Here is a 1,153,433-nt window from a genome sequence, read left to right on the forward strand (position 1 = left end):
ACCTGAAGTCAGCTTCTACCGGTTTTTACATACCTCTGTAGGAATTTGTGTTTGTATTTTGCAGCTATAACTTACTAAACTGACTGTTCGGTAATTTTCACACCTGTCAGCAACTGCTTTCCTTGGAACTGGAATTATTACATTCTTCTTGAAATCTGACTATTTCGCCTATCTCATACACCTTTCTCACGAGATGAAAAACTTTTGTCATGTCTGGCGCTCCCAAGGGTATCAATAGTTATAACGGAATGTTTCGACATGGGCCTTTCAGTGCTCCGTCAAATTATTCTTGGAGTATCGTATCTCCCATGCCATCTTCATCTACGTCCTCTTCCATTTCTACAGTATTGCCCTCAAGTACATCTCCCTTGTATAGACTCTATATATATGTTTCTTCCATCTTTCAGTTTTTCCTTCTTTGCTTACGACTGATCTTCCATTTGAGTTTTTGATACTTATGCAGCTGCTTCTCTTTTCTCCGAAGGCCTCCTTAATTTCCCTCTAGGCATCATCTCTCTTTCCCTTGTGAAATATGCTTCTAAATCCTTACATTTGTCCTCTAGTCATTCCTGCTTAACCGTTTTACATTTCCTGGCAATCTCATTTTTAACATGTTTGCATTCACTTTCGTCTGTTTCATTTATTGCGTTTTTATATTTTTTTTTCTTTCATCAGTTAAATTCAACAACTCAGGATTTCTACCAGGCCTCGTCTTTTAACCTACTTGATTATCTGCTGCCTTGAGTACTTCATCTGTAAAAGCTATCCATTCTTCTTGTGCTGTATTCCTTCCCTTCTTCTTGGCAATAGTTCCGTATTGATCTCTCTGAAACTCTCAAGAACTTGCGGTTCTTTCAGTTTAGCCAGGTTCCATCTCTTTAAATCCCTATCTTTTGGCATTTTTTTTGTCGTAATCTACAGTTCATAACCAGTATATTGTGGTCAGGGTCCATATATGCCACTGAAAATGTATTAAAATTTAAAGTTTACCTGGCCGATGGGAGTCACGATTGTTCATGCTGAGCAAATAAAGTGCGAAGCTTCCTAACGTAGATGCTGTGGTTAGTGAACATTAAACGAGATCGGAAGGATTTTTTTGCACTGAGTTACCACTGTTGACGGATTTTTAGTACACTTGGAAACGAAACAACAATCGAAACAATGGGTTTCTTTCAGTGAATCTGCTCCAAAGGGGCAGTCGCCGCTCACGAATGATACGTTACTGCCCATAGTGGTGCTATATCCCACACATAGGAGCTTCCGTTGTTTTAATAATTGGATGTATGGAAAAGTTTTACTGCCACTTCCCTAAAGTCTTTCACCCGACACGTTTCACACACCTAAAGCGAGTGCTGTGTACGAACAGTGGACAGCAGGCTGGCTGGCCAGAGACGACGTTCACTTGTTGGGAGGCGCACCCCTCCTCTCCCGCGCCGTGGTGACTATTTCTGGCCGCCCTCCATACATCTGTTTGCTTTAATACAGCCGACGCGCGTTTTTCTTCTCATTGTTAAAGATGAGCCGTTACGCCTAGCATATCATTTGATGGTAGCCGCGGTATTCTGCTGCTGAAAAGCACGTATTTTTCGTGATTTCTCGAAAACATACTCACTTAAGAAGTTTCGCGACTTCTCTGAATTGAGGAACGTATCGCCCACATCGTAGAACAATGGAACTTCGTGGAAATAGTTTTACGGATGTATACAAGGTGTATCTGAAATGAATGTAGAAAAAATGACTGCTGATAGAGTGGGTCATAACAGGCCTATATCACATAGCAAACCATGACCGCATCCTTCAGCATACCGTGGTACGCGTCTTTCAACAGCGTCGCACGCCGTCAAGAGGGTAGGCACATCCGAGTCGTCATGGCAGCAAGTCTGCAGGGCAAAGTTTTCAATATATCTGTGGCATCAAGGTAAATGAGGAGTTAAAAAAATGCTCGAAATTGCAACCTCCTGCTTGCACGCACGCGCGGCGAGGCTGAAGTGACTGTTGTGCTCTTTCAGACACTCCTGGCAGAGTGGCAATCGCATCGGACGCTGCTATAATGTGCGCTATCAGCTGTTCATAACTCTCAATGGGTGTTCCCTCCCTCCCACACACACACACACACACACACACACACACACACACACAGATTTCAGGTGGCCCCAGAAGAAAAAAATCAACCGGCATCAAGTCGGGGCAACGTGCAGGCCATGCCATTAGCCTACCGCGCCCTATCCAGTTCTCACCAACGGTTTCGTCCAAATTCATTCGATTGCATATGCAAAGCGCGCAGGTGCACCATCGTACTGGTGCCACATTCGCTGTCGCACGTTGAGTGGAACATGTTCCAACAACTCTGGCAGAGTTTCTCATAGAAAGATTAAGTGTCTGTTTGTGTTCAGGCACCGGAAAAACATGTATGGGCCGACCAGATGACCGCCTACCAAGCCGGCCCAACTGTTGACAGCAAAGCCATCTTCGTGACGACGAACGAAGGCAGCATGCGGACTTTCCCGTGCCCATACCTGTTGATCGTGGCTGTTGAACAAGCCCTTTCTTGTAAAGGATGCCTCACTCGTAAAAAGTACACGGTTCGGAAGGTCCTGTTGACTGGCACATCTTAGCGAAAACCACTGGAAGTATTCAATTAGACATGGAAAATCGTCTGGGTAAGTGCGTGAACCTTCTGAAGGCGGTAGGAGTGGAAATCATGTCCATGTCATATAAACACATACACCAGATCGTGGAGTGGCTTCCACCCATTTCTCGTGCAACACGCCACTAGCTCGGTGAGGGTGTGTTTTCCAGCAATGCTAACGCCTCCTCTTCAAGTCCTGGTGTACGCATTGTGCGTTGACGAGCTTCTCGCAGTGACCTGCGGACGGCAGTAAATATGTGTGGATCTGGCACTCGACGATTCGCAAACCGCCGAACTTACAAACATTGGGCAGCGTGAACATTTAAATCCGCCACCCCGTAAGCACAGCGCATGTCCGCCCTTTTCTCCCAAGAATAGCGTTCCGTTTCCTGTCCGCTGCACACAGTAACAAACACAAGTGTGTCCCTGTTTGATGACAAACTGACACTGGGCGAACCTGACTCCGCAGTGTGCGCAGGTGCTGCCCTCTATGCAACTCCTATCAAACAGGTCTTTGCACAGCCAAAAGCAACGCGTTCACGTCCCAGTAAGAAGCGGAAAACCCGTAATGTCGTCCCGCCTGGAATATCCGCAACTACGTCGATCACTGCGTTTGCAAATAAACGTCATAAAATTTCAACCCGACGTCTCTTTTACCTTGATGTCATAAATACATTCAGAGCGTTACTCTGCAGACCTGCTACCATGTCGGCTTGGATGGCATGTTGCGTGCCTACCCTCTTCGCGGCTCGCGACGCTTTTCAGCGACGCCTAGCACCGTACGCTTAGGGATGCGGACGTGGGTTGCTGTGTGAAATATGCTTCCTATGACCTATTATATCAGCCTTCTCATTATCTACATTCATTTCAGGTGTGTGTGTGTGTGTGTGTGTGTGTGTGTGTGTGTGTGTGTGTGTGTGTGTGTTCCTCCTCAGCTAATGGACCGATTGCAACAAAACTTGCTACACAAATCCCTTACTGTCAGGAAATAATCGTTGTGGGGGTTAAGAACCATGTACCTATCATAGTTTTTTCGAAATATGACTACCAACACAGTATACTTTTTGTTTTCATTTCTAACAGAAAATTGCCAAAATAAATAACCTGACTAAACCGGATGATAGTGTAGACTCACTCGCACTAAACATTGCATGTTACATGTTTCCATATTTACTGGCTGCCGAGATGCCACTGTTAGACTATAACCCTAAAAAATAGTTACAGAATGTGTAAAGCAAAGGCAAATGATGTTGATAGTTTTTCATAATTCTCACCTCTGACTTAAACGCACTTTCGAATTATCTTGATAACGCCACGTGTAGCTCTTTCTAAATCGTATTGGCAGTCGTTTACGGGGTCAGCACTATTCACAAACAGAAAGCTTAATTCGTTTCTTGCGTTTAGTTGTTCTTAATAGGTATCGCATTTCAATCGTCCTCACAGGCTTTGACGAGGAGAAAGATCATTGTCCCTGCTGAGCCATTTTTCAAAGAATGTTGGGTTTGGATGATGCGTCACCTGAGGACTAGCATATGCAGGAGCCCCGTCATGCAGGAAGGACGAATGCATCCTTGTAGGCAAAGGAACATCTTCCAGTAATGCTGGGACATTGTTTTCAAGAGAGTCCATGTAACGGAGCTGTAAGACGATGCGGTGAGGCAGCGGCCCTACTCAACTAATCGTCTATAATACTACACCACATATTTGTAGAGAAGTGTTGCTAGCAACGTGTCTCCATGAAGACATGCTAGCTGGTGGTGTTACCGTGACGAGTGAGAGTTGTTTCGTCAAGAAACAGTATTAGTGAGGTCTGCAGGTGAAGAACCACAAAATTCCAATAATGTACCATTAACTATCACGATCTGCTTCTCGAAGCTACTGAATCCGTTGCAAATGACAAGGGTAGGAGCCGTGAATATCCGCCATATTCTCGTATGTGGAACACCGACAAGTGTACATATTTTGCACGTGCTTTGTTCTGCCAACCAACCGAATAATGTCATCTACTTCATGGGCAGTCTGTTCACTTTGACGTTCAGATGAAAAATGACTGCTGAGCACTGCATCATTATCACGGAGATAAATGCAGACACGAGTAAACACATTTGAATGTTGTACTCGTACTATGTTAGGAAATGGTGTATCTTATTGTCTAGAAGGACCAGCAGTCCGTCAATCACGAAACCCATACACAAACAGGGTCTACCATATCTTCATACTCAGCATACGTCCAGTGTGCTTGAACGACAAAGTAGAATTGGCCAACAAATGAGCCACAATCGAAGTTGAAAAATTAAATTTTGTAAGCTCGGACTTAACTTTAGAACTTCAAAACAAATGTGACGGCCGAGAAATAGTCTCATAGCAAGTGGAGTGTCAACATGGGAAATGGAGACGTGTGTGTGGGACCGGCGGTATATCAGTAACCAACTAAACACATGTTACAGGAGATGTTTTATTCGACGTAGTCTATACGACCTCCTCCTAAAATGCTGGCTATTCGTCCTGAAATAGCCTGTATATCTAACTGCAAATAACTGAGGAGTGTTTAAGGATGTGTGCCGAGTCACGCCGACAACAAAGGAGCGTACACTAAGAGATAATGTTCGGTACATGAATCCTTACCTATGAAAACAGACCAAGCAAATTGCTTCTAAACGCACGGAGATAATTCGAATTCATTATTCACCTAAGCTGCCAAATGCGTGTGCAGCCCACGAACTCCGTTTCTCAAGAATGATCGTAATCTACGGTGCACGAGATTCGCAGATTTTTAGTGCCTGTACTGTCGCAAGTGGACGATTGCACCTGAAATATTACTGGATGCGACTAGGTTGGATGCTTTGGCTCCCGTAGGGAATGTCGTTCGAATGTCAACGTGAGAGCCGTGACAGTGGCGGAGTCGGTGAGAGGCGCACGCGGCCACTGCAGCGTTCGATACACACGTCGCGTGGCGTGGCGTGATCTCGCCTGCTGCGGGGGCTCGCGCCGCTGCCGTACTGCCTCCTCCTGCTGCTTCCAGCACGGCAGGCGGCGGGCGCAGGTCGGGCTGCGCTTGCTGCTGCAATCGAGAAGGCGACCGGGTACCGTTAATTACGCCGTTTGTTTCATCCAAACAGAACTGTTCCTCCTTTCGAAACCGAGCGTTTAATCATCGCAAACACAGATATTCTGCTAGATCGCCGCTGCTTCGTTGTTGACAGTGGTATGTGAGTTCAGGCGGATAATTTCGTGCCATTGTTGCCACGTCATGTAACTGCTGGTGCTTTGCAGCGAGGAAAAGTTTCTAAAATTTTTTAGCTGATCTTAAATGAGTGATAACCACTTATTACGCTTTTAAGGATAAAATGGATGGAAAAATCAACTGATAAAGCTGTAAGACTAACAAAAAGCGTGTAAACGGTTGATATGAAGCCACTGTTCGTAATGTAGAGCTCGTCGATGCCATGGTCATAGTTGTTGCTGCTGTAGCAAAGCTGTCCTGCACAGAAGTAACACTTGCACGTTCTCTAGGTCGCAGGAGACACCGCGAAACCGTACAGATCAACTGTAAGACGTCTGCAAGATTGTGTCGACGTTGTACCAGTATTCTTGGTAACGCTCCGTCGTCCCTCACCGGGACGAGCATGACGTGTTTGTCTTACCGTGATAATATGACACTTTCTGGTCCACAACTTGGTTTCGAATCACCTTCGCTCTTCCTCATGTGATGATTCAACTGGTATCAAGTCAAGTACGGGCGCTATGTTGTTACAGGTACGATTTCAATAAAAAAGCAGTAGACAGCTTACGCACCGAAGAGGTACTCTCCTTTGGACTTATTCGCTCTGGTTGTAGAACTTTATATCTGTGAGCATACGAGAGTAAGACATTTGATGTTAATATGCAGCTATATTAGAAGTTTCCACTCTTCTGTGGGGACGCTAGTGACCGGATCTTAGACACCCTTTATGCCGTTGGAATCCGTCGATGATAATGTTGTCGCTACATCTTCTGATGCATCTGAGTGGTTCGTGACCGGATCTTAGACACCCTTTATGCCGCTGGAATCCCTCGATGATAATGTTGTCGCTACATCTTCTGATGCATCTGAGTGGTTCGTCTTGACTCCTGAGTGAGTGGGAGACAGCAGTCGGTTCAAATGTCACTGAGCAGAAGGCGAAAGAGAGAACGGCTGGCTCCTTACGCCTTAGTAACTGGTACGAGGTGCTACCCAGTGTTGCTAATACTTCAGAGCCATCTTGGGCTGCCTCTCCTGTTGGGCTAGACGACGATTTTAGTGCCAAGTGCAGAGGCTGGTATGCTAGCTATTCACAGGTCCAGCCTTCGGTGAGCAATCGAGCCATGGTTCGCACGGCTACCCGCATCAGAAGTTGGAGTTCTCCCTCGGGCATGGTGTGTGTGTGTGTGTGTGTGTGTGTGTGTGTGTGTGTGTGTGTGTGTGTTTCACGTAAAAAATTCTCAGGCATCATTTTCGGAACGCCATCGTACAATTGTTGAATAGTAGAAATGTATAAGGACCTGATGAGATACCGGCAAGTTTGTACAAAGAGAAAGAAGTTGTGCCTCTTCTAGTAACAGTTTCTCGTAGATCCCTGGAACAAAATGAAAGGTACCTAGCGACTCGAGAAAAGAGCGGGGGTCATTCCCCTTTTCAGGAAGGCTCTTACGACAGATGAACGTAATTGTCTTTGACTTCTAACCTGTTGTAGAATTAGCGATCATTTATATGCTCAAGAATTACGTGTTAGTGGAACGAAAAATGTGCTCTTTAAAAATCAGCATGGATGCCGCAAACAGAGGTCACGGGAAACTCAGTTTGCTCAGGTCCATGAAATCCACGTTAACAGCGGCGCTCAGACTGACAGCGTTTTCCTAGACTTCAGGAAGGGATTTGATACTGCCCCGCACCGACGTTTAGTGAAAAAATTCGAATTCACCGGGTATCGGACCAGATTTGTGACTGGATTAAAGACTTTCTTGTAGATCTAACCAAATACGTCACACTTAACGGAACAAATCGACAAATTCAAAGGTAATTTCCTGTGTACCCCAAGGAAGTATGACAGAACCTTTACTATTTACGGGGTATGTAAATGATCTAGTAGAAAGCGTCGGAGGCTCTTTAATACTGTTCGGAGACGATGCCGTTGTATGTAAGAAAGTAGAAGACAGTATCGCTTTGCAGAATGACATACAGAAGACTGACGAATAGTGCAGCCTCTGGCAGTTGACCCTGAACGTAAATAAATGTAACATACTGCCGATGCATAGGAAAAGTAATCCACTACTATATAACTAAATTATTGATGACAAATTTCTGAAAACAGTATATACCATAAAATATCTAGCGAACGAGAGGCGGCCCGTTCCGTCACGGGATCGGTTAGTGGGAAGGAGGATGTTACAGAGACTCTGAACAAACTCCACTGGCAGATGCTACAAAAGAGTCGTTGTGCAACGTGGATAGGTTGACTATTGAAATTTTGAGAGCGTACTTTGCAGAAAGAGCCTGACAACATAATACTTCCTCCCTCCTAAGTGTCACGAAATGACCGTACAAAGGTTTACCGACCATCATTCTTCCCATGCGGTGTTCGCGAGCCGTCTGATCAGTAGAAGCGAGGTCGGGTAACTTCGGGAGCCGTGCAAGCTCCCTGATGTCTGTGTGCCTATCTCAAACTACGCTGTCACAATCAAAAAGCTTTGAGACGGCGCACTCGCGTCCTGAAGTTCTAGATAACATGTAGGGTACTGAAAACTAAGAAACGAATGCACATGATCGGCCATTGGTTCTTCTGACACAAATCGGTGAGTGGAAAATGGCAGATATGTCAAGGAAAACATTCCACCATCGTAAAAGTGCCCCACGTCAGAACACCACCCCACCCGACTGAACTGTGCCCTGTGGTTAACGGAATGCATCGCCTCCAGAACTTTACGGCTTATCAATGTGTACCAATATGGAAAGCGACTTAAGAGTTTGGCCGACTTTTTTTTCCATGGTCGCATTTTCTTACTCTTGTGCTGCTCTCCGTTCATCGTAATCACAGATCCACGTATTGGGCGGTGGAGTAAGTACGCTACACTGAGGAACTGTTAGTGCATGGTGCAGCTGTCCACCAACTCTTGTTGTCGATCATTTTGAACTAGTGAGTGATTGGTTGCACCTTGGACAATTATAATTGGCGACAGACTTTTTATTACTTTTTACTAATACAAAACTACAATAAACACTTAATAAATTAACCTGCTGTCAGCACTGCAAGACCTGTTCTCTGTTTGATCATTTATTTTGGCGTATCTAACTTGTAAATGGTTATTTACGATATTGGATCCGCTCTCGTACTATCCCGATAAACAGCCATTGTCTGCTAGATTCCTTGGGCGTTGGGCAGCACGTCAGTAGCGTTTCCAATATAGCAAGCAATTCTACTCATTAGTGTTACTTCTTAAAGTCGATAATTCCATGTTGACTTGCACCAGCGCAGTGTAAATACTTGGGAAACTATTTCATTCGGTGGTCCCCGACCTCGGTTATCTTCCCTCCATCTGCAGAATACGTAGTCTAGTCCATTTAACGTGCAAATAAACTTCATCCGAAAAACAAGCAATCTCTTATTCATCTGCTCAAGAGTGTAGCTACGACGTGTAGCCCTTCTTTAGCGTTGATGAGGAATGTGACACCTCTCGGAGCGAGGAGACCAAGCGTTGTTAGCTACCTAACATTTGCTGAGGATGGAGTCGGAAGTGGGAGTAAGCAAATGTGCAGCATATCGTCAGCCGGAACGGCGGTGTAGCACCGCAGAGCGGACAGCTCAGGTTGGCGCCTGCGGGCAGGCAACCCGCGAAGCGTTCCGTGGTCTGCCGTCACCTCATTAGCATGCGCGGCGTTCCGTGAGAGATGAGCTAGCACAGCACAGCACATGCCGCAGGTAGCGACCGCACGGCGTCGTTACCCTACATATGACCCGTCCTGTTAACGCAGCCACAAGCCCAGGCTATAATAGTGTTTCCTCTGACGTTAATTTCGCATCCCGCGCAGATCCATTTGTTCCTTCTATTGATACTGCACTTTGTTCTTTATTAAAAAATACATTTTTATATCGCATCAAGGTAAGGATGAGACTAGTCACCACCATGATGCAACACCAACAGATGGAACAAATGGCTCTGCGTGGGAATTACATATTCCAAATTCGATTTTCATGTAAGAGGGTACTGACTATTCCAAACTAAATCAGGTATTCCTCCTTTTTCTTTTAAGGAGTGTGTGACGTACTGTTGGCGTCCATAACGAGAGTGGGGGGGGGGGGGGAGTGCAAAAGTTAGCACTCGACCCCTCCAGGAATATATAGTTTTTCTATTCATTATAGAATTCTCGGACCTTTATATCAGTGAGTCTACCGAACTGCATGCTCGACATTGTTGACTGCTCTGACTCTAGATTTATTTTTGGTTGATGCACTGCACACGGGAAACTATGCCGATTTCTAGAAGAGATTCGGCGCTGCTTTGCGGTCAAGATCGGTGGGGAACTTCGCAGAACGCGTCCTGTCTTTTCTCTGCTTTTCTCACACAGCCCTTGTCGAACTGAATATTGCCTGGCGCGCTGATTCCGACGCCAGTTTCGCCCAGAACAACACGAACATAGTAGCAGCGTACGTGCTCTTTTCCGTCCCTCAGTTCGCATAACGACACCCCCTACACAACAGAATCACAAAGTAGTTTACCATTGGATTGTAGACGAATAGGCCGGTGACAGCTTGCCGAATGTACATCGTTTTACACGGTAGAACTGCTTTAGTGAAGTCTAAAGAAAACAGCCGTGTTATGCGATAGATCTGTGTATCTATATACAATCACGGGACGGAAATATACCATCCGCAAAAAGATAATACCGTTTTCTGCGATAGAATACAGAAAGAAGTGTGAAATTTCAAGGTCGAAAATGTGTCCAAGGATTGGTACATTGTTAAATTCTGTGGGATGCGAGACAGCGCCAAGTGTAACCACATAGCTAGGAGCTACGCAGTCCAATTGGCTTGGCTGCACAGGAGTGGTACTAACAGAAGATACAGGGACTGACGTAGTTCAATCGTAGGTTATTAGCAGCAGGTCCTATCGGACAATTAGAGGTGGTTTTCGTTTACACTTTCCCCAATTTACAGAAAAAACGTAGCTTCCAAAACACATTTGATTCAGCTTTAGTTATACTAGTCTACTTTAAAAATAGAAAGCGTGGAAATACTGCTATAAATTCTCTGTGATGAATTCTGAAGTGTCATAATCAGCAGTGTGTTATCAGTAGTCAGGAAAGCTGAATAAGTTTTTTTTTTTTTTTTTTTTTTTTTTTTTTTTTTTGTTCATTCTCCTTTCCTCTACTTTAGTGACAACTGAAGTAGCATTTTCGTTCGTTCTTTCGCTTGCACCGAACAGGATTTTCTCATTCTTCATGAGTTTTTGTATTTGAGATTTTTACCTTCGCTAACAACATGAAGTCTTGGAGCATAAAAATGTTTTTTCGAATATTTTCTACCTGCTCACTGGATACGCTGGATGCGATTACATGATGACGTAATTTCAAATTGTTGAATCAACCATAGCAAAAGACTGCATAAAGTATTGAAATATGCATACCGTTTAGTTATCAGTCCACTTAGAAAGTACTAGCAAGGGGACGTCGCCTACTTCTCATCACTTACTTCCTCCACTTTTATAGTGTATGCAGGACTTAGAGAGAAACTAAGGCGACAGAAGTGAAAACTCCAAATTGCCAGGCGTTTAGAAAAAAAATAGCCTTTTCGGTGCAGGTCGGGCAAGGCATTACCTGTTTTTCAGCTTCCAGGTAGCTTTTGGCGAAACGAAAACAGTACGCAACTGTAATCAGAGGGTCCGTGGCGTCGAATGTCTACATGGAAGCCGCATTTTTATTTTCAGTTTTTGTGCTACTTATAATGCAAATAAATCTAATAAAATATTTTACTTTTGTATGGAGTCATAGTAATATAAAACTTTCTGAAAGAGGTAACCTGTACAGTGAGTTTCTTTCACAATCTAGATTTCGGCCTTAGGCCATTACCGAGTGCTAAACGTCAAAACATCTGTCTTGTGCTGCGTTCAAGTCTAATGATTTGTAAGACTTCAAACGCTTGATAATGGCCTAGGGCCGAAAACTAGACTGTGAAATAAAACCTGTTGTACAGTCCAATGGCGGTTATGTCTTTCAGAAAATCTAATAACGTTTAATATATTCTATCTCCTAATATTTGCATGAAAGGTGAAGTCTAGAACGAGGATTCAAACAAAGGTCGCTGTGTTCACGGCAATATACTGTACGTGTTACGTCATCAGAATATGGGAAACTGAAAACACCCTTATAAAGATTTTTGTTTTTACGAAGAGTATCACTCCAGCACGTGTGAGTCATAAACCGTAAAATAATAAAGGTATCTAATTTTATATACGAATTTCTCCTGTACGCGTTACAATCTCTTCTTGGAAATTTATTTGCAATACACTCCAAGAAAAAAGACGTACCTCTAATGAATTATCTAACTGAGACATGTCTGTGAATGTGATCTACGTTTGTAGACAAACGAATGACGACAATTTCAGAAAAAAATGTGCGATTTATTAAAAAGAAACGGCATCATAAATTGAGCAAGCCAGTAATGCGGTGGTGCACCTCTGGCCCTTAAGCAAGCGGTTCATATCATTCAGAGTGTTGCTGGTTGTCCTTCTGGGGCATATCGTGCCAAATTCTAACTGTCACATTAGATCGTCTAAACTCGATATGGTTGGAGGGCCCTGCCGATAATGCTCCAAATGTTCTCAATTTGGAAGAGATCCGGCGACCTTGCTGGCCAAGGTAGTTTGGCAAGCACAGAGATAAGCAGTAGAGAAACTCACGTCGCGTGCAGGCCGGCGTTATCTCGATTATATGTGAGCCCAGGACGATTTGCTATAAAGGGCTACAAAATGAGGCGCAGAATATCGTCGACGTACCGCGGTGCTGTAAGGGCGCCGCGGATAACAACCAGAGGGGTCCTGCTAGGAAGAGAAGTGGCACTCCAGACCATCATTCCTGTATGCGGACCGTATGGCGGATAACATTCGGACTGGTATCTCACCATTGTTCAGGGCGTCTCCAGAAAAGTCTTTGTCATGGAATCTCATTGACTGGAGAAGAACTGCATTCAGTGGAGAGTCCCGGCTCGAACTGAGCCCCGATGACGAGCGTATACATGTATATTCGTATTTACAAAAATAATTTGAATATATATCGTGCTTCTACATACTAAAATAAACGCGCGTAAACGGCAGATAAAGTGGGTAGATAAACAATAATATTCACTGTTTTTATAAAGCTCCATCCCTATATCTTTCCATATACTGCCCTTCGCAAGGATATTTTTATATGCATCTAATTTGACGTCATATAGCTAGCGGCTGACACAGATCAAACTGATTGATTTCCGTCTTCTTCGCGAGTAAAATCCATCTTTACGCTCTGCGATACGCGTCACAACTGGTTTGGGAGCAGCAGTGTCGACCGTCGCGTGCGCCACAGTTACATACATGATCTGCAGCGCAACACCTGTCGCGCTTTGCGTACTGGCTCACGTACAAAATAATATGAACCAGTAGTGTGCTGTCACCGGGCGACACTTCTGTCTGTCGCTGTCGCTGCGTTCGGAGTGCTACCTTAAGGGTCAGAGGTGGACCAACGCATTATTGACGTAGTCAATTTGTGAAGCTCTTTCTCTTCAATAATTCATACAATTTTCATGAAATTGTAATCATTCGTTTGTCTGTACACGTACATCACATCTACCGATTTCCACCCCGTCAACCTAATTCCTTCGTGGCGCATTGACATTCTTCCCTTAGAGTGTGTTGCGCCCACAATGAGCTGCCGTCATTACTGAATTATTGTTTCAAAAAACCTGCTCGCGCAGTGATACGCTGACTAGGCCTAAATGTTAACAATTTCAGTCGGAAAAAGTGCAGCCACGATTAATTAAGCTACAGTCGTGGAGGATAAAAATTCCCACGTGCAGTTGCATAAAATACCTTGGCAAAATCGGTAGCACAACAAAGGACAAAGAAAACTTACATCAATGGCAATAGAGTGTGATACCGACACAAGTCGAAGAAACTCCTAATATCGCCAGGCAACTGCATCACGTCCCACGCCCGGGTTCCCGGGTTCGATTCCCGGCGGGGTCAGGGATTTTCTCTGCCTCGTGATGACTGGATGTTGTGTGACGTCCTTAGGTTAGTTAGGTTTAAGTAGTTCTAAGTTCTAGGGGACTGATGACCATAGATGTTAAGTCCCATAGAACTCAGAGCCATTTGAACTGCATCATGTCAATTGGGAAACATTTAACGCAACAGATTAGTTGCAAGAACGGGATGTAAGTTTGGCGAATCCTATGCACGTTATGTCAATGAACTAGGCTCTCTTGAGTACACACTAGTAGACTGAAAACTGCAGGGATCTTTGAAAGGTAACAAGCAACATAGTAGCAGTGAGGTACCGGGAGTCCGACGGGCTCTAGTACTCGAAAGGGCATCAAGGCTTCCATCCTAAACAGGGGCAGATGAGCGGAATACGACATAGAATATTACAGAAGGACACGATAAACTTAGAGTAGCGGTGTGCTACGTTATAATTTGGCTTATATAAAACGTAAAACGCAGAAACAAGTTGACATGGAGGTCCGCAGAAATTTATCAAAGAGGGGCAAGAGTCCAAAATCATTATTTTTGATACAACTTGTCCAGTGATTTAAAGTGCGTGCGCCTACAGAACCCCAAAAGCTAAATTTGATACGTTTATAGATCACTTATTGAAACTCTAATGAGTTAGGTATCCACATAGTTGTTTTAGGTACGTTAGATAATCAAATCGATTCACAAAAATTTTTTCATATACGAATAATGCTCGATTTTCACTGCTTATCCTAACTACAGAGACCTTAAAAACGACAGTATCTCCCAGTGCACTCGTCAATAATAAATCTAGCAGCACTGCAGGCAATCACTGCAGAAACTGCGCAAAATTGTGTAGTCAGAACAAGGTCTGTACACTCACGTTCAATAGTGAGTCCGCCTTCTCAACGCGTACGGTGATTATAATGGCTTCTTGCTATGACAGTTACATTAAAAACATACTCGCAATAGAAGACAGCGCACACCACATCTTAATAAGCCAGCTGCTAGGAAAAGCTATCAGTTCAGCTACTTAAAACTGCAATGCCCAAAAGTGCGAAGTATAATTACACAAATAATTAGTCTATAATCGTTTAGAAGTAAGAAATATATTGACAGTCAACAGCATGTCAAGCAAGCAAAGCACCAATGCATCATAATATACTCTCAAGAAACATAACATCCCGATACACTGAAGCGCCAAAGAAACTGATACAGGCATACGTATTGAAATACAGAAATACGTAAACAGGCTGAATAGGGCTCTGCGGTCGGCAATGCCTATATAAGACAAGTGTCTGGCGCAGTTGTTAGATCGGTTACTGCTGCTACAATGCCAGGTATCAAGATTTGAGTGAGTTTGAACGTGGTGTTATTGTCGGCGCACGAGCGGTGGGACGCAGCATCTCCGAGGTAGCGATGAAGTGGGGGAATCGCCGTGGGACCATTTAACGAGTGTACCGTGAATATCAGGAATCCGGTAAAACATCAGATCTCCGACACAGTTGCGGCCGGAAAAAGATCTTGGAAGAACTGGACCAAAGACGATTGTAGAGAATCGTTTAACGTCATCAATAAGTGTCAGCGTTCGACCCATTCAACGAAACATCATAGATATGGCATATGGCTTTTCGGAGCCGAAAGCCCACTCGTGTATCCTTGATGACTGCACGACGCGAAGCTTTACGCCTCGCCTGGGCCCGTCAACACCGACAATGGACTGTTGATGACTGAAAACATGTTGCCTGGTCGGACGAGTCTCGTTTCAGATAGTGTCGAGCGGATGGACGCGTACAGGTATGGAGACAACCTCATGAATCCATGGACCCTACATCTCGGCAGGGCAATGTGCAAGCTGGTGGAGACTCTGTAAAGGTGTGGGGTGTGTGCAGTTCGAATGATAAGGAACCCCTGAGCATCTTGTCATCACCTGCGTCCATTGTGTCTATTGTGCATTCCGACGGACTTGGGCAGTTGCAGCAGGACAATGCGACACCCCACTCGTCCAGAATTGCTACAGAGTGTCTCCTGGATCACTCTTCTAAGTTTAAACACTTCCGTTCGCCACCAAACTCCCCAGACATGAACATTATTGAGCATACCTGGGATGGCTTGCAACGTCTTGTCCAGAAGAGAACTCCAACTCCTCTAACTCTTACGGATTTATGGACAGCGCTGCAGGATTCATCGTGTCCATTTCCCTCCAGCACTACTTCAGACATTAGTCGAGTCCATGCCACATCGTGTTGCGATACTTTTGCGTGCTCGCGGGGGCCCTACACGATATTAGGTAAGTATACCAGTTTCATTGGCCCTTCAATGTATTTATACAAAAAGTGATACATAATAATATTAAAGCAATGTATAAATATCGAGAGAATGGTAAAACAGGGGGTGGTAACAGTTTTGTATGAGGACACTACACACAAATAGATCAGCCAGAACATGATGACCACCGACGTACTGTCTATATAAACCCATCCAGACGATAGCAGCGTCACCTGGCGAGGAATGACAGCTAGTCAGACATACGCACGGTGCATCTCTTATCAGTGAGCGTGCTGTCCGCTGGTAGAACGGGGAAGGAGCGCCATCTATCTGAGTTTGACGGAGGGCAGATTGTGATAGCCCGGAGGTTCGGCAGAAGTATTTCGGAAACTGCACGGTTTGTCGGGTGTTCGGGGGTTGCTATAGCAAGTGTCCTGAACACGTGGCGAAATCAAGGTGCAGACATCGGTGGGATTTGGCAGATGGGATTACAGATGTTGGACGTCGTACGGTCTACAGACTGGTAAAACAGGACAAGCGGCGAACTGTTGCGGTACTAACTCCAGACTTCATTGCTGCGCAGAGTACAAGTGTGCCTGAACACACAGTGCACCGATCACTCCTAACGACGGGCCGCCGTAGCCGAAGACCCATGTATGTGCCAATGTTGACACGACCACATCGGCAAATACGATTGGACCTGGCACGTGACGATCGGCTCTCGACGTTGGCGCAGTGGCAGAGCGTTGCATGGGCTGGTGAACCCTGATACCTTCATCATCATGGCGATGGGAGGGCGCGAATCCGTCGTCTTCCGGAGGAACAGCTCCTTCACAGCTGTACTGCGGGACGGATGTAAACTGGCGGCGGCTCCATTATGTTCCGGGGAACAATCTCGTGGACATCCATGGGTCCAGTGGAGCTCGTGCAAGGCACCACGACGGCCAAGGAGTATCGTGCAGTGGTTGTAGACCACGTAGAGCCTTTCATGAGGATCATGTTTCCCTATAGTAGTGGCATTTTTCAGCAAGATGATGCGCGATGTGACGATGCCAGGACTGTGATGGAGTGGTTCGAGGAGCACAGTGGCGAGTTACGGTTGACGTGCTGGCCCCCGAACTCACCATATTTGGGTCCAATCGAACACATCTGGGATGTGACTGAACGTGGCGTCCGGACCTACAGTTCCCTCCCCGGAATTTACGGGAATTAGGTGACTGCTGTGTGCAGATGTGGTGCCAACCCTCTCCAGCTACCTACCAAGGTGTCTGCTTCCAAACCACGACGCGTCGCCGCTGTATTCCGTGCTAAATGTGGACTTACGGCTACTAGGCAGGTGGTCATAATGTTCTGGCTGACCAGTGTATGTACTCAGAAAATTACTTACACTTTTTTCTTAAAAAGATAAATCTGCGCTATTATGAAAAGCATTAGCAACTATTAGTTTCGTTCACCAATCAACGTTGAATCTACCGATTAATGTTGTTCTTGTAGTGGAAGCGTGCATGCAACAACGTTTAAATCATGTGAAAGATGCTTCGTTTAGATAATTTGTATTGCACTGGTAATAGGAGTTCTGATTCAGTTTGTGACGTCACACGATATGGAACCTACGAGACTAGTTAATTTTGCGGATGCAGCCCGGTTGGTTTTGCGGAAGCGCTATCAACGGTTGGTTATTTCCTTTTGACAGCGAGTCAACCGCGTTCGCTAGTACCGTCTATACTCAAATGATCTTGTGGACTGACTAACTTCTAGAAGTTAGTCTCAGTTGGGACAGAGACATCCTGCTAGCTGTTAGGACGCGCCGTGGGTCTTGCTTGGGAGCTCAGTCGGTTGAGCACTTGTCCGCGTAAGGCAAGGGTCGCGAGTTCGAGTCTCGGTCCGGCACACAGTGTAATTTGTCAGGAAGTTTCATATCAATACACACTCCGCTGTGGAGTGAAAATTTCATTCTGGAAACAATGAACTTATTTTGACGATAGTACTGGGACTATGGCACTTGATTAGGATACCTATAAAATCATGGTGGTATAATTTAGTTGAACTGAGTACGACTTTTTTAATGTTCGTTGGAACTTTTCGTTGTTGTTTTAACATGCACCTGCTTGTGCAAAGTCGATACTCACTAGTTTCAAATGGTTACTCCGATTCAGCCGGCCGAAGTGGCCGTGCGGTTAAAGGCGCTGCAGTCTGGAACCGCAAGACCGCTACGGTCGCAGGTTCGAATCCTGCCTCGGGCATGGATGTTTGTGATGTCCTTAGGTTAGTTAGGTTTAACTAGTTCTAAGTTCTAGGGGACTAATGACCTCAGCAGTTGAGTCCCATAGTGCTCAGAGCCATTTTTTTTTTACTCCGATTCACGTTCAGTAAAATAAACTCTCTTCAAAAATGACGTCGATCCCCGCCCGAGTCTCCTAAATTGTTTAAGCCAGTCCACATATGTACTGAACTCTGTAAACTTGTCATGCAATCACTGCTAATTTTCGTAACAGATAATAACAGTGGTGCGCAGATACCTCAAGAAGACGCAGAACAAATAAGCGCGCTCAACTGTTCCGCCGGGTTACGAGAAAGGGGTAATTCGTGGAGCAGTAGTCATTTAGTACGTGCATGTCTCGTCTCTCTGTACGGTTTGTGAAGTCATAAGCAGCAAATTAGAAGTAGCCACATGTAGGCAGACAAGTCAGCTTATTCATTCCATACTCGTGTCGATACACATATCAGCGCAGGTAATAGATAATGCTCCTAACACTTAAAAATAACTGACTAATAAATAAGAAGTAAAGAAACGGTAGAGTGTGAGGCAGAGGAGGTTCATGTACGCGGCACGTCGGCACGTCGGCACTGTGCAGTGGACCAGCGGGCGCGAGGCCGGCACAGTAGTGACCCGGAGCTGACGCGGCTCGCTCGTGACCCCTTGACCCGTGAGCTGCTGCTCCCGCCGCGGCAAGTAAAGCGCGGTAATTTGGGCGTCTGCTGGTCGATGGCTCGCTTGGGAAAGGGCAAAAAGTGCTGCTCTTAAAGTCGGCTCCAGCTCTCTCTTCGTGCACGCAAAAACAAAACGGCATCTACTCAGTTACTCCATAACGCAACAAACACTTTGATGGAGGGGGGGGGGGGGCGGGGCGCGTTTTAGTGATAAAGAACGTAGACAGGGGAAAGATAGGCGTACGATACCACCGTAAGTGTTATTGTATCAGGAGGTTCTTCTCGCAGGATGACTCGACATCATGACATTCCTTTTCAGCACTCAAATATCGCTAAAATTCTCCACGGCAGACAAATAAAACAAGAGAAAAACTGCTTCCAACAAATTAAAATAGCTGCACGCCCTTATGCCATTCAAAAGAATCTCATTTGTCTGAATGTCAATCGTGAGGGACTGGGGAAATAAAACACGGGAACTATACAAACACTATATTCGATGATTGTCACTTGGAAACTGAAGTTTCTCTCGACCTGGTGAAGATACCTGGCATCTTAAAATCTTGGTCGTTGGCGAAATGTCGAAAGTTCCTATGATCGCCTACTACTTCGAGAATAATCACACTATTAAAACAACGTTGTGGAACTATGGGACGTGCATCAAATTACGAGTATCTTTATTAAAGGGTATTACCGTACATTACAACTTCGTTACTGTAATTCAGCTACCCGCAGCGTGAACAATCTTTCCTTAAAGTCGTAATGCAACTCGATTAAAAAGGAAACTTCATAAACTAGCAACAGGGTGACTACAGCAATTTCTGGATGAACTCATTCCGCATCCACACTAGCCTCCTATGGTGCTGGATCAAGAGAATTCATACGTTGAGTTTCTGATGCAAGAACTGGACGTAAAAGTTATCGCAGTCATATTTTCACACGAAAATGACTCTCGGCATACATACTACCATCTCCACAATATCATCTGAAGGAAGCATCGTAGACATGCCAAAGCCCGTATTGAAGGTCTTACTTTGGCAAGGAAGCGATGCTGAGTAGGGTACGAAGCCGAATGCGGCCTATTTTGTGACCCTGAATGTTCGGTGGTTTAGGGTAAGATGATGTGATGTTAAAACGTTCCTAGAGGAGTAAAGACGAGACTTCATTCGCCAATTTATTAGTTATAAGTTCACACAATTCATTATTTGAAGGACTGCAATATCTAATGAAGGAAGTGCGCAGAAGGATCCCTAGACAATAATTCAGACAATTTGCGGCCTGAAAGTGTACCGCGACTCCTGAACTCAGCTTCGTTCGTGGGCGATGCAAGTCACAGAATTCCCAGTGAACGCAAGAAAACTCGTAGCACTGCAACTTGTTCAGAAATTTGTAAACAACCAGTCACCTTGTAACTGCGCATGGTGTTAAACACGTTTCAACATTTCAGAAATACCGTTTTGGCTCATTGTACTTCGAAATATTAATTTTGCTGAAAAAATTATGTGGGGTTGTTTGCCTCATAAACTGTGTCTCATTGCGTGTAAGACCTAGTCATTTGTCGTAATAGGCTTCATTGGCATTTCTTCGTATCTGTAATAGAGCACTTGAAAACGTTGGAGTTTGCCTGAGCTACCGTAGTACTTTGCCTATAGTGACCAAGCGGAAACGAAATAGTTTTGTTGATGATATGAAAAAAGAAAACAATATTATCTGTTTAATTCTTAAAACCAACCAAATAAGAGTGATTGTTTTCTGTGCAGTCTTCGTATCTTTGTCAAATAATGTCTGAAAAAAAAGCTCAATGTAACTGTGAAACCAATCTGCTACCCCCCCTTATTTTATCAAATTAGTCAGTTGTATCAAACGATAAATTCCTCTTAAGGCTCATGGAAAGTAAGACGTCTTCACATTAGGTTAAAATTTAAATAAATGTTACTTGCTGTAAAAATACTTACAGAATTCGTTAGTTCGAACAGAGGGCAGTAGATATTAGATGGATGTTATACACAGGCCACTTACAGTGTACAGTGTCCATTCGTCGGCCACATACCTTGCACTATTGACGACATGACGGGTATATTTGTCAAAATGATGGAGCAAAGCAATCAGCCGTCCTTTTCTTTCAGGTTTTAATACGTAAACCTAGATTTCGGCCAGTGCTTAGCCACTATTAATGCGCTATATCATAGTATCAATCCATATCAGGTAGGTAAAATGTCTAGATAAAAACGTTGCGAAGCGATATGAAATTGAACTAGCGCGTCAGATTGACTTAGTTTTGCTGGAATAATTCTAGGTGTCTCATTTACAGTAGAGAACGTGTATAGAACACATGCTCGATCCATTCCTGAGTACTGCTGGAGTGTTCGGGATCCCCATCAGGTTCAGGTCGGGTTAAAGGAAGACGTCAAAGCAATTCAGAGGCGTGCTGCTACATTACTGGTAGATTCGACAAACGCTCAAGTGTTACGAAAATTCTTCGTGATCTCAAATGGGAATCCCTGTTTTCGCAAAATAGAATTGAGAAAATACGTAGAAGCGGAATTTGTGACAGACTGCATAACAATTTTCTGCCACTTCTCGCGTAAGGACCACGAAGATAAGACGAGAGAAATTAGGGCTCCTAAGGTTGCTTATAGATAGTCGTTTTTCCCTCGCTCTGTTTGCGAGTGGAACAGGAAATAAAATGACTAACATTAATACAGGGTTAGCTCCGCCATGAACCTTATGGTATCTTGATAGGTGGGTATAAGGATGCAGATGTAGACGCAATACGCAGTATGTGATTCATTGTGGAGGAGTTAAGCAACGTTAACATGTCATGGCAGGAAGAATCTGAAAGTTCTGGCATTACAGAGTCCTACAACAACTGACGTATGAATGACGAAAAATAAATTTATCACTGTGTTGTGAATGGATCCATACGAAGATCAGAGTGGAGATTTATAGAGTATGTTCCCTGCATAGGAACTATGTTCTGCTTGCATTTGGAAACAAAGTTTTCCCGCGCCCGGGTTCCCGGGTTCGATTCCCGGCGGGGTCAGGGATTTTCTTTGCCTCGTGATGACTGGGTGTTGTGTGATGTCCTTAGGTTGGTTAGGTTTAAGTAGTTCTAAGTTGTAGGGGAGTGATGACCATAGATGTTAAGTCCCATAGTGCTCAGAGCCATTTTGGAAACAAAGTTTGTGGTAAAGCAACTTGAAGATTCGAAGTCCGTGCGCCGTTATTTCATGGCATAAAAGGGAATGACCTGTAGCCTCTGGAATTGGCGGAAAATTGTTCAGCAGCAATGCGTCTTCTATTGAAAACTCCCACCATGTCTATCAAAATGTTTAAAGAAGTGCCATATATGTGATGAGGAATACTGATATTTTTGGGTTTGGATCACTTATACAGACGGCAGTTGCACTGCACGATGCCTATTCCTCGGCCCCACACACCTTGCACTATTGGCGACATGACAAAGGGGTATATCTTTCAAAGTGATGGAGCACAGCAATTAGTCGTCCTTTCCTTTGGGGTTTTATTAAGTAAATTTAGATTTCGGCTAGGGCCTAGCCATTATCATTATACTATACCATAGTATCAATGCGTGCCCTATTACGTTATTCCCCTGTTGTTGGGGGCTTCAATCACAGTTCGTTCAAGACTAGTGACAGACGGAAGCCAGAACAATAGGGGACACATGTGCTAAGACATGCATTGACACTATGATGATGGCCAAGCACTACCCGAAATTCAGATTTGCTTAATAAAACCTGAAAGGAAAGGACGGCTGATTGCTGTGCTCCATCATTTCGAAAGTCATATCGCAGTCGTTGAGTGTATCTACATTCCCAATGGAAGGTAGCTTGATAGAGGGCTATATTTCGTAGTCGGCTCTTTGTTCGGCAGCACCAACAACGCTTTAAATAGCCCTTCGCATCGTGATGCACATAATGTAGTACGTGAATTATGAAAAGGTAAATTACGTAAGACACAGACATAGTTGCAGTTTATCAGTATTTAAAGTGTTAAGCGCCTAGGTACCGAATGAACCGCCCGCAAAGAAAACGGCCCTACCTTGATTTACCGTGCAGTGCAGTGCCTGCCTGCTTGCCAAGATACGGCCAGTTCTCACATGGCAGTTGGCTCAGCGTGGGAGTATCAGCGCACGTTATTCGACGTCGTAAGTTTTTGGGGACTGTGACGAGAGCAATCGGTTGGTTCTTTCTCTCCAGTGCCAGACAACAAGTACAGTCATTGAGGCGTGCCGTAGTCCTTGACCATCGTCACAAAACGTTCTGGACGCCGAACCTCTGGCTAGGAATTGTTGCCAGAGTCTGTGAAGAGCAGACAAACGGACGTTTATCGCTGTGGCCACCTGTGTCTCAGTTTGACCGACGTTAAGTGCATTGCCGTCGGGTTAAATTAATCCATGAAGATGTTACCTTCTTAGTCTCAAACATGAAACTATTTGCTGTGCACAGAAGCGTGCTGCGTCATAGATGCTTGCCAAGGCGTAATTTTATGTACCTTCACTCTGATAAATCGCCTCAACTGTTGAATATTTTTTGAGTTACTGGTGTTCCGCAATGTTTCACTTCCTCATTAAGAAGAGCACAAGTGTGTGGATCTCATCACGTATTTGTTGGGTGACATAAAATACTGTATTACCGATGATATATTTTAGTGAATTTAGACTACTGCGCTACAACTCGCTGTCTCCGCAGAAGTCGAATCTCTAACAGTAGTACTGCGCCCGTTGAGTCGGAGTGGCGACTGTCCGTGCTTTCCCTCTGTACCGACACGAGAAACGGAAGAGCACGACAGAGCCCTGTCTGGCCCTCTGCGAGGTCTCGCCGCTTGAGCGCGCCGGCAGTCGACCGCCTGAAAAGCGTCTTTCTAATGGCTCCGCAACTGAGGCCCGCTTTCCCGAGGAGTCTGCTCTTGCGCGCGACTGCAGCCGCCAAGGTGATTTGATCTGCTGGCTTTCCTCGCCCCTGCTGCTGCTGCTGTTCCGCTGCTCCCAGTCCCACCGGCGGTGTCTGACGGCTGAATTGCAGCCTGACACTGCTCTCGCCGGCTTTCATGTCTCGCGTGAATGGCGCACCACCCCTCCTCGAAGGAACGACTACGGAATTGAATTCCGTATTACCGGGCAGCCTCTGTAAACTCAGCCAGCCACAAGAGTTTTACATCGTCCTCTATAGATCCGTTACACTTTTTTGGAGACGTAAAGTCATCTTAGATGTTTAACGAGAAAGTCGTGTGTGTGTGTGTGTGTGTGTGTGTGTGTGTGTGTGTGTGTGTGTATATATGTATATATGTGTGTGTGTGTGTGTGTGTGTGTGTGTGTGCGTGCGTGTGTGTGTGTGTGTGTGTGTGTGTGTGTGTGTGTGTGTGTTTCCCACACCCGCTAAACCACTGGACTGATTTCAACCAAACTTACTACGCTGTTTTATTACTTACTGTTAGGAAACAATCGCTGTAGATGAAGAACCACGTACCTATCCAGGGAGGGGAAGGGGGGAGTGAAAGAGAAGTTTTGGCCACAACTCGTAAATACCAAGAATTTGTTTATCCGGTATTTCCCAATGAGATCAGTTAGCGACTTCCAACAAACTTCACACACAATTTAAAACATATACGCGACCTTTCCTCGTTTACAACCGCCACCGTTCAAAACGTTTTCGCTGTTAACGCAGTCAAACTGAACCTCATCAGGCGTGACGTCTAAATTCAATACTTCGTCACTAACTCTATTCGAAACACACTTCGTGTACAATATCTACATACACTGAACAGGCAGAACATTATGACCATCTGCCAATAGCCGGTAGCTCCATCTTTGGCACGGATAACAGCGGCGACGCGTCGTAGCATGGAAGCAGTGAGGTTTTGGTAGGTTGCAGGAGTGAGTAGGCACCAGATCTGCACACTCAAGTCACCTAATTTCCATAAATTACGGGGCTGAAGGCCATAAGCTCTGACGCCACGTTCAAACACAACCCAGATGTGTTCGATCTACTTCAGATGTGGCGTGCTGGATAACCAGCTCATCAATTGGATTGCGCACTGTCTTCCTCGAACCACTGCGTCACACTCCTGGCCTTGTGACATGGCGCATTATCTTGTCGAAAAATGCAACTGCTCTCGGGAGACATGTTCATGTGGAAGGGATGTACGTGGTCTGCGACTGATGTACTATACGCCTTGGCCATCATGGTGCCTTGCACGAGCTCCACTGGGCCCATTGACGCCCACGTGAATGTTCCCCAGAGCGCAATGGAGCAGCTGCCAGCATGTCTTCGTTCCAGAGATGATGACCACCGATGTCAAGGAACTGTTCGCCTGCAACAAGACGGATTCGCGCACTTCATCTGCAAAAAATGGTTCAAATGGCTCTGAGCACTATGGGACTCAACATCTTAGGTCATAAGTCCCCTAGAACTTAAAACTACTTAAACCTAACTAACCTAAGGACATCACACACACCCATGCCCGAGGCAGGATTCGAACCTGCGACCGTAGCAGTCCCGCGGTTCCCGACTGCAGCGCCAGAACCGCTAGACCACCGCGGCCGGCTTCATCTGCATGATCGGATTCGCTAGACAATGCAACGCTCTGCCACTGCGCCAACGTCCAGAGCCTATTATCGGTGCCCATTTCAGTCGCAGTTACCGATGTCGTCGTGGTAACATTGGCACTTACATGGCTCTTCGGCTGCGGCGGTCCGTCGTTAGGAGTGATCGGTGCACTGTCTGTTCACACACACTTCTAGTCAACGCAGCAATGGAGTCTGGTTTTAGTTCCGCCACAGTTCGCCGCTTGTCCTGTTTTACCAATCTGTAGAGCGTATGACGTCCAGCGTCTGTAATAAGGGATGACGGCCAAACCCCACCGGTACCTGCACGTAGTTTCACCTTGATTCCGCCACGTGTTCAGGACACTCGCCATAGCAACCCCCGAACACCCGGCAAATCGTGCAGTTTCCGAAATGCTTCTGCCGAACCTCCGGGCTATCACAATCTGCCTTCCGTCAAACTCAGATAGATGCCGCTCCTTCCCCCTTCTACCCGCGCACAGCACGCTCACTGATAACAGATGCACCGTGCGTATGCCTGACTAGCAGTCATTCCTCGCCATGTGACGCTGCTATCGTCTGGATGCTTTTATATCCACAGTGCGTCGGTGGTCATCATGTTCTGGCTAATGTGTCATTGTACGACAAACAGTTCAGGAGATGCAACATCATAAACATTTAGATGCGTGAAATCGAAACGGCAGGGTGAAATCCCATAGAGGTACAAATGAATATATGTGATAATATATGTGATAATATATGTGAAATATGTTAAAGTACGTGAAATCGATGAGACATGTGAGTATCTGAGCAAAGCCGCGGGTATAGAGCGCCTATTTCATCCGTCGATCGGCGTCAACCAAACTTCGTACACACATTACTTGATATCTGAGAAGAAATAACTGTGGTGACAAGAACCAGTAACCTTCTTTTGGGGTGGCCATGATAACATGGAGAGAAGTGTTGGGGGAGGGGGGGAGGGTGGAGGGAAGGGGGGAGGCGGGGAGGAAAGTAAGAGACGAACAGACGTGGAGGGGGAAGGAGGCCATGGACACAGATATGACGGTGGAGGAGATTCACAGAAACAGGACGGACCAGGGGATCGGTTGATGTAATTTGAATAAACTCATATCCAGGGAACGCTGGGTGCTCAGCTAGCCTTATGGATACACTGCGCACATCTCCAAGAATTTCTGCGTTAATTTGTTTAAAAAGTGCCAAGAGGAAGCACAAACACGAATGGTGCAGTGAAGACATTCTCCAGTGCACCAGTTGCAAACTGGAAGACGTTCGAAGCGACGTACCAAATAAAACTAAAGTAGCACAATAAAGTAGGAATAATCATCGGTCAGGAGTCAGAAACTGCATATGGGGCCTTATGTAAAGTTTTTTTCGAGTGGAATCCATTAAAAATGCATATCTGCTGGAATGTTGTGAAAACTACTTCCAAATTGATATAAATGGCTACCAGGCAGTGCCACAAGGTGAAAGATCAACTCGTATCACATGTAAAACTTTCAAAAGAAAAATGTCAGTATAATGAAACGTTTGTCTGTTAAATGCAAAAATATTATTATTATTATTATTATTATTATTATACTGTGTAAAATAGACTTCATTTCATAAATTTTAATGTTGGGACATTAAAGGGAAAAGTTGCAGAATTAGCCTGTAATGGTTAAAGAAAACCTTCGTAAACCTTAAGGTAGATATCTCTGCTAAACAATTCTTCTTTAGTTAACCAGTTTGCTTAATAGAGATGGAATGCAATCTATACGCCAGGAGAAAAGGACTTGGGTTTGGAAATCAGTGCTTCCTTCCTAACAGCTTTGTTCTTCAGGAAGCCTATACTGCACAGTTACTTGAACAGTAGCTACAAATGTTCCTCGGTGTTGAGATAACCGAACGGATGCTGCTGCTGTTTCTTCGAAACAAATTCATGTTATCTCCTGTGTACTGACTGAGCAGCCTACAAGCTATCGATCAGTGCTACCCTCGCCACCCTCTGGTAGCGTCCATTCAGGAGTCCATCTATGCCCTGGAACAGTCCCGCCGTTCCGTGGTGTTTGTGTGGACCCCAGGACATGTCGGAATCCCCGGCAACGAACTTGCCGATGGGCTGGCCAAACAGGCGACGCGGAAACCGCTTCTGGAGAGAGGCATCTCCGAAGCTGACTTGCGTTCTGTCTTACACCGCAGGGTTTTCCGGCTTTGGGAGACGGAATGGCATAACAGCAAGCACAATAAACTGCGTGTCATTAAGGAGACTATGAATTTGTGGAAGTCTCCCATGCAGGCCTCTCGCAGGGAATCACTTGTCCTCTGCCGGCTCCGCACTGGCCATACGTGGCTAACGCATGGTTACCTGCTCCGTCGCGAGAACCCACCTCAGTGTCGCTGTGGCTTCCAAATGACGCTCGTCCACCTCTTGCTGGACTGCCCACTTTTAGCCGCTCTGCGGCAGACACTTAACTTTCCCAGCACCCTTCCTTCGGTGTCTGGCGACGGTGCCTCCACAGCAGCTTTAGTTTTACATTTTAAACGTGAGAGTGGGTTTTATACTTACATGTAGTTTTTAACGCATGTCCTTTGTCCCTCTGTATCCTCCACCCTAGTGCTTTTAGGGTGGAGGTTTTAATGTGTTGCAGAGTGGCTGGCTTTCCCTTTTTATTCTTTTGATTGGCCAGCCACTGTAATCTGCTTTCATGTTTTACTCTCTTCTGTTTCTAGTCTCTCTATTGTTTTCTTGTCCTCTTTTGTTTCTTTTAGTGTTCGTTGCCTTCCGTTCGTTCTTTTTGCTTTTCCTTTCTTTTCGTTTTGTGTTATAGGTTTCGTCCGTTTTATTCTCACACTTGTGGCATTGTTTTATTAGGAACAAGGGACCGATGACCTCGTAGTTTAGTCCCTTTTCCCGCCTTTAAACCAACCAACTAAATTCATGCTATCAACCAGAAACCCCTGAAATGAGTATACGCACTGAGATGGCACCGAATCTGCAGTTCACTAGAGACGCCCGTGAGGTTTATGAATTTAAATAACGTACGGCCCGTAAAACTCTTACAGTTTGCTTTCTTACCGAGCGGTTCTAGGCGCTTCTGTCCGGAACCGCGCTGCTGCTACGGTCGCAGGTTCGAATCCTGCCTCGGGCATGGATGTGTGTGATGTCCTTAGGTTAGTTACGTTAAAGTAGTTCTAAGTTCTAGGGGACTGATGACCTCAGATGTTGAGTCCCATAGTCCTTAGAGCTATTTGAACCTTTTTTTTTTTCTTTTTTTTTCTTTAGTGACGCGACAAGTCAATTGCAGCAAATCCTCAGGGGTGTTTAAATGACTCATACGATTTCACAAGACTGTATCGTTTGCAGGAACGACGACAGAAACTTCGGGTAAGTTCAATTTATACGTAGGACTGTGAAGAATTTTTGTTTTCGTGAGGTACCATCGGGTCTTACATGGGCATATCTTTCACACGCTAACGAGACAACCTTGCATTAATGTGTCTTCCGCCTGGTGCACGACAAACATACAGACGACAGTCACTCACGTGCCACACTTTCGCGAGCGTGTCTGGAGTTAGTGCATTCAATGCTGATGCTGTGGAGCGTTGCAGTTCACTCAGAACTGTTCGTAGGTTAGGTACAAAGAATCTTTAACAGTAGCAGGTGACCTTCAAAGCCAACGGTGCAATGCACAATCCATACGCCCCTTAAGCTGTAAGTGGTTAAGTGCCGCACTATCGACAACAATCACGTCAAACAGTGGTAACTGAATCGCAGCTGTTAAAAAGGAGAATGCATATCGTCTGCAGTGTAATCGCCATTTTGACTCTACACGCAGTGGGGAAAAGAGCGTTAGTTTTGTGAAGCCGGCTGAATCTTTTTGAAACAGCCTGTGTATTTATTGCCGAATTAGTGTTGTTGCCGCCTTCAGGGATCTGCACATCGCGAGTGAAAGGACACTCCTGCAATGGCGCCTTACTGTACTGCCGACGACGCGTGGATCTAGACAGCTCTCGGCTGGCTACCTGCAGGACGCCCGTTAACATAAAAAATCAGACGCAGGACAGAGCATCGGCAGGTGTCGGCTGTCGTGGCCCTGTGATATGGCCATAAAACCAGGAGCTGCCGCCTGCCGTTTCGGGGGATGCGGCAAGGCTCAGCGGGGTCGCGACTCCAGGCTGCATAAGCGGAGTAAGGGATCACGCAAGCGCCCCCAGCATCTAGCAGCCAGCAGTTGCCGCTACACGGGACAGGGTCGTTCGTCCCGCCCTCAGAGCAGAAATCTATCACCCTACACTGAGTTGACAAGTCATCGGATATCCCCTCGTATTATGTCGGGCCTCCTTTTGACCGTGCAGTGCAGCAACTCGACGTGGCATGGAGTCAACAAGTCGTTGGAAGTCCACTGCAGAAATATAGAGCCATGCTGCCTCTACAGCCGCCCATAATTGGGACAGTATTGCCGGTGCAGAATGTTGTGCACGAACTGACCTCTCCATTACGTCCCATAAATGTTAGATGAGTCACTTCGGGCGATCGCTTGAATAGTCCAGGATGTCCTTCAAACAAATCAAACATTTATGGACAGGTTACGTGGCGCATTATCATGGAAACATGAAGTTTGTGAATGGCTGAAAGTGGTCTCCAAGTAGCCGAACATAAATATTTCCCCTCAATGATCGATGCAGTCGCACCAGATGACCCAGTCCAGTCCATTCCATGTAAACACAGTCCACATCATTGTGGAGCCACCACCAGATTTCACTGTGCCCTGTCGACAACTTGGGTCCATGGCTTCGTTGGGTCTGCGTCACACTCGAACCCTACTATCAACTCTTACAAACTGAATTAGGGACTCATCTGAAAAGGCTGCGGATTTCCAGTCGTCTGGCGTCCAACAGATAGGATGACGAGGCCAGGAGAGGCGCTCCAAGCGATGTCGTGCGGTTAGAAAAGGCACTTACGTCGGTCGTCATAGCCTATTAACGCCAGATTTGGCCACATTGTCATTACGGATACCTTTACCGTACGTCCAACATCGATTTCTGTGGTTATTTCACACAGTGATGCTTGTCTGTTAGCACTTACAAATCTACGCAAACGCCGCCGCTGTCGGTCGTTAAGTGAAGGCCCTTGGGCACGGCGTTGTCCGTGGTGAGAGGTAACAGCTGAAATTTGGTATTCTCGGCGCACTGTTGACACCGTGGATCTCGGAATATTGAATTCCCTAACGATTTCCGCCATGAAATCTAGCTCTAACTACCACTCCGCGTTCACAGTCTGTTAATTCCCGTCGTGCGGTCATAGTCACACCGGAAACATTTTCACATCGATAACCTGAGTACAAATGACAGCTCCATCAATGAACATCCCTTTTATACCTTCTGTATGCGATGCTACTGCCATCTGTATATGTGCAGATCGCTATCCCATGACTTTTGTCACCTCATTGTATACCGCCATTATTATGAGCACGTAGTTCGGATCGGCTTGCTATGAATATACCAGAATTAGAGAGGTGAACGTCATCTGCCAGAGTGTGTAGAGACAACAGTAAAGTTCGGAGGTGATGGTGTTATATTGTGGTCGTGTTTATCATGGAGGGGTCCTGCACCCTTGGTGTTTAGCGTGGCACTATCTCAGCACAGGCTTACAACATTGATGTTTTAAACACCTTTTTGCTTCCCACTGTTGAAGAGCAATTCGGGGATGGCGATAGCATCTTTCAACAAGATCGAGCACCTGTTCATAATGCACGGCCTGTGGCGGAGTGGTTACACGACAATAACATCCCTGTAATGGACTGGCCTGCACAGAGTCCTGATTTGAATCCTATAGAAAACCTTTAGGACGTTTTGGAAGGCCGACTTCGTGCCAGGCCTCACCGACCGACATCGATAAACCTCCTCACTGCAGCACTCCGTGAAGAATGGGCTGCGGTTCCCCAAGAAACATTCCAGCTCCTGATTGAGCGTATGCCTGCGAAAGTGGAAGCTGTCGGCAAGGCTAAGGGTGGGCCAACACCATACTGAATTCCAGAATTACCGATCGAGGACATCACGAACTTGTAAGTCATCTTCAGCCAGGTGTCCGGATACGTACTGAACGCAGAAAGCAAACTGTTGTGTAGTTCTGCTGATCGTTAACGATAAAGCATTACCTTCAGTTGTGACACTGTATTTGTAGGTGCAGTGCTCGTTCGCGAATACAAGAGCCCGATAAATTCTAATAAATTCGGAAGGAAACCAATATTAGCTACGAACGAGGCTTAACATCGGTCGACACCATATTTTGGTTGCTTACTGCATAATGTCGCTCGACATGCTAAGCCGCACATTGAGATTTTTCTGTGCGTGGATAAAGCACACTGTTTCAGATAACCTAGACATCCTTCAATTAAATACGTGAGGCGTGCATAAGACAACATACACGTTGCTGACTGTTAAAAGAAACAACTTTGTCCCGGTCAGTCGTGTTTGCGAGGTAGTAAGAGAAAAAAAAATGGCTCTGAGCACTATGGGACTTAACATCTGTGGTCATAAGTCCCCTAGAACTTAGAACTACTTAAACCTAACTAACCTAAGGACATCACACACATCCATGCCCGAGGCAGGATTCCAACCTGCGACCGTAGCAGTCGTGGGGTTCCGGACTGCGCGCCTAGAACCGCTAGACCACCGCGGCCGGCAGTAAGAGAAAGCAATCGTGATCTGCAACTGCGTATTGCTATTTCTATTGCTGTAGAGTAAGCTAGAAGCTATAGCATGTATTTCTCCGTGAGACGGCTCGTCGTAGAGATATCTAACACTATGTCTCTGATTTACAGTGAGAACTAAACTTTGACGTGATACCTCTTGCATTAGGTAAGTGGAAGACTGCCAGGATTCAAGGTGTACAGAGGACAAAACGTGTTGCAAAGTATCAACAGCGACGAGAAATACTAGACAAAGTCGATCCTTGGCGATCAGACCCTGGGGCGCGAGAGAACACCGGCCCAGCAGCGTGTGCGGCGCATGCGAAGACTCATTCAGCATCAGCCTGTGTCTGCTAGCATATCACCGTACAACGCGAAGTCAACGTCTGATGCCGCATAGCTGTTTCCATCATTCTGGTGACAATTAATGATCCCTTAATGCGAGCCGGCCGAAGTGGCCGTGCGGTTAAAGGCGCTGCAGTCTGGAACCGCAAGACCGCTACGGTCGCAGGTTCGAATCCTGCCTCGGGCATGGATGTTAGTGATGTCCTTAGGCTAGTTAGGTTTAACTAGTTCTAAGTTCTAGGGGACTAATGACCTCAGCAGTTGAGTCCCATGGTGCTCAGAGCCGTTTGAACCTTACTGCGACTGCGGCGGTGCGAGATGACGTAACCTGTGCCTAGGATCGTTAGAAGAAACTTCTCTGAAACAGATCGGATTTCCATGTGGCGAACGTCTAAATGACTTGCTGAGTCTGCACTTCGTCCACATTTCTGTAATTACGATTAATAAACAATCAGTTCGTAAATAAAGGAGGTAAGCTAGGAGACGAGGTACTGGTGAAAGTAAAGTTGTGAGCGCGGGTCAGGTGTCGTTCCTGGTTAGTCGGTGGAATGCCCGGGAAATGCAAACGTCCCGGGTTCCAGTCCCGATCTGGCATAAAGTTCATAGTTTTAGTCTGCAGAGTTTCGAAAGCGTCAATTTTTAAAGCAAGGTCAAATTTTAACGTCATTGCTGCCAACACGAATTTCCACTCTCTCGAAAGCTCATTGTACTAATTTTGTCAGTGCAACTAAAATTAGGTCAATCTGCAATGTGAAACAAACTCGTCTCTAAAAAGAAAAAAGACACTTTACAGTATAGAAGTGTATTTGCTTAGTGACAATTACAGAAACGAACGTCTCTATAACAAGGAAAAAACATGTCCGTTCTCTCTCTCTCTCTCTCTCTCTCTCTCTCTCTCTCTCTCTCTCTCTCTCCGACTGTCTCTCTCATACACACACACACACACACACACACACACACACACACACACACACAGACAGAGAGAGAGAGAGAGAGAGAGAGAGAGAAAGAGAGAGAGAGAGAGTTAGTTAGTGGTATGAAAATAGGTGCAGACATCTTGCATATGCTACAACATTCAGATATTACACTAGATCTGGCTATCCGGCCCTCAGTATTCCGGCCTCTGAGTAATCCGGCGCAATTCTAAAAACACGTGCACAATGAGTTACCGTGCGCAACAATGCTTTAAATACTGTATTTGAAATAGTAGCTTTCCTTAAAGTTCTGAATCATGTCTTCTAAAAGGAAACACGTTACGCTAGACTTCAGGCGGAAACTCGAAATTTTGGATAAGTTAAATCGAGGTTCTTCGCAGAAAGCCATTGCTGCTGAGTTCAATGTTGGACGGGCAACGTCAAAAAGAAAGATGTTATTCGACAGTACTCAACACAAATGGATAGTGATTTGGGAAAACGGAAGGTTATGCGAAAGAGTGAGAATGAAGAACTAGACGTAGCTGTTTATAGATGGTTCATACGACAACGCAGTAAAGGAATTCCAGTCAGTGGCCCGATTATAAAGGAAAAAACAGCTGCATTTAACAAACCACTTGGCGGTAGTAACTTGTTTGCAGCGAGCGAAAGCTGGCTATCAAACTGGAAAAAACCGACATGGCATACGGCAGCTGACAGTCTCCGGGTAGTTGGGCGCCTCAGAGAGAACCTGCAGAACGTCGTGAAGAAGTTTCGTGATCATACTATTGTAATAGGGGGAGACTTCAATCTACCAGGTATAGAATGGGATAGTCACACAATCAGAACTGGAGCCAGGGACAGAGACTCTTGTGACATTATCCTGACTGCCTTGTCCGAGAATTACTTCGAGCAGATAGATAGAGAACCAACTCGTGAAGCTAGCGTTTTAGACCTCATAGCAACAAATAGACCGGAACTTTTCGACTCCGTGAATGTAGAAGAGGGTATCAGTGATCATAAGTCAGTGGTTGCATCAATGACTGCAAGTGTAATAAGAAATGCCAAGAAAGGAAGGAAAATATATTTGCTTAACAAGAGTGATAGGGCACAAATCGCAGAATATCTGAGTGACCACCATCAAACGTTCATTTCTGAGGAAGAGGATGTGGAACAAAAATGGAAAAAATTCAGAAACATCGTCCAGTACGCCTTAGATAAGTTCGTACCGACTAAGGTCCAAAGCGAGGGGAAAGATCCACCGTGGTATAACAATCATGTACGAAAGGTACTACGGAAACAAAGAAAGCTTCATCATAGGTTTAAGAGTAGTCGAATCATAGCTGATAAGGAAAAGCTGAACGAAGCGAAAAAGAGCGTAAAGAGAGCAATGAGAGAAGCATTCAACGAATTCGAACATAAAACATTGGCAAACAATCTAAACAAGAACCCTAAAAAGTTTTGGTCATATGTAAAATCGGTAAGCGGATCTAAATCCCCTATTCAGTCACTCGTTGACCACGATGGCACCGAAACAGAGGACGACCGAAGAAAGGCAGAAATACTGAATTCAGTGTTCCGAAACTGTTGCACTGCGGAAAATCGTAACACGGTCCCTGACTTCAGCCGTCGCACGGACGCCAAAATGGAAAATATTGAAATAAACGATATCGGAATTGAAAAACAACTGCTATCACTTAGTAGCGGAAAAGCATCCGGACCAGACGAGATACCCTTAAGATTCTACAGTGATTATGCTAAAGAACTTGCCCCCTTTCTATCAGCAATTTATCGTAGATCGCTGGAAGAACGTAAAGTACCTAGCGACTGGAAGAAAGCGCAGGTCGTTCCCATTTTCAAGAAGGGTCATAAATCAGATGCGAATAATTATAGGCCTATTTCGCTTACGTCAATCTGTTGTAGAATAATGGAACATGTTTTGTGTTCTCGTATTATGACGTTCTTAGATAATACAAATCTCCTTCATCATAACCAACATGGATTCCGCAAACAGAGATCATGTGAAACTCAGCTCGCCCTATTTGCCCAAGAAATTCACAGTGCCGTAGACACTGGCGAGCAGATTGATGCCGTATTCCTGGACTTCAGGAAGGCATTTGATACGGTTCCGCACTTACGTTTAGTGAAAAAAATACGAGCTTACGGAATATCGGACCAGGTTTGTGATTGGATTCAGGATTTCCTAGAAGAAAGAACACAACATGTCATTCTTAACGGTTCAAAATCTGCAGATGTAGAGGTAATTTCGGGAGTACCGCAGGGAAGCGTGATAGGACCTTTATTGTTTACAATATACATAAATGACTTAGTTGACAACATCGGTAGCTCCGTGAGGCTATTTGCAGATGACACGGTTGTCTACAAGAAAGTAGCAACATCAGAAGACTCGTACGTACTCCAGGAGGACCTGCAGAGGATTAATGCATGGTGCGACAGCTGGCAGCTTTCCCTAAACGTAGATAAATGTAATATAATGCGCATACATAGGGGCAGAAATCCATTCCAGTACGATTATGCCATAGGTGGTAAATCATTGGAAGCGGTAACGACCGTAAAATACTTAGGAGTTACTATCCGGAGCGATCTGAAGTGGAATGATCACATAAAACAAATAGTGGGAAAAGCAGGCGCCAGGTTGAGATTCATAGGAAGAATTCTAAGAAAATGTGACTCATCGACGAAAGAAGTAGCTTACAAAACGCTTGTTCGTCCGATTCTTGAGTATTGCTCATCAGTATGGGACCCTTACCAGGTTGGATTAATAGAAGAGATAGACATGATCCAGCGAAAAGCAGCGCGATTCGTCATGGGGACATTTAGTCAGCGCGAGAGCGTTACGGAGATGCTGAACAAGCTCCAGTGGCGGACACTTCAAGAAAGGCGTTACGCAATACGGAGAGGTTTATTATCGAAATTACGAGAGAGCACATTCCGGGAAGAGATGGGCAACATATTACTACCGCCCACATATATCTCGCGTAATGATCACAACGAAAAGATCCGAGAAATTAGAGCAAATACGGAGACTTACAAGCAGTCGTTCTTCCCACGCGCAATTCGTGAATGGAACAGGGAAGGGGGGATCAGATAGTGGTACAATAAGTACCCTCCGCCACACACCGTAAGGTGGCTCGCGGAGTATAGATGTAGATGTAGATGTAGAAAGTCGCTCAGCTAACGATAAGGATGCTGTTGAGTTTGTAAGCAAGATACGGAAGATAATAGAAGAAGAAGAAGATTTAACTGCTGATGCTTTGTATAATGCTGATGAAACAGGACTCTATTACAGTATGCTTCCTTCAAAAACATTAGCTGCCAAGAACGAGAAGGAAGCTCGTGGTTACAAGCACCGGAAACAGCGCGTAACATTAACAGCGCGTTGTAATGCAAATAGGAGTCACAAACTACAGCTTATGGTGATTGGAAAATCCCAACATCGACGTTGTTTTCAGCACACTGATATAAATACTCTACCAGTGCAGTATTGCGCTCAGAAGAAAGCGTGGATGGACAGACAAATATTCTCTCGGTGGTTCCATGAAACGTTTGTTCCAGCAGTGACAAAGGAGCTATAGAGGAAAAAGCTTCCACTGACAGCTATGCTTATAACTGACAGTGCTCCCAGTCATCCTTCAGATGTTTCTCTAAAGTCCGATGGTATACTAGCACTCTTTCTCCCACCCAATGTGACAGCCCTAATTCAGCCCATGGACCAGGGAATTGAGGAATCAATTTAACGTCGTTATCGACATTCACTTCTCGTCTCCTTGCTGAACGAAAGTGAAAACGACTCTATCGAGACTATGCTGAAGGTGTGGAAAGCAATTAACACACATGATGTTTTCCAAGCAGCCGAAGCGTAGGATTAAGTGGAGAGCGCTACCATAATGAAGAGCTGGAGAAAATTGTGGTCATCCATTGATGCCGAGTTGAATCCAGTACTGAGTGACAGCGATGAACCAGTCAGTTCGGAATTATCAATTACTTTGTACACTGCCATGTTCCACAACCTTCCAGGAGGATAAGAAATTGATGATGAAGATGTTACTAAGTGGGTGAAAGTGGAAAACTGTGATACACACCAAACTTTAACAGATGATGAAATAATCAAAAGCGTGCAAGAAAGTAATGATGAAAGTGATAAGGAAGAAGTCACATGGGTAGAGAGCATGAAGATTCCTCACACTGCTGGTGCTGAAGCTGCTTAGGTCTTCCTGGAGTACACTATGCAACAACCAGATACATGCAGTACCGATGTAATGCTTGTAAAGCGGTTGCGTGATAAAGCATGCCACAGTCGCGTATCATCATTGCGAAAGTTAAAAATTAGGGACATGTTTCATAGTGAGTGATACGACTGTGAAATTATGTACAGTATACACTCAAGGACGAAGTTTTCTTTGAAAATTAATGTATTATTTGATTTAATAAAGTATATCCTCCATGTTTCAAAATTGTATCGTTCAGTTTAATAAAGTACAGTACACTGTAACCCCTATGTTTCCAAAAGCAATAAAAAACAAAATAAATGAATAAAATAAATTTCAGACACTCAATAATCCGGCACTTTCGTTAATCCGGCACCCATACGTGCCAGGAATGCCTGGATTAGCGATAGTCAAGTGTACTTCTGTGTTGCATATTTTTGCACCAAACAGGAATCACTCGGTCTTTCATACGCAGTTGAGTCTCTCGAGCAGTTTGAAGAGTATCTGCTGCTCTGATCTCTCGGTCTCTCACGCGCCTTGTGTGTTTACTGATGTGCATACCAAGACTGACGCTTTAACGAAAGCACACTGGAGTCTCACGTATGACAGACTGGTCCGATAGACATAGTTAAGGGTAGCAAAAAAGTATTTATGTGTAGAAAAAATAATGCTTGCCCGTAATGTACATGTTGCCGTCCGTGCAGTAAGGTAACATTCAGAGCGTTAAATGATGGCTTCATTGAGATGCCAAGCTGTATACCGCGTCTTACCTCTTGAGGAAATGAACAGAGACGATAAATTTGTGCTCTGATGAGATACGTTCATCTAGTGGTGGTCGTCTTCAGTGTTGGATCAATGTTAGCCACACTCGTCTGAACCCGTTACTTTCACTGGTAAGAACAGTCCAGTGCGTCTTCTCCTGTAAGTCTGCATAGCCGCATTGCGAGAACGGAACACGTCCGCAGTAAACTGCTCAGCCACTGCATCCGAGTTCTTTACTAACGCGAGCCTCGATTAATTTAGTTGTAGTAGGCATATTATCGTAAAGTCATTGTTAATAATTATTTGCAGACAGAGTTTTTTTAAGTAATGCCGGGAATAAATAAAGTCTACAATACTCTTAGAATTAAGAGTACGAAATTTCTTCCTTCAGTGTACTATTTCATGGGAGGCAGGGTCTTCCACCCCCAAAGCTGTCTCTCAGTGACGACACCAGATGGTGTGTCAAGTGCAAATACGGAAGGCCTTCATTTCTTTTGTTTCATTGTAAGTTACGAAGACCACGTAATTAAGATTATTCCGTTAATTCCCGCATTCCTTTGTTGTTATGCAAACTGGAGATGGACAAACAACCAGTAGATCATCACCGCTATTATATTGCCCATTAGTTGTCGAAATCAGCCAGCCTTGTATTTTCACAGCTGCAGTTCATTGCTGTTCTTTCTGTATTACACTGCTAGGGACGTATATCAGGTTCTGTTTTTACTTACTGAACACGCGCAATGGTTTTACGAAGACAAAGTTGTCCTTTGTTACATGCTCAGGTTCACTGCGAAAATCACAAGCGCGTATTTCTTCCACCAGACATAGACCGACAATACTTAATTTAGGCAGAAATACAAAATTTTGGAAGTCCGATAATCATATACAACGTCCTCATTACGCTATTACGAAAAATAAACAGCACTTGAAAAAGAAGTGGTTTACTAAATTATTGTAGCATGACTGACCATAGCAAATTCAAATGGCTCTGAGCACTATGGGACTAGAACATAGAACTACTTAAACCTAACTAACCTAAGCACATCACACACATTCATTCTCGAGGCAGGATTTGAACCTGCGACCGTAGCGGTCGCACGGTTCCAGACTGTAGTGCCTAGAACCGCACGGGCACTCCGGTCGGCTGACCATAGCGACTTGGTGACACAATCCACCACGTTCTTTTGGAAATATACTACTGGAGGTTTGTCGACCTGATAGCCACAATACAGATCCGTATCAGATTTCTGTAGATGTGTTTATTCAGTGCTTGTGTGGTTCATGGTTAGCTTTCATGTAATTACATCAGTGAAAGGGGGATGGGACGGGAGGGGAGGGGCTAAACGACTTGTGTCGACCGACAGATTACCATATCGTCACCCTGGGGGACGCTGTGTACACGTCTGACGTTTAGTCAAGGTCAGTGACCTACAGTATGCTGATCGGGCCATCATCTGAAGCTCCCCTGCCGCCCAAACACTGGGAAAGAGAACCTTCCGGCAATAACGCGTACACGTGGAACAAAAGGGGCAGTACATTGGTTGAGCTGTCATTTGTAATCATTTAATTCACGTGTATAGGTTTCCGACGCGATTGTGGCCACACGACGGGAATTAAGACTGAACGCGGTAGTTGAAGCTAGACGCATGGGACATGACATTTCGGAAATGGTAGGGACTTTCATATTCTGAGATGCGTAGTGTCAAGACTGTGCCAAGAATATCAAATTTCACGCGTTACCTCTCACCACGGACAACGCTTTGGCCGACTGCCTTCACTTAACGACCGAGGGCAGCGGTGTTTGTGTAGAGTTGTCAGTGCTAACAGACAAGCAACACTGTGTGAAATAACCGCAGGAATCGATGTGGGACGTACGATGAACATATCCGTTACGACAGTGCGGCGAAATCTGGCGTTAATGGGCTATGGCACAACACGACCGATGCTAGTGCCTTTCCTAACAGCACGACATCGCCTTCAGCGTCTCTCCTCGGCTTGTGACCATTTCGGTTGGATCCTAGACGACTGGGAAACCGTGGCCTGATACCAGTTGGTAACAGATAATGGTGGAGTTCGTGTGTGGTGCAGACCTCACGAAGCCATGGACCCAAATTCTCAACAGAGCACTGTGCAAGCTGCTGGTAGCTTCATATGGTGTGGGCTGTGTTTCAACGGAATGGACTTGGTCCTCTAGCCCAGCTGAACGGATCATTGACTGGAAATACACTCCTGGAAATTGAAATAAGAACACCGTGAATTCATTGTTCCAGGAAGGGGAAACTTTATTGACACATTCCTGGGGTCAGATACACACATGATCACACTGACAGAACCACAGGCACATAGACACAGGCAACAGAGCATGCACAATGTCGGCACTAGTACAGTGTATATCCACCTTTCGCAGCAATGCAGGCTGCTATTCTCCCATGGAGACGATCGTAGAGATGCTGGATGTAGTCCTGTGGAACGGCTTGCCATGCCATTTCCACCTGGCGCCTCAGTTGGACCAGCGTTCGTGCTGGACGTGCAGACCGCGTGAGACGACGCTTCATCCAGTCCCAAACATGCTCAATGGGGGACAGATCCGGAGATCTTGCTGGCCAGGGTAGTTGACTTAAACCTTCTACAGCACGTTGGGTGGCACGGGATACATGCGGACGTGCATTGTCCTGTTGAAACAGCAAGTTCCCTTGCCGGTCTAGGAATGGTAGAACGATGGGTTCGATGACGGTTTGGATGTACCGTGCACTATTCAGTGTCCCCTCGACGATCACCAGTGGTGTACGGCCAGTGTAGGAGATCGCTCCCCACACCATGATGCCGGGTGTTGGCCCTGTGTGCCCCGGTCGTATGCAGTCCTGATTGTGGCGCTCACCTGCACGGCGCCAAACACGCATACGACCATCATTGGCACCAAGGCAGAAGCGACTCTCATCGCTGAAGACGACACGTCTCCATTCGTCCCTCCATTCACGCCTGTCGCGACACCACTGGAGGCGGGCTGCACGATGTTGGGGCGTGAGCGGAAGACGGCCTAACGGTGTGCGGGACCGTAGCCCAGCTTCATGGAGACGGTTGCGAATGGTCCTCGCCGATACCCCAGGAGCAACAGTGTCCCTAATTTGCTGGGAAGTGGCGGTGCGGTCCCCTACGGCACTGCGTAGGATCCTACGGTCTTGGCGTGCATCCGTGCGTCGCTGCGGTCCGGTCCCAGGTCGACGGGCACGTGCACCTTCCGCCGACCACTGGCGACAACATCGATGTACTGTGGAGACCTCACGCCCCACGTGTTGAGCAATTCGGCAGTACGTCCACCCGGCCTCCCGCATGCCCACTATACGCCCTCGCTCAAAGTCCGTCAACTGCACATACGGTTCACGTCCACGCTGTCGCGGCATGCTACCAGTGTTAAAGACTGCGATGGAGCTCCGTATGCCACGGCAAACTGGCTGACACTGACGGCGGCGGTGCACAAATGCTGCGCAGCTAGCGCCATTCGACGGCCAACACCGCGGTTCCTGGTGTTTCCTCTGTGCCGTGCGTGTGATCATTGCTTGTACAGCCCTCTCGCAGTGTCCGGAGCAAGTATGGTGGGTTTGACACACCGGTGTCAATGTGTTCTTTTTTCCATTTCCAGGAGTGTAGTTACGTTCGGTTACCATTTACAGTCAGTCCTGGACGTCATGATTCCATGACAATGCTTCATTTCATTCGGCCACAGCTGTTTGTGATGCGTGTGAAGAACATTCTGGACAATTCTAGCGAATGATTTGGCCACACAGATAGGCCAACATGAACCCCATGGAACATTTATGAGACATAATTAAGAGGTCAGTTGATGCACAAAATCCTGCACCGGCAACACTTTTGCAATTTTGAACGACTTTCGAGGCAGCATGACGCTATATTTTTGCAGAGGACTTCAACGACTTGCTGAGTCCGTGCCCCGTCAAGTTGCTGCACTAAACCGAGCAAAAGGAAGTACAACACGTTATCAGGAGGTATCCCCTGACTTCGGTCATTGCAGTGTATAATTAACTGCGTCACTAAGCCGACGGCACAATTTCTTAGAGTACTGTGTCATTTCTCGAAGGAGACTGACTTATATGAGTTTGTTTTCTGGAAGAAATGTTTCTTATCATCTAAAGAAAGTAAAAATCCATAATTTATATACTTGTCACTTGCATAAGATAAATATAACAAGGGAATATAAATTGGGCTTTCATGACGAACATAACTTCGAGGCAACTTTGGCAATGTTTTATCATAATTGTATTTTTATATTATATATTTATTTGCATGAGAACACTGTGTTTCATGTTCTCCATGTTGCCCTTGCTGCTCTGTTGCCACAGGGAAGAGACGGTACGCTCGGGAATGAAATTCTCTCTTGTATATATGCAGTACAGTCAACTGATAACGCAAGTGGTGTGTGTGTGTGTGTGTGTGTGTGTGTGTGTGTGTGTGTGTGTGTGTGTGTGTGTGTATACACACGCACGCTCGCTTTGGCTACTGTAAACAGTCAGTGCGAATGGTGCCATAAACAAAAAAGACGACCACTTTCCGCGCAGTGGCTAAATGTCCTGGAATGCCTTTAATGGTGTCCACAGATAGCGCGACATGCATGAAAATGGGAGAAATGATGCCCTTTAGCGACGTAGACGTGTAAACGAGTCTTTCCTTCCCCGTCACGTTACTGCGGTAAGAAAAAGCTCCTGGAATGCATTTCTTGGAAGTACGTATCGCAATGAGATTGTCTGAGTCTAATCAGTTTGCCGTGAAACGTTAATTTCAATCTGTAGTTGCAGATCGTGGCGTACTCTCGTATCATCGGAACTATCGAAATAGTCCTCCGTCCGGCGGTACGTTCAGTTGCCAGTCACCTATAAAATTATAGGTGTTTTTGTAATCTTACCACGCCATACTTGTAAATTATTTAGCAGTAGCCTGATTCGTACGTCGCGGCCTCAGACCCTTGCAGTTAACATCAATTATACAAAGTTACTAGCATTGTTTCAGTGAAAATTATTTTCTGGTTGCCTGAAACAGTCTCTTGAAATTACCGGTGTTTCTGGTAAGACGTTCGCGACATTGTCATCCAAACAAATCTGTAGTTCAGTAACTAAGTTCAACGAAAATTTATTACTGAATTTTAGCCCTTCTGTTTCTTTTTCTTCTGTGACGAAGTTAGGCGAATCGAGTTGTCTCTGCGCTAGATATGTTATCGGTCGACAACAGCAGCAGTTCCATATTGCTGCATAGATACTGTTCCCCTGATGTCAGTACAGTTTCTTACGTGGGAGGTGAAGTAAACCGCCTCTCGGGTCTTTCAAAATAGCAAGCAGCAGCCACCGCTGTGTGAAATTCTGGCTGAGTGTTAGTGGCAGCTGGATGCTGTATGGAGGTTCCACCCTTGGCTCTTTCAGACGGCACTAGGCAGTTTGCTGCTGCGTGGAGCAAAATTTATGTCGACTGTTTGTCAGCGGGGAGTCACACGCCCCCGCTCAAGCTTCACGTGCTTCCGTCACGCGCTGGTGCGGCTCCCTCTTCAGCTGCTGGCGTGTTTCTCTCAACGCCTCTCGATGTAACCGGGGCTCTGAAACAACGTGTGCGGAGACGTTAAAACCGTAACGTCGGGCAAGAACATACTGCGAGTACGCAGCTCGACGTATTACAAGTGGCTTAAGTTCGTTGCACAAAAGTTTCAAAGAGAATGTTACAAGATGTTGAAATTTACATGAATTCGAAGATTCAGCGATGTCCAACAATGAAAATGGGCGCCCAGAAATGCTGTGTTCCGATTCATCTGTAAATGATGTACAAGTCAGTTTTACTATCATTTCCTTCCTAAGATTTCCATTGCTTTGAAATATTGCATTATTATAGAAAACTGTAAAAGTGATGTACTATTTTAATAACAATGCCAAAAGATAAGAGCAACGAACACATGGCATAAGAACTCGTACAGCATTGCTTAGACAATAATTTACTTGTTTCCATATGGTATGGCATGTTAGACGGTGGACGTGCAGCATGCAAGACTTGCCCCATCTTGTCTATACGGAAGTTTATCGCTGGCGTTGTCTGATATCCGTTGCATTACATAAAGGCACCGTGCGTAGTCTAGAATTATTTTACGAAGTGCCGTGTCAGTGAGATACAATGCTCCATTTGCTTTAAAAGATTAAAAACTAGAGGAACCACAACAAACTTGCGATGTCATGTAAGGAGAACCCTTGAAACTTAACAACTTACAGTTAACATTAAAAATTCAACGTAGCTGATCTGCTTGTGTCTACATAACACGCCTTTATCTGCTTCTGGCCCTTAAAAAATGGACAGATGAACACTGAAAACGGAGTTCTTTCACCTTAGTTTTCTCACGTTAGCAATGACTATTCGCAATGTCCAAACAATGGTACGATCCTCGATTACCGCGTGAGTTTCAAAAAATTAGAATTGATACGAAAACACTGGAGGTTCTTTCGTAGTATTCATTCACTCACCATTTTTCCGAGAAAAAGAGCGAACGGTGGAATCTAAGTTTTCTTTTATTTGTCTATTTACTTCAGCGTTTTTGGTCTACGTTTCTTGAAACTGTTGAAGTAAAAATTTTTCAATCTTTGTTCAATTACTACGTTTCTTCTTCTTCTTCTTCTTCTTCTTCTTCTTCTACGGCCTGACTGTATTACTTCAATCATTTTCTGATCATCTGCTTCAATAAGTTACTTTTTTCTGAGTTTCCCAGTACCTTTTAATTCGTTCTGATCCTTTTTGTCGTTCCTCATCTGTAAATACCATTTTTATTGTGTGTCGCATTTTTTGTTTACATTTTATCCTTTTCAGTTTCTTTAAATTTTCTGTTTTGTTTTGCAAATCGTCCAGAGCTCTTTCATATTCTCCCTGATTTCATTTATCTGTCTTACTTGGTAAGATCACAAAAACACCTATAATTTTATAGGTGACTGGCAACTGAACGTACCGCCGGACGGAGTACTATTTCGATAGTTACGATGATACGAGAGTACGCCACGATCTGCAACTACAGATTGAAATTAACGTTTCACGGCAAACTAATTAGACTCAGACAATCTCATTGCGATACGTACTTCCAAGAAATGCATTCCAGGAGCTTTTTCTTACCGCAGTAACGTGACGGGGAAGGAAAGACCCGTTTACACGTGTACGTCGCTAAAGGGCATCATTTCTCCCATTTTCATGCAAGTCGCGCTATCTGTGGACACCATTAAAGGCATTCCAGGACATTTAGCCACTGCGCGGAAAGTTATCAGTTGACTGTACTGCATAAATACAAGAGAGAATTTCATTCCAGAGCGTTGCTCTTAAACTTTTATTGGTAATATGGTTTTGGAGTCCTCATAATGCGGTCAAAGAAAGATATACTTTACTTCAGCATAATATCTGTAATGCGCTCCAGTTCTCTGTACGTCATTTGGCCCTATCCGTCATTGTCTATGCTTTTGATGTTTCTTATTTTCAGAATTGTGTCGATCACCTTTTTCTGAGTGACATCGAAAAGAGTTTCACTTCCAATGCCACCTCTGTATGAACTACCGTCTAGTAGTGTTGTAATTTATTGCCCACAGATAGAGCATGTTAATTTTTGAACTTTTATTTTATGAGCTGAGCTGTTTCTTGCCATGAAGGTTTCTCGTTCAAGTTGTATATTATTGTTTCTTCCAGGTATTTAAAGTGTTTCACTATTTTTATTTTCCGGTTATTTACTGTTATGTGGTTGTTTAGCAGCGGATCCGCTACGATTATCACAGTCTTTTCGAATGGTATCTGGAGGTTTTTTTCTGTAGGCTTGTTACTTGATTGCTGGCGTCTTCAATGTTATTAGCTAGGAACACTAAGTCATCAGCGAATCCCAAGCAATTTAAGTTTATTTGATATTTCTTGGTTCCAGTTCTTAAGTTTCTACGATTTTCCTTGTACCATTCCCTGCCTTAACCTTGTTTTAATCGTAAACGGTTCAGATATTTCTCCTTTGGACTTTGCTTTCGGTTTGATGTTTGTTAGAATTAATTTTATCATTTTTATTCATTTGGGATGGAGCCCGAAATTCTTTAGTATCTTCATCATAGATCTGTGGTCGTCGTCGGCATAGAAATAATACTTACAGGATGGAACCGACGATATACCGCTGATACACAAGAAAAACAAAAGTGGTCCTGCGATAGACTCCTTTGGCATTCCTGAGAGAACACGGTCCCCACTACTTCTTACTACCACAGACGAAATATTGCTGCCTGCTCTTCAAGTAGCTTTAAAACCACTTCATCGCACCAGCCAAAGACATTGGGGAATGTTGCAGTAAAACTGCTATTTATCACAATAATAATGTTTCCCTTTTTTATCTTCTGTGTCTTTCAAATGGTTCAAATGGCTCTGAGCGCTATGGGACTTACGATCTCTGGTCATCTGTCCCCTAGAACTTAGAACTACTTAAAACTTACTAACCTAAGGACATCACACACATCCATGCCCGTAGCGGTCGCGCGGTTCCAGACTGTAGCGCCTAGAACCGCTTGGCCACTTCGTTTTGTGTCTTTCCTTTCGTTTCAGTTCCCACACATGTAGAAAAGTGTTCATGCAACGATCCGAAGAACAGTGATCTAATGTCTTTGACGAAATTATCTTGCAACGTGTTACATACAAACCGCTATACAAGATCACAGAAACCTGCGATACATGGCGAAGCATTGCGTGCGCAATGCCAAAATCAGACACGGTCGTTCCTTTATGTGCAGCGATACCACAACCGTCATTCTGTGGAAGAATATCCGTAGACTGGGAGTCGGAAGCGCTCTCATTGAGTTTTCAGCTAGTAAAATGAAACGTTTTTCTCAGCACCAGTCAATCCCTATGCTTTGAAGAACTATCGTCCACAATAACTCTGCAGACTACAGTACATAGTGAAATATAACACATTACAACTGAAACACGTTACAGTAAACACAAGAAGAAAAGCAGTAATGATGATCTCTCCTGAAGAATCTCGCAACGAAAACGCCAGCATAACCTTCAACAAGAATGTTGCAGATACGTCCTTACATGTCTTAACAAAATATTTAATTATTCTGCACTCCGCGGGAAAGAAACGTTCTCTGATCCATCCATGATAACGAAACCCCAAAATCAATATCTCATTACCGACCAGTCAGTATCGGATCTGCTGTATCCAGAGCTCTGAAATACACTGACTGCAAAGCGACACCGAGAAGGAATTGTGCGACGTAAACCAAAGTTGGTAGTCGTGTTTCTGCATCTGGAACATAATGTCTGTTAAAATTTCACGCCAGTCGCATAAGACTGGCGCTGTTAGCGCCACTATGAGGATATAAATAAGCTTTGTTTTAAATCGACGCTGTAACGGTCGTGAGCGTTACTTACCTGTGAGATTTAACGTCATAGCTGATGTTAGCCAAGAATGCCATTAAGGCGACAAAGACGCCATCATCACCACCTCACTGAGACTGACTGTGTAAAAGGACTACGAGACGTGATGTTCCTTTTTGGATACTGCAGAAAAAGGTGGCAGTAATGGAGCCACTGTACATAGCTGCTGGCAACGGCAGCATGACGAGAACGTACAGTCGCCAGAACACCTGGCTCCGGAAGACCATCGCAGTCGGCGAATTGCTCTGGCACACAATACTGCATCTGAAGAAGCAGCAGCAGCAGCAGTTGGCACCACAATGACACAACGAACTGTTACATATCGGTTACTTTTAAGGACAGTTCGATCCAGGTGCCTTGTAACGTGTATGCTAGACCCCAAACCACCGCTATTTGAGACAACAGTGATATCAAGCGAAAGCTCTTTCGGGGGCAGGAAAGAGGTAGGTTGTGTATTCTGATGAAACCTGGTTCTGCGTCGGTGCCAATGGTGGCAATGTGTTGGTTAGGAGTAGGCCAGTTGAGTTGTACACACTGGACCTACAGCTGTAGGTATCGTCTGGGGTGCAATTTCGTATGACAGCAGGGGCACTGTTGTGATTATCCCACGCACCCTGACTGCAAATTTGTACGTCAATCCGGTAATCCGATCTGTTGTGGTGCCACTCATGAACAGAATTCCAGATGGGGTTCTTTCCAATGGGATAATGCTCGCTCACATACCACTGTTATAACCCAACATGCTCTGCGGTGTCACATGTTGCGTTAGCCTGCTCGATTGCCAGATCTGTGCCCAATCGAGGGCATATGGGACGTTATCGGACGACAACTCACCCTTATCTACAAACGGCGTTAACCGTCCATGTATTGGCCTATCAAGTGCAACAGGAGCGAAACTCCATGCCACAAACTGACATCCGGCACATACACAACGCAGTGAATGCACGTCTGCATGCTTGCATTCAACACTCTTTCGGTTACACCGGTTATTATGTACAAGCATGTCAGGTTTGCAGTGGATTACCACGCACTTACCCGTGATCTTGAAATGTTAATCAGTTAAATATGTTACCTGTAAAAACTTTTTATCAGAATTTCTTTGCTCTATATTAATTATTTTTTGTGTTGCAATTTCTTTTCGCCAGTGTATACAATTCAAGAACAAATTACTAAATGCTTGCGCAAGTTCAACTTACATGACAAATGTCACTCTAGCTTTTGTAAACACCATAACAAACAGTGTCTAATGACCTGAAATATCCTATGGACAACCATGAGATCACGACATTATTAGACTTCAGCAAAGTTTCTGATAGCGTTAACTTTTACATATTGCTCAGAAAAACGTGACAGCTGAAATTTTCATACAGTGCGTTGAAGTGGTACGACAGTACCGTATTGTCTGTGGAAACGGTAAATCGTCTTGGAAACATGTTCTCTCAGCAGTGCCAAGGGGTTCACCGTGCCTCCACTACAGTCTCCTTCCATGTGGATCACTTCCTTACAGATGACGTCCTGTTTCATCTAAGTGCCAGACTTGGAAACATCAATACGGGGATTGTCCACATGAAGGATGACACGTTTTCGTTGGTAAAATTGATGCAAACATAGGAATAAAACTAAATGCGCAAAAGTCCCAAGTATGTTTAGTATCCCATCAGAAACTAATAAATGCTTCATTCCGCGAACAAATGCCTTTTATGCTTCTCGACGGTTTTATGATGCATTAGCAAAAACAGTGAAGACTGTGGGTGTAAATTCGGTTAAGCATCTCAATAGGCAGAAAACAGTCACCAAACGTAGGAAGACAAGCGTTTACGTCTACGCCCTTCATACGTTTCGGAACGTATTTCCACAGGATCTGAAGCGTAAAATTTGGCAGACCATCGTTCCACATTCTACCGAACCTCCAGTAGTGCTATGAAACCCATTAAGGCAGGAATAGTGAAATTCTACACCGTCAGAATTAATAATGAATTCTTTCGTGTGTTAAATCTTCAGTCTGAGTCTGTCTGACTATTTCAGTACTCGATACGCGCAGGTAGGTTAATTTCCGCCAGACAAGGTCCATGACCACTATACGCTATGTCTACTCCATCGTCTCCTCAGCGGACGTGTGCCTCAGTACCTCGCACGTGAGGTTATGTACCCGTCATTATAATCCAAACACTTGTCTAGTACATCAGGTATCTCCAGTCACAGAACAGAAACATTAGAAACTACTACTCTGTTGCTGCCGTCCATCTCGAAAACAAGCTTTCCTGCATTCCGTGCACAATTAAATGCCATGTTGGTTTTAAGAAGAAACTGAATCAGTTTCTGCGGTCACCCTCGTAACGTTTTCCACGAAAATTAACATACATGTATATGGCCAGTTTCCCCTCTGCACAAAAGTGAAGAAAATGCTCCACTCTTCTCCCTTACGCCTCTTTCTCTTTTTAGTTCTAAGCTAGTCACATCGCCTTTCTTTTCCCGTCTTCATTGATTGGGTTTTACTACGTTCCTCGTGCTCTTCTACCCCCTTCCCTCGTGCCCAATGCTGTTAGCGCCCGCAGTTCAAGCCCAGCTTCCTGAAATTTGTCTTTATTGTTGAATTTTTCACGAATGTAAGCTATGTTTTCTTTCCTTTCTGTACTACAAAAATTTCCGAATGTTGTATAGTGTTGTAGTTCATAACACGCTTATCCCAATGAATCTTACGTGAAATATGTAGAATGTCTTGTTAGGAGTAAGAGGAGACCTGATCATCCTAATACTGCCAAGTTATATAAATAAATAAACATACCTGCTGCCCAGAGTTCTTAATACCTTGGATCACTGTATACTACTTCTTCTCCCGTTCGTGTTTATCTCTGACGATGCCATACAGGTTTGGTATTAGACGAGTGTCTGCTTTTGAGCAGAAATTGGAAGACGGTCATCCATTGCGCTATGTCAGCGCACGTTGTTGGGAAACAGAAACCAAACGCTGTAGCGGTGCGGATCGGACATAACCAGTTCAGCGAGTGAGCAGTGTCACCTCTACGGAAGACTCCATTGACAATCTGCCCTTGGGATACGAATCAATGGTAGAGCATACCCTGTGCGTAGATTTGTTTTGCCCTAGGTAATCCACCTTGCACGTCTCCTAGTTAGACTCTTCTCTATTAACGATGCAAACTCTTGCGCCACACGCAGTTACTCTTCAGCTATATTTCACACTGCACATAGTGCTCAGTGCATTGAGTTGCATGCAGCACAGATTTACAACTGTGCTACTTGACGAAAAATCGATGTCCCTTCTTTCATCGAGTGACAGGCGGACATTTTGGAATCTTTCTTACATTAGTCATGAGAATTCTCAGTTTGAATGAGTACGTTGTGCAGCAGGAGAAATGTCTGTGATGCAGTTTTCGCTCCCCAAAATCAAAGTCACATCGCTGAAAATATTGCTGAGTACGTAATGTTCTCTCCGAACACAAAATTACTGCACCTTCCTGTGCCATCTGTTCCTGGCGTAACAAAGTTGGAAGAAATAGAAAGTAAATTTCATATAGAAAGAGGTCCCAAATAGATACGCTCAGGGCGCACTAACAGAAATCGCCACAATGAAACTACGAAAAATATTGCTTCTGTCTCTCCTAGCTTCTTTATGGAGGAAGAGCAACTGATTGATAAAGAAATTTTATTCAAAATCAAAATCTACTTTTAACGATACTGAAACTTTCCAAGCCGTTTAGTACTGCATAGAGGTCCTCAAATGGCATTTATGACTCAAGTCAACACACTGTAGGGCCACAAAGGGTTATACTGAATGACTAAAAATTTGAATACAAAGAGGTAAATACCTTTTGAAAATCTTTTCAACTTCACTGCGAAAGCGTTTATCGTTCGTGATGATAAACAATTACAATAGGAAATTAATTGTTCAAAACTCGTTACAGATGTATTCAGTCTTTTTAGCCGATCCACCTCAGGAAACAGCACAGTAATCAAAGCGACAGCCCTAAAATGCACGCCATGCCCATTTGTGGAATTTTTAAGTCTTCATTAGTTGATTGCGTTACAAATTCTGAAATTCCATTGGGTTCCACTTGTACATTACTAGTGCAAAAAACAGTTGTTCGCTCACGTTGGAAGCGATTATTACCTCAACCCAAACAAATGGACAGTCGGTTCCCGGTTTACTGCACTTGAACACAACATTGCCAAAAGACGACCAGTATGTTTAAACAGTAGACAGGACAATACGAGTTACTTCATTTCGATGCTGAGAACAAAATCGAAGTCGCTGTGTGATACTAAGTCCATAGGTGGTTTCACTGCATGTCGTATTTGTTTGTACGACTTTTCGTAGATACGTACAGAGATCTCTAGGAAGCAGTTTTCTCTCAATCGAAAGAATAGTAAATTAACGCCGACTTCTGATAGGGAATTATTAATTTGTGTAAGAGCATATGAAATGTAAAGCTCCACATATCCTGCTAAGATACTATATCGCGATATTTGCCGAGGGCACGTTACTTCCAGTTGTCTTCAGAGAATGAGGCACTCAGTTCGCAACAATTTTCAGCACTGTATGTAATGGCCCTGCCTGCCATTGTCTTTCGTAGTAATCAGAGGTTTTCTGGCTCAAAAGCAACACTGACGTCTGCAATTTCATTACGAAATACGCTTAAAAAGCTTGCACGCAGAGTGTGCCAGAGAAAATGAGCAAGTGCATTAAAACCAGTGAGGACTACTTTCAGACATACACGATCACTGCAAAATAGTATTACGTGGCGAGAGCCGAATGTGCTGTGTCCCCGATAGTCGGAAGAATGCGAGTGGGCTTGTTGAGGTGAGTCCTGTGGTACAGGGGCCCTGTTGGAGAGCACTGCCTTCCGAGCGCTGCGAGCGCCAAATGCTCACGTAATGCTCTCACTCGTTGCGTTCGCAGACCTGCTTCATTACCTACGGGGAGGGGAGGGGAGATCTGTTTCACAGTGCTCACTGTCTGCCCCCCCCCCCCCCCCCGCCCCGCGCACAGACCGTTTACCCCTCTGTGTTATTTCCCCATCCGCTGTAATTACGGCGCACCAGCACCATTTCGCTCCACCTCCCCCCCCCCCCCCCCCCCCCCACTCCTCACTTTCTACTTCTACCTCTCCGCATCGACATTATCCGGGCGTTCCCCTTCTATTTCCAAACTTCGTCGTCCCTCCCCTCACCCCCGCTCTTCACTCACCAGCCTCGTACAATCGGCTTCTCATCAGAATTGTTACTGCAACCGACTCGTAATCGAAAACTGCGACGCCTCGATGCTTCAGCGACTGTAATCAAATGTTGATGCCCCATTAATTAAATTTTGTGATGAGCTTCTTACATTCTGTAATCCTCCAAGAAGTTAACGCCAGCGCAGTTCCAAAATTTTGCTTGAGTTACGTGGATTGGGAGGCGGATGAACGCATGTGTAATATTCATGCGAAAAAGCGGACCAAAGTCTATATTGTCCAGCATGAACATGTGTACAGTTCTCACAGTATTTCTAAGTACTGCTGTGAGTGTTAATTTCCAAAGATATTACTTCTATTGTAAACTTTCATCCTATTGCAAATACTACAGCAAACTCTACTTCAGTGGTGAGAAGTTCTCAAGAAATGTTAACTGGATTAAGAAATCGAAATTTTTTGGTGGTGAATTTTATTTTGTAAAGAAAGGAAATCTACATTGTTCACCAAGATATTTATCTCTATATATGATAATTAATGTTGTTAAATATTTATCGAATATTCGGTTTAATTAAACCTGTCTGGGAGTGCAGATATTTCTGAGCAACAATTACAAAAAACTATTTAAACTAACAGAAAATGCCTGATCTACGTAAAAGCCAGTAAAACATTTTTATTTGTGTAAAAGACACTTTAGTTAAAAATACCATTTGAAAGCTATTCATTCAGATAAATTCAAAGTTATTAACAAACGTACAGCTCTTGCCATGCCTACACTATCTGTATATATCCCCCGTACGAATGCACAAGAAAGTAACTGACTATGTCGAGATCGTTTGAAAGGAAATTGATTTGGGAAGTAAAGGACGCAAAATATAAAATAAACCATTATTTAATAACACAAATGATTGCACTAGGCAGCGAGCCAGTACCCATCGTAGACAGGACCGGATTTACAAGGCTCCTAGAACAAGCTTTACCCCACTATAGAGTGCCGAGTTGTATGTACAATCCCCCAAAAATAGTTCCTGAAACCTACGATAGAATTTATGAAAAATCAAAAGAAATATTTCAGGTGCTCTGGCAGTTACTGTAAATTCTGATGTTTGACCTGTTTGCACATCAGTGAAAGCTTCCTGAGGTTCACTGTTCCTTGCTTGTCTCCTGAATTTCAGACAGATCACAAGAGCCCATGCTATGACGCCTTCCTAGGTTCAAATGGCTCTGAGCACTATGGGGCTTAACATCTGTGGTCATCAGTCCCCTAGAATTTAGAACTACTTAAACCGAACTAACCTAAGGACATCACACACATCTATGTCCGAGGCAGGATTCGAACCTGCGACCGTAGCGGTCACGCGGTTCCAGACTGAAGCGCCTAGAACCGCACGGCCACACCTGCCGGCGCTTCCTAGGTTCCCACGATGGAGACGATACAGCAAGAGGGATTGATACTGTTGCAGATCGCTGTGATATTGACGAAAGCAAAATAAGTTCATCGATTCGTGACAGCGCCTTTAACATGGTGGCTTAATCTAATTCTGCTAGGTGTCTCATGCGTTCGCTTCAGCTGGTTGCAACTACGCCATTGAAGGTGCAGCCTGAAGTAGCAGGAATCATAGCCGCTGGTTGACATCTCGTAACGCCCTTCAGTCATTCGAGCATAGCTTAAGAAAAACCGCTGGCAGTCTTAAGGAGCTAAATTTACCAGAGTATGATTTGGTGCAAGATAATAGCTCGAGGTCGAATTCCACCTCGAATGCGGTGGAGCGCCTGGTTGAACAACTATGTGCTTTGTCACTGCATGCGGCTGATCACGATACGGCTACTAATTTGACGTCTTATCAGTGGTGTTTGATGCAGTAGTGTGTTAAGCTTTTGAAGTCCCTTGAAGAAATACTAAAAATAAGTTCTGGTCTCTTCTGCATACCAGAATACCACATGTTGCGGTGTTAAATAATTCTTCATATAAGGATGAGACAGCAATAAGAACCCCTGACTTACCACTCATCATAGCCTCCGTGAAATCTGAACTAGAAAGTCGTTTCAGCTCCTTAAATTAACACCTACATTACTTGATTGCAACCTTTCTAGACTCAATATTCAAGACACATTATTTGGCAGTTGTTGAAGCTAAAACAGCTCAACAGCATAGCCTACTTGAATAATGCGAAGAATGTTCCACCTGTAGTAGTTCATCTCCATTATCTGCCAAAATATGTGGAGGAGTTAAGACTGAATCAGCTGTGACTCTCGAAGCTCATGACACTTTTCCGGATGGCTTTGACGAGGTGACAGTCAGTGTGATGGTCAAGGAACAAACACAACCGCAACCGAGAGTAACATTTAAAGTCAGTTCTAAACGATCGCAATCGTGACTCGTATTTAGTCGTCAGCTAAGGCGACACAGTAACTGAATTTGACAAAGTTTGCCAGAATGTATCATTCAGGACCTTGTAGCAATGTATATAGCGAGAGCATGGTCTTGGTAACTACGAAGATAAGCGAAATCAGTGACTGTCTCTTAATGCAAAGACATTGGCATTCACTCACCATAATTTGGCTCTAATTAAATATGTGTACTAGTTCATTTATTTGTTAAAGTGCATAAGAAGTCAGCGTTTTTGCTTTAAAGATATTGTGGTTTATTTGTGTTTAGAGTATTTACATGTGCATTAAATAAAGTTGATTTGATGAAATTTTCATATTTTTATTGTAATGGAGGTTCTAGGCGTTGTCCTACTGTCCAGTATCCGGCAATGTAGTAACATCAGGCCTGATACTGGACAGTCCATCTCTAGTATTGTGTCACCAGGTGACACATACTTAGACGACGGACAGGGAGTTGCGCGAAAGCCATACTGCTGGATGGCTCTTTCTTTCTATTATTTTGCGTTTGTTCGTTGGTGCATGAGGAAAGGCTTTCATGCAGACTTCGTTAATTTCACAGTTACAAAACGTACAATGGCAAGTTCACATTGAGGCACTGGAAAGCTTAAATGCTGACGAACAGCGTACATAATTTTTCAAAATATGTAAATACTTACTTCTAGTTAGGTATCATCATTACAGTAAAAATAATTTATCTTTTATTCAGAAAAATAATTTATCTTTTATTCAGTGCAGTGCCAAATAAAGCGACAAGTTAGTTATGTGTCAGCGATGGTATGTGGATTCGTGTGCTACGAATACGGACGTGATCAGTGCTACATTGTTTCTGTATAGACATGTGCATACAGCTAAGAATTTCATTGATTGATCGGCAGTTTAAAGCTATCTAATGGAGTCCAGTGTGTAAGACATCGCCCATAGCGGTATGTAGTGAAGAGTGAACCTAGAGTTGCAGCGATAGCATTGACATATTCGATAGTCTGGTGTTCGTCTCCAACGCATCGGAGCGCACCTTCCGTATTTCTATGAGGATGGAAAAAGAAATCATCCTCTGAATCTCATTATCGACTGCCACGGCCGTTCCCCAATATTGTAATTGTTATGCTGATTATACAGGTAATATATGACGACGTTCCTTCTACTCAAAGTCTATTGGCAAAACATTGGGTGGATATAGACACTTTGTGCTGTTAAGGAGCATATTTCGTTTCTGTCTAAGGAACGCAGTTTCTCTAGTGGAAGGATACTATTTTATGATTGCCTCCATAGAAAGGGTATGCCCCTAAAGCGGCAACCAGGTATCGAATACTTTTACTTACTCTCGTCGCAAATCGAAGTTAAAAGCTACGGCTGGAAGGAGAAACGTTACTACTGTTAACTGTATTTTTAGCTGTTCTGTCAAACTACTTAAACGTCAATGCATTAATGTTTCGGTCATAATAATTGCTATTATAGAAATCTATACCTCCATACAAGAAGGGTGCTGAACGTTAAAAGGCAATACTTGAAAGAGCACTCTTTCTCGTTGTTCCTTCGTCACTTTCGCAGCAGATAAGCACATTTAATCCAGTTAATATACTCCTGGTCTCAAACGAACCTTGCCGGCAGATTAGATGGTGGATGCAGTCACAGCAGCGTACAGAGTCAACTGATAACGGTCGCAACATTAATATCCCCGGGTCTCTTAACTACTAGTACAGTACCTGTGTAATTTCAACATTACCGATGTACGTTGACGAGCGCTCAGGCACGCATACATCTTAGCGACGCAGAAGAGAGCTGGGAAGAGAGACAGTACGTCTGCAGCATGGACAGTGGTACATGCGGCCACTACAGCGCTGCGCGTTATTACGTAACAGAATGTAGCGATTTAGAAAGAAATGGGTAACTAAATAACAGTGAACAGGAATAAATTTCAACTGTCCAGTTACAACATGTGAGGGCCATATACCAGAGGGGAACAATGACATAAGATAGGTATTCTGTACACCATTTTCTTAAGTCATAGTAATATCTGACTGCGATCAGCCAGGTAATGCTGCAACTAGCTAAACAAGAGATAGAGGGGAGTCACGGGAAATTGATTCTGTAAGTCTATTAAAATTCTGTCATGAATAAAAATTGGGTACTCCAGATGCCAGCGGGTACTGTAGGGAGGGAGGGGGTCGGGCAAGTTCATCCTGGTACCCGTTGTTTGCGGGTGCTTATGCATTTATAATATTTCATTTCCATGATGATGACGATGACGATGATGATGATGATGATGATGATGGTGATGATTATGATGATGATGATAGAACTGATGCACTGCGACATGCTACAGTTGGGTGCATTTACAGGTTTCTACTTAGACTTGGCACTTTCCCTTATCGTCAGCTGTAGTTGATAGTTACGTTCATTCGCTTTAGCTTTGGCAGTGGCGTGCGAAATTGGACACAAATCCTGAAGTCCGTTCCAAAGCAATAAAAACCGATATTTGGGTTGACGCAGACATTCTAATTGTGAATGCTGAAAGGATTTTAAATAACTAAAAGCGTTGCGTTAGCATTCCACAGTTACAGCGAAACTGGTGTATATAAATGCGGGCAGATCATATTTTCGTGTATCTGTTCCGCGGAAATGCTAACACAAATGCACAGTATAGCGCATATTTTGTTTACCTTCGGTCTGCCGCTGTGATTAAATGGAAATGTTTAGATAGCAGTATGCTCTGTGTGACTGCGATAAGTTTTAATAATTCTGTTTCCAATTTGTGTGTTGAAGGTTACTGACCCAAGCAGTCATGGTTTTCGCGTGTAAAGGAGTTCAATGAAGCGTGCATATTGAGTATCTATCGCCGGCCAGGGTGGCCGAGCGGTTCTAGGCGCTACAGTTTGGAATCGCGCGACCGCTACGGTCGCAGGTTCGAATCCTGCCTCGGGAATGGGTGAATGTGATGTCCTTAGGTTAGTTGGGTTTAAGTAGTTCTAAGTTCTAGCGGACTGATGACCACAGTAGTTAAGTCCCATAGTGCTCAGAGCCACTTGAGCATCTATCAGCGAGCAGAAGCCTTGCTATCGCTGACAGCGTAACCAAAATCAAATGTGTTTATTTGTATTAGTTTTTTCCCCTCATTCCTGTCGCAGTGTCTTTACAGGACTTCTAGTCCAACGGAGTCTCGCACAGGGGGTTTGTCTCTTATTGTACTGATCATGCTACAGTAGAAAAGACTGAATCGTAGGTCATACGCAATTGTGTGTATTTGAGGTAATTGAAACCAAGCTACCGCCGCTATCATCATACGGACAACACGTAAAACGCATCACTCGCGAGGAAAACAAGCCACTCCCCCTCCCCCCCCCCCGCCCCCCCCCCCACCCCACCCTTCCCTCTCCACACTGTTGCAGGAAACATACCAGACAGCTGGTGCGACTGTTCAAGCGGTACTCATTTCATTCAGCCAACCTCCACACAGTATCTTGTCGTTTAACTTCCGCATTGGTTTCTGGTGCAGATGCAGAAATAGCAACTAAACACTGCGAGACCTGGGCTCCGCAACCGAAACTATTTTTGACGGAGATCATCTTTCCGCCGTTGGCGGTAATGTTTTGTTTCTCAGAAATCGGTTGAAATTATCCGCTCTTCTGCCATTTTCAAGGACTTAAAACGGTGTTTTAACCAAAACTCACAAATATCCGGCCATTCTACAATCATCGAGGTATTCGAATCCATTGATAAAAAAGCCTGGGTGACATAATAGTTAGAGCTATAAATAAAAATCCTATCAAATAGGTGTCTCCGTACGCTATCACCACCATGTCAGAACACGAGGAAAGTGCAACCTCGTACTGAAATGTAAAATAATATAGGTAACGCTAGAAGGACGATGTCCTTCAAAAAAAAGAAAACAGTGTGGTAGCACAAAATGTGGTAGTCACCAACGTACCAGTTCTAGATTAAACAATGCCTTAGTCTAAATTGCGAGAAATAACGATGGACAAAACCCATGTATCAAGCAAGGTGGAACCCTCGTTAACTGCATAAATATGTCACCAGAAGTAAAAGTTACTTTGTTACTCCATAATATTGTAATCTCGCTGTACAACAGTATGATATACAACAGTATGATACGGAGTAACAATGTTATCGTTCGGAAGTAAGAGTTGGGAGGATGATTTTCGTATTTACATCATAATATGGATACGTTCATCGAAGACTTACCAGTAGCGTTACTTGTGAAATGGAATGTGTCAAAAGGCTTCCTTTAGACGCCAACCGCTGCTAGCAGGGAGGGAAGGAGCAGATTGTGTAAAGGAACACCAATAACCACGGAGAATGCTTTATAAATAAAAGAGAAACGCATGTGGTGTAATTCTTTTTCATTAGATTGCAGTCAGCTCAAGACGGATATCCTATATTAAGAGAAGTAAAATTACTTGAAATCGGCGGAAGGAATCACTCCTGAGCTCCAAAGCGCTTCATTCAGTCCAGCTAGCACAGTGATTATGCGTGGGGGGTTAAGCAGAATGGGGTAGAACGGTGTAGCAGCTCTTGTCAGCCCCACATTTCTGTAGTTAGCGGCAAGCGGCAGCTGAGGTGGCGCAAAGGGCGACGCCGCTGGAAAGCGGATAACTGGAAACGAGTAATTCAGCGTAGTGAATTACTCTATTCCCTGTGAAAAACCGATGGAAGCGTTTGGGTTTGGTGAGCGCCAGGAGAATGTTACCTTCCATCATGTGTAGTGCCGGTAGTTAAGTACGGGGGAGGTGGTGCTATGGTAGGGGGTTAGTTTTCGTGGTTAGGATGTGGTTCGCCTTTGTGCACTCCCTAAAATGTAAAATGCGGGTGGATATGAACGCATATTACAGCATTGCGTACTGCGTACATTTCGGAAACGATGATTGTATCACATGACAATGCACCCTGTCGTGGAGAAGTATCAGTGAACCAATGGTTAGTGAAACACATGATGTGTATTAACAGTGCTATGACAAAATGTAACAGCTCTGATTTACAGTTGTAATTTACGACCATTGTAACTCTCTCTCTCTCTCTCTCTCTCTCTCTCTCTCTCTCTCTCTCTCTCTCTCTCTCTCTCTCTCTGTGTGTGTGTGTGTGTGTGTGTGTGTGTGTGTGTGTGTGTGTGTGTGTGTGTGTGTGTGTGTGTGTGTGTGTTGTAATATTATTGCCACATTTAGTATGTACTTTCACTAAAAATCTTGTGTACATTCCGAGAATAGATTCCTTGCGGCGCAAGTTAGAAGGGTAATGCACTGAATTCAAGTCAATTAGCGTAAAATACCCAGTAATCTGATAACTAGACTCCATTAGAATCCTCTTCAGTCTCATAATGTGAGTGAGAAAGAAAAGTTCTTAACAGACTTGGTGGTAAAGAGTATTCTCTGAAGCCGTTTTCTGTTTGTTTTCGCGTAAGAGCTGCGTCAAGGGTAAAGCATGGAGGAGTGCAAACGTAGATGCAAATGCAGAGGGTTCGCGTTTGAGCGATCGATGGCTCCCCCCAGGTGGTGAGGGACGAACTACGACCCATAAAATTTGCATATAGTACTTGATATTGTGTAACGCGTTCACCTCCCTTCCGTTGAGCACAGTGCTCTGTCCCATAACCTACGCCAGTGGCTTCCTGCAGCTTGTTGTGCTGCCATCCGTGGTCGAGCGTCCGAAGGCCGTTTACCCAGGGGTATAATGCTCGCTTCAGCTGTGAACAACCATCCATGAGATAGTAGTGCTATTCTTCCGTGTTCTGGTGTGCTGTCCAATGTCACGCTCGTTAGACAGCGAGGAACAGGAACCAGTGGATGGAACAGACATCCCAGAGATGAAATGTCGGTGCTAGTAGTCATTTGAGACGACTGATTGATTTCTTCAGTCAACATTTCTCAAGAGCAAATGAAACTAATATAGAAGTAGGGTCTGTTACATGATTGTATATTGGCTACAGCACTTGAAGATGACTAGTAGAAAATTCATTGAAACGTTAATTTAAGTCGACACTGCCAGTGGCATGACAACTCGTGGAGATTTCGTCCGTTTAGAGACTGTCTGAGACAGACGCGCCTGATACGTACCCCAAGGCGACGGTACATAATCGCGACGTTGTTAACGAGATCAGAGGCAAAGAGCAGTTCAGTTACCGAGTCGGTTTTGCACTGAGTTACCCCCTGGGCCTAATATCAATGATAGGGGGTAACATAAATCATGTAAACTCCCCGTCAAATTGCGATAATTACCATGGGCAGCAGTCTGCGGACCGTCGCGGTCGCCGTCCAGCAATACAGGGTATTGGTCCATAGAAGTGGAGCCACCCTGTTGAAACAAATCAAGTAGATAAACAGAAATTTAAAGTCAAGTAATTCGCGATGGAGGAACTGTGAAGCTATTTTACCAACAGCCAAACAATCCTCCTCCTCCGCCTTTAACGAGAGCCAGAAAAGCGACCGTTCTACGCCAGTATCTTTGCCGGTTACATGTTTCATGACACAAAGATGCGTGTCAATGTTCACTTGAAGAATGCAGGACAGTCTCTTGCACTGATAAGTCACTGAAGTTAATTGGTCACGAAGTCTTCTGACTGCGAGTAACTAAAGGTGTGTTGTCCAAGGTGCGACAGCGGATTGCGGCAGCGGCAGGAACCCCCGTGACGAAAGGGGCAATCTGCTCGCACGTGCGCAGTTTGAGTTTGGGCTGCGACGCGCGGCTGGTGCGTTCTAGCACTGTTGACGAAATAGCGATATATTTTCCAAAAGTAATCGATACATATTGGCGATATTATTTTCCCCGATCTATGAACATCGAAATGGCAGTATCGAGTGCCGATAGTTTTATTTTACATTAAATTTTTTCACAATTTTCGGTATAAATTAAAAACTGTTCTTTCGAAATTATAGAACATAATTTCACTTTCACTGTGTAATGGAGTCTCATTACTTTTTGAGCATTCGTCACGTGCAGTCTTCCTCTTTGAATGCGTGAAGCAAGTATAGATGGCACAAAGTAGTAGCCCGTTTGCAATTGGGGGGAGGGGGGGGGGGGCGTGAATCGATAACGTCGTTTCCAGTGTGAAGAAATAACACACAAGTTGCGTTAAAAAACAATTTTAATGCAACTAGTGTGATATTTCTTCACATAAGCGTTCTTCAAAAACAGTTACTGAAAATGATGATGAGCAAAAATCTAAATGACAAGACTGATCTTTGCTGTGAGCGGAAATGGTGAGTTATTGGGCGCTCGGCGCTACCAGCAGAAACTGCATCGTTTAACTTCACCACACAATTTTCACGACACAACTGCTAGGTCGCTAGCATTTGCATAAATAAAAAACACGTAAGTCGACATGAATTGTTGCGGACAAATCCAACATGTGCCGAAACCGAACGATGTAGCCATCTGCATCTGTTACTTTATCTCTGCGACGAGAATAGTACCGCGCAGAGTTTCACCGCGTGTGACGGAGCAAAGTCTAGTCGGCGTACTGAGGAAGCGAGCACGGCAAGTGCCACGACCAGACTTCACAGAAGCATCGCTCACTGGAAGACGGGTCAAAATAAGCGAACAAGTGCCTTCAGCGAGCGAGTAGCTTAAGCGCAGTGGTGGCACAGTGGCTAGCGTCGCGGCTTCACACTTTTGTGACCCGTCTTCGAAACGGGGTTATTACGTTTTTATTTTTATTTTCATTTATTTACCTATGCCTATAGAAGATAACAACACGAAATTTTTCCCGACGTGTATTTTGAGAACGTTATTCTTACTCGTCAACCAATCATATGGGGAATGGATTAAAAAGAATAAAAGAAAATAAATGAATGGGAAAAAGTATATGAAATCGTCTTTGGTGGAACTCCTGTGGCGTATCTTGATTCATAATCAGTTGTAAGCACCAGTTTCCAGAAAAGTGATCCGTTATCCGCGGTTTGCCGCGAAATTATTGCGGACACATGAAATTTTCAGCAATGTTATCGACGTTTCTTACCCAAGTGAGATAGGAACAAACGTGGCTGAGGCAGACCTGCCTTCGCGCGATGCTCGTGTAATATAGAATTTCTGTGTTTAGAGTGTTTCTACGATAAGCATCATCGAGGGGATGCAGCAAATCTTACTGAAGAATAAACGTAAGTATAAAATATAAGAACTATGAACTGATATAGGGATGAAATGTAAGCATGAGAATTCAAGAAGATAGGAGCCTCTGACAGTACCACGATACATAATCAATAAACATCAGACTTACTGTGAAGCCTAGTCGTAATTTTACAGTTAATATAACGACATTGTGTACCCTAAGTTGATGAGAACATTCGTGTACTAACCTTAGACGAACATGCGTGGATAAATGAAATAATAAAACAAAATCTGCGCTAAAAGGCATCTAAGTTGCATCGAAAACTTTAACGGTCGTTTTCTGACAAGGGAATCTCCCCATCGCACTTCCGCACCCCCCAGATTTACTGGTAAGATGGACGAGTGGATAGCTCGTCGAAAATTGAACACAGATAAAGCATGAAAACAGGAGGAAGGTGTACTGAACTGTCAAACAAAAGCAAAATAGAAACAGTGAACGATCCAAGGAGAGAAGTGCAATAAAGAGCAGCGTGACGTAACAACGGCGTCGTGGGCAAGTGGTCATGGTGCTGGACAGCCAATCGGGCGAGCCGTGTTCAAAACTCACTCTCAACAGCAATATTTAGTGTTCTGGTTATTGAAGTGTTTGTTGTCTTTCTGTAGTCTTCGCACTTCTCATACTACACATTCGTAATGTGGTAAGAATACGTTACTGTCGCAAATAAATACGATGAATAGTGAGAGCAGGCGATATACCGCATAGACACCTCGCAGAAATGAAAACAACAAATGAACGGGTATGAACTATGTTGCAACAAACGAATTCGGGGCCAAGACTTCCAAAACGGAACGCAACGTTAAAAACATATGTTTTGACAGCGCACAGAGAAACTGTCTGATAGTGAAACTGTTGCGTTCATTTATTGCAGCTTGTGTTACAAACTGTTAGGTTTTCATCCTTTCCTTGGGATCACATTCACATTCATACGAACATCTATTTCGGGCAGGGAGGCGTATCTCACTCGCCAGCCGTACAAATGTGGTGCGTCGATAAGAGATTCCTATCAAATGACAAAAGTACTATCACAAATGACCGATGGCCCCAGCAGTCTGGTCTCTTCAATCCCACAAACCACTATCACTAATGTCGTGTGTGACACAAAAGACGTGTTCCCCGGTGGAGGATTCGTTTGACTTCCGCCTTGTCATCAGACGTTTGCGGGTCCCATTCCAAAGCCACTTCCTTTCGTCTGCTAATAGAGCAGTTGTGCAGAATCAACTGTCATTATATGTCCCTCCCTTAAACCGCACTTTTATAAACGGACATTATACCATGACACAAACACAAATTTGAATGAAACTGTGGTGTGTCATACTGTAAGACCTTCAGTACACACACCATCAGATTATTTGACTTGTCGTTCTCACGAAGTAGGAGAGTGTCAGCAATGTCTCGTGGTCTTATCGTGGCGTGTTTATCTTCTGTCGTTAGGTCAGACGATAGAAATGCCACTTGCACGCTTAGAGTAGCAGATTGACAGTGACCAACTTTAAACAGAACTTTATTAATTTCCACACACATTTATTAAAATAATAACAAGCATAAAAATCACTTAACTTGGTTCTGGATGCTATTTACAATATACAATCTGAAGTTCCTTTGGTATTGGTACGTTAATCATATTCTCACATATATCTCTGATACTTGACAAAAGTGTCTATACACTTATCTTCATGGCTATGTACAGGAATATGGTAATCTCATTAGGCGCAGACTGAAACTTGACTATAGACGGGTACACTAATGCAGACTGGCACAGACTGGTGCAGACTGACTAATCGGAGGTCTGTACACTCGTTATAATACCTCGCGTGTTCATGTATCATTGCGCGAGTGTGATCCGTGAGGAGGACAGGTTCTACGTTAGCTGCAATCTCATTGGCTGCGTTACATATTAATACGCGGATCGGCGGAAGCAGAATTTGGTCCATCTCTATGGCAGCGCCATCTCGTAGTTCGGAGGCGGACGAGTGGTGCGCCTACGCTGTTGTGCTTAGCGGGGCGCGCTCTAGTGCGAAAGTTGTGTACGCGCTGACTACACGGAACTATTTACACAACAGAAACGAACAGTGAAAAAAAAAGGAAAAAAATTTGGCACAAGGGGATTGGAACACGGCGTGGCTCGCCCGTACGGTAACCCAGCACCATAGCCTTTTTTATTTATTTTTTTTTTAATCTCATTTTGTTCGTTGCATCTGCTCGGGGCGGACGTCGTAAGACATCCGTTTAAGTTCGTTGTTGATCGATTAACTCAGTTTTTTTTTTATTACAGACGGAGCTAACCCTCTGACCGAACACGCTGAGCTACCGTGCCGGCATAACCACGACGCGATTTGTTTACGCGACTGCTCTATGTTCCACTTATTGTCCTTGGGCCGATCACTCTTTCAATTTTGCTATTTTTTTTCCACAGTCCAGTACACGTTTTTTCCTGTTTCCATGCTTGATGTGTGTTCAGTTTTTGAAGGGCTGGCTGGCCACTGGGCTCTCCTACCACTAAATCTGAGAGGATGCAGTGGGGAGTTTCGCTCGAGAGAAATGGTCGAGCATCTACGGATAAGCCAAGACAGGTTTTGAATTATTTTGATTCCTCTTCTACTGAGTGAATTTTCTGGGAAATCGGGGTATGGTACTTGCCGTGTTGTTCTTGTCAGTTCAGTTTAGTACCTTTTTTATACATAACTTTTTGTGCTCCCCTTTCATTTTCGCTACTTCATTCTTCTTGTTCTTTGGGTACACCTCTGCATGTACACCTCTGCATGTACAGAATCGTAATAGTTAAAGATAAGACAGTAATATCCACGCGGATCGTTACAACAACAACAAAAAAACCTACGGTTAGGTTGTGTCCTTTTCGTTCCAGACTATCTTAGCCTGGCTTCACATTTGCGACTGTGATTGCAGTCATAAATACAGTGAGGCACAATGAAGTGTAACTCAAAGATGTATTTCACAGCCTTGTCGCTCGCCCAAGGCTCTAAGCACACGACACACGGTAGGTAGCGTCGCAAACGATTGGGCCCTGAGGTGCAGTGGCAGCGCCGCCTGATTATGCAGAGCACCGCGCAGCGCGGTGCGAGGCGGCACTGCCGGAAAGGCCTCAAGCTGGCGGGGGGCCGGCCGCTCAAACGTGGCCCGCCTCCTCTCTCCTTCTCCAGCCGCCACTTCGCTTATCCCAGTCGCGAAAGCCGCAAATAAATTCCGGTAATTGAATTTGTCTCCAATCGATCTCCACTTTAACCACTGCTTAAGGGCTCCCCTCACTTCAGATTTCCATCCATTTCTGGAACAAAATCTTTCACCCACCTTCGCTCCTCTCTTGTTTGCGCAAATTTTGCACTATCAGCTCACCTAAAACATCGCGCTTAGTTAAATACTAGATATTCCACGAAAATATTTCTGGTTTATTAATTATCAATTTGATGAAACTTTCATAGCACGTGAACATAAAGGACCAGAAAAATTGGCGTTAGGACTTAGCTAGTGCCGTGGCTGTCACTTTCTGATTAGGAAATAGATAGCGATAGAGTAAAGCAGTATCATTTTTTCTAGCAAACTTTTCATCTGTCTAAAGACGGGTGTAATTTTTTCCCCCTGGTATTCTACTTCAGGAGTGTGTGTGTGTGTGTGTGTGTGTGTGTGTGTGTGTGTGTGAGAGAGAGAGAGAGAGAGAGAGAGAGAGAGAGAGAGAGAGAGAGAGAGAAAAAACCAGTTGTATCTGAGAAATTCAATTTTTTCACCAGTTTCAGGCACTTGCGGTTCCCTTCCTCAGGAGGTTATGCCTGTCGCATTACTTGCGAGTGTCAGTAATAAAGTGCATACAGCAAAATGCCATGGTCATGTTTTCACATTGTCTGCATAAAAATGGCACTGCAGACACTGTGAAAACATGACCATGGCATTTTGCTGTATGCACTTCATTATTGACACTCGCAAGTAATTCGACAGGCATAACCTTCTTAAGAAGGGCATAAAGTGCCTGAAACTGGTCAAGAAATAAAATTTCTCATATGCAAGTGGTTGCTTATTATTTCATTTTACAAGGCTACAGTTGCTGAAAATGGACAAAACATAGCAAGTAAAATTTGTGAACGTCAGTGATACGAACGCGCAGAGATGAGCAACAACAAACTGACGTTTTTATTAATTCTGAAAGAGTTTAAAAGTTGGCCGCTTGTGATATGGTACAAAATAAACTGAAAAGATAGGACACTGGAGAGGATGACATCATCTGCAGTCGCCATCAACACACTATAAATAAAAAACAACAGCTTCTTCCCGAAAACTGAAAGCCCCAGTTTTCTGCATAATGGTGGCGTCGTACTAGGTGGTGTTGCATGACACACAAGAATCCTCCGTGGCAGTTATTCTGCTAACGACGTATTCTTCCAGCTCTGAAGAACCACCACACAGGGAGGAACACAAGTGGTGTTGTTGTGCATACCCACATTCCGGCGCCGACCATAGGTCACATTACGAGACGAACTCCACAGGGAGGTGTTTAGCCATGTTCTGAACAACACAGAACTTTGTTAGTCCTTTTAGAGATATAAAAGAGCGTCTTGCTCACTGAATGAAGAGCTCTTAGAATGGCATCACAGAATAGCTGCATGATGAACTGGTCGATTGTTATAAACCTGAGCTACTCTCGGTTGGGCGTAGAGGGAAGACTGTTTCGAGAAGTAAACGAAAGTGCGGATAAATAAGGCGTATACTGTTATTTTAGTGTTGATAATAAGTTTTTGTGGTAAAATGTGAGTTGTTTTAAACGTGACCTTCATATTACTGTTGATAACTCGAAAAGTCGAGAGATAAAGTTTTGAATGATAGAAGTGGCGAGGACAGATCAGGAAATTTCTGTTCAATATTGTGTTCTCGCTCTTACATCATCATGCCATTTTGAATTCAACTGTCGGTATCAAAATAAAAATAAATACTGTTACCGTCATTCCTGAATCATATATATTGTGTACAGTAAAGTTAGAAGAAGTTTCCTTCAAGTCTCGATTCAAATCTAGGATGATCGAAAATAGTGATCTCTCTAACGTAGTTTAGACAATGTTTGACAATGCTCATTAATATTAATTATTTCTTCCATATCTTATCCTCAAACGCTATTGTTTATCTGTTATGATGTTGAAAGGTGGTAAAAAGAAAGAGAAGATAAAGGGAATCCCAGTCGAATCAAATATACGAAGTTGGCTTCAAAAAGAAAGAAAAAAAAAAGCTTTCGTTGGGTTTGTAATATTCGTCCCTGGACAAAGCAATAAGCAAAGAGAAAAGTAAGTGCGCCATTCTGTGGCCAGCTTTCCGGTGGCGTTTTAAATGAAAAACAGATTTCAGCTGTCAGTCACGACCAACGTCCTGCTTCAGTATGCACAGCGCGTTCCAGCAGCTGGGGAGCCATCCTCTGAACGTTTCGTCTCGTGGACACGTGTGGATATTCAAAATCAATGTAAAGCGTGCAGAGACCTCCAGATTTGCATTTCCCCTTGGAATAAAACAGACTATAGCTGTAAGACTATCAGTCGGTTTGTGATCGGTTATCATATGCGGCCTCACGACCCATAATTTAAGTCTTTCGTTCATGTCTTCCGTAGTTCACACGAATCACGCCACACTCATTGAAACAGTTCCGGTGCATGCCTATGGTTCATTAGTTCCTTATATCCCATCAGTCTTGCGTTACCATTAAATCATATTTCAATGTCACTGTATTCAGAGTGGAGTAAAAAAGTTCACTCAAACTTGTTCCGTGCTGATCACTGAAGGTTGAAATTGAAGCTACATCTCATTTGATAAAAATCTATCAGAGATACTAATAATTAAAGAAGTCTTCAAAAGATGAGTGTCTAGTGATTGTGCAGACCTGTGCCCACTTGTGTTTAAGGTGAGGCAGTGGATTTGATTCCGCCTGACCTTATCTCTGCACGAGATAGCAATGGCAGTCTCTTTAAGTTTGCGTTGTAGTCCCATAAAAAGTTCTCCCCGTGAAAGCTTTTCACTCACTGACTCACCCTTCAGTCGAGTCCATGTATGGGACTAGACTAGCAGTATAAAAACACCTTAAAACAGGAACCTTCACAGCTACGTAACTGATGGTTATAGTCGTGAAACTGCGGTGTTCACCTAGCAGGCCCTTCAGTTTGCAAACTATAGCTCCCGGCTATGCATTGGAGGAATCTCTGAGAATCAACACACCATGTCTTAAGGAAGCGTGCTAAACACACATTCTCCCTCCCCCCTCCCCCGCCTCACGCAGTAGTACAGTATGTAAAAGAAAAGAGTGTATCTCATAGTTTATCCTGGAAGTGCGGAAATCCCACTATTCCCGAATGAGATTTTCACTCTGCAGCGGAGTGTGCGCTGATTTGAAACTTCGTGGCAGTTTAAAACTGTGTGTCGGACCGAGACTCGAGACCTCTGCCTTTCGCGGGCAAGTGCTCTACCAACTGAGCTGCCCAAGCACGACTCACGTCCCGCCCTCACGGCTGTACTTCTGCCAGTACATCGTTTCTACCTTCCAAACTTTCCAGAAGCTCTCCTGCGAACCTTGCAGAACTAGCACCCCTGAAAGAAAGGAGAAGCGGAGACATGGCTTAGCCACAGCCTGGGGGATGTTTCCAGAATTAAGTAGATACCCAGACTTCTCTCACGAAGCATCACTAAAAGCGATACAGAGCTTAACGTCTCCATCCGACTGACGGATCACCTCCAATTGAGTCACATGCCACGTAGGACACTACGGGGAATGTTGGAATGTCACTTATGACACTGACGCTCAGATTGGCGATATGCAACTGTTTAACAGTTCTCATCCATTTTTCAGCCTAAGAGGGTTGATAGAATGTTTTTCACCATCTAGATTCGAACCATCGAACCATTTACATTACAGTTCAGGGCTAATGCTTAAGGATCTCTAAGTAAAAAAAGTTACGAAAGATTGTATAACATCTACAGGCCCTTAAGTTACACCTATATACGAAGGCCACAGTGGTGCTTAAATTATTCACCGCCCTGTTGGTTCTTATACCGGCCTTCTTCGTTCATTAAGGCAGGAACGGACCTTCGGTGGAGTTCTGTCCATTATCTACTGAATGTTCCCCTATTTGGTCATGTAACTATGTAACGAGATTTTCAGTGGGGATATTTCAGTATCTGTCTTGTAAAATTGCACTGATCGTTATTTTTTGACGTGGAAATCATCTAAATGCATCTAGATATAATTGTGTAATCGGCAACGTCGGTCAGTGACTATAGAAAGATACAGAATGGCTTTGACAGAAAATCTTTGTGGTGTGATGAATGGCGGCTTGCTCTAAATATAGGAAAACGTAATTTAATGCAAATAAGTAGAAAAAACACCACCTAATGTCCAGAGTGTGCTGCTTGACAGCCACTTCGATCAAACTACTATGCGAGAGGTAACGCTCTGAAGCAATATCAAACAGAACAAGCACGTTAGGATGGGAATAGGGAAGGCGAATGGTCGACTTGGGTTATTGGGAAAATTTCGGGAAAGTGTTGCTCACCTCCAAAGTAGACCGCGTGTAGAAAACTTTAGTGATCCACTGTTGAGTACTGCTTGAGTGTTCGGAATCTCCACCGGAACGGATTAATGGAAACATAGAATTGATTCAGAAACGTGCAGCTAGATTCTATCAAGACGTGAGTACTACGGAGATGCTTCTTGAACTGAAATGGAAATCCCTGGTGAGAAGATGGCATTCATTTCGCGAAACGCTCTTAAGGAAGTTTAGAGAACACTTCTTCTGACGCCAGAAAGATTCTGCTGATGCCAGTGTACATGTCCCTTAAGGACCGCCAAGACATGATAGGAAATATCAGGGTTAGTACGAAGTTGCACACGCATTCGTTTTTCCTGCGCTCCATATCAGAGTGCAATAGGAAAGTGCGAGGGTAGCAGTGCTGTAAGGTATCCTCCGCTGTGCGCCTTACGGTGGCTTGGGTAGTATGTATGCAGATGCAGATGTAGATAACACAGTGTGTGGTAATTGGGACAAGGCACATTTTGCACCAAAATAATTTTGCCATTTTATAGCTGCATCCGCTTATCATGTGCAGGAAGAAAGGCTGTCGGTATGCCTATTTGTAAGACGCAAAGTTCTCAAATTTGGCATTTTGAGCATTATGTGAGATATGTAGGCGAAAAACTAATATGTTCCTTGATTCGTCTTGGAACTTATGCTGTCGGTATGTTAACAGTAAGTTATCAATGTTTCAAATTGTTCTGAGCGTTCACCGCTGCGGACAGTTTCGCTCTAGCTGAACAACCCTGTGACGAATAGCACTGCTAGCTCCTCTCTCTCTCTCTCTCTCTCTCTCTCTCTCTCTCTCTCTGGTTCTCAGACTAGGGAAAACTGCTCAACAATCGGCGGAAAGTGGTTTTTGTAAAAGACGTTCGTTGTGGGGGAGCTGCACTTTCTTAGGACACATCCAAACTATCTGTCTGGCTCCTGCCTCCTTGACGTCTAAAAGTGGATACCTCTAGGTATCGGATGTATGAGTTGTGATTCCAGTCATTGCTGTAATCAGTACCACTTTGTCTGCATGTGCCATGTTACCATATTGAGATAACTGGAAAAATTTGCCATTATTGCGGTTCTTGCTTCACATTCGTAATGATTTTCACGTGTGCGTCCACTCCCTCGGCGTCCGCGCACCGTTAACATGAGGTCCTCCGTTCGTAAATAGCACGATAACGCAACAAAAGCTTTATCCGTCGGCGATTATGTATTGTATTGCATGGAATGTTTTCGGTTTTGACTTTTATATTAATATATCCCTATTGTGAAGTAAGATTGCAAAGTGTTTCCCAATCCGTTGTCAGTTCGCGTAAAATCAACCCCAAACTGCATCTGCATAGTGGAAATAAGACCGTAAAGGCTGTGATTCTCACAATCCGAAAACACTACTTACTTAACTCATAATCATGCATTCTATTGCTATCATATAATTTGCTATAAATCCACAAACTGTGAAATGCTGTACAATACAGCAAAAAGCCGCAACAGTGGTCGGTTAAAACTGAAATGACCCAAAACGCCGAGAAACTCGAACCACAGCACGAGGTAAAATTTGTGTCTCACATTTCAGAATATTTTATAGAAATATTACTGTGTGCAGTAATTTGTTAAGTTCTCAATATAATTATCTGTTCCATGAGAAAAAAAGCAACTAGAATTGCATTTCTGTGTCAACGTTGTAATAGTGACTTGAAGAATGATTCAGTTTTTTAATTCATCCAATAGAGTTTGTGTGTGTGTGTGTGTGTGTGTGTGTGTGTGTGTGTTTATTGGTAGTTTAATGATATTTACTTCTGCAAAGTTGTGTGCGTGTACAATTTTGTGCTATTTTTCTTCGTGCACTCAGTTTCCGTGCGCCGATACAGACGCTTAACAGACGTGAATTGAATCGATTCCTCTGCGTGGTAGGTGGGCAGCGCCATTCGCCCGCAAGGCTGTTATCTTCCAAATGGGATTCTGCACGTTTGTCATTATATCTGACGCCTCTTTCAGTTTGCATACCGTGCGCCGGTTGATTGACGAGCCGCAGTTAGCGAGGATCGCAGCTGTCGCTTTCGCACATTTTCTGTGTGTGTGTGTGTGTGTGTGTGTGTGTGTGTGTGTGTGTGTGTGTGTGTGTACACAACAGGCTGCCTGCCCGTTCTGGGACTCGATGTAATTGTGTTTACGGTTCTGTTAGTTTAGCAGAACTGTTTCTCTAGGGTAGTGAACAGTATTATTGTAAGCGGGTTCTCGTTACGCTGCGGCAGCAAGCGATCGCAGCATTCTATATGGATCCATGAATCTGGCGTGTCTGATACATTTTCGATAAATTTAATTCTAAAACGTACGTCCATCCAACATAATTCAAGAATAAGCGTAGGTCTGAAAAGGTCCTGTCTCACATGGCACTAGATATTACGCTACTGCGTGTGGTACGGCCATAACTTCCTCCCACCTATGACTGGCTCAGACATCTACTTCCTGGAGCGGCGTAATATTTTCTGCTCACTTTATATTTTTACATACACAAGGTGTCGTCAGACAGAATGCCGTCAAGTAAGAGATGAAAATCATAGAAACAGCTAAGAGTCGAACCCAGACTATGTTGACTTTAAATGCGACATTTACTTCGTCAACTAGGAAGCCACACACCTTTAGTGACGATTTGTATACTTGTTCCACATCTCGTGACAAGGTTCCAAAACAGAAATTTCGCTGTAAATGCTGTGTGTCCTTGGCGCCTGTGAGCTTCTAAGCTGTTGGCAAATACACCGTCACAGTTCACTATATCCTCAGTTGCATTGTAAATTTGAAAGAGACTGGCAGTAGTCTGTCGTATTGGGTTTATTGTAGCTGCGTGTTACCCTGATTGACGTTTTGCTTAGCTTTCGTAACATCACGTAAAGCAAAGACTTGTATATATCCTTTGAAACAGACAACGTCGGTTCCTTCCCCCATTGTCGCCCATTTCGAAGTTCTGCTCCGTCTCGTTGTCGCTTGGGTGTCGACGGGAGGGTAAACCTTAATCGGCGTTGCTCCTTACATGTCATTCGGAGATGGAGATTAACTAAGTTAATTTATTTTGTAAAGTTCAGATGTTTGCATGGTCTAATAGACAGACTCATTGCGAAAGTATGTTACGTACGTGTCACAGACCACTGTGCACTCAGAGATATTACGTTTTTGTTATACTTGCTCGTTTTACTACAGATCAACAATCCAGACAAGGAACTGTACGACAGAACATCTGCCTGCAATGGCTTGGTCAGCACACTGAAGATAACTGAAGCAGGTTGTGCTAGCAGCTACGTCAGTAATGGAATCTGCTTCATGTCAATAAACACAAGTTTCTCCTGACGGCCTGTATTCGAGTGAAGTTACGGAAGACGATATTCGAGAGCAGTAGGCAGTCGTTGTGCAGTTTGTTTCCGCCCCGAGTTGACGTCTCATATTACTTCAGAAGAGAGTGGAATATATACAGAAAACCTGGAGATTACAAACAATGGACGTTTTAGCAAGTAGATTAAACAGTGTATTTCAAGCCGTTTGGTTTCGAGTTAACGGTGGTGCCAAGTGTACTGTAAAGTAAAAGGGACGTCGCAGAAATTCCCTCTTACAGAGACGCATGTGCAAGACAACAGGGGAATGCCTGCTTATAAAGACAAGTAAGTTTTTCAGTTTAATATTAGCAGAAATTAGCCAGTGTAGAATACAGAAACAATGCAAGCCAAGTGTTACGCGCGATGTAAATGGGAGAATTACGGACAGATATACATAGGGCTCGGTTATTGCAGTAAATGTGGTCCTTGGCGTGAATCCCACCGCACAATTCATGGCGCAGCGGCCGTAGATCACATGTGAGAGGTAACAAGATACGTCTCTAACGTTTATCCAGTGCTCCAGGTGGTAATTTGTGGTTCTCGACTTCACTGCAAATCTAGCGCTTGTTATTACACGTTAATGCCACATTTCATTATAAGGCGTCACAACTGGAATTAACCCACATAATTTCAGCACAGTTACGCAACATACTGGATCTGCGTTAATTTTGCCATGTAGCAACGACTTCTAGAATGAGGAATATTCGCTGACATTCGAACAGCGCTGATGTGTCGCGAAATCGGCCGTCCATAAGGCGTAGTGCTATGGCTCCCCTTTCCAACTGTCGCACGCTCACTGAAATGACAGGTAAATGACTACGTTCCGTGAAGGAATGATTAGTGGACCTCATGTATATATAGGGTGGCGCACGAAATGTTACCAATTGTTTCTCTCACAGTTTACGACGCACATTAGATATCCCGCTGGGATCTCTACAGCAGTACCAGCAGAGCTTGGAAAAACAAATGAGTTACGAAGTGACGTGTAATTAACGATTCTGCCGCTAGGAGACTAGTAAGCAGCAATGGCTGGCAATGGAAGACTGATGACACAGCAACGACCGGCAATTGTGTTACTTTTTCGTGAAACGAAAAGCCTTGTCGTGACTCAGAGGCTTTTTCGACAACAGTTTAACACACCATGGGTCCCTTGCAAGAAGACCATCCACAGGTTGTACGATAAATTTGAACAGGAGGAACAGTATTGGAAGCGAAGCGACCTCGGCGTAACCCTGTTTGTTCGCCGGAGCATATTGAAGCGGTACGAGTTGCTGTACAGAGAAGTTCCGGGAAATCGTGTAGAAAGGCAGCAGTGCAACTGGGAATATCCTGACGCTCCGTTCAATGCATTCTTAAGTGACCTCCATATGTACCCATACAAGATGACCTGTACACAGAAGTTCACTGAAGAACACAAGCAGCAGAGACTACTGTTTGCTCAGTGAGCGGAGGATAGGGAAGAAACTCTCAACAACGTTTGGTTTTCAGACAAGGCGCATTTTCATTTAGACGGTGTGGTTAACAAACAAAATGTACGCTTTTGGGCTACTGAAAACCCACGAGTGCTTCATGAATGACAACATCATGCTCCGAGGATTACACCGCGGACAGCAATTTCCAGTCACGGACTTATTGGACCCTTTTTCTTTGAAGAAATTGTGAACAGCGAGCGTTATTTGAGCATGCTTCGCAATAGCTTCATTCCACAGCTTCTTGCTACTGCCTTGCCCTTCAACACGCAGTGGTTCATGCAAGATGGAGCAAGGCCACATACTGCAAACACTGTTGGAGTTTTTACACGAGCATTTCTACATGCGGATCATTTCACTCAGGTTTCCAGGTCGCTTCAATGACGGGCAAAATTGGCCCCCCAAATAGTCCACACCTCAATCCATGTGACTTTTTGTCTTTAGGGATACGTAAAGGAAAAAATTTTCCCGAAATATCCACGTGATTTAATGGAGCTCAGAAGACTTATTCTTCAAGCTTGCAGTGAAATTACGGAAGACACGTGCCGTAGGGTAATCACTAACTTCAGTGTTCGTTTGAAGGAAGTTAGGAAACGAAATGGAGGACATGTTGAGCATGTGCTGAGTTAGAACAAACCTCCATGGACAGCTCTTCACTGTAGTATATGTTCCTTTCAGATTATATAGAGAATAAAGTTTATATTCGAAAACAAAATGGTAACACATTTCGTGCGCCACCCTGTATTTGATTCCTAGCAGCATGAATCGTCTGTCACTGGAGCAACGTAGCGTTGCAAGCATTTGGCAAATGTTGCAGCAGGTCACTCCAGTTCCAAAGAAGGCTCATAGACATGTTTTTAATATGTTGTTAAATAATCTAACACGTTTTATGATCGTGAAACCAAAAATATCCTCTGTAAGAATCAATATTTATTCCGCAAGTAGTGGTCCTATGAAACTCAGATCTTTGTTCCTGTACGAGATCCAGAAAGAGAGGTATGAGGTAGCTGGGGCAAGGTTAAGACTGTGTTCTTTAATTTTCAGTAGACAGTAGTTACACATCAACACCATCACTTGGTGAAGGAAATTCGAACTTCAAAATATAAGTCCAGTTTTGTGACTGATGGATGATTTTGTAGATCATACAACTAGTAAATCTTTCTTAGCGGAGAAAAGACGCAGTTATTTGATTACACCATATGTCATCAGTCACAACCATAATAGACGTAGGGCTACGATGGGAACGATTTAAAATAAAACTGCCATAAACTTGGAGGCAAGGTTTATTGTCAATTCGTAAACACAATCAAATCCGAAAGCGGAGTCGTCAATGAAATGCAATAATCAGCACTGAAAGCAAGGTTTATTGTTGGAACCAACGTGCAGGTAGACCAGCCTCCTGTTGAGAATGTTATTTATGCTAACATGGAATATTACAGATAATGTAAATATTACAAACACAAGAAATGTCGAGAACCATCGAGAAACGATAAACACTGCAAGCAATAACTGTTGGTGACGGGTTTTGCACTGGAGACCCGCAGAATGCCACCCAACGACGCTAAACGCTCCTCCACACAACATCGACACGCAGCACAGCTCGCGGCAGTACGCCAGACTGAAGTCGACTGGAATAATAAGGAATGATGGAGCTTACAAAATCCTTACCCTTTTGATCCTTAAATATTGTCTGTCACTGCGGGATCTTTATCGGATAGGATTTGTGGAAAAAGTAGGAAATATTGGAAGAACAAGTGCGCGTGAGTCCGCTTCGATAGCTGTGCCGTCAGCATGGCTGGTTGCTAACGACAGGAGTCGGTGTTCGATTCCCGGTCGGGTCGTGGACTTTTTCCGCTCGAGGACTGGGTGTTGTGTTGTTCTCACGTTCGTATCGTCGTAATGGACATTCCACTACTGATCTGGCTGTATGGGCATGTCGTGCAAGCTGATGAATAAAAAAAATAAAAACTGCGCTTCGAGGAGATGCTGATCCACCTCCAGTGACAGGCGCTGTATTATTCATCGCCGAAACACTTATTGTTCATATGCTGAGCACGCGGGTTAGATGAAGTCACTAAACATATTCTTTTCTTCCAAATGTATCTCATAAAGTGCCCCTTGTCGCAAAAATCTCAGAACTTACACCTTACATAGACGTTTAGCGATAGACTTGCTTCTCGCGTACCATTATCGAATGGTACAGGAACATCGCAGGTGGCTGTCGGAGTACGAATGTAGATGTAGATCTCTCGTACAACATTTAGCATCGTCTGTACCGCTTTGTATGCGAGCCTGCCCTGCGTCTGGGAGGGCACCTCGCTGCCCAGTAATTTCAGTCACTTGCATCATACTTCGGCTTTCATCTATGAGAATTCAGTACATTCCATGTCATTAACTGCTTCACTTGCGGTGTTGCCGTTTTCGCGCTTATGGCGTAGATGTGAATACATCACATCGCATATAGTACATCGTATCTGAATATTTTAGCTTTTTCAAATAATGAAGTCGCTCCTATTATCTGTTCTAGATCTACATTCCATTCCATTCCAGTACGATTATGCCATAGGTGGTAAATCATTGGAAGCGGTAACGACCGTAAAATACTTAGGAGTTACTATCCGGAGCGATCTGAAGTGGAATGATCACATAAAACAAATAGTGGGAAAAGCAGGCGCCGGGTTGAGATTCATAGGAATAATTCTAAGAAAATGTGACTCATCGACGAAAGAAGTAGCTTACAAAACGCTTGTTCGTCCGATTCTTGAGTATTGCTCATCAGTATGGGACCCTTACCAGGTTGGATTAATAGAAGAGATAGACATGATCCAGCGAAAAGCAGCGCGATTCGTCATGGGGACATTTAGTCAGCGCGAGAGCGTTACGGAGATGCTGAACAAGCTCCAGTGGCGGACACTTCAAGAAAGGCGTTACGCAATACGGAGAGGTTTATTATCGAAATTACGAGAGAGCACATTCCGGGAAGAGATGGGCAACATATTACTACCGCCCACATATATCTCGCGTAATGATCACAACGAAAAGATCCGAGAAATTAGAGCAAATACGGAGACTTACAAGCAGTCGTTCTTCCCACGCACAATTCGTGAATGGAACAGGGAAGGGGGGATCAGATAGTGGTACAATAAGTACCCTCCGCCACACACCGTAAGGTGGCTCGCGGAGTATAGATGTAGATGTGTAGATGTACACGTATATCTGCATCAGTACTTCGCGAGCCACCTGACGGCGTGTTGCGGAGGAGGGCACTCCTGGTACCACTGAACTGATCCCCCTTTCCCTGTTACACCGCGAACGGCGTGTGGGAAGAATGACTGTGTGTAAGCCTTTGTATTAGCTCTAACTTCTCGAATTTTGTAATCGTGGTCTCTCGGCGAGGTGTATGTGACGGGAAGTAATATATTGTCCGACTCTTTCCGGAAAATATTGTCTCGAAATTTAAATAGTAAACGTCTGCATGATGTACAACGCCTGTATTGTATCGCCTGCCACTTGAGTTAGTTGACTATCTCTGTAACGGTATCGCGCCAGCTAAACGAACGCGTGACGAAACGCGCCACCTTTCCTAGGGTCTCCTCTACCTCTTCTGTCAGTCCTATGCGGTAAGGGTATCTGGTCGATGAACAGTACTCGAGAACCTGTCGATCAAGCGCCTTGTCAGCCATTTCTTTGATGGATCAGTTCCATTTTCCTTCAGATCCTTCCTATGACTCGATTTGGCATCTGCTTTTCGTACTATTTCTGTTACGTGGCCATTTCACTTAAGATCGCTGTGGTTGCTTCTCTCATTTCTTCATACAAGAAACGCATAAAATAATCTGTTCAGATTGCCAGATTCAGAGAATATTTGGACAACTGTATGTCCAGACTTAAACCGCACATTGTAAATTGTCCAAGTTTTACGAAGCGATTGTCATAGGTTTTATTCGTTTCCACACCATACCGTAGTTGTCTAGCTCTTACGCCCATTTTCCCACTCTTGCTTGCTGTGACGTAAATATTCCATACTGCTCTTGCATGATCACGCACACGATGGAGAGTCATAGGGGGTAGAGCACTTGTTTCTCGGTGCACAATAAATAATTTCTCAGCCAGTTTACCGTCCAGGTTATCAATAGGCATAATTGTGTATGAATGTGTTAAGGCGTTGATGTCGGTTGATCTTGCTACAACGCTTTTGGTACCTCTAATTTCCAGGGTAACTATCATATACATTTCTTCTTCAAACACCGATTGGTCGCAGTTGAAAACAATTCATTATTGAACCATGGGTTCAAATGGTTCAGATGGCTCCGAGTACTATGGGACTTAACAAAAATGGCTCTGAGCACTATGGGACTCAACTGCTGAGGTCATTAGTCCCCTAGAACTTAGAACTAGTTAAACCTAACTAACCTAAGGACATCACAAACATCCATGCCCGAGGCAGGATTCGAACCTGCGACCGTAGCGGTCTTGCGGTTCCAGACTGCAGCGCCTTTAACCGCACGGCCACTTCGGCCGGCGGGACTTAACATCTGAAGTCATCAGTCCCCTAGAACTTAGAACTACTTAAACCTAACTAACCTAAGGACACCACACACATCCATGCCCGAGGCAGGATTCGAATCAGCGGCCGTAGCAGCAGCGCGATTCCGGACTGAAGCGCCTAGAACCGCTCGACCACAAGGGGCTATCACTGAACGATGGGATAAGTTTGTCAGTCTCATCTACGACTTTTCGGGCCGATTCCGCAGGGCATCGCCATGTCGACGCTTTGTTTGAAATTCCGTTATCTTACATCTTCCAACTCTGTAGTATTGTTTGGAGTTGCGCAAAAAACCACTGCTTTCCTGGAAATCACTGTATTCTATGTCGCGCGCAGTTTGATGTGCATAACGTAGTAGGTCACTATTATATACACCCTGTAAACTGTATCGAGCATCCTTCAGACGCGAAACTACCAGCCTTTGTCGCCTAGTCCTCCCTTCAGTATTTTAGATTTTATTGTGCACTACACGGTCAACCGCAGAGTCGAGCGTACACGACACCATATATTCCACTGGCTTATCTTGCAGAAACGCTAATATTTCATCCGCCACTTAGTTCTCACGCTGCGAAATTCCTTGAGTCCCTTTCTGACGAAATGTCAACTTCGGCGACGGTTGTTTTAGATATAATGCAATATTTGCTTTGTTCGTCGTTGCTATTCCTCTGCTTTGTGTCAGCACCACCAGCATTGTAGCACGGTCAGTTACTCGTCGTCTGAGCAGTTCAGCCACGCTGAGTAGCGTCACGCTGTGCTCACCAGCCCCGCCCCCTGTTGCCATTAGCAGCGAATGTTGTGGTTGCATGGTAGACAGTATGTGGAGCGTCGAATGCCTTAAATATCATTGACCTTTTGCGAAGTCGCACTCCAGGGGTTCCTAGTAAGAAAGAAAAGCACAAACTCCTCTTTCTCAATCTCGTAAAAATACCCACAAACATAACGGATGGAAATATCAAGAATCAGAACGGCACTCGAATCGAGTAGGTTTCATTCCTCGCATGAAAGAGGAAACGTAGTTTTCTCTTGACCATTTAGCTTCTTGTGTTAAAAAATGACAGAAGTTGTCATATCTTGTTAACTGCCACCTTTTACCCCGTAACACATGAGTTCATCAGAAGGTATTCCGGTAGAGGGATCGCTCGATAGCTTACCTAAAGGTTAGAAGTCACACACTACCTTTTTTAGCAGAAATTCTTAATTAAAATACAGATTTAAAAACCTTGACTCCAAAACAAAATTCATCTTCTGTTGAAGATAGCGGGTGATGTAATTAAAAAAGCCGCAAAGGATTGCATTACTGTGATCAGTATTTCAAATTTGCGGAGGATTGACGGAGTAACAGGATGAAACACTGATCCTTCTTTGCAAAAGTCTTTTCTCCTAATCCAGATGCGTGCATCCTCGTGAGTATTTCTCGTGTCTACCGTAAAACATCTCAGGTAAATTTTGTGATGTTTCAGTACATGATTGTGTCGGCTGGTAGTTCTGAGCGCTATCCAATAATGTAGTTTTCAGTGCGATATTAAATATAAGACTACACGTCAGAACTATGTTGTAAGTTCCATTACGCAATGTAGCGTAAATAATTTTGTGATTAAAGTGACCGCAACTGAATAAAACTTAGTAAATCTCCATCCTTGTACTGATTAAAATCCGACGAGGCCAGTTCTGTACAGCCCATCCTGTACAACATAATGTGCACAGCTTAATATTTCATGAAAATTCCAAAATGCTTAACTAGGTTTTGGATAAGTTGTACCCCATAATTGGGTGAGCACTTTATAGTAACATTTTTATCAATTAATGTGTCGAAACACGAGGTATCATTTTTTATCCAATTACATAAAACATACACTCGCCTGTCTTACCTGCTGGTACCAGATGTCAGGTTCAGGAACGAACTAAGACAATACAATGACTCACCTCACCTTACAGCACAGCCGTCATCCACCGATCTGAAGTTTGCCTACCCGGAAACCTGCCTTCTTACCTCCAGACAGTTCGCTCTTTGCTTGACAGTGGAGCACTACGCCGAGAAACTCTGATGAAATTAGTCTAGGGAATGACTTCGTTTAACCATCATAGGAGTACAGAAGCGGATATGATTAAAGATACGGAGCGAAGTGGCGCATTGGTTAGCACACTGGACTCGTATACGGGAGAACGACGGTTCAAACTCGTGTCCGGCCATCCTGATTTAGATTTTCTCTGATTTTCCCCCAAATCTCTTCAGGCAAATGCTGGGATGGTTTCTTTGAAAGGCACAGCCGACTTCCTTCCCCATCCTTCCCTAACCCGATGGGGCTGATGACCTCGCCGTTTGGTCGCCTCCCCCCAACCAACCACTAACGCTTAAAGATAATTTATTTTCTAGATACTGCGATCTCCAACACTGTTGCCCGCATCTCGTGGTCGTGCGGTAGCGTTCTCGCTTGCCACGCCCGGGTTCCCGGGTTCGATTCCCGGCGGGGTCAGGGATTTTCTCTGCCTCGTGATGGCTGGGTGTTGTGTGATGTCCTTAGGTTAGTTAGGCTTAAGTAGTTCTAAGTTCTAGGGAACTGATGACCATAGAAGTTCAGTCCCATAGTGCTCAGAGCCTCCAACACTGTTGCTTGACATTTGTTAAAATTTCGCCATACACTGTCTCTGGCACCACATCACAAAGAACCATCACGAAGAAACATAAAATCAGGATATACCTTCTCTACAAGTTTTACTCGACGTTACTTAATCTCTACAAATTCTAGTATCAATAACCGCTCATGAAAATATTGGTTGGTGCGTAATTTCGTACCTTTTTTCCATAAGTTTAATAAACGCAACAGATAGACGGAAAACACTTGACTTAAGTCGTCCGTAATATATTCTCCTTCACTATCTACCGTATCTGCCAATGCTTGGGTAATTTTACGATTCCGCGAGTGTAGAAACACGGATTTTGAGGAGAAGAGCTGACTGATCGATGTTCGAAGCTCATTTCCATCCGAAAGGGAAGTTTCCTGAAGTTGTTGTATCGAGACAGGAAAAGATGAAAATTTGATGGTGCAACATCAGGTGAATAAGGCGGGTGCCGAACGTCTTCCCAACCCAACTCCTGTATACTGTTTTTCGTCAGTCTAGCAGAATGCGGGCGGGCGTTATCATGGAGTAGCATTAGTTCATGGATTCTTCTTGGCCCTCGTTCTTGGATTCCGTCTGTAAGACGTTTCAGTCGTTGACAATAAATATGAGCAGTGATGGCTGCACCTCGGGGAAGCAATTTCTAGTACACCATATATTTGCCGTTCCACGAGATGAATAACATTACCTTTTGTGGATGCGCACAGGTCTTCGTACGAGGAGTCGCTGCTTTGTTTGGGCTCAACTATTGCTTTCTTTTACTTATTTTAGCGTAGAGACACCATTTCTCGTCACCAGTACCGATACAGTTCAACAATGGTCAGTGTTGCTCACGAGGCAATTAGTGAGCAAGCAGAGATGAACAAATGGCCACCCGGTGATTTTTATGATTTTGGCGTAGAGCATGCGGTACCCATGCAATCAGTTTTTGAACCTTCCCCATCGCATGAAAATGTCGCACGAGGGTGGAACGATCACAGTTCACCACATCTGCCACTTCTCGAGCACTTTGTGGATTAACACGTTTAAACGATCGTCATCACACCCCGAAGATCTTCCTGAACGTGGAGAGTCATTGATCTCAAAAGGATTCTCCTTCAAACGATGAAACCGTTTTCTTGCCATGCTCTGTCAGTGGCATAATCCCCACACACGGCGCAAATGCCTGTGGCTGCCTCTGCTGCTGCTGTCGCCCCTCTGCTGAACTCACAGGGGAGAATGAGGGAAATGTCTCGATTTCTCCATTTGGCACTCCATTCTCTAGCGTCGACATCTCCTCTCACTATCTCCAAATGACAATACGATAATATGTAAGCTCAGATAGCAACTGTGAACTACAAATAATAAATGACAATCAGTAAATAAACCCACGGCAAGCGAATACCAACATCCAAAACAGGAATGCTACGAAATTGCGCACCAACGAAATAAAGTGAATAATACGAATACCTTCTCTGCCACTCAGATTTTTAAACAAAACTTCACAAGGTTTAGAATACTGGACCTACCACGAAAAAATTCACGTAAATGAAGCAAGCAGAGAGAATGAGGTACTTACTTGTCTGGAGAGAAGCAAAGTATTCAATGAGCAAATTGATCTCTAAAGGTATTGTTGTTTGTTTTAAGGTCCCTTGAGAACAATCTAAACTTGTGAAAGCTGTCTGAGTTCTAGCGGACTGCGTACATTTGGAATTTTCTACGGTCACAGGGCGTCCCTGCTGGCTGTGCCAACTTCTCTCTCCGTCGATCTGCAGTCCAGTCGCTACATCGTCCTAATGCAACTGCCCGCACAGTCGATTGCCGCCACTATTTTACAACGTCGGGCCCAGTCACTGTTACGTCTTTCGTCACTACATATATTGTTAATAGTGCAGATTTGGCCGTTACTAACACTTCTCAGCCGACCGGAGTGGCCGAGCGGTTCTAGGCGCTACGGACTGGAACAGCGCGACCGCTGCGGTCTCAGGTTCGTATCATGCCTCGGGTATGGATGTGTGTGATGTCCCTAGGTTAATTAGGTTTAAGTAGTTCTAAGTTCTAGGGGACTGATGACCTCAGAAGTTAAGTCCCATAGTGCTCAGAGCCATTGAACCATTTGAACACTTCTCATACAAGTCTCGGAATTTGGTCTTAATTTACTTCCTTCCGTATTATTCTCCTTTTACCCCTGGCTCACTTCGATGAATCAGTTTATCTTCTCGGTTGAGGTGTGGGTTCACAGATAGACTGCGTCTCACATTTCCTGGAAACAGGATGTCCACCTGCTGCACCAATGTGTTCCACATTCTCGGCTTCCTGCACAGTGTTCCCACATGGACGACTTCCAGCCACATTGCGACTTCGTATCACCACCTACGCGAAGATGTCGCGTCGTACTTCATCCCGTGACACGACTCTGAATGCTGTTACCTGCTAAGTACGAAAACGAAACTGTTTCCACCCGTCCCTCTTCGTTATTGTGTATGTTGAATTTCTTTCAGTTAAGTTATGGACTACTAGTTTTTGCTAGAAATAATTACTTTCTCATCCCAGGGAACTGCCGCGTTTCATGTAGAGGTTTGAAACTCTCATCTATGCCTTTAAAGCGAACCCTAAAATTTGCGTTATTCTGTAGGGTACGATGGACCCACGTTAACCTCTCTCTTAAATACAAACAAGATGCCACGAGTCAACACTAACTTTCTACTTGCGTTCGATAATTCCTGCAAAGACGATAATAGTTAAAAATTTTTCGTACGGGGTCATCCAGTCTTCTGACTGATTCTTCTCCTGTGCCAACCCATTCATCTCAGAGTTCCTCTTGCACCCAACATTACCAATTATATGTTTTATTTATTTAAATCTGTGTCGTACCCTACAGTTTATTACCCTGTAATATCGTAGAGGTTAATTCTCGATGTTTTAATATATGTACTCTCTTTCTTGCTAATATTTTCCTCCGGTTCCTCTCCTCGCCGAGTTTGCGCAGAAGCTCCTTAGTTATTTTATCTGTCCACCTAATCTTTCAATAACCATTCATCTCAAACGCTCCGTTTCTCTTCTTTTCCTGCCCTCTCCAAAGACAATAATTCACTGCCATACATTGCCTGTGCTCCAAACGTTGATTCGCAGAAGTTTCTTATTAAAGTTAAAGCAGATGTTTGGAACAAGTACCCTGTTTTTTCGGGTGTAGAGGGGGGGGGGGGGGGGGGCGGGGGGGCGGCAGGAATGCACACTCTGCCTCCGCTAGCCTGCGTTTTATCTCGCCATTGCGTCGTGCCTCGTGTGTTCTTTTGTTTCCATGGTAGCAGAATTCCTTCACTTCGTCGTCCCCAATTTTGATGCGTATTGATTACCTTATTTCCGATACTCTTCATTACTTTCGTCTTTCTCCACGTTACTCTCGCCGTCGTGTTTCGTGTTTGCTTATTACACTGACATTCCATTCAACAGGTCCTGCAGTTCTTCCTCATTTTCACTGAGGACAGCAATGTCATCAGCGAACCTATCACTTCTATCTTTTCAACCCCCCCGTCCCCGTCCCCCCTTCCGGCTGAACCTTTACTTCTCTCATTGCTACTACAATGTATAGATTGAACAATAGAACGAAAAGATCACTTACCAAAATTGTACCCTTTCTAATAACTGCATAATATTTGTCAAAGTTCTGACATAATTTTTGGACAAGACTCGTCGATGAACTAAAAATGAAGGCGTAGAGTGGTGGTACGTAATAAATAAACCCGTATTGTTACTTAGGTCTCACATGATGTTTCTCTGCTACCGTTACCATGATTTACATCGCTGTACCACTTTTTTCTAGATAGATAATTAGAAGAAAATGCATCTGTTATGTAAAGAAAGCATAGTTGCTTAAATTTATCGGAGAAACAAATGTTACGAATATTAACAACACTGTTACTAAATCACTCTTTGGGGACACTCTCCATGAAGTAGTTGCTTAATCTAGAAGCATTAATGAGATGTAACTAGTTTCCTAAAAGCAACTGTTAGGGGAAGCGCAGCACCATCAAGGAATGGGGCCAATGATCTTACCCACTTCTAGCCTTCAAAGCTTCTTCACCATGAAAGCAGGATGGGGAATATATGAAAATGGCATTAAGTGTAACTGCATGCTTGGCCATGCAAATAATTTTCATTTCAGCGCCACTACGAAAAATACGTGTTAGTACGCCGTCTACAATCTGTTACAAAGTTCAGTGAGCGTTTTCTAGTTCCGAAATTGTGTATTCATGTTGTTTGTTTGTGTTAGGCTTCCATCAAGGAGGAGGAACGTCTACCAGTACATGGCGGATAGCTGTTGACAGTTACTTAACATTGCGCTACGCGGCGGTCCGCATTGGCCCGAGTCCCACGACTGTGACGGAATGTGGCCATCGATTTGTTCAGGAGTGCCATACTCCATGAGCTGCAGGTTCTCAAAGACACCATACCAGTATTGTCGTACAGCCGCGTCACGTTGGTTTTGTTTGGATTGAGACAAGTATCCACGCGGACTGACGGCCATGTCTAGAGCACCTCGTACTGTGAGCTGAATCCCGGTTGTGCTTACAGCGTTATGATGGGCGTATCCATGTGTGGAGGCTCCGGGGAGACCGAACGTTAGCAGATGGCTTTCGTCACTGTCATCCGGGTCCAACACTTTACGTCATGATATGGGATGCCACCAAATGCACAAAATTATCACCTCTATTTCCATAGCCGGTAATTTGGACAGCAGCCGTTACACTTTCGGCGTGTTGAGGCCAGAGGTCTCTTTGATGGCGTTGTCTGCCAGGACTGTGTATTGTGAGGGATTACAGCGCCTCCCAGATGTTAAATTACCCAATAACACCAAACCACTGAGTCCGAAAGGGGGCGAAGGTCTTCGAGAATGTGGTAGCCGTAAATACTGAATTTATAGATTTAAGTGGTAGTAAATTTAAGAGTCGTGCAAATACAAAACAGAGGAATCAAAGACATTGGGGTCGTGTTGTAAATCATTTGCTTCAATTGTTTAGAAACAGAGGACGAGTCACTGGATAAGCAATGTTTGTCAAGGCGTCCCGGAAAATCTACATCTACATCGATACTCTACAAATCACAGTCAAGTGTCTGCACCGTTTAGTTCTACCGCCACCGGAGCAACAGTGTCGCAGTTCCTAATATTCGCACTCGTCTCTCTGGTTCATTGTCTTTCCATTGTCACAATTACAGCCGAACTGTGTTCTTTGCATTCATTAGTGACTTGTTCAAAATGTTTTAGACGGTTTCTGAGTCCGGCAGCTGTGAAGTGCGTTTTGTAATACGGTTTTTGAACCAAAAACGTTAAGGCAGCTGAAATTCATCATCTCCTTGCAGAGATTTATGGTGAAAATGTAACGACTAATGGAATGCTGAGAAAGTGGATCAGATAATTCAATAATAGACGAACAACGTTCATGACGAAACGTAAAGGGTGTGGCCTTCTATTGTCACTGACGGTTTGATTGAGAAAGTGGAGGAGGAAATTCACGAGCTCAAGGGTGATTTGTGACGAATTTCCACAAATTTCAAAAACTGTTTTGCATCAAATTGTCACAAATCGCTCAATTTTTCGCAGATTGTGTTCCTTTTGGGTTCCGAAAATTCGTACGGACAGCTACAAAACAAAGCGATTTGGCGGTGCTATAATATTTCTTACACGACGCAGTGATGAGGAAGATGAATTCTTAATTACAGTTGTGACTGGTGATGAAATTTGGGTTTGTCATGTCACTCCACAATTAAAACAACAGTCCCTGGAGTGGAGGCACTCGTGATCCCTCGAAAAAGAAAAATTCAGAACAACATTGTGAGCAAAAAAACAAAACAAAAATCATCGTGTTCTGGGACAGACAGGGCATCCTGTTTGTCGAGTTCCTTCCCACAGGTGACGCCGTTTGTGCATTACGATACTGTGAGACACTGAGAAAACTTAAGCACGCAGTTCAAAACAAAAGACGGGAAATGGTCAGCCAAGGCGTTGTGTTGCTTCGTGACAACGCACGGCCCCATTCTGCCTGTGTCACTCAGAACCTTAATTGGCAATTGGCACTTCGATCGCCCAACATACAACTCCGACTTCGCACCATCTGACAACAACTTGTTCTTGAATTAGAAGCGTGATTTTGGAGGAAGGCACACTGACACCGATGACGACGCAAGAAACAATGCTCAGCAGCGGCTGTTTTCACTGGCGTCGATATGTGAAGAGGGCATGGAAAAGTTGGCTTCCTACTGTCACTCATGTCTGAACTACGGTGGAACCATGTAGAAAAACGGTTAAAGAAATGCTCTTTTTTGTAAAAATAAATATGTTTAAAAACGTCTTTGAGGTTTTCTTTTATTTGAAAAGCGTTGCTTACTTTCTGAACATGCTTCTTATTAATGCCTTAGGTAAAATAAAATAGTGTAGGGATGAGGACAGAAGAAAGTGACATGTTCTCGAGCAAAACAGTGAGATCTGACTGATCGCCTATTGTACGTGAGTAAGGAGAGAAAGAACTGAACCTCAGTGTCAGTCGCAGGCAGCACAACGAGTAGCAGCTGCGCTTTGTCGCCATCCTCTAGCTACTCTTTCCACAACGTGTCGTGCTTAAAACAGCCGGCAGGCATCACTCTGCTGAAAGGAGCTGCTGAGAACAGAATTGAGGAAGGTTTTTGTGAGGAACGGTACTCAGAGGCCTCGGTAAGGGCAACAGTAGAGAAAATCTGCCTCCCACTGACAAATTCCTGGCATGCACGTTTCTGAATAGGTGTTTTGGCCATTCTGGTGTTATTCACAAGATTCCTGTAGACTTGAACGAGACTCAATCCATACGGCGACACCCATCTCTTGTCGTTCATGTTTCCCTATGTTGTGGTATTTAGCAGTGCCTCATCTTCCCATAACTGCTGAGAAGCTGTTACCATGCATTCAACAGCCGTTTTGTAATTTCAAACCTGTTGCAGTTTAACATCAAAATGCAGTACTTCTTCCAGGAGGCATTTTTAGACAAATTCTCCACTTCAGCAGATTATACTTAAAAAACAGGAAGAAACAGATCATGCTTATTAGGACCACCCTTTCCTCAAGCCACAATGGTTTTAACGGGTGAAGTTTTGTACTTTAGGAAAAAATTATTACTGTAGAACCGACAATTCGCTTCGATTAAATTGTCTTCTTTAAGCGTCTAACGATCTATTACTTCTGCAGTTGGATTTTCGAGGAGGACGAAAATTTCTCGAGCCATCATGACCGACCGACAGTGGAAATGATATTACAAAGGGATTGCTGTAGTTTTTGATACAACAATATGATGACAATGTGTACAAATCTACGATGTAGTTCGTTTATATCTCTTCATTTCTTCGTGAATCTGCTGTTAACCTTTTACATTACGCTGCTGTCTACCGATTCAGAACACGAGGTATACGTCACTAAGTTGAACAAAGTATGAACCTTCTCGCTGTGCGTTCCTCGTAGTCATTAGAGATTAGAAAAGCAGTTTAATGTCTACGCGGTAACACTGTTAAAACTGTTTTGAAACCGACGTGTTGTTAGGAGAGAGAAGCGGTCTGTATTGAGACAGATTTTGCTTGGACGGTAGCCATGATTAAGTCCAGAGAAGAACGTGGCAGCCGTCACCTCACGACGCGGCGCAGCTGTTGCTCCAAGGCTCGGAGTCGTCAGCAGCCGTAGCTGGCGAGTCATCTCTCGGCTGTGTAGTGGTTCAAATGGCTTCAGAATTTCAGTGTGTCGCTTCATAGACCGTATGAAATAGAGCAACGTTCAAAGAACTACTTTCTATTTTTACGGCTGTCCTTCGAAAGGGAGCGTCTGGACGTTCGTGCAGTGAAAATATAGGAAGTAGAAAATTCTTTCTCACGAATTTCATTAATAGGCGCATCATCGTCATTAGCCTGATGTCACACACGAAAATAAGCAATGGAACTCGGGTGAGATGTTTCTGCAGCCCTTCAAAACTGACGATACCCTTCAACAAGGAAACAGTTGCAGTCAAAACTGTCATTTCATGATGGCTAGCTACATAACAAGTTCCTATTAACCAAAAACCGATTGGTTATTGTAAATTTCTTCATATTTTCTAGACTGTATAACGGATAGCTGAAATGGATGGATGGATGGATGGAAGGAAGGAAGATTGCATTTAACGTCTCGTCGATAACGAGGTCATTAGAGACGGAGCACAAGCTCGGCTTGTCAAGGACGGGGAAGCAAATCAGCCGTGCCCTCACAGGACCCATCCCCGCATTTGCCTGGAGCGATTTAGGGAAATCATGGAAGACCTAAATCAGGATGGTCGGAAGCAGATTTGAAGCGTTGTCCTTCCGAATGCGAGTCCAGTGTGCTAACCACTCACCGCCGAAATAAACTGATAATACTTCCATGTTCGTTAAAGTATGTATAGTGGGGGTAAAATGTTTAAAAGCATGAATATTGTATGAGAAGAATCATCACTAAAAATTTCAGTTACATATTTTAGTCAGTTAATAAGATTTCTCTGTGAAATATCGTTACAAACGATGACTGAAATTTTTAGTTAACACAATTCTGCATGAATTTCTAATTGTGCGAGAGAAAACTGAATGAAACTGCTGTGCACTGGGAAGTTTCAAACTGTTTGTCAAGACATGGGACACATTAGTATAAGACATTCGTTTATCGCGTAGTTACACAGAGGTTCGTATTGAATCATCATTCCATAAGACGTAATCTGTTGGAGGACCTGAAGCAAGTAGACAAGTCTTGTATGATTTGTCTTGCACGTCCAAATATCAGTAAGATACATGCGAAACTGTTTCCTTTGGAATTGCATTTTAGAGTGAAAGATTACTTTTAGAGGTATGTATCTCGTAGTTAAAGGTTGAGGGGGAGGCCGCCTCTCACCTGTGGGGGACAGACACCCTGCGGACTGCATTCTACTGAAATCCTGCAGCAGCATGCAGACGCCTGTGCTCGTCCTGACACAGCACGGACATCCTGATACCTCAGAGGTGCTCACACATTACGCTCTTCCGGACTAAGAACACGGGTGGAACCTCTGAATCATCCACAGTTGGCGAATATTTCTCTGTTGCCGCTTAATACAATATTCGTTCAAACTAGTAAGGGAGCATGTTCCAGAGATATCTGCATCGTCACGCGAAACATTTTCGTGCACTTCCACCAACGCTCCGAATATATGTAAAGAGGGACTGAGCGGCACGTCAGTCGCAGCATCTCTTCCATCAGATACGTGTTACACAACAACTTGAACAGTTTACAAGCAAGGAAAGTGTCGCAGCTCACACGAGTTGTAAACAAGTATTTACTTTGAAGAACCTAATATTTTCTAGAAACAATGAATGTTGACATGTGCAGCATTTACGGAGTCATATTTTCCTAAATACAAATTGCTGTGTTGTTCTACGTTCTTCGTTTATTCGTATTCGAGGAGCAGTTCCAGAGTTCCAGTGAAGCGATTCAAGTACAGTGGAATGGGACAGCTCATGGCAGAGATCTGTATAATGTGAGCGCTGTGGCTTTTGATAGTCGATCACTGCAGTGCGGATACATTGAGAAACATACATCTGGTACACATATTGTTCTTGTCACGTGTGCATACCGTTTCACTTCGCTGTGTTTGAATCACTTCATTGTCACTGTACATTTGCTTGCGTCGATCGTATAGAAATGTATAGTCTTAAGGATAAATGTGATTGATGGGACACATATCCGTAGTTTAAAATAATTTTTATTCGCCTTTAGCTGTTGGTGCTGGAGTACTTACATTAGAAGGAGCGAAGGAATAAAGCAAGCAAGCAAGCATGGAATCATGGCGGTAGTGTACGGTATCATCGGCGGCGAGATCATCCGAGACTGAGCACGAACTGCGATTGGACAGGGATGGGCCATTCAGGGAAACCCCGGGAAAGCTGAAATCAGGATAGCTGAACGAGGATCTGAAGCATGCTCCTCGGTAGAGTCTGTTTCTTCTGCTGACGCCGGCCACTTGGCCGAGCAGTTCTAGGCGCTTCAGTCTGGAAACGCGGTGCTGCTATGGTCGCAGGTTCGAATCGTGCCTCGGGCATGGACGTGTGTGATGTCCTTAGGTTGGTTAGGTTTAAGTAGTTCTAAGTTCTAGGGGACTGATGACCTAAGAATTTAAGTCCCATAGTGCTCAGAGCCATTTGAATCTTGTGCTGACTGATAATGCGCCTTATCTTCCGGTCATCTTACCAGAGCATGTATTACTAAAGGTACTACAATCCTCTCCCAAGCAAAAGTTTCTCTCTCTTTGATGTATCATTTCATTTGAAGTCGAGTAAGATCACACATTGTATGACTGCAATATATCAGCTACGTCTAATTAAAATAACGCATAATTTTATTTTCATAACTGTGATGCCTTCTGCCCAGAATGTCGCCAGGGGTAGCTTAACAAGATTATGTCGCCTTAACAGTTACTGAGTTGTTTACTCACAAAGAAGATAAGTACGTTTCGTCCAAGTGACCTCAATATCGACCAGTGTGTTCGACATAACCGCCGTCGTGGCTTGCCGTATATATTCTCCCAGGGATAAACAGTTTTATCAGCCTAGCATGTTCGTGTTCTCCCGCTGCGGGGACCAGGTGTTTCTAGTGTTACACTGATTGTATGCAAATGGATTGTACTTTGCATGAGGCACGCTGCGGTAAATTACTCTCTGGGGAGCGCTATACCGCAAGAAATATATTTGCGACTGCAACGTTAGCGTAGACTGCCGCTCTATTCCAAACCTTCTGGACACTTAACTGTGTGTTCTTAGCGGTATTCAGGTTACTCTGTCACAGCATTACAAGGTCAAGTTACGACCACTTCCTATATTTATTCTTAAAAAAAAAATGGTTCAAATGGCTCTGAGCACTATGGGACTTAACATCTATGGTCATCAGTCCCCTAGAACTTAGAACTACTTAAACCTAACTAACCTAAGGACAGCACACAACACCCAGCCATCACGAGGCAGAGAAAATCCCTGACCCCGCCGGCAATCGAACCCGGGAACCCGGGCGTGGGAAGCGAGAACGCTACCGCACGACCACGAGATGCGGGCATTTATTCTTGAGTTGTGCTTGAACACAAAAGAAACTTCTATAATATAAAATACAACTTTGTCCAGAATATGTACCTCATGATCTAAACCAACTGGAGTTTCCCCGTGACAGTATTATGTTAACTGGCCAGTAACCATATTACTGTAAAAAAAAAAAAAAAAAAAAAAAAAAAAAAAAAAAAAAAAAAAAAAAAAAAAAACCAGTTCAAATACGATTTAACGTACGAAGAGTGCAGCAGCTAGACTACCACCTTTTTTTCCTAATGTGAAGAGTCGAGAGAGAAACTTACGCTTTCAGTGTCTGGAAGAATAGCTGCAACACAGGGTACCCATAAAAGAATGTTCTAGTCCCAGCGGTGTGATATAACAGTTTACTTTAGACTATCGAAAACAATTTGTCCATCTCCCCCTCCCCCATTCTCTCTCTCTCCTTATCAACCGAGCGAGGTGGCGCAGTGGTTAGCTCACTGGACTCGCATTCGGGAGGACGACGGTTCAGTCCCGTCTCCGGCCGTCCTGATTTAGGTTTTCCGTGATTTCCCTAAATCGCTTCAGGCAAATGCCGGGATGGTTCCTTTGAAAGGGCACGGCCGATTTCCTTTCCCATCCTTCACTCACCCGAGCTTGCGCTTCGTCTCTAATGACCTCGTTGTCGACGGGACGTTAAACACTAATCTCCTCCTCTCTCCTCTCCTTATCATCCTCACCTTACTAGGTGGTTGCTTGTTCTTACCTTAACAGTATTTCTTTCCTGGTAGTAAGTAATATGTGTACAACGTTTGGTTTTAAATCGATCGAGATGTTTAAGAGGGGACCATAATATGTATGAACGTATTAATACTGAGGTCCACTTTGATGGTAAGTTGTTTGTTCTCCAGATTTCAAATGGTTCAAATGGCTCTAAGCACTATGGGACTTGACATCTGAGGTCATCCGTCGCTTAGGCTTAGAGCTAGTTAAACTTAACTAAGCTAAGGACATAACACACATCCAAGCCCGAGGCAGGATTCGAACCTGCGACCGTAGCAGCAGCGCGGTTCCAGACTGGAGCGCCTAGAACCGCTCGGCCATATCGCCCGGCTCTCTATTTCATTTTGATCACAGAATAATTTTTGTGTATATAAGTCTGCATTCTCATCTTTGACATAAGATCAATAATGGGTGATAGGTTCATCAATCGTAGAAATATCCCAGAACTAACAGCAGAGAGGTTAACAATCGAATCGTCCAGATGTTTTCTCAGTTTTTTAAACGATTCATTCCACAGCCATTAGCTCAACTGGCATAATCGTTACTTCTTTTGGCAGCAGCTCGATCTCTTTCAAAAGTATAATCATATAAATTTTAATTTTTTGAAGCGTCTGTATAGATAGACTTTGCGCTTTTATAGTCTAATTAAAACGCAGTAATTTAAGTTTCCATAGCCAAAGTAAAGTTACAATGCCATATGTGGAACCAGTACTCTGATCGCCTAATATACACTCTATGACACAAAAATGACGCACTACGAAGAAATTATTCGCATGAGACGAAAATCGGTAGACGTGATGTACATGTACAGACAAACAAACGATGACAATTTCTGAGACGCTAGATGATTTGTTGTAGAGAAAGAACTCCACAAATTGAACAAGTCTATAATGCGTCGGTCCATGTCTGACTCTTGTGCAAGCAATTATTCGGCTTGCATTGATTGAGGGAGTTGTTGAATGCACTCCTGAGGGATATCGTGCCAAATACTGTCCAGTTGACACGTTAGATCGTCAAAACCCCGAGACGGTTGTAGCAGAGCTACCCATAATGCTTCAAATGTTCTCAATTGGGGTGAAATCCGGCGACCTTACTGGCCTAAGTAGGATTTGGCAAGCAGGAAGACAAGGAGTAGAGACTCTCGCCGTGTGTGGGCGTACATTATCTTGCAGAAATGTAAGACCAGGATGGCTTGCCATGGAGGGCAACAAGACGGGTCGTAGAATATCGTCGACATACCGCTCTGCTATAATGGTACCGCGTGTGACAACCAAGGGCATCCTGTTACGAAAAGAAATGACACCCCCAGACCATCACTCTCGGTTGTCGGGCCGTATGGCGGGCGACAGCCAGGTTGTTATCCCACAGCTGTTCGAGGCGTCTCCAGACCGATCTTCGGCGTGGAGTCTCTCTGACTGGAGTAGAAGTGTCTTCAGTGTCGAGTCCCGCTTCACGCTTAGCTGCGATAGCGATCGAGTACGTGTATGGAGACTGTCGCTCGCCACACGGCCCGGGAACCAGGAGTGATGGTCTGGGGGTGTCATTTCTTTTCGTAACAGGATGCCCTTGGTTGTCACACGTGGTACCATTATAGCAGAGCGGTATGTCGACGATATTCTACGACCCGTCTTGTTGCCTTCCATAGCAAACCATCCTGGTCTTACATTTCTGCAAGATAATGCCCGCCCACACACGGCGAGAGTCTCTACTGCTTCACTTCGTGCTTGGCGAACCATACTTCAGCCAGCAAGGTGGCCGAAACGTCTCCCAATTGAGAAAATTTGGTACATTATGGGCAGGGCCCCCCGCAACCATCTCGGGATTTTGATAACCAACGCGCCAATTGGACAGAATTCGGCACGATCGCCGAGGACGACATCTGACAACTCAATTGATCAGTGCCAAACCCAATAACTGCATGCATAAGCGACAGAGGTAGACTAATGCGTTATTGACTTTGTCAATTTGTTAAGCTATTTCTCTTGAATAAATCATCCACTTTTTCAAAATTGTAATCATTTGTTTGTCCGTACATGCAGATAACATCTACTGATTTTTGTCCCATTCGGATAATTCCTTCGTGGTGGTTCGGTCTTCTTTTCCCTTGTGCAGATAAACTTCTTCCAATAAATGGACTAATTTTCTAACACATCGGTACAACGGAAGCTAAATTTCAGGTCAGCTAGTATCATCTGGTCATGAAAGAAAAATCCTTTAAGACAACATATGATTTATCGTAACGTATTTTGTTTGAACTAAGGGTGTTTTAAAATTCTGCGCTCAGATACTTGCGATGTAAGTGAAAAGGTGCCTCATTTGTCTCGACGGAGAGAGCGTTAGTCAGTGTGAATTTCTCTGCCCCCCCCCCCCCCCTACCCACCAGAGACAGTCTGGGAGCTTTACACTAATAATTTATCTAGTCGACTTAGACTTGCCTGGAGCAGAACAAAACAGGCATTTGATCGTATTAGGAGTCGAATAATCTTATTCCAGTATCTACCTGTAAGTCCACTCCCCAGCTTATACCCATGGCAGCATGTAATATATTGATAGACTTCGACAGTTTACGACAGTTGTTGTGATGTGTGCCTGCCATCGAAGTTTATGATCAGTGTGACGTCCAAGGTATTCGGCTACTGTTTAGTAGTTAGTACGACCCAGACTTGAACGTTTCTTCGAAGTGGATTGCAGCCGCTCCACTTGTCACACTGCGGTCGGCAGTCTTCACAGTTGCAGAGCCTTAACCAGCATGTGTCTTTTACTGCAGATTTCGCAGCGAAGTCTGATATCTATGATAGCGATCTTCGATAACTGCCTTCTAGTTAAGCGGCGATAGGTGGTGACCTAAGCTCCTTCCTGGCAGCAAGTTGTTGGCCAGTAGGGTTGGGGCTGGTATCGTTCTCTGTAGTGGCTGCTGTCATAGCAGCGTCATCTCGCTCCTCCTCCTCCGTGACTCCGAAAATGCCTCCAAACCTCTGATCTGCGACTCGTCGATCCTCTCCACCTCCCCAACAACGGCAACAGGGAGGATGACTGCAGGTTACCAACCGCCTGGCTGCCAACTGTCCCAGTCCAAGGGGTCGCAAGCATTCGCCACCCAGCAGCTCCGCGAGACCCGAGGTGTAAACAAGCTGCCCCAAGAGGACTGCAGTGCGACGTCGACCCTCCGCTACCGGAAAACGCTGCCACTGTGGCACCAGCTATGGATCCGCTTGAGAACCGAAAGGCAATCCCTAGAATTTAGCAGTTTACTCGCCCCGAAGGGAACCGCTGCAAAGACGGTCGAAACGTCGGTTATATAGTTGTTTTAAGGCTTTGTAATGACGTGGCGTAACACTCAAATAAGATTGCATCCAGAGGGATACTGGCGGTGAAAGTCAACGAACTTCACTATTGTTTCGTTGTGGAGCATTACGCATGATGCAGTATTACTAAAAGAAATAGCCACTGAGCAGTGTATATTTCTTAATCAGCGACACGCTTTTACCTAAAGTAGCTTGCAGTGGCGTGGGGAGCGCGATTACTGCGCGCCCTGTGCGCCGTGTCGTGTGTTGTACTGGGCCGTGCTGCGGTCGCCCGTCCGCGCACTCAATTTTGTGCCGTAATGGCGTGCCGGCCACCTGATACGCCGTAATGGGCCGGCTGCCTGCCTTCGCGGTGTCACGAGCGAGCCGCGTGCTCCCGTGTCACACTCTAGTCTAGTGCGTCCCCACCACTGTGCACCTGAGCCGAGGCGTTCCTCGAAGCATTTGGACGACTTGAAGGTCACTCTGGGCGGGACGTCCTTACACTTCAGTTTGAGAAAATTAAGGAAAAGCCTGCATGAATGTTTACGTGGAATCCGCAACTGTGATACATACCATGTAAATTGAAAGTGGAGGGGGGAAGGGGGGTGGGAGAAGGGAAAGGAAACAGTGGCGACGGACCAGCAATCTAGCCGGCGATCTCGTGCTCTCTAGGCAGTTGAGTTAACAACTGCGCCACACTAGCATTGTGTTCATCGGAAATGTGCGGACTGTCACATTCATATCACTGATTCGCCTCTATTCCAATTAATCCACAACTTTCAGCGCGGATGCACATTTACGTTGGACATCCAGTGGGTTGAAAATGCCTGGAAGTCACACACACTCGTCTCACAGTTCAGAAGGCCCACTCTTGTAGATTTACCTCGGTAACTATAAATTGGCTGTCACGAGTAGTTACAAATCTTTCTAATAGTTCTTCAGTTATACTTTTGACGGTTTCGTTTTCGCGCGTATTTCGTACTTCGTGTAAATTTTTCTTCCATTTGTGCAACTCGTGTTCGGATTTTACGAAACGAAATCTGTTTTGGCGGAGCTTAAATTTAAGCGATTTCTCACTCCTTCGTTTAACCAAAAGTTTGTCTTTTCCTTGTTCCTGAAACGTATTACTATACATGTCTTTTTTCTGTATGTTTGTTCTGGACTTCAATTAACACAACAATCATCAAATGGTTCAAATGGTTCTGAGCACTATGGGACTCAACTGCTGAGGTCATTAGTCCCCTAGAACTTAGAACTAGTTAAACCTAACTAACCTAAGGACATCACAAACATCCATGCCCGAGGCAGGATTCGAACCTGCGGCCGTAGCGGTCTTGCGGTTCCAGACTGCAGCGCCTTTAACCGCACGGCCACTTCGGCCGGCCAACAATCATCGTTCGAACTAAAATTCACGGAATCGTCGGAGTTATTTTCTGTTTCTTTTTTAATGTTGCTTCAATTTCTGACTAAATTACATTTGAATGGACGTGCAAGAAATTAACTAATAAATTGCATTCCACGTACTGCATATTTCATCATTGCAAAGGTTGAAAAACACTAATTGAATGCCACATTATTGTGAAACTCCGGAAACCATACAAAGACAAGTGCTGTTAGCAAGCAGATACGAAAAAAACAAAAATTAAATTAATTTAGTTTCGTGTTCATTGTTAACACTTGCTATGCTGCGAAGTCAACTGATCGCTTACACATTTTAAATAAATTGCAAAGTCGACAAAATAGTAACTGAACAACTGTGTCAGTGCAACTGTCAATGAAACGTGAAATTCGCTTTACAAATTACGATCGCGTTGAGTCAAAAAAATGGTTCAAATGGCTCTGAGCACTATGGGACTTGACAGCTGAGGTCATCAGTCCCCTAGAACTTAGACCTACGTAAACCTAACTAACCTAAGGACATCACACACATCCATGCCCGAGGTAGGATTCGAACCTGCGACCGTAGCAGTCGCGCGGTTCCGGACTGAAGCGCCTAGAACCGCTCGGCCACCACGGCCGGCTCGCGTTGAGTCATCTTACCTGCCTAAAGCTGTACCGTCAATCAAGGATCTGTGGCTGCCATGTTGAGCGTGTCCCCAACCGCCTGGCGAGCTACGAATTTGGCAATTTTACCTTAAAAAAATATTTGCGCTCTGTCTTAATATCTAAAATTTTGACATTGTATTTCTTTCTGTGTATTCCTCAGGCATAAAAAAATCAGGGCATGTTTGACAGGTCGGATTGGAGGATTGGACCACACCCTTGTCATTTAGACTTGGCAGTTGGGAATAAATGCAAGTGTACTATCTTTTAGTTTTTTTCTGCAATGAGTGCTTAAATGAAAGAGCGCACACCGATAAAGATGAGGGTCTAACCAAAGGATGAATGTATATTAAATACGGGAAGTGTCTGACGACTGTGCTTTGTCTCAAGTTTGTCAGAACGCAACTAGGTATACATCGAAACTCATACAGTTACAAAAATTGTTCTAGAATTGTTTGCGTCACTCAATTGTGATAAGCTGTTTAGGAATTAGGGTGAAAGGGAGAAATTTATCACTGAACTAACTTTTGTGGGTAATATGTAAACAGGTTCCAGAACCTGACAACTGTCATTTTGCGAAAGAAGAATTATTATCTGTTGTAAGACAAGATGATTCATGCAGTGACAGTGTTAAAGAAACAGTTCAGGAATGGGTTTCGTTTCATCGTGCCGTGCACACTCCTGGGAAAAGAATTAGCGTAGACACTCGTGAATTTTCACGAGTATGTTATAGTATGATCTTTCGCTTTTAGGGACAGATCGACACTTGGAATTATCAACTTAGGTTTAAACAGCGCAGACTGCGTTTCTTGAAGGATAAATGGTGAAGCGACTCAGCGAAATAAATATGTAGGATTTGTAACTAGTTGCAGATAAAGCAATTACATTGGGTTTCGAATCAGTGTTAGGTTGATTACATCCTAGAAATATTCACGGGGCTGAAGCATACAATGAATATTTGCTGTGACGTCGCTGTGTACTGAACGTGTTGATATACCAAAATAATTCTACGTTCGCCCAGGCGAATTTCAACTAAGCAAACTATTGCGCAGCCGAGTTTGCCGTCTGTACGCCTGTCGATTTAAATCTGTATTTGCTTAAGGTGGGTGCTATTTTGCTGACCCCGTCGCCATTAGATATTCATCGATATGTCGGTGTCTAGCATTCTCATCTTATGCTCAATGGTTAACTAAGACTTACATCAAAGTATTTCGCAGTATACTGAATTAAAGTTTATAACAATCAGTGTTCTGAAAAGCAGTTATAATGTGTGTAATGTTCAGTATCACGAAAGAATATTTACGACTAACAAATCAAAAACTGTTTTAGTGCAAAGAAATCATATTTATAGAGCATTCAGGAAAACGGTAGAAGTTTCAGTGTCGAATTCATATTTACATAAAACTGCAATATGTTGTGTTCTATTTCATTCTGTAATACGATCCACATTTTAAAAAGAAATCGGCAATGACAGCGAACTGTTCCCGCCACATGCATATGGTGGCATCTTACTGTGTTTCGTTGCTTCTGACGTCAATTTTCTACAGGGGTTTGTAACACCCCACCCATCACTTATCTGGTTTTGGTGTGTGTTCAGAAATGGCTCTGAGCACTATGGAACTTTACATCTATGTCATCAGTCCCCCCAGAACTTAGAACTACTTAATCCTAACTAACCTAAGGACGTCGCACAACACCCAGTCATCACGAGGCAGAGAAAATCCCTGACCCCGCCGGGAATCGAACTTAGTGTGTGTTCACCCCAGGTAATCGACTAACAGATCAACAGAGAGTGCAAAACTGCCGCAGTGTCGGATAACGCAAAGAAAGTAATAAGGCCCTGTGACTCCTGATTGAACTGCGGTGGCAGTGTTGACATTGATTCAGAATTGATCCCTTTTAATTAAAAAGGGGTGCACATTGATGTTATATTCAGCTATTGAACACCAGATGCAAATGTTGAACATAAAATTAATTAAGAAAGTGCCTTGGGATTTCAGCTACTTGATTGAAAACAGATGCAGTCGATTAGCACAGATTTATTTTTAACTCACGATCTTCAATCATCACATTACATGACTCTCCTAACAGGCAGTGGTAATAAATTGCGTTTGCATGGAGTAAAGCGCGATAAATCAAAAATAATTCCTATCAATTGACCCAGGCGTAATGCGAAGTGCGAGAAGAATTCTACAATACACGGCCCATGAAACCCTCGTGGAAACTTTGCCGACGTGATCCAACAAATTAATCAGTGGCCGGAGCGGGCGCAATATCACCGAATTCAGCGTGGCGGAGCGGTGTCGTTGTGCGAACGTCTGCCGACCTCGTGGTGCTGCAAGGCTGTGCTCATCTATTCACTCCTAGCTATCTTGCTCAGTACATAGCTCAACCAAAACTTCCTATCTCCAAGCTCAATCGTTCCATTTGCTAAGTCCTAAACTCCAGAGATGCTCACTCTTTCTCAGACAAGCTGAGTAAAGAACGCCACGTCCGCACTCTAGGCAAGCTGGGAACGGAAGACCTCTACTGAGACTTCTGCCAGTCCGCTCTTCGCCTCGGTTTCCCCTCCAGCAAAATCACTTCCGCCAATTGCAGCGCAAGTCGCGTTAATTATGCGTCGCTTCTCAGCGCCGACCAGTGCCTGCTCTGGGAAGTGAAAAAATTCCCACAAAATTTCCCTTCCTCTCAACTTCTTCTATTTAGCTCCCCCCAGGCCACCCATCAAGGTTAGCGTCTGCACAAACACAAAGTTTTCCGGAATTCTGACTCCCAGGAGAGCACTTCAAATTCCTTGGTCCTACGTTCCCATCGGAGGCCGGCGTATTTTATGCTGTCGCTCTTCACCTGATTTACTTCAGGCTCTGCGGACCGTGAATTCAGCGTGAAGTTGGTATAGTCACGAACACGCATATTTTGCCCTCTGTTGACCGCTCCACCGTAGCTTTGCGCGGCTTTGTCGCATGTTTCACAGAAAACGGGACGACGGACATTTATCAACAGGCGTACAAGTTCTCCGTCTGTTTCCCGGTACACCAGCATGGAGTGGGGGTCAACCACCCACCCACTCACTGTCACTCATCTTACGGCGGCTGGAGGCCGCGACACGTTACCGCTTTCTCAGAGCTTGAGCCGCCTCAAGGTGCCTATTGTCGTTTCCGTTCGCCATTCCCCAGCCGGCCTCGGTCAACTCTAAATGTTTCCCTGGGGTAAACTAGCGTCCAGTAAATCGACTCGTTTCCACAAAGTTTTCATGTCGTGTGAATTGCTTTAAAACCATCACCCGACATTAGTTATTCCAATACGTCCATGCTATACCGTCTACAAGATGTATTGTGCCTTGTCAGTCATTTTTTGTTCAGCCCTGCTGTTCACTCAACGTGAGTTAGGTGATCTTTAATGACTTCATGTAAGGGGCATAGTTCTTGCCATCTTAAAAGTTTAAATGCTGACGGTGATTTACTGTGGGAGGCCTTGATGACTTTGATTCTTGTACAACGTTTTACAGATTAGTCTCATTCTGAATTTGTGCATCGTGTTTCTTGGTGCAGGCTATTCTTTATTAAGTCTGTAGTCGTAATGTCGCCTCCGATTTATTAGATACTGTTCGAAAGTTATCAAATAGAATACTCAATCTCCTCTTAACCATCAAGAGAATAAAGTTGCCAGAAGATTTGACTATAAGCGTACACTTACAACTTCACCGATCTGACGGCTGTTGGGCTACTGTGCGACAGGACATCGTGTGCCGTTCGCCACACGTCCGACATCTATTGGCCCACAGCGCTATGTTCGTGTCTTATGCGCAACGCGGTAAAGTCCCGCGTGATGGGCCACAGCTAATGACACACACACACACACACACACACACACTCACACTCTCACCACTGATAAACTACTGTGCATACCGCTCAACAACAAGGTGCTGGTTCGCGCTTCTATCTCATCTCTGTCAGCCAAAATCAACAGGGACTTCGACTCCAATTAATTACGCGCATATTTTTGAAGAGTGGGTCCAACAACTCCTCAGTCCTCTGTTAGCAACTAAATCAGATGCTGGTATGAAACTAAAATGTAAGAACTCGATTGTATTCTATTTGGATGAAAGTGCACTGTGACTTGGACTGCACATTGAAATGAATCCGTCTGCAGAAATGAAATGTGATTCGACCGCCTTAATTGTTTTTGTAGACTCTAGCTCCTGAGCTTAGATATGTTTGTGCCTTTCCTCAGCCCTTTCCAGCTCGAATGAAGCTGTCTTGCATAGCTTGCTTGAATAGCGCCGATGGGGGAAGGAAGGAAGGAAGGAAGGAAGGAAGGAAAACTTAATATTTCAAACACACACATAGAAAAAATAGTTACGTAAGGATGTGTATATTTCTTTGCAAACTGGTACATGCGGAAGTCTTCGCGCCTCAGCACCATAGCACGTTGATAGAGGAGCCATCACAAAACGACGCATATTATCGACGAAGCCTAGTATCGTGCGGCAATAGGTTTCCTGCAATGAATGGGAACAACACAACAATCTATACTGAGCCGCAGTGTGGTCAGGGATGTCTGAGTAACGCAGAACGCAATGGCGTACGACCCCTCTGTGTTTCTACACAAGTTGCAACAGCGCTGGAGCTCACAGACCGGCGTATCACTGTCGAGTGCAAAAGTGAAAATCAGTCATGGATCGGTTTTCAACGCCTTATACGATATTGTAAACGTGACAAATGGCGTCACCCATTGCGTTCTGTGGCCGGTTACACTCCTTTAAGGAAACCGTGCTGGAAATGTTGCATCTGTGTCGGACCTGAACAGCCAAACTACAGATTCAACAACCAAGGTCTCCATCCAAGTCATGCATCGACGAGGAAAAATGTCTCGTACTGAAGAGTCAGTTTGTCGAGAAGGACTAACGCCGTCGACAAGTTTCAAGGTCACACTTTGATTCTTTCCTAGGTTATAATTAAAACTTTGATTATCTCCTGTACATTTATTTGGTGAGCAGAGGCCAGTGAAGATGGTACAGGTGTTGCACAAATTCGAGAAGGAAATAGTAGGGTATCAGCCACGACGTTGTTGATGGAAGACGAGCATTCTTTTCAGAAAAAAATGTTCAAATGTGTGTGAATTCCTAAGGGACCAAACTGCTGAGGTCATCCGTCCCTAGACTAAAACTAAATTGTGCTAAGAACAACGCATACACCCATGCCCGAATAAGGACTCAAACCTCCTGTGGGAGGGGCCACGCAATCCCTGACATTGCGCCTCTAACCGTGCGGCCACTCCGCGCGGCATTCGTTTCAGAAATAACCCGAATCAACACCACTGGAGGCAAGTACGAATTCTTTCCTCCATTCACTCAAATCGCTCTTTGTGGGGAAAATTGTGGTCAAGACTGAGGAAGTACATGCTTTGTGATTGATGCTTCACAGAAAATAAAATCTACGGAACAGTGTGCTGGAAACTGGGCGCCTCTGAAAGGTTAGAACTTCTTTCCAGGCAAAGGTACACACTGGATCTGTGGCTTCGGTGGGGACATTCTTTGCTACCTTTGTCATCTACTAGTATTAGTCCAGCAGCAGACAGATAATGAAGGATTCTGAGGCGCATTTGTTTACAACTGTCGGGTGGTTCGTCATGTTTTTTGTTGATCCACTGCACTTCAACAAACCATTCAGTGTTTCCATTCCTTATAGACAACAATAGATTTATGTGGCTCGGTATAAGACTTCATAACAGATACTAATTCAGTAGCTTTCATGTTCATTATCTTCAATTTTAAATGTGTTGATGTAAGTGGTGCCGTGATAGAAGAGTATGTTCTTTAATGTGTTTGCGTTGGCGTTGTTGTTGTTGTTGTTGTTGTTGTTGTTGTTGTGAGACGATAAAAGCGAGGCCTGCAGACCTTAATGTACTCACGTGACGGATCGACCTTAATGTACTGACATGACGATGGATCAGTATCAACAGTGTCACTTACACGCGGCAAGTTAGGTAGACGCCTAGAATTCAGCTTGGACAGCGGTCACTAACTTTACACCGTAATACCCGCATCAATTCCTCAGGATGACACTGCTGTCGCCTGGGCTGGTTTATATCGGACGGTGGTCATAATTTTCTGGCTGATCAGTGTAAACTTTGTTACCCCTGGCTCGGCTCAACTGCCGGCGCAATTTACGCGCTGTTTAAAAAGAAAATTTGAGCCACTGTTGGTTGCGCGCGGTCTGCTACTCGTTTTATCGCCTCCTTGCTGATTTGACAGGATGCCACTAAATGTCACCATTTAATCCCGCTCCTATATTATCGTGGGTTGTAAAAAAATTGGTACATATTTCGCACGAGTTCCATCTCTTCGTTGATGAAACGGGGAAGTAAATATTGCTTGAGTTTATTAATGAATGAATGTTTCAAGAGCAATTTCACACAATGCCGTACAACGAGCCGATGTAGCCAACTAAATCTAGGACATCGGAATGGATCACGCGAATGCTTCAGTGTTAAATGCTTTCGATTTGCAGATGACAGTCTAAAAATGTTTTGTCATTTCATAGTGTTTCGAACTCCTCATGTTTATTATTGTGACAGTGTTATTTCGTGGTAAGGGAGTGCTAATAGGAAACCATTTTTGCGTGTGCTCGTCTTCATTTTAGTATGTCCAACCTGATGTAATACTCCAAATATGACAGTCGACATGTCGCTCTGTCTCCAAAAGCAGGGTGGGGTGAACCTTAATATAACGTCAATGTCGAGACAGTTAGAGACTGAACAGTTGATCAGTCAGACAAGAGCGGGGGATATAATGGATGTAAATTTATTTCATGCTTTCACCGGGCGTCATTATTCTAGCAGTGGAGCTTGGAGCTGCAGTTTTTGACACACGACCACAAACAAGTGGAAGAATCTATCAGCACAGTATCGGGTTCCAGATAAGGTTTCAGTTCCCGAAACATATATACCACGGATCAAGTAACAGTCCCTTGTCTTATGACACGCAGAAACTATTAACACTGTTCCAAAACTGGCTACAAGTGGTTAATTTTTTCTTCATAAAGGCACATAACGACAACAATCGAAACAGAATTGCAAATGCTTTCGGCGAAGCGGGCCACCTGCGTCGGAGATATTACTGATTGCAGAATTCCAGCTTACTGTTTCGTTCGAAAGGTTGGAGCTTCAGTCTGGGAAGTGTCGAAAGGAGAAAGGGAGAAATCATCTTCTCGTGCGAGATGCGCTTGCTTACAGTTAAGTTGCGATCTCGCAAGTGTTCTCGTCCTGATTGGTTAATGGTCTGTTCTGTACAGCCTAGTCGTTGTTTCACATTTCATGCACAATATTTCGACGACAGACGCAGTCACCTGTGAGTTAGGCTGTCAAGTGCCTGTACTCCACCCAGGCTTTGAGTTGTAGTTAGCCTGACACCTCTATTTATATAGCTGACTATGAGTTCGAATTTAGACGTTCACTACGCCCTTTGACAGAATATCAGTGCGGGCACTGAAAAACAAAACAGCATCAAACGGACATTCTCTCAACGTTTCCTCGCTGTGGTAAATGTGATGGCCCGCAATGCCGGAATAAACTTGGTACTGGACGCGAAGCATTGTTTAAATTAATTTGAGGCTATTGATGACGCGCCAGTACTTTTTGTGTGTAGCGAAGGTTAGTGACATGCAGTACCTCTTCCGTTAAACAGGCAACACTATAATTTCACAGCGACTACGGCCAGACTAGCGCAACTCAGGTCACACGAGACCCCGGGCACTCGCCGCCTGCCGCCGTGTGTAGGCAGTTAAGCATCTCGCTTTGGTCTGCTAGCCTGCTGCACCGGACCAGACACCTTAACCGTAGGTCATCCACTTGCTGGCACGGCTTAATTAGTAGAAATTTACCAACACGGTGTTTTACTACTGTCTACTTGCGGAATTTCGTGTTAAAAATTTTCCCTTTGATCATTCCAAAACATAAACGCATAGTAATATGCTACCACATTAACATAGTTTAGACCGTTTATGTCATTAATTTGACTCAACAGCACCCGTTCTGCTAAAACCTCGTCGACAAAAATCCTCACATTCAGTGCTGTTAGGTAGGGCCTCACATCTCGGTCTAACCTCCATGACGACTGCCTATAAATTGTGTGAATATTGCTCTGGGAAAGATTTTCCATTGATAAGGGATTTCAGCTTATCCATGTTACCCACCTAAGACGACAAGCTGCGCTGTTGAGCATTTCGGGCGACTTGAAATCGGAGGAGGAACATCTCTCCCGCGAACTGGTACCCTTCGCAAGAATTCTCGCGGTGAAGAAATAAGGGCCATCAAAAAGTTTCCGTTTCAATGGCCGTACAGTCTACAATCGGTATGCCAGCCTTTCAGTAAGCACTCAAGTTGAAGATACCTTTTTGGTAAAATACCGAGCCCTGCTGGGTTAAGAAGTCCGTAACTGTGCGTTGCGCATCCTCGTCTAACTGAAATTGTCGAACCTTCAGTGCCTTTCGTGAGGTACCGAAGGCGTGATAATCTCATGAGGGGGGGGGGGGGGGGAGGGGGGGGGATCGGGACTGTAGGACGGTTGCTTTAGTGTCCCCCACGTGAGTTGACGTAACTTCTGCGTTACACATTTGCGATATAGGGACGTCATTATCATCAAACAACACGGAACTTGATATACCATTCCACAACAGCGTTTTTTCTACAGACATGCTCCCCATACGCATTCTTCTTCTTCTCCCATGGACATCTAACGGTGTTTGTCTTTCGACTGCTCAGAAAAGAAAAACAGTACGTTTGTCCTGTTTCGGCGCATTTGATAATAATGTTGTTGTAGCAGCTCACGTTTCCCATTTACCGCACACACGTCGGATAGATAAAAATGTCGCGGTAATCCTTCGCCTACAGATACATAACTTATATATATATATATACATATATATATATATATATATATATATATATATATATATATATATATATATATAACTGGAAGACTGTCGCGCTACGTTGCATATAGGCTGCTGAAAAGCACTCAGACAAACTTTTTGATCGCCCCCTTATACAAAATGTTATTCAGAACAGATGGCACAGATATACTAACTTAATAATATAATAAACTGTCCTTCCACCAAAAACACCCCAACCGTGCGTGGTAGCCGCGCGGTCTTGAGCGCATTGGCACGGTTAGCGCGGCTTCTCTCGTCGAAGGTTCGAGTCCTCCCTCGGGCATGGGTGTGTGTGTTGTCCTTAGCGTAAGTTAGTGTAACTAGCGTGTAAGCCTAGGTACGGATGACCTCAGCAGTTTGGTCCCATAGGAAGTTAAGACAAATTTCCAAAAAACACCTAGGCTAAGATTTGAAAAAATACTGACATTCGACTTTAAAATGAAATTTTCACTCTGCAGCGGAGTCTGCGCTGATACGGAAATTCCTGGCAGATTAAAACTGTGTGCCAGACCGAGACTTGAACTCAGTACCTTTGCCTTTTACAGGCAAGCACTCCACTGACTGATCCACCAAAGCACGACTCAAGGGCCCTATTCTGTATCGTTCATACCAATCGATGCAGTGGGTTAGCCTCGGTAGTTACGTCATTTTCGGTTCTTTATCCGAAGTTCCTATTCAGTAAGCTTCTGAGAACTGTTACCGATCGGTCCTCCTACCGATTTTTCGGCAATTGTACCGAGAAGTTTCGGATTTCGGTATGGCCCTCTCGTTTGGTTCGGTGTGGTTTATTTACACCTAGAATTTGTTATTTGAAACATATTGAGCGGTTTTAGCTTCGGATTTAGTGACTGTGTTACTGAAGAATAAACAGGACATGTCTGGGTGGAAAGTGAGTTCATAATAGACTATTTTCCTTTGGTAAGAGTATGGTTTGTATTCTTGTTACTGTGAATGACTGTAACATAAAAAAATAGTTTTGGTCAATATTCTCACAAAATAATCAATTTTACGTAATTATGAGTTAAAAAAGTCATTAAATTTCAAAAGGTCGGCTCTGTTTATGTATATCATAGTGTGTTAGCTGAAATTACCAGTGACTTCACGTATTTTTTTCCGCAAATGGTTTACTTATTAATTATTTAAACCTGTTAAAACTTTTAAGTAATGGTGCAAAGGAATTTTGTGTAGCCTGATAGAGGAAACCTTCCAAAATTTCATGTATTTACGGCTCAACGCCCGCGTCATTCGACAACCAAGTCGGCCTGCGGTTTTCTGGAGTGTTACGTGGATTAAAGCTCTAAATAAATGCGAGTTACAATGAGGAAGTTCGTAAGGCAACGAGCTGCCGTCTCGAAGGTCGCAGGTTCGCATACTGCATGTTGCCAAAATATTTTTTTCCTCTTCGTTTTTGTAACACATTCTGAGACTTCGTTAATCGTCAAAGTTAAGCATTTTTTCTGAAATATTCGTTGTTATGTTTACGTAAGAGCGCCCTTTCTCAGTAACGCGTAACTTTGGTTTCATTACTTCCATGTGTTTAAGAAATGAAAGATGAAATTGCTGTGAGCGAAACGACTGACAGTGACATTTATACTTTTTCTCGTCACAAATAATTCACATTTTTTTTCTGAATACGTATTGATTTCCGGGAGTGTGATCGGGCAGGAATCTAAGAGCACAACCTCAATTACTTCGAGTGAAACTATCAGCATGCATCTTTATACTATAGCTTGTCACAACCATCTATCTGCTATCGAATCCCTAATAACAATACACAGAGATGGAAAAATGCCCGCCACAATATTTTCACACTATACCACCACATACGAAACATTTTGATTCATCACACGCATGTTATAAAGTACCACGAACTTCTATAGCTGCACTCGCCACACGCTCTCGAAAAGGCATTTTTTTTAAAATTTTGTTTTTTATGAACCAAATCGTTGATGTATAATGTAGGGAAGTAGGCTACCTCATCATTTGGATCTCTAGGAGCGAGTTATAACCACATTCTGTCCATCTTCTTATTTTTGACACTCTCTTAAACAATTTTTCGGGTTCGTGGACATACGTTCCGTCTGTGCAACTAATTAAAGCCGCTTGTTTATTGCCATACGCGTTTCGCTTCTTTTATTTGTGAATAATCTTCACGAACAAAAGAAGCAAAACGAGTATGGCAATAAACAAACTGCCATCAGTTAGCTGCATAGACAGAACGTACCGCCGGCCAGAGTGGCCGAGCGGTTCTAGGCGCTACAGTCTGGAACTGCGCGACCGCTACGGTCGCAGGTTCCAATCCTGCCTCGGGCATGGATATGTGTGATGTTCTTAGGTTAGTTAGGTTTAAGTAGTTCTAAGTTCTAGGGGACTGATGACCTCAGAAGTTAAGTCCCATAGTACTCAGAGCCATTTGAACAGAACGTACCTCCATGAATTTTGAAGCAACTAAGGAACGACGGAAAACAGAAATGACGAATTTTTCGGGTATTTCTATACATGTATTTGTACAGTGTGGTAGTAACACTCCATTCCTAACTTAAATTCCGAAACGTAAAATCCAAAACAAGACGACGATGTGAATTTGAATAAAATGTCATAATGTGACATTTATGACAGGAAATATTCTATCGCTATCATGCATTCATAGAACCACCTGGTCAGCGAAATTTGAACAGTATTACGTACTCTAACCACACTTTTCGGTACTGTGAAGAATAGCGTGCCTGTGTCGTCTGCTAGCCGCTTCGGGTTCGTGCTGCTGTGGCGCTGCAGTACGCATCCGCGGATCTGAGCCAGATTGCTTTTGGTTGGTTGGTGCGAGGAGAACTGGCAACAGCGTTTCGGTTCTCTAGGTCCATTCGACATCGCTTCCGAAATGCTTACAGAATAATGTTTGAGGCTCTCCTTCGAAAACAAGACCGTTGGGTGCACTCGCGTACCGAACCGATGTGCAAAATGATGGAAAGAAAAAGAATAGGGCCCCAGGACCCGTCCTCACAGAGAGTTCGAGTCTCGGTCCGGCATACAGTTTTAATCTGACAGGAACTTTCATCTGACTTGAGTTCCCAACAATAGAAACTACGTAAACCCCACGCTATGGCTAATTTAAACGACTTTTCGGTGTTTCTTCCGAAATTAAATTTTACAGCAATTTCAATAATGATTTCTTCTTTGCAATATTAGTCTTTTTTTAAGATTATGGCTTTCCAAAGTTACTTTGAGAATCCACCAACTAATTAAACTACTGACAGCAAATTTTTTTAAAAAAAGTATTGTTTGCGAAAACTGGTTTCTGTAATTCATCTCGTTAACTGTTAATGGCATGTAATAATGAGAAATTTCGTTTACGAAGAACTTTAGCAGAAAGTGGCCTAGAAGTGCAGCCGCCAATGACCGATACGTGAAATGGCGGTGAGCAGCAGCTGCAGTTGAGACAGCAGGGACTGATAATCTGCCGCTCTACGTCGCATTACGCAGTTTCAAGGGGTGAAGCGTATGTTCATGTGCTAGGCTGATTGCCAAAGCCAGTGTATTTAGGCAAAGTATTTTTAGAAATAGATAAGAGAAAAGGTTAGTTCCCAGTGGTAAGTGTTCATGGCTGCTTCGTTACTCGACGTAACCAAGTAGGGCGGCACCCGTGTTTCAGGGCGGTGCAAGTCGTTGTTTCGCATATGAAACTGCCACAGGAAATACCTACCGGAACAACAGGTTCCACAGTGTATCAAATTTACGAGGTTGATGGGTGACCAGAAGAACTGGGAGATAGTGCCGGAACGTGCTTCCCAGTTGCTGAAACACTGCGAGACTATGATGAATAAAATATCGATTATTGGATAGCAATAGATGGTGGATGAATTTTCAGTGTTTTCTCCAATAAGGAGCAGTAATACCTCCTGCAATTACTTTCAGTATACTACGAACGATTTGCATACATGTTTTACTAGGCAGCGGAAATTTCCAAACGCAAACGACAAAATGTAAAAACTTCGGAAGTATATTACCTTTTTTTCAGACAGATGTGCGATTCACGAATAGTACCGACATAATGAGTAAATCTATTTTGTTCGTAAGATTGTGTCTGAGACGATATCACAGTAGATGAATCTCCAACTGAAAACTGCAGGACATCGCAGCCAAACTTGCTGGTAAAATGTAGCTCCAGACTGCAGCCGGGTATTTGTTCATGACGATCAGGGGTTCCCAAACGGTGGCACCTATAGCACTGGTGGTACGCAAAAGGACATTTCCCGTGGTACGCGCACAAGTAAATATTTGAAATGTCATTCCTCTGTTACTCACTGAATATTTGTACCAGAACTGCCTGAATTTAATTTCAAATTTCTTGCTACGGATAAGAACCACATGTGAACGTGAGTGTAAAAAAAGTGCTTCCACGAAACGTTATTACTTTCGTGTGTCACAATTCTTCCACGCATATTAGTTGATCGGCACGACGCAAAAATCGTATGTGTGGTATCGGCATTGGGCAACATGACGAAAATTATTCCTCCTGTACCTTTCTTCACCTCTGCGACAGTCGTCCTTCAACCTTTGGCAACCCCCCCCCCCCCCCCTCCCTCACTTCTGGGGTTCATTAAATAGTGATCACACTGTAGTGGTGTACCTAAATTTCTAAAAACGTCAAGTTGGGCGCTGTGACAAAAAGTCCGGGACCCCTGATGTGGATGATAGGTTCATGTTCGCAATGCACAGCGAATCACGGCTGCGAAAGCGACGATACACAGTGTCTTTGCAAGCAGAAGTAGCAGTCCACAATCTATAGTTTTCCTTTTCCTGTATGATCAGCAAACGACCTTTCACACAAAAAAATGTTTGACCCTTCTCAAAATAGCACTGTATTAGTAAACTTGAAATCCATTTTATACTGGAAACGTTCCTTCTCAGGGATAACAAAAATAACGATTTATACTTCCGTTGTCGTTCACGTGTTCCAAAACGCTTTGATGACTACCATACGGCAAGCGTGAAGACGGACAGTGAGACCAAAAACACGGCAATATCGAACGGCACATACGTAAGAGAAAAGTCAACTTTCATATGCGCCTGAGCAACTGCACTGCAACAGACAGGCGACGCAGTTCTTCACTAAAACAGTAGTCCCACGGCTTTTGTCTTTGGAACATTGTGGACACCAGAGATGACAAAGAAAAGATAAATTTGTATACTTGTAGCAACTTAGTCGTCAATTCAGTCATCTTTTTGTATTTGCCGAGATTTTTCCTGATCTGTGGCCTCAGAGAAAATCAGTAGCAATCGGGAGACTGAAGTCCGCTTGTGGTTTTGCGGTTCACAGCTACCAGCGTTGCACATCCAGTCGTAACTATAGCATTCTGGTAGATTTTACAGTAGGTTCTTAATATCGTATTTCGCTGTCGGATTAGTTGGTTTCAAAATGTATCACGAAAGAATTAGGGTTCATGAGGAAAGACACCTGTGAATCTTCAGCAATCTTTGTTACTATACGAAGTAAGGAAAATAATTAACAACGTCGCTGAATGAAATTTATAGCAATAAGTTCCATTGTTGAACCATAGTATATGTCGTATAGGGATTGTAAGAATAAAGTGAGAGAGAGATCAGATCGCCTGTAGAGGCAGAGAGACAGTCGTTTTTTCCTCGCTGACAGAGGCGAGCCATTACCAAGTACTGAAGAGTTGATCACTTTATCTCCCTGGGCTCAGTGGTTCAGAAAGAGGGTGGTTCTACACAGGAAATTCGACAAAAAATGGTTCAAATGGCTCTGAGCACTATGGGACTAAACTTCTGTGGTCATCAGTCCCCTAGAACGTGGAACTACTTAAACCTAACTAACCTAAGGACATCACACACATCCATGCCCGAAGCAGGATTCGAACCTGCGACCATAGCGGTCACGCGGTTCCAGACTAAAGCGCCTTTAACCGCACGGCCACACCGGCCGGCGGAAATTCGACATAGGATTGTTCTGAGTAGGGATGCTGCTTCAAAGCTGACAGTGATTTTGAAAGACCGTGCCCCAACCAGACACACTAAATTGGAAGTGCTGAAATCTCTGGTGTTTCCAGTTTTCCTTTACGGCACCGAAAGGTGAACAGTAACTGAAGGGGACAGCAAAAAAATTTATGCTGTTGGGATGCGGACATACAGGTTGAGCATATCATGGATGGGCAAACGGACCAGTAAATAAAACCTTGAAAAGTTCAGGGTGGAGGAGGGGTTATCTAGTATACGTTTCCAGCGAATCCTGCAGTTCTTGGGTCACGTAATTCGACGACAGAAGGATAACATGGGAAAGATGATCATCAAAGGCAAAATTGGATGGTAAGGTTACAGGGAAGACCACAAAGAGGATAGGTAGATCAGATAAAGAAGACACACCAAACACGGGGCCAGCTACTTCGAGAGGCACGAGACCGGAACAAATGGAGACTGGCTGTTAACAGGAATTTGTGACGGGTCACCAACTTTCAACTACGAAAGACCGGGTATTGACGCTCGGAACTTCATTCGGATACGCGTAATATTGCCTTTTGTTTTTACGTACGGCTACTGTAGTAGGACAATACACATCATTATGGAACACAAAATAAAATCACCAGCGAGAAGGAAATGGATTATCATTACACTGCGCTCGTATTATTAGAGCACGTGTAGGGTGGCTTCGAATGTTTAGGACAAAATTCTCCGCCGTGTGTGTATTAAGCCTGCGTAATACAGAAGCACCCTCGTCCGTGGTCGAGGACTTGGCGAATGCTGTGCTCGCTGGGGAAGATAGTGCAAGACCTGAAAATAGAAGAAAACTTTCGCCGCTAGTATTTGGCCAGCGAGAGAAGAAGTGGTGATGGTGTCCAGCTCTTGGTCACTAGACGTTGCGCCTGTCCCCTGGAAGGCATCCAAAAAGTAAGGAATGTGACACTCCCGATTGAGATGCGTCCGTCCGTTGGCCACTTTATAGAAGAGTAGGATATTTGTGTCCCCCTTTCTCCTCCTCCTCACCACCACCACCACCACCACCACCACCACCACCACCACGAGCGACGCCACCTACGATAACACCAAATTTGCGAATCTACACTACTCATCGCAGTGACCTTCATGAGACAGTTACAGTAAAAAAGTTTTGAGAGTCTGTCGAGAGTGGTCATCGTTTGCTTTGAAGACTTTTCGTGTAGTTAGAACAAATCCCACGCATTTACCTGAAAGACTACATCAGTTTTAATGCAACGAACAGATTAAAAATTTTTCTTTTGTGTAGTTGCTTCAAAGGTGATAATGTAATGAAATACCTGAAAGCTAACATTAGACAACAAGACACGAGAAACAATTTTGTGATGACTGTGCCACACGACGCCAACGCTGTTCCACAGGAGTATTAACTTGAACACTGAGGTTCTACAGGACTGTTCCAGACTTTACTGGTTAACGTGTGGATGGTTCCATTGCAGAGCAGGCGGCTCGGTTTTTGTGGAGGCGCGCATGCTCGCTGTCACGGGCGCGGTGACCGCGCTCATCCCGGTATGATCTACTGCGCTGTTTACTCAGCCTGCCGCACGGGCCGCCACAGTTGAGTGCGGCAGGCGCCTCTAATTTTACGGTCCCCTCGTATTAAGTTCCGCGCGTTAATGCCGACACGGTACGCCCACTCGTTAATTAAATGACTGCGGTGAAATTCAGCGGCGAAGAGAGACGTGCTGAAGATAAGTGGAATATCCTGCCACAGTCTACGAGAGAGGAGCTTGCTTTCGTCGCCTTTACTCGGATTTCAGGTGTTTATTTTACCTATTTGCGCAAGTTTTTCACTTTACTCATTCTTTCCGTGCGAAACACTCTCCAGTCAGTGCTAGTGGTGCGACGAAGTGGCCCGACTCTGACCCCGCATCAACTACAAAGTATCAGTGATGGAAATTTTGTAAACGTCGGTATTGTGACTTAAACTAGTATACTTTTGTTTTGAGACGCAAGAAACGTTCAACGCAGTACTTACTTAAAAGAAGATTTTAATAGTTGAATAAATATTCTACGCGACACCTTGTTTAACAGTGATACACAGTTTTGACTATTACAGGAACCTAGCAACGAAAGCACCCATATAACGACTCTGACATGTTACACCTACGTAAACAACCTGTTCGATCACCTGCATCCATTCATGTCCATTGTGCATTCCGACGGACTTCGGCAACTCTAGCAGGACAATGCGACACCCCACACGTCCAGAATTGCTGCAGAGTGCCTCCAGGAACACTCCCGTGAGTTTAAAGTCTTCCGCTGACCACCAGACTTCCCCAGACATGAACATCATTGAGAATATCTGGGATGCCTTGCAACATGCTGTCCAGAAGAAATCTCCACACCCTCGTACTCTTACGGGTTTATGGACAGCCCTGCAGGATGTCAATTCCCTCCAGCACTACTTCGGACATTAGTAGAGTCCATGCCACGTCGTGTGCACTTCTGCGTGCTCCAGAGGGCCCTACACGACATTAGGCAGGTGTAAAAGTTTCTTTGCGTCTTCAGTGTAGCTTTCCATCTGCAGTGCCTCAAGTAGAGAAAGTTTAATTGTGACCAAACTTTACTCTGTTGTCCCAAAAACGTTACGACCTCTGGTCTCACGGAACGAGGTGGCACAGTGGTCAGCACACTGGATTCGCAGTCGGAAGGACGACGGTTCAAACCCATGTCCGGCCATCCCGATTTCGATTTTCCGCGACTTCCGTAAATTGCTTCGGGCAAATGCCGGGATTGTTCCTTTGAAAGCACGCGGCCGACCTCCTTCCGCGCCGTTCCCTGATCTGGTGGGATGACGTAGCTGTCTGAGTCCTCTCCGCCGAAACGATCAACCAACCAACCAACCACTGGCTTCCGCGACATTGAATGCCGCTTGGTGGCGTTGCGGGCACGTGACGCTGTTACGGAATATGTACGAGTAGTAACGAATCATTCTACGGACCACACAGCGCTAAATGGGGGAAATGCAACGACATAAACGACTTGGACAAAGGACCGATTGTTAAACGGCCCGATGCCTGCGAAGGAACATTTCGGAAACGGCTAACCTGGTGGACTTATACTGTCTTAAACATTTGTGGAAAGCAGTTCCAGGATGGTGAAACGACGAGTAGACGGCAAGACGTGGGACGTCCACTCCTCATCACAGAACATGGAGGTTTCCCCGCTCTGTAAACTAGGATAGACGGCGCTCTCTGCTGGTGCAGGCACAACTGTTGCGGAGCAAACCTTTGATCGCACGTTGTTAAACATGGGGCTCCGCAGCAGACGGGTCGTGCGTCTTCGCAAATTGACCCAACGACGTCGTCAAATGCGACTGAAGTGTGGACAGCATCATCTACATTGCACCGCGAATCAATGGAAACGGGTTGCCTGACTCGATGAATCACGTTTCTTGTTACACCAGGTCGATGACCGTGTGAGGTTGCACCGTCATGTAGGCGAACGGCTGCTTGAAACACGCATCCCACCTTGGGCGCAGGCTGGAGGGGGCAGTATTGTGCTATGGGGGACGTTTATTTAGGCTTCATACGCCGTTGGCAGTAATCTAATGCATTTTGACAGTTTTTGGCTACGTAAACAATATTGTGGACCACCTGCATACCTCCATACTTGACGTTTTCCCCGAAGGAGATCGCGTCTTCCAGCAGGCTAACTATCCGTGTCACACAGGCAGAATCGTGCTACAGTGGTTTGAAGCACATGATCCTCAGTCAGGATGTCTGGGCCATCAAATTCGAGATCACCGGCCCATAAATGAGGAAAATGAGGTGATCTGTACGTAGACACCTGGTGCCACATACTTTGTGGAACCTGCGAAGGACTGCATGCCCCACAGAATCGGTGTTTTGTGTTAGAAAAGGGAACCAACGCACTATTAAGCAAGTGGTCATATAGTTTTGCCAGACCATTGTAAACTGTAGGAACGAAACCTATATCAGTACTACGTGTAGTAGTCAATGAACGAGACATGGTACAGAAATTGGCGTTAACTATCTTCGCAACACTTGTCCTTTTTTTAAAAAAAGTATCCTATCAATAACTGGTTCATTCAATTGGACTTCAGTCTCCGGACTGAATACCACAATAGCAACAGTAACAAGAATAACGACGACAATATCTTGATGTTGAGATGCATACTCCTATTTGACAGACTGATTGTGTTATAAAACACAGCTATGTTGATATCAAGAGATTTGTGACTGTCTGGCACAAACGTACTGTACTGGGATCTCTGTGTCGAACGAAGCACCTCTTCATAGATTTCTGTCTCTAATATGTAGTCCAGAGAATGTTGTTTGGTATTATTGAAGTGTTCTTCACCCGTGGAAGCTACATACATCGCACTATAATACTGTGAAGTAAAATACTGATTTAGAAGAGCTACTGGACATCTTGTTTGCGTCATTTTCATCTTTCTTTGTTCTTTGTACGATTAAAATATGTATTACACTATTCACACAACCGTTAGCCGGAGGTTTGGCTTTCCTTGTGCGATTTACATATTTTGCGGCGACGAGGTGTCAGTGTTCGATGCCACCAAAATTTGTGCCGCTTTAAGTACCGTGTGCACTGCAGTCGCTACACGTTGTAGGATGGCGACTCAGTTTTCACCGCGTGTCTGCTGTCGACATAGTACCGCTGTCTCGTTAAATCTCGCTGCTTCCCGTGGATCTGACATATAAGTGAAAACTGAGGCGTTCGGCACGTAACACGCGGGTTCGTGTTTTTGTGTAGCTTCCATCAGCAGGCTGATGACCTGCAAGACAACGTAATGATTTCTAAACAAAACAAGCGTTCACTAGCCTGTGGTCAGGCCGGAGTGGCTGAGCGGTTCTAGGCGCTACAGTTAGAATCTTGCCTCGGGCATGGATGTGTGTGATGGATGTCCTTAGGTTAGTTAGGTTTAAGTAGTTCTAAGTTCTAGGGGCCTGATGACCTCAGAAGTTAAGCCCCATAGTGCTCAGAGCCATTTGAACCATTTTTCTAACTAGGCTGTGTTTCATTATTGCACTTGTGCACTATGCTGGACCGTTACTTTTAGGTGATTCAGCATATTTTTGTACTTGGAGCACAACAGGACAATTCTGTTTCAAGGTGGAAACACTTGAGTTGAAATCTAGTCCTAGCCCCCCATTGTTCGGCAACTGTGACTGAGCCGCGCGGGGTAGCCGCGAGGTGTAGGGCGATTAAGTTGTGTGTAAGCCTAGGGACCGATGACCTCAGCAGTTTGGTCTCATAGGAACTTACCACAAATTTTCAAAAACTGTGCCTGCGACAGGAATACTGCAGCTGCAGAATGAAGCTTTCACTTTTTAGCGGAGTGTCGGCTGTGTTGAAACTTAGACTCAGTTTCAGCCTTGCAAATTTCGTATTTCCTCTCCTGGGACGGCGTACAATTTGGACCTGTCAAAAAGTTTGTCTTGTCGCTTCCGAAATACTCAGCTGTTTAATCTTTAATCAACTCCTTTCTTCTTTTTAAATACTGAAGAACATGCTATCTTAGAGGCAAGAATTGTTTGCTCTTTATTGATATATGAGGACATCGACTAGGACACAGAAGTGTTCAATAATGGGCAGGCTGAAGTCGTTAGGCTGCAAAAACGCTCTGCGACTTTCATCCAGCAACCCCACAGAAATGGCAAGCAACGTCGCCAGCGCATGCACACTCCACACACGCGGTTGCCGCTTCGTCTGATCCTGCTCGCTGTGTTACTACCCAGATGTGAACACGGCTCACGTATTCGTTCTTAGCGCAGGTTACATTTCGTTTGCATAATGGCATTTCTCGGCGGCTGCCTCGCGCAGGTAATTGACTTGCGGCGGAAAGCGGAGCCGCCGGGCACGAGTTTTACGGCACTTAACTTCTGCCGGCGCGGCCCTTCTTCGTCCCCTTTCGCTCATTCTGACTTCACCGTTTAAGCTGAGGCCTTGTTTCCATATTTTCAGTCAACCTCTGCCGCTACTTGCTGCACACGAAAATCCAGTAAATGATAAAATTTAGTCAGGCTTTAATAATGCAGTTCCAATTGAATACCAAAGCGTAGTTTATTACTACACTCGGCCAGTATACGATTTCATTTGTTGTCGCTAATATGACAGGAGATGACTAGGGGAGAGGGGGCTCTTACTTAAACGTGACATCACAAAGTATGCATAGTGATGTCACATATAATGTTCATCTTTCCCAAATAGGAATTGTTGCACATTTCCAATTGAAAAATCGCTTTTAGAGGCTCCTAGGTGAGAAACGTATGTAGCTCATGTAGGTCAGCTATTTGGGTCGGACGGAAAGTGCGTGTCGGGATGGCCGAGGCGGTTAAGGCTTCCGTTCTAGAGAAGCGGTGCATCAAGGTTCGTACCTCGGTCCGGCACAAGTTTTCAACTTTCGCCATTGCTTTACCACAACGCCCTGTGCGACTGGAAGTTACGAGGTTCCCACCCATGCTTTCCCTTCCCTTCCCTTCCCTTCCCTTCCCTTCCCTTCCTTCCCTTCCCCGCCCTCTGATTCGTGTAAAAGTTTATGGAAACATTTTGCGCCGTGTCTGCCTTCGAACAAAGTGAACCTGCTGATACTGTGTCGGAATTCCCATGTAGGTGGGTACCGGGAATAACACTCAGGTTCATTGCAGGTAAAGATTGACGGTATTTATTCGTAGAACTGTGCAAAACAAGAAAACAGTGTGTGATTGTCGAAGGCAAAGAACAGACTGCACTCCCTGCCAGCGCTCCACCGATATATCTCAACTCAAAGAATGTCTGACAAAGATAACAACTCCTTCACACTGAATTTTTACGCTTTAAGTTGTCGGAGGCGAAGTCCCCACAATTGTATTTGTAGGAAAGAATATCCCACATTTATAGCCTAATATTTAAGTAACTACTAACCGCCAAAAAAGACACGCAAATTTCGTGAAATTCCGCATACAAGACTTCCAAATGATGCCCTACATGTTTATTTATGTAACCTGGCGGGATTAGGGCCATCAGGCTCCTGTCTTGCATGTAACCAGTCATTCCATATATTTTGCATGGCATTCAATATGATATGCATGTTATAACAACATACAATGCAACATTCGGAAAAAACAGTGACATTAAGTAATTCCTCTTTCTTTTATCAGAAGCGTTACGAAACGTGTACTCATGGTTGTGAAGAATGACATGTATATTTGATTGACACATTTCTCTTCTGTGTGCGGATAGTTGAATTTCTATCGTTAATATAGTGTATACTACCTGAATGTTTAATAAGAATGTTGCGCTTTCTAGCTTGTAAGAGCAGACTCATACTTCATGATATCGACGATCTAAATGTGGAGCGTTTTAAATAAAGACGTTCACTCACCAACAGCGCCTCTTCTCAAGCAACTGTTTATTAAGATGAAGATTATGTGTTTTGGAACAGGCGCCCTGCCGTCCGACTTACTTTGGCTATAGAACTTTCTAACAGAGAGAGGATAAATCGCACTTCGCAGTCTAGTCACAGGTGGTGTCGATTCAGCGTTGTTAGTTGTTGCATACTATGCCTAAGAATAAAAACGTATTTTTGAAATATTCGTTTTTTGCGATGACACAGACTGCGGCTTAAAGGGGCCAAGCGTTACTTTCAGCTTTGCAGTGTTTGAACAATTGTAGCTGAGTTACAGTTCTAAATTTACTTGCACTTACCCAGTCTAACAGTCAACACGTTTATGAATACAGCACCTCATATCCAAGCGACGAAAGTAGTACAAAAGAGTGGAAATAAGTATTCACGAAGTTCACAAATACAGCTAGAACTATTTCGGTCCGAGTCTTGACGAAAAGAGTTCAGTCAGCTGTGGACTAGTTTTCACCAGTACGGGACCGCTACTGTACATATGCTACGTACGCTTTCGAAACAAGTAATCAAAAGAAACACATGGTCTCAAAAGACTGGCCCTGTTGTTCTACGTGCGAAATGTTAGAATCCTTAAAAAAACGCAAAATTGAAAAAAAATTCGCCTGTAAGAAATGAACATGAGCTCTGCGTTGTGTTAAGTTTTTTGTAGCCAGGTTTTAAATACATGCCCTGCTAAACGTGGGAAATCAGGTCAAATTTGGCAGACTTCCGGCAACGGACGCTACAACTGCCAGTGCTATGCTGGAAACTCATCGGTTGGCGAGCACTTGTGAAATGCAATTCAGGACGGTGAAGACAGAGGTTTTGCGCGTGCACACTCGGGTTTCGCCACAACAGTTAAAACCGTGCTGGGTCTTCCTTTAAGAGCCGACGTCATCGCCTGGACACGAGCAACTGGTTCGTCAAAAGATCATGAGGTTTACTGTCACCGTCTGACGTAAGGTACCAGAGCCTCTGCAACGCTCAGACTACTGTTAAATGGTAGTTCAAGAAACTTACCTGAAAAGGGAAACAGAGGAAAGCGTAACTTTTGGGGTATGGTAGGGTAGTGTAGTGTGGCAGAGCGTCAGCAGTTCGTGATGGGAACAGAGCAAACATTGCTTCGTAGTTGTGAATACGAATAACCATCTGTTGTATAACAGAATGACAGCAAAGGAAATTTGTACCGGACCGGGATTCTAACCCGGATTTCGTGGTTTTCGTGAGATGTCGCCTTAACCACTTTGGCTATCAGTGCAAGGCTCATGACCAGACCCAAACCCCTCGCCGGCCGGGGTGGACGAGCGGTTCTAGGCGCTAGAGTCTGGAACCGCACGACCGCTACGGTCGCAGATTCGAATCCTGCCTCGGGCATGGATGTGTGTGATGTCCTTAGGTTAGCTAGGTTTAAGTAGTTTTAAGTTTAGGGGACTGATGACCTCAGATATTAAGTCCCATAGTGCTCAGAGCCATTTGAACCATTTTTTGAACAACACAGGCAATGGAATATCGTAAACATTGCTTTTACCGTAATTTTTCACACATTGTGATGATGTGTGTGTACACATTAGGCCAACGGACTACAGCCAACCGCTTCGTTGGCCGAGATTTGGTTAGCGTGTACGGGCGGCAGATCGGAGCCAACGAAGCGATTGGCCTTGGTTGCGGTTCGGTCTGCGGGCTGTAACATTAAAGCGTTGGCGTTTGGTAGGCGTTGGGACCCCTGCCCTCGTGTTGACGGCGGATCGAATGTTCGTTGGTCCAGTCGCGATTTGTTGTGTCCCTAGAATGGGTCTGTAATCTAGGTTTGTAGGACAGCCACATGTCATTATCGGTATGTTTTTTGACCGGTTACACTCTTTAATTTGACAAGTGTGTCATCAGAAATGGTGGTATTTACAGTTTAAAGTACAGTAGTTGGCTGTTAAATTAAAGAGCGAAACCAGTCAATAAAATATGCAAAGTGAGACTTGTGGCTGTCCTGAAATACTTAATTTCAGCAGCCGCTGTTTCCCCACCTGTGTTCAAAAACAGTGGAGTACGAAGTCCAGTGCCAGAGAAGTAAAGCTGATAGAGTTTTATCGTGAACGGGAATGTTCATGGGCCCCCTACAAACTGCGACTATAAAGGCAAACTGAAAAGGTTAGACGCTTGGAGCCAAATAACTAGCAATTAGAAAGTGATAGGCACGATGTAAAACAAGAAAATAGTGTCTTTGTTGACATCCTTTCGCAGTGAAAGACAAAAACAGAAAAAATTGGAAGTGACTATTAACTTTCTGCTGCAGATGTAACTCTCCTAAAAGAGATGGTATTAGAAAAAAAGTACCCGATATTCCAGTTCAGCAAATACCCAATACTGCAGTTCAGCTTTAAGGCAGACATTAATTTTGTCCCAACATACTGCTCCGTACATTTTAAAGATAGATAGTCCACCAGCGCCGTTTCTTCCTCTGATTATCAGCTACTTGTTGTAAAATAAATACTCACATGCGACAAATGCTACACCCCGTTCTTCCGTAATAATATCGGCCTCTAAAATTGATTTAAACGCTACTTAATAACAATAACAAACGGGAGCAACTCCAGCATGTTATCAGAGCCAACAGCGATTCCATGAATCCTTTCGTCCGAAGTCCTTCGTTTGGTGTGGATAAGAGAACTAACGCCAGTGCATTGGCGATCAACGTTCGGCCGAATCCAGTTTCTGACGTTCGTTGGCCTTGGTTGGCATACTGTGTACGCATCTCAACATGTATCCTGAGGCCTTAAAAGAGCCTCAGTGTCGGAAAAAAATGTCAATGAAAGACATATTAGGTCTCAAATGTATCAATTCTGTAGGGCCACTCTACAGTACAGATCGTCTCTGTGTGGGCTTCGCAGTACGCGGAAGAATTTGTTTAGGTCGCTGGTAAATGTACGATCTGGAGGGGGAGCCCGCCGCACGCTTTGCCTACTGAAGTGGACGCGCGTCTTAGGGGGCACGTCGGCTTGCGCCGAGTTATTACCGGCGCCGTGACGTCTGGCGAGGCGAGCAGAGCGGCGGCGGCAATCTCCGCCGTGTGACGGCCCCGGTGCCGACTGGCCGGACGCCGGCGATCGATGTAGCTAATGTCATTACATTAGGGCACGGCAGCACGCCGGCCGCGCGGTTTCTCAGCTGCGCGAGTCAGCGGCCGGCCGCTTGCATCCAGTGCAGCAGTCACCTCCTATGTCCATCAAATGGTTCAAATGGCTCTGAGCACTATGGGACTTAACATCTCTGGTCATCAGTCCCATAGAACTACTTAAACCTAGCTAACCTAAGGACATCACACACATCCATGCCCGAGTCAGGATTCGAACCTGCGACCGTAGCAGTTGCGCCCTATGTCCATCCCCCACTCCCTCTTTCTCTCCGCCCAGCCAATCGTAACCATCTCGATAGCCTAAGAAAGAGATACGTCATTGGTCTTAACGAGTCTATTACAGTTTCTGGACAAGATAACATTCCGTACCATGTTAAGCTGTTGCCATTTTTAGTAACGGCATCACAGAGACATTAGGTAAGTGCGACGCGGACCGTGTCGTAGTTGAATATTAGTTACTAACAGAAATTAGATTTTTCGTCCCTGTTCTTTCGCGGTACAACTGATACATTTTCTGTTACTGATACATTACCTGTCTTAACACACACACACACACACACACACACACACACACACACACACACACACACACACACACACAATCACCAAAATTTTATGTTTCATCCCTGCGTAGGTTCGAGCTACCAATAGTGATTAAAACTGCAAGATCACAGGTTAATGTAAGCGTGAGATAACACCTTGCAAATGTGAAGTGCTGGCACATTGATAACCAGTGTAACGGCCAATATGTGCGAACGTGCATGCGTTTTGTTGTACAGCTGCCGGATTTCACTTTTGGGGATGGTGTTCCATGCCTGCAGCACTTGCTTGGTCAATACAGGGGCGGCTAACACTCTTTGCAGATGGAGGAGTTGTCGTCCGACGATGTCCCACATGTGCTGTACTGGAGACAGACCTGGCAACACGTCGCCACTCCGTAGAGCATGTTGGGTACAACAGCGGTATATGGGCTAGCGTTATCCTGTTGGAAAATGCCCTCTGGAATGCTGTTCACGACTGGCAGCACAATAGGTCGAATCACCAGACGGACGTACAAATTTTCATTCAGGATGCGTGGGATGACCATAAGAGTGTTCCGGCTGTCATACGAAATCGTACCTCAGACCACAACTCCAGGTCCAGGTCTAGGTCCTGTGTAAATTCCATGCACACATGTCAGTTGCAGGCCCTTGTGGGCTTTCATATAAAATGTGATAAGTGGCCCTCAACTGCATACCCTCTGACTCAGAGTTGAAACATTGAAAGTTTTGGCTGGTTTCGTTGTCTAGGAGCTGGCATACGAGGTTGCCGCATTACAAGCAGAATACTGCTGAGTCTACAGTATACAATATGAATATACACATGAATCGAAGCCGGCCGCGGTGGTCTCGCGGTTGTAGGCGCGCAGTCCGGAACCGTGCGACTGCTACGGTCGCAGGTTCGAATCCTGCCTCGGGCATGGATGTGTGTGATGTCCTTAGGTTAGTTAGGTTTAAGTAGTTCTAAGTTCTAGGGGACTGATGACCACAGCAGTTGAGTCCCATAGTGCTCAGAGCCATTTGAACCATAAATCGAATGGTCGAAGGTTCCTATCACTCGGCAATTTCGAATTTTGAATGTGACATGGAAATTTATAAATGAATGATTGCAATTGAATAAAACCTGTAGGTACTATTTTTAACGACTTTACATGACAAGTACGAGAGCAGAAGTACTTTGAAGAATGTCGTTTATTTCTGCAAAACACTTATTGGTGTCGATGGTCCAGCAATTAAATAAAATATAAGTTGAATAACAGGGAAACAATACATTCCTACTTCACGTAATTAGTTATGAACAACAACATAGCTCGCGAGATATTCACTTCTAAATGCATACTACATCTTCACTGCAGAAGCCACGGAAATCTGACAAGTGCACAAGTCGGCACTACGAAATATTTCTATCTCCGGCGACCATGCGCACTCTGCCCCACTCTCCGACGTAGTTCCTGCGACCACCTGTCGTGCTCCCCGTGTAGCACCCTTTGTCCTTCCAGCACTCCTCCCCCACTTCCATCCAGTCTCCACATTAACGAGCGCTGTGACTGGCTAGAGCGCTCCCACCGTTTCTTCAAGCCAACACACACTCAGAAACATATTGAAACACATTCGAAATACCGGATTTACATTTAAATAACGTGAAATTAAATAAATATTCCTACGGCTGGACCATAAACACGCTCTAACACACGTTATTAGATACATAAACAAATTAAATAAACTTACTGGTATATCAAAGGAATAGAAACAAAAGGTAGGCCAGTAGCCTAATGCCTCTGTGCTTTCTAAAACACAGTAAATATTTAACCAATTGTTCATCAATAGTATATATTGATAGGCATGCTGCTACCGTTTTTTCGTGTAACTGTGGAGTACTTACGCCCTGACGCGATCAATAGTAATCGGCCACTTTGACCTCCAATAACTCATATACTATCCAAGTTACATGCCTGTAGTTCATACCAACTTAGGTTTACACTAAAACGTTTCTAAAGACATGTCGATCGACAAAATCGGATGAACCGTTCAGATTTTGGAAACTCGTTGCTGGGTGTTACTAGTATAATTTGTAGTCAGATACTAAACTTTTAACTAATAAAGATATTGAAAATCTGATTACGCCATCAGAATCATTGTGCAAATAATGGTACTATACATGTTTCTTTTTAAGGCATCATGATTCCTCTGGCTATTAATAATTTCTACGTGAGCTGCGAAATGTCTGCTATTGTGGTTTCACAAAGTCCGCCATCTTTGGCACTCTCGGCATACAAACCACCTTCATCGACACAAAGCACAGTCCTCGACACAGCGTCAACATGGAATTCCCAGCCACGCAGTCGGCCTGGAGCACGCGCTGGGGTGACGAGCCGCGGCCTGCCGAGTGGTCCCCGCGCGGCCACGCCAATTCCGAACTTAGTATATTTCCAGGGCGCCACAACTTGCCCGTTACCTCACACACTCAACTGGCGTCTTTGTAATCAATACTGGGCCGTCACTTCCACCGAGGCAGAACCAGCTTTCATCAGGAAACACAGCAGATCACCACCCTACCGTCCGACGAGCTCTCCCTTGACACCACTGAAGAGTCGCAAATGCCCGTGGTTTGGGGTATCTGGCCCAGAGCTGCCCTTCAAATAACAGATTAGTAACAGTTCGTTGTCACTATGGTACCAACTGCTTTTCAAATTGTCGCCGCAGTACGGTGCGCGAGGATCATACGCCGAGCGGGATGGTTTTCCCTCTCGGTAGAGCCACGCGGCAGTCCGGAGCCCGGTCTTCTTGCAACCGTACATTCTCGTCACGACCGCTGCCAGCAATCATGTAGAGTGGCTATATTCCTGTGAAGTTTTTCTGCAGTATCGCAGAAGGAACATCCAGCGTCTCGTAGTCCTATTACACGACATCGTTCAAACCCAGTGAGCGTCTTTGTCACCTTGAAGGCATTGTTGACTACCATCCACTCATCTCGTCGAATCTCAAAGGTAACTAACGCTTACTACCATTACAGCGCGTATTTAAAGCAAACCCGATTTGCATCCTCGCTAGCGCCACTGTTACGTGAAAGACGCGATATTTGAGTAGACACTCCAGATACGGAAACACGCCTACCAACTTCAGCTTGTCACACGACTCTTTCCTGGTATTGCGATTTTTTTACTGTCACCGTAAATTTGGATTGGCCTGCGTGGGTGCAATCGAGACGTGACACCAGTATTGCTGTCTCCTTTATCCTCTAATTAATCTGTTTAACTGAGTCCAGAAGGAGTAGAACCTTCTTACAAGGGAACCTCCCCATCGCACCCCCCTCAGATTTAGTTATAAGTTGGCACAGTGGATAGGCCTTGAAAAACTGAACACAGATCAATTGAGAAAACAGGAAGAAGTTGTGTAGAACTGTGAAAAAATAAGCAAAATATACAAACGGAGTAGTTCAAGGGAAGATAAGCAACAATAAGGACAGTAGGAACTCAGGAGCGCTGTGGTCTCGTGGTAACGTGAGCAGCTGCGGAACGAAAGGTCCTAGGTTCAAATCTTCCATCAAGTGTAAATTTTAATTTTTTATTTTCAGTTTATGTGGCAAACTCTTATGTTTTCATCACTTTTTTGGGAGTGGTTATCACATCCACAAGAAAACCTAAATCGGGCAAGGTAGAAGAATTTTTTTACCCATTCGCCAAGTGTACAAGTTAGGTGGGTCGACAACATATTCCTGTCATGTGACGCACATGCCGTCACCAGTGTCGTATAGAATATATGAGATGTGTTTTCCTGTGGAGGAATCGGTTGACCTATGACCTTACGATCAAATGTTTTCTGTTCCCATTGGAGAGGCACGTCCTTTCGTCTACTAATCGCACGGTTTTGCAGTGCGGTCGCAAAACACAGACACGAAACTTATTGCAGTGAACAGAGATGTCAATGAACGAACGGACAGATAATAACTATGCAAAAATAAAGAAAGTAAAATTTTTAGTCGAGGGAAGACTTGAACCAAGGATCTCTCGTTCAGCAGCTGCTCACGCTACCACGGGACCACGGCGCTTCTAACCACACTGCGTCCATGATGTTGCTTATGTGGCCCATGGACTACTCAGTTTGTATATTTTGCTTATTTTTTCACAGTTCCACACAACTTCTTCCTGTTTTCTCAATTGATCTGTGTTCAGTTTATCAAGGCCTATCCACTGTGCCAACTTATAACTAACTCTGAGGGGGGTGCGATGGGGAGGTTCCCTTTTTAGTTGGCTTAATGTTGGTGTTAGGAACAAAGAAGGATCTTTGATAGGGATGATGATCCGCCAACGTAGCTAGGTGATACAAACTTGCTGAGTAGGTTTGTTCATCATAAGACATACTTAATGCGATGTGTCTGACCAAGTAACATGAATACATGAGTTACATCTGGTACCAGCTTTCTACTGTCGAAACTATTTTCTCTGAGATTGCGCCGTACTACACATTGGGTTCCCACTGTCAAGAGGCAAGAGCCTTCTTGTTGCAGCCTCTATTTGAATAGCTAGCTGGGATGGATAGGTTAGAGAGAAGTCCACTCGTTGCCACTTTTTCTGCTGTCTACTTAATCAATGGCCCCTTTCCCTAATTATTACATCGATGGTCCGTGGCCTAACACAGGAGACAAGTATTATTCAGCTGTCTGTTCATACTAGCAAATGAAATTAGCAAATGAAATGCGCTATGCCACTGATTGAGGCAGAAGCAAACTCTCTCCTACGAGCTTTTCCATTTGTAAAATTGCTACTCATCTATCACTTTTGCGTCTTCGGAAGTTGTACTGCCTTCTCGCGGAAGAAGTATTACTGTTCCGTCAGTAGCTGCTGCTGTCCATCGAAGTACCACCTTTTGAACAGGTTTAACGGCAGGCCATTGAGGAAGCAAGCGATCAGTGCAGTGCAGAATAGTCGAGTTGTAGGACACGAGGAGAAGAGTTACTCTGCAAATATTTTTGAAGGTTTTTGTCCTGATCTGTCTACAAATCGATTACTACTGTAACGCCGTTTTTTCCTTGGAGAAAGGATGTTGAATCCTTGATCATCTATGCGTGGCCCACACACAACACTGTTTTACAACTAGCCTTTGTAAATGTGCCAGACTTATGTAATGAGTTACTTCAATTCGCTGGCGATTTAAAATATTGTCGGGGTACTGACCCAGAATCGATTTTTCTGTACTGATACCAGGACAGATACAATTATGTACCACTGTGTGCTTGTCAAGGGCTTTCCGTTGTTGCTATCTTTCCTGTGGATATTCCATAATACCGTTTGAACTAAAATTGCGTTTTACGTCATTCATATGTACGTGCGAATCGTTTCTTTTCTATTTCTTTTTTCCGTGTACCGGAAACCTGCAGTGCGAACGACAGTTGGTGTATCGTATCTGCCAACACGTTCTGGTCGTGCTCTTTATGTTGAACTTGCGAGCTCCTGACTTACGTTCTGCTTGTTTGCCCTGTCGGCGCGTCCCGCGCCTCAGTTTGTTCTCGCTTGCGCCCCTAATTGTTTTTGTAGTCACTTCGCACTCAGAGGTGTGTGCTGGGCGTGCAGGGGAAGGCGAGGTTTTGTGGAGGCCGTGCTGCGGTCTGCGTCTGCGCGTCCTCCCTCCGGTGGAGCCACCGCCCTCACTTGCTTAGGTCCGCCTACAAACGACGCCTGCTTCTCACTTATTTTCATCCTGAGATACCACTGACGACTGGAAGGCATGGAGACGCAGATAAACCACGCCACCGTTTATCCAAAATGTGCTGTCGTCACAGTTTCGTCCGTACGATTGTAGATCGCTGAAACTCATGTATTTCTCAACGGATCAGGCTGTTCGGTGAGAATCGAGAGGTGTTCAGATTTCATAATGCTTCCAAAGTTAACGGTCGTTTCACCTCTGAAAGACAATGAAGAAAACCTTTATCGTTAGGCTTTAATTCTTTACTTATGACGCTATTCAGTAATCATCAAATTCAGACTATATGGTATCCGTAAAGGACTCGAAATGCCCATTTATTTAACATAACATGAAATCGAGCAATAAGTGAGTATTTATCAGAAGAAAAAATCTGAATATGATGACATTTGAAACAAGTCATGTCTAGAACAAGTCTCGCCCAAGTATCAATGAATGATACAAAAAAAAAAAAACTGCTCACCTTACAGAGAGTGTTGTCACTAATGTCCACGTCTTTGATCGGTTTTATGTAATTTTATCGGGGTCCATCTCTACACTGTTTTTAATTACAATAAACCATAGTTCTTGCAATAATACAAAGACAGGCATATTTATTATGTGTTACGGACCTTACCTATCTCATAAAACATTTTGATCGTCTAGTGTTTCCTTAGAAGAAAGGTGTTTGTCACTTAATACAAAAATAATTCTTCGATTCCTTTGGTCTTAGTTTGAATTGAACTAAGAGAGACCAAGTAGCTGAGCAGATGGTTCGAGATTTGTTCTGTAGGCTAGTCTTGTACATTACTTGCCCGAAAGCAGCAGAGATTCTTGGACTCAATAGTATTTCCATAACTTTTGCCCAAGCGATAACTCAACTCGAAAAATTCGGGACACATCCTTTAATTTAAACAGTAGATCTCTTCAGTGCAATGTGAAATTTTTACAGTTACGTAAATCCTACTCATCAGGATATAGCGTAGCAAGTGTGATGCCAAGGGATGTACAGTAGATCTAATGACGCACCCTAACATTCTGCGCAACAGATGAAGTTCAAGCACTGTTAATGATAACTGAGACAACAGAAATCGTTTCCATTAGACAGCTATCATCGTAATACAAAGCGACAGCTGAGGTTCTAGATAAATACAAATATGCTACTGTCAAGAGAGAATATTGATGATGCTACTTCGAGGTGCTGTAAGCCTTTATTTACAGAAAGACGCGAAATGAAAAAGCCGCGTTTGTATCATCCATTTACTATTACGAAGCTCATCTGATCAGAGTCTGCAATTCTACTTTCTTTATATATTTATTATTTTCCTTGCAGGAGCTAGTAACTTGTCTCGCACATTGATGATAAGCGGTGGAAGAAACAGTTTCCTGTGCACCGACGAACGTAAGAACTTCCTGTGTTCTGTGGTACAGAAATATTGTTAAGAGTTTACAAAAGAGAGCCGAGATCTCCAGTTCATATGTTTCCAGACGTAGCCAGTCTTGTTGGTTATGTTCGTAACATCCTCATTTCGTAGTGGCAAAAAAAAAAAAAAAAAAACCTCGCCTGCTACCTAAGTGTACTCAATTTGTCATGCTCTGAATGTCCACATCGCCTGTGCCTTCGCTAGTGCTTCTTCCGAGGCCAAATCGTACCCTAGGTACGTTGACGACCTGACACGGCCGTCAGAAAATGGCCAGTCTACCTTGCCTGGCAGTTAGCACTTCACAAAATCTGAACCTGGACTGCAAAAAGCGAGGCGAAAGCGCACCGGGCAACTCTTGTGGGCGCCACCTGTAAGTGTAGTAACTCCTACTTCGGCTGACAAACCGCCTGCTTAGCTGGGTGGTAACGTGCTCGCCTCCCATACAAGCAGGACCGGGTTGGAGATTTTCTTCGCTCGGGGAACTGGGTGTTGTGTTGTCCTCATCATTTTATCCTCATCACCGGCGCGCAAGTCGTCCAATGTGGCGTCGAATGAAATACGACTTGCACTTCGAGGCCGAACTTCCCCGAATAGGAGCCTCCCGGCCAACGATGCCTTACGCTCATTCCCATTTCTTTGGCTAACGATATCCACAGCCAAGAATTGACTGTGCTGTACAAACACGCCGAGAGAATGCCAAAGAGTGACAGGTTAGCGTCCCACTCTTCCCAAACAAAATGCAGTGTGCGCCTAGCGAGGTGTTGCGGTGGCTAAGAAGTTGGGCTCGTATTCGGAGAGTATACGATTCGAAGCAACCGGGTGCTTTCGGTTGTACGTTCGAAAAATTTAATTCCCCGTTTCTTGTGGCCTCAATGTCCTCTGGTCTAGGGAGTTCAAAACTTATATCCTTCTTATAATACGTGTGTATTAACAAGACGTTAAACTCTGATGATCAGAGTATACCACGCTGTCTCATCAGCTACTATCTGAACAGGCGCATATCTACAAATGAAAATAATATGCTGTATACCATTTTAATTTGATATGATTTTTTTCTTCTTATTACTTGCCTTATCCCGTAATGTTCGAAGGGTCGGTGTTTAATCTGGATATGGCAATGTTAGTGGCAGAGGTTCACCGGATCCCCTTTGTCGCCGCCTCTTCCCCCGGGGTGGAAACTGTGTATCCAAACTGTTGCGTCTTGTACTACCCGTGTGAAAGCGCGAGAATGTTTGGAAACGTTTGCGAATCTTGTAACTGAGGCGGGACGTGGGTACCAGCCCAGTGTTCAACTAATCAGTTGTGGTAAACGGTCAAGAAACCACTTCCAGGCTGGCGGGCACACCGGCACTTTTCGATCCGGGAACGATACGCCTCCCCCAATTCCGGAAGCGGCGTGCCAACGTCCGCAGCTGTCCGGGCGCGTGAAGTAATTTAATGTGATTAGTTAATCACATAAAAAGCTGTTTCAAAGTTGTTCGGAATGAAATACTGCTTTCATTTATATATTTCACAAACATGTCATCCATTTACTTTACTGTTCGTACTCCGCTTTGAGGCGATTCTTCGCGTGAAAGCAGCCATGTTCCGAAAGAGTTACTGCGTGCACAACAAACATCACAGGAGAGAGGGGTTTGTGGCAGCGCTGTGTAGTAAGTGGGGTAAAGCTGTCCTCGTTCTGAAGGCTGTTTCGAACTCCATCGCCCTATTGGAAGTGACACGTCTTTGCCTTCCTCCGTCCTTCGAATTGAACTGCACACGCAACTGGAGACTGTCCTACAGTTGAATTTGTAATCCGGACCATGACGTTTCTGCAATGCAGCTAATTATCATACGGGATTAATCGCATAACGGTACTTCTAGCGTAGTTGTTTTAATACTCAAGCATAACCCAGTGAACATCACAAAATATTCGCGTCTAGCACGACGAGCTTGACAACGGTTAATTCTGTCCTGTTGTTATCTGAAGGATTCTGATGGGTTCGACGTCCCTTACTCTACGATGATCTGACCGTACTTCGTCTTGCCCACGTGGCCCCAATCGGTCGTATACTTTCGTCGACAGTACAGGTTTGTCACTGGAGCAATATAGAGGGCATCGACCTCTCTCCGTCGACGATTCACTTCCTCTGCCGCGTGGCATTTTGGTTGCGCCCAGATTATTGCATCATCTACAGTTGGTCACAAATCACTTATACAGACTAGGAAGCTATTTCAAAAAGTGGGTTACACATTTCGTCCCACGCTAAGGTCACTGTGCAACAAAAGTGGCGCCTTGTCAGAATAGAGTACATATTCTGTGTCTAGTTTCCTGCAGACACACTCCTGCTGCGGTACGGTTAACACCTCGCATCATCATGACATGACAACAGGGAACGTACTCAGAGGCCTAGAACAGGGGTCATTACGACGACTGTGAGCAAAACGTGTAAACTGCACACGGATTAACCGCGAAATTCTGGCGGTGTATGCACTAAACGCAATGTCGCATCCAGCCACAGTGAAACACACACACACACACACACACACACACACACACACACACACACACACGTAGCTCCATGACAGGGGGGCGTATTTCAATCGTCCAAGAGTTCGACAGGTGGTACAACGGTTGGGCAAAATAATGTGAAGAGTGATAGATAGTAGTGACATGGACGTGTTTGACGATCAATAATGCAGGCAAGGCACGTGTCGGGCTGGACTGTGTATGTTCAGTACGGACTAGGCATCGGTGCAGGTTGTTTACTAGTAGTACACATTTCGTATTTGCGTTCAGAGGCCGAGGTCGGCAATAAAAGACCTATCACAGTTCCCAAGAGCGCAGATTGTGGGGGCCTTTTTCAATAGTCATGACAACCGACACACAACATGGAAAGACATCATCCTGTAAACGTATTAGTGAGCGCAAATCAAAACTAAACGACAGAAATGGTCGTAGGCTAACACATTGTGTCCAAACAACACAAAACTAAGGCGGCTGAAGTGACTGCAGAGCTCAATAGCAATCTTAGAGACCCCGCATCCGTCGACGCAGTCTTCCGAGAACTCCATAAAGTGAATCTTACGGACGAGCCACTATACCGAAACCATTAGTGACGACATCCAACGCAAAGAAGCGTAAAACATGCTGGCAGGGGCATAAATCCTGGACGTCTCATCAGTGGAAACAAGTCATATAGTCCGACGAATCGACGTTTTCGTTATTTTCAACATCGGGCCGGGCTTATGTCTGGAAAACGCCAAAAGAAGCCTGCAATACTGATTGCTTGATTTCAGTGGTTAAGCACAGAGGTGGAAATGTGATGGTGTGGGCAGTCGTATCATGATATACTCTTCGTCCCATCATTACTCTCAAACGCCGTGTTACAGGCAACGATGATATTAACATATTAGCTGATCAAGTGCACCCCATGATTCAGATATTGTTCCCCAACAATGATGCCATATTTCAGGACGATGATGCACCCATTCACACATCCAGGACAGTGCAATCGTGGTACAAGGAGCATGCAACTGAACTGCAGCGTCTTCCCTGCACAGCACAGTCCCCGGACTTGAACATAATCGAACCCTTGTGAGCGGTATTTGAGTGCAGACTCCGGAGCAGATTTCCGCCTCGCTCGTCATAATACGACTTAGAAGAGGTGCTGATCAAAGAGTGGCATAACATTCCACTGGAGACGGTACAATCATTATATGCCAGTATTCCAAGAAGAATCGCAGCTGTATTACGGGCAAATGGGGGTCCAACCTCTTATTGATAAACCACTTCGAAGTCAGTACAGCTGTTCACATCATTTTGTCTATCCCTTCTATATGTGTGGCTCCGATGTGTAATGCAGCATATAATAAACATTACTTGGCCTGTCACAATAATGTGCAACTTCTCTTTTGAAGTCCCCTCATACAATCGGCTCTTGGACTTCGGCGGCGACGGCAATCTGTGGCCAAATGCAGCGTTTGCTTGACGCGTCCACAATTCATGTTCAAAAATGGCTCTGAGCACTATGGGACTTAACATCTGAGGTCATCAGTCCCCTAGAACTTAGAACCACTTAAACCTAACTAACCTAAGGACATCACACACATGCACGCCCGAGACAGGATTCGAACCTGTGACCGTCGCGGTCGCGCGATTCAAGACAGAAGCGCCTAGAACCTCTCGGCCACAACGGCCGGCGCAATTCATGTTACTCTGTTCCATGCTGACTGCAGTTTGGCAACCTGTGTTGTCGAGGGCGTAATAAAAGAAACATTAAGCTTGACGACTTCGGCGCTATGTATACGATATGTGAACTGCTATGACTGAGGGAAGCCTGAACATCAAGTACTACTAGTTTGGAAGTCCTAGTTACTAATTCCCAAGTTTCTGCAGGAAAATGCCCGGCCAGTCCGCCTTCTTGGAAGAACGACCAGTACCTGACATGGCGCCCATTAACACGCCTGTGATACTGTTCGTAGGCATGGAAGTTCCACAAGAACATAGTCACGTTCCCTTCGCTTCCAGGCTACTTTAGCAGCAACGTAGGTGCTTCACGCGATACTGAATTCTGTCATCTTGGACTGAGAAAGTAGCATGTTGGAAAGCTTACAAGATGAATAAGGATGGTATTGCTTCCAAAATAGAATTAGACAAAATAATGTCAAAACGCAGTGCGCCGACGAACTCTGGGTTGATTATCTACTGCTGGCTGACTACCTTTTCAGATAAAGTTACTTCTGCAAACAACTGGAAAATAGACTGCCGCTATCACGGTCCTTGATGTTTTGTTTTTAGTTTTGAATGCAAGCTAATAAAAGTATGTTAGAGGAGGTTGGGGGAATTTGACACACTTAGGAGAATTTTTTTATTAGTCAAAAGATTATATTCTTAAAATAAAAGCATTTGTTCCTAGGTTTTCATCCGCATGTCCGTAACTCAGTGCTAAGTTGACTTTTGTATGACGCGACATCTGTCCCAATTTTTGCATTGTACACTCGACAGCAAAAAAAAGTGGGTCACCCCTGAATTCCAACGTGTAGGCTGCACCTGAATGTTTGTAACCAACATAGCATATCTGTGTTGCACATAGTCGCAACCCTCCACAGTACAGTCGTTGTAAGATACACAATGGGCACCGCTAGAGACTACTAGAGAACACCGGCCTTTATGACAGTCCATCCAGATGTAAAGTAACACCACGATAGTACAGAAGAGATCAGACAGTCCTTAACGTTTGTAAACCAAAGCCGGCCGGAGTGGCCGTGCGGTTCTGGGCGCTACAGTCTGGAGCCGAGCGACCGCTACGGTCGCAGGTTCGAATCCTGCCTCGGGCATGGATGTGTGTGATGTCCTTCGGTTAGTTAGGTTTAATTAGTTCTAAGTTCTAGGCGACTGATGACCTCAGAGGTTAAGTCGCATAGTGCTCAGAGCCATTTGTAAACTAAACTAAGCTTAATTACAATAAGTGACATTTCAAATATTATGGGACAACTAGTTTTGTCACATAAATCGTTCAGTAATCCTTAGGCACAATTAAATATTTGAGACAGTATATGGATTTATAAAGTTGCATGGCAAATTGGAAACAAGTTCTTTGCTGTCTAAAAGGTTTACCCAACACATGCTGAACGTCGTTCAACGTTCAACGGGGAGTGGTTTCACATCAACTTTATGTAATACTAAGCCGTTAAAAGAAAACGTGATCAACGGCGGCAACCACTATACGGAAATCCCAACATAAACAGCGAATCACAAGTAATATCATTGTTCACATTACTCATCAACAGTTACTTGTACACGAAGTTGTACTTTAAATGACATGACCAACGTCTTCGTTGTGAATCCGGATGCAAACCCAGAACGTAAAGCCATTGTTAACCAAGCAAAGCTTTGTGCCTTATCGAGACTCGATCACTAGGCAGAAAGAGACGCCAAATATTGACGTTTGCACCAGTATCCGTTATCAATTCTCAACTTGAACGTAAATGACGATAATGTTTGTACGAAACCAGGAACCCTAACATGACAATTACCTTCTTGGTAATTAACCTCGAAAGACGTTGTATAATGTTGGGTTGTCAAGGAATAAAGGGTGCACATGTTTAAAATTGAAATGCCATCATGTAATGCTGGGAACAAGGATGCGAACCCAGCACCTAATCGGATTGTTGAATAAGTACGTAAAATCAGAATGTAGATATCACAGTTTGTCACCAGTAGTGGGGTTGGAACCTTAAATGACGACTGAAGTTGTATTGCCCGACCGGGATTCGAACCCGGCGCCTACCGCCGTCGTTGTCTAACCAGGAACAGATGAGAAATGTCCAATGTTGGTCCACCATCAGTGAGATGTGCACACGTTTAACTAGAAATAAGGTTGTAACCTCCCCCTCACTTACCGACCTTAATGACCGTGAAAAATTAAACCGTGTGTACCTAAAGGAAATTTGGGAAGGAGCAATCGTCACCGAAGTTAATTTGTCGGTAAAGAGGGAGGAAAGGGTTACATCTAAATGAAAGGAAAAATGCAAATGAAAATGGTGGAAATTAATTTTGAGAAAAGGATAAAATTAATAAAGAAAGTAAATGTGCGGTCGTTACGTTAACAAGTAATTGGCGTTAATTAGATATTTGAGTTTTGGGGAAAATTACGGCCGCCAGTCCTATGGACGACTACTATAATAACTGAAAAAGAAAGGTTATTGCACACATAATTAGCACTAAAAGCGTGGCAACTGAAGGTTGACACGTGCTGTATGAAAAATGAATGTTTGTCAGAAGTAATAAATTTCGCTACACTCTGACTTAATTTAGCAGAAGAATTAATAAAACTGGAAAATTGAAAGTTAATTTAGTGACTGAAATTAATAGTGAGATTTGTTTCTGAAGCACTACGAAATTCAATAAAATAAGGTTAGTCTTGGGCTACCTCAACAATCATTTCAAAAGCTACTTGAATCTACGCAATTTAGAAATAAGAGATTGAACTTGAATTAAATGATTCTGGGCAATTAACAATAGTAACATTTAGTACGTACTAAGCTGAGCTGCAGTCACAGGTAAGCTAAAATATGCTAACAAAACTCGCACTCTTAATTTGTGCTTGTGTAATCTAAATATTGTAGTCAGCTATGAATACTTCAACTGAACTTTGAAATTAAAGCAGTGAAATGGAATGATACTACTTTAATGCTTGCGTTTGAATTTGAACGACACTCGGGTTCATCCCAGAAAAGGAAGGGACCCTGCTTGGTAATGTAATTGGGACAATGAGCAACAAAGGTTCATGCTAAGTTGCTGTAGTTTTGTGATACAACAATTTTAAAAGCTGAGGTCTGCCATACAGTTCTAAAACTTTACGTGCTTCCAGTCTTCCTTGTTGGTTGATTGAAGGTTTGAAGTCGTCGATCGAGGAGGTGGCGACAGTCGCTCATTGTCGGCCGTCGCTGTTGCAGAAGCTGGATGTTGGCGCGCCTTCTTCTCGACACGGTCTCCATCCGAAACGGGCTCTTGATGTGTGCCAGCTAACGCTCTCGTCCGCGACACTATGTCAGAAACTATCATAGCAAGTCGAGCGCAATTACATGCTACCAAACCCCGAAAGCGCGGCAACTCGCGGGAGCGTCACACAACACACCTGCTCAACTGCCCTCCTCCAGCCAGACCCTCTCTGCTCTGCCCGCGCTCCACGAGGCAGAGTTAACACTACCAAAGATCGTAAACACTTTGGTTTTCCACACGACCTATCGATGTATTCGTTCGATAGCATAGTTTTCCCTAGGCAGGACCCAGCGTAAAAATACAAATAATATTTACAAAACAAAACATTTACATCGATATATATATATATAAAACACAGAAACGTCATATCTTCAGGTAACAAAACAAGGGAAAAAAATTATAGTACAATAGATGTAAATAGGAGGATATGCATTTCCGGCGTTACAAGGTGACGAAAACGTCTATGCTGACTGAGAGTCGAACGCCGCACACATGGTTATGAGGACACGTTAATATTCAACTTCATATTCAGTAGTAGCTAGGAGTAGCATGTTTAGTTGCAAACCTTAAGGCCTTACTCATTCCTAGTAACTTGTTGCCTAATATCTGCGATATCATGATGTTAATTTACAAGTGGATTGACTGCCGTAAAGGGCAATGTTCTCTAGTAGTCGTGTATCACTGAGATGTAAATAAAGCGCTTCAGCAGAAAGTAATTTCCGACGAGCAGCACGTATTGTTTCAGAGACACCGAGTACATGTTATAAGTGCACAAAAGGTGTATTATATACTAAATATATACTATTATTTGGAAAAGCTGTCGCCAAACTTGTTTACTTTTACATTCTGCTTAGTTGCCGTGGTTGAATACAGGTTTTCTTAACGCTACATCTAATGCACAGCGCTTACAAGAAAGTATAGTTTCCTGCGTCATGCTATTGCTAGCTAGGTAAAATATTTTGTGGTAGCTATGTTTAAAATGAATGTATTTTTGAAAGTATTGTTCGTCAAATATTTGAATAAATCGTCAACTGTATGTGTGCCTGCACATGTTACAGCATAATAGCTGTAGCTGCGTTAGTTTGTTCTACAGACTTGGGTAGGTTAGGTGTAACTTTTCACCCTTCAAGGTGTGATCGTGGCCATGCGGCCCGGGTCTGTACTAGCCGCGGCTCGCGAGCTACGGGCCAGCCAGGCTGGCCGAGGCGAGACGCAAGTGAGCGAGCTGGCGGTGGCGTTGGTGGACCAACAGCCCGGGACGAGCCAGCACGGCTGCGCCGCGTGCCTCTGCGCTCTCCGTTTGACGTAAATATGTTTACCTCCTCTACTGGAATCAGTACAAGAGCGGTAAGCAGAAATACACATCAGGCTGTCTGCCGTAATGGCTGACTGGGAGAGGTCTATTCAAGGTAGTCAAAAAATGGTTCAAATGGCTCTGAGCACTATGGGACTTAACATCTGAGGTCATCAGTCCCCTAGAACTTAGAACTACTTAAACTTAACTAACCTAAGGACGTCACACACATCCATGCCCGAGGCAGGATTCGAACCTGCAACCGTAGCGGTCGCGCGGTTCCAGACTGAAGCGCCTAGAACCGCTCGGCCACTCCGGCCGGCCGAGGTAGTGTCGTCGCTCTCATTGAGGAAGGAGGATGTTCCATCAGAGAAGCTGGCAGACAATACGGCGTACCACATACCACTGCAACGAGATGGCGGAGGATCTGTCTTGAAAGAGGCACCACCACCAACAGGGCTCCTGGCTCAGGCAGGAAGAGAGTGATCTCACAGCAGGAAGACAGGGACCTAGTGGCTAGGAGCAGAGAAAGTCCCTCTCTGAACGCGAAGCAGTTGCGGCGGGAGACCAACTTCCCCGGCTGCAGTGACACGATTCGCCGAAGGCTGAGGGACGCTGGACTGCATGCACGACGATCCGCCGAGAAACAAGAGCTCAGCGAAGACAACGTTTTATACCGGCTAGCATTTGCGGAGCTCCATCTGAGGGCGTCGTGGGACAACGTCATTTTCACTGATGAGAAGGCGTTTTCCACCAATAACGACGGTCCACGAATCGTTTACGGGCCGCAAGGGACTCGCCATCGACGCGAATATGTAACCACGACGAGAAGTAGTGGCCGGCTATCTTTTACCTGCTGGGGTTGGAATTCTGCGAAAGGGGCGGGAATTCTTCACAGGATAGAAGGAACTCTGGACAGCGCGCAGTATGCCCACATATTGGAAAATGTGATGCTTCCGTCAAAGCGAATGCTGTACGCAGAAGGGGACGTCACATTGGAAGAGGACCATTCTCCCATTCACAAGTCTGCATTTGTTCAGCAGCGGCTCTCCACGATTGGCGTCAACGTCATGGACTGGCCGCCACGGACGGTTGATATGAACTGCATGGAAAACATGTGGGCTGAGGTCGCCAGAACATTAACAGAGAACTGGCCACGAAACCAACCAACTACTGCGGACACTCTTTCGGACTGCGTCCTGGAAGCCTGGGAGGAAGTTGCTTCTTCAGGCTGTTACGTCCGACGGCTTATACATTCTATGTCAAGATGCGTGATAGAAGTACAAAATAATGAAGGATTCTCGATAAAATATTAGAGTTCTTAAAATGTTTTGTTACGTCTTCTTTTTCGTCATTTTTCCTCATTGGGAGCTAGTGGAAGATCGTGTGGCAATAGAAAAGATACAATATGGGTTAGCTTTCGTTTGAGTTACCCTTTTAATTCAAGTGGGTTTATTTTGAATATACAGATTATTAAGTATTCTATTTTATTTTGATTTCATTTATACCCTATCTACATACTTACAAACTAATCAGCGTAGATAGACTCTGTCACAGTAGTTTGTTATTTCAAATACGTCTCTCTCTTCCCCTCCATCCATGAATACACCCTCCGTCCTCCACACAATACGCCAACGATTTCATATTATGTTTACTCGTCGTGCTGGATTAGCCGAGCGGTCTAGGGCGCTGCAGTCATTGACTGTGAGACTGGTCCCGGCGTAGGTTCGAGACCTCCCTCGGGCATGAGTGTGTATGTTTGTCCTTAGGATAATTTAGGTTAAGTAGTGTGTAAGCTTAGGGGCTGATGACCTTAGCAGTTAAGTCCCATAGTGCTCAGAGCCATTTGAACCATTCATGCAGGCTAACATTTCGTGCCTGACGGAAATTAAGTCATTCCTGACTAGGCATAAGGAGAGTAATATACCTCGATTTTAGACAGTATCAGTTAACAAATATCAACTTTAAATTACATAACGTAACATTTTTAACGAACGCGAATTCCTACTCAGCATATATTGTCCCTGTTAACGATCTACGAGAGATGTTAAATATTGCTACTTCACAAGTAACTTACGTGAAATGCAGTGAGGTAAAGCTTTGTATTGCACAGGGATTCGAACCCAGAACCTAATCGGATTGTTATCGAAGCACAATCAACTTTGACATATCGGATTTTCTCGGCAGTAGCTAGATGTATTAAATGGAATGACGAGACGAAACATTAATTTTTTCCTTCCCAGGACTCCAACCCGGCACATGTCGCTGTTATATTATAGAGAAAAGGAACGTTAAGTATGGGTTTGTTACACCAGCAGCGACATGTGAGCATGTGTGAACTAGAAATAATATGACAAATAGTTCAGTGCTGACTAGGAATCGAACCCCACACATATCGTTGTTGACTACACACAAAGAGACGACACTTACCGAATTTTTCTCCACCAGCAGCTCGGAATAACATCCTTGAACTTACAGTGATCTCGCAAATAGTTCTGTGTCTCACTGGGAGTCAAAAACGTCAGATATCGTTAGTGTTGACAACGAATGAAAATGCATTAAAAACAAAAAAATATTATCCACCAGCAGATAGGTGTTCACATGCTAGAGTTTGATAATACAGAGTGAAAAGTTTAGTGCTGGGCCAGGATTCCAACCCATTCATGTGCAATATGTGGAGATGTTGAGGTATTGTTTTAACAGCACTAAAAGAAACCTTACGAAAACTGTGCACTGTATTGTAAGAAATGAAATAAAACTACCCACGATAACCGTACGACGAAAGTAAGTCTGTTTTAACAAAACTGAGTATCTGTACACAAGCGTGCCTGTATCTGCACGAATTAGTTAAACACTACTCACTTAGATTTCGAATGGGTCTGTGTTTAAATGGTATGCTGTGTCATACTCAACAGGTATGCAAATGTGGCATTTCATAAATAACGTTACTTATTCCTAGCTACCCAAAATTTGCTTGTCAGCAGCGGAAAGAGGCGTTACCTGTTGTGCAGCATTGTAAGTTTTCCACCATTGCACTTTGAGCTGAAAGCATTTTCTTGCGATTTGCTAATAAATTTATTTCCTCCATACTTATCACCCTGGCATGGGAGTCTTAAGTGAAGAACATTATTGAATTTCGTATCGTTGACGGTCGATTCGAATTTCTTCAGAGACGCTTGTATTGTATAGCAGCTGGGCAGTCAGAAAGCCGAGATCTACGACCACTAACACAACTTACTGAGTCGAGCTGCCAAGAGGAACTGATGTGTAAAGGTTTTCTTCTGATTGTCTTACAGAATTTTTTCTGGGAATTAGCAGCTCCATGAAATAATACACAAAAAAAGCTCGCATGCGCTGCCCCTTCCATGGTTGGAACTGACGATTTCCTTAATCGTTGGAACACGAGACACGGGCTGTACCACGGGGCTACGGACACACTGCTGCCAGCACGCCACTCTCGTCATGGTACTGGTCGCTCAGCCTCATAACGCATCGTGAAAGATATTAAAAGTTGTCACTTATGTGAAGAATAGCATTTCTTTAGCCAAAAAATTGAAATTTCTGTCTCAGTGTCTCAGTTTACGTGAGGATTATATACCACGAGTCATTCAAATGGAAAGGGAATATCAAGTGAATTTAGCGAGTCAGTTCAGTACCATACGTGGAAGTGATTGCACTGTCACAGTGTTGCCAAATGTTTGTGACGATGTTGCCAATTCTCAGCTGTGCTAGGAACAGCTCTGTAGCGTTATAGGAGGAGAATCCTGTGCTCGTGTCATAGGATGATACGGAGAGGAGGCGCGGGGTTTGGTTAATATGTTTTCTCCTACCAGCTGTGTCAAACATTCAGGTGTGTGATCTTCTATCACGATTACAGTTTCCCACAAGATATAGACGAATAAAACACTTACATTGTTACTTTGTTACAAAAGATTATTTCAGTACAATAAAAAGTCTTTGGAAATCAACTTTGCCAACCTGTCACGAAAAGTAAGGTAACAAACACTTTGCACCTGGAATTCGATTGCATCTATGTGCAGTCTTGTGATCATACAAGTAGAATTTCATGAATTGCACGAGAATGTAGAAAAATGTTGGTGCGATTGGAAGCTGTAAGAAACACAGTTAACTAATTATTCTGTGCCATGTAATAGTCAATTCATTTGAAAATTCAGAAGAGAAGAAACCAAAAATCATGCCCATTAAGACAGAAAGTAAAGTGCAGATGCGGGCACTGTGCAGATCTGCGCTTTTTCATCTTCAGATCTGTACAAATAACGTATACCAACCAGCGTATTCATTGCTTTCGTAATGTTTCCCTCTTGTTTAGTTTTATTATGATGAACTGGGTCCACACCCATGAGTCTGATTTTTTTTTTTTTCTTTGTATCCTTCCATCTACTATCTTTGTGGGTTATTGTTCGGTGTTCAAAAAGCAAAATATTATGCCTGCTCCCACGAGGTATGAAAATGAGGTCGCTAAAAGGCTAAAATGAGGTCGCTAAAAGGCTAACAAATTACAACCAAAATACAGTGAGACGCCAATTTGTCTGTCGTCATGGTGTTAAGTGGACAGAAATAGTTTGGTGTTATTGTCGTCTTTTCTTATTGAGACTTTCATATTACCCTGACACAAGACGCCGAGGTAAATGTGTATATTCTCCGTGACGAAACATCCCACATTCCATTCATCCTCATCCATTCGTTACGTGCGTCGGCGGCAATGAGTGATAGGAAAGCTGTTGTGGGGTGACGAATAACAATAACAATGGTAGTAATTACAAATCAATAATCAAGGATGTTTACTGCATTACAGACGATTAACAAAATAACCAAGAATGGCTGAGTGTTTAATTGGCGCACTGAGTAGGTGTTCTTATCACGTTGTTACTGAATTCTGTTCTAGTTGTCTGCAGAGAGAAAACAAAGAACCCCGTAGCCATACATATCGCCAGTACAACGAGATATTACCTATCAACTATCCTTACTTTACATCACGAGACGAACATGGTGTCACTGAGCTGATATTTGAAATACGTTTCTGTTTTCTCTTTGTCTCTCTCTCTCTCTCTCTCTCTCTTTATTTTTATTTTTATTTTTTGAGGAAAGCATCTAGAAGCGCGATAATAAGCAAGTAGGCATGTAACCTGTTTACACTTATTTTCATCGGGATACATAATGCAAAAATACAACTTTTAAGTGTGTTACTTCGTAATTCCAGTTATTGACAGTCTATTCGTGAGCTTGCTCGCATTCAGTGGGGTGAAACCTATCACAGAAGCAAGCAAAACACAAATATTTCTTGCACCATGCGCAAAACACAAACGAAATCTCGCTGCACTGACGTGTTGTTCGATATATTGCACGGAAAACATATCTGATTCATGTTGCTAAATACAGCTCTATCAGATATCAATTTGGAAGCGTACCAAGTGTATAAAAGTGTATCTTGAAATACGCAGAAAGGCCCATAGAGGTATTCGACTGGAACATCGCCATGACCAAAATTGTAACTGGGGTCGACAGCATCGTCGTCTACCACCTTGACAACTCGAACGGTGACAGTGCTCGGCCGGTTACTTACGTTTACTGGTATCAAAGCTACAGCATGAAGACACAAAAATGTTAATAACGCGAAGATCATTAGTTTTGAAACCCATAGAAAGTAAAGCAGTCATCAGTCGCAAGAGTGGTTTGAACACCACAGTGCCTTAATAGGCACGGTCTTGTTGGAGGTGGTATGCTGTTGCTTTCATCCGACCTTTGAGTTGACTTACCTAGCCAGTTAATAGGGGAATCTACAGTTTTACGTGGCTTTCGGACCACAGTGCAACTCGGCATTTTTCACATCAAAAAACACTGCCCCAGGGGAAATATGTGTAAAACGGCACATAAAAATAGTGGGACTGGTGAGGGATCGAACCTGAGACCTTCATATCCATAGTCTTGCTCTTTATCACCTTTATCACCTTTATCACCTTGCCACCAACACTGTGGTTTCTGCTTGCCATTAAAATTAAGGATCTCTCGTTTGTGCCTGCATTGGTACTTACGTGTCCCTTAGGAGACCTTACCTTTGGGATTTCCCTTGTATACGTGTGTGTAAACGCCTTCCAATGCCCACTCAAGGAAGACAAGGATACCTAGTCTAGCTTCAATATTACAAATACGCCTCTGTTTGTGGATGAACGCAGACTTAGGTTCATAATCATTTTGAATATTTAGCAGCACTGTACCCATTGCTGTGAAACTCGTTTTCTATCAATGATTCCCACAGCTACAGGGACACTGCTTTAATACCTCTTACACAAAATACTTACGCAGTGCTATCGGACGAAAAGATCAACCTGACACAAACTGTGGGAAGTTTCTTATACAACCTTCGTACCTGGATAAAGAGATTTTCCTATATGAGATATCTGTGAACGTTGCTGCATAAGACGATTTAAGAAGAAACTAAATTATTTCAGCTACGCCAATGTTTAAAGAAATTGTGTTAACGGCACGAAAGCGTGGTTTGTAAATCGTTTACCAGCCGTACTCGCCGCATTTCGCTGGTTCTAAGGCAAAAAGCTTACTGACAAATTTCACAGAAGGGAAAGGGGGACGAAATTTCTCCCACTCGAAGGCATGTTGTTTTACTTAAATGATTACAAAAATCGGGTAAAACGAACAATGAGGTTGTCAGTATAAGCTCATTACTGTTGTCAATATGATGTTGCACCACCCAGGGCCTGTAATGATAAAGGGCTCGTTTAGGTCAGGCATATTGTACACAGAAGTGGAAGTGAGAGCACCACTAAATTCTACAATCCGTATGCATTGCATACACACAGAAATTACTGTTACAGTGTACTTATGGAGCCCAATGAGTGAATTGCATATTTTCCTCCGGCCGGAGTGGCCGTGTGGTTCTATGCGCTGCAGTCTGGAACCGAGCGACCGCTACGGTCGCAGGTTCGAATCCTGCCTCGGGCATTGATGTGCGTGATGTCCTTAGGTTAGTTAGGTTTAATTAGTTCTAAGTTATAGGCGACAGATGACCTCAGAAGTTAAGTCGCATAGTGCTCAGAGCCATTTGAACCATTTTTGCATATTTTCCGATGAGAAAGAGCACTGGCAAACAATCTTCGCTACTTTAGGTTGCTTAAACTGGCGTCACTTTGAGCTAGAATTGATGGCCAGCGACTAAGTGTAAGGACAGTGAGTCGGATGCGGGTTTTGCAACTGTGAAATACTTTCCTTACATTATGGAAGCGAATATTAAATTTGAACTAATGTTGCGAAAATTTTGGATTTGGATAGCTTAGAATGAAAGTCTTTGTTTATTGCAAAGAAAAACAATTGATTTTCTAAAACATTCTGTGTCATACACAACTTGAAACAGGTCACGTCGACCAAATCATATGGAAGAACCGACAGCGACGTATATTGGAAGGCAGTAAGATACCTTGGCTTTTGGTTTGGCACTATTCGACAGCCATTTCTAAGCGCAAGTAAATGAAGAAAGGCAGCGCGTTTTCGTTATCAAGTAACGTCTTCATCAATTACTTCAGTTTTAATGTGATCTACGAGTAATTGCTGATGTTTGATGTCAACATGAAAAGGATTCCGTAGACAGGGAAAGAACTTGTTCTTGGGCAACTACTTCTATAATGACCAAAAGGACTTAAATGATCTTCAAGCACATGTGTTCCAGCAGAGGTAGGAAGAAAATGATAGTAATAACGACGGTAATAATCGAATTATCCGGTAACTTCACACTTCATTGGATTTTCTCGAACTAACTAATTTCCTGAATTAGTGAAAATTTCAAAATGGCTTCAAATCGAGGCTCTGACGCCTAGAAGAGTCTTTACATCCTGCTGACATGAGAATAGGATGATCTCCACGTCAGAAGCGTGCTTGTACTTAACTATTTAATAGACTCGCGTTTTTTTCCACCGTGACTAGTTTAGTACGCTAAGCACATCATCCATTACAGCACACTCCTGGGGCTGGGAGATGTGGCCACAATGGTCTGGTGGAACGAACTATCACAAGTGCTATGCGTGGGTTCAGGCATTTACTTTTAAGAGGCACAAACAGATTTACTTTACCTCTGGTAACCTCAAGAGAAAGCTGTTATAATCCAGAATCCGCGTTAAACATCACGTTCCTCCATTCCAAACTGGGCAGAGCCGGTTTACGTTGGAAAATGACATAGGTGGAGGTCAGGGTAAACAGAAATACTGTCACCAGTAAACTTCCTTACATTAGAAAATTTTATTTTATTTGATGAACTGATAGCCGTCTAAAAGAACAGGGCTCTTATTTTCCTTGTATTTGATTGAACTAGAGACGTTGAAAAATTTGGTGCTGGACTGTGATATGAATTCGTATCTCCTCTTTCGAGGATCTGAATCTCTCGGAACAGTATAGTTCAATCATTTCATTCCTTTTCTCAAGACTGCAGTCTTCTCTAGGTCTCCTCCAAAGGTAAATATGTGGGTCCGAATCCTGATCCAGTACAAAAATATTCATAATTTCATTTCAAGCCCTATCACGTGCACACCGGCCTGCTAGTGAAAATTAACGTGCATTTTTAATGTCTGTTCATGTTGCCAACAATTTCTGGACAAACACGCACACATCGTACTGTTGGTGAGTAAGCAATTGATACTTAAGCAATATTCGTGGACAATAAAGAAGAACGATAGAGGTGCGGTTCGATTGTCGCTCAGGCACAAAAATTTGTGTCCTTATTTTAGATTAAACACCTAGCAGCTGGCAAGAAAAACCGATACGTAACATTTGGTTTTACTTAGTTAACAATCCGATTACGTCTTGGGTTCGTATCTCTGTCGCACAACTTCACATCATGCGCTTCATCTTTAAATTCAGACACACTTCGTTACTTCTGAATTGAGGTAACATCAGACATCTTTCATGGTTAGTTAACAGGTATGAAAGGATCTTGATACCGAGCGAGGTGGCGCAGTGGTTAGACACTGGACTCGCATTCGGGAGGACGACGGTTCAATCCCGTGTCCGGCCATCCTGATTTAGGTTTTCCGTGATTTCCCTAAATCACTCCAGGCAAATGCCGGGATGGTTCCTCTGAAAGGGCACGGCCGACTTCCTTCCCTAATCCGATGAGACCGATGACCACGCTGTCTGGTCTCCTTCCCCAAAACCAACCCAACCCAACCCAAAGGATCTTGATAGGAGTCCCGGTTTATTACAAAAACTGTCATCTTTTATTTTCAAGTTTAGATTTGGTTACTGATATAGGCGAAAATTTCGGTACTTCACGACTCTTCGTGAATAGTCAGCAATATGATATGATTAGATTAGATTAATACTTGTTCCATAGATCATGAATACGACGTTTCGTAACGATGTGGAACGAGTGATTTTAATGAAAGATTTCTTCACATACCAGTATTCAATTTCTTTACAATAATTTTTTACCCTCTCTCTCTCTCTCTCTCTCTCTCTCTCTCTCTCTCTCTCTCTCTCTCTCTCACACACACACACACACACACACACACACACACACACACACACACACACACACACACACACACGCGTACATTCTCTTTTTATTTTTACTTGTTTGTTGTGCTCGACTATCGGCGAGGCACGAAAACGTCCGTGAATGAGTTTCTTAGTTTTGAGTACAGTTACGAAAGAAATATAAAAACAACTATGAGAGTTAATGGTTTATGATGCTTAGTAGCAGTCAGTTCTGAGTATTATTAGTAACTAAGCTCCAGTCCCTAAACCTAATTACAGAAATGCGAATCAGACGCATGACGTATTCCAGGCCGTAGCAGCCGCGACTTGGAGACACCAGCTATGGTCACTTCCCAGCCCGCTGTAAGATAAGATCACATCGGTTCGTCTTCTTCCTGCTGGTACTGTGACTGAGATTTGGCAACGAGGCAATGTATGTTTGGCAACTCTGTGATCGACGAGTTACTTCCTGGTGTGCACGGAATTAAGCTTCAAAGTTCACTTGATTTCTTGTGTCATTTCCATTGAATAACCTGAGTTGTTATCGCTTGAGGTGTAACAGAAGACTGTAAATTTACGGTTTTCAGCCCAGCAACGTCATTGAACGTGGCAATCGCAACTAATTTCGTCCTGTAAATAGCGGTTTACGAGTTCTAGCCACTATTGGCCTCGTAAGAGGAAGGCGCAAACCACATCTATCCCCTAGCTCTGTGTTAACGTGTTGACCTGTGGAAACGCGAATGTTATGGTTCGCGGTTCCAGCCTCGCTGACCGTAACGTTTTTATCCCTTCTGTGTAAGAGCTGCAAGCAGTCAGATCAAACATCGATAAGCAAATCGCAAGAAAATACTTTCAGCTCATAGTGCAATGGTGAAAAACTTACAATGCTGCACAACAGGTAACGCCTCTTTCCGCTGCTGACAAGCAAATTTTGGGTAGCTAGGAATAAGTAACTTTGTTTATGAAATGCCACATTTGCATACCTGTTGAGTATGACACAGCATACCATTTAAACACAGACCCATTCGAAATCTAAGTGAGTAGTGTTTAACTAATTCGTGCAGATAGAGGCACGCTTGTGAACAGATACTCAGTTTTGTTAAAACAGACTTACTTTCGTCGTACGGTTATCGTGGGTAGTTTTATTTCATTTCTTACAATACAGTGCACAGTTTTCGTAAGGTTTCTTTTAGTGTTGTTAAAACAATACTAAACATGAGAGAGAAATTAATCGTCAACGATATATGCGAATTCTCTTATGTTACCTGTAACAGTCTGACAATGCACATGCAGTTTATTGATTACATGCATGTAGAAAACTTGTTCTGAGTTACAGCTGTCAAACAAGGTTTAAAGAAGAATAAAATGCCACTACCAGACGACAGCTAATGTAGAAAGTACTTTTCTGCCTATTTTGGCACGATGCACTCTCCCCATACACAATACAAAAGCTTCGAGACGCATCTGCTGCCTGACCATCTATTAAACCTGAAAAGAGCAAAATGACGCAGAAGTTAGCTTTTTTTTTCCACATGCGACTATTTTGGATTGAGAAGTGAAGAGAATTGTGTTCAAAGTTCCATTAAATTGATAACTTCAGCAGACAGGGGAATTGCGTTTTAAAAAAATGTAGTAGCGAATGTAATAAACACGCGACGTCTTATCAACAGTGCGCGACGCTTACCGTTACGCTACTAGCTGTGACGTAGCTACAGCACCTCTGGAAGTGAACAACAGTTCCTCCAGAACTTCGGCACTCCACAGTGCTGTGACATAATGCATATGGCCGGATATAGACTTCTGAGAGACAGACAGTTACAGCACTTCTTTTGCACTGCACGATGGTTTCAACAAACAGATAGCGCAGTAGAGTAGCTCAAATGGAAAGGAACACTTCCTATTTAAATTTCTGCATCCTACACTGTTGGCAGTTCTGTGTAGGTGGCAGTTACGTTATTTTATTTCGGTGATTACAAAATAGAGTCGAATGTATGCACTGGGTAGCCAAGGCAGCTAGTTCGTGGCGATTTGGTCAACCAAGTAAATGAATGTACTGAACAACCTGCAAACAGCTACAGGGAGCCTGTGTGTCAGAATTCTCATCTTGTGTGCCACAACGGTGTTATGATAGAGAAATGAGTCGTAGAGAAGAGGGTTTGGTGGTCTGTTGGACTGATGATAGTTTCATATGATGTTGGTCTCGGTTCGATTCCAACTTCTGCCGATGTTTTTTGATAGAGAGAGCCAGTTTCTATTCTCTTCTGGCTACGCCAGGTGATGAAGGTCTAATGGCATTGTGGTCTGAAAATCACATTAAACATGATATTCCTTCCCTACCAAGTAGACTTTAGGTCGAACCACAATAAAGTAAGGAGTGGCGGCATGTAGAAACTCTATCACCAGTAACCTTTCTTATACTAGTTATTTCTAGTGACGAAACAAACCCTGTGTATGGTCACAGGACCCTTATTCCATCATTTATTTGAGCTTCTGTATGTCGATAAAATTGGTTCTGAAGTGGGAATGCAACTCAGACCGCCATTAACGCGGAATTTGATCCCTTCGTGACAATACAGCTCGACTACAACTTGTTGTTTGTTCAAAACTGCTGATTCCTCAACATCTCCACATATTGCACATGAATGTGTTGGAATCCTGGCCCAGCACTAAACTTTTCACTATGTATTATCAAACTCTAGCATGAGAACACCTATCTGCTGGTGGATAATATTTTTTATTTTTAATGCATTTTCATTCGTTGTCAACACTAACGATATCTGACGTTTTTGACTCCCAGTGAGACACAGAACTATTTGCGAGATCACTGTAAGTTCAAGGATGTTATTCCGAGCTGCTGGTGGAGAAAAATTCGGTAAGTGTCGTCTCTTTGTGTGTAGTCAACAACGATATGTGTGGGGTTCGATTCCTAGTCAGCACTGAACTATTTGTCATATTATTTCTAGTTCACACATGCTCACATGTCGCTGCTGGTGTAACAAACCCATACTTAACGTTCCTTTTCTCTATAATATAACAGCGACATGTGCCGGGTTGGAGTCCTGGGAAGGAAAAAATTAATGTTTCGTCTCGTCATTCCATTTAATACATCTAGCTACTGCCGAGAAAATCCGATATGTCAAAGTTGATTGTGCTTCGATAACAATCCGATTAGGTTCTGGGTTCGAATCCCTGTGCAATACAAAGCTTTACCTCACTGCATATCACGTAAGTTACTTGTGAAGTAGCAATATTTAACATCTCTCGTAGTTCGTTAACAGGGCCAATATATGCTGAGTAGGAATTCGCGTTTGTTAAAAATGTTACGTTATGTAATTTAAAGTTGATATTTGTTAACTAATACTGTCTAAAATCGAGGTGTATTACTCTCCTTATGACTAGTCAGGAATGACTGTTAATTTCCGTCAGTCACGAAATCTTAGTTTGCATGACCTGGGTTTGAATCCATAAGTAGAACGAGTCGGTTCGTCGTGTCATTTGAAGTTCATACATTATCTCAACTAGCTGCTCGTGAATAACGTAAATTTTTAATGACATTTTGTGTTAAATAACAAGTATGGTATGTTACTTTGAAGTGGATATCATGAATACGACGAACTTACTACGTGCATTACCTATCTGACGCAATAATGAGTGTGCTAACATTTCAGGTATGTCAGTTATTGCAGTAAATGCGAGCTTATAAGCCTTAAGGACAGTCTTATCTGTGATGAGGTGTTCCCTGATATTTGTAGTATCATGGTATTACTTTACATCCTGTTACTGCGATACAGAGCAGTGTTTTCTAGTGGTAACTTGTTAGAACCATTTCCAACAGTCAAACGACTATATCAAGGAGCGATTAGAGGACCTGCTAGACAGCTGCGTTATGTGGGTTGCATGGGAATCAGGCGAAATGCAATCCAGGTCGTTCGGATACTTTTGAGCATGACTGTACTTCGTTAACAATCCGATTAGGTGCTGGGTTCGCATCCCTGTCACAAGCTTTGTATGATGGCATTTCAATTTTAAACATGAGCATACCTTATTCCTTGTGAATGACACCATATTAAACATCGTTGGGGGTAGTTCTCAGGACGGTAACTGTTATGACAGGATTCCCAATTCAGTACAAACATTTTCGTCATTTATTTTCAGGATCTGAATTGATAACTGATACTGGTGGAAACGTCTATACTTCACGTCACTTCATGCCTAGTGATCCGGTCTCAATAAGGCACAAACAAAGCTTAGTTTAGTTAGCAATTGCTATAGGTGCTGGGTTTGAATCCAGGTCCAGAACGACGACGTTGGTCATGTCATTTAAAGTTCAAATTTGTGTACACGTAGCTGTTGATGGGTTACGAGAACAAAGATATTACTGGTGATCCGCTGTCAATGTTGAGATTTCCTTAGAGTGCTTTCTGCCGTTAATCGCGTTTTTCTACTGGTTCGTCCAATATCCAGTTTCCAGAACCACTCGCCGTTGAGTGACGTTCAGCACGTGGATGGAAAACCTCTTAGAGAGCGAAAAACTTTGTACAGCTTTGTAACTCCATATATTGTCTCAAGTTTTTAATTTTGACTAAGAATTACTGTACGATATATGTAAAATAATCCTTTTTCTCTGAACTTTTGGAATGTCGCTTCTTGTAATTAAGGTTAGTTTGAGTGTTACGGGGTGTCTCATCGCTAACAAGGTGTTTTCTAATATATTTTGTATGACGATATTAGTTGACGCTTAGGCTAACTGCCATAAAGACCTTTGGTCTCTTAGTAGTCTCTTGCGGTACCCATTGTGTGTAGTCAAACGACTGTACCCCACGGGGTTTTGGTGTTTAGAGGACCTGCAACACAGCTACGTTATGTTGGTTGTATTCGGCAGTGATACACTTTTTTTGCTGTCAAGTGTACCATTTTGCCGGACATACCAGTATATACTATACAAATAATCATGAAGTCTAGTGTTGCACGTGGCCAATCAAACCTGAGAAACTCACTACTTTCGTAAACCTGTACACGTAAATAAGTACGTTGACTGTCCCAGCCACTGCATTCTCAATGGCTTCATTACGGGTAAGATACGCGTCTCTACCTACCTTCTATGTATTTTTCAGTGTCATCGCCCACTGAAGAAACTTATTGTTTCGAATTAGCATCCATACCATCTCGTTATTCAAGTTATATGGTTTAAATACCGTTTTCTGCGACTACAATAAAAGTCTTATCGAAATCAAATGCTTCTCGCTTTATTTTATAGCATCTTCTGTGGTCACTGTAAAATAAGGTTTTTCTTATAATTTTGTTCGCTAGTATCATGAAAAGTTTTGATGCTTTAAGTTATCACTATAAAGAGTTTTAATAATCGATATTCACAGTTTTGTTGTCCATTTCTTAAGTCATTCTTTCCGTTCTTGTACAGACATACGATAGATTTTAGCACACAGGACTGTTACTAACACCGCATATTCACGTGTTTGAGTGCCATTTCGTGTACTCTTTTAATAGTTCGGGATGCGTTCGTATTTAAGTTCCACTTGTAGCAGGCGCACGCGGGGGATGTAGCAGGTGCTAGCGCGCGCGCGCGCGCGCGCGCGTGTGTGTGTGTGTGTGTGTGTGTGTGTGTGTGTGTGTGTGTGTGTGTGTAATGGGAGCAAATATGTCCTAACTTTAGTGGTGTAAATTATCACTTAACGAAGGTACAATGGTAGGTGATGAGGGTTGGGATATTGGCTAATACATGTTTTATTAGTTTAAATAACGTTTGATTGTAGACGTTTGCTTGTTCATTTGTGTGTTTATTTTTATTTGTTATGGCGTTTTGAATTTGGAAGTTCTCATGTAGGGTTAGTGGTGGTTTTCTTGTCCGAGGTGTTCTGCAAATGTGTGAATGGCTGGTGCCGAATTTGGATGCTCTTTCACGATCTTCATACCTGTTATGTTGGTCTGCCCTAAGTATAGTTTTCTTGACTTCGAGTTATGGTCGTCAATAATGTTCGTTGCGTAATAGCAGTGCATGGTTGTTCTTTCACACACACACACACACCTACACACTCACACTCTCTTTTTTTTTTTTTTTTTTTTTTTTTTTTAAATGGACTTGTAGTCCGGGGTGATATGTTACAATACAGCATCTCTTCTGATGGACGATTTTATGAAGCACGATGATATTTTTAACTGCGAGAAAGTGTGAAATCCGCCATTTACAATCGTTACACTTAGACAACGGTGCGGTGAACGAGATCGCTGTGCCGCCAGTCTCCCTGGCTTCCCCCAAAGGTGACTGAACGATTTGCAGGTGAAACATTAGCAGAAGACAATTATCGTTACGGCTGAAACCCCATAACTTTATGGGGCTTACGCCACGACTTTGACAAGTGAGTATCTGAATCAGTTTCTGAAACAAACAGGCAACTAACCTATTGAATGCTGTTTCTCGAGGTACTGGATAGATGGCTAGTTTTGTCATTTTGCCGGCCGGTGTGGTCGAGCGGTTCTAGGCGCTACAGTCTGTAACCGCGCAACCGTGTTACGTTTGCACGTTCGAATCCTGCCTCGGGCATGGATGTGTTTGATGTCCTTAGGTTAGTTAGGTTTAAGTAGTTCTAAGCTCTAGGAGACTGATGGCCTCAGAAGTCAAGTCCCATTGTGCTCAGAGCCATTTGAACCATTTTTTTGTGATCTTGTGTGTTTAGTGTTTGGAGAAAGAGACAGGTTTATTTTAAGGGAGGGTCTTTTTGTCGGTATCTGTTGGTATTTGGAAAAGGCTAAGGAGTCTATCGGCCTATGTGACATATATCGTCGCTATGTACGCTTCGTGCGGTACGAGCAAGCCTCCAGAGGAAGAAAGGTTGCAGTTAACGTCGCGCTGACACTGCTTCTTTCGACATTGTGATCCGATGTGTTTGGTTCTCGAAAGAGAGGAATATCTCTCGATACTACGTTAAAAACCTTTCGCGCTGTAGGACAACGTCACGGGTTTCTATTAACTCCACAACAGCACCGCGGTACAAAGAACTACGAACTGGTGGGCGTGAATGCCTGCAGTGCGGTAGTGGTTGATGAGCTTCATTGACGGAGAACGGAATGCCTGCTGGAACGTATGCTGTCGCTATACACGCGCCTGAGCAGAAAACAAACTTTTTCTGGTAGCGTCCTGAGGTCTTAGGTATTGTGGTGCCTGCAGCGCAACAGCCGAGCGAGGTGGTCGGCGCCTTTGACTGCAAGGACGGGGAGAGGGAGGGGGGGGGGGGGGGGGAGTCACGGGACACCCGGCGTTCTGCAGAGATTTAATTTTCTGATGGCGACAAAGTTTGACTTTCTTCGAGAAAGAGCTTTCACAGAAGTTCACCCAGCAGCGGGAGTCGGGGATGTTTCACCGGCGGTGCTACCTGCTGGAGTGCAATATGTTTCCCTTTATTGCACTGTCACTCTCCTCTCACAGCCATTCGAGCAATATGAGATACAAATACAGGCTGACGCTCATACCTATTAATTGACGTAATATGGAAACTGTTGAGGTAAGTACTAAAAGCAATAGTATTGTAAGAAACTTTCTTCGTGCAGGAGCTGTTTATGGCCTCTTGTGTGAGGTCTTGTGAGAGTGACTGCTGTAGATAAAAAAAAAAAAAAAAAAAAAAAAAAAAAAAAACGCATACATGATTTGCTCTTACCGAGTAGGATTAGGATTGACTATGTGTGCTGCCTGAGTTTGTGCCAGCAATGTGGCAAAATAATGAAGTGTGAGAAAATTTTAAAAAGGTATACTCAAGCAGTTTTACTTACTATTTTGTTTTTCTAGGAGGTGGTGGTGCAGCGGTTAAGGCACGGAATTGGCGTTTTGGAGGAGGTAAATTGAAAATGCTCGTCTGGGCCTCTAGATTTAGGTTTTACGCAGTTTCCCATAACTGGAAACAAGAAAATGTCGTGATAGGTCCACTGAAAAGTACACGTAATGCATGCTCATAGCTCCGCCTGTAATAGCACAGTAGTCGACGGCACGTTAAAGCATCAACTTCTTATCTAAAAGCTTCCTGTAGGTTTAACGTCATAAAGTCCGCCGAATATGGTCGGAAATACAGTTCCTTGCTGGCAGACCGCTCCCAACGCCGTTTCCACTTCTGGAAGCAGTCTTGGTACGCGAATTTTCTTTTATCTCGTCTATGGTGCACTTCTTCGTCCCTCCAGCGGGGTTTTCAGCTTTTGAAATAAACAATGTTCGCAGGTGTGAGGTCTGGAGAGTGAGGAGGATGAAGCAGCACAGTGATAGCGTTTTTTGTGCAATAGTTACGCACCAACAGGGATGAATGTGCAGGTGCGTTATCATGATGCAGGAACCATGAATTATCTCGCCACATTTCAGGCCATTTCTGTCTCACATTTTTTTTCCGGGTATCGTAACACGTCCCGATAGTACCACCGATTAACAGTTTGTCCCTGTAGCGCGAGTTCGTGATGAACCACTCCTTCAAAGTCAAAGAAAACTATCGACATTGCTTCGACATTTGACCTGGCGAGCTCTTTTGGTCTTGAAAAACCAATCCGCGACCCATTGTGAAGACTGAACCTTGGTCTCCACATCTTAACCGTAGACCCACGTCCCCTCAACAGTTCTGATTCTCTTAACGGTCGTCTCATTCTCAATTGCACGAAAGCTAGTCGCAAATTGCGAGTCGAAGGTCTTTCTGGTCTTGACTCGTCAGCTGTGGCACGAACTTGGCGGTAACACGATGCATTCCGAGATGCTGTGTCAGGATTTCATGACATGATTAAACTGAAATGTTACATTCTGCTGCAATCTCTCGGACAGTCAGTCTTTGACTGGCACGGACAATTTCATTGATGTTCCTGACATGAGCGTTGACAGTAGAGGTCGAAGGTCGTCCTCAACGAGGGCAATTTTTAACTTCCGTCTGGCCATTTTAAAACCGTGTGAACCATTCGTAACACAGAGTACAGCTTAAGCACTCATCGCCGTAGGCTTCCTGCATCATTTGGCGTGTCTCTGCAAAAGTTTTGTTGAGTTTCACGCAAAATTTAATGCAGGCTGCGTTGCTGCTCTGTCTGCCATCTCGAAATTCGCAAAGTGGGTGACACAACAGTCTATTCAACTATTCAACATAGTAAGAGACATACGACAGTGAAACTTACGGCGGTTACAATTAAAGACAGGCGTATGCAGCGCTGCCAACCGCATTTCGCTCGAGCACACCACTGGCACGAAACTACGAATGTCCCGAAAGTTTTTGAACAGGCCTCACATAAGGGATGTTACCTGTGACTGACCACACTCACTTTGCTTATTGAGAACATTTATGCTTAGTCAGCAGTTACTCTTACTCTCAGCGAACAATGACCATATTATTTACGGCGGACCAGTAGATAGCAGTGTAAATTGTGAGCCGTACAGCAAAATTTTGGAAAAAGATAAATGATAAGTGTTTCCCTTTTTGGTTTTTATAAAAATATTGTATTTATTCCGTGAGAATAATGAAAAAATTTGACTACTTAAATTTTGTGTAACACAACATTAAAAAATTCAGTCAGAAAGAAAAAGAATTTACCGTTTCTCAGTCTTCTTCTTTTTGCATCTCGTGTAGCACTGGGTCCACTTTTTCAGAATTTTGCAAATTTTATTCAATGATTTAACTTAGTGGCTGGATGCCCTTCCTGGTGACACAGTAGTAAAACTAACATGAGGGAGGGAAGTCGTGGGCGCCTTTCGTGTGTCAGTTGTGTAAACGTTGTTCTTCGTGTTACCCTGTTTCTGATGTTCATGTATCGAGTTCTCTGAGGCGTAATTTGGGGATCAGCACAGCATTTAGCTAAACGAGCGTGGTAAACCACCTCAAAACCACTCTCCTTGCCCAATGCACCAGCGCAAGGTCGTTAATGCGCCGCCCTTTTTCGATTCGGGTTTTCCTCACCTAGTCTTCCAAGCTAGCGCATTGCGGTTATCTTACAATACAAAGAGCAATTTACTTGTGTGTTGACAATTTGAACACAAACGAATTGGTGCTGATGAGCGGAAACACAATGTCACGCCTCTGAACCTTACATGTCGTCTAATAGCTTGTGCTCTCCGATGTTATGAGAAAGTCCTCCTGTGAAGTGAACAAAAGACAAGACGAAGGACACCTGTAAACTGATGAATAGTTAGTCTCGTAACGAGCCTACAGCGATAATCTACTTCTCGCATCACTCCGGTTTTTACCATGAATGTCGCAACAGTGAAAGACGTTTCGCTTCTGAGAAGTGAAGAGCTGGGTACTGCGAGTGACTTTACACTTGCGTCTGCTTGCAGTCACGTTCACGTGACCGTAAAAAATCAAGCGTCGTCTGCGCATGTATCCAAGGCAACGCCATCGGTGTCAGGCTCATTTTGCTGTCCGCTCTGGAGCCATTTAGCCTGTGGACCCTCCAAAGGAAACGGAGGCAAGGTTCTACCGCTTTCGCGTTGGTTCGAGTAATTCAGCCGCTTCCAGGATTAATTTATATGTAGTCAACGGCGTAACGATCGGGCTAAGTACATCATCTCGTTGGCCAATTAAATGATGGCCAGTAATGACTGTGAAGATACAACAGCACTAAGCAGTCACATCCTCGCTGTGAAATGCAGAAGCGCCTATCCCTCTCGGTTGTCTCTACTTCCAGTATAGCACACGATAGATAATGAAATGGGCGCGGGAAATCTGAATTGACTTCGGAGTCGCGGGATATACAGCTCTCGCACCGTGCGAGTGAGTTAAAAAAGCACATTAGGCGATATATTTTCAGCAGCATGGCACATTTCAAGCTGCTGGTGTTGGAAATGTTTACACTGAATGTATGCCTTCATCCCACTTAGATGAACAATACAGGGTATTGTCTACGCATAACGTATAACCGCTTGTACGCCTGCAGTAGCTGCTTGAAGCAACCGCCTTTAAGATACTTGGCCGCATGTATAAAAGCTCTCTGAAGACACTAGGGTGTCTCTCATCAACTGCCTATTGAGCATCTACGATACTCTGTGAAGCCTGGTGTACGCGCCGTGTACTACTGCTTTGGCCCATTTTAATTAAGATTAGGCGACAGCTGAGGGGCGTCTGCAACCTCGTCGTCTGTCGGTCGTGAAACCTAAAGTTTCTGTCTTCGACTGTAAAATGGTGGTAGACTACAATGCCTGCTCCACATTTACATTGTGCAGTGCACTACATCCCACGGAGAGTCGCCGCTGTCAACAGAATTGACTCGTAGATTCTAAATTAAAACTTTTTTGCGTGAAACTTACTCATTGATATTGCGGTAGAGTGTTCCATACAGATTATTGGCGGCTTTAACGAAGGTCAGGCAGCACCATGCCTGCACATTACGAGCGTAACGGCCACAGTGAGGCGATATTCGAAAAGTTGCAAGTATGCTAAGCCACACGAATGTGTGATTTCTTAAAGTGCTCTTTTTTTTTTTAATTAATCCCAATGAACTGTTGCGAGTAGCTTGATCATTTACCTGAGGATCTTACAGGTTAGCTTCTACTCTTCGTAAATGCCTCAAAGCCAATCGTAATGTAGCACATTTCCTAGATTCTCCGTTAGCCGTCACTTAGATAAAGGCTGCACGAAACAGCACGTGAGATGTTTGTTGTTTTATAACAGTGTCACACTGTCAGACAACTAAAAGCATTTTATTGGAACAGGCTCTGGTTCTGGAAACACACACTCATGTAAGATGAATGATCTTCACGGTAAATGATAACAGCCAAACAGTTGCAGGATAAAGATTTATTGAAATCCTGACCACGGTTTCGGTATATCTAAATATACGTTCCTCAGAATGTATTATACACGGTGGTCCTTTGATCGTGACCGGGCCAAATATCTCACGAAATAAGCGCCAAACGAAAATACACTACTACAAAGAGCGAAACTCGTCTAGCTTGAAGAGGGCAACCAGATGGCGCTAGGGTTGGCCCGCTAGCTGGCGCTTCCATAGGTCAAACGGATATCAACTGCGTTTTTTTAAATAGGAACCCCATTTTTTATTACCTATTCTTGTAGTACGTAAAGAAATACGAATGTTTTAGTTGAACCACTTTTTTCGCTTTGTGATAGACGGAGCTGTAATAGTCACAAACATACGGCACACAATTTTAGACGAACAGTTAGTAAGAGGTAGGTTTTTTTAAATTAAAATGCAGAACGTAGGTACGTTTGAACATTTTATTTCGGTTGTTCCAATGTGATACATGTACCTTCGTGAACTTATCATTTCTGAAACTCATTCTGTTACAGCGTGATTACCTGTAAATACCACATTAATGCAATAAATGCTCAAAATGATGTACGTCAACCTCAATGCATTGGCAATACGTGTAACGACAACCCCTCTCAACAGCTAGCTGTTCGCCTTCCGTAATGTTCGCACATGCATTGACAATGCGCTGACGCATGTTGTCAGGCGTTGTCGGTGGATCACGATAGCAAGTATCCTTCAACTTTCCCCACAGAAAGAAATTCGGGGACGTCAGATCCGGCGAACGTGCGGGCCATTGTATGGTGCTTCGACGACCGATCCACCTGTCATGAAATATGCTATTCAGTACCGCTTCAACAGCACGCGAGCTATGTGCCAGACATCCATCATGTTGGAACTACATCGCCATTCTGTCATGCAGTCAAACATTTGGTAGTAAACTGCCTATTGGCTTCTGTCTCGGGTTCTTCGGCCGACGTTCATCTAATGATTTTTCTGACGTTTCGCCAGCATGAGTGGCTGGCGTTGTCAAAGCTTCACCCTCCATTGCCGGTGGTGAACTGGAGCCGAGCTCTTTTTTAATGGCTGGGGCCCCTCCACGCCCACACCAACGTGGTGACCAAACCAATAGTTCTACTGTCACCTCCGTATACATGTTAGTTTTGAATCAGGCGTCACAGGATGCGGGCTGTGATGTTATCCATGCGTCTGGGTAAGACTACTCATTAACATGGTCCATCAGGAGATAGAAGTGGTCGAAAACGATCGAAGGGTAGCGGTTGTAAGAGCAGAGGAAAAAAAGTGCCAAGGCCAGCGCCAAGGGAAAAAAACCTCTGCGACAGTAGGACGGGTAGTATGGGCAGTAGCGGCTTGCTAGCTGCGACAGAGAATGCAAGGTGAGGGGGGTTAGCGTGAGGTATCGTGCAACGTTACCTATGTACTGCGTGGTCGTTGGCTGGGTCAGTCCGGTGCTGCGGCGGGGCTCGCTTGTAGTCTCCTGGGCCGGCCGCATTGGCTTACTCCCTGTAACATAAAAGTTCGGCGCGGCAGCACGGCGACGCTTGTGCGATGAAGACTGCCCTATTGGCTTCTCGATCCCTTGCGGGGCCCGGTCCCGCAGCAGTCGGCGTTGCCACCGGTTCCGCTGGGGCGGCGGTTGTCTTCTTTGCGCCTCTCACCTGCGGTGCTGCTGGGACAACCGCTGGGACAGGCGCGCGAACGTCCTTCTGCGAGGTCGCAGGAGTGTTCGCAGGTACGACTGCGCTGAGGCCTTGGGCGAAGACTGCTCGCAGTTGCCTCAAGGCCTCTTCCTTCTCTGCAGCCACGGCGGCTGCGAAGGCAGCCCTCTCCGCCGCCATGACGGCTTTGACGGCTGCTGTGGCCTCCTTCACGGCGGTGCCGAGTTCGAGGTCACATCTCTTCACGGGAGAGCGAGCTGCGTCCTGGCTTCCCGTTTCCGAGCGGCCGTCCCTGCCCCAGGCAGGTGGATCTGCTGCTGCGCCGCCCCTCAGCTGTGCCGGCCTGTTCTGCGCCCTACGCCGTTTCCGACGTCGTCTTCTCTTCTGCTGCTGCGTCGGTGCGGCCGCTTCGCCGCCCCCGGTACGGCTGCGGCTTGAGAAAGCCGCACAACCGCGCCAACTGGCGACGTGCGGGCCGCCACACCGGACACAAGTCGGCAAAGCGTTGCTGCCGCGGTCGCAGGCGCGGCTGTCGTGCTCACCTGAGCACTTGACGCACCGCGCCGCGTTGCGGCAATACTTCGCAACATGGCCCTCGCCCTGGCACCTGAAGCACTGGGGCTGAGGGTCCATGGTGGTCGGGAGAGCCTCCTCGCGGGCGCAGACTATATGTACCTGGCGCGCCAACGTCGGAGGGCTTCTCCGCGGTCATTTCCGGTGCGGTTCTCCTCTTGCTACCTGCGACGGTCGTTCGCTGCAGTACGGGAAGCCAGGATCCGTTGACCTTAAGGCTTTCCTCTTTCTTGTTCAAACTGTTCGCGTGTTTTTGTATTTCTACAGCTTCTCTGAACAAGCGCGTGTGATAGTGCTTCTCTACAGCCAGAACTTCCGTGTCGTCGAATTTTATTACGTGGTCGGTCTCATTGAGTGCGTGCTCTGCCACGGCCGATTTCTCCACCTGCCCCAACCTACAATGTCGCTTATGCTCGTTGATCCTGGTGTTGATGGATCGTCCAGTCATTCCGACATAAGCTTTTCCGCATGTGCATGGTATACGGTATATTCCCGACATTGCAAGTGGGTCTCTTTTCTCCTTCGCCGATCCAAGACACTCTTTTATCTTCCTTGTCGGTTTGAAAATCGTTTTTACGCCATGTTTGCGCAATATACGGCCGATTCTGTCCGTCACTCTGGGAATGTATGGCAGAAAGGCCGTACCCGAACATTTCTTTTTCTGGTTCCTTACTTCGCCGAGTGTTTGGCTCTGTTACAGTTCTAATATAATTTGTGGAGTTCCCATTGCTCCTCAGGACAGTTTCCAGGTGTTGCATTTCTCGTTTGAGGTGTTGCGGCTCACATATTCGTCCTGCTCTCATTACGAGCGTACTAATCATGCCTCATTTCTGGTGGTTTGACAGTTTGTGCAGGTATCGGTCCGTGTGTGTCGGTTTTCGATACACGCTGTGTCCCAGGTTTTCTCCGTCCCTTGTGACCAGCACATCTAGAATCATTAGATGAACGTCGGCCGAAGAACCCGAGACAGAAGCCAATAGGCAGTTTGTCAACAAGTGGCCACGAAAGCCTTAACAATTTTATATCTTGTAATAACATCGGTAGAACATTACGTAGGGCCGGGCGGAGTGGCCGAGCGGTTAAAGGCGCTACAGTCCGGAACCGCACGACCGCTGCGGTCGCAGGTTCGAATCCTGCCTCGGGCATGGATGTGTGTGATGTCCTTCGGTTAGTTAGGTTTAATTAGTTCTAAGTTCTAGGGGACTCATGACCACAGCAGTTGAGTCCCATAGTGCTCAGAGCCATTTGAACCAACCATTACGTAGGAAATCAGCATACATTTCACCATTTAGATTGCCATCGATAAAATGGGGGCCAATTATACTTCGTCCCATAATGCCGCACCATATATTAACCCGCCAAGGTCGCTGATGTTCCACTTGTCACAGCCATCGTGGATTCTCCATTGCCCAATAGTGCATATTATGTCTGTTTTCGTTACCGCTGTTGATGAATGACGCTTCGTCGCTAAATAGAACGCCTGCGAAAAATCTGTCATCGTCCCGTAATTTCTCTTGTGCCCAGTGGCAGAACTGTACACGACTTTCGAAGTCGTCGCCATGTAATCCCTGGTTCATAGAAATATGGTATAGGTGCAATCGATGTTGACGTAGCATTCTCAACGCCACCCTTTTTCGGATTCCCGAATCTCGCGCAATTTGTCTGCTACTGATGTGCGGATTAGCCGCGACACAGCTAAAACACGTACTTGGGCATCAACTTTTGTTGCAGGTCGTGGTTGACGTTTCGCATGTGGCTGACGTTTCGCATGTGGTTCAACACTTCCTGTTTCCTTAAATAACGTAACTATCCGGCGTATGGTCCGGACACTTGGATGATGTCCTCCAGGATACCGAGTAGCATACAGAGCACACACACATTGGGCATTTTGATCACAATAGCCATACATCAACACGATATCGACCTTTTCAGCAATTGGTGAACGGTCCATTTTAACACGGGTAATGTATCACAAAGCAAATACCGTCCGCACTGGCGGAATGTTACGTGATACCACGTACTTACACGTTTGTGACTACTAAAGCGCCATCCATCACAAAGCAAAAAAAGTGGTCCAACTAAAACATTCATATTTCTTTACGTGCTACACGAATATGTAATAAAAATCGGGGTTCGATTTTAAAAAACGCAGTTGATATCCGTTTGACCTATGGCAGCGCCATCCAGCGGGCCAACCATAGCGCGATCTGGTTTCCCCCTTCAAGCTAGGCGAGTTTCGTTCTTTGTAGTTTTTTCGTTTGACGCTTATTTCTTGAGATATTTGGCCCGGTCACTATCAATGGACCACCCTGTATATTATATTTAGATATACCGAAACCGTGGTCAGGAGTTCAATAAATCTTTATCCTGCAAATGTTTGGCTGTTACCGTTTACCGTGAAGATTTTCAACAGTTGCTGATTCAGCCATGTTTAAAATTTTGAGGTAAGCTGAATGAATTATCTCTGGAGTCGAAGAGCCTGCAGAACCATGTCAAATGTAATCAAGAGTCAAAACAGTTATCTAATTAAACTATGTTTTGCTTACGGCGGTGAGTTAAAAGTTAAGTTGACAGTACATCTCCTTTCCCAGGTACTTCACACACGTAGATGTGTCGCAGCCACATTTTCGCTAAGAAGGCGACCATATGGACTTCCTCTCACAGATTCAGTTCATATTGAGAGGGTGTGTAGGGCAGGACTAGAACTTCCAACATGCGTTAACAGGAAGACGGACTCACCTGGACTGAGGATGAAAAAAAATCGGTTGATGAGAGCGCACGCAAATACGAAAACGTCGCGGTAATATCTCAGAAATGCGGTAAACTCACAACAGCGTTGTACGAGATGCTTCCAACTGATGTCTTGAAGCCATACGTGAGAGAACGACAATTTCTTTTACTGCTCGATTCATTGAGAGGGCAAACTAAGTCGGATTTGAAGGAAGAAAGTTTTAAAGATGGAGATGGTGTTCCAGTATTTAGTAATATACGAATTTCTCCAAAATGTATTCCGCTGGTGACCTTTGATAGGCTTATTTTTACAGGCAGGCAAACGACTTCATAACGACTAATAGATCGCGTGCACATCATCGTTTAGAGAAGATTTCATAAAAATTGAATCAACTGTATACCATCGGTTGTCAGCAGCAATATCGGTGATGCACTATTAGATAAAAAGTATCTGTACACCCCCAAAAACCAACTTTATTGATATTAGGTGCATTGTGCTACCACCCACTGCCAGGTACTCCATATCAGCGACCTCAGTAGTCATTAGACATCGTGAGAGAGCAGAACGGGGCGCTCCGCGGAACTCACGGACTTCGAACGTTGTCAGGTGATTGGGTGTCACTTGTGTCATACATTTGTACGCGAGGTTTCCACACTCCTAAATATCCCTAGGTCCACTGTTTCCTACGTGATAGTGAAGTGAAAACGTGTAGGGACACGTACAGCGCAAAAGCCTACAAACCGGCCACGTTTGTTGAGTGACAGAGACCGTCGACAGTTGAAGAGGGTCGTAATGTGTAATAGGCAGACATCTATCCAGACCATCACACGGGAATTCCAAACTGCTTGAGGACCCACTGCAAGTACTATAACAGCTAGCCGGGAGGTGAGAAAACTTTGATTTCATGGTCGGGCGGCTGTTCATAAGCCACACATCACGCCGGTAAATGCCAAACGACGCCTCGCCTGGTCTAAGGAGCGTAAACATTGGACAACTGAACAGTCGAAAAATGTTCTGCGGAGTGACGAACCACGGAATAAAATGTGGCGATCCGATGGTAGGGTGTGTGTGTGTGTGTGTGTGTGTGTGTGTGTGTGTGTGTGTGTGTGTGTGTGTGTGTGTGGCGAATCGCCGGTGAACGTCATCTGCCATCGTGTGTAGTGCCAACAGTAAAATTCGGAGGCGGTGGTGTTAAGGTGTGGTCGGGTTTTTCATAGAGGAGGCTTGCACCCTATGTTGTTTTGCGTGGCACTATCACAGCACAGGCCTACATTGATGTTGTAAGTACCTTCTTGCTTCCCACTGTTGAAGAGCAATTCGGGGATGTCGATAGCATCTTGAAACACGATCGAGCAGACCCCCTGCGGATCGGGGGTAAGAATAGGCCCGAGGTATTCCTGCCTGTCGTAAGAGGCGACTAAAAGGAGTTTCGGCCTTCCATGTGATGGTTCCCTTTGGGGGTTTGACCTCCATTCTACAGAAGTACGAGCCTTTTGGGGAAGGACGCCTTACGTGGTGTACCACTGGTCCTAAGTGCACTAAGACCTCGGCACTCAGCATTGTACCGGCGTTGTAACCATACCCACTATTCCTCAAATTGGGCCTAAACGCCTGATGGTTTGTACAAGTTACGCCCATAGTGCGTCCCCATCTGCACCTACGATCATGATGGACTTTACATGGCACCAGAAATCCAGCACGGTAGCCAGCCCGTTGTGGTGGGGTCGTCATGTACCCTGTAGGTTGTAGCCCCCTGACAACACAGGGATCGTACTGCCGATACCTGAGCTGCACCCTCCCCACGTCGGCCAAGGAGTAGATGCCCGTCTCCTTGGGGCATCAGGACTCCTGGCAACAGTCATCCTGCCAGGTGGCCCTTGCTGAGGCTGGGTGGCGCCCGTGGGGAGAGCCCCTGGTCGGAGTGGGTGGTATCGGGGCGGACGTTTCGCAGACGAAACGTCAACACGTATCAGGTCGCTCTGCGGCCGAGTCTTTCAAAAGAAAAGGTACTGTCTCTGGTTCTCCTGCCGTTTCCCCCTTGGCCACTTCCTGGGAGGAGGGACAGGCCCGCCGGCTTGGGGCGAAGTACTTCCCCCGCTATTTGGTCTGTTCTCGAACCGATGGGGGGACGTTCGCCACCTCCAAGCCCATGTTCTTTGTTCAGCACATTGAGGACATCTTCGGGGAAATCGAGGCTTTCAGTAAGATGCGTTCGGGGTCCGTTCTTATCAAGACCACCTCCGCCACACAGTCGGCGGCGCTCCAGGCGTGCGACCGCCTAGGGGACATCCCAGTGTCCATTGTCCCGCATCTGGCACTAAATAGGACGCAGGGGGTTATTTTTCATCAGGACCTCCTGCTGCAATCTGATGAGGAGCTCAGGGCCAACCTGGAGCGCCGAGGCGTGCATTTCGTCCTGCGAGTCCAGCGCGGCCCCAAAGACCGTCGCATCGACACCGGGGCCTTTATCCTCGCCTTCGAGGGGGACGTTCTCCCAGAGAAGGTAAAGGTGATGTGCTACCAGTGCGACGTGCGACCTTACGTCCCGCCTCCTATGCGCTGTTTTCGGTGTTTGCGCTTTGGGCAGATGTCGTCACGGTGTGAGGCTGAGCCCCTTTGTGGCGATTGTGGACGTCCTCTTCGTGAGGAACATACATGCACCCCACCACCTCGGTGCGTTAATTGTCCTGGCATCCACTCGCCTAGATCCTCAGACTGCCCCGCATATCAGAAGGAGAAGAAGATACAAGAACTCAAAACTTTAAATCGTCTCTCTTATTCTGAGGCCAGGAAGAAGTATGACCGCCTCCATCCCGTGCCATTGACCACTTCGTTTGCGTCAGTTGTGTCCACTCCTTCCGCAGTATCCTCACCCCTATCCTGTCCCCCCTCCGCCTCCTCCCCCCATCCGGGGTCTCTGCCTCCGCCTCCCAAATCCCTCCCTTCCAAATCCTCCTCCCCCGTGGCCCCCGCCCCCTCTGCCCCAGGGGCCATCCTTCCTCCTCCTCCTCCTCCTCCTCCCCCCCCCCCCCCCGCCGCCTGTGAAGCAAACCTCCTCTCAGGCGTCCATCGGGGAAACGTTCCGGACCTCAGCTTCCGAGGTCCGGCGTTCCAAAACGGACCCCGCGCGTGAGGACCTTCTTCGGGTCCAGCCCACCATCCCTGTGCCTCCTCGGACTTTCAAGAAGGCCTCCAAGAAAAAGTCTCTATCCCCCTCTCCACCCCGGCGCGTTTCGCCTGACGCTCCATCCGTGAGTCGCTGCTCGCGGCCGTCCTCAGTTTCGCCGGGACGCTCTGATGCCAGGCGATCAGCTGGCCTCCCGTCGGCAAATGATGCTGCCGCTCCTACGCCACCAGGGACAGCGGCCGCAGCTGGCGACGACTCGATGGAACAGGATCCGCCTCCCGCCGGTTGTAGCGTTGTTCCCTCGAAACCTGGCCCTCCGCGGCCGTCGAGGTGACCAGCTCTTCCTCCGTCTCGTTCCCCCTCTTTTTTGACTAGTGATGGCCTTGTTACATTGGAACATAAGAGGTATTCGATCTAATCGGGAGGAATTACAACTGCTCCTCCGCCTGCACTGTCCGCTCGTCCTTGGTCTCCAGGAAACCAAGTTGCGCCCGACTGACCGTATTGCCTTTACCCACTATACCTCGGAGCGGTATGACCTCACCCCTGTGGACGGTATCCCAGCTCATGGTGGGGTCATGTTGCTCGTTCGGGACGATGTCTATTACCATCCCATCCCATTGACCACCCCACTCCAAGCAATAGCTGTCCGTATTACTCTTCCTGCCTTTACTTTTTCTGTTTGTACTGTCTACACTCCATCGTCATCCGCTGTTAGTCGGGCTGACATGATGCACCTGATTGTTCAGCTTCCCCCGCCGTGTTTATTGTTTGGCGACTTCAATGCCTGCATCCTGTCAAAGAGGCTCACTCTTGGCGGATGTCTTCAACCATCTCAATCTTGTCCGCCTCAATACTGGCGCCCCGACTTTCCTCTCGGACTCAACTCATACCTACTCCCACTTGGACCTCTCGATCTGTTCTACCACTCTTGCCCGTCGGTTCGAGTGGTATGTCCTTTCCGACACCTATTCGAGCGACCACTTCCCCTGTGTCGTTCGTCTCCTGCACCACACCCCATCCCCACGTCCTTCGAGCTGGAACATACCGAAAGCTGACTGGGGACTTTACTTCTCCCTGGCGACCTTTCCGGACCACGATTTTCTCAGTTGTGACAGTCAGGTAGAATACCTCACGGCTGTTATCATCAATGCTGCCGAACGTTCCATTCCTCGTACTACCTCTTCTTCACGTCGCGTTTCCGTCCCCTGGTGGAACGAGGCTTGTAGAGACGCTATCCGTGCTCGACGACGTGCTTTACGCACCTTTCGCCGCCATCCTACCTTGGCGAATTGTATTGGATACAAACGACTCCGAGCGCAATGCCGTAGAGTCATCAAAGACAGCAAAAAAGCTTGTTGGGCCTCTTTCACCAGCTCCTTTAACAGTTTTACTCCCTCTTCTGTCGTATGGGGTGGCCTGCGCCAGCTGTCGGGCATTAAGGCCCACTCCTCGGTACCTGGCCTGACCTCAGGTAATGAGGTCCTCGTTGATCCTGTGGCTGTCTCCAACGCCTTCGGCCGGTTTTTCGCGGCGGCTTCAATCTCCGCCCATTACCACCCTGCCTTCCTTTCCAGGAAAGAGGCAGAAGAGGCTCGGCGACCTTCCTTCCACTCCATGAATCTGGAAACTTATAATGCCCCCTTTACTATGCGGGAACTCGAACGTGCGCTTGCACTGTCCCGGTCCTCTGCTCCGGGGCCAGATGCCATTCACGTTCAGATGCTGGCACACCTTTCTCCGGCGGGCAAAAGCTTCCTTCTTCGTACCTACAATCGCGTCTGGACCGAAGGTCAGGTCCCCCATGCGTTGGCGTGACGCCGTCGTTGTTCCTATACCCAAACCCGGGAAGGGTAGACACCTTCCTTCTAGTTACCGCCCCCATTTCTCTTACAAGCTGTGTCTGTAAGGTGATAGAGCGCATGGTTCATGCTCCGTTAGTTTGGATTCTTGAATCTCGACGGCTACTTACCAATGTCCAGTGCGGCTTTCGTCACCGCCGCTCCGCTGTTGACCACCTTGTGACCTTCTCGACATTCATCATGAACAACTTTTTGCGAAGGCGCCAAACGGTAGCCGTGTTCTTCGATTTGGAGAAGGCTTATGATACCTGTTGGAGAGGAGGTATCCTCCGCACTATGCACAGGTGGGGCCTACGCGGTCGCCTGCCCCTTTTTATTGATTCCTTTTTAACGGATCGAAAGTTTAGGGTACGTGTGGGTTCCGTAATTTCCGACGTCTTCCTCCAGGAGAACGGAGTGCCTCAGGGCTCCGTCTTGAGCGTAGCCCTTTTTGCCATCGCGATCAATCCAATTATGGATTGCATTCCATCTAATGTCTCAGGCTCTCTCTTTGTCGATGACTTCGCGATCTACTGCAGTGCCCAGAGAACATGCCTCCTGGAGCGCTGCCTTCAGCGTTGTCTAGACAGCCTTTACTCATGGAGCGTGGCAAATGGCTTCCGGTTCTCTGAAGAGAAGACGGTTTGTATCAACTTTTGGCGATATAAAGCGTTCCTTCCGCCATCCTTACATCTCGGTCCCGTTGTTCTCCCATTCGTGGAAACAACTAAGTTTCTAGGGCTCACGTTGGACAGGAAACTGTGTTGGTCTCCGCATGTCTCTTATTTGGCGGCCCATTGTACACGTTCCCTTAATGTCCTCAGAGTTCTTAGTGGTTCATCTTGGGGAGTGGATCGCACTGTCCTGCTTCGCTTGTATCGGTCCATAGTCCGATCAAAGCTGGATTATGGGAGCCTCGTCTAGTCGTCTGCTCGGCCATCCCTCTTACGCCGTCTCAACTCCATCCACCATCGGGGGTTACGTCTTGCGACCGGAGCCTTCTACACTAGTCCTGTCGAGAGTCTTTAAGCTGAAGCTGCCGAATTACCATTGACCTACCGGCGCGACGTACTGCTGTGTTGGTATGCCTGCCGGCTGTCGTCTATGCCCGACCACCCCTCTTACCAGTCCTTCTTCGCCGATTCTCTCGACCATCAGTACGGGTTGTAAGCAACTGGAATCACTCAATAGAGGAAAGTCCACTGGACCTGACGGGATACCAATTCGATTCTACACAGAGTACGCGAGAGAACTTGCCTCCCTTCTAACAGCCGTGTACCGCAAGTCTCTAGAGGAACGGAAGGTTCCAAATGATTGGAAAAGAGCACAGATAGTCCCAGTCTTCAACAAGGGTCGTCGAGCAGATGCGCAAAACTATAGACCTATATCTCTGACGTCGATCTGTTGTAGAATTTTAGAACATGTTTTTTGCTCGAGTATCATGTCGTTTTTGGAAACCCAGAGTCTACTATGTAGGAATCAACATGGATTCCGGAAACAGCGATCGTGTGAGACCCAACTCGCTTTATTTGTTCATGAGACCCAGAAAACATTAGACACAGGCTCCCAGGTAGATGCTATTTTTCTTGACTTCCGGAAGGCGTTCGATACAGTTCCGCACTGTCGCCTGATAAACAAAGTAAGAGCCTACGGAATATCGGATCAGCTGTGTGGCTGGATTGAAGAGTTTTTAGCAAACAGAACACAGCATGTTGTTATCAATGGAGAGACGTCTACAGACGTTAAAAGTAACCTCTGGCGTGCCACAGAGGAATGTTATGGGACCATTGCATTTCACGATATATATAAATGACCTAGTAGATAGTGTCTGAAGTTCCATGCGGCTTTTCGCGGATGATGCTGTAGTATACAGAGAAGTTGCAGCATTAGAAAATTGTAGCGAAATGCAGGAAGATCTGCAGCGAATAGGCACTTGGTGCAGGGAGTGGCAACTGACCCTTAACACAGACAAATGTAATGTATTGCGAATACATAGAAAGAAGGATCCTTTATTGTATGATTACATGATAGCGGAACAAACACTGGTAGCAGTTACTTCTGCTAAATATCTGGGAGTAAGCGTGCGGAACGATTTGAAGTGGAATGATCATATAAAATTAATTGTTGGGAAGGCGGGTACCAGGTTGAGATTCATTGGGAGAGTGCTTAGAAAATGTAGTCCATCAACAAAGGAGGTGGCTTACAAGACACTCGTTCGACCTATACTTGAGTATTGCTCATCAGTGTGGGATCCGTACCAGATCGGTTTGACGGAGGAGATAGAGAAGATCCAAAGAAGAGCGGCGCTTTTCGTCACAGGGTTATTTGGTAACCGTGATAGCGTTACGGAGATGTTTAATAAACTCAAGTGGCAGACTCTGCAAGAGAGGCGCTCTGCATCGCGATGTAGCTTGCTCGCCAGGTTTCGAGAGGGTGCGTTTCTGGATGAGGTATCGAATATATGGCTTCCCCCTACTTATACCTCCCGAGGAGATCACGAATGTAAAATTAGAGAGATTAGAGCGCGCACGGAGGCTTTCAGACAGTCGTTCTTCCCGCGAACCATACGCGACTGGAACAGGAAAAGGAGGTAATGACAGTGGCACGTAAAGTGCCCTCCGCCACACACCGTTGGGTGGCTTGCGGAGTATAAATGTAGATGCAGATGTATGTGTCTGCCCTGCTGCCCCCCGGAGTCCGCTTCCGTCGCCTGCTTCGACAATTGGATTTTGCCATCTTTACCACCTTCAGAGACGGTGAGAGCCCGACACCACCTTGGCTCCAGGCTCCGGTTCATATTTATCTCGACCTCAGCTCGCTCCCGAAGGGGGGTACTCCGGCTGCAGTGTATTGCTCACGGTTTGTCGAACTTCGTGCTCGACTTGCCGGTCACACCTTTATTTACACCGATGGCTCCAAAACTGACGATGGTGTCGGCTGTGCCTTTGTCGTCGGGGCCGCCACCTTTAAATACCGGCTCCTCGACCAATGTTCGAGCTTTACGGCCGAGCTTTTTGCTCTCCATCAGGCCGTTCAGTATGCCTGCCGCCACCGCCATTCATCGTATGTGCTCTTCAGAGCCTTGGAGTTCCCTATCCGGTCCATCCCTTGGTTCAACAGATACAGCAGTCCCTCCATTCTTTCGCTGATAATGGTTCTCCTGTCAGCTTTCTGTGGGTTCCCGGACATGTAGGAGTGCCTGGGAATGAGGCTGCGAATGCTGCAGCCAAGGCTGCAGTCCTCCTGCCACGGCCAGCCTCCCATTGTGTCACGTCATCTGACGTTCGTGGGGATGTTTGTAAGAGGCTTGTGTCGTTGTGGTGGGATGCTTGGTCATCCCTCCAAGGAAACAAGCTCCGGTCAGTAAAGCCGCTCCCAACTGCTTGGACAACCTCCTCCCGACCATCTCGGCGAAAGGAGGTCCTTCTGACCAGGTTGCGGATTGGGCTTTGCCGGTTTAGCCACCGCTACCTGCTCTCCGGTGACCCAGCCCCACAGTGCCCTTGTGGTCAGGCATTAACAGTGCGCCATGTTTTATTGTAGTGTCCCCGCTTTAGTCAATCTCGTGTTGTCCTGTCCCTGCCATCTACTTTACCGGATATTTTAGCTGATGACGCTCGAGCAGCTGCTCGTGTTCTGCGTTTTATAACTTTGACTGGCTTGTCCGAAGACATCTAAATTTTTTACTTATTTTATCTGCATCTTTGTCAAGCCTTTCTGGTGTCCCCCCTCCCCTTGAGTTTTACTAGATTCCATGTGCTCTAATAACTGTGACTGGGCGCTAATGACCTCAGTAGTTGAGCGCCCTTAAACCCCACCAAAACAAAAACAAAAACAAAAAAAAAACGATAGAGCACCTGTTTGTAATGCACGGCCTGTGGCTGAGTGATTACGCGACAATAGCATCCCTGTAATGGACTGGCTTGCACAGAGTCCTGACCTGTTTTCCATAGAATACCTTTGGGACGTTTTGGAACGCCGACTTCGTGCCACGCCTCACCGATCGACATCGATACCTCTCCTCAGTGTAGCACTCCGTGAAGAATGGGCTGCCATTCCCCAAGAAACCTTCTAGCGCTTGACTGAACTTATTCCTGCGAGAGTGTAAGCTGTCATCAAGGCTAAGGGTGGGCCAACACCATACTGAATTCCGGCATTACCGATGGAGGGCGCCACGAACTTATAAGTCATTTTCAGCCAGGTCTCCGGATACGTTTGATCACATAGTGTATGTTTGGATATGCGTGGTACGCCGCGAATTAGTGTGACTGAGAACGGTTTATGTATGTTTTGTATTAGACATATTGAGAAAGCCATGAACAAGCAAAAATTTGGCGTTCATTACGTGCACCGTTTGTCGCAATAATTATTCTTTTCCATGTTTTTCGGCTCAGCTGGTTCGTGGGGAGCCCATAGGTTGCACATACTCCTTACAGAAGTAGATACAGTAATAGAAATAAAACGACTACATCTATTTGATGGAAACTTCTTGTGCATGTCTTTTTATTTCCAGTTTTGTAACGAAAACACTTTTTCTCCATTTTTCGGGCTAAACATAATGAAAATAACAAATGAATAATTAAATACTGATATTTGCAAAGTCATAATAAATCTTTTATTAGAATTGCGCGGGAAGGAAACAAAAGTACTGGCATCGAGATTGGATCCAGTGATCCCGCACGTGTGAAGCTAACCGCTTACTCCCTCGGATGCGGACTCTTTGAATACTAGCGGCCATACGATGTATAAAAGTACACCAAAATTTCTCCAACCCGATAGTCTCGAAATCGGTTGAGAGTTCCGTCTTCCTGTTTACATATGTTGAAGCTCTATTACTGTCCTACGCACCCTTTCAATATAGATAAAATCGTTTACCAGAGTTCATGGGGTCCCCTTGTAAGTAACAGCAAAATCCGAAAGTCGTATCGAAGTGCACTGACAGAATTTTAGAGTATGGCTACTTTATTTCACGTTTTGTTAATGCCTAAAGTACGACTAAAAAACCAAAAAAGTAAAAAATCTGCAGGGCGAAACACACTTCGTAGTTAAACAAACGGCTAAGGAAACTTGTAATTCAAAAGTGCAATAGAACTGTTTCAGATCAACTGACTTTAGGACACGATGTAACATGTCAAAATTATCCTGTAAGATATTTACAAATTAATTTATAAACATCCAAAATACAAAATAAAGCAGAATAAGGACAAATACTTAGCACTTGAATATAAATCTGAATAGCAACGCCATCAGTTCACCCTACGCCGCCAACGTTGGCGTAGCAAGAAGCTAATTGAGAAAACATTGTCAGTCAGAAAAACCTATCGGCACACTCATACTCCAGACGGACACGTACCCATTAATCACAGCACACAGGCTGTAACTAACTACGAACACGTGTACCTCAATCACGATTGTGCAAGTGGCGTCAACTGTTCTATGTAAAATTGATGAAAACAAGCTGTTTAGTGCAGTGCAGCGTCAAACATTATTTCAGCAAAGTAATGCAATGATAGTTATATTAAGTATGCGCAATCTTTCAAATCGATATTCTATAACTGCATGCACGAATACTTGTCAACGTAGAAGTACTGATTTAGTGAATAGCAACAGAGTAAAGTTGGAACACAGAGGCCTTACTAAACATCTGCAGTTTCCATAAAGACTGAATCTAATTGAGTTGTTCAGGTTGACGAACAAGCTATAAGATAGACCTTTTTGTGGCTTTTTCAGGCTTTTCGGTGGATCTGTTGCGAATACACTTCTGGGTTGGCGCCGCGTAACATTTTGTTAGAGGCGGCTTGTAGCGGCGACTGGCGTAACCACCAGAGCTATGTCCAACAGTTCCTTCGAAGAAAATGTGTGTAACTAGGGCAATGTCATCCAGCGACAAACCCGGGAAGTGTATTTGAAGGCTAGGCCTTATCTGGAGTTGCAGAAACAAAGGCGGTGTGTTACCAGAGGAGATGTCATGAAGTAGCACCACTCGGCTGCTCTAGCCTCCGAACTACGAGCAAGTCGTCACTCGCTTGAACTTCATAGATTTGCTTTTACATCAGCTTCAGAATCTTTAACAGTGCACCATCACGGTAATTTGCTTAGCGAATGTCTGTTCTTGTTGACTGCTGGCACGGTGACTTCACTTTATATCGTCTCACATTACGGGTTTCTTATCGACACACACACACACACACACACACACACACACACACACACACACTCTAGATGGCGCTACAGCCTTATCGGACCGTTTATCTCTTCAGCCCAGTCGGCCCGTTTATCAACAGCAGTATCGATATTATACTGAATGAAGTCGAAAAATCGTCATCTGCTCATGGAGGCATAATGTCACAGTACCACAGACTTTGAGGAAGATCTCTCTATTCAATCTTGGTTGTTGGTTTAATTTTTGGTAGTGCTGTGGTCAGTACTACTTAATTGCCATCTCCCAAAGGCTCTCTTCAGTAGCTAACGTTTTACTTACTATTCGCTTCTGGAATAAAGAGTTTTTGTGTGCTTTGGTTTCTGCTGTACATGTGCAGAAACGATATATTAAGGGCCTTGAATACGTGGAAATATGTGCACCCAGTACCGTTAATGCTGTCACGGCATTTGCGTTAAGTGATTTAGGGAAACCGCAACAAATTTGTCGGCAGCTAATAAGGGACCGATGATCAGGAATTTAAGTTTATCGGCTTTATATTCGGGCTCATCAGTAATGATTCAGAAATGTTCTTCCTGACTAGGTTCAGTCACTATGGTAGTAGCTTTCAAGGAAAGCGGATCATTTAGGGTTAAGATAAGTGTTACCCGACAAAAAGAACAGCAAAAGCGTTACAGTAGTAATAACAGAAACTGAGCAACAATTTTCTGTGTTGGAGGTAAAAACAAAGCTTTAGCTTTAACCCATGTGTTTCAGTTGATCACCACTCCTGTAAGGACTATTACGACACAAATTACGCAGTAACATTTACAGGTCCCACAGAACTATTAAAGGTGAGGCATAGAGAGGTGTAAAGCCGTGGTGGAGCCCTGCTATTAGTTCGTCACAAGCCTTTTCGTTAATGTCAACTGCAGGTTGTACAGAACCGATATTAGCCCCACCTGCCTTACCGACAACTGTTCCTGTATGATCATTCCATCTTACGTCCTTGCAAAGTGGTTCATCAGTTGTCGATAGATGTTGGTACTCTGAGAGAAGATGGAAAAGATCTCTGTACATCTACGGAATTAGAAAACGCTGATAGTGACTCTCTTGTGTGGCGGTTTGTCATCTTTAACGATTTGTCTTTCAAGAATTGTTCTTCGTTTGCTGCTTTTTTGTCATTTTAATCGATATCATTGTCTAATAGCACAGGTAAATTGAGCAACAGTTGTCGCTGACGGAAAAATCAGTGGCCACCGTTCTGAAAGCAAATAAGGTCTTCGGCTTGCTATAAATAATTTTCATAAATATAATTTAGTACCACATAGCACTGCAATTGTTTTCCACTTCCTATCATCTAAAACGATCGCGAGATATCTCCTCCTTACAATTTCTTTCCTCAGTTCCGTCGGATGAGATTCACTACACGACGGCTCATATCTTCGAGTTCAGGGCGTGCATTCCCAAGAAATTTGCCTGTGTGAATGAGAGAATCCTTGATTAGATGAGGAATCGTAAACAAACCTACAGTGTCGCAAGATCGCAAAGCCCCGTGTAAGATACGTGAAGGAATCTACTCTGTAGATCTGACGTTGCACACATCTGCACTGTTACTCGTACACTATACTGCCATCGGTATCCTTACATGCCTTCCATAGCTTCGCAAGTAACAGTCGCGGATGGCCAGCGCAAACAACGGGGACGAGGCTTTCCGGCGCGTCATGCATATGCCGGACGGCCTGCATAATGCGAACATGGCGCCCGCCCCGAGTTACGGCTGCTGACCTCGCCCGGTTGCAGCAGCGCGGCAGGTGCCAGCAGAGATGCGTGGAGCTGCTGTAGAGACAAGGTCAGTCTACAGGACGGCGACTAATTTTAAAAACTTACGGAGAACGATCCGTCTACTGTGGCTCCAGTAGTAACGAACGACAGCCTATCTTGGGTGCTGTTGCAAAAACCTGAAACACTTCGGAGACAGTAAAGACAACCAACAGGGTCCAATAGTGGGTCTGACATCCGGCCGTGACGGTACGAAGACATTCTTTGGATGATGACAGAAGGCGTTGCCGAGTACTGATGAAACCAAGCATTTCACAGACCAAATTACAAACAGAATTTATCTTCACCCATATTATAAGCAACTTCTTATTAGAGAGGGAATTTCATGTGACAGTCGAAAGCACTGTGCATATCAACGTATTAAAAAATTAAATCCAGAAAACTTTATCGGTAAGGTAGATGCGTTGCAGAGCCATCAGTCACATTAACAGATAATACTCGTGGCTGGAAAACAATTTCAGGGATCGTGCAATAAACAAGTAATAGACATAGAAAATCATCATGATGGCAACGTTCGCAAACCTCGACAGTCATCCAGTTGTATCATAAACAGATACTTTTTACAGCTATGCGACATAAGGGCTGGTAGTAGTTACCGTAAAACATTTCTCGGTTTGTAATTACCTAAGGTGGAAAGCATGAGCTTTTGCACTGATAGTGGTTTTCGAAGTCCCATCCTGTATCCCAGAAATAAAAAGTAAAGTGTAAATAGCTCTCTACCTCTAACCAAACAAATTTTAGAAACATATAACCTACAAATGGCATCATTCAAAAGAAATGTGCACCGGGGCTTCACAAAGTGTAAAAGATGACACAGAAGGTAAGTTACCGTTCAGAAAAGTTGAGAACTTTTTTCCTAGCGTGGAGACAGACTGAACGAGCCGGCCCCCAGAGGCGAGGAACAAACTGAGTCTGCGCTGTCGCCAGAGAAAGATGACTCGCGGAATGCGAGCGCGCGACGCTCATTGCGTCGGACCAGCAAAAACCGCCGCAGTGGCGTCTCAAGGGCGTGCCCGAGCGGGATGCAGAACCTCCGTAAACAGGGCACTGCCATACCGAAACTAGAATGGTCCACACGAGGACACATCGCCGTGTTTATAAGCACCATTCTTTTATTATCTTTGTATTTTTCGTTTTTCTTGTTTAATTACTCGCTGTAGTTCCAATAGGTCTTATCCCAGTTTTAACTTAGAATTTCTGGTAAGTTTACCGAATACGTCGATTGCCGCAGCTTCAGTTCCTCTTTCATTTAACGATTACAGTTACACTAGCACCCCGGGTGCACATAATAGTAGCACATGATACACTAACTCCAATAATGGCATTAAATTAGGTCATCAAGCTCCATCCATTATAATTAAAACAATGATCTGTATCCTTTAAGGACTGCGCACTAACGCCTAATTTCGCTGCAAGAGCTGTTATTTTACAGCACCCGTACTGCTGTAGTCTGTCAAGTCTTATTCTTCTATGTCTACACCTACATTCCGGAAGCTGCCTTTTGGTGTGTGGCGGAGAATACTTCATCTGTAAGAGTCACTTACGTTTTCCTTTATATAAGATAAAACTCGGCTTAATTTGCTAGTAGCCTGTAACTGAAGCCAATTTTTATTCTATAAATATGTTCCTCAGTTGCGGATGTTCACCTGATCTTACATTCTGTCTCCTTTTCCTGTTCCGGTCTCGTATGGTTAACGGGAAGAACAACTGCTGGTGAGCCTCCGTGAGGGCTCGAGTTTCTCTAATTTTATCTTCTTGGCCGTTTCGCGAGAAATACGTTGGATGAAGGTTGACACTTCTACGAATATTCGCTCTCGGAACTTGAACAGTAGACCTGTTCATCTAGGGAACGGGTCTTCAACAACACATTCACTTTCCTCTGCGAAACAATGCATAGCAATTCTATGACCTATTTCACTGAAAGCACCTTGAAAAACTGTTGAATGATTGCCCTCTTAAATGCAGTGCAGTGAGAGATAACCTTCATTACACCGTAATTCGAACACCAGGAGAATTTTGGAAATATTTTAGATTTCCATAGCAACATGTACATAAGGGTAAACGCGATGACTACGGAGCAAACTAATTGCTGCAGAAGTATAGCAAAAACAAACAAAAAATGGACTAATTTTGGTGCATCATATTGCAGTTCAGAGGTGTATTTCTTTTGGGCATGACCAGGGGATCGATGACGTAGTTTAAAGTTGCTTGATTGTGAATATGAAGGATTGAGCACAGTGCCTGTTTCTGAATCCTCCTGACAGTACAGCTGCGCAGAAATAATGGTCTGCCATCATACAAGTCATCTTCTGAAAGTTCACATTTTAACCACAGCAAATATTTGCAGGAAATTTTGCCCTGTCCTTTAACATCTTTCTATCCGACGGAACTTCTAAGTCCCGTCCACTTTCTAGAGATATAAAACAGCATGGAGTTGAATTCATGCACTGGAATTCAATCTAGACGCCTGCGTACCTCTGCTGTAGTACAGGAAATTATTTGGTTCTTGTAGTTCAATCACAGTCTAATACATAATGTGTCGCGAGACTCACTGCTGTGAAGTTGTTACCTTTCGACAGCTGTGACACCAGTACCCAAAGCGGTGAGAAAGCAGTCACATTGTCGCAATGATAATATTTGTTTTCAATTATTTTTCTATTTATTTAGAGACATAGCTGCTATATTTTTGCGTTCCATGCATTAGCAAATTACTAAGAGGCGTGAATTATTGTGAAATAATACTAAAAACAGGCGAATCTCTCTGATTCAGTGACATAAACTACAAATTACTCGTGAAGAAATGCTGTCGAATGTGTGTATAATTGTAGCTATCTCCACTGAAAACAGTAAAATATAGACATAGTATTTCATGCTTGAGATACACATATTTCTGCTGCTGTCTGTCCTTACTATGATAGTGACATTGCTTGAGATGTAACAAATTTGTAAAGAGACGTCCGCAGCTCGTGGTCGTGCGGTAGCGTTCTCGCTTCCCGCGCCCGGGTTTCCGGGTTCGATTCCCGGCGGGATCAGGGATTTTCTCTGCCTCGTGATGACTGGGTGTTGTGTGATGTCCTTAGGTTAGTTAGGTTTCAGTAGTTCTAAGCTCTAGGGGACTGATGACCATAGATGTTAAGTCCCATAGTGCTCAGAGCCCCCCCTTTTGTAAAGAGACTAATGACTCGCATTTTCTTACGCTCCACCCGACTTTTGAATACACAAATATGTAATTACCTTTTCTCAAAACACTACTGTGCTGAAGATTCTTGCAGTTTGTTGCAACAATTGCAGAATTGGTCTCTTCTTTGATACGAAACAGTTCTATTGCTTCTGACGTTTTACCGTATTATCATGTTTTTGTGGTTTTTCCTGCAATTGCAGGTGTGGTGGCTTCTTTGGTGCATTAAATAATGTAGGTATTACAGTCTAGACAAGTTTCCTATCGCCCACTCTGTCATTTGGCTGAAAGTGTAGCGTGCTAAACTTCACGTAGTTGGGTAAAAATACGTCTCTCTGCGACAGTTGAGATTTTCTGTTGTTTACTAGCCATTTTTTGTTCTTAAAGGAAAATAGTATTCTTCAGTAATTATCTGTACGTTACAAGAGAGTGGTAAATAAAGTGCCCTGTACTGTACCATTCCATGCCTCCCAAAGTCCGTAAGGAACTAAGGAAAGACAAATGTAGCGTCATTTTAAGTTAGTTTTTACAATAGGCAACTTACATAATACCGATTTTTATGGCACTATGTTACAAATTAATATAAACGGGGATAAACGATACCGGTACTATTTCCACTCGTCCAATATCGTAATCAGAAGTGTAGCTTGCTGGCCGCTTGGTGCGCTGATATCGTAGTGGCTTAAAAAACAACCATACCGAGACCTAGTAACGCGACTGTTAAGTCAGGCTATGGTTCAATACTTCGGTCCACAGAGGACAAATGAAAAAACCAACAGACTCTTGCACCGATGTGTTGCTCATTTCGTAGTCAGTGTTTACGCGTCCACCTAACGTGAAAGGACATTACTGTGTTTTGATGTTTATAGTCTGGTTCTGTAATGTTTTAATTATTGTAGATTGGTGTTACTGACGTAATAAGTAAATAACTCGATCAGACACGATAAATACACGCTGACAGGACACACTTGTGATTTATACATAAATTAAAACAAATGTGTGTGTGTGTTGCAGTGCACCACTGTTTTTAGTTGCTTTAGTACTGTTGTGCAAAGATTAAATCCTTCCGTACAGTATTTCATAGTTCCGACGGTAAAGGGTCAGGACTAAAAAACACACAAATAGAAGGGCGGCTATGTAACAGTACTGTAACATTTCAAATTTTTATTGAAATCTCATTCTAGACGGTATTCACATCCTCGTACGAGTAGCAGGTCAAAGCTTGTTTTCGAGCTGCCAATTTCGACGGAACACCCTGGGTATCGTACATGTTGTCCTTATCGATGGGAAGGAAGAAAGGAAAATTAGATTTCAAGGTCCCATCGACATCGGTGGTATTAAGGGGGGGGGGGGGGGTGCACGAGCTCGGACTGGATATAGATGAGAACAAAATCAGCCGGTAAACAAACAGAAAAGCGAACATTTCGTCGGCATTCACAAGAAATTAGTCACGAAAACTCATAACCTGAATTTGGGAGATATAACAAGGTACGTAAGCCCGCTGCTCCGCAAATGCCTTCAGCCACTGTCAGACTCTCTGTGTGTATTTCGTTGAGTCTGCGCTTTAGCCCTTTACTAACTGAAAGTGATATTTTCCTAATTTTTGGAAATTAAAGTACTACTTCATATCGAAATGACATTTTGCTTAAAACAATCGTTTGAGGGAAAACAAAGACACAGTCACAGTCACAGACACAGGCCAAGAGTTAACTGAATACAGTGCCCTAACGATGTTTATAGTTCACCCATGATTTTGTGTTGTTCTATTAATCTTGCATTTTGCTGTTCGAACAGGAAATCTGACGTCGTTGCCATCTATAGCTTCTCCATTGTTCCTGCAAATAATTGCATTTTTAGTGTTACAATAGCTGGTACAATATTTATTGCAGCACGAAATCGAGAGACGCTTGTTACTTGGCAGAAAGGCAACGTCCAGTCTTGGCAATGTTTTGAGGAGTGGGCACACAGCTTTAAACAACAAAGATCCGTATAATGAAGGCTGTCATCTTTCGAGTTGTTATGTATGAATGAGAGACCTAGACCATAAGAAAGGCCGAACGGCGTAGACACCTTTGGATTGTGGTTTTGGACTGCTTATTTAGATTTCCATAGACGATTAGGTCAGTATTACAGCAGACTGCTCCTTGGAAGGCCTGATACTGAAACAAAAACCGGCCTAGTTTGGGTCCATTATGGAAGACATGAGTCGCTGGAAAAGAAGATAATGCTGGGGAAGGTCTAAGACTCAAGGAGAAGAGGGTGGAAAACGACGGCATAGGAGTAGTAACGGATTCCAACCTGGAAAGTGTGCTGAGGAAAATGGACCAGGCATGCTTTAGTTCATAGGGTCACGGGGAGTCGGAATCGACTAAACGGATAAGGGAGGAAAGCAGGGAGGGAGGGAGGAAGAGACGGGTAATGAAAAAAGCTAAATTCAACTAGCCATTACAATTACGAACAATTTAAATTGTAAAGAACACACACACAACGTTTGGGGAAGGCAAACCAAAGACTGCGTTTTATTGGAAGAACACTCAGGAAATCTAACACATCTACTAAAGAGACTGCCTACACCACGCTTGTCCGTCCTCTTTTGGAGTACTGCTGCGCGGTCTGGGATCTTCTCCAGTTAGATTAACAGAGTACATCGAGAATGTTCAACGAAGAGCAGCACTTTTTGTACTATCGCGAAATAGAGGAGAGGGTGTCACGGACATGATACAGAATTTGGGATGGTGCTTTAATAGCTAACGCGTTTTTCGTTGCGGCGGAGTCTTCTCACGAAATTTCAAAAACCAACTTCCTTCTCAGAAGACGAAAATAATTTGTTGACGCCGACCTACATAGGGAGAAACGATCATCATCATAAAATAAGGGAAATCAGAGTTCGCACGGAGGGGTATAGACTTTCATTTTCTCCGCGCACTGTACGAAACTGGAATAATAGAGAAATATTGTGAAGGTGTTTAGGTGAACCCTCCGTCAGGCACGTAAGTGTGATTTTCAGTGGGTACATGTAGATGTAGATGTGATACAAACAATATAGAACGTTACTCGGACGGAAGAAACTAGAGTTCAACAATGTATTCTCAGTAAGAAGTCGCTTACATCGATTCGCTTTACCCTTTTTACAGTTTTACAAAGTTATTGCTATTCCAGTGATAGCACAACTATGATGAAACAGTGACATTTCTGCTGTGTCCGTAGTTACCTTATCGTCCTTTTGATTTACGTAATTGTACGAAAGTTCGGGAGTCAGAAAAGGGGCAACTGTTTACTGTCTAACAGAATGGAGACAGAGCAGGACACGGGGTAGTGCTTTCTGTAGCAAAGAAGTGAGCAGAGCTGAGAGAGGGGGGCGAGGCAGGCGTGACTTAGCGGAAAATGGCCCTGGTCACACGGCGTGGCGCGAGTGGCAGGCTTTGCGAGCTTTTTTCTCCGTGGGCCAGTTACCGCTTATTATGCTGGATGACAAAAAAAAAAGAAAAATAATCTTACGAAACGCCGTAGCTGCCATGCACAATTGGCAGCACTGCCGAATAGAACTATGAGAGACGGCCACCCTATTCAGTTACTCATAGTGGCCGTGGATTGAGCAACTTCAAGGAATCACCAAAAAAGTGACAAGCTGAAGGTTGGTAAATCAAGTACAGACATCTCCCTGCCTAGGGCGAATTCTTCACGTGGACTCGAAGTGTCACATGTACGCCGTGCCAGATCAGTGGAACCACGGACATGAATTAACATTTTTCCAACAAGTAAAGACAAAGGTGAACGAAGCTTCTGAATTTCTCGATAACTTTGGGCCTCAGGCGAGACATACTATCATCCGATGTATTAGGTGACTATCAAACCTGTCATTAATGAACAGCATTGAACACTAATGCAGTGCATGGACTAACGCCCTTGACACAGCTGCAAAGTTCGATGCTCTGTTTCGTCGCACGGGGTCGTGGAGATTTTTATTTTTTTTACTTTCTTAAATTTTTTTTTTACTTCTAATAATTGTAGCTGTAGACATGTATAAGCGCGCAACGGGAAGAGCGTGCAGGACCCAAGGGTGGAAAGAATACAAAACTAGAAAACAATATCGACAGCTATTAAATTTCCAAACAGTAATTGTTTGAATTAGCGTCTGCGAAATGGCGTGTCGTAATCTTTAGTTCTGCAGAAATCTATTTCTGATGGATATCTTTCATATTTATCGGGAGCTCCAAAACTACATGCCTGGGTGGTTAGAAGTCTTGAAAGATAAAAGTTGACGGTAACCATCAGAGCGCGGACGCCTGTCCTGTCCTGTGTGTGTGTGTGTGTGTGTGTGTGTGTGTGTGGCGCGCAAAATGGTTCAAATGGCTCTGAGCACTATGAGACTTAACTTCTGAGGTCATCAGTCCCCTAGAACTTAGAAGTACTTAAACCTAACTAACCTAAGGACGTCACACACACACACACACACACACACACACACACACACACACACCCATGCCCGAGGCAGGATTTGAACCTGCGACCGTAGCAGCAGCGCGGCTCCGGACTGAAGCGCCGAGAACCGCTCGGCCACCCCGGCAGGCTGTGTGTGGCTGTGTGTGGCTGTGTGTGGCTGTGTGTGGCTGTGTGTGGCTGTGTGTGTGTGTGTGTGTGTGTGTGTGTGTGTGTGAGAGAGAGAGAGAGAGAGAGAGAGAGAGAGAGAGAGAGAGAGAGAGAGGGAAAGAGAGAGAGAGAGAGAGAGAGAGAGAGAGAGAGAGAGAACTTGCGGCCATTGTAGCAGCGTTAATGTGCTCTACAAAGGTACTCACACCGCAAGACAGAAAAAAAAGCTATAAAACGGAATTTTTGTGATTACAAATAGGGTTTGATTTCCGCTGGAAACTGAAATGTATTTCACGGCCTCAATGTAGCAAGAAACGATTAATTTGAATTGAAATATACAAAGATTGTCATATACTCATTCGTTGAAATAAGCGTGTCGCCTCGGTAAAATAACTGTAATTAGTCTCTTTGGCGGAAAGTGCAGCAAGTAAGAAGACACACAGACGTCTAATAATCGTTTACATGAAGTCAAAACCAGACATGACAATAAGGCCACAGTAGCTTGTAAGCACGAGAGACAAATTTACGTTGATGAAGCGTAACTGACTCCTGGTGTTTGTTCAGGAATGCGGTAAAAACCCAGTCGCAGTTACATAGATCATCTTGCATACGCGGGAGGAGGAGGAGGAGGACAGTAGGGACTGGACGGGAAAAACTGACCTGTTGAAAACGATACTGGTATTTCAGTCCCGAATAAACGGTGATTTTTAGTGTTTATCTGGTCTCTGTTGTAACAGGTATCTTCTACTAACAACCGAGTAAAACAAACCGAAATATCAACTAGCCATAGCAACAGTACTAAAATTAATAATTTTTAAATGAACCGTTAAAAAAATGAGTAGTTTTTGTTCCTAAAGTTTGGACTGGTTTGAACTGTCGTCTTGTTCTAGAAAATGGGGAAAGCGATTAGTACTATTCTAACAACAGTGCGGACAGAAACGAGCGAGAAAATCGTGGCATAAGAATTGGTAGAGCGTAGCTGAGGCAATAAGGTCTCTGTTGCCGTGTGTCGTGGATGACGGTACGCGTAGCATGCAGGTCTCGTCAGCACCTCATCTGTACGGTAGTTTCTCGCTGTCGCCGCCGGACATCCGTTGTATTGCGGAATTGTGCGAACGTTAGTCTGTAAATTTTTTTACAAAGTGACATAGCAGTGAAGTACAATCCATCATTTGCTTTAAAACGCTAAAGACTTGTGTCGTTTTTATGAAATGAAGAAGGAAATTATTAGTACACTGATAAATTAAAACCTTAATAATAATAATTCATTCATAGCGTACAAAAAAAAAAAAAAAAAAAAAAGAGTGTAGCTGATATGCTGCCCGTGGCAGCATAATATGCCTTTACTGCTTGTAACCCTTGAGCCGGCCGGAGTTCTAGGCGCTACAGTCTGGAACCGAGTGGCCGCTACGGTCGCAGGTTCGAATCCTGCCTCGGGCATGGATGTGTGTGATGTCCTTAGGTTAGTTAGGTTTAAGTAGTTCTAAGTTCTAGGCGACTGAAGACCTCAGAAGTTAAGTCCCATAGTGCTCAGAGCCATTTTTGTAGCCCTTGAAACCTTAAAATAACACGAAAAACAAAGTTCTTCAGCCTCGGTTTTTACCATTTAGCATTGACTATTCGTAGTGCCCAAATAGTGCCATGATCTCCGATTAAAACATGGTTGAAGAGCAGAATTTCAAAAGATCATTAGAAGAATACGGGTGATTTTTTAATAATATTCAACCACTTATCACTTTTCGACAACAGCAGCGAACGGTGAACTGTCTGTTTTCTTTTATTTGCCTATTTAATTTAATGGTTTGATTGTATGTATCCTGAAAGGAGGAGTCGAAATTTTCAATCTTTGCTCCACTTATTACATGAAATAATAGGAATAAGAAAAAGAAAATAGGTTGTTTCGGAACTATGTTATTTTGAGCGGTTTTAACGGCCAGGTTAAACTGGCGAGGAAAAAAATGATACAACCGAGAACTGGTTGTCTCTGCGAAACAACTATTCTTAGCTGATAGTACTCTTGACAGGTCAGTGGCTCGCAAAACTTCACACGAATATTCCAAGACGAATATTGTCTCGGAGATGCATTCTTTCCGCTTTCCAAGGAAACCTAGCGTTTAGTGTTAACTGTTTCTGTCTTTCTTTCTGCTTAACCGACTATCTCCTCTCTCTGGCTCTGTTAGTGTTGCGGTACGGGGTGTCGTTATGTACTACCCAGTTCAACAGTTTGAGAGCTAAAGCTCTACATCTACATCCGTACTCTGCAAGCCACTGTGTGGTGGAGGGTACCTTGAATACTGAAGACAGCTGCATGAATAGTCACGTTCAGTTGGTTTCATGTCGAAACGAGCGTTGTTTACATGTCTTCATTTCTGCAAGTTTCAGAAGTTGTTATCTGCTTCGTAATGATGTATAATAAACGCCGTTTATGTATGATGAATTTGAGATTAATCTCCATCCGTGATTTGTAAACACGCAGTTTTATGTTACCACAGCCTGTTTATCAATTTGTAAAAGTACAGCAGTTTCGTCATTTTGCATGCAATAAGTAAAGTATTACTCGCGTTACTTTGCAGAAACGCAAAACCAGAGCAAGGAGGAGGAACACGCGGAGAGAAATATAAAACAGACAAAAGTGAAGAATGAACCATAGAGGGAGACTGACTGTGGTTAAGAACATACTTCAGAACAGTGTGTCACTGATACTTTCTTTTGTCTTCGAGCATGCAACATCTGAACTGGTCATGCTGCTGCTTCGTTCGGATGTTGATTTTTGTGAATCTGAGCTTTTTTCGTAGTTTCACACCAAGTCAAGCATGAGAACAACAGGGCGCAGAAGTCTGCAAATAACAGCCCAGTAAACGAATGAAATTTCGTTCTGAACCTCGTTAAGCATCAAATCCGTGCATGACATTAAGCAAATCACATCCACGGTAAATTTTTGGCATTTTTGGTTAAGATTGTTCAACGTCCGGTACTTTCATTAAAGCCGGCCGAAGTGGCCGTGCGGTTAAAGGCGCTGCAGTCTGGAACCGCAAGACCGCTACGGTCGCAGGTTCGAATCCTGCCTCGGGCATGGATGTTTGTGATGTCCTTAGGTTAGTTAGGTTTAACTAGTTCTAAGTTCTAGGGGACTAATGACCTCAGCAGTTGAGTCCCATAGTGCTCAGAGCCATTTGAACTTTCATTAAAAGTGCTGAATGCGTTATTAATATTAAAGTTTTAAAATAGTATACCTATTCATTACATTATCTTCAGAGTTACTTACCTTTTGAAATTACTATTCGAACAGAGAGATGAGAAAAAGAGCACATCTTCATTTTTCTGTTGCGCCATTGCTTAAGGGTGGAGAGGAAACATAATGGCTGCTCAGCGCAACAGGTTCTGTAGCTCTGGTAGCAGGCTTACAAGATAGTAAGCAGACTTCCAATAGGTTATCATTTTACTACTCGTGTTGAATATTTATTTCCTCCACGCGCACGTGTCTTTGCAATAATGAATGTAATCGAAGACCGTGAGATGCGGATTGCGATAGTCCATGGTAAATCCAGAAGGGGAGACGGGGGCGGAATGGACTACCAGGGAAGAACGGTCGCGATGATGTACTTTCATCTACAGACGCCTAGTGCGCTCAGACTGACAAATGTATACCAAACCTATATCCGTTATGTTTTAGTAAGGTTGCAACTGTTGTCGCGCGCCAGTTACGTAATCTGCCTAGAAAAGTGAGCGAATTCGCTATTCTGTTATAACTTACCAGACCGTTTCCAGCTATGGGTACTCGGTCATACTTTTTTTTTCACAATCAACGTTTAGTCCATATGAATCAGCATGTTCTCAACTATCTTCGTGAGCATGCAGTCCGACAAAAATGTTTACTGTGGTTGCTGAATATTTTTTCAATAGATATGCGTTTGGGACGGAATGCTCTACCGGTATAGTCCGTTTCGCCCCTGTCGCGTATTATTCTTCATTCGACGAACTGTGCCGCACGTTTTATCTTTTTGTTTTGCAGATGGTACGGAAAACGAAGAGGCAAAATTGGTTCACGAAAAATATGGGACAAGCTGTTGAACCGGTAATGAATAAAACGATTACTCACGAAAAAGCATCGAAACAATTTCTCGTGCCTTTGACAACTTTAAAACGATATATAAAAAGGGAGAAGCCCCTTTCAACACTGATAAATATGCGGAAAATATCAATGCGTTTTCAATAAGGAATAAGAGTTACAATTTGTTAAATATCTTAGAGCCATGCAAAAGCGAGTTTTTGGTATGATTATGAAATAACCGCGCAGATTAGCCTATAAACTCGCTCAACGAAACGGATGGCACATCCTTTCAACAACGAAACGGAAATGGCTGCGGAAGATGGGGTCCTTCGATTTCTGGCTCGCCATTCTGACTTAAGTTCCAGGAAACAAGAAGACACTCCCACGGCGCGTGCTTTGGAATTCAATGAAGTTGCAGTAGCCTCTCGCAGTTTTTTTTTTTTTTTTTTTTTTTTTTTGACTTACTAACTAAAGTTATAGATGAAAAACAAAAAAGTAGAGGAAGAATTTGCAGCTGTGTCGGGACCGGTGTAACTGTGGTACCGGAACAGACTCAAAAATTATTGTAAATAAAGGAAAGCGTGAAGTTCGAGTGATCACATCTGCAGAACGTGGAAACACAGGGACAGCTGAAATTTGTAGTTCAGCGACCTTTATCTATCCTAGGAAAAGGAAACTGCAAGAATTTAAATCTGGTTTGCCACCAGTATGTTGAGCTGAACCTCATGTATATGGATGAATGACAAGCGAAACATTCTTGACGCTTATTCCCCAAATTTGTCGATTTTTCTAATGCAAAAATAAAAAAATCCTGTTCTGCTACTCCTTGACGGGTATGCCTCTCATACCAAAATCTTGGAGGTGATGGAACTAGTTCAGAGCAACGGTGTTATTTTACTGTCCTTACCACCACATTGCTCGCATAAACTTCAGCCCCTGGATGTAACATTTATGAAACCCTTCAGGTTGTATTATGAAGACGAAATGAGAAGGTGATTAGGATCCAGTCCACGAAACGTTACCACTTCGTGCCAAATCTCAGCCTTGTTTTGGCAACCTCTTTATATATGCTGCGAACAGGAGAACTGCAATGAAAGGATTCCAGTTTTCATCTTGTTAAGGGCAAACAAGATGAGAATGGGAAGAAAAAGTTCGGAACATGAAACATGCTTGTTTCGTAATTGGAGCAGTAGTGCAACCCCCAGCACGTGACCAGATAAGAGAAAATGCAGATGCCAGTCACAGACTCGAAGAACTGTAAGTAATCATTTATTTAAATAAAAAATGAGACGTGAGTTGTTTATAATCTACAAATAACACATATCCAAACAAAACTGTATCATTCTAGATCCACTCATGATGACTTAAAGTGAAAAAGGCGAAATGCATTTTGAAGAAAAAAAATACAGTGCAGCAAGAAAATGCGGCTTTTATGTACAGAACAAATATTTCTGTGCTGGCGCGCAGGATGTCCAAGCAAATAAAGTAGAACTTTGCTGAACTCCTGTGTTCATCGTATTTCACGAATATTGGAAGCAGAGGCGAAAGAAGCTGTCTGTAGTTCAGTACAGTGAATACATTTGTTACCTCGTTCATCCACATCATTCCTTAGCTGAAACATGATTACTACACTTCCAGCTCAACCGACAACTTCCACAGAAATTTTAGTCTCCACAAATCCACTGGAAAGTCTCAATTTTTTTTTATTAATAAGCTACAGCGAGGAGCTGTGCACTAGTTCTTCCTGCATTCGGCATGATATTGTGATTGTTGCCTAAAAGAGAAACACTAACTGTTCTTGCTGTTACTCTCAAACGGTATCTTCTGCTTTCGAATATTTCTTTATTTCAAATGTTAGTTCATATTACAATTATTATTATTATTATTATAGACATCGACACAAGTCGACAGCTTCTATCGTGATAATTAGGGATATACTGTCTCGCTAACTTTTACTGGGAGTATTTTGGTTTTTTAAAAGTTCTAAACCGCATTTGATGACTAAGCTTACTGTCTGATTGTTTAGGGGCTCTATCCCGAATACTTCCACTGTTACTTCGGCATTTAAGGACGCTTCCGGCATTGATACAGTAAGCAAGTGCCACCCCCTTTTGTTACATGATCCGTTAATCATCTTGTCTTCGCACGCAGAATTATGATTACTAGTCCTTAAGATATGCATTGTAATGTTTCAGTACTGAGATGTATGCGTCCATAAGTGTTCTAGTGATTACTGTCAGCAAGTGGCATGTTGCACTCGTTATGACATTGGCCTCCTATTTGGGTCTGATGGGATTCAAATCGCCGTCTCGCTATCATACTACATGTTTTCTGCACTTTCCCAGCTCAGGCGACTGGCTTGATGATTACTCCATAAAGGCCGATTTCTGTGGTCATCCTTGCCAAATATGATCTGCTATGTATAACTACCGTGGCTGACAAGCAAATTTTGCGATCGGCACTAAAACCCTAAAAAAATGAATATGTGGTAAAGTCCTCAGGCAGGATCGTTGACCTAGTCGACATGCTGGGTCCGCACCTGTTTCCATATTACGGTTGGTTACGATCGTTCCAGAACCAGTACGTAGCGGCTGTTCGTTCGTCTAAGCATCCGTCACAATTCACTACTTATATCGGCATATTGCCAGCTGGGGTAACAGCTTACAGTCTAACGGTGCGAGAAGCGAGGCATTTGAGAGCTGGCTTCTGAGGGTGGGGGTGGTGGGACGAGCTGCGTTGGCGGCGGCCCTGAGCCGACGGTTTTCCCTGTCGGTGACTCAGGGCCGGCCGCCGGCAGTTCTCTTCTCCGTGCGTCGTGACGCGTCCTGCTATGGCCTGCTGCTCGTTCCGTGCTCCGTGTCACTCGCCACACGTTCCTGACAGCTTGACGGCTCCCAGCTGCCGCGGCAGGAATAGACTAGACCCAACACCGAGCTGAGATATGTCGCACAGTGTCAGTCGGGAAAGTGATTTGTGAACGTGTAACCATTCACGAAGTACTGCCGGCAGGTTTGACAAGCCCCACACCGCTTGGCAGTATGATTGGAGGAGGAATTTAATCTAGATACAGTGGAACCTCGCGTAGCGAACATAATTCGTTCCAGAATCTCACTCGTAGTGCGAAACACTCATTAAGCGAAACATTTTATCCCATATAAATTAATGTAAAATACGATACTGCATTCCATGCAGAAAAAATACTGAAAGTTTATCTTCTTCATTCCATTTATTCAGAGGAAATAATACATACAGTATTGTGTACTTTATTATTCAGGATGCATTACTGATTCTTTTTCACTACAAAGCTAACTGTAGTTATTTGTTTCTGCTGCCTTCAACACTTGGCGAAAATGCGCATTATCGTCAAAGTTGTAGCGTGCATAGCCACTGCTTTACTGGGGTGATGATTTTCATTGTACGATGCAACCGATTCCCAGGTTTTCAGCGTTACTCTTATTGCGACAGAAGATTGGTCCTTTGCTGCTACCTCCATGAGCTATTCGGTGGTCATTTCTTGACTCTGATTTTCCACAGGCTCTTCGATATCATTGTTATCCACTTCTAGTCCCATGCTCTTGGCCAAAGACACAATCTCGTTGACTACAGGCTCTACAGGTACTGACTCAAATGCCTCATAGCCATGTTTCCCCCGCCGCGCGCGAAAGGTTGATGACGTCACACTAAATCGTCCTCGCTCGTTACGCAAAACGTCGCTCGTTAAGCGAGGGTTTTTTTTTTTTTACAATCTGTTTTGTTCGTTATGCGAATTGCGCGTTAAGCGAGGTTCCTCAGTACTGGGTTCTCCTGTATTACCAAACAAGCTTTATACACTGCTAGACAGTGGTTAAGCAAGAGACATTGTTGGACGGGAATAATCGCAGACAATGATGGACGTAATAGAGGTGCAGTGGTATGTTGGTAACGACAAATGGTATGGATTTCACCACTTAGGAAAACAAGATAACAGACACACACAACATTTACGTTGGCACAGGTCAGACTCCTAATACAAATGTAGATATCGGAGTCTCGGTAAGAAAGATACCCTCCTCGGGCACTAATGAACATTTTGCACCTATTATTAGAGCTGCCTGCCTGCCGGTCGGGGTGGCCGAGCGGTTCTAGGCGCTACAGTCTGGATCCGCGCGACCGCTACGGTCGCAGGTTCGAATCCTGCCTCGGACATGGATGTGTGTGCTATCCTTAGGTTAGTTAGGTTTAAGTAGTTGTAAGTTCTAGGGGACTTATGACCACAGCAGTTGAGTCCCATAGTGCTCAGAGCCATTTGAACCATTTGATCGAGCTGCCTACTAAAATCGTTAGGAGGGGGGAATAAATGTCCCAGTACTCACTCAAGGCGGTTTTTACTTCTTTCATGCTTCAGGGAGGCGATTTTCGATGAGAAACACGTCTGCCAAGACCATCCCCGGCATGCTTTATAGCGTTTATGTCCGAGAAGTACGCAGGTTGTACCGATTACGTTCATGAACATTCTGTAATAGGAAACATGATTTCCTCTCTCCCCTCACGAACTGGTGGCCAAAAAACTTGCCACAGTGAAGCGGGATTCGCAGGAGAACATTACTCTGAAACACTGTTGCTGACACCGACCAACACGTTCCCTACACCACCGAACTTTTTCTCAACGATGGCGTGGTTGAAGGGGGATGCGTGTAACTACCGAGCGTCGAAACCGACCTAATTTAATCGCCGCGAAATGGTTCTGACAGAGACACGTGTACCGGTAGTGGTTGCAAGGTCTGCATCAATCTGCCTAGGAGTGAATGTCAGTTCTTTTTCGCTACCAGGGCTAGGTATCGATAGTCTTGCAGTGTGGCGGTCCGTCTGCGACCAACAGCATGCTTTTGTATAGCATTTCCACTTTCAGCAGCCTGTGTTAATACCGAGAAAACACATTACTGTAACCACAGTGGTGACGCTTACCGGCTTACAGCTGTCCAGCTGCTCGTAAGCATTCAAATGATGCCTCGCAGATATTTTGCCATACCACACGGAATGTTCAAATAAAAATCTGGACTGGGTGTTGCTTAACTTCTCTGTGTTACCGGAAACAAACCACGTAATACGTAAATTGGAATTGGAAAATTTGTGGTAAGTTCCTACGGCACCAAACTGCTGATGTCATCGGTTCCTAAGCTTACGCTCTACTTAATCTAACTTAACAAACTTGCGCTAAGGACAAGTCTCTCTCTCTCTCTCTCTCTCTCTCTGTCTCTGTCTCTCTCTCTCTCTCTCTCTCTCTCTCTCTCTCTCTCACACACACACACACACACACACACACACACACACACACACACACACACACGCCCGAGGGAGGACTCGAAAGGGGGGAGCCACGCGGACCGTGACAAGACGCCCTAGACCGCGCGGCTAATACTGAAATTAAAGTGGCCAGTGTATAAAAAGTGAAGTGCTTTCAGTTGAAAGTTCTGGAATACTGCAGCACTAAATCGCTTTTCGGTTTTGTGAATTTCTTCAGTGGGACCAGATCTTGGCTGCACGTATTACGTTTTTTCTCGTTTCATTGTAATTGTGCATATGATATCTTTCGTGCTACATCCAAATAGGTGGAATTTATTAACGGCAAGTGACAAGGGAAAGAAACTTAAGACAGTTTGTTTCAAACACCAATAAACATTCAGGGACGGGTTCTAAATGTTGAGACTAATAAAGACGTCAGTTTTTTTCTTTCATTTTGTATATCTTTTTTAACAATATCCATTACCTTTGGACATCTTGTGAGATCTTTGCACCGCAAGGAATTTCCCCTTCCATATCAGGTATATACGTCACATGTACATAACAATGCCATAAATGCCATAGAAGTTATTGGAAAACATACATACTCTTAACTGTCCAAAAGCTAATGAAGGGGCAGAAAAGGTACGTCCATGACTTCGATTACTTCCGTGTGATATGTCACACTTCTGCTAGTTTCTACCAAGGCTTACTAGAAGTCAAATCAGATTCGTAATCTTACTCCGTACAGTGGACAGCTAAGCTAAAAGAAAAGTTAATAATGTCTTACATTGATCCACGCTCGACAGTGAACAGTACCAATAAATTCCAAAAAGCCGTGCGCGAAACCACGGTTTTTCAGGGCATCATATATCGGGGTTCTGTTGATCACAGAACAAAGGGTCAAGTGTTACGGAAAGCCCTTGTTCTAGCGAACAATTGCGTACCTATTCCGAAGAACGGGCATACTGCAGCCATTCTATAGTACAGGGACAAAATTTCGACATTACGTACTTCCTCCAATCCAGGAAAATTGTGAATTTTTTTTTTTTTTTTTGTTTCTTTTGCATTAGGTGTGGTCTAGCGTAGATCTTAGGCGGCTTATTTGTTTAAATAACGTTTCCTGAGAAAGCCATGGAAAAACCATGATTTTTGCTTACGAAAAGTTGGGATGGCCACTTATGTCATTTATATTCATGGTAAATCGTCAAAATTTTTTCGATATGTTCTTCAGACGATTTTCTTGGAGACCGGGAGACCGTTGAAACTGATTTCGAACTCATTATCCGTTACAGAGATCCAAAGATTGGAAGCTGTCGTACTTGCGTACTAAAATATGCACATAATATCGGGTCTGAGGCCTAAATATAGTTTTAAGTGACATATTGAACACATGGCAAGGGTTCTAGGGTCATCACAAGGATTCTGAGGTCACCAAACTAAGTTTTTAGTCGGAATTGTTTCACCAATAAAACTTTACGACGCGCAGTCTCTGCGTAATGAGGACTTCACTGCTATACAAATGTGCCCAAATAGGTACTGCAGTGACAAAAATGTGCTAAAACAGGGCTACACACTCCCGAAAAGCAAATTTAGTAAAGTATTTCTAAGAACATTTTTATTGTTTTAAGACAGAAATCATAAGCCGGGCGTTTTCGACAATGAGCAAAGTATCCAGAGAAAAATGTGAAGCAGGCTATTGTGTGTTAACTTTCTATTATGCGTAGTTATTCGTTATTTCTATGTATCAAAGTTTATAACTGTGTCAAAGTATGTAAATAAACTATAAAAACTTTATTGGCCTGTAAAATTCGTTCTATGTAACCAGTACACCATACATTAGCGGGGAACCAGCGCAAAATTGCTCGCATCGGAACACAAAAAAGACAAATACGTTCCTGTTTAAAAGACTATGACAAAAAAGTGGGGAAACAGTTGCCTCAATCCTCATTCCTCCTTCCTCACCAAAAATTATTGTATGCGAACATATTCGCGCTTTTTTGTACTGAAAAAGAATAGCAGTAGACAGTGGCGGTGGACAAGAGGAGACAGCGCCAGTGGGGGTGTGGAGGGGGATGGAAGAGGGAGAGGGAGACAAGATAGTGATGATTGGAGATAGTAGAAAGTGCGGTGAAAGAGAAAGACAGGTAGATGAAGACAATAGTAGTGTATGCCAAAGAGAGAGGAGATAGGCGTATTGATGGTCAGTGAGAGACAGTGGTAGTAAAAAGAGAAAGAGAGATGGATGGAGACAAAATCAGAGGAAACACTGGAAATGAAAAATACAGATAAGTGGAGACCACACATAGGTTTGGGATCCTGGACGCTCCCAGAACGGCGAACTTTAACCCTTAGATATAAGAGAGGGCACATTAAGAACTAAAATTTTAAACGCATAGGTATAGGTGGGCAATGTTTGACTTCTGAGTTATAGTGGAGACCCTGGCAGTAGAAACGAAAGAGAAATGGAGACCGTATACGTCAGAGAGGAGAAAATGACTGTGGGATATAATGTAAATCAATGGGAGAAAACGGAGAAAGTGAGAGAGAGAGAGAGAGAGAGAGAGAGAGAGAGAGAGAGAGAGACATTTATTCAGACAGTGGCAATGAGCGGGGGATGCCGAGTGTGAATGCTTAATTCGAAGAGAGGCTGCATAATATGATTGTGTGTTCCGTGTTAAAACAGTGCGAATATGTTCGCATGCCAAAATTTTTGGTGAGGAAGGCGGAATGAGGACTGAGGCAGCTATTTGCCCACCTTTCTGTCGGTGTGTTTTAAAGAGGAACATACTCGCCTTTGTTGCGCTCCGGCTGGAGCATTCTTCCCGTGTTTTTTAACGACTGTGGAGCTAATGACAACAGTTAAGATGTTTGCCGTCAGCTGCACAGCAAATAAATGGCATGAACGGATAGTAGACTGCGTTGTGTCCCACATCAGTGGGTTTTTAATTGTACTGGACATGCATCCATTTAACATCTAAGAACATCGATGAGACCAGGTGCTTCGACGTACTTGCAGCTGCTGGTAGATTGCGTTTTCCTTAGAAGCTCGATATAATTAAGTAAAGTAAGCTGAGTCACATCTAATTTTTCTTTGTTCCGTTGGAATTTAGTCCGTTTAAACTGGCTGTTTCAGCCAGTACGTCGCGATCACGATTCAGAAAACTCTGAGACTGGTCCGTTATACCGATTGCCTCGCAAAAATTTTAAGATACCTACCGCTTACTGAGTATCGCGAAGGTACGTGGAGGCGGCTTATACTTCAGGAAGGGTCATATGAACAGTTGGTCTTTTCACTCTCCATCAAGGAATAAAACTTGAAGAGTAGCTAATACGTAAAAAGCACTGAGTCATGCTCTCTGTTGGTTTTAGAATCTGTGAAGAAAACTTAGAAACGTGACTGTAAATCAGTTGTGATGTGAAGAGTCCGCATGTTGCGTCCGTTAGTTGTACGTGCGATGCGTTTGAATTATCAAAGTGATGTGCAGGTGTGTTAGTCATTAAAAATATCTGATGACAATTAACTCGACCCACTAAGCACGACTGCTACAAATGACTACTTCCGAAAACGATCTCTGTTGCTACAAATGTTGATCGAGACATTTTTGTTCATGAAGTATGCATTTAGGGCTGATGATTTAGATTAGCTAGCCTTCTTTACGTTGTTGACAAATTAGACTGCGTTTAGAAGGCTGCATCATATTGCATCTCGCTAATGACCTCAGCAGTTGAGCGCCCTTAAACCCTACCTACCATATTGCATCTATTACGTGTTAAACACGTTCAATCGAGGATTTAGAAAATTGGATTAGATAAAATGTGCTTCACATAATCGAAAGTAGTGAAGATCAAAATATATGAATAAGTTTTGGTGTAGCAGTCGCGTATGCAGTCTCTCCCACTCTGAACAGTTGGCGTGGCCTTTGCGCTTCGCTTCTTCAGCTTCCGGCCGATCTCATACGGTCCCTGGCGTCTGCCGCTCTGGGATCAAATCAACGCCTCCCTCCGGTGCTGCCATCGCCGATTTCCTCTCCGCTACCGCCGTCCCCTCGTCTGCTCCTTTGAACTTCGGTGAAGGCACCAGGAACGAATATTCTTTGGAGTATATCAGGCTTGCAAAAAAGTGAAAAGTACTGATTCTATTTTTTTTTCTTCCACTTCGAAAACGAACGCAGCAGTTCTTCTGAATTTCTTCGCTGAATTCTTGTAAGGGTAAAATACTTCCACCCTTCATTTAATACCTATGCTTCCGGTGGGGTCAGGGTTGTGGCGATCTCCCTATCGGGAGGTGTATGTAGAAATATGTTCTTACCCTGACGGCCCAAAGTAAGGCCTTCCCGGCCCACGCCACACAGGAAGAGTTTGAACCACGTGCAGACGCCAGGAGATGGGGCCTAGAATAAATCTCCAGTGAAAGCGCAATGTTTAAAATGCGCCTGAACTAACTAAAAACTTTTCTGACAGCGTATTGTGATGAACTTAAATACTGCGCGCTATCTAAGTTAGATTACAAAAATCCCTAAGAATAGTTAACTTGCATTTCTTTGTAATAATTTCTCCACCCTGAATTAAATAAAACTCTTCAAAGCTAGATTTCTGTAAACAATCACCACAGAATGATATTGCTTCAATAAACACCAGATTACAAATAAGAAAATCACGAACTGTTGCCACTCAAGTAAATAAATATAAGTAGTGCACCTCTTGAGTCCTTCGCTATCTTTCAATCCAGTACTAAATACAGTTCAGTGATGCTTCACTGCCTGGCGCAATTGTCTTTCAGAATACAACGCAGTGCTCATCATAAAACTGAGTGATAGTGTCTTTTTCATAGTCTTTATTATTCGACAATGGCGAAACTGTTTGGCGGTCGGGATTCTAGTCCCGGCGGTGGCTGTTCGCGAATCTTCTTGCCGGGTATAAGCGGCGATCAAAAAGTTTCCGCTGGAAGGCTTTACAGTCCAGAATCAGTATGGCAGTGAGGCCATCAGCCCACCGACACACAGGTTGAAGATACGCGTCTGGTGAAACACCGTGTCATGCTGCGGGAAGATGTCGTAAGTGACCGCTCGCGTCCTCTTGCGCCCTCCAAGGACTTTAAGGGCCAAAGTCGTTCTAACCGCATATGCAGAGTTCAGTACTAAAGGGTGAGTGCTCTAGTGCCTACACTTTGGCTTTACGACATTTCCGATTTGCGGACGCGCGTTAACACGAAGCAGCAGCACCCGAGCACAACGGCGGTTTTGACAGACGTGCTGCCCCTACATATTCTTCATTCTGCAATGGATGTCCAACGGTGTTTGCCCTTCGATAGCCAAGAAGAGAACAACGGCACGTTGTTATTATTTGGCGACGTTATTACCAAACGCCTCAATAGTTCGCGTTTCCCACTTTACAGCACGCATGTTGGAAAGACACGAATGCCACAGAAATCCCTTGCCTGCATGTCGGTGTTCACATACCCGCATCGGTGTCGTACTGCGTTGCATACACGCTGCAGCAACGTCTTTAAACGGAAACATTTTGATCGCCCCTTGTACTGTGAGCTCCCTCGGTACATCAGGATGCTGCAAGGCCACTGTGAGACACGACTTCCGTAACGCTCGTAGCAAAAATTAGCAGATGCTGTTCACCTAACTTGTAGTCCATCTGGCTTCTCAGCAGCCACAGTCATTGAAAAGGTCCTAGTTTCACGATATATTTTGGGATCAAAAATGAGCAATGACGGTTGCACTGAGCGGAGTGTCGCGGTGTGCATTTGAAAATTTCTTTTTGGCATTAGACGACGTTGTTCTGTAAAACTGAATAGCGTTTCGATCGAATGTCAGCGGTAGTCTTCAGGATGCTGAAACATCTTCAGATGTGAAGTTGATCGTGCCTGTGCGTTTTATCATGTTCTGATCCTAACGTGACAGCGTACCTAACATTCGTAGGACGTCATTGGACTGGCCGAAGTTGAAACGCTTGTGACAGGGCGGTTATGCAGGAGACCACAGGTGACTGGCGAGTAACAGCGAATGCGGCTTCTACCCGGCGGTAGTGTTTTCCTACACGGCAGTTCTGTTGTGTCCACACGCGGTTGTTTGGACTGTGATTTATCAGCAGGCGTGGCCGAGCGGTTCTAGGCGCTACAGTCTGGAACCGCGCGACCGCAATGGTTGCAGGTTCGAATCCTGCCTCGGGCATGGATGTGTGTGATGTCCTTAGGTTAGTTAGGTTTAAGTAGTTCTAAGTTCTAGGGGACTGATGACCTTAGCAGTCAAGTCCCATAGTGCTCAGAGCCATTTGAACCATTTTTTTACCAGCAGGCAAGTCGTCGAGAGTTTTTTCCCATCTTTCCTGCTTATGTTATTAGGTCGTTTAACGGTCTCGATACGGCTAGGTGGTGGAACGTGATTCAGGGTGGCCTTTCAGTGTCTCACAGAGTGAACCCCACGACGCATCGCAAAACGTCATCGGGGAGAACCGGGGTACTAGATGCTGACAGCGTAATGGCGAGTCACTCTCTTCTCTGGCCAAATATGTGAACTCCGTTTTTGCTGTGACACCAAGATACGACCGTACGAAGCATCTCTTGCAAATGCAAGGATCAGCAGCACAAGATCGTTCGCTGACGAAGCCTTTGTCTACGGGAAAATATCTTCGTTGAACGATCTTAAGAACTTCGAGAAAAGTAAGACAAAATTTCCACTGGGTTTACCCGACTGAATCCGATTGCAAGATTAGTGGTGAAAATCTTCAGCACGTCACAGTATATATTTATTTAGGCTAATAGTAAAATCGATGTGAAATGGGGTGACCACGTAGAGTCAGTATTAGGGAAGGCGACTGGGAGGCTCAAATTTATCGAAAGAATAATGTATGTGTAAAGGAAATCGTAGACAAAGAAGCCGATGCAACCAATTCTAGATTACTGTTCTAATGCTGGAAGTGCTTATCAATTGAACGAATTCTGAGATGTGCTACTGGGATCGTAAGACGTCGGTATTGCCCATACGAAAGTGCAGCAGAAATGGGAATCCTTGGAAACAAGACGACACTTCTCGCGACACCTTGTTGGATACTTATTAAGAAAAAGTGCGTTCGAAGAAGAGTGTGCGACCATTATGCTGCCAACGTTGTATGTTTCGTGTGGGATCATAGAATGACATGAGAATCATTTTTTCCCACGCTCAGTACGAGAACGAAATAGGACAGAAAAATGACAATAATGGTACGATACAGCGTTTGCCTGTACACCGTAAAATTCCTTGCTGAGTACACAGGGTGTAAACGATAAGTTGTAAACGATAAGTTGTAAACGATAAGTTGTAAACGATAAGTTGTAAACGATAAGTTGTAAACGATAAGTTGTAAACGATAAGTTGTAAACGATAAGTTGTAAACGATAAGTTGTAAACGATAAGTTAACAACTTACCACGCTGGGGTAAAGAGAGTCGAACGAGAGATTTGACATGGGACACTTACGGTTCATCAAGCAAATTGGCTAACAAATATCACATAAGGTATAACGCATGCGCGGTGCGCTATATTTCCCATATCGTTTCGCTTTATGCGCTCATAATACTGGCCCTAGAGAAAAAAATGAATAGGACCTCTTTCGTAGGAAATTTAGTGTAGTTTTATTTTTTGCTGAGATACCTTTCTTCCACAGGCAACTTCTTTAGAATTATTAAAGGAAAGTCTTCAAAAGTTACTTTAAAACGCACACCCATCCCCACACGCATCATCCTACGCGCCATAACTTATATTAGGTATGTTGTTCGTGGCACTCCCTCATACCATTGTACAAAAAATTGCGATTACGAATATTATTTTCCCTATTCAACCTTTCTGGTCTTCATTGACTGGACCGAGCGAGATGGCGCAGTGGTTAGCACATAGGACTTGCATATGGGAGGACGGTGGCTTAAATCCGCAGCCGGCCATCCTGATTTAGATTTCCCGTGCTTCCCCTAAATTTCTCTAGGCAAATGACACGACAGATTTTTTCCTCATCCTCCAAACAGTCCGAGCTTGTGCTCAGTTTCTTATGACCTCGATGTCGACGGGACGTTAAACTCTAATCTTCCTTCTTCATTGACTGGGGTATTGCACCAACTGGTTATTCGGCTGTTTCGTTACAATTATTAGCTAAACTTTCCCGTGAGGGTACTGAAATGAAAAAAAAAAAAAAAACTAAAGTAAACCTCAGGCGCAAACTCATTACGTACACAAATCCATCTCTACTTAATCCTTACAAGCACAGCAATTTTGAAGTAAGAAGTCCAGACAAGCAAACCGATTTCATTGTTAGTTTTATGCAGTAAAAATTCACAAAATTATAAGGTAAAAATTACACGAAGATCAGTTTCCACAATAGGTGGAAAACTAAGACGGTGGCGTAACTACAATGCAGTCAGTGAAAATGAAACAAGTGGTAAATTCTGACCGTCGGAGGTGAGTGTATAGGTGGGGATCCGTTCGAAAGTCATTTGTGTACGTTTTTCGTGAAAAAAATTCGAGAAATGTTCTCTGGCTGAAACGTATTGAGGTACAAAAGAAAGTTTATTAAATTCCCTATCAAAAAGGTCGTATTCCTTTTTCTCTAGGAGCAATATTTTGCGCGTAGAGAGCGACAGGATATTGTGAATCCCATGCGACGCGCGTGCGCTGTAGCAGATGGTTTTTTTAAGCCAATTTAAGGTAGTTTCCTGGATTTTTGCACATCACAAGTGGTCTGTAAGCAAATGCTTGATATAGACTTTGTCTTCACCATTGTGGTACGTTGTAAACAGCTATCGTTTACAATCTGTGTATGTAGGTATAGATAAATGCCCAGATGATCACTGTATTGAAAAGGGACAACAGAGTATCCTTCTGCTTTCGCTTTCATTTTCAATAGTAGTTTAGGCTTATGGAAGCCTCATAGATAAGGAACTTCTTTATTGTGTTATCGCTCAATGACAGCGGAGTTCCTCGTTTCAACGATAATGTACAATCATACATGAGGTAGTTTACTTTGATTATTGTGAGCCATTGGTTAAGGGTTCTTCAGCTGAAAAATACATTTGTTTCCCACGTTCTCATACTGATCCACAAAGGTCCCTCCGGACCATTCCTCGAAGTATAAACACTTACCTTCCAGCTCCTGTTTAGTAGCGTATATGTTAAACCGAGTGGCGTCGTCACTTTATCAAACAGTAAGACAGAAGAAATATAATCCGTATATATCGTTTAAACGACGACAGGCCATCTACGTGTTTCGTTTCTACGACGATAAGCTTTCTAATGGCCTACGCACTGATACTCCAGAAACGCTTTCATAAGCGCTAAAAGTACTATAGCTAACATGATTCATAGAACTCCTACCTAATAAGATGCCATATGTCGTACTCACCGTCACTTACAGAACACCAAAAGTGTTAAGTCACTTTGCAGAAATGCAGACGGAATTTTTATCCTGTTGCAGTCACCTCTGACATACAGATACGGCTGGATAAATTGGTCCAACCTTAGAAGCAGGCAGCACGCGATAACCACACTAAATGGTGTTTTAAAGTGATTTCCAGGGTCGTTATAAAACACTAAATTTTGCGTTTTGAAATAACCACGGGAAGTAAATATTACGGTGCACCCAACTGGTCAAAACAAAAACGTGGAATTATTGGAACAGATTTTCTATCGAGTGGACTTCAATTTCTGCAAAACGGTATCTTCACAGAATTCCATTCCTATCCTCTCCCACCTTTTGCAAAGGTGCAGCGTTCTCCGGAAAAAATAAGAATGAAACAGTTAGTTAAAAAATAATACTTATCGTAGTTACACATTTACATCTACATTATTACTCTGAAATTCACAGTTAAGTGCCTGGCAGAGGTTCGGTATAAAAGAAGATGTAAATCTTCCCATCCGAGTTGTGATTTCCCTGATTTTATTATGATAATCATTTCTCTCTATGTTCGTGGGCGCCAGCAAAATACTTTCGAATTCGGAGGAGAATTTGAAATTCGATGAGAAGATCCTGCCGCAACGAAAAACGCCTTCGTTTAAATGATTGCCGCCTAAATTCGCGTATTATATCAGTGGCATTCTGTCCTCTGTTTTGCATAATACGAGCAATGGTTTTTCATACACGTAGAGCTAAATAACGTTTCATTGATATTACAAACTATTTATAATCATGATTTTGCAAAGTTTCTTCCCCGTTTCGTAACGGGGTGATTCGCCTGGCAAATTTCGATCACGAAGTTTCTGCGTGCCGACGGTTAAGCGACATCTCATTTTCACTGTAATGCATTATGTATTCAATTATAACTTTCACAGACTTTGCTTGGCGAATTTATACCTTGTTCTGCGCTTTGCACAGACGATGAGGAGAGGATAAAGAGAACGGGTCGTTATGATACCAGTTGTGCGCGCCCAAGAAGGGAAGGCCGATGTCCAACATTGTAAGAGAAAGAAGGAAGAGGTGAATTTCTTAAAAATACTGCCAGTACAGGCAGGAAAATACACATTAAATCAAGAGATCGCAGTGTACAAATATATGTGCAAAAAACTAAGCCTGCGTTCATGTACCACAGTATGGGATATCCATAGTTTAATAGCTACGTATCAGAAAACTTGAAGTTCTTCTTGAGACATTCAGTATGGATTTTAGAGGACCTTAGATCCTAATCTCATAAATCCATTATCGGCAGAACAATGCAGGGCACATACGTGCTTGCACTGCTAATTTTAACGTCTTCGCGGTGGATCACAAAACACTCCTAGAGCTTTAGAAAGATTTGACAAAGTAATAATGATAATTAGTGAGTAATAGGCAAGAAGGCTGGAAAGAAGGAAGGTCAGCTGTAGTTCACGTCGAGTGGTTGGGCCCGGCACAACACACGAGGTCGTCGCAGCGGTACCTGCTTGTGGCACCCTCCTCTCCCCGACATGAACGCAATGCTCCACCCCACTTGCTGTAGCCACATAAGCTTCGGCGCCTGTTCCTAAGGGTAGCGGCAACTGTGAAACACATTTGTTGAATTTAATTTTATTCATATTTCGCAGCTTCAAACGTGACTGTATTCAATATGCTGGAGATATGAATTAAAAAAAGGCCTTCAGTCACAACTTTACGTGTTTTATTAAGTACACGATGCATTTGGTAGTACTACATAACGAAGCCAAAGGTAAGACCCTAAATCTGTTAAAGAAACTGGGGATACACCTCCACAAAATCAAAAAACCACAATCTATGTTAAATGAACAAACAGATTTTGCAGGCCACAGCTATTTCAGTGATTTTAAAGACCTATTCTGAAGTTATTTCCTGAATATTTCAATTACTTCTTGCATATTTCAATTGTTCAATAATTACATCTTTAGCACTACGAATAACTTCCTCTTTGACCACACCGTGTACAGAACCATCTGTGCAGTGTGTATGCGAATGTGCCTCCTAAAGAAAGTGATATGTGCGGAAACGATTATTTGGCAAGTTTACACTGTTCATCTTTTCCACTATTTCGCATATATTTTCCGCGTTTGACTTACGAAATTCATAACCTCATGACAGGAATATGCATTTCACCTCATTCAAGAGAAAAAATAAAGCATATATTATGACGAATTACACCTGATGTTCGACCCACAGGGTTCGAAACGCATCGTGTACTTAACGAAACACGAAAAGTTGTGACTAAAAGCGTTTTTTAACACATACCTCCAACATTTGTTGAAGCATTTTGAAGCTACTAAAGCACTGTGATGTGTGCTGACTCTAGCTGTCTAATTCATCAAATAGAATAGACAATGTAAGATGATAAAAATAATAAGGTTCGTGTTTAGCTGTAGTTGTCTAAGTGCCGGTTGATATTATTGCGACCTATGCTAAACATTTATTGTAGTTTAAGAACAACTGCAGAAGCCAGAAGTGTTGCTTGCTGTTCGTACAAATCTTTTATCTGTTTCCAGTTCAAAAAATCCATACTATGAACGAATGTTCATGTCAAGCAATGTAACTCGTGCCGAATCATTTTTTCAGTCGGTAGCAGAATGTGCACTGTTCTGAAATGGGCTGGGACATCACAGCTCTTGACCGGACCGGCAAAGAATTCAAAATCTTCCCCTTCGCTTGCGATTATCTTACCAAATGAGCCTTCCAAGAAAGACTCGCGGCTTAGCGTCACAGTTTTACTTCTTCCAGTACTTCTTCCTTACTATCAGAGATTCATAGAAACTCAAGTGGCAAAAATTTGCCTCAGAAACTGAATGGAAACTTCAGAGATCAAAACATACTCGCAATGAAATTATCTCATTGAAAGTAGAATCTTCTACGTTGCCACGACTCGTCGTGTTGCTCTTCTGATTTCTTCTTCACAAGACGAAGTTTAGAACCCAGGGCTGGGATCGTCTTACAGGACTTTCCCGAGTGGGCAGCTTACTGGAAATACCACAAGTGTTGAACATCTCAGTAGAGGGGGTCGTAACGACTTGTGAAAAAGTAATTTGATGAGCAACACAACGCTTGACAACAACCTAGATGAATACGCTTCCAATGGCAACAGATGTGAAAGCCTACGGACTTAAAAAAATTGCTTACGTAAGTGTAAGGAAATTGTCATTTATAATACAAAAACGAAACTGCCGGCGATGAAGTAGATTGCTATTAGTTGTGTAGCCCTCTGCGGTAGCAGTTCTCTTGAGACGTGTCCTCCTCCTCCTCCGCCGCCACTGGCTGCCAGCCGCAGCTGCCGCTATGTGGTGGGCCGGTCCTGTGCGTGGCCTGTTGCTATTGGATTTCCCGGTCAGTGATTTCTGACGTCCGGTGCAGGTTCGCTGCCGGCCGCGGAATATTACGTACCAGCCAGGGCCGCCGCGTGCCACTGCGCCATGCAGCACGGCCTCCTAATTACATCTGCTCAATACCAACTACTTGCTCCATTAGACGATATTAACAACCAGTCCTTTTTTACAGAATCCGTTTTTTCCCAGTATCCTGACACAAAAATTGCCTGCCTGGAGGACTCAGTTTTTACAGCCACAGGCAAAAAAGGACGACGACAAGGACAACAAGAAATATGTTAATTATGCATACATATCTCAAAGCAATCGAGTCAGAAATGAACGTGTTGCTGCACAGTAAATAGACTCAGGCGCGAAATAAATTAATACGGAACATGGTAAACGTAATAGGTGTCCATCAGAATTAATGTTACATCTACGCTCTGTAAGTCACTATACGGTGTACGGCGATGGGGTACTCAGTGTACGACTGTCCTCTCCTCCTCCTTCTCCCTCCACTCATCCTCCTCCTTCCCTTTCCTCCCTCCCCTCCCTTTCTTTCCTCCCTCCCCTCCCTCCCCTCGCTCCCTCCCCTCGCTCCCTCTCCTCGCTCCCTCTCCTCGCTCCCTCTCCTCCCTCTCCAGTCGCAAATCATGTGCGGGAAGGATGGTAGTTGGTAAGCCTCCATGTGAACTAGTCTCTTTCCAATTTTTCCTTCACGGTCTTTTCGCTAAATACACTGAAGCGTTAGTTAGTGGAGGAACCATGTATTTTCGTTAATATTTTTAAAGAACCGGGCTTAAGTACATATAGAGCGATAATTACCGAGCAATATGAAAGAAACGTAAATTAGCTACAAGCCACGGCGTGCACACACTTTATTCAGCATGTAAACGTCACTACAAATACTCGGATTTAGGTTATGGCATGTTCGATATCGCTGCCATCATTGGCTAGGATGTTGCGCAAACGAATATCGGTGCTGTCGATGACCTTCTGAATGGCTGTTTTCAGCTCAGCAATGGTTTTGAGGTTATTTCTGTACACCTTGTCTTTTATATAAACCCACAAAAGGGAGTCACATGCATTGAGATCCGGAGAATATGGCGGCCAACCGAGGCACATGCCAGTGGCATCTGGTTCACCAGAGCCAGAATGCGGTCCCCAAAGTGCTCATCCAGGACATCAAACACTGTACTGCTTCGATGGGGGTCGAGCTCCGTCTTGCATGAACCACACCTTGTCGAAATCAGGGTCACTGGATAACAAGAATGAAATCATCTTCCAAAACTTTCACGTACCGTTCGGTAGTCACCGTACCATCAAGGAATATCGTACCGATTATTCCGTGACAGGACACTGGACACCACACAGTCACCCGTTGAGTGTGGAGAAACTTCTTGATTGCGAAATGCGGATTTTCAGTTCCCCAAATGCGCCAATCTTGCTTGTTGGCGATCGCATCCGAATGAAAGTGGGCTTCGTCGCTAAATCAAACAATGCATACGAATACTAATTCCCACCATGCTCCGCGACCAACCGTGCAGTTTGAACGTCCTAACGCAAACCGATCCAAAATAAGGACGATTTTATTTCATATAGTTCAATAATTGCCACCCTGTATATCCTTCTTCTGTAAGAGTCTTCGTGTATGGTAGTAATTGTATTCTGTGACAGCGTACTAGAGCTTTATCGATGATCAGCGATATTGAAATGGTCTGCTGCTGAAACAGAATGGAGTGTAGAAAAAAGTTCTCTCGGTTTTTTTATCCCCATAAGACTGCAAGTTATCTCATTTACTTTGTCTTCCTCTCGTAGTCTGCTTTACAAGTCAGATCTGCTGTGTAAGTTACGTAATACTACTCGTAATGATAATATTGATAATAATTTTTGTTTGGTGGTTTTAAAGTAATTACATGTAATAGCTGTTAAGAACTTTCGTAATAATTTTAAATTTGCCTTCTCCCAACAGTATAATTTGTCTTTTTTTTTTTTTTTTTTTTTTTTTTTTTTTTTTGCCGTGCTATCAAGCGGAGTGATACAATGACCGAACGCGTATTGCTTTCATTAATTCGTACTTTGTCACAGCAATCTGCGACGTTGAGATCAAATTTAATGTATCTTCCAATCATTCCAAGCAAGAGATGTTACAAATGATTCGGTCATTCGTCTCCGAACAATGATTCTTTTGGCCATCGCCTTTGTCAGACAACGGTCGCATGTTCAACAGTTGTGTATTTACCAATCTTTCATGGATTGATCTCCAGGACGGTTACAAAATATATAAAAAAGGCTTACTAAGATAAAAATGAGGGTACAGCACGTCGGTATGTAGGAGGCAGCAATATATTGGTTGATTCTTCAAGGAATGTTCGCTCTCTGAATTTTAACTGTAAACCACATCATGATATACAACGCCTCTCCTGTAGCTTTCTCCACTGCAGTTGACTGAACATCTCAGTGGCGCTTTCGCGCTTAGTAAATAAAGCAGTAAAATAATGCGGTGCTCTTCTCTGGATATTCCCTATAAACTCGGTCACTCCTGCCTGGTAAGGGTCACGGATTGACGACCTGATCTTAAGTTACCTTTTCTAAGATGAGTTTCATGTGGTCGTTCCACTTTTAACTGCTCAGTGTGCATACTTCAAGACTGCTTCCAGTGACTCTTCGATAATCGTGTAATGATACGTTACTGGATCGTTGTGCCTATTTAAATGAAATGCGTTACATTTGTTTGTGTTGAAAATCAACTACCAATACAATCACTAAGCGTCAACCCTTTCCACGTCTTCTGCATTTCGCTACAATTTGCTAGCCCTTTAACGTCTCTATATGCGGCAGCATCATTCGCGAACATTATAACGCATCTTCCTACATTATCTACTACGACATCTATATACAGGTACGTACGTGGAAAAGAATGCTAGAAGTATTGCGCGCGAACATTACGTTACGAGTATTAACTTAAAAGTTACGCCGAATACCACGTTCACATAACGCCCCAAATCGACCCACAAACTAAAACTGCGATACGAGCTCAAATGCAAACAGCGTCGTCTCGATTTGCAACAGATAGACCTCTGATGAACTGTGCTTGACCGTATAGAATCACAATGGTATTCAATCGTTTCCTACTGACGGATTCAGAGAGATGTGATTTCGATAGTACTATACTACACGAGCGCCTTCTGTTACCATTCACAATCGGAGATAGTGCGCACTGTCAGTTTCTCATACCAGGGCTTTGTACGTGTAGGCCTCTGGCATGCACAAGGTAAAAGGCCTCAGAAAATAACGGAAACAAATGTCACAAAAAACGAAAGGCATCGAAAGTAATGACTATTAGCTACAACACACATCTTACATCGATTGCTAAGCTTACGGAAACTGTCAGCAAACGCTTCTTCTGGAGTCGCTTGCGAGATGAAGGCGGAGCTCACCATCTGTAGCTTCGTCGATAGAACCGACTGCGGTCCTTCGATACAGAGTCGAGTGGAGGGTCTGATTCAGAGACATAAACGGTTCCGCGACCGTGTAGGTTGCAGATTCCTCAACTTGCGCCACAGAATGGTGGGTTTCCAGGTTCCGCTAAATATGTCTGGAGTCCACTACGTGCAGGAAGCGGCAACACGTGTAGCTACGGCTGTATGGATGGGTCTGGGCGGTTTTAGATGGTCTCGGGAACGCTCAGACAGGGCTTCAGTTTCAAAGGTTGCCGGACGAACACAGGATGAGTGTAGACAAAGAAAACCAATAAAATAGTTGTAAACTGCCGTAGCTTTGTTGGAAAAGAAACAGAGCCCCAAGCACTAGCAGAAAGCACTGAATCTCAAATCGTTATACGTATGGAAAGCTGGCTAAAGTCGGAAATAAATTCAGCCGCAGTGTGAATGGTTGCGAGAACATACTTGACCTCTTAGAAACAAATAATATTAACCAAATAGGGACCATCAAGACATAAAGTTTCCCTTTTATATAGAAATGGGGGCATAGAGAAGAGGGCGAGAAGGGCAGAGTGGGCAGGGGTCGTAACCTGAGGCCTGGCCACAGTGGCCCCTTCGCCGTCAAGGTATTATGAACGGTGAGGGGAAATCAGTGGTGAGAACATTTTTTAATTTTTTAAATTTCTTTTTTAACATTTATTTGTGTTTCCTTCATACCACACCCAAAATACGTGTAAGTAGCGTCGCATCGTGCACGAAGCAAACAAAACAATCTAGGTACGCCTACACCGAGGTGCTATACATGGGGAAACGGAAAATATGCTTCGTACACGCTGCATACATTGCAATTGTGGCAAAATGAATGGGAGACTTCAAGGACTGGCAGGAGAACATAGGACTTTCGACCTAACATTAGGGAGAGATGAAAAATAAGATTACTTAACCCATCGAGTGAATCGATACATTACCTGACCAGCCATGGCCCTTACGCCACGTATCTACACAAAATCAGAAAATAGGTGACTAATAGCTGCGCCTGCGGCTGTGTGGGCATAACAGAAAACACTTTGTGGAACTGCGCGCTCTGTTAAGATGCAGCGGGTAACTGACGTCAGGTGTTAAGTATACGGTATCTCACAGCAGCACTAAGGAGCGAGTCGACCTGACGCGTCTTGGACGATACTGCAGCAGCTGTATCCAGAAAGACCAATGAAGACTTTATGAGGCACTCAACCATAAGTCATCGTGCTGCCACCCAGGCTAGAAAACATACTCTGCAGATTCAGAGAAGATAATTGAGGTCGGCGTCCACCGAATGAAATACTGTCCCAAAAATCTACATTATGTTGGTGTAAGTGATCATCGGAGCGTGGAATGTCAGATCCCTTAATCGGGCAGGTAGATCAGAAAATTTAAAAACGGAAGTGGATAGATTAAAGTTACATATGGTGGAAATTAGTGAAGTTCGGTGGCAGGAGAAACAAGACTTCGTCAGGTGAATATAGAGTTATAAATACAAAATCAAATAGGGGTAATGCAGGAGTAGGTTTAATAATGTATAAAAAATAGCAGCGCGGGTAAGATACTACGGGCAGCATAGTGAATGCATTATTGTGGCCAAGATAGGCACGAATCGAACGCCTTCCACAGTAGTACAAGTTTGTATGCCAACTAGCTCCGGAGATGACGAAGAGATTGAAGAAATGTATGATCAGATAAAAGAAATTTTTCAGATAGTGAAGGGAGACTAAAATTTAGTAGTTGTAGGGGACTTGAATTAGATAGTAGGAAAAGGAAGACAGAGAAAAGTAGAAGGTGAATATGGAATGGAGGTAAGGAATGAAAGAGGAAGCCGCCTGATAGAATTTTGCACGTAGAATCTTAAAGGTTCTATACGTGGGAGAGGCCTGGAGACCCCCCCAGGGGGTCCACAACTCTTTTGTGGATACGTGCGTAGCGAGCATGGGACCCCGAGCTAATGTGGCCTTCCTTCCTTTCCGGGCTGCATACCTTACTTTTCCACATCCTTCCCTATCCCCCATCTTCGCCCCCCCTTCATTCACCTCTGGCTCTTTCCTTCCCTTTCTCCCCCTCTGGGAGTATGGTTTGTGCCTACGTCCGGAGATGGACGCTCGTAAATGTAACACATTCTTCGCGTTCTCTGCTTGTATGTCTTCATCCATCCTTTGCCCTTCTCTTTTCCTTACCTCTTCTCTTTACCCTTTTCTCCGCTGCGGCGTTTGAGACCTCTCTTTTTTCCCTTTCCCTTTCTCTTTCTTCCTCCCTGTGCGTGTCTGAAGGCCGACCCACGCATTTTTGTGCGTAGCCAGTGACGGGGTAACGCGTAATTTCCCGCCCCGGGTAGACAGGTAGGACACGTACGTACCCCCTGGTAACGGCCAGGCCCAGGGAGGGGTGATTACCCGAGCTGATACCTTCCGAAAGTGCCGATTGGTCCCTCCGTCCGTTTGTCGGGAGGTGTGACCTGAGGTGTGAACAATCACCTAAGGCGGGAGTGCCCTCAGAGAGGGCCCCCACAAGGGAGGAGCGCGCCATCGGAGACGCTGGTAATCATGGGGGATTCTTCCGCAGTGGTTTCCTCACCTTCCACTATGTCTGCTCACAAGCGTAAGTTCACTGAGTCTCAGCCACAGACAGTTCTTCCATCGTTGCCGCAGTTCCTTGTTGTTTCTCGGTCTGACGAAGGTCACGACTTCTCCACGGTCAACCCTTTCATTATTCAGAAAGGTGTCGACGCAATTGTAGGTCCTGTAAAGTCTTGTTCTAGATTACAGAATGGCACCTTGTTGTTAGAAACAGTCAGTGCCCTCCAGGCACAAAAATTGCTGCGTACTTCACTGCTCCACACCTTCTCTGTCCGGGTTGAAGCGCACCGCACTTTAAATTCCTCGCGGAGAGTCATTTATACAAGCTCCCTCGATGGATTGTCTGACGAAGAAATTCAGTACTACCTGTCTGACCAGGGCGTAACGGCTGTTCATAGAGTTACGAAACGGGTTGATACGAACATCATTCCAACCCGCACTGTCTTCTTGACATTTGACATAGTTCAACTCCCATCGAAAATCAAAGCAGGCTATGAGATAATTTCCGTTCGCCCTTACGTCCCAAACCCTACGTGTTGCTATCAGTGTCAGCGGTTCAATCACACCAACCAGTCCTGTTCCAATCCGGCCAAATGTGTTACGTGTGGCAAGAATGTCCATGAGGGTGCTTGTCCACCTCCATCCCCTCGCTGCATCAACTGTATGGGTGACCACGCTGCTTCCTCTCGAGACTGCCCCGTTTTTAAGGACGAAAAGCTCATCCAGGAAATTAGAGTGAAGGAAAAGGTGTCGACCTTTGCTGCTCGAAAATTATTCGCCAGTCGACAGCCCACCGTGCCTCAGACAGGAAAATACAGCACGGTCCTTTCTTCTCCTCGGCCAACAAAGGAGGCGGCCACGCAGACTTGCGACCTCAACTTTAGTGCCACGGTCGTCAGATCGGCCAGCGCAAAGATCGCCCGTTCAACCTCACCACTTTCGCCTGCCCACTCTATGGCTCACCCTTCATCGGGTTCTGCTAAATCTCGAGCCCAGAAGTCAGACACCAAGATTTCGAAAAAAGAGCATACTCCTGAAGATTTTTTACGTACCCCAACTTCACAACCATCGGTTCCTCCTCCATATAAACATCATATTTCCAAGAAGGCTACTAAGAAACCCAGTTCATCTCCTTCTCCGCCAAGGCGTGTCCCATCTACAACACCACCTGGCGGAAATTGCCCTCGGCCGTCTTCTGTGTCGCCGAGGCGCACTGCTGGCGGCCGATCAACCGGCTGATCGCTGGTGGCAGGAGCTGCTCCAGAACAACCTATGGATCAGGATCTTCTGCCTTCGGCTGAATGCCATTCCATGCTGTCGGTCGCAAGCTCTGAGCAGTCGTTGAGTTGACGGCCATCTTGGGCCCATTCCTCCATTTTCTGTTCACCCTATGTCCATTATCCACTGGAATATCTGCGGCATTCGAGCCAATAGGGATGAATTGTCGATCCTCTTACGATCCTACTCGCCGGTCATCTTCTGTCTTCAGGAATCAAAGCTGCGTCCCCATGACCGCTTTGTTCTCCCCCATTTTCAGTCCGTCCGATTTGATCTCCCCTCTGTTGAAGGCACTCCAGCCCATGGAGGACTCACGATTCTTCTCCATGATACTCTCCATTATCACCCAATCCACTTAAACACTTCCTTCCAAGCTGCCGCTGTCCGTCTTTCCCTTTATGGATATACTTTTTCTCTTTGTACTGTATACATTCCATCGTCCACACCAATGGCACGAGCTGATCTCCTTCATCTTCGTGGTCAGCTTCCACCCCCCCATTTGCTGGCTGGGGACTTCAATGCCCACCACCCGCTTTGGGGATCTCCACATCATTGTCCACGTGGCTCACTATTGCTAGACGTCTTCCACCAAGCGGATCTAGTTTGCATCAACACAGGGGACCCTACATTTTTGTCTGCCTCCACGACAAATTTCTCTCACTTGGACCTCTCGTTCGGTACTGTTCCGCTAGCTCGGCGCTTCGAATGGTTCGCCCTTGACGATACACACTCGAGTGACCACTTTCCATGTGTCCTTAGACTGCAGCCTCAACTGCCATATATGCGCCCGCGACGCTGGAAGTTTGCCCAAGCCTATTGGACACTTTTTTCGTCTCTAGCGACATTCGATGACCGTCACTTTCCCAGCGTCGACGATGAGGTCACACATATTACCGACGTTATTCTTACAGCTGCGGAACATTCAATACCACGCACCTCCGAATTGCCCCGGCGCCCCCCAGTTCCTTGGTGGATCGAGGCGTGCCGTGACGCAATACGTGAGCGGCGACGTGCTCTCCGCGTTTTCCGCCACCATCCTACTTTGGCCAACTGTATCCGTTATAAGCAGTTCCGTGCGCGATGTCGTCGCGTCATCCGCGATAGCAAGAAGGCGAGCTGGAAATTCTTTATTAGCTCATTTAACACCATCACTCCCTCCTCGGAAGTTTGGAGTCGGCTTCGACGGTTATCAGGCGCGCCTAGTTTCTCCCCGGTCTCTGGGCTCACTGTCGCGCATGATACCTTAGTGGACCCCGTCGCAATTTGTAACTCTTTGGGTCAGCACTTTGCTGAGATTTCGAGCTCTTCAAATTACCCGCCAGCGTTTCTCCCGAAGAAACGTGCAGCGGAAGTGCGACCTCTTGCTTTCTCCTCTCAAAATCGCGAAAGCTACAATACTGTTTTCTCCATGCGGGAACTCCAACATGCACTCTTCTTCTCGCTCCTCCGCCCCAGGACCGGATGGTATCCACGTCCAAATGTTGCTGCATTTATCAATCCATAGTCTGCGTTACCTCCTTCACCTTTATAATCGAATGTGGACTGACAGTACTTTTCCCAGACGATGGCGGGAAGCTATCGTCGTTCCTGTTCCGAAACCTGGAAAGGACAAACATCTCCCCTCTAGCTATCGCCCCATTTCTCTCACGAGTAGTGCCTGTAAGGTTTTGGAGCGTATGGTGAATTACCGTTTAGTGTGGTGGCTGGAATGCCGCAGTCTTTTAACACCTGCCCAATGCGGATTCCGAAAGCATCGTTCTGCAGTTGACCATCTTGTTGCTCTCTCCGCTTATATCATGAACAATTTTCTCCGGAAACGCCAAACAGTAGCAATATTTTTTAATCTGGAGAGAGCATACGATACCTGTTGGAGGCCAGGCATCCTCCGCACACTGTTCTCTTGGGGCTTTCGAGGTCGGCTGCCCCTTTTTCTTCGCGAATTTATGGCAGAGCGCACATTTAGGGTGCGGGTGAAACACTACTCTCCCCCGTACTTTCTCCCAAGAAAACGGGGTACCCCAGGGCTCCGTGCTGAGTGTTGTACTGTTTGCCATTGCCATCAATCCAATTATGGATTGTCTCCTTCCTGATGTCTCGGGCTCCCTCTTTGTGGACGATTTTGCGATCTACTACAGCTCTCAACGGACCAGCCTTCTTGAACGACGTCTTCAAGGATGTCTCGATCGCCTCCACTCTTGGAGCATCGAAACCGGCTTCCGTTTTTCTCCCAGTAAGACCGTTTGTGTTAATTTTTGGCGACGTAAGGAGTTTCTTCCACCCTCCTTACATCTAGGACCTGTCAACCTTCCGTTTTCGGACGTCGCTAAATTCTTGGGTCTTATGTTTGACAGAAAACTGTGCTGGTCCTCCCACGTTTCCTATCTTTCGGCTCGCTGTTTGCGATCCCTCAACACCCTCCGTGTCCTGAAAGGTACCTCCTAGGGAGCGGACCGAGTGGTCCTTCTCCGCCTCTATCGCGCCTTAGTGCGCTCGACATATGACTATGGAAGCAAAGTTTACTCCTCTGCTCGGCCGTCTATTCTTCGGCGTCTCGACTCTATCCACCACCGTGGATTACGTTTAGTGTCTGGAGCTTTTTACACCAGCCCTGTGGAAAGCCTTTATGCTGAGACTTCTGAACCTCCACTGTCCAATCGGCGAGCAGTCCTTCTGAGTCGTTATGCTAGCCATCTGTCTTCCGTGCCAGTTAATCCAGCCCATGACATTTTTTTCGATGCCTCCTTTGACGTAGGGTATGCAGGCCGCCCCTCCTCCCTACTACCACCGGGAGTCCGCTTCCGTCAACTGCTCCATTCTCTTTCCTTCCGCTTTCCTAAAACCACCTTGACAACTAGGGGTACAGCACCGCCTTGGCTCCGTCCCCGGATCTGCCTGCTCCGTGACCTTTGTCAGTTTCCCAAGGATGGTACCCCTTCACTTGTTTATCGTCGGGAATTTTCTGCTCTGTGTGCACAAATGACGGAAGCCACATTTATTTGCACTGATGGCTCAAAAACATCGTTTGGTGTAGGGAGTGCCTATATTGTTGGCGACACCCCAAATCAATTTCGGCTTCCCGACCAGTGTTCGGTGTATACTGCGGAGCTTTACGCTGTTCTACAGGCTGTCCACTACATCCGCCGCCATCAGCGGATACAGTATGTTATCTGCTCAGATTCTCTCAGCTCTCTCCTCAGTCCCCAAGCTCTTTACCCTGTCCACCCTCTAGTCCACCGGATTCAGGACTGTCTGCGCTTGCTCCACCTGGGGGGCGTCTCGGTGGCGTTCCTCTGGCTCCCGGGACACGTTGGTATCTGTGGAAATGAGGCAGCCGATATTGCAGCCAAGGCTGCAGTCTCTCTTCTTCGGCCAGCTATTCAATCGATTCCCATCGCCGATCTACGGAGCGTTTTATGTCGTCGTGTTGTTCTTTTATGGCACGCACATTGGTCGCCACTTCCCCATAATAAATTGCGGGACGTGAAAGCTCTTCCTTGTGCTTGGACCTCTTCCTCCCGAACGCGTCGTCGGGAGGAGGTAATTTTAACTAGACTCCGGATAGGGCACTGTCTTTTTAGCCATCGACATCTTTTAAGCGGCGATCCTCCCCCACTCTGTCCCCACTGCTCTCAGCTGTGGACGGTAAGACACCTTGTAATTGAGTGCCCCTATTTTACTCCGTTACGCGCCCGTCTACAGCTGTCGCCTGATATATCGTCAATTTTAGCAGATGACACGCGCTCGGCCGATCGCGTTCTCGAGTTTGTTCGTGCCAGTGAAATGACGTCAGTCATTTGAAGCTTTTTTTTGGGGACAACCAACCCCTTTCTGTAGTGGAATTTTAAGCTTTCCTTCTGCTTTTATTTTCTCCGATTTTTTGAGTTTCGTTCCCATTGCTGCTGGTTTCCATCTTTGTTTTTTACTCTTTCCTAAGTAACGGACCGGGCGCTAATGACCATAGCAGTCTTGCGCCCTAAACCCAAAACTAAAAAAAAAGGAAAGGTCTGGAGACACTGGACGGTTTCAGATAGATTATGTAATGGTAAGACAGACATTTAGGAACCAGTTTTTAAATTGTAGGACATTTCCAGGGGCAGATGTGCACTCGACCACAATCTATTGGTTATGAACTGTAGATTAAAACTGAAGAAACTACGAAAAGGTGGGAATTTAAGGAGATGGTACCTCAATAAACTGAAAGAACCAAAGGTTGTAGAGTGTTTCAGGGAGAGCATTATGGAACGATTGACAGGAATAGGGGAAAGAAATACAGTAGACGAATGGGTAGCTTTGAGAGATTAAATAGTAAAGGCAGCAGAGGATCAAGTAGGTAAAAATACGAGAGCTAATAGAAATCGTTGGGTAACAGAAGAGATACTGAATTTAGTTGATGAAAGGAGAAAATACAAAAATGCAGTAAATGAAGCAGCCAAAAAGGAATACAAGCGTCTCAAAAATTAGATCGACAGGATGTGCAAAGTGGCTAAGCAGGGATGGCTAGAGGACAAATGTAAGGGTGTAGAGGCGCATATCACTAGGGGGTAAGATGGATACTGCCTACAGGAAAATTAGAGAGACCTTTGGAGAAAAGAGAATCACATGCATGAGTATCAAGAGCTGAGATGGAAAACCAGTTGTAAGCAAGGAAGGAAAAGCAGAAAGTGGAAGGAGTATATAGTGGGTTTATACAAGGGCGATGTATTTGAGGGCAATGTTCGGGAAATGGAAGAGTACGTAGGTGAAGATCAAATGGGAGATATGATACTGCGCAAAGAGTTCGACAGAGAATCGGAAGACGTATGTCGAAACAAGGCCCTGGGAGTAGACTTCATTCCATTAGAACTACTGACAGCGTTGGGAGAGCCAGCCCTGATAAAACTCTACCATCAGATGAGCAAGATGTATGAGATAGGTGAAATACCATCAGACTTCAAGAATAATATAAAAAATACCAATACCAATCCCAAAGAAAGTAGTTGTTGACAGATGTGAAAATTACCGAACTATCAGTTTAATAAGCCACGGCTGGAAAATACTAACACGAATTCTTTACAGACGAATGTAAAAACTGGTAGAAGCCGACCTCGGGGAAGATCAGTTTGGATTCCGTAGAAACGTTGGAACACGTGAGGCAGTACTGACCTTACGACTTACCTTAGAAGAAAGATTAAGGAAAGGCAAACCCACGTTTCTAGCATTTGTAGATTTAGAGAAAGCTTTTGACAATGTTGACTGGAATACTCCTCTTGCAAATTCTGAAGGTGGCGGGGGTCAAATACAGGGAGCGAAAGGCTATTTACAATTTGTACATAAACCAGATGGCAGTTATAAGAGTCGAGGGACATGAAAGGGAAGCAGTGGTTGGGAAGGGAGTGAGGCAGGGTTGTAGCCTGTCCCCGATGATATTCAGTTTGTATGTTGAGCCACCAGTATAGGACCAAAAGAAAAATTTGCAGTAATTAAAGTCCATGGAGAGAAAAAAAAAAAGCTTTCAGGTTTGCTGATGACATTGCAATTCTGTCAGAGGCAGCTAAGGACCTGGAAGAGCAGTTGAACGGAATGGACAGTGTCTTGAAAGGAGGATATAAGATGAACATCCACAAAAGCGAAACGAGCATAATGGAATGTAGTCGAATTAAGTCGGGTGATGCTGAGGGAATTACCTTAGGAAATGAGACGCTTGAAGTAGTAAAGCAGGTTTGCTATTTGGAGAGCAAAATAACAGATGATAGTCGAAGTAGAAAGGATATAAAATTTAGAGGGGCAATGGCAAGACAAGCGTTTCTGAAGAAGAGAAATTTGTTAGAATCAAGTTCAGATTTAAGTGTCTGGAAGTCGTTTCTGAAAGTATTTGTATGGAGTGTAGCCATGTATGGAAGTCAAACATCAACGATAACTAGTTTGGACAAGAAGAGAATAGAAGCTTTCGAAATTTGATGCTACAGAAGAATGCTGAAGATTAAATGGGTAGATCACATAACTAATGAGGAGGTATTGAATAGAATTTGGGAGAAGAGGAGCTTGTGGCACAACTTGACTAGAAGAAGGGATCGGTTGGTAGGACATGTTCGGAGACATCGAGGGATCACCAATTTAGTATTGGAGGGCAGCGTGGAGGGTAAAAATCGTACAGGGAGACAAAGAGATGAATACACTAAGCAGATTCAGCAGGATGTAGGTTGCAGTAGGTACTGGGAGATGAAGAAGCTTGCACAGGATAGGGTAGAATGGAGAGCTGCACCAAACCAGTCTCAGGACTGAAGACCACAACAACATTATCATTATTATCTTATGGCTGAGCAGCCTAGTGCAAGACTTTCAATTGGACGCCACTCCAGCAATTTACGTGCTCCTGACCCAACGGCACCCAGTGTTTCCAAACGGCCACCTAGCCAAGTAATAACCGGGTCAGTCGATTCTTTACTTCGGTTATTACGCAAGAACCGGTGTGTCTATCGTGGCAAGGCTGTTGGCTTCGAAAACTGAAGTAGATACTTTACGCCTGCCCATTTTCGTAAACAATCGGTGTCTCACGAGTCAGACATACCCGAGAACTGCCGATGGTGATCGTTGTGCTCGAGAATCACGATGAGGAACAATTTCCATGTGATTCACCGGCTAGTTTCCGAGCGTAGACCAGCCTCGTTTAAAATCACGCTTTGCACGCTTCACGATGGGAACCCGTCCCGTGTGAAGACGGCTTAAGGGCTGTTTCCCGATATTCGCACTTTTCGGGTAGATATTCATAGTGTAAACAGAAACCCCGGCCGCTGGGGAGCAACTCGCCACTACTCTCATACACTGAAACCTACACCGGCACTGTTGGGACAACCGAGAATACTCTCAATAGAAAATGCTAAACAGTATCAGCTGCATAACTAAGTAATGTTAGAGCCTCGGTGGATCTTTCAGTTTCGTTGCCATGCGACACTTAAGCTAGATATGCAGGCGACAGTTTCGTTACTCTGACAATTTGACACCGGTTGCTGTTGAAAGTACACGAAAGTGTCCCGACAGTGCTGATTGAATAGATTTTTTATCAGCTGGGTTGTAGTTAAGTTATTATGGTAAGCCTTCTGCAGCATGGATCCGAACGTCGAACTAACGAACATTGTTGCGTTGCTCCCCGCAGCATGGAAACGCCAGCCTAATGTTCACAGAGGCAGTACCTGTAGCGGCTGATTAACCCGCCGGGTTGCGTCTAGAACGTCTCGGGAGGTGGGCGGCAGCAGCGCAGTCGAGAGTGACCACTCCAGCAGCGTAGCGCGGCGCCAGGCCTGCGGCTCCCGGCCACCCTTTAAGGGAGGCAGCGTTCCCCCAGGACCCCTCCCACGAGCCCTTTACTGGCCGTCGCCCTGCGGTCACGACACGCTGCAAAGAGACCGGGCTGAAAGCACCGCCCTCCAGGGGCCGCCTCTCAGCCACACCCCACGCTGTGAGCAGCACATATCGAGGGCCAGGCTCTCCCTAGTGCCCAGTGCTATACAAACTAAGAGCTCAGACAGTCATTCAACTTAAAACCATAGTGACTTCCATTTTTTACGGTGTCGTTATACTGTCAGACTCTGTGTCTTTCTAGCGCGACAGTTTTCCGTCGTGTGTGTGGAATTAGAATACTGACACGACAAAGCAATTAGTTTACTTCATGTGGAAGCTTACAGACTTCCACAGGCTCTCTTTGTTGATCTTGGTTATTCTTACAACTTAGATGATTGATTTTCGGAATCCACATTCCATCATAAGATGTATCTGGGAAGCCTATCACACACACACACACACACACACACACACACACACACACACACACATATATATATATATATATATATATATATATATATATATATATATATATATACAAAGTTAATAGGCCCTTGGAGTAGCTCTTGTTGGCCAGTCTCATTTGGAGTAATAGAAAAACTGTCCACTCTCTTGTACACAGGCATCCTCGATCTCCTGGTGTATCTTCTCCTCCTGTAAGGCATGGCTGTGTGCTTCGTGCGGCTGCCTCGAGTCGAATGAGCATGCTGTTGCCTTTGTAGCGGATATTCTTAGTGATAAGACTGGGCGCGGCGGGAAGTAGCGCGCCGATAAACCGCAATGGCGGCACCGGAAGTCGAGCAATTCTGCGGATCGCGCTAAGTTAAAACTTAGCACGATCCGCCGAGCCCTAGCGGCGGCCGAGCGAAACTCGTTCAAGGTCACCCGCCAAGATGGCGGCGCACACAAACGAATACCCACCCACCTCCCCAGGAGTCGGAACTCCTGCAACCTTCAATGGAAATCTTTAGTATTCTTTCTTTTAAAAAAAATTTCTCAGAATAGATAAGGATGGTTCGTTTATTATGAATGGTAATACAGAGTAATGTCTCCTTGAACAACAATATATTTAGTCAAAACACCACTAATCTTGGTCCATATATTTAATTTCTCGTTTGCATTAATCTTCCTCCTGTTCCTGGTGTATAATGAAAACGGCTTGTCTGTTATCACTACACAGGTATCATAATTCCTGTTTGGTATAACACCAATTGCAAATGTACGAAAAGATATAATATCTCTCTCATTATAGCTCTCCAGTCCTCCTAGTGGTGAATCACCTCCTCTTAATACAGCAATAGTCAACCATGAATTACCACTAACAACCTCTGTAGTGGTACGAGAAAATTGAATCTTGCAACCAACAAACGTAATGTAACAACCTCTGTAGTGGTACGAGAAAATTGAATCTTGCAACCAACAAAAGTAATTGGTCCTTGAAGTAGTTCTTGTTGTCCAGTCTCATTTGGAGTAATTGAAAAACTATCAACACTCTTGTATACAGGCATTCTGCTCTTGCGTCTGTATGTCCTCCTCCTGTACCGCATACAGACGCAAGAGCAGAATGCCTGTATACAAGAGTGTTGATAGTTTTTCAATTACTCCAAATGAGACTGGACAACAAGAACTACTTCAAGGACCAATTACTTTTGTTGGTTGCAAGATTCAACTTCCTTGTACCACTACAGAGGTTGTTAGTGGTAATTCATGGTTGACTATTGCCGTATTAAGAGGAGGTGATATATATACACACACATATATACACAGGGTGAGTCACCTAACATTACCGCTGGATATATTTCGTAAACCACATCAAATACTGACGAATAGATTCCACAGACCGAACGTGAGGAGAGGGCCTAGTGTAATTGGTTAATACAAACCATAAAAAAATGCACCGAAGTATGTTTTTTAACACAAACCTACGTTTTTTAAATGGAACCCCGTTAGTTTTGTTAGCACATCTGAACATATAAACAAATACGTAATCAGTGCCGTTTGTTCCATTATAAAATGTTAATTACATCCGGAGATATTGTAGCCTAAAGTTGACGCTTGAGTACCACTCCTCCGCTGTTCGATCGTGTGTATCGGAGAGCACCGAATTACGTAGGGATCCAAAGGGAATGGTGATGGACCTTAGGTACAGAAGAGTCTGGAACAGCACATTACGTCCACATGCTAACACCTTTTTATTGGTCTTTTTCACTGACGCACATGTACATTACCATGAGGGGTGAGGTACACGTTCGACGGGTGTGTCATAGGACGTGGAGGACGCATCAAATGGCCAGCCCGTTCTCCTGATCTTACACCTCTGAACGTCTTTCTGTGGGGTACGTTAAAGGAGAATGTGTACCGTGATGTGCCTACAACCCCAGAGGATATGAAACAACGTATTGTGGCAGCCTGCGGCGACATTACACTAGATGTACTGCGGCGTGTACGACATTCATTACGCCAGAGATTGCAATTGTGTGCAGCAAATGATGCCCACCACATTGAACATCTATTGGCCTGACATGTCGGAACACACTCTATTCCACTCCGTAATTTAAAACGGAAACCACGTGTGTACGTGTACCTCACCCCTCATGGTAATGTACATGTGCGTCAGTGAAAAAGACCAATAAAAAGGTGTTAGCATGTGGACGTAATGTGCTGTTCCAGTCTCTTCTGTACCTAAGGTCCATCACCGTTCCCTTTGGATCCCTACGTAATTCGGTGCTCTCCGAAACACACGATCGAATAGCGGAGGAGTGGAACTCAAGCGTCAACTTTAGGTTTGTGTTAAAAAACATACTTCCGTGCATTTTTTATGATTTTTATTAACCAATTACACTAGCCCCTCTCCTCACGTTCGGTCTGTGGAATCGATTCGTCAGTATTTTATGTGGTTTACGAAATATATCCAGCGGTAACGTTAGGTGGCTCACCCTACATATATATTCAACAAGGTTCGTCCTTGCATCGGTAGCCAATAATCACTGGAACCATGCCATACCTTTCACCACGTTCGTAAAATCAAGTGAATCTGTGCAATTAATTTTGTTTTGTTTCCTTTTACAGCGCTTGCGACTCACAAATTGACCGTGACTGACTAGTTATAGTTGGTACGCTCTACGTTCAGTTTGCGTTTGATATGCACTGTTAACGTGATTTCACCGACGTGGTGTCCGCCCCCGGTAGCTGAGTGGTCAGCCCGACAGAATGTCAATCCTAAGGGCCCGTGTTTGATTCACGGCTGGGTCGGAGATTTTCTCCGCTCAGGGACTGAGTGTTGCGTTGTCCTAATCATCATCATTTCATCCCCATAGACGCGCAAGTCGTCGAAGTGGCGTCAAATCGAAATACTTGCACCCGGCGAATGGTCTACCAGACGAGAGGCCCTAGTCACGCGTCATTAATAACCGACGTAGTAACGTAGATTACGTAGTATGGTAGGATACCGGTGATTATCAGCTATCCGTTAGTGGACTTACTTCACTGAATCGATATAGATCTGATTTTGTTTTTTCCCCAGAAACATCTGCTGAGGGAACTTCCCTAAGTGGGTAGTATATGTTATATGAGCGACCAGCATCATGAAAGTAAAAAAACAAATACAGCTGCGTGCCTCTACGTAGCACGGTCAGATGGAGAAATTATTTTTATCTTCCAAAATACTATCGTGAAGTGTTGCCGATCGTGGTAACGTAATAGTTAGTGAACTGGATTCGTATTCGGAAGTTGCCGAGTTGTAACTACCGTCGTACTATATTGATTTCTAGTGATGTCCCCAAATCATTTGAGGTGAGTGCTGGGTTGGTTCCTTAAAATAAGTATACGATATTTTGCAACGCGCTTGTCCTCCCATTTGTTATACTCAGTTTCTCATGATCTCGCTACCGAGTCGCCATTACACAAAAATGGCACTATTAAGTTAATTAGTATCATTAGAGAAAACTATCTAGCTTTGTATCTATTTGATGCTTTCTACTAACTTAAACACCTTTCTTGTTTCATATCTTGCAATTCATTTGAGGAACTGAATTTGAGCTTGTTAATTAGTATTAGTTTTAACAGTGGTCTACGCATGTCATGTTTATGGTGTTTCCATTTCCTTTGTACCATTCTTTGGCCTAATCTTAGTATGCCTAGACAGTGTGAATGTTGATATGCGATTTCCAGAATTTTACAGGCCCGTGAAAATTTGGTTGTCAAGGATTTGCCGATAGTAATACCTTCACTCTCTTTTATAACCTCTCCCACACTGTTCCACCATACACTGGAACTGTTCGCTGTGCAACGTCGAACAGTACATAGTTGTTAGTCAGTGCACATAGTCTCAAATTTTGAGATTTAAACTCGAGAACACTGACCTGAGCCAAAAGTCATTCCCTTCCCAATTACGAATATATTTTCAAATGGTTAAGTTCTCTGTAAAATGACAATCCTTACACTCGGGAAAGAAGAAACACTAAATGCGCAGCTACATTTGAGTTCCGTATTGCGTTCTTTGGCATTGGTAATAATAATTGCAAGCAAAGTATAATCCTTCCAAGAACAGAAGAGCATTATTCGGATTTCATAAGATATCATCCTCTTCCAATATACGTATTTCGTAAACTAAATATATATTGACGAATTTGACAATAACGCAAAATACATGTAAAGTGCCATATCGTACTTAGGTGAGAAGGGTCGACTCAGTCACCAAGACTAATCGCACTTCTTACGAGAATGTATTAAGGTACGTTATACAACCTCTTGGGTATTACGGAAGGGATCTACAGAGATGTTTGTAACACAACAGCTCCTTACCAACCTTACTTCCCGAATGGGAGCACGTTGCAGAGCATATATTGCTCTCCTTGATCACACACCCTATTAGAAAATCATTTCTCGCATTCTGTAATGTCCTGAGCACCATCACAAATCACAGCCATTTCAGTGTAATTGTCTTAGAAAAAAGTGTAATTTCTGTTCGTCTCATTGCGTTTTTCTTTCAATATTCTTCTGTACTTTACTGTAGGTACCCTCCGCCACGCACCGTATGGTGGATTGCGGAGTATGTATGTAGATGTAGATGTAGATGTAGCAGTTCTTGTATGTATACCCTAGTTTCATCGAGCGATGTTATTTGGCACTGGCACTGGCACATCATGAGAAATTTACTTTCGTACGTAAGTTTTGCAGATGGTTACACAAGAGACGAATCACAAGTTTGTGACTGGAGCTGCCGCTGTGTGCCCGAGGCCAGCTACGTCATCGCTTTGTGCCGTTCTTCCATTTCATTCCAACGCTGCCGTAGCTCTCGCATTTGTTCAGAACTGGATCTTTTAGCCTTTTGGTTTCTTTCGGTGCGAGCTTTCCTCTGTCTGGAGATTTCTATAATTCCGAGCATATTTATGACTCACATGAGGCGATATCTTCCATTTTTTTATTTTTTTTATTTCAGTTTCATGCCGGTTTTTATTTATATTCAGACAAATATGTGTATATGACAAGCACATCAATGACCTAGCTGAATGCATTTATGCCTAACAAAAGTTTATAAATTTAGACAAAGTTAATTTGTAGTAATCACGCTCTTGCGCGTACTTTACTACGATGACATCACAGACAAAATAAATTCTTCGCAACAGTCACGTACAGGCAAGATCTATTCGTTGTGGACTCAACAGTCGTTTACCTATTGTTTTGTAACACAACAGCTCCTTACCAACCTTACTTCCCGAATGGGAGCACGTTGCAGAGCATACATTGCTCTCCTTGATCACACACCCTATTAGAAAATCAGTGCATTGGCGGAGCTGTCGTTTGTATTCAGGAGATTCATGTGAAAAAGGTTTTCGAGGTGATTATAGCTGTATGATGAGAATTAAGATTTTCAACGCGTAATGATAGCAGGAAGTAGACGCTGCGGCATTTCATTTTGGAAATAATTAGAAAATTCAGTATACCGCGATAGACAGTGTTATTAGCGTGCCGAGAATACCTTATTTCAAGTATTACCTCTCACCACGGGCAACGCAGTGACCGACGGCCTTCGCTTTATGACCGAGAGCAACGGCATTTACGTAGATTTGTCGGTGCTGACAGACGAGGTACACTGCGTGAAATGACCGCGGAAATCAATGTGGGACGTACGACGAATGTATCCATTAGGGCTGTGTGGCGAAATTTGGCTTTTATGGATTATGGCAGCAGACAAGCGAAGCGAGTGCCTTTGCTAACCATCCCTGCAACAGCTCTCCTTGTCTCGTGACCATATGGGTTCGACTCTAGACGATTGGAAAACTGTGGCCTGATCAGATGAGCCCTGTTTCGAGTTTGTAATGGGTGCTGGTAGGATTCGAGTGTGGCGCAGACGCCACGAAGCCATGGTCAGTCACAAGTTTTCAACAAGGCACAGTGCAAGCTGTGGCCTGTGTTTGCATGGAATGGACTGGGTCCTCTGGTTCAACTGAACCCATCATTGACTGGAAGCGGTTATGTTCGGCTACTTGGAGACGATTTGCAGCCGCTAGTGGACTTCATGTTCCCAAACAACGATGGTATTTTTACGGATGACAATGCGCCGTTTCATCGGCCCTCAATTGTTCGCGATTGGTTTGAAGAACATTCTGGACAGTTCGAGCGAATGATTTGACCACCCACATAGCCCGACGTGAATCGCTTCGAACATTTATATACATAATCCAGAAGTCAGTTCGTGTTCAAAATCCTGCACCGTCAATACTTCAGCAGTTATGGACGGCTGTAAAGGCAGGATGACACAATATTTCTGCAAGAGTCTTCCAACGATTTTTTGAGTCCACGTCACATCGAGTGGCTGCTCTACGCCGGGCGAAAGGTGGCCCGACAAGGTATGAGGTGGTATACCATGAGATGTGTCACCTCAGTATATAAGGACTCCGAAGTTCACCGTCTCAGCCATGCAATTACTTCTCTGTTCGAGAGACCACTTGCCCAGGAACTACTGTGCGCAGGTCAGCACTGAATCCGTTGCAGTTTGCACACCTTCACATCCTGCCGCTTCCCCGAGTCCCAAATTAGTTTAAGTCGGTAACGAGCCGTGGGGAACGATTGGGTTGTCGCATCACCGGGGCGCGACACGTGTTGTGCAGCGGCCGTGTGGTCGGCTAATCCCTTTACGCCGCTACCGGCCAACATTTAACACCGCGGGTCGAATTTCACAGCGCGGCCCGCTCTGGTGGCCGGTGCCGGGGCGGCACGCACCGCCGCGTTTATCGGATTATGCGGCGCATAATGAAGAGGCCGCTCCACCTCGCTCCGGTCGGCGCCCGTTACCTGCCGGCCCGGCTCGCCGCACTGCCCGCCACGGCTGACCGGCGCCGCGTCACGTTACACACTCGAGTTTTGTGCTCCGGGGCAAAAGAAGAGCTCTCACAGTTACAACTGGATTTTCTGTATCGACCTGGTGTGAACCCGGTCCTCGCGCGTGCTCGATGTGCTTAATTTAGTCCACGAATACATTCATCAATTTGAACGCCATGCTGTTCTTCTAGGCACGGCCTCATTCCAGCTGATATCGGTATATCTACATGAATACTCTCCAGTTCACAATTAAGTGCCTGGCAGAGGGTTCATCTAACCACGTTCAAGCTACTTCCCTGCCGTAATAGTATCGAAAAGCACGCGGGGAAAAAACGAACATTTAAATCTTCCCGTGCGAGCTGTGTTTTCTCTTACTTTATTGTTATGATTATTTATCCCTATGTAGGATCCGTGGACACAAGCGTCTCGGTCTGTGGGAAATTTATTACATTCGAACTGGAATACGTTCAAATATTCTGCAGCGAACCGAAGTTTGCGCGACAGTCCTTTTATCCTTGGTATAGACCAGAGTCACGGGCGCCTATTTTCAGTCGTTTGGGACTTTGCGCTGAGCGAGAAATTTTGCGATAAATGCAAGCTAAGTAAAAGTACAATTCGTAGAGTATTTTCTGTAAAACCGAAGTGGGATTCCATCTGGACCTGGCGACTTACTTGTTCTCAATTCCTTAGGTTGTTCCTCCACGTCTGGGATGTTTATTAGTATGTCGTCCATATAGGAGTCTGTTCAATGGTCAAACGACAGTACGTTTGTACGATTTTCCTGCCTGAAAGATATCTTGAAGGCAAAGTCTACAACTTCAGCTTCATTTTTCTTATCTTCTGTTGCCGCACCAGACTGGTGAACGAGTGACTGGATGAAAACCTTAGACCCGCAAAGCGATTTCATATACGAGCAGAATTTACTCGGATTCTCGGGCAGATCTTTTTCTAAGGTATGATGGTGGGGATAGTTGTATGCTTCGCGCGTAGACATTTTCACAGACACACGAATCTCTGCAAATCTTTGCCTGTCGTCATCTGCGCGCTCTCTTGTGAACCGAGAGTGTAACTGCCGGGGTGGGTCTTTTACGTCTTTAATCCACTTACTAGGCCCGCCGTTCTCCAGACCGCGAGTTGCATCTTTTTAAACTTTGCCCATAATGTCTCTACGTCCATATTACTGGAATTAAGTGAAGTCGATTCACTGTTAAAGTGAGATGCTGACAACTGCTTGTCCGGTTTTTCTTTCAGAAACACTCCCTTAACCTTCCTGATTGATTTATTAACTTTCCTAACCATAGCTGCTTAATGACTTCGTCATCTGTAATACCCGCGTCTACACTGTCGCTGTCGATAAGGTCTGGCCCGTTTGTAACTGTAAATTATAAACATGTCCATCGCATACGGGATGCCGAACTAGCTGCTGAAGACAGTTTTCAGAAAACGAGTTCAAAAGTACTTCGCACGACTGTCTGGCTGTACCCCGCTATGAACTCGTAGACGTCCCAATGTAGTCCCAGTAGGTTAAAGTCGCCCCCTCTTCTATTGCATGGTCTGGACCCTAGAAGTCCGCAGCTCGTGGTCGTGCGGCAGTGTTCTTGCTTCCCGCGCTCGGGTTCCCGGGTTCGATTCCCGGCGGGGTCAGGGATTTTCTCTGCCTCGTGATGACTGGGTGTTCCGTGATGTCCTTATGTTAGTTAGGTTTATGTAGTTCTAAGTTCTAGGGGACTGATGACCATAGCTGGTAAGTCCCATAGTGCTCAGAGCCATTTGAACCATTTTTGGACCCTAGAACCGTCACAGCAGAGTCGGATTGCCGTTGAAAGCATCGAACATCATGCTGCGGAGCCCTATATTCAGCAATGTTCGCCGGACCTCTGACGCGAAACTCTTGTGCCTACACCAGCATTGCACTCAGTCTTCAGATGTGCCACAGATCGCCACACCAAGCACTATTCAGCCTCGCGATGGGGAGTGGTAAAAAATTGTTGCTCACCAGTGTATGTTAATGAATTAAATATACTACACTTACTTCCTTTTTTTGTGACATTGTAATAATTTCAATAATTTCGTTAACACACAGCAACTAATTTTTATAAATCAACCTTGTGTTTTTACGCGACCATGACTTAGCACACAATAGGTCCTCCAAATGCATGCAGATTTTTCTACAGTGATGAGTTTCAGCAACAAGCGGTTGACAAGAGCCTAATGTCTAACCACTGAAGTCGATGTCTGTAATATTGCTGCACTAAACTGTGAAGCGATCAGATATGGATAAATACATCTGGTACGGACCAGGAATATTAGTTCAAACCATCTCTCCTCGCAGTGCTATGCTTCATTCTGAGTTCGCTCGAAGCTACAGGGCTTGGGCAAAAGTACGGAGATACCGGAAACACATCACATTACCATGCCTAATAGGTTGTAGTGAACCTGTTGGCATTCAAAACAGTTTCCAGTCATCTCTGAATAGATACAGAGAGGTCCTGTAATGTTTCAAAAGAATCTCATAACAACTTTTCTGCAAAAGAATGATAACTTCAGATAAAACGGGGGTAGCGATAAAGCACCTTTCTTTCCAAAGTAGACCTTAAAGCTCAGTAATAATATTTGAGACCTGATGGCTGTGGTGGTCAGGAGAGATGCTACACTTCATCCCCACGGTCACAGCAAGATTCCCGGACGATGCGAGCTGTGTGAAGAGGGGCACTGTCGTCTTCGAACGCATCACAACCACCACCACCACCACCACCACCACTGGAGAATTAACATTGTACCGGAGCATGGACTTGATCCGCCAAAATGGTCACATAATCCTTGGCATTAATGCGACCCTTGGAATATCACGATATGGCTGCTCAAATCATCACCGTATGCTCTCCATGGTTCATTCGTGGGACGTAAACTCTGTCGTAAATTGCAAACAGTGTGAAACAAGACTCATCCGATCAAATGACATTCTTCCATTGCTCATTTGTACACGTTTTATAGCTTCGACACCACGTTTTCCTGTTACGGACGTTTACATCACTGATCCGTGGTTTTTGAATTCCAGATCGTCCCGCATTTCCATTCTTATGGATCCTCTCTTCGTGATTCGCGATTGCGAAATTCAGTTCAGCCGTGTCTTTCGCAGCTGTCGTCGTCGTACTTTTTCTCGAAATCCTCTTCAATGATCGTCTGCGAAGATCACTCAATGCACGCATTCCTCTCCGTGGTGAGTTAGTTGATGATGTCTTTACACTTTCTCTGTATGCAGTATAAATCTTCGCTGCGGTATTTCTTGAAACACCGAACACTGAGTAGCAACAATCTGCCCACCTTCGAAATTACTTCGCTCCGATATAATGCATTCACAACTACACAGAACACTGTTCTTACCACAACTGAAAACGTATTCAGGACACTGCGTAGGAGACGTTGCTGGTCAAATGCAGCAGATAAACCTGCACGCTTGGCTAGCATTTGCGCTTTTGTTCAAGCAAGCATTTCTCGCCGAGTTCCGATATTTTTGTGCAACCTCTGCCCCTCTCGGTGTGGCCATGGTTTCCCGCAGAGAACCACATGTCAGAGGCTGAGAGAGACGGCTCAGAAGATCACACTGCACTTCAGGGATTGTGACTCCCGTTACACGAGCGCGGAGTCGTCTGTCCGCGCTGTCTGCGTAGCTCCCTTGCAGTGGCAGGCGTTCGAATTTCCTGCCTCCTTTACACGTCGTCGTCCTCAGAGTATCATGTTGCACACCTAGCAGTGATAAGTCTCTGCAGTTCCTTTCGTGAGTGAATATATGCAACACGCCGTAAAACTTCACACGCCTCTCTCGAGCGCTGCTTTCCGTACGTGTACTTCCTCGAACAACGGATCTGCAGTGTTCATTATCGGAATATGTGCTCCTACAATGAAGTGTTACGGGATTCCAACTTGAGCATCCTCTTCCCCCCCCCCCCCCCCCCCCATACGTACATACACACAGCGGGCATCTATTTATCTATTTTACACTTAAACCTGCGTATGTATGAGGCGTAGGATCCATGCGTAAGCATGAAGTGGACAAAACGACTTCTATAAAGTAAGTGTATGACGTGTAAGAAAACGATTTATGTAGTTAAATGTGCGCCTCGCTGTCTCTCATCTTTTCTCACGGCATCTATGTCATATACAGGGTGATCAGAAAGAGTGTGAAAAGCTTGAAGAATTTTGCGATGTAGGTTGTGCTAAGGTGTAATAGTTATGAAAAATAACTCGATACATCACGCCGTTTCCGAGTTAATTAGCATTAAATTTGGCCAGTCAGGCGGTTGCACGCGCAAGTTCAGGCGGCCCGCCACAAATGGTGTCGCCAAACGTGTTTTTTTTGTTTGGTTTCCTAAAACGGAAAATGAGAGCGATGCGAGAAGTGGACATGGAGCTATATTAAGGGTCTAACTTGAGCAAAAGCGCGAGCAGTCTCGTGCGCCACTACATACGCCGTGAGAACAACTGACACTAACTGTATCTAGTGGCCCGCTTGAATTTGCATGCGCAACGGCCTGATTGGCTTGCTTTAATGCTAATGAGCTCGGAAATGGCGTGAAGTATATAATTTTTTTTTCTTGAATGTTATTTCTCAGATTGAGCTTACTCATTATATATGTTTGAGAATCTGAGAGTGTTTATTCTATATAATACGGAAAACTGCAACCAGTAACTTTCTTGAAATAGTCCTGTATTCCGTGAACCGGTTTCCAAATGTCGTCAGGCCCACCTTCAGATGGTGTACTGGAGGTTACATTGAAGCTTAACACTAATCTTGTAATGGGATTTCCCTTTGCTGTTGACATTATCTGGCGTAGAACCACATTTAAAGAGTGTGAGTATTCGGCATACCAGACGAAATTCCTCTGAGTTTCGTTTAAAAGGAAAGATAAGTATTAAATGCCCCATCGACGACGAGGTCATTAGAGACGGTGCACAAGCTCGAAGTGTTCAGCGGCTGGGGAAGGGAATCGGCCGTGCTATTTCAAAGATACCATCTCAGCATTTTCCAGCAGCGATTTAGGAAAACCACGGGGAACCTAAATCTGGATTGCTGGTTGGTGACTTGAACAATCGTCCTCGCGAATACGATTCCAGTGTGCGCCACCTCACTAGGCGAGAGTGGGTCATATTCCTTTCCAGTCATCCAGCAAAGATACCAGGCAGAAAACGGAGTCATCAATAAACGACCTGAAAAAAAAACTCTGACCCTTTTTAATGTATCCTTTATATATTTTGACTACGGGCGCATTATCGGTCCTGTCCTGCTTCCTACTGCACATCCGATGATACTTTTTGTTGAGTATTTGCCTTCTAGTATAACATACTGGGTTTTTGCGCTAAAATATTATTAACTCTGGTAAGGTGTTCGTGAAGTCACACCGTATAAATTGACAGCTGGACATTTCACCGAGGGTTGCCATCAACGTTGCTTCAGAGACTGGCGGATGATGTGGTTGGCGGTAGGGGGACGGGATAGAGGGGAAGGGGTGGCGGAGAGAGCATATAAATATTTTACCGCTGATGCGATTCGTGCTCGGTTTACTGTTACCATTTTGAAAGTTAAAAAAGTAACTAAACTGTTGATTACGATGCAGAATTTATTATTAACTCTAATTGAAAGAGGAAGTGCCACTACACCTATGTTAGTTGTAAAACTTCCCAAGTCTGTTCCTTCTCGCCGTCAACCAGAGAGGAAGACTGCGACAAATAATAAGAGTTGTTAGTTGCCGTTTACGCTTTTGAGCTTAAGTGTTTATGCAGAAATAATATGTGCCGGTATATTAAACATACAAAATATGTGAAAGTGTTTGGGTGGGACTAAACGGCGGTTCTAACAACTTCTGTAAACCTATGAGCACGAAATATTCATATTCGCCTGATCACAAGAATCTGTTGTTTTCAAGCTATAATGTGTGAATAAAACGAACTGTTTCACACTAGTGCGTTTCTTTTTCTCTGAAGTTGTTGAGAAGTTTTTCCACCAAGAATGTCATTATGTTCTCTATGTTTCTGCAAGAAATAGATGTTAGGAATACTGGTGTATAATTATGCACACGTTTTGATAACCTTCCTATAAATTTCACTGACTTTGCGTCATTCTCCAGTTACATGGGCTTTCTTCAGTGCGAAAGATGAAAGATAAATCCTATGCTAGGGTGGTTTGTTCAGCAAAGCTCTTGGTCGATTGCGTACATTATTCTTATCCAAATCGAGGCAGTGCTCGACCTCGGCGTAAAGGGACGTTAAAACTCTAAACTTTGCGTTCTTCCCCTTTGAAATACTATGACATTATTTTACCGGGATCTTTGAAGTGGCTCGCACAGTTACGTTCGTCAGTTACAGTTTTTCTTGGAACCTGACTTTGGGCTTTATTTTGGATTTTTGCAGTACACGTGTACGTGATTACTCGGCTATTCACAATAAAGTGCCTCGCAGAGATTTCAGTGAACCACCTTCAAGCTGTCTCTCTAGCTTTCCACTCTCGAACGGCACGCGGAAAAAACAAGCACTCGAATTTTTCTGTGCGAGCCCCTATTTCTCTTATTTTATCGTGATGATCATTTCTCCCTATGTAGGTGGGTGCCAACAGAATGTTTTCGCAGGATGACAGTTGGAAGCCTTGTAGTGATGGGCTGGAACTATTAAACTGCAGGTCATTCACTTCAATTTTTTTATCAGTTTAATGCACTTTTCTGGACAAGAACTGATTAAAACAAGCTATCAAATATTCTTAAAAACACGCGTTATCAGACAATATACTGCAGCTGTTTCTGTCACTGACAGTAGCTTAGCTTCAGAACAGTAAATAAATTACCCAGAAAAATACACCAGATTTTTGTGTATGAAGAAAGTAATCAGACTTTATTATTTTTGTGCACTGGAGATCCTGTAATCTGTCTTCAAAGTTACTCATTCCTCTGGACACAACTTTCTGTCGCTTCACTTGACAGATTAACTAGGAGTCCGTTAGAAAATTTTGTTTTTTGTACATGTGCGTACATATATATTTTCAACATCTTTGTTTCTCTGACTCGCACATGCAAGTTGTTCAGCTATTTTCGCTAAGTTTTCCTGGGTTTACAGTAGGCGTTTCTTCAGTTCCATGTTTTATTTACTGAACTGCATCAAAAATCTTCAGTTACCCTTTAAAGCAAGAAGAAGAGCAGAAATATTTTTAAATATCTCCTCTTGATAGTTTCTGATATTGTGTTCTTTTCAACTGTAGCAAAAACGTTCGTACAAGAGTATCTTTACTGATTTACCGTCTGCCTTCATCACTTTCAATTCCTAAATCAGGTGAACTAGAAGTATATTTATTTTCAGAAGAATTCAGTGGTTGTGCGTATGGGCCACATAACTATCCGCCTAGTCCAGGCATCACTCCCGTCCAGGGATCACTCCTCCATATTCTTCTGATATTACTAAATACATTTGCGACAAAATGGCGATAATTTCTGAATTTCATTAAAATTGTTCAGCAAAGTGTTAAAAGGTCTAAAATAAATTACAGGTGAAGTTGAAATTGATTTGCTGTGACACAAAAATATATAAATTGGTAATTGTATATGTGAAAGTTACTGATTGTAACCTACAGACCTACAAGTTATTAAACTTAGTAAGAAATCTCTAATCTGATTATTATTGATATAAATGTCACAAAACAGCTATTAATGGAAACATCAGTTAGGTCACAGTACTTACGAAGCCCTCAGCCACCGCCAACCGATTCGGCTCATATTTGCCAAATCGTTTGTGTTCAACCTGAAATGAAAGACACTAAGATAACTTAGCTCAGCCCCCTCCCTCCTCCTCCTCCCGATTTTTAGAAAAACACCCCTAAAATTCATTACGCGAAATCGACTCAGAACAGATGAGACCGATAGATAATTGAAACTGTGCATTGTACATCGTTATATATGGGGTGCAAGAACGCGTATTTTGCTAGAAATCCAGGAAAGAAACTTTTTGACAGTCGCTGTTGAACCGATGCAGTTACCGCTGTGCAACGAAAGCTCCGCTGCCGTAACGACCCAGGCATTCGGCTGATGAGCAGAGAAAACTTGATTCGATTTCCAAGTACAGTTTTTTTTTCTTTCTCGAAACTGGTAGGAACTGGGGGGGGGGGGGGGTTAATAAGGTCAACAGACTAAATCAGGAGGAATAATAATAGGGAAATAACTTTCTCAAATTAGTAACGAATTAAAATTATGCTTCGTTGTATAAAAACAATGCCCAGTAAGGAGTGCGAAGATGAGCATTCGGTCACGTTGTCGCGCAAGGAAGGAAAAAGAGCCCGGGTTGCAGTGGTAGTATACATAAAATAACGCAATCCTGCATAGCGCAATATTCCATCACAGCGTCGGGATGATTATTGCCTGAAGTTTTTCTGTAATTAACAGCAACTAATAATGAATTTAATCCTCGAAGTGCAGAAGAGATTTATCGTTTAACCAGATTCTTAGAAAAGTTTGCGTCACTTGCTCCGAATCCGGTAAACTGACAAATTAAAATTAAAATATATCTTGAGAACATTATGAAACCTTATGTTGCTGACAACAAGTTTTGAAGTAATAGTGACAAACTGCAAGTCTGTGTAACGGCCACATATGTTTATTTTTGTCGCCAAATTAAAAATTTTATTTTGAGGCTTACGATTTAAATCTGCATCAGCAAACGCAGCGGGAATTGCACTACCGCGCTGACCCATTAACGATTCACACCATAATTCATCATCAACTTTCAGCACCTGTTTTTCAGGCAATGCTATTACATGCGTGGTACACATCAAAATTAATTCCCAAAAAACGAATATTTTCAAATATAAACCAAGTTTGTTTTCTGCCGAATCTTCGAAAGGAACAATGTAATGGCTCGAAGATGGCATTCGCTGGATGTTCTTGGTGTCGGGAGTTTATTTGCTTTGAATGTGTGTATGGCAAGTATTATCCATCTAGTTGTTCGAAGGAAATTGAGGACATGTAACAGAGTGAGTAAATGAGACAATTGTGAAGCGTCCAGGATTAAATTTTTCTTTACTAAACCAAGCCGTTCCAGAAATTTATTTGCGTACTTCGTTGTTATTATTTATTGATTTACTTACCTTATTGACCGTCCTGTTGCTATCAATTCCGAAACGGAAAAAGACAAATAAAAAATGAATGTCCTTCTAAATAGAACACAGGTTCTCTGATCCCTGGGCAGATCCCTTGGTCGTTACGCAAATGGAGCTTTCATTGCACAGCGTTTACCTTACGGATACATAAGCGGCAGTGAAAAAAGAACTGTTCCTCGATTTCTATAAAAATACACGTTTTCACCCCATATGATAACGAAAAAATGTTCATTTCTCAATTATTTATCGATCTCGTCAGTTTTTAGTCGATTGCATGTCTGATCTTTAAGGGTTGTTTTCTCATAAATGAGGTGTTTGTGAACCAAAATATCTTAGCCTCCATCTTATGCTGTGTACAAGCTACCTGACACTTACGAGCTGACTCGGTTGGCCGCGTCTGAGGCCTTCGCCTTATTGGTAGAAAATGGAAAATACGCTTATTTATGAAATCTACGGAAAATGAGCAGTCCAATAAAGTTACGTAACTTTTAGTACAAAATGTTACTGCTTTGCTCGAAAAATTTTAGAACGGACATCTGCTTTCCTCTTTTTTCCAACAAAGTGACTTCTACCATCCAACACACACCACTGAGAACTTTGTTGCTAGATTTCTCTGATGGCACTGGTCTGCCTAAGCATCTTCTTCTATTTTAGATATGAGGTGGCAATGTTCCTTCGAATATCCTTGATACTTGTGGTCTCTTGAGATACGTTTTTGTCCAGTATGTCAAAGCTATGTCAGCAATTGTAATGAAAATTGGAGTATACCATTTTTCCCACGAACTACGGACATATGTTTTCTTCCAAACACAAGTCATGGTGGACTACGTCTGCCATATATTTGCTTTACTGTCTCACAAGATATGGCTGTTGGGTGAGCTACTTTTATTTTTATTCCGTCTATCGTCTAGAAACTGATACCTGAGGCACAATTAGATCAAAATTTCTTGCCGTTGTTACACAAGTGTTGTCATTCCATTTTACGCTGACTTGGTTGTGTGTGTCGAACAGGCAGACATCTGCTCTGCTTTCGAAGGGCAGTTAGCGTTCTTGTTCTGTCTTCTTGTAGCTGCCGCACAGAATCGCATCGTTTACATTTTTAGTAGAAATGGCACGTCTTTTAGGGGAACGACAGAGTCAAGTATTCTTTTCACAGTGGAGTTCGCGAAGGTTGAGAATTTTTCAGGGACATTCTTCCTACAGAAAAAGATTATAACAATAGCCGTTAGTATCAGACAAAGTCTAAAATGTGTACCTAAATCTGACAAGTTTCCTTTAAAAAATTGTCCAAGGAGGGTCGACCCTGTCATCATTTCATCGATCGAAAAATATTCATCAAAAATTTCCTCCTCCTGCAAGTTTTTATTCATAGTGACAGACGCCTGAACTTGAACCTATGGTCACTTTTAATGACATTCGCTTCGTTGTTATTCACAAAATGAAACATTACTTTCAGTTCAAGATAATTACGTGTAAGGCATTTTTTACATGCGACACAACTAGATTGTTATCTTCTGACCTATAATCTCTCTAGCTTGACAATGTGTATCACCACTTTGTTTTCGCACTGTTTTGCATATTTTTCAGTTTCTTTCATAACACTGTTTAGTGACTTTGGTGCCTAGTGACTATCACCTGCTCCCTAGGTTAAAAGAGCATTTGGCCGGAAAGCGATTCAGTTCCGACGACGATGTGAAAGAGGAGGTTCATAACATTCTGAACAGCATGGCGGCGAGCTGGTATGACATGGGCATACAAAAACTGCCACGGCGTCTGCAAAAATGCATCGACAGAAATGGTGATTTTGTCGAAAAATAGCTAAATGTTAAAGCTGTAAACTGGTGTAAACCATTGTAGAAATAAACAGGTCTTTGTACTTATAAAAAAATAGGAAACCTTACTTTTGGGATTACCCTCGTAAATCATGCGGAGAGATGAATGTCATGCAACAAGGTGTTTGCGCTTCGCCAGTTCGAAGGACTTTTTATGTGAGGGATGTAGCAGACCAGCAGCGAAACCTAAACATTGGATTAGTGCAGGACAAATGGTGAACAGATTAGTCCACTTGAAGGAGACAGTCGTTTTGAGGGAGAGCTAAGGAGTATCTGCAGTCGATGTGATAGGATGCAAGCAGGTGCTGCAGTGGCCGTGACTCACCACTCGTCTCTCTCTCTCTGCCCACAGGGGGCCGTTCAGCGTGGTGCGGCGCTGCATCCACCGGCAGACCAGCCAGCAGTTCGCCGTCAAGATCGTCGACGTCGCCAAGTTCACTTCCAGCCCCGGCCTCAGCACCGCAGGTCAGTAACCTGAACCAGCGCGGTTGGTTCTTTCTAGAGTAGTGGACAAGTCTTCCACGGTCCGTACCATTAATCCCACTGTCACTTAAAATACGTACACAGTGGGTGAGTGAGCCTTGTAAGCCCGTTATCACCACTGACTGAAGAAATATTAACAATAATGCATTTAACAGCAGTTGTTTCACGTACTGCGTTTGAGTCAAATCATTTTTTTATCATTTTTCATCAAATACTTGTCTCGTTACAACGAATTATGTATCCTATTATTATTATTATTATTATTATCATCATTAATCTGGTGCAGTTATTGGTGGAACCTCAATAGTTTCCCACCTTAGCCGGGCGTGCTAATGCCGTTGCTCGACGGGTGCGCTCTGGTATGTAATTAAGCAGGCTCCTAAAAGTGTATTCCTAGGCTTTCCCGGCAAATATGCCGCTTGAAAGCCTCTGTAGCATGCAGCCGCATAGATTAATGGTTGGAGAACGAATTTTCTACGGTGTAACGTGCCATCATTATCGTCAGGTTACTCCAGGTGACAGACGTCCTGGAGCAGTCGGTGCGGTATGTATACCGGTCGTCTTCCCGTCTTTCCCACTTCATTGACCCCGTGTGCGGACCAGTTAGTGTACCGACCGCGGTAGTGGGAGTAGCTAGCGCTCGGGAGTGGAGTTGCGGACCTCAGTCTGTGCTCCCCCTTCGCTGGGCTCGGTGTTCCGTTTCCGTTGCGCTTGGATAATTTTCAGTGCCGGAGTCCCCGCTTGACTAAGTTGGAATCCATTTTCCTAGTTGATGAGGTTCTCAAGTAGTCGGATTTCGATAGCCTCCTTTGTATACGAAGTCCCAATACTGGGATGTCTTATACATCTTAATTACTAAATTTTTGTTTTTCTTCTTCGTATTTCACTTCGTTGCTCAGCAACTGCTGATTTTGTAGGCTGTGTAGAGGTTGGTGTGCCGTTCATGTTCCATGCACCTTTCTTCAACCGGTTGGAAAACTGAAACAAAGCGTCTATCAGGAGAAAAGCCACACGGACCAGTACCTTCTCGCCCCTGGCTGTCATCAGCCATTTATAAATGGAAGGAGTGCTAAACGAGCTAGTCCACCGAGCTCGTGTGATTTCCGACAAAGAAAGCGTAAAACCGGAACTGGAGCAGTTCAGGGACGTGTTCCAGAGAACATATAGCGACCTCCAGATTCGATGTGCTTTCAAGCAAAAGACCACACCACAACCAACAACGAAGCCGGCAAAGACCAAATCCGATTCAGGGACAATAAAATACGACCTGGGACTCCTTAAATCTGGAGTGTATTACGTACTATGTGAGTGCCAGAACGCATGTGTCGGATAAACCATTCGCACAATTGAAGAAAGGTGCACGGAATACAAACGACACGCTGACCTCCGAAAGGCTACAAAAACTGCTAAACATTGCCTTGAAACCAGCCACAGAATGAAGTAAGAGGATACAAAAATTTTGCATAGCACATCCCACTATTGGGACTGTGTGGGCCTATACAATGAGGCAATAGAAATCTGGCTACATGAGAACCTCATCAACAAGGACAATGGATTTCAACTTAGTGAAGCGTGGGCTTCGGCACTGAAAACTATCCAGACACAGCGGAAACGGAACACCGAGCACGGTGAAGACAGTCCGCAGCTCATGGTCAAGTGGCTAGCTTTGCTGCCTCTGGATCACGGGGTCCCGGATTCGATTCCTGGCCTGTCTGGGGATTTACTCCGCCCGGGGACTCGGTGTTTATGTTATCATCATCATAATCATCATCATTAGTGTCAGTGCTCGATTGGATTGTGTAAAATATTGGACTGTGTAGAAACTGGGACTTTGTACAGGCGCTGTTGACCGCGCAGTTGAGCGCCCCACGAACCAGTCATCATCATCATCATCATCATCATCACGGCGAAGACAGAGCGCAGACTGAGGACCGCCAGTCGACTCCATCACCATGGCCGGCACATCTGTCAGTCAGGAGCATCCTGATGATAATGTCACGTCCACTGTCGAAACTTCGTTCTACAACGATAAATCAATCCGGCTGCATGCCCGAGAGACTTTCAAGCGGATTCCTAAAACTTTGAACTTCGATTTCTCGAAAACGCTTAGGAAGCGTATAGTACCAAAGCAGCATTTGTTACATTTATGTATGTACTATAGTCGTGCGAAAGACATGCAGAAATCTGTTACACGTTCGTTGTATGCTTTACTTATTAGCTGTGGGATAAACAGGAGAAAAAAAAATGAGTTTTGAGATTTTTCCCTTAAGGACAATTTGTCTAAAGATTTCGTGTAACGTAACAATGTTTCTGGCTTAAAATGACCTAAACTGGACATCACTGAATAAGGATATCTGCACTGAATTTAGACAGTCGTCTGAGAAGAAAATTTGATGAAGGCTGTTACGAAGGACTTTAAAATTAATTTGCCTTTTGGGCTTTGGAAATCATGAAGGAGTCATTGTATCTACAAGTGAGCTGGCAGGCCGTCCTCGACCAGCGACGGAATAGACAACTTGAATTGTGAAGATAGATAACAAGCCAGAGGTGCTGTGGATTTACCAGGGGTCTCGAGTCCGGCACTGGACAAGGCTGCCTGCGGATTGCGGTGTTTTATTACTGCCGCGTCCTCCCAGCGCGCTTCCCTTCAGATCTGGGATTGACCTGCCGCCAGGCAGCCCTCTGTCCGCCTTGAATAATACAGCCCTCTGCCAGGGATCGCCGCCTCCAGCTGCCGTGCTCTCAGCCTTTCACGTTCTGTAGGGAGGGAGAGAGAGAGAGAGAGAGAGAGAGAGAGAGAGAGAGAGAGAGAGGGGGGGGGGGTGGGGAGGTGAGGTGAGAGAGAGGGGGGGAGGGAAGGAGGGAGGTAACAGAGAACTTGAGGCGTGTTTTGATTTGCCGCGAAGCAGAAACCCCATAAATCCATCAACCAGCCGCGAAAGCGATTGCCCCCCCCCCCCCCCCCCCCCCACACACACACACACACTGGTCATACCGGACTCAAGAGTCCATTACCGCAGCAACGTATTTTCGCCATCTGCCCCTGGCTATTTCCTTCCATTCACCTTCAATACCTAGGCTCCTCAAATCAGCCTTCACATTGTCCTCCCATCTACGCCTCGGTCTCCCCACAGGACGTTTTCCCTCTAAGTGCCCTACCAGTACTCTGCGCGCTGCCCTGCCCTCATCCATTCGAGCTACGTTACCCGCCCCATCGCAGCCTACGTAATTTAATAATACTGATTACGTTAGGGCTTGAATAGAGTTCGTGAACCTCTTCGTTATGCAGTTTTCGCCACACTCCGCTAATGTCATCCCTTTTTGCTCCGAAAATTTTCCTCAAAATTTTGTTTTCAAATACTCCAAACGGGTTTTTATTTTGCACAGTGAGAGACCAAGTCTCACACCCATACAGCATAGCTGGAAGAATAATAATTTTGTATATTCTCTTCTTCAGTTCGGATTCAATTTCATTTCTCGAAGTGATGTCCACGCCTAGATACTTAAATGTGTTCACTTTTTCAAATTGCATGTCTCCAACTCTTAACATTTCCTGATCTACTGCTGTTGTCATTCTAGTAGTAACCAGGTATTTAGTTTCGTCTTCACTTATCCTTAGGCCTACATCTTCACTAGCCTTGATTAACGCATTCGCATTTGCTGTTACAGATTCTTTCCTATCGCTAATGATGATTAGATCGTCTGCATACCCTAATATCTTAATATTTCCATTTAACTCCACACACTCTGAATTATATGCTCCCATTCGTACAATATATTCTAGGACTAAATTAAAAAGTAGCGGAGACAGGGAATGTCCTGCTTAAGTCCGTTCTTTATTACAAATTCTTCTGACTCCAATTTCCCCACGCGTACACTCCTTTTGTGTTTTTCAAACTCGCTTCTATAAGTCTAACATACTTCTTTGGTATTCCAAGTTCCAAAAGAATTCTGTACAATTTTGATTGCAATACTGAAACATATGCTTTTGTAAAATCTATGAACAGATTATGAACTGGTTTATTGTATTCCCATTTCTTTTCCAATATTTGACGCAGGGTGAATATTTGGTCTACAGTTGATCTATTCTTCCGAAAGCCAGCTTGGTAATAGCTCACAATTTCATCTGCGTATGGTATGAGCCTGCTTAGCAGAATATTCGAGAAAATTTTGGAACATAATGGTAATAGCGATATCCCTCTATAATTACTACAATCTATTTTGTCACCCTTCTTAAAAATTAGGATCAGAATCGACTTCTGCCACTCTTCAGGTATCATCTGAGTTCCATACTTCAGTTATCTCTTTGTGAACTACTTCCACCAATTTTGTCCCCCATTTTTAACTAATTCTGCAGTTATGCAATCTGATTCTGGTGCTTTATGGTTTTTCAATTTGTTGATTGCATGTCTTACTTCGTTTAACGTTGGCTCAGGTATCTGGGGTTCTGCTGTATGTATTTCGTATGCCTGCTCATTTCCTGCTTCCAGGTATACTTTTAATAGATGCTCAAAATACGCCCTCCATTTACTTAATATAGCACTGGGGTCTGTCAGTATTCCCCCGGCATCCCCTCGAAGTGCATTTGTCCTAGCCTTGAACCTCCTTCCTGTACCCATTTATGTCTAGGTAAAGTTCCCAAATGTTGGTGAACTTGGGCAACTGCAAGAAAATCATCGGAATCGCAGTCTGCTCCCGTGAAAGTCCTAACATTTTCTATACTAGTGTGCCATCTCCGATCTACAAGAACATGATCAATTAGGTTCCGGGTGTGTCCATCCGGAGAGACCCAAGTTGCTTTATGAGTGTCCTTCCTTTTGAATGTGCTCTCAACACTCATGTCCTTTGAAACAGCAAAATTACCCACCCTTGTGCCATTATCATTCGAAATGTTATGCAAACTTTCTTTCCCAATTGTAGGCCGGAATGCTTCCTCCTTCCCTATCTTCGCATTAAATTCACCTGTGATTAATTTTGTCTCTTACGAGGAGAACTCATCCCACAGTTGATCTAGTTCTTCATAAAAGCCGTCTTTAACAACCTCTTCAGTGTCCTCAGTTGGTGCGTGTTCATTAATTACTACTAGTCTATTCCACCTGCCGGACAACACTATAACTGATAGTCGGTCACTAATGAACCTTATGTCTCTGATTGCGTGAAGCACTTTTCTCTGTACTGCGAAATCTGTTCCGAAGCTGTGAGCTTCCGCACCCCTATAGAAAAATGTATAGTTACCCCTCTTTATGCTACCCTCCCCCTGCAACCGAGTTTCTTGAATAGCTGTAATGTCTACATCGTATATATCTAATTCGTCTAATAATGTCTGGAACGTTCCTGGCCTGTTCAAACTTTTAACGTTCCATGTTCCCAACTAGAAAGTTCCTTTCGTGCTGAATCTCTTCGAAGTAGGTTCCGCCCGGAGATGCGAATGGGAACCTAGTTTACCTCCGGAATATTTTACTTAAAAGGGACCCATGCCCATTAATGTTGCTGATTCTTGATGAATAGATTTGATAGTAAGAGGAGAAGAAACAGAGATGGTTCATCACGCCATCGCCTGCTCCCCACCGGCTGTCCGCGACTGCTTATTTTTTGTATTCGCAGCTACCCTTCATATCTGAAGGCCGTATCCCCTAACCGCAACCTGGGGACGCGCTGTGCCGTGGTGGTAGGGGCCCACAAGACAGAAAGCGATGCCCGCGGACAATTTAATGTGCCGTGAGGCACAAAGGACTCCTTTAGTGAAGTAATATCTTCAACAACAGGAAGCTAACTCTATTGACTGACCACTTGGATCTCCCAGCTTGTATTCCCAAAAGCATTTTCGAAGCTTGTAGGAGGCGTGTGGCTGCACGTAATTGCACCGTGAGCTATTGACACGGTTCTCTGCGAGCACCTTCCATTTATTACGGAGCTCATACCACCACCATAACAGCATCAAACATCACTTAATGTACGATATTGTCACTTTTAGTGATTTCTGTACTGACGTTGCGTGTAATATAATAATTTGGCATTTAGACGTTGAAATTTCAAACGTGTATCACATTCGATGTTAGACTATTCCAGTTATCGTTTCTTGAGAAACAGTTTCATATAAAGCGCGATTCCGTGATGATGTTCCAAACATTCAGGGATGATGAAACGGGGAAGACATATTAAACCGAGGTAACGGACCCTTGTCGGGAAGCAATCGTGTTGGAAGCTAGAAGAGAAAACAGTTCTCATAGCTCTGACAGCAGAATCTATGTGCTGGTACTGCTGCTGCGAAGAATTGTTGCGTAGGCAACTTTCAGAGGACCAAAACAAGGAAAATGTTCTAGTAAACGTGGGCTCTAAACTGAACACCTTAAGAGCTATGGGTACTTGTTGAGTCTGAGAGATGTCTTTGACAGCGTGGAAGACGAACAAGTGTTCATAGCTCTTCAGTTATGAACTCGAGCACTGGTTTATTGGATTTTTCTTCTTCTTTTGTTCCGTAATACCTCCTCCAAAAATACGGAAACTGAACAGCCTGCAGAAGAGGAGATACATTTCACAGTATCGAAGACGAATAAGTGCTCATAGCTCCTCAGTTACGCATTTAGAGCCTATGTTTACTACACATTTTTCTCTGTTTTGGCGCATATTAACACCTCTGAAAGGGACTGTGTTCTGCGAACAGAGGACCGAAGCATACTTTGTGGCGTCGGCAGCGTGCTCCTTGCCTGACGCCACACTCACGAACGTCGCCTAAGGCGATAGCTGGCAACGCACGCGTAAGCGCCTTATTGGACCACTGTTTATGCTTCTGGCTACCGCTGAATAAATTCATGTGCCCAAAAACTGTCACTGTCGCTTGTCTTGTGTCCTTCGTGCCACTCCTAATGATCGCTACTGAGGCGAAGTACTTTCATCATACCAAAACTAAAATTGAAGTCAATGTTAAATGTCCTGCGCACTTCCTGAAACGCATGCTAAGGACAAAGCCGGTAGCATGACGCTTCTGACTGGAGTTTCATTCGTTCTTCGCACTGCGCATCGTCCCGCCACAAGTCCTCTTTCTAGGTGCGCATCACTGCAGTATTTAGTTGTCAACTCGCTACCTATTGAAGCCTTGATCCCGTAATGTTACGACAAATCAATACTCTGTCGATTTTGTTCTATACTCTGCCGGCATACAGCACATGCGCCATTTTTTATCTCCTCGTCGTGTTATATTTACTGGGTCTCTACCATCTGCGTGAAAGCCATTTGGATTTGTTCTCTGCCGCATCCATTCTTCTCGAATATTACTTGGTGTGGCTAGGCTTCCTTGGCATGGTTTGTTCGTCAGGTTTTGCACGGACCCTATGGACCACCTTCGTAGCAGACCCTCACGCTGTGAAAGATAACAGCTGGAGGCGACGAGATAAAAAGTAGCATGCGTGGCTTTCCTGTACATGCTGTGTCTCATAATGCCGTCCGATTTGCGCTTGACTTGGACGTTTAAAAGCGTAGTTCGCCATTCTATTTCTATAGTGAATTTTATGCTGGGATGGAGAGAGCTCAGAGGCTTAAACTCCTAGTCTTTCATTCCTGTGTAATAAAATCACAAATGTGCTATAAACGTGTCTGAAAAATCATGTGGGCTAAGTGCAGTTTTTTCAGAACCTTCTCTTCGAAATTTTCCACGAATAAACCTGCCGCAACAGGTGAAAGAGGCACCCCATAGCGACGCCACCAGTTCGTGCACAAGAGCAGCCGCTAAAGAGAGAGAGTGAGTGTAGATGTGAGAACGAATTCGAGAAGGTTAGTCATTTTAGAGCTGTATTTTTCGCTGATCGATTTGAAGGAATCAGAAAGCGGAATTCTGGTGAAGAGGGAGACGACCTGATAAGGTCCTGGTTATTAATTCGTAGATCTTCGATCCAGTGAATGAAATTTACAGTGTTTCTGATGTGATCCTGACATGTACCTAGGTGCTTAATACTGCCCTTAGATGATGTACCAGCTGGTACATAGCTGTACCTGTGCTGCTTACAATAGGCCACTAGAGGAATGTCTTGTCTGAGAATTTTTGGTTAGCTGTAAGGGCTTGGCGCTGCAGCAGCCAGTGTTTGTAAGTTTTTGATTATTTCCTTCACCAGGGACTGGCGTAGAAGTTCTGTGGTCTTTCTTTTCACTGTTTTCGTCGAATCTTCATATAATTTCACATATGCTGGCTCCTGGAACGAGTTCTAGGGGAGAGTTGCCTAAATCGTACCACTTGTCGGATTTTATTTATAAGGGGTAGTCAAATGAAAACCTAACACCGCATTCCTGGGCGTTTTGACTTCATGGCGCGCCGCAGTTTCTGCAAAGTGTCTCATAGCGCTGCGCACTGGTTGTTTGTGTCACGCTCGGGAAATAGGACGGAGGGCCCCTGCAGTTAAAAGAGGTCATGGTGACTTTGTCGGAACATAAGTTAACAGCTCTGGATTTCTTTGGCTGGGTGAGATGTGAGATGTTTCCACTGTTGGCTTTGTCGTTTGCGCTCTGGCTGTAGCACTGCTGTCGGACGGAATCATCCAGTTGCACGATAATGCCCACCCCCTCGCTGCCAATCGGACGAAGCGTACACTTCGGCGATTTGGCTGGGAAACTCTGAAATGTCCTCCATACGGCACGGATATTTCACTCTGTGGTTTTCACATCTTTTGCTCCCCCAGGACAGACATCGTCGGTTTCAGCCGAACGGGGAAGTGCAAGTGTAGATGCGGCCAACTGCGTTCTATGGAACAGGAATTGATTGTCACGCCTCCCAGTGGGGTAAATGTCGTAACGCATTTGGTGATGACTTTTGAATGGAATCATTCCATGGTCCTGTTGTTTGACTGCAACTCATATTATGGCGGAAACACGAAGTTACAAAAGTATTTAAACAATGCCATATTCAAGAACAGAATGTTGTCCTTGATATCTGATAAGAAGAACGGAAATACAGAGAAAAAAACGTCACTACACTTAATTTTCTAAAAGTCTGCAAGTGTGGCCACGATGGCACCGAAACAGAGGACGACCGAAGAAAGGCAGAAATACTGAATTCAGTGTTCCGAAACTGTTTCACTGCGGAAAATCGTAACACGGTCCCTGACTTCAGCCGTCGCACGGACGCCAAAATGGAAAATATTGAAATAAACGATATCGGAATTGAAAAACAACTGCTATCACTTAGTAGCGGAAAAGCATCCGGACCAGACGAGATACCCTTAAGATTCTACAGTGATTATGCTAAAGAACTTGCCCCCTTTCTATCAGCAATTTATCGTAGATCGCTGGAAGAACGTAAAGTACCTAGCGACTGGAAGAAAGCGCAGGTCGTTCCCATTTTCAAGAAGGGTCATAAATCAGATGCGAATAATTATAGGCCTATTTCGCTTACGTCAATCTGTTGTAGAATAATGGAACATGTTTTGTGTTCTCGTATTATGACGTTCTTAGATAATACAAATCTCTTTCATCATAACCAACATGGATTCCGCAAACAGAGATCATGTGAAACTCAGCTCGCCCTATTTGCCCAAGAAATTCACAGTGCCGTAGACACTGGCGAGCAGATTGATGCCGTATTCCTGGACTTCAGGAAGGCATTTGATACGGTTCCGCACTTACGTTTAGTGAAAAAAATACGAGCTTACGGAATATCGGACCAGGTTTGTGATTGGATTCAGGATTTCCTAGAAGAAAGAACACAACATGTCATTCTTAACGGTTCAAAATCTGCAGATGTAGAGGTAATTTCGGGAGTACCGCAGGGAAGCGTGATAGGACCTTTATTGTTTACAATATACATAAATGACTTAGTTGACAACATCGGTAGCTCCGTGAGGCTATTTGCAGATGACACGGTTGTCTACAAGAAAGTAGCAACATCAGAAGACTCGTACGTACTCCAGGAGGACCTACAGAGGATTAATGCATGGTGCGACAGCTGGCAGCTTTCCCTAAACGTAGATAAATGTAATATAATGCTCATACATAGGGGCAGAAATCCATTCCAGTACGATTATGCCATAGGTGGTAAATCATTGGAAGCGGTAACGACCGTAAAATACTTAGGAGTTACTATCCGGAGCGATCTGAAGTGGAATGATCACATAAAACAAATAGTGGGAAAAGCAGGCGCCAGGTTGAGATTCATAGGAAGAATTCTAAGAAAATGTGACTCATCGACGAAAGAAGTAGCTTACAAAACGCTTGTTCGTCCGATTCTTGAGTATTGCTCATCAGTATGGGACCCTTACCAGGTTGGATTAATAGAAGAGATAGACATGATCCAGCGAAAAGCAGCGCGATTCGTCATGGGGACATTTAGTCAGCGCGAGAGCGTTACGGAGATGCTGAACAAGCTCCAGTGGCGGACACTTCAAGAAAGGCGTTACGCAATACGGAGAGGTTTATTATCGAAATTACGAGAGAGCACATTCCGGGAAGAGATGGGCAACACATTACATCCGCCCACATATATCTCGCGTAATGATCACAACGAAAAGATCCGAGAAATTAGAGCAAATACGGAGACTTACAAGCAGTCGTTCTTCCCACGCACAATTCGTGAATGGAACAGGGAAGGGGGGATCAGATAGTGGTACAATAAGTACCCTCCGCCACACACCGTAAGGTGGCTCGCGGAGTATAGATGTAGATGTAGATGTAGATGTCACAAATTAGGAATCTGGTTTTCTAATTTGTACCACTGTGCGCGTAAATTGTACCACCGTTATGAATTACGTCCCTGTGTTTAAAGATACAGGGTGACAATGATCTGTATGAAATAAAATCGTTATAATTTCTGAACAGTTTGCGTTAGGACGTTCAAACTGCACGGTTGTCCGCGGGGCATGATGGGAATTATTATGGGCATGCGTGGTTTGGTTTAGTGACGAAGCCCACTTTCATTTGGATGGATTAATCAGTAAGCAAATTTGGCGCATTTAGGGGACTGAGAATTCGCATTTCGCGATCGGAAAGTCTCTTCACCCTCAGCGGGTGACCGTGTGATGTGCAATATCCAGTCGTGGAATAATCGATGGGATATTTATTGAAAGCGCGGTGACTACCGAACGGTACGTGAAGGTTTTGAAAGATGATTTCATCCCTATTATCCGAAGGGTCCCTGATTTCGACAAGATGTGGTTCATGCTGGGATACCCAGAGCCCACTGGTATGGGCCTCGATTGACCGCCACATTCTCCGGGTCAGAACACACGTGGCTCCTAGTAAAGACAATGTGTACAGCAATAACCCCAAAACCATTGCTGATGGACGTTTACGTGTCCAACAAAATGTGCGCACGCCGTAGTTCATAACTAAGTTACATTTTTTTCGTATGGTTCAATAATTGTCATTCTGTATGCACCAGGATACGTTTAAGGAAATATTCTTTATTTTAGTTCTTACATCACTGAAACTTCCTGGCAGATTAAAATTGTGTGCTGGAACGAGACTCGAACTCGGGACCTTTGCCTCTCATTCTGGAAACATCCCCCAGGCTGTGCCTAAGCCATGTCTCCACAATATCCTTTCTTTCAGGAGTGCTAGTTCTGTAGGGTTCGCAGGAGAGCTTCTGTAAAGTTTGGAAAGTAGGAGACGAGGTACTGGCAGAAGTAAATCTCTGAGGTCGGGGCGTGAGTCGTGCTAGGGTAGCTCAGATGGTAGAGCACTTGCCCGTGAAAGGCAAAGGTCCCGAGTTAGGCACACAGTTTTAATCTGCCACGAAGTTTCATATCAGTGCACACCCCGCTGCAGAGTGAAAATCTCATTCTCTTAAATCACTATTTGCAGGCATTTTTCACTCCTTTCCTCATCCTTGCGTACTTCGGACGAATCTTCTCTCTCTCTCTCTCTCTCTCTCTCTCTCTCTCTCTCTCTCACACACACACACACCCCTCACACTTTTTTCTTTATTTCATAGTCTGCTTGTCAGCTGAATGGCTCCTTGGCTAGGACATGACGTTTTGTTTATAGCATTCATCTTCCTCCCAGATTCGATGATATTTCTTGGCTGGATATCTGTAGTCCACATTTTGCTTGCCAGGGCTCTGTCTGTATTGAAAACAAAGAGGCAGTCCTTTCGATCTGTAGTATCAAAGTTTTCTTACGTCCGACATGGTTAAACAGATCATGATCCGTTCGAATTTAAGAACATGTTCTTCCAATTAGTTTTAAACTGCATTGCGGCCGTAAGTTTTTAGATCTCCGTTCTCATTTTTACTTTGACATTTAGCATGCCTCTTAATTGTTGCTTTGGCACATTCTGCATACGTGCACTATCATTTAATCTATGATCCCCATTTAGACATTATTTTACAGCTAAAAACAATTTATCTGTGCTCCACTTCCATAATGCTTTTCTCTTATCATATTGAAATACCAAATAATTATTTAATTAGTAACTTACGGAAGAGAATGGATTAGAAAATTAATCATATTATTTACATTACGTTGCGTTAATAATGCTAAATGCATGTTTTAATGGTCATCACACGAAGACGTTTCTTAAACTGTACCGGTACTATAAGGGAAACTTACACCACTACATTATAGGCAACTCGGCATTTTGTCTTCATCCATTTTCTACAAACGAATCACAACAAATAGAGACTTAGGATTGTCCGATAACAAAGGTTATTTCATTTACAATAGCTGGTCCCGGCGGAGGTTCGAGTCTTCCCTCGGGCATGGGTGTGTGTGTTTGTCCTTAGGATAATTTAGGTTAAGTAGTGTGTAAGCTTAGGGACTGATGACCTTAGCAGTGAAGTCCCATAAGATTTCACGCACATTTGATTCAATTACAATTAGCCACAAATAAAACATTATGTTCACACACGGAACATTAATTCTCCTCGCTACGTAATGCTAGATGAAAATTGCACCAAATCATCATAGTCGCCATCTGACCTCTTCAACACACATGTCTCACAGCTGACACTATGGCTCCAGGAAGCGCGCAGTTCACGCTGACATCACTAAATATTAGGTGGTGCAAGAGATACGAATTCTATAGAACTGGTACAAATATGGAACCGGTACGAGATAGGCAACTCTTCCCTTCATTTTTCTGCTGCGCTCATACAATGGAAGTAGCACATTTGTATTTTCTATGTCCACATGTAAAATGATTACTTGAGGATCATTCCACAGTTCTCTAATGGCAACTGTTTCAGCTTTCGATATGTTTGCCTTCGGTGGAAAGGCTCTGATGAGCGCACGACACGTTCCCCGAGGTATCTCTTCCGCATCGTCTTAGGGAAGGGTGGAAATGACGTTTTCGATACCACTGAAGAAATCTGCAATATATATAATAGTACGTGTTGGTGTAAAATTGAGTCTCTTTCGCGAGAACTGATCACGGCGCGTCGTTGCGCTCTCTCTCTCTCTCTCTCTCTCTCTCTCTCTCTCTTCCCGCGAGACTGATTACAGTTCGTCGTTGCTCTTTTCACGGTGGTCGTTCTCCTTGTGTCAGATCCCCGAAATTGGAGAATGTTTCAACAGTGCGTCACCATCGCTCAGCATTAGCACAAGAGACGACGTCAACCCACTCCCAAGAACCAGGCAAGAGCAAACAAGCCTAAGTGGGGTACGAGTAATTGCTTTGTGTTCTGTCCAGTTGCCGACGGGTGTACCCAATCCTTCCACTCAGAAGGGCAAGACATGGTCTTTTTGTGATACAGTGGGCGGTCGCAGTATTTATGAGATTCAGTCGTCGCAAATGTTGATAATAGCCATGGTCACGACACCTCATAAAGAAGGTGAGATGGATTGAGAAGACAATATTTTGTCGCAAAGCTTATCTAGCTTCATAAGTCTCTGACACATCTACTCCCCGTAGAGGAAAAGAAATGGCTCTGAGAACTATGGGACTCAACTGCTGTGGTCATAAGTCCCCTAGAACTTCGAACTACTTAAACCTAACTAACCTAAGGACATCACACACATCCATGCCCGAGGCAGGATTCGAACCTACGACCGCAGCGGTCGTGCGGTTCCAGACTGTAGCGCCTTTAACCGCTCGGCCACTCCGGCCGGCCCCGTAGAGGACTCTGATACGTGATCATCGGCTTTACCGACGAATCAGATGTTTGTATTGCTCTCGGGTGACCAGCCGGGAGCCGTCGTTGGCGAAACACGATTTTTCGACAACATACCTTACCTTCATTTTCAGGCGATACTTGTAGAATGAGAGTCTTTGCCACATTGCCGCCTCTTTCCAATGTCCACTGTCCAAAGTTTGGGACTTCGTATTTAAGGTACGGTGAATGTCGTCTTTTCGGTCAAATGTTAGAAACGAAAACGGATTCTAAGTCCACTGGTACGAAGTAAACATTGGAGAAAAACGCCGAGGCTATGTGATGAGAGCGCATGGGGTGCTTAATAGAACAATTATACTTTCTAGACTACTGAAACCGTCATAGAGGAATCACACCGATTAAGGAGACGCAACAGGAGGCGTTCTTGAGAGGGTTTTATCTGCGGAAATCTGTGCTAGTAACAGACCAGCACTATCTCGGATGAACGCTATTCGGAATAAATCATAGTGCCAGGCCGCCTTTTAAGAGAAATTGGTATTGTCTTTCAGGCGTAATTTCATTTCAGCTGTTGCATTAACCGAAATATCTTCTTTTCATTTTACAACAGGAACTGTAACAGTTGTACAGAACATTTCGCCGAAGTATCTGCTTGTATTGACAAAGATTGATCTTTGATGCCTCAACGTCTCCCACCTACTGACTCGACGTAATCACGTGCTGATCACCCCAGCTGCACTCGATTGGTTGATAATTCCGTTATCATAATTTTAGGAGCTTTATGCAAGTGACAACTCTGACAGGAGTCGAATTCAGCTGCATTTACAACCACTGCGGCAACCTCACCAGTCGTAAATCACACATTTCTGTTTCATAAACGCTGTCAATTTTTAGCACACAAAAACTTCAGTTGCCATAATTTTTTATTATGTTGCAAACTCTCGTAATAGCAGCGGATGTAACTGACGAATTGTGCGAAGCGAATCTAATACTAGATGATCTTAGCTTTGAGACAATATTTTCCGATTGATCATAGACTGAAAATACGACATTGCTGTGCCTGTGTTACTCTGCATTACGATGCAATGCTCCTTCGAACATAGGAAAACGCATTGCGGTGACAACAGCCGTTATGAAATGCATGAAATGTATTCGCATTTGGGAATATGGAACGACGACAGTGAAAATTTGTGCCCGACGGGGATTCGATTCCGGATTTCCCGCTTATCGCAAGTGGTCGCCTTACCATTTGGCTATCCGATCACGACTCGCGGCCAGAGCCAAACTTTCATATGACGCCATCCATGCGTCTACAACTTGAACTCATCCATTGCGTGTATTCCCGTACAGTGGCGACATTTTACTTGAGACTCGCTAGCCCGTTAACACAGGCACTGCAAAATCGTGTTTATCCGCTGTTGTTTCAAATTTCGATGTAATGTTCCTTCGTACATGATGCGTGTTGACGAGACACGGAAGTTTGGTCTCGTCGCGAGCTGTGCTCGGATAAAAAAAACATTAAAAAAATGGTTTGGCGACTGCTCGCGATAAGGGGGAAATCCGGGTTCAAGTTCCAGTCCGGGACACATTTCTATTTTCGTCTTTCCGTTATACCGCTGATGCTTGTCCATATTCTTAACTGCGAATACATTTCATTTAGAGACTGTATATGTTTATCTGACAACGTCCTTGGTGAAACGAACAGGATAAAGGGTAAAACAGCTTATGCTACACGTGGACTAGATACTGTACAGACAATGTAGTTTGCTATTGTCTTGTTCGAACATAACACTAAACACAGTCTAAATATGTAAGCGTAAGATGCCACGTGTACAGCTTCTCTGAGGTACCCATTAGCTCATGCAGTCGCGGTCGATACTAATAATGACACCTATTCGTATTGTGCAATGGTGCAGAAGGCGTGCGAGAGACGGCACTGAAGAATGAGATGTTGCCGAAAACGTTCACTGTTCGCATAATGCACAAATGGCATCTGCATACTAAAGACTGTGCAACACACTCAAAACATCCAGTTTCTTTCACGAATGAAAGCAATATTCATCAAACGGAATTCTCAACAAGGTCTCTGGATATCACTTCATGGGCTCCTAGCGGCAAAAACTGTTGAACTGTGACATTTTTATCACATACAAAATTGCTTATTTTTATCTTCTCTACACATTCTAAAATTTTGCGTACGTACTTCCTTTGAACCCTTCGTACAAAGCGCTAGTGATGACAGCAGTATGTAACGCATACACATGAGAAAAAACACTGTGCGGGAAAAAAATAAAAAAGTAAGCGATATAAAACTGAAGATATCGAAGGCACAACGAGATACATACCTGTTTTCAAGTACACTACCCTGGAAGCACTCTTGAAACTCTGTTGCAGAAGTAACAATAAAATGCAACATGTAAAAGCAGAGACATGTTCTGGAGAAGCAACTTCTGCACATAGACTGATGGGCCAAAACATTATGACGACCTACTTAAAAGCGTGTTGGGCCACCTCTGGAACGCAAATCAGCAGTGATTCTCTGTGTCATGGAGTCGGTAACACCTTAATAGGTTTCCAGAGGTTTGTGGCACCAGATCCCTACCCACTTTAGTAATTGACGGGTGGTTGGTTTGTGGACGCGGTGCTAGCGCCCGATAGCGTACCAGTTGGAATTCATCGGATACAGGTAAACCGAACTTGATGGGCAATACATCAACTTAAATTCACTGTCATGCTCCTCACACCAGTGTAGCAACATTCTGGCCTTGTGATACGGACAGTTATCCTGCTGGAAGATGACATCGCTGTTGGGGAAGACATCAAGCATAAGAGGTTACAGGTGGTCCCAAATAATGTTCGCGTAGTCCACAGCTGTCATGGTGCCTTCGATTACCACCACAGGGTCCATGCGAGCCCAGGGGATTGTCCCCCACAACATAATGCTGCTCTCATCAGCCTGTGTCGGTGGCACGCTGAATGTCTCGAGCAGCTGTTTTTCTTGATGAAAGCGTGTCTGGACACGACCATCGACCTGGTTTAATAATAAACGGGATTCATGCGGTCTGCCGACTAGATTCCGCTGACCCGCGGTCCGATCTCGATGGATGATCCCATGCCCATTGTAATCGTAACTGACGAAGTTGTTGGGTCAACATGGGAACAAGTGCCAGCCGGTGTGGCCGAGTGGTTCTAGGCGCTTCAGTCTGGAACTGCGCGATCGCTGCGGTCGCAGGTTCGAATCCTGCCTCGGGCATGGATGTATGTGATGTCATTACGTTAGCTAGGTTTAAATAGTTCTAAGTTCTAGGGGACTGATGACCTCAGATGTTAAGTCCCATAGTGCTCAGAGAGCCGGCACGGTAGCTGAGCGTGTTCGGTCAGAGGGTTACATACCCTCTGTAATAAAAAAAAAAAAAAAAGCCTGAGTGAATCGATCATCAACGAACTTCATCGGATGTCTTACGACGTCCGCCACGAGCAGATACAACGAACAACAGCGAACAAAATGAGATTTAAAAAAATAACAAGAGAGCCATTTGAACCATTTTTTTAAATTATTCTAAGTAACACATAGGGAAAATATGTTTCGTGTTAATTCATTCTGCTTATTAAGCATTTATCGGAAGGTTTTTCTCTTGTCTGTTATGTTTCTCATTTTCTTACAGATAAAGTGAACAGTCTCTAAGTGGATCATTCACTGTTCACAGATTGTTCTTTATGTGCATCTACGTGATTACTCCTCAATTCACTATTAAGTGGCTGACAGAGAGTTCATCGAACGACCTTTAAGCTGATTCTGTATCGTTCCACACTTAAACGGGACGCGGAAAAATGAAAACATAAATCATTGCCCTCGAGCTCAGATTTGTCTCATTTTATGATGATGATCATTTCTCCCGATGAATTGTTTTCGTGGTTTACCAAATACGTTAGAATCCTGAAGCTTTCAGGCAAATTAAAATTGTGTACCGTACCGAGACTCGAACTCAAGACCTCTTGCTTTTTTAACGTATACAAACTTTTATTTACAATTTTTAACAATTACAGATTTTTACATGAAATGGTGTGCTTGATTATTAAACGGTGACGTACATTTTATCGTTTCTGTTCTGATTGTTCTTTAAGTAGTCTTTTGGTTATCCTTCAGATAATTTTTCTTGTCATTACTTTTTTAATTACAAACTTGCGTTACTTTGATATATATATATTTTTTTTTTCGGGCAGTTGCTTTATCGACTGAGCTAGCCAAGCACGACTCACGACCGATCCCCACAGCTCTAATTCCACCAGTATCTCATCTCCTACCTTCCATACTCTACGCGAGTTCTGCTCTTGCACTGTAGGCGCAAGGGCTTCTGTGAAGACTTTGAGAACAGAGAAACGTTCTGCGTGAGACATAGTTTAGATTTGATACTGCTATCAGTATTCCATCAATCATAAATGTTAATTTAAGGCTTATTACGGGAGATGAATGCTAAACTAAGCTTTCTACCATTGGTGTGCATACTGTTCTGAATAATCAATGTATCATTTTGCCTTCTTGTGCAGCGACTGCCTTTGGAATCACCAACATGCGGTACTCTCTCCGATATTTAAAGCTTCGTTGGCCTAGGTTGCATGTTCTTATAATTGTTGTTGTCGTTGTTGCTTCTGTTGTCGTTGTTTTGTTGTTGCTGTTTCTTGAGTCCGAAGATTGGTTTGATGGACCTCCCAGCTCTACCAACTGAGTTACCAAATCTATCCTGCACGAGCCTCTCCATCTCAGAGTAACTACATAATCAACATCCATTTGAATCTGCATACTGTATTCATCCCTCGGTCTCCCTGTACAGTTTTGCTCTCACACCTCCCTTGAGCACCAAATTGACAATTTTCTGATGACTCAGAATATGTCCCATCGACCAATACCTTCTCTTAGTCAAGTTGTGCCATAATTTTTTCCCCAGTTCGACTCAGTGCTTCATTTGTCATGCGATCTACACATCTGATCTATAGCATTCTTCTGTAGCACTACATATAAATGCTTCTATTGTCTTCTTATCTACATGGTTTGTCTCCCACCTTTCACTTCGTTATATACGAATATCTTCAGATAAACACTATCTAACACTTAAATTTTTTATTTGATGTTAACACATACCTATTTTTAAGAAATACTTTTCTTGCTATTGCCAGTCTGCATTTTATTTCGTGTACACTTCCGCTATAATCAGTTTTACTGCGCAAATAGCAAAACTCGTCAACTACTTTTACTTGTCTCAATATTTAATCCAATTCTTTCAACAGAGACAGATTTTATCTTTTCTTTCAGGACATATCCGTCCCTGTGCCGCATATAATTCTTTTAATGCAGTGATAAAGTTACAGTCAGGCCACAAAAAAGCGAAGTAGTGGTATTAGGTGTGTAAACACAATCATTTACAATAAAAATTTTCCTTGTCCATCCCAAAACCCAGAAAGTGGCTCTTGAAAGTCGAATTGAAGAAACAGAAACTACGAGTATTACAACGCTTCATATTCCCTGACTCCCACAAGTGGTTGTGTCTCGGTATTAAGCAGCTAGGCGGTTGCATTGCTTGTCATTCCACCTCTAACCTAGAACGCAAGCGACACGCGTGACGTGGTAGAGCGGTAAAGTTCATATTAGGGACAAGTAAGGTTCAAACTTCATACTGTTATTATGATGTAAGTTTCCCGCGTTGTGTATCTAAATAAACAGCCATAAAACGTCCCTGCTAATGAAACTATACACTTGCCTACGTTTGTAGATGGTGTGCCTGTTCTAGCGTTTGCCTGTAACTGCAGTAAGAACGTTTCTTTTCAAGCTTGTTGCACCTCGTGAGAAACATCCAGTTTAAGATTTCCGTGGTTTCCTTAAAGCTCACAAGATGAATGCGGGGATGGATGCTTCGGAAAGAACGCCGCCGATTTCTTTCCGTGCCCTCACGCATCATGAGACGTTTCTAAACTAGTTGTGACAGACGTCGTTATACATTTGTCCGCTACCCACTGGAAGAAAGGACGAGATTAACTGACCATTAGACACTCAGGTGCCACCACTTACTAATCACATAGGCCTCTTCAAAAGCAGTCAGAACGCCCCCTATACCTGAGAGCGTGGCAGCCGTTAGAAACCTGGAGGGAGCACTGTGTCCAGGAGGCGGGCGGAACTGGGCGTGCAGAAGTGTGAGCAGGAGAGGAGGCGGCGGTTCTAAGGGCCGACCGCACTCGTTATTCGCCGCTCGCTCTCCACCTGCTGTTCAAACCCAAGGCGCGTTCGCGGGTGTCAGCCCGCACATCAGACAGGGGACAACAAAGCCCTCGTCTCCGTAGGCGATGTCGACACGATTCGCGCATTCTTTTATTTTTAGAATATCTCTTCACTTTTTGTGTTGTATTGCGAGTGTGCACATGTATAAACTTTTTGCGTGTGGGTACTTAACGTTTCCTTAATTGTTTCCAACACATTGCGTGTCGTAGTGAAAAGGAGTCATATGAATTGTTCAGATTTTGTCACTGATCCTCGCTATCGTTTTATGATATTGTTCCCTTTCTGAAGCAAATCGTGCTTCTCATTTATCGGGTCTATTCGTCACTCTGCGCGTCCACTATCGAAACTGGATTATACTCCCGTATTTCACTTCATCATTTCTCACTGATACCACCTACGTGAGCTGCCACTTATTTTTAACGCGGTCGTGCAGAATTTCGCCTGATATTCACAGATAGATTGGAAGTTTCATAACATTAGAGCCGCGTGTGATTCGCCGAGCGGTCTCGGCCGCTGCAGTCATGGACTGTGCGGCTGGTCCCGGCGGAGGTTCGAGTCCTCCCTCGAGCATGGGTGTGTGGTGGTGGTGGTGGTGGTGGTGGTGGTGGTGGTGGTTAGTGTTTAACGTCCCGTCGACAACGAGGTCATTAGAGACGGAGCGCAAGCGCAGGTTAGGGAAGGATTAGGAAGGAAATTGGCCGTGCCCTTTCAAAGGAACCATCCCGACATTTGCCTGAAACGATTTAGGGAAATCACGGAAAATCTAAATCAGGATGGCTGGAGACGGGATTGAACCGTCGTCCTCCCGAATGCGAGTCCAGTGTGCTAACCACTGCGCCACCTCGCTCGGTCGTGTGTGTATGTGTGTGTGTGTGTGTGTGTGTGTGTGTGTGTGTGTGTGTTTTCTTAGGATAATTTAGGTTAAGTAGTGTGTAAGCCTTGGGACTGATGACCTTAGCAATTAAGTCCCATAAGATTTCACACACATTTGAATATTTGAACACAACATTAAGGACTCTTCAAGAATGTTCAGTGTGTGCTGTTTGAGACTTTTCCGACGTAGTAAGTGCTTCGTTGGTCCTCGGATGTTGTGGGGCTAAAACGTCATTGTAGACGAATCATAGAACACGCAAACATTCAGTGCCCCCTACCGGAGAAAGGGAACACGGTCTTCGCGTTCGCTACGCGGGAAAAGCGTGGCCTCAAATACCGGCCCAGCGCGCGCGCAGGCAGTGTTGGCGTCCAGTTTAACTGTGCGCACTTCGACTCTCCGTCTGTGTTGCCTCGGATTCGTTCGTTTGCGGCCGACGATGCCTTAGTACCGCCAGTGCTGGTTCCCATGCCTTGCTGAGTTAAAATCATTTCGCTACTTATACGTATTTGGACTGCTTCTTTAATGACGGAGTCCCAGTTCGTGGAAGCGGACGAAAGGATCTTCGTCTCTCCGCAGTTCGTGCTGTGCCCCGTGTCAAGACAGTGTTCAGCCACAGTCTGGTGTGACGTCTATGTTCAGCGCACCTATCCTTAGCAGTGTGACACGTCTGGCCAATGTATGATAGCCGGCCGGTGTGGCCGTGCGGTTCTAGGCGCTTCAGTTTGGAACCGCGTGACCGCTACGGTCGTAGGTTCGAATCCTGCCTCGGGCATGGATGTGTGTGATGTCCTTAGGTTAGTTAGGTTTACGCAGTTCTAAGTTCTAGGGGATCGATGACCACAGATGTTAAGTCCCATAGTGCTCAGAGCCATTTGAACCAATGTATGATATCCCACACTAGCACGGGATTTCATATATCGCTGGTCTCCTTAGACGTAGGTTGTCCCTAACAGAACCCAGCATAGTTTGCACTCGCACTGAGGAGCGGAAGACATATTTTACTTAACGTTTTTTTAAACAGTCTGCCGGTCTTAAAGAACATGCCACCAACATATGGTAGAAGAACCATCCTTGTGGAGTTCTCGGTTTCTTCTGGGCTTTAGTGCGTGCAGGTTTAAATGCATTACGGATCTGTTTATCAGAGTACCCGCTTTGTACAACACAGAGCGATGATAATTAAGCTCTGCTTATATGCCCCCTGTATCTGAGATAATTCTAGTCCCGTGAACGAGAGTCCGTAATACGCCACTGCGTTGAGATGGGCGATGGCAGCTCGCAGCTCGTAGATATAGGTGTGAGTCGGTTTGCGAAACGCACTGTGACCCAAGGAACTATCTTCTTTCCTGCTGACCAAGATATCTAGGAACGCGACGTCTCCGTTTTTCTCCGCATCAGTGGTGAAGCAGAACGTGGGGTGGAGGGAGTTAAGGTGTTCCAGAAATGCGGGAAGCGTTGCTGCTCAGTGTGGGAAAACTAGAAAAGGGTCGTCCACGTATCTCTAGAAACGTTTAGATTTCAGTACCGCTGATGAAGTGCTTTTCCCTCGAAGTCTTCCATAAAAAGACTAGCTATTACGAGAGACAAAGCACTACCTGTAGTAACACCGTCATTTTGCTCAAAATCTTTTTCATTAACTAGAAGCTAAGTTGAGGTAAGCACATGCTTGCATAGATGTAAGATGTTCTCCTCCAACTTAATTCCTATAAGTTGTAATGAATCCACCAAAGATACTCGCGTGAAAGAGATCACATCGAAATTCCCTAATAAGTTCGAGACGCTAAGTCCTCACTCGTTGTATAAAATCGTCTGAGTTTCGAATGTAATGATCACATTTTCTTACCAGTGGTCTTAGAAGACAACACACATGTATTGGTAGGTAATATGCTGGAGCTCCTATATTGCTCACGATGGGGCGAAGAGGAACACCTTCCTTACGGATTTTAGGCAGCCTATGAAGTCGTGGTGGAACTGGCACTTGTTCCCTTAAGCTCCTCCTAAGATATCCAGAAGCCTGGGTGGATTTGAGGAACGCGGATGTTTTCCATTGTACTGCGTCAGTTGGATCTTTCTTATTTCCGTGTCAGCAGGTAAAATCACTATTTCTTTGTCTTCTTCTTAAGGAACGAAGAGCTTTCCTTTCTTTGGTGTTGATTCTGCTTCGGTGCGGACATCCTGGTTATGGCTCTGCAAGCCTCTCGGTCTATTTTCTCAACAGTCTCACCCGGAAGTTTCAAGACAACTTGCTCAACGGCACTGACAAAATTCTTGATGGGCAAATTCTTCGGCGTGGGCGCAAAATTTAGTCACTTTTCCAACACCGATATCGCAGCGACACTCAGTTGTTTACCTGTGAAATTGAACACAGTACGTCTACACGGCTTACGTTCTTGCGGTGACTGGCGTGTCAGGAGTTGCAACTTGGAAGTTTGACGCGCCACGGCCTGCTGCCGCTTCCATGTACTGGGACTCCGTCATTAAAGAAGCAGTAGAAATACGTGGAAGTAACGACCTGATAAACAGATACGAGATTCCAATTCAACAAGGCAAGGGAACCAGCACTGGAGGTACTAAGGCATCATCCGCCGCAGACGAACGAATTTGAGGCAACACAGACGGAGAATCAAAGTCCGCACACTAAAACCGGGCGCCAACGCTCTACCCTCAGGCGCGCTGGGCCTCCATTTGTGGCCGCGCTTTTCCCGTGTCGCGAACGCGAAGACCGTCGCCGTTTCTCAAACAGGGGGCACTGGATGTTTCCGTGTTGTATGATTCGTCTACGATGACGTTATAGCCCCATCCGCTGGCGCCTGCGCTTTTCTAGCGATTAAGAGTATATACTGGCGAGCCATTGCAGCAACACGTCACTAAGCACCTGAAGATAACGAGTAATTGTCTCGTTGAAGTATCGTACAGCTTCCACAAGATTGTCCCAAGTGACGTCCGTGAACCAATGAAGCAGCGCTCAACGACTTTCTCAAAAGCCACATTTTAGATCCCACAATATTAGTGAATATTGCAGAAATCTCCATAACTCTGGCAAACATTCCAGGAATTCACACAACATTTCAGATCTTCAATACGATTTACTTTGAGGTATAGGTTCATACCATTTAAACCCAGTAAGAGTACACACACACACACACACACACACACACACACACACACACACACACACGGTGTGTGAAGGCATATTCGTTCTCGAAGTACACGTATGTGTCACTGCCAAGTAATACAGCTCGTTGAACCCACGACCATATATGGAAAGGGCTGCTACAATACAGTAAAGGAGGTAACTGAGGAAAAGTGTCATTTCTGTTCGTCTCAAAGCTCATTTGTTTCAAAGCCAATTATTACACTGAAGTCACCGCGATTTGTTATGATCACTTGCAAATTATAAAATGCGAACACGGTTCTTAATAGGGCGTTTAAACATCATGTTTGGCAGTGCATGCTCTGCAACTTGCTCCCATCCTGGCCACAAGGACAGTACGGTGATCTTACGGTAGGGCATTCCATACGCCCAACAGCACGGTTAACAACTGCTGGATGGTCGTTCGTGCACGTGGACGTACTGCAACACATCTCCCCAACGCATCGCATACGTGCTGGATGGGATTTAAATCTGACGAACGGGCAGAACAGTCCATTCGCCTAAGATACTCTCGTTCCAAGAGCCTTCCACCAGCAGAGTTCGAAGCGGTTCGCGCATTAATATCCATAAAAATTATCTCGGACTCTAATGCATCCTTGGAAAGACGCTCATGGCGGAGAAGTACAGTGTCACAATAATACTGACAGGTGAGATTATCAAATTCAAAGAGATGGAGGTCAGTAGATCCATGCAGCACTATGCCTTTTCACGCCTTACCACCAAAACAATCATGTTCAACAATTTTTCTGAGTGAGTTACGTGTTCCCAACTATCTTCATAAGAGACTGAGTACTGCACTGTCGAATGTGGTCGTGCTGATGATTCAGTTGTTATGGTGTGGTGAGGCATTATGTTGCATGAGCGTACTGACCTGCGAATCGCTGACCACGGTACACTGATCAGTCAGTGTTATTGTGAGGCTGTGCTTCTTCCCCATGTGCATCTTTCCACAGGTGTATTAGACTCTGACTTCACGTTTACGGTTGACAACGCACGACAGCATCAAACAGCTCACGTCGTGCAGCTCTTGGGTATTCGAAGAATGGACTGGTCTGCCCGTTTCCTCGACTTCAGTCCCATCGAACACGTATGGGATGCGTTGGAGAGTCGTATTGCAGGAGGTTCACATGCACCGACGACTATTCAGCAGTTGTTAACAAGGACTGGAACGCTGTGCCACAAGATCCCGTTACCAACATTGTGTGCAGCCGGGGAGCACGTTGCAGGTCATGTACTGCCGTCCGTGGCGTAAAACACCTTACTGAGAACCATATCCCGTCTTTTGTAATGTCTAGCGGGATCACTATAGATGGCGGTGACTTCAGTGTAATAGTTGCCTTTGAATTAAAGGGGTCATTTCTTTTCATCTCTCTGCGTATTTCTTTCAGTTGCCTTCTCTGCTATGCGTTAGTAATTCTGTTTATGTATGGTTCAGTTTTCGTCGAGCTATGTTACTCAGCGTGACACATCATGCGAAAGTTGTTTTCGTCCCTAATGTTTGTACGCCAGTGTATCTTGCGATACAAACGCTGAGGGACGAAGCCGAACCGTAGTGTAATCCACACTTCAAGCGGGCATCTGCTGACACCGCAATTTATGTACACTGCCAGTGTGCGAATGCAAACCAAGCCAGCGGTCAGCATTGTTTAACAACTGTGTGCTCACCAAGTTGGCAATGACCTCTCATACAGTTCATCCTAAGTATCAATGGGACCATGAAGTGAATCCCAAGTCAACAGCATATTCGGTGAAATGGAACATGAAACTGTGTACCGAAGAATTAAAACTCAACCAGATGTAACGAACAGAGCATTTTGATAGCTGGTGTGGGGAAGATGTCTTAGTACGCAGGTACTTCCTGTTTCTGGGTGTTTCCCATAACAGAGGTACTATGAAGAGCTGCTGAAAATGAGATCTAAGATGGAAATAATGTTTGGCGTAACTTTTCATTACATTCTGTATAGTCATCAACCATTAGGCTCAAATTCCGTTCACGCCACAACTCATTAAAAATAACTAAGAAGCCGAATCACTTCAAAAATGAAGAGTCGGCATTTAATTATTCACTGTGAGATCACTACCTGGTTTATAGAGTCTGGGAACACAGTGCAACGATTTAGTACTTAAGTGCTAACTTTTTGACACGCAATGTATATACAGGACGATAGAAAATACTTCCCTGAAGGAGAACGCCAAACGCCTGCAAAGATTACACAAATTGTTTAACCCTGCACGAATTGTCATCTGCTGACAGTAGTTATTATTGGACGAAGGAAGCTTAATTTAAATGCAAAAATGAAAATAGCTGAATCTGTACGTAAATAAAATTAAACCCATATGTCCCTCCCCATCCATTTACCTGCACTATTGTACGTATATATATGAGAAATGTATGTTCAGAGTTCGACCGCACTTTTTTTGTAACACTCAGTGTTGTGCAGTCTTAAGTCTTTCTCTCTGTCTGCACAGCAACATCATTTCTACAATGGTAGCGAAGTAGTATAGGTGATGGCCTGGAATTGGTTTAACACCAGCTATTTGATAAAGGGCGAAATAATACTTTTCGCGTGAAAGACCATGTTCAGCTTCAAACGTACATAGTGCGAAGGCTGGTGTTCAGAGAATGTCCCCAGCGTCTGCTGGAGTCATCTTGCTCCTTCCCTTAAGGCAGGGCCGGCCAAGTCATGTCAAACAGCACGCAGGCCAGACTTGTGGGCTAGTGTGGCCGAGGCTCGGCTTGTCTCGGTTTTATTCGGTCCTCCTCGGAAGTTCCCCGTACAAAGTGACATTTCATTTCGTACTGCGGCGCAGCATTTTTCAGTCAGCACAACTCCCTTCATTTCAACAGAATCGTGACATCAAAGCTGTTTAATCCTCGCTGTTGGTTAGTGGTATGAAGGATATTCGCAGGTCCAGTGACTTGACTGACTGCACTAAAATAGACAGTCTAGCGATCTGTCTGCGGGGCAGTGGGTTGTTAATAATAATAATAATAATAATAATAATAATAATAATAATAACGATGATGATGATGATGATGATGTCATAGGAGAAAATATTTGAAATTTTAGAATATTGTTGAATTGCAGTAAATATTGGAATATTGTTCGCCGTCTTTTACGAGAGCCTGGAAACTGTCTGTGGTCAGCCAGAAAGCGATGGAGAACATACTGACCATAGTTACCAGTCTGCAAATCGACATTCTTGTCCAGCCCACTAAATGAAATGTTTCTTGTCTCTATTTGCTCAGCAGGATCAGGACGATTATAAATAAAGCTTTTGAGTTCTAATTGACAGATATATTTGATAAAGTTTCACATGCTCTACATTGTAATATTCATTATGTTCATACTGACAGTAAATCTCTCTATCCTAAACAGCACCATGAGCAGTTTACAGGCGACCTCTACGGGAAGTTCCTATTAAATTGTCTTTCGCCCTGACTTCTGATGATAAAAAAATTGCTCGCCACAAAAGTGGAAAATAATTGTTACCATTTGCCACGCCGATTTGTTAACATTAAGGGCGGCACACTAACAGTTACTTTGGCGAAGTCTAATAGGTCCAGGACGGTGTACAGACCTCGCGAATTCACTTTCTATTATTACTGCAAATTAGCATTTAGTAACAGCCTGTCTCTGACATCATCCGAGGCAGTGCGCACTCCGCGTCAGCGGCGTCTGACTGACGCGGCTCGTACAGTGGCTGGGTGCTAAGTGAAGAATAGTCTTGTCTCTCGGGCTGTATTTATATATGTGGCGCAGCGGACGGCCAAAGGAACAACTGGTTTCATCTCCCCTTCGCTCACGGTAGCAGCCTCTAAACGGCCGCTTTCTCGGACACACGATATTTTATAACACTGTTGTGTATTAATTTAGGATCTTTGTAATTCTTGTTTGGATGTAGTTAAGTTAGTTAAAATCACAGAAAAAGTTCTAGCTCGCCTGCATTCAGACTTTGCTCTCCAGAATTTTTAGAACGGAACTGACAATAGAACCTGACCGCTGAACTACAAGTTTAAGAGACCTTGTATTTGTTATTATTTACATCCAGGCCTTGAAACTTGTTAAAGGTGTCACCACGTTCTGTAACCAAACTTTTGTAGCATTAATGTAACAATTACTTAACCTACTACAAATAAGGACGTTTTAGTTCCAAATTTATTTTTCTGCAAGTTACTCGAAAACTATTAGAGGTAGCGCAACGGGGTTACATAATTAATGTTTTTATGTTGAACTAAGCTTCACACACATTTTCATATTTCTAAGTCTAGTATATAGCGCCTTCAATTTTCTTTAAAATACGCCCATTCTGACCAAAATACTTATTCAATTACGTTGAGACTTGTAGTAGTTAATTTTGACATACCTCTGCACATTATGACCAAATTTTGGGTTTCTAGCTTGATTATTTAGCGCCATTTATTTTTTTCTTAAAACGATGTACTTAGCGAAAATTATTGACTTGATCATTCTGAGATTCGAGAGTTCACAAATTAATATACTAAAGCACATGCCAACAAAGTTGGGAAAAGCAACTTCAACTTTTAATTCCATTCTTAAATTATGGTGCATTACTTGTGTGCTACCCGCAGACGCGTTGTAGTGACGTGGCGCTGCTAGCAGTGAACTGGGGTAAGTCCCGGCACATGTGGATGAAGTGGGTTGCCTTCAGGGCGCATGGAAATTTTGGATACCTGACGTGCTACGAACAAGACTTCAAATGCTTTAGAAGCCACTGTAGCCTATTCCAGTGAGAGTTTCTAGTAACACCACTAATCCTTTACTCTACCTTGTATAACAGTGTATTAAGAAGTTCACAATCATATTCGAACAAAAGATGTGGATGTAGTCCCTTCTTATGGTATATTGTTGATATTTTGGGATTAATCATTACAGAACTGAAAGCAGTATTAAGAGGAATACGAGAAAGTAAGGAAATATGAGTAACATCATGTGTGATTTCGTGCAAGTGTTGATGAATATTGCTACGCAATGATCACAACCCATTTTAATACGGGTTCGTGTCTCCTCAGGGACGTATTCTAGAGAGCAGTTGATAATGCCCGTTCTCCAGAGCTCTCAAGAAAATAAATATGGCATGTTTACAAGTGATCGCAGAATTAGTAACGTTGAATTAGTTTCATAATTTGTTAACGGCATTAAATGAGAAGTTGATACCACTGATGAAGTTAACCCTGTTTATTTGCTCTTGTCGCAGCTGTTACTGCATAATGCCATGATCTTCGTGGGCAGTTGCAATGTCGTTGGCAGTGAGATTTTTGGTGAAATTAGTGTTGTACTTCACTTAATTGCAGTATTGGGCTCAGAGAGCAGCTATGGTGGCCCTACGTTTACAGTATTGATTCAGCGGCTATAGAGGTCAAATCGGAGCTAATTATCAGAAGGAATTCTGCGGGTGTGGAAAATAGTAAATGACCAGAATCACGGGGAGTGGCAATGTCAAATATTTGGTATCATGTCCACTTTGTGGGACATACACCAAAACTTTAAGTATTCAAGGAAAAAAGTTGTTAAAACGTATGGTGTGATAAGACGTAAGATAAACCGCTATATTAGATGATGTGAATTGGTGAAGTGTCAGTCAGCTGTTGGAAGCGTGTAGGAACGCGCTAGGAAGAGCAGGATAAGCAACGGGAGGTACGGGGAGGAAGATTATAGCTACAAGTGTTACAGTTTTTCAGCTGTCGGATACTGGAGGTTGCTGCTTGCCGTCTATTTCGTAATCAGGGCACTGATATCTTCTGCGAGGAATGGAACGAAGTAGTCGGAGAAAGAATGCGTGCAGAACATCTAGAACCACTGTTATTACTATAGAAAGTTTTGCTAGCCGGTACTGATCGATTGCTGGGTCCGTTCCTTATTTTATGATTTTTTTTTTACGTAGATTGCTGTGCTTGCTGGCGCCTCTAAGAGTGTCGATAGGTTGGGTGAGATTCGGGTGTCCTTGCCGTAGGAGTTCCTTACGAGAGCATGCGAGAGTACTGTTGAGGGTAGGGCATTATCGTGAATTGTTGCCGGGAAGTTCATATCATCAGATTTAATTTAATTGATACCTTGTATCATTCTATAATATGATTAATGTGCCATCGTGACATGCGAGTGATATGACGACACACATCGTCCATTATGGGAAGGTCGTTACATGGCCACGTGAAGTGTGAGCTTGGGAGGACAATGGTGCGTGTAGAAATTAGTCCTGATTTCCCAGTTTCCTTCTTTGTTATCCAGTTCTATGTCCTCGTTGCATGGTGTAATGGAAATGAGCGTTTGGCGTCATTGGCCGGGAGGCCCCTCGCGGGGCAGGTCCGGCCGCCATATCGCAGGTCTTATTACAGTCGGCGCCACATTGGGCGACCTGCACGCCGGATGGGGATGAAATGATGATGAACACAACACAACACCCAGGCCCTGAGCGGAGAAAATCTCCGACCCAGCCGGGAATCGAACCCGGGCCCAGAGGACGGCAATCCGTCACGCTGACCACTCAGCTACTGGGGCGGACGCATGGTGTAATAATAGGATCCATTAACGTCGATTCTTAGGATTTCAGTTTTAAATTTCTCTCGATAAATTAATTCCTTTGGTTTCTCTTCGAAAGCTAACATTGCAAGCTACACTTGCCGCCAGGCACGTACTTCGCAAACTGAGTACAGTTGGCGACGTTAGGTGGTTGGCTGTGTGGAGAGTCTCGTACTGCTTGCTTTAGCCGGCCAGAGTGGCCGAGCGGCTCAAGGCGCTACAGTCTATAACCGCGCGACCGCTACGGTTGCAGGTTCGAATCCTGCCTCGGGCATCGATGTATGTGAAGTACTTAGGTTAGTTAGGTTTAATTAGTTCTAAGTTCTAGGGGACTGATGACCTCAACAGTTAAGTCCCATAGTGCTCAGAGCCATTTGAAACATTTTTTTGCTTGCTTTAGTGGGTAGTTTGCTTCTGGCTCGCTTGATGGCTTCCAGCGAGTTAGCTGAATTACACTATGTGATCAAAAGTATCCGGACACCCCCCAAAACATATTTTTTCATATTAGGTGCATTGTGCTGCTATCTACTGCCAGGTACTTCATATCAGCAACCTCAGTAGTCATTAGACATCGTGAGAGAACAGAATGGGGCGCTCCGCGGAACTCACGGACTTCGAACGTGGCCAGGTGATTGGGTGTTACTTCTGTCATACGTCTGTACACGAGATTCCTACTCCTAAACATCGCTAGATCCACTGTTTCCGATGTGATAGCGAAGTGGAAACGTGCAGGGACACGTACAGCACAGCAAGTACAGGCCGCCGACCTCGTTTGTTGGCTGACAAGAGACCGCTGACAATTCAAGTAGGTGGTAATGTGTAATAGCAGACATCTATCCAAACCATCACACAGGAATTCCAAACTGCATCAGGATTAGCTGCAAGTACTATGACAAATAGGCGGGAGGTGAGAAGACTTGGATTTCATGGTCGAGCGGCTGCTGTAAGCCACACATCACGCCAGTAAGTTCCAAACGACGCCTCGCTTGGTGTAAGGAGCGCAAACATTGGACGACTGAACAGTAGAAAAACGTTGTGCGGAGTGATGTATCACGGTACACAATGTGGCGATCCGATGACAGGGTGTGGGTATGCCGAATGCCCCGTGAACGTCATCAGCCAGCGTGTGTAGTGCCAACGGTAAAATTCAGAGGCGATGGTGTTCAGGTGTGGCCGTGTTTTTCATGGACGGGGCTTGCACCCTTTGTTGTTTTGCACAGCACAGGCCTACACTGATGTTTTAAGCACCTTCTTGTTTCCCACTGCTGAAGAGCAATTCGGGAATGCCGATTGAATCTTTCAGCATGATTGAGCACCTGTTCATAATGCACAGCCTGTGGCGGAGAGATTGCATGACAGCATCCACGTAATGGACTGGCGTGCACATAGTCCTGACCTTACTCCTAGAGAGCACCTTTAGGATGTTTTGGAACCACAACTTCGTGCCAGGCATTACCGACCGAAATCGATACCTCTCCTCAGTGCAGCACTCCGTGAAGAATGGGCTGCCATTCCCCAAGAAACCTGATGATTGAACGCATGCCTGCGAGAGAGGAAGCTGTCATCAAAGCTAAGGGTGAGCCAACACCATACTGAATTCCAGCATTCCCGATGGAGGGCGCCACGAACGTGTAAGTCATTTTCGGCCAGGTGACCGGATAATTTAGATCGCATCGTGTATATAGGGATGGCATGGTCGCTTAAGCGTAATGGCGTGGCAGCCTTATAGCCTAGTGTGTTAACGTATTCGCCTAGAAGGTTTGCTACCCGGCGCGCTTCCGTGATGATGTTTCGTTTGCCAGTATTTAGCAAGTATGTGGGACTGTTTCTGTTCAACATGAACTGACACTTTTAGTGCTGTGTTAAGCAGACCTAGCACTTCGGAGAATTGCCATACCCCTTCATACTTCACGATATCGTTGACTGGTACTACTTTCACACATTTTTGGTTCTTTCAGAATGTATAAGTAACTTGCTTCGCATTGAGATGATGTGTCATAATGTTTGATTTTTTCACAGTACGTTGTAGCAGGACGGTTGGAAGAACCATAAACAACTATGGAAGCTTACTGTTACTGTCCATGCAGTTTCTGTGTCTCAAAACACAGTATTGTAGCTGGAAGTTGTTTTTTAACTGTCAGCTAAGTAGACCGTGCACTTCGTTTTTTGGATGTTTCCCTTAAACATCTAGAAAAGGACACGGTGGATTTTTTGCTCTTCCAGAGGAAGTAAAGAAACAGATCATTTGGGATCTCTCTTTCACCCTCCAGATTGCTGTAAGCAATAGCATCATTGTGCTAATAAGAATGTCCTTTACACGTTTACATTAGAACATCCGATTCATAAATGGAACTGATTCAACTGCAATCCTTCTGACTTCGGCGTAACTTTTCAAGTATCATTATAACACATTCGTTGCCGTTAGGTATCGGGATACGTTCAGGCTACTATGACGATACAGAAAAACGCAGACATCTAGGTTTCTACATCTACATCCATGCTCCGCAAGCTACCTGACGGTGTGTGTCGGAGGGTACCCTGAGTACCTCTATGGGTTCTTCCTTCTATTCCAGTCTCGTGTTGTTCGTAGAAAGAAGGATTGTCGGTATACCTCTGTGTGGGCTCTAATCTCTCTGATTTTATCCTCATGGTCTCTTCGCGAGATACACGTAGGAGGGAGCAATATACTGCTTGACTCTTCGGTGAAGGTATGTTCTCGAAACTTTAACAAAAGCCCGTACCGAGCTACTGAGCGTCTCTCCTGGAGAGTCTCCCACTGGAGTTCATCTATCATCACCGTAACGCTTTCGCGATTACTAAATGATACTGTAACGAAGCGCGCTGCTCTCCGTTGGATCTTCTCTATCTCTTCTATCAACCCTATCCGGTACGGATCCCACACCGGTGAGCAGTATTCAAGCAGTGGGCGAACAAGCGTAGTGTAACCTACTTCCTTTGTTTTCGGATTGCATTTCCTTAGGATTCTTCCAATGAATCTGTCTGGCATCTGCTTTACCGACGATCAACTTTATATGATCATTCCATTTTAAATCACTCCTAATGCGTACTCCGGATAATTTATGGAATTAACTGCTTCCACTTGCTGACCTGCTATTTTGTAGCTAAATGATAAGGGAACTATCTTTCTATGTATTCGCAGCACATTACACTTGTCTACACTAAGATTCAATTGCCATTCCCTGCACCATGCGTCAATTCGCTGCAGATCCTCCTGCATTTCAGTACAATTTTCCATTGTTACAACCTCTCGATACACCACAGCATCATCTGCAAAAAGCCTCAGTGAACTTCTGATGTCATCCACAAGGTCATTTATGTATATTGTGAATAGCAACGGTCCTACGCCACACCCCTGCGGCACATCTGAAATCATTCTTACTTCGGAAGACTTCTCTCCATTGCGAATGATATGCTGCGTTATGTTATCTAGGAACTCTTCAATCCAATCACACAATTGGTCTGATAGTCCAGATGCTCTTACTTTGTTCATTAAACGACTGTGGGGAACTGTATCGAACGCCTTGCGGAAGTCAAGAAACACGTCATCTACCTGGAAACCCGTGTCTATGGCCCTCTGAGTTTCGTGGACGAATAGCGCGAGCTGGGTTTCACACGACCGTCTTTTTCGAAACCCATGCTGATTCCTACGGAGTAGATTTCTAGTCTCCAGAAAAGTCATTATACTCTAACATAATACGTGCTCCAAAATTCTACAACTGATCGACGTTAGAGATCTATAGTTCTGCACATCTGTTCGACGTCCCTTCTTGAAAACGGGGATGACCTGTGCCCTTTTCCAATCCTTTGGAACGCTACGGTCTTCTAGAGGCCTACGGTACACCGCTGCAAGAAGGGGGGCAAGTTCCTTCGCGTACTCTGTGTAAAATCGAACTGGTATCCCATCAGGTCCAGCGGCCTTTCCTTTTTTGAGCGATTTTAATTGTTTCTATATCCCTCTGTCGCCTATTTCGATATCTACCATTTTGTCATCTGTGCGACAATCTAGAGAAGGAACTACAGTGCAGTGTTCCTCTGTGAAACAGCTTTGGAAAAAGACATTTAGTATTTCGGCCTTTAGTCTGTCATCCTCTGTTTCAGTACCGTTTTGGTCACAGAGTGTCTGGACATTTTGTTTTGATCCACCTACCGCTTTGACATAAGGCCAAAATTTCTTAGGATTTTCTGCCAAGTCAGTACATATAACTTTACTTTCGAATTCATTGAACGCCTCTCGCATAGCTCTCCTCACACTACATTTCGCTTCGCGTAATTTTTGTTTGCCTGCAAGCCTTTGGCTATGTTTATGTTTGCTGTGAAGTTCCCTTTGCTTCCGCAGCAGTTTTCTAACTCGGTTGTTGTACCACGGTGGCTCTTTTCCATCTCTTACGATCTTGCTTGGCACATACTCATCTAACGCATATTGTACGAAGGTTTTGAACTTTGTCCACTGATCCTCAACACTATCTGTACTTGAGACAAAACTTTTCTGTTGGGCCGTCAGGTACTCTGAAATCTGCTTTTTGTCACTTTTGCTAAACAGAAAAATCTTCCTACCTTTTTTAATATTTCTATTTACGGCTGAAATCATCGATGCAGTAACCGCTTTATGATCGCTGATTCCCTGTTCTGCGTTAACTGTTTCAAATAGTTCGGGTCCGTTTGTCACCAGAAGGTCTAATATGTTATCGCCGTGAGTCGGTTCTCTGTTTAACTGCTCAAGGTAGTTTTCAGATAAACCACTTAAAAGAATTTCGCTGGATTCTTTGTCCCTGCCACCCGTTATGAACGTTTGAGCCTCCCAGTCTATATCCGGCAAATTAAAATCTCCACCCAGAACTATAACATGGTGGGGAAATCTACTCGAAATATTTTCCAAATTATCCTTCAGGTGCTCAGCCACAACAGCTGCTGAGCCAGGGGGCCTATAGAGACATCCAATTACCATGTCTGAGCCTGCCTTAACCGTGACCTTCACCCAAATCATTTCACATTTCGGATCTCCGTCAATTTCCTTCGATAATATTGCACTTCTAATCGCTATAAACACGCCTCCCCTTTCACTGTCCAGCCTGTCTCTGCGGTATACATTCCAATCTGGGTTTAGGATTTCATTACTGTCTACGTCTGGTTTCAGCCGACTTTATGTCCCTAGTACTATATGGGCGTTGTGACCGTTTATTAATGAGAGCAGTTCTGGGACCTTTCTATAGACGCTCCTGCAGTTTACTATTAGCACATTAATATTGTTATTCCCTGTTGCATTTTGCCTACTCCTACCTTGCCGCGTCTCAGGAGGCGTCTTGTCGGGCCTAGGGAGGGGATTCTCTAACCTAAAAAACCCCCATGTGCACTCCACACGTACTCCGCTACCCTTGTAGCCGCTTCCGGCGTGTAGTGCACGCCTGACCTATTCAGGGGGACCCTACATTTCTCCACCCGATAGCGGAGGTCGAGAAATTTGCACCCCAGATCTCCGCAGAATCGTCTGAGCCTCTGGTTTAAGCCTTCCACTCGGCTCCAAACCAGAGGACCGCGATCGGTTCTGGGAACGATACTACAAATAGTTAGCTCTGATTCCACCCCGCGAGCGAGGCTTTCCGCCTTCACCAATTCCGCCAACCGCCTGTACGAACTGAGGATGACCTCTGAACCCAGACGGCAGAAGTCATTGGTGCCGACATGAGCAACAATTTGCAGTCGGGTGCACCAAGTGCTCTCTATCGCCGCCGGCAGGGCTTCCTCCACATCTCGGATGAGACCCCCTCCCCTCCCCCCCCCCCCCCCCCCCCCCCGGCAAGCAGACAGAGTGAACACTGGCTTTCTTCCCCGACCTTTCCGCTATTTCCCTAAGGGGCTCCATAACCCGTCTAACGTTGAAGCTCCCAATAACTAATAAACCCCTCCCCCCGTGTGCCTGCTCGGACCTTGCTGAAGGAGCAGCCCCATGTCCACTCACAGGCAGAGCGGGCGATGCCACACGGCCGGCCTCCACATTGACCCTCCGCCTCGTGCGCCGCGAACGCCGCTGAACCCGCCACTCCCCTTGGGGAGAGGATGGCCCAACCGCGCCCGGTACCCGCGAAGATGTCCCGACAGCGGGGACAGTGGATGAAGCATGTAACACCTGGGGTGTACCATGCGACGCACCGGACTCCCCACTGCCGCTACCCTCCGAGGCAGCAGCCTGAAGACGGCTGACCGCGGCCATCAACACGTTCAACAGTGGCCAGCTCCTCCTGCGTCCGTACACAGCTGTCACACATTGTTGTGTATAATTTTATTATTGTCTTAGCTGTACGCAGCGACGCGTTGATGTGGCCCAGTCTGCTTAAATGCAAAAGGAGGAAAAGAGAAAACATAAGTTTCTGCGTTGTATGGGAATTGGATATACGTCATTATCTGGCCTCGTTCTGCTCCTCCTCCTCCTCCTACTCCTGCTGCTGCTGCTGCTGCTGCTGCTGCTGCTCCTCTTCCTCCATCGACCTCATATTACCGTTTTCTTTGTCCATGTTCTCCTGCCTCCTGTTTCAACACATCTCCTGCTGTCCGCTCTCTATCTCCATTTTCTACCACCCCTATGTTCTCTCTTCACCCTCCCCCTCTCTGACCTTCAGCCTTTTTTTCTTGTTATTGCAAATTCCGATTCTGTAGTATTAGCGGATTTCTATGAAAACCCTCTGTGAGGAAGAAAACAAAACAGCACAGTCTTGTGTGTACAATTAATGTTTACAAATACATATAATGAGAGAGAATATATGTGAGAGAAACAGTTTGTCTGGTGGTTTAAGTGTCCAACTATTATGGTAGAAACTGGCTGCGACGAAGGAAACAAAACCGCACCTTTTTATAGCAGACCACTTTGTTTCTCGCAGTCAGTTTTAACAGAAAACCTGTACATTTTTGTTTGAGTTAATGTTCCGCTTGAAATGTGAAGTACATCGGTAAAGAACTTTTAGAGATAATGTTAGAAAGGGTTAACAGATTTCATAATTATATCTTTTATGTTATATATAATTAGAAGTATTTGTCTTAGCCGCGCAGGGTAGCCGCGTGGTCTCGGGCGCCCTGCCACGGTTCGCGCTGCTCCCCCCGTCGGAGGCTCGAGTCCTCCCTCGGGCATGGGTGTGTGCACGTTGTCCTTAGCGTAAGTTAGTTTGTTAGGTTCAGTAGTGTGTAAGCCTAGAGACCGATGACCTTAGCAGTTTGGTCCCACAGGAACTTAACATAAATTTCCAAATTTGTCTTACGTTACTCCAAACATTCATTAGAGTTGCGTGCAAAAATTCGAAGTAATGTGGTTAAGTACTTTCGCGATTTTTGGTAGCAATGTATCCGCTTAATACACACGGCGACGATAATTGAACTATATGATAATACGTAAATTAGTTACTAACTGTGGTTTGCACACTCTTTATTCGACATGTAAATGTCACTACAGATATTCGGGTTTAGGCTATGACATGATCGTTACGTTTGCAATAATTGGCAATGCTGTGGCGCAGACGAATAGGGAAATTCTGCATGACCCGCTGAAGTGTCGGAATATCGGGGCTGTAGATGACCTCATAATGGCTGTTTTCAGCTCAGCAGTGGTTTTGTGGTTATTGCTGTAAACTTTGTCTTTGATATGGCCCCACAAAAAAGAGTCGCATGTGTTCGGATCTGGAGAATATGGTGGCCAATCGAGGCCTATGCCAGTGGCGTCCGAGTATCCCAGAGTCAGAATGCGATCCCCAAAATGCTCGTCCTAGACATGAAACACTCAGCTCCGTCGAGGGGGTCGAGCTACGTCTTGCATGAACCACATCTTGCCAAAATCAGGGTTACTGCAGATAATGGGGTGAAATCAAAAAATGGTTCAAATGGCTCTGAGCACTATGGGATGTAACATCTGAGGTCATCAGTCCCCTAGAACTTAGAAGTACTTAAATCTAACCTAACCTAAGGACATCACACACATCCATGCCAGAGGTAGGATTCAAACCTGCGACCGTAGCGGTCGCGCAGTTTCAGACTGTAGCGCTTAGAACCTCTCGGCTACTGCGGCCGGCGGTGAAATCATCTTCCAAAACATTCACATACCGTTCGTTAGTCACCGTGCGATCAAGGAATATCGCTCCGATTATTCCATCACTGGACATTGCATTCCACACAATATACTGGTAACATCTTCAGCAGTAGCTGTAGCGTTACTTGTAACTGTTTCCATCATGGTGATAAATGCTGTGGCTTTAGCTTACTTGTTATAAGCGGATTAGTTGTACGTCAGCCATAGCTGCACTATAACAGCTTTATACTAAGAATGTTTTCATTTCTTTTTTTCGTTTGATATCCATTTCTGTTCAAATTTATCTGTGCAGGTTGCAGTATCTTCAGCTGATTAGTGCAGTAGTGCTGTATTACGTAAACCTGTATGTAGATTCAGATTTGGTGAACGTTAGACATAATCGATTTCCCGCGAACAAGTTGAAATGTGCGCATTTGGTGCGGCTGAGAATTTCGGAAAGTTTCCAGTAATCTTAAAAGAAACAGTTGTAGCTTTGTGGAGCATAAACAGCACGAATACACTGTGTCAATAAATTGATCATATTAAGTTTGCCTCGTAATAACGCAGTGAACTCTACTGCAGAGAGCCCACTCGTCATTAAGAGCGATGACATGGGCGCCCAGTAGTAGGCCCCTGCAGTGCCGTGGTGAGGCGTTAAGCAGCGACAGGACCCCCCCCCCCCCCCCCCCCCACCAAGATATCTGAAACAGGCCGGGGCGAAAATCAGGCACGGTGGTAGCCTTCCGCGATGGCGATGGTCCCTCCTGGGCTCACCAACAAAGGCGCTGGCAAGAACAGAGGGCCATGGGAGGGGACGGCGGCGATCGATGGGGGTGGCGGACGCTCACGGCGCGCGCACGATCTGCTCTGCTCTGCCCGCTACACTCCAACGCGCGCCCCCCCCCCCCCTCCCTCCTTCCCTCCCAGGCCCCATCCTTTCTTCTCACCATACAAAGCCAACACTCACAGTATCGGCGCCACTCTGAATCGTCCGCGTAGCTGTGTCCACAGATATAACGACGCGCTCCATTTCACAATGCCTGACTCCGCTCGCTGAAATCGGAAAATAGTTTCTTTCCAACATACGGGCAATCCAGTACCATCGAACGACTTACCTGCCTTTTACTAACCGCTTTTATTACGCGATAAACTTAATGAGATGACCGGTATGGTACGTTACGAGGATGGAAAAAGCTTAACCGTTTGCAAGAAAAGACCTGACTTTTGACGTAGCAGTATTTCCTTTTTTACAATATACGCAACCAGTTGACATGAAATCCGTTTTAAGGAAGAAATTAGTCACTCATTACTGTTCGATTTACGAGGGCATCCGCTGGATGACGTCTGCTAAAATTTATAGGTAATAAACATAGGCTGCCTGAGGTCTAACAGGCCCAGTAAGCTTTCATTGGAAAATAGTGATATTTACAACTACGAGCCCCCGTTCTTCGTACGACCGGGAAGTGGCACATTAGTGCCTATTTGGCTGACAACAGTAAGATGTGGGAATAAATTCTGGGTAGTGTTGTGAAGTGATGACGATAGTCTCTTTAACTGTATTCGTGAACTACATTTGCTCCCAAGCTGTAACACACCATTTCGGAGCCAGCAGAAACTAGTGTTCGCAAGAGCAATTATTCGATCTGGATTTTAAATGCGCCAAGTATTTTGCCTTGTGTTTTGTCAGACCCAATAATCAGCTGCGGCTTTGCGGCTTGATCTCGGGTGTAAGTGACGCAAGACATGGCGTCCGACGAAGTTTCCGCGAGATCCGAGATCGCAGCGTGCTGCTAACGGATTGGGTTCCCGTATCAGCGTAAAATGATGTGTAGTCGAGGTTCACATGGCACGCCAATTGCTGTGGTGATCACTGATAGTCTCACTGAAGCGTTAGACACCTTCAGATGACCCAAGGTATTGTCCCAGCAGTATTATGTAGCAAATGCTGATGCCAGCATGCAGCATTTACCGGAGATATGCTATTCGCGGGGGAAAGTGGATGACCGATACGAATCCCATCATTTGAGTAAAAACCATAAATTTTGCACCTCAGCCCTGATTCTATGAGAGGCCTAAATGTTTGCACAATTTCACGAGTGGTTTGGAGCTCGCAAAATCCAGGAGTCGGTTTATTCAAGTTGCGGGTCCTTTACGAAGGAGGTGATGTAGAGATGTAATTTTTCTGCAATCTGAAGTTAATGATTGACGAAGTTAATATACCAGTAAACACAGATTACGAGAATTCGCCGGCTAGTCCGCGGATTTTTGTTTCACATACGACTTGAAACGCCATGTCGACGAGCAATAATCGCTCCTGGATGTCTTGCAGAACTACTGTTTGTTGTAATTTCGAGATTGACGTCGGATAACAAATGGACAAAAATATTTTTTTATGGCCGTATATTTTCAGTGAACTGAGTCGGAAGCGAACTTTTATTATACCGCCAAGGTACTGTAGACCTTATTGCATGACAGAACAGCTTGATAAGTCTACCTGTTTCTTTGAAAAACGGTTCGTCGTCGTTGATTGACACATACACTCTTTCTCCGTCCCTTCAACAGCCACGCGTTATGGAGCCACCTCCATTGGACGGTATAATCACGCTTACCTCATGCCGTGCCACGTCCCGCTTTCTGTGCACGACTGGGAGACTCCGACAACACGCTCCCGCACTTTCATTCATTTTCACTAATTTTTCAATATTTTATGTTACATCATCTATTTCGTCGATAAGTTCTGCAGAACTGAGTATTCACGATAGGTCCTCATTTGTTTTCCTAATTTCTACTACGTCTGGCACGCCCAGTAAATAGACGATAGTAGCAGGTAATACAGTCTACCTTCTTTACCGTTTACAACAGACGCTCAAATTATTATACGCTTACACACTTCTTGTGATAATTTACTACTCGTAAGGCATACCCTGTCAACGAAGTAACTGAAAAATTAATTTGAAAATAACTGGAAAAAGCTGTTTTCTTCTGAAACGAAATGTTATTTTGCCTTCCATCAACCAGCGGTTATGAAGACTTTAATTTTACGTCGAGATCCATACCTCTGATTTCAAGATACGATATTTTTTTATTGTTGCAGTTTCTGCTCGCTGCTTGATCTTTTCTGTCAGCCTGTTACGCAAAGCTATCTTTGAGGCATTCTTCTTTCATGTTTTGCCTATTTCCTTGTACTGTATATTTTTGTGTACTGTTAATTGTTTAACTCGCTGGATGAATTTAAATAGAATGGGAGACCATGGGTATGTCTTTTATTTTAGGTATTCGTATTTTTAGTTAAAGCTTTCAGAATGATCTCATCGTTTGCTGTCGTTTAGTGAAACCCGCAGTAACAGAGTTCTGTGGCAATAGGACGCACGCGATCTACGTGATCTACATAAAAAAATGTAAAGACAGTATTCTTTTGTTCAGAATCGTTTACCTCCGAAAGTTCTTCACCGACTGTTTTGAAATTTTGACACAAATACGCGCGTGTACTTGCATACCTTATATACATATAAAAGGGAAACATTTATAACTAACTATATATATATATATATATATATATATATATATATATATATATATATATATATATATATACATGCCGTTAAATTGAACTATTGCTGCTTGAAATGTAAACGCTTCGGGAACAGCGAGTAGAACAACTATTTAGGTTTTCTTCCTGACTTACCTTTTACCTGCCACGTGTATTTCATGTTAGGTCTTAATACGAAGAGTTTATCCGGTAAATAAGTTCATGTCAAATCTAAACACGTAAAACTACACATATATCAGTCAGACGTCGTGTCAGATTTATGGCTTTATCGTCCCAGAATTAAACGATAACAAGGTTAGGTCAGTAAGATGTAACCCCAATCTGGCAGCAACACAGGACTCTATTCTCGCAAGTAGACGAGTATACCCAGCAATAAACGGTGCCAATATTTTGTACCTGTTGTGGTTGGGTCTTCAGACAGAGTAGGTTGCCGCGCGGTATTAGCCGAGAGGTGTAAGGCGCTGCAGTCATGGACTGTGCGGCTGGTCCCGGCGGAGGTTCGAGTCCTCCCTCGACTCAAATGGGATACCGTTTTTCACATACATGGCTACTCCCCCACACCGCAAAGAGCTCCTAGAAAAGCTGCCAGCCAACCTGTATCCTGGTAAAGGAAGCCTCTGGGTGTGTGTGTTTGTCCTTAGGATAATTTAGGTTAAGTAGTGTGTAAGCTTAGGGACCGATGACCTTAGCAGTTAAGTCCCGTAAGATTTCACACACATTTGAACAGAGTAGGTTGGTGCCCTGGCCTGCTCCTTTCGTATTTATTGTGGAGAGGCAGAGGAGCCTCCTGAACTTAAACAGCCTACGTAGATGCTAATCTTCCTGCTGAAACCACACATGGTTTTGCTGTCGAAGGAGCACGGGTTAACAGTCTGACACACGAGTAAACGTAACAAAGGCGAAAAAGTCAGCTCTCATAGACAGTGTCAGCATCAGATGGATTTTGTATAGTAGACGAATACAATCTAAGCAGCAACATCACATGCATGTCGGCGGAAGCTGCTGTCATTAACAAATACCCTCCTCTATCATTCAGTTTACGACTTAACGGCACTAAAGGGCCTGGTCACAAGCAAACAACGTTTGCCTTCCGATTGTGAGCAGGTGATCTCCGCTAAGTGATTTTGAGGTAATACGTTGGCCTTGTACTATATATTACTTTTCTCGATGTGTGTCTGTACGATACGAAACGTGCTGTACATGGATGCATCTGTTCCACAGACCGCTGCTGGAGACAGCGTCACGCAACGGCTATAACGTGACCAGGCTGACAGGCCCGTCTGCTACACGCAAACCTGCAGTGCGGTGTCTTTCAAACGTCTGCACCATAACCGGAGCACGTAGGCGCCATCGTGTCAAGGCTACGCGTAAACTCGAATCTTGGCACAACACAGCATTAATGTAGCGCATAAATCATCACTGAAGATACTCCCTCTGCTCAGAACTGTTCATCTCCCACGGCAGCGCAGTGACCGCCGGCAAAGCCTGCAGAGAGCGCAGTGCACAAACGCTGGCCTGTTTTGTGGCGTTTGTTACGCAGTGTATGCGACACACGCACACGAATATCCACAGCTACAGCCCCTCGCTAAACACATGTGATGACTGTTCACAAAAATCTAGCAGTTTTTGCAGATCTCTCTCATAAATGAAAACAGTTCGCATTTTTTGTAACGACTCTCATTGAGTGAGCTCCAAAGAACTACGTTTGCTGTGCCATTTACTGTATGTACATACTTGTCTACTATTTGGCACGAGACACTTGTAAATAATCGTAGGAATTATTAGTAAAATTCTCCAGGGTAAGTGACTATATTGTTAATGTAGAAAATTCTCAGACGTTTCGGCCACTGTTGCAAATGACGTTCCTCAGGGTGTTTTCTTTTTCTGTTGTTAAAAACACCCAAATAAATGCCATTTGCAACAGGGGCTGAAGCGTTGGAGAATTTTACACGTGAACTTTGACTGTGACAGCATTGTGAAGCCTAATGCAGGATTGGCTCAGGTGACTTTTAACATAGGGGGGTTATGTAGGGATTTTACAAAAGAGGATCATGTAGTGATTGTGGGTGGGGCTGGTAATAGTATTGATAGGGGTGGGGAGTATGGCATAGATGGTGACCTGGAAAAGATAGCCACTCAGACTGGCAACACGAATGTGCATTTCGTGGAACTGTTTCAGCGTCACGATCGGCCTCATCTTAATACAGCCGTCAGGCGTAATAACATGAGACTTGGGGGTGCGCTAATGACAGAAGGCATGAGTCACATTTCAGTGGTGTCGGTGGAGTCTATCAGCAGGACGGGTTTCACTATACATGGCCTGCACTTCAACAGGTACGGAAAGGGGAGGTTGGCAAAGCTTATAGGTGACAGCATAGGTGGGGGTGGTGGGATCACTCATGGGAAAATTCCGGTAGTTGTGGGGGTTAGAGCTGTACCTTTTTTAGATTGAAGTCAGCTGACAGGTATTCCTGCTTAAGGGAAGTCTCTCTAACAAAGAAACCACTTTCGACAAAGCTTAGGTATCCGATTAATGAGGGAATTAGTATATTTCATCAAAACATACAAGGCATTAGAGATAAAGTTAGTGAACTGTTTATAGATGTTGACTCTAAAATTATTGGTATATCTGAACACTTCTTAAATAAGGAGATAATTCAGAGGCTTCCTTTACCAGGATACAGGTTGGCTGGCAGCTTTTCTAGGAGCTCTTTGCGGTGTGGGGGAGTAGCCATGTAAGTGAAAAACGGTATCCCATTTGAGTCAATTGATGTTTCAAAGTACTGCACTGAAAAGGTGTTTGAATGTTGTGCGGGTGTGGTTAAATTTAGTGAAGCTAAACTTCTTACTGTTGTTATTTATAGATCCCCAGACTCCGATTTCACAACATTTTTGCTAAAGCTAGAGGAGGTTCTTGGTTCACTTTATAGGAAATACAAAAGTAAGTTATATGTGGTGACTTCAATATAAATTGTATAAGTGATTGTGCAAGGAAAAGGATGCTGGTAGACCTCCTTAATTCAAATAATCTTACGCAAACCGTATTCTTTCCAACGAGAGTGCAAGGGAACAGTAGAACAACCATAGACAATATTTTTGTTCATTCGTCATTACTAGAAGGGCATTCTGTTAGCAAAAGGGTGAATGGCCTTTCAGATCATGATGCACAAATTTTAAGTCTAAAAGATTTTTGTGCTGCAACACATGTTAAATATAGTTACCAACTTTTTAGGAAAGCTGATCCAGTTGCTGTAGAGACTTTTGTAAACCTCATCAAGGAACAAGAGTGGCAAGATGTTTATAGTGCTGATACAGTAGACGATAAATATAATGCTTTCCTCAAGACTTTTCTCGTGCTCTTTGAAAGTTGCTTTCCATTAGAACGTTCAAAACAGGGTACTAGCACAAACAGACAGCCTGGGTGGCTGACTAAAGGTATAAGAATATCTTGTAGAACAAAGTGGCAATTATATCAAAACGTTAGAAACAGTCACAATCTAAATGCAGTAGCCCATTACAAACAGTATTGTAAGGTGCTTAAAGTTACTAGGAAGGCAAAAAGTATGTGGTATGCAGATAGAATAGCTAAGTCTCAGGATAAAATTAAAGCCATATGGTCAGTCGTAAAGGAAGTGGCTGGTCTGCAGAGACAGGTAGAGGATATAGAATCAGTGCGTAGTGGGAATGTCCGTGTTACTGATAAGTTGCGTATATGTACAGTATTTAATAATCACTTTCTGACTATAGCAGGTGAACTAAATAGAAACCTAGTCCCAACAGGGAATCATATAGCGCTCTTAGAAAAAAGTGTTCCGAGACTCTTACCTGAAATGCTCCTCCATGATACTGACAAGAGGGAGATTGAGTTAATAATTAAGTCACTAAAGACCAAGAACTCTCATGGATATGACGGGGTATCTAGCAGAATACTGAAGTATTGTTCTATGTATGTTAAGCCCAGTTCTCAGCCATATCTGTAACTTTTCCTTTAGGAGTGGTCGGTTTCCTGACCGATTAAAGTACTCGGTAGTGAAGCCACTTTATAAAAAGGGAGACAGGGATAATGTTGATAATTATAGACCTACGTATTTCTATGCCATCGGTGTTTCCTAAAGTTATCGAGAGGGTTGTATATACAAGGTTACTGAAGTATTTAAATTCACATAATTTGCTGTCAAATGTACAGTTTGGTTTTAGAAATGGCTTAACAACTGAAAATGCTATAGTCTCTTTTCTCTGTGAGGTTTTGGATGGATTAAATAAAAGGTTGCGAACGTTAGGTGTTTCCTTTGATTTAACGAAGGCTTTTGACGGTGTTGGCCACAAAATATTACTGCAGAAGTTGGAACATTATGGAGTAAGGGGAGCAGCTTACAATTGGTTCGCCTCTTACTTTAAGAACAGAAAGCAGAAGGTAATTCTCCGCAATATTGATAGTGGTAATGATGTTCAGTCCCAATGGGGCACTGTTAAATGAGGCGTTCCCAAGGATCGGTGCTGGGGCCACTGCTGTTTCTTATTTATATAAATGATATGCCTTCTAGTATTACAGGTGATTCAAAAATATTTCTGTTTGCTGATGACACCAGCTTGGTAGTGAAGGATCTTGTGTGTAATATTGAAACATTATCAAATAATGTAGTTCATGAAATAAGTTCGTGGCTTGTGGAAAATAATTTGATGTTAAATCACTGTAAGACTCAGTTTTTACAGTTTCTAACTCACAATTCAACAAGAACTGATATTTTAATCAGACAGAATGGGCATGTTATAAGCGAGACGGAACAGTTCAAGTTCCTAGGCGTTCGGATAGATGGTAAGCTGTTGTGGAAAGCCCATGTCGAAGATGTTGTTCAGAAGCTAAATGCTGCTTTATTAATCATTAGAACAGTATCTGAAATAAGTGACACTTCAACATGAAAAGTAGTCTACTTAGCATATTTTCATACGCTTATGTCGTATGGTATTATTTTTTGGGGTAATTCTTCTGATTCAAAAACGGTATTTTTGGCTCAAAAACGGGCTGTTTGAGCTATATGTGGTGTAAGTTTGAGAACCTCTTGTCGACCCCTATTCAAAAATCTGGGAATTCTGACATTGCCCTCACAGTATATATTTTCTTTAATGTCGTTTGTTATTAGCAATATTAGCCTATTCCCAAGAGTTAGCAGCTTTCACTCAGTTAATACTAGGCAGAAATCAAATCTGCATGTAGAATGCACTTCCTTGACTCTTGTGCAGAAAGGAGTGCAGTATTCTGCTGCATCCATTTCAATAAGCTACCACAAGAACTCAAAAATCTTAGCAGTAGCCCAAACGCTTTTAAGTCTAAACTGAAGAGTTTCCTCATGGCTCACTCCTTCTATTCTGTCCAGGAGCTCCTGGAAGAGCTAAAAAATTAAGCAAATTCCAGTGTTACATTCTTGATTTTCTTTATTTAAACTAACGACGTGTCGCCTGAATAGGTTTCTTATATTTCATTTTCTCTGTTTCTACAATCTACAACCGAATATGTTTCTTATATTTCATTTTATCTGTTTCTACAATCGTGTTATAATTTCATGTATTGACTCGTTCCATGACCATGGAGACTTCTCCTTAATGTGGTCCCACGGAACAATAAATAAATAAATAAAGACAACGGCTGCAGAAACCTACGCATACAACTGTACGCACCTCCGTCTAAGGAGTCGGTGTTCTCTAGCTTTCTTGAAGACAGGGTGGCAAGAAACGAAGTTTCACAGAACCTGTAGAAATGAGAAACAGCCGCAGCTGAAGGTACCAATGTATATTGAAGAAATGATCGGATTTTTTAAATTTAACTCATCAATTGAAAACATGCTTCATGTTGCAATTCGCGTTACTGCTGAGTGGTAGAGCAGTATTTACCGGTCTCCTTAGCCGACGCTACAAGTCGAAAGGTAGCTGGTTCGATACATGTTGCCAGTAGTAATTTTAGTTTTGCAGTAATCCGGCGGCAAGGGAGTAACAGTAGTGCTTTACAGCATCTGACCGTCACACTTTGAGCTGTTGTGTCTTGGTAGGAGGGCTTGCAACTTAATTGGTGATAATCGTTCCTCTGTTTGTCTGAGCGAGACACTGTTGGTGATTGCCCCCTTACTGAGTTTTGTTCGTTGGCCGCGGTGGTCTAGTGGTTCTAGGCGCGCAGTCCGTAACCGCGGGACTGCTACGGTCGCAGGTTCGAATCCTGCCTCGGGCATGGATGTGTGTGATGTCCTTAGGTTAGTTAGGTTTAAGTAGTTATAAGTTCTAAGGGACAGATGACCTCAGAAGTTAAGTTCCATAGTGCTCAGAGCCATTTTTTTTTTTTTTTTTTTTTTTGAGTTTTGTTCCTTCCCCTCCTATCGTTTCGTTATCACCCGTAACATTACAAGCAGAATTTTCGCTTCACACGCACCTGTGGAATGTCCTTAGTTACATCGATACTTGGTGGTAAATACCAAAATCTAATCACAACCTAAGAATCTTTCCCTTATTTGCAACTTGGAGAAGTGAGGAAACATGTACCGGGGCGTATGTACGGGTGTAGCAGTCTAATTTCCCTTGACCAATCCACTGCTTGCCTCTTTGTGTTCTATCACTGTACCTGGAGCCTTTGATAGTTTGCGCAATGTATGTTTCTTCTTATTTTTTAATTGCTTTGTCAGCCAAATTATAAACACATGAGATGCAACAAGCGAAAAATACATAGTGGTCTGTGTTCAGATAAAATTGAGTTGGCTGTAGGTACAATTCTGGGGAGAAGGAGGCGAAATGAAAGGAAGATTAGTATTCAATTGTCGTCCCACCGACGACGAGATCATTAGAGATGGGGGCTCAGTTCGGAATGGACAGGGACGTCAATGAAATTAGCCGTGACGTTGATCAGTTGACACAGGCGCCGATGACGGAAATGTCATAGGAAGGAGAAAGGTGTGTTCTGAGTGAGGAACTCTTCCGGCCGTTACAATGCATGTGATCCCAACCGGAATGTCGGGTCTTTGCATCTCCGGACCTTTGCATCTCCGGATCTTTGGCGGCACCGGGCGATTCATACGACGCAATGCCAAAAGTCTGTCTTGAGTTCCTACGATTCGCCTAAGACTGACATGACCAATTTACAGTCAAAGACAAGTTGTCTACAGTACTGCAGGTCGCTCAGAAATTCAGCGCTGGAAGCGAATAACAAGTTTTTCGTTAACGGGACAGAGACGCAAACGCCGCACGAGAGATACGAGACTTGGAGTGATGTAGAAAGACAGCTGTTGCGCCGGCCGCTGTGGTCGAGCGGTTCTGTGCGCTTCAGTCTGGAACCGCGCGACCGCTACGGTCGCAGGTTCGAATCCTGCCTCGTGCATGGGGTGTGTGATGTCCTTAGGTTAGTTAGGTTTAAGTACTTGTAAGTTCTAGGGGACTGATGACTTCAGATGTTTAGTCCCATAGTGCTCAGAGCCATTTGAACCATTTGAACAGCTATTACAGTGTCGATGTTTGGTAAAAGAGCTTCAGGTGAAAACAGGAAAAAAGCTCGGGTGCAGTGTGGGAAGGTGGATAGGAAGACTGAAAGAACAGTTTGATAAAAACATCTATGTTTTAACATATATCGCTTTCCTAATTACTCAGCTACGATTCCTTGAATGAAGTACCATGTAAATTTCGAATCGCTAAAAATAACAATGATTCTAGAAAACGAAGAGCTATGTTTACTTTTAATTTAATTTACTTTCCTAAGGGCTAGACCGCGTGCATAGGTCTGTGGCCTGCTTGGCTGCAGAATACACTCCATCCAAAAACGGCCAGGCTCACTATAGATGGTGCCAACAACAAATCAGACGCAGTTCTTGAGACCATAAGTACAACGGACAAACCACAAGGAGCTGAGTAACGCAAGACGGAAAGACGGTCCACTGACAAAAAAAATGATAGACCAAATTTCGTGACCGAAGGCGGAAACGACTAAAAGAAGCAGAATTTGCCCCTTTTATGCGCCTGCGTAGCCACGGACTCCAAAACTCTAATCAAAATACAGATAATTGTTTGCAAAGTGTGATGTCAAAGTTGTGTGTGTTCGTTGCTGTTACGGTTATTAAAAGAAATAGACGACTAATTTACGTCTTCAGTTTTCGTACGAAAGCGTTTCAAATGATGTGTGTCTCTGAATTACAATTTTTTGGATATACTAAGTTCAAAATGGTTCAAATGGCTCTAAGCACTATGAGACTTTACTTCTGAGGTCATCAGTCCCCTAGAACTTAGAACTACTTAAATCTAACTAACCTAAGGACACCACACACATCCATGCCCGAGGCAGAATTCGAACCTGCGACCGTAGCAGTCACGCGGTTTCGGACTGAAGCGCCTAGAACCGCTCGGCCACCACGATACATTAAGTACTGACGTAAAAAAATTATTACTATATTAAAACAGTTTATATGTTTTGTTGTTGTTATGGTTGTTGTTGTCGTTGTCGTTGTTGTTAAAATCCGAGGCAGCAGTGGTGCTATAATGAACCCAAAATGGAACCTGGCTCCGCACGTTCCTCGATTCGCGTAAACAATGTTAAAGCCGTACTCTGCAGCGTGAGAGCAACAGGTTTGTAACCAGAACAAGCTGCCCACAGCGCTGCAGCTCGCTTGTCTGTTCAACTCTGGACGAGGAAGACAACCGTCCTTACGGGATTCTGAAGTAACTGTCACAGTAACAATTTTCCTTCAAACCCTCCGCCATCAAGTACAGTTATTTTCACGGACATAGAAACACAGCAACCCCAGCCGCGAAGTGTGGAAAACGAGCTTTCCGACAGATGAGAGCAAAGAAAATGTGAGGTGAGGTGTAGTGAGGCAAGGTTTTCACTGTCAGGACGGTGACAACTGAACGGGTAAGAGCATGAGTGCGGTGTCCACGCCACGACACGGCAGTAGCTTACGGAACGTGACGTACTGGTGTGGGGAGCGGTGTTTAGTGAGGCTCGCGCAGCGTTAGGCGTGCGCCAGAGGGCGCAGGATCCGGCTCATTCAATGGCCGCCGCCCACGCCGCGTGTTTTATCTGTCGCGGCAAAATAAATAACCGGCGGGAGGGGCGGGGCAGCGGCCGCACTTCAAAGTCGGCGCGCCACCGCCTCACATCAAAGCGGCCGGCCGGTAGGTAGGTAGGCAGGCAGGCTGGCAGGCCGCGTGTCCTGGCGGAGAGGCTGCCACTGCAGCTGCCGTCCTGCCGAGGGGGCGTGGCTCGTTCACCAGCCTCTGGCGGTGGGAATACGGCCGTTCTGACATCCACAGGGACACCCGTCTACTGCCAAGGGGCCCCTGTGTACTAGAAGGATAATTCGCGTTTCATTTCCATACCTTGCTTACGGGATGTAGTTCAAGTGTGTGTGAAATCTTATGGGACTTAACTGCTAAGGTCATCAGTCCCTAAGCTTACACACTACTTAACCTAAGGACGAACACACACACACACACACACACACACACACACACACACACACACACGCCCGAGGCAGAACTCGAAGCTCCGCCGGGACTAGCCGCACAGTCAACGACTCGGGATGTAGTTGTCGTTCCTAATTGCTACCGATAGCGATTATTACCCACGGTCGATGACAAGAAAGAGAGATTTGCGGCATTAATCATGCAACTTGTAGCAACCTGATGGAGAGGTCTGAGTGTTTAGTGTCAACTATCCAGTATGGGGGAGATAGTGTTACGGTATGAAGATGGTTATCGTTGTCAGAATGTGGTCTCCCCTTATTGCGCTTAAGGATACACAAAATTCTGAAGGATATGAATACATTTTACAGCATTGTGTACAGCAGAGCAACAGGTCGGAGACACTGACTGTTTGTATCAGGATAGTAATGCACTGTGTCATAAAGCTGCAACTGTGAGGTAAAGGTTCGTAGATATTAACACTGCAGAAATGGACTGGCATCCCCGGAGAGCCTACCTGAATTCAACGGAATGCCTTTTGGGATGAGTTAGAACTTGGACTTTGCTCCAGGCCACCAGCTTCCGACATCACGACCCTCTGTGGTTTCTGCTCTTGAGGAAGAGTGGATTGCAACTCCTCCTCACATATGCAGACTTCTCATGAAAGTGTCACCAGCAAAGTTCAATCTGTTATAAAGCCCAAGTGTGGTTACAGCCTATACTTTTCACCAGGTAGTGTATAAGAGTAGTCTGAACCTAAAATAAGACTGAAGCAAGACTGTACTCACTTTCACTAAGCAACCCTGCATACTGTGTCACTACGAGAAGGCCTCCTTAGACCCTTTTTCACGGTGGCACAAACGTGCAGTGCAGTTGCAAATTATCGTGCCTAACAATCGCTTAGAGAAGGAGGTTCTAGGGATTCTTCGGCTTTTTAATTTCTTACGCGCAATTAAAGCAAGCAGGCCGTTCCTTGTAGTGTACTGGTTACGTTATTGCACAACTGTCAACGGCGACGAAACCTTTACCAAAGAAGCGTATAGCGTGTTGTCTGTAACTGGTTAGAAGTTGTTAACTGCTCATTTGGTAGCGTTGAAGTGCAGTTACCAGTATAATACAGCTGGCTATAAAACACTATAAAATACTGTGTAAGAGACGTACGAGGAGCATTCTTTCAAATAGTGTTGTGTCCAAAAAACAAAATTTTACAGGAGAAGCTAGTAACCGGATTTCTCCTAAACTGCTAAATTTTTCACCTATTGTGAAATATGAAGTTATTGTGTCTGGAAACACGAGAAAGTGAAATTAATTTGCAATTTAAGGAGAATGTGTTGAACTTAATATGCTTTGATCCAATAATCTCTAACAAATTATTTTATAATTATTGTAGAAGAATATCATATTTTAATAAAAAATTAAATTTTTCACAGTAAACTTTTTGATATATAGTATGTTCATTGTGTCGTCCCTGCTGCCAGTTCACTGTAGTACATATCAAATTAACGAGTTGTTACTAAAAACCATGTTATTACACAATAAAAATATCTACATTAATCATTTTATGTCTTTCTTTTATAATTGTTTAATGATATACTGTGTTATTTAAATGTTTGCGTGTGTTATTACACACATCAAAAAAAAGTTTTGCATCACCCGGTTCCCAGAACTCCTGAAGATAGACGTTGACTGTGAATATTGTATCACAGACACAGTCGCTTTGACTGTTCAGAGACGTCACTAAACCCGCCCAAAGATAACAACCATGCATGAGCAGCGCCTATTAGACGGAGTGGGTCCGTCAGCCGACCAGTTCCACTCATTCCACCAGGAAGGAGGTACACGGCTAGTTCAGCCAAGCCTAGACGGTCAATACCGCGATTTGATCGCGTCCGCATTGTTACTTTATGCCACGAAGGGTTCTCAACAAGGGAAGTGTCCAGGCGTCTCGGAGTAAACCAAAGTGTTGTTGTTCAGACATGGAGGAGATACAGAGAGACAGGAACTGTCGATGACATGCCTCGCTCAGGCCGCCCAAGGGCTACTACTGCAGTGGATGACCGCTACCTACGGATTATGGGTCGGAGGAACCCTGACAGCAACGCCACCATGTTGAATAATGCTTTTCGTGCCGCCAAAGGACGTCGTGTTGCGACTCAAACTGTGCGCAATAGACTGCATGATACGTAACTTCACTCCCGACGTCCATGGCGAGGTCCATCTTTGCAACCACGACACCATGCAGTGCGATATAGATGGGTCCAACTACATGCCGAATGGGCCGTTCAGGATTGGCATCACGTTGTCTTCAACGAGAGTGTCCCGTATGCTTCCAACCAGACAGTCGTCAGAGACGTGTTTGGAGGCAACCCGGTCAGGCTAAACGCCTTACACACACTGTCCAGTGAGTGCCGCGGGGTCGAGTTTCGCTGCTGTTTTGGGATGGCATTATGTGGGGCCGACGTACGCCACTGGTGGTCATGGAAGACGCCGTAACGGCTGTACGACACGTGAATGCCATCCTTCGACCGAAAGTGCAACCATATCGGCAGCATATTGGCGAGGCATTCGTTTTCATGGACGACAATTTGCGCCCCCCACCCCCACCCCCACCCCCCCTCCCACCCCCTCGTGCACGTTTTGTGAGTGACTTCCTGGAAGACGACATCGCTCGACTAGAGTGGCCAGCATGTTATCCACACACGAACCAAATCGAACTTGCCTGGGATGTATTGGAAAGGGCTGTTTATGGATGATGTGGCTCACCAACCACTCTGAGGAATCTATTCCGAGCCGCAGTTGAGGAGTGGGACAGTCTGGACCAACAGTGCCTTGATGAACTTATGGATAGTATGCCACGACGAATACAGGCATGCATCAGTGCAAGAGGACGTCCTATTGGGTACTAGAGGTATCGGCGTGTGCAGCAAACTGGTCCACCAACTCTGAAGGTCTCGCTGTATGGTGGTACAACATGCAGTGTGTGGTGTTCATGGGCAATAAAAAGGGTAGAAATGATGTTTATGTTGATCTCGCCGGCCGCGGTGGCCGAGCGGTTCTAGGCGCTTCAGTCCGAAACCGCGAGACTGCTACGGTCGCAGGTTAGAATCCTGCCTCGGGCATGGATGTGTGTGATGTCCTTCGGTTAGATAGGTTTAAGTAGTTCTAAATTCCAGGGGACTGATGACCCCCGATGGTAAGTCCCATAGTGCTCAGAGCAACCCGATCAGGCTGAACTTCTTATACACACCGTCCAGCAAGTGTAGCAAGGTGTTACAGTGTGTTCAACATCTCGTGGGCTCAGTAGTATCTGGAGACAGATTAAGAATGGCAAAGGAAAACGGCAGTGTCCTTATCGCGGAAGAATCGTGGCGTTCGCCTCAAGTAGTGTAGACGTTTGCTTTCTACGTGTATGTGCTTGTGGCTGTGGCCTGTATGTAGCGGCTGCGAAAAGCCGCCCGTCGTGGCTGCACGCGCGCTGCGGGTGAGCATCGACCCCGCCGAGGCCTCTCACTCCCCCTCACTCCCCCCCCCCTCCCCACTCTCTCCGTCGCATCACGCACTCCTGCCCTGCTGCCTGCACACTTTTTAACACCTGTGGCTGCGCCAGAAGTGTTGTGCCAATCCTTCTAACTCCTGTCCTGTTGCAGTCGGTACGGGCTTGTTCTTGATTTTTCGTGACTCTAGGGCTGACCGGTTTTCACGAAACAGTTGCACAGAGACGCATGCGACGTAGCAGTACTGTGAAATCGCAGGACCGACAGCTCCACAGTTCTCGAGTCCTGTTTTTTCGCCTTGTTTTATAGAACTCCGGTCGAGTATTGAAATACCGGTCCGGAGATTGAACCTCCCGCTCGACATTGCGGATCGACTAGTTTCTGCAGCACTAGAGACCAAAACGAGACTTGCGCTACTACATTACCGCATTGCCCTGTGGGGCTGGAAGTCACCTGTTTCGCACTCATAATTTCCTTTTTCTTCCTTCTCTGTTTCATTTGAAAACTGAGGCTTCCTCTCGCAAAAGTTTTCGGTCCTTGGATGAGTTTACCATTTCATTTGTTTCCATCTGCCTCATGCTACGGAAACCGTTTTACAATACAAAAAACGACCATTGCATTGAAGAACGTATTTAAAAAAAATTCAGTACGCATACTTCACATTTGCGTCAGTATAACAGATGGAATTTCTATAAGAACTGATCCTTTGATTATAAAAAAGATACACAAGGTTGAAATATTTTGAATGAAGATTCTGAAGAAAACACCGAATTTGTTTGGTTCTCACTTTAACTCTAAAGCTCTACAAAATTCTGGAACATCTGTTGCTAACGCGACTACATTTTCCACAACAGAATCTTCGAATTACGTGAAGTGCGTTAGTTAATTTCGGAGCTTCATAATAACTACGTCAAACATCGGAAATTCAACAAACGCTGACTTCACTAGCAACGGGCGTAGTGTCGGATACGAATTACCTTATCCGCGCGGTGTGGCGGTGCTGTCTGAGGCGCCATGTCAGGGACTGCGTGGCTGCTTCCGCCGGAGATTAGAGTCCTCCCTCGGGTATGTGTGGGTGTGTTATTCTTAGCGTAACGGGGTTTAAGTAGTGTGTAAGTCTAGGGACTGATGACCTGAGCAGCTCGGTCCCTTGAGAATTCACACACATTTGAACACATTTTGAATTAACGTACAGATAAACCGCCACAGGTCGCGTATTACTGTTGGTTCTGCTTACCAGACGCGAACAACTTTAGATTCCGTCACAGCAATGGATATCTGATCATTTTTGTGATTGATGAATGAAACGAGCTAAACATGAAATAATAACCCACCTGTGGCTGTTTCATCTGTTCACTAAATGTTGGAAAGATAGCCAGTTCTTTATATGTGGTGGGAGACGATATTAACCGAAACTATCTTTCTTTAACGAATATTTTTCTTAAAGTCGCAGGAGAAATGCTGAATAGCAAAAAGAAAAACAAATTTTTTTTTTAATTCTGTAAAATGTTGGCTGAGTAACTAACTTCAAAAACTTTGCTTCATTTACACAAAACTTTTCTTTATATGACATGAAATCTCACAATATCGACAGTACTGACATACGTTACAGTGGGCTGTGTGACGGTGCCTTGAGATCAGAAACGAAGCGAGCAGGACTGTGCGGCTGATCCCGGCGGAGGTTAGAGTCCTCCATCGGTAATGTGTGTGTGTGTGTGTGTGTGTGTGTGTGTTTGTCCTCAGGATAATATAGTGTGTAAGCTTAGGGACTGATGACCTTAGCAGTTAGGTCCCGTAAGATTTCACACACATTTTAACATTTTCTTGAAGCGAGCAGGAGTCAAATGTTGTTGATATTTAGTGTTGATGGATATCGAATGACTGATGGCGGTGATGGTGATCATTCAAATAATGAAAGAAGGTGCTTCCCATGACCTGTCCACGGATAAAAGAATTTTGTGTGTTCCTAATCTTGAGATATGCTATACAGCAAGGCATACGATACGAATGCTACAGTCACGCCTGGTGAAGATTGGAATAAATCCACTGCAAACGGTGTAACATTTGAAACAGAACAAAAACAAAGAGGAAAGTTCATCATACAAGGGGAGCCAGGAAAAACTTGTGGATTGAAAATTGATGTGGATGAAAAGAAACCGTCTAAATCGTATAAAGTGTAAAAAAATGGTTCAAATGGCTCTGAGCACTATGGGACTTAACTTCTAAGGTCATCAGTCCCCTAGAACTTAGAACTACTTAAACCTAACTAACCTAAGGACATCGCACACATCCATGCCTGTGGCAGGATTCGAACCTGCGACCGTAGCGGTCGCGCGGTTCCAGACTGTAGCGCCTAGAACGCTCGGCCACTCTGGCCGGCTCTAAAGTGTATGCAGAGCGACGATTTTCAAGAAACTTGCGTGGGACAAAACATAAATCTTCTGTAGGACGGAATGAAAAGCTTGATAATTTGTTACTGTCTCATTGTAATTTGGAAACCCCAGCAAATGGAGACCCAGTGGAGGCTGGTAGATCTTTGCTTCATATTGGAATAATTCCATCATTTATTTCAACAGAATTTTCACGATTTGGAAAAGATCTCATACGTGAGATGTAGTGTACTTGATTACAGTTTGTCTTCAACAAAAACCGTTTAGCATATGCAGCCGAGGCTTATCTGGTGCAGAGGTTGTGAAGGCATACCATTAGCAATTGAAATCTGCGCTCTGAAGTACCTTCATGTACAACCCCAAAGTGGACTAACGTAACACTCCCTAGCAAAAAAAAAAAAAAAAAAAAAAAAAGTCAAGGAACTACCAGCTCCCGACAAATATGCGCACAACACAACGTTTCTCTTTCTTTTCTTTACCGTCCCAATAGAAGCCCTCGTTACCACAGGTGAATAATGGAGCTTCTGAGAATCGACTGTGGCGTTGTTAATGGAACCAGTCCGCCATTTCGGTGAAACAACTGGTAGAATTCAAGGAAAAAAGATCAAATAGTCGAACTCGGGATCGGATGCGACAGTAGTTCCTTCGATCGCAGGACATTATAATAATCTATACGTTAATTTGGCTCATTTGATTTCGATCGTGCTGCAGCAGGAACTAGATTTCTTCACCCAATGTTATGACCGTACACCAAGGCTACGGCACTGCTCGCCTCTGCCAGTTAAAAAACCGAAGCCGCGCTGCTGCGCTTGCGACTTCAAAATACAAAATGACGACGCCCGATTCATGCTGGTATATCGATGCATCAGTAGGATCTACACTGCAGTGACGTCTTTGAGTTCATCAGAGAGAGAGTCTGATTCCATAGTTATTGCTGACTCGAACCACTATCTCTCTAAATCGTTCTCCAAGCGCATTTACATGTTCCTTCATCGCCGCGCTGCTGAATGATGAAGTCGACTCTAGAACTTGAATGTTATCGTACAGTGTCGATTCAACATTCTGCAACAGCTGATTTATTGGTTTGTAGTAGCTGGTGTGCTTTCAGTATTCCGTGAATTTCTCTTTACAGTAAGAGTCATCTTCTCGATATCTGAAAGTGACACACTCAAGGGATCTTCTGGGTTCCAGCGTTGAAGTGCATCATGTCGTCGTTCACTGAACCCAGCCAATGGTGTCTTAGTTGCAGTGCATGCTATAAGTACAGTAAGAACGGCAATGAAAGGGGCACTCAGCAAGAAACTGCCTATGGCTAGTATTAATTGATCCAAAGAAGGCTTTTGATTGCGTGCCTCGGTTGCTGAAATGATAGGCTCTGAGACCACACAATGTAGATTACCTGAATATCGTGTAAACATTATTGAAGAAACGTTCAACAACGCCCAGATACGTGTCAGCAGCCCATCTGGAGAACAGCAGAGTGTGAAGTTAAGTGTTGGGACATATACAAGCGTCGCTCTCAGCACAAAAGCCCACCTCCTGGAACATCGTATACGGTGATGATACGGCGTCAGTATCAAAAGTCAAACATTAAATTGGAGAAACCTTAAAGCAGTGAGCAGTGGTAGAACGTTGGCATGGATGTCAATAGAGCTAAATCAGAATTCGTGCTGTGCGACTTGGATCCTTCCTAAAGGATATGAAAAAGGTGGATCTGGTCGAACAAGACGCATACCAACTAAGAAAATAGTGCAACGAGATTAGGAAAGCTGACCGCCGTGTAACGGAATTGAGCTCTAAGTTTGCTTTTATACACCTGAAGTAACATTCTTGTGTTCACAATTACCAGATCGTCGGTATAAGCAAAGGACAGTGTACCATTCAAAGAGCTTGGTCCTTGGCATACAAAAGCAAAAGCACTACTGCTTAGGAGTGTCACTGCGGTTAATAGGCGTTGTGTCACCCTTGTTACAAAATCACGACGTCTTCGTAATTATTTATTTACAAGAGTGGATACCATCGATTGATCAGATGCAAATTTTATATTTCTGTACCAGAAGCCGTGAAACTATTGAACTTAGTTCGCTGACATTGTATTGCACGCCATTCCGAAGTGAAGTACTGTGAAACACGATTACGCTATAACATTCCTTTCCAACCGCATTTAATAAACGTTTGTATGAGTTTCAAGCATGTGTTCTAGGATACTATCTCTTCGCGGCCGGTATCCGTGTCAACGCTACAGACGTCACCTTCAAATCCTTAGCGTGTTCAACTTCATTGGGCACTTGCATAGGAAACAACCACGTTTGTCGACTGAACCACAGCCTTCTAATGACTTCGGTCTTCTCGTTGGAACCAGGGAAGGTATTCTGCATTGACTCGTGTATAGTTAACTAGCAGAGGTTAAAGCTGTAAAAGACAGAAATTGAAATACATCCAGCATATAATTAAGAAAGTAGGTTGCCATTGTTACTCTGAGGAGAAAAGCTTAGCACAGAAGATGAATTCGTGGTGGGCCACATGAAACACACAAGCCTTTTGGCATACCAATTCATGCGTACATCTTGGAGATGTTGTAACCTCCCCCTCACTTATCGACCTTAATGACAGTGAAAAATTAAACCACGTGCACCTAATGGAAATTTGGGAAAAGCAATCGTCACCGAAGTTAATTTGTCGGTAAAGAGGGAGGAAAGTGTTACATCTAAATGAAAGGAAAAATGCAAATGAAATTGGTGGAAATTAATTTTGAGAAAAGGGTAAAATTAATAAAGAAAGTAAATGTGCGGTCGTCACGTTAACAATTAATTGGCGTTAATTAGATATTTGAGTTTTGGGGAAAATTACGGTGGCCAATCCTATGGACAACTACTATAATAACTGAAAAAGAAAGGTTATTGCACACATAATTAGCACTAAAAGCGTGGCAACTGAAGGTTGACACGTGCTGTGTGAAAACTGAATGTTTGTCAGAGTAATAAATTTCGCTATACTCTGACTTGATTTAGCAAAAGAATTAATAAAACCGGAAGATTGAAAGTTAATTTAGTGACTGAAATTAATAGTGAACTTTGTTACTGAAGCACTACGACATTCAATAAAATAAGGTTAGCCTTGGGCTACCTCAACAATAATTTCAAAAGCTACTTGAATCTACGGAATTTAGAAAAAAGAGATTTAACTTTGAACTTGAATTAAATGATTCTGGACAATTAACAATAGTAACATTTAGTACGTACCAAGCTGAGCTGCAGTCACAGGTAAGCTAAAATATGCTAACAAAACTCGCACTCTTAATTTGTGCTTATGTAATCTAAATATTGTAGCCAGCTATGAATACTTTAACTGAACTTTGAAATTAAAGCAGTGAAATGGAATGATATTACCTTAATGCTGGCGTTTGAATTTCAACGACACTCGGGTTCATTCCAGAAAAGGAATGAAGGGACCCTGCTTGGTAATGCAATTGGGACAATGAGCAACAAAGGTTCATGCTAAGTTGCTGTAATTTTGTGATACAACAATTTTAAAAGCTGAGGTCTGCCATACAGTTCTAAAACTTTACATGCTTCCAGTCTTCCCTGTTGGTTGATTGAAGGTTTGAAGCCGTCGGTTGAGGAGGTGGCGACAGTCACTCATTGTCGGCCGTCGCTGTTGCAGAAGCTGGATGTTGGCGCGCCTTCTTCTCGACACGGTCTCCAGCCGAAACGGGCTCTTGATGTGTGCCAGCTAACGCTTCCCGTCCGCGACACCATGTCAGAAACTAACATAGCAAGTCGAGCGCAATTACATGCTGCCAAACCCCGAAAGTGCGGCAACTCGAGGGAGGGTCACACAACACACCTGCTCTACCGCCCTACTCCAGCCATACTCTGCTCTGCCCGCGCTCCACGCGACCGAGTTCACACTATCAAAGATCCTAAACACTTTGGTTCTCCACACGACCTATCGATGTAATCGTTCGATAGCATAGTTTTCCCTAGGCCAGACCCAGCGTAAAATCAAATAATATTTACAAAACAAACCAATTATACATCGACATGAATGCATAAATATATATATACAAATAGGAAAAAAAAATTACAATATATAAAGACACAGAAATGTAATATCTTCAGGTAACAAATAAAGGAAAAGAATTTATAGTACAATAGATGGAAATAGGAGGATATGTATTTCCGGCGTTACAATGTGGTAACTGAATTTGCCTCCCGGTGACAGCGTCTTCATTTTTTTACCATTGCATCTTACCGTCTGCGTGGAAGAAGGCTTCATACGACTTCCCTGATATAGCCTACGTAAGAAGAGGTGCACTTTTACGGCAGTATGAGCTGTGTTATCGGCAAAGTCGTACTTAATCCCAAAGGACAATAACACGCACAGTAGCTGTCACACAAGGAAAATCCATTCTCCAACCTGCCTTACCTAATACGGGCACATGAAACCAGAGAGAGAAAAAAAAGACGAAGAACAGAGCGGCTCTCAATGCAACTGAAAGAACACGAAGTCTCACTAAATGAAAAGAAAAAGAGAAGCTCGGGGAATTACAGCTCATACATTTAAATAAGACAGTATCCGTTCTCCACTTTCCTCACTGCCTTTCTGGAGGGTTGCTAAAATTGCTACGGAGTTAGTTATCTTCAGCAGCGTCGCATCTCTGCTAATTAAAATTCACATTGACATAAAATAGTCTTTGAGAATCACGTTTACATTGCAACACTACGTGTCAGCGTTTCTTAAGTGAGGTAATTTGCATATCTGTAAAGACCTGAAGCACCCAGGCCACTGGAGTTAGCCGTGAATGTCCAGTTCAGCGAATACGGCTGAGTACGGACAGTAGTTCTCATCGTATCGCATAATATTTGTCAAATGCCATGCGTTCTTCTACGGCTACGTAGATCCTCTGCAAAACACTATGAAGTGCATGGCAGGAGGTACTTAGTACTGTGCTACATGATAGGGTCGTTTCCGTTCCAGTCGCAAATTGAGCACGGGAAGAACGAAAGCATTCAGAATCTCCCTGCGTGCTGTAATTAGTGTAATTTGTTTTCTTGGCCCTTAGAGATTTGTAAATTGCCAAGCAACCGTTTCCGTTACGGACTGCAAACAAAAGTCGTAGTGGAATAGGACTAAGTTCCCCTTTTTCTATGGCAGATAAGTTACTCAAGCTTCAGTTTGGTCTTCCTTTAACCAGTGATACCACGTACTTACACGTTTGTGACTATTACAGCGCCATCTATCACAAAGCAAAAAAAGTGGTCCAACTAGAACATTCAGATTTCTTTACGTACTACACGAATATGTAATAAAAATGGGTGTTTGTATTTTAAAAAACTATGTTGATATCCGTTTGACCTATGGCAGCGCCATCTAGCCGGCCAACCATAGCGCCATCTGGTTTCCCTCTTCAAGCTAGGCGAGTTTCGTTCTTTGTAGTTTTTTCATTAGACGCTTATTTCGTGAGATATTTGGCCCGGTCACGATCAATGGACCACCTTGTATATCCACAGCAACACTGGTTAAATAAGTCCATTTATTTGTTACCAGTTTCGAGGTTGGTAGTTAATTTCAGATGTTATCGATACTATCATTAAAGATATGTACACGAAAAGAGAACAAATCATTAGAATTTGCGCGTATTGTTGGTCTTACATATTCATACTCATCAGACTTTGACACCTAATTTGGTGTTCGCATTTTGTGTGCATGTTAATGTGAAAATCTACCTTTTAGTATCCACTTACCGGGTTCGGATCCAGTGCGTTGTCTTCAACAACTTGGAGAAAATTGTTGTTGATCTTAAAATTTTTCTGAGTTTATGTACAATTAAGGTTCTACGATGTTTGACACAGTCAACGTAAGATACGTTACCCATTATGACACACACACTTCCAGAAGTTGTAGAGGAGACTTTTTGTATCGAACTCATGTCTGGAAACGGTTCCTTTCCACGTTACAAGGAAAACAAGAGCTACTCAGTTTCCTACGCGTTTCACCTGTTAATGTAGGCTGCCCACATAGAGGAATGGTACAGTGACGTGATGTCACGTATCTGCCGATGTTTTCATGCTGCCTGGTGATGTGTCAGTTGACATTATGGTGACTAGTACTGCAGTAACAGGGTGCCTGAGTACACGTTCGCAGAGCACACCGGTATGTTGTTAATTTACGGTGAAGCTCGCTGTAATGGAAGAGAAGCTCAATGTTTTTACCACAAGTACTTTCCAAAGCGTGTGACTGCGTCTCATCCCACCCCATGTTTGCCAGAGAAGAATAACGACTGCGGTGAAAGTGGGAAATTATGAAGCGATGGAGCAAACTGCGGTTTTCCAAGAAGGCGCGCTGTCATATTGGAAGAGGAAGTGCTTCATGAAATTGAAGAGAACCCATTGACGAGTACTCCAGCCATTGGACGTGACTTGGATGTGCCTCACTCGTCTGTCAGGCGCGTCATGCATGAACAGTAACAACATCCATCGCATCCTCAGAAAGCACACGCCATGTTCCCGGCGGAATTTGTGCCACGGGTCAATTTCTGAACTTAGTTTCTACACCACTGTGAATATTTTCCTCAGTTTTCAAGACGAATTTTGTTCACTGACGAAGCGCATTTCAACAGAAAAAAAGTGTTATGAACGCCCGAAACAGGCACATTAAGGATCAAGAAAACCCCAAAACCACATGTACACGAAGATTTCAGCATACCTTCAGCATCAATGTCTGGGCAGGTATCTGCGATGGTCCTATGATTGGTCCGTACGACTTTCCTCCCCACCTAACGGGTACCAAGTAGTTAAAATTCCCGTAACAAGTGCTGGCGGAGTTTTTGGAAGATGTACCACTGGACGTTTGGCACGAATTGTGGTTACAGCATGACTGCAGTTCGCATCCGTAACCATCTGACAGTAGTCTTCGGGGGCAGAGAGATCGGTCGAGGTGGACCACATGCTTGGCCACCAAGACCCCCAGATTTATCACTGTTGAGCTTTGTGGGGCCACATGAAGATTCTTGCTTAAGAGACCCGAGTCCAGTCGGAGGAAGGTCTGACTGGACGGATCTTAGCGGAGGCAGAAGTGATTAACCATACACTACGCGTACTAGACAGAGTTCATGCAAACTTAACTGCGTAGGTACACTGTGTGCACCGGATTTCGTTGTCCTCTTACCGAACAGTTGTTATAATACCAAAATAAATAGGAGTGAAATGTGTAAATTTTGTTTTTCTTGTAACATAGAAACGTATAGTTTCCAGACATGAATTCCTGTGTAAAACGTGATCTACGAAGTCCCCTCTACAAATTCTAGATATGTGTAACTTGAATTGTTAAATGCCCCGTATCTACTCCCTTGCAAAATCTTCTACAGTGGTTGCTTACAGACTTCATAAGCGTATTTTCTACTAGCATACAATTGTTAACCCTCTGGTATAGAGTCGTTGTTGTGAATAAGATACCGGCGTCAAAAGGTTTCTATGGGGCCCGGCTGGTGCGCTGGCTGTAGTTTTAGTTTACGTCGACAGGGAGGTGAGCGCTCGCCATGCCGTGTTTTTTACTGAGGAGAGGCCGCCTGATTAACAAGCAGAGGGCCGCGCTTAGCGCAAAGGGGCCACGGCGTGCAGCCACTTGCTGGCGTGCGCGGACCAGTCCCCCGCCGGTCGGCGTTTTAATTGAGCGGCGCCGGGCAATCAGGCGACGCCTCCCAATGACGTCGCTAATTAAAACCGCCGGATTACCGCTGACCGCATCCGCCGAGACTCGCCTGCTGACGCAGTCCAGCTTCTCTCGAAAGATGAGCGCCAAAACTACCCCGTCTTGGCGGAACAGTAGTCACTGACATCTTCATAAGTACCATAAGTATATATTTAACTTCCTCTTTCACGTTCTACGATAAAAAAAACTGGTTACTACGTTAATGGTGTTTCACTGAAGTCCTTCAGGACTTACTTAGCAGAAAATGGCTCTGAGCACTATGGGACTTAACATCTATGGTCATCAGTCCCCTAGAACTTAGAACTACTTAAACCTAACTAACCTAAGGACAGCACACAACACCCAGCCATCACGAGGCAGAGAAAATCCCTTACCCCGCCGGGAATCGAACCCGGGAACCCGGGCATGGGAAGCGAGAACGCTACCGCACGACCACGAGATGCGGGCTACTTAGCAGAAAACTTACTTGGAGAAAACTTGTGCAACACTACACAAGTTTTGCGACATGCACGTTTATTGAACACTAGACACAAGAAAACTTTACGCAAAGTACTGATCCAGTACACGTAATCAAGTCCAGCGTAGTACGCTGAGGTGACAAAAGTCATGGGATACCTCCTAATAGCGTGTCGGACCTCCGTTTGTTCGGCGTGGTACAGCAACCCGACGTGGCACTGACTCGAGAGTCGTTGGAAGTCCCCAGCAGAAATACTGAGCCATGCTGCCTTTATAACCGTCCATAACTGCGAAAGTATTGCCGGTGCAGGATTTTGTGCACGAACTGGCTTCTCGATTATGTCCCATAAATCTTCTATCAGATTCATGCCGGGCGAAGTGGGTGGCCATATCATTCGCTCGAATTGTCGAGTGTGTTCTCCAAACCAATCGCGAACAACTGTAGCCCAGTGACGTGACGCATTGTCATCCATAAAAATTCTATCGTTGGTTGGGAACATGAAGTCCATGAATAGCTGCAAATGGTCTCCAAGTAGCCGAACATAGCCACTTCCAGTCAACGATCAGTTCAGTTGGTCCAGAGGACCCAGTCCATTCCACAAAAACGCAGCCCACCTCGTTATGGAGCCACTACCAGCTTGCACAGTGCCTTGTTGACAACTTGGGTCCATGCCTTCGTGGGGTCTGCGCCACACTCGAACCTTACCTTCAGCTCGTACCAACTGAAATTGGAACTTACCTGACCAGGCTACGGTTTTCCAGTCGCCTAGGGACTAACCGCTATTGGTCACAAGCCCAGAAGAGACGCTGCAGGCGATGTCGTGCTGTTAGCAAAGGCACCCGCATCGGTCGTCTGCTTCCATAGCCCATTAATGCCAAATTTCGCCGCCCTGTCCTAACGGATACGTTCGTCGTACGTCCCACATTCACTTACGCTGTTATTTCACGCGATGTTGCTTGTCTGTTTGCACTGCTAAATCTACGCAAACGCCGCCCTTGTCGGTCGTTAAGTGAAGGCCATCGGCCACGGCATTGCCCATGGTGGGAGGTAATGCCTGAAATATGGTACCTTCGTCAAACTGGCAGTACATTGATTTCCCTGACAATTTGCAAAATGGAATGTCATATGCGTCTAACTCCAATTACCATTCCGCGTTCAGAGTCTCTTCATTCCCATCGTGCGGCCAATATGACGTCGGAAAACTTTTCACATAAGTCACCTGAGTACAAATAACAGGTCCGCCAATACACTGCTGTTTTTTACGTTGGGTGCGCCATCTGTATATGTGCATATCGCCATCCCATGACTTTTTTCACCCCAGTGTAGTCGCTAAGCAGCAACCAAGAATCTGGCCATCACGATAATTCGTAGCGAATCCGTGTACGTCCAGCCGGGGGCCGTGCCCGCCTCCTGGAGCACAGCGGGGCGATCTGACAAGCTGCGTCGTCAGAGTCGCTATAGCTTCTGTTGGCGGCTGCAACAACCTGTAAAGTCAACTAGGTTATTATTAATAACCATCGCGCTCGTTTTTGATGCAAAGATAGTATCGACGTGGTCTGCTGCAAAATAATACCTTCCTTATGCACTTAAGCTTTCAACGCATCTTCGGCGGAACTACGCGTATGTCAGCTTGTAACTGTGTCCTCCTTTTTTCATTTTCTTCTTCCCTGGCGCTACTATCCCGCCTACGGTGAGTACATGTGTTCAGATATTTTAAGTGCCGGCTGTAGTGCCCAGTTTCGTAGCACAAGCATCAGTCGAGCTCGTATTCTTTCTCGAATGTGACAGTACTTCGACCGCCTTTTCCCAATGTGTGTCAAACGTACAACCAAGATCAATTTTTTGTTTCCCATTAGGTAAAACTGACAAGCAAACGTACAAACTGATGAAAAAATGTATACTGCAGTGACCTAACCGCTGTAACATCATAACAGCAGGGAGGATACGAAAGCTGTTGCACGATAGCTCAAGTTGAGGAAAAGCCGCCTCGAAAATAATGTGTGAAATTTGGCTGAAATTCTTTGTGATCAATGTGTTCCGGAACATTCGTCAAGGAGCCTTTAGAAGTACCAAAAGCTACTATGCATCAAATATGGCTGATGACAGGAGAAAAGGGAATTTCTCTCTCTGATTTGTACTGTAAGCTTTGTAAGACAACAGAAATGCACCGGTCCGTAGTACTGTACGAATGTAATTGTTGATTGTCGTCGCTCTTGCAAGTTTGTAGGAAGATAGCAATCTTCGGGCTGCTCGACCATCTGCATACTTGCGATCGTCACAGGGTGTGATTCGTTGTATTTTTTTGCTGTAACTGAACACTTAGTGATGACCACAAGACTGAAAATCTTAAAGTAGACCAAAACTTGTTCTCACAAATGACGTGCCACCGTCGCGATAATAAACTATTATTATGAGTTAAAAGTAGGTGATCTCTAGCAAACATATCTCCATTAATGATTGTAAAGACATGTTACGTCGACCAGATGTCAAATAAACCTATCAAAATGGAATGTGACGGGTAACGAGAGAAGCTTTCCGTGTGATTCAAGAGGCCTGAGACATTACGACACAGGACTCGTATTTAGGAGAAGTGGTTCATATCTCCATCCGCCAAGCCGGATTTTGGGTTTCTGTCGTTCTGCTAAATCGCTTAAGACTTCACAATGGTTCCTTTGAAATGGCGTGACTGATTCGCATTTCTGTCCTTTCCTAGTCCGAGCTTGTGCTTCATCTATGGTGACCTCGTCGTCGACAGGGCGTTAAGCATTAATTTTTATCTTCCAACAAAGCGGCAGAACTGTGAATGTGTGATCAAAAACGAGGAAAAACTAAAGTGAATGCACATGTCAGGAGTCATGTCAAATTTGTGGCTGCTATGCCGCTCGTTGAGTTCTACAGATGGGGAGCCAACAAGTGGTAGGAAGGTAATACAGATGCTGGTAGAATCAGTATTCAGGAATAACAATTACTAGCGTCGTATTGCCCACGTGAGCTGTAAATGGCAAATGATTCGTGAGAAGCTAGCAACTCACAGACAGATAGAGTACTGTTATGTCTTTTACATTTTAGATCATAGGTGATCTATAAAACTTGGAAATTTTGGAGCTCTTGCAGGGACATTTCATGAGTATTTTCATGCGAGGGGCTCGTAACGGCGTAATGATTTATTAATCCAGTTACCATTATTTCTCTGAAAATACTCAATGCAAAACCTAGAACTCGTAATGTGTAATCATCAAAACACGCAAAACGAATCACTGAATAATGGAATAACCTTCAGGCAGAGCAGAACCAAAATGCTGGGAGGTGATGGCCGTCAACGCGGAAACAGCTCAAAAAAGTTAATGTGCCAGAATTTACACCCGAACAACTTCCGTTACGATGTCTGTACTGATTTCAGTTGTTTATTAGACAGACAGACCATTCAACGCGTGAATCAACAGGTCCCTCTTTATTGAATCGACACCTTCAACAATTCAATTTCTCAGATCTTGAAGAATAGCAAGGTGTGAGATTGGTGACCTGGGGGGGGGGGGGGGCCAAAAACAATGAACAAGATGTTGTTGTCCTCCCCTTCCAATCCAACGTTCTAGGATGGTGTTGGTGAGATAGCACCGTACTCCAAGGTGAAAGTGAAGCGAGACACAGTCATCATAAAAATTAAATTGTTGGAATCTTCGTGAAGTTGACGAAACGACCAATATTGCAGGATGTCCCGGTAAGACATTCTTGTCACACTTTCCCCCGCAAAATTGAAAGGCCCATAATCTTTGTGAAGAGAAACGGTAAAAATACATCGTTTCAATTTGTCTCTTTCATGTTCAACGACGACGCCATGAATTGGTGACGGCCAAAATCTTACCTTGTAACGGGTTACTTCACGCTATGCATGAAATGTTGATTCGTCCGAAAAGGTGAATTGTGTCGCAAAAATGTCCTTTGCCATATCCTGGAGAACTGAAATGCAATATTCCTACCTTCTGTTACGGTCGCAGGGATGCAATTGTTGCAGTAGCTTCAAATGCAGGCGTCGTTTCAGAAAACGCCATACCCGGTTTGAAGAAGTTGAATTTCCTGGCCTGCTCGTCTTGTGGATTTTCGGGGAATTTGTGTGATCAGATCTCGCATACTCTCAACATTTTCATCAGACGAGCGTGGCTGACAATTGATCTTCCTTAGCATATACAACCAGCTTCCAAGAATTTTGTATGCCAGTCATAAGCCTGCTTATGCTGAAGTGGGTTCCTGCTGAATCGATGCCGGAATGTACGTTGCACATGAACAATGGACTGACTTCGCGCAAATGCCAACACACACAATGGTTTCTGTTGCGTTGTAGCTGCCATGTTGGCGCAAACAAACAACAGCTCAGCTGCGTCAAAACGTTGGACCTTCCTCCATGCAGTCACATGAAAAATGTGTTTTCTGTCTTTTGTCGTTTGTCTGCAATACACAACTGAAGTCTGTTCGTTCTTTTTTGAAGCACCCTGTGTAGATGAGAAATCCAAATAGATTTGTCGGTATTTTAAATGAGTCTAATTGTGTAAATTGTATACAAATAAATTTAAGTCAGTTCTGGTTGTGTGCTGAGGAGGCAGTTTGTATAGAAACAAGGAAGGCAGTAAACTATTGACATCCTGTACTGAGACAGACTGAAAGGAACCTGGACATAGCGTCCATTATGACAGTTTGATGCATGCAGCACACACGTCAAGGGCTCTTTCGCTGCCAGTGTCTGCAGGGCCTCGTTCGGGGCACTAATTGACACGTGTTCGCGAGCTGCCTGATATTTTCTGCGTGACATCGGTGCAGCAGCGACCGAGATCTTCGTGGGAGGGACACTCGACACGATGCGTCGATATCGATGTACTGGTCCAGGGCTAGGCCTGGGCCGGGTGAGAAGTGGCGGCGGCGGCGGCCCGTCCCCTGCCGCGGCTCGCGGATCGGGTTTCTCCCAGCGGACGGCGCGGCACAGCGCAGCGCAGGTCCTCTGCCATCCCAGGGGCGCGCGCCGCCAGCAGGCCCGGTGCTACATTCCGGTTTAGCAGGCAGCAGGCGTAAGCTGTCGCGCCAGCAAGCTCTCACAATCATTGCGGAACGTCTATTAGGTTCCCGTACGATGCACCGCTTTACCCGCCTTATCTGAGGTTCACACACGTCGCTCCTACAGCCGTATCGAGAAAAAATGCAACGCAAAATGGAGCCAACAGTGTCCAGAACAGCCCCTTAGAAGGCGACGCTTCAACTGTCCACTAAGAAACAAAGTAGACGGCACGTCTGTTTTTACCATGATGTAAAAGCATTCATCTTAATTGTCTTAACTACCCTATATATTACCAGATTTCGTACGTCGATGTACAATTTTTACTTATTTGTGTCATATTGATCTGGTAATTTTGAACCTATGTTTCAGCCTCAGAGCCAAGTAATCTGTAGGGTGATGGCAATCTGTAGGTAAGAATTAGTAAGACCTTTACATGATAATACCTGTAAATAACTCCTCATAGGCGCACCAATGTTCTTACTACGATGTAATTCTGCTGCACCGTAATAGCATTGTAGCAGATGCTTACATCACATTTTTAGTACGTCGGCATGTGTGACCAAGTAGCTGTATCTGATTCTTCCCGTAGTTTCTCCCATAATATGCTCAGTACTGCACAGTGAATGATTAGCTGATAAACTGAAGCTAATGAACCACCCAAATAACGTCATTATAATCAGTAACAAAGAAGTCGAAGCTTCAAAACGCGCCGGATCGAACCAAGAAAATAATTTCTGTACCTGACGATGACGTCTCAGTAACAAAGATATTACTATCCTAAAAGTTACAGTCAAGGAGAGCCCCTTTCGAAATGTCTGTTGTTGTTGTTGTCTTCAGTCCTGAGACTGGTTTGATGCAGCTGTCCACGCTAATCTGTCCTGTGCAAGATTCTTCATCTCTGAGTAACTACTGCAACCTACATCCTTCTGAATCTGCGTGGTGTACTCATCTCTTGGTCTCCCTCTACGATTTTTACCCTCCACGCTGCCCTCCAGTACTAAGTTGGTGATCCCTTGATGACTCAGAACATGTCCTACCAACCGATCCCTTCTTCTAGCAGGCTGTGCCACAAACTCCTCTTCTCCTCAATTCTATTCAATACCTACTCATTAGTTATGTGATCTACCCATCTAATCTTCAGCATTCTTCTGGAGCACCACATTTTGAAAGCTTCTATTTTCATCTTGTCCAAACTATTTATCGTCCATGTTTCACTTCCATACATGGCTACACTCCATACAAATACTTTCAGAAACGACTTCCAGACACTTAAATCTATACTCCATGTCAACAAATTTCTCTTCTTCAGAAACGTCATCCTTGCCATTGCCAGCCTACATTTTATATCCTCTCTACTTCGACCATCATCAGTTATTTTGCTCCCCAAATAGCAAAACTCCTTTACTACTTTAAGTGTCTCATTTCCTAATTAATTCCCTCAGCATCACCCGACTTAATTCAACTACATTCCATTATCCTCGTTTTGCTTTTGTTGATGTTCATCTTATACCCTCCTTTCAAGACACTGTCCATTCCATTCAACTGCTCTTCCAGGTCTTTGCTGTCTCTGACAGAATTACAATGTCATCGACAAACCTCAAAGTTTTTATTTCTTCTCCATGGGTTTTAATTCCAACTCCGAATTTTTCTTTCGTTTCCTTTACTGCTTGCTCAATATACATATTGAAGAGCATCGGGGAGAGGCTACAACCCTGTCTCACTCCCTTCCCAACCACTGTTTCCCTTTCATGCCCCTCGACTCTTATAACTGCCATCTGATTTCTGTACAAATTGTAAATAGCCTTTCGCTCCCTGTATTTTACCCCTGCCACCTTCAGAATTTGAAAGAAAGTATTCCAGTCAACATTGTCGGAAGCTTTATCTAAGTCTACAAATGCTAGAAACGTAGGCTTGCCTTTCCTTAATCTATTTTCTAAGATAAGTCGTAGGGTCAGTAGTGCCCACGTGTTCCAATATTTCTACGGAATCTAAATTGATATTCCCCGAGGTCGGCTTCTACCAGTTTTTCCATTCGTCTGTAAATAATTCGCGTTAGTATTTTGCAGCTATGACTTCTTAAACTGATAGTCCGGTAATTTTCACATCTGTCAACACCTGCTTTCTTTGGGATTGGGATTATTATATTCTTCTTGAAGTCTGAGGCTGTTTTGCCTGTCTCTTACATCTGGCTCACCAGATGGTAGAGTTTTGTCAGGACTGGCTCTCCCAAGGCTGTCAGTAGTTCTAAAGGAATGTTGTCTACTCCCGGGGCTTTGTTTCGACTAAGGTCTTTCACTGCTCTGTCGAACTCTTCACGCAGTATCATATCTCCCATTTCATCTTCATCTACCTCCTCTTCCATTTCCATAATATTGTCCTCAAGAACATAGCCCCTGTATAGAACCTCTGTATACTCCTTCCACCTTTCTGCTTTCCCCTCTTTGCTTAGAACTGGGTTTCCATCTGAGCTCTTGATATTCATACAAGTGGTTCTCTTTTCTCCAAAGGTCTCTTTAATTTTCCTGTAGGCAGTATCTATCTTACCCCTCATTAGGTAAGCCTCTACATCCTTACATTTGTCCTCTAACCTGCTTAGCCATTTTGCACTTCCTGACGATCTCATTTTTGAGACGTTTGTATTCCTTTTTGCCTGCTTCACTTGCTGCGTTTTTGTATTTTCTCCTTTTATCAATTAAATTCAGTATCTCTTCTGTTAACCAAGGATTTCTGGTAGACCTCGTCTTTTTACTTACTTGATCCTCTGCTGCCTTCACTATTTCATTCCTCAAAGCTACCCATTCTTCTTCTACTGTATTTCTTTCCCCCATTCCTGTCAATTGTTCCCTCATGCTCTCCCTGAACCTCTGTACAACCTCTGGTTCTTTCAGTTTATCCAGGTCCCATCTCCTTAAACTCCCACCTTTTTGCAGTTTCTTCAGTTTTAATCTACAGTTCATAACCAATAGATTGTGGTCAGAGTCCACATCTGCCCCTGGAAATGTCTTACAATTTAAAACCTGGTTCCTAAATCTCTGTCTTACCATTATATAATCTATCTGAAACCTGTCAGTATCTCCAGGGTTCTTTCATGTATACAACCTTCTGTCATGATGCTTGAACCAAGTGATTAAGTTATGCTTTGTGCATAATTCTACCAGGCGGCTTCCTCTTTCATTTCTTAGCCCCAATCCAAGTTCATATACTACGTTTCCTTCTCTTCCTCTTCCTACTGTCGAATTCCAGTCACCCATGACTATTAAATTTTCATCTTCCTTCACTACCTGAATAATTTCTTTTATCTCATCATACATTTCATCAACTTCTTCTTCATCTGCAGAGCTAGTTGGCATATAAACTTGCAGTACTGTAGTAGGTGTGGGCTTCGTATCTATCTTGGCCACAATAATGCGTTCACTATGCTGTTTGTAGTAGCTTACCCGCACTCCTACTTTTTTATTCATTATTAAACCTACTCCTGCATTACCCCTATTTGATTTTGTATTTATAACCCTGTATTCACCTGACCAAAAGTATTGTTCCTGCTGCCACCGAACTTCACTAATTCCAACTATATCTAACTCTAACCTATCCATTTCCCTTTTTAAATTTTCTAACCTACCTGCCTGATTAAGGGATCTGACATTCCACACTCCGATCCCTAGAATGCCAGTTTTCTTTCTCCTGATAACGATGTCCTCTTGAATAGTCCCCACCCGGAGATCCGAATGGGGGACTATTTTACCTCCGGACTATTATTTTACCTCCGGACTATTATTTTACCTCCGGACTATTATTTTACCTCCGGACTATTATTTTACCTCCGGACTATTATTTTACCTCCGGAGTATTATTTTACCTCCGGACTATTTTACCTCTGGACTATTTTACCCAAGAGGACGCCATCATCATTTAATCATACAGTAAAGCTGCATGCCCTCGGGAAAAATTATGGCTGTAGTTTCCCCTTGCTTTCAGCTGTTCGCAGTACCAAAACAGCAAGGCCGTTTTGGTTAGTGTTACATGGCCAGATCAGCCAATCATCCACACTGTTACCCCTGCAAATACTGAAAAGGCTGCTGCCCCTCTTCAGGAACCACACGTTTGTCTGGCCTTTCAACAGATACCCCTCTGTTGTGGTTGCACCTACGGTACGGCTATCTCTATCGTTGAGGTACGCAAGCCTCCCCACCAACGGCAGGGTCCATGGTTCGTGGGGGGGTTAGATACACCATGTGATTAAAATATCTGGACACCCCCAAAATCATAATTTATCGTATTAGGTGTATTGTACTGCCAGGTACTCCATATCAGCGACCTCAGTAGTCATTAGACATCATGAGAGAGCAGAATGGGGCGCTCCGCGAAACTCACGGACTTCGAACGTGGTCAGGTGGCTAGGTGTCACTTGTGTCATACGTCTGTACGCGAGATTTCCACACTCCCAAACATCCGTAGGTCCACTGTTTCTGATGTGATAGTGAAGCGGAAACGTGAAGGGACACGTACAGCACAAAAGCGTGGAAAAACGTTTTGTACAGTGACGAATCACGGAACACAAGGTGGCGATCCGATGGCAGGGTGTCGGTATGGCGAATACCAAGTGAACGTCATCTGCCAGCGTGTGTAGTCCCAACAGTAAAGTTCGGAGGCGGTGGTGTTAAAATTTGGTCGTGTTTAACATGGATGGGGCTTGCACACCTTGTTGTTTTGGGTGGCACTATCACAGCCTACGCCTACATTGATGTTTTAAGCACCTTCTTGCTTCCCACTGTGGAAGAGCAGTTCGGGGAAGGCGATTGCTGCTTTCAACACGATTGAGCACATGTTCATAATGCACGGCCTGTGGAGGAGGGGTTACACGACAATAACATCCCTGTATTGGACTGGCCTGCACATAGTCCTGACCTGAATCCTATAGAACACCTTTGGGATGTTTGGAACGCAGACTTCGTGTCAGGCCTCACCGACCGACATCGATACCTCTCCTCAGTGCAGCACGCAGTGGAGAATGGGCTGCAATTCCCCAAGAAACATTCGAGTACCTGATTGAACGTACGCCTGCAAGAGAGGACGCTGTCATCAAAGCTAAGGGTGGGTCAACACCATATTGAATTCCAGCATTACCGATGAAGGGCGCCACGAACTTGTCATTTTCACTCAGGTGTCAGGATATTTTTGATCACATAGTGTATTACATAGCACCATATACACTCAAGCGCCCAAGAAACTGGTATAGGCATGCATATACAGATAGAGATACATAAACAGGCAGAATACGGCGCCGCAGTCGCCAACGCGTATATAAGACAAGTGTCTAGCGCAGTTGTTAGATCAGATACTGCTGCTACAGTGGCAGGTTAATGAAAGTTAAGTGAGTTTGATCGTACTGTTATAGTCCGCGCACAAGCGCTGGGCGATAGCATCTCCGAGGTAGCCATGCAATGGAGATTTTCCCGTACGGCCCTTGCACCAACGTTCCGTGAATATCAGGAATCCGGTAAAACATCAGATCTTCGACATGGCTGCGCCCGAAAAAGATCCTGCAAGAACTGGACCAACGACTGAACAGAATCGTTGAACGTGACAGAAGTGCAACCCTTCCGCAAATTGCTACAGGTTTAAATTTTGGGCCATCGACGAGTGTCAGCGTGCGAACCATTCAACGAAACATGATCGATATGGGCTTTCGGAGGCGAAGGCTCACTCGTCTACCCTCGATGACTGCACGACACAAAGCTTTACGCCTTGCCCGGGCCTGTCAACACCGACATTGGACTGTTAATGACTGGAAACATATTGCCTGGTCTGATGAGTCTCGTTTCAAGTTGTATCGAGCGGATGGACGTGTACGGGTATGGAGCAACCTCGTGAATGCATGGACACTACATGTCAGCAAGGGACTGTTGAAACTGATGGAGGTCCGCAGCTCGTGCTCGGGCGGTAGCGTCCTCGCTTCCCGCGCCCTGGTTCTCGGGTTCGATTCCCGGCGGGGTCAGGGATTTTCTCTGCCTCGTGTTGACTGGGTGTTGTGTGATGTCCTTAGGTTAGTTAGGTTTAAATAGTTCTAAGTTCTAGGGGACTGATGACCATAGATGTTAAGTCCCATAGTGCTCAGAGCCATTTGAACCAAGTTGGTGGACCCTCTGTAATGGTGTGGGGCGTGTGCAGTTGGAGTGATCTGGGACCGCTGAAAGTCTAGATACGACTCTGACAGGTGACACGTACGTAAGTATCCAGTCTGATCACCTGCATCCATTCATGTCCATTGTGCATTCCGACGTACTTGGGCAGTTCCAACAGGACAATGCGACACCCCACACATCCAGAATTTTTGCAGAGTGAGTCCAGGAACACTTTTCTGAGTTTAAACACTTCCGCTGGCCACCAAAATCCCCAGACATGAACATTATTGAGGACATGTGGGGTGCCTTGCAACGTGCTGTTCAGAAAGATCTCCACCCCCTCGTACTCCTACAGGTTTATGGACAGCCCTGCAGGATGCATAGTGTCAATTCCTCCAGTCCTACTTCAGACATTAGTAAACTGTATGCCACGTCATGTTGCGGCACTTCTGCGTGCTCGCGGGGGCCCCACTCTATATTAGGCAGGTGTACCAGTCTCTTCGGCTCTTCAGTGTACAAAAGCAATGTCCCGACTGATTGACTGGTTGACTCACTCAATCACTCACTCACTCCCTGAACCATCAGCGCCCAGCCCAAACTACTGAGAATAGAAAGTTGAAATTTGCAGAGAGTGTTGATCTTACATTATAGGCTTCGTTTAAGAAGGGATTTTTCAGTATTCCATCCCTAATGGGGTGAAATAAGGAATAAAAAGGTTTTTAGAAAATGTGTTTCTATTAAGGCAATTTTGAAGCTAGAAATTCGAAAATTGGAATTGGTTTTTCGGTAAGAAATAAAAAAAATTGCTTGCTTCAGCGTGTTACGAAATTCAACCACTTCAGGGGGTTAAGATAATGAGTGAAAGTTTATTTTGAAAACAGATCAGTATTAAACTACTACAAACATTTTAAAAGGTGCATCTGTGGAAACTGATACGTGACACCTCAGTTAGAAATATACATCTTTCAGTGTTTATGGAAAGTCAGCCCGTAAGGGGAAAAAACAAGAGATGAAAATATTTATGAAAACATTTCTTTATATTAAAACACTTTTAAAGCGAAGTCTATGAGAACTGGTATTTTACTTCTAAAGAAATGTGTGTTAGGGGATGAGTTTCTATGGAAATGTCACCAAAAGAATTCAAAAGGCAGGATTAACGACAACCTGCGACTCCAGCTTGAAGTACATTCGCAAAAGTCCATGCTTCTGTGGCCTTCATGAACGTGAAAAGTGCAAAAGACGTTGCAATTTGTGAACAACATAACAATTCAATTAAAGACAAACAAAACAGTCCAGGCATAGCATGCAGTCTACGCGAGCGAAGCAGCGGGTGTTAGTTTATTTTTTATTACATATACTCAAAAAGAAAAAAACAGGTATACAGAAACATGCGCGTATGTGAATGCAACGTTGTAGCAAAATTTCAAGTCAGTCGACCGATTACTTTTCTAGTTTTTCGAACACAAACATACATAGTTATTTCTGTTATCTGGGATTCGTTTACTGTAATATAAAACAAAGGTGAATAGCTGAATTCATCTATTTATAGTGGATACATTCTAAATGTTTTTATTAATTATCATGTATGCAGTGGAAAATTTAAATGTACAGGGCGATTTTAATTGAGTGTGTATTGGATATCAAACACGATATGTAGCTTTTCCGCTCTCGTAGTGAATTCGTTGTGCGGTGAAAATCGCGGAATGTCAGGTGAAGCGCAGCAGCAGCCCAAAGTAGGCTGTCGATCGCCCCACTTTGTTCCATTCCATTTCTCTCGTTACATGCCGCAGTGGGTTTGTTTTCCTCGAAGCGATATGTTTGTTATGGCACAGAGTGTTCCAGGTCAGCCGGAGTGTTGTTGATGATAAGGTGGACCCTGATCACAGGTCATGCTCTCTCTCTCTCTCTCTCTCTCTCTCTCTCTCTCTCTCTCTCTCTCTCACACACACACACAAATGCACGCACGCCTACACCTACCTCATAGGTTTGTTCCTGCCAGTCGCTGTTGCTCTTTTCCCTCTTATATAGCGTCACGGCAAATATAACGAGAAGTTGGCACACCATTCGGACTCTGAAATTGAACAGTGTTATCGGCCTTGAGGTTCGGAAGTCTTTCTTTGCAATTATATAGACATGACATGCTGTTCTAGAATTCATAAGCCACTTGGAAACAAAAAATGTACCGTGATTTTTCTATTGAGCAACTTTTGTCAGCACTTAATCATAAAATATCATTCAGTAAAAAAATAAAATAAAATAAAATAAAATCATCTTATAAAATTACTCTTTCCTACGGGGCCAGGATGTTCAGCAGAGACACTGATCGATATGACATTGCAGCGAATAAATTTGATTCATAATCTGCAATTTTTGCCGCGCTGTTCTTATGGATTGCTCAGCCACTCACCTCTATGGTTCGCTTGGCAGTAAGACTTTGTTGCTCTGCAGTAGAGTTTTATGAAGCATATACCTTGCTAAAATGGCAGACTGCAAGAAACAGACATTGGACGTGAGGGAAATGGCTACTGGTGAAAAGAATAAAAAACTGAAAGAGTTAAATACTCTCCAACGGATAAAAAGAAATTATACAGAAAAGTGGATGGTTTTGGTGCAAAGGGTAAAGAAACCTTGTGCTACTTGATTTGTATTTGATAACACGTACTACCATATGGCAATATTGCTTCGGCATACCGTTGTCAAATCTCTAGGATTGACGAGCAGGGTGAAGCAGTAGTTAAAACGACATTGGTCTAGTGTCCCGGAGGAACTAGTTGATCCCGGCTACCATGATTCGATATCAATTCCATTTCCCACTTAATTATCAATGCCTGTAGCATAGCTTACTTGTAGGTTTAATCTTCTTGCCGAACGGGTTTAAGACGATAAGACACAGTCTATCAAGATGAGACGTGATGTTTCTGTGTGATAGGTTTCATTAAAATGGATATGCAAATACTCAGACACAACAAACTCAGCTGTCTTGCAACTACCTTTCTTTGCAGTTACAGGTAAGCATCAACAGACTACTTGAAAATTTGATAGTAGGCTTCGGGTATCTTCGTAGTTCAGTAAACTATAGTATTAGAGCTGAAAAGATGTTTACTCTATCAGACAATAGCATGTACATAAGGAATATTATTATATAGTAACATGATCAGTTAAGTTTCCAAAGAGCCAACAGTTAACATCTCCCTATCAAGTAACACTGAAATCGTCATTTCTGCAAATTTGATAAAGCTGCTTTCGTGAAACAGCTGCCAGACATGTATGTTTCGTCCAAGTAATTCCCTTTAATGTGGAGTTGTTTCTTTGACGCGTTGTTGAACAGCGCAGCTCTGCATTCCTTTTCTACTTGGTTAAAAAACCATTGCGCCTAACTGACTTTACCTAATTCCTCGATTCACTGGCGGCTTCTGGTGTAATTCTAAAAGACGATACTTCACTAGCCTAAGTGTTTAACACTAAGTTGTAAGTGATCCTTCCTCATGCATCGGTATAATTGAAAGTGGAGATGATAAATGCCTTATTGTTCATCTATGTGACGTATGAAATTAGTGTGAAAACCAGTAATAGTCCAACCGTTCAGCCAACGTTCTATGCGTTATGGCCACGATCGACTTCTGTTGGCCTTGCGCACTAGCGAGGCTGCTGGTTTGGATCGCTGCCTGCAGAGTACATTTCAGCTTTTATAAAACTGTAGGAAGTGCAGTTTCTCACCATCAAAATGGTAGTTGGAGACTACTGATTGTGTTAAAGTTGTCCTGCAGAATATTCCGTCGTATAAGCGATGGTCGTCTTAAAAATACTTTGAGGCAACTTTGATACAGATGCATTGTGGATGGAAGGATAATAGAAGCTATGTTCTATTGTGAAAGGCTGGGTACCTTCATTGATGTTGTGAGCTCAGTAGGCTGACAGTAGCACTCTAAAATCGATGAACTAGCAGATTTGAAAAAAGTATTGTTGTGAACTGGCGGCTGTCTCTGAGTCACCGTATGGTTGGATATCGTAGGTGTCCAAAATTGATGAAATTTACAAAAGATAACTGAAACTAACTGGCAGATTAAAACTGTGTGCCCGACCGAGACTCGAACTCGGGACCTTTGCCTTACGCAGGAGAGCTTCTGTAAAGTTTGGAAGGTAGGAGACGAGGTACTGGCAGAAGTAAAGCTGTGAGTACCGGGCGTGAGTCGTGCTTCGGTAGCTCAGTTGGTAGAGCACTTGCCCGCGGAAGGCAAAGGTCCCGAGTTCGAGTCTCGGTCGGGCACACAGTTTTAATCTGCCAGGAAGTTTCATATCAGCGCACACTCCGCTGCAGAGTGAAAATCTCATTCTGGATACAAAAGATAACTGTTCGGCGATGGGTCATCATGGAGGATCCTCTGAGCATGGTCGGCACGCCTAATAAACGAAGTAGTGCAAGGAAGCCCAAAATATAAAAACCTCAGTGTAGTACGTGGGAGAAGGTGGATTTGGCGTGGGTAGTTTAAGGGGTGGCCGGATGCCTTTCCTATTGTCAACATATTACCTACCGAGAAGGAATTTGTCCCGAACTGTTTGCGTGTGGTGTTACTCACGTGAGAGAGAGTAAAGTTTTCGAAATGTTTGACAATCGTGTAACTGAGGCGGGTTTGGGTGGCAACTCTGTATTCACCTAGTGGGATGCGGGAAATAGCCTATAAACCGCATCTAAGGTGGGCAGCATCGAGCATCCCGACCCTCGTCGTTTATCCACCTGGAGAGTCGATCCGGTTCTGGCGCAGCTCCCCGTCCCATAAGCGGCCTCTCCGGACGGGTCGGAGGATGCAGTGAGTGAAGGCGCCCAAGTGTTTGTCGTGGTGAGTGAGAGTGGCTCTTAAGAATCATGTTATCGTGCAGTACGTGCGCAAATGGGTGTGTGCTGCCTCTGTGAATTTTATAGGAAAGTGTTTTACTCCATTTGGCAATGAATCAGCGGATCCTAATCTGTGGCCGGCCGCGGTGGTCTAGCGGTTCTAGGCGCGCAGTCCGGAACCGCGCGACTGCTACCGTCGCAGGTTCGAATCCTGCCTCGGGCATGGATGTGTGTGATGTCCTTAGGTTAGTTAGGTTTAAGTAGTTTTAAGTTCTAGGGGACTGATGACCTCAGAAGTTAAGTCCCATAGTGCTCAGAGCCATTTGAACCTAATCTGTGTCAACATGTGCATCATTGTAGACGAAATTGCCTCGGAATTCACTTTCAGTCGTTGACTATAGGAAAGTATGCAACTGACTGGCAAACGATGGCTAGTGGGCGTGAAAGAGACTATTTTCTCTATCGGTTATTGGGAGGAGGCAAGTTGTTCGTGCACTGTTTCGAACCAGAGAGTAAGAGGCAACAGTTCAAGGGTAAGCGCCCGTCATCTTCGTGTTTGCAAGGCAGTTAAGTGTCATGATGAAGCCGCTGGAGCCTTCAATCACAAGACTATTTTATTTCCAAAATCAGCGATTCTGTTAGTAGAGAAAGGTGGTAGTGCAATGAAGCCCAAAGTATAAAAATCTCAGAGTAGTACGTGGGATAAGAAGGTGTAAATGGAACGGCACTAACTTAGGACTCACAGCTGGCGTTCAGACTACAGGTGACGCAGTAGTCGTCCTATGTTAGCCGTATTAAGTTCACACTCAAGGCTCTAAATGCTATCTGTGTCTTGTTAATCAAGAATGAAATTTGTTGATGCTTTCTGGAAAAAACAGTTAAGAAGAAAATCATATTTCTTGTTAATGGTATATCGAAGTAATTATTGAGGGATTAAAATCATCTGTTTCGAAAAGTATTCCAGCCTACCTAAATAAAATGTTGCATTGTCTCTAACGACTGAGACATCGACAGTAGCTTAAACGCTAACCTCCGTTGGTATGAAATAGATGGTGATTTTATCCTGTTACTTTTCTTCGTACCACAATACACTTTTCAAGTAGTGAAGTCCCCGCCCTCTTCCTTTCTGCAGCCTATAAGCCTGAGCAATCATTTCACGAAATTGTACTTCAATACATACAGTACTTGAAAATTTACGTCCATTATCACGAAACTTAAAAACGTTATCGTTAAGGTGACATCTAACTATGTCTAAACCATAAATACATCCGTGTAAAATGAAAATTTTACTTTTTTCGGCAGAAGTACACTGAGAAATTTCATCATTCTCCACGCCACTAATTTGTTACAAATGAAACAAAATGAACTTTCCATTTGTTTTAAACAGTGTAAATAATACACTACTGGCCATTAAAATTGCTACACCAAAAAGAAATGCAGATGATAAACGGGTATTCATTGGACAGATATATTCTACTAGAACTGACATGTGATTACATTTTCACGCAATATGGGTGCTTAGATCCTGAGAAATCAGTACCCAGAACAACCACCTCTGGCCGTAATAACGGCCTTGATACACCTGGGCATTGAGTCAAACAGAGCTTGGATGGCGTGTACAGGCACAGCTGCCCATGCAGCTTCAACACGATACCACAGTTCATCAAGAGTAATGACTGGCGTATAGTGACGAGCTAGTTGCTCGGCCACCATTGACCAGACGTTTTCAATTGGTGGGAGATCTGGAGAATGTGCTGGCCAGGGCAGCAGTCGAACATTTTCTGTACCCAGAAAGGCCCTTACAGGACATGCAACATGCGGTCGTGTATTATCGTGCTGAAATGTAGGGTTTCGCAGGGATCGAATGAAGGGTGGAGCCACGGGTCGTAACACATCTGAAGTGTAACGTCCACTGTTCGAAGTGCCGTCAATGCGAACAAGATGTTCAAATGGTTCAAATGGCTCTGAGCACTATGGGACTCAACTGCTGTGGTCATAAGTCCCCTAGAACTTCGAACTACTTAAACCTAACTAACCTAAGGACATCACACACATCCATGCCCGAGGCAGGATTCGAACCTGCGACCGTAGCGGTCGTGCGGTTCCAGACTGCAGCGCCTTTAACCGCTCGGCCACTCCGGCCGGCGCGAACAAGAGGTGACAGAGACGTGTAACCAATGGCACCCCATCCCATCACGCCGGGTGATACGCCAGTATGGTGATGACGAATACGCGCTTCCAATGTGCGTTCACCGCGATGTCGCCAAACACAGATGCGACCATCACGATGCTATAAACAGAACCTGGATTCATCCGAAAAATGACGTTTTGCAATTCATGCACCAAGGTTCGTCGTTGAGTACACCATCGCAGGCGTTCCTGTCTGTGAGGCAGCGTCAAGGATAACCGCAGCCATGGTCTCAGAGCTGATAGTCCCTGCTGCTGCAAACGTCGTCCAACTGTTCGTGCAGATGGCCGTTGTCTTGCGAACGTCCCCATCTGTTGACTCAGGGATCGAGATGTGGCTGCACGATCCGTTACTGCCATGCGGATAAATGCCTGTCATCTCGACTGCTAGTGATACGAGGCCGTTGGGATCCAGCACGGCGTTCCATATTACTCTCCTGAACCCACCGATTTCATATTCTGCTAACAGTTATTGGATCTCGACCAAAGCGAGCAGCTATGTCGCCTTACGATAAACCGCAATCGCGATAGGCTACAATACGACCTTTATGGAAGTCGGAAACGTGATGGTAAGCATTTCTCCTCCTTACTCGTGGCATCGCAATAGCGTTTCACCAGGCAACGCCGGTCAACTGCTGTTTGTCTATGAGAAATCTTTCCTCATATCAGCACGGTGTAGGTGTCGCCACCGGCGCCAACCATGTGTGAATGCTCTGAAAAGCTAATGATTTGCATATCACAGCATCTTCTTCTGTCGGTTAAATTTCGCCTCTGTAGCACGTCATCTTCGTGGTGTAACAATTTTAATGGCCAGCAGTGTATCCATAGAAACAACGCAGGGCTGTGTAGGGCCGTATCTGCACAACAGACTACAAACTAAGACATGGTAACAAAATTATTGTAAAATTTCTGCCAGTTCTCTCACTACACGTTACATTTCTTAGCATGTTGCACTATGATGAGACTTGACTCTACAGTTCTGTTGATTTACTCATGCTCCCGACTGTTATAATAGTGTGTATGACGCTTAGCTGGTAGTGGTCATTGACTTACATCAATGAGGAAAGCTGAAAATTTGGCCGGACTGGGATTCGAAACCGGTTCTCCTGGTCATCAGTAGATGCTCTGACTGCTAAGCCATACAGACACAGTGGTCATCGCAACTGCACGGACTATCCTAGCACGCCTCCCGTCAGACCCAAATTTTGAACTTACCCACACACTACCGGTAGTGATGTTGCGTCCCTGCCCATAATCTTCATTCCTCGCGGCCTTCCGACGATTCCCCTAAGAGTTCGAGAATGGTGTGTATATAAGGATGTGTGTCGAAAAGTTGAGAATTTGTGTCTGACGGGAGGCGTGCTAGGATAGTCCGTGCAGTTGCGATAACCACTGTGTCTGTCTGGCTTAGCAGTCAGAGCGTCTACTGATGACAAGGACAACCGGTTTCGAATCCCAGTCCGGCCAAATTTTCAGCTTTCCTCATTGATGTAAATGAGTGTCCGCCAGAAGGTAAACGTCATAAGTTCCTTTGTGCCTTGTTTGATAATGGCTGCAGGTTCGAAATTGTGTCTGTTCTTTCGGATATGTCCGAAAGAAATGACACGATATACGTTACAAATGCATACAAGTTGTATTTGTATCCGTTTTTTTGTACAGTTGGGTAATGGTGTGATGTTTGTGTTGCAGACCTGAAGCGGGAAGCGACCATCTGCCACATGCTGAAACACCCGCACATCGTGGAGCTGCTGGAGACGTACAGCTCCGAGGGCATGCTCTACATGGTCTTCGAGTAGTAAGTACACAGCCTCACAAAGTTCGCCCTCTTTGGTGGCAGGCGGCGACAGAGCTAGTCGGTAGGCACACCCCTCACCAAAGCAGATTGCATTAGCTTGTCTAATACCGTTAACAAAAAAAAAATTGATCGTTATCACACTCTGCCAGAGGGAGAAGTCCTCTACAGCACTAACGCAAATGAAACGCAACGCATAACATTCCCATTTACATTGAGATTAACGTTGGGCTTATCAATGTTCTAGAGTTAGTCCAGGAAGATACAAATATTATACGCTCTCACTACCTATACTTATACGTCATAGAAACTAAATAGAAAAAGTTCCGTCAGTGTTCTGTATCTGAATGGTCAACATCCAGACTCAACGTGGGTAGGATATCAAGATCAACATTTGATTAGGTGGCGTTTTGTTTCTCTAATTGTTCTCAACCAGAGACACCCTCTTCTGACTCTGTATTGAGTGTTTGATGCCCTACTCTTCATTTGACGAAACGCACCGCTCCGTTATGATGGTGAGCTGTTAATTTGCCTCTGTAGATACAAATGATGATGATGATGATGATGATGATGATGATGATGATGATGGGTGCTACGTCACGTCAGTGGTAATAAATTATTATTATTGTTACTATTATTATTATTATTTCTTTCTTGTCTCAGACGTTATGTCTGGTTAAAAATGGAAGGTGACGCGGACCTTGATCAAGCGTGACTTCCTTTTAACTGTACGGCATATGTTACATTGCATTTAGGAACTTTCGGGTAATTGAACAAGTGTCAATAATTACAGATTTCTGTAGTTGTATATATAACTTTGGATATAGCTGTATTGCATTGATGTACTGGTGGATATTGTGTGGTATGATTCTTGTAGTTGATAGTAAATTGGTATAATGTGAACTTTATCCTGATGCCACATGTCCTTGACTTCCTCAGCCAGTTGGATGTATTTTTCAATTTTTTCTTCTGTTTTCTTTTGTATATTTGTTGTATTGGGTATGGATATTTCGATTAGTTGTGTTAATTTCTTCTGTTTATTGGTGAGTATGATGTCAGGTTTGTTATGTGGTGTTGTTGTATCTGTTATAATGGTTCTGTTCCAGTATAATTCGTCTTCATCATTCTCCAGTACATTTTGTGGTGCATACTTGTGTGTGGGAACATGGGTTGTTTTATAAGTTTGTTGTATGGCAAGTTGTTGATGTATTATTTTTGCTACATTGTCATGTCTTCTGGGGTATTCTGTATTTGCTAGTATTGTACATCCGCTTGTGATGTGGTCTACTGTTTCTATTTGTTGTTTGCAAAGTCTGCATTTATCTGTTGTGGTATTGGGATCTTTAATAATATGCTTGCTGTAATATCTGGTGTTTATTGTTTGATCCTGTATTGCAATCATGAATCCTTCCGTCTCACTGTATATATTGCCTTTTCTTAGCCATGTGTTGGATGCGTCTTGATTGATGTGTGGCTGTGTTAGATGATATGGGTGCTTGCCATGTAGTGTTTTCTTTTTCCAATTTACTTTTTTCGTATCTGTTGATGTTATGTGATCTAAAGGGTTGTAGAAGTGGTTATGAAATTGCAGTGGTGTAGCCGATGTATTTATATGAGTGATTGCTTTGTGTATTTTGCTAGTTTCTGCTCGTTCTATAAAGAATTTTCTTAAATTGTCTACCTGTCCATAATGTAGGTTTTTTATGTCGATAAATCCCCTTCCTCCTTCCTTTCTGCTTAATGTGAATCTTTCAGTTGCTGAATGTATGTGGTGTATTCTATATTTGTGGCATTGTGATCGTGTAAGTGTATTGAGTGCTTCTAGGTCTGTGTTACTCCATTTCACAACTCCAAATGGGCAGGTCAGTATTGGTATAGCGTAAGTATTTATAGCTTTTGTCTTGTTTCTTGCTGTCAATTCTGTTTTCAGTATTTTTGTTAGCCTTTGTCTATATTTTTCTTTTAGTTCTTCTTTAATATTTGTATTATCTGTTCCTATTTTTTGTCTGTATCCTAGACATTTATAGGCATCTGTTTTTTCCATCGCTTCTATGCAGTCGCTGTGGTTATCCAATATGTAATCATCTTGTTTAGTGTGTTTTCCCTTGACTATGCTATTTTTCTTACATTTGTCTGTTCCAAAAGCCATATTTATATCATTGCTGAATCCTTCTGTTATCTTTAGTAATTGGTTGAGTTGTTGATTTGTTGCTGCCAGTAGTTTTAGATCATACATGTATAGCAGATGTGTGATTTTGTGTAGGTATGTTCCAGTAATATTGTATGCATAATTTGTATTATTTAGCATGTTGGATAGTGGGTTCAGAGCAAGGCAGAACCAGAAAGGACTTAATGAGTCTCCTTGGTATATTCCACGCTTAATCTGTATTGGCTGTGATGTGATATTATTTGAATTTGTTTGGATATTAAGTGTGGTTTTCCAATTTTTCATTACTATGTTTAGGAACTGTATCAATTTAGGATCTACTTTGTATATTTCCAATATTTGTAGTAACCATGAGTGGGGTACACTATCAAAAGCTTTTTGGTAATCAATGTATGCATAGTGTAGCGACCTTTGTTTAGTTTTAGCTTGATATGTCACCTCTGCATCTATTATCAGTTGCTCTTTACATCCTCATGCTCCTTTGCAACAGCCTTTTTGTTCTTCATTTATAATTTTGTTCTGTGTTGTATGTGTCATTAATTTCTGTGTAATGACTGAAGTTAATATTTTGTATATTGTTGGTAAGCATGTTATGGGGCGATATTTAGCTGGGTTTGCTGTGTCTGCTTGATCTTTAGGTTTCAGATAAGTTGTTCCTTGTGTAAGTGTATCAGGGACTGTATATGGGTCTGCAATGTAACTGTTAAATAATTTAGCTAGATGTGAATGTGTTGAGGTGAATTTCTTTAGCCAGAAATTTCCTATTTTATCTTTTCCAGGGGCTTTCCAATTGTGAGTAGAATTAATTGCTTGGGTGACTTCATGTTGCAAAATTATCACTTCAGGCATTTGTGGTACCATCTTGTATGTATCTGTTTCTGCTTGTATCCACCGTGCATGCCTGTTATGTTGTACCGGGTTTGACCATATGTTGCTCCAGAAGTGTTCCATGTCTGTTATGTTTGGTGGATTGTCTATTTTAATGTGTGTGTTATCTATTGTCTGGTAAAATGTCTTTTGGTTTGTGTTGAATGTTTGGTTTTGTTTCCTTCTATTTTCACTTTTTTTGTATCTTCTAAGTCATTTGGCCAATGCTTGTAATTTCTGCTTCTTATCATCTAATTGCTCTGTCGCTTCTTGTTGTGAGATTTTACCTAACCTTTTTCGTTTTTTTTCTGACATTTCATTTCTTATAAATTGTGTTAGCTGTCCGATGTATTTTCTCAGTTTTTCTATTCTGATCTGTAGCCTGTGTTGCCATGCTGGTTTTGTGGGTTTCTTCTGTGTGTTGGTTGGTTCTGATCTCTGCCTAGTGTGTATATTTCGTGTAGTGAGTGCTCCTATATAAACCAGTAGTTGTAACTCTTCCATAGTTGGGTTTTCATTTATTTTGTTGTGTATGATTGTGTTGATAGTTTTTATTGTTTCGACTTGTGGGTTATTTGGCGGTCTATGCAAGAATGGTCTAATGTCTGTATTTGTGTCTTTGTATTCTATATATGTCAGCTGAAATTTTTCTTCTATATCGAACATGTGTGTCACTTCGTGTTCTATTTGTGCTTGTACTGGTGGCTGTCTTAAGATTCCGTTTTTCTCTGACTGTTTAATTGATGCGTGTTGTTCTTTGTTTGTTTGCTCTGGGATGTTTGAGTCAATTACTGTATTTTCTTCTTCTTCTTCTTCTGATTGCACATTATTTTGTTTCAGTATTTGTTGTACTTGTTGTTTGATGTTTTCTAATTCTGACTGGAGTATCCTGTTATTTTTGATTATTACACGGATCTGGTCAGCTAGTCGTTGTTCTGTTAAAAATTTTAATTCTGGGTATCTGGTAATAAATGTTGTGTATACTTGTGATCTGTATCCAGTTGTGTTGGTTCCTAGGTTTGTTGCTTCGTAATAACAGAACATGAGGTGTCGGTTAACTTCATCTGACCATCTCATCCTCTCATGCAGGAAGCATATCCTGCAAAACACCTCTATTTGGATTTGAATCATTTTCCAGTTGGCTAGCAGTGTCATTACCATTTGTGGGCGGGCATAGGGTTCAAGCGTCGTCCCCGACCATGACGGCGCTTGTCCGAGGCTTCTTTAGTTCTGTCCCGAACCAACTAATTACACTAAAAGGGGGGTTAGCCCTATTAGTGGTTTGTTCTTTTCGTCGCCTTTTACGACTGGCAGAACATAACGGAGGCCTATTCTTTTCCCGGGCCTCCACGGGAATTATTATTATTATTATTATTATTATTATTATTATTAAGTCCCTCACAGTGTAGTAGAAACTTAAGTTGAATGAAACAACATACTTACTATTACCAGTCACTGGTTACTTGTATCCACAACGCATTCCAAATGTTTAAACCTCCATCAGGTGGACTTACATGTGTTGATACAGCATGGGTGTGTGTTTTGTTATGATATGCGGTAACCTGTGGCACTGTGTAGTGGAGAAACAGAACAGGGCTCTTTGCAGATTTTCGACTAAAAACTGAACATAAATGTAAATGTGAAAATAAAACAACTAAAATAGAATACTTCCAATGGTCACAGACTCCTTTCTCTGTCGTAATACATCACATATAAACTGTCACACTTCATAAAAAAAGATGGTATTTGGAGACTAATAAGTCCAAAGAACATATTATATCAAATACAGGAACACTGTTTCAAAGTACAAAGACCATTTAGCAAAACTCTACATCATTTCAGAGTTGTCTAAAAGCACTGTGGAGATGTTTGGTTGAGTTGATGAATACACATGTCAAAGTAAGTATTTCAAATTGTGTACAGATCCTTTTCTATCAATATTATATAATTTTCTTATGTGTGTGTTTTATTTGATATTTTTCATGTGAACAACTGACTTGCCTAAATCACGAAAAACCCAATAGGTCCAGCAAAGTGGAACCAACAGTTTGTACCAAATGTCAGCCTGATACTACATGTATCTGTTTATATTATTAGGAATATATCTACCTGCATATCTTTAATTCACTATCAGTGTATTACTTAAACATTTGCGTAGTCATAACACACAACAAATGTAAGTGTAACAATCTCACAGCCGTATCATATCCAAAACTTGCCTCTCCTTGACGCGCTCGTTTTATTCACTGTCTCTCTGAATGTCAGCCAAAATTGTTATTAACGTAAAATTTTGCCATTGTTGGCAACATAATTACTGCAATGTGTTCGGCATGTCACCTGATAAACTAAACGAATATTGAATTTAAGCTTTCGTGGATCTGACAGAAAAGGAATTTTATGCCACTTTTGATGTTTCTCCAACATACGTGTTCATCAACTCCACAATGTTTTAAGACTTAATCTCTAAAATAATTTTGGTATTTTGATAGCTTTTGTGTACTTTGAAACAGTGTTTTTTTTTTTCTATATGTTCTCTGCCCCTAGCAGTTTGAAGACACAGTCTTTATTTACAAAGTGTGACAGTTTGTGTGTGTGATGTATAATGGCAGAGAAAGCAGCAAGAGAAGTGCTCTTCTTTAGCTGTTTTATTTTTACATTTACATTTACTTTTTAGTCAAAACCTTCGAAGAGCCAACATCCGAAAAAGGGTTTTTGTTTCGCCACAAGACAGTGTCACAGTTTACCCCAAGGTCGTCACACAACAAAAACGTGTCGTATTAACAAATACTCCTATAAATCCACCTGGTGAAGCTTTAAACCTTGGGAACACGCTGTGGATGTTGCTATGTAGTGACTGCTAACAGTAAACTTGATGTATCTTCAGATACCAATAAAATTCACGATGAAGCCTAACTTAAAATCAAGCATTTGAAGCAAGTTGAGTATTACGAAGAACTGATTGTTTCGTTTATGTAACAGCATTACCGTTGACGCTTACTGAATTTCGTTCTCATTTGTGTGACTGGATTATAGAAAACGGGAAAAACAGACTCCAAATACTAATACTGCAGTGAGTTTTGAACTGACTTAAATGACGAGAGAGACACTAGTAAGTCAGCGACACACGGGGGCTTGGAGGGCTCTCGTATTTCTATAGTGGTGACCAAGGCGTATGGTTCGCAACGTTTAAGTTAACCACAGCTATAACTTCGATGTAGAACGACATTTGTACAGACAAAAAAATGAGTCTCAATTATGTGTGTTCTTTACTATCATGAACGGAACTGTACACCCTCTAGAGCGACGGGTAGTTCACCTTTCAGCTCTGATTTATTTATTTTTTTTTATTTTTTTTTTGTGCTATCAAGTGTAGATCCACTGTCTTAACACAACAAGAATAATGCAGTAACAAGTCGAAGGTTATCGACGTCAACACGCTTAGCAGTTCCCAATACTGGGAATGCCCTTCATCTTCTGTTAGCGGTTTGTTCGCTTGCAGTGGGCCTGTGAATATGAACAGCGTCATTTTCACTGGCATCAGATAGTCTTCTACAGCTTGTTGTGCCTTGCCTTGTGCAGTGATCGTCGTTGCATACATTCCCGCACACTTTCCGGTGACTGAAAGTCGCCTTGTAACAGGAAGAGCGTACGAACTGCAGACGCGCGCAAAAAAATTTCAGACTAGTTGGTATTTACTTAGTGCTAGTTGGGCACTATATATCTGGTTAGATACAGAGTGGGATCATACCTAAAATTTCATTTGCAAATCTACGGTGAAATGCAAACTGGTGGAAATATTTAATCTTCATGTTGCTGTTCATGCTGGTATATTGTTAAAAAAAAAAAAAACTGATGAATAGCGAAGAACGCAGTAATGCTGCTGTTTCCGATAACTGAGCCGCAAACAGTAAGAACTGTAAACGTAGCATAGCAACCACAAACTACAATCTGATTGCAGTCCAGGAAGCTAACACACACAAGGCCATTTCTCAGAACCCCTGTAGAAAGCGACTGTGTTAGTTTCTGACCTAATTTGTGAAAAACATAATCATCAAACTGGCAGGATAACCGGAAAGATGCCACGCCACCAACGAGCTACAGATCTGTCGCGTGACTGGAATCGGGTCTGAAAAGATGTTGGGAGCTGATTCCTGAATGCTGCTAATACTTTCAGCCGTAAAATAAGACAAGAGTGTTTTTATTTGGTTAATTCTACAGGATATAACTAAATTCTCTTCTTTAGCTGGAGAAATTGTAGTGGGGTTAAGTTTAGCATAGGATCTCATGTTCCGAAACATCGTTTTCCCTCTTCACGAAAAACACAACAGCAGATGTTGCTCATTGACTCCTGCCGCTTGTTGTCTAGTTCACTTACAAGTAGGGTCTGTAGTGACAACATCCCAAGTTAAAACAAATACGGTAACTCTGTACGATGTTCCAGTACATACGACCACTGATCCCTGGTGTCCCAGCATCCGCCGCAGCCATAACCCGCGTCAGTAGGTAGCTGTTCCTCATATGCCAAAGGCACCTAGTGCATGAAGAATTTCATGTGACCTCTTAGGTAGCAGTGCAGCAAGGAGAACCGGGAGGACATGCAGGCCAGGGAATCGTGCCACCATGACCTATCTACTGTTGCCCAAATCTTTGGTCCAGGTGATATTGGACCGCACGTGAAAAATGAGGTGGTGCAGCACCCTGGTGGAACCACATGTTTTGACACACTTGCGATGGAAAATCTTCAAAGACCCTATGCAGCACGCTTCGAGGAATCGCAAGTATGCGGCATCCGTGGGTTGTGGTGGAAGAAGATAGTGTCCATTCACAATCCATCCAGGAACTCGTCGATATGTTCAAACTGTATTTCTCCAGAAACCATTGGGGCCGCGCATCATGCCGGTTTTCATCAGCCCGCACATGACTGCTGTGGTGAAATTTGCTTCACCCGTGAAAAGGATCCACCGTGGGAAGTCATGCTCGTCCACACAACGGTGCAGAAACAGTCTGCAGAAGTAGGCTCGCGACACAAAATATCGTGGTTGACTTCCCTGCACCCCCTGGGGATGTTACGTATGTAGCTGCTGCTCATGCAGAACACGCAACCAACCTACAGTCTACTTGCTACGTTTCCTGTACTCGTCGTCGCGTCCTCTTCCAGTGCAAGTTCAGACGCTTCAGACTAAGGTGTGCAGCGCTGCCGTGGAGCACCACGGTCGCCCTGCAGGTGGTGAGTGTATGTGCCTGTCCCATAGGCCCGCTGGTACACCGTAGCAAAGGAAAAGTGCGGTGGTGTCTGGCGGTGTGGAAGACGCTCCGCACACAACTGACGAGTAGCCCTCCCATTGCACAAGTCTTCGCCGTACAGTAACATTATGTCGGCGTATTCCGAAACTTGTAATTCACCGTGGTCAACAGCAACACACTAAAAATGAAATGAACGTACGGCTTTCATCTGTAATGTAGTGTATGGTTACAACGGAACAGCAGTATAAACAAAGACCACAAGCGCAACAGCAGGTACAAACCTCTCTAGGCAGCTCAAATACTCAACTGAATGATATGTAAACAAATCTGTAGTAGGTGTGGGACATCAGATGATCAGTGAATTACGTACGTAATAGCCTAGTCAGTGGAGCCGAAAATGCAGGAGATCAGTGTGTGGTATTTTGCGTGTAGCGGAAAAATGGTATCTTCTCTGTCGTGAGTTTATATGCTAATCTTAACCGTCTAAGTCCCCACTAAAGCCCTTACCGTCAGTAAGGGGAATTTAGTTAATACTGTGTATTCGCTAGTATTTCGAGCGTATGAAATAGCTGGACGACAATCTTCGTAGGAAATTGGCTTCTGGCCGCGTTGGTAGTTGCCAGTGCCTTATGTTTCAGTTACTGATCCGCAAATATAATGCTAATGACCATTGATGACTTTCTATTGACAGAAACTAAGCCCTTACAACACACTATGCAGGCTCGACACATCAGGATGACGCCCTGCTCCATATTCCCCAGATAGTCCGTGAGGTTTTCTTTTACAATAGACATGCCTTTACCCATTTCTGCTTCGAATTAAATATCGCCAGCGTGCCAACCTAGTAGTAGCCAACTGACAAAGGCCATCTACACTAAATAACCGATAAAAAAAATTATCAGGATGAATGTCTTTGTCCCAGGAAGAAAACAAAGGGCAGTGGCTCGCCGAGCATAGACTTACGTAGCTGCAGATTAAAGCTCTAACAATCATTAATTTTCTAAACGCTAAGCCTGTCTCCTTTTCGGAAATCTGTGAGCATAGTTATTTACATCTCCTGATGCTTGCTATTTTGATAAACCTTTCCATTTTTCATCCTGACGTCGAAATTCTTATGAAACGTTGTAGCAAGTCGTTTTTATCGATTAAGTCAGGCAACACATCATGCACTTGCTGCCTGTGATGGGTTTACAGCACAGGAACACAGCACGTGAAAGTGTCCTATTCTGGAACCAGTTTTCCATCCAAGTTGCAAGCATTGTTCTAAATGTATTTATTGAGTTTTCCCTATCAACTATGCAGAAATGCGTGAGACATGCATGCAGTCAAGCATCCCTTTGCAACAGATAACACGGATTCCTCTTGATGACCGGTTTCTCCAGTTATTGATTGAATCGTTAGAGCCGCCATTGTTCCTGCAAGCCACCTGTTACACAATTTAAATTACCATGATTTCTAACATTTGTTTTTCCTCTTATGTGTGACGAAGTGGCACCCAATGGAAAGACGAAGAGTCGAACGTCCCATCGACGATAATACAATAGAGGCGGAGCACAAACTTGCATTCGAGCAGTATGAGATCGGAAGTCGGCTATGTCCTTCTCAACCGAACCATTCAGCCGCTAGGAAACTAAGGAATGGATGGTCGATCGGTGTTTTGTGCCTTGGTTCTCCCAACAAATCTGAGTCCAGTGTGGTAGCCACTGCGTCGTCCCGCGACAATGTCTTACCGGAAGACCATTTCAGAGTAAATGACACGAAGAAAGGACTGAACTCGCTTCATTTATAGAGATAACGACTGAAAAGTAGTTACTGAACAATACGAAGGCATCGCCGGGAACAATGGACAGTTGAACGATGAACTGTAGTAGGCAACATTAGAAGTTATGAAAAGAACGCAGACAAAGACATAGCACCAAAAGAAGCATAAAGCAGAATGGCGAATGAAGTAATAGTGGGTTCTTCATTGAGTGAGATCGCTAATAAATACGGAATAAATTTCATAATACAACAGCTGTTCTGCCTAAAAATCAAACCTGATCCTACCGATTAACATACTCAGCTGTTACTAATATTTACAAAAAATCTCACAAAGTTTTGTTGACATCTTAACAAAATGTCTACAAGAAACTGTAATTGCTGCAAAATCGGCAAGGTGAAGCTGAGTCTGTGCTGGAAGTAGAAGAAGACAGACCAAGATGAAGCAGATGAAGACAATGAAGAGCCACAGAAAACAATGTATTTATGAAACTAGGAGGAGGAGGAGGAGGAGATGATTCATGATGATGATGATGAAGAAACACACAAGGCTCTCTTACAAGAACCATAATGTTCGGCACGTCACCTACACGTTTAACTAAACAACCTTCTATCCCACAGACAACTTGTATCGTTCACTTATCCATTACTTTTTGAGCTAACCCTTTTTTGTAGCAAGTTTAGTCAGTTCCTGGTTACGTGTCTCATGGGATAATTTGAACTCCTTGATAGTTGAAAGTGTCAACGTGTCCTGTCCTAAAGTGCTTTACATATCTCGACTTCTTTTAGATGAAGCCAAGTTACTTACATTGGTAGCATAAAATACATTGAAAAACTCAGGGTCCTTAGCAAGAAAGATTTAAATGTGTTTACAACAGTTACTGAACCATTTTACGACAGTATTATGAAAATAAAAAAAATTTTCAAATGTGTGTGAAATCTTACGGGACTTAACTAAGGTCATCAGTCCCTAAGCTTACACACTACTTAACCTAAATTATCCTAAGGACACACACACACACACACACACACACACACACACACACACACACACACATATGCCCGAGGGAGGACTCGAACCTCCGCCGGGACCAGCCGCACACCGCCTGAGACCGCTCGGCTAATCCCGCGCGGCTATATGAAAGTTAAAATCTACAATCAAGTGGACTGTCATTATGACGATTCATATACAGCTCGCTAAAAACATAGTATGCCAACAGTAATCTACACGCGAAGGGATACTGACACTTCCTCCACAGTTGTTGTCTGGTGGGTCTGGATGCAGTAATGTGGTCAGAAGCTGTTAATAGCACCATGCTTGTGAAGTCAGAATGTTTGTGTCTCATACCCAGTGTGGATTGGCTGTGGCGTGCCTTAGAGTTTTCGTGGAACAACAGTCATGGCGTCGGAATGTGAATATGGTGTGCAATTCAGTCAGAAGTTCAGAAGTGTTTTCAGTGCCAGGCCCTAGTGGAGATGGTGTGTAGGCTCACAACCTGCAGCAGTCTCTTCTCCGAGACAGGTTGCGGCATAATAAACTCTGCTACTGTCTGATGCATTCACCCCACAGTTGCAGTGGCCTCACATCAGTGTATCAATGGATGCTGTGGCCTTGCGATGTTCACTACAGTTGTTTTCATAAGTAAAAAACGGCTACACACATGATGATGAAGCAGCTTCAGCTATGATGCGTGTCTAGGTGGACACGCACATGCACACGCACACGCAGTGGTAATTGTTCAAACATTAAAAGTCTCATATTTGCAATAATCTATAAGTGCCTTATGATCATCTTGAAAACTGATTTTACATTGGGTAGTTGGGAGACACAGAAAAATATTTGAAACTGCATTCCCCATTTCTTAGCCATCAAATTCATTTGATCCAAACACATACTATGGTACTGGACGTCAGGTTTGCATTCGCAATTAGCAGGAATTTTGTAAACATTTGATTCCACATACCTGTAGAAACATACCAACTGTTACTGCACAGACTGTGGAACAACATGCTGTTAATGAGAATTCCACTTCGGCTATCCATATTATCGTACTCTCCTTGGGTATGACTACTGCTAAAATTTAATTCCCACCAAATCCTACATAAGATAGAAAAATGACGTTAGTTAAAGAATAATAATTTCATGTAACAAAAGAAGTGTGTGGTCATAGCAGTCCATATGTGATTTCTGTACAGGAGTTTCATCCTCTTAAAGTTCATGACCAAAGTGTATGGAGATCTATACAAAAGAAACATGCTAGAGATACTTTGTCGGGGTGCTGGAACGTTAATAACGCCTCATTCCTGTAAATATTTCAGATAAGTAAGAAGCCAGAACCTTTCTAGTCTTAAAATTAGACACTGTTTAACTGCAAAAACATGTAGTCTTCACAGTGCTTCTGAAAGCTGTGTCGGTTCACATCAGCTGTGGCAGGGGCGCACTGCCTTAGCAAACAACACAGGACAGACGGTTGCCTGCATTCCTAACTGATCACACAACTTACGAGCTCTGATACACATGTAAAAGCTGTCTCCCTGTAGCAGTGCATTGAGTGTGATGTCAAGCACTCAACGATGGTCAGGTGCCAGGGTCTGTTGACAGTTCAATGTTGGCCGTGGTGAATGGCACACTGCGATATGGCCTCTGGTTGCGGATAGTGCAGTGCGGTGTGCGTGAGGCAGCTGCCGAGTTGGGACTGTGAGCCTTCAGCTAAGTGTGGCATGGCATGGTGCTTAAATAAGACACAACTGCATATCTATCCCAGTCCTGTTCTACTACACACAACAGTGACAAGTGTCCATACATGCTTCACCAGTGAGCTCTGTGGATGAAAGCCGGGACAAGTGGTCAAGTTCTGAGAATCAGAGGGCTGCCCGCCATATTACATTTAAGGTATGTGAGTTTATCGCCATTTCGAACTTAATGCAAACGAGCTCTTGGGTTCCAAACTTAAGAGAACTGGGGAGGGAGACTTTGTTTTTAATAGTGACAGACTTGTTAACAACCTATCATACTGTAAATATTAACTATTAAGTATGAGCCTAGCATAAATGAGCTTAGGGTGACTGTTTTACGAATTACGGTGACAGAAAAGTTTGGGGAGGGGGTAAATTATTTAAAGTTTGGACATTTTGGCTAGTGACACTTTAGACTTGCAGCAGGTGTATTGTAACATGATAGGTAAAAGATGATTTACGAAGTTCCCATCATTTTAAATTTAGCACAAGGAACCTGGGGAATAATGCATGCTGCACCAATATTCACAGATCCACCATACTGGTTTCTGATGTCATGAGGCTGGAGAAATCTGACAACCATGCAGGTTGCACCTGTATCTGCAGAGCCACCATTGTAGATCGCCATGTTTTTTGACTTCACACTAATAGAACAATGAACAATCTTGGATGTTTTTTTAATTTCCTGGCATTTTACACTTAGGAGAAGTGCCCTACTTCCCCACTGACATCAGAGTGGTGGGGGGAAGAACCTGTAGCACAACTGGGTTATTTTGAATTTATCAGTAAATTTTGAATTTCCTGCCACTTCATACATAGAGCAACAGAAATGTGGAGGGAATGGGAGGGGAAAATGTGGCAACAATGCAGACTGAATCCATTCTCTGTTAGCCCTACTACTAATTCTGTGTGGTCTTGTAAACATCTGACTCGATCCTACAGTTGTGGATCAAGAAGTCAATTTGAACATAGATTAATCGAAGTTTATCATGGAGACGTACCTGAACAGGGAGGACTGTACCAGTCATAAAAGTGGGAGGATCCCAAACATGAGTTACCAATTAGAATGCATTCTGCATTTAAGATTCACAAACAGGAAAACTAATATTTCTCAACGAGTTACATAGACAGTAGGCGATGGTTGTATACTGTCCTGTGAATCCTGTAATGACCCCAACAGGAAGCGTCATACTAGTTTCTCACATGCTCTTACGAGTTTGTGAGGGCGTAGAGCCACACTTTCGTCAACCTGGCGTCCACCACGAGATCCTCTTTGGGGGACAGTGAATACGCGAGCACTACGTTTTGACTGCTCCAGTACACTAACAAAATTGAGCCTGGATCACGCTACTCTGTGTCATTTAAAAGGTCGATCACGAAAAGAAAACAGCGGGCTGTCAAGGTTGCCATTATTTTATTTTGCCACTTTAAAGTGGACTTTCAACAAAAAACTGTGTCTGACTTACAAGCGAGTTCTGATGGAACTCTGCAGATGTCAGGTTGTCATTACCTGGATGGTCCTAACCGCCAGCTACATCCCAGGAAGGTAGACATGCAGTTCTAGCGTCGTCCTACAAACACCATTGTCGTAGGGACCATCAATAAATACAGTTTGGAATTTGTTGCATTAAAATTAACCTGACCCAAAGTTACTCTTGTACAGTGCGACTGATAAGTAAATTCTCACTATTGTCTTCGTCGAGATGGGAGCCAAGATTTTTATTTTTATTTGTAATTTAACTCCTTAATAAAACAAATGTATGACACACTGTAGTCTGTCCCATGATTCATTTATTTATATTCATGTCTCAGACATTTCTAACTTTCTCCTTCTCTCAGAACATGTATTTTTGCTAATCAATACAACAACACCGTTTATTCTTATTACCGCTAAAGGGCACTCCTTGACAAAAACAGGTTTATAAGCGTTCGTCAATATATATCAATCTGATGCAGGAGTAGTTTCTTTGTGTGGTGAAGTTATGGCTGTCAGTGTAACCCATCACAGTAAAATGACCTCTAAGAAGTTGTAGAAACAGCTCTCTGCTTGAGATCTGCGAGGTTATCTTCGTAAAGTACGGTCTTTCACGGAGTCAGTATTGTATATTACGCTCATCCTTCGTCCGTATATAGCAGATATAGTTGCCATGGCCAGGGTGACTAAAACCAGCATGTTTCTAAACTTAAATAAGGTATCCGCCGTTCGGTTCGAGATAATCACAAAAAGCCGATAGACTGTTGCTGCATTCTCTGCCTTAGATCAGTAAATGTCTATACTCATACATCATAAGGCGTGAGAAGCTAGCTCAGTTATTGCGAGCATTCAACCGCGAACGCAAACCGTAGTCGCCTAGAAGCGCGGCAGCAGTGAAGCGTTACCGTAGAGATGTAAACGATATCGTACTCCGTTGTTGGGTGTGCTAGACGCGCAAAACATCCGCGTCAAGCCCACTTCAATTGTCAGGGTCTCAGCCCGTACGGATATAGCGACTGCAGTATTGAGTGGCGGTCAGCACACTCCTCTGGTTATCGTAACTGCTTCTAAAGAACTGACGGGGAAGACTATGTGGACTTCGTGAGCAGCAAATGTGAGTACGTTACAGACATTAGCTTAAACACTAGTATTTCTGCAGCTGAATGTTGCTTTACTGTGTGGCTAAATAGCTACTGCATTCCATCAGTTAAAGTTCAACTGCGAAACATAGTAAGAATCACATCTCTGTTGAATGGTTGTATATTCTGAGCAACATTCAGCCGCCTCACGTCAGACGGCAAAACGGCCTTGCCAGTTATGGTCTAGGTAGCTGAAAGTAGTGTTCCCTTCCCATCCACGAAGAAACGGAGTGAACTACTACAATGAATGATATTTCATAAACCTTGGCCGCGCGGAGTAGCCGCGCGGTCTAGCGCGACTGCCACGGTCAGCGTGGTTCTCCCCGTCGGAGGTTCGAGTCCTCCCTCGGGCATGGGTGTGTGCGTTGTACGTAGCGTAATTTAGTTTTAGTTAGATTAAGTAGTGTGTAAGCCTAGAGACCGATGACCTCAGCAGTTTGATCCCATTGGAATTTGGCACAAACTTCAATAACTTTTCTGGAAGACGGTTACCGAGCGAGGTGGCGCAGTGACTAGCTCATCCGTGCACCCAGATTTAGGTTTTCTGAGATTTCCCTAAATCCCTCCTTGCAAATGCCACGACGGTTTCTTTGAAAGGATATCACCGATTTCCTTCCACATCCTTGAAACAATCAGTTAGTGCTCCGTCTTTAATAGCCTCGTTGTCGATTGTGTGTTAAATCCTGATCTTCCTTTTTCTTTTTTAAAAAAAAAAAAAGCGGGCTCAAGAATTATGACGTCTTCTACTCCTGATGAAGCACTGAGACAAGAATGGTCTTAACCATACCGCTATAGCCTTACCATCATCCGTGATCAGTGTATAAAACTGGCTGGCTTTAACCTTCGTCACCCACTTGGACGAAACAAGGGGAGATGCAGTGGTGCCTGTAGAAGTGTTAATGCTCTGTATCTGTGGGGCTGGTTACAGTCTCATGTTCGTAACTACGCTAATGAAGCTCAAACCATCAAACACATCACAGAAGATTGACCTTAGTGGTTAGATGGAAGCGGTGAATAAAGCATTTAATTATTTTCTTTTTCTGGATGTTGTGTGTCCGTGATACAATTAACTCCGCTAGAAGAATTACACTTTTGTGTATGAGAGACCGACGTAGAGGGCGAACGCTCCATATTTTTTCCTTTCTTGCTGTCTCAAATTTTATTTCCTGATAAGTATATTTGTGTGTACAATCTTTGTTGAAACTAATTGTTACTGCAGCGTTACAAAAATGTTTCTTTCGAATCCGAGTCAATTTCAGTTGTTTTCACAGTCTGAAATGACTCGTCTCTAGTCCTTCAGAAAAGGAAAATTCTTGTAAATCTGACGGATCGAAATAAATTTCTTGGTTTAAGTGATTTGGCGCATTGACAGCCACAAACACAAAACAGGAAAGAGAATCATACGCAGCGAAGATAATTCCGTATGTTTTAGCTACATTGAATCCAGCCAGACGATAATATTTTGATGGAATCCTTTTTTTGAGATGTATAACTGCTCTGGGGATTGCAATCTGTGATTGTTATTGGATTTGGCTAGGCATGTTATTGTGCTCTGGATAGTTCATTGTCCTTCGGTGTCTTCTCTATAAATTTTTTGCTGTTAAATTACCTTAGAACTTCGTGTATTCCTTTTATTCAGTTTTGAGGACTAGAATTTTGTATGCAGTTTTTCTTTGTTTACTGTTCTTTTTTTTTTTCTTTAAGCCCTAATTAAAACTTACTCCATATTTTTTTCACATGAAATGCAGGGCATACCGAATACAAATGCAGTACCTATTCTAGGGCTTCATTTTGTAAGTGTTCGGGTTACATTATGATGTTGTGTCCGGCGGTTTCTGAAACTGCATTTGCGTAGCCCATAAATGGCATAATGCGTGTATTATGGACACGAAGACCACAGTTTATGGCTAGTGGCCGACGCTGGGTATCGAACTTGACTATAAATAGCGGCGCGTGGCCGATAACTCTTCAGGCGGGCTAGAATCCAGGCAGCGAACACGTGTAGCATAATCGCTCTGGACGCCGTAGACCAGGACTAGAGCAGCCGTCGGTATACAGTGCGTAAAAATGGACCAACGATTCCATTTTACTCAAAAAATGTTTCCTTTCATCAGTTGTCTAGATCTACACAAATAGAGGAAATCTTGAAAAACGCATACGATGGAATCTTGCGACTACAAAGATTTGCAAAAAAGAAACAAAGACGAATTCAAAAGAGTATAAACAAATTCAGCATTTAAGTTAGAACTGTCCTCAGCAACTTTGAGTTTCATTTCGTCCAATGCCAACTCCCCCACTGTTACTCTCGAGCGACAGAGGAGCTGAAGTTTTGTTGGAAGTGAGCGTCAGTCAGCAGGTGCAAATTGTGCATTATTTGTGTATGATGTATTCCGAACTCTGTAAGCTTCCTCTACCGCTGCTTCGTTGCGTTATATTGGCCTTTTGCGTTATTTCAACGCTTTGCAGATAAACCAGCTCGTTAACAGAACTGCATGGTTACTGACTGATTACATATTTCATACGAAATACTAACTACATAGCAGATTTCACAATATCTTTCAGTATTTTAGTACATGGTTTATAAATATTATTTTCATAATATGGTGTGCTGACAAAATTAAAAGAAAAACTAAAATATTGTAATATCACATACACTCCTGGAAATTGAAATAAGAACACCGTGAATTCATTGTCCCAGGAAGGGGAAACTTTATTGACACATTCCTGGGGTCAGATACATCACATGATCACACTGACAGAACCACAGGCACATAGACACAGGCAACAGAGCATGCACAATGTCGGCACTAGTACAGTGTATATCCACCTTTCGCAGCAATGCAGGCTGCTATTCTCCCATGGAGACGATCGTAGAGATGCTGGATGTAGTCCTGTGGAACGGCTTGCCATGCCATTTCCACCTGGCGCCTCAGTTGGACCAGCGTTCGTGCTGGACGTGCAGACCGCGTGAGACGACGCTTCATCCAGTCCCAAACATGCTCAATGGGGGACAGATCCGGAGATCTTGCTGGCCAGGCTAGTTGACTTACACCTTCTAGAGCACGTTGGGTGGCACGGGATACATGCGGACGTGCATTGTCCTGTTGGAACAGCAAGTTCCCTTGCCGGTCTAGGAATGGTAGAACGATGGGTTCGATGACGGTTTGGATGTACCGTGCACTATTCAGTGTCCCCTCGACGATCACCAGTGGTGTACGGCCAGTGTAAGAGATCGCTCCCCACACCATGATGCCGGGTGTTGGCCCTGTGTGCCTCGGTCGTATGCAGTCCTGATTGTGGCGCTCACCTGCACGGCGCCAAACACGCATACGACCATCATTGGCACCAAGGCAGAAGCGACTCTCATCGCTGAAGACGACACGTCTCCATTCGTCCCTCCATTCACGCCTGTCGCGACACCACAGGAGGCGGGCTGCACGATGTTGGGGCGTGAGCGGAAGACGGCCTAACGGTGTGCGGGACCGAAGCCCAGCTTCATGGAGACGGTTGCGAATGGTCCTCGCCGATACCCCAGGAGCAACAGTGTCCCTAATTTGCTTGGAAGTGGCGGTGCGGTCCCCTACGGCACTGCGTAGGATACTACGGTCTTGGAGTGCATCCGTGCGTCGCTGCGGTCCGGTCCCAGGTCGACGGGCACGTGCACCTTCCGCCGACCACTGGCGACAACATCGATGTACTGTGGAGACCTCACGCCCCACGTGTTGAGCAATTCGGCGGTACGTCCACCCGGCCTCCCGCATGCCCACTATACGCCCTCGCTCAAAGTCCGTCAACTGCACATACGGTTCACATCCACGCTGTCGCGGCATGCTACCAGTGTTAAAGACTGCGATGGAGCTCCGTATGCCACGGCAAACTGGCTGACACTGACGGGGGCGGTGCACAAATGCTGCGCAGCTAGCGCCATTCGACGGCCAACACCGCGGTTCCTGGTGTGTCCGCTGTGCCGTGCGTGTGATCATTGCTTGTACAGCCCTCTCGCAGTGTCCGGAGCAAGTATGGTGGGTCTGACACACCGGTGTCAATGTGTTCTTTTTTCCATTTCCAGGAGTGTATATTCCAAACGCGTACACCTCGTACGCTACGATCTCTCAGTGTAACTGCCAAATTTTTTTATTTACTGAAGCATGCGTATAGTTATTCCTTGAATGTTCTTCTCTATAAAGAAATACAAATTTGCACTACAATATAGCTGTACTTTGCTTCTGTGTAAGTCATTTATTGGAAAGTATGGCAGAATAGGTGCACTATTGTAACTGTTGGTGAGAACTGAATTAAAAGCATATTTGTTTTATCCGCAGCACCCGAGTGTTTCTTAATTGATGCTGATATAATACTGCAAAAAAACTAAATTTTTCTTTGCCTAAACCGTGAAAACATTCCCGGCACAGTTCTGACGTGGAGGAGGATAGAAAATGATAAAATTTTGCACGATGTTCTTATACAGTGAAGCAGAAAAATATATGATCAAATTTGTACGAGGCTTGCGGGGACAGAGGATGCGGAATTTAGTAAACATAGCTGCATTTTGTGGCAACTGCAACATCCCGAACGCCGCTGGGTATCGTGCCAAAGTGGGCATGGGTCACAGATAAAAATTAACGATCATGCGGACTAGAGATGATAGTGTTGTGTACCCAGTGGCACCCCATACCACCAGGCCAGGCGCTGAACACGTATGCCGATGAGGAAAGCAATCTGGCACAGCTCGTTCTCCAAGGATACTACAGACGCGGATACGTCCATCCTGGTGTTGTATGCAAAATCGGGATGGTACAACTCCCGTAACCAGCGTTGTCGATAGTCACACGACTGTTGGGACCGATGACCTCCTGTCTGGTCTCCTCCGCCCCCACCCTAACCAACCACACCACTGTCGGTGTGATTATTTCAGCGGTTTCGTCTGGGGAAGGTGCAGCAATGGACACCGTGCTGATAGCATGTGGTCTTCCAGACGTTTTGCATCCGTATGGATACTTGTCTTGCAACAAACAAGCTCACTTTTGTTTTTCGACTCAAGGTACATGACGTGACGGCACGGTCGTGCTTCCCCGACCGAACCATATTACGTCCTCCTGGGCGCTAATCAGCTTGAGGCCGCTAAGATTCTGCATGGTCTAGAGTAGACACTTGGCCTGCTGAGCCCGTAGATCCCATATTCGCATAACAGACTTTGTACACGATCAACGCGACCAGCAATATCGCGGAACGATAAACGGAAGTTTCACTAGGGCTCGATGCTGCCGCTGTCGAATTACGACACGTGCTGCTAGAGCTTTCTTCTTCTTACGCGAGTCATAACACACCCTTGTTTATAACATCTAACATTCCTTTTTTGTAAGGCGTCATCCAGGTGATGGAGTGCCATGAGGCGGTATCTCTGGAAAACGGTAAGTGGCCGGAAAGAGACAGAGTGGACAAACCAAGAGGAAGGGAAATGTGAAGCCAAGAATGTGAATAGCGTACGAACAAGCAGAGAAAAATTACACAGAACATGTGTGTCACTGAGTTAACAGCAACATTGGCGACCGGAAAGCTTCGGATACACCAACACAATTAGCCGAGGAACGCGCTCACTCTGCTCCTAGCCCACGCCGCCACAGGGTCTTGACAACGGACGTCGTGTTCGCGCCGCCCGCAATGCGGCCGCGAAACAATATAACTCGGGGCGGCCAGTGCTGCTGCATTCATCTCGATATCGACTTCCGAATCCGGCGACGATGCTGAAATCTCCCCTTGCAGAACGCAAATGTCCCCACTACTCCCATCTTCTTGTGGCTGCGCTCAAACGCTAATCATTTGCATATCCTAGCATGTAGAACACAGCGTCTCAACCGGAGGTTTACTGCATGCCACCTTCGTGCTGCTACAGTTTTAATAGGTGACAGTCTTGGTTTTGTGAGACAAGAAGCAGGGAAGTAGGACTAGCAAAGTTGACAATGGCTGCAGTCTTGGTTAGTTTCTTTTCCTTAAGAAGGCAGTGTTACCGTCCAGCACCTCTCGTGTGCATCTGTACTACAATCTTAGAACACACTTTCACTTCAAACATAACCAGATACCTCTTACAGAATGAGTTCTTCGGAGACATCCAACATGGATTCTGAAAACAAAGGTCATGTGTAGCCCAAGTCGCGCTTTTCTCGTATGACATCCTGAAAGCCAAGGATCAATGCCGTCAAGTAGGTGCAGTATTTCTTGACACCTGAAAAGCTATTGACCCTTTTTAACGGAAGTATGAGCATGTTGGTTATGAAGCGACATTCCTGATTGAAGACATCTTGATAGGGAGGCTGCAGCATGTCCTCACAAATCTAGAGTCACCGCAAATGTTGAAATAACTTCATGTGTGCCCCAGAAAGGAGCGTGAAGGCCCATACTGTTGTGATCTATACTAATGACCTGGCAGAGGATACTGATACTGATTTCGGACTTTTCGCAGATGTTGTTGTTGTTGTTGTTGTTGTTGTCTTCGTCTTCAGTCCTGAGATTGGTTTGATGCAGCTCTCCATGCTACTCTATCCTGTGCAAGCTTCATCATCTTGCAGTACCTACTGCAACCTACATCCTTCTGAATCTGTTTAGTGTATTCATCTCTTGGTCTCCCTCTACGATTTTTACCCTTCACGCTGCCCTCCAATGCTAAACTTTTTATCCCTTGATGCCTCGGAACATGTTCTACCAACCGGTCCCTTCTTCTTGTCAAGTTGTGCCACAAACTCCTCTTCTCCCCAATTCTATTCAATACCTCCTCATTTGTTATGTGATATACCCATCTAATCTTCAGCATGCTTCTGTATTCGCAGATGATAGCTATTTATAATGAAGCACTGTTCGAGAAAACTACACAAATAATCAGCTTTAGTATTCATACATATATAATTTTGAATTTCAGAAAAGCCAAAACCGTAGCGTTCCATGATTACAGTATCTATGAATCACAATTAGAGTGAGTTATGTGATACATCTGTGATACACATACCACGCTGTAAAAAATTGTGGGTTCAAATGGCTCTGAGCACTATGGGACTTAACTGCTGAGGTCATTAGTCCCCTAGAACTTAGAACTAGTTAAACCTAACTAACCTAAGGACATCACAAACATCCATGCCCGAGGCAGGATTCGAACCTGCGACCGTAGCGGTCTTGCGGTTCCAGACTGCAGCGCCGTTAACCGCACGGCCACTTCGGCCGGCAAAAATTGTGGGGATGTGGAACAGAATGGTCACAAAGGCTCAGACGTAGGTAAAGCAGGCGGCAGATTGCGAGATTGCTTACAAAACACTTCTGCGACGCTTAGTAAAACATTAAGTTTCATATCAGCGCACACTCCGCTGCAGAGTGAAAATCTCATTCTGGATTATTTAAGTGTGTGGAACCGATATCGAACTAATGATGATGATGAACGTATGCAAAGAAGTGCAGCACAAATGTTGACATTTTTGTTTGACCCTTGAAAGAGCATCACGTAGATGGTGGTGGAACACCTGTCCTGGCGGACACTTGAACATAGGTGTCATCTGTCCCGCGAAAGCCAATGTACAAAAGTTTCAAGAACTAGTACAAGGGGAGCAATCGAGGAAAGTATCCGTAAGGATCACGAAGACAAGATTAGCCATAATGCAGCACGCATAGTTGTAGTTAACCAATCATTCTTCCTGTGCTCCACACGCGAATGGAGTGGGAAGAAACCCCAGCGTGTGATATGATAGGCAGATCTCTGACAAGCACTTGTCGGTTGAGTGCAGATGCAGATATAAAAGTCACGTGGTCGAAAACGTAACATTGCTGTCGGGTCAGACGCTCAGAGCGGCAATTGCGTGACATGCCAACCTTAAGGACGCGTTTATACGACGTGAATCCGTATGTATTTGTATCAGCTTCTCTTGCTGACAGTTTGTTAAACACATATAACAACAGAAAAACCGGTTTTTAAGTAGTTATCGATGCTACACATTCCCAGTTGCCAACATTACCGGCATACGAAAAAAACTCTGTTAGTAAATGTGCTCCTAGTTACGAAGTAAAGAAGTCGCATACCTAGTTTGATTCAGCAATCATCATTTCGCTTCACTAGACAAACTCTATTACACTTTTCGTCTTATTAATCATATTCGAAGGCAATCGAGCCGTGTGTGACAGTGCATGGTACCAGTATATTCCAAAAAGCCTCGCGCGGAACTGTGATTTAACAGTAGATCATATTTCGGATTCTGTTGATCTCGCAGATGAGATGTCAAGTGGTTTGATAGCTCTTGGCCTAGCGACCATTTGTGCGGGCATTTGCACCGTAGGAATGGGCACACTGATGCTATGCTACAGCACAGCGTTAAAATTTAAACATGACACACTTCCGCCAGGCCAGGCAAGTTGGTTCTTTAGTATCACGTGTGGTATAAGGTGGACCCTAGGCGGCTTGTAAAAGCATCATTTGTTCAATGTACGATTCCTGAGAAAACCTTGAGTAAGCATGATTTTTGAGTTCCAAAAGTACCAATTGCGGGGATGGCACTTCCATAATTTCTGTTCATGGAAAATCGCAGAAATTTTTTGCCGTATATTTTTAAGCTGATGTTCTAAAATTTTTCGATAGCATTATCTGTTACCGAGATGCAGAGGAGCAACGTTACCGTACGTATACACGTAAAATATGCACGTAATGTCCAATCTGAAGCGCGAACGTAGATTTACATCTACGTCGTTACTCTGCTAGTTCAAGGACCTGAAGGCGGTTAATCTGATGGGGAGAAATCAGAAAATTCTATGGATGTCTACGGGTGTTTTTCCTTCGGCAGCCAAGAAAAAAACAACAGCACTTTGGTCCTATTTGGACGCTTTTGGTAATAACGTCACCATATTTAACGTTTTCGCATTTACTGCAATCACTCACAAAGACGCGAATTCCACCGAGCGAGGCGGTGCAGTGGCTAGCACACTGGACTCGCTTTCGGGAGGACGACGGCTCAAACCCACGTTCGGCCATCCTGATTTAGGTTTTCGTTGTTTCCCTAAATAGCTATAGGCAAATGGCAGGATGGTTCCTTTGAAAGGGCACGGCCTATTTCCTTCCTCATCCTTCCGTAATCCGATGGGACCGACGACCTTGCTCTTTAGTCCCCTCCCTCCAAATCAACCAACCGACCAACCACTCTAATTCCTGGCCATGTCGGTGCTTATATACCCACATCGGAGTCGTGGTACGTTGCATATACGCTGCAACAACGCCCTCAAATTGAAACATTTCCATCACTCCCTTCTAATAACTACTACTTTGAACAGTAGTGGTGAAGACAGTTATCAGAAGCCCAGGACCACCACAGCGAGGGAAATGGAAGATAGCTATTCCAAGACGTACAGGGCTAGACAGAAAGCTGATACGAATGAAGTACTTAAAAGTTCGACTTCAGATACTACTAAATATCCAATTACTGTAAAATGTACATATACGCACCATTTAATTTAATTTTTTCATTGTTTTGGTTTACTTTCAGTTCACTTTAAAACCAAAGGCTAACCATTACACTAATTTCTGCACTGCAGCAATGTTAGGTGTCAGTAGGGCTGCGTTATTGAGTGTTCTGTCCTCACTCGTTATCAGGTATGGCCACATATCAGTGCACTCGCATGTAAATTGCAATGAGTTGCGCAAGGGGGTAGAATATTATAACCTATTTGGTTACAAAATTGTCAACGGTGCTTTGCGAGCCCTTCGTTCAGCAAATGATTGAGATACACCATGAAAATCTAGTTGCCCTGCCAACTTACATTCAGTTGTCAAGTTACCCAAAAATGTGAGACAGTGATGAAGCTTAGTTAACCTGAGACAGTTCTTAATGCGAGCCACAGTGCTGAATGATCGTCGTCCTTGAGCTACGATCATTTGAAAAGTGTAAAAGACGCGTATAGCTACACATACGTTCAGAAATGAGCTTGAAATTTTAAGATCGTGCATCTTACTCAAGCGGTTCCAATATTTCCGAAGTAATGTATTGAGTGTTCGAAGTATGAATTGTTCCAGATATCTCATTTTTTCTCCTAAATATCTTGTGACATAATTAGGGTATTGCCGGCCTGAGTGGCCGAGCGGTTCTAGGCGCTACAGTCTGGAACCGCGCGACAGCTACGGTCGCAGGTTCGAATACTGCCTCGGGCATGGATGTGTGTGATGTCCTTAGGTTAGTTAGGTTCAAGTAGTTCTAAGGTCTAGGGGACTGATGACCTCTGATATTAAGTCCCATAGTGCTCAGAGCCAATTATGGTATTCAGTGACAAATAACTTGCATGCCTCAGTGATCTTATCGTCAATCGCTCTTGAGTATTTCCAAAACAACACAAATGTTTCACTAAAATCTTCAGTATTCCATATAGGTTTTTCAAACTTCCTAGCAGATTAAAACTGTGTGCCGGACCGAGACTCGAACTCGGGACCTTTTTGCCTTTCGCCGTCCGTCACGCAGTTTTAATCTGCCAGGAAGTTGCGTATCTGCCAGGAAGTTGCAGAGTGAAAATTTCATTCTAGGGTTTTCAAGTTCGATACTATATTGTCAATGATGACAAAAAAACCTTTGTCTCGAATAAATCTTCTAAATTGACGCGCTGATGACCTCGATGTTGAGCGCCAATAATACCCCCCCACCCCCCCCCCCCCTAAATTGACAAATTGACAGCCGCGCACTTTGGGGTGCCATGTCACGTATTGCACTGCTCCTCCCGCCGGAGGTTCGAGTCCTCCCTCGGGCACTGGTGTGTGTGTGTGTGTGTGTGTGTGTGTGTGTGTGTGTGTTTGTTCTTAACATACGTCAGTTTAAGTTAGTTTAAATAGTGTGCAAGTCTAGGGACCGATGACCTCAGTAGTTTGGTCCCTTAGGAATTCACACACATTTGAACATTTTTCTGAATTCACATCTGTCATTCCTTCCTGGTTTCAGCATGACATGATTTATTATTTTTAGTATGCACCTCCGGAAAATCTGGATCGATATTAATTGCTCTGGCAACAACTTTAGATTGAGAGAGAATGGTGTACCAATTTTCGCGAAGATATCTTAAGTCATTTAATAAGTTCTCAAAGTGTCTCACCTCAATATCAGTGGTAGTACTTCGCGGTTTTAGAAATTCGCTTCTGCTGTCAGTAGGCACCAACTGAAGCCAAACACTTGAAAGATCTCAGGTACTCCAAAGCAGCTAGTACCACAGAAAGTGATTTTAGATGACAAAATTAACTTCCAGAGTTTCAACAACAATGAAAATCTTTTCCAGCCGAGCAACAGCTGGTCTTAAAGCGCCAATCCGAGCTCTCCAACAGGTATCAGGCATGGAATATAAGCAACTTCCATCACATTTTATCGAACGAACAGGTTGGAAAGTTGCTGAATCACTCCGAAAAAGTACCCGTATCATGACAACTCTCCGCTTCAGTTACTGCATATAATGCTATGACGAACACACAGAGAAAATTTTGCATGAGGATTCCACTAAAGAAAATGTGTTTGAGCTCCTTTAAAAGACGTTATCATATTACTTCTGTTATAATATTCTCGTCCGCGGAATTCGCTGATAGGAACTGAGTGTTTCTCATGTATTGATCGTACTAAATGTGGAATGGCAACTCCTGTTTTCTGATTACAATCCGCTAATTCCAGGAACCGTTCATGTTTTTCATATTTATCACTTCCCTTATCGAAGTAAATATAACAAGATTTGTATCAGGAGTTCCATCAACGATACTGTAATTGAATAATACTTCCTATTTCTCTCTTTTCCAAGATCCCGCTTGAGATATAATGGGAACAATCGGAGATAAATTCAGTCTCAGTGTCACTTGACAGATAATAAAAGATAATAAACGTCTAACGATTTTGCACCTTCTTATCCGTCTCTGACCGTGCAGATGTGTTCCGCAAGAACTGGGTCATCTTTTCTCAAGAACTCCAATATTCCGAGCAGATTTTCTGTATTTGGATCTCCAGTTTTGTGAGATGAACCTCTGAGGACCAAGCCTCTTTGACCAAGAAATAACGTCACTTCAGGTAACATGAGGCTATTATACGGACGAATGAAAGAAGAAAATTTCCACCTTAATTCCGACCAACAGCATAACCAGTACACCTCTTTCATGTCTCCCCATTTCTTCACTTTTACGATTCTTCCAGGACACCTACATGGAAATAGGTATATCTTAATTCGCGTTTATTCTTTAATGCAAAATATTTTCTGTATATTTCGTTGAAAATCACCTTGTGATGGAATCAAAAGGGACAGGTCTTTGAATGTTGTTAACGTTCTTACCAAAGTATAACAACGTTTCACAGCTGTTGCCGTGTACATTCAACGAGGAAACGTTTTGATAGGATTTCCAACAATATGGAAAGAAAGCGCATTTTCGACTCCATCACAAGGTGTTTTTTAGGCACCATGTCTAAATAAAATACTGTGCATTCAGAGTTAAACACGAAGTAGAATTGTGTGAGGGTATAGGGGAGGCCGCGTTTTGTACCGAAATTGTAAATTCGTGGGTATAGCGTAAAAGTAACTTGGACCCCGTCCAGAATTTTTGAGTTGCCAAGGTATGCTGGAGACTGGCAGTGTGAAAGAAAGACAAGAGGGACCAATGTAAGTGAGAGAAGACACAATCGCAGTGGGATATACTGTCAATCAGTGGATGAAAAAGGAGACAGTGTCAGAGACATACGTGTAGACATGTGTGACAGTGAAAGAGAGGTGCTGAGTACGAAGGCTTAACCACAAAGAGAGTCTGAATAAAAGGATTTAGAATGTTCTGTACTAAAAGAGCACGAATATATTCGCATGCCAATATTTTTGGTGAGGAACGCGGAATGGAGATTGAGGCAGCCGGTTCCCCACCTTTGTGTCAGTCTTTTAGTGAAGAGCATCGATATAGGCTCGTGATGCGTCCAGCTTTGGCAAATAGAGTTCATGTTTCCCATAAAGTGTGCAACCAGCAGGTAAGGCAACTATTTTAAGTTTATTGGTATAGTTTTGATAACTTACTGTGCTTTAGACTCTGCCAGCTCCTACCACACCGGCTTCCTTTTCACGTTTGAATATGTAGAATGTGTGGACCGTCTTTCACTCTATACGAAGTAGCTAGCCTGCTTCACCGTGACTGAAACAACTCAACGTATTGAATTCATTGATGACTGTCGTCTTCATTTAATACATTGTAAAGCTTGGTAGACATATTTTGATTGGACGTCGTTTTATACTTACCTGCAAGGAGAGTTTAAAAAGTTCCAAGTAGAACTCGTTGCTGTGCGAAGTCTTCCGGCTATTGCCTTTTCGCAGACCGTTTTATGAATACTGCCTACTGTATAGAGGTCCACTATCTGATCAAAAGTATCCGGACTCCTCGTAGAGACCGTGGAGCATTGCGGAGGATGGTTGTGAAAATCGCATGAAATCAGGGAAAGGAATAATTCGTGAGTCCAAAGTGCCACCAGCAGTCCAGATAGCGCTATGGCTGTGCGCAGAATTAAAAAGAATTGGGCAAAACGGATGAGCACCTACGCATCAGCCACACATTTCTGTAGTCACTGCTAAGCGCCGGTTGAGGTGGTTTAACCAGCGATGTCGCTAGACAGTGGACGACTGAAGAAAGAGTGACTTGGAATGACGACTCATGCTTTACCCTGTGACAGCCCCGTGGAAGGGTTTGGGTTCTGCAAATGGGTGGAGAAAGCACCCTCCGTCATGTATGGTGCCAACAGTGAGGTATCTAGGAAGCGGCGTTAAGGCATGGGAGCGTTTTTCGCGGTCGGGATGCCGTCCTCTTACTGCAGCTAAGAAAACGCTTATGCGAAATGACGTGGACATATTTTACTGCATAGTGTACTGTGTACAATAGAGGAACAGTTCGGAGACGATAATTGATTATCGGTATGACAATCCACCCTGTCGTAAAGCAGCATTGCGAGGCAGTGGTTTGTGTGCAATAATATTACTGAAATTGATGAGCCTGTCGAGTCCCGACGTCATCTACACCTACATCTATGTTATTACTGTGCTGTTCACAAGAAAGTGCCTAGCAGTGGGTTCAATGAACCACCTTCAAGCTGTCTCTCTCTACCGTCCCACTCTAGAACGGCACTCGGGAAAAACGAGCTCTTAAATTTTTCTGTGCGATCCCTGATTTCTCTTATTTTATCGTGATGATCATTTCTCCCTATGTAGGTGGGTGCCAACAGAATGGTTTCACAATAGGAGGAGAAAACTGGAGATTGAAATTTCATGAGGAGATCCCATAGCAACGAAAAACGCCTTTGTTTTAATGATTGCCACTCCAATTCACGTATCATGTCTGTGACACTATCTCCCCTATTTCGCGATAATACAAAACGAGCTGCCCTTCTGTGTACTTTCTCGATGTCATCCGTCAGTCCCACATAATGCGGATCCCACACCGCACAGCAATACTTCAGAATAGGGCGGGCAAGCGTGGTGTAAGCAATCTCTTTAGTAGACCTGTTGCACCTTCTAAGTGTTCTGCCAATGAATCGCAGTCTTTGGTTTGCTCTACCCACAATATTATCTATGTGATTGTTCCAATTTAGGTTATGTTGGTTGGTTGGTTGGTTGGTTTGGGGAAGGAGACCAGACAGCGTGGTCATCGGTCTCATCGGATTAGGGAAGGATGGGGAAGGAAGTCGGCCGTGCCCTTTCAGAGGAACCATCCCGGCATTTGCCTGGAGTGATTTAGGGAAATCACAGAAAACCTAAATCAGGATGGCCGGACGCGGGATTAAACCGTCGTCCTTCCGAATGCGAGTCCAGTGTCTAACCACTGCGCCACCTCGCTCGGTAGGTTATGTGTAATTGTAACCCATATGTATTTAGTTGAATTTACAGCCTTCAGATTTGACTTATCGCGTAATCGAAATTTAGCTCATTTCTTTAGTACTCATGTGAATAACTTCAAACTTTTCCTTATTCAGGGTCAATTGCCACTTTTCGCATCATACAGATATCTCATTTAAATCATTTTGCAATTCGTTTTGATCATCTGATGGCTTGACAAGACGGTAAATGAGAGCATCATCTGCAAACAATCTAAGACGGCTACTCAGATTGTCTCCTATATCGTTAATATAGGTCAGGAACAATAGAGGGCCTCTAACACTTCCTTGGGAAACGCCGGGTATTACTTCTGTTTCACTCGATGACTTTCCGTCTATTGCTACGAACTATGACCTTTCTGACAGGAAATACAGTCGCACAACTGAGGCGATATTTCGTAGGCACGCAGTTTGGTTAGAAGACGTTGGTGAGGAACGGTGTCGAAAGCCTTCTGGAAATCTAAAACTATGGAATCAATTTGACATCCCCTGTCGATAGCACTTCTTACATCATGAGTATAAACAGCTAGTTGAGTTTGAAAAGAAAGATATTTTCTGAAACTGTTCTGACAAGGTGTCAATAAATCTTTTTCTTAGAGGTACTTCATAATGTTCGAATACAGTGTACGTTCCAAAACCCTATTGCAAATCGATGTTAGTGATACAGGCCTGTAATTCAGTGGATTACGTCTACTTCCCTTTTTGGGTATTGGTGTGACTTGAGCACTTTTCCAGTCCTTAGGTACGGATCTTTCCGTGAGTGAGTGGTTGTATATGTTGTTGTTGTTGTTGTGGTCTTCAGTCCTGTGAGTGGTTTGATGCTACTCTATCCTGTGCAAGCTTCTTCATCTCCCAGTACCTACTGCAGCCTACATCCTTTTGAATCTGCTTAGTGTATTCATCTCTTGGTCTCTCTCTACGATTTTTACCCTCCACGCTGCCCTCGAATACTAAATTGGTGATTCCTTGATGTCTCAGAACATGTCCTACCAACCGATCCCTTCTTCTAGTCAAGTTGTGCCACAAGCTCCTCTTCTCCCCAATTTTATTCAATACCTCCTCATTGGTTATGTGATCTACCCATCTAATCTTCAGCATTCTTCTGTAGCACCACATTCTGAAAGCTTCTATTCTCTTCTTGTCTAAACTATTTATCGTCCACGTTTCTCTTCCATATTTGGGTACACTCCATACAAATACATTCAGAAACGACTTCCTGACATTTAAATCTATACTCGATGTTAACAAATTTCTCTTCTTCAGAAACGCTTTCCTTGCCATTGCCATTGCCATTGCCATTCTACATTTTATATCCTCTCTACTTCGACCATCATCAGTTACTTTGCTCCTCAAATAGCAAAACTCCTTTACTACTTTAAGCGTCTCATTTCCTAATCTAATTCCCTCAGCATCACCCGACTTAATTCGTCTACATTCCATTATCCTCGTTTTGCTTTTGTTGATGTTCATCTTATATCCTCCCTTCAAGACACTGTCCCTTCCGTTCAGCTGCTCTTCCAAGTCCTTTGCTGTCTCTGACAGAATTACAAGTCATCGGCGAACCACAAAGTTTTTATTTCTTCTCCATGGATTTTAATGCCTACTCCGAATTTTTCTTTTGTTTCCTTCACTGCTTGCTCAATATACACATTGAATAACATCGGGGAGAGGCTACAACCCTGTCTCACTCACTTCCCAACCACCGCTTCTCTTTGATACCCCTCGACTCTTATAACTGCCATCTGGTTTCTGTACTAATTGTAAATAGCTTTTCGCTCCCTGTATTTTACCCCTGCCACCTTCAGAATTTGGAAGAGAGTATTCCAGTCAACATTGTCAAAAGCTTTCTCTAAGTCTACAAATGCTAGAAACGTAGGTTTGCCTTTCCTTAATCTTTCTTCTAAGATAAGTCGTAAGGTCAGTATTGCCTCACGTGTTCCAACATTTCTACGGAATCCAAACTGATGTTCCCCGAGGTCGGATTCTATCAGTTTTTCCATTCGTCTGTACAGAATTCGCGTTAGTATTTTGCAGCTGTGACTTATTAAACTGAGAGTTCGGTAATTTTCGCATCTGTCAACACCTGATTTCTTTGGGATTGGAATTATTATATTCTTCTTGAAGTCTGAGGGTATTTCGCCTTGTTGTCTACTCCCGGGGCCTTGTTTCGACTCAGGTCTTTCAGTGCTCTGTCAAACTCTTCACGCAGTATCATATCTCCCATTTCATCTTCATCTACATCCTCTTCCATATCCATAATATTGTCCTCAAGTACATCGCCCTTGTATAAACCCTCTATATACTCCTTCCATCTTTCTGCTTTCCCTTCTTTGCTTAGAACTGGGTTGCCATCTGAGCTCTTGATATTCATACAAGTGGTTCTCTTCTCTCCAAAGGTCTCTTTAATTTTCCTGTAGGCGGTATCTATCTTACCCCTAGTGAGACAAGCCTCTACATCCTTAAATTTGTCCTCTAGCCATCCCCGCTTAGCCATTTTGCACTTCCTGTCGATCTCGTTTTTGAGACATTTGTATTCCTTGTTGCCTGCTTCATTTACTGCATTTTTATATTTTCTCCTATCATCAATTAAACTGAGTATTTCTTCTGTCACCCATGGGTTTCTACTAGCCCTTGTCTTTTTACTTACTTGATCCTCTGCTGCCTTCACTATTTCATTCCTCAAAGCTACCCATTCTTCTTCTACTGTATTTCTTTCCCCCATTCTTGTCAATTGTTCCCTTACGCTCTCCCTGAAACTCTCCACAACCGCTGGTTCTTTCAGTTTATCCAGGTCCCATCTCCTAAAATTCCCACCTTTTTGCAGTTTCTTCAGTTTCAATCTACAGTTCATAACCAACAGATTGTGATCAGAGTCCACAACTGCCCCTGGAAATGTCTTAGAATTCAAAACCTGGTTCGTAAATCTCTGTCTTACCATTATATAATCTATCTGATACCTTTTAGTATCTCCAGGGTTGTATATAGTTATTAAATATGGAGTTATTTTCTCAGCATACAGTTTCTAACATCACTAAGTTTTGTGATGTCGGTTCTTTAGGAAGAACTGGCCGCCATTCCTCCACAGACCTTTAGACATCTCATCGTGAGTCTCCCAGGAAAGTCCAGCAATCTTGAAGTTCCTCTATTAGGTGTCCGGATACATTTGATCAGACAGTGTATTCAGACTTGGTGTTGCTTCTTGACTTCCGTAACACGTACTTTAATTTCTGCACTATTGTCTAATGAACTGAAAGTGAGTGCCAGGGACATCGGGCTGCCTTTGTGATTCGCCAGAAGAACTCCTATGAAATAGAATACAGCATGGTTTTCTTGAAAGAAAGAGATTCTCAGACGTTAAAGTACTTTTGAAGTTACCACAAAGTAACGCTGTAGGACCGTAATGTTCATTATATATGTAACCGATCGAATGGGTAACGTGTAAGTTCCGTGGGACTGTTGCTTTATGGTCCTGTTGTATTTAGAGGGGTTGAAACGCTAGGAAATTTTAGCGGGACGTAGATAGCCCTGCAGCGATCACTGGAACCAGCCGTATGAATTAAATATGTAGAATTTGTGCGCATCGAGCGGTTTAAAGTGCAAGGACCATATAAAAGTAACGGATGGAAGGGCGCATGCCGGGTTGCGCTTGAAATAACCTTCATGAAGTGTAGTCCACCTAAGAACGAGGTATGTTACAAAACTCTCGTTCGACCGATACTTACGTATTGCCCCTCATCTTCGGAATTTCATCAGTATGACTGACGGAAGAAATAGAGATCTGAAAGAGTAACACATTTTGTAAGCGTGAAAGCGTCACGAGAGATGATCATCCAGTTCGAGTTGTAAACACTTCAACAAAGCCATCTTATACGGCTCTTAAAATTCCAAGGCAGAGTTGTTCTTCCTGCGCACTTTTCGTGGCTTGAATAAGAAAGGGATGGCTGAATATTGTACAGGACGTATTCTCTTACGTAGTATAGACGTAGCAGATAAGATAGCAGGAGATTGCAAGTAGTTGCTACATTATTAATCATATTGTCAGTTCACTTCCCTGAAGGTCACAAATCTACTGGGTTAATTGAGGCTGCCGCTGTTTTGAAGGGCAACCTCGGATGCGGCCGGTGCGTTGCCGAAGCGGACCGTGGCGCTGGCGGCTCCGGGAATCAGCCAGGCAGCCAGGCAGGCAGGCACGCACGTTTTCACTGAGAGACGCCGGTGGCAGCGGCAGCGGGTCGCGAGCCGTCGCGAGGCACGCCCGCGGGGCTCGCCACCCCTTCCATCCGGCACTCGCCAGCCGCCACTGATATGCAAATGCGCCGCGCCGGATTACAGGCAGCCCGGTCGCCGTGCGCTCTCCTCCCCGCCCCCGCCACTCGTTTTAACGTGGTTTGTCGCTAACGCGATTAACGGCTAATCCGGCGCCAGTTAAGGGCCCCCCAGCCAGCTGTTTGCGTCGCGCCATCTCCCATTTTTGTTTCTCATTTGCGATTAACTGCTAAATTGCGTGATCCTGTCTAACTTGATTGCAGGCTGCCGGCTTTTATTTTATGGTTTCAATCAAACTGACTACTCCGTGTCAAAGTGTGTAAACGTATAGGTTGCTGCCAGTTTTTATTTTTCGTTCCGAAACGAGTCATCGTTTCGTTTGTACAAGATAGCTAACTAGGCAGCATATTAACCGTCACTTCCGTGTGATAACCTGGTTCATGTATTTATATGACATGTGTGATTCTCGATAGCAAAAAAGGCTTCTTTCGTTAGTTGTATTCATATAAGTGTCCGTTCGAGAGAGAGAGAGAGAGAGAGAGAGAGCGTTGGGTGCGGGAAGGGAGAGGGGCGAACGAGCGCTATTGGGCATAAGCGCCACAGCCAGATCTCCTGAAAACGTCGCTCAGTGAAGGAGTAGTCAAAGTAAGCGAGCATGTTGGAACATGTACGTTTGAAACAAGATTGAAATTACGTAACTGACAATACACCAAGTGAAACACAACTATTAGAATGGGAATGGCATGTGAACGTGTAGTTTATCTCGTCACTTATGCGCTTTGCCCTGTACTGTACTTTCCTGACTGCGAGAATGTAAACTGTCAATAACTTCAAACCAAAGCAAAACTGCATGAATTTACGTAACACAAAAACTGTATCTGATGCAACTCTATTGATTTGAAATTGGTCCTGCTAATAAAAGAAAACTTAATCAATTTGAAAATAATGGTCCTTGTGCTAAATAATTGCTGCATCTGAAATAGCAAAAGTTCTTACCTTTATCTGCGCAATGATATCGGTCTTCGCACTGCTCTCGGTTAGTACTTTAAATTGTTTAGTTGGCTTGTAAGCTATTGTGCGAGGCTGTTGCCTGGCAAACATTTTAATTAAATCGAATGTGGCTGAGACAATAACTTCTTGAGCAAAATAGTTAATCAAAAACGGCATGTATCTGGTATTGACTTGTAACAATGTGGCACCAACTTAGTATTTTGACTCTTTGAAAATTAATAATGCTCACAATTAACACACAATAAACTGATTATACATTAACAATTAGCTTTACAAGATCATTGGATGTGAGTGCTATACACACCTTGAACTAGCGACCGCTGTCGAGCAGCGATGATGATGATGATGATGATGATGATGATGATGATGATGATGATGATGTTTGGATTGTGGACCCCTCGACTGCGCTGTCATCAACACCCGTACAAAGTCCCAATTCTTACACAGTCCATTTTTTTCGCATATTAATCTAGACCCTTAACAAGTGATCAAGATGATGAAATGATGAGGACAACACAAGCACCCAGTCCCCGGGCAGAGAAAATCCCCAACCTGGCCGCGAATCGAACCCAGGACACCAGCCACTAGACCACGAGCAGTGGACTTGAGCAGCGACGCTCCTACACAATCCATACTACATTTGATCATCTGGTTCAATATAAAATTTTCTTGCAAAATTTTTACTCTGCGTGTATACCTTTCAATGTGTCTCAGCTTATCCGTGGATACACTACATATGCCTTTTAGCGGGCAAATAGATCATTCGAGGCGGTGGCACCATAGCTGCTGACCCTGCAGTTTTGCCTCGTGTTCGAAACCCGATTATTATTATTTTAGTTTTTCTTTTTCTGTCCATGCCCCTACACAATCTACATTGAAATAACATTGTCCTTATTCGTCGGCTAATGGTATGTCTGGAGAATAAATTTAAAAAAATGAGAAAAGTGTGCCACTTATTGTGAAACCCAGTTGTAATTTTGCAACTAATATGACGTCCTTGTATCTCATAAGTTCATAAGAAACCTTCTTGTAGTATCCTTTTAGTACTTAGATAAATAAATGACTGGGCGCGAAAGTGACAGGCCACAATGCTAGCGACTGCACCATAATTCCGGCTGACATTATCACGCGTAAGAGGCAGTTACACTGCGTCGAAAAGTTTCCTCAGAAACTTCGGAGTATCTAGAAATTGCCCTGTATCTACGTATAAGCCGAGACACGTGTTCGCTTACTTTGCCTGCTCTTGCACTGAGCGAAGTTTCTGAGAAATCGGGTTATGGTACTTGCCGTGTTCTCCTTGTAAGAGTTACAAAACTGCAAAAGAAGTCGAAGCCTATCCTATCATGGATAAGTTTAGTTATGTAAGGAAAGACCAGCTGTTCAATGATTTAGTAGCTCACGCGTAGACCTTTCTTGGTCCCATGTACCTAACCCCATCGCTTGGACTGTGGCAGGTGTACCGGCTCCAGCCGAGAATAAAATAGACGAGTTGGGAGTGAACTCAGAAATGTCTCCTTTAGCAGTATAGACTGATGTGTCTGTAGCGCCTTTGCCAAACTCACTCTGAAACCTTTACGGTAGTGCATCGATTGATCAATTCAACTTTTGCTCGATGTTAGTTCTGCAGCTGGATATCACAGTCCGTCCATGACGGAGAGCTTAATCCTGAAATGCTCTTTTTTTATGGTTCAGTACGACTGCAGTTATCGCAGTACGTGAACTCGCGGAACCATCTATGTACTTTGGCGGTCTGAAAATCCTCAGTAGTGAATCATGAGCCCCCGTACGAAGAGGAAACAACACTGCTGTTTGCAATTTGTGCAGCACAAGTTCCTGGACCATCCCTTTTCGACCAAACCATAATATTCAGTGGTTGTATGAACAATTTACTGCAACCCTGTTTCAGACACGTGCTCAAACATATTAGGTGAACATGACTTTGGGCGTCTGCCAATGTTTTTCGAGGTATCCGTACGACGCTGCAACACAGAGATGGCTAGATGTCGGTCTTCGAGTGGGGTTGTAATGCGTCAACGACTTTGTTCAACCCACCTTCTATACTGGCCTGTCTCCCTTCAGTGTGTCCACAACCAGTGGGTGACACATGGAGAGGCGTTGGCATCTGCAGCAACACGACCGAAAGTCCATTCTTTTTTTATCAAACAGTCCGCTCTTGCAACTTGCATGCGCTTGGTTGAATACACCTCCACCAATGACAGTTGGCATCTTCGTACGTCACTAGAAAACGCTGGGACACCGGTGCTCACTTTATTATGAGGGGTCACTTGGCTCTATAATGCACAACACAGTCAATAGTGGGGAATGATTTTAATTTTTTGCCTACATTGGAAGCGAAGATCTCAAGCCGTGTAATAAGACAACAGGTACGACCTATATCAAATTAAATGAATATACCGGACGTTGATAAATGTGTTCCGCTAATGCTTTTGGACAGTGTAGCTAACAGTTAACGAAAATACCTACCTTTATGTGATCAACGACAGTGCAAGACCACAAATCACTAACGCCTATGATAGTATTACATGTTTTTTTATGAAGGGTGATTGACCGCCATGTTCGCTCCTCACATAAACACATGATTCTTTGGGAATCTTACAGAATTAGCAGACAGCATTCGATTTCTAATTTCAAGAATTTCGTCTGCGTGAATTCGACCAGTGTTTGAAAATATGTTCAGTTGGTGCCAGGCTGTTCTTGTCGCAGAGGCCATTCTGAGGACTTTCTGTTATTACGGGTAAGTTTATTTCAGTCGCACTGGATCTTACTTTTATGCTCAGCTACCGAGCGGTCAAGTTGGTGCACATCCCGAGCAAACTGTGAGGGTATGCGCGAAATCAGCGAGCGTAAAAGAGCTTCTCATCCCAATATTCAGAGCCAGCTTAAGAAGGCAGAGACTTGGAACTCCGCTGAAATCTCCGCCCAGCGATCCAGATGCTGATTCTGCATGGTTTTTTCTAAAACATTTAAGACGATCGATAGAATCGTTTCTTTCAAAAGATAAGGCGGATTTCCTCCTCCGCTCTTATATGATCAGAGCTTGCACTCCTCCTTTGATCACCGTGCCGTCTGGGGGACTTCAGCCGGCCGCGGTGGTCTAGCGGTTCAGGCGCTCAGTCCGGAACCGCGCGACTGCTACGGTCGCAGGTTCGAATCCTGCCTCGGGCATGGATGTGTGTGATGTCCTTAGGTTAGTTAGGTTTAAGTAGTTCTAAGTTCTAGGGGACTGATGACCACAGATGTCAAGTCCCATAGTGCTCAGAGCCATTTGGGGGACTTTAAATCCACTTCCTGATGACCTCTGCGTTGTTGCGAGGACAGTGTATCATACTAGAAGAGCATTCTCACTGGGTCCAGTCTTGCAGGTAGTTATGAGGGTCCAGTCGTAATAATTAACTTCATAGTTATCAGTTTAGCTGTTATGATCCAATGGTCGATTCGATATTTCGTTGCCAAAATGATGTATTTATTTTTTTTGGTTAACTTGCTTTCCAGACACAAACGATAGTTGAAAATAGTTTTATACGATGCCAGTGGACCTTTTAATAAGCCTGAGAATGGTCACGTTATATTTGAACACAGCGGAAAAGCCTCCCCTGCACAAAAAAGTACGGCAGCGTATGCAGAACTGCATTACGATATATTTGCAATCGATTACTTGTACAAAGTTTGAGAACTGCCAGTGCATTCGAAAGTCATGGAAAATACGTAAACAGTTGTTGATTGTTGGTTCATGAAGGAATTCATGTCTTACGCAAAATTCCACAAATGGCAGAATGGCCAAAAGAGTAATTTAGCCTTATGATTTGCTGACAGTCGCCATAAGAAAATAATATAAAGGTGTTCGCCGTGAGTAATACAGATGTGTACAAAAATGCATTACAAGTGATATATGCTAGAGGCTATATGACATAAATATTTTGGCAATAAATACGCAACTGACCTAGCTAATCAAAGATGATGATAGTTGCTCCTGGGTTGCAGTAACGAAAAATTCAATTCACGTCACCATGTTTGTTGAGGTCTGTGTTGACACAGCGCTCAATACTAGTCTATCCAGTGTAAGCCTCGTCATCTCTACATAACTGCTGCATCCTACGAGCATTCGGATCTGTTTATCGCCAAAGCCTTGGTCTCTCTCTCTCTCTCTCTCTCTCTCTCTCTCTCTCTCTCTCTCTCTCCCCCAACAGTTTTGCCTCCATTACCAAATTACTATTCCTCGATACCTCAGAATATGTCCTGTCAAGTAATTCCTTCTTTAAGACACGTTGTGCCGTTATTTCCCTTTTCTGTTCAGCTTGATTCTGTGGCTCTTCATTAGTTATAAGGTCAACATATGTTTTAGCACCACATTTAGAAAGCATCCATTATCTTCAAGACTGAAATGTTAATCGTCCACGTTTCTCTTCGGCACAGGGCTTTGCTCTTCACACAAATACCTTCATGAAATATTTCCTACCACTTAAATTTATATTCTATGTCAACAAATTCACTTTTTCTTTCTATTGCGTCTGCATTTTATATCTTCTCTACTTGGGCCTTCTCAACTAATACTTTCCTTCCAAATCCTTTGCAGTTTTGTTTCTGTACAAGTTGTACATAATATTGTGTCCGTGTGTTTTATCCCTGGTACCTCGAGAACTTTGAAGAGTGTATTTCAGTCAACACTGTCAGAATTTAAAATGCTACGAACGCAAGTTTGCATTCCTTCAGACTTACTAAGCCAGGTGGTAGAATCAGTATTTCTACACGTGTTCACTCATTTCACAGGAATCTAACATGGTGCTCATGTTATTTTGTAGGATATTCTCTCGCCCGCATCTCGTGGTCGTGCGGTAGCGTTCTCGCTTCCCGCGCCCGGGTTCCCGGGTTCGATTCCCGGCGGGGTCAGGGATTTTCTCTGCCTCGTGATGGCTGGGTGTTGTGTGCTGTCCTTGGGTTAGTTAGGTTTAAGTAGTTCTAAGTTCTAGGGGACTGATGACCTCAGAAATTAAGTCTCATAGTACTCAGAGCCATTTGAACCATTTCTAGGATATTCTTTCCAAATTTCAGCCTTTTCCTTTCTGGTTAGTTCTGGCTTCCCGTCTTAGCTCTTTATATTCATACAGTTGCTTTCCTTTGCTCCTTTTTTAAATTTAATATCGTCATCTATCTTTTCAAAGTGAAAAATCGTAATTTTGATTTTGGACTTTGCGTAAATGTCATTTTTTAGACATCTGAGTCGCTATGGCCTACTTGTTTTGCTGGATTTTCATAGTTTCTCTTGTTGTCAGTTAAATCCAATATATTGTGTGTTATCTAAGGATTTCTACTGTACCTTTTTCCTAATTACATCTTATGATGCCTTCACTACTTGTTCTCTCAAAGGTAACCATTCGTCTTGCAGTAGATTCATTCCTGTGTTTCTGACAGTCGTTACCTAACAGTCGGTTTAAGATGATCGAAAAACTTGGGATCTTAACTTATTCATGCTTCGTCTCCTTAATTTTCTATCTTTTTCTATCTCTTCAGTTGTAAACCGCAGTTCACAACCAGTAAATTATCATCATTCTGCAACTGCACCTGGAAATGTCTTACAATTTAAAATCTGGTTTCAAAAAACTGTTGCAGATACGCATCCTTCTTCCGTGATTCTTAAGCAAGGTGTTCGCGATGATTAAATTATGCTCCATGGAAAATACTAGCAAATGGCTTCATCTTTCATTCCTTCCCATGAGCCCATGTTTTCCTACTATTTTCTTTTCATATCCTTCATACCGAATTCTAGTCTGTCGTCATATTTTAAATCTTTGTTTAGCTTAATTACCTGAATAATTTATTTTATCTTATCGTAGATGTTCATCATCTATGTACAGGGTGACAGTTATTAAACTACATGAAAAAAAGTTAGTTAGTTTCAAACTACGGCGTGCACACACTTTATTCAACAAGTAGACGTCAGTACAGATATTCGGATTTAGGATATGACATGTTCGATATGCCTGCCGTCATTGGCGATTATGTGGCGCAGACGAATAGCGAAATTCTGCATGACCCGCTGAAGTGTTGGAAAAACGATGCATTCGTTGACATCCTGAATGGTTGTTTTCAGCTCAGCAATGGTTTTGGGATTATTGCTGTACACCTTGTCTTCAATATAGTCCCACAAAAAGGAGTCTCGTGAGTTGTGACGTCTGGGTATCCCAGAACCAGAATGCTGTCACCAAATAGCTCCTCCAGAACATCAGACATTTTCCTGCTTCGATGGGGTCTACTCCGTCTTGTCGATATGGGTTCACTTCGTATAATGGGGATGAAACCATCATCCAAAACCATCACGTACCGTTCGTTAGTCACCGTGCCATCAAGGAATATCGCCCCGATTATTCAGTGGTTGGACATTGCATACCACATAGTCACCCGTTGAGGGTGAAGGGACTTCTCCTTCGCGAAATGCGAATTCTCAGTCCCCAAACTGCGCTTATTTTTTCTTGACGAACTCCTGCAAATGAAAGTGGGCTTCGTCGCTATACCCCTGCGCATGCACATACTAATTCCCATCATGCCCCGCGGCCAAACATGCAGTCTGAACGTCCTGACGCAAACCGTTCACAAGTTACGACGATTTTATTTCATATAGTTCAATAATTGTCACCCTGTACATTTTGTACCACTGAGGTGTGGGTGTTAACTTTATCTCTATCTTGGTTATGATTCATGTGTGCATTTTTTATGCACTTGACACGTTCCACATCATAACAGTTACCGTAAGACTGATCAATGGAATACATAACTAACTAACTAACTAACTAACTAACTAACCAATGTTAATGGTTGATTAGAGATGGAGCAGAGTGTTATAATAATACTTCATTGAGTGTTTCAGTAGCTAACACATAGTAGTTAAAATACGTGATGTTGACACTACAAATACTGAGGCTCAACTGTCAGACATTTTCATTTATAAATAAATGCATACCGCATAACAGTTAATGTAGTACCAATATAATAAACTGTGGTTAGTTACTGCAACTAGCAGCACTACAGGTTTTTATGAGAGTCACAGCCAGTGTTTGGTAGGGGACGATCTGTTTTCTAAATGTTGTCGACTACGTAGTCAGGTAAGGAATAATAATCAATGGTAATCTTCAGATCTGTTTATGGTGAAGTAAGAAAACATGAATAACGAGGTAGGTGAAAGAACATATCGTAAAGTGAATAAAAAATTGGTAGGCTACGTCTTCACCCAACTTCATCATTCTTTCGTGGTTGACGGTACAGTTAGTCAAATGTACCGCACTTTTCAGTGGGTCCCGCCCCATGTCTCAGTGGTGGTTCGTCGTTGGCTAGCGCTAGCGTCTGCCGCTTCCAGGTGGGAACGCCAATTCCGCAAGCCACAGCGGTAAACACTGGCGCTGGCGTTGCCGCGCTGTAGTGGGGATCGGCTTTTAAACCTTAAATGAGCGCGCCGCCCTACCGGTGTGGAGCCACACCAACCTCTGCCGCTTTCACCACGGTTATGCTGTCTAAGGGAACTGTTTGGTACACGTGGGAGCACTCTAGTGGGTGGCGGAGAGACGCCTGCTGGGCCTCCATTCGACCGCAGTCGGTTGCAGATTTCAGACTGTCTCTTTGCTGACAACAGAAATGAGAAAGTTAGAACGCTTGCGGTGTTTTCCAACCATGGGACAAGCTTTGTGTGAAGATTTGCTGGTATCGTACAGTATGATTCGTGGTGGGAAGCTAGCAATAAGTACATTGGTTGCTACCGTGCAAATCACGCCGACTGTACCGCACACGTTCAGTATCACGACTACACCGGTGAAGTTTCTACAAGCCGCTCATGCCCTTGTGACCGTTTCAGTACTCATGTTTCGCAAGTATCCTTTTTCATGATTCCTCTCTTTTAATCGGTTCCTCTCTCTCTCTCTCTCTCTCTCTCTGGACTGGGCTAAATTATTATTCGCTCAGTGTGAATCTGATATTTGTTACTTGTCTAATTATCTATCCTGCGGTAGCATGCTAGCTCGAAAAGGCACTTAAAATTGTGAGTGAGCTAGAAATATCGTGTAACATAGCTACCTATCATTGGTGTTATTTTTTGAGTTTCAGTATATTCAAGTTAATTTTATTTGTTGCCTGTCATTGACTGTAACTTTCCCATTGTTGTTGTCCTATTAATTACTTCATTAGCTCTACGAGAAACACATGGAGTACCTGATGAACACAGACGCCTTCATAGTTCAGGGAGACCAAGTTTAGCAGGTCAGTGATCCTCTCTGACCGTTAGGGATATCGTGTTCGGGAGTAAATCATCCGTTTTATTCCCCATCGTGCAGGCGTGGCGACAGCTGAGGTCCCTCATATCTTCTTAAATTCTCCAGTCGCTACGCACTCAATGTACTCCGTACGCCGTGAGGCTGTGTTGTTACTAGGACAACGTGTCTAAAGGTGGTTTACAGCAATTCATTGATATCCTGGGGCCAATTTCCACGGCATATGGAACGATTAACCAGTCACCCCATTCTCATCCCCTGGACGTTTTTCGCTATATCGATCATAGCTGCTACACACAAAAAGACGAAGTTCTACTTTTACAAGCGCATTGTTTTCATCAGCTAGCCATTTTGGCCTGTGAGATGCAGAGTATTTGTCTGTTACGGTATTGCCGGGCCGCGCGGGATTAGCCGAGCGGTCTCAGGCGCTGCAGTCATGGACTGTGCGGCTGGTCCCGGCGGAGGTTCGAGTCCTCCCTCGGGTGTGTGTGTGTGTGTGTGTGTGTGTGTGTGTGTGTGTGTGTGTGTGTGTGTGTGTGTGTGTGTGTGTGTGTCCTTATGATAATTTAGGTTCAGTAGTGTGTAAGCTTAGGGACTGATGACCTTAGCAGTTAAGTCCCATAAGATTTTTCACACACATTTGAACATTTGAAGGTTTTTCCGGAAACCTTACACTCGTATGTGTTCGTACATGAAGTTTTGAAGGAAACCTGCAATATTCTGTCGATAAAGAACATCAGTGGCAATGAATTTTAGCAACGAAAATTCGTTTTCAACTCAACAGCACTGAATGATAATCATTTTCCCGTAAAAACCAGCACGAGTCGATTGAACTGTCGTTCAGTAACTGTTACGACACTTTTATTGCACGTCAGATTTTGTTCACACATTTTTAGCAGTCCTGTATCCGAGGCTGTTTGTGAGTTTGCCAGTAATCTTACAGTTCCCTGGCTGCGTTACGTGCGCCGCGCAGGTTAAGTCACGTGATGGTTCTGCTAGCTCTAGGTATCGCGACCCGCCTGATTTTTCTGTCGGGTTTGTCTCCCTGATGGAGGCTGGCTTCACCGCGCCTCTAGAGCCCTCCCTGCTCTATGTTGTGTCCTCAGTCGAGACCACTTCGGCTAGGGAGACCCTGCCTGCAGCTACGCTACCGCCGGCGCATCTCTCGACTTCATCGAAGCACGCAAACCCTACCTCCTGACACTGAAGGTGCCTTCCATAAGGCGGTGGTCTACTTTCAAGAAATAATTATTAACCAAGGCGTTACAGAAGGATGTGGACTGTAACCTACCCTTTTTAATATCTACATTGACTTCATTATTCGCAAATGAAAATATAAATTAAGCAAAGGAATTAAGATAACGAATGAAGAATTATCTGAATGCACTTCTGTTTGTTGATGACATCGTTATTATTCAAAAGAATTTAGATGCCCTCCAAAGGTCAGTATACCAGCTAAACGAAATTTGCAAGAAGTACAGCTTTAATATTTCTAGTAACAAAACAAAAATAATGGCATTCCGAGGAAAATATCCAGTCAGATTAAAAATTGTTTTGGATAATTCAGTTTCAGAACAAGTGACTCAAATCTCTTACTTAGACTGTGCTATAAGTTTTGATTTGGACCCTGATATTGAAAATAAAATAAATTCCAAGTTGTCTGTGGTACCTTAGCAAAACAATGGACCGTGAAGTACAAAAAGAAGCAGTCTTGAAAATCTGTAAAGTAACGGCGGTTCCGGTGTTATCCTACGGATTCGATAGGTGAGTTACCACAAAAACAAGAAAATATCATTCAGACAGCAGAGGTGAGGTTCCTAAGAAAGCCGAAGGACTGCACAAGAAAAGACATAATTAGAAACGAAGAGGTTGGAACAGAATTAAATATTTTCAGCATGAATGAAAAAATTCAAAAATATCATGAAGATTGGAAAACCACCTCATGAGAATTCCAGGTCGCCGTATTCCTCAGAAGATATTGAACTAAATGCCGAATGGAAAAAGAGATTTTGGAATACCTAGAAAAAGATGGGAATGATTTTATTTGTGAGTTTGGAACAGGCAACAGCCTAATCCTTGAAAGGATGGTCGTGGTGGTGGTGATATTTTTAGCAATGATATTTCTTGCAGATAAATTCGTTATAAATAACTGTTTAAGAACGTATTAGCTACCGTTATATTAATTCAGTAGGTAATAATCGAATGTATATTACAAATTTAGTTCGTAAAAACAGTTAATATCAGCATTTTTTCGATTTCCACGTTGCTGGTGGTGTGATTTATCTAGTGAAATAAGAACGAAAAGTTTTCCCCGGTTTCACCCGGCAGCAGAACGGTCCCACAGTCTTCATCGAATACACATTCTCTAAATTTACTCGACAGGGGTTCGCAAGAGCTATGTTGCCTTTACTCTAATCATTCGCATTAAAGTTCCCCGAGTACATCAGATACACTTCCGTATGAGATAAGGCGTCGTGTTATGATATTAGCAGAGCCTCATGGATTCCTCTGATGTCAGGTATCATGCCTGCTTGGTAAGGATTCCAAATGGTGCAACAATACTCGAGAATTTCTGGATAGAATATTGCAAATGCTTTCCCTTACAGATGCTCTGCACGTTTCCAGAAACACTTTCAACAAATATAAGTCTTCCAACAGCCTTCCGTAATAGTCATTTCATGCGATTCCCCTATTTAATATCTCTTCTTAGTATTACCCATAAATACTTACGCGATGTGACATGCTCCAGATGTTCACTAACCTTGTAATCAGATATTATCGGGTTCTTCAACCGTGTTATGAGCACCTTCTTTCTATTATCCAAATTTCCAAAAGAAAACATGAACGAGTGCATTATAGATGCACAGATGACGTAGTCTACGTAACTTGATATTAATTTGTCCCTTTAGAAAAGGGACTATAGGGGTAAATCATCGTCTCGTTAAGTCAACAGATGCAAACATCTCAGAAGGAAACTGCCAAGAAGTTAAAGACTAATATTCCTAACGATCTGAGTGTGGACTGTTACGAATGTGTTCGTCGTGCTGCAACTGATCATTCAATTTTAGTGTAGGAACCTCTTCGTTAGTCACTTACTTAAGAGGCATTGAAGATAATACAAAGTGGAATGTCGGACGTTGAACGATGTACTGCGAACAACGTAGCAACTGAATTGATCTTCATAGCAAGAATGCACAAACGGCAATCTCCGGGCCATGTGCGGCCCCCCTTTCATTTGCTGGCGGCCCGTCCTTCACTGTCCGGTTTTTTTTCTTATTTTAGAAAAAAGAAGAAACCGGGCCATTGTAAAACTTCATTTACTTGTTCCCCGTCTAGCTAGCGTTGGGTTAGGGAGACTAAATTCGGAATAATAAATTGTCACGAACTTAGGTAGTTTAAGAGAGATTCGCCGACCGCAGTATTACCAAGTCTGTAGACACCTACTTTACATAACGGAAAAGAAACCACAACAGGGCAATTCTGTACACGTTTACCAGCCCATGGCGCATGTTGAGGACTGAGGTAAGACACGGTATGACTGAAATTTGCAAATATGCATTGAAATTACGAACCAGTAATAATGAAAAGAAGGCGCAAAATCATACTAAAAAGGGCAACATACCACGAGTTGCATACTTCATAGTATGCAAAAAGATCATGGACACACAAATCCATGAATTAGAGTTGTACACGTAATCACCAGAAACACTAACTGGTAAAGAAGTTGAAAACGATAAGGGATGAAAGAATTAAAACCTGGCTAACAAAGTACGGGTGTGAAGTACGTAGATGTTAAAAACTATGCTTAACTGAAAGAAGATATTCCCCCCTCATAAATGCAAAAAAAAATCTAAAAGGATGCGGCTTGCCAACGTATCATGTCCCACCGGAGCAAATACTACTACTGCAACGTGTTGTCTGGATAATGAAGCAAGGGGTGAACGTACATAAAAACTAAGACTGATTAATGCTTTGATACTTGCCCCTGTGATAATACCTTGTAATAGACGTAGATGAATTATCGGGGTTTACTAACAAAATTTCCATGAAGATTTCTTAAATTACTTACGACGAATTCTCGAATGGTTTCTCAGTATTTCGATGACTACTTCTTTCTGCGTACTTGCGAAACTAGTAAGTCCTCCCTCTCTAATTGTAAGTTTTCACTCATTTCCAGTATAAATTGCAAAAGAAATTGTTGAAATAATACGATTAATATCAGTGGTGACGGAGCAAAGCCTCCGTGTACCATGTCTTGTTTAACGATAATCTGGAGTCCTCAATGAATATTTCTGCATCATTTGTAGATTTGAAATCTTTTGGATTTTACGTTTTATTTAAGTCTTAACCGTATACAAGGAAACTTAGGGGTGAACACTAGAATGTTGTATGAAGCGTACTGGAAATAAAGGAAATATGGCGCAGCAGTTAATTTTGTATCGAATGACCTGCAAGCAAGCAAATCCTTGCGACAGGTGCTTCAGCGGCTGTGCCTAGTCACAAACACAGCGATCTGTTCATTAAAAAGTTGCGGTTCGGAAAGAAAATGAGTGGGAGCCCGCGGAAGGCACCCTGTTCCGTTGTTCTTTTCTTCACTCCATGCACCCGAGATGAGAATTTCGGCAGGAGGCAGCGGCATTTGTACTGCGCAACGAGCCGCGTTCGTTCATGTTGATTTGCGCATGCGCTTGAACAAGTTGGAGTAAGCCGTGCAAAGCTGTCGGCGCGGAAATAATGAAGCAGGCATCCCTTTAAAGCGCTATGCGCCGATTCCTTTATTCAAAGAGTGGCACTCTCCTCCGCAATTTTAAAGACAGAATAAAACTTTCGGATATTTACTGCAGTGCCTCTAAATCGACAATAACTTCGGTATTTTCCGACTGTGCTGCCGTTTTTTTTTTTAAATCCTCTAGTGTCGGCGCAGCACGTAAAGCAGGGTGCTGTTAGTAGCAAGACTTATTGCCATAAACCGAAAATAAAAGCGGAGGCATACTCTGCTATGCCTCAGGGGGCGACGACACACTACTCAGAAACACACCTTCCTCTGCAGGTGTGAAGCAAGTGATGATTTTAGGAAATAAAAAGAAAGAAAGAAATAAAGACAGAAATGAAGGCAAAATAAAAAAAACAGGGACAGCAGCTCACTCAAATGAAAACGAAACTGGCGAGATAATTCCATCGCCCATAGAATTAACTAAGTAGTAATCCTCTTAAGATAGATTACGTGTTTTCCAATTTTCCAATAATTTTTCATACAAGGTTTACACAATTTCCATGTTACCAATTTCCAAATTATCAGTATCATAGAACAGTCTACTCTAGTGACGCCCAGAAGGCCAATGTCAAATCTGGGATATAGGCAAGTCAAGGGTAGTTCGAAAGTCCGAGTGACAAAGATCCAGGGCTACACTCAGGCAGTTCTTGTACGAGGTGCCTTAGTCAGCCCGGAACACCTTCTGATAACCATGAACCATTGCCACTTTGAGAAATCTTGCAAAAGTAGTGGTATATTTCCGGTCAGATTCCGCCAGACGATGCTGGCTCCAAAGGTAGTCCATGAAAGAGAGAGCATCGGTGAGGCAAAGGTCATAGATCGTGAAAATGGTGTGGCCCAAGAGCCACACCATTGCGTTACGTCGTGTTCGGGGGTTGGTCTGAATGTCAGGGGTAAGGAACCAGTCGATTGACACATTGTCCGGTGTAGTCCCACCGATCTGCGCCAATAGCACACGTGCAAGGTCCCAAACTTCTGTGACGTGAGGGCATAAGAGACGATGCTCTCTGGTGTCTACGTCACCACATCGGCCGCAAGCAGCCGAGGGCCGTAGGCGGATGGCCGCCAGGCGATGATTAGTGGGTATTAAATTGTTTACGACGCGATACCATAGCGCTGAAACGTCCGTGGGAAGGGCTGGGTGTTTGATATTGGCCCATGCTTGGTGCCAGATGACCGACGGTCGTCTGTCCTCCAATTTATGTGGTGTGGGCTGGCCTCGAAGTGCCTGGTAAAGGCGCTTCGACGTGCGTGCCTTGTCAGTGGCCACTGGGAGGACGTAGCTTTGATTGAGGTAATAGTCCTTGACTGTCGTCATCCGGAACGGAATATGTGTCAAACATAATGGTGCACGCGCCGATTGCGGGCGATAACGGTAGAAAAGCACCGCTGTTGTCCCACCTGAGTCAATCTCACGCAAAGTGGCGATACGGTGAATCAAGAGGGCCGCACATTTGCGGGGAAAGTCAATGAGTCCAAGGCCACCATCGACCTTTGGCAGTGTACAAGTCTGCGCATCAACTTTGAATAGTGCATGCCGCCACAATAGCCAATATACTATTTGTGTGATGGCTCTGCCAGTTTGTTTCGGTAGCGTAAGGAGTTGTGCTACATAGATAGGATGTAAGTATTAATCAGTTGGATTCGTTGATGGAGGTCGAGTCGTCGATCAGCGTAACTCACGCAAAGTCTTCTGATGCGCGTGAGAATTCGCCTCCACATGAGTGTTAGCATGCGCTGCGGGCAGGCAGTCACCTCAAGGCCCAAGATACGTTGTTTCCCCACAATCCGGTACCATGGGCGTTCGATGGTCAATGATCGTGGTCCTAGCGGGATTAGCACCGTTTTGTTGGAGTTTAACATGGCACCGGATGCTCGTTCATAAACGTTGAGGACTCGGCGAACTGAATCGATGTCCCTGGCGTTTGCTACAAACACACCGACATCATCCGCGTATGCCGCACTGCAGAAGGTGACGCCTGGGAAAGCGACACCATCGACCATTCGTCCGATGTCACGCAGCATGGGGTCCAGCGCCAAAGCGAACAAATACATTGACAAGGGACACCCTAGTCGAACTGATCGTCTGATGAGAATTAATCGTGATCTGCAGCCGTTCACAACGATTGTGGAATTTGCTCCATCCAAGAAGTGCCGGATGACTCACATGAAGCGCTCCCCGAAACCCATCCGCGATACAACGGCCAGCAGGTAGGTATGGGAGACCCTATCGAATGCACCAGCGAAATCTAGGGAAAGAATTGCAGCCGGGGTTCGAGCGTCGGCGGTGAGTAAGACAGCATCACGGTATATAGAAGCGGCAGTAAAGATGATTCGATTCGAAACGCCACATGATTGAGTGGGACAAAGTACCTTATTCATTACCTGTTTAAGACGTGAAGCCACGCTTCGTGCCTCCAACTTATAATCAGAGTTAAGAACGGTGATGGGACGTAGGTCTTCAGCCCGACAGTGACTTGTGACCTTTGGAATAAGGGCAATACGACCAGCTAGAAAATTGGCGGGTAGCTCGCAACCAGCAAAAATTTCCGCGCACATTTTGCAGAAGCGGTCTCCTAACAGGTCCCAAAATTGTTGGTAAAATTCATAAGGGAGACCGTCGGGGCCAGGTGATTTTTGTCCCGGACAGGCACGGAGGACAGATGTGAGGTCAGCAAGTGTGAGTGGCTCAGTCAAACAGTCGCGGTCTCGACTATCCAATGAAGTCGGGACCCCGCCGATAAGTGCTCGTTGGGCGGCGACGTCTACCTCAACATCCTGGAAGAGGTGCGAATAATGGTCTGTTAAGTGTTAGAGGACTTCACGATGGTCTGTGAGGCGCGTACCATCGACTGTTTTAAGGCGTAGAATGGTGTTCTTCTTTGCATGATTCCTTTCAGAGGCTAGGTGATAGATGGATGGCCTTTCGCCCTCAATCAGGGATGCGGAACGGCACCTCACCACCATCCCCTCAGCCTTCTCCCGAGAGAAGCAAAGGATTGTCGCTTTAATTTTGTTGAGGCGCACGCGTAGCTGGTCATACCTGTCAGCAGGAAGGGTTAGTGCATCATTTAGACATTGTTGATAGAAGTCTAGTGTGCTACGCTTCCAGTGTGCGACTTCGCGACTATGTTGCTGGATAATACGTCGCAGCGGTGGCTTCGCACAGCGGAGCCACCTAACCACAGTGGTAGGGTACTTGTATGCAGTAGCGATGCAATCCCGCCATGTTTTCGTGACAAGGGTGCGAAGTTCGGGCATTGGGAGATGAAGTGTAATCATCTTCCAATAGGTGCCTCGAGGAACCGGGGTTGGACCCGTGATATGCAAGGAGCAAGAGTATGCACAGTGGCCACTAAAGGCCACGGGAATGACTTGGACGGCACAAAGGGCAGGAATAAAATCAGCAGAGACATAAACACGGTCAATACGGCTTGCCCCAGTGGGGTAGATGTGAGTAAATTGTGTGTAGGCGGGATGAAAGTGGCGCCACGTATCATTAAGGTCAGCCGCCCGAAGGAGCGAAGCGAGTGCTTCACACCTCATAGGCGTTGGGACCTGATCAGCATCGGCTACCACACAGTAGAAATCTCTGCCAAACACGATAAGACAACGAGCTGTCAAGAAAGGGGTGATAACTGGCGTAAAAAGTGTTGTTCTGTCATGCCTGTGATTAGCTCCTGAAGGAGCATAGACGTTAATAAAAAGTACATCCCGAATGATACACGCAAGAACGCGACCATTGGGTAGTTTTGTAACATCGGATGGAGTTAGCTCTGATCTGTATAGCAAAGCAGTGCCCCGCCTGGCGTCAGGGTCGATGTTATATAGTGCCTCATAACCAACCAGGACAGAGAGAAAGGGGGCACAAACCTCCTGGAGAAAAAACACATCAAATGCACCAAGGCGCAGAAAGTCATTCAGAGAGCGTAATTTAACTGGGTTGGAGATGGAGTTTCGTCGTGATGTGTGGAAAAACTTTCTTAAAATACAGTTATCCTTTTATGTGGTTTGCAACGCGAATAAATTAAATCAGCACAGCTTACTTTGTTAACTTGGCATAGCACATTACATGCTACAGTGTTTTATTGTTGTCTCTCAATGGTCGTCAACTTGGTTATCTTTAAAACCTTATCCTAGATTTTTGAGCGGTAGTATCAGATTTAGAATTCTGTGATATACAAAGAATAAAATGAAGTATGTTTCAAAACAGAAGTAAGAAGAAGACCGGCTGTCACCCTCCTGGGCTATTTTGGAGGCCGTTACTCCTCTTGAGTATTATTACATGTGTAATTGAACCATCATTAACTTGACGCAGAGGATGAAAGGGACGATTATGGTGAAGAAAAGGACCCATTGATACCGGGAAAGAAATCAAATGGTATCTGCTCAGTGAGCGATCAACAACGAAATCGCACTGTTAAGTCCTTCACATTATCCTAGTGGAGAGGACTGAGCGCTGCCCGGCTGAAACCTCCGACCTTCCCGAGTGTTACGTGTGTTGTAAGAGTGAACGCCTTGAGTGGGGGTGCGCTGTTCTACTTGCATGTTGCTGTGGACGAGCATGAAATGAAATGAAGTGAAAGGAAATGCAGAGAGGCTGAAAAGCGATGACAGCGAGCACTGTTCACTCACCGTCCGTTGATCATAATTGTCATGTCTCCTTCCATTACTGGTGAAGCTCTGGTGAAGAACATTTCTTCCACCACGAGAATTCCATCGGCAACATTTGGAGGAGCGTGCCTTCGGACGCGGAGACCAATAACGTCCCACAAGTAAAGCCACCTATTTTACTGGTAGAAAGACGTACGCGTGCGGAATTAGATTTAATGTGTGCCAACGAATCTTCTACCACCAATGTTATGGAACTGGATAGTTTTGTACATGCGTACGACCATCTTGCAGTCCAAACGCCCATGCTAAGTTACGCAGTGATACTTAATCGCAAGAAAATAAAAAAGGAAAGTCGGCGCGGGACCAAGAAAATGTTAACCGCGTATAGCATGGTGTTGCTATTTGACAACAAAGCGTAAGTTTTACGTGTGTTCCGGAAACCACTTTCATATGCATGAAGTTGGCCGCTGGCAACACGCAGAATCTGCCTGTATCCAGCTGCACTGTGTTTAGCATCATTACGTTGGCAGTTGAAAAACAATTATCTTAGATAAAGGTCGAGTGTACCTAATCACACGCGCGAAAGTAGTTGAAGGGCTGAATTATTTCTGCTGCTTAGATCACATCTATTATATTTTTAAGGTATGTAAAATGAGCTTAATGTTACCGCAGATTAAGTTTCCGTATCTCTGTAACTGAAAGATTAATCAGCGTCATCGGCTTGTTAGGACATGACGACTAAACTAAAATACTGAATAAATAAAAATTAAATCAAAATTTCTATGTTCAGTCTGTTCCGCGGTATTTTTGTGTCAGACCATACCACCTACCTTTCTTTCACTGAAATTGGTTTCCTAAATAAAGTCACGCAATAGAGGGTTAAATAACCTTACGTTGACACTGTGTGTTCCTGTCTTACTCGTTAAAGTCATTGTAGCTGCTATTGCATTGAGTTATGATGAACTCTGACTGTCAACGAGCACGAGTAACTCCATATTGGCCTGATTATGGGAAAGAAACACATCACAGCTGAAAATACACTTTGGTGACAGAGCTTTTTTGGCTGGATTTGCACGTTGTTTGTATGCTGAATTTTACATTTTTATCCTGTGAACTATTTTGTTTAGTAATAGTTACTTGCATTATTCCATTTATATTAAGCCTGAGATATATGTGATTAAATTAAAATGAACACCCTTATTTTAATTTCTAAATTAATTAGCTTAACTGAAGTAACGACTACTATTCAAAGTGGCAAGATTAAAGGACAAGGAAAAGTTAAATTATGATTTGGACGTTTCTTTCTATGGACACTCTTGAATGAGATAGGGGAATGAATTCACAGATCAGTCCTATGAAGCATCATGTTGAAATAAATCTTAAAATAAATAGCGCCTGATTTCCAGCGGACAGTGCAGTACCCGCAACCGCACAGGAAGCCGCAAAACGGGCTCAGTGCAGCATTTAATTCTCACAACCGTGCTGACTGTGTAGTGATTGGGAACACTTACTATGTCTATCACTATCCTAATAACACTCCTTGAGATAATGTCGATGAGTCAATGGATTTGGTTTGGATGGAAACAGTTTATCTTTCAGTCCATGATGCATTTTCGCATGTTTGGTGAACGACTGAGAATTAGGTCTTTAAAGGTGGGAATTAGGTCTTTAAAGGAGCAGAGTCGCGAATTGTTTTCTTCTTTACAAATAAAACTTACACCATCATCGGCGTCTCCGGAATTCAGTTTCACGAACACTATTATTACAATAAATTGACCAAGTGTGTTGCAATCTGTTGTGTAGTTCACTCTATTGAAGTGTCTGAGACTGATCCCTTCATATGAACTCCCCAAGCCAGTCTAGAGTACATGGTGGAGGATGCTACTTTTGGACGAACTGTATCACAATACCAGCATCACTGTTAGGTACCGTAATTTCATTTAGTCTCTCGTATTTCAGTTTTTACACTATGAGTCGTCACCTGTTGACAGAGACTTTATTAGGACACTGGCAGCATACAAATGGCTCTGAGCACTATGGGACTTAACATCTGAGGTCATCAGTCCCCTAGAACTTAGAACTACTTAAACCTGACTAACCTAAGGACGTCACACACATCCAAGCCCGAGGCAGGATTCAAACCTGCGACCGTAGCGGTCGTTCGGCTCCAGACTGCAGCGCCTAGAACCGCACGGTCACTCCGGCCGGCGGCAGCATACAACCAGCCTTTAGTCGGCGCTATATTTCATACTGAGCAAATTATTCTAAGGTATCAACTGCAGAGAAAGCGTATTGTCTACTTTTTATTGGTGCCCCGAGTACAAGAAACTGAGGAACGGCAGCAGCGAGTACAGTCTTCTTTGTTGTTGTTGTTAAGGAGAATCAGGTACCCGCTAAGAGCATTCCTGTTGGCAATGAAATGAAATGTGATGCAGAGTCATCATCAGCAATACTAGTGCTTACATTTGTCGTAACACAGCATGTGCTTGTGTTCCAGCATGGACGGATCGGACCTGTGCTTCGAGGTCGTCCGTCGAGCCATGGCGGGTTTCGTCTACAGCGAGGCGGTCGCCAGGTAAGAATTCGTAACTTAAAAGCTAACCGTACTGTTTAAGAGCCGACGTCCATAAATATTCGAGAACCTTTACTGCTAAGTGAACAATTTTATTTTGATCAATTGTCTAGCATATCTTCCATTTTAACACCATGCAATAAAAGTTAGTCGAAACATGTTAATACAGTACACTTCTTGTGAACACGTAACCGATTTTGAGTGAATAAAGTCGTCATAAGACTTTTTTCTGCGGTTTTTACTCGGCTCGGTATTGCATAGTATTGTGTCACATGAGAAGTTCTAGTTATGTTCTCAGATAAGTCGTCGTGGAGGACTTGAGTACATGTCAATACTAAAAAACACGTTTCGTGACTAGCAGATTCAGTCAGAGATTTTAGCTGTTTCGTAGTAAAATACTCCAGTACAACCAATCGCTGTGTGTTCCACTAGACACAAGATACGCATTTTGTCGGTATTTCTGCTGGAGTGTACACATTACAACCGGTCCATAGTGTAGCTCATTCGTTTTCTGCTAAATTCCAATTAACTAATTCAAGGATAACAATTCTGAATTGAGAAAATGTGGTAGGATATTAATAGTTACATTTCCCTGAAAACCAAAGGAAGTCTCGTAAGTCGTTGGTCTAAACCAGAGAATCCCAACACTTTGTTTCCTTCTAGGACAGCGTCCTAGTTGAAAACCTGTGCGCTTAGTATCCGGTTTGTTTGTGCATGTAACTGAGCAAAGTCCATGGCTTGAACGAGATATAATTGAGCGCATTCATGTCGTCCAATAAAGCGAAAACCTAAATTTTTAAACGTGTTTATATTGTCAAGAAGACCTTTTCAGCTTCAAAAAGGTATGATCGTTACATAGTACAGCGCCATCACTAAGAACAACAGTAAGGGGAAAGGGGGGGGGGGAGGTAGCTATATCTTACTATAGTATGTTGTTCGTCATGATGATGTTCATGGTGGGACCCGTAGCATTTATATTTTAAAAAATAGTGGGAATCATTTATCTAGCGACCACCAATGACACCCATTTACTACTAAGATATTCCCGACCTCCAGATATCAAATCCTATTGTCAAATGTCACATGGGTCACTTGTGAAACTATAAGCGGTGTTAACATAATACGTTACAAAGGCATTACCGTACAATATGGATAATGTGAACAGTATCGGTGATCTACTTTGTCATCCGAAGTTACTTGTGTCATTATAGTCGTCACAAATAACAGTTAACCTGTTGAGCGCCTAGTGATAAAATACCCACAGACACAATAAACAGCAATTAGCAGACGACAGCCCCGCAAGCCGAACGTGTTAAACGTGTACAGACTGTGTCCACCAGGTCTTTTTCTCAAGTGGATGAAGTACAAACCGGAAATAATTTGCGAATGAAAATGTGATTTCCAATGAATACGACGTACTACTAAGAAATTATTGTCCCGAAACAGATTTGTGAAAAAATTTATAAACTTAATTCGGAGCTCCTTCTTTTCTGTTTAAACATATAGAAAACATACCAAAACACACACAGGGCTGGAGCCAAAAAGCGCTGGACGCCTAAGTATTTCAGAGAAGATTTTATGATTTATAGAACTTCATTTAAATGTCTCACAGATTAGAATCACAAGTCACTGGACACTTTTACGCACCATAGAAATACCACCAGCATTTTGTCAAATATCTTGTTTAAGACAGTATCAGTAAGCTTAGACGGAAGGGCGAATGTCTTAGTTTGTGCCCAAATTAGAGAAATTATGTAGGAGTCTACCTGAAAATAAAAACAAGCGCTAACCTGTTACCAGGAATTGGAAACGAAGAGACCAGGTTCATACACATGTTATAAGAACAATGGCTGCCCGGCTCGGAGAATGCTGAGTATGTGGTGATAGAAAAATACTGGCAGTACGTGCTGGAACTGATATTTCCCAAAGACAGATATAAATAAATGTGAGAAGTCACATATTTGGATGCAGCGACGTAAAGAAATGTAAGGAAAAGCCAGTTCAGAAGATGAGAATAAGTTGTTCTGTGGCCACCTTACTAAAATCCTTGTGTGTGCTGCAATTCGGGTCGGATGAAACCTATCTGACCTTGAACGCGTTCTTACGTTTGAAATACAAATTCAAGCAAATTCAATCGACCAGTCCCAGTTTCAGCCATCAGAGAACGGAGGAGACTCCACAAACAGAGAATAAACGTAAATATGACGGATATTGAAGTTCCGGCTAATCAACTTCAGTATCCGCGGCGAATTTGTTCAAATAGTAAATAAGACGAACGTGTGTGTCCAAAAATAATTGAAAGCACGGCGCCATTTGGAAAGCAGTCAGCAGGGAGATCTATAAGCGAATGAATGGATAAGTTGACAGAAGGTCTAAAGGCACCAGGTACGTGGTGGAACTGGCAAGAGATCGCCCAGGGTAGATCGATGAAACATATCCTGCGATTCAATGTTTGTGGGGAAAAAGTGCAGTCTGTCTAAAAACTCAGATGTCTAGTAGTTTTACACTCTGCCCGTGGTAGCTTATCCCAGAAATAATTGCGTCAGAGACCTCAGGAAGCAAGGTGGTGGTCCGTTTCATCTTTTCGATTGTCCACAGTGTGGAGGAAAAAATGCAGTTATTTGCGCTCTGCTCAGCGCTGGCCTCTGTTCGTTTCTTCTCTTGTTCCGAAACTGTGCCTCGGTTTAAAGGCAGAAAAACAGAAAGGGGCACTGAATTCGCTAGCGTGCCTGACCATAATACGTGGCTACAATTGCAGCGTGCTAGCGGCATTACGAATCCGGAGGAAAAGCAGGAGAAAAAGGGCTTCCAACGAACACAGATGGAACAGAGACATACTGTAATTTTGGGTTTTTATTAGGTCAGAAGAGGTGAGAGGAAAAAAAGACAAAGGGGGGAAAATCAGTAAAGAGCGATACGTAAAGACAGCTAATTCGCTGGCAAAAAAAATTTTTTTTTTTTTTTTTTTTTTTTTTTTTTTTTTTTAGCAGTGAACAATACATAACTGTACTCATCTTTTAATCGCTTTAGTCATTATCTAGTACCACCGTTTTCAATATATTTTTTCCTATAATGCGTCCGCGAATGTGATCCAGATTTTGATTTCGAGCAACCGTGAAGACGGTATGATGAGTAATGCCGACTACAGCCGGCGCCGCCTGTTCGCAGCCACTACATGCGCCAGATCCTGGAGGCGCTGCGCTACTGCCACGAGAACGACATCATCCACAGGGATATCAAGCCGCACTGCGTCCTGCTCGCCACGAAGGAGAACTCTGCACCCGTGAAGCTGGGCGGCTTCGGCGTCGCCATCCAGCTGCAGGACGGCCAGATGATCAACGGCGGTGAGTACACGACACACACTCCGTGCGCCCTGCTGATTATTGCAGTAATTCGCAGCGCACCTACAGAAGTATATTGCTTCGTGCTCCGACGAACAACTGCGCTAAAGACAGAGGCCATAAGACGAGCGCGCAGTGCAGTCACCTTGGTGTACTTATTAACTCGGTGTGGCAATTAATCCCGTTACTGTCACTGGCCACTCAAATGTAATTCGCGCACACTACGGGCAACCACAAGGTCACAGCTCATTTCATCGCGACGGCTGTACCTGGGCCAGATGCATTGGATACTCCGTCACGGAATTAATGAAAACAAGAATTTTCTCCCAGGTGATGGTGTCAACCTCTACCACGAGTACAGTCGTGTACTGTGCAGGTTTCAGCCCATCCAACCTGCGCCTCGCACGCTGGCTCGCCTGTCCCGTCGTGCTGGAGACATGAGTGCAGCCCGCCGCACTACAGACGACGGTCTGTTATACAGGGTAATTATAAAGTCCGTGAAATGTTTCAAGAAATCTCTACAGATAAATGGCGAAGAACAAGCTAACAAACGATAGAGTACGTGAAAGACAACATCTGTCATTTTTTAATAATATTCATAAAAGTTTTATCTGTGGACCATTCGTAACAAGACAAACATATTATCGGTACTCCATTTCTACCGATATCCACAAAGAATATCAGGAGTGACTGAAACAGTAACGGCTGCGATATACTGTCGCAAGTCTTCCAGGTCTTTTGTCGGTTCACGTTTCTCGAAGGATGAATGTATATTAATTTACGTGAGAAGTCGACATTTTCAAGATGTTTCTCCGTATCATTGCATAGCTGCAGATGGCGCAGTTTCTCATCATGGCTTATGGCTTACAGAAGTAGCAATTTGTATGGCTTCACGGTTAAACGCTTCCGAATGATCTTACGCAGCCTCTAGCCGAGAAATACTCAGTTCTGCGCCAGCTCGATAGCTAGACCCTGTGGGATTTCGCAGTGTTACTTCGCTTCACCCGGCCCGACGTCACGCCTGTCGGCCGCAGAGTTCTACATCCCACGAACAACTATCACCCTCGAATTTTTTCTAACATTTCACTGTGCTGCTACAAACATTTGAAGTAGCGTGAAACTTGTCACGGAAAGCTCTCTGCACACTCAGTACCGACTAGCGTAGGGCAAATTCTATCATACGAAATGCTTTCTCTACTGTTTTCATCAACTACGGTCGGTGACGTCCTAGTTGGCTGTTCTCCCAACTAACGTGTCGGCTCCACGTTACATAAAACTTAAGAGTTTTGTTTCATTATGTTTAGCTATTTACCTGTATGGATTTGTTAAAAGTTTAATATACCTTATAATTAGCCTGTATTACAGCAGACCACACGGCTGCGGTGTGGGCCCAGCTCACCACGAGAACACAGAAAGTGCCTTAACCCGCTGTCCTAGCAACTCCCTTCGCTGGAAGACGAGTCAAAATAAGCGAATGTGTGTGTCTGCTTATACGTAGATATTTGGCCCGTTCTGAGAAAACTTTCAAATGGCTCTGAGCACTATGGGACTTTACTTCTGAGGTCATCACTCCCCTAGAACTTAGAACTACTTAAACCTGACTAACCTAAGGACATCACACACATCCATGCCCGAGGCAGGATTAGAACCTGCGACCGTAGCGGTCGCGCAGTTCCAGACTGTAGCGCCTAGAACCGCTCGGCCGCACCGTCCGGCTGAGAAAACAACTGCCAGAGTTTTCCAGGTATCCCACGTGCCTTCAACGGAAGCAGTGGTACAGTTCTAGCGTCGAGTCTTCACACTTTCGCGTCCCTTGATCTAAACCCGAATATTACTTTTATTTTTCATTTATATACCTCAGTTCGTAGATTACCACCAACGCCGTGAAAGTATGGAATCTTGAGCAGTGTTAACGACTTCTTTCCCGAGTGAGATTCAAACGAAGAAATCTCGCTGTGGCAAACCTGCGTTCGCTCTTGGTGTTCCAAATTTCTACGCTTAGAATGTTTCTACAGTGGATATCATCAGGGGAATGCACGAAATCTTCGTGAAGAAAAAACATAAAAATAATATCTAAGAACTAAGAATTCATATAAAAGTAAAATACAAGAATATGAGAATTTGAAAAGATCGTAACCCCTGAAAATATAATACACGCTTATGAGTGTATAATACTTACTGTGAAATCTACTGTAATTTTACAATTAATGCAAGGCCCTTGTATCCTCCAACTCGATAAGAAACACTCATGTAGAAATCTTATACGGACATGGGTACATACATGAAAAATAAAATAAATAAAAACAATAAACTTGCTCGAACACAGGACGCAAAAGTGAGAGGCCGGAGTCGTGCGGTAGCGTTCTCGCTTCCCGCGCCAGGGTTCCCGGGTTCGATTCCCGGCGGGGTCAGGGATTTTCTGTGCCTCGTGATGACTGGGTGTTGTGTGATGTCCTTAGGTTAGTTAGGTTTAAGTAGTTCAAAGTTCTAGGGGACTGATGACCACAGCAGTTAAGTCCCATAGTGCTCAGAGCCATTTGAACCATTTGAGAGGCCGGAAGGCTAGCGAGTTCGCTACGAGCTGGCGTGGGCTTATTACTCGCCAAAATGCATCTAAAATACGTCGAAAACTTCGATGGTTATTTTCTCAGGAACGGTGGAGTACCCACGGATAAACAGACACATGTTCGCTCGTTTTGGTTCCTCTTCAACTGAGTGAAGATCTTGGGAAATCAGGTTATGGCACTTCCTGTGATGTCCGCGTCAGCATATCGACTACTCCAGCCCTTTAACTGTCCGGAGGAGCGCCTCGCAAACGTCACCAACGTCCATGGCATACGGACGGAAAAATATGACTGACGTTGTGTGCTGCTTGATACCTTTAACTGTCGATGGACTCTGACACTGTGATTACCAGCTTATCACTTGCAAGACAGATGTGAAGAATTCAACTATAGATGCGTCACGGAACTGCAGCAGCATCTAAGCGTAATGTGCATCACGAATATGAAAGTTGTTTATGATAAAATAAAAAGATTTTTGGTATTTTCAGGACCTCACGAGGATGTTAACTGCTTTTCAAGTGACCAGTTTTTTTTTCTTATTTTGCAGTTTTCACTTGCAAAAGTTATCTACGCTTTATAGCAAGGCAGGTATCGGAAACGGCTAAGTATTGTCTGCAATATGATACTTGCCAATCCCTGTCCGACTAGGATAAACGTCGTGAGTTACCAGAAGGCAGTCCCTCTGGCAAGACTTTTGCTACTATGTGATACGTTAACGTAAAAGTGTGTTATTCGCCTTTATTGTGTATACAAGGACTGGATAAACACCGACCGCATCAGTGTTATTTGCGATAAGCTTGTCGTCTGTTTAAGAGATTTTCAACACTGTCCAGGAGTGCTTACAGTACACGTTATTAAGACCGGTCATAACTCGGCCTCGCGGCAAGACATCAAGAGCGTGCATTCAGAGCGGAGAGCGCCGCCTCAGCATCAAACAGGGGACTGGAAGTTGGGCACACCTGTCCTCTCCTCTTCAGGCCCACACCAGCCGCGTTCCTCGAGCTGTGGCACCGGCGGCCTCGAGCCCCGACCGGATGGCAGTTCAGCAGCTCGGAGTTAATCCATTATACATAACGGCCTTCCTGCCGCGACGGTCAAATATACGACAAGAAAGCGAGCGGGGCGCGGGCAGGCGTTAAAAGTGAACAGCGAGCTGCTTTATGGTCGCTGCGCTGGGGAGCCCACGTCGTCGCCGGCCCGTTTCCTGGTGCGTATCCGCCACGTCACAAACAACTCCAGGACTAGTTAAAGCAGCCTTGCTTCAGGGTTCTTCTCAATACGTCATTATCTTAAGACTCGTTGTCAGTTAAAAATAACACCGCTGTAGTATATAACTTCCGTTGCAGATTGTCGTTACACACTACTGCAGTGGTCCTAACTCCGCAACGGTGCCAGAACACTCAAGAAATAAGGTGTGAGGGAGAATGGGGTAATAAAAGGCACGTGGTAACTAGAGTTTTCCATCATCTGTAGCTCGTGTCAGGAAGAAGAGCCTGCTCCAATATGGTAACAACAAACGTTCTATGTTAAGTAATAGGTGCGATAATCGTCAATAGGGTAGTGCATCATGTTGGTGAAATCGCTAACGTTTGTCAGCCAAGGGGCTCATTGGAGAAGTTCGACGTTATTATCTGTAAGTTGTAAGCACATCACCAAGGAGGGCGCAGTAGTACGTACTTCCAATTTGTCATTTGTCAAACGAAACTGGCAAAAGGAGGGCAGTCAGGATCACAGCGGTGTGGGAAAATGGAACCGGTTCATAACACTTTCGGTATAATATTCTTCGTACATAAAGCATATGAAATGAAATGCGAGTGTCGTGGGGTCATAAAGTGAACAGATCAACATTCAGGGGCGTTGATGATTTAACCACAATGACAGCTTTGCAACAGAACAGTTCTTTTAGGAAGATCTGTAACAGAATTTTAGTGCAAAATATTACTTGCCAACTACGGCGTATGTACGGAGTGCGTACCCGAAAAAGCAAACTAAAAAATTTTACGCGAAATAGTGCTGAAGCAGGGCGGAGAGGACATTTCACCATGGACATGAAAATAAAATATTCACTCTGAGCAGTGACACTATCTAACGATAGTCGTACCGCTTAGAAGGCCTGCAACTTCTAATAATTGGCAGTCGGATTACTCGCGGATAGGATTAACCGAACAACCCACAGGTAACTTTCCATAGAGGAATCAACTCTTAAGACAAAGAAACGACGCATCGCGAAAAATTTACCGGAATGGAACGGAAATCGGTAAATGCGGTGTACATGTACAGACAAACAAATGATTAGAGTTTCAGTAAAAATGGGATGATTTTTTTCAGGAGAAAGATCTTTATAATTTGAGCAAGTCAATAATGTGCTGGTCCAGCTCTGTCGCTTATGGAAGGAGTCATTTGGCTTAGCGTTGATTGATAAGAGTTTTTGGATGTACTCCTGCGGGATAATGTGCCAAATTTTATCCAGTTGGCGCGTTAGATAGTCAAACTCCACGTCGGGTTGCCCATAATGCTTCAAAAGTTCTCAATTGGGGAGAGATCCGGCAGCCTCGTTCGCCATGGCGTACACACGGGCCGCGGATCCCAACAAAATGAGTTCTGCTATGAGAAGTAATGCCACACCAGACCATCAGTCCTGGTTGTCGGGCCGTAAGGCGAGCGACAGACAGGTTGGTATCCCGAGGCGTCTCCAGAAACGTCGTCGCTGGTTATCAGTGCTCAGTTCGAAGCGGGACTCATCACTGCAGACAGTTCTACTCTACTCAGTGAGATTCCAGGCCGAAGACGTGTCTGGAGACGCCCCAGACAGCGGTGGGATACCAACCTGTCTGTCGCTCGCCTTACGGCCTGACAACCAGGAGTGATGACCTGGAATGCCACTTCTTTTCGTACCAGGACCTCTTCGGATGTCGGCCGTGGCACCTTTACAGCACAGGGTCGACGATATTCTACGACCCGTTTTGCTGCCTTCAATGGCAAGCCATCCTTGGCTTACATTTCAGCTAGGTATTGCCCGCCTGCACACGGCGAGAGTTTCTACTGCTTGCCTTCATGCTCGTGAAACCGTCCCTTGGCCAGTAAGGTCGCTGGCTCCCTCCACAACTGACAGCATTTGGAGCATTCTGGATAGGGTCCTCCAACAAGCGTGCCAGTTGGACAGAATTTGGCACGATATCCCTCAAGAGGAAATTAAACAACTCCATCAATCAATACTAAGTCAAAAATGGTTCAAATGGTTCTGAGCACTATGGGACTTAACATCTGAGATCATCAGTCCCCTAGAACTTACACCTACTTAAACCAAACTAACCTAAAGACATCACACACGTTCATTCCCGAGGCAGGATTCGAACCTGCGACCGTAGCGGTCGCGCGGTTCCAGACTGAAGCGCCTAGAACCGCTCGGCCACTACGGCCGGCCGATACCAAGTCGAATAACTGCTTGCATAGGGCCCAGTGGTGGACCAACACGTTATTGATTTGTTCATTTTATGAAGCTCTTTCTCTTGAATAAATCATCTAATTTTTTCTGAAATTATAATCATTTGTTTGTCAGTTCGTGTACATCACATCTACTGATTTCCGTCCCATTCGGATTACTGCTTTGTGGTGCGTCTCTTTTTGTCTTTGAATGAGTAAGAAATTTAATCACCACATTAAAAAATACGAAAATACCATGGGTAGTGCATCTAAAAGGTTGATGGCTAATGATGCACGACCCACTTAATCGATTGGTCAAAACCAGTCAAGACAGTGTACATCCCAGCAACGCTATCGGAATCACTTCCACGTATACACCAATTCCAAGAAACTGAGTTAACAGTAGCGGAACAGAACTCATCCATCCAAGTATTCATGTCAGCGCAGTTACTGGACGTTGATGCGAACACACATTATTGTTACAAAACAGCACAATGTTTATGTCTAAAATTAAAGAATAGTGAGTAACAGCGACCGGGCTACTTTTTCCCATCTAAATAGCTTCTCAGTCCAGGGCAGCACAGAATACGAGTATTACATTAAAAATATTTCAAACGTTAGACCGTGGGCAATTCTTAAATGAATTTCCTTTTCTGTACAGGATGGCAAAAATGATAAACTTAACAATTACTTTTTCTGTTTCCGCATGCTGCTGTTACCTACATGTCTAACAAAAATATAGATTTTGAGGCTATAGCATCACGAATTCTGCATGCGGTATACCATACAGGCCACCGATTTATTAAATTGTCCTACAAATAGTTCTAATCTCTTCCCCGTGGTTATTGATTTTACCGTTACAGAGAATGGCAGTTATTCATACATCCGTCGACCTTACAGAACCCAGCGATCGACTATCTAAAAGACAACCAATGCTTTCGCCTAAACAAAAGACAGACTGTTCCGTTAATCCATTCGGTATTTCATCGAACTGCATTGTTTGCTTGTGCTAATAGTCGACTATTCACTTGCAGATTTATGTCACATGTTACTGAAAGTTGAACTGTGACGCTTCTTTACGTAGCTCCGCCTACACACAGGCTATGAGAAATGTGCACTCATGTTCGACAAGGCATGATAACTTCTCATTTGAAAGTTTAATGTTGAAATTCACAAACACTCAAGTAGAACCAACTCTGCTAGTGACGGCCAACTAGCCTTCGCGATGAAGTTCGGAACACGTGATACTCACAAAAGTGGCCGTATCCTTTATTTGACTATCAACGGGCAACGGACAACTTCTTAGTGTGCCAAGTAGTGGAATCCTATCAACTTTCGCACTGCTGCACCAGGCAACGCCTTCTAGCAAACTACTCCCAATTTGATTCTTTATCGTAAGTGTCACTTAAACATCTTCCTTTCCTTTTTTAGTTCTACTTTCCATCAAATGTATTGTACTCTTAGAGTCCTCTGTTATTCTTAGCAGTACACCCGCTTTTTGGTTATAGTTAGTTTTTTCTTTAACTTGAATGTCTCACCCTGTCATCTCATTTTAGTCTATTATTTTTCCACTTTTTGTACGATGGTCTCCTCTTCTTGCGAACACACCGTTCAGTGGTTAAGGTAAATTGTAATGTTGTTGCAGGTAAGTGGCAAGTAATCAAATAATTAGAAAATCTATCTGTTAATATTATACGCAAATTTAATAGTGACAAATAAGTGTTAACGTAATTAAATGTGTGTTAGTTTACGCAGCGCAGAAAAACACGCTCCATTTTAATAAGGAGGACTTGTGTATAAACTGTGATTATTTATGGTAATTCAGCTGTCCCTGCCGATACCGTTTTATGCAACTCGCATTATTGTAGTTGGCCTCCAAAAATCACGTGCGAGATGTTCGTATTTTTTCGATCGCTACTCGCAAACTGTTGAACCTACAGAAAAAATGAACGTGATCTTTTTGTAGGAAATTTAATATCAAGTTTGCATGCATGGCCATCGTCCGCAGCAAGCACAGAAATATTCGTTTTGTAAATTAAAACCGCTTTTCATAGCAGCAAGAAACGGCTGTTTTTCTTTACAAAACGGAATTTAATGTAGTTCAACTTTGTACTGGAATAAATTTTCGTTGGAGGCCACACTTCTCCAGGTGTTCAAGAAAAACGCACAGAAGCGACCTACAGACGTACCTTCATCCCCACACTCATCTCTCATCAGTGAGGATTTCTAGTATGTTGTTCGTGACACTTCGTCACACCACTGTACAGGAATTTCCGACACAAAGAACTATTCCCGATATTCAGTCTTCTTTTTTGGTCTTCATTGAATGACCTTACTACGCCGCCGGCATAACCGAACACTTACACATACGTCACTTTTAAGTTTGTAAAGTTTACCGAACATTTTGTGAATTTTAACAACCTAAAATAAACAATTATTCGTATGTATTCGTCACGCTTTATGACATTGCTTAGTTTAAGTTTGGATCGAATTGTCAACGTAATTGGTTTTTGCGTAACGTTACAAAAGTCGTTTTTCTTTCATTAATCTCACGGGTACTTTTAAACTAACAATGTTAACTAAATAGACGATTATATTGGTGGCGTAATAGCGAGAGCAATGGAAACCGAGAGAGGTAGAATATCGGGAATAGCTTGTGTAGTCGGAAATTTTCGTACAGTGGTATGAGGGAGTGCCACGAACGACATAACAGAAATCCTGACTGGTGAGGGATGAGTGTGGGGATGAAGATGCGTTTGGAAGTCACTTCTGTATGTTTTTCTTGAAGAAATGGTAAACTGTGGCCTCCAACGAAAATATATCCCAGTACAAAAAATTTAACTAAATTAAATTTCCTGCAAAAAGTCCTGTTCGATTTTTTCTGTAGGACTACTAGTTCGCGCGTAGCGAAGAGCTACTAATTGGTAACAGGATTCACAACTAAGGGCAAAAATTCAAAGCAATGTGCTGAACGCTGAAGTGAAATGGCTGGCAGGCCAGTGGTTCTAATGTGCCAGACCTGTTATGAGAAACAATTTAAAAAAAAAAGTGTTAACTTGTGGAAAGGAAGAAACTGTTTTGGCTGGAAATGACAATGAGAAGCAGCTGCACAAGATCTCTATTCAGCCATTAAAGACCACTGCATTCGCCTTCGAGAGGAGTGGGTTTCAAAAGCCGCCTGCGGCCACCAAGAGCTAGGTTCTCGGTCTTTTCCACAAACCTTTTAAGGACGATGCCGTGATCATTTCTCCAAAAAGAACGCGATCATTTCCTATTCCCATCCCCAGCCTATCCGAGCTTGAGCTCTATGTACAATGACTTCGTCGTTGTCGAGATGTTAGATTATAATCTTCCTTCCTTCCAAGTACGAAGTACCTCCGCTCGTTTTTGTAAAGTACTTAGTGTTCATTACAAGTCATTTATTATCGCTCATCATATAGTTTTTAGAATTGTTGTGTTGCTGACAGGATTTAAATAGTCTCTCAAATAGGTTTCACTTAATGTTTGTGTTACATCGTGACAGAGAAATTTGATACTTCGATGGTTAGTCTGCCGGCGTCAGCAGTATACGGGTACGCTACTTCGACCATAAATTAAGAACCATTTGAATTAATATATTTCATGAGGATGAGTCCATATGGACATACCGTACATGATAATAAGTATTGCGTGTTACATATTATCATTTTCTCACAAAATGAGGCAACAGATCTATGGGAAAGAATTAGTTGCACATTTTTTCTAGCACATAAATTACAGTCATTGTTTTTAATTTACTTAGTGTACAAAGTAATGAAGATGGTGGTAAAATTGCAGTACGTAATTATAAAGTTAAGTTTCATAAAATTTGGCCATTTTTATTTGATAATTAATGATTGCTAGATCATCTCATAACCCTTTTCCCCTAAAGAAATGTACACATTTCCTTGTTTCAAGTAAATGAATGTCCCACACAAATACTGAACCTACTGATACTAACTGTCTGGTTTGACCTATGATCTCACCACTATTCGTAAAATAGCGCCGTAGCAATAATTAGTCGATTTCTTCGCGTGATGTCCCTTTCATTTGCTTAACCAACTCTGAAGCAAACTGGTACCTTCAAACACAACGTAGACCTGGGGCTACGCTTCATATCAGTTTGTGAACGCAACTTAAATTCCAAAAAATAACACAGAAGCGCAAACGGCATTGTCAGTGTTTTGCTCTAACTTGTTTGTGCTCCTACGATATGACACGCCACAGCATAATTATGTCATGGGTCAGATCAGACGTTTGATATCCGTAGAGTCAAACGGCCCAGTTTCGCTGAAAGTGGGGAACGATCCTTAAGTAGTATGTTAACAATGTTTTGTATCTTTCTTGCCACGGACAGGCCCTGGCTTGGGTATCCACTGCTAGTACTAGTACTAGAGTTAAGCTACAGTAGTAGTACGTAAGCTGGAGTGGTAACTGAGCTGGTGTGTTTTCCTGCCCACAGAGAATCTTGTGAGAGAGAGCCGGCCAGGCCTGAGCCCCATGGGGCGGCTGTATTACAAGGCAGACCGCGAGGGTAAGCCCCAGTGTGCGCGCCTCTGCCTCTGCCTCTGCCTCTGCCTCTGCCTCTGCCTCTGCCTGTCCTGTCCTCGGCCCCTCTTCCTGTGGTGTATGTGTATGAGGCACGCCGTCACGCACGCGGTTCTCTGCCCCTCTGGGCCTCCTCTACTCCTGCACTTTGTGGAACACCTTCACTGTATCACACCTGACTTCTTTACTATTGGGCACTATTTCTCACCTCTCTCTCTCTCACTATTAACTCTGTGTGTGTGTTTCCATTTTTTACGTAGATGGATTTTCAAAAGATCCTCGCTTTCATTTTCTTCTCTCAATAAGCTGCTGCTATCTGGGTAACTCTTCGGGACCTATGGACAACACCAGAACCAGTGCTTAGTAACATTCTATACCTGCGTTTCCACGGCGCTAGTCAGTTTTATGAACGACATCCGACTGAATCGTTTTTCTGCTGATACTCTTGAATAAGCATAGTAAGGCACTCTCATGTCGGTAAATTTCGTAGGATAGACATACTGCCGACAGTTACAATGTTATTTCAGATGACGTTTAGCTCTCTTATGTGAACATCATTTCTCTTATGTTTGCGATTCAGCAGGCGGCACAGTGTTTCTTGCTATACCAGTTTGCTATATAAAGTGGTCGCAAGTGAGCGTAATTACGGTTGTTGGTGGCTTGGTCCAATTTCTCTATGTAGCAACAGATTGCCGACGCGTTTCGACAGTCTTACCTGTACAACTAGCGGCGTCCAAAGATTGAGACGCACAGTGTTCGAATATCTCAATATTGCTACATACTTTTTCGAGAACCTGAACTCCAGCGTTCCGTCGGTTGCAGTAATACTGATAGGACGTAAGCCGTTCGCTATTTGACGAATGAAAATATAGTCACAGATTAGTATCGCAATGCTTCGACACTAACTTAAAAATACCAATGTTGGCTGTCATGTAAGACATTCGGTACCTATAGCGGATTAGTCCTCGTGTGGCGTTGAGTAAACTCTCCAATAAGCCGGACTTGTTAATTTATTACTAACTACTCTACAGTCATAACATTATGCCGCTCTCAAACTTAGTCCTGAAAATGCGCTGAGCATACGACACTTATTTGTTTGTCGCAATGTTCCTACTAATATAATAACAAACGGCTGGGGTTGTTTTGTGTATTTTCCGCTTTTGTGCTTGTTCTGGGTTGGGGTATGTGCCTACACGTTTTCAGCAGCTGTATTGATACCGTATGTGCTTTTATTTATGTTGTCCTGCAGGAAAGCCAATGAGCAAATAAATAACTCCTATAAAATAACACTAAAATAATGAAGACATAAATACATATCAGTAACACAAAATATGATAAATAAAGAATAACTACAGCATAATATAGATACCACTTCAGAAAGAATTTATTTTGGACTATTTTATAGTAAGTGTTGTTTATGGAATGCAACTAATCTGCATTTTATGCTAAACATAAATTTATATATGCAAATAAGTATGTCTTGATGAGTATTTTTCCATTGTTCTGAAACTGTTTTTTGGTTCCTCCGTAGAGAAGCTTTTGACTGTGGTATACGTTGAACTCAAAGATGTATGTCGACTTATTCTTCTTATATGGTATTGTTTATTTTCATAGCGTAGCTAGTACCTGTTGTATTACGTTATTATGGCTACTAGTTCACTGCTTAACAGTGTGGTTAATTCAAGACGATCAGAATGAGAAATTTCCACCTCATGTAGTGGATTCGATTCTTCAATCGCTTCAGAACTACTTCTAAGGTGGCTTAAATGTCGTTACACACCTGTAATCGCCTATCTGTATCAGTGGCGTAAATACGGCGTAAACTGTTAAAATGCTTCTTGAGTACTACCTAGATTGGGAAGACGCTTGACTCTGGTAACTTTTCGGACAGAGTTCAGTGCGCGGTTATATCAGTTTGAATTATGGATGGTAGGACAAATTCATAAATCTGTAGCCAATGTTATTGCGAGATTCTCAAAAACGAGGACCATCATCACATTCACACAAATATTCTTTAATTTTACACATCAAATTTAATCCCTTTTCGACACCAGTTACAATAAACTTGCGTAGTTAAATTAGATGGTAATTCTCTGCAGTGGTAACAGCGAGCGAGCTGATTTGGAATATGCACATAATAACCTGCATGCATGAATGAGATTGTAATATGACGTACAGTAACTGTAAAATAACAGTCGTGTTACATGTCTAGAGAGACTAAAACGACGATAATTACTTGTCTCTCCCTGTGTAGAAATCACGTAATGTGCGAGCATTAGGGGTTGTGGACAGTGTGGCATAAGGTGGTTTGGATCGGTCGGGGAAGCCCAAGTGGTCGAGGCGACGGCTCGCTTTAAGCGGGAAATCCGGATCGGAGTCCCGGTCTGGCACAAATTTTCATGTGTCACTAATAAATTGTGCAGATGACGTCAAATGAGATTCGCAATTTGCGAACCAGTTTGGTACCTTTGATTTAGCTGCACCTGTAGTCTCTCGTTTTTGTACTGTCTTGAGCTTCGTATCCTACTTCCACAGATATGTCGTAGGATCTGTGCTGGCCGTGTTCTTCAGTAACTGGATTATCCAGTACGCTTTGGAACTTCTTGTAATTCGCTTTTTTGGATATTACATTTGCGTCGAAATCGGACTTTCTGTGGACTGACATAGTGCGTTACTTGATACGGGAAAGGTTTATGTTGAGTGAATCGTACTGGTGGGTAAAGACCTATTAAGCGTTGTTGTTGTTTACACGTTGACTGTTGAAAAAGAGGTACGGGTTTTATACAGTTCGCCATCTTCCATACAGGTGGACGCATGGAGTTAATCGTCGTGCTTCAGCTCCAAGTTGTACCCATTGTTAGCGTCTTTAGAGTAGCCTCATAAGGTGCTGTGGCTGTAGAGGTCAGCGTAGAGTCATGTACTTCAACAGTCTGCACTTCCATAACATGCGAGTCTTGGACGTTTGTTGACTGGATCTGTAGCCTAGTTTTGGCAAACATGTTGAGAGCGAAACAAACTAGAAATGGTTTAATACATTACGAATGCTACAATCATTTATCTGTGTTCCATTCCAGCTGACTTGCTAATGAACTACTTGTAATGGAACTGCAAGTAACTGAAATCTTGATATCGACAGTCCGTAAGTTACGCCGCCCGTAAGTGTGGCTCAGGTAGGGTTGGCCAACGAATCTATTAACCAGCGAATAACTGCGGTTTGCGAGTAGTGCGCTGCGTTCGGTTACCTCCGGTACTACCGTAACAGGCGACGATGAAGTGGAAGGCGGGCTGGAGCAAGCGGAGCAGTTTGTCATTTCACCGGAGCGGAGACGTGTGTAGTGCCAACAGTAACATTCGGAGGCGATGGTGTTATGGTATGTCGTGTTTTTCATAGAGGGGACTTGCACCCCTTGTTGTTTTGCGTGGCACTATCACAGCACAGGCCTACATTGATGTTTTAAGCACCTTCTTGCTTCCCACTATTGAAGAGCAATTGGGGGATGACGATTGCATCTTTCAACACGATCGAGCACCTGTTCATAACGCACGACCTGTGGCGGAGTGGTTACACGACAATAACATCTCTGTAATGGACAAGCCTGCAGAGAGACCTGACCTGAATTCTTTAGCACACCTTTGGCATATTTTGGAACGCCGACTTCGTGCCAGGCCTCACCGATCGCCAGTGCTACCTCTCCTCAGTGCACCACTCCGTGAAGAATGGGCTGCCTTTCCCCAAGAAACGTTCTAGCACTTGATTGAACGTATGCCTGCGAGAATGGAAGCTGTCATCAAGAGTAAGAGCGGGCCAACACCACATTGAATTCCAGCATTACCGATGGAGGGTGCCACGAACTTGTAAGTAACTTTCAGGCAGGTATCCGGGATACTTTTGATCACATACTGTAGTAAGCTGAGTTACAACCCAGACCTTTTCTTTCTACGCTACGTCCTCTTAAGGTCAAACGCACTTACTCGACCTGTTAACCTTATCTGCTCCTATCTGTTACCCACATGTTCATATGCTGCACTCCGACATGAGAGACCTGATTAATCTCTGAATCAGCAACGCAGCACTCTGGGAGGATTTTGTGCACGATAAAATATGAGGGGCAGTCAAATGAAAAAGAGACAGATGGAAAAAATAAGTAAACTGCTTATTATTTAAAAAGTAACCGCCGTAACTGTTAGTACATTCATCCCACTGCAAGACAAAGCGTGCGGACGCACATATTTCCAAAGTCGTTTCGTGTGCGCTGCAGAAGTTTCTATGGGAAGCATACACATCCTCCATATGCTCACGATCTCTCCCTCATGTCATTTCCATGTTCTTGAAGCCCCCCCCCCCCCCCATCTCCCATGAAGAAAGACATCAGTGCCTGTTGATTTTCTCAGGACGAAGAGCTGCATGCCAGGTTGCAATGACAGTTCCTTAGGCAACCGCAAATAATTTTCCATGAAGGCACTGACCATCTTGTCTCACAGTGCGATAAATATATTATCACTTATGGTGATAGCGTCTGAAATAGTTAACAGTGTACTTACTTTTTTCCATCTGTCCTCGTTTGACTGCCCCGTTTTAAGTAACAAGCTAATCTTGTAAAATCTTAATACTTTTTTGACGCACTATGTCCTCCAGTTTGGTTGTTTCGCGTCCGTTACAACAATTACGCAAAGGTAAGGATGGCACTAATCAGAATTCACGGAACGTACGCGACCGAAAACTAATTCTACTTGCAAGCACTTGTGCCTTTACCAAAATATTTGCTTTGTTATAAAATTGCCGTAACAGTGCTTCTCTGCCACGCGACGCAGAAACGAAACGCAGGATACTGTTAGGTCTGCTGGCAATAAGTTCTAAGATATTCTCCAAGACGCAAAATAATCTACTGCACAGTCGCGACCAGTACGTCATCAGCGACGATCTATTAGGAGCACTGAGACAGTATCCAACTAGACAATTAGCATCATCCAACTTACCCACAGCTGTTTGAGTGATGGTGCATTATGCGACACAAGACTTCATCGACATAGAATGAACAAATATAAAGCATATTACAAAACTGACGTGGAACTGCCATGTGACGTCAGTCAAGCCGCTTTACTGATATTTTACCTTCTAGAAATAGTGTCGTACGTCGGTTCCTCCAGTGGAGCCTCTTTCAAAACTCCACTTGAAGTAATTTTCTTTTAATGCCAACCCTTACAAAACGTAATTCTGGGATGGACTATTTTTACACCTGGGCTTGAAGATCTGAGACAGGACTAGCAGCATGTTGCTAAGGTGTGTTTGCCCTTAAAAACTGCATCAGACTTCCGGTTCTTGCGCATCGTATTCTTACGACAGCTCTCCAGGAATTTCCTGAGACCGCATCTGACTTTCCGTTCTCGGGCGCTCAGGCGTCGCATCGCGCGACAGTGTATGCCTTTGGCCGTCGTGTGTTACATCGAATTCAAATTGCAGCGCTTAATCAAAACTGAAATACCTCGCGATCCTCAGTTAGTACAGGATGACGACGTTTACACCAGTTGAGCTTAAATAAAAGAATGCAAACATACAAGGTATGCTCCAACTATGCTCCAACCTTCCTTCTTATCTTCATTGACTATTGTGATTAAAGAAATTGACAAACTGAAAATAAGCCTGGTCAGTGAGGTCACATATCACCTCCATGTCTCAACTTGCCACTTATTTTTCCCCTGGTAATGATTTGTTAATATGAAAACTCTATTTTCACAGTGGCACAGAGTCCACGCTGAGCAGAGTAAGTAATTTTTAAGATAGGAGGAGGGCAAGAGCATAGTCAGAGGGCAACAGGATCATGCCTAGTAAAGCAGTGAGGTGATCAAACCAGCCTCCAGATAGTTCTACGTTTTTACGTCAAAATGAAGATGAAATGTGTAGAAGTTATTTAAAAAGCATACAACCAAAAAGCTTTTTTTTCCTGTGTAGAAACGAAGATCATTTATTGTGTACCACACCAGCTTCAATGTAAATAAATGTTTTCTCTTAATGTAATCGGCCAGAGGAAATACTAGTTTCCTTATTACATAGTATAACATAATTTCATTGCTCTTAATTTTATTTTTGCTTTATACAGCAAAACTAACAATATTCGTGTTAATTTAAATTCAATTCGGATATTCAAGCATTTCTATATAGTTCTATTTCATCCTCTTAGAAAATATAATCTGCTTGCATCATACTAAACAAAAAGTCAGTTTTATACATAATGCAGTACTCTGATTTTGAAAGCTTTATTTTCATACATCCAAAAGATGGGAGTATATTTTAAACAGTTTCCGATTTCTGTGTATTTCTAACTTCCACACAAATAGGAAAATTTCTGAACATTTTTGTATCCAGATGTGTTAAAATCTTTCCACGGAAACAATGACAGTCGGCTTGATTAGCCTGTACTCAGCACGCATACTGTCCAGTCCTTCGCGTGGCCAGCGCTGGGTGTAGCCTAACGAGTAGGCAACCCGCCGGAGACAGCTGTGTTGCGGAACACTCGAGCTGTTTTCCATGCTTCATCAAGAATTTACGTGAGGGAAGCTCGGTATTTTGAGGGAGTCTTCATCCATTGTGACAACAGCTTTAATGAAAACATAGCTTCGAGTCGTGTCTTGGTTCAGTCTGACCCGCGGATGACACCACATCAAACAAACAACTGTGACACATACATAAGATCGGGCCGCCGCCTCAAATATACTTCATGTAATTTATCGGCAGGGAAACATTTTATTTAAATACCTTGGGAATTAGAAAACCACTTCAGCTGTATGAAAATCATTTTCATTGGACTCACTGACGGTTTCGTGGCATTACTACCACATCTTCAGGTGAATATTACTTACGTATGTCAGTTCTAAACGAATTACCCTGTATGGTTTTTTTAAAAAACAAAGGATACAATTAACGGGAGCACAGCAAAGTTAAAGAAAATTATGCGACACGCGAGTTACTGAAAGAAAGGGCAGCCATTGATTCTACAACAGCTACTGGCAATGAATGCTGAGAATAATGAAAAGAAAAAAAATTAAATATGCGTAAAAATCACCTAATGCAAGTTTGGTCAGTTTTCACAGCTTGTTTTCAAGAAATTATCTAAACAAGTTTACAGGAATAGAGAAAAAGGATCTATCGCTCTCGATGCGCTTTCTGATTCTGTTGCTAATGTCACCGTCCTCGGTGGGACAATTAAAACCTAATGTTCCTCCTTTCTAGGCTTCAGAATTTTTCCGACGAGGTAACAAATTCTGGCAAGCAGTATGGGCGGGTACCAGTCAACTTACATTGTCTAGACGTCCTGAACGGGGGTCCCTTCTAGTTTCAACGCTATGTCTTGTGAAAACAAAACAGTTCATGCAATTAATTTTTGTAACAGCACACCTAATTTTACGCCTGTTAGCTTCACGCTTTGTGTTAAATGTTTTAGGTGCCTAAGTTCCGTTATCACTCGACAGGTTTCAGACTCAACAAAGATATCACCAGGAACGAGGGACTAGCAACAGATTCAAAAACTCACAGTGGTGATACTGTTTCAATCTGTTACTGGCGGGTGGCAGTATGTTTTCAGCAGTTTGATGATAAATGCAAAATGTTCGTAGTAGATATAATCATTACTTAGCAAGAGAATCCTCAGTTTTGGACTACCACCACTAGCTTAATACGATCGCTCAAGATATCTCTTTCGCAGTAAACATTCCTGTTCGTATTCGACTGCATGAACTCCTCGTTGTAAAGAGGGGCGCCACGTTGAATCTCCGACGTTGATGTCTTGTCTGTGGAGGTTGCTCTATGGCTTGTTCTAGGTTATTTCAGGCGAGTGCGGAGATCCTTCCTTAAGAAAAGCATCCTCGTTGTCATTCCATCATTCATTCACAAATGACCTAGTGCTCTGAGTCTGATTATCTTGCACTCGAAAGAGAAAGAAGAAGATTACAACTCTTCAATGATTTACTTCTGTTACTTGTACGTCAAAACGAAAAACATAACGAAAAATTTCCAACGTATGAGTTAGTGTGTCATACTCCAGCGGTCTCCAACTGCATTGATAAACGCGACGTCAACAGTGCCTTCTTTTACACTAACACTGCCGGCCGAAGTGGCCGTGCGGTTAAAGGCGCTACAGTCTGGAACCGCGAGACCGCTACGGTCGCAGGTTCGAATCCTGCCTCGGGCATGGATGTTTGTGGTATTCTTAGGTTAGTTAGGTTTAACTAGTTCTACGTTCTAGGGGACTAATGACCTCAGTAGTAGAGTCCCATAGTGCTCAGAGCCATTTGAACCATTTTGCACTAACACTACTACAAACGGTTTAGTCACCGTGCTGAACGATTACATGACATGGACGTGGTTAATGATGGCGATGGCAACGTGCGCCAGTTTAAAATAAAAAAATAAGAAAACGGTCGGGGTTGCATTTTCTGACTGAGATTATAAAGGAGCATACAAAAGGATATCGAGGGAATTGATTTAGCTTCAAAATTACAAAAATCGAACAACATTAATTTGTATTCGGTGAGGTTCTGGAAAGGAATAATAGATGGTTGTTGCTGTAGTTAAACAGAGTCTGGTAAAACTAACATTTATTTTTTAATAACTCCCTCCAGATGATACAAGTATTCGTTTAACGAGGTACACGTTTAACTTCTATTGAACTATTGCCCACTTAAGCCACGTGTCGCTTAGCGTGTTACGAAACAAGTTACGCCCATCAAGATACAGAAGGAAGAGAAATACTTACACATAAGGACCACTCTGCCGTGAGAATAATTGTGGCATGAAGACCTATATTTGAAAACTTTAAGTGCTAATTTGTCATTAACGGCGAAACTGTACTTAAGGAGTATAGTAAATCTGGCAAGTTTTGTAATTTCTCTGGGCTTAATGTTTTTCTGTGTTGTCTTGAAGTATCTATAGTGCAAACACTAGTAAGATGCTGTCATGTTTTCTGAAATCTACTTGTTTGTGTAAACTAACAGTGTTACATTAATTTTATTTTCTTAAGGGCAGTGATACAGTAATAAATTATTATGTTTAAATATGTGATTATTTCCTGATTCCACATAGAAAGAAGTATGTTTTAGCTCTTCATGATCTAATAAAAGAAAGAAAGAAACTGGAAATGTTTGAAACGTGTTTTCATAGAAGGCCTTTAGTAACAAAGTGAATATTCAAATGGCTCTGAGCACTATGGGACTCAACTTCTGAGGTCGTCAGTCCCCTAGAACTTAGAACTACTTAAACCTAACTAACCTAAGGACATCACACACATCCGTGCCCGAGGCACGATTCGAACCTGTGACCATAGCGGTCACGCGGTTCCAGACTGTAGCGCCTAGAACCGCTCGGCCACACCGGCCGGCAACAAAGTGAAGAAAGAAATTTCTTAATGGACAGGTATTATTTTAAACAGAGTGTGAGAGAAGTCTGTGGAAAATTCTTGCTATGGTAAGGGGCAGCTTGGTGAGGTATGCTATGAGTTTCCCTGTAACACTAGGGTTATCCAAAAAATCGGTTCCTGTTAGGTAAAGAGATGTAAAGCTTGGTTAGGCGGAAACATTTATTTGATAAAATAATCGTTGAGCTACTGATTAGCAATTGACAAAAAAACATCATTTTTGTCATGTTGGGCGATTATTCTTGTATGGAACTATTTTGCCTCAAGGGAGTGGACTCTCGAGCGACATGCCTCTACATAAGTTCCGTCGCTCTCAAAATACTGACCGGGTCTGTAAAAGAAAATACGGGAGTTGGTGACAGTACGGTTAGTACTTCAGACGATAGCAAAATATCTCCTTGCGTGACGCCTGCGTAAAATGTGTTATTTGCAGTCAGAGATGTCGCAGATCAGCACTTTCGAACAGAGCATCGCGCGCCCCGTATTCTGAATGGTTTGTGACAGTGTCCGGGATCGGCACATCGGAAGGAAATAGTTATTAATTCATTAATCGTATGTCAATTGTTATTGACACTACCCTGCAGCCACCTCCACTATAAGGTGGTCATTCATGAGGCACGGCCTTCTACTGTGCTTTTCATATTGCATATTTTGTGGCTTTCGGCGCACTACATACAAAAACAATACGCTACCTGTTTTGTCCCTATGTCAGACGCATACATCAGATGGAGCTGGCGCTGAATTTCTGTGTTTGATCCAAAGCTTTTTCCTTGTTACGAAAGGAGCATTCTGGATTAATAGGAGACGATAGCAGTGATCCTAACAGTTATTGTCCAGATAAAGAATAAGATGACTTTCAGTGTCGAGGAAGGAATGAAGAGACCAGTGCGGCAGAAAGTGAGCTGTGGTGGCAGGATTTCTCGTGGCCACGGGAGGCTGGCGGGCGCTGACAAGCCGGCCAAATCGGATTTGGACGCGGTTTGCCGTGCCTGGCAGGGCTCCGGCGTCACCGAGACGCCGCCTCGCCGGCTTAGGCGGCCAGGCCGGGGTCCGCGCAGTCCTTAAACCTCCAGCTGCGCCTGGCCTGGCTCAAGGGAGCCTCGGTCTTATTTCTGTGCACCTCTTCAAAGTTTTCCTGCATAAAATTCTGCCTACACCTCTCTCTCTCTCTCTCTCTCTCTCTCTCTCTCTCTCTCTCTCTCTCTCTCTCTCCCCCTCCCTCTCTCTCTCCCCCCTCACACACACACACACACACACACACACACACAGTAAGGGGGGGGGGTTGTTAAAAGGGGATGGAAGAGTGTGTGTGTGTGTGTGTGTGTGTGTGTGTGTGTGTGTGTGTGTGAATTCCTAAGGGACTGGGCCCCCAGACCTACACACTACTTAAACTAACCTATGCTAAGAACAACACACACAGCCATGCCCGAGGGAGGACTCGAACCTCCGGCGGGAGGGGCCGCCCAATCCGTGACATGGAGCCTCAAACCACGCGGCCACTCCGCGCGGCGAGAGAGAAAAGGTGTAGGGTTTATATTCGGCGCCTTCAACGACGCAGAAAGCTGCATGTGTATGAAGTTGTCGTCTACGACTGCAGGGGGGCTGCACCGAGTTGTCACGTGGGCTGCGCTTCCAAGTCGGGGCTGGCCAGTCTGAATTGTGCCGTGGTTTGTGAACTTCCTAGTCCATCGTCCTACTGCTGCGACCACAATGATCCCGCAAAATTATTGAATTTCTTTGGTTTTACTATCGATTTTCATTAAGTGCCTAGCTTATTAGTACTATGGCTTAGTATCCAGTTTACGGCGGGGGCAGGACTTTTTGACTACTAATTTATGTAAGAGCTACTCGACTGAATAAGGCCTGCAAAATCGTAATTTGTCTGTCTTTATTATTTTCAGTAAAGTTGGTTCCTAGTATCAGCCGATTATGAAAAACTCTACGTTACGTAGGGAAAGTGAGGATGTCGGCTTAGGACCAAGTGATTATGAAGGCAAACAAACCGGTCAGCTCATTGTGCCAAGTGCTACATCACTACCACCCGACGTCGAGCTTGATACCTTGCGAAATACGCTATCAACGACCCGTCCAGTGGCAGATATAGTAAGAAGCACCAGCGGGCGGTCATATGGGCATGGTTGTATCGTCTAACCAGAGATAACACCCTGACCTTGTTATTTATTGGGATTCAGTTGGATTACGTGGTTGATTGCTGTTCTGTAGCTTACTGACGCATTTGCTTGACTCTCAACTATTTCGATCTTTCTCTTAAACAGAATGATCGAATGTAGCGGGTGTGATACTGGCGACTAGAAGTCGAACTTAGTGTGCGCGCCCGCGCGCGCGCGCGCGCGCGCGCGCGCGCGCGCGTGTGTGTGTGTGTGTGTGTGTGTGTGTGTGTGTGTGTGTGTGTGTGTGTGTCAGAGAGATGAGAGAGAGAGAGAGAGAGAGAGAGGACGGAGGACATGTGAGGACAATGGACCAGGTTCTGTAATCACTGATCGCAATTCACGAAACTGTGACGGCCACAGCTGCAACTTCAGCAGCAAGACTACGCGCGATAACAAGAGCTATAAAAGCAGATTCTGGAACAATAGCAGCAACAGCTTACACTACAGCAAATCATCAAGCGAGAACAGCCTCCACTGCTACCGTTCTGCGCCATTTAATCCAGAAAACGAAGAGTTGTCTCATACCACAGACGTTGCAAAACATGGTGCTTTTATGCTATCTACTACCCCCCAAATGATGTCTCTTCTACAAAAATTAAGTCCTCTCGACAAACCTGAGTGTGAAGATTTGCTGAAATACATAGTTTGCTCTCTCAAGTATTGCGAGCACAAAACACACATTGTAGAGCTAGCCTGACATTTTTTCGTTCTCACAAGAAGTTGCGTCAATCGTATGCCACATGGACAGCTTATATCAAAGGGCTGAGCCGTAAGCGTAGATTTAGGGCGTGGTGGAAGACAGTCAACCATCCGGTTACTTTCTTAGTTCGGCCGCCCTGTGGGACACCAAATACGTTTTGAAACATAGACTTGTTTATATTTCTTTTAAAATAACAAATGACATCAACATTCATCAGCAGTTACACCCTCTGATTATCTTGATTCACTGTGCACCGAATTTTCAGTCTTACCTTCACAAGGTTTAGGGTGTGCAAATAATTACATATTACACATGCAACTAAACCGTTCAGCAGCACCTGCCTGCTCCAGAGCTGCACTAGTACCAGTAGCAGTTCAGGACGACCTCACGTCTCAAGTAAATCGTCTGGTAATCAACTATAAACGCAAACTCAGAGACTGGCGTCTATTCCATTTCAAGACCAGAAGAGCTCATTTCGAGACTATAAGACGTACAATATTTGAAACTGTTTTATACTACAAAGTTACTTTACAGTAGCCATTAGACCAACAGCATTACCGGGTAATGATGATAAACACTACATTTGGATTGTACAGGTACAAGAAGTTGCATTTCGGAATTGTAAACGGACGCCCATTATCCAAACTTTTCCGGATCGGCTTATTCAAAACATTCCGAGCACAGTCAATTACGTGGATGATATGTTAGTGGTGCTACAAGAGAGCAACATCTTGTAAATTTACAATACTGTTCCACACACATTAACAGTTGGATTTAACTTCAACCAATTAAAGTGCGAATTCTTTCGTGATCTAATGTAGTACTTAGGCCGCATATTTCAATTGTAAACGACTTCAAGCGATTCAGCAACGTTTGGAAGCAATAAAGAAAGCTAAGTACTTAACGAACATTAACCACCTGGAGCACCGAGCGAGGCGGCGCAGTGGTTAGCACACTGGACTCGCATTCGGGAGGATGACGGTTCAATCCCATCTCCAGCCATCCTGAGTTAGGTTTTCCGTGATTTCCCTAAATCGTTTCAGGCAAATGCCGGGATGGTTCCTTTGAAAGGGCACGGCCGATTTCCTTCCCCATTCTTCCCTCACCCGAGCTTGCGCTCCGTCTCTAATGACCTCGTTGTCGACGGGACGTTAAACACTAACCACCACCACCACCACCACCACCACCACCTGGAGTCGTTGGTTGGTTGGTTGGTTGGTTGGTTGATATGCGGGAGGGGACTACATCTACATCTACATCGATACTCCGCAAGCCACCCAACGGTGTGTGGCGGGGGGCACTTTACGTGCCACTGTCATTACCTGCCTTTCCTGTTCCAGTCGCGTATGGTTCGCGGGAAGAAAGACTGTTTGAAAGCCTCCGTGCGCGCTCTAATCTCTCTAATTTTACATTCGTGATCTCCTCGGGAGGTATAAGTAATAAGTAGGGGGAAGCAATATATTCGATACCTCATCCAGAAACGCACCCTCTCGAAACCTGGCGAGCAAGCTACACCGCGATGCAGAGCGCCTCTCTTGCAGAGTCTGCCACTTGAGTTTATTAAACATCTCCGTAACGCTATCACGGTTACCAAATAACCCTGTGACGAAACGCGCCGCTCTTCTTTGGATCTTCTCTATCTCCTCCGTCAGACCGATTTGGTACGGATCCCACACTGATGAGCAATACTCAAGTATAGGTCGAACAAGTGTTCTGTAAGCCACCTCCTTTGTTGATGGACTACATTTTCTAAGCACTCTCCCAATGAATCTCAACCTGGTACCCGCCTTACCAACAATTAATTTTATATGATCATTCCACTTCAAATCGTTCCGCACGCATACTCCCAGATATTTTACAGAAGTAACTGCTACCAGTGTTTGTTCCGCTATCATATAATCATACAATAAAGGATCCTTCTTTCTATGTATTCGCAATACATTACATTTGTCTGTGTTAAGGGTCAGTTGCCACTCCCTGCACCAAGTGCCTATCCGCTGCAGATCTTCCTGCATTTCGCTACAATTTTCTAATGCTGCAACTTCTCTGTATACTACAGCATCATCCGCGAAAAGCCGCATGGAACTTCCGACACTATCTACTAAGTCATTTATATATATTGTGAAAAGCAATGGTCCCATAACACTCCCCTGTGGCACGCCAGAGGTTACTTTAACGTCTGTAGACGTCTCTCCATTGATAACAACATGCTGTGTTCTGTTTGCCAAAAACTCTTCAATCCAGCCACACAGCTGGTCTGATATTCCGTAGGCTCTTACTTTGTTTATCAGGCGACAGTGCGGAACTGTATCGAACGCCTTCCGGAAGTCAAGAAAAATAGCATCTACCTGGGAGCCTGTATCTAATATTTTCTGGGTCTCATGAACAAATAAGGCGAGTTGGGTCTCACACGATCGCTGTTTCCGGAATCCATGTTGATTCCTACATAGTAGATTCTGGGTTTCCAGAAATGACATGATACGCGAGCAAAAAACATGTTCTAAAATTCTACAACAGATCGACGTCAGAGATATAGGTCTATAGTTTTGCGCATCTGCTCGACGACCCTTCTTGAAGACTGGGACTACCTGTGCCCATTTCCAATCATTTGGAACCTTCCGTTCCTCTAGAAACTTGCGGTACACGGCTGTTAGTAGGGGGCAAGTTCTTTCGCGTACTCTGTGTAGAATCGAATTGGTATCCCGTCAGGTCCAGTGGACTTTCCTCTGTTGAGTGATTCCAGTTGCTTTTCAATTCCTTGGACACTTATTTCGATGTCAGCCATTTCTTCGTTTGTGCGAGGATTTAGAGAAGGAACTGCAGTGCGGTCTTCCTCTGTGAAACAGCTTTGGAAAAAGGTGTTTAGTATTTCAGCTTTATGCGTGTCATCCTCTGTTTCAATACCATCATCATCCCGGAGTGTCTGGATATGCTGTTTCGAGCCACTTACTGATTTAACGTAAGACCAGAACTTCCTAGGATTTTCTGTCAAGTCGGTACATAGAATTTTACTTTCAAATTCACTGAACGCTTCACGCATAGCCCTCCTTACGCTAACTTTGACATCGTTTAGCTTCTGTTTGTCTGAAAGGTTTTGGCTGCGTTTAAACTTGGAGTGAAGCTCTCTTTGCTTTCGCAGTAGTTTCCTAACTTTGTTGTTGTACCACGGTGGGTTTTTCCCGTCCCTCACAGTTTTACTCGGCACGTACCTGTCTAAAACGCATTTTACAATTGCATTGAACTTTTTCCATAAACACTCAACATTGTCAGTGTCTGAACAGAAATCTTCGTTTTGATCTGTTAGGTAGTCTGAAATCTGCCTTATATTACTCTTGCTAAACAGATAAACCTTCCTCCCTTTTTTTATATTCCTATTAACTTCCATATTCAGGGATGCTGCAACGGCCTTATGATCACTGATTCCCTGTTCTGTACATACAGAGTCGAAAAGTTCGGGTCTGTTTGTTATCAGTAGGTCCAAGATGTTATCTCCACGAGTCCGTTCTCTGTTTAATTGCTCGAGGTAATTTTCGGATAGTGCACTCGGTATAATGTCAGTCGATGCTCTGTCCCTACCACCCGTCCTAAACCTCTGAGTGTCCCAGTCTATATCTGGTAAATTGAAATCTCCACCTAAGACTATAACATGCTGAGAAAATTTATGTGAAATGTATTCCAAATTTTCTCTCAGTTGTTCTGCCACTAATGCTGCTGAGTCGGGAGGTCGGTAAAAGGAGCCAATTATTAACCTAGTTCGGTTGTTTAGTGTAACCTCCACCCATAATAATTCACAGGAACTATCCACTTCTACTTCACTACAGGATAAACTACTACTAACAACGACGAACACTCCACCACCGGTTGCATGCAATCTATCCTTTCTAAACACCGTCTGTACCTTTGTAAAAATTTCGGCAGAATTTATCTCTGGCTTAAGCCAGCTTTCTGTACCTATAACGATTTCAGCTTCGGTGCTTTCTATCAGTGCTTGAAGTTCCGGTACTTTACCAACGCAGCTTCGACAGTTGACAATTACAATACCGATTGCTGCTTGGTCCCCGCATGTCCTGACTTTGCCCCACACCCGTTGAGGCTGTTGCCCTTTCTGTACTTGCCCAAGGCCATCTAACCCAAAAAACCGCCCAGCCCACGCCACACAACCCCTGCTACCCGTGTAGCCGCATGTTGCGTGTAGTGGACTCCTGACCTATCCAGCGGAACCCGAAACCCCACCACCCTATGGCGCAAGTCGAGGAATCTGCAGCCCACACGGTCGCAGAACCGTCTCAGCCTCTGATTCAGACCCTCCACTCGGCTCTGTACCAAAGGTCCGCAGTCAGTCCTGTCGACGATGCTGCAGATGGTGAGCTCTGCTTTCATCCCGCTAGCGAGACTGGCAGTCTTCACCAAATCAGATAGCCGCCGGAAGCGAGAGAGGATTTCCTCCGATCCATAGCGACACACATCATTGGTGCCGACATGAGCGACCACCTGCAGATGGGTGCACCCTGTACCCTTCATGGCAGCCGGAAGGACCCTTTCCACATCTGGAATGACTCCCCCCGGTATGCACACGGAGTGCACATTGGTTTTCTTCCCCTCTCTTGCTGCCATTTCCCTAAGGGGCCCCATTACGCGCCTGACGTTGGAGCTCCCAACTACCAGTAAGCCCACCCTCTGCAACTGCCCGGATCTTGCAGACTGAGGGGCAACCTCTGGAACAGGACAAGCAGCCATGTCAGGCCGAAGATCAGTATCAGCCTGAGACAGAGCCTGAAACCGGTTCGTCAGACAAACTGGAGAGGCTTTCCGTTCAGCCCTCCGGAATGTCTTTCGCCCCCTGCCACACCTTGAAACGACCTCCCACTCTACCACAGGTGAGGGATCAGCCTCAATGCGGGCAGTATCCCGGGCAACCACAGTCGTAGTCCGATCAGGGGATGCGTGGGACGAGCTGGCCGTCCCCGACAAACCCCCATCCGGACCCCCACAGTGATGCCCATTGGCAACAGCCTCAAGCTGTGTGACCGAAGCCAACACTGCCTGAAGCTGGGAGCGAAGGGATGCCAATTCAGCCTGCATCCGAACACAGCAGTTGCAGTCCCACTGTGAGGTCATCGGTCCCATCGGATTAGGGAAGGACGGGGAAGGAAGTCGGCCGTGCCCTTTCAAAGGAACCATCCCGGAATTTGCCTGGAGCGATTTAGGGATACCACGGAAAACCTAAATCAGGATGGCAGGACGCGGGTTTGAACTGTCTTCCTTCCGAATGCGAGTCCAGTGTGCTAACCACTGCGCCACTTCGCTCGGTTTTCAGCTATTCCTCGCAAAATAAATTGTTACCCAAAAGTCATGCCGATGTTGCTAATATCGCTAGAGTCCTTAATAATCTTTGCAACAAAGGTGTGAAATATGAGTAGTAACAGCTATGTCAGGAGGCATTTCATAAGTTATAACACTAACTAAACTCTGTTCCTTGTTTGGCGACCTACGATTCCTCAAAGTGGCTTATCCTGGACACGGACGCATCTCAATATATTGTCGGTGTCGTTCTTTCTGACAGACTTGATGAAGGGCTTGAATCACTCATCGCATACTCACGTAAAACGCTCACTTCTTCTTGTATTAATAACCTACAAATTGAAAAAGAGGCACTGACTGTCATATTTGGCATTCAGAAATTCCATACATTTCTTTACAACACAAAATTTCGCCTCATAACGGAACATAAACCATTAATTCCCTCGTTTTACGGCAAGTTGAAATAGTTAGCACGAGAGGGAGAGATTGGGAGAAGTGATATATACGTGCGTATGATAAACCCTTTCCCTCGCAAACATCTCTCTCTTTCATACCTCCTCTATGTTACCACAGATAACGTGTTCAAAAAATGGCTCTGAGCACTATGGGACTTAACATCTATGGTCATCAGTCCCCTAGAACTTAGAACTACTTAAACCTAACTAACCTAAGGACATCACACAACACCCAACCATCACGAGGCAGAGAAAATCCCTGACCCCGCCGGGAATCGAACCCGGGAACCCGGGCGTGGGAAGCGAGAACGCTACCGCACGACCACGAGATGCGGGCACAGATAACGTGTCACTGATCTCATTTATACTAAGATTGCAATACACGCGAGCAGTCTATTTGCTTCCACCAGCCTGAGTGCAATGCATACGCTCTAATAAATGCCCACCAACTTGCAGTCTTCTACGGTTGTTGTCCCCAGCGCTGAAAACAGCACGTAGGCAATAAATCTGTAATCTTGAGGCTGCAAGAAACTCTTAGTGAGGAAGTGTTTATTTTATAAATGATTAAACTTCTGATCAGTTCGTTTATATGGGATGCCACTCGCTTTCTATTGGCAGAACACGAGAAACTGCACAATTACCTTCCTTTTAGAATCACAAATGATTTCTATTCTTCAACAAATTAATGAACTGCGTATTTTCGTTATTAGTACCACACTGTTCTCAACTATATGTCCAAATAACGACACATTGCTAATAAAGTCTTCAATAACACCGATCGCGGCAGACTGCATGTCTGTCTTCCGACACTGCCGCATCAGCTCTATCTTAACAAACCATGGATTACTAATGAAGTGTTAACTGACACTGACGGCGGCAGACATGTCTGTCCTCCGACACTGCCGAACCAGCTCTGATCTTACAACCAAACCACTTCGACAGCCATCCAAGCTAGACGCGATCTTTCTTAGCCCGCCCAGCTAGCCGTCTAACGGACTGCTTCCCGATCGGGAAAGCGTGCCGGTCCGGTCGCCAGCACGAATCCGCCAGGCGGATTAGTGTCGAGGTCCGGTGTGCCGGCCAGCCTGTGGATGATTTTTAAGGCGGTTTTCCATCTGCCTCGGCGAATGCGGCCTGGTTCCCCTTATTCCGCCTCAGTTACACTATGTCGGCGATTGCTGCGAAAACACTATCTCCACGTATGCATACACCATAACAACTCCACTTCGCAAACACTGGGGTTACACTCGTCTGGAATGAGACGCTCCCGCGGGGTCCACTGGGGGCCGAACCGCACAATAACCCTGGGTTCGGTGTGGGGCGGCGGTGGGGTGAGTGGACTGCTGTAGCCTGTTGTGGAGCTGTGTACCACTGAGCGCTACGGCGGGGACGAAGCCTCCCCATCGTTTCTAGGTCCCCAGTTCAATACATAAATACATACATACATAGGCGCGGTCGGAAGACCATCGAAGTGGTTAGTCTGCCTTTTCGTTTAGTAGTTGCTGGTTATTAATACTTGTGAAATAATGGAATGATAGCACGCTATTGAGAGATACTTAAAATATAAAATGCAAGTAAATACGCTGTCTAGTTTGGTTAATATTAATAACAGAGGATTGTCATTTCCGCGCAACTTCCGAATGCAGCAGCAAATGGCGGAGAAAGACCACAATTTAGGCGGCTTTTCTCACGATACCCGTACCTAACAAACCATCTATCATCGGTACCTCACACCACATTACGTCATCTTGCAACTGCTGCCGTCTCAATTGCTCTAAGAAGAGTTTCTTGTACTTGAATATGAGGGCTGCAAAGCCAGACATATTGTAGTTTGGCCTTAAGAACTGCCGTCCAGAAAGAAGTCACAACCAGTGCAATGTTAGGCGCTTCCTCAGCTGCCTTACAAACCCATCTGTCAGAGTTTCTTGTCACTGTATCCGTATGGCGAAGGTTACAGTTGAGAACTTTATCCACAAGCAAGTTATCAAACACATTCGCTGATGTTGGGCGGAGCATTGGCCGCAGTGCTCCCCCCCCCCCCCCTTTCCCCTCATTCTCTTCCAGAGCTCCGCACATACTTTTCATTAAAAAAGCACGATCCAGATGGTACATGGGGTACTGATGCTGACATCGAACAACAGGGTGTTTCAAAATTTATATATACGGATTTTAAGGCTTTCTAGTGTTTATTACCTTCAACTTACAATTATAAATAATACGTCAAGTGAAAGACCTATTCAACAATTTTTCTTAGAAGTGTTGAATGTGAGCACCAGTCTTTAGACATCGAGTCGACAGGCTTCTTATTCCGAAACCTTGATAGCTGTGTCTGGAGTAATTGTTGCAACAATATTGCTTCTGAAGTCGGGTAGATCAGCCGGTAGCAGAGGCACATACAGACGATTCTTTGAGCCTCCAAAGGTAAAAATCGCTTGGCGTCAGATCGTGTGTGAACGTCGACGTCATGAAAAACAAGCTCTGTCATCCGGCCCCTTGCGGCCACTCCAGCGATCGGGCACAACACCGTTTAACCGATCGCGTACTGAGTTAAGCCAGTGACAAGGCGCACGATCTTGCTGCCAAATAGAGATCTGTGATTCAGCTTCTTCCAATCCAGGAAAGAGACATAGTTCTAGTGTAGGAAGAGAATAAACACTATTTACAGTTGCTTTGTCGAAAAAGAAAGACCTTTAAACTTTCCGCCGGGATATGGCACTAAAAAAAATCAATTTAGGTGAGCCTCGTTGCAACTGCACCATTTCGTGACGATTGGCTGACGCGCACATTACGTGCGTTCACACTTCCACTTACGTGAAATGTCACTGAAAACGACACGATCCAGAACATCTTCATCATCGTACAGCAACATTTCGTTTTCGAAGTTGGAACGTAAATCGTTCTTGATATTATTTAGAACTTGTAACAGCTGCAAACGATAAGGGCATAGTTGTCCCCTTAAAAGTCTCCACACAGACGTTACTGTGTGTGTAACTTATGCTAAGAACAAAACACACACACACACACACACACACACACACACACACACACACACACACACACACACAAACAACGCGCGCGCGCGCGCGCGCCCGAGGGAGGACTCGAACCTTCGGTGGGAGGGGCCGCATAATCTGTGATATGGCGCCTTTAACCGCGCGGTCACTCCGCGCGGTAGACGTTACTGGAACTGCTAATTCGCGACTAGCCTTCCGAACTGTTTTCTTGGACCTACGCGTGAAAGATAATCACTTGTTCAGGACGTTCTTGAGTCACTCTTGGTCGTTAAGTACTCTTCTTTTGCGCGCGGGTATACAAAAAAAAACAACAAAAAAACGTTTCAGTTGAGCTTCCATTTGATGTATTATTTATAATTGTATTGTAAGTTGAATGTATAAATGCTATCAAGCCTTAAAAACCGGATATTCATTTTGAAACAACCTGTATGACAATTGCCAAGTGGTAATCCTGCCGCTACTGCGTCACTGCGTCGTACATGCACTTCCAGCACGCTGATCACTTGGGGATGACACTCTTGAAGGCGCTCGCAAGGCGGCTCGCCTATTGGCCCCGCGTCATACGGGACATCGAGAAGACAGCACGCTGCTGAGGGACCTGCGCGTCAGCACGGGCAACACCTCCACAGCAGTTCTACGACTGGCCAACATGTAGCACCAGTGGAAGCACGGCCATGAAGACTTCGCTGGCCCCTTCCTGAGAGAGATGAGGCTTATCGTCGTAGAATCATATTCAGAGTGTCGTTGTGTAGTTCGAATGGCATGTACCGTAGCAAAGATGATGATAAGCGCGTTGCAGCAAGTATTTGCTATTGAACAGGAACCTAACAAAAATGTTGGTCAATTTTCGTCCCGTTATGTTCTAGTTCAAATGGTTCAAATGGCTCTGAGCACTATGGGACTTAACTGCTGAGGTCATCAGTCCCCTACAACTACTTAAACCTAACTAACCTAAGGACATCACCCACATCCATACCCGAGGCAGGATTCGAACCTGCGACCGTAGCGCGCTTGGCCACCCCGGCCGGCGCCCTCCTACAGGACGACGCCGATACAGCAGCGCGAAACCGCTTCATCCCCGCCGACACCGTACTCTATGGAAAGTCATACGGCCAACAACACCCCCACGCCGGCCCGACCGTCACCCGAACTACTCCCTGTCCTCAGAGCTCTGGGGTCTCAGGACGGATATCAATATTTTTTTTAATCATCTTACCGAGTGTACTCGTATATTAACAGCTCTCTTCATAAAATTTGACTGCTAGCTTAACGAATTTACTGAAACTCCTTTTTGTTTTCTTCATTACCTGACAATTGACTGTGTACCTAACTGGTAGCATTGTGATACAGTTGCGCTATATATGTATGATAATAAACGTTCCATACAACGGTGCAAGCAAATGGTCTTCACTTGTCGCAGAGGTCCAGGTTGGAACAAAGTAGAATACTGGGTCTTTCACGTCACTGCATCATGTAGCTGTTCAGCGGAAGTGCCGAGCAGCTTGTTACGTCGGCCAAGTCCTTCGCCATGGAGACACGCACGTAACTGCCCAACACCTCACACACTCAACAAATAGTTGTGAGAACGCTGTACCGCCCAGATATCCGGAGTTCCATCATGCCGGATGTACTGTGTTCTAAGCTCTGACTATTTAACTGTACGCTCAACATGTTTGCTAATAATGAAATATGACATTTAACAACATGTACATATACCTCTAGGTCACCAGTCACAAATCAATGGCGAATGACGTAAAACTCCAACCTAGCTAACTTCAAATAAATAACAAATACAGCGATGCTATGAATGATCAAATATTAGGAATAACAGAGTTACCACTCTAAAAAAAGGCTTGGATGAGAATGGCCAAATATTACAAACATCACAGTTACTGTTTAAATGTGTATGGAGGACTACCGTGCCGCTTACATTGTACCCCTTGAAGATGACGGACCGTCACGAAAAGAGAACTCGTGTTAAGCGCGCGAATGGCTTTGCAGTTCACCCCCCGAGGCACATCAAGCCGATGATCGAACTGTGTTACCACTAGACAGTTACACAAAATAAATTACAAATTATGAATACAAAAGGAGGCAAATGGTTCTGTCTTTGAGTGTAAGCACTGAGGACCTATAGAAAATCCTGAAGAAATCGAAAAAAAATATACAGGATGATTCACAAAGATATGCAAATATTTTAATATGTTATTCTACAAGTAAAACTAAAGAAAAAAAGTTCATATAAACATAGGTCCGCAAATGTTTCGTCACGGAGTTACGGCTAATAAAAAAATTTTACCTGAAATTTAGCAACTTCGGTAATATGAAGCCATCGCAAAACTGTACGAGGTTAAAGTAAGGCACAATTTCCGATTATTTTGTTGTTATTGTTCTGGTGAGTCTAATAAAACATGTCACAGCATCCATAATATCTTCATCATCGTCTTCAAGTATCGAGCGCTCGTACTGATTATGAACGCTAGGTAGAGAACCTTCTCCGTAAGATTCGAAACACTCCGCTAATGTTTCGTGCAATCGGAATCCTCCCAGTTGGATAACGTACGCGATATTCGTTAACTGCAGCCGTAGCATTACCATCTCATTTGCCATAAATAAACACCATATCGGCGTATTCCGCTGTCGTAAATTTGAAAGGCACCCCTGTTTCATAAATAATCTACAAACTACAACAGTTACTATGTGGTTTCACTTAAATACACTGTTGTTACGTTCTTTCACTGAACAATACAGAAAACTAACTCTTTTCAAGGTTAGGAAACGACTGAAACAACTCGCTAACGGTTGCCAACAATGACATAAACGTTTCCACATTCTTAAAGGAAAGTAAACATATTTACTTGTACGAGGGTGAGTGAAACGAAAACCTTAAATTTGTAATAACAAATCGAAATTTCGCACCGTTATCCTGTAAGTTGGTAAGCGCGCTATAAACAGCGTGCAGAATGGCCTTGTAGGTGGCAGCATAGTGCAGATGTACACATACCGTCGCATATCAGTATAAAGACGGCCGCCCCACTTCCGACTTACACCAGGGAAGAACAGCGATCTGTTATTTGGTTTTTGCGTAGTGAAAGTGTGAAACCTATTGAAATTCATCGACGAATGAAGGTTCAGTACGATTATGCATGTTTGTCACAGCAGAAAGTCTACGAATGGAGTAGGAAGTTCGCAAATGGTGTGACTTCAGTGGAAGATGGTCCTCGTCCAGGTCAAGCACAATGAGTTTGGACTCTACAGAACATAGCAGCAATTGACCGAGTGACAGACACTGAATGACATTGTAGCGTGTTTACAGATTAGTCATGGGTCAGCACACCACATTGTGCGTGATGTGCTCCAGTTTTACAAAGTGTCTGCGAGATGGGTGCCACGGCAGTTGACTCCTGAAATGAGAGAACGACGTGTGGATGCTTGTGAAGAACTTCTTCGGCGCTTTGAACGAGAAAGTGATGGCTTCCTTGCAAGAATCGTTACTGGGGACTAAACCTGGGTTCACTTCCATCAACCGGAAACGAAGAAAGCGAGCAAGGAATGGCGCCATTCCTCATCACAAAAACGAAAGAAGTTTCGAATAGAACCACCAGCAGGGAAAGTTATGCTGACTCTCTTTTGGGACGAAAAAGGCGTCATTTTGGAGCATTAAATGCCTAGAGGGATCACTGTCACCAGTGCATCATACACAGATCTCGTAAAAAATCATCTGCGACGTGCAATCAAATCAAAGCGACGTGGATTGCTCTTAGCAGGTGTCCTTTTGCAACATGACAATGCAAGGCCCCACACTGCCCGTACAACAGTTGCAACAATCACAGACCTTTGAGTGCTTTCCTCATCCACCATACTCACCAGACCTTGCCCCAAGTGATTTGCATATGTTTGGACCACTCAAAGACGCAATGGGACGAAAGAAGTTCCGTTCTGATGAAGAGATACGCCACGCTGTGCGTGAGTGGTAGCACGGACTACCAAAATAATTTTTTTCTAAAGGAATTATGCACTTTGTAAGCGCTGGAGGATTTGCATTGAGCGTGGGGGAGATTATGATGAAAAATGATACAGCTTTGTATCACTTCTGCACAATAAATGATAATTAAAAAAATATTTAAGGTTTTCATTTGACTCACCCTCGTATAATAATCTTTGCTTCTCTGGATGTTCTGGAAAACTATGAATATACACCTCTGGGACTTGTTTTATTTACCGAGTGGGGTGGCGCAATGGTTAGACACTGGACTCGCATTCGGGAGGACGACGGTTCAATCCCGCGTCCGGCCATCCTGATTTAGGTTTTCCGTGATTTCCCTAAATCGCTCCAGCCAAATGCCGGGATGGTTCCTTTGAAAGGGCACGGCCGACTTCCTTCGCCATCCTTCCCTAATCCGATGAGACCGATGACCTCGCTGTCTGGTCTCCTTCCCCAAACAACCGAACCGAAACGAACTTGTTTTATTAGATACACCAGACCAATAACAACCAAATAAATGGAAATCGTGCTTTACTTTAACCTAGTACAGTTCAGCGATGGCTTCACATTAGCGCAGTTGCTAAATTTCGGGCAAAATCTTTTATTAACCGTAACTCCGTAACTAAACATTTGCGAACCTATGTTTGTATGAACTTTTTTTCTTTAGTTCCACTTGTAGAATAACATATTAGAATGTTGGCATATCTTCGTGAATCACCGTGTATACTTAGACTAGTAGGTTGCTTTCCGAAATTTCCTAAGTCTCAATCGCACAGTTCTCCGGTTTTCTGGTCTGATGAAAATCTACCTCAAGGTTGGAATCAGCCATATAGATTCGTTTTTATTTAAATTTTTGTCTGTATTTTACGCGCTCTTTGACGGCAGAAAAAGAAATACAAGCGAAAAGCAGCGTTACACAGACATTAAGACCCATGCAACAAATTTGCCATTAAAGTGTGTTGGCACCACAACGTTGTAGTACATTCGTAGGCTACACATCTCTGTGCGTCAGTCAGTGGAGCTTATGTGCCCTGAAGCCCCCTACGCCCGTAATGAATGCGGCCAGGTCCGAGACTTCACCCGCCACACTTCTTTAGTCCGTCGCCAATTAGCATCACAGTGAAGATGTGAGAAAATGTATGCAGTTAGAGGCACTGGCGAGGGCATCTCTTGCCAACATAGGTCCCTCACTAAAGTGCCCCGTCTGGGAATAAAATTAGCGGCCTATGTTCATGTAAGCCTACACTGATTTTTGCACCTCCTCTGCTTTGATCCTTACAGGAGACGCACGAGGAAGGATGTAAAATGGTTCGGGATGCCCTTTCGGCACACATTTATTCTTCGAAAATTTTCTACAATATTTTATTGTCTTCTCATGTAAAACGTGAAATATTTCTGTGTGAACACAGCATCTCCATTTTATCTCGTCGTCCAGTCCTCCTCCATGAACGTAGTACACGGAGTAAGAATCAGTTTAAGTTTATTAACTGCCTCTTATGCAAATGGGGCAAATGTGGTGTCAATTTTTCCACCCAGGTAAGTCCGTGCGATTATTCAGCGTCGCGTTGCATTCCAAGGTAAAGTGAAAATTACCAGATATAGAGATACGTATCACCAGTGCTCTGATTTAACCCTTTAGTTCGGTTTGGAGTGATAAAACTGGAGAAACTTTCGTCTTCTTTGACCCTCGTATTCACCCGTCTTAATTTTGAATAACCGTCACAGTAATTCAATTAACATTTAATTGTAGCCCTCTAGATCAAGAATTGAGCCGTCTTGCTGCTGCGTTCTCTTTCTGTTAAGTCTCTACCTTCCCTCGTCTTATTATTTGTCTTGCACACTCAGCAATGACTCACTGTTGTTTTATTTTGATTGTGTATAGGAATGGCTCGGACCTCTCTGTAGCTAGCGTATCATTGGGTGGATTTAAAAACACATACAATAGCAATGTTCAGTTAACAGTTGTAAGTGAGGAGACGTATTGTGGGCTATTTAAAATACACCAACTGAAAATTTATTCATCTAGCAGAAGTTCTACCAAACGACGTTACCTACAGCTCTCCCCCCTCCCCCCCTCCCCCCCCTTGCCGCCCTCCCTTTCGTCTATCCAAACATGCGTGCAAGTAAGCTGCATTTTTTCGTGAAGCAACAATGTTTCTGTGCAACTATTTGCTCTATGCGAAACAGAATTTTCTTAGCTATTTTAGAGTTCCATTGCCCTATAACTACAGCAGAGTAATTACACCACATTTCTTAGAAACATTACTAGTTTATTTATAGCTTCTTGAATTCAAAACTGGGTAATTTCGTGAAAATTCAATGAGTTTTGTTTATAGTATAAACCCTTCTACTATTTTTCCTTTGTACGAGTATGCATAATGCACAAATTACACGTATTCCAAGTTACGCGATCTGTCCACGAAAGAAGGCGTCTAAATCTGTTTAATCCTATCAATTATTTTTGTAAACGACAACGTGACCGCATTAAACGGTTACGTTTTATTTTTCTTCTGTCATCCCAAACTCGAACTAAAGTCATTATGAAGCGGTATGATAATCCACTAGATCTTTAGTCAAAATTGCAGTATTGGTTGAAAATAAATCATAATATTAGTCAAAGACTAGTATCTTGTCCTTTATAAAATTATGTTCGACGGTGAAAACCGATTGTATAAATTTAATATGTTAAGAAAACATTTTGAAATAATTTTTAATGAATCCATGCGATAAATAGAATACCTTAATATGGCGTAGATTTATCCGCTGGGAAGCGGCAGATATTTGCTATACCTGCAGTTTCCGTATAAAACGCGTATATCTTAATCACTGGTGTAAGTTAAACAGCGAACACTACGATGTGCGATAAATCAGAAAGCAGGCATCTTCATCAGGTAGTCGCGTCTGTAGATACCAAAACGCAATTACTTTCCTCCCAATCAAATAACTACTCATGCAGAGTAGTATGATAATATAGAAAGTTTCAGTATTTTTTTAAATTTTTTGTCTTTTATTATAAATTTCACTCTATAAGACTAATGACGCTTAATTACCACCGAGCGAGGTGGCGCAGTGGTTAGTACACTGGACTCGCATTCGGGATGCCGACGGTTCAATCCTGCGTCTGGCCATCCTGATTTAAGTTTTCCGTAATTTCCCTAAATCGCTCTAGGCAATTGCCGGAATCGTTCCTATGAAAGGGCACGGCCGACTTCCTTCTCCATCCTTCCCTAATCCGATGAGACCGATAACCTCACTGTTTGGTCTCCTCCCCCAAACAACCCAACCCATCCCTCTTAATTACCACATTCAGTTGAGATGCGACTGAAAGCGAAAGACAGAAATCCGGTAGAACACCTCTGCTATTGATGTGAATAAAAATAAGACACCTACTTTTGAGCGCAGGTAATAGAACGGCACAGCACAGTGGCTATATTGCAAAGTCGTGTCCTGATTTAGTTTATTCGTAAAGAGAGCGAGAAGACGTAATTCTGAAACTCCATGAGAAGTGATCTCCTGCTTTTCCTTCCTCCGTGGAGACTTCAGAAAGCAAGTTGCACGTGGAGTCCCAAGTTAAGAGCAAGGCGCAACAAGTGTTAGAAGAGAGCATATGATCTGGGTTTCCTGCACAGCTCTACTGCTGTACGGGTGATAGGTGCACCACAGCGTGAGGGTGAAATAGCGCGGCAACTGGGAACGTACGCCAAAGTTAAAGTGCGTGGAACAGTACGAATCTTGCGGGCAAAACGTCTGAAGTGGCGGTATATGCACCAAATGAAGTGTCGCTTGCAACCGTAGTGAAACGGTGCCAGAAGTTGACCAAAGCCGCACACACGCGTGTGTGGTGCTGATCCGCCGTGCAGTTCAGATCGTGCACCGTGCGATTTCCATCTTTCCTGCAAGCTGAAAGATCACACGATAAGAGATTCTCCAGTGATGACGTCCACACAGCGGTTCTTCAGTGGCTCCTGTATCATCGAGGAATTGAACGACTGGTGGAACGTTCTTTTCAGAAATTCAGTAACTGCGTTGCAAAATAATGTCACTTTGAGCTGTAGTGCAGCAGTCAATAAAAGTTATTTGGCCTGCCATAATAATGTGTACCTTACTTCTTTAAGTCCCCTCGCTTTATGCTGTTTTAAAGCGTTCTGTTACGAATGTCAAGGGACCTCACCTCACTTCTCGTTGCAAATGAAACGGGCCAGTTCTATTGAGTTAGCAAAGTATGTGAAGCTGTGACTCACCTAATGTTCCATCGCAGTTTTCAACAAACAATTTGACCAGAGCGTTCCACAAAATAAGAGTTCAAACCACAACTCTTTCTTCTATAAATCTGACAGAAGCAACATTGCTCTGCATTATGAATCCCTCGTACCACATTCGCAGCATCCATGACAATGACACAACGTGTGATGCTATTCGATATTTCACATGACGCTGTTTCAGACCCGTGAACCTTGCCAGAGATGTTTTTTAACACCGTTGTAAGCAGTTTCCTCGGAATTGTAAAAACCTCTGCAGGAAATGGTAATCAAACGGTTACTGAAGTTACTATACAGAATTCTATGACTGTAGACATGCCATCGCACTTTCGGTAGCATATATCCACACAGTTCCGAAGACGTCAGTGGCAGATAAACGCATGAACTATCAGTTTAGCAGCTCATGCAGCTACGTTTTTGACAAGAATAGTGTACGGAAGAATGAAAGAGAGAATTGGGGCTGTGTTAAATGACCATCGGTTTGGTTGTAGGAGAGGTCAAAGACGTAGTTCTGAACGTGGGCTTGATAACAAGAAGCAAGACGTAGGAGAAATAAAGACACGTCCATAAGACGTATTGGTGTGGAAAAGGCGTCCGACAACGTAAAGTACTGCAAGACACTTGAAATTCTCAGAAAAAGAGGTGTAAGGTACGGAGAAGTGCGGGTAATACGCAGAACGTGCAAGAATGAAATGAGAAAAATAAGACTGGAAGACCAAGAGTAGTGAGGTGGGATTTAAAACGGTGTAAATTAAGGATGCACTCTTTCTCTTTTGCTCTTTAACTTAGACGTCGACCAAACAGTGACAGACATAAAAAGAAGGTTCACGAGTGAGGTTAAAGTTCAGGAGGAAAAGATATCTCCCTCAAGATGCGCCGATGACACTACTGTCGTTAGTGAAATTGAATGAGAATTACAGGTCCTGTGGAACTTAACTAACAGTCTAATGAACACGGAAAATCGACTGAGAGTAAGTCAGAGAAAGGGGAAAGTAATGAAGCGTAGAATAAATGTGATTAGCAATGAAATTAAAATCAAAATCGATCAGCAGACAAAGTGAATAAATGCTGCTATATTTGAAGCCAGATGTTACAGAAGGCTGCTGAACTGATGAGGTAAGTTGATGAGGTCGTCTTTGTCGTAACGAGCGAGAAAAGGAATATTTGAGAAACACTGATTGATATAAGGGACAGGCAGACGGGACATGTGTTAAGAGATCGGGAAACAATTTTCATGACGGAAAAAATGTGGAAAAAGACTGAGGTTTGAGTACGTGCAGTAGGTAGTGGATGACATTGGACGTACATCCATGAGCCAAAACATTATGACCACCTGTTTAATGGCATGTTGTTCCACTTTTCAAACACAGTACAACAGAGATTCTCTTTGGCATGGATTCTGTAAGACCTAGACAGGGATCCAGAAGTATGTGGCACAAATGTCTAGGCACAGGTCAAGCAGTTGTTATAAATTACTGGTTGATGGTTTACGGGCACGCAGCGGCGCTCGATATGTGTTCCAGGGGGAATAGATCAGGCACATTTGCTGGCCAAGACATCAGTGTGAGCCCCTCAAACCACTGTAGCACAAATCTGATATTGTAACACGGACAGTTATCCTGCCGGAAGATGTCGTTGCCGTACGGGGAGACTTCAAGCACGAAGCTATCCAGTTACTCCGCAGTAATGTTCCTATAGTTCTCTGCTGTCAAAATTTCTTCGATTACCACCACAGATCCCCTGTATGCCCAACTCAATGTAACCCATGGCATAGTCCTGCCATCACCAGCCTGCATGTTTCATACAGCCATTCGCTGGATGTCGCCGTGTAAGGACCCACCCATCCACCTGGTATAACAGGAAACACGATTCATTCGACAGGCGACACATTTTTATTGATCCACGGTGAAAACTCAGCGATGCTTTGCCCACTGCAGTCGTAACTGATGATGTCGTAGGGTCAACATAGGAACACGTAGGGGGCGCCTGGTGTAGAGCTCCGAAACACTTGTGCTTCCACCAGCATTGTACTCTGTCGTCATCTGTGCAACAGATCGCTGCCTATCCTGGATTGCACGGTGAGGGATCATCTGACCTCTACGTTTTATGATGAGCCTTGGTCGTCAAACACCACACGACCTACTCGTTATTTCACCATCCTTCAACCACGTTCCACAAGTGCTCAGAAGAACGCTAGCAGGCTACCAGCTTCGCCCTTTAAGAAAGTTTCGTTTCCAGCCGCAGCGCCAGAACAATGTGCACTTCGTCAAAACCGCTTCTGTCAGAGCATTTCCGCATTTGCGGCTCTTACGTTAGCTATAAAAACTGCCCATTCGTCTTTCTTCCCCTTACATTGTTTCCTTACTGCATCATATGCCCGCAACACCACCAGGAGGCATTCAACCTCGCGGCGGTCGTGGTCATAATGTTTCGGCTCATCAGTGTAAGTGCTGCTCCGAGATGAAGAGCTTGATGCAGGTGAGAAAGTCAGAAAACTGACTACGGAACAAAAGGCGAGCGTCCAGTGTTCTGATCCTTGGTTTATGCGCCGCAGCTCGCATTTGAAATTAAGTTCAAACATTTCTCCGACTTCACGAATTGTGAGAAAACTGCCGTGGTGTCGAGTCGTCAGTTTCGAGTCAGTGATAATTATTGCTGTGTAGGTCAATATCAATTTGCATTACTTTCTGTGCAGCTGTAGTGAATAACTGGCTTCCTAGGTCCCAGTCTTGAAGTTAAGTCATTGCATTACGCAAAATTTCGCCTTCAGAGTTGGGCTAAGCGCTCACACTCTTAGAGGTGGTTTCGTGTATCCAAAGGCGAAGCTGCGCCTCCTGCAGACTTTCCAGACAACAGGCGGAGGGCGGCAGACTGCGTATCGACCGGGCGGCCTAACTTTTGCATAGGCTGCTACAGTAGCTCAGGCGCTGACGTACATCGGCGATGCATTGCGGAGTGGATGGCTGCTACTCGTGAATTTTTTGTTAACGTTCTCCAAACCGTGCCCGAATGGACAGACTAGTTTGAACTGGAGAATGGTATCCTTGTTATGGAACAACTGCTTTAACGTAAGATGCACTACGTCACCAAACATTCCCCTTGAGACCTTCTGTTTCATTTGATATTGAAGAGTAACAATAAAATAAATCGTAGGCATTATTACTACTCTGGAACCAGGTACGGGAATATGTTTAAAATTGGGCACTAGGCTATTCAATGAAAAAATAAATTTGCATTTTCACCTTAAGTAAGCACGACTTTCTTTTAGAAGAATGACTAACGGAACTGCGGTACTCTTACCCTATACTCGCTGGTTGAATAGTCTGAGCAGCATTTGTTAATTTGGTGTTGAAGGCGACCAGAAATAAGGAGACCGGCTGTACATGTTCGGTTTATCAAGCTTGATTCGGACTATGAAGGGAACAGAAGAGTTGTTCGAGAAGCAACTATAATGCTGAAATCGATTACTTTGCTTTAACTTCCTGTTCTTAGTGAGGACAGCCTTCAATGTTCGCGAAAAACTATCACTGAAGATAGGAAAATAGGAAGGTACGGATTATTCTCGTTTCGCCGGCGACAACAGTAGGAACGAAGCACGAACACGAATTGAGGAAGATGGAGAGGGAAATCCCCATGTCCTTTTCAAAGGAACCATCCCGGCATTTGCCTTGTGCGATTTAGGGAAAATACGAAAACCTAATTCTGGACAGATGGGCAGGGAATTGAACCTCCATCATTCGGAAGGCGAGTCCTTTGTAATAACTACTGCGCTTACCTGGATGAATACCTATCACTGAGGATTGGTTTTTACCTTACTTGCTTTCCATTGAAGACACCTTGCCACGGGTCACGTACGCCGTTAACACGAGTGAATGCCTTTGTTCGTGCTACGCAAGTACACAGCAGTCCTCCACAGTTATACACCGACAGAAAAAAAGGGCATCACCTTGGAGGAGTTGCGCTACATAAACGTTTAGTGGTAGACGTGTTTTTAAATCTGAAAGATGATGTCTATTCAGATCCCGCGCCAGTCGCATGAGAGTGGCGCTAGTGTCGCCACTGTGAGAAAACAAATAAGGTTTGCTTCAAATACACGCTGTAACGGTCGTGAACGTTAGTTACCTTCGCAATTGGACGCGGTGAGTTGATGTTAGACGAATGCCTTTTACGCGACAAAGACGCCATTATCTACATCTCAGTGAGTCTCAACGACCTTGTGCAATAGTGCTCCCAGAAGCTGGATGTTACTTCTACGATAATGTAGAAAGACGTGGCAGGAACGTAGCCACTATACATACTGCTGGCGGCAGTGATCACGAGAATGTACGGGCGCAAGACGACCTGGTTGTGGATGGCCACGTGGTAACACCGAGAGGGAACACCATCGTGTTCGGCATATGGCACTGGCGCATCGCACTGCATCTGCAGCAACACCACAGTCACACAACGAACTGTCACATACAGTTACTTCAAGGACAGCTCTGAGCCGGTCGCCCTGTAAGCTGCATTCCACTGATTCCAAACCATCGCCGTCTGAGACTTCAGTGGTGATAATCGAGAGATCATTGAAGGGCAAGGTGGAGGTCTGTTGGGTTTTCGGATGAAGGCTGGTTCTGCCTCGGTGCCAGTGATGGCCGCGTGTCGATGAGGAGGCGGCCAGTTGAGGGCCTGCAACCAACCTGTCTGTGTGCTGCACCTACTGAATCTACACCTGCAGTTAGGGTCTGGGGTGTGATTTTGTGTGACAGCAGGAGCACTCTAGTGGTCATCCCACGCACCGTGACTGAAAATATGTACGACTGTCTGGTGATTCGACCTGTTGGGATGCATTACAGGGGGTGCTATCCAACAGGATAACGCCGTCCACAAACCGCTGTTGTTACCCAACGTGCTCTACCAAGAATGGTGGGTCGACATGTTGCCCTGGCCTGCTCGATCCCCAGACCTGTCTCCAACTGAGCACATATGGGACGTTATCGGACGACACCTCCAGCGCCATCCGCGAGCAGCATTAGCCGCCCCTCTGTAGACCGGCCAAGTGAAACTGGCGTGGAATTCCAGCCCACAAAATGACATCCGGCAACTGTCCAGTACAATGCGTACACGTTTGCATGCCTGCATTCAACATTCTGTCGTTTACAAGGGTTATTAATGTAGCAACATTTCACATTTGCAACGGCTTCACTCGCGCTAACGTTAACCTTTGCTCTTGCAACGTTAATCACTTAAATACGTTACCTGGACAAATGTATTAGAGAAATTTCATAATGATACATCAATTATTGTTTGGTGTTATGATTTTTTTTTTTTTTTTTCGTCGTCGTATGTCCCTATTTAGGTTTCCGTGGTCCCCTTAAAATCGCTTACGGCAACTGTTGGATGGTTCGTTTGGAAAGGACACTTCCAATTTCCTTTCCCACCCTTTCGTGATGTAAGCCAGAGTTCCCTTTCTAATGACATTGATTTCGACAGGACGTTAAACCATACTCCCCTTCCCCCCGTGTTTATCCGCACAACAACCTACAATTGAACAAACTGTCTTTGTTGAACCTCCAAAAAATTTGCTGGACAGTGGCAGAAATTAATTTGCAGCCCATAGTCCACTTCACTGCTGGCTAATTCATTTTTCCTTATCAGGAGGCAGGTGCAGCTTACGAACTACTGTTGTTACCGTAGCGTGCAGATAATTCTGTCCCGCATCGTAATTGTTTCCTGTATTTTGATGGCCATCTTAAAGATTCAGACAGTAATGACACATTTTTACTGTCCATTTTTGCTGCACTGTCTCCCGACACATGCACTTGATTTAGACAACCTTTTCCAAGTCGAGTAGTTTGATAAGACATATCATGTCCACAGACCGCTGGCTTGCAAAACAAGGTGGAGGGTCAGGCCCGCCTGGGTTGATGGTGGCTGCTAGATGACCATCCGTGTGGCACACCAGCCAGGCCGACTGTGGGTAGAAGCGGTTTTCCACTCAGGTCAATGCCGGTATAAGCCCTGTTCGCCATCTCCACATCAGAAACGAACCTCAATAACTGTTAAAATAAGAATGCACACACAGCAAAGTCGCGTGGTCCATACAGTACCTTACGATCTCAGCGACAAAAAGGTCATCCGATCCCAGATTAAAAATGATGTAATAAGTACCATTGCGATTGCCTGTCATTAGTTGATGGTGCCCGCACTGGGGAAAAGGTCAAAGGAAAGAAGAAGAAATCGTGAACTATTCTTGCGCAGAGTGTGGAGTTCGAATTCGCCCGACAAACTTGCAGAAATTGTTCAGCGATATTTTCTGACTATTTCGAAGCAAGGAACTGGTGGTCTCTAGTGACATATTATAGATAAATTCCATTTCGTTTAATTTCTTACCCTCATTTATTTTTGTATCTGTATTGCATTGAACATTGCTGCACAATAGTGGAAGTGTCGACTACATGCTCATTTTGTCTTGTCAGGAAGCAAAGCCGTTACATTCACTCACTGTAGTTGCTGTTGACAACACTAGTGCCCTGGAGCTCGTATTTTGTATTGTTGGCGGTGTTTCGGGTTTGTTTCTCCCGCAGTGCTGGTTGTACGTTAACAGTGAGAGACGGCAGAATGGCTAGGTTTAATGGACAGTTAGCCGATGGGCGGCCATCAAGATCACCAGATTTGTACCCGTGCGAGTTCTGGCTACGGTGTGCGGCAAGGACAGGGTTCATCAGCGGGATGCAACACACGTTGGTGGTTGGAGATGGGCGTAGCGAGGGCGTATCCAACATTCCACCTGAGGTGTTTCGTAGAGCGATCTCTAGTGCGGTGGCCCGCTGTCGTGGATGCGGATGGTCGTCATATTGAACATCATTTGTAACCTGAGACATAAACATGGTATGCAATTAGCAAATATTACCCTCTCGCGTGGGAACTGAAACGTGTTTCTTTCAACGGTTTATTCTTATTTGTCTTCCGCATGTCACTGCAAGTGTTTCCAAAATGTTTCGTTGTCCTACAATCACTCATTTCTCGTGGGGGGGGGGGCCTCTCAAGTAGCGAAAGTTTAACTATAAACACCGTGTTTTTGCTTTAAAGTGTTTCGTCGTCAAAGCGTTGGCCCTTCATATCAGTTTCTGCATTTCGTCGTTTTGTGGCAGGTTCGTGTCCATAACACGAAGTTTCGTCACTCGTGATGATTTTTTTCCAGAAAAGAATAGTCCGCGTTTTGCATTTGAAAGAAATGGCGACATGAGTCGACGCGTCGTTGTTTTAGTTAGGGAGTCAAGATGTGCGGCCGCGTGGGTAGCCGCGCCGTAGAGGGCTTCTTGTCACGTCCGTGCGGCTCCCCCCGTCGGAGGTTCTGTTCTCCTCCCTCTGGCATGGGTGTGTGTGTTGTCCATAGCGTAAGTTAGTTTAAGTTAGATTAGGTCGTGCGTAAGCTTACAGACCGATGACCTCAGCAGTTTGGTCCCATAAGGCCTTACCACAAACTTCCCAAATTTTCCAAGATGTGCGGTACAGACTTCGCACGTACTTTTCTCATGCTCAAAACATTCTGGAGAACCTCTCGAACACTTGATTTAGAACTACTGTTCCACTTTGATTTGTGACATAGCAACACTGACACACTAAGGCCGCACTTCCACAAATGAACACTGCCTGCCGACGACTGACTGATACAATGCACAACTGTTGTTTAAAGTTCTTTTAGTTTAAGCTGCTACCGTAGGTACTGCGCTGACATCGCGTATACACTAGTAATAAAATCAGTCTCGGAGCTGTCTGAATGGGCGGTGTATTTTCACGTAATCAAAAATAACTGCAGTAACCAGCAGAATAAACCATAATTACATTATTACCCTGTGACGTGTCACCTGAGACGACGGGTTTCTTACACGAAAATACACAGAAAAGTCCCTGAACATCTTCCGAAATTTTGTCTGTGGATTTTGGTTTCTTCCTGTATTAATTACGGTCGCTCTAATACATGAAACGCGTGTTTTAGAAATTATTATTACAGGATGGGGGCGCACCATCGGAAATGTGTTCATCCGCTACGAACATGTCGATGAGCTGCACATGCCGCAGTGCAACAATCCGCTCCCTGTCCATAATAGCACCAAGCGGCGAGCCGGCCACTGTGACCGAGCTGCCTAGAGCATGGATGTGTGTGATGTCCTTAGGTTAGTTAAGTTTAAGTAGTTCTAAGTTCTAGGCGACTGATGACCTCAGATGTTAAGTCCCGTAGCGCTCAGAGCCATTTGAACCAAGCGGCGACTGCGCGTCCGTGCAGCAGCCGAAGGCTACGCGACGCGCGCCGTCCCGCCACGGCATGCAACACCCGACACTGCTAGCGGGTGGACTCCAAGTCTACGGGCCTCGGACCGTCTCTCTGCAATGCCATATTAGTCAGATGGCTTTTTAATTACCGTCACCACGGTCGCTTCGACACGTTATACTTACATCCTCCAACAGGTTGCTTGTAACGTCCTTGGCATTCTCAGCAAATTAAAAGTCTTCGTGATGGGAGCACATATATGTCGTAACTGTGGTCGGTAAATGTAAATGTCGTGTGACTAGGGTCTCCCGTCGGGTAGACCGTTCGCCGGGTGCAAGTCTTTCGATTTAACGCCACTTCGGCGACTTGCGCGCCGATGGGGATGAAATGATGATGATTAGGACAACACAATACCCAGTCCCTGAGAGGAGAAAATCTCCGACCCAGCCGGAAATCGAACCAGGGCCCTTAAGATTGACATTCTGTCGCGCTGACCACTCAGCTACTGGAGGCGGACATGGGCGGTCATCAACCAAATAGTGGTTCGATGTGGCTCTCCGTGCTAGTGTTTGATGCGCAAACCTCATCTCTGTAGGAACTGCTGCACCCTACATCCATTTGAACCACCTTTCTGTAGTTATGCCCCCCACAATTTTTTCATCCCACATTTCCCCCCATTACGAAATCGACGATTCTTTCGTGTCTCAGTACGTGTCCTATCAACCGATCCCTTCTTTTAGTTCAGTTGTCATATTTTTTTCTCCTATTTGATTCAGAACCACATCATTAGTTACGCGATTCGTCCATCTAATCTTCAGCAATCTTCCGTAGCACCACATTTCAAAAGCTTCTATTCTCTTCTTGTCTGAGCTGTCCATCGTTCGCGTTCCACTTCCATAAAAGGCTACACTCCAGACAAATACCTTCAGGAAAGACTTCCTGACACTGAAGTCTATATTCGATTTTAACAAATTTCTCTTCGACAGGAACGCTTTTCTTGCCACTTCCAATCTACCTTTAACATTCTCTTCCTTGCGGCCATCATCAGTTATTTTGCTGCCCATATAGAAAATATCATTTTCTGCTTAAAGTGTCTCGTTTCCTAATTTAATTCCCTCAACATAGCCTGATTTAATTAGGTTTAATAAGTCACAGATGCAAAATACTAACGCGAATTCCTTACAGAAGAATGGAAAAACTGGTAGAAGCCGACCTCGGGGAAGATCAGTTTGGATTCCGTAGAAGCATTGGAACACGTGAGGCAATACTGACCCTACGACTTATCTTAGAAGCTAGATTAAGGAAAGGCAAACCTACGTTTCTAGCATTTGTAGACTTACAGAAAGCTTTTGACAATGTTGACTGGAATACTCTCTTTCCAATTCTGAAGGTGGCAGGGGTAAAATACAGGGAGAGAAAGGCTATTTACAATTTGTACAGAAACCAGACGGCAGTTATAAGAGTCGAGGGACATGAAAGGGAAGCAGTGGTTGGGAAGGGAGTGAGACAGGGTTGTAGCCTCTCCCCGATGTTATTCAATCTGTATATTGAGCAAGCAGTGAAGGAATCAAAAGAAAAATTTGGAGTAGGTATTAAAGTCCACGGAGAAGAAATAAAATCGTTGAGGTTTGCCAAAGACATTGTAATTCTGTCAGACTTGAAAGAGCAGTTGAACGGAATGGATAGTGTCTTGAAGGGAGGATATAAGATGACCATCAACAAAAGCAAAACGAGGATAATAGAATGTAGTCGAATTAGATTAGGAAATGAGACACTTAAAGTAGTAAAGGAGTTTTGCTATTTGGGGAGCAAAATAACTGATGATGGTCGAAGTAGAGACGATATAAAATGTAGACTGGCAATGGCACGGAAAGCGTTTCTGAAGAAGAGAAATTTGTTAACATCAAGTATAGATTTAAGTGTCAGGAAGTCGTTTCTGAAAGTATTTGTATGGAGTGTAGCCATGTATGGAAGTGAAACATGGACGATAAATAGTTTGGACAAGAAGAGAATAGAAGCTTTCGAAATGTGGTGCTACAGAAGAATGCTGAAGATTAGATGGGTAGATCACATGACTAATGAGGAGGTATTGAATAGATTTGGGGAGAAGAGAAGTTTGTGGTACAACTTGACTAGAAGAAGGGATCGGTTGGTAGGACATGTTCTGAGGCATTAAGGGATCACCAGTTTAGTATTGGATGGCAGCGTGGAGAGTAAAAATCGTAGAGGGAGACCAAGAGATGAATACACTAAACAGATACAGAAGGATGTAGGTGGCAGTAGGTACTGGGAGATGAAGAAGCTTGCACAGGATAGAGTAACATGGAGAGCTGCATCAAACCAGTCTCAGGACTGAAGAACACAACAACAACAACAACAACAACAACAACAACATCCCACTACCGAATTTTTGCTTTTGATTTTGTTAATTTTCATCCTGCATATTCCTTTTAAGGTACTGTCCATCCCGTTCAACTGCTCTTCCAAGTACTCCGCTGTGTGTAACAGAAGTACGGTGTCATAGGCAAACCTCAAAATTTTTATTTCTTATCCCTGAACTTTGATTCCCACTTGAGATTTTTCTTTGGTTTACTTTACTACGTAGTCAGTGTACAAATTAATAACACAGGCGATAGGTTTCAGTCCTTTCTCAATCCTTTTCAACCACTGCTTCCCTTTCATGCTCCTCGACTCTTACAACTACAGTCTGGTTTTTGTACATGTTATTAATAACGTTTCGCTCACTGTATTTTATTCCTGCTACCTTAAAAATTTCAAAGAGTGTAGTTCACTCAGCGTTTCCAAAAGGTTCCTTTACTTCTACAAATGCTATAAACATGGGTCTGTCGTTCTTCAATCCATCTTCTAGGGTAAGTCGCAGGGTCGGTATTGCCTCGTATGTTTCTTTATTTCTAGAGAATCCAAACTCATCTTTTGCAAGGTCGTCTTCTGCCACTTTTTCCATTCTTCCATAAATAATCTTGTCAATATTTTACAGCCGTAAATTACCAAATTGGTAGTTAGGTTGCATTCTAACATACCAGTACCTGACTTCTTTACGAATGGAATTATTACATTCTTCCTGAAGTCAGAGGTTATCTCGTCCGTATCATGTATCGTGCACATCAGGCAGAATAGTTCTGTCATGGCTAGCTCCCCTAAGGATCTAAAAAAAATTCTAAGGCAGTGTCGTCTACTACAGGAGCCTCACTTCAACTTATGTCTCCCAGTGTTCTGTCAAATGCTTATCGCAATATCGTATCTCCCACCTCATTTTCACCTACTTCCTCTTTTCTTTCTAAAACATTGTCCTCGAGTTCATTTCCCCTATGTAGACACGCTATATATTCATTCCGCGTATCAACTTTCCCTTCTTTTCTGAGTATTGCCTTGCTGTCTGCGCTCTGAATATTTATAAAACTGCTTCCCTTTTCTCTGGAGATCTCTTCAATTTTCCTACATTTAGCCTCTATCTTTCAGCTAGTTTTGCATGCTTCTGTAGACTTACATGTGTCCTCTGAGCCATTCCTGCTTCGCCATTCTGCACTTAGTGTCAGTCTAACTCTTTTTGTATCTGTATGCCCTCTCACCTTCTTTAATTGCTTCATTTTTATATTTTCTCCTTTCGCTGATTAAATTCAATATCTTTTGTGATGTCCGACGATTTCTGCTAGGCTTTGTCTTTTTACCTATTTGATCCTCAGCTGCCTCCAATATTTCATCTCTCAAAGCTACCCATTCGTATTCTACTGTAGTCCTTTCCCATTGCACTCAATCGTTGCCTAATGCTCCCTCTGAAACTCTCAACAAACTCTGGTTCTTTCCAGTTACTCAGGTCCCTTCTCCGTAACTGGAAATGTCTTACAGTTTAAAATCAGGTTCCGAAATCTCTTGTCTTACCACTATATAATCAATCTGAAACCTTCCGGTGTTTCCATGTGTCTTCCACGTATACGACCGTCTTTCATGATTCTTAATCCAAGTGTTAGCGATGGTTAAATTATGGCCTGTGCAGAATTGTACCAGACAGCTTCCTCTTCCATTTCTCTCCCCCAGTCCATATTCACCTACTACTTTTCGTTCTCTTTCTTTTCCTGTTCACGAATTCCATCCACATTTCACAGTTAAATTTTCATCTCCCTTAAATATGTAAATAATTTCCATTACCTCATCATGCATTCTTTAATTTCTTTCATCTATGTAGCTAGTTGGCATGTAAATTTGTGCTATTGTAGTGAGTTTTGGCTTCCTGTCTAACTTGGCTACGATAGGGGGTTCATTATGCAATTCATAGTACCTTACCCACATTCCTGTTTTGTTATCCATTATTAGACCTACGCTTGCAGTACTGGATTTTGTGTTGATTATCCTGTATTATCGTGATCAGTAGACATGTTGTTCCTGCCACCTCACTTAAGTAAATCCCACCATATCTAGCTGTAAGCTGCCCATTTCGCTTTTTAAGCTCTGGAACCTACCTACTGACTAACCTAAAAATTGTCGCTTCGCCCAGTAGTACGCCAGTTTTGTTTCTCCCGATGATGACACCCTAATGAATAGTCCCCGCCCGGAGATCTAAATAGTGGACTATCTTACCTCCGCGATGCCATCATCATTAAGACATGCAATAGATCTTCATGCCATGGGGCGAAAGAAAAAGGTTACAGTTTCCTCTTGCTATCAGCCGTTCGCAGTACAAGCACAGGAAATCCAAGTTGGCTAATGTTACAAGGTCAGCAATCCCCCAGACAGTCGTCCCTGTGTGACGAAGCAAGCTGGGATGTGTTTTACTTTCCCTTTTGTTTTGCCATCTGCCTCCTTAAAATTCATTTTTTCACTTTACCCTTAATATGCGTGAGTATAATCTGAATTTTCGTAAAAGAAAAAGGGTGGTACTCACTTTAAAGAATGTAACACCAGTCCAGTTTTGTGCTTAGTTCGTTTATGTCATCAATTTCCTAATTTATTTTGACTATTTCTAGTTAATATCTTTTGTTATAGGGTGAAATCAGTAATTGTTTCATAACTTAAATACAATTGTTGACTTATAAACAAATATAAATTATGTACTAATTGTAAACATTTGGAGGAACAGCTAATAGTATTAAAAAGGATTTGTTTGGCTCTATTCGAAAACATGTTAGCAAAGCCAGCTCTTAATTATTTTCAAAGTAATTAACAGTTTTGTCAAAAGTATTGTTTGCGTAACTATAGTTGTTAATTTCATAATTTAAACAAATAATACGGCTTAACCCTTGTAATAGAAGAAACTGTTAAAAAGACGTAATTTTTCGATGTATGCAGTTACTTGAAGGAGCTAAGTTTTAATTGTAATTTCTGTAAATTAAACATCGAACGACGTGTAGTTTCAGTGCCTTTAATTGTGAGGATATATAAGGGCCCGATTTTTGGTCCCGAGACAGTCCATGGCAGAGTTCCAGACAAGAAACCGGTGTTGGTCAGATGACAACAATGCATCAACTTAACCGTGACATAAGTGGTACACGGATAGGCCGTGTGTTGAAACAATGACAGTGTCTGTTCAATACGTACCTTGTTATCCCAAAAACACTGAACTGTGTGGTCAGGCTTTTACTGCTCTTAGATGTTCAACAGTAAACTGTTGTAGCAGTATGTGGATGTTTGCCTGCAAATTATTAATGAGGCTTATCGAAAGTTAAACGATAGTGCACTGTCCATATAACTGTGTATTATTTGAGTGGGGGGGGGGGGGGGGGGAGGGGGGGGCGTTGTGAACAGTGAAAGTAAAGAACTGTGAAACGCAAAAGTGCACCTGTCGATTACATCATTTACAGTAGTCAGTATTGCACTTCCACCCCTCATTTTTCAGCCTGTATAGCAACGCAGTACGTCGCCACCGAGGACAATCAACAAAGAAATGGAGCAGAGGAACGTCGCACCTGCAACTACTGAAAACAGTGCTGGCCCTCCTCAGGAACCACAGTCATTTCCACAAGAGAGTGTATCCCATAATGTTAAATGTAACGTCCGCAGCGACATCACTGGTAGTGGTCTCGAATCTGCACTCAATGCGCTTTAGCACAGTGTGTAGATAAACAGCGTGAGATTTGAATGTTTTGTTTTGTCGGTTGCAGTTTAAAATCAGTGCAAAGTATTTGAAACGTCACGAGGTACTGTTCCTTGTAAAGCATCCGAAGGGACCAAAACTTTCATATGGAGCTGCTGCTAAAATTCTTAGAAAGACAAAGACATTGGTTGCGAAGTGGGTCAACTGATATTTAGAAGTTAGAAATGTGGATGTTCTACCGGAGAGAGGGCTAAGATGCCAAGCTATAATTGATAATGGCAGCGATTGCATCAACTATTACGTAATAGTGCAGTTAGTAATAACATGCATTTTTATGTAAACATGTATTTATAACAGTATCTTTTATTTCATACAGATAACGGCATACACTTTCTTGTGAAACTGACTGTATCCTTCCGTTGTGATGGCACCTACGATATGCTTATCTGTATCGCTGAGGCGCACAGGCTACCTCACCTTGGTAAGCTATAAGGTTCACGGGAGGGTAGAAAGATAAGAGATTAAAACCCACACTGGTTTAAACCCACACTACAGCTTTCACTGAAACATAATAGTTTCCTTTCTCATTGCAATAAACCTGACACAAACGTATTCTCTTACCAGCATCTCTTGCAACTGATAGTTCCCCTATTTAATGTAAGATTGCCATCTAATGGCGTCAAATCCTTGTACATTGTACGCTGAAAATCGCCGATCAGCTATCACTGCAGCGAAATTATTGCGTTAATATTACCCTCACCATCGCTGTAGCTACAGTGTTTGTATAATGAAACTCTGAACTGCTGATAGCACTTCGCGTTCTGGCGCCGTCAGACCAATCTTCATCCATCTACGATGCTTCTCAAGACTTCCATCTTCCATTCTCGATGGTCGACGGCACCATTTCTTGTTTTCGGGGTAGCTCTCTAAATTCGTTCAACATTCGGGTTTAATAACCGGTCAGCCTTGTGGCTGCAAAAATTACTTACTTGTTCTTTGCTGCCAGGCTTTCTCATAGTCCCAGCCTCCTCTCCTACAAAATTGGGTTTGCCGTCAGACAGAACCATGGTGTAGACTAATTTTTTTATGATATTGACGAGAGAAGTTTCTGTGATGTGACTGGAAGCCATATGCATACAGGTCGGAACTAAGGCTAGTTAGTCCGTGGATATCCTGCATGGTATACACTCTGCATTGGAAGGTTTCCAGATGTCTTAATGTGGTGGGATATTAAGTCTGGTGCCACATGGAGTACCCCAGCTTCGGAAGTCTGGAAAATTCGCCGATGCTCCGCTCGTGTCAGTGACTACACCTCGTACCACAACTGATGCACGTAAAATTACACTAAAGATTGGAATAAGGAAGTGAACAATTACAACTCTGACAAGACGTATTAAAGGCTTGGTAAAAACAAGCTACATAAAGAAGACATTAGCTGTGACACATCGCGATGACTACAGCCCCAGTTATGAAGGAAGATGATGCATGGATTGAAAGTAAAAGGGAAACAGAGATGACAGGATTCGGGCTTCACCACACTTCATTGTGAATACAGGTCTAACGGCTTATGCTTTAGTTTTCCGCCATTATCGGTTCGATCACGAAATGATCACGTAGCGGGGAAGAGAGGGTGTGGAATCGGGTGCTCGCTCTTCTGTTCAAAGACCTACAGAGGAGGAAAGTGCGTTGCCACAATCCGACGACCTGCCTTCCCTCACGTGACTTCACTCCCCCCGCTGTATTCTGAAAAAGCAGTTTATCCATTGATATGGTTCTACTGCACTTCTATGTGGCACACAGATGTAATATTTGTTCTTACACCAGTTTATTTAACAATAAACGTTAATTGTATACCATTAAACGACCAATTTTAATAATCTACGATTTTCCATCTGGGCCTTCTGTGTAGCAAATTTAGTGCACTTTAATTTCGTACTGCGAAACAGAAGTCGCGGCTTTCGAAATTTTCAAGAAAAATCTCTAAAAGTGACATTCAAAGGCCCCCCCTCCCCCCCTACCCCTCTCACGCCCATGCTTGCACTCCCCTCTACCACTGTACAAATATTTACGACCTCACGATTTTTCCCCCTCTCCGACCTTTTTTGCCCTTCGTTGACACGGCTTTTAGCGTTTCGGAGACGTGGCGATGTAGGTAAACTGTATCGATGGTCATTCCCGGATACACCATCATCCAGGAGAACGGCTGCTCGAAAGATGCGCCGCGCCACGGATGCAAGCTGGTAGTGCAGTGTTATGCTACGGGGAACATTGGCCTGTGTTTCCATAGAATCTGCGGTAGTAATCAAAGGCACCATAGCACCTGTGGACTGCGTCAATATTATTTCGGACCATCTGCACCCTTCGTGCTTCAAATTTTCCTGGTGGCGATATGCGCTCTGCAGCTTCAGTAGCACGTTTTATTTGTTCTCTTCGCATTGGTTATAACACAGCTGCGCAGTATACAGAAGGCGCGGCTGCCAGCTTGCAGTGCTGTCTTGTGGCCAGCTAACTGAGGTGCCCTGCGCGCCTAAGCGCCGTGATGTCCGTTGCCAGCCGCACAGCTAAGGATGCGCCGCGCTTGGTGTCGGATCAGCCTCGTAAAGTGATTTTCTTCGTTGCCATGGCATAGCGTCAGTGTTCCACATAGGCAACTCAGGTTTTCAGTCAGCACTGAAAGCAATTTTATTTCCGAATGCAAAACACAAGCTGTCTTTATTTCTTTATTATATTTAACCAAGGCTTGCCCTCTTAAATCTCTTCGGCGGTTTGTTTAAACCCAAGTATCTCTGTAATCCAGTCTTCTGCACACTACAACCATAGTTATTTTTAACAGATATTTAACATAAAATAAAGAATACGATAAAATGAAATAAATTCGCTGTAAAGAAAAGAAATTAAAGCACATCCATATGCTGCAAATTTATTTCTATTCTACACACATGGAGGTCAGTGGCTTTCTCAGAAACACTTAGTCTTGTAAGTCCCGAGCTAAGCGACTGTATTGTTGGATACCCTGCTGCTGTCGAGTGTCTCGTCCCTATTCGCGTCTTCGTAGGTTCGTATGGGTTGCCCGTATTCTAATGCCGATACAAAGCTGTAGAAACTATTCACAATAACAGTGTACAAATAAATAGTTACGTACTGATAACAATGTCTCACAGTTACACCAAGGAAATCTCTGTTAATCGAAACTTACTGCTGACCTATGTTATGTTCGTGTCAAATGCTTCCTCCAAATGCACACAACAATGCACGGATTGTTCCGTGTGGCACAGCTGCACATGCAGGCCCAGATTGTAATGTATCAGTCAGTGCGCCAGTGAACACAAGAAAATCCACACAGACGAACCACGTTTGAAACTAAAGATGATTTATGTATGTTACCTGAGCGAGTGGATCTGTTGATCGTGGATTTGCCTCGTTAATATTGTTACATTGATACTCTGATATTCAAATGTGTCCCGTATATACTTTCCGTTGCTATAGACCTTACCTGATGATACCAGTTCTGCCGAAACTAGAAAAAATAAAAGAATGATTTGTCATCAATTTTCGGTATTACATAGATACGATTTTCTGTAAAAATTTACGAGCAATACTTAGTGCATCTTTTATCTCTTCTTTAAGACGACAGTATCATCACACGTGCAGGATTAAAATTCTGACTGCAGCGTTCCCAGTCGTACTAACTTTCCACTTTGTACACGGGTGGCCTCTCGTTTTACAGTATTCACTAGGCACGTATCGGCAGCGTAACGAGCACCAGCAAAGGAGAGAAATCCATGCTCCGTTCTGCACCTTTTTCCACGTTCCGACACAATGGAGCTCGCACTGATCTCGCAGTCTACTTCCCCTACTTTCTGTGCAGGTCTCCAGGCTGTGGAGCGCGTGACCCGCCTCCTGACGACTCCTCCAGAAACGCGAGGTGTTTCCACGACTTTCATTTAACAGTGGCGGTGCTTATGAAGCGGCAGTCCGGCCGTGTTGGTACATTTCTCGTGGGCTCTCGTCTGCACGGCGACGTGGCGAAATGTGCAGCAAATAGTGGTCGGCTTCTTGTGCGCCGCTGCGGTTAATGCGCGCGAGAGATCCGTGGTGCTTAGGTAGCTGGTTGTACAGTCTGCTGGGGGCGTGCTATAGCCCCTCCCTGTGCCGAACTGCTGCAGTGCGCCTGCGGGCAATGGACAGTGCTGCATCGGCTGAAGCAAAAGGGTCAGATGAAACTGGGTACTGCAAATTCAGTTTCGACTAGCATGTGAATACGACATTTCATACTAAAATCGCCATCTGTGTACGTCACTTGGTGCGTATCCTCATTAAAAGCCGTTTCAACTCTTTGCAGAAATATTCTAATAAATCTGTCGTAGAACTACCTCACAAATAACATTAAACGTGAGTCTCATTACGAAGTTGTGTCTATACTTAGGCTCACGAGAGTGTCACTTGGATTAACTCGGTTGATTTTCATATTCGTTGTTGCATCCGACTTAGGTCCGTTTATTATTTCGTATCACAAACTCCACAGGTGAAACCAATTCTCTGAATGCTTTAAAACCCCTTATTTTGGTACTGTCAATTTATGACGTACATAATCTGAAAGTCAACAAGTACACGAATTTAATGAAGCCATTCTCTGAGATAAGTTATTGCTCAGACATATTTAGAGTTTTCTACGCTCGCTGCCATATATTTGGGCTTTCCTTCCGTCGCTGGTCGCTTCGTGATCTCCTTAACACCATCCTTCTACACGTGAACACTGCAGGCAGCGCTACAGAGTTACGGAGAACATGAGTATGTAAGTCACGTGCGATGAAGGACATTCTCCAGAGGAGATGAATACATCACCGTTACACAGCGAGGAAGTTCGACAGCTGTTGCTTTTCAAAAGTTGATTGGCCACGCGCAGTAGCACGTTGGCTTCCTGCTTTTGTGAAGGTGAACCATTGGAGGGTGCCGAAGAGAGCCATCTGCATTACGTAATTTACCTCGTTCTGCGACAAAATAATTGTTTCTATTACGCCCCACTGGTGGTGTACAATAAGCGTGGAGGCAGAAATGGTGGCGAATCGGTGAATTTATATAGGGGAGACAGATAAAAATAATAAGTAAACGGAACCGCAAGACCGCTACGGTCGCAGGTTCGAATCCTGCCTCGGGCATGGATGTTTGTGATGTCCTTAGGTTGGTTAGGTTTAACTAGTTCTAAGTTCTAGGGGACTAATGACCTCAGCAGTTGAGTCCCATAGTGCTCAGAGCCATTTGAACCATTTTTGAATAAGTAAACCGTTTATTATTTCAAAATTAATTGCCATAATTCTTAATACATTTACCCAACTGTGAGACTATGCCGTCAATACCTTCATGGAAAAATGTTTGCCGTCATGTACGGAAACTACTAAACGTCTTTTTCCAAAGCTGTTTCACAGAGGAAGACTGCACTGTAGTTCCTTCTCTAGATTGTCGCACAGATGACAAAGTGGTAGATATCGAAATAGATGACAGAGGGATAGAGAGACAATTAAAATCGCTCAAAAGAGGAAAGGCCGCTGGACCTGATGGGATACCAGTTCGATTTTACACAGAGTACGCGAAGGAACTTGCCCCCCTTCTTGCAGCGGTGTACCGTAGGTCTCTAGAAGAGCGTAGCGTTCCAAAAAATTGGAAGAGGGCACAGGTCATCCCCGTTTTCAAGAAGGGACGTCGAACAGATGTGCAGAACTATAGATCTCTAACGTCGATCAGTTGTAGAATTTTGGAACACGTATTATGTTGGAGTATAATGACTTTTCTGGAGACTAGAAATCTACTATGTAGGAAAGAAGCATGGGTTTCGAAAAACACGATCGTGTGAAACCCAGCTCGCGCTATTCGTCCACGAGACTCAGAGGGCCATAGACACGGGTTTCCAGGTAGATGACGTGTTTCTTGACTTCCGCAAGGCGTTAAATACAGTTCCCCACAGTCGTTTAATGAACAAAGAGCATATGGACTATCAGACCAAATGTGTGATTGGATTGAAGAGTTCCTAGATAACGGAACGGAGCATGTCATTCTCAATGGAGAGAGGTCTTCCGAAGTAAGAGTGATTTCAGGTGTGCCGCAGGGGAGTGTCGTAGGACCGTTGCTATTCGCAATATACATAAATGACCTTGTGGATGACATCAGAAGTTCACTGAGGCTTCTTGCGGATGATTCTGTAGTACATCGAGAGGTTGTAACAATGGAAAATTGTACTGAAATGCAGGAGGATCTGCAACGAATTGACGCATGGTGCAGGGAATGGCAATTGAATCTCAATGTAGACAAGTGTAATGTGCTGCGAATACACAGAAAGATAGAGCCCTTATCATTTAGCTACAAAATAGCAGGTCAGCAACTGGAAGCAGTTAATTCCATAAATTATCTGGGAGTACGCATTAGGAGTGATTTAAAATGGAATGATCATATAAAGTTGAGCGTTGGTAAAGCAGATGCCAGACTGAGATTCATTGGAAGAATCCTAAGGGAATGCAGTCCGAAAACAAAGGAAATAGGTTACAGGACACTTGTTCGCCCACTGCTTGAATACTGCTCACCGGTGTGGGATCCGTACCGGGATAGGGTTGATAGCAGAGATAGAGAAGATCCAACGGAGAGCAGCGCGCTTCGTTACAGGATCATTTAGTAATCGCGAAAGCGTTACGGAGATGATAGATGAACTCCAGTGGAAGACTTTGCAGGAGAGACGCTCAGTAGGTCGGTACGGGCTTTTGTTGAAGTTACGAGTACATACCTTCACCGAGGAGTCAAGCAGTATATTGCTCTCTCCTACGTATATCTCGCGAAGAGACCATGAGGATAAAATCAGAGAGATTAGAGCCCACACACAGGCATACCGACAGTCTTTTTTTTTTTTCCACGAACAATAAGAGACTGGAATAGAAGGGAGAACCGATAGAGGTACTCAAGGTACCCTCGGCCACACACCGCCAGGTGGCTTGCGGAGTACGGGTGTAGATGTTCTTCAGGGGCTCGAAAAATATGGAAATCACGTGGGGGGAGATCAGGGCCGTATGGAGGATATGTTAGGGCTTCCCACAGAAATTTCTGTAGCGTAGTCGAAACAAACTTGGCAACATGTGGAACAGGCATTTTGTTGGTAAGTTGTTTCAATTACGCTGCAGAAGTTCCACAGGGAAGCCCATAGACATCCTCCATATTGTCTCGTTCTCTCCCCGTGTGATTTCCGTGGTTTTGGAACCCTGAAAGAAGACATTCATGACCGCCGATTTGCTTCGGACGAAGAGCTGCACGCATGAGTACAATAGTGGTTCCGTTCCTTTCCTCTGTCTGGGAGTGTGGCACCCAAAACGAAAAGACAGTCATTTTACTGTGCTCTTACAGAAAGGTATGAAAGTAGCGGCAGAGAGATGAAAGTATTTGTATTTGTCACTAGTTTGTACCCGAGAAACATTTGCTTCAATGGTTGATAGAGAACGTCGACCAGAGTGGGGAACGTTTTAAATGGGTAAGCTACTCTATCTAAAACTGTGGGCCGTATGAGTATGTTAGAGTGACGAGAACAGTCTACTCTAAACACTGGGAACATTTACGCTATTATTTCATCCAGTGCCATCTCTCGTGACAAATTTGTGACAAAACTGCAGTTTATCTTGACTCGCTGGCCCACTCAGCATTCTCATGATGACTGCTACTTACCATACGTTACTCCAGGGTTCGCGAACGGCGGTACTCCTACCGCTGGTGGTATGCAAGGACATTTCATGTCGTTAGCGAAGAAGTAAGCAAAACAGGTACTGATGTAGAACTATAAATCAAATAGACCACGTTGCCATTGATCTCAAAGCCAAGAGGTGGGTGTTACACGTTAAGAGTTACACGTTAAGACAGCGAGGTGTGCCGAAGGTGGGTGTGATCATTTCCTGGTCAGAGGCCTTTTAAACATACAGTGTAAAGGGATAATGGGGCCTAAGTTAAAAAGAGTGGAAAGATACCATGTGGAGAAACTAAAAGTTGAAGCAACGAAGACCGGATACCAGGTGCAACTTACTAACCGCTTCGAAGCACTCAGTGAAATGGTCCGCCGCTCGTGGTCTCGCGGTAGCGTTCTCGCTTCCCGAGCACGGGGTCCCGGGTTCGATTCCCGGCGGGGTCAGGGATTTTCACCTGCCTCGAGATGACTGGGTGTTTGTGTTGTCCTCATCATTTCATCATCATCCAGGAAAGTGTCGAAATTGGACTGAGCAAAAGATTGGATCATTGTATGGGCGCTGATAACCACGCAGTTGAGCGCCCCACAACCCAAACATCATCATCATCAGTGAAATGGACGCGAATCAGGACCTAGAACCTTGTGGGGAAATATTCAGAGCTCAGTTATGGATACAGCGAAGGAAACACTCACGGGAAACACAGTGGGCAAGATGATCTGGTTTGGAAAGGAATGTGCAGATGCCCTGGAAAGGAGGAAGGAAGCCAGGAGCAAGTGTCTGAAGGGGACAAATCTGACACAGGGCAAAGCACAATTTGAGGAGGTCCGAAGGACTACACAAGCAACTCTGGGAAGAGCAAAGAGGAAATACATAAGGGATGTCATCATTGAAGCAGAAACAGACTTCAGACGACAAAAGACTAGGGAAATGTTTCTGAAGGTGAAGTAACTCTGCAAAGGTAACCAGGCCAAGCAGAAATTTGTCAAAAATTCCCGTGATAAGATCCTGACGAACGATAGCTGCTAAATTGTGATGAACCCGCACTGCAGTTTGATTTCCAGTACCCAGTTACAGCCGATGCAGATGATCCCCCATCTACCCTGATGAGATAAAAACCGGAATCTGACACCTTAAGCAGAATAAGAGTGTAGGTGAAGATGGAATACAGGCTGAAATGATCCTGGCAGGAGGACAGAAACTTGCAGAAAGAATCCACTGATACAGGCAATATGGACCAAAGAAGAACTACCAGCAGAATGGAAAACAGGTCAGATTTGTCCAATACATAAGATGGGCGACAAACTGAAATATGACAACTATCGAGGAATCGCCCTGCTTAACGTCTGCTATAAGATCCTGCTCAACTGCCTCATACATAGAATTCAGCCAGTGGCAGAATCGGTGATAAGGGAGTACCAGGGAGGTTTCCGGCCAGGACGGTCAACAGTAGATCACATCTTCAGTCTCCGGCAGCTCACTGAGAAACTGGGTGAATATGGTAAAGATTTGCATATTTTATTCGTTGATTTGAAGAAGGCCTATGATTGCATACATCGCAAGAGCCTTCTCAACTGTTTAAGGGAGTTTGGCATAGCAGAGAAACTCATCAATCTGATAAAGATCGGTCTGAACGAAATACGTGCAAAGGTGAAGATGGGAAATCGCGTAACCGTGGAATTTGAAATTGTAACAGGACTCGGGCAAGGAGATGGGTTGTCCCCTATCCTGTTCAACTTTGCCCTCGAGAAGATCGTACGCGAGAACGAAGGGATTGAAATAGAAGGAAAGAGACTGGCATACTTAACCTATGCAGACATCTGTTTACTCTCTAGGTCGGAAGAGGGGCTGAAGCAAATGACCAAAGCACTAAAGGAGGCTGCCAGCAAATTTGGGCTAAACATAAACGAAGCCAAGACAGAGTACTTCGTTATGACGCGTGGTCATTGTCAGACTGCTGATCATCTACAATCACTGCAGGTTGAGGACCAGTCCTACAAGAGAGTGCAAGAATTCACTTACCTAGGGGCATTTTCCACTGAGAACTCGTCATGTGAAGCAGAGATCGATGCCAGAATACAAGCAGCAAACCGATGTTACCACAACCTAGCACAACTGCTTCGGTCCAGCTATCTCTCTAGACAGTTCAAGATTCGACTGTACAAAACCTGGATCAACCTGTTGTTCTATATGGCTGTGAGACATGGAGTATCCGGAAACAGGACTTCCATAAGCTCCTCGTTTTTGAGAGAAAAGTGCTTCAGAAGATCTTCGGTCCGGTTCTGGATGCAGATGCAGGGGAATGGAGGATCAGATACAACCAAGAACTTGAGGAACTATACCAGCAGCCCACCATAGCAGGAAATGTCAAAGCCAAATGAATGCAGTGGGCCGGCCGTGTGACCCGGATGGAGGATCACAGACGGCCTCGGAAGCTCCTGGGTTTCACACCTACAGGAAACAGACCCCCCAGGGAGTCCCAAGAAGCGTTGGAGGGATGGACTCCATGAAGATTTAAACCAAGTGTCAATAGATGTGGACGAATGGCGGATAGCAGCAATCGACAGAATACAGTGGAGGAGGAAACTTGTAGAAGGGTGCGGTCCACGGGGCCTGATCACGTAGTATTAGCAGCAGCAGTAGTAGTAGTGGTGGTGGTGGTGGTGGTGGTGGTGGTGGTAGTAGTAGTAGTAGTAGTAGTAGTAGTAGTAGAAGTAGAAGTAGATTTAAAACTATTCTCTTACGTTACTTTATTTTTAAAGTAAAATGGAAGTGAGAAAACCGCTGATGAAAGTAGTGTCTGTGTAATGCCAAAGAAAATGGATTTACCACAGTCAGTTTGCTTCGGACGTATGCAGGACTCACCCCTCACTTCATCAGTTGTCGCCGCCTTGGCCGGGGCAGTGATTCACCTTGTGACGTTGACGATATTTTGACCAGGTTTTGTCGGTGATTATTCGAATGTTTTGGTGTCGCTTTGCAGCTGCTGCCAACATATGCAAAGTACCAGTATGTGGTGCTGCAGCAGTCACGTCGCAGTGAATGGTTTATTGTTGTTATTGCCGCTTTGTTGGGCGTTACGTTAAATGGCATCGTGAGGCGAAGAAATCTTGCATCTGCAACTGATTTTGAAGTCTGATTTACCGTCAAACATTGGTTTGATTCTGATTTTCTTTTACTCCAATTTACTATACTCTCGGTTCAGTTTATTATTCTCTTGCAGAACTGGTTTATATTGTTTGTGTTATTAAATATACAGGGTGATCCATTGATCGTGACCGGGCCAAATATCTCACGAAATAAGCGTCAAACGAAAAAACTACAAAGAACGAAACTCGCCTAGCTTGAAGGGGGAAACCAGATCGCGCTATGGTTGGCCCGCTGGATGGCGCTGCCATAGGTCAAACGGATATCAACTGCTTTTTTAAAGTAGCAACCCCCATTTTTATTACATATTCGTGTAGTACGTAAAGAAATATGAATGTTTTAGTTGGACCACTTTTTTCGCTTTGTGATAGATGGCGCTGTAATAGTCACAAACGTATAAGTACGTGGTATCACGTAACATTCCGTCAGTGCGGACGGTATTTGCTTCGTGACACATTACCCATGTTAAAATGGACCGTTTACCAATTGCGGAAAAGGTCGATATCGTGTTGTGTATGGCTGTTGTGATCAAAATGCCCAACGGGCGAGTGCTATGTATGCTGCACGGTATCCTGGACGGCATCATCCAAGTGTCCGGACGGTTCGCCGGATAGTTACGTTATTTAAGCAACCGGAAGTGTTCAACCACAAGTGAAACGTCAACCAGGACCTGCAACAAATGATGATGCCCAAGTAGATGTTTTAGCTGCTGTCGCGGCTAATCCGCACATCAGTAGCACACAAATTGCGCGAGAATCGGGAATCTCAAAAACGTCGGTGTTGAGAATGCTACATCAACATCGATTGCACGCGTACCATATGTTCAAACGTACCTACGTTCTGTATTTTAATGTAAAAAACGTACCTGTTACCAACTGTTCGTCTAAAATTGTGAGCCACATGTTTGTGGCTATTACAGCGCCATCTATCACAAAGCGAAAAAAGTGGTCCAACTAAAACATTCATATTTCTTTATGTGCTACACGAATATGTAATAAAAAATGGGGGTTCCTATTTTAAAAAATGCAGTTGATATCCGTTTAACCTATGGTAGCGCTATCTAGCGAGCCAACCATAGCGCCATCTGGTTTTCCCCTTCAAGCTAGACGACTTTCGTTCTTTGTAGTTTTTTCGTTTGATGCTTATTTCTTGAGATATTTGGCCCGGCCACTATCAATCGACCACCCTGTATATTTTAAATGCAATTCCTCTCTTGCTCATTGAATACTGGTATCAGAACTGACTTAATTTCATACTATTTGCTACAAGTAAGTACCACGTGTGGACATGAACGAGTATGTAAAAAGACTTCCCACGAAACATAATTGCGAGTAGCAGCTGGGGGTAATGGCTACGGAGCGTGTAAGAACAGGGCCGAACGTGCGCTGGAGCAGTTCATCCCGGACGTGGTGGAGCCTGTTCTACACGTCGCCACAGCAGGAAAATGTGAGACGACTACCGGAATTCAAGCGGGGGCTTCGCGTTTGCTGATGACGACTCTGCCTGCTAGATCACACGGGGGTTACCTCATTCACATATCATAAATTCTCTGCAGCTTTTGGAAAGCGAGGAATCGTGGTGAAGACAAAGGAGATGAAACAGAGTGTGATAAATAATGGAATGCTTCAGACAGTGATGACTGGGTGTTGTGTGTTGTCCTTAGGTTAGTTAGGTTTAAGTAGTTATAAGTTCTAGGGGACTGATGACCATCGATGTTAAGTCCCATAGTGCTCAGAGCCATTTGGACCATTTTTTGCTTCAGACGGTGTGTTTGCTAGTCTTGTAACAATAAAACTATACCATTAAATACATCTCGTAGGATAAATAAAGAGCTGCAAGATCCTGGAGCTCAGCGTAAGTGTCACGGTTACTAAAAATTCTGTCACCAATAGAAATATCGCGCTAAGTCAAATTTCTCATCGGAAATAAAATCTGTTGAAAGGAAATGTAATCAATTAATATCAATCGATGACATAAGATATTTTACTCATGTGGTCCCTTCGTACTGATATGGATAACTAGTGGAAACAGACCGTAGCGGAGTCATCCAGTATTTTCAGATGAAACATCAAAGATGTATAGTCTCATCCGTTCGCATGTCTCCACGTACCTTTGCTTCTTGACACATTGAAAAACTGGCGATTGCACACACACTTGCAAGGACTACGTGAACACAGCGTTTCAAAAAGTTAGAGCCCATCTAGTACTGGGTACCTTTAATACAATTTTACTGCTTTTTTTCCTTTATTTAGACGTCTGCATGAAGATAACATACAAGCGGAAAGAACTACGGCAGGCTACCCCAACAAAAACAGACGAATGTCTCTTGAACGAAAAAAAAAAACTATGTAGTGTATCAGTAAGGACCGTTTAACGATGGCACGCATGTGCTCGGATCAAGTGGTGGAAGTGTTCTGCAACAACTAGACGGAACCTAATCCTATAACGTTTAACGCATGGATGCCGTCGGAAAAAGATGGATTTTTGCTCGACTTGAGGAATTAATGTATTGATCATTTACAGATATGATATTCAGATTAATGTTTGTGACAGTTAACGTCCGCACGACTCGCAAGACCAGTACTCGAATCTCTGCTAGCATTAGACACACCGGGTAAATATATCGCATCAATTTAGCTGTAGATAAACAATTTAATGCTGGAATATGTTAGGATTTACGGGCTAGAAAAGAACAACGGGCACTTTTCTGTTGAAAAACTATGTAAGAGTTTGCAAGTCTTCCCTCTTAACTCCGTCTCTGGTTTGACGTGAAACCGCATGTGAATTGTTTTTTAAAAAATAAGTAGTATTCGGGAAACCAGTCGTGGGCTTATCTAGAGTACACTGCTCTTCAGAATTTCTTTAATCGTAGCGTGCCGTCTCGACCTTCCCTAAAAACAGTGCGCAAGTTAGGTGATCGATGTAACCAGTATGACGGTATGACATCGATACTGGGTGAGCAGTCATTATGCGGGAAGTGCTGTGAGCTGCGGTTTGAGGCAGGGTGCAGCGACGTCCTGGAGTGATCACCTGGGCAAGTGCAGGCAGCCGGCGAGCGTTAGCAGGCACGGCTTCGCGCGCTTATCGATCACGCGCACGCGGCCGCGGCACGCAGTGTACGCAGCACGCGCCTCGTTGCGTAGCCGTGTGCCCGCACACCCCCGCTTCACTTCCCCCCCCCCCCCCCCTCCTACTCTAGCCGCCCTCACCCCCATGATGCGCTCCGCCGAACAGCTCCCTCTGCGGCGAACTTGTTCCGTACTCCAGCCTTACCTTCAGAGACTAATGCACTGCGCACACAGTTAACCAGCACTACTGCATTAGCATTAAGTTGCTAGTCTTGCCGACCTCAGTGGCACTTCTGGCGTTAGATTCTATGATTTATAGAAACCGGCTTGCAGGAAGACAGCTTGGGTCAAGAAGAAATGTACGAAAACGTGCGGAGAGGCAATACTTACCATACGACTTACCTCAGAAGATTGATTGAAGACCTTTTGACAGTGTTGATTGGAATGTGCTGTTGGAAATTCTGATGTTATCTGAAGTAAAAAGCAGGGACCGAAACACTATAGTCAAAAGACTCGAAGGAAATGAAAGGAAGGCAGTGATTATGAAGGGAGTGAAACAGGATTGTAGACGGTCCCTGATACTATTCAATATGCGTATTGAGCAGCTAGTAAAGGAAACCAAGGAGGAATTTGGAAATTCAATTAAAAATCAGGGAGAATAGAGAAAAACTTGGAGGTTTGCCAATGATATTGTAATTCTGTCACAGAAGGCAAAGGATTTGGAACGTAAGTTCAACTGAATGGATAGTGTCTTGAAACGAGGTTAGGAGATGAATGTCAACAACTGCCTACCACTAATTCCTCTCCTACGCTAACCACTTCATCTCAGAGTATCACTTGCATGCTACGTCCTCAACTGTTTATTGGATGTATCCCAATCTCTGTCTTCCCCCTGCAGTTTTTATCTTGCACAGCTCCCTCTAGTACAATGGAGGTTATTCCATGATGTCTTACCACATGTCCTATCATGGCCAAAGTATCGAGGACATAAAAAGCAGACGGACAGTAGCAATAAAAGTGATTCTGAGAAACAAAAATTTGTAAACCTTCAACACAAATTTAAGTGTTAGCGTGTTTTGTGTGTACGCGTACGTGAAATAGACAGTAAGAGATCAGAAGCTTTTCATATCTGGTCTTACAGAAGAATGCTGAAGATCAAATGGGTTGATCGTATAACTAATGAAAAAGTACTTAGTCGAATTAGGGAGAAACGAAGCTTATCTCAGAATTTGACGAAAGGGAGGACAATTTCATAGGACTCACCTCCTCCTCCTCCTCCTCCTCCTCCTCTTCCTCCTCCCTAATACTATTACTACACTTTTGGCTTCTCTCCTGTTTGAAATTTACCCCGCTAACGTGGGTAGTGCTTTCTCAAAGAAGGTGAAAGAACTGCAATATGCTGAAAGTCCGCTTTCTGTGTGAAGATAACGTCTCTGGAAGGCTGCAGGCCGCAGTTGACTACTGCAGTGCTCGCGCTGCTACACTGGCTTACAAGAAAGACCATAATCAATCTCACTAACAAGGAACTGGATGATAACGCTATTTCGGTTCTTAAGAAAGGATGACACTGATCCTACCAAGAGGGTCGAGGGCAAGACTCTGGCGCTTCTCAAGGATTTCGGCTTCCCTGACGAGATTACCAACAAGCTACGCCCGAGACTGTGTCTTGCGATGTAACTAAAACCACATCTAAGCATGATAGTCTATTGTTCAAATGTCCAGTACTGTATATAACTTTCGTAGGCTGGGGTGCCGAAAAGTAATGCCTCCGAATTTTTTACGTGAAAACTCTTAAAACTTCTTAAAGTGAAACAAACCGTATTAACACTCTTCATATTCATCTTCATGTCTGTGTATACCCAGCCCTCTGCCGCTAGGGGGCCGAGAATTGTAGCGTGTAAGTGTAACATGGCGGTGTGTAACGTCAAGTGTGTCGGTGCGTGAGGAACAGTGCATGGGTAACAGGGTTTCGAATTCGAAGAGTTCTGCCACAGATGGAGCACCCTCCCCATCAGCATGACAATGTTAGACCACACACGAGCGTTGCGTCATCTGCAACAATCCGACGCCTTGGGTAAGAATGCAGAGACTCGTGGCGGTAAGACTGAATGACAAGTTCTCCGGTTTCTAGCCGCATTAAGTGATGAAAATTACGAGTGTTTTCGGCCAAGAACTCCTTGGCCACTGTTAGTGGTACGGCTGCCAGTGGGCTGCTATTACGCCTATTACGTACACCAGCTGCCAGCTGTGAAGCCACTGGTGTTCGCAGCGTCGCCGTATATGGGCATACGTTGACTCTGTATTAGATTTGACCCCTTCAACCGCACTATCGCAGGATCCCCCGCCGTGATGTGCTGGTATTAACACTTCATCCAGTTCACAATGGAAGACGATGCATTGCTCTTTCTCGACGTCCTCGTCCACCCTAACGATATTAATGCCATGGTCACAGCGACTATAGGAAACCAACTTAAAACGATCTGTATTTAAACGCCATCAGTCACCATTGCCCGTCACAGAGGCGTACTATGTTGCAAGCATTAGAACATCGTGCGAGAATGATATCAGACGCTGATAACCTGCCCCACAAGCTAAGCCACCTATGCATGGTCTTCAGGAACAATGGCTGTAATGTTCATCAAATAAACGAAGTGATTCCTAGCAAGTATCACAATAAAACCACCGATGAAGAGCAGGAAAAGGAACTTGATTTCTTGCCGTTCTGTGGCTTCATGTCGGGCAAGGTAAGGCGTCTGATAAAAAGACAAAAGATCAGTTTGATATTCAAGCCTCCGACAGAAATCCATCAGTCGCTGAGACCTATTAAAGACGCAGCAACTCTCAGAACACCTGGGTTCTACAAGATACCTTGCGTGTGTGACCAGTGTTAAGTGGGACAAACGGTACGTAGAGTTGAACAAGGCAGAAACTAATATGAGAGGTTTTATCGCCTACGCTATCCTGAGTTACGTTCAGAACACAAAACGGTCACCGGATGAAATTTGACGAAACATCAATCGTGGCTCGCACTAACGGCTTATGGGAATGTGCAGTTAAAGGAACCATTTAAAAAAAATCACCGATAACATTCTAAATAGAGACGGTGGCCTGCGCCTCAGCACGGCATGAGACCCAGCGGTCGCACGGCAGAAGCAGGCACATCGAACTACACAGTCAACGTACGCCCATATATGGCCATGCTGCGTCTACCAATGACGTCACAGCCCGCAACTAAGGTCTGTAAGGGGGGTAACTGCAGCCCAGCGGCAATGGGATAAGAGTTCTTGACCGAAAACCGGTGCAATTTCGATCACTTAACGCGGCTGGAAACCCGAGAACTTTTTATTCAATACCTTCAACGGTTTCACTTGGGTCGTGATGAGGCGGTGCAAGCAGAGGTGAGCTTGTGGCCCCGTCAACAGAGTCAAACGTTCAACAGTGACAGTATCAACAATTGATCTCACGCTGGGAGAAATTTGCTCGTCGTCAGGATGACAATGTTGGGAAATAAATATGTGGACATGAAGAATAAAGATGTAGAATGTTAATAACGTTTGTTTTATTTAAAGAGCTTTAAGAAGTTTCACATCACCTTACAGCACGTCCTAGTAGAATAAAGAAAACTTCCTCAAAACTCGGCGGTCTAGTTGGCGTATTAATGGGAGCCCTGAATTTGCAACTGTTGTTACATTTTGGTTTGACCCTGTCACTACTCGCGTTATTACGAAAGTAAGTTTGAACGAATGCAGTCGCAGTCACAATGTCATCTACCACATTACGGATAATGTCATCTGTAATTTCACAGTCTTTGTTTTGTTAGATTCCCGTTTGATTTAGCATATCATACGAATGGTGGGAAATGGAAACATTGTAGCTCCATTTTGTTAAATTGTACAGGATAAGCAAACATGGTTTCTAAAAAATAATATAAAGTGATTCAGAAAGTTGCTACATGTGTAACGCTATAGTAGAAGCCTACTTCCTGACAGAGTAAGAAATCCACACACTATCAAAACCCCCTTTGGTAATGGAGTTACTGGTTTCTGGAATTACGAGGTTTTCTCAGACAGGTGGAGTTACGAGGTTTTCATTGCCTACCATCTACATGGTACATTACAGCATTTATTTGTGTTATTGATGGTCTATACTGAAAACTAATTCTAACATATCTGTTCCTCTTCTCTATGCTTGAGGAGCCCTTTCGTCTTGTTTCTGTGTGCCGTCTGTGTGTGAACAACTATGTAGTTTCTATAGAGCACAGCTTTGTGGCAGTGCCGCTATGTTCAGAACACACAGAAATTGTCTTTGAGTGTCGTCATTCGCAATGCGGCATCGGAAGATGATTAAGAAGTAAAATGCGCCGTTAGTCCCGTGGGCCCAACAGCGTACGCCTCATTCGGGCATCGTCACTCCCCTGGGCTTGACGAATGTAGTTTTCGTTTGGACGAAGGCAATCGGTGGGGACGATCTTTGCACAGTTCATCTGGAAGACATCAACGCATGGGAACGGAACTGTCAAGGTTAAAAACCAAATGTTATTTTAGTTATGTATATTAAAACATTCAGTAAGGAGATGGATTTCGATCTGCCGTATTACAAAAAGCAAACACCTGTTTAGTTGATTGTCTAGCGGGGTTGCACCTGAATGTTCTTGTGTTTGTCTTGTACTATTCACAGCAATATCTACGCAATTTTGTGCCTTTCTTTCCTTCGTGTCCGACTGGCTTTTGCTTCTTCTTATGTCTATACTGACAGGAGTCCCTTCATGTAAATGCCCTGTGAGCATCTACCAACTGTTTCCTGTATATTTTGATTAACATTTTCCGTCCTGTCACATCTTGGAATACGTAAGGCATTCACAGCAGCGCCGTTCAAAAAGGATTGATTGCTAAATTTAGGTACTATTTCACATTTCTTCTCAGTGGACTGCTATATACCGGTAATTGATCTGAAAGGTCAATAGCAGATTTTCCCTCATTATATTCAGTAATTCTTTTTATTTTTCGCTATACATCTCTTTTTTGTTGTCACGTTTTACATTTCACTCGAATATTTGGTGGAATCAACTAAAACCACTTCTGTCTTTCCATTCCAGGACCGTAATTCCTTGACTGCTCTCTTTTCTGTCACATCCCCGCTTTTGAGTTTGGTCGTTAGTTTCTTTGGGAATTTCTTCGATTTTGTCACACTTTGGTACATTTTCATGACTCATGATACTCATAAAATGCGCACTGTTCAGCTGTTTGCCTCTAGAAAAAACCACGTACTTCAATCACTTACTGTACCATCAGATGAATTCTCGCTTTCGGATGATGGCAATCGCATCACGCGGCGACATTTACGGGGTACAAATAACGCACTCGATGAATCACCGTCTTCTCTTCGCGACATTTTTGCTACTACAGGCAACCAAAGCTTTGTGCAAATAATCGCTGTGAAACTAGTCCGTCCTTACACAATAGTGGCTTTCTTATCTGGTCCTGCCTTGGAGGTTGTCTTCGTATCACACCAAGCCCGTTTATACCCAGCCTCAACAACCGTCAGTTGGTGAACTTAACGCTTTGTTTACGTGCCCAGCTCGGCGGCAGTTTTCCACAGTAACGCCTGTGTGCTAGGTGGCAAGGAGTGCGCGGCCGTCGGATGGGATGCTGGCCCGCAGGCGCACCATTAAGCGCCCGTTTAACTCATCTAAGTGGCCGTCGGTTCCGCGGAGCTGCCGCCTCAGCGGAAAGCAAAGTAAAATCAGCTCCGCGCTCAACGTATCAAGAAACATAGTGACTAAACATCATTTCCTGACATGTTGCATGGAAAAAATGAAAATGACTTACATAATAATGTTTTCAGAGTCTCTGTACTTCCTTGTTCTTAATGTTCTTCGTGGTTTGCTTAAGTCAGTACAGGAATCAATTTGACGACATGCTCCCTTCAGAACTACTGTGGCTGATTTCCCCCCCCCCCCCCTCTCTCTCCCCCCCTCCCTCCTTCCCCTCCTTCCCTTCCTGTCTCTCTCTCTCTCTCTCTCTCTCTCTCTCTCTCTCTCTCTCTCTCTCTCTACCCCCCCTCTCTCTCCCCCCCCCCCCTCCTTTCTCTCGCCAACTCCATCTGAGCAAGGTATTCTGCCTGAATCCATCGAGAATCCGTTGCTGCTAAGTCACCAATAACACCTCACGAGCCACGTTGCCTGCCTTTTTTACCTCCTGACAACATAAATGACTCATTAGCGTATGTTTTTGCTTGCTTCCTCTCGTAATCGGCTTTTCTTTTCCATATTAATCCGTGATTACTGCCGGCCGGTGTGGCCGTGCGGTTAAAGGCGCTTCAGTCTGGAACCGCGTGACCGCTACGGTCGCAGGTTCGAATCCTGCCTCGAGCATGGATGTGTGTGATGTCCTTAAGTTAGTTAGGTTTAATTAGTTCTAAGTTCTAGGCGACTGATGACCTCAGCAGTTAAGTCGCATAGTGCTCAGAGCCACTTGAACCAACCGTGATTACTGAGTATCCAGCCCCTGTGTTTCCTAAGAACGGGAAAAATGCTGAAACGCGGTGTGTGGTAACTTAACTCCAAGTACATTAATTACACATTGTAAAGCCTTCTAATGACTCTTCGTATAGAAAATTAGCCACCGCGTCTGCACTATATTGAGCAAGCATTGTTTACTTGATGAATTTCATCTGCAGACGTCGTGAATTTGAAAACCACACGATGAAAGCAGAAGAGGTACGTGTAGATGTACATTACTCCCTGCATAGTGCGCTGGTGATGCAGCGTAATGCATGTTAGTTAGATGCTTGCATAAAATACCACCTGATAAGTTACGCTTGCTAATGAAGCAAGCCGTTTCGAATAAATAAGTGAATTAAATGGAGTTTTTAATGTATTTAACAGTCAAAGTGAAGTCTCATATCTAATTTAATCTTACATTTAATTATTTAAAACAAAAGTGCCAATTAACATGTTCAAATATGATGAGTATTTAGGTCACACTGGGTGACAGGTGTCTCACTTGTCTTCCTGCTCAGGAAGAGGAAGACGAGGAGGTCCATTGCCGTTTCGAATTTTTCCATTCCTTCCTTCAAAATAACCCGCGTACTAATGCAGATGATGTAGAGTAAATGTAGTGTAGAAATACCGCAAGACAATGATTAAAAACTTGAAACGTGTCGTATAGTGTTTAAAATCATTTGTTCAGGTTATGAATGCCTATTTGTTTCTGTACTATAGATTGACACAGCCAAGATAGGCCTGAATTAAAATTTTATTATTTCAAAATTATGACATTGCTATCCGTGCATAACGGAAGGATAACAGTAAGTTAGAAATGTGTGTTTCGAAACCGATAAATCACAACCAAGATGTAGAACATAGGGCATGAAAGGAGTGGCAGACAGACTAGGCTTATAACGTCTTGTCGACGACAAGTTCACTATGAGACAAGGAGAGGGGAAGGTCCGTGGTCATTTACTTTCTGAAGGAAGCATCCTGGCATTCCCGTTAATGGATTTTAAGGAAACTACGAAAAATCTAAATCTGCATGCGAGCTGACAATTGAGCCCCGTTGCTCCAGATTACCGGTCCCGTGCCTGAAATAGTGGGACGCACCGACCTCTGTGTAACGTGATATAAATCGAACGCCACAATTTGTATTTGAACTTAAAATATTTTTGATGAACGAAACAAATGTTAATTTCGAGCTGTGCAAATAAAATAAATACGAAACTTCCTGGCAGATTAAAGCTGTGTGCCGGACCGAGACTCGAACTCGGGACCTTTGCCTTCCGCTGGCAAGTGCCCTACCATCTGAGCTACCCAAGCACAACTCACGACCCATCCTCACAGCTTCAATTCTGCCAGTACTTCGTCTCCTACCTTCCAAACTTCAGATGGTAGAGCACTTGCCCGCGAAAGGCAAAGGCCCCGAGTTCGAGTCTCACTCCGGCACACAGTTTTAATCTGCCAGGAAGTTACATATCAGCTACACTCCGCTGTAGAGTGAAAATCTCATTCTGGAAAATAAATACGAGCAGTTATTAGACCGAGGAGGCATACATTACCATTCCTAATACAGTGTAGGAAAATTGTTGTCACTCGAAAGAGTTCGCAGGCGTCTCGGAATGGATAAATAAAAGTACTATACAGTTTTCAAGTGAACCGTGTCCGCCCCCGGTAGCTGAGTGGTCAGCGCGACAGAATGTCAATCCTAAGGGCCCGGGTTCGGTTCCCGGCTGGGTCGGAGATTTTCTTCGCTCAGGGACTGGGTATTGCGTTGTCCTAATCATCATCATTTCATCCCCATCGACGCGCAAGTCGCCGAAGTGGGGTCAATCGAAAGACTTGCACCCGGCGAACGATCTACCCGACGGGAGGCCCTAGTCACACGACATTTTTTTATTTTTACGTGAACCGTGTACCGTTCTTCTCCAAAATAGTGGCAGGTTCATGTAGCGATGATGGATGTGGATGGTGATCACGTACACTTGTCTCCAAAGTAGACCACGAAGGCTCAATATTTTTGAGATCTGCTGGACTGCGGTGGCCACGGAAGACGCGACTGTTCATCCTCGTGCTCATGAAAGCAGCCCCGCCCCTGGTTAACTGTGTGAAGAGATGGCCTTTATTCTTGGAACATTGCATCGCCATTAAGGAACAAACACTATATAATGTGATCGGCTGGATCATCCAGTTGGTCATATAATGCGACCTTAAGGAGGAACCGTGGCTTCGGCACTACGTTTTCCTGATACAGGCATTTGCCTCATTGATGAGTGGTCTTGGAATTCCAGCTCGACCTACAGTTCGCTGCTTCTAGAGCCCCACTCGTGTTATGGTACTGCCACGGTGGCGGCATTCAGTTCTGCAGTGACATTTGGGGAAGCCGTCCTCTTATTTTTCGTCACTGTCTTTTTTAATGACCGTCTATCACCAACACTCTATGCACTCTTTCGTTTGCTTTGTGACTTAGGAGGATGATTATTTTCCGCTTTCGCCGGCCGCGGTGGTCTAGCGGTTCAGGCGCTCAGTCCGGAACCGCGCGACTGCTACGGTCGCAGGTTCGAATCCTGCCTCGGGCATGGATGTGTGTGATGTCCTTAGGTTAGTTAGGTTTAAGTAGTTCTAAGTTCTAGGGGACTGATGACCACAGATGTTAAGTCCCATAGTGCTCAGAGGCATTTGAACCATTTTCCGCTTTCCCCAAACGCGCTATACAACCTTCGACACGGTACCTTTTGAAACACACATGACTTCTGCCGGACTGGTTACAGAAGGACCCACCATACGAGCACTGACAATTTGCCCACGTTCGGATTTACACTACTGGCCATTAAAATTTCTACACCAAGATGAAATGCAGATGATAAACCGGTATTCACTGGACACATATATTATACTAGAACTGACATGTGATTACATTTTCACGCAGTTTGGGTGCATAGATCCTGGGAAATCAGTACCCATACCAACCACCTCTGGCCGTAATAACGGCCTTGATACGCCTGGGCATTGAGTCAAACAGAGCTTGGATGGCGAGTACAGGTTCAGCTGCCCACGCAGCTCCAACACGATACCACAGTTCATCAAGAGTAGTGACTGGCGTATTGTGACGAGCCAGCTGCTCGGCCACCATTGACCAGACGTTTTCAATTGGTGAGAGGTCTGGAGAATGTGCTGGCCAGGGCAGCAGTCGAACATTTTCTGTATCCAGAAACGATCGTACAGGACCTGCAACATGCGGTCGTGCATTATCCTGCTGAAATGTAGGGTTTCGCAGGGATCTAATGAAGGGTAGAGCCACGGGTCGTAACACATCTGAAGTGTAACGTCCAGTGTTCAAAATGCCGTCAATGCGAACAAGAGGTGACCGAGACGTGTAACCAATGGCACCCCATACCATCACGCCGGGTGATACGCCAGTATGGCGATGACGAGTACACGCGTTCACCGCGATGTCGCGAAACACAGATGCGACCATAATGATGCTGTAAACAGAACCTTGATTCATCCGAAAAAATGACGTTTTGCCATTCTTGCACCCAGGTTCGTCGTTGAGTACACCATCGCAGGCGCTCCTGTCTGTGATGCAGCGTCAAGGGTAACCGCAGCCATGGTCTCCGAGCTGATAGTCCATGCTGCTGCAAACGTCGTCGAACTGTTCGTGCAGATGGTTGTTGTCTTGCAAACGTCCCCATCTGTTGCCTCAGGGATCGAGACGTGGCTGCACGATCCGTTACAGCAATGCGCATAAGACGCCTGTCATCTCGACTGCTAGTAATACGAGGCCGTTGGGATCAAGCACTGCGTTCCGTGTTACCCTCCTGAACCCACCGATTCCATATTCTGCTAACAGTCATTGGATCTCGACCAACGCGAGCAGCAATGTAGCGATACGATAAGCCTCAATCGCGATAGGCTACATACCGACCTTTATCAAAGTCGGAAACGTGATGGCACGCATTTCTCCTCCTTACACGAGGCATCACAACAACATTTCACCAGGCAATGCCGGTCACCTGCTGTTTGTGTATAAGAAATCGGTTGTTAACTTTCCTTATGTCAGCACGTTGTAGGTGTCGCCACCGGCGCCAACCTTGTGTGAATGCTCTGAAAAGCTAATCATTTGCATATCACAGCATCTTCTTCTTGTCGGTTGAATTTCTCGTCTGTAGCACGTCATCTTCGTGGTGTAGCAATTTTAATGGCCAGTTGTGTACTTAGCTCCGACATAATGCACTCGTAACTACACAGCACACATTTGTGCTAACGACTGACACAAAGTATTGAGAACATTGCAGTACAGGTCCCGTTCGTGGTCAAAAACGACTGTGCAACCTGCATTTATGTTGAAGCATGCATTTCTCGCGGTGTTTCCATATTTCTGTCCAACCCCTGTACGTAATGAGAGCTCCACAGGTAGTGACTGCTATTCTTCCTGGAATTGCTGCCGAATGTATTATAATTATGTAACACGATTTATGACTGAAAATCTGCTATAAAAATAAGCATTGAGTCGACAAAACGATATTTTACGAAACTCGGCTCGCTAGCTTTGGCCATCAAAGACAAAATTTTAAGGTAATGAAATTATTCTACGCAAGTAGCTTACAAAACAGTGCTTCGACCGATTCTTTGATCATTGCTGGTAAGTCTGATAAGCATATCAAGTAGGATTAATAGAAGAGAGAGAGAGGATCAAACGAAGAACGGAGCGTTCTGTCACGGGATCATTTACTCGGCTCCAGGGCATTATGGCCATGTTCCGGTGGCAGACGCTACAAGGTAGGTGGTGTGCATCGCAGAGAGATTTACTCTTTAAATTTCTGGAACGTACGTTCCAAGAAGAACTGGACAGCATATTACATCCTGCGACTAACGTATACCGAAGCGATGACGACGAGATCAGAGAAATTAGATAGCATACAGAGTTTTATCGACAATCATTCTTCTCACGAGCCGTTCGCGAATGGTAAAGGAAAGGGAGAGAAGAAGATACTGCTACTCAATACCCTGCGTCACACACCGTAAGGTGACGGGTACAATTTAGATGCAGATTTAGGGGATAGTTCGTCAGCCCATGTGCTAAATTGGCAGTAGTTGAAATTCGTCCACGCGATGATCGTCTATTGCGTCGGAATAACATTGATATAAGCACAAGAGCGGCGCAGTTCGTGCAGCTATGTATTTTCAGCTAATAGTGGGACTTCATTTGGCAGTATTGGCCACCAGAAACCAGCAAAAATACCAGACTCGTTACGAAATTATCGATTGGTTATTTACTATTGCGACATACTTGTTTATTCTTCGTTACTGTCTGCACAATATCAAGGCTTTTCGGTGACTGTAGTTCATGAGAAAGCCGTAGCTCATGAGAACTGCAGCAAAGTCCACTGTAAATTTTTGAAGGTTTACATTTATTAAAACTAGTACAGGCTTGTGGTATGAAATATAATTGAAAAATGTTATCGTTGCGTTGCAAGGGCGAAAAATGCAAAGTTGCATCGTGGTTCAGTGTTAACGTCAAACTGCACTACCTCTCGTTACTGACCCTGTTGCTCTGTTCAAGGGTTGGAGGAAGGCAAGGGCAATCGACGTCCCGCAGTACACTTCCGTGTTGAGATCGAACTTCGGGCTGAGCCTTACCGACATGACCAGCAAGTAAAACCATCAGTTCTGCATAACAGCCTATTACCAGCCGGTACACGCATGCACTGCTACGACGGGCTGTAGAGACTGGCTGGCTGCGCCTATTAACCGCCAGGCAGGGACAGGGGTGGGGCTGGGTGTGGGTGTGGATGTGGATGAGGGGTGCGCTACTTGCGTGGCGGTCGCAACTCTGGGCGGTCGAATGTGGTTGTGGCGGCGATGGCGGCGGCGGCGAGGGGAGTATTTCGGTGCAGCCGCTCCGACATCAAAGGAAGGTCAGCAGGCGGAGCGTGCCATTTTAGACCTCGTTTGCTGTGCCAATGGGCGCTACCTGGGATTGCTTCTCCTTCTTCCCGGCTTGAAGTGCGTATTGTCATTGCTGGCCCCACGACCAGTGCCACTGACAATTTCCATCGTATGAAATTACAGTGGCCTGGCAGTAGTGGTTTCAGCAGAAAACGATGTGCTCAGAGAGCCATATAGGACCTACGACGATGGTTTGGTAGTGATGTTTTGCGATGGGGGCTGTTTATGGTACAGCGCAACATCTAGGTAGGTAGAGCACCAGTACATACTTTCCATTAAAAATAAACTGCTTGTTACACCGTAACAATTTTACATAAATACATATTTTCCTATCACACTGTAAGAGCATTTTTTTGTACTGCCGCACTACAGTTAACCAGAAATAGTCGTATATGTAGATAATGAAATTTTTTAGTTTTCAGTATTACCTGTCGCATTTTTCACAGGAGTGGAAAAATAATCGTGAACGGCAATTCTGAAGTATTTCTGAAGTGTCATCTCTCGTTTTTTTCCCTTTAATCTGGACCAGTACAGCTCTGTTGTTCTTTCTATTACCTATGAAATCGACTTTTTTGGCTTCCTCTTACGAGAATCCAAACTTACAGCGTAGCCTCTGCTTAATAACAACTTTTATCTTTTAATTAGACAATAATCTGCGTCGCTTCTCGCATTTATTTCAAGTTCAAAAAATGGTTCAAATGACTCTGAACACTATGGGACTTAACATCTGAGGTCATCAGTCCCCTAGAACTTAGAAATACTTAAACCTAACTAACCTAAGGACATCACACACATCCATGCCCGAGGCAGGATTCGAACGTACGACCATAGCGGTCGCGCGGTTCCCGAATGAAGCGCTTAGAACCTCTTGGCCACACCGGCCGGCTTCATGTTCAAGTCCTCATTTTCAGAGATGTACTTTGTTATAAATGAAGGAACAAATGTGAAAATAAATTAAAATACTCATCCTAAGTTGCCCGGTAGTAAATTTTATAGACATCCAGGCCTTCCATTTACAGATAGTGGACTCTAGTTTTAAAATGCTCATGTAGTGCACTGCTGCAGGAATACAGTCTAACTATACAGCAATTAACATTTGCACGCACATAATCCCAATGATACCTAACTGGAATATTCAGAGTGGATACAGATGAAGCGACTGCGCAACATGGTTTCGTGTCCGTTGTTTGCAGGCCGTGCCAAATGCCTCGCAGTCTTGAGTGCCGGCTACCGGCCACGGATCTTAAGTCTATCCGCGAGAGAGGTCCAAGAAACAATATGCCACATAGAATCATTTGCGTGCATATTTTGTGCCAGTCATCTGTGAGTAATAACAAAGGACGGTACGCCGACTTCTCGCTGATAGTAGGCTGTATGCTGAGAGACCAGTGACACGGTTATGCAGAATGGAACATGTACAATATGCGGTGGGAGATATTTATTGGCTCGTGTGACTGGCGATGCTTGATTGTATCTTAGCGCTGGATGCGTGCCGATATTAGGAGAACCGTGGACACGTTCCAGGCGAAACGTCACCGAAAGGGCCCAGCTGCAGGGATGCGTGCGCTTGTTAGGGGATGGAACGTACGATACGTCTGTAGAACGCAACTGTTTGCTTCCACAGCAACCAGTGCCAGCTACAGAACTAGCGCTGACATTTTGCATTCAAACGGTACGTGATCGCACACGAACAAGGAGGCAGCATGGTTATATTGAACCGACAATTCTCGTCCATGCAGAGGACGTTAACTCAGATATTCCCTGGGTAGTTAAAATGTCTGGTAATGGAATGACTGTTACCTGGAGCACTGTGATGTATCGGAATGTGACGCTAGAATACTGGAGAAGAAAAACTTCTCATTTTTAAGATGTGTTGCTGCAGGATAATTTTAAAATCAACTGGACAGATAAAGTACAAAATGAAAAGGGAGGAAAGAACCTCGTGAGAAATTGTAAACTGAAGAAGGTACATAACACAGAAACATCCAGGGGAAATCGTGTGGAGATTCATTATAAACCATTACGGAATACGTTGATTAAGTATGTATATATGATTTTGCATACATGTATATACTCGTACAATGATATTAGCCCAATAAAGGAAGAAACGAAAGCGAGGACCAAACCAATGGCAGGACCTTCACGTATCGAGGACATGGAATATACGCCGAAACATCGTCTGTCACACCCCTTTTTCATAACCGCTCTAAAGAGTTGCGACATTGGTTCCAAAGACATTGTATGAAGTCACCAATTGACCGGAGCCGCAGAATTATTAACATTCAGTGTTTAACGGCCTCCGTTGCAGAACATTTTTTCTAATCAAATCTTGGTGATAAACTTTTCGTGCAGTGACTTCTTCACTTATTTGAAGATGAGACCCATGCAAAATGGAGTTAATTCTTTCCATCGGTCCATCATATATTCGCAGTTGCATAACTGTCACACCGGTTGGCCTAGTGGTGGAGTGCGTTCATGGAAACAGAAAGGTTGCGTGATTGACTTTCGGTCGGGCAACGGAATATTTCGATCTGTCTTTAACCTAGCTTTCACCTCTCAAAGGTTCACCGGGAACAACACGAGGATCGTATTCACGTACAACTGTAGGTCCCGTTCCTCCAGTGTGGGGGTAGGGTAGGGCCACTCGTGTCACCCAAGTGCTTTCTGCCAGACTTATACCAGGCCGTCAGCCGCTCGGAATTAATTATTGTATAATTAAATGGAATTCAAACTTGTGTTCCTTTTGGTATATACTGATTTCCATTTCTATAGAAATTTATGAGAGAGGATATTTTTTATATTGGTGGGATGTGAGGTTTTCACAGTGGTCCGCTAACACAGTTGTACTGTACAGTTGTGGCGTCGCCGGACCGTCAGTAGGCGACCTATGTCTTACTGGAGAAAGGCGGAATTCAGAGGCGATGTTTGGAAGGGGTTATGACACTTGAACGGAGCCTGGGGCTCTTGCCGGGCTAACCGGCTTTTCGCAGGTTCATTCACACTAGTCTACCCGCCAGGGTAGCCGAGAGCGCTAACGCGCTGCTTCTTGGACTCGGGTAGGCGCGCCAGCCCCGGATCGAGTCCGCTTGGCGGATTAACGACGTAGGGGCGGTGTGCCGGCCAGCCTGGGTGTGGTTTTTAGGCGGTTTTCCACATCCCCCTAGGTGAATACCGGGCTGGTCCCCACGTTCCGCCTCAGTTACACGACTCGCAGACATTTGCAACACATTCGCACCATTCCATGGCTTACATTATACACAGACAGCTGGGGGGTTCGGGGTGGCGGCAGGAAGGGCATCCGGCCACCCCTTAAACTTACCATGGCACATCCAATTAACCATGGCCGATCCTGCGTAACTGTGGGACACGTCTCAGACAATGAAAGAAAGAAAGAAAGAAAGAAAGACAGAAAGATCCACACTAAGAAGTCCAGCAGTTCAGCATAGCAGCTCGTGCGAGCTGGCATGAGCTGACACCACGGCAGTTACCAACCATGCATCGCTTCAGGGTGACTCATTAATGAGAACTGACACTGAAATTCACCGTCTCTTTTTAACATTTTGATGATGGAAAGAACGGTGGCAGGGAGGGGGGAGGGCAGTTCAGTAAGAAACATGATATTTCTTACTAGTGTTGCAGCCTTATGATGAGGACGAAATTTAAATTGACAAATTTATTTAAACGTTAAACATAAAAACACAGATTGTCAATAAATATTACTCATTTTGCTTTTCACTAAATGATCAGCGTCTGTTACCACTTTTCGAGTAATGCTAAATCGAAGACAGGCTCTTAAGTTGAAGTCTGTCAGCGAGCTTCTGTGTGTGGATTTTGTTGTCTTCTTTGCGTAGAAAAGCAGCATGCACATGTAGGTCTAAACATAGACATAATCGTAGCTACAGACGCCAGTCGTGAAAATTTACTTTGGGTGAACAAGAGTTTACGAGACTAAATTTGCTATAAAACCAATCAGGCAAACGCCACGGTGTAGATGTGTAAGTCCTAACTGTAGCAGACTTTCCACACTGTTAGCATGCCCCGAAAATCAGTAAAAATGCGCGATCCTTTGCAATCTGGAAAGCAATACTGGTTACTTGATTTAACTGCAGATTCATTCGTTGAGTGTTCCTTCTGAACACAAAAATATATTATCACAGTGAAGACGTTGTAAAAATTATTGAGAAGTTTGTTTCTCTGCTCCTATATGATGAATACTTTCTTCAGTCATATGCTTTAAAGTTGAGTTTATTATTATTATTATTATTATTATTATTATTATTTCTTCTGGACTTCGGCTTCTCGCTGTTCACCCTCCAAGTGTCCTTAATCTTTCGCATGGAAATCAATTGTAATGTTGTTGTAATATGAATTTTTTCGTCGTGTTCGAAGTTTTGAATCGCATTAGTAGAACGCTACGCATATCAAGGCAACATCGCATACAATAAACATACGGCCTGGGCATCCTGCAGTGATACGTAGATGTTGATGTGTATGACCGCTTTGAGGTTCCTAACCCGACTATCAGGTTACTTTTCATCCCTTTAAAACCAGCTTCTCTCAATTTTAAGGGGAGACTTCACTCTGAAACATCATTTTTTTCCAAAAAAAAAATAATGGCTATTTCATCTTTTCGGGGTTTTACTCTTAGATCCCAGAAGGGTTTGGCTGCATTGGAATTACAAGTACGTCTAAAAAATGTTTGAAATGCTGACTGCGTGAGCGTCTGGGGTATACCGAAAGGTGCCAAAGATAATTTTTTATTTCTGTCACCATCAGACCTTGGCATAAACTCAAGTTGGGAAAATCAAATTGCAAGATTCCCAGGAAAACTGAAGCGAAACAGTTCGCAGCCAGTCACTGGAAATCAATTACTTTGCATGCTGACTGTATAAATATAAATTTAGGAAATACACTGGAGTCCTGTTCAATACAGTCAATCCTTATCACTGCACTTCCTCGAGAAGACGGTAAATAGATTTTTATTCTGAAAATTAAAGACAAAGGCTACTCTGATCTTGAAATTACAAGAAGCGGCCTCATTTAAGAAGGAAGAGAAAAGTTACGGTGCCAGTGAATTTTATTGGGTATAGGTCTTGAAGCAACATTTATTTTTTGATAAAACAATAAAATCCACTTTACCATAAGTTTGTTTTTCTAAGCTGAGAGACAATTTCTTATCGTAAATATTAACCAACCTCAATGAAGTTTTTCAGGAAGTAGTCTTGATGTGTTTAGATCCTTCTACGATTAATATTATCAACAATGTAATTTATTTATTCAAGAACATATTTATGTATCGATAATTAAAGAAAATTTAAGGCTGAAATTTGAAATAAGCACTGAAAACAAATTATTAATACTTCTCATAAAATAAATGCAGCGTTGAACTATGTCCTGTGAATATACAGTACCTTCAAAATCCTGGTTTTCAATAGCACACTGAAATAACATTAAAAATTCAATGCCGGCCGAGGTGGCCAAGCGGTTAAAGGCGCTACAGTCTGGAACCGCGCGACCGCTACAGTCGCAGGATCGAATCCTGCCTCGGGCATGGATGTGTGTGATGTCCTTAGGTTGGTTAGGTTTAAGTAGTTCTAAGTTCTATGGGACTGATGACCTTAGAAGTTAAGTCCCATAGTGCTCAGAGCCATTTAAACCATTTGAAAAATTCAAAAGTCGAAAACCATGGAGCTATGGACTTTAAAAGTTGTAACAATTCCCATCTTTACATAATAGACACAGTTTTAAAATTCGGTTGTTATCGGCAAGAAAAGTTAATTCTTGTGATTTGCCTGCGTTTCCGCTGCAAAGATATCCTATTCGATGTCCATTCATACAGATTTTGATTCTGAGGACTTCTCAAGGCTAATGCTGCTATTATTCCTTAGAAAACACTTAACCGTTGAGATAATCTTCTGAATCCTCGTTACAGAATATTTTACCGTATTCCAGGGAACACCACGAGAAGATAGTCTCTTTTCGTACTCATTAAATTTAGTTACAATATTTAAATGATCACAAACGATTATATTAAAGTACTTTTCAATATTTACAAACTTCTCACTAACTCTAACGTTTTAGTCGTCACTGCAACTTCTGTGCATAGGCCACACAAGTCACAAATGATTTTAAGATCCTATCCGTTCGAAGTTTCGTTATAGCCTTTTCAATCGTTTCGTCAGTCTTTATTGCTGACACTTTTCTTCTTTTCCCATCAAAGTTTAAAATTATTCAGTGAATCTAGCTTCCGTGGTATTGTGCATCTTCTCGAAGATGTTTCGTTGATAAGTAAACATCCGGATGAAGTTTTGATATTAATGTGTTTATTCTTCGGTTTCATCGCTTTCAGACGTTATTAGTTCGACAGCACCTTCCATTCCAGTTCCACGTCTCTCTTGGCACGTGTTCGTTATCGAGCCACTGGTCCACTACATAGTCATGGAAGTCCTGAAGCTTTTGGTTTTCAGGCGTGCTCTCCTGAATACAAAGCCAACCATCATGCAACATTTGCAATGTAAGATGTGCTAGAACAGAACATATTCTTATCTCATAGCATATTTCCTCGCTTTTCTTTATAAACTGGAACAAGGCCGGAACACCGAACTAGTTTCCACAAACACTGATTAACATGATAACTGCAGCCAGTAACCTCTTTTCTGGAAAACAAATGGGTAGTTGCTTGGACGATGGCAGTCTCGAAGTCTGTCATCAGAGATGCAAGTGTCCACACAGGCACATTAGTTCTAATGTCTTTTCAAAAGAAAGTTCATGTGTGTGTCACTTTTTGTTTGACAGCAAAACGTGAACAACTGCTAGGGTTTTGTTTCCTCCCAAGAACTATTACGGTCGGCATTGAGTATAAACAACTGTCCAAACTGCTTGCTCGAATTGTTGAACGTTCCGTCCACAAACAATGATTGACAGTTTGATAAACACCTTTTTTCCTTTTCGCTGGCAAACACGAGTACGCTGTGATTCGACCATCCGTTATCCTCTGCAAGTAAAAAACTGCTACCCTCATTCATCAGTAAATTATTTTCTTGGAATAATATTCCTCCACAATCGGTGTGAAATGTGTAGTTCTACATTTTTCCCCGAATCCGGGTTAACGATTGTTCCGCACCTCCGTGTGATGGTAACGATGCTACAAAGCCTGAACCTCGACTGAAGAGCTGCCCTACTTCTTCAACGTAAACTGATGAAACTATAGCATCTGTCTCTTTTGCTCGCTTCTTTGCGGTGACAAAATGTTTCCACATTGTATTTGCTGTTTCATCTGGAATACAAACATGGCTACCTTCGCCTAAAACTGTGTTACTTTTCGTGATTGGTTGGTTGATTTGGGGGAGGGGACCAAACAGAGAGGTCACCGGTCCCATCGGATTAGGAAAGGATGGGGAAAAAAACCGGTCGCGCCCTTTCAAAGGAACCATTCCGTCGCTTGCCTGAAGCGATTTAGAAAATGTTTGGATGGCTGGAAGCGGGTTTGAACTGAACTGCAGTCCTCCCAAATACGAGTTCAGTAGCTAACGACTGTGCCACATGGGTGGGTTACTTTTTGTGGATAATCTTCCTTCGCATTTATTGTTTCTAAAGTTTATAAAACGCCAGAAATTCACTCCTTGTTTCTTCCTTTGTTTGTATAGTCCACTACATACTGATGCCCGTTATAAATCAGTAAAGGCTTCCCTTTAGTGATCTTGGTGAACTCCATTATCTCTGCACTAAAACATGGAACACTACTTGCCAGTAAGAGGGCAGCGGTAGCACTGAACTCTGGGAGAAAGCCACGCACACGACGAACTGGTGCGGGGACAGGGAACTTCGTGCGGAAATAGACTTCGGCTTTCCCCAGAAAAGGTCGCAGGTAGCGGCGGACAGGCCGGTATATCCTACTTCATCCTGTCCTCTACCGCTGCGCGTAGTGACCGCGTGGTTTGCGGCAGCATGTACGGATTGCGCTGCCCCTCCTGGAGGAGGTTTGAGTCCTCCCTCGGGCGTGTGTGTGTGTGTGTGTGTGTGTGTGTGTGTGTGTGTGTGTGTGTGTGTGTGTGTGTGTGTGTTTTGTGGTGTTCTTAGCATACGTTAGTTTAAATAGTGTGTAAGTCTAGGGACCGATGACCTCAGCAGTTTGTTCCCTTAAGAATTCACACACATTTGAACGTTTGTTCGCTACCTTCAGTATCCTCGATTCCGTGCAAATGTCAGCACATTCCGTCTCCGTACAAGTGTCACAAACTCTGTTCCGAAGGCGGAGAGTGACTCTGGGCTATTGCCGCTGCCCTCAGTATTCGGACCGCGGGCGGCGTCCGCCCTGTGAATCGAGTCCTTTCGTACCTTTCATTAAAGTACTAACAAACGCAGTAGGGTATATAGACCATTATTTCGGTTTATTTGCAATGTAAGTAACGCAAAAAATGAAGGTAAAAAGATTTCCACATATCGGAACTCTAACAACGACCCTCTGAATACCGTTCTGTCACTTTACACAGCGCCATGGCTGCTTTGAGACTAAAACTAATATGAATGGCTTACGCCTCGACCGACCCGCGCCAAAGGTGGTAAGTTTTGTAAATAATAATAATAATAGTAGTAGTAGTAGTAGTAGTAGTAATGGACATTTAGAAAGACGTAGATTACCTTTGAATGTTTGAAGCCACGTTTATTACTGCAAGAAGCAAGACGAATAAAGAAAGAGGAGAAGATTGAAATGACAATCAGTGGCTGTTAACAAAGGACAGAATACAAACAAAGAACTCTACCGATAAGGCGTAGGGAGAAGTTGCGGGAAGGAAGACTGAGGAGAGTGATCTGCACAGAATATGCGAGAAGACTGTTGTGGTAGAAGGTGGGCTATTAGCTGTCTTTTGAGGTTTGGAAGTAGTTTAATTTCTCCGACATTTTGAGGAAGATTGTTACAAAGTCGTGTTTCAGATACAGAAAATGATTTAGAGAGTATGAGAGCGTTATGTGATGATACAGAGATAATTCCACTTTCTAGAGATGGTGCACTTCTCCTGTGCTGTTCAGATAGTGTAAGAATTGAAGACAAACAAGAGGAAGTGCAGTGACTGAGTAGCCCATAGAGCAGACATACAGTATGAGAGTCCCTACACTTACCCGTACATAGCCATGATAATGATGTGATATGGTCAAAAAACCGTACATTGCTAATGTATTCAGCGTCAGTTCCAGCCTGCATAAGTTTTTGTTCAAAAGTCCTTGGAGAACAGCGTCACCATAGTCTAGTGTAGGGAGTACTAGTGTCTTTACGAGATGTTTTTTAATCTCGATAGGAGGTATTTCTGTAGTGAGGGAAGCGACGTTAATACCTTCTTACAGACTGCAGTTCTATGTTCAGGAAAGCCTAAGTGATAGTCGAGAATCATGCCCAAGTTCTTCGCAGAAGAAGAAAAGATTATTTCTGTACCGAAGAGATTCTGTATTTTCACCATTATTCTTCTGCGACATCAAACACTCTGAGAAAAATGGTTCAAATGGCTCTGAGCGCTACAGGACTAAACATCTGTGGTCACCAGTCCCCTAGAACTTAGAACTACTTAAACCTAACTAACCTAAGGACATGACACACATCCATGCCCGAGGCAGAATGCGAACCTGCGACCGTAGCGGTCGCGCGGTACCAGACTGCAGCGCCAAGAACCGTTCGGCCACACCGGCCGGCGAAGATGCATTACCTTTCTCTTCATCATTGGTTAACTTACCTCTTACTTAATTCTGCTGTTTTCCAGTTGTAATCATTTCACAGAAATAAAAATTTTTCGTTAATGACACACACACTACCGAGCATGACATTTGAATATTAATATAATACACACATCAAAACAAGTTTTGCATCACCTCGGTTCCGAGAGTTCCGGAACCTGTACAGAAAATTGGAATAGAGATCAACATAAACATCATTTCCGCTCTTTTTATAATATGTATAATTATATTTAGTTAGCGTTCAGCCACGTTAAAACAATCAAAACACACAGTCACGCGTTGCCGTGTGTCTTCATTGTTTTATCATGGTTGTAAATAAAATATACGCAATTAATGCGACATGTTTCAGTACTTCAAAGAGTTTTAAAACGCGACATTTAAGTGGAAGTGCCGGCGAAGCGTGCAGCAACACTTTTCTTCGCTGTAGGTTACGACAAAGCAGTACTGTTTATAGACCAGTTTCATAATGTCAGTTACGATCACTAAGGAGGAGGAGGAATGTTTGAGTTATACTTGCCGTCGCTAGTGCTGCGGTTAAACACGGAAAACCAGAACAAATGGGAGTGGCGGAAGGAAGCTCTAACGCTTCTTCGAGGAACTATTTCTGCAATAGCGTTGATTATATTCCAGAAAACCAGGGAGAATATACTTCTTGACACATGGATTGGTATTTTAATCACTTACACCTGAACGTAAGTTAACTGCCTTACCCATCGTGTCACCTCGCCTGGTGAACGCTGTCTCGAGTTGCAGGCTATAACATTCTCACAGCTGAATCCGTAAATAAAATTTCAAGTAAGAGTGGCTCAACAGCTTTCCTCCTCATATGACGTCACAAATACACTAACTGAAAAAAATCACAGCACCAAGAAGGATTTCTGCATCATGAACGGAAGTTGGCCGGCATGTTTCTACAGCTGAGAGACGACGCCTATTAAAATGTCGTACCACTCGCATAAGAATGACGCTAGTAGCGCCACTATGAGGATAAAAATCAGCTTCGCTTGAAATACACGCTGTAATGGTACTGAGCGTTAGTTACCTTTCAGATTGGCTGGAGTGAGTTGTCGTTGCTCAAGGAGGCCTCTAAGGCGACAAAGACTCCACTATCAACACCTCACTGAGTTCTAACGAGATTCTGTAATATGGCTGTGGGAAGCTGGATGTTCCTTCTGCGATATTGCAGAAAGACTTAGCAGGATTGCAGCCACTGTACGTGACTGCTGGCAGCGGTGCTCACGAGAATATATGACCGGAAGAGGACTGGGCTCCGGACAACCTCGTTGCACTGTCTAGAGGGAAGACCATGGTGTTCGGCATATGGTTCTGGCCCATAGTACTCCATCTGCAGCAGCAATTTGAGCAGCTGTTGGCACCAAAGTGACACAATGAACTGTTACAAATTGGCTACTTCAAGGAGATCTCCGAGCCAGACGCCCTATAGCTAGCATTTCATTGACTCCAAACAACCTCCATCTGAGACTCTAGTGGTTACAGGCGAGAGCTCATCGAAGGGCAGAGACGGTTTGGGGTCCGATTTTGTATGACAACAGGAGCGCTCTAGTGGTTATTCCATGCACCCTGACTAAAAATTACTGCGTCCGCCTGGTGATTCGACTTCTTGTGCTGCCATTCGTTAACAGCATTCCAGGAGTTTTTTTTTTTTTTTTTTTAAAAAAAAAAACAGGACAACGCCAGTCCACATCCCATTGTTATAAACCCAACATGCTCTACAGAGGCCTTGGCCAGGTCGATCACCAGATCTGGCTCCAGTCGAGCACATGGTGGGACATCACCGAGCAACAACTCCAGCGCCATCCACACCAGCTTTAACCGTCCCTGTACTGACCAGGTACAACAGGCATAGAACTCCACTCCACTCACAGACATCCGGCACCTGTACAACACAATGCATGCACGTTATCATGCTTGCGTTCAACATTCTGGTGGTTAAACCGGTTCTTTGAAGTGATAATCAGTTACGTATTTTACCTAGACAAATGTATTCCAGAAATTCATTGCTCTACATTACTTATTTTTTGGTTTTGCGATGTTTTATTTTGTCACGGAAGCAAACTGTGTAAACGAGATAGTTTTCCAGGTCAGCGAAGCGTGAATTTCGTCCAGAGCCAGTGAAGTAGTTGCAACAGAGGACTGCGGACCACATTTCCGGCACTACGCTGGTGCATCGCCGTTGAACCGCGGTGCGGAGACTTTTGCTTATACTGAGTGAAAAAGAGACTGGAGAGCTATAAGATGCACTGGATCGAATTTAGAAGCTCAGTGTCCGCAGCTCGTGGTCTTACGGCAGCGTTCTAGCTTCCCGCGCACGGGGTCCCGTGTTAGATTTCCGGTGGGGTCAGGGATTTTCTCTGCCTCGTGATGACTGGATGTTGTGTGTTCTTCATCGTCATTGACTCGCAAGTCGCCGAAGTGGCATCTAAAGAGGACTACTTGCAATACGGCGGCCGAACTCCCGCGCGTGGGGCCTCCCGGCTAACAATGCCATACGATCGTTTCCTTTTCAGAAGCTCAGTCAACGTGATTTGTCTGTTACGGTGAAATAACGCAAAAGAAAGCTTTATCGTTCGTTCCCTGCGAATTGGGAGGTATGCTATGTCTGTAGCAACATCGCTGTCGTCTTGGACTGAAAGACATCACCTGTAGCAATAAAAGTATGAAAAAACTTGTTCCCAGTAAAGGTGCGTTGCAGTCGGTTTTGTCTCGTGCCTGCAGGTCCAACGGATTATTTCGACTGTTCTTCCGCTTTCCGTGCTTCGGCTGTATGAAAAATATTTCAAGCTCTGCTCGGCTGGTGGCACAGTTTGAGATCAGTTTAAAGCAGTACTTTCTTCCGTGGCGGGTTTGTTCTTGCGAGACAATTTACTACCGCAGTGTTAATTGGCTGGAACTGAATACACAGTCTGTTCCTGCTGCTACACCCCACCCTCCTCTCTTTCCCCTGCCGCAGCTTAAGCAAACAGACGTTTCGCTTATGTACACTTCATTAAAAGAGCGGCAGCTTAGCGGAAGTTGTCTTTTTTCGCGTGATATTTCTTTTGTAACAAGTAATAACGTGTTCGTTGGCCATACAGCCACTGGTGTCCTAATTAGCAATGGTTTCACAGACACAATAGCAAATAACGCAAGTCAGAACTAGAAAGGTGTTACACAATTTATCCGGAAACAAGTTCTGAAACAGGAGTATTCTGTACTATGACAGTCATCTGACAACGGTACAGGAGATTACCATTCGCTGTACAACATCCTTCAATATTTTTCTCAAAGAATAACGAGCCCTCGGAATTGGTGACATGCGTGTGCCACACGTCCCCGTAACGTCAGCGCCTTGTCGATGGAGGCGGAATTGACCAATGCCTTCAAATGCTCCCATAGCCAGAAATCTAAGAGATGAAGGTCAAGTGAACCAAGAAGCTTTGCTGTAGGATCTCGATAGACCGCTCATCCATTAAACGTTTGTGTCGTAGGAGTTGTAGAAAATGGAGTGATTCTCTGTCATGCATATAAATCATCTGTTATTTCTGTAAGGGTCACGTTGTCAAATAACGCAGTTAATTTGTTGCGCCGAAAGTGGTAAACAGGACATGCTAATTTGCGCCGTGAAGTGTACAGGCCGCGCGGGATTAGCCGAGCGGTCTAGGGCGTTCCAGTCATGAACTGTGCGGCTGGTCCCGTCGGAGGTTAGAGTCCTCTCTCGGGCATGGGTGTGTGTGTGTGTGTGTGTGTGTGTGTGTGTGTGTGTGTGTGTGTGTGTGTGTGTGTGTGTGTTTGTCCCTAGGATAATTTAGGTTAAGTAGTGTGTAAGCTTAGGGACTGATAACTTTAGCAGTTAAGTCCCACAAGATTTCACACACATTTTCTTGAAGTGTACAGCCCTAAGAATCAGTCAGCCAGAGTACCTGCCCGCACATATGCCTTGCTTGCAGTCGCTCGAGATTTGAATCGGCCCATACGTAGTTTGTGTGCTGATCTACAGGGTGGTTGTAATTAAACTTTCTTTACTTGAGGGATCCCCTATCAAGAAAGAGTGGTCGTAGGGCAACAAAACTTCGGGAAAATGTTTTTAAGCACATGCGGAGGATAAATAACGAATAAACCACTTAAAGAAATTTTAATTTCTACTTGAGAGCGTAACATTTATTAATTTCGTACGTGTTCACGTTCCAAATCACAAACGTTGCTAAATGTGACGACTGTCCGCATCGACGACAGCCTGGAACTGCACTAGAAGACCATTTCACAATTGTTCGCAGCACTTTTCGAACGGTGGACCATGGAATGTTCAGCCGTCGAGATTCGTGCACTGCTTGAAGATCACACATTGCGTCCAGCATATTCTGCCATTACATCATTAACTTCTTCAACAATTTGTGGCGCAACTGGACATGGCCTCTCCCAGGAATAGTTTCCAAATCTCTGTTTATTTCATATTTCGGAACAATGTTCTTCAATCCCCGTGCGGGAAGAGGACTTCCCCATATTTCTTTACCGCGGCGATGGTCGCGAAGAGGAGCAGCACTATTGCTGTTGCTTTGATAAAACAGCTTTACAAGTAAAACGATGCTCGCCTCATTCAGACCGAATTTGATTGTCTGCAACTGTAATGGATTCGCAACGCAACGCCGCCCTGCCAGTAGCGACGCGTAAAGGCAAGTCGTGACAGTAACACTACTAACAACGTAAATCCTGCAGCGTACGTTCTGAACATCATCCATATAATGTTGGGTACCCATGCGATAAACAGTTTTTCGTCTAGAGTGGCCCAAGTAGCGAAAGTTTAATTTATAACCGTTCTATATTATCACCTTCTGAGAGAGTCCTTCCTCTTCCGTAAATAAAATGCAGGCTGTCATTTCCGTCTTACAATCCATTGCAGAACTGTTAACTGACATAGTGACCGTGCGGTTACCATTTGTGAGTAATTAGCATTAGTAGCAAATTATCAGAATATACGGGTAAAATATCTATATGTTGTTTCTCACATCTACTCCATGCTTTGTCTGCCGCATGTTGTTGCATGTTTCTGTGAACTCTCTGTTACTGGTGTTGTAATGAATTAATTTAGTAGTTTAGTAATTACGGTAACAGGTTTACCGCTTCTAGCGGCTCTGTAATTACACGCGCTGAGCCGGTAATGAGGTTGTATGATAGCGCTTCTGAATGTTTTCAAATAACGCCTCGTTTGTAGTATCGCAATTTTTATATTGGAGTGATGAATTTCAAGGATTAAGCTAATTAAAATTTTTTATCTGCTTGTAGCACTTGAAAGAAGAAATTACAATATTTGCGACTGCACCAATAAATTAATTAGAAAAAATTCCTTACAATAAAGTGTACGCCACTTTTGTAACATACATCGTCCGTAGCTAAAGCAACTGAAAGACTTCGAAATTAAGAAGTCGCCAGATTCGGATGGAATCCCAGTTCAGTTTTACAGTGAGTACTCCTAGACGTTGGCCCCATACCTACCTTGCATTTTCCGCGTATCTCTCTTCCACCGACGTCCCAAACGACTAGAAGAAAGCGCGTATGGCAACCGTAGATGAGAATGGTAAAAGAATAGATGCGCAGTATTACGGACCTGTGTCCTTACCTCGGTTTGCTGCAGCATTTTTGGGCGTATTATAAGTTAGAATATAATAAATTTTCTTGAGAGAAAAAAGCTTTTACTCACAAAACAACATGGATGTAGAAAGCAGTTCGAAACTCAACTATCCCGTTGCTCGCGGACCATGGCCGAGAGATAAAAAGCAGATTCAATATTTCTTGATTTCCGGAAGGCGTTTGACACAGAGATACACCGCAGACGGTTAACGAAGATCGTACATAAGGAATAGGTTTTCAGATACGTGAGTGCCTTGAAGACTTTCAAGTAATATGTTGTACTGGATTTAGAGTTTTGATCACAGACAAAGGTATCGACAGAACTGCCACAGGGAAGTGTAAAAGGACTGCTTTTGTTCTCTATAAGCATAAACAGACGGATATTGTGAGCAGGTATCTGCGAGTGTTTGCTGATGACCCTGTATTATACAGGAAAGTTATCCTCAATGAGTGACGGTGCGGGGATACAGAATGAATTGGACGTAATTTGTATTTGGCTGTGATGAATAGCAGCTTCGTCTAAGCTTGAAAAAAAATAGGGTGCAGTAGTCTGAAAAACAGTCCTGTAATGTTCGAATATGGTATTAATGGTATGTTGCGTGACACAGTCACGTCTGCTGAATATCTTGGCAGTAAGAAACAGAACGAGCACGTAAAGGTGGTTGTAGGGAAGGCGAATGGCTGACTTCGATTCATTGGGATGATTCTAGAAAAGTGTAGTCATATGTAAAGGAGACAGCCCGGAGATCACCCCTGCGACCCATTCTTGAGTACTGTTGGAGTGTCTGGAATTAAGCAATATGCAGGCGTGCTCCTAGATTTATAATTGGCAGGTTTTATCAGCGCGTAAATATTGCGGAAATGCTCCGTGAACTGAAATGGAAATCCTTGGAGGGAAGACGCCGCCGTTGTCGCAAAACACTGTAGAGGTAGTTAAGAAAACCGGCCTTTACAACAAACTACGGAACGATTCTGTTGCCACCAGTGTACGTACCGCGTAAGCACCGTGAAGACAGAAAAAAAGAGAAATTAGGACCCATACAGAATCGGATACACAAGTGGTTTACCCTCAGTCTATTTGTGGGCAAAGGGAATTACTAGCAGTGGTACAATGTACTCTGCGCCATGCACTGTATTGGGCCATGAGGTGTAGGTTTGTAATTTAGATGCACCCTTGAATGTGGAACAGTGGTACGGTATTCGTCAAATACGCGTTTCCTGAAGGGCCCTGCTACAGTCTGACTTGGGGTACTGGATGCATACATTTCTCTCCCGAGTTGCATACCGTATCATATTTCAGTTTGTCACGTTTACAGTGTGAAAAAAATGTTGGTATTTTCACAAACCATTAAGACTTCATTCAAGTTAAATAAATTAGCCTAGTTGGCTGTTCTAAGCAGTTGATTCAGAAGTTTGTGTTCTTATTCGACATCCATCATTTTACTGTTTCTGTTAAACCTATGGCATGTAACATATTAGTACATCACCAAATTACAGCCAATTTAAATTTAAGGTGACCAGACGGATTCTGTGTGTAACAGTGAGCAGAGTTCTGTGGTTAGTGCACAATAACTTTAGTGTAGGCTCTCCTACTGCAATCTGTTTAGAATTCTTGTGACAATCTCAAACTTATTAAATAATTTTTGATGACTAGTACACTTCGTCTTTGAATTTTTGCTGTGTCCTCCGTTCAAAAAAGTAGCGAACACACTTCGTGTAATCTTAAGAATAATTGCGGATGACAGTAAAACGTTAAATAATTTGCAGATAGCGGTACTCTAGCGTGCATTACAATGCAACATGCATGTTTCTTCCAACGTCATAATGACAAAACTTGTCAAAAAATACCTTTCAGAATTAGTCCCTTTGCTGCGTCAAATCAACGGAAGTTTTTGGGAGCATCTTCTACGCCCTATGGAAATAAATGAAAACTAAACTAAATGTACTTACGTCATGTTAAGCCTAAACAGATGAAGCGCTTGAGTTCGGAGGTACATAATGATCACTGTCTTAAGTACTGTCATCATATGGCAGTGTCTTAAATCCTCCACAATTTTCTAAGAAGCCTGCTTGATAAATGTTTGTGTGTCAGTATGATAAAATGTATTCGTTACCAAAGAGGTCATCACTGACAGAGATAACACTTTTGGAGGCGGGGGCGTATGCTTATCAAAATTGTTCACCATTTTTAATATGAGCATGTAGTTTGATTACTTGTCACACTGATGATAAATTTTATACCTGCTTACATACATGTCCCATCTGTACTTCGGGATTTGAGAAAGCGTGAAAGTAGTTTAGGTATTACCGCTATTTACGTTTACGAAAATATCGGCATCACTTACTGCTAACGTTAGGTGAAGGCCATAAATCGTAAGTGTTGTTTGACACTTCAGATATTTTAAAGCCATATTTTTGTAATGGTATTCTCTCTTCGATCTGAGATCGTCTCACGCACCGTCGTAAGCTGCGTTTTCCTAGCTGCGGGAATTACCCGCAGCGTGCTGCATAAAACGCGTGCGAGGCCCCGCTGCTCACTTGCACAATGCAAACATACGAGACCGTTCTCCTAGGTTGCGGACAACGCAATGTCGCAGCAGGCGCCGCCTGCGAGAAACGCTTGCTTGCTGCGGGAGGAGTCTCTCCCGCACGTCGCAGCGATTTACTTGGCCGAAGAGGCAGGGGTAGTCGAACCGGGAAGCGAGACAACAGCTCTCCTGTTTTTTTTCCGTGCGCACAGGCAACAGACAATTTTTAACAAAGCTGTTATAGAAACTGTGGTGTCACCGCCAGACACCACACTTGCTAGGTGGTAGCCTTTAAATCGGCCGCGGTCCGGTAGTATACGTCGGACCCGCGTGTCGCCACTGTCAGTGATTGCAGACCGAGCGCCGCCACACGGCAGGTATAGAGAGACTTCCTAGCACTCGCCCCAGTTGTACAGCCGACTATGCTAGCAATGGTTGACTGACAAATTACGTTCTCATTTGCCGAGACAATAGTTAGCATAGCCTTCAGCTACGTCATTTGCTACGACCTAGCAAGGCGCCATTATCATTTGCTATTTATCTTGTGATGCATGTACCGTCAGACCGATGTTCACCAATTATGGATTAAAGTTAAGTATTCCAGCAGCTACGTACCTTTTTTGCTAGTCTCAATTACTTTAACTGTTCCAGACCTCACGCCAGACTGCGTGAGCTTAAACGCGTGCCTTTCGGCTTCCTCCCAGTGGATTGGCTGTCTTGCCAGTCCACAACAGAAACAATCACCAGAAATGTCGGCTGACCGCTTCTCTGCCTCAGAGGATGGGCAACTTAACGAACTGGTTTCCGTAAAGCAAATTTTGTGGAATATGGCCGACGCCGAGTGGAAAAATAAAATGAAAAAACAGTTAATTTGGTCAGAAATCGGAGGTTCAAAAATGGTTCAAATGGCTCTGAGCACTATGGGACTCAACTTCTGAGGTCATTAGTCCCCTAGAACTTAGGTTAGTTAGGTTTAACTAGTTCTAAGGACATCACAAACATCCATGCCCGAGGCAGGATTCGAACCTGCGACCGTAGCGGTCTTGCGGTTCCAGACTGCAGCGCCTTTAACCGCACGGCCACTTCGGCCGGCAGAAATCGGAGGAAAAATGAATAAAACTATTCGCGAGTGGAACAGGGTTGGGGGGCTCAGATGTGGTACAGCCAGTACATTCCGCCACACACCATTAGGTGGCTTGTGGAGTATGATTGTAGATGTAGATGTCTTTTATTATGTCCGATGTAATTCATTTTGCCACTCGGTTACAGGAATTACTTCTCAGTTTGTCTTCAGTTAACGAAAGAAAATAATGAAACTGGTTGAGCGTGAGTCTGAAAAATACCATAAACTTCTCCGCATTGTCGAGCAAATGTTTTGTAACTAAAATATTATATGCTCCTTCTTCACGATGGAAGAACATTTGTCTCACTGCATTGCGCTTCCTGAGTACTCTTTCCAATGACATACAGTCCTCCTCCTCCTCCTCCTCCTCCTCCTATTCCCTGACTTCGATGTACTTTCGGAGTGCCAAAATTAACAGTTTTGAGCTCGAGCACTGCGCTGCACGTTTGGCCTCCACTGTCTCCGCTGCTACCGTCGCGCTACACTGCCCCGCGGCTAGCAGAAAGCTCCTCGCAGTGCGCAGCAAATAGCGTCGCGCCAACGAACCGCTAGAAACTGCTCTCGTCTAGGAGAAACTATAGCACCCACAGACTTCCAACAAACTGCAAAAATTATTTCAAACCTTTCTGAAACTTTTTCTCGCTTTTACTCCCCTCCCCCCCCCCCCCTCCCTCACAAAAAATGTATCGGGAAAAGTCAGACGTTACATTTTAATTTATTACTTCACTATTACCGACTCTGTTGGCGAGAACTTCTGCAGACGTTATCGACATATACTACTGAAGGCAACTATAAAGTTATGTGGTTGTCGACTCTTAGTTTAGGAGATATGGCAAGATAAATATCGAGTAGCGCGAAAAATCAACTTTTCTTAAAACATTAAATATTGATCCATTCCAATAGCACAAAATTTTCATTGAGTTAAAAAAAAAAGGTATCGGGAGGTAATTCTCGTATCACTTTATCAGCTGCAGTTGCCAAATTCTAAAACAAACCAAAAGCTTCCTTTTTCAGGTTCTGACGCGCACCTCTGCACAGCACGTTGCAAAGAATCCCATTATGCTCAATAATGTTCATTATCTAGGGAGTTTGGTGGGCAGCGGAAGTGTTTAAACTCAGAAGAGTGTCCTGGCGCCACTCTGTACCAATTCTGGACTCGTGGGGTGTCGCATTGTCCTGGTGGAATTGCCCAAGTCCGTCGGAATGTGCAATGGGCATGAATGGATGCAGGTGATCAGATAGGATGCAGACGTACGTGTCACCTGTCAGAGTCGTATCTAGTCATCAACTGTCCAATGTTTGTGTTGACGAGCTCAGGCGAGGTGTAAAGATTTATGTCGTGCAGTCAGTGCTCCAAAAGCCCATATCGATGATTTGTTGAATGGTTCGCACGCAGACACTTTTTGATGACCCTGCATTGAAATCCGCAGCAATTTGCGGAAGGGTTGCACTTCTGTCAAGTTGAACAATTCTGTTCAGTCGTCGTTGGTTCCGTTCTTGCAGCATCTTTCTCCGGCCGTAGCGATGTCGGAGATTTGATGTTCTGCCGGATTCCTGATATTCACGGTACACTCGTGAAACGTAGATACGGGAAAATCCCCACTTCATCGCTGTCTCGGAGATGCTGTGTGCCATTGTTCGTGTGCCGACTGTAATACCACATTCAGACCCACTTACATCTTGATAATCTGCCATTATAGCAGCAATAACCGATCTAACAATTTCGCCAGACACTTGTTGCCTTATATAAGCATTGCCGTCGGCAGCGCCGTATTCTACCTGGGACAAAAATATAGTCACCACCGTTACGTACGGCAGCGAAGCTTCGATAACCATCGCTAGGCAAGGACACAAGCCGAATAGTTTCCATCACGGCTGTCGCACAACGGTCCTCGAGATCTCGCGGAAGGAGCAGGCCTTGTCCAAATCTTTAGGTCGCTCACTCAGCGCCGGTTGCGGTGGCTAGGTTATGTGAGACACGTGGATGGTGGACGAATTCCTAATGACGTGCTGCAACACTGATGTTAGACGGCCAGATAAAAGCTTCCATCTTTCCTTCAGGGATGATTGTATTAGGAGTATGATGCAAACGCATTTTCACAGTCAAAGGAACTATATTGCTTTGTCAGATGTGAATGGGAGGGGAGGGGGGGGGGGGGCGGGGAGTGTTGGTATGCGAATTGAAATTCAAGCATCATAGGGTAGCAGAAGTCTCAACGAACTCTCTGAAAAGGTTTCATGTAGAAAGAATGCGCACCTTTAGTGCGAGTGCGGTCGAACGTATATCTTTGAGCTGTTCATGGTTCAAATGGCTTTGAGCGCTATGGGACTTAACATCTGAGGTCATCAGTCCCCTAAACTTAGAACTACTTAAACCTAACTAACCTAAGGACATCACACACATCCATGCCCGAGGCAGGATTCTAACCTGCGACCGTAGCGGTCGCGCGGTTCCAGACTGTAGCGCCTAGAACCGCTCGGCCACAGAGGCCGGCTGAGCTGTTCATGGCTTGCCTCTGATAATTAAATCAGCGTGTCACTTCGTCGTCCTTGGTGAACGGACGGATGCCTACTGCTGCTGCTACTAACAGAAGAAATATTGAATTTAATTGATGAAAGGAGAAAATATAAAAATGCAGTAAATGAAGCAGGCAAAAAGGAATACAAACGTCTCGAAAATGAGATCGACAGGAAGTGCAAAATGGCCAAGCATGGATGGCTAGAGGACAAATGTAAGGATGTACAGGCTTATCTCACTACGGGTAAGATAGGTACTGCCTACAGGAAAATTAGAGAGACCTTTGGAGAAAAGAGAACCACTTGTATGAATATCAAGAGCTCAGATGGAAACCCAGTTCTAAGCAAAAAAGGGAAAGCAGAAAGGTGGAAGGAGTATATAGAGGGTCTGTACAAGAGCGATGTACTTGAGGGCAATGTTATAGAAAGGGAAGAGGATGTATATGAAGATGAAATAGGAGATATGATACTGCGTGAAGAGTTTGACAGAGCACTGAAAGACCTAAGTCGAAACAAGGCCCCGGGAGTAGACAACATTCCATTAGAACTACTGACAGCCTTGGGAGAGCTAGTCCTGACAAAACTCTACCATCTGATGACTAAGATATATTAGACAGGCGAAATGCCCTCAGACTTCAAGAAGAATATAATAATTCCAAGCCCAAACAAGGCAGGTGTTGACAGATGTCAAAATTACCGAACTGTCTGCTTAATAAGTCACAGCTGCAAAATACTAACGCGAATTCTTTACAGACGAATGGAAAAACTAGTAGAAGATCAGTTTGGATACCGTAGAAATGTTGGAACACGTGAGGCAATACTGACCATATGACTTACCTTTGAGAAAGATTGAGGAAAGGCAAACCTACGTTCCTAGCATTTGTAGACTTAGAGAAAGCTTTTGACAATGTTGACGGGAACACTCTCTTTCAAATTATGAAGGTGGCAGGGGTAAAACACAGGGAGCGAAAGGCTATTTACAATTTGTACAGAAACCAGATAGTTGTAAGAGGCGAGTGGCATGGAAGGGAAGCAGTGATTGAGAAGGGAGTGAGACAGGATTGTAGCCTATTCCCGATATTATTCAATCTGTATATTGAGCAAGCAGTAAAGGAAACAAAAGAAAAATTTGGAGTAGGTATTAAAAACCATGGAGAAGAAATAAAAACTTTGAGGTTCGCCGATGACATTGTAATTCTGTCAGAGACAGCAAAGGACTTGCAAGAGCAGTTGAACGGAATGGGCAGTGTCTTGAAAGGAGGATATAAGATGAACATCAACAAAAGCAAAACGAGGATAATGGAATGTAGTCGAATTAAGTCTGGTGATGCTGAGGGAATTAGATAAGGAAATGAGACACTTAAAGTAGTAAAGGAGTTTTGCTATTTGGGTAGCAAAATAACTGATCATGGTCGAAGTAGAGAGGATATAAAATGTAGACTGGCAATGGCAAGGATGACGTTTCTGAAGAAGAGAAATTTGTTAACATCGAGTATAGATTTAAATGTCAGGAAGTCGTTTCTGAAAGTATTTGTATGTAGTATAGCCATGTATGGAAGTGAAACGCGGACGATAAATAGTTTGGACAAGAAGAGAATAGAAGCTTTCGAAATGTGGTGCTACAGACGAATGCTGAAGATTAGATGGGTAGATCACATAAGTAATGAGGAGGTATTGAATAGATTTGGGGAGAAGAGAAGTTTGTGGCACAACTTGACAAGATGAAGGGATCGGTTGGTAGGACATGTTCTGAGAGATCAAGGGATCACCAATTTAGTACTGGAGGGCAGCGTGGAGGGTAAAAATCATAGAGGGAGACCAAGAGATGAATATACTTACCAGATTCAGAACGATTTAGGCTGCAGTAGGTACTCGAGATAAAGAAGCTTGCACAGGATAGAGTAGCTTGGAGAGCTGCATCAAACCAGTCTTAGGACTGAAGATAACAACTACTACTTTGTAACGACTTGCTTGAATGATACCCTTGCTTATTTCTCATTTAAGGCCATTGTGGATTCAAAGTCAACATCAAACATCAGTTTTTTAATTTCCGGTCCGACAAAGAGGCCTTCTTTTAGTTTAGGTTCTGAACTGTGTGGAAACTTTTGGCGGAGATACTTAAAACATGGTACATCTTTAGGCAAAGCCTTTACAAACTGTTTCATTAGGCATAACATTATATGTAGAAGTGGTAGGAGTACGTTTTTTGGATCTAAAAGGTTTTTGCGTAGAACATAGTTCTTATCGGGTTTTAAAGACTCCCTCACAGGCCAGTCCTTTCTGCACCAGAGTTGATCCCTAGCCCTACTGTCCCATTCACACAAGAAACATGAAAATCTGATAAAGACACCTTGCTGACCAAGGAGCATGCATGTTCCTTTTCGATCGCCACATATCATTCAACTTTCAGCAGAATAGCCTGTTTTATTTAACACCATTTCTAGGTTTTCATAGCTTTCTTTCATACGTACAGAATGTCCAGCAGGTATAGATGCATACATGTTACCATTGTGTAATAAAACAGCCTTTAAACTAGTTTTTGATGAATCAATAAACAGCCTTCCTTTTTTATTCAATACGAAACTCATTCATCAGACTGTGAATGTCTGAGGAGTACACGAAATCACCTTCTTGTTGAAAAAAATTGGAAAATTGCTGCTCTCTCTCTTTCTATACGTATATATGCTGGTTCCAACTGCGAATAAGTTCTTTTCTTTTAATCTAGAGCCAAGCAATTCAGCTTTTTCTTTCGTTAAGCCCAGATCCCTAACCAAATCGTCGAGCTCGGTCTGAGTAAAAAAGTTGGGCTCTAGACTTTCTGTATTGCAATGGAATTCACCATCATCTGGTTCATCTAAATCACATTGTACATCAGAAAATACTTCTGTTGGAGCAGAATTTAAATCATCCGGTGGTTCAGGAACCGGCAAATCTACACCATTAGCTACTGGTCGGATGGCGGACGGAAGGTTAGGGTAGCTTATTACCTTCTTGTTTTTCGAATTATGACCAGTAATATCAACACTGCAAAAGTAGCAATCATCAGAATGATTTCTTGGCTCCCTCCATATCTTAGGAACAGCAAATCAAAGGCTTTTTTCTCCTTTTTGGACCATTTTCTCAGATCTTCAACACACACACATATCATCAACTTCTGTAGTCCTGTCTTCCTGAGTTGCGTGTAATATTACGGTATATTGACAATTTTGACTTTATGGACCGTCTGACAGCAACTGAATGAAACACAGTTTTAGTGCTATACGCATTTCGCCTTTATTTTCTGCAGGCCATCTTCAGTGGCAGGTTGCGTGGACGATTTCCTACATATTACGCCCCTGTCGCATTTTTGGTGTTGGTGTTCTTCTTCTAAATGCCAATTTGCGGTTTTTTTTTCACATTTCACATCACTATGAACTTACCACTTGTTGCAATGTAATGTTTTGGTTTGCATAGAGCCAGGTAGAAAGGCTAAAAAAATTGAAGCCATTAATGAACTCCTCTTACGTCTAAATATCGCGATTCCCGAAGTCGGGAGTATGCCTTGTAGATGCAATATTACCATGAGTGCCATTGAAGCGGTTGCCGACAAGTCGGGCCGTGCTGGAGTGCGGCCGCAGTCAGTTGTAGCTGGGCTGAGCCGATGTGTTGAGTTTTCGAATAGCGGATATCATCATCATCATCATCATCCTGATAACTCACCACGGATGCTCGTTAGTTCAAAGTGAAACTCCGAAGACTTGGCAAATGGACGAAGCCGAGAAAAACACGTACTAGCTCAGAGTCCAAATAGGCTCACCAAGTAGAAGTTCGAATCAGGATACTCTAATATACAAATTCAGTATACAAATAGGATGAATGTGAGGAGAAAGACCTGAAACAGGTCGCTGGCTCGCAATGTTATATTCGAGTTTGGTCTGACAATTCATGGTAGACATTACTTTTGTAAGTCGTACCCTGGTACGAAGTTACTTAAGATTAACAAGGGACATCTAATAGTTCCTCTTATTCCACATTCGGCTACCAAGTTTATTACGCTTAATCTGAAATGCGTTCAGCCGTTGGAGGCTGTTGGGCAGTTACATAAGAGCTCCTGGGGCTCTACAGTTCACGAATGTTTACCTGGCCGGCAGACCTCCGACAGCGGGATTATTACACGGCAGCGTGCCAGGTGATTTATGGCTGTGCGAGCCGCATCGACCGGGATTGCTCCTTCAAAGGAGGCGCTGCTGCTTAGGGGTAAAAGCTAACGTCTCGCTTTCAGGGACGCGTTTCGTCGCAGTCGCTTACTTAGTGGGAAGCAAAGGTTAGTCTACGTCAGTGCTCCAGTGTATAATCTCGGCAAATCTCTTTCGTATATCGATGAAATGTCCATCAAATCAGGCAGAACAATGTGCATCATTCATGTTTTGATAGTTGAGTGTTGAGATAATGGTGACAATTTGAGGGTAATAACACCTGCATTAATCCTGTTTCAAAATGGTTCAAATGGCTCTGAGCACTATGGGACTTAACATCTATGGTCATCAGTCCCCTAGAACTTAGAACTACTTAAACCTAACTAACCTAAGGACAGCACACAACACCCAGCCATCACGAGGCAGAGAAAATTCCTGACCCCGCCGGGAATCGAACCCGGGAACCCGGGCGTGGGAATTAATCCTGTTTCTGCTGGTGGAATCACGTAAGACAGATCAAATTGGTGATGTTATCGCTCATCTAATTACTTGAAAGAAAAAAAACCACAATCTGAGAAATACAATTAATTCTCTTCAGTCATGTGAGAGGTCGGTATTATCTTGTTCATACTCACTTTGCATTTATCAGCTGGATGCGAACTGCAAACACAGGTTATCAACTACATGCTCAGACTCGTGGACGAGTTTGCTGTGCGTAAGTTTATAATATGGTAATGTGAAATTCAAAGTACGTTTATAATAAAATATTTTGCGGAAGATGCAACCAAATCATTTATTTACGTCCGAAAAATGTCCTGTCGAATGTTCAGGCGAAATAAAAGCTGTGGCAACAGAGAACGGAATTTTTTAAATTCAGATGGTAGAGCACTTGCCCGCTGAAGGCAAAGGTCTCGAGTTCGAGTCGGTCGGCCACACAGTTTTAATCTGCCAGGGCGTTTCAATTCACCAATATATGCCTCAGTTCAGTCAGTACCATTTATCTAAATTGGTATCAGGCTGAGTTCATGAATTACGCGCCTGGACTTGAAGTGTGTGCTGATCGCTCCAGCGCAGTGGCCGCCAGTGACTACAGAAGCATTATATGTGTGTTCGGTAGCAAGCGTAAAGCAATAGGATTATATGCTGATGACAGAAATTTTGATCAGGCTTCCAAAAGAGCTCTTACAGATCCAGTACACTTGGTGTTGAAACTGTAATGACGAACAAAGCAAACAGCAGTGACGGCAAAGCTAGTAGCCATGTTGGAAACTATCCAGCATTAGGAACAAGCATGAGAAGTTACTGGATTATTAATTTTGAGAGTTGTAAAGAGGCAAAGTTACTAGAAAGCAGGTGGCGTTTCTATGGATGGTACATAAATATTCGAAGTAATGAGAAAAAGGAAAATCAGCTTCCTGTTGATAACGATGTCTTTAAGAGACAGATCACAAGCTGTATAGTACCATTCCTGAACGTCATATCGAGTAATATACAAGACAGTTCCGCACAATGGACACAAACATAAAATAGAAGCAGTACGTAGTCGCAATCCTCACACTCATGTAGGCAAGTGTCCAAGCAACTTTGCACAATAACGAACACCTCGAAATGTATTTCCAGTTTGAAAACACTCCTGTACTTCACGTGTATGACACAAGAAACAAAAAAATATGTCCACATTTCACTTGTTAACATCACTGTAGCAAAGAAAGGAAGTAATTATACAAATTAGAGAAAGTATTCAAGCACATCTGTTGTGAATTACAAGTATTGCAAAAACTAAAAATTTTAATAAAGAAATAATTTTTTCTCGTCGCCCCGTACTTAATAGCATTTTTTTCTTTTGAATATGGAGTAAGATTATGGTTTAACGATTCCGTTCACGACGAGTCATTAAAGACGGTATGGTTACGGGAATATTCATGCGCGTCACTGTAATGACATATTTCTGTCAATGGATTTCACTAAAATAAGTAGTCAGCTGGTTCTTTCAGTGCAAACTTAATTTCAAAAAAGTTTGTTTATTTAGTGCACTAATACACCAGAGAGTGGAATACAGTGAAGTACTACTTCTACTAATTATATATAAAATTCTGAAAATTTGCCTGATGGAAGCACTCGTTCGTTTACTTATTATTGCAACGCACTACGAACTAAATGAACTAAAATGAAACTGCAGGTAACACAATTCACAAATGTTCGCAATAAGTACTACAAAACTTAAACCCTAAACACACTGAATAATAATCATTTGTTAAAGGTACCACACAAAAAAAATTTATGTACACAGGTAGATTTTTTTTTCCATCAATGCGGAATTGCAAGAGATTGCTGCCAGTACTTGATCTAACTAATCTCCAAGAGCACATACTAGCAAACCAACGCTGATTCGTGCCCTCGATTGCTCTCATCGACTGACAAAAATTAATTCAAGACCTCTAGTTAGTGTATTGCTGCGCTGATTCCCTCCACAGATTGGACCTCCTTAGTTCATTTGCTTACCTGTACCAAGTGTAGAACTGAGGAATTGGAATAGCTCCATATGTGCAAATTAATTAATACTATGTGCCATGCATTTGGTATGAGAACTTTTCCATTATAATGTCTCGATAACATTTTCCGTTTTGTATGTTTGCTCCGTTTTAGAGGAAAGCAGTTTTCGAACAAAAAGAGTTACCTGTTTTTAAGTTCTGAACCGCTGGAAATATTTTTTTTCGGCATCATGACATGATTTGGATTTTTTTTTTTCTTTTGTCGGAAACCTTTTTCTACCTTTACTCTGCTGAGCATCGGAAATCACAGCCTGTGTAACTAAGGTCAACATAAACCTGCATTCTCATTGGAGATCAGTTGGTTGATCCGGGCAGGGGACCAAACAGCGAGGTCATCGGTCCCATCGGATTAGGGAAGGATGGGGAGGGAAGTCGGCCGTGCCCTTTCTAAGGAACCATCCCGGCACTTGGCTGAAGCTATTTAGGGAAATCATGGACAACCTAAAACAGGATGGCTGGACGCAGATTTGAACCGTTGTCCGCCCGAATGCGAGTCCAGTGTGCTAACCATTGCGCCACCTCGCTCGGTGCAGTTCAGAGGGGCGCGCTGTGTCTCCAATAGTGAATGGGGCATTGAACTTCGAATGTACTGTTAAGTCTGGCAACGTCCTTGGCAGGTTCAAGCTTAGACCTTACGTGCATTGACACTTAATGCCAAGAAGGGTTACCGATAGAGGTGGTGCAGTCTTTAGCGACTAGATTCGCATTCGGGAGGACGACGGTTCAAACCCGTGTCCGGTCATCCAGATTTAGATTTTCCATGATTTCCCGAAACTGCTCTGGGCAGATGATGAGACGGTTCTTGTGAAAGAGCACGGCCGATTTTCTACTCCATCCGTGACACAATCCGATCTTGTGCCCCATCTCTAATGACCTCGATGTCGAAGAGACGTTAAACCCAAACTTCCTTTCTTTCTTCCAGGAAGGGTTGTCAGAATTAACAGTTGCCAGCCGAAACGACATACACCACATTGGCATCATTCAAACATTCAGCTGCTATCATGAGACCAAAAAACACTGAAAATCATTCCTGTAGCGGTTAGCTGCATTCAGCAGCAGCAGCAACAGCAGCTGATGACTGCTACGTAATTATACATATTGCGAGTTTGAGACAGCTCGAGTTAAACACAACACAACTGTGAGCTGTATTTTTGGAGGCAGCTAGGGTCTACCAGGTATCAGTGCATGTCTATATATGCGCGCGCGCCCACACACACACACACACACACACACACACACACACACACACACACAGAGAGAGAGAGAGAGAGAGAGAGAGAGAGAGAGAGAGAGAGAGAGAGAGAGAGAGAGGTGGGGGGGGGTACCTTCGTAGAGGCCAGCGCAAAGCGGCTTGAATCAGTGCGGAGAATATCCCCTTGTTCTGAAATGGGGCAGTGCACAACGGTAGCTGGGTGGCGCCGCCGATGAGATCAGACACGTAACTGTTGGTGAGCCGAAATGTATGAGACACAGTTTGTCAATGTCGACACTACCAGTGAACGATGCGCTGCGCTGACAAAATTGAAGGGCGCATCCTAGAATTTTTCTGAAATTATTTTACATGAAGAATTCAGTAAAAATTTTATTTCTTCTTGCTTATAGTTTTGTCAGCTTCATGGTGAGTACCTACCATTTCGTCAGTGGTCATGGTGCTACTAGATTATACATTGCTGCATATCAAATTTAGCTAATATACTGAATTTTTCTTAAAACTTGAGAGTAGGTATACGTGTGTTTCCGGTCTGGAGAAAATGAAATTTATGCAGCGCATTTGTAATTGTACAGTTTTGTTAACTAGTTAGGTATATCATCGTAATATTGGGGGATACTGTAACCATATCTGGTGCTTTATTAAATAAAAATAATTTATTTTCCGTTATCTATAAATCAGAAAAAATACACATTACATTGTATATAAGCACTTCCTGAAGAACTATGTTCATTAACTACAATTTTAAAAGTCCAGAATTAACAGTTTATTTAACTTCTTCACAAACTAAATAACAGATTCGTGATTAATGTCTTCACTGCTGCTAAGCAAATCTAAAACACCTCAAGCGCCTAATACAGTGGCTTGTTAACTCTGTATGTATCTACAGTAACTGGTAATGCTGCACGTGTTTACAGCCAAAAATTGCTCCGTGTTCAGATCAACACCAAACACGATAAATATGAGTCTGTAAACTGCAGGGGGATCACTGCTTACTGCTGTCATCTGCAGCAGGACATTAAGCGGAATCAGCGGCGACGAGCGAAAATGTGTACCGGACCGGGTTTCGAATCCGGGATCTCCTGCTTAATAGGCAGGAGCTATGACCACAGCGCCATCCGGGACACAGTGTTATCGTAACTGCGCGGACTATCTCTGCGCGCCTCACGGCCGATCCACAATCCGACCGGGAGCCATCTATCCGCGATTACTGTCCAATAATACTCCTGTTCGCTACTCAGCGATTCAGCCAGGGGGTCGGACGTATTTGCTCATTAGCACTGAAGAAGGTGGATCCATTGCCCATTAAGGCTTACGGGTTGTATGAACGTGTGGTGTCTGTTCTTTAGAACCTGGCGCTCGGTGGGAGCGTGTATCGGCGACGAGGTGTGCTGAGATAGTCCGTGCAATTGCGAGACCGCTGTGTTCTGGATGGCGCAGTGGTTTACCCCACCTGACGGCACTGATTCCCCTTCAGTTTACATGTAATGTTTCACAGCTGCGGATTCTGCGTGGTGTCTGTCCTTTCAGACATGTCCAAAAGAGCACACACCATGCATTCGTATAAATGTAAGTATGTCAAAGACTCGATAAAATGATTCTAAATGTCGAACATGGCTAAAATAATTAAGTCCCCACTAATCGGATAGAGTGCGAGTTCAGCCCCTAATGAGATTAATCTACTCTGAATCAGCTCAACACAAGGATATTGCAAGTTCCACCGAACCTCAGATATAATAATTGTAGATGTTGACCACTGTGAAATTCTGAGTCCCCAACGAAACGCCGCTTGAAATACTTGTGTGTCTCTCGAAAAACTTTTAAGTTCTTGTTCCGCGCAGCTAGATTGCCACCCACAGCAGTGTCGATCCTGCCTGTTATGCTGCATCCAAGCAGCTCTGAAAGAGCCAAGATGGCAGGCAGCTGCTTTTTGTAAGTTTGGTCCCCTTTCCCCTGGAAATTCCAAGAATTCACGTTACTTAACTTGTCAGAGAAATTTCCAGTCTCACTTAAATCATTCATATCAGAATTAGAACTTAACTTATATGCATCATTGGTTGTCGTTGTTGTGGTCTTCAGTACAGAGACTGGTTTGATGCAGCTCTCCAGGCTAATCTATCCTGTGCAAGCTCCTTCATCTCCCAGTACCTACTGCAACCTACATCCTTCTGAATCTGCTTAGTGTATTCATCTCTTGGTCTCCCTCTACGATTTTTACCCTCCACGCTGCCCTCCAATACTGAATTGGTGATCCCTTGATGCCTCAGAATAGTCCCTACCAACCGATCCCTTCTTCTAGTCAAGTTGTGCCACAAACTCCTCTTCTCCCCAATTCTATTCAATACCTCCTCATTAGGTACGTGATCTACCCATGTAATCTTCAACATTCTTCTTCAGCATCACATTTCGAAAGCTTCTGTTCTCTTCTTGTCTAAACTATTTATCGCCCACGTTTCACATCCATACATGGCTACACTCCATACAAATACTTTCAGAAACGACGTCCTGACACTTAAATCTATACTTGATGTTAACAAATTTCTCTTCTTCAGAAACGCTTTCCGTGCCATTGCCAGTCTACATTTTATATCCTCTCTACTTCGACCATCATCAGTTATTTGGCTCCCCAAATAGCAAAACTCCTTTACTATTTTAGCTTCTCTCTTCCTAATCAAATTCCGGCAGCATCACCCAATTTAATTCGACTACATTCCGTTATACTCATTTTGCTTTTGTTGATGTTCATCTTACATGCTCGTTTCAAGACACTGTCCATTCCATTCAACTGCTCTCCCAGGTCTTTGCGGTCTCTGACAGAATTACAATGTCATCGACAAACCTCAAAGTTTTTATTTCTTCTCCATGGATTTTAATTCCAACTCCGAATTTTTCTTTCGTTTCCTTTACTGCTTCCTCAATATACAGATTGAATAACATCGGGGAGAGGCTACAACCCTGTCTCACTCCCTTCCCAACCACTGCTTCCCTTTCGTGCCCCTCAACTCTTACAACTGCCATCTAGTTTCTGTACAAATTGTAAATAGCCTTTCGCTCCCTATATTTTACCCCTGCCACCTTCAAAATTTGAAAGAGAGTATTCCAGTCAACCTTGTCGAAAGCTTTCTGTAAGTCTACAAATGCTAGAAGCGTAGGTTTGCCTTTCCTTAATCTATTTTCTAAGATAAGTCGTAGGGTCAGTATTGCCTCACGTGTTCCAACATTTCTACGGAATCCAAACTGATCTTCTGCTAGTTTTTCCATTCGTCTGTAAAGAATTCGTGTTAGTATTTTGCATACGTGACTTATTAAACTGATAGTTCGGTAATATTCACATCTGTCAACACCTGCTTTCTTTGGGATTGGAATTATTATATTCTTCTTGAAGTCTGAGGGTACTTCGCCTGTCTCATACATCTTGCTCACCAGATGGTAGAGTTTTGTCAGGACTGGCTCTCCCAAGGCTGTAAGTAGTTCTAATGGAATGTTGTCTACTCCCGGGGCCTTGTTTCGACTCAGGTCTTTCAGTGCTCTGTCAAACCCTTCACGCAGTATCATATCTCCTATTACATCTTCGTCTACATTCTCTTCCATTTCCATAATGTTGCCCTCAAGAACATCGCCCTTGTATACCCCCTCTATATACTCCTTCCACCTTTCTGCTTTCCCTTCTTTGCTTAGAACTGGGTTTCCATCTGAGCTCTCGATATTCATACAAGTGGCTCTCTTTTTTCCAAAGGTCTTTTTAATTTTCCTGTGGGCAGTATCTGTCTTAACCCCTAGTGTGCACTAAAACCTTATTGAAATGATATATTACACTCAGTAATACGATAAATTGTTTGTGAAGATAACGGACCAGAGGCGTCACAAAATGTAGTACATCATCCGGAACAGTACCTCTTCGAATGCAGACTGAGCAAGAACCGACCATGTGAAGCTACCCAGACAACCGAAACCGTGATCTGCCTACTCTAATTTCTTGCGCACTGAAGTTTTAAGGTACCTGAAACCAGGAATATTTTACTTTCCCCAGGAGTAACCAACGGTATATTACGTACACACGCAAGTAAAGCTCATAAAACTGTGACATGATGAATGTACACATATCTGTGAAATTTAAAAATGCTTGCCCCCTAACATATCTACTCGCTAAACACACTGGGCAGATCATTGTCAGCTACTGCTTGCTAACGTAATGCCGGACAGTTCACAACTGCTCAACGAGCAATAATCCGTTAGAGAACTGGCGCAAAAATAAACAGCAAACACAGGTATGCATAAGCAATTAAGAAGCGAATTAAAAATAATGACTGAAAGACTTCGATCTCGTTAGTAATAATAGCACTTATTTGCAATAAAAAGGTCAGTCGTCATTTTTTCTGTTTTTCCATCGTTCCTTAGTTGTTTCAAAAGTTGTGGAGGTATGTTCCGTCTACGCAAGTAAGTGAAGGCAGTTTGTTTATTCCCATACGCGTTTCGTTTCTTTTATTTCTGAAGCATCTTCGGTGGCCTGTAATGCATGTGGTAGTTACTATATGTTACCACGTTACGTTTTGTCGTTATTTTCTGTTGTTTTTGCGTTAGAATCAACTTTCGTAGAACAAATATCGAGATCTGAAATTATCGTTTTCAGTGACATACGATTTCCAGCGTTGTTACCCCTTATATGTGGTTCTGGAGATGTGTTCATTCGTCTCCATGCTCCAGTTGCCCGATTTCTGGCGTTCTTTCACCCACATGTGATTCAATACATCCCATATAATACTTGAAATTTACGTTTTATGTTGTGTTTTCGGTGTGTACTGTTGCCAACGATTGCTACGTGTTTATCATTCGTCGGCTTTGTGTGTGTGTGTGTGTGTGTGTGTGTGTGTGTGTGTGTGTGTGTGTGTGTGTGTGTCATTGAGTACTTTCTTTTTCATTACAGCATTACAGTGGCTCCTTGTAAGGAGCATTTTGTTGTGATTATTCACTCTTATAACAGTCACGTCATGTTATGTTCCGTGCTGGATAGTTTGTGTTTTCCATATTTCCAACTTTTTTATGCTCTTTATAGCTAGTTCCGAAGTTACTGCCTGTCATCGCCAGGTATTTCTTGGCAGCCTAACTGGAAGATATACTGCTCCTTGGTATTTATCTAGTTTGTCTGTAAATGTGACTGGAATGTGTTTCTTGCTCTGTGGGCAGCATGGAATGTGTCTCTTGCTCTGTGGGCAGTGTGTAATCCCTGTTCATTAAATGTATTTGCTATATTGTGTGTTGCTTTCTGTTTGTATGTTGAAGTGTACCATTTATTTTCGTTAGTCATGTCATGAGTGTAACTGTTTTGTTTTTCGGTGTATGCTGTAGTGTCTGTGGGGTTCTTGGGGTTTGTGTTCTCTGCTTGTTTTCGGTTTTCCTTAATTTTTTAGTTTAGTTTTTGTACTATATCTTTGTTGTAACCATTGTTCGTAGATATGAGTTGTATTGTTTGTAATTCTTTTTCATGGTTTTCTTTGCCAAGTGGAGTGTTATTTAGTCTGTGTAACATGTGTCGTAGCGCCACTGGTCATTAAAATTGTGCGTGGTTGAATGAAGCGTCTGTAACTTTGTCCATGGCTGCTGGCTTTCTGAAGATGTCAAATGCGTGTGCATTGTTGACTCTTCATTGTTGTGGCCAAGAAATGTAATTGCCTTTCTTTTTCTTTTTCCATGTTGAACTGAATATTTTTATCAAATATTTTTTATTCCAGTCTCTGATCACAATATCAGTTCTTCAGACGAAGACCGGTTTCAGTTCTTAATGACCATCCTCAAATCTAAAATATATATAAATACATACATATAGTGAGCATTGCGTCTTTCAACATAAAACAGCAATAAGTATCACAATATACTGTCATACAACCAGGGAAATGTACAGATAAAATACGGTAAAACGTACCTTTTTACACCATGTCCTTAAGTGATAAGGCCATAATGGCATCGTCAAAACGTACAAATATAATCAGCACAGCATCGTCATATGGTTCTAAAATAAGGTGTAGAATAGGCCACATCGTCCACACAGCGATTATTGCAGCTGGCTACTGAAGTACGGTAGCAACCAGAAACCTGTTTGCCTACATCCTCCCGTGAAGTCGCTACTGTGGGCTTAGATGTAGTCATCATTTACTCAAAAAACAAAATCTGATAAAAACACATCAGGTAAAATGCATGTAGCAGACTTATTAAAACTGATGACTATCAAACTCTACTGGACATTAAAATTGCTACACCACGAAGATGACGTGCTACAGAAGCGAAATTTAACCGACAGGAAGATGATGCTGTGATATGCAAATCATTAGTTTTTCAGGGCATTCACACAAGGGTTGGCGCCGGTGGCGACACATACAATGTGCTGACATGAGTACAGTTTCCAACCGATTTCTCATACACAAACAGCAATTGACCGGCGTTCCCTGGTGAAACGTTGTTGTGATGCCTCGTGTAAGGAGAAGAAACGAGTACAATCACGTTTCCGACTTTGATAAAGGTCGGATCGTAGCCTATCGCGATTGCGGCTTATCGTATCGCTACATTGCTGCTCGCGTTGGTCGAGATCCAATGACTGTTAGCACAATATGGAATCGGTGGGTTCAGGAGGGTAACACGGAACGCAGTGCTTGATCCCAACGGCCTCGTATCACTAGCAGTCGAGATGACAGACATCTTATCCGCATGGCTGTAACGGATCGTGCAGCCACGTCTCGATCCCTGAGTCAACAGATGGGGACGGTTGCAAGACAACAGCCATCTGCACGAACAAATGGACGACGTTTGCAGCAGCATGGACTCTCTGCTCGGAGACCATGGCTGCGGTTACCTTTGACGCTGCAACACAGACAGGAGCGCCTGCAATGGTGTACTCAACGACGAACCCGGGTGCACGAATGGCAATATGTCATTTTTTTTCGGATGAATCCAGGTTCTGTTTACAGCATCATGATGGTCGCATCCGTGTTTGGCGACATCGCGGTGAACGCACATTGGAAGCGTGTATTCGTCATAGCCATACTGGCGTATCACCCGGCGTGATGGTATGGGGTGCCATTGGTTACATGTCTCTGTCACCTCTTGTTCGCATTGACGGCACTTTGATCAGTGGACGTTACATTTGAGACGTGTTACGACCCGTGACTCTACCCTTCATTCGATCCCTGCGAAACCCTTCATTTCAGCAGGATAATACACGATCGCATGTTGCAGGTCCTGTACGATCCTTTCTGGATACAGAAAATGTTAGACTGCTGTCCTGCCCAGCACATTCTCCAGACCTCTCACCAATTGAAAACGTCTGGTCAATGGTGGCCGAGCAGCTGGCTCGTCACAATACGCCAGTCACTACTCTTGATGAACTGTGGTATCGTGTTGGAGCTGCATGGGCAGCTGAACCTGTACTCGCCATCCAAGCTCTGTTTGACTCAATGCCCAGGCGTATCAAGGCCGTTATTACGGCCAGAGGTGGTTGGTATGGGTACTGATTTCTCAGGATCTAAGCACCCAAATTGCGTGAAAATGTAATCACATGTCAGTCATCATCATCATCATCATCATCATCATTTAAGACTGATAATGCCTTTCAGCGTTCAGTCTGGATCATAGTCACCCTTATAAAATTCCTCCCTGATCCCCTATTCAGTGCTAACATTGGTGCCTCTTCTGATGTTACGCCTATTACTTAAAAATCATTCTTAACCGAATACAGGTACCTTCTCCTTGGTCTGCCCCGACTCCTCCTACCCTCTACTGCTGAACCCATGAGTCTCTTGGGTAACCTTGCTTCTCCCATGCGTGTAACATGACCCCACCATCTAAGCCTGTTCGCCCTGACTGCTACAGATATAGAGTTCATTCCCAGTTTTTCTTTGATTTCCTCATTGTGCACACCCTCCTGCCATTGTTCCTATCTACTAGTACCTGCAATCATCCTAGCTACTTTCATATCCGTAACCTCAACCTTATTGATAAGATAACCTGAATCCACCCAGCTTTCGCTCCCATACAACAAAGTTGGTCGAAAGATTGAACAGTGCACAGATAACTTAGTCTTGTTACTGACATCCTTCATGCAGAAGAAAGTAGATCGTAGCTGAGAGCTCACTGCATTAGCTTTGCTACACCTCGCTTCCAGCTCTTTCACTATGTTGCTATCCTGTGAGAATATGCATCCTAAGTACTTGAAACCGTCCACCTGTTCTAACTTTGTTCCTCCTATTTGGCACTCAATCCGTTTAAATCTTTTTCCCACCGACATTACTTTTGTTTTGGAGATGCTAATCTTCATACCATAGTCCTTACATTCCTGATCTAGCTCTGAAATATTACTTTGCAAACTTTCAATCGAATTTGCCATCACAACTAAGTCATCCTCATATGCAAGACTGCTTATTTTGTGTTCACATATCTTAATCTCACCTAGCCAGTCTATTGTTTTCAACATATGATCCATAAATAATATGAACAACAGTGGAGACAGGTTGCAGCCTTGTCTTACCCCTGAAACTACTCTGAACCATGGACTCCATTTACCGTCAACTCTAACTGCTGCCTGACTGTGTATGTAAAGACCTTTAATTGCTTGCAAAAGTTTGCCTCCTATTCCATAATCACGTAGAACAGACAAAAACTTCCTCTTAGGAACCCGGTCATATGCTTTTTCTAGATCTATTAAGCATAGATACAATTCCCTGTTCCACTCATAACACTTCCCCATTATTTGCTGTAAGCTAAAGATCTGGTCCTGACAACCTCTAAGAGGCCTAAGCCCACACTGATTTTCATTCAATTGGTCCTCAACTAATACTCGCACTGTCCTTTCAACAATACCTGAGAAGATTTTACCCACAACGTTGATCAAAGAGATACCTCCGTAGTTGTTACAATCTTTTCTGTTTCCATGTTTAAAGACTGGTGTGATTACTGCTTTCGTCCAGTCTGTGGAACCTGTCCCGACTCCCACGCCATTTCAATTTTCCTGTATAGCCATTTAAGTCCTGACATTCCACTGTATTTGATGAGTTCTCACTTAATTTCATCCACCCCAGCCGCTTTATTGCACTGCAATGTATTGGTCATTTTCTCCACTTCCACAAATGTGATCCTATTTCCATCATCATTCCTGCCCCATTGTACATCGAAATCTGAAACATTACTGATCGTATTTTCACCTACATTGAGCAACTCTTCAAAATATTGCCTCCATCTGCCCAATGCATCAACAGGATTCACCAGCAGTTTTCCTGACCTGTCCAAAATACTTGTCATTTCCTTCTTACCTCCCTTTCGAAGACTGCTAATTACACTCCAGAATGGTTTTCCAGCAGCTTGACCCAAGGTCTCAAACCTGTTTCCAAAGTCTTCCCAAGATTTCTTCTTGGATGCTGTAATTATCTGTTTGGCTTTGTTTCTTTCTTCAACATAACTTTCTCTGTCCACCTGAGTTCTAGTATGTAGCCATTTTTGATGTGCCTTCTTTTTCCTTTTACAGGCTGCCTTGACTGTGTCATTCCACCAAGCTGTTTGCTTCATCCTACTTTTACACACTACTGTTCCAAGACATTCTTTAGCCACTTCTAGTACTGTGTCCCTGTACCTTGTCCATTCCTTTTCCAATGACTGTAATTGACTACATTCAACTAACTGGTACCATTCTGAGATCGCTGTTATGTACGTGTGCCTGATTTCCTTATCCTGAAGTTTCTCCACTCTTATCCTCCTACATATGGACCTGACCTCCTGCACTTTCGGCCTCACAGTACAAATTTTGCTGCAGATTAAATAATGATCAGTGACATCAAAGAATCCCCTGAATACACGTGTGTCCCTCACAGCCTTCCTGAATTCCTGATCTGTTATTATATAGTCAATGACAGATCTGGTTCCTCTGACTTCCCAAGTATACCGGTGAATGTTCTTATGTTTAAAAAAGGAGTTTGTGATTACTAAGCCCATACTGGCACAGAAATCCAAGAGTTGTATCCCGTTCCTGTTGGCCTCCATATTCTCTCCAAATTTACCCATAACCTTTTCATACCCTTCTGTTTGATTTCCAATCCTGGCAATGAAATCACTCATTAGCAGAACACTGTCCTTGTCCTTTACTCTAACAACTACATCACTGAGTGCATCACAAAAATTATCCATCTTATCTTGATCTGTCCCTTCACAATGCGAATAGACTGACACAATCCTAATTTTCTTGCTAGACACTGTCAAATCTATCCACATCAGTCGTTCGTTTATATACCTTATTGCAACTACGCTGGGTTCCATTTCTTTCCTGATGTAAAGCCCTACACCCCATTGTGCTATTCCTGCTTTGACTCCTGACAGGTAGACTTTGTATTCTCCCACTTCCTCTTCTTTCTCACCCCTTACCCGAATGTCACTAACAGCTAAAACATCCAGCCCCATCTTACTTGCAGCCTCTGCCAGCTCTACCTTCTTCTCAGAGTAGCCCCCATTGATATTAATAGCTCCCCATCTCATTACCATTTGTTTGCCAAGTCGTATCTTAGGAGTCCCTGGTTTGTCAGTTAGAGGTGGGACTCCGTCATCTCCAAAGGTCCGAGGCATTTTGCTCTGATTGTTGCCAGCATCATGTTTATAGTACCAGGGAAGCAGGTTGCTGGCCTTACTTGCCCCGGGTCCCATTGAGTTTTACCCCTAACGGTTGAGGGACTAACCGGTGGATTTGGTAGTCTTTGCCGTACGAGCACAAAGGTGGCCACGACTCGGAATATGTCGGAGATGCCCAGCCTTATTCCAAAGTAACTGGTATCCCGACTGTCAGGACCACTTACTGTAGTTGAGCGGTTCTAGGCGCTTCAGTCCGGAACCACGCGGATGCTACGGTCGCAGGTTCGAATCCTGCCTCAGGCATGGGTGTGTGTGATGTCCTTAGGTTAGTTAGGTTTAAGTAGTTCTAAGTCTAGAGGACTGATGACCTCAGATGTTAAGTCCCATAGTGCTTAGAGCCATTTGAACCATTTGAACCAATTACTTGGCCACTCATACGTTGCCCATGGTTCCTGAACTAGGACATGATACCAGGAACCCACACCATGAACCGCATCACATGTCAGTTCTAGTATAATATATTTTTCCAATGAATACTCGTTCATCATCTACATTTCTTCTTGGTGTAGCAATTTTAATGGCCAGTAGTGTAGAAACCAATTGTGATACATTAAAAGATGCGTGCAGTTACCCATATAAAATAATTAAAACAAAATATATGAAGATAATAGGTCCGAAGTTAATCAGTTTTCTCTGTTGGTTCATCTACCATACAGATTATGTCAGCCATATATCTGTATCAGTAAAAGATTTTGTATCCTTTCTTTGTGATGATTGTATCAAAGATTCTTTTTTTTTTAATATGTGGTTGATGAATTATTTGCCAATGTTCCTGATACTGGGGATCCCATTGGAAACCCATCATATTATAAGTAAAATCCCTTCTCAAATTGCAAGTAACTTTAGCATGTGATTGCTTTTGAAGGTTTAAATTATTTTTCTATATTATTGTCTGCAGGTAGTTCGTTGTATGTCAGTAAATTTTCCTCAATTACTTTTATTGTGTCTGTAGTGGTCATTGAGGTGTACCTGTTCTCTGTGTCAAAGGAGGTGAGTGATGCTGTTTCTGAAATGTGTAAATCTCGTATTTTTGATACGATTTCAAAACGTAGCGTTGAGCACTATGGGACTTAACATCTGAGGTCATCAGTCCCCTAGAACTTAGAACTACTTAAACCTAACTAACCTAAGGACATCACACACATCCATGCCTGAGGCAGGATTCGAACCTGCGACCGTAGCGGTCGCGCGGTTCCAGACTGAAGCGTTGTGTTGTGCTGTTCTTCTTTTCGTAATGTTCATTATGATTTTGATGCTTTCATGAAATTAATAACAGGCCTCAATTGAATAAGGGGTTTGTGGACCTTGGGTTGGCTTCTGAGTGTTGGTGCTTCTCTGTTATTCTGTATGATGTGTCGTTTTTGTTTATCTGTGAGTATCTGTCTGATGTCTTTGAGGTTGTTTCTTATTTATGTCTGGAAACATGCTGTTGGATCAGATTTCAGTTTTGTGATATTGCCAGAGGAGATGAAATCCTGAGTTCACATTATATGTTGTTCTTTATTGATCAGTACTGTACTGTTCCTTCATCAGCTCTTGTGACTCTGACGTTGTTAGCTTTTACAGACTAAAAAATATACATAAAATATTCAATTCACCATAGAGAAAGAAACACAGAAGCAAATACATTCCTTGGATACAACAAAAAAGAGAGAGAACAACAAACACATATTTGACATCTTCAGAAAGCCAGCAGGCATGGACACAATTATAGATGGTTCATCCAGGAAAACTGAAAAATCGAAAATTGTCGGCCCTACGACACGTGTTACAGAGACTAAATAACATCCCACCCAACAAAGAAAACTATGAAAAGGAATTACAAACAATACAACGCATAGCCAGAAACAGTGGTTACAATATACCATATAGTACAAAAACTCAACCAAAATATTATAGCACAACTAAAGAAAAATGAAAAGAAAGAGAGACCACAAACACCAAAGATCCCCGCAGATACTACAGCATACACAGAAATGCAAAACGGTAACATTCATGACATGACTAGCAGAAAAAATGGCACACTTTAACATACATACACAAAGCAACAGACAAGGTAGCAAATACATTAAAGAAACTGGGATTACATGCGGCTTACAGAACAAGAAGCACACTGCAGTCACATTTACAAACAACAGACGAACTGGATAAATACCAAGGAGCAGCTATATTCCAGTTAGAGTGCCAAGAATAGATAGTAAATTCAAAACGAGATATAAAGAGCACATAAAAAGTTGGAAATACGCAAACATCCATTCTACCTTCAGCGAACATCTGATAAAACATGGTCTCGAACCATCGAGAGTTGTACATGACACGACAATTATCAGAGTGAATAATCACAACATAAAGCTCCTGACATTGCAAGAAAACTTTCGCATACAAGGAGCCATTGTAATGAAAAAGAATGTACTCAATGAGTAATTCCACATAAACAATAACCCTCTGATTACGTTGGCCACTAAAACATTTACAAACAGAGATCCGACACATATCCGAAATAAGTAGTTAAAGAATATATATATATGTATATATATATATATATATATATATATATATATATATATATATCTCTCTCTCTCTCTCTCTCTCACACACACACACACACACACACACACACACACACACACCTAATGGAAATATCAAACCACACAAACACAAAGAAAAGACGAATAATAAACACACAGTAACATTTGACAACTCCACACACCGAAAACAACACGAGATGTAAAGTGAAAGTGATGTATGCGATATTTTGAATCAAATATGGATGACAGAACGCCGGAAATCGGACAACTGGAACATGGAGACTGATGAACACATGTCCAGGACCACACATGCGCCAATAGCGCTGGAAGTAGTAAGTAACGCGAAGCGATAATTTCACATTACGAAATTCGTGCTAAAGTAAATAAGAAACAAGAGAAAAACACGACAAAATGTGACGTAGTAACATTCTGTAGATATCACATAATACGTTTATTTTATGTGTGAAAAGTAACATGTATTATAGGCCACTGAAGATTCTTCACAAACAGCAGAAACATAACACGTATGGCAATAAACACATTGCCTTCAAATAGTTACATAGACGGAAGATACCTCCACGAATAAGGTCTGTGTCGGAAGATAATGGAATGAAAGGTAATGGCATGAAATTACGTAAGTAGACCAATTGTTGAACTGAAAAAAAAAGATTTTAATTTCTAATTTTGAAAGATACTGAAAAATACAGTCCAATGTTCACTGCAACTTAAATTATTCGAAAGATAGTGATCATGAAAAAGTAACGTAACTATCACACAATTTTCTCTGCCTCGTGATGACTGGGTGTTGTGTGATGTCCTTAGGTTAGTTAGGTTTACGTAGATCTAAGTTCTAGGGGACTGATGACCATAGATGTTAAGTCCCATAGTGCTCAGAGCCATTTGAACCATTTATCACACAATTAATAAGTTGAATGTACAGTTCTCTTTGCTACAGTTCACGTGGGTTTTGTTTCTTCATAACAAGTCAAGCTTCACATTTTGCCACTGCTGTAAGCGAGTCGTCGACGACTGTAGAAACGCCCGAAGTCTAAGCACTTAACTTAATTAGCACATCTATACGCAACGACTGAAGTATGACACGCTTAATTCGATTAACGATTTAACCGTCCGCAATAAGAAAGTATTTTCAATTACTTGTAGCTCGCATTAACAGTCTGTGATACATAGCACTCAATCCGTACCACGCACAGCAGTCACCGAAGTCAGATCAATTACGCAACGATCGGCGCACCACACAATCAAGATTAAAGTTATTGATACCAGTTCACGACAGGGAAACGCGTTGCTATATTTCTTTTTACAGTCGGTGGTACGCACTAAAGTGTATGCTGTGTACAGTCAAAACGGTACACTTAAAGCGTTCACGCAGCTTAACGGTCTGCACGTTGCAGTGTTCAATCTTAATGTGCCGAATAGCAGTTCCGACTAATATGCAACACGTAATTAATTTTCTTTGCCCGCGCGCTACACTCCAAAATCACACAACCTATCACTGTTCAAACGATTATCTTACTTGTGCCGCGGACACTGCACGTACACTGTCAGTCACACAGCAGAACAGTCCCCTTCCTGTTCTCGTTCCCGACTCTTGGTGGATGCTTCTTCTGTCCACCTACCTTTGTTTCTACAGTGCTCTATCCGTATCACTTCACATTACACTTAAAAAAATTGTAACTACGTCGAATTAAATTTTCATACAAAATTACAACTTCATATTATTCCGTTCATGGAAAAAAGAAATTAAACAACAGGTTAATAAACGAAAAAAATCATACAGTGTCAGAATAAATGAGAATAGCAATTACATTGACAATTGCATGACGTAAACAGAAACCCTGTTGTACAAGGAACTGACTTTACAAAACTTATCCTCAAATATTTCTTTCAATGTATCATGAAAATAAAGCAGAAAAAACGAAAAAAAAGTACTGGAATAAAGATCAAAAAATCTATATTGTTCTGTAGTGTTACCTTCACAAATTCACTGACTAATCAAAGTTAAATAATTAAATATTTCAGATTCAGTGATCACTTTTCTGTATTTGCTCACTGTGTCCCGAATAATTTAATACACACATGTATGGCACCTATACCTTACAGAAAATAACATGCTCCTTTCACTGCAGCAACCTAAATTAAGTTTCTTTAACGACATTTCAACAGTGGATGAAATTATGCAAAATTCTGAACAATTAACTAAAATTGTCAACATGCAAAACTTATAATGTAAATGTAGTATGTGAAGCATGTACACGTTTGTCAACATACACTCTCACGCTGATAGTGTCTGTTTTTGTTCGTTAATTAAGCTGACTTCGATCTCTTTTTTGAACACATAATTACAACTAAGTATTTAGTGAAAATTCATTCCACAAACCTTCTCGCATCTTTAAATAATTACACGTTTCACTTTCATGGACCATCAGTAGACCAACTGAACTTTCTCTCTCTCTCTCTCTCTCTCTCTCTCTCTCTCTCTCTCTCTCTCTCTCTCTCTCTCTCTCTGCCTGTCCTCTTTAAGATTGTGCATCATACTTCACTGTAAGTACTGCGTTTTACGCTGTACATGTGCAAATGTATACAAAGCCATATAGACCTTTTTAGGTGTTGCCAGGACAGACATGACGTCACGTACGTGCCTGTTAGAATTTTGACAGGCCCGAATTCTACCAGTGCCTCAGCTCGCTGCAGCAAACCTTCCTGTGAGCTGTCAGTGCTGCATGATCTGCCTCCTAATTATGGAACGTGTTAATCAAATTCCTCGTATGATCAAAACCGATCACGTTTGATGCCTTTCCAGTATGTCGTGTCACACACTCAGTTCCGCACTGAAACGAGAATTGTTAGTATGAATTAAACACGAAATTTCTTCCCTTCTGTTACTGAAAACCGACGCGGGGAGGTTTTCCATAAGCTGTTGACCTCTCTGTTTCCCAGCTGCTTGTTTAATAAGACCCTCCGTTTCAGAATTCCATCACTATGGTTACTAACAGGATATCAGTAAAGTGAGTTTGCGCACTTTATATTGTGTGTTGCCAAAGCAAGCAAAAGTAATGGTAGACATTACTGATAAGGAAAAAAGGTTAACATTCAGACAAAAATAAATCGCCAGTTCTGTTGCAATTTTGGCAAAATCCCATAACCCGTTGATTTTTAGCAGTGAACGACTGGAATGAAAACTTAGCAAAGGATTTTCTTCCTACACTTAACGATATGTGAAGTATGAAAATAATTCGTAGCAAACAGCGTATCATATCTTTGTTCCTATCCCCATTGTCAATGAAGAGGTGAACGTCTGTAGCTTAAGCATTTTTGACACATGAAATAACTTACGTATTGTTTCTTTTCTACTTTCTTTTCGTCCAGAAATTTTTCATTCTTTCCCTATGTTTTCTCTTCTCTCTTCTTCTCATATTGCACCTATTTCTTTGTTTTATTGTGGAAGCCTTTTAAGCCTCTTACTGTGAACCTTTCTCTTTCTCCAATTTCTTCTTCCATTATTTCCATTTTTCTCATTCCTGCTTTAACTTCCTTTATCCACGTCATTGATGTTTTGGGGTTTCTGTCAAGTAAGTTAAAAATACTTTGTTCCCTGTTTTCATCCAGCCTTTTTAGATGTCCTGAGAATGCAACTCTCCTCTCCCTCCTCGTGTCTGGTATTCGCTCCAATTTTTCATAAACTTGTTTATTATTTCTTAATTTTCGTTTCCCGTTCTCCTATTTTGATTCCAAAATTTTGCCGATTATTTCCCTTTTCTTCTTTTGTATTTCATTTGATTACACACATTTATAATCTATTTTTTACTTAAATGAGTAGTCTCAAGTGGTTCGTAAGGTAACGACCATCATGTTTCCATAACCTTACTATCCATAGATAAATAGGCATCAAATTTGTTATTTTCAATAGAACAATGTTTCATTTTTATTCCCTTCAGTTGAACTGCGGCAGTAAAACTCTTCTGCGTCTCTTTAATCTGTGGACATACTGATGATTTTCAGAATCTTTCCGACTACGTGACAAAGTCGGTATCAAAGATGAATTAAAAGGTATTTCAAGAGAAAACATTTACTCCCTCATTCTCTACACGTATAGGAATGGAAATATGGTACACAGTTTACTAAACTGTCTTCTATTTCAAAGATAACTGAAGAGTAGAAAAGAAATGCTTTAGCGAGTTTCAGTACCAGCTGTTCTTATTAAAACCACATTGGGTTACAGAAGTCCGCTTAAACTGAAACAAAAGGAGTGATGTAATCTTCAGAGACGCGTCATCGGGGGCCGAATTTTGAGTAAAAACTTACAATTTTCTTCTTTAAAGCCAGTACCGCCATTAGACTGTTTTTTATTTGCAGTGTTACATTTACACGATCATGATTTCGGGTTTACATTACCATTATCAAGTGTTTTAATGTTATACAGTGCCTAAGATGGCATACCATCGTATTTAAAATACACTATTAGACACATTGTCTAAGGCTCAGTATTTCTGGTAAAAGCCTACTGCTTTGTTTTATAACTGAGAATACCATCTTGACTTGAGTCAAGATGTAAATATAACACTGCAAATAAAAAACAGTCAAATGGCGGTACTGACTTTAAAGAAATATATTATGACTGTGGCCCCACATTATGAAAAATTACAATTTTCTTGTTTCCATGTTGAAATTCGCTTCTTTTGCCAAAACATAAAGAAGTTTACACCATATCATCACACTGATATGCTATCATAGTTGCAATTGCAACAGCATGCTGAAACTGTGGTTTATTAAGTGAAGAACTGAAGACGAGTCAGGTCAGTATCTTACGAAGATAAATGAGAAAGGCATTGCCCCTATTATTTTTTAACGAAATAACGGCTGTAAAAGCGAAGTCAACATGCCCATCTCAGCGGTGGACCTTTCTTGGACCTGTCTGGCCTTATTTGACGGTAGCTCCGTGGCGTGGCACTGGTGTCAGTTCCTGAAGATGGCGGTTGGGCTTCACATGTCAACGGCGTACGAGCAACGAAGTGTGATTCGTTTGCTATGGAGCAAGGAACAAACAACTAACACCCAACGAAATCCACAGTGAAGTGCAGTCCATGTACGGGGAAAAGTCTCTCACTCTGGGAAGAGTGAGATGGTGGTGTTGTGAGTTTACACAACTCCGTGAAGACATGCATAACAATAAGAATTCGGGGAGGGCGCATTTGTCGCCGATTGTCGACACATGGATAGAATGGTAAAAACGTGTTGTGTGCACTTCAAGGACATTTGCCGGTAGTGTGGTATTTCATATGGGAGTGTCCACGACATACTTCACGGGTCTTCATGGTACTGGAAGGTTTCATGTCGGTGGGTGTCTAAGCTGTTGGAGGACATAATGAAACGACAGCGAATGATTGTGCAACGGTATGCCAAGGAGGGTGACAGTTTCCTGGGGCACATTGTTGCTGCCAGTGAACTGAGGATACTAGAGGTGGGCAAACTCGTTCATCCTTAGGAACTAGTTCACTGGTGATCGTTCTTTTTTGGGAACCGTACATTTTTACTCGTTCGCCGTTCCTTTGTACATGGTATATGGTTCTTAAGAAAAATTGAAAACTAGTAGTTTAGGTGACTGAAAGATGGAGGGCACTAAGAGGGGCACTTGCCTCCCCCCCCCCCCCCCCCTGGAGTTTTCATTCATTACAGAATTCCCACACACTTGTAGAAGTAATTTCCGTGGTTCTGCAGAATCTCTCGTTTATCCAATTTGAAGCGTTATGTGGCTGATTGCAGGGAAGTAACATAGGGTGGCGCACAGAAAACCGGTCCCGAGTACAGACTGCTCGCCAGTTACGGACGATTTGTTGCCCGTTACGAGCAGATAAAACAAACAGATAAACATGTAATAATTAGGCAGTACAGAAATAACAAATAAGCTAATGCCAGCAACAACTGCGAAACAATAGATGACGATTGTTGGGAGACAATGTGGCCCATTTTTCGTGTACCAGCTTGTTCCACTGAAATAGTATTGTAGAAGTTACCATATTCTCTTTACAAAATATGACACCAGACACTCGATTATGGAGAGCAGGATTCCTTCGGTTGTAAGTCGGCCTGCCTTCCACAACAATGAACATGTCGTTTTACCTTGGATAAATAAAGAAAAATAAAAAAAAAAACGGAAAATAGCCGCTCGTCTGTGCCGTGCCGACTTCCTTCGCTGCCTTTTTGGGAAATATTGTTGTGGAGTTGCGTATGAGGCGTTTCATTGCTATCGTGGAACCGAATTCCCCGTCACAGGTTCTTAACGTAATCAGCAATAGCTGAAGGTAGCGCTTCCTGGAGCATGTTTCGTTTAAGACTGCCGTGCGCATTCGGCTATGCCTTAAAATTTGTTTTTTCCTGCTTTATCACTTTCGAGACATCTTCGTCAAAGGCTCTTTATGACTGGAACATTTTGCTTATAACCAATAGTATTTTTATTCCTGATCGTTTCATAATTCAGATTTTTCACTTTCAGTATCAGTTTAGCGTTACTAGTACTCGGTTCAAATGGCTCTGAGCACTATGGGACTTAACATCTATGGTCATCAGTCCCCTAGAACTTAGAACTACTTAAACTTAACTAACCTAAGGACATCACACAACACCCAGTCATCACGAGACAGAGAGAATCCCTGACGCCGCCGGGAATCGAACCCGGGAACACGGGTGTGGGAAGCGAGAACGCTACCGCACGACCACGGGCTGCGGACTACTAGTACTTGATTAAAATATGTTTCCTAAGTATTTTGTTTTATTTCCTAACGTATTGGTCATTTTCTTAAATACATGTTAAATGCTATCGTAAAATGATATAACGTTAGATTGTCAACTTCAGAAACGTGTCACGTCCAGAATAATATTAATAACACAGAAAGGATTACTTCAAAGAAGATATCCGTGAATCGCGCGTGTCTTATAAGTATAAAAGTAGTCTACCCATAGAAAATACGAATATTGAGTTGATATCCATCATTTCGTGGAGAGCTCTGGTGGCATGACATGTCTCAAAAGTGATAAATTAATTTATAGAAAAAATGCCTGTTTTAAAGTCTGGAAAAATTTCGGCGGACACTCACGACTAACAGTATTGTACCCTACAAACACTACGTTGTAGAGCAGTGGATAAAAATTGTAGAAACAGTTTTTTAAAAATACAATTCATAAATCTCTTTCTTTCATGACACAGACTAATTTCCAACAAAGAAGTATTACAGGTAATACAAAAATTGTAATATTTAAATAAATATTTTACGTTTTATAAACTCAAGTGGGGTCAGACATTTTCGAAACACGTGCTATTAAAAAAATTGGTGATTCGAGCGAATGTAAATGAGATTAGAATGAACTCAGAGAAGTCAGACTGCCCTGTAATTCCTCCACAGGATTATCAACAGAATTTGAAATGTGAAAATGGTACAGGGGACTATTTAGATAAATTCATTTCACTTCACTGTAAAACTTTATGTAACAGCTTCTAGAACACGTATATACAAGCTTAAACATTGCCGTTAATAAATAAAATTTCTGAAATTTTTGATGGCTCCAATCGACTTCTTTTTTAAGGCAGTGTTTGTCCTGCTTTCGAAAATGTCCTCTCTGAAGGTACTGTAGTACGCACAGCCTGTTTAGGGCCAATGAATATAAATGTGGGTAAAGAAGTTTTCTTTGTTCCCACCACTACAGGGGATCACAATCCCTCGGGAGCATGATGAAGATCAAAGTCCCTTTGAAGAGTAAGTTACTAAAGTACATTCATTAGCTTTTTCTTGTGCTAATAGTTGATTAACTTCACTCACGATTCCATCATATGCCTGCATATACTTCGTGCTTCTTTATCATCGTCTCAGACATTGCAACTATTACCGGCGGGGGGGGGGGGGGGGGGGGGGGCGGTTTTTAAACGTAGAAATAAAGTTTAAAAGCGTCTACGTTAAAAGCTCCGTTTTCGGCAAAGACACAGTTTGCTTAACTCTCTCATCTTTAGTTGCTTCATAAAAGATTTGAAGTAACGTAAGTGAATGTTCTCTGATATCCCACTCATCTAGCGTCAGTTTATGTTCACCGTTTCCGAGAACAACTAAAATGGAAATTACGGGCAATTTGTTTCGAAAAACACGTACTAGCACGTCGAAAAAGAGTTCCATCGCGCAGGGACTTCTTGTTTTAGTTTTAGTATCGGCATTCCTTGAGTTCATTCATTGCAAGTAAACATTTTTGGAAATACTGAACGAGGCATTGAATCTTTTTGACCACACTCTCAATTGGTTGTATACCCGAATTCACAATTACATTTATAGTGTCTGCATAACAGGGGATGTGAGCCCATACACAAATTATGACCGCAGCAACCATGTTAGCTGCATTGTCGTTTACTACTGCAACTATTTTGTTGTTTATTCCCCAGTTAGTCTACATCTACATGTACATTTATACTCCGCAAGCCACCCAACGGTGTGTGGCGGAGGGGTCACTTCTCTTCGTAGAAAATTAGCTGTTTTCTGCAGTGTGCCGAGGCGAAAATTCCAGGCAACGATATGCATTCGAATGAAGTCTCGTGTTATCATCCGTATAGTGTGCAGTAATCGCAATAAAACTTTGATTGCACGAGGAAGCCCACCCGTCAGTTGTCAGAGCGTTGCTGTCGTCGAATTCAGTTTTCCTCGTAAATTATCCCGCAGTTGTTTGGATAGTTGTGGCAGCAAGCTAGTCGAAAGAGTTTACCTACTTGGAAGCTGGTAATTAGGACAGAGCAGGGAAACAAACTTCCTAAATTCTTTGTCTTGCACAATGCTAAAGGGATGGTATTCCTTACAAATCATTTTAAGTAACTGTAAGTCGATTTCTTTGCTTTTATAATTTGGGAGAGGCTTAATAATACAGACAAAATTTTTAAAATATGACTGTCTTCCTCCTATTGAAACAGGTTCAAAGGTGGCAAATGCAGGCGTCTTGCTGACTAGATTGTTCGACGGTAGCGAATCAAGAACACTGACAGATTCGCTCATAGATGCTGAGGAGGTAGAGGCTGGGGTGAATCGCTGGCAAGACGCAGTTGACTTCGTAGCACTTGTTTCTGCAGATGTTGACCATGGAGACCTAGATCGAAAATCCGTCCTCTCCAGTGGCGCTGTGGGGTGTTTCTTTGTAAGAAGCCTTTTTAAATTACCCAAGGAATCTCCGGCAATACTGATGATGGTTTTGCAGTATTTGCGTTCTCCTCTATCCACCTCTCTGTTTTATTGTAGAGATACCACAATAAAGACGGTGAAGATGGTGGCATCAGTAATATTATTATAATTTTATTACTAATTCGCCTTAAAAAGTTACCCTGAAAAGGTTTAAAGAGAATACCTGTATGCATTGTACAAACCATTACAAATAAATATTGATACGTAAAATTACACATGATTAAAATAGTCTGAAATTAAATAGCAGGGGGTGGTGTTGATCAAGTCAATGATAAAAGATTCGAAGTATCATTATGGTTGCTCTTATGACGAGTTTAAAAGTTAAGATTTCTTTTCTTGGGCTGCCACCCTTCCCTCTCATTTACCCAACTGGGCTCCATTCCATGCAGAAACGAGCTGCGAAATTTGAGCTCAATAGATAAGGGGAAGAGAGGCGCCTGGACCATAAAAATTTGAAAACCTTGAAAAAACAAAGTCCACCTGAGTATTACTTCTGCACGACTGCATGATAAATTCATTGATTGCCTAATGTAGACAGATTGTTTACGTAGACTTTCTTAGCTGAATGTGTTTTTCACATTGCAATATTCGTGTGACGGGCCATTGATTACAGGCAGGCAAAGATGCTCGGTGGCCACAAGGTCGGGTAAAGAGTAACAGATAGACCAGCAGGCTCAGCGCGAACGGAAGTACAGATTTACGGAACCAAAACCTGTTTACGACCCAGCACGACCACCCCAGAACACAATCGCCAATCGTGGAAAGTGCAACGTCTTTGTTTTCTGTTCGTTTATGTAAAATAATTAACATTCGCAAGGGAATTACTCGCATGAAATACGTGGCCAGTAAAGAGTCGTCTATCAAACCAACATTCATAGTTTTCTTTTGCAATTTGCTGCTGTCTACATCACATTATCTACGCATAAAAGTGCAATACCAACTGTGCGGGAACTGAAGATTAATTTATATAAATCATGACTTCCGACATAGGAGCTGAGAAACGGCATACTAAAATCAGAAGCTTTGTATCAGCAACAGCGGCAACTACATAAAAATGCTGGGATATCGTCGTAACTTTAGAAGTGAAAAGAAAGAAGACGGGGGAAGGGTTCCTGAATTTACTTGAGAAAGATATCTTCTGAGCAAGCACGGGCAGTGAGGTAGACATTAACAGACGAGATTGAAACGAATATGAAATTTTACAATTAGGTTTTACTGTACTTAAAATATAAACTTTACACAGATGTATATGAAAATAAAATGAAAGCGAAATCTATTACTAGTTCAATGCTCATGATTGCGTTTAACGTAATATGGAAAAGGTTTCAAAGTCACTTCTGTACGTTTTTCTTTAATAAGTGGAAAACCATGGCTTCTCGCGAAAATGTATCCCGGTATAATATTTAACTGCATTAAATTTCGTACAAAAAAAGGTCCTATTCATTTTTTTAGCATTACTAGTTTGCTGGAGAAGAGAACATGAAAATCTCACGCGACGCGCATGGGCTATAACTCAAGTAGTCTTTTTAACGTGTTTCCCATCTTAATAGACCACAAGTGTCTTCTATAAAATTCTTCGTCTCGACGTCCTCTACACAACTGTGCTACATTGTAAACAATAATCGTTAACACTCTATATATACTTCATGTTCTTTGTGAGCTCCTAGGCGAAGTATAGACTTTACGGAAGAATACATAGTTTCAAAAGAAAATGTGGTTTTCTCGTCATATTTGCCTCACACGCTTAATAAAAAGTTGGTTTTTATGTTGCGTTATTGAAGGTAATGCAGAAATAATAATAATTAAGTTCATAATACGTAACTAATGAGGAGGTATTGAATAGAATTGGGGAGAAGAGAAGTTTGTGGCCCAACTTGACTAGAAGAAGGGATCGGTTGGTAGGGCATGTCCTGAGGCATCAAGGGACCACAAATTTAGCATTGGAGGGCACCGTGGAGGGTAAAAATCGTAGAGGGAGACCAAGAGATGAATACACTAAGCAGATTCAGAAGGATGTAGGTTGCAGTAGGTGCTGGGAGATGAAGGAGCTTGCACAGGATAGATTAGCCTGGAGAGCTGCATCAAACCAGTCTCAGGACCGAAGACCACAACGACAACAACAACAACAACAACAAGTTCATAATATTAAAGTTTATGGTTTGAGAGCTCCGCCTGAATAAATATTTTTGAGATTATAAGTAAATAAGATTTTATTGGCAATCTACGTCTTTTCAGATGGTGAGGTACCCACTTTTCCTACTGAGCCAAAATGACCCACATTTTTTTTTTCAAAGAAACCAAACTAGTAGGTAATGCAAATTGGAAACAACTAAACTTAAAAAAAAAAAATAGAGTCTCCCTAAATGTAATGTTTTATATATGAAAGATACACGAAAATCGTTTTATATGAATTTTCTTCTACTACAAATTAAGCAAATTATTGAAAGTTACCTGTTAAATCAAGTCGATGAAACAAAAAGTATATGAATAACAAAAAAATTGTCTTTTATAAGTTCATCTTCAGCTGTTTGTCGAAATAATGAAGTGAGCTAATTTGCCCTTTTGTTACCTGAAAGGATGTACCTATTACACACAACGTAATTTTTATGTAATTTACGTAAATATAAAATACTTTTTAATTACCGATCGTGGGCGCTGAATAGCCAGAACCAGAGTTCAAGAACAGTTTGAAACAAATGTAGAATGGGCGAGCGCAGTGAACGAAACGAACAACTGGATACTGAACTAACTAGGAGCAGTCCGCAGTGGATCTGCGACAGGTGGTCGCGCGAAGAACGACGAACGCTGCCGAGGGAGAACGAGACAGACGAGAAAGGGACCGAGGCTTGAATGAGACCGGTGGAAGTGTCGTTGAGGGAACGAGATCGACCATTTTTCTTTCCTCGGTCCTTTCGTTCATCTTGGTGGACCGTTCCTTTGGACCCGTTAGTTTGCGAGCTACCCATCTCTAGTGGATACCGCAGGTTCACACCAGAGTGGAAGAGCAGAGCATGCTGTGGAAGCATCGTGTTTCGCTTGCGAGGAAAAAAAAAAAAAAAAAAAAAAAAAAATCCGTTCAGTGCCATCTATTGGGAAAGTGATGTTAATGATCTAACGGGATTGCCGTGGACCGCTCCTGCTGGATTTTGTACCACTAGGTAACCATCAGTGCCGACAATTATTGTTTCACACAGTCACGTCTCTGGGATGCCATCAGAAATTTGCTGAGGTATTCTCGATGTGGACCGGGTGGGTGTCCTCCACGACAACTTGAGGCCACTCCGGGCCGTCACAACCGCTGACAAGCTGTGGCTGTTTCACCGGGAGAGTTAGGACCACACAACGTACAATCCGAACCTCACCCATTTGTTTTCCAGGTTTTTAGTATGCTGAAGCATTTCCTGGAACGATAGCAAATTACGTGCTATAATAAAGTCAAGACAGCAGCAATGGACGGTGCTTCTACATTCAGCCAGACGAATTCTACCACAGTGGCGTCTCAATTTTAGAGCTGCAATGGAACCAGTGTCTGAACCGGTGTGAGGACTACGCGCAAAAATAGTGTAAGGTATGTCGAGTAGTATATATACAGGCTGAACATTAATAAAACGGAGAAACTGCAGGGACGGATTCCTGACTGGAAATGAAGGAAAAAAGGTCCTATCAACATATGCCAGAAATGGACGGTGCGCGTCCAACGACAAGAAATCGTCCCGCAACACAGTACAGAGCGGCATCGCACCCACGTCACAACAGATGCTCATAGCAGCCTCAATGGGGTTGCAGATGACAGGCATAGTAACGGTTGTCGTGCAGGATACATACACATAATCGTACTTCGGTTTACACCGTGTTGGCGTATCCTGTATCATGTAGAACCCGGTCCTCTAGGTATGGTGTACGCACAGGTGGTCACCTCCCTACAAGTTCGTCTACCCGAAAGCAACCATGATCACACAAACGCCCAAAAAAGGCTTGAAATGTTGTGTGATGTGGTTGGTGCTGTGAGGCTACTTGCTTTGGTACTGCCGTGCAGCCTCTCGACAGTTTCCATCTGGTTGGCCGTACGCAAACACCATCTAGGCTTGTTCCCAACATAAATACCGGACCATTCTGCTGTTTACAGTATGCTGCGTCAACCACACAGCCTACAGCACACAAGAAACACACGGCACGTGGTCAGGGGAACTTTTCATTCGGCAGCGCCATCTACCGTGGCAACGATTTCCAGTCAGGAATCCGTTCCTGCAGTTCGTCGGTTTTATTAATGTTCACCCTATATTTGAAATTACCAGTGTTTACCTTATTTCGTCTAAAAAAATTGGGGCAAAGACTTTCCAATGATCACTTGTATGAAAAAGTATAAAAATGAACGTGTAATTTGTGCACTTATGTTACAGAGCCACACTAATGTTCATTTCAACAGCTATGGATGACACGTGAAAAATTGCACTATTGCATCGAAAAAGTCTGTCGTTTCGCTACTGGAGATACATGAGACCTCCTCTCAACTGTAAAGAAAAATTCAATATGTCAGCTAATTTTCATATGCAGCGTTGTACAAAACAAACACAAAATCGTAGTTGCTGCTGATTTTCGTTGCAGACATTCATGAACTTCATGCAGTGTGCTAACTGAATGCGAAATATCACGTTAACTATAATCATTAACAAAATGATACGCACTTCAGCATGAAGCTGACATATAAATAACCATTTTTTCCGAATGGTTTTTGTAGAAACGTGTGAGCAAGTTTGAAGACAAGGTGGAGCCCTCACAACATTTACTCCTAGTGGCGTTGCAGCACCTTGTCTAGCCAGCTAACCGGGGTTCTCTGTGTGCACCCGTGGAAGCTTATAACTGCGCTGGGCAGCACAACGAGCGTGCCCGAAGACTACCGGCTCCGTTTGCGTTCGCACATTAACAAGGGGACCGTATGCACTTCCCCTCACCAATTTGATTTGTATTGATAGGTTTTGTAGATCAAGGCTAGGACTCCAACATGTGTAAAAAGGAAGGCACAACTCTCAACCTTCTTCGAAGAAATCGACTTTGGAAGCTTTGGGCATATTTCCACCGTGTACAAACTCTAGAGAGTGATGGATAAGAGGATACGGAACAAAAAATGTGTATTGATTTCATGTCCGGAAATAGATCGTTTCCATGCTAGAAACCATTTATGGGCTCATACTTAATTACAGAGACTGCGGTCTAATATGCGCTGTATCGCGCAGCCACAGTTACAGTATGCATGGTTTCCTCCCTGAGGGCGATACGTTTCCTCATACGTCATGTCCTAGCGCCCCCTCCTGCCATAGAAAATGCGGACGACGTGTCCGATTCACTTCTCTTGCCGACTACCTTGCAGTGGATGTGATACAACGGTTCCGCATTCGAATCGAGAGCTTGCCGATACGGTGTTTACTTACGGAAAGGCAAATGGCAACGGGTGACGTGCAGCAAGATTGTATCAGGAGACCTATCCCCACCGACAACAAGCACATCATTCAGTGTTTGCAACAGTGTACCGCCGTTTGTCTGAGACAGGGCCGTTTCAGGAAGCAGGAAATCATGCAGGACGTATCCGAAATGTTCCGACAACACCAGACTTAGAGGAAAACGTGATTAACTATGTGGAAGGCTACTGCCGTGTCAGTACCATGCAGTTAAGCCGCCTGTACGGGGTGAATCAGGCGACCGTGTGGGACATTCTTCATGATAATTGTTACTACCCTTATCACTTACAGCGTGTGTAGGGCTTACTAACGACAGACTTTCCACTTCGAGAGCAGTTTTGTCGTCGGTTTCTCCACCAGGCAACCGCTATTCCGGGATTTTTGTCATCCATCCTGTTCACAAATGAGGCCACTTTTACGCGGAGTGTTATGTCAGACTTTCATAACAGTCATTTGTGGGATAGTATACAGAAGCCCCATGGTATGGTGACAGCGAATCATCAGCATCGGTGCAGCCGGAATGTGTGGGGTGGGTTAATAGGCGACCGTATTTTGGGACCAGTCTTCCTTCCACGTCGTCCTAACAGGCCAGAACTATCGGCGTTTCCTGCGGGTGACTTTGCCTCCGGTGCTGGAAGAAGTGCCGCTGATGATTCGAAGGGTTATGTGGCTGCTACATGGTGGTGCTCCAACCCACTTGGCCGTTAACGTCCGGACCCCATCTCAGTCGTGTCTTCTGTGGTCGATGCATCGGACAAGGGGTCCAGTTGCAGGGCCTACTCGTCCACCGGACCTCAACCCGTGCGATTTCTGTTATTTGGTCATCTGAAAAGTATCGTGTATGCGGAGTCCATTCCAGATGTGGAGACACTGGAGCAGCGTATTCATGCTGCCTTTAACACTGTTCGGGTGCAGCCTGGCCGATGTGAACGTCTGAGACTGAACATGCTACGACGCGTACACGCATGCGTTGAGGCACATGGAAACCATTTTCAACACACACTGTAACTATGGCTGCATGGTACAGCGCGCATTAGACCGCAGTCTCTGTAACAATTTATGACTGAATAATGTTCTCTAGCATGGAAACGATGCATTTCCGGACATAAGTTCGTTAGACCTTTTTTGTATCTTATCCTCTCATCGATCAGTCCCTGGAGTTTCTACACGGTGGAAAAAAAATCCTATTTATTATTGCCACGTAATTCTGACAACAGGCTTATTATGGCTGCTCAATTTATCAGTATTTCATGATTCGTTTGTTATTTGCATAATAGTTACCCAGAAAAACAAAGAAACAAAATATTTTTGTAACGACATTAGAAATATAAAGATACACGACCGTTTGAATCAAATAAGTATAGTCTTTTTATTGACAATACTGTACCTACATTTCTGACACGTATGGAGCGCTGCGCTAATGTGCACTTACGTGTGGTCGCTAATAACCAACCAGTCCGTAGCCGGCCGAGTAAGTGCATGGGTCCATAAGATGGGGGAGCTCTGGATAGAATATCGCTCCCAATACTGTTTTTTTCCTTCAGTCCCACGTAATTCTAACAACATGTTTATTACGATTCTGCAAATTATCAGTATCTAAGGAAACATTTATTGTTAACATGATCTTCATCTTGAAAACTCGGGTTTTTTCTCTAACATTTTGTAAGTAGTTTCCCATTATAATCGTATTTCTTCAGGTACATTTCAATCCATCATGAGCCCATTTTCCCGATATATGTACATGTACGGTATGACTCACCATATGAACCCATCTCCCCGGTTACCTTGCAGTTAGTTTTGACCCACCAGAAACAGCTACTTACCCATAAACAACTTTCGGTTGGTGAGGGCAGAAATGGAACAGTGTTCACAGACACGGAAAATACTTAACTCGTATGTTAGCCTCCGAGGTGGTTACATACCAACGCACCAAGATGTATGATTTTACGAGTAAATGTATTGATGTGCCTAGTACTTCGACAGCAAGAGAACGTGAACCTGACTGTGAAGCCGAATCGCTGTAGAGTGAAGTTTCAGAACTACGATGAAAAACTGCCCTTGTGTACGGTGAACACCACCTTCTCCAGAACAATCTTACCGCTTCGAAACTGTCTGCAATAATAACACAAGAATACGTGGAATTGGTTAAGAAATATTTCGCAGAATTTTCAAAGTGCGGAGAGAGAACTCTCGCTGCAAGACGAGCTAATTGCCTCCCAGCACATCGATGAGGAGGGTTTGTTCGAAGAAACTGAAAATGCGCTTCATGTTCATCTCCATCAGACGATTGCGAGGCCGAAGAGATAAAGTCGAAAATGGACATCGATTAGGGTCGTCACTCTAGCGAGAGAGCATCCAGGATGGAGTTTAGCTACTCTTCGTAGGACAGCTTCATGCGGCAAAAGCATGTAAGATTCGAAAAGATGGGAAGAATATATAAAACAAGGTGGAAGAACAAGGCATGAACAACTTAAAACAATCAATTCGTCGACCTATGACCCTTCCATAGAAACTCCAGTATGTAATCAGCAGGTTACGACGAGAAGCCTGCAGCAATAGGCTCTTGGTGCTGCTAGCCAATTCCCTGATTTAAATTTTCAAGCTTCTGACTCGTGGGTCGTGCTCTTCAAACGAAGACATCGGATTTATCAAAGAAAAATCACCAGATTTGTATCCGAGAGGGAAAGCGCTTTAGTCTAACAAGTGCATGGTGCAGCAGGAAATTTCCAATGCAGACTCGACCCCTCATACCAAAATACGACGAGGATTTTGTTATGAACTCCGATCAAATAGGTATTACAAATCAAAGTACCTGATTCATTTACACCAATTGCAATATTTTCATAGATCATACGGTGCTAATTTGTTCTATGGTGCCAAGATCAGTTAACTTACGACCGAACTCTAGCCGGACGCGGAACAAAGGTGGTTCTTCTGCAGCGAAGGGATATGCACAAGTTGACACAATCCTACGCTGCGCAGTGTGCTGTCATCTTATCTGGAAAATTACTACAAGCGGTTTTCGTTTGCTTGGAAGGGACCGTTGGCTCATTTGGACCAAGGATGCAAAAAGAAGCTAATAAATACGTACACAAATTCAAAAACGTTACGAAAATGTCTTCGAAATCCGGCAGACTCCCGACAGTACTACACAGGAAATTTCTAATTGACGTCTTGAAGCCGTACGTGAGAGAAGAAATATTTCTTTTGCTCCTAGATTCATGTGGGGCACAAACGAATCCTGTTTGTACGACGAAATTTTCGGTGTTTCGAGGAGATATGCGCGGTGCGCCGCGAAACAGTGTGATTACCGAGAACCGTTTATGAACGTAAACGAAGTTAGTTTTGCAATTAACATCGAAAAAAACCACGCTCATACAAACACTCGGTATTCATTACGTTTGCTGTACACCACATTAATTATTGTTTTACATGTTTCTACAATCATTATCATTCTAATTCGTGCAGTGCTCCATACGTGTCACAAATGTAATAATGTCAGTAAACTAATATACTTATTTGATTCAAACTGTCATCTGTCCGGGATAAATATTTTGCAAATAATAAATGAATCATTAAATTCTGATAGTTCGGACAATCGTTATATACTGAAGAGCCAAAGAAACTGGTACACGTGCCTAATATCGTATGTAGGGCCCCCGCGAGCAAGCAGAAGTACCACAACACGACGTCGCATGGACTCGACTAATGTCTGAAGTAGTGCTGGAGGGAACTGACACCACGAATCCAGCGGGGCTCTCCATGAATCCGTAACAGTACGAGGGGGTAGATATCTCTTCAGAACAGCACATTGCAAGGCATCCTAGATACTCGTATATTCAATAATGTTCAATTCTGGGGATGGTAGTCTGCGGAAGTGTTTAAACTCATAATAGTGTCCCTGGAGTCACTCCGTAGTAATTCTGGCCGTGTGGGGTGTCGAATTTTCCCGCTGGAATTGCCCGTCCGTCGGAATGCACAGTGGACATGAATGGATGCAGATGATCAGATAGGATGCTTACGTACGTGTCTGTTGTCCGAGTCCTACCTAGATTATCAGGGGTCCCATATCACTCCAACTGCACACGCCCCACACCATTACAGAGCCTCCACCAGCTTGTACACCCCCTGCTGACATGCACGATCCATGGATTCATGAGGTTGTCTCCATTCCTGTACACGTCGATCGCTCGATACAATTTGAAACGAGACTCGTCCGAGCATGTTTCCAAATGGTTCAAATCGCCCTGAGCACTATGGGACTTGACATCTGAGGTCATCAGTCCCCTAGAACCTAGAACTACTTAAACCTAACTAACCTAAGGACATCACACACATCCATGCCCGAGGCACGATTCGATCCTGCGACCGTACCGGTGGCGCGGTTCCAGACTGAAGCGCCTAGAACCGCTCGGCCACAACGGCCGGCAGCATGTTTCCAGTCATTAACAGTCCAATGTCAGTGTTGGACGGGCCCAGGCGAGGCGTAAAGCTTTGTGTCGTGCAGTCATCATGGGTACAGCAGTGTCTTCGGGTCAGAAAGCCCATATCGATGATGTTTCGTTGAATGGTTCGCACACTGACACATATTGATGGCCCAGCGCTGAAATCTGCAGCAATTTGCGGAAGGGTTGCACTTCTGTCACGTTGAACGATTCTCTTCAGTCGTCGCTGGTCCCGTTCTAGCAGGATCTTCTCCCGGCCGCAGCGATGTCGGAGATTTGATGTTTTACCGGGTTCCTCATATTAACGATACACTCGTAAGTGAAATGGTCGTATGGGAAAATCCGAACTTCATCGCTACCTCGGAGATGCTGCGTCCCATCGCTCGTGCGCCGACTACAACGCCACGTTCAAACTCACTTAAATCTTGACAGTCTGCCATTGTAGCGGCGGTAACCGATCTAACAACTGCGCCAGACACTTGTCGTCTTACATAGCCGTTGCCGACTGTTGTATTCGAATTCGCAAGCCTATACCAGTTTCTTTTGCGCTTCAGTGTAGATCTGTTGTTAAAGTTACGGCGGACTAAAAAGAAAAGCACCAACAGCCAGATTCGATCCAGAGATCTCGCGCTGGCTACGGATTCCTTGCTTGCTGACGATCTCACAATAGTATATGTACGCATACCTAGTACTTTCACACTCGATTTCTCGAAAACAGTTGAGAGTTGCGCCTTCATAAGTTAAAGTTCTAGCCATGCTCTACACACCTTGTAAGCGAAGCCATATAGCCTTGCTGGTTTAGCGGGGAGGTGGCGCTGTCTATTTTTTGGGCGGTTACCGTACGTAAATAAGTTCATCACTGTCGATGGCAATTTGTGTGCTATGCAATATCAGGACATGATCCTGAAGCAAACTGTCCAGCCGTACGATCAACATTTCAGAGAAGAATTCCTATTTCAAGGCGATAAGCATGATCACACCGCGTCCACCTTTTGAACATTTTCTTCTAGGGAGCAGGAGACAATCGTTCTGCATTGCCGATATAATGGCGACTGAGCATACTTGAGACAAGTTGAAACTCGCACCGTTTCTTCGGTGGAGCCCTCGTCACTGGATGACCCCAGGAGGGGCGGCGTTGGGGTGTGGGACAAATCTGAGCAGCAACGTTTCGACCACCTTGTGGAAAACACGCCAACCATTGCACGGCATGGAGCCACGGCCGTTGCTAGGTGTTTCACCGCCCTAGGCGAGAACTGAAAAATGGCAACCCTCCTTTTTCACTATCCTAGGTCTCCCCAATATCCCCCTCCACCACCACGAATATCCAACGGCACAATAATGTAAATCTTCTGTTATACTTTTGATCATTAAACTAACGTGACCAGACATTCTCATTTTCTGGGGACAGTTCTCAATTTCCATGTTTTATCCTCATTTCCTTTAAAACTTACTGAGAACAATAAATGTCTTCATTTTCTTACTTTTTGTCCTCAGTTTTTGACGTTTCCTAAAATAATGGATACAGGAAGAAAGTGCCAAACATTTAAAAAAGTACTCATCTGAATATACCATTTCAAGCAAATTTCGCATCAATTACTTACTTTGCTTAATTGCGAGAAAATTGACTAATAAAGGCGTGGAAGTATTTTCTATATGCTATTCTGGTGAGAGATATTGGGAAGAATGAAACTGTCATCTGGATAATCGTGCTATTATTAGTTTCTGTTTTAATTTAAAGATTTTTAGAATGAGAAAAATATCTCAAGTTTTCAGCAGCCATTGTACTGCGATTAAATAAATAAATGACCCTTCTTTGCATTTTCTATTGAGAATTCTCCAGCTTCTGTTAACCGCCCCGGTGGCGCAGTGTTCTAAGCGATTGTCTTCTGATCATTCGTCCAAGACTGGCTCGTGTTCGAATTCTGGTGAGGCATCGATGTCGTGTTTGTCTACAGGCGTTGGCTGTCCCTCTTCCCTGAACTCAGTGGCCCTAAGTTAGGTACGGGCGACTGGTTAGGGCCTACTGAGTTACTCCGGTGATCGTTAAGCCGTACGTCGAATGTTTCAGTAGCGGCTGCTTTAGTCGAGAGGTAATTAGAGGCAATCTGTTTACTTTCGTCAAAGTAAATAAAGACTTATTAACAACTTCATCAATTCGGTGTTTTAATTTTTTTTCATTTTTTCTCCTCGTTTGCTCAGTGTTTTCCTGTTTCTCGCCGTAGGTGGCCGCCTAGTCTTGTCTAGTAGTAGATACAGCCGTGCATGGGGCAACACAGTATAAAATGTTACCTAGCAGAAAATTTTGATTTTAAAGATTTTTGCATAAATTTTCTAACAGGCAGTCTTTAACTTGGTTATTTTTTTAATATTATTTCCCGGTAAAGTTACTTTTTGGCTCTTTAAGCTTTATTATTTTATTTCGTTTTCTCCATACACATTCTCAGATACGCGAGACAATCAAAACTTTATTTTGAACAATTTATATTTATCCCTTGTCTGACATCTTAAACGTAGCTCATCCCTTCTGTGTGGCAACAAGCTGGTCAAAATTTTCTCACGAAAGTCATCATTCCATGAATAACTTTGCCAATCTACCTCATATTTTTATGGTTCAAGTAAATATACTTCACAATTTTAATCATTGGTTATATCCGCATGTTCCCCCCCCCCCCCCCCCCATGAACCATGGACCTTGCCGTTGGTGGGGAGGCTTGCGTGCCTCAGCGATACAGATAGCCGTACCGTAGGTGCAACCACAACGGAGGGGTATCTGTTGAGAGGCCAGACAAACGTGTGGTTCCTGAAGAGGGGCAACAGCCTTTTCAGTAGTTGCAAGGGCAACAGTCTGGATGATTGACTGATGTGGCCTTGTAACAATAACCAAAACAGCCTTGCTGTGCTGGTACTGCGAACGGCTGAAAGCAAGGGGAAACTACAGCCGTAATTTTTCCCGAGGGCATGCAGCTTTACTGTATGATTACATGATGATGGCGTCCTCTTGGGTAAAATATTCCGGAGGTAAAATAGTCCCCCATTCGGATCTCCGGGCGGGGACTACTCAAGAGTATGTCGTTATCAGGAGAAAGAAAACTGGCGTTCTACAGATCGGAGCGTGGAATGTCAGATCCCTTAATCGGACAGGTAGGTTAGAAAATTTAAAAAGGGAAATGGATAGGTTGAAGTTAGATATAGTGGGAATTAGTGAAGTTCGGTGGCAGGAGGAACAAGACTTCTGGTCAGGTGACTACAGGGTTATAAACACAAAATCAAATAGGGGTAATGCAGGAGTAGGTTTAATAATGAATAGGAAAATAGGAATGCGGGTAAGCTACTACAAACAGCATAGTGAACGCATTATTGTGGCCAAGATAGATACGAAGCCCACACCTACTACAGTAGTACAAGTTTATATGCCAACTAGCTCTGCAGATGACGAAGAAATTGGAGAAATGTATGATAAAATAAAAGAAATTATTCAGATTGTCAAGGGAGACGAAAATTTAGTAGTCATGGGTGACTGGAATTCGAGTGTAGGAAAAGGGAGAGAAGGAAACATAATAGGTGAATATGGATTGGGGGACAGAAATGAAAGAGGAAGCCGCCTGGTAGAATTTTGCACAGAGCACAACATAATCATAACTAACACTTGGTTTAAGAATCATGAAAGAAGGTTGTATACATGGAAGAACCCTGGAGATACTAAAAGGTATCAGATAGATTATGTAATTGTAAGACATTTCCAGGGGCAGATGTGGACTCTGACCACAATCTGTTGGTTATGACCTGTAGATTAAAATTGAAGAAACTGCAAAAAGGTGGGAATTTAAGGAGATGGGACATGGATAAACTAAAAGAACCAGAGGTTGTACAGAGATTGAGGGAGAGCATAAGGGAGCAATTGACAGGAATGGGGGAAATCAATACAGTAGAAGAAGAATGGGTAGCTTTGAGGGATGAAGTAGTGAAGGCAGCAGAGGATCAAGTAGGTAAAAAGACGAGGGCTAGTAGAAATCCTTGGGTAACAGAAGAAATATTGAATTTAATTGATGAAAGGAGAAAATATAAAAATGCAGTAAGTGAAACAGGCAAAAAGGAATACAAACTTCTCAAAAATGAGATCGACAGGACGTGCAAAATGGCTAAGCAGGGATGGCTAGAGGACAAATGTAAGGATGTAGAGGCCTATCTCACTAGGGGTAGGATAGATACCGCCTACAGGAAAATTAAAGAGACCTTTGGAGATAAGAGAACGACTTGTATGAATATCAAGAGCTCAGATGGAAACCCAGTTCTAAGCAAAGAAGGGAAAGCAGAAAGGTGGAAGGAGTATATAGAGGGTCTATACAAGGGCGATGTACTTGAGGACAATATTATGCAAATGGAAGTGGATGTAGATGAAGATGAAATGGGAGATATGATACTGCGTGAAGAGTTTGACAGAGCACTGAAAGACCTGAGTCGAAACAAGGCCCCCGGAGTAGACAATATTCAATTGGAACTACTGACGGCCGTGGGAGAGCCAGTCCTGACAAAACTCTACCTGCTGGTGAGCAAGATGTATGAAACAGGCGAAATACCCTCAGACTTCAAGAAGATTATAATAATTCCAATCCCAAAGAAAGCAGGTGTTGACAGATGTGAAACTTACCGAACTATCAGCTTAATAAGTCACAGCTGCAAAATACTAACACGAATTCTTTACAGACGAATGGAAAAACTAGTAGAAGCCAACCTCGGGGAAGATCAGTTTGGATTCCGTAGAGACACTGGAACACGTGAGGCAATACTGACCTTACGACTTATCTTAGAAGAAAGATCAAGGAAAGGCAAACCTACGTTTCTAGCATTTGTAGACTTAGAGAAAGCTTTTGACAATGTTGACTGGAATACTCTCTTTCAAATTCTAAAGGTGGCAGGGGTAAAATACAGGGAGCGAAAGGCTATTTACAATTTGTACAGAAACCAGATGGCAGCTATAAGAGTCGAGGGACATGAAAGGGAAGCAGTGGTTGGGAAGGGAGTAAGACAGGGTTGTCGCCTCTCCCCGATGTTGTTCAATCTTACATTGAGCAAGCAGTAAAGGAAACAAAAGAAAAATTCGGAGTAGGTATTAAAATTCATGGAGAAGAAATAAAAACTTTGAGGTTCGCCGATGACATTGTAATTCTGTCAGAGACAGCAAAGGACTTGGAAGAGCAGTTGAATGGAATGGACAGTGTCTTGAAAGGAGGATATAAGATGAACATCAACAAAAGCAAAACGAGGATAATGGAATGTAGTCAAATTAAATCGGGTGATGCTGAGGGAATTAGATAAGGAAATGAGGCACTTAAAGTAGTAAAGGAGTTTTGCTATTTGGGGAGCAAAATAACTGATGATGGTCGAAGTAGAGAGGATATAAAATGTAGGCTGGCAATGGCAAGGAAAGCGTTTCTGAAGAAGAGGAATTTGTTAACATCCAGTATTGATTTAAGTGTCAGGAAGTCATTTCTGAAAGTATTCGTATGGAGTGTAGCCATGTATGGAAGTGAAACATGGACGATAAATAGTTTGGACAAGAAGAGAATAGAAGCTTTTGAAATGTGGTGCTACAGAAGAATGCTGAAGTTTAGATGGGTAGATCACATAACTAATGAGGAAGTATTGAATAGGATTGGGGAGAAGAGAAGTTTGTGGCACAACTTGACCAGAAGAAGGGATCGGTTGGTAGGACATGTTCTGAGGCATCAAGGGATCACCAATTTAGTATTGGAGGGCAGCGTGGGGGGTAAAAATCGTAGAGGGAGACCAAGAGATGAATACACTAAGCAGATTCAGAAGGATGTAGGTTGCAGTAGGTACTGGGAGATGAAAAAGCTTGCACAGGATAGAGTAGCATGGAGAGCTGCATCAAACCAGTCTCAGGACTGAAGACCACAACAACGACAACATCCGCATGTTCGTATTAAAGCCACAATGCAGTCTCAAGTAATGTCCACATAGCTTTCAGACAAGAGTAAAAACAAATTCGAAAAAAGCCTGAGGCTTTGTGCAAGTGTGTCATGTTGCCCTCTAAGGAATGTAGAAACGTATCATGATCCTTCGTTACATTATCGTTCGAGCAAGCTTAAACATTTTCATTTGCTTCTCATGTATGTTCACTTTCAAGTGTTTATTTTTTTTCCATGATCAGCTGGCATGTCATCTGTAAAATAGTGGAGTCTCCACGAGTTACAAAAACATATGAAAGCGTAGAAGGTATATACATATGGTTTCTGTAGCGATTTGTTCGAAAATAGGGACAAAACGGTTACTGGGTACTGTTTGGTATTAAAACGACGCATGGGAAACATTTCGTTTGTCTGTGGCGAGTACATGACAAAAAATTCGGCAGTGAGTAAACACATAGATTCAGTCACCACTGCGTTTCTGCTTATTATTATTATTATTATTATTATTACCACTTCATTATTTTCGAGGGAAGAAAGTCGCTCCATGTGAGTTTCTCCTGTGTTTCATTCATCCGTGTACAGACACTTGTTCCGTGGACCTGAAGCCTAATAACATCACAATTAAAACTCATTTATCAGGAGTGTATCGAAATCCAGTTATGGACGAATAAGATGGAAGCTAACTCTTATTCATTGAAGACTTTCGACAGGAACATGAGAAGGAACTTTTCTATTAATTTCTATGCAGTCATACTGATGCAGATGACCGCAAAACCACTTGTAATTCATATGACTGCCATGAAAAGAATGGTAGGTCTTGTAGGAGGTGCATTTAAGTTCTAAGGCCACCGATTTTTTTTCTCCGGACTGGAAAGAGATAGAAACAAGCGCATTGTTTTAAAATGAGGCCGCATTCATTGTCAATACGTCCCAGAGATGCCAGCACCGTACGGCAGATGGAATTTTACCGCCAGCGGCGAGAATGAGAACTGTTTTAAATACTTAATATGGCGACGTTTTCCTTATTTGAACAGCGTGCAATCATTCGTTTTCTGAATTTGTGTGGTGTGAAACCAACTGAAATTCGACAGTTGAAGGAGACATGTGGTGATGGAGTTATGGATGTGTCGAAAGTGCGTTCGTGGGTGCGACAGTTTAATGAAGGTAGAACATCGTGTGACAACAAACTGAAACAACCTCAGGCTCGCACAAGCCGGTCTGACGACATGATCGAAAAAGTGGAGAGAATTGTTTAGGAGGATCGCCGAATGACTGTTGAACAGATCGCCTCCAGAGTTGGCATTTCTGTGGGTTCTGTGCACACAATCCTGCATGACGACCTGAAAATGCGAAAAGTGTCATCCAGGTGGGTGCCACGAATGCTGACGGACGACCACATGACTGCCCGTGTGGCATGTTGCCAAGTATTGTTGACGCGCAACGACAGCATGAATGGGACTTTCTCTTCGTCGGTTGTGACAAAGGATGAGACGTGGATGACATTTTTCAATCCAGAAACAAAGCGCCAGTCAGCTCAATGGAAGCACACAGATTCACCGCCACTAAAAAAATTTCGGGTAACCGCCAGTGCTGAAAAAAATGATGGTGTCCATGTTTTGGGACAGCGAGGGCGTAATCCTTACCCATTGCGTTCCAAAGGGCACTACGGTAACAGGTGCATCCTATGAAAATGTTTTGAAGAACAAATTACTTTCTGCACTGCAACAAAAACGTCCGGGAAGGGCTGTGCGTGTGCTGTTTCACCAAGACAACGCACTCTCACATCGAGCTAACGTTACGCAACAGGTTCTTCGTGATAACAACTTTGAAGTGATTCCTCATGCTCCCTACTCACCTGACTTGGCTCCTAGTGACTTTTGGCTTTTTCCAACAATGAAAGACACTCTCCGTGGATGCACATTCACCAGCCGTGCTGCTATTGCCTCAGCGATTTTCCAGTGGTCAAACCAGACTCCTAAAGAAGCCTTCCCCGCTGCCATGGAATCAAGACGTCAGCGTTGTGAAAAATGTGTACGTCTGCAAGGCGATTACGTCGAGAAGTAACGCCAGTTTCATCGATTTCGGCTGAGTAGTTAATTAGAAAGAAAATCGGAGGCCTTAGAACTTGAATGCACCTCGTACATAAACATTTTGACTTTGATCCTATTCTCTGTCTTCTTGTATTATTTTGTGGCTGACATCAATGTGTAAATACCAGAAGTATGAGATCGTAATTACAAATTTTGATTCCTTTGCTTACATCCTAAATCTGGGGAATGAAGTTATAGCCCCCATTTCAGTTTCTTTTCTCCATAAATTGTGCGCCATAAAATAATTCAGCCCTATGACATGAAAACTTTTACCATAGCCGTGAACTACCCTTACTGCAACCAATGCAAGTCATAATGTGCTAAGATAACCTTCCAGCATGGATCTTTGACATTTCTGCAGAGCTGAGACCTATCTGTATTCTTTGTTACACAAACTGCGTGAATGGATCGTCTTTTCCGTGGCTTTTCATAGTTTTCGGCACTAGTTCGCTTTACTTCGAGAAGCACATTCCTTAACGTGTCTAAACACCCTCGCGGAGTTGATATTCACTCTGACATTGCCCCCTTTCATATAACTTAACTCTTTGACATTAATAATCATTTAAGAAACAGTGCAAATCGCAAAGCGCGCCAAAATGATGAACAACAACCAAGTGCATACGTGCAACGTCTCATATATATAATCTGCTAGGGGCGTCATGTGGCAGCACTTTCCCTCTAGCGGCAGCGTCGTGAACTGCGACGAAGTAGCTTTCAACTCTCGTCGCTTGTCGGCGCTGCGTGCGGGTCGCGCGCGCTGAAGTAAGCGCAGTAAAGGGTGGAATTTAAATTACATCATCTTGCAAGGACTTGGGTAGAGGCGCTTAATACCTTGCGACTGCTAGCCACTGCGCTCCTCCAATATGCACGTCATACACACAGCTGCTGGACGGCCTAACACCCCTTGTTTCTAATGGGGGCTCCCTGCTGTTTAATAGAGCTGTATTCTCGGCACCATAGTAGTAGGTGACTGTAATGGAAGGCAGGTTAAGAGTTTAACTTCCCATTGTGTTGATACTGATAAAAGATCAGAGCCGGTTTAAATCCCAAGCGACACGAGCGGCCGATTAGATTTATTTTGAAAGGTTTTACGTAGAGCTTAAGCCGGTATTACACTATCAAATTTCTTTGTCAAATATCTTTGTCGAAGATATTTGATGGTGTAATTGGAACTTTGTCAAATGTCGTCCAATATTTGATCAAATCTAGAGCATCGCTGTAGATTTAATCAAAGAAGTCGCTTGTCTTCTGTTCACTGCATGTGACATGTTACCACATGGAGCACTATCATCGCTGCAGCGTTCTGTCGTCTGTAGTGTGTTTATAAACATTGCCGGTAAATACAATTGGTGTGTGCCGACAACTACAAAATTAATAGAGATGTATGAAGCTGATGAGGCGCTTTACAACGTGAGGCACCCTGAATACAAAAATAGATTAAGAGAATTGGAGAGCTGACCTGACCTGACCTGACCTAACCTAACCTAACCTAACCTAACCTAACATAACATAACATAACATAACCCTCTCCTGTAGCAAGGAATCGGAGTGTTACAGTGAGCCTGTCTTCTGAAGATGTAGCAGTTCTTAAGTGAATATTGTGTTTTGTGATACGAGGATACACTTCACTGAGCACATACAGAAATGAATGCTCATCCATTCGTAAGTAATTGATGTACGATTTGACGTCTTCCACTGTAAACTCACCTAACAAGTTTTGTTGAATGCTTTTATCGTGTCGTCGTAAAACCCACGGCTTCACCCAGATTAGATTAGTTTTTCATTCCATAGATCCGTGCTGAGGAGATCCTCGTGGACGTGGAACATGTCAATTTTTTAAGCTGAAATAACAATACTAATAGTATGAATAAATACAATACATCATTTGTTTGTATTAAAAATTTCGTCAATGGAGTAGAAGGAATTGGCCACTAGTAAGTCTTTCAGGCTCCTTTTAAACTGATCTTTATTTGTAACTAAATTTTTTATGTTTGCTGGCAAATTATTGAAGATGAGTGTTCTTTAGTAGTGGTCCCCTTTTTGAACTAAAGTAAGTGCTTTTAAGTCCTTGTGCAGATCATTTTTGTTCCTGGTATTGTATGTATGAACTGAGTTGTTTGTTGAAAAAAGAGATATATTATTTAGGACAAATTTCATTAAGGAGTAAATATACTGAGTGGCATTAGTATACCAGTTCTTTGAAAAGGGTTTCTGCAGGACGTCCGTTAATTTACTCCACAAATAATACATATTACACGCTTTTTGACTCTGAAAACTTTTGTTTGACTTGAAGATTTACCCCAAAATATTATACCACATGACATTAAAGAAAGAAAGTAGGCAAAGTGTGCAAGCTTTTTCATTTTTATGTTGCCTGTGTCTGCTAACACTCGAATTGCAAATACAGATTTGTTAATGCGTTTCTGCAGTTCTGTTGTGTGCTCCTCCCAACTGAATTTGTTGTAATCACAGGAATTTAAGACTGTCAACCTCATATGTATGGTTCCTTTTTTTTCCCCCACTTCTTTTCCGCATGTGCACACAATGCAATTGCGGTACGTGCAACTGCTGCGGTTAATAACAAGTTGTTGTCAGCCATCTTGAACTTTGACGAAAAATTTGACGACAGTGTGATACCCCTTCTAGCACTACGTCAAAGATCTTTGTCAAATATATTTGACGGAATATTTTGTCACATCTTTGATCAAATCTTTGACGAAGAAATTTGATTGTGTAATACCGGCCTAAGGAACGGCAAATAGATACGGAATGGGAGATGGGGGGGAGGGCGTCTCGAAAGATACGTCGCACAGTGGAATATTTGCTCCGAAATCCTGGCCAAAGAAGGCAAAATTTTAAGGTTGCCCAAAAATGTTAGAAAATGCATTTTGTAATAACTGACCCACTGGTGGGTCGATGGATACATTTTCAGGAGGAACTCCTAGCCTCGTTTGAAGATGGGCATTTTCTGACAGTCGACTCATTTCTTGATAGTTATCAGTTTGAGTCTAAATTTTTTGCTACTGTACTAAGTGAGGGCTCGAAATAGAAACAGGTTTGCGTGTTACAGGAAGGTAACAGCTTCTTTTTAAACTTGTGTATTAATTTAAATACTTTTATCATAATAACATTTCAAAGTTCAGTTAAACAAGATTTTGGATTGTCTGCCATTTTGATAAGCGTTTTCAAAGGTGTGTCGCCTCTTGTCACGACATGTCTAAATTACTGTCGCAATTGGTGTAACATTGCGAGCCCATTTCAGAAATAATAAATTGCGCAAACCTGCGCCATTTTTATGTATAATTTTTAAATGCCACGAAATTTTCTTATTTTCCCACTACTTAGATGTGTGTTCATGTTAACAAATGAGCTTCCTATTAAACATCTAATCTGCATAGCTGGTGACAACATAGAAAGCATTTTTACTACATTTAGAGCTGTAGAAGAGATTCCTTTTTAATTTTACTGCCATTACGTTACTGTTGTGTGAGATGTGATGGCTCCCATTGAGAAATGGATTTAAAACGAGCGTTTCTGTTTCTTTTTGAAGTGTAAGCTTTGTTAAGTTACATTCTTAATTTATTTGCATACGCGTTTGTCCCGCAGAAAGCGCAGGGTTGGCATGGTTACAATCTGGTTTGGCAAGGTTAGTTAGAAGGGGTGGCTAGATATCCCTCCTGCCACCACCCCGTACCCTCCAGGATGAAGTCAGTGCACCCCAGCAGTCTGCGTCTAATGGAAATCATGAAATAGCGCGAACGTGCTGCAGAGGTCCACGAGTCGTGTAACTGAGGCGGGACGTGGGAACCAGCCCGGTATTTACTTAGTGGGATGTGGAAACCGCCTAAAAACCGCATCCTGCCTGGCCGGCACACCGGACCTCGTCGTTAATCTGCCGGGCGGATTCGTTCTGGGGCCGGCGCGCCTACCTGAGTCCAGGAAGGTGCGCAGTAGTGCTCTCGGTTAACCCCGCAGATTTACACATTCTTGATATTTGCAAAATTTTCTCTGTGGTGTTTTCATATTATAACAGAACCGTAATAAAGTTCATTTTTGTCAATAATCGATCTGGATTTTATTTTGATAATTTCATATCTGAGGTGGCCTTAGCAGTATTTAAACATTATATTTTTTAGCACCCTTCGTGCAAAAATATAAGTTAGAATTTTACTTAGGTTTTGCAGGTCAGCATTGTTCCGTTTTTCAATCATTTTTGAAAATGGAAAAGGGATTTTTGAGATTAGAGTCGCTGACATAACGATGTTCCCAGAAGCTGAGAGAACTTCACGTATTTCAAAACGAATTTAAAAAGAAATGGATGTCTGCAAACAGAAATTAGGAGAGGTTCCTCCAGAAGAATCGTGATTGGTTGGCAGTAAACGAAAGAGTACCTGTGTTTTCTTTCACTGCTGCAGGCCCAGGCCGCCCTCAAAAAGATTTCGGTGAGTCAAGTGAAAGGAGCAAACGCAGGAAAACTGAAGTCCTACGACAATATTCAACTCATGAAGAGCTGACGTTTGCTGCAACTATGAGTCACAGAACTGCTGGAAACCCCGATGTGGCCGATATGATTAAAAAAAAAAAACAGAAACTTCAACAAGGGCCACAAAAATAAATCAAAACCTTTTAACGTCTGAAGAGAAAATAATACAACATACTCCTGAGGAGTCATTGGCAATTTTTATTAATGCAGAGCTGACAAAGACGCAATGTGAAGTCATCCATAGTGCAAACAAGGCTGTATACCAGTGTTATTCATTACTAAGAAACGCGAAAACGCAATGCTATCGTAAAGAAGACTCAATTACTGTAACTGAAACATCAGCAGAAGTAAAGTTGCAAGGATTGTTAGATCACACCACATTAAGATTGTGAAGTATTTAGAAGAAGAGTTGCAGGTCATAGATGTAGAAGAAAAGCGCAACTTAGAGTTAATATCAAAATGGGGTTGCGATGGCTCTCAGCAGTCACAATTTAAACAAAAATTTCAAAATTTAAGTGACAGTGATGCTGATATATTTCAGAGTTCCTTTGTACCCATTAAATTATTTACCAATGTTAATGAAAAACAGAGAACATTGTGTCAGAATCCAAACCTTCCTCCACAAGATTCTGTAGAGAACAATCCGCATCCGCTTTGTGTATGAAACATCAGACGTTACAAACGAAGAAATAAAATAAATACAGGGACAAGTAACCATGTTGAACAAAACAGAAGTAGCAGTTACCGGAGGACTGCTAAATATTAAACGAACTTTGTTACTGACAATGGTTGACTGAAAAATCTGCAATGCTGCAACAGGCACTACATCAACAATGAGGTGCTATATCTGTGGGCTTACTTCAAAAGATTTCAATAACCTAGATGAAAACTAACCGGAAAAATGTGATTTTAAAGTTTGGTTTGTAGAATTTGCAGGCACGCATACAATTACTTGAGACAATACTCCACTTATCATACAGACTTCCAATTCGAAAGTGGCAAGCACGAAGTGTAGAAAACAAAAGAATTGTATTAACCTCAAAGAAAATTCAAAGGAAAATTACGACTACATGTTGATGTTACAGAGCCAGGTTTTGGGAATACGAATGACCGAAACAGCGCCAGACGTTTCTTTTCAGATCCAAAAACTGCCTAAAAAATTACTGGAGTAGATTTACAACTAATTAAAAAGCTGAAAGTAGTATTGGAAACAGTGACCAGTGGGTTTAACATTGATGAGAGCAAATTCCAAGCATATACAGCAAAACTGTATATCGAACTTTACAGTTGGCACCTCATGACGCCAACAATGCATAAACTTTTGATTCATGGGGCCACTGTAATGAAAGAGGCGATAGTACCAATTGGTCAGCTCTCAGAAGAAGCCGCTGAAGCTAGAAATAATCACTTTGGAATGTACAGCACAAATTACTCTAGAAAGTACAGTAGAGAACAATGCAATAGAGCTGTTTTAAACAAGCTACTTTTTAGCAGGGATCCTTACATCAGCTGCTCTAGAAAACGGTTAGTAAAAAGAAGCAAGCCTTATTGTGGCGAGACCTTACAACTTCTTCCACACAAGTCTGATGGCTCTCCTCATGATGAACGAAGAAGAGAGAGACAGATGTACAAGAAGAATCTGAAGACGACGACAGAGACTTTAGTACTGAAGAATCAGACTAAAATTATTGCTGCAAGTATATATATATATATATATATATATATATATATGCACAAACGAATAAAGTTGTACATATTTTTATCTTAACTGCATTTTGTTTGGAATATATATATATATCTCCAACATTTTCTCATTGAAAAGTGTTAATTTATATGTTACATTTAGTTGTTAAATAAAATAAATAAATGTAAATAAGTAAATACATATATTTACGAATATTTAAAGTGAAACAGGCCGATTTACTATTAAAATTATGATAAGTCAACAACAGCGATTTAAACTTTAAAAATGTAATGACAGAATTTTGGTCAGGATTTCTATACAAGTACTCCACTGTGCGTTGCTTATCTGGAAAAATTTCCTCAAGCCAGCCCTGGAAAAAGACAACCTATTTATCAAGAGAGGTACTAAAGGAAGGGAGGGCTTCAATTTCAGAATATAAAAAGGAAAAGGAAACGTTTACACCAGAAGCGTTAGTAAAAATTCGTTGTCTGTTAGAGCTTGTAACTAGAAATTCATCCGGCTTTTTTCCAATTCTAATAAGGTGTTCGAGATTTATCTGTGTATAAACACTGAATCTCAGCCAAAGAATTTTTATTCATTCTTTTATTTCCGTGTGGCTTGTTGGTTAAGAACAAAAGTATTCCTCTACAAATCCAAATGTCATCACTACGTCGATCGAGGATTTTTCCTAATACGTATCACTCCCTTCACCTCTGACAAAGATCGTATAATCTGTGAAAAACGCAATTCGGGTCTTAGTTCGCGTTTTCTGCTCACTTCAAATTATGTACGTGACAGAGCAGGAAAGAAGAATTTACGTGTAACTTTAGGATTAAGGAGTAATTAAAACTGCTTGTGTGTCACCTATACAGAGCTAGATTAATTCTGATTTTCATATTCGGTAGTAGTGTCTAACGAACGTAAACGTTGCATTTTTAGACTTTCCATGTTGACACCGAATAATTAAATAATACCAGAAGTTACGGCATTTCAACAATCGTGGAACAATTACAACATTGACAGCCTAATTCTCTTACGACTGCTTTTAGTGTAAGCAGACCTGCCTGCATCTTACTCAGCTGATCGGTAAGCATTTATCTTCAGGAACCCACATGGAATGATTGACGTGCAATAATTTTTCTCGCCAGTGTAAACGACACTGAGATGTGCGGGAAATGTTTGATTTCCTTACTCACAGACAGTATAAATTAATTAGGCATTTGTTTTTGTCATTGTATGTGCTTCTATATATAAGGTGCTTTTTCTTCATGTAATTTGTTCCCGACCCAATAAAAATGGCATCTATTTGATTACCTTCAGCAGGGTGGCTCCCAGCAATAATTAAAACGTGGCCATATTTCCCAATGGGCCCTCCCATTCCCCAAGGTAACAGTTGCAAGGTCCTATTCCAGCAGTACCCTGTTGTGTTTCGATTGGGTCTTGCGTTATGACGGCTCGTTTGCGGGAACACTGCATCTCAGTAGTTACAGATAGAACGAAGTCAGAGTTCCTGCGGGAACTAGCTCGAGTAACATCTGTCGTCGATGTCCAATACAAGATGTTACGGGGCAGGAGATCTATTCGAATGAGCATACCTGAGGCTGAATAAGTCTGTCGTTATTGAACATATTGAAATCCTTACCATGCTGTACACGGCGTGTTTCATCGGTTGAGATGATATCTTAATGACGATGTAATCTTCAAGGACTAAAGTGGATTTCATGCAGGAATAGGGGCAGGAGACTTATTCCTAACGCGTAGAAGTCTTCAGTTGTGAATCAAGTAAAAGAAATACCTAAGTAACGTAGGGTTCCAGCGATCTTCATTCGCAAATGAAAAACTGTTGATACAGTCACCTGTATGAGACACGTAAGTTAAAACTTAATGAAGATGAAGACAAGGTGATTCTGGTTTTGCCTATTTGGTATACTTCACGTAATTGAGCAGGGTACGTTCACCCCTTATCAAAGGAAATTCTGTTCGTATCGTTTCAAAGCATCATCCAAATAGTGCGCGCCAATAACAATGAACACGCGGAAAGTAGTTGGAGGTTTCATATACAGTTTCTTCAGAGGTATTACAAATGTGGAGAACATCTGTCTGCCTCAGACGGGACTATTACTGAAATACATTGGTGTCCAAAATTAAAACAAAAACGGGAATTTTGCAAGGTTGTTTTTATTTTGTTACAAAATAGTATGAACAGGTGATAGTACTGTAGAAACAATGCAAAGAATTCAGAACGTTAACAACTGCAACATGCATAACGGTAGACAAAATGTCAAAATGTCCTTCGTTTTTTCCAACTTCAGGATTTGCAGACACATTCAGACATCTAGTTACTGTGCTGAGTATGGGATGTGACCCTCTCTGACAGCAATACAGGTCTCACAACGCTGGGGCATGCTGTGAACGATGTCATCAGTCTCATATTGAGGCAATAACGACCGTTCTTCCTGCAGACATGCTCGCAGTGTTGAAGAATGGTTGGTGGATAGTCAAATGACGTGATGCAACCCGTGTCCCTAGTGCATATAGATTTGCTGCATGCTATTCAATTAGGGAGAGCGAGCAGGCCACACCATGCAAGTAATGTCTTCCGTGTCCAAAAAACATCAACCACCCATGCTCTATTAGGCTGAGCATTATCGTCCTTTAATACGAAGTCTGGGCCTACAGCACCTCGCAACAACCGCAAATGAGGTCCCAAAATCTCGTAATGATACCTGACAGCAGTTAAACCTTGCCGATTCACCCGTACAGTTTCATTAACATACACTACTGCCCATTAAAATTGCTACACCAAGAAGAAATGCTGATGATAAACGGGTATTCATTGGACAAATATATTATACTAGAACTGACATGTGATTACATTGTTACGCAATTTGGGTGCATATATTCTGAGAAATCAGTACCCAGAACAACAAACTCTGGCCGTAATAACGGCCGTGATACGCGTGGGCACTGAGTCAAACAGAGCTTAGATGGCGTGTACAGGTACAGCTGCCCATGCAGCTTCAACACGATACCACAGTTCATCAAGAGTAGTGACTGGCGTATTGTGACGAGCCAGCTGCTCGGCCACCATTGACGAGACGTTTTCAATTGGTGAGGGATCTAGACAATGTGCTGGGCAGGGCAGCAGTCGAACATTTTCCGTATCCAGGAAGGCCCGTAGGGGACCTGCAACGTGTGGTCGTGCATTATCCTGCTGAAATGTAGGGTTTCGCAGGGATCTAATGAAGGGTAGAGCCACGGGTCGTAACACATCTGAAGTGTAACGTCCACTGTTCAAAATGCCGTCAATGCGAACAAGAGGTGACAGACGTGTAACCAATGGCACCCCATACCATCACGCCGGGTGAAACGCCAGTATGGCAATGACGAATACACGCGTTCACCGCGATGGCGCAAAACACGGATGCGACTATCGTGATGCTGTAAACAGAACCTGGATTCATCCGAAAAAATGACGTTTTGCCATTCGTGCACCCAGGTTCGTCGTTGAGTACATAATCGCAGGCGCACCTGTCTGTGATGCAGCGTCAAGGGTAACCGCAGCCATGGTCTCCGAGCTGAAAGTCCATGCTGCTGCAAACGACGTCGAACTGTTCGTGCAGATGGTTGTTGTCTTGCAAACATCCCCATCTGTTGACTCGGGGATCGAGACGTGGTTGCACGATCCGTTACAGCCATGCGGATAAGATGCCTGTCATCTCGACTGCTAGTGATACGAGGCCGTTGGGATCCTGCACGGCGTTCCATATTACCCTCCTGAACGCACCAATTCCATATTCTGCTAACAGTCATTGGATTTCGACCAACGCGAGCAGCATTGTTGCGATACGATAAACCGCAATCGCGATCAGCTACAATCCGACCTTTATCTAAATCGGGAACGTGATGGCACTAATTTCTCCTCCTTACACGAGGCATCACAACAGCGTTTCACCAGGCAACGCCGGTCAACTGTTGTTTGTGTATGAGAAATCGGTTGGAAACTTCCCTCTTGTCAGCACGTTGTAGGTGTCGCCATCGGCACCAACCTTATGTGAATGCTCTGAAAAGCTAATCATTTGCATGTCACGGCATCTTCTTCCTGTCGGTTAAGTTTCCGTCTGTAGCACGTCATCTTCGTGATGTAGCAATTTTAATGGCCAGTAGTGTTATCCCTGCCCACACCATTAGGGATTCTTCTCGATATCGGTCTCTTTCCACAATGTTTGGGTCCCGAAATCGTATTGTACGTTCCCTTCAAATACGAATCCATCGAGAATCAATCTCCACACTAAATCGGGACTCGTCTGTGAAAACAACATTGGCCCCGTGTTCGACCGTCAAGGTGGCATGTTGATGTTTTCAGTCGAGACGTTCACTTCTATGAAGACGCATCAGGTCTCCGACAGTAAAGGCCACTCTGCCGAAGCCTTCTGCGCAGTGTTTGCCTCGATGCAATGCGTCCAGTGGATGCTGCGAGCTCACATGCAGTTTCCGTGCAGTATTAAGGCGTTAATGTCGTGCCCTTATAGACAAATAACGGTCCTCTCTTCTGGGGCCACACGTGGTCGGCCCTGCTCTGGTCTTCGGGATACGGTTTCGGTATCTATAAACTATCGCCACATCCGAGAAACAACAGAACGATTCACATTAAGCCATTGGACCAAATCTGTTTGCGACTGTCCTGCTTCCTTTCTTTCTATCGCCCTTCGTCTCAGATTGTCTGGTAGGCATCTTCTGTGTGACGGTGTACACAGCGATAGTGGATTTGGGACTATAAGGAAAACACTACCTCGTTTCATAGGTGTCCTGATGTCATCGTTGGCATGGTTGTCCATTGACCGGAGTACCATCTTCAGTGCAGAGCGAGACAGTACGGACATTTGGTTGACAGTTTGTATGATCATATACTGAATTAGACACAAGATGAGGAAGTAACGGTTTGTTGCTTTAATTTTGGAACACCAATGTACATAAATTCTATTACTCAGAACGTTATTTTTCCCGTATACATTCAGCCCTTGACGTTCGAAACACGCGAAGGTGAAAACCACGAATCATTTCGTTCGTTTTCTCAATACTTCAAAAGAGTCTGGTCTTTCCTACGCAAGGACTACAGTCACACGGAGCGCGACTGGGCTACAGACAAGATCACAAGGACCGTTGTCATCTACTCTACGGCCTTGTAGTTCTCGCTTACCTCTCAGTCCTGTACAAGACGAGAATTCTACAGCAAAATAGAACATGAAAGGAAGATAAAACGTTCTACGTACGTTAATTAGTACCGTGGCTGTTTAAAGTTTAATTCTATGTTGTCTTGATAATAAATTGCCAATTTCTTAGCAGATGCACAAATTGAGAGTAACAATTTGGATTAGTAGCTAAGACGCAAAAAAGAAAAATCATTTATCTGAAGAATAGAATTTCTTGTAGCTATCCATCTTTATAAATCCAATTGAACGGTAATTGACAATGAGTACTACCTCATTCTTCATCATCTCAAACACTTTAGGATCCACGCGGTTCCTCTGTAGGAAGGCCCCTGAGAGGCATTTCTTCAGCCGGCTCTGAGGGATTGAAATAAAGGGTATGCATGGTTTCTATCGGTTTGTGGAGAATAGGGAAATCGCACCGGGCCTAGAGCGGTCTGAAACTTGGACGCGTATAGAATTAGCGTGAGTTTTAACGCGTTAATAAGCCGTCGGTGCGGGATACCTGTTTTCATCGTTTTTTTTTACTAAGCAACTGCAGTTTACTGAACGTGTCCTCCATAGTATAATATTTCGATGATGATTTTTCTGCCATTGTTCAGAAAACCTTAAACGGATTGTAGAAAAGCCACGCATACAAAATTTTAATGTGTTTAGAGGAAATAAAAAAAAAAAAAACATTTTTATGTGACAAAAATGACACGGCGCACCGTCTCCCCGCTGGAGGTACATGATGTTGAGAGACGGTGATCACGCCGAGTGAGAAACTGTTTTAAGCATGTTGCTGAAAATGTCGTCGGTTTACATTAATGCACAACTGGCATCGCGTGCTAATGAGTAGGCAACACGCTCGAAGCAGCCAGGTATTTCAAGAATAATGGCTGCGACTTCAGCTAGACAGACAGCCAGATCTTACAGAGTGCGTAACGGTGCTCCTCCCCCCCCCCCCCTCTCCCATCCCACTCACCCCGCCTACGCCCTTCCACACTCCACGCATAGACAGGCGCAAATAAAGAGAGAAGAAATGAGTAGGAATGATGTCGAGAGAATGCAGTGCAGTGGCAACCGTAATTGCCCGCGCCTCCCAATCCAAAACTTAGAGAAGACAATGTCGGAAAGTTCTCGGACATCAGCAATGTAGTATGACTGGAAGCATATTCGGTTCCTGACAGCCTGCGGGATAGTCTTCAATATTTCCAGTCGTCCTTCACAAATAAAGATGCGGTAATTTCCTCTATCGAGCGTGTTAGGCTGAAGATCAGGCCCATTCAGATAATCACGAACAACACGAGATCACAGATTTATGGCAGATATCTATTGATGGTGGTACGCACGAGTTAGTTTGGACTTCATAACTTCCAGACAAGCTTACTGTGGCTGTTGAATATTCCTTCTGCTGTAAAGGTAGCCTCGTTAGTAAACAAAACACATGCTTGAAAATCAGGGATGTTACAATTTGGTTTAGATACCACGCAGAATTCAACACGCTGTGTAAAGTCATTTGCTGGATAGGTCCTTTACCTTTTGATCTTTGAATGGATGCATACCCTCAACGTGCAGGACCCTAGCCTGTGGATCGTGTGCTGGTCCTGGGGTTATAGTCAGTTCGCTGTAACGCATCTTCCTGAAACTGAACGGCTCGCTCACTGCGAGGTGTAAATTTCCCGTCGGTCTGGTCTTAAGGGTCCTGTTTCGAGAAGACGGTCATCAACCTTTGAAATGTGACACGATGTGTTGGCCTCTTCCCTGGACATCATCCTCCACACAGGCGCTTGTCTGCTCGATTGTTGCCTCGTGCTGCCGTTATATGAGAAGCATGTCAGGTAACTCGACCGGAGTGTAATCGCCTATCAAGAACATGTAAACATCTGTAGAAACTTTCCTGTAAACAAAATATACTACTACTACTATTACTACCACAACTAATAATAATAATAATAATAATGTAAATGTTTGTCGAGGGACGTGGACGCTGCTAACTGTATTAAGATCCTAGGGAGTTACAGATATTGACTGAGAGTCGACATTGATTTAAATCAATGGGTAAGTTGAAAATTTGTGTCGGGCCGGGATTAGAACCCGATGTCCTGCTAGTAGGCAAATGCTCTGACCACTGAGCCATCCGGACTCAGTGGTCATCGCAATTACACGGACTACCATAGCACACCTCCCGTCGGACACACATTCTCAACTTCTCCACACATTAGTGATGTAGTGCCCCTTGTTCGTTGTCTTCAATACTCGTGGCATTTTGCAGATTCTCGTAAGAGTTCGACCCTGGTGTGAAACCGCATTGAAGAGATCATTGGCCGTCTTCGCCTTAATTATGTATATGCGTGGTAAAGAACACACCACACATATATATAAAGCTAACTGTTACTAAAACTTATCCCATGTAGCAATAAACTGTAATTGTGTGACAGATCATATTCCAATGTCAACGTATTACATACGAAGCAATCAAAACAACTCAATGTTGGCATAAGGGAATTCGAACGTCAAAACCTTAATGGACCCCCAACGGGGAAACGGTGCACCTGAGGCACTTGTCACGTAACTAACGTCTTCCTATCTCCTCTAATAAGTCTACCAGTTTTTTTACGCTCTGCATATCCATTGTCCTTATAGTTCCTGTCCAATTATTCACATAGCAGACGAGTGAAATCGTGTTGAGGTGTACACTGCTAGAAATCATGCAGCTGAATTCAGCCCATAATTTAATGTTCTCTTGAAACCGCCGAAACCGTGTTAAATGAGATTCGGGGGACGTTTCCCAAATGCATTTATTAGTTTTTAATTTCTCGTTACAACTGATGAATAAATATATTTGTAAAATCATACTGATCGATGTCATGTTCGCTGGGCGAGTTTTTAATTCGTTTTAGAGTTATGGCAAAACGCGTAAACAAAAACCTCATTAAGCAAGTAAATAACTCAGTTAAATAAATGCATACTGTTTGTGGTGTCACCGCCAGACTCCACACTTGCTAGGTGGTAGCTTTAAATCGGCCGCGGTCCATTAGTACATGTCGGACCCGCGTGTCGCCACTGTGTGATCGCAGACCGAGCGCCACCACAAGGCAGGTCTCGAGATACGGACTAGCACTCGCCCCAGTTGTACGGACGACGTAGCTAGCGATGCACACTGTCGAAGCCTCGCTCCTTTGCCGAGCCGATAGTTAGAATAGCCTTCAGCTAAGTCAATGGCTACGACCTAGCAAGGCGCCATTAGTAACATTGCATGTATCTAAAGAGTCTCACTTGTATCGCCACAATCTCCAGATGTACCAAAAGGATGGATTAAAGTTAAGTATTCCAGAAGCTACGTTCTTTTCTTTATAGCATTCATTACGTATCCTGTTTCAGACCTCACGCCATCCTGCTTTAACTTAGCGCGTGCCTTTCGGCTTCCTCTCATTGTGTCTAGGCTGTCTTGTCTAGACACAACACTGTTTAAATTCACTAGTTAGAATTACAACGTTTTTTCTTACATGTGTATAAAAAATTGATGACGGAGTATCAAGTAACATTTGCCCTCTGCTGACGCATGGTAACAGAACTCTCACCAGCACATTGCAGGTACTGGTCGTAATAAACTGTACTGAGCACCGGCACAGTTACGACGCGGTTCGTTTCTGCTGGACGGCGAGAAAGAGGGCGGCACGGAGAAGAGCTGAATCTTTAGACATGTCTTACCCTGTAACTGCGTCCTGGGACTCCCCACATCGCTAACGCCCAATGTGGTGACGTTTTTCGTGAAAATCAAAACTGGTTTAGCGTCGCTACGTACTTCCTGCATTTGTAAGAGAGAAGGGAGACTTACAGGTTCGGATTCGTGTCGTGGAAGCCATTATTATTTGTATCTTGAAAGGGACTGTGGTGTGGAATTTGTGATGGATATTTGCTTTGAATCTTGTTATTGCAGTGAAGCATGAACTTTAATTTCCAGACACCCACAGTTCGGCTGTAGGAGACCACAGGAATAATGACTATTTTTGTTGTTATTTTTGTAAGTAGTCGTAATTACACTTGGGTTCATCTTCTGTTCTTTTGCACGTGCTGTCACAGGAAAATAAAAACACAAAGAAGTACTATTATTTAATCGAAACTGTGTACCAGCGCCCTACAATAAAACCTTAACCTCTACTGTGTATCTCACATAGTGTGGACATTGGACTTCTTCCTGGTATCATACCGTCGAAGGACGGAAGCCCTTTCAACCCATTTGGAGAAGAGGAGGTTATGTGCAGATACCGGTTTTCACGCTTTCCCTTCTTTCGGTTGCGTGATTATCTGCAACAACACTACATTGCACATGCACTCAGAAAAGTCATCCACAGGTACGATTAAACATCAGTCACATCACCCGTAAGTAGAGTGAAGACAGTGACAACCCATTTTCGCCGACACATGACCAGGAGTTAAATCTAAGGTTTCCAGCTTTATCAAAAATGAGTGTCGAGGTCAGTCAATCATAAAGTTAGTTTTTTTCCTGTTTTTTTTTTTTTTCTACGCCTGTATTCCACAAGCGACCTTAGATGTTAGCGCTATCTCGTACGGATCCCAGACTGACGAAAGATATTGAAAGATCTTAAATCAAACACCTTTCAGTCGTCTAGTTTCGAAACTGTTGACTGTTAGATAAACACTCCAATGTTTATCTAACTACCGGCAGATGATAGTTGAAGTCATCGGTATAGCAAGCAGAAATCTACAGATACCAGAATTCGTACGATGACCCCTGTTTTGACCAGAACCGAGATGAAATCTTCCTACAGGTCGGTCAGGTGCCTGAAGATCGCGTAGTAAATCACCGAAACTGGTAGCCAAGTAAAATAATTTTGAAAACTAGAAAGGTGTTTGATTTGACACCCTGTATCGAACAGCCGAGTCCCACAACCATCTCTGAAAAGATGGACGTACAGCGAAAAATATTAAAGTATTGAAGGAACAAGAATTTCATAAGCTGCCTCCTTTGTGAATGGATTACACTCCCTAAAGATTGTTCTGATGAATCTGTCGGAAATCTGGAAATCTGCCTTACCTGCGATTTGTTTTATGTGGTCGTTCTGCAGGGTGATGATAATTAAACGTCCTCTACTTGAGTCAGTGTAGAGGGAAAACTATTTACCGTATTGGTACCCAATTTCTTAGGAATGACGGCTAGATCGAGTGCAGCAGGATTTACATTATTATTAGTGCTAGTGTCACATATTGTCAGGCGCCGGTACTGGCACGGCAACTAGGATTGAAACACAGGCACCGGTGTGCATTTCGGTTCCAGACAGTCCACGTTTGTCTGGGCAAGGTGAGCAGGGCCGTTTTTCCAAAAGAACGGCAATAATGTTGCTACTCTTGACGAGTACCGACGCATTAAAGGAGTACGGACAGGTCTTCTTTCCGCGTCGTGTTTGAAGAACTGACTCGGAAGTTCGAATTAACTGGCGATATGGGAACTGCTCCTGGGAGAGGCGGACGACCACTTGCGCCACAAGTTGTTGAAGAAGTTACTGTTCCACGGCTGAGAATGCTTGACGCCATGCGCGCTCTTCAAGCAGCTGAACAATCCATGTTAACTGTTCGAAAAGTGCTGCGAACAGTTGTGAAATGGCACCCAGGCTGTCGTGGATGCAGATAGGACGACGTTTCAAACACGCGTCCGGCCATCGAGATTTAGGTTTTCCGTGCTTTACCTAAATGGTTTCAGGCAGTTACCGGGATGGTTACTTTGAAAGGACACGGGCGATTTCTTTCGCCATCCTTTCCTAATCCGAGCATGTGCTCCGTCTCTAATTCCCTCGTTGTCGATAGGACGTTAAACACTCCTACCCCTCTTTAAATAGCTTCTTACGCATGCTCCCAGATACTTAATAGATGTGACTGCTTCCAGTGTTTGTTCTGCTGTGACATAATCGTACAATAACAACCCTTTCTTGCTATTTATGCACAATACGTTACACTGTGTGTGTGTGTGTGTGTGTGTGTGTGTGTGTGTGTGTGTGTCCTGATACAGCGTATCTGACTGCACATAAATACGCGGAGCCGGCCGGAGTGGCCGTGCGGTTCTGGGCGCTACAGTCTGGAACCGAGCGACCGCTACGGTCGCAGGTTCGAATCCTGCCTCGGGCATGGATGTGTGTGATGTCCTTAGGTTAGTTAGGTTTAACTAATTCTAAGTTCTAGGCGAATGATGACCTCAGACGTTAAGTCGCATAGTGCTCAGAGCCATTTGAACCAAATACGCGGACTTAATTCATGCAGCATTTGAGAATGAGACCACTTAGCGACTTTAGCAACTTTTTCACGTAATTTAAAAACTTTCCAAAACGTTTTCTTGCTTACACGTTTAAAATCACGTATTTAACACATTAACTCATTTGTAAGGTAATGAGACGTTTAAAGCAGTTTCATACATGGGGGTTCGATTCCTTAAGGAACCGGAGGTTTACTGGTTTGTTTATTGAGGGTCATGTGCCAGACCCGGTACCAAGCTCCGATCTTCAGCAGGTCTGCTGCCCTGTATACAACAGCACCAAACAAGAAAAGACTCATCGAAGTTCTGCCATTATCGATACGTCGTTTCTACAGTGAGAATCACATAAGACGCAACACCCCTTTTATTTCGTGAACGGTTACACATATCGAAATGAGGTTTGCGACAAATGATAGAGCGTCGAGGGGCACGTATGTTTTTGTTTGGTTAATTCTTTTAGCGCTATTACGAGAGATATTGAAGTAAGCGCATTTTTTTTTTTTTTTAAATGAGACCATACTGTATTCGATAGCTCTTGAGAAGATATTTACGCTGATATAGCGTTTGTTAATTTAACTCCCCCCCCCCCCCCCCCCCCCCCCCAATGAGCCATGGACCATGCCGTTGGTGGGGAGGCTTGCGTGTCTCAGCGATACAGATAGCCGTACCGTAGGTGCAACCACAACGGAGGGGTATCTGTTTAGAGTGTAACCTCCCCACAAAAAATTCCGTAACCTCCCAACAGTAAAATATAATTATTTATATCATTCACATTCAGCGTAACCTCCCAATAAACAAATTCTGTAACCTACCAATAATACAATGTGACTAACCTCCAGATAAAAAAATTGCGACTCACTTATAACCTTTCAAACATTGACTGTGAATTTAAACTGGTAAATTCTGGACGTCAGCAGTGCTGCGTCATGGCCCTGAAAGATCATTCTGAATAAATTGAAAATTCTTACCTCAATAAGGTCGCCGGATAACGCGTATATATCAGCTCCTATAAGAAATTTTTCTGGCACAGCCCTGTGCAATGCTGGCCGATAGATTTGTCATGTATAAAAAGACACAAATGATTTTTCTTTACAATAATCAGGATGACCATGGATTGGAGAAATTAGTTACTTCTTTAAATTGAAATGAATGATTGTCAAAAGTTACTTTTTATGAGAAAGATTATTATTAAGAGATTTTTTTAAAACATTTACATGGGACTTGATATAACAATACTACATATGTGCGAGGCTGCTTTTACCTTATACTACAACGCTCAGGCACCGCCATTGCTCCATACGACCGGCCCAGCCAACACGATACACCAGACTGCTCGCTAGCAACTACTTACTCCAACTGCTACACGGTTCCTACTGCATACAACACTGCTCTTCGGTCTGAGATTCTCTTACAGCTTACATATCGCAGGCAGCGCGTGAGCAATCCATCGAAATTACATCTGCTCGAGTGCGCTGGCAACAAATTCCTTAAGCATGGACCTCTTACAAGAGGCCAGACAAACGTGTGGTTCCTGAAGAGGGGCAGCAGCCTTTTCAGTAGTTGCAGGGGCAACAGTCTGAATGATTGACTGATCTGGCCTTGTAACAATAACCAAAACGGCCTTGCTGTGCTGGTACTGCGAACGGCTGAAAGCAAGGGGAACCTACAGCCGTAATTTTTCCCGAGGGCATGCAGTTTTACTGTATGGTTAAATGATAATGGCGTCCTCTTGGGTAAAATATTCCGGAGGTAAAATAGTCCCCCATTCGGATCTCCGGGCGGGGACTACTCAAGAGGATGTCATTATCAGGAGAAAGAAAACTGGCGTTCTACGGATCGGAGCGTGGAATGTCAGATCCCTTAATCGGACAGATAGGTTAGAAAATTTAAAAAGGGAAATGGATAGGTTGAAGTTATATATAGTGGGAATTAGTGAAGTTCGGTGGCAGGAGGAACAAGACTTCTGGTCAGGTGACTACAGGGTTATAAATAGAAAATCAAATAGGGGTAATGCAGGAGTCGGTTTAACAATGAATAAAAAAATAGGAGTGCGGGTAAGCTACTACTAACAGCATAGTGAACGCATTATTGTGGCCAAGATAGATACGAAGCCCACACCTACGACAGTAGTACAAGTTTATGTGCCGACTAGCTCTGCAGATGACGAAGAAATTGAAGAAATGTATGATGAAATAAAAGAAATTATTCAGATAGTGAAGGGAGACGAAAATTTAATGGTCATGGGTCACTGGAATTCCATAGCAGGGAAAGGAAGAGATGGAAACATAGTAGGTGAATATGGAATTGCGGTAAGAAATGAAAGAGGAAGCCGCCTGGTAGAATTTTGCACAGAGCATAAGTTAATCATAGCTAACACTTGGTTCAAGAATCATGAAAGAAGGCTGTATACATGGAAGGAACCTGGAGATACTGACAGGTTTCAGATAGATTATATAATGGTAAGACAGAGATTTAGGAACCAGGTTTTAAATTGTAAGACATTTCCAGGGGCAGATGTGGACTCTGACCACAATCTATTGGTTATGACCTGTAGATTAAAACTGAAGAAACTGCAAAAAGGTGGGAATTTAAGGAGATGGGACCTGGATAAACTAAAAGAACCAGAGGTTGTACAGAGATTCAGGGAGAGCATAAGGGAGCAATTGACAGGAATGGGGGAAATAAATACAGTAGAAGAAGAATGGGTAGCTTTGAGGGATGAAGTAGTGAAGGCAGCAGAGGATCAAGTAGCTAAAAAGACGAGGACTAGTAGAAATCCTTGGGTAACAGAAGAAATATTGAATTTAATAGATGAAAGGAGAAAATATAAAAATGCAGTAAATGAAGCAGGCAAAAAGGAATACAAACGTCTCAAAAATGAGATCGACAGGAAGTGCAAAATGGCTAAGCCGGGATCGCTAGAGGACAAATGTAAGGATGTTGAGGCTTATCTCACTAGGGGTAAGATAGATACTGCCTACTGGAAAATTAAAGAGACCTTTGGAGATAAAAGAACGACTTGTATGAATATCAAGAGCTCAGATGGAAACCCAGTTCTAAGCAAAGAAGGGAAAGCAGAAAGGTGGAAGCAGTATATAGAGGGTCTATACAAGGGCGATGTACTTGAGGACAATATTATGGAAATGGAAGAGGATGTAGATGAAGATGAAATGGGAGATATGATACTGCGTGAAGAGTTTGACAGAGCACTGAAAGACCTGAGTCGAAACAAGGCCCCGGGAGTAGACAACATTCCATTAGAACTACTGTCAGCCTTGGGAGAGCCAGTCCTAACAAAACTCTACCATCTGGTGAGCAAGATGTATGAGACAGGCGAAATACCCTCAGACTTCAAGAATAATATAATAATTCCAATCCCAAAGAAAGCAAGTGTTGACACATGTGAAAATTACCGAACTATCAGTTTAGTAAGTCACGACTGCAGAATACTAACGCAAATTCTTTACAGACGAATGGAAAAACTAGTAGAAGCCGACCTCGGGGAAGATCAGTTTGGATTCCGTAGAAATATCGGAACACGCGAGGCAATACTGACCCTACGACTTATCTTAGAAGCTAGATTAAGGAAAGGCAAACCTACATTTCTAGCATTTGTAGACTTAGAGAAAGCTTTTGACAATGTTGACTGGAATACTCTCTTTCAAATTCTGAAGGTGGAAGGGGTAAAATACAGGGAGCGAAAAGCTATTTACAATTTGTACAGAAACCAGATGGCAGTTACAAGAGTCGAGGGGTATCAAAGGGAAGCAGTGGTTGGGAAGGGAGTGAGACAGGGTTGTAGCCTCTCCCGATGTTATTCAATCTGTATATTGAGCAAGCAGTGAAGGAATCAAAAGAAAAATTCGGAGTAGGTATTAAAATCCATGGGGAAGAAATAAAAACTTTGAGGTTCGCCGATGACATTGTAATTCTGTCAGAGACAGCAAAGGACTTGGAAGAGCAGTTGAACGGAATGGACAGTGTCTTGAAAGGAGGGTGTAAGATGAACATCAACAAAAGCAAAACGAGGATAATGGAATGTAGTCGAATTTAGTCGGGTGATGCTGAGGGAATTAGATAAGGAAATGAGACACTTAAAGTAGTAAAGGAGTTTTGCTATTTGGGTAGCAAAATAACTGATGATGGTCGAAGTAGAGAGGATATAAAATGTAGACTGGCAATGGCAAGGAAAGCATTTCTGAAGAAGAGAAATTTGTTAACATCGAGTATAGGTTTAAGTGTCAGGAAGTCATTTCTGAAAGTATTTGTATGGAATTTAGCCATGTATGGAAGTGAAACGTGGACGATAAATAGTTTGGACAAGAAGAGAATAGAAGCTTTCGAAATGTGGTGCTACATAAGAATGCTGAAGATTAGATGGGTAGATCACATAACTAATGAGGAGGTGTTGAATAGAATTGGGGAGAAGAGGAGCTCGTGGCACAACTTGACAAGAAGAAGGGACCGGTTGGTAGGACATGTTCTGAGGCATAAAGGGATCACCAATTTGGTATTGGAGCGCAGCGTGGAGGGTAAAAATCGTAGAGAGAGACCAAGTGATGAATACACTAAGCAGATTCAAAAGGATGTAGGCTGCAGTAGGTACTGGGAGATGAAGAAGCTTGCACAGGATAGAGTAGCATGGAGAGCTACATCAAACCAGTCTCAGGAATGAAGACCACAACAACAACAACAACAATGTTCACTTTGAAACCTGCCGTAAAAAATATCGAAAAGGATCCTAGAATGTGAGAGCACGGTGGCTGGAAACTACAGTAGTGCTCTGTTTACATTTAGTATTAATATCTTTGCTTGTAAAAGTCCCCTGTCGTATACCCACGAAGATGGTCCATGGCTCAATCCAGTTATTTGGGTTTAAAATAAAAGCAGCTGATGATCAAACATGCGTTTTATACAACGGCATTTGCGATGCTGATACTTACCAAGCAGGTGTGTCAGACCAGGCTGTATTGTCGTATATCGTGAGGTAGGCCTTCGCTACGAGAATAGAGCTTTATTTCCCCTTGAACCAACTTACGACCTAGATGCAGTTTCACCTACGAATGTTGTATACGGAAATACGACATAGGCTTTGTTGTGTCCCTTCATCAGATTGTAGCAGGGTAATTTGTCGGCGCATTTTATCGCTGTGGCATGCCGATTGGGCTGCACTTACGGACAACAATCTTCGGGCCTTGAAACCTCTCCCCGCGGCTTGGACGTCCTCTTCACGCCCTTCTCGGCGGGTGGAAGTCGTTTTGGCCCGGTTACGAATTGGACAATGCCGGTTCAGCCATTGCCATCTGCTGACGGCTGCGCCGGCGCCGTTCTGCCCATGTGGGCAATTGCTGACGGTCCGCCACATTTTAACGTCCTGTCCGGATTTTAATACACTGCGTCTTGATCTTGGCCTGCCATGTACTCTAGATACCATTTTAGCGGATGACCCAGGAGCAGCTGCTCGCGTTCTTCGTTTTATCAACTTGACAAACCTGTCTAAGGACATTTGATTATGCTGTTTTTTTAATCCTATGCCTGTCAATCTGTCTTTTATCGTGTTTTCCCTTTTAGTTGCTGTTTTAGACTTGTGCCTCGCGGTGCATTCCTAACGTAGTCTGGGCGCTAATGACCGTTGAAGTAGTGCGCCCTAAAACCACAAAAAAAAGACATAGGCTAGAATGTAGGGTATAACAAAGAGTTTAGAAAAACTACAATTCTGTATCGTCCCAGATTTACGTGAGCTGACACACAGGTATCAACTGTTCTTCTTCAAAAGTAAAGAGATCTTAAACGCTGCAAAACAACAACTTCTGTAATAGATATCTAAATGTTAGAAGGAAGATTTGACCTATCTTTTCCCGTACATCGCTGTGTGCTTCTTAGAGATGAAATATGTGCTGTCAGACAACTCTCTCTACCAACACTGCTCTAAATGATACCATGTGAGATACACACGTTGAACTAAACATTGTAGCAAAAATACTTCGATAACCACCTGTACACCACAAAATAAATATTCTTCTTAACGAAACGTCGTTTCATGCTGAACATCAGCACGTAATGACAGTGTTACCAGCTACGGGCAATACACGCTGTCGGCTTGTTTGACATTGAAAAGATATTTCGTACACACGTAAATGCAGTAAACAGTTTTCTAACAATGATTTTGTTACTACCCAAATCACATAACACGTATTTTGTCTTAAAAAAAGACTTTACCCTTTCTTTCACCATGTGTTCAAACTGTTGACCATGAGCTGAAAGGCACATTGCAGTCGCCGTTCGAAAGAACGATGAACAGGTGTAATTACAGTGGATTATATGGTAGAGCATGCACAGGCGATTCAACGACACATATCGTTTAGCGTCATAGACTGCATCTTTGAGTGCTCCCCAAAGAAAGGAAGCAAGAGGAGTCAAATCGGGGGACCTCGCAGGCCAGTTGAAAACAGAATTTCGTCCTATCGAACGTCCAGGAATGTTCTCATTCATTATTTTCGTTGCAACACGGGACGAGTGAGATGGACATCCGTATGTTGCAGCCACATAAACTGTGGAATATCCAGTGGTACCGCTTCTAGAAGAACCGGCAGAAAGTTCGTCAGAAAGTGTGTACGAATGTCAATTTAGAGTTGAAATAAGGTCCCACAATGTAATTTCCTACGATGGCGCACCATACGGTTAATGCTCTACAACCGGTGATGCTTCACCTGAAGAAGCCAGTGTGAATTTTCGCCTTTCCAGTAGTGCACGTTATGCAAATTTACATTAGCGTGGTTAATATACGTTGCTTCATCGGTAAAGAGCACACGTTGGAAAATGCAAGGTAGGCTCTCAGTTGCTGAAGTGCAAACCGACAAAATTTTGTACCACGTTCGAAATCCCGGTCATCGAATTCGTGATTTAGTGACCGGTAGCAGGGACGGAAACTCTGTTGATGGAGGACGCGAATGACACTCGTCTGGCTGATCCCACATTCCTTGGCACTATGTCTCGTACCACCGTGCGGATTCATTAGCGCCGTAGCCACAACAGCTGCTTCGGTTCTCTGTCTGTTGCAGTCTTCTTTCTTGTCCACTCTTTGACGTTCACGCAGCCTGTCCGCACTAGCGTCTTAATAGTTGTTGCAACTTCCTGGCGCATCGGACATTGGCAATCCGGACAGATAGCCCTACACCGGTGTACTGTTTTTCCGGCATTTCTTATACATTCACCATATAAAAGAGTATATCAAGTTTCTCGTCGTTGGTGTTCAAGTCTGCACACAACGAATGTTGAAGCAGAAATGAGCGGCCTGCAGTGCAGACAAGTAAACAGGCAAATGTCTTGACATTCTGAGACAGCGTAGCACGAGAGCTCTGCTTGACGGTGTTTGCACCACTAATGCCGACTTCAGCCACCATGATCTCAATTTCTAGGAAATTTCTCGATTTTTTTACGACAGGTTTCAACGTCAACACTAACAAACGCTATATCGCCGTAATTGTCTTCTCAGGATATATCGAATCCAATTATAAAGTATACGGTCCCATTTAAAAAAAAAAAAAAATGTACTTGGTTCAATATCTCCGTTGATACCAGCGCTAAAACCATTAACCAAACAAAAAATACCTGCCACCTCGACGCTCTAACATTTGCCGAAAACCGTATTTCGATATCTGTAACCGTTCACTAAATAAAAGGGGTGTTGCGTCTTACGTGATTCACCCCATATACGAGGATGAGTCAAATGAAAACCTTAAATTTGTAATAACAAACAGAAATTTCGCGCCAGTATCCTGTAAGTTGGTAAGCGTGCTACAAACAGCGTGCAGAATGGCCTGTAGGTGGCAGCATAGTGCAGATGCACGCATACCGTCGCATATCAGTATAAAGATGGCCGTCCCACTTGCGACTTGCACCAGGGAAGAACAGCGTTCTGTTATTCGGATTTTGCGTAGTGAAAGTGTGAAACCTATTGAAATTAATCGACGAATGAAGGTTCAGTGCGGTGATGCATGTTTGTCACAGCAGCAAGTCTACGAATGGAGAAGGAAGTTGGCAAATGGTGTGACTTCAGTGGAAGATGCTCCTCGTCCAGGTCAGGCACAACGAGTTGTGGCTCCACAAAACGTCGCAGCACTTGAAGCCATAGTGAAGGAAAACCTCCGAGTGGCACTGAATGACATTTCAGCATGTTTAGAGATTAGTCATGGGTCAGCACACCACATTGTGCATGATGTGCTCCAGTTTCACAAAGTGTCTGCAAGATGGGTGCCACGGCAGCTGACTCCTGAAATCAGAGAACGACGAGTTGATGCTTGTGAAGAACTACTTCGGTGCTTTGAACGAGAAGGTGATGGCTTTCTTGCAAGAATCGTTACTGGGGACGAAACCTGAGTTCACTTCCACAAACTGGAAACGAAGAGAGCGAGCAAGGAATGGTGCCATTCCTCATCACCCAAACCGAAGAAGTTTCGAACAGAACCATCAGCAGGGAAGGTTATGCTCACTCTCGTTCGGGACGAAAAAGGCATAATTTTGGAGCATTACATGCCTAGAGGGACCACTGTCACAAGTGCATCATACACAGATCTCCTAAAAAATCATCTGCGGCCTGCAATCAAATCAAAGCGACGTGGATTGCTGTCAGCAGGTGTCCTTTTGCAACATGACAATGCAAGGCCCCACACTGCCCGTACAACAGTTGCAACAAACACAGACCTTCATTTTGAGTGCTTTCCTCATCCACCATACTCACCAGACCTTGTCCAAGCGATTTCCATATGTGTGGACCATTCAAAGACGCAATGGGAGGAAAGAAGTTCCGTTCTGATGAAGAGTTACGCCACGCGGTGCATCAGTGGTTGCGCAGACTACCAAAAGATTTTTTTTCTAAAGGAATTAGCACTTTGTAAGCGCTGGAGGACTTGCATTGAGCGTGGGGGAGATTATGATGAAAAGTGGTACAGCTTTGTATCACTTCTGCACAATAAATAATAATTAAAAAAATATTTAAGGTTTTCATTTGACTCACCCTCGTATATTGTGAAAAGTAATGACCTGTAGCACTTCCTGGTGCTTCCAGGATGTGAAATAAACTGTGCAAACAGTACTTATTAAATATAATAAATACAAGGGACGTTGAAAACAAAAGGTACCAAACAACATTATGAGTATAGTTGAACCTTTTATTCGAAAGTAATCACCACTGTTCAACGAGCCAAAGGATTCCCGGTTCCCAGAATTCTCGTTACTGTGACAGACACCAGTCCTCCGTTGTCTTCCCTTTGAGATATTTTTAGCGGACCAAACACATGGCAGTCGCGGGGCGACCTATCCGGGCCGTAGGGCGGATGCTCAAGCTGCTCCCACTTCAATTTGGCCATTTCACTTTTAATCACCTTGCAGACATGTGGAGGCATTTTATCGGAATCACTTCCTCCGTGAGCAGCCCAGGCTACGGGGTGTCCCACAGTACAGGCCATTGTTAAGGGTTTTTCCGTGCTTTAGGATTTCGATCAGTATCGAACATCGAACTAGACGGTGAGCATCACCTTGCCTGCTGAGGGCGCAGCTTTGAATTTTTTAAGGGAGGCGACGACGCATTCTTCCCTTGCATCCTGTCCCGCTTTCTCTGGCTCCGAGTGATGGCATCGCCTGTCGTCACCGGTGACGATCCGCTCCGGGTCTTACTGACAAAGGAACAGGGGTTGCATTGCTAGCCCCGTAATGAATTCCTTTTGCGTTCGCTGAGCTGCTTCGGAACACTGTGGGCGCACACCTTCTGGTAACTCAACCTGTCGTGCATTCTCTCGTGTGTAGGGCTGTCTCTGCGATTCCTTCCTTCGCCCTTTCAACTACAGTTCCCAGAACGGCTCCTGTCGTAGCAGGCGCCCACTCATTTAATTCTTTTGATTCTTTACGTTATTTATTTGGCACTTTTTCTTGTTGATTCGACGCAGGATATTATCTTTCCTTTCTCGATGAAAGTATCTGGGCTCATATTCCATCACACTTAGAAACATTTTATTTCTAAATTACCCACTATCGACGTTACGGACAATTATAGAGGTGTGCTGCAAACATTGCTCTGAGTAAATCTTTTTCTGATCTTCGGGTTTCAATTTTTAGTTGCCAGCAGATACTTCTGTTTTTTGAAGGCGCTTTCGCCTTGCGAATATTTTGATAATATGTCTTTCTTGCATCTTTATTCTTTATTCTACTGTACTTCCTAGAAAGCAAAGTTAGTCCCCTCTTCAAGAGTCTCTCGTCAGAGTTCAGCGTCTAGCCATACGACGTGTCCACCTGCCTCGCGTTGTCCTTCAGTGCATGTGCATATTATAGCCACTAGCTGGCACCTGCTCCACTTCGTTAAACACCCACTCAGTTTCTGTTCACTCTCGGCAACTACTATTATTTATGAGCAGTCGACGTGCCCTATAGTACCCAGTTGGTAATTATGTTACAGAATGAACATTAGGCGTATACAGAAGACTTTGCTGTCAAAACATTGGACTCATAACAGTCAGTTATTACTACTTGTGTATGGTGGACTGTCTTCAGTGAGTACACAATGTAAAACAGTTATCAAAAGTTTTCGGATCAGATTTACTTTTTTATTGCTTTCTGAAAACCTGCTCTCCCGTGATTATTTAAAGCAGGCCCTACAGTACATTCCTACTTTCAATCGAAATAAATTTTTTTAATTATTAGCTTCGCCTTTAGTAACACAACACTTAAGACATTAGTTCATACAATACAACTTAACGACACTAGATAAATAGGAATAACTTGAAATAAGAACAACTGTAAAAAAGGAATATATGAAGATGCGTCTAATGCTTTCGCGTACATAGATTTATGTTGTTACCTCCAGTTTGCTGCTCGTTCGATTGTCTTCGAAGTTTGCCTCATTGAGTGCAAAAATAAGTAAATGTAAACTTACAACTACCTGTACGTTTTCTACAAATAGTGTTCCTTTAAGCACTAATTGTATTTTGTAGTGTAAATAGTCCTCCAATTAGTGTATAGCTCAGTAAACCTCGAGTTAGCACAATTCGGTACGGTTTTCACACGTAATCTATTTGATAATACTTAACTAACCGACGTTAAATATTCCAATTAATTGACCAGTTTTAAATGACTCGAGAGGACACAGAGTCAACACAATTCTCTGCAGATGAACAGGATAACCTGTTTCTAGTTACTAATGTATTTGTGTTAAACTGAAGTGAGTTTTCTGCATAACACTTCATTGATTTTGCAGTGTTTCTGCGTTACTTATTAAATAATATTCAAGCATTTCTCCGTGACAGAAGAACGTTCCCTGGCCCTGAAAAAATTACTGGTGGGGGAGAGGGCGACTAATGTTAGTTTTGCGGTGAATAACAAAATAGTTTTAAGAGATCACAGCTCTAGACACACTTGCTACTAGACAGTATCCATTACACACTGCTGTCGTCAAACTTACTGAATTGATACCCTTTTCGAATTGGAATTACAGGATGCAGATTCGGTTTGCTAGCTTTTGTTGTAAAGAAGAGAGAGGGTGGAGGTAGCTGGCCTACTCTGCTCCTTGCTGGGTACGCCTTTGCCTGCACCGAGCGAGGTGGCGCAGTGGTTAGCACACTGCACTCGCATTCGGGAGGACGACGGTTCAATCCCGCGTCCGGCCATCCTGATTTAGGTTTTCCGTGATTTCCCTAGATCACACCAGGCAAATGCCAGGATGGTTCCTTTGAAAGGGAACGGCCGACTTCCTTTCCCATCCTTCCCTAATCCGAGCTTGTGCTCCGTCTCTAATGACCTCATTGTCGACGGGACGTTAAACACCAATAACCCCCCCCCCCCCAGGCCTTTGCCGTAGTCACTGTGACGTCAATAATATACTGAGGTGACAGAAGTCATCGTATACCTCCTAATACCATGTTGGACCTCCTTTTGCCCGGCATAGTTCAGCAATCGACGTTGCATGGCCTCAGCAAGTCGTTGGGAGTCACCTGCAGTAATTTTGAGCCATGCTGCCTCTATAGCCGTCCACAACTGCGAACGTGTTGCCGGTGCAGGATTCTGTCGAGGAACTGACCTCTCGATTGTGTCCTATAAATGTTCGTTGGAATTCATGTCGGACGATCTGGGTGGGCAGATCAATTGCTCGATATTGCAATATTCTTCAAACCAGTCGCTAACAGGGACTATTGAACGCAAGGTTATTGTAGCGAGACTCAAAACCATATCAAACAAAACCACTAAAAATAAACGCAAAATATATCTACTTAAAAAATTCGCTTGATGCCTTCCTGAGAGAGAGTCTCCATTACTTCCAACCTAATTATGTAAGTGTATACCAGATATGGCTCAAATTCAAAGATACAGCATCGACAGCAATAGATAGATTCATACCGCATAAGTTAACAAGAGACGGGATTGACCCACCATGGTACACAAAACACGTCAGAACACTGTTGCAGATGCAACGAAAAAAGCATGCCAAATTCAGAAGAACGCAAAATCCCCAAGACTGGCTTAGTTTCACGGAAGCTCGAAATTTAGTGCGGACGTCAATGCGAGATGCTTTTAATAGTTTCCACAATAAAATATTGTCTCAAAATATGGTAGGAAACCCAAAGAGATTTTGGTCGTATGTTAAGTACACCAGTGGCAAAAAACAGTCAATACCGTTGCTGCGCGATAGCGATGGAAATGTTACCGATGATGGTGCCACTAAAGCGGAGTTACTAAATACAGTTTTCCGTAATTCCTTCACGAAAGAAAACGAAGTAAATATTCCAGAATTCGAAACCAGAACAGCTGTTAGCATGAGTGACATAAAAGTAAATATCTTAGGTGTTGCGAAACAACTCAAATCACTTAAGAAAGGCAAGTCTTCCGGTCCAGATGGTATGCCAGTCAGGTTCCTTTCAGAGTATGCAGACACAATAGCGCCTTTCTTATCAATCACATACAAACGCTCATTTGACGAAAGGTCTGTTCCTAAAGACTGGAAAGTAGCACAGGTCACACCAATATTCAAGAAAGGAAATAGGAGTAACCCGTTGAATTACAGACCTATATCACTGACCCCAATTTGCCGTAGGATTTTCGAGCATAAACTGTACTCGAACATTATGAATCACCTTGAAGAAAATGACTTATTGATACATAACCAATACGGATTCAGAAAATGTCGTTCTTGTGCAACACAGCTAGCTCTTTATTCCCATGAAGTAATGAGTGGTGTCGACAAGGGATCTCAGATCGATTCCATATTCCTAGATTTCCAGAAGGCTTGTGATACCGTTCCTCACAAGCGACTATTAATCAGATTGCGTGCATGTGGAGTATCGTCTCAGTTGTGTGACTGGATGCGTGATATCCTCTCAGAGAGGTTCAAATGGCTCTGAGCACTATGGGACTTAACGTCTGAGGTCATCAGTCGCCTAGAACTTAGAACTACTTAAACCTAACTAACCTAAGGACATCACACACATCCATGCCCGAGGCAGGATTCGAACCTGCGACCGTAGCGGTCGCGCGGTTCCAGACTGAAGCGCCTTTAACCGCGTGGCCACACTGGCCGGGCTCTCAGAGAGGTTACAGTTCGTAGTGATAGACGGTAAATCATCGAGTAGAACAGAAGTGATATCTGGCGTTCCGTAAGGTAGTGTCATAGGCCCTCTGCTGTTCCTGATTTATATAAAAGATCTGGGTGATAAACTGAGCAGCCCCCTTAGATTGTTCGCAGATGACTCTGTAATTTACCGTCTAGTAAAACCATCAGACGATCAATTCCAACTACAAAATGATCTAGAGAGAATTTCTGTTTGGTGCGAAAAGTGGCAATTGGCCCTAAACAAAAAAAAGTGCGAGGTCATCCACATGGGTACTAAAAGAAATCCGATAAATTTTGGGTATACGATAAATCGTACAAATCTAAGGGCTGTCAGTTTGACTAAATACCAAGGAATTACAACTACCAGCAAGTTAAATTGGCAATACCAAACATAATATTGTGGGGAAGACGAAACAAAGACTGCACTTTGTTGGCAGAACACTTAGAAGATGCGACAAACCCACGAAAGAGACAGCTTACATTACACTTGTCCGTCCTCTGCTGGAATATTGCTGAGCGTATGGGATCCTTACAAGGTAGGATTGACGGAGGACATCGAGAAAGTGCAAAGAAGGGCAGGTCGTTTCGTGTTATCGCACAGTAGGGTCGAGAGTGTCACTGATATGATACGCGAGTTGGGGTGGCAGTCACTGAAACAAAGGTGGTTTTCTTTGCGGCGAGATCTGTTTACGAAATTTCAATCATTAACTTTCTCTTCCAAAAGCGTAAATATTTTGTTGACACTCACCTACGTAGGGAGAAATTATCATCATAATAAAATAAGAGAAATCAGAGCTCGAACGGAAAGGTGTTCGTTTTTCCCACGCCCCATTCGAGAGTGGAACGGTAGAGTAGTTGTATGAAAATGGTTCGGTGAACCCTCTGCCAGGCACTTAAGTGTGAATTGCAGAGTAATCATGTAGATTTAGATGTCGCCTGGTGACATGTCATTGTTATTCGGGAACATGAAGTCCATGTATGGCTGCAAACGGTCTCCAGGTAGCCGAACATAATCGCTTGCAGTCAGTGATCGGTTCAGTTGGACCAGAGGACCCTGTCCATTTCATGCAAACACAGCCCGCACCATTATGGAGACACTAACAGTGCCTTGTTGACAACCTGGGTCCATGGCTTTTTGGGGTTTGCGCCACACTTGAACCCTATCGTCAGCTCTTACCAACTGAAATGAGAACTCATCTGACGAGGCCAAAGTTTTCCAGTCGTGTAGGGTGCAATCGATACGGTCAAGAGCCCAGGGGAGGCGCTGCATGCGATGTCTGCTGCCCTAGTCCATTAACGCCAAGTCCGTAGCTCGTGGTCGTGCGGTAGCGTTCTCGCTTCCCACGCCCGGGTTCCCGGGTTCGATTCCCGGAGGGGTCAGGGATTTTCTCTGCCTCGTGATGACTGAGTGTTGTGTGATGTCCTTAGGTTAGTTAGGTTTAAGTAGTTCTAAGTTCTAGGGGACTGATGACCATAGATGTTAAGTCGCATAGTGCTCAGAGCCATTTGAACCATTAACGCCAAATTTCGCCGCACTGTTCTAACGGAGTACGTTTGTTCTACGTTCCAGTTAATTTTTGCGATAATTTGACTCGGTGTTGCTTGTCTGTTAACAGTGACAAATCTACGGAAACGCCGCAGCTCTCGGTCGTTATATGAAGGCCGTCGGTCAAAGCGTTGTCCGTAGTGAGAGGTGATGCCTGACATATGGTATTCTCGGCACACTATTTACACTGCGGGCGGGTGAGTACTGAAATCCATAACGATTTCCGAAATGAAGTGGCCCACGAGTATAGCTCTAACTACGTTTCCGCGTTCAAAGTGTGTTAATCGCCGTCGTGCGACCATAATCACGTCGGAAACCTTTCACATGAATTACCTGAGTAATTACCGCCTATGCACTACCCTTTTATACCTTGTGTACGCGATACCACCGCCATCGTGATACCATCGCTCCCAGATTACTTTTGTCACCTCTGTTTACATCACAAGACAGACAGCGTCTGCATTGGGGTTACTGACGTCTGTTCACACCTCCAACATGATCGGCATCTTCACTCTCACTGATCCCCTCTCCTGTATTAACATCTCCCAGACTTTTGTTACTGTCTCTAACTCCGCTCTAAACTGTTGTGTGTACTGATGTTCAATATCTTAAATGAATCGGTATTGCCGTTTAACGGCTGCGCTACTTCCCGAGTGAATTACACTTACACTTGCATGAGGATGAAATGGCGATTGGTGGGCTGACGGTCGGTGGCGATGGTTGCAGGGCGCATCGGGACGCCGCACTTCATGGCGCCCGAGGTGGTGGCGCGGCGGCTGTACGGCAAGCCGGTGGACGTGTGGTCGGCCGGCGTGCTGCTGCACGTGCTGCTGTCCGGCACGCTGCCCTTCCTCGGCACGCGAGACCGCCTCTACGAGTGCATCTGCCGCGGCCGCCTCCACGTGAGTACTCGCTCCCTTCTGCCTGGCCAGAGGCTGACTGTTAATCACAGTGTTCCACTTCAAGTCAGGTGACAGTGAAACCTTCCCGTCTTCTCTATATCTCTTTTGTTACGCAACCTTCCCTTCTACAACAACCTATGAAACCTTCCCTTAGGATTTCTATCTCTTGCTTAATAATAACAAATGAAATCTTCCCTTTGAAATTAATTCTCTTTCTCAATCTTCGCATACAAATTTAAGTGCTGTTTATTAAAAGCGATTTGCTGATTATTTCGACGAAACATAGAGTGTGTCGTCGTCGTGGCCCTCAGTCGTTATCTGCAATAAGCCAAAGCTGTTCCTTACCTTTTTTACTGTTACTGAATCGCCATCTGACTGCTACATCGAACTGCGACGTGAATATACTTCCTCTGGTTTACTATACTCTATTAACTGCTGGTGGGCTGTCATAATAAGTGGCTGTATTTATTACCAAAGCTGACGTTATTCTTTAATAGCAAAGCTGACGTTATTCTTTAATTAATTTGACTGAAGTTACGTAATTCATAGTTACACTTTTCCTTGACAACAATAAAATTTTACGAAGTTTTACGTTGATGGTTTTTGGGATGGATTATAATCAGTATTGCAATATTGCTGGCAAAAATTAATTATGTTATGAAAACGATTCTTCTTACTGTTGGTAATGAAATGATTTTACAAACGTTCAAATAGGACTTACTTTTTACAATAATCTTACAACTAGCATTACCCAAACATACCTACACTAGTCTTGAGTTTCTCCAAAAAAAAAAAAATTCAATAACATAAGTTCCTCTTACGATAGTTAGCTGATGTGTCTGTACATTCGTTTGTAATCTCTTGTAAATCATAGCTGGTGGCTGGCAGCCACACCGCTCCTCTCAACCTCTCGCGTCAGACTTGCTACCGACTCGCTTCACATCTCGCTTACTATGACTTCCTACGAACGCTTAAGTACGGTCTCTCCCGCCAACAATACTTTGGTGGAGACATTCCCTGCTACCACAATTATTTCCAAAATGACAAATATTCCTACTTAATCCTATTAATAAAATATAAACATCTTTCATAAACTGTGGTTTAACAATAGAAATATAGACGTCTTACAGTTTCTAGAAACCAATCGATGATTTAATATGCTCCGTGTAGGCCGTGAAGGACGGCGAGACCTTTTCGAAAGGCTCGGCTCCACCACACATACGTTCATGGACAACTGAAACTAATGAACGCTGTGTAGCTGTGACAGTACATTTCGTACCAGTTTCCTCATAGAAATTTTGAAACATTAGGTTTGACTGTAAATACCGTACTCGCCAATTTTGTTACGTTAATGTATTACAGTACAGCAAAACATCGTGACGTTCTAGTCACATTAATGTGACCACCGCTTGTCTTCGTCAACGGTAATAACCACTCACAGACGCCAAGTGGAAGCTCTAGTACTAGAGTTTATATAAGCGTGTGGGGAGGATGCGGAAAACGGTGCAGTCTATGTTGTAAGGGAGTGATTTATCTGACGTTCAGAAGGGCATGATCGTTGGCTTTCGGGCCTAGGGTGGAAGAATCTGCGAAACGGTTAAGTTTGTAAACTGATTGCGTCGCACCGTAGTTAAAGTATGCCGCGCATGGCAAAATGGAACTATCCAAAGACGGCATCGAGGCGACTGCGGTGAACGACGGCTGAGGGGATGTGTACTGGCTATTACACGTGTAAGTGCCCAGACGAACCGAGGAGCTGCCAACAATGTCTCCTCAACGACCGCTCAGCGAACGTTGTTACGTTCGGGCCTCGGCAGCAGTGACGACAAGCGGCCTTCTCAAATGAATAACGTTTCTTGTTCCATCGTAAAGACGTTGGCGTGTACGGCGTGACACGTCTGAAAGCGAACACCCTACAACAATTGTCGGAAGAGTCCAGGCCGGAGGAGGGAGTGTTTTCGTGGCATTCCCTGGACGATCATTTTTGGAGGACATAGTGGATCAATACAAGTAATACAAGTAGGCATCTGTCCATGGGGACAACATTCAGGCTTTTGATAGGTAGTCACATTAATGTAACTGAGCAGTGTAGATTTCTTTCATTTATTGATGACCATCACACGGACCTACACACAGAACTGAATGAAAATTTAACATACTTTGCATAGTGCACAAGTACTGGTCTGCAGTCAAAAACGCTCGGCGCACTTGGAGTTGTAAATGTGTCAGGACTTCCGTCTGCACGTTGGAAAAATGGAACTGCTTGTGCAGTGGAACCATTCGACACCCGGCAATCCATTCTTTTTACCTGTTGGCGAAGGAAATATGCTTTCCGGCAGCGAGCTACTCCCTCCCGAGTGGATCTAAAATGTATTAATGAATAACGACTGCGGTGGAGCGTCAGGTTCCGAGAGAACGAGGACGTGACAAGCGCCCCGGTAACTCGCAACCCGGACGGGACTACTTAAGAACCGCGACTACAGCGCAGCGTTCTCAAGGAACGAGTAGGTTTCAGGTGTGCGAATAACGTCCTGCCCATGGACCTATCTGTGCGTAATAGGTTGCGAGACGGAATTCAATCTACCTGTTAAAATGACAAGTTACAAATGGTATTGACGGGTTTAAAACGACTGAAATTTCAATCGCGAGTAGAAAAACATTGCTGTAAAACCGAAAGGTTTATTACTGCTGTACAAAATCGAAATGAATGATGAATTCTCAATTCACTGTTGGTGAATCCTATTCTATAAAAAAATTTAAATTTATGCATATGTCTAGCAACCGCGCAGTGCACAACCATAACTAGTCCTGTGAAGTTCGTGTAGAGTGGGGTGGCTTCCGATGGAATACACAAACGATGAATACGTCGATATGCCTCTGGTGCTGGGTGCGTCCGATAACCAAGCTGCTGCTGCTGCTGCTGCTCGCGAGTGTGCTGCAAGGTACCGGTACCCTCAAAGGCGCCAAAGCCGATAACAATGTTTGTAATCGCCTGAACGAACGCCTTCGGGAAGCAATAATTTTCTTCCAGAAGTAATGGACACAAACAGAGGAAGCGATCCTTGAAACCGTTCACCACACACCTTGGCGAAGTACCTGTGATATTTCAAGTTTGTTCCAGTAATCTCAAACATTGGTTGTTGAAGTGTTGCAAAATGAAGAACTGCATCCGTACCACGACACATTGCGTAACACTGTCAGCTGAACTCGCGGTAGGAGTACATTTGGGCCCTTACGTATCCCTGACAAGTTGAATGCCCCCCTGTATCGTACGTTTGTTGGCGATATTTCGACTTAGAAAAAGTTCCGCTTAGTGTTCGGCGTCAGCTATCGTTTCACCATGATGGTGCACTGCCAAGCTTTGAAATGAATGTGGGTAACTATTTAAATAATGTTTCCAGAGAAATGGATTCGTCGTGGAGATCCAATGTTCTGGCCTCCACGTTCCCCAGATCTTTATCCATTAGATTTTTATTTGTGGGAACTCTTACAGGAACGAGTTTATAGCACTCTACCCATGAATCTACACGACCTAATAGCTCGTGTGCATGCCACTCCGTCAATGGTGGATGCAGCTGGATTGCATTGGTCCAGCGAGTGGAGATGTGTTAGCAAAAGCGATGTGGTCGTTTTGAACATCTTCTCCAAGGTGAACGGTGCTCGTACGTGTACATACCGGCCCTGTGAAGAGAAGCCCGGACATCAGACGTACAGAATGGAATTATTGTGCGTAGCATAATGCACAATCTAATGTAATCTGCCTATTGCGTTATTTGTGCTTCATTGGATCAGACAACTTTACTCTATCCACGATTGTTTTCTGTTGGCTTTACTTGGGTCATGGACGAAACGAAGTGGTCGTTTACGTCCATAAGAAGTTCATATTAAGTCATAATGTTTAAATAAATGTACAGTAACAGAAGTATACTGCATTATTGAGATGTTAGCTGGATACAGTTTGATGCTTTAACTGAAAAAAACGTTCCGCGTGAAGGCGACTCCAACATAGGGGAGTTCCCTTACGGCATTGCCTCGTGGCTGAGTTAATGGGACAGCTCCGCGTAGATTTCGTGCTCCTTGTTCTTGGCCACGCTGCATGCGTTTGCAGCGTTGCCAGGGACTCGTCTTTTTTAAGTCGCATTTCTATCAAACCTACCGGCGGGACTGGGTTTTGCTAGATAGACTTCAGCCTTGAACTGGGATGAGAGATCGCCTGCCGACCTCAAAGTGCGGAATTTTTTTCTTGACCCTGTTTATCACTCGTTCCTAAGAACGAGTTCTCTGTCAAGTTCCTTCCAACCAGTGCACTCTGCAGCATTCAGTATGGTGTCTGCTGTTCTCAACAATGAGGACAGAAGCGTCACAGTGACATTTAATCGTTACACAATCAGTAACGTAGTAAGTTCAAGCGTTGGCTGCTGCGGCCGCTGTCATCTTCAGTAAAACTTTCATGGACATGACCATGTTGTTTTTATGGTGGTGTGTTTGCTAGTGGGCCAGTGCTGCTTTAGGTCGTATTATTATTTTTTTCGGGAGAGAGGGCTGAGAATTGTCTTGATTTAGGTGTTCCTTTTTCCCGCGCGCCATTCGAGAGTGGAATGGTAGAGAAATAGTATGAAAACGGTTAGATGAACCCTCCGCCACGCACGTAAGTGTGGATAGCAAAGTAACGATGTAGATGTAGATTGACAGCAGTGGTTGTCTACAACTGGGTTGTGACTGGAGGAATGTAGGAATCACAGCATTATTTTCCGGACTAAAAGTAATCATGTAAGTATTAAATAGGAAACACTTCCCTGGTGTTCTACTAAGTATTATTTATTTGGTCAAGTATCGCATCCTCTTGTCACGACTGAATGCCACATCACAGATAAAATGACAAGCGAGTTTTACAGATATTACTCATACAGGTACAGAAGAATGATGAAATACAGAATGTTCACTTCGAAATTTGTTACGTTTCTATGCTACGCAAGAAATCGTTACATTCAACAGAAATAAAAAATAAAGTTTTTAATGTTTTGTGGAAATCTTAACAGTTAACAAAAGTTAAGAACTATTGTTGAATTTAAAATTGTAATATAATATTTGTATAACTGAAACTTATTTGGCAGATGTTCATTTAAAACTGGGCTGGCATCCTGTGTCACATGTTTATTGATTTCAAGAGTTTCTAGTATTGTCAGCTATCTGCTTTTCTTTTCAGTAAGTAAAACTTAACAAGCTACACGATTGGTGGTTTTCTATAAGATATTTTGCGAAAGTTGAATCTGCCTTACCTAGTCTCCATCTTTTCCCGCATTCTGATAACGTAATTGCCAGAGGTCTGAATGACTGACCAATCTAGTGTTCAGGTGTGTTCGTAAGTGCTACTCTGTGCTAAGCGTTTCGTTTTATCTTTCAAATATAATTAAACTGTGGTGCCGCTATTACAATATACAGGTCTGTAGTTGGAAAGTTAACGGCAATTTTGCCAATATATGGGATTGTACACAAATTTTGTAACCATAATATAAATTATTGTGGTAAGGATGAAATTTGAAATAAAAGGCGTACTTTTACTACGAAGATCACCAATCCTCAGTGTCCAATACTGCGTTGAGTCGTTGGGAACTGGAGGAGACGGGCAAGATACAAACATGCTGACGTCACCTACTACTGTCCCACGTAGAAAACACATGATTCCGAAGAGGCTTTCGAATTTTTTTTCTGATACAGCACGCAGTCCAAAATCACAGCAATTCCCAATTGGATTTGCGTGTCACCCCAATTCCGAATCTTCTGGGCCTATCTTCAGTAAATTTTTGGTTCCCTTCGATGTATACCGACTGTTGTTGTCGTACCCAAAGCGGATGATTCACATCTTGCAGCAAAAACAATGCGATAGGGGGTACTTTTTTGGTAGGTGCTAATTGTTTGAGAACCGATTACCTCTAGCAACCAAATGGAAACAAGAGTCAGTGTTCGTCACAAAATGCACCCTAGCGTCCTGTGCATTCCCTCCTCTGTGTTACTACAGATTCCACGCGTCTTTTCGAACTTTGCACTTTGAATGCAGAGATGCGAGGGACCATAGCTGTGCACTGTTGCACCTTGACAGACCACAGAAATTATAATTGTCCATCTATCTGGTGTCCTCTTCTGATGTCCCTGCACAGAAGCTGCACGCATCTCGTGGAGTTCGGCTTTCTCGATGTAAGGCTGTAATTAAAGTTACTATCGACTGGGCTAAGGTTGCAAAATAAGAAGTCCTATTTAAATTGAGGGATGGGAGTGGGTCTTCAATAAGCGAAATGAAGTAGCAGATAAAATCACAAATTGCTAAGTTGCTAAAAAGTGATACAATAAATGATCGACTACAACGTCCCACACAATACAGTTTAAAGTTAACAATATTAATATGCGTTCAGTAAAACTCCATATAGATCACTTAACAGAATAACTTCTTATTTACACATTCTACTCTGCATTGCACGCAGAGTCGCGGTACAATTATATCTACATATTCGGTGAACAAGTAAGATATTATACGTCGGCATTGCCTCCTAAATCGAAACGTACAGCCGCTCCTACCGTGTGCTCACATCTGTAGCAACCGACCTTAATTGCTAGAGTGAACCCGAAACGCTTCGTTCGGCTCACATTGTTGACGTGCCGAAGGTGCATGAAGAGCTCTGTCTGCATTGCATTATAATGCCGAAGTTATTTAAGGAAATTGATAACAAAGAGAATTTCAATACAGTATGAAGATCTCTTTCTGTTGAGTTTCAGTGTGATAACTATCAATCACATCTGCATCATATATCTTAAAGAAATGTTAATAAACGTAGGAATGTCTGTACCTCACTGCATCTCTTACGTCATACTGCAGGGAATATTATCCTTTTCGATTACTAAGTGAGTTTGTGAGTGATTGCTGCGGCTCCCAGAGCCAGAAATGTTACAGTCTGCTCTTTTGGGTAGAGAGACCGAACTATTTGTAGTCCGCTTCTTTTGAGACCATTATGAATGGAACTTCAGCCAGTATCTTAATCCAGCTACATTCATCCAACCCTAAACAGCCAAGCTTATCCGTCTACTTTTTGACCGGGTAACTATGTGATTTGGAGAGCATCAACTGCCATCGGATCTCCATAAAGATAGGCTGCGGATGGCAATCTGCACCCGATCAAAAACGGTTTTTGTTGGACCACTCCACCAAGTCCCAGAGTCTTTGCCAGCTAGGAACTACTGGATATGCAATATTTTCAGTGCTACTCGACGACGAGATGTATCTTCTTGTTTAGTTGCAGGTGTGTGGTGATAGAAGGTAGCAGATGAAGGCGTCCGCAGACAGTAAATGCACTCACTGCCAGATAGAGACTTCGGTCCAAATCTTTAGCTGATACGAAATGACTCTCAGCACTGGCATATGAAATCACTTACCTTATCCCAAGTCGTTGCTTTAGTTCTTCCAGCTTCTTGGCAAGACTTTCTTCTCCCTCCTCTTCGTTTCGCCTTCTCCAAATTTTCGCAGTTAACTCTTAGTCGCCAGTTGCTTTGCCATATGAGTAAGTAAGACAGTACTAAAAAAAACTGCTTCCGTTTTATTCATATCATATGTGCTTCCGCGAAACAGGAAGTGTTCATATCCTATAGCTTGCTGCGAAACTGAAAGTAACGACTTCACGAAATTGTCTTTTATTGAAAAATTCAAAAGGGAAGAAGGCCTGCCCACAGTCGTGATTGTTGGCAGTTATCGCCGAAAGATACTTTTGATAGCGCCTGCTGTACTAGTACCGCTGTAAACCCCATATCTTTGATGGGTAACGTAGCCTTCCATGAAACGTAACGTGCGTCTCGAATGCCGTGAAGCTGTTAATATGATACGTTGGTCTGGCACGCCTAGAACCTGTCAGCGGGAAGACAAGAAGTCTGACCCATCTCGTCGTGTCTACGGCATTTCGTGAACCATTCGGCACACACACCCGCTGCACTGCCGAAACACTTCGTTCCACGCGAGCTGCAATTTCCCGGATGGACACATCACATTTTCTCATGCCGATAACGCGCCGTCTTTCAAACTCACTGATCTGACGGTACGGTTGGCGCATATGTCTGTAAGGCATCTTGCGCGTCTGCTCAAATCACAAGATCCATGATGTTCGGGTTATGGCGTCAAAGAGAGCCGCAGGCACATTTTATCGGTACGTGGTGTTGCGCGGCGACATCGATGTTGACCTTGAACCCGCGGGTCGACATAGTTCAAATGCTTATCATTTCTGCAGAACATATTGATGGACATCTCCTGTTTATATGAACGCCCTATCTCTAGTCGTTAAAGGTGGTTTTTTTTTCTGAACATGCGTATGCATCCGATGATGTGACTACAAACCACGAAACCGGTAGTGCCTTAACAAAATTGGTTCAAGATAAGGCTGTTTCCGGAGTCCTTGCTATAAAATGTACCAAAACGGCTGAGGATGGCCCGACCACAGAGGCGCGGGTATGAAAGAAAGGACCAGTTACGCCCATTGCAGAGACAGGGCAGCACACTAGGGCTTTCTGCCTTTGTAATTGACGTTGATGGAGTTCGTGAGAATTATCCTCTCATCAGAGACGGCAGTTCTGCTTGTTGCATTAACCACTCACCCATAGTAAATTTAAGAAACCTTCATTTTCCCTAATTTTTGTCATCATTTCGACAGACAGTCATTTGCTTTTCATAATCACTTTCACGTAACTGTTGCTCAAACTGTATCTTGTTTGGTAACTTCAAAATCAATCCGTAAAATTCTTTGCTCAACACTACTGGATATTCCCGCTACTGCCGCAATTTGTCTCCCTGAAGGGTTAAGGCTGTTGGTTACTACATTTTACACAACCTCTAGTCGTTCCTCCTTACACGCACTTCCTCTCGCTTCAAAGTTTCACGCCCATAACCTGACTGCATGTACTAATGGCACGGAATCATTCCGTCTAAGGCTAAAATAACGGCGGTATTCCCCGTCTAGCAGCAGCAGTAGCAGCAACAACACAATCGCCGTTTTTGTAAAAGGCTTTCACACACACAGCGCTTTCAGATCCACTCCAGTGTTCCATCTCAGCAAATGGCGTACCCACCTGAAACTTACGACAAACATTCAGCGTTGCCAATAATAGCACTCCACTTTGAAACTTATCAAAACAGCCCGTTTTTCTGCCACACCCTGTAGGTTTCATATATGCTTTCGCCTGTACATATTTTAATATCACTTACAGAGGACCGATCACCGTTTGGTAATTGTGGTAGAACTCATTCACAAAAGTTACCTATTCGCCACCACAATTGTTAAAGTGTTGTTATTGTACTTGACACGAGATAGTATGTGTTGATTACAAATCACTACCCATGCTAAATGTATTTTATGTAGACTGCTTCAAGCGTTACACTTACGAAGTGGCTTCTGTTAGATACTGTAAATTGAACTAGAACGAATATGCTTTAGATCTGCACATGTGATGTATTCTCTGCAGTTCTTCGTGTTACTATTTTGGGCTCTGCTGCAGGACTGCTTGGAGATGAATTGAAAACTTGGAGAGCACTGTGGCAACGCTACACTGAGGAATAGTAGTTCGGAAGTAGCATACGAAATTGCCCTGTATTAATTGTTATTTCAGATTGTTCTACGCTGGTTTGTATACAATATATCAAAATGAGAACGTTCGATTCCACCACGGGCTGTAAACGCTGCATATTAAGACGTCAGCTACTGTCCAACACCCAGAAGGATGGAGTGATGTCCAGGTTATATTTCACTTGTTGACAGCAAGTCGATGAAGTCCAGTGTCCACATAGAGTAAAGACATTATAGACTGAACATTTAGGTGCACAGAATAGGATTTTTGTTTTACTGACTTCAGAATTTGTTATGAATATGAATATGCTTTGCCAATTTCGAAATCAGTCAGAAAATGAAAATTTAGCATGTGCAGCAAGTAACAGCTTTCTTAAATACGGTGTAAAAACCCAAGCATTGTATAAAATTAGGTACCTACTACTATCCTTGTAAGCCAGATCACTGGATCTGTGAATAAAAAAGCTAAAAGCCACAATTGTAGATCAGTCATGAACCAGTGGAGAAGCTCTCATTATAGAAGCAATGCCCACTACAAGTGATGATTCAGGTATAACTGGAGAAGCATGGTACATCGATTCACGGGCAGCTGATCAGTCACTCAATTAACGTTCTTAGTCCACTACCTATGAAGAATTTCCATAGACAAGACTTGTTCATATTGCTGATGGAAAATGCAATCCTGCTGTTGGATCCGGAGACGCTAATATTCTGGTCTATACTCGAAACGAATGATAAGAAAATCACATCAGTAATGTTTTGTTAATTTTGGTGACCTACAGCCCTTGATGTATAACACATCAGCCCGATAATAAAATGTGATAATCTTCAAAGATCGAAAGCATTGTTACAGTAACAAACTGTTTAAAATGTCGGATCGTGGGTGTTTTGTTGGTTGTAAGCTCTCTTCTTCAGCCCTAAGCGGACTGCGTATCAGGTTCAAAAACGGTTCAAATGGCTGTGAGCGTTATGGGACTTAACATCTGAGGTCATCAGTCCCCTAGAACATGTTGTTGTTGTGGTCTTCAGTCCTGAGACTGATTTGATGCAGCTCTCCATGCTACTCTATCCTGTGCAAGCTGCTTCATCTCCCAGTACCTACTGCAACCTACATCCTTCTGAATCTGCTTAGTGTATTCATCTCTTGGTCTCCCTCTACGATTTTTACCCTCCACGCTGCCCTCCAATACTAAATTGGTGATCCCTTGATGCCTCAGAACATGTCCTACCAACCGATCCCTTCTTCTGGTCAAGTTGAGCCACAAACTTCTCTTCTCCCCAATCCTATTCAATACTTCCTCATTAGTTATGTGATCTACCCATCTAATCTTCAGCATTCTTCTGTAGCACCACATTTCGAAAGCTTCTATTCTCTTCTTGTCCAAACTATTTATCGTCCATGTTTCACTTCCATACATGGCTACACTCCATACGAATACTTTCAGAAATGACTTCCTGACACTTAAATCAATACTGGATGTTAACAAATTTCTCTTCTTCAGAAACGCTTTCCTTGCCATTGCCAGCCTACATTTTATATCCTCTCTACTTCGACCATCATCAGTTATTTTGCTCCCCAAATAGCAAAACTCCTTTACTACTTTAAGTGCCTCATTTCCTAATCTAATTCCCTCAGCATCACCCGACTTAATTAGACTACATTCCATTATCCTTGTTTTGCTTTTGTTGATGTTCATCTTATATCCTCCTTTCAAGACACTGTCCATTCCATTCAACTGCTCTTGCAAGTCCTTTGCTGTCTCTGACAGAATTACATTGTCATCGGCGAACCTCAAAGTTTTTATTTCTTCTCCATGAATTTTAATACCTACTCCGAATTTTTCTTTTGTTTCCTTTACTGCTTGCTCAATATACATATTGAATAACATCGGGGAGAGGCTACAACCCTGTCTTACTCCCTTCCCAACCACTGCTTCCCTTTCATGTCCCTCGACTCTTATAACTGCCATCTGGTTTCTGTACAAATTGTAAATAGCCTTTCGCTCCCTGTATTTTACCCCTGCCACCTTTAGAATTTGAAAGAGAGTATTCCAGTCAACATTGTCAAAAGCTTTCTCTAAGTCTACAAATGCTAAAAACGTAGGTTTGCCTTTCCTTAATCTTTCTTCTAAGATAAGTCGTAAGGTCAGTATTGCCTCACGTGTTCCAGTGTTTCTACGGAATCCAAACTGATCTTCCCCGAGGTTGGCTTCTACTAGTTTTTCCATTCGTCTGTAAAGAATTCGCGTTAGTATTTTGCAGCTGTGACTTATTAAGCAGATAGTTCGGTAATTTTCACATCTGTCAACACCTGCTTTCTTTGGGATTGGAATTATTATATTCTTCTTGAAGTCTGAGGGTATTTCGCCTGTCTCATACATCTTGCTCACCAGATGGTAGAGTTTTGTCAGGACTGGCTCTCCCACGGCCGTCAGTAGTTCCAATGGAATATTGTCTACTCCGGGGGCCTTGTTTCGACTCAGGTCTTTCAGTGCTCTGTCAAACTCTTCACGCAGTACCATAACTCCCATTTCATCTTCATTTACATCCTCTTCCATTTCCATAATATTGTCCTCAAGTACATCGCCCTTGTATAGACCCTCTATATACTCCTTCCACCTTTCTGCTTTCCCTTCTTTGCTTAGAACTGGGTTTCCATCTGAGCTCTTGATATTCATACAAGTTGTTCTCTTATCTCCAAAGGTCTCTTTAATTTTCCTGTAGGCGGTATCTATCTTACCCCTAGTGAGATAGGCCTCTACATCCTTACATTTGTCCTCTAGCCATCCCTGCTTAGCCATTTTGCACTTCCTGTCGATCTCATTTTTGAGACGTTTGTATTCCTTTTTGCCTGTTTCACTTACTGCATTTTTATATTTTCTCCTTTCATCAATTAAATTCAATATTTCTTCTGTTACCCAAGGATTTCTACTAGCCCTCGTCTTTTTACCTACTTGATCCTCTGCTGCCTTCACTACTTCATCCCTCAAAGCTACCCATTCTTCTTCTACTGTATTTATTTCCCCCATTCCTCTCAATTGCTCCCTTATGCTCTCCCTGAATCTCTGTACAACCTCTGGTTCTTTTAGTTTATCCAGGTCCCATCTCCTTAAATTCCCACCTTTTTGCAGTTTCTTCAGTTTTAATCTACAGGTCATAACCAATAGATTGTGGTCAGAGTCCACATCTGCCCCTGGAAATGTCTTACAATTTAAAACCTGGTTCCTAAATCTCTGTCTTACCATTGTATAATCTATCTGAAACCTTTTAGTATCTCCAGGGTTCTTCCATGTATACAACCTTCTTTCATGATTCTTAAACCAAGTGTTAGTTATGATTATGTTGTGCTCTGTGCAAAATTCGACCAGGCGGCTTCCTCTTTCATTTCTGTCCCCCAATCCATATTCACCTATTATGTTTCCTTCTCTCCCTTTTCCTACACTCGAATTCCAGTCACCCATGACTATTAAATTTTCGTCTCCCTTCACAATCTGAATAATTTCTTTTATTTCATCATACATTTCTTCAATTTCTTCGTCATCTGCAGAGCTAGTTGGCATATAAACTTGTACTACTGTAGTAGGTGTGGGCTTCGTATCTATCTTGGCCACAATAATGCGTTCACTATGCTGTTTGTAGTAGCTTACCCGTAGTCCTATTTTCCTATTCATTATTAAACCTACTCCTGCATTACCCCTATTTGATTTTGTGTTTATAACCCTGTAGTCACCTGACCAGAAGTCTTCTTCCTCCTCCCACCGAACTTCACTAATTCCCACTATATCTAACTTCAACCTATCCATTTCCCTTTTTAAATTTTCTAACCTACCTGCCCGATTAAGGGATCTGACATTCCACGCTCCGATCCGTAGAACGCCAGTTTTCTTTCTCCTGATAACGACATCCTCTTGAGTAGTCCCCGCCCGGAGATCCGAATGGGGGACTATTTTACCTCCGGAATATTTTACCCAAGAGGACGCCATCATCATGTAATCATACAGTAAAGCTGCATGCCCTCGGGAAAAATTACGGCTGTAGTTTCCCCTTGCTTTCAGCCGTTCGCAGTACCAGCACAGCAAGGCCGTTTTGGTTATTGTTACAAGGCCAGATCAGTCAATCTTCCAGACTGTTGCCCTTGCAACTACTGAAAAGGCTGCTGCCCCTCTTCAGGAACCACACGTTTGTCTGGCCTCTCAACAGATACCCCTCCGTTGTGGTTGCACCTACGGTACGGCTATCTGTATCGCTGAGGCACGCAAGCCTCCCCACCAACGGCAAGGTCCATGGTTCATGGACCATAGAACATACAACTAGTTAAACCTAACTAACCTAAGGACATCACACACATCTATGCCAGAGGCGGGATTCGAACCTGCGACCGTAGCGGTCGTGCGGTTCCAGACTGAAGCGCCTAGAACCGCTCGGCCACACGGGCCGGCTGCGTATCAGGATATCATATATAAGTTAAACACTTAGTTGATTACCAAGACAAATTTCAAGATCAGAAGACGAGATGCGAAGACTGCACTACTGGCAAAACGTGTAAACCGCCATTTTCATCAAGTGATAACAAACCAAAACGAATAGGTGAGCTTGTGCATGCAGTTTCGTGAGGGGAAACTGCAAGAATGCACTGTGGGTAGTGCAAGATATTTCTTGACATTGAAATGTGATTGTTGTCAAGAATAAATCACACAGCTGATTGTTTGAGAATTTTTTTGGAATAAGTGAACAGATGGTAAACGGACTAGTTTTGTAATCAAGAAGTTAACAGTTGGATTACCCAGCACGACATTTTGCGTCAGAGAACAGTGCCATGCGGCCCACAACAAAACAGAGCCACTGAACGGAAAAAACAGAACTATTGTCGAGTTGGCCAGGACTGGTCTGAATGGAGGTGAATTGCCCGCTGAAATGAGGGCAGAAGCGGTGACTTAACGCAGTATTCACGCACACTGGACTGGGACAAGTAGACAAAGCGAAGTTGTGCCATGTAAGCTGTCGTTAGGGAGGAAACCAAGCTTAAGAATCGTCAGAACTTTTAGTGAAGAAATTTATTTCCGTGTTCCTAAGGGAAAAAAGCAATAATGGGATGCAGTAGCTGATAAGGGTCATTCTTTTGGTTAAGACCAAATCACACAAGGTTATCATACCGGCGACAACTCCCAGATATTACTTTTACGGAAAACTGTTTACGGACAATTGTAGCACGGAAGAAACACAAACGTCAAAAGCAATTGATTTTGTTCTTCCTGCAAATAAGAGACCATCTGCAGAAGACGTTCTTCAGAACTTTCCTGCTGTTCAGAATTATTCAGAGACCTGTGAAGAGAGAAAATGATGATACAAATTCAGATGATGTCAGCGAACAGGAAGTAACAGCTGATGAAGCTGTTCAATCTAACCAGAAATATCAGTTAAGAGATGGTAGAGGAACAAAATTGCCATTAGGATACGAAAATAACGAATCCATTTTAGATATTGTCCAACCAGATATATACGTGATGAAGCAGAAAATGGAAAAATGCAATGTATAATGAAATTAATTTCTTTAAAGTTAACGAAACCTGGACACTTGTGAAGCCACTTAAAGAGGTTGCTGACAACCGTTGTGTGCAATAATCAAATATTCTATTAGTGATTATGTAGCACGTTTGAAGGCAATACTTGCGATACAGGTCTCAAGGTAGTTGCTGGTATGGATTATCTTGAAACTTATAGTCAAGCGACTAGATATGATTCAATGCGATTAAAATTAACCACTGCAGCCTCAGAAACACGTTTTTAGCAAACTGACGTCCGTACTGCTTTTCTACATGGCAATTCAACAAAAATAATTTATAAGAACGGTTTTGACGATGGGACTTTGCGTGTGTGTAAACGAAATCGAAACTTTTATGGCCTGAATCAACATTTCAGAAGTCTTATACAGGTTTAGATTCCACCTAAAAATGCAGATCCACATGTATTCACCAATCAGAACGCAAACAAATCCATTAATTTTGACAGTGCATGAGAATGATGGATGGCCTTCTAGCTCATTAAGGATCCTGGTACCATTTACTTTTTGTTGAATTGACTACATCACCTCCATAAAATTGGGTACTTACTTGGGCCTGCAGGCGGGACATTTAGCAGATAAGCCTATCGATGCAGAAAAAATGGAACTATGTCATGAAGATTCTACGCCGCTTCAGTATGAAATACAAACCCTGTAACTGTGCAACAGATGACCAGTATCATCAGGGGTGCGTAGACATGAACAAAAATGAACATAAGAACACGTCCGATGTTACATACACGCAAGCTGTGGGTAGTCTGATGTATTTTTCACCAGAGACACGGTCGAAAATTGCCTTCACAGTCAAAAATGCGTCAGCATCTTGAGAAAATAATGAAGATGCATTGCAATGCTATGATAAGGACCATCAAATACATTAAAGTCACTATGAACTATGGATTTTATTTTCCTTCAAAACAGGAAAACAGCTTTCAGGCCTAGGGCGGTGCAGACTATAATGTGGAAACCAGGAAATCCACAACTTTTACGCTGTTAATACTTGGTGAGTCCATTGTTACACAGTACATGCGGCTCAACAAAAATAACGGTAGCGCTCTCTACATCTGACTGAACGCTTTTGCAGCCTATGAAACAGGGATAGAAATTCTCCGGGTTAAGAATTGTTTAAAACTTTGCTTTATTCAGCAACCCTGAAAATTGAAGTACAGTGAAGCTTATTAAAAACCAAGATTGTCATCACAGAGTTAATCCCACTGATGTACATTATCATTTTGCGCGAAATAAATAAAAGGTGAATGAAGCTGTACCACAACACGTTGAATCCAAGGACCAGCAGGTTCGTACCGAAGATGAAGCCACAGCCGCACAAGAAGTCAATATCTGATGTATTCAAGACATTTGTACGAGACTTCTAAACGCGTAATAAAAAAATCGAGTTCTCATTAAGTGGGAATGATAAGAATCTGTAAAAGGTGGAAAAAAATATTTTTTTATGAAGAGAAACTTGGTGATTTGCTTGGTGTTTTTCTTCTTTGCTTGGTTCCCGTAAAAAAAAGGGTTGCATTGAGCATTTTCTTGAACTTACAGGATATCCTGCTGTACATAATTAAGTGGTATGTGTTTATTAAATAAAAAGCCATGTTCATCTTATTCGATTTGTTATTTGTTGACATCTGAAGAAACTGCAAAAAGGTGGGAATTTAAGGAGATGGGACCTGGATAAACTGAAAAAACCAGAGATTGTAGTGTTCCAGAGAGGGCATTAGGGACCGATTGACAAGAACGGGGGAAAGAAATAGAGTAGAAGAAGAATGGGTAGCTTTGAGAGATGAAGTAGTGAAGGCAGCAGAGTATCAAGTAGGCAAAAAGACGAAAGCTTGTAGAAATTCTTGGGTAACTGGAAGAATATTGAATTTAATTGATGAAAGGAGAAAATATAAAAATACATTAAATGAAGTAGGCAGAAAGAAATACAAATGTCCCAAAAACGAGATCGACAGGAAGTGCAAAATGGCTAAGCAGGGGTGGCTAGAGCACAAACGTAAGTATGTAGAGGCACATATCACTAGGGGGTAAGATAGATACTGCCTACAGTAAAGTTAAAGAGGCCTTTGGAGAAAAGAGAACCACTTGCATGAATATCAAGAGCTCAGATAGAAACCCAGTTATAAGCAAAGAAGGGAAAGCAGAAAGGTGGAAGGAGTATATAGAGGGTCTATACAAGGGCGATGCACTTGAGGACAATTTTATGGAAATAGAACTGGACGTAGATGAAGAGGAAATGGAAGATACGATACTGCGTGAGAGTTTGACAGAGGAACGAAAGACCTTTGTCTAAACAAGGCCCTGGGAGTAGACAACATTCCATTAGAACTAATGATAGCCTTGGGAGAGCCAGCCCTGATAAAACTCTACCATCTGGTGAGCAAGATGTATGAGATAGGCGAAATACCCTCAGACTTCAAGAAGAATATAATAATGCAAATCCCAAAGAAAGCAGGTGTTGACAGGTGTGGAAATTACCTATCTATTCGTTTAATAAGTCACGGCTGTAAAATACTAACACAAATTCTTTATAGACGAATTGAAAACTGGTAGACGGCGACCGCGGAGAAGATTGGTAGACATGTTGGAACACTTGAGGCAGTACTGACCCGACGACTTAACTTAGAACATAGATTAAGGAAAGGCAAACCTACGTCTCTAGCATTTGTAGACTTAGAGAAAGCTTTTGACAATGTGAGTGGAATACTCTTTCAAATTCGGAAGGTGGCAGGCGTAAAATACAGGTAGTGAAAGGCTATTTACAATTTTTATAGAAACCAGATGGCAGTTGTAAGAGTTGAGGGACATGAAAGGGAAGCAGTGGTTGGGAAGGGAGTGAGAGAGGGTTGTAGCCTATTCCCGATGTTATTCAATCTGTATATTCAGTAAGCAGTGAAGGAAGCAACAGAAAAATTTGGAGTAGGAATTAAAATCCACGAAGAAGAAATGAAAACTTTGAGGTTTGCCGATGACATCGTAATTTTTTCAGAGACAGCAAAGGACCTGGAAGAGCAGCTGAACGGAATGGACATGTCTTGAAATGAGGATATAAGATCAGCATCAACAGAAGCAAAACGAGGATAATGTAACGTAGTCGAATTAAATCAGGTGATGCTGAGGGAATTAGATTAGGAAATGAGACACTTAAAGTAATAAATGAGCTTTGCTATTTGGGGAGCAAAATAACTGATGATGGCCAAGTACAGAGGAAATAAAATTTTGACTGGCTATGGCAAGGAAAGCGTTTCTGAGGATGAGAAATTTTTTGACATCGAATGTAGTTTTAAGTGTCACAATGTATTTGTATGGATTATAGCCATGTCCATAGCCTCACACATGCTGTTTGATGACTGTATGTATTGTCACGTTGATACAATCAGCTATGTCCCCAAAGTGTCCATTTACTGTACGCAGTACACAGTGCTGAGAAAGTGTTCGTATCCTTCCGCACTTACCATATTCTTAAGGGTAGGAAAAAAAACCCTCCATACTGCAACATCACCTTCAGATTTCACTTGACGGCAAGTAATGATCTCCAGAACATTAACCAAACTCAGCCCATTCCATCGGATTCCATAGGGTGTAGCATGATTCATCGTTTCAAATTACTTGTTTCCTGTCATGCTGTGTCCAGCGACATCATCCCAAGCATCCGTGTAGCATTGGCTACAGAAATGTGTGGCTTGTGAGGAGCTGCTCGACCATTGTACTTCATTCTTTCCAAGTCTCAGCGCACAACGTAGGCTCTAAAATGCATGCCTTTGAGCTATGAGCACTTGTTCAGTAGAAAAGATTTGTGTCACAGTAACGAAGATGATAAAGAGCTCGTAGCACCTAAGGTATGCCTTTTAGAGCCCAAGTTTACTAGAGTTTTTGCTTCTAATGGTCGTTCCTGCCATATCCCTGAATATTGACCGTTCCTCCTGGGTCACCTGTATGTTAGCTATGGCGCCTAAGATGGGTATAATATCCGGAACAGTAAGATCTACTCCGCTTAGCTTCCTACAATTAATCATATTTCCCCACATTCCTACCAAGCGCGCTAAATACGCCGGGTCCTGTTCTTGTCAAAATACTAGAGTTGGGCAACACGATTCTTTTTCCCGATTCGATTCCTATGATTCAATCTCACGTTGTGAATCGATTCCTACGATTCGTTCACGATTCTTTCACGATTCATTCTAGTCTGCGATGGCACGATTCTTACGGAATGCAAAAAGTTCTACATCTTACTCACAGATGGCAGGACATGTCTAAAATTGCCAATGGGGTTAGAATCGAACTGTGTCATGATAAGATATGCCAGAAATAGTTTATTTATGAGTAAACATGCATATGACGTTACAAGTGTGATTTTCGATTTATACGTGTAATGCCTTAATTGTTGAAAGGTCACGTTTGATTTGATTGCATCTATTGTTTTATTTCACTATGTCAGGAAAGAGGAGTCTATTTGTGCGGAAGGTGGTGCAAAATTACGTGGAATGTCAGTTTGGTTGTGTGGCTTGAACGTATCTAACTACAGACGTCTGTTTTATAGTAACAAAATCTAGCAGTGAGGCAGACGTGGTTTGGCTCATATCAACCTAAGTTTTTCTGTGTTAAGATGTCTTTCCAAGTCCACATTACCCTTGTAATTCATAACGCAGCTGACAGCCCTCCCACACAGCAAATTTAGCTTTAACTTTCCTTTCCTATAAGTACAAAGCATAGGTATTTTGCTTTCAATTTGTCTGAGAACTTTCCGCTGTCACTACCATTTACGTGAGAAGACGACATACTTCTAAACAATAGGATTCAATCGTATACAGCGACATTACTTCACTAAAATTTAATATGAATCTGAACACGATAACATTCGAAAACTCGGACTTGAAATTATTAATTAAAAAGCTTTTGTTTAAAGACGGTATTACACGGCGATCCGCCAAGAAAGGTATTGGTTAGACAGCCTACATTTTCTCTGTATAGGCTCTGTAATATTGGTCTAGTGCGACAACCATTTAGTGGCGGCACTGGTGGAACCAACAGAATTAGCAAATTAGCAGTGAAGTAATGTCGCTGTATACGATTGTATCCTACACTGTAGAAGTATGTCGTCTTCTCACATAAATAGTAGTGGCAGAAGCAAGTTCTCAGACAAATTAAAAACAAAATTCCTATGCTTTGTATTTCGACGAAACAAAAGTTAAGCTAAATTTGCAGTGTGTGAGGGCTGACAGTTGCTTTATTGTGAAATATAAGGTGATGTGGAATTGGAAAGCGCACAGAAAAACGTAGGATGATACGAATCCGCGGGGATAGTAAATGGGAAATGCCTTTACGCTCGCTACATAGAGGCGTTCCCGTCAGCCACCGCCAAATATCAGCTCGGTTTTCACGAGTAATATTACCTATTACGGCCCACGAACTTCGTTTGTTCGTTCCGAGCTTCCTTTGTTCACACGCATCCTCCACTTGACTGCCATCTGGCGATCGTAATCATTCGGCACAACTCGGCATGATTCGGAAGTTGCCTTCGAAGCATAGCGTACTAAGAATCGATGAATCGTTGGAACTTGGAATCGTTACGACTCGGAAACACGCAATCGTTCTTACGATTCTTTTGAACGACGATTCGTCCGTATCACGATTCGATTCCTACGATTCTTTATTTAGAGTCGTTCAAATGAACGACTCATTCACGAATCGCCACAACTCTACAAAATACACACTTTAACACAGAATAGTAGTTTGCTCCTAATTTACCATCAGTACGAAGCTGTGGAAATCGGTAACTTCATTTTCATCGAAACGTGTAAAACAGTGGGAATAGTTTTCGGCAGTTTGTGGCCTCGATATTACGTGGATTAAAAAAAATAAAAATAAAAAATAAAAACTGTAGGCTTCGATTTGCCCCGGAGAATGTCGATGATGCGAGAAAACAACGGCATATATCTGGACTCATTTTACTTAACACGAAGAGGCAGTTTCACCTGAAAGTTAGTGTGGAATTGCAGGCAAACGGTCTACTCCGTGACAGCAGAATGATCTTTATGGTCATACTGTGGCGGGCGATCTGACATATTTACTATAACCCAAGACGCAATCTATTATTTAAAAAAATGAATTTTTGCGTCACTTGCCAACACGCACTGGTTGTTTTTATATGCACTTTTACACCTTCATTTTTAACAGTTTTTTGTGCCATGTATATGATATTAAGTGATTTGTTATGTCATACACTAAATAAATAACAGTGATTTTTAGTACAACAATGACAACGATTTACATTATGCCAGACAGTAGACAATACAATACAAGACAATGAATAATGCACGTCGCGAATTGCCGCGACGGCTTGTGACTTTAAATCCACCCGGAAATAGCATCAAACTATACAGTGATCAGCAGCAGAACACTGAAAATAGTTTTGACAGGGATGTTACAACAAATGTATGATGTTGATAAAGAGTCGTTATATACTAAATCGGATAGTGAAATTTTAATACGTTACTCTAGAGGACTTAACGACACAAAATCATTTGTTTTTGTGATTGTGTCGTACAGAAATTTATAAAAATTTCTATGATTATAATCTTCGAGTAAAGCGAAAATCCAGTCTTTTAATTATAGCTATTTATTTCTATTTCCTGTTTCGAAGAGAGGGTGCAGAGAGTACTGTTATTTCGCATTGTGTCCGATTTGACGGCATTCAGTTTTTTACTAGAATCTGAGTCTATTAAGTAGAAAGTTGGCACGTAGTGCAAAATTGAGTATTGTTCAGAAGAAACATTTGCATGTGTCCTTTTTACAACAAGAGATTGCAGTGATGCTTGCAAGTAAAACGACGATATTATAGTGTTTGTACTCGACGTTGTTTTTATTGTAAATTGCTATTTCTTAATTGCTGCAATTGTTGTTGTGTTATGTTACAGCTGGATTCGCCTCAATGGGAATTCATAAGTGACGCGGCGAAAGACCTCGTTCAAAAAATGCTGACTGTGGACCATACGCAAAGAATAACAATACAAGAAGTGTTAAATCATAGGTGGCTAAGGGTAGGTACCTATGAATCCATATATTTTGAAAGTAGAAGTACCACAATTTACTGATCCTCATTTCAGGAGCTGTAACCAATTTTGTGTCTTAGTCATAAGCGAAAGACATAAAAGGCTAACATGTAAGTGGCAGTCATTTGCGCTTGGCATGCTTGTGTAAGTGCTGGCCCTCTTCAATTTTCCTCTTAATAGTGGGATATATGAGGGTCACTGCTCGCACGCCGCTTTCCCAAATCAGTACGACGCTATTGTCAAATAAAAAAAAAAAAATAAAAATAAAAAACTCAAACGCCTCTGAAGATAAGGCCTCTAAGATTTCCTAGCGTGTTGAAGTACAAAACATTTAGAAGCTACTGACACAACAATTACGGGGCAGATGAGCGGTTAGTGTGCAAGGCTAGTGCTTGTGAAGTTGTTGGTACGATTCACACCAGTGCTGACTTCTCCTTGGTGTTACTTAAATTCTATATTCAAATATTTTATTTTTAATTATCATACCCAACGTACGAAAATACCTGTACACTATTCACACAGAATTTGGTACAAGAATTCAAAACATGGAATGGAAAATAAAATACTTTGTTTTAATATCTGTACATAGAACAGTCTCACTGATTAACATAATTTCCTCATGTAAGAATAAGGCATTTCACATGCCTGTATCAGTGTTATTTTCATGCAGTGGATAATTCAAAATAAAAGATGATAATTTTATTTTAAAAATTATGATTCAGTATTTTTTAACTGACCTTTCCATTTGATAATAAGTTTATAACTAAAATAAAGATAGAACAACAGTCGCTTCTAGCGAGACTTTGAAAAGCGTCCACAGTTCCTTGCCCTCGCACTTCGGTGTTTATTTGGTTAAAATTTGAGAAATGTTTATAGTTAACAACATTAGGAAATCTTGCAATGTTAAAAGGCGATTTTTTCGATTTCTTTTGGGAATTACATCGTATTGTAGTAGGAAATATGAAGTTAATTGAGATCCACTTCTGACAAAATCACAGATATTAGTTTAGTGGTTGATTTTTCACATACCTCTATTATTTCATTTTGTTTTTAAACATGAGTTTTAAAATGAAAACCTTTGAACTGTGATGTTTCATTCAGTAACTGAGATGTGTTTCACAGTAGCGTAATGTAGGTTCAAATGAAGTTTTTCGTTTCTTGAATCAAGCGTTATCTTGAAGTAAGAAACTACCCTTGTGGTCAGAACTTCGTTTGGTGGTCAGTGTACGGCTGAACTGCGAAATTATGTTAACTTTGACGACAGATACCTTAGCTTATCTACTAACAATTGAACGGAAGTGAGAATCGTGTAAGGTGGAAACCAGTGTTTGTGGCAAACGCATAATTATTTCAACCACCGTAGCTGTCATTAGAATACAAAATATCCTCTTTACATAACAACTTTGATATGCTCCAGCTACCTGTCCAGTTTAAAGCAGTTTTTGGAAACAATGACGGTAACTGCTTGTCACATAGCCGAGGTTTTAGCTGTCAATAGGCATATGAACAAAATGTAAAACAATCCTTAACTTCCAGGCAATGTATCAAAGGTGACTAATGTAAATACCTCATCACCTCCTCCCCCCCCCCCCCCCCCACACACAGCTACATTGTATAAAACACTGCAGCTCTAGCAGCCCAATTGAGAGAGAGAGAGACCTTTGAAGCTATTCGTCGTTTCATCATGTTTTGGAGATCACATCCAGATAGAGAATCTTCAAGGATATGGAATGAGTCAGAATAGACGTTAACAAATCGGAAGTGCCTCTTAGAATATTAATCTGTACATTGTATTAACAATAAACTGTCGCTGTATTGCTTGGTATTATTTGTCATTATAAGAGTTAAATGTCACATAGTATGTTCAGAAGCAAGCTGCTACTTTGCAATAAAGGTTGCCTATTCCTCAGCTGTATATAATAGCTGTTGTTAAACATCTTTCTTCTTCTTCGCGGTTGGATCACTTAGGACCACGTGTAATCAACAGTGGTTGGCCTTCCTTTTCGCCCAGCGTTCCTTCATATACAACGTATGGGCTAGCTTTTGTTGCGTAGACCATGTATGTCGGTTAGTTTTTCTGACTTCTTCCTCAAAACCCCATGTGTTTGTGATTTTTCTGATCTCATTTCTGTCGTGTAGATTTGGAGACCCTAATTCTCTCAGGTCTCTTTCCGTCTGTTTGTACCAGTTTGGTCTTGTAGTTTTGTTCTTTAAAAATGTATGGATTTTGTGCATTAACCTGTTTGAGTCCATTCTTTCTAAATGCCCCATGAATTCGATTCTTCTCATGCACATTGTGTTTGTTGTTTTGGAGATACGTTTCTGCATTGGGTTTTGGATAATGCACACCATCTTTAGTTCTTGGTCCTAGGATTTTCATGATTATTTTACATTATTTCACTTCCAATTCCCCTTTTAGTGTCCTGTGTTGAAGATTTAGTGTCTCAAATGTGTAGAGAGCTTTGGGTGTAATTACCGTTGTGTAATGTCGTATTTTGCAGTTCCACGAGAGACTCTTTTTCATTTTAAACGTATTTTGTTAACTCAAATGCTGTCTCCATTTTCTGGACTCTTGAGCTGACATTTCTTTTTATAACAATTTTCTGCATTCAGTTCACCTAAATATTTGAATTCTTTTACTCGAGAGATGTAGTTATTACCAATTTTGAAATCAGAAGGTGCATCTTTGACGTCAGTCATAAATTTTGTTTTTTCAAATGAAATTTCTAGTCCTATTTTTGCTGCCTGCTCTTGTAATAATTCTAGCTGTTTCGGCACATCAGTAATGTTTTGTGTGATCAGTGCTATGTTGTCAGCAAATGCTAAACAGTCTAAAAAAATGGTTCAAATGGCTCTGAGCACTATGGGACTTAACATCTATGGTCATCAGTCCCCTAGAACTTAGAACTACTTAAACCTAACTAACCTAAGGACATCACACAACACCCAGCCATCACGAGGCAGAGAAAAATCCCTGACCCCGCCGGGAATCGAACCCGGGAACCCGGGTGTGGGAAGCGAGAACGCTACCGCACGACCACGAGATGCGGGCTAAACAGTCTAATTGTATGCCCTTACATTTTGGTCTCAGTCTGTGTGCTGGTGCACCTGCACAGTTGAAGAGCTTTGGGGACAGTCCATCCCCTTGTCGTATTCCTGTGTTTATATCAAATTCTGTGCTCAAGTCCAACATAAATTTTACTTTGGATTTGGTCTCCGTGAGTGTTTCTTTTATGATGTTTGTTGTCTTTTGATCTTGTCCAAATTCTGCTAACACTTCAAAAAGGGTTCTGTCATATGCATTTTTAAGGTCGACAAACGTGATGACATAACTTTTGTGCTATGCAAATATTTCATCGAGTTTTTCATGTTAAGCATTTTTCCTACGTATGATTGACCTTTCCTGAATCCACCTTGGTATTCACCTAGTTTTAAATCGAGCTGAGGGTCTGCTTGGTTTTGTAGGGCTTAAGACAGAATTTAGTATGTTATTGATAATAAAGAGATTCCTCGGTGGTTGTCGGGGTATGTTTCACTTCCTTTTTTGTACAGCAGACGTATGATTGCTGTCTTCCAATCTGTGGGGATATTTTCAGTTTTGCAGATTTCATCTATAATTTCTTTGAGTTTTGCAATAAGATTTTCTCCTGCATTTTTCCATAATTCTGCGATGATTTGGTCTTCTCCTGACAATTTGTTATTTTTTAGTGACTGAATTATCTCTTTAATCTCCTGTAAACCTGGTGACTTTGAATCTGCATTTCGTTGTGTATGACGGAACTTAAATTTTTCTGCAGGCTTTCCACAATTTTGTAATTTAGAAAAGTATTTTGCAAGAATTTCACAGTTTTCGGTGTTGGTATAGGCAATTTCCCCATGCTCATTTCTGAATTGGAGTAATGGAGGAGGGTACTTCTTTAACTTTTGTTTGAATACTCTGTAGAAATTTTGGGAATTGTTTTTCTTGAAATAATTTTCTGTATCTTGCAATCATCTATTGATAACATTTCCCCGAATACTTAAGAAATATTCAAGGAAAATAATTCCCTACATTTTTGACAACAGATGCCTGCTTAAAATGTACTAGGCCTAATACTTCTAATGCATCATTTAAAATAAATGCTGCAGCTTCCGTTGCAGGTAACAGGAATTTTGTTAATGCTCTGTATAGCTCTCATGAGTGTTTGGTCTTCTGTAGTTTTCATCATCATTAATAAAGTACTCACAGCATGTACATCATACTTGATTTTCTCAGTCTGCTTCTACATGTTAAGCTTATGATGATAATTTTTTTCCCAATTAGAGATTGCATTCATTGAAACCTATAGATATTTTGAATGATATCTGAATAATTAATTTTCTTTCAGTTTTCATCTTGCCCAGGCAGGCTTTCTCAGGGGGAATTTTGTTAAATTAACTGGAAGAGTTGTATTTTACTTACTATTTGACTAACAATTTATTTTCAGTGATGGTAATACATGCTTAGTCAGATCAATACAATATCTGGAGAATTAACACTAACAGCACTTGTGTCATGGAGATACTGATTTATTGTTTATAAAACAGGCAGATTATATTTACTATTGAAAGGTTATAATGTGATGGTTAACAGTGCTATAGTGAACATATTCTGATAAGAATCCTGGGTCATTCCATACTAAGTCATCCAGGGCCCTAGACCCACCTGTCACAGATGTTTATGAAAATTTGTATTTGAATTGTATGCATAAAGACAATAAAATATTCCAAGTTTCATCCAATTTTAACAAGTAGTTTCTGAGTTATCACCATTTACAGTTTTAGGTTAATTGAATTTCTCAGGGCGATTAAGGCATAACTAAAGCGTGCATGCTTTTACGGAATTTGAAGCAAAATCGTTAATTTTGAAGCTATAGCCTTGAAACTTGTACTGTTCTAAATTAAACACTGAAACTTATAGATCTACAAAATTCTAATTTATAATGTTCATTTGTATTGAAAAACTGTACTGCAACTCAAAATATTGTTAATTTCAAAATTATGACGCAGGCGTAGAAAATTGTGAATAACTAAAATTTCTCTCCAAATAACCCAATAAAACCATATATTTTTGGAAACAACATAAAATTACCTTTCAAATAGTGTAAAAAATTGGGGGTTCTGAGTTGTAACAATTTTATAACAAATTCAAGTCAAATTTTGTAATTTACTTCGTAAAATACATGTTTGATACAGTAATTTGAGGTCAGTACAACTATGAAAATACCAGATGAACTTAAGTTTTATGTATCAGTTATTTTAAAATGAAAGATACATAAATTTAGAATTTTACAAAATAGGTTTACTTACATTTGAATGTACACAAGTTGGCGATTATTTGTTTTCAAACAAGTCCTTTGTACAAAGTGTTTTTCATGACTTTAAAGTTCAATAATTATTCAGTTGAAGTACTATATCAAATTCATATGAAGCAGTGTGTACAATAATTACATTTAAATGTCCATGAAGGGTTTTTTTTTTTTTTTTTTACAATAAAGCATTGAGATTGTTCCATGTTTTGCTGATTTCCTTTTAGGAATTAGCATCACTCTTATATGATCTGCCAAACTGAGATGCTACCTCTGGAGGAGCTGTTACACATAGAAGACGTGCTGGTTGAACAGACCAAAAGAAAGTTTCTGCTGGTCCATGAGTGCGCATAAAAAAAATTTCATAGTCCCCTCCTTCTTATTTTAATTCAGAACCATTCCTGTCCACCAGTTTTGCTCATAAATGCATGCAAAGAAAGAATGTAGGTTAGGTTTAGTAGTTGGGATAGTCATAAAAAATATTTTGTTTCAACAAAATTTCCGAGTCTGAACTCACCTGTTTGGCTGTAATTTCTTTGCAAGAAGCTGGCTTAAAATAATGGAAACTTCTTGTACCTGGTGTTATTTGACCCATTTGAAATCTAGTTTCAAGCATTGTTCTGTTAGTTTCAATTTCTTCTTCCTTTAAAAAGAAAAAATATATTATTGAGAATAAACTTTTGCAAAAATTTTATATTTGTTCAGCGTTCATTATCTGCTCACATTGCCTACTGCTCTGCAAGTTGTTTGTTTTTGTAACAGTTCTCTTGACTTTGCCCCCGATCCCATCACATATTGTTTTACCATGACGGGCTTGCATTTAATCTAAAATATTTATAATGAAAACATAAATTTATTATGTTTTTGAAGTTTTTGTACTGAGCACTGCAACTGTCTGCAAAATACTCAATTTGGTCAACATCAGGAAAGTTTTGGTTTATGAAATCTATGATTTTTTTCTTGTACTGCATAAACAAATAGTACATCATGCTTCAGGTCATCAGAAATGAAACAATGAAGTTTCTTATATGGTGGAATCTTCATTTTTAGAAAAAAATCACTACTGGATGAACTGAGTAGCTCAAGTGGCCGCAGTGGTAGGATTCAAGTGTCTATTGTTTCTTGGTGAAGGGTTCTGCCGTGTTTGGGTTCTGTTAAAGCCAAAAAACCTTTCTTGTTTTCAAGTGTTCTGGCTTTTTGCACTAAATATTCTGATACATTAAATTTTTCCGCTGCTTTTCTGTGAGACCAAGACTAGGGAGTGATTGTTAATATTTTTATTTTTCCCCTTTGGTTAAGTTTGTCTTGAGTTATTCCTTTATAGCATCCACTAAATGATAAAGATCCTCAGATTTTGTCTTCAATTCATTACCTTGAGTTGTACTGTCAGATTCACTTGAATCATTGTAGTCTTGCACTTTCAAAACAAATTACAACTTTTTTAACCTGCCCTTTTGCTGTTTTAAACTTCTTTTTAGCACATTTTTTCCTCGATGGAATAGATAATGACTGAAGTTTAAGTGGTGTCACATCCAACCCTAAAAGAGTGTCATTCAAATTTTCTCTTTCTACTACTCTTTTTGCATTGGTTAATTCACTCTCATTTGCTTCATCACTTTCAAGTAGAGCAATATCTTCATGATCTAAAGTAGGTGTTGCCTCTTTCAACAGTTTTCTATGTGTACTGCACACCAGCTTTCCTGGCACTAAAATAATGTTCTTATTTTCCGTAACATATTTATTTTGCTTTTTTCAGAGTAATTATCCTGAAATCTTACTTCTTTGTTAAAGGTAGTGAATGTTTCTTGAATGGATCACAACAGGATTTTTGGTTCTTTTAAACATACTTTAAAAAATAACACAAATGATGGGAAGAAGTGTCAACTGTTTCACTGTACTGCTTATTAGTACGCCAAACTAAAATTTCAACTTCTTCTTTAGACTACTTTTTTGAAATTAAATAAATGTCTTTGTTTTTGGCGACAAAGTATTATCACATGAAAAATTTAGTAATGAACCTCCTGAACACTTAAAATTAGTTTCATCTGTACTTGAATTTGCTCTTATCTCCATGGTAAGAAAAACAAACACAAACACACACACACACACACACACACACACACACACACACACACACACACACACACACACAGAATAAAATAGTTTTAAAAATATAATTATAACTGTGTTTATATAACAACCATTTAGTATGTCACCAAGCATAAAACACTAGGCAGTTAACTTCAACAGAGCCAAATGCACGATTATAGAGTTGCAGTACAGGTAGGCTGTGGGGTGAGGGAAGGTTTCATGTCCTGACTTGAATTCCATGTCTTCACGGAAGACAGCAGGCAGACTGCTGACTGGCGAATTTTTCATGTGCATACTTGCATAGTAGTACTGCCATATCTGAACTTCAACGCGCGTCACATGACTCCAAAAATGTTATATGTTTCTTGACTTTAACTTCAGCTAAATAAAACAAAAAAGATAAGTAAAATTACAACTACAGTGAAGTCTTTGACCCAATTAAAAAATAAATAACAAAAAATGTACTAATAAATTACTGTTTTAAGTAGCTGATCTTCCAAATTATAGTTTTAAAACCTTTTACTTCTTTATAACCTGTACTATAACCATTTTGAATGTTAAAACAGCCATTCTACAAGTTTTGAATAGATGAAACTTGTTTTTACTTCAGTATAAGATAAAATTGTTACAATACAGAACCCCAACAATTTTTTTTGCACCATTTGAAAGCTAATTTTATGCTGTTTTCAAAAATATATGATTATATTGGGTTATTTGGAGAGAGAGCTTAGCTATTCATAATTTTCTACCTGTACATCCCAATTTTGAAATTGACAATATTTGGAGTTCCAGTTCAGTTTTTCAATATAAATGGGAATTTAATAGATCAATCAGTCTGTGTTTAATTAGGAACAGTGAAAATTTCAAGGCTATAGCTTCAAAATTAACGGTTTTGCTTCAAAACATGCATGCTTTAGTTGCGTCTTAATCGCACTCGAAAATACAATTAACCTAACATTTTAAACAGTGATAACTCAGAAACTACTTGTTAGAATTGAAGGAAACTTTGGATATTTTCTTAGCTTTATGCATACATTTCACATATAAATTTTGGAACAAATCCAAAATCTTGGGTGTAATATCTACTATTGGCTGGATGATTTGGCGTGGAATGACCCTCATGTTTTCGTTTGAAATCTGTTGTAGATTGAGTTTTGTACTATGCAGAACACAAAATATTCTGTCATTCCTTGTTGTTCAGTCCCAAGAAACACAGTTAAAAGTATATCTATATTCTTATATGTGAACTGTGATAATATCTCTCTGCAGGAATGTTATAGTTGCAGCCAGTGAAGTAATTCTTATTTGATTTTGTTTCCAAATAACAGGACAGAGATAAAAGTGCTACAAAAATACATTTAGCGGATACAGTGGAAGAAATGAAAAAATTCAATGCCAGGAGAAAGCTCAAAGGAGCAGTCTTGGCAGCTGTGTCTTCCCCAAAGTGGACTTCCTTTTACTCGGATCCAAACAGTGATGGGTTCTCAGATTTTGGAGAGGATGAAGTTACATCTTCGGGTGAGTCATTCCAGGTTCAAGTGAATTATAACAGCTCTGGATATTTTGAGGTCCATCATACCTGTATGATGGCAAATAATGAAATTGATTGCAATTAACTATACAGAAAAAGTAAGTCAGAGCAGTTCAAGATATCATTTTTATTCTAAAATATCATTATCGTTATCCCCCATTAACATTACAGTAATCTTAAAACCAAATTCATTAGCTGTTGCTACCCATTCTTCCATTTACCATTCAGTATTCACATGGACTGTTACCCCCACCACTCTCCCCCCAAAGATAAAGTTCACAGTATACAAAAGAGAATACCTTGGGCGATGTGGGGTCTTCAGAGACACTTCCAAAATTTTGTGTTTCTCTCCTTATTTCAATGGCAAGTTTGTGGCTTTATATGGCTGAGATGGACGGTGGCTCACAAATCAATGAAGGTTTGTTAATTTTCTTTTTTTTTTTAATTCCTGTCTGAAGCTTTCACATTACTAACCACATTATGATGCAACAGTAGTCGTCCTGTCCAGCTTCTCATAAAGGACTGAGAGTATTTCTAGAGAGTTAAAGAACGGTTTAAGCTTGGTTCATTCTATTTTTCCTTTGTGCTATTGTCTATGGTGTGGCTGAAGTTCCTAATGTATATTTATGCAAATTTTGCTTTCAATTCCTTGAAGTGTACTCAACAGCTGGAAATTACGTAAGACTTAGAGATAACTAGAATAAAAGGAATCTGTTACAAATAAAGAATAATTTCTGGCTAATGAGGAGGATAACTTTTTCAAATAAAAATTGAAATTTATTCTGTGTAAATAATGCTACAAATTTTAAGTGTGCACCATACGACAGATTGAAGTCGACAACTGATTATTAATTTGCAAATGAGGACCAAAAAGGTCACAAAAACATAAAAACAGTGTATGTAAGCTAGTGTGTTTGCAATGTAACTTCAGTTTAGGTTGTGGTTGGTTACTTACTTACCTACTTCATTTCATGTTCCATGAATCATTTACACAGTAAATTGTAATGATGTGGAGTGAATCATTATATATCCATATCACAAAATAATTTGCAAATATGGCTACTTACTGGACGTTTATGATTTTTTCCCTCTTTTTCAATAAACAGATGTGAGTTTGTAATCCCTATTTACCGCCTTTTACACGTTAGAATAATAGAAATTATTCTGTGGAATAGGAGTTGTGAAAGATAAACTTTTCCAGTTTGTCGGCAAATTTTATTTTGTTTCTATCCAACATTTTATGTAACTGGGTAACTTACCGGAAATTTTGGTTACAGTGTTGTGCACCCTGTTTTGTCCAAACACAACCTTAATGTGGAGTAATGAATGTCATTTTTTCTGTCTGGTATTGTAATCAAGTACAGCATTGTTTTAAATAAGTACTGCAGTTCAAATTAACAAACTTCATCACAGAATAAATATTTAGCAAATCCCAGAAACAATTCTTAAAAAGTGTACTTTGCAGAAACACCTAGCATCCAAGAAAGTGTGATACTCACCTGTTCTTTGCGTGTACGATCCTAAAACTGGTTAACCAATCATTATTTAACCAGTAAGACCTGTATGTCATTGCTTTAGACGTCGTATTTTCATTTAGATGTAAGCTTCATTTCTCATCTCATGACTTCTTTTGGTATAGCTATGAGAGACTTGCAGTAAGTAATGCAACACTTTTTTTCCAAGGAGGGTGGTTTTATCCTGGATTCCTATACAAAATATTATTTCCCACTCTTTTTATCTACAAAACCCTATTTTTCGACATAATCTCCATTCAGTGCAGTAGCCTTACACCACCTTACTGGGAGGGCCTGTATCCCCTCATGGTACCACTGTCCTGTTCAACATCAGAGCCAATATCATGCTGCATCAATAACATCCCCATCATACTTGCACTGCTTCCTATGGAGTGCATCCTTTGTTGAGCCAAACAGGTGGAAGTTGGAAGGTGCAAGATCTGGGCAGTAGGGTGGATGAGGAAGAACAGTCCAAAAATGGTTCAAATGGCTCTGAACATAATGGGACTTAACTTCTGAGGTCATCATTCCCCTAGAACAAAGAACAGTCCAAAAAAAGGTTTGTGAGCTCCTCTCTGGTGCACAGACAAGTGGGAGGCCATGCATTGTTATGGAAAAGGAAAAGTTTATTTGCATTTTTGTGGTGACAAACATGCGGAAGTCATTTCTTCAGTTTTCTGACGGTACCAGAGTATACTTTAGAGTTGATTTTTGCACCTTGAGGGAGGACATCAAACAGAATAACGCCTTTAGACTCCCAGAAGACTTTTGACATGACTGCATTGGCTGAGGGTGTGGCTATGAACTTTCTCTTTGGAGGAAAGGTGCTGTGGCGCCACTCCAAGGGTTGCCTTCTTATTTCTGGTTCGAAATAATGAACACATGTTTTATTGTTTGTAGCAATATTTGACAAAAAATTATTATGATCAGCCTTATAACGTGCAAGCAACTCCACATACATGGTCCTTCATTGGTCTTTATGGTCCTCTGTCAGGCAGTGAGGAACCAGGGAGGCTCACATCTTTGAGTTCCCAGCTGGGATACGAGTGTGTCAGCACTGTCAACAGAGATGTCCATTTGTGCAATGAAGTGTTTGATTGTGATCTGTCAATCCCTTGCGTGAGAGTTACTGCATGTTTCAACATTGCAGGCATCACAGCTGTGTGTGGCTGGCCAACACACAGACTATTGGACAGGTTTGAATGACCTTGTTGCGATGACGACAGACACCATACCCAATGACTCGCCATGGTTTTGTTCGCTGCTAGTTTCCTGCAGACATTCTGCAAGCACATATGAATATCTGCGATGGTCTGGCTTTCTATCTAAAGAAACATAATCATAGCTCTGTGCTTGGAATGCACCTCTGTTACAGATGCCATTTTGATGGCTATGTATACCACTTTCACCTATTGGAACTTAATGAAACTGTAGGGGCTGAATTGGGAATATTCCATGATGTATCACAACATATTCATTTCTTCAGCCAAAATTGGTGGAAAAACAAAAGTGTTGTATTACTTTCAGGTCCTTGTATTTCCCCGTGACAATATGTGACCTAATTGGAGAATTTCTATTTACTTTCTTATAGTATGAAGTTCAAAATTCAGCTACTAGCCAAATTACTTTAAATCTTGTGATTTCATTCATTTCATAATAGCTCCATTACAAAGTTTCTTGTTAAAAATTAATAACTATAGTTTGATAGGTGGTCACACCACGTTCATTGTGAGAAATGGTGTACTGTTATGTATGCAGTGTGATTTGTTTGGTATTAAAATGTATAAATATAGCTGGTTGTGGTTATTAATCAGGTTCACATGCAAGTCCCATTTGTGATGTACTGCTGTTATATCTCTTTCCAGTCATGAGCAGGCTGTTGAGAATGGCTCTTATCCCACATCTTTGCGGGTTTGGCATGTTATTCAGGATTTGTCTATGTTTTTGGTAAAGAATGGCAATACGCTACTGTTGTCCGAAGATTATACCTGCAATATCTTTACATATTACACACGTAATTGGGAGTGAGAGGTTAAATTCACTCACCATGCCGATGTTGAAATGAGGCCAGGCACATAAAAACAGAATGTATTTTGTACTTTAGCTTAGAAATCTTATTTCATTTCATCAGTTGTGTTGCTGTGAATCACTGAGTTTGTGATAGAAGTCAAATATGTTATTGGCACATTGTATTCTATTGTCAAATAGCATAAAGAAGCTTATGAAACATGGTACTGCATGCAATTGGATAGATAAAAAAGATCTACTCACGAAGTGGCAGCAGGTAAACATGCACATAAAAGATTATTATACTTCTGCAAGCTTTCAGAGCCAGTGGCTCCTTCTTCCAGCACAAGGGTTAAAGGTAAAGGAAGGGGGTGAAAGGAAAAGACCTAGAGAGGTTTAGGACAGGGGATAGATTTTGGGAAAGTCAGGGAAGAAATACAGGTCTCATCCCGTCTGGTAAGTCTTCCCTTACCTGCAGTTCTGGGTGTCTTATCTGAAATCTGTCCATTTTCCTAAACCTCTCTAGTTCTTTTCCTTCACCCCTCTCCCTTCCCCATAAACACTTCTGTTGGAAGGAAGAGATAATGGTTACGAAAACTTGCATAAATATAATCTTCTTTTATGTGTGTTCCCTTGCTGCCACTTGGTTAGTAGATATTTTTCTCTCTCTGATTACATTACATTGTCAAAAATTGATTATTTTCATTGTTATGTTACTGTATGTGATAGACAAATAATTGATAACATTGTGTAATTGTGTTCTTCCAAAAAAATTTTTGAATTGTTTGTGTATTAAAGGATGACTATGAAGGGGGGTGATTATAAATCTGATGCTACCAGACATTCTGATCTCGTGTTGATGTAAAAACATTAAAGAACCAACAGAATTTGTTTCTCCTCTTGTTTTTCTGGTGTACAGACCCCTATTTTTTCTTTAGAAACTTGAAGTGTAAAGAGATATCATGCCCACTGAAGCTATGAAATGAATATTTATTTGCTCATGTAGAAATAATCAGCACATATCCATATACAAAAAATACTCAGTAGTGAATGACCTGTAAGTTAAACTTGCTACATGCCATTATGAGCTGCAGACAAATGAGCGACACTATTTTTATTTGGATGTTGTATGAGTCACATTTGTAGTGTATCATAATGTTGCAATATATGTGATTTGATGGGGGGAAAAAAATAGAAAAGAAAAAGTGACATTCTAAAAATTCCTGACAGATTAAAACCATGTGCCAGACTAGGACTGAAACCAGGAATATTTACCCTTCATGGGCAAATGCCTTACTGACAGAAACAGCTCTGCGTCCACCAATACCTCTCTCCTATCATCTAAGTTTCATAGTAGTTCTCCTGCATCTCTTGTGGGAGTAGCACATTTGGAAAAAAGTGTATTGCAGAGAAATTACGTACAGATAGCCAAAACGCAGGGGATTGTATGATGATAGGAAGCATTCCAGTTACAGCTGGTAAAATTGTTGTTTATTAAAACACAACCAGTTTCATTGTTTTAAGCCACATCATCAGGTGAATCTACATAGTAAAAACCAAAGTACAGTGTTGCCACATTTTGTGGATATTGAAATTTTAATATCAACAAAATGTGGCGACACTGTACTAAGCTTTTTACCATACATGTTCACCTGACGACACGGCTTAAATCCGCAAAACCAGTTCTGTTTTAATAAACAACAATTTTACCAGCTGTAAGCGAAGTTCTTCCTAACATCATGCCTTTCAACTGCAACGGTTCCCCAGAATATTAAATAGTTTGTGATAGGAGATTGCTTTCAAAGAGAAAATGTTCCAGGTTTATGTTCTAGTGAAGCACACAGTTTCACTTCAGTATGTACTCTGCTGCAGAGTGAAAATTCATAATGGATACAATCCCTTAGGCCAGACTTCTCCATTGCTGCCCCATGGGGCTCAGGGACTGGCAAATGCCCCTCAGCTCACTCACAGGCATGTGCAGGTAGTGTAGACTGCCCAGGAGGCAGCTCTATTGCATGCATTCTGTGCATACTCAAGTCACATGGCTATCTGTGGCAGTGGGGTCTCAGCTGGGACAGTATTGTCGCATAGGCTGTGGGCCAGGCTGCCTGATTTCCAGTGCATCAGATGTTTGCTAACATGCAGGCACTTGATCTGGGACAACTTATCCTAGGCTGTGATAAGCCATTTCTTCACAGTATCCTTTCTTCCAGACATGTTAGTCCCACAAGGTATGCAAAAGAACTTCTGTAAAGTTTGGAAGATAGGAGAGAGAGAGATCAGGGAAAGTAGAGGTATGATGAGAAGTTAAGAGTTGCGACTGGACAGCTCAGTCAGTAGAACATGTGCCTGCGCCGGCCGGAGTGGCCGTGCGATTATAGGCGCTACAGTCTGGAACTGCGTGACCGCTACGGTCGCAGGTTCGAATCCTGCCTCGGGCATGGATGTGTGTGATGTCCTTAGGTTAGTTAGGTTTAAGTAGTTCTAAGTTCTAGGGGACTGATGACCACAGTAGTTAAGTCCCATAGTGCTCAGAGCCATTTGAACCATTTGAACATGTGCCTGCAACTGGCAAACATTCTGCATTTGAACCTCAGTTCTATATACAATCTCAATGTTAGAACAAATTTTTAATCACCATACACTATGTTTAAGAGAGAAAAGTTATTCTAGAGCTAACCTATAGATATGTTTAAGTTTGTTGCCTAATCATGCCCATCATACGCATTACATTTTGTTTTAAAAAATCATTTAATAGCCATTCAGCGCCTTTCAATTCATTTTGGATGTGGTTGAACTTTTTTATGACTGAACATTTTGTACCATTGTATTGTATGTGATATTTTTGATAACTATTCTAAGAAATCTTAAGATTACAACACACTTTATTCATAGTGCACATTTTTGTGCTACAAATACTGTTTGTAAAATCTACTAAAAACATAACCCTATGTGGATTTAATAGAGTTTTAGTCAAAATAAGCTAACTTTCTGACACTGTCACTATGAAAATTGATAGTTACTCACAGAAAATAAACAGTTAAGGATGATTGTTAAGAATATTTGTCTTCTACATTTTAATATCCACATAAAAAGTGTTTAGTTTTACCACTAGTGCTTTACTCTAACTGACAATATGTGAACCATGTAGTACAAAATTGCGTATATTGTATTTATTTGATTTGACTGGGTATAGTCTCACAGAAAAGGGATCAGTAATTTTGTTGCAAGTTTTATTTCTCATTAATTTTGTTGCGATGTCTCTGGTGCTGATAATTTTGGTACTTCAATTGTCATGAAGAAATGTTTTCACTTACTAATATAAAATGACAGATAAACTGAACCGAGAAGAAAAGAGTGGACTCAGTAGTGGAAACAGTATATATTATTAGTGATTTGTGTCTAGCTGGAAGATGACTGCTTATTCTAAACAATGGAGCTACCTAATGTGTTTTTCTGATTTCTGGTACTTAAAATATATTGTTTATCAACTAATAACTATTCATAAATGCTAGAAAATTTTCTTATTCCATAAAAATAAAAGCTGCAGAGTCAAGTGCTCTAATTTGAAACAGAACTGTTGATTTACAATATTTTGTCATTACAGTATTGTCTAATGCAAGTACCAAATTGGGCTTCTCCTGCAGCATTGCCTTTGTGGAAACTTCTACAGTAATACTTGGTCATTTATGGATACGCCAGCCTATCCAGAATATTAGAGAGAAACAGTATTATTGAAAGAGCACGCTATTGTGTGCTGTCCCTGAATTCAGCATAGAGATACTTCGCTGCCATAAACTACATAAGAAAGGCATATAAAAAAGTTAATTTCTATTAATGATAATATGTTTTAGTTTAATTGCACTTAAAAGTAATACAGATAAGTACCTTATGTTAGCAACAGATTTGGTGACGAAAGATTGTTTTCCAGTTCTACTATTTATATTTTGTTGTTCCTTCCGCTGTATACTATAGATTTATCTTAGCATATGAGTCATTCACAGTACACAATTAATACCTACATATTGCAATATGCAGGTCAAACACAGGGATAAGATGTTTTTGTTTCTGTTTTTAGTGGCAGTCCTTTTCTATCACGTGACATGTCAGGTAAGGTAATTCATACTGTGGCATGTCAATTTATGACTGTAGTGAAAAGGAAAGATTGCTTCTCACCATAGAGCAGAAATATTGAGTTGCAGACAAGCACAATAAAAAGACTCCCAAACATGTTGAGTCACGGACAGACTCAACAAAAAGACTGCCAAACAATTTGTCTTTTTCTTGGGCCTATCTGCGACTCAAAATCTCTGCTATGTTCTCATTATGCCATCCTGGATTTACCGTTGTTTGATTTACATGCACCAAAAAAGTTTTGCATCACCTCGGTTACAAGAGTTCTGGAACCTGTAGAGAAAATTGGAATAGAGATCAACATAAACATCATTTCTGCCTTTTTTATTACTCATGTAAACCATACATTGCATGTTGTACCACCATGCAGCAAGACCTTCAGAGGTGGTGGTCCAGATTGTTGTACCTCTAATACCTAATTGCATGTCCTCTTGCACTGATGCATGCCTGTATTCGTCGTGGCATACTATCCACAAGTTCATCAAGGCACTGTTTGTCCAGATTGTCGCACCCCTCAATGGTGATTTGGCATAGATCCCTCAGAGTGGTTGGTGGGTCACGTTGTCCATAAACGGCCCTTTTCAATCTATCCCACACGTGTTTGATAGGGTTCATGTCTGGAGAACATGCTGGCCACTCTAGTTGAGCAATGCCATTATCCTGAAGGAAGTCATTCACAAGGTGCGCACAACGGGGTCGCAAATTGTCACCCGTGAAGATGAATGCCTGACCAATATACTGCTGATGCCACCCCAAAACAACAGGGAACCTCCACCTTGCTGCACTCGCTGGACGGTATGTCTAAAGCGTTCAGCCTGACCGCGTTGCCTCCAAACAGTCTCCAATGATTGTCTGGTTGAAGGCACATGTGACACTCATCAGTGAAGAGAACGTGATGCCAATCCTGAGCGGTCCATTTGGCATGTTGTTGGGCCCATCTGTACCGTGCTGCATTTTGTCAGACTGTGGTTGAACTATAGACAACACGAGCCATGTACCTCCTTCCTGGTGGAATGACTGGAACTGACCAGCTGTTGGCCCCCCTCCATCTATTAGGCACTCCTGATGCGTGGGTGTTTACATCTCTGGGCTGGTTTAGTGATATCTGGACAGTTAAAGGAACTGTGTCTGTGATGCAGTATCCACAGTCAATCTTCAGTTCTGGGAGCTGAGGTGATGCAAAACTTTTTTTGGTGTGTGTGTAATTGTCATTGCTACTTTGTGTGATAAACACTGGCATCTTTTCCTGTGTAACATATATGGGCATATGTCTTAACTCATACATACATTGTGAACAGCATTTAAAAAGGGAACAAATCATGTATAATGTTGTTTAAATTAAATCCACCTATAAAACTATGATTTTTAGATTGCACCAGCCATCAATACATGGTCACACCAAGTAATGATCAGTATGACATGTGAGTTACGGTCAGCTGGTTGGTATGTTTCAGATGACATATATTTTCCCCCTAACATTAAACAGATGTAGTTTTTGAAATGGCTGCTGATGCAGTATGAAATGTTTAAATGAAGGTGCTAACAAGCAGATAGCTTGTTGATTGGTCAGATTAACATTTTCAATGCTCATAACTTCATATAGGTCATCATGTATAGTCTTCTGAATCACACATAGTTCGTTCATTTTATTTTATGTCTTCCATTTCTCTATGAAAGAGAAACCTCCGCACCTATAAGGGTGGAAGATCCACCACTATCTTCTTATCCTGCTGACACCCAATGACTTCATTGGCCATGCTAGACATTCATGATGTCAGTAGGAATAGCACATCCTTTTCACTGTCTTACTGTAGATCACTGCATCCATGTGGCAATGAACACGGCCCTGCCATGCAGCTAAAGAAACATCGACTCTATACAGCTTTGTCACAATGTAATGGCACTAATGGGCATGGGCAGCATTTGAATACATTTAGAGTAAGGACTTACTTTTAGCTGTTGATTTTACATGTTATGTTAGGAGTAAGTGTGAATGATGTATACCTCAGATTCATGAAGTATTACCGCAGCTACTGAGTATGATCTTGTACAACGAAACATGAAGTGATAATCAATATTGAACGTTATTGAAGGTCACCAATTTAATTTGGATGAATTGAAACCTAATGAACTAATGCTCACATTTAGACGATAGCTAAAATTGTACCGACATTGAGACATATTTAGAACAGAACAAATGAAAGAGATTCATGCTGAAGAGCACAACAACAGATAATAATTGTCAAATTTGTTTATAAGGAACAAAAAAGCTTCAGTCTAGCTACACCGTAGACCCTCGCAATTAAATTGAGCTAATGACCTAATAGCACTTGATTCTGCCTGTAATACTATCCACAGTGATCACAAAGAGGAAGTATGTGCAAGGAGCAGTGGTAAGCAGAGATGGGCATTAATCAAATAAATTTCTGTCCAGTTGATTATTTGAGTAAGTAGATCATTCAAACAAATTCACATTTGAATAAAGTAGTTGTAACTTAAACAACGAATAACATAGAATGCCACTGCATTTTGTCTGTTTACTACTTCTACAGAATTTTATAACTAGTGTTTGTTCCTTTTGCTCCATACAGTTTGTGTTTGCTGAATAACTTATTTATAGTTTGTACAGAAATTGGCCTCAGTGGGTTCAGTTCCAACCTACAAAACTAAAGGTTGGGATTCGATCCTCGATTTTTCCTGCATTTTTCTTCATTACGTATCACTTTCTCATCTAACCATGACAACAATGCCTAGTCAAGTCGCATAGTGTTTCAGAGTAAATATTGAAATGTAGGTGCCCTTCTAACAATTTCTTCGGTGGGAGGAGGGCAAAGGCAGACTATCATGCCTAGTACGAGGTGCATTCAAGTTCTAAGGCCTCCGATTTTTTTTCTCCGGACTGGAAAGAGAGAGAAACATGCGCATTGTTTTAAAATGAGGCCGCGTTCATTGTCAATACGTCCCAGAGATGGCAGCACCTTGCGGCAGATGGAATTTTACCGCCAGCGGCGAGAATGAGAACTGTTTTAAATACTTAATATGGCGACGTTTTCCTTATTTGAACAGCGTGCAATCATTCGTTTTCTGAATTTGCGTGGTGTGAAACCAACTGAAATTCGACAGTTGAAGGAGACATGTGGTGATGGAGTTATGGATGTGTCGAAAGTGCGTTCGTGGGTGCGACAGTTTAATGAAGGCAGAACATCGTGTGACAACAAACTGAAACAACCTCAGGCTCGCACAAGCCAGTCTGACGACATGATCGAGAAAGTGGAGAGAATTGTTTTGGGGGATCACCGAATGACTGTTGAACAGATCGCCTCCAGAGTTGGCATTTCTGTGGGTTCTGTGCACACAATCCTGCATGACGACCTGAAAATGCGAAAAGTGTCATCCAGGTGGGTGCCACGAATGCTGACGGACGACCACATGGCTGCCCATGTGGCATGTTGCCAAGCAATGTTGACGCGCAATGACAGCATGAATGGGACTTTCTTTTTGTCGGTTGTGACGATGGATTAGGCGTAAATGCCATTTTTCAATCCAGAAACAAAGCGCCAGTCAGCTCAATGGAAGCACACAGATTCACCGCCACCAAGAAAATTTCGGGTAACTGCCAGTGCTGAAAAAATGATGGTGTCCATGTTTTGGGACAGCGAGGGCGTAATCCTTACCCATTGCGTTCCAAAGGGCACTACGGTAACAGGTGCATCCTACGAAAATCTTTTGAAGAACAAATTCCTTCCTGCACTGCAACAAAAACGTCCGGGAAGGGCTGCGCGTGTGCTGTTTCACCAAGACAACGCACCCGCACATCGAGCTAACGTTACGCAACAGTTTCTTCGTGATAACAACTTTGAAGTGATTCCTCATTCTCCCTACTCACCTGACCTGGCTCCTAGTGACTTTTGGCTTTTTCCGAGAATAAAAGACACTCTCCGTGGCCGCACATTCACCAGCCGTGCTGCTATTGCCTCAGCGATTTTCCAGTGGTCAAAACAGACTCCTAAAGAAGCCTTTGCCGCTGCCATGGAATCATGGCGTCAGCATTGTGAAAAATGTGTATGTCTGCAGGGCGATTACGTCGAGAAGTAACGCCAGTTTTATCGATTTCGGGTGAGTAGTTAATTAGAAAAAAAATCGGAGGCTATAGAACTTGAATGCACCTGGTAGAACACCACAGTGTTCAAACCCACCTTGCTTTATAGCATAACAAATGAAACACAAAAATACTAAATTTGCAATTGGCTTTAGCAGTTACACTACGGACGCAGACAAATTCATCTTACTCTGCACCTACCAGTATTTACCTACCCCCCTCTGCCCTCCCACTGTTAATGTGCGCAGGTGCTCTACATAAGTAACCAAAAATGAGAATGGAGCCAACAAAAGACCTTAATCTGCAACACCTTCCTTAGATTGCTAACATGATCAAATATGGTTGTCTGCTTGAGACAGTTACACAATTCGTTCATGTCTGTAGTGCTATGAAATAAGTGAACCAGGCAAGAACTCAGTGGTTGCTAGCAACTAACATCAACTGGCTTCTAATCTAATGTCTTTTAAAATGCTTATGAAATGCAGCTGAATGTCCAAAGTCATTTGAAAATGATTTAGGATTAACACAAAATAAGATTTCTGTTAAAGATGGAGAAGTTTTTCAATGGGAGATGCATTTACACAGTTACTCTGAGCTTTGAGATTGAAAACTTCCAGAATAGACACTAGGTTTGGATACAAGAGAGGTCATAATATTTCAGAACACTGGCAACTTTTTCATCAAGAAAGAGTCAAGAGATGGAAAGTCTTCTATCACTATTCTGAAATAAATATGGTTTTAGGAGTTTTAACACACCAATAGATGAGTAGAATGTATTTTCTTTAATGTGTCACAATGACACATCTCTGCAAATCAAAGAAACTTTCTTATGACATGTTTGAGGGGGCAGGGGAGGGGGGGGGGGGGGTTAAGAAAAAGGAGTCATTTTAAAAATGGATTTAAAAGCAACAGAAACTACATCTGTTTAATAAATTACAAAGAGTTGGAACAATAAGTGTCATTGGATTTCAAATTTATGGATTATTCATAATGTCTTTTATTCACAGATGATGAATAAATGTTTTTATTGATGTAAGGGTTACATAATAATATCAAGCGGTTTGAGCGTACACCACCCTGTTTCTTCTTTTTTTCCCCTTCTTTATTTGATATTTAGATAATGTACCAAATTTCATAAAAATTGATAAATTTTAATCCTCGCTGCAATGGATTTCAGGCTCTAAGTAAGACTTAAATACTGAAAAAATTGCGTGTTCTTTCTGTTGGCATAAACAATTTAAACCACCCTTTATATGTACCCCAGATATGCTTCAGTATCTTGATTTGGTAGAAATTTAAGTATTACTGTGTAATACAAGACAAAAGATCTACAAATGTGGCAAAAATCATTACTAGTTTTAGGACAAATAATACCTTTTGTTCTTCATTGGCCATTTATAGTCCACTGAAGTCTTGCATTAAGTTCACTCCTCTCTCTGCTGTATCATAGAGATGCAAAGCACAATCGATTAGTAAATATTTTTATATATTCCCAGTAGTTGATGCAAATTTGGAAGTTTTGTAATTGGAACAGGTAGAGCAGTGTACCACCTTTCAGGCCCCAAAGTTCTCTGCTACAGATTTTTAACCATATGTGTTTAGTATCATTGTTAATGTTGTCTTGGAACAGTGGTAAAACACAAATCTATTTAAATATCGTAAGTGCTGACAAAACATCTTTAGAGCACTCAAAGAAACCATTACATTTACTTTCTCATAGAGTTTTACATAATTTAAAGGGAAAGTCACTATAAGGTGTACCATTTTGCATATACTTTTACCACAAACTAACAAATGTTATTCAGGCCATCCAGTTCACTAACACTAAGAGACAGTTGAGAAAAAGAGAAGAACATCTTCAACTAATAACTCCCTTTGTCCATCCATCACCCTGTGTTATGGAAAGCTCCAGGTGGTCTTTCTTACAGATGAAAGTCCACAGTTGTCCCCAGAAACATGATGCACAATTCAGTGAGCTCATAATAATGATTTTTTTTTCTTGTTTTCTTCTTTTAGTAGTTAAGTACCTCATCAATTCTGATTTCTATGATTCCATGCCAATACTTTTCCTCTAAGTTTTTTCAGAAATGGTATTTTGACACTGTCACTTTTGGTAACTCTTTCTCAGTTACACTCTGTAATACTAGCTGTGACATGTAACGACAGCAAGAGAAAAACAGCAGGTCTCTTGCTGCAAACTGTTTCAGCAAAGTAACAGCTATACTGAAACAACCTGTGATGGATGCACTGATGTCAAAACAAAGAATTTGAACATTCTTGTCCACTCCCCAAACTTGTGTGTTATTCCAAATTGCCTTTGATTGTTGTTTTGCAATAGAATTCGGTAATGCAGGCACACCATTTAATGGTTCCTGATTTCCACAAGTAAAGGTGATGTGTAGTGTTTCAGGTGGTTGAAACACTGGCATTTAACACTGGTACTAGCTTACTGTTCCAATGAACAGGCAATTAAGTTGGATTCTTATGTTTAAACAAATATTGAGTATTTTCTGCCTGTTTCTTTCTGAATTCCCTGAACATTTTTTAATTTAATTATGTTTAAGTGTTGTTTCATCATTATTATGTCCAAAGGCTTCAGCTGTAGCCACAAGGACAGCACCCCTCTGATTTAAATGACACCTATCTGCAACAGCAGCTGGTTTTAATGTCATGAAAGGTATTCGTCCATGTTTGTTTTCCTTTTTTGAATTTAATCTATTTTATCTATGGTTGCTTCACTATGAGAAATTGAAGCTGAGATTGTGGAGAGTTCTGTAGAAATAGTACCACTTTCAGAATTGTTCACTTCAGTGGTTTCTTCAGACAAATCAGTAGTAGTTCCCAAAAACAGTGAGATGTTATCACCCTTCATCTACATGGATCCCTCTTTTGTAACTATAATCATCATCCTTTCCTCGTTTGGTGCCAGCTGCCAGTCAATACCACCTCCAAGATAAACTCCACAGCCAGGCTTTTTCTGATGTGATAAAAAGAATTTATCCTCCTCCTATTTTTATCATGTTCAAAGCAGCATGGGCAACACTGAAGAGACTTCCTAGTCTTCTCCCAAAATCTTAGACATACACAGACGACTAAATTAGCACTTCCACTTATTGTCAGTACAATGTTGTGTGTGCTATAAAACAAGACCAACAAAACCTGTCAGTTAGATGATAATTTACGTCAGCTGATCTGATACTTATCTTCACTGACTAAATAATTAACTGTATCAATGCTTCTTAAATTATTTGCCATTATGTAAATAAACATTAACAGCATTATTGAATGGAAGCTGACAGTCAACTGAAAGTGGGTAGTGTGACAGCAGTCAAGCATGATGCAACATGACTCTTCACTGTGGCATTAGTGACTCTACTCCAGTTTCAACAAAATAGGTCTAAAAATTTCCTTGAAAGAAAAGAAAAACAACTGAGATGTGTGCGTAAAGAAACACAAAATTTGAAAAATAAGGACCACCCTAATGGGTATAAATGGCCCTACAGGTGTGGTAAATGGTGAAGTTTATAAATTAACAGCAAACTATTCTGGTAGCTGCTTGGAGAAAGATGTCATGTATGTGAGAAGTAACCAAGAATTAAAACTAAATTTATAAGTAATTTGTTTGTGGCACAACAAAAAGAAACATGTGAAATGATAGTTAAATGCCACATTTTCAACAGTTACTTGCAAATCTCCACTAGAAATTTTTCAGGTATTTGTAGAAAGATTTGAAATATTGTTGTTGTATGTGTCTGAAAAGATGAGATAAATATACTTCTTTAAGGTGAGAAATTTAGAAATTTACAATTTCAGCCAGTTGAAATGAAAATTAAAAACATATTACATTAGCCAATTTTGTGCAAACTACCCGAGTATCTTGATTCAGGATCAAAAAGTTGTGCTAGCCTCATTACAAGTAGCAGAGTTGGCTCTTAAAGCCACATGACAAGGAGTAAACAGTGAACAGGATGTAGTGTTTGCAGGTGTAGGTAACTATGTTCTTTTAAAAATACCAAATATCAAGTTGCCAGAGTCAGATAAAGAGCGGTGATCTGGTATAACTGAAGAGGCAACAGCTTTTTTCAAAGTAGCATCTTTCTTTCTGATGTATTTGATGAAATTTAGCTGGTATAAGCATGATTAACACAAGCAATGCAGTGATACTGTGTTGGTAAATCCAGATTCAGTCTGTAATGTACTATACTGTTGGCACAAACTAAGTTCACACTTGGCATAGTGGATGACGTGAGTGACCCTAAAGGCATTTACCATTTATGGCTGCTCTCATCAGCCACCACATGGTCAACTTAGTTTCCATGAATTGTACTTTGATTCATTGAGCACACCTACACATTTTCCTCCTTGATAGGATCTACCAGAATATGGTGAATGAATAATTATGTGAGTGAAGTAAAAATAATTTTTTGAGTAGTCAGAGTAAAAGGACAGCATACAAATATTCGTATTAGCACTTACAATTGTGTATCAGTTGCATAATATCCAACAAGAACTGCAAAAGTACTAATGCATCAAATCATTAACTTTTTGTTTGTAAGGATAGTGTCAGTGAAAGTAATGTTTAGCAAGAGCAGGCATTGCCTGCAGTGGAAGTGACTGTGAATAATAAATTTTTGAAAAGTTACAGTTAGTATTTATTGTTTACTAGTTCCACTCTTCAAATGAACAACACTGTCATCAGAATATACACTTCAAAGTTGGCTGACAGCACTACAGATTAAACTGGTTATCACTCACTACTGCACTTTAAACATAAGTTCAGTAGTATAGTACAACCAGTTTAATCTAGTGCTATCAGGCAACTTTAAAATGTATATTCTGATGATGCTCCTGTTTGTTTGCAAAATAAAAAGTACTAACTGTGACTCATATCTGTTTTCAAAAACTTAGAAGAAAAATCTTTCAGATCTTGAGGATCATTGATATGATCAGTAACATGACAACTCAGTCACATGTTAACCAGAAAAACAAAGCATTTAATGGGTTCATGTCATACTGCTCTAGGGAAAACTGATAAAATATCGGTTAAGATTATATATAAGGATGTTTCACAATTCCTATTATAGACATCTTGAGATTGTTGTAGGGGTACAGAGTAGATAAAGTTTTGAAAAAGAAGATATGTCCAAAAATGTGCTGTTTTGATGTAAAATAAGTTGAAGTATCTGATAACTTTCGAATCTCCTGCTTTAAGTATGCACACAGCAGAAACAGTGAGCTCTGATCTGTGAGCTCTACAGAGCTGGTCCACGTGATGACCCTGCTGTTCATTGCACAGCATGTATCTGAAACATATGCTTTCATATACACAATTTACATACCATGGTGCTTTTCTGGGGAGCACCATATACAAACCTCATTGTTTCTTGTTCTCGATACATGCACTGAACAGCTCTACTGTTATGCACATTACCATTCAATGTGTGGTGTTAAAGTGATCTGATCTTCATAACTGCTGTATATCCAAATGGTACAGTTCCAAACATGGGGACATGGATTTCTTATAAAAACTTCACCTACTGAGTCCCAACTACAAGCCCTAGAAGACTGACTCAGGAATTGTGAACAAGGCTGTTTAGGCATTGACAATTATAGATCATTGTTTTCTCTTTTAACTATTGTTCCCAAGTAAACAAAAATGTAACACCAATACAGCATCATAGAAACACTGGGCAGAAAAAGCAATTAAACTGTCTTGTCACTTAATAAGGAAATCATACAAAACTGTAATTATAAGTATGGATAGCTCTCCTTTTATAAGAGATATTCTTTTAACTCAAGGAAGTTACAAAATAGCACTTTGTGTGCAAAATTTGTAATTCTGAGAATGAGATCAACAGACTATGGGTTGGGTGAGGGAAAGAAGTTATCGTAAATGGGAAAGCAGTAAGTCTCATCAATCAGATTATTTTTTTTTTCTTTTCAAGAAAATAACTTAAACCATGAATGCAGAACATACTTCACAGTAATGACTCTAAGATGAGCGCCATCCCTACCAGGAGTGGTAGAGAGTTAATGGAGACCGGCAAATATGATTTGGCAGTGCCTATCTCACTCCTTATCAGAGGCAGTGTGCCAGTTAAAAATTATTGCACTGGTAAACTCATATGAATGTTTTGGCTCTCCTAATTGGGAATTTACCACGGCAACACCAAGAACTAAATTGATCAGTAAAACCTGCTTACCAGTGAATGTGTGTGGGCATAGATTCTATGGGAGCAGGGAAAGAAAGAGTAATCCTTAGGAAAAAAAATTAACTTTGCTGTCAAATAACAACAAAACAGTAACCAAAACAGTCATATTGTTTGAAAATGGACATCTTTGCACATTCACCCTGTGCAGTGTAACATACTTGTATCACTCTCAGCATGCTGTCCACAAGATGGCTTAAATGCTGCTCCTGAATCATGCAACACTACTGGACAGCAGCTCTCCTGAGGTGTTGTAGGATGTCAGGTGGGTTCATATAATAATACACTGCAAGACTCAACTGGTTCTAAGAATGTTCAGGCAGATTTATTTCAGAAAGTACCACAGGCCATTCTATTCAGTTGAGTCTTGCCTTCTGGATGTGTATGTTCATGAAGTAGGCATGTTCTGCTCATGAATTGTGATCTTGAAAGATGAATCCATAGTCAAAGTGTTGACTGCAGGATTGGACAAGAGGCTGGAAGGTACTATCCTGTTAACTGCACAGTCCTCAAAATACCTGAACAGCATACTGCCCCAAAAACACGATGGTTCCACCTCCCTGCTTAACCTGTAGGAATGCATGTCAAAGATGTGCATTGGTTCCTGATTGTCTCCCCCCCCCCCTCCTCCCTCCTCCCCCCCCCCCCCCCTCCACTGCCATACACACTCTGAAATCTTCTGCAGTGGTCATTAGGCTCAGAAAAAGTCAGCATTTGTTGGTGGAGAGAACCTGATACCATTCATTGATCCAGATTCCATCCCAGGTGACGCCTTGCCTAATGTCCTTGCACAGTAGCGCTGGGACTTCTGTATGCGTTGTTGATAATGGATGTACTGACCCAGATTGACTGTGGGGAGATGAATGCATACTGTAGGATCAACATGACAATCAGAGTTGCTTCCAAAAACCAAGCACTCTGTTCTGTTGCATTTTTTTCTTGGGGGGTACCAGTGACACATAATTTGTAGGTTGACAGTGTTGATAGTGACTACACACCCAATCTTCAATGTTTTGTATCTCACGATAACTTTTGAACATTTGGATGATGTCACTGTAGTACATACCACTACAGTGAGAAACCTTTGCTGACAACTTTCCTTGTCATTACTTGCCCCTTCAAGGCACCTTGACTGCCTGAATGGTGTACACCAGTTGCATTGTTCCATTCATGACGGGAGACATATGATGCTCTACTGAACTGCATTTACTTTTGCCTCCATTACAGAGGTGGATGTGCATAGTGATATACTGTCTTCAAAAGAGTATTGGAAAAAAAAAGAAAAAATACAGTTTCTGACTAAAACAAGTAACTAAGCAGGTCATGGTAGTGATGGAAAATTTTCTTGAGCTGTTCTTTATTTTTAAAAAAAAAGCCTATTACTGTAAAAAAACCTTGTATTTCTTTTCAAAACAAATCAATCATTCACCTTCAGCTATTACAGTCTACTTGATAACTGATTAGCAGTTTTCAAGTATATTGCTACATATCCGTAAACAAGGTTGTCACAAGTTCTGAAAATCAGGGAAATAACAGGGAAATTTAGAAAAAGCCCTGGAAAAACCTTGTTTTTGTCTCAGTAGATGAAATGGTTTGTTTACTGAGATGTGATGTATCATCGGTGGCAGAGTGCAGCTGAGAGAGTACGCCATTTCCCTACTCCCTCATCACCTTCCTACCAATGCCCTCAACTTGCAGTCAGTGCTGCCACTACTTCTTGCCACTAGCCTAGAAGCTGCTGATGAGAGGTAGGGAGGCATGAGGAGTGGTCTGTTTGGATCTGATTCTCAGAGACTTTTGGCACAGTGGTTGAAGATGATGTTCGTGTGTGCACGAACTGTGTCTGAGTGATTGTGTGAGCTCTTGTTTTCTGACAAAGTCTATGGCCAAACATTTAGTTGTGAGAGAGTGATTGTCTTTTCTGTGTGTCTGTCTGTGGCTTTACAGTGACTTGCTACCAATCCTCATTAGTATTGGTTCTCAGGGTATTCGCACAAGTTATCTGTTGCACGGATTGACCACCACGGCCTACATTGAGATGATCTCGGTGATTCGTGAATAGCTGGTCACACAAGTAGATTTCCACAATGGACCAAAACCGCAGACAATTTCTGTGGGTATCTCTAATGGAACGGGCCTGCTGACCTGAATCCTGTCATTTTCCACTAATGTGCAGACCCTGCATGTCAGATTTAGTCTCACCGATCTGTCCACATACTGGCTCTGTCTGTGTGTGGCATAATGTGGCAGGCTTTAATGGTTTCTCCATGGATCCAGACCCAAGCCTACCATGCTCCTTGCCAGGCCAGAGGCAACAGGTGATGTATTTCAAGAGTTGCGACTGACTTCCCGCAAGTACATTGTACAGTGCGACATTTTATAGACATTTTATTATTACAGCACATTTTGGCACTTCTAAAGTAGTTTATAAATTAGAAAATATGGACAATACGGAAAAGAAGAAAATTGTGGCAAATGCTGTTGGTTTGTATGCTATAGTAATATATTTCTTGAAAGAAAAATCGGAAAATACCTGTAAATTAATAGACCTAACACAGTGGGTAATAACTGACAATAAAGAACAAAGTGGAACCAACATTTTATTGGTGGTCACATGTACTTGGGAGATTTGAATGTGTGGAGGGGCAAAAGGGAGTAGAAATGGAGAGAAGTCGAGTAGAGGTGAAAGGAAGGGAAGTGAGAGTGTTGGTGGAATAGAGGACTGTATAATGCTGGAGTGGAAATGGGAGTAGGTAAGTGGAGAAGGGAATAGGTAAGTGGGTAGATCGGTAGATCGGGGGGGGGGGGGGGGAGCAGCAGTGAGGGTGGGCAGGGACTAGCAGAGGTTGAGACCAGAGAGGTTACAAGAAGGTAGGATATATTGCAGAGAGAGTTCCCCCCTGATTAGTTCAGAAAAGCTGGTGTTGGTAGCAAGGATCCAGATGATGCGGTCTGTGCAACAGGTATTTAAGTAAAGCACATTATATTGACAGCATGTTCCGCAACTGGGTGTTCCTGCCATCTTTTGCCTACATTTTGTCAGTGGCCATTCATGCAGACAGACAGCTTGTCAGTCGTCCTGCTGCTTTCCCAATCAGCCCTGTATTTGAAGGTACAGGAGACACCTGTAACAGGTCTGGAGTAAGCAGTAGTGAGAGGGTCTTGCTTCTAGGTCTGTCAGGGAAATGAGCCATGAGGAAAGAGGTTGGGAGCAGGACTGAAGTAAGGATGGACATAATATTTCATAAGTTCGGTGGGCAGTAGAATATCACTGGAAGAGGGATGGGAAAGATGGCTATTACTTATTACAGAGTACAATTCCAGGTAGTTGAACCCTATGGAGAATGTGATTCAGTTGCTCCAGTCCTGTGTGGTACTGAATCATGAGATAAGTGCTCCTTTGTGGCCTGATGGGTTTATGTTGGAGGTTATAGGTGACTGGAGTTACAAGACATAGGAGATCTGTTTCTGTACAAGGTTGGGAGGATCATTTCACTCTGTGAGGGGCTCAGTAGGACCCATCGTATATTTGGAGAGGGACTGCTTGTCAGTACAGATGTGATGATTGCAGTCGGCTGGTCTCTATGGAAGAGATTTCTTGGTATCGAATTGGTGACAGCTGTCAAAGTAGAGGTATTGCTGACAGTTTGTGGCGTTGATATGGACAGAGATGCTGATGCAGCCATCTGTGAGGTGGAGGTCGACATTGACTAGGATGGGTTCTTGGGTTGTGGAGGAACAGGTGGAACAAATAGTTGAGATTGTGTTGAGGTTCTGAAGGACAGTAGATATGCTCTTCTCACTCTTGGTCCAGATGAAGGTGGTGTCGCCATTGAATGTGAAGCCAGTGAGGGGTAGGGATTCTCGGTGGTTAGCAAGAATTCCGTTAGATGGCCCATGAATAGGTTGTCATAGGATTGGTGCCCTGCAAGTGCCCCTTCTCTCGTGTTTTCTGGCACCTTCCAAATCACAATCACTCTTGAGCCACACGAACTTGTTGATCCTCAACCTTATACCCCCCACTCCTCTCTGTGTCTGTCTCTTTCCCCTGCCCTCCTCCCCCACTATCAGCCACACCCTCTCGGTTTTCATCTTTTTTTCTTGCATAGTTAATCCTTTCTGTCACTTGTGTGAGCCTCTACCACATGTTTTACATATTTTAATGTCCCCCCCCCCCATTCCGCTATTCGGTTCTTGCTCCTTCCATTTCCCATATACATTAAAGTTTCTGTATCCCTGGCAAGAACCCAGTCCCACATATTGTTCCTTCATTGATGCCTAGTCTTGAAATCCCCCCAAACGGCCTACCATCAAATTACTCCACTCCAGCTGCAACCCTCCTTCCATAATGACCTCTATCTGTTTAAATTCTGTCAGTCCATAGCCCTCACCAACCTAGTCGTACAAAACCATGTAAATTAGGCTCAAACTTGCAATACCTGCTATCTACCCATTAAATTCTCCTGCTCTGCAGTCACAAATTCTTGCACCCATATCTCACATTGAAACTTTTGCCCTCCAGGGACTAGAGCAGCATGCACAACATAGCCTCCAAAAACCCTCCAACTTTTACCACCTGCTCCGGACCTGGACTACCACTATACACAACTTCCGTTGTCTCTAAACCTCCCCCGCACCTCTTCATAGCTGACAAACACTGCCTCATAGACTTAGTACCTTCACTACATCTTCAAAAATGCACTCCTATAGCCATACAGAATCCAGAATCCAGAACCCAAACAGATCCAAAACACAGTCATGAAACTTTCTTCTGAAATTCTTAGTACCACAGAAGTATCAGTCCTTGCCAAAGGCCTTACCTTTTGCCCCTCCCCCCCACCATCCCCCCTTCCAAAATTAAATAATGCTGGACTTTGTAGAAACCTTGTTTCCAATCAGACTCAACTGAAAACCAGTATTGGACCCTCCATCAAATTGTTATCCATCCCTACTGCCTCTAGCACAACCACTGACAGCATTCCAGAATTTCTTAACCTTGAATGTTGTCTCGTTGTCATCCTCAAATCCCTCAACATGGAAATGAAGCGTACATCCACAGAAAGAACTGAAATCCACCACCTAAAAACTAATCAGAATCTTGGAATGCTACTGGCCGACAAAGGCTCGAGCCCAGAGATATTCTGGTGCAGGGATTCGATTCCACCAGCTGTCAGACTTGTCCCATACCTCTACTGAAAGAATCTCACCTTACTGGATGAACACCTTTAGTCTATTATCTGTAATCTACCCTCGTATAAAAAAGGCACCAATCATTTTCTCAACTAACTTTCCACAGTTCTTGTCCGTCTACCACATTGTGCCCTGCTTGCATCCATTGATGTCACCTCCCCAATGCCCGTGGCTTTGCCATATTTCCCATTGCCTGACCGATTGCAAACCTACAACATCTATCCTGGTCACCATGACCAACTATATCCTCAACAGAATTACTTCTCCTCTGAAGGCATCACCTGTAACCAAAACCATATAGCAATGAGCAGCTGCAGAGCTCCGTGTATGCCAACCTATTTGTGGGTCACCTGAAGGAATGCTACCTAACCACCCAGAATCCATAATCCTCAACTGCTTCCTATTCAGTGATGACACCTTCATGATTTGGACCTACGGTGAGGACACCATATCCACAGACGTCCAGAACCTCAACACGCTCTTAACTGTTCGCTGTTTGTTCCTCCTCAATATCGAGGCCTTAATATGGAGTCCCCTTCAATATAGACCACCTCCCCATGGATGGGTACATCAGTATCTCTGTCCATATCCAGACCTACTAACCACCAACAGCTCCTCCATTTTGACAGATGTCACCCATTACCTACCAAGAAATCCCTTCGATACAAACCAACCGGCTGCAACCTTTGCATTTGTACTGACAAGCAGTCCCTCTACAAATATACGAAGGGGTGGGCCCCCCACATGCTGAAACGATCCTCGCAGCCTTGTACAGAAACAAATATCTTGTGCTTTCTCACTCCAGTCACCTACAACCTCCCACATACCTACCATCCAGCCACAAAGGAGCACTTCTCTCTTGACTCAGTATCACACAGGACTAGAGCAACTGAACCAATTTCATCGCCACAGTTTCAACTACCTGTCATCATGCCGTGAAATGAGACATTCTACCCACCATCATTCCCACCTCTAATGGTATCCTCCCGTACACCATATCTACGCAATAGTCTTGTGCATCCTTTCTCCACTCCTGCTCCCATCCTCATTCCTCACGGCTCATATCCCAGAAATAGATGTAGATGAAAGACCTGTCCCATACATCCCCCCTCCCCACCCACCCACCTACTACTCTAGTCCAGTCTCACAGATGTCTCATATCCCTTCAAAGGCAGGGCTGCCTGTGAAAGCAGCCATATGATCTACAAGCTAATCTACAACCGCTGTACTGCTTACTGCATAGGTGCAATAACTAACAAGTTATTTGTCCATATGAATGGCCACTGACAGACTGTGGTCAAAAAATAGTTGGATCACCCAGTTACAGAACATGTTGTCCAATAAAATGTGCTTCACTTCAATACCTGTTTCACAGACTGTGCCATCTGGGCCCTTCCTATGTGTGCCAGATTTTCTGAACTGTGCAGGTGGGGTTACTCTCCCTGTAATATACACTGAAGCGTCAAAGAAACTGGTACAGGATGCGTATTGAAATACAGAGACATGTAAACAGTTAGAATATGGCACTGCTGTTGGCAATGCTTATATTAGACAACAAGAGTCTGGTGCCATTGATAGATCAGTTACTGCTGCTACAGTGACAGGTTATCAAGATTTGAGTGAGTTTGAACGTTGTATTATAGCCAGCACACGAGTGATGGAACACAGCATCTCCGAGATAGTGATGAAGTGAGGATTTTCCCGTACGACCATTTCACAAGTGTACCGTGAATATCAGGAATCCAGTAAAAAATCAAATCTCTGACATTGCTGTGGCTGGAAAAAGATCCTGCAAGAATGAGACCAGTGACAACGGAAGAGAATTGTTCAATGTGACAGTAGTGCAACCCTTCCGCAAATTGCTGCAGAATTCAATGCTGGGCTATCAACAAGTGTCAGCGTGTAAACCATTCAACGAAACATCATTGATATGAGCTTCCACAGCTGAAGACCCACTTGTGTACCTTTGATGACTGCACAACAAAAAAGCTTTATGCCTCGCCTTGGCCAGCAAACACCAACATTGGACTGTTGATGATTGGAAACATGTTGCTTAGTCAGACGAGTCTCATTTAAGATTGTATCGAGCATATGGACGTGTATGGATATGGAGATATCCTCATGAATCCATACACCTTAAAAAATGACCTATGACACTGGCGCAGTATTGGGTGGCACTAATTCCTTCTTTTGGGAGGAGAGAGGGTTAAATTTGGCAGAGTTAAAAAGGAAGGGCAGGGCACTTAGATGCAGAAAGACCGAGACTCTCGTGTTGTGAGGATGAGGAGAGATGGAGGAGGACGAGAGAGCCATTGTCTGAGAGAATAGGAAATCAAAGGCTGTACATTGGTAAGTGCAGTGCTAGTTTGAATGAAGAGAATAGAGAAAAAAGTAAAATGAGGAGTAAAATTAGAAACTTCGGAAAACTGGAGGAGGAGGACGAGAGGGGATAAGATGAGAATGAAGAACAAGGGAAAAAAGAAAACCTGGTAAACAGTGTGAGGTAATAAATAAAAATATATAAAGTGTAATGAAAATAGTAAGAGAAATTTAATGATGTGGTTTTATCATACAAATTACCTGTGGTACATGAAGCTAACTAATAAAATTTATAAAAGTGCAATATTATTCCTCAGCTGATGCAAGCATTCTTAATGAAAGTGTTATTTGCAGGAGATCTGAGGGGTAGCATCTTTGACTAGTAATAAAAACTTCCTCAGTTCCAGATTTGAACTTTGCCATGCTTAAATTTTGAATACAAATCACTAGCAATGGTGGTTGATGATGTGAGGCATAAGAAGTCACCCTCGTTCTCCCAACAGCCTTGTCAAAAGGGGGGGGGGGGGGGGGGGGGAGAACAGACAGTGGTTCAGGGCACACACTCGCCCCTGGGGTGTGAAACTTGCCCTAAATGGTGGAAGAATCAGCTATGATCAATGGCATGAGGATGTAGAAGGCAATGCAAACCGCCACATTATAGACATATAATGTGTATCCATAGGACATGTGGCCTGTAATCGGAAAAAGTAATGAAGATCTCGGTACTGGAATTCAGATCTCCAGGAGGGAGACTGCCAAGGGGTGGTGACCCAGAGCAAAATATTGAATAACCAATGAAAGGGTAATGTCCTATGATGTTACTCTTTGATATTGTCAGTGGGGGGGGGGGGGGGGGGGGGGGGAGATATGTGATCTGTTGATTTGAAATGTATGGATAAAAATCCTGTGTCAAAATTGCAAATTTTCTCTACTGATTACCAGTTTCAGCTTGTTACTGAGCTGTCTTCAGATCAGTCTAAAATGTTGTTCAGCGTGTGTCACTTATTACACATTGTCAAATTTTTTAGACTGAAGTCACACTAGTTAAGTAAAATCCTAAAATGAAAATCTTAGTTGGTTATGCAAATTGAAGATGGCTTGGTAATGAGCTGAAACTGGTTATAAGTAAAGAAAATATGTGATCTTATATCCACACATTTCAAATGTTCTACGAGTTGAGGTGTGAAATGTCAGAAGTTTGAACATGGTAGGGAAATTAGAAAATATCACAAACTAGATGCATAGTCGAAAGAAGACAAGGATTTCTGGTCAGACAAGTGTAGGGTAATAGGAACAGCAGCAGAAAATAGTAGAACTGGAGTAGGATTCATTATAAATAGGGAGATAAAGCAGAGAGTTAGTTACTGTTAACAGTTCAGGGATAGGGTTGCTGTTACCAGAATGAACAGCAAACCCTAGACCGACAACAATAGTTCAACTTTATTTTATCCATGTTGGTTCTTGCAAGTTCCGTGGCTGTTAATACAGTTAGTGACTGATGCAAATAGCCACAAATAATTTTAAATGTTGTATTTTAGTGCCGTAACAGCTTTCAGACTACTGTGACCATCTTTATATGACAAATATTTTTCATTACATAAATGTTATGGTCAGCAGCATTTCATCTGCTCCACACGGCACAAGAATATTTGAGTATTTAGTGCCATGTTATCAGTTGTTTCATTAATAAAAATATGCTAAAGTGCTCGCATTCTGTATATATGATGCAAAATAGTTGTGTTCACTTATATACCTTCCAGTGGATGGCGATTTGTTTTGTTGTTGTGCATGCGGTTCTGTAGCTCGACATACATCACACTTCATAATATTCTTAAAATGCATGTTGAACATTGCACATGTGATGTGTTTGTTTGCAATGCAAAGGTTACCATTACGCAAAGATACGATACAAAGCTATCTTTCATTAATTATTGGCCAAGGTTGTAAACAGAACAAAGGTAATGTGTAGGATGTGCAAAATGTAACATGTTACTAACAGAAAAATGTTTATGCCTTAAGCATAAACTTATTATAAAAAAGATAGTAGGATAAATTGTTTTTAGTAGTATCTTTTTTTATACTGTCAGTGGAAATTATTGATGAAATACTTGAAAAGCAGTCGAATGCATATTATAAAGTAGACATATCTGTACACACATTTATATACACATATATGTGATTATCACTACAGGTTTGATTCCCGGCTGGGTCGGAGATTTTCTCCGCTCAGGGACTGGGTGTTGTGTTGCCTTCATCATCATTTCATCTCCATACGGTGTGCAGGTCACCCACCGTGGTGTCATTTGTAATAAGACATGCACCGAGGTGGCCGGACCTGCCCCGCAAGGGGCCTCCAGGCCAATGACACCAAACTCTCATTTCATTTCATCTCATCTCTACAGTATGTAAGTTAATTGCAGGAAATACAAAATTAAAAAGTTGAAGAGTGCGACGAGAGCAACTCATTTGTTCATCATGGTAATTTGTATTTATACAATTATATAATGGTATCTTAAACTGCAGTAGTGTCACTGTTAGGGGTGCAATTTGTGTTTGATTTCTGTGAACAGCTCAAGGAAATTATTTGGAAAATGTTTAGTGGCTAGCTACAGCTGCTCATTCAGAATATATTGGGGTGAGTTGAGGGTGTTAATATGTGTTTCTAGTTCCTCTTCCTGCCCTTGTTAGTGGTGTGTAGTATCTGTAAGTTCTCATTAATGTTAGGAACAATGTACCCATTTACATGAGTGGCTGTCACAGATATGTTCAAAGTTTTCAGTCTAAAGGCGTCCCCGTGTTCCCAATATCTTACATTGAAGCTCCTGCCAATCTGTCCAAGATAAAAGCTGGGGCAATTGTCACAAATAATTCGGTGAATTACTGATTTTTCTAGGCATAGGCTGATGTTTTTGGTGCTGTGGATAATGTTATGTTGCACATGTTCCTGCCACAAAAACTTATTTGAACTCCTGTCCTTTGAAAAAGATTGTAGCCAGGAAGGGAATGCATGCAAATTGTTCCTTTTATTTTACTGGTTGTGAATTTACTGCATGTGACTTACTATCTTGAATTTTATTGTACAGACAGTCAGTTATTCGTAGCTTATAGCTATTATTTCAGCTACAGTTTTAATAATATTGATTTGTCTCTCCTTGGCAGATCAGGGAAATTTTGTTTATATGTTTTAACGTGGATCTAAATTAGCCTATTTTGTGCTGTGTTGGATGGTATGAAGAATTATTTATAATTACATCTGTGTGGTTGGTTTTCTATTAATTTCAAAGTATGCTTATGATTCAAAGTTTTATTCCAAGATCAAGAAAATTGGTACCCTCTTCTTAATAATAGGTTTATACTTAAGATGCAAACAGTCGTCTGTTATTAACATATTACATTTTGCACATCCTACACATCATCTTTGCTCTGTTTCCAACTCTGTCAATGTTTAATAAATGATACCTTAGTATCTTTGCTTAATGATAATCTTTACATTGTAAACAAAACATGAAGTGTATAACACATGTGCAATGCCCAACATGCATTTTACGAATATTATGAAGTGTGCCACAGTGATTTATTACGATAAGTGTGCTGTGGTGGGATTCAAGAACCTATGCATTGAGCTAGAAAGCCACATGGACCACAACAAAACAAATCACCTTTTACTGGAACACATGGAAGTAAACACAACTATTTTACGTCTTACATATACGTGCAAGCAGTTTAGCAAATTTTTATCAGTGAAACAACTGAGAAAGTGGCACTAAATACTCAAAGCATTTTTGTGCAGTGTCGAGCAGATGACATGCTGTTGATCAAAGCATATATGTAACAAAAAATGTTAGCCATCTGAAGATGGACACGGTAGCCTAAAGCTAGGCATGGTACTAAAATAAAACATTTAAAACTGTTTGTGGCAGGTTGCGTCATTATGTTGCAAGCATATGCTGAAGAGGTAGAGAAAGCATATGAGGATACTGAACTTCAGTATGTAAAGAGAGATGAAAATCTAGTACTCATGGGGGATTGGAATGCAATTGTAGAAAGGTAGTAGAATAAAGGGTTACACTGGAATACAGGATTGATAGTAGGAATGACAGAGGAGACAGACTAATTGAGTTATGCAATAAATATCAGTTAGTAATAGCAAAGGAGTTAGTAATAGCATGAGGAGGAGGTATACTTTGAAAAGAACCAGAGATGCAAGATGATTTCTGTTAGATTACATTATGGCCAGGCAGAGATTCCGAAATCAGGTAGTGGATTGTAAGGCATACCCAGAAGCAGATAAAGACTCAGGTCACAATGTAGTAACTTTGAAGTGTTGGCTGAAGTTTTAAGAGAGTAGTAGTCAGGAAGAATCAGTGCGCAAAGAAGTGGGATACAGAAGTACTACAGAATGAGGAGACACTCAAGTTCTCTGAACCAATAATTACGGTAGTAATGAATAGCTCAGTAGACAGTTCAATTGAAGAGGAATAGACAACTCGAAAAAGAGCAGTTACAGAATTAAGCAGAAAACTGTAGATACAAGGAAGGTAACTGTGAAGAAACTGTGGATAACAGAAGAAATACCCAGTTGATCCACGAAAGAAGGAAGTACAAAAATGTTGAGAGAAATTCAGAATATGGAAATAAAAGTCATGTCGAATGAAATAAACAGTAAGTGCAGGGAAGCTAAGACAAAATGGCTGTGTGAAAAATGTGAAGAAATCCAAAAAGAAATGATCACCAGGAGGACTGACTAAGCATGTAGAAAAGTCAAAACAGCCTTCAGTGAAATTAAAAGCAAGGGCTGTAACATTAAGAGTGCAATGGGAATCCCACTGTAAATGCAGAAGAGAGAGTGGGTAGGTGGAAGGAGGACATTAAGGGCTTCTACGAGGGAGAAGACTTGTCTGGTGATGTGATTAAAGAAGAAGAAACAAGAGCTTGCAGGGAAGATACAGGGAACCCAGTATTAGAATCAGTATGTACAAGAGCTATTGATGACGAAATACCAAATAAGGCAGAAGGGATGGATAACATTACATCAGAATTTCTATAATGATTGGGGAAAGTGGCAACAAAATAACTATTCAGACTGGTTAACAGCTCGTGCATCTAAGTCACTGACAAGAAGAATGGGAAAGAAAATTGAGGATGTGGTAGATGACACTGAATTTGGCTTTAGGAAAGGGAAAGACACCAGAGAGGCAATTCTGTCATTGTTGTTGATCATGCAACCAAGACTGAAGAAAAGACTCCTTTATAGGATTTGTCAATCTGGATAAAGCATTCAACAGTGTCAAATTGCGCAAGATGTTAAAAATTCTGAGAAAAGTAGGCAAAAGCAGGTGATATACAACACGACGAGAACCAAGAATGAAGTGCTGGGATTGAAGAGGGTGTAAGGTAGGGGCATAGTCTTTCGCCCCTACTGTTCACTGTATAAATCGAAGAAGCAGTGACAGAAAAAGAAGAAAGGTTCAAGAGTGAGATTAAAATTCAGGGTGAAAGGATATCAGTGATAAGATTTGGTGATGACGTTGCTATCCTCAGTGAAAGTAAAGAAGAACTACAGGGTCTGTTAAATGGAATGAACAGTCTAATGAGTACAAAGTATGGACTGAGAGTAAATCAAAGAAAGATGAAAGTAATGAGAAGTGTTAGAAATGAGAAAAGTGAGGAAATTAACATCAGGATTGATAGTCATGAAGTAGATGAAGTTAAGGAATTCTACTATCTAGTCAGCAAAATAACCAATGATGAATGCAGCAAAGTGGACGACAAAATCAGACTAGCACTGGCAAAAAGGGCATTCCTGGCCGAGAGAAGTCTACTAGTATCAAATACAGGTGTTAATGTGAGGAGGAAATTTCTGAGAATGTACATTTGGAGTACAGCATTCTATGATAGTGAATCGTGGACTGTGGGGAAAACTGGAACAGAAGAGAATCGAAGCATTTGAGATGTGGTACTACAGAAGAATGTTGAAAATTAGGTGGACTGATAAGGTAAGGAATGAGGAGGTTCTCTGCAAAATCACTGAGGAAAGGAGTATATGGAATTCATTGACAAGAACATAGGACAGGATGATAGTATACCTATTAAGACATCAGGGAATAGCTACCATGGTACTAGAGGGAGCTGTAGAGGGTAGAAACTGCCTGCAGGGGAAGACACAGGCTGGAATACACCCAGCAAGTAATAGAGTACGTAAGTTGCAATTGCTACTCTGAGATGAAAAAGTTGTCACAAGAGAGGAATTTGTGGTGGCCTGCTTAAAATCTGTCAGAAGGCTTATGAGTACTCTTCTTATGCATTATTACACATTTTTGTGGTATTAATATTTCATGTAAAATGTAGAATTGTCCCAGAATATCATCACATACAAGCGCACAAGTCAGTTTAGGTCTGACGCCATAATTGCTTGTCAGGAACTGTCACTAACAAAGCATCATTAAGTTAAAATCAACCGTTGCATTCATAAATATAACATCAGTTACAAATATGGCCATCACTGTTAATGAATTACATGAACTCTGACACAGAAAGGAGCTAATTATGACACTGCAGTACACCTGTATGAAGAAATAATTGTACTGATAGACAATAAAAGAAGTTTTTAAACACAGTGAGGGTTTCAGTTGATATATTTAAGTATAAGTTATTTAAAATGTAACATATCAACATATTTCCCAAGAATATTTGACATATTTGGTAATTACTTGACCAATTTTCCATTATTATGAGATAATACTGTTGTTATTATCAGTCCAAAGACTTTTGATGCAGCTCTGCTTGGTAGACTACTTTGTGAATCTCTATTCATCTGTACATAAACTCCTTCAACTTATGTGGTCTTGAACCTGCTCGTTGTAAGCAAGCCTTGGTCTCCCTTTACAGTTCTACTGCCCACACTTCTCTCCATTACCAAATTAAATGTGTTTCTTCATCCCTCAGGATGTGTTTTATTAACCGATCGTTTTTCGTTACTTTGCAAAAATGTATGTTCTCTTCAATTTGATTCAGTACTTCATGTGTTACTCAATCTCTAATATTTATCTGTAACACAATAAGATTGAGATGATATGAGCATTATTCAGAAACGTGCAAACTGGTAACGATGAAGCTAACTGCATGTGACATAAAATTAGACCAAACTCTGGTTGCAGAGATTCGTACTGAAAGAATATGATACAAAATAGATCAGAAATATTGGAATATGTTAAACAGTAGCTATGGCAAATGCTCATTTCAATTTGAGAATTAATAGATTACATTGTGACAGCGGAGGTAAATATTTGTCAAATGAAATGAAAAGCTTCTTTGAAGAAAAGGGGATGCACTGTGAACTGATAATGATAGACAGACCACAACAGAATGGAGTGAATGATCACATGAATGGAATGAATAGAAACCGTAAAAGCAAGGCTCACTGTATACTGTCAAATAGTGAACTTGAAAAATCTTTCTTTGTCAGAAGCTGTACAGACAGCTATTTGCTTAAAAAAGAGATCCTGTTCACTCTCTGATATGATGAAGTGTCCAAATTACAGAAACTGGAGGTGCTGTGTTATGTGGAATATTCACTGTTTCGTGAAAAACTGATTGCTTGAAAGTTTGATTACATAATTAAAGTAGTGATTCATGGTTGGATTTTATTTGAGTTGATCCGTGCATAAGAGATGAAAACAACAGTGGTCTTAACCCCCTGATGTCCACACCAAAACTGAGTTTATTGTGCGGTTTCACTCCCTGTGATAATAATAAAGCCAACCGGTGTCCTTAAGAAGCAGTAGGAGACTGTCTAGTAGCTCCTTTCTGGACACAATATATTCATGTTTTACCAAGCCAGAATTTTGTATTCGAAGATTATTGGTGCTATGATACTCGTAGAATCTGCACAAATTCTCCTCTGCACATACTCCCATAGTGGAAATTTCCACCTGGAATACTGTGGCCAGCTTCCCTAGAGAGATTTATTTCTCTAGAATACTCTGGCCCAGCATCTTGATCTGTTTTAAAGCCATCAGTAAACTAGACTGTGCCTCATGAACAGTGTCATGATTCATTGTTCCACTGCTCCAGTTGTTAGATTGAAAGATTTATTGAAGCAACTGGAAATTGTTGTATAGTCAACTGGCATTTCCCTGTTCACTCCTGTATTTACCACAATCCCTGTACCTGTGTGAGAGTCTGGATATCCTAAAGGAATCCAGTTATTTCCAGTATTTAACCTATTTGTGTCTGCCATTGCCTTCATTGTAACTCAGTGGTGTGATGCAGGCATATCCTCCATCCCAGCAGTGGGTGTGCTGCCAATTCTGCCTGATGCAGTTAAGCTGCACCCTGCCAAGCTCCATAGCAGCTAGCTTGTGTTCTGCATTATTCCACTGTACTGTAATACCATAAATTATCATGGATCTTATTACAGTGGTGTGTATGCAGTACATACTCCCGCTGTTTGGACTCAGTTTTAGCGATGTAGAGAATGGGATTCAATGGGATTCAAATCGGGACAACAAACAGGCCACACATCCATGCAGTATTTTCTGTTTCTGAGAAAACGTCAACAGCTCGTGCTCTACGAGGTCAAACATTATCGTCCTTCAGTACGAAGTCTGGGCCCACAGCCCTTCACACAACTGCACATGAGGTCTGAAGACCTCATCACAAAACCTTCCCGATTCACCTGTGCAGTTTCACGAAGAGCTGTTTGAGTGGTCAATGCAATCTTTGTCCACACCATTAGGTATCCTCCTTGATATCGTTTTTTTTCCACAATGTTAGGGACCCGAAATCATGTTCCATGTTCCCTCCAGATGCGAATCTGTCGAGAATCACTCTCCAGACCAAATCGGGAATCATCTGTGAAAAGAACATTGGCCCACTGTTCAACTGTCCAGGAGACATGTTGGCAACTCCACTCTAGATGTTTCCTTTTGTGAAGATGCATCAGAGATGCACATATGGCAGGTCCCTGATAGTGAAGGCCACTCTGTTTTAGCTTCTGGTACAGTGTTTGCCTTGATACAACAATCCAGTGGGTGCTGTGAGGTCAGATGCCAGTTTCCATGCAGTGCTAAGGCGGTATGGTTGTGCGCTTAGAGCTAAATAACAGTCCTCTCTCTCTATGTCACTCATAGTTGTCTCTGCCTTGGTCTTCGGAATACAGTTTCAATCTGTATAAACTGTTGCCACATCTGAGAAACAACAGAACGATTCACATTAAGCCATTGGGCCACATCAGCTTGTTACTGTGCTGTTTCCATTCTTCCTATGACCTCCACTGCAGACTGTATGGTAAGCATCTAAACCACACTGCATTGTCTCTGACTGTATACACAGCAAGTTTGGATGTGGGACTACCCTATTTGATAGTTGCTCTGACGTCATTGTTGGTGCGATTGACCGTTGGCTGGAATGCCATCTTCCACGCAAAATACAATCATATGGACATCTTTTGAAAGTTTGTGTGATTATATCGTGAGTTAGATGCAGGTCTGGGAAACAGTGGTTTGTTGATTTAATTTTGGACACCAGTGTATATTGTGTATGTGAGGGTCTGTGGTGTTCCACATCCAGGATTATTCCTAGACACTTCACTGCTCCCTCCACTGCTCAAGTTTCATTGAGGAGCTTAAATTCCAGTACGTGTGCTGGATATGCTTTCTGATAAATTGTACAACAGCAGTTCCCCCCCCCCCCCCCCCTCTCTCCACACACACACACACACACGCACACACACACACACACACACACACACACACACACACACACACACACTCTTGGCTGTTAGATCCTATTTTGTGCACCAGTTTCCACAATTTCTAGTTTATATTGTGCCATTGTGCTAACAATACTAGCAAATTTGCCAGGTATTACTATGACTGAACCGTCTGTGTATCCTTGGTGAAAGTAGTCCCTAGTCTTTAACTGTTCAATGACTTTACTCACCACTAGGTTCCATAGGAAGTGGGGGGAAAGACCCCTCCTTGTGGACACTCTCAGTGGTGTCAGTTGCCATTTTCTCGTTCATCATGGTGGCTTCTCTCTTATTCTAATTAATAATACCATTAAGGAAAGTTGCTACTCACCGCAAAGCGGAGACGCTGAGTCACGATAGGCACTACAAAAAGATTCACACAATTAAAGCTTTCAGCCATTAAGGCCTTTGTCAGCAGTACACACACACAAAAACACAAGTAAACGCAACTTGCAGACACGTCTGTAGTCAGAGAGCTGAAACCACACTGCGAACAGTGTGTGTGTGTGTGTGTGTGTGTGTGTGTGTGTGTGTGTGTGGCATCAACTATGTGTTCTGTATTATGTTTTTCTTACTTATTCCACATCCAAAGGCTCTCCTCAGAATAAGTTTACTGAATTACCAATTTGTACACTCTATGCTATCCAATCTAATGAGATAAACATGTTATATTTAGGAAATGATGACTCACTCTTGCAACTGTAATATTTTACACTATAGTTTCATAAGTTGTAATGGTTCCAAACACAGATGTACTTATTAATGTTAATGCATTCTTAATATTAATGCAATAAAAATATGACTTCTTATAGTTCTATAGAGTCTTTTATTGTTGTATAAAGTTGGTTGAACACAATGCACGATTTCTGTCACACTTGTCCAATCTGTACACAGTAGTCCCATTGATGCACAGTTGTGTTACATCACAGTAGAGAATGAGGCTCATTGAAAACAACAACATCAACAATAAAATTAATTAGATAACATAAAGTAATATTTGTGTTTTGTACAAAAACTGACTCTACTAAGACTTCTGAGGAGAGCTGTTGGTTACATCTTATTGAGTTTTAAGGACTCTGACCAAGATAAATCATAGCATCCTGTCCGTATGTTCACACCACATAATTTGTTGATCACTATGGTTACAATATTGATTGACTGGTGAAGAACTAAGGAAAAGATTTGTATGAACAAGCACCAAATAGATATTGGAAGGCTTCAGATCAGTTATATAATGATACAATGGTTATTTTGAAACCAGACTTTAAACTACTAAACATTTACAGCAACAGATGTGTGTTACAAGCTGAAGATTAAAACAGAATGAATTACATAAAGATGGGAACAGAATAAGGTTTGACCTGGATAGATTGAAACAACTACTTGTTTAGAGTTTCAAAGGTGGCATTATGCAACAATTCAATGAAACAAGAGAAACGAATGGGTATCTGTTAGATGTGAAATAGTGAAGCTATCAGAGGATCAAATATACATAAAGACAAGGCCCAGTGTAATTCCTTGAATAGCAAACAAGATATTGAACTTAACTAGTGAAAGGAGAAAATATAACAACACTGAAAGTGAAGCAAGCAAATGGGAATACATATGTCTAAAAATGAGATTCATGTAAAGTGGACCGAGCGAGGTGGCGCAGTGGTTAGCACACTGGACTCGCATTCGGGAGGACGACGGTTCAATCCCGTCTCCGGCCATCCTGATTTAGGTTTTCCGTGATTTCCCTAAATCGTTTCAGGCAAATGCCGGGATGGTTCCTTTGAAAGGGCACGGCCGATTTCCTTCCCACTCCTTCCCTAACCCGAGCTTGCGCTCCGTCTCTAATGACCTCGTTGTCGACGGGACGTTAAACACTAACCACCACCACCATGTAAAGTGGAAAATTTCAAAGCAGGAAAGGGTAAGAGAGAAGTGCAAAGCTGTAGAAGCATGCTTAACTATGGGAAAGATAGGAAAACTAAAGAGACTTGAGAAAGAGAAGCAACTGAACAAATGTGAAAGTTCAGATGGCAAGCCAATACCAAGCAAAGAAAGGAGTGCTGAAAGGTGGAAAGAATGAATTGAAGAACTCTGCAAAGGAATGTTACTTAAAGAGAGTTTTCTGGAAGATGAGAACTATTCCACATGGCAGCCAAGATATATGAAAAGGGTGAAATAGCCTCAGACTTAAAAAAGAATGTAATACAGTAATCCAACTAAGTTACCATGTACAGAAACCAGCAGTTAGAGGAGTTAAAGGATGTGAAAGGGAAGCAGTCGTTGCGATGAGAATGAGACAGGCCTATAGCCTAGCACCTGTGTTGCTCAATCTGTACATTGAGCTAGCAGTAAAGGAAATCAATGAGAAGGTAGTTAAAGGTTAGGGAAAAGACATAATAAGTTTGAGTTATGCCTGTGACATTGTAATTCAGTCAGAAACTTACAGTATAAGCTGGTAATGTCTTGAAGAGACATCATAAAAGGAATACCAACAAAAATAAAATAAGAGTAATTAAACACAGTCAAATTAATTAAGGCTGTTATTGAAGGATTAAATAAGGAAATCAGACATTAAAAGAAGTAAATAAGTATCCCTACTTCGGCAGCAAAATAAATGATGAATGCTGAAGTAGAGAAGATATGAAATACAGACTGGAAATAGCAAAAAAAAAAGGTACTGAAAAATTAACATTTTGTAAACATTCTGCATGGTTTTAAGTGCTAGGAAGTCTTTGTCTGAAGGTATTAGTGTAGAGTGTAACCATGCATGGAAGTGAAACATGGATGATACAAGGTTCAGACAAGAAGAGAGTAGAAGATTTTCAGATGTGGTGCTACAGAAGAATGCTGAAAATTAGATTAATGATTGGATGACTAATGAGGAGGTACTGAATCATATAGAGAGAGAATAATTTTGTGGCACAGCTTGACCAAAAGAAGTACAAGGTTGATAACAGTTGAGGAGTGTTTTTTCAAAAGTCGTTAAATATTCAGTGTTCTAACTTTCAATTATTTTCCTTGCGTATGAAGCTTGTTACCATGCATGAGTTGGCGAAACAGTTTTATCAAGAGTTTATATTTTCTATTATAGTATATTGAAAACTATGAGTTTTTGCAAAACTCGTTATTTGCTCTCAGCCAGTTAAAGCAAAAGTTGATAAAAAAAACTGTATTTTGCCTCTGAGAGACCTGAAGGGTGAATAACAATGTGGGATGTCATTTTCAATGATAGTGTTTTCTGAAAAGAAGTAGGCAATCACTTGTCGCCAGAACCAACAATACAAATAGATTAGTGGTTCTCATGACAACATTAACTGCTCATTATTGCTCAGTCCAAGCCAGCTTTGTCAGGCAGAGGGATCACCAACAATTAAGCGAAAAGGGAGAATACTGTTTTGGTAAACAACAGCTCAAGGAAAAAAAGGGCCAGGCAGTACCCATATTTGCCACAACATATCAGGAATGCCCAAATACAGATTGCCAAAAGGAGCAAGATCCGGAGAAAAAGAATCAGTAAATAACCAACTATTGGTCATACAAACATCATGCAAAAATGTTGTATGCAATAATGGAGGAGGAAAATACAAATGCAGTTAAAGTACATTTTGATATTCAACAGAGTCAGCCAATAACAAGCTCTTTGTAGGTGAACTGTTCTACTCCAAACAGGTTAGTCTATAAAATTTGTGCATTAAGATTCATGGCGTCCTCTTGGGTAAAATATTCCTGAAGTAAAATAGTCCCCCATTCGGATCTCCGGGCGGGGACTACTCAAGAGGATGTCATTATCAGGAGAAAGAAAACTGGCGTTCTACGGATCGGAGCGTGGAATGTCAGATCCCTTAATCGGGCAGGTAGGTTAGAAAATTTAAAAAGGGAAATGGACAGGTTGAAGTTCGATATAGTGGGAATTAGTGAAGTTCGGTGGCAGGAGGAACAAGACTTCCGGTCAGGTGACTACAGGGTTATAAACACAAAATCAAATAGGGGTAATGCAGGAGTAGGTTTAATAATGAATAGGAAAATAGGAATGCAGGTAAGCTACTACAAACAGCATAGTGAACGCATTATTGTGGCCAAGATAGATACGAAGCCCACACCTACTACAGTAATACAAGTTTATATGCCAACTAGCTCTGCAGATAACGAAGAAATTGAAGAAATGTATGATGAAATAAAAGAAATTATTCAGATTGTGAAGGGAGACGAAAATTTAATAGTCATGGGTGACTGGAATTCGAGTGTAGGAAAAGGGAGAGAAGGAAACATAGTAGGTGAATATGGATTGGGGCTAAGAAATGAAAGAGGAAGCCGCCTGGTAGAATTTTGCACAGAGCACAACATAATCATAACTAACACTTGATTTAAGAATCATGATAGAAGGTTGTATACATGGAAGAACCCTGGAGATACTAAAAGGTATCAGATAGATTATATAATGGTAAGACAGAGATTTAGGAACCAGGTTTTAAATTGTAAGACATTTCCAGGGGCAGATGTGGACTCTGACCACAATCTATTGGTTATGACCTGTAGATTAAAACTGAAGAAACTGCAAAAAGGTGGGAATTTAAGGAGGTGGGACCTGGATAAACTGACTAAACCAGAGGTTGTACAGAGATTCAGGGAGAGCATAAGGGAGCAATTGACAGGAATGGGGGAAATAAATACAGTAGAAGAAGAATGGGTAGCTTTGAGGGATGAAGTAGTGAAGGCAGCAGAGGATCAAGTAGGTAAAAAGACGAGGGCTAGTAGAAATCCTTGGGTAACAGAAGAAATATTGAATTTAATTGATGAAAGGAGAAAATATAAAAATGCAGTAAGTGAAGCAGGCAAAAAGGAATACAAACGTCTCAAAAATGAGATCGACAGGAATTCAAAATGGCTAAGCAGGGATGGCTAGAGGACAAATGTAAGGATGTAGAGGCCTATCTCACTAGGGGTAAGATAGATACCGCCTACAGGAAAATTAAAGAGACCTTTGGAGATAAGAGAACGACTTGTATGAATATCAAGAGCTCAGATGGAAACCCAGTTCTAAGTAAAGAAGGGAAAGCAGAAAGGTGGAAGGAGTATATAGAGGGTCTATACAAGGGCGATGTACTTGAGGACAATATTATGGAAATGGAAGAGGATGTAGATGAAGATGAAATGGGAGATATGATACTGCGTGAAGAGTTTGACAGAGCACTGAAAGACCTGAGTTGAAACAAGGCCCCCGGAGTAGACAATATTCCATTGGAACTACTGACGGCCGTGGGAGAGCCAGTCCTGACAACTCTCTACCATCTGGTGAGCAAGATGTATGAAACGGCGAAATACCCTCAGACTTCAAGAAGAATATAATAATTCCAATCCCAAAGAAAGCAGGTGTTGACAGATGTGAAAATTACCGAACTATCAGCTTAATAAGTCGCAGCTGCAAAATACTAACACGAATTCTTTACAGACGAATGGAAAAACTAGTAGATGCCAACCTCGGGGAAGATCAGTTTGGATTCCGTAGAAACACTGGAACACGTGAGGCAATACTGACCTTACGACTTATCTTAGAAGAACGATTAAGGAAAGGCAAACCTACGTTTGTAGCATTTGTAGACTTAGAGAAAGCTTTTGACAATGTTGACTGGAATACTCTCTTTCAAATTCTAAAGGTGGCAGGGGTAAAATACAGGGAGCGAAAGGCTATTTACAATTAGTACAGAAACCAGATGGCAGTTATAAGAGTCGAGGGACATGAAAGGGAAGCAGTGGTTGGGAAGGGAGTAAGACAGGGTTGTAGCCTCTCCCTGATGTTATTCAATCTGTATATTGAGCAAGCAGTAAAGGAAACAAAAGAAAAATTTGGAGTAGGTATTAAAATTCATGGAGAAGAAATAAAAACTTTGAGGTTCGCTGACGACATTGTAATTCTGTCAGAGACAGCAAAGGACTTGGAAGAGCAGTTGAATGGAATGGACAGTGTCTTGAAAGGAGGATATAAGATAAACATTAACAAAAGCAAAATAAGGATAATGGAATTTAGTCTAAGTCGGGTGATGCTGAGGGAATTAGATTAGGAAATGAGACACTTAATGTAGTAAAGCAGTTTTGCTATTTGGGGAGCAAAATAACTGATAATGGTCGAAGTAGAGAGGATATAAAATGTAGGCTGGCAATGGCAAGGAAAGCGTTTCTGAAGAAGAGAAATTTGTTAACATCCAGTATTGATTTAAGTGTCAGGAAGTCATTTCTGAAAGTATTCGTATGGAGAGTAGCCATGTATGGAAGTAAAACATGGATGATAAATAGTTTGGACAAGAAGAGAATAGAAGCTTTCGAAATGTGGTGCTACAGAAGAATGCTGAAGATTAGATGGGTAGATCACATAACTAATGAGGAATTATTGAATAGGATTGGGGAGAAGAGAAGTTTGTGGCACAACTTGACCAGAAGAAGGGATTGGTTGGTAGGACATGTTCTGAGGCATCAACGGATCACCAATTTAGTATTGGAGGGCAGCGTGGAGGGTAAAAATCGTAGAGGGAGACCAAGAGATGAATACACTAAGCAGATTCAGAAGGATGTAGGTTGCAGTAGGTACTGGGAGATGAAAAAGCTTGCACAGGATAGAGTAGCATGGAGAGCTGCATCAAACCAGTCTCAGGACTGAAGACCACAACAACAACAAGATTCATTCTGGAGCACAGACAAAGGAAAGGATTGCTTACCGAGCGCGGTGGCGCAGTGGTTAGCACACTGGACTCGCATTCGGGAGGACGACGGTTCAATCCTGTCTCCGGCCATCCTGATTTAGGTTTTCCGTGATTTCCCTAAATCGTTTCAGGCAAATGCCGGGATGGTTCCTTTGAAAGGGCACGGCCGATTTCCTTCCCCATCCTTCCCTAATCCGAGCTTGCGCTCCGTCTCTAATGACCTCTTTGTCGACAGGACGTTAAGCACCACTAACCTAACCTAACCTAAGGATTGCTTTTGATACTTGGCTTGAAACAGAAGCACTCAAAGGATGCAAATGAAATTAATTTATTTTCAGACTCCTGTACCAGTGAGGATAAAAATACAGTAGTGATTTGCACACTAATGGCCTTTAAGGAAGAAAGTAGAAAGTTTAATAAGCTAGTAAATTATTTTCCTACATGTGGTCCCAGCTGTAATAATGACAGTGGGTCTGGTGGAGAAGGTAAAGACTACTGGAAAGAGGAAGATATTCTTCCACTGACTGACTGCTATAAAGTGCTGGAACAACATGGTATTTTCAAGATACTGAATAAAAACTGGGATGAAAATTATCTCAAGTCTAGTGTGCTAAAAGCTGTATGATCTAACATGACTTCGAAAATAACTGCTCAACAAATGATGGCTTACAAAAAGTCTAAGGAGAAGGTATTGTTGTCAATATTAGACACTTAAAATGGAAGTCCTCTAGAGATTGAGGAAGGGAAATCTAGAAACTGCATCCAGGAAGTGAGGAAATCAGCCACCCTGGAAGAGAACAGCATAGTCTGCAAGGAAAAGAATAAGTATGAGGTGTTTTAACATACGAGAAAAAGCAGAACAGTTTTATAAGGACATTTTTGAAAGTGATCAATATTCCGTGTTAGTAATGCAGGATCCAGTATATTGTGTTGTATTACAGTAGTGTTTGTAACTGTTTTGCTCTTCTGCTTATTAGACATCTGTGGGAAAATATGACACTAAAATGTTGTATTGTCGTACATTATTGTATTCCTATGCAAAATCATCAGTAAAGCTGCTTTCTTTGCAATTAGTGTTGCAGATGAAAAATCAATTTAAATGTTTATATTAACAAAACTTTCAACTTTCATCTTAGTATTTATCGACTTTTCTGAAAACTCTGAAACTTTGTCCCTCTATTCAGAACCAAACAAGGAACAGACAGTGAGAATCATGCATACAGAACATATGAAATGTTATATTATCTCATTCATTTAATTAGTATTTTGGTTGTTGTTGTTGTTGTTGTTGTTGTGGTGGTCTTCAGTCCAGTGACTGGTTTGATGCAGCTCTCCATGCTACTCCATTCTGTGCAAGCTTCTTCATCTCCCAGTACCTACTGCAACCTACATCCTTCTACAATTTTTACCCTCCACACTGTCCTCTAATACTAAATTGGTGATACCTTGATACCTCAGAACATGTCCTACCAATCGATCCCTTCTTCTAGCCAAGTTGTGCCACAAATTTCTCTTCTCTCCAATTCTTTTCAATACCCCCTCATTAGTTACGTGATCTACCCATCTAATCTTCAGCATTCTCCTGTAGCACCAGATTTCGAAAGGTTCTATTCTCTTCTTGTCTAAACTATTCCTTGTCCACGTTTCACTTCCATACAAGGCTACACTCCATACAAATACCTTCAGAAATGACTTCCTGACACTTAAACCTATACTCGATGTTAACAAATTTCTCTTCTTCAGAAACGATTTCCTTGCCATTGCCAGTCTGCATTTTATATCCTCTCTACTTCGACCATCATCAGTTATTCAGCTCCCCAAATAGCAAAACTCCTTTACTACTTTAAGTGTCTCATTTCCTAATCTAATTCCTGCAGCATCACCCAACTTAATTCGACTATATTCCATTATCCTTGTTTTGCTTTTGTTGATGTTCATCTTATATCCTCCTTTCAAGACACTGTCCATTCCATTCAACTGCTCTTCCAAGTCCTTTATTGTCTCTGACAGAATTACGATGTCATCAGCGAACCTCAATGTTTTTATTTCTTCTCCATGGATTTTAATACCTACTCCGAACTTTTCTTTTGTTTCCTTTATTGCTTGCTCAATATACAGATTGAATAACATCAGGGATAGGCTACAAACCCTGTCTCACTCCCTTCACAACCACTGCTTACCTTTCATGCCCCTCGACTCCTATAACTGCCATCTGGTTTCTGTACAAATTGTAAATAGCCTTTTGCTCCCTGTCAAAAGCTTTCTCTAAGTCTACAAATGCTAGAGACCTTGGTTTGCCTTTCCTTAATCTGTTTTCTAAGATAAGTCGTAGGGTCAGTATTGCCTCACGTGTTCCAACATTTCTGCGGAATCCAAACTGATCGTCCACGAAGTCGGCTTCTACCAGTTTTTCCATTTGTCTGTAAAGAATTTGTGTTAGCATTTAGCAGCCGTGGCTTATTGAACTGATAGTTCGGTAATTTTCACATCTGTCAACACCTTCTTTCTTTGGGATTGGAATTATTATATTCTTCTTGAAGTTTGAGGGTATTTCGCCTGTCTCATACATCTTGCTCTCTAAACGGTAGAGTTTTGTTAAGCCTGGCTCTCCCAAGGCTGTCATTAGTTCTAACGGGATGTTAACTACTCCCGGGGCCTTGTTTTGAGTTAGATCTTTCAGTGCTCTGTCAAACTTTTCACGCAGTATCATATCTCCCATTTCATCTTCGTCTACATTCTCTTCCATTTCTATAATATTGTCCTCAAGAACGTCGGCCTTGTATAGACCCTCTATATACTCCTTCCACCTTTCTGCTTTGCCTTCTTTGCTTAGTACTGGGCTTCCATCTGTGCTCTTGATATTCATGCAAGTCGTCCTCTTTTCTCCAAAGGTCTCTTTAATTTTCCTGTAGGCAGTATCTATCTTACCCTTAGTATTTTGGTATGATATTTAAAAGATGAGTTTCCTAAACCATTTACTTTTTGCATTTAGTAATTTAATGAACAGAATTATGGGGGTAAAAACTATTGAGGGACTTGGAAGCTTGACAGTATTAAGCAGGTTCAACTGGATGTAGGTTGCATTATTTTCACAGAGATGAAAATACTTGCACAAGGTAGAGCAGTATTGAAAGATGTGTGAAATCAGTTGTTGGTCTGGGGCTACATAACTGTCATATCAATATTAGATCCATTGCCGTCATCAGTGGAGCACTACAGTATTTATTTTTATGTTGGATCTTCGGTTCTGATTAGTACAAATGCCACCTTTTATCTTGTCTGGAAGCTGCCGCTTTCGTTTTTCAGAAGATAAGGTCCAAGATACCAAAAAACAGTGCAGTGTATCACTATAGACGAGCTTTAGGCTCAAAATGAGTGTGGCACAATAAATTGTAAAAATACGTCACTTTATCTACTTTTGGTCGGTGCGATATTCATACCAGCTGCAGAGCAACATGTGCACACAAGTAAAAAATGAGACTGTATTTTATTGTACCTGGTTTTTCCAAGTTATTTGAAAATGTTGATTGTGAAATGGGTCTGCAATTAGAGTTAAATTATGTACTGTATTGTCATTATTTGAAATGGGATACCTCTGTTATGTATTTTGTTGTAGCTCTACCAAGTTCTCTTTCTTATTGTGTGCACCGATCTATGACTCAAAACTTGTGCTTGTCAGTGAATTCACATATTATATAATAAAGATACGTCAAGGTTCATGTACCAAGTGTATATGACATTTTAATACTGTACTAGATACACCTCCATGACCAGAAGAATTTTAGAACTTTCTAGTGACCTAATGATTTTATTAGACTTGTCCACCCTCATGGAAATAATTATCAGTGGTGCAGGTGCTAGAATCACTCTTGAAACTTTCATGAGGTTGTTTGTTAGAAGATGAAATGTTTTCTGCCACAGCAATCTGGATACATCTCGTGTACTATTTTTTGCTGGGATTTGTGCAATAATCAGATGGCATATCTTCTATTTGTGATATATTTTCTTCTTCTTCTTATTCTTCGCCTTTACTTTCCCTGTGGAGTTGGCATTGTGACATGAGTTGTGGCAATGTGTCATTTGGTGGCCAGATGACCTTACTGCTACAAGGTATATTTTGTTCTTTATGTGTAGTATTAGTTTAATAACAAACTGGCAGTTTTGTAATCATAATAGTGATGTTAAAACTCTTGATCATATCCTGCCATGTGAATTGGTTACTTTCCTCTTACTGGTTCAAGAAGTTTTAACCCTAGGCATTACCATTTGTTATGAAGGTCACTCTAAAAGAAATCCAGAATTATTTTTAAACATCCATCTTATTTTCCATACTCTTGATATTTTACAGTTAGTTGCTATTCTATTGAGAGACAAAATGTCATTTATCCCATAATCTCTGGTCCTATCATCTGACTGACAAAGTCCTGTGTACCTTAATGGTGGAACTCAGGACCAGCACTTTTGAGCCATTGTTTAACTGCCTTCACAGGATAGTCATTGTCATCATCGTCGTCGTCGTCATATTGATAGAGTGCTACAACAGCACGACTAGCAGAAACATAGATATTTAAATTTGAATATGAGCAAGAAGAATGTTTCTATGGCTTATGTAGAACAAAAGTTAGATTTCGTAGAAAAGTTGTGCATTTCTTTTGGAGTGACCCTCGTATGAAGCCATTAGCCAAAACATCAAAAGCCGTTCCTGTACAGAAAATTCTGAGAGGAATATGTGAACCTTATGCATGATGGTGCATATTGACATCAGAGAACTAACTGTGTGAGCTGTAGTAGTGATGCAGTTCAGACACAATGCAAATGAACACAGTTTTTCTTAGTGTCTGTGACATATTTGGTGCATACAGTGCAGATGTGGCTGGACTCAGACAAAAGAACAACTACTGCCAACGAATTATACCCGTCAACTTGAGAACAGAAACAAAATGACTGTAAATGAATGTTGATGTCTTATGGAAAACAACATAATTCCTGCCAGACGTCATGTTCCATAGAGCCCACACTGATAAGAAATATATACACTCCTGGAAATGGAAAAAAGAACACATTGACACCGGTGTGTCAGACCCACCATACTTGCTCCGGACACTGCGAGAGGGCTGTACAAGCAATGATCACACGCACGGCACAGTGGACACACCAGGAACCGCGGTGTTGGCCGTCGAATGGCGCTAGCTGCGCAGCATTTGTGCACCGCCGCCGTCAGTGTCAGCCAGTTTGCCGTGGCATACGGAGCTCCATCGCAGTCTTTAACACTGGTAGCATACCGCGACAGCGTGGACGTGAACCGTATGTGCAGTTGACGGACTTTGAGCGAGGGCGTATAGTGGGCATGCGGGAGGCCGGGTGGACGTACCGCCGAATTGCTCAACACGTGGGGCGTGAGGTCTCCACAGTACATCGATGTTGTCGCCAGTGGTCGGCGGAAGGTGCACGTGCCCGTCGACCTGGGACCGGACCGCAGCGACGCACGGATGCACGCCAAGACCGTAGGATCCTACGCAGTGCCGTAGGGGACCGCACCGCCACTTCCCAGCAAATTAGGGACACTGTTGCTCCTGGGGTATCGGCGAGGACCATTCGCAACCGTCTCCATGAAGCTGGGCTGCGGTCCCGCACACCGTTAGGCCGTCTTCCGCTCACGCCCCAACATCGTGCAGCCCGCCTCCAGTGGTGTCGCGACAGGCGTGAATGGAGGAACGAATGGAGACGTGTCGTCTTCAGCGATGAGAGTCGCTTCTGCCTTGGTGCCAATGATGGTCGTATGCGTGTTTGGCGCCGTGCAGGTGAGCGCCACAATCAGGACTGCATACGACCGAGGCACACAGGGCCAACACCCGGCATCATGGTGTGGGGAGCGATCTCCTACACTGGCCGTACACCACTGGTGATCGTCGAGGGGACACTGAATAGTGCACGGTACATCCAAACCGTCATCGAACCCATCGTTCTACCATTCCTAGACCGGCAAGGGAACTTGCTGTTCCAACAGGACAATGCACGTCCGCATGTATCCCGTGCCACCCAACGTGCTCTAGAAGGTGTAAGTCAACTACCCTGGCCAGCAAGATCTCCGGATCTGTCCCCCATTGAGCATGTTTGGGACTGGATGAAGCGTCGTCTCACGCGGTCTGCACGTCCAGCACGAACGCTGGTCCAACTGAGGCGCTAGGTGAAAATGGCATGGCAAGCCGTTCCACAGGACTACATCCAGCATCTCTACGATCGTCTCCATGGGAGAATAGCAGCCTGCATTGCTGCGAAAGGTGGATATACACTGTACTAGTGCCGACATTGTGCATGCTCTGTTGCCTGTGTCTATGTGCCTGTGGTTCTGTCAGTGTGATCATGTGATGTATCTGACCCCAGGAATGTGTCAATAAAGTTTTCCCTTCCTGGGACAATGAATTCACGGTGTTCTTATTTCAATTTCCAGGAGTGTATATTGTTTGTTAAGTCCACAAATGGTATTCTGTATTTGAAATGGTTGAAATGGTTGCAAAATAGTCCGTTACTGGCAGTTGTGTTTCCATGATAAAAATGCATAAACAGGAAACCTTTGGTTGGTCTTGATGACACTGAAAAAAATATTAATGTCAGATTATGTGGGTGTGTGAAAGCTGTTTTGACAGTTCTATGTGGGTATATTAAAATTCTGGTCATGATGAACCATCATAAGGACAGTGAATTAATGTGAAAATTTTGTATTGTAAACACAATAAAGTGTTGTAATTGAAGTAATAATTGAAACTGGAGAACTGAATCATGATTGCAGTGATGGACAGAGTGTTCAGATGCATTTATGTGTATCAGTGTGATCAAATTGTTAACTACAGTACAGTGGTTGCTACAGGTGGTCTTACACTCAGAATACATTTTATTACAGTTTTTAGTTATGTGTTCTCATAGAGACTAAAATCCAGAAAAAGAAAGAACAGACTATTTCCTGCCTATTGCATGACTTGATGTTTGTTTGATAACAAGCCATTTAACTTGAAAGAAATAGACACATGTTTACAACTCAGAGGTTCAGTGTAATTTGAAGAAAAGTGACAAGCTCTGTTAGCAACTAAACCTTGTTCTCTAATTCTCTGATGCACTGAAGTGTGTATTTATCTACATAGATATTCACTTAAATAGCCGAGACTTTTCCTCCTCGGTCTGCGCCACAAAATACCTTCAAAAACTAGAAATAGATAACATGCTGAGGGCTGTACATATAATGTATTCCAGTAAATTTAATTTTCTTGAAGTGATTTGGAATTCTGTTGCCTTTTGTATGTAATTCCAGATTATTTCCATGTCACCTGCAGTTGAAGTGTACTGCTCTTTCCCTCGCTCTTATCTGCTTCTGGTCTCTGCTGCTTACAGCCATTCTTGTGTCTCAAGTATTGTTTTGACATACCATAGATCGAAATTATGTATGTTCTCAGTGCACATAAGTGTTGTATTAAACAGAGCCAGCAGCACTCTCAGATAGTAGGCCAATAATGTGGCAGGTGCTGTCATCCCTGTATGATTATGGAGAAATGCATATAGACTTGGATGACATTCACACATTGTGTTCTGAATGTAATCTCCTTTAAATATGTATAACTTAAAGACGAGGCCCTTGAAAAAGTGAAAGTGAAAGTATCTCATAGTATCCAAATACTTCCATAGCTGCTCTCGTAGTTTAAATATATGGATTTGGTATTACAAAATGAAATTAAATGGAACAAACATTTACCTTAGTAGTAGGGAATGTGACACAAATACTTAGGTTTGTTGGGGGAGTTGTGGGGAAAAGTGTGGGGCTAATTTAAAGAACACCCATTGAGTCAATTGATGTTTCAAAGTACTGCACTGAAAAGGTGTTTGAATGTTGTGCAGGTGTGGTTAAATTTAGTGGAGCTAAACTTCTTACTGTTGTTATTTATAGATCCCCAGACTCCGATTTCACAACATTTTTGCTAAAGCTAGAGGAGGTTCTTGGTTCACTTTATAGGAAATACAAAAAGTTAGTTATATGTGATGACTTCAATATAAATTGTATAAGTGATTGTGCAAGGGAAAGGATGCTGGTAGACCTCCTTAATTCATATAATCTTATGCAAACCGTATTCTTTCCAACGAGAGTGCAAGGGAACAGTAGAACAACCATAGACAATATTTTTGTTCATTCGTCATTACTAGAAGGGCATTCTGTTAGCAAAATGGTGAATGGCCTTTCAGATCATGATGCACAAATTTTAAGTCTAAAAGATTTTTGTGCTGCAACACATGTTCAATATAGTTACCAACTTTTTAGGAAAGCTGCTCCAGTTGCTGTAGAGACTTTTGTAAACCTTATCTAGGAACAAGAGTGGCAAGATGTTTATAGAGCTGATACAGTAGACGATAAATATAATGCTTTCCTCAAGACTTTTCTCGTGCTCTTTGAAAGTTGCTTTCCATTAGAACGTTCAAAACAGGGTACTAGCACAAACAGGCAGCCTGGGTGGCTGACTAAAGGTATAAGAATATCTTGTAGAACAAAGTGGCCATTATATCAAAACGTTAAAAACAGTCACAATCTAAATGCAGTAGCCCATTACAAACAGTATTGTAAGGTGCTTAAAGTTACTAGGAAGGCAAAAAGTATGTGGTATGCAGATAGAATAGCTAAGTCTCAGGATAAAATTAAAACCATATGGTCAGTCGTAAAGGAAGTGGCTGGTCTGCAGAGACAGGTCGAGGATATAGAATCAGTGCGTAGTGGGAATGTCCGTGTTACTGGTAAGTTGCGTATATGTACAGTATTTAATAATCACTTTCTGAATATAGCAGGTGAACTAAATAGAAACCTAGTCCCAACAGGGACTCATATAGCTCAGTTTGGTTTTAGAAATGGCTTAACAACTGAAAATTCTATAGTCTCTTTTCTCTGTGAGGTTTTGGACGGATTAAATAAAAGGTTGCAAATGTTAGGTGTTTTCTTTGATTTAACGAAGGCTTTTGACTGTGTTGACCGTAAAATATTACTGCAGAAGTTGGAACATTATGGAGTAAGGGGAGTAGCTTACAACTGGTTCGCCTCTTACTTTAAGAACAGAAAGCAGAAGGTAATTCTTCGCAATATTGAGAGTGGTAATGATGTTCAGTCCCAATGGGGCACTGTTAAATGGGGCGTTTCCCAAGGATCGGTGCTGGGGCCACTGCTGTTTCTTATTTATGTAAATGATATGCCGTCTAGTATTACAGGTGATTCAAAAATATATCTGTTTGCTGATGGCACCAGCTTGGTAGTGAAGGATCTTGTGTGTAATATTGAAACATTATCAAATAATGTAGTTCATGAAATAAGTTCGCGGCTTGTGGAAAATAATTTGATGCTAAATCACAGTAAGACTCAGTTTTTACAGTTTCTAACTCACAATTCAACAAGAACTGATATTTTAATCAGACAGAATGGGCATGTTATAAGCGAGACGGAACAGTTCAAGTTCCTAGGCGTTCGGATAGATGGTAAGCTGTTGTGGAAAGCCCATGTCGAGGATGTTGTTCAGAAGCTAAATGCTGCTTTATTAATCATTAGAACAGTATCTGAAATAAGTGACACTTCAACATGAAAAGTAATCTACTTAGCATATTTTCATACGCTTATGTCGTATGGTATTATTTTTTGGGGTAATTCTTATGATTCAAAAAGGGTATTTTTGGCTCAAAAACGGGCTGTTCGAGCTATGTGTGGTGTAAGTTCGAAAACCTCTTGTCGACCCCTATTCAATAGCCTGGGAATTTTGACATTGCCCTCACAGTATATATTTTTTTAATGTTGTTTGTTGTTAGCAATATTAGCTTATTCCCAAGAGTTAGCAGCTTTCACTCAGTTAATACTAGGCAGAAATTAAATCTGCATGTGGAATGCACTTCCTTGACTCTTGTGCAGAAAGGAGTGCAGTATTCTGCTGCATCCATTTTCAATAAGCTACCACAAGAACTCAAAAATCTTAGCAGTTGCCCAAACGCTTTTAAGTCTAAACTGAAGAGTTTCCTCATGGCTCACTCCTTCTGTTCTGTCGAGGAGCTCCTGGAAGAGCTAAGAAATTAAGCAAATTCCAGTGTTACATTCTTGATTTTCTTTATTTAAACTAACGACGTGTCAGCTGAATATGTTTCTTATATTTCATTTTATCTGTTTCTACAATCGTGTTATAATTTCATGTATTGACTCCTTCCATGACCATGGAGACTTCTCCTTAATGTGGTCCCACGGAACAATAAATAAATAAATAAAACTGCTAGTGTGACATGTTCTGGATTACTGTTCCAGCATTTCCAAACATTGAGGTAGCTATGTCAGCAGATAATGAAAGAATTTAGGTATGCACAATAGCCGTATAAAATTGTAACTGAGTTGTCCAGGGACCTTAAATGTCAGTTTTAGTATGGGATGCATTATTGTTCCCATAAAAATCTGCTAGATAAATTGAGGGAGCTCGTATTCGAAGTTGACTGTGAAACAATTTGTCTGCCACCATTTTATAATATTGTGTGTTAGAACCAAAAGAGTAAGATGCAGATCTGCATACAAATGCACGTTGACGGTCATCTTGCTATTGCACCACACACAGATTGAATAAGATACAAAAATGGCCACAGATATCTACTGGTGTATTATGGAAAAGAACAAATTAAGGAAATCAAACTCTTAAAGAGTTGTTGATGATAAAAGTTATGCAGACATAAATGTCCATTACTACACACTTTTCTAACGTTAGCTGATCACAGTTCACTGACAAAGAAGAAACAATTTTTTTCCTCAATATTTAGTTTTTAGTGTGTCCCACACTTCGTCGTATAGCTGAGTACATTAAAGTACTCGCTTCTGGGACACAGAGCCGCACCAGCTCTGGATCAAATCCACCTTGCATATTAACTATGGGGGCTAGTGTGCTGGCCAGCCTGGATGTGGATTTTAGGTGGTTTTCCGTATCCCCATAGGTAAATAATCGGCTGGTAACCATGTCTGACAATGTGATTACACTAAACAAAGACAAAGGGGTGCACAGATACAGATTCATCCCAATGCGGTGTTGGGGGGGGGGGGGGGGAGGGGGGTAGTAGTAGTTTTAAAATCTTTGGGAGTGGTTATCTCATGATCGTAACAGCCTATATATAGATATGGTATGTTCCCAGTGCAATTGGTGGTGTCGATACCAGTCCCTACACCTGGTGTTGGCTGAATAAAGGGCACCAGAAAGGAAGGAAGGAAAGGGGAGACAGAGAGAGCCTCCATTCCTCTGGTATCAGGGGCAAGTGACACCACAAGCTAATGAATTTCATCTTCTGTTGGTAGTCCAAAGGTATAGATAAGGTGGACCTGTCACCGCTATGTGGAGGTATTCTTAAAGTTTGTGTCACATATCACTCATATGGCACAGTGGTGGTTTAACACTCCATTCTGATATAGTTATTATTGTGTTCATGAAATCCAGTTGCCAATAAATTAATGTTTGTTAATCACGAAATTTACTCCAATATAAGTGAAAAGTATGTCATTATAACCACTGCACTGTAATGAAAAGATGAATTGCTAGTTACTATAAAGATGACATGTTAAGTTGCAGACGGGTACAAACAAAAGACACAAATTAGTTTTAGGCCACAGCCTTTGAGGACACACACACACACACACACACACACACACACACACACACACACACACACAGAATAATGATGTCCTTGTAAAATTTCCAACAGTTCGTGTTACCTAGGGCACAGCAGAAACATTGTTTAAATTTGTGTGTGTATTGAAATACAGACATCTTCAGCACTAATCAATAAATTACCATGCACTAAAATCTATAACTAGTACTACGGGACATTTCCATTATGACTAATATGTTGGTGGTGACTGAAGAAAAGATGAGATGAAGGGGACTGAAACCACCTGAGAAAGAAGGAAGAAAACCGCGCAATCGCTATGGTCGCAGGTTCGAATCCTGCCTTGGGCATGGATGTGTGTGATGTCCTTAGGTTAGTTAGGTTTAGGTAGTTCTAAGTTCTGGGGGACTGATGATCTCAGAAGTGAAGTCCCATAGTGCTCAGAGCCAAAGAAGGAAGAAAGAAGCCTGCTAAAAAGTGTAAGAAGGAAATGGCCTAAAATGTGGTGTGAGAATTCATAGCTCTTGCATCACAATAAAGTGCCTACACATTCATTCCTCTTGATGGATTACTATTGTACAAAAAATGAAATTAGTGTACTGCCTTGTCCTCCATACTCTCCAGACCTGGCCCGGACAGACCTTTTCTTATTTCCAAAGTTGAAAGCCCCATTGAAAGGACATAGATTTGCACTGATGGATGAGATAAAAGAAAATTCGCAGACGGCACTTTGGACGTTCCAGCAAGAGGTATACCAAGACTGCTTCCGGAAATGGAAACAGTGTTGGGAGCAGTGTATCAATTGTGTAGGAGAGTATTTTGAAGGAGACGATGCACAATAAGGAAAAGGTGAGCATAGAAGACTTTTGTGGACAAAGTCCCAGAATTTTTTTAACGTACCTCGTATATAGGTTCAATCTTGGTTTTCAATCTTGAAAACTTTGGAATAATTTGTTATGATGTCCCACAGGAATTAGTCTATAGTCTACTATTGTGGGGTATTTTATTGGGATTTATGCTGAGATATAAAGCAGTTCCCAAAAGGTGTACATTTTCACGTCATATGTATCCAGTCGTGCAGAGAAACTGTCGGACAAAAGTTAAAATATTGATACTGAGAACAGCAGCTTTGGTATGTGGTGAAAAGTCAAACCCAACAGTACTAAATGTGTGGTGTCACCGCCAGACACCACACTTGCTAGGTGGTAGCTTAAATCGGCCGCGGTCCATTTAGTACATGTCGGACCCGCGTGTCGCCACTGTGTGATCGCAGACCGAGCGCCACCACAAGGCAGGTCTCGAGATACGATATAGCACTCGCCCCAGTTGTACGACGACTTTGCTAGCGACTACATTGACGAAGCCTTTCTCTCATTTGCCGAGAGACCGTTAGAATAGCCTTCAGCTAAGTCCATGGCTACGACCTAGCAAGGCGCCATTAACCGTATCTGAAGATAGTCTTATTTGTATTATCAAGAGCGATGTACCACAAGGATGGAATAAAGATAAGTATTCGAGGAGCTGCATACTTTTCTTATTAGCATTCACTAATTATCCTGTTCCAGAATTCACGCCCGTCTGCGTTAGATAGCGTGCATTTTAGGCTTCCTCTATCTGCAAGGTGTTGGCACATTTACCAACACATCAAAATGGCTTCTGAGGAGATTGTGAAAACGTAATGATAGTTCTATGAAATGAGAATGGAGAAAAACAGTATCTAATTCCCGAACTCAAAGATAAAAACTTGGAGGCAGATATATTGCTTGGAATACAAAGAACTGTTTCTAAAAACAACAAAATGCACTCATAAAAATCTATCTAGGAAATTTTATGTGCTGTATACAATAATATCACCATCTTCAACGTGTTGTTTTTTTGTTGGTCTTCAGTGTGAAGAACAGTTTGATGAAGTTCTCTACACTAGTCTATCCTGTAAAAGCTCGTCTTTCCTGTTAAACTACTGTGGGTTACATACATTTGAAGCTGCTTGTTGTAGCTAAGATTTGGTCTCCCTCTGCAGTTTGATTCTCCATACTTCCTTAGAGTCGTGTATTGACAGTGCGTTGATGCCTCATGATGTGTCCCATCAACTGATTCCTTCCTTCAATCAGTTTGCGCCATAAAGTTATTTCATCCCTGATTTGATTGAATACCTCTTCATTAATTAATCAGTCAGCTTTCTTCTGTAACAACTCATTTCAAAAGCTTCACTTCTTCTCTCTCCTATTCTCAGTAGTCCATTATTCACATTTCAGTTACATTTAAGGCTACAATCCAGACAAATGCTTTCAGCAGAATCTTCTGAAGACTTAAAAGTTATATTCAATCTAAACAATTTCCTCATTTTTCGCTAAAGCTTTTCTGCCAGTGCAGATCTTCACTTCACATCCATTTTATGTCAGGCGTCAAATTCACATATGTTCAGTGCCCTATTTCCTATACTAATTCCCTTATCATTGCCTGACCTAATTCACCTACATTCCATTATGCTTGTTTTACTTTAGTTGTTACTCACCTTGTAGCCTCTTTACAAAACATTATCGATGCTGTTCAGCTACTCTTCATAATCTCTGATGGACTTGAAATGTCATGGCAAATCTCCAAGTTTTTATTTCTTCTCCAGAACTTTGATTCCGTTTTCAAATTTTTCCTTGGTTTCCTTAATTGCTTATTTAATTAAGTGGATCAATAGCATCAGGAATAGGCTGCAATCTGCCCCACTTCCTTTTCCACTATTGCTTATATTTGATGTCCTACACTCCTACAACTGCAGTTTGGTTTCTACAGGTTGTAGGTAATTTTTTGCTCCACGTATTTTATCCATCGTACATTCACAGTTGCAGAAACTTTATTCCACTCAACATTACAAAAGAACTTCTGCAAATTCTATAAACATAGTTTTGCTTTTGCTCAACAAAGCATCTAAGATAAGTCTTGATCAGTATTCCCTTTCACGTTCCTACATATCTCTGAAACCCAGTCTGATCTTCTGTGAGATTGGCTTCTAAAAGTTTTGGATTCTACTGTAAGTAATCATGTCCGTGTTCTGCAGCCATGACTTGTTAAGCTGATTGTTCATTAATATTCACACCTATCAGCACTTGCCTTCTTTCGAATTGTAATTATTACGTTCTTTTTGAAATCTGAGGATATTTCGCCATCTCAAGCATCCTGAACACTTTGTGGAATAGTTCGATCATTGCTAGTTCCCTAAGAATCTCAGTAACTCTCATCCTGGGGCTTTATTTCGATGTAGGTCTTCCAGTGCTCTGTCAAAGTCTTCTTGAAGTATCATATCTCTCATATCATCTTCATCTCCACCTCCATCTTCTTCCCTTTGTATAATATTATTTACAACTTCACTATAATATTACACACACACACACACACACACACACACACACACACACACACACACACACACACACACACACACACACCACCCCAGTTCCCAGAACTTCTGAAGATAGACGTTGACTGTGGATATTGTATCACAGACACAGTCACTTTGACTGTTTAGGGATGTCACTAAACTTGCCCAAAGATGTAAACAACCATGCATGAGCAGCACCTATTAGACGGAGGGGTCCAACAGCCAATCAGTTCTAGTCATTCCAGCAGGAAGGAGGTACACGCCTCGTGTTGTTCCTAGTTCAACCATGTCTAGATAGTGAATACCGCAGTTCGATCGCATCTGCATTGTTAACTTTCTGCCAGGAAGGGCTCTCAACAAGGGAAGTATCCAGGCTTCTCAGAGTGAACCAAAGCGATGTTGTTTGGACATGGAGGAGATACAGAGAGACAGGAACAATTGATGGCATGCCTCGCTCAGGCCGCCCAAGGGCTATCACTGGAGTGAATGATTGCTACCTACAAATTATGGCTTGGAGGAACCTGGACAGCAATGCCACCATGTTGATTAATGCTTTTCCTGCAGCCACAGGACTCAAACTGTACGCAATAGGCTGCATGATCCGCAACTTCACTCACCACATCCATGGCGAGGTCCATCTTTGCCACGACACCACGCAGTGTGGTACAGATGGGCCCAACAACATGCCTAATGGACCACTCAGGATTGGCACCACGTTCTCTTCACCGATGAGTGTCGCATATTCCTTCAACTATAAAATTGTCGGAGACATTTTTGGAGGCAACCCGGTCAGGCTGAACACCTTAGACACACGGTCCAGTGAGAACAGCAAGGTGGAGGTTTCCTGCTGTTTTGGGGTGGCATTACGTGGGGACGACATTCGCTGCTGGTGGTCATGGAAGGTGCTGTAACAGCTGTACAATATGTTAATGCCATCCTCTGACTGATAGTGCAACCATATCGGTAGCATATTGGCAAGGCATTCGTTTCCATGAATGACACTTCGCGCCCCGATCGTGCACATGTTGTAAATGACTTCCTTCAGGATAATGACATCGTTCGACTACAGTGGTCAGCATGTTCTCCAGACATGAACCCTATGAAACATGTCTGGGATAGATCGAAAAGAGCTCTTTATGGACAATGTGATCCACCAACCACTCAGGGATCTACACTAAATCGCTGTTGAGTAGTGGGACAGTGTGGAACAGTAGTGAGTTGATGAATTTGTGGATAGTATGCCATGACAAATACAGGCTTGCGTCAATGCTAGATGACATGCTACTAGTTATTGGAGGTACCGTTCTGTACAGCAATCTGGACCATCACCTTGGAACGTCTCCCTGTATGGTGGCACAACGTGCAATGTGTGGTTTTCATGAGTAATAAAAAGGGCGGAAATGATGTTTATGTTAATCTCTCTTTCAATTTTCTGTATATTTTCTGGAACTCTCAGAACTGAGGTGATGCAGAACTTATTTTTATGAGTGTATTTTCAACTTCATTTCCCACATAGAGCTCCTCTGTGTAGTCCTCCTACCTTTTAGAATTCCCTTCTTTTCTGATCAGTGACTTTCCATCTGATCTGTCGATATTCATACAGCTGCTTCACTTTTCTTCAAAAGTCTCTTTAATTTTGCTGTAGGTGGTGTGTATTTTTCCCCTAGTTATACGTGCTTCTATAGTCATGCAAACACTGATCAGACAGAACATTATGACCACCTACCTAATAGCTGGTGTGGCCACCTTTGGCATGGCTAACATGGCAACACATCATGACTTGGAAGCAATGAGGCCTCGTTGGGTGGCTGGTGGGAGGAGTCAGCACCACATCTGCACACACAAGTCACCTAATTCACGTAGATTGTGGGGGTGAGGCGATGAGCTCCGATGGCACGTTCAATCAAATCCCAGATGTGTTCGATCCAGTCAGACCTGGCAAGTTGGGGAGCCAGCACATCAGTTCCAACTTGCCACTGTGTTCTTTGAACCATTCCATCACACTCCTGGCCTTGTAACATGGCGCATTATCTTGCTGAAAAACACCACTGCTGTCAGGAAACACAATAGTCATGAAGTGGTGTATGTGGTCTGCAACCAATGTACAGTACTCCTTGGCAATGTACGATACTACTTGGCCATCATAGTACCTCGCACAAGCTCCACTGGACCCATGGATGCCCATGTGAATGTTCCCCAGAGCATAATAGATCCACCACCAGCTTGTCTTCATCCTGCCATGCTGGTGTGAAGGAGCTGTTGTCCTGGAAGACAAAGGATACGCACCCTCTCATTGGCATGATGTAGAAGGTATTGGGATTCATCAGACCATGTAAGGCTCTGCCATTGTGTCAACATCCAGTGCCAATGGTCACATGCCCGTTTCAGTTGTACTTACCAATATTGTGGTGTTAAATTTGGCATCTGCGTGAGTCATCGGCTGTGGAGGCCCTTTGTTAGGAGTGTTTGGTGCACTTGTACTCTGCCCAGCGTTGAAGTTTGATGTTAGTTCCACCACAGTTCACCACCTGTCCTTTTTTTACTAGTCTGCCCAGCCCATGACTTCCGACATCTGTAATGAGGGATAGGCATCCCCACAATGTCTGGATGTTGTTTCACCAGGTGTCGAAGACACTCACCATAGCACTCCTTGAACATCTCACAAGCTGTGAAGTTTTTGAAATTCTCATGTCAAGCCTTTGGGCCATCACAATCTGCCCTCAGTCAAACCCTAACTTTTTGCAGTTGGTTCAGTTTTCATCTATAGTTCAAAACCAATAAATGGTGACTAGTGTCCACATCTTCCCTTGGAAATGTCTTAGTTTGAAAATCTAATTCTGAAATTTCTGTCTTACCATTATATAATCCATCTGAAACTTCTTGGTGTCTCCAGGTTTCTTCCATGTATACAACCTTCCTTCATGATTCTTAAACCAGTTGCTAGCAATGATTAAATTATAATCTGTGCAAAACTTAAGCGTGTGGCTTTCTCTTTCATTCCTATTCCCAGCCAGTATTCTCCTGCTACTTTTCTTCTCTTCCTTTTCCTGCTATTGAATTCCGCCCTCACCCTACCATGCTCCCTCACTTCCTGTGGCCCCCCTTCCCGTCACAATTAAATTTATATCTCTCTTAATGACTTGAATAATTCATTTTATCTCGTAATACGTACTCTGCCCCTTCATCCACCGCAGGACTACATACAGCCTATACTTGTAATACTGTCATTGTGGGTGTTAGCTTTGTGTCCATCTTGCCTGTGATGTGTTCACTATGCTGTTAACAATAGTTAACCACCATTCTTCTTTTCTGATTCATTGTTAGACCTACACTTGCATTACTCTGATTTCATTTTTATATGTAACCCTACATTTACTTCACTAATTCCTCTTGTATCCAAATTAAACTTGCCCATTTCTCTTTCCTAGTTCTTTAACCTACCTACCTGGTGTAGATATAGAGACACTACGTTCTATGCTACAACCCATTTAATCTGTCCTGATGACATGCGCCTGAGTAGTCCCTGCCCAGTTACCTGATTGGGGCACTTTAAATCCAAACAAACGGAAACTGTACTAACTGAAATGAGCCATAGTATATTCTTGCTGATATGCTGTATAATGCCAATGTAAGGACATTTGATTCTGGTTTGTAACATCAGATTTAACTGCAGAATAGTATGTTTTTGGAGTCATGACTTTCCAGCTCAGCTGAAGATAGCAGTACACAAGATAGTAATAAATAAGGTTTACATGTAAGTGGAAGTTCATCAAATGTAAACATCTCCTCTGATAAATGAATTATCAAATTATGCTGTCTAGGTAGTGGCTGTTTGCAAATGTGAAAACAGTTCCCTGTATAGTGCCAAGCTAATTGGTGCCTAGGCAATGGATCCCTCTGTGATGTTAGCAAAGTACACTTCTTAAATATCACGTAGCTAACTGCCTGCTGCACACTTACTGATTTTACGGGCAGGAGCATTGCAAAAATGAGATGGTTTAATCCATGTCTGGTTAAGCTGACAGGCATATTTACTATTTGATCCTCAGTACGTATCTGTAAGTGGAAACTCTTCATTAATTGTGGTTTTGTTAGGAATTCAAGAATCAGAAGTTTGGTGGTGATGTCCAGAAAAGAAACAATTCAAGCAGGGAAGAATTCGACTTTGCAAGAGGTACAAACTGGTGCTTGAATGCTGAGGAAAAATGTGAGTAGGTTATTAAACCAAGGCATATAGAAAATTGTGGACTTGATCTCAATGGTTCAAAACAGTGTTAGAGAGTTCCGAAGGGAAGACTCTAGCAACTGATGCTTTGAAGAGGTTAAGAAGGGAAATACTTCATTTAATTTTTCTTCTTATAATTACTCCCTTAAAAGTTAACTGCTAAAGATAGATTCTGTTGAACTGTACAGTTAAATTCCAAATGCTCCATTCATATTCTTTGGGGAAGCCATATTAGTTTTGGACATTTTCTGTTTTGTAGGTAATTAGGGTTTTGCATATTACCTTGTAATAAAACAGTTCACATTGTGTAACTTTAGAGAGATTTACTTGCCTCTCAGATGGCTGCACTTGCACATAAAACCTTATCCTTCCAATAGGAAGTATTGAACCATGCTGCATGGTTGATTTCACACTCTGTGGCTAGCTTCAGTGTACACCAGCATTGGTCAGGACTTTGAGTGTCTTAGCATTGAAACAGAAACACTGCTAATGACACTACATTAAATTCTATTCAGAAACATTAACAGAAATAAGATTTCTGGAAGAAAATTTTCAAACTAACTGACAGAGATCAAGCTCATAGTGAGCTCAGTGCAAGCTTTAATTGAACATATTGTGAATATGTTCATATCCCGTTTCAAAATCATTGCCCAACAATAAATAGTGAGTAGTCACAGTGCTAAGACCCTGGATTGGTATTTAGTACAGCCACTTTTCAGACCTCTGTCCAGCCATCCAGACTGAGATTTCTGGGGGTTTCCCTGAATTAACTTAAAACAATCATGAGGATGGCTCCTTTAAAATAAAAAAAAATGGCAGTTTACCATTACATGCTTGTGTTCTTTCTATAATGATTTAGTCATTGATAGGACATTAAACCATGATCTTCCATTTCTTTGAAGTAATTCTCTAGTTTGTAGACACAGAAGAAATTTTTAATCAGAGTGTTTTGAGGAAGAAAACAGGAGATACTCAAACTAGTCAGAACAACTGATTAGGAAGTACTTTATTTTATGAGCCATGTATTAAGACAGTTATAAAAAAGATCAATATATTGCCTGAAATTACCAGTTCAGTTTAATATTAAAATATATGAAGTATTGTGAAAAACAAAGATATAGAAAGAAGTCGTAGAAGATGAAACTGTTTGTATTATGGAGGATGGGAGCACTGTAAAACACAATTCATGTTTAGCCGGTATTTTAAATTATTACATTTTAAAAGTATGCAAGAAAATTGGTGTAAATAATAAGAGAAGCAAAGAGTGCAACAAAAAAAGCAATACAGAGGAAATTTACTAAAGCAAAAATTCCTCTCACATAGCCACGCAAAATATGGGAAAACTGTCAACATCCTCAAAAAAACATGTTTATTAGAGCTGACAATTTTTCTGACAAACCTGTTCACAGTAATTTTCAACGTACTAGCTTGTGAGATAGAAGGTGAGCCAAACTGATTAATGATTGTGAGCAAGAACCCAAGTCAGTTCGGATATGTTCTTACCAAACAGTGGAAGGTCCAGGTTGGAATATCAACAGTGTAAGGAAAAGATCTGCTTACTGAAAGATGACTTAGCGACAGGCAAAATTAAGACACACCTACACATTAGCTTTCGGCCACAGCCTTCATCAGAAAAAGAAAGAGAAACACGCACACAATTCATTCACACAAGCAAGCACACCTCGCACACGCATCACTGCCATCTCCAGCAACTCCGACATTCTGACAAAGGCTGTGACTGACACGTAATATGTAAGTGTATTTTTGACTGTGCCTATCAGCAACTTAACGTGTCATCTTTATGGTAAGTAGCAATATATCAATCCCTTACATTGGTAGCAATATGTCTTTTTCCTTACATTGTTGAATATGGCTTTTAGACACTTGTTCAGGCAAATGCTGGGCTGGTCCCAAATTTCCACCTCAGAAGGTACTAAACACAAACAGTTAAAATACAGTAACACATAGAACATAGCTTACATGATTTACAGCCAGATGGTGCGCTCGACTTCGCTCCCTTACGTTTCCTTGACACCTGCGGCATTAGAAAGGACATCCAGCCACAATGTTAAACACTAATTGAAATTTACCAAATCCTGAAAACATGGACTTTGTTCTTGATGGCGTAAAGCTAAGGTAAAAGAGATGATTTTTCTGATAAGATGCTAAAAAGTTGTATTCCTGTAATTTTTGTGTTCCTGGTAACATGGGTAACACATTATTAATTCAAGATATTTTCCACAGGTAGATTGAAACATTGCATTATTAGTCCTGTCTATAAGAAAGGTGACTCCACAGCTGTCGGTAACTCCTGACTGGCCTCACATTACATTATTTACCAAAATTTTTCAAAACTTATTGTACCGAAAGGTTACCACTCATGTACAGTAATTGTTTACTTATTATTAGTTAGGCTTCGGAAAAATCACTCCAGTAAGATGGCTATTATACATACACTATTCTATTTGATAAGTCACTTTTTATGTCTGACTTAGTCCTTGTTTATGGAACAACATACAAAAAGTTACATTATGCTATTGAAGTAACCCACAGAGGGACATTTGTTGGAAGACAAAATACAGTAAGTGTTCTGCAGGGTTTCACTACAAATGTCATAATTGTCACTTTATATGAATCAAATTAGCAGCCCAAGTAAAAAAATCATCATCATGTACAGCCCATCCAGTTTTGTGAATTCAAACTAATGTACCCTATCAACAAAAAAGTAAACAAGGCAAAAGTTATAAATTCATCTTCTGAATAATGATAGAATTTGAAAAAATGTATAGTGGATCTGCTAAAATGTTTTTATTGGGATACTTCTGCCATAAGAATAGTTCTTGGTTTACTAATCAGTAACTTGCTTTCAATATTTTCATTCATTGGTGTCATATACACATATACCCATAGTAGATTTATTCGCAGGTGATATCTATTACCAACTTCCAGATAAGGAGTATTACAGATATTCACCATCTTCAGTATTAGAAGTAAAGAATGTTCTGCACTTCCTTACGGTAAATTTGTCTGGCATAAAAATTAGTGAAATATGGAGATGTAAATTTTTTGACACCCCACCCTTAGAAATAAAATCTGTCGTGCAGCAAAACTGTGTTCGCACCAAGATTACATTTGTTGCTGTGTAATAATAGTTAACGAGAGAGGATTATTGAAGAAATATTGTGTAACAAGATTTTAACCATGGATAGCTGATGTCAAGAACCACAATTACTACTGTTGTGTAGGTCAACAACCCACCATTTTTAACCTACGGAAACTTGGCACCACACTTGGTGCTCATGATTATATGTTTTTCCTCCAAATGTCAGTGATAAATTTTACCTAATTTGTTATCATTTTTGAAGCCAGACTTCCTAAGAGAATTTAAAAAAGTACCAAACTGAGTGATCATAGGAAAGCATGGCTCACTAAGGGAATCAAAATATTCTGTAAAGAAGGAGAGTGATTTATGTTTCACTCAGAAATTATGACAAACCTCATGGTAGGCAGTACTACAAATTTTACTGTAGCATCCTAAAGATTATAATTATATATTCCAAGGTCATGCTTACCAAATCTGAAATTGACAGCTCAAACAGTAAAATAAAAACTATTTGGAAGGTGTTTAAAAGGAAGACAGGAAAAATATCAAAAGGTAAAGTCAGTATTGAAGGTTGTCATATTGGAAGCAAAATAAATGGAGATCATACAGTTGCCAACATCTTCAACAACCATTTTTGGACACTGGTGGATTAAACTTGTTGTAAATGATCTATGATTGAAACCATGGACCTTATTCAAAATGCTGTGCAGAACAACATTAGTCAGGTGCATATATCTTATATTACAACCGATGAGATTGAGAATGTTACAAGGCAAATAAAAAATAAAAATTTCTTTGGAGTGGATGATGTATCTGTGAATGTACTAAAGTACTGCCGCAAATTTATTTTTGAAGTTCTGTGCCACATACGTAGTGAGTCTATAATTCAAGATACTATCCCCAATAGACTCAAATATGCAGTTGTTGAGCCACTGCTCAAAAAAGGTAATAAAGCTGAGGTTTCCAACTACTTGCCAGTTTCATTGCTAACATGTCTTTCTAAAATCTTAGAGAAAATTACTTTCAAGAGAATCATCGATCATCGTAATAAACATAAAACCCATAATAATAATCAGTTTGTATTCCAAAAGGGTATTTCAATTGAGCACACCATTTGCTCATTTGTCAACGAACTCTTTGAATCAATAAACAATAAAATGTCACCAGTTGAAATCTTTTGTAATCGGCCTAAAGCATTTGACTGTGTAGATCACAAAATTCTACTTGCGAAGGCTGAGCACTGTGGCTTATATTGTAAAGTAGGGATGTGGCTTGAATCATATCTAGACAGCAGAAGGTAGTATTGAATAATTTTGCAATGGCACCTGCCTGCTATGACTGGGGCACAATGAAATGTGGAGTACCATATGGCTCGGTGCTTGGTCCCTTACTGTTCCTAATCCTTACCAGTAACATGCCATGGTGTATTACACAAAAAGGACACTTCATCCTATTTGCAGATGACACATTGTACATTATAGCAATACACGAGTGTTGAGGATTCATGGAACTACAAATATGATAGGGAAAGTACCAATGTGCATTCTAGAGAGCTCTGTGTCCACTGTATTCAAAGAAGCTTTAGGTTGGTTCACTTCTAATGGTCTTAACCTCAGTCTTAACAAGACTCAATTCATTCAGTTTCTGACATGAAACAAAAAACTGGAAAATATTGACATAAATGTGGTGACAAAGGCATATTGAGAACTGAGTCTTAGTGATCCTTGGGATTATACAATAACAACACTTTAAACTGGTTAGTTTACATCATCGACCAATGTAAAAGACTGAATTTGGGAGCATTTGCCATTCACTCGTTTTCATCTGTTTGTAACGCGGAAACACTCAAAGCTGCGTACTTAGGATATTTCCATTCATTTATGATTCATGACATCATGTTCTGGGGGAACCAGTTACAAGCAAATTAATTCTTTATATGTAAATGTAAGGGGGAAGGGAGGGGGGGTGGAGAGAAAGGAAAGGAAAAGAAAAGAAAGGGAGTACTGATGTCAGCTGCATCAGGACATCATGCGGAATCAGCAATCAGTAGTGAAAATGTGTACCGGACCAGCATTCGAACCCAGGATCTGCTTACTAGGCAGGTGTGTTAACCACTGCTATCCGGGACACAGTGTTATCGCAACTGCTTGGACTATCTCGGAATGCCTCACAGCTGACCCACACTCCCAACGAGTGCCACCCACCCGTGGCACCTGTCCGTTTCTTCCATGCTCGCAACTCAGAGATTCCCACAGGAGGCCGGACCTATTCATGCATCTACACTGAAGAAGGTGTATCCATTGCCCATCTAGGTGAAACAATTATATGAGTGTGTGGTGTCTGTTCTTTCAAACATGACCGAAAGAACCAACATCATGCATTCATGTAATAAAGTCTCTATTGCACAAAATAATCAGAATTATAGGTAGAGCACCTCCTAGATGATTTTGCAGAAACTTATTCAGACAACTGTGGATCCTCACCATGTCGTGCCAATACATTTTTTTTTAATGAATGTGCATTGCGAACAATAATCATACAATGTACAGGACAGATGGTGAATATCATTATCATGATACGAGAAGTAAACATGATCTTCACAAAGATATAAAAAAATCTCAGCATGGTGCAGAAAGGAGTGCATTATTAAACATAAAGTATACATAAACTTACAGTAATGTTAAATCACTTACTGGGGATAAGATTAATTTCAAAAATAGAACTACTGAATAGTCGTTCCTGTTCTTCACAGGATTTTTTTGACACGATGTAATAATCAGTAAATGTGTTTAATTTAAGCATTACTATAAGGAATGACTATGTAGCAATGCATATCAATTGTTGTAAACGCTTTTTATATGAATTAGAATGTAAGATGTACAATTTGTTTGTTTTAACCATGATTACTACTGTAACACTTGAACCTCGTGTATCTGTTTACATATGATGATGATGATGATGATGATTGTAAGCCTCATGACCTTGTACCTGTGGTTGTTATTGTAATAATCTGACACGTTGTACATCCTAGCAATACACCAGTGTTGAGGATTCATGGAACTCGAAAATAAATAAATAAATAAAATAAAATATGAGGCTTTGGAAAAGCTGAACAAAATAGTACCCTGTAATTTATTTTGTAAACTCAAACAAATGCTTCTGCAAATATAGATAGAAACTTAAGATCCAATAGAGGAAGAGAATAGAGGAACATTACTTGTATCAGATAAAAATGAGGTTCTGCATCACAGGAATTTGTTTCTTCACTGCCTTCGCTCACTTGTTGGTATGCAATTTAAATACTGGAGGAGTGGGATTTTCAGCATTCTGTCCTCATCTAAATCCATCACTCAATAATCTTCATCTTGTTCTGCCACTGCATGGTTAGGCCTAGGGCCTATTCCAGTCACACCATCTCAGTATCCAAAAAACAGTTCTCAGTGACCTCTGCCATGTACTTACAGCATAACAATTACAGCAGTTCTTTACTATTGGACCACGGCCTCTTAGCCCGGAAGGTTTAATTACTGAAGACGCCGGCCGTGAAAGCCTGTACTCTATAATTCTTTACATTGTTTCAAACTTCGCGAGAAGTAATTTTAAACCTTTAAATGACTTCCAAATTTTCATATTAGAACATGACCTTGACAAGTTTCGATGACATCTTAATATTCCAAAAATCACAGGCTTTTTTATTTTAATTAATAGCTTCTTGACTTCAGAAATTTGGTATTTTTCGTAAATTTTTATTAGCTTTTGGACGTAACATTTGTCTACATATGTATGATATTTATTTATTTATGTGATTGTTAATAAATTTGTGTAATTAATTAACATATTTTTTGACGTAAGAACGTATAAAATTCTTGCTACAGTATATTATCAATACGATATCCTAGGTTACTGACTTTCTGAGTTCAATATTAAATTTAGTTAGTAATTTTCACATTATTAAAGTATATTAATAGTCTGCTTTGCGAGACAAGAAATGGACTACATTGTAATGAATTATGTATTACTAGGTTTTGATATCGTACAGTTCCTAATAAAGGGTGTTGCACGTACGACACCTGGGGGTAGCCCGCAGCACGCGCAACGAATTTACCCACAGGACAACTGTAAAGGATACACCGGCTATTGCCCCCCTGCATCTGCCACACGACTGGTGTGCCGAGTTTGGGGCTTCACCTGCCCTATGTCACTGTGTGCGGTCCTCGAACAGTAACATTCTGCCCGAGCCACCGCTTCTCACAACCACACCAAACAGATACAGTACGGGTAGCTCGGAAGCCCACTCATGATGTAAATACGCGCGACTGAATGTAGGGATATTTTCTTCTTGAGTTTCTTTTGTTAAGTTTCCATTCGCTATGGTGTACACGAAGAATTAAGGAGTGTTTGTTTTTGCGTAGTTCGTTCAACACGAGAATCTTACATGGAATTTCGGCTTGTATTCATACGAAAAATTCCCGGTGTTTGAATTCTCAGTGATTCATTGATACGTAAGTTAGTGAAGAAATTTCGAGAAGCTGGATCCGTGTTAGAGAAGCAAGTGTTGTAACTCAAAATGAATTAGACGTGGTAGGAAAGGCCTTCAAAAGAAATCTTTAGAAAATCATTGTGCCGTTAAGCGCTTCAGACTGGCTTGTCAGCAGTATCTGCTCACAGAACGTGCACAAACTCAAACTGAAACCATACAAAATAACGATAGTGCATCGACTGACTGACTAAGATAGTGTTCCTCTACGCCATTGCTGCAACTGACTGTTACAGTCTGTGCCTGATGGGGAGGTTGCTCCTAATATGTTCGTTCTTCTGATGAGGCATGACTGTGTTTATCAGGGTACATAAATTCACAGAACAGTCGACGTTGGAATTTCCAAACCACGCCAAAAACCCCTCTGCACGACGTGAAAACAGAAGTGTGGTATGCAGTTAGTGCAATTCGAATTCAATCATTCCATGAAACAACAACTTCTGATAGGTATGTATACACTAAGCAGTGTACTGCTTTTTTAGGAACTAGCAGCTCACAAGTAATACCTCAGCCGGCATTGAGAACAGAATAAAAAAATTCGGAGGAATTACTTTTCAGCACTCCCATGTGTGGCAGTAATACAAAGTGTTTTTGATGATTGGATAGTCGACTGGCCTCAACAACGAACAGCGCATCCTGTTTGCTATTGGTTATCGAGGAAAAAGTGTACGTAAAAATTACAGCGTGTGGTCAGACACACGTGCCATCGGAATATCGCAGTCACAGAACTGTTAGATTTTGAGTAAACAAGACCCTTTCTCATACATGCTGAAAGAAGCCACAGATTGGTAGAAGCGTTAAAACGCTATGTAAGAGAGCGATCACGAGGATTACCTGCAAAATCCCTTTTAATATTGTGGCGAGACACTTCTAGAAGCTCGGGAAATCTGAAGATTTTAAATTTCATTTGCTTTAATCTGACGGGTTACATAATAGTGTGCAAAAGTCGGGAGTAAAAGGCGTGCACGGTCCTAGGAGAATCCTTACATTTACAAAAAAAAGAGTTACAAATAATGTGTCGCTTGTTACAACAAGCAATTGTCACGGAAACGTGGCTGGTCAACTGAGGATTGATGGACTAATTTATTTATTATATCAGTGGACGATGCAGTAAATCATATGCCGTTTTTTTCCCACTTGAGGAAATTACGTGTTACATGAGTGAATTACGGAAGTGGAATTTTAGAGTGCTTCAGTTTTAACAAATTCAATCAGTATTCACAATCTCAAATTTATTTACAGCGTCTCTGTTAATAAATCTTGCATCCTAGGTAACTTATTTCTAAACATGTGGCAGGTGACAGTTTTATCTATTGTAAGAAATGCATAGAAATTCCCACGTGTGCAGCTACTACGTTGTTACTATTTTAAGAAGAACCAATTTTTGTAGAGAATTAGTGGTTGCACGTGGTCGTGTGGGGATTTGCCAGTTACCTCCACCGGGCGCGTCCGCATTGGAAGTGGGGGAAAGCTCGCGGGCTCTGCCGCTAGCAGAGTCGGAGGGTGGCGAGGAAATAAAAACTGTGAAAAAAAACTGGAGTGGCCCTCCAGGTTGGGGGCTGGGCGCTGGGCTAACAACCATACCCGTAAAAAAGAACTTGTTACGAAACGTCCAGAAAATGTGTCGGAGGTAAATAGAAACAAGGAATACAACAAAAAGAAGAGTGTACTTAATGTCAAGGGAAAACGATGACTACAGAGCTAAATCACAATACAAATTACATTGTAAAATTCTAAGCAATGTAATCAGAACTTCAAAATGTGTTTATTTTCAAGAAAAAATAAATGCCTCGAATAACAAGATAAAAACTATATGGAACATAATAAAAAGTGAAACAGGAAAAACGAATCAGGCAAATGAGGAAATTATGTTAAATGCAAATAATGAGTTGATTAGAGATACCTCCAAAATTGCAGACACTTTCAACAACTTTTTCCTTTCAGTAGCAGACAACTTAGGTTTGCATAGTTCCTCAGAAGACAGCTTAAAATATTTTTAAAAAATGCATTACCACGGAATTTTGGCAAAATTCAACTATATCCTACCTCACAAAAAGAGATCTCTAATATTATTAGCTTTCTTAAAAACAAATGTTCCAGTGGTTATGATGAAATCAGCACTGCAATAATTAAATGTTGTTCCTCAGAACTTTGTGACATACTGAGTTACTTATGTAATAAATACCTCCACAGTGGTGCCTTTCCAGATAGGCTCAAATATGCTATTGTCAAACCATTACACTAAAAAGGAGACAAATCATCAGTGAAAAACTTCCACCCTATTTCATTATTGGCAATATTTTCAAAAGTGTTTGAAAGGCTTATGTACAATAAACCTTATAAACACTTAGTACAGAAAAATATTCTCATTTGCAATCAGTTCGGATTTCGGAAAGGATTGTCAGCTGATCAAGCTATATTCTTTGTACATATGGTATATTAGAATCAATAAATCAAAAGTTATTACCGCTTGGAATATTCTGTGATCTGGCGAAAGCTTTTGATTATGTTAAGCATGATATTCCTTATACAAAAGTTAAAATATTATGGGATAACAGGAGTAGCATGCTCATGGTTCTCATCCTATCTTTTTAATAGGAAACAGTTTGTATGTGTGTATCAGGTACTACATAACAATAGCATTCAAAATATGAAACCATCAGACAAGAGGTGCCCCAGGGCTCTATTTTAGGTCCCTTGTTGTTCCTGTTATATATTAATCACCTTCCATATGCAGTGTCACAAAATGCCAATTTTGTCTTATTTGCAGATGGTACAAGTATTGGTGTAAAAAAAGTACCTGTGATCTCACTGAGCAATCAGCTAATGCAATATTTGTAAGTATCAATGAGTGGTTCACAGCAAATGGATTGTCACTGAACTTTGACAAGACCCAGTACATACAGTTTAGTACCTCACAGTGAATACCGGACCCTATGAGTATAATGTATTCAAACAATGAAATTAAAGCTGTAGACAGTGTCAAATTTTTAGGGCTACAAATTGACCACAACATAAATTGGAAAACTCACACTCTAGACTTAATGAAACGCCTTAGTTCAGCTACATTTGCAGTACGCATGATAGCAGAAATAGGTGATTTAAAAATAAAGCCGCACGGGATTAGCCGAGCAGTCTAGGACGCTGCAGTCGTGGACTGTGCAGCTGGTCCCGGCAGAGGTTCGAGTCCTCCCTCAGGCATGGGTGTGTGTTTGTCCTTAGGATAATTTGGGATAAGTAGTGTGTAAGGTTAGGGACTGATGACCGTAGCAGTTAAGTTACATTAGATTTCACACACATTTGAACATTCTTTTTTTTTAAAAAAAAATCAGTTTATTTGGCCTACTTCCATTCACTAATGAGTTATGGAATCATCTTTTGGGGAAACTCCTCTCACAAAAAGAATATTTTCAAAATTCAAAACAAGTCATTAGAATTATATCTGGGGTCAGTCCTACCTACATCATCATGAAGATATCTCTTCAAGAAACTTGGTATTCTAACTACTACTTCTCAGTACATGCGACAATAAAGTAATGAGACTTACTTTCTGTGCAAGATGTGTGAACCCTGCAGGCTTACGTAGGCACAATATCTTTGACCTTGGTTTATAAGCTGCTTCTAGTCCAAGCGGCCCATCGATGCAACTGCTCAGTCGTGAGTTGTGCTGTAATAAGTTAACACGTGTCTGTGTCTCTCGTCACGGAAATGGAACTGCATAATATTGCGCAACGGTATGCCATTTCTTTTTGCGTTAAATTAAGTGAAAACGCGACAACAACTTACAGTAAGCTTCAGAAAGCTTTTGGAGGGTAGGTTATGTCAAGAGCTCAAGTTTTTCGTTGGCATAAGATGTTTAGTGAAGGCAGAACGAATGTTGAAGATGAAGACTGCAGTGGACGACCATCAACCTCATGGATGGATGTCAACTTCGCCAGGGTGCGTGAACTCGTACGATCTGATCGAAGATTATCCGTGAAAAAGATGGCAGAAGAACTGAACATCAATGGAGAAACGGTTCGTCTAATAATAACTGAAGATCTTGGTATGAGAAAGATTTGTGCAAAAATGGTCCCCAAAAATCTCACATCACAACAGCGAGAAAGACGGGAAAATGTGGCAGCCGATCTGTTAGCGCAAACGGAAATCAATCTAGAATTGTTGAGCCGTGTTATCACTGGTGATTAAAGTTGGTTTGTTTTCAGTACTATCCAGAGACAAAATGCAGTGGTGTTCAAAGGGATCACCCAGACCAAACAAAGCTCGCATGTCAAAGCCAAAAGTGAAATGCATGCTTGTGTGGTTCTTTGATTCTAAGGGAATTGTTCATAAAGAGTGGGTGTCTCCTGGACAAACAGTTAACCAATATTACTACAAAGAAATTTTTGAAAGACTTCGTAAAAGAGTTCTTCGTTTCCATGTCAACATTGCTGATAGTTGGATTCTGCGTCACGATGATGCGTTATCCCATGCTGCTTTGTCAGTACAGCAATTTTTAACCTCAAAACAAATTTCAGTACTACCATAGCCACCTTTTTTCACCAGATATCGCTCGCTGCGACTTTTTTCTATTTCCAAGAGTCAAAACGGCGGTCAAGGGACGCTGTTATGAAACAACACAAGATGTTCAAAGAGATCTGACGAGGGTCTTGGAGGATAATACAGAAGATGAGTTCCAGAAATGTTACCATCAATGGCAGAAGCCCTGAAAAAAGTGTATGCAATCAGATGGGAACTACTTTGAAGGAGACAACACTAAACTTGACTAAACGGTAAGCAACATTCTTTTTCATATCAGTCTCATTACTTTATTGTCGCACCTCGTACTAACTGATGTCCTTTGTCGTTTCCAGCATGTCACTTTTTTTTTACACAAAATAATGCGAAACGTGATTATAACACCAGAACCAAAAACAATCTGTATAAGGAGTATAAAAGCTTAACATTAGTACAAAAAGGAGTGAAATACATGGGTACTCATATATTAAATAACATATCAGGGCATATCGAAGGTCTTGTAAGTGATAAAGACCGGTTTCAGAGTGAATTAAAGAACTTACTGTTGGCCAATTTCTTCTACTTCATGGATGAATATCTTTACAAGGATTACAGCTCATAACTCTGTCTGCATTAGAATTGTACCCAGATACTCCTCTCCAAGGGATCCATGGAAAACGATAAGTGTAATGTAAATAGAGAAAATGGCTTATGAACAAGGACTTACGATTTGGAATGTGGAACATTAGGACTTTGAAGTAATTAGTAAGACTTGGATATGATATGAAGCTCATCGTGGGAGATTCCAATGCTTAAGTTGGAAGGGAGATCGTATGGAAAGCAGTAGCTGGGATTGAAAGCCTACATGTTGAAGGTAATGATAATGGAGTGAGACTGCTTAGTTGTGAAACTGCAGCTGACCTAAGGGTTACGAGTACACAATTCCCTCAGATGGACATTCTCAAGATAAATTGGGTATCAACAAAAAACAAAAAAAAACAAGTAGATCGTGCCCTGGTAGATCAAAGCTATGAAAGTATTATAATGAATGTAAAAACGATAAGGGAAGTGGAGGCAGGCAGGCATAGACCATTATCTAATCATAGCAGAGGTACGCCAAAGAATAACTACCTGAAAAACCAAAGGGGGGAGGGGGGGGGGGGGAGAGCGTTTAAGACCGTAACATTGTCATAGACAGATTGAAGGATAACAGCAAAGCACAGCAGTTTATCATTAAAACATCAACTTTGCTCTGCAGCTTAACAAGGGAAGACAACTTTGGCGTTGAAGACCACTGGAAAATGATAGAAACAGATATGGAAGAAGTGGCACACACACACACACACACACACACACACACACACACACACACACACACACACACACCCAAGGGAGGACTCGGACCTCCGACTGGGGGAGCCGCACGGACCGTGACAGATGGCTCAGACCGCGCGGCAAAGATACTTGGACCAATCTATGAGGGAGCAGAATGGTGAAGGAAGAAAAGATAGCTATACAATGAGCCAGATGTAGTTTCGGGAGCCAAGACAAGAAAACTAAGATGGGCCGACAACGTCTATATAGAGAGCAGGGATCTTTACTGAGAGAAGTTTCAGGGAATAAACTGGAAGGACGAAGACCTGTAGGCAGGCCAAAACTAAGATGGAGAGACCAGGTTCCCAAGGATCTCCAGGTACTGGGAGCTAGAAAAGACGATACCAAAGACAGAATACTGTGGAAGAAGATACTTGACAAGACCAAAAACCGACTGCGGTTTGTGGGGCCAGGAGAGTAAGAGTAAGTACATGGCCAGGAAGTAATCGAAAGGTTTCCGTAGGTTATATAATGATGAGACACAGAATATTGTCAGAGGCACGTGTGGACTCTATTCATAATTAGGCGGCTATGAACTGCTGATTAAAAAGTGAAGAAATTACAGAAAGTTTGGAAATTAAGGAAATGGGACCCGAATAAATGGAAAGAACCAGAAGTTGTTGAGAGTTCCGAAGGAATCATTAGGCAATGACTGACTGAAACACTAGAAATAAATATAACAGAAGAATGAGTAGGTAGGTTCGATAGATGAAAGAGTGAAGGCAGCAAAGGATCAAAAAGGCAGGGTCCAGCTGGATTCTTTGGACAGCACACGACGTGATACTGAATTCAGTTGGCAGAAGTATAAACAAAAATCCAGATAATGAAGTCGGAAAAAGGGAATACGGATTTACAGAAAGTGCAAATTGCCTAGAGGAGAAATACAAAGTTGTTGAAGCATGCTTGGCAATGTTAGGTAGATGCTGCCTACAGAGACCTTCGCGGGGAAAAAAATCCTACTGTGTGAATGTCAAAAGCTCAGATGGCAAGCGAGTTCTTACAGAAAAGGAAGGGCAAAATGTTGAAGGAGTATACAGAGCAGCTTTACCAAGAAAATAAACTAGAAGACTATATTATGGAAATGGAAGAGGAAGTAGATAAAGATGAAATAGGTGCGAGAAGAAGAGCATTAATGACCTAAATTGAAACAAGTCGCTAGACTATATGACAATGCCGCAAAATTACTGAGATCCTTGGGGAGACATGCAATGACAACATGTCTCACCTGATAGCACGATGAATGAGACAGATGAAAGTCATAATTTCAGTTCCAAAAAAAGCAGGTGCTGACATATGAATATTGCAGGATCATCAGACAATATTTTTTTGCGAATTAGTGACACGAATTATTACCAGGAGATGGATAGCCGAGTAAAAGTGGACTTCGGGGAAGATGAGTTTGGATACCGGGAAATGATGGAACAGACCGTGGAATACTCATCCTACGACTTATCTTAGAAGACAGACTGAAGAATGGCAAATCAGCTTTATAGCAGTTGCAGATTTAAAGAAGTATCTAGGCTTTTTTTGACTGTATCTGGGATAAAACAGAGACCGCGTTGTGTTGCCTACAAAGTGTTAAGAAAACCAAACTGCTTTAAAAGAGATGGACGTGAAAAAGAAACGGTAACTGAGATGGGAGCAAGACAAAATTGTAGCAAATTCCGGATGTTATTCAGTAAGTACATCGAACAAGCAGTAAAAGAAACAAAGGAGTAATCTGGAAACGAAATCATAGATCAGGATGAAAATATAAAAACATCGAGATTTTCTTATGAGTTTGTAATTTGATCAGTTACTGCCAAAGACTTTGAAGAGCAGTTAAGTTGAATGGACAGTGTCACAAAAAGAAATTTTCCGATGAATAATAACAACGAAGACAAAACAAGAGTGATAGAATGTAGTCGAATCAAATCACATGATGCTGAAGGAGTTAGATTAAGGAATGAAACACTGAAAGTGGTAGATGATGTTGTACTGCTTGGGCAGCGGACTGACTGACTATGTCATAAGTAGAGATGACATGAAGTGCAGACTGAAAACCCCAGGAGAAGAATTTCTGAGAAAAAGAAATTCGATAAATATAAATTTAAGAGTTAGGAAATTTTTCTGAGGGTTTTTGTCTGGAGTACAGCCTTGTACAGAAGTGAAACGTGGATGATAAACAGTTCGAACAGAAAGAGAGTAGGAGCCTTTGAAATGTGGTGCTACAGAAGTATGCTAGAGATGAGGTTGGTAAATTGGAAAACTACTGAGTAGGTACTGAATAGATTCAGGAGACAATAAATTTATGACACATCTTGTCTAAAGGAAGGGATTGACTGGGAGGACATCAAGGCAAATTAATTTCGTTATAGAGCAGAATGTTGGGAGGATGTCAAAATTGTGGAGGGAGATCAAGACTTGACTACAGAAAGCATGTAAAAATGCCTGTAAGTTGCCATTGTTACATAGTGTTAAAGAGGCTTGCACAGGAAAGACTAGCTTCGAAACTGCATCAAACCAATTTTCATACTCAATATTGCAACATTGTCAGTAATACAGCCATAAAAGAGGGGGTATCTTACGTTAGCCACATTGCCTTCGCTTTGCAATATGAGATAGTTCATGAAATCTGGTTCAACAGCAGTAAGGTTTATAAAATAATTATTTTGTCAAATGAGTCGTAAATGAAAATTATCAATTTCGATTATGAGTACAAAGTCAGTATTGTCTATATCGCAGGGAGAAATAGAGTAAGTTGAAAGAATGGTTATTACAGATCCACGTCGTTAAGTTACAGTTGGAGCTCAAACTCAGACTGGAATAGGCGAGAGAAGGAAATCAGTAGTGGACTTCCATTGATTTGTGGTGAAGACATACTAACTGGCGTAGTGATAAGAGAAACGTAAATATTTCAACTGCACGAATGATTCATCTTCATTGTTGAACGTTACGCCCCTATAACAGATGACAGAGGAGTCTTTTGAGACCAATTAAGACAAAGTGTATGCGTTTCCGTAGCTGTTCGCCGTAAACAACTATAAGACGCTTATCAAAGTGTACCTCTTATTGCATGATACGAAGTTTCTTGCTGCGCGATTTACGGATTTAATTCGACAGGAATGAATATTTTTATGCGTCTGTGCAAGTTGATATTACTTCAGTCATACTTCAATCCTGCCCCCCCCCCTTTCTCTCCCCTGTTATTACAAACTAAGAATCTTGACGGGGTAGCATGGTCTGTGTGCTTCGACGTTACATATAGCCAAGTATATGTAAGGAGGGGTCGGACTAATACATGGTTCCTGAAGAGGTGCAGCAGCATGGGTGGTTGATCTATCCTTGTAACAATAGCCTTGTTATGTTGTTACTGTGACAGAGCTGAAAGCAGGGGGAAATACAGCTGTTACATTCCCAAACAAATGTAACGCTACTGTATGACTAACTACTGGCAGCTGCCTGTGGGGTAAAATATTTCGGAAGAAAATTAGTCTCCCATTCGGGTAAAATAGGCAGGGAATACTCATGCAAATGTTACCAGAAAATGAAATGTGGGGTTCTGCCGCCACCAACATTGACCTCTTTCCATCTGTGTAGACGAAAGTTGTATAGTGTGCGTGTATTTCTGGAGTGCAGTTGAGTGTTCTGGATGCGTGTATGGTGTAATGTGACGATTGTGTTGTATGATACAATGAGAGAAGGGAGAGGCTGAAACCCTCTGCCGACAGCTAAGAGGGTGGACAAAATATGGAAACACCAAAAATAACACATTACCATGGCTAATAAGGCGTAAGAAAACCGTTGGCGCTCCCAACAGCTTCCAGTCGTCTTACGATGGGTAAATAAAGGTCGTGTATAGTTTTCAAGTGAATCTTGCCCCATTCTTTGTCCATAATAGTGGCACGTTCAGGTAAAGATGATGGAAATGGGTAGTGATTACGCTCCCTTCTCTCCAAACCAAACAAATGCTCAATAATATCGATATCGGTGACTGTGGTGTCCAGGAGAGATGCGACAATTCGTTCTCGTGCTCACAAAACCAGTCATGGACGACAAGACCTGTGTAGCTTTGAAACATAGCATCATAATTGGAGAACAAACATTGTACCATGGGATGGACGTGATCAGCCAAAATGGTCACGTTCTGCGGAGTAGTTCACGTAACTACTCACACCGGCGCCTGAGGTAAAGTTAAAATGATTGAAGCAGAATACAACAAAAAATTCTTACCTTTATTACCCGCTACCATGTACAACATCGAAAGACCACGGAGAAGAAATAAAAACGTTAAGATCTGCGAATGACATTGTAATTGCGTCAGAGGAGGTGAAAGATCGGGAAAATCAGTTGAGTGGAATCTTCTGCGTTTTAAAAAGTATTAAGGAGAACATCAACACAAGCGAAACGGAGCTAACGGAATGTAGTCGAATTAAGTAAATGATGAGGTAATTAGAGTAGGAAATGAGATGCTGAGAATTGTAGAGCGTTTTACAAATTGGGAATAATACCACTGGCGACAGCAGAAATGAGGAAGATATAAAATGTAGATTGGGATTAGCTAGCAGAACTTTACTGGAGAAGAAAAACATCTAATATGAATTTTAGTGTTAGGAAGTCTTTTCTGAAGGTATTTGTTCAGAGTGTAGACTTAAGTGGAAGTGAAACGTGTACGAGGAACAGTACAGAAAAGAACAGAATAAACCCAGTAGAACAGTTCATGATGGGGGAGACCCTCCGTAATATACAGTAACTGTAAAGAAAGGTCTAAAGAAACAGAGGCTACTGGATAATAGATATAAAACAACATGCAGGACTATAGACAGAGACGATGCTGAATGGAACATGTCTTGCTGTCAAGAGAGCAGTGCGTGAAGCCTTCAATGGCCACTGTAGTAGAATATTGTCAAATGATGTACCACAAAACCGGAAGAAATTCTGGTCATGTGTAATGGCTGCTAGTGGCACCAGAGATAGCATCCAGTCACTGAAACACAGGGTACCAAACCAAAAGAAGAAATGCTTGACCCTGTTCTCAAAAGTCCCTTTACAAAGGAAAATCAAGGAGTGTTATCCCAGTTTAATCCTCGTACCACTGAAAAGATGAGAGAACTGGATATTAGTGTCAGTACCACAAAGAAACAGCTGAAATAGTAAACTGATCTACGCCCCGCGCCGTTTGGAATCCGCATCAGATTCTGTACTCAATTAGTGGCTGTATTAGCTCATATTTTAACCATAGTACACTGAAGATCCCTGGACACCAAAAGCTATTCCGAACGGGTCACATCTGTCTACCTGAACTGCATCAGACATGACCTACAAAACTACCGTCCACTATTTTTGACCTCCATTTGTTGTTGGATCTTCGAAATATCTTGAGCTCAAGCATAATACTGCATCTTGAACATAACCATGCTAGCCGGTACTGATTTCTAAAACACTGATAATTTGAAACACAACTCGCACTTTTCTCGCATGACATATTGAAGGCCATGGATCAAGGCAGTCAGTAGATGCAGTATTTCTCGACTTCCGTAAAGCATTGGACTCGGTACCACACTTACGTTTACTATTAAAAGTACGATCAAATGGGCTATAACCGAAATTTGTGACTGGATTGAGGATTTTTTTAATGGGAATGACGCAGCAATTCATCTCGGATAGAGAGTCATCGACAAATGTAGAGTTAATTTCGGGTGTACCGCAGGGAAGTGTGTCGGATCCCTTGCTGTTCATGCTGTATGTTAATGATCTTGCGGAAATTATTAATAGTAACATCAGACATTCCACAGACGATGTGGTTACCTACAGTGAAGTAGTCTGAACGAAGCTGCTCAAATATTCAGTCCGATCTTAGTAAGACTTCAAAGTGGTTCAGAGACTGGCAGCTTCCTGTAACTATTCAGAAATGTAGAACTGTACACATCTCAAAACAAGAAAAAAACTTATATCCTATGACTACAGAATCTAAATATTCTGTATTTAAACTGGGGACGTAGAAACGACGGAGAGGCTTCGTCCCGCCGTAGCCCTCAGTGGTTCACAACCCGACAGCAGTCCACCCACCACACCGAACCCAGGGTTATTGTGTGGTTCGGCCCATCGCCGACACAGCCGGAATCGACCAACTCATAAAAATACCCCGGTGTCACACTGTTTAGTGCTATGAAGTAGAGTGATCACAGGATTAGTTGCGGGTAAGCTAAAGCAGGTGGAAAATTTCGGCTCATTGGTAGAATACTGGGAAACTGCAATCAGTCTACAAAGGAGATAACCTACAGATCACACGTGCTGCCCATTCTAAACATTACTCACGCGTGTTCGACCTGCACCAATTACAACTAACAGAGGATACTGAACGTATACAGAGAAGGGCAGCACGAATGGTCACAGGTTTGTTTGACGTCAGAGAGAATCACAGAGATGCTGAAGAATCTGAACTGGCAAGCTATTGAAAACAGACGGAATATCCTAAGAAAGCCTACTTTCAATGTTTCATAAAGAACCGGCTATAAATGATGACTCTAGGAAATTGCCGTGCAGTGCACAGTGGTTCAAAGAGTATAGATGAAGATGTAGAATAGAATCTTTTTAAATGACATAGTACAGAAGAGTGCTGAAGATGGGTGGATAGATCGAGTTACTAATCAGGTGTGGAATCAGATTGGTGATCAAGGAGCTTCATGGCATAATTTAATTAAAAGAAGGGATACGTTTATAAAATGCAACCTGAGACATAAAGGAAAAATTAATTTGCTAGTGGAGGAGCGTATGGAGCATAAAAGTTGTGTAGTGAGACCAAGGCTTGAATACGCAAGCAGGTTCAAATTAAAGCAGGTTGCAGGTGGTGAGTGATATTAGAAGAAATGAAGAGTTTTGTGTTCCCATAGACGCCACACGAGATGTCGCCTTGCGGGATTAGCCGAGCTGTCTTTAGGCGCTGCAGTCATGGACTGTGCGGCTAGTACCGGCGGAGGTTCGAGTCTTCCCTGGGGCATGTGTGTGTGTGTGTGTGTGTGTGTGTGTGTGTGTGTGTGTGTGTGTGTGTGTGTGTGTGTGTCTTTACGATAATTTAGATTAAGTAGTGTGTAAGTTTAGGGACTGATGACCTTAGCAGTTAAGTCCCATAGGATTTCACACACATTCGAACTTTTTTTTTTTTTCTCCACACGAGAAGTTCTGGCAACAGTATTCGGAAATACGAGGAGGAAACATGAGCGTCAATGAAAATATCAGTGTAACGCTGAGGTGTGATCATATAGCCTAATAATGGTTACGGCGTCTGCTCGCGAAAAGTAGGCAATGTGGATTTGAATCCTGCCCTGGTACAAATTTTCGTTTGTCACAACTTATTCATTACATTGCAAATTCAGCATTTCTACCCGTTACCTCACGTATTTCGTATTGTTGCACCTACATTTTTTCACCCCTCTGATTCCGTTTATTTTATTTTAGTGAATTTAATTCAAATGGCGAATAAATAATATCATTAAAAAAAGGAAGAAACGTGGAGAGACGAAATAAAACTAGACAGAAGGGCATAGGCGGCAGTAATAGAGGATATTTGGCGAGATGAGGAATAGTGTCAACAGGTGAAACGAAATAAAAATAAAAGAGAGTTAATGAAAATGTTCCAAAAAGTGAGCGTGTTCTAGTGATCAGTACAGATCACAAAAAAGGAAGTATAAAAGTGATGATCAGGAAGAGTGGTGGTGGTGGTAGTCATAAGTGTCAACGCAGACAACGATCGAAGAATTGCGGGAATTTTCTGTAGTCATTAAAAGTACGCTGCGAACGACTCAGTTTTGTAAACTGTAAAAAGGAGAATAAAAAATTGGGCATATACGAAGAAACAGAGAAGTTTGAAGGAAAATTTTAAATAGCCGAAGATCAATGCTTTATCCATCCACTCAAAAGAGAGTTGAAAGTTCCGAACATCTTTTAGAAGAACGAAAATATTAAATATTCATGATTCGAGAATCCGTCGGAGAATATGAAATAGGAAAAGTTTGGTAAAATTTGCTTGAAATTCTAATAATATTAAGCCATTAATGCTAACAGCTGCTTTATTTGCGGACAAAGATTACAGAAGCTCGAGACGAAAGTAAACAAGGAGGTAGTTTCCTGAAGTGAGGTCCCTTGGACTATTAGAGTAGGTTTTGACCTTAATATGTAAGTAAACTTTAGAATCCAAGGTCGTAGTCAAATTTTGATTTATCTGAAGAGATACCCCGTTTCGTATACTGAGTACATCTAAGTGCGTCGTTACTCTTTTTAAGGTCTGATGATAACTTACAAAGTTAAGTTGAAACGGGTTCTCTGTCCAAATGCATCAACATGTGACCAGTAATGTGAACTCTTCACCGTATCAGGAAAGAAATAGGAACCGGATGATAAAAAATAAGTGTGGCATGTATTTCGCCTATGGCATAGGGGGAAAAGGCTTTTTGAATGGACGAATGATGAAATTAGGACTCCTTACTGCCAGTAGGAATAGCGGTCGGCAGCTAAACGTCAAAGTACGTGAACAGAATGTGATATGAATGATTTAAACTGTGTTATTGTAGATTGTTTAGTGTGAATGTGTAAATAAAAGAACAATACATGACGTAAAGTTGCGCTGTTTGTACATGTGAAGTATTTATGGTAATTTCGTAGTGTGCTTCAGAGCTCACGCTGAGCCTTTGAGATGGCTGCTGCGACGCTTTAGTTCTAATTTTTCTTGGCTGATGTTGAAGTACTGCTTTGTAAGATGAGTGTTGTCTTTCCCTAAGGAGCTGTGAGCCTGGTTCTCGATTCCCTCGACGACATCCACTGTTTACAAGAAGCGCCCCTCAATGACCGTGACTTCCTCCATTCGGTTCTGGAGGATCGGCAACTGCACGCCCTTCTCGAGGTAAGTGCGCCTCATTTCCTTCTATGCGTATTATCGGTTGCTTACGTAACATGTAATTAACCTGATTAGACTTCAACACTTTATTTTTGCATTTTACGTCTTCTTCGCAGTTGAGTGCGTCGTATGATTTACGTCATTATCGAAGGACTGTTCAATATAAAACCAAGTGAAGAACAGCATTTGTGTTATGAAATTTCCTTCTTTCGTGTGATCCACTGCGTTTGAATGTATTGTATTACTTCTGTGAATAGCTTGTATTATATACTACTGGAGTTATATTTTGTGGTATATGTTATTAGAAATTGTTTTGAGAGGCGGTACAAAAGAGCTGATAAAGTACAGTTTCTTTCGGTTATTTTTCTTTTATAATTTGGACGGGATTCATTGTAGAACTACACACATTGCTGAAAAAAAAATGCAACACACTAAAGTAAAAGGTCGTTTTGTTGACAAATGGTGACGCACATACTTCATAATTGTAGGAGTATACAGTAACAAACTGAGGCCAAATGAAACGCGCATGTCACAATAAAGAGTGTCCAAATAGTCATCAGTACACAGTCCGCCCCCCCCCCCTCCTTTCCTGTGTCGTTAGTGCATATGGTTGGGTGTTCTCGCATGCAAACGATCATAAAGCTGCCGAATGACACCCAGTGATAGATAGTCCCAGGCATCTTCAGTTAGTGAGTTAGTTCAAAGTTCCAGGGATCATTTTACGCGATAAATCACAATGAGTTGGAACGAGTTATTTTACACTCATATCGCAAATTGATTTGTACATATGCTGGGCATTTCTAAGGATTTTTTATAGGAAAAAAATAAACAAATGCGAGTTAGTAGTTACAACCCATCAGCTTTTACACATCACGATAAAAGAAATTCTTCTGTGGATTGGAAAGAGTTATTAAGAACATACTTTCTCAGTTTTGTCAGAAATTTTATTTCACTGGGTAAGCGATCAAAAAATTTTGTTGCAACATTATGAAGTTCCTTTTGTGCTTGAGACAACCTTAATATGAAATAATCAATGTCATTTTTTTTCTTCTGGTGTTGTAATTAAGTAAGTCATTGCGCCTTCTGAACTGCAGTGGAGTATTTACAGCAAACTTACCGAGGGAATAAACATATCATGAAACAGTAGTCAGAATGCGCAACTCCTTAAACAGATATTTACAAGATGGTATGTGTGAGCATCACATATTATTCCTACTGCACGTTTTTGAGCAACGAAGAAGTTGTTTCTTAAATATGAGTTACCCCAGAACATTATTCCATATGACTTTCTTGCATGAAAATATGTCAACTGACTGATTCGTCTCTCCCCGAGAATTGCACTGATTCTAAGTGCAGATGTGGCTGAACTAAGGTGTTTTACGAGTTCCAAAATATGCTTATTCCAGCTGAAATTGTCATTGATATGGACGCAGAAGAATGTTGGAAGTTCCCGCTGTATTTATTATTTCGTCACTTTGTGCTCTACTTACAATTGGTGTTTTACCCCAACATGTGCCGAACTGAACATGTCGTGTCCTTTTAAAATTAAGGATGAGACCATCTTAAAAAACGAGTCAATGATACTTTTTAAGAGTGCCGTCCGGGGTGGTCGAGCGGTTCTAGGCGCTTCATTCTGGAACCGCACGACCGCTACGGTCGCAGGCTCGAATCCTGCCTCTGGCATGGATGTGTGTGATGTCCTTAGTTTAGTTAGGTTTAAGTAGTTCTTAGTTCTAGGGGAGTAATGACCTCAGATGTTAAGTCCCGTAGTGCTCAGAGCCATTTGAACCATACTTTTAAGAACTTTGTTTACCATTTCTTCTGTTTCTGTCTGTATGCTTGGATTGATGACAATACTAGTGTCATCTGCAAAAAGATCTAATTCTACTTATTGTATATTGGACGGAAGATCATCTACATATGTGACATACAATAGTGGACCTAAGATTGACCCATCGGAATTATGTTCTGGACTTTATTGATTGTATTACTGAGCACAATTTTTTGCGTTCTTTCGGTTTGAACTGGCATTGTCAATTGGCTGGCAATCCCATAAAACTTAATTTATCCAGAATGATAGTGTGATTCACACGGCACAGAAAATACCAATTGGCACTATTTTGTTACTTAATGCATGTCAAACCTGGTGAGCGAACATTTAAATTGCCTTCTCAGTAGTGCAACTCTTCTGAAAGCCAGACTGTGATTTGCTGAGGATATTACTGTTGCTAAGGTGAGATACTGTTCTATAATACATCACCTTCTTAAAAATTTTGGAAAATGATGTCAGCGGTGAAACAGGTCATTTGTTATTGGCATCTCTCTAATCCCCTTTCTTAAAGATAATTTTGACAATTACATATTTCAGTCTCTGTGGAAAAAGGCCCTGAGTTGGTGATGCATTACGTATTTCAGATAACACCAGGCTTACTATACGAGAGAAAGTCTTTAGTATTCTATTGGAAACACCATCGGAACTGAGGGAATATATAATTTTCTTCATTTCATGTGGAGAAGTTGGTGATGAAGTCATATTGTTGAATCTTATGAGAGTTACTTTTTCAACGTAGTGCTGTGATTTTTCTCGTGAATTATTTGTCTCTGTGCTTTCTACTATATTTAGGAAATGATTATGAAATACATTAGCTACCTGTGAATCTTCCATTCAGTTCAGTAGTGATGTTACCCTGTTCTGTGGCTGGTTGTCCTGTCTCTCATTTCACCACGTTCCATTTTGCCTTAAGTCTCTTGTCAGAATTAAGTTTTCTGACATTATGTGCGTGTTCCCTGATGTTTTTAAGAACCTTTCTTTATAATTTTCATTAATTTTTGTAGTGTGTAACTACCGCAGGATCTCTACTTGTTCTTACCAAAAATACATTTCCCTTATCCTTTCACAAGATACTTAAATCCCTCTAGTGATCCATTGTTTTTTATGTGACTGTTTAGTGTCCTTACTGATTAGCTTATGCGGAAAACTGTTTTCAAATAATAATATGAATTTATCATGGGACGGATTAAATTTTGTGTTAGCATTTGGTTCACTGTAAATTTCATTCCCAGTCATCTCCTGATCTTAAAGACATTTGTATTGGAGTCATTAATTACTGTAACTGATTTCCCCTGAGAAGTATTCGTACTTTAAGGCACTGTGTTATTTATCCTAAGTAACTGTGAATCGTGATCAGACTGAGCGTTTGTTATTGGTTACCCAGTTATTTTATTGCTTTGAGCTACACCATAGAAAACATTATCAATAAGTGTCCTGTCTTCATCCACCCATGTTTTACAGTTAATTACTGAGATCAAAGTGTAGGATCCAAATAAAACTTCCCGGTCATTTTTCCAGTCAGAATCTATCAGAAAATCTACGTTGAAGTCAACACAGGCTATTAACTGCTTGCTGCTGTCTGACAGGTAACACATTAGATTCCTCAAAAGAAGTTCATAATTTGCTAGTGGGAATCTGAATACAGTTACGATTAGAAGCGAACTGTTTTTCAGTATTAATTCACGGCACATACTTCTGTGTCCTGATCACTACAAAATCTAATTGTCTGAATATTTTTGGACTTACGTTCTGTCTTAATATACGTAACAACTCTTTTTCCCGTATTAGTTCTGCATCTTTCATATGTGACTCCTCAAACCCTTTTGGTTACGTGGTACTCAGACAATCACAGGATGTCCATTTTTTTCAACAGGTCTCCAAATTGTACAAACAGCAAGAAGCTCTTCTACCTTATTACTCAGTCCTCGAATACTTCGATGAAATAGCCTAACCTCACTCAATGATCTTGATTTGTGTGATGGTCCCACTCCCCCCCCCCCCCCCCCTCTTTATCCTGTATATTATGCTAGAAGCTTAACCAACCTATGTGTGCCCCACTTATTCAGATGTAGGCCATGTCTAGTTTATCCCCATCTCCCAGTGCGCTGAACTCATATGAGATATCGTTTGAGTCAGCAGCAGTCTGCTCAACTCAGTGTTCACACATCTCACAGCAGTGTTAACCCAGGACCAGTCATGGCGCTACAGGACCTCCACAAAACTCACATTTGTTTGTGTAGTTGCTACTCCTATTTCTTCTAGGGCACTTGTAAAGCTGTAAAATACTGTTCTGAGTTAGACTGTTTCCTGCTCCACCTACTACGATCCTCTTTACCAAAAGCTTTACACAAATTCCCTTGCACTCTTCATTGCCGTTTGGCAATGCTTCTTGCAGGCTCCGAAGAGTAAGTTCCCACACGTGTTCGAATGGCAAGAGGTCTCGTGAGATTGCTGGCGTGGCCAGTTGTTGTACGCCATGAAGAGCACGTTGTGTCGCAACAGCCATATGTGAATGTGCATTGTGATCCTGTGAAAGCACATCACCTTCCTTTTATGAAATGGCAGAAGCGTGAGGAGGAACAACGTGTGCAATGTACCATGCGCTGGTTGCTTCACCCTGCAGAAACACCAGATGTGACTGCGAGTTGTAAGTGATGGATACCCCACACCATGAAGCCTGCGAGGGGACCTGCGGGTTTTGGGGGAATGCACTTCGGAATAAGCCACTCACCAGGTGCCGTACTAGTGAATGTCCATCACTCGCATACGGACAGAACCTACTTTCATCATTTCAAACAACATAGAGCCATTCCACTGTCCAGTCGACTCTTTCACAACACCAGAGGGCCTGTGATAAGGGTGTTGTGATGCCAGCAGTGGCCTGGCCAGAGGCACTCACGATCATAGTCCTGCTGCAAGCAGGCGGTTCCCAGTGGCCTTTAGTGACATAGCAGTTTCAACATGGGCCGCGATTTCTTCTCTGTATGATGGTCGGTCAGTCATCGCTTCTCGCACAATGCATCGAATTCGACGTACGTCTGTACAAGTACAGGCGTCCAAAAGGTGGTGCACAAGTGTGGGAATGTTTCACAGACCACTGTTGAAATCAGCGACACAAACCGATACATTGTGCCCAACATGTGCCGCAGTCTGTCGATACGTCCATTCAGATTCTCGCAGGCCCCTAATGCGACCCCTTTCAAATGGTTGAAGTTGTTCAACAGGAGTATTTACTCGTTAGCTGGGCATTGTTGTAACCTAATATGATGTTTGCAAACACTGGTTGCCTCTGAACTCAGCGTAGTTATTGCCTGCAGAGTTCACATAGTGTGTGCACTGACAGGCCTCGTGAGCACCTTTTGATCGCCAATGATCATGACAGATGAATCACTAACACCACACACAATAATACCCAGATGCCACTGAACACAACCCTTGAAGGTGTTGCATTTGTTTTCCGGAATTGTGTAAATGCTCATGATGTAACAGACTCAAAAAAGGAGGGATCGATGTTTCAGATATCCGTCATGGAATAGCTGATTTATTTTGTCTGTTTTTAAAAGGTCTATTACTTTTTTCGATGCAGTCATTTATTGTACGACGCTGGTATCGTCAGTTAAAATTTAACCTCTTTTTCTCTTGCGTTTAGCTTTTGACAATGAAGTTACCGAACATCTACTGATGCGCAGTCAGTAGTCTGAAATGAAACAACGTTTCCCGGTTTATACATGAAAGTACATATTATAGTACTTGTGAATTGTTTCGCCCAATGTCATTACCTCAGTGGGTACATGATCATAAGCTACAGTCGTTTCTTAATTATAATGTTGTGATGGCTTAAAATCGAAAATCTATTACGAACTGCGTTCTGTTGAAAATTGTGATATATGTGCTGGAAGACTCGATAATCTGTAAGCAAATACAAAACCAATACTTTTTCCTGTTCTTTCTTTTTTAAGTTATGATACATTGGTTAGATAGCAAGGAAGAAGCAGTAGTCAGCCAAAGAAGCAGACTGAAAAGCTGCGATAATTGCTTGGGGAGACTGCGATATTTTAAAGCTAGTCCGAAGCATAATATTGTTCCGAAGGACACACATTCGAACTAAAAGCCTCGTTTACCACCGATTGACATTCTTTAATTCGTAGCTGATTTTTATTATTCCTTAGAGACCTAGTATGAAAATTGGTACGGTATTTGCAGCAGGATGATATCATGGTGACCCTCTACCTTTCCTATCAAAGTACAGTTTTATACGTTGCCGTAGTTAACGTATGTAAGATAAATACGTCGTCCAGATGTGGAAAAGCTACTTTTTTGAAAAAAGTGATTTGCTGTTACATCTTGTCGTAATGGTTCGTGAAGGAGAACAGGGAAAATTTTAGCAATATCAATGTACTAGGTGCAACAGTGATTCAATAAGAGATGGAATAAATTTTGAAAAATAGTGAGAAGAAAACAAGTTGTCAGGCCGACGCTTAGTCGCTGCAAAATATTCCCTGCGGCCTTAGAGTTGCACAATATTGAAGTTTAAACTGCGCCAGGCATTTTCAGATATATTGGATATCATTTTTCGAACATTGGCTCTTTTGTTTATCGATTTTTTTTTTGTTCTGACAACACAGTCAAAGGAAAATAATTCTCCTTCTTACTTGACACCTGTAAATTCTCCTTCACAGACTAAATTGCTGTCGATGATATCTTTTATGAGGGTTACAAATGTTAAAGACCTGATTGTTTTTTTGCTTTTCTCCGTGGAATCATATGTTCATAGATCTTCTTTGTTTAGGGTAAACGTAAATTCTACCTAAAGTTCCTTATGGTGCTGTGCGAGATATCATTGAAGATTATACAGATGGTTAAAAATACTCAGACGTAAAGTCCTTGGTGAAACAGAAACGTCGACCACTTCATTGACTACAGTCCTTTTATGAGACTGTCTAAAAGTGCTCATCCGTTGCCAACGTGGTTTACGGCATTGCTAGCAAAACATCGTCATAAACTTTTCAACACGATGTACAGATTCGCTATGGTCGCAGATATCCGCATGGACGACTGACATATCACAAACAGTGAACTGTACAAAATTGTTCTACAACGTTTGAGTTTGCACGAAATTATACTGTACCGGTCTGTCTATTACAGCATCCATTGAAGCTCCAAAGAAACTCGTATAGGTACGGATATTCGAATACAGAGGTATCTAAAGAGGCATAATACGGCGCTGCTATAGGTAACGCCTGTATAAGACAACTAGTGTCTGGCGCAGGTGTTAGATCGGTTACTGCTGCTACAACAGCAGGTTATCAAAATTTAAGTGAGTTTGAACGTGGTGTTACAGTCGGCGCACGAGCGATGGGACACAGTATATCCGAGGTAGTGATGAAGTGGGGATATTCCCGTACGACCATTTCACGAGTGTGCCGTAAGTATCAGAACTCCGGTGAAAGATCAAATCTCCGACATCGCTTAGGCCGGAAAAAGATGCTGCAAGAACGGAACCAACAACGACTGAAGAGAATCGTTCAAGTGACAGTCGTGCAACCCTTCCGCAAATTGCTGCGGATTTCAATGCTGGGCCATCAAAAAGGGTCAGTTTGCGGACCATTCAACAAATCATCGATATGGGCTTTCGGAGCCGAAGACCCACTCGTGTACCCTTGATGACTGTACGACACAAATCTTTACACCTCGCCTGAGCCCGTCATCACAGACATTGGACTGTTGAAGACTCTAGATACGACTCTGACAGGTGACACGTACGTCTGCATCCTGTCTAATCACCTGCATCCATTCATGCCCATTGCGCGTTCTGTCGGACTTGGGCAATTCCACCAGGACAATGCGACACCCCATACGTCCAGAATTGGTACAGAGTGGCGTCAGGAACACTCCTCTGAGTTTAAACATTTCCGCTGGCCACCTAACTCCACAGACATGAATATTATGAATATATCTGGGATGCTTTGCAACGTGCGTTCAGAAGAGATCCCCACCCCCGATACTCTTACGGATTTATGGACAGTCCTGCAGGATTCATGGCGTCAATTTCCTCCAGCACTAATTCAGACATTAGTTGAGTCCTATCGAGGTCAGCACGGATCACGCGAATGCATGGCGCAGAGGACGATTATTTCAGCAATGCTTGGGCTTTTCGCATTTTGTACGCAAAAAACGCGTAACTTCTTATGTAACAGTTTGTGGACAGCTGACTTGTTCTCTGCAATTTGCATGGTGCACGACGAATTTACTTCTGGGGGGATGCATTGAAGTGCAGCTTGTGCTCCATAAAAATGTGCTTCAGACACACGGGGTACATCCGCTTCGTTTAAGTTCTGTGACATTGTTTAGTTTTTGAACCACCTCATTATGCTTGTTTTTGCCGATGGTATCTTCTCTTACTGCCATCGATAATTCCACAGTACCGTTGTCACAGATGCAGATTCTGCAGAGCAAACGTGACATTGCACCTGGTCTGTCGTCATTTTGATGCAGTCAAAGACAAATCTACGACATAAGACAAAGGAGAAGAACTTTAAGAAATGCTAAATGTTTGACTACAAACAACGATTCTCTATCTCTGATAGTTTCCAGGGAATGACTTTTTGAAATGATACCGGAGATTTATGGACAAGCCGCGCGGGATTAGCCGAGCGGTCTGAGGCGCTGCAGTCACGGACTGTGCGGCTGGTCCCGGCGGAGGTTCGAGTCCTCCCTCGGGCATGGGTGTGTGTGTGTGTATTTGTCCTTAGGATCATTTAGGTTAAGTAGTGTGTACGCTTAGGGACTGATGACCTTAGCAGTTAAGTCCCATAAGATTTCACACACATTTGAACATTTATGGACACTCCTAGAAGTAACTGCATTGACAAGGGATTCCACATACTCAGCAGTCAACGAATGGCGCAGACCTTTACTGAAATAAAATAATTATTGCATTTTTGTCTATCTTGAGTACTGCGTCAGTTATATATTTTTTTAAAAACGACTGCAACAATTCAGTGGTAGTCTTACGAATGATGAACTTTCTTTGAACAATTCCTTTTTTGTAAGTAGTATTCATGATATTTTTTCATATTAATCGTTTATTTTTAAGGCAAATTTCAAATGATTTATTTGTTTTTCCAAGTACCGTGGACCATAGATTCTTACAGTCAACCAGTGACTTCATTATTCCTCTCTCCCGCTTTTACCTTTTTGTAAAAGTTGTATATCGTTGAAGACCATAAGACATGTAAAAGTGTAAAGGAGGCCTGTATCCAACAGTGTACATGAAATGCCTGATGAGAATGACCCGTGCATGAGAGTGGCCCCTCTATAAACGTTGTGCCGCAAAATAATCTTCTTTGCTAGTTGAGAACTGTGTGGGTGGTCTTAATTCCATTCAGAAAATTTAAAAATTTAGAGGGTTCGTTTCCTTCATGAGAAGAAGTAGTACATTCTTGAAGGACTCAAAAATTTCTTCACAAACTGTTTCACAGAACTGTGCTTTTAAGCAGAGAGTAAAAACACATCCATGCCCGAGGCAGGATTCGAACCTGCGACCGTAGCGGTCGCGCGGTTCCAGACTGTAGCGCCTAGAACCGCTCGGCCACTCCGGCCGGCTCTGGCACTGCATCCCATCATCCCTTAAAGTATGTCGATACACGATGCCACAAGGCGAACCCCTTAAAGGCGCTCCTGAGGACATTGGGGTGGGAAATAATGGAACATCAACCTTACTCATCCGACATGAGTCTGTGCGATTACGACCTGTTCGCCGAAATGAAGTAACCTCTTCGTGGCATGCGCTACAATACAAGAGAAAGCATCATCTGTGCCAGACGGTGGTTTTTGCAAGTCATCGACAGGGATGTACGCGCAGATGCTGTACGACGTCTTCTGTCTGAATGGCGCAACGTGATCGATATGTGGGGCGACTATGTTGACGGCATGTAATACGGTGAACTTCTGTAGATAAAGTCTGGTATGAATTTGAACAGTGTTGCCACTGCTTTTTGTCCAACCCATGTATGTCTCTTGCTTTCTTGCTCTTCTGGTAACTGACATTTCTTTGTAGATGAAAATTACCCGTCGTGCTTGCATATACTCATGTTCAGAGAAAGCAGAACGCCTTGAACCACTAGATGAAGGAAATTCATACGTATTCACAGGACATGTACATTAGTATATTCTACAGAAATGATTAGCATTTGAACCATGTCGGCCCGCGGATTCATGGTCATCCTTTATATCGCGTCGTAACACCACCTACCGGTAAAATGTGCGTGGAGCTCTCGTTGTCTCCATAAACCGAAGATAGTGGATCAATTTTACTTGAACAAACGTGCAGGATGTTTCACGACGTATGCGCGAACCATACCGTCACGTAAGTTAGTTCGAAAGAGGGCGCATTGTCGGTGTGAGAGAATGTGATGCATCCATCCGGGAAACTGCTGGTCGTATGGGACGAAGTGTTTAGGCAGTGCAACGGGTGTGTGCCGAATGGTTCACGGAAGTGTTCAGAACACGACGCAATGCGTCAGGTCACACCATCCAGACCACCCCATGAGAAGATCGACACTTCGTCCGAATGGCATTGCGGGACAGATCTGCGTCCTCCTCGGCTGTGGCGCAACAGTAGAACAGTGTAACACATCGTCCACTATCAAGGGTGATAGTCAGTCGCCATTTATTACAGCACGGGTTAAGTGCGCGTCGTCCACTCCTCTGCCTATCATTGACGAATGAGCAAAAACATCCTATGCGACAATGGTGTATTGAACGACGTCACAGGGGACAGGAATGACATCAGATAGTGTCTTCGGACGGATCCAGGTTATGTTTGTTTGAAAATGATGGTCGCATTTTGATTCGCCGCAGACAGGGGGAGCGGCATCACAGTGACTGTATTCCCATAAGACACACAGCGCCAACTCAAGGCCTGATGGTGTGGGGTGCTATTGGATACAACCATAAATCACAGTCCGCGCATGTACAGGGCACTGTGAGCAGGGTGACCTACGAGAATGACATCCTGCGACCCGTAGCCTTCACCTTTCTGTACAACACCCCCAGACGCCATTTTCAGCAAGACAGTGCCTGCTGCGCCAACACTGGCTTCTTGGTGTCAGAGGATGTCAGCCTTTTCGCCAGGCCTGCCAGATCACTAGACCTGTCGCCGATCGAAAATGGGTGCAGTGCTGTGACCCAATGCCAACCACCACAAATGACCTATGGAAAGAAGTGAATGCAGCAAGTATGGCTATACCAAGGCGTCGCCATTCGCGCTTTATTCGCGTCGATGCCATCAATCATAGAAAAAGTTATTACCGCCCATGGCGGACATTGTGCCCACAAGGCAACAAGACACAAGCTGAATCGAGGTGACTGAAATGCTAATTGTTTCTGCCGAAAGTACTAATGTACATACCCTGTGAAAACGAACGTTCTATCTTTAGTCGTTCAAGGTTTTATGTTTTTTAATGAACACGAGTGTATATCCGCACGAAGCCTGATGCAAGGCAGCCCTACTGTGGCCTGTGCACATCGTGAGTGGGATCGATGGCGGTAGCTTTAGCGTTTTTGCGATAGCATTCGAAGCCTTGGGCTGTGGTAGCAGCCCTAAGAAGAGTCCACGAAAGCGGTGCCAAGCCTGCAGGCAACAGGGCATGTCGACGAATCTGTGGAACGAGGGATCGAACAGGATATGCTGATGTTACTATCCGAAGACGATAATTCGTTTCCAGAACAGCCGGTTTTTTTTATGTTTCAGGTGTTCTGGTACTCGAGACGAATCCCTGGTCAACTTAGGCATTTGGCAATATGATCTGCTCCCATAATTCTCCCGTCTCATTTAAAGACCCTCACTTTGCAACGACTACAACGAATGAGCTGGGGCTAGGGACAAAAATTTTGAGAGTCCATAAACTTCTTTTCCTGACATAGAGTTCAAGTTAGCAGGTAGTGATGTCACTAGACCGAAGTGCAACAGGAAATTTTTACTCTGCCGAATAACTTCTCCGTTATACAACGAATCCTGCTGAGGACGAGAAGAAGCAAGAGTTTGGATTGATGATTTACGCACTCGCCGGAACTACAGTCGGAGGGATTAAGCTCGAATTTGTCTTTGACCATCGCGGTAACCGTTTTGCTGAGAAATTAGAGGTTGAAGCGACTTACGGTACGTAACTTGAGGCACGGTCGAAAACGTGGCGACTAGGCCTGCAGGCCCAATTTGTTGTTTGCACGGGGCGCTTCGGCGACGTTATCTGCGACTTGTTCGCGGAGCCGCACGGTCGCCACCGGTCAACAAGGTTGTCTTTTATCGGTGTCGCGTTCGTCTGTAGACGATTAAGTTCTAACGCGCTCCGCACATTTAAAAGTTATGAAACAGATGCTGTTGGCTGAAAGTACTGATATTTGCGGAATGCTGCTTATGACTACCGTATAGCCAAGCTCCAACGAAAATTTGTCACAGGTATGCATCACGGGTAGACTCTAAGGCCGGTATTACCTTCCCAACTTGTCGGTACTGTAATAAGGAAGTTTGTAAAAGTTAGGCTACGGATAATTTTTCTTCAAATCTAGCGCCTCGTCGTAGATTTGATAAAAGAAAGCGTTCATCTTCTGTTTTTGCACGTATAAACGTAACCGATGGAGCGTTAGCTTCGCCGTAGCTGTCTGAAATACAGTGTTTATCAATATGGTTTCGAAATTTATATCGTGCGTCGCATCTGCAACGAAATTGATAGAAATTTATGAGACAAGTGAAACACTTCATAATTTGCGGCATCCCGAATATAAAAATAGAAGCGAGGGCTATAAAAATTGCGGAAGCCATTAGCCATTACGGCCGGGGTGTACCCCTGGGATATAAAGGAGAAAATCTGTAACTTTTGTAGAAATAAAAATATTTCTTAATGCCTGCAGTATGTGCCAAACAGTTATTTGCCTTCAGATATTTCTCCTTCACTGCTATGTAAATAGTTACACACGCTTCTAGTATTATTTTCGTCGTTGTGCGCTATGGTATTCGAGTGCTATACTAGAAACTAGAGTAGCTTTCTCCTGTTGCAAGAAATCGCAGTGTTCAAGATAAGTCTGTCTTTCGCGGATAAAGTGTGACGTGTGTATTCTGCTTCGTAAGATGATGGGTCGCATTCTTGAGCTCACATTGAAATGTACTCTCGTCCATTCGCAAGCAATTTTCAAACAACGTCCTCGACTTGCAACATCCGTGACAGATTCTGTTGGATGACTTTAGCATCTCGCCTTAAAACCAATCCAAGTACATTCCCGTTTCCTGTTCTCCTGCTCCTGTTGAAAATGCAATTACACTGCAGTTGTGGTGCACTCAATTGCAGACCAGTGCAGTAATAAGTCTTCGTTGGCCATTTTGAAGGAACTATGACGTCAAAGATCTTTGTCAAAGGCAATTTGACGACAGTGTAATACTCCTGTTAGCGCCACGTCAGATTGTTGTTGTTGTGGTCTTCAGTCCTGAGACTGGTTTGATGCAGCTCTCCATGCTACTCTATCCTGTGCAAGCTTTTTCATCTCCCAGTACCTACTGCAACCTACATCCTTCTGAATCTGCTTAGTGTATTCATCTCTTGGTCTCCCTCTACGATTTTTACCCTCCACGCTGCCCTCCAATACTAAATTGGTGATCAAATGGCTCTGAGCACTATGGGACTCAACTGCTGAGGTCATTAGTCCCCTAGAACTTAGAACTAGTTAAACCTAACTAACCTAAGGACATCACAAACATCCATGCCCGAGGCAGGATTCGAACCTGCGACCGTAGCGGTCTTGCGGTTCCAGACTGCAGCGCCTTTAACCGCACGGAATTGGTGATCCCTTGATGCCTCAGAACATGTCCTACCAACCGATCCCTTCTTCTGGTCACGTTGTGCCACAAACGTCTCTTCTCCCCAATCCTATTCAATACTTCCTCATTAGTTATGTGATCTACCCATCTAATCTTCATCATTCTTCTGTAGCACCACATTTCGGAAGCTTCTATTCTCTTCTTGTCCAAACTATTTATCGTCCATGTTTCACTTCCATACATGGCTACACTCCATACGAATACTTTCAGAAATGACTTCCTGACACTGAAATCAATACTGGATATTAACAAATTTCTCTTCTTCAGAAACGCTTTCCTTGCCATTGCCAGCCTACATTTTATATCCTCTCTACTTCGACCATCATCAGTTATTTTGCTCCCCAAATAGCAAAACTCCTTTACTACTTTAAGTGCCTCATTTCCTAATCTAATTCCCTCAGCATCACCCGACTTAGACTACATTCCATTATTTATCCTTGTTTTGCTTTTGTTGATGTTCATCTTATATCCGCCTTTCAAGACACTGTCCATTCCATTCAACTGCTCTTCCAAGTCCTTTGCTGTCTCTGACAGAATTACAATGTCATCGGCGAACCTCAAAGTTTTAATTTCTTCTCCATGAATTTTAATACCTACTCCGAATTTTTCTTTTGTTTCCTTTACTGCTTGCTCAATATACAGATTGAACAACATCGGGGAGAGGCTACAACCCTGTCTTACTCCCTTCCCAACCACTGCTTCCCTTTCATGTCCCTCGACTCTTATAACTGCCATCTGGTTTCTGTACAAATTGTAAATAGCTTTTCGCTCCCTGTATTTTACCCCTTCCACCTTCAGAATTTGAAAGAGAGTATTCCAGTCAACATTGTCAAAAGCTTTCTCTAAGTCTACAAATTCTAGAAACGTAGGTTTGCCTTTCCTTAATCTTTCTTCTAAGATAAGTCGTAAGGTCAGTATTGCCTCACGTGTTCCAGTGTTTCTACGGAATCCAAACTGATCTTCCCCGAGGTTGGCTTCTACTAGTTTTTCCATTCGTCTGTAAAGAATTCGTGTTAGTATTTTGCAGCTGTGACTTATTAAACTGATAGTTCGGTAATTTTCACATCTGTCAACACCGGCTTTCTTTGGGATTGGAATTATTATAATCTTCTTGAAGTCTGAGGGTATTTCGCCTGTTTCATACATCTTGCTCACCAGATGGTAGAGTTTTGTCAGGACTGGCTCTCCCACGGCCGTCAGTAGTTCCAATGGAATATTGTCTTCTCCGGGGGCCTTGTTTCGACTCAGGTCTTTCAGTGCTCTGTCAAACTCTTCACGCAGTATCATATCTCCCATTTCATCTTCATCTACATCCTCTTCCATTTCCATAATATTGTCCTCAAGTACATCGCCCTTGTATAGACCCTCTATATACTGCTTCCACCTTTCTGCTTTCCCTTCTTTGCTTAGAACTGGGTTTTCATCTGAGCTCTTGATATTCATACAAGTGGTTCTCTTATCTCCAAAGGTCTCTTTAATTTTCCTGTAGGCGGTATCTATCTTACCCCTGGTGAGATAAGCCTCTACATCCTTACATTTGTCCTCTAGCCATCCCTGCTTAGCCATTTTGCACTTCCTGTCGATCTCATTTTTGAGACGTTTGTATTCCTTTTTGCCTGCTTCACTTACTGCATTTTTATATTTTCCCCTTTCATCTATTAAATTCAATATTTCTTCTGGTACCCAAGGATTTCTACTAGTTCTCGTCTTTTTACCTACTTGATCCTCTGCTGCCTTCACTACTTCATCCCTCAAAGCTACCCATTCTTCTTCTACTGTATTTATTTCCCCCATTCCTGTCAATTGCTCCCTTATGCTCTCCCTGAATCTCTGTACAACCTCTGGTTCTTTTAGTTTATCCAGGTCCCACCTCCTTAAATTCCCACCTTTTTGCAGTTTCTTCAGTTTTAATCTACAGGTCATAACCAATAGATTGTGGTCAGAGTCCACATCTGCCCCTGGAAATGTCTTACAATTTAAAACCTGGTTCCTAAATCTCTGTCTTACCATTATATAATCTATCTGATACCTTTTAGTATCTCCAGGGTTCTTCCATGTATACAACCTTCTTTCATGATTCTTAAACCAAGTGTTAGTTATGATTATGTTGTGCTCTGTGCAAAATTCTACCAGGCGGCTTCCTCTTTCATTTCTTAGCCCCCAATCCATATTCACCTACTATGTTTCCTTCTCTCCCTTTTCCTACACTCGAATTCCAGTCACCCATGACTATTAAATTTTCGTCTCCCTTCACTATCTGAATAATTTCTTTTATTTCATCATACATTTCTTCAATTTCTTCGTCATCTGCAGAGCTACTTGGCATGTAAACTTGGATTACTGTAGTAGGTGTGGGCTTCGTATCTATCTTGGCTACAATAATGCGTTTACTATGCTGTTTGTAGTAGCTTACCCGCACTCCTACTTTTTTATTCATTATTAAATCTACTCCTGCATTTGATTTTGTGTTTATAACCCTGTAGTCACCTGACCAGAAGTCTTGTTCCTCCTCACACCGAACTTCACTAATTCCCACAATATCTAACTTTAACCTATCCATTTCCCTTTTTAAATTTTCTAACCTACCTGCCCGATTAAGGGATCTGACATTCCACGCTCCGCTCCGTAGAACGCCAGTTTTCTTTCTCCTGATAACGACGTCCTCTTGAGTAGTCCCCACCCGGAGATCCGAATGGGGGACTATTTTACCTCAGGAATATTTTACCCAAGAGGACGCCATCATCATGTAATCATACAGTAAAGCTGCATGCCCTCGGGAAAAATTACGGCTGTAGTTTCCCCTTGCTTTCAGCCGTTCGCAGTACCAGCACAGCAAGGCCGTTTTGGTTATTGTTACAAGGCCAGATCAGTCAATCATCCAGACTGTTGCCCTTGCAACTACTGAAAAGGCTGCTGCTCCTCTTCAGGAACCACACGTTTGTCTGGCCTCTCAACAGATACCCCTCCGTTGTGGTTGCACCTACGGTACGGCTATCTGTATCGCTGAGGCACGCAAGAAAATTTGATAGTGTAATATCGGTCCAAGGAAGGCCATTTGTGTTTTGCCATCACGTAAATTGAATACAGGGAAATTCAGTGTTAGAAAAGGCAGTGGACAGTAGTTCAGTCATATTAAGTTACGCGGCATCCGTTTCCCTTTCCAACTGGAATTTCTTTCTTTGACTCTTCCACGAAGGTTAATGAAGAATCTCAAATAACTTTTGTCACTCGAAATTGCTTCTAGCTAACTGCATGCCGTGGGTGGTATCGAGCGAGACTGTATTGTGGGTAACAAACTTGGCAGTATTCGAGAACACTCATCCCCGTCATTATTGTTTTTGTTTTTCGTCATTTTCGTGAACCAGTTAAAAAAATACTGTAACAGATCTTTCAAGTAGTTCAGTGTCGATGCCGTTCACCACCACTTCCAACTAGTGTTTTGCAGGGTCGGCGTAATAAAACAAGCCCAGAAAATAGTTAATCGACCTTAAGACAGGCAACCCAACTTACATCATCCACACCAGGGGCAGGTAATGTAAGTTGGATTGCCTATCGAATGGTCCACGAAATATTTTCCGGGCCAGTTTTATTACGCCCATCACGTAGTGGTCTTCCCACGGGAGGAATTTGTTACTTATTCTCCTCCTCTCTCTGATGTGAACTGTTCCTATTACGAATGTTGCCAAAAAGTGAACACGTGCTATGCTTCCCAAACGTATTTGTGTGGGTATTTCCTGTCAGATTTAACTATTTGTATTTCGATCGATGTGTTAAAGATACTTCAGAACGTATGTGTGCTCAATTATCGTTTTCTTTCGATCTTTGGCAAGCGGTGCGAAGAAAAGTTTCGCTCCTTGGGAGAGATTCATACATTTTGAGCAACGACTATCTTACTTCGTTTTCTGATGTAAAAGGAACGAATGAAAAACAGAGAGCAAATACGTTTTGCCTCTCTTTCACTGGTCATTTATTATTTTTGTTAATTTAAGTGTCGTATTATTAGGCCATTTTCTGTCGCTATGATGAAATTATAGTGTTAGCAAAAATAATAAATAATTAGTGAAACAGTGGCAAAAAGCGAGTGTTTTTGCTGTAATCATGTTTCACCAAGAATCAACGGTAAAGTCAACGGAAACTATAAATAAAAAAACGTTGAGATCAAATTTTTTAGTATCGTCAGTTTCGAAAACTATTTTGTCATCGTGTAGCAAAATTTAGACTTCGCAAGCATTTATATGAACGTCCTTACTGGATTCCAGGCAATGCGTCATAGTTAACAGTAGAGGACGAGTTACACTTTGCCAGAGTCGTACAGTTTTTTTTTTTTCTTCGGCGTCCTTAGTAACAAATAACGGTAGAACATGGAAACTACAAAATTTTCGTACTTGTTTCTTTTAATTTTAACAAAAAAACTGGTTTTTATTCAGTTGTTCCCGTACTTCTTGAAATAGCCAGTACGTTTCGCTCTTCGTCGATAGGCAGCAACGTTAATACCATGACTTGAGGTGTAAACTGGCGAATAGTAAACTGTTATACCGAACTGTTGTTATACCAAACTGTTGTTATACCAAACTGTTGTTATACCAAACTGTTGTTATACCAAACTGTTGTTATACCAAACTGTTGTTATACCAAACTGTTATAGTAAACTGGCGAATAAAAGCTGATGAACCTGTTCCACTATAGCGTTACACATTACCGGTATCTAATGGAAAACTTGAAACTGGGTCCTTGTATAAGAAAAATATGTAATTATTTTACATAAGACTCAGGAAAGAACACGACATCACGCGCGTTAAGAACGGGTAATACTATTACAGACCATACAGTATATTGTAATAATACCGATAGAAGACAGGAAAGGTATAACAAGAACTACGGGCCACTGTCCTCTTCAAAACGATGCTCGACGTGACGTTGAATCAAGTCCCAAGAACGTGCAGTTTCAAGAGTTTTGCGCAAATAGTGAATACCTAAATTTAGAAAGTTTAAACATTTACATATCAATACTTCATAAAAATGTATTTTTAATATCCGTACTGACGCGTTCCCAAAGTTATCGCTGGGCTCCGCGAAACTGAAGTTATAATTTTTTTCATGCAAATGTTGTTCGGTAACAATTACGAGCAGCAACTATTGCAGTTTCAATAGGAATTTTGCCAAAAAATAGTATCACCAGTAGTTGTGCAGCTTCCCTGGGTATGTTTGGTGGAGAAACTGAATGAACAACTGTATTTATAAGAAAATAAACATTGCGTATAATACAGTAAATGAATCGTAGAAATGAAATAATTTGCTAAAAATTTTGAATAAGAGGTTTTTTCACTTCCTTTATTAGGAACAACGCAACTCATGTTTGTCATATTGAAATTTTATGTTAGGTATGAAGTAACCGCAGTATTGAAGCTGCCTTGGATCAGAGAATGACTAATGCACCTAAAGATAGAAATGTTTACTTCTGAAGAGAGGGAACGCATTCCAGCAACGAATCTCTGGCTCACTGGATGTGGTGTGTTACAAAGAGAGGCTGGCCGTGGGGCTTGCAAGATATTACCTTCTCACAATAGCAGCGAGGACAATGCGGGCGGCACGGAGGTGTAATCCTGCTCTGGATGTAGTAAATGCGACAAAATGGATAGACAGAAAAATAATCCAAAGGGTAATTCGGCTGTTCTTAAGACATGGAAATCCCATGTATGCATGTCTTCAACGACGTGCTGTTTACCAGTCGTAAGAGATCTCGGTTCTGAATTCTACGAACACTTTAGGCTCAGTATACCATGATTTTTATTATGAAACTGATATAATGTTGATGTTTTTAACGTTGAAATAGATATCATTTCTTGCCCTGGAATATACTCAATGATGGATTTATTTCGGGGCGCTATGTAATGTTATATTTAAGGAAATATATAAAAAAAGCGGAATGGCGGAGTATTAGAAAGCTCATGTCGATGTTCGTAGGCGCTTATGCTCTGTAGGCGCTTACAATAACGAAGGCTTTGTGCTTCACAAACACCTTGATTTCTATAATCACATACATTCTTTGGTAAGACTCCACATGTTTATAGACATTAGCTGTGTCACTTTGCAGTACTCGCATTTTAGAAACTCATGAGTAGAGAATGAGAAAGTCTCTTGTTGCGTTTTCAAGGAGGCTAATGTTATACATACTGTATGTCTGGTTCAGAGATCGAGAGTACAGTGGGGATGAAAGAGAACTTGTCACGCTATACAAACATTGTAAACTCGTTACATTATATTCTTGACATATAATCGAGGATATCGATGTCAAGTGAACCATAACTTGCTAAACTTACCGATGTGCCCTGTTAACTTTCTGTTCTTCGGAGTAAAGTTATGCTTCAACAGCACCAATCTAAAATGCACTCTTTTGTGAAACGGACCTCACAGGGGCCTCTCCACTATTAACTTCCTTTGTGGGCTCCTTGCATGTGTTGGTCTTACCAGCGTCTTCGAAATCGATGGCGACAGATTTCGACTGATACACACAATGCTGTTTTGGAAAGTTTGAGAGATCCAGTCGCTGTGTAACGTACATGTAAGTCGTGTCAACGAAAAGCTTCCAAACCTCATTTCACTATTACATTGTGATTTGTTTAAAGGAAAGATAAACTTAGTTGGTACGTAAGACTTTCTAGTGGAAACGCTTCTGTATGAAATATAAGCAAATAACAAGAATTTTCTAGAACGAGCAGAAAGTAGCAAAATACACAAAGCAATCACTCATATAAATACATCGGCTACACCACTGCAATTTCATAACCACTTCTACAACCCTTTAGATCACATAACATCAACAGATACGAAGAAAGTAAATTGGAAAAAGGAAACACTACATGGCAAGCACCCGTATCATCTAACACAGCCTCACATCGATCAAGACGCATCCAACACATGGGTATTATTATTATTATTATTATTATTATTATCAGGTGGAAGACGAGGGGGGAAGGGGTGATCGGAAAGAAAATGGGCTGCGTACTTCCCCAGGAATAGCAACACAAATTAGTTGCAGCGGAAGACTGAAAACGTGCCACTTAAATCATTTTATTTTGCCCATAAATTTGTTTATCTGTCCGCAAATTTGCGCGAGGAACGGTCGAAAGGGTGAGCGACCGTGTTCAACAGGTAGCGTCATTTCGGCAACGAGCCTTTCCTCCCGGGGCAGCACCGCGAGCTCTCCAATCGGATTGATCGAACGCTGTCGGCTAAGGGTTGGAAGCGAGCTGCTATGCTGCTGTAAGCGCCGTGGGGATGACACGGCGTTCTGCTTCCCTCGGCGTCCTCCAACGCGTCGCATCGAGCCCGGCCAGGTGACGTCACAGTCGCTGCTTTCCGCTCTCACAGCGAAGTAGTTCCGAACGACGCCGCCCGGACGTGCTGGCGCGCGCGGCGTCCTTGCCTCCGCCGACGTCGCCCCGCCCCTCATCGTGAACCAACGCGCATGTGCTGTGGCGTTTCCTACCCCGCGAAATGTGGAACAGCCGACGGAGCTTTTGTTATTGTGCCCGGCTTGATTAATTACTTGCTTCTGTGCGAGCTGTGTCGAAGAAGCTTCCTGCGCACCGGCGTCGAAGTCAGAGCGACGTTGCGCCCTAGGACGTGTGTGTTTTCCTGTGCATCAGCTACAGAAGTCGTTGCGATATGTGCGTAACGGTGATACCGGATCACCTGCGTGGCTGTGTTGCGTGTTGTCCGTTTGCAACAGGAACGATTACAAATGTTGTAGCGACTTGAACGTGATGGTGTAACAACATGTCCGCAAGTTTCAGAACTGCCTTTCTGTTACACGTTTGTTGTATCACCTGTTTGTGTGACTTTTGCTTACTGTGCAATATATCCGCCGTATGTTGTTCGCTCGTACAGTTTTTTTATACAACTTATTAGTGTAATTTAATTTGTAAAAAACTTGTAACGTATACGCTCATTTACATCAAAATTCAAATTTCCGAGTTAATTTAGCAGAGGAATTGGGTTGCTTTGAATTCATCAGTGAAAAGATTATCATGTTTTATATTTTGGACGTATGCCGCACGTTACTTACGTTATAGTACACAGAATGCTACTTCAAGATAACCTAATGTAAAGGAAAACTATCTTCTCGAAATAACATAACTACAGTGATAGTGGCAGGATTTCAAATGTCATTTCCGCTCTCGTGAGTATTCATCTGCACTTGTCTGTTGCATCGCGTAAGAGCAGAACTTGGTGACGCCTGTAGAGCTATGTTAATATCGTTGGCTGCCGCACGTACGATGGCAGCTGACATTTTGAGTGACACGCGTGATGGAAGCGCAGGAACGTACGTGCACGGAAAATTGATCCCGTCCCGTGCGCGCGCCACGCGTCGCCTCAAGGTGGCACATGGATGACGACGGCGCACGCCGCACGTGGAGCCCTCCACGTATCATGGGGCTGCACTACTACCAGCGTCTCTTCATCGTCAACACGTCGCTCGCATCTGACTTGCTGCAAATTTTCGCTTTCCTCGTAAGTAGCTGCAGCGCCATGCACGTTACCGACTTACTGCCCTTGCTTTCGAACAGCCGTCATGCTACCAAGTGATAGCATAGGAACAATAACTTTAGTAAATTGTAGCTGAATGAATACTTGTGGCAGCGAGTCATTCATCGTCGTGTCATCACTGTTTCCCTAATCTGCTACAATGACTCCACATTAAATCAAACGTATATTTTCCAGACAGTAGTTTTGTCTTTGCGAAGTATCAGTATCAATATGAATCCAAGATTCATATATCGTAGTTCTATTACTATACGCCTGCATAACATCATTTTTTTTATCATCAGATTTACGCCACTTGCTGTACTACAGTACATGTTCAGAGTGTCACCTTTTTAAATATTGTTAAGATTCTTGCGAAAGAGCAAACTCGACAAGTTTTTTTTTCTCAAACTTTCTCAAGTATTTCTTTTGTCTCAATAAAATGTATAATTAAAACATATCTTTACATGAAAAATGAAGTAACGTAAAGATAGTAAGCACTGCACCATCGCGCTGCGTTACTTTCCCCGTCGGCCTCACTCACGGGAAATGAAAAGTCTTACGGAAATATTACAAGCGTAACACTAAATGGAACATGTCGTTATCGTGCCGTATCTTTCGCGGGAGCGCTTGAAAAGGAAACAAAGGCATAGTTGTATTTCTGCCGTCTAAATCTGTAGATCAGTTGCATGGAAAATGCATTTATCTTCACGATTCGCATCCATCGTTTTTTCAACTAAACGCTGCACATCTTTAAAACGTCTCTAATACATTTCCTTTAATGTGGCTTCGTTTGCAGTTTACTCCAGCAGTCTGACGTGCGTCATTCCGTGAAGTGCGCCCTAAGTCTTTCATCAGGATAAAAGCTTCTAGAGCTTTACCCTTTTGTTAACGGCTGTAGCTAAGAGCAAGAGATTTCAGTGTCTTACGAAAAGACTTTACGCAGACGCCAAATAATATTACATCGTTTGGTTCCGTATATTATTGTAGCATTTATTTATTTCGTATTTCTCAAATCGATTACTTGGCTTTCTCATTTCTTTATTTTTCGTGCAATGTCATGCAGTATTATTATGTAGGGCCCTACTCCTGTGAATGACTAGACGCTAGTTTACCAAAATTTAACATCATGATTCAATCACTTAGTGCATCACTTTAGATCCCTTATCGATAGATTAGATGAAATCCGTTTTATTGGAAGACCATGTGGCTCGAAGTTAATGAGACCAACAAATAATTATTTTAAAACAGTAAAATAGTCGCTTTCTTCAACCATTCGGGCTTATCTATGTTTAACAGTTTAGAGACTGGTGCGAATGCATGTGATTTAATGCTACGTCTGTATAATGGTTTTTATTATAACTGGCCGAAGGGAGAGAAACACGATAGGTTTGCGCAGAACAATAGCTTTTTTTGTTTTAATGTTACTGAAGGACGTCTTTGTGAAACACAACTGCACTTAATCGCGGTGACGCCTTAACTCTGCTATATTCGTTGTCTCTTGTCTCCTTCCATTTACAGATACGGAATTTCCGGCACTATTAGTAGTGTGCTTGAAAATTACTTACGAAAAACATTCAGTTAGGTGTCGCAGATACTTGTCTTCAGTTTGACTGTGTAAGCTTCGCTGAAGACTACGCGTTCATCGCTTCTTAGCGTTGTGTTACGTAGAATAAAAAATATTCGTCCGCGCATCAGAAAAGGGATTTCGAGTAAAACGAGTGTGATGCGCGTTAATACACTGATTTTGTTAAGTTCGTATTGAAACCAAAGTACCCTAATTCTACTTGTAATGTAACAGTTCAGATAAAAATGTATAGCTTGGTGATACGTACGCAGGGACGTAGAATTAGGATCAGACAGCAAGGGCGTACCCAGGATCTGAACTGGGGGGGGGGGGGGGGGCGGCAGGTCATACTAGTCTCAGGAAACAAGGGCTCGAGACAAGAGACAACATACAGCACTTCTTATTAAATAAAACAGTAAACCACTGAAAAACTGCTTTTAATAAACATTTTAAATACAAGAATGCACTTGTACAATCCGAGAAAACATGCAGCATTTCTTATTAAATAAAACAGTAAACTAGTGAAAAATTGCGAATATCTTCTGGGGGGGGGGGGCAGCTGTCCCCTCCTGCCCCTCGCTGGGTACGCCCATGTCAGACAGCACTGGAGATGGAAGGCGGCAGCGATGATAGCATCGGAAAGAGTCTAATATGCAAAGTATGTCACTGTTGCTGTTATCAGTGACAAAAAAGTCTGTTGTCCCTTCTGTTGCTGAGAGAAATTTCACTAGAAATCACGAATATTGTGTGACGAATTCGACAGAAATGGAGTTTTCGTTTAGCATTAGTTCTACACTACTACTTCGCTTTAAGAGCCAGCGTAACTAACGAGTCGGTAGATTGTTGCAAACCTAGTGGCTTTTATTTTCCGAAAGCTGTTCTAAACTTACACTTAATGACTTTATTAAAAAAAATAAAGATCTGCAGTAACAACGCACAGCTATTGAAATAACACGTTTCTTTATGTGGATAAAGTTTCGCTGAAAGAAGTGTTACGGGGTTCACTTGTCAGAAAATAATGCAGGTTGTTGTAGTTTGTAACAGAAAGTCAGATTTATAACGCCTATTTCACTAGTAAGTACGATCAAATTCTTTTAAAATGTAGCTTAGATATCGTGCTTCATTCGGAATTCCCCAACTCTGTCAAAAGACCTGCTCTACAGATACGTCTGAAAACGCTCTCGCATTTCAGTTACAAGGAAAAAGTCTACATTAATGACACGGCGATTACTTACATTTATGGAGGCGACAGCGCGCTTAGATATGCAGAAACCACAATTGGGAGGGCCGGCCGGTGTGGCCGAGCGGGTCTACGCGCCTCAGTCTGGAACTGCGCGACCGCTACGGTTGCAGGTTCGAATCCTGCCTCGGGCATGAATGTGTGTCATGTCCTTAGGTTAGTTAGGTTTAAGTAGTTCTAAGTTCTAGGGGACTGATGACCTCCGCTGTTAAGTCCCATAGCGCTTAGAGCCATTTTTGAGCAATTGGGAGGTATTATCCGTCACTGTCGGTAACCGTCTTTCGGCTCTGACTGTCAATTTTTTATGTCGTTTACCCTGCTGGTCTTTTCTCCTGGCGCCCAGAGAATATTTTCTTTCCGTCTCAGGTCCCTCTGCAGTAAATCATGACGACCACATGGGAGCTATAAGCGACAACAGTCTTCTGTTGCGGATGACGCTCACAGGGGATTCGATTCTGAGCACGTGAGTACGAGCTGTTGCATACAAGGACAGGGATGCTGCTCTGAAATCAAGGACTGCGTTAAAGGAGAATGGCTTACCGAAAAATTCTTATATTCATGAATTGTTACTGTCATTACTATAGAGCCTGTCTCCCACAGTCAAAAGCACCACTGTCATGCTTCAAATATTTGGCAGCCACCCAGGAAAATTAATGTTTATTGCGTACTAGTCTTCGTTGAAATAGATACTGCAACGCCAAACTGCCGTAGCGACATTGTTATATACATTTCTCCAAATATATCCGTTGTTCTGCGTCGCCCGCATCTCGTGGTCGTGCGGTAGCGTTCTCGCTTCCCACGCCCGGGTTCCCGGGTTCGATTCCCGGCGGGGTCAGGGATTTTCTCTGCCTCGTGATGGCTGGGTGTTGTGTGCTGTCCTTAGGTTAGTTAGGTTTAAGTAGTTCTAAGTTCTAGGGGACTTATGACCACAGCAGTTGAGTCCCATAGTGCTCAGAGCCATTTGAACCATTTTGTTCTGCGTCGAGTTCAGTGTGTGTGTGTGTGTGTGTGTGTGTTTTTCAATTGAAGTCCCTACCACCCTACCAATTTTTGTTTTGATGTCTCATAAAATCCCCACATTGGATTGGAGTCACATTGCTCCAGAATGGTTCAAATGGCTCTGAGCACTATGGGACTCAACTGCTGAGGTCATTAGTCCCCTAGAACTTAGAACTAGTTAAACCTAACTAACCTAAGGACATCACACACATCCATGCCCGAGGCAGGATTCGAACCTGCGACCGTAGCGGTCTCGCGGTTCCAGACTGCAGCGCCAGAACCGCGCGGCCACTTCGGCCGGCATTGCTCCAGAGAAAGATATCAGTTCAATCTGTGAACGCTCCATCCTCGTCCTCAGCGCCTGAAAGATGTAAGAATACTTACGTTTAAATATTAAGTAAATGAAATACGCAAGCAGTTAAGGTCCTTCCATTGCATTCTTTTGACTGATATGTTTAACTTGTAAAAGACTTTATCAGGACCCATTTCATGGAATAAATAAATCAGATTCGCCCACAACAATGCGTTCACCGACGAGCTCTTTTCGCGTCTACGCCATATTTGACAGGAGGTACAAAAAAAAAAAAAAATCTGCTCCCCCAATTTTGTGTGTTAAACTTCTCCTAAATTCAGTGGATCCTTTCAGGAGATTCTGTCCGTTGACTAACCCTCGTCGGGAAGGCTGAGTTTTGGTAGTTTTTCTCGACGAAGGTCCTAGAGTGCTCCGTTCGTAAACTTAGTACCTGTCGCTTGTTTCCTAACATAGAAATTGCAAATAATGCAGTAAAGATCTCTCCTGTTTTTACCCCCTTTTCACTCGAGCTGGAACTTGGTTCTAAAAAGTGATGCATCGTGTAAGAGGTCACCAAAATGAAGACTGTTGTTAAATTTGTATTGTCCTCGTAAAGAATTACAGGAGAGCTGCATCTTGTATGTGAGCTTAGTGGGTTAGTTCTACTGGTAGGCAAACATTCTTTCAGTACTATGCCCATATCGCTCTCGTGAATCATAACGTTGCCCAGAACAAACGCTTCGCCCATTGGTCTTAAGCGAATCACCTTCTAGTTACCTCGACTCCGTCAGAGTCAATGCACTTCTGAAAATTCCTGGCATTGTGCCTGACGCGTATGTACTCGCTGATTAATTGGCCACCAGTAATGAACGTGGGACAACCAACAGTAGAAAGACAGGTTTTGAGGTGGTAGTCTGAGTAAATATAGTACCACATAAAAAAGCTGTACTCAGACCACATCTTGCATTGAGAAAAACAGCAGCTGGAAATGCTAACAGATCATGAAGTAATGCATCCATTGCGGATAATAGTGTACGACCTACATCTTTTCGAAAATGAGTTGGTTCAGAAGTTTTGCGAGGATGTTACCCCATTTCTGCCCTCAAAATGGTTTTAATGTCCTTACGGTTCCCAGGTAATGATATCCTCCTCGCCACGCGTCTATCAATAGTGTCCCACGCATTTAGTTAATCTTGAGCTGGGTAATTTTGCACACTGTCGTGTGTGCAAGATGTTCTCACAAACTAGTCTCACATCAACGTTGGCTGATGTATATGGATGGTCGGTGTCCACGAAATTTAAATTAAGAATTGACTGCACCGGTAAAGAGGCGAGTATATCTTCCAATTTCCTTGGTGCAATACCATTCTCCTGTGATTGCTGTGAAGAAACCTGACGTATTCTTGTATTTCTCATGATACTTCCCGCACTAGCACTCTACCATCTACTCTCATTGTTACTTTCCACAGACGCTTGTTAACAAGAAATGGGAATAATCTGAGAACATCATCCTGATGAACGGTTGTTTGTCCTTCGCACGATGTTCAGTAAGCCACAGTAGTACGGCCCAGATGTAGGGGATCAGTGGATCTCCGTAGGCCTTCGAGCATTCTTATATGTGTTGTCTGAAATGGCCGCGAGGAGAATATGGTTGATCTAAGGAGAAGCGCGACCGGGAGTAATCTGCGCACGAGTGGTGGATCTGTATGTTATAGCCATTAGGGATATGTAAAAGTCTTGTCGTAATGACGAGTACCAGACGATCTACAAAAACAAGAATTAGAGCTGCTGAAGGCATGAACAACACATTGACGAGGCGTGTTCTGTGCTAGCAGTTACTCCATCTATATTACTTACAGCATGGGCAAATCACAGGAAAACACCATGTCAGGTTATATTTCTGCCAATGTATTCTTAGGCGAAGCAGTGAAGAGCTACAGTTCATCATTTGCATTTGGATATGTTGTATTGCACTACTGCCTTCTAAATTGACGTTTGCAACCTGTGACCAAACAAACGGAAAGATGTCATCGCAATCCGATGCAAGAAGCTATAGAGAGGCCGAGCTGAGGTGACAGAAGGCTCCATCCTGGTACTATAGCGGGGTTAGTTACCACATGTACACCCTTGATGCTGCTGACAGGGCCGGAATACTGTCGACAGAGCAAAGTGTGGGGGCCAGACTATCTCAGTGGTGACCCGAATTACTGTACGTCCGAGCCTGATGGAACTGCACTACTTCCTTGGCCTACGTGAGGAAGAGTGATGTCCTATCATAACACGAATGGGACGAACTATCTTAAATGCCACCCTTTACAGCTATGCATTGCCTGTCGCAATCTGCAGCCAGCTCAGGGAGGTACTCCACGCCAGTCATCGACCTGATGCGGGTCACCCAACACACTGCTATTGGACGCCGCCTCTGCTACCTGCGGCCCTTCAGACTGCGCCTCTTCCTGGTGCCACCAGGAGCTGAACTGTTACCTTACAGCTGGGGGCCATCTGCCGGCAGACTTGAGCCGACTTCAGGGCGCCTGCGTGAGAGTCCATGGTTCGTACCTGACCCAGACTTGCTGCCGAGCAGCCGCCTGCTCTGCGTGCACACAATCTGCTATGGCAGGCTTCTATATGCGACCCACTGTCGTTGGATTCTGCGGTGAGGCCCTTGGTTCGCCTCCACGCTCGGGTGCTTCCTGCGCTGAGTCGCTCATCTGTCCCATACGGTGTGACCATCTTGTTACGCAGCACGTTTGCTAGGACTGACGCAGTACTACGCCCATCCGAGGTGCTGACAATTAGCTTTCGTCACCGCTGCCGCCCACCTGGCGTGGCGACTTCGTGCGCTGGCCTTCCCCAAGGCCGCGTGCTGAGCTGAGGACACATCACCGCCCTAGGCCTAAGAGCGTCCCTAGTCGCTGACCACAGCAAGACAATTTTTCAACAGCTGTGCTGTGTGCAAAGAATAAATAACGGCGGCCATTCACTTGGCTTCCAGTACCTGCTGCCCCCTCCAAACCTCCTGCATCGTCATCGCGACATGCAACAAGGCCATTACCATACAAGTCATCGTGACATCTGCTAAAACTGTAATAATAAATGAACACAGTAACAACGTGCGGGCAGATGCAAATTCTATAGCGATCATGGAAACAAACCAACAGTTTCAACAGCTTCGCCTGTGTGTGTGTGTGTGTGTGTGTGTGTGTGTAGAACGAAAAGGGCCGTTCATGTTACCAGACAAGTTAACAGGTACTGTTTCCAATTTATCACAAACATCTGCGTGACAGATCATCCGTAGAACGCAGGGACTAGCCAGGTGTTTTCGAACTAGTTTGTGATTTCACAGGAAAGGGGGGGGGGGATCTGCAAGATGTCTAGTAGGAATGAATGATAACCGCATCGAATATGCCCTGCAGTGTCGACAGACAGACAGACAGCTGCCACAGACTGGCCCACACCTCAGTCAGCACTTGTTTCCGGACATTAATTTGTAGATTTTTTTTCTCGATTCGGCCAGTACTCTCGCCTTTAAGACTGTGGGAAATTTCATTTTATACCCTCTGTATATGTAAATTCAGCAATACCTTTCTTGCTGAGATAACAGAACCATTTTGATAAAATTGCATTCGAGTTCTACATATGTGCGGACGACAGAATTTTCTTTAGCAGGCAAGGAAGGAGATGACGTAACGTAGATCCCGATTTCTAGTTGTATGCCAGTACCTTGGATTAATATCGGAACATCTGTACTTTGGCATATGTAGTGAGAGCACAGAATACTATATATCGAGCATTTGGAGCAGCAAGGTCAGACACCTTTATTGCACTCCAATCTCTTGTTTTGTCGTCGGTATTAGCTGTTCGTTTCTCGTCTCGCCGAAAACTTGGTGCTAACGTCGTCATTTCTAGTCTCTAACATAACTGTTTCTAAATGATACGTCGGTTCTTTCTTAGATCCTGAGACATGCTGGTGCTCTCTTTCTCTAATATATGTGATATTCAGTACACTGGTAATGAAACCACTTAGCGACTTCCAACAAACTTTACACACAATTTCACACCGGTTCTAAGCTTTCTCTCTCTTACTCGCTTAACGTCAAATATTTAAAGCTTTGACTCATTTGTGAAGTAATAAGTTTGGATCTGTTTTATACACAGAATCTGGGGATTTACTGGTTTAACAGAACGCACTTGTAACACGGGCCAAGACTTCGTATAACTTTGTAAGTGCATGATGCGAGGAAGTTTCAGAAACAGTAAAACCACGAAACTTCGGTTATACGGAACAGTACTTGCTTTTTTTGTATCAGGAAAACAACAAGGTAAGATTGTCGCTCGCCTACGTCGGGTTTAATTTGCATGTTGACGAAGTAAAGAAGGGAAAGAACAGGAGGTACTTTTTGGACTAAAGTTTCAGAGAACATAATGGCGGCAATACTGAGTTAACAGAACTACCGTAGTACGTACCAGTAAACCCTCTATTCTTTAAAGACTCGAACTCCAGTATTTGAGAATCAGAGCACTTATCGACTTTCAACAAACGTCACACACAATTTCAAACCTTCGTGAAACTTTTTCTCGCTGGCACCCTTCAAATGACAGGAAAAAGTCTATCGCTTACTATTTTTCGCCATTCTTGCGGTAAAAGTTCAGCATTAGTCATGAAGTTTTTATTTATAAATCTTTGCTATTAACTGTATTCGCAACACACTTTGCGGACATTATCTACATAGAGCCTACTCCAGGAGAAGTGCTCAGTATTTAGGGATATGATAGGAAACGTCATTCGAAGCAAGAAAGTATGTTCTAAAATGCATACCTTAAGAGCTATTAGCACTTACTCATCTTTGCTGTTGTGAAACACTTCTATTCTACTGAACAAGTGCTCATAGCTTTTAAGTAATGCACATTAGAGCCAATGTTTGAGATTTTTTTTGCTTCCAATGATCGTTCCTGTCATCTCTGAATTTTGACCATTCCTCCTGGGACAGCCTGAATGTTATTGAATGTAGCTTCAGAATTATATCATTGTACGACACTTAGTTCAGAAGATACGTCATAGGCCGGCCGCGGTGGCCGTGCGGTTCTGGCGCTGCAGTCCGGAACCGCGAGGCTGCTACGGTCGCAGGTTCGAATCCTGCCTCGGGCATGGGTATGTGTGATGTCCTTAGGTTAGTTAGGTTTAAGTAGTTCTAAGTTCTAGGGCACTTATGACCTAAGATGTCGAGTCCCATAGTGCTCAGAGCCATTTGAGCCAAGATACGTCATAAACGTTCAGATGAGTGAGATACTTGCTTTTGCTTAACATGGAGCACAATTTACCCACACTACATTCATCCAGTGTTTCATAATGAGAGCTCTTAGCGACACCCCACAAACTTACAGCATTGTTTCAAATCTCTTCTAAGATTTTTCTCGCTTACATGCATAACGTCAATTATTTAACACATTAACTCATTTGGAAAGTAACCAGACGTCTGAAGCTGTTATATACGTGGGTATTTGCACATCGTCAGCTACGCAAAACACACACACACACACACACACACACACACACACACACACAGTTTCTAACTGTAATACTTATTGTATTAAACTTTTAACGTAAGATTATACCTCCTAATGAGTTGGTTGACGGCATTTCCAGTTCGTAAATTCGGTTAATAGCCACGCGAAATAATGGAAATCAAATTTTTGTTGCCCCTGGAAGCCGTTAGATAGATAACATAAAGTGGGATTGGGTTTCGGAATAGACGCTTAGTAATATGCACTGATCAACCAGAGCATTGTCACCAACTACCTAATAGCCGGTATGTCCATTTTCGTCACGAATATCAGCGACGACGCGTCGTGACATTGAGGCAATGAGACCTTGGTAGGTCGCTGTAGGGAGCTGGCTCCACATCTGCATAGAAAAGACATTTGAGTCCTCTAAATTCCATGGAGGGGGAGGGGGGCGATGAGCTCGACGCCACGTTCAATTACATCTCAGGTGTGTTCGATCGGGTTCAGATGTGGCAAGTTGGGGGGGGGGGGGGGGAGAGGGGGGAGTAGCACAGCAATTGGAACTACCCAGTGTATTCCTCGAACCACCCCATCACGTTCCTGGCCTTGTGATGTGGCGCATTATCTTGTTGAAAAATGCTACTGCCGTCGGGAAACATGATCGTCATGAAGGGATGTACGTGGCCTGCAAGCAGTGTACGATACTCCTTGGTCGTTGTGGCGCCTTGCACGACCATTACTGGACACAAGGATGCCCACCTGAATGTTCCCCAGAGCATAATGATGACACTACTAGCTTGTCTCCGTCCCGCAGCACAGGTAAAAAAGGAGCTGTCAGCCTGGAAGAGACGGATTCGCGCCCACCCATCGGCATGATGAAGTAGTTACTGGGGTTCATCAGACCATGCAACGCTCTGCCACTGCGCCACCGTCTAGTGTCTATGGTCACGTGCCCATTTCAGTCGTGGTGTTAACTTTGGCACATGCATGGGTATTCGGCTGCGGAAGCGCATCGTCAAGCTGGCCGCCAGATGAGACGCAGGTCCGTGAGGTGACGCAGGGTGACTCACGGTGAGTTTTTGCGAACCACACAACTGAATGGTCCTGCGCTTGGTGACCCTGCGGATCGCAGTGTCCTGTACGCAGTTTACTGGAGGCTCACGGTGGTTCTGGCTGTTGGTAGTTCGAAATGGAGGAAAAGCTAATTGAAGCCGTACGTCTTCGCAAAGTTCTGTATGATACAAGCCATGAAGATTACTTGAAAACGAAGCTGAAAGCAGTGAAGTGGGAGGAAGTGGCCAAGGAAACGGACATTTTTCATCATCTAATTCCTTAGCTAAACCGAATTCCCCATGACTTAGTCTTCTTTCCATGTACGCACTTTTTTCTGCTTTTTGTTTCATCAAAGCGATGTAACACACCGTTTCGAACTCAAACTCAGAATCGGAATCCAATTCTGAACTTATATCTATTAACATAGCAGAAGTAGTCGCCAACTCTGCCAGAGCCAAAGTTCCTCAGCGAACTGCGTATTGAAACTGCGATCCAACTTGCGCTGATTGTCGCCGTGACTCAGGCTGCCGCGAGGAATTTGGCGTGAGCCCTCCTGCGTCACCTCACGGGCCTGTGTCTCATCTTGCGGCCCGCCTTACGGGTTTCCTTTGCACTGAGAGTCCAGGCACCCTTGTACTTCTCCCAGCATGAAGGTCTTGATGTTCATAGCGCGCCGCTTGCCGTAGATTACCAGTCAGCCCTGCTTACAGCGTCCGACATATGCAATGAGGAGTAGCCGCCCAACCCCACGGTGTCGGGAAGTGGTTTCGCTTTGGTTTCTTCACGTGTTGAAGACACTCACCACAACATTGCTCGAACACCTGCCAAGTCGTGTAGTTTCCGAAATGGTCGTGCCGAGCCTCCGGGCTACCACTATCTGCCCTCGGTCAAACTCAAGATAGTCCGCGCATTTTCCCCATTCTACATACGGTCAGCGCACTCACTAATATTCGTGCACCGTGCAAGCAGTCATCCCTCGCCAAGTGTCGCTGCTATCGCCTGGACATGTTTACATAGGTAGTAGGTCGGTGTTGATAATGCTCTGGCTTATTATTGTCGATTAGTAATATAATTTTGTAGACTATAAATACAAAGGTACACACATGAAAAACTACCATTTGACGTGTACTTTTAGTGACGCTATTTGTTGAATGTATGTTGTCGTTTGTAAGCAAACTGTAGAATTATATCAATCGTATAGAGGGTTCCAAAATTGCATTTCCCGAGAAAATCCATTATTTGCAAGAAAGAAACAAGGCTGTCCTTCCATACTCGACAGGAAAAGTTTATTTGTACTTCTTCGTACTCATTTTAGTAGCAGTTCCCTGTTTATTTAAAATACATGGCGACAAGGGATATATTTGAATCATCACACCACTACCTGCAACTCCATTCGGTTGATACTCACCTCTTGGAGGAAGGAATTCGCGATGTAGTTGTAGCACGATCGTGCGTTATCGTCTTCATAGAAGAACCCTTCGTCGAAATGTTTATTGCAGAGCTGGACAGTGGGTTGGAAAAGCCTGCCCCTATACTGCACAAGCTCTGAGATTACCTTAGAGTGTAACGAAAGGCGTTCTATATCCGAACATCATAACAACTCAAAACGTGGCGGACCCACCTTCCTATTGAACCTGCGGTATTTCACGCCCGGCAGCCTCGACACTCTTCTAAGGCCGAATTTACACCGTGCGCGATACGATGCAATGCAGAGTCGAGCGCTGGCGCTGAATTCAAGTGGCAACGGAGGGGCTTTGTTTAACAATGGAACAGCACGGCATCCGTTTGGACTGTAGGCGAAGCCGAGCGATGCGGTGCGATCTAATCGCAAGCGAGTTCGTGTTTAGTGCTATCTTATCCAGCGATTTCTTGCGATGGACGTTGAAAGGCTCAATAATAATGAGCGTGAACGTCCCATGTTGAGCGATCAGAAAAACAAACATTACCACAGCAGGAATTTTTTACATCAAGGTTGGAATGAAGTAGCTTAAGATGGTGGAACGGACAGTAAAAAAAAAAAAATAACTACCAAAATACTACAAATAAGTAACACGAAACGTATCATACATAAATTACGTACAGATTTCATCATTTTCGTAATGAAATGATGGCCACAATAGGTAAAGTATTCAATAAATTGTCATTAAACATGTTTGCGTTAATGACTGTTGACGTAGTTTATGAACGCCACTCTGATACTCGTCGCTCTTCTTGAAGCGCTACTATATGACCTGTCATTTTAAAATCATGTTACCAAAGCATTATTTTTGACTATGTAATTGTCAGCACATAAGTGAAGGGAGACGTCCAGTCCATCTTCATCGATTATTATGTTGGGCAGGACGAATATACTCTGAATAATATGGCAGCATATTCTACAGAAGTTACAGTTTAAATTCGGCAAAGAAGCCACTTGCTGGTCATAATTGAGGACGTGCTGTCCACGACCGTTATTGCCCTCGATAGTCCAGTCCAGGAAAGATATGCATTAAATTTTCCAATAGGGAAAGGCTTCATATCCAGTCAGCAGATATCAGGACTGTACTGAAGTACCGGATAGTTCTTTCGGTGGTGGCCAGTTTTGCGGAACGTTCAAAATATTGTACAAATAACTTGCGCTAAATGTCCTGCCATCTGATGGCTCGCCATAACTACCAACGTCAGTTTCCATTAATCAGCAGTTAGCATCGGTTACACTACTAAAGTGAGTGAAATTATTATTATTTTGCAATTGTAGTACGTTGTCCTAGAATGGGAGGAGGAAGGGAGGTGGGGGGCGGCGGGGTCACATAATCCGAAAGTGCTTACTGTCAGTGGCACCACACAACTCGGAAAATTTCAGTTGGCATACAAGTGCTGTGCAACGGTTTGAAACTGTTGTGTGGTAGGAGGAGGCAGGTGTACAGGGCTCAGAATTTTCCGTATTGTAGCGCACGTGCCGTGCCACTGTAGTTAGATTCCTCCGAAATGACTGACGTCCATTGAAAGACAAATATCTAAAAAATAATGAAAAGAGATGAAAAATGCAAAGTGTCTTTTCAGGGTTTCCAGTAATGTGCTAGGGAAAAAAATTGCGTTGGGTATAAAGTCCTGTGAATTATTTATGCATATCTTCATGTTTGTATTTCCAGGCGAAGTGGTGAAGACTAAGTGGAAATGTTCATGGCACACGTTCCACTCGCAATTGAAAAAGACCCTTGTAAAACGTTCAGGAGACAAAGGTGCCTCGCCAGCGTTCCAGTCCAGTTGACCGTGGTACGAGGTACTGATGTTATTGAGAGACAGTGTTACTCCTCGGCAAACTCAGAGCGATATTTTACGTAGGAAAGAACCGCATCTAAGTACGACGACGTACAGTTGCCGACGGCTGTTAGAGATGGACAGACTGTTTCAGCTGACGAGAGCACCACTGTCCATTATAAGCCAGCTCTTCAAGGCTGTCAGAAAGTTCAGAGGGCAGTTTTTCAGTGCCTCTATCGTCACTCTGCCCATACGCGGAAAACCAAAATAAAGACCAAGGAAATCTACAAATATGAAGTTGAAGTTGGTGAATACGGAAAAACAAAAGTTGGAGCATATAAATAAAAAAAAAAAGTCAAAATCGGAGACGCAAGATGACAATTATCTTTCTGTACTGAGTTTTCTACCCATTATGCGAAAACTATCGCCTGAAGCTCAATTGAGAACTATACTTGAAATGCAACACATTTTACTGGAAGAACGGCAACATTCTTCAACACCTTGCACTGCACGTCCTTCCATGACGTGTTAGAAGCCTGAAAAACCTCAAACTGAAATCGTCATTTCAAACCCCAAAGCTTACGGAAACGTCGATACTTAAAGTGAACTGTCATGAACATTATTTCCACTCCCTTTCAGCTACGTTATAATTTATAAAATATGGTGAGTACAACACAAATTGTAAATTTTTATAACAAAAAGTGTTTGTGAACTTAATATGTGCTTACCTGATGGATAAGTTTATCTTGTCAGGTAATAGCCTTCCAGAAATTTGTGTTCCGCTTCTAAAATCTACTTCAGTCAGACGACACTGTATAATCAAATTTGTTTGCACTCATTCTGAGGTAATCCCAAACTTTATTATCATATTTTCTCAAGTCACTAAACAAACGATGGAATTAACCTACAGTCCTCTTCTCGTTCTTGGTTTTAGGCACTATTCCGTGACTGTCTTGACTTCTGAGAACAATGTTTTCTACTAAAAACGAATTCACTGGGTCGATGAAAAAAGACATCGTTCTAAGACAGCTCAACAACTACTGCTTCCATTGGGCAGGTCGCGCTGCGTCGTTCGCAGTGTGAACGCTCACTGCGCCGCATTGCTTTGGGGAATCAGCTTCGCGTCGCATCGCATCACATCACGGGAAGTGTAAATTCTGGCTCCGACGATCATGAGGCATCAGATATTCTCGTCGGTGAAGGGAAGACGTTGCCATTGATCCAGGTTCTATTTCAGCTGTTTCTCTGCCCAATTTCCAAGCTGCAAGGATATGTGGTGTTGTTCATAGTGAAGGCCAAGGTTTTTTTTTGCAATTAGTAAATTGCATACGGCATTGTATATGGCTGATGGATACGCCACTTGTAACTGCACAAGGGAAGTGCCACCGTCACCCGCGTTGCAATACACGTTAAGCTTCCCGAGAGAGAATCAGCTGTCGGTGAGTAGTTTCCATTATTGGAGGTCCTCTATTTTCATTGGAGCAGATTTTCTTTCGCAGTTCGCGAAAACGTTAGGTGCTAGTTGCACAAACTTCCCAATGTCAATGTCAAATGACTGAGAGGACCACACTGTTAAAGCAGGATGTATCCACATTGTATTCATGTTCACTTCTCGATTTCTTACCTTTGTGTTTGGACATTATGAAGAGAATCATCAGCGAATCTGTTAGTCTCCATGTTTTTATGTTGTCATAGTGATTATTTCGTGCGTCCGTAGTGTATTTGCTGTCATTAGTTGCTGATCAGTTATACACTATATTCGATAAAAACGGTTATACAAAGAAAGAAACTGAAGTGACGGCGGGTAGGAAAACAAACCTGTGTTTGTTACGAGAGATTTCCGATACCTGCAAAAATTCCAAAAAAAAGATACCTAGTCTGCAGTGTGAAATACCGTCAGTAAGAGCGTTAACTCGCTATCAAAATCTGAAAATAGATGTGGGACACCACAGTGAATTGTGAACACCCACGATGCAGCTTCATGGCGAGAAGCAAGTACGCTATTATTATGTTTCCCTTTGACGTTCAATTATTTCTGCAGCACAGCCTGCATGCCATTTCAGAATGTACTTCGGTGGCAATAATAAGCCTGAAAAGCTATATTGTGCTTAGATACTGTTCTGTCCCTCAAAGTTGGTGTCAGTCCTCCTCCTTGTGTGTGATCATGAAGCAAATGTGGAAAGGATTTTTATCAAAGAAAACAGAAAAATTGTGACAGTATCATAGGCGGAATATAGAAGCATTCCTTTCTTAGTGCAGACGTGTAACTACAAGGCTTTCCTCACAACTTCGTTTAATTGGGATGCTTTTTGCAATCGATTACCCGGCGGCTTTAATTGTCTCCTCTAGCTGTGAGCTGATGTGTTATTCGCCACAGACTGTGCCGCGTCGTCTCTCTCTCTCTCTCTCTCTCTCTCTCTCTCTCTCTCGATGTGACGGAGAACAGGCGATATGTGAGTGCTCTGGCTTCTGGCTTCTTTCTCATTACAGGCGCCTATCGGCTGGGTAGAAATCGATTGCGCGCCCGTTCGCTCCACTACGTCTTATCAACGGGAGCCCCACGAAAATTGTCTGTCTTCCTGGCGGCACTCCACTAAATTTTAGTGTTGACCCACATTTTCATGTTGACGTCTGTACGTACTTGATCTGTGCTACGGCCGGGCGATAGCGGTATACCCAGTACCTTTATACCCTGTATCGCTGGTTCTTTCTCCTCCATCTTGAGTGAATCTGTGATCGACGCCCAAGTACACATTCACCGGTGGGGTTCTGTCGGCAAAGAAAAACTAATGAGAGTGCTTAACAATGTCACAAAACACTTACAAAAAATTACTTTCAGTCTAAATTACAACGGAGATTTTCTGAGATACGTATATCTAGATATTTTACCTATCAACAAATGAAACTTTGACTCATTTCTCACAGAAATTCATTTCAATAAAGCTTTACTGTGTTCGTTAAGGGAAATGAAACTGTCGCTTTTATCTGCACCCTTCTCGAATCTTTAGGTTGGGGTTAGTGTTCTAGCAAACAATCATGCGCTTTTTCCGTTGTCTTAACTTCTACTTGTCTCCAAGCACGTCATTTTCGTTGGTGACAATTTCATCTTCTTCTATTAAATTGTTATGAATAAAGTCTAGATTCTGTATTTTTGTACTAACAGCAAGTTTCAATAGAATTCAAATGTGAAACATGGGAAGGTATAAAGCGGTGGTGGAACGCAACTTAAAATTACACAGAAAAGTAAATAAATTAACAGCCGTCCGGTGGATAATGTCATTTAGGACGTTTATAGAAAACACTAACGGCAGGAAAAGAAGATTTTGCACAGTTTACATTCTTTCGTCCTCCTCACACGTTTTTTATCGGAGAGAACGGCTCGTTGTAGCATCATGCATTTTATGAGAGACAGTAATTCTTTAAGGGACTAGTGGTAGATTCGTTCCTCTGAGAGATACACGTTCAAGTTACGCCCCAGGCTTTCTCAGGGAAGGGATTTCTGCGATACAAGTGACGGCCTACTTGGGGAAGTTCTCTGCCAAGCGAGCGTATCGTGGTTTATTCGGTACGGGAGAAGCAGATAAGAGACAATAATTAGAGCGCTTGCGAAATCTTCCTTTCTTTCAGTCTCTTCTAACCCTGTAGCTGTGTATCTTCTCAGAAACGCATTATCTAAGCTATATTATTTCATGCATAAATAGGCAGAATAATTAAGAGGAAGACGGAGAGAGATCTTTCAGAAGCTCCAGCTTTTTAATCACATCTTTACAATCTTTTTATATCTCGTGACGCTTGAGTAACAATAAAAATTAGAAAGAAACGAACCCAGAACTGATAATAAATCCTGAATGTACTGTCCTATTGTAGTGATACTGCGAATACATAACATTACTTTTCACTCGTTAATCATTTTCCAGGATTAAGCGATAAAAGGAGAGCATATAGCTGTAAACGTGATTCGAACGTAGATTCATTAAGCAACAGGGATAGTATGTAACCAGATTAAAAAAAGAAAAAAAAACGGTCGCAGGAAAATCGGAAATTAATTTGAGAGTAGTTGTGAAATGTAAATTTCACCGCGTGGAATATCAATTAATAAAATGTTTCGGGCTGTTATGCCGTGGTCGAATGGATTTCACATTTAAAACCAGCATTTCGCTCCATACTGCGGACAATCTTTGAGTGTCAGATTCACACCCTGGGTCACTACTGACTGCAGCAAAATTCCGTTTATGCGTGCTTCAGCGCATGGCCTGACGTCACACGTTTTGAAAACCCGAGCGCAATTGACCGTTGTCGACTGCCGTCGTCTGCTGTTACTGTCACACCATGGTGTAAGACTGGTACACATCTTCTCCAGCAAAGGGATACGAATGTCATTCAATTTCACGACCTCCTCCTTCCTAATGAAATTTCTGGGGTGCTTTTCAGTCTCCATGGCCTCTCTTTATAGCCTCTCATGGTGTCAGCTTGTGTCTGCCAGGACTTGAGTCCGGTCAAAACTAATCTGGTGGTCTCCTGGCTGCAAAGCATGTACCACAACAGCTGTACAGTCAATCTTCCCCCTCTGCAATGACCCTTGTGCTGTTCTAGTCGTGTTTTGACCGTTCTTTTCGTGGTACGTACGTACACTTCCTCACAATTGCACGGAATCCTATAAATTTCTGCATTTTACATCGGTTTGCGAGCGTCCTTGGGCATTTTAGATGAATTTTTATCATCCGGTGGATTTGTAGATTACCACGTTATCTGTCTAGAAGATTTTTCCTATGCGGTCAGTATAGCCCATAATTTAAAAATGCATATAAACAGTCACAACCGCACTAAGCTTTTCTTTCGTGTGAGGTTACCGGTTTCGATCCGGTTTAGACCCTTTTCAGACCCACGCCATGATGGTAGATGGTGACTGTGAACGGAGCAGGCGCTACACCTCCACTGTTGGCAGTTAGCGTTTGTGGAGGTGTAGCACCTGCTCCGTTCACAGCCACCATCTACCATCATGGTGTGGGTCTGAAGTTGGTCTAAAACGGACCGAAATCGGTAACCTTAAACGAAAAAAAGTTTATTGCGGTTGTGACTGCTTATATTCATTTTTAAATAATAAGTAAACCGGTGTACTCCATGGAGACACATGTTCTCAAAAATTACTAATAGCCCTAATGAAGGCAACAGAACTTTAGACTCCACAGGCACTTATGTATCACTATGATTTGTGCGCGGTGGTTTTACGTTGATGACGCGTGCTATGTTTATTTGCTGTTGTATCTTCGCAATTTTGAAGCTGCTAGGTTAGTTTCGTGTTAATCATGTCTGCTCCGCTGTCTATTTGCACCAAAGAAGAGCAACGTTCCGTGATCCGTTTTTTGTGGTCGGAAGGCATATCAGGGGCCGAAATTCTTCGAAGACTTTCGGTATAGTACGGGAACAGTGTTTTGCCACAGCGGAGTGTCTACGAATGGGTTGAAAAATTGGGAAATGGTCGCTCAAGTGTTACGCACGATGGAGCCGGACCACCGTTTGCCGCCACAAATGAAGAAACCATTGAGCGTTCACGTCAAATGATTCTCTTAGGCAGACGATTAACTATTGACGAAGTGGCAAATCGTCTGCAAATTAGTCACGGTTCTGCCTAAGAAATCATCCACAACAGACTAGGGTTTCATAAAATTTGTGCAAGATGGGTCCCAAAACAACTCACACAGTTGCATAAACAAACGCACTTGGACATCTGCAAAAAACATTTGGATCACTATGGTTACGAAGGGTACAACTTCTTAGACAGGATCATTACTGGTGACGAAACATGGATCCATCATTACGAACCGGAGAGTAAACGGCAGACTATGGAATGGAAACATCCAAATTCGCCGTGCAAGCAAAAATTCAAGACCCAACCATCCACAGGAATACTGATACTTACGGTTTTTTGGGACGCACAAGTTCCAGTACTGGACCATTATCGGGAAAGGGGCACAACAATAAAAAGTGTACGTTACAGTGAGATGCTTACTGCCAGGCTAAAGCCTGCAATTAGAAGCAAACGCCGAGGATTTCTATCAGAAGGTGGTGTGTTGTTGCACGACATTGCCCGTCCGCACACTGCTGCCCACACTGCTGAAATGCTCCAGAAACTCAAATTTGAATTATTGGATCATCCTCCATATAGTCCCGATCGTGTCCCTTCTTACTATCACTTGTTTGGTCCACTCAAAAAGGTATTACGGGGCCGTCGATTTGCCTCGGACTAAGCAGTGAAAGAAGCAGTGCATTCCTGGCTGTAGCTCAACCGAGAACCTTCTTTTATGAGGGAATCAGGAAGCTTGTACAACGATCGACCAAGTGCGTTGAAACGCAAGGAGCCTGTGTCGAAAAATGATGTAATTGTAAGTTTCCTATTTGATTACCATAAAATTTTATAACTACCCGGCGGATAATAATTGACTTACCCTTTTACAAAACCTCATGCTGCACGGGAGTCCTATTAGTATACTCAGAGATGTCAACCAAGTTTGAAGTCATCGAGGCATGGAACGCCGTTATAAAGAAGCTACGGTTGCTGAGGTTAAGGCATTTGAAGCGGGAGCAGACACTGTGAGAAAGCTTAAACCAGTTACTGAATCTCTCGAACTATCAGCGAAATTCCACAACGATGGTGATGATGACGCTATTGCCGATTTCATTAACCATCACAGCGACGGTAGGATAGACAAGACATTCGATTTCAGTACAGAAAAACCATACTTGTTGGGTACTTCAGATGAAAACGTATGCAGATACGGGATAAGGAATCCCAAAGAACACTTGGTCTACTGAACCTTATTTTTCGAAGACCCACAAAAACTGTAAATTATTCGGCTAAAGATCTGGAAATATGTCATGAAATATTGTATTTGACTGATCTGCATAAGAGTATGAAGAACTGAATCGATGTCTAATACAAATCCCTTATGAAACCTATATTTGATGATAAAAAAATAGCGCGGTGATGGTATTGACATCAGCATAAAAGTGGGCAGTCGACTCCCACAGTATATATTTTACGACGACCCCTACTAGGTGATAGATCGGCAATGACTGTTCATGGCATCAGCTGCCACTGGTAATACAGCTCATTTCAGTGAAGTTGTTTCAATAATTTCTGAGCTTAGAGACAAAGTTATGATCAAATAAATATGGAGACTATAGTTGGAGAACTGCACAAACTAGAACACAAAACGTGCCCTTGAAGATAGGTTGTGAATAAATGTTCCGATGGCCTGTGGCAGGCAGATCTTGTCATGAGGGAATATTCACATGTGATTAACGAATTTAAATACATTTTCATGTTCATTGGCACTTATTCTAAACATGCCTGGGCATTACCCATGAAAGCGAAAATGGGCAAGGATGTTGCGTATGTGCCCGAGCGGTTGCTGCAGACGGGGACGAATCGAAGCCCAGACAACGTTCACACAGATCCCGGCGGCGAATTTTACAACAGATACTACGTGATGAAGAATTATGGAATACGTCACTACTCGACATTCACCCACCTGAAGGCGAGTATCATGGAACACCTGAACAGAACAGTGAAAGCCCAAATGTGGATGTGACCCTATGTCCGTGCATCACACAAATCGACCGATATTCTTCCGCAAATAATAGCGCAGTATAATTGAACCAAACACTGCATAGTAAAAATGAGATCACTCAATGTTCGTGATAAGACACGTAGACACAGCGTATTAAAATGCTAGATTCACTCAAACAGCAATTTAATGTAGGTGATTTAGCACATACCTGAAAACAGAACATGGTATTTGAGAACTCACATATGCCACACTGGTCAACCAAGACATTCACAGTTCCCAAAGTACAGAGAACAAATCGTGGAACCCACCTTTTACAGGACAGCAGTGCTACAGGAATTGCAGGATGCTTTCTCACAGACCAGTTACAGAAGAGCTCGGAACCAGATGTGTATTTCATAGAGAGAGTCATACAGCGTCGAGGGAATAGAGCATTAGTTAAATGGCTTGGTTTTCCCGTATCAGAAAACAGTTGGATAGGCGCTGACGACTTGCTATATAACAGGGTGTGCAGACCATAATCAACTCAATAGCATAACATGCGTGATAGGATACGCTTTAGAGGAGGTGGTGGTATTCTCTATAAAGTACCAGTCGAATTAACATTCCTGAATGTAACTACTGTGGACATGGAACAAACTTCAGAAGCGATTGGTACGCGGTGATAGAGACAAATCTGGCTGATGAAGCGTGTATGGAGCACGACGTCGCGTACACAGCAAATGAAGATCGTCACACGGCAGACATAATATTAGCTGTAAAGCTAAGGTAATACATGCGAGAAATGATATTGGTAATAGGTCAACGCATTGCAGCATTTACAGTTGAAAAAAGCATGCTTGATTAAGTTAAGTTGGGCTTGGGTGTGTCGAAGTTCAGCCAAGTTACGAGCGCTGCAAGTCGGGCGCTAAGGAGGAGGAAGAAGAAGACAACCAAAGGGTGCATGAAAAACTGCATCCTGACAGCGATGTATGTAGCTAAAAGCGCCCTGAAGCAGAAAGGAGCGAGAAAAAGACCAATTAAACCACCCAGTGTTCTACCAATACCCAGTTCCTGCCCTAGCTGGCCTTCGGCAATGGTTTCACTAGCTGGGAGTGCTGTGGCTGTTGCCGGGACAGTGAAGAATGCACAAAACTGTCAGGAGAAACTGCAGGAGGCACAAAGACTTAACAGCATGATGGAGGCAGTAACCACCGGAAGAGGACTACACTTGAATTCACACAAGGAAGGACTAGGTCTCTTCCTAAACAAACAAACAAACAAACAAACAAACAAAAAGGCCCCGTAGCAGTCCTACCAGACAGGGCGCTTACAAATTCAGATATGCTTATGTTGGTTTGTTAAAAAGAAATTGAACAATCCAAGATTGAGGTGTGCTTATATGAAATAAATTACCGAAGATTGTGAAAATCAGGAGAATGTGGAGTTGTGAATCCGGATGTAGCAGGAGGACCTGGAATTCACTGGGTAGCATATGTTACAAAAAGAAATACAAATAACGTCTACTATTTGGACTCATTCGGCGTCCTGCAATCCCCAAAAGAATTACAACGATACTTCACAGGCAGAAGACATGTACTCTACAACTTTCGATGCTACCAAGACTTTAACATTCCTGTGTGGTCATGAATGCATCATGTTCATCCTAACGTTTACGAATGATATGGAAGAACGGGTATTAAGCACACGTTCAGCAGTTGATTTTTAGATGCAATGTCTTACACTCTGACTTTAACAAAACGATCGTCTGTATTCCGTACGAATTACTTCCCACCAATTGTGTTAAGCATTGGAGATTGGAGTATCGCGCTGATTGGACTGGAGACGTGCAATGCCATCCCAAATATCGCAGAGGTTAACAATAAATGGCATTTAGGAATCAATGGCAAAAGCGAAATTGTGGAAATTGAACCTGGTGCATATGATATTAACGATTTAAACGAAGGAGTCTGGAAAAGGGATTGAGCTTCATACAAACATTAGTACACTTAAATCTGAAATAAGGTTGGCGAATGCATCGATTGACTTTAAACAGAAAGGTTCACTACTGGGCTTCACGAAGGGACAGGTTTTGAAGACAGATCCCAGCAAATTTTACAAATCTGATTAGACAGTGAATATTCTCTCTGTGAGTACTATTCTTGTTGAATGTAACAGTAACAAACTCATATCTCAACGATAGGTAGATTGATTGATTCAATTTACAGATTCTTCCCATCAGTTGGAATAGGGTATAAGACTCCTGAGATTCCTACCACTACTGTGTACCTTTCAGTGACAGTTCGGATATTGGACTACCTGAAGCAGCTGCGTATTGTGGACCAGAACAACCAACTTGTTGACTTTCATGTTGAGGAAATCACTGTGCCACTATTTCTACGACAGGACGGGTATAAGGCATAAAACCAGCGCACAGCACAACACTTCGCAGCCGAACGGCGAGGTGATAACACGTGTGAACTAAGAGTTTCTGTAATTAGTAGGCTTGAAACCTCGCAGTGACGTTGTCGCTCAATATCTCACCCAGCGGAATATGATGAACGAATCGTATGCCAGGAATACTTCTCGCATAATCTTATGCTTCAGTGACATTTAACAAGAACGACTAAATCAGGATTGTCATCCAGCACCAAGATGCTTTAACTTTTCCACGCAAGATTTTCATGTATTTGGATGGATCATTTAACGAAAAAGGACGGTATGCAGCCAGTGGGATCAAAGCATTACACGTAATGCTTTAGCGTTTCTGTTGCAGAAATGCTTTATGAATTGAATGGGGTGGATACTCATCCAAGCATACCTCTAAAAATGCTTTGAGGACATGCAGCGAATTATTCTGAATGCTAAACAGACACGTATTCTGGTATGGAGTGCAATGGATAGGAACTCATACATTGAAGGAAATTGTATCATCCTCAATAAAATTATATGCAAAATGCAGCACATCACTGTGACACACGAGGAGCATTTGAAGCTTTTGAAAGTTCTGAATACCTGTATATATCTGCCAGTAACTTTCCTCTCTTAGAGGGTTTTGAAATATCCGGTGCTACCGACAGCGAACAGACAAACATGGGCTGTTAAAATCTCCGTGCAGCTGGAAACACAGAGGTTCGTCATAGTTGCATTTCAGACCAATAGAAGGGGGAATTTAGCAAATGATTCCACCATATTTGACAACTCTAATTTAACTAATGCCAGAGTGTACTTGAATTCAGAATTCTACCGATATGACAAATTGCTGCTACAGTGGGACCAGAATGTGTATAGTCTAGCATTTGACATGTATGCGAGGTTCCATGCTTCTTACTATGAAGGTGTTGAAGACGAACGATGCCTGTTCAATCCACGGAAATTAGAGGAGCTGGCACCATTCATCGTGATAGACTGTTCTAAGCAGAATGAAATAACTGAGGACCAGTAGATGTGCGATCAAATTTGAATCCTCATCAAATTTCCCAGAACACGCTGCAGTGTATGCTTTAGTTCTACATGACCGTGTGATTAACTGTTGCCCACTTACTGGTGTTGTGCAACGCAGTGTTTAAACGACCAAGTGCTGTGGCATCCGCAGAGCATTTCAAATGATAAATTGCAGTGTGAACGTCATGGCTGACGTTAAAGGTTTCTGTAATGATGAGTGCAGACAAATCATATTTAAAGATGTTGAATTCATAGCAAACACAGATGATACTGATGCTGGATAACACAGACATCATCAGCAAACATTGCGTTGCCGAGTTCTTTCAAGGATGTGAATTGTGCTAAAACACGGAGGAGTGAAAAGTGTTGAACATGTTTCTTCCATGGACTCCACTGGGACGATCCTGGTTTACCTTATGACGAAATGATGTCGCTTCCAATGTTATGTTATCCAGACACCATCGCGCGTGTCAAAGGTGAGGAGATCACATCGATGTGACAGATCTTAAAGTTTGCATCTATTCAAAACTGAAATTTCATGAGTGCCCTGATTTCCATAAGCTCAAGAAGAAGAATATATGTGAAAATAGTGTAGTGTCCGCTTATGAAAATGTAAAATTAATTTTAAGTTGGATTAATGAAAATAAATGAATTTTTAACGTAACATTCTGGTTTTTTCTTTCTTTCTACCTAGCTCCTACTTAGATAGTATGTAGCTTTGCACAGATCCTACGTTTGTGGCTTATTCAAGCACAGGTAATAAAATTTCAGACTTGTTCGCCATATATCTTTGGAAGGCACACGATCACTCACCATGTGTACCCAAAAATCTACACATGCAGCACGATACGCGAAATCCCATGCAACCATTGCATATATTTTGTTTTCCTCCATCTTAAACGTCACCTCCTTCATGCTTCAAACTAATATGTTGTGTATTTAGCTTAGTCTTAGTATACGTTTGTGAGTGTAGGGATTTGTGAAATCACAAAGAAGTGTTAACTTGTAACATTTTTTTTAATTCAGATAAAAATATTCACAGTGGTAATACACCTTTACATCTACAAACTTGTTTTTACAGTACACTAAGTAATACTACTTTTATATTCAGAGTTCTTGGTTTTACAAATAACAGTACTAGCTGAAATTTTTTTTACTTTACATTCCAGTACTGATCGAAAAATTTCTACATTACATCACAGTACTGGCTACAGTATTGCATAGGTACAATTTCTCTTACACTAATATTATTACTATTTGTATTGAAATTCCACCCAAACAGAAGACTTAATTTGTACATTGAACTGGTGGCTCTAAACATTGTCTACCTCAAGCAGCTGAAATAATTTAATAGTACAGTGAAGTGGGTGGCTGTAAAAACTTCGTCCCAAATAGATGCTCTAAAATGAAGTGATTGAAACTTATACTTAAAACTGGTATGACATGGACAGCTAGTGGTAGGTGAAAGTTAAAAGCTGTTCTATTTACACGTACATTCACACAATCACACGTGCACATGAAATGGAAAAGAGAAAAATACTGTAAAACTATATTTTTTATTGATTTGCAATTTTTTACACTTCTTATAATTTTTTCCAGCAAATGGCGCTTTCATATACACGCATACAGAGTATGCTACTTATAAACTTATAAAGAATAAATGAATACACTGTATTTACATGCAGGCATTTATGTTTACACACGATCCACACCGAAACACACTGACATGCATATGTGCAAACACTTAGGCAGTCACACAGGCAAACTGTACATCACACATTCAATATTTACACTATGATAAAAGAGCCATACTATTCGCAACAAGCGCTCTCTCTCTCTCTCTCTCTCTCACACACACACACACACACACACACACACACACACACACACACACACACGCACACCATTGGAGTCCACCAATTCCTCAGGAGTGTTTTTATGCCGTCATCACAAATGGCTCTTTTATCATGATTAAGTGACAATCTGACTTCAGATGGAAGCACAGTGTACACCTCGAGACTTCTCGATCGAAAACTAGTCTGCTGTACCATATCCATATGCGGAGGTTGTGGTGGACAACTGCAAACACCACCGTACAGGCACTGCAAGTAGTCTTCGACCATGAGGACATGTGGTGCAATATGTCGCACACCCTTACCCGCCTGTGGGTGGCTCCATCTATTGTATGATATGCATACACACTGGATCTTAGACCCACAAACTCCACAATTGGTAATCCATTTGCCTCATCTTTCTTAAACCAATAATCTTCTTGTTCTGAGGAACAATACCATAAGGATTATCGGCTGCATATTCCGATGTGTCGAATTCATTACCATGACACCCCATTACTTTATATGAATTTCGGTTCTTCACCCAGTAGATGAAGCTGCTACCATACAGGTAGTATCTTTGGTTCCACAAAATCAGTTTCAGTTAACTGGTAGAACTGGTACAAGTTGAGATTGGAGATGTCCAGTATACACGACCGATAATCCTGTTGTTGGCTGGCTTTATGCAATACTTGTTGTTGGTTTATTTTCTGGTGTGTCAATGCTTGAGGATGGCATCTTTTCACATTATATGAATCACAGTCCTTCACGCGGTAAATAAAGTTGTCTGTAACCATATGAAAGAAACTGGATAACCTGGGTGGCTCTAATCAGTTCTGTAAACGAGTGGGATACCAGTTCGATTTTACACATAGTACGCGAAGGACCTTGCCCCCTTCTTGCAGTAGTGTCCCGTAGGTCTCTAGAAGAGCGTAGCATTCCAAAGGATTGGAAAAGGCCACAGGTCATCCCCGCTTTCAAGAAGGGACGTCGAACAGATGTGCAGAACTATAGACCTATATCTCTAACGTCGATCATTTGTAGAATTTTAGAACACGTATTATGTTACAGTATAATGACTTTTCTGGAGACTAGAAATCTACTCTGTAGGAATCAGCATTGGTTTCGAAAAACACGGTCGTGTGAAACCCAGCTCGCGCTATTCGTCCACGAGACTCAGAGGGCCATACACACGGGTTTCCAGGGAGATGCCGTGTTTCTTGACTTCCGCAAGGCGTTCGATACAGTTCCCCGCAGTCGTTTAATGAACAAAGAGCATATGGACTATCAGACCAATTGTGTGATTGGATTGAAGAGTTCCTAGATAACAGGACGCAGCATGTCATTCTCAGTGGAGAGAAGTCTTCCGAAGTATGAGTGATTTCAGGTGTGCCGCAGGGGAGTGTCGTAGGATCGTTGCTATTCACAATATACATAAATGACCTTGTGGATGACATCGGAAGTTCACTGAGGCTTTTTGCGTATGATGCTGTGGTATATCGAGAGGTTGTAACAATGGAAAATTGTACTGAAATGCAGGAGGATCTGTAGCGAATTGACGCATGGTGCAGGGAATGGCAATTGAATCTCAATGTAGACAAGTGAATGTGCTGCGAATACATAGAAAGATAGTCCCTTATCATTTAGCTACAATATAACAGGTCAGCAACTGGAAGCAGTTAATTCCATAAATTATATGGGAGTACGCATTAGGAGTGATTTATAATGGAATGATCATATAAAGTTGATCGCCGGTAAAGCAGATGCCAGACTGAGATTCATTGGAAGAATCCTAAGGAAATGCAATCCGAAACAAAGGAAGTAGGTTACAGTACGCTTGTCCGCCCACTGCTTGAATACTGCTCAGCAGTGTGGGATCCGTACCAGATAGGGTTGATCGAAGAGAGAGAGAAGATCCAACGGAGAGCAGCGCGCTTCGTTACAGGATAATTTAGTAATCGCGAAAGCGTTACGGAGACGATAGATGAACTCCAGTGGAAGACTCTGCAGGAGAGACGGTCAGTATCTCGGTACGGGCTTTTGTTGAAGTTTCGAGAACATACCTTCACCGAGAAGTCAAGCAGTATATTGCTCCCTCCTACGTATATATCGCGAAGAGACCACGAGGATAAAATCAGAGAGATTAGAGCCCACACAGAGGCATTCCGACAATCCTTCTTTCCACGAACAATACGAGACTGGAGTAGAAGGGAGAACCGATAGAGGTACTCAAGGTATCCTCCGCCACACACCGTCAGGTGGCTTGCGGAGTATGGATGTAGATGTAGATGTAGATTTAATACATTGCCTGAGGTTTCTATAGTGCACAATATACCTCTTTGTGTCCCTGGACAAGTTAGCAAAGCACTGTGCACGTTTTGCAAGTTATTAGATACACTGAATCTTGCTACACCAGAACCATGTAGCGCAGTTGAAGATTCCATTTAATCTCAGCGTGAGTCGACAACCGAAACCCTCCAGTAGGTAAAATTCGATGCGTGGCGAACCCATACAAATTGTTAACATCTAGGTACAGGATGCAACTTGAATCAACAGTGTTTTTGAACAATTCACCCATTTGTGGGCTTTTTTTTTTTTTTTTTTTTACGTGTCAATGAACGCATTGGCTAAGTCCCTCACGCATCCTGTGCTCAAAGAACAACATGTCGACATCAGTTAAAAGCTCAAGTTCGACATGGGCAGTTTTGAGCGTAACCCAAGGACGGTGTATTAATAAGCAGAATTCATGCTGTGTTTTGTCTGACAGACACTCCAGAACTGTTCGAATACTTCTGCAGGGAAGTGTACGTATGAGTCGATGTAAATCTTTACATGTTCCCCTAACAGTAAGTCAGAGTTAAAATTCGGGCCAAACACACATCACGTGCACAAAATCTGCGTCCGTTGTGGTATTGCCTTCATGTTTAGTGGAGAACGCAGATACTATCAGGTAGCGCAATTTCGTAGAGTCTGTCCGCCAAATTCAGATTTTCTTATGGGGCGGTTGAGAGCGAGCTGCACATCCCTCTGATGTAAAGTTGCAGCAGACTTCTGACGCGGTGCCTGCACAGATCTTAATTAACCCTGTAAGCGCAATTTTACATGCTCGGTAATGCACTTCGAAAATGAAATGCATTTATCCGTGCTCTCGTGTAGGATGCTAACCTAGTCATATTCTGGACCGAACCCAACGAGGTGCTCGATAATGAAGAGAACATAATACCCGCTGTAATTATGGAAAACACGAATACGCGATTTTTTCTGAAAGAATAAATCGCCATTTGACTGTGTATTACCGTATTTATCTTTTGTGCTGTCTAGATTTTGGCTTTTACGCCTTTATCACGTACGATGCTAATAGTTCTTAGACCATTAATATGTCATATCTGTTAAGGCATATCTGTCGTAACAGATATTACACGTTAATGGTCTAAGAACTATTAGCATTGTACTTTATAATGGCATAAAAGCCGAAATCTAGATAGTAAAGGAGATAAATACGGTAATACACTGTCAAATGGCGGTTTACTCTTTCAAAAAAATATTGCATGACGGTGGCACAACACCATCGAAAACTTCTTACGAATGTGTGACGTTGGAGCTTGTAACGTTGCATTCGTTGTGTGCTGTGCTGCAAAATTATCAGTTGAATTACAGTGATCCATACATCGTATTTCTCTGGTATTTGCTAGTGACCGCTTAAAAGTAAGACACTTGCCAGATTTATAATACTTCGATTGAACTTTCTGCGTTACAATTACAGGAATGGTGATACCATATATCTAATCTCACGGACTTTCTCTGCAAGAGCTTGAAACTTGGAGAGCAAGTATTCCACGGAACTGTCCCCGTCACGGTATTTAAAATAATTATGGTTGAGTCCCATGAACACAGAAAATGAGGTGTGAGCATTGTATGCGAGGCAGTGAGGTCACCCTCAGTGGCAGCATCAGGAATAGGAAGACATTCAAAGTCAGCATACACTACGAAAGGCACTTAAACTTTAAGCACTTTTGAGCCGACGTAAATGTGTGTACACTTTCAGGTCCCTGGGTAGGGAAATCCTCTCGTGCCATGTCAATTGAGCGTTTGTGTAAAAGGAATTCAGTCACCAAGAACAAATGCAGGGTGTTCGAGGAGGACTGATCAGTATTCAGGGATATGGCAGGAACAGCCATTGAAGCAAAAAAAAAAAAGGGCAGTAAACATGAGCTCTAAAATGCATACCTTAAGAGCTGTGAACACTTGCTCATCTTCGTAACTGTGAAATACGTCTCTTCTACTGAACAAGTGCTAATAGCACTTAATGAACACGTTTTAGGACCCTTGTTTACTAGACCTTTTTTGCTTTGAATGATCGTTCCTGTCATATCCCTGAATATAGACTATTCTTCCTGGGAAACCGTGTTTATAATTCACTTTTACTTGCGGTCAGTTGGTAAAAAATAAGGTATGACATGCTTTTTATCCAGCAATAATATCGCTTATCGCTAACAGGGATGAGCAGCAAAGAGGCATATTCTTCCATCGTTCTACCAATGGGGAATAGTGGAGGGGTCCACGAACCGTAAGCTCTCGTAAAATCGAAAACAAGGCGCCTTCAGTCAAAAATCTTGATTTTTATTTTTTTTTATTTTTTTTTTATTTATTTATTTATTTTTTTTTTTTTTACTGCAATGCACGATGCATTTCGCCCCCTGGGGGCTCATCTTCAGGTGCTTCGTCAGTGTACAGCATTTTTAGAACTTAAGTTACTGCTGATCTATTACACCATTTTTAAGCACGATATTAATAGACATGGTATATACATATACATAGTTTTCGTCCTACTTCAAATATCTAAACACAGTTCAAAACAAGCCAGAAGAGACCAAATAAAACAAGCTTAGTAGGAATTTTTCACATTAATTATAGCTCCTTTGTAAGCTATCTCTTTCGGAAGAGGGATACATGTCTCGGAAAATAGGAAGAACCCTCATGAAATGAATCAAAAAAATGCATTTTAATGTCCAACCAAAGAGCCCAATTTAATGATTCCCTCACTCTCATTCTTCAGATTCGGTGTATCAGGTCTGTATCTTGTTTAAACAGATTTTTCATACAACTCACCAAACGGTCTGCATATCACTCCAGTCTGCCCTCACAAATGTATGAACACAACATCGATTTGACATCAATCTTCCTGACAGCAAAGTCAAAACATAATGTGTCTTCGTACTTTGTAACAGAATATCACATATCATCAAGGATCTTGGACTTTTCCCTTCCCAAACATGTTGACACACTGAGAAACAGGACTGACTTTTGATACCCAGCCAAATCCTCAAACCGTGCATGTAGATCTTGTCTCCAAGTGCACCCCATATCACTGTAAGAGGTAATTCTGTAGTGTTACATAACTGGTGCACTTGATTGATTGCGCTGTCAGGGTGGGCTTAGGAGCTATTGCTGACTGATGGATCAATACAGTAAGCTGGTGGGTGTCTGTTCTGAAGTCCATGTTGGTTCAGGTATGAGCTCTGATGTCCATGATCAGCTGCTGGACATTGGTTCAAGAGATAGTAGTAGACTGGACACAGGTGATGAACTGCTGGTTGCTGGTTCCAGAGCCCACTCATCCAAAATTCCTGGGAAAAGAAGAAAGGAATCGTGTGAATGTGACTTTTATTGAGATATCAGCAACAGTAATAACTCATTTATAGAACTAGGACTGATGCTTTTGGAGACGTTCTTCGTGGATCAGTGATGTTGGTCCTACAGCCCCCATGTTTCTGTGCCCTTTATGTTCTCCAAGTTGGTAGTTGCCTTATCAAGCAGCTTCGTCCCAGGAAGGGGAGTGGTTGACATCATCATCATCATCATCATCTATAACATGTGGAAAGAACCCTTATGGATAAAACTGCATTCATGCAGTTCATGAATATAAAAAGATTTTTTCGTTAATTACATGTAATTCGGTTCACAGCTCCAATCTCTGAAGTGGCAGCTGCAGGTACGAGGCAGAACAGACAGCAACACCTCCATACAGGGAACAGACATAAGAATAAAATACGATTCTGAGTGCTTAACTTAAGTGGAAGACGCCTCGTATTTCAGTAACCAGTGAGGAATGCGTTATGTCTTTACAGATATTGGCTGTGGGACTTCAGTTGCTTTTAAGTATCCATTCATGGGAACCGTTTGAATATCCTGTACTATCAACAACTTAATGGCAAAGGTGAAGTGTTAAAACTACAATCAAACTAAAAATGCCTCGATTCGTCATATTCACTCTGTAAACTGACAGGATAATGAAACCAAAACGTGATTCAAGCGAATTCGACAATTGTGAATGAACACCAAAGTTTACCTTAATTCAGATTTTTACCCATATGATAATTCACAACAGGGTTGGAGTAATATATATACACACAATTTTACTCCTCGTACTATGAGGCACTGAAAGAAGAATAATTCAGATGCATGGTGAATCCATGGGACTTCAAGAAGCTACCTCCGACTCTCTGAACAGCCTTTTAGAAACAGAATGCATTGTTAAATTTTCGTCTTATCAATGTTTGTGTGAAATGTGAGTCAGAAAACTTCCCGTCAAACAAAGCAGCATATGCGTTAATATTAAATGACCGTGTGGTGAATTGTACGCCACTCACAGGAATTGAATAAAAACTTGTATACATGTGTAACTGTAGTCACACTTCCAAGGCATTTCACGATAGTATCCGAAAGCAGAAATACTGTTATTAATACTCTAGGTTTCTACAATGAATTCAGGCAATTCATATTTAAGGATATAGCATTTGTTGCATTCATGAATGGTGAACTTATTGCAACTCCCTCCACAAACGCTGCACCACAAAAACTGTTCAGAGATGGACAATGCAGCCCTGTGATTAACACACAGTTATTACAGAATATTTCAAAATGAGCCAAAGTTGACCTTTAAGAACGTGATGGCAACACTAATGACCTTAGACCCTACAGGTACAACTGTATACATAAGATTGTAGCAAGTGTTGTGGATATGTGATGGTTACAAACATGCCACAACACAGAACTTGAAATACAAGGCATATTCCATACAAGTCACAACCATACTTTCTCCTTGTGTGTTAGTGTTGCTGTGTGTTCTGCTACATACCAGAACGAGTTCTTGATTTACATTGATTAGAACATATTTTATATCTTTGATATATACCATTACCAACTTCAGTGTAAAATGCACTAGTGTTTGTATTCGTTTGTTTGTGTTGGAGTTTGTGTCTCCCTGAACAATCTTGTATTTTCTATACCATTCAGGTCTGATTTGGATGGAGAAACATATCTTTGAAGAGTTTATGTTACACATTTCTTGTGTGATCCATTTCAAAACAATTCATTTAATATTTTATTTCCTGAAACGGGAATGCAAAGGCATTGTGTGTAAGACGGGATGTTGTTATGGGAGCTCCATCCACTTACATAAATTTCTCTTCGTGATAAAGGAAACTGTTGCTTGAAATTGTTATTTTTTACGCATTTCTTGCAGTATTCCAAACTAAATTACCTGTGGTATTATCTCTGCTGGTTGAAATGACTCAGAATATATCAGAATACAGTTTCTAGCGTTGTTTCTTCGAGAAACTTAATAGGGAGGCCATAGAACCTTCCTGTCCAAACTCAATTGTCCCTTCTGTTGTTACCATTTCAGTTTTGAGTGTACTGACATTTGCACATATCTCAAACATGTACATACTCTTTTAAATATAAGTTTAAATCATCTGTATCATACATCCTGCGGGATATTAGCACAGCTTACAAATGCAGTTTACTGTTTAACAACTTGATATTTGCAATGCTGTTTCCAAATCAGTCAATGTGCTACTCTGATCTCCTTTGCATGAATCAGATGATAGAGCGTAATTTGTTGTATAACTGAAGACTGCCCTTTTAAAGTCAAGTGTGTATATCATCACACACGAAACTTAACTTGTGAATGAAGGTGTAATGATTGCTTTTTATACATATAATTCTTCCTTGCAGTTGTCAGGAGAAAATGATAATAATATACATACATATGTATTGAAATTTTGGTAACCTTGAAAGTAGTAGAATACGTAGCTGTTAGTAAAGCGGAAACATAATTCTTGGGGTGGGCGAAGGTCTCCAAATGAATTGGAGTAGAAGAAGCTATTTTAGTTTTTAATATATTCCGCACAGTTAGTTTGGGATCCTCCCAGAATACCTAAATTTCCAATTCCACATTATTTTAGTTTCCACAATCTTAGGCAATGTATGTTTCATGCTCACTGCGTGAAATCTTGAAATGCAAAAGCCAGATCGAAAGTATACTGCGCTAACAGCCTTAAAGTTTTTGTTAATTCCAGTTTCGTTTACGTCGTTTCTTTTATTTTGGGTTTTAATTACCACAGACGTCATAGTTCGACTCCATATATATTGAGACAAGTCGATATAAGGTGCCAGGGCAGAGAAAGCATGAAGGAGAATTTTGTCCCCATACTGAGGGGGGACAGAATAGGGGGAAATTATACTGCTTCAGGCAAGTGGGCGCAGAGAATCAGCAGCTATGGTATAAATTTCATACGGAAGTAACAAGGGTATGTGAAAGCATGTTGTAAAGTTGTTCATATTCAGACACACTCATTATGCTATTTATTTTTCACCTGTCACACGCGACAAAAGTTTGTCTTCCTACTGTAGTGCTACAGCAGTTAGATCACAAGAGTTGACAGCAATTAGAAACATAAGACAATCTACATGAAGTGCACCAACATGTACTGATAACAAGTAGTGAGCTGAAGCTCAGTTTACCATCGGCAACTTGCAGACATCACGCTGCTTCTAACTGCTGTAAACTTTGCCATTCTAACTGTAGATGTAAATGCTGAACTGGAAAAATTTAATCTCGTATTCATTAAACTAATAACTGCCATATTTTTACATGAACGACTTTAAACCCATAAAAATAAATAAATAAAAATAAAATCCGTTTTTAATTCTTTCGCTTAATATTCAACACGTTTTGAAATTTTTAAGGATTCAAAATTCAGTAAACCAAGGTTTTTTCAGATTGTCTATTCCCAACCTGTTTTTTTCGCTTGGTTACACTTACGCCCAACACATGCAGTTCTTCTATGCTAGCTCCGAATGTTCCATCTTGTTGCTGTGATATTTAATGAAATCGCCAGTACTACTTCTTCTCCACCATTTGCATTGTTGGTCATATGCAAGAATTGTTCAAGAGTTTCAGTAACAGGATTAAACATCTCACTGCGAGATAGGATGCTCTCTGACTGCCCCAATCTTGGCAGTCATACGTCCTGTCCAATCGCCTTACTTTTTTCCGTGACTTTACATTTCATCAGCATGGTCGATATGTTCTTGTTTCTTGTGCGCTAAACAGATTCTGGGACAATATGTATCTTACATAGCCTCAGACATAGTTGTTGTTCTTTCATTCACCTCTGCTAGCATGTTTTCAAGTACCGCAACCAAGCCAGCTAACATATTCATTATGCTTCAGAATTTATTGAATTTTGTGTTAATGTATTGAACATTGCTGTCGAATTTTGTATAAACAACTTTTTATGGCTTTCTACTGGGACATTTATATCCCTAAGACTTTTGCTGATTGTTTCAATTTTCACGGCAAAATACAGATTCTTGTCTGTTCATTCTCTCGGGCAGAATGTGTGACACACGTACAAATTTGTCCATGTATTATGGTGTAATTCTCTCCTTGAGATATATTCTGAGTGTATGAACTCGTTCAGTTTCAAAATGTATCACCTGGCCTATTAACATATTAAGCTCTCCTATGGCGTTTCATAGCTGTTGGATGCTGATTTCGTGCTTTGAATCAGTATATTTAATTTTTAACAGTAACTGTAAAACTTTTTTTATTCATCAACGAGTACTGACACTGTGTGGTGGCAGCTCGGGCTGCATATGTACCGATCTAACGTAGATAAATTAGAGTGTTGTGAGCCGCCAGTGGACTAGCTCTAGTAAGGTCGTGATATGTTGGACGTTGGCCGCCACCCCTCCCCATCCTCATGGACTGATAGTTCAAAGTCAGCACCATTTGGAACACTTCTTCCCGACCGTTGTGTTTCAGATTCCTGCAGCCTCAGCAACTCCTTTGTTGCGACACAGTAGCTGCCTGATGTTCATTGTGTTGTCCGTGTGAGCGGATAATTAACTGATTAAAAACAGTGATTGTATTTATAAGTGTTACGCAACATAAGACACGATCAAGAGTGTTAACTAAATGTTTGAATGTCATTTTCCGTTTATTTATCACACTGTATTATGACAGCTTTAATTTTTCTTGCTAGAAACTGCAGGTTCATGGAGAAGGTTAACTGTATCAGTCTGAGGTAAGGGACCTTGAACTAGAAATGACCCGATTGAAAGTTGTAAGTTAAAATCTTTTTATACCTCTGACATAGAATACGTGTGTCGGTACTGTTGATGTTGAGATTGTAGGACAGGCAACTTTCATAGGTGGTAATAGTGAATCAAAATAAGAAAAACAGGGACTCTAAAATCCGTACCTTAAGAACTACGAGCACTTGTTCATCTTTACTGCTGTGAAGAACACTTCTCTACTGACCAAGTGCCGATAGTTCTTAATGTACATTTTTCGGTTTAGAGTCCGTATTTACTGGACATTCTTTTCTTGTTTTGGTCCATATTATCTCCTCCAACAATATGCAAACCAAAGAGCTTGAATTAGAAGAGATGTTTCACAGTATCACTTATAAACAAGTGCTCATAACTCTTAAGTTATGAATTTTAGAGGCTATGTTTACTGTACATTTTTCTTGTTTTTGTGCATAAAGTTTACCTCTGAAGGTTCCCTTACCACAAATTGATTCATTTACCCTTCTTCATCATCTCTGAAAGTTTGGAGCACCTGTTTGTACTACAGGTACATTTGAAGATGACCATCTCTAAATGTGCATTCATGAATCCATGTTACTTCCATTTGAAATTTTTTACTATAGCAGCTGTTCGGTATGGGCTGCGCATGCCAGTGAGGTTCATTACTGGAAGACAGACTATAAAACGTTTTCCCTCTCACTTTCTCTAGCCCTGCAGTGGCCACGTTACTTACCCCTATGTCCCAGAGGTAAGCGGGCGAATTCCTCAAAGGTCAATTAAAATTAAGCAAATCTTAAAATATTACTGTCTCTGCAAGTACTTTGTTACCGAGCCGGAAAATCACACTCTTAATAAACACTTAACGTCATTTGACTTTTTTTCGATGTGGATGTTAGTTGCTAAATGTATATGCAGTCAGCGGTTTTCAGTTTGACGACCACTCATCCATAACAGTATTCATTAATTCAGCTCTGAAGGTTATGGACGTAAGCTTGAGAGGATGTCACATGACCAGACTGGTGTACGATGAGATTTGTAGTGATGCACTTACATGCTTTTACATTATCTTTTTTTTAAAAAAAATATTCCAGGCAGTTTTGCCTGTTTGTACATCATTGTATTATCATGTTGTACCAATAACCAAAAAGCTGTACTGTGACTGATTCCAGGGATCTCCACATCTATTTCTAAATTTGTCGATGTCACGTAGGTTCCTACATATGCTTTATAAATGTATTTTAAATTCATATTATGTTGTTTGAAAGCTATAGAAGTTTGTGTTATCCATTACCAGCTATTTCTGAATCGATGAAGATGTTTCACTCAGATAAATGTAATGACCTAAGCAGAAATATTTTCGTATGTTTTCCTTGTTTTCCATAGCAAGCGATGGTGAGTCAGTTGGACTTGCCATGAGCAACAAATTTTTCTATAATCTACTTAATTAACTAAGTCTACAGTCACAGAGTGTATATATATATATATATATATATATATATATATAAGTGCAGAACATGAAATAAAATAGAGTGCTCATGCACTGCGTACAGAACATATCAAGCAATGACAAAATGTATACGCAATGAGTACAAAACATATTAACAAATCACATAAAGTGCACACACACTGTGTATATTTTTTACCATTTTACAAGAACTAGGAAAGGAAAGGGAAAGATTGCATCATGGTTGTAGCACAGTAGGTTGCACATGGCTGCACTGAAAGTCTATATCTTTCTACAGAAGCACAACACCAAGTGAGATAATCTGAAGTTCTCTTCCCTGAAGTATTAATCAGTGTAGCCAAGACACTGAAATGTTGTATTAATATTCAATGTTATCATTTTGGTAGTACATTAGGTACACCAAACAGTAGGACCATAATAACATCTCCATCGATCAAGGTGGTGGACAGCATGATGTGTCAACACCACACTCTTGCAGAATCCATACTCTTTCACCAACGTAGAATTAGTGCAAAAACCAAATATTGTGCTCCATGATCATGAGAATGGACAGGACAAACGGATATTGCAGTAATTTCTGGTAATTAGGGCAGAAGGTGAAGGACATTAAGTCTTATGCTAGTCATCATTGAGAATTACACTAGTCTATCAACCGATTTGAGTAATTGTTGGCACTCATTGCCTAGTTACTAAACATTTCTGTACTATGTATGGAGTATTACAGAACATTATTCATAAGTCATCTAATTACAGTAAAAATTGGCACTCATTGGCCAGTTACAAACCATTTTTATGCATTATTCAGAAGTGATCATTCAAAACAAAAGTTAATGAGTGTAGTATCAAGCTACTGGTATTCATATATGATATCATGTAAGTGACATACGACAAATATAAAATATAAGAAACAGTGGTATTCATTAGCCAGTTACAAAGTATTCAAATAGTTTTATAAAACATTATTCACTATTATTCAGAAGTCATCATTCAAAATGAGAGTTAATTATTGGCATAGCATTCATGCATTATTATAAAACATCATTCAGTATTACTCAGAACTCACCATTTAAGTGACATAGGACATATTTAAAATGTAACGCACTGTAACTATTACTCAAGGTCTGTGGTCCAATAATACATAGATATAATGGATTCAATACATCTGAGAAATTTGCATTATATTTAGAACTAGAAATACATCTTAAACTAGTAGCATTATTTGGTTGTATACTGGTAATAGCTGGGACTGGTATTTTTTTTTTTTTTTTTTTTTTTTTTGTGCTAGCAATGCATTGCGTTGAGATCGATAATTAATTGCTGGGGCATGAAAATATTTGCTTTTGACTTATTGCAGGATATAAGGATTAGTAACATCATTCGTCATGAGTCAGCTGTAGCAAGGTTATGAAACAAGTATAGTATATGTGATCACATTCATGAATGACACACACAAATGGGTAAAAAAAAATGCAAGTAGTTGAACAGGTTTAATGACTAACTGCTTATAGCACATTAATTTCATGAATAGCTTCTCCTGGAAAAAATACAAAATGGATTATTGAGCTAAAAGAAGAAACTCATATTATGCTGAAAAGTAGTGAACTTCGAATTAACAGGTAATGAAACGTGTACTCAATATGTATGTACTCTAGCTGTCCTTTCCAAAACATTGTCATTATACCATGCGACATAAGACATACTGTCAAAACGAACTGCAACAAATACTTAAATAACTACATAGCATCTCTTAACTAATAGTAAATATATAAACTTCATCATTATTCTCATCTGCAAGGAAAAACCTCAATATTCATATTACCATAACTTCATTACTATCATCACCTGCAAAGAAAAACTTCATTATTCATATTAGCATATTCTTCATATCTCTCTTCATCATCATTCATTATCATCTGCAAAAACGACACTTCATTATTCATTATTCATATTACCATTTACTTCATACAACTATTCATAGTATAGAGTTTCTTATTTCTAACATATTTCATCACTAAAACCAAGATATGTAGTTCTGACAGCCTGCATCAATCGCCTCGTATTCTGAAAGAAAAATAATTAGTTAAGACTGCTGTCATACGATGTGTATAGTATATTCTTGTTAATGCTTGTTAATTCTGATCCATTTACTCTTCATGACATGGTATTGCATTTTCTTTCGTTCATTCCGAAGGTGAAATTCCCATTTCATAGTAATCCACTGTGGTTTGTTTAAGTTATTTCTTTTACACATCACTGCTTTCTGAAAATGATGAATAAGGATTAATATCTTGCATTTAAATCATATACTCATTAAATAAAAACTTGTTTCTAGTGATATAATTAAGCATACAGCATAGCATGACAGAAAACATATTATGTCAAAAACATATAGTTTTCAAGTGCAAAAAAAAAAGTACACAGAGTATCATAATTTAGTAGCAAAAAAAATGTAAAATAGTCAAGATACTGAGATATCATAAGGAAAAATGTCAAAGTCAACTGGTGGTCGTTATATCTTAAAGATTTCGTAGTGTATACAAACAAAACAGGAAAACAATCATACATACACAAAAAATGGAAAATGTGCACCGTCTGATATATAACGACAAGAAAAGCGACCTGCTAACCTTACCTTGCCGGGCACTTGCCAAGAAAAAATATGATAATCATCAGTAAGTGTTCATATAAATATAATTGCATAAGTGGTCGTATAAAATTCAGGAAATGGCATTACAGTGTGATAAATCATAGAGTATGTTCATTCAATAAAGGGTTTATTATTGGGGACATGGTGATTGCCTTTGCTTTTTCTGGTTCTCAAAGTTTCGACGTGTACTACATTGGGGTGGGGAATGCTGCGAATTCGATATGGACCTGCGTATAGAAGCTCAAATTTACTACATCTACTCTTTCCTCTGTTGGATAAATAATGTGTGCGTACTAATATCTTCTGTCCAATGTGAAAGTCACGGCGTGTACAAACCTGTTTTTTCTGTCTTCTCCGGCGCTCTGCGGCACGTTTGATGTTGTTGAGTGCAATGTCAATTATTTCATGGTGTCGTAGTCGACGAGAGGTAGGAAGGGATGCTAATTCTTTAATTTTGTTAGGTGGTTCAACATTTTTCAGTATAACAGTCGGAGATAGCGTAGTAGATTCATTTGGTATGCAGTTAATTACATCCTGGAATGATAGTATGTGTGTGTCCCAGTCAATGTTTTTTATGGCAGTATATTCTACATAGTTTACCAATTTCTTTCATTACTCCTTCACAAGGGTTGGAAGAAGCGTGATACTTGGATATATAGATCGGAGAAATGTTTCTTGTTCGTAACAAACGTGTCCATATAGCAGATGGAAACTGTGGTCCATTGTCGGAAATTACTTTCAATACATGCCCTACATGAAATAGAAAATGTTTTACAAATGCATTCGAAATCGATTTAGCAGTAGCTTTGCGTAACGGAGTGAAGGTTACAAATTTTGAAGTGAGTTCAACAGCGACAAAGATGTAGCAAAAAACTCTATTGGTTCTGGGAATCGGACCAAAAATGTCTACAGCGGCCATGTGTCTCAATTTAACAGGTACAATGGGATGTAACGGAGGAGTATGTGAAGTCGTGTCTGACTTAGCTTTCTGGCAGATTTTACATGACGCTAAAACTCGTCGAATACGTTTCTCCATGTTGGCAAAATAACAGTTCTGTCTCAGTATAAGGAAACATTTTCTGGCTCCGTAATGTGCGTAACTTAAATGAGTATACCAAATTAATTTGTTAACAAGTTCGTCAGGAATGCATAGTAACCAGTTGTTGCTGTCAGGGAGAGAGCGGCGAAACAGAATATTATTGCGTACAGTGTAATGGTTTCTAATGGTAACATTATTCCTATCTTGCCAAAGGTGTTTTATTTCTTTCCATACGTTGTCTTTACTCTGCTCCTGTGCTATGTAATGATGCCGAAATAAAATTTTCGAATGCAATTTGTTGAATATACATGATGCTAAAATTTGCTTGGCAGAAGTTGGTTGCGATGTCTTGCTGATTGTTGCTGAGAGAACGGGATAGTGCGTCTGCTACAATATTTTGTGTACCGGGAATGTGAACAATTGTAAAATTAAATTCCTGTAAATAAAGTTTCCATCTGCTTAACCTGTCGTGTGTAAATTTTGCTGAAAGTAAAAACTGAACGACTCTATGATCTGTGTAAATGGTCGTATGTCTTCCATAAAGAAAATGCCTAACTCTCTTAAATGCCCATACAACACATAATGTTTCAAGTTCTGTAACAGAATAATTGCGTTCAGCAGGTGACAGAATGCGACTTGCAAAGGCGATGTTTTTAATTATTGTATTACCGTCTTCTTCAATTTCCTGAAAAATGTGTACGCCTAAAGCTGTGTTAGAACTGTCGGTGGCAATGGAAACATTTCTAGCAAGATCTGGATGTGATAAAAGAGGTGCATTCAACAAAGCTTGTTTCACATTGACAAATTCAGACTGCGCTTGGCTATCCCACGACCAAATAGTGTTTTTACCTGTCAATTGACATAATCTAGGGGTGTCTAAAGCAGAGTAATGAATAAATTTACGAAAAAAGTTAATCCCAGAAAGCTGCGTAATTGTTTCTTCGTCGTAGGAACAGTAATGTCTCACAAAGCTTGAAGTTTTTCCGGGTCAGGCGCAATGCCTTCTGCTGAAATTACATGTCCAAGAAATTGTATAGAAGTTTTGCCAAAGTATGATTTGCTAAGATCAACTGTGAGTCCTTGTGCACGAAAAGTTTGCAACAGTTGTTCAAGAATCAGATTGTGTTCAGACCAGTTAGCTTCTGCAATAAGAATGTCGTCAACATACGTTGTGATTCTGTCTTTTAAGTTCTGTCGGAAGTATACTATTCAAACCGCGAATAAACGTTAATAATAAGTCGTTGATGTGACGCGAATCAAGTACGAGGCGAAGTGAACCATCATTTTTCTTAACTGTATGGAGCGGGTTTATGTACTGACTAACTGCCGGTTCAATAATTCCTTGGTCAAGCATAGCTTGCAATTCTTTCTTAACTTGTTCTCTGTGAATATACGGAATGGGATAATGTTTGCTTTAAACGTGTCGTGCTGTTTAACTTGAAATTCATACATAAAACCGGACATAGTACCAGGGATGTTGTCAAAAACTGGAGCTTGCTACTGCTGCAAAAGAATTTTGCGTAGTTGCGTGCGTTCGTCGTCTGTATTTGTACTGCTGTGTTTAACTTTATCAGAAATCATCTGCATAACGTCATAGTCGGCTTCGTCTGGTGTATAATAGTTGTGAACATACGTATCTGTGAACAATGTGGAATGACAGTCCGTGTTACGTGATGCAGAAATGACCTCTGTCCGATTAATTGTTTGTTCTTCTGCAGATAAAGAGTGCTGAAATTCTAATGCCAGTTGTACATTTTCATCCTTTAACATTAAGTAGGAATTTTGAAAGTCAATAATTGCGTCGTGTTGTACCAGAAAATTCGTACCTAAAATAACGTCTGTTGTCAATAAGGGAGCAATCCAAAAATTTGAGTGGAACGTATGACCTACAATACAAAATGATAAATGTGTCTGTAATTCTACATTTACTGCTTTACTAGATACTGCTCCTTTTACTTTAGTTTTGCCTAATGGTAACGTAGGATAGGTATTCTCTTTGTTACATTCGTTGAAAGTTTCTTCATTCATAACCGACATAGGTGATCCAGAATCGATTACTGCTGAAAATTTGGATGGTCCAGTCTTTACTTCAATGACAGGATGGGAAATGGTTTTTTGAATAACTGGTTTTTCCTGCAAAAGAGTGTCTCGGATGTCGTCAAAAGTAACAACATTCTCGTGAACAAGATTCTCTGTGTCAAAAGTATTGCTTGCGTTGCTGGAAAATTCATTCTGCACTGTATCTAGTCAAATTCTATCTGACGTGCTGTTATTCGCGGGAGGATACTGTGGCATTTCAACTATTTGTACGGTTCTGTTATTTCTTCCTTACGTATTACGTTCGGGATGATATCTACTGTCTGGTTCATTCATGATAATCTGTTGTTGCGGATGATTCTGCTGCTGGTAAGACCGACTGTTATTAAACGTACGTTGAAAATTGTGCTCATTACTTTTACGTCTATTATGATAGTCATTTCTATACGGTGCATTGCGATATGAGTTGAAATGGTGTGTTTTCTGTACGTACTGATTTCCTTGTTGCTGTGCGTTACTATTTGGCGGAGCCGACGCTATACGTGTAGGCGGCGAAACATTAAAGCTTGGTTGACCTTGCACATTACATTGTTAGTTAGGTATGCTAACCGGCTGGTTTTGGTGCTGTTGTTGGGAAAAACCTCTGTTGTTACCAAAATGTGGTTGCGGTTGCTGGTAATTTTGACGATACTGATAATTAAACTTTTGTCTGGTATTTTAAGTTCTCGCGGTTGTCGTTCCTGGAGCGTCTATTACCTTTGCTATTGAAATAGCGCGGCTGATAGTAATTACTGTATGTTGGGTGGCCTTGGTTGTGATGTGCAAAATTTTTGTTTATGAAGGAATAATCTGATTGTTGAACTTTGAAATATGGCATCCCGGCTAAGACACAAGTTGAAAATATGATCACTATTTTTTATTTACTTAAATTTGCCATATTTCGTGACAGTACCTTTTCCGTTAGACGCTTGCAAGGCGATATTAGTCTTGGCTTCAGTTGTCTAAGTATGATTCCACAATGCATCGTTGTCGGCTGCAGAAAAGACGTGGTTCAACGTATTTCTCTCATTTTGGTGTTTCAAATACAGTTTCTTCAAATGTAGTTTCTTCTTTTTAGTTAATACAAAAATAATAGTAACATAATTCAAAACTATTTATGACGGCGACCTTCACATTGTTCTTCCGTCAACACACACCAAGAGTTAGCTGCCGACTGACTATAGTCAAAGACGACTCCAACGTCAAAAATATTTTACACAATTCACAAGTTTCCACTTGTTATCAGTCTCTTTGCTATTCTTCGATACATTTTCTAATAGTAATCAATATGCTTTTACTCTCAAAAACAGAAGTAAATTAACATATAATAAGACAAATTATAATAAGTTCTGACAAAAATATAAAAAAAACATTTACAATTCGGTATCGACAAATACGGTAAAAAAATAACATCTCCCAGATCCATTACAACTTCCAAAAGCTGTAACAGATCTCTGAATGCCGAAATATTTTCTTTCTGCTGACCTGTTAAAAGTGATACTCTTAATGATCGTGGTAATTTAGAAATACATAATTGGATAAGTGCAGATTCACTGTATGGGTCACTTAAGTACTGGTTTTGTTGGACCATGTGTTAAAAAATTGCGTGACAGTGGGAAAATTCGAGTTCTCATAATTCGGTAAACTAATTAATTGATCCTTGATTCCAATACGCTGACAGAAAAGCATTCTGAAATTCTTCTACCGAGTAGCATTGTCTCGCGATCGGTCTCATACGAGTTGCCGGTTCGCCTTCCAAAAAACTGCAAATAAATTCAAGTTTGTGTGTTATGGGCCAAGTTGGTGGAAAAGCAAAGCTAAATTGTTGTATCCAATCCAAGGGGTGAATCTGTGTTCTGTCATTTTTAAATACTTTAAATTTTCTCACGGATGGAAAGTGCTTGTAATCAAAATTTTCGTCTTTGAATGTCTGAACACGTTCAGGTTTCTATGCTAATCTGTTTGTTTGTGACTGTTCGGAATCTAAGTCACGTACTCTCTGTAAATTACCTAAAATCTGCTCGGACCTCTTACAATATGGTCTACGTATCACAGGGCCACACCTGACTTATTCTTATGCTGATACCTGCAGCATACATAGCCAAACCTCACATCATATCATTTTTGTTTTCAGCTCAGGCAGTTGCATAGGAAAAATGCAGTTACGTAGCTTGGTTGGATTCGAATGTGTGGGGAAAAATGCAGGTTTGTTCTGGGTTTTTACAGCTCATGCATGCACACTATGCAGTTGCAGATTGCGCAAGAAACTTGTCCCAGACTGCAGCTGTGATCAGGAAAGTGTGTCAGCTCCTCCACTTCTCTTGCTCCCATACCCAGTCAACGACTGCACAGTAGTGTTTAATTCTCTCCCAACCCCTCCACGCTCCCCTCCACCAAGTCAGCAACCATCTCCCAGCCTGTGGTCTTTGCAGGTGGATGCTGCCTGCACCAGTGCTCATAATACTGTATGCTCCAGTGTAGTTCTCTATAAATGAACTCTTTATAAATGAATAATAAAATGCCAATCCCACAATTTTACTGACCTATTTCCACTTCTAACACTAAAATTTCAACTAACGTACTTCCATCGTCTTGATAATTTTGAGTGGCGCAGTTGGGCTAGAAGGTAATCAGGTGGAAATAAAACAAATAAATATAAGAATAAAATAATGCAGGCGTGCTCTCGTAACAACTTCTTTTGGTGCATCTGAAAAGGTAGCTTTACAATCAGTGTGTGTTACCATTTTTCGAATGTGGTTGTGATTACGCAGAGATCATTGGAGAGATACAGATTGCGACTACTAGGAGAGATGGAAGACAAGCAAATGGATCAGAGAACGAACTGGAGTGGACTTAACCCTAACGAAAATGAAATACACGTGGGTGGTACTTCAGCCAGACGAATGGATGGTAGAGGGACCAAGGAAGTTCTTTATTGGATTCTAAGAGATAAGAAGAGACTGGGGCAATGATGTAATGGAAGATGAGTAGCTAGCATTTGAAAACATACCGCAGCAACATGGATGCAGATTGCAAAAAATCGTAGTACGTGAAAACTCTTCAGATCTTCATACAGCAGCGAATGTCCGCTGGCTGATGATGATGAAGGTGGTGGTGATGACGATGAAGATGAGTTTACTACTATTTTGTGTATTGATAGGTAGGATTCCACTCAAAGATGTTGAGTCGAAGAGTAAATTCACCAGTCAGGCCCGTTCAGTCGCCAAATACTATTTAATTTGCCATGTTACTAGACACGAGTACCAATCTACACTATGCGTGAAGTGGTGTAATAACTAGAAGCACGCCTCGTATTTTGGAGGAGTGGGTTCTAAAACCTCGTCCTTTCATTGTGTTTTCGTGTTCCGTAGTTTCTCTAAATTATTTTCAGCGATTAGCAGCACGGCAAACGCCAATTCTTTCAGTACCCACCCAACTGAGCTAGCGTTCCATCTGTGATAGTGATATCATGGAACGTTAACTGTCAACTTCCCTTTTTTCGTTGGCCTCTGTAATAGGGCAAGAATAATGAGTCTATTTGTATGTAACTCCGGCTGTTTCGGAAAGCTGATGGTATTTCGTGGAACTGTGCCTTTACAATCAGTGCTTAACTCAAAGAACTGGAGACGAACCGAAAATGCCTTTAATCCATCATGGATGGTGAACATACCATACAATAGCGGTAACTTATGAGTCCCATTGGTTCCTGACTATTTTTAAAAATTTTTCTTCTGGTTTCTGAATGTGTGTTTCCCCTAAGGCAGTGATACTCAACCTGTGCGCCGCGCAGGCATGGTGCGCCATGAATGACCGCCTGGGGCGCCGTGGATTTGTTTACCAGTAGGGGGTCAAAGAAGGTAGTTGTGTAGCCTCGTTGGAATTGCACTACAGACGTTGACCAGCCAGCGGAAGCAGTCACAACTTCGAATCTGAACTATTGCGCGTTACACTTAGTACTTTGCACCAGCAGTTACTGTTGAGCTTTTAACCATTTTTTATTATGTAGAGACTCGTTAGTATGTTGATAAAGGCGATAAACTATTGAAAAGTTCTTGAATTTGTCATTAGGAAGTAAAAGCGAGAACTTGTGTAGGACAACAGGGAAGTTGGTAATGAAGGTACGAAACGAATATACAGAAAAACGACGCTAGCTGGTTTCACGTGCAGTGTTCTGAACAATGAAGACGGTTCACAGTGGTCTTGTGCTTGAAAGTACTCGCTGTTGAATGTATGCTACTTAGAAAATTATTAGAAAGTGTTCATAAGAACGACATGATCAAACCAAGATAATAATTTTTTTTAGAAAACTTGAGTCAAACGAAAGGAGAAAAGCTATCATTTTCTAAGCAGACGAAAATCTCGAATAAACCACATCTAGCGACCTACAGTGTAGTTTGCCGAGTAGCAAAATGTAATAAAGCCCATACGATTGCAGGAGGAATAATTCTACAGTGTGCTGTTTGACATGGTATCCATTATGCTTGCAGAATCCATGACAAAACAGCTTTAGCCCAGCGTTTTGCCTGACTCTACCGTGTCATCGAATTCAAGAAGTAAGATAGGATCTTCGTGAAAAATTATAGAAAAAACTGGTGAGGGATTTTGGTTTGCAGCTTGATAAGGCCATTGATAGCAGTAGAGATGCTCATTTAATTTTCACTGTACTATTTGTTGATGAAAAAAGTAACGGAATGATGGATTTTTTTAAAGGAAATAAATGATTCTACGACAGGCAAAAATTTGTTCGAAATCGTGGACAACTTCTGTACAACATCATATTAACTGGGCTCACTTTGTTGGTGTGTGCACTGATGGTCCGCAGTGTGTACTGGTGGTTACAGTGGTATAAGAGCACTTATCCGCGGCGAAGCTCCAATTACCATGCGGATCCATTGCATATCCGTGGCGAAGCACATGTTTCGTAGTATTTGAGTGTTGATCTAAATAACATACTGCATACTGTTATAAATGTTGTGAACTTTTGATAATTTGTCCTCAGAAAGCTAGAATTTTTAGACAGATTTGTTACGATATGGTGGTTGGGAACATACATCTCTCTTGTTTTATGTTAACGCGCATTTTTTAACTTGGACGAGAAGTATGTACTTACCTGGAAGCAGAAAATCGTATCACTGGTAAGTGCTTCTAAGACACTGACATTCTATTAAAGGTCGCATACTTATATGATATCTTTGAGGACTAAAACACACTGAAAAAGTCTGTGCGAGGTAGTGAAACTCGTTTCATTCAGCTTGTTGATAAAGTTTGGGCCTTCAGAAAGAAGCTTTTCTTTGGAGCAGAAAAATGAACGATTCTAGAGAAATGAAATGCTTTTCGTCTTGCAGCACTTTATTAACAATAGTGAGACAAGCCTTCCAGCAGATATTTTTTCGATGATTGAAGGACATTTATCTGAACTTCATTTTGAAAAACATTTTCCTGAAAACTGTGATAGGTTTCAGTGAGTTCAAAAACCCTTCAGTAAGGTTCTCCTAAGTTCAGTGCTGCAAAAGAGAAGGAATTGTTACAACATTCATCAGATTCTTCACTAAAAGTGAAGTTTTCATCAATGTCAGCGTTTAGGTATTCAGTAAGAAAAGAGATTCCAAGCTTGAGCAAGAAAGCACGGAAGGTGTTAATTCCTTTTGCAGCCTCCTGCCTTTGCGAAGGTGGTTTTCGTCAGTGGCTGTTATTAGAACCAAGTACAGATCAAGACTTCCTGTGGTGATGGAAATGAGGGTAGCTGTATCTAATTTCGTTCCAAGATTTGACAGGTTTTGTAGCAAAAAGCAAGCTCAAGTTTATCACTGTAGTAAGTAGTATATTATTGGTAACTTTTTATTAATTATTTCAATTTTGCACGGTAACCTATAGGGGCATCACGGAAACAACGTAGTTGGTCAGGGGAGAGACGACTTCAAAAAGGTTGAAAACCATGGCTCTAAGGGATATCTGTATTTTGCAGCCGTATTGGCCTATTATCGCACAAGACTCCATTAGGCACAGTCGTCAATGTTATGCAGGGGAATCGCCTTGGCAAAAACATTTTGTCTGAAGGTTTCAAAATAACTTTTTAGCCAACACAATCGCAATAATTTCAACCGACATGACCAATTTCATCCGGTATCGGTCGTCCTCAGATCAACAAGGCTAGCTGTAGCTCAACTAAAACGTCGTTCTTCCCACAATTGTCTGAAGATTTGACAGTGTGGGAGGAATGTTAGTGAATGCCCACTTGTAAGTGAAGAAAGAACAAATGGAGACGTTCTTCTCGTTCTTTAATATTTCTCAGCCTTCTAGCTGTCCTATATATGTCTTACTCCCCACATCCGGAAATTACCCAGTCCGCCTGTGTGCGGCATTGATTTTGAAGTTGTCTACTGACTCCACCTGAGTCGCGGAGAAAGGGCTCCCACGCATAGTTGTGTCGTGGCACAGTTGGCGTACGAAGCTGTAGAAGGCTCACTTGCAGCCCCGAAAGCAAACAGGGTGCCTACGCTCTTTTTTTAAATATAAGTTTTTGTTACTGCTTGAAGAAGAAGGATAAGACTTATTTACGTTTTGTGATAGCTGACAAAGCAGTGACGATGGTGATCGTTATTTTATAAAAATACTCCAACAGTAACTTCCATTTATTACACTGTTATTCACTGTTTCTGACATATGATGCAAACCAGAACATCTGGCTCTGTGTTCGTGTTCTTGATCGAGCAGACCTGTACGAGGTAGGTTTACTATTGTTTTATCGATCGGTGACAGTCTTATTCAGTGTCAGTGTTGTTCAAACAAAATATGAAAAGGACACGGTCTGTTTCCTTCCCCGTCCTCACCCTGTGCTTCGTCGTTAACGATCTCGTCGTCGATGGAATGTTAAAGCCTAACCGACCGAGCGATGTGGCACACTGGGCTCGCGTTCGGGAGGACGACGGTTCAAACCCGCGTCCGTCCATTCAGATTTAGGTTTTCCATAATTTCCCTAAATCGCGTCAGGAAATGCCGGCATGGTTCCTTTGAAAGGACATGGTCGACTTCCTTCCGCGCCCTTCCCTACTCCGATGGGATCGATGCCTCGCTGTTTGGTCCCCTCTCCCATATCATCCAAACAACCAAACGCTAATATTTGTTCTTTCGTGCATTAGAGACTGCTCGCTCTTGCCCTTTCTGCGTACCGGAGCCTAGTAATAAACGTCTTACACAAAAGTTTTATGTTCAGTTCGAGTTCATTGGGGCATTGGTAAGATTTTCACTCATTGCTGTGGTTAAGTATGGAGGCAGTAAAGAATATAGCTAGAAAGTGTCGCTGTTATGAATAGAATTAAAATTTAAATTTGTATGAAAAAGATGAAATTACGTGTAAAACAATTTTTGATCGTCTCTTTTAATTAAAAAAAAGGGCAGGGGAAGCAATTCTACCGAAAAACAACAAACTGCAGTAATTATTAATTACATAATCAGTTTTGGAATTCAGATCGGAACCCTTGTTCTTCCTTCTACGGTTTTAGGTCGCAGTTGATGCCAGTTACGTTTCAAGTATTCTTACGACTCTTTCCACAAAAATATGTGGGATGGTTAACATGGTTGGAAGGTATAGAAATACTGTCCTTCAGCATAATATAAAAATTCGTGAGCCAAGTTCCATGTTCATAGTATATGGTCATTGTTTATATTTAGATTAGTCTTGCAAACATTTACCGAATGAATTAACGTTACTCACTCGTGAATCACAGTAGCTTTCTTTTGCGAATCCGTTAGATGAACAGAACTGCGTATTGGTTATGACCTTTTTTGTTCCTCATGATAAATTGTTGTCAGCATCGAGCACTTATATGAAATAGTATGGAAGCTGAGGTTGTTAAACTATTTCCAATGATTCATAAGGTATTTTTTTCATCCAGGCGGTGACTGATACACCATAGCAATAGAAAAGTCAAACATTTCCAAAGCCAGGAATATCGCCTACGATTAAACGGATTTCGCCAGTGTGATAGTCAAAGGTACAAACATCTAAATGGTGACTGGCCGTGAGGTAATCCTCAAGTAAAGGAAACAAATGAGAGATCCGTTACACTGGGAATTCACACGTCACGGGAGTCACAAGCGAACGACAGGAGGAGGCTGTAAGTCGTTCTGTACGTGGCCAAAAAGAACACGAAAAAATTTAATGACGCATTTGGGGCAGTGAGTGTCACAAATTGTGATATTTTACGACTTCTCCTTAGTAATATTTAAAATTTGCTGAATTGCCACTAAGACGGTATCAGAAAATAGTTAACGTTATTGTCACTAAGTTTTGTATAATAATTGACACTAAACATCTTAGTGCTGTCAAACATCCACATTGTGCTATTACTGTAGCCATGATTACAAGAAATATTGATAAAATACGTTAACATTATTCGAGTCAACAAGTTAATCTCTATGTTGTAGGTACACTGCGTCCTTTAGAGGCCTCTTCAACGGTCTGCAGTCTGTGAGATAAAACAGCGCTCCGCGCTTCCCTAGGAGTACACTCAGTCATGCCAGCTGCGCCCCTGCTCCAGCGCAGTAAACTGTGCAGAGCAAAGAGCGTGCAGTATGCTTCGCTTCTGCTCCACTCAGCAGGGCCTCCCTTTCAGCGTTGCCCCTCCCGCCCACGCAGTCTCGTGCATGCGCACAGCGAGTTGTTTGTTCACGGGAAGTAAACACGAAATGCGCCACCGCAACAGCGGCACATTGTGATCACGAATCCAGCGCCCCTGGCGTGCTGCGTCTGTGCACGCGCCCATCCGATGGATATCGATTCCGTGTAGTGCGGAGCGCTGTTGGCGAAGCCACAGCATGGGACAGATGCCCGCTTTCTGCTTTAACTTCAAGGCGATTCCATCTACTAGCGCTTGCGAATGGGAACTCCTTCATGTAATGTGGACACAGATACAACTAGCTACGACGATACACCTCGGTGAATGTCGGAGCTAGATGTACTCGGGTAATAAGCATAAGAGTTCTTGCGTTCGGAAGAAGGCAAGTTTAATTTTATCACCAGACATCCGGATTTAACTTCGTTCTGTGTGACGCCAAAAAACTTTAGGTGTAGTGGTGGTTGGGACCGTCCTTGTACTATGGAATTACCAGTAGTTTACTGCTTCTGACACGCTTGCTGTCGGTTGAACATCTAACAAAGGTGCACCGAACTCTCAACTAGAAGTCCAAAAACACTTGTCTTGGTTTTGCCTTTCTGCTTAAAAAATGTTACTTCAACAATATAACATATTAAGTAATTTCGTGTCCTTATTAATACCTACCATCAACAAATTTTCGCACTGTTAGGTATAGAACGCCGTTGGCATATTCATCGTCGTCATCACCACCACCAAATAAAATTTTCACTTCAGCACCTACAGTAGGCTTTCCTATCAATGTTTCCATTTCGTCTCTTGTCTTCTATGGTACTTACATTATCTCTGTGTTATTGGAGTTACCATTTTCTGAATATGTAACTTGATTGTATTTTGGATGCATTCGGAAAGGAGCAGCGCAGCACTCGGAAGTCTATCAAAAACCTTCCAAAATTTGTACATAGATTGTCTGGACGTGCGTCATTAATAAGATTAGCGCGTCAGTATTGTTCGTGACACTCCTTTTAGGAACCAGATATTTATATCTCAATTTCTCTAGCGTGGCACTTATAGCAGACGACATTTTTTAATATTTTTAGATGGCCGATTTTTACGGTGCTGTATTGCTCTATCTTCAGCGCTCGTTATATTAAATGATTAAAATATTTCTTCAGAAACTATCTCATAAGTAGGCATTTACTGCCCATTTACGCAAGATAGTTGAAACCAGTAGAATCTCATTCACTCATTAGAAGGAGACATTCCTGTGTAATATGATAGCCTAATAAAATCCAGCTAAAAGTGAAAAACGTTCCCTTTTAGAAAAAATGGCGATAAAAGTATGTGTGTACCCGATGGTCTGCGTTTCTGTACCCCACCATTGTTCCCTGGTAGCAGCACCGAAGGTAGTCCAAATAATAGGTCTACAGTTTGTGGAGAATTGTGCAGCATTGTGCAGCGTCAGTTCCAATGGATATATTTGGTGCCGTAGAACTGCTGTAGTTGATATGATGCCAGTGGAACCGGGTGTCGCATGTGCTATACGAGCCCCGTTTCCGATAGCAGTCTGTGATGGATGGCTATGCTCCATCTCCTGCCACAGTCCTCAGTTATTGACGTGCACCCAATCTGTCTGCACTTCTGGTCGGCGTTAGCTGCGTTGCTTTCGTAACCACTGCCAAAGGATGTCTAACTTCCGTGTGTGGAGTACGAGTGTGCTTCTCCCGGAAACAATACATACAAAAATCACATAGCCAAGTCACTCGAATCACGTCATTTTGTTTTGCCCTGATACGAAGCGATAGCGCGTCGATATGTAATTACCATCGGAAAAACAGAATGGGGGAATTCTTTATGAAACTGCCAAGTCGTCTTTCAGAAACCTCACTGGGTCCTGTGTTTTAGTCTCTCATGTTCTGACTGTGTGTGAAATGAAATAAAATTGATTTTGTTCTGCTTAGATATAATTTTTATAAAAGTGCTCTGTATCTGTATTTGGGATGACGTTTCTCCCATCACCCCATGCAGATGACAAATTGTATTCATTGTTTAAATGGATGTAAAATATGGTCCTTACATAGTATCCGAACAGTCGTGCTCCTGTTTCGTCGACATACGCCTTCGTTACTTTAATATGACAGCACATTTTGTTCAAAAAAAGAAACGGTGAAAAAGCTGTATTAGAACCGGACCGCTGTGCGCAGGAAAGCTACGTCTTGTATGTAGACTCTTCGCCGGCCGTAGTGGCCGAGCGGTTCTAGGCTCTACAGTCTTGAACCGAGCGACCGCTGCGGTTGCAGATTCGAATCCTGCCTCGGGCATGGATGTGTGTGATGTCCTTAGGTTAGTTAGGCTTAACTAGTTCTCAGTTATAGGCGACTGATGACCTCAGAAGGTAAGTCCCATAGTGCTCAGAGCCATTTGAACCAAATAAGTTTGTTTTTCTTGCAAAGCTAGAGTCGTCAAACAGCGATTTCAGTTTCTGCCACAAGTCCACTGCAGTTTTTGATTTTTTTATGTGCGTACGTGAAGATTGATCAATAGTAAGAATTTCTTCGCTCTAGCCTTGTCATCTTTGTTTCAGCTACTTCTAAGACACATTTTACCAGTCTTTCGAGAATAAGCACGTTCCAGATTGCCCCTTCTCCGTAGTTCTCATGTTGTTTCATCTTCGGCACTTTAATAAAATAATTGGTCGTATCTTCATTGAGTAAAACAAGCCTTGTTTTGAACAACAGTATTTCCTGGAGTTCAGATAACGACACGTTATTCCTGAACTCTTAACCACTTGGTCACTTTGTACACCGAACCAACCAACCAAACCAACTCTTAAACGTTGTAACTTGCTCAGAGTGCAGTCGCACGCGGTTTCCGCCGATTATCTACTTGTATTGACAACACGGGTAGACATATTGCTGCACACTGTAGTAGACTGCTTCATATTCATACAAACCAGCATATTCTACTGCACTCACTCTGTGCTAAATGATATACAACGAACAGACGTACAACACATATGGCACACAAGAACCAAGAAGACATGAACAAAGCAAAGACGCTTACGTATAAAGGAGAGATATAAAAAGGATTATGGCTCACGGAGACCACAGATACTAATTTGAATGCCTTGATTAAGCTCAAGAGAAGCATATTCACTAATAATGTTTGTCGAATGGTATGGCTACTTACAGACACACAATTTAAGTGTTGAGAGGGTAGAGAAAGAAAATAATCACTAATTTACGGTTATTGGAGATAATCTGCATAAGTGATTAGCACGTAGTACAAAGCGGGAAAATTTCAAAGTGTCCTTGGCAATGAGACTTACTCATTTCACCCATTAAGCACTAAAAGAACGTTCAAAATCGCTTGTATAATTACAAATCTGCACTAAGAAAGAAATATAAGTGGTTGACCGATTTACAAGTGGGAATCGTACAATCTCAGTGCCATCGTTGAGAGAGTCGTTGCGGCAGAAGACTTGGGATTCTCCGGAATTGTACTTAACTTATTAATGGCATTACCAATGACTCTAGTTAACTTCAGTTATTAAGCTGATACACTTCTGGAACTGTTGAATATATCGAACAAGGTTTTGCGACAAGTAGCACCAAAGTTTTTACATTCCTTCCTTTATTTCTCTCTCTCTCTCTCTCTCTCTCTCTCTCTCTCTCTCTCTCTCTCACACACACACACACACACACACACACACACACACACACTCCCTCTCTGTGTGTGTCTCTCTCTCGCGGTCAGCTGCCTACGTTTCACTTTGTATTTGAAACGCGGTAGACCAAGCTAAGTAATATAATCATAAAAAGGCAAAAAAAAAGACAGTACCTTGAAAAGGACTCGATTGAAATATGAACTGAAAATTATGTACGAAATTGGATTATTTTAATCACAGTACGTTGAGCCTCAGCTGTGTCAGTTTGAACGGGGTGAATTAATGCGTCTCTCGTGGAGCTGTTACTATATCTCAGGTCTTCGAATGCTGCCACAATTTATTGTAATATAATTTGGAAGAGTATTCTACAGTTCTTAAATCGTTAAGTTTCTTCTAGTTGTTTTTCTGAACTGAACAGCTTGGAACAAGAATTTGCGGCCCAGTGAGACAGCATAGCGTGAGACACACGTTCTACGTAGAAGCTATTACACGACCAGGCGTTAGCATGCGCTGCTTCCGGCTTCTGACGCAGAGAAAGTGATAACGGTTCTTGGATGTCATCGGACGACGTTCAAGCATAACACTCTAGTTCCTTTTGGCGTCGCGTTGGTAACACACTCAGCTCGGTCGCCGCCATTGCTTTTTGGACGATGTATGGGAGCGTAAGAAATGTCCCTAACGCACAAAACTTCAATAATTTTGTTGTAGTTACGTTTTTCTTTGCGTTACGCATTCGTATCGAAGTCAACAGCACTCAAACTATTACAGCTGTGTCTTTCGGTGTACTAGTTACTCAAATGTTATTTCTTCTAGGAAACCGTAGCAGTTACACATCCGTACATCGTTTCATGAATGAGGCGCTGAAGAACAATTTCGAGTACACGTGTTTTAATGAATATGTGTTCACTTTACCAAAGGCATACGATGAAACTGAATTTGTTCTGCCAGATTACAGTATTCTGGTCCTGAATAAGTGAATAATAATTTTGAATCTATTTTTTTTTTTAATTTCAGACACAACTACGCCGTTAGTGTAGCAATGACCAATACTCAGCTGTTTTACAGGGACAAAAGTAACTTTGTTACTGGTAGTTTTGTCTTTTGTGACGAGACTGGACATGTTCTTCCGGGCTGGCAAAATCCATCCATACTTTTCGTTTCCCCAGACAATCGATCTGGAGCAGCCACCATTTTCTTTCGCAAAAATATTAGATTCCGAGTGTATCTAGATGAGCGGGAAGATAACTTCTATGAAGAGTCTGTTGAGAGGCTATTGAAGTTTTTAAAAATATTGAATTGTTTCGAACTCAGCGGGGAGTATTGTGTTAAGAGGATTCATACCTCGCTCGGTCTTCTCAAACACTCGTACATCAATAAATTAAAACGTCATTTCCTTCTGATATCACTTTCACACGTTTTTCTAACGATCCCATGAAAGCAGCAGCAGCTTTATCCCAGCCAATAAAAATCTTTTATATATTGTCGAGCATATTACAAACTCTTCAGATACTTGCTGTCAGTGTATTTTTAGAAACATGTTGCACGTGACATTCAACAAATTGCTGTCATTTCCGCCGACAGTCATTACCACCGCTTCTTAACAAAGAATGTGTACCCTGTTGAACTGTGGTTCAAATGGTTCTGAGCACTATGGGACTTAACATCTGTGGTCATCAGTCCCCTAGAACTTAGAACTACTTAAACCTAACTAACCTAAGGACATCACACACATCCATGCCCGAGGCAGGATTCGAACCTGCGACCGTAGCTGCGGAGCGGTCCCAGACTGGAGCGCCTATAACCGCTTGGCCACCGCGGCTGGCTGAATTGTGGTAGTTGGGTTCACAGAAAGCAGACGCACAGAATACAGTGGGATTGTTAGCTCTTTCGCAGGCGGGTCTGTCAAGATTCACATTGCACTAAAGTAATATAATTTTGAGTTATCAGCTGATAATTCGATGATATTTCTGCTTCACTGCATGGTAACGATTTTCATAGAATATACATTATTTTACCGTTATGGTTGTAGCACTGGGGTACAGTGCTAGGCCGCTGTACTCGTATTCGGGAGGACAGCGATCCAGTTCCCCGTCCAGCCATTCAGATTGGGGGTTTCCTTGTTTCCCAAAATCATTTAAGGCAAATAAGGGAATAATTCCTTTAAAAATGGCGCGACCGTTATGATTTCACATAGTTGCCTAATCGGAGATTGTGTCCCGTCTTTAATAAACTCGTCTTCAACGGAATGTTAAACCACCAAGTGATTTAGTGGACCGGATGAATTTGCAGCTAAAAACATTGCTGTTCGTAAACTGAGACTAGGTTCCTTGTCTAAAAACTCATTAGCGGCATAGTTCGTGTTAGACTTACTTAAATACCGTTGACAATAACTTACATACCGTTTGACAGCAAAACTTTGCCGGCCGCGGTGGTCTCGCGGTTCTAGGCGCGCAGTCCGGAACCGTGCGACTGCTACGGTCGCAGGTTCGAATCCTGCCTCGGGCATGGATGTGTGTGATGTCCTTAGGTTAGTTAGGTTTAAGTAGTTCTAAGTTCTAGGGGACTGATGACCACAGCAGTTGAGTCCCATAGTGCTCAGAGCCATTTGAACAGCAAAACTTTTATTATGAATTATGCTAATGGGGCGTCTTTTAAGTATTTTTATCACATATTTTCAGCTTTTACAGTTTCAAAGTTACTGTGAACTATACGTTATTGGGACCAAGATAGAAGTCAGTGTCTCTTGTGAGGTATTCTTCTTGTGAGAAATATGGTATCCATAAAGCTCGACTATATTGGTGAGACAGCTAACAGAAACAAAACGGCACGGAACTGTAAGGGAGCATTATCTTCGTGTAATGTTATTTTTACCGTAACAGTAATGTCGTCAGTTGTTGATAATTGTATCAACTCTGGCTGAGATTTGTATCTTGCTTGTAATTTGAGGGTTTTATTTATCTTTCGGATCGAGACTAACAACTTCGCGAAACAGTGTAGCTAAAAGACAAACTGTCAAACATTTTTCGTAAGGGGGAATTACCGAATCAGATTTTCAGTTTTACTTAACATGAAGTTGTAGGTTTTATCTGCGTTAGACGTTCAAGCACTGCGGTGCTTTATTTTTAACGCTGCATTTTGCCTGTCGTTTTCCTTTCCATTGAATGACACAAACACTTTGGAGCGACTCCTGTGCTAGTGATATTATTATTCACTAGTCAATGTGGGTCACCAAGGACTGAGGATTTCCCATTAGATGCTCTTCAACCGAGAGATCTTCCCTCGGTTTCGTCATGAAATCATAACAAGGGTACCGAACTTCTGTGGAGGACAAAAGGGAAATACGTTGAGCGTACAAATATTTTCCTTTCCATCCTACATCCCACATCCCGCAGGAGTCTGAACTCATACTGTTGTGAGTAACGTAACTGACTGAATGTCTGGTATCATGATTGGTTTCGACTTCGTATTAAAATATCACAAAATATTCTCTTTAAAAACAAAGAAAAAGAGGGATAGTAAAATATTAGATAGCTAGGTTATAAATCAAATCAACATCTCTGCACATATGAACATTAACTCGTCCGCTTCACTTGTCAAGAGAGGCCCCAACAAGCTGAACATGTCTACGCTCTGATAGGCTAAATGCCACAGTTATGCCTCAGTGCAGTTAAGTAAGTGTTCGCCGACTCCTGTTGGTGTTCTCCTCAGCTTCATTACCAAAGCGAAAGGCGATTTATTGACAGGGATTCGAGCTTTGTTCACAGACGTCTAGGGAGTAAATGTTACATTATTGGTGCATGTGTAGGAAGTTTCCAGGAATTAACCAAACATCTTAAGTATTGAACAGACACTTCTTACGTTTGTATGGCAATATTGTAACATCAGAGAGAGGATGTACGTGTAGTGCAATACTTAGGCTGTAGAGAAATACTTCACATGTAGCTCTCTCAACGTCAGTACGAAACAGTAGCGCGATACAGGATGATTAACTTTGGGGTAAACGATTTAGCCTAAGTGCTACAGTCAAAAACTGATAATTTTTGAAAAGAATTAGTTTATTTGTCGACATAAAAATGTTGTTTATAAATAAATTAAATGCGTGATTCAATCAGTCTTCAGAGTGCGATCAAGCCTTACTATACTTGCTCTCCACTTGCTCCCAGACACCCGGATAGTTCTGGTGGAGGAAGGCCTTCAGCTTGTTTACATTAGCGAGCTGTGTGGGCGTGCACCTCCTGCACTTGTTGGTTATTACCTCCGGAATCGCCCCTGTAACAGGAAAATCACACTATCTATAGGAGACAATATAAAGCATTAGTTACAGATCATAAATGTTTTAGGAGTTCGCACTTTTTTCGGATCAGATTCTGCTGTTTTCTCACTGCAGTATTGATAACAGAGACCTGTTACTAGAATTAAAACTAATCAACAAAGTGGATACATACATTTGATTTGGTATGGGAAATAGAAGTGCTAGGATATAGCATTTTCATCGTTATTTTTTAAGTTATCTAGATCAGAGGGCAAATGAAGGCGTACTTTTTACCAAAGGATTTATGTGATTTCTTTGCGGTTTATGATAGTACCGACTTGATGAGGAGAGATATTTCACGTTTAAAGCTACATTAAATTGTCCATGCTCCTGTATTTGCGGAGGAAGGCAATATGAACGATAATCGTTAAGCATCATATCGTCGTCCACCTTATTCACTATTTGCATGTAATGCAGTAAAGTGAATGAGGAAAACAGATTTCGGCTTACTGTAACTTACCAAGCCTACCCAGTAGCCTCTGTGGTGAAACTAAAGCTTCAGTTCACAATGAAACATACGTGCCAGTCCTGGAAATCGTGATAAGTGGAGACATGTCTTTCTAAACTTACCGAAGTTTATTATCTGTAAGGCAAGGCTAGGTAGGAATTGTTCAGTCTCAAATGGTTCAAATGGCTCTGAACACTATGGGACTCAACTTCTGAGGTTATTAGTCCCCTAGAACTTAGAACTACGTAAACCAAACTAACGTAAGGACATCACACACATCCATGCCCGAGGCAGGATTCGAACCTGCGACCGTAGCGGTCTCGCGGTTCCAGACTGCAGCGCCTAGATTGGTCAGTCTCAATCAGTGTTGAAGAACAGTTGTGATGTTTTACACTGGATATTTTTTTAAATAAGCGGCTGTTGGTCACTGTGATCGTGTTAATTCCTTTTTTGGGGAAAAAGGAGGTGAAAAGTCGTGTTGATTTCACCTCAAGACGCGTGTGCAGTTTTCAATGTGGGATCTGTTTGCTATTTCGTGGAGATGGGGACCAGTACCATGTTATTCAGCTCATTCGTCATGGTTTCGTAAATTTATGTGCTGGCTTATTATACGAACTGAAATTCGTACTGCTCAGTTATTTTTAACGACATTCAATTAAGCTGTGCTGCTTCTGTACATGAACGCGAATTTTAGTTCCCCTCTTATTCCACAATATTTCTATTTAACCCTAAATTAGTAAACCCTCGTAAAACTTAAGATTGCAGTTGGTATCAATTTGCGGTTCCCTCGAATCTGGTATTGCCGGTATGGGACGAAAAACAAAACACTTTGTACTTACTATGTATGTGAAATACCATTGGAGACCTTATAATCGTAATTAAATATAGTCCTATCCACGAATGATGGCGGTTCGCGCATTTCGAGCCACGGAAAAGGATTGCATTGTTGACGATTCCAAGCGACAGTTGCGGTATGCGCGTGATTTCCGCCTGAAGAAAGCGCATATCCTGCAAATTATGCCTCTCCCTTGCTTATGCGGAATGTATCACTTACCAAAAGAATCAGCGATGACAACTCGCGACAAATGGAATAAAAATTCACTAAACAATTCACTACGATCGCGTTTAATGCTCACATCAGCAACGATATTCAGAACAGGCTGTTGGAGAATGCGAGACGTAGGTGCGCAGAACAAGCCTAAACTCGACCGCCATCGTTCGTGACCGCAACTACAGTGCATAAATTATAAATTATGACTTCCTTTGAATAAAATATATAGTACTAAAATTTACGATGGTTTCGCGACAGTGCAACATTTCCCTCCTTCATTGTTTTAGGGTTAAAAAGCAAAAGAATGTGTAACTTCGGTAAAACACCAGTTACGTCATTGACTTTGCCAGTAATGCAAACTGCGAGCGTTAGTGACTGATTCAGTAGTTTTTGTAGAAAACTACTTGGGTTGTCTGCATTGTTTTAAAGTAGACTGCTTTTCCATGACGGAGTACATACTTGTATCGAAGCAAGTGGACTAGGTATTTTATCAGATAATTACGGGGTTCATGATCAGCACGTAACTATCAGACGTGTTGTAAGTCGTAAACCTACAGGGACAGTGAAGTAGTTAACAAAACGTTTCGGTCTTACGAAATGTTCTTTTGTTACTAAACAGCGAACATCACCAGCAGAGGATCCCCGTGAGAACTGTAGATCACAGCAACTATTGAAACTGGAATAGTAAAAACTAAGAGTTACACAAAACATAAGACGCTTCTTATATCATTTGAGTTAACTCTTTATTACTCTCGAAACCTTGTTGGGCAACGTTCTGCGAATGTCACAGCTACATTGTTTGTATTATCCTTTCTATTCTGCTATTGAGAACAACCTGATATTATTTGCATTATTTGTATACGATTAGTTTGTGCTCATATCAAGAAATGATTGTAAACAAAGCCGTATTGTTGCAGGTTGACTTACTTTGTTGTCAGATCTAAATGCTTCTGTCACTTAAGTAATACGTCTCAGGTTTTGTGTCATCGAAGAACTGGGCGCACTAAGTGTGAGTTACCCTTGCGAAGAACAATCCTGCTCTTTTCAGGGGATAGCAAGAATTTTGGAGTGTGATGACAAAGATGAAAAAGTCATCATCTGATTTTGTTTTATAAAGATAACTGTCAGTGGATGAGTTACAGCTAAAGATTTGGGCTGCAGTATCAGCGAAAACGCAGCGCAGGAGAGAACAGTACCTCGCAGTTTTACACTGCGATAATTGTCAATGGCTGAGTGATTTCTTGCTTCAAGGAAGTGGCCACGAGTTCCATGGCGAAGATTCACCAGGTGACGCAGAGCACGAGTACTCCTCACAGCCTTAAAACGACCTTCGGTTAAGGTGGCACACGTACAAAAATATCGGTTCGCAAATGTTACGTAAGTGATCTCTTCATGTAACATTCATTGCAAATCATATTCACTACTTTGAACATTTCCTCGTGAATAGCATTGGGAGTGCCAGCAGAAATCTAGGTGCGTAACTGGAAAGATGCTTGCCTTAGAAAATGAGCAAAGTAAAGTACCACTTACTCATGAGGCTCCTGCCCAGCCTATCGCAAGCTGCTCGTTGGAGTACGCAGTCGATCTCCCTCTTGACGAGCTGCGAGTCCTTCAGCAGCTGTGAGATGTCGCGTGCCCCAAGTGAGGGCAACTGCTGCCCGCTGTTCAGCGCCGCTAGCCCCAAGGTTACTACGACTATCACCGCTCTCGTCTGCATGGCGCTCTGCTGTGCTTTCTGGCCAAAAGCTCACGGAGCGGCGCTTTTATACCGGAGTTGCAGCCAACACTCCAACGGGTACGGTTCCTTAGCTATCTGGTCGCGATTGCGCAACTCGCTCGTTGCTGCAGGAAGAAACAGTCGTTTCCTTTGGCGCACGGAGAGGTGATTTAAAAGTCATTTGACCGGTGAGCTGGTCATTCTGCTACGATGCTAGCCGATTTATTCCTCTTTCTGACGTAATGACTTCAACCAGGAAGTGAAATGGACTGAGAATTTTTCGTAAGGACGGAAAACGCAAGACTTCATTTTAGTAAGGAAGACGGACACTCATGAAGGTTACACGAGCAAGTCGAAGTTTTAATTGAGATGCTAGGTGACTACAGGAATTTTGATTTTATGTGCCATTATGCAACACGACTCACAAAACGCCAACAAGAAGATCAAAAACACTTAACGATGTCATGAGTTGGCACTTTAAATAAGAAAATGTATAACAGGCTAGGAGGTTCTGTCTGTTTATTCGCTGTGGATGCGATTATTTATTAAGTTTTCTCCTGCTGGAAGATTACAAATTTTTCTGCTTTCTATGGTGAACGGCAGCGCTGTAACCGGGGGAAGATTTAATAATTTTCTATTGCGGTGTCAGCCGTACTTACGGCCGTAGTTACGACGATAGAATTTAGGGGTAATAATTCTGCGGTATGTTATGCGAGTACAGAAAAAAACTTAGCGGGGGAGCGAACGACAGATTCACTTACAGCACAGGTGTGAATGCCTTGACGGTAGGCTTAATGGTCATACAGGGAGAATCAGAACCAAGTTTTTAGAGCAAGGTTAATGACAAATTTTCGAGAGCCAGCGAATGAGAAAGACTGCAAACAGTTTACCTGCCATCGGTGTGTGGCGGAAGACCAATAAAATAAGGCGGTATAGATTGAATTCTCAGGAATTCCGCTTCATTTACATAAAAGCCGTTCGTACGTTTTTTCTCCGTCATGCCCTGAGTTGCTTGCGGGGCATAAATTTACGTACAAATATTACAAGAAATCTACATTTACAGTTCACACTTAAGTGCCTGGCAGAGAGTTCATTGAAGCGTTTTCAGCCCATTCCTTCACCGTTGCACTCCCAATTAACACTTCGGAAAAATGAACACCTAAATTTTTTCGTGTGACCTCTGACGTATTTTATCACGATGGTCGTTTCTCCTTAGGTAGTTGTGCGTCAACAAAATATTTTCGCTTTGGGAAGAGAAACTTGGTGATTGAAATTTGGTGAAAAGATCACGCTGCAAAGAAGAACTCCATTGTTTTCATGTTTCAACTCCAACTCACTTATCACATCTGTCTTAGTCTCCTCCCTATTTCGGGACAACACAAAACTAGGTGCCCTTCTTTGAACTTTCTCTTTGTCTTAAGTTAATTCAAAATAAAATTACAGACAATAAAAGCAAAGTAATATAGGATGTTATAAACAAGAAACTGAAAAAAGGCAGGCGCAAATGTAATACCATAAAAATCAAAGATGGAGGCAGAATTATAAAAATTCCTGAGGAATTATCAGATTTTCTAAATGATTATTTTTCTGGCCTTGCGGAGAAACTGCAGCAAAATCTGCCTTAAACACGAACAGCAACCACAGTGACCTACAGAGCAAGCACGACTATTGATGTTTCCCACAGCAGATATGAAGTCTGGAAGACAGTACAACAGTTACAAATGAGAATTCAGCGGACATAGATGAGGTTCCTGTCTCCGTGCTGAAGGCGTGCATAGATAAAACATACAAATCCCGTTAACAAAGAATAAATGAGTTCTGTAGTTCACATATTTTTCCAGCGTACATGACGCATGCACGAGTTATGGCCTTACTGAAGAAAAGTAATATGGAAACCATTGAAAATTACAGACCAGTTTTACAACTGTTGGCATTCCAAAAAAATAAGTGAGTGAATAATTAAAGATAGACGATTGAGTTACATTAATAAATGCCCTAATTTTTCCACAGTGGTAAAAGTACGTTATCGACCACTGCAGTGTTTACGTAATTGGTTCTCGAAGCTCTTGACAAGGATGACTGTGTTCGGGTAGGTTAGGCGTAAGCCTAGGCTTGCGGAATGCATTTGACACTGTTGACCGTAAAATAGTACTAAACAAACTAGGAACGCTGGTTTAAGAATAATAGCGAACGAGTGGTTCTAGTTCTACCTGGAGAGCAGGGTATAAAATGTAGTTTTAGTTCAGACGCCAGCTTTTGATAAACATAGTTGTGTTCTCACGGTAGTGTATTGGGTCCAGTTCGGTTCTTAATATGTATCAGTGACTTTCTAGATAGAATAAGACATGGAGAAAATGTTGTCTTTGCTGATCACAGCAACATCGTAGCCAATGATGAAACACCAGAACTTGTATTAGAGAAGAGAAATGGAACTCGCAAAGATTTTTGCGATTGGGCAGTATGTAATAACATACAAAACAAACAATACGCACTTCAACATAAAAATGGAACACAACTATGTCGCATTAAAGATGGGCGATAATTTTGTAGTGGTGTAATAAGCACAAACTTTTTATGATGAACATTGATTGTCAGCTAACATGGGATGAACACACAAAGTTAATATCAATAAGAATGTCATCAAAAAGTTACTCTCTTAGAGGTTTAGCATTAGTTCGAAACAGCCATTGTCTTGTAGTCATGCACAGTGACTTCTTAGGTACGAGATTTTTCTCTGGAGAGCGAAAGCATACAACGTGGACACGGGTGTTCAACTGCAGGAAGGGGCCGTAAGAACAATGACTAGCAATAGTAGTCGGGCTCATTATAAAGAGCTATTTAAAAAAATGTGCATCTTTACCGTACCAAGCGAGAACATCTACCCTTCTGTTGTGCATATCGGAGAAAACTTTACTAAGTGTTTCACTAATAGTTCTGTACACAATCATGAAATAAGAGCCAGTTTGCACTTAAAATTAGTAAGGCAATACAAACGAAATGAAAATCATTGCTATAACATGTCTGTTTAAAAAGGCAGTTAAAACGTTCTTCATAAGTAAGGCATACTACACAAAGACTACTTAGAAGACTCAGAGTGATGGGTGGTAATGAAAGGGGATAACTAGAACACCCTGTCACATTCTAGTATATGATCATGGCTGATCTCTTTCACAAGGAAGTTACGCGTCAAGATGTAAAATGCACGATAGTAATGCCTTGTCATTCTCCTGATTTCAGCTCATTGTGAGGAGAGGCTGACTCAGTTTTTCAGGTAGATCGAGGAGCATAGTAGAAAATTTTGGGCATCGGGTTGACTTTCTGAACAGGCTAGAGTTGGTGCAAGGGACACAGTCGCATCTTCACACTGAAGGAGTCGCCTGCGGGTGTCAGTGTGTTCGGCGATGAAGAACGAAACTACATTTCATTTTACAACTTACCTGAAACAAACTGTGTGTAAATGAAGGAACATTGGACAATAAGGATCAAACGAACGGCGTATTGCAGCTTTTAAGACAATGACCTCATATTCGGGAGGATGGAGTTACTCTATCCGGCCTTCCTTATTTGTGTTTTCCTTGTATTTTCTAAATCAATTCGGCAAATGCTGGCAGTGTGTCCTATTCTCATAAAGCATTTTACTGCACTGCATTACCCTGACAATTCCTGTATGATTGTGAGATGGTACTCAGATGAATAAAGATAAACAAGTAAATAAATGTCGGGTAAGGATCCCATACCGTGATGCAGTCCCTTCAGTAGATACTACTAGAGGTGGTTACTATAATCTTTTAGAAAATTATATGAAGTGTACTGCACTTTAGTTCTAATATTCCACAGCAGCAGCTTCAAATTTTTATGTAAGGGATCAGATCAAAATCTTAAAATGTATAGTAATTTTTAGCTAGTGCGTGCATCGCCTCCGGGAAACACGGCGACAATAAGGAATTAATGTACCGATAAACTACCACAGCTCGCGTATTATTTGAGTTATTACTAGTTTCACTCAGCAGACGGTATCATCTTCATATCTTCATTGCCCCGATGATAATACGTCAAATGTAATTATCTGTTTCCTGTTGTTTCACATGCCCATAGGAAACTCTGCTGTATGCTTAGGCGATTTAAAAGGTAGTTTGATGGCATGTAATTTTCTAGTGTTGAGCTTCAGCGCAATTAAATTATGGGCTCAAAGACGATGGCACGTTCACAAAAAAGCTGAACTACGACGTACTTGACTAACCACACATGCGCGTGCTCTTGTTCGTCTTCAAAACACCGGAAGCTCCTTTCTGTCACGATGCCTCTCGGAATGTAGCAGTCACATCGAAATCTTTTTAGTGCCGGGGTTGAGTAAGTCTACTTTTTCATTGCCTTCCAAGCAGACTATTTTCTGTTGTCTGTTTCCTTTTGTGTTCCCTTGGATAATATTTGTCCTCATTCTTCGGGCTGACTGGATCAGCTTTGCAATGCATATCCGAGACGGATCACTTCCGTGAGGAACAAATGTCACTTCAGTGAATAAGTGTAGTAATTGCTGAGTACGATATGTACTGACATGACCAGTGCTATATTGTTACATATGCAGTCCGACAAATCACTTGAGTGAAATAGCGTAGCGAGAAGTTCCCTCGGCCGACAGGGAAAGATTGTGTTTGTAAGCTAAAAGTGCATATTTCAACAGAATCTAGTTTTAGGTTAACGAAATTTGGTGAATGTCTTACATATGAGTAGATCCGATGGCCTAAATAGTTCCTGGAATGTCTCCAAATACCCATCTACGGGTACGATAATTTACTCCTCGGACTCTGAATGCTTTCCATCCACGAATTTCTTTAGGGAGTAAGTAGAAGTGAGATGGTACCAAGGCTGCCGTAATGTTAGATATCCTAATTACTCATCCATCTAAAGTGAGTGTGAGTGTGTGTGTGTGTGTGTGTGTGTGTGTGTGTGTGTGTGTGTGTGTGTGTGTGCGTGTGTGGGCGCGCGTGTGTGGGCGCGCGCGCGCGCGCGCGCGCGCGCGCGCGCGCGGGGATGGGTTGGGGGGCAGGGGGAATGTGTTTGATGAAACATGAGTTCTTTTTTTCCTTCGTATTCAAAGCTATTATTGCTTTACACTGTAAAAAGTAATCAGTAAGGAGAATTCCTTTTACATGATTGACAACAGTGGCCCTGTGTAATCTTTCGGCAGAAGAAATCTACTTACAAGGGAACCTCCCCATCGCACCCCCCCCTCTCAGATTTAGTTATACGTTGGCACAGTGGACAGATCTCGAAAAACTGAACACAGATCAATCGAGAAAACAGGAAGAAGTTGTGTGGAACTATGAAAAAATTAGCAAAATATACAAACTGAGTAGTCCATGTGCAAGATAGGCAACATCAAGGCTACAGCGAGCACAGGAGCGCCGTGGTCCCGTGATTAGCGTGAGCAGCTGCGGGATGAGAGGTCCTTGGTTCAAATCTTCCCTCGAGTGAAAATTTTACTTTTTTTATTTTCGCAAAGCTATGATCCGTCCGTTCGTTCATTGACGTCTCTGTTCACTGTAATAAGTTTAGTGTCTGTGTTTTCCAACCGCACCGCAAAACCGTGCGATTAGTAGACGAAAGGACGTGCCTCTCCAATGGTAACCGAATACATTTGATCGCAAGGTCATAGGTCAACCGATTCCTCCACAGGAAAACACGTCTGATGTATTCTATTCGACACTGGTGACGGCATGTGCGTCACATGACATGAATATGTTGTCGACCCACCTAACTTGTACACTTGGCGAATGGGTAAAAAGATTCTTCTACCTTGCCCGATTTAGGTTTTCTTGTGGATGTGATCACCACTCCCAAAAAAAAAGTGATCGCATCGGACGGACAGATAATAATTGTCTGAAAATAAAAAATTAAATTTTTCACTTGAGGGAAGACTTGAACGAAGGACCTCTCGTACGGCAGCTGCTCACGCTAACCACGGGACCACGGCGCTTCTGAGCTCACATTAGCCTTGATGGTGCCTGTCCTGTGCATGGACTACTCACTTTGTATATTTTGCTTTTTTTTTCATAGTTCCACACAACTTCTTCCTGTTTTCTCGATTGATCTGTGTTAAGTTTTTCAAGGCCTCTCCACTGTTCCAATTTATAACTAAATCTGAGGGGGGGGGGGTGCGATGGGGATGTTCCCTTGTTAGTGTTTTCTGGTTACAGGGATACCAGTTTCCTGAAGCATTATCGAAATGTGAATATAACACACGTACGAAGACAAGGAAGGGCTTTCCAGAACATACTTACGTTCTTCTGGTAATTAAAACTAGCGCTACATTTAAATGGTCCTTACGCCACCTACGTCTGATTTCTACAACGGGCATTTCTTAATTTGTAGGTGACGCATTCAAAGAGTCCATTACCTTTTCTGTCTTTCCGTAATCTGAGATAATCACCTCTTCTTCGACTGGACATTAAATTCTAATCTTCTCTCCTCCAAGAGTAAAAGTATCATGTCTTACTCTTTGCTCGTTAGTATTTTCCTTGTATTAAGCTGCCAATTCTTATTTTCACTGGAGACAAGAGAATATTTTAAGTAAACATTGGAATCTTAAAATTTTGGAGTAGTATATAGGACCCGATGTTTGGTGCCGTCATTGGAATTTTTTAGGTGAACTGAACATTTTTATTGACTAATTAGACAACTTAAAACAGTTGACAGGTAGTAGGTAGGAGCAAAACAGTGATTCTAGGAATAATATGGAATTAAGTTTCCTGTTAGTAAATGTTAATAAATCATGTATTAGGTAATTAAAAAAGTCGGTGAACTTGACCAATTTACAAGGACTACAGTAGACGTCTGGATGAGAGCACGTCCACGTTACTCGTGTGTGCGGCCACTCACAATTGCAGAGCCGTGTCGGTGTCGGAGACGATGCCAGGAACAGCAGCGGTAGATACAGGACCTGTCGGTGGTCCTGCTAACTGTACTGATGGTGGTGGTGGTGGTGGCGGCGGCGGCGGCGGCGGCGGCGCCCTGACGTTGGAGACGGCGAGCCAAAAGTGCCATATCGCGATAGGCTTCCGGGTAATGCTTTGCCATCAGTCTTTTCAGCTTCCTCGTAAACAGCTTCTCGTTATTGGAACATTTCCTACAATTCTGGTCCATCATGAAAGGTACCAAACCTGTACAATACGCAATCACATTATAGACACTTGGTTAATGCAGACAGTGATTACATTTGCCGAAGATCATTCTGCTTGTAGAAGGGGCTCAAACAAGTTAACGATTCCATTGATTACACCACATTTACGCTAGAAGCTTAGTCGTGTCCTCAGTTGCAGTTAGTGAAGATCTTAGTGGGTCGAAAAACTTCATCTTCTCTCAATAAAGCCGACAGAGCTTTAGCAACCATATCACTACACAAAAACCTAGAACTTAACTGTTTATAGATCGTATTTTCTTTGTTTCGTTGCCTCATGATATTAATCTTCAAAAACAGATTTCAAGGCAAAAAATTGCATGAGCGTGGATCTGAAGGAAGTGCAATAAAAACTGTATTTGGATTACGTCTGGAAAACTGATAGGATTGAGAATTGGAAGAAGACGTGCTCGATTAGTGACAGACTTGCTTCTACAGAAGTGCATTTGAGAAATATATGAACAAGTCTCATGGGAACAATTTAAGCAATTTGTACTGCACACGATGACTTCTGTTTAAACCTTCAGAGAACATTCAAATAAGTTACTATTCCAGCTCCGCTCCTCTATCTGTACACTAGCGCAGTATGCCTAAAAAACCGTTTCCTAAAAACTGGGAAATCAGTCAACTTATAGAATCGTAGGGCAGTAATTATTAATAGCGCAACTTTTGTCATCGGAAGATGGCAAAATTGGTAAATCATATTTTCGGACGAATAAAAAATAGTTTAAATGTAAATCTGCCAATGTAATCATGAAATCATTAGGAGGTCTAAATTGAAGAGAAAAATGAAATAAATAATTAGCTGCACCACATATGGGTGTTTTAAGAGCAGTACTCGGAAATTCACAGATTGAACCCGAAGTCAAACGATTAAATTTACGGGGCTGTTTAGAAATATTACCTGGGTGTTTTGGTATGAGGGACTCGTGGCTTCCTGTGCCTCATTACAAACTAATAATTTAATTGTGTATGAGAGAACGTGCACCATTTTTTTTTTTTGAATCGGCAGCTGTGAATATATATGATGTGAAAGAAATTCAGACCTCAGCCGTAATTGGGCACTGAAGTAAATCCAGTGGCTATAAGTGTAAATTTGTGCCGAACCTGGGTTTCTCGTTTTGCCTGAGCGATAGCCTTAACTGCTTCGGTTACCCGAGCACGCTTTCCATTTCCCATTACTTCATTGCTCGCAGCTTCGTCTGATTCCCGCAAGAGTTCGGAAGTAGTGCCCATCCGCGCTGAAGGTATCATTATTCGCCGTCAGGCGATATTTTGTGCTTGTGCTTGAACAGCGTCCCAAGTTTTGTCCGAGTTAGGATTCACCTTTATTGTGAAGGATTCGGGGAAACAGTTGTGAAAAAAGAAAGCGGTAGACGTACGAAATGAGTGTAAACAGTAACAGTAGAAGATAAACGAGTAATCGGCGATCAACTTGGCGAGCATTCTCTCGGCTTTGATGCCCACTGGTTGAATTCCTGTTAGGTTTCGGACTATGGGTACTTAAAGGTTCGGTAATCCACGTAGAAACGATCAAACTTCAGTTTAGGACTAACGTGTGCATGCATTGAGGTATAGGAAATTTCGGAAGTCAAACATCATGAAGAGGATTCTGTAACTTTGTTAATAGTCTCATTAATGTATTATTACTTCAAACTGAAAGCATTACTATTTACAAAATAAAAATATGTACAAGAATCAAAATAATGAAAAACACCAAGAATGAGCTGCCGGACGTCGCCATGCAAAAACTTCAGGAAGAGTTTGGAAAAATTTGAAATAAGTGTGAAGAAAGGGGGGTATAATAACTTAAAAACAGCTTTTGTGTGATTCTATACTAAAAGATTCAAATGTGCAGTTACACTGATAATACAAATTACTTAGGCGTTAGATAGAATCAAACAGAAAAGTGGCCAAGTTTTGAAACGAGAGAGAATTCTATTGTACACAGGGAGCTTAGTTTTGAGCTGGCTGTAAGTAATGAAATTTTGAGGAAGGAAACAGGAAGTTGCGATTCATTCTGGATGTAAGTATGCTGAGACAATAGATCATTATCGTACAACAAATATTGTGTAACCATTCGTAACCACTTAAAATTTGGTGATCCAGAAAACGCCAACTGCAAAATGGGACATAAACTTTCGGTGAAACTCTGATACTAACCAAAAGTTTTTTAACGTTAATAAATTCTGTGTGTTTCACGGACAAACAGCGATCGTCTTCTCCAATTGTAGTAAGGTTACCTAAAATGATCGCCGTGTGAATGAGGAGTTGTTGCTGCTCGAATTGTGTTCGAAATGAAACGATTTGTATCCTCGCTAACTCAGCTGATTTAATTAGCATTCGTCTGAAATATTTAAGCTATACGATTTCCTCATCCACCTACAGAAAAGTCATATTGCAACAGGGTACAAAGCATACGTTTCGCATCAGGTTTTCTTATGTTTCCTTCCTTCATTTCGCTCGAAACATGAAGCAGTTACGTTGATTTACAGTATACATATTTATATTTGACGATAATTGTGTTAACTGTTAGATATTGCTATACAGGGTGTAAATATTAAGTTGACAAACCAGAATAACTCTAAAAATAAGCTTCACACGAAAAAATGTGTAGAATCCAAAGTTGATTATTTTCTAGGGGGACAACTGCTGGTGCTAAAATTAGCCCTCCACCTCAGCCACGTGGGGGTTGGGCGGGAGGCAACTTACAATTTCAAATGGGAACCCCCATTTTTTTATTGCAGAATCAGATTCGACATAAAAAAACTACGTATATTTTGTCTTAAACATTTGTTTTGAGTCTTGGTAGCTGGTGCTGTAATTCAAGAAAATCCATGTTCTCATTTTTGCGTGGAAAATGGTTACGGATAAATTAAGTTTTGTTCGTTTCGTGGTCATTTGTAAAACTCTAATTCCTCTCTCTGAAACCCCACCCTATGGGGAGACGGGGAGAGTTTTAGTTTTAGCGAATCAAAATTTACGAAGTAAATAAGTATTTTTTATTGATCCTTAACCATTTTCCACACAACGGGGCTGGGGTGGCGGGCTAATTTTAGCACCAGTAGATGTCCCCCTCGAGCAGATATCCCCCTCGAAAATAATCAACTTTGGATTCTACACATTTTTTTCGTGTGAAGCTTATTTTAGGAGTTATTCTGGTTTGTCAACTTAAAACTTACACCCTGTATATGCAGGGTGAAACAGAACTCCACACTTTCAGTGGTGGAAGTATGGACCAAAACAAGACAAACATATCCACTAAGCATGGCACTGAAATGCATACCTTAACAGATGTGAAGACTTGTTCATCTTCGCTACTGTGAAACACATCTCTTCTATGAAACTTCCTGGCAGATTAAAACTGTGTGCCGGACCGAGATTCGAACTCAGGACCTTTGCCTTTCGCGGGCAAGAGCTCTACCAACTGAGCTACCCAAGCGCGACTCACGCCCCATCCTCACAGCTTTACTTCTGCCAGTATCTCGCCTCCTACCTTCCAAACTTTACAGAAGCTCTCCTTCGAACCTTGCAGAACTAGCACTCCTGAAAGAAAGGATATAGCGGAGACATGGCTTAGCCACAGCCTGGGGGCTAGTTCTGCCAGGAGAGCTTCTGTAAAGTTTCGTTTTCTTCATTTTTCCACTTGTCCTTTCATTTCTTGGCATCCACATTGTTTCTAGTTTCGTATATTTCGAGTGTGTGTGTCATCTCATTCCTGCATTCACATTGAGAGCCAGTTTAAAGTTTTTTTTCAGTTTAATTAAGTGATATGAAATTTAAGTGACTTCTAAAAGTGACATCTAAAATATTTCCTCACAAATATTTCTACTCCGTTGTGTAGTTATAAGGTAACAACGACCGTCCTCTCAATCTACTGTATATTCTATCGTTAAATTTCAGAATTTACTGCATTCAAAATTGCGGTAATTTCGTGCAATTACACTGCCTGGTAGTGATGAATCTATAAGACATGGTCGTATGTCACCGTGCTTCGTGCGGGTATGTAAATGATTACAGTGCTGGCACATGTAAGGTGTACCCGTTAGTGGCAGGTGGAACAGACACCAGATGCTTTAGTGTTGTGACCAGTCCTGATGGGGTATATAACGTGCGTGACCCTCTTCAGGTGTTAAGTGACCATAACGAAGGGCATAGAGATACCGGGTATTAGTATATAACAGCGTTATGAGCACCAGACAGAGGTTGAAAGAGCTTCATTGTGGGTCTCTATTTCATAGTCTGGTCGAATCGTGCAATATCTAGATTTATGGTGCATTCTGATGTGACTGGCGCCATGTTGGACTGCATGGGAACGTTAGTGGAGTGAGACCCATCGTCAAGGTTCCGCTCGACCGCATCTGACCGCGTCTAGGGAGAATGCAGTATTGTGCACCAAGAACATCGTAACTCCTTCACATATGCACCTGTCACCCGACAACAAGTACTGAAGTGTCATCCCCCACCCCGGTCAGAGACTAGCAGCAGTCAGACTGGGGAATTACCGTCATAAGCTTAGGCTGCGGTTAGCACCGCAACACAAACGGCTGCGTTTGAAGTGGTGCCGAGAGAGGAATACATGGATTACTGATGAATGGCGCGCGCGTTGTATTAGTGATAAATCGCTTTCCAGCACTACCCCAGGTAAACATTGTCGACGAGTGTGGCAGCAACCTGGGAAGAGGCCCCACTCTTCTTAAGCCTTGGAGGTGCACAGGCGAGTTCCTCTTGGTGTTATCGTGTGGGAGCCATTGAGTATGACTTCAGGTCACGGCTGGGAGTGAGTAATTGAATTCTGACAGCACAACGGTATTTTACAGACATCCTGTGTCCTCATGTGTGACCTCAAATGCTACAGCATTTGCAGTGTCATGTTTTAACAGGACAGTGCCAGCCCACAAATAGCAAGTGTCTAATCTCTCCCCGATAAAATACTTGTTTGGCCAGCGTGGACGTCAGCTCCATCCCAATACCAGTATCCAGGATATCAAGGGCCAGTAATAGCAGTTGTGGGTCAGGTTGCCTCTGGAGAAGATACAGTGGCTTCATGACGCCCATCCCAGTCGAATCAGTGCATGTACCTAGGCCAGAGGGGATGCTCATACTTCACCTAGGCCAGAGGGGGGCTCATACTGCCAAGTTCATTGTAAAATTTACTCGATTTTTTAATTAGTGAAACAATAACACCTACTTTCTAAACTTATTTACTCCTCCCCCTCTAGATGCTCATTTATTTTCATTTTTTTGTTGTCGGGCAGTATATTTCACTGTGATTGTTTTTGTCAATAAGTCGCTATAGTCTCTCAATAGTGAGTTACGACTTTCTGGAAATTAACTTCTAGCAGCAAGTAAAGCTGTGATATTAATGGTAATGGGAGGACGACATTGCGCAGCAGAATTTTCGAACATTGAATAATCGAAGAATGAGTTGCAAAAAATTCAAATATATGTTTTTTCGATTGGTTCTGATAGATCCTATAGGATGAATATAAGGGTATCTTATTCAATGAGTGACTTGCAAATATAACCGTTATACACTCGTGCAGTGCTGGAGATAGCGATGCTCGTGTGGTCACATTGTTTGGTTTATTCCGGTAAGTCAAGTGACTGGTATGTTTACAGAACTTGCACTGGCCGTCAGCGACACAGTAAAGCGCATTGTGGTCGGGACACTTGATAACAACACATTTGATCGCTGCCTACTGCGTGCAGGCGGCGCTCAGCCTCCTCAGTTGTGGACTTTCCGCGTGCTGGCACGTGAAAGTTGTATCCGGTAGTAAAGGATTTGGTGAAAACTACTGTCACCAAAGTCAGCTGTAGAAGACATTTGTTTCTGAATAACAGATACCAGTGGTAGTAGTTGGTTGTGATACGTAGTAATAGTAAATATAGGAGCAACAGTAAGCCATTTTACCAAGCAATTCAAAGCCTAACAGCTGGTTAGCAGCAAACAAATACTTTTAAAACCAATTGGAACGAAGCATCCCGCATGCCAACAGGGCACCCCTTTCAATCTGGTGGTCGATTGTACTCTAGAGGGTGATGTTTACATGGCGTGAACGGCGCCTTCGTAACCGCATCGTATCGGGGGACGATTTAGAAAGCTGCTGTCCGATCATGTGCATCCTATCGTTTGTCTAGAGCACCCCACAGGTGACTTAAGCTTTCAGCATCGCAGTGCAGCATTTCATCATTCTTGAACGGGCATAAGGGTGTTTTGTGCCCCAGTCCCATAGGTCGTTTGCTCTCAATTCTGTTGAGCACGTCTGGGATGCCATAGAACGATGTGTGTGCGCGCGCACCATTCTTTCCATCGCGATGTCAGTTGAGATTGTGTGACGCGGTTGAGTGATGAGAAAGCCGTGTGCCTCCACCCCCTCTCACTCCCCCAACGCTTGTGGTGTCTCGTGACGTCCACACCATCGCGTCGCTGTCGTCAGCAGAGCGAAAGCGATTGTTGAATGAATGGTACAAGGTGGGGTCAAGACAAGAATTCAAACCGGCCAATTGTAAGCAGGAGAGGCACCACAGGACATTTTAATTTCAACTGTCCTGAATATGGTTTGATGGCATCCATTACAAAATACAGAATTCCACAGAGCGAAGCACACTGACGTACGATAGAAGAATGCTGTGTGAGGATGCGAGGCACTGCCCTTCGGCACACTTACGACCAAATAACATGTCTTACATTTCCTCGAACACACATGTTTTATGCATCAGACTCCTCAGAAAGATGTGCGCTACAAAATGAACATATTTTTGAAAATTCGATTTTTTTAAAATTTTTGACGTTCTATCTCAAACACTCGCGGAAATGGCGGGGTATTGCACCGGTTCGGAAATACCGTAGATCCGGGGCTGGTGCGCAGAGCAGTCTTGAGTTACAGTGGGTAGTCTCCACGTGACCCGTGTTTACATTTTGTGATTTCGCTGTTTCCTCTTCGTTTACTGCTCTGACTTCAAATGAAAGCAAAACAGGTTTCTGATTTCCACCTTTCTGACAGTCAAGCATTAATTGCCTTGCAGAACAATAACGTTATTTTTGTTGGTTTGCTAAAGGAATTTTCTTTTTAATTACACACACTGTTCGCTGCATTTCAAGTGCACGTTTTCAACTTCTGGCACGTATGTCATTATGCCATAATAAAGAACCAAACATGAGATAACACAGTACTGGTGCTCCAAGAAAATTTACATCCCGAAAACCACATTGAAAAGCTTAATATCAGGTCGTGGCCTACTTAACTGGGAATATGGACACACAAATGTGCACTTTAACTGTGGACATTCAAATGTGCACTTTAAATGTGGACATTTTAGTATGGGTCTCGCAATTCAGAAGCTCTTGGAGTATCCTCTGATGTTTTGTTTCTTCTATGACATAATGTACGATCTTGTAATGTTTTACGCGTACGAACATATGGGCTCCCTGCGACACCGTAGCTACGCAAGCCTGTCATCTGGCGCTCTCTGGCAACTGCGGAAACGAACCTATTTCTAACAGGTCACGGGAAAATATCCCGAATGGTGGTTTGAAAAGCGTTACCATCAAAGTACCATTCTGGCAGTTCAAACGGAGCTATGTGCGATAATGTACGATGAATTTCTTAAATTACAGAGCGTTTGACTCTCATTTAAAAATCAACTCTTTGGTGACGAGCCATTTAGATGAATTTTGAGCCCAGAAGATCAGACATTGATGATTAAAAACTTTACTGGCACATTTGTGTGATATATCATAAATTGTAATATGCGCATAAAAGACCAACATTGTATGTGAAAGCTTAGCTTCCCTTGCAGCGTATTAATCTTACAGACCAATATTATATGTGAAAGCTTTGCGTTTCGTGTAGCAACACTATGTATATTAATTAAAACCATCAACTATTTTTGTTTGTGCGTTCGCGCTACTATTGGCTGACTACATCACGTGTCCTAAGCTCTGAATACCCGCTGTTATCGGCTGGCGAGATCACGTGACATGAGCTATGACTGGCTTACAAAAGCGCATCGCAATCTCGATTTCAATGCTTCGGAAAGTAATATGCGGTGTTTGATGGAATTCGAATTTATACTTTCGTAATACGAAAATATGCAGCGTATATGTTGCTGCATATCAAAGATCTTTCCAAAACGCCTTTTTTTCCCTGTGTTTAGTTTTATAAAGCGCCGGGAAATTCTACTCCCGTGTATAAAACCATAATTATTCGAAGGACTTACACAGTTCAAAATGGCTCTGAGCACTATGGGACTCAACTGCTGTGGTCATAAGTCCCCTAGAACTTAGAACTACTTAAACCTAACTAACCTAAGGACAGCACACAACACCCAGCCATCACGAGGCAGAGAAAATCCCTGACCCCGCCGGGAATCGAACCCGGGAACCCGGGCGTGGGAAGCGAGAACGCTACCGCGACTTACACAGTTCCAAGAGAAAATATACTGTCACTTAACAGGGAAAAAGTATGTTTTCACCCGGGAGAAAGTGTATTTTTAACCGGGAAATCCGGGAATTTTTTTTCTTGTCCACGTATACACCCTGTTGTATATTGAAAGGAAAACAGTAAGAATCACGGACATTACAAAAAGTACCCTGTATCTAGAAACTAATAGTAGAAAGACATGTGTTTCATCACTGTCAGATTGTGAGATAACGTCCTCATGTGTTTGTACACACGTCCATGTGTAGCTTTACTCAGATTTCTTGCTTCAAGAATCACCTCATGTTGCTGTATAGCAATGTTTCAGCCCCACCACAATCATCGTGTTTTAACGATCTTGTAGTAACCAGCGTTGCGCCGTAGACTACTTGATTCAGAAAAAGTGAGTGGAGAGGCAGTTCCATTCTGTTACTTCATATGATATAGGATATGAAGGAAGAGGAAGCATTAAATTGAGTTTGTTTTTGAAACTGTCGTGATTATAACTGCACTTTTCAAATTTCGCACGTGGAATAAATGCATTATGTTTTATTTATAAAAGTACGTTTCTTGCTTGTATAAAATAAATATTGTCGAACAAAGCGAAAGAAATAAGATGAAGATGGTTGTGACGCACGACGGGGACAGATGGTCTGCGCTGCTGAGCGAGACGTCGCGCAGGTGTCGGCACCGTGCTGCTCATCCGCGGTACTTATCTTCCACAGACTGCCACACACCAGGGTAAAAGGTGCGAAGAAACTGTTTCACTATCTGAGCGTTCTGTCTCTGCCTCAGAGTGCACTGGGAGCATTTCTGTACCACCATGATTGGAACCAATCCTGAAACAGTGGCAACATTGTGTGAAATACTGCTGCACATATAATATTGCACGGAGAAAGAGTATAACATTAAAGTGTGACTGCAGTCTTGTTGCTAGGATAGAACATGATGGGTATATTTCGAGCAAGCACTCCATATATTTACCGATATCAATTCTGTTGAAGGTTACCTGAAACGTTCCCTTGGCTTCAAAGCTATTGCCGGAATTAGGAATTCACTTTTGTCTCCTCTTGCTTGACAAGTAATCAATCCGAGAACGACAGAAAAGATTGTGTTGTCCTGTACAGTGCAGTTCGGGATAAAAAAGGAAAAAAAAAGTAACTGATGTAATATCTTGTGTGGTGTCACCGCCAGACACCACACTTGCTAGGTGGTAGCCTTTAAATCGGCGGCGGTCCATTAGTATACGCCGGACCCGCGTGTCGCCACTGTCAGTATTGCAGACCGAGCGCCACCACACGGCGGGTCTAGAGAGGCGTCCTGGCACTCGCACCAGTTGTACAGCCGACTTTGCTAGCGACGCTACACTGACAAATACGCTCTCATTTGCCGAGACGATAGTTAGCATAGCCTTCAGCTACGTCATTTGCTACAACCTAGCAAGGCGCCGTATTCAATTGATATTTATTATGTGAAGCATGTATCATCAAGAGAAATGTTCTACAATTGTGGATTAAAGTTAAGTATTACATCATCTACGTACTTCATTTGCAGTTCTCAAGATATTGTCCTGTTTCAGACCTCACGCCAGTCAGCGTGTAATTAAACGCGTGCATTTCGGCCTCCTCTAGAAACACAGTGTTGGCTCTTCTGCCAACACTACATCTTGGTTGTTGCTGAGTATACGACCCAGTTTTGTTTCTATTTTCATAATACTTAAAGTATTACTCAAATTCTGGAAAATGGTACTATGTCCTTCGCGTTACGCATGTGATTGCAAGCCGTTACTAGTGAAGATTCTGCATATTAATTTCCAGGAGGTAGCAGTTTAAAAGCATTTGAGCAACACCCACTCAACAATGTCCTTACAATGCAATCTGTAGTTGGTCTTAGTATTTCGAAGAACATTGTCGTACGCTCCGTGGTTTTCATACAGAAGCAAGGTCGGTCTCTCTCTCTCTCTCTCTCTCTCACACACACACACACACACACACACACACACACACACACACCCTATTTAACCATCCATATCTGCCTGTATATCTGTTTGTGTTTCTCTCACTCACATTATCGTCTTCTTCAGTGACGTTATCGTTTACACAAACTTTCAAGACTGAATTGATCGCTGCGTCGGAATATGGCAAATCTTGAGTTATTCATCTGTCTTGTAATGCAATGCCTGAAGTAGGTTGAGTTATGTAAACCTGCTCCGGCGCACTCTGCATCCAGTCATATTTAAAGCATTTCATATTGTGGAGATTGCCTGTCACCTCTAATGATTATCTCACTGTGCTTGGCGTGGCCAAGCTGATTGGTTCTGCGGTACTTCTTGTCTATGGTTAGGAGACATTATAGATAGCCCGTTCAATCTTGCGAGGCTAAGAAACAGCTTCACTAAAGAAACGACAAGGTTTCGTGCTTCTCGAGTGTGACCTGTCAGGCGTCCTTGAACTGCGCTGAGGCAACAGGCAGGTGGCTTGTCGGATGCTTCTAAATCTCGCTGCCTACAGTGAGCTGTGGAGGACACTACCAGTGTCGATATGCAACTGAGGATGACCTCTGTCAGCAGAACGTTAAACTTCTTCAGTCGGAGGAAGTTAATTATTATCGTATTTCATCAGAGGAAGTGGGACACTTAAGTACGCGTTTGTTTGCGGTAGCAAGTCCCTTGCCCTAAAAAACTGCTTGCGACAAGAGCAGATTTTGTCCCCTTTCTTTCACATACTTTCGGATCGTAACGAGATTAGTGTTCAGTGAATGTTCCTTAATGGAATCAATACCCCAGTGTCCATTAGAGAAGCGTGAACAAGCAGCCAGCAACAGTATCCAAAATGTGATTTTGATAAGTTATGAAAACAGAAGAAGCGGCAAGTCTCTTGCATTGCAACAAACCTTTTACAGAGCATATGGTTTCGCTACATGCCGCACATTCATGGCAGCAACGTAGCATATGACGTCGGAAGCTCCATGGGACTTCTCGCGGATGATGTTTTTTTATGCAAAGAGGTCGCGATGCTAGAAATGGTGTTGGCCCAACCTTAGCTTTGATGACAGCTTCTACTCTCGCAGGCATACGTTCAGTCACGTGCTGGAAGGTTTCTTGGGGAATGGCAGCCCATTCTTCACGGAGTGCTGCACTGAGGAGAGGTATTGCTGTCGGTCGGTGAGGCCCGGCACAAAGTCGGCGTTCCAAAACATCCCAAAGGTGTCCTATAGGATTCAGGTCAGGACTCTGTGCAGGCCAGTCCATTACAGAGATGTTATTGTCGTGTAACCACTCCGCCACAGGCCATACGTAATGAACAGGTGCTCGATCATGCTGAAAGATGCAATCGCCATCCACGAATTGCTCTTCAACAGTGGGAGGAACGAAGGTGCTTAAAACATCAAGGTAGGCCTGTACTGTGATAGTGCCACGCAAAACAACAAGGGGTGCAAGCCCCCCCTCCATGAAAACCACGACCACACCGTAACACCACCGTCTCCAAATTTTACTGTTGGCACTACACACGGTGGCAGATGATCTTCACTGGACATTCGCCATATCCACACCCTGCCAACGGATCGCCACATTGTGTACCGTGATTCGTCACTCCACACAACGTTTTTCCACTGTTCAATCGTCCAATGTTTACGCTCCTTAACCCGAGGCGTCGTTTGGCATTTACCGGCGTGATGTGTGCCTTATGAGCAGCCGCTCGACCATGAAGTGAAAGTTTTCCAACCTCCCACCTAACTGTCAAAGTACTTGCAGTGGATCCTGATGCAGTTTGGAATTCCCGTGTGATGGTGTGGATAGATGTCTGTCTATTACACATAACGACCCTCTTCAACCGTCGGCGGTCTCTGTCAGTCAAAAGGCGAGGTCGACCAGTACGCTTGTGTGCTGTACGTGCCCCTTCACGTTTCCGCTTCACTATCACATCGGAAACAGTGGACCTGGGGATGTTTAGGAGTCTGAAAATCTCTCGTACAGACGTATGATACTAGTGACGCCCAGTCACCTGACCACGTTCGAAGTCCGTGAGTTCCGCGGAGCGCCCCATTCTGCCCTCTCACGATGTCGCTGATATGGAGTACCAGGCAGTAGATGGCAGCACAGTGTACCTAACATGAAAAACGTATGTTTTTTGCGGGTGTCCGGATACTTTCGATCACGTAGTGTATATACTGTGAAAAGTAATGGTCCTATAACGCTCCCCAGAGGTACGACCGAGGTTATTTTTACGTTTGAAGACTTCACTCCGTTCAGAATAACATGCTGTGTTGTGCTTGCTAGAAAATCTTCTATGCAGTTACACAGTTTGTCTGATATCCCATGGGCTCGTATTTTGTTCATTAGGCGATAGTGCGGAACAGTATCGAATGTCTTCCGGAAGTCAAGGAACGTGGTATCTGCTGGGCGCCTGCATCTAATGCATTCTGTGTCTCGTTGACGAAAAGAGTGAGCTGGGTTTCTTACGATCATTGTTTTTGGAACCCACTTTGCTTCCTACTGAGGAGATTTTCGGCCTATAGAAATTTCATAATACGCGAGCATAAAACATATTCCAAACTTCTACAAAAGTCCGACGTCAGAGATAAAGGCCTATAGTTTTGTGCGTCTGCTCGACAACCCCTCTTGAAAACGGGAATGGCTAACGCTTTTTTCCAGTCGGGATCACTTCGCTCCTCCAGATACCTACTCTACGCTGCTTCTAGATGAGAGGCAAGTTCTTTCGCGTGCTGTATTTAGAATCATATTTGTATCCCGTCAGGCTCAGTGGCCTTTTACTCTGTTGTGCGATTTCAGTTGCTTTTCTGTCCCATGGTCAGCAATTTGGTTATCAGCCATTTTGACGTTCGTGCGACGATTTACGGAAAGTATTACAGTGTGACATTCCTCTATGAAACAGTTTTGGAAAAAAAGGTTAATATTTCGGCCTTTTCTGTGTTATCCTCCGTTTCAATGCCATTATGGTCACAGAATGTCTGGACAGAGCCCTCGATCCATAAAGTGATTTGAAATAAGATCAAAACTTCTTAGGACTTTCTGACAAGTCGATAGACAGAATTGTACTATTTAATTCGTTGAACACTTCGTGCGTGGCTCTCCTTAAGCTGATTCTAGCTTCGTTTAATGTTTGTTTGTCTGTGAGACTTTGGCTACGTTCAAATCTGCAGTGAAGCTGTCTTTGCCTTCGTAGCAGTTTCCTAATGTGGCTGTCGAACTACGGCAGGTCCTTTCCATCCCTAACAACTTTGCTCGGTTCATATGCGTCGTAAGGCGTATTCTACAACACTCTAGAATTTTGCCCATTGATGCTCAACATAATAAGCCCTGGAGATGCAATTTTCGTACTGTCCGTTCAGGTAATCTGAAATTTGTGTCTTGTCGCTCTTGCTAGGAGAAAAATCTTCTTGCCTTCCATTGTATTCTTATTTTCAGCCGTTTTCAACGATGTTGTAACGGCCTTATGATCACTGATTCTCTGTCCTACTCTTGAGTCGGAAAGTGAGAGTCTGTTTGTAACTAGCAGGTCAAAGATCTTCACGAGTCAGTGTTATGATTAACTGTTCAAGGTAATTTTCGATAGGGCACTCAATTTCAAACGATTCTCTGTCCCTACTACCAGTCCTAATCACTTGAGCTCCCAGTCTATAGCGGGCAAGTTAAAATCTAAACCAAAAACTGAAATGTGACAAGGAAATTTGCGTTAAGTACTCTCCAAGTTTCCTGTTAACTGTTCCGCCATTACCTCTTCAGAGGCAGACAGTTCGTAAAAGGATTCAATGACAATGTTCGATGCATCTATAATACCTGTCTTCACTCAAATTATTTCACATTCAGAATCTACTAATCTCATCAGATGTTATCTTTTTATGGCTATAAACACGCCTTCTCCACCAGCGTTCAACCTACCTTTGCGATGTACATTCCAGTTGGGATTCAGTATTTCATTGCTAATGACATCTGATTTCAACCAGCTTCTGTCCCTAGGACTATGTGGGCTTTGTTACCGTTCATAAGCGAGATTAGTTACGAGACATTTCCATAGACGCTCCCGTGCTTAACTAATAATATATTAACATTTTCTTTCTTGGATCTTCGATGACGAATGCTACTCTGGACTGAAGGTATTTCACCGGGCTTGTGGAGGGAATTATGTCTTGAAAAACCAACATGTGTGCGCCACACGCATTCTGTTAGCGTAGGTAGCCGCCCATTGCGTGTAGTGCATGCCTGACCTTTTAAAGGGAACCTCACAATTCTCCACCCTACAGCGGATATCGAAATTTTTCGTCCGATACCGTCGCAAAATCGTCTGAACCTCTGATTTAGACCAACCATTCTGCTCGAAAGCAGAGGACCATTATCCATTCTGGGAGCAAGGCTGCAAAACAATAGCTCCGCTTCCACCTGGCGGGGGAGGAGTCTTCACCGCCTGTAGAAACCGAGAGTAGCCTCTGAACCGAGGCGGTAATGTCGTGTCTACATGAGCCACAGTTGGCAGCCGGATGCACCCAGTGCGCTCAGTCGCTGCCGGCAGTCTCTCCTGCACTCTTCCGAAGAGATCGTCCAGCAGACAAAGAGTGGACACTGGCTTACTTTCCCGATCTACTCTGAGCATTCAGTATACACTTTGTAAGGAAACTGGAACTCTCGAGGAAACTGCAAGTCTCGAGATAGCTTCAGTTGATGGAAACAGTTACCTTGGCGGCAACATTAGATTCTGTCGTGCACTTACACTCAGGTATCGATTTTGCCATATGTCATTGTCACTTTTGGTCGATCCTGTACTGACCTAAAACAAAAATTTCTTACGTATCGCAACTGTCATTAGGGCATATTCAGTGCTGTTCAGGCTGCAATCTTTAATCTACTTCAAATCGTACAAGGAATGTATCCTGCAAGGGCGTCTTTGTGGCGTTACGTTGTAAACCTTATCAAGGATCTACACTGAGCTCACAACGAAAGTATAAACACGTCAGAAACATTATTTCCCTAGTACACAGCTGCGTATTTTCTTGACTTCGCTCAACTTTTGGGCACTAACGTCTCTTCATCACCTGGCAATAATTGCAGAACTCTTTGCAGATACATGATGCATACTCCCTCAAAAGAAAACTGAAGCACCCAGAAGGGGAGGAAGAAACAAAATGAAACTAAAAGTGTTGAAGGGTATGTGATGTTATTTCAGCGATTACGGTATAGAGTCAAATTTACAGTGAGCTTGGGAGTTTGAGCCTATTTATTAATCAGAAGTTGCACCATCTCTGGCCTCTATGTAAGTACCGATTCGGTTGGGAAGGGTGTCATAAAGCCTTTGTGCCCTCTCTTGAGACAAGCTTCCTCACAACTGTTGTAACTGACACTTGATGTCCTCGATATGGGCACTGTGACGGAATTGACACCGAGCGACGTGGCGCAGTGGTTAACACATTGGACTCGCATTCAGGACGACGACGGTTCAATCCCGCGTCCGGCCATCCTGATAGAGGTTTTTCGTGATTTCTCTAAATCGCTCCAGGCAAATGCCGGGATAGCTCCTTTCAAAGGGCGTGGCCGACTTCCTTCCTCATCCTTCCCTAATCCGATGAGACCGATGACCTCGCTGTCTGGTCTCCTCCGCCAAAACAACCCAACGGAATTGACGACGGAGCTGGCCCCACGCGTGTTCTATTGGGGACAAATCTGGAGATCTGTCTGGCCACGGAGTTTCTTGACATCAAACAGGAAGTACATAGAGACACATGTCTTGTATTGACGAGGATTGTCCCATTGAAAAATGTCACCATGATATTGCCGCACGAAACCTTACACTTGCGGACGAAGGAATTCCGTGACGTACCGTTACGCCGTGAGAGTTCCCTCAATCACGGGCAACGATGGCTCCTTACACCATAACGCCGGAAGTAACATCGCAGTGCCCCTCCGAAACATTTGAAGAATAGGACCTCCTCCAAAGGCCGGCGCCATACTCGCCGACGACATTCGTCTAGGGAAGTGCGGAACCACGATTGATCACTGAACACAATGAGGCGCTATTCAACAACAGTCCATGCTTTCCCGTCACGACACCCCTCCAAACGCAGCCGTCTGTATTGTAGTGTTATCGGCAGCATATACAGTGGGCGGTAATTCCATAGTAGATTGTTGCTAGTCTCCGACCAATGGTGCGAGATGAGACACAATGTTGCATGGAGTCCATTATTTTTTCTCGAATGGCAGGCGCATATGTGAAGTTACGATGTCCTTGGTGCACAATATGGCGATACTCCCTTGTGTTCGTCACACGCGGTTGACTGGAGCCTTGACGACGAGTATGCCTGCTCTGACATTCGTATGCAGTCTAGCGTCAGGGCATTGTCGCATCCGAATGCCCAACATATCTCGATAATGCACGATTCGACCAGCCGCGGCATGTATGTGTCCTTCAGTGATCACCTAACACCTGACGCTTTTCACGTCTCTTGTACATCGTACCAGACCTGATTACAACACTAAAAACGAATGGTACTAATGAATCTGATAGCCATTGTATCTGTCATAAAGAACTGCAACTGTTAATAATTTACATACTCGCTGACAAATAATTAACTGCCGGCCGTTGTGACCGAGCGGTGCTAGGCGCTTCAGTCCGGAACCGCGCTGCTGGTACGGTCGCAGGTTCGAATCCTGCCTCGGGCATGGACGTGTGTGATGTCCTTAGGTTAGTTAGGTTTAAGTAGTCCTAAATCTAGGGGACTGATGACCTCGGATGTTAAGTCCCATAGTGCATAGATCCATTTTTTGAAATAATTAACTTGTAAGTACCTGCACTAACTATAATGCTGTATAGTGGCACTGCTTTCAGTATGCTTACGTACACGAGGGTGGACCGTTTTCCTAATGCCTGGAGATGGCTTTAAAATACTTATTTCCTATCAGTTTTTGGTGCGGTCCTGCAAGTGCATTGCATTTCTGGAATAAGCGTGACCATCTGAGCAAATCTTACACTAAAACATTTAATTAGTTCAAAAATGGTTCAAATGGCTCTGAGCACTATGGGACTTAACATCTTAGGTCATCAGTCCCATAGAACTTGGAACTACTTAAACCTAACTAACCTAAGCACATCACACACATCCATGCCCGAGGCAGGATTCGAACCTGCGACAGTAGCAGTCCCGCGGTTCCGGACTGCAGCGCCTAGAACCGCACGGCCACCGCGGCCGGCATTTGCATTTAATTAGTAGTATTACTTAACCGGTTTACACAGGATACGTAGTGTAGGTTGTTCAGTCGTGTCTGACGTTGCTTCAGATAATTCGCAATGATTGTGTAATTGTACACACATTCTGCAGTAACTCATATTTTTATACTTAAGAGAACGGATAAACATTGCAAGAACGAGTACCATTAGTCATTAACCTCTGTTGCGGACAATGTGATTCGCCTGGGAGACGCATTGCAGCTATTGTAGAACTATATATGTGCAGTTGAATATTAATTGGAACATTGTGTAAAATGGATAGGTGGTGACTATTTCTTTTGCAAAGAGCTTGGTCCCTCGTACATCCAGCGTCATCCATCTCAGTTTTAGAGCATGTTCATTTGTTGTTTCACTTAACTCGTGGGCCTGGAGACCTATTTGACATCACATGTCGCTCCAGAACTGTGCCATGATGATCAGATGCTCTTCTTTCCGACATGAGGATGTTATCGTGGGGCGCAAAAGTTGCCTGTCCCCTTTCCGATCACAAACATCCGGGAGAGAAGGGGTAGTGGCGAGGGGTGTCTTTGACTTTGCTGCAAACTATGTATGTGTGTTGAAGGCTGTTCTTCAGCGAGTATGAACCAACATGTTTCACCATCGCTTTCGTGTCTTAGTCCTCACATCTTCAATTCGAAAGGACGCGCTACATTATTAGTTGAAAGGGAAACGGAAATCGTCTAAGTAACCAGATGGGCACTATGACGGGAAATACCGCAAAACTATTCGCACAGTTTGTCATCGAAATGGACATTGAATTTTTTGTTGTGCTCATAACCTACAACATTTCATGTAATCTTACGTTTGCTCGGAAGGTGCATATTAAATTTCGGCAACTTCGCTCTCTCATGTAAAGATACAAAAAGATACTAAGGGCAACAGATATATTTGTCAGACATTCAGACTAGACGACAAAGAACTTCCGCTAATAATTGGAACAGCTTGATGTACATAGCTTGCCACTTCCAACGGGGATAAAGAGACGGTGCAGTTGTTTGCTGTTGATTTAACAACCTAACGGCCAGTTATTGGCAGCCTGTCATTTTTAAAATGAAATCTAAATTTAGGGTAAGTTATATTCAATGGTGCACTGATTTTATTATTTACTATTGTAACGCATCTTTTCCGAGTTGATAGGAATGAATTGTCGAAGGGGTAATTATACCATCCGGACTTCTCTCCAGGGAGTCATTTTACGTGCTTCAGTTGCGATGGATCGTGGCAGCTGGAATAAACTGTACTGTTTTCGTAAAATCTATAATGTTGGATTTTGGAGTGAATTTCTAAGTTCCATATCATTGAACTTTCTTCCATTTGTTTGTTGAGCTCACTGGACATTGTTAGAAGCCGTTTCGAGGTTAAATGAAATTCAGTAGTAAGAACTTGCAATTCTTCGGATCGGTAAAGAGCAGGGAGCAGTTGTATCAATCTGTTGACGGTTGAATACTACTTCGTGTGAAAACGAGATGGATACCCTTGTGAGAAAGGTATTTCAGTAATGCAGTTAAGCAAAGAGCTGATCTGGGCCCGGCCCATTGTCGACAGCAGTGCAATTCTGTAGCGCAGCAGTCTCGCGTCTCTCGGATAGGTCTGGAGCACCCTCACCGTATCGCGGACGTGCGTTTGCACCTTCATCCAGACTCTTACAACATTTATAACTCTGTCTTGTTTCTTTATCACAAATGACAGTAAAGTTTATTTGTTAAAGTTTCAGACTACCCCTACAGGGCATATTACCAGTCTCGTTCACTGATGTCGACGTATATGGGTGGCTTTCAAATAACGTTTGCTATCATGTCTACAGTGCTAAATCGTACTCCTTGTGGAAGGCCTTTAACATTACTAAGGACGCTGTGCAATAAAATTCGGATACAGTCTTGCCTATGTAATATGCTCAGTCGATACAGCTGACCGAGGGCTAATGCATGTTTCTTTTTTTTTTTTTTTTTTAACGAATATTAGACTATAGATTGAGGGGACGCTAGAGATACGCTTGAACGTCTAGGTTTTGAGCCATTCTCGGTTTCCGACAATCATTCAGGCCTTGCGTGCGTGGAAATTGGAATCGCCGCTGCAGCTGCGGACTGGCTCCGTCCAAGGTCAGCAACAAGCAACTCCGCAAACACTTGTCAGATTTTCTAGTTTGAAGCAATGCTCGACTGAACTTACACGCTGCACCACAGCGGTGTAATGCACAATCCCAAGATCTTTTATTTGTTCGTTTCTTTTATTTTTTTATGTAGCCTTTTTGAGTAAGTGTAGACTCTTCGCCTACATTTTCACAAATTTTACAGGTAATTACATATTGATTCTCTCTGCCAGCGAAGTTTCTCATCGTATTTCCAAGTTTGTGGGAGTGCGTGCAGAGGAGCTACAGATTAGTGGGTTCATATGTAATCAGAAGTATGACGTAACGATAAAGTGTGAATATCTTAGTTCTTATTTTGCCGCAGTGCGTAGCGATGTATCCGAATTTAGTCGGTACTAAAATTTCACTGTCATGTTTTTATGACCCAGTACGGCTGCTTATAGGTATGTACGAGCTATCAGATTCAAATAAAATCCAACACGTATTTACGAGAACGCGGTAGGCGACACTTTGAACTCTCGAATAACTGATTGACTGGTTGATTTGCGGTCGTAGCTGTTCTCGTAACTGTCGTTGTTTTTGTTGTGTTCAGTTAACTCATTTTGCCACTGATAGTCTGTACCATATTTTTTGAATTTACCGAGGGAATTGTTCCAGCTAATTAAACGGATGTACAGTTGCACTACTTTTCATCATTTAGTAGACAAAAGAAATTAACTCTCGTCCTGAATTCTACGGTTGGAATTAAGTGCAGATTGTATTAATGTATAAAAATGTTCTGCAGTAATTAAAACACTGGTCTAGTGTTGGGGAGAAAGAATACAGTCCACTTACTTTATTCGAGCAATATACACAGTAAGATTCTTGTGACGGTTTCTTTTCCTATCGTCGCCCGACTGATGTTTGATTCGTCTTTAATGAGCTCAATATCAACAACATTTTGAATACAACATAAAAATTAAGGACTTAATTCATTGCAAACGTAGCAGAGTAACCCCCAGAATTGTATTGGAGATAGTCCCTTATTACGAGTAAATGTGATCGTAAATCATACCCACTAAATAAACTTATAAACTGCCGCTTTTGCGTAAGCTACGCGATTTTTTTAAAAATAACAGCAACCTTCTTTATATTTATGCTGACATAGCTCATAATGCGGCAGAAATATTGAAACAACTCTTCAAGTATTTGCCACTACTTCGTCCAAAGAGATTCAGGCCGTTTTGCAGAAATATGGCTTGAGTATATTTGGTCCCTTTCGGGTAGTGTGTGGTCTTCTGGAAGTTGTGCTATGTGGCATTTGTTATTATTGGGATTTTAGAGCGTTACGTGTATTCACAAACGTTATGTTGCAATGCACCTGCAATGAAACGTGTCGCTTTCCATAAGCATATAGCGAGACCTAATCATATACTGTGTCGCGGAAAATTTAGTAATTCCATATCCTAAATCCGGAATACAGAGTATTACTGACTAATTAATAAACTGAAGGCTGATAAAAGAGCCAAGCAGTGAATCTCGATACCTGTTAGTTAGGCATGTAATGAAGTGTAGCGTTAGCTGTCCCACACCATTGCGAGGTTACGACTGCATTAAAATGTTATCCCTCTGACAGTGGCCTCAAGGAAGCGCACAGCAGAGGAAGATGTGGAATGCTTACTTTTCAGCTTCAGTCCGTCGGCGTCGCAGGGCATTTTGTCGAGAACACACTTTATGTGGCGCTCGACTGCAGCTCGGTCCGACAGATAAGCTGACCAATCGGCGTTGATAAATGCTGTGAGAGACGGGTCCTGATGGCCTGCGGCGGCGGCAGCAACAGCAACAGTGGCGAATGCAGCCAGCGGCAGGAGCGCGCGGCACGCCCACATCCTCACTGCTGTCAGAAGAGCCGCGAATGCGCACTGCCTGGCCTCTTATACCGCCGTTAACGCCAGCCCGCCGCCGAGCGGCGCAATAAGAAGGCGACTTGCCTCCCAACCGGTCCGCTGCGATTTTGCGCTCCTCACTGCCCCCCCCCCCCTCTCCCCCTTTTTCTTACCAGCACAGTTTTTCCTGTATTATCGTGAGATTCTAACACCTGCGTCGCAGAAATATTTCTTTCCGTGGTAGAGCATTGACCTCTGTCCCAGCAATGTTTATCATCAGAAACATCCACGTGTTGAAAAAGAGTCGAGGAAAGCTAGATTTCAAAGCTCCGTCGACATCGATGTAATTTTATAGAATTTATATAACCTCATTTTTGCGACTGACTATACTCAGTAATGAGAACGGTGATAATGTGAGACGTTCCGTGTTGTTGTTCCTTGATTTCCTGTGTTCATGACAATTTTGTTAATTAACTATTCGTCTTTTTCGCAGTTAAATCTCGCAGTTTTCCACTAAAGGCACTTTTGATGGATCATTATTCTCGTTTCATCTTAATATTACAGTAAATAGGTCTTTCTTTGTGACAAGAGCTCAGTAGCGACGGAGATTGTTGGGTTGGAGAATTACAATATTCGCAGACTGTCATAGGCTTTCACTCCTGGAGACACTATGAAGAGGTTTAAGACTTAACTCATGTTGGCTCATGGTCTGCCAGTTATAAAATGTACGCTCCATCTCTTCTTGCTGGAAAAATACTGAATATGAAAATTACATAAACTGTATTGGCTCGAAAATAACCTGCCACCGCAAAAAGCTGCACTCCTAAATTTCGAGGAAGGTGAAAAAACAAAAAAGCATGAAAATAACCCACACACAGACTGAGAGAAGAAAAATTACCAAAAATTTATTTGTACTTACGTGTAAGACGTAGGTATGGACCGTAAACATTTGGATGACGTCATGCTGTAAGTTGATCAGCTTCTCCTCGAAATCTGCTGGCATTCTTTGTGCTAGAGTAGTACTTTGCCGGAAAGCAAGGCCATTTCTCCGCATAAACCGATGACACAAACCAATATTCACACGAAATTCTCATTGTGGGCCGTTAAAGACTTGTGCTATATTCAAGACATTCAGTTGGACAATTTCTCTTGAGATTGGCATCCCATCTTTCCTCTTATCTTGCACTTAGGAAAGAACCTTAACTTCAAGTTCGGCATACTTGCCACATTTCAGTCGCCTGAACGACTTTTGCATTGAAATTCCCTCTGTCCGTTTTTCTTCTGAAGCAACTCAGTGTCGCTCATTAGGTTCGTCGAGTCCATTCGTCCTTCCGGCCTCTCAGTTGGTTGTGGTTTTGGCATAACTTACAAAATGGCATCGTTACTGTGCCGAATTACTTGGCTCGATGGTGGTTTTTGCTCTGAATGGTCGTTAATGTCGTCATAAATCAGGCTCCCTTACCAGCGTCCAACTGAAATTGAATTATAAGCTAACGGACAAAAATGACAGAACTTTATAACGTTAACGCCAATAAAACACCGGTAGAAGTTTGCATTGTTGCATTATAAAGTGCCTTGCCGCCAGGTTCGGCTACAGACGGCTGTTGTATTGTTGGAGATGAGCTTAAATATTGTACAGCAATTGTTTGAATAGATAAGGTAGCGGATATAAAACGCACCCTAATTTTCCGAGTGTGAAATTCGGATAAAAAGTGCGGCATATTTTCTGGTCAATATGATCTATGAAAATACAACTATCCACAACCATGTATTGCTGACCTACACCGAGGTGATGCGCATAGACCGTTTCTCAGACAACAATACTCTCCTCATTGTCTTCAGTGGAGGACATAAGTTTCTATTTTATCATCTCTTACCAAATGATTCGCTCGAAGGCTAGGCTCATGTCTTTTAAAATACACTATGATTTTGAAAAATAGGACAAACTGCGGGAGATGATGACAGATAGTATAAGAAATACATAAATGATATAACGATGTAATACTCTATACAGTGCTTTCCAGTGTAAAACGCGTCGCCATATTACTCAGTGTTTTCAGAAGCAGTCATTGCCTTCCACGGATTTACGCATAAGCCCCTACGTACACTGATCACTCATTTTAAACCAAACTACCATCCAACGTGCATCCGAATGTCTTTATAGACATCATGAAAGCATTTTTCATTGCCTGCGTATCTCGAAGCTTTAAAACAGAACATTTTTCGCATATACTCCTGGGTTGGATACAGGTCTTCATACCGTTTATTTGGAGCTGTATTACCTTACGCGGTTCATCGATTGGGAAGATGATGTCCAGGTTGTACTGTGCGCTGCTTCTCAAAGTACGAAAAATCATCAAAAATTCAATATGTCTTTTCAAACATCGTTGTACTCAACTACCAGGTTTAGGTGAAATTGCTCCTCACAGTATTATATAACTGAAGAACAGAGGCGACACGTTACATTTTTTATATTATTTCGAATTACAAACCTGAAAGTAATTAATTTTACTTACCTCGTTTTGTTGAAAAAGTGTAAATTTTCTTCTCATTGTAGGCACAGTGGTCTAGAGGTAAGTCAGATTCCTAATGGATGCAGAAAGATATTAGGTTTTTCAACTGTAGAACTTCTTCAAATCTGTAATAAAAGTTGCAGGTTTTGCTGTTCACAAATATCACATTTATTGCACGCTTTCAAGTAATTATCCTTCAGGTAAGCTTATTGTAGATACACCGATAATGCAGGGAAAGCCTGTTACGGAACCAGCAATGACTTAGCACGTTGCTACCAGCCTCCAACAACAGCCACCTCACAGAACCAGCAAATAGTACAGATTACGTACGTATCAATGAGATTCTTTTACGTAACTATTGGCCCACCTGTTGATGAGATTTTCTGTGAAAGTTTATAATTCATAATTTTAATCTCGATAACGTCAGGTGAACTTATTGTTCAATAATTACGATTATTTTGAAATAAATAAAATATATATAATAAGCAAAACGATGCTTCTAAAAATTAGTCATTATTATTTATGCCTGAACACGTACTTTGGATATAAGTGCACAAAACCTATCGTTAAAATAATATAAATGCAAGATCACAATTTTAACTCTGTGGAATTGTGTCCTGAATTCATCGCACGTATTGAATACTCCAGTATGTGACAAAAGAAGGGCCATTGACCAGTTCCATTACAAGGTGCACCACAATGTAGTAGCCACATGACTCCATCGAACAACCAAAATCTCTTGTTTCAGCAGGGGAAGCAATATGTGTCGCAAGCGGTGCTTGATGCGTCTCGCCTCGAAGCGAATAGCTTTATTGGAGATTTCTGTAGTCCATTGAAATACTGTCTACAGACTGTTGTTCGGTATGCTTAAAATCAGCTCTAGCATGGAACCACTTTTTGCGGGCAGTTCTTCATTAGAATGTTCTTGTCCAATATTTTCTCAGGGATCGCCTCCCGGAGTACGTTCTCACTGTTCATAATCACCCTATAAGATGTTCAACCATTTCGTCCAGAACAGTTCGCGCTGATATGTGAGGCTGTGTGTATGCTGTCTCTATGAGTTAATGGATTATTCCAGGCAATTCCAAATATTTTCAGTGTTATTAAATCCCGTAAATTGTAAGGTGGAACAGATTGCTCCTGAATGCTATTCATGCAAGGCAGTTTACCACGTAAACATGAGAATTGGTGTTATGAAAGAGGAATTTGGTAAAGCTTCGGTCTTCACTAACACAACAAAACTTCCTTGTCGACCACATTTCCCCAGCCTTTCTGATTCAAGTTACTTATTACTTTAGCAGTGCGATCTGTTTCGTAGTAGTTGACATATACTCAAAATGTCACAGGATTGTTAGCTTGCAACATTACACGCAAACACATCTTGCGGAAGTCTTTGTACGATCAACGAAATTGAGCATCTGATAATCAGACGGAATGTGACTCCAGTGACTGCATAAAACGTTTCCAATCTTCCACGGTTCAATGTTGATGAGGTTCCGTCCGTTGAAACCTAATCGCTTTGGGAGCAGTAGTGAACAAAGCTCTTCCGTGTGCTCTTCTGCCAGAAGTATCCATAAGATGCTGTTCTCTTTGGAGTCTTCGTTCGAATGCTGGTTATGAAGGACCAGCGTTGACGTTCTCAACAATTCCTGTCTTCTACTGAAGCTGTTTCTAGACACAGGCTGAGACTTACACCTCCGACGCCAGTTCGTGATGAGCATCTTTCGGCTACAGATTTTAGTTCTCCTCGGAGATAAGGATGTCTGCCATATCTAGCTGAAACATAGGACAACGTGTGACACTACAACTGCGAAATCGATCACTTCGCTCCCAGAATGGCGTTTGATACGTCCGAATACAATCACCACCTTTTATCACTCCGTTACATCGGCTTTCCTCGTATGTGTCGAACGAGACAGGTATCGTTATGTACCACATACGAGGATACAATGATCAACAGCGGTTGAATGTCCAGTAAACTAGTACGTATTAAATTCCATTAATACTAAAGCGAGAAAAGTTCCCCGTAGAACCAGAAAACGCAAATAAATAATTTTATTCGGGTTTTCATAAGGGATGTGACTAACGAAATAATTTATTTCTGATTCTGATAATGAAATTACAAATTTTTGTTCAAGCTCTTAAATCGTTGTAATAAGGAATTAGTCCAGAGACACGTTAACAGTGAAATTCCGAATAATATAACCCTTAGTCGTGCGTCTATGGGGCCGTATTTTCAGTTGGACAATGACCGTTCCGCCGATATGACTGCAGCCTGTAACAAGCGTTCTTTTTCCTTATCTTTACGAACCCTTCATGGCACTTCAGCAGCAGACGTCAGACTTTTACTGCAGTGAAATAAAATGGTATAGTCAGTTGCATTCAGTGGGTACAAACGTCAGTTTTCTCAGTGTACATAGATTGGACAAAAAGCGTGATTATCTTTCCATAAACATAAATACGTAATTTTTGGACCTTCGTGTGTGAGCTATATGTAACACAGGTAAGGTATTTTATTTTCCCCTTCTGATGTGAAATGGTGAATCACATTTATGACGTCGTTGTATCTTCTTGATCTGCAATTATATCGAACAATACAGTCTTCCAAAGATGGCAAATTGTAGATGACCGCTTATTACTTGCTTCAGTAATCGCAACTGAAAAGGGTCTACAGCTATTATAGGTGCTGTTCGTTCAGCGTGCGCACCTCACGGGGTAACGTCTTCTGCGGGAATAATAATGAATGTCAAACTGAACGTACCGTTACCTGCAGTAAGCAACTATCTTTTACCTCCAGTAAGAAAAGCACCGCACGAAAGGAACGATGAGCTTAATAACAGTTTAGAAAATTAAAGTACATTAGAATCTTTTTTAAGCATGGCTGCAGCAGCAACTGTGCAAATGTGAGGTATGGAATAAAAATAGCCACCAGTTGCAGAAGGTAGTTGTCAAAAGCTCTTGACCTAGATTAAAACTGAAGACACTGCAAAAAGGTGGGAATTTAAGGAGATGGGACCTGGATAAACTAAAAGAACCAGCGGTTGTACAGAGTTTCAGGGAGAGCATAAGGGAACAATTGACAGGAACGGGGGAAAGAAATACAATAGAAGAAGAATGGGTAGCTTTGAGGGATGAAATAGTGAAGGCAGCAGAGGATCAAGTAGGTAAAAAGACGAGGGCTAGTAGAAATACTTGGGTAACAGAAGAAATATTGAATTTAATTGATGAAAGGAGAAAATATAAAAATGCAGTAAATGAAGCAGGGGAAAAAGGAAAACAAACGTCTCAAAAACGAGATCGACTGGAAGTGCAAAATGGCTAAGCAGGGATGGCTAGAGGACAAATGTAAGGATGTAGAGGCTTATCTCACTAGGGGTAAGATAGATACTGCCTACAGGAAAATTAAATAGACCTTTGGAGATAAGAGAACCACTTGTATGAATATCAAGAGCTCAGATGGAAACCCAGTTCTAAGCAAAGAAGGGAAAGCAGAAAGGTGGAAGGAGTATATAGAGGGTCTATACAAGGGCGATGTACTTGAGGACAATATTATGGAAATGGAAGAGGATGTAGATGAAGATGAATTGGGCGATACGATACTGCGTGAAGAGTTTGACAGAGCACTGAAAGACCTGAGTCGAAACATTCCATTAGAACTACTGACAGTCTTGGGAGAGCCAGTCCTGACAAAACTCTACCATCTGGTGAGCAAGATGTATGAAACAGGCGAAATACCCTCAGACTTCAAGAAGAATATAATAATACCAATCCCAAAGAAAGCAGGTGTTGACAGATGTGAAAATTACCGACCAATCAGTTTAATAAGCCACAGCTGCAAAATACTAACACGAATTCTTTACAGACGAATGGAAAAACTAGTAGAAGCCGACCTCGGGGAAGATCAGTTTGGATTCCGTAGAAATACTGGAACACGTGAGGCAATACTGACCTTACGACTTACCTTAGAAGAAAGATTAAGGAAAGGCAAACCTACGTTTCTAGCATTTGTAGACTTAGAGAAAGCTTTTGACAATGTTGATTGGAATACTCTCTTTCAAATTCTAAAGGTGGCAGGGGTAAAATATAGGGAGCGAAAGGCTATTTACAATTTGTACAGAAACCAGATGGCAGTTATAAGAGTCGAGGGACATGAAAGGGAAGCAGTGGTTGGGAAGGGAGTAAGACAGGGTTGTAGCCTCTCCCCGGCGTTATTCAAAAAATGGTTCAAATGGCTCTGAGCACTATGGGACTCAACTGCTGAGGTCATTAGTCCCCTAGAACTTAGAACTAGTTAAACCTAACTAACCTAAGGACATCACAAACATACATGCCCGAGGCAGGATTCGAACCTGCGACCGTAGCGGTCCTGCGATTCCAGACTGCAGCGCCTTTAACCGCACGGCCACTTCGGCCGGCGGTGTTATTCAATCTGTATATTGAGCAAGCAGTAAAGGAAACAAAAGAAAAATTCGGAGTAGGTATTAAAATCCATGGAGAAGAAATAAAAACTTTGAGGTTTGTCGATGACATTGTAATTCTGTCAGAGACAGCAAAGACCTGGAAGAGCAGTTGAACGGAATGGACAGTGTCTTGAAGGGAGGATATAAGATGATCATCAACAAAAGCAAAACGAGGATAATGGAATGTAGTCGAATTAAGTCTGGTGATGTTGAGGGAATTAGATCAGGAAATGAGGCACTTAAAGTAGTAAAGGAGTTTTGTTATTTGGGGATCAAAATAACTGATGATGGTCGAAGTAGAGACGATATAAAATGTAGACTGGCAATGGCAAGGAAAGCGTTTCTGAAGAAGAGAAATTTGTTAACTTCGAGTATAGATTTAAGTGTCAGGAAGTCATTTCTGAAAGTATTTGTATGGAGTGTAGCCATGTATGGAAGTGAAACATGGACGGTAAATAGTTTGGACAAGAAGAGAATAGAAGCTTTCGAAATGTGGTGCTACAGAAGAATGCTGAAGATTAGATGGGTAGATCACATAACTAATGAGGAAGTATTGAATAGGATTGGGGAGAAGAGAAGCTTGTGGCACAACTTGACCAGTAGAAGGGATCGGTTGGTAGGACATGTTCTGATGCATCAAGGGATCACCAATTTAGTATTGGAGGGCAGTGTGGAGGGTAAAAATCGTAGGGGGAGACAAAGAGATGAATACACTAAGCAGATTCAGAAGGATGTAAGTTCCAGTAGGTACTGGGAGATGAAGAAGCTTGCACAGGATAGAGTAGCATGGAGAGCTGCATCAAACCAGTCTCAGGACTGAAGACCACGACAACAACAACAACAACAACCACCTTGCAAAAGGTGGGGTAGAAGAGTTTATTTTTTCAACTCGTTCATATGGGTGGAAAGATTAGAAAACAGAGTTTCGCCAACAAAATTTCGCTTGAGAAAACTTTCTGCATCAAAAAAATTAGAAAATTTCGGCCTTTTTTCAGTTTTTCAAAATATTTCAGTTTTTTTGCTCCTATCGCTTTAACATCTATTTTCTTTTTTAAAGAGCACAAAATTCTCTACAAATTTGATACTTGCAGTTTTTTTTCTACTCCCAATATCTAAGGCGCTACAGCGCCTCAAACAATACCAATTTTTCAAATTTTGAGCATACTGGCAAGATACCTTATTTCTGAACACTATTTTTCAGTTTGTGTTTTATAAATACATTATACATCATGTTATATGTTGGAATTTACCACCTCACTTTCAGGTATTCAATTTCTCTGTATGCAACATGAGGATTGCTGGGCACCCAACTATTGTGATTCTTACATCACTACCTGAAGTTCACTGTGGGCCACCTCAGCCCTGGTATTTGTATAACTATAAATATAAAAATACATCATTAAGACACACACACACACACACACACACACACACACACACACACACACACACAATGAATTGTCTCAGGAAACTGAACTATTATTAGCTGCAATAGGCAACCTAATTAGGTAGGTAATTATTCTTGTGTATAAAAGCCACACAGTTGACATTAAAAATAGGTAGCTTTATTACAATTAAAATGCATTGTCAGTTACTAAAAAATGTTGACAGTTCTGGGTGTGTAATACTTGTAATATCGCACTTTAGCGCATTTGAGACAGATATGAGCATCACTTCCAACGTTTTGATGGGTCAGGTTCATCAGTGTCACCAGAAATACCTTGAGTTACGGATTCAGGGTTTGTACACAGAGTTGATCCCAGATTGACCTCTTCTTTAAACAGCGAGTCAGCCTCAGCAAGTTCGTTGATTTCGTCAGCGGTTTCCTCAACATCCTCCATAACATCTTCTTCACTGTCTTCATATACAAATTTTGGCACGTTTTCACAGTTGACCCCAATACATTTCATGCAAATTGAAGAACATTTCAAACCCGCTTTTCTGCAGGACCACTCTCCGCCACAGTTCAGCTTGCATGAGCATGAAACAATGTGAAGAAGTGCTTCAGGTGCTGGATCTTGGCTCATTATAACGGGTATTGGACCGTGGTCACTGTGATTCCAGCCTCATTTCTCAGGAGGTTCCCAGTTTCCCATCCAACTTTGGACTTGTTGGTAAGTCCGCAACGAATGATGTGCAGCATCTTGTGTAGGTGGCAACCGTGCAACATTCAGTTTGCTTTTTGTGGCAGACTTGGCGAATAGCTGGTACCGCAAATGGTCTAGTGTGTGGGAACTGCTGACACCTCCACTATACAATGCGTTAGTAACCTGTTCTCCTGCTGTTATTATTTCTTCACGGGTAGCATGTGGTTTATTGAACGTGCAAAGCGCTGAGGTTAGGTGTTCATTTTTCGCAAAAATATTGCAACACTTAATTTTTCGTTGACCAAAAGAAGCGGATGTTGTATCACATCCGCTAAAGGCGTGAGTGAACAGGATATATTCACTGTCAAACTTGTAACATGCAGTGGAAATCGACTTGTCTTCTGCATTTCCTGGCTTTAAGAAAAATAAGCTTTCAATGCCTTGCCTCAAACCGGTCATGAGCACAAGCAGGTCAACATCTTCTCCTACAATGACAACACTTCCAAAATCTTTGGTTCTTGAAATGGCAGATGTTACAATCATGTCGTCAGCATCTTCTTGTGCCTGGTGCACTTCAGTGCTACACTCCAAAAATTCCTTTTTAAGAAGTGTGATCAAACGCATCTTGTTTCGTTCGTTGTAAAAGAACTTGTCCTGAGGGACTTGGTTCACCATCTCTGATTCAACCACAACGTCAACCGAAGAATGTTTTTCGACCTACGAATCCTCTCAGCACTCTTTGTGCTACATTTGTCTCCCTCACATGGATACCCATCAAATACAATAGCAAATTGAGATCCAAAATGACGTTGCAGGTAAGAAACATAGCTTTGGGCTATTGACTTGAAGCAAACATTTCGAGTCCAAGTCACTTTGTGGATAAGGTACCCTCCATCAATGACAAAAAATTTACTCGATCCACCTGACTTCACATATTCCACTGTTGTAGAATGAAGATTTTGTTCCTTTTCGCATGCCTTTTTCTGAGAATGGGGACATTGGGTAAGGAGCAAGTTCATATTTCAGAAAGGCTTTTAACTCTTCTTCACTTTGTTTCATTAAACAAATCCTTTGGAAAAGAGTTAAAGGATCAACAGGAGTAATTTTAGTGCTCCCAGCTTTTACAGAAATGAACGCAGAAAGGAGAGTCACAACTTTATCTTTTCTACGGAACTTCACATCGTGGAAATTGTCACCAACTATTCTTTTCATGCCTTTTTCCCCCCTTTTGGTGACACATATGACAGTTAACATCCTCCGTTCCGGCAACACCACTGCTGATAGACATTATAAAATCACTTTCAGGGAAGGGAGGGTGCACTGAAAACCAATCACGCAGCTTACGCAAGTCTATGCCATCTCGTTCGATGCGACAACGTCTTGCATCTACGTGCTGTTCTGATGTTACTGCGCTCACTTCGCAATACGACTCAATTTCTTCACAAATGTTCTGCATGTGAATCATACCCAATGTCCATCCGACGTGAATGTGATCGTAGTTACTGAATATGAAGCTGTTTGTCCTGGCCCTGCAGCAGAGTGAGATGGTAAATGCCAATGAATAACATGTTGAGTAATTTGTTTATACTACACAAATAGAAACTGAAATAAGTGTTCAAAATTAGGTAATTTGCCACTTTGCTCGAAATTTGAAAAATTGGTATTTTTTGACGCGCCGTAGCGCTTTAGATATTGGGAGTAGAAAAAAATGGCAAGAATCAAATTTGTAGAGAATTTTGTGCTCTTTAAAAAAGAAAATAGACGTCAAAGTGATAGAAGCAAATGAAATTGAGATATTTTGAAAAAACTGAAGAAAGTCCGAAATTTTCGAAGTTTTTTGACTGCAGAAAGTTTTCCCAAGAGAAATTTTGTTGTCAAAACTTGGTTTTCTAACCTTTCCAACAATATGAACGAATTAAAAAAATAAAATCTTCTACCCCACCTTTTGCAAGGTACACGCTTTTTTTCTGACAGTTTCACTGGACTAAATGTGCTTCCAGTGGCTCCGGCATTATACCTAGTAGGAGACAGCGTGTTCCAAGATAATGCCCCCAATTACATAGTTGCTAAATGTCGAAGATTGTTCTGATCAGCACTTTCAACTTTTACACTTATAAGATTTTACCTTCAGCACTTTGTAAATCACTTTCACGCTCCTCCAGCGGAAATTTGGATTTTCTGAAAGTGTCACTTGCAGATTTCATTGTGCTGATATTTCGATTTTGATGAGAAATTTTGGGTCATCGGCTTTTGTCTGTAACAGTTTTCTGGTGAAACAACCAAATGTCTGTTTTACAAAGAAACCTATAATTGAGTCTGTTCAAATATAAAAATCGTTAACATTTTTTACTTCTAACACACAAGCTAAAACTAAACTTAGTCCGGAAAGGCTTCGGATGGCCCAAACGTATCGACTGATCGCAGTTTCAGTCTCAGCTGATGGTCGTCAATGGATGTAGATATGGAGTTGCCAGCTTTCGTGGCGCCGTGTGATTGTAATTGTACATTCACCATGAATACGACAGATGTTAAGAAATTCTATTATGTTTGAAACATTGTGTGTCAAATAAAAGACATACCACATTTATTTTTGTTTAATGGAGGTTTCAAGGCAAGACGGTAGCTTAACACATTTTGCCAACTGCAAGACTGATACTGCACAAAGCTTGATTTGGAAATGGTGATGTAGTTTCAAACAGGGTAGGCGACTTACTTCGTTGAAGAATCTTCCACAGGCGTACGGACCATTAATTTCTTATGGATGTAAAATGTGCTACTTTCTATTCCACATTTTAATTCGCCTTTGTCAGACCGACAGCCTTCGAAAACATTCTAAGGGTCTTATGTTCCAGTGAATGAATGGAGAATTGCTTTTGAAAACAGTGTCGTATTACAGCAATAAGTGACGGCGTGATCTCATTTCATTGAATAAAACTGATCTTCGTATGTGTCAGTTGTTACCTGCAGTCTCACGTGACTTTCCAATGTATTTGTGATCTTTTTGGTGCCTGTCATGAAAATTCTCAGTTCTTTAATTCACTTGCGTGAATCACTAGGCATAGATTAAGAGAGATTTTATTTTCATTCAGCTGGATTCGATAAAAATAGAAAAGCCCTCTGTTTGAGGCAGTCAGATGGCAATTTTGTTTCTGGATACAATGTTGTTTTGCGGGTGGAACATTTAAGTTATAGCATCCAGCTGTATCGAATGTCTGCATCCAATTTTTATTTTACACTTTAGGCCATTGTCGGAAAAGAAAATGTTTCGAGTGCTACAAATTATTTCATTAGCTCATCACAAATTAAGATTTTAAACATGGTTGAAACAGCAACTGTTGAAATTCTTCACGGTAAATGATGACAGCCAAACAGTTGCAGGATAAAGATTTATTAAAATCCTTGACCACGGTTTTGGTATATCTAAATATACCTTCATCAGAAGTAAAATACACTAAAATCACATCCTGCAGTAGATATACATAAAGCAATCGTGCCAAAGGCGTCGTCAGTAGTTAAAACATCATCTCCATTTGTACAACATAATTATGAACAGTTCGGCTGCTGTCGTTTACCGTGAACTCATCACACAGACTCCTTCTGCTCCAAGGTCAACCCATCATCACACCAAAAAAGTTTCGTTCGGTTACTGATGTGTGTCACAGCTTGTTACTTGAGTGATATTGCCGACACACATTAAGGAAAAGCTAGTTATTCAAGAATGATGAAAACTGCTGCTTATGCTACGAAAGTTCGTATAAATCGAAACGACTGCTGCAGTACTCACTTGGCAGAGGATATTTTCTCCAACATAATGACAGGTTTCTGAGAAAGGAACCAGTTTCCATCGATGTTCGGTTCACCCACTTCCTGTCCTCTGTCATTATCGGACCGGTATGCGGAGGACGGAGGCGCAGACCCACATAGCCCTGTTTCCTGTCCCACTCTGGCTGTGAAAACCTTCTCCCTCTCTCTTTCTGTGTACAATCTGTAAACTTTTTCTTGAGCAAGAGATTCCCTTGTAATTCTGAATTTGTCGAAGTCATAGTTCTGTATATTGATTAAGCATTACAGTGTGAGTAGCATAATTACAGCCTTCGTCAAATGACGTCCTCCAGTTTTTAGTGATGTGTCAGAACAGTTTCTCGAATGAGTGAAGACATTGTGGTCCAACTTCGGTGTTACCTCTGATTCCTTCGAAACGTAAGTTGTGAATAACCAACACAGATGTAGTGGCTACACTGGTTGAGGAATCCTGGGCCTGATGAATCTGGTACCGCCGCTCTTTCTGCGCCAGTATGCACGGTGATTCAGCAGCCCGTACCGCTATCGGTTTATACAACACCCATTTTTACAGCAGGACCGCATAAATCACGAGTTAGATTTTCATATTCTCTCGCTCGCTAAGCGGAAACTGTTAGTCCTACAAAAAGATGAACAGTAACTTTTTATAGAAAATTTAACGCAATTAAATTTTGTACCGGGACACGTTTTAGCCGGAGACGACGGTTTTCGGGTTATTTAAGAACCATATAGACAAGTGTCCTTCAAACGCGCCTCCACCCCACACTCATCCTTCACCAGTCAAGATTTCTTGTATGCTGATCGTGACACTCCCTTCTGCCATTGTACAAAATTTTTCGATTACACGAACTGTCTCTATTGACTGGTCTATAACGCCACTAGCGTAGTCGACTGCTTTGTTAACATTATTAATTTATTTAAACGTGCCCGTCAGAGGAACGACAGAAAAACGACTTTTGTTAAAGTTTACGCTAAAACTAATTACGTTGACAATTCGATCCCTACTTAACCCTTGCAAGTACATTAGTTTCGTAGTCAGAAGGCCTAAGGAATTCAGTGATGTAATTGTTCCTTTATTCTGTTAAAATTCACGATATTGTTAGGTGAAGTTGACAAAAAGTAATTTTTACAATTACGACTAAACTAGTGGCGTTATAGGGACAGTCATTGAAGACTAAAAAAAAGGATCGAATGTGGGAAATAATTGGTGCAGTCGCAAATATTTGTATATTAGTAGGAGGGAGTGCCATGAACAACATACTAGAAATACTGGTTGGTGGGAGCTGAGTGTGGGTGTAGGGATGCGTTTAAAGGTCGCTTTTGAACTTTTTTCGTGAATGATTCCGAACTACGGTCTCTAGCGAAAACGTATCCCGGTACTAAATTGAACTGCATTAAATTTCCTACAAAAAAGGTACAATTCTTTTTTTTCTGTAGGACTAATTGTTTTCACGTAGCGAGCGAGAGAATTTGAAAATCTCACCCTTTGTTTATGAAGGCCGGCTATAACACTGGGTGTTGCATAAAACGACAATGATGAGGCAGCTGAATCACCCTGTGTAATCCACGTGTTGCTTGCAGTATGCTTCCTTTTCTCTCCAGGCCGTTGCTCTTACAAGGCTCAAGAAAAATAGTACACACTAATGCGATACCTAACTCATAGATGGTCTGGTACATAATGCTAAAATAATTTAGCCATATCTTATTTTTATTGAATTTCAAAATATCAGTAGTATGTTGTGCGGCTTACACTTTGCCACGATGGTCAGTGAATACTTTTAGTTCATTGCAGTTCTTGTAATGTGTAAGCACTGAGTTACGCCCATCGGCTGTAGTGGTGTACACATAACATCTACATCGATACTCCGCAAATCCGGCTTAAGTGCCTGGCAGAGGGTTCATCGAACCACCTTCAAAATAGTTCTCTGTTACTCCAGTCGTGAACAATGTGTGGAAAAAATGAAAACCTATATCTTTCCTTGCAAGCTCTGATTTCCCTTACTTTATTATGATGATCGTTTCTTCCTATGTAGGTCGGCGTCAACAAAATATTTTCGCATTCGTAGAAGAAAGTTGGTGAGTGAAATTTCGTGAGAAGATACCGCCTCAACGAAAAACGCATTTGTTTTAAAGACGTCCATCTACGTCTACATCTACGTGATTACTCTGCTATTCACAATAAAGTGCCTGGCAGAGGGTTCAATGAACCACCTTTATGCTGTCTCTCTACCGCTCCACTCTCGAACGGCACGCGTGAAAAACGAGCGCTTAAATTTTTCCGTGAGAGACCTGATTTCTCTTATTTTATCGTGATGATCATTTCTCCCTATGTAGGTCGGTGCCAACAGAACGTTTTCGCAATCGGAGGAGAAAACTGGTGATTGAAATTTCGTGAGAAGATCCCGTCGCAACGAAAAATTGCCACTTCAATTCACGTATCATGTCTGTGACACTATCTCCCCTATTTCGCGATAATACAAAACGATCTGCCCTTCTTTGTACCTTTTCGATGTCATCCGTCAGTCCAACCTCATGCGGATCCCACACCGCATAGCAGTACTCCAGAATAGGGCGGACAAGCGTAGGGTAAGCAGTCTCTTTGGTAGACCTGTTGCACCTTCTAAGTGCTCTGCCAATGAATCGCACTTAAATTTTTCCGTGCAGTCTTTGGTTTGCTCTTCGCACAATATTATCTATGTGATCGTTCCAATTTAGGTTATTTGTTATTGTAATCCCTAAGTATTTAGTTGAATTTACAGCCCTCAGATTTGTGTGACTTTTCGCGTAATCGAAATTTAACTGATTTCTTTTAGTACTCATGTGAATAACACAGCACTTTTCTTTATTCAGGGTCAATTGCCACTTTTCGCACCATACAGATATCTTATCTAAATCATTTTGCAAGTAGTTTTGATCATCTGACGACTTTACAAGACGGTAAATGACAGCATCATCTGCAAAAAATCTAAGATGGCTACTCACATTGTCTTCTATGTCGTTAATATAGATCAGGAACAATAGAGGGCCTGTAACACTTCCTTGGGGAACAAGGCGGGTGATAAGGTCATGGGCAGTATACCATGTGACGATCCAGATAATTGCGTCATTCTGCCACACTGCAGGGTGCACATAGAACATTTGATGTCGATTTTCGTGTTAGTTTAACCACTATGAGGTTACTTAGCCACTATTACTCACATTATGAGTGGTACGAAGCAAACACTACGATTATATGTTAAGAAATGACACAGATAGTTATCGAGTATGTAAATTCTTTTATTCTGTTAGGGAGAGTCAATTAGAAACGATCTCAAAGTATTCTCCGTCTCCTTCTGCGCAGAACACATCATGCTGCCACCTTATTACATGCATACCACTATAGTACTGGTCGTTGTTTTGTACGTCAGCGCCAGTGTTTCTGCGGGACTGGGGATATTCTCCAGCCTGAAGATGAAGGGCGAGACTCCCCTTATCCGGCTAAAATTAGGTAGTCAGGCCCGACCAGGCTGTTTTCAAAGGTGAGTGGTTTCCAGAGAGTGGAAGGTGTTCCTTAATACCCTTTGATAACAAACTATTGAATGTGGCAGCAGGCAGCAGCACCAACTTTGTGATTGTTATTAGAATAGTAGTACCAGTCTTTACCTTTGACTTTGATGACGCCACTTAGTGTCAGCTCACATTTGACCTTGAGCGGTAGGGTTGTGATACAGCTGAGGCAAGTGGATGAGATATATTCAAGGTCACCCTCCACCCACCTCCTGCCTGCAAACGTGGAAAGGACTTCTGGTGTCAGGTTACACAATTCAGCAACTTCTATTCAAGGTCACTCTCCATAGTCCTCGCCCTCTCCCTCCTAGATATTCCCTCACGCTTGAGGCAACGCCGGTTCAAGACCACCCTGGCCTTGAGTATCAGGTTATGCATTCTGCTCATGTATCGTTAACCCACTCCCCCTCCTCCAGGCGTGCTCACACTTCTGAGGAAGGATCTGCTGGTTCTGGATGGGCAATGTACCCCTACCCACCTCCTTCATTTTACAGTTTTTCCATATTCTTCCACATGTCTTCGTATTTTCCATATTTTTCCATGCTTTCTACAGTTTTACTATTATTTATGTATTCTCCATATTTCTACCAGTTCTCGTATTTTTCATATTTTCTTCAATTTAACCATTTTTACACTGTTTTTTCAAGATTAAAGTAAATACAATGTACGTAACACTACATTGCCATATATACGTACCTAAATTACGAGGAACTCGCCCCTGGAATCACCAGATACACGTGGCTCAGTAAAGTAGGCGGCACTTTTAGTGGCTGTGACTGCCACCGCAGCTGCCACCAACCCTAGGCCACATAGGAGAGCACGTAGCGCCAGCCCATCTCCCCCAAGAATCTGCAGTATTTTAACAATGTGAGAGTAATCATCTCCAATTAAACTGATCTAGTTGCTGGAGGAAAAGACATTGGCACGAAATCAGGCACTTGAGTGTGCGGGGTTTGGGGGGGGGGGGGGGGCGTAGGAGGAAGGGCTGTCTCATGTACAGTGTGCTCTTCCCAACCAGTCTGAGAAGAGGAATTACTCTGTATGACGCATGTACAGACCATTTAGCCAGAGAGGTATCGCTATGCAGGCGACACATGCACTCTGACTGTCAGAAAAAAGAGTTCTACATGTACATGGTGAACGTAGAATCTTCGCTGTCTCCCCTCAATTCATGCCATTCCCTCAAAAAAACTTACTCCCATGGCCACAACAGTGCGTTGTCCAGAGTCATGCCCCTAGGGGACTCGCCACTCTTTAGCGGATTCGTGCTTGGCTACCACGTGGCCCCAGCCTTTGCAGCATCTTTTCTCTTCAGTCTGCATGTCTATCCTCTTGCTATTCTTTTTCCCCTCCCTTGGGAACGTGTCTGCAATGTTGTTGGGAATGTGTTCGGCATATTCAGTCGCCGATATCGGAACAGCCTCCTCACTGTCTTTCGTTCCTTCTTCTGTTTTCGTTTCCCTTCTTCTATTCTTCCTCCGCTTCGGTGTTTGAGTTTCGTTTTTTTCTTCTTCCTCCTTGTACTCTCCAGACGGCCATCGCATCCGTCTGGTGCGTAACAGGTAACTGGCTAACGCGTAATTCTCAGCCTCAGGTTCACAGGTAGGGTTCGCACCTACCCCCTGGTAAAGGTTAGGCCCAGGGAGGGGTGATTGCCTGAGCTGCTACCTTCCTCAATTGCCGATTAGTCCCTCCGTCAGGTGTTCGGGAGGTGTGATGTTAGATATGACCAGTCACATAGGCGGTTGCGGCCCCTTCTGATGAGCCACAGTTGGAAGGAGTGCGCCATCGGAGATGCTGGCAATCGTGTCATGGAGTATTTTCTCGCAATGAACTAAACATCATCGTCTCAGTCTACATCTTCTAAATTTAAACGAAATGAAGCTAACGATTCAAAGGCCCTCCCAGCTCCTCCACGGTTCCTTGTGGTGTCACATACTGAAGACGGTCAGTGCCATTTATTAGACGAGAGCAGGATTTCACATGGCCAGCAACTGCATCAACACCTTTCTGAATAATAAACGCCTTCTCCCGCAGTTGTCCCACGTGTCTCGATAATGCGGGCTGTCGAGGCAGTTCGGGTGAAAGAAAAAGAGCCTCATCCGGTCGCTCGCAAGTCGTTGGCTAGTTGGAAATCCTGCTTTCCACAATCGGACACCTACCGTACTGTTCTTGCTACATCTCATGTCACGCTATGAAGGACATGGCTATGCACACGTGCGACATTATTTTTTGCATCGCGGTTGTGAAATCGCCTATTGCATGATAGTGTCTCCGTCTCCTGCTCCAGCTGTGCAACAAACCACCAAACTTTCGCCTGACGCGGCGAAGTCACCTGCTACACAACTGGCAGGCAGGAAAAGACAGAAGGAATACTCCTGCGAAGACTTTCTACGTCCCTGCAGCCAACAGACATCTGAGTCTTCTTCTGCCAGCCAGAAAGGCTCCAAGAAGTCAATCAAAGGCAAACAGTCTTCTCCTTCACTGACTCAGAGGTGGTCTCTGACGGTGTCGCCACGTGATACCCTCGGCCGGCCGATCTCCGTGTCGCTGGTGCGCACCACCGACAGTTTTACTGCCCTGGACTCCACAGACTGACAGAAGGAGGATGCCGACGCCTCTGTAGACCTCATGGAGCAGGATCTTCCTGCCTCTGTGCCCTGTAGCAGCGAGTTTTCGAAGGCTGGGACTCGGCTGCCGCCGAGGTTACACCCCTTCATTTTTTCCACGTCATGACTCCCCTCCAGTGGACGTTCGCGGCCTTCGATCCAACAAAGAGGACTTACGGCTGCTCTTAGAATCGCAGCGTCCGCTTGTCCTTTGCCTCCAGGAGACAAAATTGGCTCCTCAGGATCGCTTTGAGCTCTCGCATTTCATCCCGGTCCGCCTCGACCTTCCACCTGAGGATGGCATTCTATCTCGTGGGGCAGTCATGTAGCTCTACTGGGATGATGATCACATTCATAGGCAGTTTGTAATAGGAATTGCATACAGTGAATGACTACTCACGCATTTGTTGAAGAAGAAGAAGCGTGGAAAGTTCGAATGAACAGCAGAATGTGAAGCTATGTTCGAAAAAAGGAGGCATTAATACTAGCCCTGGTTTGATCTTCACAGATTTCGAAAAGGAATTAATTTTAACATGTGATGATAGCAATCATGAGGCGTGTTCCAATTCACGAAGTCAAGGGTAAGCAGCATCCAGTTGCTCATACTTTGCATGAAAGTTGAATAAGGCTGGAAAAAACTACTCTCTCACTGAGAACGTGCTATTAACCTCAATATATGATGTGGCGTGCTGTAGATGATTCCTGTATAGGAATAAATTTAAAATATTGATAGCTCACATACTATTGAAGTGGATGTTGGTTTCGAAAGCTCCATCCAGTAGACTGACATAAGGTGCTTTAAAACGAAGTATATTTGACTCTGAAGTGATTCACAGATCAGGTAAGAAACGTGGCAGTGACAATGAACTTAGTGGAACAATTTGTGTAACATGAGCACTGGGTTCTAGCCTTGCGGAATGGCAGAGAGCACAAGCTGCTGATGCAAACTGTAGGCTATTCATAAGACAGCTGCAGTTTGCTGTTCACAATGGATTTCTTACGTAGGACGGTCTGGGCTGCACATAGGAGTGCCTGCTGCACTGTGAGAAGTAGTAGTAACGGAAATATGCGGTCATGTATTATCTGGGCACAGAGGTCATAGAATCACAGGCTGGAGGGTAGCTGAACGTTGTTGGTGGATAACAAAGAAACAAGGTGTACATCCGTATGTAAGGAACTATTTGTCATCTGCAGATATAAGTTATTGACGTGTGGCACTACAGGAGTTGCCAGAGGCGACAAAGTCTTTCAAGATGATTGAAATGGATATTTTAGGACCTTTTAGGCAGACGCTGGTGGAAACCGCTATCTTCTGTCTGTTGTAGATCGTTTCTCGCAATATGTGGCAATACTAGCCATTTCGAGCCAACATGGAGACATGGTAGTACATGCGGTGGTAAATAACTGGTTATTGAAGTTCAGTGTTCCAGAGACAATAATCACAGATTGTAGCATCACCTTTATGTCACTGATGATGAAGCACGTATGTCACTTGTCACTTGTTAAATATTTGCAAGCTGTGAACTAGCCCATTATGTCCACAGGCTAGTGGAAAGATGGAATGCATTCAATGCATGATGCTTAGTTATTACGTCAAATAGCCATCATAATGACTGGGATGTTTTCTTATCATAGAAAATAACAGCATGCAATTCGAAAACGCATGATACCACAGTCTGTCGTAATCCCAAGGGAGGGAGAGTGATTTCAGCTTCCTGTCCCCAGGTAGCATTATCAGAATCGTAAACGCTAGAGTTGTCCGATTTTGTTGAGAGACTGAGTGCATTATGAAGAATTTAGCATTTGCATTTTTCATGCGTGTGACTTTTTGTTGGTCATGGTAATAAGAGCTTTCTTCATTGTATTCCGTGTGTTCATTTTTTGTGACCTTTAAGGAATAAACCTATCCCAAAGATTGTGGGAATGGTGGGAGAAAACGTAAGATAGCTTGCAGATGTTGTTTCTTTAAAAAAAAACTAAAGATAATCAATACTTAGTTCTGCAAAAATGATATCCATAAATACATATGATCAGCTCTAGGATTTAGTGTCTCTTATTGTCTACATTATCATTAATGAAAAATTAGAAGGCAAAGTTAGAGACACAAGAGTGAACAGGGGATATGACGTAAGTTCTTACTATTCTTCGTGATGTCTCACATAGATATCTACAGGAAACGGAGAAAGAAAAAAAGTTGACTGAAGAAAAGGTGAAGGAAGAAATAAACCTGGTGTAGAAGTATGAAACAGGAATTTCCCTTTACATGATGCTAGCCGTCAGTGTAGGGCTCGTGAGACTGCGTCTGCAGCGCCATCTGCTTCCTGTAACGGCTGACGACGAATATCGACACACAGTAATCTAAGTTCCATACATCGATATGTGCTGCAAACTCGTGAACATGTCGAGTTCTGTGTCTACGAACTACGATTTGCGGACAGCATTGGTGTTCTGATATCATTTGAAGAAAACTGCTGGAGAATCGCATCGAATGCTTGTCGAAGCTTTCGGCGAGCATGCTCTTGGAAAAACACAGTCAATGTTCCGAGTGGTTCAGAAAGTTCAAAAGTGGTGATTTTGGCCTGAGAAACGACGAGCGCGGGAAACCACCGCAAAAGTTTGAAGACAACGAATTGCAGGCCTTATTGGATGAAGATGATACTCAAACTCAACAGGAACTAGCGGAACAATTGAATGTGGCGCAGAAAACCGTTTCTCTTCGGTTGGAAGCTATGGGAAAGCTGTAGAAAGTGGGAAAATGGGTTCCACATGAATTGAATGAAAGACGGCAATCAAATCGAAAGACCACTTGTGAAATGCTGCTCGCTAGATACAAAAGAAAGTCATTTCTCCATCGAATAGTGATAGGTGATGAAAAATGGATACATTTTTAGAAATCATGGGTGAATCCAACAAACTATCGACATACAGTGCAAGACCATATAGCTTTGGAAAGAATACGATGCTCTGTGTTTGGTGGTATCAGAAGAATGTCATCTGTTATGAGTTACTAAAACCTGGTGAAATCGTTAATACTGACCGTTACCAGCAGCAGATGATCGATTTAAATCGAGGATTACGTGAAAAACGACATGAATATGGGAAAAGGCGACACAGTCATATTGTTCCGTGATAACGCTCCATTGCATACAGCAAAACGGGTCAAGGAAATGATCGAGGCGTTCAGTTGGCTTATTATCCAGACTTGGCTACGTCAGATTATCATCTATTTGCATCACTGGGACACGCTGGCGCTGAACAACGCTTCAGTTCGTATGAAAATGTACGAAAATGGCTCGCTGACTCGTCGCTTCAAATTTTTTGTGGCATTCATAGCCTGCCGGAGAGGCGAGAGAAATATATAAATAACAATGTAGATTATTTTGAATGAAATATTGTTTATCAGTTTCAGAATACAGACGTGTAATTGTTGCAACCAAATTCCGATTTCATCCTTCAACACCTTGTACAAAGCACATCTGCTAACTGAACATAGCATACGAGATCTATACCAGAGGAGACTCAATCAACAACTACAGCGGGAAGGAGAAGTAGAAGAGAGAGATGTAACGGAGAAACATAGAAACTACAGTTGAGAAAGCAGCTGAATGAACATTCGGAAAAAGGAAAAACGAAGAAGGAAGAAAAGGTTGAAAATTTGGAGACCAGAATTACACAAAGTTACAAAGACTGTTAAGAATCTGAGTGAACCAACAGAAGGGAATGATCAAATTTACGAATAAGAGAGAAATGCAGCAAATCGAGCAGTGAAACGAGGTCATAAAGAATCTTAAGATAGGTTGATCATCGTAACAGAAGCCGATATTCACGGAAGTATTAGTATTTAATTTAGGGGCGATTAGACACTTCAACAAGGACAACAAACAACAGGATTAGCGTTGCTACAACTTAACAATTAGTCTCTAGTCCCCTAATGTTACATCAATGCCCGTTTCCAACTCTCCATGGTTGATTGGTTAATGGAGATGGGTGCCTTCAATAACTGCTTACACAACATTGATTTACGTAATTTATTAATAATAGTTCACTGAAAAACCCGTCTTAAAACACTTCATAGAAAGCCTGGTTAAAGAACTGTTCCTTTGATTAATCGGGTAATAAATACTCAACCAATAACAGTAGCAAACAACATCACTTTCAAATAAAAACTTACACAATCGTAATGGTAGAAAGGTACCTTACAAACTTCAAAATTCACTTTTATTTAACACTCAGATATAAAAACATATCCAAAATTCACAGTTGGCATATTTGTCAAATTCCAGTGTTTATAACCCGCTTAAGAATGGGAAGAGATGCAGGTCTTCAAGAACAATTTTCGCAGTATCTCCCGGTTGATTCCTACCTATTGTGCAGCTCGTCTGATCGATTTCCTGGGGCTGGTTTGACACACAGAGCGTGTCTTCTCGATATTTTGCAGGCGTTTCCACCCTTTTTGGACGACCGAGATTGTCAACACTTTTATAACGAACACTACCAGTTCTCTCACATTTGCGAATCAAATTTTTGATTGTTAGCACACTTTGACGGATTGTCTTCAGCTTGAACTCGCTCGCAAACTTCCTTTGAGCCGCAGTTGGGCTATTATTGCTCGCATAGGAGGCCTTCACAAGTGCTATCCCCTAAGGCATGCTGTACCGTGACATTTTCACGTGCAAATGACGGTAACAACAAGGCACGTGCGCAAAGTGATTCCTATCATGCTCCGCGGCCAACCCTCCAGTTTGAAGGTCCTAACGCAAACGGTTCAGAAATTACAACCATTTTATTTCATATAGTTTAATAATTGTCACCCTGTACTTAGCGACAGTATGTACTGCCCCCAAAGACAAGGACACAATCTGAAACGGAAGACTTTTCATGCCGTCAGAAGGAAACTGAAGCAGAATGAATTACTGAAGACAGTGAAATGTAGCGTGTATGTTCAAGGATGATACGTTTGCATATCATAGAAAGATAGAGGGCTTCACATTAGTTGGAAGAATCGTCAACACTGAGCAGCCGTCAGACTACTCGTGTTGCACACTGTTTTAGGTAAATCTGTGACAAGTTTGAGGAAACAACAAATACTTAACTGCCCTTTGTTGCAGGGCAAGAAATGGAATCAAATTCCACATATAGATTTGATCTGTCATTTGTTCAATCATCTATGTACTACTGTTCTAAAAGCTTGATAGACATATTTTTGTGCCCTGATTACCACTTTTGCCACCTGACGCCTTTCATACTTCCGTTTCCTATCTGGAAGTACTGTAGCGGTCACTCCTCGGGTGAGGAGTTTTTGTGGGCGTGGAGTTTGAACAGGTGATCTGCTGACGCTATTAGTGTAGGAGGCCGAGCTCAGGAGCTGGTTCTAGGCGCTACGGTCTGGAACCGTACGACCGCTACGGTCGCAGGTTTCGTATCCTGCCTCGGGCATGGATGTGTGTGATGTCCTTAGGTTCATTAGGTTTAAGTAGTTCTAAGTTCTAGGGGACCGATGACCTCAGAAGTTGAGTCCCATAGTACGCAGAGCCATTTGAACAATTTTTTTCAGGAGCTGGTATGGGTAACTGTCATACCCCCAATGGCATCTGTGAAGCAGCGTTATCTGGAATCATGTTTCTCACTGGTGATAGTACAGTACAGAATGTCTTGCCCGGTGCTGTGAAAGGGCGCTGATTCGCACTCGCTTTGCAATCACATCGCTGCGTCCGTTGTGCCAATCCGGGCCCTGCAGCGATTTCGTGCAGGCAGCTCAAACAGGAATTCCTAGGCGCTTATCTACCGCGGCCTACTGGCTGCGTGTGCTGCACGCCCGAGCGCTCTTCAAGAGTGACGTGTGCTTAAGCGAGTGCCGACAGCATATCGTGGACGGCAGATGTCGTGACGGCTGAAGCCCTAGACCCAGATCGGCGACACAGTTTACAGTCAGGCGGGCGGTACACATGTGTCACTCCCAACAGGTTGCAGACGGAAGTTTGCACTCACCTGGTGCGGCACTTCACCGTGGAAGACCCTGGCTCGCCCACGTCTTAAATCATGGCAGCGAACAAACTGCAGTGGCAGTTTGCAGCGGCGAAGTCCCACTATAGGCGACTGGCTGTGGTCTCAGAGGCGAAGTCTTCTCTTGCTCGCCGTTAGCACATCAAAATTCGCGTCAGGTTATTCTGTAACTACGAGACCGTCGCTCTGACTGAATCAAAGATACAGACGCAATGACCAGACACTGAGTGTGAGACTTCAGAAACGGTCGTATTTAAAGCTAGATTTAATGCTATCGCGGCCGGCGATGCGGCCATTTGCCCTCATTATCCTGAAGTGTGTCAATTATTGCCTGCTCCACTTGCCTTCACACTTCCTGTCCGTGCTATGACGACGTGGAGAAGCCGCGCACGGTGGCTACATGTTACGGCTCAGTAGTGCAAGGCTCCTAAAATGACGCATTAGTTGACTGGTTCGGCTCGATGTGGCAATGTCTCAGCAGCAGCGCTGTGCCTTCTGCAATTTAGTACTCGCTGCGTGCCCCAGATACCGATTGAACAACACGGTATGAGCCGGACCTGATTGCCGCCCACGCTAAGTAATAACTTTAAAAATTCATATGCGCATACGGGAATTGAATTTGCTGTGCAACAGTACTGATTTGGGACTTTGCTACTGCCAGTCTCGTTTTTATCCGCGAGGTACTGGGCACACGTGTGTCTGGTAGTCTGAATCTAAATGTACGTCTACATTCAGTAGATACTCCGCAAGCCCTCGTACCACTGTTAGAGCAAGGGAAAAGCGACTCTCTTTAAGCCTCCGCATGAGCCCTAGTTTCTCGTATCTTCGTGATCATTCTGCACAATGTACACTACTGGCCATTAGAAATGCTACACCAAGAAGAAAAGCAGATGATAAACGGGTATTCGTTGGACAGATATATTATAACTGACATTGGATTATATTTTCACTCAATTTGGGCGCATAGATGACTGGCGTATTGTGACGAGGCAGTTCTTCGGTCGCCATTGACCAGACGTTTTCAGTTGGTGAGAGATCTGGAGAATGTGCTGGCCAGGGCAGCAGTCGAACATTTTCTGTATCCAGAAAGGCCCGTACAGGACCTGCAACTTGCGGTCGTGCATTATCCTGCTGAAATGTAGGGTTTCGCAGGGATCGAATGAAGGGTAGAGCGACGGGTCGTAACACATCTGAAATGTAACGCAAACTGTTCTAAGTGCCGTCAATGCGAACAAGAGGTGACCGACACGTGTAACCAATGGCACCCCATACCATTAGGCCGGGTGATACGCCAGTATGGCGATGACGAATACACGCTTCCAATGTGCGTTCACCGCGATGTCGTCAAACACGGATGCGACCATCATGATGCTGTAAACAGAACCTGGATTCATCCGAAAAAATGACGTTTTTCCATTCGTGCACCCAGGTTCGTCGTTGAGTACACCATCGCAGGCGCTCGTGTCTGTGATGCAGCGTCAAGGGTAACCGCAGCCATGGTCTGCCAGTTGATAGTCCATGCTGCTGCAAACGACGTCGAACTGTTCGTACAGATGGTTGCTGTCTTGCAAACGTCCCGATCTGTTGACTCAGGGATCGAGACGTGGCTGTACGATCCGTTACAACCATGCGGATATGATGCCTGTCATCTCGACTGCTAGTGATACGAGGCCGTTGGGATTCAGCACGGCGTTCCGTATTACCCTCCTGAACCCACCGATTCCATATTGTGCTAACAGTCATTGGATCTCGACCAACGTGAGCAGCAATGTTGCGATACGATAAACTGCAATCGCGATAGGATACAATCCGACGTTTACCAAAGTTGGAAACGTGATGGTACGCATTTCTCCTCCTTACACGAGACATCACAACAACATTTCACCAGGCAACGCCGGTCAACTGCTGTTCGTGTACGAGAAATCGGTTGGAAAGTTCCCTTATGTCAGCACGTTGTAGGTGTCGCCACCGGCGCCAACCGTGTGTGAATGCTCTGAAGAGCTAATCATTTGCATATCACAGCATCTTTTTCCTGTCGGTTAAATTTCGCGTCTGTAGCACGTCATCTTCGAGGTGTAGCAGTTTTAATGGCCAGTAGTGTATATTAGCGGAAGTAGAATCCTCTGGCAGTTAGTTCAGTTGTCGATTCTCTAAATTTTCTCAGAAGTGTTCCTTGAAAAGAATGTCGCCTTCCCTACAGGAATTCCCATTTGAGTCTCTGAAGCTTCTCCGTAACACGTGTTTGAACCCATCGGTAACAAATCTAGCAGCCCCCCTCTGAATTGCCTCGAAGTCTTTCTTTAATCCGACGTGGTATGGATTCAAAACTCTTAAGCAGTAGTCAAGAATTGGTCACACCAGTGTCATATATGCGATCTCCTTTACACGTGAACCACGTTTTCCTAAAATTATCCCAATAAAACGAAGCCGACTATTTGCCTTCCCTACCACAGTTCTCATATGCTCGTTTCGCCTCATATAGCCTTACAACGTTACGCCCAGATCTTTAAACGACTTGACTGTGTAAAGCAGGACACTAGTATCCGAACATTACAGGATTGTTCTTCCTACTCATCCACATTAACTTAGATTTTTCCACATTCAGGTCTAGCACACATTCATCACGCCAACTGGAAATGTCGTCTAAGTCCTACAGTCATTCAAATTCTACACCTTACATCGCAGCAGCATCAGCAAACAACCGCAGATTGCTGCCCACCGCCGGCCGGTGTGGCCGTGCGGTTCTAGGCGCTTCAGTCTGGAACCGCGAGACCGCTACGGTCGCAGGTTCGAATCCTGCCTCGGGCATGGATGGTTGTGATGTACTTAGGTTAGTTAGGTTTAAGTAGTTCTAAGTTCTAGGGGACTGATGACCACAGATGTTAAGTCCCATAGTGCTCAGAGCCTTTTTTTTTTGCCCCCCACCCATCCGCCAAATCATTTATGTACATAGAGAACAATATCAGTCCTATCACACTTTGCTTGGATCCTTGTCTCTGATGAACACTCACTGTCGAGGACAACATACTGGGTTCTATCGGCTGCTGTCCATAATCAATCCACTTAGCACTGTACTTACTGACTCGTTCTCAAATTCCAATACAGGAAATTACAAAATAAGGGAGTCACATTGATCTGCTCATTGATGGGTACTTCTTAATACTCGATTACATTCAGTGCGAAACCAATCAAAAATAAAAACAGAGGTACATGGGTGTCACCTGCGACGTGAATTTCACAGGTAGCGTCTGTTGTTGTAAGTGAGGAATGTCAAGAGCGCAGAACGGTCAGTTTTCCGAAGCTGAAGAATCAAATGCGGTGAGGCGTCACAATGACAAACGAGTATCACTTGGAAGCGAGAGATTGCTTCTAATGTGACAGTGAAACGTTGTTACGGAGTGTCCGTGACTCAATAGCTACTACACGGACCGGATATTTGTACTCCGGAAAACGTCAAATACTGAATACTATCATTCCGAAAAAATCGTATGCATCCATGCCTGACATCACTAGCTCCACTTATTACATCCTCAGGTGTGAAGATAACGAAGAACTTTATTTCTTGCATTATGCTTTGCGTACGTCCGTACTCATAAAGGAACACCAGTATGAGACAGAACATATTTTTGTCCGTCGTGCCGACTGTGCGGTTTGCGGTGTGTCATTTCCTCAACAGTGTATCAGTAACGGAAGAATGTCTGGACCGCGCTTTAGTTTCAAGCTGACTTAACAACAATGCGATGTTCTTTAAACGCAACATCACAGATATTGCGTGGTAACAGATCTTTGCTAAGAATTGGTTACCTGCGATATGATCATAGAGCTGAAAGACATCGTAGAGATGAAGAACGGATCAAAAGCGTGAGAGTTGACAGAGCCATGAGAAAAAGGCCACTTCAGCTCTAGACGTGAGTCCCCATAATTGTGATCAATGGTTTGCGAGCCCTTCCCTCTCCTTGAAAGACTGAAATGTTGATTACTTGTTGTTAATTTGAATTAACATCTTTATGTGTACCTACCGAGTCGATCCCAATTTATTTACAAAATGGTTCAAATGGCTTTGAGCACTATGGGACTTAACATCTGAGGTCATCAGTACCCTAGAACTTAGAACTACTTAAACCTAACTAACCTAAGGACATCACACACATCCATGCCCGAGGCAGGATTCGAACCTGCGACCGTAGCAGTGGCGCGGTTCCGGACTGAAGCGCCTAGAACCGCTCGGCCACTCCGGCCGGCTATTTATTTACACGAAAGGAATACATGTAGTAAACCCGTAATACTCTCTAAGGAGAGAAGAGAAACACGCGTCACGAAGAACTTACTCGAATGGGACGGAAGTCGGTGAATATGACGTACACGTACAGACAAAAAATCATTACAAGTTCACAAAAGTGGATGATTTATTGAAGAGATTGGGCTTCACAAATTGAGCAGTCAGTAACGTATTGGTCCACTTCTGGCCCTTATGCAAGAAGTTATTCCCTCTGGAAGATTTCCAGCAAGTCAGTCAATACCAAACCGAACAGTTGCTTACGTACGGGCCAAAGGTGGACCAACACGTTATTGACTTGCTCAGTTTTTGAAGCTCTTTCTGTTGAATAAATTACCTGGTTTTCTGAAATTGTAATGATTTGTTTATCTGTACAAGTAAATGATTACATCTTCCGAACTCCGTCCTATTCGGATAATACCTTCGTCGTACGGTATTTTAGAATGTACATGCTATCTTTTGACGCTGTGAGTTGCTGTATACAGCTTACTCTTCTTGACTCAGGTTTGTTCGTCTCATCCATCTTCATTACATAACTTACTGTCCTTTCTTGGTAGGAGATTTTGTGCTGATTCATTTGTCCTTGGTGAAGTTGTGATGAGGATGGACTTGGAAATGTAGCCGAAGTAGATTTACAATAATGCCACGTGTTTCCATTGCAGAAACAGCTACATTGTTTTACACAGCGAATATTTCAAACATACGAACGAATTTATGTATCCGTATTACCATTTGATGGACTGAGATTTAGATTAATAGTAAGTGGTTAAGTATGCATGTCTTCGAAATATCAGTTCCAGTATCTCAAATTGTATGCCTTAGCTCTTCATAAATGAAGGAAAGGCAAAGTATAATCAAATACTATGAATGCTGTTGCCCAGATTGAGCATAGTACTCAAAGAATTACAGGTATTGGAGTGTGAATTATTTTTTACCTACTTATTTCTCTTCATACCTCGAGGTTAAGATCAGTGAGTTTCAAACTTTTTGTTGTTAAAGAGCCAATATTGATATTGTGGACCTATACCTCGATTCACGTTTTCGCTGGCTCTACTGTTTGCTTTGTTTTAATATTACTCGCGTAACAACTAATATATAAGATAAAATATGTTGCTACGAAAAGAGCCCCGAAATACCTTTTAGTGATGCTGTGCTATGACTTTCTTTGGATCATTAATTTTCAACAAAACAAAATATATTATGTTCTTATTATTCTGGATCTGGCTTTCTATTAAAGGAACATTTTTTCGTTACTGTAACTCGCCATAAAGTTCAACACATCTTCCTTACTTTATAGTTATTGAAAAGTTTAAAGAAAATTACTTCGTTATCAATACTGATGATACAGTACACAATGATTGTTTTGCAGTGGATTTTTGTTAACAGTAAAACACCAATAATTACCACGACTAACACGAGAACATGAGACTATTGTCATAGAAAAAGATGTTTTTACTATAAGGTTTGCAAGACCAGAACTACGCACAGCAAGATTTATTTTATGTTATGGAGGTAAATTATCTTTTTGCACTGTTAATAATATATTATCAGCAGCCCGCGTCAACCTGTAAAACACATCATAAAATTTGCTGCTCTGCAATTCCGGAAGCTGAAAGAAATAATTTTTGTTCACTATTACCTGCCCGCTTCTTTGCGGTATGATTGATTTCATTTAATGCAGTTTGAATGCGCCGTGGCAGGGGCTCGTTCGTTCGTAGCGCAGCTCTGCACCAGGAATAATATTTAAATAACTGAAAATGGCTTAAAGGGATGGGATAAAATACCAGGCAAGTTTATTACAAATCATAATGCAAGGTTTCACTAAGTAACTCTATTGAAAACATTTAAACAAATCAAGTTATTACACACGTTTCCAAGGCTATATCTAATGGCGTCCCTCTCACAATCTTGACAAAAGAATGCTACGCAAGCGTACAAAATAACGTCACAGGCTCTTCCTACTCACGTAATTCCAAGAAGACGACAGAGAAATTAATGTTTGTTCTGTACTATTTATACTAGTCACATATTCTCATCTTTGTTTGATATTTAATAAGTATCGTCTGTGGCGGTTTCAGTACTCGCCGACACAGATATTATCTAAATAAAAAATACCAGTACATAATTCTATACAAGAACAAAACATGACACACAATGCTTTCTCTTTATTACATAATATGTCTTTAGCTAAGAGACGCTACAACGTATGTGTTATGAGCCCCCAGTAGACTAGCTGTAGTACGGGAGCGATAAGTTAGCCACCGGCCCCAAAGTACTGATAGTTTAAAATCTGCACTATTTGGAGTATTTCGTGTCGACTGTTGTCTGTATGATTCCCTCGGTGGCACCAAAGCTGGGAGACTGTAATTGCCTGAAGAAGTGTTGTTATATTGTCTGTATGATCGGATCGTTAATTGATTAACAACAGTAATTGTACTTATATTAAAACGCATTATGCGGTATGATACACGGTCAGAAAATTTACCAAATGTTCCGAATATTTATCGCTTAGTATTTCAACAGCTTTGATTTAGTTTCATATTTCTTGCTAAAAATAAGTACCGCATTTGAAGACGATAGTCTGTAATGCGCATTCACAATTCCATGTTACTTCCATGTCAGTATTTATACCCTAGCAGCTGATCGATAAAAATCGCGCACACCTGTGAGTTTTCAGTTGTGGAAGACAAACAAAAAAACATTCTCCTCACACATCCCGTAACCCCACAGTGGTCGCGCTACTTTAGCCCCTGCCTCGTGAAATAAGCGGCCAACTTAGCTTGCGGCCGAATTCACCAATCTCAATTAAAATTAAGCACATCTTAAAATATTGTTCTCTCCGTAAGTAATTTTGTTTGTTACTGAGCAGAAAACAACACCCTGAAGAAGCTCTTAACGTTAGTTGACTTTTTCAGTTCGGGTGGTAGTTGCCAGACGCGTACTGTTATAAAATACGACTAAGAACCACGGGCCGCACAAATACTTTATTCATGCCACATACGGCTCGCAGCCACTCGTTGACAACAGAAGGTATTGGCGATTTATTTTCCTTAACCCTCACGGATACTGTCACATCGTGTGATGCAGTGACGTGAGCATTGCACTAAGCCAGTGATAGAAGCGTCGCCAGGCCATCACACACAGTAACGTCTGCAAAAATTGTTGCAACGTACTCAATTTCCAATGAAATAACGTTACGAGGTGTCAGTAACCTAATAGCGAAAGTCCGTGTTACACCAAGCTCAGTCGTCATAGAAATAGCATGTGTCGATGTGTCGGTATGCCCCGTAGACACTGAATTACGCGTTTCACTGTCTGAATGTGAATGAGGACGTAAGAGGCAGAATGGCTGGCCTCCGGGAATTGGAGTAGTACAGGGCGGGCATATTGCTACGACAGTGACCTTTGTGTGGTTAGAAAGGGGTCGTACACAGCGACTAGTGAATACAAAACCATGTGAAGCGCTGACGATATTGTGTGCATTGCCTTAACGGTTCTTGTTTCTACGTTCACAGTGTTTACCTGACGTAGGAGCACTGCCAAGTAATTTAGACCTGTCCGCGTCGAGGGTTTGGCTCTGTTGCGCGCTGGACGTATGATACTCCTTTTTTGGCGTATTGTGTGGCCAAATGTGTATTAGAGTCTGCCTGTTCCTGCTATTTTGCAGTCTGTATTGTTGAAATAGCGCAGAGGACAAAGGCAAGTCTGCAGTCGAGTGCTACGTATTGTAAAAGAAAATCTATTGAGCTCCCGCTGTGTTGAGATGGTTTTACAGTGCGACTCTACAAGCCAGTTAGATCAACAAATTTTGCAAATCACGATGGATGCCATTGCATCAGTCTGAATATTTATATTTATTGATTTCAGAGAGCACTTCCGTTGAAGTGTTCGGGGAGGGAACCTAAATGCAGGAAAGCGTCGAACGAGAGCATTCCATACGTGCTGAGCAACAAATTATCGAAGGTAATGGTTCAAGTGGTTCAAATGGCTCTGAGCACTATGGGACTTAACATTTGAGGTCATCAGTCCCCTACACTTAGAAACCACTTAAACCAAACTAACCTAAGGACATCACACACATCAATACCCGAGGTAGGATTCGAATCTGTGACCGTAGCGGTCGCGCGGTTCCAGACTGAAGCGCCTAGAACCGCTCTGCCACACCGGCCGGCGAACGTAATGGCTAATGCGAAGTTTTCAGGACTGGTCACGAGTCGTGCCTGGGGAGCTCTATAGATAAGAACACAGCCCGCGCAAGGCAAAGTTTTTGGTTCGAGTCCCATTACAGCATGCAGCTTTAATCTGCCAGAAAGTTTTAACGTTCAGATAGTTTTGACTGAACTGTACTAGCGGAATGTAATGAGCCTTACGGTTACCTAGATGAAAAATACGGACTGCATTTTGCAGTGAGGTTGAAACGCCATGCATAGAAGTAAGTACCCATTGTATTCTTCTGTGAGATTGGTTGCGGTCGTCTCGGAGTCTGGTTAATCTAAATGCCATCATTGTACTTTGGTAGTAATGCCAATAGTATTTTTGTGCGTCGAATATCATCACAATTGAAGTGTGTGATGTTTTGTGGTGACATCGCTGTAAGCTGCTGTCTTACCCTGGCCTCTATCTAACACTGACCAGTAAATCAGGCGTACCAGCTGTCAGCTTGAAAAGCAGTGCTGCAGGTGGCGGCGTGTGGAAGCGTCGTCCCAGGGGCACCCTGTGTCACACGGCTGGAGCCCCGCAATCACCCAGCTACTCCGGTCCCGCCTCCTTGTCTCCCACGTGTCACGCCCAATTGGCCACCGAGATGTCACTGCACGAGTGACCGGCTACAAATGAAGCGCTTGAAATAAGAAACCTTTTTTAACGCCAGAAAACTCTCTCATCTCGAATGTTTCAACTTGCAAGAGTATTAGACAGGAAACTGTAAGCGCAAGTTAACATAGTAACAAAATACACTGAAGTGCCAAAGAAACTGGTATAGGCATGCGTATTCAAATACAGAGATACACTACTGGACAATAAAATTGCTACACCATGAAGATGACGTGCTACAGACGCGAAATTTAACCGACAGGAAGAAGATGCTGTGATATGCAAATGATTAGCTTTTCAGAGCATTCACACAAGGTTGGCGCCGGTGGCGACACCTACAACGTGCTGACATGAGGAATGTTTCCAACCGATTTCTCATATACAAACAGCAGTTGACCAGTGTTGCCTGGTGAAACGTTGTTGTGATGCCTCGTGTAAGGAGGAGAAATGCGTACCATCACGTTTCCGACTTTGATAAAGGTCGGATTGTAGCGTATCGCGATTGCAGTTTATCGTATCGCAACATTGCTGCTCGTGTTGGTCGAGATCCAATGACTGTTAGCACAATATGGAATTGGTGGGTTCAGGAGGGTAATACGGAACGCCGTGCTGGATCCCAACGGCCTCGTATTACTAGCAGTCGAGATGACAGGCATCTTATGCGCATGGCTGTAACGGATCGTGCAGCCACGCCTCGATCCCTGAGTCAACAGATCGGGACGTTTGCAAGACAGCAACCATCTGCACGAACAGTTCGACGTCGTTTGCAGCAGCATGGACTATCAGCTGGCAGACCATGGCTGCGGTTACCCTTGACGCTGCATCAGAGACAGGAGCGCCTGCGAGGGTGTATTCAACGACGAACCTGGGTGCACGAATGGCAAAACGTCATTTTTTCGGATGAATCCAATTCTGTTTCCAGCATCATGATGGTCGCATCCGTGTTTGGCGACATCGCGGTGAACGCACATTGGAAGCGTGTATTCGTCATCGCCATACTGGCGTATCACCCGGCGCGATGGTATGAGGTGCCATTGGTTACACGTCTCGGTCACTTCTTGTTCGCATTGACGGCAGTTTGAACAGTGAACATTACATTTCAGATGTGTTACGACCCGTGGCTCTACGCTTCATTCGATCCCTGCGCAACCCTACATTTCAGCAGGATAATGCACGACCGCAAGTTGCAGGTCCTGTACGGGCCTTTCTGGATACAGAAAATGTTCGACTGCTGTCCTGGCCAGCACATTCTCCAGATCTCTCACCAACTGAAAACGTCTGGTCATTGGTGGCCGAGCTACTGGCTCGTCCCAATACACCAGTCACTACTCTTTATGATCTGTGGTATTTTGTTGAAGCTGCATGGGTAGCTGTACATGTACACGCCATCCAAGCTCTGTTTGACTCAATGCCCGTCGTATCAAAGCCGTTATTACGGCCAGAGGTGGTTGTTCTGGGTACTGATTTCTCAGGATCTGTGCACCCAAATTGCGTGACCAGCGCGAGAGTGCGACGGTTGGGTGGAAACACACACCGGAATCAATCACCGTGATGGCGGGGTTTGAGGGCGGACACAGAAATCAAGTAGCCTATTCCGATGGTTTAGAGCCTCATCTCACTCAACCCATTAGAGAACAAAAAACTGAGTTACCATACAAGATGTTTATTTGTCAGTAATGGCAGTGTCTAACCATATAACCTAGTGTACAATCACATTTGCAACGCCCAAGTAACGTTTGAATATCAGTATCAACCGTTAGAACACAAAGGTTTGCAGTTACATTGTAAATGAAGTGTAGAATCAAATGCGTCGGTTTCTATTTGCAAAAGCAGGCACACTTGATATTTGTCGATTACAGCGCCCTCTATCACGAACAGAAAACAATGGTGTGAATAAACGACATATACTTTCGAGCGTAGAATCCGAACATGCAATAAAAATGGAGGGGTTCCCATTTGAAAGTACGAAGTTGGCTACGCCCATGCAGGAGGGGTGGTTCGGTGGTCCCCATTACCAATATTAACTTTTCACTTACAGTATTTTTTCGTACAGTGTGTCGTTTTCGAAATTCGTAGTTGTCTGAAGTTAAAATACACACCTTGTATAACTAGCCAATGTCCAAACACACGATGTTTAGAATGCTTTGTGTAGCAGGAAATAGTTAATATTTGGTTAGAAAGGTCCAGAAGAGGTAACTATAATGTTTTGGGGAGCATATGCTAAATTCAAGGAGAATTACCCCCGATACAAGAGGAGGAGAGTGATTTTGCTTATCAGTGTATTTAAAGTTTTAAACCACTTGGTATGCACATCGTGACGTCGGACAATCTCACTTTCCTTAGAAACGTTACTAAATAATGTATTTTAGATATAACGCCTATTTTGAGATTACCGAGTATGAATTACAGAATTCGATGGAAGTGAAAGGCAGTGTAGAGACATAGCTCGACGTTCTGCATCAGCCACCGATGGAGATTGCGCGGCGGTGAAATGGCCTCGCATTTGGGAGTAACAGAGCTCCCCTTCCGGCGATCCAGATTTAGTTCGATCGTGGTTTTTGGTGAATCGCTTAGCACGGTTTCCTGGATGGTTTTTTCGAAACGGTCACTGTTGATTTCCTGACCCATCTTCGTGGAGTCTTGGGGCCCTTATTGTCGGAGGAACGTTAAACTGTAATTCTTTTTCTTACTTTCGTTTTACTGAAACTTTTCGGAAACAACATGCGCGTAATAGTTATCAGTAATTTTAGGTAATCATAGAACTAGTTAGTATAACTGTGGGAAAACTTCACTCTTCTGAAGCAGCTGTGTTTTTAGACTTAAAGTTAGGGTCGTTTGAAATTAGAACTTGTCAATAAATGAATTTCTACACTGTCACTTCCTTTCTAATTGGTTTCGTGAATTCACGACAGAGAGAAAATAAATTCATGTACTTCATTTATTCTCTTACAGCATTAGGATACATGAAGAGAAGACGTCTTAGACGGTGTCTCTTTTAGTTTCTCTTTGCTACTAACAGGAGGAGTTGTGAAAACGGAAAATTTGATTTTGATTTTGACTATTTGTTCCCAGTACCTTAACTGCTCCAAATTGCAGTTGTTCAGCCTTGTGTAGGGTAATGATTTCATGAGCAGAAGCAGGCTAATTGATTTAATGTAATTAATGCAGTATTACAGTAATCCCCGATCGTCAGATAAAGAATCACTGCATTCATTTAGCTTTTAATTTTTCCAGAATTTCTTAATCTCGCCAGTTTTTAAAGATTTGCTTAATGAGTCTTTACAAAACTGTATCTGTTAATTTCTGTAGATGCTACGCAAAATATTTAAATCGATGTCTAAAGCTGCGACGTTGATGAAGGAGAACTGGGAAACGCTTTTAATGTAATCTGAATGGCCCGCGCAGCACTTTCAGTTTTAATGAGGTCGTTCGAAGTGAACTGCGTATGAAGTACCATCTGCGAGAAGCTATAGCGTGGTGTTTCTGTGCATTCATCAGTCGTGTTAACCACGTAGATTTTCTCACTGCATAAACACGTTTAATCTTCCACACAGATTTTTCTCGTCCTTTCGAGTTTCTTATAACGTATTAGAGCAACATCTAATTGGTACCTTCGTGATATGAAATACAAGTTTATGTAAGACTTCCTTTGCTAACGTTACTGAGAGTTGCAACGGTGCTGGAGAAGTAAGTACTTTTCCGTCTCATATGATCCCTAAATTTAATGCCGTACACTTGGGATCTTCTTCTTCCTTCCTTCCGACTGTTTACTTCTGACAGGATACAGCCGAGGTTTTCTGCCCGAGATACCATCCCTGGATCTAGTTCCTCATGCTTATTACAGACTTTTGTCTTATAACAGGAATACAATCCAAAAGCACGACACCATGCTCCACAGCAAACTACTATAGCACAAAATTACGAGTGATGATACGTACCTCAAACAACGTTATGAGAATTGCCACGTTAACTGACACGGATACATATTGAAACACGTATGTAACACAGCAGCGATGGCGAGGCATTGTAGCATCTGTGACCAGAGAGTATGCGCTTGACCGCGCGAGTGTTGCGAGCGGTTCTCAGTCAGTAGTAGTCTTTGCGAGTTAGTTGTCGCTATGCAGAGTAGCAGTCAGTCAGTCGTTGCGAGTCTGTAGCTCTGTCTAGTTGAGAGCAGTACTCAGTCTGTAGTCGTCATGCAGAGCGGTCGGTCAGTAGTAGCAGCCCAGTGCGGTTGTGTGATGTAGGCGGTCGGCAACACTGGTCAAGAAGAGGAATAAGGTATACTGTTAATTAATATAATCATTAGATAATGAAAAATTTTATTTATTGTAATTATTCTCCAACAAGTCTCCCAATAATAATTTTTTTATTTCAAAAGCATTTTCTCAAAAATTTAATTTTTTATTGAACTCAAGATTTCGTTGCACTTCCCATTTCATTCCACTTCTTTTGAAGAAAAACTCCACTAAAATCACAAAAAAAGAGAATATTATTATTTGCAATGCAGTTCCTCGAAGCGGTGCGCAACAACAAGAGCAGATATGTGACATCCATTTATTCTGAGGTAAGACTTTAATTCTGATTGTTTTACACAGGGCCAAAGACCGATATTTCGGTTTAATTGAATTTTTTGTCACTGAATGGACTTTAATTTTTTGAAAGATTTATATTTGAGTCAGATTGCGAATTTCACGTTTTGGTTGCCATTGTCAACACAATTTTGTGGGCGAGGTTACACTTGGCTCCCATTTCTATTAAGTATTGCTATATTTTCTTTTAAAATTACGGTGGGGAGGTTACACTTGGCGACACCCAGTCCAGGATCGAATTTCGTTGAGAGTCTTTTGAGCGACAGTCAGATATCTGCTCTTGTTTGCTTAGATATAATTAGGATTTAGCGCAACGCTTTTAATAATATTGTGACTCTCTACAGGTCAACGGCAATTTGTTGCTTTGTTGTATTTGTGTGTTGCTTTTGCATTGTGTTGATTTGTTTTGTGAAAAATTTTGACTATTGTAAAAATGCCGCGAAAGACTGTGAATAGTGTATCGCGAAGTATTGTGAATGAAATTACCGACTTAAACAACGTGACCGATAGTAATTGTGATACGCAACGTAATGATGACAATCCTGCGTTCACTAACGATCAGTGCATTCCAACCACTAATGATGACTTTCACCTTAATGATGAACAAACGAACTCAATTGTCTCGTCTGTTAACTTGACGACAATTGATGACGCAGAACGCTCTATTGTAATGAGCGCTGCAGAGCTTAACACACCCGATTTGGAAAACCCAAGTAACGAACAGACAAATTTGTCTAATGAATATGAACAGATCACACAAAGTACGATGGATCTATTTAATTCCGAAATAGTGACCGACAGTATACATACGGCTGATAAACCTTTTTGTAAATTACAGAATGACCAAATGGTCATACAAAACGCGACAATTGTAGAAACACCATCAAACAGTACTGAGAATAGAGTAGGTAATGTCACCTTGGAGCAATTTATGGCAATATTGATAGATATCAAACAACAGAATGAGGAAACAGACAATAATTTCAAACAACTTAGGGAAGATAACAAACACTTAAATGAGAAACTTGACAATAATGACAAAAAACAAGACAAACTTAGTGAACAAATTAGAGACGTTGCCGCGCAGTGCCATGACACTAAGGAACAGTTGCGCGTGGAAATTGAGGCTTGTTCACAAAAAAATAGCGAAGAAATAAAGTCGGTTGCGCAAGAATTAAGGGAAATGCAAACAGCCGCGACAGATACACTCAGAGACGAAATTAGCGGAGTCGCCAAACAGTGCTCTGAAAAAGCTACACAATTACGGGACGAGTTTAGAGCAATGACGGTAGAACTTTCGCGCACTATGGACGCAAAGATAGACGCGAAATTCGAACAGCAGAACACTCAGATTAACGAGCGCTTTAATCAGCACATACAGAACAGTGATACGCGTTTCCGCAGATTTATTCAGGATCAAAACAAAGTAAAACGACAAGTCATGGAAACAATCACTGCTCAGAGACAAGAGGACAAACGTAAAATATTCGCGAAAGCGAAGACGTATGTAGACAATAATATTACTACAGTGTCCGACAAAATTAATACCATAGAACAATTGAACGCGGAATTACAGGATGAAATTTCTGATCTTAAAGCAAAAACAGATACACACACAGTAAATATTCAAACAGTGACAGATAGATTCGAACAACTAGATCTAACACAGGATTGCGATGTCATCAAAGCTGATGTTAAAAAACTGAGCGAAACTACGCGCAAGTTGCAAAAACAGATTAATGCGTCTGATTCTAAAACCGATGATCAGGTTAAAATACTGACTGAAAAATGTGATGAATTGGCCAGTCGTATTGATGTTATCGAAAATACTAATGACAATAAATCAGACGATACTGCACCGGTTTCTTTTATCCAAACACCTGAATTTCAAAATTTACAGCAGACAATTAATGAAATCGATTCATCTAACAACACGTTACGTCGGAAGTTATCAAATTTACAACAAGAAGTAACAGAGATGAAAAACATGTCAGTTAATAACATACCACAACAGACGCCACTTTGCGAACATTTGTCCGACTCACGCAGCGTGTATAATGTGAACAATTTACAGAGACTACGCAAATTAAAATCCGAAAAGCTACGAGACTTAAAATATGAAAAGCTACGCAACTTGAAGTACGAAACGACACAGACAAACAGATTCACACACAAACCCGAACGTGTTTTCAAATTCAATGACGAGAACGTAGATTACGAGCAATTTTTATCCGCCAGAAAATGTAAAGAACTTAATAATGACAGCGTACAGGTACACGCTTTGCACTGTATACGACAATTTATCTTTGTACATTCACCGCTATTACCTGTAATGCAAAAGCTAGCTTCGAACCAGATGCGACAATTTATTTTTGTATTTACAGCAGCATTGCCTATAATGATGAAACTAGAATTAGCAAGAATACAGCGATTTGCTTTTGGAATTTTACCGCTATTGCCTGTAACACAAAAGCTAAAATTTATTTGCAGTGCGTAAAGACCTCAGGGGATTCATTACGCTTTAATGAATATGTGCCGTAGCGAGCATAGGGCCCCGAGCTGTAGTAGTGCTGTTTCATCTTTAGTTTTCTGCACTGCTGCCTTTTCTTCTACTATCCTTTATATCTATCCAAACTGCTCTTTAACTATTGCTCTACCTAGTATTAAGAAACGTATGTAATGAAAACCGGATACGACAAATCTTTTACCGAATGTGACAATTTTCAGTAGGCACTCCAGTACCGCCGTAATTTTAATTACAGATAAAATCGTAATCATCAGTATGTATAAAATTTTGAGCAGTCGGAACCATATTTTTGGTAACAATAGATGTTTTTCACCACAATAGCATGAAAGTCAACCGCTTAGCATACGTAACCAACAATGCAGTCTACAAGGTCAACCAAACTTTAATGTTTCGCCGCGTGCACGTATAGTCCCAGCCCCAACAAATAGTAACGCATGGCAGCAAAGAAATAACTACGTACAGACAACACACTATTTCAACTCGCATCGCTATGCGCCGTATAGAAATTACTATCATGACAGACGTAAAAATGATGAGCACAATTTTCAGCGTACATTTAATAACAGTCGATCTTTTCAGCAGCAAGAACATTAGCAACAACACATTATCATGAATGATCCAGACAATAGGTGTCATCCATAGCGTAACACGTCAGTATGAAATAACAGAACAGTTCATACAGTGGATATGCCACAACATTCTCCCGTAAATAATAACACGTACGATAGAATTTAACCAGATACAGCACAGATTGCATACTACAGTAACGCAAACATTACTTTTGACAAGCAGAATTTTGCTCACGAGAATGTTATTTGAAGCATGCTTTGTTGAATGCTCCACTATTATCGCACCCAGATCTTACTAGAAATTTTTCCATTGCCACCGACAGTTCTAACACCGCTTTAGGCGTACACATTTTCCAGGAAATTGAAGAAGATGGTTCAATAGTAATCAAAAACATTGCATTTGCAAGCCGCATTCTGTCACCTGCTGAGCGAAATTACTCTGTTACAGAATTGGAAACATTATGTGTTGTATGGGCTTTTACGAGATTTCGGCATTTTCTTTATGGCAGACATACCACCGTTTACACAGACCATAGAGCTATACAATTTTTGCTTTCAGCTAAATTTACTCACGATAGATTAAGCAGATGGAAACTTTATTTACAAGAATTTAATTTTACAATAGTTCACATTCCCGGTACGCAAAATGTTATAGCAGACGCACTATCGCGTTCTCTCGGTAACAATCAGCAAGACGTAGCAACCAACTTCTGCAAAGCAAATTTCAGTGTCATGTACATTCAGCAGGTTGCATTTGAAAATTTTATTTCATCGTCATTACAGGACATAGCACAAGAACAAAATAAGGACAATGTGTGGAAAGAAATTAAACACCTTTGGCAAGATAGGAAAAATGTTACGATTAGGAACCACTACACTGTACGCAATGACATTCTGTTTCGCCGCTCTCATCCTGACAGCAACATTTGGTTATTATGCATTCCTGACGAACTGGTTAACAAACTAATTTGGTACACTCATTTAAGTTACGCACATTACGGAGCACGAAAATGTTTTCTTATACTGAGACAGAACTGTTATTTTACCAACATGGAAAAACGTATACGACGAGTTTTAGCGTCTTGTAAAATTTGCCAGAAAGCTAAATCAGACACCACTTCACATATTCCTACTTTATATCCCATTATACCTGTGAAATTAAGACACATGGCCGCAGTAGATATTTTTGGTCCGATTCCGAGAACTAACAGAGGTTTTTGCTACATTTTTGTCGCTGTTGAGCTCACTTCAAAATTTGTTACTTTCACTCCGTTACGCAAAGCTACTGCTAAAACTGTTTCGAAAGCATTTGTAAAACATTTTCTATTTCATGTAGGGCATGTAATGAAAGTAATTTCTGATAATGGATCTCAATTTCGTAGTAGTGTATGGACACGCATGTTACGAGCTAGAAACATTTCTCCGATCTATATATCCAAGTACCACGCTTCTTCGAACCCTTGTGAAAGATTAATGAAGGAAATTGGTAAGCTGTGCAGAATATACTGCCACAAAAGACATATTGATTGGGATACACACATACTCTCATTCCAAGATGTAATTAATTCCATTCCAAATGAATCCACTATGCTATCTCCGACTGTTATACTAAAAAACGTTGAACCACCGAACAAAATTAAAGAATTAATAGAATTCCCCAAAAATCGTCGCCTACGACACCACGAAATAATTGACATTGCGCTGAACAACATCAAACGTGCCGCAGAGCGCCGGAGAAGACAGCAAAAACAGGTTTGTACACGCCGCGACTTTCACGTTGGACAGAAGATATTAGTACGTACACACTATTTATCCAGCAAATTAAAAGGTAAGTGCAGTAAATTTGAACTTCTATACGCAGGTCCGTATCGGATTCGCAGTATCCCTCACCCCAATGTTGTACACGTCGAAACTTTGAGAACCAGAAAATCGAAAGGCAATCACCATATCTCAAACATTAAACCGTTTATTGAGTGAAACCACTGTATGATTCAACACACTATGATGCCATTTACTAATGCAATTAATTCACCTGACTAATTATTGATGATTATCGTATTTTTTTTCTTGGCAAGTGCCCGGCAAGGTAAGGTTAGCAGGTCGCTTTTCTTGTCGTTACACATCAGACCGTGCATATTTTTCCAGATGAATTTACACATTTACGACTATTTCTGCAATTATATTTATGTGACTACTTATTGATGATTATCGTATTTTTTTTTTCTTGGCAAGTGCCCGGCAAGGTAAGGTTAGCAGGTCGCTTTTCTTGTCGTTACACATCAGACCGTGCACATTTTCCATTTTTTTGTGTATATGACTGTACTCCAGTTTTGTTTGTATGCACTATGAAATAGTTAAGATATAACACACACCAGTCGACTTTGACATTTTTTTTTTGCCTTATGACATCTCAACATCGTGACTGTTTCACATTTTTTTTGCTACTGCATTGTATTATTCTGTGTACATTTTTTCGCATCCGAACACTGTCAATGTCTTGGACATATTACGTTTTCTGTCATGTTATGCTGTATGGTTAATTGTGTCACCATAAACCAGTCATTATTTAGTGGGTATAGGATTTAAATGCAAGACATTAATCTTTGTTCATCAATTTCAGAAAGGAATGATGATTCTAAGAAATAAATTTAACATAAATGGGAATTTCACCTACGGAATAAACGAAAGGAGATGCAATAACTTTATGAGGAAGAGTAAAGGGATCAGGATTAACAAGCATTAACAAGACTATACTATACTCATCACAGAATAGCAGTCTTAACTAATTTTTTCTTTCAGAATACAAGGTGATTGATGCAGGCTGTCAGACTGAACTACACATCTTAGTTTTAGTGATGAAATATGCTAGAGATAAGGAATAGTTATGTAATGAGTAATGAAGTGATTTTTTGCAGATGATAATGAATACTGATGAATAATGATGAAGGATATGATGTTATGAATAATGAAGTTTTTCGTTACAGGTGATGATAATAGTGAAGTTATGATAATATGGATAATGAATAATGAAGTTTTTTCTTTACAGATGAGGATAATGTTGAAGTTATGTATTTATGCTACGTAGTTATTTAAGTATTTGTTGCGGTTTGCTTTGACAGCAGGTGTTACATTGCATAGTAGGATGACGGAAAGTTTTGGAAAGGACAGCTATGGGACACATTTTATACACATTTCACTACTTGTTAATTCGAAGTTCACTACTTTTCAGCATAGTGTGCGTTTCTTCTTTCAGGTCAATAATCCGTTTTTGTATTTTTTCCAGGAGAAGTTTTTCATGACACTTACTAAACCTGTTACTTATTATACCTGTTCTAGTACTTGCATTTTTATATTTTTTACCCATTTGTGTTTATCATTTATAAATGTGATCACATGTACTGCCTTGTTACATAATCTTGCTACAGCTGACTCATGACGAATGACGTTACCTATCCTCATTTGCAGCAATAGGTCAAAAGCAAAAAGTATTATGCCTCAGCAATTAATTATCGATCCCAACGCAATGCATTGCTACCAAAAAAATGTATTACCAGTCCCACATAATGTCACTAGTTTATGATAATTCTGAATAATACTGATCAACTCTGATTCAAAATAATGCTTTGTCACTAGCTAATAACTGCCACTGTTTATTGTAATGCCTGTGATTACTAATGATTTGACTGTAATTAACTGATTTTTAATAATGACTTTGTAATGATCTGAATAATACTGAATGATGAACTATGTTTTATTCTATTCAATACTTGATGGCCACTGAGTGCCAATAATTAATGTCACTCCACGAATTGTTATTAATTATGCCATTGATTAGCTCTTGTTTCCAATGTTGATACTTTGTTGTTGGAAATGAATGTGACTGTTTCATAATGCTTTGTAATTAGGAAAAGACTAATGATTCTTAATAGATTGGAATGACACATAATTAATTAACTATGGTACTGTTTAATAATGCTTTGTAATTAATTAAGGCTAATAATTCTTAGTATATTGAAATGACAAATGATTAATTAATTAACTGTAATTAGACAAATGATTAATTAACGACAAATGATTAATTAACTGTAATTATACAAATGATTAATTAACTGTAATTAGACAAATGATTAATTAATGACAAATGATTAATCAACTGTAATTAGGAAAAGGTTAATGATTCTTAATTATACTCTGTAACTGAAAAGAATGCGATTATTTCATAATATTTTGTAACCAGGAAAAGAAGGCTACTGATTCTATGTAAAACAATTAATGAACATTTTTCTGTAATACTACATACTTGGTACAGAAATGTTCAATAACTGGGCTATGAATGCCACGAACTATCAATGAAGACTGTAATTGTCAATATTATGTGACTTGATGTCCTTCACCTCATAAGCTGACTACCCTGAATACTGCAATGTCCATTTGTCCTGTTTATCCCAGTGATCATGGAGCACTATATTTGGTTTTGCACTAATTCTACGTTGGTGTGCCTTGTAAGAGTGTGGTGTTGACACGACATGCTGTCCACCACCATGAGCGATGAAGACATTATTATGGTCCCACTGTTTGGTGTACCTAATGTACTGCCAAAATGAAAACATGGAACATTACTACGACAGTTCAGTGTCTTGGCTACACTGATAAATTCTGATGGGAAAAGAACTTCAAGTTGTGTCACTTGGTGTTGTACTACTGTGGAAAGATATGGACTTTCAGAGCAGCTGTGTGCAATCTAAAGTGCTACAACCATGATGCAATCCTTCCCTTTCCTATCCTGATTCTTGTCACATAAAAAAAAAAAAAAAAAAATTTTTTTTGGTAACATCATTTATGTTCATAGGTTATACATTTTTCGATTCGCTAAACTCCAGTGTGAGTACACTTATGTCACTGGTCGACATGATGTTTGCCATTATGTTTATTTGTTGTGAAAATACTAAAGACATTTTTCAGTGCATGTGCACTTTGGACATGAATTTTTTTTTTTTTTTTTTGCCATTATGTTTATTTGTTGTGAAAATGCTAAAGACATTTTTCAGTGCATGTACACTTGTCAACATAATATTTTTTGCCAGTCTGTTTATTTGTTCTGAATATGCTAAAGAATTTTTTCAGTGCCTGTGCACTTTGTTATCTGTCAAATAATTTGTATATACTTTTCTGATTTGCTACTATGTTTTGTACTCACATTTTGTCTTTGTCTGATATATTTTGTACTTAGTGCGTGTGCACAACATTTACTTTATGTACTACATCTAATTATTCTTGCCAGTCTGTTTATTTGTTCTGCATATGCTAAAGAATTTTTTCAGTGCCTGTGCACTTTATCTGTCAAAAAGTTTGTATATACTTTTTTCTGATTTGCTACTATGTTTAGTATTCACATTTTGTCTTTGTCTGATATATTTTGTACTTAGTGCGTGTGCACAACATTTACTTTATGTACTACATCTAATTATTCTTGCCAGTCTGTTTATTTGTTCTGCATATGCTAAAGAATTTTTTCAGTGCCTGTGCACTTTATCTGTCAAAAAGTTTGTATATACTTTTTTCTGATTTGCTACTATGTTTAGTATTCACATTTTGTCCTTGTCTGATATATTTTGTACTTAGTGCGTGTGCACAACATTTAAATATTCTGTAAGTTGTAGGATTTTGTTAATTAAAGAAAAATTTTGCCGCGCTTGGCAAGTCCAAATGACTCACCATCGCTGCCAAATTTTTGCCCCCCGAGTGGAGGGTTATGAAACACGTATGTAACACAGCAGCGATGGCGAGGCATTGTAGCATCTGTGACCAGAGAGTATGCGCTTGACCGCGCGAGTGTTGCGAGCGGTTCTCAGTCAGTAGTAGTCTTTGCGAGTTAGTTGTCGCTATGCAGAGTAGCAGTCAGTCAGTCGTTGCGAGTCTGTAGCTCTGTCTAGTTGAGAGCAGTACTCAGTCTGTAGTCGTCATGCAGAGCGGTCGGTCAGTAGTAGCAGCCCAGTGCGGTTGTGTGATGTAGGCGGTCGGCAACACTGGTCAAGAAGAGGAATAAGGTATACTGTTAATTAATATAATCATTAGATAATGAAAAATTTTATTTATTGTAATTATTCTCCAACAAGTCTCCCAATAATAATTTTTTTATTTCAAAAGCATTTTCTCAAAAATTTAATTTTTTATTGAACTCAAGATTTCGTTGCACTTCCCATTTCATTCCACTTCTTTTGAAGAAAAACTCCACTAAAATCACAAAAAAAGAGAATATTATTATTTGCAATGCAGTTCCTCGAAGCGGTGTGCAACAACAAGAGCAGATATGTGACATCCATTTATTCTGAGGTAAGACTTTAATTCTGATTGTTTTACACAGGGCCAAAGACCGATATTTCGGTTTAATTGAATTTTTTGTCACTGAATGGACTTTAATTTTTTGAAGGATTTATATTTGAGTCAGATTGCGAATTTCACGTTTTGGTTGCCATTGTCAACACAATTTTGTGGGCGAGGTTACACTTGGCTCCCATTTCTATTAAGTATTGCTATATTTTCTTTTAAAATTACGGTGGGGAGGGATACATATGAAGTGTGCGATCACGGAACGAGTGAACTGTAGTTTTATCATAGAACAGCTAAATTTTCTCTCTTTTGTTCGAAACTAACTATCATAAAATAGGCAGGGGAGAAAACATCGGTAGTTCGAAACCAAAACCATAGTAAAGTAAATGAAACAATAGCAGTTACTGCGCTTCCATATCTGACCTACCGAGGAAGACGATGCAGTGTAGGTGGATCTTGCTTTGTATAAAGACAATTACTAGCTGGATGATATGAAAAAGATGCACGAGTCCTTCATTTACTTGGGAAATAGTACGTGCGATATTTTTGTGCTAATTGTAACTGGACGAACGTTACAGAATACAGAATGGCTCGTATGTTCGCTGTCACTCACTCTTTCAGAAGCAGTAAGGGAAAATCCCACAGTGTTGAGGCAGTCTGCAAGTGATAAGCGTAGTTGCCATCGTACTTCTCACGTGACGGTTACAGAAGAACGAACTACTGAATCTTGGTTCTGCAACACCAGTCATCAGCATCCACAGCTTCATTGTTCAAACTAATTTCTTCTAACAAACAGCTCTTTCTTTAGTTTAGAGATTAGGATAATGGTCCGAGGTGTATACTGCGGTTTGAAATGACGAGGTTAAATAGGTTCTGTAATCGATAAGACTAGGAGCATTGTCGTCCAAGAAGAAACACTAAAGAGGAAGGTTTAGCTTGGCTTGGATTTCATAGCAGCCCTGTTTGGGTAAGTGATCGCAGAACCTGGTTCTATGATGTTCCTCCGCATTTGATTGCTGAGGCTGTGCTGCTGCTGCTGCTGCTGCTGCTGCTGATGATGATGATGATGAAAGTTACTAAAGTTTCAGTGCTTTTGTGTACTCTTCCACTCTCGCCTTCGAAATATTTTATACCAAGTTTCCAAACATAAAACAGTTACGTGCAAATTATTAGTGATACAGCCTTCGACAATGTGTCAATATTTGGGCTACTTAACTACAAATAATTTCGTTAAAATCCGAATAATATCGTTTGTTATGTCAACAGGGTAATCTAAGTGTCCTGAGGCTGTACGTGCTACCACTTGAGCGTGGCTGTTAAACATGAGTGTTCATCTGCTCAGTTCTTTACCGTGGAATATGAATGTTCTTTATTCGTCAGTCTCTGGAGCTTCACATGGCTCTGAGCACTATGAGACTTAACATCTGAGGTCATCAGTCCCCTAGAACTTAGAACTACGTAAACCTAACTAACCTAAAGACATCACACACATTCATGCCCGAGGCAGGATTCGAACCTGCGACCGTAGCGGACAATCGGTTCCAGACTGAAGCGCCTAGAACCGCTCCGCCACACCTGGCTGGCGATTATGACTTCTACTAGTTAGGTTTCCATCTCGCTGTCTGTTATTTCTGCTCCTATAAAAGAAATAGTTCATTAACTTTCACTTCTCATACCGACACCAGCCGGCCGAAGTGGCCGCGCGGTTCTGGGCGCTGCAGTTTGGAACCGCGAGACCGCTACGGTCGCGGGTTCGAATCCTGCCTCGGGCATGGATGTGTGTGATGTCCTTAGGTTAGTTAGGTTTAAGTAGTTCTAAGTTTTAGGGGACTGATGACCTCAGATGTTAAATCCCATAGTGCTCAGAGCCATTTGAACCATCATACCGACACTAATAATACTCAGGAGATGTACTACAAATTTTGACATAGTAGGACGTGCTTTAGAACACCTAACTCTTCGTATGCTTGTCTGCTTGTCGTGAAATTATTCTGGTAAGGAATAAGAGATTTTTATTTGGAGATAAGGGATCTCCGGATACATTTTCAGGTAGATGATAGTAATTATGACCGTGAAATAAGGCAACGCACATGTGAATTAGGACAACCATCATTTGTAGTAAGAATTTACTTTAGTAACAGTACGCCTAACAACACTTCTTGCCGAAATTAGGAAGCTATCCACGTCTACTGGATCCTTGCGCTGTTGGAGACGTAGAAAAATAATCCATCTAGATAAATACGGAGAAACAGGGTGCCAGCACATTGTACTAGTTGAAAGAGCAAACCTTCATGTTCCCAAAGTGACTAAGACAGCCATAGAAAAGATAGCACAAAGATGAATAAGTATTTATACCTCGATCCTTTTGAATGTGAGCACGAAGTCACGTAGGATGACGATACATTTACGTGTTGTAAATACTTCTTAATACTACCTACAAAATGAAGGCTATTTCTAACGTTTCATCAGGATTAAGTACTCTGTCAACAGCTTAAAGCAGTGCAGTCAATTTGCTGTATGTCCACGTTCAGATATTTCTCTCTTTGATTTGTCGCAGAGGCAGTATTATACGTTTGTTTCCTCTGCTGAATACTACAGTCTCCCGGGGTGCTGCAGCAAGCAGTCACAACTTCCGTGTGAATTCACTGCCAAAAGCTGAATTCCGCAACAGGAGTTGGACCCTGCCCAATCGCTTAATCCACTTCTCACAAGCGCTTAAACACTGAAGCACACGCTTTTGTGTGTGTGTGTGTGTGTGTGTGTGTGTGTGTGTGTGAGAGAGAGAGAGAGAGATTGGGGAGAGGACTATATGATGACAAATAATAAATGAAGACAAAAGTGTTGCTTTCTTTACCAGACTCATTGCAACATAACAAACTGTATCCCTTCTAAGAGGCAGGAGATGATGTAATTATTCTTACATGAACTATAATATTTACAGATTTGTAATTATCGGTCATAACTATTTTGGGGACAGAGTGAATTTGGTGGGTGCTTGACATTCTGTTTATTTATTTATTCCTGGTACATATACAGGTCCGTTACCCTGGAAGCACTGCGGACGCCAATTTTTATAACAACAGATCAACCTAACAAATGACTAACTAAGGTTTTTTTCTTCCTGTAATTAAGATTATTGGCTACATCCTGATCTATACACTACTCATAATTGTAGTAATAATAATAATAATAATAATAATAATATAGCCTGATAAGTATGTTAACTTTTAATTTATAGAAAAATCAAGGTAGTTTGATAGTAATCAGAAATAAGAAACGATAGGGCTTTGTTTCAAGCATTTAAAATCTGTCACTGCAATATTGTTGTCAACTAATTTAAGTGTATTTTGTATCGCCCAGAGTGGGCAGCGTCGTGCACCATTGAAATGCTTCTATGCTTGGAGAAAAGGATCTAACGCTCCGCCATGGCGAGCGTCCCTTCTAAATATTGCATCTCTTCCATACTATACTGTAATACACGGATATACGAAAATCGCACCACCAAAAAATAACTATTATAGAATAATGATTTCGGGAGTACATTTGTCTAGGTAACGTATTTAAGTGATTAACATTGCAAGATCACAGGTTAATGTAAGAGCGAGATACACCATTACAAATGTGAAATGCTGGTACATTTATAACCGGTGTAACCGCTAGAATGTTGAATGCAAGCATTCCAACGTGTGGGAATTGAGTTGTACAGACGCCGGATGTCAGTTTGTGGGAAGGAGTTCCATACCTGTTTGTTGCACTTCGTCATTGAATACAGAGAGAGTAAATGCTGTTAGTGGATGATACTGAAGTAGTCGACCGATGTTGTGCCACATGTACTCAACTGGAGACATATCTGGTGATCGAGCAGACCAAGGCAACATGTCGACACTCTGTGGAGCATGTTGGGTTACAACAGCGGTATGTGGGTGAGGGTTATCCTGTTGGAAAACATCCCCTGGAATGCTGTTCATGAATCGCAGCACAACAGATTTAATCACTAGAGTGATGTATAGTTCTGCAGTCAGGATGCGTGAAATAACCACGAGAGTGCTCCTGCTCTCATATGAAATTGCTCCCCAGACCATAACTCCAGGTGTATGTCCCGTGTGTCTAGCACAGTCTGATTGCAGGCTCTCAACTGGCAACCACCTAAACAACAAACGGTCATCAGTGGAACCGAAGCAGAACTATCTTTCATCAGAAGATGCCAGAAACCCCCATCGTGCCCTCCAAGAGCTGCCACTTGTACCATTGAAGTAAAAGATGTGGCAGTGGTTTGGGGCTCGTGGAATGCACGCTACAGGGCGTCTGGCTCTAAGCTCTCCGGGAAGTGGCCGATTTGTAACAGTTTGTTGGTCAATGTGGTATCAATTGCTGCTCAAATTTCTGCTGAAGATGCAGTACGATGCGCTAGAGCCATACGCGTAAAGTTGATGGTCTGTACTGCCACCTGGCCGTCCGGAACCTGGTCTTCTTGCGACCATACGTTCTCGTGACCACCGCTGCCAGCCGATTGTGTACAGTAGCTACATTCCTGCCAAGTCTTTCTGCAATGTCGCAGAAGGAATATCCAGCTTCTCGTAGCCCTATTACACGAACTCGTTCAAACTCAGTGAGGTGATGATAATTATGTCTTTGTCATCCTAAAGGCATTCTTGATTAACCTCACCTCACCAAGTCCAATCTCAAAGAGAACTAACACTCAGGACTGTTACAGCGTGTATTTAAAGCAAACCCGATTTGCAGCCGCAAACTGGCGCTACTAGTGCTAACAGTTTTTGTTCATTTGCTGCCCGTAGGGTAAATTGTCAAACCCTTGTAGAGCTACGAGGAGATACACAATCTGGTATAGTCTGATTTTAAAAGTTTTCGAAAGGCTCTACTGCACAGTAGGTTACCTAAGCCAAAATTTGCTCTATATGCCGATGCAATTCTTGCCTTGTTCTCCATTTCTATTCTGTTCTGTTCGCTGAACATGCTTTCCAAATACACTGCCAGAGAAAAAAATCTACACCCTCAAGGAGAATGCCATTTTACTGATACGTGATGTGATAAGTAGTTCATCATTGCAGGAGGTGTGATAAATTCAGAGCAAAGAAACACAAATGTCTCAGTAAAGGACGCCTAAACAGTCGCATTAGTACCTACCTAGTGTACTCGACTCTGGTGGCAACGCATGCGTGTATTCTCTCATGCAGATGATCGTAAAGAGCTGAATGGCGTCCTGCGATGAATTGTCGCAAGCTCCTTCCACCTTTCGTTGTATTTCGGTGATAGTTACGCAGATTATCGAACACTAATAAGTTTCCGTTTCACCGTGTCTGACACGTGGTCAACTGGCGAGAGATGGGGTGATCTTGCTGGCGATGGCAGGTCTTGTGCATCATGGAAAGCACATTGAGTCATAGCAACCGTATGTGGACGTGCTTTGCCCTGCTGAAAAAGCTCATCTTACTGTCGAACAAATCGCTGGGGTGCCAACATTTGTAATATAGCGGGCACTGCTTACTTTACCCTCCAAAAACACAGAACATAATCTCGAATTGTAACTGATGGTCCCCCACACCATGAAGTCTGGGGTGGGAACTGTACGCGTTTGGGGCCGCGCAGGATTAGCCGAGCGGTCTACGGCGCTGCAGTCATGGACTGTGCGGCTGGTCCCGGCGGAGGTTCGAGTCCTCCCTCGGGCATGGGTGTGTGTGTGTTCGTTCTTAGGATAATTTAGGTTAAGTAGTGTGTAAGCTTAGGGACTGATGACCTTAGCAGTTAAGTCCCATAAGATTTCACACACATTTGAACATTTGTACGCGTTTGGGGAAGACACTCCAGAACAGGTCAACAGACAGAAAGTGATCTCATCACTGAAGACGGGCCGGCCGATATGGCCGTGCGGTTCTAGGCGCTTCAGTCTGGAACCGCGGGACCGCTACGGTCGCAGGTTCGAATCCTGCCTCGGGCATGGATGTGTGTGATGTCCTTAGGTTAGTTAGGTATAAGTAGTTCTAAGTTCTAGGGGACTGATGACCACAGATGTTAGGTCCCATAGTGCTCAGAGCCATTTGAACCATTTTGAACTGAAGACGGAAGTACCATTCAAATCTCCAACTTACTTTTTCGTGACACCAGAGTAGCCGTGGTTGGCGGTGTGATATCAGTGGTAGCCTGCCCAGAGCTAAATGTGATCTTAGTCTTGCTGCAAGGAGACGGACGGTTTCCAGTCACTCATGGTGACACATCAGGTGAAGCATGAGCTCAGATTTCTTCTCTAATTGATATTCCGTCTGCCACTGCTGATCTCGCAGTGCGTCGATCTTGCTATAAATCTGTGTAACGTGTTCGTTTAGAACCTGATTTACTGGGGCGAGAATGTTCCAGAGACCAGTGCTGAAAGAATGGAGCCCACCACCGATGTATTGTGCTCAACATGTGCAGCAGCTCGCTGGTTCATCCGTCCAGCTACCTGCACGCCCGCAATACGATCCCATTCAAATGTCTGATGTTTTTCAATAGGAGTACGTGTTTGTCGATGGGGCATGGTTGTACCCGAGAGTGCATATTGCAGACGCTGTTTACCTCTAAACTCAGCACATTTACTTCCTGCAGAGCCATAATAGACGGCGCACAGGCTGGACTCTAGAGCGCCATCTTATCGCCGATGACCTTGACATATGAATCACTAATATTACAAGCTCTCACTATGCACGTGCGGTAGCCTGGTGTGTCACTGAACACAGTCCTTGAGGCTACTGCATTTTGTTTGCTGGCATTGTATTTAAATATGTCTGCTATTTAAAAGTGAATTCATCAGGTATCATGGGGTACCATCATTGGGTGCCTTGTTCATGACCATATACTTTTCAAAAAAATGGCTCTGAGCACTATGGGACTCAACTGCTGTGGTCATAAGTCCCCTAGAACTTAGAACTACTTAAACCTAACTAACCTAAGGACAGCACACAACACCCAGCCATCACGAGGCAGAGAAAATCCCTGACCCCGCCGGGAATCGAACCCGGGAACCCGGGCGTGGGAAGCGAGAACGCTACCGCACGACCACGAGATGCGGGCATATACTTTTCTCCCCTCGTTAATTTGTAAGCGCTCTTCCCTTGCAGCATGTCGTGAGCTGAAGCTAATCTTTGCTATAACTTGAAAGAACCACATTGTTCTCATAAGCAAGCCGACTTTTGTGTTATTACCCAGTCTTCTTCGAAATGGGCTTCATTTTTTGTGTTATTAAATTAAAAAATGGTTCAAATGGCTCTGAGCACTATGGGACTTAACTTCTGAGGTCATCAGTCCCCTAGAACTTAGAACTACTGAAACCTAACCAACCTAAGGACATCACACACAACCATGCCCGAGGCAGGTTTCGAACCTGCGACCGGAGCGGTCACACGGTTACAGACTGAAGTGCCTAGAACGGCACGGTCACAGTGGCCGGCTTAAATTAAAAGGTATCGGAAATAATGCAGCTTCCTGTCTGAGACCATAACTTCAGAATGCCCGTACGTCTTTGTATTGATCTTTACTCCCCTATGCGTTTCCTCTTAAAGACGTCTGTACTAAACTTATTACATCTACATATAGTTGGCTGTTCTGCAATTCACACTTAAGTTCCTGGCAGATTTCCTTCCACATCCTTTCCTAATCCGATTGGACTGGTGATCTCGCTGTTTGGTCCCCATCCCCAAATGAACGAACCAGCCATCTTTTATGTTTCCTGATGTGTTCAATAAATATATCAATATTTCCGTTTTTTGCATGTTAGTCTCCACCTCTGATGATAATAACATTGCTTTCGTTGTGTTCTATTTGCTTTTATTCCATACCGACCTGAGTTCCTTCTGTTTCTGTACTGCGATATGTACAGTTTTTGGGTAAACTGTATTAACCCTCGGTCATTTTAGTAGGGGTATTCATCTACAGTCGAAGCTGACGCTTGTGTCTCTTGTCATGAACATCGTTGTCATCTGTGAGTAGAGCGGTGATTAGTACTCTTGTCTGAAGGTTTCCGACCAGACTCAAAATAACTCTTCATCATACGAGGAGTGAATATTCTTCTTCTTGTTATAATATAAAGAATAGTGGAAAAGAACATATGAGTTTCGTTACATGACGACCAGCCCGACGTTAGGAAAGGTAAAGGAGCCAATTAGGCAGTCCTGCAATAATCATCTTGTTTCTCATTCAAACGAATAGTACTGTTAAACAAATATTTGTGAGTAATGGCGTGAAATTGAGTCCCTGTTCACGAACAATGTGGCGTCTACCGTGTTTGGCGCTCATACATACTGTCGCGTTGATCTCAATCCGTCTGGTATACTCTCACAGTGTGTCTTGTGGAAGCCCCGCGAAGCCACGGGTCCCGTGCTGGCGGGCGAGAGGCCATGTTGCAGCGAAGGCGGCAAGGGAGACGTTACGGGAGAGGGAGCTGCCTCCGCCACCCCTTCATGGACTGAGTGGTCGCGGCGGGCAGCGACAACCGTAAATAACAAGGCCCACCACTGCCAACTATGTTCTTCACTTTGCGCTTGCCATTCCCGAGAGAGTAGGAGTAGCCCGCCGCTTCTTCCCGGAATGAAACTGATCCTCTAGCGTTTCCTATATTTCAGGTCGCTGACTGAGACCTGTTTTAAACTCCCTTATCGGTTGTAAAAGTTAAATACTCTAATCCCAGCTAAGAGGTAATATTGCAACTACGTATCACTCAGATTTTGTCCGTTATGCTTTAATGTGTAACTGTATGAAGATCCATTTAAAAGGAACAAAATTACTTTTCTGTGGATACTCACAAACGTGGCTTAAGATGAGCATTACAATAGCGCATTAACAGAACCGACAGCCTGTACGGGAATCTACACTAACTTCGGTGTAATTAATTTTGTGTCGAACTGTCTGATGCTATTGTACGGGGTGCTCTAAAATTCCGCTCTCAAACCTCTGGAAGTTGTAGAGGAACGGAATACAAATTACAAGCCGAGGAATACTCCCTTTCCTTGGGCTATTGATTTTCTTCTATAATTAATTTTTGGTATAAGCTGCTACTAGTTTTTAGTTACACATCCAAATCAATAGCAAAGGAAAGGAAGCACTAAATGAATACACATCACTGTGCAATAAAACACTCTTTGCCACAGTTGAAGAAATATACAAATAACACCCACACCAACTCTCTCTCTCTCTCTCTCTCTCTCTCTCTCTCTCTTTCTCTCTCTCTCTCTCTCTCTCTCTCTCTCTCTCTCTCTCTCTCTCTCTCGAAAAATCGGAGAAAGTGCGCTGTCAAGCGATCATAGGTCACGAAAGCAGCCTATTCACCTCGCCAACAAGATACGAGAAAACACTAAATCATCAAAGCCTTAAGTTACACACAAAAACGTGGTATATAGTCATCCCCGTTTGTAAATGAGTAATAAACAGAAAAATAAAAGAAGTTACGTTTTGCTGTTTGCAGATGAGAAGTTGTAATCGTGTAGCAGACTAGCTACCAACATAAATATCCAATAGTATCATGTAAGCTATGTAAACGAATGCATACGTCCACTCTTTCGCCAATTAAGCTGTAACTAGGACTTTAGACATAATGTTATAAACAACACAGAGTGCATCTGGTCGTTAATACATATCTCAACTGTGAACAATGAATAAATGATGTACAATATTTTACAATGATTATTCATTCACAATTTTAAATATTATATACCAAAAGTTTCGCTAAATGTTAATATGTGACAACAATTTTATAGTATGAATATAAAAAATAACCAACTGAAGACTGCACAAAATGTGCTGAAACATGTCTGGGTAAAACAAAACTGAAAAAGTGTCTTGCATAAGGCGGAATTTCTCGTCCTATTTTCATAGAAAGCACGGAAATAAGAAGAAGAACTGCAACACCACAACATGATTTTCAATTGGAACCCAGTCCGGAAATGTACCATTTCCGTGCTACAACCACTTGAAAAAAGGTTGTTGACGCGATCATTTTTACAAGTAATTTATTAGGAGTGGCCCAGTACATCACTTGTTTTACAATTCTATGCAATAATAACCAAAGAAAAAAAAGGAAACTTAACAAATTTTCACTGTTTAAACTTGAACCGCTTTTGTCCATTACAAAGGAGAGTGATCTACCTCAAGTCAGGTACGATGTGGCGCCCACATTTTTCCTGCGAATGATGATGTGGCACACATGGTCCATCACACCTGGTGTCTCCGCAATCTTTCAAGCACCGAACACAATTCGTGCCACCAGATCTTCTTCTGTCTCCAGAGGAGTTCAAAAATGGCTCTGAGCACTATGGGACTTAACAGCTGTGGTCATCAGTCCCCTAGAACTTAGAACTACTTAAACCTAACTAACCTAAGGACATCACACACATCCATGCCCGAGGCAGGATTCGAACCTGCGACCGTAGCAGTCGCGCGGTTCCGGACTGCGCGCCTAGAACTCCAGAGGAGTCCTAGAAACCAAACTCTTCATTCGACCCCAGAGGAAAAAGTCCAGTGCAGATAAGTATGGTGATCGTGGAGGCCATGCGATTGGACCACGTCGGCCTATTCATCTGTGTCCGAATCGTTGGTGCCGACATTTCCGAACGTGTCATCAAACGTAAGCAACGCGCCATCATGCTAAAACCACTTGGCTTGACGAAGTTCAGTGGCACACCATCCAACAGTACGCCCAATACTTGCTGTAGGAAGGTCAAATAGATGGGACCCGTGAGCTTGAATGGAAGGATGTATGATCCAGTCACATGACCATTCAAAATACCTGCCCACACATTGGTACTAAATCTGCGTTGGAAACTCTGGACATGCGTGGCACGTGGGTTTTCGTCTGCGCGGACATGGCTGTTTCTAGAAACATCTATCGGTGAAGAGTAGTGAACTCAACGTGTGATGCAGTACAGCCTCTTCCAATTCGCTCGTGCGCCGTGTCCTTGGAGCACCACAGTCACGTCTGCTGACGGCGTGGTACCCCCTTCTCGAAGTTGTTGCGTAATTGTTGCGAAAAGGGTATGCGATGGCGTCGCAAAGTGTGGAAACGATCTTGATACAGGCGGCGAAGAGCTGTTCCATTACCGTGAGCTTCGCCACACAGGAGGATCATGTCTGTGTGTTCTGCAAACGTGCTCTCAACTGTGTTGTTGTAACACTCATAGGCACGTGAATGAGGCTCGAAGCAAAAAATGGTTCAAATGACTCTGAGCACTATGGGACTTAACATCTATGGTCATCAGTCCCCTAGAACTTAGAAATACTTAAACCTAACTAACCTAAGGACATCACACAACACCCAGTCATCACGAGGCAGAGAAAATCCCTGACCCCGCCGGGAATCGAACCCGGGAACCCGGGCGCGGGAAGCGAGAACGCTACCGCACGACCACGAGCTGCGGACGGGCTCGAAGCAGATCAGGGAGGTAAGACAGACGTCAAATGACATCAGCCGATCCGACATAAGCACCCCACACCACCACCACCACCCCGTTGCATACCTACCTAGCAAACATGTTTTTTCAATCGGCTGTCCGGATGTGGGTTCCAATTCAAAATATTGCCTCCCTCCACATGTGCTACAAGTTTGTAAGGGGAATTTTATAGCATCCTGTGTAACGCGCGGTTCTTGGAATCACCGAAAGAGGCACTCCTACTGTCATACTATTAATTGCAGTTTAAGAAGGCTAGTCGTGTCAGAGCGTCTGCAGTTACAAAGTAGGGTTAAAGAACGTTAGGGTGTAACGTCTCGTCAACGGCAAGATCATTACAGCTGAAGCACAATTTGCACTTGGGATCGAAATCGGCCGTGTACCTCTCAGTGCAGCTCATCCTGCCATTTGTCTTAAGTGATACAGAGAAATCCAATCTGGATGACCGGATGGTGATTTGAACCGCCATTCTGCAGATTGTGAGTCTAGTGTTCTATCACTGTGCCACCTCGCCGGGTCACAAGATAAAGATTAAGGATATTTTCAGTTATAATCTCTAAAAAAATTACCTTATTAACTATACTAATCTAAGTTATTTCTTTTTTGTGCATTCTGCGTTGACTTCGTTTTTGAGGATGTAATTCACGAGAAACTTCTGTTATTAGAATAAGACTCGTCCGATATTTCAGTACGTCACATTGTACACGTAGGAATTTGTTTTGCGGTAGTGAGATGACAGTACACCAAATGAAATATAATGTGGCGTGCTGAACAGAAAATTTGTTTTCTTTACTAATCTTTCGAGGAACGAAATTAAATTCCGTATCCGATCATGGTGAAGTAATTACTGTGGTATCACTATATCATTAGAGGTGAATATATCCTGCCTCGGGCATGGATGTTTGTGATGTCCTTAGGTTAGTTAGGTTTAACTAGTTCTAAGTTCTAGGGGACTAATGACCTCAGCAGTTGCGTCCCATAGTGCTCAGAGCCATTTTTTAGAGGTGAATACTGAGATAATTCCTTAAAAAGGCCACATTCGAAGACAAAGTGTCAGTTCCACGGGGAAGAATCAGCAGATGAAACAGTATTCGATTTTCTAGTGTCATTATGGTAACTATCGTCATGTTGTAGCATGGGCTACCATGAACTGCATTGCTTCCTGATTCGATGGCACAGTCGAAAGCTACTTCCTACGGGTAAGTCTGTATGCCAGGCACGATCTGTGGGGATTGTTACTACTTCTAGGCCCGCATCTCGTGGTCGTGCGGTAGCGTTCTCGCTTCCCACGCCAGGGTTCCCGGGTTCGACTCCCGGCGGGGTCAGGGATTTTCTCTGCCTCGTGATGGCTGGGTGTTGTGTGCTGTCCTTAGGTTAGTTAGGTATAATTAGTTCTAAGTTCTAGGGGACTGATGACCATCGATGTTAAGTCCCATAGTGCTCAGAGCCATTTGAACCATTACTACTTCTAGTTTTTCTGCCTCGTACTCTTCACCCCGCTCACCTGTCGTGTTATACAGCGGCAAGCGGGATGTCGCCTGCAGAACTACTTCTGTTGACTCTACGCTCAGTTTTATTGTTTACGTTGATAAACAAACAGCACTCAGTGACTCGCGGTGGTGAAGCATGATGTTCAAAATGGTTCAAATGGCTCTGAGCACTATGGGACTTGACATCTGAGGTCATCAGTCCCCTAGAACTTAGAACTACTTAAACCTAACTATCCTAAGGACATGACACACATCCATGCCCGAGGCAGGATTCGAACCTGCGACCGTAGCGGTCGCGCGGTTCCAGACTGAAGCACCTAGAACCGCTTGGCCACACCGTCCGGCGAAGCGTGATGTTGGTGAGACATTACACAGGTAGGGATTGTGCTTGTGCTATTAGAGAGGAGTTGAGTCCGTCTCTCTCTTTTCATTCTAGTTCCGTAATAGTCAAGAACAATATAAACACAACAGTACATTGCATAAGTGCAGATCACAAATCATCCAAACGGTACAGATACATCTGGTACTTCAAATATTGTCGGAGTAAGGTAATCACAAATCAATTTCCCGTATAAGGGAACTACCCCAACGCGAAGGGCTAAAACGAAATAAAAATGGTCTTAAAATACGGAGATAAGTCTCTCCTACAACCATTCAAGGTCAAGGTCATATACACTCTTCGTTTGTGTGCAATAGACATTTGATGGTGAGTAATCTAAAGACTACATGAGCACTATTCGTTATAGAGATAATACCATCTACCAGAGAATACGTGACTCATAAATGATGCTATGTTCGGAAAAAACATTGGCTTGGCGCTATGTGCAGAGTGAACTTGAATTCCACCAACAAAATTTCGAATATTGTTGAGAGGTATAGCTTTATACAGTACTGCTCGCTTCTGTCTCTGGTTTGTTGTTCTCGGAGTGATAACTGCGCGTTAAAAGAGTGATAAATAGCAGTCTGGGTATGTTTATAGATGAGTAGCTACCCGATATGCACGTCGTTTATTGGTTCACTGAATGCAATGGAATAGCGGCACAGCAAGGCTACGCTGAGCTATTCATGCTTCCGAGGTATGCTCCGTGACACTTCGGTTAATGAAAAATGGACTACAAACAGTGTCGATCGCAATAAAACATTTGTTTCAATGGTTACCGGTTTCGGCCCCTCATCGGACCCCTTGTACCATGATAGTAGGCGATAGACGTGACTGGAGCAGGTGATATGATTCCACGAATGTCAATTGCTGTTGACGTTCGTGGAGCCATAACACCTGCTCCGTTCACAGCCACAGCCTATCATCATGGTGTAAAAGGTCTGAAGATGACCAAATTCTGACTTAAACCGGTAACCATGGAAATAAATGTTTTATTGCGGTCGAGACTGTTTGTAATCCATTTGTAAAGTTCTTTAGACAGACCGCCGTTTCACCACAAGAAATCTTCAAAAAAAATTATGTTTCGTGTTGAACGTGTTGGTGATTGCATATTATAGGCTTTTCCACAGTTGTAGAGATAATTGCATAAAAGCAAAAGTAATTGTGGTAACAAACCGAATAATTCATAATTAGTTTGAAACGAGTCACTCTTATACTATATCTCTGAAATCTCATCGATAGACTTAAGGTTCATCCAAAATAGAAGTTCCTTTCATATATTTATTGACAAAGTGCAAGTACGGAGTTTCAGTGAATTGATTAAAACACAGCAGAAGGTAAAAGTATGCACACGTGACGTGGGCGAATTCAGCGGGAGGTAAAGTGTGTACAGTTGACATGGACAACATGTGGATGGGCTTCATCATTTTCGGTGCGCTCGACTATCAAAAGCCACGGTGATTACATCATCAAGTGAACTATACAGGATCATGAACGCCGTAACCAGTTCTTTTCCACGCATGTGTTGACATATCTCTGTATCTCTGCGTAGATATTAGTTGTAGATAACAGTGTGAAGACCGTAACCTGCATTTGCCATTTTGCATGCGTACAAAATCAACACGACATGCAACAGAGTTTGAAATGTCTAAAAACAATCTACTTGCTTTACTGTATGGTTTCTTAGATGAATTGTGCGTATGTAGTCTCAAAATACGTTTATCTCGAAAGATCGATTGTACACAGATGCAGATTTCGCAAATAGATGGCTTTGCTGAGTGGTAGAACTACCGTTTCTCCATATTTTAAAATCATTTTTATTCGGGTCTAACGGTTCGAAATTGGATAGTTTCCTTATAGGACATAAGCCAGGGCAAACATACTGTTATTTTCTTTAACCGTACTTTACGAATGTTGGACTGACTTAATTATGAAGACAAAAAGAGAATCTAAATTAGCAAAGTAGAGGCGGAGAAAAAGAATAGTAGACTGAAGAGAGGATGAGAGAAGAAGTGTAGAAAAAATGAGGGATAGATGCCCGTATAGTGGTGAAAATGAAAAGGCGACTTAAACGTTGAGAATAGAGCAAAACTGCGTAAGATAGCGCGTGGCCAGGAGCTGTTGTGACATAATCACGAACATTAGATGACTGCTCTGTTAACTTTCTCCAGGCCTAATTGATTTTTTCGATCATCGTGGAAAGCATAGCCCCGTGGAGCAGTTGCTCTGGAGATGGGGTATTGTGTGACAGCGTCGCGTCCGGCTGCCTCCTGGACTGTGCGCGCATCGGTTTCCGATCGCGGTCCGCGGTCCCGGCGAGCACGCGGTCCCCCGCATGCCCTCGAGCGCTCGCCGACCCTCCGCCGTCTGCGGCCACGGGCCACGCAGTCGCCTCGCGGACAGGGACGCGCAAAGCGTCGGAACACTCGCTGCCGGGTGCCTCCAATCTAATTCTGTTGGTCGAGTTTTTGGTGTTCTAGGCAGAAGCCGGCAAAACGTTACTGCTTCCTCCACAGGTGTCACAGCTGAAGGTAAGTTTCGAGTAATGGTCACATCACTCTCGTAAAATACCTGTATTACTTTCGCGGGAGAAATATTCACTTACGTATTCAAGGTCTTGTGTGGCTATAAGACCAATGATATGAAAGCTGTGCTCCGCCGTGTACCAATACGACAACGAAAAAGGTTAACACCTTTCAGGGTCGAATAGATCTTGAAGTAAAGCTGTGACTGAACGTGGGAGAAGGGGCGCTGTTGGCTTGTAGTTGCTCACCAGCATCGCCTTGTGATTTGTTTCCTTCGTCTCCTCTAGTCTTTGCAGCAATTGAATAGAATCAGTCATGTAATATGTTAATTTTGCACGCTGCACTGTGTTTCTTTTTAAGTGTACTAAATAGAAATACTTCTTCCATTAGCGATGGTAACCACACTCTGAACCCTCTTTTAAGGAGAGCGTTGTCTGTTTGAGAACGAATCTCACAAGTTGCCGTTATACGCTTCGAATTTCTTTGTTTAAAAGAATCGCTACAGAGTCGGAAAGTCAACATAAAGGCATTTGCTACTAAATGAAGAAGACATGTGAGACAATCGCTAGTTAACAGATAAATGGGTACAGTAGGCTAGAAAGGAAAAAGTAGGACTTTGCGTAGACGTCGAGATCATCAGAGATGACTTTAGACAAAGAGAGACTTTCAAGTTAGTAGCGAACTTAATTGAAGGAACACGCCTGGAATAAAATGAGTCAGCCACATACGTCCTGAACTGGGATGAGTGTAAGGTGATGAAGATATCGCACCTTAGGAATTAGAATACGTGAATGCGGTGTCGTAGCCACTGCGCCCGAGAGAGGGAGGGAGAGAGAGAGAGAGAGAGAGAGAGAGAGAGAGAGAGAGTAGTCTGGCGAAAGTGTGAAACGGTTGATTACTTAACGTGGTAGTAACTGAATCGGTCAATTTTTATTGCACCCAGATACGGAAGAAATTTAGATCTGCAAAAATAAGGCTAGAAGTGATTTAGAGAAAGAAGGTTAGTAATACTTAACGGTACTAAGTTTTAGTCATGTTTGATTGTAAAAGTAATGATTTTGCTTTCAATGTGTTTCTTTTGACCAAATCCACCAGTCTAAATTTGTTTTAAAATAGTAACGTAAATTCACTGCAAGTGTGTATTCTACGCATATTTGAGACCTTTCCATCTGAACGTACCGCTCTTACTGCCTCAGCAACTTAATATTCCTGTTAAAGCTTTATATTTATAGAGTTAAAGTAATGTTGTAAAATTGTGGTTAACTTGTAAGTTAGTAAGGAAATATGTTGTCTTTCGTCACAACTTTCGTAGCTGTAACAGTAATTCCGATGGAATTGTAATACAGGAATACAGTCGTAAGACATATCTTTCCGTACTAAATTGCATGGAAATTTATATTTTGGATGATCGTTCTTTAGACAGGACCTTGCATATTTCTTTTACAGTACCTAGCAGATATAATATGAACTTTTGCTATAATGTCAAACGGATGGTAACGTCGTCCCTGCTGAAATGTTATGTACAACTAGAAGCTCTGTTATAGATCATTAGTGAACCAGAGGACATACATTTAGTCGGTCTGCTGAAATAATGTCCCGTGAAAATTAGTTCTTAGAAAAATAAACTGAATAAACAGATGTTCGTGACGTTGTTGTATAACAGAACTAAAAATTCCTGTGGGCGTTAGAAATGCATTTGCTTCAGCATCATATTAACAGCAACCATCACTTTCAAATTGTATGAATTAATATTATTAGTAATACCGTTAGTATTGTTTCTGTTTATGTAACTTGCCACTCCTAGCAGCTATGCTGATTTCATTTCGTTAAGATAATAATCTCCTATGTTTAAACAATGTTTTTCCGTGTTACCGACAATACTGATGCGGTCCACCAATACACATTTCTAATGTAACATGGCGGTGCACAACAAGTTAGCCCTGCAAATGTATGGAAGTGTATAATTATTCGGGTGCTATGTGGGTATTGTATAATTGCATAGGTGTTTCCTACGACGGCAGTACATGCGTCGTGCATCTGCTTCACTTTGCTTTCGGAACAGGAAGAACATGTTATGTGCTTTCTATGACAACGATATCTTAAACATACTTAATTTTGCAAAGAGATTTGTCGTTAATCCCAGCCCCGTTGTGGTTGCTGTCTGTCTGTTGTAAGCCGTCTAGTGACCGTCTGACGAAATGGGTTATTTACTTGGCTAACTAGGAAGTATTTCACCCGAAAATCGGTTAAGCCATTAACTTAGCAGGAATCTAACAAAAAATCTTTGCATTGAAATTTACGTCATACTTAATAGAGCATGTCGTTTTTGTTTACGTATCTTGGATTTGCTGTCAACAGTGTAAATACGAAATTGGCTGTTGCAGTCTAGTCTTCGAAATGGAATTAGCATCACAGTTGTTGCAATTGACAGGCTATCGATATGCGTGGACTGCACGTCGTGTTGGCTCATACCTGCACCTATTGACATCTCACGAGAGATATCTACTGATTACTGCAGATCAATAATCAGTTTAAAGTATTTCTTAATTCAGATTTCGCTCGGGCAACCACTGGAGTGCAGATGCCGGAAAAAGAAATTACGCGGAAGTACTAACACATTCTGATTACTGCAACTAATCGATGCGAAATTCGTAAAAAGTCATATTGAGCAAACTGAAACCATTAAAGGAGTCTCGATTTTTTTTCTGAAGTCCTTGTTTCAGATTATGAAGAATTAAAAAAATTAATAAATGCAAAATAACTTCAGAGAAAAACCCTTAGCCAAGTAAGTGTACTTGTTACGAAACTACGAATGTGAAGAAATATTATTGTCCTTTATCACTCATGACTTTTGAGGTAATGCTGTTGTAAGCACCAGGAAAAGGATATAATAGGAAAAACTGTTTTGTGTCATTGGTTTTTCGTGATTTATGGGAAGCGGAGATACAGAACTTCGTTGCCAGTTCTAGCATCGTCCTTGAAGAATCAAGAGGAAACTTCGTACAGTGGAAACCAATATGGTAAATACGAAAATATGCAACGCTGCCATTAATAGAAAGCGTTAACACATTACAAACCTTGGACGGATTATAGGAAGATACTACTCCTGTGTCAACGGAATAGAAGCATAACCATCGGAGAACAAAATGCTTAAAAAAGAAGCACATTCCGAAATTTAAAAATTGGATCACTTTAGAGAAGTTCTACTCTTTCGTTGCTTTCTTGAAAAGAAGAGAGATTCTTCTAGACGGAACAACCAGCTCACGCACGCCAAGTGTTTTACTGTAAGTTTGTTGGCGTTAGACGTGTATGAGTCATATTGGTGATTTAACTGAAGATACTGTCAAATTTAGTAAAATTGTTAACATTAGTATTAGAATTTCTAACATTAATGTGTCTGGTGTCATAATATTAGGAAGCCCAGAACGAAAATAGAAAAATCTCACTAACTTCACAGTTCATTGTAACGGGCAATCGTTGTGTACTCGAGAGTTACTAAAAATAGAAGGAAGGGAAGAAGATGAAAAAGAAGAATAAGAATAAGACGAAGCCGCAGTAGCAGTAAGAAAGCTCGGTGCAATTGTCTGCTCGTGATGATATTCAGTATGGGAAAGATGCACGCCAGAGAGTGCCGCTTGGTGCAGTTGACCTGTACTCATAAACATAAATAACATATTTCTCATAAATACTCGAAAAGTCCCTTTACAGGTCATCACTTTGTTGGCGATGAATTACAGGAAATAGAAGCCTAAAATGTCTAGAAGTCTGCGTCTACAGCGACTTGATGTAGGAAAACATCGTAAAATGTAATTGCAAGAAAGGAAGAATCAATAAATGGAAGAACCCTAACGTAACCCACCCTCTTTCGATCGGTTCATGAGTAATTCTCGTCTGTATTGCACTTTTGACTGGTAGAATTAGTGAAAGAGGCTGAGAAAATCCAAAGAATAGCTGCTGGTTTCTGTGCTGGTTCATTCAGTGAGCACCAGATCGTCATGAATACGCTTACGTCACTCCATTGGCAGACGCTTCATACGGGTAGTCGTGTATCACTGGGAGGTTCACTGTTAAATTTCTGAGAGCGTAGTTCGGAAAAGAGTCATGCGGTATATTGCTTTCTCATATATACATTTCGCGAAATGACCGAGACAGTAAAATCAGATAAACTAGAATTCTTATGCAGGTTTACTGACAGTCTTTATTCATGTGTCCAATTTACGAATAGAACGGGAAAGATAGAAACAGATAATACCCAGCCACGCACCATAGAGTAACTCGCTGACTGTAGATGTTGGTGAAAATGTTTGTGAGAAGGTGCCTTTTGGGATGGCGCAATTTTCTGTCTCTGTCACGCTGTAATGTAGGAGGAAAGATGTACTCATGCTTAGAGCCAGTTACAATAAGCTGAATTTCGTATATTTTGCCGATAACTCTTATTTACAAGGGGAAGGACGCTATTTGCATCTTCCATTGGGCTGTTACCACAAACCGATACGAAACTAGCTTACCATCTGATACTGGTAAGTTACCTTCCTGCACTGGAGCTACATACTTCATTGCTTTCACCTTTTTAGGGTTTTCCGAACACAGAGAACAGGATTAGCGGGTATGAAAAAAGTGGAGCGGAAGGAACTACTCACCGGTTTTGTTTTCCAGCCGACTTGGCCTATTGTATGAACTAGAGTTTTCCGAAGAGAGAGTTTTTCTATAACACTGAGCAGACTTGGAACTTCAGAAGGAGAACAGAAAGTTTCTTTAATGCTATCGTGCAGAGCATTATGACTTCATTTCTAGACTAGAGCTTGACAGTGATTCTTCCTAAATTTTAAAACACTGCATCCCCCGCTTTTTTGGGCGGTAAGTTGATTAATTCGCTTTCACCTGCGGAGTGCGATAAAGACATCCTTGATATATGCTGCATTTGGAGATGTATTATCGTACAATAATATGAAATTTAGAACGCTGTAAGTGACGCAATTCTGTCGCTGCTCATATTATAAAAAAACTGTTGTATGTTAGAATTGTTATTCCTTGGCTATGTTTTCGCAGCATGTTAACATAAATTTCCTGATGCATGAATTTACTTCCGTACGGATTTTGGGCAAGATGGAAGATGGAACAACACTTGACGCGCTTCACATATTAAGCGCGTTATTCATTGGCTCGTTGCATTGGATATATCTTCAGAGATCTTTACCCAGCTCCTAGTTGCGCCTGAAGATTGTCTCAGTGAAAGTGTGAAATTTTTCGGCAAACACTCTGATAAGCTTTTTCTGTTCATTAAATATTTCATATAACCCACAGAATCGACAACTTCAAGAAAGTTCACGATTAACATACCTAGGACGATGCTCTCATTAGAGATTAAGCACAAGGTCGGACTGTATATGGCTGGAAATAGGCATAGCCCTGTGAGGTCTGATTTAGAGAAACCATATACAGCTTTAGTGCGGGTGACACGATTAAAATTTGAAGCCTGCTTCCGGAATGCTTGACTAGTACTGTAACTACTGAGCTACTTTCCCTTCAGTGACAATGCAACATGAAGCTGACGATAATAGCGAGAACGACAATCAGAAGAAAATCTGGAAAAGGCTCAGTTTTTGTTTTTGCTCGATTAGGGAAGCAGTCACAATTCTAACATTTCACACACATCACTATGAGCTCGTAACCGAAAGTACTAGCAGATGCGGTGCTCCGAAAAACTTGTGGAGGGTTCGAGAATAATTCCACCAATATATTCGAGCTTGGTCAAAATATATGCTAGTATTTTAACGTGTCATTTGCAATCGTCTGGGGCCGTGTTTTCGCAAAAGCAGCTGTCTGATTCGAAAAAAAAACTGAGGCAATAAATATATCTTCATTTGAACCTGCCCTGATATATGACCGCACCTTCCGACATGACCTTAGCAATCATCAAAACAAAAGTCAGTCAACATCTATAGTTGTTTCCACGAATTGTTTTCAGGCCCCATGGACTATGCGAGATGATTCTGTCGGTAACGATGGGCTGCTTGTTCGATTTTTACAAATACACAAGTGTCTTATATATACAATATTAGCAACTTACGCTGAATATTGTGATTGGTCCTGCTTCGCGCATAAAGTTTAGAGTTTTTCCGATGACGTCAAGTCTTCTCGGAGTGCCATAAATCGTAAATAATAAATGTGAGAAATCCTTCTAAGACACATCGCGCTACCAGAGAAGAGTTGTTAGCGGGAGGGAAGGGATGAAAATTGAAAATGCAGACATTTGATTTCTGCAGTTCAGGTCTAACTGGCTAAAATGCCTGAATTTGTCGAGTTACTTGGAACATGGTGAATAAAATCTTCTGCCCTTGCTGTTAAAATATCTTTATTAAAAAGTCACCACTGGTTTCGCATCAACAGAGATTCATTTTCAGATGATCTGTACAAGAAATTAAAACATTACGGAATTCCAGTGACTTGAGAATTAAATGGGTATTACTGTAAAGCCCCATGTATCAATGAAAGCTGTGTACTCACAGGTTTTTTAAAGTCACGGCGCGGTAGATTGCTTAGAACTATGTCCCATCGTTCATCGTCAAGACGGAAACAGATAGCAAGTTGAAAGCGGTAGTCCATGATTAAACACACGAAATCTATGAGTCATCAGCAGCCCTCCTAGATTTAAGAGCCAACTTGTGAGCATTCTGTGCTGGTAGTGATGTTCAACGTTTTGTAGAGATTTCTGAGAAAGTTGCAAAAAACAATTTGGAGGCAGTATATCACTGTTAGCGGTGTACGTTTTCCAACTTGGTATCGGGCCTCGGAATGTTTCTGAGAGCAATTAAAATGTTGCCGGCATTAATCATGGTACTGGAGATGTTATTATTTTAACGCTATCATTTGGTTCAAAGTGAGGTTCACTAGCAGTACAAAGACTATTTCACATGTGTTGCAGTTTCGAGATTGCTTCTAGTACGCCGATAAAGGTTTGTTTGCTAATAAGTTACGTAAATCATCTCGCTCACTGTACGGTACTAGGAGCACGTGGGTTCTGGCCGTGGACGCGTGAGATTCGAGCAACACCTTGGCATCACAGAGGACGATTCGAAGGAGTGTTTCGGCATTTTGGCGCTATTGGGTTATTACGGGAGAAACCGACATAATCGACCAATATTTAAAAAAAAACGCAAGAGAGCGACAGGTGTTTTTTGTTGTGCTCTACCTTAGCAAAATTAACGGCGGTTGTCTCCTGTTTACAACAGCTGAACACCATATTTTCCGTGGCAAAAAATTAAGTATAGGACATAATGGTAATGCATTAAGTTCTTAGTAATGGGTCATTCCATGTCAGTTCAATGTACCTCTCAACCTGAGGCTCTCGGATTTCTTTCAAATTTGGTGCATTCAATGACCCAGATAAGAGATGGAAAAATACCAGTGTGCAGATGTGTATTACAACTGTGAAGAAAGTTACAGGTCTGGAAAGTTTAGAATTTGTGCTAAATTTACATGCATATGTCACAACTTAAATTACAGTTATTCTGGTTCTAATTCAGTTACAGCAATGAAAATGGTACCATTGGAAAGCTAACGAATAGACATTTACATTGATATGCTATATGGCAAGTTTCTGAGAATTTTCATACTATAGGTCATTGACCTTGAATATCTCAAAACACCCCATCTACAATTTTTCTGAAGAAATATATTTAATTGCTCCAGTATGTTACTATAAATATGGGAAATTTCAAGATAACACATCAGAGGCATCAGGCACAAAAAATTATTTTGTCAACTTCAGTACATCATCAACATGCAGTAAGCAGCTATGTATCCACTTTTTTCTATAACACCAGCCAATAGTAGTTACTTTTATTCAGACCAGTTCTTTAATATTTCTAGCTGTGAACAGGCATTGAGAGACACTTTTATTTCAACCAACCAACATCAGCCTGTTTCAGTGAACAGCCAATGAGAGACACTTTTATTTCAACCAATCAACATTAGCCTGTTATAGTGAACAGCCAATCAGAGAGATTTTTATTTCAACCAATCAACATTAGCCTGTTTTAGAGAACAGCCAATCAGAGAGACTCTTATTGCAACTAGTCACCGTTAGTCCACTGATCTCTATATATTATGCAAATTTTGTTTCGTATGTTTTATGGCCGTGTCTTGTTCAACAAAGTGCAGTGTAAATGTGTTGTAAAGTAATATTTAGCAAAAAATGGATTTCAAGTCAAAATTGTATTGTTGCAATCCGTTTAGGGAAGGAGGTCATGCAAGAGTGCAGAAGAATTTAAGGGATGTTCAGGAGTGGATGATAAACAAATATGCTAATGTATTGTTAGGTGGAAAAATTTTAAGTAAATGTAGAAAAAAATATAGCAAAACCCAACAATCACTGCAGATTTTGCCTCAGTTGTGTCAGGTACTTCCAGAGAAGATTTAAGTGAAGATGAAGTAGCATCAGATCTGGCACTCGATGCTTTAAATAGTAGCCTTCAGTATTTAGGTGAATCTCCTGTGAAGAAGAAGAGGCTTCAGAGTGAGAAAAAAATCCCAAAGCAAAAACTGAAAAAATAGACCCTGTGTTGGAGCATACTTGTGTGGCACAATCGGAAAAGGAAGAGTGTGAAAATGGAGAAAGTGAAATTATTACCCAGCTGAAAGATAAGTTTCACAGTTCAGACCGTGTATGCGAGAAAACACAAATTCTAACTGTGCTTTCAAAGATTTGGAGTATAAGGAAAACTATGTAAGAATTTTCTGCTTCAGATTATATAGTACGGAGAGCAAAACAGTTAGTAGCAGAGCATGGTGTATTAGTGACACCAAATCCAAAGCCACGTGAGACATTAAGTAAGAAAACTGTCCCGTGTGTGCATGATTTTTACTGTGATCATGACGAGAGCCGTATGATGCCGGGAAGAAAAGACTTTGTGTCTGTGAAAGAAAATTGAATTACAGTACATAAACGAAACCAGCTAGTGTTGCACAACCTTATGGAACTGTGTGCATATTTCAAAGATAAATACCTAGATATAAATATTGGATTCTCCAAATTTTGAGAGTTGCGGCCAAAGCACTGTGCTCTTGCCAATGCCAGTGGAATGCATGCTGTTTGTGTGTGTGTGTGCCTTGCACCAGAATTTCAAGTTAATGATTGAAGGTTGTAAACTTACAGCACTAACAAAGAGTGAAGAATAGACATTACCATCATACAAGCACTGTGTAGCATTTGTTACACAATCCTTCCCGGGCTCGATTCCCGGCGGGGTCAGGGATTTTCTCTGCCTCGTGATGACTGGGTGTTGTGTGCTGTCCTTAGGTTAGTTAGGTTTAAGTAGTTCTAAGTTCTAGGGGACTGATGACCATAGAAGTTAAGTCCCATAGTGCTCAGAGCCATTTGAACCATCATAATCCTGCACTACCAGCATATTTCTTAGGTTAATTTCCCTATTGTCCAGGCGTGACAAGACTAACTGATTATCTGTATGGTCTGTTTGGTAAGAACTGCATTGACGAAAATGCATGTAAGTGTTGGTTAACTACAGGCAGGGCAGTTCTAGAGGCTATAAAAACGTCAACAAATGATATCTTTGAGGTGTTTGCATCGAGTTTACAACAGCTCCTACCGCACTCATTTATCTCCCAGCAGCAGTTAAATTTCTGTAAAATCACTAAAGGTCTCAGAGTAAATGAGTTTCTTGTTCTTAGTGACTTTGCAGAAAATTACTCCTTCACCATTCAGGATGAGGTACAAGGATTACATTGGAAAAATTCACAGGCTACAATTTACCCATTTGTGGCTTACTAAGGGCTCAAGCACTAATGAAATACGACATGTATCATACGTAGAAATATCTGACTGCCTTCAGCGTGATACAGTGTGTGTTTATTCTTTCCAGATAAATGTCATCAATTTCTTAAAATGTCAGTTTTCAAATCCAAAGCACATTTATTACTTTTCTGATGGATGTACTGCCCAACACAAAAACAGAACTTTATGAATCTGTCTTACCATCAAGAAGATTTTAATGCTACAGTAGAATGGCATTTTTTTGCTACAGCGCATGGTAAAGGACCTCGTGATGGGGTAGCAGGGACTGTAAAGAGATTAGCAAGACGTGCCAGCCTCAAGCGACCTTACAAAAATCATATTTTGACGTCATGACAGTTGTTTGAGTGGTGCAAGGAAAATATTCCTTCACGTGTCTTCCATTATACATCGGTTTCCGGCCGTGATGAAGATACGGCCAAGCTGAAACAACGTTTAAGAAATACAACGACGATTCCATGTACTCATAAGCTTCATTGTGTAATACCTGTTAAGAAAGGTTTACTAAAGACAAAGACATATTCTGCTTCTCAAGTGAGTAGAGAAGAGTCAGTGATTGCTATGGTGAATGAAATGCTGTTAACAAATATACGTGGATTTGTTGCCTGTATGTATGACAGTCATTGGTGGGTTGCGTATGTCTTACAAACATGTGAAGAAACAGGTCAACTTCTTGCATCCACATGGACCATCTCTGTCATTTGTGTTTCCTGCAAACCAGACACTTGTCATCAGAAAATGTGACATTATCACAAGAGTGGATCCAGTGAAACCAACTGCAAGGGCATACGATCTGCCTGCATCAGATCTGGCGAACATGAGTAATTTAGTTGGAGAATTGTGAGGAGAGATCTAATAACTTTTCGTTGCCTTTTCATTAAAAAGTAACGCAAAACTGACATTGATTGTCTTGGAGTAGCGCACAGTGCGGGTACTCTGGTTAATGTGACTCGTCTACGTACTGGAGTTGACATAAACAAGTGGCAACAAAAGGCAAATGCAGACCGATCATTCAGTCAGCCGTCTTCAACTGAATATTTGTGAGAGTACTGCGTACACCAACGAAGACAAGGAAGCAATGCTACTCGTGTACGGAGAACGTAAGTTAAAAGAACAGTAGTTCCAATAATATTCTCTTATTTATAATATGGGTAAATGTAGCATAGTAACTTATATTCACCATAGACGAGTAATACGTGGAAGCCGCATTGTAATTAACTTTGAACTGAAAACGGATGGCGAAATGACCGGTGTGCACTGTCCTTGTGTTTCGATTTTTTTCCCTGTCTACTGCAGCAGGTGGATGAGCTACGTCACCCCGAGTACCTGCACTGTGTACTAGTACAGGAGAGTTAAAGTCAATTTGTACTACGTTTAGAATAATGTCGTGTTTACGTGAATGGTTCACCGATATCTTCTTGAACTAGTTTTGAGAGAAGGAAGTAGATTACACAATGAAAAATGAAACATGCTATAAAAAAAGACGTACTGCCGTTAATACCTTCGTATCAAATAAGGTCAGTATATTTTGTTTTACAGAACCCATGTTTTGGTTTTCAAGCCCATTTTCTGGTGTTGCTGATCCAAAGATGTTACTCACGTCTTCTGAATTGATATAGAATGGAGTCAACAGCCACGAAAAAGATTAAGTGAAGTTTTCAATTTGTCGGGAATGAAAAGACCAAAACCTACTGGTCTTTAAATGAGTTCGTATTCTATGATTTATTAGATGCCAATGTTTGTGTGTCGGACTTGATAATTATGTTTCACCGTCTCACCTACGCTGAAACTGCGTAAACAGGCGTGTAGTTACTGTTATAACATGAGAGCGCTCTGAAGTCCTGTATCTGCTGTATCCGTTGATGTAACAGGGAATATCGAAATATAAAAGAAGATGCATAAAAATTGAAAGAGGGAAAGTGTAGCTCGCATTCATGCAACATTAATAACCCTCTAACAACTATGTTCTGAGTTTTCGGGGGAACAGATACTCTTACTTTCATTGCCTCACTTAGAAGTTACGACTTAAGGTGGTAGCTTGCATAGTAGCGGTATACTCCCTCCTCATAGATACATACTAGCTTTCTAGTCATGACGCTGCTATGTATAGAGATGTACAAGGTGGCATTTTCCCATTATTCAGATCATCCATTCACCCCGTCGCAACATTCGTTCCCTGCAGATCATATGCGCTGCTGTGGCCACGATCCCTCTGTCTGCTGAAAACAGCCACCGACCGCAGGGACTCTGGTGTCCTCATTAAGTTCCTCCCCCTTCCTGGCCTCTCGTTTAGCCAGAAAGCGCACCAATCAACTTTTGTCTCTTTTTCACGCTAGCTGTTTTTTTTTTTTTTTTTTTTTTTTTTTAAGCAGTATCGAACTCTGGTGGCAAGTTTGAAATTCTCGAGGGGATACCTGGCCTTCCCTCTAAGAGAATTGCATTTACAAGTCACATTTTCTGTATCTGTAAATCGACGAAACGCTAGAATCATTTTCGTCTGACCAGGGCTCGAGAACAGATGGACCATCCATATTTAGATTTTCCACGTTTTACAGACTACACATGGACAAGTGCTAGAAAGTTTCCTACGTAACGACACACTCAATTTATTCTCTAATTGCTCTTTACCAATCAGGGATAATTCTTGTACATAGTGATACGATGATCTGTGATTGGAGGCTGATGCGATTCACAGACTAGTTGATAGGAACATGTACCCGGTCATGTCACAGCAAACTTTATGGGAACAAAGAATGTGAGTGCACAGACTGTCGAACGTACAAGCGTACCTGATACCCCAATTCGCCGATTTTCTCGTGTTCAGGTAGCATATGAAATTTGTGCTAGGTTTAAGAGTCTCGTCAAAGGAAAGTTTTTTTATTCGCTCCTCTGTAACACATATAGATGGACGTTCTGACGAACATGGTGCATACACATTAAATGAAACTCTGTGTGTGTTCTATGAAATACACTATTTGAATTATCACCGCCAATATCTCGTCAACAGCCATGTTATTTGGCGACGAAAGCGCACTTGCGCCCGGTGTGCTTCAGACGCATTTTATCTCATGTTTTTAAATGAACACATCGCCATTTCACTATATTGTTGTTTATTTAATTACTACCAAGGTGTCGGCATTTTATGTCATTTTCAAGTGATTGAGTTTGTGTCATTAACACATATTACAGGACATCAAGCTCAAAATTGGCCATAAAACTAGGAAAAATTTTTCGCTCCTCACGAAATGCCAGATGTAAAACCATCATCTTGTAAAAAGATCAGTAAATAATAGTGGGAGCACGTCATGTTTAATATTATATAAACATATATAATATTTTAATATTTTTTTTATTAAATATGACCTGCTCACATTGTTGTTTACTGATCATGTTACAAGATGATGATTTTACATCTGGCATTTCGTGGGGAACGAAAAGTTTTTCCTAATTTTATGGCCAATTTTGAGCTTGATGTCCAGCAATATATGTTAATGACATAAACTCAGTCACCTGAGAATGACAGAAAAGGCCGAAAATTAAATAAACAACAATACAGTCAAATGCCAGTGTGTTCATTTAAAAATTATTGTGTGACTGTTGCTCAGCAGCAACAAAAACTGTTTACCAGATGTGTCGGCAGACATTTGCAATTTCGATTTTGCAGTGAGTAACCGGAGTCATCCAAAAAAGATACTGTCTATCGAATCTTTCATACGGCGGACAGCATCAGTTTGTTTCCCGTTGCAACCAAAATGATTTTTAAAAATCTTATGTGCCCATCCTGTAGGGTTGTGTTGGGTTGTTTGGGAGAGGAGACCAAACAGTGAGGTCATCGGTCTCATCGATTAGGGAAGGATGAGGAAGGACGTCGGTCGTGCCCTTTCAAAGAAACCATCCAGGCAGTTGCCTGGAGCGATTTAGGGAAATCACGGAAAACCCAAATCAGGATGGCCGGACGCAGGATGGAACCCTCGTCCTCCCGAATGCGAGTCCAGTGTGCTAGCCACTGCGCCATCTCGCTCGCCCATCCTACAGCCGGCGTCCACAATTAGTGTAGTACGGCGCGGGCCATGGCGATGCTGTCGCTGCTCGAGTATCGATTAAACTGTCTATTTTAATACATATCCATAAAATGAATAGCAACCCAGACTTAATTTTGGACCGGTCTATCAAATGGGCACATAAAATTCCACTTTAACAGCACTTTGCTTTCAACTGGAAGAAAAAACGACGTTTACCGTCGATACTGGCTGGGCATCGCATGAAAGACGTGACGAGCAGTATTTGTTTGGACGACTTGAGCTACACATTGCTAAAAAGAAACTGCTAATATCTAGAGAAACACCAGAGAAAATGAGCCTGCTGACTCTTAGGATGCACACCCTGTATACATAAAAGAAGATCGAATGTGAACCTTACACGAAGAATACCTGCGTAGAAAATCAGATTATGTATTCAGGAGAAGTGTTCAATGTACAGGATGTAACATCTAGGAGCCCGATAGTGTGATCCGATTTTCAACACACAGCTGTACATTATTGAAAGAAACAGCTATGATTATCCTACGTCCTGTCACGTTTCTTTGACGCTAGATTACAGGATTATGTCACAAGAACCATAAAAATAAAGAAATAATATTTAATGACGATAGAGGTGATCTCTCACATAAGTGGACGCCTTGTGGATCGGATATTCCGTATTGGTGATACCGACACAAGTAATCATGCAGTAACGTGCGGAATATCAGTTAATTTTTTTAATCAACCAGCAGTAGGATTACTTGAAGATCACTGATCCGCTAATGCAATCTTCCTGTGTTAGAGAAACTTCCTATGATGATGCACATGTCAGTCTATAGGGAGACTTCGTATTTTATAACAGGGTAAAGATGTAACTTCCATCCTAAATATACGATCTGTGAAATGCTTTTGCTTTTTAATTGTTATTTAACTGTGGCATTCTATAGAAATGAGATGACCTAGATGCAATGTAGTCATTACTCAGTATTTTCATTCAGTTTTCCTGTACAGAAAGGAGCTATTGATTAATGAACTGTCTCACATCACAGTATCTGTTATTTGGTACGTCAAGTAAACCTTTGGAATCATATTTACTTCTCCGACCTGTAGTCGCCATTAACGATTTTTTGACATTATCTCCATCTGGAATCTACACACATCAAAAAAAGTTTTGCATCACCCCCCTTCCCAGAACTCCTGAAGATAGACGTTGACTGTGGATATTGTATCACAGACACAGTCCCATTGACTGTTCAGAAATGTCACTAAACCCGCCCAAAGATGTAAACAACAATGCATGAGCAGCGCCTATTAGACGGAGGGGTCCGACAGCCGATCAGTTCGTCATTCCACCAGGTAGGAGGTACACGGCTCGTGTTGTCTGCAGTTCAACCATGACTAGACGGTCAATGCCGCGGTTCGATCGCGTGCACATTGGTACTTTGTGCCACGAAGGGCTCTCAGTAGAGGAAGTGTCCAGGCGTCTCGCAGTGAACCAAAGCGATGTTGTTCGGACTTTGAGGAGATAGAGAGAGGCAGGAACTGTCGATGACATGCCTCGCTCAGGCCGCCCAAGGGCTGCTACTCCAGTGGATGACTGCTACCTACAGATTATGGCTCGGAGGAAGCCTGACAGCAACGCCACCATGTTGAATAATGCTTTTCATGCAGCCACAGGACGTCCTGTTACGACTCAAACTGTGCGCAATAAGCTACATGATGTGCAACTTCACTCCCGACGTCCATGGCGAGGTCCATCTTTGCAACCACAACACCATGCAGCGCGGTACAGATGGGCCCAACGATACGCCGAATGGACCGCTCAGGATTGGTATCACATTCTCTTCACCGATGAGTGTCGCATATGCCTTCAACCAGACAATCACCGGAGCCGTGTTTGAAGGCAATCCGGTCAGGCTGAACGCCTTAGACATACTGTCCAGCAAGTGCAGCAAGGTGGAGGTTCGCTGTTGTTTCGGGGTGGCATTGTGTGGGGCCGACGTACGCCGCAGGTGGTTATGGAAGGCGCCGTAACGGCTGTACGATACGTGAATGTCACTCTCGGACCGATAGTTCAAACATATCGTAAGCATATTTGTGAGGCATTCGTCTTAATGGACGACAATTCGCGCCCCCGTCGTGCACCTTTTGTGAGTGACTACCTTCAGGATAACGACATCGCTCGACTAGGGTGGCCAGCATGTTCTCCGGACATAAACCCAATCGAACATGCCTGGGATAGACTGAAAAGGGTGTTTATGGACGACGCGACCCACCAATCACTCTGAGGGATCTACACCGAATCTCTGTTGAGGAGTAGGACAATCTGGACGGACAGTGCCTTGATGAACTTACGGATAATGTGCCACGACGAACACAGGCATGCATCAATGCAAGAGGACGTGTGCTACTAGGTATTTGCGGTACTGGTGTGTACAGCAGTCTGGACCATGATGTTTATGTTGATCTCCATTCCAATTTTCTGTACAGGTTCCCGAACTCTCGGAACCGAGGTGATGCAAAACTTTTATTTTGCTGTGTGTACATTAGAAAAATGAAACAATCAGCATTGATGATTCAGAAATTACACTGTTTTAAATTGCAGAAATCAGTTTAGCATTATATAGTGATCTTCATTCACTCAGAAAGACGTGCGAAATTTGACTGTCGTTGTATGATGTACTTTGAAAAACTTACACTCAAGATCCTATTAGATAATAAAGCAGTTTATCATATGAAGGCCCCTCTTACTTTCGTTGTCTACTTCCTACACTCATAAAGTTGCCCAAATTTCTGTTGATAGTAGCTGTCTACCACTTTTCTCAAGAAAAGCGGTGGACTCAAAAGAATGGCTCTGAGCACTATGGGACATAACATCTGAGGTCATCAGTCCCCTAGAACTTAGAACTACTTAAACCTAACTAACCTAAGGACATCACACACATCCACGCCCGAGGCAGGATTCGAACCTGCGTCCGTAGCGGTCGCGAGGTTCCAGACTGAAGCGCCTAGAACCGCTCGGCCACACCGGCCGGAGCGGTGGACTCCACGTGATTAAAAGAGACATGTCTCTTCCTTACTAAAAGACATGATACGGTTGATCAAAAAATCATAATGCTAAGTAGATGGCGTCCGCTAGATATATAGCTCTAATGCACGTTCTTTGGTCCGACAACGTGAAAGATGAGCGTTTATAATTTGTTTTTTTTTTAATAACGTAGTAATCAGATATAACGTAGTAATCAGATGTTAAATGACTGGTAATTGTAATCACACGTGGCGGTGTAATTTGTGTACGAAACATATAGCCAGTAAAATATTTGTATATTATATTTAATATGTATGTCCTAAAAGGATGGATTAAATTTTAACGTGGATGGCGAGATAGGGGTTTGAAACAACTCATCCAGAATGCGAATGGAGTATCCAAACCACTGCACCACCTCATTAGTTTCTGTGAATTTGGCGTCGTACTTCATGTGTAGAGCCAATTGTAATATTCAAAATCTTCGGCGAATCTACGAACGAACTGTTTCTCACGAGATACACTTCGTGTAATGACATGAAGTCTGAATATTTCTAAGAATTGTATCTCATACATAAATGTGTAAGCAGTCCATTTTTCGCGCGTATTAGTTACCAACGTGACATTAAGTCTGAATATTTCTAAGAATTGTATCTCATCCATAAATGTGTAGGCAATCCATTTTTCGCTAGTATTAGTTGCTAACGGGATGTGAAGGGTTATCGGAGGGCGGACCAGTGAGTAGTACCGACACCGATGAGTTATAATCTACATCTAGACCTCTAGAGTTAATACAGGTGGCTTGCATACGATATGAAGTATGTTACTAAACCACGTTATCGATAGCAGGAGAGCGTTCAGCCTTTGCATTTGTTGAGCTCTTGGAATTAAAAGTTGTTAGTGCGAGTTGCATTCGCCATGTTAACCTGTTGTGTGAAACGATGGTATTTATTTTTGCCTTATGTTCCTCCTGTGCATTAACACTACACATGTGGCTATGAATTTTCTGCCAGGGCATGTTTGCGAGTGTCGAAATCCCCCAGTGGGGGACGCATTAGCCGACTTTTCTGCTTACCTGCAAGTTTGCACATGCACCACGGAAAGCTTATTGTGAGTAAGGAAATACACAGTTAGGGTGGGGCAAATAAAAGTGGCCGGGAGAGCAAGAGTTCCAGGGTACAAAGGAACACAGCAGAGGAAAGGAAACACAGAACTAACGTGAATATAGCAGATGTCGAAAGTGACCACCATTCATTTCTTTGCACTTCTGAGACCTGTCAACAAGTCGCTGAAGGCAGATCGAGGTTGGACTGCTGGAATCGGTGCAGTCTCATCTGAAACGTTCTGCTGCTGTCCTTGAAGACTATGAGGGTTGTTGAGATACACCTCAGACTTGAGGGCTTCCCACACAAGGTAATCGCACACTGACAGATCAGGTGACCTGTGTGGCCAGCTAGAGCCGCGACCAGATTGACGTCTGCTAACAACTCTGTCAGGCGTGAAGCACTGGACTCGCATTCGGAAGGACGACGGTTCAATCCCGCGTCCGGCCATCCTGATTTAGGTTTTCCGTGATTTCCCTAAATCGATCCAGGCAAATGCCTGGATGGTTCCTCTGAAAGGGCACGGCCGATTTCCTTCCCCATCCTTCCCTAATCCGATGAGACCGATGACCACGCTGTCTGGTCTCCTTCCCCAAACAAACCAACCAACCAACCAACCAGGCGTGAAGTTTGTGTAAACGTGCTATTAATCTCTGAACCGATGAGGATGATGCGACTTGCGTACACATGGTATTCGCGTCACGGGGCGTAGGTACATGCACACATTCACGTCCAATCGCATCCATTCGTTCGGGCCAATTTTTGTGCCCCACTCTGTATATTTAGGTTTACGGCAGGTGCGTGTAGGAATGAATAAATAGAAGCATTCGTACATGGATAGAACATTAAAACAGTATACATTCACTTTCATTTGATTGTCAGATTTGTGAGTTGTTTGGGGACAAAGTAATCGTTAAAGTTATTCATAGTTAGGATGGAGCGGTCTTATATACCGTTCCTTGCAAATGAGTGATAATTTATCCATGAACACAGGGCTTTTGCACCGATGTAGGGAAGTGTATGTTACTTGATGGGCCATGATGTAGACGAGATGGTAAAGGTAAGGCTCTGCTTCAGAGCTGAAAGTGAAATTTTCAGCTGTACCATCACTCGGAAGACTGAACACTAATCTGTGGCGTGCTGCTTGGAGGTATTAGTTGTTTCCTAGCGGGGTCGTTAACCAAATGAAACAAGTTGTCATGAAATGGTTCCGTTACAACGGTAAATTTCTTCCACGAGAATATGTAACGACAGGTTTCGTTTTGTTCTTCAGTGGTAGCAGTTACGCTATAGAAAGAAAATTATTAGGACCTCTCATATCATCGACGACGAGGTAATTAGAGATGGAGCACAAGAGGGAACCGGAAAATTATAGAATATTCATATTGAATATTTAAGGGAAACCAGAGAAAATATAAATTATGATGGACGAAGGAGTATTTAAACCCTTCTCGTTTTGAATGCCAATTCAGTTCTTAGAGGAACTTTGATTTGGAAGCTCTACCATTGGCCCATAGCATCTGGCGGGTGCTGAATAGTTGTACAGTACACTACAACACATTATTAATTATTGACATGATGCTGGAAGAATCTGTGTGCTCTTTTCAACGTTGTATTGCAGTTCAGTCTTTATAGTTGATTTCCTTATTTCTCAGTAGCTCTCCGCTCCCTCTCTGTGCTGTTAAATTATGGTGCCTGTGTTTTAGGAAACATCCTTAAAGTGAAGAGAACTCGTCCTTTTTGTAGTAACTATCTGCGATATTGCACTGACTAGGGCGCTGAAAGCTTCTTCAGGAAGAGTGGGTTGAAATCCTTGTTTCGATATACTGATTTTGTATTTCCTGAGCTTTTCTAAGTCGCTTCAGAAAAATGTAGAGGTCGTTCCTTCAGCAACTTAGATATTTTATATATGAAATTCCTTCCAGGAATAGAAGGAAGATTACTGACATAATTTCGAGTGAAAAACAAGTTTTTAAGCAGTAAAAACATCGCAGTTGTTTTTAGCGCTTGTTAATGACGGATTTGATAAGGTTTCACCTATTCGGTTGAACCTGTAAGACAGCCAATTTGTAAACCTGTTACTGATCCACGTGTCATAAGATCAGCTCTGATTTTGCGACGTTGTAGTTGCACATTACAATGTCTTCTTTTCCGTTGCGCTTTTTATGCAGTCTGTAGTTCACTCTTTTCCCAGATTACAGGTTGTCTAGAACACTTCTGATTAAACAAGAAATACCTTCAAGAATAAGGGCACTGGGAATGCCCAGCAGTAGCTGTAAAATCTGCGTCTTTCGCAAAACGATACAGCCTAACACGTACAACTGAATCGTCACCAATTTGTGTGATAGATGTTGAAAAGCTGTTTAGAGATTAAACAGGTGACTGTCAGGCGAATGTTTCGCAGTTGTTGGCCTGTTAATGAGAGCGTGATGCAGTCGTCGGAACTTTCAACAATTACGATGTCCATACTGGTCTTCTGCTAGTGTATATTGTAGTTCCGTCGTGGATAGAAATACGGGAAAGGGATTGTGAAATAGTGTGTTGCTAACTGTAGCTTTTATTCCTAGCGGCTGGCATCGTATTTATTTCACCGCTGTGTTTGAATTAATTACATTTCTTTTTCATGAAAGGAAACGACTTCTTAGTTTTAGATAGTGTAAACAGTATCGTGTCACCGTTAGGTTCCTTCGATTATAAGTATTTAATAGATGCGTATAACATAAGTTGTGAACTAAATGCATTCCTGAACCCTCTTCATTCTTGAAACTATCGTGGCAAAAAGAACAATTTGAACCTGGCTTAGAGATGGATTTATGTCAGTGATTATTTTTGTTGTTTTTGTATGTGTTCCAAAATGAGTTAAGTGTTAACACGATTTGCAGAATCGAATCTGCTTGGGGTCTATATCGAAGAGCATTCATAACTAAAGAACTAACTTTTTTGCTGTCAAACTGAGAAATTTTCTTCTTGCTCTCGGGAACAACAAAAACACATGATCCAGAACCAGTCTTTAGAACAAACTTTCAACGCCTACATATATTCTTAGCTAACCAATGTACAGAGTGTAAGAACATTAACTAGCGAGAGACTAGAAAATCTGCACCGTTGTCAGTTTCGCCAAGAAAAAACTTGAGAGATAAAATCCACCGCTCCCTCGAACGTCGTTAGAATTTAGTAGAATAATTGGTCGTGCAGGAACTTTAGACAAGTTGGCCTTAAATCACCACTTCGAAACAAGACACCCAGTTGAAGCGTTGTAGGAGACGGATAGTCGACGCGCTTCATCATTTGTTTGGTGATCGTTTGATGGGTAGGGGCCTGAGACATGAACATCATTAGTTAATAAGATGATACCCCACCGAGTAGTACTAGGTGACAAGTAGCCACTGTGCCTCAAAATCTGCTTAAAGTCTGTAAACGAATTTCCTTTCGGGGTACTTTACTCCACCGTTAATAGAAATCTGCGCGAAACTAGCTTTAGTACCTTTGTGAAGACTGGTGACCTATTTATGAGTCGGTCTACGTTTGCCATAAAATTCTATTTTGAAATGGTAGCTAGTGTTTGCGCTCTCCTCACAAAATTGAGACAGAAGTTACTGCTGACAAAATACGGAGCACATCCATTAATAAGTGCAAAACAAGTGAAACGTCGCTTATGCAGGTCCCATGAAGAATTGAGACCACACACACACAGACAGTTGGAACTACACCAGAATGTTAGTCAAAAGGATCGATATATTACACCTCAGGTGCTCAGCTTTCGTTTACTGGGTACGCACCTAGCGATCCCGGGGTTCGTGAGCTGAGCATTGGTAAGCGCCGCCAGTCCTCTATCATTGTAAGCTCTGGGAATTCGTCAGCAACCCCGTGCGGCGCAGCGGTGGAACGTTGTGTGCCGCAGGAAACTGGGATCTTGGCTTAACCGCCCTGTCGCAAGGATGGGACAGATGTCTATAAAATAACACTCAATGTCAAGGTGTGGTGTACGTCTATGTGATGCATGGCTGTTGAGTTGGACCAGTCATTAACGGGCAATCTCTGTAGAAAGTGCCGCACCTCAGTTGTATAAGGCTTACTCATGCAAGCAGACATCTGCCTGAGTGCACCCTCATTTCCTTGGCTGCTTGGGGAACCGAGATGGAACCCTAGAAATCTTCTTCTCCTTCTTCTAGCCTGATGGATGTACCGCATAGGAGTACTCGCAGCTACTGATCCAAACGAATGAGGGAGACTAGTCCTCCCGATAATCAATTTGTCTTTTGTAATGGGGGCCAACTAGAATGTTTTTGTAGTGATCAAAAGGAAGGAGGGGACGTTTGAAAAAAGTATCTCCTTTCTATATCCATAAAGGCTTAGAAGGGCTTGCTGATACCTTAGCGTATCAAGCGGTTGCGCATGGTTCCTTACTGATGGAGACTAACCGAGCAAAGCATGAGGAACTACTAAGGAAGACACAAATATTTGGCGACTTTGACATAATTATTGAGTTGCATAACTCCCTTAACTCCAGCAAGGGTGTGGTCACGTGCCATAACATTGTGGGCCTAGATGTAATCGAGCTGAAACAAGAATGGGGATCAAAGCCAGCGTTTTGTCCATACAACGCTGAGTTGCGAAGGCGAAGCGACATGTAGGAAGTATGGAAGGACAGCCTATTTAGCTGGGACTGACTGTCAATTTCCAGCAATCTACATTAGCTGCTCTTGAGCCACCCAGTCAAGAGCCAAGTCTGCCCTATTTATGCTGAGGAACGCAAAATTCGGGAAATAACAGTGACGAAGTGGATCTCCTATGCAGAAACCAAAAAGGCGTATAAGGTGACAGAACGCATTGCCTTTGCCACTTCTTATGACCTTTACTTGGAGCTGCACAAACGAAAACAAGGTTACTAAAGACATAGCGATCCAGGCAGCTACGACAGAATAGAATAGGAACGTTTTCGCTGTGAGCATCTTCTTTCCCCCTCATCCTTGCATGGAAAGGTTTCAGCTTCAGGTCGAAAACTGGCTCAGTCTCCATCAGAAGACATTCTGAATGTGGACGAGGACGTTATAGATTTTGATGCCTCATCACCGGAGCCAGGCAACTCCTCCACCCTTATCACTCTACAAGTGCCTCATCCACCACCCTGCCGCCAATGAAATGGCTCGCATACTCCAGTGGAATATGAAAGGACACAGGACTGATCTGCAGAAAATGAGACTCCTTGTACAGAGCAGACCATTTTGCCTCTGTCTCCAAGAGACACATTTTAAACAGACTGACGCACCTATACTTGGAGGCTATCATCTCTACAGAAAGGAATACCTTGCTGGTGACAGGGCGAAAGGTGGTGTAGCAGTATTTATCAAGGACACTTTCCTCTCCTTGCTTGTGCCCTGTGTACCTACCGCCCCCATGAACCCATTGACAGTGAAGTCCTCACACATCATCTAGATGATCCACACCGCTCCTTTCTCCTTTTAGGGGACTTAAAAGCACACAAGATAGGGTTTTTAACACCACTTGCCCCAAGGGTCGGATACTTCAGGATCTGATAAACACTACAGATATCATACTGATGAACATGCGTCAAGCTACACATTTCAACACAACGACCGATTCGTCTACAGCCATAGACATCTCCTTCTGCTCGCCTGCAATGACACTGCTCAGTCGGGAGTGGACGACGATCCTCATGGTAGTGACCACTACCCTATCTGGATCCATCTGCCTGGTGGAGCAGATCTCAAAAGGAAGCTGTCGAGGTGGTTGTTTGGAAAGGGTAATGGGATGCTTTACAGGCAGTAAGCTGTTTTCGAGCACTGTGACAGCGTCCGGAGCAGAAAGGATCACATTGCAGCCGCGATTACAACTGCCACGATAAATCTATCCCAAAGTCAACGGGAACACCTAGGAGGAGGCCTGTTCCTCAGTGGAATAATGAGCGTCGTTCTGCAGTGAGGGGCAGGAGGGCGACTATGCGCAGATTCAATCGGTGCGCCGAAGATTCGAATCTTTCACCCTTTCGTATGGCACCAGCAAAGGTGAGGAGAATAATTCGAGGGAGTAAGCAGAGGTCTTGGCAAGAGTTCATGAACTCCATCAATAGATCCACTTGCGCAAGTAAAGCATGGAAAGCCATCAGGAGTACCTCAAGGCGCAACTCAGGACCACTAATAGTAGCTGTACGAGTGCAGGAGTCTCTGCTAGCATCGCTGGAGGTATAGCTCAGACAAAGGCTGAATCGTACAAGTCCCTTACGGCGGATTCTGATCAGGATCCAGCTTTTCGTCGATATAGGGAGAGACAGGAGAAAACTGATTTTGGTTTCCGTTCCGTCAGCATGGAGGAATACAACTACCATTTCTCTCTGTGGGAGTTGGTTACTGTGTTGTCAGCAGCTCGTGTTACGACACGCAGACACGACCTGATAACGTACAGAATGTTGAAACAGGTGGACCACGTTCGAAGGAGGTTTTCCTTTAGCTCGTCAATGAAATTTGGATGACGGGAGACTTTCCCAACTCGTGGAAAGGATCTGCTTTAATTCCAGTTTCAATACCAGGAAAGGATCGGACGAAAACGGGTAGTTATCGTAGGATTAGCCTGACAAGCTGTGTAGGAAAGGCATTGGAGCGTATGGTCATCGGCGCCTAGTGTTGGTTCTCGAAACAAGGTCCCTACTAAGTCGGTCCCTGTGTGGGTCCAGGAGGTATCACTCCACACTCCATCACCTAGCCCTGCTCGAAGCGGCAGTTCAGCAAGCTTTCCTTCGCAAGTTACACATTATTGGTGTCTTCTTCAATTTGAAAAAGGCCTACGATACTACCTGGCGGCATAATATTTTATTGCAGATCTATCAGTGGGCTTTCTGTGGACAACTGCCCACCTTCATACGGTCCTTCCACTAAGTTTGATATTTTAGATACAAAGTTGGAATGTTCTGTATCATTGTTGTAAACAGGAGAATGGTGTCCATCAATGGAATGTTTTAAGTGTCACAGTAGTCGCCATTACAGTATTACGTCCGCAGTACGACTACCGTACTGTGTTACTTGTTTGTGGACGACTTCTCAATTTTCTGTGCATCCTTCAATCTTGCAACGGCTACTTGGCAATTGCAGCTGACGATAGGGCGGTTGGAAGAATGGTCTTAGACCATAGGTTTCAAATTTTCTTGGGAGAAAACTGTTTGTGTTGATTTTAACTTATTCCTCTCTCTTTTTAATTTACTCGTTGTAGATCAGGAGATGCCGTTCTCACTTTGAAGGAGTAGGTGAAGTATCTGGGCCTCACTTTTGATGACAAGCTGAAAAGGATTGCTACACCTTAAAGACGTGTAACTGAGATGTCTCAAGGTCTTAAAAATCCTTAAATCCGTCAGTCATAGGTCTTAGGGAGCCGACAGGGCACTTCTGCTCCAATTGTATTAGGCATTTGTGCGACAGTGATGTGAGTACGGATGCCAGAATCGTGGGTCAGCAAGGCCTCGATACCTCAAAATACTGGGCGCAGTTCATCAAAAGTGTATTAGGCTGTCAACAGGGTCCTGTCGCAAGAGTTCTGTTGTTAGCCTGTGAGGCTGCTGAGCCTCCGCTGTCTATTCGACGTCTTCCACTCATGATACGCCGAGCACATAGGGCCTTGTTCGTTCCTACATCGCCAGCATCCATATACATTGCGCAGTCACCACTGAAAAGACTATTCAGTCGTCAGCCACAGGCAACGAGGCCATCTGGGATCCGTGCAAGAGAGAGCATTGAGTTATTACAGGTGGAAACATTAAGGACCAAGACCAGTGGTGGAGTAGGGCTCCAATTCTGATAGTGGCTTTCTCGGTTATCTCCATTGATCAGATGTACCCAGCAGGTCGGAGGGTGCAAGAAGTGCAGGACGCTCTCCTTCTCTTGCAAAGACAAGACAAGGAGATTATTTTCTGCTGGGTTCCAGGGCACATAGGGATTGGGAGAAACGAATTCGCTGATGCGGCTGCCAAGGAGGGTAGCTCCCTTCCACCCCCTGTTCGCTGTTCAGTCCTCCTGCAGACTGTCACCTCATTTGTGACCATGAAGGTCATGTGTTGGTGGTAGGCTCATTGCCTGGAAGTGAGGAATAATGAACTACGTTCTGTAAAACATTCAGTGCGACTGTGGTTTACTCCTTCCATCCACGACGGTCCCTTACAAGACTTCAGAGTGGATCATTGCCGATTAACACTTGACTTCATCTTACGTTGCGAGGAGCCCCCTGTATGTACAGATGCGGAACACAGCTATCAGTACGACATATTTTAAATGAATGTGTTTTACATGACGATCTGAGGGTTGATTTGGGACTCCCACAGGGCATGTAGCCCTCTATTTTAACTGATAATGAGGCGAGTGTGGTGTCCTGGACTTTTCCAAAATAATGAGTGTGAGATTGTAATGTGCCACATAGTGCCACGGTCAGTTATTATTTATAGGTAGTCATTCAGCCTCATTCATGCATCCCCTTCTTAACAGTGTGTTTACTGGTCTTTCATCCAATATTTTGTGTGTGTCTCCCACCCTCCCTGCCTCCCTCCCTCCGTTCCTCCAAAGACAGTGACGATCGGCCTATGATTTATATTGTGTAGATTGTTATATTGGCCAATTTTACGATCGTCCATGCACGCTAAATAGTTGATGGAGCCGAAAAACTGTTCATGTGAGCCACCTTAACTATCGTTGAACGGCTAGCAACTAAGACATATACGTACAACTCTTTAAAAAACCTACGTCTACAAAATTTTAGAGTTTTTAAAGGAGATAAAGAGAAACTCTTTTCATGCGACAAGAATATCATATGTGCACTTTTTCCCCGCTAGGAGTACATGGGGGTTTAGACGCTAGTGACGTTCATAGACGATGTTTGCCCTGCCACGTGATATTGCCTCACTCGTATGGATGTTGTTTAGTGTGGGGAGAGATATCAATAGACACTCCAGAAGAGCTGATTGCCCGTTGGCTGAAGTTACCGCCATTGTTTGTGAAACAAATGGTTCAAATGGCTCTGACCACTATGCGACTTAACTTCTGAGGTCATCAGTCGCCTAGAACTTAGAACTAATTAAACCTAACTAACCTAAGGACATCACACACATCCATGCCCGAGGCAGGATTCAAACCTGCGACCGTAGCGGTCGCTCGGGTCCAGACTGTAGCGCCTAGAACCGCACGGCCACTCCGGCCGGCGTTTGTGAAACACATGACTGTTTTGAGCGTGTCATACAATCGCTAGCAGACAAATGGCAATTGTGATTAGTGTAAATGGTCACTTTCAGCAACATACCTAAAACGGTTTTCGTAGCTTGGCAGTCTTGAACACAGTCTCTGAACACCACTATAGTAGCCGTCACTAAAATAACCGTCGTACCAGAAAAAGTTACACCTCTATTTTTAGTCTAGAATGTTATTGAGTACTTTCCAAAATAAAATTCTTGCCAGTCATAACGAAAAAAAAAAACTGCAAGACATTTTAAAGAAGATAATTTTTCATTTCAACACGTGGAAAAACGGAAACTCAAACACACTTGGAGTGGAAAAATGTATAAACATTGTCAAAGTTAATAGATGGATATAATATATATTTCGTCGTGAAAATATAAAAGTAAATTGAGTTAAAAATGTAGAATACCATAAGAGATGTGAAACTGTTTTGCCTGCATAACGAAAAATGTTGGCGCTGATGAATTTGGATCCTGTTGGACCTCGTAGAAACTTCCAGGAAGAAAGTTGATAAAGAAACTATAGAACTAATTGTTTTGGTGACATTTAAGATATTACTGTATCGTATCACCCATGAACGCTGATTTATTTACGAGAGACTACGTGCATCGCAGCGCGCGAGTACGTGTATGCCACCGCTAGGAGTTTTGTTCCAATGGATCGCCTGAGTAGCACCGAGAATATTCCTAACTGTCGAGAATTATTTGCAGCTGTTACAGACTATTGTAAGATGGCTATTTTTTGTTGATGTTATTGGATGTGTTAATATTTGTAAAGGAAAATAATATATTTGAAGAATTGTGGTCAGAGAAACACTAGTTAAGCAAAAGTGGCTGTGTCTGCGATGGCAGCACTGTTGGAGTCGTAGAATCTTCGACTGTCAGTAGTAGATAGCTGAGGCGTGCAGCAGGCGGGGGTCATTGAGTGTGCAGTGTAAATGCACGGACGCACTTTCCGAACTGTGAGAGTTGCAGATTTATTACGAGGAATGGTGGCTCATGATAATGGTTAGAGAGCACACGGATGTAAAAAAGGTTTTGAAATGAAGAACAAGGTATTATTTGATGAGGTGAAAAGTTTATTTTTATTTTTGTAGAATTGTATTGTTGGTCTACTTCACCCTCACCGCAGTCGAGTTTTTGATAATTATTGTATCCATTGATCTTCTGAATTAATTTACTGTACCATGGAAGTTATTAGATTAAATGAATTTTCATATTAGAGTCTGTAATTGTTTTCTTTGGTAAGTTCCTTTTTAACTGAAATTTCAGAACTTCAACGTTGAGTCATGTGTTTAACTGGCATTCTGTGTCAAGATTATGAACCCAGTCCTCCTGGACCAACTGTACTTAGTTTCTAGCAGTATTGTTTAGCTTTTGCGGAGTCTTGATGTGATGCTGTTTCTCCCAGTACTTCATTTTGCAGGTGAGGTTGATAATACCGGATTGTTTCGTTTCCTCTGCGCAATGTAGGTTCTGTCGGTTTCTTTATGTTACCAGGGTCACATGTCTGTTCAGAAATTTTTGTGTGTTTGAGGTTATATTCTTAAACAGCTCGACATTACAGTTTGGCTTTTTTTTTATACAGTTAAGTTTTTTTTTAAACGGTTCGCAATGACCAAGTCTACTGAGCGTGAAATTATTTGTTCAACTGGTTCAAATGGCTCTGAGCACTATGGGACTTTACATCTGTGGTCATCAGTCCCCTAGAACTTAGAACTACTTAAACCTAACTAACCTACGGACATCACACACATCCATGCCCGAGGCAGGATTCGAACCTGCGACCGTAGCAGTCGCGCGGTTCCGGACTGAGCCCCTAGAACCGCTAGACCACCGTGGCCGGCGAAATTATTTGTTTGCCTATTTATTTGCTTATGAATGAGATCGATTTTCACACACCCAGGATTCTTTTCAGTTTCATGTAAGTAATGTTGCTGCGAGCTGAGTAGCACATTTAGGTTTTCAGTTGACATTCTCAGGTTTGTATTTACGATTTACACACACACACAAGTAAAAGGTACTCAACCCTTCATCACTGCACGCATCACCCAAAACGCCGGTATAAGTTGTACAAAAGTAAGTACAGATATTGGGAAAAGAATCGGGCATTCCGTTGCAATCGGGCAAAATGTATTTCTTCGCATGTTTTTGTGAGACAGAAGTTTTGTCTAGCAAGTGAGTCTACTACAGGCCTGCTCTCCTCAGCACGCAGTAAGTGCATTGTACGCAAAACTTCGCTGTTGCTGCTGCAATGTCTCTTCATCTCGTTAAACATTTTCGTCCATCAGTATAATTTTTAATTGAAAATCAAGTGAGCGAAGAGCACGAGGACGGAGGTCTTTGAGCCAGAATAACGATCTTTTTCGCGGAGATCACTCTGTACTTTAGTAGCCGTCAGATACTTCCCTCCTTCGTAGTAATGAAGTACAGTTCTGCGCACTAATTGTTTGTTAAAACTGTCAGATTCCAAAGGTTTACATTCTTGTTTATATCCCCTTCTTGGTTAAACAAAATTCTTGCTGGCAGTTGGAGATTCCCCCAATACAGCACTGTTAATGCAGCATACAACGGATTCCGAAATCGCACAAGCTTTGGCTGGCTGTTTGTGACTTGTGCAAAATATATATTATTCCTGGTTTGTTCAGTGTTGGCAATCAGTAAAAATATTCAGTAGGTTTCGATACGAGAATTTTAGTTTGTTTTCGAAAGTGTAGTCGCCCATTACGCACACCGACCGTTGTAGCACTACACGTTGGCCATTGATTCTGCATTACGCTCACTAAACAACACACGGAAGACCACACTTGGACACACGATACGGGAATGTAGAACACACACAGCTGTTGCTCTAACCCCGTCGCTGTTACGGTGTGTGTGTGACAACAAAGCTGTCAAGCGGACAAATCACAGCGCTTTGCGCATGAAGATGTCATGAAGCGGGTGTGGCCTTCAGGTGCATATTTTGGTGACGGTGATGTAACGTCGAAAGCCTTCACGGATTTCTAGCGGGAAACGACGCACCTCTGATATTTTGGTCACATAGAAAAGGGTTTGTTTTCATCGTTTCTGTACACTCTAAAATAAGCATGCTGATTTGTATGCCCGGTATATCACTAGCTAGATATCCTGCTGAAAAGCTCTGCGTGACTCCCGACCTAGGCGGCGAGGGCGCGGAGAGCAACACGTTATACCGCAGCGGCAGCGGCCGAGCCGGCCGAGGGAGCGGCGGGGCGGCTGCGGCCGGATCGAAGCTGTGGCGGCGGCGGCGGCAGGGTGTGCTGCGCGGGCGGCGTGCTTAGAGGGGCGGAGGGAGGGAGCGCGCCCCATTCAGTCTGGCGCGGAGCGCGGCGCGCACTGCACGTGGCCTGCACGCGGCCCCACGCCACGCCGCAAGCCACGCGAGCGCAGCTCTCTCTGTCTCGCCGCGACCGGAAGTGACAGTCTCTATCGCTAGGCTCGTGTCACAGCGGAACCTTACCACGACGCACCTAGGGTAATTGTCGTCGGTGTTTGCGATGTAACTGGACGTGTGTATCACGCATGTTAAATCATATTATTAGGCACGTGGGAAGTTCCAGTCGTGAACAGTGGCGAAACGTCAGTTCATATCTTGCATTCAGAAGCGCGATTCGTCATTGCAGTCACACACACACACACACACACACACACACACAGCGACTCTCTTGAGATTATGTCAGACTTACTTGCTTTGTAGAACTAGAATTACAAATCATTAATTTGATTTTCCGAGTAGTTTTGTTGTAAACTAATGGTGTATTCAGTAAGAGCGTGTGCCCATTCCCTTTACGTTACCATATTAATATGCAATAAGAACGTATGTATAACTATTTTTCGAGACTTTTCTGGACACGATATTGTCTGTTGGTTTGCTGTGGATTTTTTTTTTTTTTAAGACAAGACACCATATATATCTTTAGTCATATACAAGCCAGAACAGTTATCCATTATTGGGTCCGTCATGATTTTGAGAGACGTAAAATTCTTGTCTTCCACTGTCAGGAATTTCTTCTTCCGTACGATTCCATGTTATTGTAAGAGTTGCCTACCGTTATTTGGATCACGTTTAAATATAAATTATTTCAAGCAACTTTTGTTTCTTAACTGTCAACTATACAGCTCTTAGTAACTTCTGTGCCCTAGTTTCGTGTAAAGCCGAAAAATTGAGTTTAGAGAAACGTATGCCATTTTCCTTTTCTACTGTCAGGTGACACCTGTCGGAGGTGAAAATGTGTAGGTACGAGCTTCTTTCGAAACGCATGGAATAGTTATTACCCCTAAAGAATTACTCATCAAGTTAATCTGCAACGTCACACCTAAGTGTTCATTACCACACACTTCCTCGTTGTACGCTGTCGAAGAGCCTAAAATTTTGTGTACAAAAACGTTGCAAAGTAGTCCGTGAACTAAATAAAATTATAATGCTGTAACGTTGTTATAAACTCTGCTCTTAGCCTCTTAGGATTCTGAAGCATGTATTTATGTGTACTGATACTGGATCGGATTTCGCATTCAGAAATACGGCGTGTATACGCCAGTCAAACTAAAAGTTTAGTTTATAAGAAAAGGAAGTATACGAAAAGTTCGAAAAATCACATGGATTAATCGATTTTCTTACTCCGGGCTGTTCCTCAATATTGATAGCACTATACACTGTTATGTACCGCCATGAAGGGTATTTTCTTTTAATTGCTTGCTTTGATAACGTGCTTGTATATGTTGACAGCAGTTAATGCTACTAAACATTTTAATTATTGTTTTCATAAACTGTCGACCCTATTTCATAACACGCAAACGGCAGAAGTTAGCGCGTGTAATTACACTCATGGTCTTCCTGAATAACATTATCGTGTGTTTGGATGCGTGTATTACACATTGTCGCCCTTGTCGGTTTTGTCGAAACCATCTGAATCGTTTACTTCTATTAAAATGTAAACTAGAAGACCCCATCGTTTCTAATATTTAGTGTCGTGGTGAGTTAGTCAAAATAGCGCATGATACATACATGTCTAAGGTTTTTAGGTTACATTTTTATCATGATATTTATAACTCAGTTGCTCATGCTCTCGACGATTCGTAATAGAAACGTAATTATCACATCACCAGTTCGCACGAGCTAGGTGCTTTCTCGTCGTCGTCATCGCTGTTGTCGTCGTCATCGCTGTTGTCGTCGTCATCGCTGTTGTCGTCGTCATCGCTGTTGTCGTCGTCATCGCTGTTGTCGTCGTCATCGTTGTTGTCGTCGTCATCGGTGTTGTCGTCGTCATCGGTGTTGTCGTCGTCATCGGTGTTGTCGTCGTCATCGGTGTTGTCGTCGTCATTGGTGGTGGTGGTGGTGGTGGTGGTGAGGGTTGTTACCATTACTTCGGACACACTGCACTGATTATCACGCTGTTTGTGCCTTTTCACGAAACGACGACGATCCAACCTGTATTCCTACCTTTTTCATCTAATTATTTTGCGTTTGAGCCATGTAATTTCGAAAATAAATCTTTCGGATGTGTTCAGTCCATTCCCTTGCCTCCTCTTTCCGAATGCTGGAGATGCTAATTCGAAAGGGTCATAGAAGAGACTAGGAACTGCAGGACGTATACATTGACAGATAGAAGCTTTGATTTGATTCGTTAAGGTTGTGCGGGTAGCTCAGTGGAATCAGCGCACACTGTCGTGAGCAGGGTTTGTCACACTATTCTAGTTCATCATGAAGTAATGAAAATTCGTCGATTGACATCACGTTGCGGTCCTTTATTTTCCGTAGTGGACTGTACCGTATATGTGTTTCCTGTGAGGAAAACTACAGATCTCCTTTCCCTGGCGTGTAAACGCGAGTATGCATGGAATGGAACACAGTGTCACACTCTGTAGGTACAAAGGGTTAGATCGTTTCGTACAATATTTTTGTAATTAAGTTAACTGTGTAACCGTAAAGCGACGTTCTGTCGTCGAAAGGTGAACTGAACGCTTTCTACGTTGCGCAACCTGCTTGACATCTTAGTCATCAGTTACGGCCGAAGTTGATTTATAATCACAAAAGTTCCATGTGAATGAGTGTATGAAAGGTATGGGGAGTGTCAGTTATTGTTTGTTCGTTATTGGTGATGTGGGGGAGAGTGAAACCCAGTGGCGAACTACAGCAGCTCTTCTGGCAGCAAAGCTAAGTTGTTACATTGCAAACTACATTAGACGAATGATCGGCAGCAGTGGCCTGGTTTAACCAGACACTCTGTAAAGAGGTTTATACGGTTCATTCACTAGTAATCCATTGGTCAAAAAGCGCTGCTCACGCTATCAGAACCCCGAAAGTGAGCTATGGAGGAACTATATTACTTGGGAAACAGTTCTCGAAATGCTCCACGATATGTATGAGGCACACAGTTGTAAAACGGAATCAAACAGCCGGCCAGTGATATTCCGGAGACAAAGTACTTATATAAGTAGAAGAGGAAAATTATGAAACGATATACAGTGAAACCTTAGTTCATATAACGTTAAGACATGCAGTAAGTTTTGCGAATTGGAAGCACTAGATTCATGTGGCTTGTGCCCTAAGTTTGCGTTTCTGTGAAGTTGAAAGAGGCAAGCAAAGACAGCCGCCAACGGGACTTAGTCGTCACCATGCTATTTTACGTTTGAGCAGTTGGGAAACAAGAAAAACGTTGGAAGTAGTTCTCCAATTATGATTTATGACGAAACTGAAACAAAAACAATAAAAATGAGAAATGCGTTGTAATTTTCTCAGCTTATTATATATCACCTACACAGTATTTCCCTTCCACTATCCACAGCCCGCAATGTAGTGAATTTATAGCCAGAATTACAGAGCCTCCAAAACATTAAAGGCGAGTTATAATTCCTTGGATTATTGTTAATCAATTAGGTATGATAAATAGGCGGTTAAGTATAACCGGAAGGTCTCAACTGCGAAAGCTGTCACAACCTTTTCTGATAATAATTGTGGTGGTCTTTGCTGTTGTAGGATCGATGGTAATGAAAAAACAGCAATCACAGATATCACGCTGTTTGTCATCGATTCAGACGACTGATCGCTTTTGATACTCGCCTGCGTAACAATTAACAGTTAAATTCTTTTGCCGGCCGCGGTGGTCTAGCGGTTCTAGGCGCTCAGTCAGGAATCGCGCGACTGCTACGGTCGCAGGTTCGAATCCTGCCTCGGACATGGATGTGTGTGATGTCCTTAGGTTAGTTAGGTTTAAGTAGTTCTAAGTTCTAGGGGACTGATGACCACAGATGTTAAGTCCCATAGTGCTCAGAGCCATTTGAACCATTTTTGAATTTAAATTCTTTTTCTTAGACATGATTTGTGGGTTTATTATTTTCGTGAGATTATATTCTTTTGGGAAACGCTACAATGGTTTGCAAATACAGTTAGCCGTTGAACATGTGGATTATGAAAAAAGACAAACTCATTAGTCGTAACTGTGTCGTAAGAGCGACCGCGTCCGCGTGTACGTGCACATTGTATGTGCATGAGCTCTTGTATGTGGCCGATGGTACGCGTTTGTGTGGATGCTCGTAGTTACGTGTGGACATGTTCGTCTATTCGTTAGTGAGCGTTTAGTTGTAATAGTGGTTATGGCAACAGATGCAGCCAACAGCCTTGTCACGTTGGTGACGCTCGCTTCCGCCCGACCACCAATATCAAGGAACACTGAGCCGGCTAGTAGGCTACTTGGATGGGTTACCGTTCGGGGAAAACCGGGTACCGTTAGTTTTAAGGACACGCAAGTCGCCGAAGTGGCGTCGAATCGAGAGATTTGCACCAGGCAATGACGCCAAACGATGTTTACCTTTTATCGTTCGTGTGGCTGTGCATGCGTGTGTTAGGAAGTCGCTATAATATACAGAGGCAAAATATTCTTCTAGATTGCATTGAACGATGTAAAGTTTTCACAGGACACTGCTGCTTTTACATTTGTTGTGATTGTGCTGATGTTCTTGTTGGTGTGATGTGCTTGGATCAGAAATACTTCTTCGCAAGACCCTTCGTGTTTGATTTTCGTTCACACACCTTCCTTAGCCTTCATTTTCGGTGATGTGAATCTGCTTAACGAGCTACGATGGGATCTCTTCTACGCCACTTACCACAATAACCATCGTTGTACTGCTTTATTGCTTCTGTTATACAGTATGAAATACCGACTGCACCCCACAGTGAGGACACTTTAATTCGAAAACTGAGTCGTGTGTTCTGCTGCAGTAATGACGGTGCAGCGAAGTTGTACACGTTCGCGGTCTTGCTGGTTGGCCGGCGTTAGATAACGTCGCAACCAGATAAACGCGTCACTCGAGACCCCCACAGCACTCACACCTAAGCAGGTCCCCGGGAGTTGCCAGGGCCTAAATCTCTTTTCTTTACATCCCAGGAGCTTTCTTTATCAAGTTAACGTACAGAAAAGGGCCGATGGTTAGAACACGTCGTTCTCATAGTAACGCTCTAGGTGCAGTTGTTGACCTCCTGTGTCAGATATCCAGGCCATTCGCAGATCAAGCAGCTGTATCGGAAATTGCTTTGTAAATACACTCAAAAAGAAAGGCAGGCAATAGCCCTACGTCAGATTGTAATAGAAGTTTCTTCCGAACTGTGGAACATCTCTTCAATTTTTATTTTTTCTGTTCCAAGACAACACTAGTGGCTTGCGCTAGAGTTAAATTTTGGTTAACTGTAGCTATTCCAAGAATAGTGACATCGTAAACTGTTTCCGAATTACGTATTAACCGGCCGGCCGGAGTAGCCGAGCGGTTCTAGGCGCTTCAGTCTGGAACCTCGCGACCGCTACGGTCGCAGGTTCGAATCCTGCCTCGGGCATGGATGCGTGTGATGTCCTTAGGTTAGTTAGGTTTAAGTAGTTCTAAGTTCTAGGGGACTGATGACCTCAGATGTTAAGTCCCATAGTGCTCAGAGCCATTTGAACCATTTTTTTGTATTAACCTATACATAATTCCAACTTCGTTCCATAGCAAACGACATTGGTGTTTCGCTAGCTGGAGTATAATTCCAACGAAATAATGACTTGCAGGTGGGGTCGTGGAATGCTTGGCGTTCTTCCTGATACTGTCTTCAGTTTTAAGAATGGGTGAATTATGATAATACTTACGTTACAGCTAAAGTGTCCAGCTGGAGTAAAATGTGCGGCTAACTCCCACACATAGGTCTTCGGTTACCATTATTTCGCGCGACAGTCGTCAGTCTTCGAAAGTTGCATACATTGTTCTAGTTTTTCAAGTATAATAATTGCTATCAGTCTATGAAAAATGATTATTAATGAAAAAATCTAAAAAGTAGGCTCGTTTACGCTGTGTCCCTGAGACTGTGCGTGTACATCTTTATATTTGTTTATCCTCGAAAGAATCAGAATTCAAACAAGTACTTCCCGATGATGAAATAAATTTGAATTAGCTGCCATATGGGACAGTAAGGGCTCTCATCGCGTCAATGAGTGGATTACGTGAGTGTCGAGCAGACCATGGTTGTAAGAGTTTATACCGACTAACAGAGTAAAAGTAGATATAGCCTAAAAGTAAACAGAATTCTGTGCAGGGTGACCAGATGAAAGAGCTACTCCACATCCGAAACAACACAGCCGATATGCTTCTTGGTGCAACAGAATCAAGATTCTATTAAATACCAAGAGAGGTGACCTCAAGGTCAACTTTTGTGGTTGTCAGTGCGTGGCTGATAGGACTAGTCGTAGAGTTGTAGCGTGGTATCGAAGGGCCACGTTGCAGTAGAAGACTTGTCCATTGGATGGTAGACGAAGTTCAAAAACCAATTTTTCAGACGCTTAATGTTGTTAAATGCATGCCCTTCGATGTGAACGACGCCGACCAGACCAGAAACACAGTGCATGTTTCGTGCAAGTTGTTAGGAAAACACAAGAGGCGTTAGAGTCCTTTTTCCAGAAGCCTACGCAGTCAGGGAGTTGGGTAATAATTATTAGAGATAAAACAGTGACCATTGTATTAAGGGCGACCAAAACGATTCTGTTTGAAGGCCGTACAGTCCAGAAACGATTTGACAGTCTGACAAAATCGCCGTGAGCATTGAGGCAATCATCCTACCGACGCAGCAGGTTGAAGATACCTGTATGGAAAACACCGTGTCCTGCTGCGTGAAGAAGTCCGTAACTGCTTGCTGCTCATCCCCGCCCTATAGGAACCGTTGACCTTTGAAGGCCTTAATTAAGGGACCTTATTAAGCCGTGATAACGGCATGGGGAGAGATCGGGATTATAGGGCGGGTGCTCGAGTGTAACCCACTTGTGTTGATGTTATGTCTGCGTTAAGACATTTGCGATCGACTGACATCTTTTGTCGAATTGCAACCAGCACAGAACTTGCAGAGAAAAAAAAACAACGGCACGTTGGTCCTTTTTTGGTCGCATTTGGTAATAAAGTCACCATGGTTCACGTTTCCGCATTTACCGCAGACACGTCGGAATGACACGAATGGCACACTAATCCTTTGCGTAAATGTCGATTCTATATACCCGCATCGGAGACGCGCTACGTTGCGTATACGCGGTACCAGTGTTCGTTTTCGACTAGCGAATCTTTAGATACGTTAAAAAACTCACAACAACACGAATAACTAGCACCGACCGTAGGTTTACATTCACAGGGCGACAACTTCGAAGACGACCTGTAAGCCTGATTCCCCATGTGTACTAATCGACAGTTTCAAATGGTTCAAATGGCTCTGAGCACTATGCGACTTAACTTCTGAGGTCATCAGTCGCCTAGAACTTAGAACCAAATAAACCTAACTAACCTAAGGACATCACACACATCCATGCCCGAGGCAGGATTCGAACCTGCGACCGTAGCGGTCGCGCGGTTCCAGACTGAAGCGCCTAGAACCGCCCGGCCACACCGGCCGGCTCGACAGTTTCGGAGATGGTAGATTGGGCTGGTGGGAGATGTACACTACTTATCGCTTATACATTTTCTGAGATAACAGGGGAAAAACGGTTTTGTAAAGGCGTACAGCAAAGGCAGAATACTGCTTACATTGCATGTCGTTTCTGAAAAATATTTTACAGAACTTAGAACTACCAAAGACACTATGGCAATACTCAAACATCTATTTACTGGATAAGCAAATTGGATGGATATGAAACCAAATTTCTCTGTTATGAACTGCCTGTAGCAGTAGTATGCAGAAGTTTCGCGACAGCTCCACGGTTCTTGCCGAAGAGTAAAATATATTACAAAACCTCCGATTCGAATTCAGGCGCGGAGTTGATCTCAAGGCAGTTTAGATGTCGTGGAAACTATTACCTTGTAGGCGTTATACGCATAAACAAAATTTCCGAGGCATACTGTATCAGCACCTTTGACCGAAAAACTTCTCAAAACCCGACCACTGCGCAGGAGTTAGTCCCGCGCTTTGGAGTGGTCCGCAACTGGTACGCCGAAGCTCGTCAAACTTGATAAATCACATAGTCTGATCCCTCATTGTTGACGACTAAGCAATATTCTTTCCCATGTAGCCGGAAACACTGATGGGCTCAATCGAAAAAAAATACACATAGTGTACTACGCTGCTCAGGGAGAGTATCGTCGTATGTTTTTGGGCACCTATCCCTATTCGTTCCAGAAATTCAATTTCTTTTTATAACTGTTAAACAGTTTCATCATTGGAGAAAACTTTTCACCAATTTTCGATAGAATACAGGCGATAATTGTTTCCACTGTTCTTGAAGCACTGCGAATAGATTAGCTAGATTTTTGAACTAATTGATCAGTAGTGGAACCAATGCTCTAGTTCAGGCTAAGGATGTACTATATGGTTTCTGTGGAAGTTTTTATTGTTCTTATTTTGTAACATGCAGAATTCAATGAGATCATTTTTGCAGTTGAAGAGATGCATCACAAGCAAATAAAGTAATATAATTCACTTTCGTGGAGCAATAACCACAAACAGTCCCTAGTACGCAGCTATATTCGAGGGTAGTTTAGTAAATAATACCCCACAATTTCTTTTTCTCAGAACGTATTTACTCTTAAGACTCTTAAGACTTAAAATTTGATGACTATATTAGTCAACATTTATTTTTCTTGTAGTATTTTTCTCCACGTTCTATTGTTTTGCGCCAGCGTTGTGTAGGAGCATGTATTCTATGTTGTAAAAGCTCTTGTCCTGTGATCTCAGATTGTTTTCAGTACCTGAATTACGCTCTCATCATCTTCGAAGTCTATCCTTCGTAGACAATCCTTAAGTGGCCCAAAGAGATCATACTCCAAGGATGCCAAGTCTGGCCTTAGGGTGAATAAGGTCTGGGCTGCCGGGTGGATGAGGCTGTGACAGGATGTGGCCCTCAAGGAGCTTAGTTTCTGCACCTCCTGACGCTTTAACTCACTTTAGCCATTGCCCAACAGCTCTTCAATCAACTGCATCATTACCGCAAGCAAACAGTTTCTTTTTCCGCAACCAAGAATTCAATTACAGCATGTTGCTTGTAACGAGTGTCTTGCGTAGACTGTAATAGTTCACTGCGGCTGTGCCATCTGTCGGATTTGTTTGAAACTTCGCACACGTGCGGAAGAAGTATCAAATTTTCGCCAGGTTATAGCGGACAATAAGACGTATTTCCTGACGTTTGTAAGTATTTTTTTATCGTTTATAGTCGCCGAATGACGACACCGATTTCGTTTTTTGCTAATAGAGCTATATACTTTTCTCATTGGCATTTGGAAAGAATATTCCAAGAGACTTCCAACGACATGACATGTATAGGACTTCATCAAATAGTATCAAGATATCAGCATCGCAAACCACTGTCCCTTTGTCAGGAGAAGAGGTTCCAGAAACGTGTGCCCTATTATACCAAATGTAAGCAAACACATAACTCACCTAAAGTTCGTATGTTTATCATCTCCGCTGTTTTTCCAAGTGCTCAAAATGTTGACCTAAAATGTTGCTAAAGGCTATAAAGTGGTTCTGGAGAAACAATACTGCACGTTGAATTTCATCTGGAATTAACGGCAGCACAGACCGGTGTTATAAGGCATTTAATACCTTCGAGAGTCGTCGGTGTTTCCTAATGGACCTCTTGTTCTAATTTTCGCCATAGATAAAAGTATAGAAGTAGTGTTAAATTTGGTGAGTCTGCGGAACATTTTGCGTTTCCTGGCCGACCTGTTCAGTGTTCTCCACACTTTCTGTTAAGAGGTCTGTTATTACGTGTGCGGAATAGGAGGGAAATCTGTCATGTCCAGTGGGATGTCATCCAATAACTGTGGCAGCAGCATATCTTAGGAACTCAAGATAATTGAGTGCATTCAGACTCCCATCAATAAAACAGGAACCAATAATGCGGGTCTTGAAAACACGCATCAAACGTAGATAGATCAAGAGCGTTATTCTTATTCACTTCTTTGATTCTGCGTGGATTTTCAACTGACGATTAGTGCATTTTGCGGGGATTGACTTGTGAACGATGCTTCTTCCTTAAACTTAATTTTGTATGGATATGCCGCATCGCTTGACACTTTTATTATATAACATTCGGAGAACAGTATCCAGTTTTGGAAGTCACTACCATGATGCTGTAGATGCAGCGAAATGTGAAGAGGATGAAATTCGATGGAATGTAGAGTTCCAGAACACTCATTTGGATGATTCTTCACGTACTTCTGAAATGCCTGTTAGTGACATTTGCGTTGTGTGTTGATGTTGCTAAAATGTTAGTTTCATTTCTTTCATCAGTTGTTCTTCTTCTGGCGCGTATTTTACTGTCCACACTTCCAGTTTATAAAAGGTTTTTAACGATGTTTGCAAGGAAAGATCTTGAGTGCTTGGCATAACCTGGATACTCTTTAGCAGTCAACCGCACTGCTGGTCTAATAGTTTGTCGACATTCGCCATAAGCGGTTCACTTTCCGACTATCGCATACATTGTGACTGTCTCAATTGTTTCTCGAGCAAGTTATCTGATTGATACAACAGCAGAACACAGACTGATGACCTTCAAGCCCACACGTAAACACAACAACCATGCCTGAGTTACCTGTTCGCTTACATTTCGTATAATAGGGCAGACATTTGTGGATATTGACGGTGGGACGGTGGTTTGCGGCGATGTTCTCTTGATACTGTTTGATCAATTCCCACGCGTGTTATGTAGTTGAAGTTCTCTTCGAAACTTCTTTAAACGCCAGAGGAAAAATTATGTAGTTCCGTTAGAAAAAGAAAACAACAACGAAGTCGATGTCGTAATTCGGCGACTATAAACGATATAAATTACTTGCGAACATTAGGAATTTCGCCACATTGCCCCCTATACTTGACCAGACCCACAGATCCACGTAGTTTTTCATTCTGGATATATGTGGGATGGCCTGTCGCAGCTCCCTCGTTCTGTATTTTAACAGCTGTGTAAAAATGGTGCATCATTTACCAAACGACGCTCGTATTATTCAGCTGGAAAGTATACCGCATAGAACTCCATTTGTAATGGCAGTGGTGAGTGATACGCGTGATTCGTCCATAGAATCAATTTTGCTGATTATAAATGCAACAGCGTATAGGAGCCAACCTTCAAAACGAGCATGACAAATATTAATATTCATAAATGTTTTCATACTAAACTGCTGGCCATTAAAAGTGCAACAGCAAGAAATGTAGCGGATAGTGAAATTTTAATTATTCTGCGTATAAGTAAGGTAGGAAGAAAATACGAGTACATTTTCACGCGATTAGCGTCCATGCAGTGTCTTAAATTCAGTAATTAGTGGCACTAATCCGGCTGGACATGAAGTCGAATTGAGCTTGGGTGACGGATATCGGTATGTCATTTCGTGTTGCTTCAGCTGTGTACGATTGCTCATCAGCCACGATGGCTGGTGAGTCGTGGCGAGGCTGTTCTTGCAGCCCATTGGGGGATGTTTTCAGTAGGCAGAGAGCTTGAGAACGTGCCGATCAGGCCAACCGTGGAACACTTTTGTATCGAGGTAGATGAGGACAGCACGAACAATGTAAAGCCTTCCGTTATCTTCTTGAATGATAACGTCGTAGCGACTACGAAGGTAAGGCACAATCACCGGCCATAAGACGTCAGAAATGCAGCTATGATTACTTTGCGTACACATTGGCACTCCCTTTCATTTCCCCCAGGTGAAGATGACGAATACAGTCTGGTAAAGCTCGTTCGCCTCTGTGCTTCCACAGCTATCGTGATGGATCCTGAACCACGATTTGCCTGAGAAGACTACTTGGTGGATCTGCTGTGGCCAGTGTTGTCATCGAGCGCATCACTGTCTGCGCGCTGTTGTCGTGTTAAGTGAAGCAGCATGAAAGTTCGCCATGCTGACTTTCCTCGTCGCTCCAGACGTTATCGCGTTGTCCTTGTGGATACTCGTCTTGTAGCAAACAAGCCCATGTTCTGACTCAAGGTACGGGACATGGCTGTACGATCCTGCACGGCCGAGAGAACAATGTGTGTCACTTCTCAGGCGCTAGTCGGGTGGGGTCGTTCTTACAAGATATTCTCACAAACAAAACAACCGTCATTTAAATCCGATTCATGAACGAGAAACCCACATCGTAACCTTTCCTTACACTGTGAATGTAGAATGTGGATGGCTTTAATCCTGCAATTGTGTCCGGTTGCGCTGAAATACTAAGCATTTACATATGCGAGAATGAAGTTTCCTTCAAACCAATTTGATATTTGTTTCAGTATTGTGAATTGAGTTGCTGCGTAGGCGTTCAATCAGGAGGTAACTGATTAAAAATCAACAGTGGAGGCTGACTGTGCTGCGTAGTGGTTAAAACACTCCATACATTTCCAGAAGTAACCTGGTTCAAATCGCCTTCCGGTCCTTCTGATGTCGGTTTCCGTGTTCACTTGTAAAAATTTCCAATGTGATTTCTTCCAGAGCCTTCAATTGGATTGCTGTGCCTTCCATCTCCAACTAATATTATGCTTAGTCATTCCAGACTTGTACCTATCTTTAATTTCGGAATTCATTACAATAAGACAAATACCGAAGCGTGCTTCTCAAAATTCGTTCCAGCTTCCGCATTGTAAAATTTGGCATGTAATATATATGTTATAGAGGATGTGGAAGTTTCAGGGAAAGTATGCCATCACTGGTGATAGTACACCTTCGCTGGCCCACTTAGTAGAAGTGGATTACTGATTTCATTTCTGGCAAACAATACACATTGAGTACGGATAGTGCACTATCACTATTGAATGTATGCCTTCACTGCCAAGAAGTAAGGAATGTGCACCATGGCTATAATAACAAAACAGTCGTACTTAGAAACTTGCATTTATAATCTGTAGTTTGAAAACAGTCATACTACGTAAAATTCATTTATTGCAGCAAGGACGTGTACCATGGTACTTTCGAGTTACACAGCACATTTCTATTTTTGCAAAAGCATCTCAGAGTAAAAATGGTTTAAATGGCTGTAAGCACAAAGGGACTTAACATCTGAGGTCATCAGTCTCCTATAATTAGAACTATGTAAACTAACTAACCTAAGGACATCACACTCATCGATGCCCGAGGCAGGATTCGAACCTGCGACCGTAGCAGCCGCGTGGTTCCGGACTGAAGCGCCTAGAACTGTTCGGTCACCGCGGCCAGCCCATCTCACAGTATGACATTTTTGCTGGCAGTTGCATTTGAAGAATCCTTGGCCACTTCCCGTCGACTGAGATGTCGCAACTGTTCTCACGGTAACAGTTTACTCTGCTGGAACTTCCTCCTCTGAGATTTTTCTTAGAGGGCAAGTACTGAACTGGGATCTGAGACAAAATGTTGTAGTTGTAGCCGCAGTGACTTACCGTATCGTCCCTTCCGGAATTATTTAAAAACAAACAGTTTTGTGTATAGCTGGCTCAGCACATCAAATCTCGTCCCGATTCGGTAGAAGCCATCTGCCGTTGTCTCCAGGACGACACCCAAGATCGACCTAGCGTCTCCTCCTCCTCTATCAAAGTCGGGAACTGGAACACTCACAGTGCAGCCCTTTTCCACTGTTGGAAAGCAGCGATCTGAACATTGCCGCGTTCTTTGCGCTTGTTCTTCTAAGCACTTCTACGCTTCAGTTTTTTTTATTTTTAATAGCACAAGTTGACTCATCTAAATCAGTCAGGCAGTTGTCATTATTGTCAAGAATACTTTCTTCCTCTCTGTTCTCGACCTCTGTTCCTGTTGGAATGTTATCCTACAACATTTCAGTCCCTGTCTCACTGCTAACACTCACTTCATTAATTATATTTTCAAGGTCATCCTCAGAGTGAACGTTCATCAGTGCTTCAGGACGTAATCCTGTTGAAAACGAAACATGTTGAGGAGGGCAGCCAAACATCGCTTGATACGGAGATTTTTTGATTCCAAAATATACAGCGCTATTTTCCATTAGCTGCACAAATCTTAATGCACGGCTCCACTCCGCGGTTTTGTGCTCCTGCATCCATGTAAAACTAAAACCAAAATCCGCCCGAGCAGGCCATGAAGGCGCAACGGTACTGACCTGACGCCGTGTCATCCTCAGCCCACAGGCGCCATTGGATGCGGATATGGTCAGCACGCCGCTCTCCCGGCCGTTATGTCAGCTTACGAGACCGCTGCATCCATGTAGTTAGCATATTTTGTATGCCTTAATTTGCTCGCTCTACGCTGCCTTGGCTCTGACTGTGTCTAGGTTTACCGCGGACAATCTTAAAATTGGGCCATAATTCAGCTAAGCTGGTCATTATTTTGCTGAGGAACTCCCTGCCATTGTCAGACTGAAATACTGAGGGACTGCCTAACAACGCAAAAATGTCAATAATATTATCGCATACCTCTTCAGCTGTTTTGGACTTCAGTGACCTGAGAACAACGAATTCAGTGAGGTGGTCCTGATAAACCATTACAGATTTGTAAACTCCATCTGGTCGCGACTGGAAGTCGATGACATCAACTTCACGTCTGGAATTTAGTTCCTTGAACAGCATTGGCTTCACTACTATTTTTTTCTGACTTTTTTTGCTTTTGTAAACAAGGCTCACACAAACTAAGATAAAATTGGACATCTCTGCATGTTATACTACAGAACTTTGACTTCAAGCATTTTGTCATTCGGTCGTGTCCACCGTGGCCAGTCATTACATGAGCATCATGCAGAATATCATACAGTGCTTCATCATAAACATGGTGTTTAATCTTACCTTTTTCAGTTACATATTGTATTAATCTGGTTACTCCATTCACTTCCAGCACTTCATATCTCTTCAAAAACTTGTAGTTGTTGCCGTCCCTCTTTCATCCACATTTTAGTGATTTAACCTTGCTGGTAAGTGACTCGTACTTTTCTCTGGCCATGAAGACAGAATTATAACTGAGATTTGCCCGTTCCAATCTAAAATGTTCGTAGAACTTCACTGATTCAACCATAGCTGCACTGATGTGAACCGTAACTGCACTACTGTCACCCACAGCTGCGCTACTGTAAACCGTAACTGCGCACTGTCAACCATAAATGCATTACTGTATAACATAAAAATACCGAGTTGACGTCAATTACATTCATGCTCACGCGTGGTAGCGTTGTCGGGTGCACCGATAATAATCAGGGAGCAGCAATGGTGCACCTTTCGTAGTGGATGTGTTTTTCCTGTCTGTGGTAAGCTCTCACTTACCATTTTAGTGATGGTGTACATCTACTAGGGAAGGTTTACCTTCCCTAATCTTCCACTGTAACATATACACACCGCTCAAAAGAGCACCAATTGAAATTGTGCGAATTTTCGGACGTTCCTACGTTATCACAACACCCGGTCATTGAGTAGACCAAATTGTTTCCACTTTGCAATAAGTTTCAGCGCACATATCGACTACATGTCTGTTAACGACGACTTGCCCTATAGTATCAAAATAGTATACACTTAAGCTGAACAATTGTTCATCATCATTTAATTACTTGCTCATGGCAGATAGTGACTTTATTTAAGAGCAGGTATGAATTTATGGAAAAGGCAATTCATTTAAAAGAAGAAAAAATGTATGAGCTGTTCACTTGATGCACGAATAGGCAGACGCTAGCTAGGCCAGTGTTGCGATGAGCAACGGCACAGACAGAGAGAGAGAGAGAGAGAGAGAGAGAGTGCTGGCGCCATTGGTAATAGGTGGTGCACCACCCCCGCACAGCAGCCCTCGCTGCTAGTAAATTGCAGCGCACTCCCCTGACTGCGCGACCCGTATATCATCGGCGCCCAGAGCGAGCTTACCCGTGGCTGCCTTAACTTGCGCCCCACTGCTAAAAATTTATACCTGCGCTGCCGCAGAGAGCGAACTTGGAGAGATGTGGAGGCCTCTTCTCGGCGGCGTCGGCGGCGGCAGGAGCATTATGAAGAGCCCTTCGTGGCTGTGTTCCTTACCTCGTCGCTGGAGAACGTGCACGGACTATATGCAAAGAACCATGTCGAGGCGTGCACGCTGCCAAGACAAACGGCAATGAAGCGGCAGCGTTGCTGCGCCATGCCTTCACAGGCGCACATTACAGCTTTCATATCACCGTGTTGTAACAGACAGATGTCTGTCAAACAGAATCGTTGCCCTCCGTATGCGCTAGTTGTTGATATAAAGAAAGAGGTCACAAAAATACTAACCGATGCGAGGAATATTAATAGTGATTTATAAATTACTTCACAGTTTTTTAAACTCGTAGATTTTTCTATCAAGAAGCGCGGATTATGCTGGGATGTTGCGCATCATAATACGATCTGTTTTACGGATTTATGATTTTAGAATGTGTGTTCTTTATGTTTTCACTGCATGGGACATCCGCAATTGAAAATCCTAGATTCTGCTTCCCGTACTTTTCTGCAATCTTGCGGTACTCTTATACTTCACTCTCTTACGTACCTATCGTGTTCGTAATTGAAGCTACTTTGCCATCTTGTCAGTAATCATGAGCGGTTCGTATTACTTATGTCTCATGGCATTTGGAGATAATTTATCTTTGATTTGTAACTGAAATATAATCATGGATTTTGAATTTTGAAACTTCTTGAGTACACATATTATGTGGATCTAAATCTTTCTTCACTAGTGACTATATTCCATTTCAAGTACTCTTGTGGTATTTTCGGATATACATTTTGTGACAAACTTCGACAGTAACTTCAGAAGTATCAAGTCTAAGTTAAGGTTGTGCATCGGGAGGGTAGTGGGGCGAAACTAGACGCTTGCAGCTTATCTTCATTCTTTCACATGCTACACAAATGTGTTTTTCAACCAGACTTGTCCAGTTAGCTGCATTTTACTGAAACCCCTTAGGCTGGTCTCTCTTGTAGATTTGTAAGGAAATGCATTGCAATGTCAGTAACGGCGTAGTATTTAAGGTGGAAGAGGGAAAGAAAGGAAGGAAGGAGGGTTAGGGAAGTTATAGAACATCATATCGTCCATGTGTAGCTGTTAGAGACAGAGAATGGAGTCAGAAGTCTCCGTACTATAGTTAAAATAATCACTCCAACGGTAAAGCAGTACAGCAAAACTGGAAAAAGTATAAATCGGTATAGTTAATTGAAGTCTTTTTTCCACATTACAAGTCCTTCGTCTTCACCACTGCGACATTTCGTTTTGTATCATCAGTAGAAACTGAGGAGACTGACTGTTCTTCTACCTGGTCGTAGCTGTATGAGAAACGCTTTCTAATTGTCTGCAGCATTTTATTGACACTCGTTACTATTATTATAGTCATAATCATTATTGCTGTTGTGTTAATACCTTTCGCATAACATTGAATGTCAGTCACTTAAAGATCGTCGCCTCGGTAGTTTACCTGACGTTCTTTAAACACAACGTCCTTCAAGCTTAGTTTCATTTCCAACAAAAAAACAAAAAAAAATTAAGTTACCTCACTTCACTAATCGGCAAGAAATACACAAACAATGACAGACAGAATTTGCTCTTTCACAGAACATACCGATAACATTGATTGATCAACGATAATTAAAAAGTGTATACGAAAACACTCTACAGAGTTCACTCATAATCGTACTTCTTTTTCCCTTGTATAGGGAACACAATGAGCTTTTCGTGTTCAATAGTTTCTCTACACCTAGGTCATAGGATACAACAAAATCAAACTGGCCGTAATGAAACATTCTCCTCTAGACAGCGTTTTAAGGAGTAATCTAGAAACACACTTCTAATGCCCACCGTTCTCTGTGGACTGTAACAAACAGGAAACAGGCAGCTATTTGCTCAATGCGAAACGTTATTTAGAATTGTAGCAAAAAGAGTGGGAGTGTGCAGATTATTGGTTAGGGTACTTACGATAATTTACTGGTCAGCGCCTATTTAATTTTCTTTAGAAAACCTACAAAATATTTGAGATTGTATTTTTTAAATTACGAGACGCTAAGAGGAAATGATAAAACATCCGACTGGTTCATGGGCGATTATGAGTTTGTCACTGACGATTTTTAATGATCAGTTTGAAAACTCGCTGTGAGTGCGTTTTTTTTTTAATCCAACATTTGACCAAGAAACAGATGCACATAACGAAAGACGTACATCGCTGATTTAAATCTGTTGTCGAGTTACGGAACATGTCATACGTCACGTATTATGACGTTTTTGGAGATAGAAAATCTCTTCCATATGAGTTAACATGGATTCTACGAATATAGATCTTGAGAAACTCAGCTCGCTTTGTTGCCCCATGAGATCATCAGTGCTGTAGTCAACAGCGCTCAGGACGATGCTGTGTTCGTAGAGCTCAAGAAGGCATTTGACACCGTCCCACACTGCCGTTTAATGAAAAAATACGAGTTTATCGAGTATCGAAGCAGATTTCCAACTGGATTCGAGGCTTCCTTGCAGACAGAATTCAAAACGTCGCTCTTAACTGATCAGAGTCGATAGATGTAAAGTAATTACAGGTGTACACCAGGATGTGTGATACAATCCTTTTTGTTTACAGTGTATGTAAAAATGGTTTAGCAGAAAATGTCAGAGGCCCATAAGGCTATTAGCAGGTGATGCGGTTGTCTACAAGAAGGTAGCAATAGCAGAAGATAGTAGCGATTTGCAAAAGGACCTACAAAGGATTGATGAATGGTACAGTGAGTAGCAGTTGACCCTGAACGTAAATACATGTTACATACTGCGCTTATATAGGAGAAGAAATCCACTGCAGTACAACTACTCTACTGATGATAAATTGCTGGAAACAGTCTGGCGCGACCTTCAGTGGAATGAACACACAAAACAAAGTAGATGCTAGACTCACATTCATAGGAAAAATATTAAGGAAATTTAACTCACCCACTAAAGGTGTGCCTTACAAAACACTTGTTCGACCTGTTCTTGAGTACTGCACATCACTCTGGGACCCTTATCACGTAGGGCTTATAGAAGGGATAGGGAAGATCTGTTATGAGCAGTACCTTTCGCCGTAAGATCGTTTAATCGGCGTGAGAGCGTTACTGAGATGCTCAACGATCTCCGGCGTTGCAAGAGAGGAGTTGTGCACCACGGACCGGTTTACCATCGAAATTCCGAGAGGGGGGCAGGTTATTACTGCCGCCCGTCACGAAAAATGACCAAAACGAGAAAAGTCGAGAAACTGTTGTTAATACAGAGGTGTACCGGTAATCATTCTTTCCACGCGCCGTTCGCAAGGGGAAGAGAGAAAGGGGGAACAGATACTGGTACTGGAAGTACCTACCGCTACACAAATTCAGCTGCTTTGTAAAGTACTGATGTAGATGCAGATGTAGAAACGTAAATGTGAATATACAAAATCATGAGTCCAAACACTGTGAAACACTGGCTTATTTTTCACCACACACACTAGTAGTTGCAGTAGTACTCATTTGCTTCCATTTAACTACACTGCCAATAAAAAACATAATTCAGGGAATATTCTTCCGAACAGATTCATACAGAATTAGTTCTTATTTATCAAGTTAGTCATCAGTTGAATTATTATGTGTGATGTATGTAGTACCTCCCGTTTGTCTTACAGGTATGTCTGTCACAAGTCAGGAATCTCACGCAAAACGTGTTTTCTTGTCGCCTCATTTTTACCCTCCCCTCTTACTAATGGACACAGTGTCTAATTTGGGTTAGACAAGTACTAAGATTGCTTTAAGTAAGCAAACTGTGTCATTTCGTGATGATTGTAGCGGTTCTGCTTATCGTGTATCTTCTCGAAGAAAAAATCGGTGTTTATCATTGATTGATTAAATTTCGATAATGTATCACAGGTTACAATAAATCACAGTGCAGGATTAATAATTGAGTACATTTATGCAGCTCTAATGTAATTATCGAACCCTTAGAAGCACACAACTTTCCTTACATTCCGTGTTATACTGCACAGATCGTAAGTTTTGTTCTTGGGGAAATTTTCAAAAGCGCATTCTTATTCTTAAACAACGAAAAACTTAATAACGATTTCCATGCTTCACTTTTTATTCAAGTGCAGGCGTAAAAATTAATTCTAGAATTATATAGTTCTCCGTGACTACGAAGAGTACGATCTTGTCAAGGTAATGGTTAAAGAATATCTGAATAATTTTCTATAAATGTTTGAGTGCATACTTCAGTGACATGCAGTTTCCACAATGCGCAGTCGGATGTTTAGCTGCTATTTGTCACTACCTTCCCTATTTTTCCCTGCGTGAAACCCGGACAAAATGTTCAAATATACCTGTTCGCATCTTAATTACTTTTATGATCCTTACAAGTGTTTTTATCAGTAATTTGTCAGAATGTTCGTAACAAAGATCCAGAATTTACAGCCGGAAGTATTCATTACAGTTGACGAAAATGTCTCGACTGTGCTCGAATTTCAACGTGACTGCGAAGTTATATGGAAGCGTATAACAGGTCTAGTCGAAATCAAGTTAACTATTGGATGTTTTTATTGGCCACCCGATTCCGCTGTGTCATTTTTACAGTCATTCAAAGAAGGTTACGGTCAGTAGCGCGTAAATACCCAGATCATGCAAGACTAATTGGAAACACTCTTATCCTACCGAGTCTACACAGGGACGACTGTTCACTCGTTGCAGGGGATACATACAGTCAGTCAGTCTTGCAAAGTTTTCTGACAGCTGTCTTGAGCAGGTTGTTCGGCAGTACACACGCAGCGGAAATGGTTCAAACGGCGCTGAGCATTATGGGACTTAACTTCTGAGCTCATCAGTTCCCTAGACTTAGAACTACCTAAACCTAACTAACCTAAGGATATCACACACATCCATGCCCGAGGCAGGATTCGAACCTGCGACCGTAGCAGTCGCGCGGTTCCAGACTGAAGCCCCTAGAACAGCTCGGCCACCGCGACTGGCCGCAGCGGAAATATCTCAGACCATGTAGCTACTAACAGGCTGGACCTTGTCGACAGCGTTAGTATAGCGATTGGATTAGTGATCATGGTGTCATTATAGCAACTATGGTTACTATGATTTAACAACGAAATTCAGAAAGTGCTGAGGGAGCAAAGCCTGTTGCAATCTCGGTTCAAAAGAGAACGTGCAATGGTGACAAGCATAAGTTACTAGGATTCGTGTGTCTGTGAAAAGATCTATGCGTGAAGCATAGAAGTGGTACCCTTATCATACCTTAACAAAAGATCTTGCCGATTACCCGAGAAAATTCTGGTCCAGCCTAAAATCGCTAAGCGGATCGAATGGTTCTACCCAGTCACAGACTTCCGTACAGAGGATATAGTAGGGGATACTCCTGGCGTGGACAAGCAGCTGAGCCGGCCAGGGTGGCCGAGCGGTTTTAGGCGCTACAGTCTGGAACCGCGCGACCGCTGCGGTCGCAGGTTCGAATCCTGCCTCGAGTATGGATGTGTGTGATTTCCTTAGGTCAGTTAGGTTTAAGTAGTTCTAAGTTCTAGGGGACTGATGACCTGAGCAGTTAAGTCCCATAGTGCTCACAGCCATTTTTGAACAAGCAGCTGAAAGTGTCAAAAACAAACAATCCGCCAGGACCAGATGGAATCCTAGTTGGGTGTTACAGAGTGTACTCCGCGGCATTGGTGCCTTGCTTAGCCTGCATTCATTGCGAATCCCTCGCCCAGCGAAAAGTCTCAGGCGACTGGAAAAAAACGCAGGTGGCTCCTATGCATAAAAAAAGAAGAGACCTGCAAAATTACAAGTATTCTGAACATACTCTTACGTTATATCTTGCCAAGGACAGTAGGCAGTAGGCAGATTCCATATTTATAGATTTCTGAAAAGCTTTTGACACAGTGCCTCACCGTCGACTCTTACCGAAGGTACGAGCATACTAAATGTTTCCTGATACGTGAGTGGCTCGAAAACTTCTTAAGTAATAGAAGCCAGTATGTTTTCCAAGTCAGCGAGTATTCATCAGAGGCAAGGGGATCTTCGGGAGTGCTCCAGAGAAGTGTGATACCACCGCTTTTATTCTCTGTATACATAAATGATCTGAGGGACAGGGTGAGTAGCAATCTGCTGATGATGCCGCGGTGTACGGGAAGGTGTCGTCGTAGAGTGACTGTAGGAGGATACCAGATGACTTCGACAAAATTTACAGATGGTGTGATGAATGTTAGCTAGCTCTAAATGTAGAAAAATGTAAGTCAACGCAGATGAGTAGGAAAACCAATCCCGTAATGTTCGAATGCAGCATTAGTAGTGTGGTGCTTGACACCACGTCGATTAAATATCTAGGCCTACCATTGCAAAGCGATATGAAATGGAAAGAGTATGTAAGAACTGTAGTGAGGCAAACGGTCGACTTCGGTTTATTTGGAGAATTTTAGGAAATGATGTTTCATCTGTAAAGGAGAGAGCTTATAAGATACTAGTGCTACCCATTCCAGAGCGCTGCTTGAGCGTTTGGCATCCCCACCAGGTCGGATTAAAGAGAGACATGGAAGCAATTCAGAGGCGAGCTGCTAGGTTTGTTGTCGTTAAGTTCGAACAACATGCAATTATTACGGAGATGCTGCGGAAACTGAAATGGGAATCCCTGGAGTGAAGGTGACGTTCTTTTCGAGGAACACTGTGGAGAAAAATTAGAGAAACTATAATTGAAACTCAATGTAAACCGATCCCACTGCCGCCAACGTACATTTCACGCAAGGATGACGAAAATAAGATAAATTAGAGCTCGTACACGGCCATTTTTCCCTCGCTTTATTTCCGAGTGGAACAGAAAAGGAAATGAACAGCAGCGGTACAAGGTAACTTCGACCTCGCACCCACCATACGATGCCTTGCGGAGTGTGTTTGTTTGTTTGTTTGTTTGTATGTATGTCTGTATTTATGTATGTGGGTCGTTATACAATCATCTTGAATTCCGTGACCAATATGCAGGGTTTCACAGAAACGTTGAACTTTCGAGGAGCTGTAGAGGGTGTCTTGAGGAACAAGTAGTGGATAGGGACCGGTATCCGGATACGTCATTCAACGACGCTACATAGCGCCGAAGATACAGCCCATCCCTTCGGCAGCAAACGTGACTTCACCGCTGACGGACCGTAGGAGGAACATCTCGTAAAGCTTTTTGCTGTAGAGTGATCGCGACTGATAGCTACGATCGCCAGTGGAGAAGATTGCACTATCTGCTGCCTAGAAAAGCTTTGTTTTCTATGAGTGGACTGCTCTTGTTGCCTTAATGGATGACGGTTTTGGTCACAGAATTCCATCCGTAGTTTATTTTTCTGTTGCAACCCTATATAATCTGCAGTGTTCTTCTTCGGTATACAGGAGAAAACCAAACTGTAGACGGATGACCGTGTCGGAAACCACCATCATCCAAGGCAACAGAGGATCGCATTCACATTAGACAAGGTCTGCCAACAAAGCAGCTAGCTCTATTTTCTCCACAGGCGATCACTGAATAACAAACATTTCGAGACGTTCCACGTACGGCCCCGACAGCGTACAAAGTCGCGTTAGCAGCCGAAGCGGTGGCGGCGCCTGTAACTTCGACCTCTGTAGCGCCGTTAGATGATGTTTTCTGACCTCGGCCCGTACCCTCAGTTAATTTCTCAAGACGCCCTCAACATTTCTGCGAGACCCTGTAGATTGTTTAATATTCCCCAGCAGTGTTTTCTTATAAAAACTACCATCTATAAATGTACACATTCTCTAATTCCTCCAATAATTCGAAAACTGATTATTGTGCACTCAGCCATTATCAACTTTACTTGTACATATGGAGTCGCCATGACTAGTCCAGCGAAGTACCAATAATGTTGCCATCAAAACGTAGCGTATTTTCTCTCTAGTTCATAAACAGGCCCATTTATGTAATTACATAAATGCAAGATGCCAGTCGTTGCACCGATAGGATAGTTTGCCTGAATCGATGTGAATTCCTTTTCATTTACATAACGAGAGCACTTCCATGTATACAGATGCGTTATTTAGAAGCTTTCTGAATGTCTGCTGAGGGTGTTCTCAGCATACTGCATGTGAGAGCGGCCTTATGTTTTTAGGGGACTACATACGTTTCTTTTTTTGTGAGCATTCGCCATCCAGCAAACACACTGGGTTCCATCATTCATTCGTTCATTCTTTAAGCTAATCAGATGATGGTTTCACAGAAAAAGTTGTTTCTATATAATAGCGTCTTTGTTAGTATTACAAAAAAATGTTTACATATTTGTGGTGTACACTACTAGTATTGCTAACTATTCTGCAAAGTAGAATCGTTTCTGGACTGTACACATTTTCTGTGACGTTGTCTACCTTGCTCGATACATTACAACGAAAGCGGGTTCAAATAATAGGTTCATGCCGTCAAAGTTTTTAGAGCTCTGGTGATCGGCCATGTTGCTGACTTATGGCGAAAATAAAGTGATTTTCATTTGAAGCGACTGAACCAAGCATTTCAAGTGGCCGGGCGGATCGATCAGAGTAAATACCATGTACTGGATCTCCCCATTAATCGAGATGAGGTGCAGTGGGAAGACACTGGAGACGCCTTCGGGAGGGCGGCGGTTCAAATCCACCGGTTCGGCCATTCAAATTTAAGTTTCCCGTGTTTTCCGTAAATCGCATAGGCAACTGCCGGTATCACCTCTTTGATAAGGTCACCGACAGTTTACCTCTGCAATTCGAACACATGTTCCTCTCGAATAACAACGTTGTTGACGGATGTGAAATTTTAACCTTCTCTGCTTCCTTCTGACTTAGATAATCCCCTTCGTGAAAGCTTTCTACACTCCTGGAAATTGAAATAAGAACACCGTGAATTCATTGTCCCAGGAAGGGGAAACTTTATTGACACATTCCTGGGGTCAGATACATCACATGATCACACTGACAGAACCACAGGCACATAGACACAGGCAACAGAGCATGCACAATGTCGGCACTAGTACAGTGTATATCCACCTTTCACAGCAATGCAGGCTGCTATTCTCCTATGGAGACGATCGTAGAGATGCTGGATGTAGTCCTGTGGATCGGCTTGCCATGCCATTTCCACCTGGCACCTCAGTTGGACCAGCGTTCGTGCTGGACGTGCAGACCGCGTGAGACGACGCTTCATCCAGTCCCAAACATGCTCAATGGGGGACAGATCCGGAGATCTTGCTGGCCAGGGTAGTTGACTTACACCTTCTAGAGCACGTTGGGTGGCACGGGATACATGCGGACGTGCATTGTCCTGTTGGAACAGCAAGTTCCCTTGCCGGTCTAGGAATGGTAGAACGATGGGTTCGATGACGGTTTGGATGTACCGTGCACTATTCAGTGTGCCCTCGACGATCACCAGTGGTGTACGGCCAGTGTAGGAGATCGCTCCCCACACCATGATGCCGGGTGTTGGCCCTGTGTGCCTCGGTCGTATGCAGTCCTGATTGTGGCGCTCACCTGCACGGCGCCAAACACGCATACGACCATCATTGGCACCAAGGCAGAAGCGACTCTCGTCGCTGAAGACGACACGTCTCCATTCGTCCCTCCATTCACGCCTGTCGCGACACAACTGGAGGCGGGCTGCACGATGTTGGGGCGTGAGCGGAAGACGGCCTAACGGTGTGCGGGACCGTAGCCCAGCTTCATGGAGACGGTTGCGAATGGTCCTCCCCGATACCCCAGCAGCAACAGTGTCCCTATTTTGCTGGGAAGTGGCGGTGCGGTCCCCTACGGCACTGCGTAGGATCCTACGGTCTTGGCGTGCATCCGTGCGTCGCTGCGGTCCGGTCCCAGGTCGACGGGCACGTGCACCTTCCGCCGACCACTGGCGACAACATCGATGTACTGTGGAGACCTCACGCCCCACGTGTTGAGCAATTCGGCGGTACGTCCACCCGGCCTCCCGCATGCCCACTATACGCCCTCGCTCAAAGTCCGTCAACTGCACATACGGTTCACGTCCACGCTGTCGCGGCATGCTACCAGTGTTAAAGACTGCGATGGAGCTCCGTATGCCACGGCAAACTGGCTGACACTGACGGCGGCGGTGCACAAATGCTGCGCAGCTAGTGCCATTCGACGGCCAACACCGCGGTTCCTGGTGTGTCCGCTGTGCCGTGCGTGTGATCATTGCTTGTACAGCCCTCTCGCAGTGTCCGGAGCAAGTATGGTGGGTCTGACACACCGGTGTCACTGTGTTCTTTTTTCCATTTCCAGGAGTGTATTTCTATCCATTGTACCAAAACTTTACATTATTGTAAACATGTGTTAGAAAAGAGAAGTGGCCCAGCGGTTCTAGGCGCGCAGGTTCGAATCCTGCCTCGGGCATGGTTGTGTGTGTTGTCCTTAGGTTAGTTAGATTTAAGTAGTTCTAAGTTCTAGGGGGCCGATAACCTCAGAAGTTAAGTCCCATAGTGCTCAGAGCCATTTAGAAAAGAGAATTGGGGAAGCCCAATTGGAAATAAGACCGCGAAGCGTGCTGATAAGACTCGTGAGTACTGCAGCTGTGACCTGCTAAGTAGCAGAGCAGGGACGGGGCACAGGGCCACACATCGGAGAAAGCGATTAGTGGCTTAATGTCACCGAATACAGTACAGTTCAGTAGATAGGACAGCTGGTCGTTATCAGCCGTGAACGTTAGGCGTGCATGTTTAGCTGCGGGCGCCGCGGCTGAGCGAGATCGCGATCAGGCAGCGTGCAGCTGGCGACTCGGTGGCGGCGGCCTCCCGTGGAATGAGGCGATGGGCGAGCTGCGCTCCAGGGTGGCGTTGCTGCTCGCGAGGCTGACGCGCAGGGCGCGCTGGAGGCGCCTCTTCCGCTACCACAAGGTGAGCGCACTTTCAGCTTTCCACTTCCAACACACAGCTTCGTTCTTTATGTGTTTGTAATAATCTGCATCTGGGTCGCCTTGATTGCTGATGTCCGAAATTCGTTACAAACTAACGAAACGATTAAACTAGCGACTAGAATGCTGTGGTCTCTGTATTGGGTACTGTACCTAGTGTGTCATCTGACCAATGAGCTTGACAACGCCGAACAATCTGCGTGTTTGTTAGTTGGCTCCTACCCCAAGTCTACTCTCCACTTGACACAAGACTCTCTAGTGGAAAACTTCCACGAATCAGCGTACCTGTGACACGAATCGTCAACCTTTGTTGTCAAACAGCACCTCAGCACCGGAGAATCCATATTCTCACTGTGCAACATTTATACTTTAAATTACAGCTTTAAAAAAAAAAGTTTTCCATTACGCTATTCCTTTTTAAACAATTTAATGTAGACTCAAATGCAGCATTTAAATGTTTGATACCACTACATGTCATCCCTATCATCAGCAACAGTGCAATAGTGAGATGGTATTGCTTTACAATTTCTTCTCCTCGCGCCACACGACGTGCTCCCCCCATCCCCCTGTGAAGTCAAAGAATAGAAACTGTTTGCACTGTGCATAGTAATTAAGTTTCATTGCTCTTTCGTGAAAGATTTTGCACTTGTGCTATCAGCGCGTGTTCCCTGTATACCTTGGCTTCCTGATACTGAATCAGCGAAAGTAAATAAATTACAAAAATTACACTCACATTTGGTCGAACGAAGAAATGTATGTAAATGGTAAGACAGTATTACTTTGTGGAAACACTTGAGAATCAACGTGCCATAGACGTATCTATATTCCTTTCACAGGTAGAGAATAAACCAAACCATAGTAAAGGTACTATGTAGTATTCCATTTTTCATTTGCTCTGATGCGAAGTATATTTTCATCTTTCTTTAGAAAGCCTAACAAGGCTTAAAGCAGTACACCTAGCTCGTTTGGGCTCGAATTAGAGCGCTAACGTGCTTTGCTATACAGATTCCCTTTGTGTATCTTTAATTATAATCATCAGGAAAACTGCCAGTTATTAATTACCAAGATCGATCTATCTATGATACGTCAAAAGATTTCGTGGTGGCTATACCTTACAGGACAGAGTTGACATTTTTGCATCTGAACACGTATACTCAATGAACTAAGACAAATTTGAATATTTGACAGACAAGTGCAACTCAAAAGGACAAACTGTAATTCTTAGCACCCTCTCCTCATAAGATAATTGGAAGCAGCATGTTGGAAAACAAAACAAGTGAAGCTTCCCGTGTAATAAAATAAATGAAACGCGGATTGATTGGATGGCAGATGCAGATTCTGGTAGTTTATCGATAGTTAATATACCCCTTCAAAGTTAGTTTTAAAAGAAAAATGTGACCTGATGTGGAAAACTGCTACAGCTGTATCTCGTAAATATTTGCAATAAAGTCATAAGATCATATAAGCCTCGGAGAATACTGGTGCCTTATCCATACGACAGACGTTGAATGTGGTGAGCAACGGTTGTAAATGATTCATCAATGCTACTAGCCACTGCAGAAAATGTGACGTAATAGTTACGAAAACCTGTTGTAACTATCTGCTAATTCGGCGAATACTGTGACTTTATTTAAATACTATCCGTATTTTGCTTTGGTGTAGTTGGTGAAGCACATGAGCGCTGCTGATTTTGAGAACGATGTCTGCACGAAGAGCTTCAAGTTTCTCTCTGTTGTGTTATTCTTTCCAGGTGCGAGGTCGAGGGCACCTTGTACCGCTACTACTTATTTCCTTTCCTGTTCCACTCGGAACTTTCCATGTGGCATACTCTCATGCGCGTCGGCATGTGTCAATGTGATGTTTCAGCTTTGTGCATTTATAGCTCGCTCATTACGTAGACACATGCGTTGAAACTGCCAGTACTGTTTTCATGTGACTTTTTTGTATTGACGTTTGCTATGTTAGTAACTCTTCAACTACCGAGGTGTTGAAGCACTTATGTTTTTTATTCATACGATATACTTTTTGTTACTAAAAAGTTTGTAGCAGCTAATTATCGTAAACTGTTAACTTTTTGTAATTTATCATTCATTTCGGTAGCATCAGTGTATCTAATACTTGCAGTGACGAAGCCTGGCAGGAGTTCCTCCCACGTACCAGCCGCCATGATTCCGAATTATAGCAACATTTCACAAATTAATCAGAAAAAAGTTTTGACGCCTACGTTAACACGGGACATATCCGTACTAATATTTCTAAGTCCTTTCGAATGCCGCTCTAAAGTATGCAATTCAGTTTTTAAAAAAATCATACTTGTTGCAATAAGATGGTTGTACGGGAGTTACAGAGTAGTAACCTTAATGAAGCAGAGAAAAAGTAACTGCCTTACTTGGTACTACCATTTGCTTTAACTGTATGCGGGGTGCTTCGCAATTTCTACTACAGGCTTCTAGGGGTTATAGAGGGGCTTACTAGACAAAGTGTTCAGGAACCCTGTTTCAGCAGAACTGTAGCATTTGGACGTAAATTAAGTTTGAAGGTTGGATCACTTTCAAATCTCCCGCTTCACCGGACCGTCATTACCCTCAAAATCGCTCCTACGCCGGTCGTCCTACCAGACCAATGATCGCTTATTTGTCGTATGGACTCGGTTGAGATGTGACCCGCCTCCGTGTCTGGCAGTTATTTGGTCTTCACATTATAATACGAATAATTCAATATAGGTATCATGTTTACATTGCACTGATTAACATGTGACAATTAATAACATCAAATATCCAAAATAGTAATTACTTCAGTAGCGTGCTTTATAAAACCAGTTGCGAATCAATATCTCGCAAAATTGCCCTTGTATCAAGTGAAGCTTTCTATTACTCAAAAATATATCCGCAGCAGCGCTTCTCTCTACGAATTTCCATCTTCTTCCCTCTTTCAGATTTTGTGAGCTAGCAGAAAGCTTCTGAGGCTTTTGGAGTGGCTCCAGTTCCTGAAGTTAGCCGATTAATTGGATTCTGTAAGTGAGTTACCCTAATAGCGGCAGATGAATCGATGCCTGTGTGCGGATTTCCTCGCGCTCAGCGGTTTTTCAGCTGAGGCCGCTCTCCGACAGCAGCACAGGGGTGCTCTTATCCCGGCACTTCCGAGCAACGGACTGCGGAAGTAGACTGATCTTCTTACGTCGCATGATTACACATTAATCGTTCCAGTTGAGTTGTAAATCACAGATATTAGTTTCATATATAGTAGAGGACAGTGAATCTTAGGAGCTCACAAGTGTTTACTGTAAAGTCATGGACATGAGTAATGCCTTCTGGACATGAAAATAAATGCTCAACAGAGTTTCGTTGCTTACAACTAATGGAAATATAAAGTTAACCTAAAAGCGTTATTGCGAAACACTACATATCCAAATCCGAACGTCTCAAGCATAAGATTATTAAAATGATAATGAATTTCTGTGTAGGCCACTGTAGATGCTCAAGCATAAGAAACTTGCGTTAAAAGTAAAATAAAAAATTTGCAAAAGACGGTAATAGATATAGTTATCCAAGCGATGGAGAGTACATATCTTTGCAGTACTAAGAGTTTCTAGATTCTGGAATTACTTGGTGGGATGTATCTGGACGTCTTGCACAAACTTATTTAGAGATTTGAAGGCTTTGTAACTGAGGGACGTTTTCTACTGTAACCCCTGTAATACACGCAGCTACTGTTTCACTTCTTTCTCCGCAGATGTGCAAATGCTGCACCTAGGAATGTATTATTAATGCTTTAATCGTTTCAGGACTCAATTTCAAGGGTGTCCACCGTGGTATAAATTTGAGACATGTTGAAGTTTTACAGCTGTTCGTTGATCACTTGGATGGATACAGAGTAGAAAATTGTGCTTCTCATTTTATTTGGATTTCCGTACGGATACTATCTCCCCTTGTTGATGAATGACATGTTCAAGAAAGTTGTTGACAAAATAATAAGTGCCAAGTAAGTTTGGTTTACTTCATTTGACGATTACGGTAACAGTCGTAAAAAGAAGAGAATCTTCTCTTGTCCTCGAACAGGCAAGCAACGGCGACGTAGTGCCTTAGTCTTGCATGCATTTCCGGAAGTACCTGGGGGCATACGTAATCGCCGTTCGGCCATCTAGATTAAGATTTTTGTGTTTTGCATAACTTATTTAAGATGAACGTTGCGAAAGGTACCTCTGTGAGGCCGCGACTGATATTATATCCCGTTCCAGTCGAATTACGGTTTGTGCCCCGTCTTTAATGACCTCTTCGTCGAAAGGATATTAAACCCTGATTTTTCATTCCTTTATTTTTATCTGATTCACAACAACTGTCGCCAACACCAACGATGAACATTTTACGAAAGGCAATAAAATAAATCTATCTAACTTGCCCTTTTTGAAACGTAGGAACTACAAGAACATTACATTTCCAGCTTTTAGGGCTGTCAGGAGCATCGTGGTATTTTTATTTTGATGTACATTCGTCCCGAAGTTCTAAGAATGGTACAACTGTTTCGAAATTAGCGGCAGTGTCTTCCTGGTCATATCGTGGCATGGTGTCATTTGAATAACGAAAGAAATTAGTTCCCTAAATGGCACAAAGCTCGCATTGCATGTTTCAAAGTTATATATACTACAGTTACTAGTTTCCCTGCGCTTTGAATTAAGTTCAGATCAGTGCATTCCTCTGCAAGCTGTTTTGGAGTAAGATGGTCTTTGTCTGCGAAACTGCAGGTCTGTCCCACAGGCAAAGAATGCCACGGGTCGCAAGTGGAAGGGCGGTTGCAGTTTAATGAAGCACATCGCGGCACGCAACGAACTTCACTAAACAAGATTGCCAACTTTAACTTGCTTCGCGTCCGGGACTCTTGGCTGCATTCTATCAGACATTCCATTTGCGTCGGCTGTGCTGCGTGAAGGGTCTGCGTGTGCTCTGAATGTAAAGAAGCACGCAGCCGCTCCGCGGCGCGAATGCGTAACTGCTCCAGCTTTCATGGAAAAGGGGGGGGGGGGCACTCCTCGCTATTGCGGCACGCCTGGGCACTGGTCGTTAACTGAGGCTTTCAGCCGAAAAATGGCTGAGGGCCTGGTCCCGCGCTTACTTTTATTGTACTTGTTTCTCTATGCTCATTTACCAAACAGTTTTTACGAAGAGCTGTAAAGTTATATTCCAGTAATATTACAGACCTTGCTAAACCTAGTCGCTTATAGAATGGCATACGAGAACTGAAGTGGAATCAATGAAAGGTTAATGGTACAGAATGCTTAGCTCACAGGAGTGTTCCTTTGATCTGCTTTTCCATATTCGTTTGCTTGATTACGGATCTGGTTCTGTGTGGTCTCCTCTATACGTTATGCAAACAGATAAAATATAGAAGTTAACACTATACGTTATGCAAACAGATGAAATATAGAAGTTAATTACAAAATTGTTAAGACTTTCGGGTCCATTTGTTGACATATTCCCTGTTTTCTTCTATCTCGGGCTGTTGGCCGACGTATGTTTTATAACTTTTCTGACGTTTCGCCAAAGACCATTTGACAGTCCATTTGTCAGAAATTAATTAGTTTAGCCTATTGTAATGGCGAAGATGACGTGCACAACAAGTATGCGCGTGCGTCATTCCTCATTTGACATGTTAGATTATGGCCAGAAACGACGTATGATCCAGGACAGTTACGGGCAGATGTGACGTTCAGTTATTACCTGCTTGCTAAGTGAGTAGAAAGTGTGTGATTAAGACTCATTTTAAAACAGAAAGGTATATGAAGAAAATATGTCGATGGCAACTCTTTTTCAATAACTTACAATTCTACTTGTCAGTTTGTAGTTAGGTAGTATTTACGCAAATAAAATGAAGAAACCTCATGGTTCGCTGACTCCAGTTCGTAGTCTTAGGAGATAATATAATGTTATCAGCTTTACCACTAGGCTGTTGTCAAGTCTATGCAGCTAGTTGGACAAAAGAAAATCACACTTACAACGAATACTTAGGACGAAACAGGAGCCTCCTTAATATTACTTACGCCAGAAATGACGGCGTTCCTGTAAAAAACCGGATAATAAAAGAAGCTGATCTTCCAAATTGAAGCAGAATTTAATAAAGAAGTGTTAAAAATGAAGGAAACCTGATACATTTCTAATGAAACGACTATAGATCCCTAATATGCAATTTTTGAAAAACTAAAAACGTAACATTTTGACTGTTGCCGGAATTCAGTGAATATCACACTAATTGAGACTGAAACAATTACTGGTATTCATCAAAAGAGGTAAGAAAGGTCCTCTAATGGTGCTATAATACTGTGGTACGACGAGTTCTGAGGTATAAACAAACTTGAACCAATACGCGTCTGTCACATAAAAGTTTTCATGTGATCTAAATGCATCACCAATGAAAATTAATGTAGTCTTTCCTGGATTAATGGCCGATGCATGTATTTTACTAGCACATTAGGTAAATCAGCAGTCCGACGTGCAGTTTTGATAAACGTGCAAAAGAAATAACACTCAAAATCTGTAAATACACATTTGTTGTTGCCGCCTTCAGTCCGAAGACTGGTTTGATGCTGCTCTCTAGGCTCTTGTGCAGGCCTCTTCATCTCCGAATAACTACTGCAACCTACTTCCTCCTGAATCTGCTTAGTTTATTCATCTCGCAGTCACCCTGTATGATTTTTACTACCAACACTTCCCTTCAATACTACATTTGTGATCGCTTGATGTCTCAGGATGTGTCCTATCAACCGATCCCTTTTGGTCTTTCAAGAGATGTCCGTTCCGTTCAACTGCTTTTAGAAGTTCTTAGATGTCTCAGACAGAATTATGTCATTCGCAAACCTCAAAGTTTTTGTTTCTTCTCTTGGACTTAAAGTCCTACTCCAGATTTCTCTTGGTTTCCTCTACTGCTTGCTCAATATACAGATTACACAACAACGGCGACAGGGTACAACCGTACCTAACTCTCTTCTCAACCACTGTCTCTTTCATGCCCCTCGATATATTTAGCAAACGACGAAGAAACCACAAAATTAAATATTTATATCAAGCATATGAACATATAGCTCCCGTAAATGCTACAAGAATGGAAGCAATGCGAAAAAGAAAATATTCACAAATATATAATATTTTGCAATGAAAAAGAATTTAATAAAAGGAATTAGTTTCTGTTTATCTCTTTCAAATTACTGAAAGAATGGTTTAAAAATCCGGGAATTGAGTAAAACAGAGAAGTCGTAAATGTAATTTCTGGGAGAAACTATGTTTATTAAACACTTCCTTTGGAAACAGATGTACGAGAAGAAAGTTCCATGATGTCCGATGATGAGACACACAGCTGTGGACAAATGGGGTATCGTCATCACACGTTGGCAGCCCAAAACCAGAAGCGTATTCATTATTATAACAGCCACTTCTATAACGATGCAGTGGAAAGTGAGTTATTTACAGCCTCATCGTTGACTGCAGTATCTGTCGATGGAGATGTAGACCAAACGTATTTCACTCAGAAAAAAAAACCACGTCACTGTGCTAAACTTTTCTCATCACTGTTATAAAAATTACCTTTTTATGTTATTTTCTTAAATATTTGTTTATGGCGAGAATCGTATCAGTAAATTTATATGCTCAGTGTCAAAATAGTCCTCTTCGTAAATATGTTACTCCACTTTCCGAATATCGTAGCTTTCAAATTGTTATGTGAAACAGTAGTCCGTGAGAAGAAACACTTCCATACATTTACACTCTGAGGTGACAAAACGTCATGGGATAGCGATATGTACATATACAGATGGCGGTGGTGTCAAGTACACAAGGTATAAAAGGACAGTGCATTGGCGGAGCTGCCATTTGTATTCAGGTGATTCATATGAAAAGGTTTCCGAAGTGATAATGGTCGCACGACATTAATTAACGGACTTTGAACGCTGAACGGCTGTTGACGCATGGGCCATTCCATTTCGGAAATGGTAAGGGATTCAGTATTCGGAGATCCACAGTGTCAAGAGTCTGCCGAGAATACCAAATTTCGGGCATTATCTCTCACCACGGACAACGCAGTAGCTAACGGCTTTCACTTAACGACCGAGAGCAGCGCCGTTCGCCTTGAGTTGTCAGTGCTAACAGACACGCAACACTGCGTGAAGTAACGGCAGAAATCAATATGGGACATAAGACAAACATACCCATTAGAACAGTCTGGCGAAATTTGTCGTTGATGGGCTTTGATAGCAGACTACCGACGCGAGAGCCTGTGCTAACAGCACTATCAGTTGAGTCGCAATATTAGTTGGTAAGAACTGATGGTAGGGATCGAGTGCGGCGCAGAACCTACGAAGCCACGGACCCAGGTTGTCCACAAGTACTATGCAAGCTGGTGGTGCCTCCATAATTGTGTGGGCTGTGTTTACATGGAGTGTACTGTGTCCTCTGGTCCAACTGAACCGATGTATGATTGGAAATGGCTGTGTTGGCTACTTGAAGGCCATTTGCAGCCATTCGTGGACCTCATGTCCCCATACAAACGATGGAATTTTGGTGGATAATAGTGCGCCATATCATCGCTTTGAAGAACATTCTGGACAGTTCTAGCGAATGGTTTGGCCACCCAGATTTTTGGGACATAATGGAGAGGTCAGTTTGTACACAAAATTCTGCATTGGCAACACTTCGGCAATTATGGACGGGTGTAGAGCCAGCATGGCTCAATATTGCTGCAAGGGACTTCCAACGGTTTTCTGAGTCCGTGTCACGTCGAGTTGCTGCACTACGCCGGACAACAGGAGGTCTGCTCGATATTAGGACGTATCCCCTCTTTGTATTTCACAGTCTGCGCAGTGCACCCATTAACACAGTCTATAAAGCTGCTACTTTGAACACTCCATTCCGCCACACACATCAGTGGTCAGTCTGCCCAATTATCTCCAGACTCCTTGGTTGCCGCTTCACAAAGCGTTCTACCAATACTTTTCAGAGCTCGTCTCTCCCGTAAAATATTTTATATTTGGAATTTTGCTTTAATATGCAATTTTATGATATGTAAATATTTTATTCAAAAATAAGTACATGTTAATAGACGTGCAAGCATACAACATCAGAAAATTAAGAACAGTAATTCCATAGGTGGTAATTACAGAACATACATAGAAGGAAATGCACTACTGCAGTTCTGTCTTCAATGTTAAAAGAAAGAACTTATTTTAACGGATTATCGTAATACCTTTACACATTACAATTTATTACCATTATGAATGAATGCACTCCAGAACTTCCCGCTTTCGAAAAGACCGACCATGTACGGTATGCTGCCGGTCGACTCTAAAATCACGTAGCTTGCACCACGGTCCATAAGACGGTATATCCTGGTAAGGGTACGACAAGCTTCAAAAACACAGTCATGGGCGCGCGTCCTGTTGTAACGTTAGGAAACGAATCGGTGAGCGTTGCGACACCCGGGAGGGCGTGTTTTGGCAGCTGTGGAGGCCGAGCTGGGCCGCAGTAGCTTTGCGGCGTCGGCAGTAGGTGGCGGCATCATGTCGGCGCGTCGATTGTCAGAGAACAGAAAAACTCCCCATCGCGCGCACCCCCCCCCCCCCCCCCCCTCAGATTTAGTGGTAAAGTGGCTCAGTGGATAGCCCGTAAAAAGCTGAACATTTATCACGCATGAAAACAGGAAGTTAAACTGAAATGTGAAAAAAGAAGCAAAATAGAAACAGTAGACACTCCAAGCTCCTGATACGAAACATCGAGCAAGATGCACGAGCCGCGCCGTCGCGGCTGTGTAGTGATGGTATTGGACTGCAAAGCGGGAGATCAGTGTTCAGAACTCTCAGAGAGAGAAATTTACATTTTCTCTTTTGGAGTATATGCTAGAATCGCAATCCCAACCTGTTTTCGCCACGGCATTGCATTGCTACGGTACATGGTATTATTTATTTATTGTATTATTATTAATTTTATGTTTCTTGGCTCAAGTCATCAAAGAAAGAAGTACGAAGTGGGAAGTGATAAGATTTCCCTCCTTTCGTTGTCCATTGAATACTTGTGATGGAAACAAAATGCTCGATGTATTCATTAATTACCGAGGTAGGTGGTTCAGTGGTTAGCACACTGAACTCGCACTCGGAGGAACGACGGTTCAGATCCTCGTTCGGCTGATTTAGGTTTCCCATGATCTCCATAAATCCCTTCATTGATATAAATGAAAAAATAAAGTCCGTCGCACTCAGTCCTTGATAGGGAATAGCCTCTTTACGGGTGGGGTGTAGCCTTCGTTTCGTCGTCGCACGGAGGAGGAGGAGGAGGAGGGGGGTAGCGAGGCCATCGCCCTGGCGGCCTTTTACCTCCGCGAGAGATTCCCAGTACTCAGTTTGAAAAGAGACGGAGTGCAGTATAGGAATCCGAACGAGGAAAACTCCCCGCTCCTGTCCGGAATTAAATTCGAGGCATCCAGGACCGGAGACTAACGCTTTACCTGGTAGACCAGCATGGCTAACAACAAAAAACATTAATAATGACAATAATGATGATGATGATGATGATAACAGTGAGGTAATAGTTAGACAAGGAATATGATTTTAAACGTGCTACCCGTTGGCAATATGACACCAGAATAGCAAAAGAAAATTTGTGAATTCTCTGTGCTTGTATGTAGGATTGGTGATAGAACGTGATACCTTTCTGTACTGCGTATTTCTTTGTATTTCCGTTCGAGTGTTTTCTGCGAGAAACTGTCTCTTATTTTCCATATATCAAAATTATTTCTAGGAGATGTTCCTTATGGTCGTGTGATTATTTGCAAAACACGTGTCTTGTAATGAAAAATTCAAACGTCTTTATTAGACGAGAAGTGTTTTAGAACGCTGAAACGGAGGATATAAGTTACATTTGTACTTTTGAGCTGGAATGAAATGTATCTAGGAGACGAGTACTCAGCCGTGCAAGACAGTTAGACGCAGCGCGCGGTTTGATGTTGCAGCTGTACGACCGCATCTCGAGCAAGGTGGTGAGCCCGACGCGCGCGCCTCCCAGCGACGCGGTGCAGAAGTGTCGCGAGGTGTGTGAGTGCCTGCGCGAGGTGGAGCGCGCCGCGCCGCCGCCCACGCCCGACACGCGCGCCGACATCGCCGAGCTGCGCGAACTGCTGGCGCGGCCGCATCTCAGGGTGAGTGCGCGCCCCTTTCTTACACTCTGTAGCTACTCACTCATTTAGTTGCTTCTACTTCTTTTTCAGACAGCGGCGGCTACTTCATTTCAGACTACAGCATAGTATGTCCAAAACGTCGATGATAAAAGTTGTACTTTTTCAGTATAACATCAGTAATGCATATACTATCATCTCACGTAACACGATATTTACAGAGATACCACACTTCTCTCTAGCTAACAGGCGACAAGTCGAAAGAACAAAGTGCGTGAGAACTTCCGTTAGTGAACCAAGTGAAAGAGTCAATAAAATTCTTCTGGGCTTGAGGCCGCATTGTCAATGATAAAATTCCCAATTTTATAATTACAATGCGGCCTCAACCCCAGAAGAATTTTATTGACTGTGACAACGGCCGCGGAAGCCTACTTTTACAAGTGAAAGAGAGCCCTTCTATTTCCACTGGCATTGGCTCATCGACCGAATGCCACATACTATTCCCTGTACATATCGGCCGCGTATTGTCAGCACTAACCAGCACATCTCCCACAGCGATGCCTGTGCCGACGTCCTACACTGACTACCTCTTATAACCACATCGGTCTCCGGCGGCTCGTTACGGTGTTACTGCATGTCGTTTGGTTTCTTGCTCCCAGTTAGCTTTGTCTCTGTAATGTACTGAAAATAAAGCATAACAACGCAAATGTCGACGGTCTGTACTTTGTGCCATGTTTCGAAACGAGCTTGGATCATTCACTCACGGTACTTCCCATTGACAATAGTAATGCCCACTTTACTGTTCGCCCTCAACCTTGAGTTCAGTAGTGCTTGCTTCGGTCTCGGGTTTGCTTTCTTGGGAGCGTGAAGTGGTGCGATGGCAGGGATACACTGCAGTATGGATAGCTTACCTAATGACGAGTTGGCCAGCATGCACCCCGTGTATGGACTCCTCGAACGCCACGACGACGCTGTGTTGAGCTGTTCCCGCAGTGATGGCAACCACATCACAGAAGTTTTGCATCTGTCTGAGAGTTCTTGGACAACTGGTGTGTCTGCAGCTCGTGGTCGTGCGGTAGCGTTCTCACTTCCCACGCCCGGGTTCCCGGGTTCGATTGCCGGCGGAGTCAGGGATTTTCTCTGCCTCGTGATGACTGGGTGTTGTGTGATGTCCTTAGGATAGTTAGGTTTAAGTAGTTCTAAGTTCTAGGGGACTGATGACCATAGATGTTAAGTCCCATAGTGCTCAGAGCCATTTGAACCATTTTTGAACTACTCGGTGTTGTGTGTTGTTTATTTTGGACGCTGCTTATTAGGTTATTTTTCACTGACGTGAAGATATTCTCACAGAACAAGGGTGATTTGAGTAACAGATTGAATAATTATAATTACATTATTACCATGTAACGACCTGCCGGAGACTGTGGCTCCCTTATGCCAAAATACTCAGAATGTATCTCTTAACAGCCACTCAACATTTGTCGCTGGAGTTTTACACACATTGAAGGAAAAAAATTCCCAACACCAAAAAGAAGTTCTCCGCGATAAACGAAAGTTGGAAGACGTGTTTCTACATCTGCAACATGTCTATTCTAATTTAGCGCCCGCTGCATAGGAGTGGCGCTAGTAGCACCTCCGTGAGGACACAAATCAGGTTTGCTTTAAATACACGCTGTAATGGTCGCGAGCGTTAGTTGTCTTTGAGATTGTACGTAGTTAGTTGATGTTAGACAAAAATGGCTTTAAGAAGACGAAGACGCCATTAACAAAAGCTCACCGAGTTTGATCGAGGTCGGCTACGAAAAGCGATATTGCAGGAAGACTTGGCGGGAATGTAGCACCTGTACATAACTGCTGGCAGCGGTGGTCACGGGAATGTAAGGTCGCAGGAAGACAGAGCTCCAAAGGGCCACGTGGCACTTCAAAGAGTGAAGGCCGTAATGTTCGGCGTGTGGCTGTGGTGCATCGTATTGCGTCTGCAGCAGCATCTCCAGCAGCAGTTGTCACCAGAATGACTCAAGGAACTGTTACAAATCGGTTACTTCAATGATAGCTCCGAGCCAGAGGCCGACTTCAGTGATGTCAAGCGAGAGCTGATTGTCGGTCGGAGTGAAGGTCTGTTCTGTTTTCTGCTGAAAACAATGCAGCCCAGTCAGCAATCGTGATAATCTAATATATAAGAAACTATCAGCCTGTTCTAACTAGTTGGCAGTGATGAGCGTGTATTGGTTCGAAGGAGACGATGTGAGGGCCTGCAACCAACCTGTCTGCAGCGTAGACGCCGTGGGTCTATACCTGAAGTTACGGTATAGGGTGCAATTTCGTATTGCAGCAGAAGCAGTCTCGTGGTTATCCCATGCATCCTGTCTGCAAATTCGTCACTCTGCTGATTCGATGAACAGCGTTCAAGGGGATATTTTCCAATGGGATAACTCTCGCCCATGTAGCGTAACTGTAAGCCAACATGCACTGCACAGTATCGACACGCTGCTTTGGCATATTCGATCACCAAATCTGTCTCCAATCGAGCACATATAGGATATTATGGGACGACAATTCTAGAGTCATCCACTACCGGGATTAACGCCCATGAATGTCCTGGTTAATTTAGAAGCAATTCTAGGCTTAATTTGTTAACTTTCTGTCAATTGGACTTCTGCGAACGAAATCAATAAAAGTAATACTGGATACTACCCTTGTGGCAATCACACTGCAGGCGTCCTGCTAAATCCCCCGTTTAACACACAAATGCTGTAGTGATCTTGATATCCTATGAGAGTTGTCGGACAGTACATCACTATAGTTCAGATCACACCCTACACATTAATTTGGCCTGGTATACTAAGGTATCTTACACCACAATTTTGTATGAAATAATCCCTACGCAATGTAGGTCAAGCCCAATATTCCTTCTTATACGGGTGCTAATCCTGCTAAGTAATTTTTCAAGTTTCTCAGAAGCTATCAAAATTGACTGCGAGGGCAGGTTGTGCCTTGATGGCTCAGTCGACAAAAGGCAAGGTTCCGGCTTGAGTCCTGTCCGGCATACAGATCTAATTTGCCAATAAATTTCAGTCTCTCTCAACTTTATTCGACTCCTCCTGTACACCGACTCCACAGTTTACTGTGCATAACCACCTCATTCACTGTTATGGGCGCCCACTCTTCCCTGAGTATTTCAGAGTCATCCTATTCAGGCGTTGGACTTAACAAATTTACCAACTTTTGCCAATATTTCTTTCTCACTTTAACCATTTATCCTTTATAGAACATGAAGTCTGCCTTAGTTACGTGTTTTCTAATGTGAATTATTCAACTTCCACGTGCAGTATTTAGGACAGTGTCTACCAATCATACTCCTCCTAAACCCACTTGCTACAATTGATTCACACATTTGAAGGGCATGTTAGAGTGCATGTGACTAAAAGCGTTCTTTATTGGGCCGTATGGAGGAACTTAACTGCCTAACCAAAAAATTTGGATGTGTGCCCATCTAAAGATACAACACACCAAAAATAGACCGTACCTCGTCCTGACTTAGGCCTCGTTTCTCTGCGAAGTAACTCGCTTTCATATTAAACCATGTCAACTTGGTAAAGAGAATAGATATAAACGGACGGAAATGAAAACAAAAGAAAAAAAACGCAACCAAGTGATGAAATAATATTTTCATCTCTTTGGGATATGTTGTTCAAAACTTCAGGAGCTTATTTTCAATATTACCGGTACAGAAAGAAAACATTCTGTGCAGAAAGAATAATGCGACTGTGCGATAGGTACTGTTTCTTTTTTTTTTACGTTACTGGAAAATTTCAGTTGGTAATCGTAGTACGGCAAGCCTAGAGGACGTGCACGTGTATTTCTGCTCATCGCCATCTTTTGAACTTCGAGAAGGACGAATCATTGAAATCAGAGACATGGAATCATCTTACTGACATATTGCACAGACAGTTGACTTGTTGAATGACAGCAGAACGAGTGGTCACGACCAAGACTCAGGACAACATTGCATTAGGAAGAACGGGCACGGGTCCTTCCAGGAGGGCTGCAACACAAGTAGATCGTAGGATTGCTCGAGTAACTCTGTCCACTAGACTGATGACAACGGGTGAAATCTGGGCAGAGGTGACTGGCAGAGCATCACTGTTAAACGTAGGAAACATATTACCGGAAACTGGGTCGAAATCTCAGGTTGTCCTGCGTCGTTTACCACTGACATTGTACCACAGACAGATTTACACGGTGTTGAGCCGAAGTTGGCTGAGATGTGGAGCGACATTCTACAGTGTTCATTGATGAGTCGAGCTGCTATTTTTGGTGGTCAGATTGACGCCAGCACCCCTATAGACGATGTGGTAAAAGCTCGCGGGAAGCAATGGTTGTCGAGACCCATATCTCTCCTGGAGTTATGGTGTGGCGAGCCACTTCATCGGGGGTAATTTCAAATTGTTGAACAGAGACTGAATGCTCCATATTATGTGACACGAACAGTAAACCCTTTCGTGAACATCGTATCAAATGACACATTTCAGCAGAATAACGCAAGAGCCTTCCCTACAGTTCGCACAATAAACATCTTGCGGAATGTACGAATCCCATACGGAGCTTACTGGTCCCCTCATTTGTCACCGGAAACCTTCTAGGTAAGTTTAGAGAATCGTTATTCAGTAGAAGAAACTATATCACACTATGAAAGATGAATAAGTGCTCATAGCTCTTGAGGTATGTACTTTATCGAGCCCATATTTACCTGACTTTTTTTTCCTGTTTTGATCCATACTATCTCCTTTCAGATATGGAAAGCACAGAGCTTGCAGTAGAAGAGCTCTACTTGTGTCATACGTCTGTACGCGATATTTCAACACTCCTAAACATCCCTAGGCCCACTGTTTCCGATGTGATAGTGAAGTGGGAACGTGAAGGGACACGTACAGCACAAAAGCGTCCAGGCCGACCTCGTCTGTTGACTGACAGACACCGCCGACAATTGAAGAGGGTCGCAATGTGTAAAAGGCAGACATCTATCCAGACCATCACACAGGAATTCCAGACTAGATCAGGATCCACTGCAGGTACTATGACAGTTAGGAGGGATGTGAGAAAACTTGGATTTCATGGTCGAGCGGATGCTCATAAGCCACACATCACGCCGGTAAAAGGCAAACGACGCCTCGCTTGGTGTAAGGAGCGATTGAACAGTGGAAAAATGTTGTGTGGAGTGACGAATCACGGTACACAATGTGAAGATCCTATGGCAGGGTGTGGGTATGGCGAATACCCGGTGAACGTCATCTGCCAGCGTGTGTAGCGCCAGCAGTAAAATTCGGAGGCAGTGGTGGTGTTATGGTGTGGTCGTGTTTTTTCATAGAGGGGGCTTGCTCCCCTTGTCGTTTTGCGTGGCACTATCACAGCAAAGACCTATATTGATGTTTTAAGCACCGTCTTGCTTCCCACTGTTGAAGAGCAATTCCGGGTTGGCGATTGAATCTTTAAGCACGATCGAGCACCTGTTCATAATGCACGGCCTGTGGCGGAGTGGTTACGCGATAATAACATCCCTGTAATGGACTGGCCTGCACAAAGTCCTGACCTGAATCCTACAGAACACCTTTGGGATGTTATGGAACGCCGACTTTGTGCCGGGGCTCACCGACCGACAGCGATACCCATCCTCAGTGGAGCACTTTCTGAAGGATGGGCTGCCGTTCCCCAAGAAACCTTCTAGTACCTGATTTAGCATATGCCTGCGAGAGTGGAAGCTGTCATCAATGCTAAGGGTGGGCCAACACCATATTGTATTCCAGCGTTACCGATGGAGGGCGCCACAAACTTGTAAGTCGTTTTCAGACAGGTGTCCGGATACTTTAAATCACATGGTGTACCTTTACGCTTTGCCATTATCCCTGAAGGTTTGTAACATCGCCACGGAATTTCCCTGTCTGTATTTGCAGATTGAGTTTGTAGTACGTTATTTAAATGATGCTTTGTTGCCGTTACATCAGTTGGATTATCTGCGGGTTCTTGTCCCACTGTCACCGCGTCAACTGCCGTCGACTCTCAGACGTGCATGTGTTAGCCATACACACGCATCAACAAAATTGTTGCATCATTCTGATTTGTCGTGAAAGTGTGTTGCTATTGTGGCTGTTAGATCATCGATCGGAAGATCACCTCCAACATAAACACACACACACACATTAAGAATGAGCTCTCCCTGCGGGCAGTACGCCGAACTCGTGAGAACTGCAGCAATTTAATTAAAAGTAAAGCACCAGTAGAGACGCGTTAGAGACACCTGTTGAACAATGGATTGAACACCCGTCATGCCACGAATGTCAGTCGAGACTAATTATCGGTTCAACATCATCACATTAAGCATAGAATCTTGTCGCCCGGTGAAGTTGCTCGACGTGTTCTCCGGGATCAAAGAGATCTGGTGCGGGCATGGAATCGGTTCCAATCGACAGGCAGTGTTGAGGACTTCGACCACACAGGCCGTCCGTGTTTGGCAGGTGCACGGGATGATCGATGTCTACGTTTTTTGAGTCACAGAAACCATGGGATGACTGCTCCAGAATTGAAATCAGAGTTCTAAAAGACTACAGGACGTCACATAGCGCATGAAGCTGGTTGGAGACGATTGCACGACACGAATCTCGATGCCCGACGAACATGGCGAGCACCCCGCCGTACACCAAAACACCGTGGACAGATGTGCAAAAGCCGGCCGGAGTGGCCGAGCGGTTCTAGGTGCTACAGTCTGGAACCAAGCGACCGCAACGGTCGCAGGTTCGAATCCTGCCTCGGGCATGGATGTGTGTACTACGGAAACAAAGAAGGCTTCATCATAGGTTTAAGAGTAGTCGAATCATAGCTGATAAGGAAAAGCTGAACGAAGCGAAAAAGAGCGTAAAGAGAGCAATGAGAGAAGCATTCAACGAATTCGAACATAAAACATTGGCAAACAATCTAAACAAGAACCCTAAAAAGTTTTGGTCATATGTAAAATCGGTAAGCGGATCTAAATCCCCTATTCAGTCACTCGTTGACCACGATGGCACCGAAACAGAGGACGACCGAAGAAAGGCAGAAATACTGAATTCAGTGTTCCGAAACTGTTTCACTGCGGAAAATCGTAACACGGTCCCTGACTTCAGCCGTCGCACGGACGCCAAAATGGAAAATATTGAAATAAACGATATCGGAATTGAAAAACAACTGCTATCGCTTAGTAGCGGAAAAGCATCCGGACCAGACGAGATACCCTTAAGATTCTACAGTGATTATGCTAAAGAACTTGCCCCCTTTCTATCAGCAATTTATCGTAGATCGCTGGAAGAACGTAAAGTACCTAGCGACTGGAAGAAAGCGCAGGTCGTTCCCATTTTCAAGAAGGGTCATAAATCAGATGCGAATAATTATAGGCCTATTTCGCTTACGTCAATCTGTTGTAGAATAATGGAACATGTTTTGTGTTCTCGTATTATGACGTTCTTAGATAATACAAATCTCCTTCATCATAACCAACATGGATTCCGCAAACAGAGATCATGTGAAACTCAGCTCGCCCTATTTGCCCAAGAAATTCACAGTGCCGTAGACACTGGCGAGCAGATTGATGCCGTATTCCTGGACTTCAGGAAGGCATTTGATACGGTTCCGCACTTACGTTTAGTGAAAAAAATACGAGCCTACGGAATATCGGACCAGGTTTGTGATTGGATTCAGGATTTCCTAGAAGAAAGAACACAACATGTCATTCTTAACGGTTCAAAATCTGCAGATGTAGAGGTAATTTCGGGAGTACCGCAGGGAAGCGTGATAGGACCTTTATTGTTTACAATATACATAAATGACTTAGTTGACAACATCGGTAGCTCCGTGAGGCTATTTGCAGATGACACGGTTGTCTACAAGAAAGTAGCAACATCAGAAGACTCGTACGTACTCCAGGAGGACCTGCAGAGGATTAATGCATGGTGCGACAGCTGGCAGCTTTCCCTAAACGTAGATAAATGTAATATAATGCGCATACATAGGGGCAGAAATCCATTCCAGTACGATTATGCCATAGGTGGTAAATCATTGGAAGCGGTAACGACCGTAAAATACTTAGGAGTTACTATCCGGAGCGATCTGAAGTGGAATGATCACATAAAACAAATAGTGGGAAAAGCAGGCGCCAGGTTGAGATTCATAGGAAGAATTCTAAGAAAATGTGACTCATCGACGAAAGAAGTAGCTTACAAAACGCTTGTTCGTCCGATTCTTGAGTATTGCTCATCAGTATGGGACCCTTACCAGGTTGGATTAATAGAAGAGATAGACATGATCCAGCGAAAAGCAGCGCGATTCGTCATAGGGACATTTAGTCAGCGCGAGAGCGTTACGGAGATGCTGAACAAGCTCCAGTGGCGGACACTTCAAGAAAGGCGTTACGCAATACGGAGAGGTTTATTATCGAAATTACGAGAGAGCACATTCCGGGAAGAGATGGGCAACATATTACTACCGCCCACATATATCTCGCGTAATGATCACAACGAAAAGATCCGAGAAATTAGAGCAAATACGGAGACTTACAAGCAGTCGTTCTTTCCACGCACAATTCGTGAATGGAACAGGGAAGGGGGGATCAGATAGTGGTACAATAAGTACCCTCCGCCACACACCGTAAGGTGGCTCGCGGAGTATAGATGTAGATGTAGATGTAGATGTCCTTAGGCTAGTTAGGTTTAAGTAGTTCTAAGTTCTAGGGGACTGATGACCTCAGAAGTTGAGTCCCATACTGCTCAGAGCCATTTGAACCATTTTTGAAATGTGCAAAAAATCATGCAGAACGGACGCCCCATATTTGACGTAGGGTGTTGATTTCAGTCGTATCCTGGTAATCTCAGTAATTAGAGATATGCCGATAATATCGGACGCCTCCTACAGTGTGTCCCAAATGTTCAACAATGCAACGGTGGAGTGATGTCCTGCGGTGGCATTCCATGGGATCACCGTACACTTCTCAGGTATCTTGAGGGCAATCTCACTGCGTTGTGGTCCAGGACGAGATTCTGCAACAGCCATTCAGTGACAATTTCATCTTGATAGGTGATAATTCGTGTGCTCATCGTGCTGTTCTCGTAAGCACGCTCCTGCAGCATGCTAGGATCACCAGAACGGAGCGGCCTGCCTGTAGCTCGGACATCACCCCAGTCGAATCTTTGTGGAGTCGACCGAAACGAGCTGTTTTTGGGCGTCGACGATGAACGTACTCTCCACAACTTAAGCAGGATTGAAGAGACGTACAATTTGGATCAGGACTGGCTTGTGATGAAGTCATCGATGGTAAGTCACGGCGGATTCAAGAAAGGGGGCGGTCCACCTCGTGGTGACGTGACTAAGGAATGCCGTGAAAAACTCCCCGCCTGTAACAGAAGATTCTGTCCTTACACAAAAATTCGTATTTTTCATTAGGTGATGTGGACACATTTCGAATCAATATATATGCATGCCTCAGAGCCAATTTTAGTTTTTTGTGCCATGAATTTCGAAATAAAGGAGTAATGCAGAACTTTTTTTGATATATCTGCATGTGACACAAGCGGACTGATTCGCCTCTGGTTTATATATAGAATTTTTGTGCAAATACTGTGATAAAAGTGTTCACTTCTTTCGTAGTAATTGTTTTGTGCTTCCCAGATTACTATTATTTTTGTTTTGTCTAAATTAGTGTAAGTTATTTGGATTTACGCTTCAGATACTTATTTCCATCTCATATTCTCAGATATCTTATTGTGTATGGTCAGAAAACGACAGAGAAGCGGGAACAGATGTTGGAAAACTTCGTTAATATAAACATACGTGCTGATTTGCTGATCATATCATAGGCTACTGACATGTGATTGTATTGATGCAATTTCTGAATAACATTCCTGACGGAATTTTAAGATGCTTTTATCGTAAATGTGTTTGGAATCTAGCTCAGAATAGGATGACGGTGACCTATTTTTTGATGTCAAACGGTTATGGAATCTTAGGATTGCATTATCTGTTAATACAATCGAGTGCGGATTCACTGTAGTGTGTGTGATTTTCATTGTCTGTTATATTTGTTTTAGAAAAGTATGTACTTGAGCAGGCACGGTGGCGTTCAGAAACGAAAATTAAGTTCAGTGAGGCTCTATGGCTAAAATTAACCAATTTCTTAACAGTGGAACGGTATTCGGTGTAAAAACAAATAATACGATATGTGAAATTCAGCGTAAATAATTATATAGAAGATGTAACCAATATGTCACAGTGGTCACGCAATAACGTTTTGTTTCACAATTTGTTGGAAGAATTATCGCCGGCCGGTGTGGCCGTGCGGTTCTAGGCGCGTCAGTCTGGAACCGCGTGACCGCTACGGTCGCAGGTTCGAAGGTTCGAATCCTGCCTCGGGCATGGATGTGTGTGATGTCCTTAGGTTAGTTAGGTTCAAGTAGTTCTAAGTTCTAGGGGACTGATGACCACAGATGTTAAGTCCCATAGTGCTCAGAGCCATTTGAACCATTTGAAGAATTATCACAAAACAAATGGTCATCGTAAGTAACGAACCGTTCTGATTAGTGTGATGAGGACCGAACGCCTCGTTTCCGCCGCCGCAAATAATTCGCTCTAATTCGTTATTTCAGACGTATACATGTTATATTTTCCAATGCCTAAAACAATAAAGCGTCAGGCGCTTCGTCCTCGTAGGTGTCAGTGTCCCGCAACTGGCGCGGAACGAGACGACTACCCCCGTAAAATCGTCATGTTGCTTTGTATGTTTAAACAGCTCCGCACCCCTCGCCGGCTGTAAAGTTGCGATTTGACGTCATCCTGTTCTGCTTTGTGCTGCCGTTAAAGCAGCCAAACTACTACACAGACGACAGACGCCATTCCGTCTCAGCGTTCACGACGTTGTCGGTCTGTGTGTACTATAAAGTTCATGGTTTCCGTGGCGATCTCTTTCTTCTACTTAGAACTTCAATTCTTTCAATTTTTATCTTTTTCTTGTCCTCTGATAAATAAAACTTTGAATCTGTTTCCATGTAGTTTCTCCTGGAAATTATTGATGACTTTGGCGCAGCTCTTTTTCCCAATTCTGTTAAACGTTTTCTGGGCCGTGATACCAACTTCTTCTATGTTGTTCTGGCCTGCTTTACTCATTTAGTGGTCATTCTCAATTCATCTGTATACTTTTTGAAATATATAACCGCCACTTGACTGTACAAGAGGTTTTATTCCACACTCTAGATTTCGGCCTTAGGCCATTACCAAATGTAAAAAGTATAATAAACCTTCAGACTTGTTTAGAACAAAAGTCATCAATTTCGATTTGTCCCGAAGGGGGCAGGCTGGCAGCAGCTTAGTACTCAGCTCATCAGCCTACAGAATTTTTAAAACATAAGAAGAAGATAAGAAATAATAAAAGCAGGCGACAAAACGGTGACTTAAATTGTAAAACGGCGGAAAATTGTGGAATGTTAAAACGTGAAACAAAGGGTTGGCGATGCTAATAAAATACACAGGAAGCAGACAAGTAAAATAGTAGACAGACAATTAAAAAACACGGCGACAGTCTGGTTTCTGTTCGCAAGAGATATAAAAATCACAGCCAGCAACAGTATGATTTACGTTCGCAACACTTCCAAAAAGACGCACAACACTGAACACTCACTGGAAACATTGCACAAAAAAGTTGGCACGAAGATGACACTCCACAGCCAAGGGCAGATGAGATGGGGGGGGGGGGGAGGGGAGGGAGAGGAAGCCCAGGGAAAGGACAGAGGAAGGGAGGGGGAGGGGAGAATCAGAGTTAATAGGAGGGATAAATGGATGGAGAGAGGGCATCATCTGGGGGAGGGGGGGGGGGAGTTGACGGGAGCCACCTTGGGAAAAGAGGGGAAGGGTGTAGAGATGGAGGGAGGGGGGACACAAGGGTGTAGAGATGGAGGGAGGGGGGACACAAGGGTGAAGGCACACCAGAGGGCGGGGGTTGGAGATGTCAAAATCTTTTTTTTTCTTTATTGTAATTTTAACACCTTATACAAGGTCGGCCGGCAGCGGCAAAACTATGCTGCTCTTCGGCCACAGATAATACATTCAGTACAAGTGGAGACATCGAAATACGAAACAATACGGTGGATAGACAACAGTAGACACACAAATTTGAAATACGTGAAGTCGTTCACAGGTGCAGCGTCCAAATAAAAACGTGCAGCACTCGGACACTAACAGAGACAACAGAAATAACACACGTGAACGAAGGAGCACAAACAACGAAACACTGAATCACTAACATTATGGTACACAGAAACAGTGGTGACGATCTCTGGCATGCGAATGTTCACTGTACGTGTATGAGTCCGGGGACATGCCAAAGGGGGAAAAGGTGGGGGAGGAGGGAGAGGGGAGAGTGGAGTTGCCAGTGAAGATTCCAGTGGCAGAGAAGATGGGAGGGGAAGGAAAGAAGGTGGGGGGGGGGGAGTAGGGGAAGCCTGGGGGGGAGGAGGAAGGGAGAACAGAGAGAGGGTGCCCTTGGGAAAAAAACACGGGTGGTGGAAGGGGAGGATCAAAGTTGGTAAGAGGGGTAGATGGAGGGGATGAGGGCATCATCAGGGAGGGGGAGTTAGTGGAAGCCACATTGGGCGAGGGTATGGAGAGTGGAGAGATGGAGAGCAGGTGGGATGTGGGAATAGAGGTGCGGGAGCGGACAGGGGTGGGAGAGGATGGGAGAGTCAAGCGAGTGAGGGAGATCAAGTTTACGGGAGGTATAGAGGATCCGTATCCATTTGAGGAAAAGGAGGAGGTGCGGGAACGGAATGAGGTCATACAGGATCCGCATGACGTGGGGGAGATGGATGCGATAGGTGAGGCGGAGCGCATGGCATTCTAGAATTTGAAGGGATTTGTGAAAGGTAGGAGGGGCAGAGATCCAGACAGGGTGGGCATAGAAGAGGATAGGGCGGATGAGGGATTGGTGGGAGGGTCCAGACCCCATGTGCAGCCAAAAAGGAGCTTGAGGAGACTGAGTCAGGAGGACTTGGCTTGGATTGTCCAGAGATGGGGGGGTCCAGGAGAGGCGATGGTCAAGGGTGACGTCAAGGTACATGAGGGTGGGGGTGAGGGTGATAGGACGGCCATAAATGGTGATACAGAAGTCGAGGAGATGGAAGGAAGGGGTGATTTTGCCTACAGTGATCGCCTGGGTCTTGGAAGGATTGACCTTGAGCAACCACTGGTTGCACCAAGTGGTGAACCGGTCAAGATGGGATTGGAGAAGGTATTGGGAGCGTTGGAGGGTGGGGGCGAGGTCATTGGCGTACTGGAGAAGGTGGACAGGGGGTGAAGGCGGCGGCATGTCCGCCGTATACAGAAGGTAGAGAAGAGGGGAGAGGGCGGAATCTTGGGACACACTGGTGGAGGGGTAGAAGGTGTAGGAATCCGTGTTACGGTTGGTGACATAGGAAGGACGTTGGGAAAGAAAGGACCCGATCAGACGGACGTAGTTGATAGGAAGGGCGAAGGTTTGGAGCTTGAAGAGGAGACCGGAATGCCATACACAGTCGTAAGCACGCTCAAGGTCGATGGAGAGGAAGATGGCGGATCGACGGGAATTGAGCTGTTGGGAGAGGAGATGAGTGAGGTGAAGGAGAAGGTCATCGGTAGAGAAGGATGATCGAAAACCACACTGGGTAGCGCGAAGGATGCGGTGCTGGCGGAGGAGGAGACGTCAAAATATGTATCTTCCGCAATATAAACCAATTTTGTCGAAATTAAATGCGAGAACGTGTGTGTAATAGGCTAATTTACTGGCAATTAGCGTAACTTCATTTGATATGGTTGTGGAATAAAAAGATAACCAAATCACGGGTTTAAACTTCGCTACACTGTGTCTAAGCAGCCACTGACATAAACATGAGTGAAACGAACGTCATCCCTGTTTGCACCAGGTGATCTGTGGTATCGCAGTGGCTCCGCAACAAAATAAAATCATCTGTATACTGGAGACTCTTTTTAGTCGACTTGTTTTAGCTCATAAGATGTTGCAGTGCCTGTGTTATTCTGATTACGATGCAAATGCATGCATCGTAATGAGAATAGCACAGGCACTGCAATATCGTATTTATCTGCCGATCCGGGGAGTTCGTAGACGTGTGGCTGACGACATGTGGGAGTTGGGATCTCGCCATGAGTCGCGCATGGACAGCTCAATTTTAAGGCGAGCGCTGGCGATAAGTAGGAAATCGGGATTCGAGTCCCTCTCTGGCACAAATTTTCATTGCCATCATTCCACTTTAGAGCAGACGCTTATCCTAATTCGCAATGCCGAATTCATTTATTGTTGTGTCTCATGTTTTCTGGTCTTCCGAAGCTTCTTCAAGAAGCCGAGCAATGCTTTCTGGTCATTTAAGACATAGCCCCCTGTTTTCAAAGTCGACCAGGTCTGAATAAGTCTTTTTAATATTTTGCATTGTCTATGCTTAGTAGTTCAGTTATTAACCACATCTCTAAGAATGTCTAAGCTTTTGAGGGAAGTTACATTGTTTATTTATGTAAACTGGCTTGGACGTTACATACACTTAACTGGACAAAACTAAACTTACCTACTCACAACTAGCTGCCGGAATTCAGAGGTAACATTGAAGCTCTGTGCAACACTGACACGAATCGGATGCAGTGTAACTGTTGTTCCCTTTACATTGCGAACGCGCGGAAGAGGAATTACTGCTTCAAAAATTACACAAAACATATACCGAGCGAGGTGGCGCAGTGGTTAGCACACTGGACTCGCATTCGGGAGGACGACGGTTCAATCCCGTCTCCAGCCATCCTGATTTAGGTTTTCCGTGATTTCCCTAAATCGTTTCAGGCAAATGCCGGGATGGTTCCTTTGAATGGGCACGGCCGAATTCCTTCCCCATCCTTCCCTAACACGAGCTTGCGCTCCGTCTCTAATGACCTCGTTGTCGACGGGACGTTAAACACCACTAACCTAACCTACACAAAACATAAACTGCCAGCGTTCTGGACGTACTAAATAAAGACATAAATACTTTACTCTAAACTGAGTGTACTGTTACAGTGCACTGGATTAGACAAAATGGCCACGTTTCGCCGGTGGTTTTTATTGCTGATTGTTAGTTCGTGCTGTGGGACTGCTTCTATTTACTGAAAGTGAGCACAGACGTGCTTGTTAACCATAGATATCATGAGTCGAAGGTGTACAAGCAGGCTCTGTTTCCACGGTTATATGAGTTATTGCCAATATTGTGGAAATTTTGGGGCCTTGCAAAACGAGCGCCGCTTTATGTAGATCGATGATGATCAGCCTTACCGAATACAGAGATGATATGAATCTCGCTTGAAAATATGACACAGCTAGCCATCTCCTTTCCCAGCTTCAGCAGGGTTTTCGATAGGATAAGCCACCGATATTTGTTGACCGCATGAGCGTATTGGTTTTCTGCCCATCTTTCATCCACTTGATGAAAGAGTTTTATGACACGAACACTCTCTATATTTAAAAGCAACAGCCTGTTAACTGAGGCCGCGCGGGATTAGCCGAGCGGTCTGGGCGCTGCAGTCATGGACTGTGCGGCTGGTGCCGGCGGAGGTTCGAGTCCTCCCTCGGGCATGGGTGTGTGTGTTTGTCCTTAGGATAATCTAGGTTAAGTAGTGTGCAAGCTTAGGGACTGATGACCTTAGCAGTTAAGTCCCATAAGATTTCACATTTTTTTTTGTTAACTGAGTCACTTCTCGTTGGGCGACCGGTACAATATTTATGCCTTAGTCGTCGATCGCGATCAGACATCAAGAATTTTTCGATCATAAGCGGCTCATGTGAAAGCTCTGGAATGTGATGAGGGAGCTGCGCAGACAATTGTGAAAGGTAACGAAAATAGAAACAGCGCACAGCTAAAATTAGTCAAATCGACGGTTCCACCCATACGCGTCAGAAAAGCTATTTTATTCATCTCTCTTATCTCCGTAAGGGAAGCGTTTCACATGAACCTCTTAATAATTTATGCAACTTATTTTGGGAATCCAACCTGTTTGTGATTTCGTAACCCTTCGGTAGCAAAACTTTGGTTCTATCAGTTTACCATCCAAACCGCCCATTATTACGATCCTACGTGTCATTCTTTATTTCTGAGCAGCCAAGATGTTACAGGGGGCAGTTAGAGCGCTGTGAGTCCACCGAAACTGTCGCCAACGGAAAGATCTACATATATTTTTCATGTGCCTTAGTCCCGCATCTGCGCAGGATCGGCACTACTATTAACGGATTTTGTATGGTTAATTTAAGGGGTGGCCCGTGCCCTTTCTGCCGCTATTCTTTTCCTCTCGGGACGGAAACTGTGTTCCCTAAACGTCTGTGTGAAGTGTTGCTTATTTGAAAGTAGGTGAAACTTTTCTAAATGCTTGCGAATCTTGTAGTTGAGGCTGGACTTGCGTACCAGCCCGATATTCACCTAGTCGGATGTGGCAACCCATCGAAAAAGCACATCCGGGCTGGCCGGCAAGCCTTCGTCATTAATCCGCCGTGCGTATTCGATCTGGGGATGGCACCCCATCCCGGAAGGGGAGCTTTAACACACAAGGCCGTCAGGTCGGGTGAAAGACGTACACGTGCAGCGCCATATAGTGACTGGATGATAGCATCTGTCTTGGTTTGTGTGAAAATAATTGTCGTCGATGAAAGGATAAGTTCTCCAAAATGTTAAGAGTTTTGATCGTGCACCTAAAATGAAACGGCAGGGTACACTGGCGACATGGTTGAACGGACAAGCGGCATTTTTGCAACGGCCATAGTTTAGCCAGTACACTATTATGAAAGATGTTGGGCCTTGGTGATTATCTCGAAAAATAGTCACTGTGTGTTTTGTACATGTACGTGAAACCTTTCTGGTGGCTGAACTTATTTCTGTTTGTGACCGTGTCGAAGGTTGAGAGAAGAAAAGACCTCATGAAGGAGGAAGACCCAATGATGATTTTTAAGTACTTACTGATGTCACAAGTTTCTAGACTATTAAAGAATAAAATGTAGGTCCGTTGGTGTTGTGTTATAGACAGTGTTAGAGACTCATATAAAGTTTAGCCTAGTAATGTTAAATAAGAGTATATACCGGTTGTCCCAGGGAGAATGATCAGTATTCAGTGGTATGCCAGGAACGATAATTCGAAGCAAAAAAAGTATGCCAAACAAGGGCTCTAAAATCCATGTATTAAGAGCTATGAGCAGTTATTGATCTTCGGTGCTCTGAATCATATCTCTTATACTGCAAGCTCTTTCGTTTCCATATTTTGATAGATGATAGTATGGACACATATAAAGAAAAAACATGCCCTGTAAACACGGAGCTATGAGCACTTATTCATCTAAACTATTGTGAAACATCTCTCTTCTACTCAACAAGTGCTCAATGCTCCTAAGGTATGTATTTTAGAGCTCATGTTTACTACTCTTTTTTTGCTTCGAATGATCGTGCCTGTCATATCAGTGAACATAGACCATTCTTCCTGTGACACCTTGTATACAGTATTGCTTATGCGTGGACTCGGTTGCAACATTGGAAAGCTAGATTAAGAAAGATAAAAAAAATAGGGCTATCGTATAACGCTATGAAATTACTCTCTCCACAGAAACAAAAATGCAAGTGGAATATTATGCCTTAAGCTAAGAGGGGATCGTACATTCCAACTATCGAAAAATATTGTAAAACTCTCTCTAAATGTTTCCGATTTTCTTAAGCGTTACGTCAGAGGGTGCCGCTGAACCTATGGAACATCACATCTCTTTTCCTATTCAGTAAATTTGACATCATAACTAAAGAATTTCAGTGATAGCAGTTGACGCATCAGACAGCGTCACCAATATCAGCAAATATACTGATAACTTACTTATCACAGACAAAAATTAACTGCTGAAACTAGAGCTTATAGGAAAATTAAGAGATTTTTGTAAAAGACATGAAAGATTATAACATCATGTTTGGCCATTCTACTTCCATCAATAGTATTGCACAGAAACATGAGCTCTCAGAAATTTGTTTTCTTCTTTTGCCATAGTGCTTCTGATTTGAATTTCGACGATAGCACTAAGAACTACCATTTATGGAAATTTTTTTCTGGGTTCCTAATTACTCCGTATTCTTCTACGTGCCGAGCTCTTAGCTGTCTGTGGTCGTCAAGCAACGGTTCCCATGTGGTTCTTTACATTTAAGAAGACGTCTATGAATCTTCCTTTGTGTGACTATTTCAGATGCCAGTTTCACCGTCAGTTGTTTTGCTTCTTTCACCAACGCTAATTCTTGTACACTTTTGTCACTTAAAGGAACCTTGGACTAGTAGTATAACCTCTCTGACAATTCGGTTGTTTCTACATACCCTATTTCTTTGATTTCAGTGACACCGTTATCCTTTCGCCAAGTTTAGCGCTTCGCGAAAAATATTAATGGAACTTGTTTTTTTTTAGCTGTTATTGATTGTAAGATAGATTCTGCTGTGAGCTTAGTGATTCAGGAAGGCTGCCCGTGTGTTTATAACACAGATACCATGTCAATGATGCGAACAATGTTTTGCAAGTGATACAGGTGACTAGTTTAGCTCTGAAAACTCACACCTGTTATAACTGCAATTATTCTCTGAATCTCATCGCTCCTTGTAAAAGTATCTATTTTCTCGTAATTTATGTTTAGCGAACATGCTTCGAGTGTGACTTCAAACACGTTTGGTCTTTATTGTAGTTTATTTTCGGATTTTGCAACCAGAACAATACCTTCAGCAAGCGTCATGGCATACTCATCTTTGTTTCGATGCATGGGAAATCACGCGGACGTGTTTTAACAACGGTAAATGCTTTCTCTTTGATTTGTTGTTATCTTCAGTCGCTGACTATTATCTAGCGGTTAGGCCAGCTGTGTTGCACTATTTACAGTCGATGAAATAAGGATTCCTGTAGACCAATATAAAAAAAAATTTCCGAATGTATTAGAAACGTTACCTTTTTCCAGAGCTGCACTATACACCCCACGGCAACGCAAAATGTTCCTCAGCATACCCTGTTATTTATCATGGGTCTGCAAATGGGAAAGAAGTTGTTACTCGGTTCTGTTACTAAACGAATTTCCCTTCATTTGAAATAGTCTATGTTTAATTTTGTTATAACTTTCAAGTGTATGTTTCATTTTAATTATATCGTACCTTACCTTCATCGACTCTAGAATGTCATTATTGCACAGAATTTTCTGTTATTTCGACTCTCTGAAGTTATTGAATGTCACTTCTGTATCATTTATTGAAAACATCTTTGTTAGTTATTTAGAAACCTGTTCTTACTGCAACCATCGTATCAATCTAATTGGACAGATTTAGACTTCACTTTTAATAGATAACTACCATAATTTGAGTTTTATTACAGCGGTGTGTTATTTTTTTTCACATTGCTATGATGTAATTTTCAAAATTCTGTGGCGTACTTTCCAAAGGCTGAATACTATCCTTCTCTCGTGTAATTTATTTAGCCCACTCTCCGTCTTCTCTTCTTCACCATGCCTTTTCTTCAATGTTGGAGACCTGCCAAGATAGAATATTGAAGAAACAAAGGTTGAGAACCTGCCTCGCTACTTAGTTTCGTTCTCTATTGCTTCAGAAAATTAATCAAAATACTCGCCCCCATATGCAGTTTGACTGACTGTGTTCAACAGCAGTTCTTGACAAAAACTTGAAGCACTCGGAAGACACGGTGTGATGTCAGTGTAACTTCTTATGCATACACACTATCGTTGGGTACGTAATTATTGGAGTTGTAGTTCTCTGTGACCGGTAGAACAGACACCAGAGCGCATTAGGGTTGTTGGTTTTTATTGTTGTCATGAGACCTATTAAGATATAAGGGCTGTGAACAGCCTTAAATATAGAGTGAACACTGTGAAGGAGAGAGTTGGAAAGGGGCCTCGCTGTGTGTCTCCATTTGGCCGTCTGATCGAATCGTGTGATATCCAGATTTTTGGAGCATTCACATGCGATAGTGGTCAGATGTTGGACTGCATGGGAATATAAAGGCAGACATACTAGTTTATGCGCTCTGTGCACCATTCTGTGTCATCCCGCACCATTGATCAGAAAGTAGTAGCAGCCGAAATAGGTAATCATCATCCCGCGCACTCACTACCATTAACACACCACAACGCAAACACCTACATTTGACGACTACTGAATGGTGTCTCCATTGCGCTCAGCGATGTACCCTGGTTCATCCGTATCCCGGATGACGATCGTCATCGACGAGTAGGGCAACGACTTGGGAGAGGTCCCATACTTCCAGTAGTTCGGAGGAGGACAGCAGTCATGATAAGGGGAGCCAATAGGTATGACTTCGGGTCTTGGCTGGTAGTAACTAACGGAACACTGACAACAAAACGGTGCTTCACGGACTTTGTGCGTACTCATTTGTCACCTCTCATAGGACAGTATAGTCGAGCCATTTTTCAACAGGACCACGCTGGCCCTCGCGTCTCTATGGACTGTCTGCGTGATGTCGAGGTCCTCTGGGACCAACACGATGCCCAGATATGTTTCCGATAGAACATGTGTGAGGACTAGGTTGGATGTCCACTCCGTTCCAGAGCCAGTATCCAGGTAATCAAGGACCATTTACAGCAGTTACGGGTCACCTTGCTTCAAGGAAAGGATACAACGGCTTTATGACACCCATTCCAACCGAATCAGCGTATGCATCAAGGCCGGAGGAGGATGCACTGTCATACTGATGGTAGGCTTTCCATTTCTTTGTCCTTACGTGGTGGCAAAGACAGCACGAAAATAAGTCGGCTCCCAGGGTACATTGAAAGGTATTGGTAAACGCATATATCGACAACTCGCAATTCTGATGTGATAACAGAAATAATAACCGCTAAAAGTGGAATGCTAAAGTCTCTCAACAGGAGTCTTGGTCCGTTTTCTTAGCTGGTGCCCAAACAGCGTCATAGACAGTGCCCGGCCAGTGTCCAGGATGGTGTCCCTTCTGGGATCCGCCGGTAGGTGATACCTCATCATCGGCGGAGGTCAGGATCCGCCGGAAGATGAGTCCTTCGTATTGGCGGAGGCCGGCGATGTACAGGTATGTGGGCCGGCGCTGACTTGACGTCTCGTCGGAGTCCTGGACTGTTCTGGAACTGCCACTGATGAATGCGACCGACAAATAGGCTGCTAGGCACAACCGGAGTTAAGCGCTTAGCGTCTTAAGCCTTACAGTACCGTTTATGTTTGAACCACCATTTTATTAAATTTGTTTTGAATTATCAGTGCCTTTAGCATGAAACCACCGCTGCTGTTGCAAGACGGAGACAGCTAGTGGTACAATGAGGTACTTCTGCGAATATAGTGCATAGCCGCTTACAGTGTTCGCATCAACATTCGGCGCAGAGTACTAAGTGACTGTAGGAGATAGTGACATGAGTTTTTTTTTTCTTTTATAGTGCCCATACTGAGGAGATCATTGACAGTGGAAGCAAGCACAGCTAAACGATTGTAACGTAAATTTGAGTTTGCGCTCTTGCTTTTATGAGTGGTTGGTTAGTTCGTTGATGCAGGGTATGGGACCAAACAGCGAGGTCATCTGTCCCATCGGATGAGGGAAGGATGGGGAAGGATGTTGGCCGTGTCCTCATTCCGGCATTTGCCTGTAGCGATTTAGTGAAATCGGGGAAAACCTAAATCAGGATGGACGGCCGCGGGTTTTAACCGTCCTCCTCCCGAATGCGATCCAGTGTGCTAACTAATGCGCAACCTCGCTCGGTCTTTTGTGAGTGTCTTCGAAATGAAACCACTAGGGTAGCATGTAGTTTTGATGCGAAATATATTAAATTTTAGGTCCATTTTTGCGTACTTTTAGGACTATAATTTGTTTTAAGCGTTATTAGTTCTTTTGAGTTTCGAGATGTGTGATTTTGTGTAGGTTAAACGGGAATTTTCTTTCTGATACATCGCATTAAATGATGGGTGGTTGTAAACGGTGTTCCCAATGATTCCAAACTGAAACCACCTCCAAAAAATAACTGGTTGTTTACTTTTTGCCAATTTCTTCTTGTATTGAGTTGCTCACTATGATAATAAAGGTTAATTATGTGAAAAAATTTAACTTACACAGTTTTCGTATTGTTGGGAGTCAGAAGGTTAAATAATCCGGTGGAAGGATTTCCGTGAGTTATCACGTAAAGTGCTAACGCTTATGATGTGGTGTGCGGGCGAAACGTAGTGTCATAGTCGCAGCGCCGCTGTCGGACGCGCGTGCTGTTGGCAGGTGCCTCTTGTGAGATTCACTGGAATCTGGGGTGTATGCAGAGCGCAGTGTTGCCGTCGGGCATGCACATTGATTGCCGTATTGTTATTGTTATTAGTCCACCTAGGTTATGAAGCACACCGTGTGACGGGCCGCATATGGCTGGCTTCGGCGAACAACTCCTGGAGTCTAGCAACGTGCCAGTCGCGGCCGTATGTACAGGCGGTAGTAGTGGATACGCGATTGGCCTGGCTACAGTACTCGTATGTCTCATATTGCCAAGTTCATTGAAAACTGGACTGCATACTGTAATCGCTGATATAACGCCACATACACTCTCAACTCGGTTTCCGTCTCCCATTCTCCATACTTCACTTTATATACACCGGTATGTATGACAAACTTCTGTCCCAGTTATCTAACATTATTTTAATTTTGTTCTGATCAATAATTCGTCTACAGTTGGTATAATTACGTACTTCATGTCTTTAGTTGGAAAGTTTTCTTAATTTTCTATTTATTTAGGTCCCCTACAGTTTTTACCGTCCACACCTCCCTCTTGTACAGTGGAAGTTGTTCCCTGATGTCGTAACACATGTCCCTCCTTCTTGTCAGTGTTTTCCACATATTTCTTTCTTCACCGTATCTGCGGACAACCTCCTCATTCCTTATCTTATTTTCAACATTCTTCAGTAGCACCACATCTCAAAAGCTTCGATTCCAGCTGTCCATGATTCACTACCATACAATGCTGTACATCATATGTACATACTCAGAACTTTCTTCCTCAAATCAAGGCCTTTGTCTGATACTAGTGGACTTCTGTTGGCCAGAAAGACTTTTAAGTCTTCGAAACTTCAACTAACAAGCACACTGCGTGCGAAAGGCAAATACTGTGCTTTGGTTTCCATCATGGAAACTGAAGTTTGTGACGAACCATTTAGGCCTGGTTGCGTAGTTGTAGCTGAAGGTTTCCATGCAAATTCTTCTTTCTCAAGCCAGTATTTCTTTTTATTTTTTGCCATAGGTCACGACCATAAAATGGACCTTCCTTTGAATACCTCCTGATACTAATATATAAAACGAAATAAATGCACTAAAATGAAATGAATGGCTTGATGGGGATGAAATCATTGAAGCGCAATGACTCGAAATGATATTAGTGCAAATCTTTCAAGTATGCTGAACTTGCAGTGTAATGAATATGGCAGACTGAGTCTCTAACCTGGAGACCGCTGTGGCCAAGCGGTTGTAGGTGGTTCAGTCTGAAACAGCGCGACAGCTGCAGTCGCAGGTTCGAATCCTGCCTCAAGCAGGGATGTGTGTGATGTCCTTAGGGTTGTTAGGTTTAAGTAGTTCTAAGTTCTAGGGGACTGATGACCTCAAATGTTAAGTCCCATAATACTCACAGCCATGACTTTTCATCACAAGCAATCACCTTATCGATTTACTTATCTGGGATCGTGTATAATCGTGCCTCAAATTTTAATCCTCACTGATGCACCCACATACGATTTCTGATTAGTACAGTATGATGTTCTCACTCTGGGTACTCGTACGTGGAAATAGCGCTAATGGGGCAATGAAGTAGGTTGAAGACCGTGGCTACCCTGTTGAAGGGATATACAGGGTGTTCATTTTAACTGAAGACATTTCAGTATCTCGAAAACTACATATCGGATCAAGAAAAGTTATAATTCCAATTTGTTTGTCTCGAAGTGGGGCATCCAACGATACCACTCTCGACCAGTCAGCTCTACCCGTGCATGGGTGGCGGGGGCAAATTTGAAATCTTTAATGAGGATCCCAGTTCCCTTCTTTTATTTCAGATTACTATTCTACTGCAAAATCTACATACGTTTTGTCTGAAGTATTTTCTTCATTTCACTACAGGTGGCCTTGTAAACGGAGGAAAAGAAATCGATACACAGTCGTAATTTACGACATGCTGCTCAGTGCCTTTGAATATCCAATGGTGTGCGGGACCCCACTATGCTGAGAGGGTAGGACACGGCAGTGTTTCATAACTTCTGATTGGAAATCCCATTCGCAACATTGGTTTCCTCGTACACATTGAACAGGAGACTGTTGGACGCGCAACCGTGGCCCTGTAGCGATCTACGACGTATCATAACAGTCCGTACAGTCCGACCGGAGCTCATGTATCGTGCAGACGTAGAAGAGATAGCAGTTCTAAACATTATTACTTGCATAGTGTTTATTGTCTGCACACCTACCTATCATTTGGACAACAAGTGGATGATGAATGTTGCTGCAACCGCAGAAGAAATAAACTGAAATGATCATTATTTACGGAGAATGTAGGAGGGATGTTGAGGATGCATTTGCCTTGTATGCCGAACGTTTCCCAGAGAAAGCTCGCTCTCCTTTGTTCTTTTACCTGGTTGTGAGCGCCTTTAAGTCTGATGACAGGGTGCAAATCTGCAAAAGGAAACGAAATGAAAGTGTTATAGGAGAAGGTAATAAAATAACTGTATTAGTAGCAGTGCAGCTCAATCCACGGATGAGCACCTGGCAGTTACACTGCGATTTCTGTTTGCCCGTAGGTAGTATTGTCACAATATTGCATCGTCATAAGTATCATCCATACAACATATCACTGCATCAAGAACTTCATGGCGCCGGTTTCCATAACCAGGTGAATGGGCACGTCAGCAAATGCCAACGACCCTGCACGTTCTTTGCCGAGACACTAATTTTTGATCAGTCTACATTCACAAACCATGTTAGCGTTAACCTGCATAACATGCATTACTGGAGTATAGACAATCTCCACTGATTACTGCTAGTTGGCCATCAATATCCTTGGTCGGTTAACGTATGGTGTGGCATCATAGGGAGCAAACCAGTTGGTTCCTATTTTATCGACGGCACGTTGAATGGAAGTAAATACCGAACGTTTTTGGAGCAGGAACTACCGGTGCTCCTACAGGATGTTACCCTGGACGTTCGACAACGTATATGGTTTCAGCATGACGGCCGCCCAGCGCATTACGCAATTGAAGCACAGGAGGTGTTAGACCGCGTTTACACTGGTCGGTGGTAAGGCAGAGGTGGCTCTCTTATTTGGCCCGGTAGGTCGCCGGATTTCGTTCTGTGGGAATATTTAAAAGATAAGGTTTGCCAGCTAGTACCAACAGGCGGTGAAGATACGGTCGATCGTATAAGAAAAGCCTGTGGTGACCTCCCGCAGATGCGCTCCTGTTCTGTGTACGGCTATTTAAAAAGCGCTTCACTAAGTGTATTGAAGCTGGCGGTACTACGTTTGAACACCTACTCTTGTTGTAAAAGACGAGCAGCGTTCGCCTCGAGCCACGACCAGTGTACAGCATGTTATGATACGTCCTAGTTCGCTACATGGCCACGGTTTCGCGTCGAATAGCCCCCTGTTTGATAGGTCGGAGGAATACAGCGTTGAGAATGGGGTTTCCAATTATAAGTTATGAAATACTGGTCTGTCCTATCCTCGCAGCATGGAGATGGGGTCCCAAGTGCCGTTGGATATCAAAGGGCGGTTGAGTAGCACGTCGTAAATTACGGTTGTGTACCCATTTCTATTCCTCCAATTACAGGACCATATGTGGCGAAACGAAGAAAATGCTTCAGTCAAAACGTAAGTAGATTTTGCCATAGAATCGTCGTCTGCAATTAAAAGGCAGGGGTTCCCACTCAAGAGTTCAAAGTAGCCCCTCCCACACACGCACGGGGTGGGGTGAGACAAAGAAGTTGGAATTATAATTTTTTTATTCCGATATGTAGTTTTCGAGATATTTCAATGGCTTCAGTTAAAATTAATGCCCTGTATATTTAGCTAGCTATTACTCACAGCTCTGCTTGCATATCAATTGTTTTGTTATAACGAGTGATGGTGTTCGGGTTAGCATAGTTGGCAGTGTGCTCCGCCCCCCACCCCCAGTTTGTTTGAGTGCACGCCGACGCGCCACGTGCAGAGTCGCTGCCAAGCAGTGTGTGCAGAGGGGCGTGGGCAGGAGCGCGCATCTATGCGCTGTGCTATTGAAATAGCTATGCATTATACAACATGCACGAGCTATCTCCAGACCAAATTTCTGCCAGGCGTAGAGCAGTGTGCTCAGATAGCCTATGGCGACGTCGACTGCTTCCGATAAGAAAGTAATACGGTTTCAAGTCTCTGCCTGCCACGGATTCTTAATTGTCACTGCATATTTAATATTGAAATACTTACGGTCGATGCGTATGAGGGGCATTCAAAAAGAAACGAGCCGGAGGCAGAATTACAAAAACCAGTACCTGTATGTTAGAAGTATTGACCCTGGCTGTTGAGACATTTGTCCCACTGTGACGTAAGGCGGTGGATGGCTGTCTCATAAAATTCCCGAGCCTGCAATGTTAACCAGTTCCGCACGACCGAGCGAGGTGGCGCAGTGGTTAGACACTGGACTCGCATTCGAGAGGACGACGGTTCAATCCCGCGTCCGGCCATCCTGATTTAGGTTTTCCGTGATTTCCGTAAATCGCTCCAGGCAAATGCCGGGATGGTTCCTTTCAAAGGGCACGGCCGAATTCCTTCCCCCGTCCTTCCCTAATCCGATGAGACCGATGACCTCGCTGTCTGGTCTCCTTCCCCAAAACAACCCCAAGTTCCGCACGTACAGCTGAACGTCGTCGTCCGAGGTGAATTGTTTGCCCCCTCAGAGCCTTTTTAAGGGGACCAAAAATGGTGCAATCACATGGAAAGAGGTCCGGACTGTGTGGAGGGTGGCCGAGAACATCCCATTTCAATTTCTATAGGAGTGCATCGGCTGTGTTGGCCGTATGAGGCTCTGCATTGTCGTGAAACAGAATGACTACATGGGTGAGATTGCCTGGTCGTTTTGATTTGATCGCTTGGCAAAGAGTGGTCAAGGTTTGCGAGTAACACTGGGCGTTCACTGTTGTCCCGTGCTGCAGGAAGTTAATCAGAAGAGGGCCATCTTGGTCAAGGAAGAACGACAGCATATCCTTTCCTGCACTCGTGTGGATGGCCTTCGCCCTTTTTTTGTGGTGGGGACCCTGGATGCTTCCACTGGAGACTTGGTCGTTTTGATTCTGGTTCGAAGTGATGACACCATGACTCATCTCCAGCCACTACTCGTGCCAGGAACGCATTCCCTTCCCGAGAATAGCGCTGCGGATGAGCAAGACACTGGACCATTCGACGTGCTTCCTGGTGTGCCGATTGCGCACACTCTTTGCGCATGAGCAGTCGTTCCTTCATGATGGTGAGAACACTTCCGACGCTCAATCCGACCGCGGCGGCTATGGCTTTCACTGTCATTCGGCGGTCCTGGGTAATGAGTGCATCCACCAGCTGGACGATGTCATCGGTAATTCAGTCTGGTTCTCCAGACCATGTATCATCGGCTAACGACACCCGTCCTTCACTGAAGCGCTTGTGCCACGCCGTGTCCCTTGCAAGGAACGTGCGGTGTTCGCCGTACGCTTGTGACATTCGTCGATGTATGTCCGTTCCTCCTACTCCTTCCGCTGCCAGATACGAACAACACCTCTTTGCTCTTCTTTGTGCCCTCTAGCGACGGGCTGTGAACTTCGACGCTCTGGTCGGAACCACACCTCGTTACACACGCCACGATATTCCCTCTTGTCACCGGTTTGCGCATTCCAGACGCCGGCTCGTTTCTTTTTGAACGCCCCTTATACTTTGGCACGATTATTCCATGTGGTACTTCGGTTTTTCGTCCCTGATCCCTTGTTCGAATACAGCTTGCTGTGGATCTTCACGATTAACAGATTGTCGTTATAGTGGTGTTGTTGTTATAATTTTAAATGTCATTCATGATGAGAGAGTTTTTCGCTCCACTCAGTGCTTAAAACGTCATACCTCCTGAACTAGTAGATAGTGTCGGAAGTTCCATGCGGCTTTTCGCGGATGATGCTGTAGTAAACAGAGAAGTTGCAGCATTAGAAAATTGTAGCGAAATGCAGGAAGATCTGCAGCGGATAGGCACTTGGTGCAGGGAGTGGCAACTGACCCTTAACATAGAAAAGTGTAATGTATTGCGAATACATAGAAAGAAGGATCCTTTATTGTATGATTATATGATATCGGAACAAACACTGGTAGCAGTTACTTCTGTAAAATATCTGGGAGTATGCGTGCGGAACGATTTGAAGTGGAATGATCATATAAAATTAATTGTTGGTAAGGCGGGTACCAGGTTGAGATTCATTGGGAGAGTCCTTAGAAAATGTAGTCCATCAACAAAGGAGGTGGCTTACAAAACACTCGTTCGACCTATACTTGAGTATTGCTCATCAGTGTGGGATCCGTACCAGATCGGGTTGACGGAGGAGATAGAGAAGATCCAAAGAAGAGCGGCGCGTTTCGTCACAGGGTTATTTGGTAACCGTGATAGCGTTACGGAGATGCTTAACAAACTCAAGTGGCAGACTCTGCAAGAGAGGCGCTCTGCATCGCGGTGTAGCTTGCTCGCCAGGTTTCGAGAGGGTGCGTTTCTGTATGAGGTATCGAATATATTGCTTACCCCTACTTAAACCTCCCGAGGAGATCACGAATGTAAAATTAGAGAGATTAGAGCGCGCACGGAGGCTTTCAGACAGTCGTTCTTCCCGCGAACCATACGCGACTGGAACAGAAAGGGAGGTAATGACAGTGGCACGTAAAGTGCCCTCCGCCACACACCGTTGGGTGGCTTGCGGAGTACAAATGTAGATGTAGAACTATGTTTCGTACAATGATATAATGTTGCTGGTACATTCAGCTGTAGATGCGACTACTGTGCTCAAAATATGTCGTGAATACACTTAGTAGTAACTAAGTAATAAATTAAAATGTCATGCTTCATGCGGAAGTTTTACTGCACGAACTGCGAAAATGTAGTAAACGATAAATTATTTTCATTTCGTCATTTTGTGGTGTAGCGTCAGCGAGAAGTGGTTTCGTAAAGGTTTGATATTATTTACAAAGTTTGGTACTGCTCTCTAAGTGCTCTCATTCTCAAACACTGGATGAATAAAGTATGGGTATTCGCCCGTCGTGGGCTACTCTTCATATTAACCCCTACCCCTACCCCCTTTTGGTAGGTAGGTGTATATAAGGCGTTTTAATTTAAGATACAAAGTATCGCTATGAGAAAGTTCATCTAGAGCCGTCCACTGTTTCAGCGTGAACGAGTGACAAACATATAAAACACACACACAATCAACTTCTGCATTTATGAAATACGGGGTTGTGAGGAACAGTCTGAAAAGCTTATAAGAATGTTGCAAGGAAGCTTGTATGGAGAATACTTGGTAAGAAAAAAAATCATGACTTTGCGTCGTTTCAGAGTTTTTGGCATTAAAGTTAGCCAGTTAGGTAGTCACGCGCACAAGTTGTGGTAATCTGCCAGAGGCGGTGTCGCCAAACGTGTGCCTCGTTTGGTTTTCTTAAACTGAATAAATGTAGCTTTTCTCACCTAGCTTAAATTTGTCACTTCCGAAAAAGGCACATTTAACTGGTAATGAGGATTTCAACAAGTGGCAACTCAGAGACCCACATACGCCCGTGCATTACCGCATTTTAGTGCATGAAAATGCTTGAATTTGCGTACGCAACGTCCTAATTGGCGAATTTCATTGCTAATTAAGTCGGAAACGGCGTAGTGTATAGAATTTTTTTCTTAACAATTGTTTCTCAGCACTGCCTCACCTGCAACGTCCTTACAAGTCTGTCAGACTGTTTCTGACCTTCCTGCATATAAGATTCGTTTCAAGTGTTCCTATTTGCCACAACTGAATTTTTACTTAGTGACCAACATACACCGTCCTCGTTGCTACACTTTGGGATAAACAATTCTTGACTGGGATCTCACATTTCAATGACGTGTCATGGACTCATTTTGGCCTATAGATCATCATGTCAGTATATTGCAAAATGCACTTTAGTAGCAATAGCGTCTTGTAGTTATTAGATTTTTCATATCACTGAAGCAATCAATAAATAACAGCGGAAGAAGTACTTATTGATTGCTTCAGAATGTAATTACTTTAAACCGTTCGGATATGACCGAGTAAAGGGAATTTTTTAATTGGTTCAATGCAACGAGGCAACTTCTTGCGGATGCAACGTTTTACGTTACACCTAGTACAAGATCATACATCAGTACGTAGTCTCTTACTCGGTAGCAGAATGACCGTTGTTGTGAAACTTTCAGGGAGATAAAATTGTGTGCCGGACCAGAACTCCAACCTGGAGCGTAGAATTGCGCATACACTTACCGACTGAACTATACAGGCACGAGTAACAGCTATGGTGTCAAGTCGTGAGACCTGCCTGAACATCGCAAACAAAGTTGCCCACGGAAGATATGATGTTGGGGACGAGTCTCAGTTGTGCACGCAGTTTTAGTCTGTCATGAAGTTTCAAGTTAGTGCATCGCAAGTACAAATACACATATGGAAACTGCTGAACGAGAAATTTAGTTGTTGATAGAGTATAGTGTTTGAACAAAATACCTTTGACGCCAGGAGAAGGATATAATTTTATAGGTAGTAAGCCTTTTTACGAAAGGTGTGAAGCAGAGACTCCGGTCAGTTCCAAAAAATGCCAAGAATAGCAGCAAAACTTGGACTCTATTCAGGAGCACTCAAGCTTGATTCCTAACGCGACGAACTTTTACTTTAGTCTTTTTCTACAGCGGTGTTTCTTCTCCTGGCGCATTGCAGAGTGGTGACCCCAAGACTCGGATCGAGAGTGCAGACAGAGAGCAAGTGGCACGCGACAAACCGTCGGTGCGACTTCTGAGAGGAAAAAGTTCGAGGGAGGCAGTTCACCGTGGGGACCAGCTTGCAGCCTCCACTCCTTAGGAAACAAGCTCCGACATAGCGGCAAGAGGCAGTCCACTCTTAGATTGGATATCTCATTGCAAAAAGTTTCCGGGTCCTCCTCCGTATTTTTTCTGTCTTTTCCTCCTTTACCCTCCTTCATCTGTACCTATCGTATATATTGCGGAGGAGTAACTGGAAAGAGAGTTACGTATAATTTTCTTAAGCGAAGGTACAATATGTCTACAAGATACTGCTAAACAGTAACTACAATGCGGCAGTATTTTATTACGAAAGTGGCTATTTCTATCACTTTAATTACCAAACACAACAAAAAACTTGAAATAACAATAAAAATTTCACACCGATAATATTTTTCCACATTCACAAAAGATCAAGTTATATGACTTACAAAACATTTACAGTTACAGATCAAAATATTATTTAAATTCCCATACTTTTGTTTAGTCGAAATTACACAGTTAAATCGAAGAAGAAAAGGAGGACTAATAAAAGACGCGACAATATTGGTTCAAAATGGTTCAAATGGCTCTGAGCACTATGGGACTTAACTGCTGTGGTCATCAGTCCCCTAGAACTTAGAACTACTTAAACCTAACTAACCTAAGGACATCACACACATCCATGCCCGAGGCAGGATTCGAACCTGCGACCGTAGCGGTCGCGACAATATTCTTTACAAAATAGCGAGCAGCAAAACAAGCGTATTTTGTAATAATTTTAGCAGACAAGATGCAATCATTTGTGCTACTTATTGAAAAATCGTTGTATGATAAGTGTAAGAATGTATCAAATAAATAATGAAAAATATGTTCATGTAATTTTGTAAATTAACGGTGATGATCAATGTAAAATTCATGTGCAGCTCCTGTGTGGTACACAGTGCTTTATAATATAGTCATACATCGTTAAAAATTTTGAAGAATGTTTTTATGGAAACTGTGTAAATTTAGAAAGAACAAACACATTTTATAATCTGGTGTAATTTAGCATTCTACAACAATATCTAAAGATAAAAATATGCACAGTGCTGAGGTGAGCTGTAGTCCGAAGACAAGTTGGATGTAGGTCTGTATACTACACCGTACTACGCAAGTATCTTCATTCCTCCATAACTACTTCAATTTCCCCCCCCCCCCCCCTCCCCAGCTGTTCCTTCCACTACTAGAATAACTGTTGCTTGATGCCACAGGACGTGTCCTGTCAACCTGCCCCTCATTTTGGTTAAGTTGTGCCGTACGGATCTTTTCTTCCCGAATCTCTGTAACATAAGCTTCTGTTCTCCTCTAGTCTGTACTGATTATTGTCTGTGAATTAATTCCATATCGTACTACACGTCAGACAAATAATTGAGAGAAGACTTTCTAATCTGCAATTTATATTCGATGTTAGCAAATTTCTCTGCCACAATTTCCTAGTCTAATTCCCTCGGCAACGTCTTATTTAATTCGGTTACATTGCATTATTAATATTTTACTTAAACTTAAATTTATCATACAGGGTTTGGCAAGAAAAAGTGGCCCGGACGAGTGGATGCGACTGAACGTGAATATATACGGAAGAGGAAGAGCCCTACAGCTATTTCCAACAGGATGGAGTAACTGCCCATAAAGCCGACCGAACCCTGAGCACATTTACACAATCTTCATGCCTGACAGAGTTGTTAGCAGAGGTTAGTCTGGCCGCAATCTTAGCCGGCCACCCAGGTCAACTGATCTGTCAGTGTGCGATTACTTTGTGAGGGAAGCCCTCAGGTCTGAGATGTATCGGAACAGCTCCATAGTCTTCAAGAACTGTACCAGAACATTTCGGATGATATTGCAGCAATTCCAGCGGTCCAGTTCTGATCCGCCTTCAGCAGCTTGTTGACCAAGGCCCAATAGTGCCAAGAGATGAATGAATGGTGGCCACTTTCAACATCTGCTATAATCAGGTTAATACTAATTTTCTTTCCTCCGGTGTGTTTCTTTGTAACCTTGAAGTATGTTCTTCGGGCCACTTTTATTTGTCCCATACTGCATAATCTCATTTGAAGGTACTTCACATTCCGTTAAATTTGTCTATCAAGTACATTGTCGTATGTGACAGAACTGCAGTGTCATGGGCGAACCCAAAACGTTTCTCTCTTGTTCCTGAGTTTTAATTCAGTTCCAAACTTACCCTTCGCTTTCCTTTACTACTCGCTCAGAATGTGGATAGAATAACGCCGGGGATAGGCTATAGCCCTGTCTCACTTCCTTCTCTATTAATGTCTCCCTTTTATATGAACTTCACAGCACAAAAATTAGCCTGCGGAAATAGCAGCCAGAGTTATATGTTGTGTTTGGAGCTTACGGCCGCTCAACGGCGAGGTTAACAGCGCCGTTACGCATATTAAAAGAAGCAAATGTGGATAAAATTACGAAAATGTTATCATACAGTGAGGGAGAAATCTATAAAATGACGCATTCACTCACTCCGACCTCACTCGAATTACCCGCGCAATCGCTATGTAGCAGATGCGCTAGGACAACGGGGAAGGAGTAAAAGGTGCTACACGTGAGACTAGAACACAAGTAAAACGGCAGAGGAGCTAGAAGAAAGTAACAAGAAAAAGTCGCTGGCTGACAGCTTACAAAAAACATAGGTGAGCCAGTCACACTGTTAACACATTAAAACCATCTCCCAGAAGTGTTGGGAAAAATATTGGACAATTGACAAAACTTACAACTCTAACCACTTCCGTTTGAAAATTATCAATAATGAAAGACAGATCCGTCGGCAAATCCGCTGCGATCCCCAGGTCCGAACCTAAAACAGAATACAACAAAATATGGTGCACAGTGATCTGTACGCCGCAAGTGGCACACATTGGAGGGTCCTCTCGCCGGAGCAAGAAGTTACGCATCGTAGGACTGTGGCTTATGCGAAGACAAATAGGGAGCATCTCGTCCCGTCGACGTGGCTGGCAAGAAATACGCCACGGCTTCGTTGTGGGCTATTTTTTTACTCAGCGTTCTTCTAACTGGTTTGGTGCGACCCGCCACGAGTTCCTCTCCTGTCCCGATCTCTTCATCCCAGAGTAGCACTTGCAAACTATGTCCTCAATTATCTGCTGGATGTATTCCAAACTCTGTCTTCCTCTACAGTTTCTGCCCTCTACACCTCCCTCAAGTACAGTGGAAGTCATTCCCTGATGCCTTAACAGACGTCCTATCATTCTGTCCCTTCTCCTTGTACGTATTTTCCACATATTCCTTTCCTCTCCTGTTCTGCACAGAACCTCCTCATTCCTTACCTTATCAGTGCACCTAATTTTCAACATACGTCTGTAGTACCACATCTTAAATGCTTCGATTCTCTTCTGTTCCAGTTTTCCAACAGGCCATGTTTCACTACCACACAATGCTGTCCTGCAAACGTACATTCTCAGAAATGTCTTCCACAAATTAAGGTCTATGTTTGATACTAGTGGACGTCTCTTGACCAGGAATGCCGTTTTGCCAGTGCTAGACAGCTTTTTATGTCGTCCTTGCTCCTTCCGTCGTTATTAAGTTGCATAGGTAGCAGAATTCCTTAACTTCATCTGCTTCGTGACCATCAATCCTGTTGTTCAGTTTCCCGCTGTTCTCATATCTGCTACTTCTCATTACTTACGTCATTCTTAGATTTATTCTCAGTGCGTATTCTGCACTCAGTAGATTGTTCATTCCATTCAGAAGATCCTGTTATTATTCCTCACTTTGACTAAGGATAGCCCCCAGGGGGCTCGACACTCTGTGGGGGGTTCATGCTTAACTACCACAGGCCCCCACTCTTTGGAGCATCTTTTTCCTTCCTTGGGGAACATTTCTGGGCTGTTGTTGGGGATGTTCTGCATTGTGTGTCGCTGACATAAGAACAGTCTCACCTTTGTTTTTCGTTCCCTTTTCCTTTCTTCGTTTCCCTTCTCCTCTCGTTCCTCCGCTTCGGCGTTTGAGGTTTCTCTTTTTCTTCTTCCTCCCTGTGCGGTCCTGAAGGCCGGCCCAAGCGTCTGACGCATAACAGGTGACTGGGTAGCGCGTAATTCCCAGCCTGGATCGAGAAGTAGGGTTCGCACGTACTTCCTGGTACAGGCAAGGCCCAGGGAGGAGTGATTGCCTGAGCTGCAACCTTACCAAATCGCCGATTGGCCCCTCTGTCAGGTTTTCGGGAGGTGTGACCTGAGGCGTGAACATCACGTAAAGCAGGTGCGCCCCCTTCTGAAGGGGGCCCCCAGTTGGAAAGAGCGCGCCATCGGAAACGCTGACAATCATGGGTGATTTTCTCGCAATTATTCAATCATCTTCACAATCAACATCTACGAAACGTAAAAGTAATGAGGCTGACGATGCAAAGGCCATTCCAGCTGCACCATGGTTTCTCGTGGTGCCACATACTGAAGACGGTCAGTCCTTCGCCACAGTCAATCCGTTTATTATTCAGAAAGGTGTTGATGCAATTGCCAGCCCTGTGAAATCTTCCTCTCGTTTACGGAATGGCACTTTGCTTTTGGAGACTATTTCTGATTTTCAAGCACAACAACTGCTTTTCACCTCACTTCACCACAGCTATCCTGTTCATGTCGAGACCCATAGTTTTCTGAATTCTTCCTGTGGTGGTGTTTACACTAGGCTGCTGGACGGCCTGACCGAGGCCAAAATCCAATCCTACCTCTCTGATCAGGATGTCATTGCCGTCCATTGGGTGACGAAAAAGGTTGATTCCTTATCAGTGCTCACCTGCACCCTTTTTCTCACTTTTGATAGAGTGGTGCTTCCATCCAAGATCAAAGCAGGCTATGAAATTCTCTCTGTCTGACCATACATACCGAACCTGATGCATTGCTACCAGTGTCATCGTTTCAATCACACTAGAACATCTTGTCAACATCCAGCCAAATGTGTAACCTGTGGTAGGAATGCGCACGAAGACGATTGTCTGCCTCCTCCTCCCTTTTGTATCGACTGAAATGGCTGTCATGCCGCCTCCTGTCGGGATTGTCCCATGTATTTTGATGAGTGGACTGTCTGAGAGATCCAGATAAAGGAAAAAGTGCCTTACACAGTCGCTCGCAAGTTATTGGGTAGTCGCAAACCCTGCCTTCTCCCGTGTGATACCTATAGTTCTGATCTTGTTACCCCTCGCCCCATGGAGGATATGGCCACGCACACATGCAACCTTCAGTTAAGCTCTGAGGTTGTGATATCGCCAAGGTGTCAAGGTAGCATCGCCATCCCCCTGTCCAGCTGTGCAACAAGCCATCAAACTCTCGCCTCAAGGGGCGAAGCCACCAGCTACACAACCAGTAGGTGACAAAGAACAGAATGGGTACTCCCATGAAGACTTCCTATGTCCCTCCAGCCAGTCTTCCTCTGCTAACCGGAATGACTCTAAGATGTCCACCAAAGGCAAACGGTCTTCTCCTTCGCTGACTCGAAGATCCTCTTAGACGGTGTTGCCACGTGATACCTTAACCCGGCCGGCCTCCGTACCGCCGGTGCGCACCACCAACCGTTTTTCTGCATTTGACTCCACAACCGAGAGCACAAGCAAGCCAATGCTTCTGTGGACCCCAAAGAGCAGGATCCTCCTGCTTCTGTGCTCTGTAGCAGCGACTCGGCAGCCACCAAGGTGACACCCTGTTATCTCTTCCTAATCATAATTCTCCTCCAGTGGAACGTTCATGGTCTTCGGTCCCACAAAGAGGATTTACGGCTGTTTTTAGCATCGCAGCGTCCCCTTGTACTCTGCCTTCAGGAAATGAAATTGCGTCCCTACGACCACTTTCAGCTTTCACATTTCTTCCCAGTTCGTTTTGACCTTCCCCCTGACGTCGGCATTCCATCGCATGGAGGTGACATGCTGCTCGTACGTGATGACATTCATAGATAACCGATCTCCCTGACTACCCATCTTCAAGCTGTTGCAGCTCGCCATTTCCTTTCCCACCTGACCTTTTCCTCCCTCTACCATTTTTGTGCCTCCGACATTCGATGTCACCAGGGCAGACTTCCATCACTTTATCGGGCAGCTACCTCCCCCATTTCTGCTACTCGGTGACTTTAATGCGCTTCATCTCCTTTGGGCTTCTCCCAGAGCCTGTCAGAGAGGTGTCCTCTTAGGTGATCTTCTTTATCAACTCAATTTCTTCTGCCTTAACACTGGAGCACCCACATTGCTTTCTGACTCCTATCACACCTATTTCCAGTTGGACCTATCCTTCTGCATGCCCAGCTTGCCCATCGTCTTGAGTGGTCCGTTCTTTCTGACACCTACTCGAGCGACCATTTCCCATTTGCTATCCGTTTGCTGACTCCTACCTCACCTGCGTGCACACACAAATGGGAGCTTGCTGAGGCTGACTGGCGGCTTTACTCCTCCCTGGCGACCTTAGAAGAACAGGATTTCCCCAGTTGTGATGACCAGGTGGACTACCTCATAAACGTTATTCTTACTGCTGCAGAATGTTCCGTTCCTCGCACTTCCTCTTTACCACGCCGTGTCCCAGTTCCTTGCTGGACTAAGGCATGAAGCGACGCAATTCGCGCTCGGGAGCGTGCTCTCCGCGTTTTTAACCGTCATCCTACGATGGCAAACTGCATTCCTTACAAAGGAATGGATGCAAAGTGTCGTCGCGTTCTTCAGGATAGCAAAAATGGCTAGCAAAAAAACTAGCTGAATTTCATCCAATAATTCTTTTAACAGTTCCACCGCTTCCTCTGTTGTGTGGGTCAACGGCCCAGGGCTCTCTGAGAGGAAGATCCATTCGCCATATTTTGGCCTAACAGTAGCAGACGACGTTATCGTGGCCCCTATTGCTATCTACAACACCTTGAGCCGCCATTTTGCGGAAATTTTGAGCTATTCCCACAATCACCCTGCCTTCCTCCATCGGAAACAAGTGGAGGCGGCTCGGGCGATACCCTTTTCTTCCCAGAATCGTGAGTGCTACAATGTTGCCTTTACCATGAGGGAGCTAGATCATGCTCTCAGTTCATCCCGATCCTTCGCCCCAGGGCCAGACGCTGTCGCCACTCAGATGTTGCAGCACCTTTCTCTTGCCGGCAAGCACTTTCTTATTAACAAATACAACCGCATCTGAGCAGAGGGCACATTTCCCGGACGTTGGCGTGAAGCCACCGTCATACCCATATTTAAGCCCGGTAAGGACAAAAACCTTCCTTCTAGCTACCGTCCTAACTATCTCACCAGTTGTGTTTTCAAGGTGATGGAACGTACGATTCATGCACGGCTGGTATGGTGGCTCCAGTCTCGCAATTTACTAACTACTGCACAATGTGGATTTCGAGCCCGGCGTTCTGCAGTTTACCATCTCGTTACTTTGTCCACCCATGTCATGAATGTTTTTCTGCGGGAATCACAGACTGTGGCCGTGTTTTTCGATTTAGAGAAGGCCTGCAACACCTGCTGAAGAACTGGTATCCTCCGTACGTGGGGCTTCCGTGGCCCTGTTTCCTTCAGGAAGCTTTAAAATACAGAGTTTTCAAGATGCGTGTGGGCTCTGCCTTGTCGGACACCTTTATCCAGGAAAACGGTGTGCCTCAGGGTTCTGTCCTGAGCGTCGTTCTCTTTGCTATCTCCATTAACCCTATAATGGCCTGTCTCCCGCCGGGTATCTCCGGCTCCTTTTTTGTTGACGATTTTACCATCTATTGCACTGCTCCACTGACCTGTCTCACTGAGCGGTGTCTTCAGCGATGTCTTGATCGTCTTTACTCCTGGAGCATCGACAGTGGCTTTCGTTTTTCCACTGCAAAAACCGTCCGTATGAATTTCTGGTGGCGCAAATGGTTTCTCCCACCATCTTTACATCTTGGGCCTGTTGACACTACGAAATTCCTGGGGCTCACGCTCGATTAGGAAACACTCTTGGTCCTCCCATGTGTCTTCCCTGGCAGCCTGCCGTACGCGGTCCAACTCTTACGTGTCCTCAGTGGTGCTTGCTGGGGTGCTGATCGAACCACCTTCCTTGCTCTGTACCGGTCCCTTGTCGGTTCGAAACTCGGCTATAGGTGCTTTGTTTGTGCGACTGAACGTCTATCCCTCTTACGGCGTCTAACACTACGCACCATCGTGGCATCTGTTTGACCACTGGCGCCTTTTACAGCAGCCCGGTTGAGTGTCCGTTTGCTGAAGCTGCTGAACTATCACTGTCATACTGCCGTGACTTTCTCCTCAGCCTGTATGCACGCTGTTTGCCTACCATGCGTGGCCACCCATACTATACCTCCTCCTTCATTGATTCCTTTGATCACCAGTGTGGGGCGCGTCCCTCCTCTGTTACTTCCTGTAGTCCTCTTGATTCAGCAGCTTAACTTCACACTACGTGAAACTTTCCCGGTGGGTGTGAGCTCTTCACCACTTTTGCTTCGTGAAGTGACCCGTGTTAACCTTGGCCTTCATTCACTTCCTAAGGACACTACTCCAGCCTCTCTCTATCACCTTCAGTTTGACGACCTTCTCATGAATTTTCGCGATAGTACTTGTACACTGATGTCTCTCGGACTGACCATGGTGTCGAGTGTGCCTTCGACATTTACAGCCACGGCTTTAGATATCGGCTTCTGGCACACTGCTCAGTATTTACAGCCGAGCTCTTCGCCCTGTATCAGGCCACGGAGTACATCTGGTGACACTGACTCTTCAGTCGTGTCCTCTGCACAGACTCACTCAACGCCCTTCAAAGTCTATGTGCACTGTACACCGCCCATCCGTTAGTGCAACGGGTCCAAGAAAACGGTCAGTTGCTCAGTCGTGGTGGAGCCACTGTGCAGTTTATGTGGGTTGCTGGTCATGTTGGTCTGTCAGGAAACGAGGCTGCTGACTCTGCTGCCAAGGCTGCAGTCATCGTACCTCAGCCCGGAAGTTTCTATGTTCCCTCCAGTTATCTCCGTGCCTGTCAGGAGGTGGTGTCCCTTTGGCATCGACATTGGTCATCCCTTCAGGGAAATAAGCTCAGGATTATTAAGCCTCTCCCAGCGGCTTGGACGACTTTTAACTAGGTTGCGTATTGGGCACTGCCTTTTTAGTCATCGTCATTTTATAAGTAGCAGTCCCCCATCACTTTGTACACATTGCATCCAAGTTTTAACTGTCCGCCACTTCTTGGCGGAATGTCCATTATTTAACCGTTTAAGTTCCCGCTTGGGTTTGCCGTCTGAGTTTCGGCCGTTTTAGCAAGTGACGCTCGGGCTGTCGACCGCGTTTTACTTTTTGTCCGTCAAAGCAATTTGGCGAAGGACATTAAATTTTAGTTTTGGACCTGCTTTTCTGTATGGTGTCTTTAGCAGCCCATTCTCCTCGTCCCTGTTTTTCGCTGTCTTCTCTGATGTCTATTGGGATTGACGTTTAGTCGTTTTTTAACTCCCCTCGTTTTTCGTGTTCTATAGTTTTGACGTGGGCACGTGTGACCCAAGTTGTTCTTGCGCCCTCAAAGAAAACAAAACAAAACAAAACTGAGGATAGCAGTGTCACCAGCAAATCGCATCACCTTGCACTTTGATTCCACTCCTCAACCTCTCTTTCATTTTCATGATTGCTTCTTCAGTGTACAGATTTAACAGTAGGGGCGAAAGACTACATCCCAGTCTTAAACCCTTTTTAATTCCAGAATTTCGTTCTTGGTCTTCAACTCTTGTTATTCTTTCCTGGCTCTTGTACATATACTATATTGCCCGTCTCTCCTTCTAGCTTACACCTATTTTCTCAGAATTTCAAACATCTTGCAACAATTTACATTGTCAGTGCTTTTTCCAGGTCAAAAAATCCTGTGAACGTGTCTCGATATTTGTTTAGTCTTGCTTCCATTATCAACCGGAACGTCGGAATTGCCTCTCTGTCGTCTTTGCCTTTCATAAAACAAACTGATCATCTAACACATACTCAATTTCCTTTTCCATTCTTCTGTATATTATTCTTGTCAGCAACTTGGATGCATGAACCATTAAATTGATTGTGCGATAATTCTCGCACTTGTCAGCCCTTGCAGTCTTCCGAACTGTGTGGTTGATATTTTTTTCCGAAATTGAGAGTGTACGAGGTGCATTCAAGTTCTAAGGCCTCCGTTTTTTTTTTTCTCCGGACTGGAAAGAGATAGAAACATGCACATTGTTTTAAAATGAGGCCGCGTTCATTGTCAATACGTCCCAGAGATGGCAGCACCATACGGCAGATGGAATTTTACCGCCAGCGGCGAGAATGAGAACTGTTTTAAATACTTAATATGGCGACGTTTTCCTTACTTGAACAGCGTGCAATCATTCGTTTTCTGAATTTGCGTGGTGTGAAACCAATTGAAATTCCTCGACAGTTGAAGGAGACATGTGGTGATGGAGTTATGGATGTGTCGAAAGTGCATTCGTGGGTGCGACAGTTTAATGAAGGCAGAACATCGTGTGACAACAAACCGAAACAACCTCGGGTTCGAACAAGCCGGTTTGACGACATGATCGAGAAAGTGGAGAGAACTGTTTTGGGGGATCGCCGAATGACTGTTGAACAGATCACCTCCAGAGTTGGCATTTCTGTGGGTTCCTGAATGACGACCTGAAAATGCGAAAAGTGTCATCCAGGTGGGTGCCACGAATGCTGATGGACGACTACATGGCTGCCCGTGTGGCATGTTGCCAAGCAATGTTGACGCGCAACGACAGCATGAATGGGACTTTCTTTTCGTCGGTTGTGACAATGGATGAGACGTGGATGCCATTTTTCAATCCAGAAACAAAGCGCCAGTCAGCTCAATGGATGCACACAGATTCACTGCCACCAAAAAAATTTCGGGTAACCGCCAGTGCTGAAAAAACGGTGGTGTCCATGTTCTGGGACAGCGAGGGCGTAATCCTTACCCATTGCGTTCCAAAGGGCACTACGGTAACAGGTGCATCCTACGAAAATGTTTTGAAGAACAAATTCCTTCCTGCACTGCAACAAAAACGTCCGGGAAGGGCTCTGCGTGTGCTGTTTCACCAAGACAACGCACCCGCACATCGAGCTAACGTTGCGCAACAGTTTCTTCGTGATAACAACTTTGAAGTGATTCCTCATGCTCCCTACTCACCTGACCTGGCTCCTAGTGACTTGATTTTCCAGTGGTCAAACCAGTCTCCTAAAGAAGCCTTCGCCGCTGCAGTGGAATCATGGCGTCAGCGTTGTGAAAAATGTGTACGTGTGCAGGGCGTTTACATCGAGAAGTAACGCCAGTTTCATCGATTTCGGGTTAGTAGTTAATTAGAAAAAAAGTCGGAGGCCTTAGAACTTGAATGCACCTCGTATGTCGTCAGACTCCTACATTCTGTACACCAACGTGAATAGTCGTTTTGTTGCCACCTCCCCCAACGGTACGTGTCTTTAATGCAGTGGATTCTATTTCCTTCTGCATCCTCATGCCGTTGATCATTGCTGATTCTTCCGCCTTTAGGGACAGTTTTCTACTCCAAGGACAAGAGAGTATCCTGAGTCTCTGTCCGCTCCTGCAGTCTCTTTTACAAAGGCGTTGGCCGAATGAGGGTCATTTCTTATGCTGGAAGTCTTCAGTCGCCAATACTGTTTATCAATCAAAATTTAAGCGGCGACGATTTTCGAACACGGGACCGAGGACGTTTTGGTTGCTAATCAAAGACGCTATCCCAAGAGCGTGGGTGTAGAGGGATGGTACTCTAAAATAACTGAGGATCACGACACGCCTCCTTGGGCGCTACGTCCGCCCTTTAGTTCCTCGCAAGATCCATTTGCCCTGGGATCCAGCAGAAAAACGCCACCTTCCCCAGTCGTTGTAGTTGGAGAGCATCCCGGATATTCTGGTTGAAAAATGGTTCTGAGCACTATGGGACTTAACATCTAAGGTCATCAGTCTCCTAGAACTTAGAACTACTTAAACCTACTGACCTAAGGACATTACACACATCCATGCCCGAGGCAGGATTCGAACATGCGACCGTAGCGGTCGCGCGGTTCCAGACTAAATCGCGTAGAACCGCTCGACCACACCGGCCGGCGGATATTCTGGACTACGTTGCCTGCTGGATACGAATGTTGTAGAGTGAAGGGCACTCACAGAATCGGAACAAACAAGAAATTGATCACTGGCAGAACGTCTCACCGGCTCCAGAGCCCGCAAGATCGCATATAATTCTGCGTCGTGAGGCAATCGGACCATGGGGACAGGATTCTGGGAAAACAACAAAGCAACCAAAGGAGTTCCCTTGTTGGGGCCCACCTGCAAAAAAAACAAAAAAACACTACATAGTTGTGGTGGTCATTCAAAATGTTAGAAGATATCGAATTAAAAACAGGAGCAGATGTGCAATCTCACCTGTACTGCACCAGATCTAAAACTACTCTAGGTCTTTACACTAACGAGGGCAGAAGACAGTTAAAACCTTGGATTTGGGATGTACTTGCTCCACAACGAGTGACTCCAGCACACGCTACACGCAGATCCCAGTAGGTATTGTGACTCGTGGATAATTGAAGAAAAGGCGTTCCAGAGGCAGACGAACAACAGTATGGTGAGCGGGTGAAGTTGGACCTGCGAAGAACTAACATGCCTGACGCACCATGAGGAGCTGCCGCCGGATGGTGAGTGGTAGTTCCCCAGCATCAGAACAGAGACCGGGTATGGGCCTGGTCCTGTCAGCATCTGTGGCCAGCCTAATACCCTCATGGTCGATAGGGTTAATAATCCTCAGGTAAGGAGGCCTCTCTGATCCATACAGCATACATCCACAGTCTGGCCATGAACACTCAAAAGCCCTGTAAAACAGGAGCGAAAGCCCTGTCAGGTCCCCAGGATCTGTGGCTAAGCCACTTGATGATATTCAGCACCTTCTGGACTCTGGTTTTTCAGGTCTTTCAGGTGTGGTAGCCACGACAATTTGGAGTCTAAAATGAGGCCTAGAAACCTCACTGAGCCTTTAAATTTTAGAATGGTGTCACACACACACACACACACACACACACACACACACACACACACACACACACTGACCTGCAGAATGACCAGTTTTGCTTATTCATGACTCGACTCAGGTGGAAGTGGGCTTCATCTTGAGACCAGAAACATGTGCAGTATTTTCTGTGTGCTGGAATGCTTCGAACTAGTCTCAGCTGCAATTCTTCGGACGCATTTCCTTGGATTTTGCTGAGTTATTGCAGAAACATTGTCGACGTTTTCAGGAGTGACATTCCCCGCTAGTTCATCAACCACGCTGCCTGTCCTTTGGCATTTGGCGAAAAGGTTGGGAACGGTTTTCGCATGGGGTCCTTTTGGAAGATTAAATTGTGTCTGCAAGCTGCGCCTCGTTGTCGTAGGACTGTGTTCTAACTTGGGGTATTCCAGTACCAGAAAAATACGGCTTCCAGTGGAATACATGATTTCAGTCTCTTCCTTCGGACGCTAACCTCCTTTCACATATCATCGGTAGAACTGATAGCTCTGTGCTACGGCGCATAATTTATAGGCACTACGTATTGAGATTACAGCGTTATTTGTTAGCAGCTTTTCGAACTATTACGAAACTTCTGTACAAAATTCTTTCAGCTTTCACAATAAACATATCTTTTGTTGCACTGGTCTATCGATATTAGTTTTCGAGATATTTAATTTGGAAATCAGGATCTCCTTCGCTGGACACTATATCTACACCCGTACGATTGTCTGATGTATCGGTAATTTTATTTAACCCTCGCAGCACCAGAGGAGAGTAATTTACGCCATGCCTACCATTCTAAAATATTGTAATCTAATCATGTACGTTATATTTTTAAATTTTGAAAAAAATGATAATTGTTTTATATATTTAAGTAAAATTCAACAAAAAAATTTGGGTCTTAATAGTGTGTGTTACTTTTTCTAACAAACATCATATTCATATTTTAAGGTTCACGCCTGTTCTTACACGTCTATACATCTTCAAAATATGTGTTGTGAATAAAAGTCAACTACAATTAGGGAAATTTGTATTTTTTAAAATTTTTGGTGTGGTCGTAAAGTATCCCTCCCCTTGGTGTAGACGTTATGGAAAGTGCGCTGGTGTTGCTCAGATTGTGATAAATATTTTCAGATTCTGGACCTACCTATTTAAAAAGTATGTTGTTAATAAAAGTTACAACAGTTAACGAAATTTCTTTCTTTTCTTACTTTTACTTTATTGTATTTTTATATGTATTTTTTGTGGCGGACATAAAGTACTCCTCCTCTTCCGTTGGTACGAGACGGTATGGAAATATGGAAAATCCGCTGGTATTGTTAGGGTTAAGGACCACTGCGTAGAATTATGATGAAAATTCAGAGAACAGTTTTAGGTAACTGATCATCATTGCTTCCATATAACTTAAATGGTCTGTAATGGGCAGTCCTAAATGGTAAGAGGGAATGGTGTTGAATAACGATTAGTAGTGCGGGGGTTTGTGGAGCCAGGTGCATTTCCGATGGCAATCCATAAAAACAGGAATACATAAATAAGTTTATTCCGAGTGAAAAATACAATAGTCCTGTTTCTGACTGACGGCGTTCAAAGCCATTTAGACGCAAGGTTGTCTTAGTCACGCGATTGTGCTCAGCTCAGAAAATGGTCTCATATGACGACGCGCGACGTCGCCTTTCGAGCGGGCGGTAGCCGAAGCGACGTTACGTACTCAGCAACTCTGGCTAAGAGAGCAGCATCAGGCCCACAGGCTGACGTGCATCACACCGCTACGACGGACCCTGCAGTCTGTCACGTTGATCGCAGTGGCTGCACGACTCAGTGTGGAAAGCACTTCAGCAAGCACAGCGAATCAGAAATTCCAACGTAGCGTTGTGTCACAACGGCCTTCAGGCGCAAGCCTGCTGTAGTAGCATGTTTCCGCACAAGGCAAGCGATAGCTTGACAGCTAGTCAGGCCGAGGCGCGAACCATGGGTCCCAGGTAGAAGTATGTAGAAATCGGCCAACGGGGTACCAGTTCAACTCCCGACGACCTCAGATGAAGACACAGGTAGTTGTTCCACAGATACTGAAGGGGAAATCTAGTAGTAACTGCTAGATCACACATTTCTGTTCGACGACGACCGTGGAGTACCTTTTGTAGCTGACTGCAGGAGGTGACGGTCACTGCATAGCTGAAACGGGTAGTATTTATGTCAGTTAGGTACGCCACGGTTTTTCCAAGCCACCACTCCACTCAAGCAGAATAAGGAGTAGCCCGGCATGGGCCTGGACGTGCTGATATCCAGGATGCTGTGGCTACAGTATCTTTCCGTGCTTACTCAGTGTCAGTGATGTTAACACTCCCGCACTAGTTCTTGGTGTGCTTTTGAAGTCAGCTTGCAACTTCTTGTGAAAGTCCGCTCTCCTAGCTCCCAGCTTCTTCCCTTCGCTAAGGCTTCTTACATGAGCCTGTGGTGACATTTTTGTGCTGTATAGATAGTGAAAATATAACACACTGGTTATAGATTTATTATGAAACTATAATTGTGATCTACTTACTGTAGATTAGAAGAAATGCATTAGATGTTTTACAACAGTGTGACATCCCAGAAGTACAGTGAGCTATATATCTTGTTATTTGTACCTCCCATGCCTGAATGAACCTGCATGACAGACAGACAAGCGAAGACTTAGGAATTATAACCTTCAAGGGAGACAGTTAGGTAACTGTTACCTCCAGAGGACGAAAATGAAGTCATGTCCCCTCACCCAGTCTTGACCTATTTATAAAATGGGATGTGGCATAGGAAGGAGTTCAGAGATGCGAATAGACGAGCTGGTAAGGCAGTAAAATACACAGCTATGATTGAGACAGCTAAATATCAGTAAAACAAACGGCTTGGAAGCTCTGTGATTGGACTGTTTCCAAGAAAGGGGTAGGAAATAAAATGGAGTTGACAAATGTGATTTGCGAGTGAAGTACGGAGCAGTGATTTGGAGAACTAAAAACATGTGTTGGCCTAAGAAAGGGGGAAGCAGGAAGTGGAGGGCATGTAGGGTGGGGAGGGTAGGATGGGGGAGGAGAGGATGAGAGTGAGGAGAATGAAGTGGAGGGGAGTGTGGGAAATGGAGGGGAACTGAGAGGATGGGGTGGCCAGTGGAGGGCGTTTAAAGATCAATTTTGGAACAGGAACTGGGAGAGTGATGGGGAGTGGGGAGTGGGCAGTGGAGATGTAAGGGGGTAGGTGGTCAGATTTAGACCAAAGTCACCATTGCGCTCCTACTGATACTTAACCATTTCAGACCTGAATTTTTTCTGGGGGAAGGAAAATGGTTCTTTATGCTCTTAGGTGATTTTTTTAATGATTTTAGATTCAAGCTCTATACAAAAATATGTTCCCGTTTTCAAAACATACTTTGCACAATTGGCTTCATTTTATGGACTAAAATAAGCAATTACGAAATATTCTGTATTGTAATAAATAGTAAAATTATCATTCAGTAATTACCATGCAGCCGGCCGACGTGGCCGAGCGGTTGTAGGCGCTACAGTCTGGAACCGCGCGACCGCTATGGTCGCAGGTTCAAATCCTGCCTCGGGCATGGATGTTTGTTAAGGTTTACGGTTAGTTAAGTTTAAGTAGTTCTAAGTTCTAGGGGACTGATGACCTCGGCAGTTAAGTCCCATAGTGCTCAGAGCCATTTGAACCATTTATGAATTACCGGTACCACGCAAATTAACAATATTCAATTATACAGTGGAATATAGCGAACCAGCCACATCCGTGTATTCTGGAGGTCACGAGCTGCTGCGCACTGCTGCATTGACTTTCTGATATTTTCGTAATGATACCCAACACACGGCAGCACATGCTCATGATGAAAAGTTGAACATTCGCAAATGTGTGTAACAGGTGTGTATTGTGAGAAAATTCTTCTGTTGCAGCTAAGACACAGTAAAAGTTAATGTACACAGTTGTAGCGAGATGATCTGAAAGGGTTAAGTGCTGCAAGTTCATCCAGCCTCTCCTCAACTGTGTCGACGGTAAAATCAACTCTTACGTTACCCAATTCACCATTGTGTACTTAATGACTTAATGACTTAATGTTTCCCAAGGCGTATTTCGAGCACTCACTATTATTAAATATGGTGGCTTCTTTGATGTTCAAATGTTCAAATATGTGTGAAATCTTATGGGACTTAACTGCTAAGGGCATCAGTCCCTAAGCTTACACACTACTTAACCTAAATTATCGTAAGGACAAACACACACACTCATGCCCGAGGGAGGACTCGAACCTCCGCCGGGACGAGCCGCACAGTCCATGACTGCAGCGCCTTAGACCGGGTTTGTTTGATGAACACGTACGTTAACGTACAGTTCTGTCCCAGTATGTCTATGCATCAAGCACACAGTTAAACTGGCGTCTTATCACGATCGCAATCTCAGTGGTGACAGTAGCAGGTTTTCGTTTTGGAAGACTAACTTCTTTACTTCCGGCAGAATACGGACAGTTGTATAATTATATCGTGAATTAGACACAGGACCGGGAAATAACGGTTGTTGCTTTAATTTTGGACACCAGTGTAGTTTCATCATCCTCAGCACTCGCATACTTAACATCAACGTATTCTAGACACAGAACTGCTTCCTTTTTATGGAAACCATCGCGCACATGCCCATTCATCTCGGCTGTCAATATTCGATTCACATAACATAGCAGATTGAACAAGTACTATTGAGCCTATGTGATCCCGACAGGATCCCGACAGTAGCTACTAATGCTGGATTTAGTTGACCAGGTCTGGTAGGTAAATCATGTATTTTGTCAAAACAACTCTGCTTACATTGTACTACCTCAGTCATTTCGCAGTTAGTACTTCTATGTATGTCGAATAAATAGACCACCAGTCAGTAAGGCTGTCCTCTGAAATTCCAGTTCTCTTTAATTAGTGTTGTTCGGCAGGAATGTCAAGCACAGGAAGAGCAGAAGACATTTGGTCGAACCAGAGAAAAGAAAGTTCAGTATACGATTTAAAGAAATAATACGCCATGACATCTGTTATCTGTGGCGATACAAGAGGATGGCGGTTCGTGGATAGGACAGAGAGATAAGGTAAGTTAATAGGCAGCAAATTAAGATTTAAGAGGGTTACTACTCACAACGATATTACGAGTAAGACACAAAGTCAGGATAATTACGACACGAATAATACTTCGTAAGGAATCCTATTCGCACGCTGAACCTGTCGACTGATAACCAGAAGGTGACCTCACTATCACAGCAGAAAAAAATCTACACTGTCAAAAACATAAATACACATGATGCGAGCGCAGCTGTAGGTCTAAAACGAACGAACGTTGTGTAGCTGTAGCTTATGGTAAATCGTTAATAAGTGTCGGCCGCGGTTTCTCTCTCTGTGTAATATGATACTGTTAGCGGAGACCTGGATCTGATTACTCATGATTAATTCAGGAGAACCACTCACATTTGTGTCACAAAATATTCTGTTCCCCCTTCGTGTATAATGAGATCACCGGGTGAAATCGTGTAACTTCCGTTTTGCATTACATGGAAGCGGACCGTTGAATGAAGACGAGACAGTATAAAAAAGATTTAAATGTATGTTCTACGAATAACGGGATAGCCAAATTAAGATAAGGTTCCGAGGTACAACGAAGAATTATGGATTCGTACAAATCACAGCTATTTCAGTGGCGTACTCGTAATATAGCGTACTTCGTGCTACAAATCGTATCGATTCATTCGTTTTCGTACTTAACCATGACAGAAATGACGCTTCTTTTTAAAGACCGCCAAACTATTTCATCAGGGTCTTACTTTTATACAATATAAGCACAGTAACCGGAGACTGCCGTTAGCTTCACAGGTTAACTAGAACAAGCATTATTACCGTAATATTGATGATACTATTTGTCAACTTATAGAACTTCTGTAACCAAGTACCGTTGAGATTGTTAACCGATGGGACTTCCATTCTTGTGTTTACTTTCATAAGCTGAGTTATGTGTTGTAATAAACTTGTCTCATGTGTAGTTACTTCTTGCTTTTATATGTAGCTTTCTTTCCATTAATTAAAATGTCTTGATATTATGACAGCAACCGGGAAGTCAGATATCTTCGGCAGACATTAATTAAGAAATGTTAGAATTCTTGTTTCTTATTAAAAACGATTTGTTTTGCAGAAGGTAAATTAACCGTATGGGCAGACAATAAAACAACAAGATTCTTCGAGGTAGCTTGAATATACTATGTATCTCATACTGTCAGACAAGGAGACGAGTCGATTAAAATTGTTGTATAGTAGATGCAGCTTTAGGAGCGTCCGGTAAGGAACATACAGCTTTTGTCTGAACCTGAATGGGTGCCTATTCAGGGTATGGGGACGTCATATGCGGCACAGAAACCAAATATTCACTGCGTAACAAAGAATAGATGGCGTTATGCCGTTTAATATAATTTCTTAAGATTTCTTATTTTTTGTGTGGTGTAAGTATTTAAATGTCAGATACAAAGGGAACATTACGAAGTACCTACTAGGCTATCGTTAATGGTTCGCTTAATGCCGGTGAATAATCTGTGCGAACATTGCTTACTTTCCTTTTATGTACAGGAACTCCCGGCCTTGTAAACACCCATGTTGGTCTTCTGCAGCTATCACAGGTCTTGGGCTGTATACTTCATTATGTTACGTAACTAACCCGTATCACGAGAATAGTACATATTTCTTTTTGCTAAGCTGATTCTGTTTGAATCGGCTTCTACTTCCCTAGCTCGCAGTAACAAATTAATAATTCTTAATTGACGAATTTATCATTTTCCCAGCGTAACAAAGCACCATCTGAGAGCAATAACAGTCAGTTCTAAATAAAATGATACATTGCAGAGACTTCGTGAGAATAGATGTAAAAGAACCTAAAGTGGCGTTGTTTGTTATTTATACAATTATTTTACTTGGCAAGATAAAGGCCTTCAGACCCTCTCTTAATCTAACCACATACCCTTACCGAATCACCACTACAGTTGGTGTAACATACGAGCAATATACATTGACGATCCGAAAAACCTGCTTTGCTTTACAGCGCGTTCATCCAGTTTTGTAATGCGGTACCGCGGTGATATTGTGTGGTATGCATTCCACAACTCCTTGAAGGTTCCCTGAAATATATGATACTAGATGTCTGCACGTTTCAGCGGGTTCAGATTAGGAGAATTTTGTGGCCAAGACAGCCACATAATGCAAGAGCCGGCCGGGGTGGCCGAGCGGTTCTAGGCGCTACAGTCTGGAACCGCGCGACCGCTACGGTCGCAGGTTCGAATCCTGCCTCGGGCATGGATGTGTGTGATGTCCTTAGGTTAGTTAGGTTTAAGTAGTTCTAAGTTCTAGGGGACTGATGACCTCAGATGTTAAGTCCCATAGTGGTCAGATCCATTTTTGAACCATAATGCAAGAAGGAATGGACGTGATCCGCAGTAATGTCCATTCAGTCCATAGCACCCATGGTAGTTTATCACTTCAGGTTCGTTTAAAGACTAAGTCAATTACCCCCGACCCCCAGCCCCCGTAGTATGATACTGACCGCACCGGCGTACGTCCGTGGTGCTTTGCGTGTTGTAAGCAGCCACTCATGGCGTATCCGGACACGACCATTGTCCTGATGTAACAAGGAACGTGATTCGTCACACCAAGTGACACCTTCCCATTGATCCACAGTCAAATCTCGATAACCCCGTTCTCATTACATACGTAATAGACGATATCATTGAGTCAACATGGGAACATGTAGGGGTCGTCTGCTACGGAGATCCATGCTCAGGAATGTGCTAATGGTGTGACACGAAATACTTGTCATTCACTCTCGCGGTGGGCTATGATCATAATGTTCTGAATCATTATCGTATAATAATAATTGTAGTAGTTGTTGTTGTATGCATACTAATGAATATATCGAATTCAAGACATGTCAGTCATTACAGTTATATCATTGTCCTCAAACGCTACACAAACAACGTTTGCAGGAAGATATATACCTCGCAACTACAAAGTTGCCCTTTCAGACAGACAAACTACAACTGAGCAGTAACAACTAATTCACCATCGTGTCTATTAAAGGAGAAACCATAAATAAGAAACAGAAACGCTGTAAGTTGCCAGACAATTATGCATCGGTCCTGAGTGGCGATTGAGATAATGATGCACGACCAGATGGCACAGATTTCGTTGCTGGCCCAGTCGAACCTTAAGGTCTCACCCAGAAATGTTGGAGCTTCACCATCTCATTGGGAGGATAAGAGGAAAGACAAAAAGAAACGTTACCGCCAAGATGATTCCCAGTGATATGAAGGTGTGTAGAGTAGTTCAGATGTTTAAAACAGGGCAGGTAATTGGTGATGTGTAAAGGAGGAACACATTCTGATACATCAGGCATCCTTGTGCAAAAGAATTCTTTCCTTGACTGGAAATGCAAGAGTTGAAGGAGGGATAGCGATCTTTGCAGGTGATGCAAACCACTCGTCGCCTCTCCTCAAATTATCAGAAAGTGATTGTAACATCGAAAAACGCAAGCAGAGAACTTATGTAACGAATAGACGCTCTCTAATTTCATCACTGATATCACATTCATCCATTCTCAATGACAGTTTTAATATATACAGTAAGTTACTGGGCTCCGCGACTACCGTTCCCGACCTTGAACTTTTGAAAGCCTCCTACTGAGTGAAGAAATATGACTGTGCTAAAAGGGATGAACACGACCTTTACCCCTGATATGGACTTGTTTTAGCTATGTAACGCCCACTCGTGCTATTCTGCACGCTGACCGATGAAAAGTGGCCGACACTGACTATAGTTTCACATTCTAGAAACCAGGCAGAGCAGTTCCCTAAAGAAAGTCTCTCAGATGGGGACTAAACGCGACAAACCCGACACTGTACAGCATACAGGCAATGCTCGGTAGACATACAGTGCGTTCTTATATTCCCGTTACAAATTTGGAGGATTTGTAAAGGGGAGTGAGTACATAATATTTTGAAAGGAACCCACGTGCTACAGAAGTTAGAAAACGTGTTTGGTATGTAGGAATGTAACTGAGTAGTTTTGGTGGGAGGTGGTTACCTCGGATCGGCTGATGTCACTTGACGTCTGTTCTACCCCTCTGACCTGGTTCGAACGTCATTCACGTGTCAGCGACTGTTACAGCAACATCGTTGAGTAGGCGTTTGCTGTATACACCGACACGATCCTTCTGAATTACAAAGCTCACTGTAATGGAAGAGCTGCTCGTCGTCTTTGTCAAGATCATTCTCCACAACGACCGACTCATCGCATACTCTTTTCGTCACAATTACCGAAGAGGTTCGAGAAAGGGTACCTTAACCATCAGCAGGCGTGACTGTGGTACTCCAAGGAGACGTCGCACACCCGAACTGGAAGAGGCTGTATTGCATCACGTTGAAGAGCAACCGGAGTCGGGGAGCGATTTCTTTGGCTATTAATGAGTGGAATTGTGAACCGAGTGACATAATGGACAACGGCTAATCAGTTAGTTGTAAAAGTGGTCACGTTACCAACCATTTTCAAGTGGTTGAAGCACAGAAACGATATGTCTTCGGACAAGGGTTCCGGTTCAAAATATTATTTGCTCACTCCCCTTTACAAGTCCTAGACGTTCGTAATGAAAATTTCCGAACATCCTGTATAAACACTGCCCAGGGTGAGTAAGACACATCACCTGCAAGACCCACAACGTCGCTGATGCATCCATGCCAAACAGTACAAACACTATGGAAAGGATCAGCTTGTTACCTGGTGGACTCAAAAATGAAATTATGGTATGGAGTTAGTGGTCGGAAGACCTTGTCTTAATTTGTCCGATCACCTGGTGCAAGTTTTTATTCTGTTTGACGCCACTTCGGCGACTTGTGCATCTTTGGGATGAAGAGACGAAATGATTACGATAACACAAACACCCAGTTACCCAGCGAAGAAAATCTCCAACCCAGCTGAGAATCGAGCCCGGTATATGTGGCAGTGGTAGCGGTAGCGGCGCTAACCACTGAACTAAGAGCTGCAATCGGCGAACTCAAGAGATGTCGCCTTTCCCGTCGCTTGGACGAAGTATGTCCTCCTAATAGAAATTAGCATGAAAAGGTCTTGGCAGTAATTACTGAACGGTATAAATGGCTTCACTTAATAAGAAAGTGCATGGAATAAGAGTAGGAGTGGTCCATAAAAGAGCATAAGATGTCATGTTGATGTTCTGTTGAGGAATAGAGTTTTCCAGGGTATCATAGGAAGCAGTATCCAGACCATGGTTGAGGACATTGCTCGAATTACCAGTAAAGACCTTCCTCCACCTCCGAACGATAAATGGGAAGAACGACTGGGATTTATGGAATCTGTAATTGGTCTTTCTTAACGTATGAGCTGGCTCGACCTTTTACCTGCAGCCAGTGACACATCGTCATGGCGAGAAAAAATCCACTATAAATATAAAATGGAATAAATGCTAAATAGGAATAAGAATCTGATGACAGAAGCTGTTTTAATTATCCTCCTGTAGCCTTTGAAGTGACATTCATGCCCAAATGGCCGTTACGGTGAATGTCCTCACCAGCTACGTGACAAAAATCGTGGAGCGGATGGTCAGCCGCTACTTCGTCAGGAATTCGGAGTTGAGGCAGTTTCTTCTATGCTTCCAGAGATGGCCCAAGAGATATCATCACTCCACCATTGATGAGACGACTCAACTGGAGGCGGCTGTATAAACGATTTATCCATTCCTATACGACTGGAAGCTGTTTTGTATGGCAACGGTTTTCTTGCACCGCCCTAGGCATAGTGATGTCTTTATGTTCGTGGTGTTGCCATGTTTTCGTACACTCCCTGTATGTGTGTTTGTTGTGCTTAATTTTTATAGATGAATATGAACTGTGCTGCTTTCTGATCAAGAGGAACGTATCTGTGTGCAGTGGATCTGCCGTAAAGTATTGCCTAGAGTAAAATGAGTGCACTAAAAAAGTTTGTATAGAGCTTGACAGAGGCTTCACCGCGGCTTGTTGCCTTATTGAGTTTTGTGATTAATCTACCTTTCAAACGCCACAAGCAGTGATTAACGTGTCAGTCAGCAGGGATGTGTCCAGTGAATGACAGCAACATTCCTTGATTTTCCTTACTTAGGAAAATTTGTAGATAGTATTCAATATCTCAGCTTGTATCATACAACAAAAAACCAATTCAGAGTTGCAAATTCAACTTTTTTATTCATTCGATGATTAATTTCGGGCCGAAACCCATATCATCGTAACATAATCAAAAATTGTATTTTCGAAGATGTCAAAATAATAGCAAAAATGTATTCGTTGCACCTTTTTTACATGGTTTTCACATGTTCCGGAATAGCATTTTTCACTATGTTACGATGATTTGAAAATGGATCGCGGCACGTAACTAGTCGTCGAGTGAATAAAAAAGTTAAATTTGCAACTTTGGACTGGTTTTTCGTTGTACTGATCAACAGAAGTGTTGACCAACAGCAATTCCAGATGCAGTCGCAATTTTCTGTGACGCTCCCTATCCCTCCACAAGTATCTGGAAATTGATTGTAAGGTCACTACAACCGTTACATACGATGCGAGCCACGAGGAATAGTACGAGGACGTGCTGAAAATTGCCTCCGAATTTATGTCAGAAGTCTTAAAACTTTTGAAATAAAACAAGTGGTATCAATATTCTACATCTTTATTCTTGATGTCTACGTATTTATTTCTCAACATAGTCACCATAGTCGCTATCAGGGGAAAGAAAACTGGCGTTCTACGGATCGGAGCGTGGAATGTCAGATCCCTTAATTGGGCAGGTAGGTTAGAAAATTTAAAAAGGGAAATGGATAGGTTAAAGTTAGATATACTGGGAATTAGTGAAGTTCGGTGGCAGGAGGAACAAGACATTTGGTCAGGTGAATACAGGGTTATAAATACAAAATCAAATAGGGGTAATGCAGGAGTAGGTTTAATAATGAATAAAAAAATAGGAGTGCGGGTAATCTACTACAAACAGCATAGTGAACGCATTAATGTGGCCAAGATAGACACAAAGCCCATGCCTACTACAGTAGTACAAGTTTATATGCCAACTAGCTCTGCAGATGATGAAGAAATAGATGAAATGTATGACGAGATAAAAGAAATTATTCAGGTCGTGAAGGGAGACGAAAATTTAATAGTCATGGGTGACTGGAATTTGGCAGTAGGAAAAGGGAGAGAAGGAAACATAGTAGGAGAATATGGATTGGGGGAAGAAATGAAAGAGGAAACCGCCTTGTAGAATTTTGCACAGAGCATGACTTAATCATAGCTAACACTTGGTTCAAGAATCATAAAAGAAGGTTGCATACCTGTAAGAATCCTGGAGATACTAAAAGGTATCAAATAGATTATATAATGGTAAGACAGAGATTTAGGAACCAGGTTTTAAATTGTAAGACATTTCCAGGGGCAGATGTGGATTCTGACCACAATCTATTGGTTATGAACTGCAGATTGAAACTGAAGAAACTGCAAAGAGGTGGGAATTTAAGGAGTTGGGACCTGGATAAACTGAAAGAACCAGAGGTTGTAGAGAGTTTCAGAGAGAGCATAAGGGAACAATTGACAGGAATGGGGGAAAGAAATACAGTAGAAGAAGAATGGGTAGTGCTGAGGGATGAAGTAGTGAAGGCAGCAGACGATCAAGTAGATAAAAAGACGATGGCTAATAGAAATCCTTGGGTAACAGATGAAATATTGAATTTAATTGATGAAAGGAGAAAATATAAAAATGCAGTAAATGAAGCAGGCAAAAATGAATACAAACGTCTAAAAAATGAGATCGACAGGAAGTGCAAAATGGCTAAGCAGGGATGGCTAGAGGACAAATGTAAGGATGAAGAGGCTTGTCTCACTAGGGGTAAGATAGATACTGCCTACAGGAAAATTAAAGAGACCTTTGGAGAGAAGAGAACCACTTGTATGAATATCAAAAACTCAGATGGAAACCCAGTTCTAAGCAAAGAAGGGAAGGCAGAAAGGTGGAAGGAGTATATAGAGGGCTTATACAAGGGCGATGTACTTGAGGACAATATTATGGAAATGAAAGAGGATGTAGATGAAGACGAAATGGGAGATAAGATACTGCGTGAAGAGTTTGACAGAGCACTGAAAGACCTGAGTCGAAACAAGGCCCCGGGAGTGGACAACATTCCATTAGAACTACTGATGGCCTTGGGAGAGCCAGTCATGACAAAACTCTACCTGCTGGTGAGCAAGATGTATGAGACAGGCGAAATACCCTCAGACTTCAAGAAGAATATAATAATTCAAATCCCAAAGAAAGCAGGTGTTGACAGAAGTGAAAATTACCGAACTATCAGTTTAATAAGTCACAGCTGCAAAATACTAACGCGAATTCTTTACAGACGAATGGAAAAACTGATAGAAGCGGACCTCGGGGAAGATCAGTTTGGATTCCGCAGAAATGTTGGAACACGTGAGGCAATACTAACCTTACGACTTATCTTAGAAGAAAGGTTAAGGAAAGGCAAACCTACGTTTCTAGCATTTGTAGACTTAGAGAAAGCTTTTGACAATGTTAACTGGAATACTCTCTTTCAAATTCTGAAGGTGGTAGGGGTAAAATACAGGGAGCGAAAGGCTATTTACAATTTGTACAGAAACCAGATGGCAGTCATAAGAGTCGAGGGGCATGAAAGGGAAGCAGTGGTTGGGAAAGGAGTGAGACAGGGTTGTAGCCTCTCCCCGATGTTGTTCAATCTGTATATTGTGCAAGCAGTAAAGGAAGCAAAAGAAAAATTCGGACTAGGTATTAAAATTCATGGAGAAGCAGTAAAAACTTTGAGGTTCGCCGATGGCATTGTAATTCTGTCAGAGACAGCAATGGACTTGGAAGGGCAGTTGAACGGAATGGACAGTGTCTTGAAAGGAGGATATAAGATGAACATCAACAAAAGCAAAACGATGATAATGGACTGTAGTCAAATTAAATCGGGTGATGCTGAGGGAATTAGATTAGGAAATGAGACACTTAAAGTAGTAAAGGAGTTTTGCTATTTAGGGAGTAAAATAACTGATGATGGTCGAAGTAGAGAGGATATAAAATGTAGACTGGCAATGGCAAGGAAATCGTTTCTGAAGAAGAGAAATTTGTTAACGTCGAGTATAGACTTAAGTGTCAGGAAGTCGTTTCTGAAAGTATTTGTATGGAGTGTAGCCATGTATGGAAGTGAAACATGGACGGTAACTAGTTCGGACAAGAAGAGAATAGAAGCTTTCGAAATGTGGTGCTACAGAAGAATGCTGAAGATTAGATGGGTAGATCACATAACTAATGAGGAGGTGTTGAATAGGATTGGGGAGAAGAGAAGTTTGTGGCACAACTTGACTAGAAGAAGGGATCGGTTGGTAGGACATGTTCTGAGGCATCAAGGGATCACCAATTTAGTATTGGAGGGCAGCGTGGAGGGTAAAAATCGTAGAGGGAGACCAAGAGATGAATACACTAAGCAGATTCAGAAGGATGTAGGTTGCAGTAGGTACTGGGAGATGAAGATGCTTGCACAGGATAGAGTAGCATGGAGAGCTGCATCAAACCAGTCTCAGGACTGAAGACCACAACAACAACAATAGTCACCCTAACGACGAACACATTTCTCCCAAAGAGAGACCAGTTTGTTGATATCGTCATTGTTGAATGTTTGCCTTCGTCGGCACAGCCAGAACTTCACTTAACCTCTGCTTGCACTTTTTTATCACTATCAGGGTGAAGTCTTGGAGGTGATCTTTGTGTTTTGCGAACTGATGAAAATCGCATGGAGCCAAGTCGGGACTGTAAGGAGGATTATCGATAACATTGAACTCAAGGCGTCGTATGGTTGCAAACCTTGCAGCGCTCGCTTTTAATCTGGCATTGTCATGCTGAAGGAGAGGGTACTCCATGTGTGGCGAACTCTTCGAATTCGAAACTCGATTGCAGCACTCTGTTTCTCACGCGCTCGACGTAGTTACGTTACACACCACCATGTTACACGCTGCAGTACGGAGTCCTCTAGCGGCAGATGGTTGCAACTTGAGTCAGCGAAGCGTGTAATGCCGCAATGTAATACCTCAACCGATATTTAGAACAGAATAAAAAATTAAAAAATTACCAGGCATTACTTTTCAGAAAGCCCTCAGACATTGTCAGTTGGCCACACTGCTCAGGTGTAGGTGTGCTCATGCTATTTATCGCATCTGATAGGACCCACATAATATGCTATTCAGTGGAGTACGGAACGTTGGCCAGGACAGGTGTGTATTGAGGCGGTGGAGGAGTTGTGTAACGTGCAGATTGGTGCGGCTGTCCAGCTCACAATGCTCTGTGGAAGAGAGAGCGATTTCCTTGTTCGAAACAGAAGAGCAGTATCCAGTCGCATAAAATAACGACGATAGGTGGGTTCTGTAACCAAAGAGGAGCATAGGCGACCTGAAATGACGATTTGAACGTCGTAAGTTCGTGAAACCCTGCAACGAAACCCATAGCCATCTGTCCATCACAATTCTAGAACATTACAAATCTCTTCAACAAGAGCTGAGGTTCCATCTCTATACCCGTAAGTTACAAATTGCTCGTCAGAAGAACAGAAATCCACAACGTCTGTCCAATGAATGCTGATTCTAAGTTATTGTCGCCACCGTAGTTCACAATTTCTTCATTCCACAGCCGCAGGGACGTAGCCATCTAATCAGCATACAGTTTCAGCAATACAGACAACAACCCATACGACTCGTAATTAAATGGAAACACTGAGGCGCCAATTTCCCCTTCGATTAAATTCACGATTCGATGATATCCCATGACCGACGAAATCATCTGATCTCTCAGCCGGATGTATTCAAGAATAAAGTTTTTTAGCGGCGATTCCACAATACTGAAAGGCCGCAAAACCGCAATCCGGGAATAGATAGAAGACATTTGTCAAGAAATGACTGAGAACATGATGATTAGATTCTTTGAAAGTCTTCAGGAGTGCATCGACAACAATGGAATCCATTTGTATGATGCACTTTTTGAGAAATAAACTTAGGTTTGTAATATAAGCTATGTTGGTGTAAAGATACTCTAAACATCATAATAGCGAAATGAAATTGTTGTACTTGGAATTAATTGGAATACGGCGAAATGAGGTAGCTGAGACAACAACCAAGGAAGCTTGTCAAAGAGACACAAAGAGTATTGCACCATTTCCATGCGATGTGTTCACGGAGAAGAAACAATTCAACAACTGCAGTACCCGCTTCACAAAACGGCGATACTGGAATAGATATTGCTATGTTATTCAGCTATGAAGGGTCGCTACGACGCAAGTTATTGGACTGAGCAATGTGGTAAAGTGATTAGGAATAGTGTCCCGAGCGTTGTGTTTCAATGCTCCTCTCGCCGTTCTTATTTAATTCAGGAAATGCACTCACAATTGCGAATCTGAGCCACCATCGGCCTTATAATCGAATGACGGTAATGAAAATTTGCGCCGGACTTGATTTTCCGCTTTACGCGAGCTATCACCCTAATCGCTTCAGCCATCCGAGCACGAATCACTGCCAGACCGAAACCTCCATATGTCATCACCCGTGTATCGGAGCCTGCACTCATATGTTACATATATTCCCGTCCAGGGAGGACATATATATATTGAGAGTCGAGGACTTGGTGTTGGCGAATGAATACGAAATAGCGGTACCTGTGTTATTAAGAAGTAGGATGCAATGTTCATTCGGACATGCATAATACAGGCACTGCTATTTCGTGGTGTTATTTAACTGTTTAGAAGTTTCCCTTAATCGCAAGGGGGGAAATGCCAGGGGAATCCTTCCTCTGCCGCACCCCAACCGGACTAGTGCTCTATCTGTTAGACCTATATGTCGACGAGCAATAGATTTCTGATCTTCGTTTCTCGGTTTTTTTATTCTGTCTGCCGCTGTACACTGATAGGCCCATTACCAAATGAAGTTTATAGTAGCAACTGTTAACACTTTGCCTGAGTGTGAAGGTTAAGTTCCTTCTGAAGGTGGATTTAACACAAAAAATAAATCACATCCTCAAATTTGGGAATTCTGAATGCTCAGAGAGATCACAACGTACTCATACAGTTACTGGTTTTGTCTTTCTGAGTCGCAGGCGACTGCCACAAAGAAGACAAAAGAAAAAAACGCAGTGCCTATTGCGAACTCTTTCGCTTTGAGTTTACCCCAAAAATCGCTTATCCATTTACGTAAAGAGGCTCCAGAAACACGGCTGTCCGAAATATTCTTGATTTGAAATGCAACTCTGAAGTTGCTCCGAAAGCAGTTTCGTAGCAAGGTCACCTGATAAATGTCGACGCGCATCCCTCGTTTGGCGTGAGTTCTCGCTCGCGCTCCCAGCCGGGATTGTCATTACCACCGACCTCGTCAGTGGCCCCAGAGTGGGGAACGGTCGGCCGCGCTAAAGCACCGGGGTGGCTGGATCGCGCGGCCACCTCATCAGGCCCAGAGCATTGTTAATTGGCGAAGTATGCGCCGCAACGACTCGGCTGATGAGCGCGCGGCGCCCGCTCTCGACGCTGGGAGCGGCTGCCCGCGGCCAGCACTGCCCCAGTCGTTAGTGGACGCGCCGTCTGTCCTCCCGGCCGCAAGCGCTCTGCGCCTCGGGGATTAATGGCTGTAGCCGAGGGAAACGCTCATCTGATCACTTCCCGACCTAGTTGACAGCGCCGTTGCGGACTTCACCCACAGTACGAGCCATAAGCGAAAAAAAGCCTTAAAACTGCTGCTGCGTCACAGGTTCACGCAAACAGAACATTACTATATAAGGTGTTGTCATTCAAGTTACACATCAAAAAGCGTTCGGGTTAGCAACGCAGTCTTCTTCTGTACAGCCTGATGATTTTCCATGCAGCAGGGTTTGATTCTACATATACATCGAAATCTATATCCAGAAAGCTACATCGTGGTACGTGGCGGAGATTATTTAGTGTATCACTGTCATTTCCCATTTTTCCTGTTCCAGTTGGGGCTGGTTCGCTTTACTGCGATTCCCGGTGAGCCTCCGTGTGGGCTTGAATCTCTCGAATTTTATCTTCATGGTCTTCTCGCGAGATATGCATAGGGTGGAGATTGACTCTTCTAGGAGCGGACGCTCTCAGAACTTAGCAGTAGACCACACAGTAATCCAGAATGGCTGTCTTGCACCGTCTGTCACTGGAGTTGATGAAGTATGTCCGTGACGCTTTCGCGTTTGCAAAATGTACCTATAAGGAAACGTGCTGCTCTTCTTTGGATCTTCTCCATGTCCGTTATCTGCCGTATCTGGTGCCGATCCCATACTGACAAGCAGCATTAAACTATTGATCGAGCAAGTGCTTTGTAAGCTACTTCTTTTGTTGCGGACTAGATTTCCTGAGGGTTCTTCAGTACATATCACCATGGCATCTACCTCCGTGGCATCGACCTCTCTTTTGATTAGTTTTATGATGATGTTCCATTTCAAATAGCACCGTACGCACTCTTGTAGGTATTTTAAGGAAATAGCTACTTCCAATGATTTGTATGCAATCGTGTGATTATACAGTAATGGGCCTTTCCATTTTTGTATAAACGTTTCATTTCTTTATGCTTAGATTCAGTTGCCTCTTCCTGCAACAAGCATCGATCCTTCGCAGGTTTTATTCCTCTAACACTACCGGCCATTAACAAATTGTCAATCTCCGATGATGGTAACCTTCTGTGAAGGATTTATCCTGGCCGCGACAGTACTTACTGACAAGGAATTGGACTATAATTTCGTAATTGCAAAGTAAGTGAAACAGTAACAATAGCAAAATAAATGGGTTTTGAACTTACGTTCTGCTAATACGAAAGTAAGCTGTAATTATATATACATGCTGTCGCCAGCCAAATTAGGCAATTCGCTATCAAGTTTTAAGACAAAGTGGAAGTAAACTTCACCTAATAAAGCTAACCGCACTTGATACTCTAACAAATCTATTCTAACACAGTTACTTTCAATATTACACAGCTACTTGCCCTAGCAAAAAATACAACTGCTAACCATTATGCAGAACGTACACTCAAGCGTCAAAGAATCTGGTATAGGCATGCGTATTCCAATACGGAGATATGTAAGTAGGCAGAATACGGCGCTGCAGTGGGCAACGCCTATATAAGACAACAAGTGTCTGCCGCAGTTATTAAATCGGTTACAGCTGCAACAATGGCAGGATATCAAGATTTAAGTGACTTCGAACGTGATGTTATAGTTGGCGCACGAGCGGTGGCAAACATCATCTCTGAGGTAGCGATGAAGTGGGGATTTCCCCGTACGACCATTTCACAAGTGTACCGTGAATATCAGTAAGCCGGCCGGGGTGGCCGAGCGATTCTAGGCGCTACAGTCTGCAACCGCGCGACCGCTCGGTCGCAGGTTCGAATCCTGCCTCGGGCATGGATGTGTGTGGTGTCCTTAGGTTAGTTAGGTTTAAGTAGTTCTAAGTTCTAGGGGACCCACAGTGCTCAGAGCCATTTGAACCAATATCAGTAACCCGGTAAAACATCACTGCTGTCGGAAAATAATCCTGCAAGAATGGGACCAACGACGACTGAAGAGAATCGTTCAGCATGATAGAAGTTCAGGCCTTCCCCAAATTGCTGCAGATTTCAATGCTGGGCCATCAGCTAGTGTCAGCGTGCGAACCGTTCAACGGAACATCATCAGTATGGGCCTTTGGAGCCGAAGGCCCACTCGTGTGCCCTTGATGACTGCACGACACAACGCTTAACGTCTCACCTTTGCCCGTCATCACCGACATTGGACTGTTGATCACTGGAAACATGTTGCCTGGTCGGACGAGTCTCGTTTCAAATTTTATCGAGCGGATGGATGTGTACGGGTATGGAGTGAACCTCATGAATCCACGGACCCTGCCTGTCAGCAAGGGCTACAGAGTGGCTCCAGGAACACTCTTCTGAGTTTAAATACTTCCGCTGGCCACCAAACTCCCCAGACATGAACATTATTGAGCATATCTAGCATGCCTTGCAACGTGCTGTTCAGAAGAGATCTCCACGCCCTCGTACTCTTACGGATTTATGGACAGACCTGTAGGATTCGTGGTGCCAATTTACTCGAGCACTAATACAGACATTAGTAGAGTCCATGCCACGTCGTGTTGCGGCACTTCTGCGTGCTCACGGGGGCCCTACACGATATTAGGCAGGTCTACCAGTTTCTTTGGGTTTTCAGTGTAGAATGCTCAATAAATACAGCAGTACACTTTCTCACAGTAACACTTACTATTGGCAAAAGCTACTGTACAGTATAATAAAGGAATGCAGAAGCGCATGTAGACCTACTGACAACGCTTGACTGCCAATAGCATGAACTACTGTTAATTTAATTAACTATCACAAAGAAAGATCATGATTTTGAAATAGTACTGATTATTATGGGCTTCAGAAAGTTGCTCATGAAGTTACTCTATACAACTGGACTTTATAGTTATTATTTATGAGAAACGTTTTGGCGCAGAATAAATGATTGTACTGGTTGCTGCACTAGCTGAGAGAGAGCTGTTACTTTCATTTATCACATACGTTAAGTAGCTTATGGGGTCCCTTAAACTGGTATGGTTTGAAGAACCATAATCGGTTGTAGATGATAACGCACAAATTTGAAAATAGTAAGTACTTGTAGTAACAACTTTAATTATAGTGAATAATGCAAAATTAGTCCAACAGTTAACAAGCAGCTACGCTCTCATTGGACTCAAAGTGAAACTGACTTTGTAAATGACTGCACAACCTGAAAAACTACTTTAAAACAACATATACGAAGAAACAGATAGTTACAAGTTTACAAGCCTGTTCAAAGTGAAACAAAACTGTTGTCTTTTTGTAACTTTTACTTACAGACAGCTATAAGCACTTTATATTTTTGTCATTGGTTAATTTAAGGGGAGGTTTCTACCTTTTGGTTCAAAAAATCGATTTTATTAAATTGCATTTTTGGTTCCATAAAAGTGTTTAGAATCCACCCCTGAAACGGTTTTTGCCAATACGGAACGGAAATGTGTGTTATTCGCGGCTGAACAAAACAATGCACCTGCCTGAAATGGCCCTTTTTCGCACACCAATCTTTTTTCGGGAATTTCGACTTCGAAGCCGCGAAAAATTATTCTGTGTGTTTGCCCATGATTAAAACTGATAAAGTGATCAAGGAGCTTACGACGTACTACGGCTTGGCAATCCGACGGCATTCCAATGCGGTGGAACAGATGAAGAAGGCAATTTGGGCAACGTATTTCGACGAGTGTTCGACGGATGACCACCCACAACACCAAAATTGTCTTGCTGGGGAAACTAGTTGGTGCAAGTGGCGCATTGCAGAGTCTACCGGACGTCTGCACGAATATCAACACGACCAGCCGCTCTCCAAAGAAGTTCAAAAAGTGATTCATCCTATCTACGAGGCCCTTTCGGAAGACGAGTTATTGTAGCGGTGCTTGGGAGGAAACACACAAAATTCAAATGAAAGTTTGAAAGCATGTGTTTGGAAGTTAGCCCTCCAGCATTTGCATTGTGGTTCGAAGACTGTGGAGCTTGCGACTTTCCTGGCAGTGAGTAGCTTTAACGAAGGGTATTCAGCAATTCTGAAGACCATGACAACGATAGACGTCACCTTGGGACGCTATTCGACGCAGTTCGCCAAGCATTCGGGCGACCACCGGATTCAAGCGGCCGAAAACCGCTTGTCCGCCGGCCGTACGAGCGGCTCTGGAGCAGCGCAGGATGGCCCAGATCGAGCAGAACGCCCTCTATGACGAAGAGGAAGGACTAGTTTATGGACCCGGAATAGCATATTGAACGTAAGTTGCATAATATTGCATGTTTATGTAGTCAAAACTTCAAACGCTTTTTTCTCGAAATGACTTTTTATTTCGCGCGGTATGGTAACTTCAGAGCTACTGAACCGATTGACATGATTCTTTGTTTCCGACGAAGCTAACTAAATTGTCTAGGTGGTGTGCCACTTTTATTCCGATCCATCAACTATGAATATTTTCACTTGGCCGAAGTCAAAAAATCTATGAAAAAAACCCTACTTTTTCAAATGGTCGCCGTTTTGTTTACTATGGTCCAAATAAGTTAAGCGAGGTACAACTCCTAAAGAATCTTCTATACTTTGCTATCGTCAACTCAGTTTTGATTTCAGATGAACCAGCTGACCTGTGGCGTACCGCACGTTTTGACCAAATTTGACATTGATATCTATAACACATCCCGAGAAAAAAATTCTCAAAGAACATACTTTTTTCGGGCCAAAGATATTAAACCTCCCCTTACTGGCAGCTTCTTATTTAATGAAAAGCTTCTTTATGAACACACTTTAGGCAATTTTGAGATGAAAAATTACGTGGACTAAATTATTTACTTATGTACAGGAAGCTAACCACACTTCACACTCCACAAAGTTAATCAAACTGCAAAATGTTTCACTGCCAAAGTTACCAGTTCAATAAATTAAAATTGAAAGAACCGAGTAATATTTCAAGGTCATTTTTCCTATTACCCTCTTTCAGAGAATCTACATTGAAGTCCCCACAAATAATAATTTGCTTCTCCCTGTCTGACAGATAGCACAACAAGGAGTCCAATTTTTTCAGAAATAGATGAAAATTTCCCGATGGAGACCTATATACAGTTACAATTATAAATGTGCCTTTATTTAATTACCCAAAACTTTTTTGTTTCTATACTTTTTGCACAATGATAACTTTTGACATATATGGCAACTCCTCCTTTCTCCATATTTTCTCTACTTACATGTGCAGAGAGCTTATATCCACTTACATTTACCTTATCCATATCAGTCACAATGTGATGCTCAGACAGGCATAGTATATCTATTTTATCGTCAGCTTCTAAATCTTCTAAACAAACCAGAAGCTCATCTATTTTATTCTTTAAACTCCCAATATTTTGATGAAATATACTTACATTATTTTTAATTATTCTTTTATGAGAACCTTTCCTTATTCTAACATTTGCAGTACTCTCCTCTCTGAGTTTCTCATTGTGCTTAGGCCTAGTTCCTATACCAGTGGTCACATGGTGTTCAGAGAGGCAGATTATGTCAACTGGGTTGGGTGACTTTAATTCATCAATGCAGTTACCTAGGACTGAGATACAACTTGGTGGAGATAAAATTTCTGGTGATTGGTGAAAATTTATAATTGACAGCTGTGATTGGTGATCCAATGTGTTAAAATTGTGCTGTTTAATTTCTTTCCTAAACTGAAGATTTGTTTCAATCCTGGCTCTCGTAGAACTTGACATCATTCTGTCTTACCTATCCTAAAAAAGGTGCTGCTCCAACACCAGTAACCACTGGTATTTTACCATTCATGGCAGTGCCTCCCCCCCCCTTAAATTTCCTGCTATTACCCCAGCCAGTTTACCCTTCCCTTTCCTGTTGAGATGTAGGCCGTGCCTGGTATAGTCCCACCTACTGAGAGAATCAACAGGAACCACACCAATATGAGCCCCCGCACCCGACCCAAGCAGCCGTTCCAACTCCAAATTAACTCTCCCAACAGAAGAGTTCAAATGAGGCCGGTCATGGCGTCTCAGGACGGATACAAACTCAACATTGGCGTGTCTCGATGCTGACGCAATCTTTACCAGGTCACACTCTATACTGTACCCAGGATCTCTGTCGATACTGTTCCCTGGTCCTCCCACAATAACCACGGTGTCTTCCCTGGTAAATCCTTTACAGAGTGAACCTAAATCCTCTGTCACATGATCCAGACTAGCACTTAGTTTGAAAAAATTTGTGACCTGGTATTCTGGTCCTAATTCCTCCTGCAGAAGTTGGCCTACACCTCTGTCATGAGAACTGCCTAACAACAAAACTTTCTTCCTTTTCAATGACTTTCCTACATTATTTTTCAATTTCCTATTCAAAGTTTGTTGTGTCCTGTCTACAACTACCTCTGCTTGAGGCTCATCAGTTTCTAACTGAAGCAACAGGTCAAACTTATTTTTGACATTCACCACAAAACTGTCAGACTTAGTTCTAGGCCTGTTCCTTCTGTTACCTGTTGTCACTTCCCACCTCTCTTTGCCCTTCTCCCTCCTTAACCTGTCCAGATCTTCCCTAGCCTGATCTAGCTCAGCCTGAAGGGCAGCAATTTTCCCCTCCTGTTCCACTATCTTCCTATCTCTGCTGCAAATCCTACATAACCACTGATGAGCCTGATCCACTTTCCTGACACCCACGCCACTGCAGTCCCCCCAATGAAAAAAAAAACTACTGCATCCATTGTTATAGGCTTCGTGCATAGATCTTTTCACAGACGCCTGTGGCTCTACTAACCTTCGCTTGTCATCATTTGTGTGTTCCGTTTTGAACCCAAAGAACAACGGCATCTGCTTCCTCAGCCTCCACAGAATTTCATTATTAAACCATGGTGGGTCTTTTCCGTCCTTTATCCACGTACTAGACATATAACTGACCAGACCACGATTTAAAATCTTCTTAAACTTTGCCCATAATTCTTCTACATCCATCTTACTGGAAGTAACTGATGCCAATTCACTGTCTAAGTGAGATGTAAATAACTGCTTATTTGCTCTGTCTAGCAGAAACACTCTCTTAGGCTTCTTGACTGATTTATTAACTTTCGTGATCATAGTACAAAGCCTAAGATATATCCGTTACGTGTGGGCTGGCGACCTAGATGCTCAAGACAATTTTCAGAAAACGTGTTCAAAAGTATTTCGCAAGGCTGTCTGTTTGTATCCCCCCCCCCCGCCCCCCCCTCCCTAATGAATCCATAGACATACGAGTCCATATTCGACAGACTTAAGTCGCCTTCAACCAGTATTGCATGATCTTGGATCAGGTGGCCGGTAAAAACATCGAACAAGTAACGTGGGTTTACCTACACTTGTTATACGCTACCAGATGACATGTCTATCACACTCCTCAACTTCGACTTCAATAGAGACAATATTTTTGTCAACTGCAATGAACACTCCCCGTCCTATGGCCTCTGATTTGTCTTCCCGATAGACGTTCCATGACTCGCTAAATATCTCAGAGCTTCCCACTTCGAGTTTCAGCCAGGTCTCGGTCCCAAGAATCTGAGCGCGAGAACTTTTCTGGAGGCAGTAAATTTGGAAACTTTATTACAAAACTTCGATACTTTACTAATAGAGTTGTGACGGTGTGTCTTTTTTCTGAATACCTTTTGACTTCCGTTGCCGTATATCGACTGGCGAGTGTCCACCAGAGCACCTAGCCTAGGAAACCCTCATGTGCACTCCACAAGTACTCTGCTACTCGACTAGCAGCTTCCCTTGTGTAGTGCAGACACTTCCGTCTTCGTGCCTTAATCAATTCTGAATATTAATGCATGTAATTCTCCTCGATGATGCGGAAGAACTCTGCCGTTTTTATCTAAACTGCCCATCCACTGTCTCTGATGTCACCGATTTTCACAAATTTGTGATGGCGTAAGGACACAATGCGAGACCGAAAAACAATGACGCACTAACACACAGCGACTGTAGTTCACTCAAGTGAGCAATATCGTCTCATTTTTTATCGGAGCTATTTGCACTTCGGAGAACAAATTACGCGAAGTTCTCGAAATGTGGATATCTAGAAGAAACTTAGCTTTTCCTGGGCGAAATTCTACTGCGTCAGTACGGGCTCATTATCTGGGATAAAAGAAAGAACCGGCTAAACCGACGGTACCCGCCTACAGAAAATGTCGGATTATCGAGCGGCATTTAAAAATAACTGTGTGCGGAGTGTGTGAGACCCAAGATAACGGTCTTTGATTGTTTCTTGTGCGTTCTCTGCTTCCGTTAAAGCCATAAAAACTATAATAGTGTACAAAATATTTTAGAGATCAAGTGAAAAAACTTTATTTCATACATCCTGTAACGTAATTTTAAGATTTGATATTACGTTCAGGACAGTACAATGTTATACTGCAGTATTTTTTATATTACAGTACAAACATCATTTATGTATTTCATTCATTTAAAATAAGACCCTAACGTCGTGTGTTTTTATTCGAAGTTGTCTTCATCAACTCGCTACGTATAGAAGACAAATTTACAAGTTGTGCAGTGTTGTACGATTTGCTGCTTTCAGCAAATCTTACACGTAAATGTATCAATAGCGGGAGCTGCTCCGTTCCAGGTAGGTGGAGGTATTGAGTTTGTTGCGTTGTATTTCTTCATCGGACTCGATATCTGATGGTTGAAGTTCATGTTGTGATTGAATTTCATGTTGCGACCCTATCACACTTTCTGCTAGCAGTTCGCGAGATATTTCTTCAAGTAAAGGTTCTTTATTGTCCATGTCTACCCAGTCCAGAACTTCATCTTGCCGTTAATTTCTTATTTCATTTTGAGCGACATCTAACAGTTTAAAAATACCATTTTTGATTGGAAGAGTGGACTTTGTCTCTTCTTCGTAAGCGTGTGACCAGCGTTTTCCCCAAGACTTTCGAAGTGCAGCAGGCTTAACTTTATTCCATGCCAAAGCATTTCCAAAAATAGCATTTTTTATGTAAAATTTGTAAAAAAATTTAAATTTTGAATTACTTCTGGATCCAGTGATTGAATCGGGGAAGTAACTTTTGCTGGAAGAAAACGGGTGGAAATGTTCCTTCAAATCAATTCAGATGCTGGAGGGTGCGTTGTATACTCATATAGCAATAGTAGAAACCTGCTCTGTTCTGGCAAAAAAAGTCACTTTGATTGTCTCTCACAGAAGGTACAAAATTACAGAAAAACCAGTCCTGAAACAATTCTGAAGTCTCACATGCACTGGGATTAGCTCCATAAATTACAGGAAATTTTGAAACGCCTGTAAAAGCTCTTGGCTCCTTGTACTTGCCAATAACATAAAGAGTCAACATGTGGTTATCTGAAGCATTTGAACGTAGTAAAACTATCAACTGATACTTTAAAGAAAACCCTTGGGCGCATTTTCTACCTTTATCTGCCAAAGTGGGACTAGACAAACAGCGTCAAGGTAGGCCCGTTTTGTCGGTGTTGTATAACTGACTAGTAGTTACGAAGTTTTTTTATTCTTGTACTGTATTTTAATCTGTCGATCGTAACGCTCCACCTACGTCAAGATTTCGAATTCCATGACGAGTTTTGTATCAGTTATAGCCAACTGTAAGAATGTACACATTCAGTTTCTGATAACCCCAGATATCATGAAACTGTTTACAATTTTGAACATGGCCGATAATGCAGCAACCGTAGACGAAATTTATAGTATTACTTGAAAATACTGCTCTTCGGTTGCACAGGTAAAAAATTTTCAACTTTACCTAGGTTTCAACTGCTCTAAGGCAGCCTTCATCAGAAGTAAAAATTTGAAAATTTTTTACCTGTGCAACCGAAGAGCTGTATTTTCAAGTAATATTAGAAACTGTTTACCTTTTTCCATAATCATAAACACGGTTATAGGTTTTCTTTCAGACCTTTTGGCACAGAACAAATCGTACAAAACTTCACGTAGCTAATCTAATGTGGGCTTTTTCAAAGTTTTCCCTGATTCAATGCATTTCCTGTAACTGTCTGTCTGAGGCAAACTTTTGAAGTTACCTCGGATTTTTTTTGTAATATCATCGATTGTTGAAGAATCAATATTGTTTCTATTCTCACTTTTATCAGTCCGATTAATGTTGTGGAACTTTTGTTGTATCGTAAGCGTAGCATGTTTATATTTCACTTCCACTTTGTTTTGAGAGGTGGTGCTTGGTTGAGAAACCATTCCCACAACAATGCGCAGCACCACTGTAATTGCGACATAGAAAACACTAATCGTATCGTGATTAAATTGTAAAATACCACTTTTTAATCGCTGTAGACAACTGGTGTGCGACAAAAGCTGTGTAACCATTGTTGCCAACTCTCCAAAACGAAATAAGGTAAATGTGTCTACAAAGAGCGCCAGTATGACAATTCAGTAAGGTAGCAGTTGTTATATAACTCCGACTGTGTGCAGAACAATTTGATTAAGTTTTATCTACAGACAAGCCAAAATGTAATCAACACTGATATTGTTTATATAGCAATATCTCTTAATTTGAAATCGAGCCCCTGAAAGATAATTTATCCAAATTTCTCATGTTAGGTATGTAACTGAGTTTAAAAGAAATTCAGGAAGCAACTGTTCCACAGAGTTTTGCATCATATCCTGAATGCGTTTACGACGTTTCATTTTAATGGCTTTCGTAACCGAAGAGAGAATTGTGTAGATATTAAAAAATGTAAAGCTTCCGGAATAAGCAATAGAATAAAGTTTAGAGGCTTGCCTTTAATAACGTGGATTTTGGTGCTTTCCTATAGTCAAGGAAAAACGCTAGAAAAGAAGCCAAATGTTTGTGAAAAAAGCCGTACTCCCGGACCCCAGCTAAATCACTCATTTGCCATCTAATTGGTATTAAAAAGAAGTCAGAGTTAGCGCTAAGAAAGTTGAGTTTGGAACACTGTGACTGACAGGTGACAAACGATTGTTGGCGCTACACGACTTGAAATTGTCGACCACTGACGAACTCGACGGAATTCCGCTGAACGCGTCCGAATTATTTAGTATGTGTGAAGTGATGTAAGATCATTGAACGTTCCGGACTCTCGGAAACTGGACGAATGGGCTTTTACTGTTCTGATCAGTGTTACCACACTATACATGTGACATAAATAGTTCCATTGCTGTTCCAACTCTACAATTCATTAACTATCCTATTTCAATCGAATGTTCGTAGCTTGTTGTTCACTTTACCTAAGCGTTAGAATGTACTCGCAGAAATTTAATGTTCTATTAAGGGTCACACTATGAAGTTTATCAAAATCCGACCTTTGTAAGCATTCTGGGTTGAGAGATCAAGAGATCGCTCACACAGACAGTAAAACAAACTCAGTAGGGACATTATTTTTGTGATACCGTTGTCGCTACAGTAGTCACATTGAGTGTTGAACAACGGAGCTACTGAAAAGTTAATTAATAAATTTCACTCACGTTTTCTTGAATATGAATGGATAAAAGAACCATAGATTTTACGAAGACTTTTTCACAAATAAGGTGTCAGCAACCAAATATCTGTGTCGATAAAAACTGAAGTGATGTTTTGCGGTTGAAAACGTGTGTGTGGCAATAATTTCTTTGTATATTGCTTAGTCCGTTCGTGAAAGCCTACTTTTCCATTTTTATGAAATAGTTTTATAAAACGACTGATGAAAATTGTATTATCATTATCGATTATGGAATTCGACAAACATTCTTCACTGGAAGTCCAACATTTTTAATCCTGTATATTTTCCATTCCTACATATTCTACTTTGTTTCAATCAGACTTTGAATTTGGGAAACTAATGTACCAATACCAGGTTCGATCAAAGTGGTTGCAATTCTCAGGAAGTTCTCAAGATGAATATCTGCGATTTTGGTTTCTTGTTTACTCTTTGCATGTTTTACTCTTGAAAATAACTGTTCACAATCGCTTCAAAACGAAGATGGCATGTATAATGCATGACTATGCAGCTGTCTCGGGGCAGCTATGATTTGTAAAAGTTCATCAAAGATACATGATCAGATTTTTCTTTTAGTTGGAGGCCAGACTACAGTTCTATGCATTACATCTGAAAATCTTCTGGCAAAGTATCTGTATGTAGTATTTTGTAAAAGGTGTCGCGTAAATCCAAAAATTTTGATTATGTTTTCGAAAATCTAGGAATCGTTTCGCTAATTTTTGCATCAAATCAGAAGGTGTGACTGCATATTTCATACCATCTTTAGGATTATGTAAGGCCAACGTATTGAACCGAAAAACAAATTGCCTTTACTTGTGCTTGCTATAATTTCAGTTTAATTTCGAGCGCGCTTGTTGTTTGAAGCATTGTACTGAGTAGGTTTCTACTTTGAAGATGTCTGTTTAAATCACGTAAATCAGCGATCAAAAATGCTAAATTTGCCACCCAGTTGGCATCGTCGAGGTCTGACACAGATTTTGCTTTTGATATCATGGACAATATAATCTAATTAATTATGATACAAAATCTTTTTAACATTTGACCGCAACCGAGGCACATTACTTCTCTAAGATAAACGTTATCACCATATTCAGTATCTAAACTTCTGAGAATTGACGACGATTCAATCCGATTGGAAGTTAGCCCGTGGGCTGTAGAATGAAGAATTTGAATTCAGTTAAAACTCATTTGTTGGAACTAATAGTCTGCTATGATAGAAATTTCGCACGAAAGTAAAAAGACTTTGTGAAAGTCCATTATAGACACGTTCATGATAAAATGTGATTCTTATTTGTGGCAATGGATATGATACCAAATTAAACCTGGTATAATAGAATTACGGTACTGTCAGATAGCAAACATTGGTAGTAACTGCAATGCACCAGAAGAGTTCTAACTTCTACCGACTGGTAGTTATCAGCTACGGTGAAATAGGATCTGTATCACAGTTGCACTGAAATAACACAGAATTTCCTTCTATTCCCATAAATTAATATCATTATAAGTCTCTAAGTATCCAGTTCCGCATTTGCAACTGAAGTAGTGATAAGATAACTGACTGGCCGGTCCTACATGATAGGTGCAGTGGCGGCTTGTAGATATAAATTTTGGGTATTTAAAAATTTTTAAATTCACGTAAATATGAGAGTGCGAAATTAATAGCATCTGCTGTGTAATAGTTATGCTCATCAACAACTTCAACCGCTCTCAGTAGTAGTAATAATAATAATAATAATAATAATATGCATACATTGACTGAAAAAAGGAAGAATTGTTTTTGTGGAATTTTGTTGTTTTGTACATAATTAAGTACAGTTTATGGCAAGAATGAAATAATGTTTAAGCTTTCGGTACTTTCCGTTTCGCATTTTTGTGTAAGCGGGAGTTTCCGAAATTGTTTGTTTTTTCGGACAAATATGTAAGACCTTAATTCATGTATTAGTTAACGAATTAGCTTCTGGGGTGAAAATCGGGTATTTTTACGTTGCACCCACATAACGACTAGTTGAATATTCGCTTGTAGTCATGCTTATTTGATTTCATCACTTTCTCAGCCAACGAATCTGACTCTTAGCGGCTAACTTTTCCTAGTAATTTTCTTTTCTGTTAACGCTTAATACAGGTTCAACAGAGTTCATATTGACACTGCACAGTAGACTTTCAACTCCAAACACAAACTCTTGTTCGCAGAAATGATTAAATTCAAGTAGTACTATCTAACAACAAGGTCATTTGACTAGAATTCCAATGAGGTGTTGAGAGTCGTAAGGGCCAAAAGCACACACTCTGCAACCCCCCCCCCCCCCCCCCCCCCAATTTAAGTGAATATCAGAGAAACCAGTGAGACAGCTTTTCGTAAATGGTCAAATACATGTACAATGTGGACCTACAGTACAGATAAACAAAAATATCAACAGATGTCTGAAGCACGAATAAAAGCTACAGTCTCACAGTCGTCGATTATGTGCTTTATGGTTTTCAGCGCCTCAAATGGATTACTCTATGATAAAATTGAAAGCTTTATGTACCGTACATCATTCAGAATCTCACAAAATAGGTTTTTCTCTCAGTATAACTATAACATACTGATGTCCGATCTAATTTTAATATAACCGAGCGAGGTGGCGCAGTGGCTAGCACACTGGACTCGCATTCGGGAGGACGACGGTTCAATCCCGCGTCCGGCCATCCTGATTTAGGGTTTCTTTGATTTCCCTAAATCACTTCAGGCAAATGCCGGGATGGTTCCTTTGAAAGGACACGACCGACTTCCTTCCCCGTCCTTTCCTAATCCGATGAGACCGATGACCTCGCTGTCTGGTCTCCTTCCCCAAACAATCCAATCCAAATCCAATATAATATATATATATATATATATATATATATATATATAGTGTGTGTGATATATATATAGTATATAATATATAGTGTGTGAATTCACATATCTGTGGAGTGTGGCCCGCATCTCGTGGTCGTGCGGTAGCGTTCTCGCTTCCCACGCCCGGGTTCCCGGGTTCGATTCCCGGCGGGGTCAGGGATTTTCTCTGCCTCGTGATGGCTGGGTGTTGTGTGCTGTCCTTAGGTTAGTTAGGTTTAAGTAGTTCTAAGTTCTAGGGGACTTATGACCACAGCAGTTGAGTCCCATAGTGCTCAGAGCCATTTGAACCATTTTTATCTGTGGAGTGTGCTACCACCTAGCAGGATTTATGGCGAACGTAGATAAAGATATGCTGCAGTATGCTACCACCTGCTGGCATTGATGTAAAGTTGTAGTTGAGTATTAAGGGCTAGCATTGCACGCCATGAACCGTGCACATTGTTTATCAAATCCGTGTGGTATTTGGCCCGTAAGGCAATTACGTAACGCCAGTTGCGCTTGCGCAGAAATGTTCTGATATGTGTGAATTCGTGAGGGACCAAACTGCTGAGGTCATCGGTCCCTAGATTTACACACTACTTAGACTAACTTACGCTAAGAACAAAAAACACACACACACACACACACACACACACGAGTAGAAGCTGCTTAAAATGTGCACGAGTGAAGGTGTGCTCCAGTGGAGCAATTGTAGCCCGGGGCGTTAGATTTAGTGCTGTGTATTTCAGACTACCGCATCAACATTACTTTTAACAGCATTCAAAGAAAAATAACCAACAAATCCGCAAGATGTCAAATCTTAGGGGGATCACGTGCTCTTGTGCTCTTACACAGCAGCCGCCACTGGATACGTGGATTTCCGATTGTAGCCGTCAGCTACAATCTCTCAGATAGCGTCTGTGTTCTATACGGCCAAACTCGGGGGACACTCGGCGCGGCGGCTGACGGCGGCGGATATAAAGGCATTTCCCATTTACAGTCGCTCCCATCAGCCAGTGCGACGATTTTCAGCTTATTTTGAGCATACAATAATCAATTTTCCTGTGAAAGCATTAGGCCAGTGGTAACGGCATCATTCAAGAACTGGTGTAAAACGACGGTTTCAAACGCACGTGGTGTGCGTGCGTGCGTGCGTGCGTGCGTGCGTGCGCTTTTGTGTGTGTGTGTGTGTGTGTGTGTGTGTGTGTGTGTGTGTGTGTGGTACGGGATATCGACTTCCTCCTGTAGTAGGAGTAATCCGCTGAATTACAGGCCTGTATCACTAACGTCGATTTGCAGGAAGGGTTTTGGAACATACTCTGTATTCGAACATTATGAAGTACCTCGAAGAAAACGATTTATTGACACATAGTCAGCAGTGTTTAAGAAAATATCGTTCTTGTGAAACACGAATAGCTCTTTATACTTATGAAGTAATAAGTGCTATCGACAGGGGATGTCAAATTTATTCCATCTTTTTAGATTTCCAGAAGGCTTTCGACACCATTCCTCAAAAGCGTCTTCTAACCAAACTGCGTGCTTACGGAGTATCGCCTCAGTTGTGCGACTGGATTCGTGATTTCCTGTCAGAAAGGTCACATTTCGTAGTAATAGACGGAAATTCATCGAGTAAAACAGAAGTAACATCCGGCGTTCCCCAAGGAAGTGTTATAGGCCCTCTATTGTTCCTGATCTATATTAACGATATAGGAGACAATCTGAGTAGCCGCCTTAGATTGTTGGCAGATGATGCTGCCATTTACCGTCTTTCAAAGTATTCAGATGATCAAAACGACTTACAAAATGATTTAGGTAAGATATCTGTATGGTGCGAAAAGTGGCAATTGACCCTGAATAAGGAAAAGTGTGAAGTTATTCACATGATTACTAAAAGAAATCAGCTAAATTTCAATTACGCGATAACTCCAACAAATCTGAAGGCTGTAAATTCCGCTAAATACTTAGGTATTACAACTACAAATAACCTAAATTGGAACGATCACACAGATAATATTGTGGGTAGAGCAAACCAAAGACTGCGATTCATTGGCAGAACGCTTAGAAGGTGCAACAGGTCAAATACAGAGACTGCTTACACCACGCTTGTCCGCCCTTTTCTGGAGTATTGCTGTGCGGCGTGGGATCCGCATCAGGTGGGACTGACGGATGACATCGAAAAAGTACAAAGAAGGGCAGCTCGTTTTTGTATTATCGCGGAATAGGGGAAATAGTGTCACAGACATGATACGTGAATTGGAGTGGCAATCATTAAAACAAAGGCGTTTTTCGTTGCGACGGGATCTTCTCATGAAATTTCAATCACCAGTTTTCTCCTCCGATTGCGAAAACATTCTGTTGACACCCACCTACATAGGGAGAAATGTTCATCACGATATAATAAGAGAAATCAGGGATCGCACAGAAAAATTTAAGAGCTCGTTTTTGCCGCGTGCCGTTCTAGAGTGGAACGGTAGAGAGACAACTTGAAGGTGGTTCATTTAACCCCCTACCAGGCACTTTATTGTGAATAGCAGAGTAATCACATAGATGTAGATGTACGTGCATGATATAATATGTATACATACTTACTTAACCTTTATAGGGATCAAAAGAGCTTGCTAAAATACAAGTATTGCATCATGACTCCAAGAGTACGACGACTTACTTCTTCTGTTATGGCATAGTCACGAAACATTTAAAACTCCTGTTAGTAGAATCAAAGATACTGAACTTGTTATACACCACAACACGAGTGAGGATGTCTCTTCTAAACTCAGATATTCTTATCCCTAAATGGAAACATCGAGATATTATCTGCAGCAAAATTTTATGTTAAGACCGATCGCAAACGCCGGGTCACAAATTCTCTACGTCGCTTAAATTTTTTGAAACTGTATTATCCAGCTACATTAATGTGACTATGTGTCAGAAGCCAGAATAACCACTTTCTGCAGAAAGGACCGCTGCGAGACGTGCAGGAAGAGTGTCATTGATGTTCTGGAAGGTGCCGACAGGGATGTGGAGCCATGCCGACTGCAGTGCCCTGGCCAGCAGGTTAGGTTCCTCGGTTGAGGATCCATGGCACGGACAGTCCGAATCAGGTGGACCCACAGATTCTCTATTGAGTTTAAATGCTTGGAGTTTTACGGCCACGGTGCTACGATAGACTCAAGCTAGTGCTCTTCGAACCTCGCATGTACACTTCGAGCTGTGGCATGTTACATTGTCCTACTGGTAGATGCTATCGTGCCGAGGAAAAAACAGGTTGTATGTATGGGTGTACATAGTCCCCAGTGATTGATGTATGCTCGTATTGATCCACTGTGCCTTCCAGAATGACTAAATCACCGAGGAAATGACACGAAAACATTCACCGACCATAACGCTCCCTTCCCCGGCCCCCACCCTTTCGACAATTGTTGCAGGGTGTGGTTTCAGACTTTTCATATTGTACTCCCCGACGGCCTTGTGTACGAAGGAGCATAAGACATGATTCTTCTGAAAGGGCCACCTGTGCCACTTAGCGGACGTCTAGTTCTGGTATTGGCTTGCAAATTGCGTTCTTCGTCGCCCATGAACAGCAGTCAGAATGAGTGCATGAACCAGCGTCCGCTGCAGAGTCCCATCAGCAGCAACCTTCACGGAACGATGGTCGAGGAGACACTGTGGGCAGTCCTTGGCTCATGTGGATCTGATGTCGTCCGATCCTTTCATATATGGTCACAGTTGCGTCGGCGTCGGTTTTCAATAGCGCCATTTTGCAATGCACCAGTATACTTTAACCAAGTTGTACAAACTTAGCCGTTTCGGAAAAGTTTCTACCATGATACCCGAAATCCAGTGATCATGGCATTTTGGACGTTAGATAAATCGTTCCGTTCCGCATTAGCACAATGATTGCACTGTTTTCCGCGTCCTTCGGTCACGCTTTATACACCCTCCGCTGCTTGTGCCGCCACCTGCAGCCTGTCACTTCTTATTGCACACTAACGTCGAATATAGCCTGCGGTCACATTAATGTGAGTGGACCATATATTAAAACGATAAGTGTGCTGGTCACTCTACGTATCCGGCGCTGTCTGTTATTCAGAATGCTAATTTGTATGTACCTAAGGTAATTATTTCTTTTACCATTTAACAGCTGTATTATATAAAGCAAGAGACTGTGAGTTCTTCTAGTAACGGTAGGTTACATCGAATAATGTTACTGCCAGACTTACTCTAAATAAGTGTTTTGCGCTCATGGCAACCCAGATGAGATGCAGCCACAGGTGAGATTGTGGCCACTGTGGCCCCGATTGTGTCGGTCAACGAATCGAATACTCTATAGTGGCGGTAACAACAAACTGGTCTATCGTTAGGGGAAATTTGTTCGTCGCTAGGATGACTATAAAGAGAAATAAATAAATAGAATTGAAGAACAGAGATTCAGAATGTTAATGACATTTGTCTCATTGAAAAATCTTTGAGTTTTCACATGAAAAATTCAGAGGCATTATTTTTCAGCACGCCCTCGTATTTTGTTATGACTCGAACCATGGATCTTGAGAATCAGTCCGTTGCAGCTTGGTAAAGACAACGGACAGAATGAACAAAAATGTGTTAGTACGATTAGTACGCAATAAAACAACAACATTGATGTACTTAGTGTTTAGACTAGAAGCACTCCACGTGTATGACTCAGCCTATGAAGCGCATAATACAGAAATAAGATTGCGAAACAGGCTATTAATCTTCTTTTGTAGAAAGGTTCGCGTTCTAGATTCAAATCACATTGGAGTTACCCCATGCGCGATATTGGAAGAACGGATGGCTGATTCCAAACAGATTGCAGCTAATGGGATTAATCTGATAACATGATAGTAAAAGGTAACGTTCGAATCGATTAGTAGGAAATTTACGTAATTCGGGAGAGGGCGTACGAGTTTGTATATATTAATAGTATCTTATTTTTGTACTACCACAGCATACATAAAAGTAAATACCTTATTTGAAAGTATGTTACTGAAGATAACATTTTAGAAGCAAACTTTTGTCTGTATTCAGAATTGACGGCCATACATATCACATACAGAATCTCGCGGCGATTTTGAAGTGGTGAATATTGTCTCTTTAAGCATTTCTGCTCAAATGTTATTTGCATTAGCAGCAGCTCGTCTGGTAGCGACATTCTGTATTTCTGTAGCATGATCTAAACGATACTGACGCCTTGAAAAATCTGTTCACCTTTTTCAAAATAATGGGTACATTTAACGTATATGTTCTGCTGCGTGATGCTGTTCCTTTACCTCACTTACTTTAGATTCCATGCTCCCTACGATGAACGGTGTGTAATCCGTATTTGACTACCGACATTACAACACTACTGGTCTCAAGTTCCACTCAACGATCACCCACGTACTGCTATGTAATGCTTCCCCTGAAAGGCAAGTACGTGAAATGTTCTGATTGATGGTATTAACATCCAGATAACAAAGTTGGTAATAATTACTTCACAGGAGGACTGTTTTTATTTTTATTTATTTTTTTTTGTTTACTTATTGTCAGCTATTTATGGCCATACCTTTTTCACATCATAGTTACTTGAGAAACAACAGTTTTTGATTTGAGTGTCTGTAGTGACGATGTGAGCAAATAGTATTGACTATGAACGTATAAAGTTGACAATAGCAGTACTTGTACAGGGTGTTTCAAAAATGACCGGTATATTTGAAACGGCAATAAAAACTAAACGAGCAGCGATAGAAATACACCGTTTGTTGCAATATGCTTGGGACAACAGTACATTTTCAGGCGGACAAACTTTCGAAATTACAGTAGTTACAATTTTCAACAACAGATGGCGCTGCAAGTGATGTGAAAGATATAGAAGACAACGCAGTCTGTGGGTGCGCCATTCTGTACGTCGTCTTTCTGCTGTAAGCGTGTGCTGTTCACAACGTGCAAGTGTGCTGTAGACAACATGGTTTATTCCTTAGAACAGAGGATTTTTTTGGTGTTGGAATTCCACCGCCTAGAACACAGTGTTGTTGCAACAAGACGAAGTTTTCAACGGAGGTTTAATGTAACCAAAGGACCGAAAAGCGATACAATAAAGGATCTGTTTGAAAAATTTCAATGGACTGGGAACGTGACGGATGAACGTGCTGGAAAGGTAGGGCGACCGCGTACGACAACCACAGAGGGCAACGCGCAGCTAGTGCAGCAGGTGATCCAACAGCGGCCTCGGGCTTCCGTTTGACGTGTTGCAGCTGCGGTCCAAATGACGCCAACGTCCACGTATCGTCTCATGTGCCAGAGTTTACACCTCTATCCATACAAAATTCAAACGCGGCAACCCCTCAGCGCCGCTACCATTGCTGCACGAGAGACATTCGCTAACGATATAGCACACAGGATTGATGACGGCGATATGCATGTGGGCAGCATTTGGTTTACTGACGAAGCTTATTTTTACCTGGACGGCTTCGTCAATAAACAGAACTGGCGCATATGGGGGACCGAAAAGCCCCATGTCGCAGTCCCATCGTCCCTGCATCCTCAAAAAGTACTGGTCTGGGCCGCCATTTCTTCCAAAGGAATCATTGGCCCATTTTTCAGATCCGAAACGATTACTGCATCACGCTATCTGGACATTCTTCGTGAATTTGTGGCGGTACAAACTGCCTTAGACGACACTGCGAACACCTCGTGGTTTATGCAAGATGGTGCCCGGCCACATCGCACGGCCGACGTCTTTAATTTCCTGAATGAATATTTCGATGATCGTGGGATTGCTTTGGGCTATCCGAAACATACAGGAGGCGGCGTGGATTGGCCTCCCTATTCGCCAGACATGAACCCCTGTGACTTCTTTCTGTGGGGACACTTGGAAGACCAGGTGTACCGCCAGAATCCAGAAACAATTGAACAGCTGAAGCAGTACATCTCATCTGCATGTGATGCCATTCCGCCAGACACGTTGTCAAAGGTTTCGGGTAATTTCATTCAGAGACTACGCCATATTATTGCTACGCATGGTGGATATGTGGAAAATATCGTACTATAGAGTTTCCCAGACTGCAGCGCCATCTGTTGTAACTACTGTAATTTCGAAAGTGTGTCTGCCTGAAAATGTACTGTTGTCCCAAGCATATTGCAACAAACGGTGTATTTCTATCGCTGCTCGTTTAGTTTTTATTGCTGTTTCAAATATACCGGTCATTTTTGAAACACCCTGTATTACTGCAGTGTGATTTTTAGGCAGTTTACCACATCTGACTAGTTAAATACCGAGCTAGTACCCACGTACCACCTCAGTTACACGATTCACAAACATTAGAAAATGTTTGCACACTTTCAGATGGGATAATAATGGACGCAAACTGTTGAGATATACTAATTGCCTCCCAGGGGAGGTCGGAGAGGGCTGGAGGGGGAGGAGTTGGAGGAGGAATGGTTGACGATAGGTAGGGCATCCGGCCAGCATCTACCAATAACGCAGCCAAAACCAGAGTAACGTTCCGCCCACGTGTGAAGATACGGGTTAAAAGCCAGAAAAATGAAAGAATCGCTAGTACAAAGAATTGAGAAAAACTCAGAAAGTGGAATGACCGACGTGTCCACCTACAGAATGAGTTAACGTAATTTATGGCCAATGTATGTTCTTCCCATGTAAGTGGTGATCTTAATAAGCTTTTTTTGCACATAGTTCAGTTAGCAAAAAGAACACATAAAACAGTAACTCTGCGATAAATGTGCGAACTGATTAGACCTCTAATGAAATAGGAAGAGTCATTTGTCCATCGTCAAATTAAAGGCATTTTCCAGTACTTGTGCTCTCAAATGTTCTGTAAGACATTAATTATACCAAAATCTTGTATGTTGCTACAAAAAGTTGTGAACGCTGTGTCAGCTCATTTCCGTTAAAAAATTTCATTGAGTTTCGAACAAAACGTTCGAGATGGAGAGATTATTACTTCGTAAGGAATTTTGTTACATTCCGTCGTTATTTAATCACGTACCATGTAAATTTTCGAATGAGTTCCGTCGTTTCACTACCTTCAGTTTTATTCTTACACTGCGTGATGACTGGGTGTTGTGTGATGTCCTTAGGTTAGTTAGGTTTAACTAGTTCTAAGTTCTAGAGGACTGGTGACCATAGATGTCAAGTCCCATAGTGCTCAGAGGCATTTGAATCATTTTTTTCCTACAATGGAAGTCGAACCGACTTAGTCAACATCACATATTAAATGTAAATGTAAATAGAAGAAGAAGGAAGAATCAGTCCAGTCTTATATACAAAGAGAACTTGCTCTTAATAACATTGTAAATGCCCTAAAATTGAAATAACGTTATTCAGCAAAGGAAGCATCTATAAGGATACAAGGGCAGTTCGGAAAGTAAGGTCCAATCGGGCGCGATATGGAAACCATAGTGACAAACTGCAGAAGCTGTGGACGCGTGTGTTAGGAAGTGTTGTAAGTAGGCTGTTTAGGTTTTTATGTTGGTAACGCCACATAGCGCTCTGTATGAAAATCAACGTGGCGTTACCAACATAAAAACCTTAACAGACTACTTACAGCGTCTCTAGTATGCCCGCCGATCGCTTCACATCGCTCTTTCCATTTCGGAGCACACAGTGAGCGCGTAAAGATGCCTAGAAAAATAGCGTCTCCCGCTAAGTATGAGGGCCTGGTGAGAGATTTCGCCTGATGTCATGCAGCCCACTTAACATAACTGCCATGCATTTCCTTCTTCTCGGCCACACTCTGCAGGGGCTGTGAAGATGCTCTTGCAGCGTTTTCGATAGGAAGTGTTCTATCCCCCCCCCCCCCCCTTCCCCCGAGTTTTATCTGTGCTCACGTAAAACGCTGGCTGTGAAGACAACATTTTGGCACAGACAACTAGCTGTAGGCCAGCATAGAGAATTGGCAGAATACATAGTCAGTTACCTTCTATGACGAGGGTGTTGGGTAGTTGGTACCATCTATGACAGATGCCTAAGTCGGAGTGGCAACTGTGTAGAGAAATAGCTGGAAGGTATAGCTAACTGTTGGAAGCAAAACATTTTTGATTTTCACAATGGTTGCCATTTCACTACCGATCGGACTTTTTCCGAATAGCCCTCATATAATATTAGAAGTTACGCCATGTTGTGTGCAGAAAATTAGCGTCGTAGTCTACAAATATTTACTGTGACGCTATTAATTATATTTTAGTAGTCATGGGAGTATAGACTGACTACGTGTACTTAGTATGTAGCCATGACGAGTCACACGATACGTAAACTAAGTATTCAAAGAATTTCTGCACGGTTTACTTAAATCCGAGACCAAAATATTATTCCTTATAAATAAAAATTTATGTTTTCTTATGTCTGGTATTACATTTCTGGATAAAATAGCAAATTTTAGTGAAGTACCACTGAAAACCATGCGCAACATTCCTTCTCAGTAACTCACGTTCTTTAATAATATGTGAATATCCGGCAAAGTGGGAGGCACGAAGCGTGCTTGCGTATTGTGGTCTCGGTCGCTTCATTGCCCCACTCGAGAGCTTCTGTGCCCTCTTGAGGAGCCCTTGGGACTGTTTGAGATTGAAATGTGATGCAAATAAGAGGCTGAGCGCTGGGCTTAGGGCTGTGCCTGCTGCGGGCAGCTCTGCCCAGAGGCGCTCTCTGAGGCAGCTCTGGACACTCCCTGTGCGAGTCACAGTGCCAGCGGTGTGCTGCCTGCTACCTGGACTCGAGAACATCATCTGCAGTTCGGATTTAAAATACAGGGTGTTACAAAAAGGTACGGCCAAACTTTCAGGAAACATTCCTCACACACAAATAAAGAAAAGATGTTATGTGGACATGTGTCCGGAAACGCTTAATTTCCATGTTAGAGCTCATTTTAGTTTCGTCAGTATGTACTGTACTTCCTCGATTCACCGCCAGTTGGCCCAATTGAAGGAAGGTAATGTTGACGTCGGTGCCTGTGTTGACATGCGACTCATTGCTCTACAGTACTAGCATCAAGCACATCAGTACTTAGCATCAACAGGTTAGAGTTCATCACGAACGTGGTTTTGCAGTCAGTGCAATGTTTACAAATGCGGAGTTGGCAGATGCCCATTTGATGTATGGATTAGCACGGGACAATAGCCGTGGCACGGTACGTTTGTATCGAGACAGATTTCCAGAACGAAGGTGTCCCAACAGGAAGACGTTCGAAGCAATTGATCGGCGTCTTAGGGAGCACGGAACATTCCAGCCTATGACTCGCGACTGGGGAAGACCTAGAACGACGAGGACACCTGCAATGGACGAGGCAATTCTTCGTGCAGTTGACGATAACCCTAATGTGAGCGTCAGAGAAGCTGCTGCTGTACAAGGTAACGTTGACCACGTCAGTGTATGGAGAGTGCTACGGGAGAACCAGGACTGCATCAGCGCATCAGGGATTCCATGCGACGGAGGGTGGATGCATGTATCCTCGCTAACGGAGGACATTTTGAACATTTCCTGTAACAAAGTGTTTGAAGTCACGCTGGTACGTTGTGTTGCTGTGTGTTTCCATTCCATGATTAATATGATATGAAGAGAAGTAATAAAATGAGCTCTAAGATGGAAAGTAAGCGTTTCCGGATACATGTCCACATAACATATTTTCTTTCTTTGTGTGTGAGGAATGTTTCCTGAAAGTTTGGCCGTACCTTTTTGTAACATCCAGTATATATCGGAGAATCAGAAATCTGTATTATATATATATATATATATATATATATATATATATATAGACGGTGTTTCATAATTTCTATCCGCCTAGATAGCTGAGTTCGTTAACGCGCCTCTTCCGTGATTATGGGAGACCTGCCCAGTATCGATTAACGACGTGAGTTCGTGAGCAGGCTATGTTGGACGTGGTTTTTAGGCGGTTTCCCACATCCAGCTACGTAAAAAGCGGCTTGGTACCCACGTCTAGCTTCACATATACGCTACGTAAACATTGAGAAAACTTCCTCACACTTAAGCGTCATATCTACTCTAGACTCATACATCTGGGGACAATACGTAACGTCCGTTGCGGGGAAGTGGAGGCGTCATCGAAGGGTATCCGGCCACCAATGTCAAGAACATGTGCCAAAACCCATAAAACAGCGCTAACCCCGCCGAGAAACGGGAACAGGCAAGGAAGAAGATGAAGATGAAGAAGAAGAAGAAGAAGAAGATGATGATGATGATACTTTTCACAGTCCCTATTACAGAGTTATTGTACATACAAATTGTATATTTCGGGATAGGGATTCTTGATGAGAAAGTTTGTCCTCTCTACAACGCCTGTGAGCCTTGAATAGAAATTGTGAAAGACTTCGTACAGTGTAATAAGTTTCTTCTTATGGATCACTAGTGATGCAAATGAAATTTGATTTTGTTATTTTGCGTTCTGTCTGAAAATGTTGGTGCTTTTTCCGTTTTTCTTTACTTCTTTCAGCTTAGCTCATAATGGCCGAGTGAGTAAGCATAATGAACGCAGAGTAGTTCTCTTATAAATTCGCTTCCCTGTGGATTTTAAAATTCAGAAGTTTTTTCGTGCTTGAACATGCGAAGCTTTGTAACGTAGTCACATGCCACAAACTCATGCTGCGCAACCTTTGTTCACTTCATGTTTCCGTCAGATTTCAAACATATGGCGGATGCTTGTTGGGTTACGCTTCAGTAAATCTTAACACAAGAACTTGGACATAATAAAAATTTTCAAAGTTTTCTGTTCTGATTAGAAAGTGTAGATTTAAGGTCACTTTTTAAAATTTTTGCATTTATTTTTCTTGCGGGGATTACCACCATTCGTTGTTTTCTCTCGTTTCTAATTACATACAACGGCACGTACAGGATATCAAGATGGTGACGAAATGAAGAGAGGAACAAAAAGTGGAAGATTACATTCTGTTCCAAGAAGTAATTTCCAGAACAACGTTCACAATAGCCTGTGCCTCTGCGTTTGGCTGTAAACACACACACACTTATCCCGTCGCTCATCAAAAAATATAGCAATGAATTTTAGTACAAGGAGACGTTATATTATTATAAATTAAAGTTGAATTTGTAGCCTAGATGAAGGACTTGTTTATAAAATGGGCAGCGGGCACGATTCTCTCATCTCGGTCATTCCTTAACGCAGTACAGTGCAGATGGTCGCTGCTTCTGTCACTTAGGTTTATTACTGTTCGATTTTTGTACTTCATTGTGTTGAGCACATATGGTTCCGACGGGAAACATTCTCGTCTCTCTGTAGCTAGCTGGTATTCGAAATGATGTGGAACGAGTCGGTGTACACGCTATGTGTACACAATTTGCTTGTGTATGGCAGCGTGCTGTCCGTTTACAGAATATTAACTATTACAAAATCCTAAATTTAATGAAAATGAACGTGTTACATCAGTTGGACTTTCGTTACAAATGAAACAGATTTAACAGAAAAGTAAACAATTTTTTGCTGTACTAATAAAATATAATACTATCAGCATTTAATTAAGAATTCATCCATGGAATAGCAGTTGACTTGACGAAATGATTTCAGATTAGATTTAAATTTTGATTTGCTGCCGTCGGAGATTTTGTGTTGTTAGGTAAGTGATCAGAGAAATGTGTGCCTCTATACTGAACTCTGTCTTCCGGAAAAGGCAGCTTTAGAATGGCAAATGAAAACTCCATTTTCTTTTGTTGTTGTAGCAGTGCTCCTTACTAGTCACATATCGCGATGGATATCTGATGAAAAGTTTCTTTGACAATATACACACTTTTTTAGAATATGCTTTTGATGACGTGTTCTTAGTAAGAACGAAATACGGAATTCTCAATGCAGGCCCACAGTATGCTCGATATTTGACAAGCACAAATTTTTCATAGAAGACCATAGTTTGAAGCTGTCGTGGGCTTTTGCGGATACTGTCATTTCTTGTCATAAAATGGTTGTAGCGCACGGAAAGTAAAAATCCCGTTTCATAAAAAATTTGTGTATTACAGCCAAGGAAAACAAGAAATAGGATGTAACGTGCATAAAATGAATAATACGTAGTAGCCGGCCGGGGTGGCCAAGCGGTTTTAGGCGCTACAGTCTGGAACCTGCGGTCACAGGTTCGAATCCTGCCTCGGGGAAGGATGTGTGTGCTGTCCTTCGGTTAGTTAGGTTTAAGTAGTTCTAAGTCTAGGAGACTGCTGACCTTTGATGTTAAGACCCATAGTGCTCAGAGCCATTTGAACCATTTGAAATTAGGGGTCATTCAGATCCAAATAGACAGTCGTTTTTCCCTCGCTCTGTTTGTGAGTGGAACGGGAAGGGAAATGAATAGTTGTGATTCAGAGTATCCTTCGCCAAGCACCGTACGGTGACTTGCGTAGTATCTATGTAGACGTAGACACAGAAGTAGATATGATTCGGTTACTCAATAGTTACGCGCCGTAGATAGTTATGTAGTGTAACGAAGTTTGTCGATCGACCTTAACTACAAAGCTAGTGATAAAAGGAGGAATACATCACTAAATATATGTTGTACGAACAGCATCATATCAGGTTACCGGTGTTACGACAGCCATTGCAGGGCAATAAATTAGCGTTTCGAGTGAACGTGAACAGACTATTCGTGATAACTGAAAAATAAAGAGAAGTTAATCTTAACAAACGTATTATTTCTTTCGTCTCACTATTAAAGAAGAGAACACTGTATTTTTAACTTAAGAAGGAAAGTAACGTTTAAGTATGCAATAAAATCGGAGCTTCTATGGCATTATCTAATGGCCAGCAATAGTAGAGTTTCATGAAAAAGGAAATATTAGTATGTACTATCCTAAGCAGTCATACCTCTAATCATGGTCTGTCTTATCGGGAAAATACATTATAGTTTCAATAATCAATTGGAAGTGTATCTGTAAAAGAATTGCTTATGCTTGAACTGGAATGTGATTAATGTGCTGTCGTTCGTAATTCTCGTCGCGGTCGGGATCACGAATGATATGAGCTTATCCGCAATTGCAGCCCTATTAGCATTGGCCGATTGTGAATGTGGCTGATGGAGTGGTCCCCACGGGCCGACGGTGAATACAGCTTGTCGCCCGGTCAAGCAGATCGGATTGCCTGCTCTCCGCAGGAAGCGGATGGAGTTTCTGGGTATAACCGACATCATACGACGGCGGGTTTGTGGCAGAGCCGTTATTTGCTGTCGAAAATCTGTGAGCTGCAGACGGCGAGTAGCTGCTATTGCGTGAACTACGCAACTTAGTGTGAAATATTGACTGATTCGCACATGTCAGCAGTAGAGTTTCGGGAGAGCGATTAGAAAGCGTACGCTCAGTGTGTGTTCCTTCGCCGGCCGATGTGGCCGTGCGGTTCTAGGCGCTTCAGTCTGGAACCGCGTGACCGCTACGTTGCAGGTTCGAATCCTGCCTCCGGCATGGATGTGTGTGATGGCCTTAGGTTAGTTAGGTTTAAGTAGTTCTAAGTTGTAGGGGACTGATGACCACAGATGTTAAGTCCCATAGTGCTCAGAGCCATTTGAACCATTTTTGTGTTCCTTCCTTTCATTGTGTTTACATCTATCGAATTTTGAGGATAGAATCGTACATGCTACGAAGGGTAGAATTGTAGGACGAGCCCCTATTCGAGGCCACATATTGTTAGAAATAACCTTCCTCTTAACAATACAGACAGGAAAGTAACAAGCACAATATTCGCTTTGATATTTAAAATATTACGATGAAGCATTACGTAAGGTGTTACTGAAAACGCAGATCATGTTGCAGTAAGAAGTAACGGGGTAGCGACGTAATTCTCTCTCACTGTTAACATTTCCACAGTTCACACTCTGCAGTCAACATATCGTAATTAAACGTTCACTTTTCCATATCTTTTTAATTCCTCACTATGTGGCGTCAATATCATAGCCATAACTGATCGAAAAGTCTTACATAAGACTGAAGTTTTAAATTACGCAATATCACAGTTACCGTGTTCCTTTTAAAGACAAAATGTTTAATGTTGTTTCCCATACAAATGCAGGAACATAGTTTGTGTTAGATTTTATGATAACATGACACGCAAACCACTTATTCCTAAATAGATTATTGTGGTTGCGACGCTGAAAAAGAACTTCATCTGCCAGAGTCATGCTCGTACGTTGAGTTAGCAGCGCAGTTCCTAAAGTAAAAATATGAACTGAATTAAATAAACTAGCATAAGATGAAGAACTTATCCTCAATGCAGCTAAGTGCTATGTAATTCAGAAGAAGTCAGTGAAACACCACTGATAAACTTTTTCATTGAGACTGGAGCTATAGCAGAGATGTCATAAAGGTGACACGTATCAAATGATACAATACTACGTGCATAAGTGGCTGTACGAGTTCCTAAACGGTACATACGTTCTGTTTTGAAGAGAACATGGAACTAAACAGTGTTTCGAAACATGACTGTTACCACAAATATTGAAAATACGCTAAAAGTTTAAGTTTTATTGTTTAACAGTTGTGAGTCGCAGTTTAAGAACAATTTCAGAATAATTTTTCACGAAGAGAACATTAAAACAATATTTAGCTTGTTATAAATTCAGGCATTCTTTCGACTTAGTCACTTTTCCTTTCCGTTGGTTGTTAATACATACGAACGATATTTGATTATTACTTCAAGATTACGAAATGATGCAGCGGCAATTTTCCAAGACGTAAACATGGGACGAAGGGATTCAAGTCGCCTTTTTACCATTCCGAATGATTTTTCTTTATTCTATTTAACCTAATGCTGATGAATGTGGGATAATTATTTTTAAAAATTGAGTGAAACAGTTTTTCTGAAATATATTGTAACACGAGTTCTCTTATTTTTTCTTGAAATACTGCCATCGAGGTTTGATGGATAAGGATTTTCTGGATTAATCCAATACGAAGAGAGAGAACACAGTTTTCAAATCAGTCATGTGTTGCTATGTGAGCGCAGTAAATGCAATTTTTTAAATTTAAAAATGCACTGCACCACATGACATTCAGTACTGGCCTGCTCCAAGATAGATTCGTGCGGCAGACACACAACACCCACATCTCCAACCACGGAATCGTGATATAGCACGTGTTAACGATCCAGTTTTACGCCAGTTGCACCAAGTTAGTAGTTACACAGTCTGGTGGCGCTATATCTATCTGTTATAAAATATAGTTGGACTGTTGTCGGGGATTTACTACTGGATTGCTCGTACGTTAGGAGGTATCAGTTGCAATACCTGGCGCTTAGTTCGGTCATCAGTCATACAATGACGCCAAGATGACGGAGCCCTTCTAGCGGTCGCATTATGCATTGCGGCGACGACGGGGCTCCATTGATTCTATTTTAACCTTTCTGAGAGACCGTAAGATGGGTATTTGGAATATTTTTAGTGAGACATCAGAGTATACATAGCTCTCTTTGTGAGGGATTAGCTATACACAGTCATTTTGTAGTCTATACCCTAAAGATCATTCAGATCAGATGGATGGAAAATTATTGCATGTTGAAACCACTATGAAGTTCTTTTGATTTGGTGATTTTTTTGTATGCTCGGAGGACGTTGTGTGTGCAACGGGACTGAACATTTACTTGTGAGCTAGACCCCAAGGTCCTCTCTGGACCGACGTTTGTCACCAGAAAAAATGTGACATCCATTGTGCTTGATGATACGTTATGTAAGGCCGCCACAGTTCTCAGGTGTTTCAGAAAGGGTTTAGTAGCAGACTATTCATAAGGTTTTTCTTACATGAATCTGTATTTTACATGGTATCGCGAGAAAGCTGTTATAAAGGTTATAAATACTGACAAAACACTAGTTCGTATATAGAAAGAGACGAGCAGTTGATTCCAGCCGAATTCAAATCGAACATAGTAACATATGACCGATTATAGACGTAAAGGGTTTCTATGATCTTTTTGTCACAGAAATCACTACAGTCAGTGATAACTGCCAAAAACTTACACGTAAAGGAAAATGAGGTTATGTTCGTTATAGATGGAATCATTAAACGTTAAAAGACGTGAGATTATACCATAATAAATATCATTTTTAGATGATTGACGAATATGGTACCTGTAACAACAGTATTAAGTCACTGAGGAGTCACAATAAGATAATAAGTTACTACCAATATACTATGAATATATCTTCACTATGGGAACTATAACAAAACTGGTGGAGGACTGGAAATTTACTGTCCACGGCAGAATAATGAATACGACAGCTAACAATAAAATTATTGCAGCAAATACTTAAGCCAGAATTGAGGGGGCTAGTTAGAATATTAAATGATGTAGTAGAGAAATATGCTATTATATTTGTAACAATTCAAACATTCTCAGCAAACTTCCCCACTCATTTCTTACAATCTCTAAGATCTTCAACTAGCCTTCTTCGTTCTGCCACATTCTTTCTCTCGACGGCAGTAGACCACAAGCCATAATTTCAGAGAATTACGTTTCAATTAGGCTATTCGTGATCATGGGTTTAGTGTTAATCGTGTATGGTATTTGAACATAAACTGGCATGATTGGTGATCAGTCTTCAGAAACCCAACAGCAGCCTGTCGAGACGGCCATAGTGCCGGAGGTACCTGTCAGCAGCGCGCAGTATGTTGGGCACGTGCAGTACGCGGCAGCCCAACTTCCGCGCCTGCGCTTTCGCACTATGACGAATGGCAGTCGGATTCCAGCGGCACAGTCGCGCGTTTATCAGACGCGCGTCCGGGCTGCCGCACTGCGGCCTCGCCCAAAATGCCACTTCCCGGTGGGCAGGCACGCGCCCCGCCACTCGTTATGTCGCCCGGAATTTTCTTTCCGCTATTTTCTGGTTTTGTGGGGCGTAGGAGACGCGTTTCGCCGTCGCTGCACAACGGTGTACGTACTTTAAAATCACTTCTCGGCAGTCAGTGCGCGCTAGACGTACTTTCTGTGGCGTGGTCTTCGAAAGGAGTCTCCTCGTCTTTATGTTGCCCTCGCTCTAATTAAGAAAAGTTGTGACGAATCGAACAGATATAATGTCATTAGAATTTGACTATTCCCTTAATCTGCATGATACGGATCTCAGACCCTTGAACAGGAATTTTGGTAGAATGTTTTCTTCGTGGGTTAATCACACTTCGTCACAGTGTTAACAATAAACGTGTCTTGAAAATATCTTTGTCGTTCCGTCTCAAAGCTCTCCGGAAAAATATTCTTATATAGGTACCGCCCGAGCTGTTGCAGTTGCAGGACAATAAACTCGTATTCGAGTGGAGGCGATTCAGATACCGTCTGGCCATCTATATTCCATCTTAATTTAGATTTCCTGTTGTTTCCGTAGTTGCTGAAGGCAAGTGCTTGGTTGATACGCCCAACCCGTTACAGTTAGCTCGGTAAAGAGAAAGGATACTAATGAGTCGTTCATTACAAGCAGAAGCAATATTTACTTTTGGGCTCTCACATACGATATCAGTGATTGCGCAAGGGTGCTGTATTCCCGTATCAAAGCATCGTTCCACTGAGCTATACCAGCTGCTTGATAAGTAGCTTCATCTCTTAACGATTCTGTCGCAAAACCTTTATACCACTCGTAAATGACAATAAAATTTTCACAAAACGTTTCCCTTACTTCTGATGATAGCAAATAACCGCTTTGTTGTGAAATTGTTCATTCCAGATTATAATTGAGTGTGGATCAGGAGAAGAACGCGTACCCGTCCTACAGTGTATAAAGCAATAGACAATATTGCTATTAATACCTCGAACTACGTAGGTGCACAAGTCGTCCTGCATGGTCCATCAGTGTTCTGTGGTGGAGTTCTTAACTTTCCCATTACCAATAATGATACGCTGCAGCATGGTAACGAATTTCCTAGAATGCCAACTCTTAGCTCCTCGTACAAATCAGTTACGATTGTTCTGTAAAGCTACAACATTCATCTTGTACAGTTGACGACATGTGCAAATAGTGTCTGCCTCGAAGTTCGAAACTTGCATCACTCTAGGTGTCTGTTAAAAGGCGTTGCAAAAACAAAACAGTGTGAAATCTCCCAATAATTTAACTCGCCCTGTGCACCACTGAAAGAAAAGACTGTAAACAAACTTAATCTGCTCCAATACTGTGTTCATATTGTTAGATTTCGTGCTGTAATTGCTTCTTACATTATGTGATGAAAAGTATTCAGGCACCCCTATGTAATTCTTAACTGACTTCTACATGTTACGAGAGGAGGACTCGTCAGTGTAAATTACGCAAGGAGTATTGTGTAGTCTATAGAGAAACAGTAACTGCGGAATACATCGATTCACTTCAAACATGGACTAGGCACTTGATGCCGCCTGAGTAACAGAGCCATCCGGGACACTTCAGTCCTTTTAGAGCTGCCAAGGTTGACTGTTAATAATGTGACTGTGTAGTGGAAATGCGAAGGAACGGAACCGCTAAACCAAGGGTAGGCAAACCTTACGAACGACGGACAGGGGTCGTCGAGCATTGCGAAGGGACTCTGTGGAAACCTGGCATGAAATCAGCGAAAGGAATCACAAAGAGCTACCAGCAGTCCAGCTAGCACAGTGATTGTGCGTAGGGAGGTAACAAGAATGGGCACAATAGTCCAGCAGCTCATTTTTGTAATCAGTGCTAAGCGACGCTTGAGACAGCATAAAGAGAGACGCCACTGTACAGTAGACGACTGGAATCGAGTGAATGCCTGGAGAAGGTTACGTACCATCAAGTGTAGTGCCAAGAGTACGGGGAAAGCGATGTTACGATGTACGGGTGTTTCTCGCAGTTAGGATATGGTCCACTTATTACGCTTCAGAGGACGCTAAAAGCGGAGGGACACATTTCCCAGCATTGTGTGGTGCGTACAGTAGAGGAACAGTTCGTCGTCGATGATTGATTGTATCAGCAAGACAGTGCACCCTGGGAGGCAGTGGCTTGCGGACATTAATATTCCTGAAATGGACTGTACTGACCAGAGTCCCGCCTCGAAATCAATAGAACACTTTTTGGACGAGTTAGAACGTCGACTTCAGTTGAGCCTACAGACCTTCACTAGTTTCGCCTCTTGAGGAATAAAGTGCCGCCATTCTTCCACAGGCATACAGGTATCTAATTAAAAATGTCTCCAGCAGAATTCAAGCAATCATAAAGGCGAACGATGGACACACACTATATTAATGTCTGCTAATATGTGTCCGGATACTTCGGATGAGATATAGCTTTTTTGTCGATTTAGTGCTATATTATAGCTTCCAAGAGGTTAAAGCTTTTCACCACCAAACGATATCGGAAAGCGATTTGTGATCTCAGCGCAAGAAATGTGACTGATATGCTGCTTCCTTCGCAATTCGTCTGGAACAGCAACTATTTGTACCCTGTCTTATCTCCGTTACACTAGCTTCGATGCAGAGATACTGGAACATGCTTGTATCATATTCAGCTAAACAAGTACCAAGTAATGGGCTGTTAATAAAATGGAGTGACAGATACAGCGTTGTTGTTACTAGTGGAGAGAGTAGTTAATTAGGAACGGTAGCAGTACAGATACCTACAATAAGTAATGTGAATAAACGGTGTGGTGAAATCAGGAATATAAATTTCTTACACACTGTGGTGCTAAAGCTTAGACTATTACTACTTGATGGTTATCTGCAAGTTTTGTACGACGTGAAGTGTTGCTCACAGCGTTCTTTGTGTCAAATTTGCTAATTATAAACTTAAATTTCGTCTTTAGATACATGATTTTCTTTGCATTCAGGCACTAGTTTTATGATAGAGCAACCAAAATAGACACTAATCTTAATAAAGAAATGCTGGCATTGTACAGTTGCCGTAATGTGCAGAGATCAGTGATACAGGTATCGCTACTATGGGTGACGATAATCAGTTGAAATCAATGAATCTGAACAATCAAGAACCAATGAAGTCCCCGTCAAGATCTGAACCCAAATTTTGAAGTGAATCAGATAGATTCCTAACTATAATTTGTGCACCGATCGATTAGAAGGGACCATAGCCCTACCATCTGCAGAAGAGACAGCAAAACTGATTCATAGAATTATCATCTCGCATCACTCGCTCCCACCTGTAGAAAAATACTTTGATCTATTTTGAATTGTAATATAATTACGTACTTGAGACAGAATAACATTCTCCGTGATCGAGGATAAGCATGAATTGCAAAAACAATGATGATAAGTTTCAAACACATGTTCTTAATAAACGTTTCCCTAAAGACCCACGAAAGAAAATGCTCTCCTGCGAACTGAGTACCAAATGGATTGAGAATTTCATGAGGAATGGAACGTATCGGATTATTCGAACAGAATGTATTCCTCAGACAGTAAGGTAATTTCAATTGTATTTAAATTTATATTATAAATGAATAGCTTAACAGTCACCATTAATTGAGGCTAAGTCCTTTCGTTAAGGTTTGAAAGCGTGACCGATTAGAAATGTTGTAATGTCCAAAACATCAGATATACAAAGACTGGCCGCAGTTCTTAAAAGAGAAAAATATAAATTTGGCGACTTCAAGAAATATAAATAAGTAGCCTTTGATACGTAGTGAGTCACAACTGCATGAATCACACATCTTAGAAGCATAATCTAAGACATAGAGTCTCATTCGCGGGTAGGGCAGATTATAGGAGTCGATTGATTGGTGATGTGTGGATGAATGCAGTTTGTCTGTAGAAAGGTTGCTCACACTAAAATTAAAAACAAGAAATAAAAATAAATGAGCTGACAAAGGACATCGAAAGCACGGAAAGAGGGCAGCGTGAGTGGTCACAGGCTTGTTCAAAAAAATGTTCAAATGTGTGTGAAATCTTAAGGGACTTAACTGCTAAGGTCATCAGTCCCTAAGCTTACACACTACTTAACCTAAATTAGCCTAAGGACGAACACACACACACACCCATGCGCGAGGGAGGACTCGAACCTCCGCCGGGATCAGCCGCACAGTCCATGACTGCAGCGCCCGAGACCGCTCGGTTAATCAGCGCGGCCACAGGCTTGTCCGTCTCGCTAACCAATAAGAGATTCCACCAACGGTAGTCTTACAGCACATCTGTTATCGGGAAGAAATACTAATATGGTGTAAAAACAAAGTGTCCTGCGCCACAGTACTCTTGATAATTTGTAGAGCACAGATGTAAAAATAGGTATTTTGTTAGTTGAAGCTTGCGGAACACAGTACAGATAAAAAAGAGTTAAATAAAACTTTGGGTGTCTGTCTAACTTCAAAAATTAGAAGAAAACTTATGACACATTGGTTATCCTATATTACCTACGTCGCAGTTACGAAACTTCATTACAATCTTATAGGTTGTTTCATCGGCCGCGCGTGATAGCCGTGCGGTCTGAGGCGCCTTGTTACGTTTCACGCGGCTTCCCCTCGTCGGAGGTTCGAGTCCTCCCTCAGGCGCGCGCGCGCGCTTGTGTGTGTGTGTGTGTGTGTGTGTGTGTGTGTGTGTGTGTGTGTGGTCCTTAGCGTAAGTTAATTTAAGTCAGATTAAGTAGTGTGTACGCTTAGGGACCGATGATCTCAGCAGTGTAGTCCCATGGGACTTAGCACAAATTTCCAAATTTTTTTCTTCACTCTTTGCGTAATACAACCCGTGAAGTATCAGCCATTGTTATTGTAAATATCGAACCTTTGGCATAGCAGTAATTTAGCACTCATCGAGAACATTATCCCTATTCGTAGTCCCAGGAAGAATGAAGATTTAATAGCCGCGCGATTCTTTTCAGGCCTAAACTGTGAATATACTATGCTGTATTGAACATAATGCTTTTTACTGTGATAACGTTCATTAATCATAGAATTAACCGCAACTACTAAGCACCTATGATGGCCATTATAATCCAATGGCTCTGAGCACTATGGGACTTAACTTCTAAGGTCATCAGTCCCCTAGAACTTCGAACTACTTAAACCTAACTAACCGAAGGACATCACACACTTCCACGCCCGAGGCAGGATTCGAACCTGCGACCGTAGCTGTCGCGCGGTTCCAGACTGTAGCGCCTAGAACCGCTCGGCGCCATTATAATCCCAACAGATAACATGATTTATAAATAACGCGAGATTTTACCTCAGGAGCTAGTGTATTGAATGCTCTCTTTCAGTAGATTTTTCGTGCAGTGACATCGGTTGATTTACTGAACAGAATGTGAAAGAACTATAGTTACTTGGAATTATTTTCGGTTACTCCGTTCTAAGCCTATTTGAGAAATTAATCATCTGTTAGTAACGAACCATAAAAATTGTGCGCTGCATTTGGAATTAAAGGGTACACACTGATGGAGCGGCGAGGTACTGGGCGTAATGGAACAGTGCTTAACAGGATCACGGGATTATTCGAACGTGCTGGGGCTGCGAGAAGTCAACATGTGTTCCGTATTTGGTTGTACCCAGGTTTTTAATTTCAACTACGTGTTCTCTGTGGACTGGAAGGACCTGAATTGTATTCGTTTGTCAAATGCTCGGTTAAGAAGATATACTTGGGAAATTCTTTTCACTTCTGCAGATACTAGCAATTTAATAGTCCATTTTGTTGTGAACACGACTTGTATCTATCAAATCAGGCTCCAGATATTCATTATATTGTTTGTTGATTAAATGCCGCTTCCTATCAACAGTTTTACGGAAGGCATATTTTTTAAATTTTTCAGTTGATTTGGGAAAGAATCAGTTCGAGAGCAGCAATTTCCTAAAATTTCAGAAGTTATTTCAAATCCGGCCATGCGACCACTATATATATATATATATATATATTTATTATATATGACACTTCCTGATGTACACAGAAAACCGATGGAATTGCAGGAATTAAAATCAGACATAAATGGCTTATGAAATGAAAAGTTTTTAGATGTAGAACTAAATCAAAATTGTAAATATCTTTAAAGCGTTTCGTTTTTTTGATTGGAAAAATCGGGAATGATCCGGAATTAAAGATATTTACAATTTTGATTTAGTTCTACATCTAAAAACTTTTCATTTCATAAGCCATTTATGTCTGATTTTAATTCCTGCAATTCCATCGGTTTTCTGTGTACATCAGGAAGTGTCATTTGGATGAGCTGACGCTTTTAGGGGCCTTTACTTACAGAACTGGTGCCAACCCTGGCTTTTATGGGAGTACACAATCGAATCACGATAATAAATCGTTTCTCGTCAAGAAAAGCCATAACATTCTGGTGATTGTAACACTTACCAAACTTCATTGCATACAAAGCGATTAAAAATTAATGAACGATATCATAAATTTTAATTCTAAGTGATAACCGAGCTGGAAAACTTCATAACTTCCTTTAACAAATTTGCGGTTGTGGTGTCCCATTGACAAAAAACATACGAACATTGATTGGCAGCGACAATGGGTGTATAATTCTGTCAAATCGTGTTTTTTAATAGTTAATCACGCTGCAGTTGGTTGCAGTGCATCAGCTACAATTGCTACCACTGAATCTTCCTCACTGGTGATATCACTAAATATTACTAGCAGACACATTGCGTTGATTTGTGCTGCAAAGTATCATGTACAGCCGGCCGGTGTGGCCGAGCGGTTCTAGGCGCTTCAGTCTGGAACCGCGCGACAGCTACAGTCGCAGGTTCGAATCCTGCCTCGGGCATGGATGTGTGTGATGTCCTTAGGTTAGTTAGGTTTAAGTAGTTCTAAGTTCTAGGGGACTGATGACCATGGATGTTAAGTCCTACAGTGCTCAGAGCCATTATCATGTACAACCGATTCGCTAATGACGGATGCATCCTACGTTGCAAAATTATTCGTACCATATTCTGATTGATCTAGCAGGAACTAAATGTCGTTAAGAGTGTCTTTCCTAGGCCAGCCCAGTTGTGAAAAACTTACTCTCTGCGCTAAGATCGCTCCAGACCAACATCAGCGAACCATTTTCTTGCTACATGCTACATACAAGAAAAGACAATTTAAAAGAAATTGAACTTATTTCTTTATTATGGTATATAATCATGTTTATATCTTCAGTGTTGGAATAAATGTAGCCCTACGGAATTGTCCAACTATTTACCACCTTGTATAACAATTAATGCAGTTTGAAATAAGTAATAACTCACGGAAACAGGTGTTTTCTGGCGACTGTCCAGTAACAGGTACATGCTTTTTCGAGTTTAATACTTCATCATCCTCCCTTTTCGTGGTAGCAGCTGACAGATGGCGCTTCCGGTGTTGTTGAAGCAGGTCGTGGTCCGGAAACGGCGACGTTATCTCCACGTTGCCACCCCCCCCCCCCCCCTCCCTCCGCCGTGATGACTGGGTGTTGTGTGCTGTCCTTAGGTTAGTTAGGTTTAAGTAGTTCTGAGTTCTATGGGACTGATGACCATAGATGTTAAGTCCCATAGTGCTCAGAACCAACCCTCCCCCCGCCCTATGCAGCACGCCAGTACAATTCCCCGCGCCCAGACGACAACTTTTTCAATTTGGCCCTCAGTGGAGCCGCGACCCAGAACTACTGGCGACGCGTGCTACGGGGACGCGAGCATCCGAGCGTCTGCCCCTCCCTCTCCTCCTCCCCCATCAGCTTCTTGTGCCGTCTCACACCCCCTGCTCTACGAGCCTTAACTGCCGGGACGGTCCTCCACACTGTGCAAACTACGCAAGATGAATGGAACAACTTGCGAACTACGGAGATAGCTCGCTCCATTTCCTTCAACCTACCTCTTCTTTTCTTCTGATACACCAAGGCACAATTTAGTTCCACGTCTTGACTATCAGGTCACTTCTGTCATGATTTATTCTGTCAGTAACTACGTATGGAAATCTCCTTAAAACACAAGGACGTCACACTGTTTCTTAGAAAAATTTGTTTGTGTTTCACAATTTCATGTTATTTCCAGTACTTTGTTGTCATGTTCCATAGCATACTCCTTGGCGTTAGTTTTAATGACTGCACTTGTAATTATGAACAGCAATAGTCTGTGCATTTAACGCCCTATACAGTGTATGCCTGCAGTCTGTGTAAGATTATCAATATTTATTGTACCAAAACTGTAGAACATAAATATTTGTGTTTTGCTGCAAATGGAAGAATAAATCACCAAGTTTTTGTTACGACGTCAGTAAACTTTCACATTTGCGCCGTTTGTTGCTCGAAGAATGTCTAATCGATATTCAGTTTCACGCCACGCCATACGTTTAACAACATTTCTTGGTAACACCAGCAACAGCATCTGTTATCCTTCGTAATGTATCCAGGTCCAGGTACTTGGGTAGCGTAAACCTTTCCCTTTACGTACGCCACAAAAATAAACCTGAACGCGTTATCTCTGGTGCGCTTATAGGCCAAGCAGTAGGATCATCACGCCCAATCTACCAATCTGGGTATGTTTCATTAAGGAAACAACAAATAATCCTGAGTTAATAAACACCGTGAAAATCGATATAGGGATTAGTGAACACAGGGTTGTCGTAGAGAGATTGAATATTGTAATCCCCAAATCCTCGAAAAATAAGAGAAAAATATACCTATTCAAAAAAGCAGATAAAAATTCACTTGACGCCTTCCGGAGAGACAATCTCCACTCATTCTAAATTAATAATATAAGTGTAGACCAGATGTGGCTTAAGTTCAAAGAAGTACTATCGGCAGCAATTGAGAGGTTTATACCGAATAAACTAACAAGAAACAACGAAACAAACATGCCAAATTTAAACAGACGCAAAATCCCCAAGATTGGCGATCCTTTACAGAAGCTCGAAACTTAGCGCGGAGTTCAATGCGAGACGCCTATAACAGTTTCCACAACGAAACTTTGTCTCGAAACCTAGCAGACAACCCAAAGAGATTCTGGTCGTATGTGAAGTATGTTAGCGGCAAGAAACAATCAATGCCTTCTCTGCGTGATAACAATGGAGATACTATCGATGACAGTGCTTCCAAAGGAGATTTACTAAACACAGCCTTCCAAAATGCCTTCACAAAAGAAGAAGAAGTAAATATTCCAGAATTCGAATCGACAACAGCTGCCAACATGAGTAACGTAGAAGTAAATATCCCCGGAGTTGTGAAGCAACTCATATCACTTAATGAAAGCAAGTCTTATCGTCCCAGACTGTATACCAATTATGTTCCTTTCGGGTTTAGAAAACATCGTTCCTGTGAAACACAACTAGCTCTTTATTCACATGAAGTGCTGAGTGCTATTTGACAAGGGATTTCAGATCGATTCCATATTCCTGGATTTGCGAAGACTTTTGACACTGTACCACACAAGCGGCTCGTATTTAAATTGTGTGTTTATGGAATATCGTCTCAGTAATGTGACTGGATTTTCGATTTCCTGTCAGAGGTCACAGTTCGTAGTAATCGACGGAAAGTCATCGAGTAAAACAGAAGTGATTTCTGCCGTTCCCCAAGGTAGTGTTACAGGCCCTTTGCTGTTCCTTATCTATATAAACGATTTGGGAGACAATCTGACCAACCGTCTTCGGTTGTTTGCAGATGATGCTGTCGTTTATCGAGTAATAAAGTCATCAGAAGATCAAAACAAATTGCAAAACGATTTAGAAAAAATATCTGAATGGTGCGAAAAGTGGCAGTTGACCCTAAATGACGAAAAGTGTGAGGTCATCCACATGAGTGAGTGCTAAAAGGAACTCGTTAAACTTTGGTTACACGATAAATCAGTCAAACCTAAAAGCCGTAAATTCAACTAAATACCTAGGTATTACAGTTACGAACAACTTAAATTGGAAAGAACACATAGAAAATGTGGGGAAGGCTACACAAAGGCTGCGCTTTATTGGCAGGACACTTAGAAAATGTAACAGACCTACTAAGGAGACTGCCTACACTACGCTTGTTCGTCCTCTTTTAGAATACTGCTGCGCGGTGTGGGATTCTTACCAGGTAGGACTGACGAAGTACATCGAAAAACTTCAAAGAAAGGCAGCACGTTTTGTATTATCGCGAAATATGGGAGAGAGTGTCATAGAAATGATACAGGATTTGGGCTAGAAATCATTAGAAGAAAGGCGTTTTTCGTTGCGACGGAATCTTCTCACGAAATTCCAATCACCAACTTTCTCCTCCGAATGCGAAAATATTTTGTTGACACCGACCGACATAGGGAGGAAAGATATAGGTGTTCATTCTTTCCGCGCGCTTTACGACATCGGAATAATAGAGAATTGTGAAACTGTTTCCATGAACGCTCTGCCAGACACTTAAATGTTATTTGCAGAGTATCCATGTAGAGCCGGCCGAAGTGGCCGTGCGGTTAAAGGCGCTGCAATCTGGAACCGCAAGACCGCTACGGTCGCAGGTTCGAATCCTGCCTCGGGCATGGATGTTTGTGATGTCCTTAGGTTAGTTAGGTTTAACTAGTTCTAAGTTCTAGGGGACTAATGACCTCAGCAGTTGAGTCCCATAGTGCTCAGAGCCATTTGAACCATTTTTTTTATCCATGTAGATGTAAATAAATTTGTAACATACAGCCGCACGAAGTGGCCGCGGGGTTTGAGGCGCTATGGCACGGATTGCGCGGCCCCTCCCGCCGGAGGTTCGAGTCCTCCCTCGGGCATGGGTATGTGTGTTGTTCTTAGCATAAATTGGTTTAAGTAGTGTGTAAGTCTAGGGACCGATGACATGAGCTGTTTGGTCCCTTAGAAATTCACAGACATTTGAAAATTTTTGTAACATGCAATCCTCAACGCGATGGTGTAGCAACTTGGAAAATCACTTCAGGCTGCAAATCTCCAGTTTTGCCACCGCAAACAGTTATTCAATATCCAGATAGACGTTAGCTGTTAATAATATTCTGATAAAAAAGGAAGTTCGAATGACTCTGTTGCCCATTAAACCGGGTCACACATTGATTTTAAGGAAATCCCAAACATGATCTAAGCCATCGTGGGGACTTTCTGAACCCCATATCCTCGTATTTCGCTGGTAAACTTTAATTGATTTGTGGAAAGCAGTCTCATCTGAAAAACGAATTCGCTGGAGGTAGTCATTGCTGGTGTCAATTTTCGCCAGTATCTCAGTGGCAAAAGATGCTCGACAAGTTCCATCATCTAGCTGTAACACGTGTCTTATTTGGACCTGACATGCATGCAGATGCAATCTGTTGGGTAGAATTATTGGGACTGTGGTTCTATGAAACCCTGATTCATGAGATGCCCGTCGAGTAGATTTGAAAGGGCTCCGTAAGGACGCCTGTTGCACAGCTCCGACACTTTGTTCACTGACAGAATGCCACCCTGTTCGCGGAAGATAGATTGTACTGCGGATCTGTTTAAAGTTCACTTAAGAGGCAACAATATTTCGACTGTTACGTACTTCTCTTCCGTGTTGTCTTCGAAAATTTTACTGCACAGTAATTGGACATTTTGTGATATCACAGGACACACTTTGTCTTTTTATTTGTGTGACACAAGTTTACAAATGCAGCGGTTGTAGTGCCCTCTACTCAGCTTCTTCCTGCAACAAAGATATGTAAACAAATTAGACGGTTTACTGTTTCATTCGTCATAAACTACAAATTTGTAAGTTCTACGGCTTTTGTAAAATAAATATTGATAGTTGTACAAAGACTTGAGGTCCATCATGTATAGTTAGACGATTGCTGTTTAGTCAGTATCCACGCATAACCTCTCTGACTACGGCCTTGGTGCTGGCTCGGTTGATCGTTCCGATACTGCAGACTTCTTCAATTCCTTTTTGCTGTTATTTCACAAAAGAATCCGGTACAGTGAGATATCTTTGAGTGCTTAACTTATTTTCTCGTCATGTACTATCTATTCCTTCTGACTGTTTCCAAATGTCATCAAAACCATAATTTCTGTTACTCAGGTGTATCTGTCCCGTGAAACCATTGCGTGCGCCCAATAGAACCATCACTGCTTAGTTGGTCATGACGCAGGAATCAGAACTACCAAAAATTTTGTCCATTTATCGTGTAAGTAAATACGCTTCAAATCAACTACTCCACACACAGCAGTAGCACTTTTCTGACAATTATTTTTGCATTACGTTTATCGACAGAGCTCATCTTACCTCAGTGACAATCTTTACCATGCTGTATTGTCGTACGTGGCCAAAATTTGTCACTTATAGTGAACATTCCGAAAATTCGGTTCGTTTCAGCTATTTTCAGAGTTGGAATTTCGGTCTACCGGCAGCTCTTGTGGAATCGAGCTATTAGTAAACAGGTTTGTGTAATGTTCAAGACAGTTTCACGTCCGATGTTTAATTCTATACAAATATCATTGCTAACAATGTGCCGGAATTGCTAACTTTCCACGTGATTTCGTCAACTTGTTTTGCTGAGAGGGTTTAAGTGCATCGTTGACTTGGCTTTCGGAAATTCTCTCTTCTACATACCTATAAAAGCCTATGTAAATTATTCTTAATGTTCCTTCATAAATAAAAACTATTTAACTAGAGTCAATAATTATTACAAGTCCAATTCACGCTAAGTCACGGAACGGTTACAAGCTGAAAGCAGGCCATCTTGCGAGAAATTACTACAAGTCCCGCTCGCCTGAACTGGCGAAAATAAGTTCACAAACTTGTCCCGTAGAACGTCTAATTTGCCCTGATGTGCGAGATTCTTAAAAGTCTCTGAACTCGTTGCTAGAAAAATTTCGAACAGTTTCAGGTCGTGACTCACTCATCACTCATAGATACACGCGTTCGTTCTATTGCAAAGTCTCCGAACCAACGGTCCTTGGCTAAGGTGGCCGCCGACTTTTTATTTACTCCTTAACGAATATTTCTCTTAATTGTACATGTATACAAATAACAGATCGTGCCGAATTTATCTCAAATTTCCGAGGGTGACTTCGCTTTGCTTGAATACCATAGTTCAATTTACTAGGGCAGCCGCCTCTTTTATCAGTTTCTTTATTTTTTTTATGTGAAAACTACGTTTTTATACCTTAGAATACATATATCGGCGTATAGTGTGAAGTACACAGGGTGTCGCGGGAAGAATGGTCTACAAAGAGGTATGACAGTAAAGGTCATTCGAAGCAAAAAGTCAGGTAAACATGCGCTCTAAAATTCATACCTTAAGAGTTCTGAGCACTTCATCAGCTTCAACGCCATGAAGCAGATCTTTTACACTGCAAGCTCTTTGCTTTCCACAATTTGAGAGGTGGCAATAAGGACCAAAATGAGAAAAAATTCCCAGTAGACATGGGCTCCAAAGTGCTTGCCTGAAGGGCTATGAGCACTCATTCATCTTCATTACTGTGAAAGACATGTTTTCTGCAGAACAAACGCTCAGAGCTCTTATCGTATGCATTTTAGCGTCTATGTTTACTAGACGTTTTCACATTGAATAATCGTTCATGTCATATGCCTGAATACCGACCATTCCTCATGAAACACCCTGTATAATATGCACAAATATTCTGTTTGTATGTTCTGATGCAGCTCCGCGATCTCTATCCATCAACAACCAGGTGATCAAGATCGCCCAAGATATTAGAAAGATCTTAATTTTGAAAGATGATTTTATTGGCAATACTTTGAAAATCATTAAGTGAAGAACTACTGGTCTGATTGAAGCAACGTCTACACACACTCACTCGTATTATTTTTCTCTTTTTTTACATGTACTTGTTTATGTATTAGCTATTTTTGGCCGGGTTTTACTGAGTTTTGGTCTGTTTAGTAAGTACAGCAGTCGCGTTTAGCTACAGCGACTAGCCCCACCGTGCGCGTCTCCAACGGCTGCGCGCGCAGAGTTTTTCCAACCGCCTTCCGACAGACGTGGTATTTCTGATGATACCGTTTCCGCCAGTCGTGGTGTCTGAAATCTATCGTCTGCTGAGCTAAGTCAGTCATTCCTCGCCGTGACTTTCTGGCGAACTCAGCGATCCTGATGCCTGTAATGAGTCAAACCTTGAACGGCTAAAAGCCCCTCAGCGTTAAAATACACCTATTATTCGCACAGTTGCGTCTGTTTTTAAAAATTCTGGCGTCAGGCCGTTGCTAGCTGCTACCTCAGATGTGTCACAGAAGTACTGAAGAATTCTAACTGGCACGGGTTTCTTACAAAAATGCCTCTTTGTGCGCCATATATGATAATTCAGGTTTTAATGAGAAAATATTCTTAGTTCCCTACAGACTTTTTCTGCAGCAATAGTTAAGATAACGTTCTAATACTCCAAGCTGTTGTACAAGTTGTAAACAATAACTATTCACGACTTTAATTTCAAGTCCAGCATGTGGAACATCTTGGTGACGATTCTGCAACTGTGGTAATAGTTTTGAAGAAAACGTCAGCACCTGTTGCACTTTACATTTTATTTTAAGCCACGGCCGCTTTCGCTCCCCAAGGCCATTATCTAGTGATATCTACATACGATCAAACAAAATACTCAGAATTAGTCAAATGGTGGAGAATATAACAGTAAACATCATCATCAGTGTCATCTTCCTCATCAGGAGATCAATCAGATAAATATTCAAAACAACTCGTCTATACACTTCTTGAAAGCAATAAATTAAAATTTAATGTAGTGTGAACGCACCTACTATTAGAATGAACATACATTATGTAAACTAAATAATGTTGAAACTCGCCTTGTCAACAAACATCGTAAAAACAGTATAATAACTGGTATAGAATTCTAAACTTCAGGTTATTCAAAACGATGAGGCAGAAATGATAAAACTCATCTTGGTTTCCTTTTATGGGAAATCTTTGTGTAGACTCAGTGCTTTGTTTCGCAGATACAATCTCAGAATTGCGTTCAGAGCTGACAACACACTAGGCCAGCTACTTGTACACTACATTAAAACTAATAACAACGCTTTTACAACTTCAGGCATTTATAAAGTCTGCTGCACTGATTGTTACTCCTTTCATATTGGCGAGAAAGGGAAAAGCTAGATTCAAAGAGCATAGATAAGGAAGGAGGAAGCATGCAGAGGACAAATCTGCCCTTTCTTGTCACTTAATTTCATGCCGACACAGTATCGTGAATATTATCAATAATCTTCAGTTTTGCATAAAATGTATGAAGGAACTCGTACGGACGGTTTCGGAGAAACTGAAATCTTCAAGCATGTGCACCACAATAAGAGCAATGTTCTTAACGAAGAACGGAGCCTGAAAAACATTGTTTTCCTGGATGCCTCACAGAATATGTTAGATGTATTACAATGTAGTTAAATTTAGCGCTGTTACATCTCATCACATAGTACATCATTCAGTTTATTGTAAACAGCAGACCATGCTCAGTTTCTTATGAGAATTTTTGGCTTAATAGATGTCTTAGCCGGCAGGATGTCACCACCTACCGCCTTTCACTGCTTCATTGCACCAGAATCATCTGGGCACTTGAAAATGAATATGAAGAAAAATTAGTTAACAGCCATACCATCCTTTGGAAATAACCGTTTTCAGTTGAACACTGCAAATGGTGTTAGAAAGTGAACAGTTTTGCCATCTATAACGAATAAAAGAAATGTTTGAATATGTTTTTAGTCGACGATGGCCGAGGGCGAATCATACGTTGTGCCTGTAGACTCCAAGAGGAACGGAAGATCAGGAACCAGATGTGACAACTGGAAGGAACGAAGGAACGAACGAACAAACGAACACAGGGATGAACGTCACACCGTCGACGATGTCATTACAGACTTTAGAAGAGAGTGAGCGCGAATTCTGATTGTGGAGAAACTGTTCTTATCAAAGGCACCATCCCGGGTTTTACCCATAGTGATGGTATGCAAGCATGAGATTTTTCTACGATGCATCACCCACGGATGGTCTCAGCAGCTGTGTCGTTCTGTACCTCACAAAGGAAGACTACTTAATTAGCTGAAAATATTATTTCTGATCACAGATTCATATTAAACGCGAAATTACAAATCTTATTAAAGTAATCATGGGCTGACTGCGTTAATATTTAGCAAACATGAAACTTAATAGACTAATTGATATAATATTGTCAGTTTTCTTTGGGCTTCTGTGCCGATCGGAAGGAGAACTTTTTCTTGCGGAATTCTGCCTCCTGACGCCAACAAGAGGACAGGACCGGTGTAAGCACCAAGCGACAAAAGCGGCCGCTTGGTAGGGTGGTGGTGGACGTGGACGTGGTGGCGGTGGTGGTGGTGGTGGGGAGGGGGGGGGGGGGGCAGGCCGAGAGGGGTACTAGAGACGTCGGACTGCAAAATTTGTCTACACTGTGAATCATAGTAATAACGAAGAAGACAGACAAAAACACTTCAGTAAAACTGTCTGGACTTCTAGCCCAACACACAGTTCCCAAACCATGTTAGTGCATAGCAGTCATGACGAGAATTACACACACACTTGCTTTTGGACAAGATATTGGAAGAAGAAAGTCAGAGGCTCGTTTAGGCTAGGACTGAACAGTGGTATGAGGTATTAATAAGGTTGCTTTGCGTAACGGAGTTCCTGGGCACACAAGCTTTATCATTTCAAACATACTGTACATGCTCTTTAAAGAAAATAACCAGATATTGTTGAAACTAATAGAACAAGTTTGTTGAAACAGCGCTTGCGAAGTTCTCATGAAATCAAAATTCACTACCTCAATAATGTAAGACAGAATGAATTCATCATTCTGTTATCAACACATATTCAAGATTACGTTTTAAATAAACCTTAAAAATCAACTACGTAGTTATTTTACGCTGTACACCAGACGTGAGTCACACGGAACAAATCTGAGTGGTTGTTCACTTTCTTCAGTCAGATCTTGATGAAGAAATAATTAAGTTTCCTTTGTCTTTATTGCAGTTACTGACATTACCGGTGAAGGAGTAACCTACACTCTCTTTAAACTGGTTGGTAAGACGGCACAATCCTTTGACAAATATGCTTGAGCAAGGTTGCCATAACGGTTCGAATATGAAAGGGAAAATCATAGGAGTTCAAGAAATAATAAAAAACTTCAACCCTTGAGCATTTTTGTTCCATGTGTTGCTGATTCTTTTAAACTTACCGTATGCAGCGCTATCATGTCATGTTGGTATCAACTTCTTCAGTATATTTCAATAAACTTTTTTATTTTTTTCTCTGGATGTACTTATCGATGGAGTCCTTGGAAGAAATATGTATCTAATCTTACTGTAAAACCTGTCATCGGTATCCGCTGGGAAAGCCGAATCCCTTGGAGCCTCTTAGGTACTAATTTGAACAAATGTATAGTGCAGTTTATGAAGCTAGGAAAGATTCTTTCGGAGGAAACAGTGCTGTTGGTGTTGCAAGAAAGCTAAAAGAATTTACATTACTTGTTTGTATGTTATTGTACGTTATTGCATTCAGGGTAAACCAGGACAAGAAAGCTCTCCGAAGCGTTACTGTAAACATATTAAGTATGTGGATCTGGCGGAAAGTACTGACTGTTTTTTAAGAATGCGAGATCCAAATAAGACTTTAATAATCTGGTAACGGATTCAAAAATACTAGATGACCAAGTTAGATCTCATTAACACTTAAAAAAATAAATGAAAACTCGTTTCAGGACAGTAAAGAAGCAGTTTAGATATGAATTTAACGATGAACCTATTGATGAAGATGAAGCAGAAAGTGCCTTGAAGGTAACTTTTTTTACCTTACCGTTAAGACAGCGATCTGCTCACTAAAAGATAGATTTGAACTTATTTACAGTTATAGTAAGAGCGTCAACTTTCTATACGATATTCGTCTTCTGTAGATTGGAATGGTGGAAAACTAAAAGTTGCGATGCATGCTTCTTAAAAGTGTATTAAGTGATGCCGATGAACGTGGCACAGTGGAAAGAACTATACTATAAAGTTTTGATTTTTAGTTCCCACTGTTCCTGCCGGAAGTTCTCCACAAATCTTGTTATCTTAAGGGCAATTCTCCCAATACTCACGTAAGCTTACGAACCCACTTTACTTTCCTGCAGCTGTAGCTAGTGGATGAATGAATGATTTCAGAACAAAAATTGAGAAAAACATACCTGTGTTCAACACTTTCTAGAGAAAAATTGTGTAGACTGTCAGTTTAGGCCACTTACAGCAGTACTTTATAAAGTCAATACGTTCGGATTCTATTCTGAAGGATTTAGCTGAGGCTATAAAAATTTCAATAATTTCTTTTATCCATTGGAAAAATTGTCATTGTACAGGGTGTTACAAAAAGGTACGGCCAAACTTTCAGGAAACATTCCTCACACATAAAGAACTCGTGCACATAACCTTGTCGATCATTAGTGTAGGGGCTGGACGACTTGTTTTGTCTCGTTCGGTTGTTTGTCTCTTGTTATTTATTTTTCCGTTGAATGACCGGCTACCCGACCGGTAATTCAGAATTGTGGACTGATGTTGTCTCTTAATGCAAGAAGGTTGCATCACATTCAGATGTGTTTCTAACGGTTAAGTTTATAATTATTCCATTAATTTGTTGCTTTTCTGTTACTGTTTAGTAGGCTTAACAACGTCCTTTATTACATCACTCATTTTGGTAGAAAGAGCTGCCTTAGGGCCGTCATCCGAAGCTGCTGTGGACAGGGGACAAGATTTGCAGGTAAGATTCCTTTAATCTGCCGACAGGGAATTGGTATGAGATACAACATGTAACTGAATGTAATTAACCTCCATTTCATCAACAGTGGATAATTTATAAACGGTACAGGCCACAGAGGGATTTGAACCACCATTCGCTTGAATGCGAATCTAGTGTCGTAATATTGCGCTACCTCGCTCGATACGACAGCTGGAGTTCAGTAGTTGCGATATATAGAGACCCGGGGAGATCAGAGGTGGACAGTTACGTTGATGGCGTAGTACGTGCCTAACGGAGATGATGAGAGCCGTATTGAGTTATCCAGAACTAAGCGCGAAGATTAGGTTTCAAAATGTGGAAAGAACTCATTTACGCATTAGGAGGAAGACGAAAGGGAACTGTAACTCTTATCAGTCACATGCTTGAGTCTTTCAATTACACATACACCTAGATACAGGGTCAAAGGCTGACTTGTTTAGCGACGTATGTCGACGTGTACCTCACACTTGGCAACACATTTGACAAATAGTACGATTTCCTGTGAAATCAGACCAATCAGAGCGCGATCGTTTTAATCAGGCCCAAGGAAGGAAAGGTGTGTTGCAGGCTTCTGCAGAACGGTCGACTGCTGAGCAAGTGGGATAGCTGAGAGAAGCGGATGCCGCCATTCCCTTCCTTTGACACTGCAGTTGTTGGCACCTTGGCAAGATATAATTTCTCTGTGCGTATTTACCCTTTTACAGATCCATATCGCTTCCTCTACTGGCGTCGCAAGATAATGATCATTATATGGTTACTTAGTTTGCGAACTTTACTAGTAACATTTTGAGAACACAGAAATAGAAGGAAGTTTGTAGTTTAGCATGTCTTTGACAAAAACTTCATTAGAAATGAAATACGCACCACGATGTACAAGAATGAGGCAAGAACTTGGACAGTGTAATTTAGAGTGAATCCCCCCTTCATTTGTCTTAAGTGGTGTAAAGAAGCTATAGAAAATAGAGATCAGGTTATCGAGACGTTGATTTGAAACATAGTGTCATACTCGTTGCATCATTTTGCTTTGTGGATCGCGAAGAACTTCAGTTAGTGTATGGAGATGTTACACGCAGCCATACATCGACAGCTTGTTGTCACTCTACAGTCAAGGCGGTAAGGAGCTGTTGTTGCTGTAGGACGAGTGTTCAGAGAAAATCGTGTTCTCATCTGTGAAGTGAATTGACTGGTTTTCTCCTACACCATTACTTTTGTTCCTTAGCCATTGTAAGCTGTCTCATGTGTGATTAAAAGGTACGTACTACGAAGTAAATACCACTACTCTCCTCGTGTCCAAGTTAATGTATTAAGTCGTTTACAAACAGTAATTGGAGATGCAGATTGGCTAATACAGTCGTATCTTAATGCTGGTAGTCTGAATTCATATCCTACTCTCGCAGATGTACTAGTCTCGATCGTTTGATTTTCTGTGAGACTCCCATTATAGTAAGTGAAAAGAATTTTTACTTAGAGTAGAAGGTGTTTTACAGTCCAATAAACACAGGAAAACAAACGACGACCAACAGCAAGAACGTTTTCGTTCACCAGTAACTAACACAAGTCCTCTCACACCACTCACCTACGTCAAATAAAGAGTCTGCAAGGCTAACGCAGTTTGTGACTCCTTCACTTTTGAAGTACAAAAGAACAATCGAAAAATTGGAACCAAAACTTTCTTCATTAGATAAGCTAATGGGCGATTTGTGGTAAACTATTAATTTAGTTCCGCTTTTTCTTTCCAAAATTAAAGATGTAGCATCTTCAGTTATGTAATTTTCTCCTGTAAATAATACGTTAACAAAGTGTTCCCTGGTTTTTTATTTTAGATGTTCAAATGAAGAAAAAAATCATTTTCGTTCCATTCATGGTGAACGGAGCGCAAGTGAAATATTAAATGATACAGACGATAACGTGTTGAATAAAAAAGGCCATATTACAGATTTAATGGACAGTCGCATTCATTTAAAGTGTTAAACAGCATATCTGAAACCACAATATGAGATTCAGTACAGAAAAAAGTTGTACTCATATCAAGAAAGTAACACTGCCGGTATTCGTTATTCACATTTTTTCTGACTCTATTGTTTTGATGGATTCGGGCGTGCCATTCTCCACAGTACTTCCATTTCGCTCTGAATTTCGAAACGATTTCGATGCAGTCGTTATTGGTGAGTTCTTAACTTCTATAACTGTTCCTCATCGAAACTTTGTGGCAGTCTTATTTATTTAGCGCGGCTGGCGTGTTCTTTGCTGGAGCGCACTCCTTTTAATTGGCGGGTATGAGCTAGAGAACTGAAATGGGCGATTTTTAAAACTAACTTCACTGCTCCACAGAGACGGAGCGTGGCGCTTATTGCTGCCAGAGTTTAAATTACAGCGGGCGCAGTTCGTCCGTTTATTGTCGAATATACGCCCCACAAGCAGGAAGAACGGAGCTCAGTTACAGCACATAAAGTCCTGATGAGTACTAACTAGCAGACAAATTGTTAATTATGGGCTCGCCTCACTGAAATGCAAGGCCGACTCCACAGTTTCATGTATCATTCGCTTTTTTGTACGGCTGTCAAGTGTCTTTCTGAACGGTCAGATGACTCATAAGAGAGAGAGATTTGGTTACAACGGGGTGATAGAGCATGTGTTTTTCATACTGCTGCTGAGCATTATCAGCATAAGACGACAAACGTTTTGTACTGTACGGAGAAACTAATACCGTAGCGTGGAGTTGCTACAATGTTTGGGTGGCTCTGAAAGCATAAAAATCCTCGTTTCGTATCCATATGTGCGTGTATCACTACCGTTCAGTATGCTGTCCCATCGAAGTGTAATGTTATTTCCATTGTCTGAGAGCAGAATATGACAGAACTTCTGAGCTGCAAAATGAATTTAATGTCCTAGTATGGGTTCACTGTATTGTTCGGCTGAGTTTGATACTGATTTTAGAGCAAATTTTCGTCTAATTTAGATGTGTGGATAACATGGTGTGTGCTTTATGTTGTAAGTCTGTGTAGCTTTCATGTGCGTTCTGTAATGCTGTAGAATCAATTTTAATGTGTTTTGATAATGTGTGGTATTCACTCTAACAGTTTCTTTATGAAATTAAGGACCAATCTTATTTGATAATTAGGATGGTTGTAAGGATAGTTTTAAAGGACTGTAAGGAGAAAACCAAAAACTGAATTTAGAAGTGACTTTTAGTTGACATTTGACGAACATAATACAAGAAACTCGAACATCACGTTCGACATTATAAACACGACGAACTTGTTGATAATTTTTCTTAATGTCCTACATTTTGAAGCAAGGTTCCATACATATGCTCACGAAAATTGCTAGCACAAAAACGTATGTGTATTAAGTTTCTAGCAGCTCCAAATTTTTCAGAGCAACTGAAAAAGATTCCACGGGAAAGTTACGGCTTCCGGTGTTCCAGAGGAACAGAAAAAAGATTCGGCGGGAAAACGGACTTCCGACGTACGAACAGCACAGAAATTATTCACGCAATGACAGCTTGCCACGTGGAATTGTACAGAAGGGGCTGAAGGCTCACGTACGCTACTCTCAAACCTGGAGGCCTAATGTGTGCTAAAAAGATCGAACTGTGGTTGCCTAGTAACCTCAAATTTTTTTCAGTAGCACCAGTAAGCGAGCCGTGTGTGTTCTAATAAGTAATACAGACAATTTAGACGAGGGAATATTTAATCCAAGTTCTATCAGTAGTGCCAATATGCAAGCCAGGTGTATTGCTTTTAAATCTTGCATTACCTTATGACATTAGTGCCACATTTGTTTTGTGCTTAAAGTCTTACGTATTTTCAGAAATTATTTGATTTTGCTACAGAGTTAGAACTTTCATTCACAATCAGAAATCTGCAGTAAAACTTGCCTGTAATGGTAACCAACCCAAAGCGCGCGCGCGCGCGCGCGCGAGCGAGCGTGTGCGTGCGTGTGTGTGTGTGTGTTTCTGATGTATTTTATTTGTGTAAATACTGCGAGACACACCCTTTATGTAATTCTTTGGATAAATACTTTTAAACATGGCGCAACAATTTAGATCGTTGAGGTTCTACTGAGCACAGCCAAGTTGGATACTGGGGCTATATTCTGATTGGCTCTTTAGTTTGAATAGTCTGTAAAGTATGGGGATGAGGTTGGAGAGTCGAGAGGAAAGGCTGGGTTAGGGGTAGCGCCAGGGCTAAGGTAACGCTAGGGCTAGGGGTAAGGGAAGGCGAAGGGGCACGAAGGGCAGCTGGGCTCGTTCCGCCATGTTTTCAAAATACTCTTTGATTTATTTCGAGTTTCCTGCCATCTTGTATTTTTACTTTCTCGTCATGTGAATTTTTTGATTTCCTTAATTCCAGTGCCTAGGACTGCAACGCCACACCAGCAGCACTGATTAGAGATGGAAACTTGAACTATCCACTAGGTTCGTCATATAGTATTACCGCTAGAAAGAAGAGCATTATACAGAGTATTCAAAAAGTCAGAGCCTTAACTAACAGGGGTGATGAAGGAGACAAAACAAAGATATTTCGTAAAGCAACCATGTGTCGAAAACGCAGGTTGTTGGAGTACTGAATATCCAGAAGGTTGTTGTGAGTGTTTGAGAATAAAAGCATGTTAAATTTATGTTATTGCTGGTCACTGTTACATGACAATAAATGTTCAAAATGAGCACTTCAGTACAGAGCCGGTATCGACGTAGCAGGGAATCACTTATCAGCTGGAAAATGAGTGGTGTAAACTGTATTTCTGTGGCTGATACAAGAATTCTTGCAACCAATTCCACCTCGGAAAGAGGTCTAGTGGGGTGGGGTGGGGTCCGGGGATCTTGCAGGCCTGCGTGCAGGTTCTCCCCGGACGCTCCACCAGTAGCCGAAAGTCGTGGTTATTACTGCGCGGACAGGTATTGCAAAGTGTGCTGACGCCTCATCATGCTGAAACCACATTGCCTTCAGCCGCACCGTAAACAAAGTACATGTCTCGCAGTTCTCCACGTGTGTAGCGCTACATGCTGACACTACAACTGTCATGCAGGCAATAGTGGTACCGGCTGTTTACTAACTCAGTGTCGGAGAGCAGACACAACATACTATGAGTCGCAAACTAACGGAGATGGCTCTGAGAATTGTCTTTTATTTGATTTTCGCCTGGGGTGGAAGGATTGACCGATGCTCTCATGGACATCGTTGACAGGGAGCGTCGGCATTTTCTAATCTTACGGTGGCTTCAAGTGAAAATACACACTTGAAGTCTCCTTCCGTACTACCTAAACTACGGAGATGTCCAAGGTAATAAATAGCACTCATAAAACCAGAGAAAGAGCGTGATTCAGCAACTAACGGCCCGCCCATATCCGTTCTGTCACATCTTCAAACTGTATGAAAGATTGATCCGTAATCGAATCAATAACAGCACTGACTCAAAGATAATCCCTCAGCAAGCTGGCTTCAGGCTAGATAAATCTTGTGTTGGCCAGATGGCGCCCATAGACCTTAAAGAGGGGTGGAGACAGGGATATGAGAATAAATTAATAATGGGCTTGGCTCTATTTGATGTAAATGCCACCTACGATACAGTAAACTACCGAAAACTATTACCCAAAATCTATAAAATTACGAGGGATCTCAACTCCAACAATTACAGAATCTTTGCTGTGTGAACAGTTCTCCGTCACCCTAGAAGGGAAAGAAAGTCTCTGGAAGAAGCAGAAAAATGGCCTTGCTGAGGGAAGTGTTGCAGTTCCCGTCGTGTTCGATATGTGTACGAACGCACAGCCAATACCAAAAGATACGAGACATTTCCTCTATCCTGACGGTTTTGTTATCACAGCTCAAGGAAGAACTTCCGTGAAACTAAAGTTGGAGAACACTCTAGAAGATATGTCAACATACTACGATGACAATTCTCTCAAACCAGATCCCATCAAAACGAAAGTTTGCGCTTTTCACGTGCACACATGCCTAGCAAATAAAAAGCTGCACGTTAACTGGAATGAGTCTACCGTTGAGCATACAGACCAGCCGACATACCTCGGAGTGGTGCTTGATAGGTAGCTGCAAAGAGGAATATTCGTAGAAAGATAACTGGCAGTAAGTAGGACGGGAAGCCTACTGTGTTTAGAACCACCACTTCAGTAATTCACTTTTCCGCATCTGAGTTACTTACCCTGTGTAGTCTAGATCGGCGCATGCAAAGGAGCCTTAACGAAATTTACAGGCTAGTCCCAGGATACATGAAGCCCACTCCACAGGAAAAGCTCTAGCAAACTTCAATTTGCAACGGTCTCAAATCTCGTGGGGTAGCTAATGAACCTAACGAGCAGTCCAAAAAGACATTTGACGAGCGCCATCCTCTATACGGTAGCCAATATGTACATTAAAAAGACTAAAATCAAGATACCTGTTCCTCAAATACACCTTGGGTGAATCCCCTTTCGGCTACCCTATTTCAGAACGTCCACGAAGTGATGTCGAATTGAACAACAAGTCATGGAAAATGCTAAACCGTGTCAGAACTGGTGTAGCCCCTGTAAAAATCAATATGATAAAATGCGGCCTATTAGAACCCGATGACAAGTACGACAGTGGAGAAGTACAAAATTTGGAACATCATGTAACATGCCGAAATTTTCTTGCACGTTGCTCCCTAAACTATCTCTAGTTAAGCAAGCCTGAAAATTTTGACTTATCCCAGTATTGGGGTGAAAAATTGACAGCTCCAAACACGAAAAAGTAAGTAAATAAGCAAGAAAGTACATAAGGAAGTCAGTCAAACTAAAATTAAGTGTAACAACGTTCGACACGACGTCTTTTCTCTTCTCCACGTGTATTACATACGCATACACACTGCTTAAGCAATATGGGTCTCCGAAACATGGTTGCTGTACGAAGTACATTTGTTTTTATGTCCTGTACCAGCCCTGTATAAAGTATAGAGGTTGGACGGACATATGGGAACACAGCGACAATTGCATGCTTGAACATAAATAAAGATGCCAGCCAAGCTCGCAGGTGTAGGATTTGATCAAGAACGATGTCTGTGCAATGTCTTCAATATGCTTCAAGTGTCAGTCGTGAACAAAACAGTGTTCTGTTTAGTTGTGAGCAGAGTGTGTCTGAGCTAAATGAATTCGAATGCGGGCAAATTGTTGGTGCTCGTGTGGTGAGTGCTTCCATAGCCAAGGTAGCCGAAGTGTTAGATATTTCAAGAGAACCCGTATCGAAGACTTATATCTCATGCAGGGAAAATGGGAAAACGTTATTCCATGAGTCACAACGTGGACGAAAGTATATGTTGAGCGGGCGTGCCGGACGGTCAGTCATGAGGATTGTGACGAAAACTAGAGGGTGACAGCTGCAAAAGTCACTGCAGAACTAAATGAGGCACTCACTCTGTCAGCACCAAAACAACACAAAGGGAGCTGCATCAGTAGTGAATTCCAGAGTAGTTCAAACTACTGATCACTTATGCAGTGCCGCGCGTCGTGGTCGCGCGGCTTGAGGCGCCATGTCACGGATTGCACGGCCCCTCCCGCCGGAGGTTCGAGTTCTCCCTCGGGCATGGGTGTGTGTGTTGTTCTTAGCATAAGTTAGTTTAAGTAGTGTGTAAGTCTAGGGACCTATGCCCTCAGCAGTTTGGTCCGTAAGGAATTTACACACTCACACACACACACACACACACACACACACACACAAGGGCAAAACACATGCGGCAAAACAGTAGAAACGAAGTCAATACGCTACCGGAAGGAAAATGCTGGACCCTCAAGGACTGTGTTTAATGACACCAGGGTACAATTCGTGGATAGTGAGTGGTTGTAGTGATAGTGATTAATTTACCATGGTCATCGACGATCAGATGGCGTTCAGGAGGCATGTCTGTGTATCCTCTGTTCCGACTCTGCAGGCAGTAACTACGCTGCGCTTAGAGGTGAACAAACATTGAAACATTCATTCTAGGGTACAACCATGTCCCACCGACGAGTGCGTACTCATGTTGAACTATTTCAGCCATTTACACTAGGTCGCATTGTAGTCCTGTGGGAAACTGGATGCACGTTTTGGCAGATTGCTGCATATGTTGAACACAGTGTTTCGGTAGTGTGTCACTGATTTTAGCAGTGATCTGTGGCACATTCCCACGCCCGTAGATCAGGTTCAGGAGATCCGTGTAGTACAGACGCAGGTGAAACAGATCGACGCATTGTGCGAGCAGCAGTACCCGACCGGTAATTGTCCTGGAAAGAAATCAGGGGGCAGGTTGCACCTGCTTTGGCACCAGTGACCGTTGGGAACCATCTGCTTGCTGGAGAACTAAGATCATGTAGGCCTCTGGCCAGGCTGCCAATGATACCATGACACTGTCTGGCGCGGTTATTCTGGTGTCGTAGAAGACTCTTTTGCAGAGTGGAATGCGCTCTGTTGCCTTCAGTAATGAGAACGGGTTCTGTGTCTGCGCAACTTAGGGACGTACACGAGTTTGTCGTAGACTTGGTGTGCAATGTATTTCAGACTGCATCCGTTCACGACACACACGTTCCACTGCAGACTTCATGGTGTGTGGGACCATCAGCTGCAACTCGCGATCACATTCGGTGTTTCTGTAGGGTGAAGTAACCATTGCCTTCTACACTGCTCTGTCTGTTAATACCGTGCTACTGCCCTTCCTTCAACAGGAAGGTAATGTGGTTTTTCAGCAGGGCAGTAAACGTCCACATGTGGCTGCCACGACGTAACTTGCTCTTCATAGCATACAACTGTCCTGATTAGCAAAGTCAAAAAATGGTTCAAATGGCTCTGAGCACTATGGGACTTAACGTCTGTGGTCATCAGTCCCCTAGAACTTAGAACTACGTAAACCTAACTAACCTAAGGACATCACAGACATCCATGCCCGAAGCAGGATTCGAACCTGCGACCGTAACAGTCGCGCGGTTCCGGACTGAGCGCCTAGAACCACTCGGCTACCGCGGCCGGCTAGCAAAGTCATATTTCTCGCAAACTGAATACGATGAGAAGATGAAGCGATATCTTATTCGTTCTCCAGAGCTAGAGAGAACTATAGCTGAATTGCAAGGAAAAGCTCAAGATGCTTGGGGGTGTCTATCGCAGGATGCCATTCGGCACTCTTATGATAGTTTGTAAGCGACAATACATGTCTTGCGTTGCTGCCAGAGGGACGTACACTGTGGTTTGATAAGACTGTTTGAGCACCCTTTACTGTTACATTTGGTCTGAATGTGTTATCGTATGCTCCTACAGTGATGTACTACCTATTACGTCACTTGTCAGTAAAATGACGTTGTCTTTGAGGGTGTTGCATTTTTATCTTCTGGGAGTGTATTTAACTGTCGTTGATACACAATGTACTATTTTATTCCCTTCATCTTGGCTCGTTTTGGAACTGTGCATTATGGCCGTGCTGTGTTGTTCGCATTCGACTTCGGCTTTTCTGCCAGAATTAATCTGTCATACCTTTGTTCAGTCCTTTTGCTTCTCGCAATCGTTACGGGCAGCTGCTCGTGGCTATGGCTTACATTGTACTGCACTGCTCAGAGCAAGCTTTATTGCAAGCTTTATTCTACAGATCTTTAGTGGCTATTTTGTGCGACATTTCAAGTTGACTTCATTCTCGAAGTCGGAATTCACATGTCTTAGTGAAATGCATGTAAGTATAAATAGATAAAGTGTTATCCGTAGTCTGTTAAGAAAGGGAGGAATGATTTTAGAATTGTTTATACCGGCACATCCGGTCTGTTGGTCGTTAAAGTATCGTGTAACTGTAGCAGTGAAAAAAAGCGAACTATTGAGTTTTTTTTCTTTTTCTGAAAAGGGTTCTCTCCAGAATGCTAGATAGACCACAAGAGACGAAGTGTACTACCAGTTTTTGTATGACTCTTTTGTGGACTGTTTTAGTAGGTGTTTCCTTGGGTCTCCCTCGAAATACGAAGGCGAAGTCTATTGCGAGAATATACGAAAGGTAATGAAACTGCAGATATATCCCAGCTGGCCAGAAAATCATGAATAAACGAACACTAATGAAGTTAGCCAATCTATGTTCATTACCCGTACTTAAATTACTGCTTATGTCGCATAAAATGCTGCTCTATAGTGCAACATTATTGAAAATCTATTTCCTTAAAGCACCTCTAGCAGTCTTCAGTTAGACATCTCTCGGTAGTCCAAGTTATTCTATTGGAGAGGAACAGACTGCCTCTCGACATCGTGGAGCTGTGAATAGCAATAAAATTGTTCCAACTTATCAAGCACATATTGCTCAAGTTTATGTCCCCTGGATATCTTAGAATAGGATTAACAGTAAGTTGTTAATGTGTATAATAAATGCAACTTTTCTTTATGTTCATGTGAAACAAGTGATAAAATTTAAATAAAACGCAGCTCTGTTTGGAGAAATGAATTATTCCCCAGATCAGCTTCAGCCGCCAGGTCATACTCAGTGCAGCGATTTTTTCACACAGCTAAACCTGAACTGTAATGTAATTCAGTACTTAATGAACATCTTCGTATTAGCAACTACTTAAAATACAGAAGTATGCTAAAATATGCAAAGTGCTAGTGTGGAAATTTGAGACCACAAAAATATTTGTGTTCAGTAGGTATGTGTCACTACCACGAAAGGAATATTTCAGATTTCCTTAAAATCCAAAACAGAACTTGAAGGCATTACCTTTCGCAAAGAGGACTAAGTCATGTTGACAAAACGCTGAAGCAGACCTATTACAGAGACGAGTTGTATAACTTTGACATCACGCGAAAGCGCAGCACAGAGTTACAAACGCACTTTCAGGTACTGAAAAAGCTAAATCTAAAGAGCAGTTAATGGTTACGATTTACTTGTTCTCCTACGCTTTCAGTAAAATTCAACCAAGAAGAAGTAATCCATATTAATACTATAAATGGGAAAGTAACTCCATCCGTTACGCTTACACAACTAAACTGCTGAACCGATTTTGATGATATCTGGTATGAAGATAGCTTGAATGCAGAGGAAGAACATAGGCTATTTCAGAAAATGTTTAGAACAACATATTTATCGAGTTGAAGAACGTAACGCGAAATGTAGAGCAATAATTACACTTTAAAAAGCTATTTACTTTTTGAAAAATGCTTTTATTGTTTGATGTGTTCCTTATGATGCGATTCAACATAATGAATACAATGCTTATGTGTTTAATCCATACTTACACAGTAGTATCAGTCAAAAGCCCGTCGCATTTTAGCTGCGGAGCGTTAAGCGTACCTTGTAACTTCGAAGACGCGTTCTTATTTGCATGAATAGCTTGCGGCCATCCCGTTAGTGTTACTAATTCTCAGTTGATGAGATCCGGCTTCAGTTCAATGCCTGCTCGGATTTTTTCCGCTATCGATTGGATATGTGTATTGTTCTCATCATTATATTTTTTCCATCATTGACACACAAGTGTCAAGGTCCCGAAAGTTCCGAACAGGGTGTCTCGGCTATTACGGCGCAAGGCCTATTTCGTTTCATTTTACTGACATGCAAGCGCAGCCACGGCTAGCAGATCAGTGCTTGTACAATCGTCAACGTGTTTAATCCGTACTGAACCATACTTCCATACTAATATTATAAATGCGATTGTAACTCAGGCTGTTACGTTTCCCTGACTAAACCACTGAATCGGTGTCCCTGAAATTTGGTATTACATAGCTTGAGCCGTGAAGAAGAACGTAGGCTATTTTACAAAGTGCATAGTATAAGATATTTATTGATTTGAAGACTTACGCGAATTAAGTAAAAGTATTTATTCTTTGAAATAGCTATTTACTCTTTCACTATCGAACTTCATCATATTTGTGAATGTGCTTTTGGTGGTTGATATGTTCTACGTAATATGATTCAACGTAATCAATACAATGCTACTTAAATCGTCAACATTTTTAATCGATACTAATACCGATACAATTAAATGCAAAAGTAACTCTGCCTGTTAAGTTTTCACGAATTACCGCTGAAGCGATTCCGATGAAGATGTGAACCTTGTTCAACATTATAGGCCATTTTAGAAAGTCGTATCGTTTTGAGTATTATTAGCATCTTTAAATATGGCATACGTGAGTGGATGCAGACGACGCTGGCGCCGTGGTCGACGACTCTTAGTGTTCACACACTTCTCCCTGACAGCACAAATTCAATGTTATTATGCGGATGGTTTATGATACTGAGTTGCTACAGCACCTGGTAGAGCTGAAGAATTTCTGTGGAGACAAATTAGTAAAATCCGTTGATAAACGTGAGAACCATAATTAAAACTATTACCATAAGCCTCGCATAACGTAAGGCTGATTTAGTGCATTGTTTTAAGAGAGCTCGACTTGCGAAAAGTTACTCTAATGCAACAAACGTCGGAGAAGTCTTAGGGTCCGCCAGAACTTTGATGCAGAACGTCAGTTGGCCTTAATTCTTTCAGACATGAATTTTTTCTGGAGGAAGGGAAATTTCCTTTATTTCACACGAAAATATGTACCCGTTTTGAAAGCATACTTTGTACACTTGGATTCATTTTATAGACTCAAATAACCGTTTACGATGTATTCTATGTTGTAATAAACTTTGAAATGATCATCCCATAATTATCATGCAAGATAGCAATAACACTATCAGTATTTGAGTATGCAGTGGAAATGGCGAACCAACCACATCCGTGTATTCTGGTGGTCACGAGCTGCTGCACACTGCTGCACTGACTTGCTGATATTTTCGCAGTGATAGCCGACAGTTGACAGCACCTGCGCAACATGAAAAGGTTGAACATTCACAAATGTGTACCTCGGCTTTCCATTGTGAAAAAATACTCCTGTTGAAGTTGGACACAGCAAAAGTTAATGTACACAATAGTAGCCAGAGGCTGTGAAAGGGTTAAGAACTACAGAGAAAGTAGAGCAGTCATAAGCCCATCGCACTTTAGACACTGAACGTCACGCATCTCTTGTAGCTTCCGAGATCTTAAAACCTCACATCGACAGTATCATTTAAAGGCTGTACGACAAACAGAGAGGCGTCATGTATTTACATGTGGAATGTGGGAGATTTTTTATGAGGCTCCATTTGATTACGATCTATTAACTGACTGTGGTAATCATAAATTGGTCATCTTAGTGGGATGGCTAAAAATGTAGGCACTATAATGTATTGAAATGGAGAGAAGAAACGGTTGGTAGCACAGTCTCACGTCCATTACCAAGTGAACGAGAGGAACCCCTAAAAACTTTACTTTTGTATGGAAGTAATGAACTGAGGAATTTTTAAAAATAATTAGAAAATATAATGCATGCTTTCAGATTTGACATACGGCAAAACAGTAGAAACGAAGTCATTATGTACCTACATATGGCACAGCATATATTTTTTATATACAGGGTGGTCCATTGATCGTGACCGGGCCAAATATCTCACTACAAAGAACGAAACTTGTCTAGCTTGAAGGGGCAAACCAGATGGCGCTATGTTTGGCGCTGCCATAGGTCAAACAGATATCAACTGCGTTTTTAAAAATAGGAACCCCCATTTTTTATTACACATTCGTGTAGTACGTAAATAAATATGAATGTTTTAGTTGGACAACTTTTTTCGCTTTGTGATACATGGCGCTGTAACAGTCACAAACGTGTAAGTACGTGGTATCACGTAACACTCCGCCAGTGCGGACGGTATTTGCTTCGTGATATATTACCCGTGTTAAAATGGACCGTTTACCAATTGCGGAAAAGGTCGATATCGTGTTGATGAATGGCTATTGTGATCAAAATGCCCAACGGGCGTGTACTATGTATGCTGCTCGGTATCCTGGACGACATCATCCAAGTGTCCGGACCATTCGCCTGATAGTTACGTTATTTAAGGAAACAGGAAGTATTCAGCCACATGTTCAAAATGGTTCAAATGGCTCTGAGCACTATGGGACTTACCATCTGAGGTCATCAGTCCCCTAGAACTTAGAACTCCGCTCGGCCACCCCGGCCGGCCAGCCACCCACATGTGAAATCTCAACCACGACCTGCAACAAATGATGATGCCCAAGTAGGTGTTTTAGCTGCTGTCACGGCTAATCCGCTCATCAGTTGCAGACAAATTGCGCGAGACTCGGGAACCTCAAAAACGTCGATGTTGAGAATGCTACATCAACATCGATTGCACCCGTACCAAATTCTATGCACCAGGAATTGCATGCCGACGACTTTGAACGTCTTGTACAGTTCTGCCACTGGGCACAAGAGAAATTACGGGACAATGACAGATTTTTTGCACGCGTTCTGTTTAGCGGCGAAGCGTCATTCACCAACAAATGGTTCAAATGGCTCTGAGCACTATGGGACTCAACTGCTGCGGTCATTAGTCCCCTAGAACTTAGAACTAGTTAAACCTAACTAACCTAAGGACATCACAAACATCCATGCCTGAGGCAGGATTCGAACCTGCGACCGTAGCGGTCTTGCGGTTCCAGACTGCAGCGCCTTTAACCGCACGGCCACTTCGGCCGGCCATTCACCAACAGCAGTAACGTAAACCGGCATAATATGCACTATTGGGCAACGGAAAATCCACGATGGCTGCGACAAGTGGAACATCAGCGACCTTGGCGGGTTAATGTATGGTGCGGCATTGCGGAAGGAAGGATAATTGGCCCCCATTTTATCGATGGCTATCTAAATGGTGCAATGTATGCTGATTTCGTACGTAATGTTCTACCGATGTTACTACAAGATGTTTCACTGCATGACAGAATGGCGATGTACTTCCAACATGATGGATGTCAGGGGGTTAAAGCGGTATCGAATAGCATGTTTCATGACAGGTGGATTGGTCGTCGAAGCACCATACCATGGCCCGCACGTGCACCGGATCTGACGTCCCAGGATTTATTTCCGTGGGAAAAGTAGAAGGATATTTGCTATCGTAATCCACCGACAACGCCTGGCATGTGTCATCGCATTGGGAATACATGTCCGCACATTACGGAAGGCGAACTACTCGCTGTTGAGAGCAATGTCGTTACAAATGTATTGAGGTTGACGGACATCATTTTGAGCATTTATTGCATTAATGTGGTATTTACAGGTAATCACGCTGTAACAGCATGCGTTCTCAGAAATGATAAGTTCGCAAAGGTACATGTATCACATTGGAACAACCGAAATAAAATGTTCAAACGTACCTACGTTCTGTATTTTAATTTAAAAAACCTACCTGTTACCAACTGTTGGTCTAAAATTGTGGGCCATATGTTTGTGACTATTACAGCGCCATCTATCACAAAGCAAAAAAAGTGGTCCAACTGAAACATTCATATTTCTTTACGTACTACACGAATATGTAATAAAAATGGGGGTTCCTATTTAAAAAAAAAAAGTTGATATCCGTTTGACTTATGGCAGCGTCATCTAGCGGGCAACGATAGCGCCATCTGGTTTCCCCCTTCAAGCTAGATAAGTTTCGGACTTTGTAGTTTCATCGTTTGACGCTTATTTCGTGAGATATTTGGCCCGGTCACGATCAATGGACCACGCCTCTACGCCACTATATACAGTGTCATTTATAAATTGCTTACTCGGCATCTTTCATCATAACAAGACTACTGATAAGCGAGCGCAGCTGCGGGTAACAGCTACGCTGGTTATATTAAAAACTAGCGGATCTTAGATTGTGGGACCCGACAAGCCAGTCGGCCGTCACCGCCAGCTTCTTTAGCGTTGTTGGTGCAGTCCTCCCATAATAGTGAATCGTCTTTACATTTTGTACTTGCAAAGCGTGCGGACAAAGATGCAGAATCAGTAATCTGAAACTCTGGTTTGATCTCAGTAGTTTTTTGTGATTTTACTAGTTTTATAGTACAGAATTCTATCCTTAGAGACTTCTTAATTGCAAATGAAGTATTGTAAGGATGTCCATGTGCGGTCACTACGACCAGAGGGATGGATTTTAATGGGGCGGATGAATGACAGTGAGGTTTACAACATTTTTAATTGGTTAGTGCGGTGAGGAGATTAGGCCTTTAGGAAAAATTACAAGAAACTTCTGAAGATGTATACAATTTTGTTTTTAGGATCAGTAACGATTACTCAAAGAGGGTAGCTGTAAAACAGTAAATCACCAGCCAGTATCAGATTATTAAGAGGACGATCTCAAGCGTATACTTCTGCCTTTTAAACAAATGATATATCATCTTTAGAAATGTGACAAACATAATATTTAACTTTCTTCTTCGACTCCATTTACAGTTTTCTCAGGTGAGTTGTGTTTCTGTTATAAATCCGTATCTCCTTACATTCATAACCCAATTGTCGTTTCGTTATTTGTATGCCTTTGTTACTGGATAATTTTATAGCTTACCTAAGCATTAAGAAACTCTCACTATGATATAGTAGGCAGAAATTGAGTCGTCTGACAAAAGCTAACTGTGAGTCTCCTTGTCTACATAGGAGTCAGCGATTGCCGGTAGCGGATATCGATCCTGCGTTCCCGAACATCTATTCCGGTCACGGGACCTGCCAGAGAGGGCACCGGCTCCCACCCCAATCTAGCAGCATTAGGCGCCTCTGATGGTGGCCGCCGCTCGCATCGCAATGTTGCTGTCTCTCTGATAGCCGACACGCCGCTTCTCTCTCGCTTGGACCGGCATAGTAGTGGATTTCACAGTGCTTGAGGTTCGGTTTTGGAACACCATCGGCGGAACTTGAGCGTTAGGGTGACCGTTACCTAAATATCATACTTATAAAGATAAAATGTTGTTGTTCCGGCCACCCTAATCGTGTTCCAGTCAACAGAAAAACAATCTGTGCAAAATTTCTGCTCAGATGGACAACTTCTAAGCGACTCCAAAATCAACTGAAAAATTGTATATGCACTGATTAATTCGATTAAAAAGTGGTATATCCTTCCCCATCTCCATCATTTTCTAATACAGATTTGTTGAGAGACAAATAAAGATACCTGTGAAAAACGTTGTGTACCATATTTTGCGAAACTTCCTGAAAAACGTGGAAAGTTAGAACAAACTACATTATCTTCAAAAAAACAAAAACAATTTCTGAAAGAGAAACGCAAATTTATTTACAATTTCTGTTAAAACGAAAGATCATGTGAGCGTACATTTATGTTTCCGTAAGAAAGGACTTCGTAGCAGTTTTACGATCTTCAGCGACTATCTGCAAAATATGTGTCCTTATGTTTCATACTGTGTGGTAATATTGTTGTGATCTTGAATGAGTTTGATACCTGTATCTACCTCTCCTTTTTGTTTTTTTATATAATTCCTCTTTCGTAACCAGAAGCATTATTCGTTGAAAGGTCTCTTTCTAGGAAGATAATACATGTAGAAAATATCCCAAGGAAAGTCTTTCTAACGACCGTAAAAGAAAACGAGAACTCTGTGTTTGTTGAAGATGAAAAATTGCTTTGCCGCAAATTGTCCCCCAGTGGTTTTTTTCCCCTCATCTTCACTGTGTTATACTTGCAGTATAATTAAACGATTTGCCTTGAACGCAGTTGGAACATCGTCAATTGATATGGATAGAGTCAAAGTTACAGGAACTAAATACTCGAAATGGTTGGAACTTTTTTTCACAAGAGCCTTACTAATTTCAGATGAATATTATGAAAATTGATCAGTTGGCATATGAATACGAAATTACGACAAGGAATTTTAATAGTTTTTGATGCTGAAGCCAGGTTATTAGAAATATTCCAGCAAGAAAAATTGATATTCGTCTGGAAAGGTACTCCCTGTCAGAGAGCCGAAGTTAATATAGACATCGGTACATCTTGAAAGCGAAAACTGCATTTTTAGTTAACGTAGCATGACCTAGGCCCCATGATACACTAAATGATGACCTGTTCTTCGAAATATCACTAGCAACTCAAAAAAATCTTGGTACTGTTCTGTTGTAAACCTTCTTGTCGAGTTTCATCGAGTTTTGTCTTAAACTTTTGAAAAGTCTTGTCTGAACCGGAAGCTGGATCATCAGCGAAACGGAAGAGCTCCTCAATAGTGTGCCGACGGAAGAAAGGCACAACAAGCTCCGATGAAAAAAATTGTCTATGTATCTACAGACACCGTGTAGTAGGCATGTGTTGTTTGTGGTCGTAGAATGGACTTCGGTGATCTTTCTTCCTTCTGATTTAGTTCTTCATTTACATAAACCATTGTGGTCAGCCGTCTTTTATAGCGTTAGGAAATTCTTATCCTCTTTTGTTTTCATCTGTTCCAAAGCGTGTTAATGAGTATATGAAAAAAATTGCCCATTATTTCGAGAATAAGACACTTTTTCCTTGCGTGCAGTTCTTGTAAAATGATTCTGAAAAGCTTCCGATTCATCATTGAGTTTTAATATCTAATGCATGAGTTTCATTCTCAATATCAGGAAAAACTCAAAGACAACAGCTTACTCTCCTGAAGCACAAAATTCTTCAAGTTGTAAGTTCTGATGCTTCCATATTTTCGAAAAAGCTTCATACGATCTATTATCTCAGCTAATAATGTAACAATATTTACAGAAATAGTGCTCTTGACATTTCGATTACCTCTTGACTCCTCAGCTTTGCTCGTTCCATCATTAATCTGAGGTGGTAGGAGTCTGTGTTTTTCGTTGTGGCTTCCTATTACAAATATGTCGCCTATCGCATGCTATAAGGAAATAAACAAAAGCTTGGTATTTGTACTGAAATATAGCATAGAGGTCGCAACGGTACTTTCATCCTCATTAATGTGCGTATGGGATAAAGCGGGAATCCTGCTTGCTGTTTTCGGAAGGTGACAGTGGACGTGGTGACCGTTAGCTTCAAGTCACTTGTCTTACACAATTTCGTATTTGTGTAGATTGGATACCTTAAACGGTATTTTTGTACTCCAAAGTGCTTGATGAGCGACATTTCTTTTGCAAAAGGCTATCTTCCTCACGGCGTCCCTAATATTTTGCAGGGCTATTTCCAATACTTATTCTCTACTGCAACCAATTTCCTCTGCGATCAGTGTCATAGATCCACTTTTTCATGCGACTGTGAAATCCTAGGCTGAAAGTTCGGCGGTAACTTGTAGGATGGATGGCAACGTTAAGTTCCTTTTCCCTAACCTTGCGCTTGTATCCTAGGGGTAACGTATTTGACTAGTAATCGAAACGTCCTGCGTCTCGGGTGGATTCCAGCCACTGTTTGAATTTTGGTAAAAATAATCAGCAATGGCTGTCAAATACATCCGGCATAAAGATTCACTCTCGTTCTGGCAACGCCCTTATCAAAGAAGGCGGAGGAGCGGAAAAAGGTTCAGGGCGCAATCTTGCCTTTGGGATGGAAAACTGCCCCTATAATCAACGGTACGAGAATGCAGAAGGCACTGGAAACCACTGCATTAAATACACGTAATGTGTATACTCAGGACATGTGGCCTATAACTGGGAAAGTATCATCATGATCTCTCCATTGGCAGAAGATTCCAGATTTGTTGCCCCATTTGCATCTCCGTAAGGGGACAGCCAAGTGGAAGATAACCACGAGGAAAGATGGAATAACCAACAGAGGGGTATAGGGGTAACATACCACAAGTGGGAACGTCAAATGTCAGAAGTTTTGACGTGGTAGGGAAGGTAGAAAATCTGAAAAGGGAAAAGGAAAGGCTCAGTCTAGACATACACAATGCAAAATTAACTTTTTCTAAACCACGTTATTGTCTGCATTGCTAAACATAAGTTTGAAATTTGGCCCAAAGTTGCCTACAATCTTCCTCTGTAATGCTGCTCTGCTACGTTAAAAGCGTGGTGCCCTGCGACGTCACCTTCGGTCTCGGCGATGCTTCAAACAGCAATGTATTGACCCACGTGTAAGAAAAGTAGCCCACAGGGCAGAAGTTCATGGGGGGAGGGGGGTGGGTGTAATGATACCACATTGGCGTCAAATTTCACCATAACTCTGCCCAACATCATCGTGGACGTGTCACACAGTGGGAAGATCTTCACATCTCGTTACCCACATTCCACCCTTTCTTTTGTTGACTCTGTGATGGAGGCTAGAACCGCGACACGCAGCGTTGAAATCACACAGTTTCGTATGGGTGGTCGAGGAAAACGTTTCAGACTCGCTGTCTTCATAATTGACGCGAAATGCCCTCAGAAGGTGGCATATAGGGCGTCAATGAAACCACCCCTTCCCTTGGAGCGTTGATTTTCATACATTTTGCGGTCTAAAACGACAGTTCGCAGTGCGATGAGCAACAGCAGGACGATGTTCTTGACGATGATCGACAATGCTGATATCTACATCCCTCCGACCGAGTAAATCCTACTCTAAGGTCATCGTGGGGCTGCAACCCCATTAAACATGATCCGATCCCTTTGAAATGTAGTTCGACCACAATATTTGCTCTGGTCTGCAGGGTGGAACCACTAGAAACCCTTCAGAACCCTTCGAATAATGTTAAAAAATATATCAACTCAACCACTTGTGTATAGTATAAAACACTAAGATTGACGCGTTTCGGAAGTCAAGCTTCCATCATCAGAATAATAAAAAGTAAAAGAAACTGTTAAAACTCGCTAAAGTGGAACATGCACCAGGCACAATAAAATTGATAATAAAATTAAAACATCGTGGCTACTTCCCTTGTTGCAGCCGTGTCTTCCAAGGTGCATCTCCACATAGTCATCAAAATATAAAAACTCTAAAATGGTGTTGCCTATGGTGTTCAACATCTAACCACATGGCTCTCTCCTCTATCATCGTAAACCGCCCCTACGTCTTGTTGATACCACACACCACGTAGCCAAACATTACACTGAAACGCGAGTGAGCTCACGCGCAAGTAAACAAGGAAGTCACAGAGATGCCTATACAAACAGATAACGTATACATGTTCCAAGGACCTCATGAAATGATGGTATCCTACCATTTGCTATAAATGTAGTTACTGAAAGAAACCAGTGAAATGTTTGAAAAAGTTATTTGTGCCACCAGTTAGCTGTTCGTTCAGTGTGTTCTGATTATCCACGCTATGTATCGTAATTTCCAGCTGTTCTAGTAGATCCAGCTTTTTGCCTTTGTTCTGTGTATGTAAAATAACGAGATCCTGATCTATTCCCAACACGGGGTATCCCATTTCCCAAATATGCGTGGGTACAGCTGACTTTTCGAAATGTTGTACGACGCATCTTTGAGCCAGATTTCATACTTACGCGTCGCAGAGGGGGAGAATTACACTGTTCCGAAAAAGTGATACATATCATTGAACTGAAAAGTAGTTTTGGTAGCACTAATATATGGTCATATCTACAGTAGCAGATAGTGGTATAACTGTTGTAGGGTTCCTTTTGATTAGGAAGATAGGACAGTGTGTCACTACGAACAATTCAGTGATAGAGTTGTTCTCATCACTGGCGCCAAAAAACCGCTAACATTAATAATTTCGGTACACATGTCCACATCACATGCAGAAGACGAAGAGACGGAAGTAGTATATTGAAGTACTGAATGGGTACATCAGAATGCAAAGGGGAGTGAAAATCTAATAATGAAGGATGATTGGAATGTGGTAGTAGAAGAATAGGAATAGGGCTATGGGAGGAAATGGGCTTGTTAATAAGAATAAGAGATAAGGAAGACTGCAGTAAACATCAACTGGTATTGGGGTCTATACTGCTCGAAAATCAAAAGTGGAGGAAGTGTACTTAGTAAAAGCTTGGAGACACTGGAAGGGAGTAGAAATTTGTGCGCGTGTAAAAATGTCTATGGCGAAAGGTACATAGACTTCTACCGCCATATCTTATCAGAAGGTCTTGGTGAGAACCCGAGAATTTCTGTTCGTATATAAAACTCCTAAGTGAGTCGTAGGCTTCTTCTATCCAGTCAGTCGTGGACCGGCCTGGTGTGGCAGTAGAAGACAACAAAAGGAAAGCCGAAGTTTAAAATGTCACATTTAAGAATTCATTCACGCAGGAGGATTATACAAACGTAGTATTGTTCGACCGTCGTAAAGACTCCCTTGTGGAGGACCGGGAAGAGTTGAAAACAAATATCGTTTTACAGAGAGTACTCTACGACGTTGGCTCCTTACTTAAGAGGCCGCAATGAAAGGCAATGCCTCCGAATTTCAAACGTGAAAACTCTTAAAGCTTTTTAAGTAAAACAAACGTTGTTAACATGTTACGTCTTTATTCTTCATGTCTATGTATTTATTTCTCAACATAGCCAACCTGGCAACGAACACACATCTCCCAACGAGAGACAAGTTTGTTGATACCATCACTGTAGAGTTTTAGACTTCGTTCACGGAGCCACAACCTCACCTATGCCTGTACCGTTTAATCACTATTAAGTCCGCAGCTCGTGGTCTCGCGGTAGCGTTCTCGCTTCCCGAGCACGGAGTCCCGGGTTCGATTCTCGGCGGGACCAGGGATTTTCTCTGCATCGTGATGACTGGGTGTTGTGTGTTGTCCTTAGGTTAGTTAGGTTTAAGTAGTTCTAAGTTCTAGGGGACTGATGACCATAGCTGTTAAGTCCCATAGTGCTCAGAGCCATTTGAACCATCACTATTAAAGCAAATTCCTCGATGATGTTCTTTAAGTTTTGGAAACAGATGAAAATGGAATGTGATCAAATCGGGCCTGTATGGAGGATGATAGTGAACCCAAGACGTCGGCTTGTCCGGATGGTGCAGTGCTCGTGTGTCGTCTGGCATTAGTAATGCTGAAGGAGCGGATGCTCCGTGTGTGGAAGAACTCGTCTGAAGTTAGAAACTACGTTACAGCACGCTGTTTGTCACGTACCGTTACAGCACCCTGTTTGCTACGCACCGACATAGTTACCTTACACAATATGTTACACAGAGCAATTCGGAGTCCTCTAGAGCGAGAGAGTTGCAACTTCTATGAGCAAAGCTAGAGTGTCTGCCGAGTAATAAGCATGACTTATAATGCCTCATCCGGTATTGCAGAACAGAATAAAAAATTCGCAGGCATTGCTTTTCAGCACGTCCTTATACCTTGCAGGGATCGCGAATTTCTCGCCCAGTGAAAAGTCACAGAAGACTGGTAGAAAGCGCACGTGACTCCTTTATAAAAGAAGAGTAAAAGAACGGACACCCAAAATTACAGACCAGTGTCAGTAACATTTGTTTGCTGCAGAATTGTTCAACATATTCTCAGTTCGAATGTAATAAATTTCCTTGAGACGGAAGAACTACTGTCCACGAATCAACACGGCTTGGAGGACACTGTTCATGAGAATCTCAGCTTGCCCTTATCTCACATGACGTCAACAGGCAGATTCTGAGTATCGTTTGATGCGCTGCCCCACTGCAGCCTGTTGAGGGAGGTACGAACATGTACGTCCGCAGCTCGTGGTCTCGCGGTCGCGTTCTCGTTTCCCGAGCACGGGGTCCCGGGTTCGATTTTCGGCGGGTCAGGGATTTTCACCTGCCTCGAGATGACTGGGTGTTTGTGTTGAACTCATCATTTCATCATCATTCATAAGAGTGGCGAGATTGGACTGAGCAAAAGTTGGGAATTTGTACGGGCACTGATAACCGCGCAGTTGAGCGTCCCAGAAACCAAACATCATCATCATCATCATCATCATCATCATCATCATCACGAGCATGTACCCGGATATGTGAGTGGCTCGAAGTCTTCGTGGGTAATAAAATCCAATACGTTCTTCTCGACGAAGAGTGTTCATCAGAAGCAAGGATATCGTTAGAAATGTCCCTAGGAAGTGTGATAGGGTCGCTCTAACCTTGATCGATAATCTGATGGACAGGGTGAGCAGCCATCTGCGACTGTGTTGCTGGTGATGCCGTGGTGTATGTAAAGGTGTCGTCGTTGAGACACCGCACGAGGATGCAAGATGACTTTGACAAAATTTCTGGTTGATAGTGTGGAAGAAGAATGGTCGACTTCCGTTTATTGGGAGAATTTTAGGAATATTTGGTTCCTCTATAACGGGGAACGCGTATAGAATACTACTGCGACCGTTTCTTGAGTACCGCTCGACTGTTCGGATTTCCACAGGGAGGCATATAGACAGTCGTTTTTTTTTCCTTCGATCTGTTTGCAAGTGGAACAGAAAAGAAAATGACTAGTAGTGGTACAGGGTACCCTTCGCCACAGGGTACAGTTACTTGCTGAGTATGTATGTAGATGTAGATACCAGCTGGAGTACACCATGTTCGGAGGGATATTCCAAATGAGATATTTGATTGTAAGTCGTACGCAGGAACAGGTACAGACTCAGATTACAGTTTAAGTATCTACGGCCGGACGGCGTGTGTAGCGTGGCGGTAATAAGTTGTATAAGCAAACCTTCTTAGTGGACCCCATATCAAAATACGCACAGTAGTTCGTGAGATAAGCTTTCATATACAGACAGAAAAACGCGTCGGGGAACGTTAATTTACTAGTATAGGCTGAAGGTCAAGAGATCCGCCAGGAAGAGTCAATGTGGAAAGAAGTGGGGTACTGAAGTACTGAGGAGTGATGACGTACATGGTGACACAGAATAACGGGAATGTTTGAAATTAGTAGTGGCAGCCATGGTCAGGTGGCAGCACTGCCGGTTCGTGACAGTTAGCAAGTAAACAGTCTGCCATTTCAGTAATCGTGGATCAGTGGAATGGACAACAGCATGCGTTAACCCTAAAAATGTTTTATAAAAACAAATCAGTGACGCTGAGGGTGTTCCGATGTTTCTATAATTTAGGACGTCATGATGCCGTTCCGTCGAAACATGCGATAAAATGTGGGATTAATAACTTTCAAGAGACTGGATCTTCCCTAAAGAAAAAACCAACAGGACGACCAAGAAGTGTGCGTTCTCCAGCTAACACTGATGTTGTATGCGAGTCTGTCTTACGGAGCCCACGGCGTTCAGTTCGTGAGCAAGCAGCAGGGGTTGGAATGTCCCGGGAGAGTGTTCGCAGAATTCTTCATCTTGATTTAAAATATCATCCGTACAAACTGCAGATGGAGCAACAATTGAAGGACAACGATTACCGAGTACAATTAGGATTCTGTCTACAAATAATAACAAAAATAATCAATGACGACTAATTTCTAAACAAGTTGTGGATGTCAGATGAGGCACATTTTCGTCTTACAGGTTACGTGAATAAACAGAACTACCGTTACTGGGCAAACACAATGAGCGCACTTTACACACTAGTAAAGTGACAGTATATTGTGGTGTTTCATCACATGGGATTATCGGATCGTATTTTTTCGCAAATGAACAGGGAAACACGATAACTGTCAATGCCAATCGTTACGTGGAGATGCTACGAACTTTCGTTACATCTGCACTGAACAACTTTCGTTACACCTGCACTGAACAACTTTCCAAACGTTCAAGAAGCCTGGTTTCAATAGGACGAAGCGAAATTACAAACTGCTCGGCAATCGATGGCATATGTGCGAGAATTGTTTGGCAACCGTGTGATCTCACGATTCGGTAATATTCCCTGGCCCCCTAGATCGCCATATTTATCCGTTTTGATTTCTTCTTGGGAGGGGGGGGGGGGGGGGGGGCGCTACTTCAAGAGCAAAGTCTACGCGACTCGACCAAGAACCCTGGGTGATTTAAAACGGAGACTTCGGGATGGAATTCACAGTATCCCAGCTGAGATGTTTCAGCGGTCAATGACGAATCTCAGCAGCAGATTTCACGAATGTATTCATTCGTACAGGAGGATGCCATCTAAAGGACATAATTTAAAAAAGAAAATAACTCCCATCAGTGTTTCGAAGATGGAAAAGTTGTAACGTTTCAATTATTAAAAATGCAGTTTCTTTCCTTCATCACTTCTAGTTTTATTGGATTGTAGAAATGTTTCCGTCTTTCTGTGTCATTCTGTACGTGTCAAGTTCTGTAACACTGTAGAAACTCCGATAGTGAATGCCATAGAAGGCAGTTAGATGAAGAGGAGAGGGGCAATCATAGAAGTTGATCAGGTAAATGTGGGTACAAGGAAAGTAACCATGAAGAAACCATGGGCAACGGAGAAATTAGTTCGGAAAACTACAATAATAGATCGACGAAGGAAAGAAGTACAAAAAGGACAGGGGTACAGCAATTTAAGTCGCTTACAAATGAAATAATTAGGAATCGAAAAATAAATGGTCGTTGGGAGGACTGATTCAGTATACAGAGAAGTCACAACTACCTTCGCTGAAATTAGAAATACGGGCGTCAACATAAAATCGGGTAGTAGGGAAGAATACACTGAAGGCCTCTCTGAAGCGCAAGGTTTGTCTGACGAAGTGACAAGAAGAAGGAATTCGAATCGATATCAGACATATACGGAATCCTATATTAGTTAGAAATTAAAATAGGTTTGGAAGACTTGCTGTCAGATAAGACGGATGGGATAGGTAAGTTTTCTTTGGAATTTATATTCGAGTTCGTATGTGTAGTCTAAGGGACTGGAGACCAATTACCAGACTTTCGAAAAATATCACCCATACATTCCCGAATATAGCAAGGGCAAAATAAATGCGCTAACTATCGCACAATCAGCTTGATAGCTCATTTATCCAAGTTGCTGTCAACATTAATATACAGAAGTATGGAAAAGAAAATTGAGTGGGCGAATTGAGAAGGCTGCTAACCAGAAATGTGGTTTTCCTCCCCTACTGTTCAGTCTGTACATCGAAGAAGCAACGAGGGAAATAAAAGATAGGTTCAGGTATGCGATTAAAATTCAGAGTGCAAGAATATCAACTATAAGATTTGCTTATAACATTGCTGTACTTCGTGAAAGCGAGAAAGAATTGCGGGACATACTGAAGAAAGTGGTCTGTCTACTGAACACAGAATGCGGACTGAGAGTAAACCAAAGAAACAGAGAAGTTATGAGGAGTGGGAGAAATGAGATTAGTGATGTTAACATAAAATTTGAAGACCAAGAAATACGCCAAGTGAAGGAATTCAGCTGCCTTGGTAGCCAAGTAACAGAAGACGGACGAAACGAAGAGGACATAAATAGCAGAATAGTACACGCAGAGAAGCCATCCCTCATCAACAGAAGCCTGCTGGTGTCACACATAGGTCTTAAAAAAAGAAGTAAAATTTATGAGAACGTACTTAATTGAACTGGTAAGAAATGAGGTAGTTTCTCCGCAAAATCGGTGGGGATAGGAATATGTGGATAACACTGACAAGAATCGGCAGGATCATAGCACATATGTTAAGACATGAAGCGATAACTTCTGTAGCACAGAGGGAGCTGCAGAGGATAAAAACTGAAGGAGAAGCCCGAGATTGGGATCTATCCAACAGATGAATGGGTATGTTGGGTCAAAATGCTACTCTGAAACGAAGTTATTGGCGCAGGAGGGGAAGTCGTGGTAGACATCAAACCATTCAGATGATTTATGAACCATCGCCCCGTGCCCCCTCCCAAAAAAACAAAAAAGTTCTAAGTTGGTTCCACAGTGGTTTTATAAAATGAGGGTATGCGACAGGTAGAGGAACCGTCTGTTGGGAATGGACAATAAGCTTCCCCGTCTTTATGTGCTGTTTCGTAGATGTAGGCTATGAGCCGGCACCCACTCCGTCCTCACAGTAACAAACAACCACATTTTGCATACATTCTACTCTGTATACTTCGTTAAACAGTTACATGTGAGACAGTAGGTACGTAAGTGAAACGGTATCAACTAATAAAGCTTGGATCAAGTCATGTAGACTTAACGTTACCATTTCTGATAATTTCTTGTTGTTGCTGCAGTAAAGATTATTCCATTTGTCAAGGCCTGTCTGTAGGTCAAAGGCCGTTGAAAAGTAGCAGCGTAGATGAACAGGAAGAGAAGTTCTAACTGTGGCCGGTTTGTGTGCGACTGTAATTTTGTGGGGGTTGGGATTTAAAAACTTTTCTGTAGTTCGCGCATGAAAGGATAAAATATGTCTGATGAAAAAGAATGTAGAGTTAACGCTCAGTCTCACACTGAAGGAATTAATGTGTAAGACTGTGAATTTTCCTGTTAATTGTCGTTTATTAGGTTAGCAGTGACTTGCAGGCTTCTCGTGCGTACGCACCAGAGTTGGACCGCGTGCGCGCGTGGCAGGAACACGTCCTGAGACGGTGTATCGGGCGCAGCATTCGCGTCACGCGCAGCCTTCGTAGCGCAGGGCTCTCACCAATACGCCAATTCTGCCGCGCTGGCTGCCACGTCACGATCCCTCTGATCTTTTGCGGGCCTTCCTGTTCAGCACGTCTTTCGTTTTCAGGAATCACCGCACCGAAGAGTGACTGGAATACAACTTGCTGTCCCTCAGCCCAGTTTCTGTGGCATTCCTTGACGTTGTTATGCCCTTGCACGATGACACCTTTTCTCACTATGGATTGGCACGTGTCCGTACATCGCTGTAGATAAATTATTATTCATGCTGGTAACCCTTATGATGTCAATGTAACACATACTTGTAGAGTCTCCTATAAAATATTTGCACACACCAGCATGAAATGGATTCATTAATACATAAATTGCTCTAGTCACTAAGCGTTCGTTTGTGTAGGCGTTAGGACGCTTCTTTTTGCGTAGTTTCTCAGTGACTGTAATATTTCATCTGCTGTAGATATAACACTGCATACCTGAAGGTTTTTCATGTGATGTGATTATAATGAACTTTAGTTAAGCGAAGTGTTTGCGAAATGATTTTCTTAGTGTATCAGACACTCCATAAGGCGCTCATATATATCCATTGCCATTAATGGCAAGTTATCGAGACAGACACACACACACACACACACACACACACACACACACACACACACACAGCGAGAGAGAGAGAGAGGCGGGGGGGGGGGGGGGAGAGAGCGGGTTGTGTTAGCTATAATTAAGTACAAACGTTCGTGCTAAAGAGTGTCGTTCAGTCGCATGAAAACTTCTGCCACATTTAAAAGTTAGGAGCATATACTTGTAGTCTTCAAATCATTTTCTACGCCGAAGAACGGCTTCAACTGACGTTAAATTGTTTCGTGAACCATATTCACTCACGGGAGACAAAATAACTACCACAGGTTTAACAATGCAGTGGATGTAAGTTGCACAACTCTCTAACATATCCTTAAAGAAATGGCTGCGTTTCTATAAATGAAAAATTGACTTCTGTAAACAGTAAGCTTACGAAGATATTAGCAAAGTAAGGTTGCATGCGATGTAGCAAAAGAAAGAGAAGGTGGAGGAGAAAAATGGATAGGAAAGAGACAAACGCAGAAATAGCAATGATAATGGTGTTTATTTTGCACTACGCTGATTTTGTCGTAGAAATCAGTCTTAAGTAGTGTTTAGAATTTAATGCAAGAATTATTTTTGAAATTTTAAATCTGTCCTTTTTAAATACCTTAACAAAATTAAGCCCAACTGTAGACATTGATTTATTTATATTCTTCCTTATCTCATGAAAGTTGAGGATCTTTCCGAATGTAGTCACCTTTAAATGGTAGTCCAATTTTATGCTTTCATACACCACCGAAATTGAGAACAAGACCAGAGAGGAAAACGCGTAGTTAAGTTGCGTCGTGGATCTCTGCACGCATTTTCAAAAACGTGGACTCGCTCCGCTTCTGACAACCTGCTTTTCTGAAATTTCACCACCTAAAACTTTCAGTATAGGACATTACCCATTTTTGTGTATCGAATCGTTATTTGCAATATTAAAAAATCAACTGGTTTTAAATGTAATACAAGGAAACATGTGGAACATAGTAACAGTCCCTGTCCTGTTATAGCAAGTTTCGTTACGTTTGTTGCTGGAATTATATTTTGACTCAGTGTCGTTAGAAATTCTTGGTATTTTTCTCATGTTTTTTTTCTTTGTAACGTAGTATCATTAACGATTTCATTAATCGATAATGTGTGGAGGAACATATTTTTGTGACGGGAAATTTATTTTACAACCTACAGGTTTGCCGGTGTACATGTTGTTGTGAAGCCTGTTCACGAAGTAGTAACAGTTAAAGAGACTGGTACTGCAGCGGAATCAACACAATCGCTAGTCCAAGACGTCTGTGAGAATATTCCAGCTGACAAGGGAAACTCGTCATAGCAACCCCCTCAGATTTAGTGTTAAACAACATCTAAATCGGACAAGGAGGCACATCTCATACACTCACCAGGCGTGCAAGTTAGGTGCGTCGATAAGAGATTCATATCATAAGATATACATACTGTCACCAGTGTCATGTATGACACACCAGACGTGTTTTCTGCTGTAGGATTCGTTTGGTCTGTCGCCTTATCATGAAACGTTTGCGCTTGCTATTCGAGTACCACTTCCTTTCGGCTGAGAAAAGAGTAGTTCGCATAAACAACTTTCATTGTAGGTCCATTCCTCACACATCACTGTTGCAAAAGGACGTTACTCCACTACACAGACACAGATTTGAACACAGCAAACAGACACGTGTGACTGGACGGACAGTTCGTAATTTTGTGAAAAAAAAAAAGTGGCTCGAGGGAGATTTGAACGCGGATCTCCCGTATTGCAGTCCAACATCGTGACCACATAATCGCGACGCCGTGGCTGTTTTAATTCTCTCACTGTTACATATTTTGAACTTGGACCGTTCACTGTTTCAGTTGTTTCTTTTTTCACCTTCAGTACATCTTCTTCCTGCTTGATCTGTGTTTAGTTTTTGACGTGCTGCCCACTGGGCCATCTTACCACTAAATCTGTATGTGTATGTGCGTGTGTGTGGGGGGGGGGGGGGGGGGAGGGGGGGGAGGCACGTGCGATGGGGACTTCCCCTCGTGAGACTACTATGCCGTAAAGCGTAGGTGATGGCCGGGCGGCGCAGCAGATGCTCTCTCTCCTCTACAGATAAAGTAGGAGGCGTGCCCTAATCCAGATTAAGGCGGGATGCTCTCGATTGTGGTTGCATGGGTGTGAGACCGTCTGATAAATGGAGACCTAGGAAGCGTCCACCCTGCCCGTATCTCGTTCCTAATGCACCGGAAGCGCAAAACTGTGTTCTGGCGCCAAACGCCTTTTTATTATACAGTCGGCACATAGCGACAATAATCGCCACGATAATTCATACAAATGAAAATTTCTATCGCTGGATCGCATCTCTGCAGGCAGTGTGTATTTCACTCTGAGTTGTTGGAGGTATAAAATGTATGGAAAATTTGTCCTTGGTATACTAACACCAAAAAATGCAGTGGTGAAGGGAAAAGAAGTTACTCTCGTTATTAAATCTTAACATGTTCTTTATAGTATGTGTGTTAAGGAACCTAAGTAGCCCATTTGGTGATATATAACTCCTGATCTGTGTTGGACAGAAAAGGACGATTTTTTTCTGCTATGATACTAGCAGTGACGAGAGGTCCAAACCTTAAGAAAAACTACTTCCTGCCTTTGTACACCAAACACGTGTTCGGACGTGACAGACCATACTAGTTGGCTCTCACTTTCTTCGAAATCACTCTCTCATTATCGAACTAGGAACTCCTCGTATTTTTACCATTTAACTGAGACAATTAGTTAATAAGGAAACGTGCCAAAACTAACAAACGGACTCCCTGAACACTGAAAACTATTACTGTTGCATTAGTAACACCTGTATTCTCATTCTTTTGAAATGGTTCGTTATCTTCAAAATCGAAACAACTATATGGACTTGGTCTGTAAAATAGCGTGTGTTTACAATCCTGGATGAGTCTGGCTTGGAACAATCTGAAGGGCAGAGCAGCGGCGGCACATAGTTTTGCGGGGCTAGCTTGGTGCAGCTTAGCGTTGACGGAAAGCGAGGAGATATCTAACATTCGGTTGAGACCAACATCGGAAATTCCAGGAGAAGAACTTACGACCAATCCAGCGACGGGTGGTTTGTCTACTCTGTTCTTGCAGCGACGAAATATTACTCGCAATTTTACGCAGAAAAATATTAAGATTGTTTCTAATTCAATTACGTCATACGTAAGGATATATATAAGCAGTGATTACGAAAATACTTTAAACTACAGTAATGGCAAACTAAAAATGTATCGTTTATAAACACTGTGTCGAACGGTGGCTGAACTAAGCAGTCAATACATGCTAACGCCAATCGACTGTAGGTCAAATGGTTCCAGAATATAGTTAGCTACATGTTCCACAGATCGTTCAGCAGTTCTTTTATCGAAATAATGTGAAATGAGTCAGATTGCGGGCTCCGTATACCTGATTGTGCTTAACATCAATGAACATATTATTTTTACTCGTAATCATGCAACTACACTTACAAACTGGGTTTCTTACATGCTACCTCTTTGAGCAGCAGACAGCTGCAGTAATGGGTATTAAAGGCCATTGTTTTCGTGAAGTGCTGTAGGTATGGGCATCACTTTTCTTCTCAAATTGTGATAGATTATTTGTGATGAATTTAATTGGCGGTGTATATTGTGACGGTGCAGTTAAAGGACTAAATTTTTTGAATAGGTACTTACATGACCGCGGGTGAACACCACATGCTATTCTTACTGCTCACATTTGTGCTGTCAATACTTCTTACTGAGTGATGAAGTACCCCGTAAAATAACACAGTAAGACATTATTATTGGTAATATGCAAAATATGTCAGGAGATTGATTTCTTTCTTTCCAAGACTAGCAATTACACGAATCGCAAAAGTCGCAGAACTTAACACTTTCAACTGCTCAGTAATATGCCTCCACCAGTCCAAGTGTTCATCAACATGTACACCCAAAAACCTGGAGCATTTTAAACTTTTTACTGTCTCATATTTATGTGCTATATCAATTGTTCGTATGACTATTTGTTGTACAGAACTGAATATAGTTTGTTTTCTCAAAATTAATGGGGAGTTCATTTTCTGAGAACCACTTAATAACTCTGTGAAACATATCTAACAGTCTCTTCTGTGGCTTTCTATCTTACGGTATTATTACAACATTATCGTCTCCAAAAAGTACGATTTCTGCTTGATGATGTCAATTGAAATGTCATCTAGTTATATAGGTAACCGGAGTGCACCCAAAACTGAATCTTTCAGGGATTTCGTGATTTCTCTCTCGTCACGAAAATTTTACCTCCCTTCAACATTGTTAGAATTATCAGCACAACTTGTTCCTTTCTATTTGTGAAGCTGTAGATACTTTAATTGAAGTTATTCATTATAATTAGCAGAAACTAAAGGTATTCCACAAGTACTTGAATTATGTTGTCAGAATATCGTGTTCTATAGCCTTACTCTTTTCCTCGGTGTATTTTTGTTTAGATATATAAGGCATTTACTTGTCAGATTAAGAATTATTCAGTTTCATTGAAGCGGGCCGCTATTTAAATCAGTTGTTGTTCGAATTTGATGAGTGCTACGTAGAAACCAATAGCACTGCTTAAAAGAACAGGAAAATAAACAGTGTGTGTTTCAGGAGCAATAGTAAATGTTTTAGGAGGCAGTTGTATAGACTGATTTGAATAAAATAATCCATATAACTTGTGCCCAATTTTTATTGCTTACAAAAATACGGCTGTTAAAATGTAACCCAACAAACTTTCGCCATAGAGTTAAGCATAGGCAAATGATGAAGTTCATAATTGATGTTCATAAATTTCACTTACAACGTGAAAGTGTTATCGAATTCTCTTGACATCGCGTGAAGCCTTTGTTGAGGTCGTCCTCGCGCTCTTTTAAGAGCGCAGCAGTCTTCATAGTCCGGAAGACCATTTCGGCTCTTGAGTTTAGTTTTTCTTTGTAGCGTTTTCGTTTGAACGAACTCCCACAGCAAAATTCCAAACATTCGGTGGCCTTTTCGGCTGAGAAACACGTGCATTTTTGCTGATTCATGAGACATTAGGTGTATATGATGCCACCTGAAGTCTAGAATGCGCAGTGGCTCCATCATACTGGAAGAACAAATCCAATAGAACATCTTCCAATAACGATGGAAACTGTTTCTCAAGAAACTCATTGATACGGGACCATGTACGACAAGCCCAACAACTGACTGTCTATCATACAGCATCACAGATTTACAGATAATCTTTCTTGGAAGTGAATTTCCTCAAAATCAAGTAGGTATTGTTATTGTTGGACACCGTCACGAGTGAAAGTGGCTCCTGCAGGAAATAATATTAATTTAATTACTTGGCGATTTTCAATTCGACAACGACAAAGCTCCAATCACCTACGTTCGTCTCCTTCTCTAAGGTGTTGAGTCCGCTGTAAATGATAAGGATGATGAGGCTAAGCATTGTAGCATCCACCATATTCTTATGTGTGGAACGCTGATATGTGTAGAAGTTCTGCTTTTGCTTCTCGAAGGCCTACGTTCTACCAGCTGAATAATGTCCTCTAATTCACCCACATTCCGTTCATTTGCACGTCCACGTGAGATAAGACTACTGGGTATAGCACCAATCTCACCCAGTTAATGAACACGCAAGTAAGCACTTATCAATCTGATGCACTACTGTTACCGTGTGGTCTACAAGCAGAAGCAGCAGCGGCAGCAGCAGATTTATATTACAAAACCATATAGAATAGCGTAAAAAATCTGTAGCACAACTGGAAAATTGATTTACATAAGCTTAGGCAAAATATCACACTTTGAACTTCAAAACAAAAATTGCTGTCGATAAATATGCTCATAGCAATTGGATTCTCTACACACGAAGTAACCACCTGTATCCCTGTAACCAATAAGAGTTGGACGCAAATTATATGCAATGTTTTATTTGAATTAATCTATACTACCATCTCCTAAAATATTTACTATATTTTATGAAGCTCTCTATATAATACTTATTTGTATTTTTTATTTAAAACGATTGTGCACCATGCCACTATTACATGTGTTTATTGGTATTTGATGTAATATTTAAGTGCTAATGATTTGTGAGATCTGAAACTAGTTAGTGTGGGTAAAGGAGAGAGGGGCACCGCTTCCGGTATGCGTCAGATTCAGAAAAACCATGTAATTTAAATCACGCCTATTTTTAACGTAAATCTGTTAAGTGTTGTGAACATTTAGTGTGTACATGTCCAAGAGATTAAAAAAAAGGTGTATGCCCGCATTCTGGTCATTGCATGTCTGGCGAGATTCTGGGTCCTCTGGTAATAGGCGATGGGTCTGTGCTTGCCTTCGGCAGGAACTAAATGCAGGGTGGCAAGTAAGGTGCACAGTATCAGCATTTCGAAGTTTTAAAGGTGACAGAATTTTAAGTAGCATGTAGGGACTTCGATATAATCGCTGTTTTTTCTAATTGCAACGCAACGGTAGCCTCTGTAATAACGCTTATATCACAAATGGTCGTGTTCATATAAATAATTTGTTAATACATGTAATTGATTTTTCAAGTTATAGCACAACTTGAGGGGAACTGATAAATTTATAATGAAATTATTTTTGTTTATATGATGCAGTCTTGAAATAATTAAAAATATGAGGTTTTGATCGGCTTATGCGGACTTCAGCAATTACTGCTATTCGCCAAAAAAGGTAAGTTAGTTCCAAAAACGGCTCTGGAATGCTATAGTATGACTAGTTCTCAGATATAAACAAATTCTAGCCGACTCGCATCTGTCTGAAGTTTTCACTTACCTAGTCGTAGCCAACTTACTTGAGAGCGGACGCTATGCGACTCGCTTGTTCTATAGTTTTTTGCGTTAAACAAGATGTAATGCGAAATACAGTATGAATAAATATGCAAAATGAGAGGACAGCACTCATTAACAGTGCAAATACACGTTTATATATAGTAAAATATGGAGAAAATATAATATAAGAAACTTGTATGAATGAAAGGCACTCGTAAATGCTACAAGAATGAAGGCAGCAGTGTCAAAAGAGAAAGTATTCGCAAAATATAATATCTTGATATAAAAATTTAATAAAAATTAATTTCCCTTTGATCTTTTTAAATTACTGAAAATGTCGTTCAAAGTGCCTTGAGTTTTCGTTACGTGAGGCAGGCAACAACAACGACAAGTCCTAAAATAGAAATCCAGGAAAAAAATTTTGTGTTTATTACTTGAGTATCTTTGATACAAATTTAGGAGAGGAGAGCTTCCTAAAAGTCATAGCGCCGATGAAGTAACGTTTAGCTGTGGGAAATACCATGTTGTCGTCCGACATTGACGATCTGTAGATCATATTAGCGGATTCCTTATTAAGAATGGCTGCTGTCATGTCGACGTGGAACTGGCCACATACATGTAAATGAAGTAGAAACTGAGTTATTTACGATCTCCGCATTGATTGGAGTTTCTGTAGTTCGCCACTTAGACCATGAAGTGCCTCATCCAGAAAGAAAGCCTAACGCTTGCCGACGTCACTACACTTACTAAACGTTTCTCACCACTGTTGGAACGTTGTAGCTTTTATATTTCTTTATTAGATCTGGCTTTATATCGAGACGTACGTCAGTACTTCACAGTTCGGTCTCTTCAAAAACATTTCCATTGGTAAACACGTTACTCCATTGTCCAAATATCGTAGCTTTCAGATTGTTATATTGTAAAACACTAGTTCATGACAAAACGCATGTTTGTACTTTCATCTTTACACGCTGAGCTGTGCACTGAAAACAATTTACGTGGAAAGCCTCTCTCTTCGCTGTTCTGATTTTGTAGCTTTCACATTATTATTTTCTGACATAACAGCTCACAACGAGAATAACATTGATCAATACGCCACTTAAGTTCACAGACCGCGTTGTTCACCGTAAACGGTCCACATGGCAAACGCGTTACTCCATCGTCCGATCGCTGTACCTGTCAAATTATTTTGTGAAATATCTGTTCATGACAAGAAGCACTTAGACATATTTATGCTTCACAGAGTGCGTTACACATTGAAAACAGTCCGTGGTATACAGCGACGACACTGTCACTATTCTGTCGCCTGCCACACGACAATAATGTTTCTCCACTTCGCTCCAGAATCGTTTGTTATCGTTTCACACAGCGACCTCACGATACATGCCGACGCTCATCTCTCTCTCTCTCTCTCTCAGGGTATTACAGGGATGTCAATGTTATAGATTTTTACGACAAATTGCAATTTTTGCACGTCGAACGCTTTTTCAGCAGGCAGAAGCAGAAAATGAAACATTACAATCCCATAGATGACAGCTACAGAATGTATATAGGAAGAAACAAAGGAAGTGCACTAGGCGCTATTGCAGTTTTCTTTGATGTGAAAAGCAGAAAAAGAAGGAAACAATTACATCTGACTACCGTAGTACCTTCATAAAATGTGAACATTTTAGGTTAGGCTTTACCGTGGCTGTTATTGACATTAAATGAAACAAGTTTACTGTTACCAGTCACCGTTTTATTTATTTCCACGACGCGTTTCAAAGGTTTACATTAGTTAGTATGACGTGTGTGTGTGTGTGTGTGTGTGTGTGTGTGTGTGTGTGTGTGTGTGTGTGTTGCATTACGAATTTTTGGAGGAACGTGTGGCACTGTCTAGTGGAGAAACAAGACATTATTTCAGAACATGGTTTTGGGTTTCTTCTGACAAAAATTAAACTGATATCTAACGGTAAACACAAAATAAGTAAAATAGACTACCTCCAGTGGTCACAGGTTCCTTTCGCTGTCGTAACACATCACATGTATACTGTCATATTTGTAAACAATATGGCGTCTGGAATCTGCGGGGTGCAAGGTGTTCGCATTTAAAGTTAATCTGCCCAGTCAGGCAGTCAAGGCTATTTTGGAGTACAAAAACAGTGCAGAAGTGATCAAGAATTTGAAATAATAAAACAAACAGCTATTGAGAATGGTTATAACAGCTCCATAGTTGACATCTTAAAACACTCAATAATGACAAAGCAATCACAACACAAAAAACAAAAAGAAAATAACATCTTCCATACAATCCCCTTTCTAGGGAACATTTCATATCAGATTGCCAATGTCTTCAAACGAAAAGCCATAAGCATCTCGTTTACAACAGACAACAAGATTGGACAGAAGTTACCCCACAACATCGGCACACGAAACCCACTTCATCACACAGGTGTGTACAAAATTGGATGTTTGGACTGTGGCTGCTTCTACATAGGCCAGACAGGCAGATCGCTTGAGATTGATTCAAGGAACACATAGCAGCTCTAAAAAACAAAAAATACCACACATCGGCAATAGCCACCCACCTGCATGAAACAAAACACCATGTTAACAACACAAGTATCAGCATCCTACACATCAAACCACAAAGCAGAAAACTAGACATCCTTGAAACACTCCAAATATACAAACACCAAATAAAACAACCGAAATCCATCTTAAATGACAAAAATGACAATATTTACAATAGTATCATCTCTGTTTTCAGCAACTGCCCACATCATTAAAAATACACACACACACACACACACACACACACACACACACACACACACACACACCTTAATACCGTAAATATTGACAGCCGCCAAGAGTACAAGAGATTGACCTCATTTACAGATAATTCATGACGCCAACAGCTTGTACGCCTTGTCAGCTTGAAACTATATGTACATCAACTACCGGCAGAAATTGTATATCTATCTGCATATTTTAAAGCATTAAACAATGTAATACCCCAACCTTTAGGCAGCTAATATATGTAGCATGTAATCGTAAGACCCTTTGCCGTGTAAAGTTTGCTCTATACAATCACTCTTTCCACCCTCTCTCTTCTCTCCCTCTTCCTCTACTTCTGCCTCCAGCTTGCCACATCTGTCTGTTAGTCTAAATCAAATATTGTCATTTATGTATAATTTTAATGCTGAAGCCAATATGATTATTGTACTCAGTCAATAACATTTCACCTGATTGTCATTAACAAGTATGAATTTTAAGCCATTTTAACATTTCATCTGATTGTACAAACGAGTATGAAATTTAAGCTGTTTTTACTTGTCAAAGTCGGATTTATGTGCCACCTGAAGTACACACACACACACATGTATTCGACACTTCAAAACAAACACTTCCAAAGTCTTTAAATAATTATTCTGTAATAATGTTGTTACGATGTATATTCTTTGTACTTCGCGATTGTCTTCTCTTCTGCTATGCGAACCTTGCACCCAGCAGATTCCAGACGCCATATTTGTTTACAGATATGACCATATACATGTGATGTGTTACGACAGCGAAAAGAACCGGTGACCACTGGAGGTAGTCTATTTTACTTATTTTATGTTTACCGTTAGAAATCAGTTTAATTTTTGTCAGAAGAAACCCAAACCATGTTCTGAAATAATGTCTTGTTTCTCCACTAGACAGTGCCACAAGTTCCTCCAAAAATTCGTAATACAACACACACACACACACACACACACACACACACACACACACACACACACACAATGTCATACTAACTAATGTAAATCCACCCGATGATGGAGGATTAAACCTTTGAAACGCGTCGTGGAAATAAATAAAACGGTGACCGGTAACAGTAAATTGTTGTTTCATTTAATTCATAAAATGTCTTAAATTTTTAGAGTGGAACTTCGCGCGAGTGATAACCATTTTGACGATGAACTTTTGCAGGCGATAAAATTTCGTCATTAATGAATTACCAGCATATGCGCAACTTAGTGACAGGTTCTGCTTTCACCGTAGAATATTTTATCTGGAATGCTGCTAAAGCTTCTTTAGCCAAACTTAATGGCACGTAATAAAATCTCGTTGTTCAGACCAGTCACATCGAATTAAACCTCTAACTTAAGGCAAATTATCTATTATTTTATTTATTTGATTTTTAACGTAGAAATCTATACCCTTTTATTAAAAACTTGATGTGAGGCCATCATCTCTTTTTGTGACTTAGTTTCAACAATATATGTAATGTAAACTTAAATTTACTGCGTAATCGACTACAGTTTTTTATTTTTGCCATAGCACCAGTTTTGTTTAACTTCTTATTTATTCATTTTTGCAATCAGTGCAATCTTAGACAGCTGTTGTTGGTAATACTTACGCCTGGTGGTGTACAAGCCGTCCTAGACTGTAGAAGCAAACCACGTCTTAATTAATTAATCCTAATCAGATTAGGTCCTTTAGGCTTTCACATCATCGTGTCCACCTAATAAATAACAGTAATTTTAATAAGGCAAACATTCATAAAACAGTATTAATAGAATTAAAAATGATTTGAATCTCTGTAAGATAACGTGAATAAATAGTACTGACTAAGATCTGACAAAGTTAATACTGGCAGTACAACTACTACAGCCAGAATGTGGGATCTTACCAGTAATTCCGAATTGCTTGATGAACATGGCTTTTTAGTGCAAGTGGGGGTGATGTTAAAGCACTAACTTTGCTGTGTCGATAGCTGGTCGGCTATTTTCAATGTCCCGTGTACAGGGGTTTCATGTCATTAGGTGACAAATTTGCATTAATAGGAAGACTTTTATTTGCAAGAAGTGGTGGCAGAAGAAACAGTCTGCGCGAGGTTTATAATAGTCAGAAAGAAAGTATTGTCTCAGTGAAAGATGTAGTCTGGCTCTGCTCTTCATATATTTTCTGCCCCTTGTGAAACCATGAACCACAAACCTTGCCGATGTGGAACGGCTCTCGTGCCTCAACAACGTAAATAGCCGTACCATATGTAGAACCACAACTAGAGACGTCTGTGGATAGGTCAGACTAATCTGTGGTTCCTGAAGAGACGCAAACAGCCTGGATAGTTGTCTGATACGTCTTTGTAACACCAGCCAACGTAACCTTGCTGTGCTGTTACTACGAACATACGAAAGTAGATAGCAACTTATTGGGCAAAATATTCCGGAGATAGAATAGTCCTCCATTCGGATCTCCAGGGTGGGCCTACTCGGGAGTAGTCATCATCAGGAAAAACAAAAGTGGCGTTCTACAGGTCGGACCGTGGAATATTGGATCCCTTAATCGAATAAGCAGATTAGAAAACAAGAAACATAGGACAGTGAATAGTTTGAAGTTCGATATAATGGGAATCAGTGAAGTGTGGTGGAAAGATGAACACGACTTCTTGTCAGGTGAGTCTAGGGCTATAAATACAAAATCAAATAATGGTAATTTAGTAGTAGATCTTGTAATGAATAGGGAAAAAGCAGTGTGGGTAAGATGCTAATAGTGAAGACTTCATCGTAGAAAGAGAGACATGAATCCAACACCCACCACATTAGTACAATCTTGTACATCACTTAGTTCCGCAGATGATGAAAAGACTGAAGGAATGTATGATAAGATTAAAAGTAGTTATTCAAATTGTTAAAGAAGATGAAAATTTAATTGTGATGGGGGATTGGAATTCGATAGTAGCAAAAGGAAGAGAAGAAAAAAAAAATGGTTCAAATGGCTCTGAGCACTATGGGACTTAACATCTATGGTCATCAGTCCCCTAGAACTTAGAACTACTTAAACCTAACTAACCTAAGGACAGCACACAACACCCAGCCATCACGAGGCAGAGAAAATCCCTGACCCCGCCGGGAATCGAACCCGGGAACCCGGGCGAAGAGAAGAAAAATTAGTATTATAACGTGGACTAAAGAAAAGGAATGAGCAAGGATGAAGCCTGGTAGAATTAGGCACAGAACACAATTTAACCATAACTAACACTTGGTTACGGCTCATGAAACAAGGTTGCATACATGGAGGGACATCAATACACTGGAAGGTTCAAGACATACTACATAATGGTGAGACAGAGATTTCGAAATCAGATTTCAAACTGTAAAACATTTACTAGGACAGTTGAGGCTGTGGCTATAATTTATTAATTATAAGCTGCAGATAAAAACGGAAAAATTGTCAAAAGGTAGGAAATTAAGGAGATGGGACTTGAATAAAATGAAAGAACCAAAGGTTGTGGAGAGTTTCAGAAGAAGCATTAGGAAACGAGGGACAGAAATAGGAGAAAGTAGTAGTAGTAGTAGTAGTAGTAGTAGTAGTAGTAGCACCAGCAGCAGCTTTATTCATCTGTATATTACTTTTTTACAAGTATATAGGACATGTCAAAGTATTTACAAGTTTATACAAATTTAAAATAAGTTAATTTGTATACACCTACATTTACAGACTTCTAGTTAGAGACAATCATTAGATTTACTCCTGGTATACAATACTTTTTTTACAAATAACTTATTAAATAATATAATGCCACACTGTTCACTCATATCTCACCATCAGTCACTGCACACTCTATACACACATTGTTAACACTTCACTGACTACACATACACACTGGTGACCTCTGGGCTGTTTTCTGTACCGTAACTTCCCGTTTGTCATTCTGAAAAACTGAGTCAGCACCCCTCTATAATGAGTGAGATGTTGAGCTCAGAAAGAGGAAGATATGTTAATATTATGCTATGCATAGCTTGGGGTAAGTTTTTATGAAAACGAAAAAAGAAGGAAAAAAACACAATGTGAAGGTGTTATGTGGAATGTTGGATGATTTATTATCATTATTGTTATGTATTTGTATAACATTTTTTTTACCAAACTCCTACCATGTTTTACCTAAGTAATCCTTCAATGTATAAAATGTTTTGCATAACACGAACGTTTTAGCTGCCTTTTTAAATAAGAATTTTTTTGCAATTTATTTAATCTCTTTTGGTAATTTGTTGTACAGTTTTATTCCTTGGTAGAAAATGCTGTTTTGAGTTTTATGTTTATTTTTTTTCCTGGTAAATGTAAATTGAGTATAGCTCTTGTTCCATGGCCATGGACAGAGCTGTTTGTGCAGTAATTACCAATTTTATTTTTGATGTATTCAACTGACTAGTAAATGTATTCACACAGAGCAGTTAAACTCCCTGGTGTTTTGAACAGATCTTTACAATGAACTCGACTACTATTTTCGGTTATTATTCGTATGGCTCTTTTCTGGAGTTTGAAAACTGTGTTCATATTTAGTGCATTTGTTCCCCAAAAAAGAATGCCATAGCTAAGAATCGACTGTACATGTGAATATATGTGACTAAAAGACACTGCATGTGACACAATAATGATAGGATTCTAAGGGCATAACATGCTGATGACATTCTGTTTGTAAGCACGTTTGTACTTACGTCTGCAACAGAGAATCAATATTGATTCCTAGAAATTTTGCATTTGTTACATAGTCTATAGAGGTGCCATCTACATTAGTTTAACATTGTCATTTTCCCTCATCAAACTGAAATTCATGACATAAGTTTTCTTTATGTTTAATGTCTCTTTATTGCTTATTTACCAGTTGTAAACTTCCTTGAGAATTTCATTTGCTTTCTGTGCAAGGAGTTCTTTTTTTTCCCAGTGGCTATAATATTACTGTCATCAGCAAAGAGAATTTTTTCACCATGAGTAACACTGTTGGGAAAGTCATTGATGTACATCAGGAATAGTATTGTTCCTAATATGCAAACTTGCGGAAACTCTATATTAATGTATTTTGATTCTGGTAAGTCTTGTACTAAACGTTTAGATCTTTTTGAAGTATGTGTTATCTCATCTCTTTATACGCTAACAGCTAGGTATGATCGAAACCAGTCATTAACTTCCAATCTTATTCCTAATGCTTCTAATTTATTTAATAGAATCTTGTGCTTGACTGTATCAGAGGCCTTAGAAATACCAAAAAACATGCCTGTGACACACTCATCTTTGTCAAGAGCATCGAGTACAATTTTTGTGAATTCTACTGCGGCTAACTCCATATTTTTGCCACTTCGGAAACCAAACTGTGATTCACATAAAAGATTGTATTTATTTAGGTAATTCATTAATCTGTCTTTCATAAATGCGTCTACTATTTTTGAGAATGGTGATAGCAGGGAAATGGGCCAGTAATTTTCTATGTCTTCTGTATTACCTTTCTTAAGCAAAGGTACAACTCTTGCCTGTTTTAATTGCTCTGGAAATGCCCCTGATGTCAAGGATTCATTTATTATATTTGTTAAGGGGCCTTGTATAATCTCTCTGCATTGTTTCAGTACACACATTGGTACTTCATCTAAGCCTAATGACTTTTTATTTTTTAGTTTTTGAACAGTTTTATTGATGTCATTCTCTGTGGTTGGAAGTAACATCATTGTATTTAGTGCAACATTATTTACAAGTGTTATATTTGTTTTGGGGAATTCTTCTGTAACTTCCCCGCAATACTTGAAAACTGCTCGTTTACATAGTTTGCCAAGTGTTGTGTATCATTTATTACCTTATTCCCCTCACTTAGCAGTGTGTTAATCTGCTTTTGCTTACCTCCCAAGTTTCCTTTCTTATAATATCCCAGACTGCTTTGCTTTTATTCTCTGCATTATATATTATTTTGCCATTCAATGATTTTTGCAGCGATCAGCACCTTTCTATAGATCTTTTTGTATCTCTGATAGAAATTTGAGGATTCTGGATCATGGCGACTGTTCTTCATGGAACTGAGGTATTTAAGTGTTCGGGAGGACTTCTTAATACCTGCTGTTATCCATCTGTTTTTGTGAGGCATTGATACAGACATGTATACTTCTGTAAATGCCTTTTCAAAGTTCAATTTAAATAGTGTGGAGAGTTTAGAGAATTTCATATTTACATTGGTTTCCTTATCCTATTCATCCGAGATTTGTTGTGCTAGTTATTTTGAAAAATCTTTTATTTTGATTTCTGATGGGTCTCATTTGTAGGCTTGTAGTTTAGGGAATGATTCTATGCCTGATTTTACTGTTGTTATTTGACAGAAATGGCCTGATAGTTCGAGATCTTTTACAACTACATCACATTTTTTCATGTCCGTATTTGTGGCCACATAGTCAGTTACTGATGGTCATTGTAGTAACCCTTGGTGCACTATTGACCAATAGGGACATCCCCCCCCCCCCCCAAAAGGGAAAATAAATATTTCCTTCAAGATTGGCAACAGATCCCTCTACTCACTACCCTGTAACAGCTCCCACATTTCTCACTCATGGTCGGTTTCGAAAGAATAATTAAGTTAAAAGAATATTTTTAATTTGTCAAGGACGCGCGATCGGCTGTATGTAAACAAAAACCGACGCAAAGGTCTTATGTGCGGTGGTTGTTGTTTTTTATTGATTTGGAGATACAATGGCAGAAGAATGAATTAGTTATTACTTTGTTTTTAGAGAAATAACGTTATCAAGCGTGTTTGATCAGGTTTTTACCGGCCAGTGTGGCCACGCGGTTAAAGGCGCTTCAGTCTGGAACTGCGCGACCGCTACGGTCGCAGGTTCGAATCCTGCCTCGGGCATGGATGTGTATCATGTCCTTAGGTTAGTTAGGTTTAAGTATTTCTAAGTTCTAGGGGACTGATGACCTCAGATGTTAAGTCCCATAGTGCTCAGAGCCATTTGATCAGGTTTTTAAACGTGTGTTACTCGGAAAATTTAGGCCTAGATCGCGTATATCTAACTAGTAAACAATACGAAATGTGTTGGTTAAATAAGGTTTACACTTTTATTGCAACAATAGACACCGATAAAACTAATAGATGTCTTTTTTTACGAATTTTGCACTAGCAAGAAAACTTGAATAGAAATTATTGTTTGTCATGCAATATTTCTGGTTATATCGCGATTCCAGGTAATACAAAGCTTTCCGGGAACCAGCTCTGCTGGGACGCTAATATTCAGTTATGTGACAAGAATGGACACTACAGCAAGTATACGAAACAAGGAAATTTTAAATTTGACACTCTTTCCTCTTAAATAAGTTATTTTAGTGGACGAAGAAGGTACTTGTGATCTCACTCGGGGGCCATCTTGCAGAGTCTAACACGAGTATGAGGTATAAGACCAATGGGTAGCTTTGAGGGATGAAATAGTGAAGCCAGCAGAGGTTCACATATGTAAAAAGAGAAGCCCTATTAGAAATCCCTGGGTAACTCAGGTAGATGGTGGATTTAATTGACCAAATAAGGTAATGCAGAAGTCAAGCAGAAGAATGTAGTACTCCCAAATCCAAGAAAGACAGGTGCTGACGGGTGCAACTATCAAGTCAATAAGTCATGGCCGCGTGATACCGACACGAATTACACTGGTAAAAATAAATGTTGGATATTCCTTTATTTTAAATATTGGACATAATTGGAAACAAAACTAAGTTTTTCCGCAGGTACAGTTAATACAAAACTAAAGATGATAGATAAATTCCACTTGAAAAACACAAACAAACAAAAGAACAAACACAAAACATTAACAAAAGATTCCACCGAAAACACTTCTCACTGTCATGTTGTATAAGACATGGTTTATGAGCCGATTGGCCCTCCTCGTAGTTGGGGCCACTTTTGAATGCATTTAGGCATACTCCTTACGAAAATGTCCAGGTAAGCGTGTGGAATATTGTCCCATTCCTCCACAGCGGTCTCTGTGATACACTGTAAGGTCTCTGGTGGGCCTAATCGATTAGCTGGCCTAGACGTTCTCGATGCTATTGAGATCTGGAGCATGTGGAGGGTATTACATTAGACTGATTCTGTGCTCCACTGGGAAGCTGTTCGCTAGATTGTGGCAATGAGGGCTTGCATGCCAACCATCAGCGTGCATCCTGCTCTAGTATGTTCACCAAATGGAGCTACAGTGCATGTAAGAACGTCTTCCCGATACTTCGCACCACTTTTTACTTTTGAAATGTGTTGTTAGATGAAAATGATGAAGACTAGATGAGTGGATCATGTAAGTAATGAGGTGAGGTGGTAGTGAATGAAGTTGGGACAAAATATATTTTTGGGACAAGTTGAGGAAACGAAGGTATACGTTCATAGACATGAAGGAAGCGTCAATTTGATTAAAGAGGGAAGTGTGTGGGATAAAAATTGTAGATGTATAACGAGAATGATTTCAGTAAGAGTGTTCATATGGATGTAGGTTGAGTTAATTATTCAGAGATGAAGAGGCTTGTACAGGATGGACTAGCGGGAGAGCTGCATCGAACCGGTCTTCGTACTACAGGTAACAACAACAACATTATCAACAACAAGCTACCCTGTCAATGGGACGTGTTCGGTGAAAGCGTGACTGGTGGTGGCTTTTGCTTGCCCATTTATTCGATTTTTGATATTTCTGGCCTCTCTCACAACTGAATTTGCCCGTTCTTCTACCATTTTATGTACATAGATTATCATTAACTGTGTTCTGGTCATAACGCTCAAGCTGAAATTTTGGTGATTTTAACTCTCAGATACTAGATACTCGCCTTCTGCAGTATGTTGTATCTTCGTTTCCTACGTTCGGAAATACGGAGAGTCTTTAGCTGATTTATTGGTATGAACAATATGAGAAGCTGAGCCGGCCGTAGTGGCCGAGCGGTTCTAGGCGCTACAGTCTGGAACCGCGCGACCGCTACGGTCGCAGGTTCGAATCCTGCCTCTGGCATGGATGTGTGTGATGTCCTTAGGTTAGTTAGGTTTAAGTAGTTCTAAGTTCTAGGGGACTGACGATCTCAGAAGTTAAGTCACATAGTGCTCAGAGTCATTTGGACCATTTATGAGAAGCTGAATTGGTAAATATTTCTCCATCGGCAATGTAATATCAGCAATATATTTCCCTATAGCCTGTGGATCGAAGACAAAAAGAATAACTTCCTTTGAAAATCCTTCTAATGACGATATTACCCAGTTGTTACGGCTATATGATAGAGTTTTGTATGACTGCCTCGGGAAAAGGAATAGTAAAGTTTCCGTGACAATTACGTAGCGTAACGACAGGTGTATGTTGAAAAATTGGGTCACTTGGCCGATTTGATGTAGAATATCGTTGAAAAAAATGTAATTTGTTTTAGCATCCTAGGCAGAGACGTGCAGAGTCTTTAAAGCAACGCCCGAAGACTTTCTTTAATTTCATTCTCGCAGATGGAGCTAGCATGATTAATGGGAACTTTGCCAATAGCAGTTCGGCGATGTGCAGGAGACAAACGATGGGGAATAGTAAGACTACACTGCTGTGTGAACTTGTGTCTTTGTGTCACTAATCTAAGTAAATTTTTGTAGTGGCTTAGTCGTCAGCTATTCAATGGCAGCAATGTGCACATTACGTTTTTGCATTTGAAGCGCGCTGAGGCTTCGTCTGAAATGAAGGAAAAATGAAGTTAAGTTTTACTGGCGCGTCCACGAAGAGGTCGTAAGTGATGGAACTCAGTCGTCGATTGAAGAAGGATGAGGAAGGAAGTAGAAATGCTCGAAATCGATCGTATTTTGTTGGCATTTGAAAGAAGTTAGGTTCAGAACCTTCTCCTACTTTACCTAAATCGCTTGAACTGAATATTGACTTAGTTCCTTTCAAACAAACCTGGATTAGTTAGTCTGTGCAATCAGGGATGGTGCGGTCAGGGACCCATGCTTCGTCGTTAGATCCGTATTGCTTCATACAAGTTACACTCAAAACTTAAGTGTCGGGACACGATATTACCCAATGAGTCAAAGATAAGCCTTCCTTTAAAAGCGGTAGTAGCGCTGATAGTACAGGAAAAACACTTCCTGGAGATACAGAAGAACGCCAATTAGTACAGCATCTCTAGAATCAAAATCAAAGCCTAGTATTATATTGGTGTCCTGTCCCACATTCATATTTTCGAGATCCCGACTTCCAGAATTCCACTGGAGTAAACCGACACACAGGTAGAGCTTTATTTACGTCTGCAATTCAGATGACATTGACTTTTGCGTTTGGTTACGTTGGTGATACAGTATCGGGGGCCTAAGTGTGCGTGAGAGTTAAGAGTCGTAGTAGGTCAGAAATAGATCACCGTAGTTACGAAAATTGTATTTTGCTATTTCAAACCATTTAAAGATTCTACTGTGGAGTACCAGATAAGAAGGTGCTGAATGGAATGGGGGGGGGGGGGGGGGGGAGGGACCTGTAACACAGCTTGAGTGAAGGAGGGGAATGTTTTATAGTTAATGTCCTGAGCCATCAAGGAATTGTTAGTTTGGTAATGGAAGGAAGTATGGAGTAAAAATTGTAGAGGGAGACCAATGCTTCTATACAGCAAGAGGGTTGAAGTGGGTATAGGTTGTGATAGTTACGGAGGGACGATGAGGTTTGCACTAGATAGACCAGCATGAAGAGCTGCAACAACATCATTTTCTTGACAAAGTATCGCAGACGACAATATAATTAAATTACTCAAGAGGATTGATTTGATGTTGCTGGTTAGTTGTCAGTATGATACGTTTCACAGTAGAAGACGCCTACAGTTTGAGACTCTTAAGGAATACGACCCATTGTAATGACATGCTTCTTCATATCCACGTGTCAAACGAGTTTTATGGCAAGAGATGTATAGAATGGTACTTGAGATTTTCTTGTCATAACATTTAGCAGGTATGTGGCTGGTATTCCTGACAGCAATCACATAAACAACAAAAGCCTTACAGGTACATTAACATACTACTGCCTGCTATTGTTTGTTTTCACACACTCCGTTCTGTTGATCTGGAGAGAGAGGAAGGCCGCAAAGCGCTAGAGGTGGAGAGGCCGCCGTGCACCTTAATATTCAGGGAGGTCCGCTTCTGTCTCGAGGGCAATATGCGTGGGAGCCAGGGTGACATGACGTGCTGCTTGAGTTATGAGCCGGAACCCGGCCTGCGCTGTGCTCCAGGCTAGTCTAACCTACTTATATCGTCACGCTGATGCGTTTCAACCTCAACTTGTTGAAAGGCGCAAGTTCGAGCTGCTCTGCCATGTTACAACTTCTGTTATTAGGCATAGGCGCTATTATTAAGCACGACGGACGCCAGGGTCCACATACGACGTGAAAGAGTTTTGTTGTTCTGAGAGTGTTTGCGCAACGGCGAAACGCATGAGTCATAACCGTTGTATGAGACAGGGTAACTGGTGGCCGAACTTGAGCACTCTGTTATACAATAGAAACGTGTTATGGTGAAACGTAAAATTTTCTAAAAGTCCTCTGCATCCAGCACAAAACTCTAAGGCAAGCTAGACCGACGCCCCGTGTCGCAAACAGAACGAATTACCAGCAGAAAGCCGACGTTGCAAGTAACAAAGGAAAACCGGAAGATACTGCCTCACCTCGCATGAATGAAAGCATGGATCTTAAACTCAACAACATGGCCTCAGTGAGGAGGAGATGTGGCTTCATTGTAACAGCACTGCTTGATTTCACAAGAGAGAGTAAAAGTTTCACAAGAGCACCTATCAGACTGCTGATTTGGCGGAAAGGCAACAAACTGGAGCGTTGAAAGTGCTTAATAGAGAGGTGGTGAAGACCTTGAGCTCAGAGAAGTAGGACTCATTCGGCCAGCGCTGGGCAGGCGCAACGTCATTGCCACAGCCGAGCAGTAATAAATATTCCGGCTTCCGAGACTTTCAATGTGTTACGTTGCGTTACGCCTGATAGGAGGCTAAACCTATGAAGTACGGCTACCGATCGCCAAGATGACTTCCGCTTTCGATACTGCTGCCTGTCCGATCTGCTGTGTTCCATGAACTTGACGCCTATCTCAGTTAGATAATTTACAACGTCTAGTTTAGGAACTAGGTATAGAGCGCTGACGTAAGTATTTATTTTTCACTATGAAGAATCTGTATCAAGGAACTTGTTACTCGAATAAAGTTATTTAAATATACCTACTCTTATCATAACGGATCTGTTCAGTCCTATTAATCTTAATTTTTGGAATTTGACCGATTCCTACTTAAATCCTTATGTATCTTCGACTGTCAGTTCTGCTTCACGATCCACTATTTTACTGTTTTAATTTTGTATTGAGAAGATTATGGAAACAGAATAAGGGACAGGAACCATAAATGGTATTCCGGATTTCGTAAAGCTTTGTGCAGGATATCACTATCGACAATCTGATGTATAAATACGAAGGTTTGAAAGAATTCTCTAATCCAGAGAGGCGGGGTTTTGGCTTCTGAAGTGGCACAGGATCATGCTTCGACGTACACAGCGGTAAGGAAAATAGAAACAGAACAAATTGCAGTCTCTTCTTGTGCTCGCGATTCAGCTTCATTAAGGAACATATGCTTTTTTAAGTACATAGATAGTTTGCGCCATCCACCTTTCGTGATAGATCCGTTTGGAACACGGCAAGACACTCCATGAGATGGTTCTTCGAGAAGAGAATTGGCAGCGAATTCAAAAATAGTCAATATCATTGTCTCATATATCTTACGCCAGCAAGATAAATACCTGTACAAGAGATCTTTTTCCAAAATTTTTTCAGTCAAAACACGCGCACCTCGAAAGGAATCGCATTTCATGCCTTTGCGACAGAGACTAATGATTTAACGGAAAGGACATTCAGTGCGACTTTCATGGACAATTGTTTCCTGCCATTTCCCGTCGTAAGTTAAACGATCAAATGTGCGTAATGCTAGCAGCATTGAAATAATGGTGGATTTTTCTTTTATTTTATTTTCTAATATATTTGTGTGTAAAATTTATGTTTTAAATACATTAATACGTAAGTTACAGATATGTTGATTTTCATTTACGTTTCACTCTCATCTGTTAATAGTTGGCTGCGCTCGCTCAGAATTTTCGTTCTCAAGTAACTGATGACTCATTCCATGCCTGTACCTCGGGGCGCGTTTCAGCTTCTGACTGATCAAAAACTGGTTATCTTTTTCGATTGTAAGGATCTTGAAAGCTGCGACGTGTGCTAATTCGTCAAGATTCTGAAAGAAATTCTTTTTTCTTTTCACTTGTTAAGTTTCGACGACCTCTCAGAAAATTTCTGTAGTTGCTGCCGTTGCTGATACAAAACTTCTAATTTTAGTATGCAGTTTCTCAGCTCGTGTTGCGAAGCCGTTAATTTTCCACATAAATTTTCACTTCCACACAGTATGACACTCTGATGTGTAGTTAATTTACTTACCCACAAATTGTAAAAGAAAAATGTAAATGTTGGTTTTAAAATGTTAGTTTCACAGATGGTAGTTTACTTCCAGTGATATTATGCTAATGTTGGTCACACAAATGTATATAATTTTCCGTAAACGAACTGAATACAAAAACGTTGTATCTGCTACGACTACAAGCTTCCCTCGAGAGTGGATGAAGATTCGCGTTGTCCGCGCTGGGTCGTAAACAGGTACAGTAATTCGTACTTCCGTTCAGCTTGTTTTGGGCTCTCTCTGCCTAGCTTGTGGTCGCTGGCCCGTCATGGCAAAGGTGATGCGTTCTGAGATCACATTCAGCCACTGAATTCGAAGGGGACAATTTGTCTGCATTAGGTAATCAATGAATTTCTCAAGCAGAAGTGATACGTGTGCGAACTCGATATTTTTTCGGGAGATTTATGTAACATCCATTAAACGATCACGAGTGAACTAATTCCCGTAGATGAACGATTTTATGCATATCTACAGTACACTGAAATTCAGAGCCAGAGGTCATGTGCAGTTGTGCAATCTAAGGCATTTACGTATGTCATGCCTAGTAGCTGTGAATGTAAGTTCATGTCAGTCACAAGAATGCTCTTGAAGTTCCATTTTTTCCAAACACTAGAGTATTTGTATAATGCTGTGGGTTTTTGTGATTTGTTGTAACTAAAAAGCTGTATATTTTTTTCATAAATATATTACCTTGATTTAATGTGTTTTTTTTTATAGTTTACTGTGCTAGCGCCAACGTAATATCTCACAGAAATAAACTGAGTTCATATTAGTGCGCCTTTAATGATGTGAAATAAATACAGGTCTCCACCTGACGAACAGGAGTTAAAGCCTCAAGTGCCTCCTTGATTATTTCTGGTAGTAAATAGTAAATGAGACAGGTAGAAGTTTTAATTACAAAATCAATAGCATTGTTTTTAAATTGTCAAGATACTCCCGTATGAAACGAATTAAATTGCTACATATTTACGAAAATGTGACATTAAATGCACCATTCTGTTCTCAAAGTGAAACATTTGAAAATAAGTTTTAAATGAACCAAATTTTATGTATGAGCTCATCATGAACAGTAATAAAGCCGACTTCAGTACTAGAAGCAGCCCGAAAAACGATACTTAAATTCGACCGTCGCCTTACCGGGCGCAAGTTTGTCAACAAAACTGTACAATCAATAGCGTTAACAGACGCTTTCACGCTAAACAATACTCCAGCCGTACACTAGATGCTATTTGGAGATCCCCGGACATCGTAAACGCAAAAGAAGTAACTTTAATTTTTTTTAAATCGTAACAATCGCGACAATATGTAAAATAAGCGGACCATCAGACGAAGTATACGAAAGGCAAATTAATGAGAAATGACAAAGTACTAGAAAATGAACCCACATGGCCAGTTAGAAACAATCACAGTTAGTGTATCATTGTTTCCGTCACTGGCATTTGAAGGACTTGGAAGATGAATAAAAGTTCAGGAGCCGCGCAATGATCATTTCGTAACGACGATAGACAAAAACTATGACTTAAAATACTTCTTCTGCCGTTGTTTGATTGTAATGTTATTCTCTTTTCTCTACGTTTCAGGTAAGGATCCTGTAGACTATCCTCTTGTCTTCGGGAAAAGGCTGAGATTATTTGAAGGTAATGTACTTTTTAGATATTAGCTTTCATGGTGTCTGAAATGATAAGTCTCCGAGGACCAAACAAGAGATTTTGGTTCGTATTTTTTCTTTATGTTGTGGGACTTCTTGACATTAGAGTTTCCTATTTTCATCAGAATGTTTGCAGGATTTTCCTAAAGGAAATTTATGTAAGAAGAATCCCAGTTTCATTTTATTCATCGAAACTATGAAGTGGTAGACTTTTCATCTCCCCAACGCCCTGAAAGTATGCTAATGGAAGGGAATCGGAGGCGAGTGCGAAGTGCTGTTTTGCATGTGGCATATGGTTTTCAAATAACTTCGTATCAAGGTCATACTTAACTATCATGGCGCTTGGATAATGCATTTATTTTATATAGAGCGAAAAATTAAAGACGCAAAATTTTTGTTCTCCGTTGCAGAAAGGGGGTGGATGACAGTACGTGGAATTGAATACAGTTTTTTTTTTAATCATATGGGACTTAACTGCTAAGGTCATTAGTCCCTAAGCTTACACAATACGTAACCTAAATTACCCTAAGGATAAACACACACACCCATGCCCGAGGGAGGACTCGAACCTCCGCCGGGACCAGCCGCACAGTCCGTGACTGCAGCGCCTGAGACAGCTCGGCTAATCCCGCGCGGCAATTGAAAACAGTTCTAAAAGAGACTGCAGCGTACTGAATATTTTGTTACAAATAAATATTTATGCCAGACTAGGAGTCCCCTGTTTATCGCGAACAATTACCTTAACACAAGAGAAATTTGTGTCTTTCAGTAACTCGTGCTCGGACAGCCTAAATGATGATGATGATGATGATGATGATGATGATGATGACTGGTCCAAGTTGCAATCCCGGTCCAGCTCAACCTTTCATTTGGCACGACTTACCCCACAACATCACAGTTTCAGTATTTCCGAAAGATTTTCGTGATATCATTTCATGTCAATACACTTACATTGTTCATCCCCATTTCAGTAACTTTAATAAAACTTTCATAGAACTCGGGGCCCCTTCTTTCTTGTAACGCTAATTTACACACCAGAAAGCTTGCAATCTCATCAGCAGAGTCCGCCGTTCTGTAGCCGCTGAGGATGAGGCTGAAATAACTGTAATTGATAAATAAACATTCCATGAAAATCGTCACTGTGTGATGTTTCCTCAACAATTATCTTCAACTAAAGTGGAAGACGGGCATAATTTTGGTCAGTAAGGTAGCACGAGCATTGTTTTTACTGTGTAGATACGTAAATGGGAAACGATGATAATCTGAAAGCTATTTATTATGGCTCGGATTTGTTTGTGAAAGCGGCCGTTGCGGATGGAAAGCTCCACTTGTCTGGAGACGTTAAAACCAATACGCTTAGCGTGCAGACGGGAAATATACACGAGAATGACGCAACAGACGACCGTATGTTGTATTCCGTCCCGCGTGCGAGTTTACAGTATTATCATTAGTGCGTAAGCGGTACGAGCCAGTATTTCCACCCCAAAAGGCCTCTTGGGGTCCCTGATTCCAGTTCAAGCTCCTCGAAGAAGAGGCAGCTCACATCTCTTCCTACCTCGGACGCTTTTGCCTTCAGGAATTCGTGTATTTAATTATACTTTTTTGCAATTTAAATAAGTTAACGCGATAGTTTTTGTAGTCGCCGGTTTTTGAAAGTGATTTAACATGTTGTTTCTACGGTGTCCAATGGCGGACGAGACTACACAGTACGGAGTCTACCAAACTATTTTTCTCACTTTGGTTATACTCCCGCCTTATTCTCTACACTAACTCCTCACGCTTCCAGTTAATTCAATCAGACATACCTTCCAGTCAGTTTTTTTCGTGGGTTATATTTCGATTCTCTCTTACTTTAGATGACCCAGCAATACATTGTGGCTTCCCGAATTATACTTTTGCATCTGTACTACTGAATATTTTTGTTGATTTCGATTCCCGTAATTCGCGAGACATTTCAGTTTGTGATTCAAGCAATTTTCGGTGGGTTTTCTGTTACTTTCATCGGCTTTGCTGAACGTCCTTTAATAATATCATTTCCAAACTAAACGCACTCGGTTCCTCTGCAAAACAGGCATGATTGTTAGCGGATTTGGCATGGTCAATTTAAGGGGTGGCCGGTTGTCTCGTCATCCCCTTCGACGCAATGTATGAACTGCAACTGTCTGCGTGTATTGTTATTCATGTGAAATGCGGAAGTTGTCTAAATGTTGCGAATTTAGGTATCAGCCCGTTATTCTCATAGTCGGATGTGGGGAAACAGCCTAAAAATCACACCCAGGCTTGCCGCAGCACCGATCCTGGTCGTTCAAGCGCCGGGCGGATTTCGTCCGTGACCGCCCTATCTCCCCGTCCCGGAAGCGGTGCATTAACACGCACGGTTGTTCAGACAGGTCAGTTGCATACCTTAAATTATAATTAATCTTTGTACTACTCATCGACGGTTGGTGGTTTTTGTACCTCACAGACTTTACCCCATAAGTACTAACAAGAGACGGGATTAATAATATAAAAAAAAAACAACAGAGCAACGTCAAGATGGTGATTTTTAATGCTTCAGGTATTCTACATTGTCTCTTTCCACTCCAAGACGAAGCACTGAACGTTAGTGCAACCATGTGAAACTGCCAGAAAAGTCATTATTTGGGACAGAGCCGGCCAAACTTTGCACCCAATCTGCTCTTCTTCAACAGGCACTATAGAATGTCTTGAACACTTGATTTAAGAAATACTGCTCCAACGCCCTTTGTGAAATAACAAAATTGACACATACTGCTAGATGTCCACTAATTAACACTGCCTGATCACAATTGGGCGAATGCACTTTTGTTGTTCACAGTTGATTTTCAAGTTGCTACCGTAGTTACTGCGCTGACGTAGCTTACACGCCCTGAATAAAATCACTCGCGGAACTTTTTGGGCGGGCGGTGTATATTATCCACAAACTCTATGAGTAATATAGCACCACGTTGCAAGAAGACTACAGTTTGCTAACGTTAGGGCTGTCTTCCTGAATTTTTCTCTTTACTTAGACTTACACATATATCGTTAAGGCTAAAAATTTCTGCACTGCACGAAATATCACAAATCTCAGCACCCCAATAGGCTGAGAACGCCCCTCTAAACGCTGGAGATTCTGTAGAGCAGTGTTTCTCAACCTAGGGGTTAATGTGCAATTTTCTCAGGGGTGACAACAGAAGATTATGAAAATAAATTATTTTTTTATAGATCATTACTCTTACCATTATTGTGTAAGATCGTAATACTGATTACGTACGTCACCAATAATTAGTTTTTTTTTTCAAGTACTACCATAAATGAGTGACACAACGTGGTGAAGATTATAGTTTGTGACACGAATAAAGGAACAATGTTTCTCACATCGTCTACACATTCATGACAAGATAATTGAGACACATGCATCACATACGTTTAAATATCTCATGAAAATTTCTTTTTATTATTATTATAATTTTTTTTTTTATTATTCGTGGCTGTGGCCAAACACAAAGCATTGGCAGCTTGAAGTCTTCCAACGTCTTCCAGTTCAAGACTCCATCAATTAAGTGTTTTACAAACAGAAGGCCCAAGTATATTGCACTCATTTTACCTGATGCGTTGATGGTACAGTCCGACAAGTCGAAACTTGTCCCGAAAATACAGCTAAAGAAATATGAGATATAAATTTTAGCTACTAATACGCACTGTAAATATTTTAAAAGAAATATTGAAAATGCCAGATTCGTTGGCCGCCTGGCGGCTGGAGAGATGTTCACCCCTACCAGAGCTGTGCCATACTGCGCATGCGAACACGCCGGCGCATAAACTTCATCGATGGCGCATGCCAGGCAACATGACACAACACGATCGTAATTGTAAAGCGAAGTTCGATAAGAGTTAACATTTGTTATTTAATTGGCCGGCCGGGGTGGCCGAGCGGTTCTAGGCGCTACAGTCTGGAACCGCGCGGCCGCTGCGGTCGCAGGTTCGAATCCTACCTCGGGATGGGTGTGTGTGATGTCCTTAGGTTAGTTAGGTTTATGTAGTTCTAAGTTCTAGGGGACTGATGACTTCAGAAGTTAAGTCCCATAGTGCTCAGAGCCATTTGAACCATTTTTTGTTAGTTAATTTCTTGGACATTTATTCGAAAAATCGTAAACTTTCGTTAGAAACTCTGAAAACTTAAGCAAGAATAGCTTCGTAGCCTAAAGAAAACATGTACAAAAGCAGCTTTCACTGACGAGGAATAGGTTGTGGATTTTTGGTTAAACGAAGAATGGAGAAAACGCCTAAAGTTAAGCAGTGTGCAAAGTTTGTTTCATTTTGTAAAATCTGAATATGAACTGTATAAATGGAAGACAGACACACGAATTTAGAAATATGCACCAAAATGGAACTGGAGAAAACGTGATAGAAAAACTGATTCAAAAGAATTACTGCGCCGCTACCGAACGATATCTGTGGGACTGTGCCCTCCTAATTGCAGGTGAGATGAAAATTGGTGGTCTCCAAGTTTCTTCGGCCTGATTAAGCAGGTTCAAGAAATCATACAGAACAGAACGCCGCAAAAATACGAAGATTAGTACACGTCAACGTGTGGATATTCGTAGTTGACGGGAAGACAAAACTTCCTCTTACCCCACGACATCTGGTGTGTCCAACGCCGGTCAGGTACGTTTCGTGAAAGAACTGCGAGTAAACCGCACTTTATCATTTCGAAGCAAAAAGAAAGTCGGTTGTGCAATCGATGAATGCTATGACACGTTCGTATACAATGACGCGAGTGATAAGTATCAGTGGGAGTACTGTTTCTGCAGCCTTACATCTATCGTTACGGACCTCAAGGCAAATTAGAATCACAAATAAAAAGAAATGAGTCTTTAATTGCAAAAATTGTGTAATGGACGTATCAAAATCGGGAAAAACTGGAAAGAAAAATTTTATTCGAAAATTTGCCTCACCAGTGTCATAAAACATTTCATTACTTTTTTAGACTTTTCGCCTGGACATAACGACGCATCTTTCTTCGAGGAAAACGACGAAAAAACTGTTGACTCTTTGTCACTTTTGATGTTCATCGGAACATTACTCTCAAACTTCGGTCATTTGTGCATTATCAGTTTGCGTCACCACGTTCTACGAATCTGATCAACTATGCCTGATACAAACAGCAATATGCAGAAAAACGACATTCATACCCAATCCTTCTAAATAAAACTAGTAATTGTGTGCCTGAATGCATTGATGTTTCTTTTGTGAGATGTTTTTGGTCTAAAGAAAATTGTTTTCTGTTGTAAAGGTAATTTTGTTTTCACGATTTCTCGCTTTTGTGATGTCTACGTGTACGGAAGAAACAAGGAAGTGTTTCATTGTTAGGAAAATATACACATCCAATAAATTATCATAAGAAGTGTGATACAGGAATTATTATAAAATGATGGATGTGTAAGAAATATTTCGTTTCCAGAGAGTAAAGTCTCGATTGATGGAAGTCGTTTTTAATGAACATCAAGCACAGCCTTAATTTTTTCCTCTGCTACTCATCTTTGTAAACATTACATCCGAAACAGTTTACCTATCGATATGACCTGCAAGTTATTCAGGAACTTTATTGTACGTGACGTTTTGGTATGGTTTCGTTGTTTAAAATTCGCAAATGTGCACCTTGGATTTTCGTACTATGAAACGCTCTTTTGTCAAGACTATTTCGGCTCACTCGCCGGGATACGCACTGGGCACGAAGTGCTGTGCAAACCGTTGAGTACCTTCAACATTTTTTTAAAAAATACTTGCATTTCGTCTGAGCAGCTAAAATTTTGATATTGTATTTCTTACGGTGATTTCCTCCTGTGTACAAAATTCCAGGGTCTGTTCCGACATGTCGGATAGGATCATTCCCTCACGAGTTGATTTTAAATGTGGTTGCAGGGTGGGGGCGAAGCAAGTATCGCTAGGAAGAGGAGCGGTGCAGTAGAAATACATTTTGTAGCAAGTATCTTCTCACAGTGCATAGACAGCTTTCTTTCCTGAGAATGGGTTGTAGGTAGCAATACTGAAGCACTTACAATTGCTTCGTCCTTCCATAGAAAAAGTTCTTAGAAATAATCAATACCAGTTGTCCCGCCGACGTGTTAGTTAGTGAATTAATAAAAAAAACATAAAAACTATGTCATTTATCGTAAAGCATTTTAGAAGTAAGTGTTCCGAGGAAATTCTTTTTCATTCTAAAGTTTAGTTAGGTGCTAAAGCTGTGATGGTGGGGGAAAGGGAGGGGGGGGGTGTACTCAGGAATATCTTTTCACGCAGGGGTAATGGCTTCAGAAAGGCTGAGACCCGCTAGTTTAAAGTAAGGTTTCTCAAACTGTGTTCCGTAGTACACTGATGTTCTGCGGTAAATGAGTAAGTGCTCCACGAAAAGCTATATTTCGACATTTTGGCAATACTAATTAATTTTGTAATTTTAGTGTTATGTCTGTGTTGCTAGTTATTATTTAAAACTGAAGTTATTGCTGAGTAAAACAATATTTTCTCGTTTTTCAAAATTTTATTAACCTTTAAAATAAACACATTGTTCCATCGAAGCAGGTGGATTCTCAAAGAGTTCCGTGTGAGGAAAAGTTTGGGAACACTTGGTCTAGAGCGTGACGTGTGTTCGAGCTTTCTGTAAATGCTACTGTACAGTCATTCACGCCTTGCGCCTTAAGTTGCGCGCTAATACAGTATTACTTAAGCGCGCGCGTTCTTGATACAACAAAGCTGTCTCCTGCTTGTCTCTGGAGGTTGGGTGCTGATAGAGCGAGGATACGGGGACTCAGCGCTCTTATGAGGGCGCCCTGATGCTGGCACACGCCTGCTACCAGTGACTGCACTGCGTGTTCCAGAGTCCCGCAAACAACCTCCCTCCTCCCGACGCCGCGTTAATCCGCGGCCGAGGAGGCAGATAACAAGCATTGTCCGGGAGCGGGTTTGCTGGCGGCGCGGCGCCATCACACTCTCTCTCCATAACGCCGCCGTGTCCACCATTTCCATTATACTCACCTAGGTTGTATACCTTATGCTCTTCTTCAGTCTCTTCAGCATTAAGTGGTACGTAACATAAATCAGTTCAAACTTCGCACTGATACTTCCCGCTAAAGGTTTTATTTTATGCTCCTAATACAGAGTGTTTCAAAAAGAATTGTTCTATTTTGGACTGTAATAATTCCGAAACATGGGACTTGCCGGCAGAGAAATGTGTGTTCTTTGAATAAGCGCGGCCTAGAGTTTCAGAAAATGGCCATTAGATGTCACTCAGTGTGTCTTCTCACTTTGCAGTCATTCGGAAGTAAGATGGTGTCCACCCAACAGAAGGAATTTTGCAGTTTGCGAAGAGTGAGTCAGTGATTAAGAGATCCGGCGTTCTTTACGTCGGCGTTTTGGCGTTATTCCGCTTGAACGAAAGTACGTTTGTCGTTGGTATTGCGAGTTTGAAGATATAGGGTGCTTGTGCAAAGATAAGAAGAGTCCAGGTCGACTTCGCACTTCTGATGACGTCGTGGAAATAATTTGGCAAATGTTTAAACAGAGTCCACGGAAGTCTACTCGCCGCGCAAGCGGAGTGTAGGCAATGCCTCATACGACTGTATGGCTTGTGTTAAGGCGTCGTTTGGTCTATAAACCAGACAGACTACAATTAGTGTAAGCTTTTCGGGTTGATAATAAAAGGAAACGGGATGACTTGAACAATGCTCTACTAGAGTACATGGAAGACGATACACTTTTAAACGATTAATTTGTGTGGTGAAGCTACATTTCGTGTTAGCGGTGCAGTAAACGTAACGTCAGTTTCTCACTGACAGTGGCTCAAAGGCGAACAGGCCGCAAGAGACCCTGCGACACTGCCCTGCGTTGTTGGCCTACTTGATCGCCAGAAATGTGGTGACATTTGAAGGAAAGTGTGCTTAACTCTCCTTTACCTCGCGACATAGAAAACGTGAAGAACAGAATAACAGCCATCCTAACTCCCGTAAACGCAGCTACATCATGTAAAGTTTATGGCGAATTTACCTATCGTCTAGATGATGTTCGTGCTGCTGCTGGCGGACGCATAGAGCATTTGTAATGGCATAGCAACAACTTTAACGTCTTGTGTGTATTTTGCAATGCATTCCATGTTTGTCGTATGTTTTTATCAATAAATATAGATTTTTGAAATCCAGTCATTCTTTTTAAAGCACCATGTATTTCATATTTGTATCGGTTTTTCAGCGAGACTCAAGAAAGTTGTTGTTACTGCATATCAGATTAATATCTTGATTGATTGACTGACTTATTACTTTATATTTGTTCTAAAAAAAAATATCGTAATACCCGAACAGAAATCGTGTTCTGCAGTTCTACTACAGAGGACATCAGCGATGTAGGACTACAATTCGGTACATCTGTGAGGCGACCCGTCTTGAAAGATGGAATGGCCCGTGCTTTTTCCAAATCGCTGTTGACTCTTCGCTAGTGCAGCGATCCTGTGACAAAGTGCATATCGTAGGAGGGCTGGTCAGTATTCAGCAATATGACAGGAACCATAATTCCAAGCAAGAAAGATAGTAGACACCTGAAGACCTATGAGCACTTTTCGCTTTCGCTACTGTAAAACACATCTCTTATATTGAACAAATGCTCTTAGTTCGAAAGTTAAGCATTTTTCATTACAAGATGTACATTTTTTAGATGTTACTGGTCATACTAACATTTAAAAAATAAATGTTTGTGACACTATGGACAAAAATAACTCGTATGAACATGTAAACGAAGGCAGATTATAAATAAACTGAAATTCAAGCAAAATGAGAAATAAAAGTTATAAATGCATTAACATGGAAGAAAATATAAAATGATAAAATAGGAGAAGTCGAAGTAAGTATACGAAAATAATTAAAATCTCATGGAAAAAGATTGCAAATGAAGAAAGAATGACAGGAAGAAAAAAGTGAGAGCAAATTCAAAGGTTAATATAAGGATTAAATGATGCAGAAGAGCATTACAAATAAAAAAATTATTTAAACGAATTAACAGAATAAAAATAATGATCAGTATAATTTCGTTAAAGATTCGAAAATAAAAATTAAAAGCGCTTAATGTATATTCAAATATTCTCTTGTCACTGACTATAGCAATACTTGGTGAATCGCGTGGCTACAGCATACAGTTTCCTCGTGACCCACGTGGAAAATAGACAGTTAAAATTAATCCCAAATTCTGAATGAATTCCAACTCTTTCTGAGCCGCTGCGTTCGTCGAATTTGTAAACTCTCCTGGAAACTACACACTTGTATACAAAATCGAGCGACTGTCTGAAGACATTGTAGAGGGACTGTCTTCAAACATGTAGCTAGACAGTGTATACTGCCGAAAAAATTAGTGCACCGCTTTAGAAATTTCCAATTGACTCACGATTTATTGTTGCAACAGTGAATATGGAGTACGTGGAATGATTACATTTACAGATCAATAGCACAAATGGTTTTGAGGTACCAAGTGTCGTTCCGTGCTGAAACACCCATAATAGTTGTAAGTTGGCTGTTTAGGTTTTTATGTTGGTAACGCCACGTAGCGTAGTATGAAAATCACTGACTGTGCTGTGGGCAGTCTGTGGCTGGTTGGACTCTATGTTGGAATATTCGCTATTGTAGTGTTGGGCAGTTGGATGTGAACAGCGCGTAGCGTTGCGCAGTTGGAGGTGAGCCACCAGCAGTGGTGGATGTGGGAAGAGAGATGGCAGAGTGTTGAGAGCGGACGATTTGGACGTGTGTCCGTCAGAAAAACGAAATTTATAAGACTGGATGTCATGAACTGATATATATTAAGACTTTTGAACACTATTAAGGTAAATACATTGTTTGTTCTCTATCAAAATCTTTCATTTGCTGACTATGCCTATCAGTAGTTAGTGCCTTCAGTAGTTAGAATCTTACATTTAGCTAGCAGTATTGGCGCTCGCTGTATTGCAGTAGTTCGAGTAACGAAGATTTTTGTGATGTAAGTGATTCATGAAAGGTATAGGTTATTGTTAGTCAGGGCCATTCTTTTGTAGGGATTTTTGAAAGTCAGATTGCGTTGCGTTAAAAATACTGTGTGTCAGTTTAGTGTTGATCAGAATAAGTAAAGAGAGAAATGTCTGAGTACGTTCAGTTTTGCTCAGCTGTATGAAAATCAAATAACGTAAGAGGTTTATCAGCACAGTCATTAATAATTTTTCAATGGTGACGTTTCATAGTATGTGGTGTATCTTCCACGGACGGCAATGCAGCTGCTGACTCTGGCATCCAGTCGACTCTACAGATGGGAAATGGTGTCTTTGGATACGTTATGCCACGTCTCCTCGACCTGTTCACGTAGTTCTGTAAGAGTTGTTGGTTGACGAGTCACTTCTCGTCCCATCATATCCTACTTATGCTCGATTGGAGACAAGTCAGGAGATCGTGCTGGCCAGGGAAGTTGCTGCACGTCAGGCAGAGCACGTTGAGTTTCACGGGCAGTGAGTGGGCGAGCATTATCCTGTTGGAACAACACATAACCATTCTGTTGCAAGAATGGCAAAAGAATGAGTCTAACAAGATTCTGTAAGTAACGAGTGCTGGTGAGCATCCCCTCCAGAAACACCAAAGGTGAACGAGAGCTGTAGCTATAGCGTGGGGCCAGACAGACTCTGCTTTTATCGCTCAAGACCACCGCGCGCCATTCCATCTTCCAAGTGATCCTCTAACGGCACCAGTCGAACCGTGCACTTCGATGCTATGGTGTGAGTGGAAGAATGTGAGAATATTCCCTTATTGCTTCGCACGCAGCACACCGAGCCTGTGGCCGTGGACATTCCCTATAAGGGTACACACAGATGGCGCTCTGGCAGCTATGCCGCTACGCTATCTGTTGGCGGGCGACGTTGAAACCATTATCAGTACATCTATTGTCCCCTGTGTGGCATATGCCGTCATCGGATCAAAATCGGCTTCATCTTTTCAGTTGTGCTAATTTTCTTTTTCCGCCAGTGTGTATAGACAGTATAGAGACTTTGTGGCGTGTACACACATGAGTGTCTTGTTCCTCGATATTTGCTAAATGTGACTGACGTTGTTAGGATTGCGGCTTGTGCAGTGATAATAAGGGATAGTGATAGAAATCGGAAGAGGACGATGGTGGAAACGTGGACTGTTTGCGGAGGGTTTTGTAAGATGCGACGCTTGCAACTATTTGTGGTTCCTCTGCTCAAGGTTTTCATGCTGTGTGTTACAGCTGTCCTAAAAACAGAAATTTTTTACCATTACCTGTTGCTACCGTTCACTAACCTAGTATGATCGTCAGATGGATGTTCATTGAACAGATATGCCACACTACTTTCACGATATTACCCGCATGTGCTAACTAAAGATACTAGTTATTTGTTACAGCTGCCAGAAACAGAACTGACTGGAGATCTGTTGCTGACCTATTTAATTCTAGATAGAATTATACTCATTGCTTAGGCAGTGTCAATGGCAAACACGTACAAATATTGGCTCCAGAACGCTTGGAAGCTTGCATTTCAATTACTGAGGTACATTTAGCATTGTGATGCTTGGAGTTGCAGAAAGTAACAACAAATTAATTAATGCTGATGTTGGATGCCAAGGCGGATTTCCGGTGGTGATTTATTCAAGGACACCTCGCTCTACAAAAAGCTAGAACAATAATCCCTAAATGTGCCAGTTTGTGAAGCGTTACCCGGAATAATATGTCTAGTCTCATTCATTTTTGTGGCATATGACGCATTGGCAGTATGTACTTACAGGATGAAGCAATACTCAGGTCACAAGACAGGATCATCGAGATGAAAGAGTTTCTAACTAAAGACTGTGTAGAGAACGTAGGACAATTGAAAATGTTATTGGCACCATGTCATCAAAATTTGGAGTACTATTAAAACCGATGCCCGTGGTACCTCCAGAAAAAGCAAAGGCCCTTACTTTTTCTTGCATGTATCTCCACAAATTTTTGCGCTTTTTTTGCGCATTAACCGCGTATCCGGAAGTAACTACACTCCAGCAGATATTTCTGATTCGGACGACGCAAGTGGGAACTTCATTCAGGGATCCTGGAGGAAGGAACTGGATGAGAATCGATCTGCAAAATTATGCTGACAGTCGAAACAAATTGCGTGAACTACGGAATGAATTCAGAGATAATTTTCTCAGGAGAGTTTCCAGATCAATGTTATTGTTCACTAAATTGAGTCCAGCTAGCTTACAACATTTAAAACTGTCAATCATTTTGAAAACGCTTTTACAAACACCCTAAGCAACGGTTTCTAGTTAGAAGGTATGTTATAAATATTTTAATTACTGTATTTTAATAATATTGTTTTCTGCCGTATATTCATGTGTAAAAATTAAATAAAATGTATTTGTAAAGTACTGACATTGCCTTCAGAGCTTCCTGATGCATTGTTTCTTTCCTCGTCACAGTCAGTGTTTCTGCTGCCTCTTGATTCTGAACCTTTCAGCAGAAGAAATAAGTTTTCGTATGCGAACCACATATTGTCTATAGGAGATGCCACACTCTTATTTGTCTCGATTTTTTTTTTGCTCCCGATGAAAAGCTGGTTTCAAATTTTAGTTTTTTTCGACATAATTTCTTGATACTTCAAGTAATTTTGGCTTGCTTAGCGTAAACAAACTTCTTATTATTGCGATTTTTATATTCGGAATTGTAAGGTGTCAGGCAAATCCAACACCTTCCATGAAAACCCTGACATGATAAACATATCCTGTAGTATGTCACATAGCTCCAAATAAATCGTGACATTAAATTAACCAAAGTAATACGAGTAAGGAGTGAGCAAATGGAATACCACAGACTAACACAAGAATGCCTAAATGCATGTCATACCTTCCCACCGTGAGACAGACGCAGTTCCGAGGGAAGAAACGAGAACAGAAGCCGAGAGCAGAACCGTGTTAAGCTGGAAGGCCCTACGATAAGGGACGGACACCCACGTCGCCAGCTAACCGCTAGGACCACACTCCAGCCCATGTTAAAAGCTAGAGCCCTCCAGGAGAACAGTATAGATCTTACGATAACACTAAAAGGACCACACCAGCTGCAAGTTTTAGCATGAGACTTTTTCGCGTTTCTGTTACGTTGCAAACTTTAAAAACATTGCCCCACCACGAAAAGTATAACGTTTCTCATTGGATAGACAGAATTTTTGTAGGCAGATCTTAAGGTTAACATTGAGACCCTGATTGGTCAGATGAAAACACAGCCAGATAGTTTTTTTAAACCAACTTCGGTAAATTGTAGTAAGGAGAAGTTAGGAGAGAGTTGCTTCCGAGACGGCGAGGTGGGCGAAGCTGTGCTGCCCGCCGCCCCCTGACGAGCACCGGCAAGGTAATGAACGCACGCGATGCCGCATAACAGCGCATAAAGCTTCACTCAGAACTGCAGAAGTCTCATCTGTTACACCCCCTTTTTGCGTAATACTAGTGTCGATCGTCAATTAAAGTCATGGTGTTCACATTTGCCACTTGAAGTAAAAATCTGAAACGCCATGATTTTTCTGTTGTATAGTTATTGAGAAGCCACATCAGCCACTGTAATTTACGACAAGTTAGATAAGTAATTAAATATAATTGAGGGTCACTGTAGACCATTTTGATAGTTTTCTCTCTTGTGAAACTTAATTTAAACCTAGATTATAGATGTGATATGGCATAGGTCATCCTTCGATCCATTGTAGAACTTGGAAACCCACTCAGGGAATATTCGTTCACATTTTTGTTGAACGCAGTTGGTTTTTACCATCCTGTATTAAAACATTTCCTTTTATCAATAGTGCAATTTATAAACAATGTTTTGTGAGTAGAATAAAATTTCCAGTGGTAAACTTAACTGCTTTTTCGACGTTATTTTACCAGCTAACTAAAAATAGGAAAGCCTTGAACCCCTTCCACTAAATTTAGTTACTATTAAGATTCTTTTACAGGGAGTGCAGTGGAGCTGACGCTGAAATCATGAAGTATTTGGTTATATCATCGCTAGTCTCACTGAACTCTTCTGAATTCTACATTTCATGTGTGGTCTGGCGTCTCCTTACCAGCAACAGGTCCCAGTTTCAAACTAGTCAATTCCCTAAAAAACACGATCAGAGCGTCGTTGCGCGAAATTGGTAGGGAGACACGATATAGAACAGACAGACACCACGCAGAATGTTAGAGAATTACTAACTTCTCAAAAAAAAAAAAAAAAAAAAAAAAAAAAAAAAAAAAAAAAGAGATACTATGCCGCGTGAAAATATTCAATCAATTGCACACTTTCGCATTCGGCTAAATCTTTGTAAGTGAAATGGCTCTGAGCACTATGGGACTCAACATCTTAGGTCATAAGTCCCCTAGAACTTAGAACTACTTAAACCTAACTAACCTAAGGACATCACACACACCCATGCCCGAGGCAGGATTCGAACCTGCGAATCTTTGTAAGTGATGTTTAAATAGGAATAACAAAAATAATAAAAAACCGACGCAGCGTTTTCTACAGCGTAGAGAGAATAATTGGAGGTTAAGTCTTCCAACGTATTGCTCACCATTGTCTAAGAATTGTCTCATGTGACCCACGTCAAACGGGAATCACAAGGTCCCTGATTTTGTTGCAAAATCGTGCCAATAGACAAGAAGTGTTTCTCAGCTGTTTATATACAAAATCGGTCGATTATCTATAAACGCTGTCCAGATACAAAAATCGCTCGCCTTCGTATACTGGTGTGTACAAGGCCTTAGACACACGGCAGGCCTCTCCCGCCGGAGGTTCGAGTCCTCTCTCGGGCATGTGTGTGTGTGTGTGTGTGTGTGTGTGTGTGTGTGTGTGTGTGTGTGTAGTTCTTATAGTGAGTTAGTTCAGGTTAGATTAAGTAGTGTGTAAGTCTAGGGACCGAAGACCTCAGGGCCACTCGCCTGTTGCACCGCACTACGTGAGGTGGGGTTGGGTTGCTGTGGGGGAGGAGACCAGAAAGCGAGGTCATCAGTCTCATCGGGTTAGGGAAGGATGGGGAGGGAAGTTGGCCGTGCCCTTTCAAAGGAAACATCCCGGCATTTGCCTGGAGTGATTTAGGGAAATCACGGAAAACCTAAATGAGGATGGCCGGACGCGGGATTGAACCGTGGTCCTCCCGAATGCGAGTCCAGTGTGCTAACCACTGCGCCACCTCGCTCGGTGCACTACGTGAGGCAACAGCAGGTCACGTGCATCCGCACAACGTGTTAAGCGAATGATGGGGAACGAACGGCACTCAACGCGGGTTCGCCACGCGGATGCTGTGCTCTAGTGGGGTTCAGGAGCGGGCAGAGAAATTTCAACTCATACCGAACGTATCTACAGTCGGTTTTCCCACGCACCTTTGGCGAATGGAACATATAAAGGGGGAAATGATACGGATATCGGAAGTAGCAAAACACCCGCCACTCTTGCGGAGTATAAATTTAGATGTAGGTAGAGGAAATGGTGCACGATCTGTGGTGTGGCCTGACGTTTATTCGCTCAATACACAGTGTTGACCATATAATTATGGAGCACTTCCCTTTTGAGGGGGCAGTTTACACACATCAGTGCTGCTTGTCACTGCTGGTGCCAGAGTTTGCTTCTGTCGGGCCGCAGTGCCGACGTCATCGGTGGAACCGTTGCGCATTATGCGGCGTTAATGGCGGCGGGTTTATTGCGCGGAAAGCCGGCTGATAGAAGCGGCGGCGCGGCGCTCGGTAGATGGCGAGTGCGCTAGCGTAACGCGACACAATATGTCAGACTGCAAGGAAGGCCATTACGCTCAAATAACTGGCTGCAGGTGCCATGATATTACTGCTCTGTCGTTAAGCTCCCAGTGTTATTCATCTGCGCCGGCGGAAGTAAGGGTGCTCCAGTAGCAATGACTCAAAGGATAAGTGAAACTACATGAGATACTGTAGCGTGCTGCGACCATCTCTGGCAGTGTTTATCTTAATGTTAAAAAATGCTTTATACCTCGTGACTTCATTATGAGCTGTCTTTTGGCGTAAAAATTGAAACGATTAGTGAAGTGGCCTGTTACACAGACGCTAGTTGACAACTGATTCACAGTTTCGGAAATTTTTCTTTGTTTTTAATTGCCCACTACTTTCGACTCGTACAGTTCTCATCTCCCTTTCAGGGCATATTAACACGTAATTTTACATAGGTAGGTGATAATATGGATTATTCTCAAGACGAAGTATAGAACTATTATCTGTTCCAAATGGCTTCTGAAACAAGGCTATTTGAGACTGTCAGAAATGGGAGCGCCGCAGGAAGCAAACCCCGCGTACAAGTAATAGGACAGCTTATGTTAAGCGATCTGAAAAATACACTGAAATTGCCGATGATAAATTTAAACTGAGTAATAAAGGAAAATACACAAGTAAAAACGAGGTGGAGGTTGGTTGGTTGGTTGGTTGGTTTGTTTGTTGATTTGGGGGAGAGGATCAAACAGCGAGGTCATCGGTCCCATCGTATTAGGGAAGGATGGGGAAGGAAGGCGGGCGTGCCATTTCCTGGCATTTGCCTGAAAAGGTTTAGGGAGATCACTGAAAACCTAAATTAGGATGACCGGGCGCGAGTTAGAACCTTCATCCTCCCGAATGCGAGTCCAGTGTGTTAATCACTGCGTCACCTCGCTCGGTAACGAGGTGGAGGTGTGTTTATTCATGGTTTTGTGGAAGTGCATGAGCACTTTCGGGGGTAGGTTAAACACATGGTACAATAAGATAATTCTGTCATGTATTAAAAATAATAGTGCTTGTTTATTCCAGTAACTATTATTTCATCCTATTAAGTTCAGACAGGTGAGCAATGTACCTAATTTTCGTCCATGACCGCCTATCCCATGGAGCATAGAATAGTAATTTGTTACGTTTCGATGCCCTTTTAGAATAAAATGTCATCCGGTTTTATCGTAATGTTTTGACTTCGTTCTTAACGCCAGAAATGGTCGACGGTAGTGAAGTGCGATGTACACACTCTAACTGAAAATGTTCTTAATGCAAATGTTTTACTGGCTGGCAACGTGGTGTAATGGCATTTAACATGCATAAGTCAGAAAATATTGTTACCGTATTAACCTTTTGCCCATGACTATAAGGAATGTTGTGTAAGGTTTGACTTCATTATAAGAACATTAATGTTATTTCACTGCCTACAGAAACCTAACATTTAACACAGAGACTATGAGTGACATAAAAAAATTAACATGAACAGCAGCATATTGAAAAATATATCTGAAGATGGGGCTGGTAGCCCCGAAAGGGGTACTTCAATAAGGAAACTGAAGACCATTCTCACAACCAAAGTTTAATATATTTATAATTAGAGAACCAGGCAGTGCTTTGCAATTACTAAATACGAGGTGTGATTGGAAAGTTTTAAGAATGGTCTTGTAATTGTACAGTGGTGGTACTTACATGTTACTGTTATGCATCTCCTTCAAAATAGTCCCCTTCTGTCTGAAGACACTGACTTCAACTGTGTTTTCACTTTTGGAAACATTCCTAGAAATTTTTTTCCTGAAGTGTGTTAAGGACACTCTCTGTATTTGCCTGGATGTCCTCAATCGAGTTAAATCGCTTCCCTTTCAGCGAAAATTTCTGTTCAGGAAACAGGTAGAAGTCCGCAGGTGCCAAATCAGGGTAATATGGCGGTTGTGGAAGCATAGGAATTTTGAATTTGGTCAAAAATTCAACGATGGAGAAGGCACGATGAGCCGGAGCATTGCCATGGTGTAGCACTCAACTCCTGCCTTTCCACAATGCAGTCCTTTTCTTCCGCACCTTTTCGCGCAAATGCTCAAGTACACATTTGTAGTATTCCTGGTTAACTGTCTGTCCTCCAGGGGTAAATTCATGATGCACAATACCGGTAGAATCGAAAAAATCACCGACATTGTCTTCACCTTCGACCGACTTTGCCGTGCTTTTTTCGGTCGTGGTGAAGCTGGAGTCTTCCATTGCGAAGACTGCACCTTGGTTTCAGGACCATATCCATACACCCACGATTCGTCACCTGTAATTACCATATTTAACAAATCTGGCCCATTTTTAGTCCGATTAATAAGTTCTTGGCACACTTCAAGTCGGTATTGTCTCTGGTCACTTAACAACACTTTTGTGTGAATTTTGTGTACACTCGACGCATGTTCAGATCTTCAGTTGAAATTGGCTGAACTGCATAGAAACTTAAAGTAAGTTCATCAGCCATCTCCCTGATTGTAAGTCTGCGATCAGAGCGCACTAAGTCGCGAACTTTTACAACATTTTCATTCGTTTTTGAAGTGAAAGGACGACTGGACCGTGGTTCATCTTCAAATGATTTGCGGCCATTTTTAAATCTGTTGAACCAGACAAAAACATTTAATTGGCTCACACAATTGTTATGCTTTTAATAGTTTGTAAGTCTCAGAAGTTGATTTCCCAGTTTTAAAACAAAATTTCACACTAACTCGTTGCTCCGTTTTTACGTCCATTTTCACGCAGACAGAATCCGGCAACAAGCCCTAACAGACCTGCACTCAACCAGCTGCCACAACTAACTGAATAAAGGAAACGCAGTTTCCTGTCTGAGGGCGTTCAAGGACAAGGCAATGACTCACTCCCCACCCTTCGTGTACCTCCCCGCCAAACCAGTAAGTAGCAGCGCATCCATTCTTAAAACTTTCCAATCACATATCGTATGTATGAGAACTGATACATGTCCAAATCTCCTTCTCCTAACCTCTCTCTATCCTCCCCCCCGCCCCCCATCACTTTGTCTCCTACTTTGTCTCCCCCTTCTATCTGTCCATCATCTTAGCGCCACTCCCTGTACACCTCTTATCCCACACTCTGTCTATCTATCTCCTCCTCCCTCGTTTCTCTGTCTATATTCTCTTTCCACTTCTTTATATACACCTCCTTTCCCCTTCTCAAGTCCATTTCCTACTCCCTTCTCTGCGCATCTCTTCCTCCATCCTCTCTCTGACCTTATTTATCACTGCAAATGGAACTTCGATTGGGAATAGGAGTCAAAAGGAATGGGTAAATCGGTTGGAATCATTAGTACACGTGGTATGAGAGAGACCTTTCATGCTGCTGGGTTTATAAAGTTAGCCATAAACAGAACTTTTCTTGTTTTCTCTTAAAAATGACTGTGAAAAGGAAACAAAATCGCATAATTTCACAGCATAGCTAAGCATGTTCTTCCTCGCAGCTGGTTTAACAGAAAGTGTTAGTTATATAATTCTTATTCGATTTGCTACCAAACTTTGTCCACGCTTTCCAGCAGTCGCATTGACTCGACTACCATGTAGTTGGCTTGCGTTGTGCATTCGCCTCACTGGTAGCATTTTTGCCAAAGAAATATATCACAAACTGAAATCAGTTGAATGTCTGCAACACATCAAATATACGATCACCACTGTATACACACTGGAATATCGCTTTCAGTTGTATTCTTTTGCCGGCCGGTGTGGCCGTGCGGTTAAAGGCGCTTCAGTCTGGAACCACGTGACCGCTACGGTCGCAGGTTCGAATCCTGCCTCGGGCATGGATGTGTGTGATGTCCTTAGGTTAGTTAGGTTTAACTAGTTCTAAGTTCTAGGCGACTGATGACCTCAGAAGTTAAGTCGCATAGTGCTCAGAGCCATTTGAACCATTGTATTCTTTTCTGGAAAATATCAATATTCAATGCGGATTTTGCAGATGTTATGAAAATATGCGACAGCAGAATTTTTAAGCTGACCGTCACATTTCTTTCATTGAGATTTTCATACAAAAACGCCATCCAAATTTCCGATTTTTCTGGTGGGCTTTCCAAAATTTTCATTCATACAAACCTTGTTCTGACAGTCACATACCAGCCAAATCGGTCGAGCCGTTCTCAGGTGATGATCTTTCATATATGCGGCAATTGATTTTTAGTTACACAGGTTTCAACTTAACACACGACCGCGTTGCCGCTTTTCATCATGATGGAAAGTTTATACGCCTAATTTTCTTTTTTTCCTTTTTCCATATTCATCCTCAACAATACGCAGTTTTGTTCTACGACACAAGAAATAAAGCCCTAGATGGTTAAATACACGAGTGTAATACGTCCTCCTCCAAGAGACGAGCAGCCTAGAGTCTTATTGCTGTCTGAAATCCACCACTCCTTACAGTGTTGATCCTATCGAGATTCGAAAGCATATCGCAGGGAAAATTCTCCGCTAGTGTCTTTTTAAACGGAATGTTACGTCACATCTTCAAGGTAGGCGGTATTAGTTCATAATCAAGTACCATGTAAAGAGAAATATGAGGGATAAACTAAATTAAAAATTAACACAAAAAGCTATTAGCTATTAAGTACTCAAATTTGAATATTAATTTTTTGTACGATCCCGAGGCGACCGAAAATGGTTTAAATGGCTCTGAGCACTATGGGACTTAACCACTGAGGTCATCAGTCTCCTAGAACTTAGAACTACTTAAACCTAACTAACCTAAGGACATCACACACATCCACGCCCGAGGCAGGATTCGAACCTGCGACCGTAGCAGTCGCGCGGTTCCGGACTGAAGCGCCTAGAACCGCTCGGCCACCGCGGCCGGCGAGGCGACCGAGGGTTCACGATACCGTGCTGATGTTCGTCAAATATCTTTCCCCGGTTTTTGGGATTCAGTAAGTTATCAATATTCTCCAAGATAGCGATTACCGTGAAAACGAAGGCATTTCAGGCAGAATCCTCTCTCGCCTTCGCGTATCTATCATCAAGAAGAAATTGTCAATGAAAAATCGTTGGGGTCTAAGAACCCCACGCAGCAGTTCCTTCAGAATTTGCTGCAAAACAACCTAATTAGATTGGTCTCATCAGTCGAGTGTTTTCGTCCGGATAGGATCAGTCATTAAGGAGGATCCACTCTCACTTTTTAACTTTACTTTGAAGAAAAAGCAACTAATTTGATGAGCGATTATCTCGTACATTACATTAATCGAAAGTCGCAATACCACGTCTACAAATTCCAAGATGGCAGTAGGAATGTAAGATCGCCGCCATATCTACCAGTCAGTAGCTGACAAAACGTTGTTCTGGTGCTCTGAGCCCACACACACACACACACACACACCACGTATCTAATGTTTTAAATTCTCCTTGTTTGAATACCTATTGCTTGAATTTCACATTAGTTTGAGCCAGTTCATTCTAGCCTTCATGTATGATTATTTATGCACTCCTTGCCATTTTTCTCGGTGCTATTATTATTCACACAGTGTGCTTTAACTATCAGTACATTTCAAGATCATAATGTATCCGGTTTTTTTTTTCCTAAATACGACTCTCCTTTGACTGGTGTTTGCAAGGCTCTTCTCCTGTTGATCATCTCAAACTTGACAGAGACCAATTATTGGACATAACTTCACCTTAACAGAAGAAGTGGAAATGTGATGCTATGGTATCACAGTCCTGATACGATGTTCTCGGAAAGGTCTCCATTTTATAAGAATCCGTCCAAAGGTACATGCTACGATCTCTTCAAAAAATCCATCGCACATGGGGACGAAACGTTGCGTTTGTCCAAGAAATTCATTTGATCACGGCACAATAGCCAGGAGTATGTCGCAGGGTGAGAGCAAAGCCCACAACCGGTACGACACCCTGCTTGTATACTCTGGGGACAACATGCGCGACCTTATGCCTACGACATTGTCATAATTTGGTAATATTTTTGTCGACACTGGTAAACTAAAACCTACAGCAAAAGGGATGAGAGAAAGTACAACTATTTCGTACGATGTACGGAAGTGTGCTTTGAAAACATGACCACAGCCATATTAACCTCCTCCGTTACACTGACGCCTATAAAATTTACACAATTGCTTATCCTGCACGTCATGTAAATATATTAAGGACAATTTTCAAGTCAATCATTGGCCTGAAATTACCGCCATTGGATCTAGCACTTCTGAGCATAACAATTAGGCTTACTAGACAAAGTAATTTTCACTTGCACAGATGCTGAAATTGGTTAACCAGTTTGGTGTGGCAGAACAGGATAGCAAAAGTAAAACCGAAATTTAAATTTGACAATTTACTCAGGAGGATCTTACAACGTCCTTTGACCATTGCACAGACTCCCGTATGGATGACATAGTTGTAAACAATTTACTCAGGAGGATCTTACAACGTCCTTTGACCATTGCACAGACTCCCGTATGGATGACATAGTTGTAAACATCCCTGATATAGAGAAACAACTCGCCGCGCGGGATTAGCCGAGCGGTCTCGGGAGCTGCAGTAATGGACTGTGGCTGGTCCCAGCGGAGGTTCGAGTCCTCCCTCGGGCATGGGTGTGTGTGTTTGTCCTTAAGATAATTTAGGTTAAGTAGTGTGTAAGCTTAGGGACTGATGACCTTAGCAGCTAAGTCCCATAAGATTTCACACACATTTGAATTTGAGAAACAACTGAAAAAGCTGAAAGTAAGTAAGTCGCCAAGTCCTGACGAAATCCCAATTCGGTTTTACGAAGAGTGCAGAGTGCTCTTCAGCAATGGCCTCTTACTTAGCTTGCATTTATCAAAAATCTCTCACCCAGCGCAGTCCCAAGCTAGTAGTAAAAAGCGTAGGTGACTACTGTATATAAGATGGATGAAAGAACGGACCCGCAGAATTACAGACCAATGTCCTTAAAATAAATTCTCTGCAGAATCCTTGAACATATTGTCAGTTCGAATGTACTAAATTTTCTTGAGACCGAGAAGCTTATGTCCACAAATCAGCCCGGTTTTAGAAAGCATCGCTCGTGCGAAACTCAGCTTGCTCTTTTTCTCACATGATATACTGCGAAGTATGGATGAAGGGGAACAGACGAATTCCGTATTCCTACATTTCCATAAAGCATTTGACACGGTGCCTCATTGCAAGTTGTTAACGAAGGTTCGAGCATATGGAATGAGTTCAAAGATATGCAAATGTGTCGCAGACTTACTAAGTAACTGAACCCAGTATGTTGTCCTCGACGGCGAGTGTTAAGAGAGACAAGGGTATTATCAGGAGTGCCCCAAGGAAGTGTTACAGGACGGCTGTTATTTTCTTTACACATAAATGATCTGAGAACGAAGTTTTTCGCGGCGGCACTTATGTATAAAATATTCTCGGTATTCTTGCCACGTCAGTTCTGGATAAAATCTCGAGCTTTCGACGATTACCTCCATCGTCATCGTCAGGAGCTGACTGTCTCTACTGCTGCTATGGTAGCCTCTATATAGCCCGAAGACGGCTTCTGATTGGTCGGATTCTGATTGGTCGGCGATTACGTGCTGCTGTCTCAGACGGTGTCACTGTGTGCGCCGGTGGCGCCACCGCTTCCGTTTAAACGTAAACCTTGGAAGGAACGTCTCTGCTGCTTCTCTGCATCAAGCGCTCGTTTCCACGCACAGCTCAGATGGTATCCGCTATCGCGGTTAAAGTTCTTTTGGCTCATTCTGATTTCAACAGCCTCCTTAATAACAGAATCCCAGTACGTGGAGGCATGGGACAGAATTTTAGTTTCATCGAACAATATTTTGTGTTTGTTCGTGAGGCTGTGCTCCGCAATTGCCGATTTCTCAAGCTCTCTATTTTTAATGTGGCGTTGGTGTTCTGCACAGCGGTCGGAAACGGTACGAATAGTCTGACCTATATAATTGCTTCCACACTCACAGGGTATATTATAAACACCGGGGACCCTGAGGTCGAGATTATCCTTAACAGGGCGCATCATCTCCTTAATTTTCTTAGGAGGACGAAAAATCGGTCTAATACCACGTCTACGCAGGACTCTTCCTATTTTGCTGGAAATTGCGCCACAAAAAGGAAGAACCGCAATCGGTGTTTCATCCTGTGAGGTTGCAACATTATCACGTTTCCTTCTTTTGGAGAACGCTGCCTTTATATCGCGTGCACTATAGCCGTTCTTTCGGAACACGTTCTTTAGGTGATTAATCTCGAACCTTAAGTGGTCCTCGTCAGAAACAGTTTTGGCTCTATATACCAACGTGTTCAAAACGGCTCTCTTCTGAGCAGGGTGATGGAAACTCTGTGCGTTAAGATATAAATCGGTATGCGTCGGCTTACGGTATACAGAGTGGCCAAGACGCCCGTCCGTCTGTCGTTGTACTAAAACGTCTAAGAAAGGCAGTCTCCCTTCCTTCTCCATCTCGACAGTGAACTGGATGTTCGAATGGATGCTGTTCATGTGTTCAATGAATTCTTTAAGAGCTTCTTCGCCGTGTGGCCAGATCATAAATGTATCGTCAACGTAACGATAAAATAAGGACGGACGGAGGGGAGCCGAATTTAGTGCACGTTCTTCAAAATTCTCCATAAAAAAGTTAGCCAATGATGGAGACAACGGAGAGCCCATTGCCATGCCGTCTGTCATTTCATAAAATTTATTACCATACAAGAAGTAGGTGGTCGTCATCACGTGCCGGAACAATTTTATAGTTTCAGGAGGAAAGAGATCCGCCAGCATTTTCAAAGTGTCCTCCACAGGAACTTTTGTGAACAGCGACACCACATCCAGGCTGACTAAAATGTCATTAGGACCAACTCTAATATCTTTGATTTTCTCAATGAACATCTGAGAGTTTTTGATGTGATGTTCACACCGGCCAACTATAGGAGTCATCAACTTTGTTAAGTATTTGGCCAGCTTATAAGTAGGAGAACCAATTGCACTGACAATAGGTCTCATGGGAACATTATCCTTATGGAGCTTCGGTAGTCCGTACAACCTAGGCGGTCGAGGAGCTCGGACTCTGAGATTTTTTGTAATATCGTCTGGAAGCCCGGAATTCTTCAGTAACTTCATGGTTTTTCTGCTGTACGTCAAAGTTGGGTCCCGTTTAAGACACTTATACGTACTGTCCTCCAACAGTGAAGTCATTTTTCTATGATATTCGGTAGTATTAAGGACCACGGTGGTATTTCCTTTGTCAGCTGGTAATATGACAAGATCTTCATCCTTCTGAAGTAAACGGAGCCCCTCCCTCTCCTCTCTACTAATATTAGACCTGGGAGGCTTAGCTGAGGCCAAAAAGCGACTGGTAACAAGTCTCACTTCGTCGGCGTCGTCCTGTGCAAGATGCCGCACAGCCTGTTCTACTCCACTGATAAGATCCACGATGGGTATAGTACGTGGTGTAGGAGCAAAGTTCAAACCTTTATTAAGGGCCGAGATGGCTCCTTTGTCCAGGTTCTTGCCCGATAGGTTGACGACAGTGCGTGCTGTTTCATGCGCTGACTCTGATCTTTGCACAGCAACAAGACGCTCAAATTTGTTTACTTGTCTAGCAGATGTATTACTAAGATGAGCTCTTTGATGAGCAGCCGTCGTCATATCGACCCACTCCCAGTCAAACGGCGAGAGAACAGTAGATAACAAAAGATGGCAACTGTATAAGCTTCGTGCATTAAGATCCAGTTCGTACCTTGTGTGTCGTAATCTTTCTCTGACGATCGCCCGACTTGTCTTCTGTAATATATTCTTCATTCCAACCGACTTGATATGGTGTTTAACCACAGCAAACTTAGGCACAATCTCCTTATCGCGACAGCGTTGCAGAAATGCCAAATTACTCCGCAACTGTGCATATTTGACGCGCAGATTCTCCAGGTGACGAACCTGGCGTGCGATGTCCTCCCCGTAGAGGAAAGTAATATGAGAACGAAGTTTTTCGCGGCGGCACTTATGTATAAAATATTCTCGGTATTCTTGCCACGTCAGTTCTGGATAAAATCTCGAGCTTTCGACGATTACCTCCATCGTCATCGTCAGGAGCTGACTGTCTCTACTGCTGCTATGGTAGCCTCTATATAGCCCGAAGACGGCTTCTGATTGGTCGGATTCTGATTGGTCGGCGATTACGTGCTGCTGTCTCAGACGGTGTCACTGTGTGCGCCGGTGGCGCCACCGCTTCCGTTTAAACGTAAACCTTGGAAGGAACGTCTCTGCTGCTTCTCTGCATCAAGCGCTCGTTTCCACGCACAGCTCAGATGGTATCCGCTATCGCGGTTAAAGTTCTTTTGGCTCATTCTGATTTCAACAGCCTCCTTAATAACAGAATCCCAGTACGTGGAGGCATGGGACAGAATTTTAGTTTCATCGAACAATATTTTGTGTTTGTTCGTGAGGCTGTGCTCCGCAATTGCCGATTTCTCAAGCTCTCTATTTTTAATGTGGCGTTGGTGTTCTGCACAGCGGTCGGAAACGGTACGAATAGTCTGACCTATATAATTGCTTCCACACTCACAGGGTATATTATAAACACCGGGGACCCTGAGGTCGAGATTATCCTTAACAGGGCGCATCATCTCCTTAATTTTCTTAGGAGGACGAAAAATCGGTCTAATACCACGTCTACGCAGGACTCTTCCTATTTTGCTGGAAATTGCGCCACAAAAAGGAAGAACCGCAATCGGTGTTTCATCCTGTGAGGTTGCAACATTATCACGTTTCCTTCTTTTGGAGAACGCTGCCTTTATATCGCGTGCACTATAGCCGTTCTTTCGGAACACGTTCTTTAGGTGATTAATCTCGAACCTTAAGTGGTCCTCGTCAGAAACAGTTTTGGCTCTATATACCAACGTGTTCAAAACGGCTCTCTTCTGAGCAGGGTGATGGAAACTCTGTGCGTTAAGATATAAATCGGTATGCGTCGGCTTACGGTATACAGAGTGGCCAAGACGCCCGTCCGTCTGTCGTTGTACTAAAACGTCTAAGAAAGGCAGTCTCCCTTCCTTCTCCATCTCGACAGTGAACTGGATGTTCGAATGGATGCTGTTCATGTGTTCAATGAATTCTTTAAGAGCTTCTTCGCTGTGTGGCCAGATCATAAATGTATCGTCAACGTAACGATAAAATAAGGACGGACGGAGGGGAGCCGAATTTAGTGCACGTTCTTCAAAATTCTCCATAAAAAAGTTAGCCAATGATGGAGACAACGGAGAGCCCATTGCCATGCCGTCTGTCATTTCATAAAATTTATTACCATACAAGAAGTAGGTGGTCGTCATCACGTGCCGGAACAATTTTATAGTTTCAGGAGGAAAGAGATCCGCCAGCATTTTCAAAGTGTCCTCCACAGGAACTTTTGTGAACAGCGACACCACATCCAGGCTGACTAAAATGTCATTAGGACCAACTCTAATATCTTTGATTTTCTCAATGAACATCTGAGAGTTTTTGATGTGATGTTCACACCGGCCAACTATAGGAGTCATCAACTTTGTTAAGTATTTGGCCAGCTTATAAGTAGGAGAACCAATTGCACTGACAATAGGTCTCATGGGAACATTATCCTTATGGAGCTTCGGTAGTCCGTACAACCTAGGCGGTCGAGGAGCTCGGACTCTGAGATTTTTTGTAATATCGTCTGGAAGCCCGGAATTCTTCAGTAACTTCATGGTTTTTCTGCTGTACGTCAAAGTTGGGTCCCGTTTAAGACACTTATACGTACTGTCCTCCAACAGTGAAGTCATTTTTCTATGATATTCGGTAGTATTAAGGACCACGGTGGTATTTCCTTTGTCAGCTGGTAATATGACAAGATCTTCATCCTTCTGAAGTAAACGGAGCCCCTCCCTCTCCTCTCTACTAATATTAGACCTGGGAGGCTTAGCTGAGGCCAAAAAGCGACTGGTAACAAGTCTCACTTCGTCGGCGTCGTCCTGTGCAAGATGCCGCACAGCCTGTTCTACTCCACTGATAAGATCCCCGATGGGTATAGTACGTGGTGTAGGAGCAAAGTTCAAACCTTTATTAAGGGCCGAGATGGCTCCTTTGTCCAGGTTCTTGCCCGATAGGTTGACGACAGTGCGTGCTGTTTCATGCGCTGACTCTGATCTTTGCACAGCAACAAGACGCTCAAATTTGTTTACTTGTCTAGCAGATGTATTACTAAGATGAGCTCTTTGATGAGCAGCCGTCGTCATATCGACCCACTCCCAGTCAAACGGCGAGAGAACAGTAGATAACAAAAGATGGCAACTGTATAAGCTTCGTGCATTAAGATCCAGTTCGTACCTTGTGTGTCGTAATCTTTCTCTGACGATCGCCCGACTTGTCTTCTGTAATATATTCTTCATTCCAACCGACTTGATATGGTGTTTAACCACAGCAAACTTAGGCACAATCTCCTTATCGCGACAGCGTTGCAGAAATGCCAAATTACTCCGCAACTGTGCATATTTGACGCGCAGATTCTCCAGGTGACGAACCTGGCGTGCGATGTCCTCCCCGTAGAGGAAAGTAATATGAGAACGAAGTTTTTCGCGGCGGCACTTATGTATAAAATATTCTCGGTATTCTTGCCACGTCAGTTCTGGATAAAATCTCGAGCTTTCGACGATTACCTCCATCGTCATCGTCAGGAGCTGACTGTCTCTACTGCTGCTATGGTAGCCTCTATATAGCCCGAAGACGGCTTCTGATTGGTCGGATTCTGATTGGTCGGCGATTACGTGCTGCTGTCTCAGACGGTGTCACTGTGTGCGCCGGTGGCGCCACCGCTTCCGTTTAAACGTAAACCTTGGAAGGAACGTCTCTGCTGCTTCTCTGCATCAAGCGCTCGTTTCCACGCACAGCTCAGATGGTAACCGCTATCGCGGTTAAAGTTCTTTTGGCTCATTCTGATTTCAACAGCCTCCTTAATAACAGAATCCCAGTACGTGGAGGCATGGGACAGAATTTTAGTTTCATCGAACAATATTTTGTGTTTGTTCGTGAGGCTGTGCTCCGCAATTGCCGATTTCTCAAGCTCTCTATTTTTAATGTGGCGTTGGTGTTCTGCACAGCGGTCGGAAACGGTACGAATAGTCTGACCTATATAATTGCTTCCACACTCACAGGGTATATTATAAACACCGGGGACCCTGAGGTCGAGATTATCCTTAACAGGGCGCATCATCTCCTTAATTTTCTTAGGAGGACGAAAAATCGGTCTAATACCACGTCTACGCAGGACTCTTCCTATTTTGCTGGAAATTGCGCCACAAAAAGGAAGAACCGCAATCGGTGTTTCATCCTGTGAGGTTGCAACATTATCACGTTTCCTTCTTTTGGAGAACGCTGCCTTTATATCGCGTGCACTATAGCCGTTCTTTCGGAACACGTTCTTTAGGTGATTAATCTCGAACCTTAAGTGGTCCTCGTCAGAAACAGTTTTGGCTCTATATACCAACGTGTTCAAAACGGCTCTCTTCTGAGCAGGGTGATGGAAACTCTGTGCGTTAAGATATAAATCGGTATGCGTCGGCTTACGGTATACAGAGTGGCCAAGACGCCCGTCCGTCTGTCGTTGTACTAAAACGTCTAAGAAAGGCAGTCTCCCTTCCTTCTCCATCTCGACAGTGAACTGGATGTTCGAATGGATGCTGTTCATGTGTTCAATGAATTCTTTAAGAGCTTCTTCGCCGTGTGGCCAGATCATAAATGTATCGTCAACGTAACGATAAAATAAGGACGGACGGAGGGGAGCCGAATTTAGTGCACGTTCTTCAAAATTCTCCATAAAAAAGTTAGCCAATGATGGAGACAACGGAGAGCCCATTGCCATGCCGTCTGTCATTTCATAAAATTTATTACCATACAAGAAGTAGGTGGTCGTCATCACGTGCCGGAACAATTTTATAGTTTCAGGAGGAAAGAGATCCGCCAGCATTTTCAAAGTGTCCTCCACAGGAACTTTTGTGAACAGCGACACCACATCCAGGCTGACTAAAATGTCATTAGGACCAACTCTAATATCTTTGATTTTCTCAATGAACATCTGAGAGTTTTTGATGTGATGTTCACACCGGCCAACTATAGGAGTCATCAACTTTGTTAAGTATTTGGCCAGCTTATAAGTAGGAGAACCAATTGCACTGACAATAGGTCTCATGGGAACATTATCCTTATGGAGCTTCGGTAGTCCGTACAACCTAGGCGGTCGAGGAGCTCGGACTCTGAGATTTTTTGTAATATCGTCTGGAAGCCCGGAATTCTTCAGTAACTTCATGGTTTTTCTGCTGTACGTCAAAGTTGGGTCCCGTTTAAGACACTTATACGTACTGTCCTCCAACAGTGAAGTCATTTTTCTATGATATTCGGTAGTATTAAGGACCACGGTGGTATTTCCTTTGTCAGCTGGTAATATGACAAGATCTTCATCCTTCTGAAGTAAACGGAGCCCCTCCCTCTCCTCTCTACTAATATTAGACCTGGGAGGCTTAGCTGAGGCCAAAAAGCGACTGGTAACAAGTCTCACTTCGTCGGCGTCGTCCTGTGCAAGATGCCGCACAGCCTGTTCTACTCCACTGATAAGATCCACGATGGGTATAGTACGTGGTGTAGGAGCAAAGTTCAAACCTTTATTAAGGGCCGAGATGGCTCCTTTGTCCAGGTTCTTGCCCGATAGGTTGACGACAGTGCGTGCTGTTTCATGCGCTGACTCTGATCTTTGCACAGCAACAAGACGCTCAAATTTGTTTACTTGTCTAGCAGATGTATTACTAAGATGAGCTCTTTGATGAGCAGCCGTCGTCATATCGACCCACTCCCAGTCAAACGGCGAGAGAACAGTAGATAACAAAAGATGGCAACTGTATAAGCTTCGTGCATTAAGATCCAGTTCGTACCTTGTGTGTCGTAATCTTTCTCTGACGATCGCCCGACTTGTCTTCTGTAATATATTCTTCATTCCAACCGACTTGATATGGTGTTTAACCACAGCAAACTTGGGCACAATCTCCTTATCGCGACAGCGTTGCAGAAATGCCAAATTACTCCGCAACTGTGCATATTTGACGCGCAGATTCTCCAGGTGACGAACCTGGCGTGCGATGTCCTCCCCGTAGAGGAAAGTAATATGAGAACGAAGTTTTTCGCGGCGGCACTTATGTATAAAATATTCTCGGTATTCTTGCCACGTCAGTTCTGGATAAAATCTCGAGCTTTCGACGATTACCTCCATCGTCATCGTCAGGAGCTGACTGTCTCTACTGCTGCTATGGTAGCCTCTATATAGCCCGAAGACGGCTTCTGATTGGTCGGATTCTGATTGGTCGGCGATTACGTGCTGCTGTCTCAGACGGTGTCACTGTGTGCGCCGGTGGCGCCACCGCTTCCGTTTAAACGTAAACCTTGGAAGGAACGTCTCTGCTGCTTCTCTGCATCAAGCGCTCGTTTCCACGCACAGCTCAGATGGTATCCGCTATCGCGGTTAAAGTTCTTTTGGCTCATTCTGATTTCAACAGCCTCCTTAATAACAGAATCCCAGTACGTGGAGGCATGGGACAGAATTTTAGTTTCATCGAACAATATTTTGTGTTTGTTCGTGAGGCTGTGCTCCGCAATTGCCGATTTCTCAAGCTCTCTATTTTTAATGTGGCGTTGGTGTTCTGCACAGCGGTCGGAAACGGTACGAATAGTCTGACCTATATAATTGCTTCCACACTCACAGGGTATATTATAAACACCGGGGACCCTGAGGTCGAGATTATCCTTAACAGGGCGCATCATCTCCTTAATTTTCTTAGGAGGACGAAAAATCGGTCTAATACCACGTCTACGCAGGACTCTTCCTATTTTGCTGGAAATTGCGCCACAAAAAGGAAGAACCGCAATCGGTGTTTCATCCTGTGAGGTTGCAACATTATCACGTTTCCTTCTTTTGGAGAACGCTGCCTTTATATCGCGTGCACTATAGCCGTTCTTTCGGAACACGTTCTTTAGGTGATTAATCTCGAACCTTAAGTGGTCCTCGTCAGAAACAGTTTTGGCTCTATATACCAACGTGTTCAAAACGGCTCTCTTCTGAGCAGGGTGATGGAAACTCTGTGCGTTAAGATATAAATCGGTATGCGTCGGCTTACGGTATACAGAGTGGCCAAGACGCCCGTCCGTCTGTCGTTGTACTAAAACGTCTAAGAAAGGCAGTCTCCCTTCCTTCTCCATCTCGACAGTGAACTGGATGTTCGAATGGATGCTGTTCATGTGTTCAATGAATTCTTTAAGAGCTTCTTCGCCGTGTGGCCAGATCATAAATGTATCGTCAACGTAACGATAAAATAAGGACGGACGGAGGGGAGCCGAATTTAGTGCACGTTCTTCAAAATTCTCCATAAAAAAGTTAGCCAATGATGGAGACAACGGAGAGCCCATTGCCATGCCGTCTGTCATTTCATAAAATTTATTACCATACAAGAAGTAGGTGGTCGTCATCACGTGCCGGAACAATTTTATAGTTTCAGGAGGAAAGAGATCCGCCAGCATTTTCAAAGTGTCCTCCACAGGAACTTTTGTGAACAGCGACACCACATCCAGGCTGACTAAAATGTCATTAGGACCAACTCTAATATCTTTGATTTTCTCAATGAACATCTGAGAGTTTTTGATGTGATGTTCACACCGGCCAACTATAGGAGTCATCAACTTTGTTAAGTATTTGGCCAGCTTATAAGTAGGAGAACCAATTGCACTGACAATAGGTCTCATGGGAACATTATCCTTATGGAGCTTCGGTAGTCCGTACAACCTAGGCGGTCGAGGAGCTCGGACTCTGAGATTTTTTGTAATATCGTCTGGAAGCCCGGAATTCTTCAGTAACTTCATGGTTTTTCTGCTGTACGTCAAAGTTGGGTCCCGTTTAAGACACTTATACGTACTGTCCTCCAACAGTGAAGTCATTTTTCTATGATATTCGGTAGTATTAAGGACCACGGTGGTATTTCCTTTGTCAGCTGGTAATATGACAAGATCTTCATCCTTCTGAAGTAAACGGAGCCCCTCCCTCTCCTCTCTACTAATATTAGACCTGGGAGGCTTAGCTGAGGCCAAAAAGCGACTGGTAACAAGTCTCACTTCGTCGGCGTCGTCCTGTGCAAGATGCCGCACAGCCTGTTCTACTCCACTGATAAGATCCCCGATGGGTATAGTACGTGGTGTAGGAGCAAAGTTCAAACCTTTATTAAGGGCCGAGATGGCTCCTTTGTCCAGGTTCTTGCCCGATAGGTTGACGACAGTGCGTGCTGTTTCATGCGCTGACTCTGATCTTTGCACAGCAACAAGACGCTCAAATTTGTTTACTTGTCTAGCAGATGTATTACTAAGATGAGCTCTTTGATGAGCAGCCGTCGTCATATCGACCCACTCCCAGTCAAACGGCGAGAGAACAGTAGATAACAAAAGATGGCAACTGTATAAGCTTCGTGCATTAAGATCCAGTTCGTACCTTGTGTGTCGTAATCTTTCTCTGACGATCGCCCGACTTGTCTTCTGTAATATATTCTTCATTCCAACCGACTTGATATGGTGTTTAACCACAGCAAACTTAGGCACAATCTCCTTATCGCGACAGCGTTGCAGAAATGCCAAATTACTCCGCAACTGTGCATATTTGACGCGCAGATTCTCCAGGTGACGAACCTGGCGTGCGATGTCCTCCCCGTAGAGGAAAGTAATATGAGAACGAAGTTTTTCGCGGCGGCACTTATGTATAAAATATTCTCGGTATTCTTGCCACGTCAGTTCTGGATAAAATCTCGAGCTTTCGACGATTACCTCCATCGTCATCGTCAGGAGCTGACTGTCTCTACTGCTGCTATGGTAGCCTCTATATAGCCCGAAGACGGCTTCTGATTGGTCGGATTCTGATTGGTCGGCGATTACGTGCTGCTGTCTCAGACGGTGTCACTGTGTGCGCCGGTGGCGCCACCGCTTCCGTTTAAACGTAAACCTTGGAAGGAACGTCTCTGCTGCTTCTCTGCATCAAGCGCTCGTTTCCACGCACAGCTCAGATGGTATCCGCTATCGCGGTTAAAGTTCTTTTGGCTCATTCTGATTTCAACAGCCTCCTTAATAACAGAATCCCAGTACGTGGAGGCATGGGACAGAATTTTAGTTTCATCGAACAATATTTTGTGTTTGTTCGTGAGGCTGTGCTCCGCAATTGCCGATTTCTCAAGCTCTCTATTTTTAATGTGGCGTTGGTGTTCTGCACAGCGGTCGGAAACGGTACGAATAGTCTGACCTATATAATTGCTTCCACACTCACAGGGTATATTATAAACACCGGGGACCCTGAGGTCGAGATTATCCTTAACAGGGCGCATCATCTCCTTAATTTTCTTAGGAGGACGAAAAATCGGTCTAATACCACGTCTACGCAGGACTCTTCCTATTTTGCTGGAAATTGCGCCACAAAAAGGAAGAACCGCAATCGGTGTTTCATCCTGTGAGGTTGCAACATTATCACGTTTCCTTCTTTTGGAGAACGCTGCCTTTATATCGCGTGCACTATAGCCGTTCTTTCGGAACACGTTCTTTAGGTGATTAATCTCGAACCTTAAGTGGTCCTCGTCAGAAACAGTTTTGGCTCTATATACCAACGTGTTCAAAACGGCTCTCTTCTGAGCAGGGTGATGGAAACTCTGTGCGTTAAGATATAAATCGGTATGCGTCGGCTTACGGTATACAGAGTGGCCAAGACGCCCGTCCGTCTGTCGTTGTACTAAAACGTCTAAGAAAGGCAGTCTCCCTTCCTTCTCCATCTCGACAGTGAACTGGATGTTCGAATGGATGCTGTTCATGTGTTCAATGAATTCTTTAAGAGCTTCTTCGCCGTGTGGCCAGATCATAAATGTATCGTCAACGTAACGATAAAATAAGGACGGACGGAGGGGAGCCGAATTTAGTGCACGTTCTTCAAAATTCTCCATAAAAAAGTTAGCCAATGATGGAGACAACGGAGAGCCCATTGCCATGCCGTCTGTCATTTCATAAAATTTATTACCATACAAGAAGTAGGTGGTCGTCATCACGTGCCGGAACAATTTTATAGTTTCAGGAGGAAAGAGATCCGCCAGCATTTTCAAAGTGTCCTCCACAGGAACTTTTGTGAACAGCGACACCACATCCAGGCTGACTAAAATGTCATTAGGACCAACTCTAATATCTTTGATTTTCTCAATGAACATCTGAGAGTTTTTGATGTGATGTTCACACCGGCCAACTATAGGAGTCATCAACTTTGTTAAGTATTTGGCCAGCTTATAAGTAGGAGAACCAATTGCACTGACAATAGGTCTCATGGGAACATTATCCTTATGGAGCTTCGGTAGTCCGTACAACCTAGGCGGTCGAGGAGCTCGGACTCTGAGATTTTTTGTAATATCGTCTGGAAGCCCGGAATTCTTCAGTAACTTCATGGTTTTTCTGCTGTACGTCAAAGTTGGGTCCCGTTTAAGACACTTATACGTACTGTCCTCCAACAGTGAAGTCATTTTTCTATGATATTCGGTAGTATTAAGGACCACGGTGGTATTTCCTTTGTCAGCTGGTAATATGACAAGATCTTCATCCTTCTGAAGTAAACGGAGCCCCTCCCTCTCCTCTCTACTAATATTAGACCTGGGAGGCTTAGCTGAGGCCAAAAAGCGACTGGTAACAAGTCTCACTTCGTCGGCGTCGTCCTGTGCAAGATGCCGCACAGCCTGTTCTACTCCACTGATAAGATCCCCGATGGGTATAGTACGTGGTGTAGGAGCAAAGTTCAAACCTTTATTAAGGGCCGAGATGGCTCCTTTGTCCAGGTTCTTGCCCGATAGGTTGACGACAGTGCGTGCTGTTTCATGCGCTGACTCTGATCTTTGCACAGCAACAAGACGCTCAAATTTGTTTACTTGTCTAGCAGATGTATTACTAAGATGAGCTCTTTGATGAGCAGCCGTCGTCATATCGACCCACTCCCAGTCAAACGGCGAGAGAACAGTAGATAACAAAAGATGGCAACTGTATAAGCTTCGTGCATTAAGATCCAGTTCGTACCTTGTGTGTCGTAATCTTTCTCTGACGATCGCCCGACTTGTCTTCTGTAATATATTCTTCATTCCAACCGACTTGATATGGTGTTTAACCACAGCAAACTTAGGCACAATCTCCTTATCGCGACAGCGTTGCAGAAATGCCAAATTACTCCGCAACTGTGCATATTTGACGCGCAGATTCTCCAGGTGACGAACCTGGCGTGCGATGTCCTCCCCGTAGAGGAAAGTAATATGAGAACGAAGTTTTTCGCGGCGGCACTTATGTATAAAATATTCTCGGTATTCTTGCCACGTCAGTTCTGGATAAAATCTCGAGCTTTCGACGATTACCTCCATCGTCATCGTCAGGAGCTGACTGTCTCTACTGCTGCTATGGTAGCCTCTATATAGCCCGAAGACGGCTTCTGATTGGTCGGATTCTGATTGGTCGGCGATTACGTGCTGCTGTCTCAGACGGTGTCACTGTGTGCGCCGGTGGCGCCACCGCTTCCGTTTAAACGTAAACCTTGGAAGGAACGTCTCTGCTGCTTCTCTGCATCAAGCGCTCGTTTCCACGCACAGCTCAGATGGTATCCGCTATCGCGGTTAAAGTTCTTTTGGCTCATTCTGATTTCAACAGCCTCCTTAATAACAGAATCCCAGTACGTGGAGGCATGGGACAGAATTTTAGTTTCATCGAACAATATTTTGTGTTTGTTCGTGAGGCTGTGCTCCGCAATTGCCGATTTCTCAAGCTCTCTATTTTTAATGTGGCGTTGGTGTTCTGCACAGCGGTCGGAAACGGTACGAATAGTCTGACCTATATAATTGCTTCCACACTCACAGGGTATATTATAAACACCGGGGACCCTGAGGTCGAGATTATCCTTAACAGGGCGCATCATCTCCTTAATTTTCTTAGGAGGACGAAAAATCGGTCTAATACCACGTCTACGCAGGACTCTTCCTATTTTGCTGGAAATTGCGCCACAAAAAGGAAGAACCGCAATCGGTGTTTCATCCTGTGAGGTTGCAACATTATCACGTTTCCTTCTTTTGGAGAACGCTGCCTTTATATCGCGTGCACTATAGCCGTTCTTTCGGAACACGTTCTTTAGGTGATTAATCTCGAACCTTAAGTGGTCCTCGTCAGAAACAGTTTTGGCTCTATATACCAACGTGTTCAAAACGGCTCTCTTCTGAGCAGGGTGATGGAAACTCTGTGCGTTAAGATATAAATCGGTATGCGTCGGCTTACGGTATACAGAGTGGCCAAGACGCCCGTCCGTCTGTCGTTGTACTAAAACGTCTAAGAAAGGCAGTCTCCCTTCCTTCTCCATCTCGACAGTGAACTGGATGTTCGAATGGATGCTGTTCATGTGTTCAATGAATTCTTTAAGAGCTTCTTCGCCGTGTGGCCAGATCATAAATGTATCGTCAACGTAACGATAAAATAAGGACGGACGGAGGGGAGCCGAATTTAGTGCACGTTCTTCAAAATTCTCCATAAAAAAGTTAGCCAATGATGGAGACAACGGAGAGCCCATTGCCATGCCGTCTGTCATTTCATAAAATTTATTACCATACAAGAAGTAGGTGGTCGTCATCACGTGCCGGAACAATTTTATAGTTTCAGGAGGAAAGAGATCCGCCAGCATTTTCAAAGTGTCCTCCACAGGAACTTTTGTGAACAGCGACACCACATCCAGGCTGACTAAAATGTCATTAGGACCAACTCTAATATCTTTGATTTTCTCAATGAACATCTGAGAGTTTTTGATGTGATGTTCACACCGGCCAACTATAGGAGTCATCAACTTTGTTAAGTATTTGGCCAGCTTATAAGTAGGAGAACCAATTGCACTGACAATAGGTCTCATGGGAACATTATCCTTATGGAGCTTCGGTAGTCCGTACAACCTAGGCGGTCGAGGAGCTCGGACTCTGAGATTTTTTGTAATATCGTCTGGAAGCCCGGAATTCTTCAGTAACTTCATGGTTTTTCTGCTGTACGTCAAAGTTGGGTCCCGTTTAAGACACTTATACGTACTGTCCTCCAACAGTGAAGTCATTTTTCTATGATATTCGGTAGTATTAAGGACCACGGTGGTATTTCCTTTGTCAGCTGGTAATATGACAAGATCTTCATCCTTCTGAAGTAAACGGAGCCCCTCCCTCTCCTCTCTACTAATATTAGACCTGGGAGGCTTAGCTGAGGCCAAAAAGCGACTGGTAACAAGTCTCACTTCGTCGGCGTCGTCCTGTGCAAGATGCCGCACAGCCTGTTCTACTCCACTGATAAGATCCCCGATGGGTATAGTACGTGGTGTAGGAGCAAAGTTCAAACCTTTATTAAGGGCCGAGATGGCTCCTTTGTCCAGGTTCTTGCCCGATAGGTTGACGACAGTGCGTGCTGTTTCATGCGCTGACTCTGATCTTTGCACAGCAACAAGACGCTCAAATTTGTTTACTTGTCTAGCAGATGTATTACTAAGATGAGCTCTTTGATGAGCAGCCGTCGTCATATCGACCCACTCCCAGTCAAACGGCGAGAGAACAGTAGATAACAAAAGATGGCAACTGTATAAGCTTCGTGCATTAAGATCCAGTTCGTACCTTGTGTGTCGTAATCTTTCTCTGACGATCAGAATGAGCCAAAAGAACTTTAACCGCGATAGCGGATACCATCTGAGCTGTGCGTGGAAACGAGCGCTTGATGCAGAGAAGCAGCAGAGACGTTCCTTCCAAGGTTTACGTTTAAACGGAAGCGGTGGCGCCACCGGCGCACACAGTGACACCGTCTGAGACAGCAGCACGTAATCGCCGACCAATCAGAATCCGACCAATCAGAAGCCGTCTTCGGGCTATATAGAGGCTACCATAGCAGCAGTAGAGACAGTCAGCTCCTGACGATGACGATGGAGGTAATCGTCGAAAGCTCGAGATTTTATCCAGAACTGACGTGGCAAGAATACCGAGAATATTTTATACACATAAATGATCTGGCGGACAGGGTAAGCAGCAGTCTGTGGCTGTCTGCTGATCATGCTGTGGTGTATGGCAAGGTATCGAAATTGACTGACTGTATGATGAATGGCAGCTAGCTCTAAATATAGAAACATGCAGGATAATGCTGATGAGTAGGAAAGACAAACCCATAACGTTCGAATATCGTGTCAGTAGTGTGCTACTTGACACTGAAACGTCGATTAAATGCAGAGTCATATGAAATGGAATGAGCTTGTAAGGAGTGAAGTAGGGAAGGCAAATGGTCGACTTCTGTTTGTTGGGGGAATTTTGGGAAAGTGTGGCTCATTTGTGAAGGAGACCTCATATAGCACACTAGTGCGACACATTGTTGAATACTGTCAGAGTGTAATTTAAGTGCTCGTTTTTCCTGCGCGCCGTTAGAGAGTGGAACGGTAGAGAGACAACTTGAAGGTGGTTCATTGAACCCTCTGCTAGGCATTTTCCTCTGAATAGCAGAGTAATCACTAGATGTAGATGCTAGATTTGTTCGATCGACACATGAGTGTTACGGAGACGGTTCGGGAACTCAAATGGAAATATTTAAAGGGAAGGCGAGTTCTTTTCGAGGAGGACTATTGGAAAAATTTAGGGAACCAATATTTGAGGCTAACCGCAGAACGATTCTACTTCCAACAACGTACATTTCGCATAAGGACCACGAATTTAAGATTAGAGAGGTTACGGCTCGTACGGAGGCGTATAGATAGTCACTTTTACCTTGCGCTATTTACGAGTGCAACAGGGAGGGAAGTGACTAGTTATGGTACGGGATACTCTCCGCCATGCATCATACGGTGGATTGCGGGGTGTGTATTTAGATGTCAAGGGTATGTATGCAGATGTACTTTGTATTGTGTTCGTAAGGTCTAATTTTTGTTAATATTGGTACACCTCTGCCCTAAGCAAACATTCTAAATTGCAATTAGGATGCTGTTATTGATATCGACTTTGCTGGACGTCTGGATATAAATAAGCTAAAGGGACAGAATATTAGTCAGCCTGAAAACGACCACACAGATCGCTTTGGATAGCTGTTGGCGTACAACTGGTGCTAGATGCTCTTATAACCCTCCACCGTTCACGTGAGTCGTGACTGTCAAGTGAAGTCAGCGTAGTGAATGGATCGACGTGGAAACGTGACAAAATGGGAGAATCGAGCTACCGTTTTTGGACGTGCCCATGATCACACCGTGAGTGAAGTTGTCCGAATTACCAGTGTATGAACACGACCTGTCAAAGTGTCTAAGGAAATGGCATACCACTCAAAACGGTGTAAGAACAGTGATCATGAAAAAATACGAACCTTCTGGGACCGGAGGCGTGCGTCGTGTATGCTTGATGAGAAACGGTTTCAACCCAGAGATGAATTGCCATTTTCAGTGAATACAGGGTCATCTGAACGAGTTTCCGAGCCAAGATTGCGAAGGGAACTGCAAAAGCCATTGTTCACAGCTGCCAAACAACGCAGTAACTGGACAGTATGGAACGTAGGCATGTAATGTGATCCGATTAGTCACAGATTTGCTTCTTTTCAAACGATTCAAGGTGTCGAGAGCAGTGACGATCCAATGAGGTGTTTAACCTGGAAAGTGTGGAGGATGGCCTCCTGACGATGCTGATTCTGCGATGTGTTCCTCGTACCGTGACTTATGTCCATTCATAAAGCTTACCGTAAATATGAAGCAGTATGTTTATTTCAACTTTCGTAGTGACAACGTAATGTCCTTTCTGCTATCGTGTAGAAACTTGAGTCTTCCAGCATGAATACAGACGTGCTCACAGGACCGCATGCAAGCGTCCCTGATCAAACGAACATTCTGGTACCTATCACCCCTTCACTAGCGCGTTTGATGATCCTATCTAGAGGCTATAGAACATGTCTGGCACTGGAACTGTGAGTGAAACATAGGAATGGTTCAAATGGCTCTGAGCACTATGGGACTCAACTGCTGAGGTCATTAGTCCCCTAGAACTTAGAACTAGTTAAACCCAACTAACCTAAGGACATCACACACATCCATGCCCGAGGCAGGATGCGAACCTGCGACCGTAGCGGTCTCGCGGTTCCAGACTGCAGCGCCAGAAAAACATAGGAATCAGGACCCCTACAATATGGTACCTTTACGGGAAGTAATGATCATTGAGTGACCTCAGGTGGGTATGGCTCTCTTCCGTCACCGGACTGAAGTCATTATCGAGGCTAACGGTGGTGTTATATGCTATTAGTGCGATGTCTCCTGAGGGTGATTAAATTTTTGTGTGATGTGCTTAGGTTTTCGTTGTGAGTGTGGAGCGGAGACAATTTGAAGAGCTCGTAAAATATTGTCTTTGTGGTCTGATCACCACCAGAATTATGTTACGTGGCTCCCACGGAGTGCGTAAAGTCATAATATAGCCTATGAAAACTCACTTACGGGCTGTAAAGGCCTGTCGAGTGTCGCATAATTCGTTAAGCGGCCGCGACGCAGGGCGTCCGTGCGGCGACGGTGGCGCCGCGGCGCGGCGAGCAGCGTCCCGGCTGTCCGGGCAGGGCAGGGCCGGGCCCGCGGCATGCGCCGGCGGCGTCGCTCAGTAGCGTGCCAGGGCCCGCTGCCGCCGTGTCGCGGGGGTTTCTGGGACACTCGCGCCGTCCGGCGTCGCGCCGCGCCGCGCACCGCAGCCGACACAGTGCGTGGCGGCGGGGCGCCGCACCGGTGCGTACCTACCTGCCTGCTGCCTGACACTTGTTGGCTGCCACCTGCACCGCCGACACAGCTCCTCCACTGCCTTTTTCTTGTGTTCGCATTGCTTTCTTTTGTTCCAGGTGATACTACTTTTGTTCTCACACGTTTATTTTCCTTTAACTTTACATGATTTTGCTTCTAGTAAATCAACATTTTCACTCCTATCAGAAACCGTGAGTGTGTGTTCCTGTTTCACATTTGTTCTTGCTTATCTCTGTGTGCTACACGTGTTGCACATGAGGAGCAAGTTTTACTCGTTGCGTGCTTGGATAACGTTGCAGAAGTGGCATGTGTCGCAGTTTTAGGTCGATGTTCTGTAACTCAGCTCTCCGCGTGCTCCGGACGGCTGACCTCGGGCGTAATAACTCGGACGCAATTACTTGGATGCTGTGGCTCATTTCCCATACGCATAAAGTTGACGACATACGTTTCTGCTTTCTGATGAGCGAAACACGCTTCGTTGAGCATCTACCGTCACAGTGACATAAAAATATTGCAGATAACGCAACCACAGCATGCTCGCTCGTTGCGTTGTTCGAGTGGAGCGTCTCCGGCTAACATTCGATTACTATCGAACTACATGGAATTATGTTCCCCATGTTACCCATATCAAAGAAACTATTGTGACATTTGTACTGCCTTACTGCAGTAACGTAATACATTGACGCTTATTAAATAATTATACAGTTTTCAAACTTGACATTTGTGTTGAGAGTCCCAGTATATGAAAGAGTTAGACGTCTACAACATGATTTTAAATTGGGTGAGCGCTGATTAGTTCACATGTGTGCTCTTCCGATAACTAGCGGATACTTCCTCTTCGTGACGCTTGATTAGACGCTTTACACATTTAGTGACATTCTAATATCTACAGTCTCTTCACATCTTTTCTTTTTCTCATGAAAAATCGCATATTTCAGTTACTTAGGTATTAAATTAGCAATTTAATTAGTCGCAGTTTAAATACCAGTCTTTTTTTCTTTTGCGCGTACTCTTCATTAGATTTCTCTAGTAAGATTATTTCATTTAATGTGAATGGATATGATGCATTTTTTACAATTGTGTGAGCTTCAGCGTAATTCTGACGCACATCGTGCATTTAGAGCTTAGTTCCTCGGCTAGTAAGGGGTCGTATCTAATTTGATATTCCTAGTTTGACATTCTAACCATTGCGTCTATTAAATGTAACAGTCACGTGTCAAACGGAGGCAGACAACATCAGGGTCGCATCTTGAGTAATGTTTGAAGGTTGAAACATCAAGCCTAAACGTGAAGTCATACGGTACATTGCCGGTGTCTTGGGTCTTACATGACGGCCTTAATTTCAGCCTCACGACCTGTGACGTTTACAAAAGTTCTGGACAGTGCTGAAGCACTTTGAAGATCTCGTTTCCTCGAACAATCTTAACCTCACGCAAGGAATGAGCGATTTCGTGAAATCGCAGTCGTTTGTTACACACAGTGTGTTCTATCGTGTTTCCAGTTGCCGTTTCATACCAAAGGAAAGTAGATGAATAACTGTAGTCTCAACAGGAGGTTTAAAATACCACTGTAACTGATATTTTTCTGCGAAAGACCAAAAGTCGTGGAGATCTGTTGCTATGAGAATCTACAGTTTTCCCGATGTTCGTCTTCCAACAAATAATTTGTTGAACTCTTTGCGTGAGGACTGACAAAATCGTGGACAGTGTACAAGTGTGAGCAGTCCCTGCATTCCGTATATGTGTATGTCACCATTTTAATCGCAGTGACATGAGCCCCGACTCACTTTCGACATGTAACATCTTTTGAGAGAGAATAATGTTCAGCGAGAGGTATTAAAGCAAACAAACCACGGCTCACATGTTCTACAGAAGTTGTCATTAGTTTTCCAAACCGAAGACAATACAGTAATTACTCTAACTTGCCCCAGTCTTTTTCACTTAAGAGGCGCCTAGCAGAGGAAGGTATCTGGCGAATATGTGGCAGTGGTGGTCAGCATACGTCGGTTGAGTGCCCTTTGACCGCTGCGGCCCGCACGACCGATCAGCACGTGAGTGATGCGGCTATATTTAATTCACGTATCAGCCGGGCGCTGGCGCAGGGGTGTTGTGATGCGCGCAGCGGCTGCGACGTGCTCTCTCTCGCTAATGAAGTGTGTGCTCTGGCCAGCGTCTAGCCCCTGTCACGCATCGTGGCCGCTCGTTCTACTCTGCAGCCGCCGTCAAACTGGACCCCCCAAAGACGTCGCTTTGATGCACTTAGAACTATAACTTCATTTTGAGTTACTGCTGAACACCCTGAGCGCGCAAGTATCTTTTTATCTTCTTCAAATTTTCTCTCTCTCATTCCTGCACGCAAAACACACGTTACACAGTATCACTACAGGATCAGCTTGAGCTACAGAGCGACCAAGATGACACAGTGGTGACACGCTGGACTCGCGTTTTCTGGAGTACGGCATTACAAATCCCTGGCTGGCCAACCAGGTTTAGGTTCCCCATGGTTTCGTTAAATTGCCTAGTATTAATGGTGGTGTGATTCCTATGAAAAAGAGGCTGCCCTATTCAGAGATTCTGATCCATATTTAAGGCCGAGAAACCGTCTGGGAAAACGCAAATTTCAGCTAGAATTTTAAAGTCCATCTTTTTATTGGGACGTTAAAACAGTACGGATGTTTTACAGAACGAACATCCCGGCAGATTGAGAGGACTACTGGTCTGAAATTCAACTAAAACTTAGTTGCGAAGTAGTTTCTGAGTAATGGCCAAGCCAGTTCTAGATGTCATACCTCCCAAGCGTCTGAACTTGTGCTGAAGTTGATTAGGCAACATCGAATCGTCTCTTTTCGTTACGAAGCCTTGTTTTATAAGCTTATTTTATGTTGATCCCGAATATTTTTACTCTTGATATAATAAAACTGTCGGGAGCATCATATTACAGAAACTGGGGCGATAATGATCGTCCTTCTAGCTGCCTTTCCAAATCTGTTGTACACAAAAATGGTAGCTGAGTGCTTTGAATTGTCATTTGATGTAGCAGTCCATTGACGCATTTAACGGCTCGCCAAGGTCTACAATAGTTACCGTTTTATTCGTAATTATGTGTTTCTACTACTTACGTAGCTCCAAACTTGCAAGAGTTATTTCTCTTTAGCGTTATTAATATTACACACAGTGTCCATAAATCTTTACCCTGATAACAAAATAATGAACTCTTTATTGGATACAGTAAATAAAAAATGCGTTACACCACATATTCCTCTACTCATGAATGTCTGAATCTTATTTAATATGGATAACACACTTGAAAATTTAAATCACTTTAACATGTGCGTCCCCGGTAACACGCTAAATATCAAGTGGGTATTCAATCTTTTGCCACACATTCTGCAACATGTCTAGTGTGGTTGTGCCAATAGGATATCCGATGCGTTGTTGCAATGTCGCAACAGAGTTATGATCTGCTGTTTTGTACATAGTATGTTTCAGTAGTGTCAGGTCCTCTCGGGGGCCATGGAATTGGGCCATCTCTGCCGATCCGCCCGTGGAGAAGCTTCTAAAGCCTAATGAGGTGGAGCGCCTTCTTGCTCCAAGATTTGAATGTCTTGCATATCCTGTAGCAGGGAAACGGTAAATTCGCCAACATGTGAGGGTAGACATATCCACTTAGTTTCCTTTCAAGGAAGAAACATGGGCCAGTCGCTCGATATCACATTAACCCACACCACAGGTAAATCTTCGGACTGTCATGAATGTGGTCTCGTACCACATGAGAATTTGGTGATCCCGTGATCTGGACATAATGGCTGTTAAGTGAGCCACAAACATGAAATGTAGCCCCATCGGAAAGACACATCGTTTCAAGAAATCGTTGTCCTCATCTAAACAGTTCAGCATGCCCATAGCAAGTTGTTCACGTTTTGGGTTGTAATGCCTGAACAATTTGGATCATGTACGCATACAATTTAAGACGTTTGCGAACCAATTTATGCATTGTACTCTTTGACACTTGAAACTCCCGCGAAGCTGTTGTAATCGACTTCAGAGGCGACCTCGTGAATGCGGTTCGAACTGCGAGAGTAGATTCATCTGAAGCAGATGATCTGCCACTGCTTGTCCGTTTCTGAAACGACCCCGTTGCTAAAAATGTTTCCATTTTCTGGTTAACTTGACATCGGGCGCTTTCTTTCTATAATGGGACACAAACTTTCGTTGCACAGTAATCGGTAAATTTGTTTCAACTAGCCACACAACACATTGAGTTTTCAACTGGAAGGGGGGGGGGGGAGCGAAATTTTTACGATATAGCTCCCACAGCGCTTATTGCGGCGAAAGTGTTCAATGAAACACTACTGTACAGGAACATAATTGGTTCCCTAATAGACCTGTAACCAAAAACAAACGTTACCATTATATAATAATTAATTTTTAATCTTGAAAGAAGAGTAAACATTTATGGCACACTGTATTTCATTATTATTGTCGTCTCCAAAATCTTTGTATTGACTAATAAGCAAAAAAATAGGGCGTTAAACTACAGTAATATTGATTTTTTAAAACTTTGTTGGCGTATTAGATATTAAGTTGGTTTTATTCCATATAATTTTGACTACTGCCTCATCTATCATCTTCAGTTACTGTGAGTCATGGTCCGCGCGGATCCCATCGTCGGAGGTTCGAGTCCTCTCTCGGACAGGGGTGTTCAAATGGTTCAAATGGCTCTGAGCACTATGGGACTCAACTGCTGAGGTCATTAGTCCCCTAGAACTTAGAACTAGTTAAACTTAACTAACCTAAGGACATCACACACATCCATGCCCGAGGCAGGATTCGAACCTGCGACCGTAGCGGTCTTGCGGTTCCAGACTGCAGCGCCTTTAACCGCACGGCCACTTCGGCCGGCGACAGGGGTGTGTGTGGTGTCCTTAGTGTAAGTTAGTTTAACTTACATTAAGTAGTGCGTAAACTTAGGGACCGATGACCTCAGCAGTTTGGTCCCATAAGACCTTAACACAAATTTCCAATTTTTTTCAGTTACTGTGACTGATAGTGTTGCAAGTGTCTTATGTTTGGATTGCAATAAATTTTCGGAGGTGCCACATCCGGCATGCCTTTTCAGGTTGGTGTTCAAACACTTACTGCAAAAAGTCTGGGAGACCGTAAATTTGTGCTATAATTTTAAAGTCCATATTTTTATCGGAAGCATAGTCGTTATGTATATGGCACTAAATGGAGATTTTTCTCTTAAGTACTTACACAGTAATGCGACTTCCTGTATTATTACTTTAGCATAACTCCGAAAGCCGGCCAGAGTGGCCGAGCGGTTCTAGGCGCTACAGTCTTGAACCGCGCGACCGCTACGGTCGCAGGTTCGAATCCTGCCTCGGGCATGGATGTGTGTGATGTCCTTAGGTTAGTTAGGTTTAAGTAGTTCAGAGTCCTAGGGGACTGATGACCTCAGATGTTTAGTCCTGTAGTGCTTAGAGCCATTTTTTTAACTCCGAAATAGTTTGGATTACATTATTAAAATTGGCCATTTTAAATACATCTGCGTCTACATGTACATGGATACTCTGCAAATCACATTTAACTGCCTGACAGGGGGTTCATCTAACCACCTTCACAATTCTCTGTTATTCCAATCTTGTATAGGGCGCGGAAAGAACGAACACCTATATCTTTCCGTACGAACTCTGATTTCCCTAATTTTATGTTGGTCGGAGTCAACAAAATATTTTCGCATTCGGAGGAGAAAGTAGGTGTTTCGAATTTCGTGAGAAGATTCCGTCGCAACGAGAAACGCCTTTCTTTTAAAGATGTCCAGCCCAAATCCTGTATCATTTCTGTGACACACTCTCCCATATTTCGCGATAATACAAAACGTGCTGCTCTTCTTTGAACTTTTTCGATGTACACCGTCAGTCCTATCTGTTAAGGATCCCACACCGCGCAGCAGTATTCTAAAAGAGGACGGACAATAGTAGTGTAGGCAGTCTCCTTAGTAGATCTCTTACATTTTCTAAGAGTCCTGCCAATAAAACGCAGCCTTTAGTTAGCCTTCACTACAACATTTTCTGTGTGTTCCTTTCAATTTAAGTCGTTCGTAATTGTAATACCTAGGTATTTAGATGAATTTACGGCTTTTACGTTAGACTGATTTATCATCCAACCGAAGTTTAACGGATTCCTTTTAGCACTCATGTGGATTACCTCACTCTTTTCGTTATTTAGGGTCTGTTGCCACTTTTCGCACCATTCAGATACCTTTTCTAAGTCGTTTTGCACTTTGTTTTGATCTTCTGATTACTTAATTAGTCTATAAACGACAGCGTCATCTGCAAACAACCTAAGACGGCTGCTCAGCTTGTCTCCCAAATCGTTTGTATAGATAAGGAACAGCAGAGGGCCTATAACACTACATTGGGGAACGCCAGAAATAATTTCTGTTTTACTCGATGACTTTCCGTCAATTGCTACGAACTGTGATCTCTCTGAAAGGAAATCACGAATAGAATCACATAACTGAGACAATATTCCATAAGCACTCAATTTCACTAAAAGCCGCTTGTGTGGTACAGTTTCAAAACCCTTCTTGCAATCTAGAAATAAGGAATTACTTTGAAATTCCTTGTCAAAAGCACTCAGCACTTCGTGTGGGTAAAGATCTAGTTGTGTTTCACAGGAACGATGTTTTCTAAACCCTTGTTGACTATGTGTCAATAGACAGTTTTCTTCGAGGTAATTCATAATGTTTGAACACAATATATGTTCCAAAATCCTGCTGCATATCGACGTTGGCGATATGGGCCTGTAATTTAGTGGATTACTCCTACTACCTTTCTTGACTATTGGTGTGACCTGTGCAACTTTCCAGTCTTTGGGTACGGATCTTTCGTCGAGCGAACGGTTGTATATGATTGTTAAGTATCGAGCTAATGCATTAGCATACTCCTAAAGGAACCTAATTGGCATACAATCTGCACCAGAAGACTTGCTTTTATTAAGTGATTTAAGTTGTTGGGCTACTCCAAGGAAATTTACTTCTACATTAATCATGTTGGCAGCTGTTCTCGATTCGAATTCTGGAATATTTACTTCGTCTTCTTTTGTTAAGGCATTTCGGAAGGCTGTGTTTACTAACTCTGCTTTGGCAGCACTGTCTTCGATAGTATCTCCAGTGCTATCGCGCAGAGATGGCATTGATTGTTTCTTGTCGCTAACATACTTCACATACGACCAGAGTCTCTTTGGATTTTCTGCCAGGTTTCGAGACAAAGTTTTATTCCGGTTGCCAACAATGATCTCAGCCCATACTAACTCACAGGAAGTATCTACTACAATTTCGCGACAAGTTAAACTACTTCTAACAGCAACAAACACGCCACCGCCAACCGTGTTTAGCCTGTCCTTTCGGAACACCGTTAGGTTCTTCGCAAAAATTTCAGCTGAGCTTATATCAGGTTTTAGCCAGCTTTCAATGCCTATAACGATTTGAGCATCAGTGCTTTCGATTAGCACTTGGAGCTCTGGTACTTTCCCAACACAGCTACGACAATTTACAACTTTTATAACAATGGTTCCTGTATCTACGTTCTTCCTGTGTTCAGCCTGCACCCCCTTGTGACTGAAGCCCTTCTTGTGTTTTCTCGAGACCCTCTAACCTAAAAAACCGCCCAGTCCACGCCACACAACCCCTGCTACCCGTGTAGCCGCCTCCTAAGTATAGTGGACACCTGATCTATTCAGCGGAACCCGAAACCCAACCACCCTTTGGCGCAAGTCGAGGAATCTGCAGCCTGCACGGTCGGAGAACCATCTGAGCCTCTGATTCAGACCCTCCATTCGACTCTGTACCAGGGGTCTGTAGTCGGTGCTGTCGACTATGCTGCAAATGGCCAGCTCTGCTTTCATCTTGCAAGCAAGGCTGGCAGCCTTTAGCACTTATGTTAGCCGCTCGAAACCAGGGAGAATCTCTTCTGATCCAAAGTGACACACATCATTGGTACCGACGTGAGAAACCACCTGCAGTTGGCTGCACCCTGTGCTCTTCATGGCATCCGGGAGGACCCTTTCCGTATATGGTATGCAAATGGAGTGCACATTGGATTTCTTTCCCTTCTTGTCAGCCAAGTCCCTAAGAGGCCACATAACGCGCCTAACGTTGGAGCTCCCAACTACCAATAATCCCACCCTCTGTCATTGCCCGGATCTTACAGGCTGAGTGGTTTCCTCTGAAACAGGACAGGCGGACAGCATCTGGCTCAGCAACAGTGTCAGTTACAGACAGCACCTGGAACCTGTTTGTCAGACAAACTGGGGAGGCCGTACATGCGGCCGCCTGGGAAGTCTTTCGCCGCTTGCTTCGCCCCGGAGCGACCTCCCACTCGACTACTCGTGAGGGGTCAACCTCAGTGCGAGCTGTAACTGGGTTGGTCTCCGGTGAGGACTCTTGACGTGCTGGACGTCCGTTGGATCCCCACGGCTGGCCCACAACAGTGGTGCCCATCCACTGCAGCCTCAAGCTGTGTAACCGAAGCCATCACACCCTGAAGCTGAGAGCGAAGTGTCACCAACTCGGCTCGCATCCGCACACAACAATCGCAGTCCCTGTCCATACTAAAGACCGTGGAAAACTAAACTATGCAGATAAACGGATTATCGGCACGTGCTGCGCAACTCTGCTGCAGACCCTGAGGTAAACGCAGGAACTGTGTGTAATAATAAACAGATATTCAAAAACCTAACTACCGAAACACTCACGTGAAACTAAATAATTTGCCCCTGATTTGGAACTTAGATATATAAAAAAATCGGTTTATTTTCCGGCGCAAACGAAAACGCGAGTACTGTGGCTATTTGATATTAAATTTACACGCAGAAAGTCACGAAACTAAACTATTAAAGCACCCAGATGATATAATAAAATTCGCTCCTGGTTAGGAACTCGTGAATGTCTCACAAGCGGTTACTTCCTTGTTGCTGCTTCTGTCTCGGTCGGCTATTACTGTCTGATTAAGATTTCGTCTGTTATTTCTGCCAACACATGTCTCATGAAAATACAACGAGGATACAATTAGAGAGATTTGAGCTGATACGGCAGCTTACCAACAGTAGTTCCCACCACCTATAATTGGCGAGGAACAGGAAAAGGGAGAAGTTACAGTAGTACACAAAGTACTCTCACCCGCATTTCGTGTTGTGGTCTGCTGAATATAAATGCCTTTCGAAACTTGTATGTGGCGTCTCGTGCAATTGAACGTAAAGGGAGTACGCGCGACGCACCCGTCCCCCCCCCCCCCCCCCCCCCCCGCCCTCCGCCCTACCCCTTCCCACCTCCCACTTCTCACCGGCACCCAGCAGTAAGACGATCCAACGAACGAAAGGAAAAACTTTTCTGAAGGCGACAGGTGCTCGGCGCCCACGGGTGCAGCAGCAGACAAGAAAACCCAACGAGTCCTTTAGAAGTGGCGTAAGATACTTTTCCGTCAGGTGTTGTTCGCAAGAAAGAAAGGTCAGAAAACCCGTGGTTCTGCATAGCGGTAGACTTAATCCTTCCAAACGATCTCAGCAATGGAAACATATTGGCTCGCGACCTATCATTGATTTCCGTTACCATCCAAATACTCGAGGGAATGACCATTGCAAAATAATGTTGTCCGATCCACGAATCGTCTTGATGTCTTGTAAGCTTGCCAACATCTGGTTGCAGTTCTAACAGCAGCATAATATAGCTTCACGGAAGGTACGTA

At 42.6% G+C, this 1,153,433-nt stretch overlaps 2 protein-coding genes and 1 non-coding gene across 3 annotated transcripts; 2 read left to right on the forward strand and 1 right to left on the reverse strand.

Moving 5' to 3' along the window:
* Positions 1 to 233,105: 233,105 nt before the first annotated feature.
* On the forward strand, positions 233,106 to 936,156 carry LOC124593828 (peripheral plasma membrane protein CASK-like). Its single transcript, XM_047132179.1, has 12 exons — positions 233,106 to 233,212; positions 244,504 to 244,616; positions 330,477 to 330,582; positions 386,270 to 386,347; positions 389,513 to 389,688; positions 400,153 to 400,224; positions 573,484 to 573,659; positions 595,739 to 595,861; positions 604,620 to 604,809; positions 688,243 to 688,364; positions 935,866 to 936,051; positions 936,121 to 936,156. The coding sequence occupies exons 1-12, from the start codon at positions 233,106 to 233,108 to the stop codon at positions 936,154 to 936,156; spliced, it is 1,485 nt and encodes a 494-aa protein (XP_046988135.1).
* On the forward strand, positions 325,960 to 326,034 carry Trnap-cgg. The gene has a single exon. It is a non-coding gene; the product is annotated as a tRNA-Pro (tRNA).
* On the reverse strand, positions 771,283 to 803,571 carry LOC124610273 (ejaculatory bulb-specific protein 3-like). The gene is made up of 3 exons (XM_047140145.1): positions 803,291 to 803,571; positions 781,585 to 781,865; positions 771,283 to 771,446 (listed from the first exon to the last, which is right to left on the reverse strand). The coding sequence occupies exons 1-3, from the start codon at positions 803,496 to 803,498 to the stop codon at positions 771,429 to 771,431; spliced, it is 507 nt and encodes a 168-aa protein (XP_046996101.1). The 5' UTR covers positions 803,499 to 803,571; the 3' UTR covers positions 771,283 to 771,428.
* Positions 936,157 to 1,153,433: the final 217,277 nt, after the last annotated feature.

The sequence above is a fragment of the Schistocerca americana genome, chromosome 1 (assembly GCF_021461395.2).
Source record: "Schistocerca americana isolate TAMUIC-IGC-003095 chromosome 1, iqSchAmer2.1, whole genome shotgun sequence".
Lineage (NCBI taxonomy): Eukaryota > Metazoa > Arthropoda > Insecta > Orthoptera > Acrididae > Schistocerca > Schistocerca americana.

Excerpts from the sequence above, each read along its gene's own strand:
- LOC124610273 (XM_047140145.1), bottom strand. The coding sequence starts at position 803,498 with ATGTGGGCGTGCCGCGCGCTCCTGCCGCTGGCTGCATTCGCCACTGTT. Across the intron at positions 781,866-803,290 it reads CGACGGACTGAAGCTGAAAA|GTTTGGTACCTTTCATGATG; the intron begins GTAAGCATTCCA and ends CGTATTGTACAG.
- LOC124593828 (XM_047132179.1), top strand. The coding sequence starts at position 233,106 with ATGCGGCGCATAATGAAGAGGCCGCTCCACCTCGCTCCGGTCGGCGCC. Across the intron at positions 400,225-573,483 it reads TTACAAGGCAGACCGCGAGG|GGCGCATCGGGACGCCGCAC; the intron begins GTAAGCCCCAGT and ends CGATGGTTGCAG. Across the intron at positions 595,862-604,619 it reads TAAATCATAGGTGGCTAAGG|GACAGAGATAAAAGTGCTAC; the intron begins GTAGGTACCTAT and ends TCCAAATAACAG.